At 41.3% G+C, this 1,153,433-nt stretch overlaps 1 protein-coding gene across 1 annotated transcript; it reads left to right on the top strand.

Annotated features, from left to right (window-relative positions):
- Positions 1–469,690: 469,690 nt before the first annotated feature.
- On the top strand, positions 469,691–1,072,371 carry SYT6 (synaptotagmin 6). Its single transcript, XM_089681083.1, has 7 exons — positions 469,691–470,049; positions 788,293–788,647; positions 827,194–827,752; positions 999,983–1,000,103; positions 1,034,036–1,034,207; positions 1,042,198–1,042,348; positions 1,062,653–1,072,371. The coding sequence occupies exons 1-7, from the start codon at positions 469,890–469,892 to the stop codon at positions 1,062,722–1,062,724; spliced, it is 1,590 nt and encodes a 529-aa protein (XP_089537209.1). The 5' UTR covers positions 469,691–469,889; the 3' UTR covers positions 1,062,725–1,072,371.
- The last annotated feature ends 81,062 nt before the right edge of the window (positions 1,072,372–1,153,433 follow it).

The following is a 1,153,433-nucleotide window of genomic DNA, read 5'->3' as shown; positions in this document are numbered from 1 at the left end:
TTCATGACCAGGGCATTTTTTTTGCTGTTCAGAACTGTGCTACTTTAACTATTAATTGCTTGGTCATGCAATGCTGTATCCAAATTACATTTTTATAATTTTTTTTCACACAAATAATGCTTTAAAAGAAAGCACTATTTGTGCGTAAAAAAATTTAAAACAGAAACTAAGAAAAACATGATTTTTTTCTCTGATTTATCTGTATTTTTTCATTTATATGGCAAAAAATAAAACACCTAGTGGTGATTAAATACCACCAAAAAGTTGGTATTTAATCACCACTAAGTTTTTTATTTCTTGCCATATAAATGAAAAAATACAGATAAATCAGAGAAAAAAAATCATGTTTTTCTTAGTTTCTGTTTTAAAATTTTGCAAATAAATAATCTTTTGTTTTTACTACATTTATTTGGCAAAAACAATCCCAAACAGTGTATATTATTTAGTCTCTGTGAAAGTTAAAGGGTCTACAAACTACAGTATATGCAGTATATTTGAAAATTGATCAATCCTAATGTACTGACTGACTCTTTTCTTGAGGCCCTAAAATGTCAGGACAGTACAAATACCCCCCATCCCTTTTTGGAAAGTAGACAGTCCAAGGTATTTAGTAAGAGACATGGCGAGTATTTTGCAGCTGTAATTTTTTGTCACAATTGTTTGTAAAATATAGAAATGTAGTAATTTGTTATTATTCATTTAACATATTGTCACAAATGCAGTGCATCATCACAATATGACTGGTGGGGCTGTGATCAGGGATACTGACTGGAGACAGTATGTAAAAAAAAAATATATTCTTTTTAACATTCTTTTAAAGATTTTGTCTGTTTTTTTTGTTACACACTTACATCAGAATAGTTCAGTGTCACCATAGTGACACTGTACTACTCTGGGGGTGATTAGGGATTTTTTTTATTTACACTGTTATTGCTTATAACAGTGATGAGCACTGTTATAAGCAATAGTTATCTGTCAAGAATGGCTTTCGATTCATAACAGCTTGCTTTCTGTTGACATGCTGGGATTGGCTACAACTAATCACGTGGTACAGGGTGTCAGGTACCATGTGATAGCTGTGGGCCAAATTCACAAAATTAAGCAAATGGTTTCCATTCATGACAGTTGACTGTTTTGTTTACATTGTCATCATGTGATCCCTATGACCAATCATCAGCAGTCAGGTACCAAACGGTGTGATTGTGTCAACCATTCATGACTGATGACTGTTTTGTCTGCATTGTAATCATGTGATTGTAATGACCAATCATCATCAGCAGGGTTACGAGCGATGTAATCTTTTGTGTCCACCAGAAGCAGTGGTCACGGGATTGCGGCTTGCTAGTGAGCATATGTCAGGCAATGTACCAGTAAGATGCCTGGCCTGGCTGTGCCGCCCACTAGCAGTATATGTACTGTTAACAGGTGGCAAGTGTTTAATAAGCAATGGTATAGCCATAATGTGGTTTTGGCAAATAAAAAGCCAATGCATTTTTAAAGAATTGGGATGTGCTTAGCACTCTGCCATCTTCAAACCTATTGAATGTGTAAAAAATAAAGCCGGAAGGAGAGCCCAGTCATGTGATCCACAAAGACATGTGACTAGCTTTTCTCCAATCTCAGAGTTCCCTATGTCGGATTAAGTAGAGAGCACTCCACAGGATACTGCAGGCTAAACAACGTTGCTGAAAAACTATTGACCTAGCTATTATACTGACTTTTGGGGCCTGCAAGGATTCAACCTATACGCAGCCCTTGTCCTTGTTATTTTCACCCTCAGGCCTGGGAGAAATAAAGCTCCAACACTGAATTGTGCAAGCTAAATCTCTGAAAGTTTAATGCATGACAAGAACAGTTATACAGAACTCAGTAGGCATTGCTTAATCTCAGGATGACCAATGAAACATTCCATTCTTATCAATATAGTTACGTGAAGAACAGAAACTGCAAATAGTTGAGGGATACCATATAAGGTGGTTCCGTTTACAGAAATGAAACTAGTCTAAGAAAATGAGAGAGAAGTTACAAAACCAAAACTACCTGTTCACCCGTCTCTGAATGGAGGCATTATACAAAATGCATGCCAGTTAATAAGACATTTCCTTACAGCGCCCATTCTAGTGCATTGGGCAGCACAGTCTAGCAGCATTAGGGTCATCGACCTGAATCCTGACCATGGTGCTACCTGCATAGAGTTTGTATGTTCTGCTTGACCTGGGTGGACTTCTTCTGAGTACTCCTGTTTCCTCCCACACTCCAAAGACATGCTTGTAGGTTAATTGGCTACTGTCTAAATTGGCACTAATTTGTGTATGTATGAATGTGAGCTAGTGACTTTAGTGCTTAGTGACATTGTTAGCTTCTTGAGGGCAGGTACTGATGTGAATCTACAATATACAGTTTATGTAAAGCGCTATATAAGTACCTGCACTAATAATACTGCCTTGTGGTGATACCTATGCTTATATGTGCATTACACTTTAATGCGTATTACATGTGTTAGCACATTGTGGATCCATTTGTTATGAATTGTACACAGACACATTAAGGCAATTTCAATGCACATGCATTTCAGCACACTACTATGTTTTGTGGTGTCAAAAAATCCTACATATCCAGGTGCATTGGTAGCCTATTCAATATGATTGGGCTGCCTTAACACAATGCACATTAACCCATGACAGAATGCACGTTAACATTCATGCATTAATGCAACACATCAGAATGACAATGCATGTATGGGTCCTTAAGGTGCAGTGTTTTAAATTACTGACCATGAACAACCATGCAAATTAGGACTTTACTCTGACTTTACTAGTCTGCATGTCCTGTGTCAGTGACTCTGAAAGTAACGCAGGCAGTGGGTCAAAATTTCAGTCGTTCTATCAGGGCAGGAATACTTTTAAGCTGACTCACATTTTCTTGGTACAGTTAATGTAAATACAAGCCTACAATCTCCCATTTCATCTAGGACATTTTTGAGTTTGTTGTAGAAATCGTGTTTTTACAGTAGAAAGATTTGGCAAGCTGTGTATGCAGCATTTTAAGTAAAGCTGCTTGTCCTATCAACACTGACAACAATAAAATACTGAAATGATGAGAGAAATTAATCAGATGTTAATTTTCAGACTAGTATATTATTCCCTTAGACAGCACACAGTTTGACACAAAGGTAAATGAATGTCTGGCTCTTCTACTGTTTGCATTCATATGAATCTGCAGAACTTCATGAATATGCTCTTGAAGAATGAATATCATCACCTTTGCAAAGATGCAGCTGGATGTGAGACTCTTATTACTTATTAACAAAAGGCAAAGTTTGAAAATGATCTCTACAAAATCAATGCACTGCAAAGGAATACACCTACGAGAATTTTCATCCTTTGCTAGCAATTGATTAAAGTAGATGTTTACTTTTAAGACTTATTGGGGGACATGTATCAATTCTGTCAAAGCAGAGCAATGCTAAACAAGAACAATGAGACTGATTCTGGGACAGATTTATTATAACGATGCGGCTTCATTCATATATTCCTCCATAAGCTGCAATGAAGTAGCACTGGGACATAATAAAACCTGCCTCTGACCACTTTTTAATTTTGCATTTGTGTGAATTTGAGTCTGTTTATTGAACCTATTTCCAATAAAGTCATATGAGCACCAAAAATCATGAATTACTTCTTACAGGAAAAAAAGCATAGATACAAGCAGGGCCACTCAAATACCTATATTTGTTTCCATTATATCTCATATGTAACCATTTTCTAGACCACTGTTTCTTAACCCTTTTTTGGGCAAGGTACCCTTTAAAATTAGGCACAATTTTGAGGCACCCTATCCTAAATGTAGAAAACTGAACTAATAGTTTTACATATCACAGCAACATTCACACAGGTAGGACACTCAACGTTAGAGGTGATTAATTTTTACAAAGCAAAATATACTTATGCATAGTCTTACTGACTAGTATTCTAGTGTTTCTCTTCTCCCTCACTTAGCTAAAATGACTCCAGTGCTGATGGAGAGGGACAAACAAGGATACTGGCAGGCACCCATCATCTTTCTTATCAACCAATGACATCATCAGTTGTTAGGATGCCCGGAGCTGGCCCCTACAGTGCCCATCGTTGGAATGCTGCACAATGAAAACCTGAAACTTTTGTGAGATGGGGAAACAGCTCTCATTGTTTGAACACTGTTTGTGTGGAAGTAAATTAATGTTTTGACTGACATTCTGCGGTTTAGCCACAAGATGTCACTGTTTTTCTAACAAAGCCTCAGACTGCATAGATATTTGTATGTTCATGAAGAGGTGGGGTTTTGCACTCAGAGTTGGAGTTTAGTGAACAGGAAGAGGAGTCTGCAGCCATGTTTTGGAGGATGCTGAATGAAGGGGCCATGTGAGCTGAGAATCCGATGACATCCAGGTGTGAATGCGTCCCTCAGTAACCAGAGATTGCTGCCAGGAATGCTGATGAGATTGCTGCCAGGAATGCTGATGAGATTGCTGCCAGGAAGGCTGATGAGAGCAAAGGAACTAAGCAACATATACGGCAAGACCACATGCGTGTTGGAGAGACATTTGTTTTGTTCAGAGTCACCAGCGTATGCAAAGCAGACCCGGGTCGGTAAGATCGTGCACGCACCTCATTTCAGTGTTGGTGCCTTGAGACTGAGTCCAGGCCTATAGTTAGTTAGGGTCTCTGTTTGTGTCAGGCCACAAGTGTTACTGATCATTTGAAGGACTCCACAACTTAAAGTGACATTTCACATTGGAGAGCTGATAAAATCCTATAAACTCAAGCCAGACTGGCGTTTTGCTCAGAAGGAATACTCAGGCACGTGCTACAGGACCAGTTATGGGAGGGGGAATACTGTAGATTTGTGTAAGATTGTAAGCTGTTGTGCTGCACTGCAGGCTAGCCCATACCATACACCCATACACTGATTCCTGCTCTCTTAGGGTAATAACAGGTAAGGTGTGGAAGCTTAGTTGTGCCCGCCAGTAGGTAAATTACTTCACTTTCTACCTTCATCCATCAGAAGGCACCGTGCTGTGCAGCACAAGGGTCTCAGCCTTTGGGCTGGGTGTATGTAAATGTATTGTATGTTTCCACCATTTGTGGTTGTGCTTATTTGCCACATCTAAGTAAAATTCTGTTGTGTGAAAAGCTGGTGTTGGGGTTGCTTTCCTCGTTTGTGACTTCACTGTATCCTGGGGAGCCCACCCCGGTACATGGCTTACACTTTGTCAACAAGCCAGTGAAAGGATTAAACCTAATCTTTTTTCATACACAATTTTTGGATAACTTAGATCAATTTTTATGGAATGTTTCCAAGGCACACCTAAAGGACCCAGAGGGCATCTAAGGGTGCCATGGCACACAGTTTGAGAAAAAATTGGTCTAGACCACTGAAAATACAGCAGATTCTTGTCATGTTTGTCTCATGTAACAGTCCTGACCATCCGAAGTATACCAAAATAAACCACAAAGAAACAAGAGTACAATGGATCAATCCCCACCATCATGTGGACCCAGTCTTTATTAACTGGATAAGGTTAAAGGGTAGGAGAAGAGGGGGGGGGGATGGGAGAGATAAAAAATACAGATGCTTCTCTAGAGTCTCAACAATTTTTTCAAATGTTATGGATCTATGTGTTCCAGGTTTCCATAAATTTTGTCTGGGTTTTTGAAAGGTGCAAATGAGTTCATCATTGGCCATTACTCAGTTCAATTTGTGTTTGACATATTCCAACAGTATCACTGATTTCTTACACTTTGTTACAGTTATGGAAGCTATCAGCAGGATATTCAAAGTTAATTGTTTAGTGTGTCTCGGGAGGTCACAGTCAATCTACTGGAATAAACTAGCGCAAAAAAATGCTTCCCAACTCCTGTTCTACTTGATATAATTGGAAAAGATCTCCACCTTAAAAGTAAAGGGGAGTCCCTTCTATTTTCAGTATGTGACTATTATCCGCTTAAGCTCTGGAAGATTTTACCCCCTTCATGACCAGGCCATTTTTTCCTATACCACGCTGCGCTACTTTAACTGGTAATTGCGCAGTCATACAACACTGTACCCAAATTAAATTTAGATAATTTTTTTCTCACAAATAGAGCTTTATTATGGTGGGATTTAGTCACCACTGGGTTTTTTTTTCATTTTTTACGATATTAACGAAATAAGACCAACATTTTGAAAAGGAAACCCAATTTTTTTACTTTCTACTATAGCACATATCCAATTAAAAAAAAATTCTTCATAAATTTTGGCCAGAATGTATTTGGCTACTATGCCTTTGATAAAAAAAAATCCCAATAAGTGTGCATTGATTAAATTTTGTGAACGTTTTAGAGCCTACAAACTATGGTATATATGCTGTATATTTTATTTATACTACTAATGGCTGTGATCAGTGACTTATAACGAGACTGCATTAGTGCAATGGGCAACGGGCAATCTGACACTGATTAACTGCCACTGACATCACCAGTGACAATAATACAGTGATCAGTGATAATACTGTACAATGTCACTGTACTAATTACACTGGCTGGGAAGGGGTTAACATCTAGGGCAACCATGGGGTTAAATGTGTGCCTAAATATGTGTAATGTGTAAAGTGTGTGGCTTTTACTGAAAAACTCAGATTGTTCCCTGGGTACAGAGCTCTGTGTTGAATGTCAACACAGAGCTCTGGGCTGTGATTGTACACAGCTGATCAGCAGGTGCCTTGCTTACAGGCGTCCGCTGTGTACTATCACAGCAGGTGCCAGCCGGGGTGCGTGTATGCGTGTGCCTGAAACCCAGAAGTAGCCAGCGACATACGGGTATGCTGATTTTGCCTACAGCTAAAAACTAAAAACTTTTTTCTTTAGACAAGCTTTCACTTAATTGTCCTTTTTTCCCCCTGTGTTTTATCCTGTGTTTTTCTTGTGTTTTCTTTGTAAAGCACTTTGAGAAGCTACCTTTAAAGGCACTATATAAAATAAAGTTTTTTATTATTATTATTACTACAGCAGCCGCCCATTCTCAGTACATTGCAGATAGGCAGTCAATAACTGGTTTTGAGAAAACACAGCAGTGATTAAAAAATAACTATCACCAGACCTGTAACCATCTTAAAATATTTCAGATCCAGCATGCATGTTCTCTCAAAAATTGTTGCATAACCAAGAAAGGCATAAAAGGTGTTTATTGACCAGCTTGATATTGCCACAGGATTAACCCCTGAAGGGGAAAAGCACACTATGACCTACTGTTCATTCCATGGGCTGATTTGTGGGGTGAGCGACTTATATATACTTTAGGCGGTGGCACAAGTGACAAGGGAAGAGGGAAAGATTTGGGTTTTTAGAGCAATGGGCTGACTTTTCATTGGGGTACTACCTATATGCTAAAGATGGTTTGCACCTAAACGAAAGGGGGTTTGCTGTGCTGGGGGAGAGGTTTATGGGAAGGCTGGAGGAGCATTTAAACTAGGATTGAGGGTGGAGAGAGAATTAAATTATAATGGGGCAGAGGGATTAGACAGGGGTCAGACCCTATTGGTAGGTGGAATGGGGAAAGATGTGGGGAGGGCTATGGCAGGAGATAAGAAGGTTCCCATGTTACAAACAACCATTAGAATTAGTACCATTTGAACAAAAATAAAAAATATGCAAAATGCGTGTGCAAAATGTGACAATGAATTAAAGTGTTTGTTCACCAATGCCAGAAGTCTGCCAAGTAAAACAGGAGAGTTGGAAACTTTGATGCATGAAGAGAACTAGGATTTAATTGGTATTGCTGAATGTTGGTTTTATTCTTCACATGACTGGGCTATTAATATTCCTGGCTATGCTCTCTTTTGGATAGACAGGGTAAAAAGGAAAGGTGGTGGTGTATGTCTCTACTTAATAGGTTCCATCCATTGTCCCCCAAGTCATCCTCATTATTACTATACAAAATAATCCCACCTTATTTTGCCCATCTTGCGATGGGGGCACCAACATTTTTCCTTTTGTGCTCCAATCTATACTCTACATAAAGCTGGTATGCAAAACCTAATATGGACATGTGATGCACAGGTTCGCATTTTAGATTACAGGGCTGGAGAATCAGGTGAAGCATTGCTGTGTCCCAAATAAACCAGGTGGTATGAGGTAGAACTAACATGATAAGTAGAGCCTGAGTGTTGGAGCAGACAATGGCTCCTAAAAGTACAATTACCCCTCTACGGTAGGCAACCATAGGGTGAAAGGAAATTAGGGAATTAACATGATTTTTTTGACAATGGTGAAGCAAGGTACAAAAATGAATAACAATGATCAAAAAAGAAATGTTAAGGATGGAATACTGGTGTCTCTGTTTCCTATCAGTCTTTTTTACTTCAAATACTAATGGAAAGTTTTGCTAATATAATGCTATAATAAAATATAAACTGATGTGATGAATACAAGAGTCTGTCTTTGCAAACTGCGAAAATGGCTCACTTAAAGTATCCCCTAGCTAGGTGAGACAGACGAGCTGAGAGCACTATGCTCACATTTTAACCACTTGTCTTCCAGAGGATTTACCCCCTTCCTGACCAGGCCAATTTTGCCGATACGGCACTGCACTACTTTAACTGACAATTGCATGGTCATGCAACAAATGGAGCTTTCTTTTGGTGGTATTTGATTGCCTCTGTGGTTTCGATTTTTTGCGCTATAAACAAAAAAAGACTGACAATTTTGAGAAAAATATTTGTGACGTTTTGCTATTAAACATATCCAGTAAAATATTTTTAAAAATCAGATTTCTTCATAAATTGAGGCCAAAATGTATTCTGCGTCTTTGCTAAAAAAAATCCCAATACATGTAAATTAATTGGTTTACGTTAAAGTTTTAGCATTTACAAATGGCAGTGTATATATACTGGAGTTTTTTTGATTTTTATACTGATAAAAAACTTTTTTATTTTTTATCTGTTTAGTTTATCATCTAATCCCACTCTGTTTTATCATAAATTTGGTCCACGACATAACCCCCCTTTTGGGTTGCCATGCCCTTTGCCAAATAATTATCATTTCATTTTATTATTAGCATGATTTTCGCCATTCCTTTTTCACCCCCCCTCCTTTTTTTTCTGTATATTTGCATATAACTCTATATTATTATGAATCATGTTCACCAAAGACATTGCCACCATTATGTGAAAAACCACACTAGAACATTATGCCAGTTACTGCTTTTTTTATTGTATGTGCCTGCTCTGATCCCTATCCACTGATCCTAACTGCTGACATCTTCCCAAAGCTGCCAGTCAGAGTGATATCATCCTGCCCCCTCCTGTCTTCCTCCTATAAAACTCAGGAAAATACGACAGCCAATCAGGTCTGAAGAAGAAGCAAGTGCTTCAAAACACGTCACCTGACCCTGTTCCTGCCCTGCCATTGGTCGCCTGCCGAGGTCCCGACTTCCTTGCTGTCCATGCTGGTTTCGGTGCCATTTTCAAAAACTTTCTGCATTGTTGAACACTGACGACTGCATCTCTGCACATCCTGCACAACCAGGATCCATCTTCACATCATTGGCAGGCTGAGGGCTTACCAAAGGCATTCTTTTACCATGCTATTATACTTCTTACGTTTTGTGAGCAGTTTTTAAACCTTTTGTTACCACTAAATATTTAACCCTCTACACTGAGATTGGCGCCCCCTTGTGTCTGATTTATTTTCTACAGAGCTCTGCTTCCTCTATGGGGAGCTGCCTTCACCATCCATCCACCAACCACTTTGAACCCTTTGACTATGGACTTCCCCGTCTCCATTTGTCGCTTCATTGTCACCCCATTTTAAACTCGTTACTATTGTACGCTTATTCCCCTATTTGTATTTCTCCCGCTGTATCCTTCATTTGTCACTAACCTATGTAGACTCTTCATGTGTGGTCCTCTCCCAGCATCGCTTTGTTTTTTGTTTAAACCACATGAATATAATCCTACTGTTGTAAATACCCTGGGAAGTATAATATGGTTTGTCTTTTGTTTTACAAGTTTTCCCACTACCCAGTGGTTACTTGGAAGCAGCAAGACTTCTGGGCAGTTACATCCCATCACTGGAACCATATTGGGAACCAATTATGGTCTGATTATTTTGATTGTTTGTACATACTTTAGGACCTTTTGAAATTTGATGGACTTTCACTAGGTCAGAATCATTCATAATTGTTGTCTTTTGCTGATATTGTGGTTAGTCTCAACCCCTATCACTTTTGATGGACAGCTTTGTCTGTATTTAAATGTGGAGACAATCTAAATAAAGAGATGTAAAAAAAAACAATCAATACTACCATTAAAGTGTACCTATAGCTATTATTTTCCTGTTTTGGGTGGAAAAGGAAAAGGATAGAACCTGTCAGGTTTTATTGCTATGCAGGGCTCCATTAGATAGATTTCCTCTTCCTGTCTGGGTGACACAATTTTGCTGAAGTGAGGGAAACTCTAAAACAGTAACATATAACACAGTTTTTTTTTTACGTGAAGTACTAGGTTAGCTAGAACCCGTGTCAGTTTTATGTTGTTCTCTGTTTGCCTGTTGTAGATGTTTCCTCACTTCCTGTTTTATTAAAAAGTGTCACCAGGACAAGAAGTAAAGGGAAGCAAAGAATTTCTTCACCCCAGGGCTGCAAGGAGAATAACTGGAATGAGAAATGAATAGGGAGTCTCAGCCAATGAGGGGGGAGAGTCCCTGTAGAGCTGAGGCTCTCATGCACATCGCTGGATCAGGTAAGTATTGGGGGGGCTGGGGGGGGGCTGCTGTGCTCAAAAGGTTGTTTTCCGTCATGCATAAAAGGAAAGGGAGCAAAGAAAGGAAACACAAGAGTACAAGAGAGAGAAGCCCAGGTTGACAACACTGCTCCTCCATATATACAGTACAGTAAGTAAGTGTTGTTACCTTAGGAACAGGAATTGTGAAAATAAAGGAAGAAATACCTGACAAAAAAAAACTAATGCAGCCACCACATTTAAGGACTTGTAAGTGTAGCGCCCTCCTAGGTAGGAGATTTAGTTTTTGTTTTCACTGTAGTGAGTGGAGCAGTGATTGATTCCTTTTGTCAGTTCAAGGTTTTCTAAGCTGGGTGTTTGGCTTCTCTCACCTGTATTAGGAAAAAGCTTCCAGAATATAGGGCAGGGAGATGAAGATGACCAGTATGAATATTTATCAATACCAAGTCAATCCCTGGAAGAATGCATCCAGAAGGTGGCTGGGAAGGTGATTAATGTTTGGGAAGCTCTTGGTGGGTGTCTCTCTTCTTCAAGGAAAGTTCCAGTCTCCTGGTGGGCTACTTCCCCTAGGAGAGAGATTCTGAAGCAGGAGATTGCAGTCTGGGTCCGTCAGGAGCTGGACTGAGGGCCTGAGGAAGGCTGCTAAAGGAGTATTTGCTGGAGGGCACTGTTCTGAAGTCTTGGATCTGGAAGATAATATTTTTAGCTCCCTTACTGAGGATCTACCTGTTGAGGCTGGGTGGCAGACATCTCCAAGGACATTGTAAATAAAGACCTTGCTGTGAACTTTGGGTGTGCTTGTGCTAGAAGGGATCTAAATGCCAGAGGTTGCTAGTAGAGATGAGCGAAGTATTCAAAAATTCGATTCGACTGATTCGGCGAATTCGTGGAAAAATTTTGATTCGAGTCGAATATATTCGCTGCGAATTTAACTTATAAAAGGGTGTTTCTAGGCTTCAGAGAGCCTTTATATTAGTGCAAAACACTGTACCTTTAATTTAAATGCCCTTGGAGTCTGCTGGGGAAGAGAAATAATACTGACAGTCAGTATGACATGCAGATGAGTGCCGTCGATCTTAGAATCACCGCACACTTCACTCATTTGGGCAGTCACGGGGCCAAAACCAGAGTGTGGAGCCACAGTGTGGCGGTGGAGGCAGCAGCAATGGGAGGCCATACAGCACCCTATGACAAAAATGGAAACCACCAGCAGTGTGAGGAGACCTGAAAGTGGCACATGGCAGAGTGTGGCGATGGAGACAGCAGCAATGGGAGGCCGTACAGGGACCCATGACACACTCTGGACCTGGCAGCAGCATGAGGAGGCGGTACAGGGGCCCATGACAGATTACGGGCCTGGCAGCAGCATGAGGAGTCGGTACGGGGGCCCATGACACACTCTGGACCTGGCAGCAGCATGAGGAAGCGGTACAGGGGCGCATGACAGATTACGAGCCTGGCAGCAGCAACTTGGACAGGAGGACGTTCAGCTTCTGCACCGTCGGGTGCGTGCTCGCAAACTGTTGTCTCTTGGAAACGGATTCCAAGAAAGACTGCTGACGGAATCCGTGAAGAGGAGTAGCAGGAGAAGGAGCATCTGAACGAGCGGAATATGCCAACAAGCGACAACAGGGGCCCATGACAGATTACGGGCCTGGCAGCAGCATGAGGAGTCGGTACGGGGGCCCATGGCAGATTAGGGGCCTGGCAGCAGCTATGGGAGGCCCGTAATCTGCCAGCACCCTATGACAAAAAATGGAACACACCAGCAGTGTGAGGAGACCTGAAAGTGGCACATGGCAGAGTGTGGCGATGGAGACAGCAGCAATGGGAGGCCGTACAGGGACCCATGAGAGACTCTGGACCTGGCAGCAGCATGAGGAGGCGGTATAGGGGCCCATGGCAGATTAGGGGCCTGGCAGCAGCTATGGGAGGCCCGTAATCTGCCAGCACCCTATGTCAAAAAATGGAACACACCAGCAGTGTGAGGAGACCTGAAAGTGGCACATGACAGAGTGTGGCGATGGAGACAGCAGCAATGGGAGGCCGTACAGGGACCCATGAGAGACTCTGGACTTGGCAGCAGCATGAGGAGGCGGTATAGGGGCCCATGGCAGATTAGGGGCCTGGCAGCAGCTATAGGAGGCCCGTAATCTGCCAGCACCCTATGACAAAAAATGGAACACACCAGCAGTGTGAGGAGACCTGAAAGTGGCACATGGCATGAGACACTGTGGACCTGGCAGCAGCATGAGGAGGCGGTACAGGGGCCCATGGCAGATTAGGGGCCTGGCAGCAGCTATGGGAGGCCCGTAATCTGCCAGCACCCTATGTCAAAAAATGGAACACACCAGCAGTGTGAGGAGACCTGAAAGTGGCACATGGCAGAGTGTGGCGATGGAGACAGCAGCAATGGGAGGCCGTACAGGGGCCCATGAGAGACTCTGGACCTGGCAGCAGCATGAGGAGGCGGTACAGGGGCCCATGGCAGATTAGGGGCCTGGCAGCAGCTATGGGAGGCCCGTAATCTGCCAGCACCCTATGACAAAAAATGGAACACACCAGCAGTGTGAGGAGACCTGAAAGTGGCACATGTTTGGGGCATGATTCATGGCGGATTTAGTCAGTTGTGTCAGGAACTGGTGGTTTGAAATCCAGACTAATCCACGCCTGATTCATTTTCACAAACGTGAGTCTCTCCACACTTTGGGTGGACAGTCGTGTCCTCCGCGGAGTTACAATACCTCCTGCCGCACTAAACACGCGCTCCGATGCCACGCTACTGGCCGGGCATGACAGCCTTTCAAGGGCAAATTCAGCTAGTTGGGGCCAAAGGTCAAGTTTCGTTGCCCAGTAGTCAAGGGGATTGTCTACCTCGGTTGGCAGGGTGCTGTCCTAGTAGGCCTAAGCCTGTTGTTTGAGGTCCTGCTCCAGGTCCACCTGATGCTGCTGCTGCTGCGGCTGGTTAGTAGTTTCCTCACTGCGCTGGTGAAGAAAGCTACTCATCATCGACTGCAGACTGAGGCAGCCGCTGCTGGTGGAGCTGCCACTGCTCCTACCACCCCACCCCTCCCCTGCTGCCATGGCAGCGGAACGTGAGCGCACAGGGCCCACAGTGTCTGAGGATGGACGTTGGCGCAGAAAGGCAGAGACCAACTGACTACATAGGTGGTTTTTATAGTACGTTATTTTGGCCTCCCTCTCAGCAGGTGTGAAAAAGGCCACCATTTTTGAACGGTAGCGAGGGTCCAACAAGGTGGACAGCCAAAAGTCATCCCTCTGTCTGATGGTTATTATTCGGCTGTCCCTACGCAAGCAAGCGATCATGCTATGGGCCATTTGTGCCAAGGAATGCGAGGGACTCCCTGCCTCCATCTCCACAGCATACTGCCACGGTGCGTCTGGGTCCTCTGTCTCCTCCTCCTCCTCCTCTACCAGATGCTCCTGCTCCTCCACTCCTGTCCGCTGAGTGGAAAAACCACCCATTTCACTCAATAATTCCTGAGCACCAATGTCCTCCTCTACCTCCTCCTCTTCTTCCTGTCCTGCCCCCACAGGGGTCATGTGGCGTTGAGATCTGTGCGCCACGTCTACCGCACCCTGACCAGCCATTGTTAACAGCATTTGTTCCAGGACGTGCAACAGAGGAATGACGTCGTTCATCCCATAGTCCTGCCGACTCACGAATAGCGTGGCCTCCTCAAAGGGCCTGAGCAAGCGCAGGTGTCACGCATGAGCTGCCAATGGCTGACATCTAAGTTACACAGGGAGTACCTTTATCCGCTTTTAACATCAGGAAATATGTGATGGCCTTTCGCTGTTCGTAAAGGCGGTCTAACATATGTAGGGTTGAATTCCACCTTGTTGCAACGTCACAGCATGAGGAGTCGGTACGGGGGCCCATGGCAGATTACGGGCCTGGCAGCAGCAATGGGAGGCCCGTAATCTGCCAGCACCCTATGACAAAAAATGTAACACACCAGCAGGGTGAGGAGATCTGAAAGTGGCACATGGCAGAGTGTGACGATGGAGACAGCAGCAATGGGAGGCCGTACAGGGACCCATGAGAGACTCTGGACCTGGCAGCAGCATGAGGAGGCGGTATAGGGGCCCATGGCAGATTAGGGGCCTGGCAGCAGCTATGGGAGGCCCGTAATCTGCCAGCACCCTATGACAAAAAATGGAACACACCAGCAGTGTGAGGAGACATGAAAGTGGCACATGGCAGAGTGTGGCGATGGAGACAGCAGCAATGGGAGGCCGTACAGGGACCCATGAGAGACTCTGGACTTGGCAGCAGCATGAGGAGGCGGTATAGGGGCCCATGGCAGATTAGGGGCCTGGCAGCAGCTATAGGAGGCCCGTAATCTGCCAGCACCCTATGACAAAAAATGGAACACACCAGCAGTGTGAGGAGACCTGAAAGTGGCACATGGCATGAGACACTGTGGACCTGGCAGCAGCATGAGGAGGCGGTACAGGGGCCCATGGCAGATTAGGGGCCTGGCAGCAGCTATGGGAGGCCCGTAATCTGCCAGCACCCTATGTCAAAAAATGGAACACACCAGCAGTGTGAGGAGACCTGAAAGTGGCACATGGCAGAGTGTGGCGATGGAGACAGCAGCAATGGGAGGCCGTACAGGGACCCATGAGAGACTCTGGACTTGGCAGCAGCATGAGGAGGCTGTATAGGGGCCCATGGCAGATTAGGGGCCTGGCAGCAGCTATAGGAGGCCCGTAATCTGCCAGCACCCTATGACAAAAAATGGAACACACCAGCAGTGTGAGGAGACCTGAAAGTGGCACATGGCATGAGACACTGTGGACCTGGCAGCAGCATGAGGAGGCGGTACAGGGGCCCATGGCAGATTAGGGGCCTGGCAGCAGCTATGGGAGGCCGTAATCTGCCAGCACCCTATGTCAAAAAATGGAACACACCAGCAGTGTGAGGAGACCTGAAAGTGGCACATGGCAGAGTGTGGCGATGGAGACAGCAGCAATGGGAGGCCGTACAGGGACCCATGAGAGACTCTGGACCTGGCAGCAGCATGAGGAGGCGGTACAGGGGCCCATGGCAGATTAGGGGCCTGGCAGCAGCTATGGGAGGCCCGTAATCTGCCAGCACCCTATGACAAAAAATGGAACACACCAGCAGTGTGAGGAGACCTGAAAGTGGCACATGAAACTGAAACTCGCTCCCCCCTCCCTTATTTTATCTGTAGTCTATATAATATTATTAATGTCTAATAAACTTTGAACATCTCTGAACATAAGCTGTCGTGATTTCCGTGTTCAAGGGGTGTTCCCAGAATTCTGCTGATAAACCAGGAATCTCTCCACAGACCGGGGGGTCTCTGAGGGGAAAAGAAAATCATTCCTTTCAGCTGGGGGCTCAGCCCGGGATGACCACCCACCTCACCTGGTAAGTAAACCTTTTGTCTTTTTATGACTAAAAGCGCTTTCTTGCCCTGTGTTGAGGGAAGGTCTTGAATCATTTTGTATTGTCTATATAGACCCGTGATAACCTGTAGCTGCTTTTGGTAAAGCAGACTTAACTCTTTGGTAGAGTTACAAAATAGTGCACTATAAAAATATAAAAAAGGTGTTTTTGGTAAACACAGTTCTCTGGTAGAACACACTGTTTTTGGTAAAACAGTGAAGAGATAACTTTTGGGAAGTTATCAAGAGGTTAATAAGTCTGTGGAGCAGATTCTGGTTTATCTGTCTTTTGCTTTTTCTTTCTGTTGCGTAGAAGTATAAGATAATTTGTTGTGTAGAACAAAATAAGATTTTAAGCTAAAATTGTTTTATCCACTGTCTAAATATGGGTCAAGGAGGTAGTTACCCACCAGGTCCCCCAGATTATGTTGCTAGAGTTTGTGGAACGGACTATTATTTAATAAATCCCTGGGTGGATTGTATGGCAGGCTGGACAGAAGCTATGGGGAGTACAGACCCATTCCCAAGAAAGGGGGCAAATGATCCTTTTCATACAGACATGATTAAGGGATTATGTTTGGGGGACAAACAAGCCTTTCCTTGGTATGAGGGGGACCCACAATGGGACCAAGTTTATATGAGGAAAGGGGAAGAAAACTGGTTAAAATGGTCACCGTATTGGGTTGATAATAGCAAGGGAAAGTTCAATTTGATTTTCTCTTTAAAACAAAAGAGGAAGTTGAAATTGGATACAATAAAAATATGCCAGGAAAAGCATCAAACTGAAAAGACATCCAGACCCAAGATTGGACTGAAAACAGTTCAGACACCAATCCCACCCCCTCCGTATAATATATATCCTTCATTAAGTGGTTTTAAAAATGCTGCTGATGATGATTTTTTGATTAGTTTGGGGATGATTACTCCCCAGCCTAATGCCCCTCCAGCCCCTGCCCCTCCAGTCCCTGCCCCTGTCCCTGCGCCACTTCCCGTCCCGGATCTACAACCAATACAGCCAGGCCCCTCCACTAGACCCAAACAGATTATTAGTATAAAATCACCAGAGGGTAGCCAAGTTCAAGGCATCCTTACGGAGAATAATGACAACGAAGGAGAGTTGGAATACGAAGAACAGGGACAGGTAAATATAATAAAATTACAGAAAAAGGATGGTCAATGGAGAAGAAGTGACACCAGTCATAGAAAGGGCAGAGAGGTGGAGGAATTTAGAATGCAGCTTAGATCCATGGATAAGAAACAAGAGGGAAAAAGTGAAGATGAGGGGGCCGTAGGAGGAAAGGAGTTGGCTATATTGACACTACCTTTTCTCACAGCAGGAGAACTAATTCTAAAAAAACCCATAGAATTAGAAGATATTAATAAGATTGTTAAACATTGTCCCAAGCCTACAGTATCTCCTGGAGGTACACTTGCTTATTTAAAAAAGGCATGTTTAGGAAGAAATTACAGGAAGATATGAGATTGATCATTGATGGTATTCTGGGAAATAATCCAGTTTGGGATTGGATAAATGTAAAAAGCATTAGTCACATAGAACCAAGTAATACACAGGCTACTGCCTATAAACTGAATACCACAGAAGGGAGAGAAACTATGTGGGAGGAGCTTGACACAGAATTAAAAAGGGTTTTCAAGAATAAGGCTTCCCTCCCTATTGCTACAGCATGTAAACAGAAGGTAGAAGAAACTGTTTCTCCTTCCAACACACCTATCAATTCTGTTAAGAAGCCGGAGGGCTCTTACAGGTTTGTACAAGATTTGAGGGCCATAAATAATTTGGAAGTTCCATTAGCCCCAATAGTGCCTGATGTGCCATCACTCCTTACCTCCATTCCGTCCGATGCAGAATACTTTACAGTGATTGATTTAACAAATGCATTTTTTTCGGTTCCTGTGGACCACCAGACAAGGGCGCTATTTGTATTTATATTATGAAAATTGCCAGATGAGCTGGTGTAGAATGCCTAGGGCTATGTAGATTCGCCTGCAGTCTACTCACTTGCCCTCCAGACCACACTGAGGTCCTGGACCCCTCCCAATGGTTCGGTCCTCATTATATATGTGGATGACCTATTGATTTGTAGTTCAAGTCAGGAGGCCAGTCAGGAGGATAGTTGGTCTCTGTTAGAATGGTTGTCAGGGAATGGTCACAAAGCATCTAAAAAGAAATTGCAATGGTGCCAATAACAGGTTGAATACCTTGGTTTTATTCTAAGTCATGGTGAGAGGAATGTCAGTCACAAAAGAGCTGCGGCTCTCGTGGGTCTGCCCCGCCCACAAACAAAAAAGGACATGCTAACTTTTCTTGGTATGATTGGTTACTGCCGCCAATGGATACCTGATTGTTCATTCTATGATCACACTCTGAGGTCTGCCACACTTTCAGAGTCACCTGACATTCTCACATGGTCAAATGAAATGGTTGATGACTTTGTGTACTTGAAGAATGCTATGGTAACGGTCCCTGGTCTTGGACTACCTGACTATAAGAAAATGTTTCATCTGTATGCGGGGGAAAATTGTACAACCATGGCGGGGGTCCTGGCTCAGGAACATGGAGGCAAGCTCCGCCCTGCAGCTTTTTTTTTCCAAAGTAGTGCCAACTCAGGTTCAGGGCATGCCTGCTTGTCTGAGAGCTGTTGCATCGTGCGCAATTCTGGTGGGGAGGGCTATTTCTTTCACATTGGGACATGAAACTACCCTACACACCACACACCAAGTGTCCTTACTACTGAAAAACATACACACTCAACACATGTCAGCACAAAGGTTGAGCGGATATGAAGTGATTCTTCTATCTGATCCCAACTTGATTATTAAATATTCTTCAGCAAATTCAGGCCCTGCTCCAATTTTGAATGCCCTACTTGGGCTAAAGGGGGAACAGGATGAAGTGGCACCAGAACACAATTGTATAACCCACATACAGCAAGACACTTCCCCTAGGTCCGACATGTCAGCTGTGGCTCTTGATGGGGCCCCAGATGTGTTTGTAGATGGCTCATGTTCTAGGCCAAATGATAATACTTACCATGCAGGAGATGCCATTGTGCAACTTCCTGACAAAATACTCGAGGCAAAGCCAATCCCATATCAGTCAGCCCAAGCAGCTGAACTGATTGCCCTTACAAGAGCATGTCAATTATTTGCAGGACAGGATGTCAATATTTACACAGACTCCAAGTACGCCCATGGTGCTGTACATGATTTTGGGGTCATTTGGGAGAGAAGAGGATTCATTGCTGCTGATGGCAAAACCATATCTCACTCTTCTTTGATATCTGATCTACTCAAAGCCATACAGTTACCAAAAACATTAGCCATTCTCCATTGCAGGGCACATACAAATCGCAGAGATCATATTGCCAAAGGAAATGCATTAGCAGATAAGGTAACAAAGGAAGCCGCATTACAACAGGTGGCCAGTGAGCAGATGCCTTTGCTCACTTCAGGCATCACAACTACCCCACAAGTTGAGGAAGGCCACTGGAGGAACCTATACCCACTGGAAGAAGATGTTACCTGCAATTCTAGCAGAGGTAAGAATGACACCTAATAAGACTACAGGGTTATCTCCTTTTGAAATATTAATGGGAAGACCGTTCCCCACTCCTTGGGCTAGACAGCCACTTATGTTAGAAAGAGGGGACCTTGACCTGGTACAGCAAGAATATGTGAGAAAATTGATTCAAACTTTAGATCAGATTGAAAGAAATGTTGCTCGCACTTTTTCTTTATCTTTTCAGGAACCAACACACCTTTTCCAAGTGGGAGATGTCGTAGTGGTCCGCCAACTCGCTAAAGACAAGAAGCAAGGCTACCCCTTTGGACCACCTACTACGGTGATAGCGGTTACCAGAACGGCTGTTCTGGTGGAGAATTCCCAGTCCTGGATCCATGCTAGTCGAGTGAAGAAGGTGAACCAAACACCTGAGAAACATGAGATGGAAAAAGGAGGTGAAGTATGAGAGAAAAATCCTCGAAGAGTGGGTGAAGTAAGTGAAAAAGGCCCTGAAGATGAAATTTTTTACTGCCCCTCATGGTGCTTTGAAACTCTGGGTCCTATTGGGCACACTGACTGTGCTCTTTTTCCTGCCAGTATGGATCCTAACTAACTGTATTTATCACCCTGAGGACTTGGGCCTAATAAAAGGTATCTGTGGTCAAGGACTAGTTTTAAATGAGACCCAGATAACCAAAAGTGAAAGAAAGTCAAAAAGAAAGTTTTGAAGAGAACAATCCTTTTTCAGGAAAAATGTTGATGATGCAGTTTAAATCTGCTTATGCTCAAATGTCAGGTTATGATAAATGTTGGATATGTAGTAAGTTACATCCTAGCACATATGAAATTCCTCTTCTGGCCGCTCCTGTCAAAATATTTTTGTTAATAAAAGGGAATGTAAGTATTGGTTTGACCAATATTACTTCTAATGCCACCATATCTTTTCCAACTCTGGGAGTCACTCAACTCCCCGATTGGTGTTTTAGACTGGAGAATACTTCCCACAAGGGAAAGGGAATGTGCTCTCAGTCCATATTAAACATATCTGATCCTGGAAGGAGGGATGGAACTTCTTCTGTGAAACTCTGGCAAGTAAATGGTAAAACCCTGAATGAAAGTTTAGAAGGGATACAAGATAATGTGGGGAAAACTATGTTTGGAAAACTTCTTTTTTATTTTACACTTGTTGTCACCCCTGAATTTCATTCTGCAATACAAAAATTGCCGATCTCCTTGGGAAACAATACCTATATCTGTTGTGGTAAGATCTGTTACCCTTGGATACCGAGTAATGTCCAGGGCTGGTGCTATGTAGCCCAATTAGTGCCAATTATGGCAGCTATAGACCAAAAGGAACACCAGGTAAAAGCCAGTACATACCCAAAATACCAACTAACTCTGAGACAGAGAAGGGAAACCAAACAAGAAAAGGTAGATCTATTCTATACAGGGGATAAGGTTTGGTCATGGTTCCCTACTTACACGGGATGGGGAATAACACTTATGAACAAAATAAATAATTACACAAACATTATTGATGACATACTGGAGAGGAACTCTAAGGACATAGGGTTGCTAAATACTGAGACCAGAGCTATTAGAAAACAGCTGGAGATGCAAGAATTAGCTATTGAAAGCATGAGTGCTGCTCTGACAGGTTTGTGTGAGATGACAGAGGATTATGAATGTTGTACTTGGATATATAATACCACAATGACTGTTCCAGATTATTATGAAATAATAAAGCAACACAGGGAACAGGTAGATGGTTTGATGGAAGAAGCTAGAGCTATAGGAAAGGATGGATGGACTCCTTTTGATTGGTTAGGATCAGGATTTGGTTCCATCTTTTCATGGATGAAAGGTATCGCTGTAAGCATAGTCATGATATTGTTTTTTGTTTTATCTTTATATCTATGTTTTAAATGCTCATTATATTGCATTGCTAGAGCTACAAAGCTGCAAAATACAAATGAAGGTTATCTGGCTATGTAAAGAATTGAGATCATGTTCATGATCTCAGAGGGGATTGAAAGGATCTAGATAACTTCCATTTTGTATTATGTACGCCATTTTAAGTATTACGTTAGCTTTTTGCAGAAATATTAAAAGTTTAATGAAACTGTTTTTGGTTGTTCAAGGATGTATCAACAGCAGCTAACATGACCCTGACAATGTCTTTGTCTGGCTGTTTTCCAGAAAGTTAGCCAAAATAATTTGTACCAAGAAATGTATATGTTATGTTTCATGTAGTTAGCTCATGATGGAAATTTACAAGTTACAGTTTTGAAACTCGCTCCCCCCTCCCTTATTTTATCTGTAGTCTATATAATCTTATTAATGTCTAATAAACTTTGAACATCTCTGAACATAAGCTGTCGTGATTTCCGTGTTCAAGGGGTGTTCCCAGAATTCTGCTGATAAACCAGGAATCTCTCCACAGACCGGGGGTCTCTGAGGGGAAAAGAAAATCATTCCTTTCAGGCATGAGACACTGTGGACCTGGCAGCAGCATGAGGAGGCGGTACAGGGGCCCATGGCAGATTAGGGGCCTGGCAGCAGCTATGGGAGGCCCGTAATCTGCCAGCACCCTATGACAAAAAATGGAACACACCAGCAGTGTGAGGAGACCTGAAAGTGGCACATGGCAGAGTGTGGCGATGGAGACAGCAATAATGGGAGGCCGTACAGGGACCCATGAGACACTCTGGACCTGGCAGCAGCATGAGGAGGCGCTATAGGGGCCCATGGCAGATTAGGGGCCTGGCAGCAGCTATGGGAGGCCCGTAATCTGCCAGCACCCTATGTCAAAAAATTGAACACACCAGCAGTGTGTGAGGAGACCTGAAAGTGGCACATGGCAGAGTGTGGCGATGGAGACAGCAGCAATGGGAGGCCGTACAGGGACCCATGAGAGACTCTGGACTTGGCAGCAGCATGAGGAGGCGGTATAGGGGCCCATGGCAGATTAGGGGCCTGGGAGCAGCTATGGGAGGGGCCATGGCAGATTAGGGGCCTGGGAGCAGCTATGGGAGGCCCGTAATCTGCCAGCACCCTATGACAAAAAATGGAACACACCAGCAGTGTGAGGAGACCTGAAAGTGGCACATGGCATGAGACACTGTGGACCTGGCAGCAGCATGAGGAGGCGGTACAGGGGCCCATGGCAGATTAGGGGCCTGGCAGCAGCTATGGGAGGCCTGTAATCTGCCAGCACCCTATGACAAAAAATGGAACACACCAGCAGTGTGAGGAGACCTGAAAGTGGCACATGGCAGAGTGTGGCGATGGAGACAGCAGCAATGGGAGGCCGTACAGGGACCCATGAGACACTCTGGACCTGGCAGCAGCATGAGGAGGCGGTATAGGGGCCCATGGCAGATTGGGGGCCTGGCAGCAGCTATAGGAGGCCCGTAATCTGCCAGCACCCTATGACAAAAAATGGAACACACCAGCAGTGTGAGGAGACCTGAAAGTGGCACATGGCAGAGTGTGGCGATGGAGACAGCATCAATGGGAGGCCATACAGGGACCCATGAGAGACTCTGGACCTGGCAGCAGCATGAGGAGGCGGTATAGGGGCCCATGGCAGATTAGGGGCCTGGCAGCAGCTATAGGAAACCCGTAATCTGCCAGCACCCTATGACAAAAAATGGAACACACCAGCAGTGTGAGGAGACCTGAAAGTGGCACATGGCAGAGTGTGGCGATGGAGACAGCAGCAATGGGAGGCCGTACAGGGACCCATGAGACACTCTGGACCTGGCAGCAGCATGAGGAGGCGGTATAGGGGCCCATGGCAGATTAGGGGCCTGGCAGCAGCTATAGGAGGCCCGTAATCTGCCAGCACCCTATGAAAAAAAATTGAACACACCAGCAGTGTGAGGAGACCTGAAAGTGGCACATGGCATGAGACACTGTGGACCTGGCAGCAGCATGAGGAGGTGGTACAGGGGCCCATGGCAGATTAGGAGCCTGGCAGCAGCTATGGGAGGCCCGTAATCTGCCAGCACCCTATGACAAAAAATGGAACACACCAGCAGTGTGAGGAGACCTGAAAGTGGCACATGGCAGAGTGTGGCGATGGAGACAGCAGCAATGGGAGGCCGTACAGGGACCCATGAGACACTCTGGACCTGGCAGCAGCATGAGGAGGCGCTATAGGGGCCCATGGCAGATTAGGGGCCTGGCAGCAGCTATGGGAGGCCCGTAATCTGCCAGCACCCTATGTCAAAAAATGGAACACACCAGCAGTGTGTGAGGAGACCTGAAAGTGGCACATGGCAGAGTGTGGCGATGGAGACAGCAGCAATGGGAGGCCGTACAGGGACCCATGAGACACTCTGGACCTGGCAGCAGCATGAGGAGGCGGTATAGGGGCCCATGGCAGATTAGGGGCCTGGCAGCAGCTATAGGAGGCCCGTAATCTGCCAGCACCCTATGACAAAAAATGGAACACACCAGCAGTGTGAGGAGACCTGAAAGTGGCACATGGAATGAGACACTGTGGACCTGGCAGCAGCATGAGGAGGTGGTACAGGGGCCCATGGCAGATTAGGGGCCTGGCAGCAGCTATGGGAGGCCCGTAATCTGCCAGCACCCTATGTCAAAAAATTGAACACACCAGCAGTGTGTGAGGAGACCTGAAAGTGGCACATGGCAGAGTGTGGCGATGGAGACAGCAGCAATGGGAGGCCGTACAGGGACCCATGAGAGACTCTGGACCTGGCAGCAGCATGAGGAGGCGGTACAGGGGCCCATGGCAGATTAGGGGCCTGGCAGCAGCTATGGGAGGCCCGTAATCTGCCAGCACCCTATGACAAAAAATGGAACACACCAGCAGTGTGAGGAGACCTGAAAGTGGCACATGGCAGAGTGTGGCGATGGAGACAGCAGCAATGGGAGGCCGTACAGGGACCCATGAGACACTCTGGACTTCGCAGCAGCATGAGGAGGCGGTATAGGGGCCCATGGCAGATTAGGGGCCTGGCAGCAGCTATGGGAGGCCCGTAATCTGCCAGCACCCTATGACAAAAAATTGAACACACCAGCAGTGTGAGGAGACCTGAAAGTGGCACATGGAATGAGACACTGTGGACCTGGCAGCAGCATGAGGAGGTGGTACAGGGGCCCATGGCAGATTAGGGGCCTGGCAGCAGCTATGGGAGGCCCGTAATCTGCCAGCACCCTATGACAAAAAATGGAACACACCAGCAGTGTGTGAGGAGACCTGAAAGTGGCACATGGCAGAGTGTGGCGATGGAGACAACCCACCGACTGTTTTGCTCGCTGCCAAGCTGCCACCCTCTTCTCCTGATGATGCGGAAGCAATAGCCTGATGACGACGAGGCTGCCAAGTGCGATCAGCCTCATCATCATCAATTAGGGTCTCCGCCTCACTACTAGCCCCCTCGGCTGCGTGTGGGTCAGGAGACAGACCTGTCTCTAGACCGGCTACCGAGCCACTCTCCTCGCCACTACTTCTTCGCCTGGCTGCTGAAGAGGCGGATGTCTCCCCCCGTTCCTGACCGCCCTCTGTTAGCTCTTCCTCACTGTACTGGATGACACCGGGAGCACTGGCCTCTGGCTGCGAATAGTGCTGCCTCGACCCCTTCCTCTGCTGCCACGTCTGCTCACTCCTAAAACATTGCCTCCTCTGCCACTCCTCTGCATGTTGTCTGACATACTCTTTAATTCAACGATTCTGTGTCCCTGAGTAACAATTCTGTGTCTGTCCCTGAGTAACAATTCTGTGTCCCTGAGTAACGTTTCTGTGGCCCTAAGTAAGAGTTCTGTGGCCCTCAGTAACAATTCTGTGTCCCTGAGTAACAATTCTGTGTCCCTGAGTAACAATTCTGTGTCCCTCAGTAACAATTCTGTGTCCCTCAGTAACAATTCTGTGTCCCTGAGTAACAATTCTGTGTCTGTCCCTGAGTAAGAATTCTGTGTCTGTCCCTGATTAACAATTCTGTGTCCCTGAGTAACGTTTCTGTGGCCCTAAGTAACAGTTATGTGGCCCTCAGTAACAATTCTGTGTCCCTCAGTAACAATTCTGTGTCCCTCAGTAACAATTCTGTGTCCCTCAATAACAATTCTGTGTCTGTCCCTGAGTAACAATTCTGTGTCTGTCCCTGAGTAACAATTCTGTGTCCCTGAGTAACGTTTCTGTGGCCCTAAGTAACAGTTCTGTGGCCCTCAGTAACAATTCTGTGTCCCTCAGTAAAAATTCTGTGTCTGTCCCTGAGTAACAATTCTGTGTCCCTCAGTAACAATTCTGTGTCCCTCAGTAACAATTCTGTGTCCCTGAGTAACAATTCTGTGTCCCTCAGTAACAATTCTGTGTCCCTCAGTAACAATTCTGTGTCCCTGAGTAACAATTCTGTGTCTGTCCCTGAGTAAGAATTCTGTGTCTGTCCCTGAGTAACAATTCTGTGTCCCTAAGTAACGTTTCTGTGGCCCTAAGTAACGTTTCTGTGGCCCTAAGTAACATTTCTGTGGCCCTAAGTAACGATTCTGTGGCCCTAAGTAACGTTTCTGTGGCCCTAAGTAACGTTTCTGTGGCCCTCAGTAACAATTCTGTATCCCTCAGTAACAATTCTGTGTCTGTCCCTGAGTAACAATTCTGTGGCCCTAAGTAACGTTTCTGTGGCCCTAAATAACGGTTCTGTGGCCCTCAGTAACAATTCTGTGTCCCTCAGTAACAATTCTGTGTCTGTCCCTAAGTAACAATTCTGTGGCCCTAAGTAAAGTTTCTGTGGCCCTAAGTAACGTTTCTGTGTCCCTCAGTAACAATTCTGTGTCCCTCAGTAAAAATTCTGTGTCTGTCCCTGAGTAACAATTCTGTGTCCCTCAGTAACAATTCTGTGTCCCTCAGTAACAATTCTGTGTCCCTGAGTAACAATTCTGTGTCCCTCAGTAACAATTCTGTGTCCCTCAGTAACAATTCTGTGTCCCTGAGTAACAATTCTGTGTCTGTCCCTGAGTAAGAATTCTGTGTCTGTCCCTGAGTAACAATTCTGTGTCCCTAAGTAACGTTTCTGTGGCCCTAAGTAACGTTTCTGTGGCCCTAAGTAACATTTCTGTGGCCCTAAGTAACGATTCTGTGGCCCTAAGTAACGTTTCTGTGGCCCTAAGTAACGTTTCTGTGGCCCTCAGTAACAATTCTGTATCCCTCAGTAACAATTCTGTGTCTGTCCCTGAGTAACAATTCTGTGGCCCTAAGTAACGTTTCTGTGGCCCTAAATAACGGTTCTGTGGCCCTCAGTAACAATTCTGTGTCCCTCAGTAACAATTCTGTGTCTGTCCCTAAGTAACAATTCTGTGGCCCTAAGTAAAGTTTCTCTGGCCCTAAGTAACGTTTCTGTGTCCCTCAGTAACAAATCTGTGTCCCTCAGTAACGATTCTGTGGCCCTAAGTAACGTTTCTGTGGCCCTAAGTAACGTTTCTGTGGCCCTAAGTAACGTTTCTGTGGCCCTAAGTAACATTTCTGTGGCCCTAAGTAACGTTTCTGTGGCCCTCAGTAACAAATCTGTGTCCCTCAGTAACAATTCTGAGTCTGTCCCTAAGTAACAATTCTGTGGCCCTAAGTAACGTTTCTGTTGCCCTAAGTAACGGTTCTGTGGCCCTCAGTAACAATTCTGTGTCCCTCAATAACAATTCTGTGTCTGTCCCTAAGTAACAATTCTGTGGCCCTAAGTAACGTTTCTGTGGCTCTAAGTAACGTTTCTGTGGCCCTAAGTAACGATTCTGTGGCCCTCAGTAACAATTCTGTATCCCTCAGTAGCAATTCTGTGTCTGTCCCTGATTAACAATTCTGTGTCCCTAAGTAACGTTTCTGTGGCCCTAACTAACGATTCTGTGGCCCTAAGTAACGTTTCTGTGGCCCTAAGTAACGTTTCTGTGGCCCTCAGTAACAAATCTGTGTCCCTCAGTAACAATTCTGTGTCTGTCCCTAAGTAACGTTTCTGTGGCCCTAAGTAACGTTTCTGTGGCCCTAAGTAACGATTCTGTGGCCCTAAGTAACGTTTCTGTGGCCCTCAGTAACAAATCTGTGTCCCTCAGTAACAATTCTGTGTCTGTCCCTAAGTAACAATTCTGTGGCCCTAAGTAACGTTTCTGTGGCCCTAAGTAACGGTTCTGTGGCCCTCAGTAACAATTCTGTGTCCCTCAATAACAATTCTGTGTCTGTCCCTGAGTAACAATTCTGTGGCCCTAAGTAACGTTTCTGTGGCCCTAAGTAACGATTCTGTGGCCCTCAGTAACAATTCTGTATCCCTCAGTAACAATTCTGTGTCTGTCCCTGAGTAACAATTCTGTGTCCCTAAGTAACGTTTCTGTGGCCCTAACTAACGATTCTGTGGCCCTAAGTAACGTTTCTGTGGCCCTAAGTAACGTTTCTGTGGCCCTCAGTAACAAATCTGTGTCCCTCAGTAACAATTCTGTGTCTGTCCCTAAGTAACAATTCTGTGGCCCTAAGTAACGTTTCTGTGGCCCTAAGTAACGGTTCTGTGGCCCTCAGTAACAAATCTGTGTCCCTCAATAACAATTCTGTGTCTGCCCTAAGTAACAATTCTGTGGCCCTAAGTAACGTTTCTGTGGCCCTAAGTAACGATTCTGTGGCCCTCAGTAACAAATCTGTGTCCCTCAGTAACAATTCTGTGTCTGTCCCTAAGTAACAATTCTATGGCCCTAAGTAACGATTCTGTGGCCCTCAGTAACAAATCTGTGTCCCTCAGTAACAATTCTGTGTCTGTCCCTAAGTAACAATTCTGTGGCCCTAAGTAACGTTTCTGTGGCCCTAAGTAACGATTCTGTGGCCCTCAGTAACAATTCTGTATCCCTCAGTAACAATTCTGTCTTTCCCTGAGTAACAATTCTGTGTCCCTAAGTAACGTTTCTGTGGCCCTAACTAACGATTCTGTGGCCCTAAGTAACGTTTCTGTGGCCCTAAGTAACGATTCTGTGGCCCTAACTAACGTTTCTGTGTCCCTAAGTAACGTTTCTGTGGCCCTAAGTAACGTTTCTGTGGCCCTAAGTAACGATTCTGTGGCCCTAACTAATGTTTCTGTGTCCCTAAGTAACGTTTCTCTGTCCCTAACTCTCTCCCTGAATACAGCCAGGTCTGCCTCTGTTGAATGACTGGAGGCAAATGGAGAATTCTAAAATGGCCGCCATTTATAGCTCGACCATTACACTGTGCTGGCTGGCTGGCTGCTGATTGGCTAATGTGATCACATGTCATGAATGAATGCATTATGGGTCAGCGCGCCTTGTCTGCGCGCCTTCCCAGACATCCCCGCTCCGTCGCCGCACATGTCGCCGCCATTTTAGGAAAAATTTCGATTCGCGCATCCGAAGTCTGCTTATTTTCGGATTCTACGCGAAAATCGAAATTTTCCTAATATTCGAAACGAATTCCACTTCGCCTACTTCGATTCGCTCATCTCTAGTTGCTAGTCCTAGTCCTAGTCTTAGTCTTAGATATACTGGCCATTCCCTGTTACCACCAGAAAAGGCTGCTATGGGAAGATTAGTGAGAAGTGTGTCCTCCTATTATTGCTATTAGAGATGAGCGAATCGAACTTGGCGAAGTGGAATTCGTTTCGAATATTAGGAAAAATTCGATTCACGCCGAATCCGAAAATTAGCATACTTCGGATGCACGAATCAAATTTTCCCCGATCTGCCGATTTTCATCCCTTCTACAGCCGGCAAAAAGTGTCCCTGCAGAGAGCTCCGCTATTTCTGACAGTTCTCTGACAGTTCCTTCACATTTACAGCGGTTGAAACATTGTATCTATTTGTTTCCATTTAGGATACAGATGTTTTTATTCGGAAACAAATAGATACAATGTTTCAACCGCTGTAAATGTGAAGGAACTGTCAGAGAACTGTCAGAAATAGCGGAGCTCTCTGCAGATACACTTTTTGCTGGAATGGAATTCTTATTTTCATCCTACTTCTTCTTCTTCTTCTTCTTCTTCTTCATCCTCATCCTCTTCTTCTTCTTCTTCATCCTCATCCTCTTCTTCTTCTTCTTCATCCTCATCCTCTTCCTCTTCTTCTTCTTCTTCATCCTCATCCTCTTCTTCATCCTCATTCTCTTCTTCTTCATCCTCATCCTCTTCTATTTCATCCTCATCCTCTTCTTCTTCTTCTTCTTCTTCTTCTTCTTCTTCCTCATCCTCTTCTTCTTCTTCATCCTCATCCTCCTCTTCTTCATCATCCTCATCCTCTTCTTCTTCTTCTTCTTCTTCCTCACCATCATCCTCTTCTTCTTCTTCATCCTCATCCTCTTCTTCATCCTCATCCTCTTCTTCTTCTTCTTATTCATCCTCTTCTTCTTCTTCTTCTTCTTCCTCATCCTCATCTTCTTCTTCATCATCATCCTCATCCTCTTCTTCTTCTTCTTCTTCATCCTCATCTTGTTCTTCTTCTTCTTCTTCTTCATCCTCATCCTCTTCTTCTTCTTCTTCTTCATCCTCATCCTCATCCTCTTCTTCTTCATCCTCATCCTCATCCTCTTCTTCTTCTTCATCCTCATCCTCTTCTTCTTCTTCTTCTTCATCCTCATCTTCTTCGTCTTCTTCTTCTTCATCCTCATCCTCTTCTTCTTCTTCATCCTCATCCTCATCCTCTTCTTCTTCTTCCTCTCTTCTTCTTCTTCATCCTCATCCTCTTCTTCCTCTTCCTCATCCTCGTCCTCTTCTTCTTCTTCATCCTCATCCTCTTCTTCTTCTTCTTCTTCTTCTACCTCCTCATCTTCTTCTTCTTCATCCTCATCCTCTTCTTCTTCTTCTTCATCCTCATCCTCATCCTCATCCTCTTCTTCTTCCTCATCCTCATCCTCTTCTTCTTCATCCTCATCCTCTTCTTCTTCATCCTCATCCTCTTCTTCTTCATCCTCGTCCTCTTCTTCTTCTTCTTCTTCTTCTTCATTTTCATCCTCATCCTCTTCCTCTTCTTCATCCTCATCCTCTTCTTCTTCTTCTTCTTCTTCTTCTTCATCATCCTCATCCTCTTCTTCTTCTTCTTCTTCTTCATCCTCATCTTCTTCTTCTTCTTCTTCTTCTTCTTCTTCTTCATCCTCATCCTCTTCTTCTTCATCCTCATCCTCTTCTTCTTCTTCATCATCATCATCCTCTTCTTCTTCTTCATCATCCTCATCCTCATCCTCTTCTTCTTCTTCTTCATCCTCATCCTCATCCTCTTCTTCTTCTTCATCCTCATCCTCTTCTTCTTCTTCTTCATCCTCATCCTCTTCTTCTTCTTCCTCATCCTCTTCTTCTTCTTCATCCTCATCCTCATCCTCTTCTTCTTCTACTTCTTCCTCATCCTCATCCTCTTCTTCCTTTTCTTCTACTTCTTCATCATCCTCATCCTCTTCTTCTTCTTCATCCTCATCCTCTTCTTCTTCTTCATCCTCATCTTCTTCTTCTTCTTCATCCTCATCCTCTTCTTCTTCTTCTTCTTCTTCTTCATCCTCATCCTCTTCTTCTTCAATTGAAGCTGCTTCTGCTCCGCCACTCTGCCATTGGACTCTTGATAGTCGTCTCCCCACACTGCTGCTGGGGGGACTTTTTAACATAGGCCTCTGTATGGCCTTCAATTTAAGCTGCTTACGCTTCGCCACTCTGCCATGGGCCCCTGTACCGCCATCCTCATCCTCTTCTTCTTCTTCTTCTTCATCCTCATCCTCTTCTTCTTCTTCATCCTCATCCTCTTCTTCTTCTTCATCCTCATCCTCATCCTCTTCTTCCTCTTCTTCATCCTCATCCTCTTCTTCTTCCTCATCCTCTTCTTCTTCTTCTTCATCCTCATCCTCATCCTCTTCTTCTTCTTCATCCTCATCCTCATCCTCTTCTTCCTCTTCTTCTTCTTCTTTTTCTTCTTCTTTATCCTCATCCTCTTTTTCTTCTTCTTCATCCTCATCTTCTTCTTCTTCTTCTTCATCATCCTCATCTTCTTCTTCTTCTTCTTCATCCTCTTCTTCTTCTTCCTCATCCTCTTCTTCTTCTTCTTCATCCTCATCCTCTTCTTCTTCTTCATCCTCATCTTCTTCTTCTTCTTCATCCTCATCCTCTTCTTCTTCTTCTTCATCCTCATCTTCTTCTTCTTCAATTGAAGCTGCTTCTGCTCCGCCACTCTGCCATTGGACTCTTGATAGTCGTCTCCCCACCCTGCTGCTGGGGGGACTTTTTAACATAGGCCTCTGTATGGCCTTCAATTTAAGCTGCTTACGCTTCGCCACTCTGCCATGGGCCCCTGTAACGCCATCCTCACCCTCTTCTTCTTCATCCTCATCCTCTTCTTCTTCTTCATCCTCATCCTCATCCTCTTCTTCTTCTTCTTCATCCTCATCCTCTTCTTCTTCTTCCTCATCCTCTTCTTCTTCTTCATCCTCATCCTCATCCTCTTCTTCCTCTTCCTCATCCTCATCCTCTTCTTCCTCTTCTTCTTCTTCATCCTCATCCTCTTCTTCTTCTTCTTCATCCTCATCTTCTTCTACTTCTTCTTCTTCATCATCATCCTCATCCTCTTCTTCTTCTTCTTCTTCATCCTCTTCTTCTTCTTCCTCATCCTCATCCTCTTCTTCTTCTTCATCCTCATCCTCATCCTCTTCTTCTTCTTCTTCATCCTCATCTTCTTCTTCTTCTTCTTCATCCTCATCCTCTTCTTCTTCTTCTTCATCCTCATCCTCTTCTTCTTCAATTGAAGCTGCTTCTGCTCCGCCACTCTGCCATTGGACTCTTGATAGTCGTCTCCCCACACTGCTGCTGGGGGGACTTTTTAACATAGGCCTCTGTATGGCCTTCAATTTAAGCTGCTTACGCTTCGCCACTCTGCCATGGGCCCCTGTACCGCCTCCTCATGCTGCTGCCAGGTCCAGAGTGTGTCATGGGTCCCTGTACGGCCTCCCATTGCTGCTGTCTCCATCGCCACACTCTGCCATGTGCCACTTTCAGGTCTCCTCACACTGCTGGTGGGTTCCATTTTGTCATAGGGTGCTGTATGGCCTCCCTTTGCTTCTGCCTCCACCGCCACACTGTGGCTCCACACTCTGGTTTTGGCCCCGTGACTGCCCAAATGAGTGAAGTGTGCGGTGATTCTAAGATCGACGGCACTCATCTGCATGTCATACTGACTGTCAGTATTATTTCTCTTCCCCAGCAGACTCCAAGGGCATTTAAATTAAAGGTACGGTGTTCTGCACTAATATAAAGGCTCTCTGAAGCCTAGAAACACCCTTTTTATAAGTTAAATTCGCAGCGAATAAATTCGCATTGAATCGAATTTATTCCGCAAATTCGGCGAATCAGCCGAATCGAATTTTTGAATAATTCGCTCATCTCTAATTGCTATTGATCATTTTTCAGTATTCTTTGACAAAAAACCCCTCTCCTGTTAAAGTGTCTTCGAACAATAATACTAGAAAGAAATTCCATGGAATGTGTTATTGAAGCTGGTGTGAATGGACTGGTGCTTGTGGTGGTGGGCAGCTGCTGTACTTTTAGGGAAGAAACAGTTACTACCATTGGCCCCTAAGGGGGCACCGCTACATAAGCAACAATATTTAAAATTTTTGTTTTTAGATATTATTGATTGTGTCATAGATCCATTTAGGGTATTTGGCTGTTTTTTTTTATTTTATTCAAAGGCATCTGCATAAGCTATATACAGTATGATCCTTTATATTTTGAAATATCGTATACATTTTTACATAGTACCAGATCTGTGTATTCTCCTGATCAGTATTAGTTTAACCTCTTCTACTCATTTTTTTTACTTTCTTCTTACCTGAATATATCAAGAACTGCAAAACAAACATATTTAGTTGATTTGTGATTGTTTATGGCTTTACAGCTTCAGATATAGATCATATATAAAGAGTAACTTTTGAAGTCTGTGATTTGAAGGCTATGAGTAATGAGCGCAAAGTGGAATTCTCATATGAAATAAACAGCTGAAAGATTCCCCTGAATACCACTGGCGTTCCCTCTCTCCCTGAAGGTATAACATCTGGGACTGCTATGTTTCTCTAATAGCCTTATTGAAGATGGCCGTATTTACTTGAGATAAAAATCAATTTAATATGCCTGGAGGCTGTCAGAGGAAAATTAAGAAATGATCAGTAACATCATATCCCAGCGCTACAATATTACTGAGCAACACAAGCTGAAGGAAACAATAATTATTCAAAATTCAAGGATATAAATAGCCTGGGATGAAATATTACACATTTTTATAACAGCACAGAAATTATTTCCACAAACACATCCAACCCACACTATCAATTATAGGTCAGATGAAACTGTACCCTTATAAAAATGAGAAGCTCTGTGGCAAAAATAATTTAATTTGGATTTTGAATGAAAGCTATGCAAGATAAATAACAAAAAAGAAATTTCTATACTCTTAGTGAGAGTAGTACTTATTTAGGGGGTACTCCAGTCAAACATTATAGACACATTAGTATGGATTCAGTCTAAATCCTCCCTGAAATTCATGAAGCATGAGCTTAGAATAGCATCTCATTGAAGTTTATAGGGGGTTCAATGTGCAGTCCTCATAAACATTTACATGAATTTGCTGCATTATTTCTAATGGCATTTACGGTGTGTTCATGTGTATTTTGGTATATTTACTGGTAAAAAAGACAAAAGTCCACTATGTGATTATTTTTTGGTGACAAGTTCTCTTTATTGAGACATCCAGGTTCTAAAAGACCCTGCATGTCTCCTATGTGCTCCGCTGAATGTAATGCAGTGCAGATCGCACTGCATTACATTCTTTCCTGGCCTTGATGGCCAGAAAATCTGTCAACAGGAACCAGAAAATTATGTTATACGTCATTTCTTGGTCAGGACAAGAGTGGGAGGGGAGTGAACGTGTGTCTTCTCTTGTCCCTCCCCTCTCCCCTCCTGTATCCACTATACGGGTCCCAAGCCCACAGATGAACAAGCGGAGCCCAGGATACAGCGGGGAGTAGTGAGTGCCCAGGTGGGCAGGGGCTAGCACTTTAACACTATGTGTGGAAACAATAGGGTGGCAGCGAAGACACCCAAATGCTTCCACTTGACAAGCTCTAGTGCTTGCCTGCAGCAGGGCTAAATTGTAAAATGATCACATTTTGTTGCTTTGCAGCCTTAAATGAAGACAGACATTGTTTTTTTTTTAGCCAGCTGTATTTACTCATTCAAGTGAAAGATGTAAGACCAACATGTCAGAAATTAAAAATAAAAAATAGAATCACTGAGTTGGAAAGGGATCACCCCTTTCTGTCAGTATTTTGTTGAACAACCTTTTGCTTTAATTACAGACTATAGTCTGTTGGGATATTTCTCTAACTTTGCACATGTAGCAACTTTGCAATATTTGCCAACTCTTCTTTGAAAAACTGCTCAAGTTCAGTTAACCACTTGAGCCCCAGAGGATTTACCCCCCTTAATGACCAGGCCTTTTTTTGCTGTTTGGCGCTGCACTAATTCAAATGATAATTGCGCGGTCATGCAATGCTGTACCCAAACAAAATTTACGTCCTTTTCTTCACACAAATGGAGCTTTCTTTTGGTGGTATTTGATCACCTGTGCGCTTTTTATTTTCTGCGCTATAAACAAAAAAAACACGAAAATTTTGAAAAAAAACAATTTTTTCTACTTTCAGCTATAAAAAATATATCGTAAACTCAAAGTTAGTCATAAATTTAAGCCAAAATGTATTCTGCTACATGTTTTTGGTAAAAAAAATCCCAATAAGTGTATATTGATTGCTTTGTGTGAACGTTATAGCGTCTACAAACTATGGTATAGATACTGTAATTTATGCCTTTTTTTGCTATACAGCGCTGCACTAATTCAAATGATAATTGCGCGGTCATGCAATGCTGTACCCAATCGAAATTTACGTCCTTTTTTTCACACAAATAGAGCTTTCTTTTGGTGGTATTTGATCACCTGTGCGCTTTTTATTTTTGGTGCTATAAACAAAAAAAACACGAAAATCTTGAAAAAAAAACAATTTTTTCTACTTTCAGCTATAAAAAATATATCGTAAACTCAAAGTTAGTCATAAATTTCAGCCAAAATGTATTCTGCTACATGTTTTTGGTAAAAAAAAATCCCAATAAGTGTATATTGATTGCTTTGTGTGAACGTTATAGCGTCTACAAACTATGGTATAGATACTGTAATTTATGCCTTTTTTTGCTATACAGCGCTGCACTAATTCAAATGATAATTGCGCGGTCATGCAATGCTGTACCCAATCGAAATTTACGTCCTTTTTTTCACACAAATAGAGCTTTCTTTTGGTGGTATTTGATCACCTGTGCGCTTTTTATTTTTGGTGCTATAAACAAAAAAACACGAAAATCTTGAAAAAAAAACAATTTTTTCTACTTTCAGCTATAAAAAATATATTGTAAACTCAAAGTTAGTCATAAATTTAAGCCAAAATGTATTTTGCTACATGTTTTTGGTAAAAAAATCCCAATAAGTGTATATTGATTGCTTTGTGTGAACGTTATAGCGTCTACAAACTATGGTATAGATAATTTGAAATTTACACAGCTTTTACTTTCTGACCGCCCATCACATCTCTTGAGGTGCTAAAATACCAGGATAAAACAAACACCCCCAAATGACCCCTTTTTGGAAAGCAGACACCCTAAGCTATCTGCTGAGAGACATATTGTGTCCATGGAAGATTTATTTTTTTTCCACAAGTTTCTGGAAAATGACAAAAACTTTTTTTTTTTTTTTTTTACACAAAATTGTCATTTAAATGATTTATTTCTTGCACAAGCCATGGGTATATGTGGAATTATACCCCAAAATACATTCTGCTACTTCTACCGAGTATGAGGATACCACACATGTGACACTTTTTGGGAGCCTAGCCACATACAGGAGCCTGAAATCCAATGAGCACTTTGAAAGCCTGAAAGTGCGTAACTTCTTCATTTCACTTCCCCACTACCTATCACAGTTTTGGAGGCCCTGACATGCCAGGATAGCACCAAACCCCCCCAAATGACCCCTTTTTGGAAAGTAGACACTCCAAGGAATTTAAAAAGAGGCATGGTAAGTATTTTGCAGATCTAATTTTTTCTCACAAGGTTTTGAAATATAAAAAAGAAAAGAAAAAATATATTTTTATTTTCTTTCTTCATTTTCCAAAAACTTGTGGTAAAAAAATAAATTCTTCTATTGATTCAACATGCCTCTCAGCAAATAGTTTGGGGTGTCTACTTTCCAAAAAGGGGTCATTTTGAGGGGTGGGGGCATTTTATGCCCAGCATTAGAGGTTTATGCCACACATCACTCACTCTTCTAACCACCTGAAGACCAAGCCTTTTCTGACACTTTTTGTTCACATTAAAAAAATCTGTATTTTTGCTAGGAAATTAAAGTGAACCCCCAAACATTATATATTTTCTTAGAGCAGACACCCTAGTAAATAAAATGGTGGGTGGTGCAATTTTTTATCTCACATATTACTTACACAGCGATTTTTCAAACGCAATTTTTTTGAAAAATATACACTTTTTTAATTTTAATGCACAAAAACACAATATATTGGCCAATTATTTGGTATGATATAAAAGATGATGCTATGCTGAGTAAATAGATACCAAACATGACATGCTTTAAAATTACGCATGCCCTGTGCAATGGCGACAAACTGCATACATTTTTAATATCTATAGGCAACGCTTTAAAAGCCTTTACAAGCTACCATTTTAGATTTACAGAGGAGGTCTAGAGCTATAATTACTGCCCTTGTTCTGACGTTCGTGGCGATACCTCACATGCATGGTGCAATCGCTGTTTCCATACTGGGAAAGGGTCAACGCTCACGACCGCAGGTGTGCGCGTGAGCGGATGGGCGAGGGTCCTTTTTTTTTTTTCTTTATTTCTTATTTATTTAATTATTTTTACACTGTACCTTTAATTTATTTATTTTTTAATCACTTTTAATGCTATCTCAGGGAGGGGGAGGGGGGGCCATTTTCTCCCGCTGCTTGTAAAGGCAATTCTGCAGCTAATTAACCACTAGGAATGCTTTTACATGAAAGCCCATTGCCGGCTGAAAAAAATAAAACCAGGATGATGCCTGCAGCTGCAGGCATCACCCTGGTATAACCATTCAAAGTCCAGTGATGTACCAATACGTCACTGGTCCTTGTTGGGTGTATATGCTATGTTCTTTTTTTCTTTATGCAGCCTGTGGGCTGAATGAAAAAAAAGAGAAGAAATCTCTGCCAGAAAAAGTGTGTGGTATGCCCACCATTAGAAACCTCCCTCAATCCACCCACTTCTAATGGTGGGCACATATGAAATGTGCCAACAAATATAAAATATATATGCCGAAGCATGGGGGCCATCCACCCACTGGCCACCCCAGGCCCCCATGCTTTGGCATATATTCTCTTTTTTTTAACTGCGGATGAAAAATCTCATCCGACAGCACTGCACACACCTACTTATGTCTATTCTGAAAGCAAGACCCTGTTGCTGTCAGAATAAACAGGTCAGTGCTGCAGTTTGACGTTCCTGCAAAGAAATCAACAATGGTTAACAATAAAACATAAACTCAATAAAACAACTTTATAAGGAAAAGTGTGTGGTGGTATGCCCACCATTAGAAACCTCCCTCAATCCACCCACTTCTAATGGTGGGCACACATGAAATGTGCCAACAAATATAAAATATATATGCCGAAGCATAGGGGCCATCCACCCACTGGCCACCCCAGGCCCCCATGCTTTGGCATATATTCTCTTTTTTTTAACTGCGGATGAAAAATCTCATCCAACAGCACTGCACACACCTACTTATGTCTATTCTGAAAGCAAGACCCTGTTGCTGTCAGAATAAACAGGTCAGTGCTGCAGTTTGACGTTCCTGCAAAGAAATCAACAATGGTTAACAATAAAACATAAACTCAATAAAACAACTTTATAAGGAAAAGTGTGTGGTGGTATGCCCACCATTAGAAACCTCCCTCAATCCACCCACTTCTAATGGTGGGCACATATGAAATGTGCCAACAAATATAAAATATATATGCCGAAGCATAGGGGCCATCCACCCACTGGCCACCCCAGGCCCCCATGCTTTGGCATATATTCTCTTTTTTTTAACTGCGGATGAAAAATCTCATCCGACAGCACTGCACACACCTACTTATGTCTATTCTGAAAGCAAGACCCTGTTGCTGTCAGAATAAACAGGTCAGTGCTGCAGTTTGACGTTCCTGCAAAAAAATCAACAATGGTTAACAATAAAACAAACTCAATAAAACAACTTTATAAGGAAAAGTGTGTGGTGGTATGCCCACCATTAGAAACCTCCCTCAATCCACCCACTTCTAATGGTGGGCACACATGAAATGTGCCAACAAATATAAAATATATATGCCGAAGCATAGGGGCCATCCACCCACTGGCCACCCCAGGCCCCCATGCTTTGGCATATATTCTGTTTTTTATAACTGCGGATGGAAAATCTCATCCAACAGCGCTGCCCACGCTGACTTATGTCTATTCTGAGAGCAAGTTCCTGTTGCTGTCAGAATAAACAGGTCAGCGCTGCAGCTGAAAGCATTCCTGCAAACAGAAATGGTTAACAATAAAACAACAATAAACCAGTGAAAGTCGAACAATCACAAAAATGACAACAACAAAAAAAACTATAACTATTTTTGGTTTTTACATTTTTTTATTTTTTTGGGGGGTATTTGTACTTTTATTTATTTTTTTAACTTTTTTTTTTCCAAACTTCAAACATTTAAACAGCTGGTAGGGTCTCTCCAAATGCGATAGCCAGTTTCCTGACTACCTAACATCTTTTGAGACCCTGTGTAAATGTGCCCTGATCTGTGCCGTGCTGTACCCTATACTAATAGTTCACTAGTGTATGGTAGAGGCGGAAGCAGGGCTTGATGCAGAGGCCAGGTTGGCCAGGACAGGAGGGACAACAATAGCGGCTGTCACGCCTAATTCCACGTTTGCTGCAGACACGACATCTTTTTTGGGGTCTTCTTTGGGTTGGGGTACCAGGAATGGTATCGAGAAAATGTCTCTCATGCAGACGGCTAACTGCATCTGGGAGAGGGATTTGGGGCGCAGCACCTTCTGGATACAAAAGGGCCCTGATGTTCTCTAACTGGAAATTTAGGTATGATCCACTATGTCCAGTTGCTTTATAGAGAACAAAAGCATTATATAGAGCCAATTGAAATAAATAAACTGACACTTTTATGTACCAGCGTTTGGATTTTCGGGAAACTAAATACGGCTGCATCATCTGGTCATTGAAGTCCACCCCTCCCATGTTAAGGTTATAATCGTGGACACAGAGGGGCTTCTCAACAACACCAGCTGCTGTGGTAATTTGGACGGTCGTATCTGCGTGAATGGAAGACAGGAGGTAAACATCCCGTTTGTTCTTCCACTTCACTGCGAGCAATTCTTCATTTCTCAAGCAGGCTTTTTCCCCCTTTTTAAGACGGGTATTTACAAGCCGTTGGGGGAAGCCTCGGCGATTAGATCGCACAGTGCCACATGTGCAAATTCCCAAATTGAACAAATGTCTAAATAGTGGCACGCTTGAATAAAAATTGTCCACGTATAAGTGGTACCCCATATGGAAATAGGATGACGCCAAGTCCCAAACTATCTTGCCACTGCTCCCCATGTAGTCTGGGCATCCGGGGGGCTCCAAGTAACTATCTTTTCCCTCGTAAATCCGAAACTTACATGTATAGCCTGTTGCCCTCTCACAGGTCTTATACATCTTGATCCCATATCTGGCACGCTTGCTGGGGAGATATTGTTTGATTACAAGGCGGCCAGAATATTGAATGAGGGACTCATCGATGCAGATGTTTTTCTGGGGAGTATACACATCTGCAAATTTTTGGTTAAAGTGATTTACGAGGGGCCGAATTTTGTGGAGCCGGTCAAATTCAGGGTCACCCCGAGGACGACTGAGTGAGTTGTCGTAGAAGTGCATAAAACGCATTATACTCTCATATCTATGCCTGGCCATGGCAGCAGAGAACACGGGTATGTGAACAAGAGGGTCGGTGGACCAATACAACCGCAATTGATTTTTATCATTAATGCCCATGTTGAGGGTTAGGCCCAAAAAAACTTTAAATTCGGAAACCGTAATGGGTTTCCATGCGAATGGTCTGGCAAGGTTTGAATTTGGGTTGGCGGCGATAAATTGGCGTGCATATAAATTGCTTTGATCCACAATCAATGCATAAAGATCTTCTGTGAAAAACAGCTCAAAAAAATTAAGGGGAGTATTTAAATTTGCTGTTTCCACCTGAATTCCGGGTTGGGCAGTGAATGGGGGAAGTACGGGTGCTGCAGAATTTGTGGGCTGCCAATCGGGATTTGCAAGCACATCCGGAAGGACACTAGGGGCTCTACGGGCCTGTCTGCGAATTCTTGGTGGCCGCGGGACACTACTTGTGCTCGCCACCGCACCAGCTTGTACTGCACTTATGGGACTCGCCACGTCACCAAGTGATACTGCAGTGCTGGTATGCCTACGACCAGGACGTACTAGGCCGCTGGTGCTCGCCAGTTCACCAAAAGATACTGCGGCACTAGTACTGGCACTCTGCTGCATATGAGAGTCATCATGCATTTGTACCACCTCAGCAACCTGTGAATGGGATCGGGTACGCCTGACCTTAGCAGGGACCACTTCCTCGTCGTCTGAGCTAGCTGTCAGGGTGCCGCTGCTGTCTATAGGTTCGTATTCTGAGCCTGGTTCTGCCAGTGAGTCTTCCCCTTCGCTCTCACTTGACATGCTCAGAATCCTATAGGCCTCTTCACTAGTGTACCTTTGCTTAGACATTTTGGCCACTAAATTTACAGGTACCTAGTGCGACTCACGGGAAAAAGAGCGCCTGGCTGTCAGGGACTGCTTGAACCGCTACAAAAAATTTACCGACAAGTGCTAACAGATATCAGGCCTGATTCTGTGAACACTGCGGTTTTGTGTGTAATATGTATCAAGTGACAGTTATCTACTGACACTGCACTTGCCGGGGGAGAAGGGGGGGGCGTAGGGGCTAAACGCAGGTGCTGGCAGGTGTTGGGGCTGATCCCGCTAACATTGCGTTTTTGGGGATACTAAAGTAATGTGAATGCTGGTATAGCGCTGATCTGATCAAAGATATTGATCCAATCAGACACTATACTAGCAATGAAGGTTTAGCGTGCAAGTAAGCGTGTTCCTGGCAATCAAGGGGTCAAATGTGATTATTTGTGTACTAGCGGGCAAACTGGTGCTATCTGGGAGGGGCGCTAAAACTATCGGAAGTCACCAGTACCAAGTCACCAGTACCAATACAGTGATCAGTAAAAATCTGTTCACTGTAATCAATGACACTGGTGACAGGGCAGTGAAGGGGTTAACTGGGGGGGGGGGGCGATCAAGGGGTTAAATGGGATTACTGATGTACTGGCGGGTAAACTGGCGCTATCTGGGAGGGGCGCTAACACTATTGGAAGTCGCCAGCAACACTGATACAGTGATCAGTAAAAATTGGTTCACTGATCAGTGACACTGGTGACAGGGCAGTGAAGGGGTCAACTCAGGGGGGGGGGGGCGATCAAGGGGTTAGACGGGACTACTGGTGTATTAGCGGGCAATCTGGCGCTATCTGGGAGGGGCGCTAACACTAAAGGAAGTCGCCTGCGACACTGATACAGTGATCAGTAAAAATTGGTTCACTGATCAGTGACACTGGTGACAGGGCAGTGAAGGGGTCAACTCGGGGAGGGGGGGGGGGCGATCAAGGGGTTAGACGGGACTACTGGTGTATTAGCGGGCAATCTGGCGCTATCCTGGAGGGGCGCTAACACTAACGGAAGTCGCCAGCGACACTGATACAGTGATCAGTAAAAATTGGTTCACTGATCAGTGACACTGGTGAGAGGGCAGTGAAGGGGTCAACTCAGGGGGGGGGGGCGATCAAGGGGTTAGACGGGACTACTGGTGTATTAGTGGGCAATCTGGCGCTATCTGGGAGGGGCGCTAACACTATCGGAAGTCGCCAGCGACACTGATACAGTGATCAGTAAAAATCGCTTCACTGATCAGTGACACTGGTGACAGGGCAGTTAAGGGGTTAACTGGGGGGGTGGGGGGGGAAATTAAGGGGTTAAATGGCTTTATTGGTGTACTGGGGGGCAAACTGGCGCTATCTGGGAGGGGCGCTAGCACTATTGGAAGTCGCCAGCGACACTGATACAGTGATCAATAAAAATCGCTTCACTGATCAGTGACACTGGTGACAGGGCAGTGAAGGGTTAACTGGGGGGGGGGCAATCAGGGGGTTAAATGTGTCCTAGACTGTGTTCTAACTGTCAGTGTGCTGTTTTACTCACGTTTAAATGTCTCTTCTTCTCTGTCTGGAACGGAATGTGTCCAGGCAGAGAAGAATGACATCATATCCTGCCCTGTGTAAATATCAACACAGGACAGGATAGGACAGGGACCGATCATCCGATTTCAGCCAGAAATCACTGGCTGAAATCTAATGATTGATCCCTCCTGGATCGAATCGGATCACCCGCGGGTCGGCGGGAGCGCGCGCGCGCGCCTCCTGCCGGCGAAAGTGTCGGGAGCGCGGAACCTGTTTTTAAACGTGGTTTTGCGCTCCACTGCCGCCCTGCACACGTATATACACAGTGGCAGGGCGGCAAGCGGTTAAATTTGATGGTGACCATTTGTGGACTGCAGTCTTCAAACCTTTCCACATATTTTCAAAGGGGTTTAAGTTTAGGCTCTGACTAGTCCATGCAAGGACATTCACCTATTTCTCCTTCAACCACTGTGTGGTCCTTTTTGCTGTGTGCTTTGGATATTGTCATGTTGGAATGTAAACCTTCTTCCCATTGACAACTTTCTGGCAGAGGGCAGCAGATTTTCTTGAAGAATTTGACGGTATTTTGCCCCATTCATTTTTCCTTCTATCCTGACAAGTGCTCCAGCCCCTGCTGTAGAGAAACACCCCCATAACAGGATATTACTACCTCCATGCTTTACTCTAGGAATTGTGTTATTTGGATGGTGAGCTGTATTGGATTTCCGCCAGACATATTGTTTAGCGTTGAGGTCAAATAAATATATTTTAGTCTCATCTGACCTTAACACCTTTTTTATATTTGGCCTCAATCTTCTGCATTCTGGCAAAACTCAGTTGTGACTGCATGTGGCCTTTCTTGAGGAGTGGATTTTGTCTTGCAACCCACCCTCCCATACAAGCCACATTTGTGGAGAATTTGTGATATTGTTGACACATGCACACAATGACCACTCTTTGTCATCAATTCCTGCAACTGCTTCAGAGTTGCTGTAGGTTTCTTGGTAGCCTCTTTGACCAGTTGTCTTCTGGCTCTTTCATCCAGTTTGGAGCGACATCCTGATCCACGGAGGGTCTGTGTTGCACCAAATACCTTCCACTTCTTAATAATAGATTGCACTGTGCTTCTAGGCATTGATAAAGCCTTTGAATTTTTTTTGTTTCCATCTCCTGACATGTGCCTGTCCACAACTTTATCCCAGAGATCTTTTGAAAGTGCCTTGTAATCCATAGTTGATTATTTGCTTCAGTTGCACTATCAGGGACTGCAATGCTCCAGGAAAGCTCTTTTTCATACTGAGTTAATCAAAATGACCACAGCTGATCACAGTTGAAAGTCAAATGGATTTGTGTGCCATTGAGAAGGTGATTAAGTACATCTGATTGAGTTTACAAGTCATTTTTAGGAGGGAATTGGAGAGTTGGAAGGGAGGTGATCTTTTTTGAAACTAAGTGATTCTGTTTTTGAATTTTTAAAAACATTTCTGACATGTTGGTATTATATCTTTCACTTGGACGTTATAAGCTTCACTGAGCTTCAGCTGGATAAAACAAAAACTGTGTCTGTCTTCATTTCAGGCTGCAAAACAACAAAATATGATTATTTTAAAGGGGGTGATCCTTTTCTATACCCAAGGTGTGTGTGTGTGTATATATATATATATATATATATATATATATATATATATATATATACACTATATCTCACAGAAGTGAATATGCCCCTCACATTTTTGTAAATATTTTATTCTATCTTTTCATGTGACAACACTGAAGAAATGACACTTTGCTATAATGTAAAATAATGAGTGTACAGCTTGTATAACAGTGTAAATTTGCTGTCCCCTTAAAATAACTCCACACACAGCCATTAATGTCTAAACCGCTGGCGTCAAAATGTTCAAATTGGACCCAATTAGCCATTTTCCTTCCCCATGTGTCATGTCAAATTGGACCCAATTAGCCATTTTCCTTCCCCAGTGTTCTCAGGTGTGAATGGGGAGCACGTGTGTTACATTTGGTGTTATTGCTCTCACTCTCTCATACAAGAGAACACCAGTCTTGAAGTAAACCAGGAGGTAGACTAGATTATTTGAACACAGATACAAGATATATACACTCAGGGGACAGTCCCCCCTCCCTGAATAATGACACATGGCGGGGCAATCTACATTTAGTAACAAGAGACACACAGGTATTCAAACTTCACACCAGCAGATAGTCCCACCAGGAAGGACCCCAGCTAAGCTACTACACATAAACCCATGCATCCCATAATAGTTTGCTCCCAAGCCAGACATACAATAGAACAATGGGGTGCAGCCACATAACATTAAACAATCAACAACCCCCACCTATCTCCTAAACATGTCTATACAGTCTGAAACAAAGCCCACAGAATGTTAAGACAGATCACCCTGTACCCCTAACAGGCACAGGGTGATTTACACATAAGAGGGATATGGGAAGCTGAGACAGGGGTCTCCCCACTTCTCCAAAGTGAGCTGGGTTCCATGGGCCCCCCACCCAAAGTGACTCCCGTATATATATATATATATATATAGGGACAGTACGAGGTTCTGTCACTGTGTAAGTGGTCAGCAAAAGGACACAGGGTTTGCACTTTTGCTGAGTGCAGGACTAAGGAGCAGATGTTCTGAATGGAGAAAACTGCTTTTGCAGCTTTCTCCAGGTTTCGGTAGCCCTGGATGGGGCTCCCTAGTTTGGAGATTCCATAATGCCTTGGGTGGAACAGAATCTCCAACCCAGTGTCTGGGTTTTTGGAGGAACAGCAGGGTGTGTGCCCAGGTGCAACAGTCCTTATAATGAAGGTTTAGGAATACCTCAGGGCTCCACCTAAGAGAGACAGGAGGTCTCCTACAGGAGTCAGAGTGGCTGCATGTGGCAGCCAGAGTATGAATGTCTGCAAGCGACAGTTAATGGCCTGAGGATTTGGCCAGAGGAGCTGTGTGCATCCTAGGAGCTCAAGGCTGTATGCATTAAGGAGCTCTAAGCTGTGTGCCTGGAAGAGCTGGTGGTCGGAAAGGACTAGTGTCTACAGCAGCAGTGCTGCCGAAGAGTAGCCAGGTGGGTTAGTATTTTCATTTGGACTGTGGCTACTTTTCTGGAGAAGAACATTGTGTTGGAGTTTTCTTTGTTTTTGCCTTTTCCTTTTAATAAAAGTGGGCTACTAAGCCCTGAAATATAGTTCCTGACTGGCGTGAACTCACTTGCAAACGCATCTACCACTGAGTTAAATGTCCCCCATGTTACTATATATATATATATATAGATATATATATATATATATACAGTGGGGATTGAAAGTTTGGGCACCCCAGCTAAAAATGTGTATTAATGTGCATAAAGAAGCCAAGGAAGATGGAAAAGTCTCCAAAAGGCATCAAATTACAGATTAGACATTCTTATAATATGTCAACAAAAGTTAGATTTTATTTCCTTCATTTACACTTTCAAAATAACAGAAAAAAAAATGGCATCTGCAAAAGTTTGGGCACCCTGCAGAGTTAATATCTTGTACTGCCCCCTTTGGCAAGTATCACAGCTTGTAAACGCTTTTTGTAGCCAGCCAAGAGTCTTTCAATTCTTGTTTGAGGTATCTTTGCCCATTCTTCCTTACAAAAGTCTTCCAGTTCTTTGAGATTGCTGGGCTGTCTGTCACGCACTGCTCTTTTAAGGTCTATCCATAGATTTTCACTTATGTTGAGGTCAGGAGATTGTGAAGGCCATGGCAAAACCTTCAGTTTACGCCTCTTGATGTAATCCCCCATGGATTTGGATTTCGAGGTGTGTTTAGGATCATTATCCATTTGTAGAAGCCATCCTCTCTTTAACTTCAGCTTTTTCACAGATGGCATCAAGTTACCATCCAAAATTTGCTGAAATTTTATTGAATCCATTTTTCCTTCTACTCGTGAGATGTTCCCTGTGACACTGGCTGCAACACAACCCCAAAGCATGATTGATCCAACCCCATGCTTAACAGTTGAACAGAGGTTCTTTTCATTAAATTCTGTGCCCCTTCTTCTCCAAACGTACCTTTGCTCATTCCGGCCAAAAAGTTAAATTTTAACCTCATCGGTCCACAGAACTTGTTTCCAAAATGCATCAGGCTTGTCTATATGTTCATTTGCAAAGTTCAAATGATGATTTTTGTGGTGAGGACGTAGAAGAGGTTTTCTTCTGATGACTCTTCCATGAAGACCATATTTGTACAAGTATCTCTTTATAGTGGAATAGTGTACCACAACTCCAGTGTCTGCCAGATCTTTCTGGAGGGATCGTGCAGTCAAACAAGGGTTTTGAATTGTTTTTCTCACAATCCTGCGAGCTGTTCTGTCTGATATTTTTCTTGGTCTTCCAGATCTTGCTTTAACTTCCACTGTTCCTGATGACTGACATTTCTTAATTACATTCCGAACAGAGGATATCGACATCTGAAAACGCTTTGCTATCTTCTTATAGCCTTCTCCAGCTTTGTGAGCATCAACTATTTTCAGTTTCAGTTTTCTAGACAACTGCTTAGAAGAACCCATGGTGCTGATTGTTGGGGCAAGGTCAGATGAGTCTGGGCATTTAAAACCTTTGAGATTGACATCACCTGGTCTTCCCAGACGATGATTGAGAACAATCCATGACACTGGCAGGTCTCAGCTTGGCAAAGGGGGCAGTACAAGATATTAACTCTGCAGGGTGCCCAAACTTTTGCAGATGCCATTTTTTTGAAAGTGTAAATGATGGAAATAAAATCTAACTTTTGTTGACATATTATAAGAATGTCTAATCTGTAATTTGATGCCTTTTGGAGATTTTTCCATCTTTCCTTGGCTTCTTTATGCACATTAATACAAATTTTTAGCTGGGGTGCCCAAACTTTCGATCCCCACTGTATATATATATTATTATACAAGATTTATAGATTTATATAGCACCAACAGTTTGCTCAGCACTTTACAATATAATGGGAGACAATACAGTAACAATACAGTTCAATACAAGAGGGATTTGAGGGCCCTGCTCCTTGGAGCTTACAATCTAGGAGGGAGTGGCTAGTGGTACAAAAGGTAGTAACTGTGGGGGATGGACTGGTTGGAAGAGTAGAAGATTCCAGTATTAGCTGAGGGCAGGATACGCTTCCCTGAAGAGATAGGTTTTCAGAGATCGTCTAAAAGTGAGCAAAGTAGGCAATAGTCTGATAAATTGGGGTAGAGAGTTCCAGAGGATGATGGAAGCTCTGGAGAAGTCCTGGAGATGAGCATGGGAGGAGGAGACAAGGGAGCTAGAGAGTAGGAGGTCTTGCGAGGAGTGGAGAGTACGGTTTGGGTGATATTTAGAGACAAGATCGGTGATGTAATTTGGGGCAGAGTTATAAATGGCTTTATATGTTATTGTTTTTAATTTTATCCGTTGGGCAACGGGAAGCCAGTAGAAGGATTGGCAGAGAGGGGTGGCAGATACAGAATGGTTAGTAAGGTGGATGAGTCTGGCAGCAGCATTCATGATAGACTGAAGAGGGGATAGCCTGCAATGAGGTAGGCCAATGAGGAGGGAGTTACAATAGTCAAGGCAAGATATAACAAGGGAGTGAATAAGTTGCTTAGTGGTTTCTGAGGTTAGGAACGGGCGTATCTTGGAGATGTTGTGGAGGTGAAGTCTACAAGATTTGGAGTGATTGGATTTGGGGCTGAAAGGACAGATGGGAGTCTAGGATTACACCTAGTACCCTGGCATGAGGGGAGGGACTGATGATTATGTTATTGATCTTGATGGAGAAGTCAGGGGAGGGGGCATAGGCTGGGGGGAATACTAAGAGTTCAGTTTTGGAAAGACTGAGTTTGAGGAAGTGGAGTGACATCCATGCCGATATGTCGCTTAGTAGGTTAGTAATGAGAGAGGAGACTGAAGGGGTGAGGTGAGGGGTACAAAGATAGATTTGTGTGTCATCAGCATAGAGATGGTACTTAAAGCCATGGGAGTTTATCAAGTGACCAAGGGAGGAGGTGTAGATGGAGAAGAGAAGGGGTCTAAGGACAGACCCTTGAGGGACCCCTACAGAAAGAGGGAGTGAAGAGGAGGAGGCAGCGTTATAGGTAACGCTGAAGGAGTGCTGCGATAGGTAGGAGGAGAACCAGGAGAGAGCAGAGTCTCTGAGACCAAGAGAGTGGAGCTTTTTGAGGAGGATGGGATGGTCAACCATATCAAAAGCTGCAGAGAGGTCAAGTAGTAAGAGTACGGAGTAGTGGCCATTGGTTTTAGCTGTTAGTAGATCATTAGTGAGTTTTAGTAGGGCAGTTTCAGTGGAGTGGAGTGAGCGAAAGCCAGACTGTAAAGGGTCAAGAAGGTTGTTGTCGGTGAGGTGGGAGCTCAGGCGATTGTAGACTAAGCGTTCTAGGAGTTTAGAGGTAAATGGCAGCAGGAAGATGGGTCTTAAGTTGTTCAGGTTGGTGTGGTCCAGGAAGGGCTTTTTAAGTATGGGAGTGATGTGTGCATGCTTTAGAGGGGAGGGGAAGGCACCAGTAGAGTGGGAAAGATTGTAGATGTGAGTGAGGGAGCATAGGATGGAAGAAGAGGGTGACCATAGTAGTTGTGAGGAGATAGGATCCAGGGGGCAGGTAGTGAGATGGACTTCTGAGAAAACATTAGTGACCTCTTTGGTAGTAGCAAGGTCAAAAGAGGAAAGTGTTGAGGGAGGTTTATTATAAGGTATGCTAAGTGGGATGGGTGTCTGTGCAGTGGCGATGCCCCTACGAATTGCGTCAATCTTGTTTTTTAAATTATTTGCAATCTCTTGAGCAGTGAGTGAGGTACTGGGTGGAGGTAGAGAAAGTAGAGAGTTAAAAATAGAGAAGAGACGACGAGGACTAGATGACAAGGTATTAATAAGAGTGACAAAGTAGGCTTGTTTGGCAGCATGAAGGGAGGAATTGTATGTTGAGAAAGCAGATTTATATAGGACGAATGCTTGCTAGGATTTGGTTTTACGCCACAATCGCTCCAGCGCACGACTATGTCGTTTAAAGTTTTTGGTGTCGTCAGTCTGCCAAGGTTGCAACGGTCAGGGCCTCATGCTTCGTGTTGTTAGAGGAGCAAGTCCTGCTTGGAGGGATAGGTGTTTGAAGACGAGGACACTGTGAAGGTGATGAGATTGTGATCAGAGAGAGGAAAGGGAGTGTTTGTGAGGTTGTAGGGAGTGCAAAGATGGAAGAAAACGAGGTCTAATGTATTCCCATCAGAGTGAGTGGAGGACTGTATACATTGTGCTAATGCAAAAGATGAGGTTAAGTTGAAGAGTTGGGATGTGGCCGGGTTGTTGACATTAATAAGGATGTTAAAATCTCCGAGAATGATAGTGGGTACTTCAGAGGAGAGAAAGTAGGGTAGTCAGGCAGAGAAATCATCAAGAAAGCGGGACAGCGGTCCAGGAGGCCGATAGATCACTGCAATCCTCAGAGAAATGGGAGAAAACAGCCGGATGCAGTGAGTCTCGAAGGAAGAGAAGGATAGAGAGGGAGGGTTAGGGAGGAATCGAAAGGTGCTCAGTGGGGATAGAAGCAAACCAACTCCACCACCTTTCCGACCACTGGGTCTGGATGAGTGGGTCCAGATGAGGCCTCCATAGGAAAGTGCTGCGGGAGAAGCAGAATCTGCTGCTTGGAGCCAGGTTTCTGTAATTGCTAGTAAGTTAACCTTTTTCCGCCCGGCCTATGACCAGATGGCGGCCGGGCGAGCACCTTGCCGTTCCGGGTGGACACCATATGGCGTCCTTTTGGGCATGCGCAGTTTGCGCGCCCGCAGAGCTGCTCAGTGGCGCGATCTGTCACCGGCCGTGTACCTCGGACACGGCCGATGACAGATCTGAGTACCGGCCCCGTTGCCGGTACCATGTGACCTGCTGTGACCAATCACAGCAGGTCACATGACAGTTGTATACAATGGATGGCTTCATTCATGCCATCTAGTGTGCCTAGCTGTGAATGGTCACAGTGATCACATGCACAAGCTGGGCTAATCACAGCCCAGCTGTGTCATGTGATTAGCTTTGGCCAAATCACAGCTAAGCACAAAAAAAAAAAAAAACCCCTGAATGAATCGAGGTCATTCAGGTAAATGTTGCTTATAGCAAAGTGATTCTTTGCTATAAGCAAATAGTGTAAAAAAAAACAAATAGTGATCACTTCCCCAAAGTAGTACAAGGTTACTATGGTAACATTGTACTACTTTGGTCATAGTGAAATATGAGAAAAAAAGAAAAAAAAGTAATAAAAAATTAAAAGTAATAAAACATTTTTAAAAAAAATTATAATTTTTTTTTTCATACTGTCACCAGTCAGTGTCCCTAATCACCACCATGCCAGTTATATGATGACGCTGTACTGCACTGGTGACAGTATGTAAAAAAAAATAGTGAAAATAATTTTTAACATTTTTTCATCTTCTGAAAAATTATGATAAAAAAATGATAAGTTCAAAAAACTCACCATGCCTCTTATAAAATACGTCGGACTGTCGGGGTCATTTAGGGGATATCTGTACTGTTCTCACATTCTTGGCCCTCAAGAAATTAGATTGGCTGTCAGTACTTCAGGATCGATCAATTTTCAGATATATCCCATAGTTTGTGAACTCTATTACTTTCCTGCAAACTACATAATAAATACTAATTTGGGTTATTTTCACCAAAGACATGTAGTAGAATACATTTTGGCCTAAATTTATCAAGAACAATTATTTATTTGCAAACTTTTATAACAGAAACAAAGAAAAACGTGTTTTTTTTCAAAATGTTCGGGTTTTTTTTGTTAATTTAGCAAAAAATAAACACCCCAGTGGTGATTAAATACCACCAAAAGAAAGCTCTAGTTGTGTGAATAAAATAACATTTTAGTTTGGGTACAATGTTGTATGACCACGCAATTGTCATTCAAAGTGTGAGAGCGCTGAAACCTGAAAAATGGCCTGGGCAGGAAGGAGTAAAAGTACCCTGTGTGGAAGAGGTTAAGGGAGTGGGAGACAAAAAGGTCATGGACAGAGGTGAGCTTATTACAGATAGAGCGGGCATTCCAGAGCACACATGAAAAAGGGAGGGTGGGTTTTGGGAGCATGGGGACTGATGTTAAATTGAGGGGATTGCGGCTATTCCCAGAAGAAAGAGGATGCCTGGTGTGGGGGTGAGATACTGGAGGACCAGGGTTTGGGGAGATATCCCCAGAGGTTAGGAGAAGAAGAAGAGTGAGGAAAGTAACATGGGAGCAGGATGTACACGAGTGCACATGCCTTCCAGTCCTGGTGTTTGGGTTAGCAGGGGAGTGAAGTATCAGCAGGAGGTGATGAGAGCAGTAGTAGGGAGATGGTAGCAGTGAGTGTGAGATGTACAAGTTTTGGGGTGGAGCAGAGGGGTAAAGAAGTGAGATTTTGGGAACGCAGGAAAGTAATATGAAAAGGAGGAGTAGAGGGGACATATTAAAAGGTACACGGAGTGGGACTCAGACTTATAAGAGATGTTTCCCAGGGTGTTTGCTTGCAGTCTGTCCAGCATACAGTAGAGTTTCTTGTTGTTGTATCTTCCTGCTGCTTGAGTTATCCTGCTTTAGTTAAACTGCTGTGTTTAACTGCGTCTTTGCACTCCATCACCGCAGCACTCATGCAAAAGCAGAACCCCATCTGTGACTGTGCCCCCCATCTGTTATTCCCCCCATGAGCTGATCTAAATTTATAGGGAGATATACCTAATGTATATTTTAAGGCAACATGGTTAAGGCATATGGCAATCATCTTTAATCAAAAGTAACCTAATCTGCTAAAATCTGCTGAGAAATTAATAGCATTTTTCCGCTAGCAAATGTTTTATTTTTTATGCAGTACAATAGTGATTGGTTTATATTCTTCGAAATCTGTGAACATGGAAGATAGATATTACATTATCAGATTATCAGGCTTCTTTGTATTGCAGTTTTGGTTTATTTTCTTTATATAGAAAATCTCTTGAGATACAGGTAATACATTTTATAACATTATGAGTAAAACCCCAAGGGCTATTTATAGTATGACTGGTGCAGTGATCCAAATTAGGACTGAAAGGGTGACAAACCCATCATGCAAACCAAACTTCCTTAAAGCTGAACTCCAGGAAATGCAAATGTTATCTACATACCAGAGACTATAGTTGCCAACAGTCCCTAATTGCCCAGGACATTCACGGAGGAATGAGGAAGAGGCAAGTCCTCGAAACGCGTCAGCCTTTTGGATGTCTAAACTCCCTATTGCGGACTGTTACTCAGCGCGGTGTTGATCCAGCTGTTCTTTTATGATGTGCCTTGACTATATTGTCGTTTGTGAGTACAACACCTACTTTATTTTTTATTAAACATTTTTTATGGTAATGCACTAGGCCTGTGCGCCCTCTTTGTTCTTTCCCCATTCAGTATATTTGGATTCCCCCGGTCCATTTGAGGGCAGCAAGGTGTGCATGTTCCAGGACATTCTTAATGTGGTTGTAGCCTGCATCGAGTCCATCCCCAAGCGCAGGAGCATTTGTGTTTGCTGGTTCTTTATTCACGGAAAACTGACTGATGTCCCTCTCAGTCCTTGTCCCGGGCAGAATGAAAATTCAGGTCTGTCACAGCAGCATCCTCAGCATGAATGGGGGTGTGCATAACCATGCACCCAGGCCAGTGGAAACAAATTGATTACCTAATTGATAGTTAGGATTTTATTTTTTTTTTATTCAAATTTTCCTAAAGAGAGAGATTAAACTCATGTTGCCTCTTTGTTCCTCAAAAAACGTACTGTAAGAGGAAGATGTACACCCCTCTTATTATGTCATCAGAAATATACAGATCACCACCTAACAGAACAAATATCAGGGATCACAAGATTGCAAAAATATGCCAAATATAATAGTGCTCTAAATCATATCCAAAAAATAGGTGCTCAACCAAAAAAGAAAAGAAACATTGGTGCTTCGTCAGGAGTATTCAAAAATTATTCTGTGCACCCCACATAGAGTCAAACAAAACAAATGCACATGGTTCAAAACTTTAGATTTTTTGTATGGGACTTCTATTTATATTCTCCATGATTCTACGATTTCTGCCACGTCCAATGACACGATTATGTCATCACGCTGCGTCCGTGCATCACGATGTCACCACGTACCGCACGCGCCATAACTCTTAACAGCGCAATCTTGTGAAAGAAGAAAGGAACAACAGAGGCAATACAAAGTGCTCCCACAATATCAATACCACATCACCACAGACACATTCCCTGCTAGGGGGAGAAGGAACATGCTAAGAATTCCATATAGATCTGAGGTTGGGCTCTTTATTTCTCTACACATTTCCAAACTTTTGTCAGGGTGTTCTATCAGAACCTGGGCAATTTCTTAATATATACAAACATGGCTCTATTATATTGTAAATAAGGAAGAAAGATGTGATTATATATCCAAAATTCAACACCATTCCTCCTCCTTCAAGTTTACATCCTAGACTAAATTATCTGTTTATATATACTTAATGCAGTCATCTGGAATAGTCGGTCCCACATACAAAATAAACGCATATCTCCAATTCCAGAAACATATCAATTTCACTATACAGTGTACCAAGTCTCGACCATAAAACACGCCCTATATATTATATGTACATATAAAGGTTTGTGGTCTGAGAATTATGATTAAGCCTCATTCTCACACCGATTATATGAATTTCATGGCAGGATGGGATAACTTGCAAACTGAGAATACTCTTAGAATGATGCAGTATTTGCTGGATCATGAGAAAGGTCAGTTTGAAGAGCTTAATAAACAATTGAAAGATGAACAGGCTAATATTCTAAAATTTAAAGAACACCAGATTTGAAAACATTAGAATAAAGATTACAGAGACAAGTAGAATCTAGCAAGGAAAACATCAAAAATAAGAAACATAAAAAGTTAATCCATGACTCTCAGGATTTTGCAAGTGGCAATGTCTATAATTGGTCCAATAAAAATGGTGGACCCATTGTTTATTTTGTTACAGACATTGACTCTGCTACATCCAGAGAATTGGACAGCTTAACATCAGATGGTGTAAGTGATAAACAGAATAATGGTAATACAATGCAAAAAGATTTTAGACGCATTAGGGGTAGGGGGCATGGGAGACTTGGCAGATCCCACAATACCCCATCCAACAGTCGAGGAGATTTGTTAGGTGCCCCTGTACAACAGCTCAGGAACCAAGACCAATGTGGATACACAGGAACCAGGAGAGGCCTACCAACCCCCAGGTAGAATATAATCTGATTAATAGTAATATGACAGATTTATAATCTGTCAGATATACAACTATCATCAAATCATATTGCTGTGCTAAAAAGAGGGCTGTCAATTGAATGGGTGAAGGACATCAACCTCTTTGCAAGAAAATTAGTTTTGAGGAAGGAATTCAAGAACAGACAAACACAGACACCACAGATGAAAACATCAAGGTATATATAGATATTGAGACTCTTGGAATCATTACAAAAATAAAATGAGGGGAGAGATGTGGAGATTGAGGGTCCATTTACATATTTAAAAGCTAGGTCCAACTACACACCTCCTATATCCCAGGGTACTCAAATACAACTGTTTGTAAAATTAGTGGAACAAGAATTAACATCTCTAAGTACAAAAATACACTCAGATAAATGACAGAAGTCTTATAATTTCACATATCCCGAGCAGTACAGAATTTAAAAAGCAATCAAGAACTTATAAAAGGTTGGTAATATAGTATTTATGAATAGAAACTCCTATCTCAAAATGTGTTATGATATCCTGAGTAAAGAGGACATATATGAGGTCTTAGTTGGAGACCCCACTCAGGAATATTTAACCATTGTAAAACACATTTTGTAGGAAGCTAAATTAATTAAAATCTTATCCAAAGAAGAATTAGAGTTCATCATCAATTACCACCCCACACTTGCTACCTTTTATGCCTTGCCAAAAATATATAAACATTAGACCCAACCACCTGGGAGACCGATAGTCTCGGGTAATCAAAATCTTACAGAAAACACAAGCAAATATATTGATTTTGTCTTGCGACCGTATGCATATGAATTATTTTCATACATAGAAGATACTCGTAACTTTATAAATAGGCTGAAAGGAATAGTCCTAGCAGAGGATGTCTGGCTGGCAAATTTAGACGTAGAGGCGTTATACAGTATCATAGAACACTGTCTAGGACTACGAGCTAGCGAATACTTTCAACAAAATCGTGAAACAGTTTTCCAGTCACATACTGACTTCATCTGGAAATTAGTGTGTTTTGTCCTTGAACATAACTTCTTCATATTTGAAGGTAGAATATATAAACAGATAAGAGGCACAGCAATGGGCACAGCTTGTGCCCCTACCTATGCCAATCTATTTCTTGGCTAGTGGGAAAAAAAAAGTTGTATTCATTGATGATATGGAGATCTTTACATCAAAAATATTGCTCTAGGCTAGATTTATTGATGATGTATTCATTTTGTGACAAGGATTGGATGAAGTCTTTCATGACTTCATTAGAATTCTTAATACCAATGACATAGGTATGTTCACTAGCGAAATCCATAGGGACTGTATCAATTTCTTAGATCTGTGAATCACAAGGGACCAGGAAGGGAAAATAGGTATTACAATATATCGTAAGCCAACTTCTACAAATAGTCTCCTGCACTGGGAGAGTCATCATCCCCTCCCCATTAAGCATGGTATTCCAACTGGACAGTTTTTGAGAGCCAAGAGAAATTGCTCCTCAGAGGAAACTTTTAAAACAGAAAACACCCGACTTTTCGAATGAATTATGAAAAGGGGATGTGAAACGCTGGATCTTCAAAAATCCTATGATCAAAAGTATTCCTAGGGAACAGCTCTTGGCTCCAAAAAGGTTTAAGGAGGAGGAAAGCGAGATGTGGCTAATAGGGACATATTGCAGACAATCAGGTCAGATCCACAACATTGTAAATAAGTATTGGCAAATACTGCTTGATGATAAAGATCTGTCAAATGTGCTGCCAAATGCTCCCTTGTTTATATATCAAAAAGGTAAAAGTTTACCTTTTATATGTTGGTACATAGGAAATGTTTCCATATGGAAAGATTATCTCAACCACTGCAAAAACAAACTTGGCTGGCAGAAAAACCTATGGGCAGCCATAAATGGGGTCACTGCAAGGCTTTTACCTATGTCCCCAAGGTTAAAGAGTTCGTCAATCCAAAAAACAGCGAGGCTATCACCATTAACCACTTCCTGTCCAGACACTTTTACCCCCTTCCTGTCCAGGGCAATTTTCAGCTTTCAGCGCTATCACACTTGGAATGACAATTGCGCGGTCATGCAACACTGTACCCATATGAATTTTTTACCATTTTTTTGAGACAGATAAAGCTCTATTTTGGTGGTATATATTTGCTGCTGGGATTTTTATTTTTTTTGCTATGTAAATGAAAAAGTCCAATTTTGAAAAAAGTGTTTGTCTTATAACATTTTGCAAATAAATAATCTTTCATCATAAATCTTGGCCGAAATGTATTCCGTTATCTTTTTAGTAAAAAAATAAATAAGCCAAATTAGTTTTTAACCAAAAATTATAATTTTTAAACTTTTTTTTTACATTTTTATTTTATTTTTTAAAATTATTACCATGGTGACACTGTACTACTTGTGGGGGGTGATGATTTTTTTTTTTTACAGTGATTGCTTTTACACCCATATAGGATGTAAAAGCAATTATTTCTCTTTCTCTCTGTCTACATTCTTGCAGCCATTGAGAACTACTGAGTGAGCTGTGATTGATCACAGCTTGTCACATGGTACAAGGCTGTTGTGAATAGCCTTGTACCATGTGACCTCTGTGATCATTCACAGATTTCACACGTAGTAAGCAATGATGTCACATGATCAGGACCTCGTACAGAGGTCCCATCCGACGATCAGTGTTTCACTGTGTCCGGACGACACAGCGGGCACCAGGGAGAGCACGCACAGCTAGAAATGGAGTGCCACTGTCCTGTTGTTTATAAACAGCAGGCGGACGGCAAGTGGTTAAGGACTTTTTCAACTGTAGCACAGAAGATGTAATTTATGTGTCAAAATGTAATTGATTAAGATGTAGAATACTGGAGCATGTTAATGACATCATTTTAAAAAAAGATAGACCAATAGTAAGACATATTTTGGAAAAACATAACGGTAAACCAGAATGTTTACCGTTCTGGGCAGTACAAAAAGCTAAATTTTGTCCCAGGAATGGAAGAACTGGATAAAATCTTACTGAAATTGGAAACAAAAAGGATTTTCTGCCAGGAATCACGATCCCCTCATGGTTTAAATGAGGGGTTTACCTATTTTCCCTTTGTGCTGATGTAAGAATACGCTCTGTGATGTTGCGTGCAACATGCGATTGAATGCCTCCTTTATATGTACATATAATATATGTGGTGTGTTTTATGATCGAAACTTGATACATTGTATAGTGAAATTAATAAGTTTCTGGAATTGGAGATATGCATTTATATTAAACTTATTTTTTTTTATGTTTTGCAAATAACATTACAAAGGGAGTACAGGTGTATACTATCATGATTTTGATACATAAATTACCAAAGAAATACCACTCGATAAGACAGTTATGAAACACCAACAGTTTCTCGAGAAACAGAAGTGTCTGCTCTTTACAATAGACCATTTCAAACAAAAGACATTCTGAATGGTTGACTGAATATAGATGACCTATTTAGGGATACAATGAAGTCACACAGCCCTGACCTGACCACAACCTGGCTAGTGTTGACCAAAAGTCATAAATGTTCATTGTGAAAACACAGCATCTAGACACCTTAATTTTGACTTTATTAACTAAGTAAAGCCTCAAATGGAGGTTACAATTGTTCATTCACAAAAAGGCTATTAGTCTATGTTGGGAACCTTGACACCTATTATTAACATAGTCATATCTCTGCTGGGAGACCAACTGAACATTTACCAATGAGCACACGGACAATAGCCCTAGCTACTCATACACCTCTCAGGTGTTTACAGAGACTGTGAAACTATGCAATTCACTTTACGGGAACCACAGTCTTAACCTCAGCAAAATACTCAGCTGACATATTCATACGTATATGTATTATGACCACAGGAATCAATTTAATAAATTTTGCAACTACAAAAGCATAAAAAGAATTAACCAAATATCAAGAAGTTATAATGACATATGGTATGGGTTGTGATTTAGGTAAACTGTTTCAGAGATATTAAAACAAATGACTACCAACAATATGTACCCACATCAGAGTGTGGAGAGATATGAGATATCTGATATGATGGACTGAAATAACGCATGAGCATCATCCGATAAAATGCCATGACAAATTATGGAAATATTCTCTTAATACCTACCATTTTCACAATACTGGGCAACCATAAAAATAACATTCTCATCTAATAAGGATAGTCCACATACTTGAACCAGCTCAAACAAATGGACATTATTGAGAGGGATATCTATGAAAGCCACTTTAATATTTCCTCAAGACATATATTTTCCCAATGCAATACTCCTTAAAATTAGACATAAACTGGGAGATTACTCATAACCCAGTGATTACATTTGCATTAATGGAACATGACTGCCTATAGTGGACAGGTAAAGAACCTCCAGAATAAACAGCATTCTTGGCTGTCCAATCGTCATGTACCATGGGCGGATCCAGCAGACAATGGATCTTCACAGTATATATATATATATATATATATATATATATATATATATATATACAGGAAAAGTGAAAGGAAAAGAACTTAAAAATCTGAAAACACTTGAAGGAACCCTTAAAGAAGAACTCAGAAAGAACCCTGAAAAACATATTTTAAAAGCTGACTGGAGATACAATACTTTGTTGGAAAAAAACCTTTTTGCCTGCTTAAAAGACCCTATTTTTGATCTGAGAAGAATTTTGCCTGCTAAGACAACTTTTGCTTGTTTCCTGACAAGAAGAAAACTGTTGATTGGAGAGACTGCTGATGAGAAACAACATTTTTACCAACCTACTGTTTCACCCAAAGATCTCAGATAACGCTATATGTGGGAGTGGTGAGATATTGTGGCCAAGTATCAAAACGTTTTATTCATTCAAAATCATTACTAGTACTTTACTAATATTTTATGGTGCTGTAGTGCTGGTATCGTATATAGTGATATATCTATATATGCTGCTAATTATTACGTAATTATATTGATCTGATTGAACCCTTGAGATTGGATGGTGTATAGGGAGATTGGTTCCAAATTTACCGTATTAGGTTGTTTTGATCGTGGAATAGAGTTTTTATTTTTTCTCCTCCTATATTGGTGTACTGTAATTGTATTACTCTTAGAACATATTTGAAGTGTTTCAGTGTGTACTATATCAGGAATATTTTCCTAATTCTCTTCGGCCGCAGTAGTTGGAAATTATATACTGAATACTAAAAATTGAGATTTGCTACTCACTGAAAGATCAAGGTTTTGTTACTTTACTCTTTTATAATATATATTTTGTGATTGACCTAATTGCAATTTATTGTGGGTTATTCTTTGATTGTGTGTAGGAAATACTCATTATCAGTATATTAGTTTGTATTACAAAATATATAAATATTTCTTGTATATAAATAAATTATTTATTTATTTATCAAATTGGCGATATTTGTTTATTTGTTAAAGAAATCCCATCTAACATTCTGTATTCCAATATTTTATTCCCAATTTTATGTAATATTATGAAATCTATTTTTGAGTTTATGCAAGAGCTGGAATGACTTTCTATTTTGGACTTTTTGCACCAATACAAGTTAATAAAATATTGAGACAATCCGGTATTTTACAAATGGCTCTATGATATAGTTGGGTGGAATAGTTGGAATTCCATGCTGGTCCAAGTCTTCTCCCTGTTTGGGTGCCACCAGTAATAAATCTGGTCAAGCAATGCAGCTAAATATGTAAATAGAAAGGCTACAGTGAGTGCTCCAAAATGTCAGCAGCTGAACATTCCAGGAAAACACATAAAAAGTCCCAAAATGAATATACAAATATAAAATGCAGCACTATGTGGTGTTGCCCTAATATAGGTAACAATAATATAGACATAAAACCAAACATGAAATATGGAAATTATTTCATAAATGGATAAAATGCAGTCCTGTAATAGTGCTCGCTGTTCTCCAGTGCAAATGATAGAAATGCGCACAAACCAGAAGCGTATTGGTAATACGCATGTATGTAAATAATCCTGAAGAATCCCCTCTCTTTCTGGTCAGAAAATGGATAGGAGCTGGAAGATGTGGAGATGAAGCGCCCTCGTGTGGTGAAGGTGAAGTCCCACAGGCCAGAGATATCCTTGCAGAGATATGTGGAGTGGATAATCCCCCTTCTCTGGAGCTGGTACAAGGGTCACTCTGAGGCTGCAAAAATTGAAAAGCTCCTCACGGATTCTCAGTAGACCACACGGGAGCTCCAACAACAAACGAAGTTGCTCAGGGGGCAGCTAAATAGTATGTATGCAAAAGTGGAAGGCTCGCACCCCCTCTGTACTATGGGCAAATTAATAGATAATTAGTACATCTGGGTTATTTTAATTCCCAGAGAAACTGGGAAAATTGCCTTTGAGCTTCATGGCAGAATTTCAGGGGTACTGTAATGGGAAGGGTCCTATAGATATAAAGCAATTTGGGCAGGATGAACATTTTCTGAGAGTGGCTATGCGACCTAATTTAGAAAGACCATATGCCCGCAGGGATTGGATTTCTTTTGGTAGGGATTGGAGGAGTCATTTGTGGTTAAGATCATAGAGTTGGGAAGTTGAGACAGGTTAATTCCTAAGTAGGGGATTGATTGGTCAGCCCAAATAAATAGAAATTTTTTGGAATGAAGTAGTTGGGTTTTTTTGGTGTATGTAAGTTCAGTATTAGAGATTTTTTTGTGTTGAGTTTATAATAAGATACCGTTAAAAACTCTCGCTAATTCTGTGTAGTGATTGGGTAGAATTGGTGATCATTAAGATAATGTCATCCGCAAATAGACTAATTTTATGCTCAATACTGTGGTATTTAATACCCATGAACAATGGGTCTTCTTTGATTTTTATAGCAAGAAGCTCAATGAGTAGTGCAAAAAAGATAGGGGATAGCGGACATCCCTGTCGAGTACCATTTGTAATCTCAAATGATTTTGACAGCATGTCATCTGTAAGAACCCTGGCTGATGGGAAGGAGTATAATGACATAATGGCCGCTTATATCCATCCTATAATACCACATTTTTGTAGGACCGCTTGCATAAATCCCCAATGAATGCGATCGAACGCCTTCTCTGTGTCAAGTGATAAGAGCAGAGAAGGCATTCGTTGGTCCTGTAAATCATGAATTAACGAGATTAAGAGTCTAGCTTATAGCTTAGCATATAGTTTCACATCAGTATTAATAAGAGATACAGGTCTATAATTTTGTACTAGTTGGGGGTCTTTACCTAGTTTAGGAATAGTTGTTATAGTTGACTGTAACATTTCTTTTGGCAAATAACCAGAGGAGGCAGTAGAGTTCAAGAGGCTAGCCAAGTGCGGGGAGAGGATATTTGCGAAGTGCTTGTAGTATTCATTGGTGTAACCATCGCTACCTGGAGATTTATTGAGTGGTAGAGTACAGATCACTGATTCGATTTCTGTAGTATGGAAAGGTTCCGAGATGTTCTGTAATTGAGCTAAAGAGAGGACTGGGAGCTTGATCGGTTGCAATAAAGCTTGTATAGCATTAGGGGATGGTTGAGGGGTTGGATCTCTGTAGGCGAATTGTCTGAATTATGGTTTTAAGGCATTGGTGCTTAGCCAATCTGAATAAAAGGGATCCTGCTTTATTGCTTAGAGAATAGTATTTGGCTTTCATTCTTTTTAGGTTAAGGTCATATTGGAATAGTAGAAGAGAGCAAAGCTTTTCCCTCTCAGCCAATAGGGAAGAGGAGTTAGTTTCAGATGGGTTATTTTTGTTTACATCCTCTTTAATTTTAATAGAAGCTAGTACATCTTCAATCTGGTGCCTCCTGCGGGTGAGTACCTTAGTATTCAACTTTATAAGAATCCCTCTCATAAATACCTTGTAGGTGGCCCACAAGACATTCATAGAGACATCAAGCATGCTACTGGTTTCACAAAAGAGAGCGTGTGCATCCATAATGACTTTCATGTGGTCAGGGTTTGTCAGTAGTGTGGAATTCAGCCTCCAGGGGTTAGGATTATATGGTCTGCCAGATGTGCCTATCAAGATGGTAATTGGTGCATGGTCTGACCATGTTATTGATCCTATTGTTGAGGAGGAAATGTGCTGTAATGTCCATTTATCTGTGTGGAACAAGTCTATTCTGGAGTACAAAAGTTCAGATGGAGAGTAGTATGAATAGTCTCTTTCTGATCCATGTTGACATCTCCAAACTTCGTATAGGTCATTGATGTGGAGAAATTGGTACAGCCTGTGGTTTGGAGATCGTTTGCCAGAAGATGAATCCAATTGGACGTTTCCCACTATATTGAAGTCACTTCCTATAATTAGGTGACCCTTTCTAAGAGGGGTAAGCTTAGTAAGTAAATGTTTGCAGAATTGGATTTGATTGGAGTTTGTACCATATACATTGACAAGTGTATAAGAGATATCATTGATAAAGCATACTAGAATGTGAAAACGACCTTGGGGGTCAGCGTAGTCAGAGGTGAAGTGAAAGTTAATCGAGTCTTTGATTGCTGTCATGACTCCATTTACCTTTTTGTGATGAGAAGCTAGGTGCTTTGTAGAGAAATTCTTCAGCTTGAAAGGGGGCATCTTAGATTAAGCAAAGTGAGTCTCTTGGATAAAGATGTTATCTTCATGTAGAGCTTGGTTAGTGATGACCTTTTATAAGGAGAGTTAAGGCCTCTTACATTGAGTGATACTATATTAAGCATCATTTAGGCATATAAAGTTGCAGTGAGGATGGTGCAGATTGGTCTGTTGAGGGAAAGTTGGATGTCTTGTCACATGTATGAAAGTTAGTGTTTCATCATATCGGGTGAGCAGAAGGTATAAATCTGGGGTACCAGTGGAAAGTAAAGTAGAGGATAAGGTTACGCATAGGCAGGAGTTGTGAAGAAGATTGCCAGAAGTATAGTATACAAATGTCGAGTATCGTTGACTAGTAGAAACAATCTAAAACATACAAGAAAAATATATATAATAAAAATCTTGCAGAAAATACAAGAGTCATGGGTAGCCTAGGTGGCTACTGTCATCCGGGGGCAGTATAGTAACCATGACAACAGTAAGTTGTCACCATGATGTGGCTGAGTTGAACCTGAGCTGTATTTGCAGGGTCCTCAATCTTGAGTCTAGATTTAGCAGGGCTATGAGATGTAGGTGAAAGTGGGGGAGAGGACTCACCCAGGTCACCATCGTATAAAGGTACCAGGAGTCTGGGGTCCAGTGTTCGGCTCAGCTGCAGGGACAGAGCGTCCACTCTGCATGGTGCCAGCACCATCTTGGGATCTGGAGTCCTGGGTCGGGTAGAAGTTGGTGAGTCTCTGTTGCGGGACAGGAGACTTGTGTCACCGTGGCATATAGCCAGAGCGTGTGGGCTGTTATACTCCTCGATTCAAGGTGCCGGAGTCCTGGTGGTAGCTATGTAGCCGTTGCTGTGGCGGAGGTGGCAGTGGAGCTGAATCACATAGCGGCCATCTTGGGAGCCAATTGTGCATGTGCCCCGAGATATGCATTTATTTTGTATGTGGGCCTGACTATTCAAGATGGCTGCATTAAGTATATATAAACAGATAATTTAGTCTGAGATGTATAGATGAAGGAGGAGGAATGGTGTTGAATTTTGGATATATAGTCACATCTTCCTTCCTTATTTACAATATAATAGAGCCATGTTTGTATATATTAAGGAATTGCCTAGGTTTTGATAGGACACCCTGACAAAAGTGTGGAAATGTGTAAAAGAATAAAGAGCCTAACCTCAGATTTATATGGAATTTTTGGCATGTGCCTCTTTCCCCCTTTCTATAGTATGTACGTGGCAATGTGATATTGATATTGTGGGAGCACTTTGTTTTGCCTCTGATGTTACCTTCTTCCACAAGACTGTGCTGTTAAGTACTACGGCGCAAGTGTGGTGTCAGTACATGGTGATGTTGTGACGCAGGGACGCAGTGTGATGACGTAATTGCGTCATTGGATGTGGTGGCCATCTTGGAATCTGGAGAATATAAATAGAAGTCCCATACAAACAATCCAAGTTTTGAACCATGTGCTTTTGTTTTGTTTGACACTATGTGGGGTGCACAGAATAATTTTTGAATACTCCTGACAAACCTCCAATGTAATATCGAAACATGTTGAGTTTATTTCTTTTCTTTTTTGTTTGCACCTATTTTTTGGATATGATTTAGAGCACTTTTATATTCATTCTGACTGAGATCAAGCAATCTTGCCTACCTCTCTGAAGGAAATTGGGATCGAAGGATTGCATCATGATGTCAACCATTGCATGGTACCATTTGGAATGACACAATAGGAGTTATGGATACAGGTGGTTCTGTAGCTACAGTATTCAGAGCTAGAAAGCCAATACCCCCTCCATTTTAGAGATAATTGTCAGCTGTAGTCTCTAGTCCAGAACTAATTGGGCAAATAGCTTCTTCCAAGAGTGGATGCAGATGTACATGCATATAGTGGCTTAAGAAATGGTTGTATGATAAGACAGTATTGTCAGATAGTGGAGGTGAAATGTCAAGAGGTAAGCGGGAGATGAGAGGTTGGGGTATCGTATTCTGACAGCAGGAATCCTTCCCTATCATCAGAATACAATGATCAGTGTTGTAGTTGCACTGGTTGTTGGGGAAAAACCTAACAGGCTGGTTGTACACAAGCTGATCAATATATCATCTTGTGCACAACCAGACTGCCTATACATGGATCTAAATTCAGCCAGCCTCTGCTTGACTTGACAAATTTCCATCCATAATATATAATATTAAACACAGCGCGAAAAATAAAATCAAATAAATAAAGTCCATAACATTAAATGTTTTGTGCTTGAGTGCTCCAATAAATAAACAGGTGTTCAGAAGAAAAAAGTCCAAAAAATTAATATCCCGTGCCTTGAAACAAATATTTTTTACCAGGTAGTGTGCAGTGATCCCTCCCCTATGCACTCCACACTCACTATATATGATGGACTCCTAGCTTTGTGGGCTTAAGAGTCAAAAACGCTTATTTCTGGTGGAATGTGCTCACAGATATGTCCAGGATTCATTAGCGTGCCAGACGCATGGTTATGAAGTATAGGTGCAATCCATCAATATATTCTATAAATCATCATGCGTATAATAGAGGGAAGCAGAAAGGACACTGACAGTGTAATACTGTTAAGCTATTTATTTAGCTATGAACATCAATACATATTCCACTCACATTTAATCAATAATGAAAAGCCTTGTGAATATATTCCTTGTGTAGCCTCAAAAGGTATACAGCAGTAACAAGATGGCTCCGTGTGCACTCCACTCACTGGACGAGACGTCACACAAGGCCACTGGAAACCAGAAATTGTGCAAATTGCATCAACTTTCCATCCATGTATGGCCAGCTTTAGTGGAACTAATGAAGTATTCCTTTCCTGTAAATTAACAAGCTCATACAGTATATAAATGGGTCGTTGCTGTGCATAGTCAGTTAACCACATAAAAAATTGAGAGCTTGCGTAATTCAGAAAAATTATGCCAACTGGTAAGTTTGCTTCCTGCCAAATACGCCTATATTGGTTCCTTCTGTTGCAATTCTATAAAAAAAATAAACATAAAGCAGCTTGCGCAACAAATATGTAACCAACAAAATGTATACAAGAAGAGCAAGTCCAGAACACATGCATTGGTAACAAACCTTCCATTGTACCACTTGCAAGTCAGTTATGATGCCAAATTTATAACATGAAATTCATGTTCAGAATCCCTAATCTCGGAAAATCAGCGTTGTTCCACTTGAGTTTAAAAGCTTTAACAACAGGAACTATTACAACATAAAAACCAACAAACCTTGAAATGAATCTGTCTGTTTTTCTAAATTTGCCCCTGGAATGTTTCCTTGTCAACATATTCCATAAATGTATCTTACGGATCAACAGGCAGGTATGACTTTTCAAAACCGTTGATGGAAGGAACTGAAACAGTGGAAATAAAGGCACATCTACTGTAGATTACTTCCAGTGAAGAATTACATAGTGAATGGTTGACTTGAATGTATTCATAAATATTTTATGTAATGAAGATTTATGTCTGACAAATATTAAAGTGGACATTTTTTTCAATGCACTACATTTTATGACTGTTTGAATTAAACATGTCATAACAATACAATGTTTTAAATGAAAACAATATTTGTTTTGTACATTATTGACTTTACATACATACAGTTAAACTAAACTCCAGCCTTATGACAAAGAAAAAATGGAAATAAAAAGATTTTTTTAAGGCGCAGGGCACAGGTAGACCACAACTAAAATTTTTACAATGCATTGTAGTTTGTTTATGTTGTGGTAATTTTCAGTTTTTAAAGAGGCCCCCGATTTCTCCTGAAGAGGAGGGGTTACCCATGAAACACAATTAAGCATGTAAATATGATGAAAACCTCCCCTGTAAGCTGAGAGGTGTTACAAACTGTTTGTGATTTGGGTTGTCTATTTATGGGGATTTTGGTCCTCAACGCTTTAAAGGGAAACATTACTCATGTTCCAGTAATGGAATTTTAAATTGACATTGGTTTTAACCACTTGCCCTCCAGAGGATTTACCCCTCTTCCTGACCAGGCCATTTTTTGTGTTACGGCGCTGCTTTACTTTACTGGACAACTGTGCGGTCATGCAACGCTGCACCCAAATGAAATGTAAGTCCTTTTTTTCCCATGAATAGAGCTTTCTTTCGGTGGTATTTGATTGCCTGTGAGTTGTTTTTTTGCGCCATAAAAAAAAGCCTGACAATTTTGAGAAAAAAACAATATTTTTTACTTTTTGCTATTAAACATGTCTAGTAAAAATATGTAAAATATCAAATTTCATCATAAATTTAGGCCAAAATGTATTCTGCTACATGTCTTTGCTAAAAAAATCCCAATATGTGTAAATTAATTGGTTTACGTGAAAATATGGAGTTATATATACTGGGCTTATTTATTTTTACTAGTAATGGTGATGATCAGTGACTTATAGCGGGACTGCGGCGGACATTCTGACACTGGGGGGAACTGACTTGGTGTCACTGACATCCCCAGTGACACCAATACAGTGATCAGTGCTAATAAAAAAACACTGACACTGTACTAATGGCACTGGGAAGGAAGGTGTTAACATGTGGGGTGATCAAAGGGTTAACTGTGTACTGTTTTGCTAAGTGTGCTGTGTCACAATCATGCCCACAGGGAGAGGTGCGGTTCTCCATATTGTATACAAACGTATACATTTTGGTATTTCTCTTAAACTCCTATGCAAACACCTGAGGGGGGGAGGTGTGCACACAAGAGCAGACATTATCTCCTCATTCCCCCTCCCTCAGGAATGCAAGCAGCGTATGATGTTGAGCCCTGCCTAACAATTCCTCTGCCAAATAAGGTAGTGAAGATGCTAGTTGATGTTGTGTAGAAAAAGAAGCTGTTAGTTTTTGTGTGTAGTCAGAGAAGTGAGGACCATCCTCGATATAACATCTATCGGACAGAAAGCAAAGCAACAACGGAACCCAGTGCGAGACCAGAAATCCCTTTTTTAGCTCATCAGACTTGAAACTGCTTAACCCCAGGCATTTTTTTGGCAAGTACTTATTTACCAAAACTTCTTTCTGTTATCTGTTTGCTGTGCTGTTGTGCTCTGTATATATATATATATATATATATATATATATATATATATATATATATATAAATATTGGTTACATCTTCTTTCTGTAAATCTTCTTTTTTACTGCACCCTTTCGACTTTTTGGTAATAAATCTTACTTTCTGAAAGTGTTGAACTGTTTCTATAGCTCCTGAATGTAACTTACGAGTCCCTGCCGCTGAAGAACGCTACTATGAGTATATAACCCTCTGTATAACAGGTCTGTAGAGATAGTGAGATACTGACGGTTAACCAATCATCCTAGTGTATTGCTGAGTTTCCTCTTTCTCTGTATAAAAAGGAGGTGGTGGCAGTGTGAAGGGTTAATTGCATAATTAACCTGACCCAGTAACAATCGCGCTCAGGTGCTGGTGCCCCAGTCTATAACTGGCCTTCACAGCAAGGAGTACATGGAAGGGCGATGCATGTCAAACAACAAAACAGAGAAAGGTATTTAGTAAGAGGCATGGTGAATTTTTTTGGAGGTTATAATTTTTTGTTACAATTTTTTGGAAAATGTAGAAATAAAAACTAAACAAATCACAATTGTTTCTTTTTACATATTGTCACCAGTCCACTACAGCATTTTTAAATAACTGGTGATCATAGACACTAACTGGTGCCAGTATGTAAAAAAAATAAAAATAACAATAATTAAATTTTTATTTTTTCAAATTTTTTAAAAAGTTTATTAAAAAGTTTATTACATTATTTTTTCCTTTTTTTTTTACTATATTTTTTTTTCAACACACTGTGACCAAAGCAATACAATGCTAGTAGCATTGAGCTACTCTGGGCAAGTGATGAGGATTTTTTTTTTTTACACATTATGATTTCTAATACTAATATATTTCATTGATATTTGCAGTCATTGTTACTGAATTAAACTGATTAATTCAGTCTTTTGTTGTGATTAGCTGTAATTGGGCAAAGCTCATCACATGATACAGATGTCAGGGGTTCTTCTCCTACAAGCTTTAGCTAGTGCTTGGCTGAACACTGATAGAAGTCACAAGACTGCTCTAACTTCTGATGAGGAAGCCATCCATTGTATACAATTGACATGTGATCTGCTGTGATTGGTCACAGCGGTCTCATGACACTGGCAACGGGCTGGTATAGTGGTATGTCTTTGGCTGTGTTCCATGGACCGTGAGGGCTCCTTTTGACAGGACATCATATGACTCCCAGTCACAACGAGGAGTGTCCTGCCATCAATCTGCTATAGGCCGGAAGGGAAGGTGTTAAAAGCTGCAAAGAGACTAATAGAGTCTTACTCATTTGCTAGCTGGAGAATTTTCCAACATCATCTATCACTTTTCTCTCCAGCCTTAGGCCTTGTTCACACCATACATGCATAATAGCTGATGGAAAAAACCACGCAGATTTCACTTGAAGAGACTTGAGTTTACATCAGTTTTCATGTGTGTTTCAGTGAATTTTTATACTTGTTGACATCAGTTTTAATGTGCTTTTTTATTCACAGACTGACACTACATCCTGTGTCCTTATTCTGTAATCAGAGCCCGCCACTCTGTCCTCATCACCAGTGCCCATCATTCTGTCCTCATCATTAATGCCCATCATTCTGTCCTCATAATCAGTGCCCATTATTCTGTCCTTCTCATCAGTGCACACCATTCTTTCCTCCTTATCTGTGGCTGCCATTCTTTCCTCCTCTTCTGTGCCCACCATTCTGTTCATCTCATCAATGGCCAGTATTTTTTCCTCATCCTCAGTGCCCGCCTTTCTTTCCTCATCTTCAGTGCCCACCATTCTTTCCTCATCCTCAGTGCCCGCCATTCTTTCCTCATCCTCAGTGCCCGTCATTCTTTCCTCATCTTCAGTGCCCGCCTTTCTTTCCTTATCTTCAGTGCCCGCCTTTCTTTCCTCATCCTCAGTGCCCGCCATTCTTTCCTCATCCTCAGTGCCCGTCATTCTTTCCTCATCTTCAGTGCCCGCCTTTCTTTCCTTATCTTCAGTGCCCGCCTTTCTTTCCTTATCTTCAGTGCCCACCTTGCTTTCCTCATCCTCAGTGCACGCCATTCTTTCCTCATCTTAAGTGCCCGCCTTTCTTTCCTCATCTTCAGTGCCCGCCTTTCTTTCCTTATCTTCAGTGCCCACCTTGCTTTCCTCATCCTCAGTGCCCGCCATTCTTTCCTCATCTTCAGTGCCCGCCTTTCTTTCCTCATCTTCAGTGCCCACCTTTCTTTCCTCATCTTCAGTGCCCGCCATTCTTTCCTCATCCTCAGTGCCCACCTTTCTTTCCTCATCTTCAGTGCCCGCCATTCTTTCCTCATCTTCAGTTCCCACCATTCTTTCCTCATCCTCAGTGCCCACCATTCTTTCTTCATCCTCAGTGCCCGCCATTCTTTCCTCATGCTCAGTGCCTGTCATTCTTTCCTCATCTTCAGTGCCCACCATTCTTTCCTCATCTTCAGTGCCCGCCATTCTTTCCTGAACCTCAGTGCTCGCCATTCTTTCCTCATCCTCAGTGCCCACCTTTCTTTCTTCATCTTCAGTGCCCACCTTTCTTTCCTCATCTTCAGTTCCCCCCCATTCTTTCATCATCCTCAGTGCCCACCATTCTTTCCTCATTTTCAGTGCCCATCTTTCTTTCCTCATCTTCAGTGCCCGCCATTCTGTCCCCTGCCATCAGTGTTCCCCACCATTCTGTTCTCATCTGTGTCCACCATTCTGTCCCCCACCATTCTGTCCTCATTTCTGCCCACCAATCTGTCCTCTTTTCTGCCCACCATTCTGTCCCCCACCATCAATGCCCCACAACATTCCCCCTTGCATCAGACATACCCGGCCGGTAGCATTATCCCAGCTGGGATCTGATGTGATTGAAAGTAGGCGGGCAGTATAAACACAGAGCACAGCTCCGCTTTGCCGCTCACTTCCTGTCACATGGAGTCATGCACAGCGGGGCTGTCAGTTTTGTCTGTGTACCAGTGCAGAGCAGAGGAAAAATGCAGACATGCTGCAGAATCTTGCACCGCTCTGCACTGGACATCACACCTACAATTTGGTGTGAACAAGACACAGAGAAAACAATTGTTTTCTCTGTGTCTTGCAAAGACCTACCGGTCTCTTAGCCCTGCATCTAAATCTTCCTTGCATTTGTCGCATTTGTTGGAAAAAATGGGTTATTACAGGCAGAGAGGAGGTGTAACATCACTTCCTTACCACCTATTACTTGTCTCTGAAGCTCGATGTGACCTCGGTTTGGGCTTCAGAGGCTACTGACAGGCAGTGAGGAAGAGAAGTCACTTCCTCGCCACCTGTTTTAACCCATTTTTCTGACAAACACACCTCAACTGCATGCATTGTGTTTTCAGCGTTTTCCCTATGACTCGAATGTGTAGCATTCCGTGGGCTTACTGCTCGCCAATTGCTACAAGGTCAACCTCACCAAGCACAAAGCATTGAAATCTCAGCATGTAAACACCCCGTCAGCTGCCTACTGCAGCTTAAGGGGGGCAATTGGAGAGTGGCAAAAACATGGCTCAACCACACATTTCTTTCCAACTCCTAACTGCGAGTCCAAATGACACTTTAATATTTTTTACAATTTTTTTAGTTATAATTTTTTTTTCACAATGCTTTTTTTTGGGGGGGGGGGGGGCTTTGGTGAAATATCAGGGGTCTAAACAGCCCCCTGATGTCTCACTTTTGAGACAGAGAAAGGGGCTGAGAACATTCCTCAATCCCTTTCTCTGCAGCCTCAGCTGAACTGCAGAATGAATGTGCAGGAGGCTTTAAACAGAGGCTCCTGTTCATTCATAAACTGAAGCATAGTAAATAATGTTTACTATGCTTCAGTTATGAATGAACAAAGTCAGTGATCAGTACTGATCACTGACTGTTTATTGAGAAAAAGAAGGGGCTGGTAAATAACATATTAATTGGCCCCTTCCCTTACTTTCCAGACTGAAAAATTCACCTGTGTGCCCACAACAGCTGCCAGTGGGAGGGACAGGAGCGGAAGTAGGCAGTGCTGAGGGGGAAAAGATGGGCACAAAGGGGGTCCGGGCAGCATGAATACTCATGTCTCCCCCTGCAGCCACTGCAGGGAGAGATACACAGATGATCTTGTAATTACCCCCCTTTCTGCATCAATTTCTCTGTGGTTCACCATGTGATTCTTTCTGCTGCCCAATCTTAGCTGTGGCTGTGCTGTTGGGACACCAGGAAACAGCACCGCTCTGCTCTGCCTGTCCCACGGAGTGCAGAGCAGTGCTGGATTTCAGGTCCTTTTTTTTTTTCAATGAAATCAGTATGTTTTTATTTAAAAACATCATTAGCATGTTGATGGGGAATGGGGTGGATGAACCAGGGAAGGCAAAATATAAGCAGATTAAACTTCAAATTTAAATTATCACAAGAGACAGACTACTGCAAGCATTTAATGAGTTTCCCTGATTATTCAAAAGTGTCTCTTTTAATTATTATTATTTAAAGGCAATATGTATAAACTGTTACCACTGGTGACTGTAACTGTATAACCAAGAGTGACAGATAATATAGAGCGCAATGTGAAGTTTTACATTCTAACTTCCCCTTAATTGCTATATTTGTTAATTAGTGTCATACCCTCATAGCATAACATGGAGCCTCAAAACATATAATGTGCTGCCTTTATATTGTAATGAACTATATTCTTCATGACACTATATATAAGATCTGCAAATTCTATGATATGCTGCAAGCATCTAACTTTAGAATGAGTACATGTAAAGATGTTTAACCAGTGGATACCATATAATCTAGAGACAAACTGCTATATTTTTCTTGTTGCCAACTGTAAACACATAGGATCTAATTTAAAAAAAAATGTATATTTGTTTTTGCATCAATGCCTCCCTAATGCAGCTGGAAAAACCAGACTATTCTCACGCTATTTACTGTATGTAGATTGTAAATGTATCAATAAACGATCATTACAATTGAGAAACAATTAATAGTGTGCAAGTGCAATGTAATAACTGAGGAAATAATTCTGAAAATACAGGTTAAAAATAAGGGCAAAGTAAAAAAGCAATGTGCAAGAGATTAAAGTGGTTGTAAACTCTGTTTTTTATTTTTACCTACAGGTAAGCTTATAATAAAACTTACCTGTAGGTAAAATGAAAATCTCCTAAACGTGCCCCATTTAGGAGATATTCTCTCTTCATTTAATCCGGCGCATGCGCTCTGAAGGAACGGCATACCCTTGCCATTCCTTCAGAGCTGTGTGCCGTGGCCCATGTGTGGGAGTGACGTCATCGCAGCTAGGCCTATCAGAAGGCTGGAGCTCACGAACTTGGAAGAAAGACGGGTGAAGATGGAAGCCTCTATAGCGGTGGAGGGCTTCGTTTTAAGGTACGTTTTTTACAAAATGTGCTAGTATGCAATGCTAGGATGGGTGCGACTTGGATGAGACTCTGGATGGGTGCGACTTGGTTGCGACTTTGGATGGGTGTGAATTTGATGTGACTTTGGATGGGTGTGACTTGAATGCTGCTTTGGATGGGTGCAACTTTTGTGCGACTATGGATGGATAAAAAAAATTACAGCAATAAAAAAAAATATTTAAAAACTGCGGGTCTGGTATGGATTTTAAGGTGAACACCACACCAAAATTAAAAAAAAATGACGTGGGGATCCCCTAAATCCATACCAGACCCTTAGGCGTGGTATAGAATTTAAGGGAAATCCCACACCAAAATAAAAAATGGCATGGGGTTCCCCCCCAGATCTATACCAGACTATCTGAGCATTCAGCCTGGCAGTTCAGGAAATGTGCGACAAGCGAGTGCCCCCCTCCTGAACCATACCAGGCCACATGCCTTCAACATGGGAACAAGGGCCTCTTCCCCATAGCCCTGGGCTGTGGTTGTGGAGGTCTGCGGGTGGGGGGCTTATCGGAATCTTGATTGCCCAACAATCTTGATTGCCTAAAAAAAGGGTCCCCAGATCCCGCCCCCTCATATGAATAAGTACATAGTAATTCCACTCATTCACCAAAAAATAGGTAAAAACCCAACAGTTTCTGACAAGTCCTTTTATTTGAAATAAAAAAAAAAATTGTTCCTTGAAGTAGATCCAAAGTTAATCACGATGAACGCAGGCCACGACCCGGAAAAAAAAAAGGTCTTCACTCAACACTAGCTCCTGCTTTCTGACGGCTCCATTACCTCCTGCCTCGAAATTGACTAAGGGGCAGGGCAACCCAATGACATCACCAGGCGACCCCCAAACCCCATTATGATGTCATCGACCAAGCATGCTCTGTTCAATGTCATAAGGGGGTGGGGTCACCCTGTGATGTCATTGGGTAGCCCCATCCCTTAGTTTACTTAGCGCCAGGAGGCAGCAGAACTGTCAGAAAACAGGAGCCAGAGTTGGGTGAAACCTCTTTTTTTTCGGGTCATGGATGGTGTTCATAGTGGTTAATGCTGGATCTACTTTGGGGAACATATTTTTTTTTTGTTTACCACGTTTTTACCACTTTCTTGGTGAATGAGCAGGGGTACTATATACCCCATACTCATTCACATGTGGGGAGCCAGTATTTTGGGGTCCCCTTCTTAAAGGGAACTTCCAGACTCAGATAAGACTCCACAACCACAGCCCAGGGTTGTGGGGAAGAGGGCCTTGTCCTCATCAACACGGGGACAAGGTGCTTTTGGGGGATGTTTAGGGTATGTGGCCTGGTATACGCTTCTTTGAGCATTGTGTTTGTTATTATCGCTAGTATTGCAGTGTGTTAAGTCCTTCAATACTGTCAAAGCTTATATAGTTACTAATTTATTATACAATTATGTACTATTTGTCGGTTCCTATAATTAATAGGGGATCTAAGAATCAAAACCCCTTATTATTTATTTCAAGAAGCAACTCTAGCAACAAGAGTAAAAGACATAGCTGCACCAGCCTAGATGTAGATGTTTCTAAAAACATATTTTAATATAAGTAAACAACTCACAAGAATAAGGTGTGGTAGTTCATGTAAACAGTAGATAACTTCCAGTGGTGCAGGTTCCTGGAGCTGTGTGCCGTGTAATCCTTCTTGTCCTGTCTGTGCTGATGGATCCCAGAGCTTCCAGGGATAGCAGAGAAACACAGGGGAGCTGGCAGCTGTGACATCACTGGAAACCGGAAGTGTGGTGGTGGCGCGCGCCTTTCTCAGGCCATTCTCATGCAATTGCATTTGTGCAGATAGAAAATATTATTTTGCCGAAGGAGAAAATAAAAACTTGCTGCTTTGATTTAGAGGGCAATGTCTTATAAATCTGTTCATCAGACACCTTTTTCCTCCAGAAAAACGGAAGGTCCTACATCTGGGGTGTCCAACCTTTTGAAGAGCGAGGGCCACTTATGTGATTTGGTAACCTTTTGTGGGCCACAAAGAAATTAAATAGTTCAGAATTTCAAATTTTTTATTTTGACTAGCATAATGAACACTTGCTGCAGCCCCTAATGGGGCTCCTGCTCCCTCAGCAGCTGCCTACTTCCTCCGTTGTCAGTGCCGGCTTGATGCACTTTGATGCTCTGGGATGGCGATCAATGGGTTGACGACCTTGGGCAATGCGATTCCATGGTCTGAGGTTGAGGGCCACATTAGAAAGCTCTGAGGGCCATATGTGGCCCACGGGCCATGGGTTGAACACCCCTGTTCTACATTATCAGCATTTTCTGGCAAATTAAAGATAATCCTCAATAATTATATATCTAAGCATTTGTTACAGGATAATCAGTAATCTGAGTGCAAGGAATGACAAAGATGCAGCCTGCAGTATCTGTATTTAAAGAGGAGACAGAAGACCCATGTTGCTCTTTTGCATCTTGAGTTTAATGCGTTAAACAGAAATGGATCACATTATACAGATAATAACAGGCCACAAGGAAAAGCGCATTAATTTGTATTAGAGAATTATCATTACTAACATATAGGATACTAAACAGAGTAAGTTAATGTCAAAACAAACACAAATCTGAACAATGATAGCATAAACAAAGAGTGGCTTACCTGCATTTAACCACTTCAATACCGGGCACTTTTACCCCCTGCCTGCCCAGGCCAATTTTCAGCTTGCAGCACTCTCACACTTTGAATGACAATTGTGCAGTCATGCAACACTTTACTCAAACTAAATTATCATTTTGTTCACAAAAATAGAGCTTTCTTTTGATCACCACTGGGATTTTTTTATTTTTTGCAAAAACTGAAAATAAAAACCAAGTTTTTATTTGTTTCTGTTATGAAATTTTGCAAATAAATAATTGTTTTTCATATATTTAAGCCAAAATGTATTCTGCTACATTTCTTTGGAAAAAATAACCCAAATCAGTGTTTAATATTTAGTCTGTAGGAAAGTTATAGAGTCCACAAATTATTGTAACTGAAAATCAATAAATCCTGCTGTACTGATGGCCTGTCTCATTTCTTGAGGCCCAAAAATGTCAGGATGGTACAGATATCCCCAGATTACCCCTTTTTGGAAAGTAGACAGTCTGAGGCATTTAGTAAGAGGCATGGTGAGTTTTTTTGAAGTTGTAATTTTTTATCATAATTTTTTGGAAAATGTAGAGATAAAAAAGTTCTTTTTTTTTTTTTGCATACTGTCACCAATGCAGTACAGCATCATCATATAAATGGTGTGGCGGTGGTCAGGACACTGACTGATAAAAATACGGGAAAAAAAATATATTACTTTTTTTATAACACAATTGGGTTTATTTACTAAATCTGGTTCACTCAGAATGTTCTGCACTGCTGCATGGAAACCAATCAGCTTCCAGATTTTATTGCTAAAGCTTAACTGAACAAGCTGAGGTTAGAAGCTGATTGGCTACCATGCACAGGTGCACAGGATTCTGAGTGAACCAGCTTTAATAAATCTCCCCAGCTGTGCTCAGACTAATAGAATGTTACCATAGTAACATTGTACTACTCTGGCGAAGTGATAAGTATTTTTTTTTTACAGATTATAATTGCTTATAGGAATGAATGTCATTGCTATAAACAAGTATTTTACTGAATTAAATCAATTCGTTCAGTTTGTTTTGTTGTGATTAGCTGTGATTGGCCACAGCTAATCGCAAGACACAGATGGGCTGTGATTGTCCCAGTCTGTACCATGTGATCACTGTGACCAATCACAGCTAGCAACACAATTGTATACAAAAGATGGCATGAAAGGAAGCCGTCCATTATTTATAATTGTTATGTGACCTGCTGTGATTGGTCACAACAGGTCACATGGTACCGGCAACGGGCTGGTGTAGTGGTATGTGGACAGATCAGTCATTGGCTCTGCCAATGGACATGGCTTGTGACAGATCTCATAGTGGAGCATGCAAGGCAGTCATATGACGTCCACCTGGATCAACAAAAATTTCACCAGGCCATCATTTTATTATAGGCTGGGCAGTAAAGGGTTGAAGAGGAGACATAAAACACATGTTGCTCCTTTGCATTCCAAGTTTAATGTGAGCTTGTTGGTATAGTCTCCTGAAGTCACATTACAAATCATTAGTGCTCCCTCTCTAATAATAGCATGACTGGGAAGTTTATTCATTTACTTGCTACACATTTATCTGAACGAAGGTGTAATTTTATTTACACATGCAGTTAAAGTGTAAGACCATAGATTCTGCAAGCGCTGGAAAAACAAAAGCCGGGAACTATTTATATTAAAACATGAAAGGCTAAAAAATAGCTTGCCTCTATTTTTTAACCATGTTCGCAAGAACATGACTTGCAGAACATTTTACAAAATAAGTATGCTAACATCAGATTGAACTCATTGGTAGGTTAATAATACAGTTGAAATTAAATTTAAAACAATAAATATATATATTTAGCCGACAGAACTAAATACAGCACATCATATATCTGAGTTAAAATGAAAAACAATCAACCTTCAAACCTAGCATGCATAAAACTATTTGCTCATCTGTATTCATAACTGAGACGGTCTTAACTGACTAGATAAGGTGGTCATGGGAAAAATTAATTATCAACCTCTGTTACATATTGACCAAAATGATATTAGAAATCGGTATATTTACAATGCGATGTCATAACTAAATGTGAGACTCTTCTGTTTGAAAATGGATACTATCATTTAGTGATAGGAGAGAGAAAAAGATAAATGAGCACTACTTGTTCAAGCATTATATTTTTTACGCTCTGTAATGATGCCTCGCTCACCATTAATATCTTTAATACTGTTTCATCATTTGGTAAACACCACATTCATGCTTGGCCCTGATCAACCTTGCAGCTGTGACACCACTGATTTATGATATTTCCATGAGGCATATGAGCCATGCACTCTGTCAGTGACATATCCATCATTCTCCGGGACTATGTTCTCACGTGTGCTTCATGATTGACTTACATTGCACACTACATATATAAAAATCTACTGTGTGCTCTTTCTGGTTTTTGTTTGATTAAGGGTCAATAACACAGCTACTGGAGATCTAAAATGCCTCTCAACGAACATCTAAGATATGTTTTATAAGAATAAAAGAAATGACAAATGTTACATTGCATAAGGCACTTTGAGTATTAGAATAGTTGATACATCGTTTGTCTTTTTGGATCTATGATAATTTTACATGTCAACAGAAGACATATTCAGCTGTATTGAAGCTTCAATGCATTGGACATACATTGTTTATTGGTAGACTGAGCTAGATCAGTTTAATGTTTTGTTTGCTAAATGTTATTTGTGCTGCTGAAGCTACTGTTTTTTGTATTGAAAATGCAGTGGTTTGATCTCCTTGTACATTTATAATATATGCTGACCTTTAATAAAAAATTATATTGAGAAAAAAAATCTGAATAGTTTTATTGATTGTGGGCAAAACATTTGCATTTCAGTTATGTAGTCTGATAGCAGTCTATTTTATTTATTAGAATTGGATTTGGGTTACAGAATCTTTGTTAAAACTTGCATATAACATTTACAAAAGCCAGCATATAAATACATTTCAGTTTTTGTTATGTCAGACTCTGTTGCTGTAATGCACATATAATGTGGGGACATATGAACATACAGTATTATAGAAAGGTCTTTTCTTCTACAATATGTTAAAAAAAGGTTTATTACCTATGTGTGTATATCAGATATTCTGGGGTGCACTTGGCTGAGAGCCAGTACAACTAATAAACGTTGGGTGGTCCTGAGTGGGGATTCTGTCCTGAGCAGATTCTACAATCATTGATAGCTACTGGGGGTTATATAGCTTTACAACTAATATACGTTGGGTGGTCCTGAGTGGGGATTCTGTCCTAAGCAGATTCCACAATCGTTGACAGTTACTTATATAACTGGCTATATAACTGGGGGTTATATAGCCATCTGCTTCCTGTTCTGACCTGTGATCACAGCACTTGGCAGAGGGAAATATTTCAGCATCAACTTCCTTTGCAGATCTCAAGTGATATGAGCTTGCATGCAGAGACGTGCAAAGAAAGTCAGTGCTGGTAGAATACAAATCTGTGACATACAGTATATAGTAATAATATATTAAAGTAAGCTGAATTACAAGAATAATTTGTGATGATGGCATTGTATTTTTATTATCTTCCTTGGATAAATCTTTATGACAGGATGGCATCAGAAGAAGACATGTGCGTGCTCCAATGTGTGGCCAGAGGTTTAGAATCATTGCAAGCCACTTGTATGTGCACATGCAAAAACAATTCATACGGACATGGTGCACATGATGTATTGGCATGAGGCTAATTGCACATGTTCCTAATTCCAGCCCTGGTGCCAGAAGGTCTATATAAGGAGCACAGCTAAGCTAGGAATTTGCTGGATGATATTTAGCTTTTATCATGTGACCCAAACCTGTTCCTGTTATCCGCCTGATATATTTTCCTGACATGGCTTGCTCTTGGATCTGTCTCTACTGGCCCTTCTAATTATTGATTAGTGTGCCTTTAGCCCTACTGTTGCTCTGAGCCCAATCTCGATCCAGTGGCTTACTATGGGAGCACATGGGGACTATGGGGGGGGGGACAGGAGCGCCAGTGGGGGACCCAAGAAGAGGAGGATCAGGACTGCTCTGTGCAAAACAATTGCACAGAGCAGGTAAGCATTATGTGTTTTTCATTCAACCAATTACTACGTGCCCACGGTACATTTACTGAGGACTGGCTGCACAGGCAGGCTTGATCATGTATATGTATGTCATCCAGCTGAGGGCATGCAGTGTGCTGCTCCCCCAACTGCTGTGTCCATCAGACACAGAAGATTGCAGCTCCAGGTTCCCGACTCCCGGGTGGCCAGGGGATCATGCAATCGCTATGCGATCACATGATCACAATATCAACAAAACTGTTTTGAAAGAATTTCATTCATATCAGCTGTGATGCCTATAGTGATGCTGCGATTGGCCTTCAGCTATCAAATGGTACCTGGGCCAATCACAGCACCCTATACCACAGCACTTAATGTTAAACACATCCGTTATGAATGCAACCCATGCACGACCGTTCAAAACATTGCTGTTACAGTGATCATTACTGTAACAGCAATTAAAGTGTAAAAACAAATCCTAATTCCCCCCCCCCCCGAGTAGTACAGTGTTGCTATGGTAACTCTGAACAACTTGTGCAAGGGTGCATTACATTTTTTTTCTTTTTACATTCTATTGTTTTATTTATTTTTATATGGTCTCTTTTAAATGTTTTAAATCACTTTTATTGTTATCACAAGGGATGAATAATATCATGGGCAGTGACAGGTTCTCTTTACTGAGACATCTGGGGTCTATTAGATCCCCGATCTCTCCTTTGCTGTTAAAATCATCTGATCCAACCAAGATTGGTTGGATCAGATGTTTTTACAAGCCAGTAATGGCTTGTTTACATCCTGGATAAACAGAATTGCAAAATACTTGTTGCTTCCAGGTTCTTATACCATAGAGTTGATTGAGAATGCTCCAGACCTTGATCATCTCTATGGTAATAAGGAGTATCAGTGCTTGGTGCACTGCTATGATCCCCACCCAATTCCTAAATATGAAATAGTGTGAGGAAAATATAAAATATTAAATAAACAAAATAGTAATAAATGTCAAAACAAGGATTGCTGCAACCACTAATAATGTGTCCTCTAACACACCTCACATAAATACATACCAACCATGTGGTGCGCTATCCCTTTAAATCTCTCAATACAAAAATAAACCCTAAGTGGTTAAATATGTCTATTAATAAATATTTAAAAAGTCCATAATAGTGTGTATAGTCCATTTTCACAAATTCGGTGCTGTGCAAACAAAAAACGTGCTGTCCCTCCTTTGAGTGAAAAACTTGCTTACCTTGTAATTAGACGTACAAATAGGTCACGTGCGCTGTATTAATCAGTGGTATTGTTTCAGACCAACTCTTCCATCCGGACTCTCCTTGATAGCTCCAAAGATGTGGAAAATGCACTCAAACAAAAAACATATATTTCATAGTGCAACACTGTATGACTACTATGAAGTGAATAACCTCAATAAGTGCACTCACATAAAGAGTAGTTAAAAATGTGCTAATTTAAATATCCTCTCTTATGGGTAGTGGCAATTCTCAAACAATGCCTCCAAAGCGTGCTCAATACCCCATCACCACTAGGTGCAAAGCATGCTCACCTTCTCATTAGACCCATATAATCATAGGTCACAATTGCTTGACATTCATCCCACTTGGTGTATTAACTTCTACCTCTTTGCAGCTACTTCACTCCTCCTGTCCCTTTAAGGGACCGGTATCTTGCTGTATCCACCCAGATGAGTATAGACTCAAAGGGAAAAAGGATCATTCATAGTGCAACCTTGCATAAACATAAAATCATTTATTGAAGTAAAATATCACACTCACAGAGTAAAAACAAAAGGAAGGCTGATTCCCTTTATCAAAATGGCTCCTGCAGTACCACTTCCAGTTTCCGCGGTACCAGAAGTGACATCAGTAGGCTCCTCCCGACGTGCTGTGTCACCGGTCATGTGACTTCCTCAGGGTCTTTTGTATCTGGTACAGATTTTTCTTTTTTTTGCCTGAGGTACCTCCTTAAAATCCACACCAAACTGGAGGAATTGTTACAAAGAAATACGGCTACAGCCTCACCAGCCCCCACTTTATGGGAAGCTCACAAAGCTTACATTAGAGGTCAATGAATCTCAGCCAGTACTTCTCAAACCACCTACCAACCGCACCATAACCGAAAGAAGGCTACATTGTGGTCAACTAGTTCTGGGAAGGCGTCTATAGATATCTGCCCAGGACCCCACCCCAAGGCAAAGGACCAATCACATGTAAACAAACTTGTCGATTATCATCATTTCCTTTCCTCATGCGCTGTCACTGTATAAGGGAAGGAGAGCCAATAAACGGCCATCCCAACAGCACACATTTACACTGACAATCAAAGCACTGGTCATCAGAGCCCTGATTATCAGTGCAGCCCCAGCAGTGTCATTCAGTGCCCTGATTATCAGTGCAGCCCAATCAGTGCCCAAGAGTGCAGCCTCATGAGTGCCCATCAATGCAGCTTATTAGTGCCCATTAGTGCCACTTCATCATTACCCATCAGTGCCCATCAGTAGTGCAGCCTCGTGAGTGCCCATCAATGCAGCCTCATGAGTGCCCATCAGTGCAGGTTAATAGTGTCCAAGTGTCACCTTGTCAGTACCCATCAGTGCCTATCAGTAGTGTAGCCTCATTAGTGCCCATCAATGCAGCCTCATGAGTGCCCATCAGTGCAGTCTATCAGTGTCCATCAGTGCAGCCTATCAGTGCCCATCAGTGCAGGATTTTACATCAGTGAAGAAAAAAAATAGCTCACTTGCAAAATTTTATAACAGAAACAAGCCAAAGGTCAGTAACAAATGGTTGCAGGTTGGGATCGAGCAGAAGCATATTTGAGGATCAAGCCAAGGTAAGTAGTAAATTATCAAGTCAAGGTGAGTAACAAATGGTTGCAAGTTGGGATCAGGTGGAAGCATAGTTGAGGAACAAGCCAAAGTCGGTAGTGAGTAATAGCAATGATATGGACAGCAGCAGGAGTGAAAGGAGCAAGATATTGGCTGGAATAGATCACAGTAATTTGCCATGGGTTGCAGGAAAGAAAAGCACTCAATTTCCCCAACACAGTGTTGATGGGGGAATCCCTCCTACATACTGTAGATATTGTGTTCTCCTGCCAGGGAGGATGTGGGGGGCTGTTAGTACCAGGAGAACACAGTGATTACTGTTAGCAACTATAGCCACTGGCAATAAGGGCATGCAAAAAATCAGACATGCTAGTTGTGCCCAAGTTGATCGCTGAATTGACTTGGGTACAATCAGCCTGTCCATAGATGAATCAAATCTTGGCCAGGCCCTGATGAACCAGCAGAAATTTAAACTGTCTATGGCCAGACTAAGTATCCAGGCAAGGAGCTGTCCAACATCTCAGATGGCTCAGCAAAAAGATCTAATATGTAAACTGGTGCACATGCACTTTGTTTTTGGTCTTAAAACCAACCTTCAAAAAGAAAATAATTGTTTAGCAAAATAAATTCCAATAGGCTAATAATAAATTCATTATGATTATCATAGCTTTCACCCACCAAACTAAGAAACCTTCACAAACTAATAAACCTACATAGTGACATAGAGGTCTACACGGATTCAACAACTAAGCCTTCCAACCATCAATCCTCTTATCTCTATACCAGTTTATGGACTTCCAGTTTTTTTTCAGTACATCACTTGTATCTTTGGCATACGATCTAATATTTTTCATAATGGATTGATGTTTTCTGTTCAAAAATTTGCTTACATATTCCCTTGGACTCTCCACCTAGCACAATGCTGACACAATGGGGTGTCCTAGTGGATGTTGTATATTCTTATGCACCCTAGGTAAGACATAAAAGGTGGGAATCATATATGTTTTTACTCTTCATATTCATGTTCTGAGAACATTATTTAAATTAATCACAAGAAAGAGTTACCTCTCACTACTTTTGTTTTAATGTACTTGGTTTCTGAGTTGTTTTTGAATTCCTACTCTATATATTAGACCTCAGACCTCAGGAAGAACAACCATTGATGCTTATTCCTAAAATTGATTCCCACTGGAAAATGATGCAAGATGTTCGATTAAATTATTGTGTAATTTTACAGATGGACTCAGATAGCCAGCAATGTGGGACCCCTTTCAAGCCTGACAGCAAGAGAACTAAGAGTATAGGAAACATGTTTGCTAGGATAGGTTAGAATGTCCCTGTGGTTTACTTTATACAGGAAAAATGAAAAGAAAGCTTAAAGTTTGAATAAATGAGCACATAAGGGACTACTTATATACACTATATCTCTTTTCTCTAAAAAATAATCCATACCCATCCACTGCTTAATTGACCTATATCATTTTTCCATTAAATCAATTCTTAATGTGTTTTTATGCCTCCTTGTAATGTCCTCTGTGAGCTTCCAAACCTTGTTTTCCTCCTCAGTTCCATTTGTTGCAACAAACAGTTCATGCTCCGTGTGGTCATGCACACTGCTCTAGGCACACTACACATCCTATAGTTCTTAGTCCCTAATCCCTAAAAAAATGGTCTGGTCAGGAAGGGGGGTAAATCCTCTGCAGGGCAAGTGGTTAAAGTTAAATATCTAAATAATAAGTAGGGATGAGTGGATGGTTTGGTCCAAACCTATCAACTTTTGCCCATTTGGCTCCCTGTTTGGTGGGAGTTGAGCATCATATATAGAAGCTGTATTTCTATCACTTCAATGTATTACAGCTTCCTAAGGAAGCATGGGGTGTTTGCACTCACTGTGTCCCAAGGAACAGCTGATGTCATGGCACACTGCCTTACATGGGCAGGAAAGTGACATTTACAAAGAAAAAAAATGATATAGTTGAAATTGCCAGCAAATTGTATTTCATTGCCAGGTCTTGGTTAAAAAAGCAGCACATACACCTCTTCAAGGTCCCCAAAATACATGGCAGACCATTGGAAGGGTCTCTCTGTGTGTTTATTTTTTAGCTAAAAAAAGCCGGCAATAAACTGTCAAAGACCTGTGTGCTTTCAACAAAATTAGACACCAGCTTAATATTAGACATGTGAACACTGTAAAATTTTGTTTCAGTTTTAGATCCTTTCGTTAATTGAAGAATGTTTTCGGATGGATTAGTTGATGTACCTATTCATTTTCAGTATTTGTCATTGCACAGGACCCCGTGCCACTTTTTTTTTTAATTTTAGAGTGGGGTCCCCCTCAAAATCCATACCAGATTGGGGGGACCCTCATACTATGTATTAAAAAAAGTTTTATCCCCCACTTTATTTGCTTATGTTCTGCTGACAGTGAGGAATCCCACTGACAGCAGATGAGTCATGGTTAAGGACATGGCGGCCGCCCATTCCTTAACAATTGGCTCTTCCCAATTAATCCGAATGATCTGAATGAATCCAAAAATGTCATTGCAACTTATTCTTTACCATGTCCATTCAGAAATTCAGATACATCCGAATCTCAAAAAATTCAATTTTCATCCGAAAAAAGAATCTGAACTAACTGAATCACACATGTCTACTTCATACACAAGCCCTCCTGCAGTTTGATACAATGCACTGAACTCTGTTTTAACCAATATCTCTCTTGCCTCCTGAGCAAAGCTGTTGATTAGAGCAGTGTTTGGGGAAACCTTTAAGAGAGCTGGGCTACTGCTGCTGCTTTTGTATTATTATGGCAGTTCGATTCTTTTAACATTTCAGCAGCAATTAGTAGATTATAAAAAGTAAAACGAGCATATTAATTTCTGTATAGTTGGCCTAGTTGTAATACGATAACAATTTATTAGGGTTCAGTTGGGCTTTAATGAGAAAAAAAATCTAAAATGCTGTAAATCCTAAAGAAATCAACGACCACTCATATTTTTTTTATTTTTATGTAATTAAAGTGAAATTTAATAGGCTTGTATGGGTATTACCCATCACCATTGTCTGTTGCACTTTCTTATGAAAGTGGAATGTTATGCAAAATATTTCGTTTTGGTTTTATATGGAAGAAGATAAGATTTGCAATAACTCCAGGTCAGGGGCGGACTGACCATTTGGAAACTCGGGCACTGCCCGAGGGCCCGGGGTCAGTAGGGGGCCCCATGAGATGCTCCTGGTACCTTTTTCATAGGCTTTTTTGAGTTTGAGCAAGAACACAGGGGCCCCATGATCCCCTATTGCCCGGGGGCCCCATGAGTTGTCAGTCCGCCCCTGCTCCAGGTCTTTACTATTGGCTGCAACCTTAGTTGGAATATCTACCCCAACCTTTCAGATATGTTTGGACAGCCTGTGAACAGAGCAACCTGTTTCTATCTAGTCTTAATGAGCATGTACATGGGGTTTTATGGTTTTACTGTCCCTATAACAGGTTCTAACAAAAGTGGAGGACCAAACCCTGTCACCTATCACTTGAAACCACAAACACATTAGGTGTAGATCTCCAATGAAAATAGGCCTGTTAATAAATATTTTGCACCTATCTGAGTAATGAAAGTTTTGGATAAAGTTTGGGTATATGTTTGCACAAGTGTGTGAGAACATTCATGTGGGGTTTGTAATAAAACAAGTCAACCTATTGTCTTTTACTGAATGCCAAATACTATGCAATATTTAAAAAATGCAGAAATGTAAGAACCTCCCGTCCCTGTCAGCCAGTGATCACATGGATGAATTACCACTTGCCGCAGCTCTAATAAATATTGTTCTGTTTGACTGCTCCTATGAAATAAAATTGGAATTTAATAATCTGTATTTGAGTGCCTGCAGCTTCTTTCCTGAACTCTGCACAGGGTTATGGCTTTGAAATGTGCCCAGCAATAATATACAGCCAAGGACATGATAAATGGCTTCTTTGTATTTTTTTCTGTTCATACCATGCACAAACCGGTGTAAGTGGCAGATTTATTTATCTGTCTAATGTAAAGCAAACAAGTGAATAGTAAGCAATTTCCATCTACAATTGATAAATTACTACAACTTACACAGTACATCTACTAGGATTAAGCAACAAATTACAATGCCCCTTTTATCCTTGGAGAAACATAGATTTATTGTAGGTTAAGGATTTTAATGGGCACTATAATGTTTTATATTTAAAAAACAGAATGTTTAAGATATAAAGGCTGGTCATTTTACAAGATAAAGTACCCGTGTATTTAAACTAAAAAAGAAAAGATTTGCTGTCTTATAGGAAACATCTAGGAACCTAAATTGTACCCAAACAGTCCCATCTGTTAAAAATAAAATGTACCCTTTCACCTAAAACATACCAGTTGAGCTCCAGAGCTGAATATCTGCAGTGTGAGATCATTGAAGGCACTGTGCCTCTGACTGCTAGTCTCATGAGATGAGATGAATGAGATTTTGTGATGTTACTATTGTATTGCTCACTGTTCTTCTTGCTGGAAAGAGTGATAAAGTACAAGAATCACACTGCTTTTGCTTTATTCATTCCCTTTTTCCTGCACAAGGGAAAAGATCATCTGCACATAGCCTAAAGGCAATACTTGTGACTAGTCCTCTGCTCTTTGATTGCCAATATGTATAAAGTTGGGTTCAGGTTGAGTTTGGGTTTGCAGTGAACCCAACACATTCACAGTTCATGGACATGGCAAACGTATAAGGCTGTGTGCCATTATAGCAACCAACTACGCATAATGCATTTCCTTGTGTCTGAACTTAGATCAAGTGGCCTAGAATGGACATTTTTTATGTGTTAGCCCTTCATGGATATGGCAAACGTATGAGGCTGTGTGCCATTATAGCAACCAACTACGCATAATGCATTTCCTTGTGTCTGAACTTAGATCAAGTGGCCTAGAATGGACATTTTTTATGTGCTAGCCCTTCACTATATAGTGAGATGGATTCCAGCAGTCATATTTGTGCTTAGTTGTTAGAGAGAAAACAGGTAAAGCGTATAGGGCCAGATTAGTGTAGGCACTGGTATCTTAAAGTAGATGTAAACCCTTGACTGAATGTCCTTTAGGTATAAAAATGTTGTGTATCTTGGGGAATATGCTGGTGGGGGTAGGGAGGGATTTTTATATCTGTATGCTGCTGAGTGCTGATGTGAGCTCTGCAGATTATTTACCTGCATATGTATTTTCAAAAGAGTGTATTTCCTTATATTTTCAGCTGCAATTTTTTTAAATACCTTTTTTGGCATAAACAGTGTAATATTCTTGGTAGGGATTAGCTCAAGTTTCGGTCTGTACACAAGTTTACACTGAACTGTGGCTGTTAAGGCATTCGATGGGAGATAAATGTCATATATAAAAGTGATATTGCTTACACATGACAGCTTCCCTGTATCAATGGTTGTTAAAAATGCCATGGGGTGTAGGCACTGCAGAGTCCTTAACAACCAGTGACATCATTGCCTCCATTCACTTACATGACTGGAAATCCCTGGCTTGTAAACAAACAGGCAGGGAGAGTTTATTAAAAAAAAAAAAAAAAAGTGCGATGGTCTCTCTTTTTTCATACCAGACCTTTTGGGCCTGATATGGATTTTAAGGTGAACCTCAAGCAAATGAAAAAAAGGATGAGGACCCTACAGATCAATACCAGACCCTAGGGGGTATTTACTAAAATTGGTGCATTCAGAATCTGGTGCAGGTGTTCATGGTCAGCTTCTAACTTCAGCTTGTTCAATTAACCTTTGGTAATAAAACTTGGAAGCTGATTGGTTTCTATTCAGAGCTGCACCAGCTTTTGCACAATGCAGTTTTAGTAAATAACCCGCTCCTGAATGCTGCAGCCAAGACATATTTCATGCATTCACTTGTCACCTGCGGAATGACAAGTCAGATGGATGACAGCTGTTATATACAAGGGTACGGGGGTCTCGCAGTTGACATCATTAACCCTATATGGACATGACTGTATATGGTCAATGATATCACTAGGCAGGTATGTCTATGGGATGCAACCTGGCACACCCATTAGTAAGTTCCATAAAAAAATAAATCTTCAAAAGATTTAACTTTCCCTTAGAAAATATTTAGGGTTGTTTACTTTCCAAAATGAGATCATTTTTCTGGTGTTTCTACTATTCTGGAACTCCAGGGCCTCTGAAAATGTGATAGCTAGTGGGGAAATCAGATTCATAGTTTATGTCCATTCAAAGCCTGAAAGTGGTTAGGCAGTGAAAAAGTCTCACATATGTAGTTTGTCCTTACTCAAGAGAAGTAACAATGTTTTTTGGAGTGTGATAGTAAGCATCCCTATGAGGTGTGTGAGGAAAACTTGTTAAATTTGACTACTTTGTAAAAAAAAATTTTATTTCACTTTCTTCATTTTCAAAAAAACTCTTACTAAACCTTTGTACTTCCTTTTTAGAGTTTCAGGAAATGCAATAGGCAGTTATAGCAACAGTTAAAAAATGTCAAATATATTTATGTGTAGCACCCTCCTAGTTTAGCTAGGAGGGTGCTAGTGTTTAATTGGTAGTGAGGAAGGCTAGGTAGCAGTCTGGGTGTAATAGCTAGAAGGTCAAATCATGGTCAGGAGCTGAGAGGCTCTTCAGGCCAGCCCCTCTGAAATTTTTCCCTGCTCTAGTTTCCTTTGGCATCCTGTACATTGCTAACACTATCCCAGTTCAAATCCCCTAAATAAAACAACAAAACCGAAACTCAAGGACTGATTTCTGACTCAGGATGCAAGCCTGTGTTAAGATGCGTGTTGCCTGGCTGTGCAGGACTATAGGGGGACCCAAATCTTCTAGTGACTCCTAAGGGGTAGTGCTACATATATATATATATATATATATATATATATATATATATACACCATAGTTTGTAGACTCTAATTTCCACATAGGCTAAGTAAAATACATTTATTTGTTTGGTTTTATTTTTACCAAAGAAATATAGCAGAATATTTTTTTTTTCCTTTCATACAGTACAAAATAAAAATCTCTGTGGTTATTAAAACCACCAAAATAAATCTCTATCTGCCCCAAAAATGATATTGTATAACACCAACTTGGGTACACTGCTGCATAACTGTCATTTAAACAATCATGACACTCAAAACTGAATAATGGCCTGGAAAAGAGTAAGGTGTAACAAGCTGTTATTGAGGTGGTTACATAGTATTCAAAGAAGACCTCAAAAATATAGGATGAACATAAGTTGGAAAGTATCTTGAAAGTATTGTATAGTAATTTCAGTTTCGTTCTTTGATTGGAAGCCAGTGTGGAGACTGGCAGAGAGAGGCAGTAGAAGTGGTAGAAATGTCTTGCAGCATTCATTCCTATTATTTGAAGACTGAACAAAAATGTTGCAGTAGTGAGTGTTAAAAATTGTAAGGCTATGGAGAGGAACTTTAGCAATGTCTTCAGTTAGCAAACAACATATCATGGAGATGATGTGCAAATGAAGTCAGCAAATTTGTGAGGTAGGTAGAATGACAATACTATATACAGTTAGGTTGATGTCAATTACTGTTTTTTTGGAAATAAAGGCAGATAGGTCAATTAGCAAGAGTGGACATTAAAATATATATATACTGTGACTGGGAGAAAATGAATCTTGAGAAAACAAGGAAGCAATACTTTCCAACTTCCCTTATCAGGTGGCATGTCTTATATAAGTGTAAGTTGTGGGAGCATATACTTAACAATACTGCTAAGTGCAATTACTGTAGGGTCATGGGCACTTAAACATGTGGCCTTACAGGGACAAGTCATAACAGTTAAAAAACCTCAATTTGCCATTTGTCCAAGTTGGCAGCTGCGGGGAATCTCAGGGAACAGGCCCTGCGTGACTAATTTAGTGACAATTGATATATAGATAGTGTAAAGGGAACAGGCTCAATTAATAGTGACAGCAGCAACTATGAATGAGACAATGATAAAGTTTATCCTGCACTGTTATTCAGCAAGGCAAAAACACAATTTTAGAAGGCTTTGTACAGCAAGGCCATAGCTCCAAAACAAAGAGAACATCTTCTGGCCCAAGCTACTGACTAACAAGGTGCACCTCTAATGGGTTCCCCAAATCAAACAAAACAAGTAACTTTTTAGCATTCTGTTAGTAGTCAGGTATTCTCCCAGCAGCAGAGAGAGAGAGAGAGAAAGAAAGAGACCCTAGCAAAGGTCAGCTCAGATTTAAAAAGCTGTGTGGACAGCTGACTAATTAGTGAGGTCTGGCTAATTGAAAAAATTGTGGACCTAGAACCAAAGGACTCATCCCACCCAAAACTCTAAAAATCATCCAGGTTCCAAGACCCAGACCGGAAGTTATTAAAATCTGATAAACAACAAAGTTTGTTTCCTCCATAGCAGACACAAACCAAGAGTCATTTATCATGTGTAGGTGAGAAACCTAGGTGAAACAAAAACAATGCCCATAATTTTGTATCATATTAAATAGATACTGTATAGGGAAGAACTTAGTGGTTGGTCTTAATGTTAGTTTTGAAAGGCATTCATCCAACCACCAAACATTTTGGGCAATGATGTCACCACTATCAACACATCTTCCTTTATAAAGCCAATGACAGCTCAAGGATCTGTTACTGTTAATATGTTACCGTCGAGGATCAATTGTGTGTGCGTGTGTGGTGGGTCAGCAAGTCAGCAGCAGTAGGAACTTTCCATTTGGGTGTCTTTATTTCTAGGTTACACCTAGAGTGTCTTTATTTCTAGGTAGCTTTATTTTTAGGTTACACCTTTTATTTGTGAATGATTAGGGGTACTCCATGCTCATTCACACAGGAGGAGAAGTATCGGGGGGGGGGGGTACCTTAAGTTTTAAAAGGAAATTTCAGATTCAAATAAGCCCCCCCCACACATGCAGACCCCTACAACAACTGGGCAAGGGTTGAGAGGATGAGGCCCTTGTCCTCATTAACATGGGAAAAAGGTACTTTGCAAGGGAGAGCCACCCCTGGAAAGACATCTCCACATGTTGAGATTATATGGCCTGGTATAGGTTACAAAGAAAAAAAATTACAGTATAGTTTGCACATAGGCCCCTTCAAAGTTCCCCAACAATACACAACAGAATCTTATGGATTTGCTATGTATTTTGCGGTGTGTGGACTGCTTTTTCTTAAAAAAAAAAAAAAAAAAAAGCAGCATGGAATTTTTTTTTTGGTATGTGTTAAAAGAAAAAAAGCCTAATGGAATTTCTTTTTTTTTCTTTTTTGGTACTTGTTACCCAGAGGCGTGCCTCCCATGCTATTTTTGACACCACCTTGTTTATTAGCCATGAAAATGGGCATTCTTAATTTGACATATTTGACTCAGTAGGGGGTTCAGTTTCGATATCCATATTTCTTTGAGGGCTTCAACCCTTCCCCACTGTATCTAAAACTGAAAAAAGGGTCCTAACCCTTCATTTCTGTATTCAAAATTTAAAAAGCACTCTAACCCTTCCATACCATATTCAAAACTGAAAAAAGAGCTCTAACTCTTCCCCACTGTGTCTACAACCATAACAGCATTCCAAGCCTTCTCCCAAGAACTGGACATTATGTCTCTTAGGCTGTTCATACACTTTACAGTCTACTGCCATCTTTGTACAATCTCCTTTAACCACTAGCCTACAGGGCACTTATACCCCCTTTCTGCCTAGGCCAATTTCCAGCTTTCAGCGCTGTCACATTTTGAATGACAATTGCACGGTCATGCAACACTGTACCCATATGAAATTTTTAGCATTTTTTTGTGACAGATAGAGCTTTATTTTGGTGGTATTTAATCACCTCTGGGTTTTTTATTTTTTCTTAAACAAACTAAAAACCACTGAAAATTAAAAAAAAAAAACATGTTTTTTCTTAGTTTTTGTTATAACATTTTGTAAATAAGTGATTTTTCTCCTTCACTGATGTGTGCTAATGAGGCTGAACAGATGGGCACTGATAGGCTACACTGATGGACACTGATAGGTGGCACTGATGGGCACTGATGAGGAGGCACTGGTAGGTGGCACTGATGGGCATTGACAGGTATCACTGATGGGCACTGAAAGGCAGCACTCATATATGGCACTGATAGGCAGCACTGATAGGTGGCACTGTTAGGTGGCACTGACTGGCACTGTTAGGCGGCACTGACTGGCACTGTTAGGTGGCACTGACTGGCACTGTTAGGTGGCACTGATAGGCAGCACTGACAGGCACTGATAGGCAGCACTAATGCACACTGATAGGCGGCACTGACTGGCACTGATAGGCGGCACTGACTGGCACTGATAGGTGGCACTTATTGGCAGCACTGATAGGTGGCACTGACTGGCATTGATAGGTGGCACTGATGGGTGACACTGAAAGGCAGCTCAGATGGGCACTGATATGTGGCATTGACGTGGCACTGTTGGGCACTGAAATGTGGCACTGGGCACTGACAGGTGGCATGGATGAGCACTGAGAGCTGGCACTGATGGACACTGACAGGTGGCACTGCTGGGGCTATACAGATCATCAGGGCACATTGATCATCAGTGCTCTGATGATCTGTGTACATGTTCCCTCCAAGGAATGCTGATTACCGGACACAGCTGTGATTGGACACAGCTGATCACCTGACCGAGCCAACATCTTCTGCTCTTTCTGTGGATCGGTGATCCGCTGTGTCCGAGGGACACAGCGCACCGTCGATCGCTGCGCTGCGCGCTCCGGGAGCCGTGCATGCACGGTTAGAATGGGAGGACATCATATGACGTCCTCCCAGAACGAGAGAACTGCCTTGCATCCGTCATTTTACTATATGGTGGGCGAGAGGTGGTTCAATTTACCAAAACTATGTAATATGAGGACAAACCTAAGCAATCGTTTGATATATCAAAAAAGGCAGACCCTTAAACCACATAGTTGATGGTAGTTCTAAATGAGATTGCATAATCAAAGTGTATAGTCGAAGCTTAGTAGCAGTGCATTTTGCCTGAGGGTGCCTGTGCTTGAGAGAACCATGCAATATACACTCACAATAGTGTGAACCTAGGCTAAAAGTGAAAAAAGGGCTCTAACCCTTCCCCACTGTATTCAAAGCTGGAAAAGGTTTGTAAACATTCCCCACTGCATCCAGCATTGAAAAAAGATCCTAAGCTTTCCCACTTTATCTAAACTAAAAAGCTCCTGCATTCCATACCAAAAAAGCATCATTGAAGGATATTGCAATGTTAAGTAACAAAATGATGTCATCATCAAAATCAGTTGTAAAGCTTGAGATGCAACAAAGTAAACAGTCATGAAGAAAATCCTGTTCCGAAGTATTTTTCTTTTCTTAGAATTTGTTGCAGCTAGGAATATAGTTTACACTGTACTGTAGATGAGAATTCCTTAGTATATTCATACAAATGAAAATATGTTCAGTATTTTTATTTTAATTTGCTGGAAGTGGTAATAAAATCCTACACAACTTTCAAATCAAGTCGGTAAGATGACTGAGATAATGATTATGCAGTAACTGTATTTAAACTAAGTATGTAACAGTATTCATAATGCTTGCAACAAGGATACCAATTACTGTCATTTGTAAAGATTAGATTCAGTCTTGTTCACACGTTTCAGTAATCTAAAATACACAGTGCAAGATTTAAAGGAAGTTTCCCGATTAAAAACAAGAAAGTTGAAAAAATAAACTCAGTTGTGCACATTTATGAAAATTTTTGTGTTTGAATTCCTTTTTAAGAGAAAAAAGGTACTGTTCATAGGTATAGAAAATTGTGTTGTAAAATGTTTGTGAGAGGGTATTACAATGCAGCAAAAGTACCAGTGGTTCATAATGACTGATGGAATTGAATGCCAGTCTCAATACCAGTTCAGGTAAACTTGTTCAATTGGTAGCACAAGTTACTAATCACACGGCAGCAGCTCAATGCATATAGGCATCTAGACATAGTGAACACGACTTACTGAAGTTCAAACTGTACATCAGAATGGGGAAGAAAAGGGATTTAAGTGACTTTGAATGTGGCATGGTTGTGGGTGCCAGACAGGCTGGTCTGAAAATTTAAAAAAATGGCTGGTCTAATGGGATTTAAAATGCACAACCATCTCTAGGGTTTACAGAGAATGGTATTAAAAAGAGAGCAGCAGTTGTGTAGCTGAAAATGCCTTGTTGATGTCAGAGGTTAGAGGAGAATAGGCAGGCTGGTTCAACATGATAGAAAGGCAACAGTAATGTCAATATGGACCAAAATCCCTGAGGAATGTTTCCAACACCTTGTTGAATCTTTGCCACAAAGAATGAAGGCAGTTCTGAAGGCAAAAGGGGGTCCAACCTGTTACTAGCAAGGTATACCTAATACAGTGGCTGGTGGATATATAAAGCAAAGTATTTTACCTAAGGAAACCTAATTATTTTCTCAAAGATGGTTTACTCAGCCTGACTCTGAAAGTGGATTGTCAGCTTGTTGACAGGCCAGTAAGCTTGCCTGCCAATAGATAGCTCTGGTAATATTTGGTCTGGTACTGTAAGGGGAAAGTTGTAGGCAAGTTTTAGCTCCCTATTAGAGAAATTCCTCCTCTAGTGATGTAATGGGTGGAGTTAGTGCCCATATAAAAGCCAGTATGGGAGGGGCCCCTGCAGAGAGTCCAGATTATGGGAAGAGCTACAAAGATGTAATCCGGTACTGAGCTGATCTAAAGGGCCCTCTGCATGGCTGAATTCCCATGTGAGGTGTAAGCTATAGTGACTATAGCTATAGAAGCTATAGTCACGCTGTCTCCCCTGACCTTCTTCTGTAGGTCCTGTAGCGGGGTACAAAAGCCTTGGAGGACTGGCTAGAGTCTTCTTATGTGACTAGTGGTGGTACCTGGGGATGAGTATGTAATATGCGTGTGTGCATGGCTGGGCATTGCTATAGAAGGGACCTTGGGAAGAGATTGGTATACTAATGAAAGCACCTTGTTTCCCCTGACCCTCAGCTGTGGATCCTGTGACTTGGTGATGGAAGGACCTAGTATACATAGAGAAGTGGTCCCAATTATGTGGTGTTCCCAAGGAGAGGAATGGAGTAGAGGGAAGATAGCTTAAAGAACTTGTAAATCCAACATTTCATACTGATATGTGCCTATTGTACCATGTACTTGTATGAAAAAGTATTCTGTTCTCTTTGTATTGCTTCCTTTGTGTGAAATACCAAGTGTTCTGACAGTCCCTCTGTTTTCCTAGTAAAAACTGACCACACTAGCCATGAGAGCACAGTGCAGTCAGTTCTCTCGCTATGCTGGGAACTCAGCATGCTTTCCTCCAATGACCAGGCTTGTGTGTCACAAGTTAGCCTGCAGCTTCTTGTGTGTTTATTCTTACCTCCTTGCTGCTCCTGATTTCTCACATGTGTGTTTGTCTGTGCTCACCTGTGGGCATCGTCTGCTATTCCCTGGGTTTTATGTCCTTCCCTTCTATCACTTCCTGGGCCGCCTCCTAGTTGGCTTGTCTACCTAAGACATGCTCAGTCTGTCCCACTTTCCCTGAGCAACGTGTTGTTGTCGGAGCTCCCTTGTGTTTCTACTGAGAATCCTTTATAGTCTATCTGTGTACCGTCCCCGGCTTAGTTTCTGACATTGCTCCTATATAGTCTATCTGTGTACCGACCCCGGCTTCGTTCCTGATATTGCTAGCTTTCCGCCTGTCCTGACCTTGGCTTGCTTACTGGATTTCCTGTGTCTACTCCCGTTGTACCCTGCTCCCGCTAGCGGTCTCCTCTACCTCTACTGGGTGGACCTGGGGGCCGCGACCTAATCCCAGCCTGCTGCAAGTCCATCCCCACCATCAGGGGCCCTGATGAACAAGCAGGTTGGGGCTTAGACTCTGCACCCTGGGGAACCCCAAGTTGTGGATCAAAGAGCTCACTACCACAGGTGCTGACATTGTGCTCACATGCCCCACCCACCCTGCACCACAGTCTTTCACTGGGATGAACAGTGTACTGCTGTTTCTCCTCAGCTCTCATGTAGATAAGAATGTTAAAAAGACAGGGAAAAAGATATATACAGTATATCCATCCTGTGTTCGTCATAAATCCCAACAGTTTTGTCAGAAAACCTATACATTTTTTTTCAGAATCAACATTTTCTATGGGACACTATACTACAATATACTCCCACAAATGCGGGCCATTGATTGCAAACAAGATTTGTTAATTTTCACACACAAAAATTTACTTTTCTTAACAAATTAATTCAAGACCACGTTGCAAAAATGAATACACCCCAACAAAAGCCTTAGGAGCAAAGGTAAATTTTAGACAACAAACTCCTAATTAACAAAAATTCAACTACGGGTGAGTCTAATTATTCATTAAACAGGTGTCCAGAAGACAGTTGATTACAAAAAGGGCGTTACTTAACAAAGAAAACCCTTTCCCATTTCATGCTGTCGGCAATGGCACCACATGGAAGAGAAATGTCACAAGGAATGAGAAAGAAAATAATTTATTTACACAAGAAAGGTGAAAACTACAAGAAGATCAGCAAAGATTTGCTTATCAGTTAGAATATTGTAGCAAAAGTGCTAAAAAAATTTAACAAAGATGAAACTTCAACCATCTCACAGAGACATCCAGGCCGTACACGGAAGATAACACCTCGACAGGAGCATCTTCTTACAAGAAGGGTTAAAGAAAATCACCATGCAAGTTCACTGTAGTTAGCAAGTTCACTAAGTTGAACCTGAAGTTTGTTGGTGTGCTCTGGAACTAGTATCTGGGCTGGCAGCCTTTGAACAGGTAAAAGAGACCTGTTTATTTCCAGCGGCCTCTGTGGGGGTGAGCACTACATTAGCAAAGACAACATTTGACAGCTTTTTTGCAGTTATGCCTATTCATGCTTTACTGTCTTGGCATGCTACCCTAAAGGGGTAAATAAACATTTAATGAAAACCATTTTCTATATGCAGACCACACTGTGTGCCTGTATCTTATGTATTCCATGTTCCATTTTCTGTGCCATAAAAATAATGGACACAAACTGCAATCTAGTGAAAGGGCACTACTGAATTACTATTAGTTTTCCAAACTGGGCCTTGGCAAAGCTGGAAATGTATCAATTTATCTTTCCTCTTTGAATACTGAAAATATTTACAATATTACTGAGGGTTCAAAATCATGGTAGCCCTCCCTCTGTATATAAGATACAGTAATCATTCTACAATGAAAGCATGCAGCTATCTAATTAAATAGGCTACATGAACCTGGATTCAAGAAGTAAAAGATAAGCCAATCCTGTTACAGTCATTTTTGTTGACACGATAATGGAAAGACATGGAAATGGAAAGTCAGCACTCTTGCAGTACATGCTACACACCCAGCAATGCCCACAGGATCATCAGAGTGTAGTCACTGAGATTTTATTAAACAGAACCTGACATAAATACAACCCTAAATAAAAAAATATGTGCTTAGTGCCTACCTGATCAAAAAAGAAAGATTATTGGAATACTCAATATCTGGAAAATAGTCTGGAAATGAGTGCACTGTCTTTTTAAATCATAAATCAAAAATACATCCATAAATCAATAAATATATGATCAATTCATCAAATAGGTGCAATTTCCAAGCTGAGAAAGTGCAAACAGTGCACTGTTAAACTCAAAAATGCATATAATATTTGCCTAATTCATCACCCAAATTCATATACATTGATGTGCTTAAGGTGCTCATAAATATTCATGCAAAATAAAGCTTAAAGTGCAATGTGAAATTCATAAGTAAAGTATTAAGAATTAAGAAAAGATTAGGAATAAAAATAAAATTAAAATGTAAAGTCCAAAGTTCAAAGTCATTTTGCCTTGAAAATCCTGTGAATTGCCTCTGTAGAGGGTCTCCTTACAGGAATGATCAGACCTAGAATGTCAACCTGGCATGAATAGATCCAAAAGGAAAACAGAAACAACCTGGGGGAAATCTCACATAAAGGATCCACCTCTAGTAGTCACTAGCTGGTCTTATACAATGTATCCAGCAACTTTGCTAAAAATCCAGTGGACTGTCAACAAAATGACTGTGTTGGTATAACTAGGGTTGCCACCTCATCCCTTTAAAACCGAACACATATTAATTACACAGGTGCTGTGGCTGATTAACCACTTGCCCTAATTTATTGCTCAAAGAGAAGGCAGGTAACACAAGATGCTGCTTAGCTAAACTAGGAAAATATTTTGTTGCTTGCTTTGATAACCACTTGCCCTCCTGAGGATTTACCCTCCTTCCTGACCAGGCCGTTTATTGCATTACTGCACTGCGTTACTTTAACTGACAATTGCGCGGTCATGCAACACTGCACCCAAATTAAATTTAAATCCCTTTTTTTCCCCACAAATTGTGCTTTTTTCGGTGATATTTGATTTTCTGTGCGTTTTTAATTTTTTGCGCTTTAAAAAAAAGACTGACAATTTTGAAAAAAAAACCTATATTTTTGACTTTTTGCTATTAAACATGTCCAGTAAAAAATTAAAAAAATAAAATTTCATCAGAAATTTAGGCCAAAATATATTCTGCTACATGTCTTTGCTGAACAAAAAAAATCCCAATACTTGTAAATGAATTGGTTACGTGAAACAACCAGAGTTGGACTGTGCTAATCTTGGGATAAATCCTGTATCTGAACTTTGTTTCTTTATGTTTCCTTTATGATGTTTATGCTGAAGATAAATGGACTTTTGTGTTAAGTTTTCTAGAATTAAGTCAACTTTGTGTTGCTGCTGAAAGTACTGTTTGGACTCTTTTGAAAGAAAGATAAACACCTTTATATTTAAGACAAGGGGCTTTGCACATGGATCTGTGGGGAGTTATACCCCTGAACTTTACTCCGATTCTCCAGAGTACACAATGAATCAGGCAAATATTGTATGCATTTTTGCATTTAAAGAGACAGGACACTGTTTTCACTTTATCAGCTTGGAAGTTGCACCTATTTGATGAATTGAACATACTGTATATTTATTGATTTCTTTATTTTTTATATTTGTGCATTTTATGATTTAGAGACAGCACACTCACTTCCAGGCTATGAATACAACTTTGACACTAAAGATTTTCACAAAGTAACAAATACTGCACACATATACATCAACAAATCCATGGAGAATGGTAAAAAAGCCCCTAAACAATTATGAAATAGAACAGTACTTCTACAGAGACCGGTCCTACCAGTAGTAGATGAGAAGATAAGATTAAGCTGATGCATTGTGGGTTGTAATAGTTACTTCTCTTCAATATCACCCTTTACTATGTTATCACTTCCCATTCATTACTTCACCATTACTTGACCCAAGGTCAGATGCCAAATTAATAGTAGCTATGGCTTCCAATGCTACTTGCCCACCCTCACCTTTCATGCTCCATTGTTTGCAGGGATGAATAGTCCTGATAGTACTTTTCTCTAGCTTTCAGAATAGAGGCACCTTGTTTCAGCCACTGATTTGCTTGCCACTGCTCATGAAACGCTGCCGCTGCTAGCCTTGTCTAGGAGCAAAGCTAGATACTGGTACCCAGGACGTGCTCTGGTCCCACTACTTTGTGCCCTGGGTGTGCTTTGCAGAAACTGCTTTTCTCATTCGAAGAATAAAAAAATATTTTGAGCTTTAAATTTATGAACTACGCTTGATGCAAACTCAAACCTTATAAGAAAAACAAAGAAACGTACACAGCTGCACTCAAAAAGACACCCAAAATCAAATGTGCATAAAAAAATCATAAATCAAATATGTTGCGCTGTGGCATTCTAATATCCTCAATAAAAAAAATAAATACATCAATGAATGATAAATATGATCTCAACATCTTTACTGGAAAAAAGTTCCCCTTTTCACCTTGCATCTGGTGGAACATCAGGTTTGAGTACTGTAGAGCAAAAAATAATTAGCATTATTGTGATTTGTACATATCAAAAGCTTAATGAAAACTGTAATCATTGCTTCTGCAGTAGTGAGCTTGGGGAGCCCACTGACTGTCCAAATACTTCCCAATTTAACACAAAATGGTTTTGATTAAGGATGCCAGAATAGCCCACAATAAACAGGTTTTTTTTCTAGATAACAAAAGATAAAACATGTTTAAAGTAATGAAATTATACTGGTTTTGAATATTTTTTTGTACCTCTTTTAATGGATGGTTTATTTTTTTAAATATTTATCAATAAATGAAAAATTAGGTAGGGTGCAGATATAACACAGGATTCACAGAACACTTTGGGTTTTATTAAGGAAAAGCATCGAGGGGATTCTGAGCTTTTAGATTCTCTCTGCCTAATTGAACCTCCGAAAGGTGCCATCTGCACAGGCAGATGCAGAAGGGGAGAGAGGGTTTTTAGTCACACCTTTTGACTCATTTGGTTGTGAGCTTTTTGTGATCTGTAAACAGCAGGGTTATTTCTGTAAAATAGCTCCAACTGCTGGCCTAAAATGAGAATATGAAATAGTCATATGCAACATTTTATATTTGCCTCGGTTCAAAATGTTAAATATTTTAAAATACTTGATATTTTGAATAGCCCTGACCATAACAATTATACAGGAGAAATATGTACAAAACCAGTATTCATTCACTGGCTACTTTATTTTGTACACATTGCTAGTACCGGGTTGGACCCCCTTTTGCCTTCAGAACTCCCTTAATTCTTTGTGGCATAGATTCAACAAGGTGTTGGAAACATTCCTCAGAGACATTGGTCCAAATTGACATAATAACGTCACGCAGTTGCTGCAGATTTGTCAGCTGCACATCCATGATGCAAATCTCCCATTCCACCACATCCCAAAGGTGCTCTAGTAGATTGAGATCTGGTGACTGTGGAGGCCATTGGAGTACAGTGAACTCATTGTCCTGTTCTAGAAACCAGTTTGAGATGATCTGAGCTTTTTGACATGGTGCATTATCCTGCTGGGAGTAGCCATTAGAACATGGGTACACTGTAGTCATAAAGGGTTGGACATGGTCAGCAACAATGCTCAGGTAGGCTGTGGCATTTAAACGATGTTCAATAGGTACTAAGGGGCCCAAAGTGTGCCAAGAAAATATCCCCACACTATTACACCACCAGCCTGAACTGTTGATACAAGGCAAGATGGATCCATGCTTTCATGTAGTTTAAGCCAAATTCTGACCCTACCATCTAAATGTTGAAGCTGAAATTGAGACCAGGCAACATTTTTACAATCTTCTATTGTCCAATTTTGTTGAGCCTGTGAAAATTGGAGCCTCCATTTCCTGTTCTTAGCTGACAAGAGTGGCACCTGGTGTGGTCTTCTGTTGCTGTAGCCCATCTGTTTCAAGGTTTGACGTGTTTTACATTCTGTATATTTTGGTTGTAAAGAGTGGTTATTTGAGTTACTGTTGCCTTTCTATCATCTTGAACCAGTCTGCCCATTCTCCTCTGACCTCTGACATAAGCAAGGGCATTTTCATCCACACAACTGCAGCTCGCTGGATATTTTCTCTTTTTCGGACCATTCTCTGTAAATCCTAAAGATGGTTGCACATGAAAATCCCAGTAGGTTAGCAGTTTTTGAAATACTCAGACCAGCTTGTCTGGCACCAAAAACCATGCTACGTTCAGAGTCACTTAAATCCCCTTTCTTCCCCATTCTGATTTAACTTTAGCAAGTCATCTTAACCACATCTAGATGCCGAAATGCATTGAGTTGCTGCCATGTGATTGGCTGATTAGCAATTGAACAGGTGTACCTAATAAAGAGGTGTGTATAGTGTATATTTCCCTGAAATGCAAAGAACAAGAGCTACATTTTTTCTCCAGTTTTTATAAAAGAGCTACAGCATTTGAGGAATGCTATTATCATGATGCTGCCTGTGCTTCTTTTACAGTTTGCAGGCAATCCACATGCTTGTGTAGAAACAGTCTGAATCTCACATTTTAAAGTGTGTCTAAAACCAAGGAAAGAGGTTTAATATATTGCAGCTAACCAGTCCATAGATGTGGTGACTGCACTTGTTTTCTTTTTTCCTGGCTTTTTAAAAACACGGTGGTCCAGCTATAAAAAAGAGATCACATGCAGGCTGGATCCAGCTATAAGATGGTAATCAAATGCAAGCTGAAAGCTTTACTGACACAATAAGATTTAAACCTGCAGGTGACACTGTTTAATACTGCAATTGTGAGATACACGTAGAGTTTAAAAAAAGTAATACAAAAATATTTCTTCAATACATTTTTGCATATCTGCTAGCCTAGAAAAACACCAGAAGATTTATGTTAAAACAGTATACAAAATGTAATTCTTATAAGTTCTTAAAAACACATATAACGTATTTAGATATGTGAATGAATCAGAGTTTTTGTTAAATTAACAGATGTATTCTAATGCTACTAAATCTGACTTGGGCATCTATGCACTAAGAACCTCTGGGTCATAAAGGGATAAGTAAGCACTGCAAAGTCAGTTCAAAAAAGGCAGAGCAAGATAGCATCCATTTGATGTCGGTTTTATGCTCATTCATGTTTTCTTTAATAGGTGAATGAAAACAAGAATGTTTAAAATTAGAAAACAAAATTAATACAATTAACTATATTGTGCTCAATTTGTCATTAAAAAGTCACCACCAACATTACCAAAAATGGCAAATAAAATATAATAGCATCCATGTAACATTTTTCATCTTGTTTCTATAATTTAGCACAATCTCCTGCTACACCTGTGTGAGTTATTTACAGCCATTAAGGAAGCTGAAAAGTTAATTTCTGCTTTTTATTACATTTTTATGAGTGTATCCTTTCTGAAGATAACAGAATTTACAAAAACAAGAAATATTAATTTTCCCTGTATCACTGGTTATGACTAAAACTTTGTTGTAAAAGTCAGCAGTCAGCTTTACGATATTTAAATTGCCTGTGTTTTCCTCCTATATGAGTGACAATATTACTACCAAAAACTCAATCTGTTTATATCATTATTCTTATTTTTATATGGAAGGGTAGGACTAGTTAAGCTATAAATTATAACAAGTAATATGTATTGCATCAATAAAACAACATAACTACAGAAGATGGCCTTGTATTACCTAGTCTACATGTGCTTCGAGATTTTGCTTTCAAATTGTAAAGGTAGCATACCTGTCATCTAACTTTAAGTAAATTTTGTATTTCATTTAAAATGTTGAAGTAAAACTGTTACCTAAGAGCAAACTCTACAAGATGTCTATTTTTTTACCTTTTATTTCCCAGAAAAACTGTGCCCCTCTTTGACTTCATAACTAAGCCCTGACAACTGCCAGTTCATTGCCCAATGAGCGTTTCAGTAAATACACTCTAACTGGAACAGGTAAATGATTATAAAGTAAACCTTTTGGGCTCCTTCACACCTTTGTGTTGTGCTGCAGTGTAATACCATACTTACAATATGCCACTTGTTAACGGGGGCAAGAAACAGAACAGGCCACCCTGTTTAACAAAAGAAAAATGGGAGGAATGAGAAGGGGGGAGGCATAAAAAAGGTTTTAGCAAGGAGAACCTTAAAGAGTAGGGAGATCAAAAAAAATTCTGTTTATAACTGAAGTAATAAGTTTAGGAAATTATATGTTCATTATAATATCTGCATACCTAGCATGAAAAAGTTCAAACCCATTATGTAAAACTGTTCTCAGAGTAGGCACTGTGGAGAGGTGAGTGGGGGGGGGGGGGGGGTGTTTGAGATTGAAAGAGAGAATTGGGGGAAGAAGGTAATTTGACAGAAATCAATACAGCTGCAAATATTATATATATTTCTTGGGGCAATATTGGCTAAAACTGGGAGAATAGTGTTATGGTGTCAAGAGGTTTTGGAAGACTTAGGAAGTTCCAAACAGGGCCCAGCATCTCCATGTAAGGGGACCATTCATTTTTATGATGGAAGTAAAGACTACATATAAGTATTCTTAAAATCACTATTTAGCTCCCTCTCCTATCTATGCTGTATAGTGCTACTGAAAAATCCTGTGTACAATATCTTATTTCAATCCACTCCAGACAGGTCATGTGATGCAGAAGCTTCAGATCCTCTTTAGAGGGAGCAGGGCTAACAATGGGTGCAATGAAGCTGGTGATTAACATCATAGTTCCGGGAATTCACTCCCGTTGATGACAGCTCCATGACCCAGGAGAGCCGGAGCTTTTGCATCATGAGAGCAGACCAGAGCAAATTAAAATAAGCTATTCACACAGGGTTTTTTTTTCACAAGGCTTATACAGCATAGTTAGGAAGAGGAGGTAAGTATTGGTTTTAAGCATACTTATATGTAGCTTTTACTTCCATTTTCTTTATGTTCATAAAAAAAATGAACTGTCCCCATACAAAGATGCTGGGCACTGTTTAGAACCTCCAAAGTCTTCCAAAACTCCTTGACACCCAAACACTATTCTCCCAGTTTTCTGCATTTTTTTGGATAGTGCTGGTTTGAAAAACACGTGTAAATATTTTATTTCAATTCACTCCAGTCTGGTCACATAATGCAGAAGCTCTAGCTCTCCTGTGTCATGGAACATTCAACAATGGGGCTGATTGATCTACTGCCCAACTGGAGCTTCTGCATCACATGACCATTCCGGAGAAGAATGAAATAAGATTTTTGTGCAGACCTTATCTTACCAGCACTCTACAGCATAAATAGGAGAGGGGGGGAGCTGTGGTTATATTTATATGTAGCCTTTACTTCCACTTTACTGTATAACTAATGCATAGTAATGATATCCATCTACCACCCAAAACGCACTCTCAGCTCCTCCCCTGGCCTCCTCCTCCCATGCCCATCTCCAGGACTTCTCCAGGGCTTCCCCCATCCTCTGGAACTCACTACCCCAATCCATCAGACTGTCACCTACCCTCCTCATCTTTAGGCGCACCCTAAAAACCCATCTCTTCAGAGAAGCCTACCCCGCCCTCAGTTAATTGCCGATCTCCTCCGCTCTTCCCACCACTCCATCTCCCACAGCTATTTCCTCCTGTACCACTTTCCCCTCCCTCCTAGATTGTAAGCTCCAAGGAGCAGGGCCCTCGAACCCCTTGTGTATTGTATTGTTACTGTACTGTCTTGTGTATTGTCTCCCATTATATTGTACAGCGCTGAGCAAACTGTTGGCGCTATATAAATACTGTATAATAATAATAATAGTAGCTAATGAAATTAACAACAAGGAATGGTGACTTTGAAATTTAGGATTATAAAATTAGACTTAAAGTTACACTGTACTGTATACTACATTTAACCCTTTCGCTCTCAGAGCCATTTTTGCATTTGTTGCACACGTTTAAAAAATAATTTTATGCCTAAAGATTACACAAACCCCCAAATATAATATATTTTCTGAAATCAGACACCTTGAAGAATAAAACAGTGGTAATTCCAATTTTTTATGTCACACGATATTATTGCAAAGGTCTAGGAAATGCAAAATTTCAATAAAAATCACACTAAAGTGAAACTCAGGGCAAACAAAGACAATAAATAATCCTAATTTTTTGTAAATATAAAAGACGAGGTTGTAAAATAATAGTAATAGTAAATAGATACCCAAAATGCCAAACCCTAAATTTGTGTGTGCCAATGAAATGGCGACAAACTTTAGTACCCTATAATTTCTATAGATGATGCTTCAAAAGCCCCTATAGGTCATCAGTTTAGCGTTATAGAGGAGGTCTAGTGGTATAATTATTGCTCTCACCCCGGTGTGCGCGGCGATATGTAACATGTGTATCGCAATCGGCATTTTCACTTAACGTTTATTTTTCATCACATAGTGGACACAAAGTTTCCTATGTGATGATTTTTGGTGACAGGTTCTCTTTAAGTGTAAGACCCTACATGTCTCCTCTGTGAACTATTAGATGTATTACAATGCAAACCCCATTGGAAGTCATCTTTCCCCAGCTATTTGAGCAGGGAAAGTGAAAGCCGTGATCTGGAAGCTCCGCCATGGGCGTCACCTTCCAGTTCACACAAAGAAGGGGTGAATCAAACATTCACCTGCTCTCTTCTCTCCCCTCCACTCGCCGGCACCCGCCAGGAGCACGCCTGCAGGGAAAGGGGACAGGGCGGAATCAGGGGTTGTGAAAGCAATCTGTTGCAGCAGAGCTACCTGACAGGCAGAAGTCTGCCTGTCAGTTTTATACACAATCCCAGGGGTCATGCAATGAAATTTCAGCAAAATGGAGTAGCCTGCTGCATAATTTTTTCACTTTGATTTTCAGAGTGTCTTTGAATTCAGTCCTCTGTAGGTTGATCATTTTAATTTCCATCAAACGATGGGGCATCCTTATGTTCCTAACACATTACACAGTCCATATCAGTATAGATATCCAGCATATTTTTCCCCTTTGAGATCAGATGTGTTTTGTAAGTGTTCCTTTAATTTTTTTGAGCAGTATATTTTTCCTAGATTCATGCTGTATACAGACTGTTTTCTTTTTTGTGCTGTGTAGTGAGTCCGTTTGACTCACTTAGGGGCTAATGAACTCAGCTGAAGCAGGTTGAGTGTTCTGGGCTTCATAAAACTCCCAGGCTGCCTAGGGAGATTGCTCCATCCTGGAACCAGTTTTCTGTGCAGGACAGACTGGGGAAGCAACCGTTTACTGGTTTTGTGAGATTAAGTCTGTGTGAAAGAAAAGTGTCTGAGCAGCAGAAGGTTGTTTCAGGACAAGTAGTTTTTTGTAAATTGAGTTTGAAAAACTGCTGAGCAAATACCATGTGACATAAAAAATTTGCAACACCCACCGTTTCATTCTCTAGGACCTCGTTTTAAAAAAAAATTGTAATGTTTGGGGGTTCTAAGTAATTTTAAGCAAAAAAAATGCAGATTATTACATGTAGGAGAGAAGTGTCAGAATAGGCTTGGGGCTGAAGTGGATAGAGGTACAAGTTTTATAAAGACCAGGGAGTCTTTTTTTTTACAAAAGATTCAAGAGCAAAGCTCAACAGTCCCTGGACTTAATTCCCTCACATAAAGGGAGAATAAACAGGTTCATGGATCATGCAGTCCATGTAGTCTATTGTAGTATGTAATATGTTCCACATCAGGCAGAGGGTAATCCAGAGGGTAAACAAACAGTTATCTCCCCTGTCAGCTCCTGCACACTGCTTTGCGTGGCTCTGCATGCCAGAGCCATGCAAAGCAGTGTGTTTACAGTGAAACATAAACACAGCCACACAGTTACAAATGGCACACAGCACACAGTTAAACCTTTGATCACCTCACATGTTAATCCCTTCCTGCCCAGTGCCATTAGTACCATTAGTACAGTGTGAGTACTTTTTATTAGCACAGATCACTGTATTGGTGTCACTGGGGATGTCAGGGACACCAAGTCAGTTCCCCCCAGTGTCAGAATGCCCACCGTAGTCCCGCAGTCCCGCTAGAAGTAGCTGATCGTCACCATTACTAGTAAAAATGAAATAATAAAAAAAAAAATCCCGTGTGACGGAGGGTAGGCAGGACAGAACACACAGAGCAGATGGCAAACACACAAAGCTTTATTGAGACAACAAAATGACAGTCACTCAATGGGGAAATGGCAGGGAGGGTGATCTCATCAGTAGGGGGGCAGCAAGGAGGGGCTAAAACCCTCGTAGTCCAGTATCGAGAGCAAAGAAAAAGTCTCTGTAGCAGATTGCAATCCAACAGGGGGGTTAAGGGATCAGCACAGGGACAGTTCAGGTAAAACAGGGGAAAACATATGCCCACGGATCCGACAGAGTTTCCGGTCTCCCAGGGATAAGAAAGTAAGACACAGGTACCTGTTGGAGGTCCGGGACAGGCGAGGGGTCTCTCCCTTTGGGCTGGGGGTCTCGGGCAGGCTGGCTTGTGGGGTTTCCCACCTTTAGACTGGGGTCTCAGGCAGCAGGCAGGCAATCTCCCCCCTTTGCTGGGGCCTCAGGCAGGCTGGCTTGTGTGGTCTCCCCCCTTTGGACTGGGGTCTCAGGCAGCAGGCAAACAATCTCCCCCCTAGGCTGGGGTCTCAGGCAACAGGCAGGCAATCTCCTACCTATGCTGGGTCTCAGGCAAGGCTTGCAGGCAATCTGCCCCTGGGCTGGGGGTCTCAGGCAGGCTGGCAGGCAAGGTACCCCTAGGCTGGGGTCTCAGGCAGGTTGGCAGGCAAAGCACCCCTAGGATGGGGGTCTCAGGCAGGCTTGGGTGTGGTTCCCCCCTTGGCTGGGGGTCTTGGCAGAGTCTAGCCACGAGGGTCCCGCCGCAGCTGGGCTCCCTCAATGGTTGCGCAGTGGAGAAGATGACCGGAGCACCCGGCATCAGCTTCTTAAGCTGATGCAGGACACTCTCCGGTCGTCTTGGCAACTGGAACGGGCCGGAGCTGGCGGGCCTCGTCACCTGGCAACGAGGCACGCCCCCTGGACACAGGCCGTGCATCTCGTGACCTTTGTCCAGGGACATCCGCAATCGTGGGAACTTCCCATGCCCGCGCTGTGGATGACAGGGATCGTGCGGCGTCAGCCTGTCGCCATGATCCCTCTCATCTCTGCAGAGGGTTCGCACCTCTCCGCAGAGAGGTGTGAACCTCGCTAGCCTGTCTCCTCCAGCCTGGCCGGATGGGGACAAGATAGTGGCAGAGGTGAGAGGGGCCGCTCCTCTTGTCCTGCACGGCTTGGCTTCAAAGAGCCGCGGCAGGACGAGAGTTAGCAGGGGGGAAGGTCATCCTGACAGGGGGAAGCAACTGTGATGCCCAGTATATATACCGCCATTTGTAAACGCTATAACTTTCATGTAAACCAATTAATTTACATGTATTGGGATTTTTTTCAGCATGTAGACATGTAGCAGAATACATTTTGGCCTAAATGTATGATGAAATTTGATTTTTTAAATTTTTTTACTGGATATGTGTTACAGCAAAATGTCAAAAATATAATTTTTTTCTCAAAATTGTTTTTGATGCAAAAAATATAGAACGCAGAGGTGATCAAATACCGCAAAAATAAAGCTCTATTTGAGGGGAAAAAAGGAAGTAAATTTCATTTTGGTGCAGCATTGCATGACCGCGCAATTGTCAGTTAAAGTAACCCATCACTGTAATGGAAAAAATGGTCAGGAAGGGGGGTAAATCCTCTGGAGGGCTAGTGGTTAATGTTAGACTCTAGAAAAAAACATATTTGGCATTGTGACATTTCAGCAATTGCTAATGATAAGAAATGTAATTAATTAAAAATGATACTGTACTCATAAGTTTTATTTGCAACTCCCAAGGTTTTAAGATCTTTTGAAAGGCAGATTACTGATATATAGCAGACCGTGATAAAGGCACTAAGGAAATGGGAACACATGGTCCAACATACCCTGCTACTTCCTACTGCCGTGTTAATTAAGCAGAGAAAGGTCACACATTCATAATGTATGATTTGCTTCTGAACAAACCCATCTAAGACTTAATCCCAAATGTAGAGTAAATAGCAATAACCATGTTTGAACAAAATTACAAAATTACAATGCCTACATTCACCTAAAAACTTTTTAAATGAAAATCAAATGCCATTTTCTGTTTCTAAAAATAAACCATCAGACTGATTTAGTAAAGATTTATATGATTTCATTATATTTTCTAAGCTTCATTTGACAATGCAAGTTATAGGCATTTAAAAAGATAACTTGTTCAGGTTTCTTATAGCTGCAGGTAAAAAAGAAAAACAAAAAAAGTTGTCATATCACCATCAGGTCTAATATTGTAAATCAAGTTTGCTCACAGGACTGGTACATTTGCTGGATGTTGCTTTTTCCTCTTCTACTAAACTAGAGATTTTTGATTTCCTGCCAGTTCCATATGCACTATTAAAGAAAAAAAAGTGTCTTCAGCATAACCCATTGTTAAAAGAGTATGCGCAAAGGCATTTTTATTATAAATGGCAATAAAATATTAACAAAATGGTTAAAATGAATAGTTTGTAATTTTGTTCAGTCAGTTATGTGATTCATCTACCTCTGCCACCTTGTTTAAAACCACATCCCCACCGCCCTATAGCAGAAATACTACTTCAAGGCGGCAGTGGTGTGAAAAAAATCACGTATATATAAGTAGTTTTGAACCCTATGTGCGCCGTCATTCACAGCTGTCAGTCACCGGGTCCTGGCCGGTAATTACTCGCCGGTGCCCAGTGATTTCCGATGATCACCGTTGGGGAGGAGGACTGTTTTGTTTAGTAACAGTTCTCTTCCCTGTCAGTTGTGGCACACTGCTCTGGATGGCTGTGCACAGCACAGCCATTCAGAGCAGTGTGATTACAGTGAAACACACACACACCGCTCCCTAGTAAAACACTCCCAGCACACAGTTAACCCTTTGTTTGCCCCACATGTTAACACCTTCCTGCCCAGTGCCATTAGTACTGTGTCAGTGCTTTTTTTTTTAACACTGATCACTGTATTGGTGTCACTGGGGATGTCAGTGACACCAAGTCTGTTCCCCGCAGTGTCAGAATGTTCGCCGCAGTCCTGCAGTCCCGCTATAAGTCACTGATCGCTGCCATTACTAGTAAAATGAGAAATGAAAAAAAAATTCCCAGTATTATACCGCCATTTGTAAACGCTATAACGTTCACGTAAACCAATTAATTTACATGTTTTGGGATTTTTTTTTAGCAAAGACGTTGCAGAATACATTTTGGCGAAATTTGATTTTTAAATTTTTTTTATTGGACACGTTTAATAGCAAAAAAGTATTGTTTTTTTCCTCAAAATTGTCAATCTTTTCTTTTATAGCATACAAAATAAAAAACGCACTGACGATCAATTACCACCAAAAGAAAGCTCAAATCGTGGGAAAAAAAGGAATTAAATTTAATTTGGGTGCAATGTTGCATGACCGCGCAATTGTCAGTTAAAGTAACACTGCGCCGTAAAGCAAAAAATGGCCTGGTCAGGAAGGAGGGTAAATCCTCAGGAGGGCAAGTGGTTATCAAAGTAGGCAACAAAATATTTTCCTAGTTTAGCTAAGCAGCATCTTGTGTTACCTGCCTACTCTTTGCGCAATAAATTAGCAAATGACAGTGCTGTATCACTGCAGGTAACTAAGTACAAAGGAATCTGAAAAGCTAAAATATAAAATAATGGTGACACCTGCCTGGATATGCATGTTGGGCTCATGAATCATATCACTGGTCTTACACAAAAACCTTTGGCAGGTAACATAGTTCATTATTGGTATATCAGCTATGTAATTTATATACCAACAGTCCATGTTAAGGTTGAACTGACTTTTAAAAGGTTTTTAGAGGACATTTTGCAAATGAAAAGGAGGATTGCACTTCAGACTGCTTAGAGTTTTCCGAAGATTGAAAACAGCATAGACAGCTTAGAGAGATTAAAGAATTTATGGCATTTATATATTAAGCTTCATTGCACCATGCATATTAAGTGACAGTGGCAGGAAAAACTATTTATCTTATATCAGTCTGAGAAGCTACAAATCTACCATAACGTTCACATTCCTGCAGAACAAGATCATACAGATCATTAGCTAGAACTTTCAGTATGCTGTTATCTGCAACACTAAATATATCGATTGATAGTTATTACAAATAAAGAGTCATAAAGTGAAGCTAGTACATGCCGCATTTGCTGAGCTCCCAAGATGAAGAACACAAAAACCTTTGTATGAATCAGAATTATGGTATAGTACAAAATATAGTTAAGTTTTTTGCTCAGCTCCTTTTCAAATGTTTTACTGTTTACTGTTGAACAAACAATAATTCTACCCATTAATGTTACAACTTTGAGTTGTAAGGGATCTTCCTGAAATAGCTCACCCCCTCAATCTCCTCACGTATCACAAATCTACTAAGCGACATATCAGTATGGATGTCACACCACTCCCTTAAAATCAATCTTTCCAAAACCGAGCTTGTAATATTCCTTCCTCCCCCATCCCCCACTCATGACTTTACCATTAAGATCAACAGCACAACCATTAGTCCTTCCCCTCGTGCCAGGGTGCTAGGTGTAATCCTAGAGTCTGATCTCTCCTTTGGGCCCCACATCCAATCCCTGGCTAATTTCTGCCGCCTCAACCACTGCAACATTTCCAAAATCCGCCCCTTTCTGACCAATGACACCACAAAATAACTTATTCACGACTTGATTATATCCCACCTTGATTATTGCAACTCCCTACTCACTAGCCTACCTTTACACAAGCTATCCCCCCTTCAGTCTATTATGAATGCTGTTGCTAGACTCGTGCACCTTACCAACCGATCAGCGACTGCTGCCCCTCTCTGCCAATCCCTTCACTGGCTTCCGCTAACCCAACGTATAAAATTCAAAATACTAACTACAACATGCAAAGCTATCCACAACACTGCCCCTAGCTACATCACCAACCTCATCTGCAGATATCGTTCAAATAGCCCGCTCCGCTCCTCACAAGAATCTTGCTCTCTAGCTCCTTCATCAACTCCTCCCACGGTCACCTCCAGGACTTCTCCAGAGCCTCTCCCATCCTCTGGAACTCCCTACCTCAGTATGTCCGCTCAGCCCCCACCCTGTCTGCCTTTAGGCGATCTTTGAAAACTTATTCAGGGAAGCCTACCCCACCTCCACCTAAGAACTGTACTTGAGCCACCTCCATCAGATCATCCCCTGCAGCTATTACCTTTTGTACCACCTATCCCTTCCTTTAGATTGTAAGCTCCACGAGCAGGGACCTCCTATTCCTTCTGTACTGAAATGTATTGTAATTGTACTATCTCCTATTATATTGTAAAGCGCTGCGCAAACTGTTGGCACTATATAAATCTTGTATAATTATAATAATATATTCTAGCTAAGGTAAACCAACATGGTACAGATCCTTCCAAGTACAGTATGTCCTCTTTTCAACCACCCCATATTTATAAAGCTTAAACAGCCTTTCTCAACCTTTATAACATGGAGGACCCCTTAAAATAACTTACATTTTTCAAGGAACTCCTGCCAATTATTGCTATATTCACCACTCACTGGACATTTGTATGAATATTATGCTGATATATAGGAATAAATAAAAATGTAAAAAATTAGGTGCACTTACCATACCGGACACCGAGGGCTGTTCTATACAAGAAAAATATTTCAGTAATAAAAATGAAATGAAAAGAATGATAACTGTAATGAGCAGCAAACACAGGAGACGTTCAAAATCGTAGTGTTCCCTCACACTGGTGGTTTGTGGTGAATGCCCCCTTTAAATAGTTGGTCTGTGCAGTGCTCCCTTAAGTTGGTGGCCAGTGGAGAAGGTCCCCTTACATTGGTGGTCAGTGGGAAAAGGAAAACTTTAGAATAGAGGTCATCAAGAAAATGCTCCTTATATTGGTTCTCACTGTGAAGAATCCCTTGTTACAGATAGCTAAAAACATTATTGGTGTCAGTGGTTACTTATTGTTAAGAAATCAAAATTATGATTCGGCACTTATATTGATGGCAAGCTTGCAAAATATTTGGTTTTTATGATTAATCATAATTAATATTAATATGTGTGAATTGTCGTCTTATACCGATGATATTATTTTATTCTTCAGTAATATAACTGAGACCAAAAGATATATAAATTAAGCTGAGACAGTAAATATGAATGAGTTAGCTGAGGCCAGCTAAACCACCTGAAGACTATATTTAGGCATAGCTGGTTAAAAGTATCTGAAGTAATGTCAAGGGTATTAGGAGGACTCATTATAGATTTACTATTACATTATGTATTTTAATAGTATCTGTGTGTATTTAGTATACGTTTCTAACATTGATACATATATAGTTTAGTGATTATACATTGATATGTTCTTAAGCTATATTATTCTTTAAATATATAGCTGAGGGTTACATCATCTGCTTACAATATTATGTACATAAGCATACATATGTTCCTGTCCATCAAAAACATCATATGTATAGCATCCCCTTCCTTTTATGAAATGGCTTTGCTAAGCAGTAATAATTTCCATAGAAGGTATTAAGATCACTAACTATGACGTAAATTTGCCTCATAAAAGACCATGAGACTACGGACAAGGGAGACACTCACACAATAACACTGACACTTTGTCACACATGCACACACACGTATGAGAAGCTGGAACAGGTGCTTACTGAAGAGAATATCGTCATTTCTGTCTATTTCCGGCTTCTTCCCAAAAAGACATGAGAAGGACAAGAACATGAAGGACAGAACAGCACATGGCCGGACTTCTATGATAGATAATGGTGACTTATCTTTAAACTTTTGCTTGTTATTTCTACAGTAGTTTTATTTACATGGAACTGTTCATGATACGCTTTACACTGTTATTTTACACCATTGTGTGATAGAATAAAATCACACTTCATTTTTTATTTCAATGGCTCTTTCATTCATAATCGCCTCAAGACACTAGAAGAAGTATTATATGTGTCTAAAATCCAACACTTATATAAGAGTCAGACCAGCTAAAAAACTCTAGGGGAACCCTAGTTCTGCAGGACTCTGGTTGAGAAAGACTGGTCTACAAACTAACCAAACATACCCCATTTCCCTCTAAATTCTGAATGCACTCACCTCAGACTTCCAACTATATCCCTCGTCTTACAATATAATTGTATCTACATTCCAGGGGCGGACTGACCATTTGGAAACTTGGCCACTGCCCGAGGGCCCGGGGTCAGTAGGGGGCCCCATGAGATGCCTCTGGTACCTTTTTCATAGGATTTTTTGAGTTTGGGCAAGGACACAGGGGCCCCATGATCCCCTATTGCCCGGGGGCCCCATGAGCTGTCAGTCCACCCCTGCTACATTCATATATATACTTTAGCATATGTTCAATAGTTTTTTTTTTTAATTGTCCAGAGTTGAGCTTTAAGCTTCCATTCCATAGCTGTATAGTATTGATTATCATGTTTAGAGATGTGCACGAAGTAAAAAAATTAGTTTCATTTTGGATTAATTCTTTAAGTTAATAATTTCATTCTGCCATATTCATTATTTTAGAATGATTCATTTTTGGAATTTCTTGCTTATTTTCGAATCATACGGATTAGTTTCGTATATTCAAATTCGGATCCACAAAGAGAAATGGAATGAACTGATATCCGAAAAACAAATGGAACAAAATTAATTTTGTATTAATTTATTATGTTCATTCATTACAAAGAGAAATGGAATGATATCCAAAAGAGAGAATGGAACAAAATTAATTTCAGATTAATTTGTTTAGTTATGATTCAGATATTCTGATGGATCCATCTGTATCCAACCCAAACACAATAAGTAGGAAATTGTAATCATCATCTTATTTCGGTTTTGTACCTTACTGCATTTTTGCAATATGTTTCCATTTCATCTGTAGTGTATTTTTTATAATAATGAAAATGGTAATGCAAAATATAAACAAAAATGGATAGGAAAGAACAAATGGATTAATTTGTTATGTCGTTAAATTATTTTGGAAGCTTCTAACATTAGCAAAGAACCAAACTACTGCATCATGTCATTCAAATGAAATGAATGAATATGAATTAATTTTATTGATTCCTTATAATTTATTTTGGATTAGTTGAAATCCTTAACTATTGGGATTCGGAGATTCGTATGCATCCGAATCTCCAAATAATGACAATTATGTCCGAATTTCAATTCACAACCAAACAAATCGAACATTTGTCTAATTGTGTTACAGTACATCCTGTGACTGAGATATGCGGGTAAAACACGTTTCTCTACTTTAGTATATCTTCTGTTTTCTATTCATATCAGCAATCTTAGTACAATCCCATTTCAGCATGCAATATAACAAGAGAAATGGACAAGCGGGTAGCAGGGATGATCTTTCAGTTTTTATATAATTGAAAAGAAGGAAATAACTGAACATATGCATCAGCATGTTCATGTCTCCCTCTTTTGTGCCCCTCCGCTTCTTCCACGCAATATTTTTTTTCTCTTTGAGTCCAATTTATCCCTTAGCACTGCAGTTCTCTCTCTCTCTCTCTCTCTCTCTCTCTCTCTCTTTCTCTCTCTCTCTCTCTCTCTGTCATTAGTATTCTCCTTTTTCCCATAATGTATGAGATTTCCAGGTCTCTTAGTACATACGGCCGAATGCAGGCAAATTCATGCAACAAATGAAATATCCTGAAACTCTTTATTCACTGAGCACAAGTGAAATGATGCATATCCTTCCATTAATAGGGAATCCTTTTATCATTAAGCCTAACCTATTCCTTTCCCACAGCAGGCAGGACCACCAGCTGACATGATTGTGTGAGCCCTCTGTTACTCTTTTCCAGTGTTCTACTGCCTGCTTTCTAGCGCTCAAACATTCATAATATGTTCCCCCTGAAAGTGAACTGCAGTGCATTAGCAAAAGGACAACGTAGCAAAGTTTAGTCTGTTTATTTTACATAACAACAGCTTCCAGTGGGTTATGGAGATGGAGAAATATTTTCTCTATTATCAATTAATAGGGACGTGGCACTATGGTATAAATTGGGTCTTGACCTACCACCCGATGGTCGTCCCATTTTCCTTTCTTATTATATATTGTGTTATGGAGATGACTAATCAGGCAACAGCATTCACTGACCAATCACCTGGAGTTAGCCTTGTACCTTAGAGACAAGTGAAAGTGGATTATCCAGAAGTTTGTGCATGGCTTCTCCTTTACATTGTACTGCTAATTGATTTTTTGCAGTCGTTGAAGCAGATCATCACACAGCTTGGGCTTCCATTTGGATGCTTCTTTATTTGACTGTATCATACAGCCCCTGACCTTTTCCCCCCCTCCTCCTATCTCTCCTGCATACCTTGTATAAAAAAGATCCATGTACTTATCTGTTTTTAATCTTGTCCAGTCATATTATCCAGCAGCTCTGGCTCCCCTGTGTCAGTGAGCAGCTGCTGCAGGGGAGCATCAGCAATGGTTGGCCAAGGAAACCTGTGTGTTACTGCTTTGGGAATTTACAGCCGTTATTGAACACTCCCTTACATAAAGGAGCTGGAGCTGACGAATCACTTGACTGGACTGGATTAAAAAATGTAAGTACACAGGTACATAGATCTTCTCTATACAGGGTAGCAGGATGGATGGGGGGATATTTTAAGGAATAATTAGACTTATTTATTTATTTCAGGTACTTATACAGCGCTGTCCATTTACGCAGTGCTTTACACATATACAGTATATATTGTACATTCACATCAGTCCCTAACCCTCAAGGAGCGTACAATCTAAGGTCCCTAACTCACATTCATACATACACATACTAGGGACATTTTAGACAGGAGCCAATTAACCTACCAGCATGTCTTTGGAGTGTGGGAGGACTTAGCCTTTACTACCACTTTAAATTATGCCTCTTAAAAGAGGCATTCCAGAGGTTATTGGTCCTTTGAGCAGAAGGGGAGAAAGTGAAGAGGAGTGGCTCCAGCACTGCTTGGCGCAGCCTGTCACTGTTGCACAGCCTGCGGGTGTAGCAGTAGATGATGCTCAATTTCTTTCACTGTCAGCATAGTTTCTCCCATAGCTCCTCCTCCCTCTGTAGGCATGATATCATTGGCTCCTGCTATGGCTTCAATTGCACAAGTGGCTGTTACACCATTAGGCTTTGGAGCACATACCTCTAGGATGGATTTGTTACCTCCTGGTTCTACTTCAGTGAGAACTGTGTGAGAACGCTTTAGTAGGCATTCCCAATAGCAGAACCAGATCTGTTCTCCACTTCCTATGACAACCAAAGGTCAGCATGCAGTTTTTTCTTCTGCAGATAGTTGCAATGTTTAACCACTATCTCAAGATACTGTATTTTTCATCTGGATTAGTGGACTCCGTTAGTCTAAAACAGCAACAGTAATTCCGAGACTGCTGTTGCAGGTGAGACTTATGACCTTTACTTTACAGCAGTTGAGTAAGGTTTAGTAGCAATTTGACTAATGTATTCTCTGTTATTACTCATGGTTTTGATGTTCCCTTTATTGTTTCTGTATTATCTGACACTTTAAATACTGCACATTTGTGGCAAGTCTACTATGTCTTACAATAGTGTTTCTATCGTATCACCCACTGTTGAAGATGTTTTCAATCCTTGTATTCCACAGTCTCTTTCAGTCACTAATTTTGCTTCATCTTCCCACTGTTTAGTCCTATGGTGTTTTCAATGTTTTTCCCCTTAAGAAACCTTCCAGTGCGAATTGTCAATGCTCAGTCATCATTTGCAAAGGTCTTCCAAAGAATTAATGACAGCATTTTTATCTGAAATGAACAAAATGAGGAATAACCTGAAGAGGACCAGTATAGAGCGATCCCACAATCATTTACTAAATGGCATCAGGTCTTTTGTATACAGGATATTCTTCTGCAATGGGTGTACAATTTCAAAATTTTTGTGCCACTTTGTTTCAGCCTGTTAGCATTATTCTAGAAGCGTGTCATAATTATTGTGGCTTAATGAGGACATGCTGGAGACTCTGGAGGGAGGGAAGTGTTTGTAAGTATTTTCCTGGGCAGAAAAGAAGGGGCCTTCTGCAGAGAGACTGCTGCACCTGGGGAAATAGGAGAAGTGACATTTTGCTGAGGAGCAGAGCCAGTGAGTGAATGACGGTACTTGAGAAGAGTGGTAGAGACAGAGTGGCCACCATTCCAGAACAGTGGAGCAAACCCTGGATGCTGGGGAGCCTGCTGTCTCGCTAAGGATCTGGACACTGAGGGCATTAACAGAAAGGGACACCTTTCCTGTGGCTTACAGGAAGCTGGTGAGAGGCCACTGGCCAACCTTGCACTGCACCTTTGTAACAGAAGGACAAGGTTTCCTGTAAAGGAACACTGTATTATTGTTTGCATCAGTTCTAACACTACCCCAAGCATGCCAACATAGAATTGTGGGCCCCAAGCAACTGGCCAGCAGAAGGAGCAGAGTAGCCTACAACTGACTGCTGAACTGAAGTTCTTCCCTTCATATAGGGTTACCTAGAATAGGGTGCAGAAGGGGTTGTGCTGTATGCCTATTATTGTGATTACAGCACATTCTTGCCCTTGCTAAAACATTACAGTGTGTTTCTCCCTCACCTGCTAGGTGTATTAGAGAATGTGTTGCTATTCATGGAGTCATTGGCACAGGGGGATCCAATGTGTCAAGAGACTCCTTTGCAGGTAATCACTATATGGAGTTAAAGCGTTACTAAACCCAGGGCCCTGAATTCACTATATCTAGTCTCCCACAGTACACAGAACATGGAAATACAATTATTTTAGTAACTATAAACTGCGAAATACCTTTTTTCATCAGCAGTTAGTAAGTTCTTGTGACTTCTATCAGTGTCCAGCCAAGCACTGGTTAAGGTAGGAGGAATTTTCATTCAGTTACAGACCCCCTGACCTCTGTCTGGACAGTGCTGATTGGCCCTGTGCTGATCACATGCACTCTCCCAAGAAAAAAAACCTCTCTAGCAATACACATCAAACTGAGCATGTGCAGCATGACTCCATACAATATGTTTTATCAGGAGATAAGAGAGGAACACTGGAAGAAGGGGAGAATCAGAGAAGACAGGATAAAACAGCATTTTTACACAATGCCAAGGATTAAAACCTTAGGTTCCACAGTGAGTATAACAAGCATGCTTTACTACATACACAGACTGATTTTACTGTTGTGGGTTTAGTAACATTTTAAAAGTCTTTGGTTAAATTTGATGCAGTCCCAGTAGGATTCTCTTCTCCCCTGCTTTAAATCTGACCTAGACCTTCCAAAAGGGCATATGTTTTGTCTTCAACTAATCACAGTGTAAATTTATCTCCCAATGTAAATTTATGCATGGATGATATTTTTGAGATGGGGTACACACTACATCTAAATGTTTAAAGAAAACACTTGATCCTTCTTTTTCCAAAGATAAATTTCAAAAAGCACTGACTCCAGCAAGACTCAAAGAAGTCCTTTCTTGGTTAAACATTTATTCAAACAGCAGGATGGCAACCTTACTGTGTAGGGGTTTTGAATTCAGTTTCAAAGTTCCTAATTTTTTAGGTATAGTTTGCCAATTTGTTAAAAACATATGATTAGTTTCCCAGTTCCCAGAGGATTTGCATGAGGAAAAAAAATTAAAAAAAGGAGGAAGTAGGCAGAGTTTTGTTTGTCCACCTTTTCCTAATTTTCATTTGGAATTCCTTATTCATTAAGGAATTGTTCCCAAGAAGGAGCTGGGTTTTTCACCAATCATTCACAAATTAGCATTTCTGTTAAGTTGTTCCTGTTTAATGAGGCTAAAAAGAACCTGGCTTTAGTTTTAATTCTTCTTTTGATGGTGCTTTTCTGCTTTTGCAACAATTTGGTTTTGGTGCTTTGTTGAGGCAGATATTATGTGTTTCTCATCTCCCCATTTACTTTCCTGGCTTTAATTCCTTAGGGTTAACTTGGACAATTTATTTTGCTTTGTAATGTTTCCCATGAATTTTGAAGCTGGTTCAACCTTTTCCAATAAAAGTATTTTTGTGGTGTTTTGCCTTACTTTGATGAGGTTCTTTTTATGGCCCCCCTACCCCCTGATTATGAGAGTTACTTTCTGACGGTTTTTACATTTGTAAATATTTCAGCATTCCATTAACAGAAGAGAAAATGTTGTTGCCTTCTACTTTTTTACATTTCTGTGTATTACCAGTGGTTCCTACCTATGGAATTTAGCCTCCCTTTTGAAAAACAAAGTATTCAGTTGGTAGTGATGTGATGCTAAAGGACGTTAAATCTTTGTCTGCTCTTTTGTCTTTCTTTTCTAGGGTTATTCCTATTGGTAGGGTTTTTTGTAGGAGGTTGCCTATGACTATTAGAGGTGTAAAATCTCCTTATTGCCAAATTCAACCTTTCTAGGGAAGTGAAAGACATTCTCAAATTCTAGGATATTTCCTTAAAAATGTTATTGACCATACAGTTTGGCAGTCAGATTTTGTGGATGGCACAGTGCGTGGTGTTTTTACTGATGTCTTGGGCTCCAGTTTTGGGGCATTTTGGGAAGGGCACTTGTATGCAAAGTCATGGCATTTTTCTTGTTAAATCCCTGAGGTTATAAGGAACATGGTCTATCTGATCGCAGCGGAGCCCACTTTTACAGGAGACCACCGTCCATTGAGTGCTGTCCTTGGGATTGAGTGAGCCAAGCAAGATCAGAGACTTCTGGCATCCAACCAAGCTCTTCACCTGTCAGCTGGCCACACAGTGATCCAGACATTGTGGCTGCTCATCTCTCCTTTCCTTGTGACTGTGTTGTGTGATCAGTGGGTTATATGTGTCCTGTCACATTTTTTTTTGTGAGTATATAATATATATTATTTTAATAAAGCTATTTGATCCTCTTACTACACCAGAGGTCTGTGCTGTTTTCTCCTTTCCCTTGTTTTTGTCTTCACAAGTGGAGTTCCCTCCCCCTGATTACAGCAACACTCCGAATGTGTAGTAGTTGTGTGTCTAGGTGTTGGGCTACCTGCTCAGTAGTTCACATTTCTTATTGATTTCTGTATTTATATTTATAATTTGAGGCCATATTCAGGTTACACAGCCTTTTGGTTTATAATGGTCAATCCAGAAAGAATTTAGAGCTATGAGCTGACACCCTTTGATGTACTTTTTTTTGTTTTTTGGCATCTGATAACTATTTTGTTTTATCTATCAGCAAAGTTAGACAATTGTTTTACAAATGAACAGCCTCCAATAGGCGAATGTGGATGACCACTCAGGTAACACTGACCAATCACCTGGAGTTGGTGCCTTAGAAACAGCTGAATGGCTGTAGCTGGTTTAATCAGCAGTTGGCGTGTGGCTTCTCTATTGCATTGCACCACTAATGGATTTCTTCCAGCCATTGCAGAAGATCATCATCCAGCTTACCGTCTACCCCCCTTAATATTTTTTTTGATGAGTTGCAGTTTTATTAAAATAGGAAATGGCATTCAGATTAGAACTGAATAGTTGTGTTAATTTGATTATATACTTAGGCCTGAGGTGCAAAAGCAAGATTTATTGTTGTTGGTTTTAGTTAATTGGTAATTTATCATTATTATTTTGGATAACCCCTTTAATAAAATACCACAACCTTTTCAAACCAACAATATATCAATTCAATCTTCATTTTGTCGTAATCTTTTCATTCCTGTCTGGCATCACATGCATTCTGACTCTAGCTCCTCAAATAAAATATGTCTGCACTTCCTCCTTTGGCAGTATTGTGATCTTTGATCTGAACACTTCCTTCTTGACTGCAATCTTTTGGCTGCTCAAGCTATTAACATGCTCTAAAATGCTTGTTCTCCCAAGTACAAAGGCCCTCTCTCCTGTACTCTTCATATCAAGTGTCCAACTCTCTCTCCTCTAATCATCCATCTCTCTAAACTGCTCTTTATAGGGGAAATCCACTATAATTTGTCTCCCTCCCCCTCCCCCCTCAAGATTCCATTTGAAGCAGTACTAAACCATCGTATCCTCCAAGAATGAGAGTGAGAGAATGAGAGCTGTGAAAATGTGGAATAGACTCCCTGAAGAGTTGGTTCTGGCCAGCTCAGTGAAATGCTTTAAGAAAAGACCTGGATTCTTTCTTGGATACACAGAATATATCTGGTTACTAACATTTATAGGTAAAGTTGATACAGGGAATATCCAATTGCTTCTTGGAGGATCAGGAAGGATTTTTTCTCCTGCAGGAGCAAATTGAATCATGTTTTGCTGGTTTTTTTTGTCTTCCTCTGGATCAACTGTGGGTAAAGGATTATAACTTTTTTTTATGGTTGAACTGGATGGACTTTTGTCTTTTTTCAGCCAGACTAACTACTGTATGTAACTATGTAACAATGGTGCCATATTAGCCTCCATTTAAATATGTAGTTGTCATGGTATTGCACATGTGACCAGCTATGACAACAGCTATTTGAAGGCTTGAAATATCAGTTGACATGCACACTGGAAACTGTGACAGTTATTACCAGAGGCATCCTTCAATATAGCATGCACTACTTATGTACTAGTATGCATTTTGTAAATGAAAGCACTGCAGAAAACAACATTTCTAACTTGAGTTTCCATCTTCATCACACAAAAATAGACCCTGATCCATTCTGACCCCATTGTGCTGCTAAAAGCCCATGTTCCTCCCCTTCACACCTCTTTGGCTTTATAAGGCCATCACTTCCCTTCACTGTTCGTGCATTTGAAAAAGAGGGCGAAGTCCCTGGAAACACGTCATTCACTCCCCTTCTCCCGACATCAACCAGGCATTTTGATAGGTGTCATCTTCATGTGCGGCTGAGAACGTCGCCGCTACTATCCATACTTTGAGCTGACCAGTGCCTTGTCATGGTCTCTGTTTGCTTAGTAATGCCTACAGCCTCACACTGATCCCAGCTGCTTGGTTTCAGATGTCTCCTAAACATGCTGTTTCATGCCAACTTCAATGTAAGTGCGCTGCCTACTTTAATAAAGTGATTTTTATCTTCTTCTCACTTCATCACCCTGCTGTTTGTTTTCTTCATTTCAAGAATCATTTTTCATAAAGTGGCATGCATTTAATATTTATATTAAACTGAGGTCTCAGTTGCGTATATTTACAAATATATGGGCCTATGACTTGTAATGTGCCTGGCGTCCTCTTCCAAACTAAGGTCTCTAATCACCAAGTATGTGCCTAGCTATAACAGATTTCATTGTTGCCTGATTATTGAATTGAATAAAAGATGGATATTCTATCTGAAAGATTTAGTTTTACATAAAGTAGGACAGAGCTAACATGTTATAGCATAGGACACGACTGTTAAACGGTTATTTAGTGCAAATAAGTACACCTTACTGTGGAATGAAACATTACTAGATGAAAGTAAGTTAAGCTGACTTTAAAACTGTTAATTAGGTAAAAGGCCTTGGCATTAGTCAGCAATGTTATATCATTATACTTTATATATTACTGCACAATAGCACAAAGATTGCGAGTGGTGTCATTAAAAGATTGTATCAATGGATGCTTTGCTAATAGAACATTACAAAGTATTGAATAGAGGTGTTAATCTACAGCAGAACACACTGCATTCTATTAACAAAAGTGAAGGGGCAAACATTGCATTTCAGACATATAAAGCAAATTAATTACAATAATATATAAGTTTCTTTGTGTATCTGAAAAGGTACCATGGCAATTCTAGGGTAACCCAACTAGCTTACCACTAGCTAGAAGATATTTTTCATCTTAACATGCATACTTGAATAAATGATGCACTAAAAATGTTTTCACAATCAGGTTGGATCTTTAATTTTCAATATATGAAAAAGAAAATCACACTGTTTGCTAAGCAAGTTAATTTCCTACGCTTTGGACCCAATGCTTTTTTCCTCTCATTTCATTAAAGGACTAAAGAAGGTATGCTGTGCAAAAAAAAAAGAACATTTCTATATGATGATGGCAACAGAGGGGTGATGACAGCTAATCTGAGCTATTTATTGAAGCTTTTTACCTGTTTAGGCTACATATAAAATGATAGCCACAGCACTACACCAAGTGTATACCTGCCCAGTGGTGTATTTAGGATTCGGGCTGCCCTAGGCAACACAAAAATTGGCTTCCCAACACACACCACCACACACACACCACCACACACACACACACACACACACACACACACAGACCCTGACACTGACCAACACATCTCTCCCCCAAGAAGAGAGCCTGACATTGACCAACAACACCCCACCCCCCCACCCACCCTATAGAGCCTTCAACTACCACCGCCCCCCATACACTGGCAACCTCCCACCCTGGAAAGAGATAAGACACTCACTTTCACAGCTCTGGACATCCCCGGGAACAAGAGTCAGGCTCTGCATACACCGTCAAGCAGCCCACAACCCCTCTCAGATCCCACCTGGTCCCCGTGTTGCTTGTGTCCCTTCTTTCATTCCTTCTTTCGGGGGGCGGTGCTGCCCACCTGAAAAATGCTGCTGCCCCCCTGAAAAATGCCACCGTAGGCAAATGCCTTGTTTGCCTTGTGGTACATACATCCTTGTCCCTGCCATGCTCTGAAAGCTCCCTAGTGCTCACTGAAAAGTATGTAAGAAATCCATTTACACTTCACTATCAGCAGAATAGTTTAAATAGTGGGTGTGAAAATGTGTCCCACTCTTTACATTTAAAAAAAACAAAACAGAAAAACAGATCCATACCCTGTACACAGGTTCACAGAAACAGAGCAGGCAAAATGCCAGCAGAATAGAATTTTCCTTATTGGCTCTTCTGTATACACAAATTATCAGAACCCCATAGGGGAGATCTTTAAAATTAGTTCTGCTCATTTTCAAAGCTAATAGGCAAGGGCTTGTCGAACAAATGAAATAGGGAGTTGGGCAGTGCCCTAGAGGGCATGTACTAATGCAAAAATCATTTTCATAAAGAAGTGTTCAGTGGGAAGGGGATCCTCTTATATGCTATTTTAAGGATGGCATTGGGAAACCACCAATCCTTTTAAATACATCCTTGGCAGACGTTTTTAAGCTCTATGTGGTGTTATAGAACAATATGAATAATACATTTATATAGTGTTCTAATAATGCTTGGATTTAATATAGCATTAGTAGCACGCTCCTGATAACGTCAACTTTGTGATGAAATGCGTTGAATGGAGCCTGATGTGACGTCACCACGCTGAACTGCCATCGGCCTGAACTTTCTTTGAGATTGATTGAGTTTTGCTGCAATTCTATGATGGCTTAATGTCTTCCTGATGCATATACATTGTAAGTGCAATTCTTTTACAACAATAAACATACTTTTAGAACATACTACACTATGAGCCTTTATATATTTTACATGCCGCAATTTGATAAAGAGTGGAGCGTTTCTGATGAGCCATAGGATCTGAATACTGCTATGCTGTGGGATCAAACCCTAAAGGCGTTTTTGGCTTTTCATTAACCACTTGCCCTCCAGAGGATTTATCCCCCTTCCTGTGTAGGCCATTTTTTGCGATACGGCGCTGTGTTAGTTTAACTGACATTTGCGTGGTCATGCAATGCTGCACCCAAATTGAATTTACGTCCTTTTTTTTCCACGAATTGAGCTTTCTTTTGGTGGTATTTGATTGCCTGTGCGCTTTTTATTTTTTGTGCTATAAAAAAAAGACCACTAATTTTGAGAAAAAAAAACTATTTTTGACGCTTTGCTATTAAACATGTCCAGTAAAAAAATTTAAAAAAACAAATGTCTTTGCTAAAAAAAAATGCCAGTAAGTCTAAATTAATTGTTTTACGTGAAAGTTAGAGCCTTTACAAATGACAGTATAGATACTGGAATTTTTGTTCTCTATACTAGTAATGGCGGAGAGCAGCGACTTATAGCGGGACTGTGGACTGCGGTGAGTGTTCTGAAACTGGGGGGGAATTGACTGCTACTGACATCCCCAGCGATACTAATACAGTGATCAGTGCTAATAAAAAGCACTGACACTGTACTAATGACACTGGGCAGGAAGGGGTTAACATCTGGGGCAATCAAAGGGTTAACTGTGTGCTGTTTTACTCTGTGCTGTGTGTGCTTTACATTGTAAGCACACTGCTTTGTATGGCTTTGTATGGGGCCCCTTACCCGGAAATTCAAAGTCCTCCTGCTGCCCTGTAGCTGTATTTCTGCTATAGCGCTGTGGAAAAGTGGTTAAATAACATTTAGAGTGCAATATTTCACAGAAAAGAATGATGCACACTATAAAGGCAGCTTCAGAAGGCTGCAGCTTAAGAGCTACACACCAGTTCAAGAGTTAAATGGCAAAAAAAATTTATTTTTTACATTGGATGAATTGAGATATTGTCAATTGGGACATTTTGTCTCAACGCTCCCCCAACCACTGAGGATGCTGGAGGACATGTTTCCATTTGAAAAAATGTTGAGTGCCAATATATAAACATGAACACAATTGAAATTAATTATGATTGTTTAACCAGATGGTATTTCACACTGAGTTTGGCACATAGACGAGTAGAAATGTCACCACTGTGTTGGAGGGGATGTGGGGTGAGGGGGACAATGGCACATATATGGTGGGATTGCCCAAAAATACAGGTGTTCTGGCAAAATATAATTCAATATATACAGGAGATTTTGGGGATAACTATTCAGAAGGACCCATGGGTATGCCTATTTTATAGGTCAGAGTAACATTATAAAAATAGTATATTATATCATTTAATTAGTGCGGCAAAAGGTCTAATCCCCAAATTTTGGCAGGTACAGGACCCTCCAACAATGAGAGATTAGATAGACAGGATTGAGTATATAAATAAGATGGAGGAGCTATACCATATAGATGAAGATAAAATGGATAGATTTAGAAAGGATTGGAGTAGGTAGTATGATTTTAAGACATCCGAAAAATACCTCGAAGTGATGGGGGCCCAGGTAGCAGAGTTGGAGAATTATACTGAATAACTGGACAGTGGAAAAGTAAAGAGAGAAAACAGTGGTCCAGACATAGACAGGTAAACAGGGAAGGAAAGATATGGAAAGAATTGCTTGGACAGGGGTAATTTAACAGGGTGGGAGGGGGATGAGGGTGGATAAGTGATTTGGAATGTATGTATTTTTGATAAATGATATATTGTTGATTCATGTATAGAAATAAAATGTAATAAAAGATATAATAAAAAAAAGAGGTACATACAGGTAGATTTTGAAAAACAAATCAAAATTAAAGTATATTATTTCAAATAAAAAACAAACAATGGTGGCCACCAGCACCCTAGCAACAAATTGTGGACCCCAAGTCCCATTCAGTTGCTAGCTGGGAGATATCCAAATATGGGTATTTGGTTAATGACAGAAATCTCCCAGCTGGCAGATGAATGGGGCTGGGGATGCATCTGTGGTTGCTTTGATGATGTAAGTTGCGCAACCCACAGGAAATTCAAGGACACTGCATTTCTGGCCAGGGCCAGATATAGACCTTGGGGTTAGCATTGGGGCACTTCAGGTTCAGTTGGGCCCTCATACACAGAGTTGGTTTACATTCTCAATGACAGTCTCACATTTTTAAAATGAGTGACACAACATTATTCTGATGCATAAAAGCACACACATGCAGTCAAAGGCCACCTACCTTAAGAGCTCTATATGTGGTTTGCTTGAGCTGCTAAAACTCGTTTTTAAAAATGATACAATATACCAGTCCAGGGTAAAAACTTTTACAGACAATGGCAGGTAAAATATTACTTCCCAAGATGCATTTAATAAAAGAAAGTATTTTTTAAATATATTTTGTATTTTTTATTATATATTTTATATAATTTTTTTAAATTGTTTTAAATTATTTGTGTATAGAGAGTGCCCCTTCTTTCCCCCTTTTAAATCCGGAACTGTCTGGTATTTTCTGTTCCTGGTGAAAATATTCTTGCCTTAAAAAAGAAACAATTATAGCCACTACAACTAGAAACTGATGAGCTGCAATATATTACATTTTTATTCTTGGGTTTTGTTATCCTACAATTTTCAGTAATAATAATCAGTTGTGTAATCATAAAAAAATGACAAGGCTATAATTTTGCAGGCATTGGAGTCTATGAAGCTGAGCTATAGCAGAAATACTGAGACACGCAAATAATTAAAAATCCATTCTGATGGCATTATGTGGCATTGATTAGAATAACATAGACATTTACCAGAGGTACACAACATCAGAGATCTGTCCTGTCCAGTAACACAGTGATAAATAGCAGTTTAATATTACTATACCTACTTTAATAGATTAGTGTACTAATTATAAATGTGGAATAAGGGTCATAGTTATAAAAGACGCAAATGTGACTTTACTATAAAAATATGCATCAGGAATATTAACCTGCTCTGAATGTTTAGTGAAAGTCACATTAACTGCATTATCGATATGCCCCATGCATGGGATGTGAACTTTAGATCTATACATATACATACTGTATATAGATATAAAGAGGACCGTGTTACAGTATATCCACAAAAAACAAACTAAACTGTTTAAAATGGTTGTAAAGCCTAAACATTTTTTTCCTTAACGCATTCCTTGCATTGTGTGTAACTGATACAATTCTATCAATGGCAAAGAAGAATGCGAATGATTCTCCCGTAAAAGCTACAGATTATGTTAATGCTACTGGCCTATGATTGTCACTTTCATATGCACAAGCATATGAAAGTGGCAACTGCACACTCAAATAAAAATGACAATTGCACACGCATAGCAAAGAGACATTTGTGCAATACATACTGTATTAGATATTGCCATGCATGCTGGAGTGAGAACAATAATTCTAGTGTCATCATTCATGGGTAAACTCTAAATTGATGAAGTGCAAAGGCTTTTAAATTGTTGCCTATGGACAATTTTGTGTACAGTGTCATTCATTCATTAACTGCAAAATTGAAGGCTTCGTAGTAAGTCCATTACTGAAAATCAGTGCACTTTTTGGAAAGGTCTATAAAAAAACCCCCAAAAACCCCAAATATTACAATCTACAATGTACTTTATTGGCTGGTTCAATTGTGATATTCCTGTGCAACTTGGTGCAATGCAACTCTCATCCCATTCATTTGAATGGGCTGAAATAGCACTGGATCACACAAAAAGTAGTTCATGCGCTGCTTTTCAAAAACGCAGGTACCATGCGATCTCCATTTTGGGGTGTCATTAGGAATATATTGACACCTGCAGCAGATTGCACACCCAGTGTGTTTTGAATGTGGTGCAGGAATGTGTTCTGGTGTGAACGAACCTTACATATACAGTTGCAAGAAAATGTATGTGAACCCCTTGGGATTACATGGAGTTTTGCATGAATTGGGCATAAAATATGCTCTGAACGTCATCTAAGCCACAACAATAGAAGAACACAGTCTGCTGAACATAATACTACACAAACATTAGATGTTGCCATGGTTTAATTGCACATAACATGTAAACATTCACAGTGCAGGGAGGAAAAAGTATGTGAGGCCCTAGCTTAATGACTTCTCCCAGAGCTAATTGGAGCCAGGAGTGAGCCAACCTTGACTCCAATCAGTGTGATGATATTGGATGTGTTGCTGACAGCTGTCCTGCCCTTAAAAAACACACACCTGTTTGGGTTTACTGGTTTCAAGAAGCATTGTCTGACGTGAACCATGCCTCGCAGAAGACCTACGATCAAGAATTGTTGACTTGCATGAAGCTGGAAAGTGTTACAAAAGTATCTCCAAAAGCCTTGATATTCATGTGTCCACGGTAAGACAGACTGTCTACAAATGGAGAAAGTTTAGCACTGTTGCTACTCTCCCTAGGCGCGGTTGTCCTGTAAAATTGACTGCAAGAGCACAGCGCAGAATGCTGCATCATGTAAAGAAGAATCCCAGAGTGTCAGCTAAAGACCTACAGAAATCTCTGGCACATGCTAACATTTTTGTTGAGACATCTACAATAAGGAAAACATTAAACAAGAATGGAGTACATGGGAGGACACCACGGAGGAAGCCATTGCTGTCCAAAAAGAATATTGCAGCACGTTTGAAGTTTGCAAAAGAGCACCTGGATGTTCCACAGCACTACTGGCAACATATACTGTGGACAGATGAAACCAAGATTGAGTTGTTTGGGAAGAACACACAACACTATGTGTGGAGAAAAAAAGGCACAGCACACCAACATCAAAACCTCATCCCCACTGTAAAACATGGCGGAGGGAGCATCATGGTTTGGGGCTGCTTTGCTGCTCAGGGCCTGGACGGATTGTTGTCATTGATGGGAAAATTAATTACAGCGTTTAGCAAGACATTTTGCAGGAAAACGTATGACCATCTGTCTGCCAACTGAAGGTCCGCAGAGGATAGGTGATGCAACAGGACAATGACTCAAAGCATACAAGTAATTCAATAAAACAATGGCTGCAACAGCAAAGAATACGCCTTCTGGAGTGGCCCAGTCAGAGTCCTGACCTCAACCCGATTGAAATGCTGTGGCATGACCTTAAGAGAGCGATTCACACCAGACATCCCAAGAATATTGCTACACTGAAACAGTTTTGTGAAGAGGAGTGGTCCAAAATTACTCCAGATCGTTGTGCAGGTCTGATCTGCAACTACAGGAAACGTTTGGTTGAGGTTATTGCTGCCAAAGGAGGGTCAACCAGTTATTAAGTCCAAAGGTGCACATACTTTTTCCTCCCTGCACTGTGAATGTTTACATGTTATGTGCAATTAAACCATGGCAACATCTAATGTTTGTGTAGTATTATGTTCAGCAGACTGTGTTCTTCTATTGTTATGACTTAGATGACGGTCAGAGCACATTTTATGCCCAATTCATGTAAATCTCCACGTAATCCCAAGAAGTTCACATACTTTTTCTTGCAACTGTGTATGTATATATATATATATATATATATATATATATGTATATAATGTATTTATTTCAGGTACTTATATAGCACCATCAATGTATTCAGTGCTTTACATATATATTGTACATTCACATCAGTCCCTAACCCTCAAGGGGCGTACAATCTAAGGTCCCTAACTCACATTTATACACATACTAGGGCCAATTTAGACATGAGCCAATTCACCTATCAGCATGTCTTTGGAGTGTGGGAGGAAACCGGAGTACCAGGAGGAAACCGGAGTACCTGGAGGAAACCCACGCAGGCACAGAAAGAACATGCAAAATCCAGGCAGGTGGTGCTGTGGTTGCGAACCAATGACCCTAGTACTGCTGCCAGACGAAAGTGCTAACCACTCAGCCTACTTATTTCCCTCATGAATATGCAAATCAGTACATACATAATTTGTCAGACATGCATTTCTTTTGAATTTTTTGTTGCTATTCTGTCTGTCTCTCAGTGTTACAATACACCTACCATTCGATTTTTAGACTGATCATTTCTTTCTGTGTTGGCAAACATTCAAAATCAATAGGGTATCAAATACTTATTTCCTTCACTGTGTGTGTATATATATATATATATATATATATATATATATATAAATAATTTATATATATCATTTTTTTTTAATTTCTTTTTTTAGAGATAGATTAAAAAAAGTCCTCCTCACATGCTTGGGGCATGTTTGTAAAGCTGTCAATGCAACTTTCACTAAGTATTGACAGCCGGGGAATTTTCCTGATGCATGTGTTGGTAGTAAATGTTTATACATATGTTCTTGTTTCACATTTCTAATCTTCAAGCGTAAGCAATTTATTAAAGGTAAGTATAGTAATATTGGACTGTAATTTATCACTGTGCTACTGGACAGGACAGATCTCTGATGTTGTGTACCTCTTGTAAATGTCTGTGTTATTCTAATCAATGCCACGTAGCACTAACAGAGTGGAATTTTAATTATTTGCTTCTCTTAGTACTGCAGCTTTCGCACACCTACATAGTCTCAAACGCCTGCAAAATTATAGCCTTGTCATTTTTTTAGGATTACACAACTGATTATTATTACTGAAAATTGTAGGATAACTAAACCCAAGAACAAGCGTATTGCAACTTACCAGTTCTTAGCTGTGGTACCTGTATTATTTATTTTTTGGGGAAAAGACCTGTTGATCTTGCAGGAAATTTGGTGTCCCTGTCACTTCCTGTAAGCTGACCTGGGAGCACAAAACAATGTTATCTTCCTTTTATCTTTTCTAAACTTCTAATCTTTTCATCCTTCATATATGTTTGTAGCCCACTCTGGGTGGCAATCATGGCTCTCTCAATAGATACAGTGGAGGAGTGAGCATAGCCTAACTAGGCCTGAAAAAAAGAGAACTAATACAACCACCACATCTAAGGACATTTAACCTCTTTGCGCCGGCCTAATACAAATGTGCGGCCTCCCGACGTCTGGGCTTAGATGCAATAGCGGCTGCACATTTGCATTCTATTAAAAAAAAACAAAGTGCACCCTTTACTCATGGAAAGGTCCAGATCTCCTCTTTCGATCAGGACCTTTCCCGATCATGTGACCGCTGTGACGGCGTGTCACGGTGGTCACGTGACCCTAAACCCCACCCTGCCTCCGGGCTTCTGAAACTCTTAAAGGACGGGGAGGCACCGGCGCCAAGGAGTTAAGCTGTAATATATTCATTTTTGATTTTTGGGTTTAGATACACTTTAAAGTTGTATACAACAGCAATTATGGTCATCTGACTGCAAGGTTGTAACTTACCTCAACACATGAAAACTTAAATTGTGCTGCAATTTTTTCAATCCAGCACAATATACCTTCAGATGAATTCGATAAAGTCTTACCAATAGTTTTATGGCAATAGGTACCTTTAGAACTACCTGCGCCTAATTCAGGAAAGCATTTTTACTGGTTTCAGTAGCATTACCAACACGAGGGACACATTTGGGTAGTTCTAACTATTGCTATTATGGTACCAACACATTCTTAACTTCTTCCCATCTGGCCTATGCACATAAATAGCCAGAAGAGAGCATTTCTAAATGTCCCCCCTGCATCTGCTGCCTGTGCACACTCCTTGAGAGTGCACAGCGGCACAATCAGAATCGGATTGGATTAGTGTACCGGGCCGCTGTGGGTGTCCCCAGTACCATGTGATCACTGATTGGCCAATCAAGAATCACATGCACAGTAGTAAACAAGATGTAATTTCCTGGCGTTGTTTAATACAGTGAGCTCTGAGGAATTTTTCCCTGCAGGAGCAAATTGAATCATGCTTTTCTGGGTTTTTTGCCTTCCTCTGGATCAACTGTGGCTATAGGATTATAACCTTTTTTTTTTTGATGGTTGGACTGGATGGAGTTTTGTCTTTTGTCAGCCAGACTAACAATGTAACTATGATCACAGAGATCATATGGTACACGGCCATTCATAGCAGCCTTGTACCATGTGATAAGCTGTGACCAATCACACCTCTCACAGTATTTCTCAGTGGCTGCAGGAAGTATACACTCCAGCCTGCATGGGTGAGCTAAGGGCAGATGGATTCCAATGCTACATGAACCATCTGCCCTAACTCAAGATGGCCACTGCCAGAAATGCTAGAGGGTGTTTTTCAAAGAGATTTATCAGCAAAATAAAGCATGGATGGATGGATGCCTTTGCTTTGAATATTAAAAATAAATTAAATGGTGCTTTTGGCTTGTGGTGCTCAGATGCAGTGCAGTTCCACTTTAAGGTGAAAAAAACTGTTTAGGTTTAGGTCTTTCTCACATACAATAACTTGCAATAAAAAAACAACATGCCATATACCATACCAGTGATGCTGTGTTCACTGATACAGAAACGTATTCTGCCAGGAAGATACACTGAAAGACATGCTTTAAGCTAAAATGTAATGGCTGATTGCAGGCTGATGTGAATACAAAGAATTTGATTTTTCTGATATTCAAGGCAGAAGACAATTACAAGAATTGTATAGTAGGAATATGTCAAAATAAGACACAAGATTCAAATGATGTTCTAAAAGCCTGAAGGAAATTCCAATGACAATTGACATGGGAGAAACATGGAGCGTTGTTTCCATTGTTGCTGCTAGCAAGAAGGATTGAACAAACTCCTCTCCTAGGGTGCTTCTTCTAATTCTGAGGCCCACATTGTAAATTTATTAGACCAAAAGGCTAAAGCAGTATCTAGGTTTAGCACATCAACAACATAGATATAAAACTGAACCTGAATGTGCAATATAAATATCTCTTGTATGTAGGGACTGTCAAAATCAAGCTTTAACGTGTAACATATAACGTGTGTATATACATATGAAATGATTAATTGCTTATATTACAGTGCAGAAAATGTGTTGCTGTGCTATAGCTTCATTAAATCTCCTCTAGGAGTGTGTAATGACTGAACACAATGATTCTCTTTTCTATAGGCAGCTCTCACGTACCCCTACACCCCCAAAACTTATAATTATGTAAAGTACAGGTAAGCACTAACTGAATGACATTTAATTTGTTAATGTAATAGAACATACATAACTATAATTTTTTTAAACAAAAATCACCAATAAAAAATTGACTCATTAGAAATATGGGACACATAGGTCAATAACGCATTTCATATGATGTTCATTGGGATAATGGGAGATACACACACACAAAATATTGTTTTCTCCCATAATTCAAACCAGGTCCTTCAGGCCTGGTATGAACTTTAAGGGGGATCCTACACAAACCCTCATTGATGTAAAAAGAACCCCAGATCCTCAGAGGCTGTTCTTATACTCAATAATGGTACATTACTGCTGGTGCAGCATAGCCAGCAGTGTGCTCCAGAGTGTGGAGGTGACACTGATAAAGCAGACAACTTATACTGATACTGTATTTCTGACAATTAAATTATGGCTGACCTAAAGTGGCCATAAACCCTTCTGGCCTGACAAAGAACCTCCTTGAAGCCTCCTTGAAAACTGTTGCACCACAAGATTGAGGATATGTGCCAGGAAAGGCTCTTGTGTGTTTTTCCAAGGTGAAGGATGACCAGCAGTGTCATGGACACACATGAACTTGTCTGGCTGATGATGGCATATGGCCAGACAACTCTTGTGCCTCTTGGCCTGTAGAGCTGCTAATGTGCCTCCTGTCTTCCAAGCATATGAGCTGCAACATAGTATGGTAGAATTTAGACTGGGACATTGCATATGCTTTGGGGTGCTTAGAGGGGACTACTAGTCCCCCACAATTATAAGACCAGTGAAGAGGAAAGGATACAGGTAACTGTGCTGTCACTTTTGGACAAGATGTACCACAAGCTCTGGTGGTGTTCCCTATCCTGCATCCTTATCAGCCACCAGGAGACTGACCCAATGTGCCATAAAAGATACAGTATGTAGCATCCCTGCTCATGCTTACTGAACTATGTGTAGTCATGTCATGTGTAGTCTTGCGTACCCTGTTGCTGACAGTGTGACCCAGTGAAACAGACACATTACATTCAACATGCTGGTATAAGGAAGGGGTGGCTCTCTAGGCAAAATTATGGCCATTGGGTACCTGACACTGTGGTGTAGCCTAGGCTGTAAACTTGCAGAATGGGGCTGATTGTACAAGGTGGAATGGAAGCAGTGAAAAATCTAGCGACTTTCTAAGCTGGCATTAAAATGCTAGGCATTGGGGTGATTTGGGACATTTTTTTTCTACCACTGTAACAGCTTTGAACTCCTGACTTAGGAAGGATGTTGCTGGATAAAGTGGGGTGGGTATTGGCGTATTCTGCAGATCTTTTTCCTGCTTGACATGGTGTATCCTAAGCTCCGGAAATTCATTGTTAGACCTTCCTCCCTATCAGAGGCCAAAGGTGTTGTGGTGGAAGCAGCGGGAGAAAGTTGAGGAGCAAGGAGAGCTGTGAAAAGTGAGGAACAGAGAAGAAGAGGAGTTCAGATCTTTTATTGCTAGCGTGGCTCACTGAGGTGCTGTTCTTACTAAGTCCTGTGGTACAGAGTCATGTGTTTCCTCATGCATGTGGTATACAAATGGCTGATACTTTTACCACAGCTGATACGCAGAAAGCAGAGACTGAATACCACAATATTGCTTTTGGCAGCAGATCCATTATAAAAGGCCCACACTGCAGAGCTCTGTGGACCAGCCCTGGAGATAGCAGTGGCCTGTACCTGTGGGGCAGTGCACTCAGATGGATTAAGATGGCTACTTCCTCCAGTCTTCTGCAAGCTGCCTGGCCTTTGCACAGGCCTCACTGCTGTTCTGACTTTCTCTCAGAACTTTCCTCCTTTCCAATCAGGGGCACCCATGGATTGTCTGACACCTCTTTATCCACCCCTCCTTGTCACTGGAGCCCACTTTGCGGTATGCTCCAGCTGCTGGATCATCATTTCCTCTTACTGCTCCTTGCCTGATTTTTCCTTCCTCTATGGTCAACCACTATTTTCCTTATCCTCAATATCTGAAAGAAGGAATGCTTTCACATGGCAAAGGTCATCCTCCTGCAGCACGTTAGTGATTGGCTTGCAGAACTTGCTCATACCTTACTACCTATATGTGCAGAACCTACGTATGCCTCTCACTTTAGTACTGTCTCACTTTTATATTAAAGGGAATTTGCTTACATTTAATAACAAGAATAAATATGGGGGAATTAAATATGTGGTAGGGGAATAAATGTGCTGTTCTTTGGGGCCCATTGATTTACTGCACAAGTATGTGGTGACATGGTGCAAACAATGGGCAGCTTTGCCTGTGTCAGCAGCAAGTTTGTGCTGTGGACATCAAAATAAAAAGGCCCTAGAAAAATAAAATAAAATATAATTTTCCAATATGGCACTGTATAGAAAGTAACTATCCCTACACAGGCTCAAAGCTCTCCCTAAATTACAACAACACACACTGAAAAATGGCTGCTGTAAACCTATCATTTTATATGTGAGAGGCTGACACATAACAAAGCCCCTATTATTGGCCATTGTATACCTGCTGACCACAGGGGAAAGCTCAGGAAGTACAATATCCCAAACCTTATCCCTAGTTGCTACCTCTACTGGAAGTCTGTCTAAAGCATCAACTACTGTTGCAATAAAATAATACATTCTAAGACTAGTTATACACTTTCCTTTTGCAAGTTTAACCTCCCTAGTGGTCTGATTATGTCCATATTTCTGTGCTCAAAGAGGTACATTTTTTTTTCATGGAAATATGTATTTATTTTATTGTAGGTCTGTAATTTTTAGGAATAACTCACTGAAATCTGTCCGATTATTTAATATATAATCATAAAAAATAATAATATAATAATAAATTTAATTCAATAATATAATCAAACCAAAAACACTGAAATTTTAAATATAGCGCCAAGTTCGCACATCACTGAGCAAAGTCGCAAAATCGTTTTCAGTGTCTGATGGTGAATTTCCCCACAAATCATTATCCCTCAATTCTGCAAGTGGTTCTAATTTACTATCGCTGTTCTCTAGCTGGTCTAAAACTGATTTTGACCTAAAGGGATGCTTTTTGGACCCCATGGTTGTTTCTCAGGTTCCAGGCAGAAAGAACAGTAAAAATGTAGGCAGGGCACAGAACAAAGCAATAGGGACAAATGTATGTGAAATGGTTTGATACAGTAATGTTTTACTATGTTATTTTAGTGAATTTAGTGAATGTCACTTTTTGTCATTTTCAAATTTCCCGCCGTTACGTCCCCCGTACGTCCCGACGTCGCAGGGGACGGAACCCAGAAGACAGATGCTGGCATCCGCCGGAGGACATTACAGGGGACACTGCAGGAGGGACATCGCGGGAGCACAGGACAAAGTAAGAGAAGAACAGATCCTGGACCAGCGCCACATGGTAAGCCCGAGTGTATCTCGGGGTTACCGCTTGTGGTACTAAAACTTTACCCCGAGCTACACTCGGGAATACCGCCAGGGAGGCTACGGTCATATCCCCCTGTTTTTGATTGTAGCTTCATATTCAAAATACTGCCCTTCTGAACCTTACTCACATTCTTATCCTCTTTACGCCAACGGTACACAAATATGCAGACTCTCCGCGTTTGGGCCTTGATGCCGAACGGCTGCATTTTTTTGTACCATTTGTAAACAAACATGTGCTGAGAGCGCCAGGCCAGCGTGCACCCAGCATGTGTTGTGTCCCCCAGAAAGGTTCCAATCTCTCCTTGTGATTGGAACCTTTCTGATCATGTGACTGCTGTGACAACCAATCACGGTGGTCACATGACCCAAAACCCCCGCTCCGCCTCCCAGCATCAGATACCCCTTAAAAGCCTGGGAGGTGCTGGCATGAAGGGGTTAATGTACCTAAAGGCTTCAGTCATGCCTATCCTTTCCCATCATTCCACGATTATTGTAGCTCATCATTGTATGCAATATGTTGGAAACTCTCATCACAATGGATTACTGATTAACCTAGCAATGATAAACCAGCAGGTTTGATTTAAAAGGCATATAACCTGCTCACTTTGCTAAAGGAATTTTCCCCAGAGCTTTGTGAATGTGGTAAAACCTCTCTTGCAAAGCATACTCCATCATATACAAGAAAATTTGAAAAACAGCATTTTTTGCTTGCACATGATTGGATGATAGATGTTAGCAAAGCTTCACCTCATTTTCTAAGCTCTGGAGTAAATTCCCATGCAAAGTGAATTGTCAGTCCATTTGCCTTTAGTAAATCAACCCCAGTGTGTTTAACTATAGTCATACAACACAACAGCAATTCAATTCTTTCTTCCTACCACTCTTACCTAATTTTGTCAGTGCTATCCCGACGTTTGCTGTTTACAGTCATTACTGATTTGCCATACTCCCACTACAGTGTCCTTTATGATAACAAATGAAATAATATAAAACCAAAGTTACGGGTCTGATCACTTGCAATGAGGACACTGAAACAAGGATTCTGCTACCAGAAGCAAATGATTCACATGCAACTGATAGCAGATATTATCTTATACATACAAAGGAAGACCAGGAGAGTACATATGACATTCTGTTCATTTATATTCATGCATCAATGTTTTATTATTTGGTGAATTTAGAACAGCACATTAATCTGTTGGTGTAAGCATTTAGTGAAAATGCATTAATCTGAAATCAAGCCATTTGTATGCAGAATAATGCTCATTTATGTCACTAAAGTTAAGCTCAATTTAGGGAGAGGCAACAGCTTTCATTTTTTATTATATTGATTTAAATATCATTTGGGTACAGTACAAGCCATTTCAAAACAATATAAAAGTAACTTGAAAGTAGTGAGCATAAAACTTCTTTTGAATATTTTCCAAAATACTTATTTCTATTACTCAAGATGTGCAGAGATAAATAATAGGAACATTAAAGATGTATCTTGCTGAACACAACAGAATGCTTCATTTTTCCTGCCAAAGACAAGAGATAGTAGTTTACAGTTTATAATCCTAGTCAGGCTGAGTTTGGGCAAACATGTCATTTTTTATTTTCAATTTCACATCTGATTGATTTACAATGCATTTGTGTTAAGGGAATTGCATGTTTCAAAAGCAGCAGTGAAATGTTGGTGTAATAATACCATTCTCATAAACAAAGAAAATAACCATTAAATTCTTTGCTGCTAAATGGGTTTACAGTTGATGAAAATCAAAGAATTATCTCTGTAAACTATATGAAAGTTTTTTTGTTTTAGTTGTAGGCTTAGAAAAAAGGTCCTATGAAGTGGAGGATGATGCTGATGAGCATAATAAATACCATCAATAAAATAAATAAATAACACAAATTTAGAACAATGATAAACTAACATAAGGAGAGACCTATATAAAATACGTATGACTTTGTTACCTTTAACAACTAATTAATGTAATGTTAGTACAACAAGTAACCAACATGGAAATGTTTCCTGTTGACATGGTTGTGAATCAAGGAGGATAACTGCAAAGTAATTTTAACCTTAACTTTAGAACACATTTTTATAAAGGGACATATACTCTATATATACACACAAGGTATGACAATTAAAAATTCCCAGAATGGACAGTATAAACATTTGATGACCACATTTTTTCTGATCTTTTGTCAAGATTGAAGGCTCCATCTTTGCTGAAATTTTTTTTATTCCCAAATCCTCCTTTAGAATCTGCTGCACTATTGCACTGTTTCCTTGTTCATGTTCAATTCTTCTGCCATCATTTACACACTCAATCTTTGACCTGAGCATACTAGGGCATGCACTCTGTCCACATTTGCTTTTCCGTCATTTGCATTTTTGCAACTTCTTGCGTCATCATGAACATCTTTCCGCCCCTCCTTAAATTACTTATGGCATTCCAAAACACTTGACTATTCTTCCAGAAGCACACTTGTGCGGTCAGGCACTGATGTTGAATGAGAAGGCCTGGCTCACAGTCTCTGCTCTAATTCATCCCAAAGGTGTTCTATTGGTTTCAGACTTTTTTGCAGGCCAGTCAAACTCGCTCTTCCATATCTTTATGGACCTTGCTTTATGTACTGGGGCGCAGTCATGTTGGAACAGGAAGGGGCCATCCCCAAACTGTTCCCACAAAGTGGGGACCATACAATTGTACAAACTGTCTTGGTATGCTGATGCCTTAAGAATTCCCTTCACTGGAACTAAGGGGCAAGCTCAACCACTGAAAAACAACCCCACATCATAATCCCCCCTCCACCAAACTTTACATTTGGCACAATGCAGTCTGGTAAGTACCGTTCTCCTGGCAACCGCCAACCCCAGATACGTCCATCGGATTGCCAGACAGTGAAGCAGGATTCGTCACTCCGGAGACAATGTCTCCACTGCTCTAGAGTCCAGTGGTGGCGTGCTTTACGCCACTGCATCTGAATCTTTGCATTGCACCTGGTGATGTAAGGCTTGAATGCAGCAGCTTGGCCATGGAAACCCATTCCATGAAGCTCTCTATGCACTGTTGTTGTGCTAATTTGAATGCCACACGAATTTTGGAGGTCTTTAGCTATTGACTCTGCAGACAGTTGGTCAGAAGGGTCATAACCCATAGTCAGTTTATTTTTTTCCATCTTTGCCCTATTGGGGAGATTTACCTTCACTGTGCGCTTCAACATGCGCTGATTCCACTCTGTCATTTTACGTGGCCTACCACTTTGTAGCTGAGTTGCTATTGTTCCCAGTTGCTTCCACTTTGTTATAATACCACTAACAGTTGACCTTGGAATATTTAGTAGCAAGGGAATTCACAGATGGACTTATTACGCAGGTGGCAACCTATCACGGTACCACTGAATTCACTGAGCTCCTGAGCGTGACCCATTCTTTCACAAATGTTTATAGAAGCAGTCTGCATGCCTAGGTGCTTGATTTTGTACACCTGTGGCCATGGAGGTGATTGGAACACCTGAATCCAATGATTTGCAGGGGTATTCTAATATTTGTGGCAAGATAGTGTGTGTGTGTGTATGTGTGTGTATGTATGTATATATATATATATATATATATATATATATATATATATATATTTACATTTTGTTAATTTTTTTTCCTTCAGTTTTGGTAGATACCAGCTGGCTGAATCAATGAATCAACTTCTCACTTCACTTATTGATTTTTATTGATTTGCAAGACCTTAGTATATGAGTTCTCAGCTCTAGTCATCTGGCATACCTAATATGAAGGAGTCATACACACTCTACTGAACTTTACATTTATTTTGCATTAAAGAGTATGCTGAAGAACTGAAATTACAGCAACAAAAATGTGATTCCTTGGCAAAGAACGTCATAGCCTCTTAATCCTGTGTGGCTAATTGAACCAAACACTATCTGTAAATAAGCGGACTTCTTATCATAGCTATTCATTATTTCACCAACAACTTACATATGAACAAAGTGGCACAAATTACAAACTATGCAGAGTAACAAAAAATTGGAAGAGAACATAGCCCATAGTTCTTTCCAAAAATGACTTGTGCAGGCTAATTCACTACGGATGTAGCCCACTTACGGAAGTAGGTGAAAAGGTGTGCCAGTGACTCAATATTGCTTACACATTGAGATCCGCCAATGGCGAAAAAACAATCTAGCAAATGCGCCAATGTCCCTCTAGAATGCTATAAACATTTAGTAAATATCTTACCGTGTAATGGTGGATTTTCTGGGTTTTCTGAGTCTTTTCTTTGTATTTTTTTCATGATTGGTGCTGCCATAAAATTCATCTTTTTGAATATCTCTCCCACTGGTCAAATAAAGCACACAAAAATAAAGGGTATCTTGAAAAATAAAACTGTGTCCAAGGAGTAGGTTGTTATATCCAAGAAGTAATTGCAAGGAGTAGTAGCACAGCCTAAACTTTACATAACACTACAACAAGATATAACACAACATCATATACAATATATGCCTGGAATATTTTGATATTTTAAGCAGGTTTCCTACAGAAGAAATAGCAACATTACACAAGCACGCATTGTTAAAATACATTTTAAAAGGTCTAACTTAAGCATAAACCATAAATGGCCTATGTTATTCAGATGGTAAAGTACAGTGGGGATCGAAAGTTTGGGCACCCCAGCTAAAAATTTGTATTAATGTGCATAAAGAAGCCAAGGAAAGATGGAAAAATCTCCAAAAGGCATCAAATTACAGATTAGACATTTTTATAATATGTCAACAAAAGTTAGATTTTATTTCCATCATTTACACTTTCAAAATAACAGAAAACAAAAAAAATGGCGTCTGCAAAAGTTTGGGCACCCTGCAGAGTTAATATCTTGTACTGCCCCCTTTGCCAAGCTGAGACCTGCCAGTGTCATGGATTGTTCCCAATCATCATCTGGGAAGACCAGGTTATGTCAATCTCAAAGGTTTTAAATGCCCAGACTCATCTGACCTTGCCCCAGCAATCAGCACCATGGGTTCTTCTAAGCAGTTGTCTAGAAAACTGAAACTGAAAATAGTTGACGATCACAAAGCTGGAGAAGGTTATAAGAAGATAGCAAAGCGTTTTCAGATGTCAATATCCTCTGTTCGGAATGTAATTAATAAATGGCAGTCATCAGGAACAGTGGAAGTTAAAGCAAGATCTGGAAGACCAAGAAAAATATCAGACAGAACCGCTCGCAGGATTGTGAGAAAAACAATTGAAAACCCACGTTTGGCTGCACGATCCCTCCAGAAAGATCTGGCAGACACTGGAGTTGTGGTACACTATTCCACTATAAAGAGATACTTGTACAAATATGGTCTTCATGGAAGAGTCATCAGAAGAAAACCTCTTCTACGTCCTCACCACAAAAATCATCGTTTGAACTTTGCAAATGAACATATAGACAAGCTGTGAGGGACCGCCGAGCGGCACCACTAGCACTCCACTGGTCAGGCGTGCCCAGAGCACGGAGTCTAAGCCCCAGGGTACTTGTTCACCAGGGCCCCTGATGGTGGGGATGGACTTGTAGTACCCCGAGACCAGGTCGCCTCTGCTGAGCACACCTGTCAGTGGTAGTGGTGTTCGCCAGGGGCTCCAACCAGGGAGAGCCAGATGTGAGGAGGTCGGGTGACCCCGATGGGATGGATGGATGGATGGCTGAGCAAGTGCGTAGTCAGACAGGCCGAGTCGGTATTGTAGAGGACGGTAAGGTACAAGGGAGCAGGCAGAGAATCGTCGGGTCACACGCCAGGTCAGCAGCAGGAGGTCAGATCTAATAAGGGGCATCCAGGGAGAGAGGTCAGGCAAGCAAGGGTCTGGGCAGGAGAAATCAGCAAGGTCAAAGGCAATCCGGGTCAATAACTTACTAGGCACAGGTACAGGAACACAGGAAGCAGGTAAGACCAGAAGGCAACGAAATGACAGCTCAGGGACCTTTAAATATCCCGCCCTGCGCTGCCATTGGTGCCCAGCGGGCGGCCGCGGCTTCTACTGCGCATGCGCGAACTCGAATGCCGCGGCCGGCCCGGACCTAGTGCCCGTGCGCTGGGTGGAGCAGTGCGCCTGCGCCGAGCCCATCGCGGCGGGGATCGAGGAGATTCCTGACATTGCCCCCCCCCTACGGGCAACCTCCGGATGCCCACCCGATCTCTCCACCACGGGTGATCACGAAGAAACCCCCGGACAAGCCTAGGTGCATGGACATTATGGGCTGGCTCCCACGAATTGTCCTCAGGGCCGTAGCCCTTCCACTTGATGAGAAATTGGGTCTGGCCCCCCCTTCGTCGGCACTTCAGGATTGCCTCCACCTCGAATTCTTCTTCCTCTTCAACCGTTACGGCCTCCGGGGGCCTGGATTCCCGTTCTGGGAAGGCATCAGGGACTACTGGTTTCAACAGGGACACATGGAAGACAGGGTGGACCTTGAGTGTCTCAGGGAGAACAAGTTCATAGGCCACCTCATTGACCATTCGTTTGATGCAAAAAGGGCCTATAAATTTAGGTCCCAACTTCTTTGACGGGCAGAGCAACCTCAAGTTCGACGTAGCCAGCCAAACCTTCTCTCCGGGCTGCAACACCAGATCCCCTCTTCGCTTCCTATTAAAAGCCCTCTTGTAGTCCTCTTGGGCTTGACGGATGGCTTCCTGTAGTTTCCTATTGTTGGAGGTGAAGAAGGTCAGTGCATCCTGTGTCGCTGGAATCGGGCATTCCGGGACCAAGTCCGGGAGGAAGACAGGATGAAACCCATAGTTGGCGAAGAACGGGGACTGTCCAGTTGCTGAATGGCAAGCGTTGTTGTACGCGAATTCCGCCAAAGGGAGGAGTGGCACCCAGTCGTCCTGAGAGAATGATGTGTAGCATCGAAGGTATTGCTCCAGGGTCTGATTGGTCCTTTCGGTCTGGCCATTGGTCTGAGGGTGAAAAGCCGAGGAAAGGGACAGCTTGATATCCAGGGCTTTGCACAATGCCCTCCAAAACCGCGAGGTAAACTGCACCCCACGGTCCGAGACGATGTCTTCGGGAACCCCATGCAGTCTAACGATCTCTCGGATGAAGACTTGCGCCGTCTCGGCTGCTGATGGGGTTTTCCGTAAAGGGATGAAATGGGCCATCTTGGACAAGCGGTCCACGACCACGAGAATTGCTGTGTGGTTCAGTGAAGGTGGAAGCTCGACTATGAAGTCCATGGAGATTTTCTGCCAGGGTCGTTCAGGGATGGGCAATGGATGTAGCAGGCCCCACGCCTTATTCCTTGAAGGCTTGTTCCGCTGGCAGATGGCACAGGAGCCCACGTAGTTCTTACAATCCTTGGCCATGTCCGGCCACCAGAAGGAACGTCGGAGAAGTTCCAGGGTCTTGACCGGCCCAAAATGTCCTGCCAGTGGATGGTCATGGCAATGTCCCAAGACTAAGGTTCGGGCATCCTCTGGCACCACAATCTGGTCCTCCCTCCATAGGAGTCCCTCCTTGTTCTGGAGGGGGGCCCCATCGGAGGTGGACATTGCTGTGGACGCTCTCAGGATCTCGGAGTGAAGGTTTGTCTGAAGGGCCAAGAAATTTCCTGCAGGAAGAATAGTGTCGGGCACTGGAATCTCCTTGGTGTCCTCGTACATGCGTGACAACGCGTCAGGCTTCGTGTTTTTCGAGCCGGGCCTGTATGTGATGTGGAACTGGAACCTCGAGAAAAACAATGCCCATCTTGCTTGTCGTGGGCGTAGACGTTTGGCCGTCCTCAGATATTCCAGGTTCTTGTGGTCCGTGAATATCAGGATGGGGTGGGAGGCACCTTCCAGCAGGTACCTCCATTCTTCTAAAGCGGTTTTGATAGCCAGTAGCTCGCGATCCCCAATGTCGTAGTTCCTCTCCGCAGGGGTAAGTTTCCGTGAAAAGAATGCTGCTGGGTGGAGTAATTCCTTGGCGCCCTTCCGCTGGGAAAGGATGGAGCCAACCGCGTTTTCAGATGCATCTACTTCTAAGATGTAGGGCAGGGAGGCGTCGGGATGGCCCAGAATGGGTGCCGAGGTAAATAACCTTTTTAATGCTTCAAAAGCTTCCTGTGCCTCGGGCGTCCATCTGAATCGCGTCCCAAGCTTGGTTAACTGAGTGATGGGGGAGACCAGACCCGAGAAGTTCTTGATGAACTTCCGGTAAAAATTTGCGAACCCAATAAAACGTTGGACACTTTTCCTGTCCGTGGGTTCAGGCCAACCTAGGATCGCTGAGACCTTCTGAGGGTCCATTGCGACCCCCGTGGTGGAGATGATCAGACCCAGAAATGTAACGCTAGCCTGTTCAAAGCAGCATTTCTCTGCTTTAGCGTACAACCCGTGCTGCCGCAACCGCCCCAACACCTTTGATATATGTACCCTGTGCTCCCCCAGGGAGGATGAAAAAATTAAAATGTCGTCTAAGTAGACGATGACAAAGATGTCCAGGAAGTCCCTAAAGATGTCGTTCACAAAGTGTTGGAAGGTGGCTGGCGCATTGCACAACCCGAAAGGCATGACCAGGTACTCAAAATGGCCGAAACGGGTGCGGAAGGCCGTCTTCCACTCATCCCCCTCCCTTATGCGAACCAAATTGTAGGCTCCCCTTAAGTCCAACTTGGTAAACACTACTGCAGTTTTTAGGCTCTGGAATAATTCAGGTACCAGTGGTAATGGGTAACGATTTTTAACGGTGACCCTATTCAGCTCCCGATAGTCAATGCATGGCCTCAAAGTCTTGTCCTTCTTTTCTACAAAGAAGATCCCTGCACCTGCTGGGGAAGTGGAGGGACGGATAAATCCCTTTTGGAGGCTATCCTCAATATAGTCCTTCAGGGCCCCTAATTCTAGCTCAGAAAGGGGAAAAATTCGCCCGAACGGAATTTCCGAACCGGGCAACAGATCAATAGGACAGTCATATGGGCGGTGGGGGGGGTAGAGCATCTGCTCCCCGTTCACTGAACACATCAAGAAACTCATGGTAGGCTGCAGGGATCACTTGTTTTAGGCTGTCATCCCCTTCAGAGCACAGGAGGACCTGGGGGACCTCCGGGCCCGAAGTTCGACACAGTTCCCGACAATATGGGGAAGGGAACGAGACAACCCCAGTTTCCCAGTCAATTTGGGGGTTATGGGCCCGCAACCAAGGGAGCCCCAGAATGACTGGGAAAAGGGGTGATGCAATAGCATCCAGGCGGAGGAGTTCCCGGTGCTGACCGGCAATGGAAGTCACAATGGAAGGGGTCTCCTGGTTAACCACCCCTGACTTTATCCGGGAACCATCAGCCAAAAAGATGTGAAACCCCTTCTCCTTTGGGCGGAGGGGAATACCCTGCTGGTGAGCAAAATTGATATCCACAAAACAGCTGCATGCCCCCGAATCAACTATGGCCGTCACCTCCACGGTCCTTTCTGAAAGCTGAAAAGAGAGGGGAACAACTAAGTACTGGGACGGGTTCATATTGCCAACAGATAAAGAAGATGAGGTGAACTTACTCAGTTTCTGCGGGCAGGAACGCACCATGTGACCAGCTTCGCCGCAGTACAGGCACAGATTCTGGGAGCGTCTGCGCTGGCGTTCCTCAGGCGATAGTTTAGGCCGAGCCAGGCCTAGCTGCATGGGTTCGGGAGCATCTTCAAACGGCAGGTTCTGGGTGCTTGGCCTAGTATGTTGACTGGATCCCTGAAATGACCCCCAGGGATTTCCGCGACCCTGACCACACCTCTCCAATCTGCGCTCCCGTAGTCTACGGTCAATTTTGATAGTGAGTGCAATCAGGTCCTCTAATGTCTCGGGCACCTCCGCCCGGGCGAGCTCGTCTTTCAGAGCCTCTGATAGGCCCATACGAAACTGGTGCAAGATTGCGAACTCGTTCCAACGAGTGTCACCCATCCAGCGCCTAAAGTCAGAGGCGTATTCCTCAGCCACCCGCCGACCTTGTCGGAGTGCGTATAATGTGGCCTCGGCCGAGGCTGCCCGTTGTGGGTCATCATATAAGATGGCCATAGCGTTAAAGAAGCTGTCGACCGTAACCAGGTGAGGGTCATTGTTTCCCCTTAGTCGGTGGGCCCAGTCTTGGGGTTCACCCTGCAACAGGGAGACAACAAACCCCACTTTCACTGATTCCGTCAAAAAGGTCCGTGGCTGCAGTTCAAAATAGAGCAGACAGGAGTCACGGAATGACCGAAAGCGTGTGCGATCCCCATGGAAGCGCTCGGGTAAGGGTACTCGGGGTTCCGCCATAGGGAGTGATGTGGGAGGCCCAGGAGCCGCGTCATGGACTGCTGCGACCGGTGGTGCAGGAGCCGGGGCCTGTGAAACAGGAACAGAGATGGTGCAGGCCTGAAACCGATTCTCGATCTGCAGACATCTGTCCTGTAATGTGTTTACAGCTTGCGTCAGGGTAGCCAGGTGCCTGCAAACCTCGTCCAACGGGGAGAGTCCTCCTCGAGGCTCAGTCATGGCCTTCTGGTACTGTGAGGGACCGCCGAGCGGCACCACTAGCACTCCACTGGTCAGGCGTGCCCAGAGCGCGGAGTCTAAGCCCCAGGGTACTTGTTCACCAGGGCCCCTGATGGTGGGGATGGACTTGTAGTACCCCGAGACCAGGTCGCCTCTGCTGAGCACACCTGTCAGTGGTAGTGGTGTTCGCCAGGGGCTCCAACCAGGGAGAGCCAGATGTGAGGAGGTCGGGTGACCCCGATGGGATGGATGGATGGATGGCTGAGCAAGTGCGTAGTCAGACAGGCCGAGTCGGTATTGTAGAGGACGGTAAGGTACGAGGGAGCAGGCAGAGAATCGTCGGGTCACACGCCAGGTCAGCAGCAGGAGGTCAGATCTAATAAGGGGCATCCAGGGAGAGAGGTCAGGCAAGCAAGGGTCTGGGCAGGAGAAATCAGCAAGGTCAAAGGCAATCCGGGTCAATAACTTACTAGGCACAGGTACAGGAACACAGGAAGCAGGTAAGACCAGAAGGCAACGAAATGACAGCTCAGGGACCTTTAAATATCCCGCCCTGCGCTGCCATTGGTGCCCAGCGGGCGGCCGCGGCTTCTACTGCGCATGCGCGAACTCGAACGCCGCGGCCGGCCCGGACCTAGTGCCCGTGCGCTGGGTGGAGCAGTGCGCCTGCGCCGAGCCCATCGAGGCGGGGATCGAGGAGATCCCTGACACAAGCCTGATGCATTTTGGAAACAAGTTCTGTGGACCGATGAGGTTAAAATTGAACTTTTTGGCCGGAATGAGCAAAGGTACGTTTGGAGAAGAAGGGGCACAGAATTTAATGAAAAGAACCTCTGTCCAACTGTTAAGCATGGGGTTGGATCAATCATGCTTTGGGGTTGTGTTGCAGCAAGTGTCACAGGGAACATCTCACGAGTAGAAGGAAAAATGGATTCAATAAAATTTCAGCAAATTTTGGATGGTAACTTGATGCCATCTGTGAAAAAGCTGAAGTTAAAGAGAGGATGGCTTCTACAAATGGATAATGATCCTAAACACACCTCGAAATCCACGGGGGATTACATCAAGAGGCGTAAACTGAAGGTTTTGCCATGGCCTTCACAATCTCCTGACCTCAACATAATTGAAAATCTATGGATAGACCTTAAAAGAGCAGTGCGTGACAGACAGCCCAGAAATCTCAAAGAACTGGAAGACTTTTGTAAGGAAGAATTTATTTATTTATTTATTTATCGAGTTTATATAGCGCCAAAGGGTTTGCTCAGCGCTGTACAATAGAGGGGGGACAATACATGAAACAGAACAGTAACATCAAACAGCACACGAGGGGTTAGAGGGCCCTACTCTTTCGAGCTTACAATCTAGGAGGGAGGGGGTAGAGGCACAGGGGGTGCCCAAACTTTCGATCCCCACTGTATGCAGTGAAGTTAAAGGGATTACAGACCTCTCATTACTTCACAGCAAGATAAAGCTCGAATTTATATTTATATATTCACTGTATGCTATTTAATAGCATACAGTGAATATATATATATATGTGTATATATATATATATATATATATATATACACATACACACACTATATATATATATATATATATATATATATACCGGGCTTGAAATTTCCACTGCCTGCTCACCAATGGCGAGTGGAAATTATGGTGGGGGGCGAGTGTGTCCCCCAGGGCCGTCTTGTTGAGCAGGCTTGGAGCTCAGGCCGGATCTCTCATTGGCACTGGGAGCCATCAGACTGCTAAATAGCTGAGCACAGTGAAAGCAAAGCAAGGAGTGTGTGTCTTTTTCAAAGACCTTTGAAAAAGTGCTTGTGCACGAAACATGTCAGGAAGCCTGCCTCATTGACACAGTATGCTTGGTACACTTTCTTATGGACATCAGATTGTTACTATTTGGACATCATTTATCCATTGTGAGTTTATTTCATCTTTTCATTTTAACCTTGAATAAATTAAAAGTTACTACTTTATGGGAAGTCTTTTTGTTTTGGCTCACTTCTGGTGAGTCTTTTCCACAAGGATACCCATTGTGACCTGACTGAAGTTACTAGTGTGATTCCCATGGTGGCTAATCCATCTTTGGTGCCGAATACTACCAGATGGTGTGCTGCCTGCCCCCCTGATGCCCACCAGATGACCTGATGTTTTAAGTAACCCGATGCTGATGACCAGGAGTTGGTCCTTAATATTCAAATGCGCATTCATTTGCACTCTCTGGGGAGTGCAATCTACAGCCATTTATTTTATTTTATCTTTCACCATCACGGATCTACACTAATCAGAGACTAATCACACATGCACCTGGAAATTGGGACGTTCTTATCACATCTATACTTCACCATATATTTATAGTGCGTATATTTGCACTTTACCATATGCCATAGTGCATGTATTGATTTCCGGCACCTTAAATTTTTGTGGATATTATATCTTGTCATTTATTTATGTGACTATAATAGATAAGGTCATTGAACTTGGTCACTTTCATATTTTTAAACCTTTGCGGATATTATAGCTTGTCATCTTATATTATTATCTATTTATGTCACTGTAACAGATAAGGTTATTGGACTTGGTCACTTTCATATTTTTAATTTTGTTATATTGGTATCATATAATTTATAATTTACGATTTTATGTGTTTTATCATACTTTTAGCGCTGCATGAGTTTTATTTTATTATTAATGAGAGGGTTTGACCGCTGTATGGAGTGAATGGAGTGAATGGAGTGAACAGTTCTGGGACATTCACTCCATACAGCGGTTTCAACCGCTGTATGGAGGGAATGTCATAGAACTGTCAGAAATAGACTATTTCTAACAGTTCTGGGACACTCACTCCATACAGCGGTTGAAACATTGTATCTATTTGTTTCCATAAATGGATCCATTTATGGAAACAAATAGATACAATGTTTCAACCGCTGTATGGAAGGAATGTCCCAGAACTGTCAGAAATAGTCTATTTCTGACAGTTCTGGGACATTCCCTCCATACAGCGGTTTCCGGCAAAAAGTGTATGTGCAGAGTTCCTCTATTCTGCAGATACACTTAGAGGAGCTCTGCAGATACACTTAGAGGAGCTCTGCACATACACTTTTTGCCGGCTTGGAATTATTCTTATTTTCATCCTACTTCTTCTTCTTCTTCATCCTCATCCTCATCCTCTTCTTCTTCTTCTGAGGATGAGGATGAGGATGAAGAAGAAGAAGAAGAAGTAGGATGAAAATAAGATTAATTCCAAGCCGGCAAAAAGTGTATGTGCAGAGCTCCTCTAAGTGTATGTGCAGAGCTCCTCTAAGTGTATCTGCAGAATAGAGGAACTCTGCACATACACTTTTTGCCGGCTTGGAATTATTCTTATTTTCATCCTACTTCTTCTTCTTCTTCTTCATCCTCATCCTCTTCTTCTTCTTCTGAGGATGAGGATGAAGAAGAAGAAGAAGAAGTAGGATGAAAATAAGATTAATTCCAAGCCGGCAAAAAGTGTATGTGCAGAGCTCCTCTAAGTGTATGTGCAGAGCTCCTCTAAGTGTATCTGCAGAATAGAGGAACTCTGCACATACACTTTTTGCCGGCTTGGAATTATTCTTATTTTCATCCTACTTCTTCTTCTTCTTCATCCTCATCCTCTTCTTCTTCTTCTGAGGATGAGGATGAGGATGAAGAAGAAGAAGAAGTAGGATGAAAATAAGATTAATTCCAAGCCGGCAAAAAGTGTATGTGCAGAGCTCCTCTAAGTGTATCTGCAGAGCTCCTCTAAGTGTATCTGCAGAATAGAGGAACTCTGCACATACACTTTTTGCCGTCTTGGAATTATTCTTATTTTCATCCTACTTCTTCTTCTTCTTCTTCTTCTTCATCCTCATCCTCTTCTTCTTCTTCTGAGGATGAGGATGAGGATGAAGAAGAAGAAGAAGTAGGATGAAAATAAGATTAATTCCAAGCCGGCAAAAAGTGTATGTGCAGAGCTCTTCTAAGTGTATCTGCAGAGCTCCTCTAAGTGTATCTGCAGAATAGAGGAACTCTGCACATACACTTTTTGCCGGCTTGGAATTATTCTTATTTTCATCCTACTTCTTCTTCTTCTTCTTCTTCATCCTCATCCTCTTCTTCTTCTTATGAGGATGAGGATGAAGAAGAAGAAGAAGAAGTAGGATGAAAATAAGATTAATTCCAAGCTGGCAAAAAGTGTATCTGCAGCGCTCCTCTAAGTGTATTTGCAGAATGTCATTTATGGAAAAAAATAGATACAATGTTTCAACCGCTGTATGGAGTGAATGTCCCAGAACTGTCATAAATAGTCTATTTCTGACAGTTCTGGGACATTAACTCCATACAGCGGTTTCAACCCCTGTATGGAGGGAATGTCATAGAACTGTCTGAAATAGACTATTTCTAACAGTTCTGGGACACTCACTCCATACAGCGGTTGAAACATTGTATCTATTTGTTTCCATAAATGGATCCATTTATGGAAACAAATAGATACAATGTTTCAACCGCTGTATGGAAGGAATGTCCCAGAACTGTCAGAAATAGTCTATTTCTGACAGTTCTGGGACATTCCCTCCATACAGCGGTTTCCGGCAAAAAGTGTATGTGCAGAGTTCCTCTATTCTGCAGATACACTTAGAGGAGCTCTGCACATACACTTTTTGCCGGCTTGGAATTATTCTTATTTTCATCCTACTTCTTCTTCTTCTTCTTCATCCTCATCCTCATCCTCTTCTTCTTCTTCTGAGGATGAGGATGAAGAAGAAGAAGAAGAAGTAGGATGAAAATAAGATTAATTCCAAGCCGGCAAAAAGTGTATGTGCAGAGCTCCTCTAAGTGCATGTGCAGAGCTCCTCTAAGTGTATCTGCAGAATAGAGGAACTCTGCACATACACTTTTTGCCGGCTTGGAATTATTCTTATTTTCATCCTACTTCTTCTTCTTCTTCATCCTCATCCTCTTCTTCTTCTGAGGATGAGGATGAGGATGAAGAAGAAGAAGAAGAAGTAGGATGAAAATAAGATTAATTCCAAGCCGGCAAAAAGTGTATGTGCAGAGCTCCTCTAAGTGTATGTGCAGAGCTCCTCTAAGTGTATCTGCAGAATAGAGGAACTCTGCACATACACTTTTTGCCGGCTTGGAATTATTCTTATTTTCATCCTACTTCTTCTTCTTCTTCTTCTTCTTCATCCTCATCTTCTTCTTCTGAGGATGAGGATGAAGAAGAAGAAGTAGGATGAAAATAATATTAATTCCAAGCCGGCAAAAAGTGTATGTGCAGAGCTCCTCTAAGTGTATCTGCAGAGCTCCTCTAAGTGTATCTGCAGAATAGAGGAACTCTGCACATACACTTTTTGCCGGCTTGGAATTATTCTTATTTTCATCCTACTTCTTTGTCTTGGACTCGGTCACTTACAGACCATTTACCGTGATCTACCAGTGAGCCAAATTAATATGAGAATACGTGCACGTGGAAGTAAGACACTGACACTTCGCAGTTTGCCAACTTCCTAAAATTCTGTTTTATTGAGGAACTAACAGTATCATTTATAGGGCTTATGATGCAGGCAAAGCATATACATTGATTGGGTGAAAAGTCCACTGGGTTTCTGCGTGTTCGTCCATCCGTGTTGATATCTTCCAATCATTGTCCCCAAAGAGACTCATTCCCTTTTATGGGGGTTGTTTACATTAAAAGATACTTTTCTCCTAATGAGTCACCAAGGGTGAGACTCCGGATGAAGGCGCCATCTTAATTATCATCATTGTTCCGTCACCCTATATCTGATTGTTTACTTAAGAGAGTAAGGAATTTAAAGAGCAAGATACAGACAGTAGCAAGACTATAAAATTGTCATTTTACTGATCATCTAATAAAACGTGGACTGTCTATCACAATCCACTACAATCCCCCCTTAAAATGGCTATTTTATTCCTGACTGTCCCTATGTCTTCTGATGTCCTAACTGCCTGGTGGCCCTCCCTCTGGAACTCTTTTAAGACGCATATAGAGCCCCTGAGTGGCTAATCCATCCCTAGAGTCTCGATACGTCCTGAGAAGGCCACAGTCAGGCACTGTCTTTCCCTGTTTATAGTTGTCTGTTAGGGGGGGGAAATTTGTAGCATTCCCCTTTTTTTTTTTTTTATAAGTCTGAAATATGATGATCAGGGGCCATGGTCTGTAAGGGAGTATAGGATTCCTTTTCTTCACGGGGGAGTTCAACATTGTTATAGTTCAGGAATGTAGGGGTGATCTCGTTCACAGCTTTCCCTATTAGCCTCTTAATGCAAGGGATCACACAGCAGGCGACTATTGCCATTAGAATGATAATACCCAGGATAACCACCCCTGCATGGGCGAGGGCTTTCTGCCAGCCACTCAGCCATCCAAACCACTGATCCCAGGGATGTGTAATACCTGAGTTTTCCTTAAGCTCATTTGACAGGTCCTCCAACCTCTTGATGGCCAGTGTCACCTTCCCATTTGGGCCTGTGTTATCTGGGATATACGTACAGCAGGTCATGGTCTTTGGTATCATTTTACAGACCCCCCCCTTTTTCAGCTAATAACATATCAAGTGTCATACGATTTTGAAAGACCATGTTAGAAGTAGCCTCCAACTGCTCTGCTATCCCCTTTAAGGCATCTCGTGTGTAGTTTACAAATCATTGTTGATTATAGTAGATGTAGTTTATCCAATCTACATTCTTGTTCTCAGTGATGAAGAGGAATAGGGATTCAAATCCCGCGGCCACCTGGTCTCTGGCCTTGAATTCATCGGGTACCCCCCTTGGGACTCCTATCGCATCTATATAGACATGGGGGTCAAAACTCCCTTGTGGGGCACTTCGTTTGTGCTTGGTTGCATGGAGGGGGTTAGGCGGCCCCTTAAGTAATGGATCTGAGAGGATGTGCAATGGCATTATGGCATTGGCAAGGGTACATTCCCCTCTCCATTTCCCCATCAGTCGGGTCCTAATCTTCTGATCACCACAGATCCAGAATATATCCCCCAATGACATGACCTGGTTCTGGGTGAGATCTGACCGGGCTGTACTATAAGCAGCACAGAATCCCTTTGTGAAGTTCCCAAGAAACCTTCCTCCTCCCTCATAGTTGGCATAGCAGGTATAATTACCGGGATATATGGTTAAACCATTTGGGGCCTTTTCGTCTCCTTGGATTAAGGGGTAACGCTTCTTCCAGTCCTCACATAAAGACTGGTTCGTAGAGATGTTAGTATACAGGCTTAAGACACACTCCTCTATGGAATCTGGTAGGGTTAGTGGCACTGTCCCCAGATGTGGTCTGGCATGCCCACACACATAGCAGTTGGACTTATTATGCGAGTTTGCATTGTATCTCATCCATTCTAACCACAGATTAGTGTCTGAGAGGCCGGTTTCTACTGCTATAGTATCTTCGTATGTAGGGTTTGCTATGGCCACCATCTCTGCCAACGTTTTGATCTTTGGCATAAGTGGGTTATAGGTGGGAGCAGTATCTCTGGAAGATTTCCATCGGTTTGATCTATACATATCCCTTATCCAGAATTGTCCCATCACTCCCCCATGTCCCCAGTATCCCAACCAGTAAAGCCCCTCATCTCCTGGGCTGGGGTTCTCTATGGTGAGGGTGAGTGGCATAGTTCTCCCTGTTGGGTTTTCATATGAACATGTGCCTTTTTTAAATATAGTCAATCTATCAATTAGGCTCTTCCCATTTTTATCTTTGCGGTTTAAGGCACTTAGCGGTTTATACCCCCAGTCAGGCCCCGTATTCCATCCTACTGAGCCCCAGTATCTGCATTTGTCTCCCCAATAGTCATCCGTCACACATATATATATACTACTGGAGTGATCCTGATACGTAGTACACTGCCAAGGTTGTTTCGGACAAGGCGCTATGAAGCAGAAGTCAAAGGCAAAAGTGGCCACACGGGTGTTGGAAGAATTGTACCAAAATGTTATCAGGCCACTCTGTTCGGGTGTCCCACCTTCCCTTGTGATTGCCACTCTTTGTCCCCTACCCATTCCCGAAAGCACATACAAAAGGATATATGTGTATAGTCTCATGTTCTAGTTGTCTTCTGGGGGTGCAACTTTCTTGCAGTGAGAGGCGTGGATCCAGGTACTCTTTCCTTCTAGCTTCACTGAGGTGGCCGTCACCAGAAGCACCTGGAAGGGACCGTCATATCTGGGTTCCAATGTATGTTTCCGCAGAAACTTCTTGACCAAGACCCAGTCTCCAGGTTGCAAAGTGTGCGTTCCAGTGTCCGCCTCAGGATCTGGAATGGAGGAGAAAACTTGCGCATGGATATTAGTCAACACACGTGCCAAAGATATCACATACTTTGTCAATGAGTCAGACTGCAACTGTAATTGTTGAGGATAGTAGGTACCCAGTCTAGGGGCGGACCCAAACAAAATCTCATAGGGAGACAACCCATGACTTCCCCTTGGTGTGTATCTAACGCTGAAAAGAGCAATAGGCAAGCTGTCCGGCCATCCCATGCCTACCTCTTGGGCCATTTTTAACATTCTTGACTTCAGGACCCCATTTAGGCGCTCTACCTTCCCACTACTCTGGGGATGATAGGGTGTGTGAAACGCAAGTGTGACCCCCAGAGCCCCCCAGATCTCTTTCGTGACATTGGCAGTAAAAGCCGGTCCCTGATCGCTTTCAACCACCTCGGGCACTCCGTATCTGCAGACTATCTCCGTGAGCAGCTTCTTGGCAGTGGTTCTTGCCGTCTGGTTGGTTACTGCGAATGCCTCTGGCCATCCTGAGAACATATCCACCACCACTAGGGCATATTCAAATCGTCCACTTTTTGGCATCTGGATATGATCTATCTGGATCCTCTGAAATGGATATAGTGCCCTGGCCAGATGCTTGCTTGGAGGTTTCTCAGGTCTTCCAGGATTGCACTTGGCACATACAACACAAGACTTACAGAATCTGTCTGTGTAAGCCGTAATTCCGGGTGCCACATAGTATTTACTGATCAAAGAGTTCATTAGCATCTTGGACAGGTGTGACGCTCCATGTGCCCACTGCACTGTTGCCGGATATAAGGATCTGGGAAGCAAAACCTTCTTCCCCACCACCCACAATCCTTTGTCCTCAACTGCTCCTTTCTGCATCCATTCCTTCCTTTCTTCTTCTGAAGCATTATCCTGGGCTTCCTGGAGTTGGTTGTCCTTGGGCTGATGAATTAGCACAGGCATCACCTCACTGCACATCTCTTCATCCTCTTCCTGCTCCCTGACCGCAGCTTGCTTAGCAGCCATGTCTGCCAGATGATTTCCTTTTGCTTCCATAGTGGTCAATTTACCGTGGGCCTTCACCTTCAGTATGGCCACTTGGGCTGGTAGTAAAAGTGCTTCCATAAGGTGGTTGATCGCCTTTCCATGCTTTACAGGAGTCCCAGCTGCCGTGAGAAAGCCCCTCATTTTCCAGATTAGGCCAAAATCAAGTGCAACCCCCAGTGCATATCTGGAGTCCGTGTAAATGTTAGCTGTCTTTCCTTTTGTTAATTCACAGGCTTTGGTGAGGGCCCTTAGTTCAGCCTCTTGTGCAGACATAAAAGGTGGAAGAGGTCTAGCTTGCAGTACCATTGTGTCGGTAGTCACAGCATATCCAGTGTGGTAGGTGCCAGCATTATCTGCAAAGCGGGATCCATCCACAAAAAGTATTAAGTCAGGATTTGATAGGGGCGTATCATGGACTGTTGGTAGGTGTGTAGTTTCTGCCTGCATAAGTTCCAAACAGTCATGTACCACATCCTCTGGTGCCACGTCTTTGGTGTCTTCTTCTGCTTCGTCTACCCCCCCCCCTGGAAGAGGGAGAAGAGTTGCAGGGTTTATCTGGGTGCATCTGACCAGGGTGACATGATCAGGTAAAAGAAGGGAGCCTTGCAGTCGCAGATGCCTGGCGGCAGATAGATGTTTTGGTTGGGTTTGGTTCAGTATTGCGGTAATGTCATGGGGGGCCAGAAGTGTGAGTGGATGTCCTAAGACCAAATCTGCCGTTTTATCCAGAAGAAGATGAGCAGCAAAAACAGCCCTCAGACAGGAGGGACCACCTCGTGCAACCGGGTCTAGCCTGCAGGAGTAATAACCCAGAGGCCGGAGGCGACCCCCATGGCGTTGTGCCAGAACTCCTGTTGCATGACCCTGTCTCTCAGCCACAAAAAGCTTGAAGGGCTCATCATAATCTGGTAGACCTAATGCAGGTGCAGTGGAGATGGCTTTTTTCAGGCGATGGAAATCAAGTACAGCTTCTTCTGTCAGGGAAAAGGGTTCAGATTTCAGGGCATCATAAAGGGACTGCATCAAGACGGAAGCTTCTGGGATCCAGGAACGACAATAGGAAACCAACCCTAGAAAAGCATGCAGGGTTTTTGGTCCCTGAGGTATTGGGACATTCTGGATAGCCCGTACTCTATCCGGTGTGAGGTGACGAGTGGCTTGGGAAATGCAATGTCCCAAGAAAATGACAGAAGTTTGGCACCACTGTAACTTGTCCTTAGAAACCTTGCAGCCCTGTTCAGCCAAGTGGTGGAGGAGGCTCAGAGAGGCGATTTTTCCTTCAGAATGGTTGGTGGCACATAGGAGCAAGTCATCCACATATTGGAGCACTATGACTTCCGGGTGTGACTGTTGCCAGGTGCTGAGGATAGATGTCATGGCCTTTGTAAATTGGCTTGGCGAATTTTGGGCCCCTTGGGGCATAACTCTCCAGGTATACTGTCGGCCAGCATGGGTAAAGGCGAAGAGATACATGCAAGAGGGGTCCAGCGGAACACTGAAGAAGGCATTGGCCAAGTCAATAACTGTGAACACTTGGGCTGTGGGAGGTACCCCTGCAAGCAGGGTGTGGGGGTTTGGTACAATGGGGGTTTCCAAAATAGTTGCCTCATTGACTGCTCTCAGATCTTGAACCATGCGATATTTGGTGGGCTCACCTTTTGGAGTTTTTTTCTTCACTGGGAAAAGGGGTGTATTGCATGGGGACACACAGGGAATTAATGCCCCATTTTCCAGAAGTATATTGACTTGTTTGGAGATGGCGTCCATCTGGGCTTGCTTCAGAGGATATTGAGGCTTCCGTGGCAATGGTGCTCCAGGCTTAAGCTGGACTAACACTGGAGCAACTTTCAGATGGCCAATATCCTCAGGGCCGGTGGACCAAAGAGTGAGTGGCAGCTCCTGTAAGGCCTGTTCTACATGGTCTGGCAAGGGGTGGCCTGAAACTTCCTGTAGAGACATCATCAGTGGTAATGAACATAGAGCCGAGGTGTCTTCCTCTCCCAAGGGGGTGGAGAGCTGAATGGTGCCATCTGGTTGGTAGGATATAGTTGCTTGCAACCTGGACAAGACATCAGCTCCCAGCAGATTCAACGGGCAAGTATTTGACACCACAAAATGAGACAGAAGATTGGGTAAGGTGCCGATATGTAGAGGTTTTGTAAGCCAACTGCGTTGTGGGCAGCCGTCTACTCCAACGCAGGAAACATCAATGTTTGAGAGGTATGTTTCATTGGGTAAATCTTCTCTCCGCAAAACGCTTCTGGCTGCACCTGTGTCCACTAAGAATTGTGTAGGATGTCCCTCGATGGGGACAGTGAACTTTGCTAGGGGCCCACTAGCACAATATCCGTGAGAAGAAACTGTCATAAGGGGAGTGGACACAGGTTTGCCCCTGTCCTATTGGAGAAGGTTTAGATGTTCTTGGGTAGGACCTGTGCGTGGGGGTCCTGGAAGCGGTGGAGGTGGTGGCATTGCAGACTCTTCCCACCCTGAGTTGTAGTCATTGGGTCGTCGTGAACGTCTGGGAGCTCTGCATTCCCTTCTGAAATGTCCTGGTTTTCCACAGTTGAAGCAAATAAGTGGGTTTCTTCTGGAGACCTGCTCTCCAGCCGACAACATGAGTGGTGTCGGCTTCCGGGCCACCTGGGCGGTCTCTAGACCTTTTGCCACCAATAGCAGTATATCCAGGTGGAGGGTACGGTACTCTGGACGGGCAGTGATCAAACCCTTGCGAACAGACTCCTTTAGTCCTGATACAAATGCAGAGGCCAGCATTTGAGTATGTACCTTGTTATGGACACTGAATCCCAGGTCTGTAAACACCTGTGTTAGTCTGGTATGGAACTTTTCCACCAACTCAGTCTTGTCTTGGGTAATGTCCTGCAATGTGGTTGCCTGGTCCGCCAGTCTCTCTCTGGCCCACTGCTGCAACTGGTCACAGAAAGAAATTCCCGAGGCATAAGTGGTGTCCTCATTTGGCTTTACTCTGGTGAGATCCTTTTCCATTATAGGCCAATATGCATCCCCAGCCTTGATCTCACACAGACTGACCAAATCCCTCCAGGCTGTGGATCTGGGCTATGCGCTGGTAAAAAGGCATCGGGTGTTTCTCCGGGTCCGGGAGAGTTGTGACTAGTGCGGAGGCTTGGGATGGAGTGAAGGCCACATACATGATAGGAGCATCAGGTAGGTTGGGCACCGGGCGGGGATGGTCTTCTTCAGATCCTTGGGGGCGATAGACAGGATTGTGGTAAGTGGAAGAAAAGGGATGAGGTGCTGAGTCTGCTCCCATTCCAGACTCATACATAGATAATTTTTGACGTTGGGGTTGTGTGGTTGGGGGAAGTTGAACGAGTGGTTTGCTTTCTGGACCATGGCCTTCTGAGAACGGATCATTCTGTTGGGAACGAATGGAAACAGCATCATCCTCTCGGGTACCCTGGCGGACTGCCGCAGCCACTGTCTTTTCTTGAGCCCATCCTCTTCTGTCTGGCAGAGAGGTAGGGGTTACCACATCTGTAAAATTCCAGCCCTGCCATTCTGTGGGTGTCTTCAGTTCAACTTGGTCTGAACCCTCTGTTTGTTTTGGTGGTGGTGCTACAGGCATCAGGGGTGTGTGGAGGGCCGAAGGTGGTTGGGAGCCAGAGACAGTAAGCACTGGGCACAAGGTGGTAGCTGGTATGAGGTGTGTATGGTGTATCGGTGTACTAAGCCCAGAGTCAACATGGCTTCCGGTGGCCTCACTGGGCGCCGCCATCTTTGAAGAGGGCGGAAGCGGAAGGGGCGGGGCCGGAGGCGGAAATGGAGGTGACTGAGTTGGAAGCATCGGATGTTGCATAGTCAGCGTCCGGTCACATCCCTTGCAAATCTCCTCCCACCCCGGATTCTTAACTGAACACCGCTTACATATCCGGAGGTTCTGACTACACGGTATGCAAAAATCTGGACTCTCGGGGTGGGGCCTTCCTTTATTTCCACATGCCTCGCACCTCCAGGACGGGCCATCATCATAGGGGGGCGGCGCCTTGCCGGGCGCATCTCCTTTCCTGATCTGATTCAGTTTTTGCTCCACCCACCCCTCCTGATGTAGGGCGCGGGCCACATTAAACCAAGTTTCTGCTGTCTTTAACATGTCATGCTTCATTAGAAGCCCTCTTTCTCTTCTCTTTACACAGCTTTCTCAACTTTTTTACATACTCTGGTCCCTCTCTCTCCTCCACCAGTTCACAAGCAAACGAACTGTTCTCTGGCTTTATAAGTTTCTGTCCCATTTTGTTTTACTTCCCTCCCGGGGACCCTAAGGTGGTCCCCAAAGCCGTCACTCTGTTCTGAAAGTGCTGTGCCGTGAGACAGTGTAAGCGAAACCCGCGCAGCACCTTGCCCCCTGCTTCTCCTCCAGTAACTTCCCTATTTGTCAGCTACACTGAGAATAATGTACATTAACCCTGTAAACCAATATATCAGGAGCTTTCACCAATCCCCACACTTTCGTGGTGTACACCAAACATTAATCCACATACACAGTGTGATCATGACATAGTATTTCAGACACGCCTGTCGGGAGTAAAATGTTTTTTTTTTTTTTTTTTTTTAGTTTTCTTTTTCCCCCACAAGCCAATCCCTGGCTGTGGTTTTTTTCCCCCGTGTCGCCATTACTGCGACTACGAGTTTCCCCTCGACAGTCACCATCACCACGACTGCGAGTGCCCGGCACCCTCTCTCAAATCAGAGTGTATCCTGTCCACTCCTGACGAGGAATATTTTGCCGTAATTCTCCCCTCCCTCACAGGCGCATCAACAACAACCCAACCAATCACACTGGTACACACAGACAACACAAAAGACAAGACATATCACACTGGTAGATGACGTTACACTGACAGGTGGGTTCAAAGGAGCCCCGGGCAAGTATACCTGTCACTTTGCTGATCAACGGACAGCCAGACGGGTGAGTAGTCCCGCTGAGCAATTCCAGACTACGCAGGTAAGGAATTATTAGACATAAAAATTCACTTACCGCTTTTGGAGGTGATCAGTCTCCGCGTCTGGAATGCTCCACGGTCCCCCTCATCCACTCTGGGTCGGGCTGAGCCGGTGTTCAGAACCCGGGCCCCACGTTGGGCGCCAAATGTCTTGGACTCGGTCACTTACAGACCATTTACCGTGATCTACCAGTGAGCCAAATTAATATGAGAATACGTGCACGTGGAAGTAAGACACTGACACTTCGCAGTTTGCCAACTTCCTAAAATTCTGTTTTATTGAGGAACTAACAGTATCATTTATAGGGCTTATGATGCAGGCAAAGCATATACATTGATTGGGTGAAAAGTCCACTGGGTTTCTGCGTGTTCGTCCATCCGTGTTGATATCTTCCAATCATTGTCCCCAAAGAGACTCATTCCCTTTTATGGGGGTTGTTTACATTAAAAGATACTTTTCTCCTAATGAGTCACCAAGGGTGAGACTCCGGATGAAGGCGCCATCTTAATTATCATCATTGTTCCGTCACCCTATATCTGATTGTTTACTTAAGAGAGTAAGGAATTTAAAGAGCAAGATACAGACAGTAGCAAGACTATAAAATTGTCATTTTACTGATCATCTAATAAAACGTGGACTGTCTATCACAATCCACTACATCTTCTTCTTCTTCTTCTTCTTCATCCTCATCCTCTTCTTCTTCTTCTTCTGAGGATGAGGATGAGGATGAAGAAGAAGAAGAAGTAGGATGAAAATAAGATTAATTCCAAGCCGGCAAAAAGTGTATGTGCAGAGCTCCTCTAAGTGTATCTGCAGAGCTCCTCTAAGAGTATCTGCAGAATAGAGGAACTCTGCACATACACTTTTTACCGGCTTGGAATTATTCTTATTTTCATCCTACTTCTTCTTCTTCTTCTTCATCCTCATCCTCTTCTTCTTCTTCTGAGGATGAGGATGAGGATGAAGAAGAAGAAGAAGTAGGATGAAAATAAGATTAATTCCAAGCCGGCAAAAAGTGTATGTGCAGAGCTCCTCTAAGTGTATCTGCAGAGCTCCTCTAAGTGTATCTGCAGAATAGAGGAACTCTGCACATACACTTTTTGCCGGCTTGGAATTATTCTTATTCTCATCCTACTTCTTCTTCTTCTTCTTCTTCATCCTCATCCTCTTCTTCTTCTTCTGAGGATGAGGATGAAGAAGAAGAAGAAGAAGAAGAAGTAGGATGAAAATAAGATTAATTCCAAGCCGGCAAAAAGTGTATGTGCAGAGCTCCTCTAAGTGTATGTGCAGAGCTCCTCTAAGTGTATCTGCAGAATAGAGGAACTCTGCACATACACTTTTTGCCGGCTTGGAATTATTCTTATTTTCATCCTACTTCTTCTTCTTCATCCTCATCCTCTTCTTCTTCTTCTGAGGATGAGGATGAAGAAGAAGAAGAAGAAGTAGGATGAAAATAAGATTAATTCCAAGCCGGCAAAAAGTGTATGTGCAGAGCTCCTCTAAGTGTATCTGCAGAGCTCCTCTAAGTGTATCTGCAGAATAGAGGAACTCTGCACATACACTTTTTGCCGGCTTGGAATTATTCTTATTTTCATCCTACTTCTTCTTCTTCTTCTTCTTCTTCATCCTCATCTTCTTCTTCTGAGGATGAGGATGAAGAAGAAGAAGTAGGATGAAAATAATATTAATTCCAAGCCGGCAAAAAGTGTATGTGCAGAGCTCCTCTAAGTGTATCTGCAGAGCTCCTCTAAGTGTATCTGCAGAATAGAGGAACTCTGCACATACACTTTTTGCCGGCTTGGAATTATTCTTATTTTCATCCTACTTCTTCTTCTTCTTCTTCTTCATCCTCATCCTCTTCTTCTTCTTCTGAGGATGAGGATGAGGATGAAGAAGAAGAAGAAGAAGTAGGATGAAAATAAGATTAATTCCAAGCCGGCAAAAAGTGTATGTGCAGAGCTCCTCTAAGTGTATCTGCAGAGCTCCTCTAAGTGTATCTGCAGAATAGAGGAACTCTGCACATACACTTTTTGCCGGCTTGGAATTATTCTTATTCTCATCCTACTTCTTCTTCTTCTTCTTCTTCATCCTCATCCTCTTCTTCTTCTTCTGAGGATGAGGATGAAGAAGAAGAAGAAGAAGTAGGATGAAAATAAGATTAATTCCAAGCCGGCAAAAAGTGTATGTGCAGAGCTCCTCTAAGTGTATGTGCAGAGCTCCTCTAAGTGTATCTGCAGAATAGAGGAACTCTGCACATACACTTTTTGCCGGCTTGGAATTATTCTTATTTTCATCCTACTTCTTCTTCTTCTTCTTCTTCTTCATCCTCATCTTCTTCTTCTGAGGATGAGGATGAAGAAGAAGAAGTAGGATGAAAATAATATTAATTCCAAGCCGGCAAAAAGTGTATGTGCAGAGCTCCTCTAAGTGTATCTGCAGAGCTCCTCTAAGTGTATCTGCAGAATAGAGGAACTCTGCACATACACTTTTTGCCGGCTTGGAATTATTCTTATTTTCATCCTACTTCTTCTTCTTCTTCTTCTTCTTCTTCATCCTCATCCTCTTCTTCTTCTTCTGAGGATGAGGATGAGGATGAAGAAGAAGAAGAAGTAGGATGAAAATAAGATTAATTCCAAGCCGGCAAAAAGTGTATGTGCAGAGCTCCTCTAAGTGTATCTGCAGAGCTCCTCTAAGTGTATCTGCAGAATAGAGGAACTCTGCACATACACTTTTTGCCGGCTTGGAATTATTCTTATTTTCATCCTACTTCTTCTTCTTCTTCTTCTTCATCCTCATCCTCTTCTTCTTCTTCTGAGGATGAGGATGAGGATGAAGAAGAAGAAGAAGTAGGATGAAAATAAGATTAATTCCAAGCCGGCAAAAAGTGTATGTGCAGAGCTCCTCTAAGTGTATCTGCAGAGCTCCTCTAAGTGTATCTGCAGAATAGAGGAACTCTGCACATACACTTTTTACCGGCTTGGAATTATTCTTATTTTCATCCTACTTCTTCTTCTTCATCATCATCCTCATCCTCTTCTTCTTCTTCTGAGGATGAGGATGAGGATGAAGAAGAAGAAGAAGTAGGATGAAAATAAGATTAATTCCAAGCCGGCAAAAAGTGTATGTGCAGAGCTCCTCTAAGTGTATCTGCAGAGCTCCTCTAAGTGTATCTGCAGAATAGAGGAACTCTGCACATACACTTTTTGCCGGCTTGGAATTATTCTTATTCTCATCCTACTTCTTCTTCTTCTTCTTCTTCATCCTCATCCTCTTCTTCTTCTTCTGAGGATGAGGATGAAGAAGAAGAAGAAGAAGTAGGATGAAAATAAGATTAATTCCAAGCCGGCAAAAAGTGTATGTGCAGAGCTCCTCTAAGTGTATCTGCAGAGCTCCTCTAAGTGTATCTGCAGAATAGAGGAACTCTGCACATACACTTTTTGCCGGCTTGGAATTATTCTTATTTTCATCCTACTTCTTCTTCTTCATCCTCATCCTCAGAAGAAGAGGATGAGGATGAGGATGAAGAAGAAGAAGAAGAAGAAGTAGGATGAAAATAAGAATAATTCCAAGCCGGCAAAAAGTGTATGTGCAGAGTTCCGCTATTTCTGACAGTTCTCTGACAGCTTCTTCACATGTACAGCGGTTGAAACATCTGTATCCTAAATGGAAACTAATAGATACAATGTTTCAACCGCTAAACATGTGTTCCTTCTGTCAGAGAACTGTCAGAAATAGCGGAGCTCACTGCAGGGACACTTTTGCCGGCTGATCGGGAAATATTCGATTCGCGCACCCGAAGTAGGCAAAATTTCGGATTCGACGCGAATCGAATATTTCCTGAAATTCGACTCGAATTCCGGTTCGCCTGGTTCGATTCGCTCATCTCTAGTTATCTATGAGGGATTGTAAAATGCAGATTTGTCTGGTTCGGTAGGAAAGAGAGGGGTATTCAAGATTCAGGGGGTGAGTTTAATGTTTATGTTCTTGTTGGTGATAAATTGCTTTTTTAAAGAGTAAATTATTTACTTATCTAGGGGGATGAAGAATGCAATTTGGCCATAAACAATAAAGTATCTGATGATGATAATTAGACATGAAAGGGGGTCTTAAATATTTATGGGGTACCTATTTATAGGAAATAGCATTTGTCAAAGGCAAAAGAATACAATTCAGCCTCAAACAAGGAAACAAGGAAATATCTGATCACCTTTATAGCTGCATCTGTTCTAGGTCAAGAGGCTTTATTTGTCACACATAAGAACAAAAGTAAAACTGACCTATCAGATTGCCCTACATTCAAGTTAATGGAAAGAAGCTGCACACCAAGAAAAAGGATTTGATTGTGGACACAGCAGTAGTATGGAAGCACAGGTCTAGAATATAGTACGCATGATTGCATGCATAGAAGCAGCATATATGTTGATTGGGTGGAGTGCCTGCTATGACAGAAAATAACTAAATAATTTGAGTTTGATTCTGAAATCTTCTGATCATTGAATTATTTTCTAATACTCTGTGGACGTTGTCATCTGTCCTGGAATCCTATCTCACTGGAGGACCAAATTGCTGTGGAAATGTAATTGCATTGGAGGAATTTGCATTGTATACACTCTTGTTTCCATAGTAACACCAAAACATGGATACCGTACCAGGAAAGCAGGAGACAAGCTAGTCTAGTTTGGTCAAAGGAAACATAAATAACTGCAGCCCTATATATAGCATGGCTGTTGGTGTGTTTGAGTATGGAGTGAAGTTGCATGGTGAAAGCCCGAATGACGTATATGTGTTGCTAACACAATTCGGCAAGGCAGGCACATGTGCATTTTAGAAACAAATATTTTTTTTTTTACTGTCTTTTGTTGTCATTTCTTGCAAGGGATATAGAGGATCACACTATTAACCTGGCACCATGCCTAATTTTAAATTCCAGATGCCATCACTGGCTCTGTATCCTTTCTTTATGCAATCAGCCCAGATCATGATTGATATAAGGATAAAAAAGAGTTATATAAATAACTTCCACACAAAAGTTACAACACCTTACCTATGCGGATTTGATATTTGCATTAGTAACATATTTTTAAAATATTCAAAACATAAATTAAAAAATTAGGAATATGCCAATTGCTATAAGTTGATACCATCAATAAGATATAGCTTCTCTAAAATTGAGTGCAGTGAAAAAAATGGAAAAAATAAAAAAGTCATAGTCAAAGCTTGTCTCCCTAAGTTGTCTTAATCGTCGATATATATGTATACCTATATATCGTTGAGTGTTTAACATCAGTAACAATAATGCATGTAGAAACAAGTTAATTTTATCTTGGCTAATACAACAAGGAGAAATTCCTAGTAAATTGCTATGGCAACAAGCACTGCCAATAATAGCCATAGGCAGCAATGAGTTTGCCAGGATGGCAAGGTAGCACACGCATCGTATGTATGGGACTTTAGGAGGAAATGCTGCTTGCTGCAGAGAAGTGAGTCAAAACCTGACATAATATGTTTTTACTGCGTTGCTAACACTTTAGGTTTAATAACATAAATACTACATTCGTGTTTGTATGTACAAACATAATAAACCTAAAGTAAACAGCTTAATATATAGAGAAAATATACATATAAGAGCTGTTTTACAGGTCAAAATTATTTGAATTACTCCCCGTCCAGTCCTGGGATTTACACCACTTTAACACACAACACATTCCTGGCTGGCAGGAGGCAGGAGAGTGGACCTAATTCCACTTAATGAGTTCCTTGTGTTGCTTCTCTCTCCAGTCTCTGAGCTCTGCTGTACATACACTGCAATAGTCTTATACCAAGTCAAACTAAGGGTACTCACACTGCTTGCATTTAAAAAATAATGTAAGGCTATATTAATGAATACAGAGCTACATTAACATATGTCTTTTATTTCTGCTTGAAAATCTGTTTTAAATAGTGGGAATAGCAGGAGGAAATATTTTACATAACACTATCTAATTTCATTATTGGCTAGAAGAAAAAAAAATACAAAAATATGAAAACTTTTATACACACAAAGAAATCCCATTAATCACATGGTATCAAAGGATTCAATAATATTAATCGAATAGTCTCACATACATGTCTGGAAAGATAGGTTTATGGAACAATACAATAGATTCACTTATCCCAAGGTCCTATTCACATTCAGCATTCTGCAGAAGTGTGTTAATGCATGCAAGTTAATGCGTGTTATGTCATGCCTTAACCTACATTAAACTACAGGTGAAACTCGAAAAATTAGCTTTATGGGGATGCTGACTTCATTTTCCAACAGGACTTGGCACCTGCCCACACTGCCAAAAGCACCAAACCTGGTTCAATGACCGTGGGATTACTGTGCTTGATTGGCCAGCAAACTCGCCTGACCTGAACCCCATAGAGAATCTATGGGGCATTGCCAAGAGAAAGATGAGAGACATGAGACCGAACAATGCAGAAGAGCTGAAGGCTGCTATTGAAGCATCCTGGTCTTCCATAACACCTCAGCAGTGCCACAGGCTGATAGCTTCCATGCCACGCCGCATTGAGGCAGTAATTGCTGCAAAAGGGGCCCAAACCAAGTACTGAGTACATATGCATGCTTTTACTTTTCAGAGGTCTGATATTGTTTTATGTATAATCCTTGTTTTATTGATTGCATGTAATATTCTAATTTTCTGAGATTGTGGATTTGGGGTTTTCATGAGCTGTAAGACATAATCATCACAATTATGACAAATCACGGCTTGAACTATCTTGCTTTGCATGTAATGAGTCTATCTCATATATTAGTTTCACCTTTTAAGTTGCATTACTGAAATAAATGAACTTTTGCACGATATTCAAATTTTTCGAGTTTCACCTATATTCTGTTCTAATATATGCTTGGGAGATGCCTTTAAGCTGTATGTGGTTTCATGGAACAGAACAAATCCTTTGAAAAATGTGTCAGCAATACCATATTCTGGTATCAAATATTTTGCATGTGTAAATTATTTTTTTCAGTTTTAAATTTAGCTTGGCTTAAATATAGTAATAGCATCCAAACATGATACATGTCAATGTAAAGGGGCTTTTTTTTTAAGCCGTTTTGGCTGCAACACCTGATATTTTATCTTGCAGTAATAAGCCTGAATTAAACTGTGGAATTAGAAGCCACAACAGATCTGAAAACTATTGGAAAGTTTACTCTTACAAAAAAAATAAATAAATAAAAGGTAAAAGAAGAAGAAGTCCTCAACGTCATACCACTTTACCGGAGGCTAAACAGTTTTGTAGTATAGTTTATGATCTTTTTCTTCTGCAGCACCACACTGTGTTGTATTAAACATTACAAAAATCTAAACACAGTCCACAAAAACACTTTAAAATGACAACTACGCATTTCAAAAAATTAGGCAGTTTTTTTTACTGAAGTAAACATTAGGAGTGTCATATTTCAGAGACAATAGCCAAACATGAAGCAGAGTGGCTGCAGGGTATGTAAGCAGCTTGTTTGGGCTGCAAAGTAAGAGGGAGCATGTTGGCATTTTTTTACCATGAAATATATCAGTATGTGTGAGTTTATTATTTGAAAGACAACAGCCAGAAATATTGAACATTATGTTAGCAGATTTACTGGGATACAATTAAAAAGGGAGAGAATAAAAAGGTTTAAACATTTTTTAATGTATTACTTTTGATTAAAAAAAACTGAAATATTGTACAAACTCCATGTACACTATGTCAAGCTTTTTACTAAACTGTGATTTTAAAAACAAAGATCTGTCAGGTTCTATTATGAAATAAAAAATAAAGTGTATTATTTTCAAGACAATAGCTAAAAATATTGCATGGACTCCATACACAGTATTTAACTACTTGGAGTACATTTCAAAAAAGGACGGACAGTATGCAGATTTGTATTTAAACACACACACACACATACACACATTACAGTGTATATTGCGCATATGAAAATCAACACTATTATTATTATTATTATTATTATACAGGATTTATATAGCAGCAACAGTTTGCTCAATGCTTTACAATATAAAGGGAGACAATACAGTAACGATACAGTTCTATTCAAGAGGCAAATATTCAATAGAGAAGATGGGACTTTCAGGGTGCATGAACATGAATACCAAACATATTAAAAAGTTATATCATTTTTATTTCATATTTTTGTAAAAAACACAAGAAAGGAAACAATACAGAAACATAAAAACAATTTCAGTACTAAGAGTAAAACTGGGATTCAAACTTGGTTATGTAATTGTAGTTACTCCCTACATGTTTTGCCCTCACAGGCTTCATCAGGGGAGATTTTTTGAAGAAATTTCTACCGCTGAGGCAGTGAAGTGATTTTACCTGTTGAAACTTGCAGAGAAATATAAAAGTATATTCTTTCTAAAGGTCTAATTGGCCTATAATGTCCAAAAAGGTTGAAGAATATAATGGGTATCAAATATTCATCTAAGCGTAACGGGATAAAGTTGGAAAATATAATGGGCATCAGATATCCATCTAGGTATAATGGAATAAACATAGGGGAATCAAAAATTAATTTAGTTCCAAAAAGGAATATAAGGAAAGGGTTATAAGTTACTGAAGGGTTAAAGTTAACTAAACCGATTTTACCTGTTAAATATTGCAATTCAAGTAGCAAGGACAATGTGGGGAAAAAAGATTTAATTGAAGATCAATTTCCAATTCTACCACTAGGTGTCAGCAAAGGACATCAGTCCAGACAATATTGGCTGAAAAGACAATTCACTATTGCAATGCATATAAAGCAAGCTGTCAGGTGACAAAGAAGTCACCATTTTCTTGAAGCCCACCCAAATGAATAGATCAATCTAAATACCTTCGTTCAGATTCAAAACAGCCTCCAAGATACTCAGTGTGCATGCTTACAGTGAAGTCGTACAATTTCAAAATCGGGTGACTTGTCGATTTCAGGTGCAATTTGCAAGACATCTGAAACAGATGTCTATGCAAATCTCACCAAAAGTAGTGCATGCACTACTTAAAAAATCAGAAAAAAAAATCAAAAAGCAAGTCAGAACCGCACCGATATGACCACTCTAATTGTGGACAATAGGGTGCGACATGGCATGCGATTTGCAAGTCGCATAGCATGCAAATTGCATGCCAATTCGCACCCAGTGTGACCGGGGTGTCAATTTTTATCAAGACTTTTAACTTGAAAACATTGATAGGTTCACTTTAAGAACACATATAACATGTTTTGTATTAAAAATTGTGCTTCTTAGTTTTCACATATTGCAAAATATATTTTACAAGCCAACTTCATCAACAAGTAATCCTCTCCAGCCAGTCCTTATGCGAGCAACAAGGGATTTATATGCCCTAATATTACTATGCATAAAATTTGTATTCACGCTGTATGTTTTAAGACAGCCTAATGAATGCATACACATGAAGCATATTACTATACTTTCAATGGATAGATGGCAAGGGCAAAACTGGAGTAGATCTACAAACTAGGTGTGCTCACTTTTCTAAGTCCTACAATGAAAAAAAATAAAAATCTGTATTCAGATCTCAAGCTACATATACAGTGAGGAACAGAAGTATTTGAACACCCTGCGATTTTGCAAGTTCTCCCACTTAGAAATCATGGAGGGGTCTGAAATTCACATTGTAGGTGCATTCCCACTCTGAGAGACAGAATTAAAAAAACAATTCAGGAAATCACATTGTAAGATTTTTAAAGAATTTATTTGTCTTGCACTGCTGAACATAAGTATTTGAACACCTGAGAAAATCAGTGTTAATATTTGGTACAGAAGCCTTTGTTTGCAATTATAGGGGTCAATTTCCTGTAGCTCTTGACCAGGTTTGCACACACTGCAACAGGGATTTTGGCCCACTCCTCCACACATATCTCCTCTAGATCTGTCAGGTTTCGGGGCTGTTGCTGAGCAACATGGAGTTTCAACTCCCTCCAAAGATGTTCTATTGGATTTAGGTCTGGAGACAGGCTAGGCCACTCCAGAACCTTGATATGCTTCTTACAGAGCCACTCCTTGGTTATCCTGGCTGTGTGCTTCAGGTCATTGGCCTGTTGGAAGACCCAGCCATGACCCATCTTCAATGCTCTGACTGAGGGAAGGAGGTTGTTGCTCAAATTCTCACAAAAAATGGCCCCATTCATCCTCTCCTTAATACAGTGCAGTCGTCCTATCCCCTTTGCAGAAAAGCACCCCCAAAGCATGATGTTACCACCCCCATGCTTCACAGCAGGGACCTTTGAAACTGTGGTCCCAGCTCTCCTCATGTCATTGACCAGCTCCTCCCTTGTAGTTCTGGGCTGATTCCTCACCTTTCTTATCAGTGATACCCCACGAGGTGAGATCTTGCATGGAGCCCCAGTCCGAGGGAGACTGACAGTCGTCTTTAGCCTCTTCCATTTTCTAACAATTGCTCCAACAGTTGATCTATTTTCACCAAGCTGCTTGGCAATTGCCCCATAGCCCTTTCCAGCCTTGTGGAGGTCCACAATTTTGTCTCTGGTGTCTTTTGACAGCTCTTTGGTCTTGCCCATGGTAGTAGTTGGCGTCTGACTGACTGTGGGGTAGACAGGTGTCTTTAAAGAGCTCAGACAGGTGCTACTAAGTTAGATTAATGAGTGGAGTAGAGGTGGACTTTTTAAGGACTTTTAGGCACAGTAACAGGTCTTTGAGAGCCAGAATTCTTGCTGTTTCTTAGGTGTTCAAATACGTATGTTCAGCAGTACAAGACAAATTCTTTAACAAATCATACAATGTGATTTCCTGAATTTTTTTTTTTTAATTCTGTCTCTCAGAGTGGGAATGCACCTACAATGTGAATTTCAGACCCCTCCATGATTTCTAAGTGGGAGAACTTGCAAAATCGCAGGGTGTTCAAATACTTCTGTTCCTCACTGTATTCTAGATGCAGGCAGTGCCCTTTGGGTGTGACTACATTCAACTAATCTGATATATGAACCCTCTGTACACTCCTATATACTTAAACACACATTTATCGCTTTATTAAGTAGATGCTCTTTATTATTATGTTTATTTACAAATTTTACAGCATATTTTTCAGCTTGCCAGTTGAATAAAAAAAGATGTCCTCTTTAGACAGCTCAATGCAAGCTTTGAAATAATTATTTTACCATAGTTGCCAACTGTCACGGATTGCCCGGGACGGTCACGAATATTTGAATAAAATCTCGCCATTGCTGTGTCCTGGCCAATGTCCCAAAAAACTGAGATCAGGGTGGGGCAGCAGATAGGGGTTCCTAATTCTGTAAGAGCCTAGTACAGCAGTTAAAAAAATTATAAACTTTCCTTGTCCAATTTACTCAGCGGGGAATGGGGGCCGCGGAACACTGGGGGTTATTTTTCCATTTTCTGGAGCAGCGGAGTAATCTACAGTGCTGCTGTTTATTATAAAGTAAACTCCTAGCCACTTTTGTATCACTCCGCCAGAGCAATGTAGAAGAGGCTGGGACCTGTCACTGGATTGCCTAAACTGCCGGTAGGAAGAGACACAGAACAGTGTTGGAGACACATCCCTCCCCCTACCTCCTCTCCCAGCAGCACAGACCAGGTGATGGCAGTGAGGAAATAATCATTAAAAAAATCTGCATATTATAATATTATTATTATTATTATTACTTCTCTCTAATTAGGGAGCCTTAAGACTCAATGCTATGGTCATCACCGACTCACCCATAATCATGGTGGGGTCCTCAAAATCAGAGACATTAGGGGGTGAAAGAGTTCCCCCAAAAGATAGAAGTTTAAAAGAGAACCAACAGTGGTGTAAATAAAACCAATAGCTTTATTATGTTTCACAAAAAATTGGTAATAGACCTAGTAGGCCAAAAGATCCTCTATTTACATGAATAAAAATGGATAACGTTATCACCTTAAAATGACCCAGACCAAGAATAGTATGAATATAGACATATTACTACTACCTTCCATCTTAAATGAACATTAATTATGAGTCAATCAACTATAGTCTAGTATAGTGGAATGGCCACTTAAACTGACAATGCAGGATCCAAGACTCTGGAAAATAAACTCTCCAACCAGGATATAGTCAAACATATATAGACAGCACATATGAATAATCTGAAATGAGGCAAAAGGGCTCATTAAATCAACCCAATATTAGTGTAAAGCTACAAGGCAAATCACATCCCATAAGGGATAACTTCTCTTTATAGCCACAGATATTCTTAAAATGTGCACATTAGAATAGGAGCTCGCAGTTGAATGTTGAGTAATTGGAAACTTGATGACAGTGAGGATCCGATTCCTGACATCCCCGCGGCAGTGTGAGTTGGTGGGATGGGGTGCAGCCACCCTCAGCCCCCATGCATTCTACTAGTGAAGGTCAGCAATGGAGGTAAGAGCTGTGCTGGTGCTAGGGATTTCCAAAACTGCTGTGCTACTATAGAAGTTAAAAAAGTCTGCAATGGGTATATTTCTCCTTTTTTTCTAGTAGCACTAGATTTTTTTACTTCTATCTAAAATGTTAGAAAAAAGAGCTGTTTACTGACAAAGATGGTATCTCTGTTTTCATGTATCATTGTTCTGACTGTGAGAAATTAAACAGTGTAGTTTTACATCTCTCACAGTCAGTGCTTGCTGACGCCATCATCCATCATTGCACACTGCATTTTTCACAATTGATGTTGAGCCACACCCACAATTTAATGCCCCACCTCCAAATGATAAAATGATACTCCACCCACACTGCCTTTCTGGACATACAGGAAAAAAAAGTGTCCCTAAAAATGTTTTGGAAATGTTGGCAACTATAATTTTACTTGTAGGAAACCACATTATCACACTGTCAATGTACACAGATAATAAGTAACTCAAACTCATGTGAGGTGACCCCCAGCAGCGTTGTAGGTGCTTGAATGCCCAAGTTGCCCAAGTTGCCTACTGAAGTTAAAATCCAACTCCAGGAAAATACAAAAAAATCCAGCCTTGCAGTACCCCCACCCCACACTGCAAAGGACAATTCCTCATTTTTTCTAGATGCAGAGAATTACAAAGTATAAGTTCACCTTTTGCTAAAAAATAATAAATGCACATTTTTTTGCAGTAAAAAAAAAAAGTGCATTTATTATTTTGTGTTGCAGGAGCCTGTAAACCATTGCACCAGCAATCAGCAGATCACTGGTGCCATGCAGGTCTCCTGCAGATCTGTCAGTATATCTGGATGTATGGGCAAGCAGATATACTGACAGAAGACATCAATGAACTAACACGGCGCTCCACAGTGCCGTGGTAGTTCATTGAGAAATAGAAGCCGACAACCACAAAGGAATGAATGATGTGGCCGGGCAGAGCCCCACACGGATGTGTTTTTTAAAATTTTGACGGGAGGAGAAGATCCCCCACTAGCTGTCAAAGCAGGGGAGCGGGGGCTGGTCTATGCATGACATGTTACATGTTACACCCTGAATACGGGACTGCACTGATGGGCACAGATTGGCAGCACTGCTGGGCACTTTTGGAGCTACACTGATAATCAGTTCACTGATTATCTGTGTAGATGTCTCCTTTCAGACCTGCCAGTCATCAGCAGTACTTTCCTCATGCCGTGACTGTGTGAGGACAGTAATGCCAATAACCTGCAATTATGTTTACATGGTGATCAGCTGTGATTGGACACAGATGATCACACGCTAAATGGTCCTTTACCATGTCATGTGATCAGCTGTGTCCAAAGGACACAGTGACCGCAGAGAGCATCGGTGCATGCCGCTGGGGGCACGCGGGGGGTGCTGTTCTGAGAGAACATCATATGACGCCCTCCCAGAACTGGACGACTGTGCTGAAGCTATCATTCGGCTATAGCACAGTCAACAAGTGGTTAATTACAAATGCTTAATGGGAGAGAAAACAAATCAACAAACCACAGTTGTACCCTCCCTGTAGAGCAGGGCTCTGTGGCTTAAGACAGGGCACAAGGTTCATGTTACTGCTGCCTTTGCTATTTGAAACTGCAGGTCAGCAAGAGGTTCTTGTGTCCAATTCAGCTCCACTTAAAGTCATTGTAAAGCTTTCATTTTTATATTAAAATAATAAATATGTGGCCACTGCAGTGGCGCGAGCTACATGAAAATGGCGCTTGACACGAGGACATTGAGCGATTAGAAAATGGTGGGCGCAAAAAACACGCATGCGCGATTTACACTATAAATTGCAACGAGAGACGTCCATCACTGTAAGCTCACCCCCTATGATTATGTGCGGTCGCACGAAACGCATCAGGGGAGCTACAGAGTTGTGACATCACGCCGTCGGCGCCAAGAGAGCCCCGGAGGCCATCTTCAGATGGTCAGTGTTTTTTGTTTGCCTATACTCATTGTTTGTACTTCACTTGAATAAACATCGCCTGTTTAGAAGATATCACACTTTTGGAGCTCCTTGTGAGCTACTAATACCCACAGAGCAGCTGCATCACATATTGCAGTGGATACCAGGCAGTGAGGGGCACCTGACCAAGACCAGACCATTGAGGGATCTCCAGTCCTCTGAAATTGATATTTCTTAATGCGCATTTTGATTGCGTATCTGGTGAGTGCACAATCTTATTCTTATCACCATAGCACCAGACTAGACCACTGGACTTTGAAGATCATCTGGATCTCTTGTGCACTTTTCATTGTGGACTATTGTTTGATTTACTAGTCCTGCACTTTGCACTTGATTGGTCACTAAACAGTGACAAGATTATCATTTTATGCTGCACTTTATTTCAATTTATTTCAATTTATTTATATGAGTTGGTTTCATGCGTTTTTATGATGTATGCATGCATTTACCATTGACACGGTTTTTGCACCATTCAGCCACTTGATGTTATTATTTGATATAAGTTCTGTTATTTATTGTTTTTTAGTGCTACACCCTGCTTTTCCTATTCATCTGGAGGTTTTATATGGTACCTTTTGGTGTTTAGCAGCTTTATTTCGTTATAAGCGCTTGCTTGTTTTTGCAGAATAAATATGTTATACTTACCAACTCTGTGTAATTGTCTTGTAAAGAGCAGCCCCGATCCTCCTCTTCTTTGGTCCACCTCCGGCACTCCTGGCTCCTCCCTCCTGCTGAGTGACATCATAGGAAACCTATTCCTATGGGGAAACTCATGCATGCTCATTGCTGCCTTGGGCAGTCTGTCTATTGAGACACACAGCTAGGCTGGGCCCCACACCCTAATCTCTGCTCACAGGTTTTGACTATCAGTAGCAGGAGCCAAAGACTCTCAGCCAAGCCTGTAAGAGTAGGGCAAGGGGAGAAGAGCTGCTGCAGATGTACACAGCACTGGATCAAGATGGGGCTTAGGTATTTGGGTGGGCTGCTCGGTGAGCTACTATTAATTGCTTTTTTACCTTTTAATGTAGAGATTGCATTAAAGTAATACTAAACACACACTGTTTAATTTACATTATCCTTTCTCTCTCAGTATGTGGATGATGGCACTGTAATTATTTTAATTAAAAAAAAGTACCTTCCTCCCTAATAGATATACAGCTGTCACATAACCCAGTTCTTTACCAACCTGTCTGCAGGGAAACATAAGCAGGAGGAGCTTCTAGTCCCCAGCTCCTAGTCACATGCTCAAAATTTAAAAAAAATATTTTGGCATACAGAGTAAAATTTAATTAATACATTGTTTTAAATTGAGATATATATATATATATACAGTTGCAAGAAAAAGTATGTGAACCCCTTGGGATTACGTGGAGTTTTGCATGAATTGGGCATAAAATGTGCTCTGAACGTCATCTAAGTCACAACAATAGAAGAACACAGTCTGCTGAACATAATACTACACAAACATTAGATATTGCCATGGTTTAATTGCACATAACATGTAAACATTCACAGTGCAGGGAGGAAAAAGTATGTGAACCTTTGGACTTAATAACTGGTTGACCCTCCTTTGGCAGCAATAACCTCAACCAAACGTTTCTTGTAGTTGCAGATCAGACCTGCACAACGATCTGGAGTAATTTTGGACCACTCCTCTTCACAAAACTGTTTCAATGTAGCAATATTCTTGGGATGTCTGGTGTGAATCGCTCTCTTAAGGTCATGCCACAGCATTTCAATCGGGTTGAGGTCAGGACTCTGACTGGCCACTCCAGAAGGCGTATTCTGTGCTGTTGCAGCCATTGTTTTGTTGAATTTCTTGTATGCTTTGGGTCATTGTCCTGTTGCATCACCCATCCTCTGTGGAGCTTCAGTTGGCGGACAGATGGTCGTACGTTTTCCTGCAAAATATCTTGATAAACTCTGGAATTCATTTTCCCATCAATGACGACAATCCGTCCAGGCCCTGAGGCAGCAAAGCAGCCCCAAACCATGATGCTCCCTCCGCCATGTTTTACAGTGGGGATGAGGTTTTGATGTTGGTGTGCTGTGCCTTTTTTTCTCCACACATAGTGTTGTGTGTTCTTCCCAAACAACTCAATCTTGGTTTCATCTGTCCACAGTATATTTTGCCAGTAGTGCTGTGGAACATCCAGGCGCTCTTTTGCAAACTTCAAACGTGCTGCAATATTCTTTTTGGACAACAATGGCTTCCTCCGTGGTGTCCTCCCATGTACTCCATTCTTGTTTAATGTTTTCCTTATTGTAGATGTGTCAACAAAAATGTTAGCATGTGCCAGAGATTTCTGTAGGTCTTTAGCTGACACTCTGGGATTCTTCTTTACCTCATGCAGCATTCTGCGCTGTGCTCTTGCAGTAATTTTTTCAGAACGACCACGCCTAGGGAGAGTAGCAACAGTGCTAAACTTTCTCCATTTGTAGACAGTCTGTCTTACCGTGGACACATGAACATCAAGGCTTTTGGAGATACTTTTGTAACCCTTTCCAGCTTCATGCAAGTCAACAATTCTTGATCGTAGGTCTTAGCTCTTTTCTGCGAGGCATGGTTCACATCAGAAAGTGCTTCTTGAAACCAGTAAACCCAAAACAGGTGTGTGTTTTTTAAGGGCAGGACAGCTGTCAGCAACACATCCAATATCATCACACTGATTGGAGTCAAGGTTGGCTCACTCCTGGCTCCAAATAGCTCTGGGAGAAGTCATTAAGCTAGGGCCTCACATACTTTTTCCTCCCTGCACTGTGAATGTTTACATGTTATGTGCAATTGAACCATGGCAACATCTAATGTTTGTGTAGTATTATGTTCAGCAGACTGTGTTCTTCTATTGTTGTGACTTAGATGACGTTCAGAGCACATTTTATGCCCAATTCATGCAAAACTCCACGTAATCCCAAGGGGTTCACATACTTTTTCTTGCAACTGTATATATATATATATATATATATATATATATATACACAGATGAAACTCGAAGAATATCGTGCAAAAGTTCATTTATTTCAGTAATGCAACTTAAAAGGTGAAACTAATATATGAGATAGACTCATTACATGCAAAGCAAGATAGTTCAAGCCGTGATTTGTCATAATTGTGATGATTATGGCTTACAGCTCATGAAAACCCCAAATCCACAATCTCTGAAAATTAGAATATTACATGCAATCAATAAAACAAGGATTGTACATAGAACATTATCGGACCTCTGAAAAGTATAAGCATGCATATGTACTCAGTACTTGGTTTGGGCCCCTTTTGCAGCAATTACTGCCTCAATGCGACGTGGCATGGAAGCTATCAGCCTGTGGCACTGCTGAGGTGTTATGGAAGACCAAAATGCTTCAATAGCGGCCTTCAACTCTTCTGCATTGTTCGGTCTCATGTCTCTCATCTTTCTCTTGGCAATGCCCCATAGATTCTCTATGTGGTTCAGGTAAGGCGAGTTTGCTGGCCAATCAAGCACAGTAATCCCATGATCATTGAACCAGGTTTTGGTGCTTTTGGCAGTGTGGGCAGGTGCCAAGTCCTACTGGAAAATGAAGTCAGCATTCCCATAAAGCTTGTCTGCAGAAGGAAGCATGAAGTGCTCCAAAATCTCCTGGTAGACGGCTGCGTTGACCCTGGACTTAATGAAGCACAGTGGACCAACAGCAGCAGATGACATGGCTCCGCAAATCAACAGAGACTGTGGAAACTTCACACTGGACTTCCAGCATCTTGCAGTGTGTGCCTCTCCATTCTTCCTCCATACTCTGGGTCCTTGGTTTCCAAATGAGATGCAAAAGTTGCTCTCATCAGAAAAGAGGACTTTGGACCACTGAGCAACAGACCAGGTCTATTGTTCTTTAGCCCGGGTAAGACGCTTCTGATGTTGTTTGTTGTTCAGGAGCAGCTTAACAAGAGGAATACAACATTTGAAGCCCATGTCCAGGATCCGTCTGTGTGTGGTGGCTCTTGATGCACTGACTCCAGCCTCAGTCCACTCCTTGTGAAATTCCCCAACACTTTTGAATGGCCTTTTCCTGACAATCCTCTCCAGGCTGCGGTCATCCCTGCTGCTTGTGCACCTTTTTCTTCCACACTTTTCCCTTCCAGATTACTTTATATTAATGTGCTATGATACCGCACTTTGGGAACATCCAACTTCTTTTGCAATTACCTTTTGAGGCATTCCCTCCTTATGGAGGGTGTCAGTGATGGTTTTCTGCACAACTGTCAGGTCAGCAGTCTTTCCTATGATTGTGATTCATACTGAACCAGACTGAGAGACCATTGAAAGGCTCAGGAACCCTTTGCAGGTGTTATGGCTTAATTAGCTGATTAGAGTGGGACATTTTGAGCAATTTGAGCCTAGAATATTGCACCTTTTCACAATATTCTAATTTTCTGAGATTGTGGATTTGGGGTTTTCATGAGCTGTAAGACATATTCATCACAATTATGACAAATCACGGCTTGAACTATTTTGCTTTGCATGTAATGAGTCTATCACATATATTAGTTTCACATTTTAAGTTGCATTACTGAAATAAATGAACTTTTGCACGATATTCTAATTTTTCGAGTTTCACCTGTGTATATATATATATATATATACACAGGTGAAACTCGAAAAATCTTTATTATTATTTCTGCAGTCACAGGCTGTGTCACACCCCTACAGCTTGCATTTTAGAATAACAGGGAGGTGAAGCCTGTTCCTTTCAATCAAGAAGTAATATCCCTCCCACATTGTGTTTATCTGGTTGGTGGGCATGCAGGAGGAGGGAAGGAGTGGGCTGACATTTACCTACAGTGTATACACCCAAGATCTGCTGACTTCCATCATCCAATCATGTTGAACCAAAACTTTTTTTTTAAATTGTCTTTGCTTGTGATTGAGTAATCTTTACAAAGTGAAATTTCACCGCATTCATCAAGCCCTGGAGAATAATCCCTTGAAAATTATACAGCCTATATGACTTTAGTAAATCAACCCCTGTGTGGGCAGCCACAGATGTTTTCCTCTGGTTGCAGTCAATCCCCATCAGTATCCAAGTTGCTGCATTAGAACAGCTCCGAAGTTTGATCCCAACAGCTGCTCACTATGAACTTGACCCAAAAGAGAAAAGAAACCAATCTAACGCAGCTTCATCTAGGACAAAGACCATGATTCCATGATTAGCAGGGAAGGATATATACTCATAATTCAAGTTATTAAATGGTATTGAACCTCAAAACAAATTATATAATATTGTAGCTTACCAAATATGGTGGTTGCATTTTCCCCCCCGTTTTTCACCTGTTAATCCTGCCATTAGTCGTCTCTATTATTTTTCAACTTCCTATAACAGACTAAGTTGTCCAATGATAGTGGCAGTTGGAGGGTATTTACCACTAACAGGAATGCTGACAATGGTCAGTTTATATTCATTTATGTAAAACCTTTAAACCAAAAGTAAAGACAAACTCTATTGCTGTAACCACTTAAAAAGTGTTAGCTGGAGTTCAGCTTTAATTTGTTAGTCAAGTCCATCTAAATCTTCTGCAGCATCTAAAACTACCCTCTCCACAGATTAGTCATACATGGATTGAAATATGTGGATGGGGGAATCAAGTAATTTTTATCATTCTGCCACTTACTCATCTTTTTGCTACCCAAGACAGGAAGTGTGTTACTAACCAGATCAAAAGGAAAAATAAAGATAACAAAAGCCTAAGAAAAAAGGAACCAGATGCAGCCACTGCAGTTAAGGATTGATAAGCTACAGAATGTCACTTTTTTTTTGGGGGGGGGGGACACAGTTAATGTTTGGATACCCTGTATTTTTTTTTTATTTTTTGTGTCTTACCCTCAATATGGCTTGTTCCCTTCACTTGGTAATTCATTATGTTAAGATATAAAAATGCTAAAACAAGCCATTAAACTTTTCTGATAAAGTGAACTGTATGCTAGATTACATTCATAATGTAAATGTATGTATGCTAAATTAAATGTATAATATTCAACTCTAAACGTGAATAAGCAACAAAATGTAAAAATGCCAACAGTTTATGTGTGCTGTTTTCATAAACCTGAAAACCAGTACTGAGAAAATATGGAGGCTTCCAGTGCTATGAAAATCCTAATTGCCTGACTGACATTGGCTTCACTATTTTCATAGTAGGTGACCCCCAAACAAGCAAGTGAAGTCAGTACATTTTTTCATAGTTATAGTGGGGTTTATTTACTAAAGCTGGAGAGTGCAAAATCAGGCTCACTTCTGCATAGAAACCAATCAGCTTTCAAGTTTTATTGCCAAAGCTTAATTGAACAAGCTGAGGTTAAAAGCTGTTTCTATGCAGAAATGAGCCTGATTTTGCACTGTCCAGCTTTAGTAAATTTACCCCATTGTGTCAGTAACCCAAAAATATTAAAGCCACTGGATTGGTTTGAGGGATAGAAAACCATGGTTACACTTACAGGTAATATTTCCAAGAATCTTCTAAGACAGTTACTTGAGAGACTATTGGCTTCACCTTCAACAGGTAACACGTACCAGAAGGATATTAAAGAGCCCCTCCCTCCCCCTCATCCTCATTTTTCGTAAATAAAGCACCTCCACTAATGTAAATGAGGAGCTTTTTTTAGGTAAAAATGCAATAATTTCAAATACCAACACTTTAAACTAAAAACATCTGGATGGGAATATAGATGTTGTCCTGGAAATATTTCAGAAATACCATTACCCAAATCACCTTCCAAGACAGATACTTGAGATGTAATGTTTGCAACACCTGCCTTCCAAAAGACCTGGCTGGACAACATTTCCAAATTGTAGCACTTACCGAAAACATGGTTTGACGACCATACTGCAGCATTAGAGATTTATTCCCCCAAACTCTTGACCTCTTTGCTCCTGATCAGGCCATTGACCTTCAGGAGTGAGCTCTAACACTAGCAGATAGTAAGCGTCCAGAACTGATGAATGCTGAAGTAAAAGTACCTTTAATCCATCAGGCCATGATACTCCAGGAGGCACTGAGCCCTAGATCACTATATAAGATTAAAAGTTGGATGGATCTTTGTCAATCTAATTTCCACAAAGGCCAACTGGGCCAGCACCTGCACCATTGGGTTATTGGATAAAAAATCTTTTTTAATTCCTTCTTGGAGTTAACCTAGAACTGTGGGAATTGAATAGGACTGTATGCCAATTCTTTTTTTTTCTTTGCCAGAAATAAAAACATTTTTCAAACTTTAGTGTATAGTTTCCTGGTATTCACGTTACAGTTAGAACTGTGGTAATCACCCTAAACATCCTCTTTTCCCAAAAATCCTCCTCTCAGACTCCAGGCCATTAGGTAGAAGAGCTGAGACTTCAGATGGAACATGGTTATCACGTACCTGGTGATGGAGGCCAATGGAGAGAGGGCTTCCCTTATGACTAAGTTCCGGACTCCCCTGAGAGTGGGACAGCAGGAGTCAGGCCCAAAGTTGCACAGGTCGCCTGTAGGAGTGCTGGTTGGTGGTCCACTCAGGAGCACAGCTGGTGCACGGGGATAGGTCTGCAGACTGGAAGTGCCTGTGCGTGGTATGCAAGCCTTCCGGGATTTGGATGTTTGCTGGTTAGTCAGTTCGGGCCAAGGTCAGGTACCGGGTGGGAAACAGAATAGACGTGGTCAGGTGGGATAGCCGAGGTCATACACGGAGAAGCGAGAGAGAGAGAGTATCCTTTAGCCAAGCCGAGATCAGATCAGGGGGGTCAGTAGAGCAGACAGGTCCAAGTACAAGCCAGGTCGGAATCAGGAAGTCACAAGCCACAGGAACCAGGAACAAACCACGGGGAGCTAGAGATCATCCAGCAACCAGAGGAAGTGATGAGCCTCCTTATAAAGGCCATCTGGCACCAGACTGAGGCTGATGTGTCCTTTTGCGGCCATGTAGAGTGTTGGCAGAAACGCCAGAACTTCTGCTGTGGACAGGACCCTGACAATGGTCCATGTGATGATAAATTGGGATAGCTCTGTAGAATCCAGGGTGAACTGACTTCAGAGCTGAGACCCAGCTTCTTTTTAGACCTGTGACTATCAAAATTAGTTCCGTCTGGTCCTGGATGATATTCCTGATCACTAGGGGTAGCAAAGATATTGAGGTAAAGCATAGCCCAACCTGAACTCCTCCAACCCCCTTAAAGGTATTATAAACCTACCTACTAGCCTTTCATCTGTCTAAGATGTACAATGATTATGTAGATCCATGGTGTTATTTGTTTGTCTGTCAGAGAGTTTATAGTAGAATACATTTTCATGTTCCAGTGGCAGATGTTTCTGTTTCTTAAAACATGTTAGGCTGCATGGTACTGCACAGGTTAATGCACGACCTCTGTCTTTAGGCTAAAAATTGACACCTCCTGTGAAAAAACTACTAACCCCACAATCCCTGGGATTTCCAGTCTAGTGTTGGTGCAGGTGAAAACTAAGTGGTAATTAGATTAGATTGGGTGCAGGTGAAAGCAATTACCAAAGTTTACCATGCTGGAAGAGATGTGTTTGTTTCATAAAACGTGTCTAATGCACACACAGAAATGGCAAGGCACACGTTACCTCAAGTTGCTTGTCCCTCTGGCTTGTGGTGTATTAAGGTTTTTTGCTGCGCCTAGGCAACAGAAAAATCAGCCTCCTCCCCCATGGAGAGAGTCTGACAACTACCAACACCGCAACCCCAACCCACCCCCCTGGCTGAGGGAGCATTCCACCACCCCCCATACACACGCCACCATGCCACCCCCCCACACCTGGCAAGGGAGATAGACACTTACCTTCACAGCTCTGTACATCCCTGGAAACAAGAGTCAGGTTCTGCATACACAATAAAGTAGCCCACAGCATCTCATGGATCCCACCTGGTTCACATGCCTCGTGTGTCCCTTTTTCTGCCCCTTCTGCTGCACCCCTGAAAAATGCCGCCCTAGGCAAACGCCTTGTTTGCCTTGTGGTGAATATGCCTCTCAGACAGGGCAGAGACAGGGTAGGTGGATCAATGGATGGACACAGGGGAATCTATTAGCCATGACACTGCAAACTGCAGCCAACACATGCAAATTTATCATTACAAAGTAAGGAAAACAAACAACTGAAAATGTAAAATCCAAGCATATTAGTTCCCTCACACACAGACATCATAAAAATCCTTAAGCAAACAGCATATTTTAATTTACATTTATCATACAAAGCTTGCTATATGAAAGCTTAAAGTGATACTAAAGTCTTGTGTTTTTTTTAGAAAAATATAACAAACATGTTATACTTACCTGCTCTATGCATTGGTTTTGCACAAAGCAGCCTGGATCCTCCTCTTCTCGGGTCCCCCGCCGGCACTCCTAGCCCTTCCGTACTGTTGGGTGCCCCCACAGCAGGCAGCTTGCTATGGGAGTTCCTGAGCCACCACTCTGCGTGTCTATTCACACAGAGCCGTGGCTCGGCCCCACCCCTCCCTCTCCAGATTGGCTCACTGGCTGTGATTGACAGCAGCAAATGCCAATGGCCCTTGCTGCTACCTCAGCCAATCAGGAGTCAGAGTACCCAGAGAACCGAGGCTCTGGTGGACATTACTGAATCGGGAAAGAGCTCAGGTAAATGATAGGGGGGGGGGGCTGAGGGAGCTGATACATACAGAAGGTTTTTCACCTTCATGCATGAGCCAGTAGAACCACTTTAATATCACAAAGCCCAAATTTTTAATAGGCTAGACTACTTTAAAAATATGAGTACCCAGTAACCTAGAGGAATAATTACAATGTACTTGGTACTGGCTTCCCTTGGGAAGTACAGCTCTGAAAGTAAATATGGACTGTAGTCTATTAGTATGAGCTTAGCTTAGTAAGTGCAGCTTTGAAAGTAGTGATGGACCCCAATCTAGCCTGTCCAGGAGGCTTCATTGCTCCCTGATGGCTCCTCACCTTGCGCCACAGAGGGGGTATTCATTATGAGGCTTGCTGTCTGGACCACTCACACAGTCATGTCCTCCACTTCTGCAGCTTGTAGTATGAACTGGCCCAATGCCGCCCTGATGTCAGCCCCTCTTGGCAATAAGAACCTGGAATTGAATGGCACCAGAGTGTTGACCCCTGTGCTTTTAAGTGGAAGTGCACATCTTGCACACCAGGAAGTGGGTCATCCTCTGGTTTTTGGACAGAATCGGCATCATCTTGGCTCTCCTCGGCCTACCATACAGGGAACCTGCCCACAGGCACTATACTGCTGGAAAAATGCAGGAAGAAGCCCTGCAGGGGAACCTATGACCACCAAAGCCACTATCACAAAAGAAAGAACAGACCAGAAAAGTAGCAGGCTGCTGGAGTTGCCTGCATCAGTTATACAGCAAATGTACTCCTGGATTATCAGAAACACAAAACAACTGACGATGAGGGGTGGAGGGAGTTTTTAATCTCTTCCAGGTTTGTGTTACCTGTTGAAGAATCATCTCTCAAGCAGCTGTCCTAGAAGATGAATTTGGAAAACTAGCTTTATCTGAGGAATATATCAGTAATTGTAGCCTACATATTTTTCTCTGTATAGGTTTTCTTATAAAGCAGACATGTCCAAGGTAAAATAAGGGTAGGCAGCAAAGTAGGTTGCATGTTCATCATTATATCTTGACAAATATAATTATAACTGAAAATTTTATAAATATAAGCATTTTGTTACTTAGACCACTGACCAGCTGCACCATTTTTAGCGCAAATTCACTGCACCACACATTCTTTAGTCTAAAGTTCAAATTCAAAAGTCAAAAAAGCCTACTCTTCCTGTGGTTCTTCTAACTTGGCCCGTTCCATGTTCCCTCCAAAAAATAAGTTAATGCACAAAAAAATAGGATAAGCACATCACTTGGAAAGAATAAAATTCCCATCTTTATTTAACATCTTAAAATCATCTCAGTAAAAATTGGTATGTAAAACAGCCTGTCCAAGCTAGTAATGTATTTTGACCTGACCTGATCCAAGTGTCTTATGAATTAAAAGTAAATATATAGTCTCTTTCTGTACAGAGTGGGCTTATATGTTTTTTTTTTTTGGGGGGGGGGGGGGGGTTGACACGTTAGAACTGGAATTTAAATAATAAAAAAGCTAGTTTACCATCCCCACATATATGCAGTCTCCATTTATATAATTTTCTTCAGGCTTTCTTTTATCAGGCATAAGACGACTGCTCTCTGTTCATTTTAAGAAGGAATGCATTTATTAAAAGGACCACAATGGCTTGCTGAGCAAAAGGGGGCAGAACACACAGTAACTATATATATATATATGCAAGTGGTGGATCCACAATCCCTCCCTTAGAATCACTGAAGGGGGGATATCAGTGAAGTTAGCTCAAGGTGTTTGAACACAAAAAGGTGATCAAAAACATCCACGACTTCCAGATTCACAGGAATAGAGCTGGGAATTATTATGGTGTGATCTCGCTGTGTATGCAAGTCATATAAGAAACCAGGTGCTGACTTTGTTTACCAAGATCTACCTATAACTAAAATATCACTGTAGTGATGTGTTCCCCTAAGAGCTACTTAAAACATGCACTTATATTTTATTGTTTTCTGTAGTGAATTGATTTATCCAGTAGGGTGTGCTCAGTGGCTTTCTTTCTTGTGCCACATGCCAGACTTTGTTGAGAGCGGCAAACAATATGGATACATAATGTTTAGCCTCAATGTTTGTTGACTAGTCACCCTTTGATGTGCTTGTTGTTGGTGGGCTGGGTCTAACTTTAACAAACCTCTTGAGGGTGATTCTAAATTGGCCGCCAGCAGGTAGTTATCTGGGTCTGATGTGCTGGGCTCCTACCCAGGCCTGAGGGCCTTGGCCTTCTGGGCCCACCGTGTGCTACTGGATACCTAAGGAATAAACCTTAACCATCTGTCAACCACAATGACATCGTTGGTGACATTGGAGCACCACATAAACCTCCACTGGTCTACCTCTTTACCCAAACTGATTCAGTAGTTTAAAGGATATTACAGGACATAATGGAATAACACATACACCTCTACTGTTCTGTGGCTGCAGACAATACCTGGTACAGAGAAAACACAAGCCTCTGTTGCAATGGATGGCACTTCTGTCTGTTGTATGCCAGGGAAGCCAAGGCTCTGTGCATTGACTGCCAGCTTTGAGAAGATGTGCTGCTGTTGGGTATTCCACTCACCATCACTTCTTTTATGTCTGAAATAAACCTTTGAAAAGACTTACAAGAACTGTACTGCCATTACTGCAATATATTCAGCAATGTAAGTACTATGCCTGAGGGACAAAGTAATTTCAACGGGGTTCCACTTGCACTACCAAAGGCCCATTTAGGTGGAGGGGGCCGCCAGAGAGACTGTACTATGCTCCCTTGCTCCCACTTTGAGGAGGCTCACCCTTCAGTTAGCACACGTATGCATACTATTTAGTAACCTGAAGAGTGAAACATCTGAAGACCATCAAAAATAAGGGTACATCACTTTAAGGTAGACTGGTACTTTAAATGTTTATTTGCAAAATTATATATTTCTTTTCCTTTATTTCTCCAGTTCTTTACTTTGCTTTGTCCTTCTAACCCTATATCCACATAGACAAAAAAGCTGCGGGAATCACTGTAAATTGATTGTAACTGCCAGTCATGCAGAGTCTATAATAGATTTCCTCAACCAGTGGTATACATATCTCCAGCAGTGTATTTTTGTCTGTCATATTAAACTCAGTATGTTAGTTTGTTGTTTTAGTAAATAATAATCAACACATGTACATTTTATTAGCTTTTTTAGCCATTTAAAAACATAATTTCTACTAATAGTTTATTAGTAATGTTTGGGACACATCAAAGAAGAAGGGGCAGCAATAATTGCGGTTATAAAGTATAACAAAATACAGTATACTAATTTCACCAAAAGAAAATGAAAGTATATAGGTCACATAAACTTCAGTGAAGAGGCAGTTATTGTTGGGAATGTTTTTGTTCCTTTAAAGTGTTACTAAACCCACAACAGTAAAATCAGCCTGTACATGCAGTAAAGCATGTTTGTTATACTCACCATGGAACCTAAAGAGTTAATACTCTGCATTGTGTAAAAGGCTATTTTATCCCATCTTCCCTGATCCTCCCCTTTTTTCACAGTCCCCGATCTATCTGTTGATAGAACAGAGCCTTGGGGACAAGCTGCACCTGCTCAGTTTGGTGTGTATTACTAGAGAGTTTTTTTTGGGGGGTGAGAGGGTGCGTATGATCAGCACAGGGCCAATCAGTGCTGTCCAGACAGAGGGCAAGGGGTCCTGTAGCCTCATAGGACAATCAGGGGAGGATTAAAACTCCTCCTGCAAGCTATAACCAGTGTTCTGCTGGATACTGATAGAAGTCACAAAACTGCTCTAACTGCTGATGAGAAAAGGAGACCAGATATAGTGAATGCAGGGTCATGGGTTTGGTAACACTTTAATCCTATTCATATGATGAGCAAATCTGTGTACCTTGGGGTATGTTATTTGAAGAAAAAAAAAAAATAAATATATATATATATATATATATATATATATATATACATATTCTAGATAAAGATATATAGCATGTAGTATATTTAACATAGACTTGCATCCAAATAAAATGTAATAGCACAGACATTGTTTTTTTTTTAATTTTACATGTATTTTGTAGCTGCAAACTTCCAAAGCAGGGGTTCCACAATGTAACATACTAAAAGACATATGACAATCAAGTGTCCACCTAGACAGTTAGCAAAGATATGTTTGAACTGTCGACCTACAAGCTATCACTTGACAAGTTAAAACACAGTGGGTCACTTAAAATAACAAGGTTAGATAAACAATTAAATTGGAGCATGGTGAGTGAGAAAGTGGGATAAATAGTCATTAGTAATTGCAATTATCATTGAAGTATAGTGTCATACAAAAAAAAAGGATTGCAGTAGTAAAGTTTGTAATGTGTCTCTAAACCCCAGAATCAAAATGTGATATATTGCAGCCTTAGATGTGTTGGTTGTTTTTATTTTCCCTTTTTCAGCCTTTAGTCTCTTTATTCTCACTTTGTGATACTACCAGTAACATATTTTGTGTCCTAGGGTGACAATGCGCAGTGTACAGTGTACTACTGTTTGTCTGGAGAAGAAGCATTGTCACCCCAGGACAAGACTAATGAACATGAAATGTATTTATTACATGTACTTATATAGTGCAATAAATTTATGCAGTGCTTTACATATGTATTGTACCTTCACATCAGTCCCTGCCCTAAAGGAGCGTACAATCTAAGGTCCCTAACTCACATTCATACAACCCCTGGCAAAAAGTATGCAATCACCACTCTTGGAAAATGTTAATTCAATTTTTGTAATTGTTTAGAAAAAAAACTAAGCACAGACATGCCTCAAAACTATTTTCATTTAACATTCCAACCTTCTGGCTTTAAGAAAAATATTGAAAAATAAAAAATGAAGAAAACTGTAGTCAGTTGCAACTGTTTTTGCAGAGGAAAAAAAATATGGAATCACTCAATTCTGAGGAAACTATTATGGAATCATGGAAAAAACCCACTACAGTACACCACTAGTTCTTTGTTGTACCACCTCTGGCTTTTTTAGCAGCTTGAATTCTCTGAGGCTCGACAAACAGTATTCTTCATCAATCTAGCTCCAACTTTCTCTTATTGCAGTTACCAAATCAGCTTTGCAGGTTGGAGCCTTGTCATGGACCATTTTCTTTAATTTCCACCATAGATTTTCAATTGGATTGAGCTCCGGATTATTTGCTGGCCATGCCATTGACATTATATGTTTTTCTTGAAGGAAAGTTTTCACAGTTTTGCCCTATGGCAAGATGCATTATCATCCTGACTAGAGATGAGCGAATCGAACTTGGCGAAGTGGAATTCGTTTCGAATATTAGGAAAAATTCGATTCGCACCGAATCCGAATTTTAGCAAACTTCGGATGCACGAATCGAATTTTCCCCGATCAGCCGACAAAAAGTGTCACTGCAGAGAGCTCCGCTATTTCTGACAGTTCTCTGACAGTTCCTTCACATTTACAGCGGTTGAAACATTGTATCTATTTGTTTCCATTTAGGATACAGATGTTTTTATTCGGAAATAAATAGATACAATGTTTCAACCGCTGTAAATGTGAAGGAACGGTCAGAGAACTGTCAGAAATAGCGGAGCTCTCTGCAGATACACTTTTTGCTGTACTGGAATTCTTCTTCTTTTCATTCTTCTTCTTCTTTTCATTCTTCTTCTTCTTCTTTTCATTCTTCTTCTTTTTCTTTTCATTCTTCTTTTCATTCTTCTTCTTCTTCTTTTCATTCTTCTTCTTCTTCTTTTCATTCTTCTTCTTCTTCTTTTCATTCTTCTTTTCATTCTTCTTCTTTTCATTCTTCTTCTTCTTTTCATTCTTCTTTTCATTCTTCTTCTTTTCATTCTTCTCCTTCTTCTTTTCATTCTTCTTTTCATTCTTCTTCTCATTCTTCTTTTCATTCTTCTTCTCATTCTTCTTTTCATTCTTCTTCTTCTTCTTTTCATTCTTCTTTTCATTCTTCTTTTCATTCCTCTTCTTCTTCTTTTCATTCTTCTTCTTCTTTTCATTCTTCTTTTCATTCTTCTTCTCATTCTTCTTCTCATTCTTCTTCTTCTTCTTTTCATTCTTCTTCTTTTCATTCTTCTTCTCTTCTTCTTTTCATTCTTCTTTTCATTCTTCTTCTTCTTCTTTTCATTCTTCTTTTCATTCTTCTTCTTCTTCTTTTCATTCTTCTTCTTTTCATTCTTCTTCTTCTTCTTTTCATTCTTCTTTTCATTCTTCTTTTCATTCTTCTTCTTCTTCTTCTTCGTCGTGCCCCGTGACTGCCCAAATGAGTGAAGTGTGCGGTGATTCTAAGATCGACGGCACTCATCTGCATGTCATACTGACTGATAGTATTATTTCTCTTCCCCAGCAGACTCCAAGGGCATTTAAATTAAAGGTACAGTGTTCTGCACTAATATAAAGGCTCTCTGAAGCCTAGAAACCCTTTTAATAAGTTAAATTCGCAGCGAATAAATTCGCATCGAATCAAATTTCTCCCGCAAATTCGGCGAAGCAGCCGAATCGAATTTTTGAATAATTCGCTCATCTCTAATCCTGACAACACCAGAAATCTTAAGCGACATAGTCGTGCACTGGAGCGATTGTGGTATAAAACCAAATCTCAGCAAGCTTTCACCCAATATAAATCTGCTTTCTTAACAAGCCTACTTGGTCACTGTCATCAATAGCTTCTCATCCAGTCCTCGTTGTCTCTTCTCTACTTTTAACTACCTACTTTCTCCACATCCATCTCCACCCAGTACCTCACTCACTGCTCACGAGATTGCAAATAATTTCAAAAACAAGATTGAAGCAATTCGTAGGGACATTTCCACTGCACAGATATCCATCCTACCTAGCATACCTTATACTAAACCTCCCTCATCACTTTCCTCTTTTGATCTTTTGACCAGAAGAGGTCACTAAGGTTTTCTCAGAAGCCCGTCTCACTACCTGCCCCCTGGATCCTGTTCCCTCACAACTACTACGGTCACCCTCTTCTTCTCTGCTATGCTCCCTCACTCACATCTTCAATCTCTCCCTCTCTAACGGTGCCTTCCCCATCCCTCTAAAGCATGTACACATCACTCCCATACTTAAAAAGCCATCATTGGACCCCACAAACCTGAACAACCTAAGACTCATCTCCCTGCTTCCATTTACCTCAAAACTCTTAGAATGCTTAGTCTACAATTGCCTGTGCTCCTTCCTCACTGACAACAACCTTCTTGATCCTTTACAGTCTGGCTTTTGCTTACTACACTCCACAGAAGCTGCCCTACTAAAACTCACTAATGATTTACTAATTGCTAAAACCAATGGCCACTACTCCATACTCTTACTACTTGACCTCTCTGCAGCTTTTGATACTGCCAACCATCCCCTCCTCCTCAAAAAACTCCACTCTCTTGGCCTCCGAGACTTTCCTGGTTCTCCTCCTACCTATCACAGTGCTCCTTCAGCATTACCTATAACTCTGCCTCCTCCACTCAACTATGCTGATGACACACAAATCTATCTTTCTACTCCTCACCTCACCCCTTCAGTCTCCTCTTGCATTACTAACCCACTAAGTGACATATCGGCATGGATGTCACTCCACTTACTCAAACTCAATCTTTCCAAAACTGAGCTCATACTATTTCCTCCAGCCCCTGCTCCCTCCCCTGACTTCTCCATAAAGATCAATAATATGACCATTAGTCCCTCCCCTCATGCCAGGGCACTAGGTGTAATCCTAGACACCCATCTGTCCTTTCAGCCCCAAATCCATTCGCTATCCAAATCTCGTAGACTTCACTTCCGCAACATCTCCAATATACCTTCTTAACCTCTGAAACTACTAAGCAACTTATTCACTCCCTGGTTATCTCTCGCCTTGACTATTGTAACTCCCTCCTCATTGGCTTACCTCATCGCAAGCTTTTATTGCAGCATTCTACAGCTAATGCTACTGGTGTTTTTTATAACATCCAGTGTGCATGAGGCCTTAGGCCAGGGGTCCTCAAACTTTTTAAACAGGGAGCCAGTTTAATGTCCCTCAGTCCGTTGGAGGGCCAGACTATAGTTTTAAAAAAAAAACTATGAACAAATGCGGACACAGTACAGGAGATGACCAGAGACTGTGGACAAAGTACATGAGATGAGCAGAGACTGCGGCAGTGGTGTATTTTGGTTTTGTGCTGCCCTAGGCAAGACTAAAATCGGGCACCCCCTGCATCTAAATTTGTCCCACTCTTTCATCTGCAAACTCCACTCCTTCCTCTTTAGACTCCACCTCTTCATATTAGAGCTCCGCCCACTGACACAGATGGAGCGCTATTCCTCCCACTGACACCAATAATGGGGTACGATTCCTCCCACTGGCACTAATGATGGGGCACTAAACCTCCCACTGACACCAATGATGGGGGACTATTCCTCCCACTGATACCAATGATGGGGCACTATTCCTCCCACTGACAACAGTGATGGGGCACTATTCCTCCCACTGACACCAATGACGGGGCACTATTCCTCCCTCTGACACCAGTGATGGGGCACTATTCTTCACACTGACACCAATGATGGGGCACGATTCCTCCCACTGACACCAATGATGGGGCACTATTCCTCCCACAGACACCAATGATGGTGCCCCATCATTAGTGTCAGTGTGTGAGGAATAGTGCCCCATCATTGGTATCACTGGGAGGAATCGTACCCCATCATTGGTGTCAGTGGGAGGAATAGTGTCCCATAATTGTGTCAGTGGGAGGAATAGTGCCCTGCCATTGGTGTCAGTGGGAGGCCCAGAGGCATAGTGCCCCATCATTGGTGTCAGTGAAATAGTGCCCCATCATTGGTGTCAGTGGGAGGAAAAGTGCCCCCTCATTGGTGTCAGTGGGAGGAAAAGTACCCTATCATTGGTGTCAGTGGGAGGAATAGTAACCCATAATTGGTGTCAGTGGGAGGAATAGCGCCCCGTCATTGGTGTCAGTGGGAGGCCCGGAGGCATAGTGCCCCATCATTGGTGTCAGTGAAATAGTGCCCCATCATTTGTGTCAGTAGGAGGAATAGTGTCCCATAATTGGTGTCAGTGGGAGGAATAGTGCCCCATCATTGGTGTCAGTGGGAGGCCTGGAGGCATAGTGCCCCATCATTGGTGTCAGTGAAATAGTGCCCCATCATTGGTGTCAGTGGGAGGAAAAGTGCCCCATCATTGGTGTCAGTGACACCAATGAGGGGGCACTATTACTCCCATTGACACCAATTATACTTACATCGCCGTGCCACCCCCCTGAAAGTGCCACCCTAGGCAAATGCCTTGTTTTCCTCGTGGCAAATACACCCCTGGGACAAGTGAGGGGCAGTGGGACAGGAGGAGCTCAGTGGGACAAGTGAGGGGCAGGTTGACAGGGGGCATGGGACAGTATCGGGGCAGCTGGACAGGAGAAGTGCAGTGAGACAGGAGAAGTGCAGAGGGACAGGTGGGGGGCATTGGGACAGGAGAAGTGCAGAGGGACAGGTGGGGGGCAGCAGGACAGGAGGAGCGCAAAGGGACAGGTGAGGGGCAGTGGGACAGGAGGAGCACAGTAGGGACAGGTGAGGGGCAGTGGGACCAGAGGAGCACAGTGGGAAAGGTGAGGGGCAGTGGGACAGGAGAAGGAGCACAGAGGGACAGGAGGAGCACAGAAGGATAGGTGAGGGGCAGTGGGAAAGGTGAGGGGCAGTGGGACAGGAGGAGTGAAGTGGGAAAGGGGAGGGGCAGTGGGACAGGGGAAGGAGCACAGAGGGACAGGAGGGGCGCAGAAGGATAGGTGAGGGGCAGTGGGACAGGTGAGGGGCAGTGGGACAGGAGGAGCGCAGAAGGATAGGTGGGGGGCAGTGGGACAGGTGAGGGGCAGTGGGACAGGAGGTGAGCAGTGGGACAGGTGAGGGGCAGTGGGACAGGAGGAGTGCAGAGGGACAGATGGGGGGCTGCGTGACGGGAGGGCATGGGACAGGATTAGGGCAGCGGGACAGGAGTAGCGCAGTGGGACAGGATCAGGGCAGTGGAACAGGAGGCGTGCAGTGGGACAGGAGGCGTGCAGTGGGACAGGTGAGGGGCAGTGGGACAGGAGGAGTGCAGTGGAACAGGTGAGGGGCAGTGGGACAGGAGGAGCGCAGTGGGACAGGTGAGGGGCAGTGGGACAGGAGAAGGAGCACAGAGGGACAGGAGGAGCGCAGGAGGATATGTAAGGGGCAGTGGGACAGGAAGAGCGCAGAGGGATAGGTGGCGGGCAGTGTGACAGGGGGTGTCAGGAATGGACTGGCCAGCAATAGTGGGACTCATCTGCCTTATGAGCTGCAGTACCAGGGCTGGCCAGCGGGTGCTCCCAGCAATCAGAGACTCAACCTTGCAGCCAGTCAAACAGCTGGAACTAATTATACTGGTGTATTTAAGGGACATTCAGACCTGCAGACTCGGCCTTGGTGTTGTGTTTTTCCTGGGCCCTGTATCTTGTTCCTGCATCCTGCTCCTGCTCCTGCTCCTGTTCCTGTTCCTGTCTTGTTGCTGACCCGGCTTGATTCTGACCTCTGCTGACTTCTCCTGTTCTGATCCCTGGCTTGTGACCCCGACCATTCTCTGCCTGACCCCCTGTACCTACCTGCCTGTTAGTTGCTGTACCCTGCTCGTGACCTGACTATTCTCCGCTTGCTCCCCCTGTACCTACCTGCCCGATTGATATTGACCCGGCCTGCCTGACGACGCTTGCACTGTATGTACTGTTATCTGTGGGTGGTTTGGTTCGTTTGCACTGTGTTATGTTTTAGTATTGCACTGCGTTTATGTTTGCATTGTTAGTGTTAATAAATTGTTTATAACTTATCTGAAGTCTGCGTTTCCCTGCGTCAGTCACACACCTCTGGTCATACCCGGGAGCCCTGACATTACACCAAGGCCAATCCTGACCAGAAGTGGCTGCACAGGGAAGCCATCTTGGTTTGTTGATGGGAAGGATGGATCTGGATGAGGTTGCGTATTTATATCTGCTAGTGTTTGATGACAGGGAGTATGCTTATCAAACTCTGAAGGAGTATACCCGGGATGAACTGCTAGAATGTATACGGCTCGCTCATGTTCTAGTAGATCAGGGCATAGAGTTCTCTGAGGTGCAGACTTTGATTGAGGTTTGTGCGGAGTTGGTTTCATCTGGTACCCCCGAATGCAGAGATGAATTTTTGCCACCATTTAGTGCAGACCAGGTAGAGTCCCTGGTATGGTTATTAGAGGATGATGTGGATTGCTTTCTGGAACGTTATTCCACATGTTCACCACAGGTACTAAGAGATTGTATAAACGCAGTGCAGTCTTTGGTCAGACAGGCTTTGTGTAAGCTCAGCTTTGTTCAACCCATACTGCAGACATGGACAGATTTGTTACACCCAGCCTCAGTCAGCTTACAAAGACCCAGTCCTGCTTCTAATCTATCTCCTCAAAGCACTACTCCTCTATTCCCAACAGCTCCTCCAGTTACAGCCCAGTATACTTGGCTATCTACCGCATGTCAGTACCCTGTTCCCACTCGCTGCACCTATCCTGCCTTTAACCCTGTAAAGAAGCCCTCTGTAGCGACTGTTCCTTCCCCTGTTCCATCCTCCAGCTCTTCTCTGTCTCCAGCTGCTCCATTCATTTGCAGACCTGCGTTTACTTGCAGTGCCCCAGTAGTTAAAACCAGAAAAAAGCGAAAATTCTTTCCAACCAGTACCATCCTGCCAGTATCCAAACCAGTGAGCCTGCCGTCTGAGAACCTGCCTTCCGTGGTTCAGCCTGATGCCTCTCTTCAGCCTGATGCCTCTCTTCAGCTTGATGCCTCTACTCAGCCTGATGCCTGTACTCAGCCTGAAGCCTCTACTCAGCCTGAAGCCTCTACTCAGCCTGAAGCCTCTACTCAGCCGGATGCCTCTCTTCAGCCGGATGCCTCTCTTCAGCCTGATGCCTCTCTTCAGCCTGATGCCTCTCTTCAGCCTGAAGCCTCTACTCAGCCTGAAGCCTCTACTCAGCCGGATGCCTCTACTCAGCCGGATGCCTCTACCCAGCATAATGAACTGATCCAGCCTGATGATCCTATTAGGCCAGTTGACTCGATGCCTGCTGTTGATCCAGATGATCCGGTACCTGATCCGGTGCCCGCTGTCGTGCCAATTGACTCAGAGCCCGCTGTCGTACCTGGTGACTCGGTGCCCACTGCCCTGCCAGACGACTCGGTGCCCGCAGTCTTGCCAGACGACTCTGTGCCCGCAGTCTTGCCAGATGACTCGGTGCCCGCAGTCTTGCCAGACGACTCGGTGCCCGCAGTTCCGCCAGTTGACTCGATGCCCGCTGTTCCGCCAGTTGACTCGGTGCCCGCAGTCTTGCCAGACGACTCGGTGCCCGCAGTCTTGCCAGACGACTCGGTGCCCGCAGTTTCGCCAGTTGACTCGATGCCCGCTGTTCCGCCAGTTGACTCGGTGCCCGCAGTCTTGCCAGACGACTCGGTGCCCGCAGTCTTGCCAGACAACTCGGTGCCCGCTGTTCCGCCAGTTGACTCGATGCCCGCTGTTCCACCAGACGACTCGGTGCCCGCAGTCTTGCCAGACGACTTGGTGCCCGCAGTCTTGCCAGATGACTCGGTGCCCGCAGTCTTGCCAGACGACTCGGTGCCCGCAGTCTTGCCAGACGACTCGGTGCCCGCAGTCTTGCCAGACGACTCGGTGCCCGCAGTTCCGCCAGTTGACTCGATGCCCGCTGTTCCGCCAGTTGACTCGGTGCCCGCAGTCTTGCCAGACGACTCGGTGCCCGCAGTCTTGCCAGACGACTTGGTGCCCGCAGTCTTGCCAGACGACTCGGTGCCCGCAGTTCCGCCAGTTGACTCGATGCCCGCTGTTCCGCCAGTTGACTCGGTGCCCGCAGTCTTGCCAGACGACTCGTGCCCGCAGTCTTGCCAGACGACTCGGTGCCCGCAGTCTTGCCAGACGACTCGGTGCCCGCAGTTCCGCCAGTTGACTCGATGCCCGCTGTTCCGCCAGACGACTCGGTGCCCGCAGTCTTGCCAGACGACTCGGTGCCCGCAGTCTTGCCAGACGACTCGGTGCCCGCTGTTCCGCCAGTTGACTCGATGCCCGCTGTTCCGCCAGACGACTCGGTGCCCGCAGTCTTGCCAGACGACTCGGTGCCCGCAGTCTTGCCAGACGACTCGGTGCCCGCAGTCTTGCCAGATGACTCGGTGCCCGCAGTCTTGCCAGACGACTCGGTGCCCGCTGTTCCGCCAGTTGACTCGATGCCCGCTGTTCCACCAGACGACTCGGTGCCCGCAGTCTTGCCAGACGACTTGGTGCCCGCAGTTCCGCCAGTTGACTCGATGCCCGCTGTTCCGCCAGTTGACTCGGTGCCCGCAGTCTTGCCAGACGATTCGGTGCCCGCTGTTCCGCCAGTTGACTCGATGCCCGCTGTTCCACCAGACGACTCGGTGCCCGCAGTCTTGCCAGACGACTTGGTGCCCGCTGTCTTGCCAGACGACTCGGTGCCCGCAGTCTTGCCAGACGACTCGGTGCCCGCTGTCTTGCCAGACGACTCGGTGCCCGCAGTTCCGCCAGTTGACTCGATTCCCGCTGTTCTGCCAGTTGAATCGGTGCCCGCAGTCTTGCCAGACGACTCGGTGCCCGCAGTCTTGCCAGACGACTCGGTGCCCGCAGTCTTGCCAGACGACTCGGTGCCCGCAGTCTTGCCAGACGACTCGGTGCCCGCAGTTCCGCCAGTTGACTCGATGCCCGCTGTTCCGCCAGTTGACTCGGTGCCCGCAGTATTGCCAGACGACTCGGTGCCCACAGTCTTGCCAGACGACTCGGTGCCCGCAGTCTTGCCAGACGACTCGGTGCCCGCAGTCTTGCCAGACGACTCGGTGCCCGCTGTTCCGCCAGTTGACTCGATGCCCGCTGTTCCGCCAGACGACTCGGTGCCCGCAGTCCTGCCAGACAACTCGGTGCCCGCTGTTCCGCCAGTTGACTCGATGCCCGCTGTTCCACCAGACAACTCGGTGCCCGCAGTCTTGCCAGACGACTCGGTGCCCGCAGTCTTGCCAGACGACTCGGTGCCCACAGTCTTGCCAGATGACTCGGTGCCCGCAGTCTTGCCAGACGACTCGGTGCCCGCAGTTCCGCCAGTTGACTCGATGCCCGCTGTTCCGCCAGTTGACTCGGTGCCCGCAGTCTTGCCAGACGACTCGGTGCCCGCAGTCTTGCCAGATGACTCGGTGCCCGCAGTCTTGCCAGACGACTCGGTGCCCGCAGTTCCGCCAGTTGACTCGATGCCCGCTGTTCCACCAGTTGACTCGGTGCCCGCAGTCTTGCCAGATGACTCGTGCCCGCAGTCTTGCCAGACGACTCGGTGCCCGCAGTCTTGCCAGGCGACTCGGTGCCCGCAGTCTTGCCAGACGACTCGGTGCCCGCAGTCTTGCCAGACGACTCGGTGCCCGCAGTCTTGCCAGACGACTCGGTGCCCACTGTTCCGCCAGACGACTCGGTGCCCGCAGTCTTGCCAGACGACTCGGTGCCCGCAGTCTTGCCAGACGACTCGGTGCCCGCAGTCTTGCCAGACGACTCAGTGCCCGCAGTCTTGCCAGACGACTCGGTGCCCGCAGTTCCGCCAGTTGACTCGATGCCCGCTGTTCCGCCAGTTGACTCGGTGCCCGCAGTCTTGCCAGACGACTCGGTGCCCGCAGTCTTGCCAGACGACTCGGTGCCCGCAGTTCCGCCAGTTGACTCGATGCCCGCTGTTCCGCCAGTTGACTCGGTGCCCGCAGTCTTGCCAGACGACTCGGTGCCCGCAGTCTTGCCAGACGACTCGGTGCCCGCAGTCTTGCCAGACGACTTGGTGCCCGCAGTTCCGCCAGTTGACTCGATGCCCGCAGTCTTGCCAGACGACTTGGTGCCCACTGTCGTGCCTGGTGACTCGGTGCCCGCCGCTCCGCCTGGGGGTCCGACGCCCGCTGCTCCACCTGGGGGCCTGAGACCTGTCGCTCCGCCTGGGAGCCTGAGACCTGTCGCTCCGCCTGGGGGTCCGGCGCCCGCCGCTCCGCCTGGGGGCCCGATGCCTGTCGCCCCGCCTGGGGGCCCGATGCCTGTTGCCCCGCTTGGGGGCCCGATGCCTGTCGCTCCGCTTGGGGGCCCGATGCCTGTCGCCCCACCTGGGGGCCCAGTGCCTGTTGCCCCACCTGGGGGCCCGGTGTCTGCTGCTTCACCTGGTAATCTCCCGATGTGCCTCTGCCCGGAGTCCAGCCCGATGTGCCTCTGCCCGGAGTCCAGCCCGATGTGCCTCTGCCCGGAGTCCAGCCCGATGTGCCTCTGCCCGGAGTCCAGCCCGATGTGCCTCTGCCCGGAGTCCAGCCCGATGTGCCTCTGCCCGGAGTCCAGCCCGATGTGCCTCTGCCCGGTGTGCCGCTGCCCGGAGTGCCTCTGCCCGGAGTCCAGCCTGATGTGCCTCTGCCCGGAGTCCAGCCCGATGTGCCTCTGCCCGGAGTCCAGCCTGATGTGCCTCTGCCCGGAGTCCAGCCCGATGTGCCTCTGCCCGGAGTCCAGCCCGATGCGCCTCTGCCCGGAGTCCAGCCCGATGTGCCTCTGCCCGGAGTCCAGCCCGATGTGCCTCTGCCCGGTGTGCCCCTGCCCGGTGTGCCGCTGCCCGGAGTCCTGCCCGGTCTGCCAGTCTTTGATATCCCGCCAGTTACCAGACCCGGACGGTGGAACTTTTTGCCCAGCTAGGACTGTTTGGAGCGTCCTGAGGCCGCTCCTTGAGGGGGGGGTACTGTCAGGAATGGACTGGCCAGCAATAGTGGGACTCATCTGCCTTATGAGCTGCAGTACCAGGGCTGGCCAGCGGGTGCTCCCAGCAATCAGAGACTCAACCTTGCAGCCAGTCAAACACCTGGAACTAATTATACTGGTGTATTTAAGGGACATTCAGACTTGCAGACTCGGCCTTGGTGTTGTGTTTTTCCTGGGCCCTGTATCTTGTTCCTGCATCCTGCTCCTGCTCCTGCTCCTGTTCCTGTCTTGTTGCTGACCCGGCTTGATTCTGACCTCTGCTGACTTCTCCTGTTCTGATCCCTGGCTTGTGACCCCGACCATTCTCTGCCTGACCCCCTGTACCTACCTGCCTGTTAGTTGCTGTACCCTGCTCGTGACCTGACTATTCTCCGCTTGCTCCCCCTGTACCTACCTGCCCGATTGATATTGACCCGGCCTGCCTGACGACGCTTGCACTGTATGTACTGTTATCTGTGGGTGGTTTGGTTCGTTTGCACTGTGTTATGTTTTAGTATTGCACTGCGTTTATGTTTGTATTGTTAGTGTTAATAAATTGTTTAGAACTTATCTGAAGTCTGCGTTTCCCTGCGTCAGTCACACACCTCTGGTCATACCCGGGAGCCCTGACAGGGGGCATGGGACAGGATCGGGGCAGCTGGACAGGAGGAGCGCAGTGGGACAGGTGAGGGGCAGATGGACAGAAGGAGCACAGAAGGACACGTGTGGGGCAGATGGACAGGAGGAGCACAGAGGGACAGGTGGGGGGCAGTGGGGACAGATGGATAGTAGTGGGACAATGTCGGGGACAGGAGGGGGAAGTGGAACAGGTGTGGGGCAGGGTGACATGTGGCGGCAGTGTGATGGATGGGGGGCAATGGGATGGGGGAGGGAAGTAGAACAGGTGGGGGGCAGTGTATCAGGGGACAGTTAGACAGGACCGAGGGAGCACCAATCCTCCAAGCACTTACCTGTCCAGCAGCAGCTCCTCCAGATGGTGTCAAGATCATTCCAGGACAGGTGCCTGTGTCCCTTCTCCCCCTCAATCTGCGGTGGCAGATGCAAAGGAGCGGGCCAGCTCCGCCCCCCTGACCTCGTCCTCTTTTGCTTCCTCCTTCTGGCCTTCACCTGGATACCGGCACACTGACAGCGGGCCCCGCCCCTCACACGCTCCAAGCGCACTCCGGGGATCCACCCACCACTCCGCTCTCCTCTGCAGCCGGTCCCTCAGCCATGGCAGCCCTGCCCATGTATCTTTCCCCACGGAAGTGTTCCCCCTGAAAAGTGCCGCCCTAGGCAAATGCCTAGGTTGCCTCGCGGCAAATACGCCCCTGGTCCCTTGCCTCGTAGAAGATATGCCCCTGCCCAGCGGGCTGGATAAATGTCCTCGGCGGGTCGCATGTGGCCCACGGGCCGTAGTTTAAGGACCTCTGTCTTAGGCGATCTATGAAGACCTATCTCTTCAGGGAAGCCTATCCTGCCCTCAGCTAACAATGGAATCTTCTATTCCTCCTACCAGTCCATCCCCCACAGTTATTACCTTTTGTACCACTAGCCCCTCCCTCTTAGATTGAAAGCTCCAAGGACCCTTTTGTATTGAACTGCATTGTTGCTATATTGTCTCCCTTTATATTGTAAAGTGCTGAGCAAACTGTTGGTGCTATATAAATCCTGTATAATAATAATAATTATCCTGAAAAATGATGTCATCATCACCAAACATCCTTTCAATTGATGGAATAAGAAAAGTGTCCAAAATTTCAATATAAACTTGTGTATTTATTGAAGAATTAATGACTATCATCTCCCCAGTACCTTTACCTGACATGCAACCCTATATCATCAATAGTTGTGGAAATTTGCATGTTTTCTTCAGGCAGTTGTCGTTATACATTTCATTGGAACGGCACCAAACAAAAGTTCCAACATCATCACCCTGCCCAATGGAGATTTGTGATTCATCACTGAATATCACTTTTCATCCATTCATCCACAGCAATGATTGCTTTTCATTAGTCCACTGTAACCTTGTGTTTTTCTGTTTAGGTGTTAATGATGGTTTTCGTTTGGCTTTTTTCCCATTTGTTCCTCATTTGTTTTGCATTTTCTGTTTTCAAGGGATATTGCTTTAAGATTTCTATTTTGACTCTTTGATACTCTACCTTTGTCTACCAGTACGCTTCCCTTTTACAACTTTCCTATTTGATTTGCACTTGGTCCAGATTTTAGACACATCTTTTGCTACATTCCATGATGATTTACCTTCTTGAAGAAGTTTTATAATCCTCTCCTTTGTTTCAACTGACATCTCTCGTGTTGGAGCCATGGTTCATGTCAATCAGCTTGGTGCAACAGCTCACCAATGTGTACAAGCACTGTTCTTTAACTGCAGGCTAATTAGCATATGGAATCTGATGCAGATTTTTGTTTTAGAACTGCAAAGTACATGGTAATTCCATAATATTTTCCTCAGAATTTAGTGATTCCATATTTTTTCCTCTGCTTGATCTGAAAAAACAGTTGCAATTAACTACAGTTTTCTTTCTTTTTTAATATTTTTCTTAAAGCCAGAAGGTTGGAATGGTAAATGAAAATAGTTTTGAGGCATGTCTATGATTGGCTTTTTTTCTACACAATTGAATGAACATTTTCCAAGAGTGGTCATTCCATACTTTTTGGCAGGGGTTGTACATACACATACTAGGGCCAATTTAGACAGGAGCCACTTAATCTACCAGTATGTCTTTGGAGTGTGGGAGGAAACCAGAGTACCTAAAGGAAACCCATGCAGGAACAGGAAAACCATGCAAACTCCATGCAGGTGGTGTCATGGTTGGGATTCAAACCAACTACCCTAGTGCTTCTAGTGAAGAGCGCTAACCACTTAGCTTTGTAGATTGACTTCTCTTCAACTACAGTGGCCACACATGGATTGAAATTTTGTCCCTGGTGAACAGGCCAAATTTAAATCCATATATGGCCACCTTTAGTTAACCACTTGCCGACCAGCCACTGTAGAAATACGGTGGCAGGTTGGCACGGCTGGGCAAAACCACGTTTTAAAACGCGCTTTTGCAAAACAGGTAGGGGGCGTGCACGAGGCGTGCCACCACCCTACCTGCGCCGCCGATTGGGACCGCGGGTGTCAGTCGCTGGGTCAGGGCCGGTCATTACCGGCCGTGTCCCGGCGATTAGCATGAATCCCTGAGATAGAGCACAGCTGCAGTAGCTCTGCTTTCTGTCAGTCCCCTGTCTGCTCCTGACATGCTGATCCAGAGAGAAGAGTTTATCTCTCAGGTGTTCCCGTGCAATACACACCCCCGCCCCCTAGTAAAACACTCCCCTCACACAGTTAACCCTTTCAGTGAATAAAAAGTTAACCCCTTCCTCCCCAGTGCCATTAGTACAGTGTCAGTGTTTTTTTTTTGCATTGATTACTGTTTTGGTGTCACTGGGGATGTCAGTGACCCCAAGGCAGTTCCCCCCAGTGTCAGAATGTCCACTGCAGTCCCGCCATAAGTCGCTGATCGCCGCCATAAGTCACTGATTGCTGCCATAAGTTGCTGATTGCCGCCATTATTAGTATAAAAAAAAAATAAAAATCCCAGTATCTTTCCCGCCATTTGTAAATGCTATAACTTTCACGTAAACCAATTAATTTACATGTATTGGTTTTTTTTTAGCAAAGACATGTCGCAGAATGCATTTTGGCTGAAATTTATGACGAAATTTGATTTTTAAAATTTTTTACTGCACATGTTTTATAGCAAAAAGTCCAAAATATTGTTTTTTTTTTTCTCAGAATTGTCAGCCTTTTTTTTTTATAGCGCAAAGAACAAAAAACGCACAGGCATTCAAATACCACAGAAAGAAAGCTCAATTTGTGGGAAAAAAAGGACGTAAATGTAATTTAGGTGCAGTGTTGCATGACCGCGCAATTGTCAGTTAAAATAACGCAGCGCTGTAACACAAACCTCTTCTGTAACTGCTTCCTGACCACCCTATAGCAGAAATACTGCTACAGGGCGCCATGGGTGCGCAAAAACACATATATATATATATATATATATATATATATATATATATATATACGTGATTCGCGCTCCCATGGTTTTCACGCCCCTCACAGATAGCGTCAGATTGCCCGTCAGTACACCAGTCATCACATTTAACCTCTTGATTGCCAGGAGCACGCTCATGTACAATAAACCTCCATTGCTAGTATAGTGTCTGAACTAATCAATATCTTTGATCAGATCAGCACTATACCAGCGTTCACATTAGTATAGTGTCCCCAAAAACACAGCGTTAGCGGGATCAGTCCCGGCACCTGCCAGCACCTGCGTTTAGCCCCTACGTTTACCCCCCCTTCTTCCCCAGCAAGTGCAGTGTCAGTAGGTCACTGTCACTTGATACATTGCACAGAAAACCACAGTGTTCGCAGAATCAGGCCTGATCTCTGTTAGCACTTGCCGGTAAATTTTGATGACTCTCATATGCAGCAGAGTGCCAGTACTAGTGCCGCTCTTCCTTTTGGTGAACTGGCGAGTACCAGCCGTCTAGTACATCCTGGTCTTTCACATACCTCCTTGATTTTTGGAGCTGTTTTTCACGGAATATCTGTATGCGTTGATTGTGGATCAAAGCAATTTATATGCAGAACAATTTATCGCCGCCAACCCAAATTCAAACCTTGCCTGACCAGTCGCATGGAAACTCATTACGGTTTTCAAATTTACATTTTTTTTTGGGCCTAACCCTCAACATGGGCATTACTGAAAAAAATGAATTGCGGTTCTATTGGTCCGCAGACCCGATTCATCATATGCCCGTGTTCTTTACTGCCATGGCCAGGCATAGATATGAGAGTATAATGTGTTTTATGAATTTCAACGACAATACACTCTGTCATCCTCGGAGTAACCCTGAATTTGACCGGCTCCACAAAATTCAGCCCCTCGCAAATCACCTTAACCAAAAATTTGCAGATGTCTATACTCCCCAGCAAAACATCTGCGTTGATGAGTCCCTCATTAATTTTTCTGGCCGCCTTGCATTCACACAATTTCTCCCCTGCAAGCGTGCCAGATATGGGGTCAAGATGTAGAAGACCTGTGAGAGGGCAACAGGCTATACTTATAAGTTTTGGATTTACAAGGGAAAAGATAGTCATGTGGAGCCCCCCCAGATGCCCAGACTACATGGGGAGCAGTGGCAAGATAGTTTGGGACTTGGTGTCATCATTTCTCCATATTGTCCACTTATACGTGGACAATTTTTATTCAAGCGTGCCACTATTTAGACATTTGTTCAATCTTGGAACTGGTGCTTGTGGCAAAGTGTGACCTAATGTGTGCCCACCATTAGAAGTGGGTGGATGCAGGGCGGTATATTCTAATGGTGGGCATACCACACACTTTTTCTGGCAGAGATTTCTTGTTTTCTCTTGTTTTCATTCAGTCCACAGGCTGCATGCAAAAAAAAAAGAACATAGTATATATACCCAACAAGGACCAGCGACGTACTGGTACATCACTGAACTTTGAATGGTTATACCAGGATGATGCCTACAGCTGCAGGCATCATCCTGGTATCATTTTTTTCAGCCGGCGATCGGCTTTCATGTAAAAGCAATCCTAGTGGCTAATTAGCTGCAGGATTGTTTTTACAAGCAGCGGGAGATGATGCCCCCCCTGCTGCCTTCCACGGCCTTCTCGGGCAGTCTTGTGCCATCGGGGGGAACCTGGGAATGCAGCCGGTGTTTCTGCCAGCTGACCATAGAGCTGATTGGAGACCAGAGTGGTGCCAATCATCTCTATAGCCTAAGAATTCGGAAGCTACAAGCATTTCATCACTTCAGTTTCAGGATATAAACAGCTCCATTTGTAAATTGGGGGAAAGCATCTGATCACACCGATTTTGGTTTGATTAGATAATGTAAGGGCAGAGGAGATATCTAGAGCCTGATAGACCCCAGATTTCTCAAAAAAGAATATATGACAATGCCCATTGAAGTTATAGGGGATATTTGCATTCCCTGTTATAGCATTAAAAGTGATCAAAAAAAAAAACCGAAAGGTACAAATGTAAAAATAATAAAAAAGAATCAAAATAACTAAAAAAAAAAAATCGCCCCTCCCATGCGCGCACACATGTGTGCATAAGCCTTGACCCTGTGCCAGTATGTAAACAGTGGTTGCACCATGCATGTGAGGTATTGCCATGAACATCAGATCAAGGGCAGTAATTCTAACACTATGCCTCATCTGTAAATCTAAAATGGTAGCTTTTAAAGTGTTTGTAGTTTGTCGCCATTGCACGGGGCATGCCCAGTTTTAAAGCATGTCATGTTTGGTATCTATTTACTCGGCATACTATTATCTTTTATACTTTATGAAATAATTGGCCAATATATTGTGTTTTTGTGCATTAAGAGTAAAAAAAGTGTATTTTTTTAAAATTTGCTTTTGAAAAATCGCTGCACGAGTACTATGTGCCATGAAAAAATTGTAGTACCCACTATTTTATTCACTAGGGTGTCTGCTTTAAAAAAATATATAGTGTTTGGGGGTTTAAATTAATTTCCTAGCAAAAAATACTGATTTTTTTTCATGTGAACAAAAAGTGTCAGAAAAGGCTTGGTCTTCAGGTGGTTAGAAGAGTGAATGATGTGTGACATAAACTTTTATTGCTGGGCATAAAACACCCCCACCCCCCAAAATGACCCGTTTTTGGAAAGTAGACACCCAAAACTATTTGCTGGAGGCATGTTGAATCAATAGAAGAATTTATTTTTTTACCACACGTTTTTGGAAAATGACAAAAAAAAATATGTATTTTTTTTAAACAAAATTTTCACTTAAATGATTTACTGCTCACACATGCCATGGGTATATGTGGAATTACTCCCCAAAATACATTCTGCTACTTCTCCCGCGTATGGAGGTACCACACGTGAGAGACGTTTTGGCAGTCTAGCCAAGCACAGGACCCCAAAATCCAATAAGCACCTTCAGGTTTTTAAAGGGCTTTATTTCCTCATTACACTTCCAGACTACCTATCACAGTTTCGAAGGCCCTGAAATGCCAGAATAGCAGCTAACCCCCCCCAAATGACCCCTTTTTGGAAAGTAGACACCCTAAGGAATTTGATAAAAAGCACAGTAAGTATTTTGCAGATCTCATTTGTTGCCACACGTTTTTGGAAAATGAAGAAAAAAAAACAAAAACATATTTTTTCTATTCTTTTTTATATTTCAAAACCTTGTGAGAAAAAATGAGATCTGCAAAATACTCACCATGCCACTTTTTAAATTCCTTGGGGTGTCTACTTTCCAGAAAGGGGTCATTGGGGGGTGTTTGGTGCTATCCTGGCATGTCAGGGCCTTCGAAACTGTGATAGGTAGTGAGGAAGTGTAATGAGGAAGTTACGCACCTTCAGGCTTTCAAAGTGGTCATTGGATTTCAGGCTCCTGTATGTGGCTAGGCTCCCAAAAAGTCTCACACACGTGGTATCCCCATACTCGGTAGAAGTAGCAGAATGTATTTTGTGGTGTAATTTCACATATACCCATGGCTTGTGTGAGAAATAAATCATTTAAATGACAACTTAGTGTAAAAAAAAAAATGTTTTGTCATTTTCCAGAAACTTGTGGAAAAAAATAAATCTTCCATGAACTCAATATGCCTCTCAGCAGATAGCTTAGGGTGTCTACTTTCTGAAAAGGGGTCATTTGTGGGTGTTTGTACTATCCTGGTATTTTAGCACCTCAAGAAATGTGATAAGCAGTCAGAAAGTAAAAGCTGTGTAAATTCCATTATCTATACCATATTTTGTAGACGCTATAACTTTCACACAAAGCAATCAATATACACTTATTGGGAATTTTTTAACCAAAAACATGTAGCAGAATACATTTTGGCCTAAATTTATGACAAAATTTTTGTTTTTTTGGATTTTTTTTATGACCGAAATGAGAAAATATTGTTTTTTTTTAAAAAAAATGTTTTCTTCAAAAATTTTCTGGTTATAGCGCCAAAAATAAAAAGTGCACAGGTGATCAAATACTACCAAAAGAAAGCTCTATTTGTGTAAAAAAAAGGACATAAATTTCATTTGTGTACCGTAATGCATGACTGCGCAATTGTCCGGTAAACTAGAGCAGCGCTGTATAGCACAAAAATGGCGTAAATTGCAGTATCTATACCATAGTTTGTAGATGCTATAACTTTCACACAAAGCAATCAATATATACTTATTGGGATTTTTTTTTACCAAAAACATGTAGCAGAATACATTTTGGCCTAAATTTATAACTAACTTTGAGTTTACTATATATTTTTCATAGCTGAAAGTAAAAAATATTGTTTTTCTTCAACATTTTTGGTCTTTTTTTGTTTATAGCATGAAAAATAAAAAGCGCACAGGTGATCAAATACCACCAAAAGAAAGCTCTATTTGTGTGAAAAAAAGGACGTAAATTTTGTTTGGGTGCAGCTTTGCTTGACCGTGCAATTATCAGTTGATAGTGCAGCGCCGAGTAGCAAAAAGAGGCCTGGTCATTAAGGGGGGTAAATCCTCAGGAGTGCAAGTGGTTAAAGGGTACCAATTAAATGCTAAACATTTTATGCTATGAAATAGCCAAGCCATTAAATTTAATCCAAGGTTATCTGAGTCTTTTCAAATTGTTTTGGTTTTCAAAAAGTCTAGAGCTGATGGTTTTGCTAATCATAATATTTTCTTATAGAACCTCTATAGCGAGATTACTCATTTTCAACGCTTTCTTAAGGAGAAACTCCACTTTTGTTCAGAAAAAAAACATTCCTCTCTAGGTTGTCAAGGTACATTGCAAGGATTTTAACAAACTTTGTTGCAGAGTCCTACCTTTTGTTATTCTGAACAAATAGCTGTTTGATTGTCTGTGTCCATGAGCACCTGCAGGGTTCTATTGAGGAGAATTGCAGGGTCTGCATCCCTTTAGACGTGATTTCCTATTGGGAGTATCTCACCAAAAATGACATTTTTGTTGCAGGGATGCCAAAAAACTGACTTGTAGTCCAGACTTCTGGAAAAATCAGTGAGCTAATCACACTAGTAGGAAATTACATATCTGGGGAGCGTTCTGTACACCATCTGTGTACAGAAAACCTCCAGGTAGTCATATTGCATTGCATTTTACAGAGCTGCAGATTGAAAAGAAAAGATAATTTTTAATAAAAATAATATAGCATATAAAATTATAACACAAGTCATATGACTTGCGTCACAATTGTATATGCTATATTATTTTTTTTTATTTGCTATTTTTTTCCCCACAAAAGTAGAGTTTCCCAATAAAAAATGAAGTTTAGTTGCCAAATAGATGGATTGTTTTAGCTTGTTACCAGCCGTCCTTATATCTTGCATTTTGTATTCAAAAGGGAATACATAGATAAAGACAGAGATAATTTCCCCAAGTATACTACTCAGTAATTCACTAATTTTATCTCAGAGACATTACATAGTCAGGTAGGTTGACCAGTATGTCACCAGTTACTTTAAAGCAGAGATTAGAGCCTTGTGGGTGACATTTATGTAAAATATTGTGTGTCAGATATCCTCTATAGAGCAATGAAACTGAAGTTTTTAATAAAGAAGTCTGACTCTCACTGTAATTGTCTCACAACACTGTGACCATTTATTCTCAGTGAAAGTAATTTGTAATTTTTTTTCAGTCAACACAAGTTTTAACTCTAAAGCCCAACTCTACCCAAAACTTTTTCTTGCTAGTTGTCAGGTTTCACCAGACCCAGACGATGGCTGCATAGAAGTCAACAAGGGCGCAAATTGCACTGCAGATGGTTTTGGCCCAGAAAATGTAACTAATGTTGCACAGTATGTCAGGTTATATGTATCCATGGTAAGTATGCAACTGGGGTGGAGAGTTTCTACTATAGCTTAGCTGAGGTGGTCTAGGGAGGATGGGTTGGTACCTATCAGTGTTCTTTGTCTTGTAATGACATAAGCAGTAAGGATGGAGCAAAAATAAGCATCAGGCAACACAGGAATCCAGGAAGTGTCAAATTTTGAAGCGTTTGGAGGTAGCTAAAGTACTGGAACAGAGTGAAGGTAAGGGACATGGGTGGGCACCTGTGTAATCTAGGGGGGGTGCTGGGGTGGGTTGCATCCCTCAGATTTCAGTTGCGCCCACCCAAAGCCAGGATACCCCCCTAGGGCATCCTCTCCAAGTGCCCAATGCCACTGTGCCACTTGTCAACAGCACATAGGAGAGTTGCCAGAGGGGTGCATAGCTGTGCTATAGCAATTCCATCTCACAGAGATCACAGCTCCACCTCCTGCAGCACCTCCCACCACTGTTCGCTCCGCCCCAGTATTCAAAGTGGAGGGCGGAACTTCCTCTTCCAGGCTTTCGGCCACTGCCCTGCCTCCCAGCATGTGGCTGCCGGCTGCACAGAGAATAGAAAGAAGTGGACTGTGTTGCAAGAGGGGTAAGGAAACTGCAGACCCTGATTTAAATTTGGGAGGGGCAGCTCTGGGGACCCTGATGTAAGCAAAAAAGTACTCTAGGAACCATTATGTAAGAAGGGGGTGACTCTGAGGACCGTGCAGCCACTGCATCCCAAGTGACATGGATTGGACTGCCTGCCCTGGAATGTGTGGAACACTTGTGCATTGCCACATGGGCAAACATGGATCTCACATGGGTGTATGCTATAGTATATCTGTGTGAATGTGGCCTAATATTAATGCAAGGAGCTGGCATTTATAATTTTTTACAGCCTGACAGGACCTCTTTAAAGCAGCAGACCCCAGACTATGACTTAGACTGACCCCTGCAATAGGAAGGCTCTGCATGCAAGGCTTCCTTATTGTAAGCCATAATGGTAAAACTGATGTATACAGATCATTCCAGCACTTATAACAGGCAACATTGTCCATATAGTTTCAGTTGTGACATCATTGATAGGAGGAGCATGGGATCCTGCAGGGTATGACACAGAACACTAAAGATGGGGCACCATTTCCCACTCACAGAGGGGCACCATTGCTCCTGCAGACCACTGACATTGGGGCATATATTACTCACACAAACCACTGACAGGGACATTTTTTACTCGCATTGACAACTGGCATTTTGCATTCCCACTGACCACCAACATAGGGGCATTTTAACTCCCACTGGCCTGTTATGCTGGTTCATATTTTGTAATATGAGACAGACAGTGAACTGGCCCTTTGTTTAAATGGCTTGGGAGTTCCTACTTTAAAGTATACTTCAGCTCTAGTATGGGTGTGCATGCTTTCAGCAAGCATCGAGATGTGCAAAATTTGCAATAGCCTGAGAAACTAGCAGTTAATATCTCTTTCTCCAGTTAAATCAATGAAAGGGTATTATAAGTGGAACTCCAGTCAAACAGCTAAATTCAAGATTCAAACACGTTTACTGTTTTACCTGCCATATTTTGGCTAGGATTTCTTGTGATGTATGCAACTTTGATAGTCAGGACACTAGAAATACATCTTAAAAAGTGTATGGAAAGCCAACATTTAATATTCCTGATTTTTGCCTGCTGTACCATATACAGTTGTGTTCAAAATAATAGCAGTCAGACATCACTAACCTGATCAATCACTGTTTTTGGTAGAAATGATATTTCTACATGGCAAATAATTTACTAGCAGATGTAGTAGAGTAATAGAAATCCAACAGACCCAACAGTCATGACATGCATGCTGCTGATTCTGTGTAATTGAATCACTACTTGAAAGGGGCATGTTCAAAATAATAGCAGTGTGGAGTTCTATTAGTGAGGTCATTCATTCTTTGAAAAACAGGTGGCAATTATTGCCCTTATTTAAGGAAGGAAGACAGCAAATGTTGTACATGCTGGTTACAGTGCATTTCTCTCTGAAATTCTGAGGAAAATGGGTCGTTCCAGACATTGTTCTGAAGAACAGCGTACCTTGATTAAAAAGTTGATTGGAGAGGGGAAAACATATAAAGAAGTGCAGAAAATGATAGGCTGCTCAGCTAAAATGATCGCAAATGCTTTAAAATGACAACCAAAACCTGAAAGACGTGGAAGAAAGCGAAAAACTACCATTTGAATGGATAGAAGAATAGCCAAAATGGCAAGGACTCAGCCAACAATCAGCTCCAGGAAGATCAAAGAAGGTCTAAAGTTACCTGTGAGTACTGTTACAATTAGAAGACGCCTATGTGAAGCCAAGCTATCTGCAAGAAGCCCCCGCAAAGTCCCACTGTTGAAAAAAAGACGTGCTGAAGAGGTTACAATTTGCCAAAGAGCACATTGACTGGCCTAAAGAGAAATGGCGCAACATATTGTGGACTGATGAAAGTAAGATTGTTCTTTTTGGGTCTAGTGGCCAGAGACAGTTTGTCAGACGACCCCCAAACACTGAATTCAAGCCACAGTACACTGGGAAGACAGTGAAGCATGGTTGTGCAAGCATCATGATATGGGGATGTTTCTCATACTACGGTGTTGGGCCTATTTATCGCATACCAGGGATCATGGATCAGCTTGAATACATCAGAATACTTGAAGAGGTCATGCTGCCTTATGATGCAGAGGAAATGCCCTTGAAATGGGTGTTCCCACAAGACAACGACCCCAAACACGCCAGTAAATGTGCAACATCTTGGTTCCAGATCAACAAGATTGACGTTATGGAGTGGCCAGCCCAATCCCCGGATCTTAATCCAATAGAAAACTTGTGGGGTGACATCAAAAATGCAGTTTCTGAGGCAAAACCAAGAAATAGAGAAGAACTGTGGAATGTAGTCCAATCATCCTGGGCTGGAATACCTGTTTACAGGTGCCAGACGTTGGTTGACTCCATGCAACACAGATTTTCAGCAGTTCTCAGAAACAGTGCTTATACAACTAAATATTAATTGATTCAAAGGAAAGCAAAATCTTCAAACATTTTTCAGTTTATATAGTGAATGTTTGAGTTTGTAAAGATGAATACAAACACGGCTCTTCTTTTGAACAGTCTAATATTCACTTTTCTTCAATTGTTTTTGGGGGAACAACACAAATTTTATATATTTTTCTTCATGTTTTGATTTGGAATAGAATGTGTAGTGTCCCCAATGCATTTGTGTGTATGGAAATAAAAGCTATTAGAAGGATTTTGAGCTTTATTCATTTTTCAACACTGCTATTATTTTGAACACAACTGTACTTGTATGAACACGTTCTCTTTGTATTGCCTGCTATATGTGAAATCCCTGGTGTTCCTGCCAATCCCTTTTTTCTATAAAAAAAAACTGACCACACTAGGCATGAGAGCACAATGTGGCTAGTTCTCTAGCTGTCCTGGGAACTCATCCTGCTGTCCTCTAACGATCAGACTTATTCTGACACCCCCTTCCTGCACAGCCTTTCACTGAGAAGATCAGGGTTCTGCTGTTTCTCCTCCCCCAGCTATCTATTCTCAGCTGCATTAAGGAGCTTAGAGGGTATGTGATCACTCTTAAAACAGGGAAAAAGGGTATTGATAATGTTTTTTTTATCCGTACTGTATACATAAATGTTTTGTCTTTAATTTCCATTTTAAACTGAATGGGTTGTTTTACAAGTCGAAGGTTTACATATACAGTACTTTAAGGCCTAGTTCATGCTGACATTGAAAGCAGGCATTTGAGGGGCATTTTTAATGCTCCTTAAACACCTATGCAAATGATACTATAGGCAGCACACAGTGCTGTTCACATTATCAAACCATTAAACGTTAGTGTTGCATTGCTTTAAAATTGAAGCCTTATGTCGAGTCAGGAGGCATTTGAAGCCTTTCAATGCCTCCTATTCAAATCTATGGTGACACTCCTCAAATGCACTGGCATGCGGTGCGGTTGCTGGGCATTAATAACATTACAGTTTATTTAGTTTGTGGTGTGGTTTTAACACTTGTCAAAAGCTTCAAAACTGCACATAGGGCATTTGGAGAACACTTTTAACTCTTTAATGCCTGTCTAATGCCTATACTAAAGCTATAGGAGTGTTTGGTAAGAGTTAGAAGTTTAGTCAAGTGTGAACAATTCCTAACTCTGCTACTCGCTGGCTTATGATTACTTCATCTTGGATACGATTTACTGTTTCCTTCATTAACTTGCTTCTCACTGGACAGAGGTGAGAAGGCTGATTACCTGCTCAGTGAGGGGGCTAGAGAAGCAGAGGGGCATAGGAAGTTATTGAAACAGGAAGATATAGCTAAGTTGTGTGGAAACTGCATGAAAGGTCTCTTTCACACTCGTGGTGGACTGCGATGTCTTCTGAAGAGCAATCCATGTTCAGAACACTTTTCAGAGGGCATTTGACAGGTGGTGATGAGGTGGTATATAGCCTCCTCACTGCCTGATTTAATCCTATAGTGCCTCACTGCCACTCTGCAATCACATAGTTTTGACACCCCAAGTTAAAAATGCTACAACCATAAATCAAAGCATAGCAGAATTTACAGTGTGGGTGGGCAGTAAAATCATGGTTCCGCTGCCTATTTTTACAGGCCCCTGACTGCCCATCTGAAAGCGACCGTAATCACAAGATTGTCTGTACTGAATTACAAATTCTTTGACAGGTAAAAGAGTAAATGGTGTTTGCTTTTACCAATTATAACACTGATCAATAAAAAATATATTTTATTTGGAAAGTATAAAACTGAATGTGTTTCTTTGGATTAATTTGTGTTCTTTTTTGTAATCTTTAGAATTGATTTCAGCATACGTTTTAAACATATCCTCATTTGAACTTATCTCTGGAAAACCTGCAAATAAACTATTCTCCCTTTTATTGCTTTTTTTCATAGCTGGCAATATTCAGGGAAGATTGCATGCACATTCATTGATTTATTAAAGGAGTTAGGAATTTTCTCCTGATGTATTGAATGTAATGTGTGAATATTCACTTCAGTTATCCAATCGTGTAAAAAAAAAAATCCTGTTTACTTATTTCATCTGCTCATGAGTGGGTATTCATAGTGAACAGAAATTTGACCCTCACTGATTGAATAATTTAAGTGGAGTTTCACTCTATTTATTGTGTGAAGTTACTCGACTCCTTTAATAAATTGGCCAAAATAGGCTCAAACAGGCAAAATATTAGTGAGTGAACCCTCATTAGACTAATTGAACAGACAAATCTACCCAGTGAAAATTCAGGCAGTAAAAAAAGTATAGAAATTCTAGCCTTTTTCCTACTCCAGCAAAAAAGGAAAGAAATGGATGTAAATTTCTACTTTCATACTTTTCTTAACTGATAGTTAAGTGTCATACTTTAACCATTAGCCTCCCGGCCTATAGCCGTTTGGCGGCCGCAAAAATGGTTTAGCTTTCCGGGGTGTACGCCATTTGGCGTCTTCCCGCACATGCGCAGTTTGCGCGGTTGCAGAGCCGCACAGCGGAGCGATCTGTCACCGGCCGTGTACCTCGGACACGGCCGATGACAGATCTGAGTATCGGCCCCCGTTGCCGGTACCATGTGACCTGCCGTGACCAATCACAGTAGGTCACATGACAGTTGTATACAATGGATGGCTTCATTCATGCCATCCATTGTATACTAGTGCCTAGCTGTGAATGGTCACAGCAGGTCACATGCACATGTCATGTGATTAGCTGTGGCCAAATCACAGCTAAGCACAAAAAAAAAAAAACCTGAATGAATCGATGTCATTCAGGTAAATGCTTGCTTATAGCAAAGTAATTCTTTGCTATAAGCAAATTGTGTAAAAAAAAAAAAAAAAATACTGATCACTTCCCCAAAGTAGTACTATGGTAACATTGTACTACTTTGGTCATAGTAACATATGAAAAAAAAATCTTAAAAAAAATTAAAAAAATGTAATAAAAAATTAAAAATAATAAAAAAAAATATATATTTTTTTTTTTTCATACCGTCACCAGTCAGTGTCCCTGTTCACCGCCATGCCAGTTGTATGATGATGCTGTACTGCACTGGTGACATTATGTAAAAAAAAAATTGTGAAAATAATTTTTTTAATTTTTTAATTTTCCGAAAAATTATGACAAAAAAAATATACAACATCAAAAAAACTCGCCATTCCTCTTATGAAGTAAGTCAGACTGTCTACTCTGCAAAAAGGGGTCATTTGGGGATATCTGTACTATTCTGACATTCTTGGACCTCAAGAAATTAGATTGGCTGTCAGTACTTCAGGATTGATCAATTTTCAGATCTATACCATAGTTTGTGAACTCTATAACTTTCCTACAAACTAAATAATACATCCTAATTTGGGTTATTTTCACCAAAGACATGTAGCAGAATACATCTCGGTCTAAATTTATGAAGAACAATTATTTATTTGTAAACTTTTATAACAGAAACAAAGAAAAATGTGTTTTTTTTTCAAAATTTTTGGACTTTTTTTGTTAATTTAGCAAAAAATAAAAACCCCAGTGGTGATTAAATACCACCAAAAGAAAGCTCTAGTTGTGTGAAGAAAATGATAAAATTTTAGTTTGGGTACAATGTTGTATGACCGCGCAATTGTCATTCAAAGTGTGAGAGCTGAAACGTGAAAAATGGCCTGGGCAGGAAGGTGTAAAATTGCCCGGTATTGAAATGGTTAAGACAAAGTGCACATATATTTATTGCATATGTTTACTTATCTTGATCTGATGGCCATGGCATCCAGTGCCTCCAGTCTCACTCACCTGGCCACAACTGCACAGTACAGCCCCATAGACTTCTATGAAGCTGTCTCCCTTAGTCTGTGGCCTAGGCACACAGCCCCATAGAAGTCTATGTGATGCACAGGCATTGATTGAAATTTGCATCCCTGGATGTCAGCAAACACCAGAAGCTGCGGTCAGCTAAGTATGCATCTGTTGAGTGTGTTGCTCGGCTATATTTGGTAATTTTTATAGCTTGGATATGTGAAATGTATAGATATGTTTTAAGACCATGTGCCATTTTAGAAGCTAAGGCCTCTCCTATTGATATGCAAATGAACCAGTCAGACTGATTTATGAGCTCAGCAGAGGAAGTCAGGCTAGAGAGGATATGATGTAACAGGTAGTTAGGTGGAGGAGATGACTTTTGAACAGACATGTGGCTTAGACAAGGAGAGAGGGACAAAGAAATAACAGCTGTTCTGGAAACGTGTTCTGAAACGGGACACATTGGTTCTGAAGACAGGAGAAAGCAGTTGTGCGAGAAGATTCTATCAATGGAAATAACAAAGTTAATAACTGTTTTAGTGTATGCTTATCACATAGATAGTCAGCTTGTGCATGTTTTAGGCATATCTTGTTATGATTTGTATATCCTGAAGTTGTGTGTGCAGACTTTTTCCTGTTTAGTAAAGAAAACATTAATACACTACAGAGGTCTAAGTTTCCTTGGCTTTTACAGCAAAGCAACCTTAAAGACAAAGCAAAACATTGAGGAAGAGGATGAGTTAGACTGGGTCAAATGTACATACGTATGTGGCCATATTTAGGCAATGATGCCACCCCTCTATCCCTACCCCTTTGCTTACATGGCCGGGGATTCCTGGCCATGTACAGTAAGTTAATAGGTCAGGTGATGTCAATGGTTGGTAAGGATGTGGTGGGTGAAGCAATTATTGACAGATGTCATGTTCATCCATGCCAAACACCCTAAATGTTCAGTTTTTGGAAGAACATCGACAGTGTTTAATTTGAAGTTAGGTTCAGACCAAAAAGTGAGCCCATCTCTACCAGAAGTCAAAATGAAAGTACAACTTCCTGAACTTGATCTCTCCCTTTGCAGTTTTTTCAGTTTTACCTCTCCTTTCCCTGCAATGGCTTCTGATTTATTGACAATATGGCTGCGATGTGCCCCATTTTTATAGAGTGGAGTTAAGCTTACCTCCAAGAAGCAGCACATAAGACAGGAAGCTCTTGCTGCAGGGGTGTTGTAAGGATATATGTCTTCTTTACTGGCATCCATTTTGTATAATGCCTCCATTTTTAGATGTGTGAACAGTTAGTTTTGTTTTTGTAACTTCTCTCGTTTTCTGAGAATAGTTTCTATTTCACTGTAAACGGAACTACCATATATGGTATCCCTCAGCTATTTGCAGTTTCTGTTCTTCACATAACTATATTGATAAGAGTGGAATGTTTCATTGGTCACCCTGAGATTAAGCAACACCCACTGAGTTCTGTATAACCATTCTTGTCATGCATTAAACTTTCAGAGATTTAGCTTGCAAACTTCGGTGTCTGGAGCTTTATTTCTCCCAGGCCTGGTGGGAAAAATAACAAGGACAGGGGGCTACAGACATAGGCTGAGTCATATCAGGTGGAGTAGTAGGAGTTTGGGATAGGAGACACCTGACTGAGTGCTGCTTATCTGCTGGAAACTGCAGAAACAATTTAATTCTTACTTTCCTAACTGTGGGCGAATCCCTTATATGATGGATACCATGGTATGTTTTATTTGTGTGGCTTTGCATGTGATCCTATAGCACAATCACTGTAGTTATACCCCTTTAACTTTACACAGGTTATACACAGGGGCTTAAAGTGGCAAAAAAAATATCCTTATTTCCCAAAAATGATCCATACACATCCACTACTTAATGGTCCTGTAATCTATTTTTATGAAATTCTTTCTCACTGTATTTTTCTGCTCCTTTGTAATGCATTCTGTTGAGTTCCTGATTCTCTCCCTTTTCCTCTTCACTTCCAATTGTTTGAAACGAGCAGTGCACGTTTTTGATGTAGTGTGCAATGCTTTTGCACACTACAAATCCCATAGTCCATAGTCCATAGTCCATCTCAGGAGCAAACAAGAGGAGGTGGTTCTTTTCTTATATACAGGAGGACCATGGAGAATAGTGGCACTCTAACAGGAAGACGAATCACAGCAGTAAAAAAAATAAATACATTTGAAAATTTGGAGGATGCTGAGCACGGTACTTCTTTTTGCGTTAAGAATACTTACTTGAATAAAGTTCTATTTTAGAGTATCTTTAATTTCTTTCCAAGTTTAGATTATATAGCTCCAGAGTTAAGGCCAATTACTTTGTGTCGTTGGATTGTCTAGGGAAGAATTTTTACTGACCAGTGCCTACTGGCATTTTACACTTGAATATGTGAAATTTTATGAGTTTTAGAAAATTATATCCATCTTCAATTTGAAATATCTATCTGTCTATCTGGGTTTACCTATCTAATCCTACCACATAAATATAGAGTATAGGTTTAAAAAGGCTTCTCTTAGGCCCCTTTCACATGACCGCACAAAACAGGTGTTTGCTTTGCATTAGGAAACCTTTCCAAACACTTTGCAAAGCAAATTCATGTTCTATACATGAATAATGAATGGTCTAGTAAACCCATTTGTGTTGCTCTGCATTGCCTTACCTTAAATTTTATTCTTGCCTTTAATGTTTGGGAGGTGTTACAATCTGCAAAAGTTGTCAAATTCCTCAATAAAAGTGAACAGAACTGTCCCAACTCTTCTCCCAATAAAAAAATGCCACTTAGGTGTAGGCATTTCAGAGGCATTTTATTCTCAATAACTATGTGAGGTTAACTGTAGAAAAGTGATTGTTAGCTTAGTAACAGTGTAGCTGTGTTCTTCAATCATTAATCATGTGCCTACATAAATTCCATAATTATCCAATATTATTAGTTAACTTCTGGATATGACCAAAGTAAGCATACTTTAGCCTCACTGTAGTCATAAAGTTTCAGAAAGGCAAGCGAAAACGTTCTATTTTTGTTCCAAAAGTGTGTGTTATTTTTCTCAAGAAAAAAGTTTTAACAATGGCAATGTCCGAACAGGGGCTGTATATAGTGACTAAAATTACAAAATGAGTTGGTAACCTATCAATTAGAAAACAAACAAACAAAAACAATTAAAGTGGTTGCAAACCCTTGCATATACCCAGTCAAGTGACTAGCCTCAGTTGATACACAGAAGTGAAACAAATCCTCCTACATAGGTTGTATCTGTTTATATGTAACCATCTCCTCTCCAGATCTGTTTAAAGTACACAGATCAAAGACTATTCTTAGCAGCAGAAGAAGGGTGGGGATCTGGTATTACACACACTGCACAGCTAAAGCACAGAGCTTTGTGCCATCTGAGAGCTCAAAGGAGCTATAAACAAATGCATGGATAAACATACACAGCTGAGGCTGTCAGTCTCCTGCTGTGTGCTGGAGGGGGGGGGTAGGGCAGTCACCTGAGATTCTTTTCTACTGGCTTAACCTCCTAGGGGTGATTCATGCAGACAGAGTACACAAAACAAATAAAAAAAACCAAAAGAGCTTGAAGAAACCAAAGGAACAGCAGCACGAGATCTCCATCAGCAATACATATAATTTTATTGAAGAATTAAAAAATAGTACACTCACATGTAAAGTTCCTGAAAAACAGCTCTGGAGCAGATCTCAACATAGAAGCAATATCAAGTGTGTATAGTAAAGGACCATTCAGAATCCCTTAGCTGGTATATCGAGGGAGTGAGTTTGACAGCTATCAAACCCCGCTAATGGCCGACACCGCTATCACTGCCTCATGGATCTCCATACACTGTAGGAAAGGAGGAGAGGGAGGGCAAATACCAAAAGTAATTGCAAAAAAGGAACTATACTAAATAGCGTCTCCAACATTGTATCAAATTATAAATAAAATATGCACAGGGATAAAGAATACTAACAAGAAATAATTCTAAAAATGATTAATTAAAAAAAAGGGGGGGGGAGAAATAAAGGAATTATTTTAAAATAATAATTTTTAAAGGATAATTTTAAAAGGGATAATTATATCCCCCTCAAATATCCCTATTCTAAATACATACAGTATATTAAATAGATTTCATAAATATAACCCCTATAATGTGGTCATTCTTTATATACAAAGAAAAAAACGAAGAAAAAACTTTATATACAAGAAGCTTTTTTTAGAAATGAAAATGGACTTAATAATAAATATTTACAAACCTGAGTATAAATCATGAATACAATAATAATTATTTATCATCCTTTTTAACTCAAACTAGGTGGAGGAGTAAGAGTATATAATGCCCCATCTGCAAACTTGCATGTATCTCCAATTCCTCTTTTAACCCTTTAGGGGCCAAAGTGTCCAAGGTACATATCCAATAGGTTTCCCTATGACAGAGTCTTTAAACATAATTACGTATATACTTATATATATTCAAACATGTGGTACAGCTATGGGCGCAAGCTTTGCACTGTTCTATGCAAACCTCACTATGGGATTTTGGGAACAGTTCCACATCTGGAAAAACAATCCTTTTGCCAGTAATATCATAATCTATGGTTGTTTCATAGATGACATTATTGTCATCTGGCAAGGCTCCCCATCAACAGTTTCAGCCTTTGCAGATTATCGTAACCAAAATCCTTTAGGTTTGTCTTTCAGCCATGATATAGTCCTGACACATTAGTTTTTTTAGACCTAGAATTAGGTCATATAGATACTAGCATTACTTCTAAAAATCCTATTAAAGAAACAGCTGGCAACTCATCTACATGCTAAAAGTTACCACCATCCAAATTGGGTATGAAACATACCTAAAAGTCAGTTTCACAGACTTATTAAAAATTGCTCCAATAAGGAAGATTATATCGTCCAGAGTAATACTCTGATCCAAAAATTAGTCGATAAAGGGTACCAGGAGACAGATCTACTTAGTGCACGATCTGAATGCCTAAATGTAAATACATCCATATCTATATCTAGTGTTAACAGAGACTCCATAAAACAACAAAAAGAGGAAAAAAAGAAATAATAGGTTTCATTGTCAATTTCATAAGATGGAGGGAATTATTAAAAGACATTGGAAAATTCTCAAAGAAGATCCTAAGCTAGGGGCTGCTTTACCTGAAAAACCTACTTTTACCTATAAAAAGGCACCAAATGTACAAAATAAAATTTCCCCTGGTAAACTGAAATAAAATACCCTCAAAAATCCTCAGTAGGTACTCTGAATATCTTTTTTGATGATAAGGGCATGTAACAGTGTTGAGAAAAACTTTGTAAAATGTGTCCCTTTGTACTACATAAACAAAAATTGTTTTTAGATCACACAGGAAAAAAGTACAAATTCCAGGAATTCTATAACTGCTCCACAGAATTTGTTATTTGTTGTCTGACATGTCCATGTGGTTTATTCTACATAGGACACACTATTAACACCATCAGAAAGAGATTTAGGACCCATAGGAGACTTATTGAAGCAGGGGACATAGAACACAGTGTCCCAAGACATTTCATGCTCAAACACAATAAATCCACCAGTGATTTGCGAGTATGGATCTTGGAAGCTATCCCAAATGAGGAAACATTTGCAGAGAAATTCCATAAATTGTGTCATAGGAAAACCTATTGAATATTTACATTGGATACTTTGGCCCCTAAAGGGTTAAATGAGGAATTGGAGGTACATACAATTTTGTAGATGGGGCATTATATACTCTTAGTTTGAGTTAAATAGGTTGATAAATAATTATAATTGTATTCATGATTTATACTCAGGTTTGTAAATATTTAGGATTAAGTCCATTTTCATTTCTTAAAAAAAAAGCTTCTTGTATATAAAAAATTATCACAATATAGGGGTTATGCTTTTAAAATGGTCCCTTTATTCCCCCCCTTTTTAATTAATAAGTTTTATCATTTTTATGGTTATTTCTTATTATTATTGTTGGCCACTGTGCATATTTTATTTATAATTTGATACAATGTTGGAGACGCTATTTAGTATAGTTCCTTTTTTGCAATTACTTTCGGTATTTCTTACTAATTATTTCTCAACAATTGTGTTACTATGACTGCTAGTCCCCATTTGGTATATCGACGGCACACACAGTTTCTATCATCGGCCGGTCGGATCCTATTTAAATCCCCACACAATCACTAGGAGTAGGTTATGACAAAGAAGGTGTGTCCTTTGAAACACGTTACCTTCCCCTCCTTGCCCTCCCTCTCCTCCTTTCCTACAGTGTATGGAGATCCGCAGAGTTAGCGGTGTCGGCCATTAGTGGGGTTTGACAGCTGTCAACCTCACTCCCTCGATATGCCAGCTGAGGGATTCTGAATGGTCCTTTACTATACACAATCGATATTGCTTTTATGTTGAGATCTGCTCCAGAGCTGTTTGTTAAGAACTTTACACATGTGTGTAGTATTTTTTAATTCTTTAATAAAATTATATGTATTGCTGACGGAGATCCCGTGCTGCTGTTCCTTTTGTTTCTTTGTGCAGATAGAGGGAGGACATTGGGTACTTTGTGCAGCAAAGAGAAATGACATTGGGTGCTTTGGATAGAGGCTAGTACACACTGTAAAGATATATTTTTCATATCAGAGGTTTACAACCACTTTAAGGACAGAAGGAAGGAAGCAGGGTGTAGGTGTGAAAGCTTTCTTCTTTAGTAAATCTGCCCTAGAGACTGTGGACTATAAAATATGAATGCTCAGAACTTAGATAGTTTTGTTTCATGAAAAAAACCTAAAGCGTGTAAAACATTTCTGTAAATATGTCATCCCTGGGAAGGTCTGATAAGTATTTCTCATTCAAATTTTGTTTGTTAGAAGATGTCAGGGTATTTTAGGTTTACGATTACCTGTTTTATGTTCTTGAAAACAGCAGAGTGTTGGATTTTATTTGTGACAACTACAATAAATAAGACCCTTTGTTCACACGAAATTTTTTTTTTTATGGATAATGCGGCAGTGGTAGTCTTTTTAAAGCTTAGTCAATTGATTAGAAGCTTTTCAAGGGCTTTCAGAAAGCGACATTATACACCTTTTACAACAGCAAATATTTACCAGGTACTCGTAGACTGCATCAGCATAACCCAAGCACATCTTAAATTGTATACATTTATTTTCAGTGTCTCCTAAATGTTAAAAGTGTTTCCTAGGAAAACCAATTATGAAGTTAATATTTTCTCCAGTTTATTTTGTATTTTAATATTTGCAGAGACCTTGACATGTGATTTTTCATTGAATTTAGCAGAGGTTCCTCTTGAACCTTTCATATATACCACTGGAATTATTGATTTTACTGATGAAGTTTAGAACTTTTTTCCTCTAAAATGTAAAATAAAAATACACAGGTTTATTAAACCCTTTGCTGCCTGGGCCATTGAAACTTAGATGCCAAGACCAGATATGGCAGCACTGGTATGCATCTGTTAACTTAATAATGAACACTAATTTCTCTACCTAAATAAATTTGACCTCTTCTTTAAAGACATGCTATCCTCTTTTATTTAAAAAAAAACAGCTCTGTATAGGCTGATACATTTAGTGTGATTTTTGTTTCAATTATTAGGATGTAAAAATGCAGGCAATATCTTTCATGTGAAGAAATGAACATATTTTGAGTATCTGGGGGAAAAAGGTTATTAGGCTTTTCCTGTTCAGCTTGAATGTCCTTTGCTTATTTAAAATGGAAAATTCCTTACATGTAACACCATCTAGTGGCCAAATGCACTGTTGTTTCAACATCAACTGTTAGGACATCAACACTTTGACCAGGAATATAAAATCACTATTGGCATATAGAATGCAGAAGTCAAAAGTATGTAATGTACAGAGTGAAGCAGCCATAGGTATGTAACATACAACAGCAAGGGGTATATACTGCACAGCATACTACGGTCAGAGACTGTAATGTACACATTATGTTACATAATCCTGACTCCTGCACTCTGTTTGCTCTTCCATATGTTGCACACAAATACATGTGAAGAGATGGACGCTGCTCAAGCAACTCAAGGAGTCAAATGTTGAGGAATGACCTTTGTGGCTGTTTTGGCAAGGCCCTCTGACACACTTCGCCCCACCCACCGGAGCTTGGTCACAGAGGTAGTGAGGATGTGAGAAGCCAGGCAGGGGCAGACTGACCATTTGGAAACTCGGTCAGTAGGGGGCCCCATGAGATGCCCCTGGTACCTTTTTCATAGGCTTTTTTTGGTTTGGGCAAGAACACAGGGGCCCCATGATCCCCTATTGCCCGGGGGCCCCATCAGTCCGCCCCCGAATCCAGAAAATATACATGCATCATTGGCCGTGAAAAAAGAATCAGGTGTGATGATAGAGTGATTAGAAAACAGGAAGAAGACAAGAGAAACTGAATAGTAATGCTGAAATATAAGATAAGAAAAAAAAGGTAGATATAGTATGAATGAGAAAAAAAAGGGAAAAGAAATCAGTCTTTAACCTCTTGCCGACCGCGCATAGCCGAATGACGGCTTCACCGCGGCCGGCCAGTTCTGAGTGGACGTCATATGACGTCCTCCCAGAACGCGCTCTCCTGCGCGCCCCAGGGGGCGCGCACCCGGCGATCTCCGTGATCGCTGTGTCCTACGGACACAGCTGATCACGTGATGTGGTGAAAGGCCGATCCCACCAGCCTTTTACCACGTGATCAGCGGTGTCCAATGACACGCTGATCACAGGGAAATGCAAGTGCCGGTTCTCGGCTGCACTTTCCTCACGCTGTCAGATCGTGAGGAAAGTACTGCCGAGAACCGGCAGTTGTCAGAGCGGGGATCGGCACCGATCATCAGGGCACTGATGATCAGTGCCCTGATGATCGGTGCCCAGCAGTGACACCCGCAAGTTCCGCCCAGCAGTGCGCCCACTAGCCCCTCCCACCCGTTCCCAGCAGTGCCCCCACCTGTGCCCAGCAGTGCCCCCACCTGTGCCCAGCAGTGCACCCACCTGTGCCACTCTGCAGTGCCACCTACCTGTGCCCAGAAGTGCCACCTACATGTGCCCAGCAGTGCCACCCACCTGTGCCCACCCACCTGTGCCCACCAGTGCCACCCACCTGTGCCCACCAGTGCCACCCACCTGTGCCCACCCACCAGTGCTGCCCACCAGTGCCACCCACCAGTGCAGCCCAGCAGTGCTGCCAGTCAGTGCCACCAGTCAGTGCCCAGGGGTTGTGCCAGTCAGTGCCGCCAGTCAGTGCCCAGAAGTGATGCCAGTCAGTGCCGTCTATCAGTACCCATCATCAGTGTCACCTATCAGTGCCGCCTATCAGTGCTGCATATCAGTGCCGCCTATCCGTGACCCCTAATTAGTGCTGTCTATCAGTGCCGCCTATCCGTGCCACCTCATTAGTACTGCCTATCAGTGCCCTTTAGTGCTGCCTATCAGTGCCCATCAGTGCCGCCTATCAGTGCCCATCAGTGCCGCCTCATCAACGCAAATCAGTGAAGGAGAAAAAATACCTGTTTGAAAAATTTTATAAAAGAAACAAATAAACTTTTTTTTTTTTTCAAATTTTTTGCACATTTTTTAATTTATAGCGCAAAAAGTAAAGCGCCCAGTGGCGATTAAATACCACCAAAAGAAAGCTCTATTTGTGAGAAAAAAATGATCAAAATTTCATATGGGTACAATGTTGCATGACCGCGCAATTGTCAATCAAAGTGCGGCAGCGCTGAAAGCTGAAAATTGGCCTGGTAAGGAAGGGGGTATAAGTGCCTGGTAGGCAAGTGGTTAAAATTAAGTTTTATTCTTAATAAGGTAAGGAAGGAAGAGGATGGGAAAGGGAAAGGGGGGGGGGGTGAAGAAGGGAAAAGGAAGGGGTGGGGAGGGCTGCACTTATCGAATGTTCTGAGAAAAGCAACAACTAAGGAGAATGACAACATCCAGGGGAAAGTAAAACATTTAATCCCTTGGGTATTGTCGAGTTTAAATATCCAAAAGACTTCTCTTTTGCAAAAGAGGGAAAAACGATCTCCTCCTCTTATCTGAGAATTGATGCGTTCTAGGATTTGCACCCTTAAAGATTTGGTGTCAGAATTATGAATTAACCTGAAGTGTCTAGAAATGTTCATTTCCTTACTGGTTCTGATATTTGAGAGCTTACCAATCCGTGAACAACCAGCCAAGGAAAGACCTAAATGACAACATCAGAGCTTCCAATAGAAAAAAGATGAAAACAACAACCGCCACACCTTTAGTCTTTTCTACTCAATACAGTAATCAATACTTTGACATTAAACATATAATTTCACAGTATCTTCCCATATTAAATTGAGATCCTTCTTATAAAACCATCTTGTCTGCAAAAGTGCAATTTGTAGCTAAAAGGCCAAAACCATAGGTAACATTGTCTCTCCCAGTCTGTTTCTCTCTAGACAATCTGAACCTACTTGGCTGCAAACCATTGGCTTCTTCAAATGCTCAAGCTGCCGCTTTGTTTGCAACCCTCATATTGTTACCTCTTGTGTTAATGGCAACAACTATGAAATCAAACAACTTGTGAATTGCCATACCCGTTTTGTAATTTATGTGATCACTTGACAAAAGTGCAATGTTCAATATGTAGGCCGCACCACCAGGTGACTAAGAGATCGAATGTGAGATCATTTATCAATTTATCAGAACCAGTAAGCAAACGAACATTTCAAGACACTTCAGGTTATATCATATTTCTGACACCAAATCTTTAGGGGTGCAAATTCTAGAACGCATTGATTCTCAGATATGAGGAGGAGATTGTTTTTCCCTCCTTTGCAAAAGAGTCTTTTGGATCTTTAAACTTGACACCCAGATACCCAGGGGATTAAACTTTGATTGGGATGTTACCCACTTTTATGAATAATTTTGTGGTTACCATACCCATATGATATATAACATTTTTCTTTCCCCTGGATGTTGTCATTCTCCTTAGTTGTTGCTATTCTCAAAACATTCGATAATTCCTACAGTTCGTTCCTTCTCCCTACCCCCTTTCCCTTTCCCATCCTCTTCCTTCCTCCTTTTCCTCCGCCCTCCCTTCTCTCCCCCTTCCCTCTCTGTGAACCCGTTTGGTGGCATGTACTTTAGGACAGAAAACTCGATTTTCCACAGTTGGCAGAGTCTGTTTGTCTATAAATTCCCTTGGAAAGGGAAAGCATTCCTCAACATTATGTGGAGGAGTCCTGTTGGAGGAAACTGGTTGGTTTCCAGTCCTCATACAGGCTGGTTTCAAACAGAATCTGATAGCATTCACTGCTTGATATGACCTAATGCCAAGAACAGTAGGCTGATCTCCTAATTGCAATGTAGATCACACCACTTCTGTAAAAGGATCAGTAACTTCTTGGAAAGCTGAATTATATGGGATCTGCTTAAAAATAGACTCTTCCTGTGCAATTGATAGCCCCTGCGTGGGCGTGTTTTATTGCCTCTGTTTATACTGTTTAAAAAATTTAATAAAAACCATTGAAATAGAAAAATAGACTCTTCAGGAGAAGGTTGTGGAAGCATTAAATCTGGGGGCTACATTCGGCTTCCAAGGCACAGCTGAAGGACTTGCCTTAAAATATTTTTATGTTTACCCGTACCTACATCCTGAATATATCTGCATATAACCTAAATGTCATACACTATTAAACAATCCAGAGTCCAGCATGATAAAAAAGGGTTTTTGGTTATGCTTACATGCACCTCATTTATTTTTGTAAGTGAGAATCTTAGTTAATTGATTTACTCTAAATAGATAATATGATACCTTAGGGATGGTTATAACAAAGTGCCCCCCCCCCAACAATTGTACACACTATGACAATGTACACATCTGACAAAGTGAAAATGAAAGTGTCTAATTGATGAAACGACTGCTTATATTTCTATACCCTGTGTAGCAGCTATCATTTGTTATTATGTAACATCCCTTCAACATGTTGCCCTTTTGGCTACTTTGTTATTTAACACCTTCCTTGCTCTTTCTAGCATGGTCTGATTTAGCTCAAGGCTGTGCAAAGGGCTCTGGGAACTTAGGGAAACTTTATTCTGCCTCAGATCCTGTAATCTTCTTCTGCACTTCAATTGAAGCGGCATTATGATCACAAATGTGTCAAAGCATGTTAATTTGATGGCCCATTATTAACCATTATAGTTTTTTACCCAGCAGCCCTAGAATGTAACAGGCTTATCTATTTCTTGGTACATTGGGATGATAAGAATTGACAGTATAGGCCTGATATTCTAAAGTTCAGCTCACGTTTCCAGCTTGAGTGAACAGTTTTCCCTCCTGGTAAAATGAAGCTTTTGTGCTTATGCATTCCTGTTCATGCACTTTAATATTAGCAAACATGGCTGTTCACTGTGTATGATCTCTAGAACGTAGGGATAACCAATTTAAAAATTATCGAAGAATAGTATTTTATTCCAAAATGTAAAAATAAGGCTATGTTGAAAGTAGATACAGAAAATAATTTAGAATTTGTTAAAAATTAATTTTGTCAATTACAAAATGAATCCTTCTATATCTCATTAATAACAATACAGATACAGTAACTGAACATAATAAGATGCACAATGCGAATGCTTAAGGCTGAGCAATAGGTATGTTCTTTATTGCAAACTGACATTGATACAACTTGGACCAATGTAAATATGCATATTTCCAATCTAATGAGCTGATGGGGAAGTTGACTGTAGTAGTCTGAGGTACTACAGTAATAGCTACATGTTCCGGATCCTGTGCCAGAAGACTTTCTCTGTGCAAATTGTGTCTGTCCCACTTCACCATATAGACACATAGCAAAACACTGAAAGCTAGCATTAAAGTATTGGTGTCAAGCTTTTTTCTCTAGTTCAGATCTGATCAGCTGGGTGAAGAGAAGTGGGCAAAAACAAGGAAAAAAATTCAACCAGCATATGTTTCCTGACTAAGGATAAGTTTTTTTGTTCAGACGATGTAAGATTCGGTCCACATTTTTGGCTTTCAGCAAATGGTTTAACTAAATGGGCTGTTTTCCCACTCACCCACTGAGCTAAATGTGGGCTGTATTAAGAAGTCATACTTAGCAGCAGTATTGCTCCTGCTGCTAAATGTGACAGCTTCCTGCTTAGGGCTCTTGGTTGTTGGGAAGTCAACAGCTACCAGTGTCCTAGCAACCAGTGGAGCATCCTTGCAGTGATGCATGAATGTAATCAAAGGGACAGGGATGCTGCATGACATCATCAACCAAATATGGCTATGGTCTTAACTGGTCAATGTCATCATCCAGGCTCCCTGCCCCTTTGTTTACAATCAAGTTGCGGCAAGTTTTCTAAGTTTGCATTGTTCACAAGTGATGGTAAAGTCCTTTCCAAGAGGGAACTTTTCACCAACAGAACAGAGAAAGCTCCATACCAGACCTTTATCTGAGCATGCACTTTGGCTGGGCAGAAAAAGTAGAAGATAAGCATGCCTCTCCTCCTGAGCCATACTAGGCTTCATGCCCTCAACATAGGGGGCACCTTCCCAGGAAGAACCCCCTGGCAAAGCATCTTGTCCCTATGTTGATGAGGAAAAGGGCCTTTTCCCCACAACTAGTCTGTGGGAGGAGGCTTACTGGAATCTGGACGCCTCCTTTAAAAATGAGGGGGCCCCAAGAAACCTCCCCCTTGTGAATGAGTAAGGGGTATATAGTACCCCTACTTGTTCACAAAAAAAGTAAATGAAAAAATATAATTTTTTTTACCTGTCCTTGAAAATTCCTTTAACCAGTTGTCGACTGTGGTATAGCTGAATGACAGCTACAGCACAGTTGGCTAGTTCTGGGAGGGTGTCTATTGGTGTCGCCCCAGAACCAGGCTGCCTGCACACCTCCAGGTTTCTCTGTGATCACAGCGTCCTTTGGAAAATCACAGCGGTCCTGTCAAGGTCCTACCTTTCCTCAGGGCTTGTGCTGCTCCATGTGCTGGCATCCATCTTAGGTGTCTGCAAAGCATTGTGGGATCCTTTATGCTTTCAGCTCTCTGCGGCTCCTCCCCCAGGAGGTGGCGACTTATCACATATAAGTCTGCTGTTTGTAGCTGTCCATTGCATTCATGTCCTGTCTGTTGCACAGCAGCAAGCTCCTGTTTAGTTTCTCATTGCTCTCCTGGATACCGAATCGGCTTTGGCAAGACTCCTTCCTGGCTTCTGACCCCGGCTCTGGCGACCATCCTTCCTGGCTTCTGACCCCGGCTCTGGCGATCATCCTTCCTGGCTGCTGACCCCGGCTCTGGCGACCATCCTTCCTGGCTAATGTTCTACCAAGTCATCCGCTGTTGCTGTTGGACTTGCATAGACTCTGTCTTGTTTTTGTGTAATAAACCTACCTTTAATTGCACCTCCTTGTGTGTCTGGCTCCTCGCTCCCTGACAGGTTCTTTGCCATGTGATCAGCTGTGTCCAATTATCAGAGCAGCCCCATCAATGCAACCTGTCAGTGCTCATCACTGCAGCCCATCAGTGCAGATTAGTGCCGCCTATCAGTGTCCATCAGTGCAGCCAATCAGTGCTGTCTATCAGTTCCTCCTCATCAGTGCCACCTCACCAGTGCCCATCAGTTTCACTTCATCAGTGTAGTCTATCAGTGCCCATCAGTGCTGCCTCATAAGTGCAGCCTATGAGTGCCGGCTCATCAATGCCTATAAGTGATGAAGAAAAGTTACTTATTTGCAAAATACTCTACCAGAAATTAAGAATTTTTTTAACATTTTTTTTTTATTTAGCAAAAATTAAAAACCCCAGCGGTAATTAAATACCACCAAAAGAAAAATAAAAAAACATGTGATGCGCCAATCACCTGCCAATCACCAGCCACACTGGCAGGCTGAGGGATCTATAAAAAATGTGTGGGCATCACATGGCTCCCTACCCTGAAGAAGTCACATAATCGGTGACACAGTGCGCCTAGTGACTTCACTTCTGGTGCTGCGCAAACCAGAGTGAATAGTGAGAGGAACCATCTTTGTTGAGGGATTTTGATGCATGCTTTGAATTTACCCTTGTGAGTGTAATTTTAATTGAAGAAACCGGTTTTATTTTATGGAGTTGCACTATGAATTGTTCTTTCTTCCCTTGAGCACATACCATCCTATCAAGAAGTTTGGAGTTCGGTTTCTTGAAGGGCCACCAATAATGAAGTAACCACAAATAGACAGCAGTGGTTAAGCAGAAGTCGACCTTCTCTTCTAAACATTCATAACCTATTCTTGTAGGTCTAGGAAGGATGTGGGTGCATGGTACACTTATTCGGTGATGGGAAACACCATGAAGTATTTTTACTTACTTTTGGAGCACGTATATAGTTTTTCTTTAATGTGAGTGCATATGTTTTAGTCTACTTAGAGTTTAGTTCATTACAAATGGTGTTGCACTACTATTTTGTTGTTTTTTTTATACACGGTTTGGAGTCAAGACTCAAAGAAGATATAGTGTCTGGAAGGAGTATAAAATGGATCACAATTTGGAGGACACACAGTCCATTTAAAAGTGTATATGACCTATTATAATTTGTAGGTCAAATCTTAAGGTGAGCAGGGAGTGGATTTGTTACACATGCACGGTGTGGAATTTGTGATGAGATTGCAATACCAGGACTTTTTTTGCATATTGGATCGGTCTATTGCTATCTGATTGATTGAGGATTGCATTTGTTGTTTGTTTAAAATTTTCAATTTTAATGGGGATATAGCGCATCAAATGTTTGTTTATTTTTTTCATTTAAAGTGAGAGTACACTTGGGGAGTGAGTGCAGCAATCTCTTTCTCTTTTTCATTTTTTATATTTTTATGTTATAGCAGCGCATGAGTTTATTATATTTTCACCACCAAAAGAAAGCTCTATCTGTATCACGTATCTGGTGTTAGAGGCCAATGGAGAGAGGGCTTCCCTTGCGCCTAAGTTCCAGATTCCCCTGGATATGGGACAGAAGGAGTCAGGCCCAAAGTAGCACAGGTCGACTGTAGGAGTGCTTGTCAGAGGTATACACAGGAGCAGAGCTGATGCACTGGAACGGTGTCCGCAGACAGGTGGTGCCTGTGAGAGATACACAGGCCTACAGAGTAGAAGGTGACCACAGTAGTCAGTTCAAAGCCAAGGTCAGATGCCAAGTGGAGATTGGAGCAGACGTAGTCAATAGGGTAGCCGGGTCATATACAGGAGAGCAAGTGGAAATATCCGATAGCCAAGCCAGGGTCAGATCACCGATATGGAAGAAAATTATATTTTAAAAATATTCTTCCCAAATATATTGCCATATATTTGAAATGCTACAATTTTGGCCATATATATATATATATATATATATATATATATATATATACTGCATGTTGAAATGCATTTTTATTACAAAATACATGAAAAAATATATTTTAAAATACATTTCAAATATACTGTATGCCTTTAAAAATACAAATCTACATTTTTGAGATGCATTTACAAATATATGTAAAAATACATGTTAAAATGACTTTTTTATATGTTAAAAAAAATCTGAAGAATATATTTAAAATATATATATTTAAAAAGTACCAAAAAACCCCTGTAGAATCGCTTTAATGTTTGCCGAACCTGCCTTGAACCAAACCCAGCTACGTTCGGCTCATCCCTAATAATAACACAGAGCACCTGCTTTACTAGAGGATCCCTCAGCAGACTGGCAATCTCGAACAATACTGCACCAATGTTCTTCACTGTACAGCATATTTACTAAAACTAGCCTTTAGGATCCCAATATGCATGCAAGTGTAACTTGGACAATATGCATGTAAATGCATTAATAGGTAGCCATTGGAATTGTCATATACAGCTTTCATTTAAAAATGTTTAAAAGGTCATGATAATGCCTAATTTCTATTTTTCAATAATGTGTCAATTGAAGTACAGTACAATACGTATTATAGTATTGTACAGTATATATGTAAAGCGCTGTGTAAATTGACGGCACTATATAAGTACCTGTAATAAATAAATAAATTAAATAAATACAGTAGGAATGAAAAGAAACAAATTGGTTCATTATATTTATTTCTTCTCAGCTTCTGCATACTTTCCTTAACTGATTAAGTTTCTATAAATATATTAGTAGTTTAACCTCACACTGCATTTCTGATTGCATGTTTTAAAATTCTGGCATCTCTACAGTGGATTTTAAAATATGTTTAATGTTCAGGGAGCAACGTATATATATCATATAACCTATTTTAGATGTTTTTTTCTCTCTCTAATTAGAGTATAGATCATAAAAAGTTACATTAAATTGATTGCTCATTAATATTCATGATGCTATACTCTTAGGGCATGCATGCACATAAAACTTCATCTGTAGCTAGTTAAATTGAAATTTCTTCTGCATTAAAGTCAATTTACATGCATCCACCTATCTTCACTTCTGCTCCAGACTGATATGTGCATGTATAGGCTTTGGCACACCTAATACACTCCATAAGAAGCTCATGTTGTAAATATATGAATGACGATGACTAATATTTATTATTTTAATTATTAGTGTTACTATGGAAACAGGAGTATGTCTGTACAATGCAAAATTCCTCCAGTCAAATCAAATTTTCCACAGCAACTTGGTTCTCCAGAGAGATTAGTATTTATTGGACCCCAGAACAGATGACTAAGTCCATACAGTACTTGCAGATATTACAACAATCGGAAGCTTTTAGAGTCTCATTCAAAATCCACCCATCCAGCATACTTCACCTATCCAATCTATATTAAGCACCTAGGTAGCTTCCATGAATCTTTCATCTAGGCCTCTGCTTTCATACTATTGTCAGCAATCACAATTTTTTTCTTGATATACAGCTTCTTCCCATTGACTTAAATAAAATTTAGGGCAGTCTGATTGGTTGGTTTTACCAGCACCTTTGATCTTATGTGTGACAAAAAAACCCTCTTGGTCTAGAACAGCTGTAGGCATGAATTTCCATTGAAGCTGTTCAGATATGGCAAAATAGCATTTGCTATCCTTTTTAATTAGGTACAAATTTATCCTTTGAAGATTCAATTTACCAGAAAAAAAAACGTTTAACCCACCCCCTGGAATTTTAAGACTCCTTTTGGGTCTAAAATGACAATATACATTTTACAATCCTTGTAGATTTGCAGATACCCTCCTTTGAAACAGGTTAGCCCACTAATACTAAGTAAGGTATTTGTCTTTTGCATAGCCTTTTGATGTGTAAAATGCAGCTGATCTGGTCAATCATATATGCCCCAAACATATATACACAGACACAGACACACACACACACAGAAACACAGACAGACAGACAGACAGACAGACACACACATACACACACACACACACACACACACACACACACACACACACACACACACACGTATATGCAGAATACCCTACAGCTTACTGCTATGTGAATACAGACATCTGAAAGCAATCTGAATACAATGTCAATGTCAGTTACCAGTGTGGCAGAACAACTGTCGGTTGGGTTTGGATATGCATGCATATACTGGCTGATATCAAGTCATAAATGGTTATCTACACTAGTTTGCTTTAAAATCATTAAACCACATTAAAATCTGTAATCACCATTTTTAGAAAAGCATGGTTTCATAAACTGTACATACATTTGTCTAGTGCAACCCCTAGGAGCCACTGATTAATACAATCCTATATCTCCACTTAGAGCACACACAGCTAGGCACACTGCATTTTATTTGTTTTTCCACTGGCTCAGAAGACAGTCTAGAGGTTCTGTTTAGGGTTTTTATTGGGAATGATGAACTGGGATAGGGAGGGGGAACATGGGATAGCTTGAAACTGTAGAACTGGATAACTTGAGGACTTCTCAATTTCTGGCTGCACTGCAAAGAACTGCTGGCTGCACTACACAAACTCCTGGCTACACTGTACAAACTGCTGAATGACCCACAGGATCTCTTATGCTGTTGGTGACCTGTACTCCTTTCAGAGTTAAAAGCTACACACAGGTGAATTTACTAAAACTGGTGTAGTCAATCCAATCAATTCAATCAGCTTCTAACTGCACCGCACCAGATTTTGCACTCTTCAGTTTTACTAAATAAACCCCACAGTAACTTTTTTCCTCCAGCACTTCTCACTCACCCACAGATTCATTGGATGTCTCCTGACGCTATCCAGCAGGGTCTTCCTAGTGAGGGAGATGTAGACTCACACCACCATAGGACAGCTGAACTCCTTTCCACCAACTTCTTTCTGACTCTCTCTAGTGAACTTCTCCAGACCCAACTTGAACCTTGGACTTGAACTCATAAATAGGCCCCCAGATAAGCCTAGCTGGGATTTCCATGTCTTCACAACGGCATCTCTAGCAGTCCTGCTCCAGGAGCAGAGCCCCAGCACCCCTAAGCCCTCTCTCCTAGATTTTAGTTAAACTATATAAAGGTGGGAAGACTAAAGTGGCTGGTTCTCCAACTTATTTTTCACCCACTATACACCAAGGACCAGACCCTAACATAAGTGTCCTTTTATGAAACAGAGATCAGCGGTGATCCTGAAGATCGTTGCTGATCTCCGATCATTAGTGGTTTAGGAAACAGAGATGATCAGCGATGTCAGCCCTTCACTGGCTATCTGTGTTCTCCCTCCTGATTCTCCAGCTCGGAGCTGGAGAATCAGAGGAACTGCAAACGAAGCAGCGATAATTTACCGCTGCTTAGTAAATGGTGTTTGACTGATCTTTTACTGTAATCTCACGAGATTATAGTAAAAGCAGCCGTTTTCCAGCATTGAAAGCATTTGTAGATTGCTTCTCCGTTCATTTGTAGAAGTGATCTACACCACTTCATAAAAAGGCATTCAGAGGAGAACTGTCTTCTCTGAGAATGCCGGAGAACTGAGCAGCGGTCATTTACCGCTGCATGATAAAAGGACACCATAGAAATGTTAGCCTGCCAAACTACTTAATGGGTAATCTTACATCGCCTCAAAAAAAGTAGTGCTACAGATAAATAAATTCCATAAACTTGATCTTAAGGTCAACATAATAAAAAACTTTTAGTAAATTCTGAGACACAGGGGTAATCATCAGAATGATATAATGCCTTAAAATACCTTGAAAATAAAGTTACAATACATATCTTTTCTAATAAATCTTGCAGGGTCATCTAGACAGCTCATTATTCCTTGTAGCTGAAGCCAGAGGTTGAATTCAGAGTCGTTGTGACTTAGCCTAAGTACTGCCCAACCTTCCTTCTCCCCAACCTCAGCCTAAGAATGCAATCTACCTCTCTGTTTATAAATGTTCACCTATAGATCAAACTTGTCAATCACCACAATCATTATTACTCACAGGGGAGGATTTACTAAAGCTGGTTCACTCAGAGTCTGGTGCAGCTGTGCATGGTAGCCAATCAGCTTCTAACTTCAGCTTGTTCAATTAAGCTCTGGCAATAAAACCTGGAAGCTGATTGGTTTTTATGTAGAAGTGAACCTGATTTTGCACTCTCCAGCTTTAGTAAATAAATCCCACAGTGTTTTTAAGCAAAAAGGACACAGGTCTTTTTTCCCCCAAATCTTAGCAAGATACAGTTCTAGGTCTACATAACTCTGTTGTAACACCCTACTTTTAGTATACGGGTTAGAAAAAACTATGAGGGACTTTGAAGAAGAATTGTGTGAGTGGAATAATCATGATTAATAGTGTAAATTATGCTAGTGGTGGCCCCACCTATATCAAATATAATAGTGAGAAAGATCATAGTAAACCAGGAGTAATAGATATCGCAACTTCTTCAGCCGATGATACTGAGACTCGGGACCAGGTGACAATGATGAAAGAGGACTAGCATAGGAAGGCAAGGAGGAGATATCAAAGTAGGAAGGAATATTCTGCACCCTCTCCTTTTCATTTGGGATGTTCTCATGGCCAGTACAACTCATACATCATGTCATATTCAGAAACCAAGATTTCTGTCCTTAAGACCAGAATTGTCCTTGCTAACTTCAGTAAATACCTTGGTGACATTAAACTGCCTATATCAATTATAGCAGGCTAAAAGTGGCATATCAAGCATACCAAGCAATATGCTACATTTCACAAGATTGATGAAATCATCATAGTGGGAAAGGCATCAAACATTATTAGTCCCATGCATTTTCCATGGAATTATTATCTACGTTTTAATACTTGAAAATCAATCAATTTAAACTGGTGTGATGTTGCCGCGCTGCTGTGTACTTAATGGCGTTCTCAAATATGTGACCATTACATTTCTTTGGTGAAAATAATCCAAATCAGTGTATATTTAGTCTGTAGGAAAGTTATAGGGTCCACAAACCTTGGTCCACAAATCCTGATGTGCTGATGGCCTATCTCATTTGTTGAAGCTTGAAAACAGCAGGACAGAAAAAATATCTCCCAAACAACCCCTGAGATGACTGAGATATTTAATAAGAGGAATGGTAAGTTTTATGAAGTTGTAATTTTTTGTCACAATTTTTTGGAAAATGAACTTTTTTTTCCTACATTTTGTCACCAGCAAAGCACAGCGTCATCATATGACTGGTGTGGTGATGACATTTTTTCTATTTTTATTTTTTATCACATTTATTTTCTTAAGATTTTCTTTTAACATGCTGTGACCAGAGCAACATTATACTACTCTGGGGAGGTGTTTAGGATTTTTATTTTACACGCTATGATTGGTTAGAACAGTGGTAATCACTCTTATAAGCAACAGTTTTTTTCGGAATAAAATCCATTCATCCAGTGTGTACTATTGTGATTAGCTGTGATTGGCTAATCACATGGTACAGATGGGCTGTGATTGGTCCTGTCTGTATCATGTAATCACTGTGACCAATAACCTTAGCACAATAGTACACAATGAAAGGCTATAAATGGAAGCCATCCATTGTGTATAATTTTCATGTGATCTACTGTGATTGGTCACAGTGATTACATGGTAGTGGATTGGTACACTGATCTGTCATCAGACAGTGTCCAGTGGACACAGCAGGTGACAGTTCACACTGCAGCATGGCCCGTGGGTGCGCACGAGGCGCAATCCTGGGAGGACGTCATATAACGTCCACCCAGGATAACAGTGTTCCTGTCCAGTCGTCATATGGCAAAAGGGCCGGGCAGAAAGCAGTTAAAGAGGTAATTTCCTAAATTCCTTGCAAATATCACTATGGGACTGTATCAAATGCTTGGCTGAAATCAAGATAGGCTATGTCCACAGCACCACTCTGGTCCAAAACATTTGTGATATAGTCAAACAATTCAGTTAGACTTGTCTGACATGATCTGCCCTCAGTAAAGCCATGTTGCTTTAGGTCCAGCAAGTTGTGTGTTTTTAAGTGATCAATTATCCTTCTCTTTAGGAGTGATTCCATTATTTGACTACATTAATAAAGGTTACCAACTGGCCTAAGAGAGAAGACGCTAGATGTGGAAGAAGACGAGTAGAAAATTGCATAGATGTTGGACATAATAACAAGGCTAATAGCGGACCTTACATCATTGGAGGAGGCCAAACTAAGGGCTAAGTCTGCCATAATGACTTAGCCTGTCATGTATGTTGTACATGGTTGCACATTATGGCAAATGCCCTGAAGACCAGCAGCAACTTTAGACTCCAAGCATTCCAAGCACATATAAAAGGTACACATTCCTGCATCTCTGTGATCAGAGGGCTCATGCAAACTGGTTTTAAAAAATTGCTGCTTTTACAGGATTTGCCTGTAAAATCACTTCTGTTAGCCCATGTGTCCATGCAGACATAGGCATTTACAAAGTTATTAGAAGAGAAGCTTTTACAGGTTGAATAAAAAACCCATCACCAGTGCATTCAAGAGAGGAGCTTTTGGGCAGAAATAAATATTTGACTTGCCTAAATGCAAAACATGTAAACACATCTAAATGTGCCAAAACCATAGACACATTTAGCACTTGAGCATTTATTCATTCAAAAGGTGGAAATAAATTAATATTCTGGCCAATTAAATCTTTAAATGTTCAAATGTTTGATGCGCCTAAACACTTTACAACTACAAAATGCGGCTTTAGGTGCATTTTTAGGCAGCTTTTCTCCTGCCAAGAGAAAAGGGATTCAGGGGAGCTGAACAAACACTCAGTGTGCATGTGGCCTACTACTGTACACTAATAAATGTCTTTTTTAACCTTTTTGCGCCGGCCGCACACAAATGTGCGACCTCCCGGCATCTTGACCTTGACGCCGAGCGGCCACATATTTACGTGCAATTAAGAAAAACGTGCTGAGAGCGAGCACCCTGCATCCAGTACTCATAGAAAGGTCCCGATCTCCTCTTTCGATCGGGACCTTTCCCGATCATGTGACCGCCATATCGGCGATTCACGGCGGTCACATGACCCTAAAACCCTCCCGGCTTCTAAAAACCCTTAAAGGGCCAGGAGGGTTAAATAGAAAGTAGTGTAAGTATCTAAATTTTACTTTTGTATGTGCCTTTTGTCATCCTTCTGCAGCAGAACTCAATATGGGGAAGAGAAAAGCAACACAAATATCCAATCAGGTGTGCTGCAATGTGGAACCATGCTAATAGGAAAAAGTAGAGTGGCAGAAAGATTAGCCCATTATTGTGCTTCTCCTTTCAATGTCCAGTTATGGTGTAGCGTGGAGAGGAGACCTGTAAGTGAAAGTGAATTAAAAATTGCAAAAGAAAGATCAGGTTCCCTCCCCTGCCAGGTGAGGCTGTGCTATGCAGCAGAATTGACTAAACTTCTATACTGGATGCTCAGAAATAGAAATTCCTTGACAGGTGACAAAGGCTTGATATATGTATTTCATCTGTGTATGTAGCTATTTACGTGAAGTTCAGCTAATGCAATATTTGTTTAAAATTAATGGTAAGTTTGCATATGGTTTTATTCATATACTCATATATATTCATTTATGGTAAGGCAAATCAAAAAAATCCCAGGCCAATACTACTGATTCCCTAATCTAGCTTTAGTGAATCAGGAGACATGAGAAATATTCAGTTTAGCCATTATAATTCTGCTTCAATAAAATATAAGGCTCACACAGGTCATGCTGGGAAAGACCTCAATTTGCTTGTCATGAACCTTATGACCTGTGAGTTTCCAGCTTTTCAGGAGTGATATAACGAATTAGGCTGTGACCATGGAAAATGATTTGCTACAAGTGCTAAGCCTACAGAAATGATATGTTTATATATTTACTTCAAATGTAATAGTCATCCAGACATTTCTCATTGCATGCAAAATCCCGATTTATATCAGAATAGATCAGTAAATATTTATACAACATAAATACATATTATAACTACTTCTGTGACAGAATATTGATTTGTTAATACCAGCATTTTAAAACAGACATTTGATTCTGCTAAAGAATTTAGGGTTTGTTATGAATAGATGTGATTGTATGTAATTTATAAGTTGCTTATAATAGAGCACAGACTGCCTATGATCACTGGCTCCATGCACACTGGGCATTTTTAATAACGCTGGTAGCGTTAGCTGTGTAAAGTCACGTTAAAAACGCATGTTTTTCAGCATTTTTTAGCATTTTTGCATTAACGTTTAGCTAAGAAGTAAGGAAGACAACTCCCATTCTGACCATTGCCCAGGTAACACTAATAGGTACCGACAAACAAAGAGACTCATATACAGTGAAGCAAATAAGTATTTGATCCCCTACTGATTTTGAATGTTTGCCCACTCACAAAGAAATTATCAGTCTAAAAACCAAAGAGCTGTCCAAGGATGCCAGGGACAAGATTGTAGACCTACACAAGGCTGGACTGGGCTACCAAACTATCGCCAAGCAGCTTGGTGAGAAGGTAACAACAGTTGATGCAATCATTCGCAAATGGAAAAACAACTGTCAGTCTCCCTAGGTCTGGTGCACCATGCAAGATCTCACCTTGTGGAGTGTCAATGATCATGAGAACAGTGAGAAATCATCCCACAACTACACATGAGCAGGGGCGGACTGACAACTCATAGGGCCCCCGGGCAATAGGGGATCATGGGGCCCCTGTGTCCTTGCCCAAACTCAAAAAATCCTATGAAAAAGGTACCAGGGGCATCTCATGGGGCCCCCTACTGACCCCGGGCCCTCGGGCAGTGCCCGAATTTCCAAATGGCCAGTCCACCCCTGCATGTTAGGATCTTGTCAATGATCTCCAGGCAGCTAGGACCACAGTCACCAAGAAAATAATTTGTAACACACTACGCCGACAAGGATTGAAATCCTGAAGTGCCCACAAGGTACCTCTGCTCAAGGAAGCACATGTCCAGGCCCGTCTGAAGTTTGCCACTGAATATCTGAATGATGCAGAGGAGGACTGGTTGAAAGTGTTGTGGTCAGATAAGTCCAAAGTCAAGATCTTTGGCATCAACTCAACTTTGGAGGAGGAGGAATGCTGCCTATGACCCCAATAACACCATCCCAACTGTCAAACAAGGTGGTGGAAACACTCTCTGGGGATGTTTTTCTGCTAAGGGGACAGGACAACTCGGAAGATGGACGGGGCAATGTACTGTCAAATCTTGGGTGAGAACCTTCTTCCCTCAGCCAGGGCACTGAAAATGGGTCGTGGATGGGTGTTCCAGCATGACAATGACCTAAAACACACAGCCAAGGCAACAAAGGAGTGACTCAAGAAGAAGCACATTAAGGTCCTGGAGTGGTCTAGCCAGTCTCCAGACCTTAATCCGATTGAAAATCTGTAGAGGGAGCTGAAAGTTTGAGTTGCCAAACGTCAGCCACAAAACCTTAAAGACTTGGAGAGGATCTGCCAAGAGGAGTGGGCCAAAATCCCTCCTGAGATGTGTGCAAACCTGGTGACCAACTACAGGAAACGTCTGACCTCTGTGATTGCCAACAAGGGATTTGTCACCAAGTACTAAGTCATGTTTTGTGAAGGGGATCAAATATTTATTTCCTTTCATGAACATGCAAATTAGTGCATAATTTGTTAGACATGCATTTCTTTTGAATTTTTTGTTGCTATTCTGGCTCAATATACCTACCATTCAATTTTTAGACTGATCATTTCTTTGTGAGTGGGCAAACATTCAAAATCAGCAGGGAATCAAATACTTATGTCCTTCACTGTAAATATACTCAAGCACAGAACAAGAGCAGTGGCAACGGTCAGAATGGAAGGTGTCTTCCTTACTTCTCCCCTTTGCTAGTTGCTTATTAGTACCTATTCAAAGATGGCCCCTGTTACAGCCTGAAGAGGGAGCATGCATGCTCTGAACACGCGCCACTCCCCGCTACCCACGTGATTAGATGTGACATCCAAGTCTCCTCCAGTGCCTGCTCCTAGTGTCTGGGAACTAGCCAGAAATGCTGGGAGCCACCAGCATCGCCACCTGATACCGGACCCACAACCTGGCACAGTGACCCACATCTCACCACACAGCGGATGCAGATTACATAACATGACAAGCGCTCCTCTACTATACCTTTGTGAGTTGCCTGTATTATACATTTTATTAAAGAGTTTCTACCGCTGCACTTAGAAGGCTCTGCTCTTTTTTTCCTTGGTCAACACAAAATTGTAAACTTACTTAAAAATTTAGATTTTTCTGGAATTTATGTAAAAATGTGTTTACAGTTAGTGAACATGTGAGGTCAAAGAAAAATTTTAAAGTGTCTCTTTACTGCACTTTTATAAGTTTTTTTCCTCCTGAAGAAAAATATCCCACTCTTCGCAATCAAGCCTTATTCATGTCACAAAGATGCATTTTTGGCAGCACCTACAGTATATTTGCGAGCAGCTATTTTCAAAGATGAAGCACACGAAGGGGCAAAATTAGAATGAAAGTATCTGATGAGCACCTTGAGAATTCATTGAGAATTGCTACTACATCCATCGAACCAGAAATTGACAAGTCAGTTTTCAAAAATGAATATGTCAAATAGGTCAAATATCGCGCTAATTTTATATTGCCCTCTATTATGTTTATCATTTAAAAAACTACAAAAAAAGAAGTTTTATTACTCAGATAGGCATTGTACATTATCTATATCAGTGATCGTTAAATTGTGATCTGCCAGACTTTTTCCGCTCATCAGCTATTCTTGTTAGTATATTTTATGTGTGTCCAATGTGACCCAGGAAAGGCAAAAGGTTGAACACCTCTGATTTAAACTGATACTGTCTGCATAGGGTCACTTGTTTACTAAGCCCATGCTGTAAAAGAAGAGCATGCATGCTCAATTACCGGACAGCCACTGTCTTCAAAGAGCACCACTTTGCTTCCCCCTAGAACACTTCTGGTAGTGACATATGAGTCATTTAGAGGAACTGCAGCATGTGGCGGAGGAGTAGGTGTTGGCACACCCAGATATGTGGAAATCTGCAGTGGCCAGGGAGCAGCAATGTGGTAGAGTTTGAAAACTTGGTCCTCCAGAAAAGTAAGTATACATACTCTTCTTTTTCAGTGTGAGGTTTGTTTAAAAGATGAGTTCACTAAAAAAAAATTATAAATGCACATTTTTTTGCAGGTAGAAAAAAATGTGCATTTATTATTTTTTGTTTTAGGAGCCTGGAGAGCATTGCATGTAGCTAAGGAGTGGAGAGCCAACAACTCATCCTTCCATAAAAGTTACTTTATTTCATCGAGTAGAGTGTAGAGATAAAAATGGCTTACGTGTTTCAGCAATAAGCTTTAATCATAGTCGTAGCTTTATGGCTATGATGTAGGCTTATTGTCAAAATGCGTATCCATTTCTACCTGTACACTCTACTCGATGAAATAAAGTAACTTTTATGGAATGACGGGTTGCTTGCTCTCCACTAATTACTGACATTTTACTTTAGCGTTGGGAAGACACTTTGAGTAGGAGCACCATTTATTTGAATGGTTTGGCGTGCCTGCGTTGCACACAGAAAAAGGCTGCATACAGCATTTTAAAAATACAGTATACTTGAAATCGCATGGCGCTTTTGCAAAAGCACCATACATTTTTCCTGCGGTTCCCACACCTGCAAAACATGGCACACGCATCTAAAAATGCAGCACTGGTGCAGGAACTGCAGCAAAATTGCAGGGTGCAAAAGCACCATGCTATTTCAAGGACACTGCATTTTTAAAATGCTGTATGCATCTTTTTTCTGCAGGAAACACAGGCACACCAGCCAATTCAAATTAATGGGCCGCTGTGCCCGTGCAAATGTGGGCCGCAAACCCACATAGATGTGAACCAGGCCTAAAAACGGTAGTAAAGTAATTTTATAGAAATAAAAACACTGGTCCCCCTCCAGGTTTAAGTCATAATGCACTAGTATGCACCACATGCTAGCACATTATGACAGACATACCTGCAAACTGAGCCCTTCAGCGCTGTGCAGTCATGGCTCCCCTTGGTCCTCCCTCTTATCCGGGTTCTCTATCGTCATCCACTTGAATGGCCAGGCTGTGGTGACATCACTCCCAAACATGTACATGGGAGTCACATTGCTGCAGCACAGAGAGTGGGCCGTAAATGTACTAGAAAATTAAGAAGTACCCAACACAGAATAGTGCAACAATATTCATCAAAATTGTTTCTTTATTGTACATTCAATAAAGAAAGGATTTTAATAAATATTGTTCCAGTGCCTCTAAAGTCCAATTTCTGGCCTTCTTCTTTTGGTCGATCTATATGGGCTGTAAATGTGATGTGAGTTGCGCATGCGTGGCTCAAATCCCATTCTTGCTTGCAGGCAGGAGGGACATTTATAACAGAAGAGACCACTAGTGTCTCTTCTGTTACATTATTAACTACTTGCCCTCCAGAGGATTTACCCCCCCCCCCCCCCCGACCAGGCCATTTTTTGCGATACGGCGCTGCATTACTTTAACTGACAATTGTGCAGTCATGGAACTGAAATTTATTACATTTATGTTATTTTGTTCCCCACAAATAGAGCTTTCTTTTGGTGGCATTTTATCACCTCTGCATTTTTTATTTTTTGCACTACAATTTTGAAAAAAAGCCTTCATAAATTTATTTATACATATTCTGCTACATGTCTACTTGTCTTTGCTAAAATAAAAATCCAAATAATTGTATATTAATTGGTTTATGTGAAAGTTATAGCTTCTACAAAAGGCTGTATATATATATTGGAATTTTTTTTAATACTAGTAATGGTGGCAATCTTCGACTTATAGAGGGACTGCGGCGGGTATTCTGACGCTGAGGGGGAATGGACTTGATGTCACTGACAACCCCTAGTGACATCAGTACAGTGATCAGTGCTAATAAAAAGCACTGACACTGTTCTAATGACACTGGGTAGGAAGGGGTTAACATCTGGGGTGATCAAAGGGTCAACTATGTGCTGTGTGTGTTTTATATTGTGTGCTCTGTGCTGTTTTACTTGGGAGACATGGTGCTTTGTATCTCTCTGCTGTGCTAAGAGATACAAAGCAGCATGCCCATGCTGATTGGAGAGAGACCTGTCTCTAAAATAATGTCTACACATGGTCTCTCCTCTCCATGGTCTCCTCCTTTGCTGACGATCACCTGGATGGAAATTGCTGGCAGGGACCCGGTGATTGACATCCCCAGCTGCCAATAGCGGTGCGGGTAGGGTGGTGCGTGTGCGCCCCCTACCAGGAAATAATGTTTACATTATAAAATAATTATTAGATAAGACTATGTGTGTGTTTGTTTTTTGGGATGTTGGGGTGGAGAGTAAAATTGCATGGGGCGGGGGCCCAATAAAATGTTTGGCCAGGGTCCAATCCATAAAAAAGACGGCCCTGACCACAACCCGAACATTGGTGCAACATAGGTCCCACCATCAAGGTCCCACCCTTGGCATCCTGTTAACCAGCCAACACAAAACTATGCATGGATCTCCTGCAGCCAAAAACTTGTATAGGGAGTGATCCAGCCAGCAGATCGCCCATCCACCATTTTAATAACTGATGATGTGATTAGGAGGGTGTCAGTTTGGCTGTTTTTTTTTCTACATAAAATTTACTTTCTAGTCTGCTGGCTGGATCACTTGCTCTACAAGTCTTTGGCTGCAGGCGATTCATGCATAGTTTTGTGCTGGATGGATATATGGAGTTTTGATGGCTCTTTGGCCTCTGTGAAGATGGCATAGTCTTATCTGGGCTCATTCCCCACCTTATGTAGTGACTGGCTGGACATACATATGACGCTATATGAGGATGCAGAATGTTAAAATACAATTTCCCTATATGATCTAATTGACAAAATAATAATTCCCTGAAGAAGAGGATGACACTTTTTTTCTTGAAACGCATTGGATTTACCGCCCCATAGTTTCATACTCTGTAGAACCTAGGGGGTCTTTCATTAGATTGCTCACCACATGTAGGGGTAGGTGATACAAAATCTCTGTATGTTATAAACATTGTTTTTATGCTATTTTGTATTTTTGTATTTTATATGTGATTAATAAAATTAGATACTTTTTACTTAGTACTCTTGTTACAAATTCCTTGTTTACCCAAAAAATCCCTGGGGGTCAATTTTCTTTTAGTTTTATTAAATTAGTTGAGCACCACATGATCTATATGCTTCTTTTGGTAGAATGAAAAACCATGTTTAATATTTATCTCAGACATACTGTAATTTTTTTTACACTCTCTCGTTCTTTATAAATGATTGCAATGGGTCAAGTGCTGGATAACTATAACATTACTAAATCCAGTTTATGAATACATTTCTATGGCACCTATATATTTCAGTATGATCCTTAGATCTGACCAAATACTCAACATTTCGATCACATTTAGCAAACCTTAAGACATCTGGAATTCTCTTTAATCATTTATTTACTTTTTTTAAGTTGTGCCAAGCAGGATATATTTTTTTTTTCAGTTTTTTATGACATTTTAAAGTGGGTGTTTTTTTCCTTCTTCCCTTTTATTTTTTCTCTTATCAATCTTTTTTTTATTTTTCATTAGACTTGGAAAAAGTAAATATTTCTGTAAAATTTTCATTGCTGTCGGTCACCCAGTTGGGGAATTTTACTTTAGCTCCTTGCTTTAGACAATTTGTAAAAGCAAAACAAGAAATGAGGCTATCAACCATCATTGGGACAGAAAGACCTAAACAGCAATAATAAACTAAAAGGTTTTATTATCCTTTCCATTTTTTGCTGAGAGAAAATATCTCACAGACTGTAGAAACTGCATGGGTCAGAGAATGCAATATGGGTCAGAGAATGCAATAGAGACCTGACAAGAGTTCTATCCCTTTCCCATTCTATTAGAAAAAAAGTTTCTGCACTCAGTTATTATGTATGGCAAGGTCATAAAGCTCCTTGCACTCATGATAGGTTAATTAAAATTAGACTTGCAGGCGGTCTTGGTTATGTGGATATTCAGGATGACTATAACGCTGCCATGGTTGCACAACTTAGAGACTGGTTTAATAAAAGTCCCATTCCTCTGTAGAGGGTATAGAACAAACATTTCTACCAGGTATGATCTTTATATTTGGCTTTTTAACACTACTGGACAACATCTTCACCCCGTAAGTTTGCCTCCTACTTAATGTGCTTCTACTAAAGCTTGGCAATACCTCCTCTTAACTACCTTGACAGAAACCACATTAAGCCCCCTTCCAGTCCCTGTACGAATGCTTGAATTTTTCATACCTGACATTTCATTGCACTTATGAACCTTGAGTGGTGTACAATATCTTGGGGATCTTTTCAATCAGAGCTCTTAAGAGAGAATATTCTTTACTCGATTTTTACTATCTATTTTCATTATTTTATTTTTTTATTATCAGTTTTTACAAATATCACATTGCCTGTCTCGCAATCCTCTTTTAAAGGTCGATTTACACTGGAAAGCCTGGCTTTACTTTAAGGCTACTCATGATGAATTAACAGGCATATCTCTTTTTTATATTCTGCTTCAAGATAAATTTACATTTGTTTAATCACCTCCCTTTAAGAGATGGGAAAAGGAGTTGGTTGTTATTATCAGGGGCAGACTGACAACTCATGGGGTCCCTGGGCAATAAGAGATAATAGGGTCCCCTGTGTCTCTGCCTACACTCAAGACAAAGCCACACCCACAAAACACCCCACATATATATTGCAGTTCAGCTGCATAGAAAGGGCATTAAAATAATTTAAAAAATAATAAAACAATGTTGTGGGGTCCCCCCTCCATTCATACCAAGCCCTTCGGGTCTGGTATGGGTTATGAGGGGAACCCCCATGCATAAATCCAAAAGAATATGGTGTGGGGTCCCCCCTAAGATCCATACCAAACCCTCATCTGAGCATGCAGCCAGGCAGGTGAGGAATGGGTTGGGACAAGCGAGCGCCCCCCTCCCCTCCTGAACCACACCAGGCCACATGCCCTCAACACGGGGACAAGAGCCTCTGGCCTGTGGTTGTGGGGGTCTGCAGGAAGGGGGCTTACCAGAATCTGGAAATCCCTTTTAGCAAGGGGGGCCCCAGATCCCACCCCTCCCATGTGAATGAGTATGGGATACATAGTACCACTACCCATTCACAAAAAAAGTGTAGTGTGAAAAAAGACAGGAGACAGTCTTTGACAAGTCCTTTATTAAAAGAAGAAGAATAAAAGAATGTCCCCCAAAGTAGATCCAACGTCAATCATGATACCCACCGGAGCTACTCCAAAAAAAAAAAAGACTCCGCTCCTGATGCTGGCTCCCGGCCGTCTGACTGCTCCGCTGGATTGACAGTTCTTAAATATATAAGGGGCAGCGCCACCCAGAGACATCATGCATGTCGCCCCACCTCCTTGTGACATTATTGACCCAGCATGCCCCGGTTGATGACACCACAAGGGGCGGGGTCACACACGTGATGTCCTCAGGTGGCCCTGCCACTTACATATTTAGGAACTGTCAAGCCAGAGAAGCAGTCAGACGGCTGGGAGCCAGCGTCGGGAGCAGAGAATTTTTTTTCTATTTTTTAGGTAGCAGCGGTGGCGGCAGGCATTGTGATTGATGTTGGATCTACTTCGGGGAAATTCTTTTATTTTTCTTCTTTTAATAAAGGACTTGTCAAAGACTGTCTCCTGTTTTTTCTCACACTATACTTTTTGTCTTGTGAATGGGTAGCGGTACCATGTACCCCATACTCATTCACATGGGGGGGCAGGATTTGGGGCCCCCTTGCTAAAGGGGGCTTCCAGATTCTGATAAGTGTCCTACCTGCAGACCCCCACAATCACTGGCCAGGGTTGTGTGGAAGAGGCCCTTGCCCCTATCAACATGGGGACAAGGTGTTTTGGGGTGGGAGCCCCCTCTGCCTCAAAGCACCTCCTCATGTTGAGGGCATATGGCCTGCTATGGTTCAGGAGGGGGGGAACTCACTCCCCCCCCCTTTCCTGACCTGCCAGCCTGCATGTTTGGATAAGGGTCTGGCATGGATTTTAGGGGGGACCCCAAGCCAATTTGTTTTTACATTTTGGCGTGGAGGTTCCCCTCAAAATCCATATCAGACCCGGCTTGGTATGGATGGAGGGGGGACCCCACGCCATTTTGAAATTATTTTTTTAATTGCAATTCTTTCTTTTACATTCAGCTGTCAGTGGGGAACCCCGCTGACAGCTGAAACATTAACACATGGTTTTCACAACTAAAATATCGCATGATTTGATAAAATAACTCATGGGGTATTTTAATAGCGTTTTTTGGTGAATTCAAACTTTTTTTTTTAAATGTTATACAGTAAGGTAGCACTTAGTGAAATGTGCCCAGTGAGCCTCTCAAGGGGCCCCCTACTGATCCTGGGCCCTCAGGAAATGCCCGAATGTCCGAATGGTCAGTCCGCCCCTGGTTGTTTTACAACATCTTAATGGTCTACAGTGCTTCATTTGATTTATAAAGCCACTAAATACACCAATTTGTGGGAACACTCACAAAAAAATTACTTTAAGATGGTATTTGACCCCTCTCTATATATCTATATTTAATAGTTCAATTTCCTCTCATTGCTGGAGAGACTGTGGTCATCTATCACATATTGGGGCCATGCCAGAATCTCACTGGTTACAATTTTCTGCATTACCTCAGAGATAATAGCATATCCTGTAACCCTTTCCCATAGTTAACACTGCTAAATATATATGGTATAGATAATATTCCTCATCCACTCTGACATACAGTGACGCATATACTCTTGGCAGCTAGGTAATGATTATGAGTCTCCGGAGAAATAACATCACTCCCTCCTTCAAGGAAACTCTTGATCAGGTACATTCTCATTGCACATCTGAGCTCATGTTTGCATTGTGCGAAGTGTATTATAAAAAGGTAGCCTTACTTTGGTGTCCTTGGGTTCAGTGGTACAAACGTAACCATTCAGAAGATCACAACTGACTACTCCTTCTGGGTTGTACTACATCTATGATTCCAAAACCTTAGGGTTAATAGTTATCGTTTTGTCAGTTTATTTCTCTTTTTGCTTTTTCTGTACTCATCATGAAATTCTAAACATGGACACAATGGGGTTGCTTTACTAAAACTGGAAAGTGCAAAATCTGGTGCAGCTCTGCATAGAAACCAATCAGCTTCCAGTTTTTTTTTTCTTTGTCAAAGCTTAATTGAACAAGCTGAAGTTAGATGCTGATTGATTTCTATGCACAGCTGAACCAGACTGTGCACTCTCCAGTTTTAGTAAATCAACCCCTGTGTATGTTGATTTGTAATGTCTTATTTTATCATAAGCCTTACTTGACTCTGATGAAACATGGAGATTTTGTTCTCTGTTTTTCATTCTTTGTTCTGTTTGTCACTATATTGAAATTCTAATAAAAATGTATTGGAAAGACAAAAATAAGTTTACATTCAATGGATTATAGGTGAATGTGATTTTGTAGATTGGGTTTTCCCTTAAAATCTACAGCAGACTCTGATCAAGGCTAATGGTTTGGTATGTTTTTTCAGGGAATATACCAAACTTTTCTTGGGTTTTTTTGTGGGGTCCCACCTTAAAATCCTTAGCAGAACCTGATCTAGGATAAGGGTCTGATATAGATGAAGAGAATCCCTAGCCATATTGTTTATAAATCAGAAAGATGAGGCCTAAAATTTAAAGTATAACTACAGGCAAAACTTGTTTTTAGTTTTGGATAGAGTGGAGAGGGATTAGAACATCTGTCAGTTTTTATTGCTCTCTGTGTCCCTGTAAAGGTAATTCGTCCTCTCCATTTGTCCTGTTTACCATTATCATTAAAAGTGAAAGAAAAAAATCCAAAATGTTGGGTTGTCCCCAGAAAAGTAATAGGGGGGAAATCTTCCAACAGGGACACTAGTTCTAGTGACCTGGGGGTCCCCAAGGGATTCCTTTAATTTGCAGTGATTTATCCTCACGTCCTGTTTGGCTATGGGACAGGAAGCGAAGGGAAAACTCCACAATGGACCCAGATGGAGAAATAAAATCTTGCAGGGGTTATAACCCTCCCTTGCTCTATCCAAAATGATAAAAAAAAATGTTTTTCCTGTGTTCTACTTGTGTCTTTTCTTTATGAATGTCACTTTTGCTTGTGTACATTGTACAGATGCTTCACTTTACTGGCAGGTTTAAAGTGTTACTAAACCTACAACAGTAAAATCAGTCTGTATATGCAGTAAAGCATGCTTGTTATACTCACTGTGGAACCTAAGGGGTTAATCCTCTGTATTGTGTAAAAAGGTTGTTTGATCCTTTCTTCTCTGCCCCTCCTCTTGTTGAAATGTCCAGGGGATACAGACCGAATCCATAGTCACATGCACATGCTCAGTTTGTATTGCTAGAGAGTTTTTTTCCTTGGGAGGGTGCATGTGATCAGTACTGGGCCAATCAGCACTGTCCAGACAGAGGGACAGGAGTTTCACATCCTCCTAGAGCTGAAAGAAGACTCCTCCTACAAGCTTTAACCAGTGCTCTGCTGAAGTTACAAGACTGCTCTAACTACTGATGAAATAAGGTATTTAGCAGTTCATATTTACTAAAATAATTGCATTTCCATGTTCTGTGTACTGTGGGAGACCAGGTATAGTGAATGCAGGGTCTTGGGTTTAGTAACACTTTAAGAAATCCCTCAGGCATGTAATTTAATACTTTAACAGCCAAGCAATGAGGAGCTTTTGATTAGGTTCGAAAGTTCGTATCAACCTTTGCCTGTTTGGGCATTCTTCCGAACGTCAGACATTTTGTTCATTCGACGGGTGCTAAACATCATATATTGTAGCAGATTTTTATTCTGCTACTACTGTATATATGACAGTTTCCTGTCAATGGTTGTTAAGGGAGTGGTGGGTACTGACACGCATCTCATCCATAGTTGGGATTGGGTTAGGATTTCCCAGCTATGTAAACCCAGGGGGCAGAGATAGCACTGACACCATTGACATACAGTATTGTGGCCATATGACCAAGAATGTCACCCCTTCATTTACTTCTAAAATCATTAAGTGAGTGAGTGAATGAGTGAGAGGAAGAGATCGTGTTGGCAGCTGGTGGGATTTTTTTCTTTCGGTGGGTCAGCAAGTTTAATTTATCACGATTAATGTGGATCTGCATCACTGAAAAGCATGATTGATGATGGATTTCCTTTTTTTTGTTTTTGCTTTTTTTTAAAGGTCCTTGACTGCAGACCTCCACAACCACCATCAAAAAAGGACCCCCCCCCCATGCTTACAGCATGTAGCCTGTAAAAGCAAAGGGGCTACATCTACATTCTCCCCCCTCCACTGGCAAGTCAGGCTTCATGAGGGTCTGAGAAGGATTTCGGTGCCAACCCTAATTTTTTTTGTGCAAGGTAACAACTTAAAGCATATACAATTTCTTATGGAGTCCCTCAATAACATCTACACCACACCCTCATCTAGGACTGAGTTTCTCTACCTCCTTTAAGCCAAGGCACCCTTTAAAATTCTGCCCAGTCTCGAGGCACCCCATTCTAAAGTGTACAAAACTAAACAGTTTTACATTATGCAGCAGCATCGACACATGTGTGGCACAAAACATTGGAGGTGATTTCTTTTTACAAAGGAAATATACCTTTGCATGCTGGTACTAATTAGTATTCAAGCGTTTCTCTTCTCCCTCATTTTCCCTCCATCATTTAACCAATGTGACCCCAGTGCTGATGGAGAGGGGCAGGGGAGGGCCATACAAGGACATCATCAGGTGCACCTAACAACCTATTACATGATAGGTTAATAAGCAGGACCAATGTCCTGCTTATTAACCTATCATGTAATAGGTTGTTAGGATGCCAGCAGCTGGCCCGCACAGTACCAAAGGGTTTAATATTGCACAATAAAAACCTATGGCATTGTGTAACAAAAGAGGCAGGCTTGATCCACCTGCCAGCTTGTTCACACTTTTTGGGCATTTTTTAGGCATTTTGCCAAGGCACCCCTGAAGAACCCAGAAGGCACACTAGAGTGCCACGGCACCCTGGTTGAAAAAGACTGATCTAGGATATGGGTCCAGTATAGACAAATAGAGTCCCTAAACACTTTGTTTACCAACAGAATAAAGTAGCTTGGAGCCAAAATTTATTAGCAATTTAAACTCCTTTTTTTCCTTTGTAAGCATCAGTTTTGCTGTAATAGGCTGTATACTTTGTACAGATACACTACTTCACAGACATATTAAGGGCATCCTCCAGGAATGTTATTTAAGGGAATTTTTATGTTGCCCTTTAAGCATAATATAATCACTACTGCCCTCAAACGCGTTCATTTGCTACATGTTCCCGAGGGCACGGTGTGTTGCAATGTAGCTTTGAAAGGGGAATAGAGCTCTCCTAAAGTAAAAACACATGCATTCACTTTACCATTTCACTATGTTACATAAAAGTAGCACTAATGTGGTAGCATTTTAATCAATAGACTTCAGTAATTATATTAAATATATGGGTAAAGGTATAGGGAAAGGTATGCAAATTATGTAAATACATTGCCACCAATTATAGGAATATGCATTTTTATTCAAATTTAAATTTTAAATATACTGTATATTTCCAAAAAAAGAGAAAAAATATACATCTCAAAATCTGCTTCCAAGCAAAAGTCCTATTTGAACAAAAAAACATGTATAATACATTGGAACAGACTTCAAATGCTAAAAGGTATAATGTGTGGAACTGAGACGCTACCAAAAAAAGAGAAAAACCCAAGAAACATCTGCCTGGTTAACCGCTTCCCGACCGCCCTATTGCAGAAATACTGCTACAGGGCGGCACGGGTGCACAAAATCACGTATATATATATACATGATTTTACATTTCCGGGTAGGGGGCGTGCGCAAGCCGTGCACGTGCCCTACCCACGCCACCATTCGCGGCTACGGCTGTCAATCACCAAGTCACGGCTGGTAATTACTTGCCAGCGCCCAGTGATTACCTACAATCACCCCCGGGGAGGAGCAATGTTTTGTTTACTAACAGTCCTCCTCCCTGTCAGCTCGGGCACACTGCTCTGGATGGCTGTGTACAGCACAGCCATCCAGAGCAGTGTGCTTACAGTGAAGCACACACATTGCATCCTAATAAAACACTCCCTGCACATAGTTAACCCTTTTATCACCCCTCATGTTAACCCCTTCCTGCCCAGTGCCAATAGTACAGTGTCAAAGCTTTTTTTTTTTTAACACTGATCACTGTATTGGTGTCACTGGGGATGTCAGTGACACCAAATCAATTCCCCCTTAGTGTCAGAATGTCCCACAGTCCCTCTATAAGTCGCTGATCACTGCCATTACTAGTAGACAAAAAAAAAACAAATTCCAGTATCTATACCGCCATTTGTAAATGCTACAACATTCACGTAAACCAATGAATTTACACGTATTGGGATTTTTTTTTTAGCAAAGACATGTCGCAGAATACATTTTGGCCTAAATTTATGGCGAAATTAGATTTTTAAAATTTTTTTACTGGACATATTTAATAACAAAAAGTAAAAAATATTCTTTTTTCTCTAAATTGTCGGGTTTTTTTTTTATAGCGCAAAAAATACAAAACGCACAGATGATCAAATACCACCGAAAGAAAGCTCAATTAGTGGGAAAAAAGGATATAAATTTCATTTGGGTGCAGCATTACATGACCGCACAATTGTCAGTGAAAGTAATGCAGCACCGTAACGCAAAAAATGGCCTGGTCAGGAAGGGGGGGGGGGGGTAAGGAATTTTTATTTGTATTTTTAGTGTTGCCCTTTTAGCCTTATTAAAGGAGATGTTTCCTGCACATATATGCAGTATATATATGAATATATATTGTAACAGTGCAGGGCCCTGTCATGGGATAAAAACAGGTAGAATGGTCTGGTAATGGACACAGGGTCTGCACATGTGCGGAGTACAGAACCGTGGAGTGTAGATTTTAAGTGAAGAAAACTGCTGTTGCAGGTTTCTCTGGATTTTGATATTTCTGGATGGGGTGCCATAGTTTGGAGATGTGCTTGGGAAGGAAGAAATCTCTAATCCAGTGTCTAGAGTTTGAAGTCAACCAGCAGGGTGTGGACCCAGGTGCTCACAGCCCTTATAATGATGGTCTGCTGAGAGTTGCAGGAGGAAGTGGAGTGCAGTTGGAGCAGTGGCTTCCATTGATTGTCTCTGTGTGAGACAGATGCTGTGTGCGTTAAAGGGCTCAAGGCTGTGTGCGTTCAAGGAGTCCAACGCTGTGTGCTGGGACTAGCCAGTGGTCTGGAAGACCCATACCAGCAGAGGTACTGCTAACCAGCAGTGCTGATAAGGAGTAGCTTGGTAACTTTTCATTTGTATTTACCATTGGAGGAGAACCCCTGTGTGGGAAAGCTTATTTTGGACTTTTGTTTTTTTTTTGTTTCTTGTCTTTTAATAAAAGTGGGTTACCAAGCCCTGAAAAAGAGTTTCTGACTAGCATGGACTCACTTGGAAAGCATCTACCGCTAGAGCTAATCATCCCCCATGTCACTCTATATATATATATATATATATATATATATATATATATATACAGTCATGGCCGAAATTGTTGGCACCCTTGATATTTTTCCTGAAAATCAAGTATTTCACACAAAAAAGGTATTGCATTAACACATGTTTTGCTATACACATGTTTATTCCCTTTGTATGTATTGGAACAAATATAAAACAGAGGCAGAAAAGCAAATATGACATAATGTCACACAAAACCCCAAAAATGGGCTGGACAAAAGTATTGGCACCCTTAACTTAATATTTGGTTGCACACCCTTTGGAAAACATAACTGAAATCAGTCGCTTCCTATAACCATCAATAAGCTTCTGACACCTCTCACCCGGAATTTTGGACCACTCTTCCTTTGCAAACAGCTCCAGGTCTCTCTTATTGGAAGGACACCTTTTCCCAACAGCAATTTTAAGATCTCTCCACAGGTGTTCAATGGGATTTAGATCTGGGCTCATTGCTGGCCACTTCAGAACTCTCCAGCGCTTCTTTGCCATCCATTTCTGAGTGCTTTTTGACGTATGTTTGGGGTCATTGTCCTGCTGGAAGACCCAGGATCTTGGACGCAAACCCAGCTTTCTGACACTGGGCCCTACAGTGCGACCCAAAATCCTTTGGTAATCCTCAGATTTCATGATGCCTTGCACACAGTCAAGGCACCCAGTGCCAGAGGCAGCAAAACAACCCCAAAACATCATTGAACCTCCACCATATTTTACCGTAGGTACTGTGTTTTGTTCTTTGTAGGCCTCATTCCGTTTTCGGTAAACAGTAGAATGATGTGCTTTACCGAAAAGCTCTATCTTGGTCTCATCTGTCCACAAGACGTTTTCCCAGAAGGCTTTTGGCTTACTCAAGTACATTTTGGCAAACTGTAGTCTTGCTTTTTTATGTCTCTGTGTCAGCAGTGGGGTCCTCCTGGGTCTCCTGCCATAGCGTTTCATTTCATTTAAATGTCGACGGATAGTTCGCGCTGACACTGATGCTCCCTGAGCCTGCAGGACAGCTTGAATGTCTTTGGAACATGTTTGGGGCTGCTTATCCACCATCCGGACTATTCTGCGTTGCAATCTTTCATCAATTTTCCTCATCCGTCCACGACCAGGGAGATTAGCTACAGTGCCATGGGTTGCAAACTTCTTGATAATGTTGCGCACTGTGGACAAAGGCAAATCTAGTTCTCTGGAGATGGACTTGTAACCTTGAGATTGTTGATATTTTGCCACAATTTTGGTTCTCAGGTCCTCAGACAGTTCTCGTCTCCTCTTTCTGTTGTCCATGCTTAGTGTGGCACAGACAGACACACAATGCAAAGGTTAAGTGAACGTCTCTCCTTTTTATCTGCTTTCAGGTGTGATTTCTATATTGCCCACACCTGTTACTTGCCCCAGGTGAGTTTACAGGAGCATCACATGCTTGTAACATTCTTATTTATCCGCAGTTGTGAAAGGGTGCCAATACTTTTGTCCAGCCCATTTTTGGAGGTTTGTGTGACATTATGTCGAATTTGCTTTCTTTCCTCCCTTTTTTTGTTTTGTCCCAATACACACAAAGGGAATAAACATGTGTATAGCAAAACATGTGTTAATGCAATACGTTTCGTGAGAAATACATGATTTCCTGGAGAAATATCAAGGGTGCCAACAATTTCGGCCATGACTGTATATATATATATAATTTTTTTTTTTTCTTGCATTGGTATACTGTATGTCCTCCAGGGTAGAGCCCAACTGCTTGTTTGATTTGGAAGGCCTGGATGCTGCTTTTAAGGCCTCATGTACACTGGACACTTCTGAACGATGGAAACTGACTGCTGGAAAACGTAGGTTAAAAAACATCTGTTTAACCGCGTTTGCATAATGCATTTATGTGCGTTTATGAGCATTTGCGTTAAGAAGGAGACCTTCCAAAATGCCCAGAATGCACTGAAAAACAGTAAAAAAAATTAACTATTTCAGACATTTTGAGAGAAATAGATAGAGCAGAAGCAGAAAGAGCAGTATTCGTTGAGATTAGCTGGGGGTTTTTTTGGTGTTTGGATGTGTTCCAGCTCATTTCTGTGCAGAAATTATTGCAGCAGTGTCTAACATATTTTCTTTCATACAAAACCTCAAAGTATGATGTGCTAGGTCCATTTGAGTACTGGGAAAATGCTTTGCATGCATTTTTAATGATGAAAAAAGGCTCTGGACAGCATCTGGATATGGAAGAGTTAAAACAAAAATTTCAAACGCAGATGCCTATAAACGCGGTTAGCTGCGAATAGCCACATTTACCATCGTTTACAAGCATTTTGAGTTTGAAACGCTGATAACATCTACTGCTGAACGCATGTTTTCTGCATTCAAAAAAACGGCTGCAAACTCAACTGTCTGTAAACGACGATGTGCACATTGACACATAGGAAAACATTAGGGTGAGTTAAGGGGCTGCTGAAAAACAACACTGATTTTTTTTTCTTTGTATTTGTCACTTTTGCAACCTACATGTGTGCCACTTCTCAGGTAGGTTTAAGGCACCTCCAGTCATATTCTGCTTAAACAACTTTGATAAACAAGAAGCAGAAGATAATCATGCACACCTGATCAATTAAATTCTAAGACTTCAAAACAGGCTTCAGCTTTTCCACAACCAAAACCACAACCCTCAATTGCATTTCACCCTTGCCTAGGTGACCTTTACGGGTAAGCCCAGGAGTGGGTGAAACGCATTGGCGGGGAGTGGTCTGGGAGGAGGAAAACCTAAAGGCTGTTTTGAAGTCTTAGAATTAGGCCTCTTCTTTGTTTGCTCCATTCTTCTGCTTGTATTATATCCATTTGAGCAGGAGTGGCCCTTTTGGTGCTGTACCCGTCTTAGTGTGTGGAATCACCAGACTGAAAGATTTTTGAGTGGTGCTCTTCTCTTTGCATTGCTAAGCAATTCTGACATTGTCTTTCAAACTCTATTAAACAAGCTTCTCTCTGCAAAAAGTGTTTTTACCTATAAGCCTTTAAAATGAAGAGCATTTTTAAGGTTTACCTCCAATTAACAATTTGCAGATTTTTTAACATATTTGTTTAACCTGGCCCTGAATCTAACCCATTTCCCCAGCTCCAATTATACATTTCACATGGCAGAAAATACAGTTTCAAAGAAGGAATTTTAGTATATTCTACTTAGTTTTAGTATATTCTACTTATTCTTTTGCATTTGAATGGTAATAGTGTGTGTATTAGTAGGAAAAGTATGAATTTTGTTTGTGAGCAGTTAGGCCTGTGTTATGTACTTAGTGATAATCTGAGGCAACCACATACTTTCTACACTGTAAGGGCCAAGTTTAGTAGTAGCCAATAAGTGTATGTGTATGATTTTGCACTGTAAGAGAAAATCAGATTATTAGAAGCAAGGAAGATGGCACATAAAACAGCAGGTAAAACAATGCAGATATTGCCCTAGCTGCAATCAAAGCCAGGAGCTACTATATGAGCCACTTCGCAGACCTGTTTTAATATCCATGTAAATTTGTGCCTTGTTTTCATGTTGTTTAATTTTGATTTACATGTCTCATACTGTTTACTTTGGATTATTACTGTGTGAAATTAGTAGTGCTACAGCCAGCATATTTGGACCAAGCCTTAGTTGCTAACAGGGGACATATTGAATCAGTAATGCACAACATCGTGTTCTTATGCATTTTGATGAGTCTGTGAAATTCATTAACAATTCTCCTTTCCCTAATAATTGTAACACAGTGGAAAGTCTGAGAGAACAAAACTTTATATTCTCTCAGATGACATTTACTTGTGCAAGTATAATAATTAAAAAGTTGCCCGTATCAAAAAATGTTAGTGGAAACAGGATATGATGGCAATTAAAAGCTACTGGACCATTCCCGTCTGCCCTTTCTCAAGACCTAGATCTTTCCTATCATGATAATCAGATTTCAACTGCTTCTTAAAACAGAAGATATATTAAAAAAAACTATATTTAACCTCTACGTATCCTAGCTATCAATATGTAGTACTTTTAGTCAATAATATGTCTTAAAGGGGATGGTGCATTTTCATTATAGCTGTTAAAGATGAGCAAACTTGAAAACACTTCCTGCACAGTTGACTAATATGACTACACAACGATAGCTACATAGTATCCTGAGCATCACTGCACCAGTCAGTGACCCCAATCACTGCCACTCCAGTCACAGTGTCCCTGATTATCACAATACCAGTCCCAGTGTTGTCAGACCAGTGTAGCTAAACACAGTGTTCCTGATTGTCACCATAATAGACCACTGCACCCAGCAATAGATTTCCTGGTTACTGCCACACCAGTCTCAGTGTCACCAGAACAGCGTATGCCAGCAACAGTGTTTCTTATCACTGCCACACCATTCCCAGTGTCACCAGATCAATGTAATTGAGCAACAGTATCTCTAATTGTTGCCAGTCCCAGTGTCACCAGACCAGCAAAGGTCAGCGACAGTGTTCCTGATTGCTGCCAGACCAGTGTATTCCAGCAAGTGTTCCTGACTCTGTCCTTTTTATTATCTATATTTCTGCCTGGACCAATCTTTTGCCTGTTTTCTATTTACTGTATGTCTCTGTCTTCCACCTGAACTGACCCATATGCATGTCCGAATGACTGTGCTTCTGTGAGACACCTGTTCCATTCATCCTCTTCAGACAACTGCACTCCTGGAACCACAGGACCCGCTTTTGTTTTTTCTTTCTTTAGACTCCTGTACTTCCTGGCTCTCCTGTACTTCCTGGCTAGTAAACTTGGCTTTGGGACTCCCCGCTGACAGCAGATGAGTCATGGTTTTTAAGGATGTGGTGGATGCTGGCTCCTTAACAACCAGCTATTCACTGGTTGCCAAGTATGCCGGCAGACACCATCTCCTTATCAACCAGCTAAAGTGAAACACATTCTTTAACTATCAAATGCCTGGAACATAACTTATATAACGCATGCATTTATTTATTTCCTTTAGTGAATTGACTTTAACACTGTTTTATGTGGTATTTACTGAGTGTTTTTGAGGTAAATACCACATAAAGGGAAAGTGAATTGGCATTTTCAGTATCACATGAGATATTTGGCGAATATATGTCAGGTGATCAAAATACCACATGCGGTATGCTTTAGTGAATGGAGCCAGGGATGTTACACTAAGCCATATTCCCAAATGGCTCATACAAAGGCTACCATTACAGTAGAATTACTGAATACATTACCAAAGCTCTACTGTGGGTGATGCTGTCCAAGGCTGAAAACTGGTATTCGTGGCTGGGATGTACAGTCCCTAAATACGTTGAATGTAGATAAATATAAGCTGGAAACCTGGTAGACTCAAATAATGAAAATCTTTATTGGCTACCCAAGTACATCTAGTAAAGCAATGCTAACGCGTTTCAGCAGCTATGGTCTTACTCATAGCATCATGCTATGAGTAAGGTCATGGTAGCTGAAATGTGTTAGCATTGTTTTACTGGATGTACTTGTGTAGCCAGTGAAGATTTTCAAAGTTTGAGTCTACCTGGTTGACGGCTTATATCTATCAATATTCATGCCAGTAAAGTACATTGGTTTGATACAATTAGTTGCTTTGTGTTGTACACAAGGTACAAAATTGGATAGATAATCAGTCCAAATATATCCTAATAAATTAACAACTTTGTGTAAAAATAAATTTAAATTTTATTTACGATATTTCCCTTATTTCAAAAGACGCACTATGCTTCTTAAAAAATAGCTTGAGGTGTTTACTCTCCAAGCTGTGGTCATTTTGTAGGTGTTTCCACTGTCCTGGCACTGCAAGGCCTCCAAAAATTTGATACATAGTCAGAAAATTAGATGTGTAATTTATGTCCCTATAACACCTTAAGGTGCTCCTTGGATTTTAAGCCCCTCTATGTGGTTAAGTTGTGGAAAAGTATTATGCATGTGGTATGCCTGTACTTGGAAGGAGTAAAAAATTTGTGGTTTGAGGTATAATAAGTATACCTATGTTGTGTGTTAGAAATATCTTATTAATTGACAATTTTGTGCAAAAAAATACATTTTCATTTTTCCCTGCATTTTCCAAAAGCTTGTGGCAAAAAAATGACATTTTCAAAAGACTCATTATGCTTTTCAGAAAATGCCTTGGGGTGTTTGCTTTCCAAAACATGGTAATTTTGTGGGTGTTTCCACTGTACTGTTGCTCCAGGGCCTCCAAAATGATAGGCCTAATAGGTAGTCAGCAGAAGCAAAATGTATGCTCCTTGAAACCCTAACAGAGCTCCTTGGATTTTGGGCCCCTTGACTTGATGCTTCAATGCTGTGAAAAGGTCACATAGGATATCCCCACACTCAGGAGGAGCATCAGGATGTGTTTTGGGGCATAACTGTAAGTATGACCATGCTGTGTGTGAAAAATAATTTATTAAAATGACAAAATTAATTTCTTCATGTTTAAAAAAACTGTGACAGAAAAAACCTTACAACTTCAAAAAAACTCACTATGCATCTTAAGATGTACCTTGGACTGTCTACTTTGCAAAAGGGGGTCATTTGGAGGTATTTGTACCGTCATGGCATTTTAGGGCCTCAAAAAATGAGATAGGCAGTCAGTAAGTCAGGATTAATCAGTTATCAAAAATATGTACCATATTTTGTAAACTCTATAACTTTCACACAGACTAAATAAGATACACCTATTTGGGTTTTTTTTCACCAACGAACTGCAGTAGAATATATTTTGGTCCAAATGTATGAAGAAAGATTTTTCATTTTAAAGTTTTGACAAACTAATAATAATGTTTTTTCCTTTATATAGAAAAAAATATATAAATTAGTGATTTAATAGCACAATAGTGAACATTTGTAATTACAAAGTCTCTTAATATAGTGATTTGTTCAACTGCAACAAACTTCATAACTCTATACAACTTAATCCACCACCACAAACACCAGATGTGCCCTCACCTGGAGTTTTGGACCTCACATATAGCATCGTGCACGTCATCACGATGCTCGCAATTTGCCAATACACTTATACAGTCACGCCACAGTGGAGGCTTTCTTTTTATGGATCCATATAAGCATAATATCTGGTGCGACTGAGCACCTGCATAATGTAAGTGGCCATTTTTTATGTTTTTAATAAAGTGGTGTATTTTAAAGGATAAAGCACTATTGTGTTTTACTAATTTTTTCTGACATGTAAGCTGAGTGGAGGAGAAAAGATTAAAGGGATCGGTTTTCTGTGAAGGAAGAGTCCATATACAAGATATACCTGCCAGTTTGTGTTCACTTCAAGGGACGACATGCGTTTTTTGACCTAACTATATGTCAGGTCAAAAACTACAGGTGAGGGCACATCTAGTGTTTGTGGTGGAGGATTAAGTTGTATGAAGATATAGAGGTATGTTTCCCCATCCTTCCCTATTTTCAGGGGCACAAGACAGGGATACCCATTATCAGATGCTCTTTTTGTTCTCGCTCTTGAACCTTTACCTGCAGCCATTCGAAATCACCCGGATATTTCTGGTGTCCCCTATGCTGGCATTCAATACAAGGCCAACTTCTATGCGGATGATGCCCTTTTGGTTTTAACCAATCCTCTCCTCACTCTCCCAAATCTCCAGGTCATATTGGACCATTTCTCGACTATATCTGGCCTTCGCATCAATTTGTCTAAAACCACGGCATTGAATATTACGCTCCCTGCTGACCTGGTTGAATGGTTGCAGATTCAATTTTCCCATTCTCTGGCTTATCTTGGCGTTACACTTACTTCCTCCTACTCTGCCTTATTTTCAGCCAATCATTACCCCTTACTGCGCTCCGTTACTTCCCTGCTTCATTCTCGGCAGTTTCCTTCTTTATCAAGGATTGGCTGGATAAATGCTGTTAAGATGACTATTCTACCGAAGATCTTATACTTTTTCCATACTCTCCTAATTCATGTCCCTCCATCTTTTCTTCATGTACTACAGAGCCGGATTCTCCGTTTTATTTGGGCTCGTAAACGTCCCAGTGTGCCTAGAGCCACTCGGTATACCCATAGACCACAGGGAGGTTTGGGAGTTCCACATGTCTCTAGATACTATTTGGCGGCTCAGATTTCCCAGTTGTCTATGCTTCATGCCACGACTGATATTCCATTGTGGGTACTCTTGGAATTACCCAACTGTTCTCCGCTTTCCTTAACTACACTTTGGCTCCCGCCTAAGTTGCACCCTCTGGATTTGAGCCCTATTATGCTTCACAGTTTGAGAATCTGGGATTCTGTTAAATATTCAGAGAATTTGATTTCGTCATTCCTACCGCTTTTTGCCAATCACTCATAATCCTTTATTTCCGCCAGGCCTAGAACATCCCTCTTCTTTCTCTTGGTAGTTCTCCCATGGCTTTGTTATTGTACACAATTTTCTGAGCACTCATACACTTCCATCCTGGGAGTCTCTTCGAGAATCCAGGGGGGTCCCGCCACGAGAACATTATCGGTATTTGCAATTGCGCCACTGGGTCCAATCCCTCCGTCGTACCTCTACATATCCTTACCGCAAAATGCCCTTTGAACACGCTTGTCAGCATTCCCCAGGGTTCCCAGGTCTTACTTCGGTAATATATGCCTCCCTTAACAGTAGGTCTTCCTCATCACCCCTGTCTTATGTTTCTCAGTGGGAGCGAGATCTGGGTGTTTCGATTGAGGTGGAGGATTAACGTAAGGCCTGGGGGATGGTGGCGAAATGTTCATTTAATACAGTCACTCTTGAGGCAGCCTACAAAGTTCTACTACGGTGGTACTGGGTCCCCGCTCGGACTGCTCACTTTAATCCAACTGACGGAGATAGGTGTTTCCGGAACTGTGGTCTACGTGGGGACGTCTTGCACATTTGGTGGTTGTGCCCGCGATTGATCGGCTTCTGGTCTAGGGTTTTCGGTTTGCTTCAAACGCTATTTCATATTACGGTCCGTAGGGATGCAAGGGTGGCCCATTTTGGGTCTGTCCAGAAACTGGCATCCTACTTATTCATTACGGCTAAACGTACTATAGCTCAAGCTTGGAGAACCCCTTCGGTAGTCTTTCAAGGGGTGAGGACTCGGATGAATGCTATGTTGTTCAATGAGCAGATGTCTAGCATTCTTCATGATTCTCATCCGAAATTCCTTAAGGTTTGGGAACCTTGGATACTCTATTCCTTACCATCCCTGCCTCCTACTAGTTATGGCCTCCTTTAATTGCTGCTGGTGCTAGTCCCGGATCCGTGATCCCTTTAGTTTCCCTTCTTTCATATTTTCTTTCTGATTCCCTTTTGTTTTATTTTCTTTCTCTTTTCTTCTAACTTCTTTTCTCTTTTTTTCAGTATTATGTTGGATTACTGTTGCTATTTGGCTCGGCTGTTTGCCGTCCCTTCTTGATGTCATCGGACTTTTTATTATTTGACTAATACAAGTCAGCAGGATGTCCCTGTTTATATGTTATTGTTCTGCTCTACCCCTGCGAGGACCTATTTGGAGCTTGCTATATTCTTAAAATTCAAAACTTTCCTAATAAAAAATATTGAAACAAAAGATATAGAGGTATGAAGTTTGTTGAAGTTGAAGATATCACTATATTAGGAGACTTGCAATTATAAATGTTCACTATTTTTAATATATTACGTTTGCATTCACATATGTTTTAAGTACTATTTACAGGAAGCCCGGCACCATATGTTTATTTGGATCATGCACATGTTATGAGTATGTGAAGGTATGAGCTGCTTTTTGTATTGTAGTTATTGATTTGGTATATAAGGGAGCAGATTTGTAGTTATTTTAGACTGCTTGTGAGAATCTGCTGAATATATTAGTGATTTAATAGCACCAAAAAGTTCTATTTGCCCCCCCAAAATATATAAAATTCATTTGGGTACCATGTTGTACGCCTGAGCAGTCATTCAAACTTTGATAGCTCTGAAAAATGGTCTGGACTGAAAGGAGGTAAAACAGTCCAGAAGTGGTTATGGAGATTTTACTGTATTTCTACTGTATTTCTCATTCACACATTTTCACAAGTCTCTAACCCTAAAAAAATAGCTGTTGCTCTTAGGTAATACCTTCCATTTTACACAAACTAAACATCTTCTGGTCTTCATATATTAGACTACAATAGTAAATACTATTTTCTTATGTACTTTACTGTATTACTATGAGCATCTAAGACAGAGAGGGTTGATTTACCAAAGGCAGATGGTCGATTTGTTTAGCAAGAGAAGTTGAACACTGCAAAGGAATTTTCCATAGAGCTTAGTGAATGTTGATACATTTTACTTCGTAAGTAATATCCAATTACATGCTAGAACAATAAAAACAGCATTATTGCTTCAATATGAAGTCAGCAGACCTCTCATTTCATTTACTGATGTCCTTGCAAAATGCAGCGTCCTTTGTAAAGTGAATGGTCTTTTTGCCTTTGGTAAATCAATTATATGTTTTGTGGGTACTTGTCTACATGTAGTATTTGGCACAACTTTTGGGCATTTTAAAAGTTAAAGCAGAGAGTCAAATGTGTGTTTTATAAATAAAAAAAAAAAGTATAGCAATTCACCCAGTGTATTTACGGTACATGTACATTTGTTCTGCATGAATGGGGCAAAAACAACTGTAATTAGGCTATTTCATGTGCTGGATGAATGTTTTTCATTGATTTTAAATGGCAAATGCAACATTTGGTCACTAGATGACATTAGGTATCACAGCATTCTCTAACAGCTCCTCAAACTATAGATTTAGAAGCTAAAGATTTGCTACCGCCTCTGATAAGCATTTGGTGTGAAGGTATGGTGCCCCTTCTACAAGTGGGAACCTGTTGGTAGGGGTTCCCTTTTATTCTTGCCTTTTTGGATGGTCATGATACCCCCTTTAGCTCACAGGCTCCTTTACTCTAGCCAATTCTTTTTCACTGCACTATGTGACCCCCTATTCCTGTCTTAGGAATTTGCATTTGGGAGTTATTCCCTACAAGGTTATTCACATTTGTTCAGGGAAATACTGTATCCTCGAATAATGCCTTAGTTACTGAGGTAGTTGGGACCAGTTTTCAATACTCCCTCCCCTAGAAGAATCATGACTAGGGATCAACTGAACATGTCTAGGTTTGGTTGGAGGCAGGTTCCCAGAACACAACTACATTTTGGGTGCAGAACCGATCCCTGCTGAAGTAAATAGGAGCTGAATGTTAAAAAACAGCAATGGCCATTTTTTGGGCAAAAAGGCAAAGGATTGTCAAACGTATTAACTGCCCTGGACTACATGTACCAAAGCAGAATTTAAAAAAAAATACATTTGCTGTCCATTATATAAAGCATGCATGGAAATCTGACAAGCCTGGTGGTGTGCTCCCCTGCACAATCCCATTGCCATTTTTCTCAGGCTCTGTTGTCCCACTTGTGGACACAGGACCCCCATGACAAGAGTCACTGGGTAGAAGGAGGGGAGGCCAGTTAACATTCATTTGCTGATTTCCCCTAACTAGAATAAACATAGAAGGGAGTAACATTATGCGACTTCCAAATTTTGTTGTCTTTGTCCCTGGCCTCTTTGGCCAGTAAAGAAACGAATAGAGTATAATCTGCACTCTATTAGCTTCAGTGGGAGGCAGGTGAGACATCAGGGGTCAGATAGACCCCTGATGTCACATTATAGAGAATCTGTCTAAATAAAATGCAGTCACTTAAGGGACTTGTGGTCCCATATGTGAGAAAATAAATTTAGATGAAAAAAGTTTAAAAAAAATTAAAACTACATCCAAGCACTTAAAAAGCAGGTGTTGGAGTGCTTAAAATGTGCTTGAAAACATTGTTAGTGCTGCATGTTACATATCACTGTGCATGCTGAAAAGCAATGAAAGCAATACTTTTAGGACCATTATTCATGGTTAACTGTAAACTGATGACCAGTAGGGGCATCACCTATAAACAGAGGTATAACTAGAAGCGTCAGGGCCCCAGTGCAAGAAACCATGAAGGGCCCCCCTGACCTCCAGCTGGGGCCCTTCCCTCCAAGCCCAGTGGTAGAAAACCAGGGCCCAGTCAAGGGGCGGACTGACAACTCATGGGGTCCCCGGGCAGTAAGAGATAATGGGGCCCCCTGTGCCCCGGCCTACACTCAAGCCACACCCTACCTACATATTGCAGCTCAGCTGCATGGAAGGGGCATTTAAACATTTACTGCAGCAAAGACAGCATGAATGTTCCCTGGCTTATTTCCGTAGAAGCCAATGGGCTCTTCCAGGTTTAAAGATGGCTGCCATGTGAGGGAAGTGAAAGAGGGGAGTGAGAGGGTTAAATATAGGAGGGGTGTGAGAGAAAGAGAGGAGGAGGAGTGAGAGAATGAGGAAGGGATGAGAGAGGAGGGGTGTGTTTTAACTTGTGCTAAAAATTGGGCATGACTTAAAAGGGGTGTGGTTAGTGTCTGAGATTACTTATATAGTACAGAACGAGGAGATGTTAAATAGGGAATGTACAGCGTGGAGTGTATGACAGTGGATGGTATGTACAGGGAGAGGAGTGCGGAGTGTATGGGGGTGGGTAGTATGTGTAGGTGGTGTTAGTAGTTCTTCATTTTTATTAGTATTTAATTTTTTTTACAATTTTATGATTTTTTTTTTTTTTTTACAAGTTAATGTTTTATTATTTTTATCTTTTTTTTCAAAATGCTTTTGGGTGGTCAGTGGATGGTGTCAGTAGAGCAATGGCGTGGGTGTCAGATTTTGTTAATTTTTTATTATCTAATTTTTAAATTATTTTTTACAATTTATTTCTGTATAATTTTTTTTTTTTTTACAATGATTTTGTGGGAGCAGTGGACAGTAGGGAGTGATCAGGGAGCACTAGGATATGTTGGGCTGTCATTAGATTGGGATGAATAAACAGAACCTGTACCCTGTTATATTGGAAGGAAGGGAATGGATGGAGGGAAGGAATTACGGAAAAGGGAGGGAGGGAATGGATGGAGGAAGGAAGGGGAGGGAAGGAAGGAGGGGTGGGAATGAAGGGAGGAAAGAAGGGAAGGAAGAAAATGGAGGGAGCTAGGGAATGGATAGTGGAAGGAAGGAATGAAGGAAAGAAAGAAAATGGATGGAGGAAGGAATGAAGCGGAGGGAGGGAAGGAAAGAAGGAAGAAAAGGGAGGAAGGGAATGGATGAAGAAAAAGGAGGGAAGGAAGGAGGCGTGGGAGGAAATGATGAAGGGAGGGAATGGAGGAAGAAGGGAAAGAAGAGGAGGGAGGGAGGAAATGAATGAAGGAAAAGGAAGAAAAGGAAGGGAATAGATGGAGGGAGGAAGAAAGGGGAGGGAAGGAAGGAGGGGTGGGAGGAAAGAATGAAGGGAGGGGATGCAGGAAGGAATGAAAGAAAATGGATGGATGAAGGTGAAGGAAGGAAGAAAAGGGAGGGAATAGATGGAGGGAGGAAGGAAAGATGGAATGGTAGGGAGGGACAGAGGAAGGAAGGAGACAGGAAAGAGAGAGGAAAGGAAGGAAGGAATGGATGAAGGAAGGAAGAAAAGGGATAGAGGGAATGGATGGAGGAAGGAAGAAAAGGGATGGAGGGAATGGATGGAGGAAGGAAGGAAGAAAAGGGAATGGATAGAGAAGGAAAGGGAGGGAGGGAAGGATAAAGGGAGAGGATGGAGGAAGGAAAGGGGAGGGAGATAATGGATGGAGGAAGGAAGGAAATGGATGGAGGAAGGAATGAAGGGAAGGAAATGAAAGGAGAGGGGGGAGAAAGGAAGGAAGAAAATGAAAGGAGGGGAGGGAGGAAAGAATGAAGGGAGGGGAAGGAGGAAGGAATGAAGGGGGAGAGGAGAGGGAGAGTAGAGTGCGGACCTGGTACATTCAGAAGCATCACAGAGTTGCTGGCTGATCTGGACAGGGGAGACAGAGCAGATCCTCTCTCCTCTGTTCTGCCATTGTTTTGGAGGATGGGGGGAGGGGCTGAACACTATCAGAGAAGACAAAGCATCAGAGACCTGGGGGGGGGGGGCTGAGGAGCACAGAGGGAGGGCCCAGGAGGGAAATCCAATGCACAGTCAGGGATGATCGGTGTAGGGGAGGGACAGTGACAGCACCAATCTCCCTGCATGGATTTCAATGAGGCAGCTGGATGCCTCTCCCTCCCGTGGCTTTCAGCTGCTTCATTAAAACCCATGCAGGGAGATTGGTGCTGTCACTGTCCCTACACTGCACCAATCACCTCTGACTTTGTTCCTGATATATATCATCCATGGGGGCGGGGTGTGTGCAGGGTGTGTGCGGTGAACACCCTGCACCCATGGATGATATGCCTCTCACCTTCCCACTGCCTAGTGGATCCATCACCAGTACAGTGCCCGGACCCGTCACCCGACTCCCTCTGCCACCACATGAAGTGACAGGTGAGCTTCTTCTGGGTCAGGATCTGAGACTGCCTCCTCCTCCTCCGCTCCCCACACTTTCACTGGACAGTGATCCTCTGACGGGCCCCCTACTAACCCCAGGCCCTCGGGCAATGTCCGAATGCCCAAATGGTCAGTCTGTCCCTGGCCCAGTCACAAGTTTTACCTTTGTGACTTTGGTAGTTCTGCCACTGGTGTCAGTAGTTTATTTTTGTAATTTTATTTTTGGATTATTTTTTCACACATTTTATTTATGTATTTTTTTACAACTTTATTTGTAGTATTTTTTACAGCCCCGTTGGGGGCCTTTGGTGATATATCAGTGGTCTAAACAGACCTCTGATGTTTCATCTTTGAGACAGAGAAAGAAGATTGAGGATGCAGCCTTTTCTGCAGCTTGAGCAGCACAGAATGAATGGACAGGCATAGCTCTGTACAGAGCTTCCTGTTTATTCACAAACTGAAGCATAGTAAACACAGTTTACTATGCTTCAGCTATGAATGGACACCGTCAGTGAACATTACGCTTATTCGGACAAGGATGAGGCTGGTAATGCCACATTTACTGGCCACTTCCCTGCTCTCCTTCCTGACAGGCAGGAGAGATCATAGCTGCACAGGAGAGGACACAGAGGGGCAGGAGAGGACATATCAGGGCAGGAGAGCTCACAGGAGGGCAGAAGAGCACACGGGGGCAGCAAAACATGGATAGGAGGGGTGGCAGGGGCAGCCTGTAGAGAAACTGAAACCCTCAATTTCCTCTTTCAGCTGCTGAATGCATGCAGGAGGAAGAGGAGAAGAAGCAGGCTTTCAGCAGCTACAATGCCAAGTTTTTACTGGCATTTCCAAAAGTTAAAAAAACTACAGTTTTAAGTGCAAATTTCAGTATTTAGGATACAAACAAGCACAATATGCAATTAGCAATATGATTTAAGGTAGATATCAAGGCAAAAACATATTTTTCATATCATTTTCGATATAGTAAGTAAATAAGGGATAGGATTCAGGAGGCCAAAAAGAATAGGCAGGCACATACACATGAAATTGACTCTCACAGAGACACTGACAGCAGTGTGGAGTAGCACAGATGATGATGACACATCATCAGCATGACACCTCCCCTCCCCTCACAGTCACAGTGTCGGTCTCTCCCTCTTTCTCCCATCCCACAGGTCTCCATAGGAGGCTTAGGTTGCTCTGCTCAGCTCCCTTGCACCATGATATCACACGGTTACTCAGTATCATCTTTATATTTTATCAAAACTTCAATATATTGCTTCTGTGTACCCTAAAATGAACAGAAATATACTGTATTTTTACTGAAAATTTGCACTTGATAAACTGTCATGGTAATATTGTGTAACATAAAAATTTGAAATTACCATTATTTTATTATTCAGGGTCTCTGCTTTCAGAAAACATATAGTGTTTAGGATTTTTAAATAGTCTTCAGGCCTAAATGTTTTTTTTTATGTGAAAAAAAAAACAAAAACGAGAGGGTAAATTGTCAGGAAAGGACAGCTTCAGCCTGCTGTACTTCTGTTTGTAAAATGGCTGGGGATTCTCTTCATGAGTGTATGGTCTAGATGTTGGGGGATTCCACACAGAATAATGAATTGGGGTTGCCCCTACAAATACATGCAAGACCCCTATCATTAATTAGGGTCTGGTATAGATGTCACAGTGAACCCTCATGACAAAACTGTATGGATTTTAAAGGGGAACCCCATACAAAGAGAAAAAAATATGGTGTACCCCCAAAAAATTCCATTACAGACTCTCATCTGAGCATGCAGCCTGGCTGACCAGGAAAGGGGGGGATGCGCATCTTGAACCATACCAGGCCACATGCCCTCAACATGGGAGGGAACCTTGTCAGCCCCCTGATAAAGCACCTTGTTCCCAAGGTTGGATGAGGACAAGGGCCTCTTCCTCCCAACTTTGGTCTAGTGGTTGTTGGGGCTTCTGAATTCTGTAAGCCCTCTTTAACATTAAGATAGATATCAATCCCCCATGTAAATGAGTAGGGAGCACATACTGTAGTATCCCTACTCGCTCACACAAAGGAAGCAATCAGAAAAAAATACATAATTTTGACTGGTACTATAAAAAAAAAAGTAATGTGATGTAAATTTATAAAATACATACCAGACCCTTATCCTTGATTAGGGTCCAGTAAAGATGTCAAGGGGGATCCTAAGCAACCACAGTACCTCATTCACTTGTTCCCCCCAAAAAAAAAGATTAGTATGTAAAGACATATGCTTGTTTACAAGTCATTTATTTAAAAAAGTATGACATTTGGGGAGCCCATGTCTTTTGTTCTGGGTTCCACATTAGGATCCAAGCATGAGTTTTGAGGGGGATCACAGGGCATGCTCATATATGCTCCAAAGGGGGTGCGCAAGCAGATCAAAGGGAAGGTCATTCTAAGTTTGGCTCCCATTCCAACAGTCAGGCAGAAAAAGATTAGCAAGGATTTTAAGTTGTGCTTTTTAAAAAAAAAAATGTTTGATTGTGAACCCATAGGGAAGTGGTCTCCATACTTGTGATCCAGGGACTGGAGCTGGCCCCTTTATCCGTCCCTTGGGGCACTTTTCCTCCCCCAATACAAGACAATATTCGTCCCACTGGCACCAACAATGAGGCATAATTCCCTACTGACATCAACAAAGGGCACTATTCCCCCCACTGACATAAAAAATGGGCACTGTTCCTTCCACTGACACCAACGATGGGACACTATTCCTCCCACTGACATCAACGATAGGGAACTATTCCACCCATTGACACCAACCATGGGGCACTAGTCCTCCCACTGACACCAATGATAGGGCACTTTTTCTCCTACTGACAACAACAGTGGGGCATTATTTCTCCCCCCTAATACAAGAGATGTATTGTTTACTGTCACTCTTGCCAGGAAAAATTTTACTCCCAATGGTCATGGTCTGTCCCAGCCAAAGTCTGCCAGTAAACTGGCCCTTTGTTCAGAAAGTTTGGAGATCCCTGCCATAGGGGTAGATGTTTCCTCACTTCCTGTCCCAGTAGTGCATGTACAAAAAAATGGAGATCATGGGCATTGATGGGATAGTTAGCCACAGACTGCAGTAACAATATGTCGGAATTTCTAACAATTTCTCACTCTGACATGTTCTTGTATTTGTCTCTCTTGGGTAGATTTAGCATTATTTCCTAGAAATCTTCCTAATAGTGAGACAAAAACTATATATACTTGACAGATGCTCTAACCTAGTTGTGATCAATTTTCTTGATATAGGGAGTCAAATGCTGTTCCTGACATCAGCGAAGGGCCACATATATTATCCAGTGAATGTACTGCTAAATAAAACTGTCAGAGATTGCAGATGTGCAACATAAGGTGGTCATAGACTGTGAACATGCAATAGATGGTTGGAAACTGGGGACCTGTTTCAGGAGACATTTATAGACTGGAGACACATTACATTAGATTGCGAGAGATCACTTCCATTACTGCACCTTTACAGATCAATGCTTTTTCATTTGTGCTCCCAACAACCCCTGTAAAAATTACTTGGGCTTGCTAAAATAGTTCTTTCAGCAAGATCCATTATAGCACATCTGAGAAAAAAAAAAAAGAGAAAGACATGGACAGCACTAAAAAGGTAACTAGAAGGCAATCTACAAATTATTTTTCCTTCGCTGGCTTGAGTAAACACCAAAAATCACAGACTACTGTCTGCAGTGGCCACAAGGGCAGCGCAGTAAGTGCCAAAGGGCTGCAGGTTGGGCACCAATGCCCTAATCCATCCAAAATAGATACAAACTTTTGGCTGTCATTGAGCTTTAAGGTGAATTCAATTAATCAACTATTTAAAAATGACAACATTCCAGTACCAATTTGCCCAGATGTTCAGGGGGAACCTAAAGTATTATAATCAACAACAGTGTTTTGGAAGCAGCATTAATAAAAGTGTGAAGTAGACATGTGGTTTTGTTAATGAATTGATTTTTAGATGAATATCAGATCAGATGAATATTCGTATACATCGAAATGTATACAAAATAAAATAAAAGTTATAACAAAACTAATAAATGCATTTGTTTTATTCAGATGATGTCACATGATTTGATAGTAGTTTGGGTCCATGGGGAAATAAATTCAATTTTTGAATGTGTTTGATACATCAGGTTCGAGTAAATTTGTGATTTAAATTGAATTTGTAACTGTCACAGTCAGTCAGTTCAGTTCCCCAGACTAATACAATTCTTAAGTGTGAAAACTTCAGGACTGCCAAATTTTGCAGTATTTATTCCGTTGCATCTGAAAATATCAAATCCTTCCTAATAGTTTCGATATATGAATATCGAATCCACCTGAAACACAGTATATAGCAATCTTCCCAAAAAACTGCAAATTTTTCATAAAGGAATCCCGAAACTAATTTAATTTGTTCAACATAACAAATATGACAAAAGAAAATGTGCACATGTCCAGTGTGAAGCATAATTGGTAGATGTGGGCCAAAACTAATCAATGAATACAGGTATATCTTGAGAAGAAGTCAAACTTTATTAAATGTGCAACAAAAACAGTTCTTTGCATGTATTGCACACATACAAATATGCAGTCTTCTATTCTAAAAATGCAAACCTCCCCCCCCCCCACCCGAAACACATATTGACATTCAAATGATTTTATTCAGTATAGCAAAGAGTAACAATCAAAATGCAGTAAACCTTAGCAATAAAATATATCATTACCTTTGATTGGAAAAACAAGACTGAGCCTTGGCAATCTGAAATCAAATTTATTGCAATAGTACTTTATTGCTCTTTGTATTATTAAAGTCACAGAACTGAGCTACAGTTCTACAATAATATCTCATCATAACAGCACAAGTGAAAGAAAAAAAAGAAAGCTTTTGATTTATTAAGAGGGAAATTACACTTTTTTTTTTTTTAGACATACATGAAAGTGTTCAGCTTAAAGAATATGTAAACCTAACATTTCATATTCCTGATAGGTGCCCGATGTACCATGTTCTTGTATTCTATTGCTTCCTTTGCAAGAAATCCCTTGTGCTCCTGCCAGTCCCTCTGCTTTTCTAATAAAAACTGACTACACTAGGCATGATAACATAGCATGGACAGTTCTCTAGCTGTGCTGGGAACTCAGCCTGCTCTCCTCCAATAATCAGACTTGTCCTGACACCCCGACCCCTTTCCCCCACACAGTCTTTCAGTGGGAAGATCAGTGTACTGCTGGTTCTCCTCCCCTAGCTCTTATGCAGCTGAGAACAGGAGTGTGATCACTTTTAAAAAAAAAATTATAAATACCTTTTTTTTTATATCTGTATGCAAATGTTTAGCCTTTCATTTCTATTATAAACTGAATAGGTTGTTTTACAAGGTGAAGGTTTACAAGCCATATAATGCCATCATATATGATCTAAACTCATCTGTATTATTTTTTAGATGCCAACATTGTTGATACCTTGATGATACATCATTGTGCATTCCCCATTTGTCACTATTTACCACCTCTATCCAGGTCCATCTATTCTGTCCCTTCATTTTCCAGGTGCATGCCATCGGTGCTGGGATCTTGGAGAGTGGGCTATTTTCTTCTATCCTTTCCAGTTTTTATTGTCTGTGTGTGGTGAGGGTGTCAGACATTTCCATTCTATTTTTGCTTTATATTTTTTAGTTTTTCTGTAATAAAATTTGTTTCCCATTTAACCGCGGTTGTTGTCATTGAAACCCCTACGCCAGTAGATCTCTTTCCCTGGTTTTCCTTTTCTTGTTTTGAAGGTTTACAATCACCTTAATGTAAAGAGTAGAGGCGGCCATTTGCTCATTATAAATTTAAGATTAATTGCCTGCTTAGTAGTGCTATGCAATTGTTGTTCTTTAGTATTGTTTTTTATATTTTACTATAGGCCTGTTTGGCTGCAAAAAATATAATAAAATCCTTTCCCAAGAGTTATTAAAAGCATGGTTCACCTTTCACACCATTGTTCATGTTACCCCCATATTTCAGGTGTGACATGAGATATGGTCACACTCCGGAAGCCTCACCTTGTTCACAAAAACAGGATTGTTATAAACAATAGGCACTGTCATCAGCAGTGGGACCACTATTCCCACCTGTCACATTCTGTAACAACATTTGGATGGTTCTGCCTGCTGAACAGTTCGCAGAAGAAAAGATCAGGAGTATATGGGTCTGAGCAAAAACCTAAAGCAGAACTACACTGCATCTGAGCACCACAAACCAAAAACACTATTTAATTCATTTTTAATATTCAAATCAAGCTCTTCCATCCATCCATTTCTTGATGCTTTATTTTGCTGAGAAATCACTTTAAAAAGCACTCCCCTAGCATTTCTGGCTGTGGCTATTTTGAGTAAGGGCAGATTGTTCATGTAGCATTTACTTCTTGGAATCCATCCGTCCTTAGCCCTCTAGAAGACTCCTGGGATGTATGACACCATTCACCTATGCCTGAAAACCAAGAAGTAACTGAAGAAATGTAAAAAAAAGGTTAAACCAAGTAAATATAATATACTTTCCTATCTATTTAATAATGCTAGTGGCATAAGAATTAAAATGGATCATGTTGAGTGAGAGAAGCTCTGCTTCAGCCAAATATTATAGTAATATATTGGGACAGTGGGAAAGGGTGCCTGGGCTTCCTGCTGCATCTATGCACAGACTGTGTAACCATTGCTGCCTGGACTATGGGGTTTACTTACTAAAGCTGGTTCACTCAGAATCTCGTGTACTTCTGCATAGAAACTAATCAGCTTCCAGGTTTTATTGCTAAGGTTTAATTGAACAAGCTCGGGTTAGAAGCCGATTGGCTACCATGCATAGATGCACCAGATTCTGAGTGTACCAGCTTTAGTAAATAAACCTCTATATCGGATGAATTGAAATTTGTGACTGGGGTGTAAGGATTTATGCCGGTTGCTATTGTAGTTGTTCTGAATTGTGGTTGGAGGGAGACAGCACAACTTTCATGCCCCCATTATCTTAACTGGGGCATTCTTGACCCCCTAAACTGTGTACATTACATACATCTTACCCCTGCTATGTGTTCATTACACATACCTGACTCCTTCCCAATGTACTGCACATTACACACTCCTGACCACTGCCAAATATACTTTACATACTCCTGACACCTGCTTTCATCAGATCACCAGTGCTGTTACACAAGTAAATATTTCCTAAATGGTGCATGTTAAGGAGATATTTACAGTACCCACAGGTAAGTCCTAATATAGGCTCACCTGTAGGTACAAAGAAACAAAAATACTTTACTACCATTCTAAGCTTAACAATTTTACAAATGTTTTGAGGAGTTTGCTGAATCTCCTATTATTAAAAACCAGACAGATGTGTCCATCACTAGACAAAAGATCTAATATTACTAAGATGCAGTTATATATTAAAAGTGATAAAAAAAAATGGTCACAGCCCCAGTCTATAACTGGCTTTTGCAGCATGGACAAATGAACAGGCGACGCATGTCAAAAGAAAAAAGAGAGTTCCTGGTCAACTTGCCGGCCAGCTTGCAAACAACCGAATTAACCTGTTTAACAGTATGCGTTAAAAACAGGGGTTTAGTTAGCACATATTTGCAAATACATATGTAAGCCACAGAGCCACGTCACGGCACCCCGATATTCTGTGGTCCTAACTCTTTGCCCTCATAGTAGAGGCATATGCATTTAATGGATATAGGTTTGTCTAATAGGTCTCAGGTGCTCATTTGCCATTCTTTGAATTCTGGAATACAAAGACAGCATTCACACTGAAATGGGATCCAGTTTCTCTGCCAACCAGATTAGTTTCTCTGAAATTACTATTTTTGCACAACAATCAGAAAATATCTGTATGAAGCTTCACACAGAGGAATTTTGCTTTGAAACATATTTTTATAAGAAAAAAGTTTTAAAATGGGTTTAAGCATGAAATATAACTTCAGAAATTTTGGGGGATAGTATAGGTAAGTAACATAGCAACTTCAATAGACTTGCAGAAAGTTGATAGATGAAAAAAGTAGCCTATTTTAGAGTCACAGTCATCTAGAGGCTTCGACACAGCCAATGCCTAGGTTCCCTTGTCTTGTTGTGTGACTTGTGTAATGAGGGATAGAAAATTTGAAATGTTAAAAAAAAACACCTTTTAAACTAACAATGTTGTTATACATAAGAAGGCTAGAAGAAAATAAATTTAAAAAGGCCTCTATATACAACAATATAGCAGGGTTATCAGGAAAAAAAAAACATATGTAAATGAGGTGTAATAATATAAAAATATTATATTATACCAGAGTTAAATCAGGAACCACATGTTTACAAGCATCATAGCAGGGTTGGCGCTTAAAGCACAACTGAATGTTACAGGGAAAATTTTGAAATGTTAATCGTACATTTGAAAAAACTAGCTTTTGATGGGAAATTCCTCCTAAAAAATGACAGCACTTTTTCTGGCCTAGGCACTAATTTTCCAACAAACCCATAAGTGTATATTGTGTATTTGTCGAGGTTCTGCACATTTATATAATTGGAAAGGATCAGATAAATATTAAATATTAAGTGTCTGGAAAGAAAGATACGTGCAGGCCTTTACTGTTCCAAGCCACATTCACAAATGTTCTCATAATCCGGCACTGAACCCTAAGATACCTTCAATAATGCAGCCTCTGCAAAGCCCCTCATTGCCCCCTCACCCCAGCAGTCTGGGCTACGGTCAAGGAAAAACTGCAAAAACCGCAAGAGAATATTATAGAAACTATTGACTCCTCCCAATGGGTGTTGGACTGTTACCCATATCCACTGTCTAATACAGATAATTTAATTTACCAATACCATGGGTCAAAAATCTTCACTTAACTAGATCTCTGTAAAGATTATTTACAAATACCACAGCACAGCACAGGCCAGGAACCTAACAACATTTATTACACATGTGAGTCTACTCGGTTTTAAAAAGCATGCCGTTTGGACTGTGTTTGGCTCTAAACTGTTTCTAAAATATAATGTTCACTCTTTTTGCAGGAATAGATGTTGCAACAATTTACTTGGACGATATCCTTATCCACGTATCCTCTCTGGAGGAACACAATTCAATCCTTATTCCTGTTTTTATTAATAGTGTAATACAACCTCACCTTAATTGAAGACAAATGTGTTTTTGAGCAAATTGAGGTTGACTTTGTAGACCATAGACTCTCATCAATGGTATACAACCCATACAAACTAACACTGGTGCTATACACAAACTACCTAAGCCAAAAGATAAGGCATAATTTGCTTCATTTCTAGGATTCACAAACTATTACATAAGGTTTGGAGTTGGCAGTGCTGAAATCACACCACCTTACTCAAAAAGAAGATGCAGAATGGCAGTGGGCACAAGCCTATAAATAAATGTAGCACTACGGAACACAAGCCAAAAAATCGCCCTCAAATTACACTCCACACATAACAAAATACAGTGTTTAAAATCTCCATCCACAATGTGCTGTTTATGCACAAAAAAACTTCAAAACCACAGTCTGTAGTTTATAATGTATAATTTATGGACTGTGGTTTTGAAGTTTTGAGGGCACTTTTTTTGGTTTGTATTGATTAGTTCTGCACTTGTTTATTTTGTATTCACAGAAGTTTGTATTCACTGAGATAAACTGATAAACTCCAAAGAGCTGCTCAAAGCTTCATCAAAATCGCCCAGTAATTTTAATCCCCCCAGGTACAACTGAGTACTGTCCCTGATACTTTGTTGCACTAACATAATTTTCAGGACAAGCTTCTGGAGTATGACCCCTTCTTCAACATCCAAGCGGTACTACTTCACAAAATTGTTAAAATAAACAATCTCTGAGGGCAAAAAAAACCCTGGAAAACCACACACAAACAAATGTACACAGCAATGGTTATAAAACTAGGATTAGACAGAGCAAAAGCAAAGACTGGGGGGGGGGGGGGGGTTGGGATGACAGTCACAGAGGGGATCTTAAAACTGTTGGATAATGAGTGAGGAATCCCTTGGCTAAATTAAGGCCATTATCTTTTGTATCAAATATGAATATCATTCTTAGTTCAACAGTTTTCCTTTCCTGAATGGATTTAAAAATTCCCTTTAACAACTAAGATATTGAGGTCTTCCATAGTGTGGTCCAGTTGTGAGAAATGATGTCCCACAGGTGTGCATAAATCATCTTCTTTATGTTCCTTGATGGTATGTCTGTGCAAATTCATCCTTGGTCGCAACTTCTGTCCTGTTTTGCCAATATATGATTGTTTCCTACATCTTTTGCCCTGGATAAGGTATGCAAAATTACTGGGGGTACAGCTGTATGATCCAGTGATATTGAAGGTCCCTTTTGAGTGTGTGCCACTTTTTGATGGATTAATTTGGTTGCACAGTTTTCAGCATTTTTTTTTTTTGCAGGGTTTGCTTTCACCACTGGAGTGAAGGGCTATACACAATTTGCACAATAATAATGCCATGACTATCAAATCAGTGGCTAAAGGGGGAGCAGTTGTTGTGATGGATACAAACAAATACATGCAAGAGGGCCAGAGGCAGCTGGAAAATGCTACTTACTATAAAAAACTGGATTATGATCCAACCCAGGACTTTACCAAGCAATTAAAAGGTCTCATTAAAACACTACCAGCCCATCTACATTCAGAACTTATCAATACGATTTTGAATAATCCAGAATTCGGGGACTTCTACATGCTGCCCAGGATCCACAAGCCAGGAAATCCAGGCATACCCATCATAACAGGTATGAACACACTTACCGAACAAATCTCAGGCCTTGTAAAAAAAATACTGCTAATTTCCTGCAAGACACAACTGATTTTCTGAACAAGATCAACAACATACAGAAATTACCACCAAATACACTTCCAGTCACTTAGTATAGTAACATCCCTCACAAGGGTGGATTAGCTGCATGTCACAGATTCTTATCATCCTCGCCTTATCATCATCTATATGATATAACTCTTCCATCTTCCGCCTCCCATGGGTGGTTTGCCGCAGAAAGCTGAGGTTGAGTATGCTATTGTCATTGCTGGGAGATATCTAGACATAAAATTAGTTTCCTAAGGGGTCCCAGAGGTTGATGGGATGGAGTAAACGGAGCATCATTAAAGTAAGCACATAAGAAGAAAGGAGGGGGCACCCGGGAAGTGTAAGAAAAAGAAGAAAAAAGAAAGGAACACCTGAGAACTGTAACCCTCATAAAGAGCAGGAGGGGAAAGATTCTATGTGATATCAGTATTGCAGGTAAGGGCCCAGGGAAACTGGAAATACATTTTTGCCTAAAGCTATATTTAATTGTACAGCTTAAAAATAGGAAGAGTAAATTTGTCAAAAGAGGAGGAGCAAAAACTCCTCAACCAAATTTAAACACAAGTACAAGAAGTATATGCTTTTGCATGAGAAAGCCCAGAGGAACAAACCCCAGAGAATAACAGAGAAGCAAATTATACCAGACCAAACAAGACTGTCTTTTAAGGTATCGGATAGGAATAAGTTGAAAGAAATCTCAAAGCTGGAGAGTGAAAGGGGGAAATGGAATAAGGAGGAACAAGTATCAAGGCTACAAATGCCCACAAAATCGAAAATTGTAGAAATGTTTGCAAAATTAGAGAACTCCATAAAAAGCGAAATGGTGGTCTTACACTATGAAATGGGACAAGTCCTGTCAGGAGTAGAAGAAACGGGAGGGAAATTGGAGAAACAAGCCCAAGTAATTAACAAACTAGAAGCGCAAGTGGAGGAAATGAGAAGAGAACAGAGAATGCTATCATATAAATTAGAAGATCAGGAAAATTAAGATAGAAGGAACAATCTAAGAATCAGAGGCTTACCAGAAGTATCTCAAGGAGAAGATTTACAGGACACTATGAGAAGATTGTTTAATCCAATAATAGGGTGAGGAGAGATGGGACAACTAAAAATAGAGTGCACAGGATAAGGAGATCCCAAAGAGTTACATCAGATATCCTAAGGGACGTGATAGTACGGTTTCATTATTATGAAAATAAAGAAATTATTTGGAAGAAGTTGGGTGGGATACCAAACATAATATATGGAGAAACAAAGTTGCAAATTTTCACAGACATAGCACAGGAGACACTTGCTAGAAGAAAATCTTTGAAACCATTGTTAGATCAGATGAGGGACAAAAATGTCTTCTATAATTGGGGATTCCCTGCATGCTTGATCGGGTGGAAGGATGGGAAAACTGAGATTCCCAGAAGATTTAAGAGGCTTTTGTGAAAAATTAGAATTACAGACTCTAGATATTATAGGGTGGTCTGAAGTGGGGAAAGAGAATGTAAAGTTAGAAGAGGAGAAATGGCAACGAGTTTCTAAAAGCAGGTAGATGGATGGATGCATAATATATTTAATCGACACAAACCTGCTCTAAAACTCTAGGTGCCTTGAAACAGCATCTGCACCAAAACCATTCTTCACCAACTGCACCAATGTTTGTCTCTTGTGATGCTTCCATTGTTTTGGGTGCATTATTATTACAACTTCAGCAGGGAGAGGAACATCCGGACACTTTTGCTTCTTATGCTCTTTCCCCAGTGGAGCAAAAATACTCTGCAGGAGAATGTGAGGCATTGTCCTGTATTTGGGCATGTGAACAGTGGCAACACTATGGTAGAAAATGTATCCTGAGAATTGATCACCAAACCCTAACTTTCTTGATTTGAGCATCATTATCTGGCCACTTTTGTATTCATATATATACTGTATGGTCAGACAGGCTGTTTCAGTACAACTTTGACATTCACTATAGGTCAAGAAATTTAAATCAAGTAGTAGATTATTTGTCTCATGTTGTCCTTAATGGGGGGATGGGAAGACCAAGAAGAAGAGCAGTCACTTGAGATAAGTGGCTATCTGCTTTACCAGAACATCTTTAGCCATACTACCAAGTAAGAATAGAGTCAGGGGCAGACTGACCATTTGGAAACTCAGACACTGCCCGAGGGCCTGGGTCAGTAGGGGCCCCCATGAGATGCCCATGGTACTTTTTTCATAGGTTTTTTTGAGTTTGGGCAAGGACACAGGGGCCCCATGATCCCCTATTGCCTGGGGGCCCCATGAGTTGTCAGTCCGCCCTTGAATAGAGTTGTCACCTTGAAAGGTGTTGCCTTTTAAAAAGGACAAAAAACAGTATGCAGAAATCAGAAGAAAGCAACTGCTCTGTTACAAGTCAGACTTTTCCAGATAGAAAAAAACAACCTTGTGGATGAGTAGAAATGGGAATATCCAGGGGCATACCTACAGAAGTTGCGTGCTCCAGGGGGTCAGCATATAGAGGAACCAATCCTCTATATTTTCCTTCCGCAGCCACAGAAAGCACCCTTTTCCTCCCCTCCCTCCTGCAGGCATTCAGTGGCTACAGGAGGAAAATGTAAGGCATTAGTTCCTCTATATGCCACCCCTCCTATCTAGGTCCTGCTGACCCCTAGATAAAATCACAAAAATAAAAACTATTGACACCACTGTCGAAACTACCAGGGCTGCAAAGTTTGCACTTGCAATATCCATGATAGTTTCAAAAGGTAGTCTTTAAAGAACCAGAAGAACCATATTTCAATCCTGAAGAGTCAACTGTAGCTGTACAGGAAGAGCCACATGGGAGACATCCTGTAAAAAAGTCTTAACCTATGAATGGACAGCCATTGATATTTGGAATAGAAACATAAGGGCTGTGGTTTTGCCTACTGATGGTGTTCAGGATCAAACGCTGATCCATGTCTGATTTCAGAAAGATTAAGATTCTTCCCACTGAGTATTTTCTGGTGTGAAACCTTCTTTCCTTGCTCCAGGTGAAGTAAGCCTTCCATGTTCAATAGTAGCCCTTAGCAACCTGGTTAACCTGGGCTTCAACATCCATGTTGTGAAAGCCAGCAGCTGTAAAGCAAGGTGGTAAACCAGTCCTTGGGATCAGAGATCTTGTTGATCTGAGAGCCTGGAGGGCAAAATGCTACAGCAGGCTGGACCAGTTTGGACCTATGAGGATCTCCGGAATGCTTCCTACTTGATCTTGTGTAGTAGACATGGTAGGGGTTTTAAAAGTGCAAATGTAAAGATAGGTAATGATCCCACTGTTCATTGTTCTGTCAATTAGATACAAAACTGTCCAGTTTGTTGTGGACCTTGGATTCACATCTGGCATCCCCACCTGTAGCACAGATCCTGAAAAAAGTTTGGGTGTAGAGACAATTTCACCAGTGGTAGTCTGTCTGCAGGTTGTCCATGTCTGGAATGTGAATGGTGAAAAAGGCCACAGGGAGACTTCTGGTTCCTGCTTATTGATGTGTGCCAATACTGTAGCATGGTCTGACTGGATCCTAATCATATGACTTTCTAAATGGGGTTAACAGCAATTCAGGGACAACCAAAATTGCTTGGAGCTCAGGAGATGAGATTCCTCTGGTAACCAGGTCTCCTATACCCACAATGTGTTTAGGACTTCTTCCCAGCATTCCAGACATATCTATTGTTATGATCCTCAAAAACAATAATTTGGACTTTCCTCAATAGAATATCATGCAGATATCCCACAAAGAGATACCCTGGGAGCATAATAAGGGTAGCACAGGTGCCAATAACTCGATGAACACTCAGGGTGCAGAAAACAGACCAAATGGCAGGGCTAGAAACTGGTAGTGTTGTGTACAAACAGCAAGTAGTGTTGAAGCACTCCAAAGGCTTATAGGTGTCTGCTCACTTTTCATGCTAAAGAGAACTTGTCTACAGGTTTTGGAACTTTAATTACAAGTTGTAATTGGGCTGGGCTTTTGGGCAATTGAGCACTTTTTACTGCTGGCGATATCCTTTATAAGTGTGTCCAAAGTCTTGTTTACTATCAAAAGTTTTCTACATTTCTGTTCAACAAACCAACATTTAATCCAAAGAGTTATCTGCATATTCATAAACAAGAGACTCTTTCAGCATATGTCTCCCAGTTAGGGAGATTTGCTCTTTTTACTTGTCCTGTTTACCAATGTCACCATTAATGGAAGTGACAGTAAAGTCAAAATATTAAGTTGCCACCAGAACAGGAAGTGAGGAGAATTTTCTTCCAATGAGAACACTTGGTACATTGAAAACTGTACAAACTTGGATTTCCCTCACATTAAAAAGATATCCCCTCACTTTCTGTTGAGTCTTTGGGTAAGAAATCAAAGGGATATCTCACTAATAAGACCACAGATGGCAAGAAATATAAAAAATGTCAGTGGTTTTTATCCTCCTCTACTCCATCCAAAATAAAAAAAAGTTGGCCTTTAGATATACCTTAAGGCAAATACTGTATATTTTAGGGCCTGTATACTTTAAGGCACTGCTGACAACCAATCTGAGTAGATCTATAGTGAGATTTGATAATGTCACTACTGTGCTGCTCACTGTTGTCTCTGTTGGCTGAGGCTCTGACATCAGGAAAAGCCCTAGCTCTACAAATATGACCAGCCTCACACAAAAACATGGTGCAAAACAAGGCATGGTAGACCAGTTACTGGGTCAAGATCAGCTGCAAGGAGACCACAAACAATACTTTTGACTTGTCCTTTGCCTACCTTTTTTTACGCACATTTTCTAGAGTTCAGTTCTCTTTTAAAAAAAATAAAATACAGTACATTCTGGGTTCCCTGTCTGGCGTTATGGAAGGAATCTGCCTTGATAAAAAATGGTGGAGATCAACAAAAGTTTTAAGAGTATGCAGATCGTTGTGTTCTGCTGCTGCCAATCATCTGAAGGGACTCATATAAATAACACTGTCAGCCAGGGGCAGACTGACAACTCATGGGGCCCCCAGGCAATAGGGGATCATGGGGCCCCTGTGTCCTCGCCCAACCTCAAAAAAGCCTATGAAAAAGGTACCAGGGGCATCTCATGGGGCCCCCTACTGACCCCGGGCCCTCGGGCAGTGTCCGAGTTTCCAAATGGTCAGTCCACTCCTGCTTTCAGCATTGCTCAGAAGCACATGAACTGATGTGCTTCAATCCAAAACGGAAATGGAGCAAAGGAGGCAGCTGACTATAGATTGCAAATGGTGGTAGACATCTTAGAGGAGGATATTTTTACAGATGAACACCAGCAGAGCATAAATCCAAAGGCAGAGAAGTATCAGTGAGAGACTCTAACAAAGGAGCCTCTTCCAGGACACAGAGGCCATTTGCAAAATCTGTGGCTCCACTACAAATACATATAACCCAGGTATGACCTGAGAAAAGCACAACTCTTCTAGGCATTAAAAAAAGTAAGAAGGCGCACAGTAGCAGTATGTCTGATAGTAATCTTTCTGAGGTTGGTTCTTAGGTTGTTGATAATTTATTAATCTAATGTTATTATTTCCTACAAGGTGAAAGAAAGGGAAAGTAACCCCAATTGTATGTGTTACCAAAGAATAAAATTAAAATATTGTGTACCTGTATGACAAATGCAACTAAAACCAAAGTTATGTAAGGAAATGGCATGGCATCACAGGATATTCTAAAAGATAGATAAAGTATTAAGCTCTCTCTAGAGTAATGTAATTTTCAGAGCTGCCACTCGAGGTTGCCATTGAGTTATTCCAGTTATAATTGATTTTATGCTTGCTTCTGTCAAACTGCAAATGTGTAAAATATTGAAAATCACAAAGCATCTGGGATTCCAAATGTTTGTTTTTGTTTTATGTATTTTAAAATCCTGGCTTTCCAACAGTGCCCTAGCATGTAACGCTATCACATTTAGGACCGACAAGGATGACTTATAAATAGCAAAAAAGAAAGGTGGGGCATTAGATTGTCTGTGCTACTTATCATTATGGTGATGCTCAAAGAGGTTTTGGGCACCTTTTTTAAGAGTGATGGCCATAGATTGTGTTAAATCTAGGGTGAAAAGGGATGTGCAAGCAAGAAAATGCAAAACAATCTCAACTTGCTTCAGAAACAGATCCTTTTAACTGCTATATCAGTTTCTAAGATTATTCCACATCCACCAGTCCATTATGAGTCTGTAAATTTTGCTAAGCCCTGATAAAGGGGAACCTTTTGAGTCCCTGACATGAGTTGGCTGTTGTTGAATGCAACTTCTGATTACAAAAAAAAAATCTGGATGTAAAAGAATATGTTTGAGGCTTTTCTCTTTGAATATTGGTTTACAGATAGACAAAGCCATTCATTTTCTCATATCATCTGCATCTACATCACTCTCATTCAGTGCCAGTCTTAAAGTGTTTGCAAACTGTTACAGCGAACTTCACTGATTTTAAACCCTTTTACTCTGTTCAAAATAATATTGAAAGTGTTTTGTTATATCTGTACGATAAAAGCAAAAATACCTGTTGATCCAGCTAGGATAAGGGTACTGTCCTTTGCATTGCTATCTCAAACAAATTATCAACCCTACCCAAGGCACTTTTGTGAACTATGTCAATGGAGATGAGGGTGACAACATTGCTCCATCATAGATACAGTACAATGGGATTAGGAAGTATGTTACTGTCATAATTGCTAAGTGAAAATAAAGTAAAAAAAATTTGAAAAACAAAATAATTTTGGGTCAGTACATATACCACCGGGAACGTTTCAATATGCGCATTAAAGCTTTCTTTTAGTGATTTTATTTCTTTTAAATATCAGCATCAGGGAAGGTTCTTACATTTCATGAAACATATCCCTTGTGCTAGTAGCAGCTATGTTCATTGACATCTTCATTCCCCTGCACCCCTGCAGCTGTGATCATCTGGTGCTGCAGGGGTGAATAAGAGCCCCTGGAACTGTTACAGGCACTCATCAAAACTTCCTTTCCACCAACCTGCTACATTCCCAAAAGCTGTATTATCGCTCCCAGTTGTTGTTTTGTATTTGGGCTTTTGTTTGCTCTATGGACATTATACTGCTTAAGTAAGCCAGCATCTTTTGTGTTCAAGACTTTACTGAGCTGCCACAAGATGCACCATTTATGTTTATTCTATGCAACTGAAGACAAGCCTGCTAAGGTTACAATAAAGACTAAGTTTTGTGCCAAACATTTTGGTGAAGGATGCAGGCAGACACAGGAAAAGATACTGAAAGAAAAGAACAGTACTAATTTTGTTTTGTTTGTTTTTGGGTTTAATATGGAAGAAATATTAAAACATTTGGTGGTGGCTAATGCTGCACAGCATCAAGAAAATGCAGAGCAGTGCCTATCCCTGGTTCTTGGAGTTGCAACAAAGAAATACAGAAGCCTGACTATTTGGCATGTGGAAGACCACAGTAGCACAGATAACATTATTAAAGTAGGACTAAACTCTTTCAATCAACATTAACTATTTTTAATCTTATGCTGCTAGCAATACTAAATTGACAATAAGGTGCAATGTTTTGTTTTAAATCTTTTTTTTGCATTTCATTAGTTATTTTCTGGCTTCTGGCCTAGGCCAACATGATGTCATACTTTCCAGTCATCTCCATGGGCATTTTTTTTCTTTCAACTGGAAGAGGGGAGGAGGAACTTTCCTCCCTCCTGCTGCATGCCTGACCTATGGGCTGATGGATTCCAGAAAGTAATTGCTACATGAATCATCTGCCCTTAGGCAAAATGGCTAGGGAGGCGTTTTTCAAACTGATTTCTCAAAAAATGAAAGCATGGAGACATGGAAAGATGGATGAGTTTGCTTTGAACATGAAAAATGAATAAAAATAGTGTTTTCAGTTTGTGCTAAGATACAGTTTAGTTCCACTTTAACCAAAGCAGTAAAAACTTGTGTCACAAAACTAATGGCTGCTACTCCTAGAAATCAAGCAACTATCAGGGTAAAGCACGCCATAGATAAAATGAAACTTCTTAAGAAAATAACATTCTAAGAACGTTTGTTTACTTTTCTAATCATTAATTGGTAAAATTGAACTTGGTTTGCAACTGTAGTGATGAGAAAATTTGAGGGAGCAGGGTGGAAAATGTTTCTCGAAAGAACACATTTCTAACAGTGTACTTGGTGTTCATTCATTAAAGTCCTTTCATTCCAAAATCAAATGTTAAAAGCAAAAGAAACCTTTAATAAGAATTGTCTTTTAATTTCTATCCATCTATGGCCAGCTTTAGCCATTTAACTCCTCAGACAATGATGAGGCATTTCTCACTACTTTTGAAAGAACTGCAGAGCATAAAGGGTGACCCCAGAATAGCTGGGCCAGTTTAATTGTGCCCTTCTTGATAGGGGACCCTCAAAAGCTGTATTATGACTTAACTCTGGAGAAGGCCAGGAACTATGACTGAGGTAACCACAGTGGTAAGAGTGCAACCAGTGCACTGTTGATACTACAGAACTGGTCAGACACCAAAACCACGAGTGCATGATTTTATAACAGTTGGTGTCTATATGGTTTTAACTAGAATTGTTGTTCATTAAAGGGCCATCAGATGGTTGAGAAAGTTGCGATGAACCAGGACTTTCAGTCCCTTCAGGTCCCTGCAAATTTGCTATTGGGACCAAAATACTGAAAATCGGTTTGTTGAGACAATTGAAAAGTAACTAAAGAGTGCTTTATCATATTCTGAGGAAAAACTCCTTTTTCTAAAAAGGATCAGGGAACCCTGGAGTCTCAATGAGCCAACAAAGTAAACCCCTTTTAATGCATTTAATCACATCAAGATCCATGTGATCCAATGCTTTTCATATTTAAAAATGGTGCCATTTACATCTGGGTAAACCAGCAGTAATTTAAGTTAATCGCTTCTGGTTCCCTATATCATAGAGGTGAATGGAGCTGTTCAACTCTTTGTTAACCTCTATGATCAGCCGGCAGAAGCGCCAGCTGGTCGTTCTGGTGTCCTGGTGGGACGCTACCGCCTGTTAAAGCTGTGTAAGCCAGTGCGAGGGGGCACATCCCCTTCCGCTGCTTGTAAAAGAGATCCAACAGTTAGTTAGCCATTACGATTGCTTTTACAAGAGAGCTGGCCATCGGCTCTAAAAAAATGGTTCCAGGATGATGCCTGCAGCCTCTTGAAACCCGGAGACATACTGGTACATCACTGGTTGTCAAGTGGATACTTGAAATATGTTTCTGCAATCAATGTTGAATATCTTATTTTTGTTTAATGCTAACTGCAGAATGAACAGTTGTTACCCTGCTACAGGAAGTGATTACAGATGAATTTACTAGCAGGATTAACAAGTTATAAATTATGATACAGGGAGACTAAGAAAAACCAAACCTGCTCTGTCAATACTAATGACAGTATGCATTATATACTGTATGTTGTTTTTATTGCCACTCATAGCTCATGTATGTGCATAACTCTCTTAAATCATCAATTTTCCATTCAGATAGTAATTTCAGGAAAGACGTTTTATACATTCTCAGACCAAAATTACATTCCAGAATGTACAGTGTGCTCAGTAAGTCTGGTATGAAAAAAATGTTGTACAATGGTATCCTTAAACCTGTTACTTATTGTATTCTCCTAATCACCACTGATGTGTAATTTGTCCTTATGTTGTTGGGTTAATGTCCTGCAATTAAAGGATCAGCAAGCATTATATTATTCTCAGTTGATGAATTTTTTATGCAGGGATTTAAAAGTCATGTTGACAGATTTCTTTTTGACTTTGACCTCCATCTATAATGTGCATAAATCTCTACCTTCTTTTTATACAGAAGCAAAAGGGTCAAGGTCATTAATCAACAGTCCATTAATGCATAAATGTAAATAGAAAGTAAATTATTGTAAATGTAATTCAATCAAATGTGCACAAATAGAAAAGCTGTGTGTGGCTAATACTGTAAATATTAAAGTAAGGATAACACACCAGTCAGGACAAAAATATCCAGTAAACTTTTATTAAATGGGAAAAGCAAAGTCCAACACAAAATCGCCCAGACAGGGGTCTCAGATTCACAAAGCAAAACAGAAACTGAAAATGCCAAGCCAGTTGGCTATGCTTCAGCAGCACCACTGCTATTGTCTCTGGTCTCTCAGACCTGTCTGGCTGTCTTGGCTCACTTAGCCTTGATTACAGCACCTGGGTGCACAGGGCCACTCCTGGTCCCTAGAGAGGGGTTCTCCTGACACCACAGGCTCTCTCACTTACAGTAGTTCCGGTTCAAATATATGTAAATTGGATGTGGTTTGAACTGCATCCAATTCACATGACATGTGAAATAACATTGGTTCCTATATTGTCTGTTCACATATGTCCGGTGCACTGGCAGTGTGGATTCAGTGTGGATTGAAAAAGTCATGTCTGATTTCTGAGCAGTGTGGTCCACTTCAGGTGCGGAAACAGGTTATTGACTTCTATGTGAACCATTTCTAAACCGCACATGTCATCAGTTGTGAACAGGATAAAATCCTGACCTGAACCTAATCTGAACCTGTCCTGAACCTGGTGTAAACGTGACCTGAACTGCTGGACAACTAGCTGTGAAACCTGAGCTTCAATCTACACTTCCCTCAGTCCCATGGACTTACTAGGTTGTATCAGCCTTCTCAGTCTCCTATACTCTCTAGGTCTCTGAGACTCAAATAGCTACCTCAGCTCTCGCAGTCCCATGGACATAGAACCCTTCCAACATGGAGAGCAGTCTCTCAGACAGAGCACCTTGGTCGCTGGACAGGATCACACAGCTATCTTCACACAAAAGCTGTCTCAAATTAGAGCTATGCTCAGGCTTGGCTTATGACAAGCATGTATACATGTGTACTCACACAACCTGCAAGCCTTCAGGAAGACATGGACACAGGACTGAAGGTTTTCTCCCTCCCATGACAAACTTTCAAGCTCCAGACCCCAATCCAGAATTACAAACCCAGAGAATACCTAAATAGCACTCTTCTTCATTCAAAAATAATGCTCTGGAGCATCATACGCTACCTTAATGTGAATTCTGTGGGGTTATTTACTAAAACTAGAGAGTGCAAAATCTGGTGTAGCTCTGCATACAAACCAATCAGCTTCCATGTTTTATTGTCAAAGCCTAATTAACCAAGCTAATGTTAAAGGCTGATTGGCTACCATGCACAGCTGCACCAGATTCTGAGTGCTCCAGTTTTAGTAAATCTACCCCTGTGTGTTTTATCCTATAACCACACCATTGCAGGACCTTGCACTATCAATATATATATATATATATATATATATATATATACATGCTAATTTTAGGTTGCATGACCTGACTAGCAGCAGATTGAAGAGGAAAAAGGCTTAGACACAAGGCAGGAGTTTTACACAAAAAAAGAAAAGCGTAATCTCCCAGAAAGACTTCAGAAAAATTGTTTTAACATATCCAGGTAGAATGGTCTAAGCTGTGCAGATGCAAACAAATCAAGTGTGTTTTGGAAAAAAAAAAAGATATCTATCTATCTATCTATTATCTATCTATCTATCTATCTATCTATCTATCTATCTATCTATTAGCTCAATGGTAGATGCATTATCTAGTGACACCCATGCCAGTTCGAACTGAGTTTTAAGGGCCTGGTAGCCCACATATTAAAACACATATAAAAAACAAAGCCAACAAGCTTGCCCATGCAGAGGTTTCAGTTGTATACAGCATAAACAAATAAAAAAAAAATACCATGCTGCCAGGCTCCCTCTTCAGCAGTACCTCTGCTCTTTACACTGGTCACCTAGACCACAGGTAATTCAGCTCATTTAGAAAAAATAGAAAATATGCCAGTCATGCGCACCAGAGGGATGCAACCTGGGAGCCGTTCCACAGCAACGCCCATTGCTCTTTGTGAAGTGCACTGATGAATACCAGGCAGATAATTAGACTCTGAACCCCAGGTCTTTGAGAAAATGGCCTCTGGCACCTGCATGTCTGTTCACATTGACAGGTAAAACAATTGAATGTAATGAATTCAGCAGCACTGGGACCTCTGGAGGGCATGACGTTTTTTATCCAATAGAAAGTTTTCAATCACAGACCTAAATTTAGAGACACAGACAGTGAGAACAGGGTCAAATGTTGAGACAGAAGGCACTGAAAGTTCTTTACAAATGTAAATAAATAAATGAAATTTCAGCAACTTTTGCATTTGAGGGGGTCAATTGTTAACAGCAAGTGAAAATAACAGGGAAAAGTGTTAGGTCTTTTTTTAGTGTTGTTAAATACACTCAGCATTTTTCAGCATTGAGGATATAATTGATTGGACAAAATTGATGACCATAGACATAGTGGTTGGCCAAGGAATGGAATGAAATTAATTCCTGATTTACTTATTATGTTGTTATGTTATTATGGATGCTTCAACATTAACAAAAGACCCTAGAGGTCTCTTCTGTTATAAATGACTCCCCTGCCTGTCAGCGGGTAATGCGACCTGAGCTATGTATGTGCAGCTCAGACAGCATTCACGGCCCACACTGTGTGCTGCGCCAAAATGATTCCCATGCAAATGCGCGGGAGTGACATCACTGCAGCCTGGCCATTTAAGCAGCTGACGATCTGGATCCCTGAAAGGAAGACAAGGTTACCATGGACCAGAGAGAGCCGTGACAGCCCATCACTGGACGGCTCCGTCTGTAGGTAAATCTCTCATAATGTACTAGTATGCAGTCAAAACTAGTACATTATGACTTAAACCTGCAGGGAGGCAGGGTGTTTTTTTTAGTCTCTTTACCACTGGCCTAGCGGGCACATTTACCCCCTTCCTGTCCAGGCCAATTTTCAGCTTTCAGCACTGTCTCACTTTGAGTCACAATTGTCCTGTCATGTAACACTGTACCCAAACTAAATTTTTATAATTTTTTTGAGACAAATAGAGCTTTCTTTTGGAGGTATTTAATCATCACTGGGCTTTTATTTTTTGCTAAATAAACAAAAAAGTCCAACAATTTTGAAAACCAGTTTCTGTTATAAAGTTTTGTAAATAAGTGTTTTTTCTCCTTCACTGATGTGCATTGATAGGCTGCACTGATGGGCACTGATGAGGAGGCACTGATATGCAGCACTGATGGGCACTGATAGGTGGCACTGATGGGCATAGATAGGTGGCACTGATGGGCACTGATAGGCAACACAGATGGACACTGACAGGTGTCACTGAGGAGGCACTGATAGCCAGCACAGATGTGCACTGATAGCCAGCACAGATGGGCACTGATAGCCAGCACAGATGGGCACTGATAGCCAGCACAGATGGGCACTATTGGCCACAATGATGGGCACTGATGGGGCTACACTGATCATCAGGGCACTGATGATCAGTGCCTGATGATCAGTGTAGATATCCCCCTGAGAAATGCTGCTTACTGGTCTCTTCTCCTCACACACTGTCAGCATGAAGAGAAGACAGATGATAATCAGCATTTCTAATTTACACTGTGATCAGCTGTGATGGGGGGTGGTTCTGGGAGGATGTCCATGAACAACCTCCCAGAACTAGCTGACCGCGTTATAGTGCGGTCAGGAAGTGGTTAATGAGGCTTTACTTCCACATTAATGATGGTGAAATAGAATGTTATGATGGATGATCTACATGTGAAAGAAAATCTAAGTATGTATGGCCAGGTTTAATCTTAGAGCTCTTACATGAGTGTCCGAAGTATGTAAAACATGATTTACTGCTGAAATCTACACAGGTAAGCCAAAGCAGGGTGCATATTGACTGGAACAGGGGCGGACTGACCATTTGGAAACTCGGGCACTGCTTGAGGGCCCGGGTCAGTAGGGGCCCCATGAGATGCCCCTGGTACCTTTTTCATAGGCTTTTTTGAGTTTGGGCAAGGACACAGGGGCCCCATGATCCCCTATTCTATTGCCCCGGGGCCCCATGAGTAGTCAGTCCGCCCCTGGACTGGAATATGCTAACACTTTCTTCATTTAATTTTTACATTACATGGTACAAAGAAATAAAATATTTGCAAGCGTCAGAAGTTGTTCAGCATTCCAAATTCTCCCTATATGTGGATATCAAGGGGGGGGGGGTTACTTATCGATGCCTTTTCCAAGATTTCAGCCTTATTGAATTAAAATTGTATGCAGAAAGTCCATAAAGCATATATCACAAATACATATTACAAGAGAGTATTACACAACAAACCTAGTCCTTGGTTACACTGTGTGTAATGCATTATGCATCAATGCCTTTATCTAAGGCATTTTGTAATTATTTTTATATTTTCTGATATGATCCATGGTGATTATTCTTGACAATTGTACTCATTTCCGCTGCCATGCTGGGCTGGGAATAGTGGGGGTGGTGCAGTAAAATTAATTTTTCCTCCATATGTTTTCACACTGGCACAGCTGTGCATTTTAACATTTCAAAGGAACAGGAAACATACTTATATCACTACTGAGTTGTATGTTGCAGAGCACACCATGCTGAGTGTTCATGTTCATAAGTTACACAATAATAAAAAGCTTCATAATTAAACATTGTTTTAGATAAATGCTGTAAAATACACCTGTGCAGAGACTTAAAACATTAAAGTATTTACATATTTGTAACAAGCCACAAAATGTCTTTTAAAGAAGCCATTCCTGATATTTCTATTTGCTTGTACTGTGAAGTTATTAATTCTCAAATATGCTCACAGATCATAAGTAAGAGGTTTCAGTCAGTTTGTGTAGGAATACCTGCTATGTGTTTACATTAGAGGACAGGCAGGCTGCCAAGATTCTTCTCTCCATAAATTTAGCTGGGGGCTTGATGCCTCTGCTTTGGAATCTGAAGATAAATGTCTCCACAATGCCTATAGCCAGAAAGATGAATGTGTGCTTTAAAATGTTTTTGCTGCATGTTCAAAATATATAAATACTTTAGTGTGCACAAGTTCACTTTAAGTATGGGTGCAGATTGGGCACACTAAACTTCATGAATATGGAGGGAGCAGGGGTGATCAGCATCTTTAAACGTGACCTATTAATGCTACTGTATGTTTAATGGAGATTATTGTACATATTATGTTATTACATTCTGTACATCTGAAACTTGTGATCCTAAACTAGTAAGGATAAGGTAATTCATTCACATTTTTTTTAAAGATCCATTCTAAAAAGTTAATTAATGCTTACACCCATCCAGCAGATGAGTCCCATCCTGGCTCTGTTCAAATAGCTCTGGCCTAATGCTGCATTCTGTCGTTTTATCTGCCAACTACTCATCACTGCTGTTTCTCGTGGCATCCTTTTAAAGTGAATAAAGAGCTAGCTCTGCTTAAAGCCTATATTTACCTGAAAAAAACCAAAACAAAATAAGCACAAGGGGCATTACCTACCTTCAGTGTGATGGCTCCTTTTGCTTCTGCCTTCCAGTTCAGTAGTAATCGTCCTCCTTTAATGCTCTCCTACCCCCACCCACCACTACAATCTTTTGGTGTGGTGGGGATTAATTAAATGGTGGTTTACTAGGTAGATGCAAGAAGCGTATCCTGAATCTACCTAGTAAGCCACCATTTATTTCCTCCATCAGCTCATCCCCCCACAGCTATTACCTTTTGTATCACTCAACCCTTGCTCCTAGATTGTAAGCTCTAATGAGTAGGGCCCTCTGTTTACTCTTGTACCAAATTGTATTGTAACTGTCAGGGGCGGACTGACCATTTGAAAACTCGGGCACTGCCCCAGGGGCCGGGGGTCAGTAGGGGGCCCCATGAGATGCCCCTGGTACCTTTTTCATAGGCTTTTTTGAGTTTGGGCAAGGACACAAGGGCCCCATGATCCCTTACTGCCCGGGGCCCCCTTTGAGTTGTCAGTCCGCCCCTGGTAACTGTAATGTCTACCTTCATTTTGTAAAGTGCTGAGCAAACTGATGGCGCTATATAAATCCTGTATAATAATAGAACTGAGGAGCTGTCACAGGCACTCATCAAAAGTGCCCAACTATGCCTGCCCTTCCTGTTCAACTTCTCCATTCTTAGAAACTGTACTACAGCTTCTATGAATGAAACAGGATCTATGAATGAAGAGGGGGGACATTTAAATCATATGCCAGTCCTCAATTTATAGATTGTGTTTTATTCAAAGTTCAAAGCTGTAGTATGGTTTCTATGAATGCAGGAGTTAGGCACTTGATGAGTGCCTGTGGCAGCTCCTCAGTTCCAACTGCACCAAAGGCAGACAGAGCATTGGCAGAGGAAAATTAAAAGTGGAAAAGAAGAAAAAAGCATAAGGGACACATCTCACTGAAGGTAGGTAATGTTCCTTGTGCTTATTTTGAATATTTTTTGTTTTAGGTAAACAGACTTTTTACCTTAACGAAGTGATGTCAGATATTAAATGTCCCAATTAAATCCAGTTATGTATTAATCATCAAAGTCCTCTGTTGTATTTGAAAATAATAACTTAACCTCCCTGGCGGTATTCCCGAGTGTAGCTCGGGGTAAAATTTCTATACCAAAAGCGGTAACCCCGAGCTGCACTCGGGCTTACCATGCAGCGCTGCATAGGGAGTCCCTGTAGCACTTACCTTGTCCTTCACTCCCGCGGTGTGTCCCCTGCAGCGTCCCCGGCCATCTCCTCCGGCAGATGCCGGCATCTGGCTCCTGTGTTTCGGTCCCTGTGACGTCGGGACGTACGGGCGCTGCCGGCGGCGGGAAATTTGAAAATTTAAAAAAATTTCATTTTTTTTCAAAATGATTTTTCATAGTAAAACATTGCTGTTTCAACCCATTTCACATACATTTTGTCCCTAGTGCTTTGTCCTGTCCCCTGTCTGCATTTTGAATGTTCTTTCTGCCTGGAAATTTAGAAAAGTCCACGGCGTCCAAAAAGCATCCCTTTAGGTCAAAAGCGGGTTTAGATCAGCTAGAAAACAGTGATAGTAAATCAGAACCACTTGCAGAATTGAGTGATAATGATTCGTGGAGAAATTCGTCATCAGACACTGAAAACGATTTTGCGACTTTGCTCAGCAATGTGCGAACTTGGCGCTATATTTCAAATTTCAGTGTTTTTGGTTTGATTATATTATTGAATTAAATGTAATATTATTATATTATTATTTTTTATGATTATTTATTAAATTATAATTTATGATTTTGTGTTTCAAATTTTATCATACCCGGGATGTTTATTAGACTCTTGTTCGGACAGATTTCAGTGAGTTATTCCTAAATATTACAGCCTACAATAAAAAAACTACATATTTCCATGCAGAATAATGGTACCGCTTTCAGCACCAAAAATCGGAAATAATAATACAGCTAGGGAGGTTAATATCAGCCCCCTGTAGTTCCTCATTTTCTCAAAGATCTGGAGTGGAAGAGTGTTGCAGCACTCCATGTCAATCACATATTGCATACACTGATAGAATTGCCTACATAGCATCCCATGCAGTAAATATAGGGCCTGATCCATAAAGATCCCAGTCAACGCCTCTGAGATGAGTAGTGGTAAACTGAGGAAAGCTCCCTTTAGAATACAGGACATTTAAGAGCAGCAGCACTTGCTCAATGTTGGAATGCTGAGTGTTCCATCACAAGGCACTGCTCCATAAGACATCCCAGGGAGGCACTTTAGATCTATGCCTCCCCTGATGCAGCATGTCTACTTTTTTTTGCCCCTTCTGTTTAGAGTTATTTGATATGCTGTTCAGCTAAACCTCCCTTCTCTTGTTCCTTCAGTTAGTTTCAGTTCATCACCAAGACAGGGCTTAGGAAAGTTGCTGTCTTATTACACATCAAAAGACCTTAAACACACCTTCTGCACTGCACATATTTAAAATCAAATTGTGTTGGATTTCATTTCTGTATCTCAATGAAAAATTAGAAGTTATTGTGAATGGTACCAAGTTAGATTTCAGCAGAAATCTCTGTTGCACATCAGTGCTTCCCTATTCCCATACGATTCAATGCTTAACCTACTTCCTCCACTGCTCCCTACAGTTTAGTGCCCCCTAAAGTAATATCACCCCTGCCCTCCTCTACAGTCTTCCTTCTCATTACAATACCTCCTGCTAGCTACAGAGGCCTCACCCCTCGTGTGCCTCATAGACTTTAGCAAAACCTCTAGCTCTCCATAGTGCCCCAACATTGTCCCATAGCCTGCTGCAAAGCTCCAGTGCCCTGAAAAACCACAATAGTGCCTTGATTTCCTTAAGCATGCCCCCCAGCCTATTGCAGGGCCTCCATTCACCTGAGCCCCAGTACACTTCTGTCCCGTGTGGAGCCCAATAGAGTGCCCCCAATTTTCTGCAGAGCCCCTAAGCTCCAGTAGAGTCTTCCAGCTTCCATTAGAATCTGTAACCTTTTTCCTCTTCTTAACATCAGCATCATCAGTGTAGTATCACACACTTTGCACAGTTTTTATAACTTTATCCCATCCTTCCTAACCATAATTTGTTATAAATTGTCTGGGGCCATTTTTCAATAAGACATGAACTTAATTGTATTTTTTTGTGGAAAAAATGAGGTAGAGCTAAAGCATTGCTCTAGCAGGCTGTGTAAGCCATTAAATCACAAAACTTTTAAAATAACGACAGCTTCAGATCTTTCAAATTTATATTTTTCCCAGTGTAAGTGAACATATATTCCTACATGAACTTTTAGTTTTATCTATTATTTAGGAATACCATTTGCTACAGCCATACTCTGCCTTACTAGTGTGCCTATGCGTACCTAGATGTTACAGTGTTAGCATGATGTTTACATGGAACCACTATTCTCATATATAACAGTATGCTATTTTTATGAACTCTGCCACTAGGTGAAAGTGTTAAGCATACTTTTGTTTCTTGTTCAAAATAGTTTATTGGAGAAAAAGATAACAGTGACCCAGGGGCGGACTGACAACTCATGGGGCCCCCGGGCAATAGGGGATCATGGGGCCCCTGTGTCCTTGCCCAAACTCAAAAAAGCCTATGGAAAAAGGTACTGGGGCATCTCATGGGGCCCCCTACTGACCCCGGGCCCTCGGGCAGTGCCAAGTTTCCAAATGGTCAGTCCGCCCCTGCAGTGACCTAATCTAGGTCTGCAACTCAAGTACAAATGACAGAGAGTGGGAGTTACAGTGGCAGCATTCAGGAAATACAAACCAGATCCATACAGAGGCAAATGCATATACATTGCGTACAGAGGTGAATTCCGACTGAGGCAGGTAGAGCTCATAGGTAGTTGAACAATAGGTGAACCTTTGTTGAAAGTAGGTTGATGTGAAAGAAGAGCTAGTGACAACTACTGCATTAGCATATGTTTGTTTATAGAGCATAAAAAGGCCCTTCATTGCAGAAGGATAGTTGAATATGATAGAAAGCCCTGTTACATTGCTCTGCTACTACATTCCAAAAATAAAAGAAGACATCAACAGATATATTTCCAGCATTATCATGAAAGGTTATGTCTGGTTTTGTATCTTGCTCATTTTTGTTTTATTTTTATAAATTCATGCCCCCTATGTAAATACGTGTTCATGCATTTAGTCAAAGGAATTTTAGTTTTATATAATATGAATCTAATCAATAAGAAGCTCCCTTTTTCTAGTCTGAAGTCTGAGCTCTCATTATAAAAATTATGTTGTGCTTAATAATGCAACAATATAAGTCTTTAGCTTCTTGCCACTGCAATTAGCGTACAAAGAAAGGCAGTATTAGACAACTTTCTGGGATTACCAGGTTACATAGCAGCTAATTTAATATTGGCAATGGTTTGCATTAGAGGAGAGTAGCTTCTGCTATTGGAACCTGGAGCCTGTCATTTTGTCATAAAAGTTATGCAAAGTTTGCAATGATATTGATAATGACAAGAGCACTAGAGAATGCTTCTAAAGTTACAAGGTTAAATACTCTGGTGCCAAGGAGGGGATCTTTAAAAGTATGTGAGCAGGGGCGGACTGACCATTTGGAAACTCGGGCACTGCCTGAGGGCCCAGGGTCAGTAGGGGGCCCCATGAGATGTCCCTGGTACCTTTTTCATAGGCTTTTTTGAGTTTGGGCAAGGACACAGGGGCCCCATGATCCCCTATTGCCCGGGGGCCCCATGAGTTGTCAGTCCGCCCCTGTATGTGAGTCAAATGAGTCTACGGGGACATACCCGCACACACCACTGGACACACCATTGTAGTAGACGGTGTTTAGCATGTCTTCAGGGACAGAGGAAATTTCAATCATTTCAGAAATCCCTGAAGAAGAGGTTTATAAAGTGCATATACTTTAATATAGTTTAGTGCTTTAATATTGTAATACCTTTGTGCATTAATACTTTAATGCAAATACTATTAGGTTTTATTTTAATCTTTTTTTTTAACATATTCATTTTTTATGGGCTTTCCAATTACAGTAGTTTTTCTTTGTATGTTCAAACTAATTTATTCCTGATCATAGGTGATGATCAGTGTGTGCACATAATCAACAGAAATGTGAGAGGAGATACAAAATGTCCATTAAATAACAAATTTCAGCAACAAACTGTGTTTAATTAGGAAGCTATAAAGTCTAATCTGACAATAACCTAGCACTTACAGGGCTTTCTAAGATGTACAGACTGAAAAAAAATTCCTGGGTTGTCTGAGTTTGGTCCACAGATAAGATATACTCTAAAAATGGTGGAACACCTAAGAACAATAGGAGAAGAAATAAAATACATTTATGTAGTAGCAATGCCACTTAGGAGATTTCCAGATGGGTATGAAACATTTTTCAATTCAACCATAAAATGGAAAAGTACAGCACTAAAACAAGTGAAATTAATATGAAAAAAAAGTAATTGAAATAACATTAAAGTCCACAATATCATTTGTAAGTAACTCCCACCGGTGAATTCATTCTGCACAAATAAAGTGCCAAAGATAGAAGAAATCTTCCACTCAAGTGCAGAAAACACCACGTGTGCTCCACCAACCACTCAGGCTTACCAGAAAAATTGTGACCCTCACATGAGAAGTCTTAAAGCGATGGTTGTTTCCCTTAACACCGGCATCACAGATAACTCACAGGAGCACTTTTCTGATCATCACAAGCAGGGCAAAGGCATTTTACATAGAAAAAGAAAAAAAAAACACTTCTAATAGTGTAAATTGGGTATATATTTTACTTAAAAGCAGTTAAAGCACTTACATAAACGCTGTAAAAACGACACATCCCAGAAACCTCAGAGGTATGCACACATGCAAGGTGATGTCATGGCTTCCTGCTCCACCCAGCATGTTTCATCATAAATTGCATCATCAGGGGCACAGATGCCACAAGGAGCCATTCTCCTTATATACAAGGGGTCTTTATTTATTTAAAAATAGTGTGGAAACATTTTGAAGAACCCTTACAGTAGACCTAATGAAGATCAAAGGAAACTCTGGAACAAGAAGTAGATACATGAAACCAGGGGCGGACTGACAACTCATGGGGCCCCCCAGGCAATAGGGGATCATGGGGCCCCTGTGTCCTCACCCACACTCAAACCACACTCAGAAAAGCCTATGAAAGGTACCAAGGGGCACCTCATGGGGCCGCCTACTGACCCCGGGCCCTCGGGTAGTGCCAGAGTTCCCAAATGGTCAGTCCGCCCCTGCATGAAACCATGATGGCCATCTTTGGATTGTATGTATAAAATGACCAGTCTTCATGAACAATCTATGGTCTCACCAGCAACATCTTGTGGAGGAAAAAAGAATGCAAAACAAAAAAGACAATATAAACAATATAAGATATAAGATATTATACAAGATATTATCTTCTAATATGGCTGTTAATGACCTACTGGTAAAAAACATGAGAATAAATGGTCAAATCTCCACAAAATAAATGTAAACTAGAAGAAACTATCTTCAGGGAGAAACAATAAGGGTTTTAAAATTAATATAGAAATTAAAAAATAAAAATTTAAAAAATCATTGTTGATGTTTCCTTTTTACAAATATAAAAAGTGCAACAATCAAAAGAAGTGCAAACATTGAAAATGCTGGCTCTGCACTAACAACCTAATAATGACATCTAAAAAAAAAAGCGTGATATGCTGTGCTAAACAAGAACAGAACAATGCTTCAAATACTAAATCTGTTTTTCACTCCAAAGAGGGCTCCTTAGTATTTGTTACCTGGTGCACTGACTCTGGAACACATATAACCATTGATAGAAATGTGTTATCTTGGCTTGATGAAAGCAAGATCAAAAGAATTACAATTGTACAGCTGTTGGATAGTTTGCAGTCTACGAAGCTATATGTGAAGGTTATCTTTTCACACAGTCACAAGAAAGATAACTATTAAAAATGAACTATTACAACAGTGAATGCAGTACTACTGATCAGCTAAACCAGGGGTGTCCACCTGCAGCCCACGGGCCACATGCAGCTTAATATGGTTATGAAAGCGGCCCAACACAATCGTAAATTTACATAAAAGAGGTGATTTTTATAGGAATTTTGGTCAAATGCATTTACACTTAGCGAACACATACAGCCAAAGAAAAATGTGACAGTGTCTTTTTAATGGACTTTTAGAAGTTTTATCTTCCCAAAGAAAAATATTCCACTCTTCACAATCATGCCTTATTTATGTCATCAGTTTTCAGCAGCATGTAGTGTACATTTGTGAGCAAATATTTTCAAGGATGAAGTACACAAAGGACAAAATTAGAATCAAAATATCTGATGAACACCCTGAGAATTCATTGAGAATTGCTGCTACACCCATCCAACCACATATTGATGCATTAGTTTATCAAGCACATGAAGGGCAAAATTAGAACCAAAATATCTGATGAACACCCTGAGAATTCATTGAGAATTGCTGCTACACCCATCCAACCACATATTGATGCATTAGTTTATCAAGCACATGAAGGGCAAAATTAGAACAAAAATATCTGATGAGCACCCTGAGAAATCATTGATAATTGCTACTACACCCATCCAACCAGATATTGATGCATTCGTTTATCAAAAACTGTGTCAAATTTTGCATTAGTTTTATATTGCCCTATTTTACTTTTATGATAAAAAATATTGCAAAAAATTAAGTTTAGGTACATGATCTATAGCATTGATCGTTAACTTGTGATCTGCTCATCAGCTATCTATCTATATTGTTAATATATTTTATGTGTGGCAGAAGACTATTCCTCTTCTTCCAGTGTGGCCCAGGAAAGTCAAAAGGTTGGACACCCCTGATCTAAACCATGATTATATAGAATATAAACACGTACCCATGAATTGAGGCACTCCATAGATTTCAGCGCTCTGGCCAAGGGTGGCGTGCTTTGAGAAAGGTGACCTGCACTAAACCAACATTTTTGGCAGCATTAAATTATCCATGTTGCAAAATTAAAAGCTAGAAAACATGTTTCTTCTGTAAAGAAAAGATTATTTGCCTTACCTGTTGCACTAACCAGCTGCCAATTTTTACTATTTAACATCTATGGTGCCAGGAGAATCCTCTACATCCAAAACACTTCAGAGAGTGTTGAATCCCTGGTCCTTCATTGAACACCTTTTTTCCTTTTGCTGGTTCCTTTATCACAACTGTCTCCTGCAGTGACATTTTCACTAGAAAGAACAATTAATTAAACCAGCATAGACATAATGCTTCCATTACATTGCCACCTAGTGCCACTAACTAATCGAAGTGTAATATGTGATAATGGTTGTTGCACCTAGGTCTGTATAAACAGCATGGTAACATCCCTAAGCAACAACTCTAAGTCTCATCTTCTTTTAGAGTTCTTCAGACTTTGACTTTGGTAGTGGTTTACTTACACATTTGCAGAGAAGTGTTATGTCAGTACTGACATCTGAACCTGTAGTGGTTGCAATGTGTGAAAGTGTCTCCACTACTTGTCTGTATTGTTCATTGTTAAGTAGAGGATCTTCTCATTTCAGTTTTAGGTAAGCTATTTCCATTGATGTGCTTACACCTTTACATTCTAGCTTGGAGATGGTTAACAAATTTTCACCAATTCATCTGCAGCATTAATTCACATTTGCTTCTTATGAATAGGTAGTTTTTGCATTTCTTTCCATAATGCTGTGGCACTGTACGAACCATATATTACAATTGCCTAGCTAGGATGACTTTTTGAATCTTGCTTTTATTCTGACTGAGGTCGCAGAAGACGTTAATTTCAATTTAATTGATTTTCTGTTCTTTTTCCTGCAAGTACTTTTGGGGCTACATGCTCAAGTTGTTGTTCAGACAATGCTTACTCTATCACTTCATGAGGCGTTTAAAAGTGACATGGACTTAAACTGTATTGTTCATTGAAGCACTTTTTGCTTGCAATATTGAAATGTCTCTATGTCCTTCAGCTAAGACACAGAAAAAGCTTTCCCAGAAGTTCTCTCTTTTTCTCCTCTTCTCTTCTCAATGTTTTAGTTTCTCAACTGTTTGGCAAAGCTGATGTCATATGAAATTTAACATTATTCTATTTTCTTCTTTTTAATAACATCTCACACCGCTCCCTTTCTTATCTTCCGAATAAAATAGAATGTAATAATACATTTTGTTAGAACGGATACATTTTAAACACAGAGCTTGCATCCTGTGAATCTGTTCTTGCATATGCAGAGTTAATTTTTATTTTCAGTGTCTCAACCAGAAATATCCATAACCATAGTTGATTGTTTCAGTAGCCATTACCCTTCTGCTGGTTGTTACCTTTTTGGTGTCTTCTTTAACCACTTCATGTCTGGACCCTTTTACCCCCTTCCTGTCCAGGCCAATTTTCAGCTTTCCGTGCTATCACATTGTGAATGACAATTGCGTGGTCATGCAACACTGGACCCATATGAATTTTTTAGCATTTTTTTGAGACAAATAAAACTTTATGTTGGTGGCATTTATTCACCACTAGGATTTTATTTTTTTTTGCTACATAAATGAAAACCAAAAGTTTTGAAAAACAAGTGTTTTTCTTATACAATTTTGCAAATGAATAATATTTCTTCACAAATCTTGGCCAAAATGTATTCAGGTGTCTTTATAGTAAAAAAAAATAGCCCAAATTAGTTTACAACCAAAAATTATAATGTTTCAAACTTTTGTTTACATTTTTATTTTTTTTATATTATTATTTATGTTTTTTTTTAACATACTGTCACCCTTGCAGTACAATGTCACCATAGTGACACTGTACTACTTGTGGGGGGTGATGAGGATTTTTTTTATTTTTTTTTTTACACTGATTGCTTTTATACCCATAAAGGCTGTAAAAGCAATAATTTCTCTTTCTCTCTGGCTGCATTCTTGCAGCCATTGAGGAATACTTTGTGAGCTGTGATTGGTTACAGCTTGTCACATGGTACAAGGCTGTTGTGAATAGCCTTGTACAATGTGATCTCTGTGATCATTCACAGATTTCACACGTAGTAAGCAATGATGTCAGAAGTGACATCTTGCTTACACCTATTCATGTGATCACTGATTGGCTAATTAGTGATCACATGATCGCGACCTCACACAGAGGTCCCGTACAGCGATCGGTGTGCCGCTGTGTCTGGAAGACACCAATTGTGGTGCTGCACGCTCCCAAGGAGCGCACACAGTCCAAAATGGTGGGCGCTGTTTATGAACGCCAATCCCCTCCTGCACTGCTCCCGTCCGGCCGCTTATATACATGGGCCGGGCAGGAAGTGGTTAATATGCTTCTTTGTATGCCATAATTCATATTGAGTTTTCTCTGTTGCCTTTCACACAGTTTTAGAGATAGCAGATTGTCATAATTGCCTCTCCACCGTAGGGATGAGTTGAGTGTTTGGTCCAAATGTTTAGAGTGTTTAGCATGACCAAATATGACACATCCATGCAATTGTTGCATCATTAGCAACCACTGATGTCACACGATCCATCCATTTACATGGTTGAGAATTCCCTCATAAAATCAATACCAGCTCTGAATTTTTTTGTCATTCTTGCTGTAGGATGTACTACAGCAAAATTAACCTTTACAAACATTTACAAAACAAAAACACTTTACACTTAAATTGACAGTAAATGACATTTTGTTGCTCTTTTTTTTTTTGTTGTAACAAATTGTATTGGGGACCCTTCATTTCCAAACTTTTCCTCTCTTCTCCTGACTTACTGTCCTTTTTCAGCCATAACTTCATCCTGCATAGTACTGAGAATTCTGTAGAGCTGTCTATATTTTCTGAGTTCTCTTCCTTTTCCTGATAGACTCTACTCACCCTTTAACAAGTTTAAAATGGTTCTCAATACCAGCTTCTTCAAACTTGTCTATCCGTCCTCCGCTCTAACCTAACTGTTCATTATAAAGCAATTGCTATCACCTCCACCAACTGCTATGTCTGTTTCGGATTTCCCCTGACTTCCTAGATTGTAAGGTTATTCAAGTGGGACCTTCAAACTCTCCTGTGGCATGTTTTTCTGTGAAGTTTACAATTTGCTTATTTTGTTATCTAATGTATTTCTACATATGTTGAAAGCTGATATGAATTTGCTAGCAAACAACTGCAAAATAAAAAAGATATGTAATTGGTTTCTGCATACACAGGGTTTCTGTATAATAATAATAAATAAATAAATAATAATAATAAATTTTGTAACTTTCTAAATTCTACTGTTTGTTAAACACTAACTAAAGAGACAAGCAAAGCACTGGTGGCAGCTTGTTGTACACACTGGTAATGAACAAATGCACTGTAAATATGAGTGTGATGCATGATGATATTGGGCATTTATGTCAATAAACATTTTTGACAGATGGTAACATATATGGACAATTCATCAAATACATGGCTTGTGGCTGATTAGAAGGTTATGCTGAGTGACAGCAGCCTTCAAAGCATACTGTGAATGCGCCATGTAAAGGCTCTGGGCAACACTAAAGAAGTGTGCATCTGCAATGGCACTTAGAAAATTGCAGCTCAGATGCTCTACAATCCTTTTGTATTAATTCATTGATTTTGTGGAGGGTGAGGAGGCACAAGGGGCATGGGAGGGCTTACAAGACATAATTGTAAAGTTCACTAAATGTCCTCAGGAACTAAAAATTGAACAAACATTTTTGCATTTCACACACAATGTTTTATAGATAATTGTTCCAATCCAGGTCAAAGCTCAAATAGCACAACATGTGTTTTCTCATCTCTATTCTCTACTAGCAAAATATTTGGCTTAACACAAGCATTACTGAGAACATGGGAATGTAGTGGTAATGTCTTCATCATTTACCATACATAAAGCAATAAAAAATGATCTAATGTACATAATACATACAGAGAAAACATTTCAGTATACACAAATCACTAAAATATTTTGCCCCATCATACCCAATGCAACATGTAGGCTAAAAAATAATAACATAAAGCAGTTCAATATTTTTGCATTATGTGTGGTGCTGGTACTCACAGAAACACTGAACTAACCACTGAACATAAGTAGACATATTGTACATGTCAAATACTCTTCACAAGTAAATCAATATTTTTACAGCTAATACAGCAATGATGCAGGGATCATCAGAAAACAGAATGCATTTATTAGCCAAAAGATCTAGCAGGCAGCAGTTACAACATATGTTTGTTTGTTTATTTATTTATTATTTATTTATTACAGGTACTTATATAGTGCTGTCAATTTACGCAGCGCTTTACATATATATATATATATATATATATATATATATATATATATATTACATTCACATCAGTCCCTACCAGGGGTGAACTGACCATTTGGAAACTCGGGCACTGCCCGAGGGCCCGGGGTCAGTAGGTGGTCCCATGAGATGCCCCTGGTACCTTTTTCATAGGCTTTTTTGAGTTTGGGAAAGGACACAGGGGCCCCATGAGTTATCAGTCCGCCCCAGGTCCCTACCCCTCAAAGGGAGTACAATCTAAAGTCCCTAACTTACATTCATACATACACATACTAGGGCCAGTTTAGACAGGATCCAATGAACCCACCAGTATGTCTTTTGACATCTTAAATTATATGTAAACCAAATTACTGAAAATCTCTTTTACAAACGTTTTATCGACAGCACAATACACAAAGCCATTTGCCAGGTAATAAAAAATATAAATCATATCAGCAAAGAAGATTTATATTTCCAGAACAAAGTTGTGCATGGGAAGATCAATTTTTTGACCAGTGCACACTTAAAGTGCTACAATCTGTATACAGGTAACAGCAAGAAAGCCCTATCAAGAACTTAGGTAAAGAGATCAAGCAGACCATAGTGAGAGGCAAGTCAAATACAATTGACAATACAGCTCTAGACAAAAATTTCCAACAACTATCTAAACCGAAGTGTAGTGGATTGTGATAGGCAGTCCACGTTCTATTAGATGATCGGTAAAATGACAATTTTATAGTCTTGCTACTTTCTGCTTCTTGCTCTTTAAATTCCTTACTCTCTTAAGTAAACAATCAGATATAGGTTGACAGAACAATGATAATTAAGATGGCGCCTTCATCCAGAGTCTCACCCTAGGTGACTCATTAGAAGAAAAGTATCTTTCAATGTAAACAACCCCCATAAAAGGGAATGAGTCATTTTGGTGACAATGATTGGAAGATATCAACACGGATGGAAGAACACGCAGGAAACTTAGGGGACTTTTCATCCAATCATCGGACATGCTTCTCCTGCGTCATGAGACTTATAAATGTTACTGTTATTTCCTCAATAAAGTAGAAATTAGGAAGTTGGCAAACTGCATTCTGTGCCAGTGTCTTACTTCCACGTGCACGTATTCTCACATTAATTAGGCTCACTGGTAGATCACAACAGCTGTGGTCGGTTAAGTGATCACATCCAAAACAGAAGGTTGGTCTGTCTACTGTGGCCCTGAGAAATATGACGCAGCAATTGCTGGAGTGCATTTATGTAGACAGTGGCCTGAAGCATATCTGCAGCACTGAGATGCAACAACAAACTAAAAAAGGTAAAAACTGGTTCCTTACTTTACAAAAATAGTAATTGTTTATGACAGAAACAATAACCAAGTGGTCATACCCTATTTGTGAATGCAAGAATCCCTATATCTGTAAGTATACAAGTCCATATATGGAATGGCAATTGTTTATGATTTGTAGTGCTTAGCAAACCAGATGTAATTTTTTTAGAGTTTTCATCTACTTCATTTTCCAAGGCAGCTGTACTGTGTCAGTGTTTATAAGTATGCTCTTATAAAAATTATCTCAGAGGAACATATACTGTACCTAATTTTCACAAATTTTGTAATACAGAAACATATAGTTTTTGCATTTTAAATATCAGCTAAACATTGTTCTTGGCATTAAAAATGCCAACACGCCATTAAAATTTTTAATTTGATCATAAAAGCTTTGGAATGAGTTGGATGAAGGTTGAAAGATGTTTGTCTAAGATTGTAGTCTAAGAGTAATACAGACTTCTGTCATACAGCTTATATAAGGGCATTGAATAGTTTCCTCATCACAAACTCACTGAAAGTTCCACCCTGAGGTCAGGCTGTGCCTGATCTTGCATGCCGTTTAACTAACATTGGCCCTAGGTGGAATATGTCAAGCTTTAGTATATCTCAACATCTTCTCCTTATCTCTGCTTTCCATTCCTAATGTTTCCTTGATGAGCTGAGACAGCCAGGGTTTAGGGGGCAAGAAAACAGCTCAAGTTTGGGCCGGACACAAAAAAACACCATTCAGCGTCTTTATCATCATCTTCAGTTTGACAGTGATTTGTGCAGTTAAGCTCAGAAAACCACCACGAAAGATTTAAAAGTAACATACAATAGGAAGATACAGATATTTTCTTGTAGTGTGAGGGCCTAAATTAAGCCAACTAAGTGCACTGTTAGAATATTTATCACTGCCAGTTACAATTGCGCCTTCTGGAAAGTTAGCCTAGGCCACCTCTCCTGGCTTCCTAGAGTGTGCTAGGATGTGTTGGATCTTCCATGGTAAAATTGCGCAGGGAAGCAGATATAAGGCAGTTGGCAGGCTGCTTTTCCATACATTCCCCTTGCGATTACACTGAGACATCAGATCTGACCAAGCTCAGGGGATACAGAGGAAAATGTCCTTGTCCTCACCCGGTAGCTTCTCTGCATAGTATTGCCATTCAGCACATCCTTCCCAGGTGATCAGTTCCAATAATATAATGAGAACAATTGTTTGGCATAGCAGAAAGCCAGTCACAGGAAGAGTAAATTAGATTTCTGAGGGTATGTAGGCAGAGGGAGCTCCCCTATTGCCATTTAATAGCATGTGAAATCTTATTTTTTCAGCATTTTTTGAAAATCATAACTGGCCATTAAGTAAAATAGAAAGAAATGGCTAATAACACTACATTGCAAAATGTTCAGTTTATCAGGTATGTTTGTACTATCATTCATAAGAAATCATAACAAAAATTGATTTTTTTCAATCCTTTTTTTTAAAATCCATTACATGTGGCCTAGTATGGTTCAGGAGGGGGACCTCCGCATCATTTTTTTCATTGCTGGCAATGGCTTTTTTTACATTCTACTGTCAGCAGGGAATCTCGACAGCTGATGACTTATCCGTTGTTAAGGACAAGGCGGCCAGCTTCTCAGCCCTCTCCTTAACAACCAGTGAAGAGAAAAACTCTGCTAAATGCTGGGCTCCAGCGTTTAGCAGAGATTAGGTGAATTTAATAGAGTCTAGGAGCAGTCGATGTTTTCTCTGCCAAAATGCTGCTGCTCCTGGACGCATTGACCCTGGGTTTTCTTTCCTGCTGGTAAACTCTACTAATACTAAATGCTTCTTAATGTCTATGTGTGCATGGACACATAGGATAATAACCTATTCACCTATTATTCAAATGGCTTACTCTGGGGGCATTCAGGATGGAGGAGGGGCTAGGAGTGTCGGCGGGGGACCTGAGAAGAGGAGGATCGGGGGGTGCTCTGTGCAAAATCATTGCACAAAGCAGATAAGGATATGTTTTTGTTTTTTTGTTTTTTTAATGAGTCTTTAATATCACCTTAAAGAGATTATGCTTCTGATGTATTTAATAATTTTGTATATGGTTTTGCACAGTTATTTTTAGAGTTGCGCTTTGCATATTTAGATGCAAATTTGGTGGGGTTTTTCACAAATTTGTATATTTGTGTCACTTGATATATTTTTAAAGGGACATTGCAACTACTTTTTTATTCACTTTGTATTTTTTGTTGTATTCTGGCAACTACTGAGTGCAGTTACCTACCTAATCTGCAATATATTAATTTTTGTTTTTGTGTTTAGCTTTCGTTTTATAATCAGGCTTTGTTTTTATTACTCCAGGATAAACTCCAGGATAAACAAATATTGTCCAGAAGGAGGCATGTATATTCTTACTTGACCATATTTGGTGAATTACATCACCTGGTAGACCCTGCCCCTTTTTATACATGTAGTGGAGGCAACTGGGACATGTCATTTGCAGGAAGTATAGAGATGGTATTGGACATGTCCACTGGGTTTTTAAATTCAGTGGTCAACAGAAAATCAGTGTCATCTTTCATAATGATTGATGAGGAACTCTATCGCTAGATGACACGACTGGCTGAGAATTCACCTTGCAGGGCACTTTTGATTTATTTTCTCAATAAAAGGCCACCAACCTTGTCTCCAAGAAGAAGGAAAAAGCCCCCAAGGGTAGGCATTTTTTTCCTCTTCTAGATCATATTTCCAGGGTTGCAAGGCCTAAAGGAAAGGTTGGGTGCTCTCAAAAACTCAGTGCTGGTATTCCACCAGTGGAAGATTGGAGGTCTTTATTCCTCAGTGGGAAAATGTACCCTCCAATACATTTACCAGGGGCTCATCAGTCAAAGTTACATGCTGAAAATGTTGGGTCCTTTCCCCACACAGGTACTTAGTTACAGAACTCCCAAAATATCCAGAAAAATCTTTGGCTATGATATCTCTTCTACAGGAATATCATAGGAGGCAACAGAGAGTAGTTATTTCAGTGCCTCTAGGGGATTAAGAACAAGATTTGTCCCATGTTTTTCTTAAGAAATCTTAAGGTTATGATTAAGCATTGAGATAGGCGTGAAATGCATCAACTTTCAGCCCCCACTGGCCAATGCATCTTACAGTCAATAGGAATCTTTCCACATACTTAAAGTAAGCAGATGTGTTCTTCATTATCTTGAAGTAACTAAGGAGTTTAGGTCAGATTCCCTATTTTTCTTGTTGTGGGTATCAAGAAACCTCACAGAGCTTCTAACAATTATAAAGCCAGATAGTTAAAGCATGCCATTAGGTCAACTTATTGTCTAGACTAATACACTTGAGAAAAAGCACTCAGTGGTCACTGATAGACCATCCAATAAGTGATTGTGAAGCCATATAAAAACCATATAAAAAAATCATTGCAACCCTAGCTAGATTGTGAAGACAAAACCAAAGTCTTTATTAAAATGCAAACACCAGTCATTCAGTATGGCACATATTGCCAAACAACCATGAGTAATCCAGGAATGGTGTGAATTAAAAGTTCCAAATGCTAACATAATAAATCACATGTAGAGCTCCAAGCTGGATCCTTTTCCAAGTGAAACACATGCATGAGTGAAATGCGTTGTCATTGTAATTATCAGCTGCACTCCTTCTGATCTAGAATAGCGGCTCCTTCTGGCCCATATTGAGGTCACTTCTGATGCACATGGCCCGGAGCCATGGGATTGTCATCTAACATCTACACTGCGTGTGACAACACTGGTCCAATGGGTATACAGCTCGGCATATTGCATTGATCACCATTATCAGCACAGGCTTCTAATTATGCAAGGATCCAGCTTGGAGCTCCACATGTGATTTATTATGTTAGCATTTGGAACTTTTAATTCCTCACAGTTGAGCTGGGGTTGCAGTGCTTTCTTGTATGGTTTGACATGGTTTCACAATGTCTTATTGGATGTTCTATCAGTGACTGCTGAGTGCTTTTTTTTTCTCAAGTGTATTAGACTATGCCTGTATTTATCCACCATTCCAGCCAGAAGCTGAAATACTTCACTGGACCTTGTTTCTGAGCTCTGTTATAGAATTTAGTGCCTGACTTTCTATGGTTTATGTGATCATGAATTTGAATGCTTTAGTACGGATCTCAGAACATTCCACCAGAACTTTGGCAACTACCTGGGTGGAAATAGCTGGTCCCAGTTCAGATCTAATCTGTAAAGCAGCTACATGATAACATTTTCAGCATTTATCCATTACTGCACACTGGACCTTTTGTTGGCCAGGGAGCAGCCTTTTCACAGAAGGGTCCTTCAAGTATTTTTCTCCCCCTAGTTGGTAAGTTCCCTATTATACCCTCAGGTGCTGCCCCAAAAGAATATTTTGGAAAATATAAGTTGGACTTACTCATAATGGTATTTCCTGGAGTCTTTCTGGCCAGCTGCTACTACCCACCCTACTGATTTGTTGCTCTGTATGTTGTCTGTTATGTTTTTCAGCGTGACTAAAGGTACTCTTCTGCAACTCTTCTACAGCTGATGTGCTGGACAGAGAGGCTTCCTTTTAAAATGTATCTATGGTCAAAATTTTAAATGATATCTTAACCACTTTCCTTCCGCCCGCCCGCACTGCGATTGGTGCATCAGCTACAGGACCAGCAGTATACCCGTACATCGCTGGTGTTGTAGCAACACGGGGGGGGGGGGGAATGCACAATCCACCCTCCCACATCTACTGTGTCCACAAAGCGCAATGAAGATCCAGGTGAATGGGACCCGGTGGTCATGTGATCGCTTGAGACCACGTGATAACAGTGACAACAAAGCAGCTATGAATCAATCTGATTCATAACAGCCTTGCTTCTGTTCCTGGAGAGCTGTGATTGGTCCACAGCTCTCACATGTTACATGAGGCTAATCACAGCTCCATCTGACCAGCTGGAGCCAATCACAGATCACTGTATTTTGAACTGTCATGAACTTAACCCATTCATGACAGTTAAAAGCAAATATTGCAGCTGGAGCCAATCACAGATCGCTGTATTTTGAACTGTCATGCACTTATCCCATTCATGACAGTTAAAAGCAAATATTATCCCCCCCCGATCACCGCCAAGAGTAGTACAATGTTACAGTCGAGTTAACAGTGTTAACAGTGTAAGTACATAGAATTTTTCACTGATCACTGAATTACTGCCACTAGTGATATCAGAAAGTTTCAGGGTCAGTTAGCATCCCTCCCAGCCAAAGTCAGCTAGTATTAGATTGCCCCTCACACTATCACACTAGCGCTAAAGGTGGCTGATCACCGCCATTACTAGCATGGTGTTTGGGCAAATCAATATATTGATCACGAAACAGAACTATATTAGTGCCTCCTTAGTATAGTGTTCCCAAAAACACAGTGTTAGCAGGATCAGCCTCGTTCACTGTCAGCACTAGAATTTAGCTGCTATATTTGTAGGAATTGATTGTGTGCCAAAGCAATTTATATGCACAATACATGGCCGTCCACCCAAATTCAGCTCTTGTCAGACAATTTGCATGGAAACCTATCACAGTTTCTGAATTTAAAACCCTAACTCTTATCCAACATGGACATTACAAAAAAGCATAAATTGTGGTTATATTGGTCCACATACCCAATTCATGTCCTTGTTCTCTGCTGTTACATATATGCCCAACAAGGACCAGCAATGCACTGGCACGTCGCTGGACTTTGAATGGTTATACCGGGATGATGCTTGCAGTTACAGACATCATCCTGGTATTGTCTTTTGGGGTGTTATTCCCATGGCATGCTTGAGCAATATATCATTTAAGTGACAACTTTGTAAAAAATATTTTTTTTGTCATTTTCCAAAAAACTTGTGGCAAAAAATAAAATCTTCCATGGACTTCAAGAAAGAAAAAGGTGCATAAATTCCAATATGTACCATAGTTTGTAGATGTTATAACACAAACCAATTAATATAATGTATTGGGATTTTGTTTACCAAAGATATGTAGCAGAATACATTTTGGCCTAAATTTATGACTACATTTGAGTTTACTGGATATTTTGTGTAAATAAAAGTTGAAATAGAACAGTATGGAATAGCAAAAATAGGCCTGGTCATTAAGGGCGGTAAATCTTCAGGAGGGTAAGTAGTTAAATTCCACATTGTATTTTAACTATTTGTATTATTTCAAATGATCTTGAAGTTTGAGACTGTACTTTTTAAAGACTCCCACACATCCACTTAATTTCTATGACATGTATTTGCTATTCTATGAATATTTAATGCACTGCTTGTGTCCCACATTTCACAAAGCCTGCATTGTGAATTGCAGAGGTGATTTGAGGTGGAGTTTCAGGAGGCAATGTCAGTAAAGGTAGCAAGGTACCATTAGATATGTAATTCTTAGAAACTGAAACTAAACTAAAGGAATGAGCCGAGAAGAAGATGCAACCCATTCAGAGAATCCAGGAAGTTGTGTAAAGAGATAGTCAGCAAACAGGCAGCATTCACAACGTGACTGGAGATTTTTCATGTAGGAGCATATTGGGTCAAAACTAACTAACATTTGTATTGCTGGTTCAGTGCTTGCTGCTACAATATAGTTGGAGCTACACTCTCATGTGTTGTCCTGAAAGAGTCCTGGAAATAGTTTTATCAATAAGTCTAACTTGGATTTTTATTTTTAATTCAAGGTACAACCTGCCTCATCTCGTCCTCTTACACTGCAGCCTAGTATAAGTGCTAACATGATGAGCAGCAGTTATTTGCAATGTTTCTGACTGCTGTCTCTGACATAATACACTCTAATTTTCATGTCACAATAAAACCTACCTTGTCTCTCTTCCTTTCCTACTTTTTGTCCAAAAATTTTCCGGCGTATAAGACGACTTTTCAGTCCCTGAAAATCTTCTGAAAAGTCGGGGGTCGTCTTATACGCCGGTGCGAGCCGGTGTCAGGGCGGCAGTTTTTCGAGGGGCGGCGCGGCGCCGCCCCCCTCCTCCTCCGACGGACACAAAGTACAGGGGTGGGCAGAGGGGCTGCTGTAACTTACCTGGCTCCGGTCCCACGACGATCCGGTCCAGGAAGCGCGGCTGCTCCTTCTTTCAGTTCGGCCACTCGATGGTCACGCGGCCGCTCGGCTCCGCCTCCTCACCGGTGATTGGGCGCCAGCACTGGAAATGCACCCAGGCGACCAATCACCGGCGAGGAGGCAGAGCCGAGCGGCCCCGCGAAAATCGAGCGGCCGAACTGGAAGAAGGAGCAGCCGCTCCTCTCCCCCACTGACACTAACGATGGGGCACTATTCCTCCTCCACACTGACACCAACGATGAGGCACTGTTCTCCCCACTGATAGCAATGATGGGGCACTATTCCTCCTCCCCAATGACACCAACGATGGGGCACTATTCTCCCCACTGATACCAATGATGGAGCACTATTCCTCCCACTGACACCAATGATGGGGCACTTTTCCTCCCACTGACACCAACGATGGGGCACTATTCCTCCCACTGACACCAACGATGGGGCACTATTCCTCCCACTGACACCAACGATGGGGCACTTTTACTCCCACTGACACCAACGATGGGGCACTATTCCTCCCACTGACACCAACGATGGGGCACTATTCCTCCCACTAATACCAACGATGGGGCACTATTCCTCCCAGTGATACCAATGATGGGGCACGATTCTTCCCACTGACACCAATGATGGGGCACTGTTCCTCCCACTGACTAATGATGGGGCACTATTCCTCACACACTGACACTAATGATGGGGCACCATCATTGGTGTCAGTGGGAGGAATAGTATCCCATCATTGGTATCAGTGGGAGGAATAGTGCCCCATCATTGGTGTCAGTGGATGAAATAGTGCCCCATCATTGGTGTCAGTGGGAGGAGTAGTGCCTCATCATTGGTGTCAGTGGGAGGAATAGCACCCCATCATTGGAATACCATACTGAAATAGCATACCATATTGAAATCAGATCTGATGTTTTTTCATTTTTATTTGGTGTGCGTTGGAAGAGGGGTAGTCTTATACGGCGAATATAGCTCAAACCCTATATTTTAACAGGAAAAGTAGGGGGTCGTCTTATACGCCCAGTCGTCTTATACGCCGGAAAATACGGTAGTATTGTTTTCATAATGTGCTGCAAGTCTGTACAATATTTATGGCTGCTATCTCTCTTTAACTTTTATTTCTTGGTAAAAATGTCTGCATCTCTCCCTTTTACATGGCAGCCCAATTAAGTTGCTTTTATAACCCCCAGCAACTGTGTTATATATCTGGCTATTATCTCTGAAATATGGAACTGTAGTTTTTATTTCACCATGACAATTGCCTTGTCTCTGGAAGGTGGGGATGTGGCTGTGAAGTGTTTTGTGCATAGTGTGTTAACAATTTATTAAACTTTGTAGACAATACAGTGTTGGTATGCTAAGAAACTGTTTGCAACTGTCTAGAAGTTGGAATGAAGTTAAGGGCTTTAGCTTTATTTTTTTGGAAGTGTAAATCTTCTGACATTATTTAGATATTTGGTGTCTATTACTTTCACCGGTCAATTCTGCCCTATTAATGCTAGATACAAAATCAGATGCCGCAGCAAAAACAACCTAACTTTATATATTTTTTTCTAAATTGAAATGAATCAGAAGAGAGTACAAATGCGATGGGGTATGGATTAAAAGTCACATGTTCTGTAATTTAAAGTTTGTATATCGAACTCAAGCATATTTGCTCATCCCTAGTCAATGTATTATACTTTGTAGACAATACAGTGTTACTATGCTAAGAAACTGTATAGAAGCTGGAATGAAATTAAAAGCTTTAGCTTTATTTTTTTGAAATGTAAAGCTTCTGACATTATTTGGATCTTTGGTGTCTGCTATTTTCACCGGTCAGTTATGGCCTATTAATGCTAGACACAAAATCAGATGCCGCAGCAGAAACAACCTAAATTTATATTTTTTTTTCTAAATTGAAATGAATCAGAATAGAGTACAAATGCAATGGAGTATGGATTAAAAGTTGCATGTTCTGTAATTTAAGGTCCGTATATTGACCTCAAGCATATTTGCTCATCCCTTAGTCAGATGCATCAGATGAGTTATACTAACAGCTCAACTTACGCAGTTGATATGTTAGAAGTATATAACATAGTTCCCTTTACATTTCTGATTATTAGAAGGAAAAAATGCCCCAGCATTGATTATCATAGAAACAGAATTTTCCAGAGGTGCTGGTAGGGGGAATAAAAAAAAGCCAATTTATAGTTGTGAGGAAAAATCTCCAGAGCTGGTGATATTGGAAGGTAAAAAAAATACTTGCATCAGTATTCAGTAAGAGAAGGAATGTCCTTGCTGTAGTGGCCAGTAAGGAGAAGATTCCCCAGGTTTGGTGGTCAGTGGGAGAAATAATGCCTAAAATTCAGTGTCAGTGGGAGAAGGAATGTCCACTTGTTGGTGGGAGTGTACAGAGACATAGCCTGGGCCTGTGATGACCTGGTATTTTGTTCAAATTCAATGGCAGTAGCATGAGATCTGGGACTGCATGGGTATAGGACTGCAATTAGAAAACCAAGCTTGCGTGAAGGACCTAACTGGACAAATCCAACCTAAACGGTTGTAACTGTGATTTTCTGAATTCTCTTTGTAAATAGGCCAGTAGACTATTTTTCTATTTACATGACTCCGCAAAAGTGAAAAAAAAAATTTACCGTTGAAAACTGGCTTTCAAGAAAAAGAATACAGCCATGGATGTTTAAGGCAACTGCTTGACAAAGGGCAGGGACTGCCTCAAACCAATTTAGTTTGTTATGATGAAAACCAATAAAATCTACGTGCAGCAACCACTAGCTTTCTGATTTCTCATATATATAACCTGAACAGTGAATCCATGTGTTTGCATAGTCTCTAAATATTTCAGATTAAATAGTCTATTAAACCAACTAAAAATGATAGATGATTACATTTTCTGCAGACAATGTATTGTTTTATTCAGATTACAGAATACACATGGTCTGATTAAACCTTTCTTTTGTCTTGTCGCTTTTCCAAAGCCCCAGGTGATGTATGTTGGGCTTTAGTGTATCTAAATATCTTCTGCTTCTTAGCTCTTCTTTTTATTCTTCGCATTTGCTTGATCAGTTGAGACAGCTAGGGTTTAGAGGGCATGGAAATAGATCAACCTGGGGCTGGACACACAACATCTCATACAGCATCATTATCATTATCTTGATTCTGACAGTGACTCATACAATTAAACTAGCACATTTTGCTCCTGTCATTCAAAACAAGAGAAGATCAAATGTGAATTTACAGGCTGAGCTCTCGCTACAAAATCCATACATATCTTCTAATTGCCACATTATTGAGAGACAGTCTTGATCCCAATTTCTTTCCGTGTTTAATTAAAATTGCATTCTTTAGTCCATTGTACAGGCAAGACTGAGAAGATTCAATTATTGGCTCCTAAATAAATTATCATAATATATACCTGCTGCTCCTGTCCTTTCAACTGCATCTGACATTCTGGTGTCAGCATCTCTCAGCTCCAAAATTAGCTTGATGGCTACAGCTGGACAATGGCAGTTGCTGAGGCAACGGGTGATGTTTATCTAAAGAGTGTCAAAGGTCATTGTCATGAGAATACAAGGGAACAGTTTTTTCTTTGCCACTCTACCTCTACAAAGAGGTATGCCTTGGTTATAGGAACAAATGTCATGATGTAGGCAAGACAAATATTTTTTTTTATATTATTATACAAAAACTACCTTGTCTAGGAAATATAGCATCTAGAGATGACATAATAAAAATAAACCTAACAATGTCAAACATAATTGGAAATATAATGTCATGGGTGGAACCATTAGAAACCTCTGAACCCAGTGCAAAGTTTTTTTCTATGACTGCTGCACAAATTCAAATGAAATTGAAAATCCTGGTAACTAGCTAAGTACACTGTTGAAATACACATATGCTTATTGTTACACAGCAAAAGATTTGTAATTTTAATGATCTTGTGAGTCAAACATAATTTCAACTCTGCTTGACTAGACAGGTAACACGCATAGGGGTTTATTTATAAAGCACAGAATGTGACTTTAACAAACATTTACTGGTGAAAAGTCAATCACTCCCATTTAAAACACACATGAATCGGTGATTTTCCACCAGAGAATGTTGCCTTATAAATATGTAAGAGGGTTCTAGTGGTTGTCTAGTTTTGGCACCCAAACATAAGGCCTTACCCCCCTTCTGGTGCTGCCAGAACACAATCCCTCCTAACAACCTCTCTGCCATCTTGGGCCCTGCTCCTTGCCATAGGCCTCCTCACAACATTTCCAGCCATACACCATTATATCGCCAAGATGGAATGTCCACACAGCAGTTAGCTTCACTGCATTTTACTGATGTTGTTCAGGGAATGGCAGGGCAGATTACTAGGACATACATTCTGGAGTCACTTGACATTTCACAGGACTGTAGTCTCTGTAGACACCATCTAGATGAGTACACCTCTCCTGGGAACCCTCCAGGGAAGCAGCTTCATATAGGGATCTCAAGACTGGTCTAAAAAGCCTTTTACAATCTGCCCTAGCCCCCACCTCTTTAAGAAACAGAATGTCCACAGTCGTTTCCTCCTTCATACAGGTCCATTCCACCCATCCTCCTGCCCTATCCAGGGCCCATGTGTGTTGGCTACATGCTTGCAGGTGTAGGGTGATTTGTCTCCTATGCCTCAACAGTGTGTGAGTCCCTCCCCGTCTAACTTACATGTGGGTGTTGACTCACTCCTGACATCACTGTCGGATAGCTCTACCTAAAGGGGGTGTAACATCCAGTGTCATTATCTGTGGTACCATACACTATTCAGTAATATGTCCATACGCCCTTTTTGTACATGTTTACCTCTTTTTGGGCTGCCTCTGTTCTACCTCCACTCCTGTCATTTTGAAAAAGATAACAACATCAATGGCAGATATCTTCTTCCTTACTACCTATGATGACCAACTGCTGATGTTTTTCCCTCATCTCTAGTGTATGTAGTACTGGGCATGCTGGGATGCATAACATCATGTGTATCAGCTCACATACAATATGTGCTATATGACATTACATTCATCTGTTGAAAAAAAGGCTTATCCCAGGATCTCATGAGAGATCTTGGGGTGAAGGTTTTTTATTTAACAGAGTATTAAAATATCATACTACATATGTGAGATAAGGTGGATGACATCTCGTGTCTCATTTCGCTGATGCACAGTACAAAAGTACACTCGTCTTTTTGAAAAAAAAAAGTCTCTTTACCGCTTCAAAATCTCATAAGATCTCAAAGTTTAGGAATGAGATCTCACTGGAAGGCACTGGTAATGTTACCTTCCAAGGGGATAACTGGTCTAAGTCACCAATGCCTCAGAGGAAATGGAAACATACAAATGTTTCTTAAAAAAACATTATTAGATAATTCCGCATCAGCAGGCAGCATGAATGGAGCCTTACTGGTAATGTCTTTTCTGCTCTTTGAAACACATAGCCATTTTGGAAACTATAAAGTGTGGTTAGATAGCAAGGAAAGTGATGGCCATGTGAATTTTAATGTATGTGAATGAGGTGCATTGTGTGGGAAGCATTAAATAAAAGGTTTTCCACCATTTTCAGATGCCTTTGGTACTTTTTCATGGCGGCTTGGAGCTGAGTTGGGAGAGAGACTGAAGAAACAGAGTTGAAGGAGATGGTGACTCAGAGAAAATAATGAGTGTAATTAGACTTCCTTATTGATTTAAGGGGTTGCATTATCTGGTGAATGCAGTACACTATGGAACACGTAGAATAGCACTTGGGAATTTTACCTATATAAGTGAAGTTTTTTGTCACAATTGCACTGGGAAATTGAAATTATGAACTGTACAAAGGGCACAGGGACAATAATGTGCAGTGTCTGCAGGAGCAACAATTTGCAGATTTCACACAAATAATTATAGACATTTTGATTGGAGACACTGGGGGATATTTACTAAAACTGGAGAGTTCAAATCTGGTGCAGCTGAGCATAGAAAGAAATCAGCTTCCAGGTTTTATTGACAAAACTTAACTGAACAAGCTAAAGTTAGAAGCTGATTGGCTAACTTGCACAGCTGCACAAGATTCTGAGTACACGAGTTTTAGTAAATCTCCCCAATTTAAACAAAAAATAAAATAAAAAAAGATTATTAAAATTTCTTGTAATGGCATTGTGCAATATCACTGGTTATATGTTTGCAAGCGCATGAGTGTATGTTTAATATATATTTCTGAATACATGTTTGCATGCACATTTTGATTTTGATAATTTGATTTAAGAGTGTAATAACACATAAGATTTGATGTATAGTTTTAAATAGTGCAATGGCCTCCAGGTTAGTTTGATTGTTTTCTGTTAGAGGCTGAGTAGCAGCCTGGGGATGAGTCAGCCTGGGGAGTGAGGTAGTGAGGGTACCTCAGGACAGGCTGGGAGGCTCTATCAGGTCAGGGATTCTGGAGCCCTCCCACCTCTCCAGAAACCTGAGAGCTTTCTGAAGGAGGGGAGGAGGCCCAGATCTGCATGTTTGAGGAACTCTGGCTAACCCCCTGGCAGTAGGCATGGTGACCAGGGCAACCCTCATATGTGGCATAACCTGGGGGTGGGTATGTAGTGTTGGGTGGAAGAGGGAGTGAGGAAGGCTGGAGTGTGAAGTCTGGGAGGGGGCCCCAGGGAGGGGAACCCACCTACGAGCAAGTCACTGGAGAAGAGGATCTTCACTGTACCACCATCTCTTTGGGAGGATATCCTGAGCAGCAGGGAAGAAGCCAGCCCAGCGAAAGGCCGGAAGGCAGCCACCAACCCACTAAGCTGACAGGAAAGGAGAGTGTGAGTAGTCTTACACCCCCTGGGCCCAATAAGGGAAGAGGGGAGTCAGGCGCAAGAGCCAACTAGCTTTTCATCTGGGACTGTTTCTAAATTACCAGCTCTTGGGCTCCTTTTCCCAGGGATTACGCTCAGTGCAGCTGGGTGAAGAGTAGTAATCATCCGGGGTCTGAGGAGGTACACTAGGAAGAGTCTTTGGAGCTTTTCAAGGAGAGAGACTGTTGCTATCCACATTCTGTACATAGCTGCTAAGAAGATTGTCTTCAAGATCTGCAGTTCCCCAGGCATCCCATATAACCCTAGATCCCATCCAAGTTCATAAACCTAAAAACCTAGCTCAAGCACTATTCTTTGACTCCAGTGTGCAATCTGTGGAAAACTTGTGTTGTCCTGGTCATGCAGAGTATCGGGGACCCAGAACAAATCCAGCGGCCCCTAAGGGGGTAGTACTACAATAGTAATGCACATATTTTTCTACATCAGCGGGCAGAGCTTTTATTGAAAGGGTGGAAAAGTACGCTTTAAAGAAATTGTAAATCCAACATATTCATATTCTTGATATGTGCCTGCTGTAAAATGTGCTTGTATGAAAAAGTATCCTGTTCTTTTTGTATAGCTTTGTTTGTGTAAAATCCCTGGTGTTCCAGCTTTTCCCTCTGCTTTGCTACTAAAACCGACCACACTAAGCAGGAGTGCATAGCGTGCTCAATTCTATAGCTTTTCTGGGAACTTAGCCTGCTCTCCTCCAATGACTTGTCCTTACAAATCTCACACACAGCCTTTTACAGGGAAGTTCAGTGTGCTGCTGTTTCTCCTCCCCCTTAAGAAGCTGAGAAAAGAGGGAATATGATCACTTAGAATTTTTTTTTACATATACACAAACGTTTTCCCTTTCATTGCTAATTAAAACAGAATGGGTTGTAGGGGTTTATTTTCCTGGTTCAGCAATTAAAGTGTATTTTAAAAAAAATTTCTGCCAAATTGGAATAAGAAATATTTTATGTTTGTGGCATGTTCTCATTCACATAGCTTAGCAATTGAAAATTGTCACTTAAATGTCACTTGCTGTCTTCTGAAAACATTAAATCAGAATTTTTCCTCTGCTATACAGAATGGGCTGGGGTGTTAACCCTTTGAGGACCAAGGGACGTATTTGTCCCATGGTTGTAATTGCGTGTATCATCTGATTAAGAACTTAAAACTCTTTTTTTTTTTTTGGTTTGAGTCAAAATATTAGTTCTTATCAACAAACAACAAATGGATCTAGCTTTTTGCCAATTATTTCATGAAATGGCTTAGTTACAGCAACTGAAGTGTACGAACTTTAAAAACAAAAAAATTTATTCTTTTGGCGTTCCAAAACCTTACGGTCCTCAAAGGGTTAATGCTTACCTGTCTGTGCTATGCTGGCAGATCTCATTATAATATTATCAGTTGTACTCCAGATTTGAACACTGTCTGTCCTAACAAAGAGGAATGAAGGGAAATTTAGCATGTCCTTCTTTGTTCATGGAAACAACTTGATTTTTTTCTCATTTCAAATTGTTCAGAGTAGTTTACAGTCTGCCGGTGCTCCAAAAAACACTTAAAAAGCTAAGAAGAAGTTGTGTTTGGTATGCTGTGTAAATGTGAACACGTAACAGAGATGCTGTAGGATTTCTCCCATTTGACTGCAAAAGTGGAAATACACTTCTTATGTCACTCTTCTGTGCCCACCCTTCTCACTCGACAGTGAATAAGTTTCCTCACCTCTGTCCAATGAAACTGAACTAGGAAGCAGAAGAGCTGATCTAGAAAGCAGTAAAGTGAAATCAGTAAGTGGCAGAGAGCATACTGATGAAAATTACTGGGCAAATTTACAGTATTTGTCAGGTAAAACATTAAACGTATTCTGTATTATATATATATATATATCATCCATTTAGCTGTTTGCATGGCGTTCTACTTTAAGATTATCGTTAAGCTTATTTTTAATACTAAATACCTCCTTTATTTATATTATGCTAAATTTTTAAAGCTTCTGAATTGCAGTGTACAAATCATGCAATTTATTGTTTACCTTTTCAACCTCAATTTATTTTTTTTCTAAGTTGGATTTACGAGCACCTAAATGTATAGCCAAGCATGTAATAATATGTTTTGATATCGGGATAGTAAGAGAGAATTTGACTAAGGGATATACTGGTGAGTTAGGCGATAGAGGCTGCTGGACTTCTAATACAACACTAAGGGATTCCAGAGGTCTGCTAAATGAACTAGTAAAGAGGACGTTTAATCTGATCTGCTCTTGAGTATTGGTAGGTAATAACTATCTACAGAAGATAATGCTAGGTCTGAAAAATTGCATTAACGCTTGGCACATAACCTTTTTGTCTTCTTTACCCTTCATCACATTTTTGGTAAAAACCAGAGGAGTGTCAAGTCAAAAGAGAACAACAGTCTTTCGAGATGAGATGGATCACCTGTCCTGGTCCTGATCTTGGAATAAACAGGAACAGGGGTGTACCAGTTGCACTCTCAGATCCTAACCCTTTACACACACACATACACACATTGTGTTTGTATAATTTGGTCATGTAGGCTTACAAACATAAGAATGTATCTGAATATGTGGGTGGGAAGCCGGGGGGGGGGTCATAGTTTTACTTACTACTGTTGCACTTGTTGCAGATGAGTCCTGTGAGACCCAATTCTATAACGCATTGGTGTAGTTCTCAGGTACTGTACTACCTTTTTGGACTTTTGAATTCTGTTTCTTTTCCTTTTTATTTTTATATTTTTTCCATATGTGAAAATATTAATAGAGAGAATTTACAAAAAAATGGCTTGAGCATAGCATCCTATTGGATAAGAACAAGCTTACACATGTTTCAATTACATTTTTTGATATCCCAGAGGTTCCTTTATTTGTCCCCAATGGAAGGGTCCAGGAGGACCCGAGTTATACACTGAATCTTATATGTGACCAAGTATGTGAATAGGTAGCCAACTCATCAATATGATGCACAGTAGAATTTTCCTCTCCTTGTCTCCTGATAATGCTGGAATTGTGAATGGCATTGAGAAAGGAGATACAGTGAAGAACAGAAGTATTTGAACACCCTGCAATTTTGCAAGTTCTCCCACTTAGAAATCATGGAGGGGTCTAAAATTCACATTGTAGGTGCATTCCCACTCTGAGAGACAGAATTTAAAAAAAATTCAGGAAATCACATTGATTTTTAATGAATTTATTTGTCTTGCACTGCTGAACATAAGTATTTGAACACCTAAGAAACAGCAAGAATTCTGGCTCTCAAAGACCTGTTACTGTGCCTTTAAAATGTCCACCTCTACTCCACTCATTAATCTAACTTAGTAGCACCTGTCTGAGCTCTTTAAAGACACCTGTCCACCCCACAGTCAGTCAGATGCCAACTACTACCATGGGCAAGACCAAAGAGCTGTCAAAAGACACAAGAGACAAGATTGTGGACCTCCACAAGGCTGGAAAGGGCTACGGGGCAATTGCCAATCAGCTTGGTGAAAATAAATCAACTGTTGGAGCAATTGTTATAAAATGGAAGAGGCTAAAGACGACTGTCAGTCTACCTTGGACTGGGGCTCCATGCAAGATCTCACCTCGTGGGGTATCACTGATGATAAGAAAGGTGAGGAATCAGCCCAGAACTACAAGGGAGAAGCTGGTCAATGACATGAAGAGAGCTGGGACCACAGTTTCAAAGGTCACTGTCGGTAGAACACTACGCCGTCATGGTTTCAAATCATGCATTGCACGGAAGGTTCCCCTGCTCAAGTCACCACATGTCCAGGCCCGTCTGAAGTTTGCCAATGACCATCTGGATGATCCAGAGGAGGCATGGGAGAAAGTCATGTGGTCAGATGAGACCAAAGTAGAACTTTTTGGTCTAAACTTCACTTGTCATGTTTGGAGGAAAAAGAAGAATGAGTTGCATCCCAAGAACACCCTACTGTGAAGCATGTGAGTGGTAACACCATGCTTTGGGGGTGCTTTTCTGCGAAGGGGACAGGACAACTGCACTGTATTAAGGAGAGGATGAATGGGGCCATTTATTGTGAGATTTTAAGCAACAACCTCCTTCCCTCAGTCAGAGTATTGAAGATGGGTCGTGGCTGGGTCTTCCAACATGACAACGACCCGAAGCACACAGCCAGGATAACCAAGGAGGGGCTCCGTAAGAAGCATATCAAGGTTCTGGAGTGGCCTAGCCAGTCTCCAGACCTAAATCCAACAGAACATCTTTGGAGGGAGCTGAAACTCCGTGTTGCTCAGCGACAGCCCTAAAACCTGACAGATCTAGAAGAGATCTGTGTGGAGGAGTGGGCCAAAATCCCTGTTGCAGTGTGTGCAAACCTGGTCAAGAACTACAGGAAACGTTTGACCTCTGTAATTGCAAACAAAGGCTTCTGTACCAAATATTAACACTGATTTTCTCAGGTGTTCAAATACTTATGTTCAGCAGTGCAAGATAAATAAATTCTTTAAAAATCATACAATGTGAATTCCTGAATTTTTTTTTTAACTCTGTCTCTCAGTGGGAATGCACCTACAATGTGAATTTCAGACCCCTCCATGATTTCTAAGTGGGAGAACTTGCAAAATCGCAGGGTGTTCAAACACTTCTGTTCCTCACTGTACATAGGACAAATCAATGTATGTGATATAACATTGCATTGATATATGTCATATATTGGATTAAGGAAAACAGACAACCAGCCAAAAGTCTGTTCAGGAGAATGTTTTAAATGTTTAATATGTGTATGGTAGGGTAACAGTATGAGTATTTTTTTTTTAGGCTTAACAACTAAATAGTCCTAATCTGCCAGAACAACACAAAAAATAACTAGTGAAAGGGAAGTATAAACAAGATATGCCTGGAGGTAGCCTACTCCACTGGAGGTCTTCAGCTGCCATTGTGCTGTGCTGTGTCGGGTTTCTGGTCTGTCCATGCATCTTTGCAAAGGAATAGATTACCTTCAGGCATACCTACCCTTAATTTATTTATTGCTTTGTTCCAAGATGGAGGCTGTCAGAGATAAGGAACCACACTTCACAGAGGGACCTTGAAAAGGCAGTGTGACGTCAGCACATTTGCTGATGTATGAAACATATTTTTTTAGTGCAAATTGTTGAAGTTGTGTAAATTTGTTTTTCTTTTTCTATGTAGATGGCTAGCTGGCAAGTGTGCTGGAAAATGTTTGTATTGTGTTCCGTGCTATCATAAATGGATAAAGTGGCAAAAGTTATTTGAAATATGTCTTTTGGACACCCTACATTCAGGACCATTTTATTGTTTATACATTATTCAGTCCTTACACAGGCAATCTGCATTTGTTTAGATCTCTTGTGGTATACAAGTGCAGGTTATGCTTTAATTGCATGATGGCATACCTTAACACAGAGAACAAATTTCTAATCTTCGTTTTCCAAAAAAATCTGTGAAATCTTGGCTGTTGCTTTTAGGAATGTTGAGTTTTTCTTCCTTTAGGGTATTTCCACTTGAAACTCACAACAGGAAGCCCAAGTGCTAGTGGCCCTTTAGGTCTGAGGATTCCAGCTGGTATGCTAGTGTGCCAAGATGATATTTCTTTAGGAGGATAAGCAAGTTCATCTTTTAATTTTAAACCAAAAAGAAATCACATAGAAATGTTTGATATTATGACAATGTTAGGCAATTTGAAAAAAACATGATTGCCCTGGGCTTCACACATGCCTATCCAACTTATTGATTAAACAATGTTTCAGTATTGAAGAACCCTAGGTCTATTGTTTCTTCCTTTCCTTTCCTTTCCTTTCCTTTTCTCTTTCTCTTTCTCTTTCATCACTTCTGTGCTTTGTACAGTTGCCTCTATTGGCACAGGGAAATGTAATCTCACTGATGCCAAACATGGAAACGTAATCTCACTTGATTAGTTGGAAGTTTGATTTGTTCTGCTATATTGTGCATATATAGGGTTGTTTAAACCTCTAGTCAATCAATACTATGTGTCATTATTTTTTGATCTTTATGCACTCCTATGTATTGTTTGAGTATGTCTCTCCCAAGCATCAAAATGGAATTGTAATTTTGACTTCTGCCTCAAGTGTTTTTATACCGACACACTTTCTTTTGGTTTAACTCAATAAATATATTGAACAAAAATTGTTTGATATTACACATGTTAAAGGAATAGTGGTACATATGTGTGAAAATTGCTTTAAATCTGTGCTAGATAAGTCAACACTTTGCTGATATAAATACCTAAAATTAATAACTTTCTTTTAAGTGTGCATATTGCAGTGCAATACATTTTTATTAATACAAATTGTTTCCTATTTTTCTGACTCAGTCAATTATATATCTCACTGTACAGGGAAGGGGATGAGAGCCTGCAGCATGAATACCAAAGTTTTCACTTGTACCACGTTCAGATAGCACAACGTACCTGTTGGCATCCTGCAATTGTAACATCCTATCAAGTCGCTAGAGTCTTTGTTCTACGACTTGAAGATCCCTTCTGAGATCCTGCCAATCAAGAGTAGGCATTACATCTCCATGATAACAGCAAACAATGTGTCGGCCACAGGATTTACTCTTTAGCAGAAGTTGTAAACCTTCTGGCAGGTCTGTGCTGGATTGGTAGGTGAGTCTAAAGGATGGACAGATTTAAGCTCATTAAAGTCTGTCACCACTCTCTCTGCTGGGCATCTGTGTTGAATGATTATTATTATTATTATTATACAGGACTTATATAGCGCCAACAGTTTGCTCAGCGCTTTACATTATGGAGGGATTAGATTACAAGAGGGATTAGAGGGCCCTGCTCCTTGGAGCTTACAATCTAGGAGGGAGGGGATAGTGGTACAAGAGGTAATTAGCTGTGGGGGATGGAGTGGTAGGAGGAGTAGTGGATTCCAGTATTAGCTGGGACGGGGTAGGCTTCCCTGAAGAAGTGGGTTTTCAGAGTGCGCCTAAAGGTGAGCAGGGTAGGCGATAGCCTGATAGCTTGGGGTAGGGAGTTCCAGAGGATGGGTGAAGCCCTTGAGAAATCCTGGAGACGAGCATGGGAGGAGGAGACAAGGGAGCTAGAGAATAGGAGGTCTTATGAGGAGCGGAGAGTACGGTTTGGGTGGTATTTAGAGACAAGGTCAGTGATGTAATTAGGGGCCGTTATGAACGGCTTTATACGTCAGTGTTAGTGTTTTGAATTTTATCCGTTGGGCAATTGGAAGCCAGTGGAGGGATTGGCAGAGAGGGGTGGCAGATATAGAGCAGTTAGTAAGGTGAATGAGTCCGGCAGCAACATTCACGATGGCCTGCAGTGAGGTAGGCCAGTGAGGAGGGAGTTACAGTAGTCAAGGCGTGATATAATAAGGGAGTGAATGAGTTGCTTAGTGGTTTCCGAGGTTAGGAACGGTCATATCTTGGAGATGTTGGGGAGGTGAAGTCTACATGAGTTTGTCAGTGATCGGACCTGGGGCTGAAAGGACAGATTGGAGTCTAGGATTACATCTTGTACCCTGGCGTGAGGGGTGGGGCTAATGGTAGTGTTGTTGATCTTGATGGAGAAGTCGGGGGGGCACGGGCTGGGGGGAAAACTAAAAGCTCAGTTTTGGAAAGGTTGAGTTTGAGGAAAAGGAGTGACATCCAGTCCGATATGTCACTTAGTAGGCTGGTGATGCGATTGGAGACTGAGGGGGTGAGGTGAGGGGTAGAGAGATAGATTTGTGTGTCATCGGCATAGAGATGGTAGTTGAAGCCTTGGGAGTTTATCAATTGGCCAAGGGAGGAGGTGTAGATGGAGAAGAGGAGGGGTCCGAGGACAGAGCCTTGAGGGACCCCGACAGAGAGAGGGAGTGAAGGGGAGGTGGCAGCATTACAGGTAACACTGAAGGAGCGCTGCGATAGATAGGAGGAGAACCAGGAGAGAGCATAGTCTCTGAGGCCAAGAGAGTGCAGTTTTTTGAGGAGGAGGGGGTGGTCAACCGTGTCAAAAGCCGCAGAGAGGTCAAGTAGTAGGAGTATAGTATAGTGGCCATTGGTTTTGGCGGTTAGTAGGACATTGGTGAGTTTGGGTAGGGCAGTTTCAATGGAGTATAGGGGGCGGAAGCCGGACTGTAAAGGGTCGAGAAGGTTGTTGTCGGTGAGATGGGAGCTCAGGCGATTGTTGACTAAGCGTTCTAGCAGTTTAGAGGTAAATGGAAGTAGTGAGATGGGTCTTAGGTTGTTCAGGTCGGAGGGGTCCAGGGAGGGTTTCTTAAGTATGGGAGTGATGTGCGCGTGCTTTAGAGGGGAGGGGAAGGTACCGGTGGAGAGGGAAAGATTGAAGATGTGAGTGAGGGAGCATAGGATGGAAGAGGGGGGGGGGGCGCAGGAGTTGTGAGGGGACAGGGTCCAGGGGGCAGATGGTGAGGCGGGCTTCAGAGAAAATCTTAGTGACCTCTTCGGTGGTAGTGAGGTCAAGGGAGCAAAGTGTTGAGGGGGTTATTGTGTGAGGAGTGCTAAGTGGGGTAGGTGTCTGAATGATGACCTCTTAGGCCCATTATGATACTGACACCTGCATTATATAGCTGTTTATAAAAGATAATCCTTTCCTAGACTGTGCTGCAATCAATAGCTATAGGCTGCTTACCATAGATCCTCTGCTCTTCTGTTTTGCAGGAGAAATGCATAAGTACTGATAACCAATGTATCATATACATAATGTATAATATTGCACTATATCACCATTACAAGGACCTGTTTTGCAAAGAAAAAGGAAGCAGGCCATCATTAAAAACATGGATTTATTAGGAGATAGTGACATAATGTGAGCATAAGGCAATTGCCTCAAACTCTTTGCAGCACTGACACTAATCCTGGTGATTTTTTTGGCTGCACTGACACCAATCTTGGGGGTGTTTTGCTGCACTGACATCAATCCTGGAGGTTTGTTATTGCTATCACTGGCACCAATCTTGGAGGTTGTTATTGTAGTCACTTACAGAATTGTTGGGAGTTATTATTACAAACACTAACACAAATGGGTTTTTTCGGGTTTGTTATGGCATTGACTGAAAACCAATGTTGGTGGTTAGTATTGCAGAAATATTCATTTTCATGATTCAGAATGTGAAGTAGACATTTTGTTTTATATATCTGGCACTCACAACAAAAAATGCCCACACTGTTTTCTCAAAGATCTCCAGCAAATATAATTTACAACACAAGGGAAAAGTAAACTAAGAATCATTTTAAAGTGGTAAGTATAAAGGTGACCAAAGAGATAAACTGGAGGCTAGAAGATTTACTATCATTGTTAATGTTGTCATTCTTCAGAAAGATCATGGAATAAAAGTATATAATTGTGCTAGCAAAGCAAGGCATGTATGCACTGAGCAGGCACCCCTGGTGCTGATCCATATCTCAAGGACACAGCAGTGATCAACTAGTGAAATTCTAACTTGGTTAATTAATTCTTCTCCATATGGTGTCTATATAAATCCCACAAAAAATTTATTGTTTGTTTACCTTGCACTAACAGGATGGATGGCCAATAGTATCTCATTTCTTTGCACTTTTTAAAAATGTAAGTATGCAAACCCTATATCTACTTTTTAGTATGTTTGACTTCATGGTTTACTATATGCAGCTTTTTCAAGCAGATCATTTGTTTGTGGATCTTTCATAAAGTTTTTTTACCTAGAGCTCATGCCAGTAACAGTAAATCCTATTGCAGGCTGACAACGCTAAGCCTCTGCCTCCTTTTTAAGAGAAGTACTGTTGGCCTTCTGTGCAAGAAGGCAGCTTGCAAAAGGCTCCCCTCTCAATGGTAAGGGCATCTGGCCTGGTATTGTTCAGGAGAACAGGGCTTGCCCACTATCCCTCTAATTTCCAGGACAGCCAACCTGCATGCCTGGAGAAGGATCTGGTATGGAATCTTTTAGGTGTGTGCTATGGATTTTTAAAACGGACCCCACACAAAAAAACAACCAAAAAAGGCTGTGGGTCCCCCTAATAATCTACAACAGACCCTTATCTAGGTGTGCAGCTTGAAGCAAAAGTGTGCCCCTATCCCCTCCTGACCCATAATCCCTCTACATTAGAAGGGTACCTTATCAAGCTGGCCCCCCAGGAAAGTTGCCTTGTCCCCAAGTTGATTGCCTCATTCCTACATCCCTAGCTCATTTGGATGTGAGTGCCTGTGGGGGGACTTATCAAAATCTGGAACCCTATTTAGCATAGGTTGCTCCCAGATACCCAGACTTACCCCTATGTGACTGAGCAAAGTACATAGTACCCCTTGTTATTCATTCACAACAAAAAATAAACTGATTAAATAGATACACAGGCACCATGAAAAAGTATTTTATTAAACTAAAAAAAATAAACAAACATTGTTCCTCAACGTAAACCCAACTTTAATCACATTGTCTAGTGATGCAGATCCATTGTCAAGCATTATGAGTGACACCCCAGCTCCCTGCAGACACACCAACCTGCACCATGAAGATCTTCTCACATTGCACTCCCATCCCAATCCACAGCCATAAACATATTTGTTAATGATGTCACTCAGGTACCCACTGGCTTGTTTACAATGTAAAACAAGCTAGAGGGCTGGAAGTGGTGGTTATAATACTACCACTAAATGATCGATTTCCTAGTGAAACAGCCAAACCTGGCCACTTAGTTTGGGTTGAAGTCATCGATGACCTAAACCCTAAGCTTATCGCTACTTAACAGCATCATAAGCCTTTTTCAAATCTGTGAACCATGAACTGTTCCATTCTATCCTAAAAACAGGTGCAGTGAATAGCATAGATCAAATGATTGGAGAGATGGCAAACCAGATTTCTTTCACCAGAATACCCCCATGTCCACATTGCCACTCCTGAGTTTAAAAGCCATGTCCCTTGAGCAGAGTCTGCGGGGGTGGGGGGTCATATCCAATGCTGGCAATAGGAGGGACTGTAGGAGCCCCTATCAAGCATGTTCTGTCCATGATCTTTGTTCTGATGACAGAACCTGCGCACTCGTTAATCTGTAATTAGTGGTGAGTTCAATATGTTCTTTTAACTCCTTCCCACGAGTGCCTCCTGGCCCTTTAAGAGGTTTCAAAAGCCAGGGGAGGTGGAGGTGGGAATTTCAGTCATATGACTGCTGTGATTGGCTGTCACAGTGGTCACATGATTGGAAAGCTCCCAATTGCAAGTTGAGATCGGGAGCTTTCCATTACCCGCCAGTAACTGTGGCTGAGCACGCAGGGTTGCCGCTTTCGGCAGAGCATTGTTTTCATTTTGGTATGCATATATGCTGCCTCTCAGTGTTAAGGCCCACCCATCAAATATATATGTATGGCCAGCGGGAAGAGGTTAAAGTGGTCTTTTAATACTTTTTTATCGGTGCTATTCAGTGTGCTTGTGTTTTATTTTGTTGAATACAGTTTTGAGTATCTCTGTGTACAGAGTTTCTGAATGTCAATATTTTAAAGAGTTGTTGAAAAGTCTGTCCACGCTATTCTATCTTCTCCCATAGTCTTGATGTTTTCTCCCACAGAACACTTGCAAACTGCATGACATACCCAGAAATCTGCAACCACCTTGTTTAACAATTATCCAGTGGTCAAAATCCTTTCTATCAATTATCTTCTATATTCAGATATTTAGAGCAACCAAATCTCATGCCATATTGGTAATTTTACTTGTTGGTAACATTGTAGCAAAGTGGAAGCATGTGGAGTAGTTATCAACACTGCTCAGAAAAGGCCAGAACTATCTACACCAGTAACCTATTGAACCAGCGGGAAGCAGAAAGTTGTATTTAATCCCACAGCGGTAGATAAAACTCTTACCAATTATAGCTGCATAATAAGGACTGTACTAGTGTATTATTTGACTCTGTGAAGAGCTTTGTGATCCAGAGATGAAAAGTGCTATGCTACTGCATGACTATTATTAATTCTATTCAGTGAAATTCATCACTCTGCATATTTAACACAGGGCTAGAACTTTGTCAGGCATATATATTTACTCTCTTTTAAAAAGAATGATTCTAATAGTGGAACCAAAACCTTCCCACAGGCATGCTAATCTTTATTAGACGGTTCTTTTTTTTTACCTATCTCAAGAATATGCGTCATGAAATAGTGCTGAAGTTCTCATCTTCTATAAGAAGCTAGAAATCTTAGGAAAAGCCCAGAGTTAAAAATAAAAAAACAAAAAGATTTTATTAAAATTTCACAATACAAAGAACTTATATATGTTATAATTACAGAGAATGAATAACAATGTATTAACTTTTTTTTTGCTAGACATTGATTTAACTAAATGCTGCCCTGCTACTCCTTTGTGTTGTTGGCCCTAAAAAATTCACCAAAATTATATGATGGCACATGAACTAAATAGTTTACTGACACATTCTTCTGTTTCACATGTGCTTATTTATTTTAAATGTGCAAAGTGTAACAGTATCCTGAAAAGTTCAGATACCTGAGCTAGGGCTGCTAAATTTGTCCCCAATATCACAGAGTGGGTTCTGAAAAGTAACAACCAAACACCTGCAAAGTTTAAATGCACTGAATTCAGCACAAAAAAAGTGCTAAAGGCTGTGCAGTGCGCATAATTATATGTACTTATCGCTAATTATATGCATACAATTAAGCACACAGCTCTTTACAGTCAGCAGAGGTCTTTTTACAATTGTAAAATTATAAACAAGTACAGGGCTGGTTCATAGTTCAGCAAAGTATTGTCATCAAAATGAAAGCTCCCCACAGCTGTAGGGGGTATGTAGTGATCATACCCCCTACACTCATGGGGCCCCCGGGAAATAGGGGATCATGGGGCCCCTGTGTCCTTGCCCAAACTCAAAAAAGCCTTTGAAAAAGGTACCAGGAGCATCTAATGGGGGCCCCCTACTGACCCCGGGCCTTCGGGCAGTGCCCGAGTTTCCAAATGGTCAGTCCACCCCTGGTAGTGATTAATAAAGGAAAAATGGTGTGGTACTCCTCCTAATATTCCAGCCAGACATGCAGGTCAGAAAATTTGCTCTACCTTCTCTTCTTGTACGATACCAGGTCATATGCCATTCAACCATTAGGGGATACATTGCAAGGAGATAACAAAGTTCTCCACACCATGCAATGCACCTTGTCCTAATGTTCAGAGACAAGGGCCTCTTCCCTACCCCCATGTGCCTCAAAAAGGAGATGGGAATAAGAATAAAATAAGGGGGTTGTGTTGGATTCATTGAAGTACTACCACTGAGTATTCTACATTACTCTACAGCAGCGATTACTTGGCCATCATAGCTGAGATGGAGCCCAGTTACCTTGCCTGCTTCGTCCAAATTTCCTTTTGTACCCTATACATATGTCCAGACACAATGTTCCCCTTCCCCTTCTTCTACCCCAGTCCTTACCTCCTAATTTCCCACGCAACACCCCCCTTTTCCCTTACCTCCTTGCCTATTTTCTTTTCTTACCTTCTTGTTTCTTAGTCCATATCTATCTTCTGTGTCATTATCTTCGAAAGGTCTATATTGCAGCTAGAATTGGGTTTGCTGAGAAAATTACATCCAGCATAGAAATTCTTTAGCATTTGTCATTGTCTGTTCAAGTTATCTTTGACTATAACATACTGTATATATACGTATTGCGGTCTTTAAGTGGCTAGCAAGGTCTTTATGCAATTGCAGTCTATAAAAAATCCAAAATGGATGGAGTCGAGCATCATGGCATCACTGCACATGAGCGCAACTTTTGCTTTTGGATCATGGGATGTTGTATACATTTGGTGCTATGATATTTCATAAAATATTAGTGTTTTTAATCATTTTAAATAAATTTTGTTTGGTGATATTTATGCTATTGGGAGCACGTGGCCCTTCTTTTATATATACTGTATTTGTTGGTTCCATGAAGGGGAATTGTAATTTGCAGCGGTGGAGCCCCAGGGCCATACAAGTGGTCTTATTGGTACACTTACTAGGCACTGTTTGACCACTTGTAACTGGGAGTCATACATCTCTGGTAAACCTTCATGTTTGGCACATGTGTGAAATGTGGTTTGGTGTTGTTGAGCACAAAACACGTTGAGATATGTGATGCAGTGTGCCTACTCACTGGATTTGTGTGAAAATGCTCTTGAAAGCTTTTTGGTGGGGAACAGACAAGTCCTGTCTGAGAGAGCTACAAGGTCAGCAGTTTCCATCTTTGATTTACAAGGCTGAGTACACCAGATGCCTGGCTATAGGCACTTCTCTTGTGAGTGTATATTCATATAATTACCCCCAATAAAGGTACCAAGCAATTTTACACTATGGGATTTCCCTTTCTTTTTCTTCATACATGGTGATACATTTCTTTGATGCTTGTGGAGCTGTGGAGACAGATGATGTAAAGTCACATTTATTTTTCACTAAAATAACAAAGATGTTATACAGGTGAAACTCGAAAAATTAGAATATCGTGCAAAAGTTCATTTATTTCAGTAATGCAACTTAAAAGGTGAAACTAATATATGAGATAGACTCATTACATGCAACGCAAGATAGTTCAAGCCGTGATTTGTCATAATTGTGATGATTATGGCTTACAGCTCATGAAAACCTCAAATCCACAATCTCAGAAAATTAGAATATTGTGAAAAGGTACAATTTTCTAGGCTCAAAGTGTCGCACTCTAATCAGCTAATTAAGCCATAACACCTGCAAAGGGTTCCGAGCCTTTAAATGGTCTCTCAGTCTGGTTCAGTAGGATCACAATCATGGGGAAGACTCCTGACCTGACAGTTGTGCAGAAAACCATCATTGACACCCTCCATAAGGAGGGAAAGCCTCAAAAGGTAATTGCAAAAGAAGTTGGATGTTCCTAAAGTGCTGTATCAAAGCACATTAATAGAAAGTTATGTGGAAGGGAAAAGTGTGGAAGAAAAAGGTGCACAAGCAGCAGGGATGACCGCAGACTGGAGAGGATTGTCAGGAAAAGGCCATTCAAAAGTGTTGGGGACTTTAACAAGGAGTGGACTGAGGCTGGAGGCAGTGCATCAAGAGCCACCACACACAGATGGATCCTGGACATGGGCTTCAAATGTCATATTCTTCTTATCAAGCCGCTCCTGAACAACAAACAACGTCGGAAGCGTCTTACCTGGGCTAAAGAAAAACAGACCTGGTCTGTTGCCTAGTGGTCCAAAGTCCTCTCTTCTGATTAGAGCAACTTTTGCATCTCATTTGGAAACCAAGTACCCAGAGTATGGAGGAAGAATGGAGAGGCACACACTGCAAGATGCTTGAAGTCTAGTGTGAAGTTTCCACAGTCTGTGTTGATTTGGGGAGCCATGTCATCTGCTGGTGTTGGTCCACTGTGCTTCATTAAGTCCAGGGTCAACGCAGCCGTCTACCAAGAGATTTTGGAGCACTTCTTGCTTCCTTCCGCAGACGAGCTTTATGGGGATGCTGACTTCATTTTCCAGCAGGACTTGGCACCTGCCCACGCTGCCAAAAGCACCAAAACCTGGTTCAATGACCGTGGGATTACTGTGTGCTTGCTTGGCCAGCAAACTCGCCTGACTTGAACCCCATAGAGAATCTATGGGGCATTGCCAAGAGAAAGATGAGAGACATGAGACCGAACAATGCAGAAGAGCTGAAGGGCGCTATTGAAGCATCCTGGTCTTCCATAACACCTCAGCAGTGCCACAGGCTGATAGCTTCCATGCCACGCCGCATTGAGGCAGTAATTGCTGCAAAAGGGGCCCAAACCAAGTACTGAGTACATATGCATGCTTATACTTTTCAGAGGTCTGATATTGTTCTATGTACAATCCTTGTTTTATTGATTGCATGTAATATTCTAATTTTCTGAGATTGTGGATTTGGGGTTTTCATGAGCTGTAAGCCATAATCATCACAATTATGACAAATCACGGCTTGAACTATCTTGCTTTGCATGTAATGAGTCTATCACATATATTAGTTTCACCTTTTAAGTTGCATTACTGAAATAAATGAACTTTTGCACGATATTCTAATTTTTAAAGTTTCACCTGTATAGTACTTACCTGCTCTGTGCAGGGGAATTGCACAGAGAAACTCTGGGGTTCCCCACTGGTGCTTTCTATTTCACTTCTTCTCCATATGCCACCATAGGAAGTCACTTCCTATGGGGGCACATGTGTGGGTGCCCTCCCAAGACTGACTATGTGCATCCATAGACACATACAGTGCTGCTAGCTCCTCCCTGCTCCCTCCTCGCAGGATTTGACTGGCAGCAGGAGCCGTGGGCATTGAGTTATTATACATTTTGGTTGATTATTGCACTTATTTTTTATATCTAGAGACCACATACAGAACTTTTTTTATGCAGGATAATGAGAAAAACATTAATTTGCTTTAAAGGGGAAGCACAAAAGGTTTATTGTGTATAACTCCTGCTGCCTTCAGTAAAAAAAGTAAGAAAAAAACCCTTTGACTTTAGAACCAATTTTTATTGGATTTTTGTATTTTAATAAATATCCTTCATGTGTAAGGAGATTTTTTTTTAAACGTTTGTACGTCAATAAACCGTTATTTTATGTTTAATTTATTCTGTTGTTGATGATGTACCTTGGTAAAGTCTTATGGGCAGTTTAAGCTTGCTTTGTATCCAAATAATGAGAGATAGAGGTACATTACTTTGTGTACCCGATTGCAACAAATGTGTTGTTTTTCACAGAGATCAAACTTGTCTGCCTATTAGGACATAAGACTGTAAACTGTGAGAGAAAGGAGAAATGTAAATATTAAAAGCAGAGTGTTAAAGTCAGGGCTATAAACCAAAGTAAACCGAATGAAAAACAATAATATGGAAGACTAAGGTATAGAAACCTTGATCTTAGCACAGAAGCTAGAGTGCACACAAAGCATAAACCAAATCCAGACAGATCCCTAAAGTGTCCAACAGGAAGTGTTCCTACTAACCCAAACCTGATTTACTTCTAGTTGAATTTTCTGCAGGATTTTTGTTTTCTTGGAAACATCAGTCATGAAGATCCCTTGAAGAAGTTTGTGTCTTCACTCCCACCTTAATAAAACTATTACTTTCCTGCAGCTTTCTAGTTGTATTTTTAAAGTAACAGGGCATATGACACCATGATTTAGTTTTGAGATAGAAGTGAAAAGTCTAGTGGGAATATCTCATAAGTCATAACTCGAATCACTAAAGCTGAGTACATACTGTCAGTCTTTTTCATTCAACCAGCGAAGTTGTGAAATAAGTTGTGATATAAGTTCTGTGAATACCCTCCTCCAGATGTATTCTCACCTGGAGTATATGACCAAACCATTAAGGAAGGTCATATAGCACTTGTGTCCCTCATGTAGGCCTCATAGTAGCATTCCCATATAGAATAGGTCATTCAACTTCTTCTCTTTTGGCTTTATGTGCTCCTATTTTTTTCTCCCTCCACTCAGCATTCCTCCCCATTGATACATAGAGAGATAGAAACCACTAAACATTTATTTATTGCCCATTAAAACATACCTCCAGTTATGCACTCACATTTAGTGTGTCTCATTGCACCATGCTATTCCACACAAGCAATATTCAGCATCAACATTGATCGGTATATACAGCTTTTAGCAGTGTATAATTACCACACTGTCATGACTTCATCCAGCCCCTCCCCTATGCGTTACACAAAAGGGTCATGTGGTTTCATCATGGGGATATGATGATCCCTCTGAGAACGTGAGTGTGCACGAAATGCGTCAAGGAGGAGCCTACGTGCTGACGTATGCTGCCGCATCCACGTGATGATCTGGCGGCCATCTTTGTAAGTGTTTTTTATCTATTGTTTTGTGAGATAGCTCCACGTGGTTGCTTACTTTTAAATAAACATACTACACTATATGATGCTGTCTCTGGGCGCGGTTTATGAGCTTGCACTCTAGGAGGAATCCTACCCCTGAATAGACCGTTGGCTGAAGATGGATATGGAGAAAATTTGCCGCTGTCAGTCTGTTTCTTCTGATTGCTGCTGGCTTGTGAGAGATCCCACCCCTGGATAGACCGCTGAATGGAGATGAGAATTGAGCAGAGTTACCATTAAGTGTCAGTCCATTCTATGCTGGCTTGCTACTTGCTTCTGGTGAGTGCATAATGGTGGAGGATTAATGTGGAAGTTACAGAAGTCACATATATATATATATATATATATATATATATATATATATATATAAATTTTTTTTTTTTTTTTTCTTTGATTGATCACATCTCAACTTTGGGACTATTTTTTCCCCTACTTGGGGACTAAGATTATTGTGCATCACTTGTACATTTGTCATTTTGTATGTTTGATATCCATTCTGTGGGGTGACACTGGTTTTTATTTCAATTTATTCACTTTCTTAAGTGCTGCACTTTATTATAATTATTATTTGTTTAGTAGAGACAGAGGGTTTGCCACGTTGTGCTAGCTGCTTCCTTCATTTGTTCCTTGTGCAAACTAATTACTTTTTCACTATATGATTGGACCACATGACGCTTTGATATATATATATATATATATATATATGTATATATATATATATATATATAGGAAATGTGGGCACCATTTTCTTGTAGCCCTCTCACATCACCATACTATTGTAGACCGCTTCTCTACATTTTATGCTAAAGTATAAGAGAACGTTTGTTTTACACGGGGATAGTGTAATCAGTCATAAGTAGCTACATAATTCCCGGTAGACCCTCTGAACATATACCTAGATACACTCAGTAACTTCCCTCACTGCTATAGTCAAGGTACACATGTGCATAAATCTGTCATTAGTTATGAGTAAATAATTCTCCCTAATATATTTTAGACATAAAATTGCATACTGTATAATCATAAATGTATAAAATCACCTTACCTATACATTTGCATACCCTTTAATGATACCTAGGTAAATATTTTCCTTTCATGAATGTCAGGTCCTCATACCCTACCACTTTAGTAATCTACTGACATTCATGACCTGACTGTATAATAGCCAAAAAAAACTTGTATAAAAATTCTAATATAAAAAAAATAAAATCAATGTAAATATAAAAATATTGTTATGTGCAAAAAGATTGCTAAATTATCTAAAAAAATTTTAAACAATATGTAGAATATTAAAAAAAAAAAAAAATCCATAGCCCTATATTGAGCTTAATAAATGACGTCTAGTGCTCAGAACACCTACAAGCAGTTATTTACTATTTCTATATATATATTTAGAGCTGCTGTGGAGCCATCCTACCCCTATGTCACTACATGCTAAAATATACTCTCTGTATATGTATTGAAATTGCTACTTACTTAATAGTTACTCAAGGAGCAGACATGGAAATATTGTTATGCTCAAGAAGCAAGTCAGGTCGAACTCATTGTTCAGACCTTTAGGAGCTAAACATTTTAGCTCATGAATCCACCATGATTCTTTTTCACTAAGTTTCCTTAGCTAATTGTCTCCTCTCCAATGACTATTGTGTTTCTCTATGTCCCAAAAAGACAACTTTATGCAGTCTCTGTTATGTGTTTTCCAAAAATGATTTGACAGATGATGGTTTTTATACCCTCTGTTTATATGTATGTTCTTTTATTCTCACTTTTAGGGCACTTTTAGTTCTACCTTCAGAAATATAATTAAAAAGGCATTTTAGGGAATAAACTACTCCTTTATTGTCACAGGATATAAAGTCTTTAATGATGTACTCTTTTCCTGTGACAGTATTATAGAATTGGCTTCTTCTCCTGGGATTATTGGTTACTCTACTGCAGGGGTGGACTGACCATTTGGAAACTCGGCACTGCCCGAGGGCCCGGGGTCAGTAGGGGGCCCCATTAGATGCCCCTGGTACCTTTTTCACAGGCTTTTTTGAGTTTGGGCAAGGACACAGGGGTCCCATGATCCCCAATTGCCCGGGGGCCCCATGAGTTGTCAGTCTGACCCCTGCTCTACTGCAACTATAGAATCTGCCACAAGCATAGAACCCTTTTCTTTCAAAAACTGACACTGGACTAAGCACATATAATTTTATTCTATATAATTTAACATTTTTATGTACTAGTTATGAACGTTTTGTATAAGGTTTTGTACTGAGTGAAGCGTGGCACTTTTCTTTGGGTAAAATACAACCTGTGAAGTTGTTGCAGCAATCTCTCCCACTGAGGCAATAGAGTTGATTTACTAAAGCTATAGAGTGCAAAGTCTGGTGCAGCTCTGCTTAGAAACCCATCAGCTTCCATTTTTTTGGGGTCAAAGCTTAATTGAGCAAGTTAAAATTAGAAGCTGATTGACTACAATGCACAGCTGCACCAGATTTTGCACTCTCCAGTTTTAGTAAATCAACCCCATAGTATTCTTACAGGGGAGACTCAATTCGCCCCCCCCCCTTCCCACCAGAATACACTGATCAGAGCTCATAGCTATTGGCTGCGAGCAAGGATCAGATGTTGGGTTTCCAGCATTGCCCTTTGACAAAAGCTGGTCATTTCACCGGCTTCTCTCAGGTAGACAGTGATACACACTGTCCCAATGTCAGCCAGTTCCAGCAGAACAGGCAAGTTTTTGGCCAGTGTGTACCCAGCTTAATAGATGTGAGATGCCAGATGATCATTTGCCTTTCAATTAACCATACAAAACTGAAGGATTGTTTAGGATGGTGTATGCCATTAAGCAACTTTTATTATGTAGAGAAAACAAGGCAATGGACAGAGGGCATGTCTGCTAACAGTATTTTCTTTTCTTTTATTATATTAAGCCCAGTGAAAGTACTGCACATTATACAATTAGAATTCATTCTGAGACAAAGTAAGAGAATACTGAAATATGTTTATTGTTACTGAGCACAATAGGATGTTATAACATTTCATTGCCAAGTGAGCAAGAGCAAGGATGGTGGCATTTACTTGCTGCTAAGATCTGAATATTCAGTGAATTCTGATGATCACATACTGTACATCAGTGAAACATCTGTAATTAGAATTCTCACACATACGACAAAAATGACCCAACCTGATCACTTAGAGATAAATAAAATATTTTCTAGACTGCTAAATCTTTACATTGAAGAATGGTGGTTAGGGATTTATGTTTAATACTCTTTTTAATGCATGTTTCTTATTTCTAAGGACTGCTTTATTATGCTATGGTGGTGCTGATTGCAGGCAGAAATCAGAAAAGAACAAACTATGTTCAGTTCAGAGCAGTGCACAATACCACCTCTTTGGAGGCACAATTCAGCCATCTGAAGATGTCTTTAGCTTTAACCATAGACATACTGTACATGTACTATGAGCGGGAAGGAGTGAGATGCATGCATTCACTTCTAGCATTAGCTCATCTTTACAAAAAATGGAAATTTTCAACCTGACTGATCATTATTTTTGGAGTCTATAAATGCCAATAGAAATCATCAGCTTTAAAGTGAGCCTGTGGATAGAGTATGGACCATATTTAGTACATAACAAACAGTAAAACAAACCCTCATTGATCCCTGTAGCTTCAACCACTAATAGTAATAATAATATTTCTATAGCACTTTTTTTCTCTAAGGACTAAATGTGCTTATCAAATAGGACTGGTTTTGAAGAAAGGGATTTGTCAGGTATTGCTAGAGCATGGGTGAATAGATGTGTTTTGAGTTTGTTTTTAAAAACTTCCACAGTGTGCTTACTGGACAATGGATGGCAGGAACTTTTATATTATAGATCTTGCATAATAGAATGCATGAGATTCAAAGATTTTAAGATGATTCTGAGCATGTAAAATTTTCTCATTCTTTAAAGCGGAGCTCCACGCAAAAGGGGAAGTTCCGCTTGAATGCTTTGTGCCCCGATCCCCATTAAGGATTTGCCAATACTTTGGGGAGAGGGTACCCCAATTGGCAGGTACCCGTTCCCACTTCCACTGCGAACGCCTAGGCGATAGGAAGCGGTAGTTGCCCTCCCTCCTCACTCCCCGTAGTCCTATGGTACACGTGACAGATCCCAGAAGACTATGGGGCCATTCACAAAGTGCAGCGCTTCCCACCATGTGCAGTGGGCACCCGGCTATGAAGCCGCAAACTGTCACAGACGGGTGCCCACACTGAAGATGCTGGCAACAGGGAGAGAAGACAGCGGGTGAAACCAGCCGTGGTGAGGACACCGCTGGACTGAGGGACAGGTAAGTGACTGTATTTTAAAAGTGTGTAAGCCGTGTACCGGGGTGGGCTCCCCAGGATACAGTGAAGTCACGAACAAGGAAAGCAAACTCAACACCAGCTTTTGCAACAACAGAATTTTACTTAGATGTGGCAAATAAACACGACCACAAATGCTGGAAACATACAATAAATTTACATACACCAAGCCCAAAGGCTGAGACCCTTGTGCTGCACAGTACGGCGCCTTCTGATGGATGAAGGTAGAAAGTGAAGTAATTTACCTACTGGCGGGCACAACTAAGCTGCCACACCTTACCTGTTATTACCCTAAAAGAGCAGGAATCAGTGTATGGGTGTATGGTATGGGCTAGCCTGCGGTGCAGCACAACAGCTTACAATCTTACACAAATCTACAGTCTTCCCCATCCCATAACTGGTCCTGTAGCACGTACCTGAGTATTCCTTCTGAGCAAAACGCCAGTCTGGCTTGAGTTTGTAGGATTTTATCAGCTCTCCAATGTGAAATGTCACTTTAAGTTATGGAGTCCTTCCAATAATCAGTAACAACACTTGTGGCCTGACACAAACAGAGACCCAAACTAACTAACTATAGGCCTGGTCTCAGTCTATAGGCGCCAACACTGAAATGAGGTGCGTGCATGATCTTATCGACCCGGGTCTGCTTTGCATCCGCTGGTGACTCTGAACAGAACAAATGTCTCTCCAACAGGCCTGCGATATTGCAGTGTATGCTGCGTTGTTCCTCTGCTCTCATCAGCTTCCTGGCAGAAATCTCATCATCTTCCTGGCAGCAATCTCATCAGCTTCACCCAGCTGCAGCTCAAACGGCCCCTTCATTCACCATTCTCCAGAACATGGCTCCTGTCTCCTCTTCCTGTTTCCTCAACTCCGTGTGAAAACCCCACCTCTTCATGAATATACAAATATCTATGCAGTCTGAGCCTGTGTTAGAAAAACAGTGACATCTTCTGGCTAAACCTCAGAATGTCAGTCAAAACATTAATTTACTCCACACAATAATTTACTGCACATAAACAGTGTTCAAACAATGAGAGCTGTTTCCCCATCTCACAAGTGCATGCTGGAGTATTGGTAACCCAAAGCTCAGTCAGATAGGCAGGGACCACTTTATTTAGGGCTTTATAGTTAGGTACACACAGAATACACAGGATACACAAACTATAACTGGTTACTAACATTTACAGGTAAAGTTGATCCAGGGAATATCCGATTGCCTCTCAGGGGATCAGGAAGGAATTTTTTCCCAGCAGGAGCAAATTGAATCATGGTTTGCTGTGGTTTTTTTGCCTTCCTCTGGATCAACTGTGGGTGTAGGATTATAACTTTCTTCTTTTTTTTATGGTTGAACTGGATGCACTTTTGTCTTTTTTCAGCCAGACTAACTATGTAACTATGTAAATATGAAGTAGGCTGATTTTAAATTATATCCTCCATTTGATTGGAAGCTAGTTTATGGAGAGAAGAATTAAGCTAATGTGAGAGTGAAGGGATTGGCCAGTGATTGGCCTGGCCACTGTGTTCTTTACCAGCTGCAAGCTATGTAATTCTTTCTCAGGGAGACCATAGTAAAAGGTGTTACAATAATACAATATGAATTTTACAAAAACATGGATACATTTTTATATATCCTCAGCTGGAAGCAGATATTTGATTATTTAATATTTCTGTGATGGATGGAATGAGGACTAGATGGTTCCTGATACCTGTTGCTTAATCCATAGGTCAGTGTCAATGTCCAAGATCACTCCCAGGGTGTGAACATGGTCTGAGAAAATTAGATTTGTATTTCCAAGGTTTAAACCAGCTGGGTGTGTTTGCTGCCACTTTGTTGTTAGCGTCCTTCAATTACAAACACTTATGTCTTGCTCAGTGCTCAGTTTCAGCCAGTTACAGTTCATCTACACCTGTTGATCTTGGCCACAGCGTTGACTGTGTCTGGTCTGAAGGATAAAGAGAGTCGTGAGTTATCCCTCACATTTCTGTCTCTGTTAAACTAGGCAAAGAAAAGGGGAAGCACTTGCCACTGGAACAGGAAAGTGCAAACAGAAATAAAAACCTTAATCTAAATATCTAATATAAGGTCAGTGTTGTGATAAAGGAGGCTGCTAGCAAAAGGGTTGATATACAAAAACACTATGGAAGGTAATCACCTGCAGCACCACATAATCTGAATACACCAATTAATCACAAAGTGCAACAATTAGTCACATATCTATGTAAAATACAAAAATCAACAAATATAAATCCATCAATCCTAAAGTGCAGTATAATACCACAATAAAAATAAAGTATATATGTATAAAAGTGCATAAAGTGTGGATAAAAACTCCTGTATAGCCCAGAAAACATATGTATTTTAAATCCCAAACCAATGGCTCAGATTGTTGCCAGACTTCTCCCAGTGTAAAGAAGCACCAGCAACCACCTCACGAATTAAGCACTGAAAAGAAAATATGCTACAAAATGTGTAAAAAGCTTAGCATGTCACCATAGGTAGATGTCATCCAGAGTAGCTTATGCATCCACACTCCTGTTTCCAGCACCGATCCAAGGTGCAGCAAATAAAGCTTACACCGGGGCCAGAAAATATTGTAATAGTGTAGTATTTATTGCACCATGAGAACCACATACATAGCACAACAAACAGACTGATATATCAATGCAAAGTCGCAGTAAATCACATAGAAAGCTGCTACTGACCAATATCATTCAGTGACGTGACGTCAGCACTAAAGTCTTAGCCCCAACACATGTTTTAGCCAATAGGCTGTCTTGAGGGGACCTCTAGTTTTGAGTTACATCATGTTTATGTAGCCCATTAATCTCCGCCTATGGGGTGTAGGAGGGCAGACCTTTCAGCCACATTGCTGCAGAACAAAAATAAAAGAAGCTCATACAACCAAGGGTAGAAGTTCAATCTTCGCAGCAACTTGCACTGCAATTTTAAAGGATAAGTTCACCTTTGGGGAACATGTTACATGTTCCACCTGTTTTTAGGGTGGAACATGTAACATGTTCCCAATGCTGCAGCCGCCACCAGATCCCCCCCATCCTTATGACAGCAGTACAGGGAGAAGTGCCCCGTAAAGCTGTCCCTTTTTGAATAGAGCGTGGCTGTGTGGGGCTCCTCCCACACGGCCGCATCATTCATTCACAGAATTCCGTGAATGAATGAACTACAAGTCCTTAGCAGCTGTCGTCTTGTAGTTCTCTATGAAGTGGTGGTAGTCCATTGATTCTTCCTGTCAGATATGCAGACAGATCTTCAAGAGATGTGCATGGCACCAGCGATCTGCTGATCGCTGGTGCAATCGTTTACAGGCTCCTGCAACCAAAAATAATAAATGCACATTTTTTTATCTGCAAAAAAATGTGCATTTATTTTTTTTTGATCAAAAGGTGAACTTGTCCTTTAAAACTGTACATTTATATAAAAAGGGAGCTATTCGCTACAGCAATAATAGATTATTTTATATATGTTGATTTTTACAAATAAACATGGGTGAAAGGTCTAATAGATAAATTAGCCCTCTAGTGGGCAAAAAAATCACTACAGGGTAAGCAATATGAATATAGAGTACAAAACACAAATAGAAAAAAATCTGATAAAATCAGGCAAATGCAAATATTAGTTAAAATTACAGGGATACAGTATATCAAAAAGAGTCTACATAAGGGAATATCATAATATCTATCTGAAAAGACAGATATAAAATTGTAACAATAAAACAACTTATATCATATTGATGAAACCATGGACATTTAACCCGTAGAGGACATACGTTTTAATAGATAGATCTAAAACTACATAAAAATGCAAAAAAAATACAAAAAATACAAAAAAATAAATAAAAATACAATAACAAATGGAAACAAATTATATAAAAACCTTGTCTGAAGTTCTAACTCTTCCTCACTCTATTCAACATATGTTATTGATTTTTGTGTGTGACCATCGTCCTATGGCTTCCAGCCGTAAGAAAATTAAGGGAAAAAACAACAATAAAAAAAACCCGGGAAAGTGGGAAAAATAGGAGCATCACACCAACTGTTTTGGAATCTAAAAATAAGTTATAAATTAAAAATGTATTGAAAAATCCAAGGTTACAAGCATTTGGGGTGTGTCAAAAGCCAATATAATCAAGGCTTATAGAATATACAAAATATATACAACTGGATAATCACATAGTTGTAGATACATTTGAAAATAAAGATAAGTCTAAGTAGGTTAACCAAGTACAAATAGAACCAACCTACCATATGTTGCCACTCTGTAAGCAAGATGTTCAACTCCAAAATAATCTCTTCTACCAGCACAGGAACTTTCTGGCCTATCAAATAATTCCTAAACTGTTTTTCTCAGTACATTGTATATGTACTTACTTTCAAATGTAATCTAAATGTAGAAAGAGAAAGCTATGAATTCAGAAATATGCTTAACTAGCAATCAAATATTAAATACCATAGTGTTTCAGATTGCTATTTGAGCCATCACAACAGGGATTATAATTTCATATCAGCCACCTTCTTAAAACAGATACTCAAATCAAATCAGTAGAAAAGATCAACCATGGAACTACTTTGAATTTATAGGTGAAATTAGAAATAATTCAAACATTTAGAAATAATTCTAGCAAGGGTTTTTTTTTGTCACATAATAGGTGCAGATACTCACCCCCACCATAGATGCTCTAAATGAGGCTGTAGAATATTTCTAATAACTAACCACCCTGGACTATATTGATTAATTTACCCAGTTTGCAATCCCATCCCTGCCCATCACCCACCTTGCTCTATTCCCACTTTTTTGCCACTACATCCATCCCCAACATTTTTTCATTTCTTATGATGTACCTACTCAGACACCTATTTATACCACTCAGCTGCTAAAATGTTTCTTTTTAATTCCATCCCTTACATATAACCCTTTATGTTTATCAACTCCATTCCCACTTAACCAACAATTTTCCCCACTTTTTGGTCCCTTTGCATATTATCAGCACCTCTAAATGCTACAAATCAATATCCCTAATCCCCAAGCAACACTTCCATATGTAAATATCAACCCCCACCCCTTAGCACTCACTAGTGAGACATTCAGCTCATGTCAACTTTTGTTGTTACCTGCAGTACAGTCCCCTAAGTATGTTTCACCCAAGAAAGGAACAATTTAGGAATACCGGTATGTCAAAATGCAGTTACTTTCAGCTATTTGTAATCACTGTATTAATTCAAGTAACAACGATCGTTTAAATTTTGAGTGAAATTGTAATGAATGCTCTCTCAGAGTTTCTCTCAAGATGCGTTGTCTTGTAACCTTGGACTTTTACAATGTAATAAATATTATGAGAGCAATGGTGAATAATCATACATTTTTTTTATATATGTATATTGGGTTTGTGTTTCCTTTCTGTAACTTATAAGAATTACACCCATACTTTAAACTACCATTTGATTTTCCATACAGTGAAATAAATACCTCAGCTGTAAATCCATCTGGGCTTGATGCCTTGGAGGATTTAAGGGACTTAATCACTCATAGGATTTCATCATGATATATGTTTTTATTCAACAAGGCTTTCTTCCCATCTGGGATAATCATGCAAAAACCTATACACTTTCAGAAAAGGGTAGTACTTGCCTGAGAGAATGTTGAGAAACTATGAAAAATTTGAGACTAGCTTGGTTGGGTAAGAAGTTAGGTCTCATGAGGCAGTGAATAATTTAAGTGGTGCATAAGGATTAAAGAGGAATTCAGTTTAGAGACCAACCTTTGGCCTGGTTTAGTAGTTACCAAAAAGTATACTGCTCAAAAAAAAATTAAAGGAGCACTTTGAAAACGTATCAGATCTCAATGGGGAAAAATATCATACTAGACATCTATACTGATATGGACTGGATAATGTGTTAGGAATGTAAGGATGCCCCATCATTTGATGCAAATATAAATTATCAACTTACAAAGTACTAAATTCAAAGACACCCCGAAAATCAAAGTGAAAAAATGACGCAGAAGGTTAGTCCTTGTTGCTGTAATTTCATTGCAGCAACTCAAAATTGTACTCAGTAGTTTGTATGGCCCCCACGTGCTTGTATGCATGCCTGACAATGTCTGGGCATGCTCCTAATGAGACGACAGATAGTGTCCTGGGGTATTTCCTCCCAGATCTGGACCAGGGCATCACTGAGCTCCTGACAGTCTGAGGTGCAACCTGGTGGCATCGAATGGACTGAAACATGATATCACAGAGGTGTTCTATTGGATTTAGGTCATGCGAGCATGGGGGCCATTCAATTATATCAATTCCTTCATCCTCCAGGAACTACCTGCATACTCTCGCCATAAGAGGCCGAGCATTGTTGTGCACCAGGAGAAACCCAGGACCCACTGCACCAGCATAGGGTCTGACAATGGGTCAAGGATTTCATCCCGATACCTAATGGCAGCCAGGGTGCCATTATCTAGCCTGTAGAGGTCTGTATGTCCCTCCATAGATATGCTTTCCCAGACTATCACTGACCCACCACCAAAACGGTCATGCTGAATGATGTTACAGGCAGCATAACATTCTCCACAGCTTCTCCAGACTCTTTCACATCTGTCACATGTGCTCAGGGTGAACCTGCTCTCATCTGCGAAAAGCACAGCATGCCAGTGGTGGACCTGCCAATTCTGGTGTTCAATGGAAAATGCCAATAGAGCTCTATGATGCCAGGCAGTGAGCACAGGGCCCACTAGAGGGCATCGGGCACTCAGGCCACACTCATGAAGTCTGGTTCTGATTGTTTGGTCAGAGACATTCACAGCAGTGGCCTGCTGGAGGTCATTATGTAGGGCTCTAGCAGTGCTCATCATGTTCCTCCTTGCACAAAGGAGCAAATATCGGTCCTGCTGATGGGTTAAGGTCCCTCTACGACCCTGTCCAGCTCTCCTAGAGCAACTGCCTGTCTCCTGGAATCTCCTCCATGCTTTTGAGACTGTGCTGGCAAACAGCAAACCTTCTGGCAATGGCACCTATTGATGTGCCATCCTGGAGGATTTGGACTGCCTTAGCAACCTCCGTAGGGTCCAGGTATTACCTCATGCTACCAGTAGTTACACTGACCCTAGCCAAATGTAAAACTAGTGAAAAACAGTCAGAAAAGATGAGTAGGGAAAAAATTTTAATTGTCCTCCACCTGTAAAACTATTCCTGTTTTGGGTGTCATCTCATTGTTGCCCATTTAGTGCACCTGTTAATTTCATTAATATCAATGCAGCTGAAACTGATTGACAACCCCCTCTGCTACTTACTCCATGGTGGTAGGATTCTACTCATCTTTTTGCCATTGATTGCCCTTCTTCATTTGGCTGTTGCCTGTTCTTCCTCTTTATTGCTTAGGGACAAGATGGATTTTAGGATTTCCATTTACAAAAGAAGTATAGTGTTTGCTTTTCCATCCCTACCTGTCTTTGCTTCCCCAGCCTTACCATAGGATTCTACTCATTTTTTTGCTACTGCCTGCCCTTCTCCCTATCTTGTGGATAGGTGGGCTGACTTCCTTTTCTATGACATTTGCATTGTTATTCTTAAGAGCACGGGAACATCCTTACAAGGAAAAACAATAAAAATGTAAAGGGAACATTGGAGAAAGTAATGCTCATTTCAACTCCTGAGATTAATGCTGGATGCCTGCTTTAGCTTTGGCTCTAAATTTATCATGATCTGTTATGAGTAAGTGGTAGAAAAGAGTGAAATGCATCAATAGCCTCTGTTTCTCCTGCTTGCTGTGATTGCTGTATTCTAAAGGAATTTGCAATACAGTTGTTAATCAAAGTGCTGCTGCAGAGTTTCCATTTTCCAAATCCAATGCCTTCTGCTAATCTGTCTATATAGGTATTGTGGCAGTGCGGTATCCTGCCACGGTGAAAATCATGGTGATAACCCAGGATTCTCAACTATACAGGATGAGGGGCTCCAGACAGTTGTCTTAATGCAGAGGAAACTGGTTTATCAGTTTCCTCTTTGGTTTGTAAAGCTCGTTTTGGGACCTGTGGCCTGGAGATTTCTAAGAGATTTGGGAGGGATGAAATCTCCAATCCTGGGTCCATGTTTTGAAAGCAGCCAGCACACTGATTGCACATGTGTGCAGGTCTTTTTGTAGAGGCCCAAACCATGATTCTGGGCTCCACCCCGGCAGACAGGAGGTTGTTGCCCAGGAGTCAGGTGGGCTTCACTTAGGAGAGATGGAAGCCAGAGTAGCTGTGTGCTAGTGGCCAGCTGTGTGCGAAACAACCATTTTGGAAATAGTCTGCAGGAGACAGACGTAAATCTGTGTACAAGCCAGGAGGCTGAATATTTGTTGCATTTGTTTGATGGTGGATACCTCTGTGTGGGAAGCATGTTATTGAACTTTCTTTTAAATAAAATTGGGCTAAAAGGCCTTTAAAAAAAGAAAAGCGAGTTGCTGTGTGCTTTAAAAAAGCTCTACCATTTTGATGAGAGTTCCCACAGGATACAAATCTCAAGCAATTTCCATCCACAGAAGTACACTTCAAAGTTGCCCTTTTTCTTCAATCCTTTTTGTATATCAATAGTTTTTATTGTTAATTTTAAACATTTTAGACAAAGAAAATTGAAGCAAAAGCCACGCCCACGCAGGGGCTATCAATGGCATATAAAACATAAAAGAAACAATGCTGTAGCACCAGCAGTGCAAAAGGCCTGGTGTGGGGCAATGAAGCAAAGCATACCAGGCTTCCCGGCATATGGAGAGATGGAACAAGGTGTAAAGAAGGCCAAATACATAAGACCAAAACCGAATCAGTCTCAGGCATGACCACCATATATGTAACACATCTCCACGATGGCCACAACCCCGAAAGCAGCGATCACTATAGGTAGAGTTCATCTATACGAGTCGGGGACCCAATACCAATGGAACAGTACTTTATTCACTCCTCCAGCGTGTTTGTGTTGAATGAACATTTAGGTATAAATAACTAGGCCTTATTCCAATCCTCTGGACCCACAACCACTCCCAAATCACGCTCCCATTGACTACATACGATAGATACTGTAAGTACGCATCAAGCGTCCATTCAAAAATGCATAGAGGAGGGAAGACCCGGAGCATCAGGGTGCTGTTGGCAAAGCTGTTCAAAGGCAGATTTCTGATATGGGAAGGCAGAGGTGCCACGCAGTGAGGTCAGCCAATCCCGCAATTGAAGATAACGAAAATATTCCACCTGGGGAACATCCCGTGATTCCCAAAGAGAATTCCAGGTGGGGAAAGACCGAGAAGTCAAGAAATGTCGCACCTGCGAAAAACCATTGGCCAGCCACCAGGAAAATGCCCCAGGTTGGTCTAAACCAAGTTGGAAGAAAGGATTATTAGTGATTGGAAGCAGGGGTAGAAAGAGTGACATCAAGGCACTAGAGTAGCGAACCGAGTCCCATACGTGCAGGCCATGGAGCAAAATAAGGCTCAATGTTGCACCCCCAAGCCTCCCTGCAGCCTATGAACAAAAAGTGTATTTCTGGAGACTCTGGGGTGCCTGTCAGCCCAGGTAAATCGCATTGTCCTCACCTGAATCAGCCGGAGGAAATTAGAAAGAACCAGATATGGGAGGGTGCAAAAACAATATGACGATTTCGACAGGATAGTAATTTTCAGCAAATTAACCCTTCCTATCCAAGATAGGAACGGTAATTGCAAAAAGCGCATAAGAGAGGACACGGAGTGAAGCAACGGAGAATAGTTTGCAGCAACCAAAGAGTCATAGGTGGGGGTCAGGTGTTCTTCAATCCTTTTTGCACTATCAATCAAACCATTAGTGATAACCATACATGAAAACCCTAGCCAAAATGGCACCCTAACAGGGAACTGAGAACATAAATGTACCTAATTTGCATATGACTTTTTTTGTTCTTAACCTCCCGCACAATATTTATCCTAAATTTTTTGAAAAAGAAAGTCTACCAGTCAGTCATAAGCTAAATGATTCTACATCACAAGCTAGAAATCTCAGTTTAGAACACACCATAAAAACATTATGTCCTCATTCCCATTAAATGGTCATCCTCTTCACTCATGCCAATTTTTTTCATATATTTTCAATCAGCACAACTTTATACAAAACATGTGTTACCTCAATAGACTTAAACTGATCCTCATTCTTGTTCATCACTCCCCATAGATTTGGTAATGTGAATCAAATCTAATCACTGACCTGCCAAACTCAGCCCCCCTCTATCTCACTCTCTAGCATTATGAGACAGATTGAATTCTAATTATTGTTTTCAATCTTCTCAATTCCCATTAGTTCTTAAATGGTGGACAAATAAGGGTCTAATGAGATACGCAGACTTCTACACATCTCAAGATATCATATTATGTAACCACTTTGCACAAAAACTAGAAACTCCCACATGAAGAAAACAACCTCGTACACAGACCCCAAATTTCATTTACGCACTTCTGCTTTATAATAATACTGATAATTTTCTTTTTGAAAATGTATGCAGACACTTTGATGAACAATCAAGGCATATATTTCTGGCCTTCAAGAACTCCTAGCCTGTTCTAACAACAAATTACCTTATATAGTTAATTGGGAATTAGATCAAGGAGTAATAACAGATCTTGCTGGCTGGCTTTTAATAACAAAAAGAACTTATATCTAATATATAATAGCACCAACATTATTGAGGTCAACTACAAAGCAATTCTCAAATGGTACTGTATATAGTACCAACATGAATAGCCAAATATATCCGAGATGCATCCCCTTTTTTAGAGGATGATACTATCATGGAACTGTGATCTATTATTTGATGAACTTGTTCGAAAGTTCAAAACTTTTGTTTAAAAATTTACATTAATAGGACATTATATTATCTCCTTTTAACAGGTACATTGTTCTAATCCTAATAAAAAACAATTGAAACAGAATTCTATGTTTTATTTTCTTTTTGATATTTTCAACAAGCACTAGGGTATCTCTCTTCACCTCACAAATCTGTCTGTGTAATTGCTTCTACCCCTACCTCTCACATGCTCTAGTTGTCACCGCTAGCTCCACCCAACTATTTGCATCTGAACGGCAAATGTCAGATTGTGGCGAGTGCTCGACAGGTGTGGACGGGTTGGCGGGCGTCGGAGTTTTTTCTTATTTCAGCGAGTCCGAGTCATCATGACAATGCTGGACGCCATGATTGATGATTGATTACAATGATGGAACCATTTTTTTTTCTAATAAGGGATTGTTAAAAACTGTTATGTTTTTATTCACATTTTACACTCCTTCGCCCCCCTTTCCTGGCCTGGCAGGCCTGTGATCAGATCAAGGGTCTGGTAAGAATTTAGGGGGTCAGGTTCCCGTAAAGGGCCTGGTAGGGCTTTTAGGGGGAACCCCACGTACTTTTTTCCCCCATTTTTGGGAGGTGGGGTTCTTCTTAAAAGTCCTACCAGGCCTATAAAGGCACTTTAAAAGAGAAAAAAATATGTGGGTCCCTGCTAACCTTCCTATTAGATCTAAAGGGTCTGGTAAGGATTGGGGGGGACCCCATGCTGTCTTTTATGAAATGTGAGTCATGCTGCAGCAGGTTCTATACCATGCACAAATGTGCAACTTTGCAGGCATGATATTTAAAATAATTTTTCATTTTTTTTTATACTAATGAAAAATGACTGCACCTTTAAAAACAGTACTTTTTAAAAAACATTTTTCACTGATTCATGTTCCTCAGGGCAGTAACCGAGTCCCCACAACCCTTTATGCCCAATAACTTGCATATAAGCCTTCAAAATGGGCACTTTTGAATTTATGAACTTTGAGTTCCATAGACACGCTTTGAGTTTGAAGTTCGCAGTTGAATTTTTGTTAGGTTCGAATGTGAACCGAACAAGGAGGTGTTCGGCCCATCTCTATCCAACATACAGGTGAAACTCGAAAAGAGGGGTAGAAGAGGGAGGTGAAGATACTACTACTATTTATGCTATTTCTATACATCAAGTCTAACCTTCTATCTGGGAATATTAATGGTTACCCCGCATGGGGTCTATCTGGCTATACACATAGTGTATGAGGGAAGTCGGTACCTATTACAAGCAAATATAGGACATGCTCCTATGGACTACACCTTATTGCTACTCTACAGGTGAAACTCGAAAAATTAGAATATCGTGCAAAAGTTAATTTATTTCAGTAATGCAACTTAAAAGGTGAAACTAATATATGAGATAGACTCATTACATGCAAAGCAAGATAGTTCAAGCCGTGATTTGTCATAATTGTGATGATTATGGCTTACAGCTCATGAAAACCCCAAATCCACAATCTCAGAAAATTTGAATATTGTGAAAAGGTGCAATATTCTAGGCTCAAAGTGTCCCACTCTAATCAGCTAATTAAGCCATAACACCTGCAAAGGGTTCCTGAGCCTTTAAATGGTCTCTCAGTCTGGTTCAGTAGGAATCACAATCCTGGGAAAGACTGCTGACCTGACAGTTGTGCAGAAAACCATCATTGACACCCTCTATAAGGAGGGAAAGCCTCAAAAGGTAATTGCAAAAGAAGTTGGATGTTCCCAAAGTGCTGTATCAAAGCACATTAATAGAAAGTTATGTGGAAGTGAAAAGTGTGGAAGAAAAAGGTGCACAAGCAGCAGGGATGACCGCAGCCTGGAGAGGATTGTCAGGAAAAGGCCATTCTGGGATATCATGTTTCGGTCCATCCAATGGCTCCAGGTTGCACCTCAGACTATCCAGGAGCTCAGTGATGCCCTAGTCTGAATCTGGGAGGAAATACCCCAGGACATCATCTGTCGTCTCATTAGGAGCATTCCCAAACATTGTCAGGCATGCATACAAGCACATGGGGGGCCATACAAACTACCATTTTGAGTTGCTGCAATGAAATTTTAGCAAAATGGACTAACCTTCAGCATCATTTTTTCACTTTGATTTTTGTGGTGTCTTTGAATTCAACCCTCTGTAGGTTAATAATTTTCATTTCCATCAAAAGATAGGGCATCCTCACGTTCCTAACACATTACCTTGTCCATATCAGTATAGATATCCAGCATATTTTTTCCCCATTGTGATCTGATGTGTTGTCAAAGTGTTCCTTTAATTTTTCTGAGCAGGATATATATATATATATATATATATATATATATATATATATATATATATATACACACACACACACACACTATATTGCCAAAAGTATTGGGACACACCTCCAAATCATTGGATTCAGGTGTTCCGATCAGCTCCATGGCCACAGGTGTATAAAATCAAGCATCTAGGCATGCAGACTGCTTCTATAAACATTTGTGAAAGAATGGATCGCTCTCATGAGCTCAGTGGTACTGTGATAGGTTGCTACCTGTGCAATAAGTCCATCCGTGAAATTTCCTTGCTGCTAAATATTCCACGGTCAGCTGTTAGTGGTATTATAACAAAGTGAAAGCAACAGGGAACAATAGCAATTCAGCCATGAAGTGGTAGGCCATGTAAAATGGCAGAGCAGGGTCAGAGCATGCTGAAACGCACAGTGTGCAGAAGTCCCCAACTGTCTGCAGAGTCAATAGCTAAAGACTTCCAGACTTTGTGTGGCCTTCAGATTAGACCAACAACAGTGCGTAGAGAAATGTGTGGAATGGTTTTTCATGGCCAAGCAGCTGCATCCAAGCCTTACATCACCAAGTGCAATGTAAAGCGTTGGATGCAGTGGTGTAAAGCAAGCTGCCACTGGACTCTAGAGCAGTGGAGACATGTTCTATGGAGTGACAAATCACACTTCTCTGTTTGGCAATCCAATGGACCTGTCTGTATTTGGCAGTTGTCAGGAGAACGGTACTTGACTGACTGCTTTGTGCCAAGTGTAAAGTTTGGTGGAAAGGGGATTATGGCGTGGGGTTGTTTTTCAGATGCTGAGCTTGACCCCTTAGTTCCAGTGAAGGGAACTCTTAAGGCATCAGCATACCAAGACATTTTGGACAATTTCATGCTTCCAACTTTGTGGGAACAGTTTGGGGATGGCCACTTCCTGTTCCAACTTGACTGTGCACCAGTGCACAAAGCAAGGTCCATAAAGACATGGTTGAGCGAGTTTGGGGTGGAGGAACTTGCCTGGCCTGCACAGAGTCCTGAATTCAACTCGATAGAACATCTTTGGGATGAATTAGAGCGGAGACTCCCAGCCAGGCAAAGGGTGGGCCAACTCAATATTGAATCCTATGGACTTAGACTGGGATGCCATTAAATTACATATATGTGTAAAGGCTGGCATCCCAATACTTTTGGCAATATGGTGTATATATATATATATATATATATATATATATATACTGTGGGGGTTAGCTCAGATGGGATCACTTTCCCTGGGAAAAGGACAGTCCTTGTAGACAGTTTTATTTAAAAGGTTGCATTGAATATAAACGAAGCAAAACAGAAAATGAATCCTTGCCATCCAGGCACTTACTAAACAAAAGATATTCCTATGTCACAGGTGAAGAGCTTCTCCCAGTCATCAACAAAACAAAACATTTTTGCAAACATTTTCCTTTCTTGAACAAAGCAACCTTTCACATCCACAGCTCTCTCTCAGGTATGGCTTCTTGAGTACCAGGCCAAGAGCAACCTCTTGCTCCAGTCCAGCTTTATTTATACCACCTGCTGGTGGTCACAAGTGGAAAGGAAAATCTGGTTCAGAACAAACACAGTCAAGGTGGCCTGGAAAACCTGGACCAGATTCCACCTCAGTTTCCTACATATGAAAGCATGCAAGGTGAAACATAGTGCCCTTCAATCACCTCACCTTTCATAATGTCAAAATATATATATAACTCTCATAGTGTTACAGCTTATTAGACCATTGACTCTAAAAGTTTTTATGTTATCAGTATCGGTGAACATAGCTGTATGTTCCACATAAGGGCAATGGCCACAACAAACATACCTCCATGCCTGGAGGAATGTAGACAGACAGATTTTCTCAGATTTTTTTGTATATTCAGAATGGACCAGTATATCACTCAAATTCTGCTGCTTTTTTACGACTATTTGTGGTCACAGACACAGTACTTGCGCCAAATAGGGCAGTGGGGGAATACACTCACCGGCCACTTCACTAGGTACACCTGTTCAATTGATTGGTAACACAAATGGCTAATCAGCCAATCACATGGCAGCAACTCAATGCATTTAGACATATAGACGCGGTGAAGATGACTTGCTGAAGTTACTGTTGGGCTCTATGTTCCATTCAACACACGAACAGTAAGGTATTGTGAGAGTCATGATTGGTCAAAGGAATGCAGCTGACTACAGGTCAGGTGTAATGCTTTGGCCAATCAGAGCACAATGCCCTGTGAGAGCCATGATTGGCCAAAGTCATGGTGACACACTATATAAGGCTGCTTACACTGCAGCCATATGCAGTGTGTTGCTGGACACTGCCAAAAAATGAGGGGAGAATATTCTCTCTGAAAAAACATAAAATAAAAAAGTATTAAAAAAATAAAACAAAAAATACATTAAAAGAAGAAAACAGTGTGCCCCCCCAATCTTTACCAGGCCCTTTAGGTCCGATAGGCCCTATCCCCATGCTGATGGGGACAAGGGCCTCTGCCCCACAACCCTGGCCCAGTAGTTGTGGGGGTCTGCAGGCAAGGGAGCCCATTAGCATCAGGATACCCCTTTAAATATATAGATAATAAAATAAAAAGAATAACAAGTACCCCTAAGGGTTAAATTTAGAAAAAATAAAGAAGCCAGACTTTTGAAAAATTCTTTTAAATGAACAAAAAGCAAAACAACAGTTTTTGATGAGTCCTTTAATTTAAAAAAAAAGCATAAAAAGAAAAAAAATATGTTTCCATCGATGTAATCCATCGTCAATCTAGCTTTGTCCCAACAACGCTGACTCGCAGAAATAAAAAAAAAATGACATTCGCGAACCATCAGCACCCGCCGAGCACTCACTGCAATATGACATGTCTGACACTTGCCGGTCACATGTAAACAATAAATGGTCTGGTAAGGATTGGGGGGAACCCTACGCGTGTTTTTTTTTTTTTATTAAAATGTCTTTTTTTTAAAAAAAAGTCAGTGTTGCTGCAGTAGGTTTTATACCCTGTACAACTTTGTGCAACTTTGCAGGTAGTTTAAGCCCCCCCGCCGCCAGGCATGATTAGAGATGAGCGAATCGAACTTGGCGAAGTGGAATTCGTTTCGAATATTAGGAAAAATTTGATTCACACCGAATCCGAATTTTAGCAAACTTCGGATGCACGAATCGAATTTTCCCCGATCAGCCGGCAAAAAGTGTCACTGCAGAGAGCTCCGCTATTTCTGACAGTTCTCTGACAGTCCCTTCACATTTACAGCGGTTGAAACATTGTATCTATTTGTTTCCATTTAGGATACAGATGTTTTTATTCGGAAACAAATAGATACAATGTTTCAACCGCTGTAAATGTGAAGGAACTGTCAGAGAACTGTCAGAAATAGCGGAGCTCTCTGCAGATACACTTTTTGCTGTACTGGAATTCTTCTTCTTTTCATTCTTCTTCTTCTTTTCATTCTTCTTCTTCTTTTCATTCTTCTTCTTCTTCTTTTCATTCTTCTTCTTCTTTTCATTCTTCTTTTCATTCTTCTTCTTCTTCTTTTCATTCTTCTTCTTCTTCTTTTCATTCTTCTTTTCATTCTTCTTCTTCTTTTCATTCTTCTTTTCATTCTTCTCATTCTTCTTTTCATTCTTCTTTTCATTCTTCTTCTCATTCTTCTTTTCATTCTTCTTCTTCTTCTTTTCATTCTTCTTCTTCTTCTTTTCATTCTTCTTTTCATTCTTCTTCTTTTCATTCTTCTTCTTCTTCTTTTCATTCTTCTCATTCTTCTTTTCATTCTTCTTTTCATTCTTCTTCTCATTCTTCTTTTCATTCTTCTTCTTCTTCTTTTCATTCTTCTTCTTCTTCTTCTTCTTCTTCTTCTTCTTCTTCTTCTTTTCATTCTTCTTCTTCTTCTTTTCATTCTTCTTTTCATTCTTCTTCTTTTCATTCTTCTTCTTCTTCTTTTCATTCTTCTTTTCATTCTTCTCATTCTTCTTTTCATTCTTTTTCTCATTCTTCTTTTCATTCTTCTTCTTCTTCTTTTCATTCTTCTTCTTCTTCTTTTCATTCTTCTTTTCATTCTTCTTCTTCTTCTTTTCATTCTTCTTCTTCTTTTCATTCTTCTTTTCATTCTTCTCATTCTTCTTCTCATTCTTCTTTTCATTCTTCTTCTCATTCTTCTTTTCATTCTTCTTCTTCTTCTTTTCATTCTTCTTCTTCTTCTTTTCATTCTTCTTTTCATTCTTCTTCTTCTTCTTTTCATTCTTCTTCTTCTTTTCATTCTTCTTCTTCTTCTTTTCATTCTTCTTCTTTTCATTCTTCTTCTTCTTCTTCTTTTCATTCTTCTTTTCATTCTTCTTCTTCTTTTCATTCTTCTTCTTTTTCTTTTCATTCTTCTTTTCATTCTTCTTCTTCTTCTTTTCATTCTTCTTCTTCTTCTTTTCATTCTTTTTTCATTCTTCTTCTTCTTCTTTTCATTCTTCTTTTCATTCTTCTTCTTCTTCTTTTCATTCTTCTTTTCATTCTTCTTTTCATTCTTCTCATTCTTCTTTTCATTCTTCTTTTCATTCTTCTTCTCATTTTTCTTTTCATTCTTCTTCTTCTTTTCATTCTTCTTCTTCTTCTTTTCATTCTTCTTTTCATTCTTCTTCTTCTTCTTCTTCTTCTTCTTCGCCGTGCCCCGTGACTGCCCAAATGAGTGAAGTGTGCGGTGATTCTAAGATCGACGGCACTCATCTGCATGTCATACTGACTGACAGTATTATTTCTCTTCCCCAGCAGACTCCAAGGGCATTTAAATTAAAGGTACAGTGTTCTGCACTAATATAAAGGCTCTCTGAAGCCTAGAAACCCTTTTAATAAGTTAAATTCGCAGCAAATAAATTCGCATCGAATCAAATTTCTCCCGCAAATTCGGCGAATCAGCCGAATCGAATTTTTGAATAATTCGCTCATCTCTAGGCATGATATTTGAAGGAATTACATTTTTTTTACTTTAAGCAATGACAAATTACTGCCCCTTTCAAAACAGAACTTTTTTTTAAAAACAACTTTCACTGATTCATGTCCCTCAGGGCAGTACTCGAGTCCCCATACCCCTTTTATGGCCAATAACTTGCATATAAGCCTTCAAAATGGGCACTTTTGAATTTACAAGTTTGAGTCCCATAGACTTGCATTGAGTTCAAAGTTTGCAGTTGAACGTTCATTAGGTTCAAACGTTCAACTGCAAACCATCACTAGTTGAAGGTCAAACCAAGCATCAGAATGGGGAAGAAAGAGGATTTAAGTGACTTTGAACATGGACTGGTTGTTGGTGCCAGACTGGATGGTCTGAGTATTTCAAAAACTGCTGATCTACTGGGATTTTTAAGCATAACCATCTATTGGGTTAACAGAGTATGGTCTGAAAAAGAGAAAATATCCAGTGAGCGGCAGTTGTGTGGAAGAAAATGCCTTGTTGATGTGAGAGGTCAGAGGAGAATGGGCAGACTGGTTTGATAGTTGATAGAAAGGCAACAGTAACTCATGTCAATATGGATCAAGATCTACAGAGTTTACACCTCCAGCCGCAAGTTGTGCAATCAACATATACAGGCACTAGCATTCCTCCTGTCCCTTGACACATCTGTTCCACCTTCAGTAGGGCCTGGGCTGGAGATACAAGAGAGGCTGACCTCGACAAATCAAACTTATATCAGGTATGTGACACATGCATAAGAGAGGGCTCAAAAGGCCCCTATAGAGGTTCCTTTTATTTCCTTATAACTTTTCACCAAAAACTCGGAAAAAAAATGTTGATAAGAATCTGCAATTGATTTAGAGGGAACCTCAAGCAAAATAACAAACAAACAAACATACCAAACCCTTATCCAGTCATGACTCTGTCTGCCCAGGATGGGGTGGGAGCAGCAAGCCTGCTGCTTCCCTCTCCTGAACCATATCAGGCCACATGTCCTTAACATTGGTGTTACATATCCACTCTGGCTACATCAATTACTTAATTACTGCCTGCAGAGAAAATTATATCTTAGAATGTCAGTGGATTAATAGGAAAAGATTTATAAAGTTGTCACTTACCTAGTGGAAACCAGAGAGTTAGAAGTATTGCTCCTTCAAAACTGAAACAAGAATTGGATACCAGTTACACATGCAGTGACTGGTAATAGTTCGGATCCTTCCATATGAGCCTTAAATGCTTGGTTTTCCAGAACCCATAAAGGATATTATATTGCAAAGGACAACACTTTGTTTTCTCCAGAACCAATAAAGAATATTAGATTGCAAAGTGGTCACAGGATGCAGTGTACAAAGTTACCCAGAAAGCCAGGACAAAGGTACTGTACAGTAAAATACTTAGTCAGAAATCAGAGGGCAATTGGGATAAGATAAGGTTTGATAACAGCCTGGCATTAAGGAATCATGAACACGGATAAGCTGTAGTTTTAAAACATGAGGTCAAGCAAGATCTCAAGAGATTAATAAGATGTTGAGAAGAATAAGTAAGAACATGAACAAGCTGGTAAAAGAAATAAAGGGTCCAGTCAAGCAGGGCTATATACATGGATAATGCAATTAGAAGACCACTGAGGTACAGTGAAGGGTAAATAAGCTTTGTGTTGCCAATGCTAATGTGTGTACAGCCATTGTACAATACATGCAGCTGTGCAACCCTGGTCAGTAAGTTTCTTTGATTCTTGACATGTATATACTTGATTCCATAGACTTGCACTGAAGTAAGAGGTGAAAGCAGGGCCAAAGTTTTTCATAGCCCGCATAGGCTATGGGTTAGAGTAACAGTGCTGTCACACCTTGTTGCTGACTGTCAAAAACACACTCCTATGTATCATAAAAAGTTCCAGACTGTTATCCTACCTGCTAATGCAATAAAGCTGGGTCCTCGTTGTTAGTCCTGAAAAGTCAATGTCTCAACCTTGTGTGGCTTTGAACATTAATTTTGTTAATAGGATACTAAGGCATGTGGAACTTACCTTTGGTTTGTGTAAATAGGAAAATGCAGTTTGCCCTTGACATCAGTTTAGGATGTCTCTGAGGTCAGAATTCAATGTTAAGTGCATTTAACCTCCAGTTCACCTCCTTTGGACATGAATTTGCTTTAAACCAATTTTGCATATGTAACACTGTGCTTTGTTATTTTAATGCAGATTTATATTTGACCACAAAATGTCAGTTTGTAGCATTTTTGCTTATCATTTTCTCAATACAGGTGAGCAGAGACTGCTGGGACTTGTGTGCTGAAAGCAGAATTTTCCTCACAATGAAGCTGGGACAGAACTACACCATTTATGAACTCTCACCAAGGGTGTGGGGGGATATAAATGTAAAAGGCTTGGAGGACAACAGGTGTTGGAGAGAGACTTTGCTGGAGGAGTGTGTGTGCTGAGAGCTGTGTTAAGCCACATTGATCTGGACAGGACCAGGTTAAGCTGAGAAGCCACAGAGAACACTGTTCAGCAAGGGCATCCAAGGGGAAGAAGCAGACTGGTGGAGACCTGTTCACTGCGGAAAAGTAAGAGTCATCACCAGCACAGCCACATCTTCAAGAGAAAAGAGGGGCCCCTCATCGTTGGACGCTCACCACTAAACTGACTTTACAAAAGGACTGGATGAGAGGGTTCTAACCTGTTTATTGACATTTGAAATTACAAACTGTTGCTGTCATTCAGGTTCTTCAAGACACTCTTCAGCATACACCACTATTAGTGATACATTCTCCAGTGCTCCTCACCATTGCAAACTGCCATCCTCATACTATTATCATGGTCACTGCCTGAAGGATACTGAACTGAGTTAACCCTTTGCCCCCGGCAAGTCAGAACCCTGTAACGACATACATCTATGCTCAAGCGATCTATCTAAGGAAAGAATCTTGCTGCTAAAGCTCAACAACACTCTTTAAAGGAACACACATCTGTCAACCCCCCCCTTTTTTTCTCATAAAGCAACCTTTACCCACAGTCCAACCACTAAAGTGACTCTTTCTTACAATTCAATATCTTAAAGTGACCTTTCCCACCAACGTCACTTAAGGAAAACTCCAATAACCATTTTGCCTCTTAAAAGGAATCACTCTGTTTCTCCACATCTTAAAGGGACTGGACCTTTTGCTTCTTGCCAATAAAGGGCCCCAATTAAGCCAGCAGAAGAATCCATCTTGCACATTGTTTGTGCTCAGGGATTATTTTTCTTAGAAGTACTGGTGTGCAGAAAATTTAGTACATTTCCTAGAGGCCTTTAAGTGGGCTAGCCTGAATCTCTTGCTACTCATACTGGTCTCACTTGGGGAGTAATCTCTCAGTCAATGGGTTAAGGCTTATCTTCTCAGTCCTGCAGGACAAGAGGGCACACTTATAAATATATTTGTAGTGTATCGATGGGTTTCTGTGCTGTATCACCTTGTTTCATTGTGAACTTTTGTTAACCGTTAAATTGCCTACCTTCCTTTTTTTTTATCTTAATACAACATTCATTTATTTTACAATAGTGTGTGAGTATTTTCCTTTAACTCCCTGGTCAAGGTACTTTGGTAGTGTCAGCAAGGGTGTGGTTCTGTCTTGGGCCTAGTGACAACCAGAGGACCCAAATATACCAGCGGCTCCTGCAAGGGTAGCTCTACACATTCCATAGACATGTGTGGGAAATATAATAGGAAAAGCAGCTCTGACAAAAGCCTGTCAACACAGGTCATAAGACTAGCCAGCTGACTAGTGGGTGGCATTGAAAACAATTGACCTAATAGCATAGGAAGTAAAACAACAACCCAGAGTTTAAGGTTTTTATTCAGTTGTTATAAAAAAAAAGAGATTCCAGAACAAACTTATTTCCTATTTTTTATGATTGCTTGTTTATGCTATACATTTTTTATATTGTACTTTTTCTTGAATGTCTGAATGTTCAGAAAAAAAGTGCATTATATACACTAAACACATTATTCAAGGATATAGCTGAAAACACAGGCTTTCACAGATGCATTTGATGCTTTTGTGCCTTCCACTGCTCACACACAAGATGAGTAACCTATAAAATCTGTGATTTATTATTAAAAGCTATGGTGAATGCCGGCTCTTCTACACGCATAAAGGCAATCAATGCAGTAGCACATTTCAGCAGACACATGCTACTTAGACTGCGCTCTAGTCATTTCTGACTTAAAAAAGATATTAACCCTCTCTTTTGTGTCCATTGTGTCCACGTGGAATTTGTATGACATGTGCTAAGTTGAGATTTATCATCAGGAGACATATATGCATTTATGTGTGTAGCACCACCCCCTTAGGAATTGCTGAGTTTTGGATCCCCCTATAGTCCTCCACAGCCAGGCAACATGCATTTTCTTCAGACCTTGCACATTGGAGACAGTAAACAGTCCCTGAGCTTGTTTTTTTGTGATTTTATTAAGGGGTATTGAACCTGGATAAGGTTGAGGGGTGTATGGGTTGACCAAGGAAACTGCAACTTGAAGACAACATTTTAGCAACTATGTAAGTCCACAGACAAAGATGCTATTCTTGGAGAGCTTTCCAGCCCTCCTGGTGTACCGTCTCTGACCCCAGATGAATTCTCCCCTTCACCCAGCTGCCACTTTAAATCAACAGTTTCAGATGGGGACTAGTCAGGTTTTCCACCAGAATGCCTTCTCCCCTTATCTGGCCCAGGGCGTGTGTGAATATTCACTCAGTCCTCTCCTGCAAGCTTGTGGGTTGGTCACTGCCTTCAGGCCTTAGGCTGGGCTGGCTCCTTTCCTGCTTCCCAGGCTTTTCTCTCCTATGGGACGGTTGAGGCATCCTCCCTTCCAGGTCCTGACTGCAGGTAGGCCTCTCTCCTGGGCCCCCTCCCAGGCTCTACACTCCAGCCTTCACTCCATCTTCCACCCAACACTACTATTCTGCTACTCTCTCATACGTAAGGGCTGTTCTGACCCCATGCCAAGCCTCCTACTTGGGTATTCATCAGAATCCCTTGTGTATGCAGATAAGCCCCTCCTCACTGCCTTCTAGAAACTTTTCAAGCTTATAGAGCATGGGGAGGTATCAGGGAACTGACCTGCAGATACATTAGCCATGACCTAAAGTGAACCTGGCTGACTCATCCCATGCTGACTCACACAACACGGCTATCCAGCCTCTAGCTGAAAACCTATCTACTGTAGCTTCCCCTAGTGAACTAGAGGAATGCTACAAGTGCATGAACACTTATGCACTGTACTAATGTGGATAAGTAATGGACAGCACAATGCCCATTGTATCCTACAAATAATATAACTACAAAGCACTGCATACAGTACAGCATACTAAAAATCTTTATCTTGCAAAGCAATGGTATACAAGTGGAGAATCTTATGACTGCTAGTTTTCATTTGGAGATTAAAGAATGGATGTTAGGCATGTGTGTTTCGTTTCATTAGGATTCATTTTTGATGATGCATCGGAATTTCCAAATGGACATAGTGACTAGAGATGAGCGAATCAAACATGACAAAGTGGAATTCGTTCCGAAGATTTGGAAAAATTCTATTCGCGACGAATCCGAAGATTAGCAAACTTCGGATGCACGAATCGAATTTTCCCAAAAATGGCGGCGACATGTGTGGCGACGGAGAAAATGGACAGAGAAGATGGGGCGGGGATCTCTGGGAAGGCACGCAGACAAGGCGCGCTGACCCATAATGCATTCATGACATGTGATCGCATTAGCCAATCAGCAGCCAGCCAGCACTGTGTAATGGTGGAGCTATAAATCGCGGCCATCTTAGAATTCTCCATTAGCCTCCGGTCATTCAAGAGAGACAGACCTGTGTGTATTAAGGGACAGAGTTAGGGCCACAGAGACTTTAGGGCCACAGAATCGTTACTCAGGGACACAGAATCGTTACTCAGGGACACAGAATCGTTACTCAGGGACACAGAATCGTATAATATCGTATAATCGTATAATCGTAAATATATTTAGTAATAACCTAGCCATTCAGGCCGCTCCCTGAACACCTCGGGATTTGCTTTGTATATCTGTCGCCTTTGAGGCCGCTGTCTGAACAGCTCATGAATTGCTTTCTATATGTGTCGCCTTTGAGGCCGCTGGCTGGACAGCTGATGAATTGATTTGTATATATGTACTTATTGTCCGCTGTCCGGACAGCTCATGAATTACTTTTTGTATATAGCCTTCCAAACCACTCTCAGAATAAGTCATGATATTCATGCTGTGTATAGCCTTATAGGCCAATGGTCAATCAAGTCATGATTGTTATAGTGTGTATAGCCTTATAGGCCACTGTCTTTACAACTTTATAATTCCATGCAGTATATAGCCCTATCGGCCACTTTCTGGCATCCAGTTGCTGTAGCCCCCATCACCACACTGTGCCACGGGCCCCTGTACCGCCTTCTCATACTGCTGCCAGATCCATCCTCTGCCATGTGCGTCTTTGTCGTCTGCTCACGCTGCTGGGTTCCAGTTTTAAACCTAGGCCTGTGTATGGCTTCCGAATACTGCTGCCTCCACCGCCACCCTGCGCCATGTGCCTCTGTCGTCTGCTCACGCTGCTGACGGCTTCCGCTTTTTAACCTAGGCCTGTGTATGGCTTCCGAATACTGCTGCCTCCACCGCCACCCTGCGCCATGTGCCTTGTCGTCTGCTCACGCTGCTGATGGCTTCCGCTTTTTAAACTAGTCCTGTGTATGTCTTCCGAATACTGCTGCCTCCACCGCCACCCTGCGCCATGTGCCACTTTCAGGTCTCCTCACACTGCTGCCAGGTCCATACTGATTCATGGCCCCCTGTACCGGCTCCTCATGAACGTGGTTCAGCGGGTTTGCATCACTTAACGGCAAATCGTTGACAAATGCTGGGACGTTCAGTGTTGTGCGCATTAAGCCAGACACCAAAGGGCAGCACAGACCTGTTATTACTCGCTCAAGCATGGCTGAACAAAACCAGTCTCTACCACAAATTGGACCCAGACCTGCCCAGGGTCTCGTAACTAGATTGCACGGAGGAGTAGAGTCCGTTATCGGAATTAAATAGACAAAACGCCACACCAAAAAGAGTGGCCATTTCCAACACTTATTCCAGAAAGAGGAACAACCCTTTTCATATACGGCCCATAGACGTTTCACGTCTGCCACATTCAGTCGATTTAAGACGCAAGCTCCACTTCCTGTGGTCTCTGACCGTCGATATACCTTTAAGTGTCAGCTTTGAAGCTATTTTCCCTCCGGAGCACTGACACTGGTGCCCTTCCGTCAACATGCCTTTAAGTTTCAGTTTTCAACCATATTCCCCACAGAAGCCAAACTCTTGGGTATCCCAGAAGCTGCTCAGCGGGTCAGGGCAATAAAGCTCCCGGTTCGCAGGTTGTTCCGTCTTATGGATGGAAGTACGACGGTATATGATCTTCTTCGCACCCACGGCATTACCTCATAAAATTTCTGCATTGCATCTGCAATCACAACGCTGACTTCCCGGATCGCCACTCAGCCATTGGACTCTTGATAGTCGTCTCCCCACACTGCTGCTGGGGGGACTTTTTAACCTAGGCCTGTGTATGGCCTTCAATTGAAGCTGCTTCCGCTCCGCCACTCTGCCATTGGACTCTTGATAGTCGTCTTCCCACGCTGCTGCTGGGGGGACTTTTTAACATAGGCCTCTGTATGGCCTTTAATTGAAGCTGCTTACGCTCCGCCACTCTGCCATGGGCCTCTTGGGTATCCCAGAAGCTGCTCAGCGGGTCAGGGCAATAAAGCTCCCGGTTCGCAGGTTGTTCCGTCTTATGGATGGAAGTACGATGGTATATGATCTTCTTCGCACCCACGGCATCACCTCATAGAATCTCTGCATTGCATCTGCAATCACAACGCTGACTTCCCGGATCGCCACTCAGCCAATGGACTCTTGATAGTCGTCTCCCCACACTGCTGCTGGGGGGGCTTTTTAACCTAGGCCTGTGTATGGCCTTCAATTGAAGCTGCTTCTGCTCCGCCACTCTGCCATTGGACTCTTGATAGTCGTCTCCCCACGCTGCTGCTGGGGGGACTTTTTAACCTAGGCCTGTGTATGGCCTTCAATTGAAGCTGCTTCTGCTCCGCCACTCTGCCATTGGACTCTTGATAGTCGTCTCCCCACACTGCTGCTGGGGGGACTTTTTAACATAGGCCTCTGTATGGCCTTCAATTTAAGCTGCTTACGCTTCGCCACTCTGCCATGGGCCCCTGTACCGCCTCCTCTTGCTGCTGCCAGGTCCAGAGTGTGTCATGGGTCCCTGTACGGCCTCCCATTGCTGCTGACTTCATCGCCAGACTCTGCCATGTGCCACTTTCAGGTCTCCTTACACTGTTGGTGGGTTCCATTTTGTGATAGGGTGCTGTATGGCCTTCCATTGCTGCTGCCTACACCGCCACCCTGCGCCATGTGCCTCTGTCGTCTGCTCACGCTGCTGCCAGGTCCATACTGATTCATGGCCCCCTGTACCGGCTCCTCATGAACGTGGTTCAGCGGGTTTGCATCACTTAACGGCAAATCGTTGACAAACGCTGGGACGTTCAGTGTTGTGCGCATTAAGCCAGACACCAAAGGGCAGCACAGACCTGTTATTACTCGCTCAAGCATGGCTGAACAAAACCAGTCTCTACCACAAATTGGACCCAGACCTGCCCAGGGTCTCGTAATTAGATTGCACGGAGGAGTAGAGTTCGTTATTGGAATTAACTGTGAGGGACTTTTAAACCTAGGCCTGTGTATGGCCTTCAATTGAAGCTGCTTCTGCTCCGCCACTCTGCCATTGGACTCTTGATAGTCATCTCCCCACGCTGCTGCTGGGGGGACTTTTTAACATAGGCCTCTGTATGGCCTTCAATTTTAGCTGCTTACGCTCCGCCACTCTGCCATGGGCCCCTGTACCGCCTCCTCATGCTGCTGCCAGGCCTGTAATCTGCCATGGGCCCCCGTACCGACTCCTCATGCTGCTGCCAGGCCCGTAATCTGTCATGGGCCCCTGTACTGCCTCCTCATGCTGCTGCCAGGTCCAGAGTGTGTCATGGGTCCCTGTACGGCCTCCCATTGCTGCTGTCTCCATCGCCACAATCTGCCATGTGCCACTTTCAGGTCTCCTCACACTGCTGGTGGGTTCCATTTTGTCATAGGGTGCTGTATGGCCTCCCATTGCTGCTGCCTCCACCGCCACACTGTGGCTCCACACTCTGGTTTTGGCCCCGTGACTGCCCAAATGAGTGAAGTGTGCGGTGATTCTAAGATCGACGGCACTCATCTGCATGTCATACTGACTGACAGTATTATTTCTCTTCCCCAGCAGAGTCCAAGGGCATTTAAATTAAAGGTACAGTGTTCTGCACTAATATAAAGGCTCTCTGAAGCCTAGAAACACCCTTTTTATAAGTTAAATTCGCAGCGAATATATTCGGCTCGAAGCGAATTTATTCGGCGAATTCGGCGAATCAGCCGAACCGAATTTTTGAATAATTCGCTCATCTCTAATAGTGACCAATATCAACAAATCTGAAAACATGGTAAAACAAAATTTATGAATGTATTAGGTTCATTTGCATTCATTTTGGATTCATTGTGAATAGCTGGTTGTTATAGTGCCCCCCGAGTGACCCCGGCCTCATGTTTACCTGTCATTCGGCAAGTGTCTCTTGATGAGACATTCACCAAATGACAGGTAAACATAAGGGCGGGGTCACCCGGTGACATCACCAGGTGATCCCCCCACCTCCATATTTACCTGTCATTCAGTGAGTGTCTCTCTCGGACATGTTCGACGGGCAGCTGGTTTTTTGTGTAGTTAAGCGCTCATCATAATTGATGCTGGTGTTACATTGGGGGACATGTGTTTATTTGTTTATTTTTTAAATAAATGACTTAACAAAAATTGTGTTTGTGTTTTTATTTACTTTTGACATTTTTTTTTTGTGAATTAGTAGGGGTACTATGTACCCCATACCTAAATCATCCCCCACACCCCCACAACCACCAGGCCATGGTTGTGGGGAATAGGCCCTTGTCTTTATCAACATGGGGACAAGGTGCTTTGGGGTGGAGCCCCTCTCCCCCAAAGCACACCCCCATGTGGAGGGCATGTGATCTGGTATGGTTCTGGGGGGCAAATGCATGCTCCCATGCATGCTCGAATAAGGGTCTGTTATGGATTTTGGGGAGGACCCATGACATTTACAAAAATGTTTGGCATAGGGTTCCCCCTAAAAGCCATACCAGGCTTAAGGGTCTAGTGTCGATTTTGGTAAGACCATACCAGACCTGAAGGGACATATTCTTGGTATGTTTTACTAACTGTAACATGCTGATTTGTAATGATCTAAGAAGCACAAACCCAAAGGTGGCAAATTTCAGCTTATTGGAATTATGGAAAAATCAAGTAGAAAAATAGACCAAAGCAGCTTTATAAATAGGTATGCTTTTCACAACAATATTTCTAAGAGGGGAAAATAGAGATTTGACCTACACTAACAAATATTAGTTCAAGGATGATCTGGAATTGGAAGGGGATGTTAGACTCCAGCAGTCTCCTTTCATAGGATGTTATTTTAGGTGCAGGTGGATAAGAAATTTTATTACATCCCAAATATTTTTGCATTTTTTTTTAGATAATATTGGTTCTTCAATTAAATGAGAACAGATCAAAATTTTGCAGTCTGAACAATGATTGCTTCTTCAGAAGAAAACTAGAGATACATCTGTGATAATCCAAATAAATAACACGAGAAATATATATATTTTACCATGTATGCAACAATTTCATAAGTATAGCACACAGAAACCATATAATCATATACATACCATGACTGCTAATCTTTTTGTTGCACCACCAATGGTATGTGCAGGGGCAAAGGAGATCAGAGGTGGAAAAGCTACCACTATTGTGGAGAACAAACAGCTTGGAATGTAGTCTTTTTACTACACAGTCATCTAAAGATCTTCTATATCCTTGAAAATTCTATGGATCTAGTTGGGCAATAAGGACCATTTCAAAAGCTTAGCAACTAAAAATAAGTTTAGCAACACACCTTACTCTGTGTGAAATGTCTCTTAATCACGGAGTGGGTTGGAATTTACACCTGTGAATGTATACAATAAAAGGTATTTAGGATCTTTAACACTGAGGTAATAGAAGCAATTTAAAATGTAAACATGTGCAATATTCCTCTACACATATTTGCAGATTAGTTATAAAACTTTTAAATCTTTATCATGGCACATTTAAAAATAACTAACTTGATTTTCAAGTAAAAAAAAAAAACATTTGAAAGTAGGTCACTTGAGATCTGTGCACCAGATCCTCTGAGATCCCATCGTTAAGATGTGAAGCATCCACCTTTCTATGTGCAGGTCCTTCAAGCCTGGACAGTGCTTAAAGCATCACACAGATCCCATGTGCTGTTTGCGGTGTAGTAAAAGCATATACAACTTTTTATTATGTATGTTTGGTAAGGAGGTGCTGACTCTTGTAGATAGGAGAGATATGTATGGTCTTCTCCGTGTAGAAGCAATTCACTTTTGATTTCCATTGTAAAAGTAGACCAATCTGAGACTTCTTCTAGTTCCAAGATTTTATTTACCCCTTCTATATTTTGCCACATTAAATTTTTGGTTTAACCTCCCTAGCGGTATGATTATTTCATATTTTTGGTGCTGAAAGCGGTAAAATTATTTTACATGGAAATATGTCGTTTTTTTATTGTAGGCTGTAATTTTTAGGAATAACTCACTGGAATCTGTGTGAACAAGATTCTAAATCATACATTTAATTCAATAATATAATCAAACCAAAAACACTGAAATTTGAAATATAGCGCCAAGTTCGCACATCACTGAGCAAAGTCGCAGAATCGTTTTCAGTGTTTGATGACGAATTTCTCCACGAATCATTATCACTCAATTCTGCAAGTGGTTCTGATTTACTATCGCTGTTCTCTAGCTGATCTGAACCCACTTTTGACCTAAAGGGACACTTTTTGGACGCCATGGACTTTTCTAAGTTTCCAGGCAGAAAGAACAATCAAAATGCAGACAGGGGACAGGACAAAGCACTAGGGACAAAATGTATGTGAAATGGGTTGAAACAGCAATGTTTTACCATGTAAAATCGTTTTGAAAAAAATGTAATTTTTTAAAAATTTTCAAATTTCCCGCCGCCGCCGCCCGTACGTCCCGATGTCACAGGGACCGGAACACACGAGCCGGATGCTGGCATCAGCCGGAGGAGATGGCCGGGGACGCTGCAGGGGACACATCGCGGGAGCCAAGGACAAGGTAAGTGCTGCAGGGACTCCCTATGCAGCGCTGCATGGTAAGCCCGAGTGTAGCTCGGGGTTACCGCTTTTGGTATAGACATTTTACCCCGAGCTACACTCGGGAATACCGTTAGGGAGGTTAAGGCACCTCAGGTGAAGCATTCGTGGGGAGCTTCTTCAGGTCAGTCTAAATCCCATATTCTTATAACCCATTGTTTCAAGGTCTCATTTTTAACTCTGTACAAACCTATACCTTAATTTTGATAATTTCCTCCCAGTGTATAATATTCCTTTCTGAAAATGTCTTCCCTATATTTGAACTTTGTTTAATTCTTCTATCCTAGGGATGTGATCTTTTTCTCCCTTCTTTCTTGTTCTTATCATTATCTGCCTGCAGTTTATCAGAAACTGTGTCAAAATTAGTGGAGGGTTGAACACCCACCTGTTCAGTTTGCGGTCGAACATTCAAACATAACAAAAGTTTGACCGTGAACTTCAATTGGGACAATACACTAAGTGGTATCTTACTGCATCTGAGCATGCGGTAAGATACCACACAGCATTTTTCCAAAAAAATAAAATACCACAATTATTTTATTAAGTCATGCAGTATTTTAGTAGTGAAAACATGCTTTAATGTTTGGTGAATATAAAAAGAGTTGCTGGAAATTAAAAATTTTGCAAAAAAAAATGGCATGGAGTCCCCCCATCCATACCAAGCCCTTCTTCGAGCATGCAACCAGGTCAGGAATAGGGGGGGCGAGCGAGTGCCCCTCCTCCTGAACCATACCAGGCCCAATGCCCTCAACATGTTGATGGGGACAAGGGCCTCTTCCCCACAACCGTGGCCAGTGGTTGTGGAGGTCTGAGGGCAGGAGGCTTATTGGAATCTAGAAGCCCCCTTTAACAAGGGGTTCTCCAGATCCCGACCCTCCCATGTGAATGAGAATGGGGTGCATGGTACCACTACTCATTCACAAACAAAAAAAGTGTAGTGTAAAAAATTACAGTAGACAGTCTTTGACAGAAATTAAAAAATGTCCCCCAAAGTAGATCAAATGTCAATCACGATGCCCAAGCCTCTGCCAACCCAGAAAAAGAGAAAAAATGCTTTGCTCTCAATGCTGGTACCCGGCCGCCTGACAGTCTTCTAAATATCTAAGGGGCGGGGCCACCCAGTGACATCAACCGGGTAACCCCACCCACTTGTGACATCCTTGTGTGCTGTGATTGGCTAAAGAATTGCACCTGACCTGTGATCAGGTGTATTGATTTGGCCATTCACAATGGACTGTCAGAGTGCAGTGCACTGTGGGGTGCAACAGGTAAACAGCCCGCTGAATGCAGTTACTGTTCGTGCGTTCACTGAACACAAGAACAGCCAATGTTTGAGTCGAACTTACATTCAACACTAGTCAACATCATTTGGTGCATCTGTCAATTCTTGCATACAAAGTCAACCAAACTATGGTTCTGCCTTAACCTTGGATACACCAAGATGAGATAAACAGTGGTGGGGATATTTCAATTAGACTAAAGGTGCATGATCATGGGTAGAGCCCTTCACACACATTTTCTATCCCCCGACTAACCTCATGCCTTTATTTTACTACCCCACTTAATTAAAGTAAAATTAAAATCCTCTGATCAAAACTGTTATTTCAACAGAATACCTGATCAACAATGCCTCAATTTTAATTTCCCTGTCAATGCACCATTTGTAATCCTTAATAAAAAGCATAAGGGATTCTTTTTATGGAAAATGTGTTGTTAGCAATTGATTGTAGATTGGATATCCCAACCTTGAACCATACACTAGAGATGGTTACGGACAGAATAAAAGATCTAAAAACTGTATTACAGAACAATAGCTTGACAGAATCACAATAACTGCCATCTAAAGCGACTTACTTGACATAGTACAGTACATTTTAGATACCAAAATATCTGCACAAGTAGATGTATTTATTGGAATTGTGTATAGGATTTAAGGCTGCCAGGTACTCAGTTTTGCCTCCAAACCTACACACTCTTTTACTGCTCTAAATGAAAAGACAGATTAACAAAGAAATTCCTTCCCTAGCCTGCCAATGCTGTACTGAATATATGCATGTGCCAGATAAAATACCCTCAGCAACCCTACACCATCAGTCACTTTTAGTAAAAGCCAATCCCCTAACTGTTGCATATATGCAGATGTCAGATTTAAGTGAAGGCACTTCCTTATAATTAGCACCATGTCATTATGTAAGTTATATCTATGGCGCATGACTAGTGTAGAATAAATGTGCAAGTTAAGACCATAGCTACTGAACCATGCTCCTAAACAACTCTCTCTCTTTCACACCATATCCCTCTCCCCGCCAAACTCTAATTATACCAATAAAGGAGACCAAAACCACAGTTGGAGTAAAATGGCCATCATGGCCTTTTATTAACAATTCAACATAAACAACACAAAACATTCCTTAAAACAGAAACATAACAGTAGAGGGCGTGGTCTGCCGCCTAAGCTTGGAGCTCCCGCCGGCAGGAGACAACTTCACTCCCTACACAGTGGTCCGGGTGAGTGTGGGTGGTGCAGTGATGGGGAAAATGAACCGGAACGCCTCGGAATCCCGGTCATGATCCCCTCGGGCCCCTAATCAGCAGCAGGCCAGACACATAAAGGAGCTCTTTCGCTCCCAGCAGAGGGACAGGCCGCAGGCATCCCCCTCTCCTTTTCCCTCCCCCCCTCCCACTGCAGCTGCAGCAGCTACTAGCTCACAGAGCACAGCCTCTGACACCGTGCCAGACTCTGTCCCCAAGCATAATCTCTCCTCACCCACCCATACATTATCATTGAGATACCTTCATGCTGTGGCAGCTGACATAAAGGTCACATTCACCACTGCCCTAAATGACCTTTGTGATGACCTTCACTCCTTGGGCACTAGATTAGACGGGGTGGAACTCTCCTCCAAACGAAATATAGATGCCATAGTTGATATACAGCAGATGACAGCGTCACTCGCTTCAAATAACCGAGATTTTTACAGACACATTGAGGACCTAGATAACTGTGGACGCAGACATAATATCCAACTCCACGGGCCTGCCCGAATCTGTGGAACTGAACAACATTCATAGAACGGTGGTGGCCATCTTTAATGACCTTCTGGGCCGTCCGCCTGCGACTCCAATTGACCTGGAACGTGCGCACGGAGCGCTCCGTCCCAAGGGCAGAGATGACGATCCACCCAGAGACATAATATGTTGTCTAGTTAGTTTCCCGCTTAAAGAGGACATCCTCAGAAGCGCCAGAGAAAGAAGACGTCTCCTGTATCGGGGGACAGAAATACATCTATTCCAAGATTTGTCCAATCTGACCCTACAACAAAGGCGGGAACTTCGCCCTTTACTGGACTCACTCCGCTCCCACAACATACCCTACAGGTGGCGATTTCCCTTCTGCCCCTTTGCACAAGCAAATGAGCGCTATGTCAATCTGCGAGTTCCTGAAGATTTACCCAATTTCTGCACCTCTCTGGATATACCACTGATTGACCTTCCTGACTGGTACAGAACCATGCGGCTTCCATCTGCCCCAGAAACCAGACTGGATACCAGTGCAATGGACTGGCAAGGTCCACTTTCTCTTCGACGCTGCTCTGTACCTACAACCCCTCCGAAACCTCCCTAAAGAGGCTCTACTGCCACCTCTAGCCCGACGGCCTCTCCTGTGCACCGAAGGCCCCGACATGAAGCTTAGGAGCCTGGTCTCCCATTTGCTCCTGGCCCTCTTATCCACAGCAAATTACCAGCTTATTGCCGGCTCCAAACCTGCACACCTCACCCCCGCAGTACTTCAAGAGAACCCTTTGTTTCCTTGCTCCCACCGTTGTGGGCCTAGGATTTCCCACCCAGGAATCCCTCACACACCTCCCAGCCTGAGCTCCTGGACACTTTGTCACATACGCATTTGCACGCCTACAGATGTCACCAGGGCCTCATTCCGCAACCCTCCCCTTCCACCTGGCGGCCCATCTGCCATGGATCATATCGCTTTGCCTCCCTTTCCTGAAGATCATTTCTTGCCTCCGCCATTGGTTTCTCAGACTGTAGTTTCTGGCCCTACATCCGGGTCTCCATTTCCAACAGGTTCTTTCCACATTTCCCTTTTCAAATCCATCTACACCTCAACTTAGTGAAGGACCTCTGGAAGATCCCTGCTCTCTTGCACCAACCTTCCATTCAATCCAGGACTCAGTCTTGATGCCTCCAAGGATATCTGAGTGTTTCCGTAAGGGCCCCCTGGCCCTTTCCTGTTCGCACCGCTCTCAATTCACCTTGAATTGTCCACCAAAGACCACCTGCAGAACCCATTGGATATCCTTTATTGTTTAATTGAACTGAGCTGGGGTGTTGGGCTGTGTCTGGATGGGGTGGTGGGGAGGCAGGGGGATCCACTGATTGTTGGAGGGGGGACTTGGGGGGGTTGTTGTTACTATTTCTGTATCTTGGTTTTTAATTTGTGAGTGAGCATCACCTTAATAAGCCTTCTGGATGATAGTCCCCTGCTGAAGTTGTTAACTCCTCTCCTGCTTTCGTTCCTTCATCCTTTTTATTCATAGGACTGGAGCACCGTCTCCATTGCTCCCTCACGATATCCTTGATTTTGTCCGCCTCTTCCCTGACCTCTCCTCCCAGACTTACATGAGGTGCTGCTCGACTCCCCTGATGCTTTTGGAGCCCAAGCTGGTTCATTTCCGGGTTTATCATTACCTTTCATGTATTGTGTTATATATTGTGTGCTGGCGGCCTAGTTGGTCATTGTTTGAAGGTCCGCCGTCACTTGTTATTTTTGCTGTTACTATTATGTTTCCCATTTACTTTGCTTCTGGTAGGTTGTAATACTGTCTACCCCCTCATGAAGTGAGCTTGGGATACTCGCATTGGCCTTACATATTACTCTGACATTGAGTGATCTTATTACCCGGCCTGTTCCCGACCACATTTTTCAACGTAGTACTATCTCTGATTGCACAGGTCACGTTTCAGTCTATACTCCACGCATTCTTACATAGGTGGCCGGATATCCATCCCCTACACTGCCGTTATCCAGTTTCCACTTCATTCAAACTCCCCAAGGAAGCACGAGTCACCCATTCTTCCAGGGGGGTAATGTGAGACTGCCTCATTTGTCTGGCCTTAGTAGTTCTTCATACTGCTTGCTCTACCTTCGCCCTCCCTCTCAACATTCCAACATTTTGCTCTTCATCAGAACCCACTGGCCGGCGGGCTCCTCCATTTTGGATCTACGCCCACCTCGTTCCCCACACAGTAGGCTCAGAGAGCTCTTACTGACTTTAGCCGGCTACTGCTATTGTTTCTCTTTTTTCTTCTCTCCTTTTCTCTCTCCCTCTTCTGTTTTTCTCTTTCTTCGTCCTTCCCACCCTTAAGTGGATTAGCGGGTCTACTCCTCACACCAATTATTACTTTTTCTTTTCACCTTCTTCTCTCTTGTCTCTACCCCCCCTCGCCCCCCCTTTTTTTTCTCTTTTATTTCTTCCTCCTCTCCCCTACCCTTCCCCGCTTCCCTGACCTCTAGTGTTCCTCCCCACCAGGCTTGTTACACATTAAACTATGGACATGCCCTCCTCCATTTCTATGTCGGGACAGTTGTCCTTAAAAGTTCTTTCGCTTAATGTTAAAGGTTTGAACACGCCTGAAAAATGCTCCCTCCTGCTTTCTTACCCGTACAAACAAAGAGTGGACATCTTCTTCCTTCAAGAGACACATTTCCATCAAGACTCCATTCCCAAGCTCTTTAATTATCGCTTTCCAACAGTCTTTCATGCCTCCAATCCCTCGGCTAAATCAAAGGGTGTAGCCATTCTGATTGCAAGACATCTCCCTTTGACAGTGATGGACTCTCTTCTGGATCAAAAGAATTTTGTTCCTAAAAGGCACGCTTGCCAATAGGCCCATTACGCTTGCTAATCTCTATGCTCCCAATACAAAGCAGGCCTCCTTTGTACGCTCAACCACTGCTTCTCTTTCCGCCTTTCAGTCAGGTATGCTGATCTTGGGGGGAGACCTGAATGACCCTTTATGCCCATTGCTGGACTCCTCTTCGGGCAGTTCCTTCTTGCCATATAAATCTCTCAGGCAGATTCGCATGCAACTACAAGACCTACAACTACACGACTTATGGCGAATCCTTCACCCCAATGTCAAAGACTACACATTGTTTTCTCCACCGCACAATAAATATTCCAGGATAGATTATTTCTTTTTATCACAAGCAGATCTTCCACTCCTCCACTCTGCCTCTATAGAGCCAATGATTCTATCTGACCATCATCCCATAACCATGACGCTGCGGTTCCCCCGAAAAACACTCACGCTCTAAATTCTGGCGACTGGACGCCTCTCTTCTTTCGGACCTAACGTCTGAGGCCGAGATGTGTTCCAAATTGACTGAATACTTTTCAACGAACCGTGCTTTAGACACCTCCTCTCTCACACAATGGGAAGCTCATAAATGCGTCATCCGTGGAACCCTCATAGCTATAGCCACGAAACGTAAACGGGACAGACAAGAGCGTATAAAACATCTTACGGACAGAATTCATTTCCTAGAAAAAGCCCACAAACATACTCAAGCCGCGTTGACACTGACCAAACTCACGAATGCCCGCTCGCAACTCCTAACCGATATAGGCAAGGCAGCCAAACGTAGATACATTATGTCTCAGAAGTTATATTACGAATTTGCGAACAAAAGCGGGAAATTTCTGGCCAGAGCCATCCGTGCAAAAAGGTTGAGTATGACAGTCCACAAAATCAGAGGCTCAGACGGTGCCGTTGCTACTTCCAATGCCGATATTGCTTCTCATTTTGAGCAGTTCTACAACTCCCTATACAACCTCCCTCCTGAACGTCCCCCACCGGAAACCGACAAACCCAGGGCCACTCTGATCTCCATCTTTCTCCATCTTTATAGCCCCGCTGCTCTTCCTGAGGATATGGCTCGATCCTTGAAAAAAGATTTAGCTTCTGACAAAATGGAGCGTGCTGTCAAACAAATGAAACCTGGTAAGAGCCCGGGCCCTGACGGTTTTTCAGTGGCCTTCTTTAAATCTTTTCTAGATGTGAGATGGGGAAACAGCTCTCATTGTTTGAACACTATTTGTGTGGAGTAAATTATTGTGTGGAGTAAATTAAATGTTCTGGACTGACATTCTGCGGTTTAGCCACAAGATGCCACTGTTTTCCTAACACAGCCTCAGACTGCATAGATATTTCTATATTCATGAAGAAGTGGGGTTTTCACACAGATTTTAGAGAACAGGAAGAAGAGAAAGCAGCCATGTTTGGAGGATGGTGAATGAAGGAGCCGTGTGAGCAGAGAATTTGATGCCATCCAGGTGTCCCTCAGTAGCCAGAGCTGCAATTAAGTGAAGCTGATCCTGTCCAAGACCCTGATCCTGTTCAGAGAAAGGAAGATTGCTGCCAGGAATGCTGATGAGAGCAGAGGAACAAAGCAACATATACTGCGAGACCACATGCTTGTTGGAGAGACATTTGTTCTGTTCAGAGTCACCAGCGCATGCAAAGCAGACCTGGCTCGGTAAGACCGTGCATGCACCTCATTTCAGTGTTGGCGCCTAGAGACTGATACCAGGCCTATAGTTAGTTAGTTAGGGTTTCTGTTTTTCTCAGGCCACAAGTGTTATTACTGATCATTGGAAGGACTCCATAACTTAAAGTAACATTTCACATTGGAGAGCTGATAAAATCCCACAAACTCAAGCCAGACTGGCGTTTTGCTCAGAAGGAATGCTCAGGCACGTGCTACAGGACCAGTTATGGGAGAGGGAAGACTGTTGATTTGTGCAAGATTGTAAGCTGTTGTGCTGCACCGCAGGCTAGCCCATACCATACACCCATACACTGATTCCTGCTCTTTTAGGGTAATAACGGGTAAGGTGTGGCAGCTTAGTTGTGCCCGCCAGTAGGTAAATTACTACACTTTCTACCTTAATCCATCAGAAGGTGCCATGCTGTGCAGCACAAGGGTCTCAGCCTTTGGGCTGGGTGTATGTAAATTTATTGTATGTTCTCAGAATTTGTGGTTGTGCTTATTTGCCACATCTAAGTAAAATTCTGTTGTGGCAAAAGCTGGTGTTGAGGTTGCTTTCCTTGTTCGTGACTTCACTGTATCCTGGGGAGCCCACCCCGGTACACGGCTTACATAGACATCCTGAGCGACCCCTTTCTCTCAGCCCTCAACACTTTCTTTTCATCTCCACTGCCACGACATCGACTTTTAGAATCGCACATCACAGTCATACCCAAAGGTAACAAGGATGATACTCTGGTTTCCAATTATAGGCCCATCTCCCTCCTGAATGTAGATGTCAAAATATTTGCGAAAATTCTTGCCAATCAACTCCTTCCCTTACTCCCTTCCTTGATCAACTTGGACTAAGTGGGTTTCATTCCTGGCAAGGAAGCAAGAGATAATACCACCAAGGCTCTCAATCTCCTTCACTGGCTTCGCCATTCCAACACCCCCAGGGTTTTTCCTCTCTTTGGATGCAGAGAAGACCTTCGATAGGGTGGCTTGGGACTATTTGAAAGCGTCTCTGCAGGCGATCGGTTTGGGTGAACTTATGCTCAATTTCATTATGGCCCTCTACTCTGGTCCAACAGCTCGTGTGCGAGTGAATGGCCACTTGTTGAACCCCTTCCCTCTCGGGAATGGGACACGTCAATGATGTCCCCTCTCCCCGCTCCTTTTTGTACTATCTTTAGAACCTCCGCTGCGCAAAATTTGTTCGAACCCCGATATCAAAGGTATCATGGCAGCAGCTAAAGAATACAAACTTGCTGCTTATGCGGATGACATTCTGTTGTTTCTTGTAGATCTCCGAACCACCTTGCCCAACCTGCTAAAAGATTTTTCATTCTTCCAATTTCTGTCGAAAATCAGAAATTACTCTAAGTCCTATGCCCTTAACATCACTCTTTCTCCTGATATGGTATCTTTCTGCCAGTCCCAATTCCCGTTTCATTGGGAAAAGGAAGCACTTTCTTATCTAGGCGTTCAGCTTACTCGTAATCTAAAAGACCTATATGCCAAAAACGTCATCCCAGCCCTCCGTTCCATACAGGAAGATCTCAATAAGTGGCACCGCCTTTGTTTCTCCTGGTTTGGGAGGGCCTCGGAGCCTACGTACCAGTAATATGCCTGCCCACTATACCACTTCCCTAGCTTTATCCCCTCCCCTATGATCCTCTATCCCCCCCTTTTTTTTTCCTTCTCTCTCTCCCTCCTCTTTCTCTCTTTCTTTCTCTCTTCTCCTCCTGCCCTTTTACCTCTCACAATGCCCTTAGGTGACGCACACTCATACTCATACAGTATCAGCACTATATGTACCTGTGGTTTTAACAGCAACCCCCACCGAAGCACCCTCTTTTATACTCTTAGATGCTTTATTATGGTGCTCGAGTATTACATGCCTACACGTTTTTGTGGTGGTTTGTCACCTCTTCACCGCTTACCACCAACTCTATTATTATTCTGTATGACTTAACCTCCCTGGTATGATTATTTCAGATTTTTGGTGCTGAAAGCGGTACCATTATTTTGCATGGAAATATGTAGTTTTTTTATTGTAGGCCTGTCATTTTTAGGAATAACTCACTGAAATCTGTCCGAACAAGAGTCTAGTAAACATTTTGGATATGATAAAACTTGAAACACGAAATTATAAATTATAATTTAATAAATAATCATAAAAAATAATAATATAATAATAATACATTTAATTCAATCATATAATCACACCAAAACACTGAAATTTGAAATAGAGCACCAAGTCCGCACATCACTGAGCAAAGTCGTAAAATCGGTTTCAGTGTCTGATGACGAATTTCCCCACGAATCATTATCACTCAATTCTGCAAGTGGTTCTAATTTACTATCGCTGTTCTCTAGCTGGTCTAAAACTGCTTTTGACCTAAAGAGATGCTTTTTGGACGCCATGGACATTTCTCAGTTTCAAGGCAGAAAGAACAGTAAAAATGCAGGCAGGGCACAGGACAAAGCACTAGGGACAAAATGTATGTGAAATGGTTTGATACAGTAATGTTTTACTATGTGATTTTAGTGTACTTAGTGAATGTCACGTTTTGACATTTTAAAATTTCCCACCAGTTCTGTCCCCGTATGTCCTGAGGACATTGCCAGGGACACTGCAGGGGACACATCCCAGGAGCGCAGAACAAGGTAAGTGCAGAAGGGATCCCGGAGCAACGCTGCAGGGTATTCCCAAGTGTAGCTCGGGGTTACCACTTGTGGTGCTGAAACTTTACCCCGAGCTACACTTGGGAATGCCTCCAGGGAGGTTAAAGAAAAAGGCCAAGCGATCCAGGGCCACCACAGACACACCTCGCTCAAAGTCCCTAGCAACAAAATACAAGTCAGCGAGCCGTACATCCGGCCCCCATAGATTAAGGCTGGTTTGTTTCAACAATTCCAGCCACTCAAGCCTTACCCTGGAGTAGGCGGACCACATAGCCTCACTCACCAAACAGCGCATCCCATGACGATCTCAAAGCAATCTCCCACAGCCAGTCGGGACAAGGAACCACTGCTGGTGCCAACTCTCGGAACCTGTCCCATTGAAAACGAGATAATGCATCAGCCAAAGCGTTATCAACCCCAGGGAGATGCAAAGCATAGATAAAAACATTCAATTGAAGGCAACGCAACATTAAGTGGCGAAGTAAGAAAATTACAAGCTGCGAAGAAGTCAAGATGCGATTAATGACCTAAACCACTCCCAGATTATCGCAGTTAATGCGCACCTTCAGATTCCGAAAAGACTCCCCCCAAACCTATACCGCCAATACAACTGGAAAGAGCTCCAGTAGAACCAGATTCCGAAGAAACCATCCGACCGCCAAGAAGGAGGCCATGGAGCCTCACTCCAGCGACCCTGGAAGAAGGCCCCATAGCCTGTGGAACTGGCTGCATCCATGAACAGCTCCAGATCAAAATTGCTCACTGAGCCGACATCCATAGCAACCGGCCGTTAAATGAATCCAAAAAACTGTGGCAGACGTGCAAGTCCGCCCTATGATCCCTAGTCAAGCGAATTAAATGAGAGGGCAAGGTAACCCCCGACATTGCTGCCAGCAAAACACCCAACCCATCGTCATAATATGACTTGCAAAATTGCAGCTTGCCCAACAAGGATTATAAGGCACAAAGCTGGATCTTGCTCTCACCCAAGACCCCCTGAATTTCGATCCAGAGGGTCAACAGCTTGTCCTCAGACAAACAACACTCCATAGTGCCAGAATCCAAAACAATGCCCAGGAAACTGATCACTGAGGCAGGGCCTTCCATCTTCTCCAAAGCCAGTGGAATTCCGAAACGCTCAGCAATGTGTTGCAGAGTCACCAGAAGAATGGCACACACGTTGGAAGCGAGCGGTTCCACACAGAGAAAATCATCCAAATAATGGATGATGGAATTCACTCCAGACACTCCACACTCTGGACTCACTCCACAAAGGAGCTGAACGTTTCGAACAATGCACAGGAGATGGAACACCCCATGGGAAGGCACCGGTCCATATAAAACGTGCCCTGCCCATGACAACCCAGCAAATTAAAGCTGTCTGTGTAAACTGGCAGCAGCTGGAACACCGATTCAATGTCAGATTTGGCCATGGGAGCACCCCACCCATAATGAAGCACCCAAAAAAACCACTGCATTGAAAGAAGTATAAAACACCGTACATGATTCAGGAGCGATGGTATAATTGATTGACCCCCCTTTTGGGAAGGAAAGATGGTGAATCAGCCAAAATGCATTGGGCTCCTGTTTTGGCACCACCCCCAAAAGGTGGACCTCCAAATCCGTCAAAGGCATGCTCGAAAATGGACCCATTCAGCCCAAAGCCACTTCCTTACGCAACTTATTAGAAACCACCAAAGCTGAATGTAAATTCCGTGCCATCAGCGGAATGGAAGCCAGAGTACAAGGGATCCGAAAACCCTCAGAAAACCCAGCCTCCAGCAGTGAAGCAGCCTCCCAATCAGGATACCTATTTAGGAAAGGCCACATCCTTTCCACCCTTTTATCTGAAACGGCTCGCCGAAACGGCCTCTACCATGTTTGAAGCAACACGACAAGGCATGGGAGCACCACACCTGGAACATTCGTGTTTAAACTGGCAGGCCACACTGAACTTATAGGATCTCTTGTTGAACTGCCAGCAGAAACCCCTGCATTTTGAGGCATATTGCCCTGGGGTAAACAAAGTACCCCCCCCCCAAAAAAAAAGAAACAGACTAGGAGCCAGCGCCAGAGTCATGAGCTTCATCCAAAGGCCAATGTCCTTGTGGTCCCAAAGTAAGGACAGTCGGACCGCCCTGTGCTGCTGGAACTGTTCATCGTAACAAAGCCAGGCAGTGCCTCCATAAACCCTATGGGCTTCACTAATAGCATCGAGATAACAGAAGAGCGCAGAGAAATGCTCTGGAGTCTTCTTGCCGATGACACTGGCCAGAATAGCAAACGCTTGCAACCAGTTCGAGAAGGTGCACGAGATGAGCCTAAAACGCTGCTTCTCCTCATTCTCCCACCTGCCGCCCTCAAGCCTCGACCTGTCCAAGTTAAATTTCTCCAGAGAAAGGAGCATGAATATCTCTATATACTCACCTCTCCAAATCTTCTTTCGGACATCCGGCTTCAAGTGCGCACTTAACGCCTTTAAACAAACATAAACCTCACACTTGGCAGAGTCAGCGAGGTGGACAGGTTCTGAAATCCGGGCCCTATCCCCCGACGCTATGGACTGGTCACCCACTGCAGATACAGCAGCTACAGACACAGCTGCAGAAACCATCCCACCTGACCCTGATCATGAGGGAAAAACTTCTGCCACCCCCCGATCCTCAGCGGAGCCTCACACTTTCGCCACAACCCCATCCCCGCCACTAGCAGGGATCCACATGGAAACAGGCCTGGAGTGGTCACCACAACCCTGCTCAAAACGTCGCAGCAAAACCCACAAGTCGGAAAGAAAATCCCACAAGCCAGCATCTGTCCCCAACGGGGCTGTACCGACATCCTATGCCTGGGGGGCAGAGGCAGTACCCACATCCAAAATGGACGCAGCGGAAGCTGAAAGAGGGAGAGCCCCACCCCCAACAAATCACGCAGAGCAGAACACAAAGACAAAGATGAACAAGGAACAGAAAACTCACCAGGCTGCCCAGGAGAGGTCCCATGAACCACAGGTCCGGACTCCACCTCTGCCAAGCGGCCAAGCGCTCCACCCGCCTCAGATCTGGACAGTTGGCTCTCAGAGCAGTCCACATGCCCCCCGCTGCACAGGAGGCCTCCCACACCCAGGAGCCCCAGAACCTGTTGGTCTGTACTGTGCTCGACTCTGCCTCCCAGCACCAGACCCGCCTACCGAAGTCCCGGACCTTCTGCAAGCAGACCGCAGAGCTTCTCTCCACCCAGTGCTGCTCCTCTTCTCGGCCATATCTGCAGAGGCTCTCAACAAGGCAGGCGTACTGCAGGATAGGAAAGGGACAATGCAGTTATTTGTTATTCCTGTATGTCACTGTACTTGAAAAACAAAAAATTTAATTAGTTAGTTATGGATTCAACCAGGATCTGGTGGGTTTTTTATATGAGCTCATATAATTAAATAATAATAATAATAGGAAGGCTGGTGGTCAAAGAACACATAAATTATTCCTTTATTTTAAACAAAGACATTAAAAAAAATATCATTTCAAAACAGAAAACACACCACTCCACACCTCACAGATCTCCATTATACCACCTTGATTGTATTTGGGGAATATCTTTAGATAATCTGTATATCAGATTCTTTTCTCCATGTTTGCAAGAAATGCTTACACATATGATTCAAACATAAAAGGACTTTTTGTAGAATGGTCAAGTAAAGGTTCCTCTTGTCAGCTGAATGCCTAGAGATATATTGTGTCAGCAGAGATGTAAGCCCCACATAGAGTGGCGATAAGGTGTAGTCCAGAGGAGGATGTCCTACATTTGCTTTTAATAGGTACCGACCTCCCTCATACACTATGTGTATAGCCAGATAGACCCCATGTGGGGTAACCATTAAGCATAAATAGTAGTAGTATCTTCACCTCGGTTGGCCATTTAAGGGCCCAGTCGATTGTGGCAAACTTGAATAGATGTGAGCCTATCTCTGAGGCAGCCAGTTGTACCGGTGAAACCGGTCAGGAAAAGGTCCATTCCACACCTCTGGATCTCCCAGGGACTTTAACCTTGATGTTGACACCACGATAAGTTCCAACAACTCTACCTTTGCTTTGCCATGACAATTTGAACTATCTATGCTTTAGGATTTGCTCAACAATATGCCTTTAAAGAGTTTCCTTTTTGTCCATAAGGATATGCTTACTTGATTTGTGTACGAGCTGGATCCCTTTTTTGATGTAAGAGGGAGGTAATTTATGTTTGACTCCTCCCCTGGATGGTGCCCTTAGCCCTGTGGGTAGAAGAGGGAGGTGAAGATACTACTACTTATGCTATTTCCATACATCAAGTCTAACCTTCTATCTGGGAATATTAATGGCTACCCCGCATGGGGTCTATCTGGCTATACACATAGTGTATGAGGGAGGTCGGTAGCTATTACAAGCAAATGTAGGACATGCTCCTATGGACTACAGCTTATTGCCACTCTACATGTGAAACTCAAAAAATTAGAATATCGTGCAAAAGTTCATTTATTTCAGTAATGCAACTTAAAAGGTGAAACTAATATATGAGATAGACTCATTACATGCAAAGCAAGATAGGTCAAGCCGTGATTTGTCATAATTGTGATGATTATGGCTTACAGCTCATGAAAACCCCAAATCCACAATCTCAGAAAATTAGAATATTACATGCAATCAATAAAACAAGGATTGTACATAGAACAATATCAGACCTCTGATAAGTATAAGCATGCATATGTACTCAGTACTTGGTTTGGGCCCCTTTTGCAGCAATTACTGCCTCAATGAGGCGTGGAATGGAAGCTATCAGCCTGTGGCACTGCTGAGGTGGTATGGAAGACCAGGATGCTTCAATTGTGGCTTTCAACTCTTCTGCATTGTTTGGTCTCATGTCTCTCATCTTTCTCTTGGCAATGCCAATGGTCAGGCGAGTTTGCTGGCCAATTAAGCACAGTAATCCCACGGTCATTGAACCAGGTTTTGGTGCTTTTGGCAGTGTGGGCAGGTGCCAAGTCCTGCTGGAAAATTAAGTCAGCATGCCCATAAAGCTCGTCTGCAGAAGGAAGCATGAAGTGCTCCAAAATCTCCTGGTAGATGGCTGCGTTGACCCTGGACTTAATGAAGCACAGTGGACCAACACCAGCAGATGACATGGCTCCCCAAATCAACACAGACTGTGAAAACTTCACACTGGACTTCAAGCATCTTGCAGTGTGTGCCTCTCCATTCTTCCTCCGTACTCTGGGCCCTTGGTTTCCAAATGAGATGCAAAAGTTGCTCTCATTAGAAAAGAGGACTTTGGACCACTGAGCAACAGACCAGGCCTGTTTTTCTTTAGCCCAGGTAAGACGCTTCTGATGTTGTTTGTTGTTCAGGAGCGGCTTGACAAGAGGAATACGACATTTGAAGCCCATGTCTAGGATCCGTCTGTGTGTGGTGGCTCTTGATGCACTGACTCCAGCCTCAGTCCACTCCTTGTGAAAGTCCCCAACACTTTTGAATGGCCTTTTCCTGACAATCCTCTCCAGGCTGCGGTCATCCCTGCTGCTTGTGCACCTTTTTTTTCCACACTTTTCCCTTCCACATAAATTTCTATTAATGTGCTTTGATACAGCACTTTGGGAACATCCAACTTCTTTTGCAATTACCTTTTGAGGCTTTCCCTCCTTATGGACGGTGTCAATGATGGTTTTCTGTACAACTGTCAGGTCAGTAGTCTTTCCCATGATTGTGATTCCTACTGAACCAGCCTGAGAGACCATTTAAAGGCTCAGGAACCCTTTGCAGGTGTTATGGCTTAATTAGCTAATTAGAGTGGGACACTTTGAGCCTAGAATATTGCACCTTTTCACAATATTCTAATTTTCTGAGATTGTGGATTTGGGGTTTTCATGAGCTGTAAGCCATAATCATCACTATTTTGACAAATCACGGCTTGAACTATCTTGCTTTGCATGTAATGAGTCTATCTCATATATTAGTTTCACCTTTTAAGTTGCATTACTGAAATAAATGAACTTTTACACAATATTCTAATTTTTTGAGTTTCACCTGTATGTGGGGCTTACATCTCTGCTGACACAATATATCTCTAGGCACTCAGCTGACAAGAGGAACCTTTACTTGACCATTCTACAATGGTTGAGTCCATAACAAATTAATTTTATTCTTTGGTTTTCAGCTGGATTCTTGATTGGGGACTCCCAGATCACCATTAACTACTTGATTATTAGACCTTGAGGCTTGTTTCCTTGGGAGGTTCAAATAATGGTACTGTACTTGCACCTGCTCCTGACAAAGTTACTGAGGAAATGCATAGGGCATGACCATAAGTATGGTGACAGCATCACACTGATATGATGTACGCACTTGGTTTTGATGTGGTGTGTGGCGCCAAAAGAGATTGAGCACTTTCTTTTAGTGCTGTGTGAAGCACTGGTGATATTTGAGTGTTTTGATCTTATCTGCTGTAACTGTATCTACGCTATAAAGGTCTGCCTCCTCTACCTTTTATAATTATTTTTGGAGTGCATTTAGGTAATCTCAGAAGAAAAGCTAGTCTGTAAATCCTGGATACCAGATTATTTTATAACAAGCAACACTTGACCTATTAATTAATTTACAGGGTCATTTCCAGTTGATGAGTTTGCTCCCAATATTCAAACTTATAAGGAACCTCTTCTGAACTAATCAATCTCATCATTCAAAATCTCATGATGTATGTACCAAGAATCATGCAAAAAACAGAAGGCGAGATCAAGTTACCTAAATGTCATATTCACACCGTGCCATGTGTTCCTATCACTGTGTGCTACTGCAGGATGTGTGCCTTTGTGCCCTCTTCTCTTCCCCTGCTTTCTGTGTCCTCCGATCCCTCCCACAGGCTTTCTCCTGTGGCTCTGATCACCCAAAGGCTTCCATCACTTCTTGGATTCCCCACTGTTCTCTAGATGTCTTCTCTCCTCCATTCCTGCTGCTTGTCAGTGGCTGCAGGCATACAGAGGGAGGATTGATTTCAGGATAGAGAGCAGGGATCAGAAAACGTGTTTCTCATGTATATCAACCCCTTCCTTTCCTTAATGAATGAACACGATGGGGATGATTTACTAAAGGCAAATATACTGTGCACTTGCTCCAAAGCTTAGTAAATGAGGTAAAGCTTCACTTTGCAAAGACTTTCCAAACACATGCAATGAAAATAAAAATAATAACATTTTTGCTTGCACATGATTGGATGATAGAAATAAGCAGAGCTCATTTCAGAGCTTCCCTCCAGATCTTCAGCAACTGCACTTGCAGTGCACAGTATATTTGTGTTTGGTAGCTGAACCCTAATGAATATCATTACTAGTCAATGCCATGTTTTTTTCATACTTGAAGCATAGTAAACAGTGTTTGCTTTGCCTTCAGTTTGTGAATAAATAGGAAGCCTTTGTGCAGGGCACGTCCTGTACATTTATGCAGTGCAGCTTCAGTTGTAGAGGAGAAGGAGGTTGAGGATTCTGTGTCATCAATCTACATCTCTATTGAAAAAAGTGAAACATAAGGGGTCTGTTTAGAACCCTGACATTTCACCAAAGCAAAACTGTAAAAAAAATTTTTAAATAAAATAATAAGTAATAAATTTAAGTAATAAAAAAAATAAAAATGAAAATAATAAACAAAACTAAGGCCTCATTCACACACTGGGTATATCTCTGTACTCAGAAGTGTTTGTGTCAGCTGCAGGCAGAAGCCTGTACAAATCAATGATAGTTTGACAGACACCATAGCTGGTCGCTGTAACCACACATCCTGACCACAAACTGTGCCATTACAGTGAAGGAATACCATTCGATTTTTAGACTGATCATTTCTTTGTGAGTGGGCAAATATTCAAAATCAGCAGGTTATCAAATACTTATTTCCTTTACTGTATTTCCCTTGAGATGAGGTAGGCAGCCTCTAGGTAACGGGGACCTAATTATTTTCCAATGGCCCCTTTGAGGGCTATCACTATATAATAAACCATCAACACCAATTAAGTTAATAAATAAATTTACTAAATTAATAAATAAAAAAAAGTAAGTTTGCATACCAAAGTAAGTTTGTTTACTAACACAGAGCTCTGGACTGTGATTATACACAGCCCATCAGCAGGCCCTGGACATGAATCATTTGTCAGGATTGCTGACAGGTGTACAAGCACAGCTGGTGCTGGTGGGGGGGGGGCACGGAAGTAGGCAGCGATATACCCATATGTCGCTTTGCCCAATGCAAGCAACCGTCTGCAGTACGTTGCGGGCGGCAGTAAAGTGGTTAAAGGATTTGTGTATTTTGAAGGTTGGCCTTGAAGCCAAATGAAAAGACCTTCTTCCTGCTGTTCATTTGTTTTTTTCATTGGTGCATGTGCCCCGAGGCAATGTCCAGCTTTTCAGTCCTTTTTTTTGCCTGTGGATTTCCTATTAAACCTAAAAATGTCCAGATTTATAAATAAGTGTAGCACCATACCCAAATGAGCTGCTGCTGAATTTGGGTTCTCTGTTCTGCACTTCAGCTTCAAGAAGAGTCTGGGACCCCAACACACCTGGTTGAATAAGAATACTGCAAGTCCAAGTGCAAGAGACTCTCAAAGGAAAAGTTTTACAAGGTATTACTTTACTAGAGATGAGCAAGAGACAAAAGATGTTATCTGTGGGTATTCCCCAACTTGCAAAGTATAACATCAAACAAAGTCACAAAGATATACAGTAGAATGACCGTGAAAATGGACTTAGATGCAGGATCAACAGATTCTAGATAAACCTATGATTCCTGGAGCAAGAGGGGGAAGAGGAGACTTTTAGTCAGTCGGCTCCCTCTAAGTCCTTAGGCAAAGAAAGCAATAAAGCACAATTTATAAAACTTAGGCAAGAGTTCCCCCTTAGTGTAAACAATTGCTACATAAACAAAAAAAAAGAACAGTCATTGAAAAGACTCTGTAGACCGAATCCTTTGAATAGAGGCGTCCTTGAGGTAATTGTGTCCATGGTCTTCAGCTAGCTTATGGTGGGACACAAAAGTAGTGGCAACTAGCAGAGTGAATAGGTTAGCAAAAGGTATTTCCCAACAGAAGCCTTTATGTAGATAAAGAGGGAGTAACTGTGTCTGCATGCGGAGTCTATATTGTGTTAGGGAGAATGTTTGGCTTACACCCGCTCACCAGACTCCTGGGTGATGACACAACCAAAATCCACTGTGAAGGATCAGACTCTTGGTAGAGTAGAATGCCACCGGATTGCCTCCTCACAATCCATCAAGACAGTAGGTAATGATGTCTTCAAAGTGCCCAGCAGTGACTGACCTAATTTCAAGATATATATATCTGCCTCCCCAGGATGCCCTTCGGTTTTCCTTTCCTCTGGTAAATGTAGTCCAGACAATACTGAAGAATACAAAGCTAGAAACAAGTTGTGTAGCGAGCGCTTACTGTAATAAAGATAAGGTAAAGAGCCGCTAGAACACCAAAAAAGGCAACCAACATAACCTTCCAAGATAATATATAGACAAAAAGGTACAGCGCTAATAATGAAAAAGTGAAATGTCAGCATACACTCAATTATAAGAGTAGAAAAAATGAGGACATGAGATCATATATTCTTCATGAATATAAGTTCGATGTTCAATCAAGTGTCCACTAATATGTAAAAGGATGTGATGTGCCAATTCTGCCAGATCTCCTTTACAAATCAAGGTGAATGATCCAAGAGTGAGCAGGAAATAATTAAATGCACACTCACCAGAAGTGTGTTTAAAATACGCATGAAAGAAGTTTCCTCTCTCCAGGTACATCTAGGTTCTCCTCACTCAGGTAAAGCTGCGCGCCCTAGTTCTCACTGGTCATCCATCCTGGTCAGGTTCCATGGTACATCAGACACTCATACACCTCTGGAGTCCCTCCTTAAACTTGGTACTGCGAAAGGGTGGCGCTCATAAAGAGCCCAATAAGGGACATCACATAGCGTGATACTGCATGAAACACTTTATTCCAGAAGTAGCATAAAATTAAATAGGATAAGATACTGACCGCAATCATAGAGTAGATGTCCAGGTGCTGTAGCCCCCCTGACGCATTTCGTGCTAAGCACATTCTCAAAGGGTGCAGGGCTTACCATTTGTAAAGGAGATCTGGCAGAATTGGCACATCACATCCTTTTACATATTTGTGGACACTTGATTGAACATCGAACTTATATTCATGACGAATATATATTCTCATGTCCTCATTTTTTCTACTCTTATAATTGAGTGTCATTTCACTTTTTCATTATTAGCGCTGCACCTTTTTGTCTATATAATACTGAAGAATACGGTGTCTTTAGGCAATGAGTCTACAGGTCCGAAGATCCCCTGCTTTTCAGACACACATCCTACTCTGCTAGCAGGAAATTATGTGATTACTCTGTGCTGAACACTAGAGGGTGAGAAAGAGGATCCCAGACTATGAGGCAGATGTTCCTGAATTGCAGAATGACCCAACCTGGGCTTGGCTACACAAACTTTTTCCTCTATAGACCTCAAAGGAATTTGCATCTTAATTAGGGTTTGCGGCATTATTTAATAAAATTCACTGTATTCTTGACGAATTAAACCTGGTCAGATTTAGGCAGTTCAGAGATGAATATGAGTATTTTTTCATGTATTTCCTCATCTCCCTCCAAGACTCCCTCCTCTGTGCCTCATTACAGGATGCTATGACAAAGAGTAAGGGAAGCTTTGGGACTGGACAGCAGAGTAAAGCCATCAGATGTCAGGTGTAAAGTCTAATTCAAGATTGTAATTTGAATATAAACCAATCTTATAACACAATACCACCTATACCAATAAATACCACACCCTAAAGAAAAGTCAACAACTTTCACCCTTTAAAGTAAATGTAAATACAAAGGAACTTTTCTCTTAAAAAATTACCCTGCATTCAAACCAATCCTAAGTGTCCAAAACCATATATCAAATATAAATATTATTATTATTATTATTATACAGTATTTATAAAGCGCCAATAGTTCGCTCAGCGCTGTACATTACAAAGGGGGACAGAACAATACCAATACAATGCAAAACATGAGGGAATTGAGGGCCCTGCTCTTCCGAGCTTAAATATAATTAAAGTCTCTATATAATAAAGTCTTTTTCTCAAAATAAGTGTATTTCTTTCCTTTAAACCCACGTGGTGTTTTCAAATTTTCTTGTACCTCAAAAAAATATAAACTCAAGATAGTGTATTACCTCAAACAAATAATTAATGTGCCATAAATCGTGAATCATGCAAAAACTGCATAACATGTGCCAATACACACGTGAAAAAAAAATAAAAAATATATATATATTAAATCTAAAAATATATATATAAAAAATATACAAAATATACAAAATAATAAAAATAAATAACAATAGTACACGTGAATACACTACAATTGTGAACACTACAATTACAAACAATACACAGTGATTCACTCCAATTTAGTGTGAAACCACACTTAATACAAAAAAGTGATCAAATTTCCAAGACCAACTTTATCCTAAAATTCCTTCTCCATTTGTGCAAAAAGGTAATTGGTGTTTCAATAAAATAATCCACTCCAGCTGGTGTAACAGTGAATAATTACCCTATGTAATTTGAAAATCTAGAAATGACACAAATCCAACTGATGCAAAGTCTAAAAAGACAGGCCATATCGTAAAGCAAAAGGCTTGGGATAGCTACACTTCCATCATACTTTGGTAAGTAACGATTTCATAAGGCTAGGCGGGATCACCATTCCTGCCAAATAAAGTTTGAAATTGATCTGTTTAATGCCAATAAAAATAACTATCTGGCAAAGCTGATCATCTCAACAAAATGAACATGTCCAAAAATGAGGATTTAGTAAAAAAGCCCAGTGAGTGAGATCTTTACAAACTTTGTGAATTAGAGTTGAAAAGTTTAAGCCATAGGAATTTTACATATTTTCAAAGACAAATTAGTAATATAATATTGGGCAATACAAGGTTGGTGAAACATTGCCATTTCATTTTCTGTTACTTGGGGGGGGGGGGGGGTCACATTGATTTTGTTGATTGATGCTTTCCAAAAGTATCAAATATTTCCAGAATTTTTAGAATTTTAGTAATAGGGTTGGATGTAAAAAATACAACTTGTAGTATATCATCTGCAAAAAAAGACTACAAGGAGTTGTGAATGTAATGGCCCAGCAAATTTGTGGTGGATTATATATATCTGGAGAGAAGAGTGAATAGCAAAGGGGAAAGGGGGGAGATCCTTTCAAAAAGATTGACTGAGGAAGATATGAAGTCTGGAGTGTATATTCTACCTGTGGGCCATGCGTACATTTTAGATAAAAAGTTTACAAAAAGACATTGAAAACCCATGGCTGGCAAGACTTGACAGAGCAAGTGCACATCAACATTGTCAAAAGTATTTTTAGCATCAATGGTTACAAGAATTGTGACTGCTCTCATCGAGTCTTAGATTTACTGGCTGTCCCCTCTTTATTCAACATTATTTTTGAGGCTGCTACTATAGGGCTCAACAGTGCTGGAACAAAGATATTCAGGAAGCTGTCCTCCGAGATGCATGTGCCTAAGGTATCCTGCACCCTTAACCCTCATTTTGTTAAAACCTACAATAAATCTTAAAAAGATCTAGACTGAGCCTGAATTTTTGATGTGCTTCTGGGACTGGAGACAATGTAGGCAGCTTCTGGGTAAGAGTGACCTTATTCTTTTCCAGTGGCCCCTTCGGGGGGTTATCACTATATAATAAACCATCAACACCAATTAAATTACTGTGAGTAACACATACATATTATCAGTGTCATTTACCTCAATAATGTTTATGCTCCCAAATTTGATTGCTCCATCCACCCCACACCTGAAAGCTCATTCCACCATTTTAAATATCAACATCATCCTTGGCCAGCTTTTTCTTCCTAGTTCTTTGGGCTAGCCAACCAATGGTATCCACAGCGACTGTGAGGAAAAACAAAAAGAATGTTTTATTTCCTGAGATGTTGCAAGATCTCACAAAATCTCCTGAGATCTTGAGAAATAGTTTTTTTTTCTTGTGAGATCCCACATATTAATTATGAGAGCTCCCTGGCAGGCAATGGTGAAAGAACCCTCCCAGGAGGCAGCAAGGGAGGCACTGACTATGCCACCATTGCCTCTGGCAAGCCAGAAGTAAAAATAAAAAAAGTAAGTTGGCATAAATGACAGCATTTGCAGTATCTCCATGTAAGTTTACTACTGAACATGCAGAGCTACACATACATGTGCTTTCAATGTTCTTTGGGGAAAGGTCCACTATCCCCCCCAAGAATGTTATTGAACCACTTAAGCGCTCTGGGAGGTTTTACCCCCTTCATAAACGAAAAATCACCAGCGCCAAAAAATATTGTGAAATTATTCCCAAAAATGCTGCTGCTCCTTAGTGATAACACTAATAAAATAAGAAAAAACATATAAAAACAGCGCAAACAGATATTAAATATACATCCCAAAAAAACTCAATTAGTGCCGAAAAAATTATATTTTGTTGAAATAGTTCCACTCCAAATATGTTTAGAAAGGATATAGTAGATAGAATAAAATCCTTATTTCAAGAACCTTGACCAGTATTCATACCCGTTTGTGTTATAATCACACTCCGCACTCACCAGATATAGGTAAATGAAACGCCTTAAATTTTGGACTCAGGAATCTCAGATCCCCTCGGATCAGCCTCCAATCTCAAGGTTTAGGTAGAAATCCCAAATTGTAGGTAAGACTAATGTCTTTCTCTTAATGCCTCAGAGATCCATTTTGCACTGTTTTTATATGTTTTTTCTTTTTTTTATCCCCTTCATGACCAGGGCATTTTGTGTTATACTCACTACGTTATTTTAACTGGTAATTGCTCGGTCATGCAATGCTGTACTCAAATAACATTTATATCCTTTTTTTCACACAAATAGAGCTTTCTTTTGGTGGTATTTGATCATTACTGGGATTTAAATTTTTTGCAATATAAGCGAATAAAAAGACAAAACATTTTGAAAAAAAACCCCCAATGTTTTTTACTTTCTGCTATTACACATATCTAATACAAAAAGTAAAAAAAATCTAATTTCTTCATACATTTTGGACAAAATGTATTCTGCTACAAGACTTTGCTAACAAAAATCCCAATAAGTGTATATTGATTGGTTTGTTTGAAAATTATAGCTCCTACTACCTATGGCATATATTGGAATTTTGTTTTAATACTACTAATGGCAGTGATTAGTGACTTTTAATGAGACTGCAGGAGTGTAGTCGACAGTCTGACACTAACTGCCACTGACATCACCAATTACATTAATCCAGTAATCAGTGATAATACTATACACTGTCACTGTACTAATGACACGGGCCAGGAAAGGATTAACATCCAGGGTGATCAAGGGGTTAAATGTGTGCGTAACTATGTGTAATGTGTGTAAAGTGTGCTTTTTTAAATAAATGATATCTAAGTCTCTCATCCCTGCTTTGCAGAGATGAGAAACTGACAGATCACTCCCTCTATACAGAGTTCTGTGTTGTTTACCAACACTGAGCTCTGGGATGTGAACATACACTGGCCAGGACTTGTTGGCAGGCTCCTGCTGTGTATAATCACAGTGGGTGCCAGCAGGGGGCGTAACCGCCCAAATCCTGGAAGTAAGCAGCGACGTACTCATATGTTGCTTTGCCTACAGCGATCTCCTATCCGAAGTACATCGCAGGTAGACATAAAGTAGTTAAAATATTTTAAATGTTGGCCTTGAAGCCCAATGAAAAAACCTTCTACCTGCTGTTTATTTTTTTATTAATTTATTGGTTCATGCCTCCCATGGCAGTGCCCACCTTTCCACTCCTTTTTTGACAGTAGTTTTCCTATTAAACCTAAAAATGTCCAGATTTATAAACATGATTTACCCTCTATAGACTTCAAAGGGATTTGCATCTAAATCAAGGTTTGCCACATTTTGAATAAAATTCACTAAAATTGGCGAATCAAATCTGGGCAGATTTAGGCAGTTTATAGATAATGCAAATTTCTATCCTTCCACCACGGGTAAAAGAAAAGAAACTCATTCAATTCTCCCATCAACTCAGTCAGTTTTGATGGGGAATCCCCCTGCAGCACTATTATATTCTGCCGGCACGAAAGAGGGGGGTGCAGGGAGCCTTCCTTGGTGGTATAATACAATGGTTACTGCTACATGCTATAGCTGCTGGCAGTAATAGCATGCAGAAAAATCTGGCAGGCTGCTTGTACCCAATTCAATCGTTAGAGTGCAATCAGCCTGCCCATACATCTATCGAAATTCAGCCAGTCCCTGCTAAACCAGCCAAATTTTGATCAATGTATGGCTAGCTTTACCCATCACTAATTATATAGAGAAAAATTGTCCTTTTGTTTCCTTCACATTTAATAAGGTTTACTGGACCTGATGACTGGGTCACAGATACAGCAAAGTACTAATACTTTCTGGATCACTTTTTTTGTTGGTAGACTGTTTTCTTGTCCAAAGAACATTTTGTGCTATCCAATATTTTTAGGCATTACATGTTTCCTTTTTCATTCAACATAATATTATTATAATATCATAGCCATATGTGCAGCCACTCATTATGTAGTGCTTAGTAATGAGTGTTGAAATAAAATTAAAATACCAATATTTTGCATAGCTTGCAAGCAAATTATACTAAAAGCCTAATATCTTGCAGTAATAGCTTGCAGTCATGGGATTGGTCAAACATATGGCTGTATTTTATATGAACTGTTCCTAAATTTCAATCTAATAAAACTTGATGTTGACATCATAGCTGTTATAATATTCTGTGCTGAGTTCCATTTCAGGCACCGTTAATCTTGCCTTGGTTAAATCAATGTATGTCTGTGCTCTTGAATGTTAGAAAATGTAAAGATTTCTATTAAAAGTAAAAATCCATTCTTGTTCCTCACCCTGAACCATAACACATCTTCATCTCCACTAATCAATGTGCTCACACAGTCATTAACTGGTTACCAAGTGGAGCTTACTGTGTTTTTTAATAGCTGTTTGTTAAGCAGCTATTAGAAATTTTTGTAGACTGATTAATTTAGCTTTGTGTTATTTTTCGGCAGGTGACTTGTAACCTTAATTATATACAATAATGACTATAAAAGCAGTTTCCGTAATTAGTATATTATTTTGTCTATTTGAATTGATTATCAAACAAAGAAGTGAATTGATTGTGAAAAGCACAGGGTTGATATGTGATTCAAATGTAAATAAACGGCTAAAAACTGACATTGAATTTTACACGTAGGCTTTAGCCTTTGAAAAAACTATTTAAAAGTGTTCTAGTTGGGTACAAATTTTACATTTGGACCTGCATAGTGTAGGTTGATGTTTCTTTTTTCTTTTTGAGTAAAAACACTTATTTGTAGGTAAGTTGAAATTATTAAAGACCATGGTATGTGAAAAACAAAATTAAAGTGGTTGCAAAGGCTGAAGGTTTTGTTACCGTCACGTATTCTATGCATGAAGGTAAAAAACCTACTGTGTGCAGCTACACCCACAGCCACCCTAATACTTACTTGAACCCCCTCTCAATCCAGCTATGTGCACTGGAGCCTCGGCTGTCCCAGGTCTCTCACTCCTCATTGGCTGAGAAAGCAGTGGAAGCCATTGGCTCCCACTGCTTTCAATCACAGCCAGTGAGTCAATGAAGAGAGAGCAGGGACACATAAGCTGGGGCTCGGGAGCAAGCTGCTTGCTATGCGGGCATTTAGCAGTAGGAAGGAGCCAGGAGTGCTAGCAGACAGCTGGAGAAAAGGAGGGTTGGGGTTGCTCTGTGCAAAACCATTACACAATGCAGGTAAGTATGACATGTATGTTATTTGAAATAAAAAAAAAAGCAGAACCTTTAATATCACTTTAATTATGAATAAAACACATTTCTTGGCTTCTCTAAATAATATTTGTTTTCTATTACCATGCATTTTTTCAATATAGTTTTTTTATTTCACAGAATATTATATATATATATATATATATATATATATATATATAATTGTTTTCTTTAACAGACCAGTAAGACTTGTAACGTAATTACAAAATATTGACTTTTATCCCTTGCTAGCACAAAACTTTATATATTTGAGTCTGTTTGTTATTAACTATCCTAACAAAAAGCTGCCAGATCTGTTAATTTAAAGCTTTTGGAATATGGTACAGATGGAGAAGTGATCAATATGTGGACATTGGGCAGGGTTAATGGTCTGGGTGCTTGTGCTTTATTGTGTTGAAACTTTAATACTCTAGCAGCAGTAGCTCAAATGGTCTGCAATAGCTATTATGTTGTGTACTGTTGTAGTCTATAGTGAGATGCACTGATAGATAAAGAGGTGGTGCTGAATTAAAAAAAGAAAATCTCCAAGCAAAGGACAACAAAAACGTTAGTATTCTATAACGACTTTACTCATAAATGCTTATAAAAGAAAATGTTTCTCTCATTTGGTTGCTTGGTTAATCCATCAAAATGTACATATTGGCAGCTATATCCTCTAATCCCTTCCAAACATTACCTTCATATATGGGTCTGGATTTATGAAATTAATACATTTCAGAAGTCTGATATGTTACTTTTCTCTCTTGCCTTCCTAAATCTAATATCTCCACCCTATATTCTCGTATTTTATGTTTATTATCTTATAAATCCAAAAAACAAAAATGGCACTATATTGCAAACATATTTATATATCATGTGAATTGACTATATCCTATTAAAACAGTAATAAAGGCAAAACTGTAATATATTTCAGATTATCAATCATTATATGTGGTGGCTATATTTCTTTTCTTTTCTTTGGCTTTTTCCCCTCTGTTTTCACCTGTGATCTAGTCAGTAATACACCCCCTGTATTAGTGAGACACAACTCTGGATTAATGAGCACAGGAGGTACACCAGCATTGTTAATCTGGAGGGAGATTAGTGTTAAATGTATCAACAGATTTAAATACACTACAAATTGAAACTCCAGCTCACACTTGATAATTATTTACAGCAAACAGTTTTTTTTCCCTTTGAGATATAGATTTTGCATGCCTAAATAACTGCTGATAATTTTATTCCCCTGTCAGTGTTAAATGGTTTGTGTAATCCATGTAAACTACATCCTTTTTGAGAGCTTGTGCTTTTGAAAAACAACACACTTACTGGCCACCACATGAAAACAGATGAAAAAAAAGAAAACTAATACAGCCATGACATCTATGAATTGGTAAGCTGCAATTTAACCTGTTTCCACCCGGCCAATAGCAGAATGATGGCCGAGCGGGATTCTCATCGATCCAGGTGGGCATCATATGACGTCCTTCCTGGATCACACCTCACGCATGCCCACAGGGCAGCGCTCTGGCAAGATCTGTCACCGGCTGTGTACCTCGGACACCTGTTGCCAGTACCATGTGACCTGCTGCGACCAATCATAGCAGGTCACATGATAATCACAACAAAAATACCTGAATGAATCGACTGAATTCAGTTAAATGCTTGCTTATAGCAAAGATATCATTTGCTATAAGCAATCATAATGTGTAAAAAAAAATATTGATCACTTCCCCACTATGGTAACATTATACTACTACGTGTATTATGAAAAAAGATCTTAAAAAAGGAAAAGAAAAATTAAATAAATTATTTAAACATTTAAAAATAATTATTAGGTTTTTTTTGTACTGTCACCAGTCAGTGTGCCTGATCACCAATGTTTTTTTTAATTTCTTAAGCACTTCAATACTGGGCACTTTTACCCCCTTCCTGCCCAGGCCAATTTTCAGCTTTAATTGTTGTCGCACTTTACGTGACAATGGCACGGTCATGCAACACTGTACCTATAAAAAAAATTTATAATTTTTTTCACACAAATATTGCTTTCTTTTGATTGTATTTAATCACTGCTGAGTTTTTTTTTTTTTTTGCGAAATAAACAAAAAAAAACAGAGACTTATGAAAAAAAGCTCCTTTTTCTTCGTCTTTGTTATAACATTTTGCAAATGAATAAAATTTCTTCCTAAATTTAGGTCAAAATGTATTCTACATTTCTTTGTTGAAAATACCCCAAATTAGTTTATATTATTTAGTCTGCAGGAAAGTTATAGAGTCCACAAATCATGGTATATATATCTGACAATTGATCAATCAATGTACTGAAAGCCAATCTAATTTATTGAGGCCTGAAAATGCCAGCATAGTAAAAATACCCCCCAAATTACCAATTTTTGGAAAGTAGACAGTCCAAGGTATTTAGTAAGAGGTATGGTGAGTTTTTTGGAGGTTGAATTTTTTTGTTACAATTTTTTGGAAACTGTAGAAATTAAAAAAAAAAAAATCAAAATTGTTTAACATATTGTCACCAGGCCAGTACTTCGTGATTATATAACTGGTGTGGAGGTGATCAGGGACACTGACTGGTGACAAAAAAATAAAAATAATAATTTAATTTTTTTTTAAAATTGTTCTATTTTTTTCTTTTTATTACATTATTTTTTCTTTTTTTACAATTTTTTTTTCAACACACTGTGACCAAAGTAATACAATGTTACCATAATAACATTGAACTACTCTGGGCAAGTGATCAGGATTTTTTTTTATACATTATGATTGCTAATACCAATGTATTTCATTGATATTTGCAATCATTGTTACTGAATGAAACTGATTAATTTAGTCTTTTGTTGTGATTAGCTGTGATTGGACAAAGCTCATCACATGATACAGGTGGGCTGTGATTGTCCCTGTCTGTACCATTTGACTACTTTGATCAATCACAGCTAACAACACAATTGTATACAATGAATGGCATGACAGGAAGCCATCCATTGTATACAGTTATCATGTGATCTGCTGTGATTGGTCACAGCGGTCACATGACACTGGCAATGGGTCGGTGTAGTGATATGTCATCGGCTGTGTTCCATGGAGCCTCGTGAGTGGATGCTTTTGACAGGACGTCATATGATGCCCAGTCACAATGAGGAGTGTCCCGCCCGGCCGTCAATCTGCTATAGGTCAGGCGGGAAGGTGTTAATTTTTAAAACAAATTCTGACAAAAACATTACAACTTCAAAAAACTTGCCATGCTTCTTATGAAATACGTTGGACTGTCTACTTTGCAAAAAGGGGTAATTTGGGGGATATCTGTACTGTTCTGACATTTTTGGGCCTCAAGAAATTAGATTGGCTGTCAGTACTTTAGGATTGGTTAGTGTTCAGATATATACCATAGTTTGTGAACTCTATAACTTTCCTACAGATTAATAATAAATAATGACCCAAAGGTTATTTTCACCAAAGAAATGTAGCAGAATACATCTTGGCCTAAATTTATAAAGAACAATTATTTATTTGCAAACTTTTATAACAGAAACAAAGAAACATGTGTTTTCTTTTTTTCTAAATTGTTGGCCTTTATGTGAATTTAGCAAATAATAAAAACCCCAGTGGTGATTAAATACCACCAAAAGAAATCTCTAGTTGTGCGAACAAAATGCTAAAAAGTTTGTTTGGGTACAGCGTTGCATGACCGCGCAATTGTCATTCAAATTGTGAGAGTGCTGAAAGTTGAAAATTGGCCTGGGCAGGAAGGGGGTAAAAGTGCCCAGTACCAAAGTGGTCAATAAATGTTTGCTCTTGAGTTTAATACCTCTTTAAGTATCTTGAACATGCTTAGGAAGGAAGGCTGGGCAGGAAGGGGGTAAACGTGCCCAGTACTGAAGTGGTTAATAAATGTTTGCTCTTGAGTTTAATACCTCTTTAAGTATCTTGAACATGCTTAGGAAGGAAGGCTGGGCAGGAAGGGGGTAAACGTGCCCAGTACTGAAGTGGTTAATAAATGTTTGCTCTTGAGTTTAATACCACTTTAAGTATCTTGAACATGCTTATGAAGGAAGGCTGGGCAGGAAGGGGGTAAACGTGCCCAGTACTGAAGTGGTCAATAAATGTTTGCTCTTGAGTTTAATACCTCTTTAAGTATCTTGAACATGCTTAGGAAGGAAGGCTGGGCAGGAAGGGGGTAAACGTGCCCAGTACTGAAGTGGTTAATAAATGTTTGCTCTTGAGTTTAATACCATTTTAAGTATCTTGAACATGCTTATGAAGGAAGGCTGGGCAGGAAGGGGGTAAACGTGCCCAGTACTGAAGTGGTTAATAAATGTTTGCTCTTGAGTTTAATACCTCTTTAAGTATCTTGAACATGCTTAGGAAGGAAGGCTGGGCAGGAAGGGGGTAAACGTGCCCAGTACTGAAGTGGTTAATAAATGTTTGCTCTTGAGTTTAATACCATTTTAAGTATCTTGAACATGCTTATGAAGGAAGGCTGGGCAGGAAGGGGGTAAACGTGCCCAGTACTGAAGTGGTTAATAAATGTTTGCTCTTGAGTTTAATACCTCTTTAAGTATCTTGAACATGCTTAGGAAGGAAGGCTGGGCAGGAAGGGGGTAAACGTGCCCAGTACTGAAGTGGTTAATAAATGTTTGCTCTTGAGTTTAATACCTCTTTAAGTATCTTGAACATGCTTAGGAAGGAAGGCTGGGCAGGAAGGGGGTAAACGTGCCCAGTACTGAAGTGGTTAATAAATGTTTGCTTTTGAGTTTAATACCGCTTTAAGTATCTTGAACATGCTTAGTATAATGCATGCAACAAAATAAGATTTGTAAGAAATGTTGGAAAAAATTAGTTGGAAAAAAGCCAGAGCTATGCACAATTGTAATCTTGTAAGTTAGTACAGATATATAAGTCTGTGGCAATAAAAACTGCAACAAACTTCTATGCACCTCAATGAAGATCAGGCTGCAAACAAATGTGACTTCAACAGTGGTGGACTGATAACTCATGGGGCCCCTGGGTAATAGGGGATCATGGGGCCCCTATGTCTTCACCCACACTCAAACCACACCCAAAAAAATCCCATGAAAGGTATCAGGGGCATCTCATGGGGCCTACAAAAAAGGGGGGGTTTGTGAAAAGAGATTCACAGAAAAGCGGCTACATAGTGAACAGATATGTTTAATTCTGTTTTTTTTTATCAATATATGCACCGTCCAAATTGCTAAAGCCTCTCCCCCCTCTTTTGTCTCCAGATGTCTGTCTTTTTAACTATATTCAATAATGACCAGCAGCTGTGCTAAGTATTTAGCCTTCTCTTTCTTCCATTAGGAATAACTGCAGGTTGGGTTTTTTGCATAAATGGGTGGGTCTTTACCCACTATAAATAGAAAATTGAAATGCGGTTGTTTCATTGGTCCTGACGAAGCTGAGTGAGATACGCCCATCGGCGAAACGCGTTGACGTCATACGTCAGATACGTCACTTCCGGTCATGCGCACTAGGTGGAACGCACGCTGACCCATAGGGAGGAAGCCATCTTCACATGCCATGAGGCAAGCTTAAGCAGCACAAGCGCCGAGAAGGGGCTGGAACCCGCGGTATATCGGCGGATGTCAGCGGTGGTTCCTTGGCCGCCTTGGCCCTGTATGGCAGTACCTATGAAGGACTTTTCTTTCATTCCTGTTATCCATAGCACAGGTGGTGAGTGGATTGTTACAGGACATTAGATATATGGTCCTCTGTGATCTATATGACCTATATATCTTCTATAGAGTGTCAGCTCTGTCAGTGACTTCCCACACATTGTTTGTTTCACTACAGGATGGGGACATCATGGTGCGCTGTATAGGATACAAGATATACCATCATATATATTTCAACAGGCAGAAGAGTCTTTGGGATGTGTCTTGTTTTTTCCTACAAAAGTGGTGTATAGTCCACATATAGTGGTGAAGAAACCACTTCAAGCAGAGTGCTGCTTTGTGCATCTTTTCCTCCATCCTGGAAATAAATGGGGCATATTCCCATCCAAGAGCTCTAGGAAACAGCTATCTATATTACAGATGAATGGGCCCCAACCACTTGTGCCGGCACAGGAATGTATTGTATAATATATTTGACATTTATGTCTTCCTTCATACAGGCCTGAGGCCTGCTATTCTCCTTTTTGACGCATATTGTGCTTGCTTTATTGTATACATGTGACATACATATATCTAGTATAATTTTTGGATTCCTTGATTGGGATTTGCCTATATGGTTACTGCTTAAATCCCTTTTATCCTTCATTATGGTATGCCCATGGCATAATTCTTGGATACACCTCCCTAGGGAAGTGTTCACTTGTGTGTTTGTGCTACAGGGACACTAGACTCTTGTAGCCATTTTCCCTGCTGCACATACATGTAGACCGGTTCTGGTGTCATTTTAAATGGTTTTAGGTCTGTGTGTATTGTCTCAACTGAGGTGATGGTAAACCAGGGCGAAAGCCCATATGTCATATTTTTATATGTGTAATAAAGCATAATTTTTGGAAATTTCTTCCTGTGTGTCACGTTCTGTTCACTATGTAGCCGCTTTTCTGTGAATCTCTTTTCACAAACCCCCCCTTTTTTGTATGCCTCTTTTGGCTACTGAATGGAGACCATACATTGGGTGACACGCTAATTTATTCAATAACCTCTTAAATAACTATCTTAATATATGCATCTCATGGGGCCCCTACTGACCCGGGCCCTCGGGCAGTGCCCGAGTTCCCAAATGGTCAGTCCGCCCCTGGACATCAACTCAAAAGTGAAAATGTATGTGGACATTGCAACTTACCTGGTTGGAGTCTGTGCATAGTATATTTGTGCAATTTGTGTCATTACACACTGGTGCAGTGGAAGTGCACAAGCTTTGACAATTCTAATTTGATTTTAATTTCACTAGCACGCTACTAACTGTCTTTTCTCTATAAGGGACAACTATTTGGTTAATCACCATATTTACTTTTGGGTGGAGGTCACATTTGATTGCAGTCTGAAGTTTCAGGTGTCTCCAGTTACAACTGGACACAAGCTGTGGGTATGTGTGGCTATAAAAATACTCCCCACCTACTGAAGAAGCCCTAAGAGGAGGCGCAATGCATCTAGGAAGGAGGAGCCGGAACTTTATTACCACGCCAGCACTATCTTGCTAGTGGAGCAGTGAGCTGGATGTGAAAACATTTATGCATTTTATGTTTTTTTACCTGTAAGTGCAATTTTAGTGGGGATTCAAGTGTAATACAGAGAGCACTATGTATCGGTCTTTCTGTTACATGAAATCAATTTTGGTCTGATGTCAAGGTATGTGGATGGCAAGTGGAGATAAGAGGAAGATACGCAATTGTGAGTGAGGAGTTTGAAATCACCCAGATGAGTACATACTATCTTTTTTGGAGTTGAGCAGGTTTTTCACCTGGTATGGTGGAGGAGCTCTGAACATTATCAAAGGAGAAGATATTCACAGAAGTTATGTACTTCACCGATGGGATGATTTATGGGCTTTAAGTTTGGGGGTCACTTATATATTTTTCACAGGAGTATTATTTATTCATTTAGAGAGTTGTGCTGCACCAGTAATTTGTGAATTTTAAGATCTACCTAACTTTGTTAAAGATAATCTTTAGTGTGTGTATGAATCAGTGCTGCACTCAAGCCACTTAGTACATTCTTAGTTCAATACATAAAACACCAGAAAATAAAACAAAAGTGTTGCTATTGCAATACATAAATGTGCAAGTATGAAAATAAACACAGAAATATATTTATAAACTTTATGAATCAAAAGGTGAAAAAAACAGTGCACTATATTTGTTTAAATGGTGCAAAATCAAACGGCTGTTCAATATATGAAAAGTCCAAAATATCCAAAGCTCTGTTTAATGGTGCACTGCAGATGAATAGCCACCACCATCCCATTGAGGATAAATGCTCACCTTAAGATTTGACTCTCATTGCAAAGGTCAAAACAAAAATCTTTAATATACCAGTGTAGCACTACCCCCCTTAGGAGTCGCCAAGTTTTGGGTCCCCCTATAGTTCTTCCTCCACACTTGCACACTGGAGACAGTAACCAGTCCTTTGACTTGTTTTTTTAGTGTTATTAAAGGGTATTGAACTTGGATAGGGTTGAGGGATGCATGGGGTGCCCAAGGAACTGTGAACTGCGAGGAGAACTCTTTAGCAACTATGTACATGTCTGTGGACAAAAAGAAAAGACTGTCACTTTGAGAGTACTCCAGCTCTCTGGTGTACCTCATCAGACCTCAGATGAATCCTCGTTCTCACCCAGCTGCACTGAGGGTATTCTCTGAACAATGGGACCCAGAAACTGCCAACTTCAACAGTCCCAGTTGAGGAGCTAGTTGGGTTCTCCCCCAAACTGCCCTACAGTCTGCAAGACAGCATCGCATAGTGATTTGACTCTGTACTTCTCTCAGACAGTGCTGTTCTTCTGCCTTATGTCAGCAATTCATGAAAATGTGGGTACACTTTTTATTAATTTGTAATAAAATAGTTTTTTTTGTGAACACTAAAGGTCCCTTTGGCTTCTGTAAGGGAAACCACATTCCTAGCACCAGAAAACCAGTACAGACTTATGCTCATACTCGTATGCATTGGTCATGTTCTCATACTTCTGAACAAAGAAGCAAAAGATGTGCTGTACCAGTTCATCACATTTACATTTGTGCGCGTATACAAATTGGAACACGCACATTCCAATTAGCATAAACTGGTCTGTCATTATGAGCAGTTGCTGAATGGTCTTCAGCTTGTTCCTGTGTTCCTCTGACCTGATCCACTGTGTCTGATTACTTGTGTATGTCCTGGCTTGCCCTTGGACTTCGCTTCTGCTCTTGCTTAAACTCTGTTCACCTGATTACTCTGACCTAAGGCTGTTTACTGTACTTGCCTTTGCCTTCTGTACTGCTTTGCCCTGTTCTTGCTGACCTTGGCCTGCCTCTTGAACTTGCTCTTCCTGCTGATTCAGTCCCTCGCTGTCTGGTCGTTGCTGACTGCTGTATGCTGCCTGTCTCCTGGTCCTGCTTCATCTTCTGCTCTGCTGCCAAGCTGCTCCTACATTCCATTTCGAGGACTGCGACTACCAGCTCTACCCACCTACAGAGTGCTAGTTCAGCTGTAACTGCTGATAAAAAAAGGTTAATAATAATGTTTATGCAAAAGGCTGGAGGGGGATGTAAGGGCAATTCCTAAGCAAGGAATACTGTGAGCAACTCAAATAAAATGTTCATTGGAGTCTCCTTTGGTAAATGGGACAAATACCTATATTTAGGACATGGGATTTCCCTTCATTTATATTTTAATACAATGTTTCTCCAAAGGGTTTATTTGTTATATGTACTGCTAGCAGGGATGGAGCCAAATCAGTTCAAATTGAAGTGAAGTGCTTATATTTTGCCTTAGTTCCTAGTTCCACCTTTCCCCTTCATCAAGAGGATAATGACATTTTTAGGGTTTGATCACACCAGATGCTTTTGGATGTGTTTTATATATGCACTCTGAATACGTTTTACAATCACCCTAGTTCACACCACTGTTCAGTGCTTTAATAAAAGTACACTAGCATGCATTTTTTTGCACTGGGATGCATGTAAACTCACAACACATACACTGCAATTGCACTTTTTCAAATTAAAAAAAGACAGAACTTTCTAGTGTAAATTAATCTGATGGCTGTAAAGCCTGGCCCCCTATCTAATGTGACCTGGGATCCACTTCCCACTCCTGACACCAATAACAGGCATCAGCAGGGAGAGTTTTCATTGTTTAGCACTGTCTCATGGATGTGCACAATGTTTTAAGTCTTTTTTTTTTATTTTTTTTTTTAATTTAAATATTTAATAATTTTTCATGTTATTACAAATATCCATAGAAGGAGACATATCGCATATACATAAACATTCATAAAATTTCTACATTTGCCCTTCTAAAAACTTTTTTTTTCTTTCCCAACCCTCCGACCCACTTCCCCCCTCCCCCTCCTCCCCCTCTGCAAGCTCTGACCCACTCCAATCTCTCGAGGCCTACTAACTTTAGGTAATGTCCTAGTTTATAGTTTTCTATATTTCTCTTTCAATCCTGACTTTTCCCACTTTTCCCATCTCGTATAATATACTCCCATTCTATCTTCCTGCATAAGGTACGATTTTTCCATTCTACCAATCTGGTTTACTCTATTAATCCAGGCTTCCTCCTGCGGAACCTCTGTTTTTTGCCAAAACTTGGGTATCAAACCCCTTGCCGCATTTAAATAGTGCCATACGCCTGATTCTTTGTATTTATTTACTGATGTCTCAACATTATGTAGGAGGCACACCGTTGGGTCTAACCCTATGTCATTTCCAGTAATTTTTTCAATCCATTTAACTATTGTCTTCCAAAAAACTTGAATTTTCGGACATTCCCACCATATGTGAAACACCGTGCCTATCTCACCACATTCTCTCCAACACATTTTTGACTTTTCCCCACTCATCTTATGCTCAACACTCGGTGTAATGTGCCATCGTGTCACACACTTATAATTAATCTCAACCTCTCTCATACTAACGTTCTCGTGTATCAATCTAAATATCTTTTTCTGTTTATCCTCATCTAACACTACTTCCATATCCCTTTCCCATTTTGTTATAAAAATTAACTTTGTGTTTGTGTCTAATTCTGTGAGTATTCTATAAATTTTCGCAATACCGTGCTTCCCATCCCTACGTGTTTCTAACAGCCTTTCTAACATATTCCACTCCTGTTTTAATCTCAGGGGTTTCAGGAGATTTCCAATAAAACATTTTAATTGGTGGTATTTCCACTCATCTATCCTAGTGAAAATATCTCCCTTCTTCTCTTTTAATTCTTTAAGTGGTCTCAGTTCCCCCTCCACCAGAACATCTCTCAATTGGACATCTTCCTTTTTAAACCATCTCCCTGATATTTTATCCTTTCCTGGAGGAAAGTACTCAGTGTTTGCAAGAGGCATTAATATAGAGTTGAATTCCCATTTCATGTTTTTGTGTAAGTTATCCCATACCCTTAAAACATTTAAAGTGTAAATACTTGTGCTTTCTTTGATTCCTCTAAACTGTGTTGGAACCCATATCATCTTACTCAATCTAATTCCACTAAGATCATTTTCAATTTTTACCCAACTTTTCCCCTTATGGTTAAATGTCCAGTCATATATTCTTGCCAAAACTACTGCTTTATAGTATCTCTTGACATCTGGCAGACCCATTCCCCCTTTCTCTTTAATCCTACTTAATGTTTCATATGATATTCTTGGTTTTTTATTTCTCCACAGCTTCAGGCAACCCTCCTGGGGGGAGGAGCCTGAACATGGCGGCCGAGGAGAGCGTGAGGCACTAGCATTCTGCTAGGCTCCGCTTCCCGTCCTCCCCAGGGACCCTCTGGAGCAAATACATGAAGGGGCAGACTCACCGGAGCTTGGCGGGCCGAGGAGGAGAGGTTGGAGAGCAGGGGATGTGAGTGGCTCGAGAAGTGAGGCAGGAGCCTGGGCAGCTGGGAGACAAGGAGACGTGGCGGGTGCACGTGACTAGCCGCGGAGGATCTCTGGGAGGAGGAGAGACCGGCCGGCATCCCGAGGAGAGAGGGAAGTGCCGGTTTACTCCTGGCCTCGTTCCCCGGTGTGCAGACTGGCTCTGGACCCAGGAAATTCAGGAGACCCAGCCTGTTGCCTGGAGATGACCCTCAACTGATTGAAAAGCCCAAGGAGACCCGGAGGAATCCCCCTAGGACTGAGAAAAGCCCTCTACCCGATGACCGGAGCCTCTGACAAGGAAAGAGACGGGTGAGTGAGAGCGGCTGGGGCTTTCTATATACTGGAATCTTTTCTGTACTATAATCTTCTGTGACAGAGAGGAGGAAAAAGGTGAAGGAGAGGAGGGGGGGATTCCCAAGGGTCAAGAAGAGGTGGAGAAGAGAAGAGGATCAAGGAGACCCAGAAAAGTAAAGTAAAAGGAAAAATAGCAAGGCAAGGCTATTAACAAGCTATATACATATGACATACACTTGTATAAGAGATCATAGAAGAAAATAAGACCCATAGAGGACATGAAGAATAAAGGAGTTAAAGGAGCAGGGCTCAAAAGGTCCCAAACAGGTACGATCAAGAAATATACTTCTCAAGGAAACATTACTCCAGAAAAGCCCCAAGGTGCTAGTGAGAAAGGTGAAATGGAAACCAGTTTGGGAAGTAGCCCTAGATTATCACTGGGCATGAATAGCAGCTGCAGTCAACAAACGGTGGAAAGGCTGGAGAAAAAAGAATCTGATGGTGAACTACAAGTACCAAATAAGAAAGAGATGATAGAAATGTTTCAAAGTTTGGAGAAAATGATAAAACAAGAAATGACATCTATTCGGAATGATTTGGGGCAGCTGTTGCTGAGAGTGGAGGAAACGGAGGAGAAAGTTAAGAATCAGGCCCAAACCATTGTTAAACTAGAAAGGAAGATAACAAATATGGTCTTTATTCAGAAAAAACTTCTTTATAGGATGGAGGTACAAGAGAATAAGGAAAGAAGGAGTAATCTTAGGGTATGAGGAATCCCAGAGTCTGTAAAAGGAGAATCACTGTATGAACTAGTTAGTAAAATTCTAAACTCCATAATGGACAGAACGGAATCTGAAGTGACTAAACTGGATAGAGTGTTCAGAATAGGAAAGTTCAAACAGATCACGGGGAAGGAGAGACCGAGAGATACAGTTGTTCAATTTCAAAAATCTGGGGACAAAGATAAGATTTGGAGGAAGATTAAAGGAAGATCAATAATTAAATATAGAGATTTAGACATCCAAATTTATGCGGACTTAACATCAGAGACCATATGGAGAAGAAGATCCCTGAGACCTTTATTGGAACAAATGAGAAAGCAGAATGTGCAGTATAGATGGGGAACCCCAGAATGCCTAATTGGATGGAGAAACGGAGTCACAGCCTATCTGAGATTTCCAGAGGAACTGAGAGACTTTTGTGAGAGATTGGACTTGCAAAGAATGGAAATAGAAGGATGGGAAGAAGAAAAAGGAGAATTAGAAGACATAAGAAAAGAGGACTGGCAGCGGGTTAGGAGAGGAAGGGGGGCTTGGGGCGAGGGAGAGAGTGAGGGGAGAAATAGAGACTTTGATTTTGTGTTTTTTTTTTTTCTCCTTCCACCCTCTCTTCCTCTTTCTCTTCCCACTCACCCCCTTCTGAAAATAGAGTATTTCTTCCGGATTGATTTCTTTTTTTTTGAGTCAATTATTTGAGAGAGGGAAACTGGGGAGGATGGAGGAGAGGTGAGCCGTCCATGGGCGGAGGTCAACCCCAAAGTCTTAAATCAAGGGTGGGAATGATCCCACAAATGATTAGTAGGCACTCTACAAGCCTAAAAAGGGGTAGGAGGAAAGGGGGGAGGGGCAGGGAGGGGGATGGGGGATGGGTTGGAGGGGGGAGAAGGGGGTCGGGTCGAAGGGAGGGAGGGGAGGGGCCATTGGGTTAATACTCTGCATGATAGTAAGAACAAAGAGGAGGAGGCGAACTGGAAGAGAGATAGAGCGAACTAAGAAGGATGGAAGAAATACAGTTTATAACCTATAATGTGAATGGGTTGAATTGTCCTGGGAAAAGATTTAAGCTGTTTAAAGAGCTACATCATAGGGCAACGTCAGTGGTATTTTTACAGGAGACACATTTTGAGATAGAGGCAAATGTGAAATTAAAATCTAAATATTACCCAACATGGTATTATGCTGACTCTCCAATTAAAAGAGCAAAAGGGGTTGCAATAGGATTGGCAAAAAATATGAGATTTGAGTTAGAGGATAGAAGGACCGATCCTGAGGGGAGATTCTTATTCTTGAAAGGTAAACTACAGGGAATTGAGTGTACATTAGCCAATATATATTGCCCCAATAAGAAACCGGAGACGTATATGAAGGGTCTGCTGAAAAATTTGATAGAATTTAAAAAAGGGCGGTTGATAGTAGCAGGAGATTTAAATTTCTGTATGGACCCACAAAAGGATGCAACCTCTTCTGTGCAGAGAGAGGGTGGTAGGTCTCTGAGAGCTCTGAAAAAAGTGATCCACGAATATCAACTAGTGGACACTTGGAGAATAATGCATATGAAAGACAGAGACTATACCTTCTTCTCTAACGCACATGAGATATACTCGAGACTAGATTATATTTTAATAGACCATCAACTCATTGAACTATTGGTTAAAATAGAAATAGAGACAAGAACGTTCTCAGATCATGCTCCTGTCGTAATGAAAATGGGATGGGGAAGACGGTGGGCTGGAGGCTTAGGGTGGAGGTTAAATGAGACTCTCTTTCTGGATGAGGATATAGCTCAGAAAATCGGGAAAGAGATTAAGGCATATTTTAAGGAGAATTAAACAGAGGAAGTATCGATAGCTACAGTTTGGGAGAGCCATAAGGTATATATGAGGAGTTTTGATTGCGGCAGGAGCAAGGAAGAAAAAAGAAAGAAGAGAGAGGGTTAGTGGGCTTCTAAAAGAAATATTAGACTTGGAGCAAATACATAAGAAGAAAATAACAAAAGAAACAAGACAGAAGTTAATGGAAAAAAAAGATGAGCTAGAGATGTTGATGGAAGAGGAGAGGAGAAGAATATATAACAAAGTCTTAAGCGAGAGATATAGATGGGGAGACAGACTGGGAAAATACTTAATGAGAGCTCTGAATAAAAAGAAAAAGAGGAACTATATAGAAAAGATAAAAAACCCTAAGGGGGAGTTGGCCCACTCAAATAAAGAGATTATTAAAGTGTTCACGGAGTATTATAGAAAGTTGTATAATATTAGTCCCCAAGACTCATTAAAAGAAACTCGAGAGGATATCAACGAAAAAAGGATGACATATTTAAAAAATGCGGGATTACCAAAATTAAGTGAAGCACAGTTGAATTCCTTGGAGGTGGAAATTTCCCAGGAAGAAATCAAAGCAGCATTAAGAAGTACAGGGGGAGGAAAAAGCCCAGGACCGGATGGTTACGCAGTTAAGTACTATAAAAAATATAGTGAAGTACTGTTGCCCAAGCTGAAGAAGTATATGAACGCTTTGGGAGGTGGGATGGAGGTGAGGAGAGAATCTTTACAGGCCCATGTAGTACTTATTCACAAGGAGGGAAAAGATCCTTCTCAGTGCTCCAGCTATAGACCAATTTCATTATTGAATACTGATACCAAGCTGTACGCAAAGGTCCTAGCAAACAGGTTGAAAGATCTAATGTCTGATTGGATTCATGAAGATCAGGTGGGCTTTGTTCCAGGGAGAGAGGGCAGAGATAACGGCTTGAGAACCCTGATGCTTATTCAGAAAAGTAGAAAAGGGAAAGCCCCGGTGGTGCTATTGTCAATTGATGCAGAGAAGGCATTTGATAGAGTGGACTGGGGCTTTATGATGGATAATTTAGAAGCGCTGGGGATAGGCGATAGAATGCGTGAGTGGATAAGTAAATTATATAGAGAGCCCAACGCAATCATTACGGTAAATGGGGAGAGATTAGACCCCATTGGGATGTCTAATGGAACAAGACAGGGCTGCCCACTGTCCCCTTTATTATATGTTTTGTCATTGGAACCTCTGTTGTCTATGATAAGGAATAGTGGAGCGGTAAAGGGAATTCAGATAGAAACTATAGAACATAAAGTAGCGGCCTTTGCGGACGACCTATTGTTCTATGTGGGGAATCCCCGAATAACACTCCCAAATATAATGAAGATCCTGAAGGAGTATGGTGAACTATCTAACCTAAAAATTAATCCAACAAAAACAGAGATTCTGAATATTAACATACCAAAGAGCGAAAAAGAAAAGTTACAAAAAGAATTCCCCTTTATATGGAGAGAAAAAGATATAAAATACCTAGGAATAAAACTCACTGTCTCATCTAAACATCTATATAGATTAAACTATATTTCTTTGATAAATGAGATCAGGGAAGAATTGAAAACATTAGAGGGAGGAAATCCATCATGGATAGGACGTATAAACCTGGTCAAAATGGTAATTATACCTAAAATATTGTACAAATTTCAAATGGTACCAATCAAAATTCCAGAGGCTTTCTTTAAGATAATAAAAAAATATTAACAAGATATATATGGAGGAATAAAAAAACAATGTTTTAAGTCTTGACATGTTTGGTTTCTATTTGCTCAATGCAAAAAAAATAAGCTTTTTTGATCCTGCCTCACAAGAAGACAGCCTCCAGCAGTTTCCCTCGAAGCTGGTAACCCCCCTGAGCCCACCTCAGATACCATGCTGCAGAAATAGTCCAGAAAGAGATATCTGCAGCATCATGCAAGCTTTCCTCTGACTTTTCAAAGGCCTAAGGGACTTGGGACACTGCACTAACCAACTTGAGATCTGTATGGATCTGGCAACCACAGTTCTTGAGGGGCATGAACAGGAGGTTGATAACCTCGAGGCTGCTCTCAATCAACTCCGTGATAAACTGGAGGATGCTGAGAATCGGGCTCGGAGGAATAATTTACAGCTCTCAGGGATGATCACTGACTTACAAGGCAGGGACACCACTTATTTCCAAGAGTTGGCCCCTGAAATTTCACTAGAATGACTGGAATTAGGCCACGTGCATCATACCCTGTCAGCTAAGTAGCCTGACGGTCCCCCACGGGATGTCATTATGAAATTCCATTACTGCTGCACAAAAGAGAGGCTGTTGCAAGTGGCCTGAGATCGCCAAGACCTCTTCTTTCAAGGAAACTCGCTCCAGCTGTTCGCTGGCCTATACCAATCACTATTGCTAAACAGCAGAGCCTAAAGCCATACCTGCAAGTTTTGCAGTCTAGGGGCATTAAATACAGGTGGGGATTCCCATTTAAGTGCTCCTTCTCTTACCAGCACCGCCAATTCTATGCGGTCACCTCAGAGGAGCTTCCCTGCCAGTTTCAAGACCTCCACTTTGACCTTCCACCCTCACAAGACTCAGCATCTTCAGCATTCTCCCTGTCATTACTCAAATTAGATTGTATTGTGTTCTAGGCCCCATTTGCTCGGACCCACTATTTTTACATCTTTGCACCATAGGGCCACTATTGTTGTAACAATTGTTTTGCATGCCACTCCAAATACATTTTTTAGGCTCTTTTTGTGGTCTAGCCCTCCCGAGCAAATGCGACTGCAGTCGATCTTACTACTCGTTTATAATTTGTTAATGGCTATTTTGAGCCCATGTTAGCATATATGTTTATTATGTTTCACTACTAATACTGCAGCTCAGTTCAGGTGGATATTTGCGTCTCCTCGACTGCCTCTTGGTTAAGACAGCTGTCCTTCCCAACAGCTAGCTCTTTTGTGGGCTTTCCTGCTCACTATTCATTGCACTTTCTGTTGTGTGCTTTCTGTTTGTACTCTGAGCCGTAATAGGCTTATCTCCACATTACATTTGCTCGTCTTCTCCTTCTTTGTTCTGATCTCTTTCTCATCTTCCTCCTAGTCTCAGAGGGTAATGTCAGAGCTGCTAGCTCCCCATCCTCACGATGGTACTTAACTGGATATCTCTCAATGTCCAGGGTCTGAACTCTCCGCAGACACGTTACCCCCTTGTGTATTAAGCTAACGGCCCCACAAAACAATGGGGGTTCTTGGTTGCTTTCCACAAATCCACCCCTTTTACCTGTAAAAAACCTGATGGTAGGTATTTATTGTTCCAAGGCCTACTTCTGGATACTGAGTTTGCGATCTTGACTTACTACGCTCCTAATGTAAACCCAGGTCCCTTTTTCTCCCATGTTTATTCGCTCTTGGCAACCCACCAGGTTGGTATGTTACTGCTGGCTGGTGACTCCAATTTAATCTTGAACCATAAGTTAAATAAATACTCAGCCGATGCTTCAGTACCATTGGCTGCTGCTAAGCAATTCTGACAGTTACTTAACGACTATGACCTGGTTGATCTCTAGAGGGAACTTCCTCCTTTAGCAAAATACTTCACGCACTATTCTCACCCACACCACTCCCAGTCCAGAAACGACCATGTGTTTATGCAATGCAAATGCCTCCCTATAGTACTCTCAGCTACCATTTTGACTGTACCTTGGTCGGACCATGACCCAGTTCTGGTCTCCTGCAGCTCCTTGCTCTGAAAGCCTCAGCACTCTCCATGGATCATGAATGACTCCCTGCTCTCCCTTAAGGAGATTCAGACTGTTCTTTTACAGAAATCTCAGAAATATTTTGAGCTTTTGGTTTCTTCCCCAGTGTGGGAGGCTCATAAGGCAGTTCTACGTGGTCATATTATCCAGATAGCTTCAAAGTGTAAGAAGGAACGCTTACATAAACAACACCAGCTGGAAATTACCTTGGAAGCTGCCTTGGAGCAGTTTAAAAAGGCCCCTACTCGATATAACCACAAAATTGTAGACCAAGTCCACACTGAGCTGGACTTTGCCTGACAGACCCAAAATGGTACGTGAAGGCTAATAAGCCCGACACACTGTTGTGCTCTGAAACACTCCCCAATCACCTTGAGAACTAGACGTAACGCTCTCACCAGCAACCCTACTCGACTATTAGATGAGTGTAGACACCATCTTAAGTTATTGTATGCTGCACCTGTGCAGGCAAATGATCTGGACATAGCATATTTTGGAGGGTCTCCCCCTCCATAAAATTACACCAGCTCATTGGGCACTCATGGACCAAGCCATTTCTACCTCAGAAATTCTACAAAGCATTAAGGACTTAAAATAAAAGGCCAGGACCCGATGGCTATTCTGCTCTTTTCTATAAAACATTTGTGGTCACTCCTCACCTAGCAACTATGTATAACGCTGTTCAGGAAGGCATCTCCTTCTCCCTTCTGACTGCAAATATTGTTATGATCCCTAAACCTAACAACTATTGCCCAATCTTTTTGATTAATATAGCTCTAAAAGTCCTCACAAAGCTCTTGGCGAATAGGCTCAGTTCCTTTTTGTTTAGACTCATTAAGAAGGACCAGGTGGACTTGACAAAAGCCAAGCAGGAGATGCCATCCGCCAAGTCCTACAATTGCTCTATATTGCCAAAGGACAGTCCCTGGAAAATATGCTACTATCATTAGATATAACTAAGGCCTTTGACACTCTTGACCCTACTTAACTGTGGTCCTCCATCGCTATAATTTTGGTCCACTTTTCATGCAATGGATAGCCACCCTGTATAGCACACCCCAAGCTAAACTTAGAAACCATGGATTTGAATCCTCCATTTTCCCGATTTAATAGGGCACTTGACAGGGCTGTCCTCTTTTGCCACTCTTGTTTGTTTTTGCCATAGAACCTCTGGCTGAAGCGATTCGTAGCAATCCAGATGTGATGGGCGTGGACATTGTGGGATCCTCTCTGTGTTTGCAGATGACATCTTGTTGTCCATAAGATCTCCCCACCTCTCTCTGCCTAACTTGATAAAGATCCTAGACACCTTTGCTTCATCCTCCAGACTCCATGTTAACCCAGGAAAATCTAAGGCTCTCTCGGGGGCTCTTGCACCACAGGTTCAGGATGCTCTCCATCAGTCCTTTCCATTTCAATGGCCTGCCTCATTGCCATACTTGGGCATGAGGCTATCTCCCACCTACAAAAGCCTATATCAGGCCAACATTCCCCCCTTATTTAAAGCACTGTCGGATCTGTTGCTCTCTTGGAGCCATCTTTTGCTATCCTGGTTTGGCAGGATTAATGCGGTTAAGATGATGTACCTGCCCAAATTGTTATATTGTTTCAGGATCCTTCTGGTTCCGGTACCCCCACATATACTCAGGGTCCAACAGCGGAAAATTCTCCCCTTTATTCGGGGCTCCTCTCTATCCCAAATGAATAAACAAATACTGTACGCTCACAGGATCAATGAAGGCCTCTCGGTTCCTTACCTTCAACCCTATTATCTCGCAGCAAACCTTGCCCCCTTTACTTATTTACATGAGACTTATCACTTGCCCTTATGGGCTACAATTGAAATAGTAGACTCCCATCCAATACTTCTGTCTTCTTTACCATGGCTCCCTCCCAATCTTCACCCTTTAGGCCTGAGCTCTTCTCTCTTGCATACTCTCCATCTTTGGGATTCAATCAATTATTCAGCTGGCTTGATTTTGCCTCAGTTACCTCTTTTGTGCCTTTTATGCTGTCCATTATTTCCTCCCGGAATGGAGCAACTAGTCCAGTTTTTTTAGTGGATGGAAAACCTTTCCTTGCTTGCTCCAACCAGGATTATTACCTTCGATGTGCTCCACTCATTGCATGAGATACCCTTGTGGGAACACTTCCACTACCTTCAGATTAGCCATTCCATTCAGAAATTGATTGGACTTCATCCAGCACCCTACCTCCTTTCAGCCTTTAAAAGCATATGTAGGTCATGTCCACGCTCAACAGGTATAATCTCTTTGGTATACTCCTCTATTGTTTCTTCCAAGAAACCTCTACTACGCCCCTTTAAACAACATTGGGAATGCGAACTTGACACCGGAGGATTGGCAGATAATGATTCAAATGGCTTCAAAATGCTCCAAAAATGTTACCACCTTAGGAAATGCCTATAAGGTCAAATAACGCTGGTATTATACACCAGCTCGTCTGGCCTACATTCTATCACAATATCCATTGACCTGTTTCCGCAAGTGTCTCCAGCCGGGGACAATGGCCCACACCTTGTGATCTTGCCCTATGGCAACAAGATTATGGATCCGGGCACTTTTACGAACTATACTCAATTCAGATATATAAAAGAATCCATGTGAAGCTCTTCTTTTCAAACCTATTGAGTCATTATTATGGGCAGAACGTGAGCTAGCTATAGCGAAAGCCTGTAAAACCTCCGATCTTAGCTTTGAAGCGATGAAACATCGCATGAATGGTATAATGGTCAACAAGAGATTTTCATCTATACTGTCTGACTCACAAGAACGGTTCCTGTGAGTTTGGCAACCTTGGATATCATACGCTCATACCTCGTGCTTTGATCATACATTACTGACATTATGATAACAGAGCACATTACCCTCTGAGACCACTTTCTTCCTCTCTCCCTTTTCATTTCTATTCTCTTTTCTATCTTAGGTTTACGTTTGCACCAAACTAATGACAAGGGCAGGCACGCAGATGGCATTTACTATGATATTAATTTAGACCGACTCTCCAGTGTGCCTTGATGACCATCACCTGTCCTGCTTAGCGCTGTACATCCGTGGAGTCCTGCTAATATAGCTACGTTCTTGCGTAGTGAGTGCAGGACAGCTGACACCTTGCACCATGGTGTGAACGAGCCTTTCTTTGCTACACTCTTTCTTCCCTCTCCCTCTTTTCTTCATATCGCTGGTTATCTCCTATTCCTCCTAGGAGGTCTTCCTTTTCTAATACTCAGTTGAATACATTAGCTCAATGATACTTCTTCATCCCTAAGGCTGAGCAGACTCTGTAACTCCATGTATTTCCTTATAATGTTGGGGTGTGACACTCCCTGGTTTCACCTTTAGCATTTAAGCTGCCACTGATCTTTATGTTCTATCTTCACAAGCACCACATCACCACCATGCCACGGTCCAGTTTGCTTTTGACCTTTACCTGCTCACTGTTATACTTTCTTACTTTAACATGTTCCGATGCTGTATTTTGAACTGTATTGTACATGTCACGGAGTGCCCGTGCCTCCCCCCCCCTTTGCCTGCTGTTCCTTGGCCATATCCCTCCACCCCTCCCTCCCCCCTTTTCACATTCCTCTGTCCTTGTAGCTTCCATGAATGGTGCTGGGCCGGCCGTTGCCGAGGCAACCCGTCAGCGTCCCGCACGGCTTTTAAAAAGATTGGCACAGGAAGTAGCCCTACTCTTTGTTCCTGTGCACGCTGCTGGAATAATCTATCTCCCTAAATGCCGCTGGGAGGCTTGGGTGGGGGGGACCGAGCCTCCGCAGCCATCCCCGCTGCGCACTCTGCAGGCCCCCAAAGGTCAGGACTGTAGCCCTCTGCAATACTCCAGGGCTGGGAGTACCCGCTGCCTTCCGCTGAATGTCCCAGGGTGGGAGTCTCGGCAGCTCTGCATGAGACCCCTCCTCAAAGGTCAGACCCCACACCTGAGACCCCCAAGCTAAGGAGAGACCACCATATTGTAATTATATGTTATAAAAAATGACCTTTCCTTTTCAATCTGCAGCACTGTAGTTTTCTGTAAAACACAATGCTATTTGGCTACCTGGAGGCAGATTGCATACAGAACGCCCCCATAATTGTAATTTCCTGCTTGTCTAATTGGCTTACTGATTTTCCCAGAAGTCTGCACTAAGATACAAGTCAGATTTTGAGCATCCCCTGCAAAAAAAATGTTGATTTTGGGGGTATTCCCAAAGAGAAATCAAGTTTGGATGCAGACCCTGCCACTTTTCTCATTAGAGCCCTGCAGGTGCAACAGCTGATTGATAATTATAAAACCACTTCCTTTCTCCTGCACTTTGCACATGGACACTAACAAGCAAATAGCTGTTTCTTCAAAATAACAAAGCTAGGAATCTGCAAAAAAGTATGTTAAAATCCTTGCAATGTACACTGATTACCTAGAGGGGAATGTTTTTTTTCTCAACAAAAGTGGAGTTACTCTTTAAGGGGGCATGCCACACCCCATTCACCACCAACACTCACTACCAACCACCTCCAGTATTAAATACCACCAAAAAAAATTTCAATCTGTCTCAAAAAAAGATACAAAATGTATTTGGGCACACCATTTCAGGAAAGAATTGTCAGACTTTCATAGCATTGAACACTGAAAAAGGGTCTAGTAATGAAAGGGTACTGTATACATAAAGCCTGCAGTGAAATATATATTGTGATCTGGGGAATATTTCACTCCAGTGGTAGATGCATTTTCCATGTGGGTTCCTGTCAGTCTATACATTATTTAAGGGCCTGGTAGTCCGCTTTTATTAAAAAGACAAAACTAAAGCAAAAGTCCAACATAAGCCAGATTACCCAATCAGAGGTTCTTCTCCAGCAAAGTACAAATATCTGCCATAACAAAAAAATGCCAAGCCACCTGGCCACGCTATGGCAACACAACTACTGCTAATACACTGGCTTTTAACAGCTCACTTAGCCTCAGTTTGCAGTAGCTCACTGCACGGGCCTACTCCTGACCTCAAGCAGGGTTCTCCAGCAACCCGTGGTTCACACACTCTCTCAGCAACCTGCAGACTTTCAACAGCCTCCCTGAACCCACTAACTGCCTTCTATGTTTTCCCAGTCCTTTGGGCAAGATTTCCCCACACAAGGAATGCAGTCTATGGTAGGCACCACTAGGTCTCCTGCCAGCTCCAACTGCCTTGAGCTCTCACCAGAACATAATTATAAGGGCTGTGTGTACCTGGTCACACACCCTGCTGGTTTTCCACAACACCTGGGCACTGGGTTGAAGATTTCTTCCTCCCAAGACACTGTGAAATATCCAAACTACAGAGTCCCATCCAGAAATACCAAAATCTGGAGAAAGCTGCAAAAGTAGTTTTCCAGCTCAGAAGAGCTGCCATGGGGGGGGGGGCAGCTGATACACCTGAGAGGAGGACATGGCATGTAGAAGATGTGACTGGAGGAGAAAGAGGACATGGGATGGAGGAGATGGCACTGGAGGAGGAAGAAGACATGGGATGGAGATGGTGGAGGGCATGGGATGAGGGAGATGAGACTGGAGGAGGAGGATTAGGACATGGGATGGAGATGGTGGAGGGCATGGGATGAGGGAGATAAGACTGGAGGAGGAGGATTAGGACATGGGATGGAGAAGGAGGAGGACATGGGATGGAACTCAGTGGAATGGCCATTGGGCAGATTTGGTGGGATGGCCAGTGGGTGGGCCCTGGAGAATGTTGGTGGTCAGGCGTGGAAAATGGGGGGGGGGCAGACCTAAATTTCTGATGGCTGCCCTGTCCCCGCTCAAACTCAACACCCCGATGCACACCCTGTGTCCTTTTTCTGACCATTTGCTAAGTGACAGGGCCTTGCAATGTCACATAATATATACTGTATATATATATATATATATATATATATATATATATATATTATATACACAGTACAGTGGGGAAAATAATTTGATCCTCTACAGATTTTGCGAGTTTGCCCACTTACAATGAATGGTCTACAATGAACATCAACCAAAAATCCAGAAAAAACACATACAAATGTTATAAATTGAGTTGCAGTTCAATGAGTAGAATAAGTACTTGATTCCCAAGCAAAACATGACTTAGTACTTGGTCGTGAAACCCTTGTTGTCAAGCACAGAGGTAAGATGTTTCTTTTAGTTGGATACCAGGTTTGCACACATCTCAGGATGGATTCTGGTCCACTCTTCTTTATAGATCTTCTCTAAATCCTTAATGTTTCTTGGCTGTTACTTGGCAATGCTTGGCAATACGAAGTTTCAGCTTTCTCCATAAATTTCTATAGCAGTGGTCTCTAACCTGTGGCCCTTTTGCTTGCCTTTATCTTGTCCTTGGGGCACTATTCTACCAACTGACACAAATGCTGGACCAATGATGCACCAATCCCCCGTATGGACACCATCAATGGGGCACTATTCTTCTAACTGATATCAACAATGGCGCACTATTTTTCTCATTGCTATCAATAATGGGGCACTATTCCTCCCATGAACTGCTTCCTGACTGCCCTATAGCAGAAGTACTGCTACAGGGCAGAAGGGCTGTGCAAAATCATGTATATATATATATATGTGATTTTGCATTTCTGGGTAGGAGGCGCACTTACAAAATCTGCAGAGGATCAAATAATTATTTTCCCCACTGTATATATAAAAACAGTGGTAATATAGTGCAACCTTGCTTTTCCCACTAACCTTTTCTTACCTTAGAGATTCATATTTGATTGATTTCTTTTTAAAAGGTCATTCAAGGCATAATCTTCAATAATGGTAAAAATGCCATAAATATTTTTTTGTTTAACAGGAAATCAATGCTTTGTTAACATGATGTGCTCTTGTTGCTATAGTAACATATGCCCCAGGATAAGAAAATCACTTTTTAACACATCAGCTTTTGGTAGGGGAGTCTTGTATACATTTAATTCAGTCCTTCAAGGGCCAGAGGGTTACATCTCACTGTGGTGTACATACGGTACTTTATAGAAAGAGATTAGAGACACCTAATATGTTTTATTTTCAGTTTTCCTCTTTCAGTGTTTCAGATCGAAACTAAACCCTTGACCTTCTCTTTAACTTAGTTTAACCACTAATACTATAAATAAAACTGTTCACTGTGTTCAACACATTACTTATTGTAAATCAATTCTTAATTTATCTAATTCTTATGAGATAAGCCTAATGTGCTGTGGTTGTGTGTACAACACTCACTTTAGACTCCATGCACACTAGCATTTTTTTAAGCTCCTACTGTTGAAGCTGTTATTAACACTTTTTTTTCTGCTCCTAGAAGCTAGTGTTGTCTTATGTGCTCATGCACACTACTACACTAGGCTATGAATGTTTTTTGAGCAGGAGCAGAAAAAAAATAGTTTTTGGAGCATTTTTCCAGCAGAAAAAAATACTAAATGCTCCTAAAGCTCCTAAATGCTACTAAACGCTACTAAAACATTTCTAACAGCTTTTTTCCATCTTTTTTTCTACATGTACTGTAAAAATGCTAATAAAACAGTAATGTTCCTAAATGCTCCTAAACGCTAATAAACCGCTACAAAAAAATGTTATTACCAGCGTTTTTATCCAGAGTTTTTTCTAGGGTTTTCGGGGCTTAAAAAAATGCTAATGTGCATGGAGCCTTAAAATGAACCTCTGCTTTGCTCACGAAGGAGCATTAAAATAGTTGTAAGGTGCAATTTTTTTTTACTAATATAAAAAAGATGTTATACTTACCTGCTCTGTGCAAGGGTATTGCACAGAGCTGCCCCAAGCCTTCTCTTTTTGGGTCCCCTGCCAGCACTCTGGCTCCCCCTCTTTTATATGTGCCAGCACTGGAAGCCTCTTCTAATGGTGGCAGACATTTGGGCTCATTCCAGAGCAAGGCTGTGTGTGTCCATTTACACACACAATGTGGCTAGGTCCAGGCCCCTGCTCTCTGCTCACTGGATTTGACTGCCAGCAGCAGAAGCCAATGGCTCCCCCTGCTCTCAACCAAGCCTGTGAGAGAGGGGAGAGAGGAGAAAAGAATTTCCGATGAGCACAATGCTGGATTGATACAGGACTCAAGTAAGTATTTAGAATTAGGGGGGCAGCAACTGAAAAATGCATTAAGGTAAAAAAAAATGTATCGACTCCAGAACCACTGTAAAATATTTTAAATTGAAAAATTGTAAACTTTTGTCCAATAAACAGCCAACTTATCATTTCATTATATAGATGGTTTCCTTCTGGCTTTTCTGCTACACTGATTGGTAGAGCTGGTGAATCAGTGGGTGTTGTCTTATAGAACATGATTACCGGTACTTGTGGCACACTTTTCCAAATAAGTGTGTTAAAAATAGGGTAATAGGTGAGATGTATATGAAAAACACCTTTATGAGCTAATTACGATGGTGCTCTTTGAAAATGACATATACAGTCAGGTCCATAAATATTGGGACATCGACACAATTCTAACATTTTTGGCTCTATACACCACCACAATGGATTTGAAATGAAACAAACAAGATGTGCTTTAACTGCAGACTGTCAGCTTTAATTTGAGGGTATTTACATCCAAATCAGGTGAACGGTGTAGGAATTACAACAGTTTGCATATGTGGCTCCCACTTTTTAAGGGACCAAAAGTAATGGGACAGAATAATAATCATAAATCAAACTTTCACTTTTTAATACTTGGTTGCAAATCCTTTGCAGTCAATTACAGCCTGAAGTCTGGAACGCATAGACATCACCAGACGCTGGGTTTCATCCCTGGTGATGCTCTGCCAGGCCTCTACTGCAACTGTCTTCAGTTCCTGCTTGTTCTTGGGGCATTTTCCCTTCAGTTTTGTCTTCAGCAAGTGAAATGCATGCTCAATCGGATTCAGGGCAGGTGATTGACTTGGCCATTGCAGAACATTCCACTTCTTTCCCTTAAAAAACTCTTTGGTTGCTTTTGCAGTATACTTTGGGTCATTGTCCATCTGCACTGTGAAGCGGCGTCCAATGAGTTCTGAAGCATTTGGCTGAATATGAGCAGATAATATTGCCCGTAACACTTCAGAATTCATCCTGCTGCTTTTGTCAGCAGTCACATCATCAATAAATACGAGAGAACCAGTTCCATTGGCAGCCATACATGCCCACGCCATGACACTACCACCACCATGCTTCACTGATGAGGTGGTATGCTTAGGATCATGAGCAGTTCCTTTCCTTCTCCATACTCTTCACTTCCCATCACTCTGGTACAAGTTGATCATGGTCTCATCTGTCCATAGGATGTTGTTCCAGAACTGTGAAGGCTTTTTTAGATGTCGTTTGGCAAACTCTAATCTGGCCTTCCTGTTTTTGAGGCTCACCAATGGTTTACATCTTGTGGTGAACCCTCTGTATTCACTCTGGTGAAGTCTTCTTTTGATTGTTGACTTTGACACACATACACCTACCTCCTGGAGAGTGTTCTTGATCTGGCCAACTGTTGTGAAGGGTGTTTTCTTCACCAGGGAAAGAATTCTTCGGTCATCCACCACAGTTGTTTTCCGTGGTCTTCCGGGTCTTTTGGTGTTGTTGAGCTCACCGGTGCGTTCCTTCTTTTTAAGAATGTTCCAAACAGTTGTTTTAGCCACGCTTAATGTTTTTGCTATCTCTCTGATGGGTTTGTTTTATTTTTCCAGCCTAATGATGGCTTGCTTCACTGATGGTGACAGCTCTTTGGATCTCATCTTGAGAGTTGACAGCAACAGATTCCAAATGCAAATAGCACACTTGAAATGAACTCTGGACCTTTTATCTGCTCATTGTAATTGGGATAATGAGAGAATAACACACACCTGGCCATGGAACAGCTAAGAAGCCAATTGTCCCATTACTTTTGGTCCCTTAAAAAGTGGGAGGCACATATGCAAACTGTTGTAATTCCTACACCGTTCACCTGATTTGGATGTAAATACCCTCAAATTAAATCTGACAGTCTGCAGTTAAAGCACATCTTGTTTGTTTCATTTCAAATCCATTGTGGTGGTATATAGAGCCAAAAATGTTAGAATTGTGTCGATGTCCCAATATTTATGGACCTGACTGTACAGTACAGAGCAAATAAGCTCAACACATTTTATGAGTTTTCAGTTGTGCAATAGCAAAGCCAGTAAAGCATGTCACTGAAAAAAAGCTTTCTCTAAAAGGAGCACCTATACAAAATAAAGTTAAATAAGTAAACGGCTTTAAGTCCACTGGTCCACCTTTTGAGTTCTGTTTGAAACAGTGCACACACCCCTCCCAAACCCCCTAAATACATATATCTGTCCCAAAGTATGTTCTCCTGAAGTCTAACTGCAATTTACTAAATCTGTGCGAAGCTGAGGTTCTGATTGGCTATCTTTTATGTCTTTTAATGCTGGATTGTAGCAGGAAGGCAGGATTGTTAAGGTCAGGGGTGAGGGGAGAATGATCAGATTGCATTGGAGATGATGAAGTGAAGGCAGAAAAATTGGAATGTAGAGAGGAACCAACAGAACTGAGCTGTACTGGAGGGAGAAACGAGGCAGCATTACTAGAGTGTTGGGAAAGAGAGACAGTAAGGCCATATAGTGAAATAGATATCTCACAAATATTGTAAAAAAGCAATGAGACTAGATTGTTGACGAAGAGGAGAGAGGTGGTAGGTAAAGTAAATTGTGAAAGGGGCAGTGAAGGGAAAGCAAGAATGGAAAGTAGATGGCCGACCAAGAGTAAACAAGATCAGATTATGAGGATGAGGGGAGTAGTAAGAGAAAATTGTGTAAGAGAGACTAAGAAAATAAGCAATGAGGATGGACAGTAAAGAAGATAGAGAGAGTTGGCAGCGAGACTGGATTGTTGGATATATCGTCTCATTTATGCCACAAAATGTACAGTATATATTAGGCAGGATAGAAAAATAGATATATAGATAGATAGAGAGATAGATAGATAGACAGACAGACAGATAGATAGATAGATAGATAGATAGATAGATACTTACTGTACATAGACAGAATAATGAATCAAGTGGGCATTTGGAATGCATATCAAACGCATGTAAGCAAAATCCTAGTACACATGGTAGTTCAGAGGCTGTGTTTGCCTGCTTTGCATCATGCTGGGTTTCTTTAGATGCATGACTTATGACAAGGTATGTTTAAACTGAAGACAAAGCAGGTCAAATATTGACTTTTGTTTTTAAACCCTGCATTTTCCTTTCAAAGGTGATTTCATGTGTTTGAATGAAAAACACAGCATTTGACTAGAACATATATTGTATTATTTAATAACATAATATTACTCCTCCATTTATACCTTAATTAGGATGAATCCAAAGACAAATTCCACACTGCACTGCAGCCCAGACCTCCCATGATTGATACTGTGGAATTCTGAGCATAGCTCTCAACTGTCCCTGATTTTGAGGGACTGTCCTTTGCTTGGAACAAAGTCCCTCTGTCCCTCTTTCCTCCTCATTTGTTCCTCATTTTATTCTGATCTATATAGTTGTATATAAAATTCACTGTTTATCTGTCAAAAAATATTTTACAATGCTCAACCTTTCATCCAATTTCTAAATTGCTGCATTTGGATATTTCCAAAGCCATTATAAAAAAATAGTAGTGGTCAAAAAACTACTTGTGGGTTTCACCAACAATTTTCTAGGTGTAATTCTCCTATGGCAGGGGGCTTGTCCTATGCTTACATGATTTTGCTAGGAGGTGTTCCTCATTCCCATCTCAGAAAGTTGGGAGGTATGTTCTGAGTCTCAAAAAATAATGGTAATTTTCAGTTATTGCTAACTATAACAGTAATTTTATTTTGTTCTGCTTCCTGCCCGTTGGTAATTGATTTTAAAATGAAGGTTATTAGTAAAATTATAGTACTGTAAATGTTAAACATTTGGTATTTAGCACTTGTCTTCTTTTTTTTTTTTTTTACTATGCCTCTGCCATAAATATCAGAGGTCTGATGGGCAAACCAATAAGTGTGAGGGGACCAGGAAACTGAGACTTATAGAAGTGTATTGCACCCTGCACAATGAAAGTCAAAGTAAAGGTAGAGGTGGCTTCTTTGCAAGGGTGATGACCTAGCTAGTGTGTTATGTAGGGCTGTGCAAGATAAGAAAGCTGAAACAGCTCATGGTGACCTTCCTCATATGCAGAGCTGAAGAGTCTGTGAGCATCCATATGCTGTCCCAACTCAACATAATCCTGTCTCTATAGCTAAGTCTACTTCTCCCTCACAAGCGGGTCTCTGTCCTTCTCTGCAACTTCCCACACTGCAGGTTCCACCCAAGTAACCTTTTAGGAGACCAAGATAGTGGCCCAAATCCCAAGAGATCTCTGTAAAATGAGACTCAGGCTCTCCCAAGATAGAGTCCAAAGTCCTTGGCAGAGGACACACTGTTCTTATGCAAGACTTTCCTCTAGTACCCAATAATGAGCAACTCCCACTCCCAGAAACACTGGGTATTTTCTTTGTTCCTGGTGGCTGAAAAGAGCATACAGGAAGAGAAGAGAAGGAACAATTACTATGTGCTCCTGGGGAGGGATGCACAGGTTTGCTTTAAAGGGAAACTCCTACAAAAGCAATATAAGAGCTGGAATCTGGGTATTGTGTTCACTACCAAGTATTTCACTAATTTAAAACAAGCATGTGCTAAGTCATATCAGTGAAACTCTTTAGGTAGCAATTGCAGTATCAGAGTTATAGCCAAAAATAATCAATTTAAAAATGTCAAATAGGGAGTGTCAGCTTTCATATTTGTATTCTCACAGTTTCCCATATAATTATTCTTGATATGTTTCAATGCAGAATTCACTTGACAAAGAAGAGTTTCTTGTACCCTCTGCCATCTACTGGATATAGTTATCTGGGGAATTTTCTTTGAAAGTGATAGCTATTTAATAGAGCTAGTTTATCACTACTCTGGTGGGTATGGGTTGAGTACTGCCTATCAGGGAGATGTCAAACTCAGCCCTCAAAAAAATTGTTTTTGGTGAAGTTGCTATTTTAACTGGAATTTCAGATGAAACATGTTTTCCTATTTAGAAAAAGAGTTTTTTTTATTGCTGTCTGTGTCCCCATTGTTGAGATTTATGGTAACCTTCTGTCCAGGGGACCAAAACAATGATAATAAAAAAAAATAACAGCTTTTACAAGAAAGGAAGAGACACAGGGGTGCATCAGCCACTGTGAATAATGGTAATTTTTTACCCAGGGGGTGTCCAGTCAGTACACTGGGGGATAGCATGGATCCTGTTTGGCTTTGTCCTGCAGGATCCAAGGCATTCTTCAAAGCTGGAATACTGAGTGTTCTAGCACTGGGAACCACTTCAGCTGGCTTCATGGGGATAAATGGTAGAGCAATATCTCCCCTGATGCAAAGCTGTTACAAACCTGCTCTCAAGATGAGCACCCATTGGGGAGTAAAGTCCTGTCTTTCTGCTCCATGACATATGACCGGGAAAAGGAAGATTTTTCACTTCCTGACGAGCATGTGTACTTATACAATAGAAGGCCTTCAACATAAGTGGAGGAAGGGAGTTATAACATCTGCTGCACACAGCCCCATGAAATCCCCCCTCCCCAGTTATCTGAAGAAGCCCTGGCCTGCTGCAAAGCTTCCAGTCATTGTAGTGCATCCTAGTACCCACCTTATAATACCTCTCCATTCTTAAGAGTAATCCCAATCCCAGGACATCTTTTCTTTTTACTGATTGCTGGCTTCCAGGCAATTTTGTTAAACTGAGATCTGGGTTTTATTCCCTCTCATTGATTCAGGGGGAATTTTTATTTGACTAAGTATGAAGCTTCCTGTTGAGTCAATAATGACAGCTAAAAAAAAACCCAAAACATAATAACGGAATTACCTGAACAAGGATCTTCATGTCATCAGTTATCATTTAAATGAAAGATCCAGATTTAAAAATATTGATACATGAACGTAAAATTAACATTAACATTTTGAGGCTTACTTGAGATTTCAGTGATTGGGTCTACTTATTACATATTTAGTTTACCTCTTAAAATTTAGGGATGAGATATGAGTTTGGGTCCACCTGAGTTTGAGGCAAACCCTACCCATTTGCTATTTGTCTACTAACTGAACTATTTCAGCCATTTGCCTGATCTCCTAGCACCATTCTAATGTGAACACAGTGCTGGGTTCTTAGGATACATCATTGACCAAATGTCGTCAGACCTTTTATTTAGCAATAAGAAAGCTACATCATGATTGGTAAGGATTTAAATTGCTGGATACAATGATTGATGATTGATTTCCACCACTAGATGTTATGATTGAAGATTTACATTGGAGGACATTTTTTAATCTTATTTTTACTCTAATGTAATTAAAAGACATTTCCAGGATGTAAGTATATTTATTTCCAATTTATCCTGTCTGGGAATGAGTAATAAGGATACTATTGGGAACACCATTATTATTAGGGGGCTTCTAGATTCCTACATATGTCCCCCCCAATAACCCTCACAACCTTTCAGGAGGACTAGATGTGGGGAGGAGGCCCTTGTCCCTCAATATTAGGACAAGGTGTCTTGTAAGTGGGGGAGACTTTTCTGCTTAACTTGTAATGTTGAAATGTATGTAGCCTGGTCTGATACAGGGGGCTACAGACTTGCTGCTTTCCCTTTTCTGGCCACACAGGTTGCACACCTAGAAAGGATTGCATTTTTTACACACATTGTCACTTTAAAGGACTACATTGTACTGTTTTGTAACACCATGTGGCATTAGGGCATCCCCAAGCATATTATTTAGAGAATATTTGTACTTTTAACATTGCCCTTTAAACCTTATGAAAAGACCCTTTCCCCAATAAATAGTATTTATATATAGGAAGGTTCTTCAAAAGGTTTATGTGCTTTTTTTTACTCTATTATATATATAAAAGTGAGGAAATGTCTTGAAGACCCCTCATACATAATTTAAAGGAATATTCAGTATTTTAATAGGTTTTATCATGCTAACAGTACACATACCAGTTTAAAACCTAATGTATGATGCTCTCATTTATGTGGAGAAATGTCTCAGAAAGCCTTATTCTTTACACGTTTCAAGACTTTACTGATTGTCACTGCTCAATGCTCATGACTGTTCAAAATGAGGTTATGTCAGAAAAATGTTGGCTGTGTATTCCCAGTGTTTCATGTCCAATTCAATTTTGTATTCTCTGCCAGTGGTTTTAAAATTGCTTATAGATGAAGAAATGTAAACGTATTGTACGGACATGTATTGTACAGACATGAGCTTCATTCCCATGTGGAAGGAATGAGGTTGAAATTTCTGGATCCTTCAGGCTACCTCAGGAGAAAATTCCAAATGTGGTATGCTGTAAACCTATAAAAGATTGTGGCTAGTCTGTGTCACATTTTGAAGAACACAGGTAATTGCTTTAGCATTGCCTAAGGGCTTAAGGCTTAACAGAATGATCAAGTTTATACAGTATACAGCAGTGTAAAAAGAGTGGAATAGCTAAGTTCAGTGACCTATAATAATCAGGGTTTGTGGTTGAATCAGAGTTCCTATTAGTTGCTAAAGGTTTCTGTATTGTACACAATGAGAATGATTTATTAAAGGATTAGAGCATGTTCACTTTCAAAGTGGATTTTCACTTATCTTAGTTAATGAGTTGAAATAAAGTGAAACTTGCAGATGACAGCCAGTCATGTGCAAGGGAAATTAGGAAAAACAAAACAAAACAGGATCTTACAAATGCTGGGTTCAAGTCAGCAGCACTTCACTACTAAGCCAAGTAATTTTTTTCTTTTCAATATAAATTTTGTCTGCACAAAATCAGTTTTCATTATAGTAATTTTGGTGACAGTAGTGCTGAGCTCAGTCATCTAATAATGTGCGTGCAAAAATCTAGTTTTTTATTTTTCCTTGCATATAATGGGGCACATTCACCAAGCTGCTGTATGTAAAGAAAACACTCTGAAAGTGAACATACGCCACTCCTTCCATAAATCAGGGGCTTTGCTTTAACTAATAAACCCTTTCATGGTTTCATTTAATATTCATAGTCACTTGCACATTTAGTGGATGAGGTTTAGGGAGGATACAGGAAAATTCACCTTGTGATACAAGCAATCTAAACACTGGAATATACAGGCTTCAGAGAGTACAGAGTCCTCAGAAAAGTTACATGACTCTCTTGTTTGGTCTGTTAGTCTTGATTTTCTTAATATTAACTACAGAAATTTTCAAAGATTAAGATAAGGAGAGCCATGGGGAAACAAGATTTTTTTAACCAATAGTCCTAGAAAGGTGAAGAACCAAAGACGGTGGTACAAACTATTTGCATTCATTAAAAAAACAGCTTCTAAGGCTAGGTTCACACCTATGCAGTTTGCGTTTGATCCGTTTCTGCATTGCATTTTGCGTTGCGTTTTTGCCACGTTTTTGATGCATTTTATGGGTTTTTTTTATTTTTTTATTGCTGATTAAAAATGCAAAATTAATCAAAAAAGCATCAAAAACATGGCAGAAAACGCATACAAAATGCAGCAAAAACGCACTACATGCTTTTTTGCAGCATTTCCATTGAAGTCTATGAAACTAAAAACGCAACTTTTTGCGTTCAAAAAAGTCCCTGACCCTTTCTAAAAACCGTACCGGGTGAAAATGCGGAGATGTGAACGTTTCCCATAGGAAATCATATTAAATAGACTGTAGTGCGTTTCTGCAAAATGCTGCGGAAAACGCTTAGGTGTGAATCTAGGGTAACGTAGTACTCAATTTATAGCAAATAATTATGGGAAATTATATAGATATGCTATACTGTAAGTAGATATCCTCTCCTCAGGTGTCCTGGTACACATGCATGCATGCTACTAGCAGTGCCTAGCAATCAGCCAGTATGTCTTCTACAAGGTCTCAGACTTTTGAGTCTTAACAGTTACACAATATAGCAAGGCTTCTAGGTATGCTTCTAGGTATCACCTTTTGTATCACCTCCCCCTTCCTTTAGACTGTAAGCTCCATGAGCAGGGCCCTCCTATTCCTTCTGTACTGAAATGTATTGTAATTGTACTGTCTCCCTTATATTGTAATGCGCTGAGCAAACTGTTGGCACTATATAAATCCTGTTTAATAATAATAATAATAATAATAATAATAATAATAATGCTACCCTGGACTTGTTTGCTGATCTTCTGTTGCTGTCCTAACTGAATTGACCCTGAGTATACTTTGCTTGCTTAAGATCTTTGTTCCTGTCCTGATGTCTGGCTACTGAATCTCACAGCACCTTTGGCATATGACCTAATGGGTTTGCAACTGACTGGCTTCAAACTTTCTTTGTGTAACTCTCTGATGCAGTCTGACATTCTGCGTTTGACCTGTGCAAACATTTTCTGTGTATTCCTTGTTTGAGTAAAGTCACTCTATTCAGACTCAGGTTCACTTCAAGAAGCTGAAGAACATACAATAGATGTTACAGTTGCAAGAAAAAGTATGTGAACCCCTTGGGATTACGTGGAGTTTTGCATGAATTGGGCATAAAATGTGCTCTGAATGTCATCTAAATCACAACAATATAAGAACACAGTCTGCTGAACATAATACTACACAAACATTTGATGTTGCCATGGTTTAATTGCACATAACATGTAAACATTCACAGAGCAGGGAGGACAAAGTATGTGAACCTTTGGACTTAATAACTGGTTAACCCTCCTTTGGCAGCAATAACCTCAACCAAACGTTTCCTGTAGTTGCAGATCAGACCTGCACAACGATCTGGAGTCATTTTGGACCACTCCTCTTCACAAAACTGTTTCAGTGTAGCAATATTCTTGGGATATCTGGTGTGAATTGCTCTCTTATGGTCATGCCACAGCATTTCAATCAGGTTGAGGTCAGGACTCTGACTGGGCCACTCCAGAAGGCGTATTCTGTGCTGTTGCAGCCATTGTTTTGTTGAATTACTTGTATGCTTTGGGTCATTGTCCTGTTGCATCACCCATCCTCTGCGGAGCTTCAGTTGGCGGACAGATGGTTGTACGTTTTCCTGCTAAATGTCTTGATAAACTCTGGAATTCATTTTCCCATCAATGACAACAATCCGTCCAGGCCCTGAGGCAGCAAAGCAGCCCCAAACCATGATGCTCCCTCCGCCATGTTTCACAGTGGGGATGAGGTTTTGATGTTGGTGTGCTGTACCTTTTTTTCTCCACACATAGTGTTGTGTGTTCTTCCCAAACAACTCAATCTTGGTTTCATCTGTCCACAGTATATTTTGCCAGTAGTGCTGTGGAACATCCAGGTGCTCTTTTGCAAACTTCAAACGTGCTGCAATCTTCTTTTTGGACAGCAATGGCTTCCTCCGTGGTGTCCTCCCATGTACTCCATTCTTGTTTCATGTTTTCTTTATTGTAGATGTGTCAACAAAAATGTTAGCATGTGCCAGAGATTTCTGTAGGTCTTTAGCTGACACTCTGGGATTCTTCTTTACCTCATGCAGCATTCTGCGCTGTGCTCTTGCAGTCATTTTTACAGGACGACCACGCCTAGGGAGAGTAGCAACAGTGCTAAACTTTCTCCATTGGTAGACAGTCTGTCTTACCGTGGACACATGAACATCAAGGCTTTTGGAGATACTTTTGTAACCCTTTCCAGCTTCATGCAAGTCAACAATTCTTGATCGTAGGTCTTCTGAGAGCTCTTTTCTGCGAGGCATGGTTCACATCAGACAGTGCTTCTTGAAACCAGTAAACCCAAAACAGGTGTGTGTTTTTTAAGGGCAGGACAGCTGTCAGCAACACATCCAATATCATCACACTGATTGAAGTCAAGGTTGGCTCACTCCTGGCTCCAATTAGCTCTGGGAGAAGTCATTAAGCTAGGGCCTCACATACTTTTTCCTCCCTGCACTGTGAATGTTTACATGTTATGTGCAATTAAACCATGGCAACATCTAATGTTTGTGTAGTATTATGTTCAGCAGACTGTGTTCTTCTATTGTTGTGACTTAGATGACGTTCAGAGCACATTTTATGCCAAATTCATGCAAAACTCCATGTAATCCCAAGGGGTTCACATACTTTTTCTTGCAACTGTATACTCATGTCCTATGCAAAATGCTTCCAACCTTATTTCTTACTACTTAACAAACCTCACATTGTGATATGTTATGAGACCTCCCATGAAAGCTGCACCAAAGGTCTTCTTATACCTTTGATTAACTTCATTTATGGCATTTACACTGACATATTAGAATGAGAACTGGAAATATTCCAGGAACAAAACTGGAACATAGTAGCTCAACTACATGTTCTTTTAAAATTTACTCTAATTTAATGAATTAGCTCACCGGTAAGCCTACCTTGAAATGTCACTAAAATGTCAAAAAAGTATATTTTCTTTTACATTGTACATAAAAAAAATCTACAATTGTTTCTTGTAATTTAATTCTCTACACATTTTACTAAATTCTGCAACATAATAAATGTGAATGAGTCCTTAAAAATAAGTACTTAACTTATCAGACCCTGGAAATATACCCATCTAAGTTTCTGCCTGTAGTCCGTCCCAGTATAATAATTAATTCCAAAAAACGTTCATGCAAAATAAAGATAAGAAAGGAAGGAAATACTCAAAATTAAAGGAATTGTACACGTTTAAATGTATTTTTTGTTTTAACTAGATATTAATGTAGTTATCTTCTCTGTGTTGCTTGTTTGCCTTTACTTTGTAATGATGGGCTCACATGTTGTGACTGTAGATTGTAGTGTCATAGCTGACTGATTCCCCAATGTCCATGTACTCATTCATCCAGCCTGTCCCTATTCACTAAAAGGACAGGCAACTTCATATTAGGGGTCACATTCCATGCCTCATCATTTCCTATATGTTACATAACAAATGTGGAAGAGATAATGTGATTAAAGATTTCTTGGGGATCTTTCTGTCAATTGCTTTGTCTGCTTCGTCTCTGTCAGATCTAATTACTATTTAGCTCTCACTTGATAAACACTAGACTGGGAGACCCAGGGATAATAGGATATATATTTTTTCTTCACAGGAAGTGCCAGTTCTTTGACTAGAGACTGAGGTCATCCATTAACCTGTGCAGTAACATGAGGCACCAATAGGTTGTTCATACAGAGCAACAAATGACACCGTGAAAACTACATGAGCAATCCACATCTTATGTAGGTGAAACACAAAGTGCGGGTAATAAGGTTTATGACTTTAAGCATAGGATACCGAAACCGAAACCTGTAGATTTGTTATTGTTATTAAAATGATTTAATTAGAAAATGTGTGTGGAAGATGGGAGCATTTATATTATTGTTTAAATTTGTTTTTAGTCTTTTATTTTGTTCTCCTCTATACTGTGGTGAATAGTTAAGGTGCTCATTTACACCTTTACTGGTTTACCGTGAATAGTTGGCAATTTAACAGCCCCCACAGGGGTTATTGTTAATAAAAATCCTTCTCCTTACCCCATTTGCTTGTAAGTCAATCTTCCTCTTCAGTTTTCTTCCAAACCCTGTTTTTCTCTTCAGCTTTCCTTCAAATCTCATTCCTACTGCTAATAATCAATCATACTCATAAACATTACTTTTAGGTGTCATTTGTCAGCCCCACTCATAATTTTCACTTATCAGCCTCACTTGCTCCTCATTGTCATTGGGGTTACTACTGAGGTTGTCATCTGAGAATGACAAATGAGGCTCATGCAAAAGATTGACCATTAAGCCTAACAGCAAAGAATGATGAGTGAGAATGATGAGTAAAAATTTATGAGGGGGGAATGATAGGTGAGGATGACAAATAAGAATACGAGGTTTTATCAAACGTTTGGAGACTAGTTTTGTAACACACCAACAGATGGCAGCAAAAGGCTGCACGGACAGTCACAGGGATCACCAACCTTCATAAGGTAGTGAGCCAAAAGACAACGTCCTGTGGACATTGGGAGCTGTGCAATTGGGGCTTTCTTCTGACCACATGTATTACCACGTCTGCTATTCCATCATGGACAGCAAGTTAGAACAAAGAGCACCTGAAACTCTGTGTGAAACTGGGCAAATTGCTGGATCTCTGCAATGTTGTCAAAACGGTGACCTTTGAGCTGGATCTTCATCTTTGGGAAAAGGTAATTTTTGGGGGTTGAGCTTGTTGAAGGTCTTCCTAATCTCTTTTTGTCTTCAAATGATGATCTTCTGCTCTTGAAGCGTGTGTGCTACTCAAAACATCTCGAACGACTCATTGCAGCATCAACTTAAACTTGCTGAATCATTTCAAATGTCTCTGTGGTAGATTTGCCCAGTTTCACACAGAATTTCAAGTTTGCTACTTGTTCTAACTTAATAAACAGACACTCACCTGCCCAAGGATCCAGTGCTGTGCTCACCTGAACTGGTTTATTCACCAGTCATCAGAACCTGGCACTGGCATCTCAATTGTGGGCAGCCAGCTATGACTCTTTGCTGCTTCACAGCCGGCTGCACACTGCATATGCTGCGCATAGTGAATGGTCCTGCAGTCTTCTGAGACCGGAGACATGTCCCAGAAGGATGCAGGCAGGGAGGGGGGAAGAGAACTTCTGCCTGTCTTCTCATATGTGTCATTAAAGATACATTCCAATGTACCTTTCTGCTCTTGACATTGGAAAGAATTTTGTTCTATGTCTTGGCAAAATCTTTTATGTTCTTCTGAATTGGGGGTTTGGCCCAAAATGTATAACCCCCCTCAAAGTACCTTGTCCCCATGTTGTCCCCATGGGGACAATGGCATCTTCCCCACAACCCTGGCCCGGTGGTTTTGAGGGTCTGGGGGGTGACTTATCTTTAACAAGGGGGCCCCCAGATCCTGCCCCCTCCCATGTGAATGAAAATGTAAATTGAGTACATAATACCCGTACTCATTCACCAAAAAAAGTAACAGTTAATAAAAACACAATTTTTGACAAGTCCTTTATTAAAAAAACATAAAAATGCCGACCCTAGTGGGAAACAAATGCACTGGGTGACCCAGCACTCATGTCTTCCTCTCATTGGGTGAGTGTCCTTATGGGGCAGGGTCACCTGGTGATGTCACTGGGTAACCCCACCCCCATGTTTATCTGTCATTCAGGAATTACACTTGCCCAATGAGAGGTGGGGACAGGGGGCAGGGTCACCTGGTTACATCACTGCGTAATTCCTGCCCCTATGTTTACCTGTTGATTCAGCCTCAGAATTTGTTTAGTTTCATTTAGTTCCATTTGATTTGTTTTGTTTATTAATTTTCTAATGAATTCCGAATTTTTGGAACAATTTGACTTCAGGTTGATCGACTGACCGAATTCTGTTTAAAAAATAGCTGGTTATGAAGGAGCGGGCTAGCGAGCAGGCCATCATGTCCTCAAAAGTCCAATGACTCACCAGCTGTCAGCAGGTCCCCCCGGTAACAGCTGAATGTAAACAAAAGAATTGCTGGAAATTAAAAATTCTGAAAAAAAAAACAGTGTGGGGTCCCCCTACACTATCCATACCAGGTCTTTAGGGTTTGGTATGGTTTTTAAGGGGAACCCTACACCACATTTTTTTTAAAAAATGGTGTAGGGTCACTCCCAAAATTCATACCAGACCCTTATCTGAGCATACAGTCCTTGCCCCAAAGCACCTCCCATGTTGAGGACATGTGACCTGGCATGGTTCGGGGGGTGCTTACTCCCCCCCCCCTTTCCTGACCTGCAGGGCTGCATGCTCAGATAAGGGTCTGTATGGATTTTGTTGGGACACCCACACCATTTTTTTTTTACATTTTGGCATGGGGTTTCTCTTAAAATTCATACCAGACCTAAGAATCTGTAATGCTATTCTGAATATACAATTCTAAAAATACAAAACAAATTCTGAAATTCCAAAACCAAATTAGTCCATTGACTCAATATTGGACCAATTCGTTTTTGAAATTTCAAAATTCGTTTTATATCTTTGGCATTTCTTTTGTGTATTTAGAAATCAGAATATTGGATTGTTAAGGAGTCAGTGGCAGCTAGAGTCCTTAACAACTATGACTCATCTGCTGTCAGCGGGATTCCTCGCTGACAGCAGAATGTAAACAAAACAAATGCTGGTTTACAAATTTTAAAAAAACAGCCTGAGGGTCTCCAAATGTTTATAAAAATATGCATGGGGTCCCCCCCAAAATCCATGCCAGATCCTCAGGTCTGGTATGGATTTTAAGGGAAACCCCACGCCAAATGTTTTTAAAAAATGCTGTGGGGTTTCCCCCAAAATGTACTGTACCAAACCCGTATCCGAGCATGCAGCCCTGCAGGACTGAAAAGTGGGGCGACCAGTGAGCCCCTCCAAACCATACCAGGCCACATGCCCTCAACATGGGGAGTGCTTTGGGGCAAGCTCCCCCCCAAAGCACCTTGTACCCATGTTGTTAGGGACAAAGGCCTCTTCTTCACAACCCTGGTCCAGTGACTGTTGTGGGTCTGTGGGAAAGGGCTTATGATAATCTGGAAGCCCCCTTTAACAAGGGGGGGCCCAGATCCTACCCCCATGTGAATGAGTATGGTGTACATAGTATACCTTCTCATTTGCCAAAAAGTGCTCAAAGAGTTAATAAAAACACAACAACAGTTTTTCACAAGTCCTATATATAAAAAAAACATAAAAATGCTGACCCGAATGAAAAAAAAATAAAACACCACCCGTTGAACATGACTGTTCCCATCCAGGAAATTAGTAACAGAATGAATCTATCCATAATGAAACTAAACAAAATTTCCCATTCTGCACATGTCTACTGTTAAGTTTTAAAATGACTCCTATTATGTCTTGCCTAGTTGTACTACCTCATTTATTACCATTGTATTATAATATGTTTGTACTGCTGTACTAATACTCTACCTCAAAAACCCAATAAAAACAAGCCTAAATTTAAAATTAAATTTGTTATAATCAATTAGGAAGAAACTATGGAAAGTACGGAGAGGTATGAAAATCCTGATAAACGTACTGCATTTTTCTTAGTATAGTCTACAATTCTCCAGGTCTGGTTCATTTCAAATAAGGCAGCATGTTTGATCACATGATTTACAGCAGCTATGTATTTTTGGAGTCACCGTTAGAAGAGCTTTTATTCGCCTTGAAAACTACTTTTCTGCAGTTAGCTTCCCAGTACATGCAACCTGGAAGTAAAGCAGCATGGGATCTGCTTATTACAGCTGATAGTTAAAATACACTGCTCAAAAAAATTAAAGCAACACTTTGAAAAAACATCAGCTCTCAATGGGGAAAAATATAATGCTGGATATACAATATATACTGATATGGACTGGCTAATGTGTTAGGAATGTAAGGATACCCCATCTTTTGTTGGAAATTAAAATTATCAACCTACAGAGGACTGAATTCAAACACACTCCAAAAATCTAAGTGAAAAAATGATGCAGCAGGCTAGTCCATTTTGCTGAAATTTCATTGCAGCAACTCAAAATAGTACTCAGTAGTTTGTATGGCCCCCACATGCTTGTATGCATGCCTGACAATATCGGGGCATGCTCCTAATGAGATGACGGATGGTGTCTGGGTATTTTAATGCCAGATCTGGACCAGGGCATCACTGAGCTCCTGGACAGTCTAAGGTGCAACCTGGTGGCATTGGATGGACCAAAACATGATATCTGAGAGGTGTTCTAATGTATTTAGGCCAGGCAAGCGTGGGGGCCATTCAATGGTATCAATTCCTTCATCCACCAGGAACTGCCTGCATACGTTCACCACATGAGGCCAGGCATTGATGTGCACCAGGAGGAACCCAGGACCCACTGCACCAGCGTAGGGTCTGACAATGGGTTCAAGGATTTCATCCCAATATCTATTGAGATCTGTGCATCCCTCATGCCTTCCCAGACCATCACAAACCTGCCACCAAACCGGTCATGCTGAATGATGTTACAGGCAGCATAACATTCTCCACGGCTTCTCCAGACCCTTTCACGTCTGTCACATGTGCTCAAGGTGCCCTACGGTACCCAGACTTCCGGTCCTGTATTGCCTGCCCAAGATCCACAAGGACCCGATCAACCCTCCAGGTCGCCCCATTGTGAGTGGCATAGGGTCTTTGTGCTCCCGGGTAGGCGAATATATTGATTTTTTCCTACAGCCAATAGTCCGCAACACGCCATCTTTCCTGAGGGATTCAAAACAAATCCTGGTTGAGATCATGGACATAAAAATAGAGAAGCCTACTTTTTTGGTAACGGCGGACGTCGCTTCACTCTACAGTAATATTAAGCATGCAGATGGTTTAGAGGTGGCAGAATATTATCTGAATGAGGCCACAGACATACCACGCATTCAGAAGCAATATTTATTGGAACTATTAAGCTTCGCAATGAAGCACAATTATTTTTGGTTCGACAATAAGTATTACCTGCAGACCACAGGCGTAGCAATGGGCGCTAAATTTGCTCCAAGCCTAGCTAACATCTTTATGGCAAGATGGGAGGAGGAGGTGATATATTCCATGGAGTGGCCACATTTGCGGTTTTATCGACGCTACATAGACGATATAGTGTTGCTATGGGATGGTGATGACTCCTCACTACTTAATTTTTTCACCACTTTAAACTATAACAACTTAAATATTAAGCTCACTTTTAATTATAGTTACAGTAGCATTGATTTTCTGGATCTCACCCTCATTAATGATGTTACTAAAATTACCACCAAAACCTTTTTTAAAAGCACAGACAGAAATGGGTACATCCCAAAAGACAGTTGCCACTTGCCTAGATGGCTGGATAACATCCCAAGGGGACAATTCCTTCGGATAAGGCGGAATTGTGGCAATATGCAAGACTACATTGCACAATCCAATATTCTTAGAACTAGGTTCATAGAAAAGGGCTATGACAGCCAACTACTGGATATGGAGATTGACCGAGTGGCTAGTTTGGACAGGACCAACCTGTTAATTACACAGCATAAGACCAAGAAAGAGATTTTCTGTCCATTTACAACGGCATTCTCGATGCAATATAAAGAAGTGGCCAATATTATTAAAAAGAACTGGAACATTCTTAGGAGTGATCCGGTGATGTGTAAAGCCTTACCGGAATACCCAGAAATCATCTATAGAAAAGCACCTGCATTAAGAAACAGACTAGCCCCCAACATTGTCAACCCTCCTAAGCAATTGACGTTTGACTTTCTAAATAGAAAAGGGTTTTTTCCTTGTAACAAATGTATGATATGCATTTGTAATGGCATTCACAAGAACCCGACAAAAAGTTTCTGTTCAAACGCAACCGGTAGATCATTTGACATTCAGTCTACTATTACGTGCTACAGCTCCTATGTTGTCTATCTTTTGGAATGTAGTTGCGGGAAGCAATATGTCGGTAGAACGACAAGGAGACTGCAAGATAGGCTGAGGGAGCATCTGGTTAATATTAAGAAAGGCTACAAGGAGCACTCCTTGTCTATGCATTACCGCCAGCGACACAATAAGAATCCACACTCCCTGCGTTTTGTGGGTATCGATATCATCAAAAGTAATTGGAGAGATACCCACTAAAAACGAGCGGTCTCTATGCTCGAGACCAAATGGATATATCTTCTACAGTCCCAAGCTCCACAGGGACTAAACGTAGAATTAGATATTAATTGTTTTATTGATACCAGCTGATCGATCTTTTATGATTCTAAGTACATTGGTTTAATTATTTCTTATGATCTTACTTTTTAATCAGATTGTTTTTTTTTCCAAAAAACAAAGTTTATTGAAAACAAGATACAAGTGATCACACGAAAATGTACAGATGAAGTGTACATAGGACATACAGCAAAGCATGTATCATACAAAGGTAAATGAGGTCCAACGCAAAACCAAACAGTGTGGATGAACTAGGCCACCACAGGGTTGTGCCTGTAATATTTAGGTAGGCTTGTCAAGTGCTAAAAAGAAAGAGACGTTTGGCCTCCTACCATATTGTCTTGCGGTAAAAATCTGTAGGGGGAAGACGAGCAAATACGATACCTAAGTAGAAGTCAATACTACAGAATACGATGATGGAATTGTGCAAATGTAGGAGTAATTGTCGTGGGAACCGCTGACGAATTGCGGGAGGTGATGCTGACCACCTACTCAATGTTCTATTGGAAAAATTGTCCGGGACGTGTGTAAGCATATGAAAAAAAAAGACAAGAGAAGGCGAGAAAAAAGGGAAAGAAAGAAAGAGAGAGAGAAAAAAAAAAAAAGAAGGAGGGGAGGGGGGGAGGGAAGGGGGGAGGGAGGAAGGGAAGCAAATATGGAGGGTAAAATAAGAGAGGGGACAACTGTCAAAAATATCTTATCCTCAATACAAACAGTAACGGGAGTGGGTGGAACATACGCTTTCATCGGCGTCGAAAGAATGCGCATGTAACACAGGGGGGAGTATGACAGCACCCTCAGGTCAAATACTACTAAATGACACTATCGAGAAGTCCATATCAGGTTCAGACAGGCTGGTCCATGAGGGATCGATACTCCGGGGTAGTCAGAAAATGGGTCCAACAGGCCCATACGTGAGAGAATTTCGTAGGAGTGTCGAGAGCAGTCGCAACCAGTTCTTCCATGTCCGCCGTTTTACCCACTCGGGTGAGCCATTCACGTATAGAGGGAGAGCGAGTGGAGCCCCACAGAACCGGAATACAGAGTCTGGCTGCGTTGATCATGTGCATGGCTAATGATTTAAAGTACTGAGCCCTGGGAAGGGAAGAATGATGGAGGAGGAATTGAGCAGGAGAGAGAGCTAAGGGTAAGGTACTTATAGACACTACTAACCTGTGGACCTCCTGCCAAAATAGTTGAAGAATCGGGCAAGACCACCAAATGTGAAGAAAGGACCCATCCGGAGTCCCGCATCTCCAGCAGCTGTTGGGGAAGGCGGGGTTAAAATGATGAATTCTTGAAGGAGTTCGGTACCATCTAGAGGCTATTTTGTAGCTGTTTTCTTGTGTCGAGACATTGAGGGAACATTTATGAGAGTATTGGAAGACCAGGTCCCAGTCTGAGTCCGACAGCTCAGCATTAAGATCTCTCCTCCAAGCCCGACATGCGGGGAGGGAGTCATAAGACCGGCTCTCCACTAGAAGTGGGTAGATCTCCGAGATCAGATGTTTCCGCGGTTCAGCCTTCGCGCATGCAGATTCAAATGGGGTAAGAGAGCGATGCCAGTTATGAGGGGGTTTATGAGAGACCAGATAATGTCTGATCTGGAAATATACCCAGAAAGGGAATTTGCGAATACCCAGGCTTTCTTGCAATTCTCGGAGTGTTTTCACCTTGCCCTTGCGGAGAAAATGTTTCACTAAGAGCTGTTTGTGTGGCCAATGTTTCATTAAAAAGTCTTTATGCATGCCAGGGGGAAAGTCAGGGTTGAGGCGTATGGGGGTCAGGGGGTTGGGTGTGCCAGAAATGGCTGCAGATCTACAAGCCGAACGGAAAATTTTTAACGTAGGTCCCACCAAAGGATGGGTGAGAAGAACTTGTGGCGTGTGTTTCGGCGAAAGCCAAGGAATCGATGCCAGGGGGAAGGGCGAGCAAGCATTCTCTATAGATATCCAGTCTTTAGAGGCAGTGTGAACGTGCCAATCAACTATCCGGGAAAGATGACACGCCCAATAGTAGCGGTAAAGATCAGGGAATCCTATACCCCCTTTAAGTTTAGAGAGGGTTAATTGGGAGTAGGCAATACGCGGACGTTTGTGGCTCCAAAGGAACAGTGAACACAGTCTTTTGCAAGAAGCAAAGAAAGCAGGAGGTAAGTGAATTGGTAATGTTTGGAAGAGATACAGGAGACGGGGAAGTACATTCATTTTAATGATCGCTGCCCTTCCAAACCACGAGAAAAAAGGACGGTGCCATTTATTGAGGTCTTCTTGCATAGAGCGAAGAACGGGAAGAAAGTTTTTCATGTAAAGGTCATCAAGGTTGCTGGTGAGCTGGGTACCAAGATAAGTTAGGGAATCCCTTTCCCAGTGAAATGGGAATTGGGCCTCACAAGCAGAGACTAGCTCCGCAGACAAAGTAATGTTAAGGGCGGCAGATTTGGAAAAATTAATTTTAAAATTCGACAAATATCTGAAAAGGGCAAAGTCTTTCAGTAGGTTTGGAAGAGTGATGTGAGGGTCCGCCAGGAACAAAAGAATATCATCCGCATAAGCTGCAAGCTTATATTCCTTATCTGTCACCGTGATTCCTTTAACATCAGGGTTTAAACGAATTTTCCGCAACAGGGGCTCAAGGGATAGGACAAACAAAAGCGGGGAGAGGGGGCATCCCTGACGTGTACCGTTCCGTAAGTGAAAGGAGTTGGACAGATGGCCGTTCACCCGGACCCGGGCAGTAGGGGCAGAATAGAGGGCCATGATAAAGTTGAGCATCTTCTCACCCAAACCCAGTGCCACCAAAGACGTGTTCAAGTAATCCCAGGCAATCCTGTCAAAGGCCTTTTCTGCATCCAAGGAGAGGAAAAAACCCGGCGTGTTAGACCTGCGAAGCCAGTGATGGAGATTAAGGGCCTTGATAGTGTTGTCCCTTGCTTCTCTACCAGGGATAAATCCTGCTTGGTCCAAATCGACCAGGGAGGGAAGCGAGGGAAGAAGACGATTAGCAATGATCTTCGCGAATCGTTTGACGTCCACGTTCAGCAAGGAAATGGGTCTATAATTGGAAACCTGGGTGTTGTCCTTCCCGTCTTTGGGGATAACTGTAATGTGAGCCTCCAACAGGTGGTTAGGCGGTCCTGAAGGTTGAGCGAGAGTGTTAAAAGCAGCAAGAAATGGAGTACCCAGTATATCTAAAAAGGATTTATAATAGGCTACTGAAAAACCATCAGGGCCCGGGCTCTTCCCCGGTTTCATCTGTTTTACTGCAGATTGCAGTTCAAGTAGGGTGAGATCATTTTCCATAGCGTGTACCAGATCCTCGGAGAGGGCGGGTGAACCGTAGAGATGGAGAAATTCAGAGATCAAGGTAGTTCTAGATTTGTCCGAATGTATGGGGGGACGTTCCGGAGGGAGGTTGTACAAGGATTTATAGTAGCGTTCAAAATGGGCGGCAATATCGGGGTTAGATGTAGCCTCAATGCCATCAGAGCCTCTGATTTTATGAACCGTCATACTAGCCCGTTTCTCCCGAAGAGCTCTAGCTAGAAATTTCCCGCTCTTATTTGCGAACTCATAATAGAGCTTATGAGTAAGAATGTATCTTTTTCTAACCGCTTTACCCAGTTCCGTGAGAAGCTGTGTGCGTGCATGCGTGAGTTCCGAAAGGGTCGACGCAGCCAGAGTCCGTTTGTGTACTCTCTCCAAAGAGCGGATCCTATCTGAGAGGAGCTTCAGACGCTCCTGTTTGGCTTTCTTACGTCTTGTCGCAAGGGCTATGAGGCTACCCCGTATGACACACTTGTGGGCCTCCCATTGTGTGATGGGTGAGGTGTCTGACGAGCTGTTCAAGGAAAAATATTCAGCCATATTAGAGCGGAGCTCCTGAACAATAGCGGCATCCGTAAGAAGGGAAGCATCCAAACGCCAGTATTTGGAGCGCGGGTGCGAGATGGGGAACCGTAGCGTCATGGAGATGGGATGATGATCGGAAAGGACCATCGGTTCAATAGTAGCAGCATGGAGGAGAGGGAGATCTGGTTGCGACAAAAAAAAGTAATCTATCCTAGAATACTTATTGTGTGGTGGGGAAAAAAAAGTATAATCTTTAACAGCGGGATAAAGTGTACGCCAGGTGTCATGTAATTGTAGAAGCTGTAATTGTATATGTATTTGCCTGAGAGCCTTGTAGGGCAGAAAAGAACTTCCCGAGGAGGAGTCTAGCAGAGGGCTTAAGGGGACATTCAGATCGCCTCCAAGTACCAGTAACCCTTCCTGGAAAGCAGCTAGGGCAGAGACGATTGAGCGCATGAAGGAGACCTGTTGAACATTGGGGGCATAGACATTGGCGAATGTGATAGGTCTGTTAGCGAATACTCCCTTTATAAACAGGTATCTACCCTCAGGGTCCACCATGGAATCCGTTATATGAAACTGGAGGTGTCTGGCGAACAATACTGCAACCCCCTTAGACTTAGCCAGGGGTTTGGCGGCATGGAGGACCGTGGGGAAGTAGAAATTGTAAAGCTTTGGAATGGAGTCTTGGCAAAAATGCGTTTCTTGTAAAAAGACCACATCCGCTTTCTGTTTGTGTAAGTAAGAGAGGAGCATGGAACTCTTTTCGGGTATGTTCAAACCTTTGACATTAAGTGAAAGGAGTTTCAGAGACAGTTGTCCCGTCTGTGAAGCGGAAGAAAGCATGGCTGTAGGAAGGCGGAGCCTGAGTCCGGGGCTTCGGTATGCCGAGGATCCGGGGAAGGGAAAAAGGAGGGGGGAAGGAGAGAGAGAAAAAAAAAAAAAAAGGAATATAGAAAGTATACGGCTAGAGGAACAGACCCGCTGTTCCACGTGAGAGAAAGAAAACAGGAAGAGGGGAAAGGGTCGGGGAAAAAGAAGAGCAGAAAGAAAGAAGAGAAGCTCAGAGAAAAGATACGGATAGAAGCCGAATGAAAAGGATCAGTGGAAGCTCGCCGAGCTCACTGTGTGGGGAACGAGGTCGGCGTGAAACCAGGAAGTGCGCATCCGCCGGCCGGTAGCCCCCTATGAGAAATCATAAAACAAAAGGCAAGAACAAGGGGGCGGGGTTCGAGAGATGTAAGTGATGTCAGAAGTCCGCAGGGGTGGGGCATATAAAGGTTTGGGTACCGGTCTTCCATGGGAGATGAAGTGGCATGTGACATGCAGAGGAAGAAGACCTGGGCAACTTTAGTAGATGAATCACACGTGAAATGTTGCCGAGCGAGGGGTCCAGCTACGCTTAGTATGAAAGAAGTGTAAGGCACTTACAGAGTGACCGCATTGGGAAGAGCAGCCTACGCCAAGGTGGGCGCGAGATAGTAAAGGGGCACCTCACTGAACGGAGAATATCAGAAGACCCCTGCATATATTACAGGCAAACCACAGCACAAGGCACAAACATAACAAGTCAACAATATCAAAACATGAATGAGCATGGCAAAATCAGATAAAACATCAATAAGCCCCTATTCAGCCATTACTAATGAAGCCCCCTAAGATCAAGGCCCGTCATCATCCCACAAATATATGAGTATCAAGGGGACTAAATAAGACATAGAAAACCCTTCCTCCCCCTACCCCCCCCACACAAAGATATTAGCTAGCGTCCCCAGGGAAACAAAGGGTACGAGCATCACCTCTCTCGGAATGGCGTAAGAGTGGGGAGGAGGAGGAGGAGGGAAGTGAGCATGGGAGTGATCAAAGGCACGCAGGCCCACAGGTACGCCATTTCGGCCAAGTAAAAGCCGGGTTGAAGAGAATGACATGGTACCATTCTGAAATATCTAGCCAGTAGCGGGAAGAGGCGATGCTCGTCCACACAATCAAATTCACTGACTAAAAGCACATGTACACTCCCCGAAAAAAAAAACAGTTATCCATCCCCGCAAACAATAACCATCTCCCCCAAAACCACCCCCCGGTCGAAATGTAGAGACACTAACATATGCACGCAGAAAGTATACATTACAAATTGAGCAGGGAGCACTGCCATAGGATCGGGAAGGCCAAGCATTCCAATGTCCACGGAGAGGATGTGGGGGGCGAACAAACCATCACCGAACAGCCCCAGGCGAGCAGCAGGACGTCCGCAAAGATGTGAGGGCGAAGTTCAGAGCGTACCAGCAAGACGATGTCGGAGGATGTTCATCGCCCAGGATGCCTCCAGATGGTAATAGGAAATAGAAGGCTAGGAGAAGGCACCAATCGGTAACCAGCTGGAGGCGGAGGACTCGCTGTGGAGTGCGGAGGACTAGGTGACAATTAGTAAGGCAGAGCCCAAAAACTGATCCCCCATGTATGAGGACGAGACAGCTAGAATGGTGCTGACTCCCAACCCCTTGTAAGGCATGAAGGAGCTGTGGAGGCCCACTATTTGCGCATAGGGCAGTGACAGAGTTCCGTGAAGCACAGGCCGCAATCTTGACGGATAAATAGTAAAGGTGGTAAAGTAGGAGTCCGACGAGCATTGATCAGAGAGCGCAAGTGCGCAATTAGAACATATGAGGCGGGTGGACGAAAAAAGGTGTGCAGTAACAGTAGAACGTACTCAGCAGGGTATGCATCAAAGTAGCAATGTGAAGGGAAGAACAGGGACCATTAGGTTTCGCGTCGTGGCCTCCTGTGTGCTGGCGAGGCCGTCGGACTAAAGGCAGTCGTGGCGTCCCCCATGAGGGGTCTCGGAGGGGTCGATGGGGCCATCCGCCCTCTACGAGAGGACTGACCGCGCCAATCCATAGCATTATCCTCGGCTGCCAAATCCTGGGATAGCGGCAATCTCATGGAGCTGAACCAATCAGGCAGGTCAATCAGCGGGATGTCTATGGAGGCACAAAAAGAGGGCAGTTCTTCAGGGGTGCGCAAGTTGTAGGAACGACCACTAACTTGTACAGAGAGACAGAAGGGGAACCTCCATCTGTACGGAATGTTACGCGATCGGAGCGTATCCAGAAGAGGGCGTAAAGCGCGCCGTTGGCGCAGGGTGGTGCTGGATAAGTCCTGAAACAATTGTATTTCTGTTCCCTCATATAAAAGGCGCCCTCTGTCTCTAGCACAGCGGAGGACATCTTCTTTGAGCGGGTAGCTGACTAGGCAGCAAACGATATCCCTGGGTGGGTCTGCATCTCCCCTCCTGGGGCGGATCGCTCTGTGCACACGTTCGATGTCAATCGGGGTTGCTTGCGGGCGACCAAGGAGGTTATTGAATATGGCCATTGCTGCCTTGGGAATATCGGTCATTTCTACTGATTCTGGGAGACCGCAGATTCTGATATTACGCCTGTGGCCACGGTTATCTAAATCCTCAATATGCCTGTGGAGCTCTCTGATAGTTGACGCGTGTATCGTTGACCGATGTTGTAAATCAAGAATTGCGGAACCATTTTGCCTGGATGCGGATTCCACATGATCCAATCGTGAACCCATGGCCCTTAAATCATTATGCAGGTCCCCTAATGCTGCAGTGAGTGTGGCTGTCAGGGTGGCCTTAATGTCAGCAGCCACAGCCTGAAGATCCCTCAGGGACAGAGATTGTGAGGCAGAGGGGACATCATGTTGAGGCACTGTGTCTGTAGCTGCCTGCATATCAGAGCAGGGAGGGTTAATTATGGTAGCAGCCGTAGAGAGGAGGGGGGGGGGGATGCAGCAGGAGAAGGAGATGAAGATGGCTGCGGCCCCTCCCTTTGCTGTTGGGAGCGGAAGAGCTCCGTTATGTGTCTCCCCTGCACACCCTGGCCTCGTGGGGAGCGCGATCGGGTACCGGATGAGGTCCGGTCAGTCCTCCCCATTATGTGACAGCTCCCTCTCACCCCGCTCCGCAGTGTAGCAACACAGAGGGATCCGGCCGGCGGGAGCTCCTTCTCTATGCGGCCATCTTCCAGCCGCGGCAGACCACGCCCCCACCAATCAGATTGTTTTTATCTATAAGTTTGACATGTTTGATGTTATCTTGCCTTTTTCTGTATTCCTATTTGAGTGTTTAGATCGCTCTAATAAGTCGATGCACTTTAATCTCTTGATCACTTTAACAAATTCGATGCACCTTAATCTCAGTGCATACATTTGATATTTTACTGTTTTAACCAGATTATTTTTATCCATGCGTTTGTCATATTTGATGTATTTGTGTTTGTATCTGCATTTTATAGAGTGCCAGAATCGCTTTTTAGATGAGATCCCACTCATTTATATTTTTGTCCTTTACCTAGGCCGTTTTTACTACAATGGGGCATACAGTATGGTCCATGCATTATTAATGCTGTATTGCCTGCCCCTTGTGTTTTTAAGATTGCAGAATCTTATTCCCATTAAGATTGCTGCAGAGCCAGCACTTGCATGTCCATGTATTCACATTACATGGAACAATGTTTGTTGGGCTTCTTTAAAATGGCCGCCGCGGACGCTACTGCGCATGCGCGAACGGCCGATCGCTACTGCGCATGCCCGAACCGGCAATAACGGTGCCGCCGCATTGCAGTGATTTTTGGCACTTTTTTAGGTTTAAAACACCACACTTACCACTGGCACAGTCCCCTCTGATGATGTGTACTTACACGATACGCGTTAGGGAAGTGCCAAGCTATGTTTATCCTGTGTACATGTACCTCTGGGTCTGGCCGTTTATGAGCAGCTGGACTTTTGTTAGTAAGTCCTTCTTTGATTGCTTATTGACCTTAATAAACGATATCACACTATTTGAGGCCTTTTTCCACGGACTCTTTATTTCTGGGGAGCCTGTAATCCAGAAGGTCCTGGTGCTGTGCCTAGCAAGAACACATCTGCAAGTGACATCCCTGGATCCATGATACAGCTCCCCCTGGAACCGATGACATCTAGTGGTCACCCTATAGATGACACCCTCCTGATCCATTAATACAGTGGCTGGATACAGCTTCCATCCGGACAGATGACATCTAGTGGTCACCCTATAGATGACACCGCCTTGTTCCAGTGATACAGTGGCTGAGTACCAGGGACAGGTCTTAAATGCCCCATGCGCTTTAACATGCGCTATCTGGTTAGTGCATTACTTGGCTATTTTCTGATATCCACTATTTCTGGCTCCTCACATGTTGGAGACTGTATGCTTATTCAGCACATCTGATGAACTTACGCAGTCATTTTACTGATCCACAATCATATGTGATCTATTATTGTGTAACTATTGTTTAATTAGCGCTGCACTTTTATGCTTTATTATGTGCTCAAGGTGAACCTGCTCTCATCTGTGAAAAGCACAGGGTGCCAGTAGCGGACCTGACAATTCTGGTGTTCAATGTCAAATGCCTATCGAGCTCTATGATTCTGGGCATTGAGCACAGGGCCTGCTAGAGGACGTCAGGCCCTCAGGCCACCCTCATGAACTCTGTTTCTCATTGTTTGGTCAGAGACATTCACACCATTGGCCTGCTGAAAGTCATTTTGTAGGGCTCTGGCAGTGCTCATCTTGTTCCTCCTTGCACAAAGGAGAAAATACCTGTCCCGCTGATGGGTTAAGGACCTTCTACGGCCCTATCTAGCTCTCCTAGAGTAAGTGCATGCAAAGAAAAACAGAAAACAGAGTGTGCACAGGCCTGGTGCATTACCTTTAAAAAAAAAACATTTATTGTTATAAAATAAGTGGTAACATACTCACAAAGGAAAATATTGTCAAAGGCACATCATGTAAAGAACAGCAATGTCCAGTCCGCACTGGATGATATCCGCAATGGGAATCTTGGACCTCCAACTGGCTAATGCGTTTCGAGGACTTGCCTCTTCCTCAGAGCCCTAGAGTAAGTGCCTGTCTTCTGGAATCTCCTCCATGCTCTTGAGACTGTGCTGAGAGACACAGCAAACCTTCCTACAACAGCAGGTATTGATGTGCCATCCTGGAGGAGGTGGACTGCCTGTGCGACCTCTGTAGGATCGCCTCATGCTACCAGTAGTGACATTGACCCTAGCCAAATGCAAAACTAGTGAAAAACAGTCAAAAAAGAAGAGCAGGGAAAATAATGTCAGTGGCCTCCACCTGTAAAATAATTCCTGGTTTGGGGGTTGTCACATTGTTGCCCATCTAGTACACCTGTTGTGAATTTCAACAACACCAAAGCAGCTGAAACTGATTAACCCCCTCTGCTACTTAACTGACCAGATCAATATCCCAGGAGTTTAATTGATTTGATGCTATACTTGATGGTTAAAAAGTGTAAAAAGTGCAGAGTATACGTGAACCTTCACCTTGTAAAACAACCCATTAAGCTTAAAACAGAAAAAAAGGCAAACCATATGTGTATACATATAAAACATTATAAATCCTTTTTTTTTCCTTTTTATAGGTGATCACATTATCTCTGTTTTTAGCTGCATAAAGAGCTCAAAGAGTTTGGGGAGGAGAAACCACAGCACTCTAGTCTTCCCAGTGAATGGCGTGTCAGGGCAAGTCTGGAGGAGATTGGGCTGAGTTTTTAGCACAGATATAGAACTGACCATGCTGTGCTCTCATGCCTAGGGTGGTCAGTTTTTGATAGAAAAGCAGAGGGACTATCAGGAACACAAGGTATTTCACACAAAGGAAGCAGCACAAAGACAACAGGATACATACAAAAACATGGTATAACAGGCATATATAAGGAATCTGCAATGTTGGGTTCATTCTTTAAGTAAATAAAGATTTTCCTACACAACTTTCCTTCTATGACTTGCCAAGTACACACCCCAACAAGCAGTTCTCCACCATGTCTGTTGAATTCTATACTACAACGGTGAAAAAGCTAGCATGTAATTTGGTCTTTGCTCTGAGTCAAAGGAAGGATAGGCCCTCTCTCCAACCAAATTCAACACCATATGAATATTCAATTAGACAGAGGCAGTTAAAAAGTGTCAGTGGTAGGTTTTTTTTATTGAAAAGCTCAGTATACTGTACAAACAAACTGTCCTGAAAGCACACTATAGTACATATTTATTTGTAAACTAAAGTTACAAGCATGTTACAAAAAATAATACAAATAGTTAACAAACTTGCAAATATAAAAAAAAAGGTTTAATAAAATTGACCAACCTCTAGGTCTCTAAGAAATCAGCCAAGCCATGCCTAGGTTAAGTCAAAATAATATTTAGATCAGTGTAACTCAAAGCATATTACTAGAACTGGCTTCTATTTAGAAAACAGCCAAGCACATGTGCATATTGTGGGAATTTAAAAACCAGTAATTGGAGATGGATGGAGTGCTCCAGCAACAAAAAGCCCAGCTGTCAGAAAGCTAACCGGAACAGAGGTGTTCCAATACCCAGGTTGTGAACTCCTGCCAGTAACCCACTTGGGCACACGTTTGCGCATCAACAAGAGTATGAATGTCATGTGGAAGTCTGTGCATACCATCGCACACTTCCACACATCCAGTGCCAGAACTGGCACAAAACACCCTATTTAAGGAAAGAAGTGATAATTTGACTAGTAATTGCTGGATGATTTTCAGCTATCCATGATTCCTATTCCATGTATCCTGATCCTGTGCTACTTTGATTACCCATTATCAACTTGGCTTCTCAGTTCCTGACTTCTGATCATGACCTTGGCTCGTTGATAGACTTTGCTGCCATATGATCTCCCTTGTATGACTTTGGCCTGGTTCTTGGCCTCTCTGCTATCTCCAGCTATACTACTTATATGTGTATGACCCAGGCTCAGCTCCAACACAAAGTCTCTCCTCCACTTATCTATATATGTCCCAGGGTAGTCTCCAAGACAGCATCTCTGTTCCACTTACTGTGCACTGCTGCCTCCCAGATCTGCCTTGCAGTTCCTGCCCTGCATCATCTTTCCATGGGTGTATAGCCTACCAGCTGCGGATCCTCACTGGGGTATCTCTGAGACCCAGCAGCCATGCAACCTTGTTCCTTGCATGCCCTGTCACAATATTCAGGGCTGTTTGGGCCAGAGCTGCAAGGGACACCCTCTCATCACTCCAGCCTCCAACCAGGTATGTGGCAGCTAAAAAAGGAACAGCTCAGAAGTTCCACAACAACCTTCCACACGTACTATGCCTGTGTATAGTGAGTTACCATGACTATATTTTATTGTGCCCAGTACATTTTAGGTTCTAAGCAGCAGTTAGGACAGAACTTGTGGTAACAGTCATATTTCAACAGCTAATGCAGTTGCAATGACAGGAAATAATAGTTCTGAACTCCTATCAGGAAATTTCAAAAGATCTAAGTGAAATGGCTTTGTGAAGAAAAAAAGTAGTGAGAGTAGAGAGGAGCCTAATACTTAAGACATTCTGTTACACAATGTGGTCTCAGTTGAGAGAGTCTGATCTGGCAATGAACTGTGAGTGCACATTTATAAAACAATATTTTTTGTACAATAAATATTTTTGTTTGAATGAGATTATTTGCCTTTGTATTATTTTTTGTCATCTTTTCCTCTATGACATTTTGACAACAATAGGATTGTGTGACTGGAACAAGGAAAGGTATTGATAAGTTTGACTTAGTCATTGACTGCTATAGTTTAGATCGGGGTCTCCAAACTTTCTAAACAAAAGGCTGGATTACTGTCCTTCAGACTTTAGGAGGGACGGAGTGCCCACTGGGAGTAGAAAATATCCCAGCATCAGTAAAAATGACACAGTTCTTGGAAGGAGGAATAGTGTCCAGTCATTTGTATTACTTGGAAGAACAGTGCTCCATCATTGGTATTAGTGGGAGGAATAGTGCCCCATCATTGGTGTCAGTGGGATGAATAGTGTCCTATCATTGGTGACAGTGGGAGGAATAGTACCCCATCATTGGTATTAGTGGGGGGAATAGTGCCCAATCATTGGTATTAGTGGGAGGAATAGTGCCCCATCATTGGTGTCAGTGGGAGGAATAGTGCCCCATCATTGGTGTCAGTGGAATGAATAGCGCCCCATCATTGGTATTACTGGGAGGAATAGTGTCTCATTATTGGTATTAGTGGGAGGATTAGTGCCCCATCACTGGTGTTAATGGGAGGAATAGTGCCCCATCATTGGTGTTAATGTGAGGAATAGTGTCCCATTACTGGTGTCCAGGGAAGGAATAGTGCCCCATCATTGGTGTCAGTGGGATGAATAGTGCCCCATCATTGGTATCAGAGGAAAGAATAGAGCCCCATCCTTGGTATTAGTTGGAGGAATAGTACCCAATCGTTTATATCGATGGGAGGAATTGTGCCCCATGATTGGTGTCAGTGAAAGGAAAAATGCCCCATAGTTGGTGCCAGTGAAATAAAGTGTCCCTCGTTGTTGGTGTCAGTGGGTGGAATAGTACCCCGAAGGCTAGATAGAGGCAAGCAAAGGGCAGCATTCGGCCAATGGGCCGCAGTTTGGAGACCACTGATTTAGAACACTAAAGAAAATTCCAGGTACTTCAGCTGATGCCTGAGAGCATTTATCAGGTATAATGACTATAGTCATTCAGCTATATGGTCCTCAACTTTTTAAAGGCATGGAGCAATCTGGCCACCTTAAGCTTTCTTGATGCTGCTTGGCACAGGACTGCAGTTTCTACACTCTTTCTGCTATGGTCCTGTGCTTGTCTTTAAATATAGAATTGCTGGAACAATGTTGGTTTGTCATGTGTGCCTGGAAATATCCCAAATGATTCAACCCTGAAAACAATGTGAACACTGATAGGATTCAATATGGCATGGGGAGGATGGTCTACATTCTAGATGTGAACCATTGTGGTAAAAGAGACTATTGTTCAGATCTCTGAAAACTGTGTAAGTGTGTAAATGTGTAACTTTGTGATAGGAAAATAGCTAGAAAGGATAGTTAAGCATCAGGGCTCTTTTAGTTACTGTATAGATAAAATAGGGGCCAGGGTTTTCATAAACATTTTATATTGCTCTGTTAAATTCAAACTAAATGCACAGCATTTTGTCTCCTAATTATTTTAGAAATGGCCAGTTAAGTATTTTATATAGTGCAATTTCTCTCAAAACCCACAGACAAGCTAACGTACTCCTTCCCTACAGGGGTATAAACTCCAGAGAGCAGATGGAGAGCACGTGAGGACAGGTGTCACAACAGTCATTGGTTGGCAATTGGACTGGTTGGAAAGAAAGATGGTTCTTCATTTCCCGATACAGGGCAGTACCACCTAATTCAGCCATGTAAAGCATAATTTAGTTAACATTAACCTTTCCCCATGTGGGCATGCACTTGCACAAAGGAAGACAGTGAGCAACTGAGAATGAATGGCAGCTGCAGAATAAGGGAGAAAGAAGGAAAGTGCACCTGTGATGTAAAAGCGGATTTAATGATTCACAAGATTCACAATGATGATTCTGTTTGTAGCTGAGTGATCAGTAATAGAGTTGTGAAGCTTGGAGAAAGTGAGGACTGGGAGACTGGACAATAGAGCCAAATGAAATAAAGCCATCTCCTGTGAAGAAGAAAACATTTCTCCATCATGTCCCTGAGAGAATGAGGATTCTTGGATGCAGCTACATTAGGCAAGTCATTTGGTAGTAGTAGCGTGTCAGATTGTCTCCATGGTGTGCTTGGTACCTAGGAGATTAATATGTGAGATTGGGTGCAAAGTGTGATCCTGGAATAGGACCAGTTCCCTGGTTCACTACAATTAGTCCCGGTTACTCTCTTTGCTTTGTTATATAAAAGCAGCAACTTTCCTTGCTACCCTACTCCTTACACATGAACTTGGCACCTTAAGGATTCTTTAAGGCTCTGCATACATAAGCAAACAAATACCCAGTGTTCTTCACATCCTTCAGCTCCTCCAAAATCATATCAGTAGGGACCCTGATAGTTACACTCATTCAGGAAAACATGGGCTGCTGCATCAGTGCAGATGCTGTAGGTCTGTTTGATGCAGTGCCAAGCAAAGCAAATGCTTCACTGAGCACTGGTGTATAGTCTGACATTCATTTCAATTAACTTTTCATATATGAAAAGCCGAATCTCACTTGTCTTCGAATAATCCCTTTTGATGCTTAAGTATAAGTCCTAATGTTTTACAAAACAAAAAGAGACGCAAAGCACATACATACATTTAAATAAAGCGTTACATGAATTTTAAGACATCTAATAAATATTTCTTTTTCCTTTTAGTGTAGCCTTGCCCTAATAAATGAGACAGTGCATCAGTAATTGCATAATATTACTGTTGCCTCTTACTGTGCAGCCTTGTTATCTGGCTTCACAGCAGAGAGCAGCAATTGAAAACATACCCTGGTGAAAGATTTATAGCCATTGTTTGTATGCAGCTGCAAAGGGTCTACTTGAAGCCAATGGAAAACACGTCCCAGATATTAAGAGGTTAACTTCCCTTTGCTTTCTGCCTCAGAAAAAAAAAAAGATGTAGCATTAGAGAATGAAACAGTTTAATGTAGTAGGAGGATCTCAGTTGGAGAACCGCCTCACCAGTAAATGAGATATCTGATCTCAGGGAATAAGACAATCAGACTCTCTGTGAACTCCAATGAATGCTTCAATAACTGAATTACCTGTGGATATTGCAGCCACACAAGGCAGTATATATTAATCCTCTCAGAGGCACTTTTTTTAAAATTCTCATTGATATGACTAGCTGATTTTTTCTACTCTTTTCTGGTTGGTGTGTAAAGACAGAAAATCCAGAGCAGCAAAGGATGCTGTGTGGGAAATGAGTACGGCAACAGGAGAAGATGCAAACTTGTGTCACAAGGCAATCCACATTGTCAAAGATCTTTGCAAGAAGCAAGTGGCTGACTTGGAACAGAGAACTTGCACTGAGTTTCTTTTGCTGTTGCCTTCGGATCAAAAGCTGCATATAACTGAGCCAGGTAAAAGAAAAACAATTGCTTATTTATATTGCCTGTGTGTTTAATAATGCAGTCTCAGGTAGGATTACCTAGAGCTAGAACAGTGATGTATTCAGCCAACAACCAGGGGTACTATAACCTAATACAAACAGAACTATTAGTATAGAATGACTGAATAGAAAGAAGTCAGTTAGCTAGTTCAGAAATTGCACTAGTATATTAAAATTTCATTTGAAGTGTTAGGAGGTGCTAGGAGGGCACTGGGTTAATTTGCACTGGGTAAGGAAACATTCATCCATGATGCATTGCTGAATTCTTACAGGCTAGAAGGATTTCAGGACCATGGATAGCAGTGAAGGCTGATTTACCTGCTAGGGGTACACAGTGTAATGTAGGACTTTTCTGAGACTGGAGGCACAGCAGGGAATTCTACAGCAAGTACAGGTCAAGTTTTAAACAAACCCTGCTGTGGAGTTTAGAGTCCAGTGACATTTTAACATGCTGACTGCAACACTCATTGACATCCATCTCACACATCACACATATTGCATGTTCTGCAGCAATACTAAATTTCAAAATGTTGTTCTGCTATAATAATGTTAAATAAGAGAAAATGAAAAAAAAATTGCATATATTGCTTTAGAATGAAAATAAACAAATAACTAATAATGAATATAGAATATATATATTTATACATAGATATACAAATATATATATATATATATATATATATATATATATATATATATATATTTACTCTGCATGTGCATATATAAATGTACTACTGTGTGTATATGTGTATATATATATATATATATATATATATATACTCTGTATATACACATCATATACTGTGAGTGTGTATATATATTATATATATATATATATATTTGTATATCTACGTGTAAATATATACACAGTACATTTATTTATACACATATAGTATATATACATACAGTATAATATGTATATATATATATATATATATATATATATATACATACATATATATATAATACATTTTTAGTTCAATTGGATGGGTAACAATTCATGTCACTCCTATGCAGACTGTTCAATGCAGTGTCAACAGGCTTGTAAAACTAAGAGCAAAGAGGATTGTGCAGTAACCTGCAGCAACCAGTTCTTCATTTTTAGAGATGCCTGATTCTGATTGGTTGATGCAGGCCAATGTACATTTCACTGAATTTTTATTATCCATGTTTCTTGAATTGTGTACATCATAAATTGTCTTTGCACTGCACTATTGAATAAGTCTTTTCCAGTTTTTGCACTGTAACTTAAGTTCTTAAGTCACCAAAGTGCGCTATGCAAACTTTTCAAACTTAAAGAAAAAAATACTCATATTCCTGAAATATCATCCCTTAGACCCACTCACACAGTTATATGAATTTCAAGATATTACCAGTCTTTAACATTATTGCATTCTCCCATGAAGCAGTAACACGTTTTTATACATAACATTAAAATTCTGTACCATATGCATTTCCAACCATCAGTAAGGGATAAGTGCCAGAGAAAGGAATGAAAATGGCTAAACCATATTTATGTAACCTATTTATATTATCTAAGCTATTATTATCACTGTCATTAGTTCAATTCAGTCAGGCTGTAGAATTTATTAGTCACATCTAGGATTACTTTGACATTTTATCTCATTTTTCAAGTGCCATCATGTTTTGTTTATTTATATCACTTTTTTTTTTGTATTCCCCTTTTTTGAATACCATGCCAATGTGTTTGCTGATAAGCTGATTATTATAACCTATCACATGGTGCAGAAAATATCACACCCTACAGAGCACAATGTGTTTTAATTACGATGTGAGTAAATGATGGTCCTGTAGCTGGAGGAGGAAGCTTATCTCTCTTTAATGAAGCTGGAAGGATTAACACATTGCTCAGATTTCCAAGCCCCTTATTCTTCTGTCTCTCCTTTTCCAGCTGATTGCTTAATTTTGTTACGTATAGGTCATTCAGTTATTGCCTAGCAAGTGTGCTGTGTGCAAAATCAAGCCCCCTTGTTTAACAGAAGTGTTATTATTCATAAGATGGGCATGCTCTCTTCAGTAGCATTAGGCATCAGCAAATAATCGATGCATCTTCAATTGGTAGTCACTAGTCATAGTAGTCACTAGTTTGTTTAGCTATGATCATTCCTTCCCTAACTGGGAACTGGGCATGCACATCATTTTTTATATCCATCCACATATGCCACCAAACACATGGATTGAATTTTAACATCTGCTTTCTGGAAAATGTAGATTGTGTGTCAGGGCGAATGAGATCATCAAAATTGTAATGGTATCTCTGCCTGACTGTGGTCTGTAATGCTTGTACAAGTTTTGAAGTTCTGCCCAGGGAAAATGTTGAAAATGTGCTTATTGCCATGTGGGAGCTATAGACACTGGAGGGCTTATTCAATAAGGCAGGGGGGAAATGAATAAATTGTAGTAACCATAGTAACCAATTAGTCTTCCCTTTTTCACTGATGTGACAGTGGTATTTGCATTCTGATTGGTTGCTATAGGTAACTGTGAATTGTACAATATTATCACTGCTCTACTGAATACGCTAAGCACAGTACCATGTAGACATTTTATTAACTGAAGATATCAGTAGACATACAACATAGCTTTCAACATTTTTATTCTATGCACTGTAGATACAACTGATACAGTTATACATGAACATGACTGGCAGCAAGTCCCATTTATTTGCAAAGGCTTTTATCTTACACTACTGCCTTACAATATTGAATTTGCAGAAAAGAGAAGTTACCTAATAAATGGTATTGTGTAATGTTAATTGAAGTGCAATGGAGGCTATTATATCATGGTCTGAACTTTTACAATACTGTTTTAAAAGGATTCCATATATTTTGAATGACATCCAGCACATATATAGAATACCGTGATTACTGGATTAATCCGTGTAGCTCATTGCATATAAAGTAAATGTGTGCATTGAAGAGGCCAATCAGAATTCCTCTAATTCACTTATAGATGTTTTCTCAAGATGAAATCTCAGGAAGAACTTTGAAGTATTTGCCAAGACAGTGTGAAAAACTCAAGCTAATTGATAAAAAGTAACACACATCTTATCCAATCAGATTCCAGATGTTATTTTATTAAAGCAGACTTTTTGGGCAACATTTGTTTTTCCTGTGCAGTGGGGCTGTGCTTGAGCTAGGGGAGAGAACAGTGGAGATATACTCACCTGACCCGCCAATCCTCTTTACACAAGACTGGTCCCTTTGGAACAGCCCACCACTGGACCGTGGAGGAGAAAAGTTTTCCGGAGGATCAGCAGGGTCAGGTGGATATGAGCTTTGTGCTCATCCCTAGAAAAAACAAGCAGCTGATCCATGCAGTAGGGGCACAGCCCCAATGCATGGTGAAAAAGCATTTTTGACCAGAGTTCTGCTTTAAGATATTAATCAGCCCTTGTGTTTTTATACCCAGGGAATGTAAAGTCTCAGCTTGGGAAAAAAATTAGGTACAGGTGTTTGGGGTTTACAAACGGATTCATTCTCTCCAAATCTTCATATGCATATATTGAAGTGAAATAAAAATGTGTATTCTACTGAAAAATGCACTGAATATTATTGATTCATAAATCTAGTCACTGGTTTCTACTTTGTAGATAAGGCCAACATGATTAGGATACAAACCAAGAAAAGTAGGATAAATCTACCAAATATTTGTAGTTTTCGGCAAATGTTTGAAGAGTACAACCACTTAAAAGAGAAGTATGGAACTAATAAAAAACAAAAATACATACCCCCTAGGTGGACGCAGCATTGAACAATGCTGCATCTGTCCCCCACCACCTATAAGAGTGAGAACTGAGTAATTTAAGACCAATAATTGCTCACTTCTTGATCTATAGTGAGCTGAGAGCCTGTGACTGTCAGTCACCTGCTCTCTGCTGTCTCCTGCAGAGCTCACTAGAGTGCCAGGCTGCAGAGAGGATGGAAGCAACTAGCTTAGGCTCTTAGTGTCTCTGGGTGGATCCCAACATTAAACCAGGACCTCTAAAGACTCTGGACTGGCTGAGTGATGTCTGTACAGAAATAAGCAAACTCCTGGGACCCACAGTAGAAGTAGGGCCAAAAGAGCTTTAGCCCTGCTTCTCCTTTAATAGTTTCTGTTTAATATTAAAACAGGTGTACAGTATTGGAATGAAGAATTATTGAGGGAGATTTACTGTTGGAGTATCCAAGTCTTATACTGTAAGATCCATAGGCTGCTATCAGACTCTACCTATAGATTTATCACCTCAATACCTCCTTTTTGTAAAAAAAAATGGTAGAGAGGTGGCACTCCATTTAAAAACAGTCCTGTTTTATTTGCCCATAACACCATGCATATCACTACATCTGCTTGTTGGTTATTGGTGGTTATTGTCATGGCCAATCATAGCAATCACAAATGCAAACACTGTAAGTGTTTTCATTTGAGACTCCACTCTCTTCTCTCACAATAGAGAAAGGGGGGGGGGGTTATGAATGAAAATATAATAATATATTTTTATGTCTGTACCTGCCCCCCATCATTAAAAGCTATGATATGTTGAGGAATTGTTAAAACCCACAGGAGAAGATTTACTAAAACTGGTGCACTCAGAATCTGGTGCAGCTCTGCATGGTAGCCAATCAGCTTCTAACTTCAGCTTGTTCAGTTAAGCTTCAGCAATAAAACCTGGAAGCTGATTGGTTTCTGTACAGAGTTGCACCAGGTTTTGCACTCTCCACTTTTTGTAAATAATCCCCGCAACATCTAATGTATCTTTAATGATCATTCACACATATGGCTGTTAAGGTCATAAGGACCTTGATTTCAGAAAACCTTTCAAAGGAAGGGGTACTGTTAAATTAGGTTATGTTAGGTTATGTTCTTTTTTTTATGTAAGCTCAGGTGACAGTTCTTTTTCTTATACAGTAATTCTTGCATGAAACTCTTTAAAACATGACTAAAAAATATATATGGTTAATTGTACATTTTTTAAGAGGGCTACATTGAACCAACGTATTTAAATGCAAACATAACTGCAACTCGTTGACGTTTGCCAAGATGTTTTCTGTAACCAGTGGCACTCAACTCATGGGTTTTTCTGAGCCTTGGTGGATCACTTTCAGATGATGGTAGAGCAGCAGGTGCCAGGCATTCAGGCGGTGCTTCCTGAAAGTCTGCTTTTGGGGGCTTTGTTGTTTAAATGTCAAGGGGAATTATGTATTGAAATTATTGAAATACTGTGTCATATCCATAAGTCCAGTGATCAGCTTGCAGTTGTGGTGCTTATTGATAATGGACATGTTTGGCAAGTGGTGCCACCCATCAAAGTCTGCAAGCTGAGTTATTATGGCAGTGGCCATGATGCTTTGCTTGTGTACAGTCCTTTTCAACTGTAATAGCAGAATTTGAATGGGTGGGGGGGGGGGGGGTGAAACCATGTCTCCACCACCTCTTTTAACTGATCCTGCCTGCTGGTGTGAAAGGAGCCTAAGAGTCCACAAAAATTATCTGTGGACTGGGCAAATTGGTCAAAACATTCCAACTGCCCTCCCTGGAGCTAATATATGAGGAGTGTGCTAAAAAAAAATGTGCTGCCCATTGCAAACAATTAGTACTCAACTGTAACTGTGCAGAATTTCAATAAAAAAAAAAAATTACAGTACACTTTTCATACAAACGTTCTGTTGCTGAGCATGCACAAAATGCTACAGAGACATTCATTCTGAATTAAAATGCCTAACCACATACAGTAGGTTTTGTTTTAGCTATAGGTTAGGGGTTCTATTTACAAGTAACTTTAAACAGATTATTTCCCATATCTTTATATAAACTGCTTATCTGTGATCTGACCATTGACATTGTGGGTAATTATCTGACGCAGACTATTGTGCAGGATGGGTCAGGAACATAGATAAGGGGATGGGTTAGGAGGGTTCAAACCCCCCAGAGCATCCTACAAAAAATCAACTGCATGGTGTCCCTGCAGTGCTGCTTGTTGCTAGCGCGACGTGTGGCCGGCAGCAGAGCAGGGACACCATGCAGTTGATTTCTGGACTGACCCCAGTGCCAGGCAGAGTAGCGTGATGTGATGGGTGTTAATTGTCATAGTAAGGCATGTGTGCACTGCTGGGCTGGAATTCAGAAACATGCATTCACTCACTGCTGTCTCTCTCTACACACCACCGGACCGGCACCGTCCACAGTGTGGTGTGTGCTCTCAGGCAATTGGGCCATGGGCTGAGGGAGGAAGCTGTCGGCTGAGTCTGCACTGTGACACTCACTGCCTTCTCACCCCCGTCCAAAGTAGCAGCAGCACTGAGCAAAGCGGGAGCATCTGTCCCACCCACCATTGCTCTATTGCCATTGGCTCTCGCTCCTCCTTGCAGTTCAGTTCTGGTTGCCAAGAAGATCAACCACCTCCACCACTAGGTAGCAGCAGCACTAACCAGAGGGGGAGTGGCCAGTGTCTGCCACACCGACCACTTTATTGCTATTGGATGCAGTTCCTCTTTCCGCCTTTGATTTGGGGGAGGAGATTTGCCTAAGTCCTCCACCAGTGCAGAACGTGGATGAAGTGCTGGCTGCTGCTCTCCTCTGAGTCCTCTCCAGTCAGTCCAGACTCCAGGTGTGTGTGTCCATCGTGTTCTCCTCAGGGCCAGGTTAGATTACCACTGCTGTGTGCTGCTGGTCAATTTCATTCAGGGACTAAGAGATTGTGTGGAAAGAAACTGGCAAAGTTGGTGGTTGAGGCTGGGCTGAGTCTTCCACTACTGTTACATTAGGTAAAAAGAAAACAATTGGCGCACACACCTAGTGCATTATCCAAGGTTTATTGTAAAGAGTCAAAAATAATGAAAATACTCACAAACCAGCCTCTGATGTAGATGTATAATGGATGAAAAGTGGGAGCCTTGCTGGTGATGCCTTTGAGGCTGGTCATTAGCTCTGAGGAAAGGGATTCGTCCCCGAAACATGTCAGCCATTTGACCGCACTGACAGTGAGTACACCTTGCCTGCCGTTGTGGCCATCATCATTTTTCTATGCTTTTTAGATACATGCTTCGTTTGTGAGTATGTTTTTATTATTCTTTCACTCTTACAATAAACCTTGGATAATGCACTAGGTGTGTGCGCCACCTGTTTTCTCTCTATCCAGTGGCTGATTTCCCCGTCTGAAGAGGGCTGCACCCCTGAAGCATTTCCTTTGGTTTTCGCTGTCCTGATACCCTTGGTTTCCCTTTTGGCTGTGCCTATCCTGAGGCGCTGGAGAGTACATACGATACTGTTATATTAGGCCCTGGGCCTGTTCATATCCAGCAATTTGGGATCGTGGACAGAATCGCTGTGATTCTGCCTGTGATTTCTAATTGCACTGCAATGCTGGCAAAACGCAGCACACATGACATGTTTGTGTTCCATTCATTTTTAGTAGCATCAAAATTTGGTGTGATTTTGTTGAGATTATTAAGCGATTTATCACACAACAAACATTCCGTGTTTTGAGGTGCCACTAAAATTGAATTGAACACAAACGCGTCACGTGCAGTGCGATTCGGAACCGTGGGCAGAATCCCGGTAATTCCGCACAGCAAAGAATCCCAAATCGCTAGATGTGAACAGGACCTTAATGACAGTGACTGAAGCTGGGCTGAGTCTTCCAGTTCTGTTGCATTAGGTCCTGGGCCAGTTCACATCTAGCGATTTGGGATCACTGTGATTCTGCCTGCGATTCCAAATCGTACTGCAATGCTGGCAAAACGCAGCACACATGAAGTGTTTGTGTTCCATTCATTTTTAGTGGCACCAAAATATAGTGTGGTTTTGTTGTGATTGTTAAGCAATTTAACGCACAACACTCCAAAACCACATTGCGTTTGTGGTGCCACTAAAAATGAATGGAACATGTAACGTGTGTTGCATTTTGCCAGCATTGCATTGCGATTTGGAATTGTGGGCAGAATCACAGCGATTCCACCCACAATCCCACATCACTAGATGTGAACAGGACCTTCATGAAAGGCTGGGATGAGTTCTCCATTGCTGTTCTGATACTGTTGCATTTTAATGTGAACCTAGGCTAATGGTACCTCCACGCCTCTACATTAAGCAGCAGCATGTTTTTCTTTGCAGGTGCAGGAAGGTGTGTGATTACACACAATACAAAAACATTCTGTGATTACTTGAAATGTTTTTTTTACCCACACTGCAAAGGTTAACTGCTCATTTTTGTCTAGAGGATTGCAGAGCAGAGATATACTTACCTAATCCTCCAATCCTTCCAGGCCCAGCACAAGACCAGTCCCTGCCACTCCTGCCTCCTGCAGTCTAGTGGACCGTTCCTGATGTCATCACACCCATAGACCAGTTCTGGACATGAGCATGGCAGGATCTGTCCACCGCCGGACATGGCAAAGCGCCATTTTCCAGAGGATCAAAAGAGTTGATGAGAATAAGCTCTGTGTTCACCCCTGGAAAAAGCAAGCAGTTAATCCATGACGCAGTGCGGATATTTAATTTTCAAGAGGACATGAGAAAATAGAATTAAGTATGTGATTGCTTATTGTGGGCAGCCCATTTCATTTTCCTTTTTCCAATCTTTATTAATTTGGTGCAATTTATGTTATTTAAAAACTCTTACTTGGTACCTGCTGCTGAACCCCCCCCCAGAATAAAAAATGATCTACGGCCCTGGGATGGGTAGCTATTAAAACTGAAATATGGGTCTTGTTTATTGGACAACACATGACTTCATTCACACACAAGCAGTTTTCCTCTGCATGTAGAACTATGTTGCAAAAAGAGGCAAACAAAGTTTTTATATTCTTACCTTTGTTTTTATGTATTTTTCTACTAACGGCTTTTCCGCCTGCCCGTTTTTCAGATGGACCCGATCAGAACCTCCTTTTTCCTCTATGGACCCGCAGTCATCCGATCCGCCAAAAAGGGATGGATGGGGATCCAATTCCCCTTCCGTCCGTCGGATCGGATCAGATGAAAATGGACAGACAGTCCGTTTTCATCTGACTGCCCATTGAGGAGAGCGAGCAGCTCTGTGTCTGCTCTGCAGCAGCAAAAGGGATACAGATCTGTCATCTGCTTGCTTAGCAGGGATTAGCGGAGAGATCCCCCGCTGAGCCAGCGGATCTGCTAAATGGGTCCGTCCTGTGTGAAAGAGCCCTTAAGTGTATTGACTTTTTGGCCTCATGCACACTGTACATTTTTAATGCTGCTGTTAGGGGCATCTTTTTTTATGCCTTTAAATACCCTTGCATGTTAACCTATGCATCCATACACACATAGGCATTTAGAGGCATTTAGAGGCGTTTAGAGGCAGCGGACTTTAGAGGCAGCAAAAAATCCACCACCAGCATGTCCAGGAGCCACTGCATTTTGGCAGAAAAAATGCTTGCCACATGTAAATGCAGGCAAAAGTGCGGTAATGCTAGGTGCGTACTGTGCTTCGGCATTAATTTATTTTAGAGGCCAGAATGAGTTATTATTCTAACCCATGAAATTAATTACAATTAAAATACAATTAAAGTAGACATGTTGCACATAGAAACATGATGTTGTTACCTGTATCAACGCCAACATGCATTAACATTACACTTGCTTTAGTATGGGGCACATAAAAGTGTTAATAGACTTGAAAAACCTTAATACAAAAAGATTTGAAAGAAATGGTTAATGTGTTACTAAACCCAGGAGCCTGCATTCACTATATCTGGTCTTTCACAGTACACACAACATGGAAATGCAATTATTTTAGTAAATATAAACTGCTAAATACCTTTTCTCATCAGCAGTTACAGTAGAGCAGTCTTGTGACTTCAGCAGAGCACTGGTTAAAGCTTGTAGGAGGAGTTTTCTTTCTGCTCTAGGAGGATGTGAAACCCCCTGAACCTCTGTCTGGACAGTGCTGATTGGCCCTGTGCTGATCACATGCACTCTCCCAAGGAAAAAAAAACTCTCTAGCAATACACACCAAACTGAGAATGTGCATGTGATTTTGGATTCAGTCTGTATCAGATGGTCATTTCAACAAGAGGAGGAGCAGAGAAGGAAGGATCAAACAGCCTTTTTACACATTGCAGAGGATTAACAGGTTTCACAGTTAACAAGCATGCTTTACTGCATATACAGTTGTGGGTTTAGTAACACTTTAAGTTTGTTGATTAAAATATTAAACATGTTATACTTACCTTATACTTATAATAAACATGTTTTATGGTTTTGCACAAAAAAAAAAGTGTATATAAACCCTTAATCTATTGTTCATTATTTTTGGCAACATGCTTCATTGTGTTAAGTTTTCTTCACCAATTTTTGTGAATCTGTTGCAAAATTTCCCCCCTGATAACCTGGGTAGTAATAGCACTTCCTGTTGTTGATTGAAGAGGGTTATTTACTAAAAAATGGAGAGTGCAAAATCTGGTGCAACTCTGCATAGAGACCAATCAGCTTCCAGGTTATATTAAGAAAGATTAAATGAACAAGTTGAGGTTAGAAGCTGATTGGCTACCATGCACAGCTGCACCAGATTCTGAGTGCACCAGTTTTAGTAAATCTACCTCCTAAGCCACTTCCTTACAATTAGCAGCGGCGCTCATAGCCTGTTGTTTGCATTCTTTCAGTTGGCTGTCTGATAGACTTGATAGGTAGGCAAACAGTCAGCTAAAGAGTGTACAAAGCAGGCTGACAACACTGCTGCTAAATGAGAGGTAGTGGTCTAGCCTTGTCATCCCATAGCAGGAGGTACTGTTTCTGACAGGATATCCAAGTAAGAAACATTGCAACAGATTCCCCAAAGCAATTTGCTTAGCAAAAAACTGCATATAGTGAGACACAGGGATTGATTTACTAAAGCAAATAGGCTGTGTTCTTTGCAAGAAAAGTTGCACTTTGCAAGGGAATTTTCCCCCAAACTTGGTGAATTCTGTAGAGTTTCACTTTGAAAAGAATACTCAATCATGTCCAGGGAAAATAAAAAGCAGCATTTTTGATTGCATATAAATGGATAGTGGAAATAAGCAGACCTTCCTTTCATGTACTAAGCTCTACAGAACAATGAATTGTCTATGCTCCTTTAGTAAATCAACTTCATTATTATTATTATTATTATACAGTATTTATAAAGCGCCAATAGTTCGCTCAGCGCTGTACATTACAAAGGGGGACAGAACATGTGACAGTACAATACCAATACAATGCAAAACATGAGGGGATCGAGGGCCCTGCTCTTTCGAGCTTACAATCTAATAATGTCAAATGCAATGAAAAATAGATTTTGGGTTTAATATAAGTATGTAATGAGTGAATGAGAACTATCTGCAGGATCTACCTGCATTGAGTTTGCATGTTCTTCCTGTGCATGCGTGGGTTTCCTCCTGGTACCCTAGTTTCCTCCCACACTCCAAAGACATGCTCATAGGTTAATTGGCTCCTGTCTAAATTGTCCCTAGTTTGTGTAATTATCAATGTGAGTTAGGGACCTTAGATTGTAAGTACCTGATGTGAATTTACAATATATACGTATATGTAAAGCACTGCACAAGTTGTCAGCACTATATAAGTACCTCAAATAAAATATACAAAAAATAAAATAAACATAACAGAATAATCCACTGAGTGCATCATAATGAGATGAACTAAAAAGGTTGTGAATTGTTCGTCAGTTATCTCTGTGGTTTTGAATAAAACATTTAAAGTTAACCAGCCAGATATTTGATTTTGCCAATGTTGCAAAAGTGTAGACACCCTGAATGTCTGAGAAAAAATGAAGGGAACAGAACAGCGCAAGAGCATGCTGATTGCAAATGGTTAATAAAGAGGCTATGGGGTTGATTTACTAAAACTGGAGAGTGCAAAATCTGGTGCAGCTGTGCATGAAAGCCAATCAGCTTCTTACTTCAGTAGAGATTCTCACTTTGGCTTAGAGGGGGGAGTTAAAGCTTAGCTCCATGTCAGGCAGAGGACAAAACCCTGTATTTATTGTGCATCTGGAATCCAAAGACTCCCTAGATTGCAGAATTGGAACAGATGACTGTAAAAGGTGCTTGTGTGTACAGCTCTAATTTTACGGTTTGCAGATGTTGGTTTGGACAAACAGATGTTTCTGGTAGGTTCGTATAGCATGGCTAAATCTTAACTTGTTCTATAGTTTTAATTTGAAGCTGTACAGGTGTGTCTATTATATCTATACCCATGTATACTCTAGTATAGTGTGGATATTGCAGAATGCCCTTTTCATTTACTATGCTGTTATTCCACATGACAGCATCAGAAAAGTCAACTTTCATTAAATGCGAGGATTCTTGTTCCAATATCCTTTCTCTTTAACCTATGTCAATTGTATCTACTGGTGTGCTTTTCTTCATTTGTTCTCTTTTTCTGCTTTTGAACTAAAGGATATTACAGTAGATAGAGAATTTTAAAAGGACAATGAAGTCCTTTACTGCAAACATTGTCTTACTTGCTGTTGTGCTTTCTTTAGACCTGTAAAATGGAAAGATAAAGTTTAAAATTGTTTAAGCAGAACATACCAGGTAGATCCTGAAACAAGGCTTTCCTTCAGTGCTCCTTACTTACTTTAGATGTTTTTTTATCATATGTTTTCTTATATGTAACTACATTAACAAATACAATATTCAAAATAGAAAGCCTTATTCACCTAAGTGTAGCTAATTTAGTAGTTCCAGTGTTTACTGTAATACAATTGTGATTCATTTCAATTTTAATATGCTATCAGTGGCTATAGAACTTTAATTGCATTCTTAATAAAACATTGATTTTAAGCTAGTTTCTTGAGTTCCTCTGCATATTTGCCACCCACTGGGGTGGAATTTACTTGTATTCTCTATTTGAGAATTGTGACCTGTGCCTTTTTTAAATGTTCCTCTGATTATATTTAGTTGGTGCCTAGATGTAAAATAAAAGCTTGTTTTTGAAAATGATCATCTAGGAAAGGCCCACATTGAGTGGAATAATTCTTCAATGGGTCACATGTTGTCCACTAAGGGCCATACTTCATTTTGGAGTTAAAAATAAAGCTGGTACCAGAAGCAATACAATATTTTATCCAAGAAACTATGTCCTGAAGAGTTTTACCATAAAATTGAGTAAGGAAGTCAAGCCCTCATCTACAGTATTGCATAATAGTTGGAGTTTTATTAAAATTAAAAGCCTTAAAGTGGCTCAAGGCCACATGGAAGCAGTGCGAGGGTCCTGTGTCCCAAAAAAAACTGTTTGGCATTGGTGGTCTAAAAGGAGCCAATCTCAATTCTACACAGAGAACATGAAGTCCAATAATAAAACCAAGTCATCCAATAGTTAGAAATACAGTTCACCAGGGGCGGACTGACCATTTGGAAACTCGGGCACTGCCCTAGGGCCCGGGGTCAGTAGGGGGCCCCATAAGATGCCCCTGGTACCTTTTTCATAGGTTTTTTTGAGTTTGGGCAAGGACACAGGGGCCCCATGATCCCCTATTGCCCGGGGGCCCCAGGAGTTGTCAGTCCGCCCCTGCTGTTCACTGCACTGCTATGCCACCATTTCTTTTTAGATTGGCATTATCACAGTCTGTTGTGCCTACCCATTATATCTGTCGCTTAAATTTCAACTGATATTTGAAGAAATACTGTTTTACGGAACCTCACAATACGTTTTCTGTAAATAATAAGAGAACGGCTGGAATCATATATTGTCAGATGCACTGGGTATACTGAAATTGTAAAATATAAGTGCTTGCAAAGAGTAAATACTTTCTGCCTTCAGATAATGGGATTTGGACTTCCACTACATGGGGAATCTGTTGATAGTAGTTACTTGCTTCATGTCAGTGCCTTTGTACTTTTATGTGGTAGATCAAGGATATGCTGTATTTCTGAACACACTGGAATTGTCACCTGAACAACATTTCAACATTTATTAAATTTGCTAGTCTCGGGTCACTGTGGGCCATTACCCTGTTTTGGAGTATTCCACTTTCAATTCCAGCAGGTGCAGTAAATTGTCTAGGTATGAAATACATGGCATGAGGTGTAGATTCTCAATTCTGAAAAGTTAGGAACTCCATAAATAACATACGTTTGAATAACATATTTTGTATTTAAACTAAGCATTCTTTCTGAATACACTGCAATACAGGTCTGGAAAAGACAAGGACATCCACACTTGGCCAGGGATTTTATTTACTGTGGTTATTTAAGGTAAAACTATAATATGGTGCTGTAAAAGTAATGTTGCAGATTGCTAACAGCTTCTGATATCACTAAGTGTATTTACAAATGCACCCAGCTCCTACATCTACCACTGGAGTCCTGTAAAATAAAAATTACATCTTAGATATAGGGGAATTATCACAAACCTTTCATTGCCAACACATTGGGGTTGATTTCTTAAGTCCTCATGCACACTGGATGTTTTGATAACACTGGTAATGTTAGCTGTGTAAAGACACATTAAAAACATGAGTTTTCAGGTTTTTTTAGCGTTTTTGCATTGGCTTTAGTGGCGTTTTGACATGTTTAGTGGTGTTTTCCCCCGCTTTTTACCACGTTTGCGTTATTAGCATTTTGTTTTACCAAAAAAAAAAATTTTTTGGGTCAAAAAATGTCCAAAAAAGCCAGTTTGTGGTGTTTTATCATGTATTACCGCGGTTTGTCGCATTTTTCAGCATTGGAGTGTTTTTACAGCTAAAAAACTCCTCTAGAAACCCAGTAGTTCTGCAGGTTTTTTTTTCCAGCCAAAAAACGTTGATTACAGTTTATGTGTGCATGGACACATAGGAAAACATGCTGTAGAAAAAAATGTCAAAAGCCAAAGACAGCAGCTGTAAAAACGTCAAATGTGCATGAGAACTTAACCATTAGCCGCCCGGCCAATGGCCGTTTGGCGGCTTGAAATGCGCTCCTGTATTCCGGGTGCACGCCATTTGGCGTGCTCCCGCACATGCGCAGTTTGCGGCACAGCAGAGCGGCGCAGCAGCGGGATCTGTCACGGGCCGTGCACCTCGGACACGGCCGATGACAGATCCGAGGAGTGGCTCCCGTAGCTGGTACCATGTGACCTGCTGTGACCAATCACAGCAGGTCACATGATAGTTGTATACAATGGATGGCTTCATTCATGATGCCATCCATTGTATACTAGTGCCTAGCTGTGAATGGTCACAGCAGGTCACATGCACATGTCATGTGATTAGCTGTGACCAATTCACAGCTAAGCACAAAAAAAAAAAAAAAAAAAAGCTGAATGAATCGATTTCATTCAGGTAAATGCTTGCTTATAGCAAAGTAATTCTTTGCTATAAGCAAACTGTGTATAAAAAAAAAAAAAAAAATACTGATCACTCCCCCAAAGTAGTACAATGTTACTATGGTAACATTGTACTACTTTGGCCATAGTAAAATATGAAAAAAAAATCTTTAAAAAAAGTAATAAAAAATTAAATATAATAAAAAAAAAAAAAAAAAAAAATAGATATATATATATTTTTTTTTTTCATACTGTCACCAGTCAGTGTCCCTGTTCACCGCCATGCCAGTTATATGAAGATGCTGTACTGCACTGGTGACAGTATGTAAAAAAAAAAAATTGTGAAAATAATTTTTTTAATTTTTTAATTTTCCGAAAAATTATGACAAAAAAATACAACTTCAAAAAACTCGCCATTCCTCTTATGAAGTACGTCGGACTGTCTACTCTGCAAAAAGGGGTCATTTGGGGATATCTGTACTATTCTGCCATTCCTGGACCTCAAGAAATTAGATTGGCTGTCAGTACTTCAGGATTGATCAATATTCAGATCTATACCATAGTTTGTGAACTCTATAACTTTCCTACAAACTAAAAAATACATCCTAATTTGGGTTATTTTCACCAAAGACATGTAGCAGAATACATCTCGGCCTAAATTTATGAAGAACAATTATTTATTTGTAAACTTTTATAACAGAAACAAAGAAAAATGTGTTTTTTTTTCAAAATTTTTGGACTTTTTTTGTTAATTTAGCAAAAAATAAAAACCCCAGCGGTGATTAAATACCACCAAAAGAAAGCTCTAGTTGTGTGAAGAAAATGATAAAATTTTAGTTTGGGTACAGTGTTGTATGACCGCGCAATTGTCATTCAAAGTGTGAGAGCGCTGAAACCTGAAAAATGGCCTGGGCAGGAAGGTGTAAAATCACACGGTATTGAAACGGTTAAGCTAAAGAGTGCAATGCCAATGATCTAACTTCAACTTATTTAATTAAGCTTTGCCAAAAAAACCTGGCAGCTGATTGGTTGCTATGCAGATCTACACCAGATTTTGCATGCACCAGTTTTAGTAAATCAGCCACATTGTCAACCTCATTCCAGGTTTGAGCAATTTCATGTAGTGGTGTTCCTGACCTTTCAAATAGTTGATTTTGCATAAAATCTTCAAGGGGCACCAGAAGTAAACCAGGTTGGTCAGCAAGCTCTGTCAGGCTCCATGCACACTAGTATTTTTTTTAGCTCAAAAAATGCTGGGAATAACGCTGGATAAAAAACTCTGGTAATAGCGTTTTTTTGTAGAGTTTTAGTAGCACTTAGGAGCATTAGCATTTTATTAACGTTTTTACGGTACATGTAGAGGAAAAAGAAAAAAAAAGCTAGAAAAAAGCTGTCAGGAGCGTTTTAGTAACATTTAGCATTGTTTAGGTGCGTTTAGTGTTTTTTTTTTTGCTGGAAAAATGCTTCAAAAAAACTCTACAAAAACAATTTTTTTCTGCTCCTAGATGCTGAAGCTCAAAAAACGCTAATAGCCTAAAGTAGTGTGCATGAACCCATAGGATAACACTATTTAGCTTCTAGGAGCAGAAAAAAAGATGCTAAAACTAGGTTCTAGGAGCTTAAAAAAACGCTAGTGTGCATGGAGCCTTAAAGTATGATGTTGCACCAAAAGAGTATCCTATAAACATTTAAAGCATTAAAGAACAAGCTTTTTTGTATGTTGCATTGTATTATAATAGATATTGCTTATTGTTACTGCTCTGGTGATATCTTGACACTCCATTGCTGCTCTATGACCCTATTGACCTGAGCTGTGACTGGTCTTTGGATTCTTGGTACTGCTGAAAAACTCATAGATAAAGGATTTGCAACAAAAAAAAAAAGAATAAGCCTAATTTCACAAAACCTACCCAAGACTCCAGATTCAGATTTATTACTAGGCTATGCCTAGAGTCTCGTAATAGTTACCTCCCAAGATGCCTTTTTTTTTCTCACACATTTAGGGGTCAGTCTACTAAAATCAAGCAGGCTGTTCGCTTTGTAAGGGGAATTGCACTTTGCAAGGAATGCAATGTGAATTGAACACTCAATGCGTGATTGAACACTCAATCACCGTGCAAGGAAATTTAAAAAGAAATTGCTTGGACATGATTGGATGATGGAAGTTACTAGCGCTCAGGGGCAGATTGACCATTTGGAAACTTGGGCACTACCCGAGGGCCCGGGGTAAGTAGGGGGCCCCATGAGATGCCCCTGGTACATTTTTCATAGGCTTTTTTGAGTTTGGGCAAGGACACAGGGGACCCATGATCCCTTATTGCCCGGGGGCCCCGAGAGTTGTCAGTCCGCCCCTGCTAGAGCTGTACCATATTCACTAAGCTGGTAAAACCAGGCATACATAATATGATAAAACAAAACAGGACAAGGAAGATAACTACTGCACACATGTGGGACATCATTTCTCACAACCAAATCACTCCTTAGAGGACATACAAGTATATGTTTTGGTTCCTAAATGGAATTTCAATATCAATCAGAAAAGAAAGAAGTTTCAACTTAGATTTAGAACGTTATTTATTACTAACATTAATGGACTCAATTTTGATTCTAGTTATCTAAACCACTTTTATAACCATTTTGACCTCTGTGCCCCCTCTAATTCTACAGCACAAAGTTTTCTCCTTTATTTATATTAGCCTGTTTTGTTCTTCATTTTCTTTTTCCCTAGAGAAATATCTTAATTGTAGAATTTGACTTGGCATTTTATCAAATCTTGGATCATATACAGGACTCCGCTTTGCATGTGGGGCTCATTTCATATGACATCTTTGTTAAAAGAAGTCCCTTTCTTCCTAAGCTGCCAGACTGAACATCACTGTGTGGCCTTATCATCTTTCCTCTTTAGTTTACACAGAGCCAGGGGCTGCAGCCTGCTATTCAGGATAAAGGAGAAGGTAGAAACTGTCAGCTTGTATTGTGAATGACTGCAGCTTTCAATCTCCTGACAGTAGAAGTAAATCTTTGTAGTGTCTGGGAGATGATCTGCATCTAATGCCTACACTAGGCAAGAGGTGGTGTCACCAAAGGGAGAAGAGAGAAGGGCAGAGTCGAAAGCAGTGTGAGAAAATAGCCCAGAAGCTCACCTCAGCCTCCTCCACTTTCTGCATGTCCATGCAAAGGTGACAAAGGGGGAGCAGGGAGCATTGGTGGAGCATGTAGTGGTAGAGATGCTGGGTGGTGGGAGGTAGGGGTGCTGGCTTGGAGAAAGGCATAGGCCTGTTAGAGTGCAGTACAAGGGGTTCTGAAAGTCATGGGTTTTCTGAGCCAAGGGGTAAAGTATTGGTGGCACTGGTTGACAGAAAGAAGCAAGAGTCAGGGTACAGAGTGTCAGGGACACTAGGTTGTTCATATGCCTAAACAGAAAAGTTGTCTACTTGTAAGCCTTCAGGGAGACTTCTCTGATTGAACATCACCCAATATGGTATAGACTTCTGGACCACATTGTCCACAGATCTAAGGTTTGTGTGCCTATGCCACTATAACAATGTACAATTCTGTGTCTGCCTCCATTGCAGTGATGTACCTTTCCATATTCAACCCATTCTATGAACAGGCATGCTTTAGCTAGTATCATATACTTAAAACTGTACAAAGGATGTTGTTTTGCAAGCATTGATGCCTTTTCCTTTAAATCAATACAAAGAATGTGGGTAATGCATTAGAGCTTCCAATCACAGTCAAAACTGTTATTCTGTAAACAGCCAGACATAATACCTTATCTGTCAAGATCATATCCTCTGATAAATGGATATCTTTTCAGCATTGCAAGTTTCTTACCAAGATTTTGTAAACTGTATCCTTCTTAAAACTAAAAGTCCACATCATACTCAATCAACGACACATACAAATTTGTAAAAAATGTTGCACTAATCTTTGGATTACAGTATAAAGTGCTTGCTGCATGAATTTGGTTCATTGCATTTATACCATCCATTTTGACAGTATTTGCTGTGTTTCGTGATTATTTTAGTACACACTGGATTTGATTTACTAACACTGGAGTGTGCAACCAATTAGCTTTCAAGTTTTTTTGTCAGCGCTTAGGGTGGATTCACACTGACTTGCGCTAAAGTGCATGTACATTCCCATACATTATAGTTGCATTTTAGTGTGCGTTGATCTGCGTTTTAGCATAGCTATTGTTTGTTATGTGTCATGCTCACGCTGTGTTGACCTGTGTTTCTTTAAAATGTGACATGTATGCATTTTAACGAAATGCAATGTCAATGCAGGCCAACATAGCATTGTAGTGTAAACAGGACACATAACAAACAATTGTTTTGCATTTAAGTGCAGATCAAGGTAGATCAACATTATACCAGTTAGTGCTAGTTAGGGGACTAAGGTGTCCGTTTATGAACCAGCGGTAATAGATCGCTGCTCAGTTCTCCGGCATTCTTGGAGAACACAGTTCTCCTGTGAATGCAGTTTATGAAGCAGTTCTCCGAACGAAGGGAGAACGATCTCCAAACGCTGGAGAACGGTCTACAAACTCTGGAAAACGGCTGATTTTACTATAATCTCGCGAGATTACAGTAAAAGATCAGTTTACTAAACAGAGGTAAATTATCTCTGCTTAGTTTGCGGTCCCTCTGATTCTCCAGCTCTGGGCTGGAGAATCTGGAGGGAGAACACAGATCTCCAGTGAAGGGCTGACATGATCTTCTGAGTGTCATAAACTGTGAATGACCAGAGATCCGTTGAATCGCAGCTATTCTCTGTGTCATAAACGGACACCTTAGCCTTTATTACACCCCTTCTGTATACAATTCTAGAAGAAAAACAAGTCAGTGCACTACTGATCAGACATTTTCTGCTCATGAAAAAGACTACAGATCAATGTAGATCAACGCACTTTGAAATGCAAATAAAATGCATGGGAATGCACATGCATTTTCCATGCATTTTAGGTCAAATCAGTGTGAATTCACCCTAAATGTCTTCTGTAGTCTTTTTCATGAGCAGAAAATGTCTGATCAGTAGTGCAATGACTTGTTTTTCTTCAAGAATCATATACAGAAGGGGTTTATTAAAGGGTTAGTCTCCTAACTAGCACTAAGTGGTCCATAGTCCAATATATACTAATATATCTAATACTTGAATCAACCCCTACCTGCAGGGATAATTAGGCATTCAGACCTGAAGGCACTTTTTAGGCTGAGTTTACACAGGCCTTGAATTTGATAGGGCTTGTTCAGACGTGCAGCCAGGGGTGGTAAAAACTGGCGGTTTCGATGCAGTTTTACCGCCACCTACTTAAACGTAGGCATCTTGTTCTTAGGGCTGTACACAATACAGCAGTCATAATACTTTTATTTGTGGCCACAGCAAAAATTCCCTGTCACATTTGGTGGACAGTACCAGCACCAAACACAAGAGAAAGGAGCTGTGCTGCAACCAACCTTCACCTGTGTTCAATGCATGCAGTTATAGCAAGGTAGGTGGGCATTTTCAGGGTTAAAATAGGTGGTGAGGAGGAGGCATATTACCACCTCATCACCTGTCACTGTGGATCGTTTTCAGAGGATTGGCAAGGTGATACATCTGAGAATGAGCCCTTAGTGGTCACTTTTGAAACTTTGCAACCACACCTTAACATGTCACAAATGCCCTGTAAAAGCGCCTAATAAAAGTAAATAGAGGCAGTTGTAATGTGTCAATGCCTGCCAATCTCTGCAGAAGAGAGTCTGTTTTTATCCCCAGCCACCAGGATAACTGTGTATATGTCTAGATTCTTCATATCACAGATAGAGCGGTGTTACATTGCAATAGAGTCTTCTAAAGCTCTTACTATCGAGCTAATGGTGGAAATGTACCACAGGTGATATGGAATATGTATGAAGCTACAGTATGCGCACCTCTTGTTTCCTGGGGTTAGCTTTTATTTTTTCATTTCAGTAAGGCTTATTTCACACAGGCATTAAATTTAACTTCATCATCAAGGAGCTTTACGTTTACCATGACCCTTAAGGCCCATTGAGGCTGAATCAAGTGAATATATTCAAACACCCTGTGAGATTTAAAAAAATATTTTTTAGAATGCTAAAATAGAAAATTATGATTTGTAGCACTTTGAAACCACACCTTAAAAACACTGTAAATGCCATTGGTGTGTAGATGGTGCATTTACAGCATGCTTGTTATGTGTTTCAATAGCAGTGAATGGAGATGGGTGCAAAGCCTCAACTCCTGCCAAACTTTGCAAGTAGCATTATTTTTGCATTACTGAGATGTAGCTAGGATTAGACGTGTGGCTAAATTCTCTTACCTCTAAAACATGATCGTTATTCACACTACTTTTAAAGGCATTTGACAGACCTTCTCCCTGTCTATTTTAACCCCATAAATGCTGCACCAATGAGTTGCAATATCAGTACTGTCCACTGAATGCAATAGGGCAGATAATCTTTGTTGCGGATGCAAAACAAAACATGTGAACACCCCCATCTGATTCCCTTGCAGCTTAATTGGCTCAGCTCCATGGACATACTACATAAGAGTGAAGAGTGAAGTGCAAGCAGATGGCTATAATAGTGAAAGTGACCCAGTGGCTGTATAGCCGCCGAATACTTTCATAGTGTAGGCTACACAGCTGCCTTCAGCCAACAAACTCTCCCCTTCTACATTTGGCTCCCTGGGCTCTCTCACTCTTGCAAGGAGGCCAGGACAACACCTGAGGGCTACAAAATAGCAGGTGGGAGGAGATCAAAGAACATCCCTTGTTTGATCTCCTCTGCCTGGAATTAAACCAGAAACAACAAAGATTTTATCACTTCCGGTTTCATAGCTGTCTGTAACATTCAGAGAAGTATGTAACTGAGCAGATCTTTCCACAGTGACATGCTTTGGAGAACAGAGGAGACAGTGGGGTTGCCAGACTGTTGCCTGCCCAATGCTATCAAATGGGAGTTTGTTAACCCTTTGTGATAGCAATAAATTTAAATAAATAATCTAAAAAATAAAAATATAACAAAATGTTTTTTAAGAAAATTAAACGTAACCCCATACTACCCGGCACACACCCTAAATAGCAAAAATGAGCACAGGGTGCCCAAATGTCTATAGACCATGATCACACCACACATGTGAGATATAATCATAAACATCAGAGTGAGAGCAATAATTCTAGCACCACAGCTCGCAGTTAACTCTAAACTGATGAGCTGGAAAGGTCTATCGCATCGCCTATGGAGAGTTCTGTGTACTGTAGTTTTTCGTGATATCAGGGGCGCAGACTTATGACTCGACATGTTTGGTATCTATTTACTCAATACAGCCTCATATTTTACCAAAAGATATTGTGTGTGCTTGCATTAAAATTTATTTTATGATATTTTTTCCTGAAAATATGCGTTTAATAAACAGTTGTGCAAATATTGGGAGACATAAAAATTGCAACAGTTATTGTTTTATTCTATAGATCATTTGCTTTCAGAAAATGTATATGTCTGGGGGTTTTTAACTAATTTTTTGGGCAAAAATGCTTATTTTTTCATGTGCAAAAAATGAAAAAATGCTTTAATGCCGAAGTGGTTAACGGCCCATGTACATAAATGGCCGGACGGGAGCGGTGCAGGAACAGGTTGCCATTTATAAATGGTGCCCGCTTTCGCAGACTGTATGCGCTCCGGTGCCCACTGTGTCCGGAGGACACAGCAAAACACAGATCACTGCACGGGACCTCTGTGTGAGGTCCCGATTCATGTGATCACTGATTGGCCAATCAGTGATTACATGAACAGTAGTAAACAAGATGTCACTTCCTGACATCATTGCTTACTACGTGTGAAATCTGTGAATGATCAGAGGTCACATGGTACAATGCTATTCACAACTGCCTTGTACTATGTGACATGCTGTGACCAATCACAGCTCTCACAGTATTTCTCAATAGTTGCAAGAATGCAGCCAGAGAGAAGGAGAAATTATTGCTTTTACAGCCTTTATGGGTGTAAAAGCAATCAGTGTAAAAAGAAAAAAAAATCTTCATCACCCCCCACAAGTATTACAGTGTCACTATGGTGACACTGTACTGCTAGGATGACGGTATGTTAAAAAAATAGAAAAATTATAATTTTTTTTGGTTATAAACTAATTTGGGTTTTTTGGGGTTTTTTTACTAGATAGATAGCTGAATACATTTTGGTCAAGATTTATGAAGAAAGATTATTTATTTGCAAAATGTTATAAGAAAAACACTTTTTTTCAAAATGTTTGGACTTTTTAATTTATATAGCAAAAACAAAATTAAAAACCCAGTGGTGAACAAATACCACCAAAATAAAGCTTTATCTGTCTCAAAAAAATACTAAAAAATTCATATGGGTACAGTGTTGCATTACCATGCAATTATCATTCAAAGTTGATAGCGCTAAAAGCGGAAAACTGGCCTGGATAGGAAGGGGGTGAAAGTGTCCGGACTTGAAGTGGTTAACTGGAGGGGCACCCCCCAACCATAAGTCACAAAGAGCCCTAAAGCTTCCATGTGTACACCTCCATCCACTCCCTGTTTACAGTTGTGAATGGCTTTGGTAAGTGGTCGGGAAGCTGTAAAAACGTAATCCAACCACTTATATTCAATGTCTCTGAGAACAAAGCCTTGAGTTACAATTAAAAAAAAACAAAAAAAAAAGTAAGATTAAATCATAGAAAATTCAACCCAAAATGCCTCCACTTGACTTATCTGGAAGACTGCCGGAGGAGTGGATTTTTCAGTAGTGCCTTGTTTCTGATTTTTACAGTAACTGTATACTTACTTTGGTACTCCGATCACATAGTAATGTAAAAGTTTGAGTGAACTATAAAGCAGACACTAGAGGGAAACAGCAGATCGCACACAGCACACCAGCTGTACCAGATCACACTGTACCAGCTGTTTTTGTTGTCAATGCTGTTTCTGTTTGTAAAGAGAAAGGCCACATGGGGCAGCTTTGCCATTATGATATTTACAGTGTCAGAAAATAAAACAGCAGAGAATGTTCTACAGCACTGTTTTACTAAGGATAAAAAAGGTTATTTTTGAAAATATTTGCACCTTAGTTTTTAACATGTAAACATCAAAAGGCTTAATAAAAAGCTATAGTATACAGTATTTTATAGCATGCTGTAAGGCAAGTTTACAAAAAATATAAATATCATAACCGTAAAACCAATACTTCCAGCCATCAAAGCAGGTTAACACTTTAAAAAAAGTCTATGTTTGATTTCCTGCATTCACACCTATGCACCTGATGCATGTTATTTGTGATTTTCAATGAGCATTTTAACATGTTATCATGGTATTCCATTCATGCAATAAAGCTTGTTGTTCTGTATGTAAAGTGCAATTTTTAAGGAGAATTTGCCAGTCAGCTTGATAGGACATACAACACATGAAAACACATCAAAACACACAAATGATGCATTTTCATGCCCTGCCATTAACTTCTATGGACCTCATAATACTGTAGAATGGAAAAGAAACTGACAAGTCATAATCACGCTGCAGAACAGCACAGAGATGGGAAGACCACTTAATTATAATATTAGCACATTGTACACATATGTTGTAGTGCTCTCGTTGCAGTGGTACAGAGTGAATGAGCCCTACGTTGTAATTTTTTTTTATATAAAGCCCCAATAGTCAACCAGTTCAACAAACTACTTTGTTTCTCTATGTTTTTATATCTGATAGGCATTTGATAGTTGTGAATCAGAGGCTGAAGCACATTTAAAACCTCATTCTTGCCTGGCCTCGCATTCCTTTAAATGGGCTCATATGTTTGGGGGCAGGAAGGTCTGCCTAGTCATATGACCACTGTGTTTTGCTGTCACAGTGGTCACATGGTCATTAGTACAGATCAAGAGCAGTCTTTGAAAGCTTGGTCTGTGTTCTGGGAGCAGGGGCGGACTGACCATTCGGAAATTCGGGCACTGCCTGAGGGCCTGGGGTCAGTAAAGGGCCCCATGAGATGCCCCTGGTACCTTTCATGGGATTTTTTGGGTGTGGTTTGAGTGTGGGTGAGGACACAGGGGCCCCATGAACCCTTATTGCCCGGGGGACCCATGAGTTGTCAGTCAGCCCCTGGCTGGGAGCATGCAATAAGCACGCTCCCAGCATAGAAACCTCTTTCACCTATAGATACATAAGTTTGGCATGTGGGCACTAAAGCCCACCCTCTTTGTTATGGCACACATGCATTACATGGTCAACAAGAGGGTACATTTGTATGCTGTGTTAACGCACCTGTTATGTCATGTATTAACATATAGTCTTCAGATGCACAAAAAATCTCCCAAAAATCACAAATTTCACAAAACTTGCTATGATACTTTTTGCAGTGCAAATGCATTAATGGCACCGCAATGCATTAATTGCTTGTAATAGGTGTTGCAGTGACAAGCATGTTGCAACATTGCATAGATGTAGATCAGCTCTAAACGTTTATTAGTATTAACAACCTAAACCCTATACAAAGCAGTGATGAGTGATGAGATTTTGAAGATTTTTGATACATCCTCTGTAATTAGAGGATATGTCCTAGCCTGAATAATATTACATTATATTGCCAGAAAATGCAAGAAAATGTCTATTATTACAGCTCCACCTTTAAGCACCCCAGGATTGCTGATAATTAATTCTAGAACTATATATCAGGGACTTTACAGAGTTTGTCTAGCAAAAGAAGGAGGGGGGACATCTGTACTGAGTGTCTATGAATAAGTATTAGTAGGCAGATTATTACATAGTAGTGATAGACACTTAAATTCTGCTAACAGAAAATCTGACTTTCAAGAAAATAAAAATATTCATTAATGTATTTATTAAATATGTCAGTTGTGATCTTCACTTCATAATCTGCCTAAAAGGTAGACTCTTAACAACATGTGCTGTGCAGTGTATACAGAACAGAAAAAAAATCACCAGGAGCTGGAGAGCAGTTTTTTGACAAAGTCTTTGCATGTCTTCTTCTAAAAGATATTCTGCCTGATGGCGAATTTTTGTTTTCAGGACTTAAATTCTATTTTGGTATATAAACAACACTCATTCCCTCCACCCCAAAGATTACGGCATGGCATATGGGCTGGTATCCGTACGGGTAAAGGGTTGTGATCTTACAGGCCCTTATCATGGTGAAGCCAACCTGTGTACCATTTATCATCATTACAGTTTCTGTTCCAACTTCTGAGTTATCTGTGGTTCAGAACATCCCAGGCCTATTAGGACTAGAGTGGTGTTTTGAGAGTAGTGGTCAATTATTTACCACCAGTTGAATGACCTTCCTTGTACTCAAGCACATCAACATCAGGCACGTATCAGCATCACAGGGGGCCTACACGATTGTGACTCTTCATCCAATGTATATGTAGTGCACAAACCCCTGATGGGTCCCACTGTTTGTCCCAAGTTCATTAGTGGGTGCATGGCAGCCAGGCATTCAACAGCTTCCCAATATCTCAACATAATAACCAGGCAGCAAGCATCTTTTTGATGTTTAATTCTGGCTAAACTTAGCTTGGGAGTAGGGTGAGCCTTGGGATAATTAAAATTTAGTGCAAACTGCAACAGAAGACACTCTCTGGTAGTAGCTAAACTCCTTAAAATGAACCTCTTGTAGTAAGAGATAGTGAACATACAGCTCAGGGGACTCCCACTTTGGAAGCAGCCCTAAGCCAGTACTCTGGAAAAGTCTCTCAAAGTGTTGAGTAGCAATAGTAAAGAGATAGTCAATAGTCAGGCCAGATCCTCAGCAGATTTTCTCCAAACTGTTCTCAGCAGCTTTAGAAGTAGCCCCCCAGCTCTCCCTCATTGGAACTCCTGTAGTCTTTAGCGAATCTGCCCAGAAGGGCAGCAGTCCTTCAGGCTGGGTCTTCTCCTCCAAGACAAGGACCCTGCTGTTCCACACTCCATACTATTTCTGCACACCTCAACCCCCTGATGGTCACCCCATTGACCAGAGATTGGTTGAGGCTGTATGAATATTCAGCCTGGGGTCTGCCTCTTCCAACCCACTACATTCTAAAACCTACTAGAAGACAGGGGGAAGTAGTTGAGCTACACAGGGTGCTACATATGTTTATAGGTAATTTTCAATATTTTCATAATTGACAGCTTTCAGTAAAATAATATGTGGTGATCCTGCCATGAATATCCTTGTTCATGTGCTTCCTGTTACAAAACATATGAAAACAAGTATTTTATTTAGGACAGCAATTGTGAATGACCCACAGTGCTTTAGTAAGGGTCCTTTCACATGAGCCATGCCAGGTTCTTTCAGCAGTAGATCTGTTTTGACAGTGGACTTTTCCAGACGCTTGTTGTCTATGGGTGGCTGGGTGAAAATGGACATGTGTCTGTTTACTTCATTCTACAGTCACAGTTTTTTCTAATTTTTTTTTTCTCCAGACTTGGATGGGCTCAGAACAGATGCATGTCCCCTCCCCAGCCTAAGCAGCAAACTGTTAAGCCCATCTCTCTTCCACTCTGTTGTCTCCTCGGATCAGACTGTCCTTTGTTAGCACAAGTGCCATTTGCTTGGTCCTCTGCAGCTCACACTGGTTCCTTCAGCTGGCTTGCATGTCATGGCACAACTCTGCATGTCATATTGAGGTACTTACATCGCACTCTAAAGAATGCATGTTATTATGTAATCTTTAACCACCTGCCCTCCTGAAGATTTACCTCCCTTCCTGACCAAGCCTCTTTTTGCTATTCGGCGCTGCACTATTACAACTGGTAATTGCACAGCCATGCAATGCTATACCCAAACAAAATGTATGTCCTTTTTTTCACACAAATAGAGATTTCTTTCGGTGGTATTTGATCACCTGTTTTTCACGCTATAAACAAAAAAAGACCGAAAATTTTGAAGAAAACAGTATTTTTTACTTTTGGCTATAAAAAATACATAGTAAACTCAAAGTTAGTCATACATTTAGGCCAAAATGTATTCTGCTACATGTTTTTGGTAAACAAAATCCCAATAAGTTAAAAAGCACAGAAGTGAGCGCTATGGGTGAGCTGCTGTAACACCAAAAAGGCACCAAAAACTTTTTGAGACCAAATAAAATAAAACAAGGTGCAGCGCTAAAATCTGTAAAGTCTCTGAGTACAATAAAGTGCAATGAAATCACCAATAATACAATGTCAAGAACCAGTAACTAAATTAATCGAACAACTTATTATAAAGTGAAAATAGTGCCAATTAAAGTGATGGTCAATCAGCACAGGCAGATATATAAAGTGACACAGTGTAAGTAATCATCCACTAAAGTGATTAATAGTGCTAATAATGTGACAAAGTCTATATGTACATCAATAAACGTGAAGTCTCAGATAAAGGTGATCCTCTTTGTGTCTTCTGGTGATATATAAATAATAGAATTACGCACTCACCAGAAGAGCAATAACATCACACATTTGAGAACATATACTGTATATCTCAATAGGCCAGTTGGATCCTCTTATGGACATCTATACCCTGGTATGGACTCCCCTCTGGGCCATCAATGGGATGCAGCACCTCTCACCTCTTCCTGCAATAGGCTCTGTGTGTGGTAAGGCTCATCAAGAGCCCCAAGAAAGGATGCCAGAATAGCATGATACTGCTTCAGAGGGTTTATTAATCCAATCACAGGTAAGTAACAAAGTAAAAATCACATAAACTGGAAGCAAAGATGGCTGCCAGACCACACCCTATGACTATGTGCTAGAGCACAAAACACGTCAGCGAGGAGTCCTGAGATATTTTCTCATTTCGGTCATAAAAAATATCCAAAAAAATTAAAATGTTGTCATAAATTTAGGCCAAAATGTAGCTGCAGGCATCATCCTGGGATAACCACTCAAAGTCCAGTGATGTACCAGTACGTCACTGGTCCTTGTTGGGTGTATATGCTATGTTCTTTTTTTTAATGCAGCCTGTGGGCTGAATGAAAAAAAGAGAAGAAATCTCTGCCAGAAAAAGTGTGATATGCCCACCATTAGAATATACCGCCCTGCATCCACCCACTTCTAATGGTGGGGAGTGGGGACACATGAAATGTGCCAAAAAATATTATAAAATATACAGTCATGGCCGAAATTGTTGGCACCCTTGATATTTTTCCTGAAAATCAAGTATTTCACACAAAAAAGGTATTGCATTAACACATGTTTTGCTATACACATGTTTATTCCCTTTGTATGTATTGGAACAAATATAAAACAGAGGCAGAAAAGCAAATATGACATAATGTCACACAAAACCCCAAAAATGGGCTGGACAAAAGTATTGGCACCCTTAACTTAATATTTGGTTGCACACCCTTTGGAAAACATAACTGAAATCAGTCGCTTCCTATAACCATCAATAAGCTTCTGACACCTCTCACCCGGAATTTTGGACCACTCTTCCTTTGCAAACAGCTCCAGGTCTCTCTTATTGGAAGGACACCTTTTCCCAACAGCAATTTTAAGATCTCTCCACAGGTGTTCAATGGGATTTAGATCTGGGCTCATTGCTGGCCACTTCAGAACTCTCCAGCGCTTCTTTGCCATCCATTTCTGAGTGCTTTTTGACGTATGTTTGGGGTCATTGTCCTGCTGGAAGACCCAGGATCTTGGACGCAAACCCAGCTTTCTGACACTGGGCCCTACAGTGCGACCCAAAATCCTTTGGTAATCCTCAGATTTCATGATGCCTTGCACACAGTCAAGGCACCCAGTGCCAGAGGCAGCAAAACAACCCCAAAACATCATTGAACCTCCACCATATTTTACCGTAGGTACTGTGTTTTGTTCTTTGTAGGCCTCATTCCGTTTTCGGTAAACAGTAGAATGATGTGCTTTACCGAAAAGCTCTATCTTGGTCTCATCTGTCCACAAGACGTTTTCCCAGAAGGCTTTTGGCTTACTCAAGTACATTTTGGCAAACTGTAGTCTTGCTTTTTTATGTCTCTGTGTCAGCAGTGGGGTCCTCCTGGGTCTCCTGCCATAGCGTTTCATTTCATTTAAATGTCGACGGATAGTTCGCGCTGACACTGATGCTCCCTGAGCCTGCAGGACAGCTTGAATGTCTTTGGAACATGTTTGGGGCTGCTTATCCACCATCCGGACTATTCTGCGTTGCAATCTTTCATCAATTTTCCTCATCCGTCCACGACCAGGGAGATTAGCTACAGTGCCATGGGTTGCAAACTTCTTGATAATGTTGCGCACTGTGGACAAAGGCAAATCTAGTTCTCTGGAGATGGACTTGTAACCTTGAGATTGTTGATATTTTGCCACAATTTTGGTTCTCAGGTCCTCAGACAGTTCTCGTCTCCTCTTTCTGTTGTCCATGCTTAGTGTGGCACAGACAGACACACAATGCAAAGGTTAAGTGAACGTCTCTCCTTTTTATCTGCTTTCAGGTGTGATTTCTATATTGCCCACACCTGTTACTTGCCCCAGGTGAGTTTACAGGAGCTTGTAACATTCTTATTTATCCGCAGTTGTGAAAGGGTGCCAATACTTTTGTCCAGCCCATTTTTGGAGGTTTGTGTGACATTATGTCGAATTTGCTTTCTTTCCTCCCTTTTTTTGTTTTGTCCCAATACACACAAAGGGAATAAACATGTGTATAGCAAAACATGTGTTAATGCAATACGTTTCGTGAGAAATACATGATTTCCTGGAGAAATATCAAGGGTGCCAACAATTTCGGCCATGACTGTATATGCCAAAGCATAGGGACAATCCACCCACTGGCCACCCCGGCCCCCATGCTTTGGCATATATGCTCTTTTTTTAACTGTGGATAAAAAATCTCATCCAACAGCACTGCACACACCTGCTTATGTATATTCTGAGAGCAAGACCCTGTTGTTGTCAGAATAAACAAGTCGGTGCTCCAGCTGAATGACATCCTCATTTCTCAAGCAGGCTTTTTCCCCCTTTCTAAGATGGGTATTTACAAGCCATTGGGGGAAGCCCCGGTGATTAGGTCGCACCATACCACATGTTCCAATTCCAAGATTGTACAAATGTCTAAATAGTGGCACTTTTGAATAAAAATTGTCCACGTATAAGTGCTACCCCATATGGAAAAAGGATGACACCAAGTCCCAAACTATCTTGACACTGCTCCCCATGTAGTCTGGGCATCCCGGGGGGTCTCCACGTGACTTTTCCCTTGTAAATCCGAAACTTATATGTATAGCCTGCTGCCCTCTCACAGGTCTTATACATCTTGACCCCATATCTGGCATGCTTGCTGGGGAGAAATTGTCTGAATGCAAGACGGCAAGAAAAATTAATGAGGGAGTAATCAATGCAGATGTTTTGCTGGGGAGTATAGACATCTGCAAATTTTTGGTTAAGGTGATTTACGAGGGGCCAAATTTTGTGGAGCTGGTCAAATTCAGGGTCACCCCGAGGATGACAGAGTGTGTTGTCATTGAAATGCATAAAACACATTATATTCTCATATCTATGCCTGGTCATGGCAGCAGAGAACAAGGACATATGATGAATTGGGTCTGTGGACCAATACAACCACAATTACATTTTTTTAGTAATGCCCATGTTGAGGGTTAGGTGCAAAAAAACTTTAAATTCGGTTGGCGGCGATAAACTGTTGTGCATATAAATTGCTTTGATCCACAATCAATGCATACAGATCTTTCATGAAAAACTGCTCCAAAAAAATTTGCTGTTTTCTCCTGAATTCCGGTTTGGGCAGTGAATGGGAGAAGAATGGGTGCTGTAGAATTTGTGGGCTGCCAACTGGGCTTTGCAAGCACATCTGGAAGGATACTAGGGGCTCTATGGGCCTGTGTGCAAATTCTTGGTGGCTACGGGACAATACTTGTGCTTGCCACCACACCAGCTTGTACTGCACTTATGGGACTCGCCACGTCACCAATTGATACTGCAGTGCTGGTATTTGAAAGACCAGGATGTACTAAGCCGCTAGTGCTGGCACTCTGCTGCATATGAGTCATCAAATTTTACTGGCAAGTGCTAGCAGAGATCAGGCCTGATTCTGCATGCACTGTGGTTTTGTGTGCAATGTATCAAGTGACAGTGACTTACTGACAGTGCACTTGCTGGGGGAGAAGGGGGGTAAGCATACGGGCTAAACACAGGTGCTGGCAGGTTCCAGGACTGATCCCGCTAATGCTACATTTTTGTGGACATTATACTAATGTGAGCGCTGGCATAGTGCTGATCTGATCAAAGATATTGATTTGTTCAGACACTATACTAGCAATGGAGGTTTATTGTGTATGTGAATGTGTTCCTGGCAATCAAGGGGTTAAATGTGATTACTGGTGTACTGACAGGCAATCTGACGCTATCTGGGAGGGCGCAAAAACCGCAGGAGCACAAATCACGCATATATACGTGATTTTGCACAACTGTGCTGCCCTGTAGCAGTATTTATAGTATTTACTATAGAGCAATTTGTAAGCAGTTAAACATGATCAGTAAAAAATATTTAAAAAATACAATTTTGTCATAAATTTAGGCCAAAATGTATTCTGTGACATGTCTTTGCTAGAAAAAATCCCAATACGTGTAAATGAATTGGTTTACGTAAAAATTATAGCATTTACAAATGGCGGTACAGATAATGGAATTTTTTTTTCACTAATAATGGCAGCGGTCAGCGACTTATCGTGGGACTGTGGCAGGCACTCTGACACTGGGGGGAACTGACTTGGTGTCACTGATATCCCCAATGACACCAACACAGTGATCAGTGACACCAAAAGCACTGACACTGTACTAATGGCACTGGACAGGGAGGGGTTAACATGAGGGGCGATCAAATGGTTAACTGTGTGCTGGGAGTGTTTTACTAGGGGGTGGGGGGTGTGTGCTACACTGTAAGCACACTGCTCTGGATGGCTATGCACAGCTATCCAGAGCAGTGTGCCCTGGATTTTTTTTAAATATATTCTTCAGATTTTTTTTAACATATAAAAAAGTCATTTTAACATATATTTTTACATATATTTGTAATTGCATTCCAAAAATGTAGATTTGTTTTTTTAAAGACACACAGTATATTTGAAATGTATTTTTAAAAATATTTTTCATATTTCGTAATATAAACGCATTTCAACATGCAGTGTATATATATATATATATATATATATATATATATATATATATATATTGAAATATATTGAATATGGCCAAAATTGTAGCATTTCAAATATATGGCAATATATTTGGGAAGAATATTTTAAAGATATATTTTTCTTCCACATGGGTTACTTGATCACTTGAGAAAACCTGAAGTCCATTAAGTGAGGAATTCTTTGTGCCAGATAATTGCCCTTCCCCAATAACTGCACCAACATTGTTGGCAGCTGCTGGTACCATTAATGGTTGTGCTGTGACATAAAGTTTGGTTTTAATAGCTCAAATAACATTTTATCAAACATGGTCAATTGTGGAATTTTGGAATTGGAGGACTTCCTTTCTACTCTCAATAAACCTAAGTAAAGACTCCCTACCAAGGATAATCAGCTCTTAGCTGCAAGAAGCTCTAGCAGGAAAAATAACTTCCATTTGTAAAATCAGAAGTGACTTCAAGTTACATTCTCCATTGTGGTTGGGAAAGGGAGTAAATGAGGGGTAGCAGGTTGCTGAATATAAGAAGATTTGGCTATGCATCACCTTATGCCAGTCACATCACTGGGTATATGTAAGGGATTGCAACCAATTTTACTTGTGTATTGCCAGCTTAACCACTTCTTGACCACCCTATAACCTAATGACAGCTATAGCGTGGCCGTCCAGTTCTGGGACAGCGTCCTATGACGTCCTCCCAGAATGCACCCCCATGCATCCTTTGGACACAGCTGATCACATGGCTCAGAAAAGAGTCAATCACAGCAGCCTTTTACCACGTGATCACTTGTGTTCATTCACAGCTGATCACCATGTAAATACACTTGTCGGTTATCAGCAGTACTTTCCTCATGCTGTCACAGCATGAGGAAAGTACTACCGAATTGGCAATTGTGAAAGGATTCATCTACACTGATATTCAGGGTGCTATGAAGTTTAAGTATATAAAGGCTACTGAGACAGGGATTAGATTTACAGTGTTTGTTGGTCCCTGGCATGAGGAAGATAATGCCATAGGGACTGAAGTGTGGAGAATTACTTTAAAACAGAACTTGAAATTGTTGTTTCCATGCAGTGGGGCTGTGCCTGCAACTGCTTGTTTTGTCTAGGGGTGAACACAGAACCTATACTCACCTGATCCTATAATCCTCCAGAAAATGGCACTCCCCCCACATCCAGGGGTGGATTGTTCCTGATGTCCTCATGTCCAGAGCCAGTCTATGGGAGTGATGACATCAGGAACAGTTTACCACACAAGACCGCTAGACCGTGAGGAGCAGGAGAAGCAGGGGCTGGTCTTCCCTGGGAGGATCAACAGATTAGCTAAGTATATCTCTGTTCCCCTCATCCCTGGAAAAAAAACCAACAGGTAACCCATGCAGTGGGGCTGAAATAATAAATTCACAAAGCTCAGCCTTAATGGCTTGTGGTTTCAAATCTGCCCTCTAGTGGGGAACTCCCACTCTCTGCTCTAACAACCAACAACTAGATAGACACTTCCTAAAGAAAAGAGGGCTATGACATGCAAAGAGTTAGGAGGCTATACTAAGAAATTTACTAATCAAATATTATAGTAAGTTCAAAGGCACATGGCAGCTGAATAAAAATTATTTATGGAAAGAAAAAGTACTGCAAAATACTTGATTTTATGTTTATTTTACCTATAGAAACTTCAACAATTGTCAGAAAACTTTACTGTACAAGTATTCCTTTGTGACCTGCCATCAAATACCCCCCTGCCCCAGAGTTGTTTCACCTGGGGCCTCAATAATCCTCAATATAGGGGTTTTCAAGTTAAATTTCACATGCTGGTGAGATTGTACAGCTTGTATTACATCAGTGGTTCATATAGTGAACTCGGTGTTGAGCTATTCACCCTGAGGTCATCACAGAGGACAAGGGGGCACTCTTTATGTCTGGAGGAAAAGATATTTAATCTCCAAACATGGAAAGGTTTCTTCACAGTGAGAGCTGTGAAAATGTGGAATAGACTCCCTCAATAGTTGGTTCTGGCCAGCTCAGTGGATTGCTTTAAAAAAGGCCTGGGTTATTTCTTAGATACACAGAATATAACTGGATACTGACATTTATAGGTAAAGTTGATCCAGAGAATATCCAATTGCCTCTCGGGGGATCAGGAAGGAATTTTTTTCCCATCAGGAGCAAATTGGATCATGCTTTGCTGGGTTTTTTTGCCTTCTGGATAAACTGTGGGTATAGGATTATAACTTTTTTTTTTTAATGGTTGAACTGGATAGACTTTTGTCTTTTTCAGCCAGACTAACTATGTATTAGTGAATGACTAAGAGCAATCTAATAATGAGGAATTTTAATTCAAGGCGATATAGTCAGTTTATTTTTTATCTAATTAAAATGAAATAAATCAGAGGGACTTCCACCGAGATGTTAGTAATGAATTGCAATACAGCAAGCTGTTAATTTAATTAAATGTATCCATCATTTAATATTAAATATATGTTAATTACAGAAAGCATTTTATGTCTGAAACGTAAAGCATTTGTTTTTAACATAATGTTACTTATTTAAATACCTAAAATTTGTTTCCCAAAAATTTGGCTTTTCACAAGAGCATAATGTATGCAAGCAGTGTTTTGGAGGGTTAAGGGCTCTGTTTTCAGAGGGTGTTTGAGAGGCATTGAGGAGACATTATGTAAGCCTACTTGCTGCCTGTTTTAACCCCTAAAATTCTGTACCACCACATTAACAACCATGTTACCCCATTCAGTTGAGTGGGTTGTGCTTGGTCCCCATGCAGTTGAGTAGAACAGGACTAGGTTGATCATTTTTGCTGTGCCGCAATGCAAAGCATCATGGCCATAGCATATGTATACCCTTGTGGTTCTTATGCTGCATATGTGTAATGTACATAATCTGCAGATTGTGGTCAAAGCACCATGTAAAAAAGACTGTTGATACCATTGATACGTATTAGTCCCTCCTGTTTGCACATGATGTGTTTGAGTTTATCAGCATGTACGGTACAAAAAAATGGAAACACTACATGATTTGCAGGTGTGAAAGTGACAACATGTTTCGCGTTGAAAGTGTAAGTGATGTAACATTCTTTTGCTTCTGCTGTGTGATGAGACACCTAGCTAACAGGTGGGAAGCCTCACTTTTGCCATTCACTGTGTGTGCTTTGTCATTCACTGCGTGTGCTGCTAGTGATATGGAGTCATGTCAGAGCTTAATGAGCTTCAAAGAGGGCAAATTGTTGGTGCCTGCTTAGCTGGTGTCTCTGTGACTAAAGTAGCCAATTTATTTGCCGTGTCATGGGGTACAGTATCAAAGGTTATAACATCATATAGTTTCTGGGAAAACATTGTGATAGGCATACGCGTAGTCAACATGGTTCACTGACCAAAACAGACAAAACGACATTGCGCTGGAATAAGAAAACAACTTCTGCAAAACTAACTGCAGAACTCAATCTCAGTCTTCACAGGACTAAGATTGAGCTCTGCAGTCACTTTTTGCAGCAGTTGTTTTCTTATTCCGGGTCACAATCCTGCGCAATGTCCTCTTGTCTCTTTCAGTCAGTTGACCATGTCGACCGTGCTTATGCTTAGAGGACATTTCTCAGAAACTATATCTGCCATCATAACCTTTTACACTTTACCTTGAGACATGACAAATAAATTGGCTACTTCAGTCACAGAGGCAACAGCTAAGCAGGCACTAACAATTTGGCATCTGTTAAACTTAGTAAGCTCTGACACAACTCTGTATTACTAGCAACACTCACAGTGAATAACGAAAGCGAGGCTTCCCACCTGTTAGCTAGGTGTCTCATCACACAGTGGAAGCAAAAGAATGTTACATCACTTCCACTTTCAATGCAAAACATGTCGTCACTTTCACACCTGCAAATTATGTAGTGTTTCCATTTTTTTGTTTAACCCCTGGATATACATAGTTATGTAGTTAGTCTAGCTGAAAACAGACAAAAGTCCATCTAGTTCAACCAAAAAAAAAAGTTATAATCCTATACCCACAGTTGATCCAGAGGAAAGCAAAAAACCCCCAGCAAAGCACGATCCAATTTGCTCCTGCCTGGAAAAAAATCCTTCCTGATCCTCCCAAGAGGCAATCGGATCTTCCCTGGATCAAATTTACCTATAAATGTTAGTATCCAGTTATATTTTGTGTATCTAGGAAATAATCCAGGCCTTTTTTAAAGCAATCCACTGAGCTGACCAGAACGAACTCTTGAGGGAGTCTATTCCACATGTTGATCATATCCCCCCCTTAATTTCCTCTTCTCAAGAGAGAATAAATTCAGTTCCTCTAATCTTTCCTCCTAGCTGAGCTCCTCCATGCCTCTTATCAGTTTGGTTGCCCTTCTCTCTACTTTCTCCAGTTCCCCAATGTTCTTTTTGTGAATTGGTGCCCAAAATTGAACTGCATATTCCAGATGAGGTCTTACTAATGATTTGTACAGGGATAATATGATATCTCTCTCTCTGGAGTCTATACCTCTTTTAATGCAAGAGAGGATTTTGCTCGCTTTAGAAACTATAGAAAATTGCCATTGCATGCCATTATTAAGCTTGTGATCTACCAGAACTCCCAGATCCTTCTCCACCATTGACTCCCCCAGTTGTACCCCCCCTAGTATGTATGATGCATGCATAGTCTTAGCCCCCAAGTGCATAACCTTACATTTATCTATATTAAACCTCATTTGCCACATAGTTGCCCAATTAAACAGTGCATTGAGGTCGGCTTGTAAGCTGGAGACATCCTGTAAGGACATTGCTCCACTGCACAGCTTGGTGTCATCTGCAAAGACTGAAATGGTATTTATAATCCCAGACCCTATATCATTTACAAATATATTAAAAAGTAAGGGTCCCAACACTGAAACTTGGGTTACACCACTAACATCCCTAGACCATTCAGAGTATGAATCATTAGTTTTCTATCCATCTACATATGGATTTTTCCAAGTCTATAGACTTTACCGTACACATTAGCCATGTATGGGGAACTGTCTCAAACACTTTTGCAAAATCCTAGTATACCACGTCCACATCCACCCCTCTGTCTAAGGCTCCTCGTAAAAAGAAATCAGATTTGTTTGACAACTTCTGTCTTTCATGAATCCATGCTGTCTGTTGCTTAAAATATTTTTTTCCAACAAGAACTCATCTATGTGGTCTTTTATTAAACTCTCCAGTATCTTCCCAACTATAGAAGTTAAACTAACAGGTCTATAATTACTTGGTAAAGATTTTGACCCCTTTTTAAATATTAGCATCATATTGGTCTTACGCCAATCCAGTGGTACTATGCCAGTCATTAAAGAGTCCCTAAAAATTAGAAACAATAGCTATGAAATGACAGAGCTCAATTCTTTAGGGACCCGTGGGTGTATGCCATCCGGTCCAGGTGCTTTATTCACCATTATTCTGTCTAAATATGTTTGGATCATATCAATTGTGAGCCAATGTGGATCATCTGGAGCTGTGTCAATACCATGCCCATTATGGAAAAGAGCTCCCCCATGCTCCTTTGTATACACAAAGAATATAAACCTGGTATCAAGATATTGTGTTTATATTTATAACAGAGTTAATTAGAGTCCTAAACATGGATCTTTCTCTCCATTTCTTTAGTAAAGGCTGTTAATATCTGCAGTTATGCTACATGAAAACATTTAGCAGTACACACAGTATGTGTAGCATAGGTAAAAGCCTTCAAGACCTTCATGATGGGTGGGGAGGGCATCGATGCCTAGATACTGAGGCCAATATGAGCTCTTGGCAATCAAGGCATAAGCATTGTGTTGCTGCAGAAGAAATCTAAGCATGTGGAGAAGGACAGAGGATAAGGGATAGGCAAAGTTCTGTAGTCCATCGAACATGGCTGACAACACTAGTCAGGATTTCGGAGTAGCAAAGTCATTGTGTTGTCACCTCAAACAAGAAGCTATGAGTTGTAGGATTTTGGACAGATCAAAGAGTATGTTTCTTAAATTACAGCTTTTTTAAAGTAATAAACCATGTAAGAATGTTTGTGTATTGCAGAAATGTATTAAATACACTGCTCAAAAAAATTAAAGGAACACTTTTTCATCAAAGTATAGCATCAAGTCAATTAAACTCCTGGGATATTGATTTGGTCAGTTAAGTAGCAGAGGGGTTTTTTACGCCATTTAAGCTGATTTGGCGCTAATTAAATTACCAATAGGTATACTAGATGGGCAACAATGAGATGACCCCCAAAATAGGAAAGGTTTTACAGGTGGAGGCCACTGACTTTTTTTCCTTCTCATCTTTTCTGACTGTTTTTCACTAGTTTTGCATTTGGCTATGGTCAATGTCACTACTAGTAGCATGAGGCGATATCTGGACCCTACAGAGGTTGCACAGTCAGTCCAACTCCTCCAGGATGACACATCAATACATGCCATTGCCAGAAGGTTTGCTGTGTTTCCCAGCACTGGTGTGAATGTCTCTGACCAAACAATCAGAAAAAGACTTCATGAGGCTGGCCTGATGGCCCAACGTCCTCTAGTAGGCCCTGTGCTCACTTCCTGGCATCATATGAGCTCGATTGGCATTTGCCATTGAACACCAGAATTGGCACATCCGTCACTGTTGCCCTGTGCTTTTCACAGATGAGAGCAGGTTCACCCTGAGCACATGTGACAGACGTGAAAGGATCTGGAGAAGCCATGGAGAATGTTATACTACCTGTAACATCGTTCAGCATGATAGTTTTGGTGGTGGGTCAGTGATGCTCTGGGGAGGCATATCCATGGAGGGACGCATGGACCTCTACAGGCTAGACAATGGCACCCTGACTGTCATTAGGTATCTGGATGAAATCCACCAACCCTACGTTGGTGCAATAGGTCCTGTGTTCCTCCTATTGCATGACAGTGCCCGACCTCATGTAGCAAGAGCATGCAGGCAGTTCCTGGAGGATGAAGTAATTGATACCATTGAATAGTCCCCACACTTGCCTGACCTAAATCCAATAGAACACCTCTAGGATATCATGTTTTGGATATAATCCAACGCTGCCAGGTTGCACCTTAGACTGTCCATGAGCTCAGTAATGTCCTGGTTCACATCTGGGAGGAAATACCCCAGGACACCATCCGTCATCTCATTAGGAGCATGCCCCAACATTGTCAGGCATGCATACAAGCATGTGGGGGCCATACAAACTACTGAGTACCATTTTGAGTTGCTGCAATAACATTTCAGCAAAATGGACTAGCCTGCTGCATAATTTTTTCACTTTGATTTTTGGGGTGTCTTTGAATTCAGTCCCCTGTAAGTTGATAATTTTAATTTCCATTAAACGATGGGGCATCCTTATGTTCCTAACACAATACCCAGTCTATATAGATATCCAGCATGATATATTTCCCCATTGAGATCTGATGTATTTTTAAAGTGTTCCTTTAATTTTTTTTTTGAGCAATGTATATTTTATTTTTTTATTTTACCCAGGCATCTGCACTGGTGTTGTTTGCCTTCAGTAGTTCATAGACTCTTCCCTGAATCTTTCTTCTGACTTAATCCCAGTGTCAGTGTCATTTGAATGTTTCATAGGAACATGCAAGCCACAGCTGATTTTGCCTTGCAGGCAAACCATGGATTTGTCACAGGCAGCACTGTTCAGGGGGAAGCCTAAATATTGTTTTATAACACCAGTATAGACTGTATTATTTGAAAGAATTGTGCATCTAAGCATGTAACAAATGTTAATGCAATTCCCCGATGAAGGTAAATGCACTCATATTATTCATATGTCTTAATGTACAAGTACTGAACCTGCAAGCACCTGATTGCAATTGGGGAGCCAATACAGTATTGGTCTAGCTGTTTATTTACTGGAAAAATAATGTACCAGTCTATAGTCTGCAGCTCCACATAGAGGTCCAGATCTCTAGAGATGAGAATACTTTTACCAGCATTAAGTAAATGCAATTCTGGAGCAAAGCCACTTCATAGATATCTGTGTGTACTGTATGTACCCCTAATTGTTTCCTATCCACCACAGAGATAAGAAATGATTGTTTTGTAGAAGGGAGAAAGATTGTGGAATGCAAATTTATTAGCTCCTCAAATGGTGATTTGCAGGTTTATGTAATATTATAGCTCGTAGAGCAATGATCCATAGCTACCAATTCAATTTTCCATAGTTACTAGCCTATGGTGATCACAAAAATTAAAGCTTTTTTTATTGATTGAAATGGGCTATCTCAAACTAAAGTCGTTTGCGGATTTTTTTTCCGGCAAAATAAAGCACAGGCTTAAAATACAGGCCTGCTGTTTCGTAGGTTTATATAAAGTTGGATAGATTGCTGTACACAGTTACAAGAATATTCCATAGAAAACATATGCGCCCATTTGGTGTCACATTTTTTGAAGCTTCCCATATGTTAAATATTAGATGCAGAGATTTATACATCTGGGCCTGTTCCACTGTGGTGCATTTAGCCTTAAGCTGCATGTCAACCATATCCCCAATCATGCCATATTCCAAGTGGCTCCCATTGTATCCCAGAACCCAGTGCTGGAGTGTTTGTTTCAGAACATGAGGAGGAGGACAGAGAGAGCAGCACACATTACACAGAACACAGATGTATGTGCTGTACTCTTCCATTGATACCAAAGTATACCCCCAACCCCCACTTGGCACTCTTGTGGGTCGCCACCCTCCACAGGGCAATATTTTTGCTCTCCACCACCCACAGGGTGCTATTGTTTTCCCATACCCTCTTCTGAGTACTGTTTTTTCTCTCCCAGATGAGCAGTAATGTTCTCACCCTCCACTGGGCACTATTATTTACCAACCTGGGCACTATTGTTCCCTTCTACCTCTCGTTGCGCATTTTTATTCCCCATCCACACAAACCAAGCACTGAGAAACATTGTACTTTCCCCACCTCCAGCTGGGAACTACTGTTAATCCCCCACTGGAAACTAATATTCTCCCTTTCCATTGCTAAGCACCAATGCCTGCCCATCCCCCTGAGTATCAATACTGCTCCCTCACCCTCCATTTAGCACCAATGCTCCACACCATGCTCCCCACACAAATGCATCTTTTTATATCCCCCTACTGACAACCAACTTCACGGAAATCTACCTCTTACAGAGACTGACTACTGATTTGGGCACTGACTGCTGACCACCAGCACTGGGCATTTTTTCCTCCAACTGTCCCACTGATATCAATACATTTTTACTTACTCAACCACTAAATCCAGGGCACTCCTGCCCCTATCCCCCAACACACACACTGAACACAGGCCTTTTTTCCTCCATAACTGACATTTAGGCAGCCCATAGAGGGATGATTTTTTTATTTCAAGCCACTGGTTGAACAAAAAAAAACTTACTTAATTTCCCATACACACACATCCTCCTTGCTCAACTATTGTATTGTGGCAGCAGGGAGACTTCCCTGGCGTCAAAATACATTTATAAGCACTTCTGGACTATAGCCTGCTTCACTGATCGAGTGAGAAAATCTGACAGAGTGGTTGTGACTGACTTCTGTACAACCTCCCTGTCCATACATGGGCCGAAATTTGTCCAGTCCCCGAACTAGCTGAATTTATGTATGGCCAGCTTTAAGCATTTTTTCTTTTTATTGACCATCAATTCACGAGATCCTAATACACATACTGCTTACTGATGGACGTCTGTACACCATGTTATACATTGCATTGTCCTGACTGCTACACTCTATGTGTTGTTTGGTACATTACATAGGCCTGACCCCTGCACTCTGTACACTGTGTTATGTATTACAAAGTCCTGATCAAAGTGTTTTTCTTCTCAACAGTTGATTGTTGCTGTGCAGCTAATAAAGTTCTTCTTTAAGGTAGGCTCAGAAAAAGTGTTAGCTTTGTGTGTACATTCATTTTTTAAATCCATTTTAATCCATTACTCTTATATTTTCACAAAAAAACGCAGTAATTATGAATAATTTTCTGGGTATATGGAATGCAGTCTATGTACAATATGTAGGTTCAGACTCTATTTAGCACAAGTTAGCCATGCCTATTTTTGTTCAATATTTTGCAAGCGCGACATGTTTTCTCTGTCCCAAGGTGACCCTCTTTATCAAGTTCCAAAGTGGAGGGTATGGTGTTAAAATGAGTTGCATTAAGGCATCACAATTATTGTGCTGCAATGCAGGTGTGTTAGCAAGGTGCATTAGGGTGCAATTTAGAATGAATGGAATCCCACCAGTACTCATAATGCCTGTTACTGGGTGTTGCAGTAACGTACATTACTGCAGCCGACTGGTGTGAATGGACCCTTAGCTACTATAACTACGCTAGTGCCCTGACTAACATCGGTTAAGATATCAGCCACAAGGGGAGTTTAGTGTTATGGAGTTGGATGATTTACTGGGCCTGTGATTACCAAAGTAAATTATTAAAAGGATTGATCACTAAAGCACTTACACTGCTGGCTTGCATGTGTTTGTGGCATTCGCCTAGCGAAAATGATCTAGTAAACTTACACTGATGTTCATTGTGTATCGTTCAGTCTTAACTTGAAATTCTTATTCAACATCCAAATAATGCATCTTTTGTTATTTCAGGTTCTAATAAAGTTCACTTAGGAAAGCTAATATTTTATTTTAAATTAAATTAAATTAAATTAAAAAAGGAAAGTGACCAGCTCACTAAGCACTGCACCAGGTAAATAACCCACATGCCATGTTACCTGAAAAAAGCAGCACTTTTTTTTTCTTTATATGTAAGAAATAATGCGTGTATGCTGACCATAACAACTGGAGGCAAATCTGTGTATTCGCACTTTGATACCCACAGTAAGCTTGCACTATGGTCTTCCTAACTTTACTATTTTTACAGTTGTGTTTAATATAATCAGTACACGCATCATGTAATTCACTTTCTACATAAGAGTGATATGCAAAATATCTAATAGGGTTAGATAGACCCAAAAACATTAAACAATCCCATTTTTGTTTTAGGCATGGTACTGCTTAGACAGCATATGTTCCAACACTAAAGTGTACAATCGATAGTAGGCCACACTTGTTAGTCAATTCACTATTATACTGGCTTTACACAGGTATAATTTATTTTGAAAAAAATTTAATTTCCGAACCTTCCTTTGATTTTCTGATAGTTAGTGGGGGTCAAATAGACCATTGTTTTTGACAGTAGTGCCAAAAAAAATCTTAAGAGCAGGATGGAAATTTTTTTTTCAAACAAAATGCTAACAGTGAATGTGGTTTTCATTAAAAAAAATTGCCTTTTTTCCAAAATCAAAATGTTAAGATATCGAAATTTTAAAGTACTCTTCAAAAGACATTTGTAATCGCAATTATCGAATGTACTGACAAGCATTTTCATGCATGGATCTACCAGCGTATGGCCAGCCCTAATAAACTGTAATCTATATCTAGGTGCATTGTGGCACATTAACAATGTGTGGATATGATCTGCTTGTCAGCTCATGATCGATGTAATGGCGGAAATCAGGCCTATAGACTTGCGTTGTAAGGACAAACACAGTGAAAATGTAATGAGCAAATTGCTTACCCTATATAGTATACAGTACCATTTACAATAATATTATTAACATTATCATAACATACGGTAATCTTTCACATGCATGATAATATATATATATATATATATATATATATATTTATGTACTGTATACCTTTAAGCTGAAAAATCCAAGTAACTAATTTCTCTTTTTTTGGCCTGTTCACACATAAGTATGCATTATAATGTTTGAAAAATGACATTGCCTTCCATTGGCCTTCCATTGGCATATATTTTTATGTGAATTGACGCACATTGACACACGTTTTTAATGTGCATTAAATTACTGTGGGTCCTTGCAAAGGACAAAATAATAAAAAGCTTTTTTTTCAATAGATATACATTGCATTGATATGCATTTATGTGCATTGTGTTGTGTTAAACTGCATACATGTAGCATTTTAACGCAACGCCCCACGCTGCCCATGACACCAGTATTGTGCATTGACGCACATTGACACACGTTTTTATGTGCATTAAATTGCCTTGGGTCCTTGCAAAGGACAAAATAATAAAAAGCTTTTTTTTTCAATAGATTTGCATTGCATTAATATGCATTTATGTGCATTGTGTTGTGTTAAACTGCATACATGTAGCATTTTAACGCAACGCACCACGCTGCACATGACACCAATATTGTGCATTGACGCACATTGACACACGTTTTTATGTGCATTAAATGACCGTGGGTCCTTGCAAAGGCCAAAATAATAAAAAGCTTTTTTTTTCAATAAATTTGCATTGTATTAATATGCATTTATGTGCATTGTGTTGTGTTAAACTGCATACATGTAGCATTTTAACGCAACGCACCACGCTGCACATGACACCAGTATCGTGCGTTGACGCAAATTGACACACATTTTTATGTGTATTAAATTGCCGTGGGTCCTTGCAAAGGACAAAATAATAAAAAGCTTTTTTTTCAATAGATTTGCATTGTATTAATATGCATTTATGTGCATTGTGTTGTGTTAAACTGCATACATATAGCATTTTAACGCAACGCACAACGCTGCACATGACACCAATATTGTGCATTGTCGCACATTGACACATGTTTTTATGTGCATTAAATAACCATGGGTCCTTGCAAAGGCCAAAATAATAAAAAGCTTTTTTTTCAATAAATTTGCATTGTATTAATATGCATTTATGTGCATTGTGTTGTGTTAAATTGCATATATGTAGCATTTTAGCGCAACGCACCACGCTGCACATTACACCAATATTGCGCATTGACTCACATTGACACACTTTTTTTGTGCATTAAATTACTGTGGGTCCTTGCAAAGGCCAAAATAATAAAAAGCTTTTTTTTCAGTAGATTTGCATTACATTGATATGCATTTATGTGCATTGTGTTGTGTTAAACTGCATACATGTAGCATTTTAAAAGCAACGCGCCACGCTGCACATGGCACCAGTATTGTGGTGTGAACAGGACACATGGAAAACAATTGTTTTTAATGTGTCCCTGCGATGATCTACATTCTTTCATTGCAGGTCACTGCAGTATGTGTGAACAAGGACTTCCACTTGTAACCTATCTCTGAAAAAAACTAAAGTATTTTATGTAGCAAGCTTTAAAATGAAGACCTAAGATATAAAAATTGCTTTCTAAATTCGATCACTTTTCATTTTAAAAATGCATATCAGATATTTTAAACATGTGGTCACATTAAAGTGACTTGTTTGATTGAATAAAGCTAGTTTATACATTACTGCTATTTTTCCAATTGTAAGGTATCCTTCAGCACTACAACAAGGGACAGCAGCCCAGCACCTCTGCATGCAGAATGTACAGAATCAATGTGCTAAATGAAAACAAGCCAAATGAGCAGCTTGTCAGCACATTTCATAAACCCTTCTACATTGAGGGCAGTTTCCCTTTAAGGCTAAACGTGGAGTCAGTACAGTGGCCAAATACATTAATGTTTAGAGTGTAGTAGCCCAATGCTTTAACAGAAACATCTGCCTTTGAATGCAGGCAGTAAACTCCGTGGCCACGTGTTCTGCTTTATTTAAGCTTACTGTAGCAGATTTAACTCCCTCAGAAGCTTTTTGTTACTGGCTATAGCAAAGCTTTCTTTTCTTGTGCTGGGGATGGAAATATGACTTGGATTCCATATGGAGGGTAAGTGTCTATGCATGCAATTTAAATGTCAGTAGTTATTAATGCATGGTAGTTTGTTAACTAGGTATGGTGTTACTCATAGCTTAGCAAAGGAGATTTAAACTTTATGTCATACTGAAATAAAAAGGAAGCCACTTTTTTTTTTTTAAATTGTAATTTTATATGTAATGTAGAAAGGCTTGAAAAAAGCAACAGTAGTATATATAATAATTAGAACACAAAAAAAAACTTGCAATTAAGCGACCGGGATAGTTGTTGTTTTTATGAGCGTTTGCAATATGATCTACTAATTGTGAATGTTATGCAACAGAGCAGCATATCATTTATAAATAATGAGTCAGTGTGTTTGCTTACATTTGTGTAATTGCCAAATATGCACAGCCCCCATCAAATCCTACTTACGGCTTGTATTTTGTATGCAACTGCACATCATTAGGACTATGGGTTTTTTCAGTTTTATCAGCTTTATTGATTGAGAAAAAAAAAGTTAGGTTAGCTTGTGGTTTGTAAATGAGAATAGTGGTTTATGTGAAGACAGAATTATGGCACTAAAAGATGGATGTTTGTTCTGCTATCCAAACAACTTGGGGAATTATATTAGCCTGAGATACATGTCAAGAGAAAAATCAAAATAAATGGAGTTTAGGAGGATGTGTATTGTTGTTTCTGCTGGTGCTCCTTTGGATGTTAAGGGCTTGTTCACACCGCAACGGATACGATGACATGCGGCAGAACATATTTCAACTTACATTACCGCAAAGCAAAATCATGCTTTTCTTGCCTTCCTCTGGACCAACTGTGGGTATAGGATTACAACTTTTTTTTTTTTTGTGGTTGAACTGGATTGGCTTTTGTCTTTTTTCAGCCAGACTAACTAAGTAACTATGCTTATGTTGCCATTCACCCTTTAATTGCAACCCATTAATGTTGCTTTAAAGAGCAACAACATTTAAAGAGTCAGTCCACTTGAAACTCGTTTAATTTTTGGAAGCAATTAGATAGTTAAAGAGAAGCTTTTGCCCCCCCACAAAAGAAAAAAATCAGCAGCTACAAATACTGTAGCTACTGCCTTTTAATAAAAGGACACTTACCTATTCAGGGATCCAGCTCCATTCTCACCTGAGCCTGTTCTTAACTGGTCTTCAGGTCCGTGGTTGCCTCCATGTTTACTAAAGGAAGCAGGCTGTGACTCCTTGCAGCTTCACAGCTGGCTTCCCATTACTACGCATGTATGAGCTGTGCTGCACCCTTTGAATGGCCCTGCAGCCTCCTGGGAACTGTGACATGTCCCATAAGGCTGGGGACGAAAGGGGGGAGGTGAACTTCTACTCAGAAGTGGGAGCAGGTACCTGTCAAAAACTAGGCACCCACTCCCCCCAAAAAAATTCTAAGTGTCCAAAAGTGGTAGAGGAGGGAGGGAGGAGGCAGAAAAAAGAGCTTCCACTTTTGAGTGATATGTGTGCTAGATATTTTGTTGATAATATCGATTATCTTGAGTTAAACAAAATTTAGCCGGTTCAGCAGGAGCCAGGCGAATTTCATATTCATCTATGGTCATTCCTGCTCACCAGAAGTCAATCTAATGATTTTCTTCTGTTGAACAGGAATATTCAAGAATTTCCATTTAATCAGCAGCTGCAACCAATAGGCCACAGCGCTGATCAGTGTATCCCGCTGTCGAAATACAATAGTACAATTATATGGATTCCTCCATCTAGCTCACTTGTGTATGACAAGCAAGAGAAAAGAGAAAAAACAGCGCAAAAACTACCACCAATTGCAAATTGATTATGAAAGTCCATGAAGTCCAATAATTAGGGCTGCATAAAGGTCCATGGGGCACTTTGGGCAAGCTTCATGTAGTATTGTAGCAAAACTCTGTGTAAATGAAAAAGAAAAGAAGCGCTTCTAAGTGCAGCAGAACCACTTTTATTAAGTAATAGATATAACTGTACCACTTGTGTAGATGGGGGAATCTGTTCTTTTTTTTCTTTTGATCAGATCGCTGCCTGATCGAAAAAAATAAAAGAAAAAAGATCCATCTATGGCCAGCCGTACAGGCCTGTACTTCTACTCTGTGTCTTATGAAGGGACCCCACTGTTGGATGTTTCATCTTTTATATCCTTGAAAATGAAACAGAAAGTGCTAGACTATGCAAAGTTAGATGGGGACAACCAAAACTCCTTTGTGCATAGTGTCTAAATTATCACAGAGAGATCTTACTTTTGGATTATCAGTCCACCAACTTCACCTGGGACTAAATTGTCACTTCTTTTGAAGTGACTCTTTAAAAAAAGTTCTATGATCCATTTTTTAAGCCTGAACTCTAGGCGGATATAAAAGAAGCACACTAATGCATGATAAGTGATTTTTTTTTTTAATGATTTCAGGTACTTATACAGCGTCGTCAATTTACGCAGCACTTTACATATATATTGTACATTCACATCAGTCTCTAAACCTCAAGGGATGTACAATCTAAGGTCCCTAACTCACAATTATACATACATATACTAGGGCCAATTTAGACAGCAGACAATTAACCCATAAGCATGTCTTTGGAGTGTGGGAGGAAACCAGAGTACCTGGAGGAAACCCACACAGGCACAGGGAGAACATACAAATTCCAGGCAGGTGGTCCCGTGGCTGGCATTTGAACCAACAACCCTAGTACTGCCAGCCGGAAGTACTAACCATTTAGCCACTGTGCTGTCATTGTATGGCTTTAAAAGCTTGGTGTAGCACAACAACTTGGAAGGTTAGGTTACCTTTATTAAGAAAAAATAGGAAATTATAGCCATAGAAGAACAAAACACACGTGGAACCTCAAGAATAGTCCTCCACTAAACAGTCAGGCAAGAAACACTGAAATCAATGTGGGAAATGTATCAAAACTGGAGCAGACAGAATCTGGAGCAGCAGTGAATGGCAACCAGTCAGCTTCTATCTTCAGCTTGTTCAGTCAAGCTTTGACATAAAAGATAGAAGCTGATTGGTTGCCGTGCACCACTGCTTCAGATTCTGTCTGCTCCAGTTTTGATAAATTCCCCTCAATGATCCCAAACATGTCCAATGCAATGCAATGAGTTGAATTACTGTTCACATTGCAAGGGAATTTTCACTTTGCAAGTGAATGTTTCCTTAGCTTAATGACTACGGTAAAAATTCAGTATTCTTGCTTGCACATGATTGGGTGATGGAAGTTAACAGAGCTTCACCCCATTCGCTAAGTTAAGGGAAATGAACCTTGCAAAGTAAAAATTTCCTCACAAAGTGAACAGCATTTTTAGGTTTAGTAAATCAGCCTCTATAACTAAAAGTCAACCTCAGTGAAAAAAAAACTGTTCAAAAGGCATGCACTCCAACTGGGACTTTTGGAAGCACCTCCATAGGTATAATCCACAGTTGTTTCCAAGTTAGGCAATACTGAAGGTATTGCAGTGTAGTCATCCCAACACTGTTGGTAAGTGCATGTAAACCAATGCTGGGTCAAGAAACAAATTTTAAAGTGACACTAAATGATATCTTTATTCTCCAAAGGTCATTTATGCACATCCACTACTTAAGGGTCCTGTAATCTATTTTTTTAAAGTGTTACTAACCCTGCATTCACTATATTTGGTCTCCCACAGTACACAGAACATGAAAATGCAGTTATTTTAGTAAATATAAACAGCTAAATACCTTTTCTCATCAGCAGTTACATCAGTCTTGTGACTTCTATCAGTGTCCAACAGAGCACTGGTTAAAGCTTGTAGGAGGAGTTTTCATCCTCCTCTAATTCTCCTATAAGACTGCCTAACCCCTGACTCTCTGTCTGGACAGCACTGTGCTGATCACATGCACTCCCCCCCCCAAAAAAAAAACCTCCCTAGCAATACACACAAAACTGAGCATGTGCAGTTTGCCCCAAGGCTCTGTTCTATGAGCAGATGGATTGGGGACTATGGAAGAAGGGGCGGCACAGAGAAATCAGGATCAAACATCCTTTTTACACAATGCTGAGGATTAACCCCTTTAGGTTCCACAGTGAGTATAAAAAGCATACTTCACTGCATATACAGATTGATTTTACTGTTGTGGGTTTAGTAACACTTTAAATAGTTTCTTACTGTATTTTTCTGCCTCCTTGTAATATCCTGCATAAGCTTCTGAACCTCTCCTTCCCCCCCCCCCCCCCTCGCTTCTGTTTGCTTGAAACAAACAGTGCACGTTAGCTGTGATCACATACACTGCTCTACGCAAACTGCAAATCCTGTAGTCTATTGCTTCTAGTCCATCTTGGAGGCGAGAAAGACAGGGTGGCTACATTCCTACACACATTAGGACCATGAAGAACAAACGTAGCCACCCTCTAATAGGAAGTCAGATCATGGCAGGAAAAAATAGGGAATTTGTGGGAGGTTCAGAGCAGCAGATGGGACTTTTTGAGTTAAAAATACATAGAAGAATAGAATATATATTTTTTTAAACCAGAGTTTAGTATAATTTTAACTCTCTACAACAAGCCAAAATAAAAGCATACCAATTGGTGTAGACTGTTTGCACGCAGTTATATTATGTGAAAGCCACTGAGACATTTGATCATAAATGTAAATTGTTCAGAAGATTTTAGCAAAACTCGGAAAGTAACCACACAGTGAAGCCAGTGTAAACACAAGCCACAAATCCGGTAATCGAACGTTGAATAGTATGCCAGTTTGTCTGGAGTTTCTGAACTTATATATCTACCCAAGATCACCACAGTTCTTGTATGTAGAACAATCTGAAGACAGATGTCAAATCATAATGATCATGAAGTCAGTTCCAATATGCTCAGCTTTAATATACAGAATGTAGCAAGCCTGAATCATGTGTGGCAAAGTTCAAATAGCAAGGATGTATTACAGCCAGCGAGAGCTGATATAATTGCCAAAGACTGCAGACAAATCAAATTCTGTTATCATTGTTATACATGCTTGCCATTTGAACTTTGCCATACAATTTACTGTTCAATTACATACAGTATATGGATTTATGGAACCTAGTGTTTTCACTGGATTAGATAAAAAATGATTCCTGTTGACAGATACCTGATATACCCACACTACATTGCTGTTTGGTTACATTCTGTGTTGTGATAAAACTTTCTGACCCCTTTACATTAACCACTTAAGGACCGGCCACAGTACATTTACTGCTGCAGGGCAGACCCTGTACACAGGATCACGTATATATACGTGATTCTGCATTTCTCGGATAGGAGGCGTGCGTGAGCCGCACCACTAATCGCAGCCCTGGGTGTCAATCACTGTGTCCTGGCCAGTGATTACCCGCTGGTGCCAGGTGTTTACCAGCGATCACTGACAGGGAGGAAGGCTGCATTGTTTACCAACAGCCCTTCTCCCTGTCAGTTTGGGCACACCGCTCGGGATGGCTGAGCAGAGCCATACCAATCAGTGTGCTTACAGTGATGCACACCCCCCCGCCCCCCTAGTAAAACAATCCCATCACACAGTTCACCCTTCAATTGCCCCTCATGTTAACACCTTCCTGCCGAGTGCCATTAGTACAGTGTCAGTGCTTTTTTTTAGCACTGATCACTGTATTGGTGTCATTGGGGATGTCAGTGACACCAAGTCAGTTCCCCCCAAAGTCGGAATGCCTGCTGTAGTCCCACAGTCCCACTAAAAGTCGCTGATCGCCACCATAAGTTTCTGATCGCAGCCATAAGTCGCTGATCACCGCCATTATTAGTATTAACAAAAAAAAATTGCAGTATCTATACTGCCATTTGTAAACACTATAACTTTCACTTAAACCAATTAATTTACACATATTGGGATTTTTTTTTAGCAAAGACATGTTGCAGAATACATTTTGGCAGAAATGTATGATGAAATTTGATTTTTAAATTTTTTTACTGGACATATTTAATATCAAAAAGTAAAAAATATTGTTTTTTTTTATCAAAATTGTCAGCCGTTTTTTTTTATAACACAAAAAATAAAAAACGTACAGGCATCAATACCACCAAAAGAAAGCTCAATTTGTAGGAAAAAATGGACGCAAATGTAATTTGGGTGCAGCGTTGCATGACTGCGCAATTGTCAGTCTAAGTAACGAAGTGCCGTAATGCAAACCGCTTCTTTAACTGCTTCCAGAAATACTGCTACAGGGCTGCACGGGTGCGCAAAATCACATATATAATGTGATTTGCGCTCCTGTGGTTTTCATGCCCCTCCAAGATAGCGTCAGACTGCCCGTCAGTACACTAGTAATCACATTTAACCCCTTGATTTTCAGGAACACACTCATACACAATAAACCTCCTGTCTGAACGGATCAATATCTTTTATCAGATCAGCACTATACCAGCATTCACATTATTATAGTCTCCACAAAAACACAGCGTTAGCGAGATCAGCCCCAGCACCTGCCGGCACCTATGCTTAGCCCCTACTCTTACCCCCCCTTCTTCCCCAGCAAGTGCAGTGTAAGTATGTCACTGTCACTTTATACATTGCACACAAAACCGCAGTGTTCGCAGAATCAGGCCTGATCTCTGTTAGCACTTGCCAGTAAATTTTGATGACTCTCAAATGCAGCAGAGTGCCAGTACTAGTGCCGCTCTACCTTTTGGTGAACTGGCGAATACCAGCGGTCTAGTACATCCTGGTCTTTCACATACCAGCACTGCAGTATCACTTGGTGACGTGGCAAGTCCCATAAGTGCAGTACAAGCTGTTGCGGTGGGTTGCACAAGTATTGTCCCGCAATCACCAAGAATTCGCACACAGGCCCGATTGGCAGCCCACAAATTCTGCAGTACCCGTACTTCCTCTATTCATTGCCCAACCTGGAATTCAGGTGGAAACAGCAAATTTAACTATTCCCCTTGATTTTTTGAAGCTGTTTTTCACAAACGATTTGTATGCATTGATTGTGGATCAAAGCAATTTATATACACAACAATTTATTGCCACCAACCCAAATTCAAACCTTGCCAGACCATTCGCATGGAAACCCATTACGGTTTCTGAATTTAAATTTTTTTTCAGCCTAACACTCAACATGGGCATTACTAAAAAAAATGAACTGCAGTTGTATTGGTCCACAGACCCGATTCATCATATGCCCTTTGGGGGGGGGTTGGCGCTATCCTGGTATTTCAGGGCCTCTGAAACTGTGATAGGTAGTGAGGAAGTGAAATGAGAAAGTTACGCACCTTCAGGCTTCAAAGTGGTCATTGGATTTCAGGCTCCTGTATGTGGCTAGGCTCCCAAAAAGTCTCACACATGTGGTATTCCCATACTTGGTAGAAGTAACAGAATATATTTTGTCATTTCCAAAAACTTGTGGAAAAAAAATAAATCTTCCATGGACTCAATATGCCTCTCAGCAGATAGCTTAGGGTGTCTATATTCCAGAAAGGGGTCATTTGGGGGTGTTTGTACTGTCCTGATATTTTAGCACATCAAGAAATGTGATGGGCAGTCAGAAAGTAAAATCTGTGTAAAGTCCATTATCTATACCATAGTTTGTAGATGCTATCACTTTTACACAAAGCTATCAAAATAAACTTATTGGGATTTTTTTAACCAAAAAACATGTAGCAGAATACATTTTGGCCTACATTTATGATGAAGTTTAAATTTTTTGCATATTTTTTATGACAGAAATGAGAAAACATTGTTTATTCAAATTGTTTTATTTTCAAAAAGCGCACAGGTGATAAAATACCACCAAAAGAAAGCTCTATTTGTGTGAAAAAAGGACATACCAAAAACATGTAGCAGAATACATTTTGGCCTAAATATATGACTAACTTTGAATTTACTATATATTTTTTATAGCCAAAAGTAAAAAATATTGATTTTCTTCAAAATTTTTGGTCTTTTTTTGTTTATAGCGCAAAAAATAAAAAGTGCAAAGGTGATCAAATACCACCAAAAGAAATCTCTATTTGTGTGAATAAAAAGACATAAATTTTGTTTGGGTACAGAATTGCATGACCGTGTAATTATCAGTTGAAATAGTGCAGCGCCAAATACCAAAAAGAAGCCTGGTTATTAAGGGGGTAAATCCTCAGAATGGCAAGTGGTTAATGATTGGATGTCTCAGATAGTCTGCTCCATTCGTATGCTTCATTTTGTCTTGCCTTATACGAATGTGTGTGTTGACCCAGTAGCAGTTTATGGGTATACATCAACACTTCTAAAATGCGAAGACTGAATTGAAAAACGTGAAGCAGTTTTTTCTGTATGATATAGAAACAACTCTGCATTATAGCTATGGAAATGCTTCTGCACTGCTAGTAGTCCCATTTAGAGTTCTCACCTTTTGTACAGTTTGATTGAGGGAGATTGACTTTTAGTTATAGATTTATTACATTGGATGAGTTTGAGGTCATTGAGTTTAATAGCTCTTGCCTGACAGTTTAGTGTAGGACTATTTAATGGATTCAGTATGCTTCACCTTCCTTTTAAGGCCTCATGAACACCGCTGCTCCTAAACTCATGTTTTTGGAGTGTTTGGTGGTTATTGTCAAAGCCCTGAAGTCAACATACATATTATTCTGGCCAACGAAATTAATAAATGCCCAAGCGTTTGACATGGGTAAAGGCAGGTAAACACAAGTAAAAGCTATACACGTGTTTACCAAGGTCAAGTGTTTTTTGCTGCCAGGAGAAAGGTGTCCAGGGCAGTTTATTTTAGCATCCAATGTGCATGTACCCTAAGGCTACTTTCACACTGATCCTCTGTGTTTTATCAAGTTTTTAATGAGTTTTCAGTGCGTTTTTTGCAGGACATGTGACTCAAAAACAGCGTCAAAAACACAGCGCGGGCTTGTTTTTCCATTTATTTTAATGGGGAGGTGTGTTTTTTGTGTATTTTTTATCCACACCAAACCTGTACCAAAACTGCAGCAAACAGTATTTTAAAAATGCTCTGGACCTGCAGCGGACCAGTGGGAAGAGTTCCATAGGGATACATGATCACACATTTTTCTTTTGCTTTTGTTAACTTAAACAGATTAGTGGAAATGCAGCCTAAAGATTTTAATGCATCTCTACTAGGGCTATAATTTACCTACTTTTTCTTAAGCTAATAAAGTGAATAACTTTCCACATTGCTGAGTTACATCAAGGTTCTTATGTCCTTTAGGCTTTTTATTATTACATAAAAAGCCTAAAGGACATAAAAAACTTGATGTAACTAACATTTCAAAGTGATCTGCTGAGCAGCCTCTGTTGGACATTCAGGAGGTAACCCTCCTGCTGGACAGAAAGTCAGTTTATAATGGAGCTAATGCATTGCAACCATAAGCTAAGCATTTGGTTACGATACCTATCAATGTTGGATTTGCCACTGCCACTATGCAAAGCATCATGGCTACGGCATGTGAACAGACTCTATTTTGATGGGTGGCAAGAGGGTAGCGCTAAAACCTCATGCTCAGTCACCTGTTTTTACCACTCCCCTTCCACTCTGTGTGAAAAAAGGCCTTCCGCTTTATTATTTTGAAAGCATGATAAACAGAATTTATAAAACATAATTTTTCCATACTTGGTATCACAGGAGCAAAACTGTGCTTCCCATTTCACCCATGAATGCAGCTTTGTATTGATAAGTAAATTATTAAATTTATTATTTTATTTTATTGCAAACAGCGTAAACACCAGAATTTGCCTTAGTATCAGCCTTATGCCATCTTTACAGCACAGCTCAGGTTGGCAGAGGGGGAAGCAGAGCAAGGAACCAGTCAACTGTGTGTACTACAAGGTGGGGCTGAAAAGATCTTGCCTTTATCCCTTTCAAAATACCAATTTTGTTCTTGTGGTTGTAATTAGTAATATTTCATATGATAATATGCCAATTTGGAGGATTAGAGCTCTATTCTCTCAATTGTTGCAAGTAATTAAATGAACTATGGTGGAGAAAAAGGGTGTGCTGCTTTTGCAGGACAATGCACCCTCACACAAGGCGAACAGGACACTAGCTGTTTTGAAGGATTTAGGGTTTCATTGCATAGATCATTCTTCCTATTCTCCAGATTTTGCTACACCCGACTATTGCCTATTTCCTAACCTTATGTAGCGCCACACTTGTGAGAGCTGTTTGTATTTTTGCCAAGGTTTCCCCCTTCTTAGCCCCGCAGCCAGGCACAAGGTATTTTCCACAACCGGTATACACACTCTCTCACTCGTTGTCTTCAAGTCTAGAGGATGTTTGTTTTTTGAGTTTTCTTGTAGAACTGGAGATAGGAATAGGGAATTCTAGGATACTCCAAAATCAGAACTATTCACACTGAGGACATCTGGCTGATCTCTTAGTTAAGCAGTTTTGAAGTCCTGGCTGAAAGCAAATATCTGACTTTTCTTTGAATTGTAGGAGTGAGCAAAGTCCCTTTCTGCAGTAGTAGTAGTTACAGGGCTGAGCTCCTCAGGTATAAGTCAGGTACGACAGACTGAGGCAGCCCAAAGGTAAAGTAGTTGAGCAAAGTCCTTTGCAGTAGCAACAACTGGTCAAGCTCTTCAGAACACTAGCTAGTGTTCCCTTTCCTTTTCAGACCCTTGCTGACTATCAAGCACCAGGGGGGTGGCAAGCACACAGAGTCCCAAAATTACTCAGTGTCTGTACTCACAAGACCCAAGGACAGAATGGTAGCCTCCTTTCAATCTTCCAAGTGAAACCCCCCCAGTGATACCAGACAGAGATTTGGCAGACAGCCCCTCAGTCAGCATACTGTAGAACCAGGGTTACTTTTTCTAACCTCAGGCCCTCAGGTCAACCACCTGAGGCCAGCATAGCAGCCTGTGCCAGGCAAGGCAAGCCTACCTCCAGCCTGGCTTGGTTCAATCCAAGACAAGACACCAAGCCCATGTGCACCCAGTACATAACAACCACTCCCAGCATGCATTGGGACTGCCCTCCGCTGCAATTGGCCAGGGCTGTATCCATATTCATGCTGCTCATCTGCCTAGTTCCCTCCTAGGGTCTGGAAGTCTCTCATAGCTTCCTGAAGGTGAACAGAACTCAAGGCAAACACAGCAGCAAAATGCAACATGAGCAGACCTGACTGATCCATCACAGCACTCTGTAAAGCAGAAAGCCCAACTAGATTTTCCTAACAGCTTTTCTGTTAGGCAGAGAAACATACAAATCCTAGCACCTACCCAGGAGGGTGCTACACTTAAAAATACACTGACGATTTTTGAGGATTCTGAGGTGATAGCAGCAACAGTGCAGACAAAATAATTTTTGTTTTGGAAGGGTTAAAGAAATTGGAGAGACAATGTGCTAAGTGTGTTGAACTTAGGAGAGAATATGTAGAATATCAGGCAAGTTTCATTGTTCTAGTCAGTGCTTTTTTTTCTCATAGAATAGGTGCAGGTACTTCCCCCTTCTGAGTCACCTCTTGTCTCCACCCGTTACTCACCTCCGAGCACAATGTCTTGGTTCCAGCCCCTACCCACCCCCTAGTACTGCCCTTTTAAAGGGAATAAAGAAACATTAATTTTGTGGTGCTAATTAATTTGTATGGAATTTATTAATAATAACTAAAAAGGCAGTAAAATAAATCCCCTGCAGCTAGCAACAATAGATCCCCTATCAACAAGAGATTTCCCAGTAACAATAAGTCCATCCCAGCAACAATAGATCAACCAGTAGCCACCATCAATAGACCCTTCAGCAGCCAGCAACAAAAGACCCCTCCCTCAACAGTAGATCTCTCCCAGCAACATAAGACCCCCTAGCAACCCCCTAGTACTTCCCTTTTAAATGTAATACAGAACCATTCATTTTGTGGTGCTAAGTAATTTGTATGGAATGTGTTAATGATAATTGTAATATCAGTAAAATAGATTCCCTGCAGCCAGCAACAATAGATCACCCCTATCAACAATAGACCCTCCCAGCAACAATAGACCCCCCAGCAACAATAGACCCCACCAGCAACAATAGATCAACCAACAGCCAGCATCAATAGGTTCTCCAGCAGCCAGCAACAATAAAACCCTCCCTCAACTGTAGATCCATCCCAGCAACAAGATGTTCCCCACCAGCAACAATAGACCTCCCAAATAACAATAGGCACCCTTGCAGCAATATACCCCTCTAGTAATATTAGATCCCCCAGCAGCCAGCAACAATAGGTCCTCTAGCACATCCAACCACCCTTTCCATTATATGCATTCAGTGCTTGAGGTGCTAGACTGTTTTCCCCGACATTCTCATTGAAAAAAGCTGTGGTTCCAGCTCATTTCCTGCTTGGTTGGGCCAAAAAGTTTTCAAAATCCCCCCCCCCCCTCATAACAAGAAAGTAATCATAGGAGGAGATAGCATAGCGACAGTCTGCTTCTTCAGCTGAGTTACCTAACTGAGGCAGAGAAAATCAAGTCTTTTGTCCAGCCAGCCAGGGGATGTGCTGTGTATCTGAGCTGTGTGAATCTTGCAAGTGGATAGATTATCGTGAGATTTACAGATTTATTGGTTTTTTTGGAGTTCAGCTTTAAACAAGTCATGGCTATCTATTAAAGAACTTAGTGATGTATTATTTTCCATTTCCTAGTATGCGAAACTTACTGTTACACAGTCTGTCTTAGCACTGCTGCTACAGAAAAGCAGAAGATCATATTTGGCTCAGTAAAAAAAAGGTGACAGATGTAGAATGTGGCTATAATATAACATTAGGATTTAGCTATCTTTTTATGCACTGCACTAGGAAGACAGAAGCTAACACCTGACTGTTCTCTTAAAAAAATTCCCTTCCCTAGTCATATTCCATTTCCAAATTGGTTTGCAACACCAAGAAAGGAAACATAAGAGACTGGTTTGTATCTAATGCTATACCCACCTTCAGTAAATTATGCACATCAATTGTGAATTTAAATGTTGCCTAATAGCAATTGTTTCCCTGTTTTCCAGCAGAGAAGATTTTTAAGATTCACCTGGCTGCATTCCAGATCTTGCTGTCCATAGTAGTATTTCTCTGTGAGAGCTTAACAAGAAATAAGCTTTCACAAATCCAGCAGAAATCACATTTACATCCTGCACTGAAATATTTGTACTTGTAGAACATGATATTACATCATTGAGATGTAATATCAAATTTGAAGGGAAGATTGAATTTCTTCGGTAAAAAGATTCATGTTCAGAAAGGAAATTGGGATATTTAGCCTCTATTATGAAATCAGTTCAAACAAGTGTTTCAATGAGGTGTTATACAGATAAGTCATTAGGGAGTACAATGATATGTAGGTGATTTATCTGATGATATGTAGCTAAGTGATCCCTTATCATTCAGTAAGGAATTTAAGTACAAAAAAAAGACCCCGCTGCATCAAGCTGCTGTATCTCTTAAAGAGCGTTAAATAGTTTAATGCATGCAATGTCTTTCAGTTAATATACCTTCTTGTATAGAAACTGCCCTGTTCAGCAATTCACTCCGCATTTTGGGGTCCATTAACATAAAAAAATGTCCAAATTGTCACAAGTGACTTGCTGCTACAAAAACTAATTATTTCCTTTATTTAATTTTTCGTATATTTATAATATTTCACAAAAAAAACCCTGTTTGACAAAAATGAACATTCCACCAATTAAAGCTACATTTTGGACTTTTTTGTGACAGAGTAATGAGGAGTTGAAAGGTCTTTATTGCTCTTTTGTTTCCGTTGGGGAGATTTACTCTATTTGTCCTAGTGACCAATATCACTTGGAAAGAAAGTTAGGGAAAATCAAAAATTTTGATATGTCATGAGAACAGAAAGTGAAAACTTCCAATGGGAACATTTGTTCCTGACAACTATCTGAGAGGGGATTTTCTTCATTTTGGAAGGATTTTCTTTTGTTTCTTATTGTGTCAACAGGACAGGGAGTAAAGGGAACTCTGCCTAATAAGGCAAAAATGATGTAAAAACCTCATGAGTTTTAACCATTCTCTGTAATATCCAACATGGGAAAAAAAGAGTTTGGCTGTAGATGTATTTTTAGCATGCTTGCTTGCAATGGTATTGCAGCTTGATGAGTCAGCACAATATGGTAAAACAGACAAAAAAATAGATAGCATAAACTTTGCAATCACCAAACATGAATACCTCTATGAGTTTTAGGTGTCTAAATCATAACACACACACACACGGTAAAATGGAAAGGTGGTGGTGTCTGTCTCTATGTGAGAAGTGATCTCAAAGCGATTGTGAAAGAGGACGTAGTTGATGAAGAGTGTTATGAGGCTGAAGCATTATGGGTGGAACTGCACATGGGGGTGTGTACTACAAAGGTAATCATTGGATTTTGTTATAGGTCACCAGTGTTAATGAATAGGTGGAGACTCAGCTCCTTGCACAGATGGAAAGGGCTGCAAGGGCTGGGACAGTGATAATAATGGGGGATTTTAACTACTCGGAAATTGACTGGAATAACAGCCCTGCAGGAACAGTTAAAGGGCAAAAATGTATAAACCTACTACAGGACAATTTTATGGTACAATTGATAGAGGCACCAACTAGGAATGATGCTCTGCTGGACCTGGTCATCTCAAACCATGCAGAGCTTATTATTAATGTCCATATAAAAGAACATCTGGGTATCAGTGACCATACCATTATTTCACTTATTGTTAGCTGTAAACAACAAGCACATACGGGAAAAATAAAAACACTCAACTTTAAGAGAGCTAATTTTCCAAATCTGAGAGCTACTCTCCAAGACTTAGACAGGGAGGGAATATTGGCATCGATGAACACAACACAGAAACGGAGTTCTTCAAAAAGACTGTATGTGAACACACTGCAGAATATATTCCCATGGGCAACACGTTTAAAAGGCTAAAAATAAAACCTATGTGGCTTACAGCCAAAGTTAAAAAAGCTATAGATAATAAGAAAAGAGCTTTTATAAAATATAAAAATTAAGGGACTCTATCATTGTTTAAACATTACAAAGAATATAACAGAATATGTAAAAAGGCCTCAAAAATTTTAACCGAACGACAGATTACAAAAGATAGCAGGACAAACCCCATAAAATTCTGCAAATATATTAATAGTAAAAAAAGGTTTGGTTCGAGCTTGTAGGCCCTTTACAAAATAATCTAGAGTGGGTGACTGGGACAAAGAGAAGGCAAATTTATGAAATACCTTCTTCAGCTCTGTGTATACAAAGGAGCATGGGGGAGCTCTTGTCCATAATGGGTATGGCAATGACACAGCTCCAGATGATCCACATTGGCTCACAACTGATATGGTCCAGAAATATTTAAACAGAATAAAGGTGAATAAAGCACCTGGACCGGATGTCATACACCCACCGGTCCTTAAAGAATTGAGCTCTGTCATTTCAAAGCCATTGTTTCTAATTTTTAGGGACTCTTTAACGACCGGCATAGTACCACTGGCCAATATGGTGCCTATATTTAAAAAGGGATTAAAATCTTTACAAAGTAATTATAGACTTGTTAGTTTATCTTCTATAGTTGGGAAGATACTGAAGAGTTTAATAAAAGACCACATAGATGAATTCTTGCTTGAAAAAAAAATATTTTAAGCAACAGACAGCATGGATTCATGAAAAACAAGTTGTCAAACAAATCTGATTTCTTTTTATGAGATGAGCAAAACTTTGGACACAGTGGTGGCTGTGGACGTGGCATACTTGGATTTTGCAAAAGTGTTTGACACAGTTCCCCACACATGGATAATGTGTAAGGTAAAGTCTTCAGGCTTGGAAAAATCCGTATGTAAATGGAAAGAAAACTGGCTAAAAGATTGTGTGCGGAGAGTAGTGGTTAATGATTCATACTCTGAATGGTCTAGGGTTGTCAATGGTGTACCCCAAGGTTCAGTATTGGGACCCTTACTTTTTAAAATATAAACAATATAGGGTCTGGGATTAAAAATATTGTTTCAGTCTTTGCATATGACACCAAGCTTTGTAGTGGAATAATATCCTTAAAGGATATCTCCAACTTACAAGCCGACCTCAATGCACTGTTTAATTGGGCAACTACAGTTGCAAGAAAAAGTATGTGAACCCCTTGGGATTACGTGGAGTTTTGCATGAATTGGGCAGAAAATGTGCTCTGAACGTCATCTAAGTCACAACAATAGAAGAACACAGTCTTCTGAACATAATACTACACAAACATTAGATGTTGCCATGGTTTAATTGCACATAACATGTAAACATTCACAGTGCAGGGAGGAAAAAGTATGTGAGGTCCTAGCTTAATGACTTCTCCCAGAGCTAATTGGAGCCAGGAGTGAGCCAACCTTGACTCCAGTCAGTGTGATGATATTGGATGTGTTGCTGACAGCTGTCCTGCCCTTAAAAAACACACACCTGTTTTGGGTTTACTGGTTTCAAGAAGCACTCTCTGATGTGAACCATGCCTCGCAGAAAAGAACTCTCAAGAGACCTACGATCAAGAATTGTTGACTTGCATGAAGCTGGAAAGGGTTACAAAAGTATCTCCAAAAGCCTTGATGTTCATGTGTCCACGGTAAGACAGACTGTCTACAAATGGAGAAAGTTTAGCACTGTGGCTACTCTCCCTAGGCATGGTCGTCCTGTAAAAATGACTGCAAGAGCACAGCGCAGAATGCTGCATGAGGTAAAGAAGAATCCCAGAGTGTCAGCTAAAGACCTACAGAAATCTCTGGCACATGCTAACATTTTTGTTGACACATCTACAATAAGGAAAACATTAAACAAGAATGGAGTACATGGGAGGACACCACGGAGGAAGCCATTGCTGTCCAAAAAGAATATTGCAGCACGTTTGAAGTTTGCAAAAGAGCACCTGGATGTTCTACAGCACTACTGGCAAAATATACTGTGGACAGATGAAACCAAGATTGAGTTGTTTGGGAAGAACACACAACACTATGTGTGGAGAAAAAAAGGCACAGCACACCAACATCAAAACCTCATCCCCACTGTAAAACTTATCGGAGGGAGCATCATGGTTTGGGGCCGCTTTGCTGCCTCAGGGCCTGGACGGATTGTTGTCATTGATTGGAAAATGAATTCCAGAGTTTATCAAGACATTTTGCAGGAAAACGTACGACCATCTGTCCGCCAACTGAAGCTCCGCAGAGGATGGGTGATGCAACAGGACAATGACCCAAAGCATACAAGTAATTCAACAAAACAATGGCTGCAACAGCACAGAATACCCCTTCTGGAGTGGCCCAGTCAGAGTCCTGACCTCAACCCGATTGAAATGCTGTGGCATGACCTTAAGAGAGCAAATCACACCAGATATCCCAAGAATATTGCTACACTGAAACAGTTTTGTGAAGAGGAGTGGTCCAAAATTACTCCAGGTCGTTGTGCAGGAAAGATCTGCAACTACAGGAAACGTTCGGTTGAGGTTATTGCTGCCAAAGGAGGGTCAACCAGTTATTAAGTCCAAAGGTTCACATACTTTTTCTTCCCTGCACTGTGAATGTTTACATGTTATGTGCAATTAAACCATGGCAACATCTAATGTTTGTGTAGTATTATGTTCAGCAGACTGTGTTCTTCTATTGTTGTGACTTAGATGACGTTCAGAGCACATTTTATGCCCAACTCATGCAAAACTCCACGTAATCCCAAGGGGTTCACATACTTTTTCTTGCCACTGTATGTGGCAAATGAGGTTTAATGTTGATGAATGTAAAATTATGCACTTGGGGGCTAAGAATATGCATGCATTATACTAGGGGGAATACAACTGGGGGAATCAATGGAGGAGAAGGATCTGGGAGTTCTGGTAGATCACAAGCTTAATAATGGCATGCAATGCCAAGCTTTGGTTTCTAAAGCAAGCAAAATCCTCTCTTGTATTAAAAGAGGCATAGACTCCAGAGAGAGAGATATAATTTTACCAGAAAATACTAGTCCGACATTACAAGCATACATGCTGGTATTCCCATTGCTACATGCCATTTAAGCGCTATACTGATACAAGCCTATATGTCCCATATTACTGAACTGATTCTTTTAGGATGGATCTATTTAAAATAAATAAATAAATACACTAGTGCAGGTGGTGCACTATACTATTCGGTGCCATCAGAGTCCAGCAAGTGATTTATCAGTTGCCTTAAGAGAGGTATATCCCACCTAAAAAAGACCCTCAAGGTTTATGGTATTAGGTGTCTGTGCTAAGAGTTTATATTAAGTGTTAGATTAAGGATGAAGCTTAAGGTTATCTTAGAGATAAAGGGTAAAGTGATACTCTTTAGGGGAGAGGTCATGTTTTAACGGCTACATTGAGGTGTTCAGGTTTGAGTGAGTATAGAGTTTAGTATTAGGGTGCTTAAAGATAGAGTTAGGATTAAGATTTAGTGAATGTGAGGGAACGTTTGTTATTTGCCCCTTTGGCTTTATATTACACATTTTATGAATTGCCCATACTGGGGGGGGGGGGTTGTCTCTGAAAACTTATGTATCACCCCTTTTAAAATTGTTGTACAGGCTAAACATTTTATACCCTAATGTATTCCCTGCATTAAGGTAAAAATATGTCCGGCTGTTTGTATCGCTGACCCCACCTCTTAAATACTTACCTCAGTCCTCAATCTAGTGCTGCGGCTGTCTATAGCATTTGTCTCTCTGCAATTATAGGACAGAAAGTCAGCAGCAGGAGCCATTGGCTCCTACTGCTGTCAATCAAATCCTGTAAGCAGAGATCAAGGGCAGACAACCTGCCTCGGGAGAAAGCCCACATGTGCACCTTTCTATGGTGGAATACAGAGAAGAGCAGAAGACTAGAGCGTTGACTGGGGAACCTAGAACAGGAGGCTTGAGGACACTCTGTGCAATGGTTTTTCAAGTATAACATGTTTATTATTCAAAAAAAAAACTTTAAAACTTCTTTAAGTATAGGTGTTTTGTACAGCCGCTGACACTGGAAAGATGATCATGGGTTGCTTTTATTTTTTTATTTGGTTGAAATAAATTTGAAAATCAGGACAGCAAACATCTTCAGCTAATAGTGAAAAATATTTGATAACCACAATGTAAAACATCATATTTTACTATTGCATGCAATATGAGGTTCAAGGGATATCCAGTATTCTTAGTTGAAACTTGTCCCTTAGCTAAGTGAAGAATTAGTGAATTTAATTTAAAGTTATACAAAGTAATATGCTTTTGTTGAACTGATGGATATATAAAACCTTTTTCGGAAGTATATGCCAGCAAGATGGCAAGGGAAATCTGTGATGCCTTTCTTTTTCATTGATAGGCAGAGCATGGAAGCCTCCAGTCATTTAATGATTGAGGCCTAAGAGCAGCTCATGAAGGTATTTTAAATCTGTCCTTTTAAATGAATTTCAATTATTTCAGGCAAGCAGAAAATGACTCTTGTGTGCTGGCACAGCTGACCCTCCCCAGATACGGCTACACAGAGAAGAAAATCTTCCAAAATCAAATCTTAATAAAAACACACAGAAAACTCTCCTGCTTTTAATATTTTTCAGTCACCCTGTAATAGAGCATATTCTGAGACATGTGCGGCCATATCTCAGCTTTAATTAAGAAAAACAATGGTCCTAAGGATAAAAAAGGTATATTATCAGTCTGAGTAATTTTCCCTGACTGAATTTTTCAGCTGCAGGAGTCAAAGGTACCCGGATGTGGTATAAATTGCATATAGCACCATAATAACAACTAATGGACAGTGAGCATAGGTCTGTGGATAGCTTGAGGCACAAGATTTCCCAGGATAAATGTAATTATAGAAAGGTAATTTGGCATACATATGGTTTCACATTGATAAGACAGATAGTAAACCAAACTGTTAAACGGATGTACACATGGTTATACACTTAATAGAAAAACAAGCACATTACCATTACTGTAGCATTGTTTATGATTCATAAGCAGATCTGTGTATACACAGCATTCTAGCTATTCCTTCTGCAATATTGAATTTGGTGTAAACCCCATTCAGGAAAATCTCATTTAAGCTTATGTAATCCCTACGTAGATGACATTTCGTTTGCTAAAACACTGTCTATCATAAACAATCTGGTATCACTTAATTTAGGAGTGTAGTTATTTTTTTCACTTTTAAATTTAGCTTGGCTTGCATAGATCAGTGGCACCCCAAGCTGATTAATGTCAACCTATAAACAGGATTTTGAGTTAATTTTGGCAGCAAATATGAGAAATTTGGCAGCTGAGGTCAAGCTGCTGAAATTTTTTTTGACACACTTACAGTGCAGAGGCACCAGAATAGGCTGCAAATTTGAGGCGCATTTTAAAATTCACACTGCGACATACATTAGAAATGTGGCTGTTGAGGTCCAGCTGTAAAAACATTTACAGGGCTGGAGTGCTAGGATTGATTTGTGGGGGGTTGTGAAAGTTTAAGCCGTGTACCGGGGTGGGCTCCCCAGGATACAGTGAACTCACGAACGAGGAAAGCAACCCCAACACCAGCTTTTGCCACAACAGAATTTTACTTAGATGTGGCAAATAAACACAACCACAAATGCTGGAAACATACAATAAATTTACATACACCCAGCCCAAAGGCAGAGACCCTTGTGCTGCACATCTGATGGATGAAGGTAGAAAGTGTAGTAATATACCTACTGGCGGGCACAACTAAGCTGCCACACCTTACCTGTTATTACCCTAAAAGAGCAAGAATCAGTGTATGGGTGTACGGTATGGGCTAGCCTGCGATGCAGCACAACAGCTTGCAATCTTACACAAATCTACAGTATTCCCCCTCCCATAACTGGTCCTGTAGCACGTGCCTGATTATTCCTTCTGAGCAAAACGCCAGTCTGGCTTGAGTTTGTAGGATTTTATCAGTTCTCCAATGTGAAATGTCACTTTAAGTGGTGGAGTCCTTCCAATAATCAGTAACAACACTTGCGGCCTGACACAAACAGAGACCCTAACTAACTAACTACCGGCCTGGACTCAGTCTCTGGGTGCCAACACTAAAAAAGAGGTGCGTGCACGATCTTACCGACCCAGGTATGCTTTGCATTCGCTGGTGACTCTGAACAGAACAAATGTTGCTTAGTTCCTCTGCTCTCATCAGCCTTCCTGGCAATCTCTGGTTAGTGAGGGACGCTTTCACATCTGGATGTCATCGGATTCTCAGCTCACACGGCCCTTGCATTCAGCATCGTCCAGAACATGGCTCCTGCATTCAGAATCGTCCAAAACATGGCTGCAGTCTCCTCTTCCTGTTCACTAAAAACCCCAACTCTGTGTGAAAACTCCACCTCTTCACAAATATACAAATATCTTTGCAGTGTTAGAAAAACAGTGACATCTTGTGGCTAAGTCAGTCAAAACATCAATTTACTCCACACAATAATTTACTGCACACAAACAGTGTTCAAACAATGAGAGCTGTTTTCCCCATCTCACAAAAGTTGCAAGCTGTGGTGGAGGTTTAGTCTGTGGCATCAGCAGCAGACGTTTTGTTGTCATTTATAATCCAAAAATTTTAATGAAAGTTAGCCAGTTCACACTGTCAAAGGACAGATTCTCCTGCCATGGCAAGCCCCAGCCAGTCCATGGGGTCTTAACTTCTGAAGTGTCCACATCAGCCCTGGATTTGGTGGGGGAAATTTACTAAAACTGGAGCGTGCAAGATCTGGTGCAGCTCTGCATAGAAACCAATCAGCTTCCAGGTTTTATTATTAAAGCTTAATTGAACAAACTAAAGTTAGAAGCTGATTGACCACTTTGCACAGCTGCACCAAATTCTGTGTTCACCTGTTTTAATAAATCTCCCCCAATGTAATAAAACACATTTGGTTTAGGCGATGTCTGTGAGTCATGCATGCAACCAGGCCTGGCTGCTGTGGTTTAAAAAACTCTAAAAAGCAGTGATGAGAAAACCTCTGGCACCACTGCTATTCATTTCAGGGACTGGAGGATTGGAGGTATGTTGACCATTAGAGCGGATCATTCCACCATCAGGAAATGTGCTAAAAAAGTTCTTAAACAGCATTTTCTCAAAGTGCTGAATTTTTATTCCCTCTGGGATGGTGACAGTAGAAAAACTATTTTATCCTTGTATCTGGGTTCTAATGTGGCAGACAACCAATAGTGGTCACACTCTTTCTGGACCTAAATTTTGGTATTCTTGAGCAGGCATTTGAACATTAAAGGCTCCATTTATCCTAAAATGCCTGCAGAACAGAACTCACAGTCCTTGGTATCACTGAAGACAAGAGTGTTCTCATTAATTTCACCCACCCATGTACAACTTCTGGGGTGTGGGAGGGGTGAAACATTTGCCTTGAAGATTGCCCAATTTCCCCCTCATTACCAGCACCACAACCCTTCTCCGTTCTGTTGACACTGAGGCAGCAGAAAATCCTCCTCCTCTTGCTGCTGTGCCTCCAGTGGAAAGAGGAAGAAAGTCTTGTAAGCCACCCAATTGTGGTGGTATAGCACAGCCACTCTGATACAGAAAAGGCAGACTTGCCCTCTGCTTACTCTGCATGCAGAACCTCTGCCTCTCATTTAAGATCTGCCTGACATTTTTTTTTTATAAAGGGGAAAGCCTAAATTTAATAGCAGCTATGGCAATATGAGGGATAAATGTTCAGTGCTTTGATGCACATTTATTACACAGGTATGCTGTGATGTGCTGCTCCTCCTCCTTCTGCTCCAGAAAACACTGAAACACTAAACCCCCAATCCCTTTTTTTAACTTAACGGAAAATGTAAAAAAATTATAAATGTTGGGTCCTAAAGTGTGAACATAGAGGGCTACACAAGAATATGTAGCTCATCACTAGTGATGGGCTGAACAACCCCCTGTTCGATTCGTGGTTGAACATTCGAACCTAAAGAAAGTTCGACCGCGAACTTCGAACAGGGACAATTTACTGAGCAGTATCTTACTGCATCTGAGTATGCAGTAAGATACCGCTCAATTACTAAAATACTGCATGAGTTATATTATTAAGTATTTTAGTAGTGAAATATTCATTCGTGTTTCAGCTGTCAACATTCATGTTTCAGAATTGCTGGCATTGCCCAACAATTTAAAAAAATAAAAAACAAAATTGGCATAGGGTCATCCGTTCCGTCCATACCAAGCCCTTCGGGTCTGGTATGGATTTTGAGGGGAATCCCCCACACCAAAATAAAAAAAAATGGCTTGGGGGTCCCTCCAAAATCCATAAAAGACCTTTATCTGAGTATGCAGCCTGGAAGGTCAGGAAAGGGGGGGGGGTGAGCGAGCACCCCCCTTCTGAACCATACCAGGCCACATGTCATCAACATGGGGGATGCTGTGGGGCAGAGGGGGCCAAGGGCCCAATGTGAATGAGTATGCAGTACATGTTACTACTACCAATTCACAAAAAAAAGTGTAGTGCAAAAAAAGGCAGGAGACAAGTCCTTTATTAAAAATAAAACTTAAACTAAAAATATGTTGCCCGAAGTAGATGCAACGTCAATCACAATGCCTGCCGCCAACCCGAAAAAAGAAAAAAATCCGCTCCGCCCTCGACGTTGGCACCCGCCCTCTGTCAGCTGCGCAGTGATGACAGTTCTTAAATAGGGTGATCGTGTCACAAGGGGGCGTCACCCCCTTGTGACATCATCATGCCCTGTGTTTTGGCAAAGCATTGCACCTGAACTGTGATCACGTGCAATGCTTTGGCCATTCACAATGCACTTGCAGGGTGCCCGTACCATTCATGTGTTCAGTCAATAACCGGCAATTGTAAAAGGATTCATCTGCACCTATTATCAGTGCCCTGGTTATCAGTGCAGCCCCAAAAGTGCCCATCAGTGCTCAACAGTGCTGCACACTGTCCAGCAGTGTTGCCAATCTGTGCCCGTCAGTAGCGCAAGTCACTGCTGCCTATCAGTGCCCTGCAGTGCTGCCTATTAAAGCCCATCAGTGCCATCTATCATTGCCCATCATTGCCGTTTATCAGTGCTACATATCAGTGCAGCATCATCAGTGCCTCCTCATCAATGCCCACCAGTGCTGCCTCATCAGTGCAACCTATCAGTGCCCATCAGTGCCACCTCATTAGTGCCCATTAGTGCTGCCTATCAGTGCAGCCTCATCAACGCACATCAATGAAGGCGAAAAAAATTACCTGTTTGCAAAAATTAATAATAGAAAATAAGAAAAACTATTTTTTTTCAAAATATTTGCTCTTTTTTCATTATATCCTTTTTTCATTGTTTATTAAAAAATAAAACTCAGTGGTGATTAAATACCATTAAAAGAAATCTCTATTTGTGTGAAAAAAATTATAAAAATGTCATATGGGTACAGTGTTGCATGACTGCGCAATTGTCATTCACAATGCGACAGCACTGAAAGCTGAAAATTGGCCTGGACAGGAAGTGGGTAAAAGTGCCCAGTAGGCAAGTGGTTAAATTAATATGGTGATTACAGGTGACTATGCTGACACACATTGTTTAGGTATGGTCCACCATTGTCATCATCAGAAAGCTGGTTCAGAGTATAAATGTGCAGATGATGTTGGAGTAAGCTCATGAAGTCAGGCAGGGGAGCAACAGCACTGAGACGCAGAAAAGGATAAAGAGGGCAAAAATTGTATTTTATGAAAAAAAACATATCAATCATTTATGATATGTAGAGCTATAGAAAACTCATAAAAGTTTCATCCAGTTAAGATTTAGATCAACTTTAACAGAGATATTAGTCTGCAGAATCAGTGGTATAAGGTCAACATATCCATTCATGAAGAGATTACAACCTTCATGACTGATGCAGTGACCCTCCTCCTGCACACCCTCTATGTAGCCCAGAACCCAAAAAAACACATCCACATTTACACCATTTATTTTGCTTGGTTGATGTAAAGTTTATATTGGACACAGTTTAGGAAGAATACAAAATAAAACCTTATTAACAATAACTGTAACCACAAGTGCCTATATTTCTTGTTACCTTAAGTGGTGTACATAATTTTAAATCTATAACTGTAGCCAATTCAGATCTTTACTTTGGTACTTCATGCCTATTGCATCTGCCATAACATCTTGACTTAGTTCAGAACTATGTAAGATACCACCTTGTGCTAGCTGAGAGACATCAATTGCATCTACTTCAAGGATAAGTAACATGTTATACCCATATTCAGAGTGTAACATATAACATGTTACAAAAGGACCATCATATACCACAACTATCCATCATGGTACACTATTGGCACAAACCTTGACAAATGATCTGAAAACTAAAAGACAACCAAGCTGAACAACACACACATACCAGCTTAAATGAATATACACATGCTTATAGCCTAGGGGTAAATAATTGTTGAAAACACAGTGATATGAAAAATACACAAAAAAGTGAACATTTATAAAGCACAGATTTATAAATATGCTCTACATTCTACTGGCTTAGGTATAGTATGCTGAATAAAACTGAATAAAAGTTCTAAATGAAAAAAAAGAAGCCAGGTGGGGAGATCCTGTCAAATTTATATGACCAGCTCTCCTTCAGTCACAAAGCTTTTTCTGCTCTATTAAGCAGACAGAACTTTGGGGGTCTTCACTAGCTACACACCTTGGCCTGGCACACCTTGGTGTTTTTATGAACGGAGTTGTGTGTGTAGTGGAGCAATATATGCTCCACATTATAAATAAGTCCGTAGTCATTCAAACTGCCATTGCTTGTGGCAAGTTAAGCCTTATCAACTTCTATTCCATGATAATTCTGGCAGTTGTGACCAGAACCATAGAAATTCTTACAACGAAAAACAAGTACTGGAGATTGATCCTGGAGCTTTTGAGGTTACTGAAGCTTTTGGGGTATTATAAAATTAAGGTATACGTGTTATGCTAGCTGCATTTTAAATCTAGCTCTCTTTATTAAGTGGTTCTGATCAAACAAACAAAGGAAATTAGATTTTTCGGGCCTTTCTGAACACAGATTTATGAAATGCCTTCAGTGTCGCTATGATCGCAAGATGAATACTTGAGTAATCATAGAATATCGCAGCTGTTGATTGAATTGTGAAGGTAATTTTTACAAATATTTGATTACAAAATATTGTATTTTATAATTATATGTGTTTTATTCCCAATTTCATGAATGTTTCATATTGTTAAAACTTCTTTTGTAAATTTAAACTTTTTGGAACCCCGTATTTACCATCTCAGATCACTGAGAATCAATAGTAAAAAGAAAATTACTTTAAAAAGTCCTCAAGAGCCTCACTGTTCCATAGCCCTGCAATTCCAACCCTGCTTCAGCCATTCTTGCTCCATGCAAATACTATAGTGAAGACAGAAATCACACACCAGTCCTTCCATCCTTCTTTTTTGTTCTCCTTCTCACCCTTTCTCCTCACTTTCTTCCCTTTCCTCCTCCTCCCTTCTCCTTTCCATTCCCATTTTTTCCTAATTCCTTTTTCCCTTTCTACCTAGTCAGAATCCTGACTAGGTCTGGTACCCATCAGGTTTCAAATAGACTTTAAGATACTCCTGCTTACCTATAAGGCTCTTCATGGGTTGGCATCCCATTTTCCCTCTGAACTTTTATCAACTTACTCTCCCTCTCGTAACCTCTGCTCCTCAAATTCTGGTCTTATTGATTCTCCTAATACTTACCTACACTCCATGGGAGACAGATCCTTCTCCTGCTATGCCCCAAAACTCTGGAAATCACTGCCAAAAAACATCAGAGAGTCATCTTCTGTAAACTCATTCAAATCAAATCAAAAAACTTTTTTTTTAGACAAGCTTTCGTGTAATTGTCCCTTTTTTCCCTTTATTTTATCCTGTGTATTTCTTGGGTTTTCTTTGTAAAGCGCTTTGAGAAGCTACCTTTAAAGGCGCTATATAAGATAATGTTTATTATTTTATTATTACTATTATTCCTCCCCCCTCCTGTGGGGAACTATGGGAATTACTTTTTTGGCTTCTTAAAGTATTCTCTCTTGATAGTTCATGCTCTACAGGTTTATGTATAAAAGGCTTTTTTTTAGGTTAAATAAGGACTTTTGCACCTGAAATTCATTTAGTTTGTTTGCTTTCTATAATAAATTGTTGGTTTGTATTTTTTAATATAAGTGGGATTGCTTTGAGCATGCAAAATGGAAGAGTGTTAGGTCTCTTCCTCTTTGGTCTTTGTGCACAATACAATCTATTGATCAGAGGGAAAGGATAAGTGAAAGCAGAGTGTGGGTACATCAGGGGAATATTATCAGTATGTATTTAAATTGTCACATCAGCAATGTATGTATATTGAAGATCTTGCATTGCATTTGGCCACTTACCTACTGCCCTATAGCAGATATTCTGCTACAGAGTGGCCACTGTACGCAAAATCATGTAAATATATGTGATTTTGCATTTCCTGGTAGAGGACGCGTGCGCACACTGCTCTGCCCACTTTGACATTGGTTGCAGCTGATGTCAATTACCAGGTCCCAGCTGGCGATTCTTGGCCAACATTCGGTGATCACCACTAAAGCTGAGAGGGCAGAGATCTGTGTATAAACAACATAGATCTCTTTCCTATCAGCATGGACATGCTGCTTTCTTTCTCTGTAAGCACAACACAATGCACAATTAACCCTTTGATTACCCCACATGTTAACTCCTTCCTGTCCAGTGTCAGTTTTTTTATTAGCACTGATCACTGTATTGGTGTCACTGGAGATGTAAGTGGTCGTTAGTCAGTTCCCATCCCGTGTCAAAATGCCCACCGCAGTGCTGCAGTTCCGTAGTCCCACTGTAAGTCGCTGATCGCCACCATTACTAGTATAAAAAAAAAAATTCCAGTATATATATATATATATATATATACCATATTTTCCGGCGTATAAGACGACTGGGCGTATAAGACGACTGGGCGTATAAGAGGACCCCCTACTTTTCCTGTTAAAATATAGTGTTTGGGCTATACTCACCGTATAAGACTACCCCTCTTCCAATGCACACCAGTGCGAAGAATCGTGCCCCATCATTGGTATCAGTGGAAGGAATAGTGCCCCATCATTGGTATTAGTGGGAGGAATAGTGCCCCATTATTGGTATCAGTGGGAGGAACAGTGCCACATCATTGGTATCAGTGGGGGTAATAGTGCCCCATCATTGCTATTAGTGGGAGGAATAGTGCCCAATCATTGGTGTCAGTGGGAGGAATAGTGCCCCATCATTGCTGTCAGAGCGACGAATCGTGCCCCATCATTGGTATCAGTGGGAGGAATAGTGCCCCATCATTGGTATTAGTGGGAGGAATAGTGCCCCATCATTGGTATTAGTGGGAGGAATAGTGCCCCATCATTGGTATTAGTGGGAGGAATAGTGCCCCATCATTGGTGTCAGAGCAACGAATCGTGCCCCATCATTGGTGTCAGTGGGAGGAATAGCACCCCATCATTGGTGTCAGTGGGAGGAATAGCGCCCCATCATTGGTGTCAGTGGGAGGAATCGTGCCCCATCATTGGTATCAGTGGCAGGAATAGTGCCCCATCATTGGTATCAGTGGGAGGAATACTGCCCCATCATTAGTATCAGTGGGAGGAATAGTGCCCCATCTTTGGTGTCAATGGGAGGAATCGTGCCCCGTCATTGGTGTCAGTGGGAGGAATAGTGTCCCAACATTGGTGTCAGTGGGAGGAATAGTATCCCATCATTGGTGTCAGTGGGGGAAGGAATAGTGTTCCATCATTGGTGTCAGTGGGGGGTGGAATAGTGCCCCATTGTTGTTGTCAGTGGGGGGGGGGGGGGAATAGTGCCCCATCGTTGGTGTCAGTGGGGGGGAGGAAAAGTACCCCAGCGTTGGTGTCAGTGAGAGGAATAATGCCCCATCAATGGTATCAGTGACACCAATGATGGGGCACTATTCCTCCCACTGACACTAATTACACTTGCTGACCCCTGTTCCAGTATGGTGCTGCTGCAGCCAGCATATGTGGTTGCAGCAGCACCTCTGCACGGCACATTTACCGGCCGCTCCTTCGCTCGATTTTCGCGGGGCCGCTCGGCTCCGACTCCTCGCTGGTGATTGGCCGACTGTGTGCCTCTTCTGAGCTACAGTTCTGGCGGCCAATCACCAGTAAGGAGGCGGAGCCGAGCAGCCGCGCGAACATCCAGTGGCCAAACTGAATGAAGGAGCAGCCACGCTTCCTGGACTGGATCGTCGTTTGACTGGGACCGGAGCCAGGTAAGAAACAGCAGCCCCTGCCCACCCCTGTACTTAGTGTCCCTTCCGTCGGAAGGGGGGGGCGGTGGCACCATGCCACCCCCCTAAAAAGTGCCACCCTGACACCAAGTGTCAGCATGCCGTATACCGGCGTATAAGACAACCCCCGACTTTTGAGAAGATTTTCAAGGGGTAAAAAGTCGTCTTATACGCCGGAAAATACGGTATATATATATACCGCCATTTGTAGATGCTATAACTTTCACATAAACCAATTAATTTACACATATTGGGATAATTGTATATGTTTTATAGCAAAATTGACGGTCTTTTTTTGTTTATAGTACAAAAAAAATTAAAAAACACAGTGATTATCAAATACCATTAAAAAAAAAAAATTATGCAAAGTTCATTTATGTACAGCGTTTCATGACCGCACAATTGTCAGTTAAAGTAACGCAACATTGTATCGCAAAAATGGCCTGATCAGGAATCCTCTGAAGCGCAAGTGGTTAAATTGGTTAATGTGACTAATTTGCAAGTGTATCTAAATATCCCCATTCAGACCAACTCCACATCTACATCTAATTCTAACTGGGTGAAACACACTTAGGGAGGATGTTCTAGATGGAGAGAATTATGTAGTTTATCAAACGCTGCTTCAGTCTTGCCTACATGAGACAAATATGAAGGGTAGTTAAAAACTGCTTAAAAAACACAGGCATAATGGAGCTGATTTACAAAAACTAGAGCACTCAGAATCTGATACAGCTGTGCATGGTAGCCAATCAGTTTCTAACACCACCTTGTTCAATTAAGTTTTGGCAATTTAACCTGGAAACTGATTGATTTTTATGCACAGCTGCACCAGATTTTCACTTTCCAGTTTTAGTAAATCACCTCCACTATGTTTCTCTTAAGATCATGGCACTTTGAGATGCCTACATAAAAATAAGACCCTTTAGGGTAAACATTCTTTTTGGATACCTATTTGACTTTAAAAATGAGGTTTGTGACTAGAGATGAGCGAATCGAAGTATCCGAAGTGGAATTCGAGTCGAATATCGGAAAAATTTCGATTCGTGCCGAATCCGAAAAACAGCCTAATTCGGACGCGCGAATCGAAATTTTTCCGAAAATGGCGGCTGACATGTGCGGCGACGGAGCGGGGATGTCGGGGAAGGCGCGCAGACAAGGCGCGCTGCCCCATAATGCATTCCTCAACGACATGTGATCGCATCAGCCAATCAGCAGCCAGCCAGCCAGCACTGTGTAATGGTCGAGGTATATATAGCGGCCATTTTGGAAATCTTCATTTGCCTGCAGTCATTGAACAGAGGCAGACCGCTCTGTACTAGGGACAGGGACAGAGTTAGGGCCACAGAAACGAGAATTGGGGACAGAGAGAAGTTACTTAGGGACAGAGAACCATTACTCAGGGACACAGACTTGTTAATGAGGGCCACAGAATCGTTATTTAGGGACAAAGAAACGCTAGTTAGGGCCACAGAATTCATACTCAGGGACAGACAGAATTGTTACTCAGTGCCAGAGAATTGTTACTTAGGGCCACAGAAACGTTATTAGGGCCACAGAATTTTTACTCAGGGACAGACAGAATTGTTACTGAGTGCCAGAGAATTGTTACTCAGGGACAGACAGAATTGTTACTGAGTGCCAGAGAATTCTTACTCAGGGCCACAGAATTCATTCTCAGGGACAGACAGAATTGTTACTCAGGGACAGACAGAATTGTTACTGAGTGCCAGAGAATTGTTACTCAGGGACAGACAGAATTGTTACTGAGTGCCAGAGAATTGTTACTCAGGGACAGACAGAATTGTTACTGAGTGCCAGAGAATTGTTACTCAGGGACAGACAGAATTGTTACTGAGTGCCAGAGAATTGTTACTCAGGGACAGACAGAATTGTTACTGAGTGCCAGAGAATTGTTACTCGCACAGACACAAAATTGTTACTTGCACAGACACAGAATTGTTACTCGCACAGACACAGAATTGTTACTCAGGGCCACAGAATTCATACTCAGGGACAGACAGAATTGTTACTGAGTGCCAGAGAATTGTTACTCAGGGACAGACAGAATTGTTACTGAGTGCCAGAGAATTGTTACTCAGGGACAGACAGAATTGTTACTGAGTGCCAGAGAATTGTTACTCGCACAGACACAAAATTGTTACTTGCACAGACACAAAATTGTTACTTGCACAGACACAGAATTGTTACTCGCACAGACACAGAATTGTTACTCAGGGCCACAGAATTCATACTCAGGGACAGACAGAATTGTTACTGAGTGCCAGAGAATTGTTACTCAGGGACAGACAGAATTGTTACTGAGTGCCAGAGAATTGTTACTCAGGGACAGACAGAATTGTTACTGAGTGCCAGAGAATTGTTACTCAGGGACAGACAGAATTGTTACTGAGTGCCAGAGAATTGTTACTCAGGGACAGACAGAATTGTTACTGAGTGCCAGAGAATTGTTACTCGCACAGACACAAAATTGTTACTTGCACAGACACAGAATTGTTACTCGCACAGACACAGAATTGTTACTCAGGGCCACAGAATTCATACTCAGGGATAGACAGAATTGTTACTGAGTGCCAGAGAATTGTTACTCAGGGACAGACAGAATTGTTACTGAGTGCCAGAGAATTGTTACTCAGGGACAGACAGAATTGTTACTGAGTGCCAGAGAATTGTTACTCGCACAGACACAAAATTGTTACTTGCACAGACACAGAATTGTTACTCGCACAGACACAGAATTGTTACTCAGGGCCACAGAATTCATACTCAGGGACAGACAGAATTGTTACTGAGTGCCAGAGAATTGTTACTCAGGGACAGACAGAATTGTTACTGAGTGCCAGAGAATTGTTACTCAGGGACAGACAGAATTGTTACTGAGTGCCAGAGAATTGTTACTCGCACAGACACAAAATTGTTACTTGCACAGACACAGAATTGTTACTCGCACAGACACAGAATTGTTACTCAGGGCCACAGAATTCATACTCAGGGACAGACAGAATTGTTACTGAGTGCCAGAGAATTGTTACTCAGGGACAGACAGAATTGTTACTGAGTGCCAGAGAATTGTTACTCAGGGACAGACAGAATTGTTACTGAGTGCCAGAGAATTGTTACTCAGGGACAGACAGAATTGTTACTGAGTGCCAGAGAATTGTTACTCAGGGACAGACAGAATTGTTACTGAGTGCCAGAGAATTGTTACTCGCACAGACACAAAATTGTTACTTGCACAGACACAGAATTGTTACTCGCACAGACACAGAATTGTTACTCAGGGCCACAGAATTCATACTCAGGGACAGACAGAATTGTTACTGAGTGCCAGAGAATTGTTACTCAGGGACAGACAGAATTGTTACTGAGTGCCAGAGAATTGTTACTCAGGGACAGACAGAATTGTTACTGAGTGCCAGAGAATTGTTACTCAGGGACAGACAGAATTGTTACTGAGTGCCAGAGAATTGTTACTCAGGGACAGACAGAATTGTTACTGAGTGCCAGAGAATTGTTACTCGCACAGACACAAAATTGTTACTTGCACAGACACAGAATTGTTACTCGCACAGACACAGAATTGTTACTCAGGGCCACAGAATTCATACTCAGGGATAGACAGAATTGTTACTGAGTGCCAGAGAATTGTTACTCAGGGACAGACAGAATTGTTACTGAGTGCCAGAGAATTGTTACTCAGGGACAGACAGAATTGTTACTGAGTGCCAGAGAATTGTTACTCGCACAGACACAAAATTGTTACTTGCACAGACACAGAATTGTTACTCGCACAGACACAGAATTGTTACTCAGGGCCACAGAATTCATACTCAGGGACAGACAGAATTGTTACTGAGTGCCAGAGAATTCATACTCAGGGACAGACAGAATTGTTACTGAGTGCCAGAGAATTGTTACTCAGGGACAGACAGAATTGTTACTGAGTGCCAGAGAATTGTTACTCAGGGACAGACAGAATTGTTACTGAGTGCCAGAGAATTGTTACTCGCACAGACACAAAATTGTTACTTGCACAGACACAGAATTGTTACTCGCACAGACACAGAATTGTTACTCAGGGCCACAGAATTCATACTCAGGGACAGACAGAATTGTTACTGAGTGCCAGAGAATTGTTACTCAGGGACAGACAGAATTGTTACTGAGTGCCAGAGAATTGTTACTCAGGGACAGACAGAATTGTTACTGAGTGCCAGAGAATTGTTACTCAGGGACAGACAGAATTGTTACTGAGTGCCAGAGAATTGTTACTCAGGGACAGACAGAATTGTTACTGAGTGCCAGAGAATTGTTACTCGCACAGACACAAAATTGTTACTTGCACAGACACAGAATTGTTACTCGCACAGACACAGAATTGTTACTCAGGGCCACAGAATTCATACTCAGGGACAGACAGAATTGTTACTGAGTGCCAGAGAATTGTTACTCAGGGACAGACAGAATTGTTACTGAGTGCCAGAGAATTGTTACTCAGGGACAGACAGAATTGTTACTGAGTGCCAGAGAATTGTTACTCAGGGACAGACAGAATTGTTACTGAGTGCCAGAGAATTGTTACTCAGGGACAGACAGAATTGTTACTGAGTGCCAGAGAATTGTTACTCGCACAGACACAAAATTGTTACTTGCACAGACACAGAATTGTTACTCGCACAGACACAGAATTGTTACTCAGGGCCACAGAATTCATACTCAGGGATAGACAGAATTGTTACTGAGTGCCAGAGAATTGTTACTCAGGGACAGACAGAATTGTTACTGAGTGCCAGAGAATTGTTACTCAGGGACAGACAGAATTGTTACTGAGTGCCAGAGAATTGTTACTCGCACAGACACAAAATTGTTACTTGCACAGACACAGAATTGTTACTCGCACAGACACAGAATTGTTACTCAGGGCCACAGAATTCATACTCAGGGACAGACAGAATTGTTACTGAGTGCCAGAGAATTGTTACTCAGGGACAGACAGAATTGTTACTGAGTGCCAGAGAATTGTTACTCAGGGACAGACAGAATTGTTACTGAGTGCCAGAGAATTGTTACTCAGGGACAGACAGAATTGTTACTGAGTGCCAGAGAATTGTTACTCAGGGACAGACAGAATTGTTACTGAGTGCCAGAGAATTGTTACTCGCACAGACACAAAATTGTTACTTGCACAGACACAGAATTGTTACTCGCACAGACACAGAATTGTTACTCAGGGCCACAGAATTCATACTCAGGGATAGACAGAATTGTTACTGAGTGCCAGAGAATTGTTACTCAGGGACAGACAGAATTGTTACTGAGTGCCAGAGAATTGTTACTCAGGGACAGACAGAATTGTTACTGAGTGCCAGAGAATTGTTACTCGCACAGACACAAAATTGTTACTTGCACAGACACAGAATTGTTACTCGCACAGACACAGAATTGTTACTCAGGGCCACAGAATTCATACTCAGGGACAGACAGAATTGTTACTGAGTGCCAGAGAATTGTTACTCAGGGACAGACAGAATTGTTACTGAGTGCCAGAGAATTGTTACTCAGGGACAGACAGAATTGTTACTGAGTGCCAGAGAATTGTTACTCGCACAGACACAAAATTGTTACTTGCACAGACACAGAATTGTTACTCGCACAGACACAGAATTGTTACTCAGGGCCACAGAATTCATACTCAGGGACAGACAGAATTGTTACTGAGTGCCAGAGAATTGTTACTCAGGGACAGACAGAATTGTTACTGAGTGCCAGAGAATTGTTACTCAGGGACAGACAGAATTGTTACTGAGTGCCAGAGAATTGTTACTCAGGGACAGACAGAATTGTTACTGAGTGCCAGAGAATTGTTACTCAGGGACAGACAGAATTGTTACTGAGTGCCAGAGAATTGTTACTCGCACAGACACAAAATTGTTACTTGCACAGACACAGAATTGTTACTCGCACAGACACAGAATTGTTACTCAGGGCCACAGAATTCATACTCAGGGACAGACAGAATTGTTACTGAGTGCCAGAGAATTGTTACTCAGGGACAGACAGAATTGTTACTGAGTGCCAGAGAATTGTTACTCAGGGACAGACAGAATTGTTACTGAGTGCCAGAGAATTGTTACTCAGGGACAGACAGAATTGTTACTGAGTGCCAGAGAATTGTTACTCAGGGACAGACAGAATTGTTACTGAGTGCCAGAGAATTGTTACTCGCACAGACACAAAATTGTTACTTGCACAGACACAGAATTGTTACTCGCACAGACACAGAATTGTTACTCAGGGCCACAGAATTCATACTCAGGGATAGACAGAATTGTTACTGAGTGCCAGAGAATTGTTACTCAGGGACAGACAGAATTGTTACTGAGTGCCAGAGAATTGTTACTCAGGGACAGACAGAATTGTTACTGAGTGCCAGAGAATTGTTACTCGCACAGACACAAAATTGTTACTTGCACAGACACAGAATTGTTACTCGCACAGACACAGAATTGTTACTCAGGGCCACAGAATTCATACTCAGGGACAGACAGAATTGTTACTGAGTGCCAGAGAATTGTTACTCAGGGACAGACAGAATTGTTACTGAGTGCCAGAGAATTGTTACTCAGGGACAGACAGAATTGTTACTGAGTGCCAGAGAATTGTTACTCAGGGACAGACAGAATTGTTACTGAGTGCCAGAGAATTGTTACTCAGGGACAGACAGAATTGTTACTGAGTGCCAGAGAATTGTTACTCGCACAGACACAAAATTGTTACTTGCACAGACACAGAATTGTTACTCGCACAGACACAGAATTGTTACTCAGGGCCACAGAATTCATACTCAGGGATAGACAGAATTGTTACTGAGTGCCAGAGAATTGTTACTCAGGGACAGACAGAATTGTTACTGAGTGCCAGAGAATTGTTACTCAGGGACAGACAGAATTGTTACTGAGTGCCAGAGAATTGTTACTCGCACAGACACAAAATTGTTACTTGCACAGACACAGAATTGTTACTCGCACAGACACAGAATTGTTACTCAGGGCCACAGAATTCATACTCAGGGACAGACAGAATTGTTACTGAGTGCCAGAGAATTGTTACTCAGGGACAGACAGAATTGTTACTGAGTGCCAGAGAATTGTTACTCAGGGACAGACAGAATTGTTACTGAGTGCCAGAGAATTGTTACTCAGGGACAGACAGAATTGTTACTGAGTGCCAGAGAATTGTTACTCAGGGACAGACAGAATTGTTACTGAGTGCCAGAGAATTGTTACTCGCACAGACACAAAATTGTTACTTGCACAGACACAGAATTGTTACTCGCACAGACACAGAATTGTTACTCAGGGCCACAGAATTCATACTCAGGGATAGACAGAATTGTTACTGAGTGCCAGAGAATTGTTACTCAGGGACAGACAGAATTGTTACTGAGTGCCAGAGAATTGTTACTCAGGGACAGACAGAATTGTTACTGAGTGCCAGAGAATTGTTACTCGCACAGACACAAAATTGTTACTTGCACAGACACAGAATTGTTACTCGCACAGACACAGAATTGTTACTCAGGGCCACAGAATTCATACTCAGGGACAGACAGAATTGTTACTGAGTGCCAGAGAATTGTTACTCAGGGACAGACAGAATTGTTACTGAGTGCCAGAGAATTGTTACTCGCACAGACACAAAATTGTTACTTGCACAGACACAGAATTGTTACTCGCACAGACACAGAATTGTTACTCAGGGCCACAGAATTCATACTCAGGGACAGACAGAATTGTTACTGAGTGCCAGAGAATTGTTACTCAGGGACAGACAGAATTGTTACTGAGTGCCAGAGAATTGTTACTCGCACAGACACAAAATTGTTACTTGCACAGACACAGAATTGTTACTCGCACAGACACAGAATTGTTACTCGCACAGACACATAATTGTTACTCAGGGCCACAGAATTCATACTCAGGGACAGACAGAATTGTTACTGAGTGCCAGAGAATTGTTACTCAGGGACACCTAATCGTTGAATTAAATAGTATGTCAGACAACATGCAGAGGAGTGGCAGAGGAGGCAATGTTTTAGGAGCGAGCAGACGTGGCAGCAGAGGAAGGGGTCGAGGCAGCAGTATTCGCAGCCAGAGGCCAGTGCTCCCGGTGTCATCCAGCGGTCGTGTCTCCACCGACAACCCTGCCGTCATTGATTGGTTGGCTCGGTCGTCTTCCTCTTCCCAGGTCACCTCTGACACCTACAGCCAACGGTCGGTGGGTACGTCAGACACAACCGTTAGTTGGCATGGCCCGGGACCAAGCCCACTGAAATCACGTGTCCTCTACCTGCCCCTGTCCTTTGCTGTTCCCTCACCAAGCGAAGTATCGCATGCTGTGGGCTCAGCCCCACTGTACAGTGAGGAAGAGCTAACAGAGGGCGGTCAGGAACGGGGGGAGACATCGGCCTTTTCAGCAGCCAAGCGAACAAGTACTGGCGAGGAGAGTGGCTCGGTAGCCGGTCTAGAGACAGGTCTGTCTCCTGACCCAGACGCAGCCGAGGGGGCTAGTAGTGAGGCGGAGACCCTACTTGATGATGAGGAGGTTGATCGCACTTGGCAGCCTCGTCGTCATCAGGCAATTTCTTCCGCATCATCAGGAGAAGAGGGTGGCAGCTTGGCAGCGAGCAAAACAGTCGGTGGGTTGCCCAGGAGACAGCAGCAGGGTCGCATCAGTGTCAGTGGAGCCAAACGTCCACGGAGTAGAGCACCAGCTCCACTGCAGCCTACCACCACGGCCAGTAGTGGTGCCGGTGCGCACGGAGGAAGTAGCAGTCAGCCAGTGAAGAGTAGCGGGGGCAAAGTTTCCTACTCGGTGGTGTGGCAATTTTTCCTCAAGCCGCCCGAGGAAGTAAACGTAGCCGTATGTCGACTATGTGGCCAGAAATGCAAGCGTGGCCAGGGGGCCCATGTTGGGACTACAGCGTTGCGTCAGCATATGCAGCGTCACCATTCGGTGGCCTGGGAAAACCGTGATAAACATACGGCGGTTCTGCCTGCCCCAGCCCCCGCTCCATCACCCGCTCCGTTACTTGCTCCGTCACCCGACGTCGTCAATCGCCCTCTATCAGCCAGTCAAGGCTCCAACACCTCTGCTGAGGGGAGTTGTCGCTCATTGGCATCTTCCGCTCGTTCAGATGCTCCTTCTCCTGCTACTCCTCTTCTCGGATTCCGTCAACAGTCTTTCTTGGAATCCGTATCCAAGAGACAACAGTTTGCGAGCACGCACCCGACGGTGCAAAAGCTGAACGTCCTCCTGTCCAAGTTGCTGGTGCTGCAGTCCCTCCCTTTCCAACTGGTGGACTCAGCACCTTTCCGAGAAATGATGGCTTGTGCCGCGCCGCGGTGGAGAGTGCCAAGCCGTCATTTCTTTGCCCAAAAGGCAGTGCCAGCCCTGCATTCACATGTAGAAGAGATGGTGGGCCAGTCTTTGAGCATGTCGGTCTCTGCCAAAGTGCACGGCAGCGCCGACGTGTGGAGCTGTAACTACGGTCAGGGACAGTACATGTCATTTACGGCCCACTGGGTGAACGTGGTGCCGGCACAGCCGCACCAGCAACTTGGACAGGTCACGACGCTTTTGCCTCCACGTTTGCACGTCCTTGGTCCAGCAAGCATGTCCGCCTCTACCACCTCTTTTTCCGCCGTGTCCTCAGCCGCCACCCCCGTGCCAAGTCCCATTACCCGACCGGCATATCACATGTGCAGGGCGCAACGGTGTCACGCTGTGCTGCACCTGGTATGCCTTGGCGAACGTAGTCACACAGGGGAGGAACTGCTGAGTGTAATGAACAGAGAAATCGACAGATGGCTGTCTCCGCGCAAACTAAAAATCGGAACCATGTTGACTGACAACGGAAAGAACATGGTGTCTGCTCTGCGTCAAGGAAGGTTGTGCCATGCGCCATGCATGGCTCACGTGTTCAATCTGGTTGTCAAGCGGTTCCTAAAATCCACCATCCCACTGCAAGACATCCTTAAAATGTCACGTAAACTGTGCATGCATTTCAGCCATTCCTACACCGCAAAGAACACCCTCATTGAGCTGCAGCGGCAGAACGGAATTCCACAGCATCGCCTGATCTGCGACGTTGCAACAAGGTGGAATTCAACCCTACACATGTTAGACCGCCTTTACGAGCAGCGAAAGGCCATCACCGATTTCCTGATGTTACAAGCGGATAAAGGTACTCCCCTGTGTAACTTAGATGTCAGCCATTGGCAGCTCATGCGTGACACCTGCCGCTTGCTCAGGCCCTTTGAGGAGGCCACGCTATTCGTGAGTCGGCAGGACTATGGGATGAACGACGTCATTCCTCTGTTGCACGTCCTGGAACAAATGCTGTTAACAATGGCTGGTCAGGGTGCGGTAGACGTGGCGCACAGATCTCAACGCCACATGACCCCTGTGGGGGCAGGACAGGAAGAAGAGGAGGAGGTAGAGGAGGACATTTGTGCTCAGGAATTATTGAGTGAAATGGGTGGTTTTTCCACTCAGCGGACAGGAGTGGAGGAGCAGGAGCATCTGGTAGAGGAGGAGGAGGAGGAGACAGAGGACCCAGACGCACCGTGGCAGTATGCTGTGGAGATGGAGGCAGGGAGTCCCTCGCATTCCTTGGCACAAATGGCCCATAGCATGCTCGGTTGCTTGCGTAGCGACAGCCGAATAATAACCATCAGACAGAGGGATGACTTTTGGCTGTCCACCTTGTTGGACCCTCGCTACCGGTCCAAAATGGTGGCCTTTTTCACACCTGCTGAGAGGGAGGCCAAAATTACGTACTATAAAAACCACCTATGTAGTCAGTTGGTCTCTGCCTTTGTGCGCCAACGTCCATCCTCAGACACTGTGGGCCCTGTGCGCTCGCGTTCCGCTGGCATGGCAGCAGGGGAGGGGTGGGGTGGTAGGAGCAGTGGCAGCTCCACCAGCAGTGGCTGCCTCAGTCTGCAGTCGATGATGAGTAGCTTTCTTCACCAGCGCAGTGAGGAAACTACTAACCAGCCGCAGCAGCAGCAGCAGCATCAGGTGGACCTGGAGCAGGAGCTCAAACAACAGGCTTGGGCCTACTTGGACAGCACCCTGCCAACCGAGGTAGACAATCCCCTTGACTACTGGGCAACGAAACTTGACCTTTGGCCCCAACTAGCTGAATTTGCCCTTGAAAGGCTGTCATGCCCGGCCAGTAGCGTGGCATCGGAGCGCGTGTTTAGTGCGGCAGGAGGTATTGTAACTCCGCGGAGGACACGACTGTCCACCCAAAGTGTGGAGAGACTCACGTTTGTGAAAATGAATCAGGCGTGGATTAGTCTGGATTTCAAACCACCAGTTCCTGACACAACTGACTAAATCCGCCATGAATCATGCCTCAAACATGTGCCACTTTCAGGTCTCCTCACACTGCTGGTGTGTTTAATTTTTTGACATAGGGTGCTGGCAGATTACGGGCCTCCTATAGCTGCTGCCAGGCCCCTAATCTGCCATGGGCCCCTATATACCGCCTCCTCATGCTGCTGCCAAGTCTAGAGTCTCTCATGGGTCCCTGTACGGCCTCCCATTGCTGCTGTCTCCATCGCCACACTCTGCTGCCATGTGCCACTTTCAGGTCTCTTCACACTGCTGGTGTGTTAAATTTTTTGACATAGGGTGCAGGCAGATTACGGGCCTCACATAGCTGCTGCCAGGCCCCTAATCTGCCATGGGCCCCTATATACCGCCTCCTCATGCTGCTGCCAAGTCCAGAGTCTGTCATGGGTCCCTGTACGGCCTCCCATTGCTGCTGTCTCCATCGCCACACTCTGCTGCCATGTGCCACTTTCAGGTCTCTTCACACTGCTGGTGTGTTTAATTTTTTGACATAGGGTGCAGGCAGATTACGGGCCTCACATAGCTGCTGCCAGGCCCCTAATCTGCCATGGGCCCCTATATACCGCCTCCTCATGCTGCTGCCAAGTCCAGAGTCTGTCATGGGTCCCTGTACGGCCTCCCATTGCTGCTGTCTCCATCGCCACACTCTGCTGCCATGTGCCACTTTCAGGTCTCTTCACACTGCTGGTGTGTTAAATTTTTTGACATAGGGTGCAGGCAGATTACGGGCCTCACATAGCTGCTGCCAGGCCCCTAATCTGCCATGGGCCCCTATATACCGCCTCCTCATGCTGCTGCCAAGTCTAGAGTCTCTCATGGGTCCCTGTACGGCCTCCCATTGCTGCTGTCTCCATCGCCACACTCTGCTGCCATGTGCCACTTTCAGGTCTCTTCACACTGCTGGTGTGTTAAATTTTTTGACATAGGGTGCAGGCAGATTACGGGCCTCACATAGCTGCTGCCAGGCCCCTAATCTGCCATGGGCCCCTATATACCGCCTCCTCATGCTGCTGCCAAGTCCAGAGTCTGTCATGGGTCCCTGTACGGCCTCCCATTGCTGCTGTCTCCATCGCCACACTCTGCTGCCATGTGCCACTTTCAGGTCTCTTCACACTGCTGGTGTGTTAAATTTTTTGACATAGGGTGCAGGCAGATTACGGGCCTCACATAGCTGCTGCCAGGCCCCTAATCTGCCATGGGCCCCTATATACCGCCTCCTCATGCTGCTGCCAAGTCCAGAGTCTGTCATGGGTCCCTGTACGGCCTCCCATTGCTGCTGTCTCCATCGCCACACTCTGCTGCCATGTGCCACTTTCAGGTCTCTTCACACTGCTGGTGTGTTAAATTTTTTGACATAGGGTGCAGGCAGATTACGGGCCTCACATAGCTGCTGCCAGGCCCCTAATCTGCCATGGGCCCCTATATACCGCCTCCTCATGCTGCTGCCAAGTCTAGAGTCTCTCATGGGTCCCTGTACGGCCTCCCATTGCTGCTGTCTCCATCGCCACACTCTGCTGCCATGTGCCACTTTCAGGTCTCTTCACACTGCTGGTGTGTTAAATTTTTTGACATAGGGTGCAGGCAGATTACGGGCCTCACATAGCTGCTGCCAGGCCCCTAATCTGCCATGGGCCCCTATATACCGCCTCCTCATGCTGCTGCCAAGTCCAGAGTCTGTCATGGGTCCCTGTACGGCCTCCCATTGCTGCTGTCTCCATCGCCACACTCTGCTGCCATGTGCCACTTTCAGGTCTCTTCACACTGCTGGTGTGTTAAATTTTTTGACATAGGGTGCAGGCAGATTACGGGCCTCACATAGCTGCTGCCAGGCCCCTAATCTGCCATGGGCCCCTATATACCGCCTCCTCATGCTGCTGCCAAGTCTAGAGTCTCTCATGGGTCCCTGTACGGCCTCCCATTGCTGCTGTCTCCATCGCCACACTCTGCTGCCATGTGCCACTTTCAGGTCTCTTCACACTGCTGGTGTGTTAAATTTTTTGACATAGGGTGCAGGCAGATTACGGGCCTCACATAGCTGCTGCCAGGCCCCTAATCTGCCATGGGCCCCTATATACCGCCTCCTCATGCTGCTGCCAAGTCTAGAGTCTCTCATGGGTCCCTGTACGGCCTCCCATTGCTGCTGTCTCCATCGCCACACTCTGCCATGTGCCACTTTCAGGTCTCTTCACACTGCTGGTGTGTTAAATTTTTTGACATAGGGTGCAGGCAGATTACGGGCCTCACATAGCTGCTGCCAGGCCCCTAATCTGCCATGGGCCCCTATATACCGCCTCCTCATGCTGCTGCCAAGTCCAGAGTCTGTCATGGGTCCCTGTACGGCCTCCCATTGCTGCTGTCTCCATCGCCACACTCTGCTGCCATGTGCCACTTTCAGGTCTCTTCACACTGCTGGTGTGTTAAATTTTTTGACATAGGGTGCAGGCAGATTACGGGCCTCACATAGCTGCTGCCAGGCCCCTAATCTGCCATGGGCCCCTATATACCGCCTCCTCATGCTGCTGCCAAGTCTAGAGTCTCTCATGGGTCCCTGTACGGCCTCCCATTGCTGCTGTCTCCATCGCCACACTCTGCTGCCATGTGCCACTTTCAGGTCTCTTCACACTGCTGGTGTGTTAAATTTTTTGACATAGGGTGCAGGCAGATTACGGGCCTCACATAGCTGCTGCCAGGCCCCTAATCTGCCATGGGCCCCTATATACCGCCTCCTCATGCTGCTGCCAAGTCCAGAGTCTGTCATGGGTCCCTGTACGGCCTCCCATTGCTGCTGTCTCCATCGCCACACTCTGCTGCCATGTGCCACTTTCAGGTCTCTTCACACTGCTGGTGTGTTTAATTTTTTGACATAGGGTGCAGGCAGATTACGGGCCTCACATAGCTGCTGCCAGGCCCCTAATCTGCCATGGGCCCCTATATACCGCCTCCTCATGCTGCTGCCAAGTCCAGAGTCTGTCATGGGTCCCTGTACGGCCTCCCATTGCTGCTGTCTCCATCGCCACACTCTGCTGCCATGTGCCACTTTCAGGTCTCTTCACACTGCTGGTGTGTTAAATTTTTTGACATAGGGTGCAGGCAGATTACGGGCCTCACATAGCTGCTGCCAGGCCCCTAATCTGCCATGGGCCCCTATATACCGCCTCCTCATGCTGCTGCCAAGTCTAGAGTCTCTCATGGGTCCCTGTACGGCCTCCCATTGCTGCTGTCTCCATCGCCACACTCTGCTGCCATGTGCCACTTTCAGGTCTCTTCACACTGCTGGTGTGTTTAATTTTTTGACATAGGGTGCAGGCAGATTACGGGCCTCACATAGCTGCTGCCAGGCCCCTAATCTGCCATGGGCCCCTATATACCGCCTCCTCATGCTGCTGCCAAGTCCAGAGTCTGTCATGGGTCCCTGTACGGCCTCCCATTGCTGCTGTCTCCATCGCCACACTCTGCTGCCATGTGCCACTTTCAGGTCTCTTCACACTGCTGGTGTGTTAAATTTTTTGACATAGGGTGCAGGCAGATTACGGGCCTCACATAGCTGCTGCCAGGCCCCTAATCTGCCATGGGCCCCTATATACCGCCTCCTCATGCTGCTGCCAAGTCTAGAGTCTGTCATGGGTCCCTGTACGGCCTCCCATTGCTGCTGTCTCCATCGCCACACTCTGCTGCCATGTGCCACTTTCAGGTCTCTTCACACTGCTGGTGTGTTAAATTTTTTGACATAGGGTGCAGGCAGATTACGGGCCTCACATAGCTGCTGCCAGGCCCCTAATCTGCCATGGGCCCCTATATACCGCCTCCTCATGCTGCTGCCAAGTCTAGAGTCTCTCATGGGTCCCTGTACGGCCTCCCATTGCTGCTGTCTCCATCGCCACACTCTGCTGCCATGTGCCACTTTCAGGTCTCTTCACACTGCTGGTGTGTTAAATTTTTTGACATAGGGTGCAGGCAGATTACGGGCCTCACATAGCTGCTGCCAGGCCCCTAATCTGCCATGGGCCCCTATATACCGCCTCCTCATGCTGCTGCCAAGTCCAGAGTCTCTCATGGGTCCCTGTACGGCCTCCCATTGCTGCTGTCTCCATCGCCACACTCTGCTGCCATGTGCCACTTTCAGGTCTCTTCACACTGCTGGTGTGTTAAATTTTTTGACATAGGGTGCTGGCAGATTACGGGCCTCCCATTGCTGCTGCCAGACATGTAATCTGCCATGGGCCCCCGTACCGACTCCTCATGCTGTGACGTTGCAACAAGGTGTAATTCAACCCTACATATGTTAGACCGCCTTTACGAACAGCTAAAGGCCATCACAGATTTCCTGATGTTAAAAGCGGATAAAGGTACTCCCTGTGTAACTTAGATGTCAGCCATTGTCAGCTCATGTGTGACACCTGCGCTTGCTCAGGCCCTTTGAGGAGGCCACGCTATTCGTGAGTCGGCAGGACTATGGGATGAATGAGGTCAAATCGGCCATGGGCCCCCGTACCGCCTGTTCACGCTGATGCTGGTCCCACAGTGTGACCTGGGTCCCTGTACGGCCTCCCATTGCTTCCACTCTGCCATGTGCCACTTTGAAATCTCCTCACACTCCTGCGGTTGTCCATTTTGTCATAGGTTGCTGGCAGATTACAGGCCTTCCATAGGTGCCACCAAGCCCCATATCGGCCATGGGCCCCCGTACCGCCTGGTCACGCTGCTGCTGGGCCCATAGTGTGACCTGGGTCCCTGTACCGCCTCCCATTGCTCCCACTCTGCCATGTGCCACTTTCAGGTCTCCTCACGCTCCTGCTGGTTTCCATTTTGTCATAGGTTGCTGTATGGCCTCCCATTGCTGCTGCCTCCACCGCCACACTGTGGCTCCAAACACTGGTTTTGGCCCCGTGACTGGCCAAAGGAGTGAAGTGTGCAGTGATTCTAAGATCGACGGCACTCATCTGCATGTCATACTGACAGACAGTATTATTTCTCTTCCCCAGCAGACTCCAAGGGCATTTAAATTAAAGGTACAGTGTTCTGCACTAATATTAAGTCTCTCTGAAGCCTAGAAACACCCTTTTTTAAGTTAAATTCACAGCGAATTTATTCGACTCGAATCGAATATTGTCCACGAATTCGCCGAATCAGTCGAATCGAATTTTTCATTTCTTCGCTCATCTCTATTTGTGACCTTAGATGACACACTAGAAAAATGGATGGTTCCTTAAGGCTTTTATCCCTAGAAAGAAGTAAATAAAACATGACACATTCTGAATCTGGAGGCTGGTAACAAAACATCAGGTAGGTGTGAATGAAGAATTTGGCTATACCTGCCTTTTTTACACCTTTTGTGTTTTACATTGTTTGTAATTTAATTAATTCCCTCAGGTCATTGATGCATCTTGGGATATATATTGTTTGGAGTGCTTTGAAATAGATTGTACAGGATATGTATGTTGCTCAAGTTTACACTATTAAAAACAAATTATGCTTGTCCTGAGACATTGTGAATATCATTTATATCTTTATTGCATATACATTGGATTTTATTTGTGATTACTATATTGTAATCTACAGATGTTGTCTCATAGCTAGGCAGATAGACATTTATGTAACATGAAATGATGTTGGCCACTATCATGCTGGCAGATCATATGCTATTCTATTACATTATTATCAGGTTGTGCTAGCAAACAATTCAATGTAAATATTAAACAGCCATTGCTTAATAAAAGTACATAATACAGGGATGTTTAAGTGGTTGGAAAGGCAGAAGGTTTTTTACCTTTATGTAGTACTGCAAGTAGGCGCTTACACTGTACAAAACTATCCTCCAACCCATTTACATAATGCAAAAAAACAACAGCAAATCACTTTAAGTCATCTAGTGAATAAATTGTGCTGTGTCACAGTCCAAAACCATAGTGGGAAATCCTGTTTTTGTGCTTCACCTCAAGTGCCATCGCAGTGCACTCACCACAGAGCCATGACCCTCTTAATTAAAAGAAAAGGTCATATAGTGCTTGATATTCCAGATACTCTAACTGCTGTTGCTTACTTTCCTCCAGTCATCAGTATTTCTGCACGCCCGATACCTCTCCATTAACATAAGCCAAGGACCACAAAGAAAGAATCTCTCATGGTGTAGTATTTAATAAAACGTTTCAATAAAATTGGCAGTAAAAATATTGCACTTACAAATAAGCTTCCCAATATTTCAGCACCAATACACTGAGCGAGTATGCACCGCTGTTCCACTTCATGAAGCTTGGTGGGCATTCCAATCCCTGGAACCTGGAAGTGACATCAGGGACTTAACCGGATATGATGACCTTGAATGCAGCCTCTACATGTTTCACTGCTTGGTGTCCTCAGAAAGCTCTGGTCTGCCATATTCCCAAGGGTATTTCTAATGTATCCTTTTCAGTAATTGGCCAATTACAGTTGGTCTTCAAAAAAATTGATTCCATACTATTCCAGTTCACTTATTAATATACCGTATTTGCCGGCGTATAAGACAACTTTCTAACCCATGAAAATCTTCTGAAAAGTCAGGGGTCATCTTATACGCCGGTATACGGCGAGCCGGTGTCAGGGCGGCACTTTTTCGAGAGGCGGCGCGGTGGCGGAAGGGACACTAAGTACAGGGGCGGGCAGGGGGCTGCTGTACCTTACCTGGCTCCGGTCCCGGTCCCACGACGATCCGGTCCAGGAAGCGTGGCTGCTCCTTCTTTCAGTTCGGCCGCTCAATGGTCGCGCGGCCGCTCAGCTCCACATCCTCACCGGTGATTGGGCACCAGCACTGGAAAGGCACACAGGCGACCAATCACCAGTGAGGAGGCGGAGCCAAGCGGCCCTGCGAAAATCGAGTGAGGGAGCGGCCAGTAAGTGTTCAGCAGCACCATGCTGTGACACTCTTCGCGTTATTCCTCTCCCCCACTGACACTAACGATGGGGCACTGTTCCTCCCCCACTGACACCAACGATGAGGCACTGTTCCTCCCCCACTGACACCAACGATGGGGCACTATTCCTCCCCCACTGACACCAACAATGGGGCACTATTCCTCCTCCCCAATGACACCAATGATGGGGCACTATTCCTCCCCCACTCACACCAACGTTGAGGCACTATTCCTCCCCCCACTGACACCAACGATGAGGCACTATTCCTCCTCCACACTGACAGCAACGATGAGGCACTGTTCCTCCCCCACTGACACCAACGATGGGGCACTATTCCTCCTCCCCACTGACACCAACGATGGGGCACTATTCCCCCCCCCCACTGACACCAATGATGGGGCACTATTCTCCCCACTGATACCAATGATGGGGAACTTTTCCGCCACTGATACCAACGATGGGGCACTATTCCTTCCACTGATACCAATGATGGGGCGCTATTCCTCCCACTGACACCAATGATGGGGCGCAATTCCTGCCACTGATACCAATGATGGGGCGCTATTCCTCCCACTGACACCAATGAAAGGGTGCTATTCCTCCCACTGACACCAATGATGGAGCACTATTCCTTCCACTGACACTAATGATGGGACACTATTCCTCCCACTGACACCAATGATGGGGCACTATTCCTCCCACTGACTAATGATGGGGCACTATTCCTCCCACTGACACTAATGATGGGACACTATTCCTCACACACTGACACTAATGATGGGGCACCATCATTGGTGTCAGTGGGAGGAATAGTGTCCCATCATTGGTATCAGTGGGAGGAATAGTGCCCCATCATTGGTGTCAGTGGATGAAATAGTGCCCCATCATTGGTGTCAGTGGGAGGAATAGTGCCTCATCATTGGTATCAGTGGGAGAAATAGTGCCCCATCATTGGTGTCAGAGCGAGGAATCGTGCCCCATCATTGGTGTCAGTGGGAGGAATAGCACCCCATCATTGGAATACCATACTGAAATACCATACCATATTGAAATCAAATCTGATGTTTTTTCATTTTTATTTGGTGTGCGTTGGAAGAGGGGTAGTCTTATACGCATATATCGCATCTATACCCCCGAGTCTCACTATTTCCCTCTAATTTCATCATAGATCTAAACTTAACCCTCCCTGGGCCCCCCCAAATGGTTCCCATATTGTCATCTAGTGATCAGTATTGAGATCCCTCTTACCAACCATTACTATATAAATGAATTTGCAGCTGCTATAAGCCCCGATTTTCACTTATTCTTTTTTGTTTACAATAGGGCCAGACCTAGACTTCCTTCATTTTACATAAGATTCTCATATAGAGCCAATAGCTTCCCCAACCATAATTTGGCTGATGGGAACTATTGTCATCAAAAATCAGTAAGGAAATAATTCAAATTGATATCTATGTTTAACTCTTGAGGGGCCAAAGAATTAAATTCATATATCCATCTCGTTTTGTTTTTTGAGATTTCTTTATTGAGATCACTACCTCTCTAATGTCTGGTAACCCTATCTGTACCTATAAAGGAAATGTGGGAGGGGTCCTGATTATGTGCCACCTTAAAATGATTGGAGAAGCTGTGTTTTCTTTACTCATTTCTAATGTTAGTGATATGTTCTCCAATGCGCTTGGATAGCTTGCTAGTTGTGCATCCAATGTACAATAGTCCGCATGGGCACATTAGTTGACAAGTGACATATTTGCTATCACACATATTACATTTTTTATATCATATCTTTTACCAGTGGTGGAATAGAATTTAGATGTATGTCTATTCTTGTCCATAGTTATTCTACAGGCCTTACATCTTTTACATCTAAAAAACACTTTCATTTCCAGGAAGGTAACCTTTTTCTTAGGGGCATTTATAGCATTTCTGGCTATGATATTCCTTAGCCCTGGGGCTCTCTTATAAACATTTTTTTTGGTAAATTATTCCACAAAGAATGATCCCTTAACAAGATCGGCCAATATTCTCTAATGCTTTTTTCTACCTCTCTATACTGTATAGTGTACCCTGTTATAAAGGCCATATCAATTTGTACTTTTTTCTTCTTGTTTTCTGTTCAGTTAAGATTTTCTCCCTTTCCATTCCTTTTACCAGGTCCCTAGTTTTTTTTTAATCTTTCTGTTTGTACTCCTTCTCCTTAAACATTTCAAATAAAATGCTGGACCATATAATCCTCATCTTGTAGACAGTTTCTTTTAATCCTCATGAGCTGTCCCTTTGCGATGGCTGTCATCTATCCTGGATAGTGACAGCTCCTAACAGATATATATCCATTCCTGTCTGTCTCTTTGAAGTGGGTGTGTGTGTGAAATAAAGGTCCTACATTCCAGATTTCAAGATCTAAAAAGTGTACTAGTAAATTTGATATTATACTGATTATTATTTAGCCCTTGTAGGAATCATATTAGATCCTTTTTATCTCCATCCCAAATAATGAAGATATCATCAATATATGTTTTATAAAATCTAAGTTGGGGCCACAGTTTGGAAAAATCTTCCTCCTCTTCCCACTTTTTCAAAAAAATGTTAGCTACATGTGGGGCATACCTAGCTCCCATAGCTACCCCTTTCACTTGATTATAGAACTCGCCTCCATACCAAAAATAATTTTTGGCCATTGCCATTTCTAGACTCTCTAGGATGTATTTCCTCTGGGGGACATTTACATTGAATAAAGTGTTTAAGACCCAGTCAGTGGCCTTTAGCCCATCATACTGTTGTATATTTGTATATTGGGTCTCTACGTCCACGGTGGTCAATAAAGTATTATTCTATACTGGAATGTCTTTAAGCAGATTGATGAGCTTTTTGCTATCTTTAGGAAAGGCTCGTCCCTTACTGGCTAATTCCTGTAAGTAAATATCTAGATATTCTTCAAGTCTGGAATAGAGGGACCCTATTCCACTAATAATGGGTCATCTCCGAGATTTAGTTTTATTTTTGTGGATTTTTTGGACCTGGTATATAATTGGGATTCCTGGTGCTTTAGGTGTTAGATATTTGGCCTCTTTTATCCAAAATTTTTCTTAAGTCCCCTCTTGACCCAAACATCTAATTTCTCTTTAAGTTGTTTTGTTGGATCACCTGGTAATCTTTTATAGGTTTCTCTATCACTTAATACTCTGGTCATTTCCCCCTCATAGTCCTCTTTTTTCGAAATAACCAGCCCCCCCTTTTCTGCTGGCCGTATTACCACTCCTTTGCTTAGTTCTAGGGGTTTCAACCCTTCCAAAATGTCCTTATTCCCCTTCTTTTTCGACACTGGTAGATTTTTAACTTTAATCTTGTACCATAACCCCAAACACCTCAATATATTGATAGAATAAAGATTTTGGATTGAACGTGGATTTGTTTCTTAGTCCGCTGTGGGTGAAGGTGTTTTTGTATTCACGTTCCTCTTGACATTTCTCCAAAAAATATTTTTCAATTTTCTGGCAAATTTCTCTAAATCTCTAAATATTTCAAACTTGTCTAGAAATTTAATAAGGGCAAACGTCAATCCCTCATTTAAAACTACAAAATATTCTTCTGAGAACTGAATATCCATCAGATTAAAAATCCTAGATATTAAATCTCACTTTTCCTCTTAGTACTTCCCTTTGTACCTCCCATCCAGTCTATGTATGAAGGTAAAAAACCTTTTGCATGCAGCTACCCCCCAGCCCCCCCAAATACTTACCTGAACCCAATCTCAATCCAGCAATGTGCATAAGAGCAGAATCTCTGTTGGCTCTCTCCCTCCTCATTGGCTCATACACAACTGCCCCATAACATGATTTGCATAATTAATAACACCTATCATTCACACTATACAAAAATAAATCACAATAGCTTCTTTGTCTATTAACCTGAACACATCAGGAGGCAAGGGGTCAGAAATGAGGAACACTGACTAAGCTTCACACTAGGACTTGCACAATAACCCTGTAGCTATACAAATGATGACATGTGCTAAATATGCACAAATATTTGTGAACAGCCCCCAAAAAAACAGATCCATAATTTATGTATAATTAGTGCATACCATACATTTAAATAAATAACATTTGCCATATGTTCCAATATCTGTGTTGTAAAAAGCTCCAGGCTTCTGACAGCACTGGTCATTGTTCAGCTCCTAGGCAACCTTCAAGTTCTGGTACAGTTAAGGTGAACCATTTAATCTCACTGCAAGCCCCAGAACTAGCGTACATAACGAGTTTTAAAAAGTGCCTACCATCACTGAGAGTTAGAGGCTACTTATAACAAGTATTTTTAAAGCAGTAAATCACTATGACTCAGTAAGCTAAATTAATAACCAAACACATTGCTATCAAAAGCATTACTTTAAATAAAAAGCACTTTTATTTGTTCTTCAATTTAGCTAAGGTAAAAGAGCATTCTACTATGCTCCAACAACATCCAATATTTCTAGTGATTTTGTCGCCAAACATGGGCTAACATTCAGAAATATGCAAGTACAATATATAGCCAAAAAGTTGTATTCTAAAATTACGAGAATTAATGTGGAGATGCCCCCACCCCCATGTGAAAATAACAGCCCTCACTCATCTGAGAAGACTTTCCCCAAAATGTTAAAGTGTGTCTATGAAAATGTGTGTCTTTTTAGTGAATCTACATTTTTGAGTTCAGATAGTGAAGTTGGATGAGAACACCTTGCTTATGTTCCAATTCATCCCAAACGTGTTCAATAGCATTGAGGTCAGGGGTCCTTATAGGACACTCGAGTTTCCCCAAAAAAATGACGTGATGGTGCCAAAAACCAGTCCAATAACTATAAATAAATTATAAATAATAATAAACGCAACAGTGATGGCTCATAAAATGCCCCAGCTGTGCTGATGTAACTTTGTAAAAACCAAGGAGTATTTGGTGGATAAACAAGAATAAAAAGTGTGTGTGTGTGGGGGGGGGGTGGTAAAGAGCACTCCATATAGTGGGAAATGCAAAGTTATTTGGCTGTATGTACGCCACAGCCACACAAGTCATTCAATAGTGAGTGATGGAACTCTGCTCAATAATAATGTGACTCTGATGTATAGGTCTAAATACAAGGACCAATGGGGCTTCCATAAATGTCCCAATGGGACAGCCAGCAATAAAACAGTAAGACCATATAATGAAATGTGAAAAAACTTTTTTATTAAAGTTTTGTGAAATAAAGACTTCTTAATTTCATAAGGCTTTAATAAAGAAGTTTTTAATGTTTCATCCTATGAAGTTACTGCTTGATCGCTGGCTGGCCTATTGGTACTTTTATTGATGCCCCATCAGTCCGTGTATTGAGACACACCACTAATAAGGTCTTTAGTCATATCAGATAAAACATTGTTATACAAATCCCTCATCACAATACACTCATCAGGAGAGAAATATAGAAGCTAACACTGGTTGGCTTTTCTTAAAAATTCTTTATCACAGACCCAAAATGAACAAGCAGTAAAGGAAAGTCAAAGAAATTGTAAAATATTTTGTCACAGCCAGGGGACTATTATTTTCAAAAGGAAAGGTCAGCACTGGGATTCTTCATAGTTCTCGCATAACAGGGCTACTTTAGGTAGGACTCAAACTCCTCAGCTCAGATACAACATGAGACGAGAACTGTAACAGGTTAATTCTCAGGACTACAGAACAAAATACAAAATAAATCATACAAAGCAAGTAATCCTATATAAGATTATAAGGATTCTAAAATGTGATAAGATATTTCAAAAAATAAAAATAACTAACACACTAACATATGCCCTGCAATGGATAATAGTAACCAAAATATCAATATATACAGAAAGATATAAATAATCCTCCCAAATCACAATGTGTTCAGGCACCAGAAAAGAAGAAAACAAATAATTAAAAGTAGCAACATAATATAAATAAACTGATATACCACTTTATGGGAAGATTCCTATACTGCTTTTTGGGGGGTGCCAGGCTGATGTTTTTAGGGAATGTCGTGGGGATGTTGGCCCGGTCTTGGTTGGTTTGCAATCTGCACTTATCTCTTCATGTTTTACTTTTTTTTTAAAATGAAACCCTAGGCATTGTGTTTGCATGTGTATTCTGTAGATTAACTGGGGTCTGAATATGCGTTCAGGAGTTATTTATGTGCATGACTCTGATTTTAGATTGTCATATCTGAAGACAGGGATCAGTTTAGTTTATATTTATTTGTGGCCAGAAGGCAGTGTGACTGAATTAGCAGTGTGGGTAATTGTGTGGCAATTCAGAGTTCAGTTGTATCATCTTAATGACTTCAACATAGCAGTGCATTGCCTCAGTACTGATGTGAGCTAATACCTCTCACCGCTGAGTTGCAAATAACCTTTACTTTTAAAATATTCATTAGCTGAAGATCAGTTTTTCAGGGCCTCTGAGAAGCATTGCAAATATATTTTATTACATTATACATATACATAACATAGCCTATGTTCTTTATGACAAATTCCAGATCTAAAGTGATTCAACAGTGATATACAGTATTAATGCATACATTAATAAGAAGAAAATAGAAATACAAACCCAATATGCCAATGTGAATGTTAATAAATAGCAAAATCCAATTATGCATTTTCCAGCATACTCTCTAGAAAGGAGCCATGGACTATAATGTTCACCACTGATTTTAAATTACAAGTTAGTATTGTATTATATTTTATTCACTTCATATTCTAGTAGTGGTTCTGCTGGGTTGTTAGTATTATCTATACTATATACATGTCAAAGAAATATCATATAAATATGAATAGATTAAATCTGTTTATACAGTAGTTCTGTTTAGGTAATTGTAGAGTTACTGGGGCCTTTTCATCTTGAACCTGGCTTTGTAATATTCATCAGTCTTCTTTATTCACTTAAATTTGAATATTGGGTAGCAGGGAAATGCCAACCAAAGAGTTTTGAAACTCTTTCAGCAAACTATTAATAAGAGAAATACAGCAGAATTAAAGGGCAGAGCATGGCCAGAAGAAAAAGCTCAGTGCAGATACATAAATGAGCAAGGACATGATCTGGAGAGACAGGTAGTAGTAAACTTGATGTAGTGAAATGAGTCCTGGCCCAGATTTGGTGGCCATTTTAGACTAAAAATGAGGCTTGGCCCAGATACAGCGGCCATGTTTGATTTTATAATTAGGCCTGGAATAGCAATGATCATCTTAGGGAGATTGCGGTTGGTTTCAGCTGTGATGAATGCTCATCCAAGGCATCAGGAAATGTTTATATATATATATATATATATATATATATATATATATATATATATATATATATATATATATATATATAGTGATGGCTTTGTGGGTAGTTCCAGTCCTTTGGGAATGTCATATTTGACGAAACGTATCAGTGCGGAGCCGCTCATGTGACGTCATTGCATACCGAAAGTGTCCACCATGCTAAGTTGGGATTGATGTTTGTTGTACCGCTGTCTTGATCTTTTCACATGTGAATTCAGATTTAGTCTTTAGTAAAAGAGTGGCGGCTGATTTACACTATGTGGAGCATGGTTCGTCTTTTATGTTTTCTTTAAGTGTAAAATGCATGGATGTCTGCTAAATGAAGTGTCCTGTGAAACAGCCATTGGAGTTCCATTTTGTGCTCTGTGTGGAGTTGATTGAACATGTTTGAGTATTCCTTAATCTGATATAGTATCAAGCTACCTGCCTTGAAGGAAGCCAGGGAAATTAACCCATGTGTTTTATGACCTTTCTATTCATTTAGGGGGTCTGGAACTCTGGTACACCTTTGCAAATCTACCCTTGGCGACGGCTTGTGTGGTATGCACTAATTTATCTTGTTCCTTCGATGGAAAATTGGGATTGATAAGTGAACTTTGAATTACAAGTGGACTTTTTTTTACAAATACTACTAATACTTCATTACTTATATATGCACAATTAGCACTTTTTTTTAAAGGGCAGCACAGTTTGTTATATAGTAGTAAACCTAATTACCAGCTGGTGGTAAATGGCTCTCCCCAGGATGCAGGGACAAGGAGCACCTTCTCTTTTTCAAAGGTGTTGAAGGTAAAGATAGACTGGTGCAGCAGGATACATCTTTGTATTTAAAACACAAGATTACCTAGCTAAGCAGTTGCCAATGGACAGATGGAAACATAGTGCCAGTGCAACAAAAACAGAAGGAGCAAGCAGTTCTAACCAGGAGCAACAGGATACACATGCAAACAGACAGAATCGAAAGTGAAGGCAATGTAGAGCAGATAAATATGAGTAGGCAGAAGGGCTAAGCATAAATGCAGGAAAATTTCCAGGAACAGAGTAAGCTGTTAGAATAATGTCTCACAGTAATGTGCCTGATCACCTTCCCATTAGTTCATTTTTGTCAAGAAAAAAAAATCATTCTTTGTAAATTACTGGGATATTAACAAACATTCCTACATTTCTTACATTTGGAATTATATTTGGTTATTTGGAAGAAATAGCTGTTTGTCTGCATCCATGTGCAAAATAGGTGTGGCTGTGTGGAATGATTTTATAATTATCAACCAGCTGCTGCACTTGCAGGTTTCTGAGAAAGGTGGCAGGGTCTGCATCCCTTTAGAAATGATTTCCCTTTGGGAGTGTCTCACAAAAAAGGATATTCTGTGGCAGGAGATGCACAAAACTATCTTGTATCTTAGTGCAGATTTCTGTGAATATCAATAAGCCAATCACAAAAGCAGGAAATGGCATTTCTGGAGGGCAATCCATACACCATCTGTGTACAGAATGCCTCCAGGTTGTCATATTGCATTTTACAGAAAATGAGAGCGCTGTAGATTGAATAGGAAAGACACTTATTAATAACATTTAATTATAAAGTGACTTATGTAGCAATTGCACACATATATATATTTTTTTAATTTGCTAGTTTTTTCCTTGGAGTTACCCTTTAAAGGGACACCACACAATACTAACTTGCAACATCTCATATTTACCTGTTTAAAAATATTAATTTGAAAATAAAATTTCTTAGCCTAATAAAGTAAATACGTATAAACCCAGTCCACTAAACAATCCCTTTAAGGATGCAGATGTTTGTGCTATGATCAGAGTTTAATTTAATATGCATTGATATATCAGATGCTACTAAAGTGGTGATTTACTTTTTTTATAACCAAAAGACTTACTGAAAGATGTAAAATTACATAGCAACCACACTGAAAGGGGGAAACTCAGTGGAATCATCTATATTTGTCATTAAAAATACAGAATATTTTTGATTCCTGACATGAGGATGTTTGAGGACCCTTTCTGGCCGTCTTTCTTTACTAACAGCACTTTGTACCTTGCCTTTTGGCACTATCAGCATGTTATAACATATACAAGGCATACAGGAGGATGGGGAATAGATTTATCAAAGTATTAAATATTTCAGCTTCCCTCTTTCATTGCAGGAATTATTGTCACCTTTGCACTTGTAAAACTCTAGGAAACGCTGGAACCTTGATTGAAATTCTGACCACAATCCAATATCATTGCAGATATCTGATTACATAGTGGGAGACTTTTGCTCACTTGTGACCCTCTCACTGTTCAGCTGTACATCCCTCATTCATAGTCATCTCACCACAGAACTCCACAGAAACAAGAAAACACAATGCTGTCTCCAATAATTGAGTGCAGAGATGAAAAAGGACAGAATAGGGAGGGCATGGTACCCTGCATAGTAAACACTAAAAGGAAAACTTTCAAGATAGATATAGAAATACTGAGTGATACACACATTTTATGTTTATTAAATTATCCCTACTCAATAGTAGGGTTGCCAGTTCCTATGACTTTGAAAAACTTGGAAAATTTACAGACAGAGCACATTTTCGCTGGCAACAATCGTTGAGTGAACATTTGCATGAAACTTTGAGAAAGGCTTCATAGGCTAAAACAAGGATTGGTTTGCTTCCCATTAATATATAACCCCTGGCCCCAATAACCCTTGGTCTGAAGGAGCACACAGCATGCATTTATTCTTTTCTCCTGCATTGCAGGAATCAATTGGTGGCAGGCCTGCTCTGGACGGCACAGGTGAGGAAGGTTATCCAGCAGCTCTCTGTACATATACCTGCCAGCAAAAGCTGAACCTAAGAATTTAGGCCCTTTCTATTGATGGATAATTAAAACAAACAGTCAGTGGTATATCTGCTTTATTTTGTACTGACTGATAGAAATAAAAAGGGACTATTGCCAACCCTGCTCAGTGCTAATAGTTTAGTGTTATCCTAAATGTTTAGCTATATGTTTGCCCTTAAAGCCTGCAACATAAACCTTACCTTTCAGGCTAATTTTCTTTCCTTCCACTTCAGGCGGAAGGTGTAGTGCCCTACCTCTAGTTATTTTTACTGTCATTCAATAAGTATGCATAGAGAAAGTTATTTAACCACTTGTCTACCAAAAACCACCATTTTATTCTCCAAGGTCTCTGCTTTCAGAAAATATACTGTATACTTTGTGGGGGTTTACTTTACATTTACTTTAAACTCTAGCAAGAAATGCAAATTTTAACATGTGCAAAAAATGAAGTAATTGCTTTGGTAGACAAGTGGTTATCACTCTGTCCCCAGTATGCTTCAGATAACTACAGCCCTAAGTACTAGTGCAATCATACATGCTTGAAAACACATTTTAGTGATAAAAATACAACACTTGATCACCTCCACTTCTTATCTGCAGCTCAAAAAAACAATCCTGGGCCATAGAAAAAATAAATAATTAGATTAGAAAGTCTCAGTGTATAACAACTTTAAAAGTTCAGAAGCCTCCACACTCTATGGATGCTTTGGACTATAATTAATACAAGTAAAATGTTTTGTGAATATGCCTCCGAGCCACCAGATCTTTGCAGATAGTGTAATACCACTCACCAATATCTCTCTTGCGTGCTTAAACACAAAGATTTCCCATCCATATGGGTGGAGCACAGGTGAAAAGAACATGATCTACAATTACTCTAGGTGAAACCCTCTCTCCTACTTCTGAACAAGGACAATCCAGCACAAAAGGCCAAGTGAAACTTAACTCTCCAAAACCATGACTCCATATAAAAGAACCAAAATGGTAAAGCACAACTGTGCCTGGGCAATTGGCATTAAACTATTGACATTTTCATGACAAGCAGTAAAGTTATTCTTTCTCAAAGATCCTCAAAGAGCACAACAAACTAGAGTTGGATTTCAGTTGGTTTCTAACAGCTCAAAGCAGAACTCCAGTAAAAATGTTAAACAATAAAGTCAGCAGCTACAAAAACTGTAGCTGCTGACTTTTAAAACACAGTCACCTGTCCCTTGATCCAGTGGTGTCCTCACCGCAGCTGGTTTTACTGGCCATCCTCTCTCCCTGGTGCTGGTATCTTAAGTGTGGGCACCCGGCTCTGACATTTTTTGGCCTTATAGCCGGGTGCCCACTGTGCATGCGCAAATAGTGCTGCGCCTTGTGAATTGTCTTGTAGTCTTCTGGAACCTGTCACATGTCCCAGAAGACTATGAGGAGGAAGGGGGGAGGACAACTTCGGCTTCTGATTGCCTAGACAATTGCAGTGGAAGTGGGTACAGGTACTTTTAAAAATAGGGTACCCGCTCCCCAAAGGTGCCAATCCTTTGCAGGGAGTGGGGGATGAGGCCATAAAGTGGAACTTTCACTGGGTGGAGTTCCACTTTAAGCTGGCCATACATCAGTGGGTTAAATAAAACATAATGATCCAATTCCCTCATCCACATCGAGTGTGTCAATCACTCCAGCTGATTTATTGAATTCTGAAAGTAGGGAGACTTCCTCAACGTCAAAACACACTGACCAGTGTTGTGGCACTGATCATTCGGGAAAAATCCAACAGGGTGGTTGTACAGAAGTCAATCAGTAGATTGACTTCTGTACTACCAGCCTGCCCATACATAAATCAAAAGTCCCTGCTGAACTAGACAAATTTAGCAGCCTTTAGAAACACTTGTTTTTTCTTTACATTAGAAGGCTAGCAGGCATCCATGATGTGTTTTAAAAAAAAAACCCACTGCCTGTGTTGTAAACTTTGACATTTAATTTTCCCATAATGTTTATTGACACACAGATGAATGATGAGCTATTGCTTGTTTAGAAAATATGAATACTTTAGTGTGCATGGTCTGGGTACAAATTCACATTAAAAGAGAGAGAGGGAAAAGCGGAGGAGTTAATTTGTGCAAAGATATAAGGAAATGATGTTCAGCCATCCCACTGTCTCTAAAGAAGTCTTTGACAAAATGTGTCAGCTATAATTTTGATAAAGTGGTTAAAAAATCTGTCAGAAAAAAAGCTTCACCCAACCCCAAAGCCTAAACTAGTTCAGAGATACTCTGAAACACACCTTTTTGAAAAAGTTGTTAGTTCTGATTTGTACTATTATTCTCTACCCTTAAGCTGCCCATAGAGTACTTGGTTTTCTTTCCTTCCACCCATGGGTGGAGGGAAAGACAATCACTCAATTGTCCCATCAATACAGTCAGTGCTGATGGAGGGATGCATCCTGCAGAGCTAATATGTTGGGGGGGGGGGGGGGGGGGTGGTGCACCTTCCTGGCGGGTAGAACACAATGGTTACTGCTGGCAATAATCGGCTGTCAAAAAATTTATTTGACAAGCTGGTTGTACCCAAGTCGATCAGTGTTACAGCAGGGACCAGCCACTATTCGATCTATGTATGGCCAGCTTTAATGACTCCGAATTTAGCAATTTGTTAAATATATCTAACTCAGTTTCTAAAGAGCAAATTAATTTCCACATTAAGGCATGTTATCTAAAACTTTCCTCCCACACAGAGCTAATTAAATTATTTGAATACATGTGGTTTAGAGATGGCATTTGCCTCTATGCCATGATAAAGATAGAATTATAAAGTCGCAGTTGATAATATCAGCAAGGATCTCAAAGCATTGTGCCTTTCTATGGGGTAGTAAACACCAAAGGTTTTGTAGAAGAATGATACTTATTGCTGTAGAATTTTATGTTGAGAAAGTGGAGGGACTGTGATATACTGGAGAATTTACTTCCTTACTGTTTTACTATCTGTACTGCCAAAGGCCCATTTGAACTATGAATGTTGATTCATTCTCAGTTCTTTACTAAAACCCAAACTCAACAACTGCTTCTCATACTTCCATCTTCTTTTTGAATCCTGGGTCACTGTTTGGGCATAATCTCAGGTTCATGCCCTGAGTCGGTTATAGGTACTGCATGACTTTTAATTTCATTCTGGCCCCTTTCACGTTTTCAGAGAAGTGACATGACAGCTTCTATATCTGAATGTGTAGTGGTTGTAGTGTATAAAAGTGCCTCCAATGCTTGTCCATTGTTAGATAGAAGATCTTCTCCTTCCAACCTTTGGTAAGCTGATTCCATTGATGGGCTTATACTTGTGTATACTAACTTGGAGCTGGAAAAAAGATGTTAATTTTTCATCTGCAGCTTAAAGTGGTTCTAAACGCAATCCATTTTTTACCTTAATGAATTCTCTGCATTTATGTAAACAAACGCCCCACACCTGTTCTCCTTCTATTCATAAACACTTATCTGACTCCTCTCATCGCTCTAGGTCTGTTCTGGCTTCAGCACCTCTCTCCCTGGTCTCACAGGAGACAATGAGGGTAGCGGAGCCATAGGCTCCTGCTGCTATCAGTCAATCTCCTGGAGGAGGGAGCGGGGGCATGACTTGCCAGCACTATAGGTGTCTATGGATCCACACAGCCCAGATTGGGAGCCCACACACATGGGTTCCTGCTTAGCACCTGGCTTGCTGGTGGGGGCACTTGGAAGAAGAAGTTGAGGACAGCTATTGCTCTTTAAGTGAAAAGATTTCATGGTCATATTTCCTTATGCAAATGGTACCCTTCATTATTTGATTGCATGGGTCAGTTTTATACCACTGGCATGTTGATCTTGAGCTTTTTTCTTTATCGTTTCATGGTTCCTGTGTCCAAGACAACAGTGTCAGGTTTGTTAAAATGATAAGGGTTCACCTAATTAAAATGCTAAGTAAAATTCTAATGCAGAGTAAGATAAGTAAATAGGTTTTTGGTTTCAGTTTCCACAATTACTGCATTAAATCTGAAAAATATGTAAAAAAGTAAAAAATCTCCTTGTGACTGCACTGTATCGGGCTATTGGATCGCTATTTTCTTTGTTTAGAGTGGTAGTGGACTGAATCTGTGTAAGGCAGAAGCTCTGATTTGCTACCTTTACCTCAACACAAGACTTTAGTGGAATGTAAGCAAGGATAAAAAGGAATCAGATAGAGGGAGAGATAGAAAGGTGTCATCAAGCCTGTACAGTGAGATGTGAGAGGATACAGCCAGACAAGACTGTGATCCATGTCCTAATGGGGAGAGTATGTGGAAGCAGCCTAACATATTTCATTTTTACTGTACCAGGGAGAAAATAGTTCCATGCCCCCTAGTCCAGTCTTCTCCTGAACCATGACCCAGGGAGCAAGTTACAGGTTCATTGAGAGAATACTTCCTTAAAGCCCAACTGTGCCCACATTGCATTGGTTAACTGCTTGTTTTGTCTAGGGGCAACTATAAAGCTTATACTCACCCAATCCTCCAATCCAGTGGCAAAAGTGCTCCTCCACGATCCAGCAGTTGAATGTTCCTGACATCCTCACATCAAGAGCAGGTCTATGGGCTTGATGATGTCAGGAACAGTCCACCAGACAAGGCCGCTAGACCACTCAGGCGCAGGGACCATTCTTGTGCAGGAAGGAATTAAGGATTAGGTAAGTATTTCTCCCTTCTCCAATCCCCTAGACAAAAACAATCAGTTAGCCCTTGCAGTGTAGGCACAACCCCACTGCAAAGAAAAACTTTTTTGACAGGAGTTGGGCTTTAAGTTAAATTCCCCAGTCAGTTCACCAATTTACAGACAAAAGGGAGTAGGGCAGACTCATGCACAGCAGAAATGCTCACAAAAGTGAAACATTTAGTTGGTAGGCTGTGCTCATTGAATATATGTGGGTTTGTGGAAGTGTAAATAGATGATTATTATTATTAAATGTAAAATATGTTTAAAGTGTTTTATTGAAAAATATTTCTTTACGAATCAAGCTCTCACAACTAATATACACACAAAGCTGGATTGAACCTTATCAGGTCAGTGACCTGAATCAAATATTAAATGCTATTTTAAGTCTGGCTAAAGAGTAACGTGGCAATCTGCCAGATATAGGTTAATAGGTTACCTAATGTAATAGGCATTTGAATTTTCTGCTTGAGAATTACTGTTTTGGTTTGAGATTCGTAATATGCTGAGTATTTAGATGGATCGGAGCCTTAATATTAATAATGCTAGCATTTATGCTAGCATTTTGGAGCATTCCTCTTGTGCTTTAGTTTTATAATACTCTGAGGATTGACAGTCAGCGTTATTTTCTAAAAGAGGCAAAACTGTCATCTTCGATTAGCCCACCAAAACTGAGGCCCCTCCTTAAGATCATGGCAATGGAGATTGGATGGCAGAAATCTAGATAAAAGGTATGTTGCTCAGGCCCTAGGATTTCAGTTAGAGATACTTTTAAATAGAGTGTACCATTTTATATGTTTTAAATGTTAATTACTAGATAATCATTGTGCTATCCTGACTATGGATATTGTACATTTTTTCAGACAATGTTCTGGCACAGTAAGGGACAAAGCAAGACAGTTGTTTGTTGAAAGCAATATTTTGCAACATTGCTTTGCCAAGTGCTCACAATCAATGCCTGTGATCTACAGGTGAAGGTCAGTGTATTTGGCATAATGAATCTTTATTATGGTGGTAGGTGTTACTATCAACCAAATCGCAACAAGTATAATGTATGTACATTTTTATGCTAACGTCAGTATGCTACAATGCAGATTTCCATGGATGCACATGTATGTGTATGCTCAAGTATGTTGAGGGTTGTGCATGTGTACTATTAACAATCAATATGATATATGACCTGGACAGAAAATTAGGACATGTATATGCTGTAAAGTCATTGAATTTAAATTATTAGCTGTTACCTAATCTAAGATCATGAGCTTTAGATTACAGCATTAATACTGGATCACTAGATCTGGGTTTACTGACCATGAACGGTTAGAAATGTAGCCATCTGGGAACACCTCGGAACAGAGCCTCTACTTTTTACTAATGATAGTATTTACAATTTCTTTCTTAGTATAACCTATTCAATTGTGAGAAGTAGGGAAGAGCTTCGGATTCACTTTAAAGACAAGCCCTGAGCAAATGTTGGCTGCTCATGTGTTCGGATGATCATCAAAACATTTGGCCATTTGGCTGGAGGTCCCCCCAAAAAATCTACACCAGACCCTTATCCATGCTTGCAGCCTGGCTGATCAGGAACAACCCTCTCACCTGAACTATACCAGGAAACATGCCCTGGAAAAGCATATTGTTCATATGTTGATGTGGACAAGGGCCTGTTATGCACAACCCTGTCCTAATGGTTGTGGGGTTCTGAGGGTTGGGGGCTTATCGAAATCTGAAAGCCCCCTTTACCATAAAGAGAGCACACAGCTATCGCTCCACAACCATGTTAATTAGTTAGTGGTATATGGTATATACGTTTAATTTACCAGCCCCTTCCTTTTTTGAATGGACAGAGTCAGTTATCTGTACTGATCACTGACTCTGTTCATTCATAACTGAGGCATAGTAAATAGAGATGAGCGATATTCGAAGTGGAATTCATTTCGAATATCGGGAAAAATTTGATTCGCATCGAATCCGAATTTTAGCCAACTTCGGGTGCACGAATCGAATTTTTCCCGATCAGCCGGCAAAAGTGTCACTGCAGAGAGCTCCGCTATTTCTGACAGTTCTGACAGTTCATTTACAGCGGTTGAAACATTGTATCTATTTGTTTCCATTTAGGATACAGATGTTTTTATTCGGAAATAAATAGATACAATGTTTCAACCGCTGTAAATGTGAAGGAACTGTCAGAGAACTGTCAGAAATAGCGGAGCTCTCTGCAGATACACTTTTTGCTGTACTGGAATACTTCTTCTTTTCATTCTTCTTCTTCTTCTTTTCATTCTTCTTTTCATTCTTCTTCTTCTTCTTTTCATTCTTCTTCTTCTTCTTTTCATTCTTCTTTTCATTCTTCTTCTTCTTCTTTTCATTCTTCTTCTTCTTTTCATTCTTCTTCTTCTTCTTCTTTTCATTCTTCTTTTCATTCTTCTTCTTCTTTTCATTCTTCTTCTTCTTTTCATTCTTCTTTTCATTCTTCTTCTTCTTTTCATTCTTCTTCTTCTTCTTTTCATTCTTTTTTTCATTCTTCTTCTTCTTCTTCTTTTCATTCTTCTTCTTTTCATTCTTCTTCTTCTTCTTTTCATTCTTCTTCTTCTTCTTTTCATTCTTCTTCTTCTTCTTCTTTTCATTCTTCTTCTTCTTCTTTTCATTCTTCTTTTCATTCTTCTTCTTTTTCTTTTCATTCTTCTTCTTCTTCTTTTCATTCTTCTTTTCATTCTTCTTCTTCTTCTTTTCATTCTTCTTTTCATTCTTCTTCTTCTTCTTTTCATTCTTCTTCTTCTTCTTTTCATTCTTCTTTTCATTCTTCTTCTTCTTTTCATTCTTCTTTTCATTCTTCTTCTTCTTCTTTTCATTCTTCTTCTTCTTCTTTTCATTCTTCTTTTCATTCTTCTTCTTCTTTTCATTCTTCTTCTTCTTCTTTTCATTCTTCTTTTCATTCTTCTTCTTCTTTTCATTCTTCTTCTTCTTCTTTTCATTCTTCTTTTCATTCTTCTTCTTCTTCTTTTCATTCTTCTTCTTTTCATTCTTCTTTTCATTCTACTTCTTCTTCTTTTCATTCTTCTTCTTTTCATTCTTCTTTTCATTCTTCTTCTTTTCATTCTTCTTCTTCTTCTTTTCATTCTTCTTTTCATTCTTCTTCTTCTTCTTTTCATTCTTCTTCTTCTTCTTTTCATTCTTCTTCTTCTTCTTTTCTTCTTCTTCTTCTGGCAACTCCACCTCGCAGCTCATTTTTGTTCCAGTATTACTGTATTTTGCTCCTTCAAAATCCTGAAACTTTCTTTTGGCAGGTGTACAGACTCAGGTACTCAGCACAGGGATGGTGGGAACCCCTCATAATGGGCACAGCAGGTGTGCATACCCAGAACCTCAGCACAGGGATGGTGGGAACCCCTAGTAATGGGAGCAGCAGGTGTGCAGACCTGGGACCTCAGCACAGGGATGGTAGAAACCCCTCATAATGGGAACAGCAGGTGTACAGACCCAGGAATTTAGCACAGGGATGGTGGGAACTCCTCCTAATGGGCAGAGCAGGTGTACAGACCCAGGAACTCAGCACAGGGATGGTGGGAACCCCTCATAATGGGCACAGCAGGTGTGCATACCCAGAACCTCAGCACAGGGATGGTGGGAACCCCTAGTAATGGGCGCAGCAGGTGTGCAGACCTGGGACCTCAGCACAGGGATGGTAGAAACCCCTCATAATGGGAACAGCAGGTGTACAGACCCAGGAATTTAGCACAGGGATGGTGGGAACTCCTCCTAATGGGCAGAGCAGGTGAACAGACCCAGGAACTCAGCACAGGGATGGTGGGAACTTCTCATAATGGGCGCAGCAGGTGTTCAGACCTGGAACCTCAGCACAGGGATGGTGGGAACCCCTCATAATGGGCACAGCAGGTGTGCATACCCAGAACCTCAGCACAGGGATGGTGGGAACCCCTCATAATGGGCACAGCAGGTGTTAGGGGGTTTAACTCTCCAGCATCCATTAGAGACTGATATAGTAATATAGTTCATTCTTCTTTTCATTCTTCTTTTCATTCTTCTTCTTCTTCTTTTCATTCTTCTTCTTCTTTTCATTCTTCTTTTCATTCTTCTTCTTCTTCTTTTCATTCTTCTTCTTCTTCTTTTCATTCTTCTTTTCATTCTTCTTCTTCTTTTCATTCTTCTTTTCATTCTTCTCATTCTTCTTTTCATTCTTCTCATTCTTCTTTTCATTCTTCTCATTCTTCTTCTCATTCTTCTTTTCATTCTTCTTCTCATTCTTCTTTTCATTCTTCTTCTTCTTTTCATTCTTCTTTTCATTCTTCTCATTCTTCTTTTCATTCTTCTTTTCATTCTTATTCTTCTTCTTTTCATTCTTCTTCTTCTTTTCATTCTTCTCATTCTTCTTTTCATTCTTCTTCTTCTTCTTTTCATTCTTCTTCTTCTTCTTCTTTTCATTCTTCTTTTCATTCTTCTTCTTCTTCTTTTCATTCTTCTTCTTCTTCTTTTCATTCTTCTTCTTCTTCTTCTTCTTCGTCGTGCCCCGTGACTGCCCAAATGAGTGAAGTGTGCGGTGATTCTAAGATCGACGGCACTCATCTGCATGTCATACTGACTGACAGTATTATTTCTCTTCCCCAGCAGACTCCAAGGGCATTTAAATTAAAGGTACAGTGTTCTGCACTAATATAAAGGCTCTCTGAAGCCTAGAAACCCTTTAAATAAGTTAAATTCGCGGCGAATAAATTCGCATCGAATCGAATTTCTCCCGCAAATTCGGCGAATCAGCCGAATCGAATTTTTGAATAATTCGCTCATCTCTAATAGTAAACTGTGCTTACTATGCTTAAGTTTGTAAATGAACAGGAAGCTCTGTACAGACCTACAGTAATCCTGTCCATTCGTTCTGTGTTGCTAAGGCTGCAGAGATGGACTGAGGATGTTTCCTCAATCTCTTTTCTCTGTCTCTAAGGTGGAACATCAGAGGTCTGTTTAGACACCTGATATCCCACCAAAGCCCCCAAATGGAGCTCCTATAAAAATTGTAAAAAAAAATAATAAAAAATATAATGGTAAAAAATAATACAAAAACTACTGACACCAGTGGTGGAACCATCATGATTGCAAAAGGTTACACTTGCAACTGGGCCCTAATGTTCCGACACCATGGGGGGCCACAAGATGGCAGGAAGGGGGCCCGCTTTAGAACATGAGAAAAGGTCCTGCTGTGGGGCCATAATAAATGGCCTCACAACAGGAGTAAAGGGCCCTGGGATCACTAAGAGGTCAAGGGGGCCCTTCATAGTTTCTTGCATCGGGGCCCTGAAGGTTCTAGTTATGCTGCTGGATCAAAGTGATCCTGTTGCAAAAATGAGACTGGTCAAAGAAGTGTCCCTGTAAAAGACTACAGTAATTACTCATCTCTCCCAATGCCCACACTCCTGAAAGCTGCCCAATTGAAGAGGAATAATCTGCTAAAATATGTGGAGAAACCAACACATCTGTGACATATCTGTTAATCTGTGTCACCCACTCTGCTCAGTGGTTCTTCCTGTCAACCTCCATGTCACTGCATTGTCCTGAAGTTACATGGTAATAAGTGGAAGGAACCAATGACTGCTATGGGGGACCAGGAGGTTGACACTCCAGTTTAATTTTTGGGACAAGTAAAACATACTTCTAATCTTCTAATGGCTTAGTTATAAAGCATCATATGCAGGTACATATACATATAGAATCTCTGTGCTCATACACTAATGATATTTCACTGTTGATTCATTAGGAGTAAATGGTCTCATGAAGTCACAGCATATAACTAATACTTGACTGCTTCATACCTACAAAAGACATGTGACCGATCACTTATTGTTTTTTCTCTTTAGAAGAAATTCATTTATAAATCATGAGTAAAAATCATGTCCTTAGCTGTAGCTCTATCACTTGGTAGCAAAATATATATTAAAAAATATGGTTCAACACCTTTCCCATGCGTTTATCTCTCTTCTTTTGTCTTATAATGCATTTTGTTTACTAGAGTAGAAACTTTTCAGGATAAGTATTTTGCTAACAATACACTCAGACAATAGAGTGTAATGAAGGCATCTGTGTCTGAGCAGATAGTGCTACCAGTGCTCAATTTCATTCATAGATGTCATTATTGTTTCACAAAGGGGATAAGAGAGAGAGACATTCTGTCCTTTCGTGAATAGAATTTGACATGAGACTAGTCCAGATGACTGCACAGGTTATTCATATTAATACTCTAGCAGGCCAAATTTCCGTACCCTTATAGGACTGACATTTTCTTTTTCTTGTAGTTAATCACCATATTTACGACAATATTCCTGCACTTTCTCCTCTTGTTATCCTTAGTCTTCATCCTCTTCTGGTTGTTATTTGTCTGCTTTTTCACCAAACACAGCACTTTCATGCATAAATACATTATGTTTTAACAGTTTATTAAAAGCATTGTTTAAAAAAAAAGTTAGAGTAATACTACATTTTTTCAATTGAATGTAGCTTAGACATAGATAGCTTCTTGATCCAACTACAATCAGCCAAATCGGATACAGGTCCTTTGATGTCTGTGGGGTCTCATTGTTAGTTGCCTGTCAAACTAACTGACGTAGCAAAGTTGGATGGTACTTACAAGCTAATTACTTAATCTAAATAAGTCAGAAGAGTGATCCCCTGTCCCTTGTGATCTTTCTATCTCTATCACACTCTTTCTTTCTGCTCTCTGTAGCAGCCTATGGACTTTCAATTAGAGAGAGGTGGTCTGATAGGAAGCAACTACTGCTTCCCTCTGTCTTTAGAAAAACTACCATTCTTTGTGACAACACAGCCATGGGTTATTTGTAAAACAAACACTTTATATAGATAATAAAAAAAAACAATTAAAAGCTTATGAACCCTAAAATAATAAAACTGGCACAAAACAATGTTTCTTTTGAAGACAAGGAAAAAAATAAATACCCATTTGGGGGAATTCAATAAAGCTGTTGTGCCACTTTTCTGGTGTTAATCCCTCTTGTTAATGTATTGCGCCATATAAATGAAGCATTTGATAGCGACTCATGTGTCAAATTAAAATAGTTCTAAAATGCTCCACTTTTACATTGTGTTGCATTGAATGTGCCATGTTTACATTGTGGAACATTAAATGCGCCAAATGAAAAAGTGGAGCTAATTAAGACCAACTGTCTTTTGGTGTACAGTGGGAAAATCTGGCTCAGACAGATTTTGTGAAAGTGTCTCAAGCGCATTCTAAAAGTGGTGCAGCATGAGCCAAATTCAAGTACAAGTTCTAGACAGGTACATGAATTTGGTGCATTCTTCACCAATTTTAAAATGCATGAGAGACATTTTTGTAAAATCTGCCCGCAACAGTCTTTATGATTTCTAGGAATTGTGTTTTTTTATGATATGTTGTCAAATGGACAAAAAGTTACAGAAGCATTTTTGATTATTTTATACATAACAGTTTTAGGCAAACTGTTACATCTTACTTTTGTACACTACAATGCTCCTAACACTGTATCTCTATCTCTATGCATGGAGTACAGAGAGAGGGGGAGATAAAGAGAGAGAGAGATATTAAGTGAGAGTACTGTACATGCTGTAGGTTGGAGATGCTTGTAAATGAACTGTGTTGCATTGTAACAGAACTATAAGTGCATGGATGTTTACTCGTAGTTCAACATAATCAACATTCCCTTTGCATGGAGTATTATCTCTGTGCATATTAACATACAGATTGCATTGGTTAAAGATGATCTAAGGTGCTAGAGTAGACAACGTTATAGTGCTCTACATACTTAGGAAAAATCATAAGGCTTTGCAGTCATCCTTGGCTCAGAAAAAGTTTGACAAGCACGATATACAATTAAGACCACCCGCAAAGAAAAATTTTCCCTGTTGCAGCAATCTCCCTTCAGTAAAGTGAAGAAAAGTGAACATCTCTGTAATGAAAACAACTCAAAGCCAACATTTGATGGGGTTGATTGCATTTACACATATAATACAGATCCCACCTCCAACAAACAGGGAATGAAAACTGTGTAGCTATAGAAGCAACACAAGTAAAGGACGCTCTATGTAAATGGGAAAAACAGTGAGTTAATTTGAGTGTGTGTATACCTTTTTTTTTTATTTTTTGCTGATCCTCTACATATTTTAAATATCTGGCTTGAAAACAAAACTTTATATAAAATTCACAGTCTGTAATCAATTGTTTAGGCTGATTTTTTAACATTTCTTCCAAACAGGCTTTGGCTGCTACGGGGCAGCATTTCAGCAGTTTTGATCAGTATGGCAGGAGGTATAATAGAAATTTGTGTTTTTCATATCATACATCTCTTTAATAGTACTGAGAGTGAACCTTTAGCCTCAAAGCTATTGCTAAACTATAGCTGAACTACAACTTCAAGAAACAACCATACCACTGTAATAGATATAAAAAATAACACTATAACACACTTCTCTATGACTATTTCCTCTTTTAGGGTGTCAAGAAAATTTGGAAATTCTTTGGTACATATAAGATATTGTAGGAAAATACTGTGCACTTGAAAAAACATGTAATAGAATTTGGGATTCAGCTTTTCCAATTAGAGGGATAGTCTATTTGAGGACAATTTCTGGTTTGTTATGTTGAGCCTTATTCATTAAAGAGTGCTTTATCTTACATACAGATTGTTAAGTGCTTTAACGTTTATGAACCAAATATATACAGATTGTTTTTCACTGCCTGCTATAGTTTGCTGCTTTAAGAGAGTATGTTAAACTAAAACCCCTTTTTTAGTTTTGTATAAAATAGGAGAAACTCATCAGATTTTTGTATGTCCATGTTTCTTTGGGGAGATTTTCCTTGACTACCTGTCTCAAAGGACTTTAACCATTAGCCGCCCGGCCAATGGCCGTTTGGTGGCTTCAAAAGTGTTCCTGCATCCATTTGGCGTGCTCCCGCACATGCGCAGTTTGCGCTAATGCAGAGCGGCGCAGCAGCGCGATCTGTCACCAGCCATGCACCTCGGACACGGCTGATGACAGATCCGAGTACCGGCTCCCGTTGCTGGTACCATGTGACCTGCTGTGACCAATCACAGCAGGTCACATGACAGTTGTATACAATGGATGACTTCATTCATGCCATCCATTGTATACTAGTTCCTAGCTGTGAATGGTCACAGCTAATCACATGCACATGTCATGTGATTAGCTGTGACCAAATCACAGCTAAGCACAAAAAAAAAAAAAGAAAGCTGAATGAATCGATTTCATTCAGGTAAATGCTTGCTTATAGCAAAGTAATTATTTGCTATAAGCAAACTGTAAAAAAAAAAAAAAAAAATACTGATCACTTCCCCAAAGTAGTACAATGTTACTATGGTAACATTGTACTACTTTGGTCATAGTAAAATATGAAACAAAATCTTTAAAAAATTTAAAAAAATGTAATAAAAAATTAAAAATAATAAAAAAATAAAAAAAATAAAAAAAAAATATATTTTTTTTTTCATACTGTCACCAGTCAGTGTCCCTGTTCACCGCCATGCCAGTTATATGATGACGCTGTACTGCACTGGTGACAGTATGTAAAAAAAAAATAGTGAAAACATTTTTTTTAATTTTTTCATTTTCCGAAAAATTATGACAAAAATACAACTTCAAAAAACTCGCCATGCCTCTTATGAAGTACGTCAGACTGTCTACTCTGCAAAAAGGGGTCATTTGGGGATATCTGTACTGTTCTGACATTCTTGGACTTCAAGAAATTAGATTGGCTGTCAGTACTTCAGGATTGATCAATTTTCAGATATATACCATAGTTTGTGAACTCTATAACTTTCCTACAAACTAAATAATACATCCTAATTTGGGTTATTTTCACCAAAGACATGTAGCAGAATACATCTTGGCCTAAATTTATGAAGAACAATTATTTATTTGTAAACATTTATAACAGAAACAAAGAAAAATGTGTTTTTTTTTCAAAATTTTTGGTCTTTTTTTGTTAATTTAGCAAAAAATAAAAACCCCAGCGGTGATTAAATACCTCCAAAAGAAAGCTCCTAACACTGAAGAAAATGATAAAATTTTAGATTGGGTACAGTGTTGTATGACCGCTCAATTGTCATTCAAAGTGTGAGAGCGCTGAAATCTGAAAAATGGCCTGGGCAGGAAGGTGTAAAATTGCACGGTATTGAAACGGTTAAAGGAAGAGAAGTCTTCTCTTAGACAGTATGTTTTATCTCTATTTCTGCTTCAGTGACAACTCAGTTTTTTTCATTTTTCTCTCTTTTGGTCCCAAGAATGATGATCATCAGAACAAATTGAAATGGTGACACTCACCTATGGGGATACAGGCAGCAATAATAAGATTAACCAGCATCTGAAGTGATAATACTAATTACCCCTTAGGATCCTTTAAATTCTACCAGTCCAGTACAAAGTTCTTTTTTAGGCATTCCCCCTAATGCTATAGCTTCTGTTAAATTTTTGCAATCCCCCCCTTTTTTTTTTAAATGTCAGGCAGACCTATAATAAAAGGTAGAGGATCTGCATGTGGAGGGAATAAGGGGAAGGAAGGTCCCGAAGGACAAAGAACTGGTCGGGCCACACCATCTAGAGGCAGGGCATATCTACCTTTTTTAGCGCAGAGCTGCTATGTTGTACAGTGACTGTCAAAGCCTTCTTCTTCTTCTTTCTTCTCCCAGGTGCAAAAGAAACAGTTGTCTAAAACTGCTGGTAATGTAACCTGTTCTTCCTCCTCATCCCCTTCAGGACACCATAGTCCTGAAAACTGTCATTGAGGAGTTGGTGGAATTATTTGAACAGAAGATCAATTACTTGCTGCAGGAGGATGATCTTGGCCATGCAAAAGCATGCCACCTTTCAGATACTGAGTATGAGAAAGATAGCACCAGGATTATAGAGGGAAGGGACATTGGGCAGGGAGTATCAAGAGGCAGTGATGTTTCAGCAGTTGGATCTTACTCTGAAGTGTGCTTCAGCAATCAGGAGGAGGTAGATGATGAGGTGGCAGACCATCCAAAGGTGCCACTGATTGAAGAAGGGGAAAGTTCTAAAGGCAAAACACAGTGTAAGAGGATTTTAAACAGGGGCATGAGCAGCCTGCAGAGGACTGGAGGGACAGCTGTCCTAATCCATCTCGTGGCATTGCCCCACAACTACAGGCCACTTCAAACCTCAGAGCCAATTCACAGAGCTCTGCAGAGTAGGCCATTTTTAACATATCTGTTGCCAACAGAACTGTTGTGGTCAGCAGCCACTGATTTCATTGTTATCAGCCATGTTAAAAGTATCAGGCATTTGGGTACAACAGGCTTAAGGAAACATGACACTGCATCAAAAAGGTTAAACGGAAATTGCACCTCTATGAGACAAGTTGGCAATAAAATGCCCACAATGCTCCTCCTCATTCCTCACTTTCTACATTTCCACCCAGGGGTGGACTGACCATTTGGAAACTCGGGCACTGCCCGAGGGCCCAGGGTCAGTAGGGGGCCCCATGAAATGCCCCTGCTACCTTTTTCATAGGCTTTTTTGAGCTTGGGCAAGGACACAGGGGCCCCATTATCCCCTATTGCCCGGGGGCCCCATGAGTTGTCAGTCCGTCCCTGTAAATTCCACCCCATCATCACCATATTCCTTCTGCATCTTCTGCAACATCTCTGGCCTCTAGTGACAGGGAAGGAAGTCTCCCAAGGGATTTGAAAGGATTAGGATATGCCATGTCAAATGGGGAAGATGGTTCTGGAGCCATGCTGATAAGGGTCAGTGCCATCCCAAAACTATAGCATAAAGAAGAGAGCCTCTTTCTTGGGGGGGGGGGGGGATTTTTATGGCACATATAAACACAAATAGTAAAAAATATAAAAAGATAAATTTTATTGTACAAAAAAATGGTTACAATTATACAACATAGGATAGGTGGTCAAATATTTTTTACATCAAACATGGATCAAATCTAATACAATTTTGGAAAAAGAGTTCAAGTCGTCAATAATAGGATAGCTGATGTGTTTCGAAACAGAAATGAAATTTCTTCTTCAGAGGTGCCCAGATACAAAGCAAGATTCCCTATATAAAGTAACTGATGGAGGAAAAACACCATGATTTAAAATCAGCTGTGTCCAGTGGACACAGCGGGCAAAAATTGCACCACTAGGTGCTCCCAATAGCTCAGGTGGTACATCGTTATTCAATGATCAAAAGAGACAAAAACTGCCATAGTGTTTACCATGATATTTTTAATAAAGACACATGATAACTCACATGATAAAAATAAGTAAATTGCACTTATCACTGTAAATCAAAGTGGTGCTGCTGTTTGTATGAATGGCTGTGTCTGTCTCAATGTTCATTCAGCCCAGCCAGCCCGCAGGAAACTCTGTCTTCAGGAATGCTGTGAACAATGTCCAGATGCGCTGGATACCTTCAGCTGCCAATGTGCTTTTGCTGGGTATCTTGTGTGTCCCTGTACCTTTAAGGAGTGGTGGGGTCCCTCCAGGCATACCTGCCCTTAATCTATCCATTATTATATATCTACTTGTACAAGTTGAGAGACTCTCAAAATTATAGAGTTGTTATAGAGTTATAAAATTATAGACTGTAGTACACTTGGGTGCCATGATGTGGTTGCTGCAGCTTAAACATATTTTTGCAAATGTGTGCAAACTAACCCCCATTTTTTAAAGTGAACTGTTAGACAAGGTCAGTTCGGTTTGTTGCACGCTGGCTGGGCATTTTTGTTTCTTTTTTTACATGTGTTGCCCTGCCATGTGCTTCTTGCTGCAAAGGCTAGTTATACAGTAGGTTGGGGTGGTTGTAATTTATTTGAACATTCAGACCACATCCTATGTGTTTCATAATTTTGACATCATCAGTGGAACTTGCAGCTTGAGTTTATAAACTGCTGTACAGAGTTTTTTTTTTTTTACACATATTAAAAAAATATATATATTTAGTTGTTTGTCTATACTACATATACAATAACAAACACAGAATTGCAATAATTTGCATTGTTTATATTTGCTTATGGTTCGGCTTTAAAAGTGACCTATAATGTTCAAATGTAAATTTACAGCCTAATTCCTAAAAGTTAGCCCCTAAAAGTCAGTACAGTAAACTAAAATTCTATTGGTTGCCCTAAGTTAATACTTAATACTTAACTAAGTTAATAGCACATCATTACTGTTTTTAGCACTGTATATTTATTGTAAGTTAACACTTGTTTCTTTATTTGTTGAACATTCACAATTTTTATGCTTTTGACTGTGAAAGTTTCTTTGTTAAAGATTTTCAGGTACAAGTATGTATTATGCGTTAGTCAGTGTTCTTGTGTGCTGCAAATTATCTGTCAAATACTTTACCTAATGTTTACATGACTCACTTTGATTTTGCAGTAAAGTAGATATTGTTCTCATTTACAATTATCATCACTGACACTCGGGAGGAATTTGAAAGCAGAATCATGCTTTTTTTTTCTTAGATGTCTCTAATTTGTTATGTTGTAGTGTTGTTAACAAATGTACTAGTAATCTACTAAAATATGCAGAACAGTTTGTGTGAGTGTACAAAATAAAGCACAACCCCAGCCAAACATTTTATTTAGTATTACATAACATGAGGAAGGGTTAGAGAATTTCTCAGGCATATAGAGCAGTCTGTCTTCACTTCCTGTCACTTTGCCCTCTAAAAAGCAAGTGAGGCATGATCACTGTAATGTAGACACACTATAAGAAAAGCACATGTTCTGGAGAATAACTAGTACCACTGCTCGGTGTTTCATTTTCTGTTACCCCATTGTAGAGTAGTTCGCTAGTTTCTGTCCTAAAAACACCTTGTGATTAGATAATGAACCACTTGCGACCTGGCAGCTTTACCCCCAGGCCAATTTTCAGCTTTCAGTTCTGTCACTTTTTGAATGGCAATTGTGCGGTCATGCAACACTGTAGCCATATGACATTTTTATAATTTGTTTCACACAAATACAGCTTTCTTTTGGGGGTATTTAATCACCACTGGGCGTTTTATTTTTTGATAAACAAAATCTGAAAATGTTGGAAAAAAACATGTTTTTCTTAGTGTCTATTATAAAATTTTGCAAACATGTATTTTTTCTCCTTCAGTAATGTGCGTTGATGAGGCTGCACTGATGGGCAGTGATAGGCAGCACTGATGGACACTGACTGGCAGCACTGATGGACACTGATGAGGAATCACTGATAGGGAGCACTGATGGGCACTGATAGGCTGCACTGATGGACACTGATGAGGAGTCACTAATGAGGCTGCACTGATATGCGGTAATGATGGGCACTGATAGGCAGCACTGAAGGGCACTAATAGGTGGCACTGACTGGCAGCACTGACTGGTGGCACTGATGGACACAGATTGGCAGCACTGCTGGGCACTGCTGGGCACTTTTGAGGCTGCACTGATAATGAGGGCCCTGACTATCAGTGTAGATATCTCCTTTCACACTTGCCAGCTGTTGGCAGTATTTTCCTCAAGCTGGGCACAGCTGATCATGTGGTAAAAGGCCACTGTGATTGGCCCTTTACTGTGTCAAAGGACACAGCAATCACAGCAATCACAGAGAGTGCTGGGTGCGCACCGCTGGGGGCGCAGGGGGGGGGGCAGTTTTGGGAGCATGTCATATGACTCCCTCCCAGAACTGGACGACTGCGCTGTAGCTATTATTCGTCATTATACTGTTGTGGATTTAGTAACACTATAACTTTGAGATTTTGTTTAATAAATATTTTCATATTTTGCTAAAGCCTTGTGGGTCGCAAATAGTAACAGTTACTGTATCTTGAGGTCAGTGTCTATGCTGCAGTCCATTTTTTTTTCTAAATGTACAGTATGTGCCAGTATAGGTTAAAGTGACCGCACTAAGTAAGGTGAGTTGGCATACTCATTATTTATTTATTTCTCCCATTTATATTTTAATTTGGTAACTTAATTATAAATCATCTGCACTCAAACATTTTCTTGGTCCCCCTGCAAAGTCTTACAAATACCTGTTTATCCTGCCAGTGAAGTTTACATAATGCTTCTTGGGATGGCGTGTCACCTATGCTGCCCTACTCCTAAACTGCATACTAGAGTTGCTACCCTCATACAAGCTGTGCCTTCTTGCATTACAGTGTGATGCACTTTAATAAGCATTCCCTTTTATGACAACAGCACAGACACTTATATGAGCATGTGAGAGGCGGGGGGCAGAAGCAATTATACAAACAGGTTTGTGAGGTGAAGAGACCCTAGTGCTAGTAGAAATTATCAGAAAGAAAATAAAACATAGAATTTCTATTTTTTTTTGTTTTTGGAACAATAATACATATATATATATATATGACTCAAAAAGTTTAAGGAACACTTTGAAAACACATCAGATCTCAATGGGGAAAAATATCATGCTGGATATCTATACTGATATGGACTGGGTAATGTGTTAGGAATGTAAGCATGCCCCATTGTTTAATGGAAATGAAAATTATCAACCTACAGAAGACTGAATTCAAAGACAACCCGAAAATCAAAGTGAAAAAATGATGCAGTAGGCTAGTCCATTTTGCTGACATTTCAATGCAGCAATTCAAAATGGTACTCAGTAGTTTGTATGGCCCCCACGAGCTTGTAAGCATGCCTGACAACATCAGAGCATGCTCCTAATGAGGCGACGGATGGTGTCCTGGGGTATTTCCTCCCAGATCTGCACTAAGGAATCACCGAGCCTCTGAAAAGTCTGAGGTGCAACCTGGTGGTGTCTGATGGATCGAAACATGATATCCCAGAGGTGTTCTATTAGATTTAGGTGAGGTGAGCGTGGGGGCCATTCAATGGTATCAATTCCTTCATCCTCCAGGAACTGCCTGCACACTCTCTTCACATGAAGCCGGGCATTGTCATGCACAGGAGGACTGTTGGGCACTCAGACCACCCTCATGAAGTCTGTTTCTGATTGTTTGGTTAGAGACATTCACAACAGTGGCCTGCTGGAGGTCATTTTGTAGGGCTCTGGCAGTGCTCATCCTGGTCCTCCTTGCACATAGGAGCAGATACGGGTCCTGCTGATGGGTTAAGGACCTTCTACGGCCCAGTCCAGCTCTCCTAGAGTAACTGCCTGTCTACTGGAATCTCCTCCATGCTCTTGAAACTGTGCCAGGAGACACAGCAAACCTTCTGGCAATGTCACGTATTGATGTGCTATTCTGGAAGAGTTGGACTGCCTGTGCAACCTCTGTAGAGTCCAGTTATCATCTCATGCTACCAGTAGTGACACTGACCCTAGTAAAACTAGTGAAAAACAGTCAGAAAAGATGAGTTAAGAAAAAAAATGTCAGTGGCCTCTACCTGTAAAACTAATCCTGTTTTGGGGATTGTCTCATTGTTGCCCATCTAGTACACCTGATACAAAATTTTATGAATACCAAGGCAGCTGAAACTGATTAACAACCCCTTCTTCTACTTAACTGACCATATCAATATCCCAGGCGTTTAATTGACTTGATGCTATACTCTGAAAAAACTGTTCCTTTTTATGTACACTATATATAATTTTTCCTCTTACCTTCCACTTTTAGCCCATCTTCTATTTTTTTTTCTTATATGAGTTTATCTTTGTTCTTATTATTCCAGTGTCTTCCCTTTTAAAACTAGAATAATGGGTATTTTTTTTCAAGTATACTACCTTTCCTTGAGAACTAATAAAGATTTATTAAATTTGGAACTAATTTTTATTCACCACCAGGAACATTGCTTCTAAACCACATTTACATAATAATAAAAATGATGATGATAATAATAGTAATCGTTATCTTCATTGTCATTATATACTTATTTATAGCTGTCTTGGTCACTATATGAAAACAAAGACAAATTCGATTTTCAGGTTGTCATTTCATTGCTTATACATAGTCTTTTTATATTAAAATTCATGAGTTATTATTTACAAATTCATAAAAAAAATCACAATATAAAATACATGCAGCAATTTGCTCTCAATATTTTGGAGCGTGAGATGGATGCTTCCTCTTTTGACTGACGGAGTTTAATGTCCTCACGGTTTGCACAATGGCAACACTGACCCCTGTGGTTTCTTTGCCCTTTTAATAAGGAATATCTATTTTACATGGAGGCTTTATACATTATAGACACAGTGGATCCTTTTGGCCCTTATACCTGCATGGATGGGCAGATGTTAGAAGATCATGCCAACCTTTGTTTGAAATGTGAACTCTGGTAGTATTTGTATCAACTGTGGCCCCGTCACTCCAGGGAGACTATTTAATGCTACTGTGGTACCACATATGCATATCATATGACTGAATTATTACATTCCCATATGGTCTGCAAGCATACAGGGTTTGTGAAATGTGTAATGCATAATATGCATACTAACACCCCCATGGGACAAATACTACTTACCTTGGGAGAGAATACAGGCTTTTTCTTATATTGATAAAAGACATTTATGTGAGAATTATGTACGGTTAATGTATCAGAATACAGTTCCATGGATGATTTTATTGTTGTATGTATTTTATTCTGTTTTTTTAATGTGTTTGTAAATAAAGACTTACTAATTTCATTTTAAAAAGACTACAGTATGTATAAGTATAATAAATTAAAAGACCCCTGAAAATCCTATTAGTGTAGGAATGTATTGTCCAGCTGTGTTCCACTAGGGGCTAGTTGGTCTCATACTAAATAAGTGCAGGTACTCTTGGAAGTTCTAATATAAATATATTGTACTGTAACTCTTGTAAAAATTTCTGGTCCAGAAGTCAGAAATCTGAGGCCAGTTTCAATACTCATGTTATGGAGCTAGTTGGTTTAACCCAGCAATGGGGACTTGAGCTGAAAATCCATACATCAGAGTGTATTTTTATAAGCAATGAACAAATATTTGCTTCAAGTGACCAAATCACTGTCATTTAATCACATGCACCAAGAAGATTCACCTGTTGTAAATATTTGGTGAAAGTTTCATTCACTACTTTATAAATCTACTCCCACAGTCTTTGATGGAATTAAGTGAGCCACACATATTACAATCTGAATGTAACATATCCTTTAGATGTAGCAACTGCTCAGGTTCCTGCTCAACTTCAGTTCAAGGGTCTGCCTGATTGTATATACATCAAAAAGAATGCTTAGATTTTTTTAATGCTAGGTTCTATTACTAAGTAGTTTTGGTAAATATAAAAGTGATTATACAAAGATTTTAAAATCAGATTTTAATTAGTTTTGACAATTTTACCTTCTAACTTAGAAGCAAAATGTCCTATTTTAACATTTTGATTTATTTAAATTTTTTTTTGGGGGGTGGGGGTTAACCATTTTGTTTTAGGCTTACTCCATCCCATGCATCTTTAAATTTGCTTACCATTGATTGACCCACTACCACTGCTGGAAGTGCGTTCCTAACATACTCCTTTGGTAAAATAATATTTTCTATGGTTAGTTTTTACCCCCCGAAAAAAAACCCAAAGCTCCCCTGAAAAAAAAACAAAGCCTTGCTCCTCTCAGGTCATGACCCCCCCCCAAAAAAAAAACTGAGACTCACTCTCACAGCCAAATGAGATAATCCCCACTGGCTGCTCTCCCCCCCCAAAAAAACTCTCTCCTCTCAGGCCATAAACCTAACAGACGCTCCCAAAAAGTCAGCAACTTACCTGAGTGAGTCCTGAGTCCTCACTGGTAGGGTCGTCGTCCAACTCGTCCACTCTCAGGCTGGCTGGTGCTATATCTCTGTCCTCAAGTTCTCTGCCGGTCAAGTCTGTCTCCATCTGTCTTTAGTCTTTCTAAAGTCACAATTTTCAATTTGGCTGTGATGTTACAGATTCTTACAGAGACAATGCTATGCAGAAACATTGCTCTGGAGAGTCCATGTTTGTGCAGCTTTTATAATCAGTCTCTGCAGTGTATACATGTTCTTTGCCATCATCAACCTGTTTTTCATTATCTACAGTGTGTACATGTATTTGCCATTGTGAACCTGTTTTTTTGTACTGCTTCTAACTTTGCTTAGTTGCTTAAAGGAATATTTACAATTATTTTAAATCCAATGCGTTCCAATGATTACAACTAGAGATGAGCGAATCGAACATGACGAAGTGGAATTCGTTCCGAAGATTTGGAAAAATTCGATTTGCGACGAATCCGAAGATTAGCAAACTTCGAATGTACGAATCGAATTTTCCCAAAAATGGCGGCGACATGTGTGGCGACAGGAGAAAATGGACAGAGAAGATGGGGCGGGGATCTCTGGGAAGGCGCGCAGACAAGGCGCGCTGACCCATAATGCATTCATGAGTCATGAATCATGACATGTGATCGCATTAGCCAATCAGCAGCCAGCCAGCACTGTGTAATGGTGGAGCTATAAATCGCGGCCATCTTAGAATTCTCCATTAGCCTCCGGTCATTCAAGAGAGACAGACCTGTGTGTATTAAGGGACAGAGTTAGGGCCACAGAGACTTTAGGGCCACAGAATTGTTACTCAGGGACACAGAATTGTTACTCAGGGACACAGAATCGTTACTCAGGGACACAGAATCGTTACTCAGGCACACAGAATTGTTACTCAGGGACACAGAATTGTTACTCAGTGACACAGAATCGTTACTCAGGGACACAGAATCGTTACTCAGGGACACAGAATCGTTACTCAGGGACACAGAATTGTTACTCAGTGACACAGAATTGTTACTAAGGGACACAGAATTGTTACTCAGGGACACAGAATCGTTACTCTGGGACACAGAATCGTTACTTAGGGCCACAGCTATCAAAGAATCGAAAATTTAAAGTGACATACACCCTTTTTTTTTTTGGTGGCTGTCGTGCACAGTTGGTGCTGCAGTTTGCCGATTGTGCAAAATAAACTGACTTTCTGCTTCACAACCACTATTGTACGTTCAAAGAGTTAAATCCATTTACACGCCGGCTGGCGGTAATATTTTTTGGGTGATTAGTGCATTCCAGTGACAGAAACGTACAGTTTCCAGCCAACGGCAAGCTGCAATTGACCGATTGTGTACAATAAACTGACTTTCTGCTTCACAACCACTATTGTACGTTCAAAGAGTTAGATCCATTTACATGCCGGGTGGCGGTAATATTTTTTGGGTGATTAGTGCATTCCAGTGACATAAACGTACAGTTTCCAGCCAACGGCAAGCTGCAATTGACCGATTGTGCTAAATAAACTGACTTTCTGCTTCACAACCACTATTGTACGTTCAAAGAGTTAGATCCATTTACACGCCGGGTGGCGGTAATATTTTTTGGGTGATTAGTGCATTCCAGTGACATAAACGTACAGTTTCCAGCCAACGGCAAGCTGCAATTGACCGATTGTGCTAAATAAACTGACTTTCCGCTTCACAACCACTATTGTACGTTCAAAGAGTTAGATCCATTTACACGCCGGGTGGCGGTAATATTTTTTGGGTGATTAGTGCATTCCAGTGACATAAACGTACAGTTTCCAGCCAACGGCAAGCTGCAATTGACCGATTGTGTACAATAAACTGACTTTCTGCTTCACAACCACTATTGTACGTTCAAAGAGTTAAATCCGGTTTTATTTTTGGGGTGCTTATTGAATTAAAGAGTATGTCAGACAACACGCAGAGGAGTGGCAGAGGAGGCAATGTTTCAGGAGCGAGCAGACGTGGCAGCAGAGGAAGGGGTCGAGGCAGCACTAGTCGCAGCCAGAGGCCAGTGCTCCCGGTGTCATCCAGCGGTCGTGTCTCCACCGACAACCCTGCCGTCATCGATTGGTTGACTCGGTCGTCTTCCTCTTCCCAGGTCACCTCTGACACCTACAGCCAACGGTCGGCGGGTACGTCAGACACAACCGTTAGTTGGCATGGCCCGGGAGCAAGCCCACTGAAATCACGTGTCCTCGACCTGCCCCTGTCCTTTGGTGTTCCCTCACCAAGCGAAGTATCGCATGCTGTGGGCTCAGCCCCACTGTACAGTGAGGAAGAGCTAACAGAGGGCGGTCAGGAACGGGGGGAGACATCCGCCTCTTCAGCAGCCAGGCGAAGAAGTACTGGCGAGGAGAGTGGCTCGGTAGCCGGTCTAGAGACAGGTCTGTCTCCTGACCCACACGCAGCCGAGGGGGCTAGTAGTGACGCGGAGACCCTAATTGATGATGATGAGGCTGATCGCACTTGGCAGCCTCGTCGTCATCAGGCTATTGCTTCCGCATCATCAGGAGAAGAGGGTGCCAGCTTGCCAGCGAGCAAAACAGTCGGTGGGTTGCCCAGGAGGCAGCAGGGTCGCAGCAGTGTCAGTGGAGCCAAACGGCCACGGAGTAGAGCACCAGCTCCACTGCAGCCTACCACCACGGCCAGTAGTGGTGCCGGTGTGCACGGAGGAAGTAGCAGTCAGCCAGTGAGTAGCGGGGGCAAAGTTTCCTACTCGGCGGTGTGGCAATTTTTCGTCAAGCCGCCTGAGGAAGTCGCGTCGCCGTATGTCGACTATGTGGCCAGAAAGTCAAGCGTGGCCAGGGGGCCAATGTTGGGACTACAGCGTTGCGTCAGCATATGCAGCGTCGCCATTCGGTGGCCTGGGAAAACCGTGATAAAGATACGGTGGTTCTGCCTGCCCCAGCCCCCGCTCCATCACCCGCTCCGTTACTTGCTCCGTCACCCGACGTCAATCGCCCTCTATCAGCCAGTCAAGGCTCCAACACCTCTGCTGAGGGGAGTTGTCGCTCGTTGGCATCTTCCGCTCGTTCAGATGCTCCTTCTCCTGCTACTCCTCTTCACGGATTCCGTCAGCAGTCTTTCTTGGAATCCGTTTCCAAGGGACAACAGTTTGCGAGCATGCACCCGATGGTGCAGAAGCTGAACGTCCTCCTGTCCAAGTTGCTGGTGCTGCAGTCCCTCCCTTTCCAAGTGGTGGACTCAGCACCTTTCCGAGAAATGATGGCTTGTGCCGAGCTGCGGTGGAGAGTGCCAAGCCGGCATTTCTTCGCCAAAAAGGCAGTGCCAGCCTTGCATTCACATGTAGAAGAGATGGTGGGCCAGTCTTTGAGCATGTCGGTCTCTGCCAAAGTGCACGGCAGCGCCGACGTGTGGAGCTGTAACTACGGTCAGGGACAGTACATGTCATTTACGGCCCACTGGGTGAACGTGGTGCCGGCACAGCCGCACCAGCAACTTGGACAGGTCACGCCGCTTTTGCCTCCACGTTTGCACGTCCTTGGTCCAGCAAAGATGTCCGCCTCTACCACCTCTTCTTCCACCGTGTCCTCAGCCTCCACCCCCGTGACAAGTCCCATTACCCGACCGGCATATCACATGTGCAGGGCGCAACGGTGTCACGCTGTGCTGCACCTGGTATGCCTTGGCGAACGTAGTCACACAGGGGAGGAACTTCTGAGTGTAATGAACAGAGAAATCGACAGATGGCTGTCTCCGCGCAAACTGAAAATCGGAACCATGTTGACCGACAACGGAAAGAACATGGTGTCTGCTCTGCGTCAAGGAAGGTTGTGCCATGCGCCATGCATGGCTCACGTGTTCAATCTGGTTGTCAAGCGGTTCCTAAAATCCACCATCCCACTGCAAGACATCCTTAAAATGTCACGTAAACTTTGCATGCATTTCAGCCATTCCTACACCGCAAAGCACACCCTCCTTGAGCTGCAGCGGCAGAACGGAATTCCACAGCATCGCCTGATCTGCGACGTTGCAACAAGGTGGAATTCAACCCTACATATTAGACCGCCTTTTCGAACAGCGAAAGGCCATCACTGATTTCCTGATGTTACAAGCGGATAAAGGTACTCCCCTGTGTAACTTAGATGTCAGCCATTGGCAGCTCATGCGTGACACCTGCCGCTTGCTCAGGCCCTTTGAGGAGGCCACGCTATTCGTGAGTCGGCAGGACTATGGGATGAACGACGTCATTCCTCTGTTGCACGTCCTGGAACAAATGCTGTTAACAATGGCTGGTCAGGATGCGGTAGACGTGGCGCACAGATTTCAACGCCACATGACCCCTGTGGGGGCAGGACAGGAAGAAGAGGAGGAGGTAGAGGAGGACATTGGTGCTCAGGAATTATTGAGTGAAATGGGTGGTTTTTCCACTCAGCGGACAGGAGTGGAGGAGCAGGAGCATCTGGTAGAGGAGGAGGAGGAGACAGAGGACCCAGACGCACCGTGGCAGTATGCTGTGGAGATGGAGGCAGGGAGTCCCTCGCATTCCTTGGCACAAATGGCCCATAGCATGCTCGGTTGCTTGCGTAGCGACAGCCGAATAATAACCATCAGACAGAGGGATGACTTTTGGCTGTCCACCTTGTTGGATCCTCGCTACCGTTCAAAAATGGTGGCCTTTTTCACACCTGCTGAGAGGGAGGCCAAAATAACGTACTATAAAAACCACCTATGTAGTCAGTTGGTCTCTGCCTTTCTGCGCCAACGTCCATCCTCAGACACTGTGGGCCCTGTGCGCTCGCGGGAATTGCTTTGTATATCTGTCGCCTTAGGGGCCGCTGTCTGGCGACATAATTTTTTGTCACTGTGTAAACATCTATTTATAGGCCGATGTTTGGCCACAAAAATATATTTAGTAATAACCTAGCCGTTCAGGCCGCTCCCTGAACACCTCGGGAATTGCTTTGTATATCTGTCGCCTTAGAGGCCGCTGTCTGAACAGCTCATGAATTGCTTTCTATATGTGTTGCCTTTGAGGCCGCTGGCTGGACAGCTGATGAATTGATTTGTATATATGTACTTATTGTCCGCTGTCCGGACAGCTCATGAATTACTTTTTGTATATAGCCTTCCAAACCACTCTCAGAATAAGTCATGATATTCATGCTGTGTATAGCCTTATAGGCCAATGGTCAATCAAGTCATGATTGTTATAGTGTGTATAGCCTTATAGGCCGCTGTCTTTACAACTTTATAATTCCATGCAGTATATAGCCCTATCGGCCACTTTCTGGCATCCAGTTGCTGTAGCCCCCATCACCACACTGTGCCACGGGCCCCTGTACCGCCTTCTCATACTGCTGCCAGATCCATCCTCTGCGATGTGCGTCTTTGTCGTCTGCTCACGCTGCTGGGTTCCAGTTTTAAACCTAGGCCTGTGTATTGCTTCCGAATACTGCTGCCTCCACCGCCACCCTGCGCCATGTGCCTCTGTCGTCTGCTCACGCTGCTGACGGCTTCCGCTTTTTAACCTAGGCCTGTGTATGGCTTCCGAATACTGCTGCCTCCACCGCCACCCTGCGCCATGTGCCTCTGTCGTCTGCTCACGCTGCTGACGGCTTCCGCTTTTTAAACTAGTCCTGTGTATGTCTTCCGAATACTGCTGCCTCCACCGCCACCCTGCGCCATGTGCCTCTGTCGTCTGCTCACGCTGCTGACGGCTTCCGCTTTTTAAACTAGCCCTGTGTATGTCTTCCAAATACTGCTGCCTCCACCGCCACCCTGCGCCATGTGCCACTTTCGGGTCTCCTCACACTGCTGCCAGGTCCATACTGATTCATGGCCCCCTGTACCGGCTCCTCATGAACGTGGTTCAGCGGGTTTGCATCACTTAACGGCAAATCGTTGACAAATGCTGGGACGTTCAGTGTTGTGCGCATTAAACCAGACACCAAAGGGCAGCACAGACCTGTTATTACTTGCTCAAGCATGGCTGAACAAAACCAGTCTCTACCACAAATTGGACCCAGACCTGCCCAGGGTCTCGTAACTAGATTGCACGGAGGAGTAGAGTCCGTTATCGGAATTAAATAGACAAAACGCCACACCAAAAAGAGTGGCCATTTCCAACACTTATTCCAGAAAGAGGAACAACCCGTTTCATATACGGCCCGTAGACGTTTCACGTCTGCCACATTCAGTCGATTTAAGACGCAAGCTCCACTTCCTGTGGTCTCTGACCGTCGATATACCTTTAAGTGTCAGCTTTGAAGCTATATTCCCTCCGGAGCACTGACACTGGTGCCCTTCCGTCAACATGCCTTTAAGTTTCAGTTTTCAACCATATTCCCCACAGAAGCCAAACTCTTGGGTATCCCAGAAGCTGCTCAGCGGGTCAGGGCAATAAAGCTCCCGGTTCGCAGGTTGTTCCGTCGGTATATGATCTTCTTCGCACCCACGGCATTACCTCATAAAATTTCTGCATTGCATCTGCAATCACAACGCTGACTTCCCGGATCGCCACTCAGCCATTGGACTCTTGATAGTCATCTCCCCACACTGCTGCTGGGGGGACTTTTTAACCTAGGCCTGTGTATGGCCTTCAATTGAAGCTGCTTCCGCTCCGCCACTCTGCCATTGGACTCTTGATAGTCGTCTCCCCACGCTGCTGCTGGGGGGACTTTTTAACATAGGCCTCTGTATGGCCTTTAATTGAAGCTGCTTACGCTCCGCCACTCTGCCATGGGCCTCTTGGGTATCCCAGAAGCTGCTCAGCGGGTCAGGGCAATAAAGCTCCCGGTTCGCAGGTTGTTCCGTCTTATGGATGGAAGTACGACGGTATATGATCTTCTTCGCACCCACGGCATCACCTCATAGAATCTCTGCATTGCATCTGCAATCACAACGCTGACTTCCCGGATCGCCACTCAGCCATTGGACTCTTGATAGTCGTCTCCCCACACTGCTGCTGGGGGGACTTTTTAACCTAGGCCTGTGTATGGCCTTCAATTGAAGCTGCTTCCGCTCCGCCACTCTGCCATTGGACTCTTGATAGTCGTCTCCCCACGCTGCTGCTGGGGGGACTTTTTAACATAGGCCTCTGTATGGCCTTTAATTGAAGCTGCTTACGCTCCGCCACTCTGCCATGGGCCTCTTGGGTATCCCAGAAGCTGCTCAGCGGGTCAGGACAATAAAGCTCCCGGTTCGCAGGTTGTTCCGTCTTATGGATGGAAGTACGACGGTATATGATCTTCTTCGCACCCACGGCATTACTTCGTAGAATTTCTGCATTGCATCTGCAATCACAACGCTGACTTCCCGGATCACCACTCAGCCATTGGACTCTTGATAGTCGTCTCCCCACACTGCTGCTGGGGGGACTTTTTAACCTAGGCCTGTGTATGGCCTTCAATTGAAGCTGCTTCCGCTCCGCCACTCTGCCATTGGACTCTTGATAGTCGTCTCCCCACGCTGCTGCTGGGGGGACTTTTTAACCTAGGCCTGTGTATGGCCTTCAATTGAAGCTGCTTCTGCTCCGCCACTCTGCCATTGGACTCTTGATAGTCGTCTCCCCACACTACTGCTGGGGGGACTTTTTAACATAGGCCTCTGTATGGCCTTCAATTTAAGCTGCTTACGCTTCGCCACTCTGCCATGGGCCCCTGTACCGCCTCCTCTTGCTGCTGCCAGGTCCAGAGTGTGTCATGGGTCCCTGTACGGCCTCCCATTGCTGCTGACTTCATCACCAGACTCTGCCATGTGCCACTTTCAGGTCTCCTTACACTGTTGGTGGGTTCCATTTTGTGATAGGGTGCTGTATGGCCTTCCATTGCTGCTGCCTCCACCGCCACCCTGCGCCATGTGCCTCTGTCGTCTGCTCACGCTGCTGACGGCTTCCGCTTTTTAACCGAGGCCTGTGTTTGGCTTCCGAATACTGCTGCATCCACCGCCACCCTGCGCCATGTGTCTCTGTCGTCTGCTCACGCTGCTGACGGCTTCCGCTTTTTAACCTAGGCCTGTGTATGGCTTCAGAATAATGCTGCCTACACCGCCACCCTGCGCCATGTGCCTCTGTCGTCTGCTCACGCTGCTGCCAGGTCCATACTGATTCATGGCCCCCTGTACCGGCTCCTCATGAACGTGGTTCAGCGGGTTTGCATCACTTAACGGCAAATCGTTGACAAGCGCTGGGACGTTCAGTGTTGTGCGCATTAAGCCAGACACCAAAGGGCAGCACAGACCTGTTATTACTCGCTCAAGCATGGCTGAACAAAACCAGTCTCTACCACAAATTGGACCCAGACCTGCCCAGGGTCTCGTAAGTAGATTGCACGGAGGAGTAGAGTTCGTTATTGGAATTAACTGTGAGGGACTTTTAAACCTAGGCCTGTGTATGGCCTTCAATTGAAGTTGCTTCTGCTCCGCCACTCTGCCATTGGACTCTTGATAGTCGTCTCCCCACGCTGCTGCTGGGGGGACTTTTTAACATAGGCCTCTGTATGGCCTTCAATTTTAGCTGCTTACGCTCCGCCACTCTGCCATGGGCCCCTGTACCACCTCCTCATGCTGCTGCCAGGCCCGTAATCTGCCATGGGCCCCCGTACCGACTCCTCATGCTGCTGCCAGGCCCGTAATCTGTCATGGGCCCCTGTACCGCCTCCTCATGCTGCTGCCAGGTCCATAGTGTGTCATGGGTCCCTGTACGGCCTCCCATTGCTGTTGTCTCCATCGCCACACTGTGGCTCCACACTCTGGTTTTGGCCCCGTGACTGCCCAAATGAGTGAAGTGTGCGGTGATTCTAAGATCGACGGCACTCATCTGCATGTCATACTGACTGACAGTATTATTTCTCTTCCCCAGCAGACTCCAAGGGCATTTAAATTAAAGGTACAGTGTTCTGCACTAATATAAAGGCTCTCTGAAGCCTAGAAACACCCTTTTTATAAGTTAAATTCGCAGCGAATATATTCGGCACGAAGCAAATTTAATCGGCGAATTCGGCGAATCAGCCGAACCGAATTTTTGAATAATTCGCTCATCTCTAATTACAACCTCCTTAAGGAGCATGCAGGTGGAATAGGTCATATATAAAACTTATATATCTAGAGTTTGGCTTTTTGTTTTTGATGTGTGCTGTGACATCATGCCAAGATAAAAAAGCTCTCTAAAGCCACATTTACATGGGTGGCTAGTGGGTGGTAAAAACAGGTAGTAGTTTTATCACCTCCCAACCTCCCACCAAAAGAAGAACTTGCACTTGCTCAGGGCTCTATACAAATTATACCCCCAGTTGTGGATGATGGGTAGTACTGCCACCTGCTGAGACCCATTCAAGTAAATAGGGCTGTTCAGCCAATCTGCAACTGCCTATAATGCACATGATTATCAGCACAGCTGGATTAAAACAGGTTGTGAAGAGGTGACATATTACCTCCCAGGCACCTGGCTACTGCCCTCTGAAAAGCAATCCACCACATATTGCTTTTCGGAGAGCTGGCAAGGACTGTCACCCATGTGAACAACCCTGAGACCCAAAGAAAGAAGGTTGTGGGTGGTTTTTTTTAAAGATTACCAAATTACATTGATTATATTTACATGAGGGGCATGTCAGGAAAATGCCTCTACTGTCCAAAAAGAACATTGGATCAGGACTACAGTTTACCATTAAACATATAGGCAACAACTAAGTCTCCTGAAACAATGTGCTGTGAATTGATCAATCAAAGGTAAGGTTGTTTGGTCTGAGTAACAATAGACATATTTGGACAAAACTGAGGACAGCATTTCAGGATTAGGGCATCATTCCAACTGTAAAGCAGGCCATACATGGGTTGAATTCCAAATGATTTTTTGATCGAATATCGAAAACATCGTATGTTCTGTAATCCGATGGTGCCACCAATGATTTTGAAAATTGGTAGTTTTTCATGAATTTTCCAGCATGCGCGATAAATGAAATGGGGAGGAACCACAAAAATCGGCCAGTGCCATTGCCCCACTAACAGAGCGAAATTCGGCCGATTATTCTTAGGTCTGATTTACGAACTAAAAATCGTTTGAAAATCGACCCATGTATGGCCGGCCTAAAACCTGGAGGTGGAAATGTTTTCATTTGTGGTTTCTTTACTGCTTTAAGGCCTGGGCAGCTTGCAGTTATCAAGGTAGCTATAAATTCAGAATCATTTCAAGGTGTGGTTTATTATAATTTCAGACCTTCTGGCCAAAAGTTGATGCTGAAGTGCAAAGATATCTTTCCATACAATAATGATCTAAAGCAGTGGTCTCCAAACTGCAGCCCAGGGGCCGGATGCGGCCATTTGCTTGCTTTTATCTGGCCCTTGGGGTACTATTTAATCCACTTACACCAACAAATTCCTCCAAATTATACCAATCTTGGGGCACAATTCCCACCAATGACACCAATGATGGGGCACAGTTCAACCCAATGATACCAAGAATGAGGCCCAATGACATTAATAATTGGGCACAATTTCTCCCAATGACACCATCGATGGGGTACAATTCCTCTCACTAACACCAAAGATGGGGTATTGTTTACTCCCACTGATGTCAGGTCATTTTCCGGTCTGGGCCCTAAAGTCTGTAAACTGGCCCTTTGCTTATAAAGTTTTGAGACCCTTGATCTAAAGTACACTGGCAAATCCACCAGGCAGCAGTTCAAAAAAAGGAGAGTTATGGACTGGTCTACTCAAAGACCTGACTTGAATCCCATTGAAATGTGAGGGGATTTGAAATGGGCAGTTCATGAAAGGAAAAACACAAACATATTACAACTGAAGAAAGTCTGAATGGCTATGTGGTCAAAAAGTTTACTAATTTTAGTCATTTATGTCTTTTTTTATGTCAGACTTGAGGGCAGTTAAGCAAATGGCTACAAGAAGTAATTTCTGCTCAAAGGGGCAATGTCAGCTTCTGGGGTCAAGAATGTATCTACTTTTTCCACATAGCACCATTGCATTTATTGATGTTTTTTGTTATATAATTGATTGAAAAGGCTAAATTCTTTTTATAACCTTTGTCTGTAGGCAGTGTTTATTTGAATATTTAATTTTGCCCGCTAAAATATATTTAAAAAGTCAATACTTTCCATGGGGTGTATCTACTTTTTCACATGAGTGTAGCTTGGTAGATCTGAGAGTGGTTAAGTGTTAATTGCTCAATTTAGGGCAGGTTATGTTTTCAGTAGTTCACTTTAGGGATTAGGACAGTTTTTTCAAGCTTGCCTACTACTTACATCCCTTGACTCCTGGTGCCAAGAACAAATGTATTGTGCAAATACACATTTCCCATGAGGAGATTTATAGTTCCAGATGTAACACAATAGCCACAAGCAATTTCATTATGTTCTGTAACATTCATGTAACATGTACAAAGAGATGTATTTAATCACCTAAAGGCATGGTGTTAAAGGTTTTTACAATTACTAGCTTGCCCTATTCCTAACGGTGTATAACATGCCTGAAAGCAAGTGAAATGGTCTCAGAAGGTTTGATCCTGCATTTACCAGTTATTGAGAAAATGTACCTTTGTACAATTTTATTACATATTTGTTTAATATTTTATCTACTATTGCTGACACCACCATATGCAATCAAGTGAAAAAACACATTACCATAAAATGTTGTATCTGCTTTGTGAATCTTTAATTTTTCATAAATGCTGCAGGCTCAAATGTCGTATTTTAGCATGCACATCTAACATAATACATCAATCAGCCATAACTTTATGACCACTGGCAGGATAAGCAAATGATTTTGAATATCTTGTTACAATGACATCTAAAAGTCAGTGGGATATATTAGGTAGCAAGTAAACATGCTGTCCCTGAAGTTAATGTGTTGAAAGCAGAAAAATGGGCATCTCAGTTTGTTGTGTACTGGTCTGTGTAGTCGCAGACCAGTCAAGGTGCCCATGGTGACTCATGTCCACAGTCAAAAGTCCCTCCTATGAGCACCTGAACATCATAACTGGATCACCAAGCAATGGAAGAAGATGGCCTGGTCTAATGAATCACATTTTCTTTTACATCATATGGATGGCTGAGAGAAGAGATAGTACCAGAATGCATTGCAGAAAGAAGGCAAGCTGGTTGCATGCTTTGGGCAATGTTCTGCTGGGAAACCTTGGGTCCAGGGGCGGACTGACCATTTGGAAACTCGGGCACTGCCCGAGGGCCCGGGGTCAGTAGGGGGCCCCATGAGATGCCCCAGGTACCTTTTTTATAGGCTTTTTTGAGTTTGGGTAAGGACACAGGGGCCCCATGATCCCCTATTGCTCAGGGGCCCCATGAGTTGTCAGTCTGCCCCTGCTTGGGTCCTGCCATTCATGTAGATGTTACTTTGACACATACCACCTACCTAAACATTGTTGCTGACCAAGCACCCCCCTTTATGGAAACAGTATTCCTTGATGGCAGTGGTCTCTTTCAGCAGGATAATGAGCCCTGCCACACTGCAAAAATAATTCAAGAATGGTTTTAGGAACACAACAAAAAGTTTGAGGTGTTACCTGATAATTAGGGTTGGGCTAGATGTTCCCGACGGACATCGTCTGTTCATGTGTTCGGTGAAGGGCTATTTGCCTGCAGCGCTCCACAATGCGCTGCGCCCTGACAGTGCATTGTTATTGGTCAAAGTAATGCACCAGGTGCAATGTTTTGGCCATTCACAGCACATGATGATGTCAACAGGGGGGCAGGGGTGACCCCGCCCCATTGTGACGCCATCACAGTATTTAAGAACTGTCAGGCCAGTGCAGCTGTCAGACGGTGGGGGCCAGCGTTGAGAACGCAGTGTTTTTTTATTTATTTTTTTAGGTCGATGGTGGTGGTGGGCATTGTGATTGAAGTTGGATCTACTTTGGGGGACATTTTTTAATTTTTGTTTTTAATAAAGGACTTGTCAAAGACTGTCTTCTGTCATTTTTTACACTACACTTTTTTTTGTGAATGAGTAGCGGTACCCTGTACCCCATACTCATTCAAGTAGGGGAACTGGGATCTGGGGGCCCACTTGTTAAAGGGGGCTTTCAGATTCCAATAAACCACCCGCCTTCAGACCCCCACAACCACTAGCCACAGATGTGGGGAAGAGGCCCTTGTCCCCATCAACATGGGGATGAGGTGCTTTGGGGGGAGCCTCCCCTGCCCCAAAGCACCCACCATGTTAGGATGTTAAAGGCATGTGGTCTGGTATGGTTCAGGAGGGGGTGGGGCTGACAGCTAAACAGTACAGAATGTTTTCAAAACTAAAATACAGCATGACTTAATAATATAACTCATGCGGTATTTTAGTAGATGTGCTTAGTGAATTGTCCCTGTTCAAAGATCGTGGTCGAACTTTCATTAGGTGTGGATGTCCGACCGTGAACAGAACAGGAGGGTGTTCAGCCCATCACTAATAATAATCAGTTATGTCTGCGTATCCTTGGATTTAGTGATATTAATAATTATTCTTTAAGCCACATGTGTTATTAAGGCTAATTTACTAAAGGCATTGGGAATCTTCACTAAATTGTGTGAATATTACCATCAATTATACAATCATATGCAGATAAAATAGATTAACAATAGGAATGAGATTAGGCTTTGCCGCTAACGTGTTTGAGATGAATCTTGAAGATTCAAGAATTGGGGTCTTAGGAGCATATGTGTACAGATTCAGTTATTTTTTTTTGTTTTTTGAATAAATGAATGGCATGGCCTATGAATCATAACCAACAGGCTGAGAAGAACCAATAAATAGGCTTTTGGAAAAGTTAGTACCTCACTATTAAAAGGGAAGGGGGGATACAGAGCAGCTATGGCCAATGCAATGGAAGCTGCTGTGGCAAAATAATTGGAAAAGTTGATAACTGCATAGGGAGGGATTTGGATTAGTTAGGTACCCTAAGCCTGGGTTAACTGATTCGTTTCAGAATTTGCAGCGGCTTCTGTGCAAATTCTGCACCGCATCACAATCGCACCCCGTTCATACGAACTGCTGCGGGTGTGTATGATAAGTTAACAACACCCCGAAATCAGTCCGCAAAACGCGGTGCGATGTGCAGAATCGGATCGCATAGGTGTGAATACCCACCATGCAATCCGATTCCAGTGCGGACCAAAAAAGGGTCCTGCACCTTTTTGGTGTGGATGTTGATGCGATTTGAGCCACACAAAATGTATGGCTCAAATTGCACCGCACAGAATTCGCATGTGATTTGCACAGGAATGCGGTGCAGTTCCTGTACGAATCACATGGGATTTACCGCACCGCACAAGTGTGAACCCAGGCTAAAGGATAGGTTCACCTTTTATTACATTTTACACCCATATTCCATTTTTTTAATACATGTTTTGTATTTTTTTTGTTAACTTTTTTGCCTGAGTATAGATCTGAGTTTTTCCCAAGCATGTCTGAAACCATTTACTGTTAACTCACTCGCTACCTCTGCTGGACGTCTATTACAAACATCATTATTTTTAGTAAAATAATACTTTCTAAGATTAGATTTGAACTTCCTCCAGTTAGTTTGAGGTCATGTCCCCATGTTCACGATCTTGGTTTCATAGTAAAAATACTGCCCTTCTGAACTTTATTCACCCCCTTGATGTATTGAAAGGTTTCAATCATGTCTCCCCTTTCCCTTCTTTTCTCCAGACTGTACATGTTTAGTCTCGACTCGTTCTGTCTTATCAATATGTTTTTATAAGTGAGGTCCCCAGAACTGGACACAGCATTCTAAATGAGATCTTATTAACAATCTATATAGAGGAATCAGTACTTCCTTCCTCCTACTGGTGATCCCTCTAGTAATGCATCCTAGAATTCTATTCGCTATTCCTACTGCGTGGTCACACTGTTTGTTCATTTTACAATCATATAAAATAAGTACCAGTAGAGTTGCTGCAGAAGTTGTGCTTCTTTCCCTTCACAGCCCCATAATCCTTGGCAGAGCCATAATCTTGTCAGATGTAAATAATAGAGATAACCCCAGGAGGTGTCATGCACCTCATTAGACGTAAAGTGGAAATGCATTGCATCTGAGCATTACAAAATGCTATTTAGTTCATTGGTAATATTCAAAGCAAATTCCCCCATCCATTCATGTCTCCATGCTTTATTTTGCTGAGAAATTATTTTGAAAAACACCCCCTGGAATTTCTGGCAGTAGCCATTTTGAGTAAGGGCAGATGGTTCATGTAGCATTTACTTCCTGGAATCCATCTTCCCTTAACTCAGGCATTGGCTAAGCTGAGAAACTTTCCTGCCCTCCTGAAGACTGCTGGGATGTATGACATCAATTGCCTTGGCCTGGAAATCTTGAGGCAACTGAAGAAACGTAAAAAAAAAAGTAATAAAATAAAAACAGTAAATATGATCAAATATGCATGATATAGATTCCCATCCATTTACTAATGCTAGAAACATGAGGATTAGGCTCAATTTACACGGGACACTTCTGAACGATGGAAAATGACTGCTGGAAAACGTGGGTTAAAAAATGCCTGTTTAGATGCGTTTGCATACCGCGTTTATGTGCGTTTGCGTTTAAAAGCATTTTCTAAAGATAACCTCAGGAGACCTTCCAAAATGCCCAGAATGCACTGAAAAACAGTAACAAATTAACTATTTTAGACATTTTGAGAGAAATGGAGAGAGCAGAAGCAGAAAGAGCAGTATTTGTTGAGATTAGCTGTCTTTTTGTTTTTTTTGTTAGTGGTGTTTGGATGTGTTCCAGCTCATTTCTGTGCAGAAATTATTGCAGCAGTGTCTAACATATTTTCTTTCATGGGAAACCTCAAAGTATGGTGTACCAGGTCCATTTGAGTACCGGGAAAACGCTTTGTATGCATTTTTAATGATGAAAAAAGGCTCTGGGCAGCATCTGGAAATGGAAGAGTTAAAAAAATTTTGAAACGCTAATAAAATCTACTCCTGAACGCACATTTGGTGCGTTAAAAAAAAACTTCTGTAAACTCAAGTGCCTGTAAACGACGATGTGTACATGGACACATAGGAAAACATTAGGGAGAGTTCAGGGGCTGCTGAAAAAATTGCAGAAAAGCTCCTAAACGTCAGTTTATCAGCTGCTGTGTACATGGAGCCTTAAAAATAGTGAATGCTGATTGAGAGAGAGAACTTCCACTTTTACTCATTCTATGCCTTCTCTTTGTACAAAGGAGCCAAATTCTTGGAATTCAGATTTAAGTTTTAAGCTGCTTTGTCAAAAAAGAGGTCTTGGTAACTTGTGCAATCAAATTCAAATAGTTTATGTACATGTACAGACAAGTCCAAGACAGTATTCCTTAGCCACTTCAATACAGGGAACTTTCACCCCCTTCCTGTCCAGGCCAATTTTCAGCTTTCAGTGCTATCACATTTTGAATGACAATTGTGCAGTAATGCAACACTGTACCTAAAGGAAATTTTTTGCATTTTGTTTATGCAAATAGAGCTTTCTTTTGGTGGTATATAATCACTGCTGGATTTTTTATTTTTTGCTAAATAAACCAAAAAAAGCCTAAAAAAATGCATTGTCATTGTTTCTGTTCTAAAACTTTGCAAATAAATAATCATTTATCATAAATATAGGCCATAATGTATTATTTCATTTCTTTGGTAAAAATAACCCAAATCACTGTATGTTATTCAGTCTGTAAGAAAGGTATAGAGTCCACAAACTATGATATACATATCTATCTATCTATGTATTCATTCAGTCGTATCCGACCCTTGGCGATTGCATTGAACCGTCACTCGTAAGTGACTTTTTCAATGAATTCTCTTAGCAATTATTTTACAGGGTAGGTTGCCAGGTCTTTCCCCAACCCCTACCATGCAGGAAATCCCGTGTGGCCAGGGAAGAAACTAGGACAATTTAGACAGGAGCCAATTAACCTACCAGCATGTCTTTGGAGTGTGGGAGAAAACCGGAGTATCTGGAGGAAACCCACGCGAACACAGGGAGAACATGCAAACTCCATGCAGGAGGCGCCATGGTTGGGAATTGAACCCATGCCCCAATTACTGCAAGGCAGAAGTGCTAACCACTAAGCCATTGTGCTGCCCATGATATATATATATATATATATATATATATATATATATATATATATTATTTATTTTTTTTTGTTACTGTCTGGTCATTTTTGTGCCTCGAAAAATGAGATAGGTCATCAGTACATAAAAATTTATCAGTTTTCAGCTATCTGTATATATATATATATATATATATATAATTTTTCGAGGCACAAAAATGACCAGACAGTAACAAAAATATATATTTACATTTTTTTATTAAGCATGCTGTCACCAGTGCAGTACAGCATCATCATATAATTAGTGTGGTGATGATCAGGGACACTGACTGGTGACAGTATGTACAAAAAAAAAAAAAAAATTTAATTTTTAAAAATATTTTTTCTTTTTTATTATTTTTTTTCTTTTTTTATGATTTTCTTTGTTACATACTGTGACCAGAGCAATACAGTGTTACCATAGTAACACTGTACTACTCTGGGAAGATGATCAGCATTTTGTTTTTTATACATTATGATCACTTATAACAGTGAATATCACTGTTATAAACAATAATTTGTATTGAATGAAATTGATTAATTCAGTGTATATTGTTTTGATTACCTGTAATTGGCCACAGCTAATCACATTGTACAGATGTGTTGTGATTGGCCCTGTCTGTACCTTACCAGTGTGATCACTGTGACCAATCACATCGAACAACACAATAGTACAACAATGAATGGCATGAATGGAAGCCATCCATTATGTACAATTGTCATGTAATATGCTGTGATTGGTCACAGCAATTGCATAGTACCAGCAGCTGGACGGTAAAGTGATCTGTCAGCAGCTCTGTCCAGTGGACATAGCGGGTGATGGATCTCGCCGCAGCGCAGCTCATGGGGTCTGCACAAGGTGCATTCTGGGGAGGTTCTGGTTCTGTGTTCTGCCCGGCTGCCATTTGTCTATAGGCTGGGCGGGATATAGGATCTCTTTCATTTGTATTTGATTTGCTTATGACTTGTTTTCTGACATGCTGTTATTTGCATGTACATTTCTACGAAAAAAAAAAGTCAGTACCCACCCAATAGGACATGCTCCATTTACCCAACCACGAAGCAAAGCAAACCAAGTGTAGTAATAAATGTGAATGCTACACTATAAGATCCAAGTTCAATTTTATGCAATTCAGAATCTTTCAAAATATTTCACAGGTACTGGGCAGAAGCAGAAAAATGATTATCGTTGTGCCAAAATACAGAGTCTATTGTAGATGTCAGACTGTTGTACAAAAGCATCATAATTGTTTGTATTCAGAGTTTTACTTTTTGAACTTTAAAACCTAAATATATCTCACAGTTGATCTATATTAAAGCAATTTTGAAATTACAATCAATAATAAATTGTGTCATATTGCCACCATTGTTTCTACTTGTAATTTTCACAGCTTTTGCTACAGGTCTTTAAGCATTGACCTCATCTCAATTATTTCTGTCACATATTTTTTTCTTTCCTCAGGAAATTGGAAAAAAATTAAATACAGTATCTTGGAAATTAAAACTGCTCTGACATTTGGTACAGTACAAAGTGTCTAAGTATGTGAAAACTTTTGAGTTAGAACAGCAGACTCAATCTTTAAATGATATCTATCTATTGCTCATACATTGACCTTGCCTCTATATCTCCTTGGCTTCTCTTGACAACTAGAAACTCTGCAAAAGCCTACTGATTGTGCCTGAACGTACCATAGATAATTGGATTTTCTGATCTTTGCCAAATAATCTTTATGCTAACATTAGCTCAGTATAGTTGTCTTGCTGGAAAGGAAATTAAATCTCTGTGACACTTTATCTGTTAAATTTCTGCCTGACAGCCGAGTGGATCCCTTTATCTTTTCTCTTTCATTTATTTGTGTAGCAATAATGTGTTTTGGGCAGTTTGACCCTTTTCTTTGGATTCAGTAATACTGTTAGGACCATTAAGAGCGACTATGTAAATGGTCATTGACACTGTGGATAAAATAAGGAAATGTTTAATTCTTCTGCTTGAAAAGACACAAGTATTTTTAGTACCCTTTAAGAAATCTATCTTCTATAGAAATAATCAAATTTGTCCAGGTTCAGTTTGTCAAGGATATGATGAATCTTGTATGAAATTTGTTGAATCCGAATTTAGAGGCTAATCTTGTTGTTAATATTCTGGTCATTTCTAGCCCTGGTCCACACTAGTACAATTTTCCAGTGACCTGCATCAATTTGCGGACACACACTATAAATTTGCAGCTCAAGTGAAAACAAATAGATTTTAATGGGTGATGTCTTAATTGCAGCATCCTAAGTCACTGCGACAAAAAAAAAAACTTCTTACTTTTGGGCAATTCTTGTGCAGCACGACTGCAATGAAAAAAATTGCCAGCAAGTTGCCCTATGTCTTTATCAGCACAACTCAGAAGAAATTTCTGAGGCTTGTTTTAAAGTGTTACTAAACCCAGGAGCCTGCCTTCACTATATCTGGTCTCCCATAGTAAACAGAACATAGAAATGCAAATATGTTTGTAAATATAAACTGCTAAATACCTTCTCATCAGCAGTTAAAGCAGTCTTGTGACTTCTATCAGTGTCCAGCAGAACACATGTTAAAGCTTGTAGGAGGAGATTTCATTCTGTTCTAGGAGGATGCAGAACCCCTGACCTCTGTTTGGACAGTGCTGATTAGCCCTGTGCTGATTACATTTACCAAGGAAAAAAAACCTCTCTAGTAATACACACCAAACTAAGCATGTGCAGAGTGCTCCACAGATATGTCTTATTAGGAGATAGGAGGGGGACACTGGAAGAAGGGGAGGATCAGAGAAGTCAGGATCAAACAGCATTTTTACACAATGCAGAGGATTAACCCCTTAGGTTTCACAGTGAATATAACAAGTATGCTTTACTGCATATACAGACTGATTTTAGGTTTACTAACACTTTAAACCTATATTCCCCCAACTTTAATTTTATTCTGTACCTGGCCATGCCTGCTGTTGAATTCTCCTCCAAAGTGTCCCATTGTCACTTCCCAATATTTGACACCTCCCAACCACATGGGCCAGACTGAACCACATACGGCTGCCTCTTCCTATTCATCTCAAAGGGCTGCTTACATGGCAATGGTGGGTCCCAGGGGAGCCATTATGCAGGTTCTGCAAACAGTTATGTGCATGTAGCTTCATTGTCCCTTCTTAGCTTGATGGTCATAGTTCAAAGGCTAAGCAGTGCATTATCTTTTTTAAAAAATATGCTGGATTCATTTAAGTTATATACAGTATTTATTGCGTATTTAGCTGATTGTCTACAGTTCAGCTTTAAATTTTGTTTTTGATTTTACTCTTACTACCACCGTTAGCGGTGCATTCCACTGGTTAACCACTCTTTTACTGGAATACACATTCTGTACTAATGGTGAAATTGTCTTTCCATCATACTTAAAAGATATTTTAAAAAGATATTGTAAAAAGAAATTTTCATTAAGGAACATACCAGTAGCTGTCATCAAAAACAATGCAAAAAGTACTTGATAAGCTGTCTTTGTAAGGCAGCCTACCAAGAAGAGAGTAGGAGCTCCCATGCAAGATCTCCTTCGAATGTATGAACTGCTGGACTTTCCCTTTCTATATCATGTCCTATATTCTATTTTGTCAGTTAGGTGCATTTTATTTTGATTATTTCTAATATTCATTTCCACCCCCCACCCCTAAAAAATCCTTAATGATGAGAACATTAAAAAACCTTAACTTAAAGTTTCCTTCTGTAAGTCCAGGTCTTCATAATATGTTGATATGAATAATAGTTATCTATGTTTGCCCCAAAGAAGGCTTCTTTTTCATTAATGTTTGGGTCTTTTCAATAAGTTTTGTAAAGTGAAGTTTCCATGACAATACATGTGTATCTCTACATTATAATTCAGGAGGCTATAGCTTCTAGAAACAGAATTCATGGGTAAGAGCAAAACATTTTGCCATATAGCTGAAAAGCCGGAAATAGATTTTTTTCTCCTACTGTATTAAAGCATATTCCTTTACAACAGGACTAAGCATCAATACAAATATCCATATCACATTATACAATATGCTGTGTGTAAGAATTATTGTGATACATAAGCTTTTTAATCCTGAAAGCAGAATTCTGCAATGGTTAGCTTTTTTTATCAACAGAACATGCACACTACACTTTTTTGAATGCCTTGCCATATCTAGCAGTCATCTTTTTCTTACTGAATTCCTTGCCATATCAGCAGTCATCTTGTCGAATTCTTCTCCCTCTTTTAAACATTGTGGAGGTCTCATAAAAAATACACTGTCTATACAAGACAAATCTTTACAAGACAAAAATTAGTTGAAGTTCTGAAAATAACATCACTCTACACCAGGGGCGGACTGAGAACTCATGGGGCCCCCAGGCAATAGGGGGTCATGGGGCCCCTGTTTCCTTGCCCAAACTCAAAAAAGCCTATGAAAAAGGTATCAGGGGCATCTCATGGGGCCCCCTACTGACCCTGGGCCCGCGGGCAGTGCCCGAGTTTCCAAATGGTCAGTCCGCCCCTGCTCTACACAATTCTATGAGTAGGGTATTAGTTGAACTGAAGTGGATGAATGGTCTGAGTAAAATACACTAAGATCTATATTTCCTATGTGATGTTTTGCTATTCAAATGTCCTTGTTGCAGCAGCCTTCAGAATTTGCACCTATGTAAACAATCTTGATTTACTTGTTAGGCATAGTGCTAACAGCATTTTGGAGCCACATAGGCACCCCTTTAAGGTGACAAGCCTGGCCTAGCTCATCACCTTGATGAAAAGAGCCCCGTGTGACACAAAATGCTGTTAGTGCTATGCCTATTAAGTAAGTCAATATTATTAGTTTGATCTTCCAGTGTGTTGACTTCTGCTTATAATTATGTGGTTCTGCAATGCCTTTCCTGCTGTGCACTCAACATTTAAAAATTGGTGCTGGGCTTTTGAGTACTATTGACTCTGTTATCAACTGTTCTTTCAATCTCCGACTAATGGGAATCAAACAAAATGTAAGAAAATTTTAAAGGGAAATTATAGTAAGTCCCAATACTGATGTAAAGCAAAAGCAATAAATCTAATGCTCAGGGACAAAGGTGAATCAATTCTACAAACTCATTTCCCATTCATTCTATTGTTCTTTCTAAGATAGGTTTGCTCAGCATAGCTCTTTAGATCACAAAAATAGTATTTCACTTTCAGCATAGCGTAAAGAGTCTCTTCTGAATAAAAAACAGAGAGGGGAGAGGGAAGGGCGAAGAAAATATTCACGGGGTCGCTCATTTTTATGGAATGATATTTGGACAGTCCCTTATTGAGAAAAATACTCCAGAACATCAAAAAATCTGTGTACCTATTGGTATTTAAAAATAGGCAGGTCAAGAAACTGAAGTAAACCTATACTGAGAGAAGAATGTAACTGCAGTTTCTGAAGCTCTTTTGAAAATGCTAGTGAAATCTGAACTCCTGATATGTACATGTTGACTATGTTTGTGACACTAGTGACTTAACAAGTATTGATTGTAGTGGATGATGATTATCTTGGCAACTAGAATTTTCTGTATCAGAAGTCAGCAAAGACAGCTTGATAGCATCCATAGTTCTATCAGTATAGATTTCTTCTCATAGTTCTATTAATATATATATACAGTATATATATATATATATATATATATATATATATATATATACACACTATATTGCCAAACGTATTAGGACACCTGCCTTTACACGCACTTGAACTTTAATGGCATCCCAGTCTTAGTCCTTAGGGTTCAATATTGAGTTGGCCCTTTGCAGCTATAACACTTTATTAGGTACACCTGAGTTGCTGTGACGTGATTTACTGATCAGCAATTAATGTTACCAAGCCATTGAACAGGAGTGCCAAATAAAGTGGCCGGTGAGTGTGTGTGTATATATTTATATATATATATATATATATATATATATACACTGTATAGAGAGAGAGAGAGGGAGAGAGAGTCCTGTAGTGCATACCACAGAGCTAAAAATATAATTTTGTCAGGCAGTGGTTTCTCATTATTAATTTAAGGTGCAAAAAATATTACACAAAATTACAAAAACAATGTGGAAATTAACAATATAAGTATAAATTTAGGGTATAATTTGAATACTCCAAAAAGAATCCATAAATAACTATAAAGAGAATTTCCAAGCAACAAGTGAAGCCAATCAATAAAGAGCATGTTATCCAATAAACACTGCAACTTTATTATAGTTAGAAGGTCCATTTAATTTACCTTTTACTTTTACATTTACTGTGATCTTTTAAGTCACATTATACTGAGCTCCTTACATGTTGTGTAGGAGGGTATATTTCCTCTGCTATACTGGTCGCTTGATTTGGTTTGCATATTTTTACCATACGCTGTTAGAAAAGGACATTCAGTTTTAAGGACTAACATGAAATGTAATCTAAAATGTCACCCAATATTTTGGCGATATGTAATAAAGGTAATACAAATTGTGATCTTCCTTTCACTTTAACAGAATCTAAAGGTTGCATATGCATAGGCAGTTGCATAAAAGAGCAGAAGGGCTGACACTACTAGTACTTATGTACGATATGTATACATATATACCTAAAACCTCTTTGTTCTATATCGATTCCTTAATAAACAGTATACAGATATTTGGAATTAATCTAGTGACAGGTCATTTTTGCAGTTCAATGTTTAGTCCATAAGTATATCATTGTCATAAGTTTATGCAGTTCTTACAGAAGATCAAAAGAAATGAAATGTTAATAAAATATTTACCTCTTTGGAAGCATCCCCAACCATTGCCACAGGCTCAGGAATCATTTTCCAAAATCCCACTTTGGCAAGAAATGACAAGGACACACATCTTTTTGTCACGTGGACATTTTCCTGTTATAGATATAAACCACAAATATATTTTGTTGTAGAGCGGTTTCATTATTTTACTATTAATGGGCTTTTTCTTTCTATTTCACTTTGTTAATTAGTTATCTTAAATCTCATCAAACTTAAAGTGCAGAGAAAGGCAACAAGTTCACTCAACTATTGAACAAAATTAAACTGTACTTCAGTCTTGCCAGCCTTTAGACGTGATGTCTCAGAATTCTCCTGTCAGATCTGAAATGTTTTTTTACAGACTACAATGAGTGGTTTCATGATTAACTACCTATCCTGTCCAGAACTCTTATCACATTAACCCCCCAAAAAACTTTAAGTTTTTAATGGTAATTGTGTCTCTGAACAACACAGCTATTATAAACTCCACTTAAAGTGATATTAAAGGTGTAGTTGTTTTTTTTTTTTAAATAACATGTCATACTTACCTGCTTTGTGCAATGGTTTTGAACAGAGCAGCCCCGATCCTCCTATTCTGGGGGTCTTTTGCTGATACTCTTTACTCCACCCCCCCCCCCTCCCACCGCTTGCTCTGGGGACACTTATGTGTGGGTGCTCCCAAGCTGCCTCTGTGTGTCCAAAAGACACACAGTACAGAGCTCGGCCCACTACCACTTCTTATTACTGGCTCTGATTGGCAGAAGGGGGAGCTAATGGCTTCTGATGCTGTATCTGTCCCAATGAGGAGTGAGAGAGCCAAGACAGCCTCTGCTCTCATGCACATCACCTTTACAACCACTTTAAGTTAGTATTTTTGAAATCTTGGATTTACAGTAATATCTCTGGTGGAACCCGGAATGCTGCATATTGTCCACTTTGTAACTAAGAGCCCCCAATTACAAATTACTTAAGCTAAATAAAAGAAAAACCATGTGGGGGGTGGGGGTTAGTTGCTATACTGGCTGTAGCTCTCTCCCAGTTTTCTCTCCAAGTGCCCAAGGGAAGGTGACTTCACCACCAGCACCTCTTTTCAGGGATTTCTGAATAGTCCCAATCCCACTAGAAGACAATCCTTTGATGCTGGAGCATCATGTCATGTGATTTAAGCAACTCAGCAATCCCTAGAATCTTATCAGAAGGATGGTGATTTTACTCCATTGCCATATTCAAGGTAATTATATTTGCTAATTTTGTTTTTCCCAACTGGATTTTTTTTTATTTAACTACAACATTTTGGTATGGATGGATCCTGCAGGACAGTATTGCAATTTTGGACACTGCACACAGGATCCAGGTCATATGGCATTTGACAGAGTAGCTGCAGGGTGCCAGGTGCTAGAGCTATTTTGCTCCTGTTGAGTGTAGTGATCTACATTCACAGTATAGTTTTAACAAAGTGGTAGAATGTGCTCAGGTAGGTAAACACTTGTAACAAATAAGAAGAATATGTCGCAGCACACTTACCAGCTAGCCCAAATAACAAAAATTTACTTTGTCTACCAGTTTACACTAAAAACTGAGGTTTTAGTTGCACACATTTGCAAATACATGTTGAAGCTGTACTGCCTCACCAAGCCTCCTCTGTAAAGTGTAATAGTAACTCTTATATTTGAGAGTCTCCAAATTATATATATATATATATATATATATATATATATATATTAGGTACACCTGTTCAATTGCTTGGTAATACAAATTGCCAAATTGTTAATCAGCCAATCACATGGCAGCGACGTAGTGACTTGCTGAAGTTCAAACTGAGCATCAAATAGGGGGTTTAAGTCACTTTGAATTTGATATGGCTGTTGGTGCCAGACAGGCTAGTCTGAGTATTTAAAAAACTTCTGATCTATTGGGATTTTCATGCACAACCATCTCTAGGGTTTACAGAGAATAGTTCGGAAAACAGAAAATATCCAGTGAGGGGCAGTTGTGTGGACAAAAATGCCTTGTTGATGTCAGAGGTCAGAGGAGAATGGGTAGACTGGTTGCTGCGATATTCAGATGGTAGGGTCAGAATTTGTCATTAACATCATGAAAGCATGGATCCATCCTGCCTTGTATCAGGCTGGTGGTGGTGCTGTAATGGTGTGGGAGATATATTCTTGCCACTAGCAAGGTGTACCTAATAACATGACTGGTGATTGTATATATACACTGTTAAAAAAAATTAAAGGAACACTTTTTAATCAGAATATAGCATCAAGTCAATTAAACTTCTGGGATATTGATCTGGTCAGTTTAATAGCAGAGGGGGTTGTTAATCAGGTTCAGCTGCTTTGGTATTAATGAAATTAACAGGTGCACTAGATGGGCAACAATGAGATAACAGGAATGGTTTTACAGGTGGAAGTTGCACCTCAGACTGTCCAGGAGCTCAGTAATGCCCTGGTCCAGATCTGGAAGGAAATACCCCAGAACACATCCATCATCTTATTAGGAGCATACCCCGATGTTGTAAGGCATGCATACAAGCATGTGGGGGCCATACAAACTACTAAGTAACATTTTGAGCTGCTACAATGAAATTTCAGCAAAATGGACTAGCCTGCTGCATCATTTCTTAACTTTGATTTTCAAGATGTCTTTGAATTCAGTCCCCTGTAGGTTAATAATTTTCATTTCCATTAAACGATGGGGCATCCTTACATTCCTAACACATTATCCAGTCCATATCAGTATAGATATCCAGCATGATATTTTTCCCCATTGAGATCTGATGTGTTTTCAAAATGTTCCTTTAATTTTTTTGGCCAGTGTATATACAGTATATATATATATATATATATATATATATATATATATATAAATATATAGTGATGGCTTTGTGGGCAGTTCCAGTTTTTTGGGAATGTCATATTTGACGAAACACATCAGAGCAAAGCCACGCATGTGATGTCATTCCATACCGAAAGTGTCCACCATGTTAAGTTGGGATTGATGTTTTTTGCACCGCTGTCTTGATCTTTTCACATGTGAGTTAAATTTTAGTCTTTAATAAAAGAGTGGCAGCTGATTTACACTATGTGGAGCATGGTTAGCGTTTTAAGTTTTCTTTGAGTGTAAAATGCATGGATGTCTGCTAAATTAAGTGTCCTATGAAACAGCCATTGGAGTTCCTTTTTGTGCTCTGTGTGGAATTGATTGAACATGTTTGAGAATTCCTTAATCTGATCTATCATCAAGTTACTTGCCTTGAAGGAAGCCAGGGAAATTAACCCATGTGTTTTATGACCTTTCTATTCATTTAGGCGGTCTGGGACTCTGGTACACCTTAGCAAGTCTGCCCTTGGTGATGGCTTGTGTGGTATGCACTAATTTATCTTGTTCCTTCAATGAAAAATTGGGATTGATAAGTGAAGTTTGAATTATCAATGGATAAATTAAGGGTTGGTGTCAGGGAGGGAACTCATTCATCCTTAGAGGCAAAGGGATACATTAGAAGTCTAGCAAGAGTGCAATGGCAGCTGAAGGCATCCAATGTGTTCCCACACCAAATCTAACAAGCAAGCTATACTAGAATGGCAACCCCCCCCCCTATTTTTAATTAGCTTTTGAAGTAAGGTGCCCGTGGAAGTGTATTACACAATATAAGCAAACATAAAATATCCCAATACAATTACCAGCTATCCTGCAAAACAAAAAAAAAGCACATTGACACTGACTAACAATTTACGTTAATAACAGAAGTTTTAGTTGCGTACATTTGCAAATATATGTGGAAGTCACACTGCCACACCAAGGAGGTCTTAACTCTAAATTTAAAGGGTAAATTTACCTTTTGGAACATGTTACATGTTCTACCCGTATTTAGGGTGGAACATGTTCCAGCTCCAGCTGCTCCCCCCCCCCCCTCATTGTGACAGTGGGTGAGGGATCCTCTTCCTGCACCCACTGTCACAATTCAAAAGCAGGGCGGCTGTGCAGGGTTCCACCCATGTGGCCGTGTCATTCATTCCCAATTTCCTGTGAATGCATGAACTACAACTACAATCAGCCATTGCAGCTGATGGCTTGTAGTTTTGAAAGAACTGTGAGATCACTGATGAGTGGTTCATTCACAAGCCCTGCAGTAGTTCATTAACAAGCCCTGCAGCTTGTAAACAGTCAGCCCATAAGAAAGTATGGGCTGAAAGCCACAGGGCTTGTTTGCAGGAGCTTGACATTGCACCCCTGATCCACTGATCATGGGTACAATGCTTTCCTTAGAGAAAAAATAATAAATGCACTTTTTTTCCTGCAAAAAAATGTGCACTTATTATTTTTTCTCAAAAGGTAAACTTATCCTATAAGAGTCTCTGCTGACACTGATAGGTATTTTTTTTGTTTTATCCCACAGACACCAACAGTATAGAGTTCATTTTATCCCTCCGACATCAATGGCAGGGAACACATTTTATCACACTGACACAAAGGATGGGACTTATTCTACTACCTATGATGCCAATGATGGGGCTTTATTTATTTTACTGACACCAGTGATGGTGAGGCATGAATTAGCTTAAGGAGCTTGCAAATGTACTACAATCTTTTTACTCCCCACAATATACAAATGGGACTTACCCAATTAAATTCAATAGTGAAGATTTCCTATATACTAAATTGTGTGTATCTCTACAGAGAAGAGAGAGACACACTTGTAGGGATCCTGCTAATAGTGCTTAAGCTCAAAGTCCTGAATGTAGTCACAGATGAACATGTTCTAATAGTTGGTGTCATAAGGGTTAACATTCTGATTTATAAATATTTATCAGCCCAGCCAACCACTGAGGGTTATGGAATATTGATATGAGTCTGGAGAGGTCATAATTATTGGCAACCAATTTGTTAAAAGGATTCTTCCCCCCCAGGGCATTTGCCCAGGGGTGTTGTGTGCTGAAGTCGTCTAAAACAACCCATTTATCTTTAGCTGTGAATTTTTGTTGTTCAATTGTTTTTATCGTTTTAATATTAAAAAGTTTGGTATTTTTAGGCATTTTTAGAAATTGCTTCATTTTTACTTTACCTCAGAGTAAAATTCAGTTTCTGTTGATGACCGTTGTAGTATATTAGTTGTTGTTGTATAGATAAACAGTTTTATATAGCAGGACTTATTAATAATGCAAGACCCTGTTATCAACCAAACTACACTTGGCTGTTTAAAATGTAACATTACTTGATGTAAAAATACAAGACAGCAAAATGTAATGGATATTTACAATTTCATTGATGCTAAAAGCTATCACAGGTTTGTTAGTATATTGCTTTTATTTTTACTAGGTTGGTCCAGCGGGAAGTAATTAATGTTAATAGAAGGTGATGATAACCTGGTGTACACTTAAGTACTCCCATTTTTATAATAATTCAGTGCTAAATTAAAACAGACATGGGCATCTACAGCATGTGTACTTCAATGTGTGAATATACAGTATCTACAATGAAGTCTTATCCATGCTTGAGTTGCAGTGCCTGTGTCACTACACATATATATATATATTTTAAAAAATTTCCTGCAAAGAAGATATTTAATATTCACCTCTCCCACAGTCCACAACACCAGTCTTTACTGCGATGATGAGAAACTCCTACCCAAGGAATCTCAGAATCAAATACTTTCAGAAGAACACTTACAGCCATAGGTTCCTTGCACACTTGAGGCCAGGAGGTGATAAAAACTAGCAGTTGATCCATATTTTTACCACCCTCAGCTGCCCACATACAACCCCTGGCAAAAAGTATGGAATCACCACTATTGGAAAATGTTCATTTAGTTGTTTAATTGTGTAGAAAAAAAAACTAATCACAGACATGCCTTAAAATAATTTTCATTTCACATTCCAATCATGAAAAAAAACACTACAGTACACCATTAGTACCACTAGTACTTTGTTGCACCACCTCTGGCTTTTATAACAGCTTGAATTCTCTAAGGCATGAATTTGACTATCGACAAACAGCATTCTTCATCAATCTGGCTCCAACCTTCTCTTATTTGGAGATTGTCATGGACCATTTTATTTAATTTCTACCATAGATTTTCAATTGGATTGAGGTCTGGACTATTTGCAGGCCATGCCATTGACATTATATGTTTTTCTTGAAGGAAAGTTTTTATAGCTTTTGCCCTATGGCAAGATGCATTATCATCCTGAAAAATGATGTCAACATCACCAAACAACCTTTCAATTTATAGAATAAGAAAAGTGTCCAAAATCTCACTAGAAACTTGTGCATTTATTGAAGATTTAATGACTGTTATCTCCCCCCATTCCTTTACCTGACATGCAACCCCATATTATCAATGGTTGTGGAAATTTGCATGTTTTCTTCTATCACTTTCATCCAGTCATCTACAGTCCATGCTTGCTTTTCTTTAGCCCACTGTAACCTTGTTTTTTTTCTGTTTAGGTGTTAATGATGGTTTTCATTTGGCTTTTCTGTATGTAATTCCTATTTCTTTTAGACAATGTCTAACAGTTCGGTCACAGACTTTGACTCCAGTTTTTGCCCGTTTGTTCCTCATTTGTTTTGTTGTGTATTTTCTGTTTTCAAGGCATATTACTTTAAGTTTTCTATTTTGATGCTTTGATGTGTTCCTTGGTCTACCAGTACGCTTCCCTTTGGTCTACCAGTACGCTTCTCTTTTATAACCTTCCCAGTTGATTTGTACTTGGTCCAGATTTTAGACAAAGCTGACTGGGAACAACCAACATCTTTTGCAACATTCCGTGATGATTTACCTTCTTGAAAAAGTTTTATAATCCTCTCCTTTGTTTCAACTGACATCTCTCCTGTTGGAGCCAAGGTTCATGTCAATCAGCTTGGTGCATCAGCTCACCAAGGTGTGCAAGTACTCATTTTTAACTGCAGACTAATTAGCAGATGTTTTGTGATACAGTTTTAAAACTGCAAAGTACATGGTGATTCCATAATATTTTCCTCAGAATTTAGTGATTCCATATTTTTTTTCCTCTGCTTGCTCTGTGAAAACAATTACAATTTACTACAGTTTTCTTTCCTTTTTATTTTTGTAAGTGTTTTTAAAAGCCAGAAGGTTCAAATGTTAAATGAAAATAGTTTTGAGGCATGCCTGTGATTGTTTTTTTTTCTATACAATTAAACAACTGAATGAACATTTTCTAAGAGTGGTGATTCCATACTTTTTGCCAGGGGTTGTACAAACATGGTGATACTCAGTGGGTACACAATGCTTTTTCAAATGGCACTGCCTGTCGAACTCTCATATATAGGTGAATGGGGCCAAACTGCAACCTCCAACTTTGATCTCAATTGTGATGTATTTCTGCAAATGCAAAATGCAAAAAATTAAAAAAAGGAAAAAAAAAAACAGGTATCAGAAGGTGTCAGCATCATCCCCTGAATGCCTGCAAACCTAATTTCACTGTTCTTTGAAAAGTGGTCCACTAACTGGGACTTTTTTAGGGGGAGGTAGGCACTTCCCCAAGTGTAAAAAGAGCCATAGAGTGCAGTAGAGCGTCAGGGTCCAACACTCCCAGAATTGTTCTGCAATTTTTTCAGGCAGCTGCATACTGTATATCACTTTATGAAAGCAGAACTGGTAGAGTTTGCAGCAGAAGAATCTTCTTTGCTGGAAGGACTTTATTTTCATAATAATTTGAACTTGAATAAAGCTTTGAAAATTAGAAATTGAGAAAGTAATTTGCAGGATTAGTAGATTAGTACAGCTCCATAACAGTGATGCACATGGTTACTCAACTTTCTCCACTATATACTGTTAGTATGACAGTTTTAAGACCGTTTGACAGTGTTGCTCACTAGTACTTCCTAAAAAGGTTGTTACTTTTGTTTTTAGTTTTCAAAAGCCTTGTTACTGTTTTCCTTGTTAATCTGCCCAATACTTGGATTAAAAAAAGTCAAACCAGGAGGAGATTCAGTCTTCCACTTATAAATAACAAGAGGGATTATATCCCCCCTCTCTAAAATGCACGTTTGGTATCTTTCTTTTTTGACCTTCTCTATTTACACAGATGTTAACATAATCCTCCACTTGTCAATGTGGTTTTAAAGCCTTTAAGGTGTTTTACCTTACACAGACAGGGCCAAACTGGAGAAAGCGGCTTTTTATGGTGGCAAGAGGAGAAGCCCAACTCTAGTTTGGACAGTAAAGCTAGGTATACACATTGAGGTGTTTTTTTTTATCTGTTCAACCAGTAGGATGAAAAAAAAAAACCTCATAGATCCATACATCTACACCAACAATGTGGATGCAGGGATCTCTCCTGCTGTGCTATTGTATTCTGACAAGGGGGACTCCCCACCAGAATATATTGATTAGTGCTGCAGACATTGGCTGCAAGCACTGATCAAATTCTGGTTTTTCAGCATGACAGAAGCCAGTCATCAGCCTGACTTCTGTTGAACAGAGAGGAATACACATCTACTGAAAGTTGTCTGATTCCTGCCTAACTGTCCGACTCTCAGTTCCCTAAAGATAAACAGTATGGGGGGGGAGCATGCGCGGCTTCCTGGAGTACAGAAGTAGGTTGTAGAAGCTCTGCTCCTAGCTCCACTCTTACCTATCTCTCGGGGTCAGCCTACCACCCAATTTTCACACCAGCAAGTTTAACACCCTCAGGAGTACCTGGTGCATGCTGTCAACAAAGAAAAAAGGTAAGGGGGCTGCACAAAAGTCCCTTACTATCTACTGTGGACTCAGGAGCGGTGCAGCATGTCACAAGATGGCGCTGGCGGTGCATCCCCTCCACACTTCTCACCAGACACAGCAGCCATGCGTCCTGCACAGGACAATGGATGCTCTCAGCAGCTTTCAAAGGGGGATTTAGAGAACTGCCTGGACTCTATGTACACTAAATTGGCCACCACTAAGTTTCAATCTGTGCTTCATAAGTACTAATGTCCTTTCCCAGGAGATAGCTGCACTTGGGGCCAGAACAGATCGCTTAGAAGCTAAACATGACGAACTTAGTTTGGCCTATGGCAAACTTTCCAGAGATCATGAACTTTTGCATTCTTCCTTTAACCAATTATAGATGCAGGTGGAGGATTTAGATAACCGTAATCACAGGAATAATCTGCGCATTCGTGGGGTTCCCAAGATGGTTACAGATCTTGCTCAGGTTGTCAGGGATCCAGGTATGACCAGAGGTGTGTGGACTGACACAGGGAATGGCAGGCTTCAGGAGTGATGAAATAAGAATATAATTTATTAGGAACTACACGAGTATACAAACACACAGTATAAAACAAAACCAAACCTCCAACTAATGTTAATATGTTCAGGAACACAGACAGGCGTAGTCGGGGCTGGAGAGGTAGAGTGGTCAGGCAGGCCGGGTCAGGAACAATCGGACAGACAAGGTACAAAAGGAGCAGGCAGGAGAAAGGTCAGGAATAGCCGGGGTCGGTGCAGGCGGAGTTCCATCAGTGTCAGAGTCAAGCAGAGGAAACAGGCAAGCAGGCAGATGACAGGATCAGGTACAGGGGCCCATGGCAAACAACACCAAGGCACTGATTTCAGTCCTGGTGCTGCTTAAATATACCGCCTGCAATCCGCCTCAGGTGATGGCTTGATTGCAGGAGTGAGATCCTGGCTGCTGAAAGCACCTGCTGGCAAGCACCGGTACTGCAGCCCACATGGCAGGTGAGCCCATTCCTGACACACCCGCTGGCAGACACCGGTACTGCAGCCCACACGGCAGGTGAGCCCATTCCTCACACAGGCCATGCTTAAGTTGTTTAAATCTCTTCTCCCAGATCAGGAAACTAAAGCTTTCACCTGTGATTGTATGCACAGAGCATTACACCCCAAACCTCCTGCAGACAAGCCCCCTTGCGATATAGTCCTGTGCATGAAAGATTTCCTTGTTAAGGAGGACATTCTCAGGGCTGTCTGCAACACCCTGGCAATATCCTTGGAGGGATCGCCTCTCCAAATATTCCCGGATGTCTCCCAAGCCACTTTGGAGAAGTGGCGTAAGATGAAGGAGGTCCCTGCGGCCCTTTCTTTGGCTCATATTCACTATAAATGGGGTTTTCCCTTTCAAATTGATCATTCCCCACAATGGGAGCATGTACGTGGCCTCTACTCCTTTGGAAAGTCAGGACGTCTTGGTGAAGCTGGGCCTTACAGAAGCTGACACACCTCAGCCCCCCCCCTTAACCCCTCGAATATCTCCTATCTGGAACACTCCATCTCCACATAGTGGCAGGAGGAGGGTTAGACATGAAGCAGGCTGATAGTGAACTTATGTACCTGATGTTCTGGTTTTCATACGATTTATTTGTAGGATAGGTCCTTGGTATTTTATTTTTGGTGGAGTCCGTCATGTTTGGGGAGACTCCCTTTACGTGCAGAGTTTAATCACTATGAGTCATATGTCTCTAACGTTTTGCTTGCAGGCTGGATCCATGGAGACTGGTGCCATGCTACCCCACCCCGTTGCTATGCATGGTCAGAGGAGATATTCTTCCTTTATGGAATTGTTACTCAGATCTCCATGTTTTTTGGCCATGGGGTTTGGGTCATTTTGGCCCCTGGAGGATATGGTTTTCTGTCTTTTCAGGTTGGGTGAATTGTCGACCTGATCCATGGTTTGTTTCTATTACAGTTGTTATAGGGGCCTTTTTGGCCTCGCTTCTATCTGTACTTGTTTTTTTTTTCTTTTTTTTTGTACTAGGACTGTGTAAATTGGGTATTGCATAATAACACAATGGTCAGACTTAACCTCTTTGGATCTAAGGCTAGGTTTTCCACTTCCCAGGTTGACTTATTCCCTCTTAATGTTTTCTGACATAATAATGTAATCATAGGCTTTTTGATATTTTTTTTAAAAGTGGTGATCCGTTGCCTCTCCCATAATGTCCAGGGTTTTAATTCACCGAATAAACGCAAGACGGCATTCCTCCAGTACAAATGGCTGGGAGTGAAGATTCTCTTATTGCAGGAAACTCATTTCGCAGTAGATAAACACCCTACATTTTTTCATAAATCATATAAACAGGCTTTCTACACACTGCACTCTTCTAAAAGAAAGGGGGTGGCAATCTTCCTCCATAATTCTTTCCCTTTAGAAGTTCAGCAGGTCTACCGAGATCCGGAGAGTAGGTTCATTATCATCAAGGGCACCCTCTTAGGACGTGAACTTATGATAGCTAATGTTTATGCCCCATATTTGGCTCAGGCGACCTTTTCTTCCAATTTTGTCAGCATTCTTGACAAATATCTGTCCTCCCATATGTTGGTGGGTGGTGACTTTAATCTGGTAGCCAACCTGTTGATAGATAGGAGCACCTCTTCATCCCTCTCCCAAACGTTCTCGAAATCCCTCACAAAATGCCTATATTCATTCCAATTGACTGATTCTTGGAGGGAGCATAATGTTGGAGCTAAAGACTATACTTTTTATTCCCACCCTTATGATTCCTATGCTAGACTGGATTACATTTATTGCTCTCCGATTATCGATTCATCTGTGTCCTTGGTCTGATCATAATATTGAATCACTGTCCGTCACTTTTATAGTCCTAGCAGACATCCCTTACTCCTGGCGTCTGAATGATTCTCTGCTCACAGAGCCCGACTCTCATCAGGAAGTAGCTATGTCAATTCAGGAATATTTTCAGCTAAATACACTTACTAGGGAACTTCATAGTATACATATAGGCAACCCGTCCTTGCTGAATAGACTCATGATAGCCCAAAAGTGTCTTGAGCTGAATACACTACTGTCCCATAAAACTGAGAAGGCACTGCGTTGGTCAAAGGCGTCCTTTTTATTGCAGAGTAATTTGTCCTCTACAATGTTTGCGTGCAAACTTAATCAATCAATTCATCCCCTTCATGTATATAAATTACATAATAAAAAAGGTAATATTTCCTCATTGCCCCATGAGGTTCTGGATATTTTTAAAGATTTCTATTCTGCCTTGTTAGTCCCCCCCCCTCACACACACACACACGGTCCCTCCTCCCGCTGCTGAATTCTGGTTTGATTCCATACCTCTTCCCTCTCTTGCTCCATCTCAGAGCCCTAGGCCCAGGCAGGTTCTCAGCCAGCTACTATAAACACTTTGCCCCTCTTCTTGCCCCATATTTGGCTGAGATGTTTAATGGGGTTCTACAGGGTGATAGGTTCCCTGATGAGATGCTCCTAGCTAACATGTCTTTGTTGCCAAAACCCTTAAAGGACCACCTATTACCGCAAAATGACAGACCCATCTCTGTTATAAATAATGATTTAAATATTTTTAGACATATTTTGGCAGATAGACTGGCCCCTGTAATGTCTTCCTTAGTTTCGCCTGACCAGTCAAGGTTTATCCCAAACAAGCTCATTACAGACAACATTCAACTCACTCTAAATGTTATACAATATGTAAATTTGCATTCAAAAAAAGTCTTTTTGGTCTTATTTGTTTTCTCTTTTACAGCGCATGGAATTTCATAATGAATTTATATCAGGTGTACAAGCATTATACAATTCCTCTCATATAAGGATTAGACTGCCTGGCTGAAACTCTGAGTTTTTTACCCTGGTCAGGGGCACCCGTCAAGGTTACCCGCTTTCACCCCTATTATTTCCATTAATTCCACAGCCCCTGGCCATTGCTATAAGGTCCCACCCTGATATCTCCGGATACCCGCTTTTGGCTTCTCAATTCAAATTATGTACAGTATGTATGCTGATGATGTTATGCTTTTTCTTTCTAACCTATTAATATCGGTGCCTAACTTATGTTCACTGTTGAATGACTTTGAATCCATATTAGGTCTTACTGTTAATTTCTCCAAATCAGTGGCTATGCCCATCAATACTGTTCAGCCCTTAGGTGAGTCTCTCTGCGGTTCTTTTCCATTTCAATGGGCCATGGACCAGATTCCATAATTTGGTATTTTGTCTTAAGCCCAGGGATTATGACCTGTTTGCGGCCAATTACCCATCATTTGTGTTCCGTCTTCATACCTTGCTCAGAATTTGGCATAAGTATCCCATTTCATTTCTGGGCAGAGTCACAGCAGTGAAAATGAACATTTTGCCTAAACTCCTCTATTTATTTAGAGCACTCCCAATACCGGTTTCTAAATCGTATCTTGATCACTTCCAACAGGTGGTTAATAATTTTATTTGTCCCCGGTTTACCTCATTAGTCTTGTATAAATCGCAACGGGCAGGGGGCCCAGGCCTTTCTAATTTTTGGCTCTACTATTTATCCGCTCGCTTTTCTCAAGTTGCGCAATGGACCATCATTAAATCCCCATCCCCTGGGTTAGATTTGAGTCTCAATCAATACGTCCATTTTATCTTCCGGGTCTGTTATGGAATAATATCCCACCATGCTCCCTGTCAAGTTATAATACTATAGTATTTCAAACATTGACACTTTGGTCCAGATATAAATCTAAATTGGGTCTTGTTTCCCCTGCCCCTCCTGGGTCGACTTTTTGGGGGGATCCAAATTTTGCCATGGCTTTCTCATGTCGACTCGTAGTTCCTTGGTGGTATAACCAAGCCGTTATTAAACTAACACACTTCAAATAGGGGGGTTGTTTATCTCTTTTGACCTATTGCGTACCTATTTTAATGCCCCACTTTGTGAACATTATCATTACCTACAAAATACGTCACTTTTTTAGTTCCCATTTTGGTCTGACACCGTTTTCACCGCTTACCTATTTTGAACATATCTGCTGTGACTCACCAAAATGTAGAGGCCTTATCTCAGACCTATTTCGCCTTTTTTCTAGATGCTTATTACACCTCTCCCCCTCCCTATAGATTAAAATGGGAGCTTGACTGTAATATATCATTCTCGGATGATGACTGGGACTCCATGTTTTGGGCCTGTCCTGGTCCTTCCCTGATATGGCATAAGATAACGGCGGTCACCTCTGCTTTGGCGGATTTTCCTGTTGTTCTGTCAATACAGATCTGTTTATTGGGTTCTCCCATTCCCAGCAGTTTGATGAGGTTAATTCATACCATCTGTGTCTCCACTCTATGGGCAATAGCCCTACATTGAAATCACCTGTAGTCCCTTTAGCCTCTGTTTTACGGATAATTGAAGTGGTCATGCTTATGGAACGTATACATTACACTTTACTAGATAGGATGCATTTATTTAACATCAAATGGGATAATTGGAAGATACATCACCATCTTCTGTTGGACTGAATGTCTACCCCTATCAGATCTGTACTTATTTGTTGTGTGTTGTGCTGTTGATCTGCCATATCATTGAGTGCTTCTTTCATGCACTTGATTTTTACTTTGTGACTGTCTTTCTTCAAATGAAAATTATGTTTGTTCCTTTATTACTGTTAAATGTGATACATTTTATAATGTACTACTTTTTGTATTTTGCCTTTCCAATTAAAAAGTTTGTAAACAAAAAAAAAAAGAAAAACAGTATACATACTTTTCTTCTACAGATCAGTCCATTCAATAGGGATGAGTTCCCAGTTCAACCCAAACACAGGTTCAAACTGAACTTAACTTATTCGGGCATTTTTCCAAATACCAGACTTTGTGCCCAGTCAGCAAAAGCCAAATCCGCATGTAGTAGCAGATTTTTTTCCTGCTGCCATATATGACAGTTTCCTTCTTCAGCTGTCCATGGTTTTTAAGGAAGTGATGGGTGCAACCAGTGATGTTATCAGGCCCCATTCATTTACTGGCCAGGAATCCCCAGCTATGAAAACGAAGTGGTAGGAGATAGTTTAACAAAAATGTGTGGGTTTCCCCCATAATTCATACCAGACCTTCGGCAATTCCTGTGATGCCATTGACCAAACATGGTCATGATCATATTTGGTCAATGATGTCCTCTGGAGTCCCTACCCTTTTATTTACATTTTAGTGATGGGGACCTGAGATGTCATTGAGTGTGAGGAAATCAATAGTAACATATATATTTTGGCAGTCAGTAGGTTTTTTTTATTCTTTCGTTGGGCATTGCTCACCAAGTTTGTTTGTTTATTTTTTAGTTCCTAGCTGAAGTTGTCATTTGCCAGCAATTTAAATGGCTTCTTTTCTTTTTTGAAAATGTCAGTTTTACTATATTAGGTTGTACACATCCTACTGATGTGCCAATTCACAGAAAGATTAAGGGCAACCTCCAGGCATGTTATTTAAAGTAGTTTTTCATTTTTATGACATCAAGAAGGTTCAGATTCGGCACCCAAACTTCTATAATATTCACCAAACCCACCTCAAATTGCACTCAGTTACTCATCCCTACCAGTCATGTGACATCACAGCAAAGAAAAAAGGAGCACGCCACGAGAGAGCCACAAAAGCCACAGCGCTCAGCTTCACCAGTACCCTGTGTGAGCCAACTAGGCTTGTATAGTAGTTGCCAACTGTCTTAGTACCTACAGTATATCATGTAAACAGCAATAAGATGAGTGGGTAGCTGGAGCTAATTAATATAGAACTACTCTAACTATGATGATAATGCCATCCATGAACTAGAAGGGGGTCGCTGTGCATTACCCAGTGCCTGTCACCACTAGTAATGGGCCGAACACCCTCACCCTGTTTGATATGCAGTATGCAGTAAGATACCGCACAGCATTTTTTTAAAAAAAGCCTACTAAAATACTGCATGACTTATTTTATTAAGTCATCTGGTATTTTAGTAGTGAAAACATGCTTTAAAGCGGAGTTCCACTCATCCTGTCAAAAAATAAAAGTCAGCATCTACAAAAACTGTAGCTGCTGACTTTTAAAAAACAGCCACTTACCTGTCCCTTGGTCCCGTGGTGTCCCCCCCCCCCCCCCCCCGCAGCCTGTTTCACCTGCCGTCCTGGATTCCTGAAGGCCGGCATCTTCAGTGTGGGCATCCGGCTGTGACTGCTTGCGGTTTCACAGGCGGGCACCCACTGCGCATGCGCGAGTAGCGCTGCGCTTCATGAATGGTCCTGTAGTCTTCTAGGACCTGTCACGTGTCCCAGAATACTATGGGGAGGGAAGGAGGGAGGACACCTTATGTTTCCGATCGCCTAGGTGGTCCGATCGCAATTGGGAGCCGGTACCTGTCAAATTCTGGTACCCGCTCCCCCCTGCCCCCCAAAGGTGCCAATCCTTAATGGGGTGCAGGGGAGCAGTCCTTAAAGCGGAACTTCCCCTTTTGGGTGGAGCTCCGCTTTAATGTTTTAGCTGTCAGCGGGATTCCCCACTGACAGCCGAATGTAGAAAAAATTTGCAAAAAAAAAACCAGCATTGGGTCCCCCACCATCCATACCAAGCCCTTCAGATCTAGTATGGGTTTTTAGGGGAACCCCCACACCAAAATGTTTTTTAAAATGCCGTGGGGGTACCCCCAAAATTCATACCAGACCCTTATCAAAGCATGCAGCCCAGCAGATCAGGAAAGGGAGGGATAAGTGGGGATGAGCACCCCCCCGAACCATACCAGGCCACATGCTCTCAACATGTGGGGGTGTTTTGGGGCAGAGGGGGCCTCTTCCCCACAACCATGGCTCGTGGTTTTGGGGGTCTGCGGGTGGGGGGATTATCGGAATCTCAAAGCCCCCTTTGACAAAGGGGCCCCCAGATCCCAGCCCCACCATGTGAAAAAAGTGTAGTGTAAAAAATGACAGTAGACAGTCCTTTATTAAAAACAAAAATGAAACAAGACCCCCAAAGTAGACCCCCAATGTCAAGCACAATGCCACTGCCAATCCAAAAAAAGAAAAAAAAAAGCCTTCACTCTTAACGCTGGCTCATCTGACAGCTGCACTGAGCTGTCAATTCTTAAATCTCTAAGGGGCTGGGTCACCCGGTGATATCAACCGGGTGATCCCGCCCCCTTTTGACATCATTGTGTGCTGTGATTGGCCAAAGCATTGCACCTGACCTATGGAACCAGGGGAACCTTGACACACTGATCTCACAAGAAGATGAATGAATGATGTGGGGCATCATTAAACCTGCATTCTTTTTCATCTGAAGCTGTAGTTGGGCTTTGAGGGGCTTTGTCTCAGAAATACTGAAGCCATAGATAGCCAGGAAACTAGCATTTTCATAAGAATTCCACATATATATGGCTGCATGTTGACCATTGTTGATAAAGAAAAACCATTAAAGAGGCACTGGGATTTTGATGGTATTTCATAAAGAGGCAAAAATATTTTAAGAGCTCCCTGGCCCAGGTTAGGCTGCTTAAAACAGACAAGGCTACCCTCCAGTCAATACCCCAGCAGGTAACTGGCAAAAAACATGAACAATTGGAAGGAGCACCAGACCAAAATATAAAAGAGTCCAAATGATTTATTAGTTTGTGCTAAAAAAACAGTCAATGTGTTTCCTGGGTCAGAAGAACTCCTCCTTAATCAGGGCTTCAGTTAAAATAAGAACCCTGATTAAAATTCATATAGAGTTTTCCTGCGTAAATCTGTGCAGGGAAGCTAATTGCTGGATTAGGAGAGTTACTGGTCAGCAGTATCTAGTGAGCAATCAGATACTGCTGACCAGTAACTCTCCTAAACCTGCAATTAGCTTCCCTGCACAGATTCACACAGGAAAACTCTATTTTGGGTGTTTTTAGCGCAAATCCATTACTTTGGATTCTTATCTTTTTGGTCTGGCACTCCTTCTGTTTTTGCATGTTTTATCCTGCATTCTGATCAGGACAGGTATAATGTAAGAATTTGTTTAAAGTATTCCTGTTACTTCAGAGTCAAATGAAGGTAAATGCAGCCTGTAAATGAAGATGCTGTCTACTTACCTTTCCAACAGTTGAATACTTGCTTCCCCACCACACAATGTGGTTTCTCGCACTTGCTCATATATCTTGTAATGATGTACAAACCAAATAAAGGAATCACTTTCCATGATAACAGGAGCAATTGTTCAACACAACCAGAAGTATTGGATATCTGTAGCCTCCAAATAACAGTAAGGCCCCTTTCACACTTGCTGGTCAGAGCAAGCAGATGGTAAGATCAGTTTTGTTAGAGCAGACATGACAGAGCCTGGGTTTCTGGTAGTAACTGGACTCCGTCTGTCTGTTTACGCCCAACTACCCTCTGATCCAGTCCACCTACATGGAAGAGGACAGATCCCTTTCCATTTTTTTACTTTTCAGTGAACCAGATTGGACCCAGAGATAGACAGGTGTAAACGAAAACATATCCATTTACACCCACATGTCCATACAGATGCGTGAACCATCTGATCAGGTCCACCTGAAAAACTGATAGGCACGCCTGATCAAATCGCCCATATGAAAGGGGCCAAACACACCAGACTGTTTCAACATAGGTAGCTGGAAAAATAGTTATATAGCATTTTATTTTATAGGCTGCACTTACTTTCATTTTGGCGCTGTAGTCACTTTACCCAGGGTCGCATTACCTGGGAGTTGAAGAAAACAACATACAAAGACTTCTAAAGTATTTAAAAGTCTGAGAGAACCTTTATCAACTCAATTGAACCCTATTAACCCCTAGCACTAATATATATACAGTGGGGCAAAAAGGTATTTAGTCAGCCACCAATTGTGCAAGTTCTCCCACTTACAAAGATGAGAGAGGCCTGTAACTGGCATCATAGGTAGACCTCAACTATGAGAGACAAAATGAGAAAACAAATCCAGACAATCACATTGGCTGATTTGGAAAGAATTTATTTGCAAATTATGGTAGAAAATAAGTATTTGGTCACCTACAAACAAGCAAGATTTCTGGCTCTCACAGACCTGTACCTCCTTCTTTAAGAGGCTCCTCTGTCCTGCACTCATTACCTGTATCAATGGCACCTGTTTGAACTTGTTATCAGTATAAAAGACACCTGTCCACAACCTCAAACAGTCACACTCCAAACTCCACTATAGTGAAGACCAAAGAGCTGTTGAAAGACACCAGAAACAAAATTGTAGACCTGCACCAGGCTGGGAAGACTGAATCTGCAATAGGCAAGCAGCTTGGTGTGAACAAATCAACTGTGAGAGCAATAATTAGAAAATGGAAGACATACAAGACCACTGATAATCTCCCTCGATCTGGGGCTCCACGCAAGATCTCACCCCGTGGGGTCAAAATGATCACAAGAACGGTGAGCAAAAATCCCAGGACCACACGGGGGGGACCTAGTGAATGACCTGCAGAGAGCTGGGACCAACGTAACAAAGGCTACCATCAGTAACACACTACGATGCCAGGGACTCAGATCCTGCAGTGCCAGACGTGTCCCCCTGCTTAAGCCAGTTCATGTCCAGGCCCGTCTGAAGTTTGCTAGAGAGCATTTGGATGATCCAGAAGAGGATTGGGAGAATGTCATATGGTCAGATGAAACCAAAATAGAACTGTTTGGTAGAAACACAACTCGGCGTGTTTGGAGGAGAGAGAATGCTGAGTTGCATCCAAAGAACACTATACCTACTGTGAAGCATGGGGGTGGCGACATCATGCTTTGGGGCTGTTTCTCCGCAAAGGGACCAGGACAACTGATCCATGTACAGAACAGAATGAATTGGGCCATGTATCGTGAGATTTTGAGTGCAAACCTCCTTCCATCAGCAAGGGCATTGAAGATGAAACGTGGCTGGGTCTTCCAACATGACAATGATCCCAAACATACCGCCCGGGCAACGAAGGGGTGGCTTCGTAAGAAGCATTTCAAGGTCCTGGAGTGGCCTAGCCAGTCTCCAGATCTCAACCCCATAGAAAACCTTTGGAGGGAGTTAAAAGTCTGTGTTGCCCAGCGACAGCCCCAAAACATCACTGCTCTAGGGGAGATCTGCATGGAGGAATGGGCCAACATACCAGCAACAGTGTGTGCCAACCTTGTGAAGACTTACAGGAAACGTCTGACCTCTGTCATTGCCAACAAAGGATATATAACAAAGTATTGAGATGAACTTTTCATATTGACCAAACGCTTATTTTCCACCATAATTTGCAAATAAATTCTTTCCAAATCAGTCAATGTGATTGTCTGGATTTTTTTTCTCATTTTGTCTCTCATAGTTGAGGTCTACCTATGATGCCAATTACAGGCCTCTCTCATCTTTGTAAGTGGGAGTACTTGCACAATTGGTGGCTGACTAAATACTTTTTTGCTCCACTGTGTGTATATATATATATATTTATTTATTTATTTTTTTTGGCATATTTTACGACTATGCAATAGTCAGTTACTTATAATGTTATCAACATTTTATTTTTAAAAAAGGAAGTAGTAGAGAACACTAACTTTTCATTCCCTGCTTTATGGAAGATAGAATCTCATAATCATCCATGCCAACCTGTCAAGAAGAGGCTACGCAAGGATCAAGTCACCTTGTAATTACAGTTTCATGTTGCTTAGATATGCACGAAATCTTAAATTAAGATGCATTGTTGCAACTGTAAATGTAAACAAGAGACCTTCAGTAAACAAGAATTTATGTGAGTAACCACTAAACTGCTGTGTCAGCTGGGTGCATGGTGTGAAGGAAATATAGTACTGGCTGTTTATTAACTAGGTCCTGCCTAGGGTGTGATAAATAAAATAAAAAAGCACCTAACTGTAACAAGAAAATAGGAAACTGTATTGAACGTAGAAAAGAATTCACAAATACCTTTCACCCACACTCCTGATTAATGGGTGCAGGCTCTTTAGTGGTCCACTGTCTGCATTACAAACATGTTATATATTTAGGGTAATAGAGTAGTTCTTAAAGTGTATTTGTGCAAAAAATAAATAAATAAAATAAAAACATATTCATTAAAATTCTGTAACACATACACATTTTCCAATGTTTTATGTCTTAAAAAAGGAAGGAAGTACTAAAAAAAAAATCAAAATATAAATATGCAAGAAATGTGGTGTGTTCCTTTTTGGGCTGAAAGCCTTTGCTGTTCTGAATCCCAAGTTGCATTGTCAGCTCTGCCTGTTAGACTACTGAATATCACCTATCCCTGTTGCTCTCCATCTTTCTCCACTTACATACATATATTGAGTGATAAGCAATCCGTTCAGTTCCCTGGATGTTCGCTGAATGGGAGACAAATCTTTCTCAAGGCCAGATTGCAAGCTTTTGGTAAAAAAAAGGAATGGGTAGGTTGGCACTGTCATGGGGGACATGTGCCAATGCAAAAAGCTGCCTTAACAAGGGACTGATAAAGATTTGGGGGGACCTCCTGCAAAAAAAAAAGTCATGGAGTCTACCTCAAAATTCATGCCAGACCCTTATCTGAGCATGCAGCTTTAGTGGCCAGGAAAGGGAGGGAAAGCAAGTATGCCTCCCTTTCCCTGAGCCATATCAGGCAACATGCCTTCTAAAACTGGGAGAGTACTTTGCTAGGGGGGTACGCTCAATAAGATACCTTGTCTGCATGTTGATGTTGAAAAGAGCCTCATCCTTACATCCCTGGACCAGTCAATGCTGAAGTCTGTTGGGTGAACTTTTTTTTATTTTGGAGGCTCCTTTATAATAGAGTGGATGCCTAGATATCCATCTTCAAAGCGAATACATAAGAAATAATAGAAAATAAAAAACACACAACATAGCATAAGTCCTACATTAAAAAATAAACAAAATAAACAATATCCAGTGATGTAAATCCAAACTCAGTCATGTCACCAGCAAAGTAGACCCAACATCAATCACAATTAACAATGCCCCAATGATGCAATGACATGATGACCCATGATACGACAATCTTTTCCCATCACCCTCCAGTCAGCTGCTTAATGTTGACCTTATATGATCAATGACAACCCTAGGATCATTGATCACTGGCTTATTCACAATGTGAAACAAGTCAATTGGTTGGAAGTTGTCTGAGTGGGTGTTTCAGGCATGCAGGTGGAGCACTGGCTGGCAGGATCATGGAGCATAACTATAAAAGGAAATACTGTGGCTTTCAGACTGCAATGTTATTTTCTGGTTCTTTCATCTCTTAGTTGTTGTTTTTTTTACCCCATACTGTCTTTTTAACCCATTTTTGCCCAGAGGTAATTGAAGTCTAGATGCCAAGGCAATTTGCGCAGCCCCAGAATGTGTAGGTTTACTCACCTATAACTTTGAGTTTAATTTGCTCACCTTATTATAAGGACATATATAGATTTAATTTGGTACACTGTTTTAACAAAAAGCCTACTCTGTTTTTTGATTGTTAAATAAAGGCTAATAAGTGGATACAAATGTACATTTTTATTTCATGTATTACTCTGAATGTTTAATACTATAATTGTATCAGAAAATTACAGTATCAAACAGAAGAACATTGTTAGCTGAAGGTTAGAGTGGTCTCTGCAAGCTGAAACTTTTTTTCTGAATAAAATAACTGACGTAGCTAACATAGTTATCACGTGCCTGGGTACAACTCTGCATGACAATTCATGGTAATTAAGATATAAATTAGTGGTACATTAAATTGAGCTGATAGCTATACTTATTAATTTATCACAATAGATGCTTATTGTAAAGAGTACTTACTATAACTGTTCTGCCTATGCACATGTAAAAGTCAAACATTTTTGGTACATACATGCATGATGAAAAAATTGTGGTCTCTAGTAAAATTCCTTAACATATATCGATCTCTAATGTTTATATTCTAAATAGGTGTTTGAATGGTGCTAAGGGTTATGTTTCTCTCCACATGGTAACTGTATTAGCTATTATGCATAGCATGTGATAATTACATTATATATACCTATGGTACAATTTTTGAAAAACCTCCTACAGGGAGTGTAACCAATGTGCGGTGCTGCAAATGCTTTAGACAAGGTTTGTCACTGTCTCTGCAGCACATATATATCCAGACCGGTCTTGGTGTGATTTTAAATGGTTTTAAGTCTGTGTGTATTGTCTCATACTAAGGTGATGGTAAACCAGGGTGATTGCCCTATTGTCTATCATTAATGTTTAATAAAGCATAATTTTTTGGAAATTTTTCTGAGTATCGCATTCTGTCCATAATGTAGCCGCTTTCTTGTGAATCTCTTTTCACAAATATCTTTGTTGGTCTGCACAGTATATCCTATATTATCATTTAACTACCTATATACATTTTCTATGGCATAAAATAGTGATTTGCAGTTATAGAAAATCTCTTTCTTAGGGTGCTTAGTAAAACTCGTTTCATAAAAAATATAAAATGAAATCCAACATCTGTCCTATATGAGACATAATATTTCAATCACAAAGATATAGTTTCATTAGAGACCTATGTTGCCGGGCTTTGGGCTTGTGTCAATGGTTTCAGTTTGACATTAGTATGAGATTCCCATAGACTTGTATGTAAATGCAAAACCAATCTAATGCAAACAAAAGCTCCTAGGAGCTACTTTACATATTTGTTTTTTTTGCTATTGTCACATCCAGTTGTATGTAGTCTGAGCTAAATTCATTGCTATACAGTATTACCAACCCTATTACAGATTAATGTTCAAGAAAAGTATCCTTGTTGCAGAGGAAAAGACTTTCCCAATACACGCTTTTAGATTTCATAATTAAAGGAATGGCTTTTGTTGGTCTGAGTTGGCTTTTTTGCTCAAGGAGAGCACTGTTTTATTTCCCAAAATGGAATAGTTTGGTTTTCAGGGCATCCTCCTATTTAAAAGGAAGCTTTCTTTATAGAGCAAAGTGCCAGGAGCAGTGTGAGCATACACTGCAACCTCTATGTATTCAGCGGTTCTTTATATTACTTCATTGGTAGTTATTGCCCTTTATGTGTTATTTTTAGAACAGCACTTGCTTTTATTCTGTCTCTGTTGGAAATTGCCCAGAGAGGGAAAAAAACGGCCTGCAGTCTAGAAGCTGAATTCTTCTCTATTATTTATAATTGTGACATCATACTCGTGAATAATTAAAATGGATTATTCATGGATGACATCACAGACAATAGGGATGTAAACTCTTAGTTATTGTGAATTGCCAGATGTGTAATCTTGAACATAAACACAAGGCTTGCAGAAAACACACTATTTTCTAGTATCAAGCAATGGGATAGTGGGGGATGGATGGAGACAAGCGTTGTATAATAAATAACAAAAAATAAAGAAACAAAAATGATTAGAAAATTATCTATCTATCTATCTATCTATCTGTCTATCTATTATCTATCTATTTATCTATCTATCTATCTATCTATCTACAGTCAGGTCCATAAATATTGGGACATCGACACAATTCTAAAATTTTTAAACTGCAAACTGTTGTAATTCCTACACTGTTCACCTGCTTTGGATGTAAATACCCTCAAATTAAAGCTGACAGTCTGCAGTTAAAGCACATCTTGTTCTTTTCATCTCAAATCCATTGTGGTGGTGTATAGAGCCAAAAATTTTAGAATTGTGTCGATGTCCCAATATTTATGGACCTGACTGTATCTATCTATTTATCTCTATCTATCTATCTATCTATCTATCTATGTCCTAGATTGTAAGCTCCGAGGAGCAGGGCCCTCCTTTCCCTCTTGTATTGAACTGTATTGTTGCTGTATTGTCTCCAGTTATATTGTAAAGCTCTGAGCAAACTGTTGGGGCTATATAAATCCTGTATAATAATAATTATTATCTATCTATCTATCTATCATAAAATAATGCTCAATGTTCTTAAAGTTAAAAATACAAACACAGTTTCCATCATGCAGTGATAATCTGTTGAAATTTCTAATAAGGCTGACCCTGCGTGTAGAGAGGAAAGGTACGGGTGAATGACAAGTCAGATCTGCAATCTATATCTATTTAATTTACTGGAAAATAAGAAGCTGTTTAGAAAGAGTTGTAAGTAACCACTGAACTGGCCTTGCTATTATATAATATAATATAAATGTTTGTAAAGCTGGAACTTTTTTTTTCTTTTAGTTTGAATAGCTAGATCTCCAGTCAGGTTTTTATTGCTGTCTGTGACATTTGTGGGAAGCTTCAGCCCTTCTATTTTGTCATGCTATCCTTAGTCAAGAAGTGATGGGAAATTGTAAATCTACCATTAGAATTCTCCATTAGTGACACCTGTCTCAGTTACAACTACCTAATGGAAATTTCCACCCATTTCTCCATGTCTCCAGGAAAGGAAATTATAGGAATTCTTGCCAAAAGGACACAGGCTGCATGTGTTATAGCCATTTGCTACTCTATCAACACTGAAAAAAAAATGGCAGGCTATCCTGGTTACAAACATTGCAACAGATTCACAAACACTATTTGCTTTGGAAAACTATACAGAGAGGCAACTATACAAATCGCACTGAAACCAGCTCTGAACATATGTGAACCTGGTCTTAAAGCCGTATTAAACCCAAAAGCAAACATTTATTATATTGAAGCTAACCAATTTTTAGATGTGATGGCTGAATTAGTTTCCTATTTCCTCTTTCATCTATATTCATCTGGTGATCCAACCAGCAAGTCTGTTGTTTTTCAGAAGCACAAGTTCTACAGCAGAGTGTACCTATTTACATGGATGAGACAAACCATTTAACGCTGGCAAGCATGATTAAAATGACCAGTGTTTATTTATTCATGTAAAATCTTTATCCCCAAAGGAAAACAAACCTCTTCCTGTAGCTGATTACAAAGTTTGAGCTGGAGTTTATCTTCAATTTGTTATTATATTCAAATCTGTTAAATCATTTAACTGCTTGTCCATTTCCACCCCACTGTCATCTGATCCGCCGAACAGATGGGGAACAAATTCCCATCTGTCTGTTTTTAGGATCAGATCAGATCCACGACCAGGGCTGTGGAGAAGGGGGTACCACCAGTCCTTCTGTATGAGGCCCAGGCCAGCAGGGGGGCCCAGGCAGATGGGTGAATCAGATGTGGGCAGGGAGGGTGATCAGCATGGCATGAGAGAGGGCAGTTATTGAAACCGATCCCCTCTATGGCTCTCTCTGCAGCAGCTGAAAGCTGGCTTCTCTCCTCTCTGGTTTCAGCTGCCGCAGAAAGAGCTATACAGGGGATCAGTTTCAATAATTGCCCCCCCCCACCACACTCATCACCCTCCCTGTGCATCATACACGCCCCCCTGTGTGCCCCCACATCCACAGTGCTGCCAGCTTCCCTCCTTTTGTTGCCACAACACTAGGACAATAGTATCCTACTAGGACAATAGGATCCTTCAGGATGGACAGTGGGGGAAGGTTCCAGTAAATATATCACATTTACCAGCCCTTTATTTTCCTGAATGAACACAATGAGTTATCGGTACCGATCACCCACTGTGTTCATTCACAACTAAAGCCTAGAAAAATGTTTTTTGTTATGAGGCCCCTGTCAGGTTGGCTGTATGGGGCCCCATGGTTTCTAACAACATCCCTGCACATGTCCGCTGACACCCGCCGCTCCATAGAGAGCTACAAAAAACTGACAGGTGGACCCGATCGGACCATCAGTGTGAAAGGTAGCCTATCACAGGAGGTGTGTTACTGGTCAGTCCACCAGGTGAAAACAGAGGGGAAAAAAGACAAAGAAAAGAAAGTTAATGGAGCCAACACATCTATTGACTCATGGTGCAGGGACTGAGCTGGTGAGGCCACTTTTTTTGCCTGACAGCGCATGCATTGATGTTCTATATGGAGCGGTGAATGCCATTTGAATCACATTTGGAGGTCATGGAGGAGGCTGGAGTGAGTGGTTGCTTTATGATCATTCTTGAGCCCATTTTGACCACTCTATAGTATGATGGTGATGAGCATGGAGTGGGGTGATACGTGTTTCACATGGATAACGTTTGATCATCTAGCAAATGAAGATTCATGATCACGCGTTTCGATATTTTCAATGTTCTTTGACATTGGGACTTATTATTTTCACACTTTCACAGTGCTTTCACTTTTATACTATTTTTATTGTATTGCTGTTTATTAAGTGTTGTCACGTCTGGCTTCACAGGATGTTTAGCTAGGCCAGTAATATCATTGTTTTTTACACTTTTAGCGCTACACTTTTATTTGCATGTCTTGCAAATTCTTTGTATCAGAATTTAGTGTTGACAGCTTACGATCTCTCTGAACCAGCACAGATTTGGATATTATATTTACATCTGGTAAGCTGCAATATATTATATTTTTGTTTTTGGGTTTGATACTGCTTTAAGGAAAGCTGCACTATCCTTTCATTTGTACCTGAAGGTAAAGCCTTTTAAGCCAAGATAGAAAGCATTTTTATTATGCTGGGAATTGGTTGCTAATTATTATGTTTACATTTGACAGTCATTCAATATTCTGTATTCAGTCATTTATCATGCTCTCACAGTAGCTTACATCTCACATTATTGCAATACTCATCAATATGGGCACTAAGCCTTGTCAGGAAGATATTAATATGTATATTCTGTAACGTGTGTCATAGACATCTCTTTTGTTTCAACATTGTTGATCCTCCCAAGTTTCCTGCAACTGCTTCTGCTCTCAGCACAGGCTAGTGCCAGCACCAAACAACTGTACCTGAATCAATTATTTATCAAGATGACTGCTTGGCCTCATTGTAATTCTGTGTGGATTATTCATAAACAGTCACGTTTTAGAGCTTGATGAATAAGCGCCGTTAACTATAGCAGAAGTTGTGTACCTTATGTGAAAGGGAGGAAAATCAGTCTGTATATACAGTAAAGCATACTTGTTATACTCACTGTGGAACTTAAGGGGTTAATCTTCTGCATTGTGTAAAAAACATGTTTTTATCCTGTCTTCCTGATCCTCCCCATCTTCCACATTCCCCATTTCATCTCCTGATAGAACAAAGCCTCCGGGGAACTCTACACTTGCTTAGTTTGTTGTGTACTGCGAGAGAGTTTTTTCTTTTTCTTGGGAGGGTGCATGTGAATAGCACAGGGCCAATCAGCACTGTTCAGACAGAGGGTCAGGGGTTATGCAATCTCATAGGACAGTGAGAGCAGATTGAAATCTCCTCCTACAAGCTTTAACCAGTGCTCTGCTGGACACTGTTAGAGGTTACAAAACTGCTCTAACTGCTGATGAGAAAAGGTATTTAGCAGTTTATATCTACTAAAATAATTGCATTTCCATGTTGTGTGTACTGTGGGAGACCAGATAGAGCGAATGCAGTGTCCTCGGTTTAGTAACACTTTAAATCACAAACCTGTCAGGATTGTCACATTTATGCCCCATATTGTGATTTCACAATTTTTTTTTTGTTGGGGGGTAATTTGTGATTGTGTGAGCCAATGCATCCAGTGCTTTTTCTCGATTGAACATCACTGTGCTTTATTGGAGCACTGACTCAATGCACATTGCTTGTTAAAAAGAGCTCTACTTGGTGACATCTGTTATGGACTTTGGCCCACCTTAACCTCTGATTGCTTGTTGCCAGCCCTGGCTTTCTCCTGGTCTTTTATTACACTGTACATAAGGGAAACTTGTTTTTAAATAAAAAAAAAAAATATATATATGGGTTACCATTGTTGACCTTCTTTTTCTGTCTGTCTGTCTATCTTTGGCTTCCTTATTTTGAGACACTGAAAAGCATGAAGATCAGGAAAGCCAGAATGGAATTAGAACCCCTAAATACTTGTTCCAAGTCAGTAAATTGGTAGGAACTAAAATAATTGAACCAGAATGACATTCAGAGAATTAGCATTTTTATAAAGAAAATTGAGCAATATTAGCTTCCATATTTCCTCATGAAAGACTTAATTACTTCACAATTTACTCTAGTTTGTTGTCCATATGATTTCTGACTCATGACAAACCCTTATGATCCTCACAGTGGATTTTGTGCCCATAACTCCGGTGCTGTAACACCACTACTAATCTCACACATGCTTCGCCTCTGTGCTTACACTGCTCCTACCTTTCACATATGACCCAAATCAGTATTTAGGTCATATACTGCTTTTCCTTATACTTATATTCACATAGACATCCTCTGGAATATTATTCTCACTTTGTTCTATTTGACACCACTAAGGTAATATATGTCCTTTAATGGTCAAACTCCCAACCATCTGACTGTTCATTACCCGCTCCAAAGCTATAGCATCAGAAAACAAGAAGAACCGCCATTGTGTAATATTTTTAAATAGTCTCCGAATGTATTAAAAACTGCACTTACAATGTTAAAAAACTAGCATTGTGTAGCACAGATGCATCCACTATACCACAACTTTGTTGTGGACCTCCACTTCCGGTTTTGCATACAACATCACCTGCCCTACACGTTACGTCACAAACCACATGACTTTGTCCCCTGTTCTAAATAAATGTCAGTTGGTGGCAATGTAAATTAGTTAGTGGCAGTACAAGTGTCATCTAGTGTCAGTGTGTGTAAGTGTAATTGTCCGTCAGTGTCAGCGTGTCAGTGTTAGTGTCAGTACATTTTAGGTAAGAGAAAAAGGTTTTTATACTTAGTGTCAGTGTTATTGTCAGTGGGGTTGATTTACTAAAACTGGAGAGTACAAAATCTGGTGCAGCTCTGCACAGAAACCAATCAGCTTCAATTTTTTTGACGTTTGAAGCTAATTGGTTACCATGCACAGCTGCACCATATTTTCCACTCTCCAGTTTTAGTAAATCAACCCAGTTGTGTTTAGGTAAAAAATGCACTATTGATTCTTGGCCAAAATACAAGTACAAAAAACAAATCACACACATATATGTGGTGTCACTGCAAATGTCAGGAATAGAAAAATCTATTTTATGGTGGTGGGTCATGGTAATGGCATAAAAATGGATAGCTAAAATTAAAAAAAAACTTTTTTGGTCCAGTTTTCCTTTCATAATAAAAAAATCAGGAGATATCCATTAAGATTTCCCACCAAATTAAATCTAATTTTGTTCTGGTATACATAATTCCCCTAGATACACTATGTAGTTGCGATGATATGTACCATTTTACAAGCACATGCCAAAGCTTCAAAATTGGGCTTGGGCGTTAAGGTTTGTTTTGACCTTGGTCATGAAATTGAATTATCTCTTTTTAGATTTCCTTAAGATGATGTGACATGACTCGGAGCTGTTAAGGTTCACTCTTATTTTTAAGCCACTTTACAATATTTGTATTGTTGACCAAACGATAAAAACAATACAAAAAACATATGTAAGCCACAAAGACGGCAACTCACAATTGTTGCTCAAACTCAGGATTTATATAGTGCCAACAGTTTGTACAGCACTTTACAAAATGGACAGAGACAGTGCAGTTACAATACAATTCAATACAAGGTGAATCAGAGGGCCGATTGTTAGACTTTACAAACCAAAAGTAAGGGTCAAGTAATACAAACGGTAAATGTGGGGGATAAGCTGATTTTTCCACACTGGTACCCACATTTTTATTCACTACTTGGTTCATGCTGCCAGAAGTATTATATTAAGTGCTTGCTAATCCAACACTTATGTCTGCCCCATTAGCCTGAAATTAAACTGCATGTAAACCTAAAATATTTAATTTGGAAAAAAAAAATCATTGCTTACATTGCCTTGATCTGTTTAAAAAAAGGATGTTGACGGATGCGTATGTAACAGATGTAAATGGATGATGATCTGTTTACATCCGTTTTTCCATAGAGATACATTGTTGTCCGTTTTTCAAGGGATGGGTGAAAGAATGCAAAAACAGAACGCTTGTGTGAAAGGGACCCAACCAAGCATGTTAAAGGGAGGAAATGTGCACTCATGTCTGTTGTACACATACACGTAACAAAGAGTGGCTTGAGGACAATAACATTGGTCATATTTTATACAAGAAAAACTGTGATTTTGCAATAATTAAAACATATTCAGTGATCTATAGGGGAGTTAAAGTACACATGAAGGTATTTTAATGCGAGGGCTTAGTTCAGGCACAGAAGAGATTCTGAAGGTGAGTTTCAGTTCATTACTTACAGCTTAGAGAACCTACATTAGAAGATCAGCAAGCTGTCAAATCCTTGATGCCATAGAAAATCTGGGAAGATGAGTTGTGATTTCAGTGCCTTTTTTGTACATTTTGAAGATAAATTACTTCACAGTGCATGCAGCTAAAGAGGTCATAGAGGGCTTGTTTTGAAGCTTTATTGATGCTTGTTAACAATATTTAAACATTTAAATGTCTGTGGTCTGGGTACATTTCATTGTAGGCACATCAATACTCTTGACAACCCTGTAGAAACAGCACAGTCTCAAATTTCATGATGTTTAACTTAGAAATATAAAAAAATGAAAGCAGAAAAAAAACTGAGCCCATCGAGTCTGCCTGTTTGTTGTTTTTTTTTTTTTTGGGGGGGGGGGGGCAAGGGTTATACATGTTTTGTATTTTTTTCTTGTTTTTTTTTGTTTTGTTTTTTTTTCATTCATTTTTTTGTCTGAGTTTTTGTCTAGATCTATGTTTGTACCAAACATGCTTGAAGACATTTACTGTTGACTGGCTCACTACCTCTGCTCCAAGCATCAACTACCCTTTCTGTAAAATAATACTTTCTAAGACTAGTTTTGAACTAATTCAGTTAGTTTGAGGTCATATCTCTTGTTCTTTGTGATTTTGGTTTCATATTGAAAATACTGCCTTCCTGAACCTTATTCACCCCTTTGGTGTATTTAAAGGTTTATGTCATATCTCCTTTCCTCCAAACTGTACATATTCGGTTCCTGAAGTCTCTTCTGATATATTTTATCTTCCAGACCTTTTACCATTTTAGTTACCTATCTCTGGACTCTTACTATCTTACCAATATCTTTTTGTAAGTGAAGTCTCCAGAACTGGACACTACTGGATTTGATCTACTTAGAGGAATCAGAACCTCCTTCCTCCTACTTTTGATCCCTCTAGTGATACATCCTAGACTTCTATTTTCTTTCCCCACTGCCTGGTCACACTGTTTGCTTATTTTGCAATCATCTGAAATAAGTACCCCAAATCTGTAGTGCTGGCCAACACTGTACTCCCAATGTTGTACTCTCTCAAGGGATTCTTACTCCCTAGGTGCATTATTTTACATTCTGAAACATTGAATTGCAGTTTCCACTTCTTTGACCAATCTTCCAGCAATGCCTAATCATGTTCCATGTTACAGATATCTCCAGGGATATCAACCCTATTGCACACCTTTGTATCATCAGCAAAGTGACATAACTTGCCCAACAAACCTTTAGTTATACCACTTGCATATGGAATAAATAGAACAGGACCTAGTACAGAGCTGTGCGGTGCACCACTTGTGACTGGTCTCTGTTCCAAGTGAACCCTATTTATAACCACACTATGGTATCTATCCTTTAGCCAACTGCATCTCCATTGAACCATCCAAGGGTTAAGTCCTAGCTTGTACAACCTTCGTATTAGTTCATTATGTGGATCTGTATCAAACACCTTGTTGATATCAAGATATGCTATGTCCACAGCATCACCCTGCTCCAAAACATTGGTAATATGGTCAACAAATTCAATTAGATTAGTCGGACATGGTCTGCCCTCAGTAAAGCCATGCTGCTTTGGGTCCAGCAAGTTGTATGTTTTTAAGTCTTTTCAGGAGTGATTCTATTAACGTGATTACAACCTGATGTTAAACTCACTGGCCTGTAATTGCCAGCATCTATCTGCCTTTCTTGTGGATAGGTACAGTATTAGCAATATTAGTCATGGAGAGCTATTCCTGTTAGAAGAGATTGATTAAAAATGTTTGTTAATGGTCCAACAACTATACCTCAAAATTCTCTTACAACTCTGGGATGAATACCATCAGGGCCAATTGCTTTATTAGGCTTTAAGCTTTAACAGAAACAGTTCCTCTGCTACCTCTGTCTCCATAAATCCTAAAAATGAACTATCATTACTAGAACCAATATGATTACCCAACTTGTTATTTATTTCTGAGAAGACTGAACAGAAGTAATTGTTTAAATGGTTTGCTACATCCTCAACAAGTGCTGTGTCCAGTTTTCATTTTAGTGACCCCATTGCATTTGTTCTTTCTATCACTAATGTACCTAAAAAGGTTTTATCTCCTTTATTAAAAGATTTAGTAATTTCCTCCTCTTTCCTCCTCTTTTTGTGCTTTGGCAGCACTGATAATGTGTTTGACTTCCTTTGTCTATCTTTATAAGCTTCTCTGTCAGCTACACCTCCTGTTTCCTTGTTTACATATGAATAGGAGCAAGTTAAGGAGTCAGGAGGTAGAATAAGACCCTTATCTCAGAAGGAATAACCTAAGACACAATCATCGCTTCATGGTGGAATGCTCTTGAATGTTGGGTGATTTATTTAGCACAGTAAATTGCATTTACATGATAAGAAATAAGATTATCATACCTCAGAAATAAAGGAAGGATCAGAAAAAAAGATAAAATGATCAGTAGAAAGTGAAGGCAGATGAATTTAGTAGCAATTATTAAAATAAATTGCTACTAAATTATTAATTAACAGTTCAGTGGGAACCAAACCTCATACAGTATATAGGAATGCTTTACTCTACTACTGCTATATACATCAGCTTCCTTCTTTCCATGGTTGTTAAGGAAGCTCCTGTTGTTCCCTTAGCAAACAGTGACAAGCCTCATTCATTTGCTGGCCAGGAATCCCCAACCATTTAAACAAAAGAGATAGGATGGGGGCTGACATAATTGCCACAATATGGCCTGTCTGGGTCTGGTTATAGATTTTGGAGGTGACCCCATGCTGGGTTTTTTTTCTCATTAAAATTCATACCAAGCCTATGATATGGATTTTAGGAATAACCCCATGTTTTCTTTTTTGTTTTTTTTTATGTGTCACTTTTACTTTAGGATGTATGTCAGCAAAAGTAACATTTAGAAAGAAAAAATGCATTTAACAATGTAAATTAAAACCAGACTTTGGGCTCAGGATCCCACCTATTTGCCCACCCTCTTCTTTCTTTTTAGCATCTCTGGCGCTTAAGCATACCTTGTTTCCAGGTATCCTTGGGCCTGTCATCTGAATTTTATTTGTTTCTTCCTTCAAAAGTAGGCAAATTTTAATTGCTGCAAAAAACAGCAACACCTAATGACATGACACCACTCTGCAGCATTCTCATGTGGTCCATGGAATGAAGTGGGTCTTTGATGCTCCAGGCTCACAGTACATTACCCTGGAGGTCCTTCAGTCAGGAAGACCAGATCTTTAGATTAGTGAGTCAGTGGAGGAAATCACAAATGATAGGGTGAGTATTGCAGCCAGAGCTGCTTTTTGATTTTTAAATCATGCTAGGGAACTAGGTTTTTTTTACAAGCTTTACTTGGATATTACATAGCATGCATAATATGAGTACATCGTTGCTTCAGACTTACTTCAGCATCCATGTTTAGGTCCATACAAGGGAAAAAATCCTAATGTCAGCTTCACACATAGATAAAACTATACATGCGACATCATACACGCAGAACTACAATTATGGTACTATAGGGAAAGAGAACATTATAGTGTATATATGGCTGAAACTGTTTTAACTGGAAGAAGACTATAAGATTATAGGTTTTACTTGATCTAGCAGCTGTGTTAATTGTTCTCTTTGTATCCACCACATTCTCTTTGACAGGCTGGGTTTTCAGCCCTTGCTTTAAACTTACAGCTGTGTTGTTTCTTTTATCTACCAAAAAAAACTAAATATTACTGTAACCATAATAAGCACACCTTCCCAATCCTCTGTATGCTTTTTTTAATATTATAAAATACATATCTTCTCCAAAGTACAAACTCTCAATTTCATTTTAGCAAAACAAACACAATTTTTTTTCTTTATTTAGTTTTTTTTGGGGGGGAGGGGAGTTATTTAGTTTAGTTAATTTAATTTTGTGGTCTTTGCATTTTTTGTTTTTGGCTGTCTGTTTATTGTCTATTTATGTCTTTTGGATATCTAGTTGATCGATTTTTTTTTACTAAAGATTTGAACATTTTATTTTACAATCTTACTCTCTTTCTTTTTTTTTTTTTAAACCAAATGTAAAATACTCAGTCTAAGGGTCAGAGCAGGTCCAGGATAGCATTTATAACCCCAAGGAGTCAATTAAAAGCCCATCCCACCTTCGAAAAACCACCATATTTTGCCTTCCCCACTGAATCCAACCCATTTCAACAAAATTTAAATTTTTTATAAAACCCTTTCTGATTTTTATGAAAACACAAAGTGTTCACCAAAAAAAAGCCCCAAAATGAAAATGTAAAAAAATACTCAACAAGAGATGAAGTGGTTAATACTAATTTTTCAGCTTGTCAAAACACAGTTTTAGGGACCTTTTATAAACCAACGGCCCCATTATATATGATTCTCTTCAACCGTTTATAAATATATGTCCACTCCTGCCATAATTCATATCAATCCACATTTTTTCCAAAGGCCTACAATGATTTAGATGTGCTCAAGTTTAGTCCCATAGTTTTCTGCATGGATTAATACAGCCTATAGTGAAACTTGCTTGACTTTTGCTATCAATTGCAAGTTAAATGGCATATTTGTATGACATCAGCAAGTCAGGCTTTTACAACTATTAAAGAACCTTTGTTTCCGCTCTTTTCCTAAGTGTACTGTACTGCCACTCACAAATTTCATTTTGAAAATGATAGGTGACTGGTTTTTATTCTTAACCATTAGTCCTCATTTACACTTGAGCATTTTTATGCTCATATCTCTATGCTTGACTGAGCCTGACTAGGCAGAATCCCTATCTTTCTAAATGTCTCTATTCACACTTGTACTCTCTACGCACTACACCCCAAAAAGTACATAAGCTTATTACAGAGCATATTCAGGCATTTTCAATCCCATAGATTCCAATGGGAACACTTATAAACCCATGGCAAGTGCATTTTAGTGCACTTTTTAGCTTGAATTATGCCTGATGAGTTCTTCCTTTTGCCCAGCTAAGAAAAAAAACCTTATGAAGATTGATACACATTCAAAAACACCTGCAAAATGTCTGTAATACTTTTAAAAGATGGACATAAAATGACTGAAAAAATGCTTCAAAAATGGGTATTAAATTGTGTTTTTGTTCACTAAAATGTATTAAAGTGTATCTTTTCCCAACAAATTGCATTTGAAAAACGACTGCGTAATTAGCATGTGACATAAAAATTGCAAGACCCAACATTTTATTCTCTAAGGCCTCTGCTTTAAAAAAATATATATAATGTTTGAAGGCTTTAAGTAATTTCCTAGATGCAGATTTTTACATGTAAGAGAGAAATATCAGAATTAGCCAGGTAGGCAAGTGGGTAAATATGCATTGTCTTTTTTGTAGTATAACACAGTGCTCCTCCATAATAGTCAGGTCTGAAGCATTATAAATAATATACTTTCTATGTATCTATTGCCTCAATAGCTGCTAACCAAGAATGTTAAATGACTGCATTATAATACAGATTATACTTACTAGCTAATCTAGGAATACAGTATATGTGAAACAATCATTAAAAATGGAGCAACAAGCTTTTAAAAATCAAAAATTGCTACAAGGTAAACAGTTTACAGAGAATTGGAAAGCCACATGTAATGTAAAATGGGTTGTGTTACCAGCTGGATTACTCCTGACTAATAAAATTCCAATTAAATCTTAGGATCAAATACATTCCAAGTGCAGCAAAACAAAAGGTGTTAAGCTTTGGTTCACACTGTGCGGGCTAGTTGCAGGTGAGGAAATTGCATCTGTTCCCGCATCCACCCACAGCCAAATCATGCTGCTCTTACGAGACGTGCGGTGCTGCCATTCATTCAGAATGGCACCCCCATGCATCTCAGCCCACAGTGTGTTTGCGGGTATGGGAACTGCAGGGAAATTGCATAGCCAAAAAGACCATACAAGCAGAAACACAGGCATGGCAGCCCATTCAAATGAATAGACTGCCGTGCCCACACAAGTGTGAACCAGGGCTTATAAAAAAAAAAATATATATATATATATATGTATATATAAATATTCCACTAACTAAGGCATTAGGTTGCATGCCATGGCTTTATATATGAAGTCCCCAACATGATATTTATAAAATTGGCTACATAACTGATAACTGTCATCGATCTCTCACTCACTATTTATCATTAGCATACACACTTGCTTGACTAGCTTCTTAATCCTTGAATTACCTTAACTTTCTTCTTCATGCACTTACCCAATGTACAGATCATCATGGACAAGCTGCATGCATCTGTGAATTTCAATTAAGGGAACTTCAATAACTGTGCAAAAAATGTCAATGGTTTTATGGTAGTGGAACCAAATATGTGACAAGGCTTCCACTTCAATAAGTACTGAGATGAAACCATGAGATACTGCATGTTCAATATCAATTAGAATGGATGAGAGATCCATGTTTGTTTGCTGCAAGTAAAACTATTACAGTAGCGTAAAAATCTCTGTCATTTGCATCTGACTGCAATATATGATACATTTAGGATAACCTTTCCTCTAATGTTCTACTATGATAGCTAGAATGTTAGCTGAATTCTGTCATTTTGATGGAATAAAGTCAAACAGTTTAAAGGCTCACCAGCAGTGCCATATTAAACTCTGTGGAAGCCCCTAGGAAGTCTTAAAGGTTGGGGTCCCCCTTACAGTTTTTTTTTAGGTTTCCCATGCTTGTGCTCTAGTGGGATAACATTGAACTAAGTAGTGTGCATGTTAGCTGCTAGATGGAGATAATCATCACTAATGTATATTACACATACAGTACATAGGTTGTATCAAAATCTTTACAAAATGACAGCTGAAAGAAGATGAGCGTTTAAGAGACAAACTGTACTGTGAACCTGATGTCTATGGTTTATTTATTTTAAGTTGTTATTGGGTATGTTACGTTAATACAGTATTTTCTCTATAAAGTCTTTAGCCACTTGCCCTCCAGAGCATTTACCCCCCTTTCTGACCAGGTCATTTTGTGCATTATGGTGCTGCGTTACTTTAACTGACAATTCCGCGGTCATGCAACGCTGCAAATGAAATGTATGTCCTTTTTTTCCCATGAATTGAACTTTCTTTCAGTGGTATTTGATAGCCTGTGCATTTTTTTTTGCGCTATAAAAAAAATGACCAACAATTTTGAGAAAGAAACAATATTTTTTACTTTTTGCTATTAAATATGTCCAGTAAAAAAATAAAATTTCATCATAAATTCTAGATTGTAAACTCCAAGGAGCAGATACCTCCTATCCCTCTTTTATTGAACTGTATTGTTGCTGTATTGTCTCCCTTTATATTGTAAAGCGCTGAGCAAACTGTTGGCGCTTTATAAATCCTGTATTATAATAATAATAATAAAAAATTCAAGCCAAAATTTATTCTGCTACATGTCTTTGCTAAAAACAATCCCAATACGTGTAGATTAATTGGTTTACATCAAAGTTATAGTGTTTGCAAATGGCGGTATATATACTGGGCTTTTTTTTTTTTTTTACTAGTAATGATTGCAATCAGCGACTTATAGTGCGACCGCGGGACTGCAATGGGCATTCTGATACTGGGGGGAACTGACTTAGTGTCCCTGACATCCCCAGTGACACAAATACAGTGGTCAGTGCTAATAAAAGTACTGACACTGTACTAATGGCATTGGACAGGAAGAGGTTAACATCTGGGGTGATCAAAGGGTTAACTATGTGCTGGGTGTGATCTACTGTGAGGCTGTGTCTGTGTGCTTCACTGTAAGCACACTGCTTTGCATGTGCACAGCCATGCAAAGCAGTGTGTCCGAGCTGACGGGGAGAACTGTTTTATTTACTATCAGTTCTCACCCCATCAGAGATCCTCAGTAATCACCAGCCAGGACCCGGTGATTGACAGACGCGGCAACGAATGGCGGTATGGGTAGGACCTGAAAATAGTTACATAGTTAGTCTGGCTTAAAAAAACACAAAAGTCCATCTAGTTCAACCATTAAAAAAAAAAAAAAATTATAATTCTTCACCCACAGTTGATCCAGAGGAATGCAAAAAAAAAAAACTCAGCAAAGCATGATCCAATTTGCTCCTGCAGGGGAAAAAATTACTTCCAGATCCCCCGAGAGGCAATCAAATATTCCCTGGATCAACCTTACCTATAAATGTTAGTATCCAGTTATATTCTGTGTATCAAAGAAAGAATCCAGGCCTTTTTTAAAACAATCCACTGAGCTGAGCTGGCCAGAACCAACTCTTGAGGGAGTCTATTCTACATTTTCACAGCTCATACTGTGAAGAAACTTTTCCGTGTTCGGAGATTAAATTTCTTTTCCTCCAGACGTAAAGATTGCCCCCTTGTCCTCTGTGATGACCTCAGGGTGAATAGCTCTACACCAAGTTCACTATATGAACCACTAATGTATTTATATATGTTAATCATATCCCCCCTTAATCTCCTCTTCTCAAGAGAGAATAAATTCAGTTCCTCTAATCTTTCCTCATAGCTGATCTCCTCCATGCCTCTTATCAGTTTGGTTGCCCTTCTCTGTACTTTCTCCAGTTCCCCAATGTTCTTTTTGTGAATTGGTGCCCAAAATTGAACTGCATATTCCAGGTGAGGTCTTACTAATGATTTGTACAGGGGTACTATGATATCTTTCTCTTTCTGGAGTCAATACCTCTTTTAGTACAAGAGAGGAATTTTCTCAATTTAGAAACTGCAGCTTGGCATTGTATGCCATTATTAAGCTTGTGATCTACCAGAACTCCCAGATCCTTCTCCACCATTGATTCCCCCAGTTGTACCCCCCTAGAATGTATGATGCATGCATTTTCTTAGCCCCCAAGTGCTTACATTTATCAACATTAAACCTCATTTGCCTCATAGTTGCCCAATTAAACAGTGCATTGAGGTCGGCTTGTAAGTTGGAGACATCCTGTAAGGACGTTATTCCTCTGCACAGCTTGGTGTCATCTGCAAAGACTGAAATTGGATTTTTAATCCCAGACTCTATATCGTTTATAAATATATTAAAAAGTAAGAGTCCCAACACTGAACCTTGGGGTACACCACTGACAACCCTAAAACATTCAGAGTATGAATCATTAACCACTACTCTCTGAATATGATATTTTAGTGTCAGGGACTCCGGGAGTTACCGCAGCGCGTGAGTCTGCGCATGCGCGGTCTGTCTAGGTGCACTAGCATGCGGGCGCTAGGACCTGGGTGCCCGCGGCAGCAATGGCAGCCGCGCATGTGCACTCATGCTCGAGGACGCGCGCCTGGCACCAATGAGTGCACAGGGCGCACTATTTAAACAGACTCTGGCAATACTCAAATTGCTGTATGTTCTTTCCTGCTTTTCCTGTTATCCTGTGTTCCTGAGAGATTGCTAGTTGCCGACCCTGCCTGACCCTGATCCGTTGACCGTCTCCTGCTCTGATCCCTGGCTCGTCCCTGACTACTCTTCTGCTTACGCCTGAATTATTTGACCTCCTGTTGCCGAACCTTTGCTCATGACCCGGTTACTCTCTGCCTGCTGCCCTGTACCGTTCTGCCTCTGCTGTTACTGACCTGGCTTGTCTGACCCCGCTATACTCCATACTGTCATCCATCCCGCTCGGATCCAGTCGCTACTGTCCAGGGCCTGCCAACCTTTTCACATCAGGCTCTCCTCCTGTACATACTTCCGGCGGTCCTCTCTACCACGGTTGGGCATACCCAGGGGCCGTGACCTGGTCTCAGTTCTGCTCCAAGTCCATCCCCACCATCAGGGGCTCTGGTGAATAAGCAGACTGGGGCTTAGACTCCGCACCCTGGGGAATCTCGTTCTGTGGTTCACTAGAGATACCGCCGGGCGGTACCTAACTTTTAGTCAGTTTTCCCAACCATTTACATACGGATTTTTCCAAGCCTGTAGAGTTTACCTTACACATAAGCCGTGTATGGGGAACTGTGTCAAACGCGTTTGCAAAATCCAAGTATACCATGTCCACCGCCACCCCTCCGTCCAAGGTTTTGCTGACCTCATTAAAAGAAATCAGATTTCTTTGATAGCTTCTGTCTTTCATGAATTTATACTGTTCGTTGTTTAATTTTTTTTTTTCCAGCAAGAACTCATCTATGTGGTCTTTTATTAAACTCTCCAGTATCTTCCCAACTATAGAAGTTAAACTAACAGGTCTATAATTTCTTGGTAAAGATTTTGACCCCTTTTTAAATAATAGCACCACATTGTCCTTACACCAGTCCAGTGGTACTATGCCAGTCATTAGAGAGTCCCTAAAAATTAGAAACAATGGCTTTGAAATGACAGAGCTCAATTCTTTAAGGACCCGTGGGTGTATGCCATCCGGTCCAGGTGCTTTATTCACCTTTATTCTGTCTAAATATTTCTGGATCATATCAATTGTGAGCCAAGTTGGATCATCTGGAGCTGTGTGAATACCATGCCCATTATGGAGAAGAGCTCCCCCATGCTCCTTTGTATACACAGAGCTGAAGAAGGTATTTAATAAATTTGCCTTCTCTTTGTCCCCAGTCACCCACTCTAGATTATTTTGTAAAGGACCTACATGCTCGGACCTGACCTTTTTACTATTAATATATTTGAAGAATTTTTTGGGGTTGGTCCTGCTGTCTTTTGCAATCTGTCGTTTGTTTTCAATTTTTGCGGCCTTTATTTCCTTTTTGCATATTCTGTTATACACTTTGTAATGTTTACACGATGATAGTGTCCCTTCATTTTTATATTTAATAAAAGCTCTTTTCTTATTATCAATAGCTTTTTTAACTTTGGCCGTAAGCCACGTAGATTTGATTTTCGATCCCTTACCTGTAAATCCATGGTAAGTACATTTTAGTGCATTTTTTTGCTTGTTTTTATGCCTGATGAGTTCTTCCTCTTGCCCAGCCCAAAAAATAAATCTTATAAAGCTTGATACACATGCAAAAACATCTGTAAAATGCCTGTAATACATTTAAAAATGCCCATAAAATGCCTGAAAAAAAATGCTTCAAAATCACCAGGAATACACTCTGCTGCAGTGTAAGTGCAAGCTTAGTCTTAATACTTTCATGGAAAGTAATAGATCTGGAATGAGTATGCAAGTTAGGAGTTATGAATTCAATCCTAATTTCTCCTTCTGCATGTCTGATAGTGTGGCACTGAAACATTTGAATTCAAGGGCTGCCAGGAAACTGGCATTTTTCAGAGGGAGGACAGAGAAGGCAGCCTACATATTCAGTTCAGCACTGACAAATATTTTCATTGTGTTGTTATCTTCCCCCTCTTTTCCTTGACCTGCAATTTTACCTGAAAACTTAAGCTATAAAATCTGCTCAGGAGTCCTACAGAGACTTGTTGCAAAAGTCTTTATTTTATCTGCAAGATAATTTAAATATATAAATGTTGCCAAATCCATACAAGGTGTTGGTACAAAAGACTTTAGACGTGCTGGATCAGCAATGTGTGGGAACTGATACATTTGATATCTATGAAGCTTTGATATCATTTTAACATATGCCCCTGAAAAGCAGACTACAAGTGATTTATGATTTATGGCAGATGAAGATCATAAATCAGCCATCAAAGGCTTGCTGAGCTGTGTGCTACTAATTAATGGATGAATGCCTAAGGGTCATTAGTACATTAGCCAGGGAGACCCTCTAGTTGTATTTATTAGCCACACCTGTTCAGTATTGTTGCATTTTTTACTGGAGGCGAAAACATTATGATTGTACTTTCATTCTGCGTAATAATCTGAATGAAACTTAATTAAGAACTTTACTACCCCCCATGTTTTCTTCCCCTCTTACCCTTTCTTGCTGGTGTTATGTACAACTCATATACTCACCTGACCTGTGAATTCAACGTTGCTCTGTTCCCCAATGCCACTGTCACACACTGGGAAAAGCACTGTGATCTTCATTGCTAATGTCATTGGAAGCTAGCATCCAGGAATATGCAACCTGAAGCATCCAGGAATATGCAATGCACATATCTCAGGAGGCTTCAGAGTGCTGGGGATGTCATTTTCTCCTAGAGCGTGGAGCAAACTAAAGAAAATAAAAAAGTAAATAAACTAAATTTTCTTTTTTAATATTTTGCATTGTGGAGGTAGCAAAATGATGCCAGTGCAAGGACAGATGGATGGATCTTAAAGTAAATATTTGCTTGATTTACAAATAGGGATACAAATAAAAAATTATTGCAAGTGAGAGGGAAAGAAGCTCTGGGGTGAAACCTGCTGCCTAGCTTTGGAACTTTTTGTGTGGTCCTCGGGGCCCCTACAGACACTAATTTGTATTTTCCTGTTTCCCTGTTACAGTAGTGATTTCTAACAGTCTCATGTAATTAGTAATATTTCTCCAGTCTATGATTGTCTTCTGAAACATGCCCCCAGTTTCCAACTCCAATAGCATGTTCACGGTCTCTAACAGTCTCCTGCAGCATAGTTGCAGTCTCTGACCATTGCTTATATCATGTCTGAAATCTATGACCAGCTCCTGTATTATATCTACAGTCTCTGGCCATCTTTTGTATAATTGTATCATTTTGTTTGTCCACTATCCCTGATAATGAATATTTACTGAATTTTATATGTCCCCCTTTGGTTATGTTAGGGGACTGCCCTTGAGACCCCCCATATCAAGAAAGTTTACCACCACTGGTCTATTGTAAGGGTGGCAGGAAGATGGAGATGATGGAATGTGGTCTTCTCTTCCACCTAGCATTCTCATGCTCACTAAAAAAAGCCCATGCAGCCCCATTCTTTGAAACTAATGCATTTGCAAGTCTGAAAAGATTTTTCTTCATTAAAATCAACGCATGCCAAACAGAGCACTTTCTACATAATCCAAATGTGTTGGAGGCCTCACAGGTCTTGAAGAATGAGCAAGTGCAAATCAGCAATGTTTATTGTATCAGAATTCCAATGCACAAAGGTGATCTCTCTCAAGCCATAATTCCATCCCCAGTGATCACACATAAAAAGCAACTCCCATCCACAAAACTCACAAAATCCCCATTCACCCACATTACTACCCCAAGTAGTGACATTAAAAGTACAAATGTAAGATGTACAAAGAGGTTAGCGTTCAAGATACAAACAGTTAATACTGACAAGGCAAGTAGGTAATGGCATAGACAAAAAATTGAGTAATAACATCAATACGAGTAGGGGCAAGTACCAAGTGTCTAATTTAAACAGCTTAATTAAACATAACACCACATATAAAAAAAACGCCGGCTGCTTGGCCCCAGTCAGGGCAAGACAGAAGCAAACACAGCATGCTCAGATATGTAATCTTGCTGGAGTAGATGGGAAACCTCGGCCACTAGAGGACGCTACTGAGAAAAATGTAGCTGATTCTTTATTGTGCCAACTTATTAGTTAACAAAATATATAGGCAGATCTGTGAGCCATATCACTTGCTTGTAAATTTAGGAAGTTTATTTTTTGCAAAATAACTAATTTTCTTGTTTGCTTACTTTGAAAATCTAGTAAATTAAACTGCATTTAACTTCACACTCACTTAATTAAATTAATAATTTAGATGGTCATTTACCTGAGTACTTGTGTTCTTTACAGTTGGCCATTCCAGGATAAATCTTTTATGAGTTTGGGGAATAGTGATGGTTTGTGTACCTTTATACACAGCACAGCCCTGTCTGACAGGGAAGGAAACCTTTCTCTGCTGCAGTTTAATAATACTTAAAGCAGAACTCCAGTCAAATTTATTTCACCATGCAGTGGGGCTGTGCCCACATTGCATGGATCAGCTGCTTTTTTTTTCTAGGGGTGAACGCAAAGATCATACTCATCTGACCCGCTGATCCTCTGGAAAATCGTGTTCCCCCACGGTCTAGCAGTGGATTGTTCCTGTCTATGGAGCATGCTTTGACTGTGCTGACATCAGGAACAGTCCATTTACAAGACTGCTGGATCATGGGGGGTGGCTCCCCTAGATAAAATTAACAGTTAACCCATGCAGTGCGAACACAGCCCCACTGCATGTGCAAAAAGGTTTTGACTGGAATTCTGCTTTAAGCTCATATGTTTCCCAAACTGACTTTAAACCATGGGTTAAAATTGAGCAATCCCTGGTTGGATACCCCTTAGCTGGACTTCCATGGCTTTCTAATACTTTGGTTCCCAGTAAACACTCACTTGTTGTGACAACCATACAAACTGTTCACACCATGTTCTGCACTACATCCCTTTACCTGCCGCCTAGCATCATGATACCTATTCTGGAATCCAAGAATTAAGTCACAGTCTATCAGGCTCTCAATCTACTCCTCACATTCAAAAAGGGCTTTTCCACCTGTTTCATTTTACCTTGGGCAATCACCACATGATATGTAAAGAATTAGGTCCACCTCCCAACTAGATTTTCTATGAACAGCCGAATGGAGCCGTTACCTTTGCGACCTCCCAAAGCATGTACCACCGTACCTCTTTTGACTTGGATAAGACTCCCACAAGACATTCTCCTTGAATGACACTGAAAATTGCCATTACCTCTCATTCTTGAAACAATGGGAGGATGACTTGGGGATCAAATCTTCTGACATTTAAAAAGATTGTACACTCTTTCTCGCACGCAAAGCATCCATTGTCTAAATACCAGGAAAGCCGATAGAAACTCTTAACAAGATGGTATAGGACTCCACAAATCCTTAATTGAATATTCTTTCAGGTCTCCAATTGCTGTTGAAGATGTTTGGAGGCCAAAGGATCCCCCCTACACATCTTAGAAGTCTTTAGAACAAACAATCAACACCATAACAGTTGTGTTACTAATGCATACCTATTACTTGATATCACAATTCAGATTAAAAAGTACAAAATGAATTGCTTAAATGCCTTCTAAATGCTGCCAAGACTTGCATTCCAATGATGTGGTAACAAATTTCACCACCTACTATCTTACAATAGTCTGTTAGGATCTCAAAGACCCAATAGAAACTTACTGTGGCTCTAAAAGACTAGCATGAGAAACACTTGCAAATATGGACACCTTAGTTCTTTTACTAGAGTCAAGTTTCTTTACCTTTTCTGTAAAACAATATACCCCAAGACTCTGGACACTTGGATGTCACAAGCTAGCCTGCAGTTTCTTGTTTGTGTATTCATACCTCCTTGCTGCAGTGCTTTTCCTACCCTTCTTCCTTTCACATGTGTGCTTTGTCTATGGTCACCTATGGGTGTCGTCTGCTATTCTCTGGGTTTTATTTCCTTCCCTTTCATCACTTCTTGGCCCGCCTCCTAGTTTACTTGTCTATATAAGACATGCTCAGTCTAGCCCACTTTGTCTGAGCAACTTCTTAGTTCTCTGAGCTCCTGTTTGTTGCTACGCCTGTATCCTGTTTCTGACTACCCATGTGCTGATCCCATCTTTGTCCACCAACTGTACTTGTTTTCCGCCCATCCTGACCTTGGCTTGTCTACCAGATTTCCTGTTGCCTTCTGCTATAGTGCTCTGCTCACGCGAGCTGTCTTCATCAGGTCTTCAGGGGCCCTAATGAAGAAGCAGACTGGGGCTTATACTCCACGCCCTGGGTAACCTTGAGTTGGTGATCTACAAGGGCTCACTACCACAGATGCTTAACATTGGAAAGCAGATATGGATGTAGAAGATAACCCCCTCCCCTCTGCTCCTCTTTTTTTTACCTACTCCCTGCTTTTTCCTCATGTCTTTCTATTCTCCCTCTTTTCCCATTCTATTATGGTTACTTGTGAGTTTAGATTGCCTTTTAAAATGTGTAAACCAAGAGGAATGACAGCCATGTGTTTCATGTACGCACATCACACACTATATGTCTGATGTATATTGCCTGGACCAATTATTTGGACTGTCATTCTTTCGCAAATAAAGAATTTATTAAAAACCTCATCCTCATCTGCTCTATCTTCCTATCACCACCATGTCCCTTGCACTGCAACATATATTTTTGTGCTGCTTCTGCCTCTCCAAGTCTAAGCTCAGTTCTCTAGAGAATTTAGGAGGCTGATACCAAGTCAAATTCCAGTACACTCTTACACACTTGAATAAAAAATTAATAATTGAATGACTTACTAATGGATACGAAGCTGCATTAATTAATGTTCTTCTTTTGTCTGCCTTGAGTACAACCTTAATAAAAAGACAACAAAAATAACTATATACTGTATGTATGACACATACAGTGTGTGTAATAACAAAAAGAATGGGGTGAAAGCAACATGATCACATATAATTCCTATTAAATAGATGTATTTATTATAGAAAAGAGAGTTTCATTCATTTTTCTAATTTATAAAGCTGCATAACCAACTTTTGTTGTTGTAATGCACAGCAAAGAGAACACCCTGCTTATTACAATGAAAAAGTTATTTCCTAGCATTTTCTATTATTGTGCATCCCCACCATGGATGGACAAATCCCTTGACAAATCTATTGTGTCCAGACAGCTGCTAAGGATGGCTGTCAGAATACCATCTGATTGGATTCATCCACTGTTGTGCCAAACATTTTCTAATTGGCTCCTTTGATTTTTCAATTCAATCATGTTGGGCATGAGGAGGCCAACAGGGTCGCCTACATAATAAATGTTGTCCGGTTCATCAAGAACCTTGCCAAAAGTGCATAACATATGCATATCTTAAGTCTTGAAAATTGAGCTGCCTTAGACAGCAGTATTTTTTATTCTAACGCATTTAATATATGTGTATGTATAGAATAAACTGTACTTTTTACGATACACTTTCCTCTCTATGCCTATTAAGCCATGAGTAGGTCATAGCAGCTTCATGAAGCAGTTTCTTTTGTTGTTTTGAGTAAATAGTTCTTGTTCCCATGGGCTCCATAGACAGTTCAAGAAATTTGGGGTCTAGTAGTCAAAGTTGTTTTGTATGTGGGACCAAGATCACAGCCAGTCATTGTTTTCTCTTGTGTAACAACAGGTCCAAAAATTCAGCTTCTCTTTTCACTCTCTTTTTCCCTTTACAGCCTCTTCACATCTGGCTAAGACCTCCTGACATTGCTTTATAGGAGCACTGAGGTAATTGCTCCTCTATGTGTCACTGCACTTGCACTAACTGCCAAAAATGTTACTGCTACCTCCAGCAGCTTCCTCACAAAATTGGATCCGCTCGAATTGAGTATAGGCTGCTGATGCACTGTTTTTTAGGTCTTCATTGCCAATAAATCAAATCTGCAAGTATCTGCTGCCACTCTACTAACCAATATAAAGCTTCCAGTAAAAAAGAGTACTGCATCATCATCAATATAATAATAATCACAATTATGTTGCAATAATACTCTTAGAAACACACAAAGTACCACAATGCACCGTCAAGCAAGGTGCGATACATTGTGGTGGCATTCGTTCTGACTGTAGTTGCAGTGAGCAGCGTTAAAAAAAAAAAAAACAGGAGCATTGGGGACTCATTTAATATAAATGTGCTGCATTAACACAACATGCCAAAATCCACATCAAAATGTGTTACAAAGTGCAAGGATGTATAAATGGACTTTAGATCAATGATCAAATATATTAAATGCATATACTGTATATTGCATACATTATATATAATAATAATATTAATATAATAATATATAATACTCATAAATCTATACAGTCTAAAATTAAAAAAAAAGGACAAAATGTCTAATTTGAAATGTTAGATTAAAACGTTAATATTAATGTAACTCCTAATAACTAAAAGGCGGTTTTAATTATTACATTTAATAATTAAAATAAAATAATTTTTTGTATGAAGATTTTCATCTTCTTCAGTAAACCAGCCCAATTTTGTTATCTTGGATCTGAATTGGAATAAGGAGTTAAATTTTTATAGGTGAGTTATCAAGTAACACCATCAAGAAAAAGCAGAGTTTACTACAGGTACAGATGTTTTGGCACAACTGTCATTGTTATGGAGGCTATATAGCCTGTCAGTAATGATGATGGTCTTCCATTAATAATTTTTTTTAAATAAGAGGAGCATTGTTGGCTTAACTGTATTTAGTTCTAAGAATACTCCTAAGTCTTATATCTCTCCTATGAGCATGAATAGAATTGTAACCGTTTCTATAGAAACGGTATGCCCCAAAACCCATGTAGTCATCCGATCTGCATTCCCTTTAAGAAACATGCTCCACTGCAGCTGATAATGTCACTTTCCTGGTCACGTGACAGTGCTTGGCCTTTTAGACTAGCTTCTAGGCCTAAGCACTGTCACAGGGGTGCAGGTCATATGCTTCTCAATACCTAGTAGTTCTTGATATCCTTGTCAGCTGAGAAGGAACAAGGAGCTGGAAGATACATTATATTGCCAAAAGTACTGGGACGCCTGCCTTTACACGTACAGTACATGAACTTTAATGGCATCCCAGTCTTAGTCCATAGGGTTCAATATTGATTTGGCCCCCCCCTTTGCAGCTATAACAGCTTCAACTCCTCTGAGAAGGCTGTCCACAAGGTTTAGGAGTGTGTCTATGAGAATGTTTGGCCTTTCTTCCAGAAGCGCATTTGTGAGGTTAGACACTGATGTCAGATGAGAAGGCCTGGCTCACAGTCTCCACTCTAATTCATCCCAAAGGTGTTCTATTGGGTTGAGGTCAAGATTCTGCGCAGGCCAGTCAAGTTCCTCCACCCCAAACTCACTCATCCATATCTCTATAGGACCATGCTTTGTGCACTGTCATGTTGGAACAGGAAGGGGCCATCCCCAAACTGTCTCCACAAAGTTAGTAGCATGAAATTGTCCAAAATGTCTTGGTATGTTGAGCTCCCTTCGCTGGAACTAAGTGGCAAGGCCCAAGCCCTGAAAAACAACCCCACAACATAATCTCCCCTCCAACATACTTTACACTTGGCACAATGCATGCAGTCAGACAAGTACCGTTCTCCTGGCTACTGCCAAACCCAGATGCATCTTTGGGATTGTCAGACAGGGAAGCATGATTTGTCACTCTAGGGAACATGTCCCCACTGCTCTAGAGTCCAGGGGCAGCATGCTTTACACCACTGCTTTTAACGCTTTGCATTGCACTTGGTGATGTAAGGCTTGGATGCAACTGCTCGGCCATGGAAACCCATTCCATGAAGCTCTCTACACACTGTTGTTATGCTAATATGAAGCCCACATGAAGGTTGGAGGTCTTTAGGTATTGACTCTGCAGAAAATTGGCGACTTCTGCGCACTCTGTGCTTCAGCATGCGCTGACCCCCACTCTATCATTTTACGTGGTCTACCACTCGTGGCTGAGTTGCTGTGGTTCACAGTTGTTTCCACTTTGTTATAATATCACTAACAGTTGACCGTGGAATATTTAGTAGCAAGAAAATTTCTCGGACTTATTCTACAGGTGGCAACCTATCAAGGTACCACGCTTGAATTCACTGAGCTTCTGAGAATGACCCATTCTTTCACAAATGTTGATAGAAGCAGTCTGCATGCCTAGGTGCTTGATTGTATACATCTGTGGCCATGGAGGTGATTGGAACATCTGAATCCAATGATTTGGAGGGGTGTCCCAATACCTTTGGCAATATAGTGAAGCTCATGTAGGGTGAGAAGACATGCCCACCAAGGTAGAAGTTTACTAAGGTGATATGGTAATGACATGTGTAGCTAATTCAAATATGGTGTATGTATAATTTGAATAAAGGACATTTTTTTTCATATAAATAGTTTAACAAAAACATCCCAGCAACAAGAGTAGTAAAGAGAGTGCTGGGAGCCCAGAAAAATGGTTTGGTGATCCCAGGATGACACTCAAAATTATTCTGAGTGACTTGACAGGTATGTAAGTAACACCACACAGTGAATATCTTAGTGGAACAGTGCCAGGTAAGTATATGACATTTCATTCACCTTGGGGAAGAGCAAATTACCCTCAGAACATAAATGTTCTGCAATGTCATCCCTGCTGTGCTTTGAGGCACATTGCAGTGCACTGTGTTAGGCAGCCTATTCAAAATAAATAGGTTGCAGTGTATCTCAATACAACAAAAAGTGGTGCATGCTGCATTTTTGCACAGTGCACCCCACAGGACATTGTGCTGCATGTAGGTGCATAAAAACTGTGAAGATGCATAGCAGTAGCTGTGAAGATGTGTTGGGGTGTGGGTTAGCACACCAATGCTTGTAATGTGCAATACTATAGCTCTAGTTACGTGAATGTGCTCTTAAGGTAAGTGCACCTAAAGTGTATTTCCCCTTTAAAATAATTAATAATATAAATAAATAAGTAAATTCATAAATAATGCCTTGGCAAAAGTAGAACTTTAGGACTCTCCAGTTGGTGAAATGTCACCGAAACACAGCTACCATTTTACAGGCATACTGATAGTAGTGACAGCTTCCAGTTACATAGCAGCCAACTTCCCTTAGCCCATGCAACACAGTCATGGGTTCCAACAGCTATTAAACTAAAATCTGGAGAGCACATCTATTGTTGCCTACAGCGGATAGTGAATGTTTTCATCACAAGCAAGCAGGTAGTGGTCTGGTTCTAGACACATTAGACAGACCCATCCAGCTCCAAATATGCCAAACTGTATCCCCCCTATTCATTATGTACAAGCTTAGGGGATCCTATGCCTAGCAGTCACTCGCTTGTCAAAATCACTGCCACTATCACTACTCTAAACTTTGTAACAGAAGGAAGGTGCCCCCTTCCCTACAGGAAACCTTTGCGCCCAGGGAAGTTATCCCTCCTGCCCACCCCTTGTCCCAGACCTGATTCCTGGCAAGCCAGAAGTGGCTACTATGAGGCAGAAATGTAAAGGAAGGGGAAGAAAGCAGCTTTCCAAGCTCCATAGGATTAAAATTACTAATAGGTAGCAAACTTCTCCAGATAATCTTGGACTCTGCAGATTTGCCTTATTGAGTGATTTGGGGAGGATAGGCCCTTTTCAGAGACACTGTCACCTTGCCCTGCATAGGCAATACTGTGCTGACTGCAGGCAGTGCTTTAAATGGGCTGTGATGCCCAAGGCCTGTAGTAGGGGCTTCTGATCATTCTCCTCTGTGATTGGCTGCACAGTACTGATGTCATTGAGAGTCCATCATGCCAGTTCCCTATCGTCAGTATGCAACCATGAGCTGTCAAAGACAGCTTAGTCACAGTTCTGGGGGCATCAGTGGAGCATGCACCAGACCTACACAGCAATGCATATATGCGGTGCCTGGGCATTAAAGCATATAAGAGACATAAATGTGTTAAAATATATATAATCATTTCTTCATAAAATAACATGTCATAATTCTTGAGCACAGTAACCCACAGCAATCAATTGCTCAGCTAAAATCAGACCAGGACAAGATTCTGATGGTTTACTACAGGTTACTACACTTCACTGCACTATAACTTTCAGCTTTTATGAATCCCTCTTTATTGGATAATGGTGCTCATATTATTATTTAATAAAGTAAAAAAAAATGGCAGAAATGTACTTCTATTTGGGATTAATTGTGCCAAGTTCAAGGAACATTCGATGTTGAATCAACAGCAGTCTCTGAATGTTAATGAGTGGTATTAAAAACACATTAAGTTGTTTTGTAAAAACATCACACATTGCTTTGAATCTCCAGCGACTAGCATTGTTTCTGTATGGCTGTTAGCTCTACAGATTACACTGCTTGAGGGGCACAATGTTGGCACACGGTGCAATGCACTAAAATTAACATGCAGGAGAAATGCTGGCGCTACCCACAGCAGCCAATACAATGATCAATCTGCATGACATAGTGATATGTATATAGAAAATATAATACTTTTACTTTTAAAATTCTATTTGAAAAAAAACCTGCTGTAAGTAAAAAGAGCAGACACCTAGAGGTGCTGCAAATACCTTCATTAGCCTTCCAACTACAGTGAAGGAAATAAGTATTTGATTCCCTGCTGATTTTGAATGTTTGCCCTCTCACAAAGAAATGATCAGTCTAAAAATCGAATGGTAGGCGTATTGTAACCCTGATCGAATAGCAACAAAACATTCAGCAGAAATGCATGTCTAACAAATTATGCACTGATTTGCATGTTCATGAGGAAAATAAGTATTTGATCCCTTTCACAAAACATGACTTAGTACTTGATGGCAAATCCCTTATTGGCAATCACAGAGGTCAGACGTTTCCTGTAGTTGGCCACCAGGTTTGCACACATCTCAGGAGGGATTTTGGCCCACTCCTCTTCGCAGATCCTCTCCAAGTCATTAAGGTTTGGTGACTCGAACTTTCAGCTCCCTCCACAGATTTTCAATCAAATTAAGGTCTGAGACTGGCTAGGCCACTCCAGGACCTTAATGTGCTTCTTCTTGAGCCACTCCTTTGTTGCCTTGGCAGTGTATTTTGGGTCATTGTCATGCTGGAACACCCATCCACAACCCATTTTCAATGCCCCGGCTGAGGGAAGAAGGTTCTCACCCAAGATTTGATGGTACATTGCCCCATCCATCGTCCCTTTGATGCGGTGCAATTGTCCTGTCCCCTTAGCAGAAAAACACCCCCAAAGCAGAATGTTTCCAGCACCATGTTTGAAAGTTGGGATGGTGTTCTTGGGGTCATAGGCAGCATTCACTGTACATGTTCACACTGCTAAAGGGAAGAACAACTTAAACATTAAAGTGTTACTAAACCCAGGAGCCTGCATTCACTATGTCTGGTCTCCCACAGTATGCAGAACATGGGAATGCAATTATTTTAGTTAATATAAACTGAAAAATACCTTTTCTCATCAGCAGTATATACAGTACAGTAGCAGTCTTGTGACTTCTATCAGTGTCCACCACAGCACATGTTAAGGCTTGTAGGCGGAGTTTTCATTCTCCTCTAGGAGGATGCAGAACCCCTGACCTCTGTCTGGGCAATGCTGATTGGCCCTGTGCTGATCACACTCTCTCAAGAAAAAAAAAACCTCTCTAGCAATACACACTAAACTGAGCATGTACAGAGTGACTCCACACAATATGTCTTATCAGGAGATAAGAGGGGGACACTGGAAGAAGGAGAGGATCAGAGAAATCAGGATCAAACAGCCTTTTTACACAATGCAGAGGATTAACAACTTAGGTTCCACAGTGAGTATTAGAGATGAGCGAATCGAACATGACGAAGTGGAATTCGTTCCGAAGATTTGGAAAAATTCGATTCGCGCCGAATCCGAAGATTAGCACACTTCGGATGCACGAATCGAATTTTCCAAAAAATGGCGGCGACATGTGTGGCGACGGAGCGGGGATCTCTGGGAAGGCGCGCAGACAAGGCGCGCTGACCCATAATGCATTCATTCATGACATGTGATCGCATTAGCCAATCAGCAGCCAGCCAGCCAGCACTGTGTAATGGTGGAGCTATAAATCGCGGCCATCTTAGAATTCTCCATTAGCCTCCGGTCATTCAAGAGAGACAGACCTGTCTGTATGAAGGGACAGAGTTAGGGCCACAGAGACTTTAGGGCCACAGAATCGTTACTCAGGGACACAGAATTGTTACTCAGGGACACAGAATCGTTACTCAGGGACACAGAATCGTTACTCAGGGACACAGAATTGTTACTCAGGGACACAGAATTGTTACTCAGGGACACAGAATCGTTACTCAGGGACACAGAATCGTTACTTAGGGCCACAGCTATCAAAGAATCGAAAATTTAAAGTGACATACACCCTTTTTTTTTTTGGTGGCTGTCGTGCACAGTTGGTGCTGCAGTTTGCCGATTGTGCAAAATAAACTGACTTTCTGCTTCACAACCACTATTGTACGTTCAAAGAGTTAAATCCATTTACACGCTGGCTGGCGGTAATATTTTTTGGGTGATTAGTGCATTCCAGTGACACAAACGTACAGTTTCCAGCCAACGGCAAGCTGCAATTCACCGATTGTGTACAATAAACGGACTTTCTGCTTCACAACCACTATTGTATGTTCAAAGAGTTAAATCCATATACACGCCGGGTGGCGGTAATATTTTTTGGGTGATTAGTGCATTCCAGTGACATAAACGTACAGTTTCCAGCCAACGGCAAGCTGCAATTGACCGATTGTGCTAAATAAACTGACTTTCTGCTTCACAACCACTATTGTACGTTCAAAGAGTTAAATCCGGTTTTATTTTTGGGGTGCTTATTGAATTAAAGAGTATGTCAGACAACACGCAGAGGAGTGGCAGAGGATGCAATGTTTCAGGAGCGAGCAGACGTGGCAGCAGAGGAAGGGGTTGAGGCAGCACTAGTCGCAGCCAGAGGCCAGTGCTCCCGGTGTCATCCAGCGGTCGTGTCTCCACCGACAACCCTGCCGTCATCGATTGGTTGACTCGGTCGTCTTCCTCTTCCCAGGTCACCTCTGACACCTACAGCCAAAGGTCGGTGGGTACGTCAGACACAACCGTTAGTTGGCATGGCCCGGGAGCAATCCCACTGAAATCACGTGTCCTCGACCTGCCCCTGTCCTTTGGTGTTCCCTCACCAAGCGAAGTATCGCATGCTGTGGGCTCAGCCCCACTGTACAGTGAGGAAGAGCTAACAGAGGGCGGTCAGGAACGGGGGGAGACATCCGCCTCTTCAGCAGCCAGGCGAAGAAGTATTGGCGAGGAGAGTGGCTCGGTAGCCGGTCTAGAGACAGGTCTGTCTCCTGACCCACACGCAGCCGAGGGGGCTAGTAGTGACGCGGAGACCCTAATTGATGATGATGAGGCTGATCGCACTTGGCAGCCTCGTCGTCATCAGGCTATTGCTTCCGCATCATCAGGAGAAGAGGGTGCCAGCTTGCCAGCGAGCAAAACAGTCGGTGGGTTGCCCAGGAGGCAGCAGGGTCGCAGCAGTGTCAGTGGAGCCAAACGGCCACGGAGTAGAGCACCAGCTCCACTGCAGCCTACCACCACGGCCAGTAGTGGTGCCGGTGTGCACGGAGAAAAGTAGCAGTCAGCCAGTGAGGAGTAGCGGGGGCAAAGTTTCCTACTCGGCGGTGTGGCAATTTTTCGTCAAGCCGCCCGAGGAAGTAAACGTAGCCGTATGTCGACTATGTGGCCAGAAAGTCAAGCGTGGCCAGGGGGCCAATGTTGGGACTACAGCATTGCGTCAGCATATGCAGCGTCGACATTCGGTGGCCTGGGAAAACCGTGATAAAGATACGGCGGTTCTGCCTGCCCCAGCCCCCGCTCCATCACCTGCTCCGTTACTTGCTCCGTCACCCGACGTCAATCGCCCTCTATCAGCCAGTCAAGGCTCCAACACCTCTGCTGAGGGGAGTTGTCGCTCGTTGGCATCTTCCGCTCGTTCAGATGCTCCTTCTCCTGCTACTCCTCTTCACGGATTCCGTCAGCAGTCTTTCTTGGAATCCGTTTCCAAGAAAAAACAGTTTGCGAGCACGCACCCGACGGTGCAGAAGCTGAACGTCCTCCTGTCCAAGTTGCTGGTGCTGCAGTCCCTCCCTTTCCAAGTGGTGGACTCAGCACCTTTCCGAGAAATGATGGCTTGTGCCGAGCCGCGGTGGAGAGTGCCAAGCCGGCATTTCTTCGTCAAAAAGGCAGTGCCAGCCCTGCATTCACATGTAGAAGAGATGGTGGGCCAGTCTTTAAGCATGTCGGTCTCTGCCAAAGTGCACGGCAGCGCCGACGTGTGGAGCTGTAACTACGGTCAGGGACAGTACATGTCATTTACGGCCCACTGGGTGAACGTGGTGCCGGCACAGCCGCACCAGCAACTTGGACAGGTCACGCCGCTTTTGCCTCCACGTTTGCACGTCCTTGGTCCAGCAAAGATGTCCGCCTCTACCACCTCTTCTTCCGCCGTGTCCTCAGCCGCCACCCCCGTGCCAAGTCCCATTACCCGACCGGCATATCACATGTGCAGGGCGCAACGGTGTCACGCTGTGCTGCACCTGGTATGCCTTGGCGAACGTAGTCACACAGGGGAGGAACTTCTGAGTGTAATGAACAGAGAAATCGACAGATGGCTGTCTCCGCGCAAACTGAAAATCGGAACCATGTTGACCGACAACGGAAAGAACATGGTGTCTGCTCTGCGTCAAGGAAGGTTGTGCCATGTGCCATGCATGGCTCACGTGTTCAATCTGGTTGTCATGCGGTTCCTAAAATCCACCATCCCACTGCAAGACATCCTTAAAATGTCACGTAAACTTTGCATGCATTTCAGCCATTCCTGCACCGCAAAGCACACCCTCCTTGAGCTGCAGCGGCAGAACGGAATTCCACAGCATCCCCTGATCTGCGACGTTGCAACAAGGTGGAATTCAACCCTACATATGTTAGACCGCCTTTACGAACAGAGAAAGGCCATCACCGATTTCCTGATGTTACAAGCGGATAAAGGTACTCCCCTGTGTAACTTAGATGTCAGCCATTGGCAGCTCATGCGTGACACCTGCCGCTTGCTCAGGCCCTTTGAGGAGGCCACGCTATTCGTGAGTCGGCAGGACTATGGGATGAACGACGTCATTCCTCTGTTGCACGTCCTGGAACAAATGCTGTTAACAATGGCTGGTCAGGGTGCGGTAGACGTGGCGCACAGATCTCAACGCCACATGACCCCTGTGGGGGCAGGACAGGAAGAAGAGGAGGACGTAGAGGAGGACATTGGTGCTCAAGAATTATTGAGTGAAATGGGTGGTTTTTCCACTCAGCGGACAGGAGTGGAGGAGCAGGAGCATCTGGTAGAGGAGGAGGAGGAGACAGAGGACCCAGACGCACCGTGGCAGTATGCTGTGGAGATGGAGGCAGGGAGTCCCTCGCATTCCTTGGCACAAATGGCCCATAGCATGCTCGGTTGCTTGCGTAGCAACAGCCGAATAATAACCATCAGACACAGGGATGACTTTTGGCTGTCCACCTTGTTGGACCCTCGCTACCGTTCAAAAATGGTGGCCTTTTTCACACCTGCTGAGAGGGAGGCCAAAATAACGTACTATAAAAACCACCTATGTAGTCAGTTGGTCTCTGCCTTTCTGCGCCAACGTCCATCCTCAGACACTGTGGGCCCTGTGCGCTCGTGTTCCGCTGCCATGGCAGCAGGGGAGGGGTGGGGTGGTAGGAGCAGTGGCAGCTCCACCAGCATCGGCTGCCTCAGTCTGCAGTCGATGATGAGTAGCTTTCTTCACCAGCGCAGTGAGGAAACTACTAACCAGCCGCAGCAGCAGCAGCATCAGGTGGACCTGGAGCAGGACCTCAAACAACAGGCTTGGGCCTACTTGGACAGCACCCTGCCAACCGAGGTAGACAATCCCCTTGACTACTGGGCAACGAAACTTGACCTTTGGCCCCAACTAGCTGAATTTGCCCTTGAAAGGCTGTCATGCCCGGCCAGTAGCGTGGCATCGGAGAGCGTGTTTAGTGCGGCAGGAGGTATTGTAACTCCGCGGAGGACACGACTGTCCACCCAAAGTGTGGAGAGACTCACGTTTGTGAAAATGAATCAGGCGTGGATTAGTCTGGATTTCAAACCACCAGTTCCTGACACAACTGACTAAATCCGCCATGAATCATGCCCCAAACATGTTATTATTTTTAACATAGGCCTCTGTATGGCCTTCAATTTAAGCTGCTTACGCTTCGCCACTCTGCCATGGGCCCCTGTACCGCCTCCTATTGCTGCTGCCAGGTCCAGAGTGTGTCATGGGTCCCTGTACGGCCTCCCATTGCTGCTGACTTCATCGCCAGACTCTGCCATGTGCCACTTTCAGGTCTCCTTACACTGTTGGTGGGTTCCATTTTGTGATAGGGTGCTGTATGGCCTTCCATTGCTGCTGCCTCCACCGCCACCCTGCGCCATGTGCCTCTGTCGTCTGCTCACGCTGCTGACGGCTTCCACTTTTTAACCGAGGCCTGTGTTTGGCTTCCGAATACTGCTGCATCCACCGCCACCCTGCGCCATGTGTCTCTGTCGTCTGCTCACGCTGCTGACGGCTTCCGCTTTTTAACCTAGGCCTGTGTATGGCCTTCAATTGAAGCTGCTTCTGCTCCGCCACTCTGCCATTGGACTCTTGATAGTCGTCTCCCCACGCTGCTGCTGGGGGGACTTTTTAACATAGGCCTCTGTATGGCCTTCAATTTTAGCTGCTTACGCTCCGCCACTCTGCCATGGGCCCCTGTACCGCCTCCTCATGCTGCTGCCAGGCCCGTAATCTGCCATGGGCCCCCGTACCGACTCCTCATGCTGCTGCCAGGCCCGTAATCTGTCATGGGCCCCTGTACCGCCTCCTCATGCTGCTGCCAGGTCCAGAGTGTGTCATGGGTCCCTGTACGGCCTCCCATTGCTGCTGTCTCCATCGCCACACTCTGCCATGTGCCACTTTCAGGTCTCCTCACACTGCTGGTGGGTTCCATTTTGTCATAGGGTGCTGTATGGCCTCCCATTGCTGCTGCCTCCACCGCCACACTGTGGCTCCACACTCTGGTTTTGGCCCCGTGACTGCCCAAATGAGTGAAGTGTGCGGTGATTCTAAGATCGACGGCACTCATCTGCATGTCATACTGACTGACAGTATTATTTCTCTTCCCCAGCAGACTCCAAGGGCATTTAAATTAAAGGTACAGTGTTCTGCACTAATATAAAGGCTCTCTGAAGCCTAGAAACACCCTTTTTATAAGTTAAATTCGCGGCGAATATATTCGGATCGAATCTAATTTTTCCGGCGAATTTGGCGAATCAGCCGAACCAAATTTTTGAATAATATAACAAGCATGCTTTACTGCATATACAGACTGATTTTACTGTAGTGGGTTTAGTAACACTTTAAATAGTCATCCACATACCCAGGATTACATGAAGCACAAGCGTGCCATACTGATTTCTTTTGTGCTTTTATAGAATTATACAGTATCTTCTCTGCTTTTTCTTCTTCTTCATCAATCACAATGAATATGCTCTTTAGAAACTTATCTCTGCTAATTACTTTCAATGTCTTAATATGAAACTTTAAAATTCTACCAGGCTACCAAATCTTTCTTTTAAAGCCCATCACCAGCCAAAACATTGGCCATATAGGGGCCATACAGGGGCCATACAGAATGCAGAGCCTGCGCAATGTTCTTACCGGACCTTGCTGCCGTCCCTGCTGAAAAGGTTTGCTTTTCTTATGTCATACTTGTCACCAGGGCTGCTGGGGCCCTTAACAGCCAATCTGACAGCCCCCCCAAAAAAAAAATCGTATCTGCTTCAGTTGTGAATGAACACAGTGAGGTATAGGTACAAATCACTCATTGTGTTCATTCATGAAAGGAAGGGGCTGGTAAACGTGACATATTTACCAGACTCTTCCTCACTCACTCTCTGAAGGATCCTATTGTGCGCTTGCAGCTGCCGGTGGGAAGGAGAGGAGGGAATCTGGAACACAGGGGGGCCTGGGCAGCAGGAAACATATGGTGCACAGGGAAGGTGATGGGTGATGCAGGGAAGGGGGTAATTACTGGAACCGATCCTGTGTATGGCTCTCTGCAGCAGCTGAAAGCCAGCAGGAGGGAGAGGAGAAGAGGCCAGCTTTCAGCTGCTGCAGAGAGAGCCATACAGGGGATCGGTTCCAGTGATTACCCCCTCCCATGCCGATCACCCTCCCTGCCCACATTAGATACACCCAGCCGCCTGGGCCCCCCTGCTGGATTGGGCCCCATACAGGAGGACTGGTTGTACCCCCTTATCCACAGTCCTGCTTGTGACACATTGGGTGTCAATTTGATAGATGAGTAGAAGTCTCCATAGTGAGGACGTAGAAATCAATAAACCTGTTTTCAATGCAAAAATAAAAAAAAGCATAGCTGCACCCCATTATTTTGGCATTCAAAGTACAGTATCTTTATTGATCCAGACAAACAGGCTAAAGGGGAGCACCAATTAGATATGTGCACACTGGAAATTTTAGTTTTATTTGATTTCGGATGGATGCCTTCATTGAAGAATTTTTTTTGTCACATTTATTATGTTGAACCGATTCGTATTCAGAATGTGTTTCCCATCTTTGGCATTCGTTTCGTACATTCGTTTGTCCTGGTGGATTTGAAAAAAGTTGCAGTTTTCTGCAAGATTGCTATGTACATGTATTCAATATATTATCCAATCAGACGGATTTGAATCCAAAGGTTTTAATATTTTCGGATGCTAGTCCAACCCACCAAGAAAAATGGCATTAGCCATTCTTTATCTGAATTCCAATTATCAATCAAATTCCAAAACTGAATTACTATCGCATTATGTGATATCATCTAAATGAAATAAAATGAAACAAATGCGTTCTTTAGTTTTCTTCTAACTTTTTTCTGATTCGTTGAAATTCATTACTATGTCAATTCGAAAAATCAAAACAAAACACACATGTCTACCACCAATGCAAACTGGACATAATTATCAATAAAAATTAGACATATGGAGAACAAAAAAATTTGTTTCACTTCAATTCATTATTTAACCACCTCCCACCCGCCATATAAAGGACGGGCAGGCAATGGTATCTCATTCAAGGAGGACGTCATATGATGTTCTCCCACTCTAACTGCACGGTGATCAGTGGTGTGCTGTGTCCCTGGGACACAGCTGATCACCGATCAGAGTAAAGAGCTGATGATACAGGCTCTATCGTGATCAGCTGTGTCCAATCACAGATGATTGCATGTAAACAAGGAAATGCCGGTTATCAGCAGTCCTTTCTTCATGCTGACGGCGCATGAGGAGAGGAGAGTAGGTAAGCCGCATTCCTCAGAGGGGACATCTACACTGATCATCAGGGCACTAATGAACAGTGTAGCCCCATCAGTGCCACCAGTCAGTGCCCATCAATGCCACCTGTCAGTGCACATCAATGCCACATATCAGTGCCAGTGCACATCAATGCCACATGTCAGTGCCACATAGCAGTGCACATCAGAGCTGCCTATCAGTGCCAGTCAGTGCTGCCTGTCAGTGCCAGTCAGTGCTGCCTGTCAGTGCCAGTCAGTGCTGCCTGTCAGTGCCCATCAGTACCGCCTATCAGTTGCAGTCAATGCCGCCTAATTGTTTCAATCAGTGCCGCCTATCAGTTCCAGTCAGTGCCACCTATCAGTGTCCACCAGTGCCGCCTATCAGTGCCATACTGTATATGAGTGCTGCCTTTCAGTGCTCATCAGTGATACCTGTCAATGCTCATTAGTGTCGCCTATCAGTGCCTCCTCATTAGTGCTACCTATCAGTGCCCATCAGTGCCGCTTATCAGTGCCCATCACTTCAGCCTCATTAGCGCACATCTGTGAAGGAGAAAAATTACTTATTTACAAAATTTTATAACAGAAACTAAGAAAAACTTTCTTTTTCAAAATGTTTTGTCTTTTTTAGTTTGTTTAGCAAAAAAACCTATGGTTATTAAATACCACCAAAAGAAAGCTTTGGGTGCAGTGTTGCATGCCCGTGCAATTGTCATTTTAAAGTGCAACAGCCCCAAAAACTGAAAATTGGCTTGGACAGGAAGGAGGTAAAAGTGCCCTGTAGGCAAGTGGTTAAATATATTTGTTTCTTTAAATTCATTTAATTTGTTTTCGGAATTAATTTCATTTTATTTTCAAATTCAATGCGACCGAATTCGGAAAATTTTAATCATCATTCAAATTAATTTGGCATTCTAATTTATTATATTCGAAATTTGAACTTTGGAACATAGTTATATTCTTTCTATTTTATTCTATTCTATTGTTTGCTTTCTATTCTATTCAATTCTCTTCTCTTCTATTTTCTTATTTTCTATTCTCATCTTTTCATATTTAAATTTATTCTATTCAAAATTCGAATTTTGGAAGACAGTTATATTCTTTCTATTTTATTCTATTTTATTGTTTTTTTTCTATTCTGTTCTTTTCTGTTCAGTTTTTCTCTAATATATTATTTTTTATTCTATTCTTTTCTAATCTATTCTATTCAAATTAAAATTTATTCTATTCGAAATTTGAATTTTGGAAGACAGTTATAGTCTTTCTATTTTATTCTATTCTATTGTTTTTTTCTATTCTATTCTAATCTATTCGAATTTAAATTTATTCTATTCAAAATTCGAATTTCTGAAGACAGCTATATTCTTTCTATTTTATTCTATTCTATTGTTTTTTCTATACTATTCTTTTCTATTCTGTTCTTCTCTATTATATTGTTTTCTATTCTATTCTACACTATTCTAATCTATTCTATTCAAGTTTTAACTTATTCTATTCAAGTTTGAATTTATTTTGTTCGAAATTCGAATTTTGGAAGACAGTTATAGGCTTTTTATTTTATTCTATTCTTTTGTTTTTTTTCTATTCTATGCTATTCTTTTCTAATCTGTTCTTCTCTATTATATTGTTTTCTATTCTATTCTACACTATTCTAATCTATTCTATTCAAGTTTTAATTTATTCTATTCAAGTTTGAATTTATTCTATTCGAAAAATTGAATTTTGGAAGACAGTTATAGACTTTTTATTTTATTCTATTTTGTTTTTTTCTATTCTATGCGATTCATTTCTATTCTATTCTATTTTTTTTCTATTCTAATCTATTCTCTAATTTTCTATTCTAGTCTATTATTTTCTAATCTATTCCTCTCTAATTTGAATGTATTCTATTTGAAATTAAAATTTTAGAAGACAGTTATATTCTTTCAATTTCATTCTAATGTATTGTTTTTTTTTAATTCTATTCTTTTATATTCTAATATAATCTATTCTAATTCAAATCTATTCTATTTTAAATTCAAATTTCGGAAGACAGTTATATTCTTTCTATTTTATTCTATTATTTTATGTTGTATTCTATTCCTTTGTATTCAATTCTATTCATTGTTTATTCTATTCTATTCTATTGTATTCTTTTATGTTCTATTCTATTCTTTCATATTCGAATTCAAGTTGAATTTTATTAAACTTTTGTCAGAATTTTGATTTGTTATTTCGAATTCGTTAATAATATAATTTGGAAACTCAGAGACATCCGAATGTCTGAATAACAGGTGCAAGGAGTTTGGAGTCTTGCTTTGGGTTTGGCAACCAATGTGTGAATGGCATCGGTTAGAGGGGTGTTTAATTTGGATTATTAATAATACCTGACAAATGTTCTAAGTTCACTAAAATATGTGTTTTATTGCTATGTGTGTCTCAATTGGCAATATGTACATCTGTGTATCTCTTGTCCCAGTGACCAGGCAGCATGATGTAGGGCAAAATTGCCCTAATATGGACACATATAGCCATGAATTCCTGAGATAAGGCCGAACCTTTTCCACTCTATTCAAAACTAAATGTTGAAAATATGCCTAGAACAAAGTTTCAGTGCACATATTTTAAGCACTACCAGTATCTAATGGCAATCGGCCTAAGTAGTGCCATTTCATTGCTAAGCCTTACCTACAATCCATGAATTTTTCATACATCATTGTTACATCATTGTTATAGTCTGGTCAAATTACTAAGGACATCACTGGATAGTTGAACCAGAATTTTGATTTGTAGAATGATAAAACTGGAAATGCTCCTTCAAAATACTTTATGAAAAATGAAATCAACCCTTCCAGGTAGTGGTTGAGTGTATGATGTTCCTATTAAAGCTGAATATACTAAGTCATGTTGACTGGAAGTGATTTAGATGTCATATATAAAGTGTTCTATCTGGGTAGAGCTGATACATACCATATAATCCTGATTTATTTTGGCAGAAAGTTGCTAGTCTAGGGTTGCTGTCAGATAGCAGGTCCTAGGGGAGAAGGGAACCAAATATGTTAGAGTTTGGAGTCTCATTTATCTGCACTCAGTGCCACTGGAAACACAGGTATCTACACACTGTAATGAGCATATGTGTGTAACAACCTCTTATTACTAATAATAGAACTGCAGACATTATAGTACCGTATATAAATTTGAAGCAATATCTTATTCGGCCACAAGATGCCACTAGCAACAGTTCCAGATCCAGCTCTATGATCGGTTTGGCACAGGAAGTCTAGGAGGGAGGACAGGAAAAAGGAGGGGAGAGACGATTTGGTGAGGGGAGAGGAAGGTCAGTGCGGAGGGGCTGGCAAAAAGAGGAACCCGTTGTCATTGTTGGACACCAGAGACAGCACAGCAGGACCTTAGAGGACTGAGAGGAGGCTGAACAGTTGAACTGAGTGAAAGATTGCTGTCTGCAACTCCCTCCATGAGGTCGGTGTTACTTTGCTGAGTCGCCATCTTAGAGACACACTGACACAGAGATACCCAGTGGAATTTCCCGCAAAGTCGCTGTACTGATTTTACCAGCACCAGAGACTAGTAAAGTGTGTGTCGTCTCCCTCGGTTGTCTGCAAAGTCTGAATACATATATCGGAGACAGTAAAATTACAGAATAATCCCTAGTGAGAACAAGCCATTTACCCAGGATTGCTACTATATTTTTCAAAGACATTTTTGTAGGATTTGCTGATGAAATCAGCCACATTCTGTTTAACGGTTCACCTATGTTAAAAAGAGCTCCAACGGGCCCCATCTAGAGACTGCATTTTTGGAACTTTTGTTCTGGTCAGATATCAGGAGACAAGGGGAGGGTTGGCACTCATTATAGTTAAGTGCTGGTAACTATTTTATGCAGTAACATTTATACTTGTTAATATATGTGTTTGGTATAGGACATCTTATGTCCATAAGTTAATATATATGATTATCCAATACGGTTACTAAGATTCACTACACTTAGAGTCATAGGTTTCTAGATGGAATAAATCCCCTAGGGGAATTTTATCTCTTAAAGCCAGTGTGTGTTTCATTGGATTCTGCTGTGTCGTCAGTCCAGGTAAGAGCTGTGAAACCCACAACATATACCAATATGTTGCTAACACCCACGGGTGTGCTACATGTGTTTAATATTAAAAATTACTACGGCTTGTAACAAGATTTTTAATAAACGTCTTTGCATTTCACTGCAATGACTACACATAGGACCTCGGAAGAGATCTATGGCAGAGTTTACAAACTTAACAATAATTTCTGCAAGATAAATAAAAGCAATAGGAGTGGATTGCTGGATTGCTGCTTCTAGCACAATTCCTTGGTTTCAGTTAAGACACTGCAATAGGTCACTTGCTTGTCCTCAGTCTGATCACAATTACCGTGTATGCTTTAGATATGAACTCTCATGATTAACAAAAAGCTAAATACTGGTCAATACGTTATTGTATAATTACCATCCTTTGTTTGTGCAACGAACCACAAGTGTATTATAAAAAAAAAAAAACATTTTTAGTTATAGCATTCCAACTCCTAAGGCCCTCCCCTGATAGAAGCCCAATTTGTTGGCATTCCAATTGTTGAGGCAGGGTTCACTGCCATGGCCCCTGTGTGGTAAGCACTTCTGTAGGAAAAGTAATTTACAAATACAGCTCTCACATCATTATTTATGTACAGATTCATAAGTGAAATTACTTGCTATTTTATTAAAAGGCCTTGTGCTATGATCAGTGTTTTGCACTAGGAAACCAGATGCCTCATTCTGACAATGACACCCCTGTATTAGTACCCCCTGCATACCTAGTGACAGTGCTTGTCTCCTAGAAACACTTGGTAATCATGGCAGTCACCATTCATTTAATATTCATCTTCTAGCTATTTCATCAAACACAGATGGGTAGAGTAGGGGGGTTGTTGTCAACCACACTTTTTTAGGGTCAGCAGCACCTAGAAAGATGGTACATAGTTCAGGAGCAAAAATGAAAATGTTTGTTGAGACTTTTTTTTATTAATTAGACAGTCATCCTCCTTGGATCTGCAACTATGAGTGGTGTGGTTGTCTCTAGCTCTGGAATTAAATTTCAGCTTTTTTTTGTCCCTGGACTTAATAACCTTTTCATAAACTGGCCTTGTATGTTAACATTGCAAACAAACTGGTATATAAGGTTCCTGAGTTCTTTTCAAATGTTATAGCACATCATTATCTGTATCATTTTGCATAGGGCAGAGCAGTGGAGTCAGTCAAGCATATTTTGATGGATAAGACTACTTGTTTCTATTTATGGATATTTCATTTTATACACTATGTACAGCTATACAGAATGGTTCTAATTTAAAACAGTATGTGTGTAAGTATAGCTATTTTATATTGACCTGTAAGCATCTGCTGTGTTAAAATAAAGAAATGCAAACAATGTTTATTTTCTTTCTTCTACTTGGATTTTATTAGTTATAGTTGTTCGTTCATCCTTTCACTCTTCCTTTATTTGTTAATGAGAATTTATTCCAAGAAAACATAGGTGAAGGAGTAGCCTTTGATTGCAGACTTCTGAAGCTTCCAAGCTGTATACTTTTCTCCTGACTCAAACAGGTTGATGCACTCCAAGAGCAGAAAAAGTTAATTTTAGAAAATTAATTTTCATATTGAAAAGTGTATCTTCCGTGAGTAAATATGATGAATCTATATTTACTTCAATCATAAAATCATGTGCAAGCAAAAATATATATTTGTTTATATTTCCCTTGCTCATGGTTTGGTATTTAAAGTGAACATAGGATCACTGTATTCACTAATCTGAGTCAACATTTACTTTGCTAAGTGGAAATCCACCAGGGGTCTCCAAACTATGACCCTCCAGCAGTTGAAGTACTATAAGTCCCATCATGCCTCTGCCTCTGGGAGTCTCACCTGTGTCTTGTAAAACCTCATGGGACTTGCAGTTCCTCAACACCTGGAGGGTCTCTTCCCAGGCCATGCAAAGTCCATTGGATCCACCCTTCTGATCAGAGGTGTATTTAGGTCTTGTGCTGCCCTAGGCAACGCAAACATTGGCGCCCCCGCCTCCCACAGAAAGAGCCTGACATTGACAAGAACATCCCTGCCCTCCACCTGAGCCTTCCACTACTACTGCCCCCCCATACACCAGCCACCATCCCCCATGGGGAGAGAGAGAAAGGCAGTCACCTTCACAGCTCCGGACATCCCCAGGAACGAGAGTCGGGCTGTGCATCCACCGTCATGAAACCCACAGTATCTGTCGGAACCCACCAGGTCCCCATGCCGCGTGTGTCCCTTCTTCTGTCCTTTCTTCCAAGAGGCAGTGTTGCCCCCCCTGAAAAATGAGACACTAGGCAAATGCCTTGTGGTAAATACACCCCTGCTTCTGATGCCCCTGGCTCTAGTGTTGTCATCTGCCATACTCGCTGAGGGATTTTAAGATGTACGTTTCTTTATAATAAAGTACCACTGCTTTTATCTATGCTGTCCTTCTTTTGCATACCTGGAGGGCCATAGTTTGGAGAATCCTGCTCTATTTCTTCTGTAAATTAACCCCAGAATGAATGGCTCAGAAGTTAAAGAATGGCCATTGCCATCTTTTTTTCTTCAACTTAAAGTCATCAACCTACTTAAAGCCTATTTAGTTTGCTGATGTGTTGTTGCGGTTCTCCAGGGCCACAGCAAACATGCGTCCGCCGATACACAATATGATCAGGCTATAATTAACACTTATAAATATTTATTATAGCATCAGATAAGGAATAAATAAAATATACCACTACATCATATAGTGTTATGCAGTATTTGTTCCACAAAATGTCTCAGCCCTGGAGCAAGAAAACCTTCAACTAGCATTGATAAGTTTATATGGCTACCTGGGCATCTCAATATGCATCCAAACACAGTCTTCTCTCTAAAATTTAATTATTTAAAAAAATCTGTACTCAAACCTTAATTTCTGTCCCAAAATCAATATTTAATTTGCTTTATCAAGTGGAAGTTTGCAAATGGAATATGCATTTTCTTCCTCAATTTTTTAATTTGAAGGAAATCCTTAAAGACATTGCTATGCAAAGCTATACAGACTATGTCACCGTGAAATGGTTCCAGGAGCTCTACATGAATATGTATCAGTTCCCTGAAGATCCAAATTAATTTTGTGCATGAGTATAGATGCAAATGCAACTTTCATTTTAAGTTCGTACTTCACAACTACCTATATTGTATTAACATTTATGTAATTACATCCAGATGCTGAGGTTCTGAAAACACAAGCTTCCTAAGGTTAAATGAAAGGGACTAGCATATTAAAAAGAAACACTTTGACCCGTAATTTCATTTTGTATTTTAATTGTATTTGTAAATGTTTAGGGAATCATTGATGGTTTAGCAATGACGTTTTCGGGGAAGATGTATTGGGAGTTAGAAAATAACTTATATCATCATCTTTATGACAGCCTTATTACTTTTTGATAATAGCGAGTATTAGAATTTAATGAAAGATTATTTTCATGATTAGCTGTACAATGAAGGCTACTGATACAATTAAAAATACAAGCTATAAAACCATGTTTTCTTAATTAAAAAAAAAAGTTTTAAACCTTGTCATTCAAACTATGGGCTTTAGAAAAATGTAAAAAATATGTTTTAAGGTAGTTATGTATCAATGTAGTAATGGCCAATAGCAACTTGTAAATTCCATATTTGAGTTGACTTTGGCTGGGTGCTGTAACCTCCCTTCTACCGTATTGCAGTGCACGTATACAATGTGCCTGTGGTATCACAAAATGAAAATAAATAATCTGTTCTGTTTACTGGGACCTTTTGATTCTTGTAACTTTGCTAGTGTGTTCTATGTATGCAATTGTTACTCTGATTTTGATCACTACTATTCACTAATTGGTTGCTAGAGGTTACTGCATATCATTACCACTCACTGATTGGTTGCTAGAGGTTACTGCACATTATTACTGCTCACTGATTGGTTTGTATTGGTTGCTGTGCATCATTACCACTTACTTATTGCTTGCTAGAGGTTACAGCACATCATTACAGATTTACACTGACCACTAATGTAATAGGAGCATTCTCAATGACCACCAATGTAAGGGGGCATTCACACTGACCACTAGTGTGAATGAAAGGATTTTACACCGTGTTCCAATGTAATGAGAAGATATACACTGACCACCAATTTAATTGAGACGCCTATGTTGACATTTGTGCATGTCAGGAACACATGCAAAATTGCTTTCCTAACACCACAGAAATGTGCTGCCCTTTAGCAGATACACAGCAGTGTCCTTAATTGTTAATGGCACCATCACACATCTGCTGACGTGCCCTTTTTTACATGCACCTAAATTCACAGTGCTGTGGCACTGTGTGGCTCTGTATGATTTCGAAAAAGGGTCAGGGACTTATTTTCACAGAGAAGCAGCCCATCTTTATCCTCCCCATCAGTACACCCCGTCAGTACACCCTTGCAACCTAAATTACCCTGCTAACCTCTGACCCCCAAACCTCCCCTGTCCTCTCCACTCCAACCACCCTCCCACCTTAACTCTAAATGCCTCTTCTGCTCATCTTTGCACCCACCTTCCTTACCTCTGCACATCCCCTCCTTGCTCACTTGTGAACTCTGAACTGTCATTTCTTTTCTGCCTACTTCTACAGCTCCTCCCCCACATTTTGATTACATTTGTAGAACAGGCTGTTGGTAGGCTCAGTGACCACAGTTACAGGCAGGACTTTCAAATATGCCCCTGTTTACCTCCCCAGTGGGCAGCATTCAGCAGAGGCGATGGTGGCTGGAAACTCGGGGGGGGGCATAATATACATATGAATGTCGCCACACACACTCAGGTGGTGGCCCTGCATGGCTCTGTCCGCTGATGCTCACCAAGTCCCTTCTTCCAAGAGGCGGTGCCACCCCCCTAAAAATTGGCACCCTAGGCAAACACCTTGATATGCCCCTGTAATAGGGCAGATCTGGGCAACATAAGTGACAGCACTTCACACTGAGATATTGGGATACAGCACAGGACCAAGACTTCAAGGGACAAGGGAAAGTTAAGTGGGACATTGAGCAATTATGGGACAGCTGTTTTAGGCCCCACAACAATGACTGTTCAGGGCCCCTTTTGCCCCTCCTTAAAGATGGCCTGGATTCAGTGTAATGTGATTTTCAGCCCATCCATTTGAATGGAATGAAATTACACTGAATCACACCAAAAGTAGAGTATGTATTACAGCTAGATCACATGGTACTAGGATGCCATGTGATTCGGTGCAGGCAAACACACTGTGTTTTGCAATCTGCGTTTAGGATTATATTGACACCCACAGCAGATCCTACACCCAGTGTGTTTTGAACATGGTGTGGGAAACACGTATGTTATATGTGTTTCTCACACCGCATTCTGGTGTGAACAGGCCCTTAAACGCAATTATTGTTGTGACCTCAGTTTCCTTGGACCAGATCCAAAATGGGCAAGATTAGAAAAGCTTAAAACTTTTTTCCATTAAAAAAATTTAATGGGAGACTAGAATTCAAAACAATAACTAAATGAGAGATTGACTGATATTTGAGCAGCTTGTAAATTAGAATGTAATGTATTACAATTATGTTGGTAGCTGATTTTTCTACCTATAAACACCTGCAGTATATATAGAGGGTAACATAATTTTGGAAATGTAGTGTTTTGTATGGTAACGTGTAATAGAATGACACATACCAATGTTCTTTGTGCCCCGTTGTTAAACAAAACTCAAAGGGACTTTTCATAATGATGTAAAAGAATTGTATAATTATCAAGACAGATAATGCTGTGGAGGTGCACAGGTGCAATAAAAAAGTAATGTCAAAATTTCAAATTGCTGATGTCAATTTCTGTTAATAACACTGATCAAAACTGATCTAAAGTATGCTAAAACAAAAAATAAAGATTTAGCTATTGGATTGACACTGGGAATCGGGCTGCATATAGAGACTTCAAAGGACCAATAATTTGTAAAGTCGATATAATATAAATAAAGATTATTAAAGAGACCCTGTTGCCAAACCATTTAACTAGACAACAATCTTTCCATAGGATTATATGTGCAGTTAATGTATTTTAGGCATGTTATTTACCTGTAGAAGTCTCCCATGCTCAGACATCAAATAGCCCTGAGACTGTTGCTGGGTGCCGCCATCTTGGATGTGATTTCAGCAGCATCAGCTGACTCAGACCATCACTCAAATGACACTCATAGTATTCCTCTTGACTCCTCCCCTGGCTACTACATAAACGTTTAGATAGGGAGGTAAGGGGTAGGAGAGCTGGATCAGCACAGACAGTAGTTAGTCCCAGAAGGGGAGAGGGATATCTATTGCAAGTAAGGAGGGTGCTGTGCCAGGTAATTGCCACTTAATGAAGTGTCCATTCCTTAGAAAGTACTATATATTGGAAATCAATAAAACAAAAAGGAACAGATAGGAAAAAAACTTGCTTTTGCTTGCAATTTTTAAGTTGATGACATGGCCTTTTTCAATACAATGGTATTTGTGAGTCTGTAAACATTAAAGCCCAACTCCAGGATCCTTCTAAATTTGGATTTCCAGATCTTCTCCCCAGGCTCTATTAAAATGCTGGCAAATTGCAAATCAAAATTCCTTACGTTATTATTAATTCTCAGTTTTTGGTTCTGAGTCATTTCATCTTTCCCCTCAAAAGATGTGGACTTCAATGCCATGGGAGGAGGACACTCTGTATTCTAACATGTCGATCTGCATGGGGGAAAATCACTACATTTCCCATAATGCAATGGGAAATGCAGAAAGTGAAGGCTGGATGTGGTCGAAGCTTAGGCTGAGAAGAGGGCAAGACTGGAGCTGAGACAAAGAATGGGCTGGGGCTGAGCTGAGGGTGGAGCTGAGGGTTAATGATGTAGGTGTAGTGGTTGGTTTAGACCAGGAGTATGAATCTCCTAAGTACTCCCACTACAGTGAGCTAGGACATAATTACATCACCGCTCGCTGCAGCAGTGGGGAAGTCACCAGACTGGTGGCTGCTAGTATAGAGAGTACAGGAGCCAGTGATCTTATAAAGTGGATGTGCAGGTGAATCAGACCTGTATAGCTAAAGAGTAACAATGGATATCTCATGATTAGTATTCTTAATAAAGCATTCAGCACCACATTAGTGTAAGGTATGAAAGCACCATTGTAGATATTCAAAAATGTTTCTGACCGGAGTTATGCTTTGAAAAAAACATTAGTTGTAGCTTTTCAATAAGTGTAAAAAATTGCAGGATAGATGTACCAGTTTTATTGGTCATGCTGGGGGAATTGAAATTCAGCTTTTCAAATATGTTACTGGAATAAATATATACAGGTTACACAGTAACTTCATATAAGTGAAAAAAGGGGCTAAAGAGTACCCCCAAAAAGAAAATTTCATAAGGGACCCTGTAGCTTATCAAAAATTGGCTTTATTAGAAAAAATTTATATGCATCGCACAACAGACATGTAAGGTGAACAAAAACCACCGACACTTCACTAAATTAGAAAGACAATGTTGTCTAAACACCTAGGCAGCTGCTCAACCAACCACACACATGCATACATGGGAATCGATGGGAATGATGGATTCAAAAATATAGAGGATCACATAGAAAGTGCTGCAGCCATAGTAACTGAATAGAATCACAAAAAAACCCATCAAATTACAGGCCTGGAAAATTCAGTCCTGTGAGCCGCCCGGATGGGGAATTCACTCAGATCATTGTGACAAATAATGAATGTTCAGAAAAAGGTCCATATGTAGCGCTCAAGCATGCCGGAAGTTACTTCATTCTGTGGGAGTAGAATTTAGTCTGTGACCATACACTTGGTATGTCGAATTATATGATCATCAGTAAGCACATATCATTACCAGCATATAGAGCTCAGGTAGGCAGGGAGTTACTTTGTGCTATAAAGATCCTATAACCATGCATGTGGTATGCAAACCAGTATCACCATCAGTAAACATATATCATCATCAGTATCTCACCCTCCCTTGTGACATTCACATTGCCGTCCGTTCCAACAGTCCTTGGAGTAGTTACGAAGCAGTCCCGCCAGGTGGAGATAAGGTTGCGCTTCAGAGTAGTGTACAGCGTCGGCTATAGGAATATGTCACTGTAGGTGAGGGACTAGCAATGTTTACTGCCCATGAATACAATGGAGATCAGAGACGCAGCCGCTGTGCATGATAACGTCACGTATGGGACGTACGTGAGGGCATGTGATCCCTGAGGAAGTCACGTGACTCGTGACACAACACGTAGGATGGAAGCATGATGACATCATTTCTGGTACTGTTGGCAGCCGGCATCTTGGTACTCCCAAGCTTATACACCTTTCTGCATTAGATTGCAAAGTTTCTTGCCTGTATGAGTCTGCAGACCCGTATTTAAATGTGAGTAGTCATTTTATGTTTCTTTTTACAATAAATATTGGCCTTACTACTAGTCTTTTGGCCATATCCATGTAAGGACACCTGAGTGGTTATTGCTTTTACGCCTGTGAGTGCTCACCGTCCCCACCATAGAGGAGTGCTCTGAGTACTATCGAGGGAGGTACACAGTGAGATCATCAATTAAGTGTATTCAACGCCTTACGACCCCTTGCTGATCGCAGTTTGAAGGTGAGCACGCACGCTAGCTGGTGGAGGATTGATTCATTGCAGTGATCACTGGATGATTCATGGACTGTGCTGAAGATTCACGGATTTTTTGGGACTGTACACTCTATTGATTTTGTTTGGGACTCATATATTGTGTCAAGTTTTATAACAATCAAGTTTATTTATTATTTATATTTGGTTACTTATACACTTGTTCATCACTGGCACTTTAATTACACTTTGTGTTGTGCAGATGTTTATAAATTTTTGTTCATTGCTTTGGTCACGATTTTCCACCCGTTGTTTTTAGTAGTTCCTATACTCGTACACTTGGGTGTGGGGTTTATTTATTTATTTGTTCACTGAGTAGCACAGCACCAATCCATTTTATATATTTCTGCCACTATTATGAATACAGTCATGTGTCTGCGCCCACTTGGCTAGGATTATAGTTACCTGGCAGTGCAGGAGGATTTTTTTTCTTTGCCTGGGTGTTTAGACAACGTTGTCTTTTTAATTTAGTGTTGGTGGTGGTTGTTTACCTTACATGTCTGTTATGCAATGCATATACATTTTTTCTATTAAAGCCAATTTTTGATAAACTGCATGGTCCCTTATGAAATTTTCTTTTTTTTTTTTTTTTCACTTATATGCTGTTTATAAGTTTTGGTGATCACACCCAATATTAATTTACTTATCTGGGGTGGAGTCAGCAATCACTTAGTGGCCACTTTATGCAGGATTATGTATACTTCCTAACTCTTCCTACATTGGCTATAGAGGCCCGTGGCATACCTGTTTTTTACAGTGTGTTGGATGCACAGTAACATCAGTCTTGAACAGCAAGTTATGCTTCAGGTAAAATCCGAATCTACAGATCCCTGCAATGGCAAAACCCAGAAGCTGAGCCTTTCATCTATGCATTGATGAAATATGCATTGGCAGGAGTGAGAATATCTGAGATCACGTAAAAGTAAACCTAGCAAATGACTATAGTTGATGTGTATTTTTTCCAACATATAATAAATCTTTCAATACGCATAATATAACACTTCTACACTTAGCTAGTTAGCTGCCAAAATGTTGTTGACAGCAATATTGAAAATAAAAGATGTACTTTTGTTACTGGAAAAAATGCTTAGATCAGTATACTGTAATTAAAATTAACCTCATAGATTTCTTTTTTTATTAGAGACAAAGGCAATACAGCTGAAAATAGCTAAATATGGCATTTGGGTGGGATGGACTGACTCATTGATATCTGTAATATTAAGAGTGTGGAGGCTAGCAAAAAATCAGAGTTATTGTTGGAATTTTATACCGTATGAGATAAAAGTGTGAAGAGTATACAACAATACTATTGAAATCATTCTATGCTGCAAAGTAAGGGGCAGAGATAACATCCATGTTTTTTCTGTTGGTTGTATTTTGTAATAGGGAAGTGAAGTGTCAGCGTTTTTTTTTCTGTTGTGTACTGTGTTGTCTCTGCTGGTGCTGAGACTTTTTAAGTGAAAATCCAAGAAAACATATATATATATATATATATATATATATATATATATATATATATATATATCATGGCAGAGGTAAACCATGTACAAGACAAGGATATCCGAAAACAGTCCAAGCACTTTTATTTAGAAATGCAGAAAACAAACACAATTTACTGCAAGATGGCTTTGTACAGTAAATCCATAGCATAAAATAAGCAAAACAGCTGCTTGTCCAAACCACTAACTAAACCTAGGTCAGTTCTGACTAACAAGGTGCCCCTTCATGGGTTTGCCAAAACAAATAAGCAGCGTTTGTATCTTTTTAGTGTTCTGTCATAAGTCAGCCTTTTCACCCAGCAGCAGGCTCTCATAGCAATGAGAGTGAAGGAGAGCGAGCCTTGAGCATGAAGTCAGCTCAAATAGAAAAAAGCCTGTGATGAGGACTGACTAGCAGGTAAGATGTGGACCTAGGAATGGTGCCTTTATCCCACTTATGTCTTAGAGATGAGGTTCAGGATTTAGTCATGCAATGACCACACAATGGTTCAAGATGAACCCAACCCTTTTGTAGTTTGAGGAACTGACAAACTAAGGTGGTCATTTACAATCATAGCAACCAGCTACCAATAATGCACTACCTGGCCTTTGAGCTTTAGTTTGATGACTTAGAAGAGCCAATAGAGGGACATATCGAGAATCCAGCCTCCTCAATATAAAAGGATGGAATGTCAGCAGTCTTGCTGACAATGTGCTTAGCTTTGATAGGAAAAGATAAGAAATGCCACTGATAAAATGCATAGGAACAGATTAATGCAGGACGTGTAGACAATGGTCTCCTAAAGCAGATGTAAACCTTTACTGAATGTCCTTACAGTGATTGTAAAGGATACATTTTTATTTTTAAATATAACAAACATGTTATACTTATCTGCTCCTTGATCAGCCCCGATCCTCCTCTTCTTGGGTCCCCACTGGCTCTCCTGGCTTCTCCTCCGATGACTGCCCCCATAGCAAACAGCTTGCTTTGGGGGCACTTGTGAGGGCTTGCACTTGAGCCATGCTCTGTGTGTCTATTCACACACAGAGCGCAACCTGACCCCGTCTCCCACTCCCTCCTCACTGGCTGTGATTGATAACAGCAGGAGCCAATGGCTCCCACTGCTATCTCTGGGCCAATGAGGAGGCTGCTCTCAAGCACATCGCTGGATCGAGATTGAGTTCAGGTACTATAATCATAAGGGGTGCTGGGTGGGGGGGTAGCGGCACACAGAAGGTTTGTTACACTCCCAAAATGCCAAGAGCCATCATACACAGCCAGGCCATCAGCTACCAACACATCTCAGGATACTGGCAGATTCCCTCCATAAGAAAAGTTATAGGAACAAAAACATCAATACAAGAATAAATGTTGCCTTGAAAACCCAAAGAGCAAACCTAGAATACAAAGAGAAAAAAATAAATAGCTGTGCACCTCTAGAAACCACATACAATCCAGCATTAGAAGAGAAAAGAAAGATAACCAAAGAGCTGCAACCCATCAAATCTGGATAAAAATGGTGAAAGAAACCTTCCAACAACAACCAGTGCTGGTTTTTCAGGCAGTCACCGAACCTCAAATATCAATAAATCAGCCAATTACCGTACTTCCTCTGACTATAAGGATGCAAACAACAGAACAAAGCCTTGCAACAGTAAATGCCACAAGCTGCAACTCACAACACTAAAGGAGCATTCAGTAATATAAGATTATACGTGCACCTATAGTAAAGTGGTGTAGCATATTTAATGCAACAAGTAAAACCAAGGATGTTACTTTGGTGGCACAGGACAAAAATTAAAATGAGAAATAATATTCGCAAAATCACCATAAAAAAAAAAAGATGATTACTGTGCACTTTGAGACATAATTTCTCACAACACGACCACCATATAGATGACATGAATGTTTTGTATTCCAAAGAGAACTGAAAAATTCTCAAGAAAGGAATACCTTTGAACTTATTCTGTTTGTTATAAGAGGCAACAGACTGAATGTGGACCTATACTTTCTAAATCACTTTCAAATTGTTTATGATCATTGTGATCATTGTTACCTCTGAGATTCATCCCCCCTTCATTCTATAGCCTATGCTTCCCATCTATCTAACTTTCTAGCTTTTATTAGAGTGTGTGTGTCATTGTGTTTTTTTTACCCACAGATTGGGATTTCTATCAAATACAAACATCCCTTTTTTGTTGTATTTCAAATCTCAATTGAGATTCTCAATTTTACTGTAATAAAATTCTGAATAAGATCTAATCTTTCCTCACTCTATGTGGAACTAATGAAAATTGTTTTGTGTGAAGTTGAGCTTTAAACTCAAGGCTGCTGTGTGTGCAATGTACTATACTGTGCTATTGTGAAACAGGCCATAATTATATATTGTATTGATACTTATATATATATTTATACGTATCTATCATGGTAAAATATCACAACATGTTCGAAGGATGACTGTTATGCTGAGTACTAATAACAATAAATGATATGCTGTTGTAAACATTTTATATAGGCTTGAAAGAGAAAGCTAATTTAAATTCAAATCCCAAAGGCTTATAGTAATGTATAAATTACCAGTTCAAAGAGCCTTGAAAAAAGAATACAGTCAATTTATTAATAAAAAAAAAGATTGCAAATGAGAGAGCAGTTCTATTCACTCAGCATTCTCCAGTTTCTGCAAATATTCAGAAAACATCAATGTACAGTTTGATCAAAATCAAAAAGAGCCCAATATTTGTTACAACCACTCTGAAATGTAGTTGTTTAAATTTGAAGATACCAGACTGCAAACATGATTACCTGGAAAATAGGGGGGGGGAGGGGGTCCTGTCTTGAGCTATGGCTTGTTTTTTTTTTCTTTTCTTTTTAATAATAGGCTGTTAATTAATATTTATGCACAGATCCAGCTTTTTTTTTAGCTTTCCAAAGAATTGGTAAAAGTCAGAACTTCTATGGAGTTATTATTGGCTGTCTGTGTAATCATTGGGGAAAGCAAAATAAGAGGACATGCAACCTTGGAGAGGAATATGTACCAATGCAAAAAAAAAAATCCATTTGACCAGGAGCAGTGATTTTTTTGAATTTTTAAAGTAAAACATTAAAAAGGTCCAATACATTTAAATAACATGTCTGGGAAATATCCTGCAGCAGGATAAAGGGAAAAAAAGTTTTAAAATTGCCAGCAAATGATATGTCATTGACAGCTTTTTGTTTTTTGTGTTTTTTAATAACACACTTCTTTTTTTAAGAAGCTGATAATGAATATCATTTGCCAACAATTCAATTTGTGTAATTTGTTCCCCTTTACATGTGGGCATAAGCATATGTTGTACCCCAGAAATAAAGACACCCACATGTCTGACAAGTCCTTTATTTAAAAAATTCCCACAAAACATCCTTGTTGTAAATCCATTGTCAATCACAATGCTCACTAGCCAAAAACAAATGACTCATCCCACAGCATACTGACAGTACCCATAGCCAAATGACAGCTCCCTGACCAGTCATCAGCTACTGTATATAAGTGAAGGGACATGGATAGTGGTGAAATCATTGACCAACTGTGGCCATATTTGGACAGTGATGTCACAGCTATGCCCGCCCTTTTGATTAATTGGTGATGTCAGTGCTTCCTTAGGCACTATTGACAGGGGGAAACTGTTATATGTAGAAGCAGTAGAAATACCACTTCTATATAGAATATGATTTTTGACTCCCACCAAACTGGGGGTCAAGCAGGTCCAAGCAATCAACTCATCCTTAGGGCACATTTCTAGAAATGAGGTTTAGGTTTGCTACTGTGGGTTTGAAATTTGGGCATTGGTGAATTCATGTGGAAATTTGCCAAACCAAATTCTTTGTAATTATAATGTACTGCTTGAACTTTCAACTGTGGTCAGCAGGGTTACAGTGGCCAATAATGGAGGCTTTGTTATGTGCCAGTCTTCTCACCATTAAAGGATAAGTTCCAAGCAGCTATTTTTCGGTGTGTGTGTTAGAATAATTTTGAGTGTAGGGAGGCAGTCAGTGTAGAGAGAGTTAGTTGTTATACGGCGTTAAATTGTGCTACATTACAGGACCCAACAGTCCTTTATAAGACTGCTTTTTGTGTTTGTCAGCAAAAGGTGTTTTTGCTCACACTAGCTTCTGCCCCCTTGACTCCCTCCAGCTTTTTTTTTATTAAGATGATTTAGTTTTATTTTATTTTGTGCTTATCCATATTGTCTTTTATTTCTGCTAGATTAAAGGGTTATCGTTTAGTATTTTAGGGTTTAGCTTTTTGGAAAAAGTATATTTTTATTTATCTTTATTTGATAGGGCCTTTTTTTTCCAGGGTTCACAGTGTAAACGTATTGCTGAGATAGACAAAGCTTGTTTGAAGCACGTCATTATGTCATTGTGCGGTAAAGTAGTGTGCACCAAAGAACCACATATTGATTCCCCCATTGCCAAAGCTGTCATTACATGTAGGCAATCCCCTTTAAAAATGGCCTAAAGTGAGAGGTAGAGGTTTTGCACACCAAGGTAGTAGGAAGCAAGCAGGTTCTGCAGGATATAAAGGCAATCAGGCTGCACCATCTAGATACTAAAGAAGAGGAGGATTGTGCCATGACCATAGAGGGAGGGGACATAGGTGTCCATGCAGAACCACTGGCCAGAGCTTGCACAGTCAGAGGAATTAAAAAAAGCCTTAAAAACACTTTTTGGAACTTGTTTCCTTCATAACTACTGAAAGGATGATTTTATTATCCCCTCAGAGACCCCCGGTCTGTGGAGAGATTCCTGGTTTATCAGTAGAATTCTGGGAACACCCCTTGAACACGGAAATAACGGCAGTTTATGTTCAGAGATGTTCAAAGTTTATTTGACATTACTAAGATTATATATGATATAGAAAAAATAAGGGAGGGGGGGAGAGAGTTCTAAAACTGTAACTTGTAAGTTTCCATCATGAGCTAACTACATGAAACATGACATATACATTTCTTGGTATAAACTGTTTTTGCTAGCTTTCCGAGAAATAGCCAGGCAAAGAAAACTCCAGGGTCGTGTTATCTGTTGTTTATACATTCTGGTGCAAGCGAAAACAGTTTCATTAAACTTCTAATATATCTGCAAAAACCTAATTTAATACTTAAAATGGCGTACATCAACAAAATGGAGGTTATCTAGATCCTTTCAACTACCTGCATCTAATTCAGGCAAGCATTGGTGCCAGTTTCAGTAACATTACAGACACAGGCAACAAATAGGTGTAGTTCGAACTAAAAACCTGTCACTATGACCAGCCCGCAGATTATGGAACTGATGGTAATTAACACTAGCTCAGAGCTGGTGTACAGAGGTACGCCAGCGCTCAGAGGGAGGTTCCCCAGTTGAAAGCTAAATGTAAACAAAGGAGCCAAGGATAGTGATGATGTAATTTCCCAAATATGGTAATGCCCCTATTTTGGGAAATGACTTGTGTCACTGAGTGGACAGAACCTGATGGGGAACTAAGAAGCTAGTTCAGTGACAGTGCACAGCATTTTCCAGATTCAAAAGCCATTATTGAAATAGTAGATGTGGTTCTGCCAATTGCTGCACGCTGTTAATCAATAGCAAGGTGGACCCAATGGGCAATTAGTCCCTCAGTTCCTCATCAAGGTCTGCTCACATGTGCCAGAAAACTTCTAGTGCTAACTTTCTACAGCTCTCCAGTCAGCTGTGTGCAGGAGACCTATGCAAACCACTGCTGCCACATACAGAGTAAGGGTAATTTTCTGCAGCATGCTGCCAGGGGACAGGCATTTCTACTCAGGCTGCAGCTACTTTTTAAAGGAAACAAGCAGTAAGACTTTGCACAGCTTGTTTTCATGGAATTTCTTTTAGCTGATTCGAACTGAATGTTCAAACAGGGTTTAATAAAGTAAATGGTAATGAGAAAACTTCAGTACATCATAGTAAATTTAACAATTACTGTCTTTAAAATACTTATATTTTTTCCTTTAGTATTCCATCACCTTGACTATTTCAATATTTTGCTCAATAAAGATTTGGCAAGACAAAATGCTGTTTACGGTTTGTTAAATAAGACTTAGATTATCAAATTACATTTTATGAATCATCCAACCAGATATTGAAATCATTCCCAGGGTAAGAAATATTTTTCTTGCAACTGAACTAAAAAAAGTGTGGGTTTTATAGCATCACAGTAAAAAAGAAAACTGAAGGCAATCTTTCCTTTTGCCAAGATGGAACACAAGTAAAGGAAACTAACTTGTATTGAGTCATTTGGGTTGATATGTCATTTCAGTCCTGGAATTTTAGATGCATTCATTGGGCAAGGGAATAGGAACTATGGGCCACAATGTATATGGGGTATCCTATCTCAATGCTAATCTTTGATTCAGTGATTCTCTAAAAACAGGAGCAACAATAAAGCCTTGGGGTTATTTTACTAACAGACATAGAGATTTTTCACTTAGGTGAACTTAACTGAGTGAATAAAATGAAGCTATGTTAATTTTAATCATCCAATAAAGTGCAAGCCAAAACCCTCTTTTTTGCCTTGCATATGACTGAGTATTTAAAATCAACACTGCTTTGCATTATTTACTAAGCTAAGAAACCATTTATTTGGCAAACATAAAATTCAATATATAAAGTGAACATTCACTTACACTCTTTCTGTAGGGGTCCCTCAAGGTTCTGTCCTTCGACCCATCTACACCTCCTCCCTTGGTCACTTGATAAACTCCCATGGCTTTAAGTACCATCTCTATGCTGATGACACACAAATCTATCTATCTACCCCACACCTCACCCCTTCAGTCTCCTCTCGCATTACTAACCTACTAAGTGACATATCGGCATGAATGTCACTCCACTTCCTCAAACTCAATCTTTCTAAAACTGAGCTCTTAGTATTCCCTCCAGCCCGTGCCCCCTCCCCTGACTTCTCCATCAAGATCAATAACACAACCATCAGTCCCTCCCCTCATGCCAGGGTACTAGGTGTAATCCTAGACATCCCTGTCCTTTCAGCCCCAAATCCAATCACTGTCCAAATCTTGTAGACTTCACCTCCGCAACATCTCCAAGATATGCCTGTTCCTAACCTCGGAGACCACTAAGCAGCCTATTCACTCCCTTGTTATATCTCACCTTGACTATTGTAACTCCCTCCTCATTGGCCTACCTAATCGCAGGCTATCCCCTCTTCAGTCTATCATGAATGCTGCTGCCAGACTCATCCACCTTACTAACTGTTCTGTATCTGCACCCCTCTCTGCCAATCCCTCCACTGGCTTCCCATTGCCCAACGGATAAAATTCAAAACATTAACAATAAGGTATAAAGCCATTTATAACTCTGCCCCAAATTACATCACCGATCTTGTCTCTAAATATCACCCAAACCGTACTCTCCACTCCTCGCAAGAACTCCTACTCTCTAGCTCCCTTGTCTCCTCCTCCCATGCTCGTCTCCAGGATTTTTCCAGAGCTTCCCCCATCCACTGGAACTGTTTCCCCCATCCTCTGGAACTGTTTCTGTTTCCTCCATCCATGCTCACCTCCATGACTTCTGCAGCCTCTGCCATCCTCTGAAACCTCCTACCCCAATGTATCTGACTATCGCCTACTCTGCTCACTTTTAGCGATCTCTGAAAACCTATCTCTTCAGGGAAGCCTATCCTGCCCTCAGCTAATAATGGAATCCTCTACTCTTCCAACCAGTCCATCTCCCACAGTTACTATCTTTTGTACCACTAGCCCCTCCCTTCTAGATTGTAAGCTCCAAGGAGCAGGACCCTCCTATCCCTCTTGTATTGAACTGTATTTTTGCTGTATTGTCTCCCGTTATATTGTAAAGCGCTGAGCAAACTGTTGGCGCTATATAAATCCTGTATAATAATAATAATAACAAAGTGAACAATCTATATTCCTTTAGTACATCAACTCCTTGGTTTTATACTTATCAGACTATAGCAGGTTGAGAACACGTTGTACTTTCCCTTCTCATCAATGATCTTTCCACCATTTTATTAAATAAACATTCAGCCTTTATTTTACAGTGCAAAGAACAACATGCATAGTGTAGAATTCCATAGAGGATTTTACTTTCCAGTGAGCTGACTACAGATAATTGACATGTGTTTAGCCATCATAGGTTAGTTCACTTTTCAACCCTCATTGCTCGTTGTTTCTTCACAATGTAAAGAATAGCCGCTCTGGAAAACTTCCATGTCATCTCAATAGTAATAATCTGCTTTGTGACATAATAGTCTTATGTCATAGAGTCAAAGATAAGTGTATGCAGTACTGTTTGCCAAGAAAGTCTTCATTTTGTGAAATCATAACGCCCTAATGTGACAGAGTAAAAGGCCAGGTTGTAGGCAATTTGCCAAGTGAGTCTTTGAATTTTATCTTTGGATCTCAGCCAGTAAGCTGCAGTTTGGAACGCTCCCATTTACATGTCCAAAGGATGGTAAGAAACTGCATTTTAATGGTTCTTAGTACACAGATCTCTGCTATTACCAAGCACATTTGCATGTCTTCACTCATACTGCTTATGAATTTCAATATATAATTATAACAATAAGACACAATAAGCAGAATGTCATGTCAACATAGTAATGAGAAAAACAGCCCAGAGTTCTTCTGCTTAAGTGCTAATTCTTACAGTCTACTGTTTTTAGCAACCGATATGATCCCATTTTATTATTAACTGATTGCAACTGATTGATTCTAAATGGTTGCATTGAGTTGCTGTAGTCATACGTTTTCACGTCATAAAAAGAATCTTTATTAGAAAAGTCTTAAAATGCTACAGCCATTGTATAAAATGAATGCTAAAATAAAAATTTTAGGCAAACAGCTAAACATACTGTTTGACCAGTAAAAAAATTGTAATTCTGTACAGTTATCCTTGTGATTTACCTACTTCTTCTATACTACACATCCAGGAAGATCATTCTTCTGTTTCCTGGTCCAAAGTTACTACTTTACTGCTTCCTCATTAAGCTTTACTGCTTCCTGGATCCACTCCCTTCTAACTGGATACAGCAGATTATGCTAATTCATTGACCAATGAGCAATCTGGAGTATTGACAGGTGAACATGTTAAAAGTGAGAAAGAAAAACTGAGATCTCCTAGATTGTAAGCTCCAAGTAGCAGAGCCCTCTATCCCTCTTGTATTGAACTGTATCATTGCTGTATTGTCTCCCTTTATATTGTAAAGTGCTGAGCAAACTGTTGGCGCTATACCGTATAAATCCTGTATAATAATAATAATAGTAACTACACTTTTAAATCAGGTGATGTATGTCATCTGTCTGGCTGTGCAGTGTGGCAGATGTGTGTAAATCAAAAGATTGACTGCTTTACAAATCCTTCAACAGGTAAAACAGTATATTTATTTAATTATAAATAGAAAACTTCTACATTGCCAGTACTAAATAAAGCTAGAAGTTTTTAGAATGCAAGCGGGTTTTATTTACATTACCAATCTATTGTGAAGCCCCAAGAAATACTGGTATCTTTGGTTATGTGGTAAAGTGTGCCATTCCCTGTGCCTCCCCATAATACAGCCCAGGATGCCTAAGCAGCCAATTGCTAAGCCTCAATGCTGTTTGATGGGGGCAGAGTTCTTTCTGAGGCTGGCTTTTAGAATGCTAGAATATTCATATACACAGGGCACTCTGACAGCAAAGTAAGTGCCTCCTTTAAAACTTCAAATTAGCTAAGTACAAGTTTGCGATAAACTGTGTTTTTAGCTGTTTAACTAATGTTTCCGTACAGTAATTCTGAAATGCAATCAAAAATCAAGTGAATTTTTTATAAATTAGGCTCAAAACCATGAATATATGAGTTTCAAAAATTCAGGGAAGGGTTTGAATAATTCAGCTAAATCAATCTCAAGAATGATCAGTTCATTTCCCTCAGTGGGGTTCCCAGGAAGAATATCTATCAAATCAATAGTGCCCACAGCAATAAAAGGAGAATATATACAAGGATAAGAAGTTATAAAACAAAAGATCAACTTTAAAATGTAGATAATGAAAAGTCTTAATGATACTCATACTTTTCCAGTTTCTCCAACTTAAAGTTAAATGTATTGTTGTATTAACTCCTTCACTGTTGTTCCCTAAAATCAGGTCATAATCAAAATGCACAATTTGTTGTCAAAAGTACCTTATTTATTTAACAGTAGCAATAGTAACAACTACTAACTACAATTACTGTTCTGTTAGTCGATCCTGCTCAGATGCTCACACACTGTAGTTAGTAGCAGTCATTTTATTAGGTGCTCATAGCCGCCATTAAACATGTGTCTGCTCTAGAACTACAACCAAAGAGACACAATAACACAGTTGTACCAGTATCTAAGTAGTGAGACCCCCTAGAGGCCATACACAGCATATAACATATTGCTACATCCTTTCTCTTTTAAATAAAAGAACAATGAAATATAACAAACACAAAATGGTGAAGTAGAACATATCTATAAGTTAGATATAATCCTTGAGGTGAGCCGGCTTTCTGATTGTTCTGCAAGCTCACGTAACATATGAGGTTCCTTCACAGAAATCTTGGTGTTCTTCTGATTCTGGCAGTCTATTTTCTGGAACTGTCTCTCTCTGCCTAGAGACCTCCCTATGCTCCTCAGCAGTCCCTGTTTCTTTGTTGCTGGTATTCATAGTCTCATCGCTTTGAGTGTCCATATACTGTTCCCAGGGTCCTGTATCATCTCCTTCTTGTGTTTTTCTCAGAAACTTCCAGAGCCATGATGTTATGGGACTGCACCTTTATTAAGTCCATAGCCTGAACTGCTTTAACTCCCAGCAAAGGAATGTGATCGTCCTCCTGCAACACAGTAAACTCCACTCTGTAGCTCTTTCTGTTACGTGGATTTCTTAATTTTAGCTTGCATGTTCCCATGGGTTTCAGAACACTTTTGTTGTACATGACCAGTACCTTATCAGTGGGCTCAATGGGAACCTGTTTGTTAAGCAGAGTAAATGGAATGACATTGCAGCTTGCTCCACAATCCAGCTGAAATCTTATGGGCTGTTATCCACCATAAATATGGCAAAGAGCTGCTTTGCATCATTGGCTACTGGCTGTTTGACTGCATTGACGTTCTCTGTTGCAGACTGCAGCTGCAGCCATGTGATGCCCTCTGTGCTGTCCTCATCTGTGTCCTGGGTCACTGTGTGGACTTGTCTGTACTGTTTGCTGGTTTTGAATCTGCACACAGCTGAAAAGTGATTCATCTTTCCACAAGTGCTGCAGGACTCCCCATACGCTGGACATTTCTCTTTGTCTCTTTCATGTCTTTTGCCACAGTATTTACACTGGACTGAGCTCACAGGGAGCCTGGACCTTGCTCTGCCTTTCACAGATACTGCATGTACTGAGGCATCACTGGTGCCCTCCATCATCTTCAGCCTGTCTTTAGTCAGCTCAGCAGCCCTGCAGATTTGTATACATTTTGGACCACTCCTCTTCACAAAACTGTTTCAGTGTAGCAATATTCTTGCCACAGCATTATCGCCTCCTGCGATATGTGACTTGTACATCTCAGAAGGCCCCAGGAGTGGAACACATCCTTTTAGCCTAGGCTAGGGGGAAATATAAAAGTAAAAATTTTACCAAAAAAGTAGGTAGATTTTTATGCATTGGAAATGATCAGGGTTGTAAAGAGTAAGAGCAACAGCTTTGAATTTACTCTGGTGAGGTCTTAGCAGTGGCTATTGATTACTGCATTAAAGAATAAAAGTATTTTATTGAATAAGGTGGATTATTACTTAGTGTACAAGTATATATGTAGTTCTTACTGTTGCTTCCCATATACATTTATTTATCAGTCATGGAGGATGCTTCCCAGTATGTTTAAATAGTTGCTTCCATCTATCATTAAATAATACAGAAAGAGTGGTTTGTATCTTCAAGTTATTTTGGCTAACAAGTATACTGTATATGCTCATTATTTGTAAAGCTTATTCAAGTCTTCACAAATCCTGCAGGCTAAAGCTATACACTGTGATTTGGGAATTAACCAAGGTTGCCTTTGTTTATAATACCTACACTCTAGTGCAGTGAAGGTTCTGTAATTTGAACTGTATTGTTTTGGAGAGGTAATCCTTTCTTATAGATGTTATTCATTTTTCAAAACCTGAAGCCTGTAAACTGACAATTTTTATAGTGATTATTTACAGTGTGGAGTGAGTGACCTGGGTTACTTCCATGTTTAAATAATAATAATAATAACAATAATAATAGGATTTATGAACTATTCTCTATAGATGAGTTGCTAAGACAGCAAAAAGTGAAACTTAAAGTGTTATTAAGCCCTACCCCGAAATACTGGATCACATACATGCCGGGTTGCCATGTGGCCATAAATCTACAATGAAAATTCCGAAGCAGTTAAATAATATATTAATGGAATGGCAACTTTTAAAACCCAGTCGAAGTTTCAGTCATAAATAGACTGAATACATCCCAGGTGCATCAAAACAGATTGTGTGCAAAGACTTCCAGTACATTTTTTTTAGAAATCAGCCTTAGTAAAAAAAAAGCTGTCCCCAGTCAGCATCCTGCATAGAAGGATCCTCACCCTCTGTATAGAAGCACTGGTCTCTCTGCAGAGGTCTAGCATGCCTCCAGCTGAATAGGAGCTGGAACTCTCCAATCAAGGATTATGAGTTTTGTTCTTTGCAGAGCTAAAGGCCTAAGTCAGCAAGGAGCATGTCACATCTTTGTAGAGAGACTGCTCCTTTCACACAAGGAGTCCTTCTCTGAAGCATGCTGGCAAGAGAAAAACTTTTCCAAAGAAAACAAATTAAAACCTTGTACATATTTCTTTGATGTACCTGCAATTAATTTAGCTAATTTACAGTGAAACTTTAGTTGTGCTTTAAAGTGAAATTAAAGGCAATTTAAAAAAAAATCAAAAACAAAAATGAACAGAAAAAACTTGTCATACTCACCTGCTTTGTGCAGTGCTTTTGCACAGAGCAGTCTCAGTCCTCTTCTTCTTGGGTCCCCTTCCAGTGTTCCCTCCTGCCAAGTGCCCCCACATCAAGCAGCCCGAGCAGGCTCAGAACCCGAGTTACTGCACTCAACTTGACCCTGCTACCTTCCTCTCCTCATTGGCTCACTGGCTGTGATTAAGAGCAGAGCGAGCCAATGGCTCCCATTGCTGTCTCAGCCAATGAGGAAGAAGAATCCCCTGAGAGCCAAGGATCCCGTGCACATCGCTGGATTGCAGTGGGGCTCAGGTAAGTACTGGGGGCAGCAGAACATAGAATGCATGCAGGTAAAAAACCTTCAGCCATTACATCCACTTTAAGTCTGTAGTCTCTGTACCGATGTGTTAACAGTATCCTTGTATCTTTAAAAGAAAAATAAGTTTCCATTTTTTAATAAATGTTCACATTTTGTATTTTTTTTTTGTTTGTAAACAGCAGTTTTGAGCATGTAGAAATGATTTTGCTGCCTCATTTCCATGCCAGTTTTGCTGACATACACTGTACAAGTGTCAATGGCACAGGCACAGCACTGTTCTCCTGAGGCGGACCCCATCTTGTAGATAAGAATGTGTGCTAGACATGAGACAATACTTTTTACAAATTGCTGTTCAATAAAAGCTTTAGTCTCCTCATGTCATAACCTAGGGTAGGTCTTTGAGACTGATTAGATTAGACAGGCCAATAATTAAAGCAGAAGACCTCTAGTTTTGTATTTGCCAAACCAGTGTTACTATTCTGAGTCTAATGCCACATGTCAGTATGGATTACCAGTGATGCCTTACATTCACTTAACAGTAGGGCCATACGTTTTACACACATTCCAGATGGCATACAGCCATGGAGGTGAACTGGCAATATTTTTGTATTGTTAGTTGTATACAGTATTTTCAGATAATGACACCTGATTTTACCATAACATAGATAATATACTCGTTGGATGTTTAAGCTTATTATTTATTGGCATGACAAATATTTAGATGTTATGGGCATAAGCAGTGAAATAAATTACAATATTCTTTGAGGGTTGAAAAAATTGTAAATGTGAGTGAAGACATCTTTTCTGTGTGGTGGAAAATGTGTCACATTAGAATAAAAGACCATTGAAAGCAGTAAAGAAACAAGAGTTGCTCCCTGTGCCAGGGGCCCAACCTGCCCTAAGCTGTCTGCTGCAACACAATAGCATGTGTGATAATGCACATTAAAATCTAGTAAAACCATCTATAGATGTATCAAATCTTGGCAGGTTCAGAAGGGACAGGCCTGAAATCTGGTCCATCTATGGGTAGGCTGGTTGCCCAGGTCAGCAAGGTCGGTCCACTGAAGGCTCCCTGCCGGGCAGAACTAAATGGCTCTGCAGGAGAGATTCCACCTTCAACACTGACAGTGTTGATGCGGGAATCAAGCAATTTTCTTCCTATTGTAGAAGGAAAGAAGACTGTGATGAAAAATCTGTGAGCTGCATTACACTCTGTGAGCATTGTGTTACATTGTCATTCATTCTTAATTGCACATATACAATACAAACAAGGGCAAATACGCTATGGCGCACCACAAAGCATACTCTAGTTGTGAATGTTCTATGCAAACCAATGCATTGTATTGCCAAAAAAAGGGCAGGAATTATTATGCAATTATTCTGTTAATTTAAGTGTGATGAGGACCAATTCAAAATAAATTAGCTGCCATAATGTAACACGTGTCAATGCGTGTGCGATATGGTGTGAACAAGCTCTTCTAATGCAGAGCACACCAACTAGAGATTGCCATTGACAAGCTTCAAAGCAATCATATGTAGCATTTCCCCAAGCATCACCTATGGGAAGTCATGTAATCTGTTGTCACATGACCAGGTACAAAGGACACATGGGAACATCATTGCACTGTGAATCGGCAGCTTCCCTGCACAAATTTGCTTTGACAGTCTAACAACCCAAACATGTTGGAACTTTTTAGGCACTAAACACATATAAATAAAATCCAGAAATATTTTTATTTTATACATAATGTTCTAAAATGTATAAAATGACAAACTGGCATTGTGATATATCACATCACAAATGAGAGAGTATTTACTTCACTGTCCCATACATGACACAATTGTCAAGATGTCAACATATCTACTATTACTGTAATAGCACATGTGGGATTAGCCCGATGCATTTCAAACTCTTCCTCAGGGGCAGGAGCAAACTCTTGTTTCTTTTTGTCTGAAGACAAAAAGAATTTATCAGGAAAGGGACTCGAGAAGGCCACCACCAACCAAGGGAGGAACAGCTTGACCCACAGAAACCTTAATATATTGGAGAATCACTTAGGTGTCCAAGTCTAACGCAACCATGTAGAAAACAGCAAAACGGAATGATCTTCCACTTCCCCTGGGACCACCTGTAGATCAGTTTGATTCATACCTTGTCATTGGATCTATGCCAGCAGGACCCAGGACTCTTTCTAGCATTTTAAAAAAGTAACAATTGTCAATTCCTGAGCCCTGAGATGAGGATTGTTTTTATTGTGTTTATTAATTTGATTGTATTTCATAATATTCTCGTAAGGAAAATCATAAATTAAACCCTAGGCTGTATATACAGTAATAAATATGGGGATCTTTTATTTTTATTACAATGTTAAGTACTGCACAAGGGTTACAATATCATATGCTGACAGCACATAGGAGAGTCGGACTATAGCTCTCTCATCCAAAAAGTAGTTTGGCTCTCCAGCAGTCTAAAACACCCTACGCCCAAACACTGCTCTAATCAACAGTGCTCCCTCTCTCCCTGAGCAGTGCTGCTGATTGGAACAATGTTCGGTGATGCTTGTCAGACCATTGAAAAGCCAGACCGCTGCCACTGTTTGACTCTCCTATGTGCTGGAAACACAGAGTATATTAAGATATGCTGCAGAACTTAGCAGTAACAAAAAAAAAGCAGTGAAATGTACTACTGTAAATGCAGTCTGGCTCAGGGGCGGGCTGACAACTCATGGGGCCCCAGGGCAATAGGGGATCATGGGGCCCCTGTGTCCTCGCCCACACCCAAAAAAGCCTATGAAAAACCAATTGAAAGGTACCAGAGGCATCTCATGGGGCCCCCTACTGACCCTGGGCCCTCGGGCAGTGCCCGAGTTTCCAAATGGTCAGTCCGCCCCTGATCTGGCTTCATTACAGTAATAAATAATGAGGGTTCATTTGGGTTTTAAAAGTATTTTGTACACCTGTGCTTCCTATGTGTGCTTCAGACCAAATCTGAAACTGATGTAAGATTTGGAACAATCCTACCACCCAAAAAATGTTTTAGTTCTGTTTTTCTCTGCATTGGTTCTATTTTTGATATATGCACTTATCAATGTAGCTTATATTTGCCTTTTGTTATTGACATTTTTAATAATAGATAGGCAGACACTGAATCAGTAAAGGTTTGTATACTGTTTACTTTGTAAACAAAGTACTGAAAAGTGTATAAGCAGTAAAGGCAGGGCTGGTAGCTTATTGGGAACTGAAATGTTTGTTTTCCATGCCACATGCTAAGTTCAGATATTTCATTAAGGCATTAAGAATACAAAAGGCACACACACACATTTTCTGCCAAAATACCTGGAACATCTCCAAATGGAAAAAGACGGGCAAATGAAACCTTTCAGGTCCTTCCTAATTAGCAGCAGATTCTGCAGTTGTTGAGAAATGAAAGATGAGCAGCCAAGTGTTCATTTACTGTCAGAGAAAGCTATCAATTTAATTATGTTTTGAACATTATTAGCTTCTAATTTAGAAAAGAATGTCTGTGGTTGTTTTTGTACATTATGTCATTTTCACAGCAAGGTTCTTTGGGTGGTGCATATCTTCATCAAAACGGGCTTAGCTTGACAATCATTTACTGGGATTTGTAAAGTGTTAATCTACTTTTTCTAGTATAAAAACAATATACATTTCACATACTGTATATATCATATATATTTTGTATACTCCTTCTATTTGGGGACACATTTATTATGTCTCTTATGTCCACAAAAAAGGCTTTATCAATTGTAATGCTGTCTTTTGGGGGGTCCAAACTTTGCTTTTTTGTGGTCTTTGAACTATGAGACAATGTTCAGTATTCTGGCAGTTATTAATACATAATTAATCATGTGACTTAAAAAGAATCAATCACAACTGGTCTAATAACCTTAGAAATCTCACTTAATTTTTTTTTCAGTACTTTGTATTCCGGGGGACAAAGTACAGTACATCTGATATTTTGTCCCATTTTCCTATATGCTTTGTAAGCTTAGCTACGAGGTTGGAAAGGCACCCCCACTTTTCCCCATGGCCAACTAACAAAGTAGCTAGCAAGGAGATAGCTTTTTGATAATTGACGTTTGTCTTGGCTCCAAAAACTTGTACAAAACAAGCAGTGGCAATAGGACTGCAGATAGAAGGGGAGCAAGTATGCCCACCCTCTCTCTGCATTCCTCTTGCTGCCACTGTCTCAGGCAAGTGCTTGGGGTTGAGACAAGCACCAGTTATCAAATAGCTGCTTTCTTGTTAGCCATGTTGTTGGATGGCCAAAGAGGAAGGAGTGTACCCTTTACTGTGTCGTAGCTAGACTTATAAAGCCTGTAGGAACTTGAGAGTCCTTCTGTAAAGGAGAGTTCTTTTTTTATAGGAAATATTGTAAATATAGAGGCTCTCACTGCTGACTTGACTGTTATACTATTCCTTGCTGTGATACAGAGTTAGTTACCTGGAGATCCTGCCAGCAACAGCCCTAACAGGCTAACAATGCTAAGCCACTGCCCCTCAATGAGTAGCAGCATAGTCAGCTTGCTGTATGGGCTCCTTCAATCAAATAGCTGCTTCTTTGTTAGCCATTTTTTGGATGGTCAAAGAGGGAGAAGTGTACACTTTTCTGTGTCATAGCGAGACTTATAAAGCCTGTAGGAACTTGAGAGTCCTTCTGTAAAGAAGAGTTCTATTTTTAAAGGAAATCTATCAGGATATATTATAAATATGGAAACTCTCACCTCTGACTTGACAGTTATACTTTGCCTTGCTGTGATACAGTTAGTTACTTGGAGATCCTGCCAGCAACAGCACTAACAGGCTAACAATGCTAAGCCACTGCCCCTCAATGAGTAGCAGCATAGTCAGCTTGCTGGATGGGTTCGTTCAATTGGCAACTGAGCTGCCTATCTGGAAAACTTGATCAATTGCTCAAAAAGCTGACATGGGTTCTGGCCAATAGCAAAAATCTTTTTTTTTAATAATTTCTGTCAGTGTTACTGTAAGAATTTACCGTTACTTCATGTCTAGTAAAACCATTGTCACCAGGACAGAAGTGAGGAGTAATCTCATTTATGGAGAGCAGTAAGAACCCAAAACTGTTTTAACCAGACGTGCACTTTTAAGTGATGATAAAGGGTATTTTTACCTCGCCCACACCCAAAAAAGCCTATGAAAAAGCCAATAAAATGTACCAGGGGCGTTAGATTGTAAGCTCTAATGAGCAGGGCCCTCTAAATCCTCCTGTATTTAATTTATATTGTAATTGTACTGTCTGCCCTTATGTTGTAAAGGTCTGCATAAACTGTTGCTATATAAATCCTGTATAATAATAATAAATAAAAGATACAGTATTTGAAGATAGTGCACTAGGCTGCTGCACTTTCTCTTTGTTTTATTGTTGAAGTGTGTCCCAAATACCTCAGTCTTGAGTGGGCAGCAAAGCGTGGTGATAAGAGCCTGCAACATCTGAGAACCACTTTCAAGCGCAGGAGGTTGCTTGTTTGTTCGTTAGCTAGCTCTCAGAGTTCTCCCTACTGAACTCTGCAGAGTGTAATTTCATCTCTCCACCCCCTTTTTTCTGACAACTCAGACACACTTTATAAATTCTGGACTTTGAACAGATGCAGAGAAGAGAAGACTACAGATAAACAGGCACAATTTATGTATGAGGATTTTTTTCATCTCAGTGTATCACCTGAGGCTAGTCACTTCACTGGGTGTATGTAAGGGGTTTGAACCACTAGTCTGTTGTTTTTGCACAAATTTAAAAAATAAGCATGTAATACTTCTTTAACTATTTCTGGCAAAGCCCCAAACCAAACTTGATTGGCAAAGTAGTTTCCATATGTGGGTTGGTGGTACCATTCAGAGGGAGAAAAGGGTGCCGCACAATTTGTGATGGAGGTAAGACTGGTCATACATCCCTTTTACTGTAGAAATACAGTATTACGGCTTACCTCTGAAGAAAATAGAAGCACATGCATGCATGTAAAAGATGAATTAGTAATTGCAGCCATACACAACACATGTCATAAGCAAAGACCAGAACACGGCTGGCAATAATCTATCAGTATAAAAACTGCTGTGTGACCAGGATTAAATATGTGTGAGTTTCTGACATCTTGACATCGCTTACAGAGCTCTTCAGACATTTTAGAGTACCTTTGTGATCATAGAAGAATTGATCCCTTGTCCTCAAAGTAAAAGGATTGATTTTTCAGGAGTACATACTCTGAAGTTTATTCTTATCACCTGCCATCACTTTTGTTAATGTAGGGATGAGGTGATTGTAGCCGTAGTAGTGCATTGCGACAGGAACAATTGAGTACTGTCCGTGATACTTTTTTTATTTGCACTAACATATAATTTTGAGGACAAGCTTTCGAGGAATGTCCCCTTCTTCAGATCTAAGCAGTACTGAAACAAAGATTTAGCAGAATGTTGGAAGAGATGTAGGGGATGGGAAAAAAAAAACATGGACATGGGATTCCTCAATCATTATCCAACAGTTTTATGACTATCAGCTCAAGCATGACTGCCTCTGCTAGTGTTGTCTCCCCCCCCCCAGACTTTGCTTTTGTTGTATCTTTTCTCTGTTTTTTTTCCCATCCCCTACACCTCTTCCAACATTCTGCTAAATCTTTGTTTCAGTACTGCCTAGACCTGAAGAAGGGGACATTCCCCGAAAGCTTGTCCTCAAAATTGTATGTTAGTGCAAATAAAAAAAGTATCACGGCAGTACTCAATTGTTAATGTTGGAGAAACACAAAATTGCTTAACAGTTGTCTACAGAGCTGATAATCCAGCTCTCCACTGACCAGAACTGTGTTATAGAGCCTGTGATGGCCCACAATGTTCTTTCTGCATAAAGGTGCAAAAGGAAAGTCATGATTGGAGGAGAGGCCATTAATATTGCAGGTCATATCAATCCATGTAATGAATTGCCCACTAGTGGCTTTGAGGTCCCATATCAGCAAACCGCTTCATAAAGTTTTTGGTTTTTTAGTTATAAAGCAGGGTTATGGTCAATTGTTTTTAGTGCTGAAAACAGTTGATTTTCAGAACAGCTCCATCATAGGATGGCCAGATGGCCTAATGGTTTAGACAAAGTAAATAAAAATTGTATTTCAATTAGGGGTTGGAGTTAAATTTAAAAAGGTTAAATTGGAACTCCAGTTTTGTACTAAAATAATGTAATATTTTTAATGTTCCTACTGGGAGGGTTTCCCCTCATTTACTGTGTCTGCTATAAGCAGTAGAGGCCTTGGGCAGGGAGTAGGGATAAAGCAAGAATATAATGAGTAAGAAAATCCTTTAGGCTCCATTCACAATGGCTTAAAAACCCCAGTGCTCTTGGCAGACAAAAACACAAATTTTAGTAGCGTTTAGGAGAGTTTAGTGTTTCTTTTCTGCCAGAAAAATGCTCTCAAAAATGCAAAACAGAAGGATTATCCTAACGTGAATGGACACATAGGATAACATTAGTTGCATGCAAAATGCCAAACTTCTCTAGAAGCAGCACTTTTTTTAAGCCAATGTGCATGGAGCCATAATACAGCAGAGAAGGGTTGGAACTCTTGTGTTATCACTTATCAGAAAAGAAAGTGTGAGAAAATCATCCAGGAATAAAGGGCAAATATCCTTACTGGGGAAACAGATGGTAGTAGAAACCTTCTAGAGGTTTTAACTCTTTCCTGCTATATCCGAAAAAAAAAAAAATACTGAATATGAAGAATAGACCAAAATAAATGTAATTGGGATTTTAAACGGTGCTAAAAACCTCCCTTCAGAAACAATCAAAAAACATTTTTATAGAACCAAAAATTAATTTAAAAAAATACTAATCAGACTCTCAAAACACATAACCTGGTGCAGTTAGTTGTGTTTAACCACTTGCCGTTTGCCTACTGTTTTTAAACGGCAGGACGGTGTCACTCTAGGGGCGGGTTGCCGTTCATAAACGGCACCCGCATTTTCTAGTTGTGCGCGCTCCCTCGGATCCTCGATCCCGTGCCCGCTGTGTCCTCCGGACACAGTGGAACACCGATTGTGCGAGGTCCGGATCATGTGATCACTGATTGGCCAATCAGTGATCATATGCAGAGTTGTAAGCAAGATGTCACTTGTGACATCATTGCTTACTACGTGTGAAATCTGTGAATGATCACAGAGGTCACATGGTACAAGGCTATTCACAACAGCCTTGTACCATGTGACAAGCTGTGACCAATCACAGCTCACTCAGTAGTTCTCAATGGCTGTAAGAATGCAGGCAGAGAGAAGGAGAAATGATTGCTTTTACAGCCTTTATGGGTGTAAAAGCAATCAGTGTAAAAGAAAAAAAATAAATCTTCATCACACCCCACAAGTAGCACAGTGTCACTGGTGACACTGTACTGCTAGGGTGACAGTATGTAGAAAAAAAAAACCCCATAAATAATAATATAAAAAAATAAAAAAAATGTAACTCAAACATTTGTAGTTTAATGGATGCACTGAAACACACTAAAATGCATGTGTTATCAAAAGCGATGTTATAGACAAAGCCTGATTTTCACATCCGTGCCCTGCGCTGCAGCATGTTTGGACCATAGCTTGGTTCCGTTTTTCATGTATTTTGAAAGAAGTCAATGGCAATACATGAAAATGCATTTATGATGCGTTTTACATGCCTTTTCATGCAGAATTGTTTTTTATTGGCTAGCATGAAAATGAATTAAAACCACGTGTCAATACATGTGCAATGTACACATCAACATTTATTGAATAATGTGTTTGGAAATGCATGAATACTAAAATGCAAAGGTGTGAATCTAGCCCTAGTCTTCAGTCTGCTCCAGGCAAGATGAAGAATTTCCGCATCTCTTCTGCACCAGTGATCAGACTAACATTAGAAATTTCTAATAGGTCACAGTGATTTATGAGATTGTGTCATCTCCAGGTCATGATCTTTAGAGTGTAGATCAAGGGTACTGAATTAAAATTCAAGGAGGTCCGGTCGCTAAAATTTTCTTCTGGCCAAGGTCCAAATAGGGTGAGCCCATCAGTGTGCCCCCCAGTGTGGACATCACCTGCGATGTACCAATACGTTGCTTGGCCTGCCCATGCCACTCACTCACAGTAAGTGTACAGTAGGTGGGCAACAAGTAGTTATAGGAGGAGTGTAGTCACTATGAGAGGTCATAAATTCATGACAGTGTTGTACTTACACAGTGCCTGGCATGCATGCATTGGAAATTAAAAGAAATTTATATATATATATATATATATATATATATATATACAGTTGTGGCCAAAATTATTCAACCCCCAATGCTGTAAAGGGGTTTAGGGACTATAGTGTACATTTGGAATTGTATTCAGAATCAAATCCTACAAGGACGTTGTAACTACCCAAATGCAACTAAAATGACATCAATTGTTTATGTAATACAGTAGTAAATGGTTCTTATGTGGTTTCTTCATTGCCACAATTATTCAACCCCTTAAAGACTACCACTCTGAAGAACAGAGGTTCATACAGGTGCTTTCCATCAGGTATTGAAAACACCTGTGGATGTCACCGAGCAGCAATCAAGCATAATAAGCACCAATTAGGCAGCTTTAAAATGACTGTGATACTCAGCTCCTTCTAGACATTTACTGGTGTGGTTACAAACATGGTGAAGGCAAGAGAATGGTCCAGGAAGACAAGAGAAGAGGTGATTTCTCTTCACAGGAAGGGCAATGGCTATAAGAAGATTGCAAAGATGTTAAACATACCAAGAGACACCTTAGGAAGCATCATTCGCAAATTCAAGGCAAAGGGCACTGTTGAAACGCTACCTGGTCGTGGCAGAAAGAAGATGCTGACTTCGACTGCTGTGCGCTACCTGAAGCGTAGAGTGGAGAGAAGTCCCCGTGTGACTGCTGAGGAACTGAGAAAAGATTTGTCAGATGTGGGTACAGAAGTTTCAGCCCAGACAATAAGACGCACACTGCGTAATGAAGGCCTCCGTGCCAGAACTCCCAGGCGTACCCCCTTGCTGTCTCCAAAGAATAAGAAGAGTCGACTGCAGTATGCCAAAAGCCATGTGGACAAACCACAAAAGTTGTGGGATAGTGTTCTGTGGACTGATGAAACAAAATTAGAACTGTTTGGGCCCATGGATCAACGCTATGTTTGGAGGAGGAAGAACAAGGCCTATGATGAAAAGAACACCTTGCCTACTGTGAAGCATGGTGGAGGGTCAATCATGCTTTGGGGCTGTTTTGCTTCTGCAGGTACAGGGAAGCTTCAGCGTGTGCAAGGTACCATGAATTCTCTTCAGTACCAGGAGATATTGGATGGAAACGTGATGCAGTCCGTCACACACCTGAGGCTTGGGAGACGTTGGACCTTTCAACAGGACAATGATCCCAAGCATACCTCCAAGTCCACTAGAGCATGGTTGCAGAGGAAAGGCTGGAACATTTTGGAGTGGCCATCGCAGTCACCAGACTTAAATCCGATTGAGAACCTCTGGTGGGACTTAAAGAAAGCAGTTGCAGTGCGCAAGCCTAAGAATGTGACTGAACTGGAGGCCTTTGCCCATGAAGAATGGGCGAAGATACCCGTAGATCGCTGCAAGACACTTGTGTCAAGCTATGCTTCACGTTTAAAAGCTGTTATAACTGTAAAAGGATGCTGTACTAAGTACTAAGATTGAATGTCACTTGGGGGTTGAATAAAACTGATAATGCTGTGAGCACAGAAAAGACATTTGTGGTTATTTCATTATAACTGTTATGTTATATTTGTCTGACCTACAAGTGCCTCTTTAATGTAAATGTAAGCAAGATGACTGAATGATCAAAAGCAATGTCAAACTGGCCAAAACACTCAATTTCAGTGGGGGTTGAATAATTTTGGCCACAACTGTATATAATATTTGGTCAACTTTTAAATGTTTTTTTACATTTCAGTGAAAAATTCCTTAGTTTCCATTTTAGTTTAGAGCACTAAGGATCGCAAATATGAATGCTAAACCCTCCAAAAAATAAAAAATGTGTGTCTATAAAACATGTAACTCTTGAACGATATGTGAACCCAACATTTTATATTCCTGCTGTACTATGTACTTGTATGAAAAAGTATCTGATCTCATTGTATTGCTTCCTATGTACTGTATGAAATCTTTGGTGTTCCTGCCAGTCCCTCTTCTTCCCTATTAAAAAACTGACTACACTAGGCATGAGAGCACAGCATGGTCAGTTTTTTGGTTGTGCTGGAAAAAATTCTAATAATCAGACTTCTCCTGACTATAGTATATTGTGTGATAGATAGATAGATAGATAGATAGATAGATAGATAGATATTGAAGACATTGAAACACATATTGTTCATTCTTGGACAGGCCAGTGAGAAGACCACTTTACACATCAAAAGAACTCTTTGCTATGTTAATTTTATGCAAGGTCACCTTGGTATTTGGTGAATAGCCTGTTTATCTAATTGGACATTTCAAAGGGTGTTCATGGGAAATGATGATCTTTTGACCTATCCGATGTTCATTGTTGTAAGATTCTCTCAGTTTATGGAATAAACTTCTACAAGGTGTCATCTGATCGAGTCACTGCCTGTGTTATTCAGCTAAGATTGGAGTTATCACTATCTCATCACAACTGTAAGTTACAGAGAACACACTTTCAATGCTTAGATTGGAGAGACAGAACAGTCCTATTCATTGAGATAAGACAACCCTGACAAGCACCCCACCTGCACATCCATTCTCTGAGAAGATCAGCGTGCTGCTGTTTCTCCTCCCCTAGCTATCTAAGCTCCTTAAGCAGCTGATAACAGAGGGTATGTGATCACATTTAAAAATAGGGGGGAAAAAGGTGTTTATAATTGTTTTTACATATATAAATATATGTTTTGCCTTTCACTTCTATTTTAAACTGAATGGGTTCAAGGCGAGGGTTTACGCTACATGCGTTTCAGTGTGCTTTTTTTCTGCATCCAAAATGCACAGAAAGTAGGTTATATGGTTGTCAGTGTCATACTTCATAAAAGTGCTTGCAGTTCCAGTGCGTTCCAGTTGCAGAGAAAAAAAAGTAGAACATCCTGCATTTTTCCTGCACAGAACTGTACTGAAACATGGTAACATGCATCAAAAAATACACCGGAATGCACTGGAATGCACCAAAACACAGCAAAAACACACTGGAATGCACATGTCCTTATTTAAATTGCAGAAAAAAAAGAGGGGAAAAATGAAGCGGAAAGTATCAAAACCGCACTAGAACGAGTCAAAAATGCACCGGAACACGTCAAAAATGTGCATGCAGAAACTTATCTAGAATGCATCTGGACAGCATTTCTGTAGTGTGAACCAACCCTAAAACAGAACTTCACTCATACCAATCAATAAAAATAATGTTCTTTAGCAAGGATCATACATTACACATTAATAATTCTGCTACCAGTGTGCTGTAAATTGCCTCCAGCATTGTTCCTGTTTCTTCTTTCTGGAGGGTACCATTTTGTTGAAGCCCAGAGCCCTGAGTAGCAGTTAAAGCAGAATTAAACCCTCCTATCCTGTTCAGCCAAGGAAGCTGCCATCTCTTTGATCTACAACTGCCATGGTGCTGCCAGGGGGGACTGACAACTCATGGAGCCCCCGGGCAATAGGGGATCATGGGGCCCATGTGTCCTTGCCCAAACTCAAAAAAGCCTATGAAAAATTTACCAGGGGCATCTCATGGGGCCCCCTACTGACCCTGGGCCCTCGGGCAGTGCCCGAGTTTCTAAATGGTCATATGTGCAGCCCCTGGGTGCTGCACATATGATCAGTTATAACATCAGTCATTTAGTCCTCATGCACATTGGACGTTTTTACAGCTGCTGTTTTTGGCATTTTTTTCTACAGTCAGTAAACCCCCCAGCATATTATCCTATGTGTTCATGCACACATACAGTAGATTGTAATCAACGTTTTTTGTCTGGGACATTTTTTGTCTGGAAAAAAACCCAGAACTAGTGGGTTCCTAGAGGAGCTGTAAAAACACTCTAACGCCGTGGTAAAATACCGCAAACTGGCGATTTTGGACTTTTTTAAAAGAAATGCTAAAAAACGCAACCGCGGAAAAATGCGGGAAAACGCTGTTAATCATGGCAAAACGCCGCTAAACGCTAATGCTAAAACGCTGAAAAACTCACGTTTTTAACATGACTTTACACAGCTAATGGTACCAGAGTTATCAAAACGTCCCATGTGCATGAGGGCTTAATGGTTTGACAGTTTGGTTGAGAACACAAGCAAATGTGGCAGTTCTGGCATGTCGGGAATGTAACCATTTTTTTAAACTGTTAAATTGATAGGTTTAGTTCCACTTTAATCTTTAGACTGTCAGCAGCTCAGCCTCCACAATCCTAGCACGGAGGATTTTAACCTCTTTGTGCGGGCCGAACGCAAATGTGCGGCCTCCCAGCGTATGGGCCTAGACGCCGAGTGACCGCATATTTACGTTCTATTAAAAAAAAATATGTGCTGAGAGCGCTCCCAGCACACGCGTTCGGTACTCACGGAAAGGTCCTGATCTCCTTTTGCGATTGGGACCTTTCCTGATCATGTGACCGCCATGACAGCAAATCACAGCAGTCACATGACCCTAAAACCCTGCCCACCTCCCGGATTCTGGAACCCTTAAAGGGCCAGGAGGCCCAGGCGCCAAGGGGTTAAACAGTATAAGCACGTATTTTTAATATCGTATGCAGGGGCGGACTGACAATTTGAGCACTCGAGCACTGCCCGAGGGCCCTGGCTCAGTAGGGGGCCCCATTAATTGCCGCTGGTACCTTTCATTGGCTTTTTCATAGGATTTTTTGGGTTTGGGCAAGGACACAGGGGCCCCATGATCCCCTATTGCCCGGGGGCCCCATGAGTTGTCAGTCCGCCCCTGATCATATGTACTCTCCAGCACTTCAAGAAATGGACAGCCAAAGCCATTTGACCGCACTGACAGTTGGAACACCTTGGTTGCCGTTGTGGCCATCTTCTTAATTCAAAAGATTTTATACATGCTTCGTCTGTGAGTATGTTTTTGTCTTTTATACCTTTGAATAAACCTTGGATAATGCACTAGGTGTGTGCGCCACCTGTTTACTCTTTTTCACGTATTTTTAATGTTTTACATAGCTATGCCTGCAAAAAGGGCCAGCCTGAAGTGATGTAGCAGGACTTCATTTTCTGACTAAAGTGCCACTTTAATATGCTCTCGAAATGGGTCCATAAGGTCCATGATAAAAAGCTAACAATGTATTCCATGTTTGCTTAAAACAAGTTTGTGCCAATCAAGACAATGTTCCCAGCAAAATGAGGAAAATATATGATATAGACCCCTACAGCTTACTAGCCAAACATTTCATTCCAAACATGCATAATGTATAACCACACAAAAGCTGCATTATACTGTTAAACAAAGATCTTGCCTCTACCCATTTATCTAACATTACACAACACTCCAGAGCCTTAATTAGTTACACAGTTGTAATATACAGGACCCATGGGCCTTCACTGCACTGTAACTTTGATAACAGTTTTCAGAAATTGTGATCATGTTTGTTTTATAAGAGAACAAGCTCAAGGTAAGCACACGCATTCCTGCCATTTTACAGATGTCAAACCAAATTCTAGAGGACTTATACTAGGATTCAGCAGACTAAGTAATATTCGTGGGCAGAATTCCAGATTGTCATTGTGTCTGGAGATTTCGTAATTGAACGCTTTGTGTTTTTTGGTGTTTGTCATTGCCCGGTTGCTATCTTTCATTTTGTAAAATCAGCATCGTAGACAAATTTCTAGGGATCCGGTTTGTCATTTGTTAGATATTTTCACATTGTTCGACCTGATTAAATGTTGTGTTTTATTTTCTGAGATTACTTGATACGCTATATTTTAATGCTGTTGTTCTTGTCTTGTGACCTCTGAATTATTATTAACAGTATTAAATCCAAAAGCAAACATTATATTGCAGCTTACCAATTCTTAGGTGTGATGGTTGCATTTGTTTTCCTATTTTAGGCTGTCTTTCTTTTATTTTAATTTGGTGATCTGCCCAGTAAGTCTATTGTTTATTAACAGAACAAGCTCTCTTGCAATAGTATCAGCCTCTGTTCACATATATGTGATTTCTGAATGCATTGAATTGCATGAGATGTGAAAAGCCATTGGTTTATACTGTGGCCATTCACATATATGCGGTGGGCCTTCAGAGCAGTTTTAAAAAGAGTCCTGTGCAATTTTTGGTGCAGCCTTATATATTTAAACAATTTGCATTAAAATTGCACCTGCAACACTTGAACAAATCACACCACATCCGGCCATCAAAATCGTACTGCAAACTGCAGAGCCCAGGTTCAGTTAGGAGTGTTGAGACAAACTGACACTGACAGGGGTGCTTACAATGATCGGATTTTATTTACACATATAAAATCTTTTTCCCAAAATAAATACAAACTGTTGCTGTAACTGCTTGTGCAACTACAGTGTGAGCTGGCGTATGGCTTCAATGTGTTAGTACTGCAAAGTAAAACAAAAATAAAGTGCACCAACCTTGTGCATTACCTCAGCAAACCAAAATTTTATATACGGCTGACGCGCTTCGAAGGAAGTCCCTTCTTCATCTCAGCTCTGATGAAGAAGGGACCTCCTTCGAAACGTGTCAGCTGTACTCTGAGAATCTACCCCTATGATGGGACTAGCACAGGCTTCGCATTTCTAAAGTTCCTTTGAGGACTTACATGCTTGATTTACTTTGTTGTTTGTGAGTATTATTCTGAATTTAATAAAATTTTCGTTTGCTGAGGTAACGCGCAAGTTTGGTGCGCTTTCTTTTTGTTTCACTTTGCAGTACTGGTCGGGCTTCCCCAGCCTTGTTTTTTCAAGTTCTGGTTCCATCCATCCACCCTTGCTCTGGGTTATAGAGCACAGGAGAGATCGTTTCTGGTTTAATGTGTTAGTGTATTTAGCACCTTCCCGCCCGGCCTATAGCAGATTGATGGCCGGGCGGGACACTCGCCATTGTGGCTGGGAGTCATATGACATCCTGTCAAAGCGAGCCACAGGACACATCTGATGACATATCGCCCATTGCCAGTGTCATGTGACCGCTGTGACCAATCACAGCAGATCACATGTCAATTGTATACAATGGATGGCTTCCTGTCATGCCATCCATTGTATAAAATTATGTTGTTAGCTGTGACTGGTCAAGGCAGTCAAATGATACAGACAGGGCCAATCACAGCCCATCTGTATCATGTGATCAGCTTTGCCCAATCACAGTTAATCACAACAAATGATTGCAAATATCAATTAAATACATTGGTATTAGCAATCATAATGAGTTTAAAAAAAAATCCTGATTACTTGCTCAGAGTAGTTCAATGGTACTATGCTAACATTGTATTGCTTTGGTCACAGTGTACTGAAAAATAAAATAGTAAATAAAAGAAAAAATGTAATAAAGAAAAAAAATGTAAACATTTGAAAAAAAAAATACAAATGCAATTATTATTATTTTCACCAAAGAAATGTAGCAGAATACAATTTGACCTAAATTTATGAAGAAATGTTATTTATTTGCAAAATTTTATAACAGAAACGAATAAAAGTTTGTTGTTTTTTCAAACGTTTCAGGTGTTCTTTTCACTTTATTTAGCTAAAAATAAAAAACTCAGTGATGATTAAATATCACCAAAAGAAAGCTCTTTGTGTGAAATAATGATCAAAATTTCATATGAGTACAGTGTTGCATGACCACACAATTGTCATTCAAAATGCGACAGTACTGAAAGCTGAAAATTGGCCTGGGCAGGAAGGGGGTATAAGTGCCCAGTATTGAAGTGGTTAAGCCTGCTAGTAGATCTAACACTTCCCTCCCCCTAGACTGACAATTCTGCCATCCAAAGTTGCCCCTGTTCTCATTTATCCAGAGTGGAGGCACTTTAATACTGGAGGTGTATTACTGGCCAGATCACCAGGTGATAACAGAGAGGATAAAAGCCTAAATAAAGAAAACAATGCAGCCTCTACATCTAATGATTGGTAAGCTGCAATATATTACCTTAATGGTTTTGGGTTTAATACCCCTTTCATATTTTCCAGTTGATGAAAATAGCTAATGCAAAGTACAGAAACTAAGACATGCTGTGGAATATGTTATCAAGATTGTTTGGGTTTCAATAAAGGATCAGTTTATATTAAGGCCCCCATAGGCAACATACATTTTGGTCACCTTCTGCTGAATCGGGCAAAGTTTGAGCCATGGGTGACCCTGCAGGGATCACCGGCTTGACAACATGATATCTACACTACACTTAGGGATGTATTTAGATACTGTATCCTTCTGCTCTAGGCACACCTGAATGATGAAACTCTTTGTACAAGCTCTGCTTGTGTTTTGTGATTTATGATGGAGGAAGCATGAATGATACTTTTATTATTAATTATAGGTACTTATATAGCGCCATCAATTTACACAGTATTTTACATATATATTGTATATTCACATCAGTCCCTGACCCTCAAGAGGCATACAATCTAAGGTCCCTAACTCACATTCATGCATACACATACTAGGGCCAATTTAGACAGGATCCAATTAACCTACCAGCTTGTCTTTGGAGTGTAGGAGGAATCCAGAGTACCTGGAGGAAACCCATACAGGCACAGGGAGAACATGCAAACTCCAGGCAGGTGGTGTTGTGGATGGAATTTGAACCAACAACCCTAGTGCTGACAAGTGGAAGTGCTAACCATTTAGCCACTGTGCTTTATATTCTCTGACTTATTAACTGTACACACCATTAACCAAGAGGTGAGAGAGAGAGGTGTGAATGTTTCTTGCACATTAAAGCAAATCACAGAACAAAAAACTTTCCCATATTGCAGCTTATCAGTCCTTCAATGTGGTGGTTGAATTATTTTTCTTTTTTAGTCTTTTTTTGTCATTACTTTTAGGGTTCGTGCACACTAGGGTTAAAAAGCCTTTTTTGGGGGCATTTTCCATTTTTTTTGTTCTGCCTGTACATGCACCTCTAGGTTAGCCTTTATGTTCATGCCAACATAGGCATTTACAGGAGTATTAGAAAAGGAGCATTAATATAAATATATTTATAGTGCCGCGCTCCTATTTTTGTATATATATAGCTTAATCCAATCTACTCTCATTCTAATAAATACATAAATTGATACCTAAAAAAATACATAAATCACTGTGACTAGTGAATAAGAAATAAATAAATTGTGAATCACTGTGACTTGTGAATCAATTAAGAATGGATGAATATAAATAAATCAAAAACCTTAATTAATGTGGCTGATATCAATCGATCAAAAATCCTTAATTAATGTGACTAATAAATGGATAAAAATGGGGTATATAAAAACCTAAATCTGTGCCACTCTAATCATATGTGATCAATCCATCAATTTTGTGCAAAAACATATAAATGTGCAAGTGCAATCAATAAGGACATAAATAAAGTCTTTTAAAATAAGTGCAATGTGCAGGTGAATTCCTTATTCCCTCTCGCCAGGTGCCTTGTGGTCTCCCTATGCGCTCACCTTGGTATTTGCCTAAATAAATTCAGGCAAATAAACTTTTAATCCTTCCAGGATTGATGGGATAATACTCATGTATAAGATGTTCCAAGAGGTGGGTGTAGATCTATTGGGATCCTCCTGTGCTCTCCTCTTTCTCCTTGTGCAGCTGCTCATAGATGGGTGTTTTGACCAGCTCTATAGGAATCTCCTAGTTCCCCTCCTGGGGTCACCTCCTTCTCATATCCTCCTTTCACCAGTGTGGGGAATATGGGTCAAATGAAAAAAAGAAGAGAAAAGACCATGGTGCCTTATCCTTTTGAATAAAGGAAATTTATTACTGCCAGTTGCGGTATTACACAGCGGTATATGGCTCTTTTGTGATCCAGGACAGCATAGGTGATATCGGTCATAAAAGAGCCATATACTGCTGTGTAATACCGCAACTGGCAGTAATAAATTTCCTTTATACAAAAGGATAAGGCACCATGGTCTTTTCTCTTCTTTTTTTCATTTGACCCATATTCCCCACACTGGTGAAAGGAGGATATGAGAAGGAGGTGACCCCAGGAGGGGAACTAGGAGATTCCTATAGAGCTGGTCAAAACACCCATCTATGAGCAGCTGCACAAGGAGAAAGAGGAGAGCACAGGAGGATCCCAACAGATCTACACCCACCTCTTGGAACATCTTATACATGAGTATTATCCCATCAATCCTGGAAGGATTAAAAGTTTATTTGCCTGAATTTATTTAGGCAAATACCAAGGTGAGCGCATAGGGAGACCACAAGGCACCTGGCGAGAGGGAATAAGGAATTCACCTGCACATTGCACTTATTTTAAAAGACTTTATTTATGTCCTTTATTGATTGCACTTGCACATTTATATGTTTTTGCACAAAATTGATGGATTGATCACATATGATTAGAGTGGCACAGATTTAGGTTTTTATATACCCCATTTTTATCCATTTATTAGTCACATTAATTAAGGATTTTTGATCGATTGATATCAGCCACATTAATTAAGGTTTTTGATTTATTTATATTCATCCATTCTTAATTGATTCACAAGTCACAGTGATTCACAATTTATTTATTTCTTATTCACTAGTCACAGTGATTTATGTATTTTTTTAGGTATCAATTTATGTATTTATTAGAATGAGAGTAGATTGGATTAAGCTATATATATACAAAAATAGGAGCGTGGCACTATAAATATATTTATATTACTGAACAAACACTAGTAAGTGAGTCTGTGTAAGTGCCAGCGCACCAAGCACACTATATCAGTAGATAATTATTTATAACCCACTGAATGCCTCATTCATAATAGCTCACAAGTATTCACTATTTACAGCATTAGAAAAGGAGCAGTTACAGGAAGATAAAAAACATCACTAGCGCATTAAGGAGAGGAGCTTTTGGGCAGAAAAAAATACAGAATGCGCATACGCGCAAGTGCATAAACACTTTGCCCCTAATGCATTCTAATGGGCAGAAAAAATATTCCGGTTAACAAAATGCATTACTGTGTGTTCAATACATAGCTTTTAATATGTTTTAAGCAGCATTTCTACCGTCAGGAGAAAAGGCATTCAGAGGAGCCAAGCAAATGCTCAGTGATCTGATGATCTGGCCAGTAATACACTTCATGTTTTAGGCAGCCCATAGATGATTTTTTTTTTTTTTCGTTCAGTCAGCTGGTTGAACCAAATGAAAACTGGATTCCCCCTCCACTCACTCAGTGTGGATGAGGGAATCCTTCCCACTGAGCTATCGAACCAAATGAAAACTGGATTCCCCCTCCACTCGCTCAATGTGGATGAGGGAATCCTTCCCACTGAGCTATTGTATTCTGACAGCAGGGTGATTTCCCTTCCATCAGAATACACTGACCAGCACTGCTGGCTATAGCCGGAGGCGCTGATCAGGCAAAAATTTTCCAACAAAGATGTTGTACAGATCTGCAGATAACTTTCTGCACAACCACCCTGTCCATTCGTGGAACGAAATTTGGTCATTCCCTGCTAAACCAGCCAAATTTCAATCCATATATGTGCAGATTTAGGGGACTTCACTCTATGGAGGAGCGACACAATAGACAGCAGCATTGCTAGCCTGTGGAAGGGGAAATGTTAGAAGCATTAGTAAATATAGATGGAGTTGACTAGTAAATTAAAGCAGAATGGCAGCTAACAACTTTTAAGCAGTTTCCGTTTTGGATAAAGTTTTTACTCAAATTAGGAAACGATTACCATTGTAAACACACCTGTCAAAGTTAAATGGTTGTTTTAACTCTGTAACTGCCATTTTTGCGGGACAGCTTGATCTATTAAAGGAAGTTGAGAATAACAGACTTACGGACCAGATCACCAGGTGAAAAAAAAAGTATCCATCATATTTACTGTAAAGATTTTAAAGATTAGTAAGCTGCACTATATTACATTTTTGCTTTTGGGTTTTAATACACTTTAATGTGTCTTCTGACTCCTCCAATTACCCATACGCCACTTTCCCTCTACAGTTCCCTAACTAAAAAAAATACCCAAAGTTAACCAGAAGGGGGATAACAAATTAAAAAAAAAAAAAAAAAAAGAAAAACAAAATGATCAGGCTTTGTGATTTTTAACTTGGTGCTCTGCCCTGGGTACAAGTAGCATTATGGAAAATACCACCCTATAGCCTGCTTAGGCCGTTACAGGAATCTTAACTCTTTGACCTTTTCTGTATGAGCATGTTTATAAATGTGCAGATAGCAGAAGGTTATTAAATATTTACTGCTGTTTATTTTATAGGAAACCATATCACTCCATTTGTAGGCATGTGCAGTTCCTCACTTTTTATCTCAGCATTACTGTAACATCTCAGTGGTAAAGGGCCAATTATCAGATTGTTGTTATTTATAAAGTACCAAAGCAACCTTTATTGCTTGTGCCACCAACTCTTTGGCAGTAATGGAAGTATGCAATGATAGCATAATGAATGAATGTCCTTGTATGCAAGTATATAATACTCATCCAGTTTGCCAGCATTCTAGTATGCATCACCCTGCATCCATTTTTAACTAGATATCCAGCTCTGTAGATAAAATGGAAATTTGTGGGTGAAAACTGCAGAATAAAGCTGTTTGAATGAGGGATGCCACTCACCTTTAGAAAGAGCTTGGGGATATGGGTTAATTGTACATGCTTTGTAACAATCCATTTGATGTTTGGTACCCTATCAGTGATTGTGCTTTGTAGAGGAAGATATACTAGTAATTACCCCTATCTAGCCCCTTGATGTGTGGTACCTTATCTGTGATTGTCACGTACCTGATGGGAGACTGAAATAACGAGGTTGGCCTCACTTGTGTCACTAGCCCTGACCCCACTGGAGTTGGAACAGAGGGAGTCTAGGACCCAGGGGAACAAGAGCGCCAGTAGCTGTTGTTTGCAGCTCTTGCAGATGATGACTCTGGAAGACTGATGATCTTCTGATTCAGGCACAGTAGTAACAAGCAAAGCGGGTCTTGTAGATTGCCAGGCGTGCACCAGAGCAAGGCAGATAGTGAGTGTAAGAGACAGGAGCAGTGTCATGGGAATAGCCAGGGTCATCAACATTCGGGCAGCACAGTACAGAATCAGAAGGAAAGCCAAGGTCAGGAGCAGAGCCAAAGTCAGGAACCAGTATCAATCAGGAGAGCAATCAGAGTCAGGTGAGGAACAAGCCGGGTCAGCAACAAAGGAATCACACAGGAACAAGCAGGACACGGGGGAGCTGAAGACCAGTCAGCACTCAACATGGGCAGAGACACTCTTAAAATAGGCCGTCTGGCACCAATCTTCGCCGTGCGTGTGCGTGATCGCGCATTTCTGCGCGCATAGGCACAACCGGTAATTCTTCTCCGGGAATTCCTATGCGCATGCGCATTTCCGATCGCAATTCGTCTTGCCGGAAATCCCTTACAGTGATCATACTTTGTAAAGGAATCTATAAGTATCCTTAACAAGTTCCTTGATTCACAGTACCCTATCTGTGATCCTGCTTTGTAGAGGAAGCTATAAGCATCCCCAGGGCTTTTTTTCTCAGAGAATAGGTGCAGGATCTCCCCCCTTCTGAGTCATTTCTTGTCTCCACCCCTTCACCTACCTCCAAGCACCGTCTCTTGGTTCCACCACATACCCACCTCCTAGTACAGCTCCTTTTAGAGAATTCAGAGCCAAGTATCATTTTGGGGTGCTAAGTATGGAATTTGATAATAATAACAAGATAACCAGTAAAATAGATCCCCCGCAGCCAGCAGCAATAGACCCCCCCCTCCAACAACAATAGATTCCTCCAGCAAAAATGCACTCCCACAAAAAAATGCCATCCCAGCAATAAGAGACCCACAGCACCAACAATAGATCTCCCAGAAGCCAGCATTAATAGACTTTCTAGCAGTCAGCAATAGACCTCTCCTGCAACAGTAAATGCATTCCAGCAACAATTGACCTCCCCCCAGCAACAATAGATCCCCTACTTGCAACAATAGATCTCCCCACCAAGAATAGACCGCCACACAAAAATAGATCTCCAGTGACAATAGATCACCCAGTAGCCAGCATCAATAGACTTTCCAGCACACCCCGGCTCAGTACTGGAGGTGCCAGAACTGCATTCTCCCACGCTCCCACTGAAAATAAAACCCTGTGTATCCCCAACAAGTTCCTTGATTCACAGTATCTGCTTTGTAGAGGAAGCTATAAGTACCCCTAGAAATCCCAATGATTCATTGTACCCTATCTGTGATTATGCTTTGTAGAGGAAACTATAAGTACCCCTACCAAGCCAGTACCTACCTGTTTTTTTTAAATCTCTCCCAATCCGTCTATAAACTTACTGTATATGTTGTCCTCTCTTTCAATCTGTCACCTATCATAGCTTTGCTGTTATCTGTCATTCAATATACTTATAATATACAGTACATACCTAAATAATTTGTTTCACACGATGTGGTCCTGTCCTAGAGGAAAACCTCACTTGACTTGATGTGGTTTCTATCTGTCTGCATATCTAAAATGTGTGATTTCCTGTGCAAATACAGATAAGTGTTTGCCTTTACTTATACCAAGCACAATGTCCTTTTCACCCTTTGATCTTAACATGACCAGATCTTGTGGCCATCTATTGATGCAAATATACATGTTCTTGGCACGCAAGTAAGTTTATACCTTGCCTGTTCATTCAAAAATGTCAGTTAAGGCACAGGTCAATCTTTGGTCACACAGTATCTTTGCATACACATTATGTTATTATAAAAATCCAGTTAAAGTATTCATAAACTGTATGCTATGAATATGTTAGGGGAATAGGTAGCAACACCAAAAAGCTTGGTAATATAATTTCAATGATAATATCTAGTAGCAGTACAGACTTTAATTTAAATGTACAATCGGCCATACAGATTTATCTTCAAATAGGCATTCTGCCATAATTTAGACCACTAGGCTTCGAATTAATATTAAGTATATTTTTTTTGGCTGAATAGTCTTTTTTCATAGAAAATAATTAAATTAAAATCACTCTTCAGCACCACGAATATTTATAGCAGGACAAGGAATTCAAATTAGGGGTTTTCCATCATTCAGTATGAGCCCCACTGATGATTAGTTCCAACACTCCTCCCACAGAAGCTATGACCTTAGATTTCACTTGCAGTCATGACTTGTCCTTTTTTATTTAATAGCATGTAATTCTAATTAACATTCATTTCACAGGTTTAGTCAGCAAACGAAAAATTACATACGGTCTATTTACATAGAAATATGCAACGTGGCATATAGATTATATTATACAATGTACAATATATAGAGCTTAGGAAAAACCCACTTGTTTTTGTCCTCAAACACTTTTAATTAGAAATATAAACAGATTCTAACAAAGTTAGAGAGTTAAGAAGATGCTGACACAAATATGGTTGTAAACAGGGGGGAAATATCTCTTCAGTCACTATTCTGAATAATTAAAAAGAGTTTTTGAAGTAAAATCAACATTTCAGCACTTTCTTTGCATCAGTAGGGGTTGATCAATCTTTCAAGGAGTGAAAAAAAAAATCACTTAAATATTGATTTTCAATAATTAACTGGATGACTGTTTGTTTATAATGATGACTTCTGACCTACAGAACCCTTAGTGGGCCACATGACTCTTAAAATATCCTTAGCCAAGCCCAAAGTAGATGTGCAGGTTAGAAGAATCACACCGATTCTGAAAAGTTTTGAAAAGTGTATCTTTTTAGGACTGTTCCTGTAAAAGACCAGTGAGACTACTGTATCCATTGTAAAAAAAATAAGAGAGGTCCTGATTGCATTCTGCTTAGTGTTAGTGCTGAGGAATTTTGTATTGTATGTTACACATCTCCATCAGCTTGGTGACCAGGAGGTTACCCAAAGGCCAATTTAGGTAGATGTTTATGTTCTGAATGAAAGTGAAATTTAGAGTTTTCACCTTGACAATTTTTTTTCTCAGTGCCGGTCAAAAATATTTATTTATCAACAAAACTATTGGCCATCATGTCAGCTTTGAAAGGATGATAACTTGGCTTTGTAAGCAAACAAAGGTTTAGGTCTGAAATTAGAATTAGAGGCAGCATTAGGGTTAGTGTTAGTATAAGGGATATGGTTGGCTTCAAAGTCAATGTTCACTATGTTATTGATGACATGTATGTTTTTCCCTGGATAGCTGCTACTCGAAACACCCTCAAGCCTTGAATATGGGAGATTCTATAACTCTCAAAACCTGTTGGATACCATCCTTTAAAATATATATTTGTTTGAGCCTGATCGACTCAATAATCTCATTGAATCTCGACTCAGGACATGCATGCAGATTAGAATACTGTATCTAAATCAAATCTTTATTCCTGATCTGCATACTTGTTCTGAGTCTGTGCTTTCAAATGATATTACATAGAGTGGCCTGTTACCTCCTCTTTTGGAGTCCTTCGTATGAACCAAGGCTAATTCATAGAAGGCATTAAGGCAAAAAATGTTTTAACGTTAGAACCACTTTAAGCACTTGCCCTCCTGAGAATTTACCCCCCTTCCTGACCAGGGCAGTTTTTGCATTACAGCGATGCGTTACTTTAACTGACGTCTGCGCAGTCATGCAAGGCTGCAGCCAAATTACATTTACGTCCTTTTTTTCCCACATATTGAGATTGCTTTCGGTGATATTTGATTGCCTGTGTGTTTTTAATTTTTCATTTTTTTCTATAAAAAAACGAACATTTTTAGAAAAAAACAACATTTTTGACTTTTGCTATTAAACATGTCCAGTAAAAATATTTAAAAAAATCTAATTTCATCATAAATGTAGGCCAAAATGTATTCTGCTACATGTCTTTGCTAAAAAAAATCCCAATATGTGTAAATTAAATGTTTTATGTGAAAGTTATAGTGTTTACAAATGGCGGTATAGATACTGGAATTTTATTTTTTTAACTTTTATTTTAATGGCTGCAATCAGCAACTTATAGAGGGACTGCAGGACTGTGGCAGACATTCTGACACTGGGGAAACTAACTTGGTGTCACTGACATCCCCAGTGACACCTATAAAGTGATCAGTGCTAAAAAAAAAGCACCGGCACTGTACTAATGGCACTGGGTAGGAAGGGGTTAACATGAGGGGCGATCAAAAGATTAACTGTGTGCAGGGAGTGTTTTACTAGGGAGCCGTGTTAGTGTGCTTCTCTGTAAGCACACTGCTTTGGATGGCTGTGCTGTGCAGTGTGCCCAAACTGACAGGGAGGAGGACTGTTTTGTTTACTAACATCACCGGGCACCGACGAGATATCACTGGCTGGGTCCCAGTGATTGACAGCTGCGGCCGTAAACGGCGGCGTGGGCAAGGCGCGCACGTTGTTCGTGCATGCCCCTTACCCGGATATGCGAAATCACGTATATATATGTGATTTTGCACACCTGTGCCGCCCTATAGCAGTATTTCTGCTATAGGGTGGTCGGGAAGCAGTTAACATAGGGCTTATGGGTGGGATTATGAGACTAATGCTTGACAGGGCAAAGGGTGAAGAACAAAGCTACACAGAGCATAGAAGAACAAGAGGCCTGTAATTGTATAAGTGGAGGCTGAGAGTAATCCACTAGATCAGCGGTTCTCAACCTGGGGGTCGCGACCCCTTTGGGGGTCGAACGACCATTTCCCAGGGGTCGCCTAAGACCATCGGAAAACACATATTTCCGATGGCCTTAGGAACCGAGACACCGCTGCTCTGTCTCGCGATCTGTGGGCGGGATGATATGCTGCCCCTGTAACCTGGCCACACCTCCGGGATCACTCAACAACCCCGCCTCCTCGCCGCTGATTGGCCACCGGAACTGTAGCTCAGGAGAGGCACACAGGCAGCCAATCACCGGCGAGGAGGTGGAGCTTGGAGAGGAGGAGCCGAGCGGCAGAGCGCGCAGATCGAAGAAGATCGAGGGAGCTGCAGGACCGAGTGAAGAGGAGAGAGGCCAGAGAAGGAAGACAGCTGACAGGTAAGTGCAAATTTTGCTTCTGCAGGCTGTAGATGGGAGAGGGAGAGAGCGAGCCCAGGCTGGAGCAGGGGTCAGCAAGGTAAGTATCATTGGTGTCAGTGGGAGGAATAGTGCCCCATCATTTGTGTCACTAATACCAACGATGGGGCACTATTCCTCCCCCCACTGACACCAATGATAGGCACTATTCCTCCCCCCACTGACACCAACGATGGGGCACTATTCCTCCCCCCACTGACACCAATGATAGGCACTATTCCTCCCCCCACTGACACCAACGATGGGGCACTATTCCTCCCACTGACACCAACGATGGGGCACTATTCCTCCCACTGACACCAATGATGGGGCACTATTCCTCCCCCCACTGACACCAACGATGGGGCACTATTCCTCCCACTGACACCAATGATAGGCACTATTCCTCCCCCCACTGACACCAACGATAGGCACTATTCCTCCCCCCACTGACACCAACGATGGGGCACTATTCCTCCCCCCACTGACACCAACGATGGGGCACTATTCCTCCCCCCACTGACACCAACGATGGGGCACTATTCCTCCCCCCACTGACACCAACGATGGGGCACTATTCCTCCCCCCACTGACACCAACGATGGGGCACTATTCCTCCCCCCACTGACACCAACGATGGGGCACTATTCCTCCCCCCACTGACACCAACGATGGGGCACTATTCCTCCCCCCACTGACACCAACGATGGGGCACTATTCCTCCCCCCACTGACACCAACGATGGGGCACTATTCCTCCCCCCACTGACACCAACGATGGGGCACTATTCCTCCCCCCACTGACACCAACGATGGGGCACTATTCCTCCCCCCACTGACACCAATGATAGGCACTATTCCTCCCACTGACACCAATGATGGGGCACTATTCCTCCCACTGATACCAATGATGGGGCACTATTCCTCCCACTGACACCAATGATGGGGCACTATTCCTCCCACTGACACCAATGATGGGGCACTATTCCTCCCACTGATACCAATGATGGGGCACTATTCCTCCCACTGACACCAATGATGGGGCACTATTCCTCCCACTGACACCAATGATGGGGCACTATTCCTCCCACTGACACCAATGATGGGACACTATTCCTCCCACTGACACCAATGATGGGGCACTATTCCTCCCACTGACACCAATGATGGGACACTATTCCTCCCACTGACACCAATGATGGAGCACTATTCCCCCCACTGACACCAATGATGGGGCACTATTCCTCCCACTGACACCAATGATGGGGCACTATTCCTCCCACTGATACCAATGATGGGGCACTATTCCTCCCACTGATACCGATGATGGGGCACTATTCCTCCCACTGACACCAATGATGGGGCACTATTCCTCCCACTGATACCGATGATGGGGCACTATTCCTCCCACTGATACCGATGATGGGGCACTATTCCTCCCACTGATACCGATGATGGAGCACTATTCCTCCCACTGACACCAACGATGGGGCACTATTCCTCCCACTGATACCAATGATGGGGCACTATTCCTCCCACTGACACCAATGGCGGGACACTATTCCTCCCACTGATACCAATGATGGGGCACTATTCCTCCCACTGATACCAATGATGGGGCACTATTCCTCCCACTGACACCAATGGCGGGACACTATTCCTCCCACTGATACCAATGATGGAACACTATTCCTCCCACTGATACCAACGATGGGACACTATTCCTCCCACTGACATCAGTGATGGGGCGCTAGTCCTCCCACTGATACCAATGATGGGGTACTATTCCTCCCACTGACACCAATGATGAGGCACTATTCCTCCCACTGCAAAATTACAGTTCTGAAGTAGCAACGAAAATAATTTTATGGTTGGGGGTCACCACAACATGAGGAACTGTATTAAGGGGTCGCGGCGTTAGAAAGGTTGAGAACCACTGCACTAGATGATTGGAATTTGGAAAGCATAATGGATATTTTAAGAGGGTTAGAAATAGAAATCAACTAACATGAATGCCTAGCCCTCTTATTAAGCAGTTTTCAAGATGATGTTCCCAAAATACTGTAGATCATTACTGTCAACAATATAATTTGATATTATGATGCCCTGGTGAACTATTGCTAACTCTAGACTGAAAACAATGATACCCTGGACCATGGGCCTTTTGTATGCAATTCTCTGCTTATTATTTTTATTTTGCCTGAAGTATACCTTTTATGGATATGTGGTAATAACAGATTGCTGTCTACTGTCTCCATCAGTCAAGGGCCTAATCAATAAGGACAAACCATATTCATTTAAATTCGCATGCTACACTCAGAGACTTGTTTTTCTTTGCTACCAATTAGCTGTTGAGTGTAAAGACAGTGCAGCTTTTCAGTAAATAACAATTCTCTCTAGGGACGGTAATTTCACCATCTCCATATACAGTAACATCTGTGTCTCTTTTGAATTCCCCAGTCCGTCTCAGCTGTGTTCTTTTATTTATTTCCCTATCAAATTCACCTTCTTTTGCATTTTCTCACTTGTTCTATATATCTTGAAATTATTCATAAGAAGGAATTAGAATAAAACATAAGGCATCCTTTTCTGCAGTACATATGTGAATAACATGAAGTCAGGTGCATGTACATGGACCTCCAAATAAGACATTCAGCATGCGCTCATAGTGTTCACCAAGTGCTCCCTAAAACCCCAGGCAAAAAAAAGCGCAAATGGCCAAATATAGATAATCGCTAGATTTGAATCAGGCCACACCTTGTAGAAATTTACACGGACACCCTCATTCACAGCAGATCATTCCCTGTGACAGAACTCCGTTTCAGTGCTCACCATTCAAAAAATGAGAGCCCAAAATCACAGTTGCTGGATAAACGTCTGTAGTGCCTATGTACAAACCAATAAAAACTTACTATGCACATTCCCTTGATAATTTTTCTGATCTGTATATTTACTGTTGTATATATTTGCTGTCCTGTGTTTTATTCATTCAATTATTCCTTTGTTTTCTCCTAAGATGTAATATACAGTAGGTAGTGTATCTTTCTATGGGGCTTCTAAGTACTCATATTCATGAGAGTTGTTAATTTTTTACATTCTTTATACACAAAAAAGCACAGAAATCCTTACTCAGCTAGCTTGTGAACTAATGTCCATATTTATAAGTTGGAATATTAAAAAGCTGACTGTTCACAACAAAATGTATTCCTGTCTCTACTTATTTAGCCCTTAAAGTGAACTTGGTTTAGAGTTATTCACTTTAAGGACAAGGGGGCACACTGTCTGGAGGAAAAAATGATTTAACCTCCAAATACAGAAAGACTTCTTCACAGTAAGAGCTGTGAAAATGTGGAATATACTCCCTCAAGAGCTGGTTCTGGCCAGCTCATTTGATTTTAATAAAAAAGGCCTTTTCGAAATGCATAAACTATAACTGAATATTAATATTTATATGTAATAACAACAGGGGTAGTTGCTACATACAGGCATTGAATTACTAAAACTGGAGAGTGCTAAGTCTGGTGCACCTCTGCATAGACACCAATCAGCTTCCAGATTCTATTGGCAAAGCTTATTGAGCAAGTTGAAGTTAGAAGCTGATTGGCTATCATGCATAGCTGCACCATATTTTGCACTCTCCGGTTTTTGTAAATCAACCCCATAGTGGGCAGCACAGTGGCTAAATGGTTAGCACTTCCACCTGGCAGTACAAGGGTCATTGGTTGAAATCCCTGCCACAGCACCTCCTGCTTGGAGTTTGCATGTTCTGCCTGTGTGGGTTTCCTCCAGGTACTCTAGTTTCCTCCCACACTCCAAAGACATGCTGGTAGGTTAATTGGCTCCTGTCTAAATTGGAACTAGTATGTATATGTATAAATGTAAGTTAGGGACCTTAGATTGAGGGTTAGGGACTGATGTGAATATACTATATATATGTACAGTATACTGCTGCATAAATTGATGACGCTATATAAGTACTTATAATAAATAAATATTTTATATAGGACAGCTTGGCCCAAACTAACTATTTATACAGTCACAGTAAACCTGGAGTTAGGCTTTAACCACTTGCCCTCCTGAGGATTTACCCCCCCCCCGACATGACCAGGCCATTTTTTGCATTATTTTAACTGACAATTGCGCTGTCATGCAATGCTGCACCCAAATGAAGTATACGTCTTTTTTTCCCCACAAATTGAGCTTTCTTTCGGTGGTATTTGATCGCCTGTGCGTTTTTTATTTTTTGCGCTATAAGCAAAAAAAATCGACAATTTTGTGAAAAAAACTATATTTTTGACTTTTTGCTATTAAACATATACAGTAAAAAAAAATTTTAAAAATCAAATTCCGTCATAAATTTAGTCCAAAATGTATTCTGCAACCTGTCTTTGCTAAAAAAAATGTAAAATGAATTGGTTTATGTGAAAGTGATAGCGTTTACAAATGACGGTATAGATAATGGGATTTTTTTTCTTCTACTAGTAATGGCTGCGATCAGCAACTTTTTGTGGGACTGCGGCAGACATTCTGACATGGGGGAGGCGAACTAACTAGGTGTCATTGACACCCCAGTGACACAAATACAGTGATCGGTGCTAAAAAAAAAAGCACTGACACTGTACTAATGGCACTGGGCAGGAAGGGGTTAACATGAGGGCCGATCAAAGGGTTAACTGTGTGCGGGGAGTGGTTTACTAGAGGGCGGGGGGTGTGTTCTTCACTGTAAGCACACTGATCGGGATGGCTGTACTGTGCACAGCCATCCCGAGCAGTGTGCTCGAGCTGACAGGGAGGAAGATTGTTTGTAAACAAAACAATTTTCCTCCCTGTCGGTGATCGCCATAATCACTGGGTGCCAGAGGGTAATTACCGGCCAGAACCCGATGATTGACATCCGCGGCCATGAATGGTGGCATGGGTAGGGCGCGCAGCCCCTACCCGGAATTGCAAAATGACGCATATATACGTGATTCTGCACACAGGTGCCGCCTTGTAGCAGTATATCTGCTATAGGGTGGTCCTTAAGTGGTTAATATGAAGAACTTCTACACAAAAAACACATGTAATTAATTTCTGTGAATTATGTGCTTATTTTAACAATCATCATTCCTTTAGTTCAGTAATGGTTCTATCACTCGGATATGCTGGGTTTAACACACACAATATATTATACTTTCATAACATAACTTTATATTATTATTTTTGATGTTATTTGTTAAAGTAGAGATACTGTAATCTTTAAGGGAAATGTGCAGTATACTGTATAACATATAAAGCAAATATACAGCTTTGTTTGTTTTTTAGTACTTTTTTTAACTTATTTTTACGTACCATAATCTCAGCGATAAGTGTATGGGCATTTACAGTGTAATGACCAAGCCAAATGGTACTATACTGCACTTCCCATGATACTTTTCTCTACACTGGAGCAGGGGCATAACTTGCTGCAGTGGAGTTTCTGCTCTCTACCCTAGCTAGCCTTGGAACTTTGGTGGGCCCGTAGAATGAGCGGATCGCTGAGGATGGGTTCTACTCTGTGAGCATGCAGGTGGGCTTTGTGTCTACACATCAGCATGTAGTTCTAATTTGGAAAGTGGTTCATAAAGTGATAATACTGCTTCTGCAATGAGACCCTAGAAGTAAGCACTAATAGAAAGTCCAAGGAAGAGCTCTTTCTGACAGAATCACCGGTCTTATTGCAAATCCTGTGGGTCACAAATAAAAAAAAGAAAGTCACAAAGTGGATTTAATAGACAATAATTTTCAATTCACTTCTAGCAGGAGGGGTGGCTGCATCTGTTCATGTGCATGCCTGCTGTCATTGCTAGCTGTGGTGCCTTGAATGCTCTGGGGAATGTTGAACCCCTAAAGTCCCCTCTCTTTATCTATGCCCTGATTACATTTACAAAAATGTGCTGGCTTTTGCTCTGAAAAATATGGCTACCTTTTTTTTGGGATAAATAGTCAGTTTCTACAAGATGTCTATTGAGGAGAGCAGAAAATACAGCTTCATGAGGTGACAATAACATAATCACTCATGAGACAACATACTATGAGAAATAAAAGTTATCAATAGTTAAACATTTATTACAGGTAAAAAAATTATGATTTCACACCAATGTGTTTTGTAGATGGGAACTTTGAAAAATATGAGATAAAATAATGAACATGTGTAAAGCTATGCGTAAATTAACTAATTTGATGCATAATAAGAAACACTCATGTGTCACATATTCAGAATGCACTGAGCGTAGGCAAGTAAGAATGTTGGATCATGAACAATCATATCATCTAATTGTGGAGAACAACATTGCTATTACAACCATAAGAATTGACTAAAGGCACAGAGCAGATTGGAATCCATTATATTGTCCTGGCTGCACTGGTGGAATGTGTGTGTGGGAGGGGGGTTTAAAAGGACACCAACTGCCAATGTTTTGGGTTTGTTTAGGGGAGATTTAAAGGGCCATCAACCACCAATAATAAAGGAGGGAGTAGGGGGCTCTAAAATGCCACTAACCATCAATGATTGTGGGATTGTTTTTGGTTAGTTAAAATGCCACTGACCACCAATGATGAGGAGTTAGGGGCTTTAATATACCACTAGCCACAAATTATTGTGGGAGAGTTGGGGGGGGGGTGGGGGTTAAGTGCCTCTGACCACCAACAATGGAGGATGGGGGCGTAAAATGCCATTGACCACCAACGATTGTGGGATTGTTTGGGGAAGGTTTTAAGTGCTGATGACCACCAATAATTTGGGGATTATTTTGGGGAGGGAGGGTTTGAAGTGTATTGGGTTACTCCATGACATCTATCAATTGTACAGCAAGCAATTTCAGTGCAATGCAATTTTATCCATTAATTATGAAAGATGTGTTCTTGAATTCAATGGGTGACGGAGTAGTATTAGTAGTAGTAGTAGTAAAGTAATATTACATGCTCATGCTTTTTTTATTATTTAACTGCATTTTAAGCAATGAGTGAAACATGACACCATACACTTTTTGCTCCATATGTGTGCCAAGTAGACATGTGCAGAATGGAAAAATGTGTTTTGTGTTGGATAAATTCGTTATGTTACTAATATTGTTTGGTAGATTCGTTTCGGAATTCGTTTAGTTTAATTTTTTCATTTACTTTTTTTGTTCATTAATTTTCTAACAAATTCCAAATTTTCAGAACAATTTGAATTTGAATCAGTTGAAAATGTATCTGATTTCTGTGTGAACAATAGCTGGTTGTTAAGGAGAGAGTGGGGAAGCCGGCCGCCACATCTTTAACAAACAAATGTCGGCAAGCAAAATAAAGACAAATTGTCCCCCCAAAATCCATACCAGACCCATATCTGAGTATGCATCCGGGCAGGTCAGGAAAGGAGGGGAGAGAGTTATCATCGCGCACACGAGAACCGGAAGTTGACCGGCGGCCATTTTGGATGAGGGAGGATCGTCTGATTTCCCCTGGGCACTTCCTGGATTGCAGTAAATCACTTCTAAATACCTTTTTAAAGCAGTTTTATGCTGTTAAAATGTGAGCACCTTAATTAAAGTTGTTTTTAAGATTGGTTCTGGCGGTATTATGCTATTTGTGTTTCCTGTATACTTATATTTATATGGAATATGCCTGGTATGGATATATGGAGACTCAAGGCTGGTGGATCTTGATGGTAATATGAAGGCAGACTATATGGAGTAAGGACCAATAGGAGAACTGTCTCCCACCTTCCTTTTGGAAAGATATATGAAAAAGCTTCTTTTTTTCTGAATATTGGTAAGGGTATGCATTCCCTATTTAGAAGTGACACAGTGCTGTTTGGATTAGAGCACTGAAGAGTGATTCACATTCACGGGGGTTTTCATTATTTTTGCTTCACAGTTTTTTTCACTTTGTTCACTTTTCACTGATTAATGTGATTGGGTATTCACTTGAATGAAGTCACTATTATTTGGATATATGAAAAAAGATAATGCACTATGTGAATATTTTTTCTTTTTGAGGTATATTATCGGAGGAATTTTTGAACACGAGAAGAATTTGATTTAAAGATTTAAAGATTGGACTTATAGTTTTTGGACTGCACATAGCTTTTGAGGGTGTATTGTACAGCATTTTCTGTTTGTTGTTAAATATTTAATATCACCAAAAGAAAGTTCAGTAAGTCTAAAAAAAGGGTATAGGATTCATTGTCAGTCAAACTGAAAATGGCCTGGACAGGGAGGGCGTGCAAACATGCCAGCTTTGAAGTGGAAAATTTAAAAAAAATTAAGAATTTTTTGATATTCTGGGAACAGAACTAAAAAGATACACAAAGAGTTCAGTTGGGTTTTTATGGCATATCCCAATGTCAAATCCAATCCTCCATGATCGAGCCTCCTCCAAAAGTGATTTATATTCAAGAATTTTTGGTAAACATTACATGAAATCTCTGTAATTCTCCTTACTACCCAACTTGAGTGCAGCAACATTTGTTTTTATCTAGTTGCTGAAACTAGATAGTATATTCCAGCCATCTACATTTTATGCTCTGTGGTTGCTCTGGGCTCAAAGTTATCCGGTGCAGTGCAGTGCAGTGCAGTGCCTTAATATGCCTTAAGATGTGTTGCGTTAAGGCAACCCATTCATATGAATAACAAGCAATGCACCAAAACATCCAAAAGATAGACGTACTATTTTGGCAATGCAGTGCATCAGTTTCTTTACTGTGTGTTGTGGTGTCCTGGAACGGCACAGCAACCCACTAATGTGCATAGCATGCAATGCACTGAATCATAAAAGTGGATCCCAACCTCTGTGTAACCATAGCCATAGCTGGATGGAAAATTGGCTGGTTTGGCAAGGACTGGCTGAACTTCAATCCATTTATGACTGTTCCCACTTGATCTAATGATCGGATTCTCTCGAACTAGAATGAAAATTTTCCTTTCATCAGCGCTGCAGTTAATCAGCTGCAGTGCTGATAAGTGTATTCTAACAACGAAGGAGTTCCTACTATCAGAATTCAATGACACAATGGGGAGAATTCCTCTAATATGTGGATGGGGGATCTGTTTTTGGTTTTTATTTATTTATTTATTTTGTTTGTTTGTTTGTTTTTATCATCCCTCTGATAAAAGAAAAACAAGAAAAGAAAAGATCCATCTATGGCCAGCTTTAGAAATCATTTTGTAAACCATTGTATTTGTGCACCTCTGTAGATACTTAGTCAGGAATGCAGTTAGATGATTCATTTATAATATCTGTCATTAACATTTTTAATCCTGAGCAGTTTATAGATATTACATTATTACATATCCACAAAAAAAACACTGATTGAGTAATGAGTACTATAGTATTCCATTGTGTTTGTAATGATATAAATGCTTCTACTGTGTTTATGTGACAGTGATGAAACTGCTTCAGTTTTGTCTCTTTGTCTTTGTTTGGATGCAGCAGTGACAGTAATGACCAGATAAAGAGAGCAACACAGATTAAGGCCCTCTGTAATTATTGATGGAATGTAGATCAATAATCCCTACCTCCAAACAAAAAGAGCATCTGTGATTAAATAGCAGTGTTAATGCGGGCATGTTTTGTAGATTAATCCGTTGCTTAACCAGTATAAACGTACCATGCTTAAGGTCACTTGTAACATATATTAAGCCAAAAATACATTTATCATAGGTAGTAACATTTTCTATATCATTAGTAAATTAAAGCTGAACTCTAGGCAAGCAGCTTAAAGTGAATTCCGGAATAGCACAAAAAATAAAATCTGAAATTTGGCTTCCCCTCTTCTCCCCCATCCCCAGCATATGCAAGATAAATTGCACATTTTGTCTAGGAGGATCTAATAGAGATTAGTTCTCACCTCAATCCAAAGTCCTGCAGCAGTCAAGGCTAAGGTCTTTTTCTCTACCATGAATGTGGATGGTATGGACCCTTTTTGTAATCCTGTACAATGCAGGACCAGCAGTGGTTGTTGACGCTGCATTGTGCATGGTGACATTGGTAAGAGGGTTTCTGAAATAACCGAAGAAGAGTAGCTTTAAGGGACCATAACTGCCTTTGCTGAGAAGGCCAGCCAGGTCTCATTTTCTTTGGCCAGCCTGGAGTTGGGCTTTGTTTGTCCCCCTTCCCCCAGGAAGTGCCCCAGTAGTATTTGGGGCTTTTTCCACCTTTTTTCAGAAATTTTAAGGCCTATAGCATGTTGCACAGGGTCCTTTGATCCTCTCCAGTTGGGATTAGAGAAGGCTGGTATCAAGACAAATACTTTCTCATTTTCTTCGGCCAGCCTGGATTTGGTCTTTGATTGTCCTTCACCCCCCTGAAAGTGCCTCTACTAATATTTTGGAATGTTTCCAGCTTTTTCAGAAAATTTAAGACCTATCACATATTGATCCTCTCCGGTTAGGATTAGAGAAGTCTGGAATCAAGACAAAGTCTTACACTGACACTAGGTGCTTATAAAATGCATTCAATGATTTGTAATGAACACATACCTGCATTAGCAGTTGTATTTTTTAATATCTGCCTGTGATTCAACTTTGCCAATACAAGATCTTATTGCAGATCTTTCTCCTGTATTAAATTAATATCATGAAGTCAAACAGATATATTTATAAAGTAGCACACTATTAATTTGTTGCCTTCCTTTTTTACCATGGAAAGATTTATGAAAGATTTATTAGCTTACCTTTATTAAAGTTGAACTCCAAGCAGATATAAAAGACGCACATTAATGCAGCTCTATAATCAGTCCCTGTATAGCAGAGCAAGAGTGTGAGTGGTAGTACCAGGGAGAAACCAGTTTATGTGCTGCCAAGAAGCTTGCTGATAGGAAGAGAAAGCAGAGTGACAAAGAGAAGCGCTAATCACTATGCTACTTTCCCTTTAACCATCCACTCACAGGCTGGAGGCAAGTCCAGGGTGAACGGGGCTTAGATGAAGGAGGTTGAACGATGCTGGCCATGAGACGGGGACATCTAGAACAGATAAAAAATACTTCTGGTGACATCTCTGGATTGAAGCTGAATAATCTAGCAGTTATTTCGCTGTTAGTTTGATCAAAAGGCCTCAATATTTTAGGTCATTGAACCTGAACAAATATACCGATCAGGAGCTTGGTTTCCCTCTGCGTTCACTGCCTGCAAGCTTGTGCTGGGTCAATGGTTTAGTAAGTACTTAAAAGAAGTGAACATTTTAAAAAGAAGTTTGCAACTGTATTCTCTATATTTCTCTCAGTGCAAGTTTATTTCAACTGAATAGTGATGATGATTATGAACAGCATTATAGAATAGAACAATAGTGACTAGTGATGATGATTATGAGCAGCGTTATAGAATAGAACAATAGTGACTAGTGATGATGATTATGAACAGCATTATAGAATAGAACAATAGTGACTAGTGATGATGATTATGAACAGCATTATAGAATAGAACAATAGTGACTAGTGATGATGATTATGAACAACATTATAGAATAGAACAATACTGACTAGTGATGATGATTATGAACAGCATTATAGAATAGAACAATAGTGACTAGTGATGATGATTATGAGCAGCATTATAGAATAGAACAATAGTGACTAGTGATGATGATTATGAACAACATTATAGAATAGAACAATACTGACTAGTGATGATGATTATGAACAGCATTATAGAATAGAACAATAGTGACTAGTGATGATTATTATGAGCAGCGTTATAGAATAGAACAATAGTGACTAGTGATGATGATTATGAGCAGCGTTATAGAACAGAACAATAGTGACTAGTGATGATGATTATGAACAGCGTTATAGAACAGAACAATAGTGACTAGTGATGATGATTATGAACAGCATTATAGAATAGAACAATAGTGACTAGTGATGATGATTATGAACAACATTATAGAATAGGACAATACTGACTAGTAATGATGATTATGAACAGCATTATAGAATAGAACAATAGTGACTAGTGATGATGATTATGAGCAGCATTATAGAATAGAACAATAGTGACTAGTGATGATGATTATGAGCAGCATTATAGAATAGAACAATAGTGATTAGTTATGATGATTATGAGCTGCATTATAGAATATTATTATTATAATACAGGATTTATATATCGCCGACAGTTTGCTCAGCGCTTTACATTATGGCGGGAGACAGCACAGTAACAATACAATTCAATACAAGAGGGATTAGAGGGCCCTGCTCCTTGGAGCTTACAATCTAGGAGGAAGGGGATAGTGGTACAAGAGGTAATTAGCTGTGGGGGATGGAGTGGTAGGAAGAGTAGAGGATTCCAGTATTAGCTGGGGTCGGGGTAGGCTTCCCTGAAGAGATGGGTTTTCAGAGTGCGTCTAAAAGTGAGCAGAATAGGCGATAGCCTGATAGATTGGGGTAGGGAGTTCCAGAGGATGGGTGAAGCCCTTGATAAATCCTGGAGACGGGCATGGGAGGAGGAGACAAGGGAGCTAGAGAGTAGGAGGTCTTGCGAGGAGCGGAGAGTACGGTTTGGGTGGTATTTGGAGACAAGGTCGGTGATGTAATTAGGGGCAGTGTTATGAACGGCTTTGTACATCAATTGGAATGAGCTTAAAAAGTCAGTAGAATAGAACAATAGTGACTAGTGATGATGATTATGAGCAGCGTTATAGAATAGAACAATAGTGACTAGTGATGATGATTATGAACAGCATTATAGAATAGAACAATAGTGACTAGTGATGATGATTATGAGCAGCGTTATAGAATAGAACAATAGTGACTAGTGATGATGATAATGAACAGCATTATAGAATAGAACAATAGTGACTAGTGATGATGATTATGAGCAGCGTTATAGAATAGAACAATAGTGACTAGTGATGATGATAATGAACAGCATTATAGAATAGAACAATAGTGACAAGTGATGATGATTATGAGCAGCGTTATAGAATAGAACAATAGTGACTAGTGATGATGATAATGAACAGCATTATAGAATAGAACAATAGTGACTAGTGATGATGATTATGAGCAGCGTTATAGAATAGAACAATAGTGACTAGTGATGATAATGAACAGCATTATAGAATAGAACAATAGTGACTAGTGATGATGATTATGAGCAGCGTTATAGAATAGAACAATAGTGACTAGTGATGATGATAATGAACAGCATTATAGAATAGAACAATAGTGACTAGTGATGATGATTATGAGCAGCGTTATAGAACAGAACAATAGTGACTAGTGATGATGATAATGAACAGCATTATAGAATAGAACAATAGTGACTAGTGATGATAATGAACAGCATTATAGAATAGAACAATAGTGACTAGTGATGATGATAATGAACAGCATTATAGAATAGAACAATAGTGACTAGTGATGATGATTATGAACAGCGTTATAGAATAGAACAATAGTGACTAGTGATGATGATAATGAACAGCATTATAGAATAGAACAATAGTGACTAGTGATGATGATTATGAGCAGCGTTATAGAACAGAACAATAGTGACTAGTGATGATGATAATGAACAGCATTATAGAACAGAACAATAGTGACTAGTGATGATGATTATGAGCAGCGTTATAGAACAGAACAATAGTGACTAGTGATGATGATAATGAACAGCATTATAGAACAGAACAATAGTGACTAGTGATGATGATTATGAGCAGCGTTATAGAACAGAACAATAGTGACTAGTGATGATGATAATGAACAGCATTATAGAACAGAACAATAGTGACTAGTGATGATGATTATGAGCAGCGTTATAGAACAGAACAATAGTGACTAGTGATGATGATAATGAACAGCATTATAGAACAGAACAATAGTGACTAGTGATGATGAGTATGAACAGCATTATAGAATAGAACAATAGTGACTAGTGATGATGAGTATGAACAGCGTTATAGAATAGAACAATAGTGACTAGTGATGATGAGTATGAACAGCATTATAGAATAGAACAATAGTGACTAGTGATGATGATTATGAACAGCGTTATAGAATAGAACAATAGTGACTAGTGATGATGATAATGAACAGCATTATAGAATAGAACAATAGTGACTAGTGATGATGATTATGAGCAGCGTTATAGAACAGAACAATAGTGACTAGTGATGATGATAATGAACAGCATTATAGAACAGAACAATAGTGACTAGTGATGATGATTATGAGCAGCGTTATAGAACAGAACAATAGTGACTAGTGATGATGATAATGAACAGCATTATAGAACAGAACAATAGTGACTAGTGATGATGATTATGAGCAGCGTTATAGAACAGAACAATAGTGACTAGTGATGATGATAATGAACAGCATTATAGAACAGAACAATAGTGACTAGTGATGATGAGTATGAACAGCATTATAGAATAGAACAATAGTGACTAGTGATGATGAGTATGAACAGCGTTATAGAATAGAACAATAGTGACTAGTGATGATGAGTATGAACAGCATTATAGAATAGAACAATAGTGACTAGTGATGATGATTATGAACAGCGTTATAGAATAGAACAATAGTGACTAGTGATGATGATAATGAACAGCATTATAGAATAGAACAATAGTGACTAGTGATGATGATTATGAGCAGCGTTATAGAACAGAACAATAGTGACTAGTGATGATGATAATGAACAGCATTATAGAACAGAACAATAGTGACTAGTGATGATGATTATGAGCAGCGTTATAGAACAGAACAATAGTGACTAGTGATGATGATAATGAACAGCATTATAGAACAGAACAATAGTGACTAGTGATGATGAGTATGAACAGCATTATAGAATAGAACAATAGTGACTAGTGATGATGAGTATGAACAGCATTATAGAATAGAACAATAGTGACTAGTGATGATGAGTATGAACAGCATTATAGAATAGAACAATAGTGACTAGTGATGATGAGTATGAACAGCATTATAGAATAGAACAATAGTGACTAGGGATGATGATTATGAACAGCATTATAGAATAGAACAAGGTGGGGCAAATTTACAGTGCAATTGACATCTCATGTTTTTATTCTTGCTGATAAAAATGTCAACTCCCTCCTTGGTGATAAATCTGAAGCTATATTTTCTTCATCATTTTGGCTAAATTTCAAAGGCATGGTATGTGTCAAATGCATCCAACCACAGAGGTAGATTTTCTGAGACTATGATTAAGATATTATAAAAAGTCATCAAGTAAAAGACATGTAGCCTTACCATATTGTAGGTAATCTCAGTATGCAGTAAGGGTCTCAAATGGATAAACCTCATTAATATCAGAACAGTTGGAAGATAATCCAATGATTGCTCTCAGCAACTCTCAAGCTGTGGGGATTTCATGCTTGCAGAAAGGTTACTTACCTTTTGTTCTAATTTTGTTTTGCTTTGAAACCTTTCTTTTCTGTCTGCCTTCTAGAAGTAATACATTTTCTACATGATGGATAGATTCCAAGGTAATCCTGTACCCATGGTTTTCCACTGGGCAGAGTAGGTTTATGCCTATGGGTGGTAGAGGCAAATAAGCATCTATTCTTTCCTTTTTTTGTGATGAACGACAGATTTCCTATCATCAGATGTACAGTAATCTCATTTATGAATAATTACATGTTGTCGCAATATTCAAAGCCAGGTTCTCTATGCAAGAGGTAAACCTAGATGAGGAACGTTGCATTGGGCATCAAAGCTTGGTTTCTTATTGGTCTTGGTGGTACCATGTTGTTCAGTGCTACTAAAGTTTTAACAGCTTAACTTTATGGAAATACAATACTGGATTATTTGCCTTGCAAAGGGATCAGGGACTTAGATAAGCAAGAGGGGTCCAAATTTCTCCCAGAGCGACTTCTGTGCTGTGGTTAGCGCTGACAGTAGCTGCACGCCTAAAGTGCTGCACTTGCCACTTCTACCACCTGTCAATTTTCAGAGATAGGAAGCTACAAGTTTCAGACACAAATGAGGGAGGTATTCCCCTCACTCTGAAATGCCTGATCTGTAGGGGGGGGGGGGGGGGGTATGTGTCTGGTGGAGAGATATGTACTGGGAGGAGATCTGTACAGGGAAACTGTACTTGGGGGATGTGGGGCTATACTGGTCAGACATATCTGTACTGGGAGTGATCTATACTGAGTGTAGCTTGGAGAGAGAGGTTATTTTTTTTTTTTGTTATACTCTAGCAAGTGACCTGTGCGTTAGCCACTCCGGACCCTTGCTCTCTATGTGCTACTATGTGCTCTCTATGTGCTACAGACCTCTGACTCCTGTTAGACATTAACTTGTGGCACAGTAATTAAACATTTTATCATTTTGGTGGTTTTGGACATTTATTTTATAACCACAGAATTTATTATGATTTGTATATAATTACTTTTGATTAATTTCATGTTTTGCGCTGTTTTATTGTTTCACAGTAATTAAAGAGTCGTTTTTGGGTACAGGATTGTGTCATATGTTACCATGTACTGTGAGTAGGTTCATATTTTAAGCTCCTTCCAGTGTTGACACACCGATAATTTGACTAAGACTGAAAACCCACCCCAGGAAAAAAAATATCTACAGCCCTGAAAGGGGTCTCATGTGCTTCTCATGTTTGCATCAAGCTGCAATAGCATTTAAAGCTCCTTAAAGTGTTCTTAAGGTCTCTCAACTATTGTTATAAAGCATTTTAGCATGCCTTAAGCACTAGGGAGCGTTTCTTAAGTGATATTGCAGTTGGTAAATCAGTGTCATTTCAGCAATAAACCTTTCTCACCTCTTCCACCATCAAGTGAGTCTTAATGCCAGGAGGCCAGGGGCGGACTGACAACTCATGGGGCCCCCGGGCAATAGGGGATCATGGGGACCCTGTGTCCTTGCCCAAACTCAAAAATGCCTATTAAAAAGGTACCAGGGGCATCTCATGGGGCCCCCTACTGACCCCGGGCCCTGCAGGAGGTAGAGATGTCTCAATCATTAGACTGCTGTGATTGGCTGTCATGGCAGTCACATGGTTGGGAGTCTGTCCCACTGGCTCTTGATCACAGAGATTGAGATCTATTGGTGACAGTTCGGTCAGTGTGCTGGCAGCATATAGTGAGCAGGGGCGGACTGACCATTTGGAAACTCGGGCACTGCCAGAGGCCCTGGGGTCAGTAGGGGGCCCCATGAGATGCCCCTGGTACCTTTTTCATAGGCTTTTTTGAGTTTGGGCAAGGACACAGGGGCCCCATGATCCCCTATTGCCCGGGGGCCCCATGAGTTGTCAGTCCGCCCCTGATAGTGAGCATGCTCTCGGAACACAATTTTGAGTGAAGTGACTGGGCGTTAAGGCCCACCTGCCCTCTTGTCACATGCAATACACTGTATATGCTTTATGGCAGAATTAAAAGTTAACAAATTGTCTAATAAATCAATACTTGTCTAATAAACAAATGTAGACATCTTAAAAACAAAAACATGTTTGTACCTTGGATTACCATTTCATTTGTCTCATTTGCTTAAATCATCCAATCAAGAGCAAGCAAAAGTCTTGTTTTTTCTTTTTTTTTTTTATTTCCCTTGGACATGATTGTATATTTATAGTGGACATATCTTCACCTTATGTACTTTAACCAGAAATCACTGCATTAAAATACATGTCATAGGTCCCATTTCCATCCAAGTGATGCGGGACCGTAATTTTTTTTCAAACATTTTTTATGGGGTTTTTTGCATTAAATTCATATTTCATTTAATTCATTTACATGGTCTGCTCGCCACTCCAAAAGTGCCAAAGGGGCTCCTGTAATCTTTTTTGGAGAGTGTTTTTGAATAGCAGGTTTTTGCATATTTTTTTGTTGCATGAAAAAATGCCCTTATTTAGCATGTTTGGGGTGCCATTAACAATGAATTGGACTCAAAAGTGCATTTTGGTGCATTTTTAATATGAACCAGAAATGTGGGCAGAAACATGTGACTCTTTCTGCAATTCCAAGTTGCTTATAAGCGAACAGGTCCTTATTGTAACAGATACAGTATATTTCTGCCTTTTGCTTTCTTTTTTTGTCTATTCGCTGATTAATATGATTTTGTGGTTCCGTGAATAAACCAGGGATTCTGTGTATTTGAAAGCTGTGTACTATAGCGGTATTTGATATGAAAATTAACAAAACTGCAAACATGATTATATTTTTACATTGCATTAGCTTGGTAATAATGAAGACATAAAGTAAAATTGAAAGTACTTACAAAATATTATCCAGAGTTTGTATTCTTTTCTTAAAAGCAATTACATACTTCATTTTCATAATGGCTGGAGCATAGCCAATTTTCATGTTTGCTGTAAATGTGTTGTAATCATGCTATCAAAACATAAGATCTCTGTGTAATACAAACAATGATTTTTTTTTTTGGTACTGCGACAAGATACAATAATTATCCGGCATAAACACAAAATCATTTGTTTTGTAAATATTAACTTTTCTCTCAATGCATAGCTTGTTTATGTTTCTTTTATTTAAATAGTGGAAGTAATTTCTTGGCCTCAGCTTTAGTTTACTCTTTATAAATTATACGTTGTTAATTGTTTTACGGCAAGAGATGTAATGTGGACAGTAGGGAATGAGCTGCAACTCATATCTGCATGGCAACGAGGAACCCCTGTACAGCATTTCTATGCATGCTTTGGCTTCTAGTGACCCTCATTGGGGAAATTAAAGAGTTGTGCAAGCGAAAGCTTGCACCACTATTCTAAACTTAGAAAATTGAGAAGATGTTTTTCCTAATTAACAAAAGGACTGTTCCATGTTTTACACTGTGTTTGTCACAGAACAGAAGAGTAGCTGGAGCTACATGCTCCTCTGGGGTGTCCCCGCTCAGCTGAGTGCAAGAGAGAGGAGGACCTTCCCTTCCCATGCTCAACTAAGAGCATGAGTTCAGGAGGGAGGAGAAGGGTTGTGCTGGCTCTGCTCATACAAGCAAAGAGAGGAAAGTGGGATGTCTGCTGACATTGTGCTTTTCATACACCAGCTCCAGAGCTAACAGAGTCCTGTGGCAGTTTTTTGTATAAAAATCTCTTTGCTGATTGGTCACAGGTCACAATCCAGTTCCTATAGCACTCTAAAAAAGAAATTGGCGATGTTAGTACAGATAGACCTATCTACTTAGTTAACATGGCACACGCCACTTCATTATCCTGCACCAGTTTTCTGGAGCAGGAAGCTTTGTTACATGTGTTCTGAAAGTAATGGGGGGGGGGGCATCATCAGCAATTACAGGATGCATAGGTGTGATGATGTGATTACAGATGGTGCACTGAATCTTTTTGCCTTGCTGCACCGATATGACAGATATCGTAGATGCGGACTCTTACTGTCTTAACCCAGCCATATACAGTACATTGAACCTTTCTGGCAGTTTCAATCACGATTGAGGTAGAAACAATCTGAGAAAAAGCAGATTTATGTTTTTTTTATGGGTCACAAGCCACCTATCTGATAGCATATGAGGAGTGACAGGTACACTTTATATAGGAGGCTATTAGATATCTAATGCCTCCTCTGCACTCCCCCTCCACCATACCAAGTACCAATTGTACCTGATCTATGGTTTTTCAGGCACCAGCAGACAGGATCTAACAGAGCTGAGCCCTTCTGGGTTCATCCCTTGCAGTGGAGATTGGGAAACATATGTTTTTTTTCTCTTCCCTGCTCTCCATGCTTAATGGTTGTATGGTTGTCACATACATGTAAATGCTCTTCATAAATGTTCACATCCCAATACAGTTGTAATGTGGCAGCATTAGTAAAAAGGTAAAGCTATTAACTTTTTCTTGTTCTAATTGCTGTGGTGAATTATTTTCTTATGTTTGTCCTAAGCATGTTTGACTCCACTTAGTAACGACTCACTACCTGTGCTGGAATTCTGTTCCAAGCATCAACCACTCTTTTGGCTCTTTTGGTAGAAAAATACTTTCTAAGATTAGATTTGAACTTCCTCCTGCCAGTTTGAGGTCATGTCCCCATGTTCTTGATCTTGGCTTCATATTGAAAATGCTGCCCTCCTGAACCTTATTCATCCTGTTGATGTATATAAAGTCTTCAATCATGCCCCCCACCCCTTCCCTTCTTTCATCAAGACTGTACATATTAAAGTGGAACTTTACTTTTATTTTTTTTCAGGGGAGATTGGAGCTCCTCTTTAAGTACAGTAGTATATTCAGTCTCTCCTGTTATGTTTTATCACTCACACCTTTCACAAATTTTGTTGCCTCTGAACTTGTTCTATTATATCATTATGTTTTTGTAGGTGAGGTGTCCAGTGCACTGTTCACGCTAACTTATGTGTTTAATAAAAAAGGAAGCTGGATTTTACTAGGTTGCCTGAGATGTGCAGAGATGAGTATTCTGCCTTGACACGTGTAACTATATAAGAGTCAAGCTGTAGATCAATAGGTTTTTAATAGGCACGGGCACTCATGTGCAAGCAAACTTTCACTGCGTTAACTTGTACTTTTTATGTTTGTACAAAAATATGTTGAAAGGTGGTTCAGAGGGCAACACTGGTATTCAACTACAGTAGTTCATAGTAACAATATACTGGAGGGGCAGCACAGTGGCTAAATGGTTAGCCCTTCCACCTGGCAGTACCAGGGTTGTTGGTTTGAATCCCAACCACGGCACCAACTGCCTGCAGTTTGCATGTTCTCCCTGTGCCTAGGTTTCCTCCCACACTCCAAAGACATGATGGTAGGTCAATTGGATCCTGTCTAAATTGGCCCTAGTATGTGTATGTATGTAAGTTAGGGACCTTAGATTGTACGCCCCTTGAGGGTTAGGGACTGATGTGAATGTACAATATATATGTAAAGCACTGCATAATTTGACAGTGCTATATAAATACCTGAAATAAATAAATAATGTAGTCAAATAAGTTCATTATGTCAAAATAAATGTGGGTATCTGTGTTACTAATACAGAAACACACATCCCCGTTTCATGCACCACTATTTGAGGCTATCTTGCTTAGGCTCTAGAGCGGAAGGCAATCCTCTTTCTCTAATGGTTTTTGTTTCCAATGTGAATTGCACGTATTTTTTTTTTCAAAGAGAGGGGTTAAGCTAATGGATCATCTCCACTAAATGATATTGAAGAGCAGATGTGCTGGATCGTAACTTCAGTGCTAATCAGTACAGCTGCATGGGATGGAGCCTCCTAGACTGGATATGTTGTGTTTTATTTGATTTAAACTCATTTCATTATCTTCATTTTCTTGCCATCTGCCTCTGCAAACTTCAATTTTTTTTTTCAGAAGGTACCATAAGGTAACAAATTGTCACAGTTTCAGCCCTGCCCTATTTGCAATTCATTACTGACCCACATACAAATTGTTTCAGGCAAAGCACTAATAATATTCAGCAAAGTGCCTTGTAACGGTTGAGTACTTGCAAGTACAACATACCATGTACTGTTATTCAATGCATACTGAAAAACGGAAGCTCAACAAAATATAATGTCTATATGTGATGACTAAAACGTAAACACGCTACTGAATAAGGCAGAAAAAATATGAAGAACAATAACCTGGGGAAGTCAGTTGTTTTTCATAAATGTGAACATGTATGAAAGATTAAAAAGAAGATTGCTGACAGGTCCCTATGAATTGTAGTTTGAAAATTGTTTGTAGAATTAATACATAAGAGGTGTTTTGTTAGCTTTTGATTCTAGAAGTCTAGTACTGTTAAAGTGGTTTTAACAGTTCAATTTTGTTTTCTCAAAAATAATAAACACATCATACTCACCTGTTCTGTGCAATGGTTTTGCACAGAGCAGCCCTGATCCTCCTGTACTGGCTCCTCCCCCTGACCAAGTGCCCCCAGAACAAGCCACTTTCTCTGGGGGCACTTGTGTGTGCTGGATCCTGAGCCAGCTCTGTGTATCTATGGTACACACAGAGTGTTGCTCAGTCCCACCCCCACCCCGCTCCCTCCTCACTGGCTGTGATTGACATGAGGCAAGGGAGACTCGGGAGAACCTCTGCTCTTGTGCACATCGCTGGATCGAGATGAAGCTCAGGTAAGTATTAGGGGGCTGCAGGGGGATCTGCACGCTAAAGGTTTTTCATCTTCATGCATAGAATGCATGAAGATAAACTACCTTCACCTTTTACAACCACTCTATTTTTCAGCACAGGGTCCCAATCTGTTAGTGGAACTGAACTCAGTAAGTAAATGTTATGTGGAGATTTAAAAAATGTTATTTGTACCGTAAATGTTAGTAGTTCCCCAAAAAATGCACATTTTGTCTGGAATTCCTCCTGTAAAAACAGCAGTGCATTTCCTGGTATGTGACTGTGCCTAAGCACTCCTGTTCCTAAGGTCTCGTAGCTGTATATCTTCAGTATGAGATATAAGGCACTGCTGCCTCTGACATAGTCTCAGGAGATTTAGAGTGAGATTTGAAAATATCATCACTGTGCTTCTCACTATTGTTCTTGGTGGAGGCTCTGAAGCAAAAACCCTGCCTTTACCAAAATTGTCACCTCCACACAAAGACGAGGTGCAGGATATTGCATTGTCAGAAACTGTGGAGATATCAACTGCAGACATAAAATTTGAGTTAGATTCTAAAATGTTATTGTTGTCAGCAAAAGAGCAGAATTGGAAATATGTTTCAATGGCTACACTTGTTCCCTCTAACAGGGAACCTCCCCATTGTTAATTGGCATGTGGCCTGGTCAGGTACAGGAAGGGGTGGGGCGACAGGGCTGCATGTTTCTCCTTTCCTGGCCACCCAGGCTGCATGCCTTAACTACTTGCCGACCGCAGATAGCCGAATGATAGCTGCACTGCGGCCGGCCAGTTCTGGGTGGACGTAATATGACGTCCTCCCAGAACGCGCTCTCCTGCGCGCCCCTGGGGGCGCGCACCCGGCGATCTCCGTGATCGCTGTGTCCTACGGACACAGCTAATCACGTGACGTGGTAAAAGGCCAATCACAGCGGCCTTTTACAACGTGATCAGCCGTGTCCAATGACACACTGATCACCGGGAAATGCAAATGCCGTTTCTCGGCTGCACTTTCCTCACGCTGTCAGATCGTGAGGAAAGTACTGCTGAAAACTGGCAGTTGTCAGAGCGGGGATCGGCACCGATCATCGGGGTCATTGATCATCAGTGCCCTGATGATCGGTGCCCAGCAGTGCCACACACAAGTTCCGCCCACCTGTGCCCAGCAGTGTGCCCACCTGTGCCCAGCAATGCACCCACCTGTGCCCAGCAGTGCGCCCACCTGTGCCCAGCAGTGCGCCCACCTGTGCCACCCAGAAGTGCCACATACCTGTGCCCAGAAGTGCCACATACCTGTGCCCAGAAGTGCCACATACCTGTGCCCAGTAGTGCCACCCACCTGTGCCCAGTAGTGCCACCCACCTGTGCCCACAAGTGCCCATCAGTGCAGCCCAGCAGTGCTGCCAGTCAGTGCCACCAGTCAGTGCCCAGCGGTTGTGCCAGTCAGTGCCCAGCAGTACCGCCAGTCAGTGCCCAGCAGTGATGTCAGTCAGTGCCACCTATCAGTGCTGTCTATCAGTACCCATTACCATTGTCGCCTATCAGTGCCACCAATCAGTGCTGCATATCAGTGCCACCTATCCGTGACACCTCATTAGTGCTGCCTATCAGTGCCGCCTATCCGTGCCACCTCATTAGTGCTGCATATCAGTGCCACCTATCCGTGACACCTCATTAGTGCTGCCTATCAGTGCCGCCTATCCGTGCCACCTCATTAGTGCTGCCTATCAGTGCCCCCTATCAGTGCCGCCTATCAGTGCCCTTCAGTGCTGCCTATCAGTACCCATAAGTGCCGCCTATCAGTGCCCATCAGTGCTGCCTCATAAACGCACATCAGTGAAGGAGAAAAATTACCTGTTTGAAAAAATGTATAATAAAAACAAAGAAACTCAAATTTTTTTGCAATTTTTTTGCTTATAGCACAAAAAGTAAAGTGCCCAGCAGCAATTAAATACCACCAAAAGAAATCTCTATTTGTGAGAAAAAAATGATAAAAATTTCATATGGGTACAATCTTGCATGACCGCGCAATTGTCAATCAAAGTGCAACAGCGCTGAAAATTGGCCTGGTAAATAAGGGGGTATAAGTGCCCGGTAGGCAAGTGGTTAAAAAGGGTCTGGTTGGAATATTAAGGTGAACACTTCATGGTTTCCTTTCTTTAATGTGCTGCCAGTTTACGCAGTTCCTGAGACTGTCAGGGAAAATGGTACATTTCCATAACACCACACAAAGCTTTAAGGCACACCAAGCATGGTATTTAAAAATGTTTGAATTTTTTTCAATGTATCCACATAAAAAGATCCTCCCAGTATTTTTAATTTGTTCTTTTTGCATTGTTACATGCCTTTTTATGACAGTAGTTTGCCTATGAGTCCTTAAAATGGTAAGACCTTACTAACAAGATTCACCTGGCATAGACTTCTTGGTTCACCACTTAGTTTAGGTTTGTCGAATTTCAAACAGCAATCGCCAAAGTCTCTGTGACACAGCCCCGGGCAGGTTTTCTCATCCCACCTGTGTTTTCACACTAAAACTTTTCATGGTGCAGTCTACACTTAGTTTAATGTGCAAAACTACTTTAAAATACAGATAATGATGTCATATAAAATTGGATTAGTAATTAGATATATAAGCAGTCTCCAAAAATCCAGACATGAACTTGCACAGTAAACAATTTCAGTTGAAGTTGTTTGTTCTGGATTGATTTGGTAGACAGCCAAGTCTTCCGTCATGAATAAATCCCTATGGTAAGCTGATACAAACCAGTTGTAATTGCTGAAACTTGTTACACGGTAATTTGTAGAGCAATTTGTTTGGCATAATTTATGAACATACCAAATAGATCAGAAAGGAATACCTGCTAAAAGAAAGGTATTCAATTGTGCATGACAAACATTTTGCTTTATGTCTGTAACAATATTTTTAGTCAATTAGTGGTGTATTGGGTATGTCTTTAATAACACTTGTATTTTATGGCATTCTCTAAGCTTACATTAAAGCTGCAGGAAACACATACTTTTTTTCCTATGTTTGTTATTCGCAATAGTTAAGCATGGCATACACTATTGACAGGAGGAAGTCTTCATACAGTATATTTATGTTAATGACTATTCATACTAAATGGTGCAATCCATTATTATACATGCAGTGCAACTGAGTGATTATCCGTGCTTGATTTGGTCAATTAAACATCCCCCACTAGCTTTTAGAGTACTAATGGTAATTTATTATAGGAGAAAAATACACCCTCTACACCACATATTCTGTTTCATGACATCCTTAGCTTTTTCCTTAATGAGCTTTTTATGTAAAGTACTGTATATGGGTTGACTGGAGAGATTGTAGTTTGTCTACTGGGCAACATATTGCTGCATATTAATTATTATTAATAGAACTAATAATATCATTATAGACCTGGTTTCAAACATCTGCTATGTTTTTGTAGGCCAAAAACAAGGAGCTTTTTTTTCTCTTCATGGAAAGTATATAATAATTAATATTGTGTTGCAAATGCTAATACATATCCCCATGGCCCCTGACAGCTCTAGGTTTTATAATCTCAAGGGGCTCAACATTTGGGGTAAGCAAAGCCCTACCATCCTTTAATAGCTACATAGTTCCTGTGGAAAATGTAAAAAATGCTACTGTATCTGCTACAGCCAGGTTAGCTTTTCTACTGCCAATTGTCTTCAGTTGGTCAGACACTATTATTTCCCTATTCCCAGCAGTATCTTTTATGTGCCAATAAAATAGTAAAATAGTACAAGTAGCAACAATGGTGTAGTCATATGAATGTTGAGGCCCTTACAGCTCCTGTCCTGTTTTTCTCCTGAGACTGATGACAGGGTGGAGCAGGACATGCAGTGGCATGGGCACCTGTAGTAAATTCTGGTCAGCAGAAGAACTGGATCTTGTGGTGAAGTAGAAGCTGAAGAACAGGAACTCATGCCAGTTGTCATCACAGGGCTTGCAAAAAAGGAGGCAGGAATGTGGTCAGACAGGCAGAAGTTGGCAACAGGCAGACAGCAGAGGTACAGATTCGGAAAACAAGAATGTAAGTAGGAGCTAGGCTGAGGTCAGCATCACATGAGCAAAAGATGAGCCAAAGTGGCAAGAAAGATGTGGAATAGAGAAACAAGCAAAAAGTCAGGTACCAAAGGGATCAAGATCAGGTGTAGTCAGAGGCAAACCTGGTATAACACAGGAACAACCAGGTTCTGGTAATGTTTCACAGGAGGTAACAACCACTCAGCAATGATCATGAGCCTAGCACTGCTTTAAACAGGCCACTGTCTGCCAAAAGCTGTGCTACCGCGCTTGGCCTTAAATCTCTGCACAGGTCTGTGGGCCACTTTGTGCTCATGTGCAATTATTTTGGCAGGAACACGACGACAGTTTTTCTGACAAGTGTGCAAAGTGCAATAGTCTATTTCTGTTAATTACATTTGAGATTACTGTAGTGAGATCAATGAAAGATATGTTACAAATCTCCAGTGCCCTAAATCAGTTATTAGTTGTGGAGATTCTACAATAAAAGTACACAGCAAATAGCAGATGCAAAACTTTCAGATATAACTTTCAGATCTATTATATAATCTTGTTTAGTGAGAGCACCAGTTGCAAACAAACCCCACATGTATGGTTCAGTGGGATTTTCTTCTACAATAAATCAATAAAACGGATCAAATTTGAAGATCTATATCCCTTTTACATATTGCAATAACTGTAACCTTGTTTTTACTGTCTTTTGGGGTAAATGATCCTCAAATAGGGATTTTTTTTCCTGGTAGCTAGAATCCAGACAAATGGAAAGGTTTCAAACTGGCTGAAGCCAGCTTTATTGCATTTTCAGCATCAGAAAAGCATAAATAGCATTTCCACTAACAACAACTTAAGCAGCGTGTAAACAGCAATAAATCATAAAAGCAAATTGTGGTCACTTTCTAGCATAGAATTGGATCTTGTACTTTTGTCGAAATGCTTAAAATAACAGTTGATCTAACAAAAAAGTGTTTCCTAAAAGAACCTCCCCATACAGCCAGGTGCTCAAGCTTCTGTAAATTATGTTTGAGATTGCGAAATTGTGAGGCCAGCTGCCTCCTCTATAAAGAACCACAAGAGTTTAATTTACTATAATTAAACAAGGATTTCAGGTGCACACTGCATCCTTTTGTTGTCAAAACTGGATGTTCAACGTTTTCGGATAATATTTTATGTGCGTATTGCATTATCAATCTTCTGTGCCATAGGCAAACAACAATATTATCTAGTCCATAGTAAAAACAACAAAGAATAAGAAAGCATGTCAAGTAATGTGTCATCTTTTTCTTGTTCTAAAGAAAAAAACTATGGCAGTTCCCAATTGCTGGCCCACTGTACACATCATGCAAAATCTAAATGTAGAAAACAGTGAGCCTCAGGTTGTGTTTAAAGGCTCAACTTCGCTTTTGTTTATTCTGCATTAATCCATCTAATATTAGATTCCCTTGGAATGATATGTTTTCCTTTTCTGATTTCTGATTGATCTAATTATGTTTAATTGGTAAGTTAAACCCTTGAGCACAATGAAAGCCTCTAGGTTTCTTGCTTTTGGATTTTATCCCTATTCTAAACTCTGTCTAGTTCAGAATAGGCTCCATGAGCATCCAGAGAAAGAGACAATTGGAGGGAAGACCACATACATATGGGTTTAATAAGTCTTTTGTTCTTGTTGCTGGGCCCTGAGAAAATCAAAACCATGTTGCGGGAATCTGGGGCATTGTTATGGACAATCAAAATCATACTACGGGCACAAAAGATATTAGTGGTGACAAAACAATAAATCTGAAGCAGTGTTGATATGTCAGATTTTGTACATCAGATAATACTGCCAATAGGCAAGGCTTTTAGGTTTATGTGATCACACATATACCTACAAGTACAAGAACAAATCGAGCAGAAATTATAATGCCTTCAAGCACTGTTAAACCCCCTAATTGAAATCTTTATATATAGAGCATGAATGTAAAACATACTCACTACTGCACTGAAACACCCATGCATGTGTTTTTAAAATTCACATTACATTACAAGCAGCTTTGGTTCTATTACACATTTAGGAGACAATTCTAACAAGAACATATATCAAAAACATCAAATGTTGAGACTGCATTTTGAGATTGCATTTATTTAAGCTCCTATGATGATATTAGCTTGTTTTGCGTACATAGCTAATGTTAGATTTTTCTTCCAAATGCTGGATTTTAGACATATATGCTGCTGAAGACCCACCATGCAATCAAATCAATGTATTTAGTATCATAATTGTGTCATTGCACTTCATGTCACTGAGTGTGAGATGTTTATGGTAATGGTGCAGAGAAGCACCCAAACTAGAATAAGGTGAGTATGCAGAACAAGGGTTATTTAGTTAGAGTTTTGTTTAGGGGTTGGGTTAAAACTGATCTATAGCCACCCTGGTATGGCTATATTTGCATTTGTGATGGTAATTTAGGGTGTGAAGGGTATTTATTACATATAAATTCCACAACTTTGTAACTTAATTTATTAGATGTTTTCCCTATTGATGGCCTATGCATGGCAGCAGAGCAATGTCTGTGACTACTGTGGGCAGGACTTTTTGTGACTTAGCCACCAGCATGTCACCATCTTCACAGCAACTTCATATACACATACCACAGCGAGTATATTTTCCTAAATACCTCTCTAAACCAGACCTTATATTAACATTCTACAGCCAAACAGTTTGACAAGATCCAATTCTTGACAACAATTTGAAGCCAGTAAAAACTAAACTAACATTGGTATGGCTATTCAAATATATTGAATACTGACTGCATATTCTTAACAAGAAGAAAATTCGCTTGAAAACAAGCCATAACTGACATCTGTAGCTACAGGCACTGTGGAGCAATAAATCCTCAAATTTCACAGCTAAAGACATTAGACATTAAAAGGCTGAAAGGCTGAAAGTCACTGCTGAGTAATACAGTGGCTTATTTGAAAACAGTTTATAACTTATGTGATGTATAATTGTTCCTTACATACTTCCTTTCAACTAAACATAAATAATTAACCCTGAGATACATTGAAAGACACATTACTCACTATAATAGCTTTAAACAAATATGTACTTCATTGGGTGCACTTATTTTATGAAAACTATCTCTCAGAATGTTCAGATCATCCTCAAAGAGTTTCCATTTCTGCTTCCTTTTGACATTGATTCTGCTTGATCTTGTAGCTATTATTATTATGATGATCAGCTCTTCACAATATAAGGAGGGAAGGTACAGTTGTACTACAATTCAATGCAAGAGGGTTAGGAGCAGGGGTGGACTGACAACTCATGGGGCCAATAGGGGATCATGGGGCCCTTGTATCCTTGCCCAAACTCCAAAAAGCCTATGAAAAAGGTACCAGGGGCATCTCATGGGGCCCCCTACTGACCCCGGGCCCTCGGGCAGTGCCCGAGTTTCCAAATGGTCAGTCCTCCCCTGGTTAGGAGGGCCCTGCTCATGAGAGCATACATTCTAATAGTAAGGGGCAGGTGGTAAAAAAGGTAATAACTGTGAGGAATGAGCTGATGGAAGAATTAAACTTTCAGTTGTTAGGTTGAGGTAGGATAGGCTGCCCTGAAAAAATACGTTTTCAGGGATCGCCTAAAGGTGAACAGAGTAGGGGATAGCCTGCCAGATCGTGGTAGGAGGTTTCAGAGGACGGAAGAGGCTGCAGAAGTCATGGAGGTGAGCATGGATGGAGGAAACAAAGGAACTAAAGAGCAGGAGGTCTTGAGAGGAAAGGAGAGGACAGTTTTGGTGATATATTGAGACAAGATTGATGATGCAGCTTGGGGCAGTTGTAGTTGTAGGCATCTTTGCTTTCCTTCTGTTTTTGGCACAATGTGCAACCAACCAGAGCTACAAAAGCAATGTATGATACCCCTGAAATTGGCCCCTGATGGAGTCATATGGTCTGACAGGAGGGCCGATACACCAGGGATATCACAGAACACTTGTCAGCACAGTTTCCTGTGGTTTTAGCAGTTTCCTATTAACTCATATGTGAGTGTAATTGTATTTTTATTGATATTTTAACAAGTACAGTATGTAAGTGGAAGTTTAATAAATATTATTTGGCTTTTAATCTACTACGCTATGGCGGATTCCTTTCCACTTTGAGTTTCATCCTGCAAGTTTTACAGCAGCAGGAGTTCACCAACTTGTACAGGCAGTGGAGGAGAGAGATCAGAGACACCTGCATAGATCCCTAGGGAAGGGGAAAAGTGTTTGTTAACCTATTTATCATATATGTCAATGTGTGAAGGTGAGGGTCCATTTCAGATACACGAGGGTGGTGGTGCACATTGAGTGAAGTTGACAGCATCGTGGTTAAGGGTTCAGTCACCAGCAGGAGCATCAGAAGATTTTATTGCAGGTTATTTGGAGGACTTTATGTTTTCACTGTGCATTGGGATCAGTATGATATAACGACTGTATATGTACACATGGACTCACGTATGAATACTGTTGCACTTTATGGGTTTTGACAGTACGTTCATCATTCTGTTTTTGTTATTGCCAGCAGCGCAACACATTGCTTAGTATATTTATAATGTTAAATGTTTTCAACCTCAGTTAACATGGTAGAGTAGGAGTACGGGCCCACATTGGGAATTCAGCAACTCTAGTATTTGTGTTGGTGTATCTGAGGCTATTGCTGTGAGCTTTAGGATATTGCTCAAACCTAAGCAGCAAAGAAAGGATAAAAACAATAAAGCATAAATCAGTCTAGAATCATTTTTCTTTTGCTTCACAATATGTCATTTGTATTTGAAAATGCCATCAGTGGCATATATTTATCATTGACTTATACTTTAAGATTTCTGGTCTTTTAACAAATCCATAATTATAAAAATAGACACATTCATCACTCGAACACATTAAAATCAAATACCACCATTTTAAAATCATTATACCTGCAGTACAATCTATAAACGCATGCCATGTAATGATAGCTCTAAGCAGCTTTTTTACAAATTGCAGATCTACGGCCCTATTAGCAATGGGTTCTCGCCTTTCAGCTCACAGCATTTGAATAATGAACATAAGTCATCAATCAATATTGACTAATTGCACTTTAGATTCTGGTATTATACATTGTTCTTTACTATATTAAGCCGCAGAATCTCAAAGGAATAATTGGACTAAACTATGTTATTAAATCTCTGTCTGAGGTTTATTGGCCCCAACCAGATCAACCAGTTTAAAGCTCAACTCCAGGAATGACAAATAAATCTACCCTCGGAGTGGGGCCCCCCTCACTGCAAGGATTAAATGGCCATTAATTCTAGGGGTAGTGAGATAAGATAAGGGGCGGACTGACCATTTGGAAACTCCGGCACTGCCTGAGGGCCCGGGTCAGTAGGGGGCCCCATGAGATGCCCCTGGTACCTTTTTCATAGGCTTTTTTGAGTTTGGGCAAAGACACAGGGGCCCCATGAGCCCCATGAGTTGTCAGTCCGCCCCTGGATAAGGTGTAATACTTACCTTAATTCTAGCTCCCTCCATCAGTGTGACTAGTCCCCTAAAGCCACTTCTCTAAGATGCTCCAGCCAGTGGTCATTTAATGAAGTCATCAAGTAAATTCAATAGCCAATTCAACTTGTGATTAAACATGCACAATCAGCGCTCAAGTGCACAGTCCATAGAGTTCACAAAGCAGGTGGATGGATGGCTGAAAAGGTGGTTGAGAGAAACCCACTCTGGCCGGCAGCTCATAGCCAGTAGATCTGGGTAAACCCCCATGAGCATACAAAGGAAACAGAGCAGGGCGCCAGAGTAGTGTATTAAAAACAACACTTTAATGCCATTTTTCACTTACAGCGAAAAGATCTGTAGACTGCTCCAGACCAACTGCAAGATGGTAAATTGGCGGCATCTCACCTCTCATTTACAGCACTAACAGGAAAGCAGACAGGAGAACGTGACAGGCTGTGGTGGGGGGGAGGCAGACCGCAAGGCGTTTCTGAGATCCTGCCACCTTTTCAAGCCCTTTCAAGAGCTTTAAAAAGGAGACAGGACCTCGGAAACACATTTCAGTCTGCCCCCCCCCAGAGCCTGTCACATTTTCCTGCCTACCTTCCTGTTATTGCCGTGAGTGAAAGGAGAGAAGCCGCCAACTTACCATCTTTCAGCGGGTTCCTGCTTGTGCCCTGCAGCCCTATCAGTCCATCCAGATTGCGGTGAGCTGTATAACGCACCATCACTCTGACAGCTGGAGCAGTCTACAGGTCTCTCAGATGTAAGTGAGGAATGGCATTAAAGTGTTGTTTTTAATCATACACTAATCTGGCGCAATGTTCTGGTTCCTTTTTATCAAGTAAATGCAAGGCAACTAGCCCTGCACTGTACATGAGTATGGTGAGGGTCCTCTCACAACCTGTAGAAAGGGTAAGCACTGGGGTCTGTGAGCAAGGAATAATGTAAGTGTTACACCTTATTCCTCTACTCAATTTAACCCATGTGGTGTGGGGGTTGGGAGGGGGGTGTCCACTGAAGGGTATTTTTGGGGCATTCCACGAGTTGGGCTTTACAATAACATATATAACATTTTATAAATTTGTTTTATAAATGTATACATTTTATACTGTGCTTCTTTGATTTGAAGTACAGCTGTTTCGTTTGTCAAATAAGATGGCTTACTAATCAGATCATGGGTAACTCCCTACTGAAATTGCTTACACTAATTTTGCTGCAAACTCTGACTGCAGCAATCAGAGCACGCCTCATTTTTTTGGCTGGAGGACATCTAGCACCATCTATCATTTTTCTTTCCCAGCCTTACTGTCCCTGGCCTGTCCCTTTCATTCATAGGAATTCAGTTGTTTACATCATTAAGGCTCAATATCACATGTGGGTGTTACCAAGATGGTCTGAATGGAAATGCAACCCACTCCTCCTTTCTGACATCCACCTATTAGGGCATTTTGATTTTTGGATAATTCAACATTATGTTTGGAGGTTTTTGAGGGACGTATTGAATCAGGGTGTTGTGATGTTTTCAGGAAGCTATGTACATAATAACTCTGACAGCTCCTCTCACTAGTCATGATCTACCTGCATTGCTGAAAGAAAACAGAGATCAAGAAATGATGTTGCTGGATCTAAAATTAGGTATGTATTGGAAAATGGAAGTGAAATTGACTTAATAAGGCAGAAGACAAGACGTAAATGACACATACACTATCTGCCTCAAATTAGAATTCCAATGGGATCCATTTTTACTTTTTCCACTTAAAACACTTGCTCAGTGTTAATGACATCTTGTATATGTGCTGATATTATAATAGCTTGAAGCCCAAATAAAATAGATACACTATCAAGATAAATCACATAGTTATAGGTGTGATTGCATTGAAGATACAAGGCATCTTACAGTAGAACTGACATATATCAATTATGTGAAGAGAAAAATAAAGGTAATAGAAAGAACCACATCAAGTATAGACACCTTTGGTTCATGGAAGGAGTGGAAAAAAAAAGAACCTGACATATAGTCCATGCAAGTTATATGCAGTATTATCATAGGTGACCCAGAAATAGCTATATGTACAAAAGAAAAATTGGAAGAAATAAGAAAATAGGAAGAGCACAGAGCAATAGGAAAGAAATGGTGCAAGCAAGAGTAGAATAGCACACTTGGTCAACCGAGGGAAAACGATCAAAAATGGAAATGTTGTCAACCATTATTATTTATTCATGAGGATAAGTTATAGACAGGATTTGAAATGATCCCAGCATATAAGACAGAGACTCCAGATCTGGAAGTGAGTCTTATATCTATCATGTAGGCTTGCAGTCAAATTTTCCATGTGCATTGTATGGCACCGTTCCCTAGCACAATTCCAGTTAGAAATAAATACCATATGCAGTGCTTTTTTCAGTGGGAACGCAGGGGAACACAGTTCTGGTACCTCCAGTACTGAATGTATGTTAATAGTAAGTGATTATGGGGTGTGCTGGAGGGACTGTTGATGCTAGTGGGGGATCTATTTTTGCTGGGGAGGTCTATTATAGCTGTTGGAGGATAAATTGTTACTGAAGGGGTATTATGTTGCGGTGGGGATCAGTTGTTGCTGGGAGTGATCTACTGTTGAGGGAGAAGTCTGTTGACGCTGGCTGCTGGAGGGTCTATTGATGCTTCCTGCTGGGAGATCTGTTGTTGTTGCTGGGAGTTTATTATCACTGGTGTGAATCTATTATTGTTGGTGTGGTATTTAGTTGCAGAGGTTCCATCATTGCAGGGGGTCCATACTTGTGGGGGATCTATTGTTGCTGCGGATCTGATTTTGCTGAGGAGGATTTATTGTTGTTGGCTGCAGGGGTCTATTTTACAGTTTTTTTGCTATCAGTAACAAATTCCATACAAATTACTTAGCACCACAAAATGATACTTAGTGCTACATTTACTAAAAGGGAGGTGGGTAAGGGTGGAACCAAGGGACAGTGGTCAGTGGTGGGTAAGGGGTGAAGACAAAGGGGGAGTTCCTGCACCTATTCTCTAAAAGAAAAGGCCTGAGCATATGGGATATATCCAGTAATGTGGAATCATTACACAAACTGATAATAAGGAAACACAGAGGAGATCCTTCTTGGTACAAGACATAGATCCTGTTAGCATAGATAAAAGGGTGATTTGATGGATTTGCAGGATTGTACAGATCCTGGAGGTGACTTTGTGGAATCTAATAAAGACATCAGTACAGAAGAGCCGAATATGAGGACAGTCTCACAATTATTTATTTATTTCCGGTACTTATATAGCGCCGTCAATTTACGCAGCGCTTACACATATACAGTCAGGTCCATAAATATTGGGACATCGACACAATTCTAACATTTTTGGCTCTATATACCACCACAATGGATTTGAAATGAAACAAACAAGATGTGCTTTAACTGCAGACTGTCAGATTTAATTTGAGGGTATTTACATCCAAATCAGGTGAACGGTGTAGGAATTACAACAGTTTGCATATGTGCCTCCCACTTTTTAAGGGACCAAAAGTAATGGGACAATTGGCTTCTTAGCTGTTCCATGGCCAGGTGTGTGTTATTCTCTCATTATCCCAATTACAATGAGCAGATAAAAGGTCCAGAGTTCATTTCAAGTGTGCTATTTGCATTTGGAATCTGTTGCTGTCAACTCTCAAGATGAGATCCAAAGAGCTGTCACCATCAGTGAAGCAAGCCATCATTAGGCTGAAAAAATAAAACAAACCCATCAGAGAGATAGCAAAAACATTAAGCGTGGCTAAAACAACTGTTTGGAACATTCTTAAAAAGAAGGAACGCACCGGTGAGCTCAACAACACCAAAAGACCCGGAAGACCACGGAAAACAACTGTGGTGGATGACCGAAGAATTCTTTCCCTGGTGAAGAAAACACCCTTCACAACAGTTGGCCAGATCAAGAACACTCTCCAGGAGGTAGGTGTATGTGTGTCAAAGTCAACAATCAAAAGAAGACTTCACCAGAGAGAATACAGAGGGTTCACCACAAGATGTAAACCATTGGTGAGCCTCAAAAACAGGAAGGCCAGATTAGAGTTTGCCAAACGACATCTAAAAAAGCCTTCACAGTTCTGGAACAACATCCTATGGACAGATGAGACCATGATCAACTTGTACCAGAGTGATGGGAAGTGAAGAGTATGGAGAAGGAAAGGAACTGCTCATGATCCTAAGCATACCACCTCATCAGTGAAGCATGGTGGTGGTAGTGTCATGGCGTGGGCATGTATGGCTGCCAATGGAACTGGTTCTCTCGTATTTATTGATGATGTGACTGCTGACAAAAGCAGCAGGATGAATTCTGAAGTGTTACGGGCAATATTATCTGCTCATATTCAGCCAAATGCTTCAGAACTCATTGGACGCCGCTTCACAGTGCAGATGGACAATGACCCAAAGTATACTGCAAAAGCAACCAAAGAGTTTTTTAAGGGAAAGAAGTGGAATGTTCTGCAATGGCCAAGTCAATCACCTGCCCTGAATCCGATTGAGCATGCATTTCACTTGCTGAAGACAAAACTGAAGGGAAAATGCCCCAAGAACAAGCAGGAACTGAAGACAGTTGCAGTAGAGGCCTGGCAGAGCATCACCAGGGATGAAACCCAGCGTCTGGTGATGTCTATGCGTTCCAGACTTCAGGCTGTAATTGACTGCAAAGGATTTGCAACCAAGTATTAAAAAGTGAAAGTTTGATTTATGATTATTATTCTGTCCCATTACTTTTGGTCCCTTAAAAAGTGGGAGGCACATATGCAAACTGTTGTAATTCCTACACCGTTCACCTGATTTGGATGTAAATACCCTCAAATTAAAGCTGACAGTCTGCAGTTAAATCACATCTTGTTTGTTTCGTTTCAAATCCATTGTGGTGGTGTATAGAGCCAAAAATGTTAGAATTGTGTCGATGTCCCAATATTTATGGACCTGACTGTATATTGAACATTCACATCAGTCCCTAACCCTCAAGGGGCGTACAATCTAAGGTACAATACACAATACATTGTTGCCTTCTCTCTGCCACACCTCCAGCAAGAGATAGATGGTATTATTTATGTAATGTGGATGGGCATCTATGCTGAAGACTGTATGTTTGTTTGCAAGAGTAAGGGAATTAAGAACATCAGTCATTAAGCGTGGAATGAAGATCACATTGCCTTTTGGCTATATAATAAAGTCTAGCAGCAAAAACCTCAATGAGCCATAAACCATATATAAAGAAGATCATGTGGGTTGGTCTGTCACATTGTTGACATTGTGGGGAATATTTACTAAAACTAGAACATGCAAATCAGCTTCCAGGTTTTATTGTCAAAGCTTAATTGAACAAGCTGAAGTTGGAAACTAATTGGCTACCATGCACAGCTGCAGAAGATTCTGAGTGCTCTGAGTTTTATCTCCCCCAATGTTTTAAAAGGAGTCAAAGATCTTGTAAAGGGGTTTTCTATCCCAGTGCTGAGAAGAAGTCACGGAGTTGAAAATACCACAGCCAATGCCTACCTATTGCGGTAAACTAAAACATAAGAGATATTAAAGATTTAGATTTCCAGGGCTTTAAAATTTGAACATCTGTTTAATTTATAACAAGTCAGTTAATCTCATACTACATGGATGTTGGTAACTCTTTAAGAGATTGTGCAAAACGAGGATAGACAGAGTTCTCTGTTGATATTGCAGCCACTTATAAAGAATTAACAGAAGTGATGTCACAGCAGAAAAGCAGCCACTGTAGAATGATAATCTGTTTAGGATGATGAGTTGAGACATAACTCGATAAAACACATTACGTATTGGGGAACAGGAGCAGGTCAGCATGGATAAAATGTATTCCAAATTAAAAGCTAAGTGAGTCACATTAGGATGGGATTAATAAAGAGATCTGTTGCCATCCCTCGAAGGTACTGAGCTGGCCTTTTCTTTTGATTGCATTTCTGCTTAACCTAGCTAGATTTCCCTTTTAATAATACAGATGTCCTCCACTATTTGTAGGGATTAAATGATGGGTGGGCAAGATATAGCATACAGTTTTAAACAGCAAATTTTCCTGCTTTTCTCTCCCTGTGCAGTCTTGCCATGATAACATCAGTTGTTCAAAAGGAGCCAGAAATTGCATTTTGGAATGGTTTATTGCTTTTTTTCAATCCTCGTATGCAACTAATACAAAAAGCGTTAGCGATATGTTTGTTTTGCTGAGGCCAAGCAAGAAAAAAAACATAACGTCACTGCAGCTTAGGCATATTGAGACTACACAGAGGTTACTGCCTGATTATAAATGAGAGAATCTATCAGAGCTCTACTCGCTGAGGTGCATTAGGAAGCATTCCAAATTTTCAATTGCTAGGTGTTATTTGCTGAATATTAATGCCAAACTCCCGTTGGATAATCTTTTCCTCCAGGATGTTGATTTCAAGGCCAGATTCCAGGCTGATAAAGATTCAAATAAAACATGTAAACACAAAGATACCCAAGATGTTCATAGGTAAATCGTAGAAGTATACAAAGTAAACTAAAAATGTATTTTCTTTACAAGCACTACTTGTAGCTTTCATAAATGTCTATGTAAGAGAACCTGTGCTTGCATATACAGTATTTAAAGGGTAACTCAACTTTTGTAGGATAAAAATAGCAAAGAAAAAAATATAGTATATACAACTGCAACAAAAGTAATGTTCTAATTGGGTGTTATTAAACATTATCTTTACATTTCAATCTGCAGCACTATAATTTTTTTTTTTTCGTAAAATGCAATATGGCAAGCTGGAGGTGTTCTGTAAACAGATGGTGTACAGAATGCCTCCCCAGAAATGTAATTTCCTGTTTGTATGGTTGGCTTACTGAATTCCCCAGAAGTCTGCAATCAGATTTTGGGAATTCCCTGCAACAAAAATGTATTTTTTGGTGAAATATTCCCAAAGGGAAATCACGTCTAAAGGGATCCAGACCCTGAAAGTTTCCTCATTAGAGCCCTGTAACTGCAGCAGCCAATTGATAATTATAAAGTCACTCCCATTCACATTAATTTTGCACATGGACACAGACTAACAAACAGCTATTTCTTCAGAATATAAAAAGGTAGGAATTTGCAACAAAGCTTGTTGCAAATCTTGTTGTAATGTACATAGCTCACTCAGGGAAATGTTTTGTCTTTCTCAACAAAAGTGGAGTATGTTATCATACCCATGCACCAATAAAATCTAACTCAAGGATCCTGTTGCTGTCTTTTAGTGAGGGTTGGTCTTTGCTTAAAGATGACTATGCAAGCAAGGATGTACATCTCCCTGGCCCCTCCATTCCGCTACCAGTATCGGCAATCCTATGTAAGCTTAATTTGAAATGGTGTTGGGGCATGTACAAGATTAGCTTCTTCTTCTTCCTTGTCACATAACAATGTCTAGGCCTGGGGATTGCATTAGGCACTGCATCCTTTGGGTTTGCCAAGTGCTCTTCCATAGTTGGCTGCACCAGGTATTTACCAAATGTTGTGATGGAGATTCAGAGTGGCAGGGGTGTGAGGTGTTTTAACCTGAATGGGCAAAGGCACAGAGAAGTATTAGTTTTGGAGTGATCAGGGTTAGTGTGAGTGTTAAAGTTTGGTAAGGGGACAGGAAGGATCAGTGTAAAGGGAGCTCATATGGGTGTCTTACTGCTTTTTCCAGAAAACAGTGTGTTATTTTTGTTGAATACATTTTTTTTCTGATACAGCCACTTTACAGCATTTATGATGCTACATATTCTGAAAAGTGCAGTGGGAAATTTCTGGTCTTGTGTAGGCACTTTCCAGTCTCCTGCCAATAGGTGGGTCTGCATCAGTGTGTAAAGTATGAATATTAGGATGGAAGCTGTTCTGTTGCAAGGATTGATTGGAATGTTCTATGTACTCTGCAAAGTGATACACAAATATGAATCTGAGTATAATATACATTCATTGATCTCCGCATTAAATACCTCTTTACCCATTTCAGCATCAATAGTCAGTGTACACATTCCTCACTCATTAATATCTGTGCAAAGTCTTCCCTTCCTCTTTAATTCTGTCCATTCTATTATTATTATTACCGGTATATTATTATTATACAGGATTTATATAGCACGGACAGTTTGCGCAGCTGTTTACAAATTTCTACCCTACTAAACCTATTCTGGTCAAGAGTCTGCCTTGCTAACCATATCCTGCCTTCACTGCGCACCATTGGCATGAACTTTTGAGGAATACTCCACAATTCCCCCATATTCCTTTCATAAAATTCATAATTTCTTACTATAGTACTTCAGTGTATGGCTTTTGTGGTGCCCCCCTTCCCCAGTATAACTTAACTGGATGTCCTGTATCTAAAAAGAAAGTTGTACTTGTAGTCCCTATTTCTGACCTGTCTTTTTAAAAATTCTCTATGAAAAAAGCTCTTACTGATGAAACATGGCACACACAAGGTCTGCCTGACATCAGGTGCCTCCATAAACAAAGACTGTGGTTTATAGATCTGGATTGTGGCTACTTCTAATGTCTGTGTATATATATATATATATATATATATATATATATATATATTAGATCGAGTTTTTATATAGCGCCAAAGGGTTTGCTCAGCGCTGTACAACATAGGGGGGACAATACATGGCACAGTACAACAATAACAAACAACGTACGAGGGGTAAGAGGGTCCTACTCTTTCGAGCTTAAAATCTAGGAGGGAGGGGGTAGTGGTACAGTAGGAAGTGGCTGAGGGGAATGAAGTGGTGGGAGGAATGAGGGAGAATGGCCGTTAGGTGAGGGTGGGGTAGGCTTCCCTGAAGAGATGGGTTTTGAGGGAGCGCCTGAATGTGAGGAGGGAAGGCGACAGTCTGATGGATTGGGGCAGTGAGTTCCAGAGGATGGGGGAGGACCTGGAGAAGTCTTGCAGTCGTGCATGGGAGGAGGAGACCAGGGAGCAAGATAGAAGGATATATGGGTGGAGTGCTAAAAAAAATGGATAGTCAAAAGAGTTCAGTGCAAGTAAAAAATAATTATGAAGGAATTTGTGGACTTATTATACACATCGATATATGGACTATTGATTGGCCTCATATTTGTTCATCATTGGTGAATGTTAACTCTCATGGTCGAATGCGGTTATAGCTGTTTTTCTCTTAGACCGAATGTTAGGGAATGTTACATTCACCTGGAGAAAGACTACAATTAAACTATTACATACATATTACAAACATTATGGGTATTATTTGTTCTGTTTGCAAGAATGCTGAGACATTCACAAAACATTTTTTATAAATAGACCCCTTATTGTCTTTAATAACTTTTTGTACAAAACTCATACATAATTATTCAATTTAAGTGTATTGTGGAACATTTATTTTTGGTGTTTAATAATGACAGTTTAAAGGGGACTGTTCTGAGTTGGCCATGTAATTAACACAAAAACAGGTCATGGCTTAAGCAAGAGGAACACCTGGAATCATCCAAACATGCTTAGCCCACAGAGAATTATGAAGTTCTGATGTCAAGAGATGATTGTTTGTACCCAACTAACAGTGAGTCTGCAATATGTTCCTCAATCTATGACCAGCAGTTTTCATTTCCATCATAACAGCACTGCACGAACACAAGCCTGTAACATGAAAGACACCAGAGTGGATTGTACGCAGTGGATACTTTTGTAGCTATGACCTAATTCATACAAATGCACAGCAACAGATGTGTTATGCCAGACAAACCAGTGGGATTAGCAGGATTTTACAAGAGAAAAAATAAAACATTTCTGCTTTGGTAGAAGATACAAGATTAGTAACCAATAATCGTGAAGAATTATTTTTAGCTCTTTTCTTATGAACTAGAGAAATGGTTGTCCAGATTACCAACAATTGGTCCTTTTGTGCTTTATTCACTTTATAAATTATACATTTGCACTGTGATGGATTAGGTATAAGTAGAATTGGCTAAAGGAACACAGTTTAGTGACTGTTCACGAGGTGAACACTTTTACCCTCTTAGTAGATCAACTCCATTGCATTAATATATTCTAAATCCATCTTCATGTTTTATTTGTATTTTTTAGCAGTAAACTATTGGATTGACTTACAAAACAAGTAGAATCTGTTCATTTAGCAAACTGAACCTTCATTTTTCAAAATACATGTTCACTTTGCAAAGTGAATGCTTGTAAATAAAGCGAAGCTACAGTATATACATGGTGCATACCAAATCATGTGCTAGCAAAAAATAATGTGTTATTAATTTCCATCGCACTTGATTGGATATTCAAAGTGAATACAGATTCACATTATTTGCCAACATACACTTTGATAAGTGAAAAGCATCTAATCCTTTAGTAAACCTCTTCGAAACCAGTATTTTCTGTACCTTGGAGCAAGATGCACAGGTCAATCACACTCTTAAATCATCTGCCCATCCTCCATTCAGAGATATTTTTTCATTCATAGAAGCTATAGTACAGCCTCTATGAATAGAGTAAGGGGCCAAAGGGGCAGGTATAGTCAGGCACTCTTGTCAAAGGTCCACCTCTGTTAACCCCCACAGCACTGGCAGATTATGGTGATGGAGTATGGGGAGGATCAATGGGGGAAGTGTTCAATAAATGCAAGAGCCAGCAGCACAAAGAACACATCCAATTAATAATAAATAATGTCCCTTGTGCTGATTTTTCCATTTTTTTTGACCAAACTTAGGCTTTATGCTGACCATACATGTTACAAAGTATCTGCCCCCCTCCTCATTTTTTTTTTTTTGCATATTTGCAACACTTAAATAATTCAGATCATCAAACAAATTTTAATATTACACAATGATAACCTGAGTAAATACAAAATTCAGTTTTTAAATGATGATTTCATTTATTAAGGGAAAAAAAAGCTGTCCAAACCTGTCTGGACCTATGTGAATAATTGCCCCCCACTTTACTCAGTCATGAATGAACTGCAATTAACCACATTTTTTGGAAAGCTGAGTGAAATTTCACTTGCCACACCCAGACCTGATTACTGCCAGATCTGCTGAATCAAGAAATCACTTAAATAGAAGCTTTCTGACAAAGTGAAGCAAGCTAAAAGATCATGCCACGATATAAAGAAATTCAAGAACAGATGAGAAACAAAGTAATTGACATCTATCAGACTGGAAAGGGTTACAAATCCATTTATAAGGCCTTGAGAGCCATTATCCACAACAGGAGAAAACTTGAAACAGTAGTGAACCTTCCCAGGAGTGGCCGGCCTACCAAAATTACTCCAGAGCAGAATGATGACTCATCCAAGAGGTCATAAAAGAACCCAGTACAACATCTAAAGAACTGCATGCCTAACTTGCCTCAGCTAAGGTCAATGTTCATGATTCAGCAATAAGAAAGAGACTAGGCAAAAATGATGTCCATGGGAGAGTTCTAAGGCGAAAGCCACTGCTGACCACAGAGAACACAAAGGCCCATCTCACATTTGCCAAAAAACATTTTCATTATCCCCAAGACTTTTGGGCAAATATTCTGTGGACTGATGAGACATCTGGAGTAAAACGAACACAGCATTTCATAAGAAGAACATCATACCAATAGTCAAACATGGTGGTAGTATGATGGTCTGAGGTTGCTTTGCAGCTTCGGGACCTGGAGAACTTGCCATGGCTGAATTCTGCACTCTACCAGAAAACCCTGAAGGAGAATGTCCAGCCATCAGTTTGTGACCTTAAGCTCAAGTGCACTTGGGTTATGCAGCAGAAAAATGATCAGAAACACACTAGCAAGTCCACCTCTGAATAACTAAAAATACAAAATTGAGGTTTTGGAGTGGCCTAGTCAAAGTCCAGACCTACATTCTATTGAGATGCTATAGCATGACCTTAAACAGCCTATTCACGCTTGAAAACCCTCCAATGTGGCTGAATTAAAACAATTCTCCAAAGAAGAGTGAGCCAAAATTCCTCCACAGCTATGTGAAAGACTTATTGTCAGTTATCACAAATGCTTGATTGCAGATATAGCCGCCAAGGGTAGCACAACCGGTTATTAGGTTTAGGGGGCAATTACTTTTTCACATAAGGTCAGGCAGGTTTGGGCAGTTTTTTCCCTTAATAAATTAAATCCTCATTTTAGATACATTTTGTATTTACTCATGTTATCTTTGTATAATATTAAAATGTGTTTGTCTGAATCATTTAAGTGTGACAAATGTGCACAATAAAAAATCAGGAAGGCGGTAAATACTTTTCCACAGCACTATATGGTAGATCCATCATTGATGGACTTTTGTTTGCATCAGAGCTGCTTCTCTCCCACACAAGTATATGACAATGCAAAAGCAGCTTGAAGTAGGTAAATTACATGTCAGAAGGAGGTCAACTGTGAATCAAATGTTCCTGTTATAACAATTTGAATAATCAGAAGGATCTCAAACTGATGTCAAAAGAACCCTGCATTTGAAGCCCAATGGGTTAACAATAAAATAAAACAAATAAAAGGTGCTTCATTAAATATTACTCAATTGTTCAAAAAAATTTTTGTAATAAGAAGTCGTCTCCAAAAAATTTGTTAAAAAAATACATATTTCTTCTATAAAAAATAGTTGAAAGATTTTTGTCGGTCAGAGATTCTAGGGAATTTTTTAAACTAAGAAAGTGTGAATGGTCCATTCATAGCTGCCAAACTCTGGCATGAAGTTGGTTTGCATTATTTTCTTAGACTGCATGAACAGATTGATCTAACACTTGAAAGTTTATGGAAAGGGTTGTGGTTTTCAACTTTGTGGCAATATGGATTTTGGCAACCAAAGCAACACAAAATTAATTTTTGGCAGGGGTTATTGACCCCTAATTTGTGAAAGGACAGTTAGTGCTGTCGGTTAGTGAGTTCATTGTTGTACAACCTCTAATGCCTGTATGAGTCAAAATCAGTTTGTGATTTTTACAAATTTACTGGCACAGCATAATCTTTTCATATACTGTATATTCTGCATTGAAATTCCTTCTATCAAACAGCTTAATCACAGATAATATGCTGACTGGGGTTTAAACCTGTTATAAGGCTGGGGAAGGTGTTCAAATACTTTAGATGATACTTTAAATAATATAGGTATAATAAGAAGGTCTCACGGGAAACCCATAGAGGAGTCATCATTAATTGCAGCCATTAGTGTTATTTACTTAGATTTATGGTAAAAATGTACTAGTTATACAGTAGGCAATTGGCTTAACATCAGACATGGAGTAACTGTAACTTATAGTTTATTAAACAGGTGCAGACCTAAGATTACAAAAAACAAAAATAAGTTATAAAAGCTGCAGAAACATGGACTCTTCAAAGCAATATATGTGATTCAATCAGGGTAATGGCTGCATAGCAACATCTCTATAAAAATCCATAAAAACTGAGAGTCAAGCTGAGAATCACTAGACTCAGCAATGGCAGTGTCCATATTCTTTATTAACCAATACACGCCTGGCCAATAGCCAAAAGGCGGCTGGAAAAACGTATCGGATTTTCGGGTTGGACGCCAAATGGCGTCCTCTTGCACATGCGCACTTTTCGCACTTGCAGAGCCCCGCAGCGCGCAATCTGTCACCAGCCGTGTACCTCGGACACTGCTGATGACGGATCTGAGTATCGGCCCCGTTGCTGGTACCATGTGACCTGCTGTGACCAATCACAGCAGGTCACATGACAGTTGTATACAATGGGTGGTTTCATTCATGCCATCCATTGTATACTACTGCCTAGCTGTGAATGGTCACAGCTAATCACATGCACATGTCATGTGATTAGCTGTGGCCAAATCAGAGCTAAGCACAAAAAAAAAAAACCCCTGAATGAATCGATGTCATTCAGGTAAATGCTTGCTTATAGCAAAGTAATTCTTTGCTATATGCAAATTGTGTAAAAAAAAAAAAAATACTGATCACTTCCCCAAAGTAGTACAATGTTACTATGGTAACATTTTACTACTTTGAACATAGTGAAATATGAAAAAAAAATCTTAAAAAAAAGAAAAAAGAGTAATAAAAAATTAAAAATAATAAAAAAATATATATATATATATTTTTTTTTTTTTCATACTGTCACCAGTCAGTGTCCCTGATCACCGCTATGCCAGTTATATGATGATACTGTACTGCACTGGTGACAGTATGTAAAAAAAAAATAGTGAAAATTATTTTTTGCATTTTTTCATTTTCCGAAAAATTATGACAAAAAAAATATAACTTCAAAAAACTCGCCATGCCTCTTATGAAGTACGTCGGACTGTCTACTCTGCAAAAAGGGGTCATTTGTGGGATATCTGTACTGTTCTGACATTCTTGGACCTCAAGATATTAGATTGGCTGTCAGTACTTCAGGATTGGTCAATTTGCAGATCTATACCATAGTTTGTGAACTCTGTAACTTTCCTACAAACTAAAAATTACATCCTAATTTGGGTTATTTTCACCAAAGACATGTAGCAGAATACATCTTGGCCTAAATTTATGAAGAACAATTATTTATTTGCAAACTTTTATAACAGAAACAAAGAAAAATGTGTTTTTTTTTCAAAATTTTGGTTTTTTTTTGATAATTTAGCAAAAAATAAAATCCCCGGCAGTGAATAAATACCACCAAAAGAAAGCTCTAGTTGTGTGAAGAAAATGATAAAATTTTAGTTTTTGTACAATGTTGTATGACCGCGCAATTGTCATTCAAAGTGTGAGAGCGCTGAAACCTGGAAAATGGCCTGGGCAGGAAGGTGTAAAATTGCCCGGTATTGAAATGGTTAATAAGTTCACTTTAAAGAATACCATAGGTTCTGTAATGTATACTGTAATAATCATAGCTATTTTCTACAAATACAAGGATTTTTTGCCTGGTGAGCATTGGGAATGAGAATCAAACCCATCTCCTATTCTTCCCCAATTTGTTTGATTTTATGTGCCATACAAATGAACATGTTTTCACTATTTATGGACTAATAGCCTCTATGGGTTTGCTTAGTCATTAAGCTTGTACTAAAGAAATTATGTTTTACAAAATCCTATTAACATGGTGATAGAAAAAAAATGAAGAAATAAGGAAAACCAAGGCTGTATCTTTTAGCATGTAAGAAGATAAGTATATTAGTAATATTGCTCGTTGGGAACAAAGGGTCTCACATGTGCACTTTACACCACAGTGTACAATTAGATAGTTAAGTGCTTGAAAATACAATTTTGTTCCTGTCATCCTATTAAGTGTTCATTTTATACAACTATCCTAAGTTTTGTTATTTGCTTAAAATGGTATAATACATGATTTACACCATAAATACCTTCTCTGAGCTGTTTTGTAGGTAAAATACACTAGAATATAAATTGTATTATCATCACAACAGTTTTTAAATTTTTTTCAAGACTACTTAAAAGTAAAGATCACAATAAAATCTAGTGTCATCAATTTAATTGACACAGGCACACTCTTTGTGTCTGGAGGAAAAGATATTTAACCTTTGTATACGGAAAAAGTTCCTTACTGTAAGAGCTATGAAAGTGTGGTACAGTCATCAACAGGAACTAAGTCAAGTCAATTTAGTAGATTGCCTGGATGTTGAACTAAATACACTAAAGGCTGGATTCATGTCTTTGCCTTTTTAACTGCTGCTCTTTCCTGTGAAATAAATGGAATTGCATCAAAACACATGTTAATGCATGCTAAAATGCTCAATGACACACATTAACATTGTTAATGTGTGTTGAATTGTGTTATGACACATGCCGATGTGCAATGTAAAGTGCAATGCAATACATTAAAACTCATGAACTTTGATGTGCATTGACTAACATTTTAAGTAATTATATTGATATGAATCGTAGTATCCTGACCCAGATGAGCATGTTAATTAGGACCAAAAGCATTCTCGGTAGCATATACTGACATTTAAATGTATCCGAATGTACCATGAGCTACTTAATTCCTGATTGCATTGGGAATCAAGCCAAAAATGTTTTTTAGTTTTGGATAGTGTGTGGGGTTAGAACAGTAGTCAGGTTTTTTGATTGCTGTTTGTGTGTTGGTTTGTGAGATTTCGCTTTACTTCTTGTTTTTAACCAGGAAGTGAGGACAAACTATCCATTAAGAAAACACACTGCAATAAAAGCACTTAGTAGAATAGGGAACAGTTAGAACCTCTAGATTGGAAATATTCCTAAAGTAGAATTCTGGGATAACAGTAAATATTCATAAAAATGCTCCCTCTCTCCCCCTCCTAACACCTATTCTGACTAAACTATATAAGAATGATGCATACACGTACTAGTCTGGTGACTGGTCCAGTCACATGATCAGCTCCCCTGTTCTCAGTCAGCGGCACCTTCATGGTGTAGGAGGAGTCCTGACTATGGATGGGTCTTTGAAGTCTATGAGTGACATTATTTCTCTAGGCTTTACCAGCTATTTTCAAGAGCTCTCTCCTCTCCCCTGCAGCAGGCTCTGGGCTGAAACAGGGGTGATCAGATAACCAAACCAGAGTGGCTTGAAAATAAGTAAGTATGCACATCATTCTTACACAGCTTAGTTAGGTGTTAGGAAGGGGGGGCAAGTATGTTTTAAGATTAGTAAGCATTATTCTGCAATTCTACTTTAAGTTATGTTATATCACAGGACATTAAGTGGTGGGAAAACTAAAAAAAAAACAGGAAAGTACTAAAACCTGCCAGAACTTTTAATCAATCTGCTCTGTATTCAAAACAAAAAGAAAACTTGGCTGGAGTTTCCCTCTAAAACAGCCCCTCTGTTTCAAGAATACTAAAAGCTGCACTGGGAGGTCCCTGCATATTTTTGCAGAAGCTTTCACTAGAGTTGGAGTGTGATTTATAGGATCTATAGGATGTCTGCCAATACATAGAGACACAGTCAGAACATGGCATGGCATGTCAGTAATGGTGTAAAGAACAGCTCCAGGGAGATTACAGTCAATACAGCTGTTCTGCCCTCACTATACGTGGCTGAGGTATAATTGGACAGACAGCTAACCCTCCTCCCTTAACAACTCATTGATACAGGCACTAGGTCCTCTTTTCAAATTTTATTGCAGGGGAGTTAGAGTAAAACTACAAATAAAAGAAATAACATTCAATCAGTGTATACAATATACAAAATATACGGTCCTGACACACTATTCTAGCTAGGGAAATGGTTTTAAACATACCGTTGATGTTTCCGATAGGCTGACGACAAAACTGCTGCTGAATAAGTATGGAGTCCTCTGGAGGAGATGTAAGATGGCTGCTAGGAAATGTCTCTAAGACCTCATGGTGAAGACCATAGGATGATGGGAAAACTACGGTGGCTTTTAAGCAACAATATGTGTAGCTACAGAAAATAATCTATAAAACTGTAATTATACAAAAGAGCCACTAGATGGTGATATTACAATTTACCTTACATTCTATAGCATAATAAACTAACAAAGGACATGACATAAGCTTATGCTGCAGGCATGACAACTGCTGACTAGTACTTTGCCCTCCACCTCTCTCTCTTGGGCACAGCTATCTCAGTTTCTCTTTAGGATGTATTCCTAAAGTGAAAACACTTTAAACACTTTAAAGTTAAAAAACAAAGTACTTTTATACACACATATACAACACTTATAACAGGAAAAAATGAAAGTGTAAAACTTTTATTATAGAAGTGCACAGATTTTAATAACTGTGTTTATGTAAAAGATCTTCAATATTGCACTAGTCTGCACTAGTCTGCCAGCCCAAAGTATAGTTAGGTAGGTGCTGTAGAAATTTGCTATGCAGAAGTGTAACCTGACAAAAATAATCAAATCCATCTTTGTATTCTTGTTAAAGATTAAGCCATCCACACATTCATAAACTGTATTGCCCTAGGTGATGTAATCATAGGTGATGTACTTTAACTGGTATTCCTACTGATTTAGATAGGAGCATCAGTTCTTACGCTTGTCTAAATACATAGCCCTGTGACATGATTGCGCTTGCTATTTCATTCATATATGCATGGCTGAGCAATTTCAACCATGAACCAATAGACCTTTTTTATGTTGTATCTGCACAAGAACATTGATATCTGGAATCTGATTTGCTGTGTTCAATACCTCCAAATTCATTTCCCCTTTTTTTAAGCCTCATTTTATCAATTTTCCAAATGATTTAGTGACAGGCAGAATCTAGAGTCCCATGACAGAAATGTAAACTTGTTATGATCTTTTTAGTAATGCCTCCCAGTCAAAGCATGAAGCAGAAGTTGTAGAAGGAACAGTAGTTAATTAAGTACACAGTCTTGACAGATTACGTGAACTCTTTACAGAACTGATATATCATTTAATTTGATGACTCAAATTATTTAGTATTCATACCATGTTCATGAATAGTCTGCATTGTCTTTTTCTTTTCTTCACACATGGTTGACGAACTCAAACACCCACTTAATTAATCTTGAAAAACTTAGTTTTGTCATCTTTTTGTTTTCTTCAAACCTTGACACTTTTTCTCACTACCATTCTTTTCTTTTCCCTTCTTTTCTCTCTGCTGCCCCTGGTGTTGTCTCACGTCCTCCCCCCTCTTCTCTGTCAATGTCACTTCCTGCTATTTTTTACCCCTGTAGACCTGTCCGTCAGCCTCCTTGCAGTGATAGTTATTGTGTGTGGCCTGGCCCTGGTGGCAGTTTTTCTCTTTCTCTTTTGGAAGCTGTGGTGGGTGCCCTGGAGGAACAAGGCAGTGTCATCTAACTCGGCAGCAGCACCGCAGAACGTGTCAACCTTCACCGGGTTCTCCAGTGACAAGGAAGCCATGGCAGACAAGCTGAAGGATGCAAGCAACTTGGGCTTCTTAGAGGCAGCAGTTAAAATCAGCCACACCTCACCAGATATACCAGCAGAGGTCCAGATGTCCATGAAGGAACACATCATGAGGCGCACAAGGATACAGAGGCAGGCGACTGAGCCAGCTTCGTCTACCAGGTGAGCCTTTGTCATGCATTTAGTAACATTAAAAAATTTAAATTACTCTAAGTACAGTTTGGCACAGAAATGGCCACACAAAACAATCCTATTGCATTTTCATAAATATTAGAGCCAGGGTATTACCAGAGTTAAAAAGTACAGGCACAGTTGAGTACACTTACAAAAAGGTGTGAAAAGCACACAACATCAAAATATAGGTTTACAAGGACATAGTTAAATAGTGCTAAAGCTTCTATGTCTAATATTGTATTAGTTTGCCACAGTACTCCATGACATTCCTCAAAGTGAGCCTTTTATTAACATTGTGTCTGCATAATTAAATTCCTGACTTGTCACAATATACAGCAATAGCATAATCAAAATAAAAATTGTAGAAATGTATTGCAAAAAAGCAGACCTTGGGCTCGAGTCAAGTGCTTTTGCCTAGGCTGCTTATCTACATGCAGAAGATAGATGCAGATATATCACTTAAGCTGGCCATACATTATACAATTTTCTTATTTATTTCCTTGAGATTTACCTTCAACTATGTAGGGCAAGGGCCTGCCGGATTGCATACAAATTGAAAGTGTTTAGGTTTGACCTCATATTATATGTTTTTGGTAAATCTAAACGTAAATTGTATAACGTATGGTCAGCCTTAGTATATTCCTGCCCTAAATACATCTGTTAGTATCATAAACGTACTATACAGTCTCTAGAATAACAAAGCAGGCACCAAGCATTTCCTGTAAATGCTTTTACATGCAATCTATGGAAATCTGAAGGAAAGAATCAAGAGACAAGATGCTATTACACATAGGTTTTCATAATTTGTGGTCATTAGAAACATAAATGTGAAAGCAGCTGACAACACAGCAATTCATACTACACATTTTGAAATATGCTTGTTATAGCACCTTGGGAATAAATGCACCCTAGCTGCTGAAGGCTGCATGTAGGATAGTCCCATATTCACATTCTGGAACATGTTATGTATGTTAAAGATACTGGCAGGTATAATTTAAGATACAATAAAAAATAAAAGTAACAACATTATGAACATGACTTACAGAACTGAATGTTTCTCAATTATCATTATCAAAAGTTTTTAAAATTCAGTCTTGTCAAAATCCTATAATAAAATGGATGTATTTCACAATGGAATTCAAAGCAGTAAACATTCTGAGAATATACAGGGTGTCTCTATCTATTGTCTGTCTGTCTGTCTGTCTGTCTGTCTGTCTGTCTGTCTGTCTGTCTATCTGTCTGTCCTGCTACAAAAAATGATCAACAACCAGTAATTAAAAAAAGCATTGTGGTTCGAAACTTCAGACTATACTTAGTCATCCTGCAAAATAAAAAGCTTAGAATTAGTAAAGGTAAATATTAATCATGGTGTCTATAAAAAATCAATATCATATTTACACTTTGCATTTCATAATAGCTACACACTGGCCATGGGTAAATGCACTGAACACTCAACAGCTTCCTTAGCCTAATAATAATACTCCCAAAAATATAATTAAGTTCAGTAATACAGAATGTAAAAAATAAAAATATACAGAATGAAAAAAAAACAGTATCCCTATCCACATTTTCCACTTTATGTAAACATTCTTTGTTATGTTACTTCTCCTTTAGCTTCCCATGTCATTATGGGATGGTTTGTAGGTATGTTTCAGAAAATGATGCTGAAGAGTATATAGGCGTGTGTGAACATATCAGTGGGCCCACACCCTCTCAGCCCTCTTGCTTTGGGATTTCCAGTACCATATGCCTGGGGAGCCAAACTCATGTTTTTTTTAGAGAAGGCTCATGCTTTGTTCTTAAAGATTAATGTTTAAAAGATTGTAAAAGACCCTACATATTTGTATCAGATTTAGTGGATGTCAAGATGTTTGCGTATCGGTTATGCTCTGAATGTCCCTTTTTAGAGCCAAGGCATAATGTCCTTAGTCCTAATAGAAGGCAATGACTTATAAACAGTTGATTAAACTACAGGACCTGCTGTCAGCATATCAGTTAGAGAAGACAAAATGTACTCATTTATCCAATTTTATTCACTGGTATCCAAATCAATCTACAGTTGTTTAAAAGGAAGCATTATAGCTTAACCTTTGCCTCAAAAGTCCAATATTGTCCATGTCTATTTTTGTCTGGTAATCTAAACAAGCTGACCTGTCAACACACTCTCAGTCGCATTAATTTAGTTATGTACCAGGGAGAATGTTTTAATATTGGTCCTGGGGAAAGTTGTCAGATAACATTAGATGCCATCACGTTGTTGTTCAGGTGTTTTCATGCAATGTACACAAGTGAAAGTGACATATTATCTGCTCAATGATTGCTAAACAAGCTGGATTTCTAATCTCTTTAAGACTATAATTGAATATCTCCTGGAGTTTTCTTTTAAATTCCAACCACAGCATTTTGTAGGTTTGAGGTTTAACCAGTTCAGCCATATGCTGTCTTATATACAATCTTTTTCTCTCTTTCTCTATACATATGTACAGTGGGGCAAAAAAGTATTTAGTCAGCCACCAATTGTGCAAGTTCTCCCACTTAAAAAGATGAGAGAGGCCTGTAATTGGCATCATAGGTAAACCTCAACTATGAGAGACAAAATGAGAAAAATAATCCAGACAATCACATTGGCTGATTTGGAAAGAATTTATTTGCAAATTATGGTGGAAAATAAGTATTTGGTCAATATGAAAAGTTCATCTCAATACTTTGTTATATATCCTTTGTTGGCAATGACAGAGGTCAGACATTTCCTGTAAGTCTTCACAAGGTTGGCACACACTGTTGCTGGTATGTTGGCCCATTCCTCCATGCAGATCTCCTCTAGAGCAGGGATGTTTTGGGGCTGTCGCTGGGCAACACGGACTTTCAACTCCCTCCAAAGGTTTTCTATGGGGTTGAGATCTGGAGACTGGCTAGGCCACTCCAGGACCTTGAAATGCTTCTTATGAAGCCACTCCTTCGTTGCCTGGGCGGTATGTTTGGGATCATTGTCATGTTGGAAGACCTAGCCACGTTTCATCTTCGATGCCCTTGCTGATGGAAGGGGGTTTGCACTCAAAATCTCACGATACATGGCCCCATTCATTCTGTCCTGTACATGGATCAGTCATCCTGGTCCCTTTGCGGAGAAACAGCCCCAAAGCATGATGTTGCCACCCCCCATGCTTCACAGTAGGTATGGTGTTCTTTGGATGCAACTCAGCATTCTCTCTCCTCCAAACATGACGAGTTGTGTTTCTACCAAACAGTTCTATTTTTGTTTCATCTGACCATAGGACATTCTCCCGATCCTCTTCTGGATCATCCAAATGCTCTCCAGCAAACTTCAGACGGGCCCGGACATGTACTGGCTTAAGCAGGGGGACACGTCTGGCACTGCAGGATCTTAGTCCCTGGCGGCGTAGTGTGTTACTGATGGTAGCCTTTGTTACGCTGGTCCCAGCTCTCTGCAGGTCATTCACCAGGTATCCCCGTGTGGTCCTGGGATTTTTGCTCACCGTTCTTGTGATCATTTTGACCCCACGGGGTGAGATCTTGCGTGGAGCCCCAGATTGAGGGAGATTATCAGTGGTCTTGTATGTCTTCCCTTTTCTAATTATTGCTCCCACAGCTGATTTGTTCACACCAAGCTGCTTTCCTATTGCAGATTCAGTCTTCCCAGCGTGGTGCGGGTCTACAATTTTGTTTCTGGTGTCCTTCGACAGCTCTTTGGTCTTCACCATAGTGGAGTTTGGGGTGTGACTGTTTGAGGTTGTGGACAGGTGTCTTTTATACTGATAACAAGTTCAAACAGGTGCCATTGATACAGGTAATGAGTGCAGGACAGAGGGGCCTCTTAAAAAAGAAGGTACAGGTCTGTGAGAGCCAGAATTCTTGCTTGTTTGTAGGTGACCAAATACTTATTTTCCACCATAATTTGCAAATAAATTCTTTACAAATCAGCCAATGTGATTGTCTGGATTTTTTTTCTCATTTTGTCTCTCATAGTTGAGGTCTACCTATGATGCCAATTACAGGCCTCTCTCATCTTTTTAAGTGGGAGAACTTGCACAATTGGTGGCTGACTAAATACTTTTTTGCCCCACTGTATGTGTATATATATACCTCTGCCATTATGTAATTTTGCAGCTTCCATCCTCTGCTCAGTGCTCAAGCGACCTATAAAAGCCAAGCCCTTCCATATCTGCAAGAAGGGAAAGCAGCTAAAGGTAATTCCCTAAGTACTATTTTGAGCAACGTAGTAATTCAAAATCCATCCCAATTAAATACTTGAACACAAAAAAACACAAGAGCATATTATGTATACCATGTATAAAACATCCTTTACAACAGATTAAAACTATATACTAAGCAAGCATTATTTAGCAGAAAATCAATGCTATATTTACAATTTAACAACCACCATTACCAACCATCATATAAAGCTCTGTTCCTATAGTAACAGTCTATTGCTCACAATAAAAACACACAATAAATTACCAACAAAACATAATGTATCACAACACAATGTACCGAAGAAGCAGGATGAATATTACAGGTCATCAAGAAATACACTTAGCAAACTGGTTTTGACTAAAAACATATACTGTACTCTAACCCAACCAGACAAAAATATTGTGCTACCGCGTGGCCAGTTTTGCTTTTGTATGTGTCTGTATGTAAGTCTATTTTTTATTTATTTATTTAACTTATTTCTTGCCAGACCCTGCGGTCCATTTTTAGCCTCAGGTGGCCAGACTAATTTCTCATATTATTCTTTTCATTTTTGTATTTTTCACTTACAGCTTCAGAATTTTCAAAACACCCCATACCAGACTTTTTATGACAACACAGGACTGTTAGAATAAAAAGAATAGGCACTATTGATTTTGTAAGTCCAGTGAAACATGCGCAAATACAGGTGAAACTCGAAAAATTAGAATATCGTGCAAAAGTTCATTTATTTCAGTGATGCAACTTAAAAGGTGAAACTAATATATGAGACTCATATATTACACTCATTGCATGCAAAGCAAGATAGTTCAAGCCGTGAATTGTCATAATTGTGATGATTATGGCTTACAGCTCATGAAAACCCCAAATCCACAATCTCAGAAAATTAGAATATTACATGCAATCAATAAAACAAGGATTGTACATAGAACAATATCGGACCTCTGAAAAGTAGAAGCATGCATATGTACTCAGTACTTGGTTTGGGCCCCTTTTGAAGCAATTACTGCCTCAATGCGGCGTGGCATGGAAGCTATCAGCCTGTAGCACTGCTGAGGTGTTATGGAAGACCAGGATGCTTCAATAGCGGCCTCCAGCTCTTCTGCATTGTTCGGTCTCATGTCTCTCATCTTTCTCTTGGCAATGCCCCATAGATTCTCTATGGGGTTCAGGTCAGGCGAGTTTGCTGGCCAATCAAGCACGTAATCCCACGGTCATTGAACCAGGTTTTGGTGCTTTTGGCAGTGTGGGCAGGTGCCAAGTCCTGCTGGAAAATGAAGTCAGCATCCCCATAAAGCTCGTCTGCGGAAGGAAGCAGGAAGTGCTCCAAAAACTCCTGGTAGACGGCTGCACTGACCCTGGACTTAATGAAGCACAGTGGACCAACACCAGCAGATGACATGGCTCCCCAAATCAACACAGACTGTGGAAACTTCACACTGGACTTCAAGCATCTTGCAGTGTGTGCCTCTCCATTCTTCCTCCATACTCTGGGTTCTTGGTTTCCAAATGAGATGCAAAAGTTGCTCTCATCAGAAAAGAGGACTTTGGACCACTGAGCAAACAGACCAGGTCTGTTTTTCTTTAGCCCAGGTAAGACGCTTCTGACGTTTGTTTGTTGTTCAGGAGCGGCTTGACAAGAGGAATACAACATTTTAAGCCCATGTCCAGGATCCGTCTGTGTGTGGTGGCTCTTGATGCACTGACTCCAGCCTCAGTCCACTCCTTGTGAAAGTCCCCAACACTTTTGAATGGCCTTTTCCTGACAATCCTCTCCAGGCTGCGGTCATCCCTGCTGCTTCCACACTTTTCCCTTCCACATAACTTTCTATTAATGTGCTTTAATACAGCACTTTGGGAACATCCAACTTCTTTTGCAGTTACCTTTTGAGGCTTTCCCTCCTTATGGAGGGTGTCAATGATAGTTTTGTGCACAACTGTCAGGTCAGCAGTCTTTCCCATGATTGTGATTCCTACTGAACCAGACTGAGAGACCATTTAAAGGCTCAGGAACCCTTTGCAGGTGTTATGGCTTAATTAGCTGATTAGAGTGGGACACTTTGGGGTTTATTTACTAAAGCTGGAGAGTCCAAAATCAGACTCCCTTCTGCATAGAAACCAATCAGCTTCTAACCTCAGCTTGTTCAATGAAGCTTTGGCAATGAAACCTGGAAGCTGATTGGTTTCTATGCAGAAGGGAGTCTGATTTTGGACTCTCCAGCTTTAGTAAATAAACCCCTTTGAGTCTAGAATATTGCACCTTTTCACAATATTCTAATTTTCTGAGATTGTGGATTTGGGGTTTTCATGAACTGTAAGCCATAATTATCACAATTATGACAAATCACGGCTTGAACTATCTTGCTTTGCATGTAATGAGTCTATCTCATATATTAATTTCACCTTTTAATTTGCATTACTGAAATAAATGAACTTTTGCACAATATTCTAATTTTTTGAGTTTCACCTGTATTTATCAAAACAATATTTTGATAAAAATAAACAAAAATCATTATAGCAGACACAAACACAATATAAATGTTTGTATATTTTGCCATTTTGCAAAATGGCAAAAATTGAAGGTGTGCAAAGCTGTAAAAGGGCAATCTACACTAAAACGCAGAAGGTTAACATTTTTCACTTACAGATTTCAAAATCTGTAAAAGACCCTCCAACCTAAACATTTTCTGAGAGCACATGACTGACAAAATAAAAAGTTGATGCTACTGGATATGATAGTTGTGCAAAAGTTGATCAAAACAATTTTTTCAATAAAATAACGCTAAAATCATTTTAGCACACACCCAGCACAACATAACCTACAAAAGTCCTACTAAATATAAGAGATTAAACTATGTTGAGTTAATAAATAACAAGTTAATAAATAACATATGTAACCATGCACTGCACAGGACATTATTCACACTATAATGTTCCCCCACTGGTGTGAAAGGGCACCAACACACGTAACATGAATTACCACACTGTATGTATTGAACATGTGAAAGTTATGTTTGATGACACACAAATCTATCTTTCTACCCCTCACCTCACCCCTTCAGTCTCCTCTCGCATTACTAACCTACTAAGTGACATATCGGCATGGATGTCACTCCACTTCCTCAAACTTAATATTTCCAAAACTGAGCTCTTAGTATTCCCCCCAGCCCGTGCCCCCTCCCTTGACTTCGCCATCAAGATCAATAACACAATCATCAGTCCCTCCCCTCGTGCCAGGGTACTAGGTGTAATCCTAGACTCCCATCTGTCCTTTCACCCCCAAATCCAATCGCTGTCCAAATCTTGTAGACTTCACCTCCGCAACATCTCCAAGATACACCCGTTCCTAACCTCAGAAACTGCTAAGCAACTTATTCACTCCCTTGTTATCTCTTGCCTTGACTATTGTAACTCCCTCATCATTGGCCTACATCATCGCAGGCTATCCCTTCTTCAGTCTATCATGAATGCTGCTGCCAGACTCACCCACCTTACTAACCGTTCCGTATCTGCAAATCCCTCTCAGCCAATCCCTCCACTGGCTTCCCATTGCCCAACGTATAAAAATTGAATACATTAACAATAACATATAAAGCCATTTATAACTCTGCCCCAAATTACATCACCAATCTTGACTCCAAATATCTCCCAAACCGTACTCTCTGCTCCTCGCACAGCCTCCTGCTCTCTAGCTCCCTCATCTCCTCCTCCCATGATCATCTCCAGGACTTCTCCAGAGCTTCCTCCATCCTCTGGAACTCTCTGCCCCAATTTATCAGACTGTCGCCTACTCTGCTCACTTTTAGGCAATCTCTGAAAACCTATCTCTTCAGAGAAGCCTATCCTGCCCTCAGCTAATAATGGAATCTTCTATTCCTCCTACCAGTCCATCCCCCACAGTTACTACCTTTTGTACCACTAGCCCCTCCCTCTTAGATTGTACGCTCCAAGGAGCAGGGCCCTCCTAACCCTCTCGTATTGAACTGTATTGTTGCTGTATTGTCTCCCGTTATATTGTAAAGCATTGAGCAAACTGTTGGCGTTATACAAATCCTGTATAATAATAATGTTTGTGGGTAATTCTTGTGTGTGTTGGGGGCTGTTTTAGGTCTCATTCACACTCATCCTGGTGGTAAGAGAACACCAAATTCTGTACATGCCATGTCTTTGAATGAACTAATTTATAGAGCAACATGTTGTATGGACTTATCCCCTTTGGCCAATTACCTTTAGGGCTCATTTAGATGGCTATGCATTTGGATCTGAGCATCTGCCTATGCCCACATGTCAATCTTTAAATTGTAATTGTGTCCATGCAGCCTCTACATGTGCATCCACATCTATCGGCTGCCTACAATTACCACTGGCATGGATGCATCTGCCAGCAGTTCTGCACAGAGGACGGGCTAAAAGTGGAACTTTGCCCCTAAAAACGTAATACAAAAATAATGTTCTTTAGCAAGGAACAAACATTTTACATTATTTATATGCTACCAAAATGAGTGTGTTCTGTAAACTGCCTCCAGCATTGTTCCTGTTTCTTCTTACTGGAAACCACCATTTTTCTGAAGCCCAGAGCCCCTGAGCAGTAGTAAACCTTTAGGCTGTCAGCAGATCAGCCTATACATTTTCAGCACAGTGCCAAAAAATAGAAAGCAACTAAGCATGTACAAAGCAGGGTGAGACAGTGTATTACCGGATTTTAAACAGTATAGGCACTTATTTTTTGTAGTTCACTTATTTTTAATGTCTTACATAGCTATACTAGCCTACAGCAATCTAGTGGGAATTTTCTGACTAAAGCTCCACTTTAATTACTCATCTGAATGAGCCTTTAAAGGTGTTACCACACCTGCAAGGGGGAGAGGTTCTGGCCTCCTGAAGTGACCATTGGTTTTATGGATTAGCCAGTTCCAATGGCTGGGTGGGGTTAGGATTTCCAACATCAGTGCATCAGCTCGATGGCAACAAGTGGACAGACCACAAAGTTGCTGTGAGCAGGCCTCATTTAAACATTTTGTTTTTACCTAGGGATGTACAACCAGGACATTCCATTTTATATCTCTATGTAGATCATAATGCGTGCTATCAGCAAAAATTGTTTTCATTTCCCTGCAATTCATCTCTTGGATTCTATTACAGATAGAACATAATCCCTCCAATCTTTGGCGAAGTGACAATTGTTTGCACAAACCTCTTCTCCCCTGCTGAGTTTTGCAGCCAACAAGTCTAAAGATTTTTTTGAGGGATTGTGAGGTGATCATTTGTTTACCCTTATCTATGTCCACAAGCCTACCAGACTTGACGTTAAATCATTGGATGCTAGGTGCTAATTTCACAAATACCTATTTAAATTCCAAATATGAACCTTTGTCCACCACTGATCATTGAAATTATAAAATATCTGTGATAGCAACTGACTTCTAGATTTTAACTTCACATACTGCAGTGTGGATTTTCTCTCTCCCTGGGGAGTGCTCATTCTCATAGCATATCTGGTCTATTCTTTATTTAATGTGCACCTGTGCCCACACTGTGACCTTTAATTATTAACATATCCCAACAAGCAATAAAAAAAAACTTTAAAACAAATCCTGCATGAAATATACATTTCATGATGTATTAATGATTACAACCTTACAATATTGATGATTACTGCAATAATGTGTGCTTTTTTTTTATCTGCCTGGAGTTCAGCTTTAAGGAGCCACAGAACATATTCTCATCTTGCTTGAAACATTTAGCAGTAGCTGTGCTTCTTATGGTAAAATGGCAACTTTTCTACTGGTGTTGGTCTACCTTGGTATACATGTGTAGTTCAGGGAATTCATAAAAGCTCTTATGACATTTATCTGGCAGTAGTACCCTTTAGAATTACCTATGCCTAAACCCAGCAGATATTTGCACCAGTTTTGGTAACATTAGTGACACGTGTGCACAGTTGAGGTAGTTCTAACTACTGCCATTTTAAGAACCTGTTGTTATGACAGCAATAGATTTTTAAAGAATGTCTGCCGATTTGCAGATAGGAAACTGGTGGGAATTAAAGTGGTAGTAAACTCCAGCATGCCAAAATCCAATGACAGGCAGTGTTTTTATAAGGGTTTACATAAATGCCCCCTGCCTTTCAGCAATAATGCAATCTGAGACTCTCATATGCAGCTCAAACCACAGTTATGGCATGCTCTGCATGCCGTGGCAAAGTTACTCCCATGTGAATGCACAGGAGTGATGTCACCACAGCCCGACCAATCAAGTGGCCAAAGATTCAGAACCCGAAAGGAGGACTGAGTTAACATGGAAGCTGCCGGGGATTGGGAGAGCCCTAACAGCCCAGCTCTAGAGGGCTCCTTTTGTAAGTAAATCTCTCATAATGGACTAATATGTGGTGCATACTAGTACATTATGATTTAACCCATTGGCGCCTGCATCTCCCGACCCTTTAGGGGTTTCAGAAGCCGGGAGGTGGGGCAGGGTTTTAGGGTCATGTGACTGCCGTGATTCGCCGTCATGGCGGTCACTTGATCGGAAAAAGACCCGATTGAAAGAGAAGTTCAGGACCTTTCCGTGAGTACTGGACATGTGGGCAGGAAATGAGCAGGGCACGCGCTCTCAGCACATAGGTTTTTCTTAATTGCACACAATTGTGCGGCCACTCGGCATCAAGGCCCAGATGCCGGGAGGCCACACGTTTGTGTGCGGCCAGCGCCAAGAGGTTAAACCTGCAGAGGGACACGTTTTTTGTACTTAATCAAGAAGACTTTACTACTGCTTTAAGACCAGCTCTAAGTTGTAATACAAAGTTACTCCAGAGTAGGGTATGTCTGAGCTGAGAAACTGTCCTGAATGTGAAAGCTCCCCGCATAGAGCTCTAGAGTCACTTGGTGGATGAAGCCTGATGGAAAACTGAGAGATTAGTACCCCACCAGTTCTGCCTTACTTTTGATTGACAGTGCATGGAAGTGGACAGATTTGAAAGCCAATGTTGGGCTGTTAAGGACACGCTTACTGCAGTGCCCTGTCAGTCAACAGCAAAGCATACCTGATGGGGTAGTTCCCCATCAGATTCCACTCATCACACTGTAAAACACCTTGGCCATGTGCTGCCAATGTGATGGGCATGGTGGCTGGAAATGGAGCACACTGGAGTGTAGCAGCCAAACAGAATTTTAAAGGGTGTCTTCCCCGTATTGTGTCTAAGCTGCTGGGGGTACAATATTCTATCTATAATATAATTTGATAATGGTAGGTGTATGTGCTGGCCAACTCTGTTGACAATAATGATTAAAATTGTAGCATTAAGCCCATGTAAATTCTAAAAAAAAAGACGTGTACCAGGTAAGGATGAGCTTGAGATTAAGTCCAAACACAAGTTTGACAATTGTCAGGCAAAATAACAGCCAATGATGTCAGTGGCTATGTAAGAAAAGAGGCAGGGTGGTGTTGACATTACTAACCAAACATGGTCATTGCCATGGACCAAATATAGTCATGGTAGATGGGGCCATGTTGATGAGGACAAGGACCTCTTTTCCACAACCCTGGATGTCAACACATTTCTACCCTCCTCTATATAAGCTTTGGAGAGCTATCATTGGCAGCAGGAGCGTGGTGCAATTTTGCAGGTTTTTAATTTAAATGATTGGTGGGAAACTATCAGCAGGCAGCATTTATCCCAATTTGTGCTGGATTTACAATGCTGAGGGGGTTTTATTTTTTTTTTTACCACTTGCCTACTGGGCACTTTCACCCCCTTACTGCACAGGCCAATTTTCAGCTTTCGTGCTGTCGCACTTTGAATGACAATTGAGCGGTCATGAACCACTGTACCCGTATGACATTTTTATCATTACTTTCACACAAATGCTTTCTTTTGGTGGTATTTACTCGCCACTGGGTGTTTTATTTTTTGCGCTATAAACAAAAAAATAGCAAAAAAAAAGTTTAAAAAAAAGGTTTTCTTTGTTTTGCAAACAGGTAATTTTTCTCTTTCACTGATGTGCAATTATGAGGCTGCACTGATAGGCAGCACTGATTGGCACTGATAGGCAGCACTGATGGGCACTGATGAGGCTGCACTGATAGGTAGCACTGATGGGCACCGATGAGGCGGTGCTGATGAGGAGGCACTGATGATGCACTGATATGCAGCAATGATAGGCACTGATAGATGGCACTGATGGGCACTGATAGGTAGTACTGATGGGCACTGATAGGCAGCACGGATGGGCACTGATGGGTGGTACTGACTGATAGCACTGATGGGAGGCACTGACAGACAGCACTGACTGGTGGCACTGCTGGGTACTGATGGGCGGCACTGCTGGATGGCACTGCTGGGCAGCACTGATGGGGGACACTGCTTGGTACTGATGGGTGGCACTACTGGGCACTGATTGGTGACACTGCTGGGCGACATTGCAGGGCACTGCTGGGCAGCACTGATAATCACATATCTCCCCTGTCACATATGTTGTTTATCGCCAGTACTTTGATCACTGTGACAGCGTGAGGAAAGTGCTGCCGATAACCGACAGTTGTATTTACTTTGTGATCTGCTGCTTCACTGGACATAGCTGATCACGTGGTAAAAGGGCGCTGTGATTGTCCTTTTACCTCATCACGTGATCAGCTGTGTCCGTAGGACACAGTGACCACCGTCAGCGCCGGATGCCGCTGGGAGCACACAGGGGGCGAGTTCTGGAAGGATGTCCATTCCATGGACACCCTTCCAGAACTGGACAACCATACTGTAGCCATCTTTCGGCTATAGCGTGGTTGGGAGGCAATTAATAAATCACTTGTCAAAAACTTGTGTGTAATTATTTACAGCTGACATTTTTTTAATGAGTAGAGGTACTATGTACCCTTTACTCATTCAAATGGGGAGATATCTGGGTCCCCCTTATCTTACGTCCATCAGGCCAAGGATGTGGATAAGAGGCCCTTGTCATCAACATGGATCCTTTCATGAGGGGAGAATATGGCCTGGTATGTTTCAGAAAGGGGAGCTCAGATTAAGTGTATATATAAACAAAATGCTGTTATTTTACTTTTTCCTGTAAACTTTCATTTTGTAAATAATGCAATGGGACCCTCACCTCCAAAATATTTACCAGACCCTCATTTTCGTTGATGAAGACATTTTAAAAGCCTTTATTTTTTCTTTCAAGTAATGAAACATTTTCTATTGTACTTTGTTTACATGGTAGAGATATACTACTTAACCGTCAGGTTTAGGATACTCCCACGTAGGTGCCCATTTAATGTTGTACTGTAAGCATTATTAAATGCATTGTCCCCTGCAAACATTTTTTTTTTCTGCATTGGTACATGCCTCTTGAGGCAGTTCCTAGCCCCCACCCCCTTTCCCACCCGTTCATACTTTTCTGCCAATCCCTTGGTTATTGGTCTTAAAAATATAGAAAACTGGTTTCACAGATTTGACTCCCATTGACCTAAATGGGGGTTGGATTCAACATCTGAACTTGTTATATACTCGGCTGAAACCAGGCTCATCCCTGCTGTTATGATTAAGTCTAGAAAAATGTGGCTCCCCCACTATACCAACCCTGCTATTATTGAGTTGGTCTGCTCATTGAAATAGGAAAGACTGATCTGTCAACATCACTGCCTGCTTTTCCACTAACACGTGATGCAGCTATTCTCTGCATGAATGATAAATAAAGATAAAGAAGAATGAAAAATAATAAAATAAAGGACAGCATTAGTCAATTAGATAGCAAGAAATTAAAACAGAATGCCATGCAAGTACTGGTACTCACCTCATGCTTTCATCATTCACATCTGAGCATGGCATTTTTCAGTGTTTTTTCATGTGATTTTTTCATATATTTTTAGCGCAGTTTTTGTGCATTCTTTCATATTTTCAAACAGCGTTTGTAGCCATTTTTTAACTTTGACATTTTTTCATTAGCTAATAGAGAAAAATATAATTTGCTGCTAGGTTTTTCTGCGTCAGATTTTCCATCAGCTTTTATTTCTTTTATTATTATTATTATTATTATTATTAATAATAATAATAATAATAATAATGTATTATTATTTTGTTTTTTGTTAGGGTAAAGGGTTAGAGTTAAGGTTAAGCTAGTGTTAGGATTAGGGTTAGGGTTTGGGTTGGGGTTAGTATTTTATTTATTATTTTCTTATTATTTATTTATTTATTTAATTATTTTTTTTGTAAGGGTTAGGGTGATAATAATAATAATAATAATACATGAATAAATAAATATAAAATAAATAAATAAATACACAGATAAATAAAAGTAATAATAAATACATACTATGTAATAATAAATAAATAAAAATTAACCCCTAACCTTAACTTCCTAACCCTGAAGAAATACATTATTATTATTAATAATAATAATAATAATATTAATAATAATAAATGAAGAAATAAATTTTAAATAAATACACAAATAAACACAATCATAAATAAACACTTGTAATAATAAATTAATAATAATTAACCCATAACCGTAACCTCCTAAAACCTAAAAAAGTTATAAAATAATAATAACAATAATTTATTATTATTATTATTATTATTAATAATAATAATAATAATAATAATCATGCAAAACTTGTGTTTCTATTCTTATCTATGGGAATAAGAACATGCCAAAATCCACATGCATATCTGAACAGATAGAGCTACAAAAGTAGCTCTAAAACTTTTTTGCGCTTCAGGCGTTCTGCTTCAGGCGACTTGGAGTAGATATGGGAACCATCTCCATAGAGTAATATTGATTTTTTTTTCCCCCTTAGCTTTTTGGAGCTTCACGTTTCGCACTACAAAATGCTCAGGTGTGAATGGGGCCTAAAGTGTAATTCCACCCAAAACGTTTTCAGTTCTAGATAGCACAGGCAATACATACAGTAGAACCACTATCAGTTTCCAGTATTATTGCTGTATGGGCCCTGGAGACCTCTATTACTGGGACAGAAAGTAAAATAAATCTTCCTAGTGAAGAGACACTATCCTACCTCTCCCTTCTCTACAAAAAGTGGTATTGTTTGTGTATGTGTCTTTGTTGTAGAAGTTCCTGTGCCAGTGAACATTAACTGAGAGGTATATCTTACAATGTTGAAAAGACAGCAGTTAAAGTGGAAATCAAAAGCTAACTAAGGCTGAACCTACTCCCACCCCCATTCTAAGGCTATTCTGTCTAACCATGTAAAGAAAAGATCTGCATACTTACCTCTTTTGAAGCCGCTCCGGTCCCATGATCTGCTGCCATCAGGGGCTTCAATGTAGATGAGGGACAGATGATAACGTATGCCCCATAGTAAGTCTATGGGTGATGTCATCTTCAAGGCACTGCAGCCGTTGTCGGCCAAGTCTCCTCCACACAGAGACTGCCACTGGAGAGATCACAAGCCCAGACCGGAATGGATTCAGAATAGATACGTTTACAGATCTTTTCTTTACAAGGTTAGATAGTATAAGCTTAGAATGGGGGTGTCAGGAGGTAACTCTTCTGCACTTTGTGCAAAAGGTAAAAAAAAAATGTTTTAGTTGGAGTTCCACTTGTTATAACTGTGAATCTACATTTCTTAGACAAAGCTGCACAAAAATGTAAAATATACTTCTCACTAACAATTATAGTTATGTCCAAAAGCCATTTAAACTGTACATGTGGCTGCTCCTTCTCTGTACTGATCACCTTGACTAAAAAGTCCTGTATTTATCAGAATCATGATCAGATGGGGAGAAAAAAATAACTAATATAAAAAAGAATGCATAGCAATTATATGATGTTAAAATAGGAAAGTGGGGAGCCTTAGATTTAGATGAATATGCATGTAGTTGGTGTTATTAGTGCAAGAACATGCTGCAATGGGACTTTATTGTCTGTGCTTGGAATATATTCTGTATATATACATATATAGCAAAACATATCAAGTTTACATTAATCATACATTATCTCATGCAGTTCAGTAAAAGCATTTCCTTATTCATTACTGAAAAACATTTTCTATCTTTTTTAATAAAATAAAACAGCCAATTTTGTGCAATGTATTATACTGCCATCTGCTGGAATTACATATGTACACTATGATTAAAATAGGGAAATACACATTCCAAAACCTCCTTGTCTTTTGTATTTTTAAAGTGGAAAGAAGTGTTTACTTTTCCACATCTTCTAATCATGGTATTTTATCATGGGACTAACCTGTGTTCCTAAATGTAAAAATTTCACCATTGTGGTTAAAGTTTATAAAAAGAGTAGGACAATATGGCATAGCATAAGCAGAACAAAAGTATTTAATGAAAAATAAATTCAAGGCAAATTGAAAAAGCAATCAATATTTTTCTGGAATTACCGCTTTAACAGTTGCTTAAATATTTAATTTGTTATTTATTTATTTATTTTTTTCATTTTAAAGGATGTATTCTCCATAAGTAAACAAGAGTGTCTAAAAATGACATGTGATATTATTCCTTTATCACCTTGCACAAAGCATTTGTTTTAGATTTCAGGTTATGTAAAAAATATGTGCATGCATCAGAAATATAAGGATGGTCAGTAGACAGTACACAACATTATAAAGTGTGCACAAAAGAGACTCCATGACAAGCGGAGGTGGTAGGAAGAGTTATTTCAATGCTCTATTTGAATTGTTTTCTTGGCTGGTTTTGTAATATATAGTTATATATGGTTTTTATGTTGGTATCCCATATAATACTGGATCCAACTAGCAGTCAACCCCCATTATAATGAATACAACAATACCTTTGTGCTGGGTTTCCATCCACTGTGTTGCACCCTGTATGTCTCAATTCAAGTTCAGGTACACACAGTATATAGTATGAAAACTAAAAAATCCTATGAGATTGCAGACTGTTTGAGATATATTGCAATTGCATGTAAAGAGAGCATGTGACATTAACTTTTTTTTGCATCTTTCATCAGTAGTAGTGATAGGTAAATCTACTTACAGTCTATTCACCAGGCATTAAATCATTGTTGGTATGGTGATAAGTAGTGCCATCATCCATGGACAATAACATGTGAGAAAACCCATCTTTTTTATAGGATTTTAGAGGCACATAAAGACAGAACCGAAATTCCTATATGTAAATATGTCTATAAATTTTATTTTTACAAAAAATATTTAAAATTCAATGACAAAAGGAAAGGCGGCCAAACATTGTACATCAATCACAAATTACATTATATACAGTATGAAAGTGGGGTTCAAGCCTTAGTAGGACACTTCATGCGTTTTGAGACACATACATCTCTTCTTCAGAAATGCCAAAATAAGACAAGATACCTGCAGTAGAAATACATTATTGCATCCATTCAGGTAAGATTCCATTGAAGGTTACACATAGGTTACTTGCACTAACCATGCGTAGGATGATTGACAGAGGAAACCACCACAATTTTTAAAATCAAAGGATATATGCAACAGCCATTTCCCAGATTCTCCCAGACAGGATCACGTCGAAAGATGCTGCCTTGACTGCTCCCAAGAGCAAAAGGGGCTCCACCAAAGTCTATCAATGAAGGATTTCAAATCTTGTGACAATCTAAATATCAAAAAGAAAGAAATGCCATCAGGGTACTAGAATCAATTCAGCACAGATTAAATAGTATAACCTCCATATGCTGGATTCCAAAAACTAAACAATTGACAAGTTATCACTGTATGCTGATGTACAGTGCATCCATATGGTATTCACAGCCAGTCTAGGAAGGACTTAAAGGAGACAAATTCATTGAGATCAGGAAAATTTGTGGCATTCAATCTATGTATCCATCTAAGCTCACACTGAAGGAAATTATTGTTCCAATTGCCTCCACATGAGCTGGGATGGACCCTATCCAAGTAAAAAATGTTATATTAAGAACAAAAACCCCTTGAAGGCCAGCTGTATGATGTCTTAATGGCAGCTCAACTTTATTTGATTTCATACTAGAAATATGGCGGTATTCCTGACACCAGAACTCAAGTTTTGTCTTTCCTACATAGAAACAATTGCAATCACAGGTTAGTAAATATATCACCCCTTTTGTTTTACAATTGGTATAATGTTTCGGTATAAATTTCTTCCCATTAGGTAAGAGAACCTGTTTGTTGGTATTCATATAGCGACAATAATTACAGCCGCCACATGTATAAGGGCCTTGATATTTACAGGGGTCCTGTCTGCCTTGTGGTTTGAACACACTATGTACTACTTTATCTGTAATGGAGTTAGCTCATTTTAAGGTGAAGGGGTTTCTGATATAAACATATTAATAGTTGGATCAATAATAAGAAGATGCCAATGTTTTTCCACAATTTGTTTAACTAATGTTGGTTGGAAAACTTTGTTATAATCTGGGTGGGATTTTTTTTTCTTTGCTATTTTCAATTTAGTACAGTAAAGTCTGTCTTGGTTTACTGTATGCTCTTTTTAAGGCAAGTAGGAGAGAACCCTCTAGATAGGAGACTGTCTTAGTTTATCTACCCTGTTTTTTTAAATAATCATCATCTGAACAATTAGTAAGTAAAAGTATTGGCTATAAGGAATGGAGTTTACAAGTGGACATGGATGAAAATCTTTTGCATGGAGTATAGTGTTACCAGCAATGGGTTTACGATACAGATTACTACCTAGTGTTCCATCATCATTTTTGTAAATCTGTACATCTAAGAATGAGATGGCCTTAGGATCAAAGGTCATGATAAATTTGAGATTTAAATAATTCACATTGATCTTGACAAGGTATTCCTTTATAATTTGGGAGGGCTCGGCCACTAGTTTAAACACATCATCGATGTATCTATACCATAAAGCAATGGATTTGGCATAGGGAGCCAGTTGTTCAGAGTATATTAAAGTACGATCCAACTCCCCCATGTACAGATTGGTTGTAGGGTGGGGTGCAACAAGTCCCCCCACCCTGTACCTAGAGGAAGTGGGAACCATTAAAAACAAAAGGGTTATGATAAAGAATAAAATCTAATGATTCTACAATAAATTCATTGAAACACCAGTCCTCAAAGGCCCTATGAGAAAGGATGTGCTTGATGCAGGCCAGACCCTTCACATGTGGTATAGAAATATATAATAAACACTCCAAGATTTGCTTGAAAGCATGGGTATCCACAAATTCCTTTCTGGGCATATTTCCAGATTAGACATTATCTGCTCTCTCATAAACCCCCTCATAACTGGTTCCATTCTCTTACCCCATTTGAATCTCTATGCGCGAAGGCTGAACCACGAAAACATTTGATCTCGTAGATCTACCCCCTTCTAGTGGAGTGTCGGTCTTATGACTCCCTCCCCTCATGTCGGGCCTGGAAGAGAGATCTTGATGCTGACCTATCGGACTCAGATTGGGACATGATATTTCAATACTCTCATAAATGTTCCCTCAATGTTTCGACCCAGGAAAACAGCTACAAAATAGTCTCTAGATGGTACCGAACCCCATTGAGAATTCATCGTTTCAACCCCACCTTTCCTAACAGTTGCTGGAGATGCGGGACCTCAGATGGGTCTTTTCTTCACATATGGTGGTCTTGCCCAATTCTACAACCTTTTTGGCAAGAGGTCCATAAGCTAGTAGTGTCTGTAACCACCTTACCCTTAGCTTTCTCTCCGACTCGATTCCTCCTCCACCACTCTTCCCTTCCCAGGGCTCAGTACTTCAAATCATTAGCCATGCACATGATCAACGCAGCCAGACTCTGTATTCCTGTTCTGTGGGGCTCCACATGCCCTCCCTCTGTACATGATTGGCTCACCAGAGTGGGCAAAGCGGCAGACATGGAAGAACTAATTGCATCTGCGCTCGACACTCCTACGAAATTTGCCCACGTATGGGCCTGTTGGACCCACTTGCTGACTACCCCTGCATATCGATCCCTCATGGGCCAACCTGTCTGAACTTGACTAGGACTTCCTGATGGTGTTACTCAGTTACATTTGCCCTGTTGGGAATCATCATATTCCTCCTGGCGTTCCTCCCATATTTTCTTGCCGCCGATGACGCAGCAAAGATAACACCCACTCCCGTTACTGTTTATATTGACGATAAGGCAATCTCGGTGGTCATCCCCTCCCTTACTTTATCCTCCCCATGTGCTTTCCTCCCCCCCTTTTTTTTTTTCTCTTCTCTCTCTCACTCTCTCTCCTTCTTCTTTCTCTCTCTATCTCTGTCCCTCTCTCTCGTTTGTTTTTTCCTTTTTTTTTCTCTCTCATATGCGTACATACGTCCCGGACATTCCTTCAAGAAGAATACTGAGAATGCTGCCAGCACCATCTCCCTTATTTCACTTGCGGTCCACATGACAAGTTATTCCTACATTCGCATTCGGACAATTCCACTATCTCGATCTGTAATATTGACTCTTACCCAGGCGTCACATATACTCTTCTCCCCTCTACAGCTTTTTACCTCCGGACGTTTCGGTAGGAGGCCAGACATCTCTTTATTTCAACCATTTGACAAATATATCTGAATATTACAGGCTCAACCCTGTCGTGGCCTAGTTTATCCACACTGATTGATCTGGCGTTGGATTTCATTTGCCTTTGTTTGCTATATCTGATTTGCTACGTGTCCTATGTATGCTTCATCTGTACATTTTCGTGTGTTAATTTGCACTTTGTTTTCAATAAACTTTGGTTTTTTTGGAAAAAAAAGAAATATATAATACCTCAATGTCAATGGACACTAAAAAGACTGATGGGTATATCAGAAGCCCATCGATGATTTGAAGTAACTTGATGGTATCTTTAACATAGGTGGGCAAACTTGACATATGTGGTCAATTAATCTACTCAATTTTTTGGATAGTGATCCATTACCTGGTCTTCCTTGAGCAACTTTGGGGTCTTTATGTAGCATGAGTAAAGAGTAGAAAGTGGGAGTATGTGGGAAGCTGACACTCACATATTCCCATTGAGTGATGACACTAAATAGGCCGGATCAATGAATTTATATACACTGCTCAAAAAAATTAAAGGAACACTTTGAAAACACATCAGATCTCAATGGGGAAAAATATCATGCTGGATATCTATACTGGTATGGACTGGGAAATGTGCTGTGAATGTAAGGATGCCCCATCATTTGATGGAAATTAAAATTATCAACCTACAGAGGACTGAATTCAAAGACACCCTGGAAATCAAAGTGAACAAATGATGAGTCCATTTTGCTGAAATTTAATTGCAGCAACTCAAATAGGTACTCGGTAGTTTGTATGGCCCCCATGTGCTTGTTTGCATGCCTGACATTGTCTCCTAATGAGACAACGGATGGTGTCCTGGGGGATTTCCTCCCAGATCTGGACAAGGGCATCACTAAGCTCTTGGACAGTCTGAGGTGCAACCTGGCAGTGTCTGATGGACTGAACATGATATCCCAGAGGTGTTCTTTTGGATTTAGGTCAGACGAGCGTGGGGGCCATTCAATGGTATCAATTCCTTCATCCTTTAGGAACTGCCTGCCTACTCTAGGCACATGAGCTTCTCCAGACCCTTTCACGTCTGTCACATGTGCTCAGGGTGAACCTGTTCTCACCTGTGAAAATCACAGGGTGCCAGTGGCAGACCTGCCAATTCTGGTGTTCAATGGCAAATGCCAATCAAGCCCTATGCTGTGGGGCAGTGAGCACAGGACCCACTAGAGGACGTTGGGCCCTCAGGCCACCCTCATGAAGTCTGTTTCTGATTGTTTGGTCAGAGACATTCATACCAGTGGCCTGCTGGAGATCATTTTGTAGGGCTCTGGCAGTGCTCATCCTGTTCCTTCTTGCACAAAGGAGCAGATACTGGTACTGCTGATGTGTTAAGGACTTTCTACGGCCCTGTCCAGCTCTCCTAGAGTAACTGCCTGTCTTCTGAATCTCATCCATGCCCTTGAGACTGTGCTGGGAGACACAGCAAACCTTCTGGCAATGACACGTATTGATGTGCCATCCTGGAGGAGACTGCCTGTGCAACCTCTGTAGGGTCCAAATATTGCCTCATGTTACCAGTAGTGACACTGACCCTAGCCAAAACTAGTGAAAAACAGAAAAGATGAGTAGGGAAAAAATGTAATTGGCCTTCACCTGTAAATCCATTCCTGTTTTGGGGGTCATCTCATTTTTGCCTAGCTAGTGCACCTGTTGTTAATTTCATTAACTCCAAAGCAGCTGAAACTGATTAACAACCCCCTCTGCTACTTAACTGACAAGATCAATATCCCAGGAGTTTACTTGACTTGGTGTTATACTTTGATTAAAAAGTCTTCATTTAATTTTTTGAGCAGTGTGTATACACCAGGGGTTAGGCAAATCTTATTCTAAATCTTGCAAACTAGAACTAGAAGTCAAGACCTACTGAAATATATTGGGAGGGAATTGTGTGGTTATATTTTAGACATTGCTAGGACTAATAGGCAAACTACTGTCAAAAAGATATGTTACCAATGCAAAAAAAAAAAACACAAATCCTTTAATTAGAATGCTTGAAGGGTGCTGTAAAGCTGTATGTGGTGTTATACAGTATTACTTGCATGGACAGTCTCAGAGACAGGATACACTAGATGGGCATACTTAGCCATAGAATTGATCTTTTTTTTTCTTTATTTTATGGCTCATATTCAGCAGCAGCAACCAAAGGCTTTTCTCTAGTGGCTTTAGCAGCAACACATTCTTTTTCATTGAATGGTAATATATCCGCTTTGACCGACAGATAGAAATTGTCCAGTAGTTCATTGAGTCTGTCCCTGTTCTTTCTGATGCAAAATTGTACTACTGCTGGCCCTCTTTAGTAATTAGATGACCATAGATTATGCAGTTGTGTAAGATTGGCCAGCAACAGGACACTTTTAATAATGGAGAATAGGTTGCAATGTACTAGAGAAAAATTATGACACTGCAGAGCACACAGTAGTGTAAATTGTCCAGCAGCAGAACATTTTTAATCAGTGATAATATTCCAAAAATGTACTAGAGACTGAATACAAGCTAAAGTTTTACTACAAGAATCCAGAGACCAAGTGTAGAATTGGCCAGCAACAGGACAATTTTAAATTTCAAGGCTATGCCCGAATTTACTAAAAACCAAAAGGTCTGCAAGAATTAAGATACTGCAGAGGATACAGCAGTGTAAAATTGGCTGGCAGCAGGACAGGTTTCTTAAGGGATAGTGGGCTTTACTGGTGTATGCCAAACAACAGTGTGCTGTAAACAAAAGGCACCTCCTTTTTTTAAAACTGCCCTGTTAACATAAAATTAAAAAAAAAAAAGGTCTCAAAAATGCCACCCCTTTTTATTGCAGTTTAACCTATATAAGGCAAATATAAAATTAAAACCAAAACACATGCAAAATAAATTAAAACCCCAAAATACCTGAAATAAAGACAATTTTTTTAAGGAAAGCCTTGAAACAAAAAGAAAAAAAGTGTGTTAGAGAAAGGACAGAAGCTAAAAGGCACCACAGATCTCAAATTAACCACAAACTAAAAATGAAACAAAAAAAAGAGCTAGCAATCGAAATGAAAGTAAAGTTTCTTACCTGACCCCAAACTCCTCCTAATCAATTTGTCAGTCTTCCCTTTCCTTACATTTCCAATTCACTGACACTATGTGGTTGATTTACTAAAACTGAAGAGTGCAAAATATGGTGCAGTACTGCATAGAAACCATTCAGTCTCCAGGTTTTTTCATCAAAGCTCAGTTGAACAAGCTGAAGTTAGAAGATTGGCTGATTGGCTACCATGCACTGTCACACCAGATTTTGCACTCTCCAGTGTTAGTAAACCAACCCCTATGGCTGTTCTGTGACCACTACCCTTTATTGTTAGGTTAACCAAAAGCCTTATTATTGGCCCTTCAAAGCCTGCTTACCTCAGCTCACAACCTGAAGGTTCCCAGTCTCTTCCTGTCTGTTAGAAGACAGTGGAAGCCTGGTATTTGGTGACAATACTGCTCTTCCTTAGAGAGACACTTTTGTCACCCTAGGATGAGAAATGCACTACCAGGCTAATAATGTACCCTAGTATGCACACAATCAAATTTTAGGTGAAAAAAAAATAGCAAAATCTGAATGGAAAATTGCTAGAAATATTCTCCAAAAATATTGTCACAAATTTGAAAAAAAAAATTAAATACACAAAGGCATACACAAAACATACAAGAAATATAGTACAAAAAGATATAATGCCCTTTTTTGTCTCAGGAGGATAGACTAATATTTCATTATTATCCATACATATTCAAGCACAAGTTTCTCTATAGTTTTAAAAATATTCTGAAATGTGAAAGATAACAATATGAGATCATATGATAAAACTGATTTGTTTGGATTATGTTTGATATGTATATGTTTTACTATGTTTCATATTTATCTCAATCTTGTCATTGTGGGTTTACCACCTTTTTTCTAACCTTCTTGCTGTAACCAATTCTTATTGCTAACATCTATTTTGACATTGTAATATTATAGTTCTCAGAGGGCTAAGAAAGAAAACAGTTATGTAACATCCGTCTATACGCTCTAGAATACTTAATTGTACTTTAAACAAAAATCCTTGGATTTGCAATCTGTTTTTAATTTGCAGAGGAAATACCAATAAAAGCTTTTAGGTATTTTCTACAGGACAGCCGTAATTCAATATATCTTCCCTGTTACACTGCTGCTCTTTCTGTTTTAATGAGAAAAAGCCTCAAAGACATGGTGGATTATTTATCAAACAGAAACCTTGTGGAGTACATACCATCCAGCATGTACACCATTTTATAGTGCTGCACAAAAATTTTATCGAAATTGCCTAGTTTACCTGTGAATTTGCTTTACATTATGTTTTTAAATTAGAGCAACATACATACATATTTAATATTGTTGAAAATAGGTCAAATTAGAAAATGTTTAGGAGATTTGTTTGTATTATAAAAGAATACCTAGGTGCTTGATTTTATACACCTGTGGCCATGGAGGTGATTGAAACACCTGAATCCAGTGATTCAGAGGGGTGTCCCAATACTTTTGGCAATATAGTGTGTATATATATATATATACAGGTGAAACTCAAAAAATTAGAATATCGTGCAAACGTTCATTTATTTCAGTAATGCAACTTAAAAGGTGAAACTAATATATGAGATAGACTCATTACATGCAAAGCAAGATAGTTCAAGCCGTGATTTGTCATAATTGTGATGATTATGGCTTACAGCTCATGAAAACCCCAAATCCACAATCTCAGAAAACTAGAATATTGTGAAAAGGTGCAATATTCTAGGCTCAAAGTGTCCCACTCTAATCAGCTAATTAAACCATAACACCTACAAAGGGTTCCTGAGCCTTTAAATGGTCTCTCAGTCTGGTTCAGTAGGAATCACAATCATGGGAAAGACTCCTGACCTGACAGTTGTGCAGAAAACCATGATTGACACCCTCCATAAGGAGGGAAAGTCTCAAAAGGTAATTGCAAAAGAAGTTGGATGCTCCCAAAGTGCTGTATCAAAGCACATTAATAGAAAGTTATGTGGCAGGGAAAAGTGTAGAAGAAAAAGGAGCAAAAGCAGCAGGGATGACCACAGCCTGGAGATGATTGTCAGGAAAAGGCCATTCAAAAGTGTTGGGGACTTTCAGAAGGAGTGGACTGAGGCTGGAGTCAGTGCATCAAGAGCTACCACACACAGACAGATCCTGGACATGGGCTTCAAATATCGTATACTTCTTGTCAAACTGCTCCTGATCAACAAACAGCGTCAGAAGCGTATTACCTGGGCAAAAGAAAAACAGACCTGGTTTGTTGCTCAGTGGTCAAAAGTTCTCTTTTCTGATGAGAGCAACTTTTGCATCTCATTTGGAAACCAAGGACCCAGAGTGTGGAGGAAGAATGGAGAGGCACACACTGCAAGATGCTTGAAGTCCATTGTGAAGTTTCCAGTCTGTGTTGATTTGGGGAGCCATGTCATCTGCTGGTGTTGGTCCACTGTGCTTCATTAAGTCCAGGGTCAACGCAGCCGTCTACCAGGAGATTTTGGAGCACTTCATGCCTCCTTCCGCAGACGAGCTTTATGGGGATGCTGACTTCATTTTCCAGCAGGACCTGGCACCTGCCCACACTGCCAAAAGAACCAAAACCTGGTTCAATGACTGTGGGATTACTGTGCTTGATTGGCCAGCAAACTCGCCTGACCTGAACTCCATAGAGAATCTATGGGGCATTGCCAAGAGAGAGATGAGAGACATGAGAGCGAACAATGCAGAAGAGCTGAAGGCCGCTATTGAAGCATTCTGGTCTTCCATGACACCTCAGCAGTGCCACAGGCTGATAGCTTCCATGCCACAGCGCATTGAGGCAGTAATTGCTGCAAAAGGGGCCCAAACCAGGTACTGAGTACATTTGCATGCTTATACTTTTCAGAGGTCCGATATTGTTCTATGTACAATCCTTGTTTTATTGATTGCATGTAATATTCTAATTTTCTGAGATTGTGGATTTGGGGTTTTCATGAGCTGTAATCCATAATCATCACAATTATGACAAATCACAGCTTGAACTATCTTGCTTTGCATGTAATGAGTCTATCTCATGTATTAGTTTCACCGTTTAAGTTGCATTACTGAAATAAATGAACTTTTGCACTATATTCTAATTTTTTGAGTTTCACTTGTATATATACGTCCGTTCTCGTCCGACATCCGTTGCTGACCTCACAAATGCGCTTCTGGAAGAATGGTCAAACCTTCCCATAGATACACTCCTAAACCTTGTGGACAGCTTTCCAAGAAGAGTTGAAGCTGTTATAGCTGCAAAGGGTGGACCAACTCAATATTGAACCTTACGGACTAATACTGGGATGCCATTAATGTTCATATGCGTGTAAAGGCAGGCGTCCCAATACTTTTGGCAACATCAGTTTTTAATAATTTAAGTTTTTAATAATAAGTGTATCTAAACCCAGGAACAAAAATGAAAATTTAATATATTGCAGCGTATCAGTCCTTAGTTGTGGAGGTTGAATTGGTTTTCTTTTTTTCAGAACTATTTTCACTTTGTGATTCTGCTAGTAACACACTTATCCTAAGGGGACAACACTCACTCACTATTCTGTATCTGTGGAAAAGCAGTGTTGTATCCTTGGACAGAGTACAGAGCACCACCCCTCTACTTATCTCTATAACAAAAGGGGAAGCTGTCTGTAGTCCACAGAGAAAGCTAGTAACAATGCTTGCTGTAAAAAAATGTAGCAGAAAAGAGCATAAGAAGCAGGGGCGGACTGACCATTTGGAAACTCGGGCACTGCCCGAGGGCCCGAGGTCACTAGGGGGCCCCATAAGATGCCCCTGGTACCTTTTACATAGGCTTTTTGAGTTTGGGCAAGGACTCAGGGGCCCCATGATCCCCTATTGCCCGGGGGCCCCATGAGTTGTCAGTCCGCCCCTGACAGGAAGATAGGAGCTCACTGGATTTCTGGCAGGATCAACAGGTATTGTTTTTGCAGGGGCAAGGGCTAGTTCACACCAGAACATGGTGCATAAAACCTGCATTCTCTGCATGTTTTCCACTCTGTGTTCCAAATGCACTGCAGTTGTGAGTATATAAAGTTAATGATACCCAAGTCACAACCACAGATGCGTTTGCAGAGAGTTTGCAAAGGTAGCACATGCACTACTTTTGCTGCGGTGTGGGGCAATTTCAACCTATTCAAAATGAATGGGCTGAAATCGCACTGCACAAACCAGCTTGTGAATGGCCCTTGATGGCCACCCAAACCATCCTGATTTAAATCTCCACTGGCTTTAAATTACCTAGGGTGAAGGGCTAAGCTGATGCAGAGACAAGAGAGGCTCCTATCTTTGGTTCCGTGGTGGATGAAGGCCTAGTTAGGGCAGCTATCAGCATTTCTAAGGACCACCCTCAGATTACACAACTGATATGCAAGATTGCCATTTCTGATATACAGAGCTTGTCAAACTTACAGGGAAGCCCTGCATATTACAGTTTAAAAGTCGAGTCTTCCTATGTGGGAAGCAGGTCCAATGTAAATGAAGACTGCATTCAGGCTGCAGTCTTTATGCATGAGTGCTTATGTGTACATCATTGTTTTGGCTTTTAATCTATGCACAATGCCAGCTTTAATGATACTGAAAATTATAAGAAAAAATACATTTAACCACTTTCCTACCGGGCACTTTTACCCCCTTCCTGCCCAGGCCAATTTTCAGTTTTCAGCGTTCTCACACTTTGAATGACAATTGTGCGGTCATGCAACATTGTACTCATATGAAATTTTTATCATTTTTGAGACAGATAGAGCTTTCTTTTGGTGGTATTTAATCACCTCTGGGTTTTTATTTTTTGTTAAACAAACCAAAAACAACTGACAATTTTGAAAAAAACGTTTTTTCTTAGTTTCTGCTATAAAATTTTGTAAATAGGTGATTTTTCTCCTTCACCGATGTGCGCTAATGAGGCTGCAGTGATGGGAACTGATAGACTGCACTGATAGGCACTGATAGGCGGCACTGATGGGAACTGATGAGGAGGCACTGGTATGTGGCACTGATGGGCATTGACAGGCATCATTGATGGGCACTGAAAGGCAGCACTCATATATGGCACTGAAAGGCAACACTGATAGGCAGCACTGACTGTTTGGCAGGACTGACTGGCACTGTTAGGTGGCACTGACAGGCAGCATTGATAGGCGGCATTGATGCGCACTGATAGGCAGCACTGACTGGTATTGATAGACGCCACTGACTGGCACTGATAGGTTGCACTGATTGGCAGCGCTGATTGGCGGCACTGACTGGCACTGATATGTGGCACTGACTGGCAGTGATAACTGGAACTGAAGGAAAGCTCAGATGGGCACTGATATGTGGCATTGATGTGGTACTGATGGGCACTGGCAGGTGGCATTGATGGGCACTGACAGGTTGTATTGATGGACACTGACAGGTGGCACTGATGGGGCTGCACTGATCATCAGGGTACTGATTATTAGGGCACTGATGATCAGTGTACACGTCCCCTCTGAGTAATGCTGATTACCGGCTCTCCTCTCCTCATGAGCTGTCAGCATGACAGCTCATGAGGGCATTTACATCCAAATCAGGTGAACGGTGTAGGAATTACAACAGTTTGCATATGTGCCTCCCACTTGATAAGGGACCAAAAGTAATGGGACGATTGGCTTCTCAGCTGTTCCATGGCCAGGTGTGTGTTATTCCTTAATTATCCCAATTACAATGAGCAGAATAAAGGTCCAGAGTTCATTTCAAGTTTGCTATTTGCATTTGGAATCTGTTGCTGTCAACTCTCAAGATGAGATCCAAAGAGCTGTCACTATCAGTGAAGCACGCCATCATTAGGCTGAAAAAACAAAACAAACCCATCAGAGAGATAGCAAAAACATTAGGCGGCCAAAACAACTGTTTGGAACATTCTTAAAAAGAAGGAACGCACCGGTGAGCTCAGCAACACCAAAAGACCCAGAAGACCACGGAAAACAACTGTGGTGGATGACCGAAGAATTCTTTCCCTGGTGAAGAAAACACACTTCACAACAGTTGGCCAGATCAAGAACACTCTCCAGGAGGTAGGTGTATGTGTGTTAATGTCAACAATCAAGAGAAGACTTCACCAGAGTGAATACAGAGGGTTCACCACAAGATGTAAACCATTGGTGAGCCTCAAAAACAGGAAGGCCAGATTGGAGTTTGCCAAACGACATCTAAAAAAGCCTTCACAGTTCTGGAACAACATCCTATGGACAGATAAGACCAAGATCAACTTGTACCAGATTGATGGGAAGAGAAGAGTATGGAGAAGGAAAGGAACTGCTCATGATCCTAAGCATACCACCTCATCAGTGAAGCATGGTGGTGGTAGTGTCATGGCGTGGGCATGTATGGCTGCCAATGGAACTGGTTCTCTTGTATTTATTGATGATGTGACTGCTGACAAAAGCAGCAGGATGAATTCTGAAGTATTTCAGGCAATATTATCTGCTCATATTCAGCCAAATGCTTCAGAACTCATTGGACGCCGCTTCACAGTGCAGATGGACAATGACCCAAAGCATACTGCAAAAGCAACCAAAGAGTTTTTTAAGGGAAAGAAGTGGAATGTTATGCAATGGCCAAGTCAATCACCTGACCTGAATCCATTGAGCATGCATTTCACTTGCTGAAGACAAAACTGAAGGGAAAATGCCCCAAGAACAAGCAGGAACTGAAGACAGTTGCAGTAGAGGCCTGGCAGAGCATCACCAGGGATGAAACCCAGCGTCTGGTGATGTCTATGCGTTCCAGACTTCAGGCTGTAATTGACTGCAAAGGATTTGCAACCAAGTATTAAAAAGTGAAAGTTTGATTTATGATTATTATTCTGTCCCATTAATTTTGGTCCCTTAACAAGTGGGAGGCACATATGCAAACAGTTGTAATTCCTACACCGTTCACCTGATTTGGATGTAAATACCCTCAAATTAAAGCTGACAGTCTGCAGTTAAAGCACATCTTGTTCGTTTCATTTCAAATCCATTGTGGTGGTGTATAGAGCCAAAAATGTTAGAATTGTGTCGATGTCCCAATATTTATGGACCTGACTGTACATGCGATCAGCTATGATTGGACACAGCTGGTCACATGACAGAGCCGACGTCATCGGCTCTTTCCACTGATTGGTGATTCGCTGTGTCCCAGGGACACAGAGCACCACTGATAGCCGTGCTGCGTGCCCCCGGGGGTGCGCACGCATGGTTAGAGTAGGAGGACGTCATATGACATCCTCCCAGAATGAGAGAACCACCTCGCGTCCGTCATTTCCTTATATGGCAGGTGGGAGGTGGCTAAAACATTTTTGTTCCTATTCAACCCAGAGGTTTGGCCCACCTCCTTCCCCCGCAACCTTCTGGGACATTTCACAGGTCTCAGAAGACTGCGGGACCATTCAAAAAGTACGGCATGCTTTGTGCATGCGCAGTACGCAACCTACTGTGAAACCGCTATGCTTCACTAGTGGTTTCCCATACTTAAGATGTCAGTGCGTGCACACAAAGCTGATTGAAAAATTGGCTCAGGTAAGGACATCACTGGATCCCTGGACAGCTAAGTGTCCTTATATTAAAATTCAGCAGCCACAGGATTTGTAGCTGCTGACTTTTAATTTTTTGGGGGGAGTCTAATTATTTTAATGAATGCATAACTGGATGAAAAAGTACTTCGACATCTTTTTTATCACTATGAACTGTAAGAAAAGAATTTTAGTAACTAAATTTTAACTTAAGCAACAATTTTAGAAGTCATTTTGTCTTTGGGAAATCTATAAATAGTTATATATATATATATATATATATATATATATATATATATTTATATAAAATACAGTATATATAAATTAGCCACACATCACATTATATAAAATTTAAATCTGGCGCATTACTGAATCCTGAAGTCACTAACACCTTCTTGGAACATTCCTGGGCCCTTGCAGGTTTTTATATACAATAATTTTGGCTTGATCTCCAGCCTAATACTTTGCATAACTGACTATGTACAGCAAATCTTTTCATTGCCAGATTGACTAGTCTTTGGGTCTGTATGTTTGAAAATATATTTGCTTTTTTTTCTATTGTATGACTGTTTAAGTTACAAGTTATAATATGATACTGAATATTTGTTTAGGAAAAAGATTATTAAAAAAGGGCAATGGTTTTCTTGCAGCAAGGATTTTTTACATGTAAATTTTTCACCATCGCAGTTCCACTTTATTTCTCACCACTTTTTTATGTTTAAATCTGTAGCAAGATCATGGCTATGGTTTTGTGTCCAATTAATAAATAACCAATAAGAGACCAGCAGAGGAGGAATTTTGCGCTTGCATTATTTATATTTTTTATAAAATGCTTGCAGGATGGTAAGATTTTTCTCTGCGGGCAGGACATTTTATTTGTCCATGCATCATGTCTGGAATATCAAATAATTCTATTATGTGATGCAGCCACTAGGCGCAATTATTATGGAAACTTCAGCAGGATCAAACTGGCCTCTAGAAAATAGTTTTACCTGTAATTTTAGCACAGAAGTTTGAGTTATTTGATGCATTGTATATGTGCCAGTACATCCTTGCTACCTCATTGTGGTGGTCAGTTTAATGCTAAAGTTTATTCTGCTTATACTGTATTTTTCCTGGAGAAGTCGGCAAGCCTGGGTGGACTGCATTTGCAAATAGGCTGCCCTAGGTATCACCCATGTGATGGTAATCCTCCATGATTGAGAGAACTGAAATCCAATGAATGAAAGGGACAGACCAGCTACAGTAAGATCAAGGGGAATTGGGCTACATAACATTGGATGTCCTCTAACTAGCAAATGAGATGGGCTCTATATAACTTCCTGCAGCTAGGAAGTGTGCAGTCAAATAAGAGTAAGCAATTTCATGACTGGGGTATTGCCTATAACTCAGCTGCTATGACACCACCCACTTCTAATACCACCCCCCACCTACCATTAACCTAGTAATAAACGCGAAACACTTGACTTTGGAATTTAAATGGCCATAGCAGCCAGTTTATTTAATCTCCTTAGCGGTAATCCCGAGTGTAGCTCAGGGGAAAATTTCAGTACCAAATGCGGTAATCCCGAGCTACACTCGGGCTTACCATGCGGCGCTGCTCTGGGGGTCCCTGCAGCAATTACCTTGTCCTTCGCTCCCGCGATGTGTCCCCTGCAGCGTCCCCGGCCATTTCCTCCGGCCGATGCCGGCATCCGCCTTCTGTGTTCCGGTCCTTGTGACGTCGGGACGTATGGGCGCCTGAACCGGCGGGAAATTAGAATTTTTTAAAAATGCATTTCACATATATTTTGTCCCTACTGCTTTGTCCTGTGCCCTGCCTGCATTTTGAATGTTCTTTCTGCCTGGAAACGTAGAAAAGTCCATGGCGGTTTTAGAGCAGCGATAGTAAATCAGAACCACTTGCAGAATTGAATGATAATGATTCGTGGGGAAATTCGTCATCAGACACTGAAAACGATTTTGCGACTTTGCTCAGCGATGTGTGAATTTGCCTCTGTATTTCAAATTTCAGTGTTTTTGGTTTGATTATATTATTGAATTAAATTTATTATTATTATATTATTATTTTTTATGATTATTTACTCAATTATAATTTATGATTTTGTGTTTCAAATTTTATCATATCCGGAATGTTTAATAGACTCTTGTTCGTACAGATTTCAGTGAGTTATTCCTAAAAATTACAGCCTACAATAAAAAACTACATATTTCCATGCAAAAAAATGGTACCGCTTTCAGCACAAAAAATCGGAAAGAATCATACCGCCGAGGAGGTTAAATAACATCCATAACAAAAATACATACATAATTTTTCAGCATATGTAAAAAACCATAAAAAAAACAGCAAATGATAGGTTTTAGGTTTTTGAAGGCACGGAAAAATAATAACCGGCTGTATATGCCACCATCTTACAAATTAAGGCCCCCAGCCGCACATACACCGGCTCGGGTACAGTTCCTTACTAGGCCACTATCTGATACAGCCCCACCAATCCAAGAACCCATTCCTGTTGCGCTTAGTAGGGAAGGTACACAGGAAGGTGCACCCATACCTAAGACGGGGCCCAACCCTTTTCTTCCCAAACTGAGTTTACCATCCCCGCTTTCAAAAAACTTGATACCTCTGCCCCACTGCTATGACAATACCAAAAAACCTATAGCAATGAGCCCAATGTCAGCTCCCCAAACATCCTCACAACACAAACCCCCGAAACCAAAGCAACAGTAACCACAGAGCAGTAGTGACCACCTAACAGAAACAGGAAAGGTAGGGTGGGTGGGAGAAGCTTGTCCGATGCTGCCTGTGCTGAGAATGGTAATGCAAGAAAGACCACCTCCCACAAAAGCCCTCTCCGGCCTGGTTTGACCCCTTCTTACCACACCCCTTGATTCTCCAATAAGGTAAGGCTATTTTTATTTAAAACACGACCCTCTTAACCCTCTCTCTTCCACAGCCTGTTTCAGCAAACCCAGTCATTCAGGCCTTTTACTAATGCTGCACATAAGTGCCAGGCCTGATGCTGTAGAGAAGAGCCTGTAAAACTGTGCATGACTGAAGGTGCTTTAAAGCGGTATTAACTCTGTGGCACTGAGGGTATGCAAACATGCGGCCTCGTGACAGCTGGGCCTTGAAGCCGAGAGCCCATATATTTGTGTTCCAAAATGTAAACAAACTGTGCCAAGAACACGTATACCATATGCATTCCTGGCACAGTCACCAATGCCTAATGGAAAGCTCTCGATCACTACTTGCGATCAGAAGCTTTTCAATCATGTGACTGTTGTGACAGCCAATCATGGCGCTCACATGATCACAAACCCTGCCCTGCCGGGAGGTGCTGGCTTAATAGAGGTTAAACCCAAAACAAAAATGTATTATATTGTGGCTTACCAATCATTAGATGTGGTGACTGCATTAGTTTACTTTTTATAGGCTTTTTTTTGTTCTCACCTGGTGATTTGGTCAGTGACACACCATCTGTATTAGAGTGCCCCCACACTGGATGAAGGAGCACAGGGGGCACCTTTGGACAGTATTGTCACTCTGGGGGGAGGAGAGTATTAGATGCCCTATTAGATTTAAATACACTAACAAATTGAAAACAAACTCCAGCTTATCACTTTATACACAGTTACAGCAAGCATTTTTTTTCCCTTTTGGGATAAAGTTTTTGCATAAATAAATAAAAACTGGCCATTGTATGCACCCCTGCAAGTGGTAATTGGCTTGTCTCATCCGTGTAATTGATACATTCTGCTGGAAAACAGGATCTTTTGAAAAAAAACAGACTTACTGTCTGGATCACCAGATGAAAATAGAAGAAAGAAAGTCTAAAAATGAAAATGAATGCAACCATCAAATCTAAGAAATGGAAAGCTGCAACATAATAGATGTTTGCTTTTGGATTTAATACTGCTTTAAGTCCTCACTTAAAAACATCTAAAATTATAAAACTGGACAAGCATTCTAAAACATTCATCTGTTCAGTTTTCAATCTTCCTGTAGTCATAAGCACACAAATTTAATTCAGATACTATCAGAGTATGTACAGTATATGCATGGGGTGTTTTTTCTGTAGATCAGTGATCACAGTAACTGCTGTGGGATAAGAGGATTACTACTAGAGGAGACTAATTTTACTAGAGATCAATCACCTGCTTTAGAATGCATAGCAAGAGCTTCATGGGAGATTTTCAGTCATGATATCAGAGTGATCGTCACATACAGTAGCAGCCGAATTTCAGACAGCAGTAGCTACTTTTTTATTCCTATCTTTGGACTAAGTGCAGGCTAAACATTTTTACACACTTGCTATCACATGCCATCAAAAGATATTTTCAATACAGGAAACTGTTTTAAACTTCAACATTCCCCTCCACTGAAGCTATTGATCACCTGGACCTGAATGTTGGAAAATTGGAAAGTCAGGGACATTACAAAAATCATTTGCGTCACTTTCTTTTATTACAGAATTAAAATTTGCCTACGTAGCTCTATCCTTAAGCTGTGATCAAAAATTGGCCAGTTTAGCAGGGACTGTCCAAATTCCAATCTGTGTGTAGCCCTTCTGGTTCAACAGAAGCCGATCTCACGAGTGGCTTCTGCCAAACGGTCCTAAATTTTGCATACATACTGTACATAACACTACATTATTGCAATTAATAACTTTATCATTAACAAATGATCTCATTGTAGTTTGGTAACAATCTGATCATGTATGGATTATTAAAACTTCCGGTTCAACAGAAGCCGATCTCACGAGTGGCTTCTGCCAAACGGTCCTATCGGATAACCTGCTTCAATCAGTGGCTTGCAGCCAATCAGCTGAAGCTCTGATCGGTGTCTTCTGACACTTTCAGAATACAACAGCACAATGAAGATCCACAATGATTATGTGGATCCAGCAAACTGTGAGGTTTTTTTTGTTTAGCCTGCTGGTTGAATGAAAAAAAAACAGTGTTTACCCAGTTTTACTCCCTATTCCCTTTTAAATTTTGCATACATACTGTACATAACACTACATTATTGCAATTATTAACTTTATCATTAACAAATGATCCCATTGTAGTTTGGTGACAATCTGATCATGTATGGATTATTAAAACTTTAAGAAGATATTCTGGAACATTGTGGATTTTCCTGCCCTGGAATGAACTTTACTGTCCTTTCATCTGTTAAAATATTGCTATGGATGAGGCAGAAGGGTCTAGTGTAACTTCAACAGTGCTCAGAATAAAGACAGTTATGGTGTTATATTATCTCCATTCACGTTAAATATGCAGTTAAAGCATTTCTAAATCCCAGTATGAAAGGTAATGTATTTGATGTGGTAGCTGCACTCATTTTCTTTATTCAAGCTTTTTTAAAAACATTTTCCACCTTGTGATTCTGTCAGTAACACACTTACAGTCTTATGATGACAAAACTCCCTTGTTCTTCTATATCAGGAAAAGATGAACAAGTTAGGATTACTGAAACCCACTTCCTTCCTATTGTCCACAACATATAGGGGTAGAGTTTTGTAGTCTTCTGAGAACCATGTAATTAAGTGTTCTTGCATGGCAAGACCACTTACTGTTATCTCACATATATATTCTTATTATAGCCAAATTTACCACCCTAACTCCTCCCACAGTTTTTACACTACATAGACAGTAATATACCGAAACGTGCGGATTGTTCCCAATTGGTGTGCTATTACTTTGTGGAACATTTCGCCTAAATGTTCACGATATATTGGCTTTTTTGTGGTGAAATTGGTCCCATAGGAATGAATGGCGGAATGTTCAAAACTAGTTACTCTGCCCAGTCCAACCTTTTCACAGTTACTCAAGCCACTCCACCCAGTTACTCCGCCCACTCCAGTTGTAGACTACTGGTGGAGGCAAGAACACTTCACACAATTTCCCCAGAAATTGTAGCTTTTCTAGTTGATAACAGACAGCTCAGGTACAGAATACAGGAAGATGTCAGCTCACAAGATTTCTGGAAGGATCTATAGGCATATTTTTAATTTATCAAACAAACATAACAAAAAATGCTTTCGAAGGTTTTTTTTTTTCTAGAGCAAAGAAACTCATTATTAGGCTTCATGCACACTGGGCGTTTCCCCAACTCTTCTAAATGCCTTTCTCCAGGCAGGAGAAAAGCAGTGTCAATATTTTTGCAAACACATTTAGGCGCATCAATCTCTTTTATTAATTTTATTGGCCATAATATTACATTATTCTGGCCAATGAAATGACTGAACACCCAAGCCCTTGATGCACTTAGTGCATATACAGGCTTTTAGGTACATCAGGCAGTTTTTCTGCCAAAACACTGCTGCTCCTGAATGCACTGGCAGTGTTTTTTTTCTGCTTTTAAACTCCCCGGCCTCTAAACGCTTGTAAACGCCTATATTTTAATGAACACATAGGCTAACATTGTGGGGTGCTTAATGGAAGAAAAAAAAAACAAGACACCACTGGAAGCAGCATTTAAAATGGCAAGCGTGCATGAGGCCTAAGGATTTACATACATTTTAATGGTTCACAAGATGTGTTAGTTTAACAAAGTTCTAATAGATCTCTTATTATCACTGTTATTTTAATCTGTTCTATTGTATTCCATTTAGTGAATATCAGTTGAAACAGCTATAGCAGGTAGCTTTAAAGCAGTAATAAACCAATGCTAAAAAAAAATAAAAATGGTCCCCCCACAGGGTAAAGTCATAATGTACTAGTATGCACCACATACCAGCACATTATGGCAGACTTCCCTGTGGAATGGATCCTTCCTGTCACTGCTGGCAGGGAATCCATCTTCACCCAGTCTTCTTCTGGGTTCACTGGCTGCGGCCACTTGAATGGGCGAACCGTGATGACGTCATCCCGTGCGCTGTTTACGGCACAGTGCTCTGAAGTAACGACACAGGTATACCGTTCCTTCAGAGCACATGTGATGGTGACATCACCTGTGGTTACATAGGTAAATATCTCCTACCTAAAGGGTGCAGTGAATGTTGACATTTGCGTACAGCATCATGCAAGGAACGCCTAGAAGATACATTCTCCTACATACAGGTATTCATAAGACATTTTAAACAGTGGGTAGCAAATTACCACAATTATGCAACACATAGTGTAGTTATAAATGATCAAAAAGTCACAGCGGACACAAAAATTGTATTTCGTGCCTCACTGTGTCCATCAATAAAGATGAAAATATATTTACATCTACCTTAGTAACCTTTTGGTTTTCACTATTACTTACAGGCACATCTCTTTCAAAAGGCATTTGAACCGTCAGATGCATGTGTCCAGTGTGGATTTTGGAACTGACACCTTACAAGTGAGTGAACAGCCAACCAGCATTGGAAGGATAAAACCTGAATTGTACAAACAGAAATCAGTAGATTCAGAAGATGCCAAAAAGGAAGACACCAAGACCTGTGGAAAGATCAACTTTACCCTCAAGTACGACTATGAGAATGAAACTCTCATAGTAAAAATTCTCAGAGCTTTTGATCTTCCTGCCAAGGACTTCTGTGGAAGCTCCGATCCCTATGTGAAGATTTACCTGCTACCTGACCGAAAGAGAAAATTTCAAACACGGGTTCACAGAAAGACTCTTAACCCAACATTTGATGAATCATTTAACTTTCCAGTTCCCTACGATGACCTCCCTAGTCGAAAACTTCACCTCAGTGTATTTGATTTTGATAGATTTTCCAGGCATGACATGATAGGGGAAGTCATTTTGGAAAATTTGTTTGAGGCATCAGATTTGTCAAGGGAGTCTTCCATCTGGAAGGATATTCAATATGCCACCACGGTAAGATGTCTACTTTTGATAAGCTGTTTTACTGAATGGAATGTCATTATCTGACATTTCAGCCAAACTTGTCTACAGTAATCCTATTTGATGCATTTGCATTTGTCTTTTTATATTGGTCTGTGACAGTGTAACACGACTAAGGAGAATGCAGTATATATTTATATATGGACTTAAAGATAAAGTTTAGATTTTTTGGGGGGTGAGGGAAACAGCACAATATGAATGGTGGAGAGGCAGAAATGGCCAGGCGATCAGCACAAATTTTGTTAGTAACAGTAGCTGCTATTGACATTTAAAACCCCAACAAGATCAGGGCTCTAGGTAGTACCTGAAGGCTATTAAAGGAGCACTGCAAGGAAGATTTTTAACAAAAGCAGCTTTCCTCAGGTAATGGGATATACACCGTTTGACATAACTGATCTATTTAGTGCTATATCCTAATCAAACACCCCCAAACATCAACTTAAAGGCCAGTTCATACCAGAACATGGTGCAGGAAATGTGCATTCTGTGCATGTTTCCTGCAGCATGTTCAAAATGCTCTGACTTTACAGTCTAAAAAATGCAGTACATCTGTGGCACGCATATTTCAAAAGAAGAGTATCCTCTACTTTTCGTGCAGCCCAGTGTGACTTGTTAAAAATGAATGGGCTGCCAAATCACACTGCAGGGGAATGCACCAGAATTGTATATGATAGTGAATTGCGTTCCTGTGCAATTCTGGTCTGAACTGGCCTATAAAGTGGAACTAGTAACAAAAAAAAAAAATGACATATATGCAGGGGCAGACTGACCATTTGGAAACTCGGGCACTGCCCGAGGGCCCAGGGTCAGTAGGAGGCCCCATGAGATGCCCCTGGTACCTTTTTCATAGGCTTTTTTGAGTTTTGGCAAGGACACAGGGGCCCCATGATCCCCTATTGCCCAGGGGCCCCATGAGTTGTCAGTCCGCCCCTGCATATATGATACCTTTATGATGTGAAGTCCATCAAAACCTACTAGTCCATATTACACTACCCTCTCCTCAGGTTGACAATGATGTTATCAAAAGGTAGCTATGCTTATCCTCCATAAATACAGTGATGGAGTGAGCATAACCACCCTAAGACAGGAAGTGTGATACTGGCTGGATCTCCAGGTGAAAATAAAGGCTAAAAAGCCTTAAAAAATTAAAACTGATGCAGCCGCCAAATCTAAGAACTCGAGCAGCAAAAAAGTATGTTTTTGTTCTTGATTTTATATATACTTTAACTTATAATTTCTAAGGTTTTGTTTAAAGTTTTTGAAGTTTTTTAACATGGGAGCTCTCACATTAAATGTATACATTATTTTATATTCTGTGTTTATTGGCTGCTATAATCCAGCAGGGTAGAAAAAATTAACTATTTCCTATGTTTCTTTGCTGGTGCAAAGATAAGCTGCTGTTGCACATGCTCGTCCGAATTCTTGTAATTAGAAGTTGCATTGGCATCTGTATAGTGTGAGTTATGTGTATTTGAAAAGCTGAAATACTGTAGCATTCCCAGACATATCAAAGTCTCATGAAATGTGATAGACAGCATGGCTATAACTGTTGTAGCAGTTAAAGGACTATTGGGATTTCAGAAGTGCAATTGCCATGCAAAAGTATTATCCACTTTGAACACCACCAAAAGTTTTTGAATGATTACAATTTATTAACCTGTTTTCGTTTTTTTTTACTGGCCCACAGGCTTCGATATTGCCTAAGTCACTGACCTGCAATAACTATGCAAAAGTTGAAAGTCCTCATATGCATACTTGTTTCAGGTTGTAGCCTCAAATATTGTATGACAAGTATGTAACGGAAGCCCCCATTTTTTTCTCATTAGAATTATTTAAACAGCAAAAACATCTATTTCTGTTTATGTGTTTCATTAGAAAAATGTATTACAAAAATTCTATGAGGTTCATCTTTAGATCAAGAATTCATCTCTTAACAGATAATATACATCAATCATGGATGTTATAAATCCTGATTGCTTGCAAACAATGCCATATTATTCTCTATGTACTGATAATTCCAGCTCCCCCCTAACTAGAATTAAAACTGTCCCCTCCCCCCTTCTAACACTTAGGCTAACTAACTTGTGTAAGAAAGATACATACTTATTTATGTTCAGGTCAGTCTGGTCTAGTCCCGTGATCCAGTTCTCCTGTGTTAGTCAGCACAACTTCAAGAGAGAGAAGGGAGTGCCAACAATGGATTGGCCATTGAAGCCATTGATGTTACCACTCCAAGCTTTACTAGCTATTGTCGGAGCGCTCTCTCCTCTCTCCTGCAACCACCACTAGCTGACACAGGGGAGATCACATTACCAAACTGGAGTGGCATGAAAATAGGTAAGCACTGTATATACATCTATCCTACACAGATTAGTTAACATAGGTGTGAGGAGAGAGGAGTGGACAGTTTTAAGGCTATTTGGGGGGAAGCTGGAATTCCACTTTAAGTATTCTAAAAAAAAAAAGCAGACATTTATATCAGGTAGTGAATTTGCCTGCATTTGACCTTCTCCTGCCATGCATTTGGCCTGCTTCAAGCAGCTTACACATTCCTATAGACTTGCTTTTGCATGTACATTTTAGGGGTCAATTCACTTTTTCACCTGCAGCAAGATCACTAAGGTGACAGGCTTAAGACATATAAAAAAAATCAATCGCTGTATATCAAAAGGGGCTTCCAAAGAAAATCCTGTGATTTGCAATGCGTGATGTTATTCAAACATCCAAGAGTGAAGGTGCTCTGTCCCACCACCAAAGGAAATCAAGGCCGCTCACCTTACTGATATGACCCCTGAATCAACAGAAAGGTCATATCAAACTTTTCCCCTTAGGGATCAACATACATGTGAGATCTTTACCATCCTCCGAATGATAGCAATGTGTCCATCAAAATATGCAATCATAAAAGCAAGACAGACATAGTGTTCTCTGTTTGCCAAAATCTATTAAGAGATATAATAAAATTCCACTTACAAAAAACAGCACTGTATAGTGCAGATAAATAGCATGCTTGGTAACAACGGCATAACAGCCGATCCGGAGAAAGCCACGGGTGATGTCAAAGATGTGGCCCCTCCTCCCGTATGTGTTACGTCCTACAGGACTTCATTGGCGGGAGCAGCGCCATGCTGCCACCTGTCTTCTAAATAGTATACACTGCTTCCATGGCAACTTGCGAACCACCAATAACTTATAAAATAACAGAGATGGTGGTAAATACAACATCACTGGGGAGCCAGAACAGGAGTCAGAACCCTAGTTTCGTAAATCCAAAAAAAGTTGTCTTACAAAATTCCTTCCCCTCCAAGGTCTATTAATTTTTTTCTATACCCTAAAAGTCACGGGTATTTTTACATAATTATTTATGTTTTTATTTTTTTATATGTTCCAAAAAATTATTTTTATGTGTGATCTTTGTGGGTCCCTGATGATTCAGGGAGCTAGTTGTGCCCTACGGGATCACCATTGGCTATTTCCTGTTCTAGTTTTATTTGTTTGTTATAATTGTACATGTAGATCAATTATTTTTTATTTTCTGGTATTTATACCTGTTCTGACTCCCCAGTGATGTTGTATTTGCCACCATATCTGTTATTTTTTAAGTTATTGGTGGTTCGCGGTGTATACTATTTAGGAGATAGGTGGCAGCATGGTGCCAGCTGATGAAGTCCCATAGGATGTAACATGTATGCGGGAGGGGCCACGCCTTTTGACGTCACCCATGGCTTTCTCTGGATCAGCTGTTATGCCATTGTTACCACATGCGCTAATTATATGCACTATTCGGTGCTGCTTTGTTTAAGTGCAATTTTATTATTTCTCTTTATACATTTTGGCAAACAGAGAGCACTATGTCTGTCTTACTTTTATGACTGGATATTTTGATGGACACATCGCTACCATTCGGAGGAGGGTAAAGATCTCACATGTATGTTGATTCATAAGGGAAAAAGTTTGATATGACCTTTCTGTTGATTCAGGGGTCATTTCAGTAAGGTGAGCGGCCTTGATTTCCTTTGGTGATGGGACAGAGCACCTTCACTCTTTGATGTTTGAATATCCTCACGCATTGCACATCACAGGATTCTCTTTGGATGCTCTTGTTGATATACAGTCATTGATGAACTTTTTTATATACTGTAGCTATTCCGTTACACATTATACTTTCATTATTTGCAATGGGGTATTGTGGATTGCACCTTTGGTGTTTAGCTTGCAATTGCTACAGTCTGGAGTTAAAATTTTGATTGCGCTGATGATTTTTTAAAATTTAAAATAGGCTTAAGACGTGCTTGGTCCTGTCCCCTCCTACCTCCTATGCCTTACTGCTGGCCAGTGGGGATATCCATAATTAGGTTGTATGGAAGTTGGAATTCGGGAACTTTTTTGAAGTTTATGCCATATTTCAGAGTTTGTTGGAGTTTTATGAGTTGACAATATGTGTAGTTTCTTTTAGCTCCACTTTAAGCTGAATAAATCTGATTGTATGAATTATTTCACTGTGTTCTTTTAAGACGCTATATGAACTGCATAGGATTTTTAACATTACATATTTGTAATGAAGCACGATCCACAATTTTATGTGAAGATGTTTTTGTCCATAAAAACTGAACTTTCATAAACAGATGTTCTAGTCTTGATGTCTTTGGAAATATACTGCTTATGGTAATACTGGTAATACTGCTAATAATGCTTATTTAATTGCAATTGTAGAGCCCTGTGATGTCCTTTTTAGTGGTTATTTGATGAAACATTCATCTTCATTGGACTTTATATGATTATAATCCTCTTAGATATTGGATTTGATATATGTACAGTATATTGTGACCTAGATGTGTGTAGGGGGTCAATCTCTTTTTTTAATCTCTTTGCCATAGTCCATCATTTCTAATTATATGCTGTATATTACATTGGTATGTAGGTAAGTGTACTGAATTCCATGTATCTGAATCAATAAATTTAAAGAGTTTTAGATGGTAGAATATTGTTTAGGTAGCAAATGCTAAACACAGTTGATGGCAACTATACCACATAAAGGTGAAATGCAGACTTAATGCTCAAAACACTGATATGTATCAATTCTTGTTACTATATTATTATTGATTATTCCTTTAAAATATTTGCTACATGCATAATTCCTTGACAATGCTACTGTGTGATCAATAATCGTCATTACTGTTCCACAGCTTACCATAGTTTTTATGATAGCAAAATGTGTCTGGCATAGGTTAGAATTTAGAAACATTTGTTATTCTAGGCTGCTGTCCCTCATTTAAAATAAAATTCCTCTGCCCATCTTTTCTCTTTACTTTCCCTTCTTCGGATGTGTAGAACACGCAAAAATAATTTACTGCATCAAACTTTTTAATCTAGTCCCTAAATTACTGATTTTTGTTATTTTGAAAAGCTAGCAAAAATGAAAAGTGGTGAAAAAATTATATATTGGCTTAACCAATATTTTCTTGTGTATTAATTTTTTTTCCGTTGGCGTACTGAGGCGGGGCAGGGATGTGTCCTTTATCTAAATACTTTGTGATAAAAGGTGTACTTCATTGTGATCTTAAAAAGTTGGGAGGTATGCATTCATGTAGCAGAGACATAAGTAAATTTACATTTTTAAAACTGTTTTGTAACTCAAAGGAGCTGAAAATAGATGAATTCTGAAAATATACAAAATTAATTCTAGTGCAATGCTATTTTTACAGACTAAAAGATTGGCAACTCATTTTAATAATTTCACATTTTTCATTATCCCATTTCCTCATTTGGTGTGTACTTCTGCAGAGCAAATTACTAATCTTCCTCCCTGTCAAATTTTACATATCACAGATAGGAATAAGGGAATCTGCTTGGGTTCAGTTCATGAAGTATGCAAACTTTGCAGTGAACCTTGTTGAAGTCAATGGGGGAAGCATTATTGAATTCTGCCCATCCCTAGGAATAAACAATATTCTATTGCAAAACAAAAGGTATGGGTGGTCAGACACTGCCCTGAGGGATAGGTACTATTGCTAAATTAGAATTAAATGTAAAAATAAATGGTATCTCCTACACAGATTTTTTAGCTTTCTCTAACAGCCTCAACACACAACAACAGGCAATATGGCTGCTGGGAGCCCAACCTTTTAAAGAAAAGGGCTGGATGATCCATTCCTTCAAATTAGTGACTCTTGGGGGTTTATTTACTAAAGCTGGAGAGTCCAAAATCAGACTCCCTTCTGCATAGAAATCAATCAGCTTCTAACCTCAGCTTGTTCAATGAAGCTTTGGCAATGAAACCTGGAAGCTGATTGGTTTCTATGCAGAAGGGAGTCTGATTTTGGACTCTCCAGCTTTAGTAAATAAACCCCTTGGTGTCCAACTAACCAGGGAAAATGCTATGCACTGCATTATAGATTGTTTCATGTTTTCGGTGATGATCCTGCAAACTGGCCAAAAGTTTGTGATTTTCAAACTTTGCAAATACCAAAGATTTGCTGCCAACCCATGGAAGCAGTAAACATGAAGCTTATCTCCAATCACAAGCAGAAGCATAGATTTCAGTCCAGGCAATTTTGTTAATACATTCTACTATCTGCAGTAAATAGATCTTGAATAATAACAAATAGGATTTACGTACAGTGCTTTATCACTTGCTATCAAACATGCTATAATTACCAGGTATATGAATATTAAATGTCAAACACAAAAAGGGCTACATTTTTAATGTATCAACTGTTTCTTGCTCGATAGAGAAAGCTTAAATAACTTAAAACATGTAGCAAGTGATTCTTATACAGAAAGAAACCGGACTGAGAACCCTGTATATGCAAAAAAATGTCGGACTGATCACATTTTTATTAATGCTGTGCTCAGTATTGGGACAAGTTCATCCTGTTTTCAGGGCAAGGATGCGGAACTGTGCTCCCCATTCCACTGCTAATGCATGCTATAGAATGGGTGTACCATCCATTCTTTGCCCCCTTGTTCCGCTGCACGTGAGGCAACCTACCCTCTTGCCCATCCCTTGTCCCAGCTCTGGCTGTGTTTCTAGTAGAGCACTGAATAGGTTTTCCATGAATTTGTTACTAGTCATTTGTTCCTAGGAGCTTTCTATTTTGTAGTCCCTGAAATCTTGTTTTAAATACTTTATTTCTATATGATATAATTCCTAAAACACCCTTAGGTAACCTATTTCTAAATGTGTCAATGCAGGTGTCTGCCTGTCTCTATATTTTATATATATATATATATATATATATATATATATATATATATATATACCTGTACGTATTCTTCTTAAAGTCCCCAGTGTGGGACCCAATGGGGTTGATTTACTAACAGAAAAGATGTTCAATTTGCAAAGTAATCTTCCCTGGTTCTTAAGAAATGTAGATCAATTGTAGCTTGCAAAGAACACCCAATCACATGCAATGAAAAAACATGATTGGATGATGGTAGCCAGCAGATCTTCACCTTATTTACTAAGCTCTGGGGAAAAAAATCACTTGAAAGTGCAATTTCTCTTGCCAAATGAGTAGTCTATTTGCCTTTAGTAAATCAAACCCACTGTGTCTAACAATATTTTAAATCTATAAAGAAAAAACCCGCTAACCGAAGGAGGTGCACATCACCGCAAACACATGGCATGGCATTACCAGTCTGTTGAGACAACTTTAACCCTTAAACTTTTACTTTTAATCTTTACTGAATAAAATATAGGTATATGCACACAAATTTTCCTTAACATTTAGGTGTAGTCATACATTATTCAAATTAAAAATAAACAGTGTAGCGCTAATAAATAATATATATATAAATATCAAGTGAATAAGTGATTACAATAAACAAACTCAATATACACCCCCTAATTGTATACTGTATATCCGGAATAATAAAAAAAGGAGTAAATAATCGTGTCATGCGTGAATTCCCTCATGGGGAATATCTAGTGCAAAAAAGTGACAAATACACTCTTAATACAATAAAGTGGCAAAAAAACATACGGTGCTAAAAATAGGTGAACCAATATTCAATTGCAAAAAATCCAAACAATATAATAATAATAATAATAATAATGCAATGCTTTGTGGTGGTCTTCCCACTCCACTCTTCATGCAAAAAATAATGTGCAGTGTGCGTGATTCACACGTGCCAATCCTTTAACGGCCAAAATGCCCCCTCACCTCCTTGCTTAGACCCCACAGGGCCAGCACGCTTTAAGGATCAAACGATCCTATCAGAGTGGATTCCTCTCTGGATATCGCCTCTCACCTCCAGCATCCACCAGACTAGCAGCCAGTTCCTCCCAGGGTCATAATGAAACACAAGCAGAGACCCTCCATAGTGCAACCAGTTTTATTGAGCAAATAAACAGAATAAAAAGAGTTCCACTCACATTCGCCACGACTTATTCCAGCTTCCTACCACATGCTATGGGTGTATTGCATGGGTATTACAACAGGGTGATCCAATATGGCCCCCATGCCGGAAATGACGTCACCGTGTTAACGGAAGCTCCTCCCCACATACCGACGCGTTGCGTCACGTCCAACACGTGACTTCATCGTTTGATCCTTAAAGCGTGCTGGCCCTGTGGGGTCTAAGCAAGGAGGTGAGGGAGCATTTTGGCCGTTAAAGGATTGGCATGTGTGAATCACGCACACTGCACATTATTTTTTGCATGAAGAGTGGAGTGGGAAGACCACCACAAAGCATTGCATTATTATTATTATATTGTTTGGATTTTTTGCAATTGAATATTGGTTCACCTATTTTTAGCTCCGTATGTTTTTTTGCCACTATATTGTATTAAGAGTGTATTTGTCACTTTTTTGCACTAGATATTCCCCATGAGGGAATTCACGCATGACACGATTATTTACTCCTTTGGATATATACAATTAGGGGGTGTATATTGAGTTTGTTTATTGTAATCACTTATTCACTTGATATTTATATATATATTATTTATTAGCGCTACACTGTTTATTTTTAAATGATCATTCACTTATTTGGGTATAAGTTTAGTGTCAGCAGCTTTTTTAAGGGTAGGATTCCATTTAAGCGCAGGAGGTTTTTTGAATTTTTTTACATTATTCAAATTGCTGCTCATTGCATATATGATGTTATGACTGCACATACTTATGCTCTACATTAATAGAAGATTTAGTGTTATCTTACATGAATAATTAATTAATTAGGTAATAGCAAAATGAGTCGCTGAGGCCTTCAGCCATTCTACTCAAAGGAATTTGTAGCATTAATGAATACATGTAAGCATTGGGGTGCTCTGAGTTTGATCTTTGCATCAACAGATCTATCATCATGATTACTTTAACAGAATGAGTAATTGGCTGGATGATCAGAGAAAGAGTAACTATGATTTGCAGTTTTCTAAACAGGTGCAAAGTTAAAAGCAATAAAGCAAAATAGGTTCGGGATGGCAGAAAACATGCATACACTGCAGAATAATGAAAGCTACACAAACATGGACTCTCCCCAACTACAGTCAGGTCCATAAATATTGGGACATCGACACAATTCTAAAATGTTTGGCTCTATACACCACCACAATGGATTTGAAATGAAACAAACAAGATGTGCTTTAACTGCAGACTGTCAGCTTTAATTTGAGGGTATTTACATCCAAATCAGGTGAACGGTGTAGGAATTACAACAGTTTGCATATGTGCCTCCCACTTGTTAAGGGACCAAAAGTAATGGGACAGAATATTAATCATAAATCAAACTTTCACTTTTTAATACTTGGTTGCAAATCCTTTGCAGTCAATTACAGCCTGAAGTCTGGAATGCATAGACATCACCAGACGCTGGGTTTCATCCCTGGTGATGCTCTGCCAGGCCTCTACTGCAACTGTCTTCAGTTCCTGCTTGTTGTTGGAGCATTTTCCCTTCAGTTTTGTCTTCAGCAAGTGAAATGCATGCTCAATCGGATTCAGGTCAGGTGATTGACTTGGCCATTGCAGAACATTCCACTTCTTTCCCTTAAACTCTTTGGTCGCTTTTGCAGTATGCTTTGGGTCATTGTCCATCTGCACTGTGAAGCGGCGTCCAATGAGTTCTGAAGCATTTGGCTGAATATGAGCAGATAATATTGCCCGAAACACTTCAGAATTCATCCTGCTGCTTTTGTCAGCAGTCACATCATCAATAAATACAAGAGAACCAGTTCCATTGGCAGCCATACATGCCCATGCCATGACACTACCACCACCATGCTTCACTGATGAGGTGGTATGCTTAGGATCATGAGCAGTTCCTTTCTTTCTCCATACTCTTCTCTTCCCATCACTCTGGTACAAGTTGATCTTGGTCTCATCTGTCCATAGGATGTTGTTCCAGAACTGTGAAGGCTTTTTTAGATGTCGTTTGGCAAACTCTAATCTGGCCTTCCTGTTTTTGAGGCTCACCAATGGTTTACATCTTGTGGTGAACCCTCTGTATTCTCTCTGGTGAAGTTTTCTCTTGATTGTTGACTTTGACACACATACACCTACCTCCTGGAGAGTGTTCTTGATCTGGCCAACTGTTGTGAAGGGTGTTTTCTTCACCAGGGAAAGAATTCTTCGGTCATCCACCACAGTTGTTCTCCGTGGTCTTCCGGGTCTTTTGGTGTTGCTGAGCTCACTGGTGCGTTCCTTCTTTTTAAGAGTGTTCCAAACAGTTGTTTTGGCCACGCCTAATGTTTTTGCTATCTATCTGATGAGTTTGTTTTGTTTTTTCAGCCTAATGATGGCTTGCTTCACTGATAGTGACAGCTCTTTGGATCTCATCTTGAGAGTTGACAGCAACAGATTCCAAATGCAAATAGCACACTTGAATTGAACTCTGGACCTTTTATCTGCTCATTGTAATTGGGATAATGAGGGAATAACACACACCTGGCCATGGAACAGCTGAGAAGCTAATTGTCCCATTACTTTTGGTCCCTTAACAAGTGGGAGGCACATATGCAAACTGTTGTAATTCCTACACCGTTCACCTGATTTGGATGTAAATACCCTCAAATTAAAGCTGACAATCTGCAGTAAAAGCACATCTTGTTTGTTTCATTTCAAATCCATTGTGGTGGTGTATAGAGCCAAAAATGTTAGAATTGTGTCGATGTCCCAATATTTATGGACCTGACTGTATATTTCTGTGACTATGCATGAGCTGTCTAATCTCTAAAAGACTATATAAGAGTCAAGCTAAGAATCACTGTTTCAATAAAATAGTAAAGAACACAGCTACAGTACTTGCACTTATCCTCAAAGACATCATATCGCACTGTTCCAGGGTAGCTCCGGCAATACAGGTGAATACCTGGAAGAATGCAAGGCTCAAAGACAAAGTGCCAACCCACTGGAACTGTAGTAACAATTGGAGAAGGTTTCCCCACAATAGCTGGGTCTTTTGGAGAAGCCATATGCTATTTGGCTCTGTCCTAGCTGTCCGCATGCTAATTTCAGTTACTTCTGCTTTATCAGGTGTGGTCTTTCTGTGTGAAAACAGGAAAAAAGGAGAAAAGCGCAAATTCCATAGTGTAGCATGTTTTAAAAAAAATGTTATAATAAGTAAATTATGCACTCACAAAGTAGTAAAAGATGCTTTCAGACCACACAGCGGGCTTTATCCCTATGTCGGTGACCACAGCTGGGACTCCTGGCCACATTCCTGGATGTTCCTGGTCCAGAGGTTGCTCACATTGCCTTAATAGTTCTTGATAAAGGGGGCAGAGCCCCAAAAACCCTTAGAAGCCCCTCCCATTGCCAAAATCACTGGCACCAGTTGACGGGTGCCTATCAGCTCTCAGCATCACTATTGGAACTTAACAGCTGCTATTTTTCTCATGCGGCAGAAGAAGCTACTGCTTTGCCTGTCAGCTCCCAGAGCAGTGTATGATGTTTACTGTATCCCTGCTTGGCTTTCTGTGGCTGTTATACTTCATCGTGTTTGTTGTGCCAGAGTTGTTTCCTACTTGCTGAACATCAAGTTTAAAGGCTTCATGTACATTGGTTTATTGTAAATGCTGTTTCTCCTGACAGGAGAAGCTGCATTTTTTCAAACCAACTTAGGTGAGTTTAGCAGCGTTTGTGCATTTATTTATTTCTTTGGACAGAATTTGAATTTTTTGTGGCCATTGAAATGAATAAACTCTGCAGTGCAAAATGCACCTACCAATTAGGCTCTTTTAGACGCGTTTAGCCATGTTTGATGTTTTTATGCCCAAAAGTTCCTCTCCTGAACGTGATTCTTCTGCATTCAGGAAAAGGAGCTTTGACTGCCTCTAAACTCTGCTGCTGCTAAACTATTCTAAAAGCCTGTGTGTGCATGGACACATAGGCTTTTATTGAGAGGGGCTTAGGCAAAAAACACCAAAAGTCCTAAAAATGTCTGTTAAGGAGCAGCAGTGTGCATGAGGCCTAAACATGTAAGTGTGCTATTTTATTAAACTTGTTGTGCGTATGGTTCTACTAACCCCAGCGCCCTTACCAGGGGCGGACTGACCATTTGGAAAATCGGGCACTGCCCGAGGGCCCGGGGTCAGTAGGTGGCCCCATGAGATGCCCCTGGTACCTTTTTCATAGGTTTTTTTGAGTTTGGGCAAGGACACAGGGGCCCCATAATCCCCTATTGCCGGGGGGCCCCATGAGTTGTCAGTCCGCCCCTGGCCCTTACCCTATCTTTTGTATACAGCTGCACCAGATTCTTAGTGTTCCAGTTTTAGTAAATCATCCCCTATGTATTTATTAATGTACAAAGTTCTTGGATTTGAGTTGCTGACTCAATGCAAAACATTTTTCTATGCTAACCTCTGGATCACAGTACTCATTCCATATTTTAACCACTAGCCTACAGGGCACTTATACCCCCTTCCTGCCCAGGCATATTTCCAGCTTTCAGCGCTGTCACACTTTGAATGACAATTGTGCGGTCATGCAACACTGTACCCATATGAAATTTTTATCATTTTTTTGAGACAGATAGAGATTTCACTGATGCGCACTGATAGGCGACACTGACTGGCACTGATAGGTGGCACTGATTGGCAGCACTGATAGGTGCACTGATTGGCATTGATAGGTGGCACTGACTGGCACTGATGAGTGACATTGAAAGGCAGCTCAGATGGGCACTGATATGTGGCATTGATGTGCACTGGTATGCACTGATATGTGGCATTGATGTGGCACTGATGGGCACTGGCACGTGGCACTGATGGGCACTGACAGGTGGCACTGATGAGCACTGACAGGTGGCACTTCTGGGGCCACACTGATCATCAGGGCACACTGATCAGTGCCCTGATGATCAGTGTACATGTCCCCTCCGCGGAATGCCGATTACCAGCTCTCCTCTCGAGCTGTCAGCGTGAGGAGAGAAATGCCGATAACTGTCATTTCCATGTTTACATTTGATCAGCTGTGATTGGACACAGCTGTTCTCATGACTGAGCCGACATCTTCGGCTCTTTCCGTGATCCGCTGTGTCAGAGGGACACAGTCCACCGGCGATCGCTGCACGGTCCCTGAGCCGCGCATGTGCAGTGAGTCTGGTAGGACGTCATATGACTTCCTATGAGAACGAGAGAACCACCTTGCGCCCGTCATTTTACTATAGGGCGGCGTAAGGTTGTTAAACTAGTAATTTATGTGTATGCCATTTTGAATTTTTTGTATTTTTTTTAATATTTGTACGCCCTACCTTTTTGGGATCTCAAATATAATATTAATACATTTGTATTGATTGCTTTCAAGTATACTATAATTCAAAGGAATAGAGTACACTTACCGTATTTTCCGGCGTATAAGACAACTTTTTGACCCTTGAAAATCTTCTCAAAAGTCGGGGGTTGTCTTATACGCCGGTATACGTCAGGGTGGCACTTTTTAGAGGGGCGGTGCGGTGCCCCCCCTTCCGACTGAAGGGACATTAAGTACAGTTGTGGGCAGAGGGCTGCTCTCTCTTACCTGTCTCCCACGACGATCCATCTAGGAAGCGCTGCTCCTTCAGTCACTCCGCCACTCCCTCACTCCTGCCGCTCGGCTCCGCCTCCTCACCGGTGATTGGCCACCAGAACTGTAGCTCAGGAAAGGCACACAGGCTGCCAATCACGGGCGAGGAGGCGGAGCCGAGCGGACCCACGAAAATTGAGTGAGGGAGTCGGTAAGTGTGCAATGCAGAGGTGCTGCTGCAACCACATATGCTGGCTGCAGCAGCACCATACTGGAACAGGGGTCAGCAAGTGTCATTGATGTCAGTGGGAGGAATAGTGCCCCATCATTGGTGTCACTGATACTAATGATGGGGCACTATTCCTCCCACTGACACCAACGATGGGGCACTATTCCTCCCACTGACACCAACGATGGGGCACTATTCCTCCCACTGACACCAACGATGGGGCACTATTCCTCCCACTGACACCAACGATGGGGCACTATTCCTCCCACTGACACCAACGATGGGGCACTATTCCTCCCACTGACACCAACGATGGGACACTATTCCTCTTCCCACTGACAGGGTATTATTCCTCCCACTGACACCAATGTTGGGACACTATTCTTCCCACTGACACCAATGATGGGGTGCTATTCCTCCTACTGACACCAATGATGGGGCGCTATTCCTCCCACTGACACCAATGATGGGGCGCTATTTCTCCCACTGACACCAATGATGGGGCACAATTCCTCCCACTGACACCAATGATGGGGCACAATTCCTCCCACTGACACCAATGATGGGGTGCTATTCCTCCCACGGACACCAATGATGGGGTGCTATTCCTCCCACTGACACCAATGATGGGGCACGATTCTTCGCTCTGACACCAATGATGGGGCATGATTCCTCGCTCTAACACCAATGATGGGGCACTATTCCTCCCACTGACACTAAGGATGGGACACTATTCCTCACACACTGACACTAATGATGGGGCACCATCATTGGTGTCAATGGGAGGAATAGTGCCTCGTCATTGGTGTCAGTGGGAGGAATAGTGCCCCATCATTGGTGTCAGTGGGAGGAATAGTGCCCCATCATTGGTGTCAGAGCAAGGAATCTTGCCCCATCATTGGAATACCATACCATATTGAAATCAAATCTGATGTTTTTTAATTTTTATTTGGTGTGCGTTGGAAGAGGGGTAGTCTTATATGGTGAGTATAGCCCAAACCCTATATTTTAACAGGAAAAGTAGGGGGTCGTCTTATATGCCCAGTCGTCTTATACGCCGGAAAATACGGTATATAAAAGTAGTATGTGTGTGATTGTAAAAACTTATATAATATATATTATCTGCAGGGGGTTGAGTTTTCTTCTTAGATTTTTCAGCAATGTCTGCCTTTTACAAACTGGTAATTTCTGAGTGGTCCTCTCTCAGGGGGCCAGTGAGTCTAGTGAGTCCTGAGTTTTCTTCCTTTCCAGATCCAGGCTCGCAGGCAGGCCCATCCCACTAGGCCTCCTGACAGCCTTCCACCTCAACCTCACATCTTCCTCTCTCTTTCTTTCACCCAACTGTCCTGCTACTGAGCAGGCTCTATCACTCTTAAGGAAGTTCAGCCCCTTGCCAAGCCTCCTGTTGGGGATTGGCTGACATCCCCCTTTAAAAGTGCAACCAAACACTCCTCAGATTCACCCACTGCCACCAAGGCCCTCCTCTGAAAGCCTCAGAGTAGGGGAAATTTCCAGAGGGGCTGGCCTACAGAGTCTCTCACTCCTGACCAGAATTTGACCCCTCTGACTATCTCACCTGAGCTGCTAATCAGATCCTCCCTAGCCATCAGGGTCTAGCTCCCCCTAGCTAAACTAGGAGGGTGCTCCACCTCTTAGAAACAAAGAGAATATACAAAGGAAAAATGTGGGAAGTATGCACTCCAGCCACATATGTATATAAGGTAACAAATGTGATTTCCAGAGAGAAATAAGCTAAGCTTACTACATTAATAGCATGACTATACATATGTATCCACATTTTTTTTCAGAAGCAGTTGTATGTGTATCTACATATGAGCAGTCATTGGTATCATTTGAACATATTCTGCACACTAACAACACTTTTACAAAACCTATTCAGAGCCCATTTTTTTATTGAGAGCAACATTTAACAGAGAGGATAACAATGCTCTTATGGTTTAAAAATAAAACTGGCTTCAACAAAGAAGGCAGATGTGTGCACTTAATGAGACCTTTAAAATGGTCTTAATCTTGTGCAGGCTTCCACTGTTTTAATGAAATTGGGGAGTACATTTGCAGAACTACTCTGAATGTTGGGTCAACTCATAACAGGTAAAGAAAAGGTATGCCATTGTAGGGATGTATAATCTACACATATTTTTTGAATTGATGGGTAATCACAGCACCCTTGTTAACAAAGAATAAAAATATTCATATAGATGGAACTTTATTAGTGCCAGAAAATAACACTGAATAAGTTAAAAGCATAATTTTATTTTACAAATACGGCATAAAATCATAAATTACATACAAATGAATGCTTGTGATATTTACAATGTGTTGCACAGTTTAAATATACCTCTAAGGCAGGCCACAGATGATATGATTTTCTTTTATTTTAATTTCATCCCTCGCACAGAGCTATTGTTTTGTCCGGGGGGGGGGGGGGGGGAAAAGCAAGAACACAATGATTTTTGCTAGTGGTTATAGCTAGAGATGAGCGAAGTATTCAAAAATTCGATTCGGCTGATTCGGCGAATTCGAGAAATAAATTCGATTTGAGTCGAATATATTCGCTGCGAATTTAACTTATAAAAGGGTGTTTCTAGGCTTCAGAGAGCCTTTATATTAGTGCAGAACACTGTACCTTTAATTTAAATGCCCTTGGAGTCTGCTGGGGAAGAGAAATAATACTGTCAGTCAGTATGACATGCAGATGAGTGCCGTCGATCTTAGAATCACCGCACACTTCACTCATTTGAGCAGTCACAGGGCCAAAACCAGAGTGTGGAGCCACAGTGTGGCGGTGGAGGCAGCAGCAATGGGAGGCCATACAGCACCCTATGACAAAATGGAACCCACCAGCAGTGTGAGGAGACCTGAAAGTGGCACATGGCAGAGTGTGGCGATGGAGACAGCAGCAATGGGAGGCCGTACACGGACCCATGAGACACTCTGGACCTGGCAGCAGCATGAGGAGGCGGTACGGGGGCCCATGGCAGATTACGGGCCTGGCAGCAGCAATGGGAGGCCCGTAATCTGCCAGCACCCTATGACAAAATGGAACCCACCAGCAGTGTGAGGAGACCTGAAAGTGGCACATGGCAGAGTGTGGCGATGGAGACAGCAGCAATGGGAGGCCGTACAGGGACCCATGAGACACTCTGGACCTGGCAGCAGCATGAGGAGGCGGTACGGGGGCCCATGGCAGATTACGGGCCTGGCAGCAGCAATGGGAGGCCCGTAATCTGCCAGCACCCTATGACAAAATGGAACCCACCAGCAGTGTGAGGAGACCTGAAAGTGGCACATGGCAGAGTGTGGCGATGGAGACAGCAGCAATGGGAGGCCGTACAGGGACCCATGAGACACTCTGGACCTGGCAGCAGCATGAGGAGGCGGTACGGGGGCCCATGGCAGATTACGGGCCTGGCAGCAGCAATGGGAGGCCCGTAATCTGCCAGCACCCTATGACAAAATGGAACCCACCAGCAGTGTGAGGAGACCTGAAAGTGGCACATGGCAGAGTGTGGCGATGGAGACAGCAGCAATGGGAGGCCGTACAGGGACCCATGAGACACTCTGGACCTGGCAGCAGCATGAGGAGTCGGTATGGGGGCCCATGGCAGATTACGAGCCTGGCAGCAGCAATGGGAGGCCCGTAATCTGCCAGCACCCTATGACAAAATGGAACCCACCAGCAGTGTGAGGAGACCTGAAAGTGGCACATGGCAGAGTGTGGCGATGGAGACAGCAGCAATGGGAGGCCGTACAGGGACCCATGACAGATTACGGGCCTGGCAGCAGCATGAGGAGGCGGTACAGGGGCCCATGACAGATTACGGGCCTGGCAGCAGCAATGGGAGGCCCGTAATCTGCCAGCACCCTATGACAAAATGGAACCCACCAGCAGTGTGAGGAGACCTGAAAGTGGCACATGGCAGAGTGTGGCGATGGAGACAGCAGCAATGGGAGGCCGTACAGGGACCCATGACAGATTACGGGCCTGGCAGCAGCATGAGGAGGCGGTACAGGGGCCCATGACAGATTACGGGCCTGGCAGCAGCAATGGGAGGCCCGTAATCTGCCAGCACCCTATGACAAAATGGAACCCACCAGCAGTGTGAGGAGACCTGAAAGTGGCACATGGCAGAGTGTGGCGATGGAGACAGCAGCAATGGGAGGCCGTACAGGGACCCATGACAGATTACGGGCCTGGCAGCAGCATGAGGAGGCGGTACAGGGGCCCATGGCAGATTACGGGCCTGGCAGCAGCAATGGGAGGCCCGTAATCTGCCAGCACCCTATGACAAAATGGAACCCACCAGCAGTGTGAGGAGACCTGAAAGTGGCACATGGCAGAGTGTGGCGATGGAGACAGCAGCAATGGGAGGCCGTACAGGGACCCATGAGACACTCTGGACCTGGCAGCAGCATGAGGAGGCGGTACGGGGGCCCATGGCAGATTACGGGCCTGGCAGCAGCAATGGGAGGCCCGTAATCTGCCAGCACCCTATGACAAAATGGAACCCACCAGCAGTGTGAGGAGACCTGAAAGTGGCACATGGCAGAGTGTGGCGATGGAGACAGCAGCAATGGGAGGCCGTACAGGGACCCATGAGACACTCTGGACCTGGCAGCAGCATGAGGAGGCGGTACAGGGGCCCATGACAGATTACGGGCCTGGCAGCAGCATGAGGAGTCGGTACGGGGGCCCATGGCAGATTACGGGCCTGGCAGCAGCAATGGGAGGCCCGTAATCTGCCAGCACCCTATGACAAAATGGAACCCACCAGCAGTGTGAGGAGACCTGAAAGTGGCACATGGCAGAGTGTGGCGATGGAGACAGCAGCAATGGGAGGCCGTACAGGGACCCATGAGACACTCTGGACCTGGCAGCAGCATGAGGAGGCGGTACAGGGGCCCATGACAGATTACGGGCCTGGCAGCAGCAATGGGAGGCCCGTGATCTGCCAGCACCCTATGACAAAATGGAATTCACCAGCAGTGTGAGGAGACCTGAAAGTGGCACATGGCAGAGTGTGGCGATGGAGACAGCAGCAATGGGAGGCTGTACAGGGACCCATGAGACACTCTGGACCTGGCAGCAGCAAGAGGAGGCGGTACAGGGGCCCATGGCAGAGTGTGGCGAAGCGTAAGCAGCTTAAATTGAAGGCCATACAGAGGCCTATGTTAAAAATAATAAGATGTTTGGGGCATGATTCATGGCGGATTTAGTCAGTTGTGTCAGGAACTGGTGGTTTGAAATCCAGACTAATCCACGCCTGATTCATTTTCAGAAACGTGAGTCTCTCCACACTTTGGGTGGACAGTCGTGTCCTCCGCGGAGTTACAATACCTCCTGCCGCACTAAACACGCGCTCCGATGCCACGCTACTGGCCGGGCATGACAGCCTTTCAAGGGCAAATTCAGCTAGTTGGGGCCAAAGGTCAAGTTTCGTTGCCCAGTAGTCAAGGGGATTGTCTACCTCGGTTGGCAGGGTGCTGTCCAAGTAGGCCCAAGCCTGTTGTTTGAGGTCCTGCTCCAGGTCCACCTGATGCTGCTGCTGCTGCGGCTGGTTAGTAGTTTCCTCACTGCGCTGGTGAAGAAAGCTACTCATCATCGACTGCAGACTGAGGCAGCCGCTGCTGGTGGAGCTGCCACTGCTCCTACCACCCCACCCCTCCCCTGCTGCCATGGCAGCGGAACGCGAGCGCACAGGGCCCACAGTGTCTGAGGATGGACGTTGGCGCAGAAAGGCAGAGACCAACTGACTACATAGGTGGTTTTTATAGTACGTTATTTTGGCCCCCCTCTCAGCAGGTGTGAAAGGCCACCATTTTTGAACGGTAGCGAGGGTCCAACAAGGTGGACATCCAAAAGTCATCCCTCTGTCTGATGGTTATTATTCGGCTGTCGCTACGCAAGCAACCGAGCATGCTATGGGCCATTTGTGCCAAGGAATGCGAGGGACTCCCTGCCTCCATCTCCACAGCATACTGCCACGGTGCGTCTGGGTCCTCTGTCTCCTCCTCCTCCTCCTCTACCAGATGCTCCTGCTTCTCCACTCCTGTCCGCTGAGTGGAAAAACCACCCATTTCACTCAATATTTCCTGAGCACCAATGTCCTCCTCTACCTCCTCCTCTTCTTCCTGTCCTGCCCCCACAGGGGTCATGTGGCGTTGAGATCTGTGCGCCACGTCTACCGCACCCTGACCAGCCATTGTTAACAGCATTTGTTCCAGGACGTGCAACAGAGGAATGACGTCGTTCATCCCATAGTCCTGCCGACTCACGAATAGCGTGGCCTCCTCAAAGGGCCTAAGCAAGCGGCAGGTGTCACGCATGAGCTGCCAATGGCTGACATCTAAGTTACACAGGGGAGTACCTTTATCTGCTTGTAACATCAGGAAATCGGTGATGGCCTTTCGCTGTTCGTAAAGGCGGTCTAACATATGTAGGGTTGAATTCCACCTTGTTGCAACGTCGCAGATCAGGCGATGCTGTGGAATTCCGTTCTGCCGCTGCAGCTCAAGGAGGGTGTGCTTTGCGGTGTAGGAATGGCTGAAATGCATGCAAAGTTTACGTGACATTTTAAGGATGTCTTGCAGTGGGATGGTGGATTTTAGGAACCGCTTGACAACCAGATTGAACACGTGAGCCATGCATGGCGCATGGCACAACCTTCCTTGACGCAGAGCAGACACCATGTTCTTTCCGTTGTCGGTCAACATGGTTCCGATTTTCAGTTTGCGCGGAGACAGCCATCTGTCGATTTCTCTGTTCATTACACTCAGAAGTTCCTCCCCTGTGTGACTACGTTCGCCAAGGCATACCAGGTGCAGCACAGCGTGACACCGTTGCGCCCTGCACATGTGATATGCCGGTCGGGTAATGGGACTTGGCACGGGGGTGGCGGCTGAGGACACGGCGGAAGAAGAGGTGGTAGAGGCGGATATATTTCTGGACCAAGGACGTGCAAACGTGGAGGCAAAAGCGGCGTGACCTGTCCAAGTTGCTGGTGCGGCTGTGCCGGCACCACGTTCACCCAGTGGGCCGTAAATGACATGTACTGTCCCTGACCGTAGTTACAGCTCCACACGTCGGCGCTGCCGTGCACTTTGGCAGAGACCGACATGCTCAAAGACTGGCCCACCATCTCTTCTACATGTGAATGCAGGGCTGGCACTGCCTTTTTGGCGAAGAAATGCCGGCTTGGCACTCTCCACCGCGGCGCGGCACAAGCCATCATTTCTCGGAAAGGTGCTGAGTCCACCACTTGGAAAGGGAGGGACTGCAGCACCAGCAACTTGGACAGGAGGACGTTCAGCTTTTGCACCGTCGGGTGCGTGCTCGCAAACTGTTGTCTCTTGGAAACGGATTCCAAGAAAGACTGCTGACGGAATCCGTGAAGAGGAGTAGCAGGAGAAGGAGCATCTGAACGAGCGGAAGATGCCAACGAGCGACAACTCCCCTCAGCAGAGGTGTTGGAGCCTTGACTGGCTGATAGAGGGCGATTGACGTCGGGTGACGGAGCAAGTAACGGAGCGGGTGATGGAGCGGGGGCTGGGGCAGGCAGAACCGCCGTATCTTTATCACGGTTTTCCCAGGCCACCGAATGGCGACGCTGCATATGCTGCCGCAACGCTGTAGTCCCAACATGGGCCCCCTGGCCACGCTTGACTTTCTGGCCACATAGTCGACATACGGCTACGTTTACTTCCTCGGGCGGCTTGACGAAAAATTGCCACACCGCCGAGTAGGAAACTTTGCCCCCGCTACACCTCACTGGCTGACTGCTACTTCCTCCGTGCACACCAGCACCACTACTGGCCGTGGTGGTAGGCTGCAGTGGAGCTGGTGCTCTACTCCGTGGCCGTTTGCCTCCACTGACACTGCTGCGACCCTGCTGCCTCCTGGGCAACCCACCGACTGTTTTGCTCGCTGCCAAGCTGGCACCCTCTTCTCCTGATGATGCGGAAGCAATAGCCTGATGACGACGAGGCTGCCAAGTGCGATCAGCCTCATCATCATCAATTAGGGTCTCCGCCTCACTACTAGCCCCCTCGGCTGCGTGTGGGTCAGGAGACAGACCTGTCTCTAGACCGGCTACCGAGCCACTCTCCTCGCCAGTACTTCTTCGCCTGGCTGCTGAAGAGGCGGATGTCTCCCCCCGTTCCTGACCGCCCTCTGTTAGCTCTTCCTCACTGTACAGTGGGGCTGAGCCCACAGCATGCAATACTTCGCTTGGTGAGGGAACACCAAAGGACAGGGGCAGGTAGAGGACACGTGATTTCAGTGGGCTTGCTCCCGAGCCATGCCAACTAACGGTTGTGTCTGACGTACCCACCGACCGTTGGCAGTAGGTGTCAGAGGTGACCTGGGAAGAGGAAGATGACCGAGCCAACCAATCGATGACGGCAGGGTTGTCGGTGGAGACACGACCGCTGGATGACACCGGGAGCACTGGCCTCTGGCTGCGACTAGTGCTGCCTCGACCCCTTCCTCTGCTGCCACGTCTGCTCGCTCCTGAAACATTGCCTCCTCTGCCGCTCCTCTGCGTGTTCTCTGACATACTCTTTAATTCAACGATTCTGTGTCCCTGAGTAACGATTCTGTGTCCCTGAGTAACAATTCTGTGTCTGTCCCTGAGTAACAATTCTGTGTCCCTGAGTAACAATTCTGTGTCCCTCAGTAACAATTCTGTGTCTGTCCCTGAGTAACAATTCTGTGTCCCTCAGTAACAATTAGGTGTCCCTCAGTAACAATTCTGTGTCTGTCCCTGAGTAACAATTCTGTGTCTGTCCCTGAGTAACAATTCTGTGTCCCTCAGTAACAATTCTGTGTCCCTCAGTAACAATTCTGTGTCTGTCCCTGAGTAACAATTCTGTGTCCCTGAATAACAGTTCTGTGTCCCTGAGTAACAATTCTGTGTCCCTGAGTAACAGTTCTGTGTCCCTGAGTAACAATTCTGTGTCCCTGAGTAACAATTCTGTGTCCCTCAGTAACAATTCTGTGTCCCTCAGTAACAATTCTGTGTCCCTCAGTAACAATTCTGTGTCCCTCAGTAACAATTCTGTGTCTGTCCCTGAGTAACAATTCTGTGTCCCTGAGTAACAGTTCTGTGTCCCTGAGTAACAATTCTGTGTCCCTGAGTAACAGTTCTGTGTCCCTGAGTAACAGTTCTGTGTCCCTGAGTAACAATTCTGTGTCCATGAGTAACAATTCTGTGTCCATGAGTAACAATTCTGTGTCCCTCAGTAACAATTCTGTGTCCCTCAGTAACAATTCTGTGTCTGTCCCTGAGTAACAATTCTGTGTCCCTGAGTAACAATTCTGTGTCCCTCAGTAACAGTTCTGTGTCCCTGAGTAACAGTTCTGTGTCCCTGAGTAACAGTTCTGTGTCCCTGAGTAACAGTTCTGTGTCCCTGAGTAACAATTCTGTGTCCCTGAGTAACAATTCTGTGTCCCTGAGTAACAATTCTGTGTCCCTCAGTAACAATTCTGTGTCCCTGAGTAACAATTCTGTGTCCCTCAGTAACAATTCTGTGTCTGTCCCTGAGTAACAATTCTGTGTCCCTCAGTAACAATTCTGTGTCTGTCCCTGAGTAACAATTCTGTGTCCCTGAGTAACAATTCTGTGTCCCTCAGTAACAATTCTGTGTCCCTCAGTAACAATTCTGTGTCCCTCAGTAACAGTTCTGTGTCCCTGAGTAACAGTTCTGTGTCCCTGAGTAACAGTTCTGTGTCCCTGAGTAACAATTCTGTGTCCCTGAGTAACAATTCTGTGTCCCTGAGTAACAATTCTGTGTCTGTCCCTCAGTAACAATTCTGTGTCCCTCAGTAACAATTCTGTGTCCCTCAGTAACAATTCTGTGTCCCTCAGTAACAATTCTGTGTCTGTCCCTGAGTAACAATTCTGTGTCCCTGAGTAACAGTTCTGTGTCCCTGAGTAACAGTTCTGTGTCCCTGAGTAACAGTTCTGTGTCCCTGAGTAACAATTCTGTGTCCCTCAGTAACAATTCTGTGTCCCTCAGTAACAATTCTGTGTCTTTCCCTGAGTAACAATTCTGTGTCCCTGAGTAACAGTTCTGTGTCCCTGAGTAACAATTCTGTGTCCCTGAGTAACAGTTCTGTGTCCCTGAGTAACAATTCTGTGTCCCTCAGTAACAATTCTGTGTCCCTCAGTAACAATTCTGTGTCCCTCAGTAACAATTCTGTGTCCCTCAGTAACAATTCTGTGTCCCTCAGTAACAATTCTGTGTCTGTCCCTGAGTAACAATTCTGTGTCCCTGAGTAACAGTTCTGTGTCCCTGAGTAACAATTCTGTGTCCCTGAGTAACAGTTCTGTGTCCCTGAGTAACAGTTCTGTGTCCCTGAGTAACAATTCTGTGTCCCTCAGTAACAATTCTGTGTCCCTCAGTAACAATTCTGTGTCCCTCAGTAACAATTCTGTGTCTGTCCCTGAGTAACAATTCTGTGTCCCTCAGTAACAATTCTGTGTCCCTCAGTAACAATTCTGTGTCCCTCAGTAACAATTCTGTGTCTGTCCCTGAGTAACAATTCTGTGTCCCTGAGTAACAGTTCTGTGTCCCTGAGTAACAGTTCTGTGTCCCTGAGTAACAGTTCTGTGTCCCTGAGTAACAATTCTGTGTCCCTGAGTAACAGTTCTGTGTCCCTGAGTAACAATTCTGTGTCCCTGAGTAACAATTCTGTGTCCCTCAGTAACAATTCTGTGTCCCTGAGTAACAATTCTGTGTCCCTGAGTAACAATTCTGTGTCCCTCAGTAACAATTCTGTGTCCCTCAGTAACAATTCTGTGTCTGTCCCTGAGTAACAATTCTGTGTCCCTGAGTAACAGTTCTGTGTCCCTGAGTAACAGTTCTGTGTCCCTGAGTAACAGTTCTGTGTCCCTGAGTAACAGTTCTGTGTCCCTCAGTAACAATTCTGTGTCCCTCAGTAACAATTCTGTGTCTGTCCCTGAGTAACAATTCTGTGTCCCTGAGTAACAGTTCTGTGTCCCTGAGTAACAATTCTGTGTCCCTGAGTAACAGTTCTGTGTCCCTGAGTAACAATTCTGTGTCCCTCAGTAACAATTCTGTGTCCCTCAGTAACAATTCTGTGTCCCTCAGTAACAATTCTGTGTCCCTCAGTAACAATTCTGTGTCCCTCAGTAACAATTCTGTGTCTGTCCCTGAGTAACAATTCTGTGTCCCTCAGTAACAATTCTGTGTCCCTCAGTAACAATTCTGTGTCTGTCCCTGAGTAATAATTCTGTGTCCCTGAGTAACAGTTCTGTGTCCCTGAGTAACAATTCTGTGTCCCTGAGTAACAGTTCTGTGTCCCTGAGTAACAGTTCTGTGTCCCTGAGTAACAATTCTGTGTCCCTCAGTAACAATTCTGTGTCCCTCAGTAACAATTCTGTGTCCCTGAGTAACAGTTCTGTGTCCCTGAGTAACGATTCTGTGGCCCTAAAGTCTCTTTGGCCCTAACTCTGTCCCTAATACAGAGAGGTCTGTCTCTCTTGAATGACCGGAGGCTAATGGAGAATTCTAAGATGGCCGCAATTTATAGCTCGACCATTACACAGTGCTGGCTGGCTGCTGATTGGCTAATGCGATCACATGTCATGAATGAATGCATTATGGGTCAGCGCGCCTTGTCTGCGCGCCTTCCCAGAGATCCCCGCTCCGTCGCCACACATGTCGCCGCCATTTTTGGAAAATTTCGATTCGCGCATCGGAAGTCTGCTAATTTTCGGAATCAAATTTTTCCTAATCTTCGAAACGAATTCCACTTCGCCAAGTTCGATTCGCTCATCTCTAGTTATAGCCGCTGGCATTAATCACATGCTGAAAATCCAATGTGCTGATTGTACCAAAGTTGATGGATCAACTTGGATACAATCAGCCTGCCCATAGATGGATTGAATCTCAGCCAGTCCCTGCTGAACTGGCCAAGATCCGAACCATCTATGGTAAGCTTTACTCAACACATCTCCCTGTATACACATTCCTTTACAATTTATCTTAAGATATATTTGATGGCACAGGAAATAAGAGCTCTATTACATAGTACCACTCTTGCCTTGGATTTTAAACATATTGGAATTCCCATTGTTTTCTGTGTTGATGACAATGGTCACCAGAACAAATAGAGAGAGTGAATTTACCTAGTTAGGGCACAGACAGCAATAAAATAAAATTTGAAATAAAAATGAAAGTTTTGGCTAGGTATAAACTTTAACTTTTTATTGTGGCTGTTCACGACCTGTCACTTTGGAGCAATCATAGGGTGTGAATCTCAACTGCCCCCTTTAGATGCCCATGTGGACAAAGATTCACTCTCTCCTCTTTTTACACTTTGTTCCTTTTCTCTAACTATATACATTCAGCTCCTGTCTACCACTATGTTTTGTCCTTTAGAATTTTCCATCACCTTTCATAACTGTTGGAGTGCTTAGCTCTGCAACTACATGGCCTCAGACACAGCTTAACCAGAACAGTTTATACACTTTATGACACATAAAAAACAATAAGTTAACATAACTACAAGAAACACAGCGGTTCTCCTCACCTTCTCCCTCCTTACATAGACATATGCTTATAGCCAAGGCATTTTCAATGGCACCAATTTTAGTGTTTCCAATGTTAAAAAATGTACTTAACTTCACATTTATAACTGAGATGAATACATCTTTAGATTACGGTGACTTTGAAAGTATTTCTTTAATGTTTCAAAACAAGCTTTTTCAAATAAGTACCACTTTTATTGTTTCAACTCTCCTATGTGTAACAGTCTGACAACAAAGAGATTAACAGATGAATCAGCATAACGGAAAACACAGCGCTATTCAGAAAGACGTCTAGGCAGGTCAGGGAAAAGTCATCAAAATTCACCGCCATGAGACAAGAGTGGAATGGGATTACTGTACAATAGTCAATGTCAAGCATCTGTTGCTGAAGGGAAGAAAATCATCAAGATGAGTGCTCCAGAGGGAAGAGGTTTATGAGGAATAAGAGGTTTTCTGTGCTCTAATGTACCAGGCATTCTCACAAAGAGACATTACCATCAAAATCAAGGAGACAGGAAAAGAGCAACAATCATAGTTACATGTAGACGTGCCCATCATATACCAAGCGAGTGAACAACATGCAAGCATTGCTATGATTTCCGGTATAATAATTGAAGACAAAGAATCATATGAATTCCTAGTCACATTAGACCCCATTACAAAGAGAGTACATTTTAATACTTATGTGAATGGGTGTATGTAATCTGTGAAGTGATGTATTATAACTTGTTACTATACAATTGCAAGCAATAAATACTGTTTTTACTGGTAAAAGCTAATTTGCATAGGTCTGGCTTGTGGCAAATTATTACTACAGTATTATCAAACAGAATCCAGACTTTGGAAGCATCAGTATATCTGTAAACAGGACTGGTGGATAGACTATAATCTTTGTACTTGCAGCAGGGTTTTACCATGCAGGAAATGAATGGAACAGCAGCTTCAGAGATTTTCACATGCAGAGTGTGACCTCAAAGATTTAAATGCTTTCAAACAGTGAGATTAGGAATGTGAAGGTTTCTGTTGCTGTCCTGTCATTGCCAGCATGAACAGAGTAGCAGCCACAGTAGCATGATGTATGCAATCTACAAGATTACAAGGTCACCAAGAGGAGGTTGGCTGTGTCTAAGATTATTTTAGTATACTGAAAATATTGTTCCAGATCAAACTACAGTAGGACTTAAAGTAGAATCCTTGGATATACCTAATTAGTCTTAAAAATTCTCCCTCCGCCTCCTAAAACCCATACTGACTAACCGGTATAAGAAAGATCTGTATCCTTACCTATTAGTCCACTCCAGTTAAGGCATGTGATCCAGCTCCCCTGTGTAAGCCAGCGGTGGCTTCAGGGGAGAAGAGGGAGCACAGACAAGGGACAGGCCATAGTAAGCTTATAGGTGATGTCACCGGCTCTAGCTGACACAGGGGAGATCATGTAACTGAACCAGAGCAGCCTAAAATTGGGTAAGGTAAGCCAAAAATGGTGCAAATGTCTTTCCTGAAACCATGGGTTGCAGGAAAGAAATTCACTGGATTGCCATGTTGACAAGGAATCCCTCTGGCCGAGCCATTGTTTTCCTGCCGGGAGAAGACTGTGATCATTGCTAGTGGCTATAACAGTCACTAGCGATAATTGCATGTAAAATCCAGCATGCTGGTTGTATCCAAGTTAATCAATCAACTTTGGTACATTCAGCCTGCCCATACATGGTTTGAATCTCATCCAGTTCCTGCTGAACCGGCCACGATTCGAATCGTCTGTGGCCGGCTTAAGTACACAGATCTTTCTTACACAGGTTAGACAGAATAAGTGTAACGATGAGGAGGAGACATTTTTAAGATATGTTAGGTATAGCTTGGAAGGCCACTTTTAGGGTATGTACAAACTGGATGCTATCACTAGGCATGCTAGGTGATTATATTGACTGTCAAGTTAGCAATGTATATGTAAGTGCATTTGTAGTTTGTCCATTTAAAAAGACACTGTCATCTTGCTAATGGAGGACAAAGTGACTGTTTTTGCAAAGGGCATCCCTCAACCCTTCTGTTCACTTCCCTTGCAACAACATGCAAGAATACCCAAAAGTGTATAGAACTTTGGGCAATATTTTAATTGCTGTCTGTGACTTCCTTTGCTGTTGACACCAACCATTGGCGTCATTTATGTCCCAGGGACAAAAAGTGAGGAACAATTGCATGAGTGGGGTTACAGACAGAAATAAAAACCCAACAAAAATGGTAAAGATGCACTTCCACAGCACACGACCCACCACAAACAATACCCCCCCACTCCCCTCTAGCTTATGGTTGCCAAAAAAATCCTAAAGCCCCATGGTGTGCCTGTTGTGCATTCTTGTGTCTTCTGGAGTTCAGAATGGATGGATCCCATTTGCTGTCCAGTGGTAGGGTTCTTTTAGGATCCAGAACACCTCAACATCATGATGGCATCACTAGTGGGACAAAAAAAGACCAGCTGGGTGTGTCCTGATCTCAAAAGCTGGACTAACAGTTTTCAATCTTGGAAGTGACTCTGCAAAAGGTCACCAATGGTGAATTAAGTGAAGAATGCATTTTGGAAGTTTTTCTTTAATTGTGAATGGGTGGGAGAGGGTTGAAGAGGAAGGATTGGAAGTCCAACATTTGCCTGGACTTTAAAATGTATGTATAGGCAAACCTGGATAGAGCTAGGAAAGATTAGAGCACCTGTCATGTTTTACTGCCATTTGTGTTCCTGATGCAGAAATTCACGTTCATTAATTGTCCTGGCGACCACTGTCACTGTGACATAAAGTGAGAGGAGCTCTAATAACTGTCACAAGAACAAGAGTTGAGGGTACATCTTCCAATGGAAACACCTGTTCCAGTGAAAACTGATAAGGAAGGGAATTCCCTCACTTTGTAAGGTTTCTTTATACTTTTCTGCATCTAGGATAGGAAGCAAACTCCTCATAAGGATACATACTATAAAAATTATACTGGCCATGTGGTTTAAATAAGGATACATACTATAAAACGTATACTAACCACGTGGTTTAACCCTTTTGCACTCTTACCAAAACAAAAAAAAATGGCTATACATATATACTTTAACTCTTTCCATGCTATTCAAACCGAAAAAATGGTTGAAGTTAGGCTTTATGCTCAATAGATTAGATCACTAAGTGTATATAGGGTTTAGAGAGCAAATAATGGATGTATGGTTGTACTGAGCATATTATTGTTCTCTGTATTCCTGACATAAGACTAATCCCAGGAGAAACATGCTTGAATAGACAGCAGAGTTCTCAGCAGTTTTGAATTTTCAAATTACACTACACACTGAGCCCAAATAAATATTTAATTTAAACGGAAATAGAATATTCCCAGTATAGCTAGTTGAAGTTAGTCACGTTCAACAGGAATTGTTCTGTAATGTTAAAGACGCTGGTTTGGGAAAACCATGAAACATCTTTAGCATTACAAAACAAGTCCAGCTGTATGTGATTAATTACTACTGACTTTACAATGACCTGGATAATTGAGAACCTTACTAGAAATATTCATAGTATTTCAATATCATATTTACACCAACCCTTGTTGAGTGCCCCATAGGGATGATCATTTAAAGCTAAGGGATTGGACCAAAATCAAAGCAAAAGGCTCAAGGGAGATCCTCGCCATTGGAAAATACTCAGATGTAGACTAGATGTGCTATTCTTTCACTTTGTTAGAAAACCACTTTAAAAGTGACTAAGTGTTATAATGATATATGAAAGAGACATCCAATTTTATTAGCAGTTTTCAAATTTTACCACACCTGCATCTAGTTTATTAAAATGCCTACGGTCTACTCATAATATAGTGCCAGCAATGAAAATAATAAAGCCCTGTAAAAACTGAATAATGAGGGCTCGCCTATTAGTATAACAATCAAAATCCATAATGAGGCTTTATACAGTATACTGTATCTTGTTAAGCATGCACTGTTAGCAAGGGTTATTCAAATAGCACCTACTATCTGCTACAAGATGTGTAATTCACTTCAGACACTGCTGCCTACTGGAGAGAATATCTAGAACCTCACTTTTCTGAAATGTAGTTAAGCAATGTAGCTTGGTCACTGAATTTCCCCTAGCCTACTCATTAAGCAATAAAGAACCTTACAATACTGATGAAATCTCAACTCTCTTCATTCTGTTCTCCTGTCAGCAAGATCAGTGTTAGACTGACAGTACTATGCAATGCAGTATAGCAAGATTGGCTCAAAGTGGTGCCTCCCCTTCCTCTTAGGGCTTGTTCACACTTGACGTCTTCCCAAATGCCCCTATAGCATTTGACAGGCGTTAGACAGGCGTTTGGGGAGAATTTCTAACGCTCCTCAAATGCCCTATGCGTGGTTTTGAGGTGTTTCATAAGCGTTTTCCAAGAGTTAAAACCGCACCACAAACTCCTATAATGAAGTTAATGGTATTAACACCCCACAACCACCTCGCAAACACCTGCCAGGCGTTTGAGGAGTGTCACCATAGACTTGAATGGGAGGCATTGAAAGGCTTCAACTCCTCCTGACTTGACATGAGGTGTCAATTTTGCTGTGACATGATGCTAACACTTCAGTGTGAACAGCACTGTGTGCTGCCATGTGTATAATTTTCATAAGCATTTGAAAAGCGTTAAAAATGCCCCTCAAATGCCTGCTTACAAAGCTAGTGTGAACTGAGCCTTAGTCTGAAACCTGCTGTGCAGAGGATTATGGGGGACTCATAAAGAAACAGCTTCTTTACGTATTGATGCTAGGCATATTTATACCAGGGGCGGACTGACCATTCGGGCATTGTCTGAAGGCCCGGGGTCAGTAGGGGAAGAGAATCACTGTCCAGTGACAATGTGGGGAGCGGAGGAGAAGGCAGTCTCAGATCCCAACCCAGAAGTAGCTCACCTGTCACTTCACGTGGTGGCAGAGTGAGTCAGGTGATGAGTCCGGATACTCTGCTGGTGATGGAGCCAGTGGACAGTGGGAAGGTGTTCACCACACACCCCCTGTGTGCAACCCCCCCCCCCCGGATGATATGTATCAGGAACAAAGTCAGAGATGATCGGTGCAGTGGAGGGACAGTGACAGCACTGATCTCCCTGCATGGATTTCAAAGAAGCAGCGGAAAGCCACGGAGGGGATAAGCTTCCAGCTGCCTCATTGAAATCCATGCAGGGAGATCGGTGCTGTCACTGTCCCTCCACTGCACCGATCATCTCCGACTTTGTTCCTGGGCCCCCCTCTGTGCTCCTCAGCCATCCCCCTTGCAGGTCTCTGATGCCTCATCTTCTCTGACAGTGTCCAGCCCCTCCCCCCTCCATGGCAGAGGAGAGAGAATCTGCTCTGCCTCCTCTGTCCACATCAGCCAGCAGCTCTGTGATGCTTCTGAATGTACCAGGTCAGCTGTCTCTCTCTCTCTCTCTCTCTCTCTTCCTTCCTCCATCCATTCCCTCCCTCCCTTTTCTTCCTTCATTCTTTCCTCCCCTCCTTTTATTTCCTTCCTTACTCCCTTAATTCCTTCCCGCTCCCTCCTTCATTCCTTCCTTCCTTCCCTCCCTTCTTTCCTTCCTTCATCCATTCCCTCCCTCCCTCCCTTTTCTTCCTTCCTCCATCCCCTCCTTCATTCTTTCCTTCCTTCCCTCCCTCCTTCCCTCCCTCACTTCTTCCTTTCACTCTCCCTCCCTCCCCTTCTTTCCTTCCTTCCTTTCTTCATCCATTTCATGACCCTTTTTCTTTCTTCCTTCCTCCCTCCCCTCCTTCCTTCCCTTTCCTTCCTTCCTTCCTTCCTTCCCTTCCCTTCCCTTCCCTTCCTTCCTCTATCCCCTCCCTTCATTTTTTCCTTCCCTTCCTCTTCATCCTTCAATCATTTCTTCCTTCTTTCCCCCTTCCCTCCCCTTCCTTCAATCCTTGCTTCCTTTTTCCCTTCCTCCCTCCCTCCCTTCATTCCTTCCTTCCTTTTTCCCTTCCTCCCTCCCTCCCTTCATTCCTTCCTTCCTTCATTCCTTCCTTCCTCCCCTCCTTTAATTTCCTTCCTTCCTGCCTCCCTCCCCTCATTCAGTTCATTCCTTCCCCCCTCCCCTCCTTCCTTCCCTCCCTTTCCTTCATTCTTTTCTCCATCCATTTCCTTCCTTCCTCCATCCATTCCCTCCCTCCTTTTTCTTCCTTCCCTTCCTTCCTTTCTTTATCCATTCCCTTTTCTTCCTTCCTTCCTTCCTCCACCCCCCCTTTTCTTCCTTCCTCCATCCCCTCACTTCATTCTTTCCTCCCTCCCCTCCTTTCATTTCCTTCCTTCTACCCTTACTTCCTTCTTTCCTTCCCTCCCCTTCCTTCATTCTTTCCTTCCTCCTTCCCTCACCCTCCTTTGTTCCTTCCTTCCTTCCTCCATGCGTTTTCTTCCTCCTTTTTCTTCCTTCCTCCATCCCCTCCCTTCATTCTTTCTTTCTTTCTTTCCTTCCTTCCTTCCCTCCCCTTCCTTCATTCCTTCCTCCATCCATTTCCTTCCTTCCTTCATCCATTCCCTCCCTCCCTTTTCTTCCTTCCTCCATCCCCTCCCTTCATTCTTTCTTTCTTTCTTTCCTTCCTTCCTTCCCTCCCTTCCTTCCTTTTGCTCGCCCTCCCTCCCCTTCCTTCCTTCCTTCCTCCATTTCATCCCTCCTTTTTCTTCCTTTCTGCCTCCCTCCCCTCCTTTAATTTCCTTCCTTCCTCCCTTTCCTTCATTCTTTCCTTAATCCATTTCCTTCCTTTTTCCATTATTCCTTCCCTTCCTTCTTTTCTCTATCCATTCCCTTTTCTTCCTTTCTTCCTTCCTTCTTTCCTTCCTTCCTTCCTTCATTCCTTCCTTCCTCCCCTCCTTTAATTTCCTTCCTTCCTGCCTCCCTCCCCTCATTCAGTTCATTCCTTCCTCCCTCCCCTCCTTCCTTCCCTCCCTTTCCTTCATTCTTTCCTCCATCCATTTCCTTCCTTCCTTCCTCCATCCATTCCCTCCCTCCTTTTTTCTTCCTTCCCTTCCTTCCTTTCTTTATCCATTCCCCTTCCTTTCTTCCTTTATTCCTTCCTTTCTTCCTTCCTTCCTTCCTTCCTTCCTTCCTTCCTCCATTCCCCCCCTTTTCTTCCTTCCTCCATCCCCTCACTTCATTCTTTCCTCCCTCCCCTCCTTTCATTTCCTTCCTTCTACCCTTACTTCCTTCTTTCCTTCCCTCCCCTTCCTTCATTCTTTCCTTCCTTCTTCCCTCACCCTCCTTTATTTCTTCCTTCCTCCATACATTTCCTTCCTCCTTTTTCTTCCTTCCTTCCTTCCTTCCCTCCCCTTCCTTCATTCCTTCCTCCATCCATTTCCTTCCTTCCTTCATCCATCACTTCCCTTCATTCTTTCTTTCCTTCCCTCCCTCCCTCTCTCCCTTCCTTCCTTTTGCTCTCCCTCCCTCCCCTTCTTTCCTTCCTTTCTTCCTTCCTTCATTCCTTCCTCCATTTCATCCCTCCTTTTTATTCCTTTCTGCCTCCCTCCCCTTCTTTCATTTCCTTCCTTCCTCCCTCCCCTCCTTCCTTCCCTCCCTTTCCTTCATTCTTTCCTCAGTCCATTTCCTTCCTTTTCCCATTATTCTTTCCCTTCCTTCTTTTCTCTATCCATTCCCTTTTCTTCCTTCCTTCCTTCCTTCCTTCCTCCATCCATTCCCTCCCTCCCTCCCTTTTCTTCCTTCCTCCATCCCCTCCCTTCCTTCTTTCCTCCCTCCCCTCCTTACATTTCCTTCCTTCCTCCCTTCCATCTTTCTTTCCCTCCCCTTCCTTCCTTCCTCCACCCCCCCCCCCTTTTCTTCCTTCCTCCATCCTCTCACTTCATTCTTTCCTCCCTCACCTCCTTTCATTTCCTTCCTTCTACCCTTACTTCCTTCTTTCCTTCCCTCCCCTTCCTTCATTCTTTCCTTCCTCTTTCCCTCACCCTCCTTTATTCCTTCCTTCCTCCATACATTTCCTTACTCCTTTTTCTTCCTTCCTCCCTCCCTTTATTCCTTCTTTCCTTCCTCCATCCCCTCCCTTCATTCTTTCCTTCCTTCCTTCCCTCCCTCTCTCCCTTCCTTCCTTTTGCTCTCCCTTCCTCCCCTTCTTTTCTTCCTTCCTTCCTTCATCCATTTCATCTCTCCTTTTCTTCTTTCCTGCCTCTCTCCCCTCCTTTCATTTCCTTCCTTCCTCCCTCCCCTCCTTCCTTCCCTCTCCTTCCTTCATTCCTTCCTCCATCCATTTTCTTCCTTCCATCCTCCATTCCCTCCCTCCCTTTTCTTCCTTACCTTCATTTCTTCCTCTATCCCCTCACTTCATTTTTTCATTCCCTCCCTCCTCATCCTTCAATCATTCCTTTCTTCCTTCAACCTTTCCTTCTTTTCTCCCTTTCTCCCTTCCTCCCTCCCTTTATTCCTCCCTTCCTTCTTCCATACCCTCCCTTCATTCTTTCCTCCCTCCAATCCATCCATTTCCTTCCTTCCTCCATCCATTTCCTTCCTTCTTCCCTCCATCTATTCCCTCCCTTTCTTTCCTTGGTTCCTCCCTTCCTTCCTTCCTTCCTCCCTTCCTCCCTTCCTTCCTTCCTTCCTTCCTTCCTTCGTTCCTTCCTTCCTTCCTTCCTTCCTTCCTTCCTTCCTCTTCATTACTTTGTCCATCCATTTTCTTTCCTTCTTTCATTCCTTCCTTTCTCCATCCATTCCCTCTTTCCCTTTTCTTCCTTCCTCCATCCCATCCCTTCATTCTTTCCTCCCACCCCTCCTTCCCTCCCTCCCCTTCCTTCCTCCATCCATTTCCTCCCTCCCTTTTCTTCCTTCCCTCCATCCATTTTCTTCCTTCCGATATAAGGGAGTACAGGTTCTGATTATTCATCCCAATCTAATGACAGCCCAACATATACTAGTGCTCCCTGTTCACTGACACTGTCCACTGCCCCCACAAAATCATTGTGAAAAAAATTATACAGAAATAAATTGTAAAAAAAAATTAGATAATAAAAATTTAAAACTTTTGACACCTACACCATTACTGTACTGACACCATCCACTGTTCACCCAAAAGCATTTTGAAAAAAAAAATGATAAAAATAATAAAACAATAAATTGTAAAAGAAATCATAAAATTATAGAGAAAAAAATAATACTAATAAAAATGAACTACGGACACCACCTATTGACACCATCCTATACATACTACCCATAGCCATAAACTCTACACTCCTCTCCCTGTACATACTATCCACTGTCATACACTCCATACTGTACATTCCCTATTTAACATTACCTCATTCTGCACTATATAAGTCATCTCAGACACTAACCACACCCCTTTTAAGCCGTGCCCAATTTTAGCACAATTTAAAACACACCCCTCCTCTCTCATCCCTTCCTCTCTCTCTCACTCCTCCCCCCCTTTCTCTCTCTCTCACCCCTCCTCTTTTTCACTCTCTCGCACCCCTCTCTCTTTCACTTCCCCCACATGGCAGCCATCTTTAAACCTGGAAGTGCCCAGTGGCTTCTACGGAAAGAAGCCGGGAACATTCATGTAGTCTTTGCTGCAGTAAATATTTAAATGCCCGTTTTATGCAGCTGAGCTGCAATGTGTAGGTAGGGTGTTGTGTGGGTGTGGCTTGAGTGTAGACAGGGGCACATAAGGCCCCATTATCTCTTACTGCCCGGGGGCCCCATGAGTTGTCAGTGTGCCCCTGATTTATACACTCAGATTTTCTAATGGAAGCACCGTTTACAGCAAAGCAAAGATTGCTAGTCTGTTTGTGGTGTATATGACATCATATCTGAGGGCTGGTGTGTAGCAGTGCATGAAATTTGGTGGGTAATGTATAGAAAGATTGCCAATCTCTAGCATGTATCAGAATATATTAATTGCTCTAAAATATATAAAAGGAATGCTGATTTGGTGCAAGCTTGCTAACTTAAAGCAGAACTTCACTCTCTTAATCAATATTGACTAATTTTAATCCTTATGCCGCTAGAATAACTAAATAGAAAGGAAAGTATTTCATATTTTCTTCTTTAAACTTTTCTTTTTTGCATTTTTTCATTTACTTCCTGGTTTCCATGCCTAGGCAAATTATGTCATACATCCCAGGAGTCTTCAGGAGGAGAGTTTTTTCCAGATCAGCACACCCTTCTGCCTGTATACCTGAGCTAAGGGCAGATGGATTCCAGGAAGTAAATGCTACATGAATCATCCTTATTCAGGGAGGTATTTTTCAAAGTGCTTTCTCAGGAAAATAAAGCATGGAGGCATGGATAGATGGGTTTACACTGATTATTAAAAATGAATGCAATAGTGTTTTCAGTTTGTGGTGCTCAAATACAGTGTAGTTCCAGTTTAATTTTAAAGTACCAAGGGCATTAGATATAGTTACAAGGACTCCCAAGCAAACCTAAGTAATGGGAATATCTATCTAATCTTTCATCTAATACATCAAGCAGTTGCCCTAAATATGCTTAGTGTCTCATTGAAATCACTTAACTCGCCTTCAATACAATTTATCATTCATTTGTTTCCAAAAAAGTGGAAGTATTGTAATATAAATACTCATTTAGTGAATATTTATCATTTCATTTAAGAAAATGTGTTGATTTGTTACTTACCCTCTTGACTTCTATTAACATTTCATCAATTAATTCACTTTGCATATCCCTGCATTTGATTTGCATACCTATAACCACTTTTCTGCTCAGTTTTAATATGTGCCCTTGAGCACAGATAATGGAGAGCGTGCAAATTACACCCGTATGTCTCTTAAATGCACTCATTAAATGCAAATCAGTTCATACATAAGCAATCAGGAGAGCCTGAAAACCTTTACAGCTGAAATGCATCAAGTGTTCCCTTATTAAGCTTTGTAATCGCGGCATTCTCTCTATCCCCTTTACAAGGTTTCACTGAACTAACATATTGATTGGTCAGGATGTAGAGTGCAAGTCTGTAAATGATGTCTGCACTGAACATAATCAATTTCATTGATCCACAAACCCAATGTCTTTTTCAAGTTCTCAGCTGGGACACAGATTTCCACCAATCAGTTCTATGAAAAGTGTATGATGTTTGGCTACAAAACAAACTTGAGTACATTATATGGATTTAATTTTTTTACAGTTAAATTAGTTTGATATATAAAACTTTTATTTCTTTAAGCACTATTAGGACTATATAAGAGGCCATCAGCAACACCATATTCAGTCATGTTACAGAACATTCTTGTCACTTTGTAAATTACAATACCTACAGAGCATGTAAGCCAAATATACAGAGAACTGCTAACCCTCCCTCTGCCCCAGATCAGACCCTATCTGCTATCCCATTATCCCCTATATTCTATATTCTATTGCATGTCACTTCAAGTAATTAAAATGTTTGTAAAGGCTGAAGGCACCTTCCTACACAGCCTCCCTCCCCCAATACTTACCTGATCCCGATGAAGCACTGTGCACGAGAGCCGAGGCTCTCCTGGGTTTCCCTTCTCTCTTTTTTTAAAAAAGCTGAACCTTTATAACCACTGTAAGTGCTAAACATTAAAAACTCACCAGCTGCTCTACTAGTGGCTGATAAGTTGTATTTTAATTAAAGGTTTGCTTTTATCTGTAGCCATACAAAATGATTTATAGATCAATTGCTTGTGTTGAGACAAGTAACAGTTGTAATGGTTTACATTAAAAAAGATTTTAAAAAGCGCTGACGGTAATGAAGAGAGTCCATTGCATCCAGTGCATTCACTCTTAAGTGGAGGAAATCCACAGAACCATATTTTTTATTGGGTTACAAGAATATGACTTTTGGCTTTTACACCATGAATGCTGTTGTAAAACTAAGAGTGGTAAAGAGTCTTGCCAAAAGGAAGATAAGAAGGAATGAACCTGAGTAAGTGGTTCTCTGCCAGTCTGCATTAATTTATGCAGTTGAAATAAATCTAATAGTAACTAGCCTGCCAGTTAAAATTAGATCCAGTCTACACTAATTTGTTTAAATTACATTTTGTTAGTAAAGTCCCAAACTTTGACTAATAGTGAAAGGAAAGAATACAAAATCTAAACAGTGAGAATGCTGTACCATTTAACCTCTTCATGACAGAGGGTAAAATGCCTGAACACAGTTTTGCAACTTTGAGATGTTATTAAAACTATACATATCATCGCAACTACTTAGTCTATCCAGGTGGATTGTACTTTTTTTTTTTTTCTTCAGGACATACACGGGTTTATATACTAAAGCTGGTTCACTCAAAATCTGGTGCACCTGTGTATGGTAGCCAATCAGCCTCTAACCTTTTGCAATAAAACCTGGAAGCTGATTGGTTTCTATGCAGAAGTGCACATGATTCTGAGTAAACCAGCTTTAGTAAATAAATCCCATTGAGCTTTTATTCAGAGATAAATGGTAATGGATATTTATTAAGTTGGCTGTATATTTCTTGCTATTACCATAATCTACCACCATTCAACCCAAAATAAATTTTCCTTCACCTGATGATAGAAGCAATACCACATACACTATATTGCCAAAAGTATTGGGACACCTGCCTTTACACACACATGAACTTTAATGGCATCCCAGTCTAAGTCCATAGGGTTCAATATTGAGTTGGTCCACCCTTTGTAGCTATAACAGCTTTAACTCTTCTGGGAAGGCTGTCCACAAGGTTTAGGAGTGTGTCTATGAGAATGGCCTTTCTTCCAGAAGCGCATATGTGAGGTCAGGCATTAATGTCTGACAAGAAGGCCTGGGTTGCAGTCTCTGCTCTAATTTATCCCAAAGGTGTTCTATCGGGATGAGTTCAGGACAGTGCATGTTCTTCCACTGCAAACTCGCTCATCCATGTCTTTTTGGACATTGCTTTGTACACTGGTGCTTCACTGAAACTAAGGGGCCAAGCCCAACTCCCGAAAATAAAACCCACACCATAATCCTCCCACCAAACTTTACAGAAAATTGGAGTGGAAGTATATTAAAAAGCATAGGTAATGTTTAATAACATTAATTTCATCTGGGTTTATTTACCAAAGCTGGTAAGCTGATTCGCTCAGAATCTGGTGCACCTGTGCATGGTAGCCAATCAGGTTCTAACCTCAGCTTGTTCAGTTAAGCTTTAGCAATGAAACCTGAAAGCTGATTGGTTTCTTTGCAGAAGTGCACGAGGTTCTGAGTGAAACAGCTTTAGTAAATAGCTTTAGTAAATAAATTCCACCATGGCTTGTGTAGGAATTGTATATGATATAATATTTTCTTTTGTTTTCTATGTTTGTCTCTACAAAAGTAGAGGTACCCATTAAACAGATATTATTGTCCAATAGGCTATAGTAGATAAAAGAAAAGAAAAGATAACAATTCTGACCATTCACAAGTGACCAGGAGCCTTTAGTTTGTGTTGGGAATAGTTTGCAGCTAAGGAAAAGTTCCCATAGGTGTAGTAACATTTATTTGTTGTCTGCAAATGAATTGTTCACACTTTCATGAATTCTCAATATTTGTTTTTTTTTCACCTGTATGTAAATTCTGCTTATGAAATTAACATCTGTAAGATTTGGAGGCTCATTTATAATGGAGATTCGATATCACGATCCGTTATGTTATGCGCCACAGCTCTACGCACATCATGTCTCATCCTGTTCATAAACATTGGGGTGTATTGCTTAGCCTGCCAAGGCCCATGGCGTTCTTCCTGCTTAACCTCCCTAGCGGTCTGATTATGTCAGTATTTCTGTGCTCAAAGCAGTACATTTTTTGCATGGAAATATGTAGGCCTGTAATTCTTAGGAATATCTTACTGAAATCTGTTCGAACAAGAGTCTAGTAAACATCCCGGGTATGATAAAATTTGAAACATGAAATCATAAATTATAATATAATAAATAAACATAAAAAATAATAATATAATAATAATACATTTAATTCAATAATGTAATCAAACCAAAAACACTGAAATTTGAAAAAGTGCGCCAAGTTTGCACATCACTGAGTTTAGTCAGAGAATCGTTTTCAGTGTCTGATGCCAAATTTCCCCACGAATTATTATCACTCAATTCTGCAAGTGGTTCTGATTTACTATCGCTGTTCTCTAGCTGGTCTAAAGCCGCTTTTGACCTAAAGGGATGCTTTTTGGACGCTATAGACATTTCTCAGTTTCCAGGCAGAAAGAACAGTAAAAAAGGTCCCAGAAGACTACGGGGCCATTCAAAAAGCGCAGCGCTTCTCGCGCATGCGCAGTGGGCACCCGATTGTGAAGCTGCAAGCTGTCCACACTAAAGATGTCGGCCCCGGGGAGAGAAAACAGCCGGTGAAACCAGCCGTGGTGAGGACACCGCTGGACCGAAGGACAGGTAAGTGGCTGTATTTTAAAAGTCAGCAGCTACAGTTTTTGTAACTGATTACTTTTATTTTTTTCATCTGGAACTCCGCTTTAAAGAGGATAGTATCATGAAGGGGGCTGTCATGTATGGTTGAGGTCATGGACCCTACATGCAGCCTGCACATTTAATGACAGTGTGCTCAGAGAGCACACCTGTACCGGCTACAGCTGAATTGGTACAGGGAAGCACAGAGACAAGGATCTTGGAAAATACAGAATTCACAGGAAAGGCAGGAGTATAATGCAGCACTGAAGTTCTTATAAGCAAGTAGGACATGGAATACTAAGAAACACTTACTGCAGTGGGGTGCAGGGCTGGCAGGGGTGCAGGAGTATCTTAGCAGCAGTGGGATGCTGAGCTTGCAGGAACACATAGGTAAAAATATGTATTAGGAACAATAAAATGAAGAGGGCTCCCATGGCATACAGGTACACAAGAAGGCTAGGACAGGAACAATACCTATTTTTTTCTCAGAGAACTGAGGCAGAAACCCACCCTCCCCCAGTCAACGTCCTGTCCTCACCCTTGCCCCCACCCCCTCCCACCTCCAATCCTGCTCCCAGCATCACCCCCTCCCGCCCCCAATCCCACGGGGAAGAGAAGTAAAGTGATGCCAAATAACATGTATGGTCAAGGCTCACACACAGTGCAAGGTTCAGGAAAGTGTAACACACAGAGTACTGAACTGAGGAGTGAATAACAGACAGGAGTGCATATTGTGCAGTGCTGAGTAATGTGTATCACACAGTGTGCAAAAAAAAAAAATCAGCATTCCCATCCACAGCTCACCCTCTCCCCCCAGCCAAAGCTCACCTACTCTCCTCCCGTTCAAAGCTCACCTTCTTCTCCCCCATCTACTGCTCAACTCCCCCTCATCCACAGCTTGCCTTCCCTACCCGCCATCTAAAGCTCACCTTCCTCCCATACACAGGTCACCCTCTTACCCCCCATCCACAGTTAACCATCTCCCCCCCCATCCAAAGCTCACCATCTCCCCCCTGGTTCACAGCTCACCATCTCCCCCCTGTCCACAGTTCACCTTCTTCTCCAGGTCAACAGGTCATCCTTTCCCCCACATCCATAGCTCACCCTCTTACCCCATCCACAGCTCACCCTCTCCCCCCCCATCAACAGCTCACTATCTCTCTCCGTTCACAGCTCACCCTTTCCCCCTGTCCACAACTCACCTTCTTCCCCCCTGTTCACAGGTCATCCTCTCCCCCCCATCTACAGGTCATCCTTTCCCCCCCATCCACAGTACACCCTCTCCCCCCATTCACAGCTCACCATCCCCCCTATCCACAGCTCACCCTCTCCCCCCTGTCCATACCTCACCTTCTCCTCCCATCCATAGCTCACCCTCTCCCCTTTTTCCACAGCTCATCCTCTCCCTCACGTTCACAGCTCACCTTCCCTCCCCATGCACAGCTCGCCACCTCCACCCATGCACTGCTCACCATCAGCCCCCTCGTCCACAGCTCACCTTCTCCTCACAGGTCATCCCCTCCCCCCCATCTACAGCTCACCCTCCTCTCCCCCCCATTTACATCTCACCTTTCACCCCCCCCATACACAGCTCACCTTTCACCCCCCCATACACAGCTCACCTTTCCTCCCCATACACAGCTCACTCTCTCCCACCCCCCCTTTACAAGTCACCCTCCCGCCCACAGCTCAACCCCCCTTGTCTTCCCCACATTCCACAGTTTAGCTTAGCATGTGCCCCCCCCCATCCACAGCTCTCATTTTTACCCTCTCTCATGTCACCTCTACACCCTCATGCACAGATTCTCTCTCCCCCCACACACACATTTCACTTCTGCACCCCTATCCACAGCTCATCATAATCCATAACTCTCAACCTCTGCAACCTCCAATATTTCACTTCTGCTTTCACTTTCACCCCCAGCTTCCCCCACAGCTCTCTTAACTCTGTACAAATTGATCCTGATCCACAGCTCTCACTTTGCACAATCTACAACCCCCCCCCCCCTTTCCCCAGCTCTCACCTCTGCTGAACACCCTCAACTTCTTTGCAATCTCTTTGCGCAGCCCCCCCCCCCCTCATCCATCCATGGCTCTCTCACCTCTTCACAGTTCCATTAGAATAGTGCAGCTGGATCTGTTCTATCAGGTAGGGCTGTTTTTTTACTCAACTACACAAAAAAATGGCAACCATCCCAATCTATTACCAGCATTAGCAGTGAGGTGCACATGGAAGGACAATGCACATCACAAACAAACAAAGGATTTCCCAGCAACACTTACCAGCCAGCCTGCGAAACAACCAATTTGGCCCTGTCTAACAGTTTGCCCCTGTGTCCTTGCCCAAACTCAAAAAAGCCTATGCAAAAGTACCAGGGGCATCTCATGGGGCCCCCTACTGACCCTGGGCCCTCGGGCAGTGCCCAAGTTTCCCAATGGTCAGTCCGCCCCTGGTCCCAACCTATAACCAGCCTTAGCAGTAAGGTGCACATGGAAGGGCAATGCACATTGCAAACAAACAAACGATTTCCAAGCAACACTTACCAGCCAGCCTGCAACACCACCAATCTAGCCCTGTCTAACAGTTTGTGTTAAAAACAGAAGGTTTTGTTTGCACACATTTGGAAATACATGCGTAAGCCACTCTCCCACATCAAGAGTCCTCTGTATACTGTGGACATAACTAAAATTTCCAGAGCCTCTATTGTAGGAGCACATATATCAGTTGATAGGTTAAGGGTAGATGTGCCTGGGGAGCCTATCCCTTCGTAAGGTACAGGGACGCACGTGCTGCCCAGCTATACCAAAATGACAGCAATGTTTTTTTACTCAGTCTACTGTGCATTCTCATCTGTCAGATCAGTGTAGCATAGAGCTGAGCAGGACTTTCAGAGCACTTCACTTGGTTCGATGCCTCTGGAAGCCTCCTCTAAAAAAAAAAAAATCTCGACATTTGTGGTGTCCAGTTGATCCTGGGAATATCCAATTGCCTCTCGGGGGATCAGGAAGGAATTTGTTTCCCTGCAGGAGCAAATTGGGTCATGCTTTGCTGGTTTTTCTTGCCTTCCTCTGGATCAAACAAAATCTGGTGGAGGAAGCTAGTAATATAGACAACACCATTTACCAGCTTCTGTGTTAACCCCCCAGTGTAGCTCTGGGTTAACTTTCAGTACCAAAAGCAGTAACCCCGAGCTACACTCAGGATTACTCTGCAGCGTTGCTCTTGGATTCCCTGTTTCACTTACCTTGTCCTTCGCTCCTGCGATGTCCCCCCTGCAGCGTCCCCAGCCATCTCCTCTGGCCGATGCTGGCATGCGTCTTCTGGGTTCCAGTCCATGCAAGCGTCGGGACGTACGGGACGTACGTGGGTTGGAACTGGCGGGAAATTTAAAAGTTTTAAAAAGTGACATTCACACAATACACTAAAATCACATAGTAAAACATTATTGTATCAAAGCATTTCACATACATTTTGTCCCTAGTGCTTTGTCCTGTGCCCTGCCTGCATTTTTACTGTTCTTTCTGCCTGGAAACTGAGAAACGTCCATGGCGTCCAAAAAGCGTCCCTTTATGGCAAAGGTGGTTTTAGACCAGCTAGAGAACAGCGATAGTAAATCAGAACCACTTGCAGAATTGAGTGATAATGATTCGTGCGGAAATTCGTCATCAGACACTGAAAACGATTTTGCGACTAAGCTCAGTGATGTGCGAACTTGGCGCTCTATTTCAAATTTCAGTGTTTTTGGTTTGATTACATTATTGAATTAAATGTATTATTATTATATTATTATTTTTTAAGATTATTTATTAAATTATAATTTATGATTTCATGTTTCAAATTTTATCATACCCGGGATGTTTACTAGACTCTTGTTCGGACAGATTTCAGTGAGTTATTCCTAAAAATTATAGGCCTACGATAAAAAAAAGACATATTTCCATGTAAAAATATTTAATGCTTTGAGCACAGAAATACTAACATATAGGCCGCTAGGGAGGTTAAGTGACAGGCTGGAGAGGAGTGGGCTGTCAGAGGTGGCAGAATGCTGCTCTGCGTTGTTTCGGCGGAAAAAAAGAGCCCTGCTTATTGGTACTGTCAGGGGGAGAACACAACATATCTACACAAACAGTGATGGTGAGGACCCTTGCAACGACCAAGGCGCAGAGTCTAAAGAAATCACCTGAGCTCCTGAAGATGGAGATGGGTTGCACTGCAGATAATCCCCAGGTTGTGGTTCTGAGTCCTGCCCAAGTAGTCAGCTACTGGGAACTAAGATTTTGAAAACAGATAAGAAAACCTTGCAGCACCAAGGCTCAGGACAGTAGGAAGTGCATCTCCAGCTGGCAGGTGTACATTAAAACACAGAGACACTGGGAACAAGTGCACAGGGACACACAAGGGCCCCGGGAACAGTATTTGTAGTACATTGGGACACATGGATTTATTTACTAAAGCTGCTGAGTGCAAAATCAGGCTCACTTCTGCATAGAAACCAATCATCTTCCAGGTTTTATTACCAAAGTGTAATTGAACCAGCTGAGGTTTAGAAGCAGATTGGTTTTAATGCAGAATTAGGTCTAATTTTTCATTCTCCCACTTTAGTAAATAAACCCAAATCACTAGGAGAGAATAGGAATGTACAGAGATAAGCAGGAAATGCTAGGAGCAAGTAGAGATAGATGGGAATACCAAGCAGGAAACAGACTGGAAATACACTGGGGGACACTGAACAGACTGCAGACACAGATGCTGCTAAGGAAAGGCAGGCTGAAAATAACAAAAAATTCACAGAGATGCAGGAAGGCTGAAAGTTGGCAAATGTACACAAGGGAAACAAGAGGCACAAGGTCACTGACATGCTGAAAGGACAACACAGGTGCAAGGATACAGGTAACAAGCAGGAACACACTGGGGTTGATTTACTAAAAGTGAAGAGTGCAAATTTGGTGCAGCTGTGCGTGATCAGCCAATCAGCGTTTAACTTCAGCTTGTTCAATTAACCTCCCTAGTGGTCTGATTATATCCATATTTCTGTGCTCAAAGCGGTACATTTTTTTGCATGGAAATATGTATTTTTTTATTGTAGGCCTGTAAGTTTTAGGAATAACTCACTGAAATCTGTCCGAACAAGAGTCTAGTAAACATCCCGGGTATGCTAAAATTTGAAACACGAAATCAAATATTATAATTTAATAAATAATCATAAAAAATAATAATATAATAATACATTTAATTCAATAATATAATCAAACCAAAAACATTGAGATTTGAATTATAGCGCCAAGTTCGCACATCACTGAGCAAGGTCACAAAATCGTTTTCAGTGTCTCATGATGAATTTCCCCACAAATCATTATCACTCAATTCTGCAAGTGGTTCTGATTTACTATCACTGTTCTCTAGCTGGTCTAAAACCGATTTTGACCTAAAGGGACACTTTTTGGACACCATGGACCTTTCTCAGTTTCAAGGCAGAAAGAACAGTAAAAATGCAGGCAGGGCACAGGACAAAGCACTAGGGACAAAATGTATGTGAAATGGTTTGATACAGTAATGTTTTACTATGTGATTTTAGTGAATTTAGTGAATGTCACTTTTAAAATTTTTAAATTTCCCGCCGTTCTATCCCCCCGTACGTCCTGACATCGCAGGGAACGGAACCCGGAAGACAGGTGCCATCATCGGCCGGAGGACATTGCAGGGGACACTGCAGGAGGGACATCGCGGGAGCGCAGGACAAGGTAAGTGCAGAAGGGATCCCGGAGCAACGCTGCAGGGTATTCCCGAGTGTAGCTTGGGGTTACTGCTTGTGGTGCTGAAACATTACCCCGAGCTACACTCAGGAATACCGCCAGGGAGGTTAAGCTTTGAAAAAAACTGGAAGCTGATTGGTTTCTATGGTTCTTTGTGCTGCACCAGATTTTGCACTCCCCAGTTTCAGTAAATCAACTCCACTGTGAGTCAGGCTGAGCCAGCTGCCAGTCAAGCATCTACGTGGATTCTGACATTAAAGTCGGGATCTCTCCAGAGACGGGACTGGCTGAGCGATGTCAATCGACAGCAGAACTGAGCCCCCTGTTGGCTGAATGTGGGTCACAGGAGTGCAGAACAAAGTGCACTCCTGTGACCTACAGGAGATGTAAGGTCAAATGAGTTTGCCCCTACTTCTCCTTTAAGAAAATATAAAAATTAGAAATGAGAATCTATATACTGGTAAGACTGACTTTAATAATTAGTATTTTAATTATTTAAAGGCAATGTAAGGAATTACATATAAAAAATATGCACAGTGCAGTGTTACCTAATTATAGTCCATTAAAGGTAGGTCATGTTTTAACCAACATAGTCAGTTTTCATAAGAAAGGTTAACCACTTGCCCTCCTGAGGATTTACCCCCCTTCCTGACCAGGCCTTTTTTTGCGCTACGGTGGCTGTGTTACTTTGACAATTGCGCGGTCATGCAACACTGCACCCAAATGAAATTTAAGTCTTTTTTTTCCATGAATTGAGCTTTCTTTTGGTGGTATTTGATCACCTTTGTGTTTTTTATTTTTTTATGCTATTAAAATTAAAAAGACTGACAATTTTGAGAAGAAAACTATATTTTTGACTTTTTGCTATTAAACATGTCCAATAAAAAATTGTAAAAATCAAATTTCATCATAAATTTATGCCAAAATGTATTCTGCTACATGTCTTTGCTAAAAAAAAATCCCAGTATGTGTAAATTAATTGGTTTACGTGAAAGTTTTTTTTTTCTTTACTAGTAATGGAGGTGATCAGCGACTTATAGCGAGACTGCAGGACTGCGGTGGACATTTTGAAACTGGGGGCAACTGACTTGATGTAATTGACAGTGACACCAATACAGTGATCAGTGCTAAAAAAAAAAGCACCGACACTGTACTTATGGCACTGGGCAGGAAGGGGTTAACATAAGGGGCGATCAAAGAGTGATCAAAGAGCAAACTGTGTGCTGGGAGTGTTTTACTAGGAGGCTGTTTCTGTGCGCAGCCATCCAAAGCAGTGTGCCCGAGCTGACATGGAGGAGGACTGTTAGTAAACAAAACAGTCCTCCTCCCCATCGGAGATGCTCGGTAATCACCGGAAGCCAGCGGTTAATCACCGGCCGGGATCAAGTGACTACCTGGAACTGCAAAATCACATATATAAACGTGATTTTGCACACCCCTGCCGACCTGTAGCAGTATATCTGCTATAGGGCGGAGGGAAAGTGGTTAAATGCATTGTACACCTTTAAATGTTTTTGTTGCTTTAACTAGGTAGTAGTCTAGTTATATTCCCTGTGCTATTTGTTTGCCTTACATTGTAATGATGGACAAATACTTTTTGGCTGCAGTTTGTAGTACAATGGCTGACTAATTCCCCAATGTTCATGTCCCATGTCCCTATTTGCAAAAGGGGCTTCCTGTTTTTATAGTTGTTCAACTGTAAACCTAATGTATACATGTCATACTACATGCCAATATATTCATTCACTTACAGCAGATCTTATGGTTTTGGATCTATTAATATTATGTCAATTCTTTGCAATCTCATGTAGTGCCACCCCATGGGGGCCGCTGGAAGATAACGGTCCCCAAAGGTTGCCCTGACCTTACAAGCCTTCCAACACCTCTGACACCCTGGGTTCAGACATGGTTCACACAGGATCACACTTGCAATGACACCAAGTTGTAGTAAGTCAATTTAATATTTACTAGAAGTTTTTAAGTCAACAGACAATGGCAAACGATTGTTAGTGCAGCTAATTTTTAGTATAGGCAGATTAGTCCCTGAGGACTCTGATCACAGATGTACAGTAAAGATGTATAGTAAAGCTGAATCACACAATAACTATGATTAAGCCCTTAACTACTTGCCGACCGCAGATAGCCGAATGACGATCTCACTGCGGCCAGCCAGTCATGTCCCTTAGTCATGTGGGTGGACTAGCCAGCACTCGGCTACACTTGTGTGCTTATATGCTTATGTTGTGGATCTACTACTGGTCAGATATGTAATTTTTTTCTTTCTTTTTTGTTTTTAGCCTAAAACTAGGGCTTATGTGTACTAAACAGCAAAACCTTATTTGACCAAAAAAATGGAGAAAGCTCAACTTTTATGTTGCTGATGTGTGTCCTGCAGCTTCTTTACAGTTGATTCACATGCACTGTCTGCAGTCATGACAGGCTGCATGTGTTTTTTCACAGGGAATATTACCAATTTTTAACTGGTTACAATTGATTGTCCCTGGCCGTGTGCCCTGTGGGAAATATATATCCACAACAACTGAATTATAGTTATTTCTTCAGTTGATACCTTAGCTATTTTTTTTCTGTTAAATCTGGTATTTTCCCTTATTTTTATTTTTTAGAATATAACTTTTACCTTGGGGTGAGTAGATTGCATCAGGCAGTTGTTAATTACACTCTAATCAAAAAGCATTCTTTTTTGCATCGTTTTAAAGAAAAAAAGAAAAGAACACACTCACATTCACCACACACCCCCCAATCCCTATAGATAAAATAAATAGTCAACAGACAGTTGGGCCTGTTATCCCTGATTGAAATTGTCCTGTCACTGTTTAATTTTACACTTCTGTAATATCTTCAATTATGTAGTAAATCTCCAATCTGTGTTCTTTCTCTGTAGTAAATTGTGGCCTAAAATTGCTATTTCAAATAGTCCTTCTACTGGTCAGTTTTGCACTGCTGTGTCATCTCATCCGTGGTCTCATAATTCTTACAGTGAAACTCCTACCTCTTTGTCTGAAGAACATTCTGACATCATTCATCTATGCTCTTTGTCTGAAGAACATTCAGGGGTAAAATTGTGATTTAAAATTGACCTCATACAGGCCAATTTTACACTGCTGTATCCTCTGCGTTCTCTTCATTCTTATAGTAAAACCTGTACCTATCCTCTTTCTAGTAAATGTTAGTCCAAAATTGCTATTTAAAATTGTCTTGCTGCTTGTCAGTTTTACAGCTTTGTCTACATCTGTTGTCTCTTGATTCTTTTAGTAAAACACCTGTGTGTAATTTTTGTCTCTTATACATTTTGGGCAATACTCCCAGATTAAAAATGAAAAATGTACTGCTGCATGCCATACTTTTCTCTAGAATAGATTATAACCTCTAGCTTGGGGTGATTAGACTGCAACAGACAGTTGTTGCTGATAATTTATTCAAGACTTTTTGTTGTAGCATCTCGCTGCATTTTTTGGGAAAAACATGTAAAAATACCGTGCACACAAATCAACACACACCCTTATTCCAGATTATTAAAATGTAGCTCCTCTGTCACAAATTAACCCCCTCCCTCTGTTGGCTGTCTTTGGCACAAACACATGCAGCAGGGCAGGCTAGTACCTCAAGTGCCAGACACCCAGTAATCCATGGATATGATCCTTTGTGTACATTTTAGGTACAGCCTAAGGCCTGGTATACACACTGATGAGCTAGCAAGGAATTCTCTGTGCCAACTCTGCGATGTTAGTACAGTGATCTCCCCGCTGAGCTTGTGTTGTCACAGGGGGACTGACCCCCGGCCAGAAAACACAGGTCGAATGTTGTCCAGTTTTTGTTGAACCAGCCAATTTTCGGCCAATGAATACCATGCTTTACCCTCCATGACCAGGGCAAGGACAATCATATTAGGAGGAAATTAAAAAAAATAATAAACAAATGATAAAGATAATAAAAATGTTAATCTGTAAATAATGTAGAAAAAAATATTAACATATGAAAATAGTGGTGGTCTGTGAGAAAATGTCTGGGTTTGGACCAGTGTTTGGCTCTGCATTATCAATGGTCATGTTTCTGCTCTTTTTATCTTGTTTCAGAAACCGTTGACCTTTCAGTCCTTGATTAAGACGTTCTAATCTGATTCTACTTGTACTTCAGAAAAGGCCTTTTTAGATTGGGGTCATTCCTTTCTCTATTCTGACCTTCAAAGTTGGATTCCATGTACCATCACTTATGCAAAGGCACTGTTTGAGCTGGTGGCCTTATCTTGAGAGTCGCCCATATTTTATTTCTACATAGGACATTAGTGTCTGTGCCCACATTTGATTCAGCAGGGCAGGGAAGGCTTTACAGCTAAAAAACAAAATAAAAAAAATAAAAAGCTTACAACCTTACTTGTACATTTGTAAAAAAAAAAAAAGAAACTAAAATAAATCCCTACCTTGAATTTCTTTTAAATTCCCTGATTTGAGGAAGGGCAGGAAACTTTTGGTGGTAGGATTCTACACTTATCTATTTTGATGCTTACTTCCCTTCCCCTGGCCATACTATTTCTTCATCTATTTGATTCTGCATGCCCTTCCCCCTGCATTTCTCTGAATTGTCTTCCCTACATGTGCTTGTTTCATCAAGAAATAAATTATCTGCAAAATCTGCACAAAAATCTGCAAACAAATAAATACATTTATTAACTCTTTAAACATAAAATACTGTTAAAAACATTAAAAAACCCACTACCTCCATGTGCAGAACCTCTGCATCTAACTTCAGGTCTGACTGACCCTTTTGAAGTAAAGGGGAAGAGCAGGAAGCTTAGGGCTCTAGAAGTATACAAAAAACTTTGCTGCTGCTGCTGCCTGCTCTTTCCCCTGGTCAAGAGATTTTCAGATCTATTTTCCAGTTAAGCCTTCTGTGTTATGCTAGGCCACCCACCTTTTGGCAATAGGTTTTCCCCCTGCAGCTATACTACTAGTGTGGGGAATCGTGCCACCACCAGAAAATTTGGCAAAAAAGTTGTTACAGCAAATCTTGAAAGTGTTGCATTTTGGGCTCCCTTTGGGATGGTAGCAGTTGATCCCAAGATTTTCCCCTAGTATTAGGAAAGGGTAAAACCTTCCCCTGAAGTCTGCTTCAAGTTTCCTCCTCCTCACTGCCAGCACTCCACCCCTCCTCCACACCACCAGCACCCCAGAGGAGATGTAGGAAAAGGATGCATTTGCAGAACATGGAATATGTGGAATTGGGCTCATGAACAGCACTAGAAAGACAAGTGGCTGAGTTCTTGAGGAGGAGGAGGAGGAAGAGAAGCAGAAGGAGGCAAAGGGTTCTTAAGCATCATTGTACGAAAAAATGACTGCTGTGAACCCTTGAGGAGGAGAATAAGGAAATAAAGAAAACAAAGCAGTTTTTTTAACCATATCAGAGGAATGGCAGTATAGGGTGCTCCTAAAAAATACTTAAAAAAAGCACTTAAAAAGGGTCTGCTTAGCCTTGAGGTGGAGGAAAAAGAGTAGCATTATAAAATGAAGTAGCTGCTCTGTGCCCTTAAGGGCGCACCCCAGTAAGGTCTATGTTTCCAATTATGCAGCCTTTAAACCAAAACTTAGCAGTTCGGCTAAGACAGGCAAGGACCTCCACTTTCAAATGATTATAATTATTGGTCTCACTAGGTGGGAGATTGTAGCAGGCCTTTTGTGGATTTACAGTGAGAAAAGGGGCAGGTAGGCTGGCTCATTGTTCTCTCTGCCGCCCCTCTCTTTCTGCTGTCCTATCAAATGTGGTGAGAAATGTTCCTATGTGACTGTCATTTATGGGTTCCTAGTTAACAGGGACAACAGACGCTTGCTCAGTAGAGGGCTGCTTCATTGCCTCCTGCAAGATGGTCAACTGTGCTTGTATGGATTCTCACAGCAAGCTGTGCTGACTGTTTACTTTTTTTCCTCATGCTTTTGTATATGGTTGACCTGTATCAGATGATGGACCCAGTCCTCAAGGTTTTGTGCTTGTGTCTGTTTAGCCTGTGTTTGCAGCTGATTGACTTGAGCTCAAGCTTTAAACATCAGTTTCAGCCATTTAACCAGTTCCCAACCGTGCTATAGCCGAATGATGGCTACAGTGCGGTTGTGTAATCCTGGGACGACGTCAATAGACGTCATTCCAGAACACGTAACCCTGCGCGCCCCCAGCGGCGCGCACCTGGTGCAGCCGATTGCTGTGTCCTATGGACACAGCTGATCACGTGATACAGTAAACAGCCAATCACGGCGGCCTTTTACCACGTGATCAGCTGTGTCCAATGACACAGCAGATCATCAGGTAAATACAGTTGCCAGTTATCGGCTGCACTTTCCTCACTCTGTCACAGCGTAAGGAAATTACTGCCGAGAACCGGCAATTGTCAGTGAAGGGATCGGCACTGATCATCAGGGCACTGATCATCAGTGCCCTGATGATCAGTGCCACCCACCTGTGCCCAGCAGTGCCACCCACCTGTGCCCTGCAGTGCCACCCACCTGTGCCACCAACCTGTGCCCATCAGTGCCACCTACCTGTGCCCTGAAGTGCCAGCCACCTGTGTCCATCAGTGCCACCCGCCTGTACCCATCAGTGCCGCCTATCAGTGCTGCCCAGCAGTGCCCCCATCATCGCTGTCCATCAGTGCCACCCATCAGTGCCCAGCAGTGCTGCCCATCAGTGCAGCATCATCAGTGCTTGCCATCAGTGCTGCATATCAGTGCAGCATCATCAGTGCCCCCTATCAATGGCGTCTATTAGAGATGAGCGAAGAAATGAAAAATTCGATTTGACTGATTCGGCGAATTCGTGGACAATATTCGATTCGAGTCGAATAAATTCGCTGTGAATTTAACTTAAAAAAGGGTGTTTCTAGGCTTCAGAGAGACTTAATATTAGTGCAGAACACTGTACCTTTAATTTAAATGCCCTTGGAGTCTGCTGGGGAAGAGAAATAATACTGTCAGTCAGTATGACATGCAGATGAGTGCCGTCGATCTTAGAATCACCGCACACTTCACTCATTTGGCCAGTCACGGGGCCAAAACCAGTGTTTGGAGCCACAGTGTGGCGGTGGAGGCAGCAGCAATGGGAGGCCATACAGCAACCTATGACAAAATGGAAACCAGCAGGAGTGTGAGGAGACCTGAAAGTGGCACATGGCAGAGTGGGAGCAATGGGAGGCGGTACAAGGACCCATGTCACACTGTGGACCCAGCAGCAGCGTGACCAGGCGGTACGGGGGCCCATGGCAGATTACAGGCCTGGCAGCAGCAATGGGAGGCCCGTAATGTGCCAGCACCCTATGACAAAAAATGTAACACACCAGCAGTGTGTGAGGAGACCTGAAAGTGGCACATGGCAGAGTGTGGCGATGGAGACAGCAGCAATGGGAGGCCGTACAGGGACCCATGAGAGACTCTGGACCTGGCAGCAGCATGAGGAGGCGGTATAGGGGCCCATGGCAGATTAGGGGCCTGGCAGCAGCTATAGGAGGCCCGTAATCTGCCAGCACCCTATGACAAAAAATTGAACACACCAGCAGTGTGTGAGGAGACCTGAAAGTGGCACATGGCAGAGTGTGGCGATGGAGACAGCAGCAATGGGAGGCCGTACAGGGACCCATGAGAGACTCTGGACCTGGCAGCAGCATGAGGAGGCGGTATAGGGGCCCATGGCAGATTAGGGGCCTGGCAGCAGCTATAGGAGGCCCGTAATCTGCCAGCACCCTATGACAAAAAATTGAACACACCAGCAGTGTGTGAGGAGACCTGAAAGTGGCACATGGCATGAGAGACTCTGGACCTGGCAGCAGCATGAGGAGGCGGTATAGGGGCCCATGGCAGATTAGGGGCCTGGCAGCAGCTATGTGAGGCCCGTAATCTGCCAGCACCCTATGACAAAAAATGTAACACACCAGCAGTGTGAGGAGACCTGAAAGTGGCACATGGCAGAGTGTGGCGATGGAGACAGCAGCAATGGGAGGCCGTACAGGGACCCATGAGAGACTCTGGACCTGGCAGCAGCATGAGGAGGCGGTATATAGGGGCCTATGGCAGATTAGGGGCCTGGCAGCAGCTATAGGAGGCCTGTAACCTGCCAGCACCCTATGTCAAAAAATTGAAAACACAAGCAGTGTGAAGAGACCTGAATGTGGCACATGGCAGAGTGTGGCGATGGAGACAGCAGCAATGGGAGGCCGTACAGGGACCCATGACAGACTCTGGACCTGGCAGCAGCATGAGGAGGTGGTATAGGGGCCCATGGCAGATTAGGGGCCTGGCAGCAGCTATTGGAGGCCCGTAATCTGCCAGCACCCTATGTCAAAAAATTGAACACACCAGCAGTGTGAGGAGACCTGAAAGTGGCACATGGCATGAGAGACTGTGGACCTGGCAGCAGCATGAGGAGGCGGTATAGGGGCCCATGGCAGATTAGGGGCCTGGCAGCAGCTATGGGAGGCCCGTAATCTGCCAGCACCCTATGTCAAAAAATTGAACACACCAGCAGTGTGTGAGGAGACCTGAAAGTGGCACATGGCAGAGTGTGGCGATGGAGACAGCAGCAATGGGAGGCCGTACAGGGACCCATGAGAGACTCTGGACCTGGCAGCAGCATGAGGAGGCGGTATATAGGGGCCTATGGCAGATTAGGGGCCTGGCAGCAGCTATATGAGGCCCGTAATCTGCCAGCACCCTATGTCAAAAAATTCAACACACCAGCAGTGTGTGAGGAGACCTGAAAGTGGCACATGGCAGAGTGTGGCGATAGAGACAGCAGCAATGGGAGGCCGTACAGGGACCCATGAGAGACTCTGGACCTGGCAGCAGCATGAGGAGGCGGTATATAGGGGCCCATGGCAGATTAGGGGCCTGGCAGCAGCTATGTGAGGCCCGTAATCTGCCAGCACCCTATGACAAAAAATGTAACACACCAGCAGTGTGAGGAGACCTGAAAGTGGCACATGGCAGAGTGTGGCGATGGAGACAGCAGCAATGGGAGGCCGTACAGGGACCCATGACACACTCTGGACTTGGCAGCAGCATGAGGAGGCGGTATAGGGGCCCATGGCAGATTAGGGGCCTGGCAGCAGCTATGTGAGGCCCGTAATCTGCCAGCACCCTATGACAAAAAATGTAACACACCAGCAGTGTGAGGAGACCTGAAAGTGGCACATGGCAGAGTGTGGCGATGGAGACAGCAGCAATGGGAGGCCGTACAGGGACCCATGACAGACTCTGGACCTGGCAGCAGCATGAGGAGGCGGTATAGGGGCCCATGGCAGATTAGGGGCCTGGCAGCAGCTATTGGAGGCCCGTAATCTGCCAGCACCCTATGTCAAAAAATTGAACACACCAGCAGTGTGTGAGGAGACCTGAAAGTCGCACATGGCAGAGTGTGGCGATGGAGACAGCAGCAATGGGAGGCCGTACAGGGACCCATGAGAGACTCTGGACCTGGCAGCAGCATGAGGAGGCGGTATATAGGGGCCTATGGCAGATTAGGGGCCTGGCAGCAGCTATAGGAGGCCCGTAATCTGCCAGCACCCTATGTCAAAAAATTCAACACACCAGCAGTGTGTGAGGAGACCTGAAAGTGGCACATGGCAGAGTGTGGCGATAGAGACAGCAGCAATGGGAGGCCGTACAGGGACCCATGAGAGACTGTGGACCTGGCAGCAGCATGAGGAGGCGGTATAGGGGCCCATGGCAGATTAGGGGCCTGGCAGCAGCTATAGGAGGCCCGTAATCTGCCAGCACCCTATGTCAAAAAATTCTACACACCAGCAGTGTGAGGAGACCTGAAAGTGGCACATGGCAGAGTGTGGCGATGGAGACAGCAGCAATGGGAGGCCGTACAGGGACCCATGAGAGACTCTGGACCTGGCAGCAGCATGAGGAGGCGGTATATAGGGGCCCATGGCAGATTAGGGGCCTGGCAGCAGCTATGGGAGGCCCGTAATCTGCCAGCACCCTATGTCAAAAAATTGAAAACACAAGCAGTGTGAAGAGACCTGAATGTGGCACATGGCAGAGTGTGGCGATAGAGACAGCAGCAATGGGAGGCCGTACAGGGACCCATGACACACTCTGGACTTGGCAGCAGCATGAGGAGGCGGTATAGGGGCCCATGGCAGATTAGGGGCCTGGCAGCAGCTATGGGAGGCCCGTAATCTGCCAGCACCCTATGTCAAAAAATTGAACACACCAGCAGTGTGAGGAGACCTGAAAGTGGCACATGGCAGAGTGTGGCGATGGAGACAGCAGCAATGGGAGGCCGTACAGGGACCCATGACACACTCTGGACTTGGCAGCAGCATGAGGAGGCGGTATAGGGGCCCATGGCAGATTAGGGGCCTGGCAGCAGCTATGTGAGGCCCGTAATCTGCCAGCACCCTATGACAAAAAATGTAACACACCAGCAGTGTGAGGAGACCTGAAAGTGGCACATGGCAGAGTGTGGCGATGGAGACAGCAGCAATGGGAGGCCGTACAGGGACCCATGACAGACTCTGGACCTGGCAGCAGCATGAGGAGGCGGTATAGGGGCCCATGGCAGATTAGGGGCCTGGCAGCAGCTATTGGAGGCCCGTAATCTGCCAGCACCCTATGTCAAAAAATTGAACACACCAGCAGTGTGAGGAGACCTGAAAGTGGCACATGGCATGAGAGACTGTGGACCTGGCAGCAGCATGAGGAGGCGGTATAGGGGCCCATGGCAGATTAGGGGCCTGGCAGCAGCTATGGGAGGCCCGTAATCTGCCAGCACCCTATGTCAAAAAATTGAACACACCAGCAGTGTGTGAGGAGACCTGAAAGTGGCACATGGCAGAGTGTGGCGATGGAGACAGCAGCAATGGGAGGCCGTACAGGGACCCATGAGAGACTCTGGACCTGGCAGCAGCATGAGGAGGCGGTATATAGGGGCCTATGGCAGATTAGGGGCCTGGCAGCAGCTATAGGAGGCCCATAATCTGCCAGCACCCTATGTCAAAAAATTCAACACACCAGCAGTGTGTGAGGAGACCTGAAAGTGGCACATGGCAGAGTGTGGCGATAGAGACAGCAGCAATGGGAGGCCGTACAGGGACCCATGAGAGACTCTGGACCTGGCAGCAGCATGAGGAGGCGGTATATAGGGGCCCATGGCAGATTAGGGGCCTGGCAGCAGCTATGTGAGGCCCGTAATCTGCCAGCACCCTATGACAAAAAATGTAACACACCAGCAGTGTGAGGAGACCTGAAAGTGGCACATGGCAGAGTGTGGCGATGGAGACAGCAGCAATGGGAGGCCGTACAGGGACCCATGACACACTCTGGACTTGGCAGCAGCATGAGGAGGCGGTATAGGGGCCCATGGCAGATTAGGGGCCTGGCAGCAGCTATGTGAGGCCCGTAATCTGCCAGCACCCTATGACAAAAAATGTAACACACCAGCAGTGTGAGGAGACCTGAAAGTGGCACATGGCAGAGTGTGGCGATGGAGACAGCAGCAATGGGAGGCCGTACAGGGACCCATGACAGACTCTGGACCTGGCAGCAGCATGAGGAGGCGGTATAGGGGCCCATGGCAGATTAGGGGCCTGGCAGCAGCTATTGGAGGCCCGTAATCTGCCAGCACCCTATGTCAAAAAATTCAACACACCAGCAGTGTGAGGAGACCTGAAAGTGGCACATGGCATGAGAGACTCTGGACCTGGCAGCAGCATGAGGAGGCGGTATAGGGGCCCATGGCAGATTAGGGGCCTGGCAGCAGCTATGGGAGCCCCGTAATCTGCCAGCACCCTATGACAAAAAATGTAACACACCAGCAGTGTGAGGAGACCTGAAAGTGGCACATGTTTGGGGCATGATTCATGGCGGATTTAGTCAGTTGTGTCAGGAACTGGTGGTTTGAAATCCAGACTAATCCACGCCTGATTCATTTTCACAAACGTGAGTCTCTCCACACTTTGGGTGGACAGTCGTGTCCTCCGCGGAGTTACAATACCTCCTGCCGCACTAAACACGCGCTCCGATGCCACGCTACTGGCCGGGCATGACAGCCTTTCAAGGGCAAATTCAGCTAGTTGGGGCCAAAGGTCAAGTTTCGTTGCCCAGTAGTCAAGGGGATTGTCTACCTCGGTTGGCAGGGTGCTGTCCAAGTAGGCCTAAGCCTGTTGTTTGAGGTCCTGCTCCAGGTCCACCTGATGCTGCTGCTGCTGCGGCTGGTTAGTAGTTTCCTCACTGCGCTGGTGAAGAAAGCTACTCATCATCGACTGCAGACTAAGGCAGCCGCTGCTGGTGGAGCTGCCACTGCTCCTACCACCCCACCCCTCCCCTGCTGCCATGGCAGCGGAACGCGAGCGCACAGGGCCCACAGTGTCTGAGGATGGACGTTGGCGCAGAAAGGCAGAGACCAGCTGACTACATAGGTGGTTTTTATAGTACGTTATTTTGGCCTCCCTCTCAGCAGGTGTGAAAAAGGCCACCATTTTTGAACGGTAGCGAGGGTCCAACAAGGTGGACAGCCAAAAGTCATCCCTCTGTCTGATGGTTATTATTCGGCTGTCGCTACGCAAGCAAGCGAGCATGCTATGGGCCATTTGTGCCAAGGAATGCGAGGGACTCCCTGCCTCCATCTCCACAGCATACTGCCACGGTGCGTCTGGGTCCTCTGTCTCCTCCTGCTCCTCCTCTACCAGATGCTCCTGCTCCTCCACTCCTGTCCGCTGAGTGGAAAAACCACCCATTTCACTCAATAATTCCTGAGCACAAATGTCCTCCTCTACCTCCTCCTCTTCTTCCTGTCCTGCCCCCACAGGGGTCATGTGGCGTTGAGATCGGTGCGCCACGTCTACCGCACCCTGACCAGCTATTGTTAACAGCATTTGTTCCAGGACGTGCAACAGAGGAATGATGTCGTTCATCCCATAGTCCTGCCGACTCACGAATAGCGTGGCCTCCTCAAAGGGCCTGAGCAAGCGGCAGGTGTCACGCATGAGCTGCCAATGGCTGACATCGAAGTTACACAGGGGAGTACCTTTATCCGCTTGTAACATCAGGAAATCGGTGATGGCCTTTCGCTGTTCGTAAAGGCGGTCTACCATGTGTAGGGTTGAATTCCACCTTGTTGCAACGTCGCAGATCAGGCGATGCTGTGGAATTCCGTTCTGCCGCTGCAGCTCAAGGAGGGTGTGCTTTGCGGTGTAGGAATGGCTGAAATGCATGCAAAGTTTACGTGACATTTTAAGGATGTCTTGCAGTGGGATGGTGGATTTTAGGAACCGCTTGGCAACCAGATTGAACACGTGAGCCATGCATGGCGCATGGCACAACCTTACTTGACGCAGAGCAGACACCATGTTCTTTCCGTTGTCGGTCAACATGGTTCCGATTTTCAGTTTGCGCGGAGACAGCCATCTGTCGATTTCTCTGTTCATTACACTGATAAGTTCCTCCCCTGTGTGACTACGTTCGCCTGGACCTGGCAGCAGCATGAGGAGGCGGTATAGGGGCCCATGGCAGATTAGGGGCCTGGCAGCAGCTATAGGAGGCCCATAATCTGCCAGCACCCTATGTCAAAAAATTCAACACACCAGCAGTGTGAGGAGACCTGAAAGTGGCACATGGCATGAGACACTGTGGACCTGGCAGCAGCATGAGGAGGCGGTATATAGGGGCCCATGGCAGATTAGGGGCCTGGCAGCATCTATGGGAGGCCCGTAATCTGCCAGCACCCTATGTCAAAAAATTCAACACACCAGCAGTGTGTGAGGAGACCTGAAAGTGGCACATGGCAGAGTGTGGCGATGGAGACAGCAGCAATGGGAGGCCGTACAGGGACCCATGACAGACTCTGGACCTGGCAGCAGCATGAGGAGGCGGTATATAGGGGCCCATGGCAGATTAGGGGCCTGGCAGCATCTATGGGAGGCCCGTAATCTGCCAGCACCCTATGTCAAAAAATTCAACACACCAGCAGTGTGTGAGGAGACCTGAAAGTGGCACATGGCAGAGTGTGGCGATGGAGACAGCAGCAATGGGAGGCCGTACAGGGACCCATGACAGACTCTGGACCTGGCAGCAGCATGAGGAGGCGGTATATAGGGGCCCATGGCAGATTAGGGGCCTGGCAGCAGCTATGGGAGGCCCGTAATCTGCCAGCACCCTATGTCAAAAAATTCAACACACCAGCAGTGTGTGAGGAGACCTGAAAGTGGCACATGGCAGAGTGTGGCGATGGAGACAACCCACCGACTGTTTTGCTCGCTGCCAAGCTGCCACCCTCTTCTCCTGATGATGCGGAAGCAATAGCCTGATGACGACGAGGCTGCCAAGTGCGATCAGCCTCATCATCATCAATTAGGGTCTCCGCCTCACTACTAGCCCCCTCGGCTGCGTGTGGGTCAGGAGACAGACCTGTCTCTAGACCGGCTACCGAGCCACTCTCCTCGCCACTACTTCTTTGCCTGGCTGCTGAAGAGGCGGATGTCTCCCCCCGTTCCTGACCGCCCTCTGTTAGCTCTTCCTCACTGTACTGGATGACACCGGGAGCACTAGCCTCTGGCTGCGAATAGTGCTGCCTCGACCCCTTCCTCTGCTGCCACGTCTGCTCGCTCCTAAAACATTGCCTCCTCTGCCACTCCTCTGCATGTTGTCTGACATACTCTTTAATTAAACGATTCTGTGTCCCTGAGTAACAATTCTGTGTCCCTGAGTAACGTTTCTGTGGCCCTAAGTAACATTTCTGTGGCCCTCAGTAACAATTCTGTCTGTCCCTGAGTAATAATTCTGTGTCTGTCCCTGAGTAACAATTCTGTGTCCCTCAGTAACAATTCTGTGTCCCTTAGTAAAAATTCTGTGTCCCTCAGTAACAATTCTGTGTCTGTGCGAGTAACAATTCTGTGGCCCTAAGTAACAGTTCTGTGGCCCTCAGTAACAGTTCTGTGTCCCTGAGTAACAATTCTGTGTCTGTGCGAGTAACAATTCTGTGGCCCTAAGTAACAGTTCTGTGGCCCTCAGTAACAATTCTGTGGCCCTAAGTAACGGTTCTGTGGCCCTCAGTAACAATTCTGTGTCCCTGTGTAACAATTCTGTGTCTGTGCGAGTAACAATTCTGTGGCCCTAAGTAACAGTTCTGTGGCCCTCAGTAACAACTCTGTGTCTGTGCGAGTAACAATTCTGTGTCTGTGCGAGTAACAATTCTGTGGCCCTAAGTAACAGTTCTGTGGCCCTCAGTAACAGTTCTGTGTCCCTGAGTAACAATTCTGTGTCTGTGTGAGTAACAATTCTGTGGCCCTAAGTAACAGTTCTGTGGCCCTCAGTAACAATTCTGTGTCCCTGATTAACGTTTCTGTGGCCCCAAGTAACGGTTCTGTGGCCCTCAGTAACAATTATGTGTCCCTGATTAACGTTTATGTGGCCCTAAGTAACGGTTCTGTGGCCCTCAGTAACAATTCTGTGTCCCTGAGTAACAATTCTGTGTCTGTGCGAGTAACAATTCTGTGGCCCTAAGTAACAGTTCTGTGGCCCTCAGTAACAATTCTGTGTTTTTGCGAGTAACAATTCTGTGTCTGTGCGAGTAACAATTCTGTGGCCCTAAGTAACGGTTCTGTGGCCCTCAGTAACAATTCTGTGTCCCTGTGTAACAATTCTGTGTCTGTGCGAGTAACAATTCTGTGGCCCTAAGTAACAGTTCTGTGGCCCTCAGTAACAATTCTGTGTCTGTGCGAGTAACAATTCTGTGTCTGTGCGAGTAACAATTCTGTGGCCCTAAGTAACGGTTCTGTGGCCCTCAGTAACAATTCTGTGTCCCTGTGTAACAATTCTGTGTCTGTGCGAGTAACAATTCTGTGGCCCTAAGTAACAGTTCTGTGGCCCTCAGTAACAATTCTGTGTCTGTGCGAGTAACAATTCTGTGTCTGTGCGAGTAACAATTCTGTGGCCCTAAGTAACAGTTCTGTGGCCCTCAGTAACAGTTCTGTGTCCCTGAGTAACAATTCTGTGTCTGTGCGAGTAACAATTCTGTGGCCCTAAGTAACAGTTCTGTGGCCCTCAGTAACAATTCTGTTTCCCTGATTAACGTTTCTGTGGCCCCAAGTAACGGTTCTGTGGCCCTCAGTAACAATTATGTGTCCCTGATTAACGTTTATGTGGCCCTAAGTAACGGTTCTGTGGCCCTCAGTAACAATTCTGTGTCCCTGAGTAACAATTCTGTGTCTGTGCGAGTAACAATTCTGTGGCCCTAAGTAACAGTTCTGTGGCCCTCAGTAACAATTCTGTGTCTGTGCGAGTAACAATTCTGTGTCTGTGCGAGTAACAATTCTGTGGCCCTAAGTAACGGTTCTGTGGCCCTCAGTAACAATTCTGTGTCCCTGTGTAACAATTCTGTGTCTGTGCGAGTAACAATTCTGTGGCCCTAAGTAACAGTTCTGTGGCCCTCAGTAACAATTCTGTGTCTGTGCGAGTAACAATTCTGTGTCTGTGCGAGTAACAATTCTGTGGCCCTAAGTAACAGTTCTGTGGCCCTCAGTAACAGTTCTGTGTCCCTGAGTAACAATTCTGTGTCTGTGCGAGTAACAATTCTGTGGCCCTAAGTAACAGTTCTGTGGCCCTCAGTAACAATTCTGTGTCCCTGATTAACGTTTCTGTGGCCCCAAGTAACGGTTCTGTGGCCCTCAGTAACAATTATGTGTCCCTGATTAACGTTTATGTGGCCCTAAGTAACGGTTCTGTGGCCCTCAGTAACAATTCTGTGTCCCTGAGTAACAATTCTGTGTCTGTGCGAGTAACAATTCTGTGGCCCTAAGTAACAGTTCTGTGGCCCTCAGTAACAATTCTGTGTCTGTGCGAGTAACAATTCTGTGTCTGTGCGAGTAACAATTCTGTGGCCCTAAGTAACGGTTCTGTGGCCCTCAGTAACAATTCTGTGTCCCTGTGTAACAATTCTGTGTCTGTGCGAGTAACAATTCTGTGGCCCTAAGTAACAGTTCTGTGGCCCTCAGTAACAATTCTGTGTCTGTGCGAGTAACAATTCTGTGTCTGTGCGAGTAACAATTCTGTGGCCCTAAGTAACAGTTCTGTGGCCCTCAGTAACAGTTCTGTGTCCCTGAGTAACAATTCTGTGTCTGTGCGAGTAACAGTTCTGTGGCCCTAAGTAACAGTTCTGTGGCCCTCAGTAACAATTCTGTGTCCCTGATTAACGTTTCTGTGGCCCCAAGTAACGGTTCTGTGGCCCTCAGTAACAATTCTGTGTCCCTGTGTAACAATTCTGTGTCTGTGCGAGTAACAATTCTGTGGCCCTAAGTAACAGTTCTGTGGCCCTCAGTAACAATTCTGTGTCTGTGCGAGTAACAATTCTGTGGCCCTAAGTAACAGTTCTGTGGCCCTCAGTAACAATTCTGTGTCCCTGAGTAACAATTCTGTGTCTGTGCGAGTAACAATTCTGTGGCCCTAAGTAACAGTTCTGTGTCCCTGTGTAACAATTCTGTGTCTGTGTGAGTAACAATTCTGTGGCCCTAAGTAACAGTTCTGTGGCCCTCAGTAACAATTCTGTGTCCCTGAGTAACAATTCTGTGTCTGTGCGAGTAACAATTCTGTGGCCCTAAGTAACAGTTCTGTGGCCCTCAGTAACAATTCTGTGTCCCTGAGTAACAATTCTGTGTCTGTGCGAGTAACAATTCTGTGGCCCTAAGTAACAGTTCTGTGGCCCTCAGTAACAATTCTGTGTCTGTGCGAGTAACAATTCTGTGTCTGTGCGAGTAACAATTCTGTGGCCCTAAGTAACAGTTCTGTGGCCCTCAGTAACAATTCTGTGTCTGTGCGAGTAACAATTCTGTGTCTGTGCGAGTAACAATTCTGTGGCCCTAAGTAACAGTTCTGTGGCCCTCAGTAACAATTCTGTGTCTGTGCGAGTAACAATTCTGTGTCTGTGCGAGTAACAATTCTGTGGCCCTAAGTAACGGTTCTGTGGCCCTCAGTAACAATTCTGTGTCCCTGTGTAACAATTCTGTGTCTGTGCGAGTAACAATTCTGTGGCCCTAAGTAACAGTTCTGTTGCCCTCAGTAACAATTCTGTGTCTGTGCGAGTAACAATTCTGTGTCTGTGCGAGTAACAATTCTGTGGCCCTAAGTAACAGTTCTGTGGCCCTCAGTAACAATTCTGTGTCCCTGAGTAACAATTCTGTGTCTGTGTGAGTAACAATTCTGTGGCCCTAAGTAACAGTTCTGTGTCCCTGTGTAACAATTCTGTGTCTGTGCGAGTAACAATTCTGTGGCCCTAAGTAACAGTTCTGTGGCCCTCAGTAACAATTCTGTGTCTGTGCGAGTAACAATTCTGTGTCTGTGCGAGTAACAATTCTGTGGCCCTAAGTAACAGTTCTGTGTCCCTGTGTAACAATTCTGTGTCTGTGCGAGTAACAATTCTGTGGCCCTAAGTAACAGTTCTGTGGCCCTGAGTAACAATTCTGTGTCTGTGCGAGTAACAATTCTGTGTCTGTGCGAGTAACAATTCTGTGGCCCTAAGTAACAGTTCTGTGGCCCTCAGTAACAATTCTGTGTCTGTCCCTGAGTAACAATTCTGTGGCCCTAACTAAAGTTTCTGTGGCCCTAAGTAACAATTCTCTGGCACTCAGTAACAATTCTGTCTGTCCCTGAGTAACAATTCTGTGGCCCTAATAACGTTTCTGTGGCCCTAAGTAACAATTCTCTGGCACTCAGTAACAATTCTGCCTGTCCCTGAGTAACAATTCTGTGGCCCTAACTAGCGTTTCTTTGTCCCTAAGTAACGATTCTGTGGCCCTAATTAACAATTCTGTGTCCCTGAGTAATAGTTCTCTGTCCCTAAGTATCGTTTCTCTGTCCCCAAGTATCGTTTCTGTGGCCCTAACTCTGTCCCTGTCCCTAATACAGAGCGGTCTGCCTCTGTTCAATGACTGCAGGCAAATGAAGAATTCCAAAATGGCCGCTATTTATAGCTCGACCATTACACAGTGCTAGCTGGCTGGCTGCTGATTGGCTGATGCGATCACATGTCGTTGAGGAATGCATTATGGGTCAGCGCGCCTTGTCTGCGCGCCTTCCCAGACATCCCCGCTCCGTCGCCGCACATGTCAGCCGCCATTTTCGGAAAAATTTCGATTTTTCCGATATTCGACTCGAATTCCACTTCGGCTACTTCGATTCGCTCATCTCTAGCGTCTATCAATGCCGCCTATCACTGCCGCCTATCTGTGCCACCTCATCAGTGCCCATCAGTGCTGCCTATCAGTGCAGCCTCATCAACGCACATCAGTGATGAAGAAAAATTACCTGTTTGCAAAATTTTATAATAGAAACAAAGAAAAATAATTTTTTGTATTTTTTTGCTTTTATTGTTTATAGCACAAAAAATAAAACATCCATAAGCGATTAAATAACACCAAAATAAAGCTCTATTTGTGTGAAAATGATAAAAATTTCATATGGGTACAATGTTGCATGACCGCGCAATTGTCATTCAAAGTGCGACAGCGCTGAAAGCTGAAAATTGGCCTGGGCAGGAAGGGCGTATAAGTGCCCAGTAGGCAAGTGGTTAAACAGCTTTTCCTGGCTTCAGTGAGGATGTTTTGGATCTAACCACTAAATGTAATATTTAGGGTGTCAGGGATCATTGGTGCAGCCATATAATCATAGAAACCATCTCTATATTTCCCAAAAGGCAAACAATGCTGTTGAAAGAAAAGGCTGCTTATTTTCAGCATAACATAAGTAACATCTCAGTGACTTAAGGCTTTACGCACAGGAGGGGTATCACAATTCCAGAAACTTTTGGGTATTTCCCAGCAGAGAGGCACATCATAGCAGTGCTCAGCTCCAAACAGCTTTTTCAGAAACATGTCTCATGCCAACAAGTGCTCTGTGGCATTTTCTGAATATAAACCTCTCCCACAGGTATACTGCCCCTTAAAGGGATCATAAACCAACTAAGGGAACAATATATTGCATACATAACATATAAAGCCTTTATTTGTTACAGTTTTAGTATAAAAAAAGAAAATGTGTTTATATTTGTGTTAGTTGTATAAAACTGATGGCACTGCAGTCTGAAAGCTAATGGTATTTGACCACTTTCCTTACGCCCTATGGCAGAACTACTGCTACAGAGTGGCATAACTGCGCAAAATTACGTATATATACGTGATTTGCATTTTCAGGTAGGGGGCACGTGCGCCATTGGCGGCTAGGGATGTCAATCACCGGGTCCCTGAGATTCCCCTCCGGCACTTAGCGATCGCGGGCAAAGCTGACATGGGAGAGACCTGTGTGTAAACAACACAGGTCTCTCTCCTGCCAGCAAAGACATGCTGCTGTGTATTTCTCTGCACAGCAGAGAAATACACAGCAGCATGTCTCCCTAGTAAAACGCACACATCACATTATGTAAAATAGCACACAGCACATTGTTAACCCTTTGATCACCCCAGATGTTAACCCCTTCCTGCCCAGTGCGATTAGTACAGTATCAATGCTTTTTATTAGCACTGATCACTGTATTAGTGTAATTGGGATGTCAGTGGCAGTCAGCCAGTTCCCACCCAGTGTCAGAATGCCCGCCGCAGTCCTGCAGTCCCACAGTGTGCCAGATGACTCCGCTACCCTCGCCCTGACCCAGATGACCATTGGAGGATATATATATACATGCGCATACCTTTTGCGCATCTGGTGAGTGCATTCATATTACTGACCCTCGCCATAGGGATCACCAGCACGGAGCACGGATCACCATTTTATCTGGACTACATTTGGAGTTATACCATAATTTGCACTATAGTCACTTTGTATTTATTGACTTTATCTGGGAGACATGTCACGTTATGACGTTTCACTATTACACCATTGTATAGCGCTGCATAAAGCTCCCACTTCATATATTTTACTATTATTGTTGTTTAATCATTTTTTAGTGCTGTATTTATATTTGTGTTTGATTATTTGGAGGTCAAGAGGTTTACCTTGTATGCCAGCTGCTTTTCTGATCTTGCGCTCGTATACATCTTTACTAAGCTATAGCTGATTGGGCACCACCCCGGTTCCTACACTGGGGCCTGCCATGAGGGACTAATGCCAAACAGATTTTCAAAAAAATACTGCACAGTGTGGGGAGGATTTTTTCATGTGATTCTAAATAACATTCTGGGAGAATGCCAGAGATTATTTTGCCCTTTTTGTACACATGTTAAAATGTACATTTTAAGCCTGAAGATTAGTTAAAATCTCAGAAGATTATATACAGTATTTTCTGAAAATAGAGATTCCAAAAAATAAAACGGTCAGAATTTAAATTTTTTGTCACACAATATTTGCAACTGTTTATAAAACATATATTTTTAGATAAAAAAATACACTAAATATACTTTTAGTGTACACAAAAACACTATATTACACATTTTTTGGTAAAATATCAAACAAACACGTAAATATTAAACATGATATACATTAGAATTGCATGACCTGTGAAAGGCTTTGAGAATGCCCTGGAGGAGGGATGAAACGCTTCAAGTGACAGCTGCTGCCAGGGAGATGCAAGTCGGTGCTCTACTTCCGGGCTGCTTTGTATTTTAATATCTACAGTGGATATAAAAAGTCTACACACCCCTGTTAAAATGTCAAGTTTCTGTGATGTAAAAAAATGAGACAAAGATAAATCATTTCAGAACTTTTCCCACCTAATCTGACCTATAAACTCTACAACTCAGTTGAACAACAAACTGAAATATTTTAGGTGGAGTGAAGCAAAAAACAAAAACTAAAATAATATGGTTGCATAAGTATGCACACCCTTAAACTAATACTATACTTTGTTGAAGTACCTCTTGATTTTATTATAGCACTCAGTCTCTTTGGGTATGAGTCTATCAGCATGGCACATCTTGACTTGGCAATATTTGCCCACTCTTCCTTGAAAAAATACTCCAAATCTGTTAGATTGAGAGGGCATCTCCTGTGCACAGCCCTCTTCAGATAACCCCACAGATTTTCGATCGGATTCAGGTCTGGGCTCTGGCTGGGCCATTCCAAATCTTTAATCTTCTTCTGGTGAAGCCATTTCTTTGTTGATTTGGATGTATGCTTTGGGTCGTTGTCATGCTGAAAGATGAAGTTCCTCTTCATGTTCAGCTTTCTAGCAGAAGCCTGAAGATTTTGTGCCAATATTGACTGGTATTTGGAACTGTTCACAATTCCTTCTACCTTGATTAAGACCCCAGTTGTAGCTGAAGAAAAACTGATGCCACCACCACCGTGCTTCACTGTGGGTATGGTGTTATTTTGGTGATGTGCAGTATATCTTTTGGACTTATGGCCAAAAAAGTTCAAGCTTGGTTTCATCAGACCATAATACATTTTCCTACATGCTTTTGGGAGACTTCAGATGTGTTTTTGCAAAATGTAGCCGGGCTTCGATGTTTTTCTTCATAAAAAAAGGCTTCTGTCTTGCCACTCTACCCCATAGCCCAGACATATGAAGAATATGGGAGATTGTTGTCACATGTACCACCCAGCCAGTACTTGCCAGATATTCCTGCATGTTGCTTTAGGGCTCTTGGCAGCCTCCCAGACCAGTTTTCTTTTCGTCTTTTCATCAATTTTGGAGGGACGTCCAGTTCTTGGTAATGTTACTGTTGCACCATATCTTCTCTACTTGATGATGACTGTCTTCACGCTAATACATGGTTTTTCTAATGCCTTGGAAATTCTTTTGTACCCTTCTCCTGACTGATACTTTTTACCAATGAGATCCCTCTGATACTTTGGAAGCTCTCTGCAGACCATGACTTTTGCTCTGGGATGCAACTAAGAAATTGTCAGGAAAGACCTACTAGAACAGCTGAACTTTATTTGGGGTTAATCAGAGACACTTTATATGATGGCAGGTGTGTACTGACTCCTATTTAACATAATTTTGAATGTGATTTCTTAATTCTGAACACAGCTACATCCCCAGTTATAAGAGGGTGTGCACACTTATTCAACCACATTATTTTAGTTTTTTATGTTTACTTTCCCCCCTAAAAGATTTCAATTGAGTTGTACAGATAATAGGTCACATTAAAGGTGGAAAATGTTCTGAAATTATTTATCTTTGTTTAATTTTTTTTACATCACAGAACCTTGACAACATACATAGGGGTGTGTAGACTTGTTATATCCACTGTAAGTGCATTTGTCTTTATCACAATTTTTACAACAAAACAGAATTACACTATTTGGATCCTCCATATCTTCCATATACATGTGCCATGAGACAAATGAACATCGCTATGGTATACTGAAGTGGAAATTGAATATAAATACCTAGGAGGACTACAAACTCCAGACCAACCAAGATAACCATACAGCGCATATGACTCTTACTAACAACTAAGAATCCACATTTTCTGGTGAGTGAGTGGGTACACAGAAGGGGAGCAACATATTTGCACTGCCACCAATGGAATAGCATGAAACACTTTATGAGAATGCATAGTTGCTTGTCACAGTCTGAATGACTGAAGAAGCAGAAGATTATGGACTCTTTTAATTTAATGTATTTGATTTTCCACATTGTTATGTTTTGATGTCAATGCAATTTACTGTTTTGATTGTATGCTTATTACTTTGATTTTGATCACATATAGCACAGACTAGACAGTGCCTCTAGTAATACATGCAATTTAAAGGTACAGCACCTTATTAGAGCCGCAGCTGGTCACTTTTTGTACTAGGGTGTATTTAACACAATTACTCCTAAGTGAGGGTGCACAAACAGGTGTGGGTGTACATGTATGTTTATGAATAATTTCTAAATAAACTCCTGCGTTCTTCCTCATATATAGCAGTGCGATCCTCCACTTTCTGCTTTGAAGTATCATGTGGTTGTGAGCCAGACCTGTACCTCTTCATGTAGAATTAGAGGCTAGCACTAGCGCAGACTGACCTGAAGCAGTGCAGTTATTTAATTTGATGTCTGGCTGTTGTATTAGCCAGTAGTGTATTTAAAACATCTTGTTGCTACCAATATATGGCATACATTGGTGGCAACAAAAGGGTTAAAGCCAAAATCCATCTTGGAAAAAGAATAAAAAATTAACTTGGCCAGCATGCATTAATAAAAATAGTTCTGACTCTGTCCCCCAGAGACTTACCCACTGACTAATCCAGCACTGGTCCCCTTTCGGGTTGAATGACAGCTAGTGTTTCAACATTCTTCCTGTGAGCCTGGGATGAGCACAGGGCAATGCTTTGAAGCATTCAGGATCCACCCACAGCCAAAGGAAGAAGATCGTGGGGCACAAATGGGAAACATGTTCTAACTGGATAAAGAAAATGTATTATGAAATGTGCCCACATCCCACCACTCTGAATATAAATTCATCAACGATGTAAACTACAAACTTCAATGCAGCAGGCAAGATTTAATAATCAACATAAAGTGTGGTATTTTGATGAAAGTGTTATCTATCTTTAACGAGAAGGCTCATTTTGTATTTAGCTTATTCCTCTTTCATATGAAATGTTAAGCAAGCATTTATCTTGGTGATGATACAGATTTCAAAAGACTTATGGTGACCTTTATGAATTCTAGCAACAAGCTGAAACATCCTGGAGTTTTTAGATAGAGCAGTAAATTTGGAATTAAAAGTTCTACCATTTGGTATCAAGATTTATGCACTAGCACATTGTCCTAGCAACATCAAAGAATCCAAGGCAATCTGTGTGAATCATAAGGTTTAAAATAGTTCAGCCCAGCTCACAAAACTGTATTAGGAAAAGATAGGGATTACGGAAGCATGAATTAAGGTATTAAACCTAAGACTGAATCGTATAATGTGTAATCAGAATTTAGCACAGGCTATGTTTGAAACCTGCATGAGCTGATACTGGTGTATAAAAAGCATTTAAAGCTATAAAACATAATGGAGTGTTAAATAATAGCAATGTGTCTATATGGGGAACAAAACAAATCTTAAAATAAACCTGTGACCACTAAAGTGCCTAGTATTATAATAAATACTAATGCAGTATCCAACAATGCCTGCATTTGCCTGCACATTTCTTTGGGAGCATCCCTAGAACCTTGAAACCTTAACCAATATTTTCTTCAAGGGAACTCTTCTGGAATAGGACTGATGGCATGTATTAGGTCTAATGCAGAAAATAATAATTAGAAAGTCATCTAGGCAGGTCCGGTGCTAGACTATTTTGTGCCCTAGGCAAGACCAGCTACTTGCACCCCTTCAAAAAAAAAAAAAAAAACTCAAATAAAACTTCAAAATAACTTCAAACTAAGGAGCTGGGAAGAAGTGATGTTGAGCTCAGCACCTCTTTGGCTGGATACCTCTTCTTCATGGATTGGCTGTCTCCATAGATGGCTTGTCTCCAGCTAACATCATCCAATCCATGGCTGTCTTCATAGATGGCTTGTCTCCAGCTAACATCATTCATTCCTGTCTGGGGACAGTGACACCAGGATCCAGAAGTGACGTTTTACCTGTTGCTTCTGGGTCATTAACAGGAAGGGAAGAACAGGGGTTCCTTTCTACTGGTGGTACCCATCATGCAGGTCCCAGGTCTGTCAATGAGAGTGCAGAGCCTGGGAAGCATGACAGAGTACATGGGGATGTGTGGAAGTGTTCTGGAGGCTGCATAGCTATTGAATCATTTCCACCTGACAGTCAGCCTGTCAGATTTACACACACTCAATGAGATGCTTCCTGTTAGCTCTTATTTACACCAGTGTTTGAAGGACATTGCCAGTGCCCAAAGGTACTGCCACTATAAGACGGCAGCAGGGGGTTTTACACAGCAGCCCACCATTATTTCCATACTATAGTGGCAGTTCATTTGCAGCATAATGGTGAGTGGTTGGGGAACGGTAAAAATGTGGCTGAGCTGCACATCTTTAATGTCCCTCAAACACAAGTGTAAATAAGAACTTACAGGAAGCATCTCATCTTGTTTATGTGATCGTCATCATTATCATGATGAGGATCACACAGTACAGAAGGCGCTGTATGTCTGCATGCAGTGTGTGGCTGTATATCTGTCTGTGCCTCAGAAAACAGAAATTGTGAGCTTACCGGGTTCCTCAGTGGAGGAAGGGATAATCACTTCTCAAGTGAAAGGCTGTGAGCAGCTGTGGTCAGCCGCCACTGATCAGCATTACAAAACACAGTGCAGCTTTAGTAGAATCCACCCAAAAATTTTTAAAAATGCTATGTCTCTGCTCCTCGCCTCCTGGCCCTTCTGATGAACTGATGGGGCCCAGGGAAAATATAATTAATGTTACAGCAGGGCCAGCTGTACTGTCCTATTGATGGCACCCCAGGCATCAGTGCTCCCTAGATGGCTGCCTAGTTTGCCTAGTGGTAGCACCGGCCCTGCATCAAGGGATTTGCTACTGTAGTAAATATGTTTATATTTCCAGTGGTCAGACTCTGTTGTACATACTTATATAGGTATGTTGTAATGTATATACAGGTACTTTATATTCTTATTCAGTTAAAATGTTTGGAAGGCCAACACTTTTCCAGTTTTTATTGAAATGTAAGCAATTTGAATCCAGTGATGTGGTAAACTACCAGAAGTCAAAAAAGGTATTATATTTAAAAGTCATAAAAGTTTTTCTTTAGAGAAATTGCAAAAGAAAGCCAAGATGTCAGTGAGTACAGATCCTTACACCATCAAAGAGGACTTTGATAGATTGGAGGAAAACTCTGACAGGAACAAATCTAACAGACCCAAATTCACAACAGATTTAGAAGATGACATGCACAGTTTAATAGTGGCTAAAGTAGCAAGTATCAGTTTCATCATTGAAGAGAATACTTCAAGCTGCGGATTTGACAAATCCAGTGGCAGTAAGAAAGTCTTTGCTAAAATAAGAAAAAGAGGCTTTCACGGGTTAGAGTCCACCATCAGTGGGGCTGACTAGAGATAGGTCTTAAGAATCAAAATAAAACACCAGTTGTCGAACTATGAGGATGAAACATGATGGGCTAATGCTCTTTTGCTGGATCCAGAGTTAGTGACAGCAACAACACCCTGAACCAAAAGGCCAACCACAACATTTTGCAGGGCCATGCAATACCTTCTAGTTTATGCTAGTTGGTCAGAGATGAATCATGGTCAGTTACCCTAAACATACCTTCAGGTTATGTCAGAACTACCTTATTGTAGAAGACAAGAACAAGATGATAGGCTTCAAATCATGGAATGGCCAGCAGTCTCCGGACTAAACCCCATCAAGCTTACTTTGGGATAAAGTGGGCAGACGGGTGAAACTAAAACAACACATTTGTAGAAACCTCTGCACCATTGTTTGGAAGGCTAAATATACACACACACTAGACATCTATCTAGATATCTTTTCTAGACACATTAATCATATTTCCTGAAAAATAGGACACCGTAGTCTTTGAAATGTGTTGAGAGTAGAGTGCCACCAACTTTCCAGACCAGTTATCATACCAAGAATTCTGTACAAAAAGAATGTATTTATGAAAAATGTTGCCATGGTTGTAGCTAGAGATGAGCGAATCGAACCAGGCGAACCGGAATTCGAGTCGAATTTCAGGAAATATTCGATTTGCGGCGAAACCGAAATTTTGCCTACTTCGGGTGCGCGAATCGAACATTTCCCGATCAGCCGGCAAAAGTGTCCCTGCAGTGAGCTCCGCTATTTCTGACAGTTCTCTGACAGAAGGAACACATGTTTAGCGGTTGAAACATTGTATCTATTAGTTTACATTTAGGATACAGATGTTTCAACCACTGTTCATGTGAAGAAGCTGTGAGAGAACTGTCAGAAATAGAGGAACTCTGCACATACACTTTTTGCCGGCTTGGAATTATTCTTCTTTTCATCCTACTTCTTCTTCTTCTTCTTCTTCTTCATCCTCATCCTCATCCTCTTCTTCTGAGGATGAGGATGAGGATGAAGAAGAAGAAGAAGCAGTAGGATGAAAATAAGAATAATTCCAAGCCGGCAAAAAGTGTATGTGCAGAGTTCCTCTATTCTGCAGATACACTTAGAGGAGCTCTGCACATACACTTTTTGCCTGTTTGGAATTAATCTTATTTTCATCCTACTTCTTCTTCTTCTTCTTCTTTATCCTCATCCTCAGAAGAAGAAGAAGAGGATGAAGAAGAAGAAGAAGAAGAAGAAGTAGGATGAAAATAAGAATAATTGCAAGCCGGCAAAAAGTGTATGTGCAGAGTTCCTCTATTCTGCAGATACACTTAGAGGAGCTCTGCACATACACTTTTTGCCGGCTTGGAATTAATCTTATTTTCATCCTACTTCTTCTTCTTCTTCTTCTTCTTCATCCTCATCCTCATCCTCAGAAGAAGAAGAAGAGGATGAGGATGAGGATGAAGAAGAAGAAGAAGAAGAAGTAGGATGAAAATAAGAATAATTCCAAGCCGGCAAAAAGTGTATGTGCAGAGCTCCTCTAAGTGTATCTGCAGAGCTCCTCTAAGTGTATCTGCAGAATAGAGGAACTCTGCACATACACTTTTTGCCGGAAACCGCTGTATGGAGGGAATGTCCCAGAACTGTCAGAAATAGTCTATTTCTGACAGTTCTGGGACATTCACTCCATACAGCTGTTTCAACCGCTGTATGGAGGGAATGTCATAGAACTGTCAGAAATAGACTATTAATGACAGTTCTGGGACTGTCCTTCCATACAGCGGTTGAAACATTGTATCTATTTGTTTCCATAAATGGATCCATTTATGGAAACAAATAGATACAATGTTTCAACCGCTGTATGGAAGGACAGTCCCAGAACTGTCATTAATAGTCTATTTCTGACAGTTCTATGACATTCCCTCCATACAGCGGTTGAAACAGCTGTATGGAGTGAATGTCCCAGAACTGTCAGAAATAGACTATTTCTGACAGTTCTGGGACATTCACTCCATACAGCGGTTGAAACATTGTATCTATTTTTTTCCATAAATGACATTCTGCAGATACACTTAGAGGAGCGCTGCAGATACACTTTTTGCCGGCTTGGAATTATTCTTATTTTCATCCTACTTCTTCTTTTTCTTCTTATGAGGATGAGGATGAAGAAGAAGAAGTAGGATGAAAATAAGATTAATTCCAAGCCGGCAAAAAGTGTATCTGCAGCGCTCCTCTAAGTGTATTTGCAGAATGTCATTTATGGAAAAAAATAGATACAATGTTTCAACCGCTGTATGGAAGGACAGTCCCAGAACTGTCATAAATAGTCTATTTCTGACAGTTCTGGGACATTCACTCCATACAGCTGTTTCAACCGCTGTATGGAGGGAATGTCATAGAACTGTCAGAAATAGACTATTAATGACAGTTCTGGGACTGTCCTTCCATACAGCGGTTGAAACATTGTATGTATTTGTTTCCATAAATGGATCCATTTATGGAAACAAATACATACAATGTTTCAACCGCTGTATGGAAGGACAGTCCCAGAACTGTCATTAATAGTCTATTTCTGACAGTTCCATGACATTCCCTCCATACAGCGGTTGAAACAGCTGTATGGAGTGAATGTCAAGAACTGTCAGAAATAGACTATTTCTGACAGTTCTGGGACAATCACTCCATACAGCTGTTTCAACCGCTGTATGGAGGGAATGTCATACAGCGGTTGAAACAGCTGTATGGAGTGAATGTCCCAGAACTGTCAGAAATAGACTATTTCTGACAGTTCTGGGACAATCACTCCATACAGCTGTTTCAACCGCTGTATGGAGGGAATGTCATGGAACTGTCAGAAATAGACTATTAATGACAGTTCTGGGACTGTCCTTCCATACAGCGGTTGAAACATTGTATGTATTTGTTTCCATAAATGGATCCATTTATGGAAACAAATACATACAATGTTTCAACCGCTGTATGGAAGGACAGTCCCAGAACTGTCAGAAATAGTCTATTTCTGACAGTTCTAGGACATTCACTCCATACAGCTGTTTCAACCGCTGTATGGAGGGAATGTCATAGAACTGTCATAGAAATGGATCCATTTATGGAAACAAATAGATACAATGTTTCAACCGCTGTATGGAAGGACAGTCCCAGAACTGTCATTAATAGTCTATTTCTGACAGTTCTATGACATTCCCTCCATACAGCGGTTGAAACAGCTGTATGGAGTGAATGTCCCAGAACTGTCAGAAATAGACTATTTCTGACAGTTCTGGGACATTCACTCCATACAGCGGTTGAAACATTGTATCTATTTTTTTCCATAAATGACATTCTGCAGATACACTTAGAGGAGCGCTGCAGATACACTTTTTGCCGGCTTGGAATTATTCTTATTTTCATCCTACTTCTTCTTTTTCTTCTTATGAGGATGAGGATGAAGAAGAAGAAGTAGGATGAAAATAAGATTAATTCCAAGCCGGCAAAAAGTGTATCTGCAGCGCTCCTCTAAGTGTATTTGCAGAATGTCATTTATGGAAAAAAATAGATACAATGTTTCAACCGCTGTATGGAAGGACAGTCCCAGAACTGTCATAAATAGTCTATTTCTGACAGTTCTGGGACATTCACTCCATACAGCTGTTTCAACCGCTGTATGGAGGGAATGTCATAGAACTGTCAGAAATAGACTATTAATGACAGTTCTGGGACTGTCCTTCCATACAGCGGTTGAAACATTGTATGTATTTGTTTCCATAAATGGATCCATTTATGGAAACAAATACATACAATGTTTCAACCGCTGTATGGAAGGACAGTCCCAGAACTGTCATTAATAGTCTATTTCTGACAGTTCCATGACATTCCCTCCATACAGCGGTTGAAACAGCTGTATGGAGTGAATGTCCCAGAACTGTCAGAAATAGACTATTTCTGACAGTTCTGGGACAATCACTCCATACAGCTGTTTCAACCGCTGTATGGAGGGAATGTCATGGAACTGTCAGAAATAGACTATTAATGACAGTTCTGGGACTGTCCTTCCATACAGCGGTTGAAACATTGTATGTATTTGTTTCCATAAATGGATCCATTTATGGAAACAAATACATACAATGTTTCAACCGCTGTATGGAAGGACAGTCCCAGAACTGTCAGAAATAGTCTATTTCTGACAGTTCTGGGACATTCACTCCATACAGCTGTTTCAACCGCTGTATGGAGGGAATGTCATAGAACTGTCAGAAATAGACTATTAATGACAGTTCTGGGACTGTCCTTCCATACAGCGGTTGAAACATTGTATCTATTTGTTTCCATAAATGGATCCATTTATGGAAACAAATAGATACAATGTTTCAACCGCTGTATGGAAGGACAGTCCCAGAACTGTCATTAATAGTCTATTTCTGAAACAGCTGTATGGAGTGAATGTCCCAGAACTGTCAGAAATAGACTATTTATGACAGTTCTGGGACTGTCCTTCCATACAGCGGTTGAAACATTGTATCTATTTTTTTCCATAAATGACATTCTGCAAATACACTTAGAGGAGCGCTGCAGATACACTTTTTGCCGGCTTGGAATTAATCTTATTTTCATCCTACTTCTTCTTCTTCATCCTCATCCTCATCCTCATAAGAAGAAAAAGAAGAAGTAGGATGAAAATAAGAATAATTCCAAGCCGGCAAAAAGTGTATCTGCAGCGCTCCTCTAAGTGTATCTGCAGAATGTCATTTATGGAAAAAAATAGATACAATGTTTCAACCGCTGTATGGAGTGAATGTCCCAGAACTGTCATAAATAGTCTATTTCTGACAGTTCTGGGACATTCACTCCATACAGCTGTTTCAACCGCTGTATGGAGGGAATGTCATGGAACTGTCAGAAATAGACTATTAATGACAGTTCTGGGACTCTGACAGTTCCATGACATTCCCTCCATACAGCGGTTGAAACAGCTGTATGGAGTGAATGTCCCAGAACTGTCAGAAATAGACTATTTCTGACAGTTCTGGGACAATCACTCCATACAGCTGTTTCAACCGCTGTATGGAGGGAATGTCATGGAACTGTCAGAAATAGACTATTAATGACAGTTCTGGGACTCTGACAGTTCCATGACATTCCCTCCATACAGCGGTTGAAACAGCTGTATGGAGTGAATGTCCCAGAACTGTCAGAAATAGACATAAACTGTCACAGAACTGTCCTTCTTCTCATCCTTCTCCTTCTTCTCATCCTTCTTCTCATCCTTCTCCTTCTTCTCATCCTTCTCCTTCTTCTCATCCTTCTCCTTCTCCTTCTTCTCATCCTTCTCCTTCTCCTTCTTCTCATCCTTCTCCTTCTTCTCATCCTTCTCCTTCTCCTTCTTCTCATCCTTCTCCTTCTCCTTCTCATCCTTCTCCTTCTTCTCATCCTTCTCCTTCTCCTTCTTCTCATCCTTCTCCTTCTCCTTCTTCTCATCCTTCTCCTTCTCCTTCTTCTCATCCTTCTCCTTCTCCATCTTCTCATCCTTCTCCTTCTCCTTCTTCTCATCCTTCTCCTTCTTCTCATCCTTCTCCTTCTCCTTCTTCTCATCCTTCTCCTTCTTCTCATCCTTCTCCTCATCCTTCTCCTTCTCCTTCTTCTCATCCTTCTCCTTCTCCTTCTTCTCATCCTTCTCCTTCTCCTTCTTCTCATCCTTCTCCTTCTCCTTCTTCTCATCCATCTCCTTCTCCTTCTTCTCATCCTTCTCCTTCTCCTTCTTCTCATCCTTCTCCTTCTCCTTCTCTTTCCTCATCTCCAAGGGCATTTAAATTAAAGGTACAGTGTTCTGCACTAATTTAAAGGCTCTCTGAAGCCTAGAAACCCTTTTTATAAGTCATCTTCGTAGCGAAGAAATTCGCATCGAATCGAATTTCACACTGGAATTCGCCGAATCAGCCGAATCGAATTTTTGAGAAATTCGCTCATCTCTAGTTGTAGCATCTGAAAAGTCCTGAAAAAGTATTCAATTGTTCCTATGTGTTGTGTTTAGACAGATGAAGTCAGTATGAAACTAGTTATTTTCAGATCACTGCTTATTTTAACTGAGCTTCTTTAATAATCATCCCGAATACAGAATGTAAATACCATATAGTACATTTCATTTTATTGAATTGTACATACTTTGGAACAAATAGATTTTCAAGGAGTCTTCCCAGCCTGTTTGATTAGGATTCATAAAAAGCAAGAAGACAGAACTTGGAGAGGCCATTAAACCTTAGCCACCTGTTGGCTGACATAAAGCCACTTATGAGAATCAATTTACAACAGTTTTTATGAGGTGGTAATTATTACATCCTTCAGTGTATAGCCTAGTAAAATGGATAAACAGCACATGGGAGCCATAGGAAGCAAACACAAAATTCATAGCTGAAAAATACCAACGTTCACTCTTACTGGAGTTATAAATGCTTAGATGTAGTTTAACTAAAATGTTTTAGATGATCCTTTTTCAGCTTTAGTCATTAAATATTCAATATATATTATGTGAATAAGAAGTTTAGGACACCCGTGGCAATAACTAAATGTGTATACATTTCACTAATAAAATGAAATATACTTTTGTTAAATGAAATAAATGCCAAGGGTGGTATAAGCGTATTACAGAGATATAAACAGGTTGCAGACTTTAAATGCATAAATTTAAATGTATTTATTTTCTCATTTGTGAGCAAAAGGAGGAGGAAAGTTCTTGAAAAAAACAACTCCAGGGAAAAAGTAAAATACTGGAAATCACTACTGCAATTAAGGAAAAAATGCAAGCATACCAAAATTCAAATAACTCTTTTTAATTTAATCTATGATTTATAGCATTTCCATTTGACCCTTTGATGCCAAACTGATCATTGCTTGAAGACCTGTTTTGGTCTCCTACAACCAATCATTGGCCCTTATGTACTACTTGAATGACTTTTTAGTACCATATTTGAAAAAAAATTCAGAGATGCAAGAAACTGCAGGCATGCAGAACCACTCGTGGTGAGACAAAACTAATTGTAAATGTGGAAAGCAACAAATTTTCACATGTGTGTTGATTGTACACACCCAAAATTTGCAAATCTCTTTCCAATACAGATGGTGTGTGGAGAATGTCTCTGGTGGCTCCAAAATAATGCTGAAAATGTTTGTAAGTAGAGGTGTAGCTTGTATATGCCTTTTGATGAATGTTTTTCAAAGGTACTGCTTTTGACATATGCTCCTCTCACTCATCGTCTACATATAGCACCCTTCATTTTTGGTGGAGAGCTGATCAGATGATTTTAACAGGACATATGATTGGCCTTTTCTAACTAGGAATTCGCAAATTATTTTGGTGCATCTGTTTTGAAATTAGCAAAACATAAATCCCATTGGATTTTATGGGATTAAATATGGTCAAGGATGTCATGTCCCCCAGTGATATGTTTACGTTTCTATCACTCCTTGCGGGGTGTGCTTTTGAAGCTGCTACTTTGACTCTGTGCCTCAGTCCTTCTTAGGGATAACTAACTTGCAGGCACAGAGGATTCACAATCCTGATTCCTGCCCATATGGGAAATATGGTCCTATATATTGTACTCCGTACTAATTTCCGTAGGGGGCTGGATATCTGGGAGACACTGTACTGTAAATGGGGCTTCCAGATTTTGATAGTTCCAACCATAAACACCCACATTGGGACAAGGTGCATTGCAGGAGAGGGGATGCCCCTACAAGGTACAGTTCCTTACCAATGTTAACAGGTATCTGGCCTGATATCATACAGAAAGGCGATCGCACATTTGCTTCCCTCCCTCACCTGGCCACCCAAGCTGCATGCCTTCAACATGCTAGGATGTTATTGGCCTATAAAGAAATGTTAACAAATTTTAAAGTGGAGTTCCACTCAAAAGTAGAAGCTCCGCTTATTTACCTCCTCCCCCCTTCCACTTCCATATTTGGCACCTTTTTTGGGGGGGAGTGGATACCTGTTTTTGACAGGTACCACTCCCACTTCTGGCTCAGCTCACTGTGGTGAAGTAAGCCAGAGGTTCAGCCCCCTCCTTCCTCCTGTAGTGTCCTCGGAACATTCACAGGTCCCAGAACACTGCCGGACCAATCAGGAGGCGCAGAGCGACTCACACATGCGCAGTGGGCCCCAAGCTGTGAAGCCGCAAGCTGTCACAGCCTGGTGCCCTCAGTTGAGATGCCAATGCCATGGAGGAGAGAAGGGAGTACATTGCTGGGCCCTGGGACAGGTAAGTGTGTGTTTATTAACCACTTCCATTCCGGACACTTTTACCCCCTTCCTGTCCAGGGCAATTTTCAGCTTTCAGCGCTATCACACTTTGAATGATAATTGAGCGGTCATGGAACACTTTACCCATATAAATTTTTTAGCATTTTTTTGAGACAGATAAAGCTTTATTTTGGTGGTATTTATTCACCACTGGGATTTTTATTTTTTTTGCTATATAAATAAAAAAGTCCAAAAATTAAAAAAAAGTGTTTTTCTTATAGAATTTTGCAAATAAATAATATTTCATCATAAATATTGGCCAAAATTTATTCAGTTATCTTTTTAGTAAAAACAATATAACCCAAATTAGTTTATAACCAAAAATTATTTTTTTTTTTTTTAAAATTACATTTTTATTTTAAATTTTTATATTACTATAGAGGTTTTTTTTTTTTTTTACATACTGTAACCCTAGCAGTACAGTGTCACCATGGTGACACTGTACTACTTGTGGGGGGTTATGAAGATTTTTTTTTTTTACACTGATTGCTTTTACACCCATAAAGGCTGTAAAAGCAATCATTTCTCCTTCTCTCTGACTGCATTCTTGCAGCCAATGAGAAATACTGTGTGAGCTGTGATTGGTCACAGTTTGTCACATGGTACAAGGCCGTTGTGAATAGCCCTGTACCATGTGAACTCTGTGATCATTCACAGATTTCACACGTAGTAAGCAATGATGTCAGAAGTGACATCTTGCTTACTACTCTGCATGGATCACTGATTGGCCAATCAGTGATCACATGATCGGGACCTCGCACAGAGGTCCCGTTTGACGATGACAACAGCGTCCAGAGGACACAGCGGGCACCGGATCACAGTGCTCCCAGGGAGCGCGCACAAGCAGGGGGCGGGGAGGCCATTTATAAACAACCACCCGCCCCTGCACTGCCACCGTCCGGCCGTTTATATACAACGGCCGGATGGGAGGTGGTTAAAAGTCAGTAGCTACCGTTTTTGTTGGAACTCCGCTTTAATGAGTACATTCTAACATAAAAGAACAGTTTTATATATAAATATACTGTATATGGAACAAGGGCAAGAGAACGAGTGTGAGAGACAGAGTGAGAGGGAGAAAAATATTTTTTGGATGGTCACACATGACAAATACATAAAGTGGCTTTAAAATTGTTTGGCAAAAGATGTGTAGGTTAGGTCACATTATAACATAAATGCTTACAATCAATACATACAGCACATGCAAAAAAGTTGGCAATCAGGTCTTATGACACCTGGCAGCTCCAGTTCCCTTTCCTCAGTCAGCTCCTAGGAATCTTGCCATTTGATGCATATGTTATGTAGCACAAAACAAACAAAAATGACCCTAACAGCCTTCCAACAAATGAACAGCAGCTGACTCCAGGCTGGGCAAAACAGAGGAAGTGAGATCTAAATAAACAGATCGAGGTTTACACAACTCCCTGGGTTCTCTTTAAGGCCTTATTATAGCAAACTTTAGCTGCATCCTGGGGATGACTGGTAGGTGCCAAGAGCCATGTAAGCTGCCTATAACCTGCATACTCTAGAACAGAAATGAAAAAAGATAAATGTATTTATGCATATCAAAGGAACATCTGAACTAGAGATGAGCGAAGAAATGAAAAATTCGATTCGGCTGATTCGGCGAATTCCAGTGTGAAATTCGATTCGATGCGAATTTCTCCGCTACGAAGATGACTTATTTAAAGGGTTTCTAGGCTTCAGAGAGCCTTTAAATTAGTGCAGAACACTGTACCTTTAATTTAAATGCCCTTGGAGATGAGGAAGGAGAAGGAGAAGGAGAAGGATGAGAAGAAGGAGAAGGAGAAGGATGAGAAGAAGGAGAAGGAGAAGGATGAGAAGAAGGAGAAGGATGAGAAGAAGGAGAAGGATGAGAAGAAGGAGAAGGAGAAGGATGAGAAGAAGGAGAAGGATGAGAAGAAGGAGAAGGAGAAGGATGAGAAGAAGGAGAAGGATGAGAAGAAGGAGAAGGATGAGAAGAAGAAGGATGAGAAGGAGAAGGATGAGAAGGAGAAGGATGAGAAGGAGAAGGATGAGAAGGAGAAGGATGAGAAGGAGAAGGATGAGAAGAAGGAGAAGGATGAGAAGAAGGAGAAGGAGAAGGATGAGAAGAAGGAGAAGGATGAGAAGAAGGAGAAGGAGAAGGATGAGAAGAAAGAGAAGGATGAGAAGGAGAAGGATGAGAAGAAGGATGAGAAGAAGAAGGATGAGAAGAACGAAAAGGATGAGAAGGAGAAGGATGAGAAGAAGGAGAAGGATGAGAAGAAGGAGAAGGATGAGAAGAAGGAGAAGGATGATAAGAAGGAGAAGGAAGAGAAGAAGGAGAAGGAGAAGGATGAGAAGAAGGAGAAGGATGAGAAGAAGGAGAAGGATGAGAAGAAGGAGAAGGATGAGAAGAAGGAGAAGGATGAGAAGAAGGAGAAGGATGAGAAGAAGAAGGATGAGAAGAAGGAGAAGGAGAAGGATGAGAAGAAGAAGGATGAGAAGAAGGAGAAGGAGAAGGATGAGAAGAAGGAGAAGGATGAGAAGAAGAAGGATGAGAAGAAGGATGAGAAGAAGGAGGAGAAGGATGAGAAGAAGAAGGATGAGAAGAAGGAGAAGGATGAGAAGAAGGAGAAGGATGAGAAGAAGGAGAAGGAAGAGAAGAAGGAGAAGGAGAAGGATGAGAAGGAGAAGGATGAGAAGAAGGAGAAGGATGAGAAGAAGGAGAAGGATGAGAAGAAGGAGAAGGAGAAGGATGAGAAGAAGGAGAAGGATGAGAAGAAGGAGAAGGATGAGAAGAAGGAGAAGGAGAAGGATGAGAAGAAGGAGAAGGATGAGAAGAAGAAGGATGAGAAGAAGGATGAGAAGGATGAGAAGAAGGAGAATGATGAGAAGAAGGAGAAGGATGATAAGAAGGAGAAGGAAGAGAAGAAGGAGAAGGAGAAGGATGAGAAGAAGGAGAAGGATGAGAAGAAGGAGAAGGATGAGAAGAAGGAGAAGGATGAGAAGAAGGAGAAGGATGAGAAGAAGGAGAAGGATGAGAAGAAGGAGAAGGATGAGAAGAAGGAGAAGGATGAGAAGAAGGAGAAGGAGAAGGATGAGAAGAAGGAGAAGGATGAGAAGAAGAAGGATGAGAAGAAGGATGAGAAGAAGGAGGAGAAGGATGAGAAGAAGAAGGATGAGAAGAAGGAGAAGGATGAGAAGAAGGAGAAGGAAGAGAAGAAGGAGAAGGAGAAGGATGAGAAGGAGAAGGATGAGAAGAAGGAGAAGGATGAGAAGAAGGAGAAGGATGAGAAGAAGGAGAAGGAGAAGGATGAGAAGAAGGAGAAGGATGAGAAGAAGAAGGATGAGAAGAAGGATGAGAAGGATGAGAAGAAGGAGAAGGATGAGAAGAAGGAGAATGATGAGAAGAAGGAGAAGAAGGAGAAGGATGAGAAGAAGGAGAAGGATGAGAAGAAGGAGAAGGATGAGAAGAAGGAGAAGGATGAGAAGAAGGAGAAGGAGAAGGATGAGAAGAAAAAGGATGAGGAGAAGGAGAAGGATGAGAAGAAGGAGAAGGATGAGAAGGAGAAGGAGAAGGATGAGAAGAAGGAGAAGGAGAAGGATGAGAAGAAGGAGAAGGATGAGAAGAAGGAGAAGGATGAGAAGGAGAAGGAGAAGGATGAGAAGGAGAAGGATGAGAAGAAGGAGAAGGAGAAGGATGAGAAGAAGGAGAAGGAGAAGGATGAGAAGAAGGAGAAGGATGAGAAGAAGGATGAGCAGAAGGAGAAGGATGAGAAGAAGGAGAAGGATGAGAAGAAGGAGAAGGATGAGAAGAAGGATGAGAAGAAGGATGAGAAGGAGAAGGATGAGAAGAAGGACAGTTCTGTGACAGTTTCTGTCTATTTCTGACAGTTCTGGGACATTCACTCCATACAGCGGTTTCAACCGCTGTATGGAGGGAATGTCATAGAACTGTCAGAAATAGACTATTAATGACAGTTCTGGGACTGTCCTTCCATGCAGCGGTTGAAACATTGTATGTATTTGTTTCCATAAATGGATCCATTTATGGAAACAAATACATACAATGTTTCAACCGCTGCATGGAAGGACAGTCCCAGAACTGTCATTAATAGTCTATTTCTGACAGTTCCATGACATTCCCTCCATACAGCGGTTAAAACAGCTGTATGCAGTGAATGTCCCAGAACTGTCATAAATAGTCTATTTCTGATAGATCTGGGACATTCACTCCATACAGCTGTTTTAACCGCTGTATGGAGGGAATGTCATGGAACTGTCAGAAATAGACTATTAATGACAGTTCTGGGACTGTCCTTCCATGCAGCGGTTGAAACATTGTATGTATTTGTTTCCATAAATGGATCCATTTATGGAAACAAATACATACAATGTTTCAACCGCTGCATTGAAGGACAGTCCCAGAACTGTCATTAATAGTCTATTTCTGACAGTTCCATGACATTCCCTCCATACAGCGGTTAAAACAGCTGTATGCAGTGAATGTCCCAGAACTGTCATAAATAGTCTATTTCTGATAGATCTGGGACATTCACTCCATACAGCTGTTTTAACCGCTGTATGGAGGGAATGTCATGGAACTGTCAGAAATAGACTATTAATGACAGTTCTGGGACTGTCCTTCCATGCAGCGGTTGAAACATTGTATGTATTTGTTTCCATAAATGGATCCATTTATGGAAACAAATACATACAATGTTTCAACCGCTGCATTGAAGGACAGTCCCACAACTGTCATTAATAGTCTATTTCTGACAGTTCCATGACATTCCCTCCATACAGCGGTTAAAACAGCTGTATGCAGTGAATGTCCCAGAACTGTCATAAATAGTCTATTTCTGATAGATCTGGGACATTCACTCCATACAGCTGTTTTAACCGCTGTATGGAGGGAATGTCATGGAACTGTCAGAAATAGACTATTAATGACAGTTGTGGGACTGTCCTTCCATACAGCGGTTGAAACATTGTATGTATTTGTTTCCATAAATGGATCCATTTATGGAAACAAATACATACAATGTTTCAACCGCTGTATGGAAGGACAGTCCCACAACTGTCATTAATAGTCTATTTCTGACAGTTCCATGACATTCCCTCCATACAACGGTTAAAACAGCTGTATGGAGTGAATGTCCCAGAACTGTCATAAATAGTCTATTTCTGATAGATCTGGGACATTCACTTCATACAGCTGTTTTAACCGCTGTATGGAGGGAATGTCATGGAACTGTCAGAAATAGACTATTAATGACAGTTCTGGGACTGTCCTTCCATGCAGCGGTTGAAACATTGTATGTATTTGTTTCCATAAATGGATCCATTTATGGAAACAAATACATACAATGTTTCAACCGCTGCATTGAAGGACAGTCCCACAACTGTCATTAATAGTCTATTTCTGACAGTTCCATGACATTCCCTCCATACAGCGGTTAAAACAGCTGTATGCAGTGAATGTCCCAGAACTGTCATAAATAGTCTATTTCTGATAGATCTGGGACATTCACTCCATACAGCTGTTTTAACCGCTGTATGGAGGGAATGTCATGGAACTGTCAGAAATAGACTATTAATGACAGTTGTGGGACTGTCCTTCCATACAGCGGTTGAAACATTGTATGTATTTGTTTCCATAAATGGATCCATTTATGGAAACAAATACATACAATGTTTCAACCGCTGTATGGAAGGATAGTCCCACAACTGTCATTAATAGTCTATTTCTGACAGTTCCATGACATTCCCTCCATACAACGGTTAAAACAGCTGTATGGAGTGAATGTCCCAGAACTGTCATAAATAGTCTATTTCTGATAGATCTGGGACATTCACTTCATACAGCTGTTTTAACCGCTGTATGGAGGGAATGTCATGGAACTGTCAGAAATAGACTATTAATGACAGTTGTGGGACTGTCCTTCCATGCAGCGGTTGAAACATTGTATGTATTTGTTTCCATAAATGGATCCATTTATGGAAACAAATACATACAATGTTTCAACCGCTGCATTGAAGGACAGTCCCACAACTGTCATTAATAGTCTATTTCTGACAGTTCCATGACATTCCCTCCATACAGCGGTTAAAACAGCTGTATGCAGTGAATGTCCCAGAACTGTCATAAATAGTCTATTTCTGATAGATCTGGGACATTCACTCCATACAGCTGTTTTAACCGCTGTATGGAGGGAATGTCATGGAACTGTCAGAAATAGACTATTAATGACAGTTGTGGGGCTGTCCTTCCATACAGCGGTTGAAACATTGTATGTATTTGTTTCCATAAATGGATCCATTTATGGAAACAAATACATACAATGTTTCAACCGCTGCATTGAAGGACAGTCCCAGAACTGTCATTAATAGTCTATTTCTGACAGTTCCATGACATTCCCTCCATACAGCGGTTAAAACAGCTGTATGCAGTGAATGTCCCAGAACTGTCATAAATAGTCTATTTCTGACAGTTCTGGGACATTCACTCCATACAGCGGTTTCCGGCAAAAAGTGTATGTGCAGAGTTCCTCTATTCTGCAGATACACTTAGAGGAGCTCTGCAGATACACTTAGAGGAGCTCTGCACATACACTTTTTTCCGGTTTGGAATTATTCTTATTTTCATCCTACTTCTTCTTCTTCTTCTTCATCCTCATCCTCATCCTCTTCTTCTTCTGAGGATGAGGATGAAGAAGAAGAAGAAGAAGAAGAAGAAGAAGAAGAAGTAGGATGAAAATAAGATTAATTCCAAGCCGGCAAAAAGTGTATGTGCAGAGCTCCTCTAAGTGTATCTGCAGAGCTCCTCTAAGTGTATCTGCAGAATAGAGGAACTCTGCACATACACTTTTTGCTGGCTTGGAATTATTCTTCTTTTCATCCTACTTCTTCTTCTTCTTCTTCTTCATCCTCATCCTCAGAAGAAGAGGATGAGGATGAGGATGAGGATGAGGAAGAAGAAGAAGAATGAAAAGAAGAATAATTCCAAGCCGGCAAAAAGTGTATGTGCAGAGTTCCTCTATTTCTGACAGTTCTCTCACAGCTTCTTCACATGTACAGCGGTTGAAATATCTGTATCCTAAATGGAAACTAATAGATACAAATTGTATCTATTAGTTTCCATTTAGGATACAGATGTTTCAACCGCTGTACATGTGAAGAAGCTGTGAGAGAACTGTCAGAAATAGAGGAACTCTGCACATACACTTTTTGCCGGCTTGGAATTATTCTTCTTTTCATCCTACTTCTTCTTCTTTTTCTTCTTCTTCTTCTTCTTCTTCATCCTCATCCTCATCCTCTTCTTCTGAGGATGAAGAAGAAGAAGAAGTAGGATGAAAAGAAGAATAATTCCAAGCCGGCAAAAAGTGTATGTGCAAAGTTCCTCTATTTCTGACAGTTCTCTCACAACTTCTTCACATGTACAGTGGTTGAAACATCTGTATCCTAAATGTAAACTAATAGATACAATGTTTCAACCGCTAAACATGTGTTCCTTCTGTCAGAGAACTGTCAGAAATAGCGGAGCTCACTGCAGGGACACTTTTGCCGGCTGATCGGGAAATGTTCGATTCGCGCACCCGAAGTAGGCAAAATTTCGGTTTCGACACGAATCGAATATTTCCTGAAATTCGACTCGAATTCCGGTTCGCCTAGTTCGATTCGCTCATCTCTAATCTGAACCCTCCATAAAAACTGGCTTTTTATTTCCCAAACATGATACTAATACAGTATGTGTGGATAGGTCTAGTCATAAGGTCTAGTCATAGTGAAAACATATTCAATAAGTTTAGAATTTATTTTCCAGTTCCCCAGTTACACGTTGTTATCACAATGAAAATATTTTTCTAATTTGTTTTTACACAAATATCTACTTTTATGATGTTTAATTCAAATCCAAAAACTCTATGCTTGGTCAATAATATCAGGGATTTTTTCCTGTCTAACCATATCAAGCTGGAATACTATGGGGGGCATTAAGAAAATTATATTTGGATGTGTCCTTGTGTTTTCTATTTTTAAATGACTTTGTAAAGGAGTCTTTGTGGTTTTTTTTACATTTAACTCTTTGGGGATGTTTACTAAGAGGTTTGCATGTACTCCTGTACTTATTCCCCTACAAAGGGGAAGATATCTGGGGGTCAACTTTTTATAAATGGTGCTTCCAGATTCCATTTTAAGTCCCCATAACAATTCCCTACATCCTTTATGAGAGAAACAGATATAGGAAATGTTAGCCTGCAAAACAGGGGTTAGAGGAACCTTATACAGTATCTATTGTTTAAAAAGTTTTTATTAAATACATTTACCACTCCCACCCTAAAGTTGTGGAGTCTTCCTGTGTGTTTTGTCAATAATATATGACTGTATTATAACATTTACCAATGGGAATGGACCTCATGCATAATTACAAACACAAAAAATGCAAGTAATGGTTCCTGTTTGTCAAATTTTTCAAAGGATATACATAAATATTAAGGAGACAATTCATATATGATATAACCTAAGAACTACATTCCACAAAGAGTCAATTATATCCAAAAAGTACAGTACAGTACATACAATTTAAATGGAAAGTCACTCAAAGAACAAACTGTCATAGTTTGTCCAAAAGAAATATAAACACTTCAAAAGAACACACCATTGAAGGGCTCCTTCCTCCTTTTGAAACACATATGTCTGTAAGTGCATTCATTGTGCATTCATTGTGTTTGTTAAAGTCACATACATAGCAAGATTGCATTTCAGTGTATTCAATGTGATTCATAGGTTGCTGTATGTAAGAAATGTGCTCACTGTATTAATTTGTGAGAGATGTGTACAAGTAGAGTATATTGCAACAAAAGTTTGTGATTGTATTGCAGTTTTACAGAACTAGTCACGGAAGTAGATTCAGTTTTAGAGTGAAACACAACGCTGCTTCTGTCAGTTTTTTATAGCTAGCTGTGGGATAACCATTAGTGCGAAAGCATAGAAAAAAGGCATCTGTTTACAGGCGAAGATAGAGAAGCTGCACAGTAAAAAGGCATCTGCATACAGGCAAAGATAGAGCAGCTTCACAGTAAAAAGGCATGTGTATACAGGTGAAGATATAGGAACCCTTACAGTACAAAAGCATACATATACAGGCAAAGATAAGGCGTTTTATTTGAAAGTGAAAGAATCCACATGAAAACTGTACTTGGGATTGTATGGGATTGCAAGCAGCTAATTTCCAGACATTCAATTTATTGCTTTAATTAAAATTAATAAAGATTACATCAGATTAATAAAATTATAAATATCTTCTAACCAAGAATAAATACAACTACTCAACAACTCAGCTTTTGTAGCTCGAGTTGTACTAAACCAGCCATAAATCCAGTTATGGAAAAACAGGTGTGAGGATGCTACCACCCCCCTCAATAGCTGCTCGTCTGGTGCTCAGACCCAACAGCTGCCGAAACTCCCATGGATACATGAAGAACAGGAATGGCCGGCACTCAGGATGAAATCCAACTGTATGCTTCTTTATTATAAAGGCATGTACAAAGCTAAAATCTGCAACGTATTTTGGACAAATCAATCCTCAGCCATGTCTAAGGATTGATTTGTCCGAACTGCGTTGGAAATTTTAGCTTTGTACATGCCTTTATAACAAAGAAGAATACAGTTGGATTTCATCCTGAGTGCTGGCCATTCCTGTTCTTCATAAATCCAACTATGACTTGTCCCCAAATAGGCAGGAGGCTGAGCAACAGACTCATGACTACAATCCCCAGCCCGCGGTCTGTTCAGTTGCTGTCTGGAAATCCAAATTGATTATGTCCAAACCTATGTCAGAAAAATTTATCCCATCTTCCCTAAATAGGCCTGGAACCCACCCCCTTCTAAATCTCTATGTTGAAAGGAAAAAACATCCCAGACATTTTTCTAACATCCTATTAATGTGTTTCTGAATTTTTTCACATAATTTGAACAGATCAGACTGTAGCCAAACTAAACGAGGAATGATTTTGGAGAAAACAATTTCAGTACTGGCAGATAATGCCTTGGATAGTTGAGTGAATACGTAAAAAAATCGAATGTCTTCTGACAACCAACATAACTGTCACCTAAATGAATCAGCAGTATGCCTGGAAGTGGCTAAATGTAAGATAATCTGCCCAATTCTGACATTAATTCTGAAATAAATGTGGATACAAATCCAAATTCTCTCTATAGATTCTGTCAGCTGGTCTTTTGTGTGCCCATAATACAAATGAATGCCCAATAATCTATATAATTAGCTTCTTACCAAAAATTAGGTCTAATGTATGACATATAAGCATTCGACTTCCATCTACCTGGGTTTTTAATCCTAGACATGTCTAGACTTAGTCTTGCTGATTCTGTAGTGGCAGAATGAGCAATGAGATATTGGAAACTCCCCTAACTGTAAGTAACGTAAACTTTTACAAAGTAATTTAATACATTGAAATTTAGCTAAAGGTAAACCATTGGCATGAATAAATAATAGATCAACACCCTGGGGCTGGGCAAATGAGAGAATTTGGACAAACATACAACATAATCCAAGATTGTCTACCTAAATGATCCATTTTGAAACGTGGAAGAAATTTTTTTCCTCTATCCATCCCAAATTTCACCTTAGTACATTGAAGACCACTCTTACTATTTCTGTTAGGTGGTACCATCTCTGATATATGAAGAGCCACACAGAAACATACTGAAAAAGCAGCACTAAACAAACTAGCTTCAAATGGGGAGAAACAAATATCTTAAGTACAGAGGCAAAGCTTACATGCAATTTTTGGGGGTAATAGGCTATCTCTTATCAGCTGAAAATTTTGGTTCCCTATATCTTTTCATTGCCTGCTGTACCATAAATAAACTGAAATAGGATGGAAGGCCATGTAATTAAAGGAAAAAGGAAACTCCAAACAAAATTTTGTTAACATGTGACCATTAATAATTTTTAGACATGAATGAATTAATGAATAAAAACTAAAGTTTCAGAAAATTATGACAAAGAAATATGATGTGCATTCAGAAAAGACACCCATTGAAACTATGCAGATGAATATCCACCCCAAGCAGAGGCCATCAAGGAGTTGTGAATATTATCATGCATCAAATTAAATCCCATAGGTCCTTGAAAAAATTAGACATCTGAAACCGAGGAGTGTTTGCGACAATATTATGCTTACCCAGAATATATTTTCCATATATTCAGGGTAGAACACTTATAAACAAGATATCTCAATAATTTTCTCAATGGTGGTGATTTGAAAGACAAACAATTAATGGAAAACCTGACTCCTTTGTTGTCGGTACTAAACAGAAGTATCCTATTTCGAAAATGTTCTCCCCAAATTTTGATTGCAACCACTTTAGGAAAGAGTTCTAATAGAACTATATTTAAAAAAAAAAACATCATTCATCTTCCAGATATCTGGCCATTGCTCAGCACACCAATGAGAAATCCATTTTGCAGCAAAGCCAAACAAACCGGCTGAGTCCATGAATAAACAAAATCTAAAAGGAAGTCATGCTGCCATACAGCTCTACCATTAAAACGCATCAAAAAATGAATCCAAACTGACATATCCTCCTGCATGTTGGATGTTATTCTCACATGTGAATTGAGTTTTTTTAAACCAGACAGGGCCAAATAGAGTCTTCTTGAAAATATTCTGCCATTTGGCAAAACCCTTGTTGCAAATGCCAGCAATTCTAATAAATTTTACATATCTTTTAATAAAACTTTTTTTATGAACAATAGTAAACAAAGTATCTGAAATGTTTTTCAAGTTTTCTGTATTAAGGCAAAACTCCATAAGAGAGTCATCTAGTGTAATGCCCAAAAAATCTAACCAGATGGTAGGAAAAACAGTTTTTTCCTGTGCTAAAGGATTCCCAATAATGGAGCAGATGCTGAAGAATGAATTTAACATTGAGAGATAAGCTGGGGATTTAGCTGGACCTAAAAATAAAAAGTCATCCAATAAGTGTAAAACATATGGTACCCTGTTTCATATTTTAGCACCCATTCCACAAAAGTTGAAAAGGCTTCAAAGTAGAAAAAGGAAAGCGAGTACCCCATCGGCAAGCACTTGTCCAAGTAATAGTGCCCCTCAAACTGAAATCCTAAAGAATTAAAGCTGTTTGGATGAATTGGCAATAAGGGGAATGCAGACTTGATATCTACTTTTGCCAATAAAGAACCCTGTCCTAAATTCCTCAGCATATGAATTGCATTTTCAAAGCATGCATATTCCATAGAACAGATATCAGTAGAGATTTGGTTGTTGAGAGAACTGCCATAAAGAATGGTAAATGATATATGAGCTGAAAAGTATTCAACTCTGTTTTGAGTAAAATACCTAAAGGGGAAATACAGAAGTTAACAAAAGCTGGAAATTTAAACGGGACATTTATCTACTTTCGGATAATTCTTTGGAAATTTCTTCTCTGACCACATCAGACAACACATAAACAGATTTTAAATTGTCAACCATTTTGCAACCTACACCATTAAAGGATGGCAGCAGAAAACCATCCTTGAAACCAGTATAAAGTAGCTGAGCCATCTGTCGGTCTGGGTATTTGAGTAGCCATGGCATGATGTTTCGCAGAATCACTGGTGAGAGAGCTTTCAAGAATGGATTCTTTAGACTGTGGTTGCACGGAGGTGGACAATTTCCTAAAACACTTTGTAACAGGATGTGGTCCCACACTAAATGCACATTCATGCCTGTAGCGACAATTACTAGGCCATTTTCATTGATTATGGATAAACGAAAAACAAATGCCTGTTTTGTATGATGTTGATCTGGATGTATTTTAAATATTCTGTTGCCATACAGTTGGAGGTTTTTGTGGCAAAAGTAAATTTTACCATAACCCGCCGTCTTTGTGAAGATTGTGATTAGAGATGATCGAATCGAACATGGCGAAGTGGAATTCGTTTCGAAGATTAGGAAAAATTCGATTCGCGCCGAATCCGAAAATTAGCAAACTTCGGATGCACGAATCTAATTTTCCCAAAAATGGCGGCGACATGTGTGGCGACGGAGCGGGGATCTCTGGGAAGGCGCGCAGACAAGGCGCGCTGACCCATAATGCATTCATTCATGACATGTGATCGCATTAGCCAATCAGCAGCCAGCCAGCCAGCACTGTGTAATGGAGGAGCTATAAATCGCGGCCATCTTAGAATTCTCCATTAGCCTCCGGTCACTCAAGAGAGACAGACCTGTCTGTATTAGGGACAGAGTTAGGGCCACAGAGACTTTAGGGCCACAGAATCGTTACTCAGGGACACAGAATCGTTACTCAGGGACACAGAATCGTTACTCAGGGACACAGAATTGTTACTCAGGGACACAGAATTGTTACTCAGGGACACAGAATCGTTACTCAGGGACAGACACAGCATTGTTACTCAGGGACACAGAATTGTTACTCAGGGACACAGAATCGTTACTCAGGGACACAGAATTGTTACTCAGGGACACAGAATCGTTACTCAGGGACACAGAATTGTTACTCAGGGACACAGAATCGTTACTCAGGGACACAGAATTGTTACTGAGGGACACAGAATCGTTACTCAGGGACACAGAATTGTTACTCAGGGACACAGAATCGTTACTGAGGGACACAGAATCGTTACTGAGGGACACAGAATCGTTGCTCAGGGACACAGAATTGTTACTCAGGGACACAGAATCGTTACTGAGGGACACATAATCGTTGCTCAGGGACACAGAATCGTTACTCAGGGACACAGAATTGTTACTCAGGGACACAGAATCGTTACTGAGGGACACAGAATCGTTGCTCAGGGACACAGAATTGTTACTCAGGGACACAGAATTGTTACTCAGGGACACAGAATTGTTACTGAGGGACACAGAATCGTTACTCAGGGACACAGAATTGTTACTCAGGGACACAAAATTGTTACTCAGGGACACAGAATCGTTACTCAGGGACACAGAATCGTTACTGAGGGACACAGAATCGTTACTCAGGGACACAGAATCGTTACTCAGGGACACAGAATTGTTACTCAGGGACACAGAATTGTTACTCGGGGACACAGAATCGTTACTCAGGGACACAGAATCATTACTCGGGGACACAGAATTGTTACTCGGGGACACAGAATCGTTACTCGGGGGACACAGAATCGTTACTCGGGGACACAGAATTGTTACTCAGGGACACAGAATCGTTACTCGGGGACACAGAATTGTTACTCAGGGACACAGAATCGTTACTTTCTGCTTCACAACCACTATTGAATTAAAGAGTATGTCAGACAACACGCAGAGGAGTGGCAGAGGAGGCAATGTTTCAGGAGCGAGCAGACGTGGCAGCAGAGGAAGTGGTCGAGGCAGCACTAGTCGCAGCCAGAGGCCAGTGCTCCCGGTGTCATCCAGCGGTCGTGTCTCCACCGACAACCCTGCCGTCATCGATTGGTTGACTCAGTCGTCTTCCTCTTCCCAGGTCACCTCTGACACCTACAGCCAACGGTCGGTGGGTACGTCAGACACAACCGTTAGTTGGCATGGCCCGGGAGCAAGCCCACTGAAATCACGTGTCCTCTACCTGCCCCTGTCCTTTGGTGTTCCCTCACCAAGCGAAGTATCGCATGCTGTGGGCTCAGCCCCACTGTACAGTGAGGAAGAGCTAACAGAGTGCGGTCAGGAACGGGGGGAGACATCCGCCTCTTCAGCAGCCAGGCGAAGAAGTACTGGCGAGGAGAGTGGCTCGGTAGCCGGTCTAGAGACAGGTCTGTCTCCTGACCCACACGCAGCCGAGGGGGCTAGTAGTGACGCGGAGACCCTAATTGATGATGATGAGGCTGATCGCACTTGGCAGCCTCGTCGTCATCAGGCTATTGCTTCCGCATCATCAGGAGAAGAGGGTGCCAGCTTGCCAGCGAGCAAAACAGTCGGTGGGTTGCCCAGGAGGCAGCAGGGTCGCAGCAGTGTCAGTGGAGGCAAACGGCCACGGAGTAGAGCACCAGCTCCACTGCAGCCTACCACCACGGCCAGTAGTGGTGCCGGTGTGCACGGAGGAAGTAGCAGTCAGCCAGTGAGGAGTAGCGGGGGCAAAGTTTCCTACTCGGCGGTGTGGCAATTTTTCGTCAAGCCGCCCGAGGAAGTAAACGTAGCCGTATGTCAACTATGTGGCCAGAAAGTCAAGCGTGGCCAGGAGGCCCATGTTGGGACTACAGCGTTGCGTCAGCATATGCAGCGTCGCCATTCGGTGGCCTGATAAAGATACGGCGGTTCTGCCTGCCCCAGCCCCCGCTCCATCACCCGCTCCGTTACTTGCTCCGTCACCCGACGTCAATCGCCCTCTATCAGCCAGTCAAGGCTCCAACACCTCTGCTGAGGGGAGTTGTCGCTCGTTGGCATCTTCCGCTCGTTCAGATGCTCCTTCTCCTGCTACTCCTCTTCACGGATTCCGTCAGCAGTCTTTCTTGGAATCCGTTTCCAAGAGACAACAGTTTGCGAGCACGCACCCGACGGTGCAGAAGCTGAACGTCCTCCTGTCCAAGTTGCTGGTGCTGCAGTCCCTCCCTTTCCAAGTGGTGGACTCAGCACCTTTCCGAGAAATGATGGCTTGTGCCGAGCCGCAGTGGAGAGTGCCAAGCCGGCATTTCTTCGCCAAAAAGGCAGTGCCAGCCCTGCATTCACATGTAGAAGAGATGGTGGGCCAGTCTTTGAGCATGTCGGTCTCTGCCAAAGTGCACGGCAGCGCCGACGTGTGGAGCTGTAACTACGGTCAGGGACAGTACATGTCATTTACGGCCCACTGGGTGAACGTGGTGCCGGCACAGCCGCACCAGCAACTTGGACAGGTCACGCCGCTTTTTCCTCCACGTTTGCACACCTTGGTCCAGCAAAGATGTCCGCCTCTACCACCTCTTCTTCCGCCGTGTCCTCAACTGCCACCCCCGTGCCAAGTCCCATTACCCGACCGGCATATCACATGTGCAGGGCGCAACGGTGTCACGCTGTGCTGCACCTGGTATGCCTTGGCGAACGTAGTCACACAGGGGAGGAACTTCTGAGTGTAATGAACAGAGAAATCGACAGATGGCTGTCTCCGCGCAAACTGAAAATCGGAACCATGTTGACCGACAACGGAAAGAACATGGTGTCTGCTCTGCGTCAAGGAAGGTTGTGCCATGCGCCATGCATGGCTCACGTGTTCAATCTGGTTGTCAAGAGGTTCCTAAAATCCACCATCCCACTGCAAGACATCCTTAAAATGTCACGTAAACTTTGCATGCATTTCAGCCATTCCTACACCGCAAAGCACACCCTCCTTGAGCTGCAGCGGCAGAACGGAATTCCACAGCATCGCCTGATCTGCGACGTTGCAACAAGGTGGAATTCAACCCTACATATGTTAGACCGCCTTTACGAACAGCGAAAGGCCATCACCGATTTCCTGATGTTACAAGCGGATAAAGGTACTCCCCTGTGTAACTTAGATGTCAGCCATTGGCAGCTCATGCGTGACACCTGCCGCTTGCTCAGGCCCTTTGAGGAGGCCACACTATTCGTGAGTCGGCAGGACTATGGGATGAACGACGTCATTCCTCTGTTGCACGTCCTGGAACAAATGCTGTTAACAATGGCTGGTCAGGGTGCGGTAGACGTGGCGCACAGATCTCAACGCCACATGACCCCTGTGGGGGCAGGACAGGAAGAAGAGGAGGAGGTAGAGGAGGACATTGGTGCTCAGGAATTATTGAGTGAAATGGGTGGTTTTTCCACTCAGCGGACAGGAGTGGAGGAGCAGGAGCATCTGGTAGAGGAGGAGGAGGAGGAGACAGAGGACCCAGACGCACCGTGGCAGTATGCTGTGGAGATGGAGGCAGGGAGTCCCTCGCATTCCTTGGCACAAATGGCCCATAGCATGCTCGGTTGCTTGCGTAGCGACAGCCGAATAATAACCATCAGACAGAGGGATGACTTTTGGCTGTCCACCTTGTTGGACCCTCGCTACCGTTCAAAAATGGTGGCCTTTTTCACACCTGCTGAGAGGGAGGCCAAAATAACGTACTATAAAAACCACCTATGTAGTCAGTTGGTCTCTGCCTTTGTGCGCCAATGTCCATCCTCAGACACTGTGGGCCCTGTGCGCTCGCGTTCCGCTGCCATGGCAGCAGGGGAGGGGTGGGGTGGTAGGAGCAGTGGCAGTTCCACCAGCAGCAGCATGAGGAGTCGGTACGGGGGCCCATGGCAGATTACGGGCCTGGCAGCAGCATGAGGAGGCGGTACAGGGGCCCATGGCAGAGTGGCGGAGCGTAAGCAGCTAAAATTGAAGGCCATACAGAGGCCTATGTTAAAAAGTCCCCCCAGCAGCAGCGTGGGGAGACGACTAATAGTCATCTCCCCACGCTGCTGCTGGGGGGACTTTTTAACATAGGCCTCTGTATGGCCTTCAATTTAAGCTGCTTACGCTTCGCCACTCTGCCATGGGCCCCTGTACCGCCTCCTCTTGCTGCTGCCAGGTCCAGAGTGTGTCATGGGTCCCTGTACGGCCTCCCATTGCTGCTGACTTCATCGCCAGACTCTGCCATGTGCCACTTTCAGGTCTCCTTACACTGTTGGTGGGTTCCATTTTGTGATAGGGTGCTGTATGGCCTTCCATTGCTGCTGCCTCCACCGCCACCCTGCGCCATGTGCCTCTGTCGTCAGCTCATGCTGCTGACGGCTTCCGCTTTTTAACCGAGGCCTGTGTTTGGCTTCCGAATACTGCTGCATCCACCGCCACCCTGCGCCATGTGTCTCTGTCGTCTGCTCACGCTGCTGACGGCTTCCGCTTTTTAACCTAGGCCTGTGTATGGCTTCCGAATACTGCTGCCTCTACCGCCACCCTGCGCCATGTGCCTCTGTCGTCTGCTCACCCTGCTGACGGCTTCCGCTTTTTAAACTAGTCCTGTGTATGTCTTCCGAATACTGCTGCCTTCACCGCCACCCTGCGCCATGTGCCACTTTCAGGTCTCCTTACACTGTTGGTGGGTTCCATTTTGTGATAGGGTGCTGTATGGCCTTCCATTGCTGCTGCCTCCACCGCCACCCTGCGCCATGTGCCTCTGTCGTCTGCTCACGCTGCTGACGGCTTCCGCTTTTTAACCGAGGCCTGTGTTTGGTTTCCGAATACTGCTGCATCCACCGCCACCCTGCGCCATGTGTCTCTGTCGTCTGCTCACGCTGCTGACGGCTTCCGCTTTTTAACCTAGGCCTGTGTATGGCTTCCGAATACTGCTGCCTCCTCCGCCACCCTGCGCCATGTGCCTCTGTTGTCTGCTCACGCTGCTGACGGCTTCCGCTTTTTAACCGAGGCCTGTGTTTGGCTTCCGAATACTGCTGCATCCACCGCCCGCCCACTGCTGCTGCCAGGCCCCTAATCTGTCATGGGCCCCTGTACTGCCTCCTCATGCTGCTGCCAGGTCCAGAGTGTGTCATGGGTCCCTGTACGGCCTCCCATTGCTGCTGTCTCCATCGCCACACTCTGCCATGTGCCACTTTCAGGTCTCCTCACACTGCTGGTGGGTTCCATTTTGTCATAGGGTGCTGTATGGCCTCCCATTGCTGCTGCCTCCACCGCCACACTGTGGCTCCACACTCTGGTTTTGGCCCCGTGACTGCCCAAATGAGTGAAGTGTGCGGTGATTCTAAGATCGACGGCACTCATCTGCATGTCATACTGACTGACAGTATTAGTTCTCTTCCCCAGCAGACTCCAAGGGCATTTAAATTAAAGGTACAGTGTTCTGCACTAATATAAAGGCTCTCTGAAGCCTAGAAACACCCTTTTTATAAGTTAAATTCGCAGCGAATATATTCGCCTCGAATCGAATTTATTCCGCGAATTCGGCGAATCAGCCGAATCGAATTTTTGAATAATTCGCTCATCTCTAATTGTGATCAACTGCTAGATTTTGCCTAAAAGATTTGTCATGAACAAACCACCCAAAGCCTCCAAAATTTTTGTACGCCTCCAAAATTATGTCAATATGATGAAACAATCCCGAGCTGCATTCTGGATATTTTTCACAAATAATGCTAGCATATTCACAGAAGGCCTGAAGCCAGTTATTAAAAGGTCTGGCAACAGGCCTTTTTCTATCATCATCATAATTTTTTTCTTGCTTAAAAAATTATTTACTATGGTAGATGGAAGTAATGATAGTAGGTCAATAAATTTTTCATTCCATATCTTATTTTTAGTAGCACATGATAAATGAAAACACAAAGGTGATGACATGCATGACATGCTTTCTTTAATGTATGTTTCAGGCATCCCCCAGTTAAATCTACATTTGACTTTGGTATGTCTTGATTTCAAGTAACAGCTGCTGTACAGTATGTGCAGGAGAGCGAGACCCACAAATAGAAGAATACTCAGACACAGCCCATACAGAAGATATAGCAGACAGTGTAGAAGCCATTTGTGACAGAGATGCAGACAGGTACAATACACTGGGATTTACAAATTTACCAGACCCAGCTGTAGCAGCAGAAGCAGCAGCAGCAGAAGCAGCAGCAGCAGAAACCTCCTGCTCAAGTAAAGAGGGAAGCGTCATACCCTGCTCTGCCTGTACCTGAGCTGATCCACCTCGCCCTCCTGTCTGTTCTCAGTGAATCTGTGGAGAACCACTGAGCATGCTTCTGTCAATGGCCCTTGCTTCCAGCATTTTCAGTTGCCTAGGAGACCAGTCTCCAATCCCCACTTCGGAGAGGCTTCAGCTCCACCTCTTCCTGGCTCTACCTCCTGTGTTATCACTTTTGGGCCACCTTGTCTTTGAAGACGCCAACCTATCACACACATCTCTCCTCCCCACTGCCTGTGGACTGTGCGACTGTCTGTACTTGCACCTCCTTTTCACCAACTCACTGTCTTCTTCGACTCCTCCTACTGGGACTTGACCCCACTGACTTGGAACCTGATCCTTGTCCACTTCCTCTTCCTGAAGAATGTCCTCTCTGCCGACTTCTTCCTCCTTCTTAGTGTGTTCCAGCTGATCATCAGTCAGTTATTCAGAATAAGAGCAAAGGCATAAGCAGCACAAGCATAGGCCTTCTATGCTCAAAATGAAGCTGAGTTGATGAGGCAGAAGCAGAGTTAGAAGCCAACTCCTAGAGACAGAAAACAGAGCTGTGGTAGGGCAGTAGGGCGGCAGTAGCAGCATCAGCAGAAGCTGTGATATACGAAACTGCAATTGGTTTGGAAGGAGATCTGTTCCAAGATCTTGAGGAAATAGCAACTCACCATTCAGTGCAAAGGAATATGTACAGCCTATCTATCAAGCTTATCCTCAACACATTCTCTTAGCTTCCTGACTTGACATACGGACAGCCTCTCCAGATATGCCTGTACTGTCCCCCACTTTTCACATTAACTCTGACACTGTCCCAGCACTAAGGATACACGTTCAAGAAATCAAAGGCGATGTTAACCTTCAACATCAACCACGCAACATGGGTTATCTTGTATCCTCATCCAGTAATGGATCCTCAAGGACAACTGATTTAGCAAAGTACCTAACTCAGCAAGATTTAGTGAGCACTGGGCTCCTTACATTTGTCAATTGCCCCAAAAACTATTGGCCATTGAAGACATCTTTCCAAGGCATCACCAGAGATTTCAGTCATATGGCTACAGAGTGGCTTGGACCAGAGTCATCTCGGGAAGTCAAGAGAATTAGGTCTGTACACATTCATGATCCATCTGCTGGAGGTAAAATGGTATGGCAGAGATTAGAAAACGGCTATGGCAGCCCTGAAGCTATTAAGAATGATTTGTTGAAGAAACTGAAAAACTTCCTTAAAATCTCTAACAAAGAAAACCTAAAGTTAAGAGAACTTGGGTGACGTGTTGTTGAAGATCAATGCAGCCAAGAAGGCAACTTACCAGGATTGGGATACTTAGACACAGCACGTGGGATTAAACCAATTATTGAAAAATTCCCATACAGTCTGCAAGATAAGTGGATCTCTCAAAGCTGTAAGTATAAGGAAGATCATCATGTCATCCTTCTCACCATTCAGTTTCTTCACTAATCAACCAAGCAAATATTTGAAATGACCCAATGTTCGTATTGTCAATGAGCAGTAACCAGATGCCAGCAGACACAGAGAAGATAGGAGCAAAGCATGGCAACAGAACATCAGTGTCAGTCAGAAAGACAGAGATGTCAGCCACTGATGCAGCTTTACGTCTTAACAATTCTGAAAAGAAATCCATGGACCCAGACAGTCCATGCCCAATCCATAAAAAAAACACACCCACTGTGTCGTGGGTTCAGAAGCAAGCACATTGATGAATGTAAAGCTTACCTGAAGATAAATGCTATCTGCTTCAGATGTTGTGCAGCCACCAAACACATTGCTTAAGACTGCAAGATCAATATAAGATGCAGAGAATGCAGTGTTGACCAGCGTACCTCGGCACTGCATCCAGGTCCAGCCCCTTAGGCAGCAAAGACTCAAGTAACCAACAGAGCAAGGCAGGGAGGATGATGAACCTATCCCATCTACATTTGTATCCAAGTGTACGGAGGTATGTGTAGAAGGGACGAGGCCCCGATCATGATCCATGATTTGTTTAGTGACTATACCCCTCTAACAAAATTGACTGTTCTGTGAAAATGTTTGCAGTGTTAGATGATCAAAGTAATCGCTCATTAGCCAAGTCAGAGTTTTTTAATGTGTTTAATATTAGTGGTGAAACATTTTCTTACACATATGCTCAGGTACTATCATAAAAACAGGGCGTAGTGCATCTAACTTCACTATTCAGTCTGTTGGTGAAAAAACATGTAAAACTTCCCACTCTCAATGAATGTGACATGATGCCTGATGACAGGCCAGAAATACCAACCCCTGAGATTATGCAGCATTTTCCTCACTTGAAATCCTTAACAGATAAGATCCCCACAATTGACCCTAAAGTCCAAATACTAATGTCCAAATACTCCTCTTGCTAGAGAGAAATATTCTCAGGGTGCGCAAGGTGCATGAGCAGATTAGCGGACCCCATAACGCTCCGTATGCACAACACTAAGATTTAGGTTGGATCATAGTTGGAGAAGTATGTATAGGTGAAACTCACACACCAGTAAACATGAATTCATTTAATACAAACGTACTGTCTAATGGGCGCACTTCCCTATTCAGCACCAGCTACATGAGTGTAAAAGAGACCTTTAATGCTTGTGAACTACAGCCATGCACTCCCTCATTATTCCATTCTCGGACCACAGCTCACAGCATGGACAGTTTAGGTGACAATGTGTTCACTATAACTCCAAATGATGAAAGACCTGCTACATCCTGTAAAGATCATATGATGAGCATAAGATCATTGATGTAGTTAAAAAGGATATGTTGGTAGACAAAGCAAACCACTGGGTAGCATCCCTACCATTTGACTCACCATGCCATAGACTACCAAACAACAAGGAGCAAGCACAGAAGAGACTCCTTGTTCTACAGTGCTCCTTTGCAATAAAACCTGAAACGAAAGAACATTTTGTTAATTTTATGCAAAAGATCTTTGACCATGACAAAGCAGAACCTGCCCTACCACTGAAACCAGGTTAAGAGGGTTGGTACCTACCAATCATTGGTATATATCACAATCAAAAACCAGAACAAATCAGAGTGGTTTTGTATTCCAGTGCTCAGAATGATGAATTAATGGCCATTGAATAACATATTTCTTAGTGGCCCTGATTTGAATAATAAGCTGCTAGGTGTTCTTCCGTAAAGAACAAGTTGCAGTTCTTACTGATGTGCAGCAAATGTTTTACTGTTTCATGGTTAGAGAGGATCACCACAACTACTTGAGGTTCCTTTGGTTTCAAGATAATGACCTCAACAAAGAAATTATAGAATTCAGGATGAAAGTACTGTACATGTCTTTGGAAATAGTCTTTTGCCTTCCATAGCCATTTACGGTCTAAGACAAATAGCTGAGCAGTAAGCGAGTGGGTATGCAGAAGATGTAAAACAGTTCATCTTAGGAAATTTCTATGTAGATGACGGACTTTCATTTGTGCCTTCTGAAAATGAAGCTTCCAGTCTCCTACAGAGAGCCTGGGAGATGCATGCAAGATCTAATCTTAAACTGCACAAAGTGGCATCCAACAGAAGCTCAGTAATAGAGGCATCTCCTGAAGATGGCAGAGCTAAAGTGTTAAATACCTTGTTCTAGATGTCGATCCTCTGCCACTTCAACAGAGTTGGAATCTCCAGATCAACATTTTTACCATTCAAGTGTCCAGAGAGGTGATGCCATACACACGATGGGTATCTTAGCCAACAGTCTTTATGACCCACTTAGGTTTGCAGCCCCGATCACTATGCAAAGCAAAGCCTTAGTTAGAGAGCTCGCAATAGGTCAGTGTGACAGACCCCCCACTCTCTCCAGAAAAAGAAACTCAGTGGAGAACTTAGGCAGAAGACTTGATTCATCTTGAAGATCTCAGCATTCCCAGACCAATGTTGATAACACCTACAGTGCGAAGTGAAGTATGTGACTTTTCTGATGCTTGTACTGTTGTGATAGCAGCTGTAGCATATCTCAAGGTCATAGACAGTAATGGTCAATGTTGTGTAGGCTTTATTATGGGCAAAACTAAACTAACTCCAAGACCAGCCCACACAGTGCCACATTTGAAGTATTTGGGCCTTGGAATGTAACCAGGGGCAGACTGACCATTTGGAAACTCGGGCACTGCCCGAGGGCCCGGGGTCAGTAGGGGGCCCCATGAGATGCCCCTGGTACCTTTTTCATAGGCTTTTTTGAGTTTGGGCAAGGACACAGGGGCCCCATGATCCCCTATTACCCAGGGGTCTCATGAGTTGTCAGTCTGCCCCTGAATGTAACTATACTATATAAAAGGGCACACTCTGCATACAGTAAAAGATGGGTTGTGACATGCCCTCATTTAAATGCTAGAGCGATTCATTTGGAAGAGCTTGAATCATGACACCTATCACTGGTGAGAAAGCATTCCATCTCCTTCAAACCCCCAGACTGGGGTAACTTAGTATTCAATGAAGTGACATCTGCCATTATTAAATAATAATGACTCTCATACCATGTCATCTGTGGAATGTTACTTATATTTTTTAGTATCTTTAATGTGTGAAGGAGTGGTAAGCATAGGCTGTAAAAATTAATCTATGCACTGGCCAAGTTTTGACGTTCTATAATTTTTCCCACTAATGATGAGTCTGCCTGGGAGATTCAATGGGTCCTTGTATACCCTGAACAGATAATACGTAACAGGTGGGAAGGAGAAGGTATGAGAAACTCCACTTTATTATTTAATATCCCTCATTGTATCCTCGCCCCATGAGGCACTGTAATTCCTTTTTGAACTTCACAGTGGGATTTCCTCCTAATAACTTGTTTATATCATTATCTACATACAGATTGTTTATTCCTTCTAAGATATTCTTCTTTGTCAAGTAGCACAATACCTTCTCCCTTATCAACAGGTCTATTGATCAATTCTTTTTCTGTAATAATTTCCTTTATCTCTTTATTGAATTCAAGCATGAATCCCTTTATCAATTTCAAGTATGAAGCATCTTTCTCTTCTTTTTAATATTCAGCTTATTTATATCATCCAGAACCATTTCTTTTGAAAGCAGTTCATTGATAGGGCAATATTTTTTATATGCCTATACCCTTAAATATCTTTTTCACATTATTTTTATGCAGATTTTGTTTGCTCCTTCCACTTTACCCCTATTATATGTCCAACTGTTCAATTGTCTCTATCATTGGTACAAATTCTGTGTATTATTTACTTATAATCAGCATGTAAATCCCTGTCCTCTCCATCTCCATTCAGGGGGTAAATCTGTTGTAAGTATAATAATCATTTACTTTTGTATACTATTCATTGCTATAATTCTTCTCAGCATTTTCCCTAGGAATCTTTTTCTGTTCTAATTCCTTCTGGGAAGAGAGGTGGAGAAGAAAGTGGGTCTTTTACCTATCTATGGATCTTTAATTCTTTCTCCATCATTCTGATTTTTTCATCTTGTCCACATATTCGAAATGATTTAGATCAGTATCCCTTTTCCATTCAATTACATCCTTATTTTTATAATCAGCTGTACCCCTGAAAAATGTTTTCTGTTTTGTCTTTCTCTATATGTATAACTCTGAGCATGCTATAGTAAAAGAGTCCCTTATAGTGGAAAAGGTTTGCCTTTAACATCGCTAATCTCCCTATCTAAATGTTGTACCCTTGTCTTCTTCCTCAAAATAATGAAGGTTACAATTAGAGATGAGCGAAGAAATGAAAAATTCGATTCGACTGATTCGGCGAATTCGTGGACAATATTCGATTCGAGTCGAATAAATTCGCTGTGAATTTAACTTAAAAAAGGGTGTTTCTAGGCTTCAGAGAGACTTAATATTAGTGCAGAACACTGTACCTTTAATTTAAATGCCCTTGGAGTCTGCTGGGGAAGAGAAATAATACTGTCTGTCAGTATGACATGCAGATGAGTGCCGTCGATCTTAGAATCACTGCACACTTCACTCCTTTGGCCAGTCACGGGGCCAAAACCAGTGTTTGGAGCCACAGTGTGGCGGTGGAGGCAGCAGCAATGGGAGGCCATACAGCAACCTATGACAAAATGGAAACCAGCAGGAGCGTGAGGAGACCTGAAAGTGGCACATGGCAGAGTGGGAGCAATGGGAGGCGGTACAGGGACCCAGGTCACACTGTGGGCCCAGCAGCAGCGTGACCAGGCGGTACGGGGGCCCATGGCCGATATGGGGCTTGGTGGCACCTATGGAAGGCCTGTAATCTGCCAGCAACCTATGACAAAATGGACAACCGCAGGAGTGTGAGGAGATTTCAAAGTGGCACATGGCAGAGTGGAAGCAATGGGAGGCCGTACAGGGACCCAGGTCACACTGTGGGCTCAGCAGCAGCATGACCAGGAGGTACGGGGGCCCATGGTCGATATGGGGCCTGGCGGCACCTATGGAAGGCCACTAATCTGCCAGCAACCTATGACAAAATGGACAACCGCAGGAGTGTGAGGAGATTTCAAAGAGGTACATGGCAGAGTGGAAGCAATGGGAGGCCGTACAGGGACCCAGGTCACACTGTGGGACCAGCATCAGCGTGAACAGGCGGTACGGGGGCCCATGGCCGATTTGACCTCATTCATCCCATAGTCCTGCCGACTCACGAATAGCGTGGCCTCCTCAAAGGGCCTGAGCAAGCGCAGGTGTCACACATGAGCTGACAATGGCTGACATCTAAGTTACACAGGGAGTACCTTTATCCGCTTTTAACATCAGGAAATCTGTGATGGCCTTTAGCTGTTCGTAAAGGCGGTCTAACATATGTAGGGTTGAATTACACCTTGTTGCAACGTCACAGCATGAGGAGTCGGTACGGGGGCCCATGGCAGATTACATGTCTGGCAGCAGCAATGGGAGGCCCGTAATCTGCCAGCACCCTATGTCAAAAAATTTAACACACCAGCAGTGTGAAGAGACCTGAAAGTGGCACATGGCAGCAGAGTGTGGCGATGGAGACAGCAGCAATGGGAGGCCGTACAGGGACCCATGAGAGACTCTGGACTTGGCAGCAGCATGAGGAGGCGGTATATAGGGGCCCATGGCAGATTAGGGGCCTGGCAGCAGCTATGTGAGGCCCGTAATCTGCCTGCACCCTATGTCAAAAAATTTAACACACCAGCAGTGTGAAGAGACCTGAAAGTGGCACATGGCAGCAGAGTGTGGCGATGGAGACAGCAGCAATGGGAGGCCGTACAGGGACCCATGAGAGACTCTGGACTTGGCAGCAGCATGAGGAGGCGGTATATAGGGGCCCATGGCAGATTAGGGGCCTGGCAGCAGCTATGTGAGGCCTGTAATCTGCCTGCACCCTATGTCAAAAAATTAAACACACCAGCAGTGTGAAGAGACCTGAAAGTGGCACATGGCAGCAGAGTGTGGCGATGGAGACAGCAGCAATGGGAGGCCGTACAGGGACCCATGAGAGACTCTGGACTTGGCAGCAGCATGAGGAGGCGGTATATAGGGGCCCATGGCAGATTAGGGGCCTGGCAGCAGCTATGTGAGGCCCGTAATCTGCCTGCACCCTATGTCAAAAAATGTAACACACCAGCAGTGTGAAGAGACCTGAAAGTGGCACATGGCAGCAGAGTGTGGCGATGGAGACAGCAGCAATGGGAGGCCGTACAGGGACCCATGAGAGACTCTGGACTTGGCAGCAGCATGAGGAGGCGGTATATAGGGGCCCATGGCAGATTAGGGGCCTGGCAGCAGCTATGTGAGGCCCGTAATCTGCCTGCACCCTATGTCAAAAAATTTAACACACCAGCAGTGTGAAGAGACCTGAAAGTGGCACATGGCAGCAGAGTGTGGCGATGGAGACAGCAGCAATGGGAGGCCGTACAGGGACCCATGAGAGACTCTGGACTTGGCAGCAGCATGAGGAGGCGGTATATAGGGGCCCATGGCAGATTAGGGGCCTGGCAGCAGCTATGTGAGGCCCGTAATCTGCCTGCACCCTATGTCAAAAAATTTAACACACCAGCAGTGTGAAGAGACCTGAAAGTGGCACATGGCAGCAGAGTGTGGCGATGGAGACAGCAGCAATGGGAGGCCGTACAGGGACCCATGAGAGACTCTAGACTTGGCAGCAGCATGAGGAGGCGGTATATAGGGGCCCATGGCAGATTAGGGGCCTGGCAGCAGCTATGTGAGGCCCGTAATCTGCCTGCACCCTATGTCAAAAAATTTAACACACCAGCAGTGTGAAGAGACCTGAAAGTGGCACATGGCAGCAGAGTGTGGCGATGGAGACAGCAGCAATGGGAGGCCGTACAGGGACCCATGAGAGACTCTGGACTTGGCAGCAGCATGAGGAGGCGGTATATAGGGGCCCATGGCAGATTAGGGGCCTGGCAGCAGCTATGTGAGGCCCGTAATCTGCCTGCACCCTATGTCAAAAAATTAAACACACCAGCAGTGTGAAGAGACCTGAAAGTGGCACATGGCAGCAGAGTGTGGCGATGGAGACAGCAGCAATGGGAGGCCGTACAGGGACCCATGAGAGACTCTGGACTTGGCAGCAGCATGAGGAGGCGGTATATAGGGGCCCATGGCAGATTAGGGGCCTGGCAGCAGCTATGTGAGGCCCGTAATCTGCCTGCACCCTATGTCAAAAAATTTAACACACCAGCAGTGTGAAGAGACCTGAAAGTGGCACATGGCAGCAGAGTGTGGCGATGGAGACAGCAGCAATGGGAGGCCGTACAGGGACCCATGAGAGACTCTGGACTTGGCAGCAGCATGAGGAGGCGGTATATAGGGGCCCATGGCAGATTAGGGGCCTGGCAGCAGCTATGTGAGGCCCGTAATCTGCCTGCACCCTATGTCAAAAAATTTAACACACCAGCAGTGTGAAGAGACCTGAAAGTGGCACATGGCAGCAGAGTGTGGCGATGGAGACAGCAGCAATGGGAGGCCGTACAGGGACCCATGAGAGACTCTGGACTTGGCAGCAGCATGAGGAGGCGGTATATAGGGGCCCATGGCAGATTAGGGGCCTGGCAGCAGCTATGTGAGGCCCGTAATCTGCCTGCACCCTATGTCAAAAAATTTAACACACCAGCAGTGTGAAGAGACCTGAAAGTGGCACATGGCAGCAGAGTGTGGCGATGGAGACAGCAGCAATGGGAGGCCGTACAGGGACCCATGAGAGACTCTAGACTTGGCAGCAGCATGAGGAGGCGGTATATAGGGGCCCATGGCAGATTAGGGGCCTGGCAGCAGCTATGTGAGGCCCGTAATCTGCCTGCACCCTATGTCAAAAAATTTAACACACCAGCAGTGTGAAGAGACCTGAAAGTGGCACATGGCAGCAGAGTGTGGCGATGGAGACAGCAGCAATGGGAGGCCGTACAGGGACCCATGAGAGACTCTGGACTTGGCAGCAGCATGAGGAGGCGGTATATAGGGGCCCATGGCAGATTAGGGGCCTGGCAGCAGCTATGTGAGGCCCGTAATCTGCCTGCACCCTATGTCAAAAAATTAAACACACCAGCAGTGTGAAGAGACCTGAAAGTGGCACATGGCAGCAGAGTGTGGCGATGGAGACAGCAGCAATGGGAGGCCGTACAGGGACCCATGAGAGACTCTAGACTTGGCAGCAGCATGAGGAGGCGGTATATAGGGGCCCATGGCAGATTAGGGGCCTGGCAGCAGCTATGTGAGGCCCGTAATCTGCCTGCACCCTATGTCAAAAAATTTAACACACCAGCAGTGTGAAGAGACCTGAAAGTGGCACATGGCAGCAGAGTGTGGCGATGGAGACAGCAGCAATGGGAGGCCGTACAGGGACCCATGAGAAACTCTGGACTTGGCAGCAGCATGAGGAGGCGGTATATAGGGGCCCATGGCAGATTAGGGGCCTGGCAGCAGCTATGTGAGGCCCGTAATCTGCCTGCACCCTATGTCAAAAAATTAAACACACCAGCAGTGTGAAGAGACCTGAAAGTGGCACATGGCAGCAGAGTGTGGCGATGGAGACAGCAGCAATGGGAGGCCGTACAGGGACCCATGAGAGACTCTGGACTTGGCAGCAGCATGAGGAGGCGGTATATAGGGGCCCATGGCAGATTAGGGGCCTGGCAGCAGCTATGTGAGGCCCGTAATCTGCCTGCACCCTATGTCAAAAAATTTAACACACCAGCAGTGTGAAGAGACCTGAAAGTGGCACATGGCAGCAGAGTGTGGCGATGGAGACAGCAGCAATGGGAGGCCGTACAGGGACCCATGAGAGACTCTAGACTTGGCAGCAGCATGAGGAGGCGGTATATAGGGGCCCATGGCAGATTAGGGGCCTGGCAGCAGCTATGTGAGGCCCGTAATCTGCCTGCACCCTATGTCAAAAAATTTAACACACCAGCAGTGTGAAGAGACCTGAAAGTGGCACATGGCAGCAGAGTGTGGCGATGGAGACAGCAGCAATGGGAGGCCGTACAGGGACCCATGAGAGACTCTGGACTTGGCAGCAGCATGAGGAGGCGGTATATAGGGGCCCATGGCAGATTAGGGGCCTGGCAGCAGCTATGTGAGGCCCGTAATCTGCCTGCACCCTATGTCAAAAAATTAAACACACCAGCAGTGTGAAGAGACCTGAAAGTGGCACATGGCAGCAGAGTGTGGCGATGGAGACAGCAGCAATGGGAGGCCGTACAGGGACCCATGAGAGACTCTGGACTTGGCAGCAGCATGAGGAGGCGGTATATAGGGGCCCATGGCAGATTAGGGGCCTGGCAGCAGCTATGTGAGGCCCGTAATCTGCCTGCACCCTATGTCAAAAAATTTAACACACCAGCAGTGTGAAGAGACCTGAAAGTGGCACATGGCAGCAGAGTGTGGCGATGGAGACAGCAGCAATGGGAGGCCGTACAGGGACCCATGAGAGACTCTGGACTTGGCAGCAGCATGAGGAGGCGGTATATAGGGGCCCATGGCAGATTAGGGGCCTGGCAGCAGCTATGTGAGGCCCGTAATCTGCCTGCACCCTATGTCAAAAAATTTAACACACCAGCAGTGTGAAGAGACCTGAAAGTGGCACATGGCAGCAGAGTGTGGCGATGGAGACAGCAGCAATGGGAGGCCGTACAGGGACCCATGAGAGACTCTGGACTTGGCAGCAGCATGAGGAGGCGGTATATAGGGGCCCATGGCAGATTAGGGGCCTGGCAGCAGCTATGTGAGGCCCGTAATCTGCCTGCACCCTATGTCAAAAAATTTAACACACCAGCAGTGTGAAGAGACCTGAAAGTGGCACATGGCAGCAGAGTGTGGCGATGGAGACAGCAGCAATGGGAGGCCGTACAGGGACCCATGAGAGACTCTAGACTTGGCAGCAGCATGAGGAGGCGGTATATAGGGGCCCATGGCAGATTAGGGGCCTGGCAGCAGCTATGTGAGGCCCGTAATCTGCCTGCACCCTATGTCAAAAAATTTAACACACCAGCAGTGTGAAGAGACCTGAAAGTGGCACATGGCAGCAGAGTGTGGCGATGGAGACAGCAGCAATGGGAGGCCGTACAGGGACCCATGAGAGACTCTGGACTTGGCAGCAGCATGAGGAGGCGGTATATAGGGGCCCATGGCAGATTAGGGGCCTGGCAGCAGCTATGTGAGGCCCGTAATCTGCCTGCACCCTATGTCAAAAAATTAAACACACCAGCAGTGTGAAGAGACCTGAAAGTGGCACATGGCAGCAGAGTGTGGCGATGGAGACAGCAGCAATGGGAGGCCGTACAGGGACCCATGAGAGACTCTAGACTTGGCAGCAGCATGAGGAGGCGGTATATAGGGGCCCATGGCAGATTAGGGGCCTGGCAGCAGCTATGTGAGGCCCGTAATCTGCCTGCACCCTATGTCAAAAAATTTAACACACCAGCAGTGTGAAGAGACCTGAAAGTGGCACATGGCAGCAGAGTGTGGCGATGGAGACAGCAGCAATGGGAGGCCGTACAGGGACCCATGAGAGACTCTGGACTTGGCAGCAGCATGAGGAGGCGGTATATAGGGGCCCATGGCAGATTAGGGGCCTGGCAGCAGCTATGTGAGGCCCGTAATCTGCCTGCACCCTATGTCAAAAAATTAAACACACCAGCAGTGTGAAGAGACCTGAAAGTGGCACATGGCAGCAGAGTGTGGCGATGGAGACAGCAGCAATGGGAGGCCGTACAGGGACCCATGAGAGACTCTAGACTTGGCAGCAGCATGAGGAGGCGGTATATAGGGGCCCATGGCAGATTAGGGGCCTGGCAGCAGCTATGTGAGGCCCGTAATCTGCCTGCACCCTATGTCAAAAAATTAAACACACCAGCAGTGTGAAGAGACCTGAAAGTGGCACATGGCAGCAGAGTGTGGCGATGGAGACAGCAGCAATGGGAGGCCGTACAGGGACCCATGAGAGACTCTGGACTTGGCAGCAGCATGAGGAGGCGGTATATAGGGGCCCATGGCAGATTAGGGGCCTGGCAGCAGCTATGTGAGGCCCGTAATCTGCCTGCACCCTATGTCAAAAAATTTAACACACCAGCAGTGTGAAGAGACCTGAAAGTGGCACATGGCAGCAGAGTGTGGCGATGGAGACAGCAGCAATGGGAGGCCGTACAGGGACCCATGAGAGACTCTAGACTTGGCAGCAGCATGAGGAGGCGGTATATAGGGGCCCATGGCAGATTAGGGGCCTGGCAGCAGCTATGTGAGGCCCGTAATCTGCCTGCACCCTATGTCAAAAAATTAAACACACCAGCAGTGTGAAGAGACCTGAAAGTGGCACATGGCAGCAGAGTGTGGCGATGGAGACAGCAGCAATGGGAGGCCGTACAGGGACCCATGACAGACTCTAGACTTGGCAGCAGCATGAGGAGGCGGTATATAGGGGCCCATGGCAGATTAGGGGCCTGGCAGCAGCTATGTGAGGCCCGTAATCTGCCTGCACCCTATGTCAAAAATTTAAACACACCAGCAGTGTGAAGAGACCTGAAAGTGGCACATGGCAGCAGAGTGTGGCGATGGAGACAGCAGCAATGGGAGGCCGTACAGGGACCCATGACAGACTCTAGACTTGGCAGCAGCATGAGGAGGCGGTATATAGGGGCCCATGGCAGATTAGGGGCCTGGCAGCAGCTATGTGAGGCCCGTAATCTGCCTGCACCCTATGTCAAAAAATTAAACACACCAGCAGTGTGAAGAGACCTGAAAGTGGCACATGGCAGCAGAGTGTGGCGATGGAGACAGCAGCAATGGGAGGCCGTACAGGGACCCATGACAGACTCTAGACTTGGCAGCAGCATGAGGAGGCGGTATATAGGGGCCCATGGCAGATTAGGGGCCTGGCAGCAGCTATGTGAGGCCCGTAATCTGCCTGCACCCTATGTCAAAAAATTAAACACACCAGCAGTGTGAAGAGACCTGAAAGTGGCACATGGCAGCAGAGTGTGGCGATGGAGACAGCAGCAATGGGAGGCCGTACAGGGACCCATGACAGACTCTAGACTTGGCAGCAGCATGAGGATGCGGTATATAGGGGCCCATGGCAGATTAGGGGCCTGGCAGCAGCTATGTGAGGCCCGTAATCTGCCTGCACCCTATGTCAAAAAATTTAACACACCAGCAGTGTGAAGAGACCTGAAAGTGGCACATGGCAGCAGAGTGTGGCGATGGAGACAGCAGCAATGGGAGGCCGTACAGGGACCCATGAGAGACTCTGGACTTGGCAGCAGCATGAGGAGGCGGTATATAGGGGCCCATGGCAGATTAGGGGCCTGGCAGCAGCTATGTGAGGCCCGTAATCTGCCTGCACCCTATGTCAAAAAATTTAACACACCAGCAGTGTGAAGAGACCTGAAAGTGGCACATGGCAGCAGAGTGTGGCGATGGAGACAGCAGCAATGGGAGGCCGTACAGGGACCCATGAGAGACTCTAGACTTGGCAGCAGCATGAGGAGGCGGTATATAGGGGCCCATGGCAGATTAGGGGCCTGGCAGCAGCTATGTGAGGCCCGTAATCTGCCTGCACCCTATGTCAAAAAATTTAACACACCAGCAGTGTGAAGAGACCTGAAAGTGGCACATGGCAGCAGAGTGTGGCGATGGAGACAGCAGCAATGGGAGGCCGTACAGGGACCCATGAGAGACTCTGGACTTGGCAGCAGCATGAGGAGGCGGTATATAGGGGCCCATGGCAGATTAGGGGCCTGGCAGCAGCTATGTGAGGCCCGTAATCTGCCTGCACCCTATGTCAAAAAATTTAACACACCAGCAGTGTGAAGAGACCTGAAAGTGGCACATGGCAGCAGAGTGTGGCGATGGAGACAGCAGCAATGGGAGGCCGTACAGGGACCCATGAGAGACTCTGGACTTGGCAGCAGCATGAGGAGGCGGTATATAGGGGCCCATGGCAGATTAGGGGCCTGGCAGCAGCTATGTGAGGCCCGTAATCTGCCTGCACCCTATGTCAAAAAATTAAACACACCAGCAGTGTGAAGAGACCTGAAAGTGGCACATGGCAGCAGAGTGTGGCGATGGAGACAGCAGCAATGGGAGGCCGTACAGGGACCCATGAGAGACTCTAGACTTGGCAGCAGCATGAGGAGGCGGTATATAGGGGCCCATGGCAGATTAGGGGCCTGGCAGCAGCTATGTGAGGCCCGTAATCTGCCTGCACCCTATGTCAAAAAATTAAACACACCAGCAGTGTGAAGAGACCTGAAAGTGGCACATGGCAGCAGAGTGTGGCGATGGAGACAGCAGCAATGGGAGGCCGTACAGGGACCCATGACAGACTCTAGACTTGGCAGCAGCATGAGGAGGCGGTATATAGGGGCCCATGGCAGATTAGGGGCCTGGCAGCAGCTATGTGAGGCCCGTAATCTGCCTGCACCCTATGTCAAAAAATTAAACACACCAGCAGTGTGAAGAGACCTGAAAGTGGCACATGGCAGCAGAGTGTGGCGATGGAGACAGCAGCAATGGGAGGCCGTACAGGGACCCATGAGAGACTCTGGACCTAGCAGCAGCATGAGGAGGCGGTATATAGGGGCCTATGGCAGATTAGGGGCCTGGCAGCAGCTATAGGAGGCCCGTAATCTGCCAGCACCCTATGTCAAAAAATTAAACACACCAGCAGTGTGAGGAGACCTGAAAGTGGCACATGTTTGAGGCATGATTCATGGCGGATTTAGTCAGTTGTGTCAGGAACTGGTGGTTTGAAATCCAGACTAATCCACGCCTGATTCATTTTCACAAACGTGAGTCTCTCCACACTTTGGGTGGACAGTCGTGTCCTCCGCGGAGTTACAATACCTCCTGCCGCACTAAACACGCGCTCCGATGCCACGCTACTGGCCGGGCATGACAGCCTTTCAAGGGCAAATTCAGCTAGTTGGGGCCAAAGGTCAAGTTTCGTTGCCCAGTAGTCAAGGGGATTGTCTACCTCGGTTGGCAGGGTGCTGTCCAAGTAGGCCCAAGCCTGTTGTTTGAGCTCCTGCTCCAGGTCCACCTGATGCTGCTGCTGCTGCTGCTGCGGCTGGTTAGTAGTTTCCTCACTGCGCTGGTGAAGAAAGCTACTCATCATCGACTGCAGACTGAGGCAGCCGCTGCTGGTGGAGCTGCCACTGCTCCTACCACCCCACCCCTCCCCTGCTGCCATGCCAGCGGAACGCGAGCGCACAGGGCCCACAGTGTCTGAGGATGGACGTTGGCGCACAAAGGCAGAGACCAACTGACTACATAGGTGGTTTTTATAGTACGTAATTTTGGCCTCCCTCTCAGCAGGTGTGAAAAAGGCCACCATTTTGGACCGGTAGCGAGGGTCCAACAAGGTGGACAGCCAAAAGTCATCCCTCTGTCTGATGGTTATTATTCGGCTGTCGCTACGCAAGCAACCGAGCATGCTATGGGCCATTTGTGCCAAGGAATGCGAGGGACTCCCTGCCTCCATCTCCACAGCATACTGCCACGGTGCGTCTGGGTCCTCTGTCTCCTCCTCCTCCTCCTCTACCAGATGCTCCTGCTCCTCCACTCCTGTCCGCTGAGTGGAAAAACCACCCATTTCACTCAATAATTCCTGAGCACAAATGTCCTCCTCTACCTCCTCCTCTTCTTCCTGTCCTGCCCCCACAGGGGTCATGTGGCGTTGAGATCTGTGCGCCACGTCTACCGCACCCTGACCAGCCATTGTTAACAGCATTTGTTCCAGGACGTGCAACAGAGGAATGACGTCGTTCATCCCATAGTCCTGCCGACTCACGAATAGCGTGGCCTCCTCAAAGGGCCTGAGCAAGCGGCAGGTGTCACGCATGAGCTGCCAATGGCTGACATCTAAGTTACACAGGGGAGTACCTTTATCCGCTTGTAACATCAGGAAATCGGTGATGGCCTTTCGCTGCTCGTAAAGGCGGTCTAACATGTGTAGGGTTGAATTCCACCTTGTTGCAACGTCGCAGATCAGGCGATGCTGTGGAATTCCGTTCTGCCGCTGCAGCTCAATGAGGGTGTTCTTTGCGGTGTAGGAATGGCTGAAATGCATGCACAGTTTACGTGACATTTTAAGGATGTCTTGCAGTGGGATGGTGGATTTTAGGAACCGCTTGACAACCAGATTGAACACGTGAGCCATGCATGGCGCATGGCACAACCTTCCTTGACGCAGAGCAGACACCATGTTCTTTCCGTTGTCAGTCAACATGGTTCCGATTTTTAGTTTGCGCGGAGACAGCCATCTGTCGATTTCTCTGTTCATTACACTCAGCAGTTCCTCCCCTGTGTGACTACGTTCGCCAAGGCATACCAGGTGCAGCACAGCGTGACACCGTTGCGCCCTGCACATGTGATATGCCGGTCGGGTAATGGGACTTGGCACGGGGGTGGCGGCTGAGGACACGGCGGAAAAAGAGGTGGTAGAGGCGGACATGCTTGCTGGACCAAGGACGTGCAAACGTGGAGGCAAAAGCGTCGTGACCTGTCCAAGTTGCTGGTGCGGCTGTGCCGGCACCACGTTCACCCAGTGGGCCGTAAATGACATGTACTGTCCCTGACCGTAGTTACAGCTCCACACGTCGGCGCTGCCGTGCACTTTGGCAGAGACCGACATGCTCAAAGACTGGCCCACCATCTCTTCTACATGTGAATGCAGGGCTGGCACTGCCTTTTGGGCAAAGAAATGACGGCTTGGCACTCTCCACCGCGGCGCGGCACAAGCCATCATTTCTCGGAAAGGTGCTGAGTCCACCAGTTGGAAAGGGAGGGACTGCAGCACCAGCAACTTGGACAGGAGGACGTTCAGCTTTTGCACCGTCGGGTGCGTGCTCGCAAACTGTTGTCTCTTGGATACGGATTCCAAGAAAGACTGTTGACGGAATCCGAGAAGAGGAGTAGCAGGAGAAGGAGCATCTGAACGAGCGGAAGATGCCAATGAGCGACAACTCCCCTCAGCAGAGGTGTTGGAGCCTTGACTGGCTGATAGAGGGCGATTGACGACGTCGGGTGACGGAGCAAGTAACGGAGCGGGTGATGGAGCGGGGGCTGGGGCAGGCAGAACCGCCGTATGTTTATCACGGTTTTCCCAGGCCACCGAATGGTGACGCTGCATATGCTGACGCAACGCTGTAGTCCCAACATGGGCCCCCTGGCCACGCTTGCATTTCTGGCCACATAGTCGACATACGGCTACGTTTACTTCCTCGGGCGGCTTGAGGAAAAATTGCCACACCACCGAGTAGGAAACTTTGCCCCCGCTACTCTTCACTGGCTGACTGCTACTTCCTCCGTGCGCACCGGCACCACTACTGGCCGTGGTGGTAGGCTGCAGTGGAGCTGGTGCTCTACTCCGTGGACGTTTGGCTCCACTGACACTGATGCGACCCTGCTGCTGTCTCCTGTGCAACCCACCGACTGTTTTGCTCGCTGCCAAGCTGCCACCCTCTTCTCCTGATGATGCGGAAGAAATTGCCTGATGACGACGAGGCTGCCAAGTGCGATCAACCTCCTCATCATCAAGTAGGGTCTCCGCCTCACTACTAGCCCCCTCGGCTGCGTCTGGGTCAGGAGACAGACCTGTCTCTAGACCGGCTACCGAGCCACTCTCCTCGCCAGTACTTGTTCGCTTGGCTGCTGAAAAGGCCGATGTCTCCCCCCATTCCTGACCGCCCTCTGTTAGCTCTTCCTCACTGTACAGTGGGGCTGAGCCCACAGCATGCGATACTTCGCTTGGTGAGGGAACAGCAAAGGACAGGGGCAGGTAGAGGACACGTGATTTCAGTGGGCTTGCTCCCGGGCCATGCCAACTAACGGTTGTGTCTGACGTACCCACCGACCGTTGGCTGTAGGTGTCAGAGGTGACCTGGGAAGAGGAAGACGACCGAGCCAACCAATCAATGACGGCAGGGTTGTCGGTGGAGACACGACCGCTGGATGACACCGGGAGCACTGGCCTCTGGCTGCGAATACTGCTGCCTCGACCCCTTCCTCTGCTGCCACGTCTGCTCGCACCTAAAAATTGCCTCCTCTGCCACTCCTCTGCATGTTGTCTGACATACTATTTAATTCAACGATTAGGTGTCCCTGAGTAACAATTCTCTGGCACTCAGTAACAATTCTGTCTGTCCCTGAGTATGAATTCTGTGGCCCTGAGTAACAATTCTGTGTCTGTGCGAGTAACAATTCTGTGTCTGTGCGAGTAACAATTCTGTGTCTGTGCAAGTAACAATTTTGTGTCTGTGCGAGTAACAATTCTCTGGCACTCAGTAACAATTCTGTCTGTCCCTGAGTAACAATTCTCTGGCACTCAGTAACAATTCTGTCTGTCCCTGAGTAACAATTCTCTGGCACTCAGTAACAATTCTGTCTGTCCCTGAGTATGAATTCTGTGGCCCTGAGTAACAATTCTGTGTCTGTGCGAGTAACAATTCTGTGTCTGTGCAAGTAACAATTTTGTGTCTGTGCGAGTAACAATTCTCTGGCACTCAGTAACAATTCTGTCTGTCCCTGAGTAACAATTCTCTGGCACTCAGTAACAATTCTGTCTGTCCCTGAGTATGAATTCTGTGGCCCTGAGTAACAATTCTGTGTCTGTGCGAGTAACAATTCTGTGTCTGTGCAAGTAACAATTTTGTGTCTGTGCGAGTAACAATTCTCTGGCACTCAGTAACAATTCTGTCTGTCCCTGAGTAACAATTCTCTGGCACTCAGTAACAATTCTGTCTGTCCCTGAGTAACAATTCTCTGGCACTCAGTAACAATTCTGTCTGTCCCTGAGTAACAATTCTCTGGCACTCAGTAACAATTCTGTGTCTGTGCGAGTAACAATTCTGTGTCTGTGCAAGTAACAATTTTGTGTCTGTGCGAGTAACAATTCTCTGGCACTCAGTAACAATTCTGTCTGTCCCTGAGTAACAATTCTCTGGCACTCAGTAACAATTCTGTCTGTCCCTGAGTAACAATTCTCTGGCACTCAGTAACAATTCTGTGTCTGTGCGAGTAACAATTCTGTGTCTGTGCAAGTAACAATTTTGTGTCTGTGCGAGTAACAATTCTCTGGCACTCAGTAACAATTCTGTCTGTCCCTGAGTAACAATTCTCTGGCACTCAGTAACAATTCTGTCTGTCCCTGAGTAACAATTCTCTGGCACTCAGTAACAATTCTGTCTGTCCCTGAGTATGAATTCTGTGGCCCTGAGTAACAATTCTGTGTCTGTGCGAGTAACAATTCTGTGTCTGTGCAAGTAACAATTTTGTGTCTGTGCGAGTAACAATTCTCTGGCACTCAGTAACAATTCTGTCTGTCCCTGAGTAACAATTCTCTGGCACTCAGTAACAATTCTGTCTGTCCCTGAGTAACAATTCTCTGGCACTCAGTAACAATTCTGTCTGTCCCTGAGTATGAATTCTGTGGCCCTGAGTAACAATTCTGTGTCTGTGCGAGTAACAATTCTGTGTCTGTGCAAGTAACAATTTTGTGTCTGTGCGAGTAACAATTCTCTGGCACTCAGTAACAATTCTGTCTGTCCCTGAGTAACAATTCTCTGGCACTCAGTAACAATTCTGTCTGTCCCTGAGTAACAATTCTCTGGCACTCAGTAACAATTCTGTCTGTCCCTGAGTAACAATTCTCTGGCACTCAGTAACAATTCTGTCTGTCCCTGAGTATGAATTCTGTGGCCCTGAGTAACAATTCTGTCTGTGCGAGTAACAATTCTGTGTCTGTGCAAGTAACAATTTTGTGTCTGTGCGAGTAAAAATTCTCTGGCACTCAGTAACAATTCTGTCTGTCCCTGAGTAACAATTCTCTGGCACTCAGTAACAATTCTGTCTGTCCCTGAGTAACAATTCTCTGGCACTCAGTAACAATTCTGTCTGTCCCTGAGTAACAATTCTCTGGCACTCAGTAACAATTCTGTCTGTCCCTGAGTATGAATTCTGTGGCCCTGAGTAACAATTCTGTGTCTGTGCGAGTAACAATTCTGTGTCTGTGCAAGTAACAATTTTGTGTCTGTGCGAGTAACAATTCTCTGGCACTCAGTAACAATTCTGTCTGTCCCTGAGTAACAATTCTCTGGCACTCAGTAACAATTCTGTCTGTCCCTGAGTAACAATTCTCTGGCACTCAGTAACAATTCTGTCTGTCCCTGAGTATGAATTCTGTGGCCCTGAGTAACAATTCTGTGTCTGTGCGAGTAACAATTCTGTGTCTGTGCAAGTAACAATTTTGTGTCTGTGCGAGTAACAATTCTCTGGCACTCAGTAACAATTCTGTCTGTCCCTCAGTAACAATTCTCTGGCACTCAGTAACAATTCTGTCTGTCCCTGAGTAACAATTCTCTGGCACTCAGTAACAATTCTGTCTGTCCCTGAGTAACAATTCTCTGGCACTCAGTAACAATTCTGTCTGTCCCTGAGTATGAATTCTGTGGCCCTGAGTAACAATTCTGTCTGTGCGAGTAACAATTCTGTGTCTGTGCAAGTAACAATTTTGTGTCTGTGCGAGTAACAATTCTCTGGCACTCAGTAACAATTCTGTCTGTCCCTGAGTAACAATTCTCTGGCACTCAGTAACAATTCTGTCTGTCCCTGAGTAACAATTCTCTGGCACTCAGTAACAATTCTGTCTGTCCCTGAGTAACAATTCTCTGGCACTCAGTAACAATTCTGTCTGTCCCTGAGTAACAATTCTGTCTGTCCCTGAGTATGAATTCTGTGGCCCTGAGTAAGAATTCTCTGGCACTCAGTAACAATTCTGTCTGTCCCTGAGTAACAATTCTCTGGCACTCAGTAACAATTCTGTCTGTCCCTGAGTAAAAATTCTGTGGCCCTAATAACGTTTCTGTGGCCCTAAGTAACAATTCTCTGGCACTGAGTGAAAATTCTGTCTGTCCCTGAGTATGAATTCTGTGGCCCTAACTAGCGTTTCTTTGTCCCTAAATAACGATTCTGTGGCCCTCATTAACAAGTCTGTGTCCCTGAGTAATGGTTCTCTGTCCCTAAGTAACTTCTCTCTGTCCCCAATTCTCGTTTCTGTGGCCCTAACTCTGTCCCTGTCCCTAGTACAGAGCGGTCTGCCTCTGTTCAATGACTGCAGGCAAATGAAGATTTCCAAAATGGCCGCTATATATACCTCGACCATTACACAGTGCTGGCTGGCTGGCTGCTGATTGGCTGATGCGATCACATGTCGTTGAGGAATGCATTATGGGGCAGCGCGCCTTGTCTGCGCGCCTTCCCCGACATCCCCGCTCCGTCGCCGCACATGTCAGCCGCCATTTTCGGAAAAATTTCGATTCGCGCGTCCGAATTAGGCTGTTTTTCGGATTCGGCACGAATCGAAATTTTTCCGATATTCGACTCGAATTCCACTTCGGATACTTCGATTCGCTCATCTCTAGTTACAATCTTAATCCATATTGATGAAAATTGATTGATCTTTACCATCTCTTGGTTTTGTTCATCTTTATGTGGTGCCACATTCCATCTAAAGCTGCATGGCACTATACCACTATTAACTTACTTTTCCAATATTGTTATATCCCGCCAAGTATTGAACATGCTCACATTGATTTCTTAAGGAGTTAAAAATTACACTCTATATCATTATGTAGGAGGTCAGCATATTAAAACCCTTTTCTGTATCTACACAATATTTCAATTTGCCGTATAATAAAATAAACATTGTAATGAAAATAAGGAGCAATCAAAAAAGTTGTATATAAACCCACAAAATATAAATATAGTCACCACTTTCAATAAGTTATAACAGCAGTCAACTACAAATTATATATACACCTATTATAAATATAATATAAATAGCAGCACTCAGAAGTAAAAGTATACTAAAACCCTTAATTCCATAGCAAACAGAAAATAATTAAAAGACCATGAGATCAAAAAATCTAAATTTATAAACGATCAGTAAGAGTCAGCTCATATCATGGAAGACATCCTTCTTTCTCCTCCATCAAGGTCAGTGTACTCTTAAAGCAAAACTTAAGGCAGGAATACTTATCCAAGTTCCCAATTTGGGAGCTGTGTTGGTGCGTATTTGCACGGGTCCCGATACGCAGATAGTGTGCATTTTAGACCTGCACAGATGTCAAATTGGGAGCAGAGGCTGTGTCCATTCAGACGCTGTGTCCCGATTGACGTGAATGGGACTGCCTGCACAGGGGATGCATGGAACACCTGCACCTTACACGAGCATATGTTTAAGTATACCTGTGTAAACAAGGTCTCATTATAATTTTACTTGTGAGGGCCAATATTATATTACAATACAGTAACAGAAGCAGGAGGTATAGTGCTAGAATTACTGTCCTCGCTCTGACGTTTGCGGCGATATCTCACATGCATGGTGCAATCACTGTTTACATACTGGAATGGGGTCAACGCTTGCGCACGCAGATGCGCGTGTGCAGGGAGGCAAGGGTGCTTTTTTTCCCAATTTACAAATGGAGCTGTTTATAGCCTGCAAAATTGAAGTGATAAAATGCTTGTAGCTTCCGGTCTCTTAGACTATAGAGATGATTGGAGCCATCTTGGTCTCTGATCAGCTCTATGGTCAGCCAGTGGAACTGCCAGCTGCATTCTCGGATTCCCCTGTGGGACAGGAGAGCCCAAGAAAACTGTGTAAGGCAGCGGGGGGGGGGGGGATGTCCCTTCCTCCTGCTCATAAAAACAATTCAGCAGCTAATTGGCCACTAGGATTGCTTTTACATGAAAGTCGACCACAAGCTGAAAAAAACGGTACCAGATTGATGTCTGTAGCTACAGGTATCATCCCGGTATAACCACTCAAAGTCCAGTGACATACCAGTACATTGCTGGTCCATGTTGGGTATATATGTAACAGCAGAGAACACAGGCATATGATGAATTGGCTCTGTGGATCAACATGACCACAATTCAGTCTTTTCTGTAATGCCCGTGTTGAGGGTTAGGCCCAAGAGAGTTTTAAATTCAGAAACTGTGATAGGTTTCCATGCAAATTATCTGGAAAGAGCTGAATTTGGGTGGGCAACATGTATAGTTGTGCATATAAATTGCCTTGGCACACAATCAATTGATACAAATCTTCCGTGAAAAAAGGCACAGGGGCTAAATGCTAGTGCTGGCAGTGAATGGGGCCGATCCTGCTAACACTGCAATTTTGGGAACACTATACAAAGGAGACACTAGAATAGTTCTGTACGTGATCAATATCTTGATCCGTACAAACACTCTACTAGTAATGGTGATGATCAGCGACCTAGAGCGTGAGTGTGATAGTGTGCGGGCAATGTAACGCTAGCTGACACAGGCTGGGTGGGGCACTAACCCTAACGTTATCTGATGTCGCTAGTGGCAGGAATACAGTGATCAGTGAAAAATTATATATACTGACATTGTACTAATGGCACTGGTTGGGTGAATGGGTGATCAAAGGGTTAATAGGGGCGATCACAGGGTTAAATGTGCTAATGTAACATGTGTGTGTGTAAAATGTAGTGCTTTTACTCGTGTTCTCACTTCTCTCTGAACCGACCCCAAAATAGGAAGCAATTCAAGATTACGTTGCTTTGCCAAGAGCTGCTGCTCACCCGCAAAATGTGGGTAAGCGGTTGGCAAGTAGTTTAAAAAAATCTTTTAAAAATACTCTCAATGTTTTTTTTAACATTTTTTTTATTTTTTTTAAATACTGTTATCAGAATAGTTCAATGTTACCATAGTAGAATTGTACTATTTTTTTTTTTTGGGGGGGGGGGGTGATCAGGGATTTTTTTTTTTTTACACTTTGCTGAGCTGAAGAAATAATTTCTCCTGCAATGCAAAGCTTGCTATCAGAGCCAAACTCATTCATGAACTGTCATGAATGAGTTAAGTTTTGACGGCTCAGGATAGTGATATGTGATTGGCTGGAGCAGGTCACATGGTACAGGGTGCTGTCATTGGCCCCATGTATCATGTGACAGCTGTGGGCCAATTACAACTCACTAGGAAGAGAAGCAGAGCTGTTATGAATGAGATTGATTCATAACAGCTTTGCTTACATAAAGATCATGTGATCGCCGAGTCCCGTTCACCAGGATCTTCATTCTGCTGGACACAGCAGTCGTGAGGGAGGAGCGATGCGCCCCCCTGTGTTAGTACAGCCAGAGCGACGTATAGGTATGTTGCTTTGCCTGTAGCTGCTGCTCTGCCGTGGTACATTGCGAGCAGGTGGGAAGTGGTTAAAGTGTTACTAAACCCACAACAGTAAAATCAGTCTGTATATGCAATAAAGCATGCTTGTTATATTCACGGTGGAACCTAAGGGGCTAATCCTCTGCATTCTGTAAAAAGGCTCTTTGATCCTGTCTTCTCTTATCCTCCCCTTTTTCAAGCTACCACCACTTATCTTCAGACTGAACCATAGGCATGCACATGCTCAGTTTGATGTATATTGCTAGAGAGGTTTTTTTTTTTTGGGAGAGTGCATGTGATCAGCACAGGGCCAATCAGCACTGTCCAGACAGAGGTCAGGGGATTTTCAACCTCCTAGAGCAGAAAGAAAACTCCTACAAGCTTTAGCTAGTGCTGGGCTGGACACTGATAGAAGTCACAAGACTGCTCTAACTGCTGAGGAAAAAAGGTATTTAGCAGTTTATATTTACTAAAATAATTTTGTTTCCATGCCGTGTGTACTGTGGGAGACCAGATATAGTGAATGCAGGGTCCTGGGTTTAGTAACACTTTATATGAACAAGCTGAAGTTAGAAGCTGATTGGTTTCTATGCAGATTTGCATTAGATTTTGCACCCTCCAGGTTTATTAATTCCCCGCAATGTCTGATTCCTAGATCAGAGCACTCTTGACGATAATTTATATAGATGCAATGTAATTTTAAGACACAATGGGCAGTGCATATAAATAAATATTATTGTGATTAAACTAGTTCATACTTCAGGTTTATTTTTTTTAGATCACATCCTATCAAGGGTGAACCAGCCGCCTGAGTGTGTTTATCATTTATTAACAGTACTCCAGAAATTCAAGTCCATCTCCCACTTTTTTATACAATACAGCAATAGGGAGGTTGTTATGGAAGACACAAGTCTCCATGAAGTATTTACGAATATTTATGGAAGACCACATGCTGGAACACATAGCAGTTGTGTGCTTCAGATCCTATGCAATATATTCTGATGTTTTAAATGCACTGGTTTATTTTATTCATACATATAGACCAAGGTTTGATAAATTATTTCTCTTACCTTGGGCACATGTGTACATATACATTACATATAATTTAAATCTCTATGCAGGTATAAAGAAACAAATTAATACAGCTGTCAAGAATCAGCAGCAGGATGGCCAAAATTGTGTAGCCATGCTGAGGAAACTGGGACAAGGCCATATATTTCTTTTTAAAGTAAGATTTATTTACAGTAAACCAAAATCCATCCAAACACAGCACACAGCAAGCTTTAAGATATACATGAGCCAAAACCCCAGAGACCTAAATAAACAATCAGAAAGCCTAACAACCATATATATTATATACAAAATGGGGAACACAGAAAAGCAGGGGAAAACTAGAGGTGCAGTGAGCATATGGGAAGGGGGAACCAAAACTGGTATCAGGAACAAGGGGGAGCAGGTACAAGTCAATATGGGCAAGATCAGGATCAATAGCAAACAAAATCTGGCAGCAGCAAAACACTGCAGAGCGAGGCACTAGTAGGGGAGGACCTAAATACCCTCCCAGCAGCCAGTATCAGGTGGAAACTGATACTGTGATCTGCTGGCTGCTGGGAGACACCCACTGATAACACCAGAACTGCAACCTTATGCTCTGGGAAGCTTTGGGAAGCACAGTGTCACCAGCAGATTATAACAGCAGCTCTATGATCAGTAATACATCATGAATGTATTATTTACATCACACAGTGAAAGTACCCAAGTTTGACCTGGTATCAGCCTCTTGCAGTCCTTATATATTATTATTATTATTATTATACAGAATTTATAAAGCGCCAATAGTTCGCTCAGCGCTGTACATTACAAAGGGGGACAGAACATGTGACAGAAAAATAACAATACAATGCAAAACATGAGGGGATCGAGGGCCCTGCTCTTTCGAGCTTACAATCTATACGGTCCCTATATGTCCATATATATATATATATATATATATATATATATATATATATATATATATATGAGAAAAAAGAAGTATTCAGTCAGCCAGTCATTGTATGTGTTGACAAGAAGTATGCTGGTAGAAGAGAAAGCAATGTGGTAGAGATGGCTTTATGACTGTGCTGCTTTTCATTTCACTGTCCAGTCACAGGGGGAGGCTCTAAGAAAACCTGGGCTCAGAGAAAGTAACTTGAATGATGTTTGTCACCATAGTGAGGATATCTAGTGGCAGAAAAAAAGTACTGTAGGGAAAATATCTGAATTGAAGGTGAATATTGCAGCAAAAGTAGTGTTGCATAAAGTTGAGCCTGCATAAATCTAGCATACATTATCTGTCTAACTGAAACAAGTGGGTTTTTTTGCAGTTTCTAATCATGTGAAACTTCCATAATGCTTTTTGTGACTTTTGGCAGTGACTATTTGATTTAGGGTTAATATTTAGGAGTATATAACATTATCCAATGTGTGTGTGTGTTTCTATATACTAAAGAAACAATTGAGTAGTGACGTGATACTTTTTTTATTTGCACTAACATACAATTTTGAGGACAAGCTTTCGGGGTATGTCCCCTTCTTCAAGGTCCAGGCAGTACTAAAGCTATTGTGTTGAATTTTAGAACATTATATACCACTACTATTATTCATTTTAATGAATGTGCAATGCATTATAAATTGTATATTATTTGGATTTTTTTTTTTTACTATTCTATGCCTGATTAGTATATGCGTTGGTTCACTCATATATTGAGTCTAGAACATATAACCTTCCTTTCATGTCCTGGACAATAGCTTGACAAAGGAGCGATTGCACACCCCAGTGCAGTACTACGCATGCTCCAAAATGCGTTGCGTCACTTTCTGACCACAGACACTTCTGGTCCCGGGCGTTGCGATTCACACTGTGCTCCATACATTTTTCATCCCAGCTTTCGGCATCCATCCCAAGACTCCTATCACCAGGCTCGCGGTGGCCATCCCCAGCAAATCAGGACCTCATCCATTTCTCATGATGTGCCTTTTATCTGCTTTAAGCATGTGAGTTGTCACTTGTGAACCTCATTGTTTTACTCCATTAAACACTATGATGCTACACTTAAAGGCGCAATTTCTATTTTTGTTTTCTATTTGATTTAGAATACCTAAGATTTGGAACAGCAGTTTATTATTTATGGCAAATAAAAAGTTTGCTTTTATATAAAATATTTAGTTAGATAATGTCCTCTATGTTTATATGTTTATTGCACATTTGAATATGCCAACATTAAAGGAATGTATAGTGTTTCTGCATATTCCCCTTTATTATGTTTATTACTAAAACATACATTTCTAAAATATTGTTTAGATAACTAATAAATATTGCTTATTGCAAATAACTTATATTTCTAGCCAGCAGGTGGAGCTGTAGGATAATTTTCACTTTGCCAAACTAGTTTTGCCTGCTTTGATATTCTTTGCAAAGCTAAATAGCTCAAGCTTAGGCTCCATGTACACGGGACCCTTCTGAACGATGGAAACTGACTGCTGGAAAACATAACTTAAAAAGGTCTGTTTAGCTGCATTTGCATACCACGTTTATACGCGTATATGAGCGTTTGTGTTTAGAAGTGTTTTTTAAAGTTAACCTCAGGAGACCTTCCAAAATGCCCAGAAATCACTTAAAAACAGTAAAAAATTAACTATTTCAGACATTTTGAGAGAGATAGAGAGAGCAGAAGCAGAGAGAGCAGTATTTGTTGAGATTAGCTGTCTTTTTTTTTTGTGGTGTTTGGATATGTTCCAGCTCATTTCTGTGCAGAAATTATTGCGGCAGTGTCTAACATATTTTCTTTCATGTGAAACCTGAATGTATGGTGTACCAGGTCCATTTGAGTACCGGGAAAACGCTTTGCATGCATTTTTCATGATGAAGAAAGGCTCTGGACAGCATCTGAAAATGGAAGAGTTAAAAAAAAGTTAAAACCTTATAAACACGATTGGCCACGTTTACACGCTTTTACAAGCGTTTGGCATTTGTAACACTGATAAAATCTACTGCTGAACGCAAGTTTTCTGCGTTCAAAAAAACGACTGTAAACTCAACTGCCTGTAAACAACTGTAAACGACATAGTGTACATGGACACATAGGAAAACATTAGGGTGAGTTCAGGGGCTGCTGAAAAAAAAACTTCTGACCAGCTCCTAAACATGAGTTTATCAGCTGCAGTGTACATGAGACCTTAAATCCACACACAGCTGAATGAATCCTATTTTCTCTCCCCTGACTGCTCTGCTCACATGGGGTCACAGGATTTCAATCATACATGGATAGCCTGATAGCAAACTACTTCTGCTGTACTTTCTGTTTGGATAGCCAATAATGTCATCCATTGTAACACATAGTAAAAAAAAAATACTGTTAAACATCCATCTAAAAATGTAAACTAAAATATAAGTGAAACTGACTGAAACTAAAACTGAAATAATACAAACATTCTGGTTAAAAAAAATCATCAAGTAAACCAGCAACAAATGTTGACTTTCTAGGTCACACCTGCTAATCAAGAACTGCTGATTTAAAGCTTAGCTTAACTAGTTGATGTGAGAAACCATAACATATTTTAATGAAAATGGTCCTTCATGTCCTATGTAGTGGAAACACACAATTCACTGAATACTTTATTATAAAAATAACTTTAATTTGTTTCAAGATAAGATGTGTAATGCCAAACTGTCACAATCCATTTGTCTCCTGCTGTCTTTGTAAGTGTATTTATTTATCTGTTTAAATTTGCTCACTGACAAAAAGCAAATTAGGAGAGTACCCTTGTCATTCCATGGAGATATGAAACATATCATAGGAGCAATAAAAGCATAATTGCAGCTGAACAATTAGATTGACAATGCACTTTCAAATGATTTATCCAATGTTCGCCCAGTTAGGAATTAAAGCAAATGGGCTCTTACCTTTTTGTTATTTGTTCCAGGAAGCTGGAGACAGTCTGTTACAATTTTCCATTTCACATAATTTCCCATTAAGCTTTTGGGTGGACTTGATTCTTATAATGAGAAACAAAATAAAATGCAATAGATGTATTTAACAAAACACAGGTTAATGAATAGATTCTGACCAGCTCTGACTTGTTTAGGCCAGATTTTTAAATATACACATATTTGAATATTTGAGCAAACTTTAGAATTGTTTAAAGTGAACCTATCAATTTAAATAAGTAATCATAAAATACTGCAGTGGATGGTGACTTCTTCATGTTTAAAATAAAGTGGACTGGGAAAATAACATGCAACCTCAAGTCTGATCAGGCTTCTCCACTATAGCCAAGCAATGGCATACCCCAACCCAGTCAAGACAGTTGGTGGGCATAAGCCATAATCTGACTGTGCCCATGGCAATACCCTTCTATCTCAGTCTGGCAAATGATGATGACAAACCTTGTACTGAATTAACCACTTGACCGCCAGAAGGTTTACCCCCCTTCATTGCCAGGCTTTTCTTTTGCTATTTGGCACTGCTCTACTCTAACTGACAATTGCGCAGTCATGCAAAACTGTATCCAAATTAAATTTATAAAATCTTTTTCACACAAATAGAGCTTTATTTGGTGGTTTTTGATCACCACTGGAGTGTTTATTTTTTTATTATTATTATTATATCAATGAAAAAAGACTGAAAATTGTGAAAAAAAAACACAACATTTTTTACCTTCTGCTATAAAACATATCCATTAAAAAAAAGTTTAAATCTAATTTCTAAATTTTGGCCAAAATGTATTCTGCTACATGTCATTGGTTAAAAGAAATCCCTATAAGTTTATACTAATTGGATAGCATGAAAATTATAGCATCTACAAATGATGGTTTATATACTGGAATTTTTATTTATTTTTTTATACTAGTAATGATGATGATCAGCGACTTTTGGCGGGACTGTGATAGTGCGGTGGCCAGTCTGACACTAGCTGATGCTGACATCAATAGTGACACTAATACAGTGATCAGTGTTTCAAATGTAAATTTGTAGACCAAAATTCAAACCCTTCCTCATATATCCTAGTTTAAAAAGTCTAGATTTTGAGCCTAAAAGTTACCCTGTGCTAAGCATGTGGAAATTAAAGTACTTACATCTTTTAACAAATAAATGAGATTCAGAACAAGCCCTTAGTGTCTTCTGAAGCTGCAGGCACTGTGGAGAAATACTGTACATCATCCATAGCATAATCTATAGCCTAGACAAAGGTTTACTTTAGAGCTACAAAAGTTGGCATACTTGCTTTACAAAATGTATTTGCTATAGAGAAATAAAATAACTTACACCTCCAAAAACTATCAAACTCTTATCTTTCTTTTCACTCGTTTGAGTTACAGCTAATGTGCCATTGCTTTAGCATTTTACGGTGAATGCCACTGGATCAATAGAGAAGATTACATCATTTGCTTCACAGTTTCTACAAGAAATGATGAACAACCATAAAGAAAAAGCCCATTACATGACTTAGATGATTTTTGTTCTCAAAACTTCACTCGTAATCCGTCAACAGTTCAATAACTTTTACGTTATAAATACAAACAAGCCTGAGAAATGACTTGCGCCTACAGGAAATTGGAAACATGGCTGATACCTTTAATTGGCTCACGGAGTTTTTTTCAGTGCAAGCCTTTAAGAAGAGTCAATCCCCTTTATCAGGAATGGCATTATAAAAATCACCAATAAGTCACTTATATAGAAAACCACACAATGTATACAAAAAGGAATTTAATAGAAAGAAACATAGACGAGATTTAGATACACATCAGTAGGTCAGACAGGAAGGAGATAACACAATACAGTTAGCAATATAAAAATGTGTAGCTTTTTCTTTTTACAATTTTCAGAAACTTTATTAGTTCTAGTATTTTGGTGCTTACAAAACTGTGCATATCAAAGTCTTTGTAAATGTAGCATTGTTTTAAAGAATATATGTATAAAAGGTAATCAGTTTATTAAACATAATAAACATATTTGATATTTGTGAATGTGCTTGCCAATGTGACCCTAAAACTGTGTTCCTTAACAGGGTTGTAGCTTTATGAACCCTAAAACGTTATTGCAGGACTAAATTTAACCACTTCCTGCTGGCTGTACACATATATTTGGCGTCTTGGTGGGTGGGCTTTAACATACATGCTTGCCTAGGTAAACACGTGCACTCTCCCAGCACAGTAAAGTGCGGGTACAGGAAAGCTCCTGATGCATATTTGCGATTGGGAGTTTCCTGATCACGTGACCACTGTGACTGCCAATCACATTGGTCACATGATGCCTGCCTCAGTCTCCCAGGATTTAGATTCTGTTAAAGGGCTTGGAGGCAGTGGTGGGAAGGGGCTAAATATCTACCCCTTAGATTACACACATACCCTAGAACACACAGGAGGACCTATTTATAATTTTTTTCACATCCTATTTTCACATGATTCACATATTCGCACACTTATCCACATTCACACAACATTCACACATTTTCTAATTGGATTCAGTTAGAAAAAAGGGGGAAAGGTTGAGTTAATCTTGTGTGAAAATACTTATAAATAGAACACAAAGTATATTTTCACTAATATTAAGACTATTGAGGGTGTATTACAGCCATTTTTATTTGTTTTTCTATATTTGAAAGGCAATATATGTGTTTAAAATCAAAATCAGTGACTGTATGAAACTGCAACTATTCAAGAAATTCAATGGATTGTACTGTTTAACACAATTGTAACTGAAAAGTTCTTGTGTTCTATATGTGTTATATTCAGTAAGGATCACATATGACATACAATGAGTGGGCCTTTTTTAAACTTACATACCAGTTTACCCTTGAATGAGAGTGTCAGTTGTAACATACTACACTGAAGAGTAAGTGACACCATAAGACCTGGTTCACGTATATGCAAATTTGATGCCTTTTGAACCGCATTTGACTCACATCACATGTGAACCAAAATCCTTTTCTATGGAGACGGTTCACATATGTGCGAGCCGGTTGTGGTGCGATTTAAAAAAGAGACCGGTACGATTTTCATCCCAGTTCAGGTGCAATTTCCAATGTCATACAATATGCAGTTTGCACTGGAATGGCAGCTGAACCGTAGAACAAAATTGTGCCACACTCGCACTTTGGACTCTACAAATCACACTGCAAACCAGCTTTGTACATGTGAACCCAGGCTTAAAGGCTAATGTGTATACATTTACTGTAAATTATTATATTTCAGTTAAAGGTGAAACTGGAGAAGTCTTAGTTTTTCTTGATGCTGAATATACAGTTTGGTACAGCCAGTATGTCTCCTGAGTCCCAGCTGTCTCATGATGCAGTGCTCATAAACTATTTCAAAGGACATTACAGAAGGTAATGAAGGAGAATGCTAAATTAAACGTGTAAAGGAATTGCGGATATTTCTGATGCTGACATTTCCCCTTCAGGTCATTGTGTTGATTGCTAACATAGCCACGCACAGCACAAAATTCACAAGCAATGTGGTAGATCTGGGGATTAACTGCTAAGCACTCCATCAGTAGTGGTTCCCTTTTCTCCACAAAGAAGTGTGCATTTCTTTCTCTATGCTTTCCTTGCATCCAAATGTACACAGAATCTAGGAGAAAGGCAGAGGTCTGCCATCATGATGATGCATCATCTTCGCATATATGGGCATGCCAGTCATTTATTGTAATTTATGGAGATTTTGTAAAAGCTGGCCATACACTATGCAAAATTTGCCTGGTACTTGATGAATAATTGGACCACCTACTCGACATCCTTCAACTGAAAAATTGAAGGAGCCAGATGATCATTTTTCCTTTCAACAGTGGCCCCAGCCAACAAGATGCAGGCTGCAGCGGCTATCTGAGTACAATACTATATACATTAGCCTTTTGTGTTGCCACTTAGTCTTCAATGTAGTCAATAGTGTATCTTCCGCAAGGCAAACAAGGCGTTTGCCTTAGGCGGCTCCTCCCCAGGCAGAAGGGACCAGGGCTCAGGCCGGAGGGACCAGGGCTCAGCAGGTCTCAAGAAAGTAGGGTGGGCTCGGCAGGGCTTGGGCAGGGGGTGGGCTTAGCAGGGCATGGGCGGGTGTGGTGGGCTTGACAGTGCTTAAGCGGGGGAGCTGGCCTCGCCAGTGCTTGGGTGAGGGAGGCAGCCTCAACAGTGCTTGGGTGAGGGAGGCAGCCTCAACAGTGCTTGGGCAGGGGAGGCAGCCTCAGCAGTGTTCAGGCAGAGGAGGTTGCCTCGGCAGTGTATAGATGGGGGAGGCAAGGCTCGACAGTGTTTGGGTGGGCTTGGCTGACCATCTCCTGTATCCTGTCCGCAGGCTCCTGTATCCTGTCCGCATGCTCCTGTATCCTGTCCGCAGTTTTTGACCTTCTCCTGTGTGCTGTCCACAGTCTCTGGCTGTCTCCTGTACAATATCCACAGTCTCTGACCTTCTTCTCTATCCTGTCCGCAGTCTCTGACCATCTCCTGTACTATGACCGCAGTTGCTAACCTTCTCCTTTATCCTATCTGCAGTCTCTGACCATCTCCTGTACTATGTCTGCAGTTTCTTACCTTCTCCTGTATCCTGTCTGCAGTCTCTGACCTTCTCCTGTATCCTGTGTGCAGTTTCTGACCTTCTCCTGTATCCTGTCCGCAGTCCCTGACCATCTCCTGTAGTATGTCCACAGTCTCTGACCATCTCCTGTATCATGTTTGCAATCTCTGACCATCTCCTATACTATGTCTGCAGTCTCTGACCATCTCCTGTACTATATCTGCAGTCTCGAACCTTCTCCTGTATCCTGTTAGCAGCTTCTGACCATCTCCTGTATCCTGTCCATAGTCTCTGATCATATCCTGTATCCTTTCTGTAGTCTATGACTGTCTCCTGTAGTATGTTCTCCGTCTCTGACCATCTTCTGTAGTAGGTCCACAGTCTCTGACCATATCCTGTAGTAGGTCTGTGGTCTCTGACCATCTCCTGTAGTATGTCTGCAGTCTCTGACCATCTCCTGTAGTATGTCTGCAGTCTCTGACCATCTCCTGTAGTATGTCTGCAGTCTCTGACCATCTCCTGCAGTATCTCTGCAGTCTCTGACCATCTCCTGCAGTATCTCTGCAGCCTCTGTCCATCTCCTGTACTATGTCTGCAGTCTCTGGCCATCTCCTGTAATATGTCTGCAGTCTCTGACCATCTCCTGTATAATGTCTGCAGTCTCTGACCATCTCCTGCATCATGTCTGCAGTCTCTGACCATCTCCTGTAGTATGTCTGAAGCCTCTGACCATCTTCAGTACTAGGTCCGCAGTCTCTGACCAACTCCTGAGGTGGAGCTCTAATAATAAGAGGTGGATCCTAAAGAGAAAGGGTGGAGTTTACAGATGAAGGGGTGGATCTTAAACAGGAAGGGGTGGGACAAATTTAGATGGGAATGTCCGATTTTAGTCTTGCCTAGGGCAACACAAAACCAAAATACACCACTGAGTATATAAATAATAAAGGTGCAGTGCTGTAAATGGTAATCAAATATAACATGCAATAAACAAAATCGTCTTTCAAAGTGCAACACGTGGTATTAAGCTGGTAATGACAGACAAGTAATAAAACGTCCAAGTGAGGAGACGTGTGACGTGGAGATCCTGTGAAGTCACTGCTTATGGTAGAGATATTTGATCCAGAGGTGATAGGTAATGAATGAACAGAATGCGCACTCACCAGAAGTGCGTATTTAATACGCATTAAGGAGATCTCCTGTATCATCAGGCACATGTAAGCTCCTCCGTATTCAGGTCAGGCTGCATTTGCTATCATCATCTGGTCATCGGCACAACAGGATTCCAGGGCCCTGCACCCTATGAATATGTGCTTAGCATGAAACGCGTCAGAGGGCTACAGCATCTGGACATCTAGCCACCGCTGGTGGCCATCCTTAATTTCTGGTCAGTATTTGTGATTTTACTTACCTTACATTGAATAAAAGTTCATCCAAACAGTATCACACTATGTGGTGTAGCTTATTGGGCTCTCTTCGTGAGTGCCCCTCTCTGCAGTGCCTGCCCTAAAAGGTGACCCTGGATGCTGTTACTGAATGATGAACCCTGGAATCCTGTTGTGCCGGTGACCAGATGATGATAGCGAATGCAGTCTGACCTGAATACGGAGGAGCTTACATGTGCCTGATGATACAGTAGATCTCCTTAATGCGTATTTAATACGCACTTCTGGTGAGTGCGCATTCTGTTCATTCATTACCTATCACCTCTGGATCACATATCTCCACCATAAACAGTGACTTCACAGGATCTCCACGTCACACGTCTCCTCACTTGGACGTTTTATTACTTGTCTGTCATTTCCTGGAAGGTGTATTGGTTACCTTTTTTGGTGTTCTAGCTGCTCTCTTGACACACAGTTATTTCAATTTCTAGGTAGCGCTCGCTAGACATTTTATTACTCACACCACTGAGTATAGCATGTTTACAATGTAAACTATTAGAAGGAAAGACAAGGGATAATATTTCCCAGAATTTGCAGATGTAAATATTATCATTAGTAGTAACTAACATGGATTTATGAGAGACCCTTCTTGCCAGAGCAACCTTTTAACATTCTATGAGGAGGTAAGCTGTAATTGGAATAGAGGTAGACCTATGGACATAGTGTATTTGGATTGTGCTATGGCATTTGACACAGTACCCTATAAATGCTTAATTGACAAATAAAGGTCTTTTGGCATTGATGAAATCATATGTACCTGGATAGAAAACTGGTTGCAGGGGTGTGTCCAGAGGGTGATGATTAATGGAGTATTATCTGAATGGTCTAGAATTGTGAGTGGGGTACCACAGGGCTCTGTTCTTGAACCAATTCTGTATAACTTGTACATAAATGATAAAGAGGTTTAATAAATAGTTCAATATCAATGTTTTCTGATGATATGAAGCTAAGCCGGACAATAACTTCATAACAGGATATAACAAATTTATAGAAAGACCTCAATAAAATAGAGGGGTGGGCAGCTAAATGGCAGATGAGGTTCAATGTAGAAAAATGTAAAGTAATGCACCGTAAACAATGGGCTAAAAATATTAATGCAAGTTACTCACTAGACGGTGAACCTCTGGGGGAAATCGGGGATGGAAAAGGATCTAGGGGTCCTAGTAGATTAAATACTCTGCAATAGCATGCAATGCCAAGTTGCAGCAAGCAAGGCCAGCAGACTATTTGCGTGCATTAAAAAGGTATCCACTCAAAAGATAAGGCTATAATTCTACCACTTTACAAAGACAGAATTCAGAGAGGGGAACAAAGCTAATAAGGTGGCTGGCAGACCTCAGCTGTGGGTGGCGAACAACTACAATATATTCTTTACATACTGCTCAGTTAAACATATTCAGGATTGCTTTCTTCCAGCTTTCTTATTGCCATTATGCAGTGCAGCAAGTAAATCGTTTCTTATAGCTAAAGTAATAAAATAAACTAGACTATGGAGTGAAATGCTTCTTGTGTCCCCAGTTGTCTGCAGTTATAGTGCATGTTGAATGTGATCAAAGAAGTATTTATACTAACTGTGTCCTTTGTTGACAGCTGTGTTTTAAATTGTTTAAATGCTTTCTTTTCTACTTTATCATATCTCAGACCAGGGATAGGCAACCTTTTGAGCATGGTGTGTTAAAAAATATTTTTGAAAAAAGTGCCAGTTATATAAAAAAATATCAATTTTACATGCTCACTCACGAAAAGGAATTTTTATACAGTAAATGCTGTAAACTATTTGAATAATAGTAATAGTTCTGTGAGACAAATATAGTAAGGTTGAAATTAATATGTCAACTGAGGACTTCTGTGAAATATACAGTTGGAAATGAAGTGTGAGGTGATAGTGGTCACACTAATAAAGTTCTTTGAGGTAAAACCCAATCTCTGCATCTTCAGACCCTAAATCAGCCCTCTACCTTCACACCTCAGAACACCCTAATTTCTGCACTTTCAGGCCTCAGATCAGCCCCATTTTTGCATCCTCACACCCCATTCTCCAGCGACGATTTCTGTGCCTTCAGGCCTCAGATCAGCCCCATTCCTGCTCCTTCAGGTCTCAGACAAGCCCCAATTTTTGAAACCTAGAATTCTGATCAGAATTCCTGCACCTTCACACCTCAGATCACCCCAATTCCTGCACTTCTAAACCGCAGAGCAGCGCCAATTTCTGCACCTCCAAACCTCAGATCAGCCCCAATTTCTGCACCTCCAAACCTCAGATCAGTGCCAATTCCTGCACCTTCACACCTCAGATCAGCCCCAATTTCTGCACCTCCAAACCTCAGATCAGCCCCAATTCCTGCACCTCCAAATCTCAGATCAGCACCAATTCCTGCACCTGCAAACCTCAGAACAGCCCCAATTTTTGCACCTCCAGCCCTCAGATTATCCCCAATTTCTGAACCTCCAAACCTCAGATCACCCCATTTTTTGCATCTCCAGACCACAGATGAGTCCCAATTTCTGCACCTCCAAACCCCAGATCAGCCCCAATTTATGCACCTCCAGAGCTCAGATCTCCCCAATTTTTGCACCTCCAGAGCTCAGATCAGACCCAATTCTTGTACCTCCAAACCTTAGAGCAACCCAAATTCCTGCACCTCCAAGCCTCAGATCAGCCCCAATTCCCATACCTTCAAACCTCAGATCAGCCCCAATTCCTGCACCTCCAAACCTTATGTTAGTCCCAATTTCTGTACCTCCAGTCCTCAGTTCACCCCAATTTCTGCACCTCCAAACTTCAGTTACCTCAATTTCTGCATTTTTACAACCCAGAGCATACTCAATTCCTGTTCCTTCAGTCCCGATTCTTGCATTTTCCACCTCAGATCACCTAAATACCTGCAACCTTTACACCTCTGATCATCTCCAATTCCTGCTTCTCATATCACTCCAATTACTGCACCATCACACTTCAGTTCACCCCAAATCCTGTACTTTCCCACCTCAGATCCCCTCCATACCTCTGATCAAGCGTTCTGTACAACAGAGGAGGAAAAATGCTGAATATAATTACCCTTTCAAAGTGAAAACAAGCAGCCTGGGGAATCAGACTCTACACAGCTTTAGTGTGGAAAGAGAAATGCAGGAGCCGACACCAGCGGGATTAGAGGTAGGCGGGCACCAGCCTTGATGCTTGACCTGTATGCTGGCCAGCTTTATGGTTTGGGAGGTGGGTCTCCCAGGATGCCCCTTGGGTGTCGTCCTTGATGCTGTCACGTGCCACCTCTGGCACTAGTTACGGGGGTTGCCTACCCCTGCCTTAGACCTTCCTATTCAGCACATGAATTTGTAGAGAATGTACTTGCTACAGTATTTATTTAACTCCTTCATAAGTGGGGCTATTTCATACCCATTTCATGACCAAAGCTAATTTTGATATTTTGTATAAATGCATTTGCTAATAACATCAATTGGTCATTTGCTAATTCTACAATTTTGGGGAAACATATGGTTTTGTTTTTCTGTGGTTAAAATAGTAAATGTAGTTATATTTAGTTACATAGTCATTAAATTCCTTCTGTAAGGTTTGTTTCACAAGGGCTTCAGCTTGTCTAAGAGCAGTGTGAACAGCAACAATTCCAATCTCATTTTCCCTGTGCATCTGAGGTAATGCAAACTAATGTCTGGAAGGGGTTAATGAGCATAGCCTTGTATTTTTTCCTTTAATTAGTTTGCATATATTATTGATGTGGGGTCCTGATTTTACATTGCATTTTACATGTAAATTGTATACATTTTTCTACAAGAGTCTTTCAAAATGATCCATTTTCGTTTCTTAACCTATGCAGTACAAAGTAAAAGCTTCTCCTCCCCAGCAGCATATACTCACCTTTTCTCTCTTCATTCAGGGACCAGGAAAAGCAATTCCTGTATACACTCCAAACTGACTTTTCAGAATTCTCAGAGATCTATAGACTTTTTATTTGACCTATCAGACAGTATTTTGCCAATTAGATGTTATCAAATGCTGATAAGCATCCTTAATCACCCATACCTGTAAGTGCCAGGTATATATTACTTCACTCCCAGTTGCTGAACTGAGTGGTGTCAGAGCAAGAAACAGGTGAGAATATGATGCTGGGAAGGGGGAAGATAAGTGAACCATTTATTTTCCCTGCATAGGCAAAGGAAAGATTCACTCTACACCACTGCCTATTGTCACATTTTGAATATCCATGCCAAGTCTGTATAAATGCATATAAAACATAGTGTTAAGCAGACAATGAAGGTTTTCTCAGGTTCTTAGTATTTCTAATTATCCTGTTAGTGTCTTTACTTTCAAAATGCTAGCCACAAATATTACACATAGGCCAGAATATCAAAACTAGTTACACACCATATTATTCAAGAAAATAACCCAGGGTGATGTGGTTCCACTCCATGTTCCAGTAGTTGTAGAGATAGGTAAGAGATAGTGATAGAGATGTATGTACTTTCTTCACAACTAAAGTTTTTTTTTTGTAACAAAATAACAAACATGTCATGCTTAGCTGCTCTGTGCAGTGGTTTTGCACAGAGAATCCTGGAACCTTCTCTTCCCGAGTCCCCCGCAGGCACTCCTTGCCCCTCCCTCCTGTCAGGTGCCCCCATAGCAAACAGCTTGCTATGGGGGCACCCGAGCAGGCGTACTCCCGAGTGACGGCTCTGCATAGCCATTCACACACAGAGTCACCCTCTCCTGATTGGCTCACTGGTTGTGATTGACAGCAGCGGGAGCCAATGGCTCTTGATGTTGCCTCAGTCAATCAGAAGTGAGAGTCCCCGGAGAACCAAGGCTCTTGTGGACATCGATGGATTGGGATGGGGCTCAGGTAAGAGTAAGGGGGGGCTGGGAGGGGCTTCTACATACAGAAGGTTTTTTAACATAATGCATACAGTACATGAAGGTAAAAAAATTGATCCTTTACAACCACTTTAAACTTTGATTCAAAAATATTTTCAAAATACTTGCAGCAACCTAAGGTTCTCACAAGCAATTGTATAGAAAGAAGTTCAAAGACTGTTTTATTTTTTTAACTGGCTCATGTATAAAGGGTTTTTCACAGTACTGCTGCCTGTTAGACTATGAAGAGATTCCCATATGAGCTAAGCCATGCCTGGTTTCCATTCAAGAGAACCCTATTATTAGATCAACTAATGAAAATATTTATTTTCATTAGTTTATATTAGGGTGAGGTGAAATTCACTAACAAGTGTTCAGCTTGCAATACAGTACTGGGTTTATTTATTCATTTATTGATTTTATTTATTCACTGTGATTTGTATTGGCATATACGTAGTTGCGCTGATTACAAATTTGGGCTATTATTAGATCAGTTTCTGTAAAGTGGGAACAAACATAGATGAATCAAAATTCAGCTGGTTCAGCTTCAGGTTTGATCCATCTTTGGCCAGCCTTAAGCTGGTCATAGATGGATCAAAATTCATCAGGGACAGGTTGAATTTCAATGCATGTATGGGCAGGCTGGTTGTGCGGGTCTTTTTTCTAGACTTCTGTACAACAAACCTGTTGAAAATGTTTACTCGATCAGTGCCGCCAGCTAAAGCTGCTAGTGCTGATGAGTGTATTCTGATGGTGGGGAGTCCTCCCCAAAGTCAGAATACAATAGCTCCACAGGAGGATTTCCCCCATCCACCTCGAATGTGTGGATGGGGGAACCAATTCATTTTCTTTTATTCAACCCACTGATTAAACAAAAGAAAATGAATCATGGCTTGCTTTAAAAGGACGATTGTGCTCATTCCATGCTCATATACTTAGACTCAGCGTTGAGGCAGACACAGGAGATCTTAGCTTTTAGCCCTCGCAGGTGCACATATATGCCCTTGTAATATGACTGGTTGTGTTTCAACCCCACACAACTGTGCCTGGCAAACATAAGTTAGAGAAGGCAGATAAGGACAATGCCTTAGCCCACAAGAAAGTACAATTTTATATATATCAGTGAACACGCACAACAAAATGACATTAAATCCCACAAGGCCAACAAGTTAACAGGCTTACAAAAGAAAACAGAAAAATATTGCAACGCCTAATCGAACTGTCACCCTAAATATTAATTCCGACAGTGAAAGAGGCTTTTAACGATGAATCAATAATTAAAAGATACAGATCATCTTTAATTACCCAGCTACACATGTACAAATATATCCATATATATATATATATATATATATATATATATCCATATATATATATATATATGTACAGTATATATATATATAGCCCTAAACTCTTGTGCAGCTAGAAAGAAAAAATCCACGGTTTTCTAATACATGTTACATGTTTGCTTGGTATGAGTTAATATTTTTTCAAAAAAAACCCTGAAGCTAAGAATAATTCTTAACTTTGAGCTTTAATTATAAGGAATTATACTCAAACAGTCAATCAGCTTCTTAGCCCAGTGTATATTTGTGTGCAGAAGCAAGCGTGTGGTTCAGCATCTTGGCGAGGCTTCCAGCTGGCATCGCAATGCCTGATTCAGCATCTTCTTTGCACAGTAAACAGTGATAACTATCCCGATGAATACATGACAGGAGCAGAAGTGACGCGGTGACACTGGATGCAGTTATTAGTGATTAAAGGGAGCGGATTTCTTGAAAGAAACCAGTACATAGCAGAAGTCTGTAGAGGCTTGACGAGTGCTGACATGGAATTATGATGATTTATAACCACTTTAGTCTTCTTTGTTTGTATTGCAGTAAAAATCTAGAGATATGGGCTATAAACATTTCAGCAGTGTATATAAAGAGAGTCAATCCATGTTGTGTTTGGAAACATATTTTCATTTTTAGAAGCATGGTATCCTAAAGGAAGTGAAGACAGGTTTTCTATTATAGGTGCAGTGATGTGCAGCAACATATTACGGGGTAATGACCCCATGGCTCACAAGGGTCCATCCCAGTTCCTTATTGCTGTGATTGTGCCTGTGGTGTGCAGCTGGTGCCGGTGCATGTGGCTTTGAGCCCCTGTGGAGTGCGTGTAGGAAGGATATATGTGGGCTGCACTGGAGAGACAGTTTGGGCGCTTAGTCGCAACAAAAATGGGAGTTTATAGAACAGATTGTACAGTTGGTGTCAGCCTCAAATAGCTGGAAGAAAGTGTGGAGCAGAATTTATGTCATTGATGACTAAACTGCAAAGCTGAACACTCTATAAGCAATTCCAAGTACCCCAAGTAATTAGAGAACCTATGCCAAGTACCACGAGTAGTTAGAGAATCTTCATAAATTGACAGTTATATATTGAAAGAAACTGTGAGTGCATAGAGACTGCCATCCTAACTTATATAGATGGTATGTTCTCGAGAGATTTATGTGAAGTTGATTTATTTCTATTAGTTACATAACTTTTACCCATCTCTCTGGTGAACTATATTGTGTTTTTTTCTATGTGTGCACATCATTTTATTATGCTGATACTACCTGGTAGCTGTCCCGAAAGTGAACCCTTGGCCTGGGAAGGGATATTGAAGTAGTCATGTATTTTTAACAAGCAGCAAATGAACTTTAAATGAGCTATTGCTTCTGCTATGAATTTGAGGTTGAATTGCTTCACAATGCCTGAAGCTACACAGGTTAGTAAGGGCTTCTTTTAACACACATTTTCTGTTTGTTAAGGATACCAAATACCTTACTTTCTATTGCCTAGCCACAGATTCACATTAAAGGGTGAGGAGGGGTTACAAGGCACTGTACATGGGCAAAGAGATAGTGAAACCTTGATATCTGGTCCTCAGGTTTCTCTAGTTTCTCAGAAAAGAAAGAGGGGTACTCATTAACACCACACCCTGCTATTATTCGAAGTGATTGTTAAGGCTGAAAGTTTATTTTTTTAAAAAACAAACATGTCTTTTTTACCTTCCGCGATCCTCCTCTTCTCGTGTACCACAATGGTGTTCCTGGTTCCTCCCCCCACCGATTGCCCCCATAGCAAGCCACTTGGTATGGGGACACTTGTGTGGGCCCACTCCCAAGCTGGCACTGTGAATCCATAAGACACACAGAACATAGTGTGGCTCTGCCCCACTCCCTGCACCATCCTAACTGGCTGTGATCGATAGCGGCAGGGGCCAATGGCTCCTGCTGCTGTCTCTGAGCTAATGCGGAGGGAGAAAGCCGAGAGAGCTTCTGCTCTCATGCACATCACTGGATCGAGATTGGTTCAGATAAGTATAAAGGTGGGCTAGGGAACTACACTCTGAAGGTTTTTTTTTACTTAATACATAGAATGCATTAAGGTAAAACACCTTCAGCCTTTAGAACTACTTTAAGATGGAAGACTATCAATAGTTTGTGTACAAAGGAAATATTTGCATGTGTATACAGTGCTTACAGACACTTAAAATACAAAAAATACATCAAAGCAGATACTATATAAAAGACAAATGAATTAAAGGATAAATACCCTTTAGATAAAAATAAAATCCCACCCTTCCATTTTACCTCCAAAATTTGCAACAATAAACTTAATAGGATAACATGACATAGCTGCTGCATTTTGCAGCATGTCCTGCCTTTTGTCCCTCTGAGCTAAATTATGTTTTCACAATTAGGTGTGGTTGACCTTCCACAGAGCATATTGGCAATCCCATCATCACTTTAGCACATGGACTGGTAGGCTGTCACTTTCTCTGCATATGTACTCAGTACTTGGTCTGGGCCCCTTTTGCAGCAATTACTGCCTCAATGCGGCGTGGCATGGAAGCTATAAGCCTGTGGCACTGCTGAGGTGTTATGGAAGACCAGGATGCTTCAATAGCATTAGTTATATTAGTTTCACCTTTTAAGTTGCATTACTGAAATAAATTAACTTTTGCACGATATTCTAATTTTTCAAGTTTCACCTGTATATGATCTCCTAAAATACTGAAACAAGCTCCTTATTTCATTCAGCCCTTATTAAGACGTAAAGATGCACTATGTACAGTTACAATTTAAAAAAATACGAAATAGCACTGTGGTAACAGTCACCAGCATGCTCTTACTTTTCTAATACTAACCCAGCACCTTTATAATGCTAAGCCAGCACCTACTCCTCTCATTCAAGTAAATAAGTAATACTTTTAGAAGGTAATGTAGCACTACCCTCATAAGGGCCACTGGATTTGATTGGGTCTCCCTAAGCTTTGAACAGGCAGGCAACACGCAGCTTCCACACTGAGTCAGTAAAACAGTCCTTGAGCTGGTTTTTAGTTGTTTTTATTAAGAGGTTAACAACTTGGATGGGGTCTAGGGGTATATGGATTGCGCAAGGAACTGTAGAACTTGAGGACAAACTTTGGAGCAACTATGTGCAAAAAGGGTGGACTGGCAAAATAAAGCAAATATAGCGCTGTCCCTTTTTTCAGTGTACCCTCTCAGACCCTGGATGAATCCTCCTCTTCATCCAGCTGTGCTGAGGGTATCCCTGAGCAAGGGGGTCCCAAAAGCTTGCAATAAAGCAGTCCCAGGTGAAGACTAGTTGAGTATTGCACCTCACCGCCCTCTCCCCTTATCTGGCCCAGGGGGTGTAGGAGTACTCACACTGTCCTGTCCTGTCAGCGTGGTGGGTTGGTAGCTACTTTCAGGCCTTTCACTAGGCTGGCTCCTTCCCTGAAAACAGTTTGCCCTACCAAGGAAGGAGACGTTGAGGCTGTAAAGATCCTCACATCCAGCATCCTGCCTGTAGGAAAGCTCCCCTCCCTGGGGCCCCCTCCCAGGCTCCATACTCCAGTTGTCTCTCAATCCATCTTTCACCTGGCTCCCCTCTCTCCCCAGGCTTTTGCATATTTGAGGCTTGCCCTGGTCACCATGCCCAGCCTCCTGCAGTTACAGTAAATTAGTGTGAGCCTTAAGTGTCCTTTCACACCAGACATGGTGGGGCTGCACCAACAACTATTTCCAGCGCAGCCCCAATGCATAGACAAGGCAAAAGGTCTTGCTTTCTATGGTGTCAGTTCACACCAAAGCCTTGCTGTGCAATGAAACAGAATAACTGTGTGCAGTACATTTCTCAACTCATTAAATTGTAACATTAACTACTGCAATGCAACACTGCTGCAGTGAATAGAAGTCTTGTGACATTTCAATAAAGTTCTGTGAAAACACAAAGTAAACAGTGCGATGCACTGGGATTGGTGCATCAGCAGTATGTCGCACAGCACACACTAGTGGTTGGGCGTTCAGTGTGGCTCCCTGAAGTGAAAGTGCCCACATGCATGAGCTGCAGCAGACAATGCAAAGGCTTTTCGGATTTCACTTAAAAAAATGAATGCATGACTTTGCAGAACGGATATTCACAATCACAAATCTGTCAACAGGCCAGCCAATATGCATGCCGTTCACTCACCACTAACAGCAATTGGGCTTATAGTACATTTATAGCTGTACAACAGAAAATGCGCACAAATATTTCCTATTTACTACAACCAAATATACTTATCTGTAATGACATTTTAAAAAGGAATGGAAAGTGAAGCAGTGTTATTTCTTAAGCCTGGGGCTAGGGTCAGCAATAAATACCACTCCTGAAATGTTTGACATGTTACCGTGCACTTTTGAACGGTTCTATTTTAAAAACAAGTTTGCCTCAATGGTCTGTTGCTATGGCTGCTTACACAGTGTGGTCTGTTAGTCTCATGTCTGGAGCCAAAGTGGGATTAAGCTGATGAAAATGTGTTTCTTAAGATGTAATCCATTTTCCTTTAGGCGGTAAAACTTGTAAAAGTATCAAACACACAGCAATGTATTAACACTTAATGTCTGCACTTTTAAATCGGTTGGGAAATTTGTGAAAAGTAGAAAAATATTTATTTTATTATTGTCATAAATAATGACTACAAAGAATATATGGTGAGAACAGTTATGACCCCTTAAATTACACTGCTTTTTGCTTGGAATCCCAAGACAGAAATTGTGTGATAGAATGTATTGAATATCTGGCAATCAATTGTCTAGATCAGTGACTTACAAGCTAGAAAAGCCAGGAACAAGATGAGAGCCAGGGAGCCTACACTGTAAAAACCATACCAGGAATGGCAGCTTCATAGTTTCACATGTTCCCCTTAAAGTACAGTGGGGCAAAAAAGTATTTAGTCAGCCACCAATTGTGCAAGTTCTCCCACTTAAAAAGATGAGAGAGGCCTGTAATTGGCATCATAGGTAGACCTCAACTATGAGAGACAAAATGAGAAAAAAAATCCAGACAATCACATTGGCTGATTTGGAAAGAATTTATTTGCAAATTATGGTGGAAAATAAGTATTTGGTCAATATCAAAAGTTCATCTCAATACTTTGCTATATATCCTTTGTTGGCAATGACAGAGGTCAAACGTTTCCTGTAAGTCTTCACAAGGTTGGCACACACTGTTGCTGGTATGTTGGCCCATTCCTCCATGCAGATCTCCTCTAAAGTTATGTTTTGGGGCTGTCGCTGGGCAACACGGACTTTCAACTCCCTCCAAAGGTTTTCAATGGGGTTGAGATCTAGAGACTGGCTAGGCCACTCCAGGACCTTGAAATGCTTCTTACGAAGCCACTCCTTCATTGCCCGGGCGGTATGTTTGGGATCATTGTCATGTTGGAAGACCCAGCCACGTTTCATCTTCAATGCCCTTGCTGATGGAAGGAGGTTTGCACTCAAAATCTCACGATACATGGCCCCATTCATTCTGTTCTGTACATGGATCAGTCGTCCTGGTCCCTTTGCGGAGAAACAGCCCCAAAGCATGATGTTGCCACCCCCATGCTTCACAGTAGGTATGGTGTTCTTTGGATGCAACTCAGCATTCTCTCTCCTCCAAACACGACTAGCTGTGTTTCTACCAAAGAGTTCTATTTTGGTTTCATCTGACCAAATGACATTCTCCCAATCCTCTTCTGGATCATCCAAATGCTCTCTAGCAAACCTCAGATGGGCCCGGACATGTACTGGCTTAAGCAGGGGGACACGTCTGGCACTGCAGGATCTGAGTCCCTGGTGGCATAGTGTGTTACTGATGGTAGCCTTTGTTACGTTGGTCCCAGCTCTCTGCAGAACTTTCACTAGGTCCCCCCGTGTTGTCCTGGGATTTTTGCTCACCGTTCTTGTGATCATTTTGACCCCACGGGGTGAGATCTTGCATGGAGCCCCAGATCAAGGGGCTATCAGTGGTCTTGTATGTCTTCCATTTTCTAATTATTGCTCCCACAGTTGATTTGTTCACACCAAGCTGCTTGCCTATTGCAGATTCTGTCTTCCCAGCCTGGTGCAGGTCTACAATTTTGTTTCTGGTGTCCTTCAACAGCTCTTTGGTCTTCACCATAGCGTAGTTTGGAATGTGACTGTTTGAGGTTGTGGACAGGTGTCTTTTATACTGATAACAAGTTCAAACAGGTGCCATTGATACAGGTAATGAGTGCAGGACAGAGGAGCCTCTTAAAGAAGAAGGTACAGGTCTGTGAGAGCCAGAAATCTTGCTTGTTTGTAGGTGACCAAATACTTATTTTCCACCATAATTTGCAAATAAATTCTTTCCAAATCAGCCAATGTGATTGTCTGGATTTTTTTTTCATTTTACCTCTCATAGTTGAGCTCTACCTATGATGCCAATTACAGGCCTCTCTCATCTTTTTAAGTGGGAGAACGTGCACAATTGGTGGCTGACTAAATACTTTTTTGCCCCACTGTATATGCCTGGGAAAAATTAAAAAAGAAACATATCCAACACATCTGTGCAATAGATGCACACTTTCCCATATTTTATCTCTTTAGTCACCAGTCACACCGCTGCGAATTAAAATCGTGTGATTTGTGTGCAATTTCAGGTGAGATTTCTGAAGAGTTTATTGCTACTTGTGAAGATTTTCAACGATTTCTTGCATTTTGCAGTGCGATTTCTATTATTATTATTATACAGGATTTATATAGCGCCAACATCTTGCTCAGCTCTTTACAATATAAAAGGAGACAATACAGCAATGATACAGTTCAATGCAAGAGGGTTAGGAGGGTCCTGCTCCTTGGAGCTTACAATCTAAGAGGTATATTCTATGTATGTGAAATTGCAACAAAACTACAGAAAAAGTAATGCAAGAACTACTTTAGAAATCGCGCTTCAGCAAATCGCAAGTGACACTGACATTCACATTCATTAGAAGCGATTTCAGGTGCACTTTCAATTCCCAAATCGCACCTGAAATCGCACACAAAATGATGTAAGTACAGAATAATACCAGAGAACAAGTGAATTCTGACCTTTTTGCTTGAGTTGACAACACAATTTTGGTGTCAACAGTTTCTGTTTGCGCTCAAATATGAGCCATGAGGCATGGCACTGCAGAGGTTAAAGCATGATCTCTGTCTTTAGTATGAGACCTGACATTTCTTGTAAAGAAACTACATATCCCACAATCCCTGGGTGTCTCAGTATATTGCTCATGCAGGTGAGAACTAACCAGTAATTAGATCTTGCAAAGCCACTAGCAGGCAGAGCCTTCAGGAACGCACAGGTATCTTACTCATACATTGTTTAACCACTTGCCTACTGGGCACTTATACTCCCTTCCTGCCCAGGAGAACATTCAATCTGTCCAGTGCAAATCAACATGCATTAACGTAATTTCAGCCAGAATTCCAAGTATGTAAATGATATGTCAGGTTTTTGGCATAGGACTGATTGCAATTTGCAGATGGAAGGCCTCTTATAAAGGCTTCAGGCTCTTCATGTCTCCCATCTGTTTTTTAGGCATTCACAAAAAAAATTGCTTCTGATATTCACACAATGTTGATCTCTCCGAAATAGGAGAGATAGGCAGCTTCACAAAATAAATGAGTGCCTTGAACTTTAGCACTAATTGGTTTGCCAAACCTGAAAAAGATAACTTATTTAAAAACTACCATACCAGAATAGGCTTCTTGATTTATGTATAAAATGTTCAATATGACAAACATACACGCAGTCAGAACAAAAATGTGCCATATTTTTTCTAATATGATTCGTTCTTATATCATCAGCACCATCTAGAAGCCATAATATGTTTTTTCCAGATTGAGATATTTCTGGAAAAAAATATGTTTTGGCCCCTAGATGGCACTGACTATATAGGCGCTAATCATATTAGAGAAAACAAGGCAAATTCTCCTTTTAACTGTGCAGATGTTTGTCACATTCATAGAGTGAATTTTTTATACATAAATGCCTGAGATTGTGTAAAACTTCTATTCAATTTTAGCACACAGTAGGTCACAACATTTCACTAATAGCTTCAGTTTTCTATGACATCACAATGAAATTGCAGTTCCATATCATCACAATGATGTTAAAGTACTATATTGACAAAGTTTGGAATACTTCACATAAGCTGTATGTTGCAGCAGTGATTCAGTGTAGTAGAGTTACTGTCAGTCAGTAAGTCATAAATTGCCTAAGTGCTTTCACAAAAATGTGGATTTTACAGCGTTATCACAGCAGGGTGAGCGAAAATCAGCTTTTCTAATGTTTGATGTCGGATTCCCTTTATCAATCACAGTTATTGCAGTGCTTCCAGTCTGCTAACAGTTTAGGGTTTCTTTTGCCATAAATCCAACTTACACATCTTTTTCATCTTCAAGGACCTGTCCTAAAGTTGGCAGCCTCTAATTAACTGGCGAAATAGTTATTACTAATTATTAAAATAAGCATTCCATTTTGATGCGGTTTCCTTTAGAGAGTTTAAAGCTTCTCTAAACTCTAGCACTGCTGTGAGCATGTCACTGACTGTCAGAAATTCTATTTTGGTTGGCTTCATGGAAAATGAAAAGGCGGATAGTGAAGAACAAATTCCCATAACTACTGAGCATTAGCAGAACAGTCTAAAGTTCTGGCCAGGGCTCAGATGCTGTGGAGTGGCCATACTGCAGTACAGCATTATACAAGGTGTGACAGACAATTTAATTCCCTGAATGTCCACGGCATTGCACTGTTGGTGTTGATTCACACAGCTATTCACACTCATGCTTGTTTTATTTTATTTAATATTTATTTATTACAGGTACTTATATAGCACCATCAATTTACACAGCACTTTATATATATTGTACATTCACATGAGTTCCTAACCATCAAGGAGCGTACAATCTAAAGTCCCCAACTCACATTCATACATACACTTACTAGGACCAATTTAGACAGAAGCCAATTAACCCACCAGCATGTCTTTGGAGTGTGGGAGGAAACCCACACAGGAACAGGGAGAACATGCAATCTCCAGGCATCTGCTGAGGTTGGGATTCAAACCAACAACCCTAGTGCTGCCAGGTGAAAGTGCTAACCATATAGCCACTGTGTTGCCCAATTAGCCATGGTTCTGACATGTTCTAACTTGCACTCACCTGCATCACAGACCTGTTGACTCAGTGCTCATGGAGTAGTAGAATATGTGTGCTGTTGGCGAAAAATGAGTGACTGGAATCTGGAACAGCAGTTAATCTAAAATTTTGGAAAAAGGGCAAGTGAGACGTTAGCTGTGTTACAACAGGTCCATTCATGAAGAAATCAAGTGTTTTTGAATGCCATAGGCGGTTTAAGGAGGGGAAGGAAGATGTCCATGATGATGCTAAAAGGATGGATATAAATGTTGACAGAGTGTGAACCCTCGTATGCTCAGATTGAATATTGAGTGTGCAAATGATGGCAGAAGAATTGAAAATGAATGGGGAAACAGTGCAGCGGAATAAAATGGAGGATTTGGGAATGAGAAAGATTTACATAAAGATGGATCCTTGACAAAAGATCAGAAAAAATTATGGATTTATGAGATAATGAGAAATAAAGGTGTGTATGGATGACAACGTTGCCGCCTTGCATATTGACTCCATTGAGATTCTACAGGCAGTTGCCCAGGAGGTTGAGAAGCTTCTTGTGGAGTGTGCCATTATTCCTTCCAAAAGGGCCAACCCCCTATCTTTAGATGAGAGGGAGATCACTTTCAAATTTCAAGAAACAATCACTGTGCTCGAAGTCTTCAGTGTCTCCCCAACAGCCAAAAGACTAACTTCTTGTCCATTTTCCAGGCAACACAATTTCTTGACCTAAACCAAATCTTGAAGCCCCTCTTGGAAAAGAATCCAGAGTCCATAGCAGGATAACTGTCCACCAGGAAGGATGTATAGGGTTCTTTATACTCTAGGGCCCTCAACTCAGCAGGCCTCCTGGCTGAGGCTGCTGCTACCAGGAAAGGCGTCTTTAATGACCATTCCCATATCGACAACTCCATCTTTTTTTCTAAGCAGACAGGTAGTTGAGTACTATTGTGAGGTCCCGTGTAGAAATGTGGGGGTTCTGGGAGGCTTTACTATGGGCCTTAAGAATTGAAGAATCAGAGGCCAGCTGAGTCCTATAAGGTGTGCCCTTTGAGTGCGCTTGCACATGACAAACTTGAGGGTATCTACCATTCTTGAACAGAACTCAAATCTGTGAACCTGTAAATCTGTGAACCTTTCAAATTCCAGGCCACTAACTTGACCACTAACTTCAGCTTCTCCAGACTCAGATGGAGAACTGGATCTTGTGCCATTGTCTGGCAACTGAGATTTTGTAGCTGTCTGTAAGATATGAATAGTTTGGCGCCTGCCCACCTGTTGAAGAAAAACCCCTCTGGAAAGGGTACCTTCTCCACTGAGCCACTCAACACAAGGAGAGGAGAGATCAAGGTTCTGATAATCATCAGGCATGCAGGTGCTGATAGGTGAAGAGAGTAATACCAGGACAAATCAGCACCTTACCACCGGTATGTTTTTCAGCAGTCAAAAAAGGCATAATTTGAACCATAATCAGTTGGGCATCTAATTACAGAAGGACTGTGTAGGGGTCAAATGGCCCTGTTCTTTATTCACCAACCAGCCGGGCACCTGTTCTAAAACCTCACCTGCTGGGATTGAAATTATCATCGCTGGGGCAAGGACATCTTGTAGCATGTTCTGAGATGAGAAGGATGGATGACCTTTCAAACATGGCCTTAAGTGCTTGCCCTGAGGGCCCAAGCGTCCAAGACCAAGGCAGTACCCATTTTGAAAGAGGAGCAACCAAGTTCCCTAAGGCATGTATGGGTGATATAATCCCCAAAATACCAGGAAGCATCCTTGCATGGAACATTGCTCTCAGTTTAACCTTCATTTTCTGTGAGCAAAACAGTGAATGAGTACTTCCTTGAAGGACACATCATCTTCTACTTTTAAAGAAATGCATCTGGCCAATCCCATAAGGGGCACATCGACCAAAAGGGGTGACTGCAAACACTGGCCACCTTCCCCTTCACAAAGGCATAACTTTGACATCTGCTGTGAAAATATGCTTTTTGCTCCATTCTTCTAGAATGAGCCTTAATTCAGTCACCATAGAGAAATTGCAAAGCGGTCTTTGGAGTCACCTGTAATACTCTCACTGCTTTCTTAAGGCTTCTCACCAGCGTTACAAAGGAGTCATAACTGGATAAAGGTCATCCTCATCTACATCTTCTTTGGAACAGTCTGAAGAAGGTTGGTTGGCCTGAGAAAGCTCTTTAGACAAGTTACAGGTTTTAGAAGGAAAACTGGACCTTGCCAGAATAGATGACTCTTGCACAAGGCGAGTTCAAACAAAGAGTGTATTGACCACATCCCTAATGAATTGTGACAGCCTTTTGGTCCTCGTAATTTTCATCACTGACTGCTTGAACAAAGCATTATTCATATGGTCATGTTCATCCACATCCTCCTCTTTGCAAGAGCCTGAAGAGGGTAGTTTGCCTGGGAAGCAGATTGGCACTGTCCCCTACCTCTTCTGGTGATGCTGGTCTTTATTTGGGGTTGTCATTTGTTTTTCTGCAGAAAAAGAAGGCAGGCAAAAAACATTGAGCTTGTTAGTAATAATGAGACAAGTGTCCGCTCCAGCCATGATATTGCACTGCTTCCCAATTGAGAGTGATTTGTACCTTATATGCTAACCTAGAGACCAGAAGAAGGCCTCCCTGATAGACGATGCATTTAGCATGTGAATACAGGGACCACATCTCAGTGCAGCAGGATGGACACCCTGAGGTTTATTCAAGCCAGGTAGGCGGTATGTATAAATTTCATGGATCCTGTCTCTTCACAGGGTGAGTAGAAACAACTTCTTTAGACTGTATTGACCACGCGTTTCATGAATGTGACAGCCTGTTAAGTGTCATCATCTTTATCCTTGCCTGCTTGAACCAGCAGGATTCATATAGCCATGTTCATCCGTATCTTTTGAGGTTTCTGAGGAGTATTGTTCGCCTGGAAAAGCTAAGAGACTGCCCATTGCCAGAATAGGTAACCACTTCACAGGGTGAGTGGAAAAACTCCTTTGGAGTGTATTGACCACATGCTTAATGAATGTGACAACCTGTTAGGTGTTGTCATCTTTATTCTTAGTTGCTTAAACAAAGCAGTATTCTTACAGTCATGTTCATCTGTATCTTCACTTTAGAAGAGTCTGAAGAGGATTGTTTGCCTGGCAAGGCTTGTAGACTGCTCATTGCCAGAATAGGTAACCCCATTCACAGGGTGAGTGAAAGCAATCATTTAGAGTGTGTTGACCACATGTTTGTTAAATGTGACAGCCTTTTAGATGTTGTCATGATTCATACAGGGCTTTGTCTGCCAAGGCATGAATGGCACAGGCCCAATTTAGGAGGTGTATAATGCCTGCCATTCTGTATGAGCTGACACTCATGGCTTAGGATTATAAGCAAGGGTTAGGGCTCACAGGGATGAAGTCACCGCATGGACTGAGTTTCCAAGATGGCAATCTTGGAAACCCAGTCCATGCGGTGACATCATCCCTGTGAGCCTCTCTGCACCTCTTTGCTACTCCCCAAGCACTGGACACCACCGAAGTAGTGGGAAAGCACCCAGAGCGTGGCCAAAGGACCTGATGTTCCCACTGGACCTCCATTACTTGACATGCCTACCTGTTACCTACCTATGTGAGTGCAATTTTACCATTAAATCTGCCTGACTTTAACCGTCTACACTTAGAGTGGCGCTGCTGTCTCTCTTCTCTACCTATATTTAAAACAAACACTACCTAAAAGCCCTAATCACCTGAAACTTTGATCATTTGAGAGATCAGGTCCCAGGTATTTTTTATACTGTAGGTCTTTAGTGTATGAGGGTCAATTCTGTAGTGCTCACACTGGTTAGTGAGCACTGCAAACTGGAAGCAACATAGAATGGGTTGGGTTTGGTTATTTTGGGGTTGATTTACAAAAAGGCTGGTTACTTGGGAACTTTCCCTTAGTTTGGTGAATGCAGTAAAGCAAAACTTTTTTCTCTCTTGCACATGATTGGGTAACCTTTTTAAAGTGAATTATCACCATCTTCACCAAGCTAAGGGAAACACTCCTTGTAAAAGCTTATTTGTGTTTAGTAAGTTCACCTTTTAACAAAAAATAATCAATGCCCTTTTTTTTAAGGTAAAAAAATGTGCATTTGCTATTTTTTGTTTTGGGAGCCTGGAAAGCGTTCCACCAGCGATCAGCAGATTGCTGGTGCAATACAGGACTCCTGCAGACCTGTTAGTGAATCTGTGTGCTTGTACCTCATACAGGCATTATTGACAGGATGAGACAATAATCTACCAAGGTGCTCAACACCGTGGTAGTTCATTGAGAACTACAAGCTGACCACTGCAAAGGTTGTTGGAACTTGTATTTTTCCTATTCACAGAATACTGTGAATGAGTAACATGGCCATTTGTGACAGCTAGTGGGGGAACAATGGGGGATTGGGGGGGAATGGGGGCCAGTCCTTTTATAACATGTTACATGTTACACCCTGAAAATGTAACATGTTACAAAAGGTGAACGTATCTTTTAACTCAGCCTCTGCCTAGGGCAGTGTTTCTCAATTCCAGTCCTCATGGACCCCCAACAGGTCATGTTTTCAGGATTTCCATTATTTTGCACAGGTGATTTGATCAGTTTTACTGCCTTAGTAATTACCACAGCTGTTTCATCTGAGGGAAATCCTGAAAACATGACCTGTTGGGGGTCCATGAGGACTGGAGTTGAGAAACACTGGCCTAGGGTAAGATGTTGCCATCAGTCTCATGCAAGTAGTCTTTTCTCTTCCAGTGATTAGGGTGGCGAAAAGCTGCAGCAGAGGGTTAATCTGTGTCCAACATCTGTGAACATGGCCAATATCTGCAGGGAAACCAGGATTACATGACTGTGACATCTATGAGCCAGCTTCTCAGCAAGTAGATGCTGGTCCCGAATAAAAATGGCTCCATGATTCTAATAGAAAGCTGTTGAAAGCATTTCCTGGTGAATACTGTGATCCCTGTAATGGGAAATAAATACCTGTAGCTATTACACTTATATGTTACTTAGCATACCTCCCCTTACCATAAAAATGTATCTGACATTAGATCTGCTTTCATTTAATGGAAAAAGAAATCCAACTCTGATCAGCAGAGCATTATTTAATGGAGGTACTCTGCTGTGCTATAGACCAGTGATTTCTAACTTACTAGTTTAGGGGGAAGGAATATGCAATCTGTCTTAGGCATGTTTTGTTTAAAAATCTTGGTGGCCGTAAACACTTCGATTTTATTATCTGCTCAATGTGATTGAAACAGAAAAGTACTATCTATAGTTTCCCTTCTGTTCAATTTAGATTGGATGCCATCAAACTGAGTTGATCGACAGGTGTGGAAAATGATCAATCGTTTTGAATCAATTGGCAGCACTGAGATACCTTGGTGATTTCACCAATCAGATTATGAGTTTGAATAGTGATAGTATCTTCCAATACCGATCAAAATCTACTCTCCCATGTGTGGCATACCAATTGATTGGGTTTTCCGCTATAGATTGATTATTCCTATTGAGAGAGGTCAGCTGGAAAAGAAATAGATCATTTATTAAAGCGTTTATGGCCACAAATATGAACATTTTTACACAATCATATGAAAGACTACAATCATGATCATGGTACAGTTTTTTTAGCAGCTGATTCTCCCCACTACCTCCTTTCCCGGGTTTTCTTGTCTTATATGGGAGCCTGGGACTGATCCAGCCGGCAGCATCTGCTTCCCTGCACACAGGGAAAGGAATTAACATATTCCTCCTGCTGTGTGACATCAGAAACTGGAAGCAGTGAAGATTTTGTCACTTCTGGTTTCAGTTTCTTTTTTTACAAGACATTACTGGCATGTACAGCATCTGATCAAATCTCAGATGGTTTGGAGGCCAAAGGAGAGATCTGGGGATCTCTTAGACCCCAGATCTCTTCATAAAGAGGACTTGGCACTGCCCATGCTATCACAAGGGATGTTGTTCATCCCTTGTAATAGCAATAAAGTTAATTTTTAAAAAATAAATAAATTAAGGTAAAGTGGAAAAAAATACATTTAAATAAAATAAATAATAATTTTAAATAGTTAAAGTGCTCCCATTCCCCCTGTGCTCACACGCAAAAGAGAACACGAAGGTAGGTCCTGCACACATATGTAAACAGCAATCGAACCACACATATGAGGAAGAACAGTAATTCTAGTACCAGACATCCTATGTATCTCTAAAATGGTAACTTGTAAAGGTTTTTAAAGCATCACCTATAGAGATGGGCATACGCAATTTTAAAGCATGGCATGTTAGGTATCTATATGCTTGGCGTGTACATGACTGCTACTAATGTCCACTGCTCTTTGCAAACAAACAAAAGTGGAGAGGAAAAGGAGAGTGCTGACAGAGAATAATACAAGAAAGCAGAAAAACACAGCAAGAAAATATTTCATAATAGTAGATTGCACAGCCATTAAGTAGCGAATGTGTATGGATTATTTTTGGAAACAGGATAGTTTAGTGTTACTTTAAAAACCACTTTCCCACCACCCTATAGAACTGCTGCTACAGAGCTGCGCAAAATCATGTATATATACGTGATTTGCATTTCCGGGTAGGGAGCGTGCGCGCGCACCACCCTACAAGCGCTGCCATTGGTGGTTAGGCATGTCAATCACTGGGTCTCAGCTGGAGATTCCCCGCCGACACCTGGCGATCGCCGTGTAAAGCTGACAGGGGAGAGACCTGTGTGTAAACCAAACAGGTCTCTCTCCTGCCAGCAAGGAAATGCTGCTTTGTACTTCTGCACAGCAGAGAAATACAAAGCAGCATGTCTCCAAGGTAAAACACACACAGCACACAGTTAACCCTTTGATCACCCAAAAGTTAACCCCTTCCTGCCCAGTGTCATTAGTACAGTGTCAGTGCTTTTTATTCACTGTATTAGTGTCACTGGGGATGTCAGTAGCAGTTAGTCAGTTCACACCCATTGTCAGAATGCCCGCCACAGTCCCGCAGTCCCACTATAAGTCGCCACCATTACTAGTATAAAAGAAAATAAAAATACAAATTCCAGTATATATACAGCCATTTGTAGATGCTTACTTACTTTCATGTAAACCAATTAATTTACGCATACAGTCATGGCCGAAATTGTTGGCACCCTTGATATTTTTCCTGAAAATCAAGTATTTCACACAAAAAAGGTATTGCATTAACACATGTTTTGCTATACACATGTTTATTCCCTTTGTATGTATTGGAACAAATATAAAACAGAGGCAGAAAAGCAAATATGACATAATGTCACACAAAACCCCAAAAATGGGCTGGACAAAAGTATTGGCACCCTTAACTTAATATTTGGTTGCACACCCTTTGGAAAACATAACTGAAATCAGTCGCTTCCTATAACCATCAATAAGCTTCTGACACCTCTCACCCGGAATTTTGGACCACTCTTCCTTTGCAAACAGCTCCAGGTCTCTCTTATTGGAAGGACACCTTTTCCCAACAGCAATTTTAAGATCTCTCCACAGGTGTTCAATGGGATTTAGATCTGGGCTCATTGCTGGCCACTTCAGAACTCTCCAGCGCTTCTTTGCCATCCATTTCTGAGTGCTTTTTGACGTATGTTTGGGGTCATTGTCCTGCTGGAAGACCCAGGATCTTGGACGCAAACCCAGCTTTCTGACACTGGGCCCTACAGTGCGACCCAAAATCCTTTGGTAATCCTCAGATTTCATGATGCCTTGCACACAGTCAAGGCACCCAGTGCCAGAGGCAGCAAAACAACCCCAAAACATCATTGAACCTCCACCATATTTTACCGTAGGTACTGTGTTTTGTTCTTTGTAGGCCTCATTCCGTTTTCGGTAAACAGTAGAATGATGTGCTTTACCGAAAAGCTCTATCTTGGTCTCATCTGTCCACAAGACGTTTTCCCAGAAGGCTTTTGGCTTACTCAAGTACATTTTGGCAAACTGTAGTCTTGCTTTTTTATGTCTCTGTGTCAGCAGTGGGGTCCTCCTGGGTCTCCTGCCATAGCGTTTCATTTCATTTAAATGTCGACGGATAGTTCGCGCTGACACTGATGCTCCCTGAGCCTGCAGGACAGCTTGAATGTCTTTGGAACATGTTTGGGGCTGCTTATCCACCATCCGGACTATTCTGCGTTGCAATCTTTCATCAATTTTCCTCATCCGTCCACGACCAGGGAGATTAGCTACAGTGCCATGGGTTGCAAACTTCTTGATAATGTTGCGCACTGTGGACAAAGGCAAATCTAGTTCTCTGGAGATGGACTTGTAACCTTGAGATTGTTGATATTTTGCCACAATTTTGGTTCTCAGGTCCTCAGACAGTTCTCGTCTCCTCTTTCTGTTGTCCATGCTTAGTGTGGCACAGACAGACACACAATGCAAAGGTTAAGTGAACGTCTCTCCTTTTTATCTGCTTTCAGGTGTGATTTCTATATTGCCCACACCTGTTACTTGCCCCAGGTGAGTTTACAGGAGCATCACATGCTTGTAACATTCTTATTTATCCGCAGTTGTGAAAGGGTGCCAATACTTTTGTCCAGCCCATTTTTGGAGGTTTGTGTGACATTATGTCGAATTTGCTTTCTTTCCTCCCTTTTTTTGTTTTGTCCCAATACACACAAAGGGAATAAACATGTGTATAGCAAAACATGTGTTAATGCAATACGTTTCGTGAGAAATACATGATTTCCTGGAGAAATATCAAGGGTGCCAACAATTTCGGCCATGACTGTATTTACGCAAAGACATGTAGCAGTGTGCATTTTGGCGAAATTTGATTTTTTTTATTTTTTCAGTTGACATGTTTAATAGCAAAAAAGTCAAAAATATATTTTTTTCAAAATTGTTGGTCTTTTTGTTTATAGTGCAAAAAAAAAAACTGCAGAGGTGATTAAATACCACCGAAAGAAAGCTCTATTTGTGGGAAAAAAAAGGAGATAAATTTAATTTATGTACAGCATTGCATGACCGCGCAATTGTCAAAGTAACGCAGCACTGTATCGCAAAAAATGTCCTGGTCAGGAAGGGGGTAAATCCTCTGGAGGGCAAGTGGTTAAGTTCACTAATATTTTTTGTGACTTTTTTAAAAGTACCATAAGCACACTTTTCTTTACCATAATATATTATGCATTTATTAGTGTGTGGTTTGATTATGTCTACAGATGCAGCTATTTTATTGCGAATTAAACAACTCCATTATATTACTCCATGTTTCATATCAATTTCAATTTACTCTTTTCATATTAGTATATTATAATAATACCAAAGCAAAAATCTGCCGTTTAAGATTTTGTTTATGAGAACAATGAAACGGTGATCTTGGGAAACATTTCTGCAAAGCAATAAGCACTCCTAATTCTTGCATTAATACTGACCATTCAATTAGCATTCACCTGTTTTAGAAGCCTGATTTTATATTGAAATTTATAGCTATTACAGCAACCCTCTGTCTTGCCAATATTAGGCAAAGTAACAGCATAGGCAGGCTTTACTTATCTTCCCCACATTACATCAGCTGCTCTGGTCCTCCACCACAGCCCTATAATATACACTGCTCAAAAAAATTAAAGGAACACTTTGAAAACACATCAGATCTTAAAGGGGAAAAATATCATGCTGCATATCTATACTGATATGGACTGGTTAATGTGTTAGGAATGTAAGAATGCCCCATCGTTTGATGGAAATGAAAATGATCAACCTACAGAAGGCTGCAGCAGAGGGTTAATCTGTGTCCAACATCTGTGAACATGGCCAATATCTGCAGGGAAACCAGGATTACATGACTGTGACATCTATGAGCCAGCTTCTCAGCAAGTAGATGCTGGTCCCGAATAAAAATGGCTCCATGATTCTAATAGAAAGCTGTTGAAAGCATTTCCTGGTGAATACTGTGATCCCTGTAATGGGAAATAAATACCTGTAGCTATTACACTTATATGTTACTTAGCATACCTCCCCTTACCATAAAAATGTATCTGACATTAGATCTGCTTTCATTTAATGGAAAAAGAAATCCAACTCTGATCAGCAGAGCATTATTTAATGGAGGTACTCTGCTGTGCTATAGACCAGTGATTTCTAACTTACTAGTTTAGGGGGAAGGAATATGCAATCTGTCTTAGGCATGTTTTGTTTAAAAATCTTGGTGGCCGTAAACACTTCGATTTTATTATCTGCTCAATGTGATTGAAACAGAAAAGTACTATCTATAGTTTCCCTTCTGTTCAATTTAGATTGGATGCCATCAAACTGAGTTGATCGACAGGTGTGGAAAATGATCAATCGTTTTGAATCAATTGGCAGCACTGAGATACCTTGGTGATTTCACCAATCAGATTATGAGTTTGAATAGTGATAGTATCTTCCAATACCGATCAAAATCTACTCTCCCATGTGTGGCATACCAATTGATTGGGTTTTCCGCTATAGATTGATTATTCCTATTGAGAGAGGTCAGCTGGAAAAGAAATAGATCATTTATTAAAGCGTTTATGGCCACAAATATGAACATTTTTACACAATCATATGAAAGACTACAATCATGATCATGGTACAGTTTTTTTAGCAGCTGATTCTCCCCACTACCTCCTTTCCCGGGTTTTCTTGTCTTATATGGGAGCCTGGGACTGATCCAGCCGGCAGCATCTGCTTCCCTGCACACAGGGAAAGGAATTAACATATTCCTCCTGCTGTGTGACATCAGAAACTGGAAGCAGTGAAGATTTTGTCACTTCTGGTTTCAGTTTCTTTTTTTACAAGACATTACTGGCATGTACAGCATCTGATCAAATCTCAGATGGTTTGGAGGCCAAAGGAGAGATCTGGGGATCTCTTAGACCCCAGATCTCTTCATAAAGAGGACTTGGCACTGCCCATGCTATCACAAGGGATGTTGTTCATCCCTTGTAATAGCAATAAAGTTAATTTTTAAAAAATAAATAAATTAAGGTAAAGTGGAAAAAAATACATTTAAATAAAATAAATAATAATTTTAAATAGTTAAAGTGCTCCCATTCCCCCTGTGCTCACACGCAAAAGAGAACACGAAGGTAGGTCCTGCACACATATGTAAACAGCAATCGAACCACACATATGAGGAAGAACAGTAATTCTAGTACCAGACATCCTATGTATCTCTAAAATGGTAACTTGTAAAGGTTTTTAAAGCATCACCTATAGAGATGGGCATACGCAATTTTAAAGCATGGCATGTTAGGTATCTATATGCTTGGCGTGTACATGACTGCTACTAATGTCCACTGCTCTTTGCAAACAAACAAAAGTGGAGAGGAAAAGGAGAGTGCTGACAGAGAATAATACAAGAAAGCAGAAAAACACAGCAAGAAAATATTTCATAATAGTAGATTGCACAGCCATTAAGTAGCGAATGTGTATGGATTATTTTTGGAAACAGGATAGTTTAGTGTTACTTTAAAAACCACTTTCCCACCACCCTATAGAACTGCTGCTACAGAGCTGCGCAAAATCATGTATATATACGTGATTTGCATTTCCGGGTAGGGAGCGTGCGCGCGCACCACCCTACAAGCGCTGCCATTGGTGGTTAGGCATGTCAATCACTGGGTCTCAGCTGGAGATTCCCCGCCGACACCTGGCGATCGCCGTGTAAAGCTGACAGGGGAGAGACCTGTGTGTAAACCAAACAGGTCTCTCTCCTGCCAGCAAGGAAATGCTGCTTTGTACTTCTGCACAGCAGAGAAATACAAAGCAGCATGTCTCCAAGGTAAAACACACACAGCACACAGTTAACCCTTTGATCACCCAAAAGTTAACCCCTTCCTGCCCAGTGTCATTAGTACAGTGTCAGTGCTTTTTATTCACTGTATTAGTGTCACTGGGGATGTCAGTAGCAGTTAGTCAGTTCACACCCATTGTCAGAATGCCCGCCACAGTCCCGCAGTCCCACTATAAGTCGCCACCATTACTAGTATAAAAGAAAATAAAAATACAAATTCCAGTATATATACAGCCATTTGTAGATGCTTACTTACTTTCATGTAAACCAATTAATTTACGCATATTTACGCAAAGACATGTAGCAGTGTGCATTTTGGCGAAATTTGATTTTTTTTATTTTTTCAGTTGACATGTTTAATAGCAAAAAAGTCAAAAATATATTTTTTTCAAAATTGTTGGTCTTTTTGTTTATAGTGCAAAAAAAAAAACTGCAGAGGTGATTAAATACCACCGAAAGAAAGCTCTATTTGTGGGAAAAAAAAGGAGATAAATTTAATTTATGTACAGCATTGCATGACCGCGCAATTGTCAAAGTAACGCAGCACTGTATCGCAAAAAATGTCCTGGTCAGGAAGGGGGTAAATCCTCTGGAGGGCAAGTGGTTAAGTTCACTAATATTTTTTGTGACTTTTTTAAAAGTACCATAAGCACACTTTTCTTTACCATAATATATTATGCATTTATTAGTGTGTGGTTTGATTATGTCTACAGATGCAGCTATTTTATTGCGAATTAAACAACTCCATTATATTACTCCATGTTTCATATCAATTTCAATTTACTCTTTTCATATTAGTATATTATAATAATACCAAAGCAAAAATCTGCCGTTTAAGATTTTGTTTATGAGAACAATGAAACGGTGATCTTGGGAAACATTTCTGCAAAGCAATAAGCACTCCTAATTCTTGCATTAATACTGACCATTCAATTAGCATTCACCTGTTTTAGAAGCCTGATTTTATATTGAAATTTATAGCTATTACAGCAACCCTCTGTCTTGCCAATATTAGGCAAAGTAACAGCATAGGCAGGCTTTACTTATCTTCCCCACATTACATCAGCTGCTCTGGTCCTCCACCACAGCCCTATAATATACACTGCTCAAAAAAATTAAAGGAACACTTTGAAAACACATCAGATCTTAAAGGGGAAAAATATCATGCTGCATATCTATACTGATATGGACTGGTTAATGTGTTAGGAATGTAAGAATGCCCCATCGTTTGATGGAAATGAAAATGATCAACCTACAGAAGGCTGAGTTCAAATACACCACGAAATTCAAAGTGAAAACATTATGCAGAAGGCTAGTCATTTTGCTGAAATTTCATTGCAGCAACTCAAAATAGTACTGTCAGGGATCCGGGTATGACCAGAGATGTGTGGACTGACACAGGGAAACAGCAGGCTTCTGGAACACAGGCGTAGTCAGGCTGGAGAGGTGGAATGGTCAGGCAGGCCGGAAGGTACTGTCAGGCACCACCCGGCGGGATCTCTAGTGACCCACAGAACAGGATTCCCCAGGGCGCAGAGTCTAAGCCCCAGTCTGCCTTTTCACCAGATCCCCTGATGGTGGGGATGGACTTGATGCAAGACTGAGACCAGGTCGCGGCCCCTGAGTGCACCCAACTGTGGTAGAGGGATCCGCTGAGGGTATGTCCTGGGGAAAAACCTGATGTGAAGGGGCTGGCAGTTTTAGTGACTGGATCCGTGCGGGATGGATGGGTGACAGTATGGAGTGTAGCGTGGTCAGAGAAGCCAGGTCGGTAACGGTGGAGGCAGATCAGTACAAAGCAGCAGGCAAAGAGTAAACGGGTCACGAGCCAAGGTACAGCAACAGGAGGTCAAACAGCATAGGAGTAGGCAGAAGAATAGTCAGGGACGAGCCAGGAGTCAGAGCAGGAGAAGTCAGCAGAGGTCAGGATCAGGCAGGGTCGGCAACAAATCAGATAGGCAGAGGAACAGGAACACAGGATACAAGGTACAGGGGCTCATGGGAAACAACACCAAGGCACTGATCACAGGCCTGGTCCTGCTGAAATACACCTCCTGCAATCAGCCTCAGGTGATGGCCTGATTGCAGGAGTAAGATTCTGGCTGCTGAGAGCACCCGCAGGCCAGCCTTGGTACTGCAGCCCACAAGGCAGGTGAGTCCCACCACCATTGGCGAGTCCATTCCTGACAAGTACTCAGTAGTTTGTATGGACCACACATCCTTGTATGCATGCCTGACAATATCAGGGCCTGCTCCTAATGAGACAACGAATGGTGTCCTGGAGTATTTCCTCCCAGATCTGGACCAGGGCATCACTGAGCTCTGGGACAGTCTGAGGTGCAACATGGCGGCTTTGGATGGACCGAAACGTGATATCCCAGAGGTGTTCTATTGGATTTAGGTCAGGCGAGCGTGGGGGCCATTCAATGGTATCAATTTCTTCATCCTCAAGGAACTGCCTGCATACTATGAGGCCGGGCGTTGTTGTGCACCAGGAAGAACCGAGGACCCACTGCACCAGTGTAGAGTCTGACAATGGGTCCAAGGATTTTATTCCGATACCTAATGACAGTCAGGGTCTGTACATCCCTCCATGGATATGCCTCCCCAGACCATCACTGACCCACCACCAAAACGGTCATGCTGAATGAGGTTACAGGCAGCATAACATTCCCCAAGGCTTCTCCAGACCCTTTCATGTCTGTCACATGTGTTTAGGGGAATCTGCTCTCATCTGTGAAAAGCGCAGGGTGCCAGTGGCGGATCTGCCAATTCTGGTGTTCAATGGCAAATGCCAATTGAGCTCTATGGTGCGGAGCAGTGAGCACAGGGCCCATTAGAGGACATTGGGCCATCAGGCCACCCTCATGAAGTCTGCTTCCGATTGTTTGGTCAGAGGCATTCACACCAGTGGTCTGCTGAAGGTCATTTTGTAGGGCTCTGGCAGTGCTCATCGTGTTCCTCCTTGCACAAAGGAGCGATACTGATCCTGCAGATTGGTTAAGGACCTTCTACGGCCTTGTTTAGCTCTCCAAGAGTAACTGCTTGTCTCCTGGAATATCCTCCCCTGCCCTTGAGACTGTGCTGGGAGACACAGCAAACCTTCTGGCAATGGCACGTATTGATGTGCCATCCTGGAGGAGTGGGACTGCCTGTGCAACTTCTGTAGGGTCCAGGTATCGCCTCATGCTACCAGTAGTGACACTGACCCTATCCAAATGCAAAACTAGTGAAAAACAGTCAGAAAAGATGAGTAGGAAAAAAAGTCAGTGGCCTCCACCTGTAAGACCATTCGTGGGGTCATATCATTGTTGCCCATCTAGTGCACCTGTTGTTAATTTCATTAACACCAAAGCAGCTGAAACTGATTAACAACCCCCTCTGCTACTTAACTGCCCAGATCAATATCTCAGGAGTTTGATTGACTTGATGCTATACTCTGATTAAAAAGTGTTCCTTTATTTTTTTGAGCAGTGTATAATATTCCAGGTATTGGGGAAACATATAACAGTCCCCTTTCCCCCCCCCCATATTGAAAATGCTAGGTTCCTGAATGCTTAGTTGGGACCCAGCACTGTTACATGCTGGTGAGGTGAGTACAGCCTGCCTATGGCATCTCCTTTAAATATAAATTGCTACTATGGCTATCATGGCAAAATTATAGATTTACTTTAAAGCTCAACTCCAAGAAACTTGAAAATTCCCCCTTGCAGTGGAGTTGCATCCTCCTACAATGATTTATTTTTCCTTTATATCTAGGGAATGGAAATGCTGTTTTGCTTAGCTGATCCTCCACTCCCCTGGCAGATGGTGCTCCCCTCTTCTCCAGCAGTGGACTGTTCCTTGGCTTCCTCACATTAAATGCAAGACTACAGATCATGCATTGGTCTTTATGAATTTTTAGGTTTCCTGGAGTTGGGTTTTAAAGCTGGTCCCTTTAAGTGTTCTATGGTTCTAGCTGCAGGCCACACATCATTAGAGGATAAAGTAGCAACAAAAAAAAAAGAACCACAGGCCACAGGGAAGTGCGTATGAAGCAGAGGGTTCAGCAGTGGTATCCCACAAAAAAGGAAAGATTAACAGAGTGGGAAATAAGACAGATAAGTATCTTTAGCCCTTTCACTGCCAGGTCCGTACAACCTATGGACCTACAGCACTGCCTCCAGCAGGCCAGGTCCATACACCGTACGGACCTACATTCCTCCTCTGCTATAAGCTCTTGTTCATTTCAGTAAAATTGCGTTTACTACATGTAAGTTTGTGAATGAATAGGATGGAGTCTCTGTACAGACTCCTATCCCATTCATTACAGCGCAGCCCAGGTTGCAGAGAAAGGAACTGCCTTCAGTCCCATTCTCTATATCTAAAAAGATACATTAAGGGCTGTTTAGATCCTTGATATCTCCCCAAAGCCCCCCCCCCAAAAAAGATGTAAAAATCTAAAAAAATAAATAAATAAAATTGTAATAATTTATAAAAATAAATAACCTAGTAAGGGTAGATTTAGACATGCATCTAAATTTCCTTTGCAGCTGAAACCTGATCCGCGTTCGGTTTGCGCTCCAGAGGCTACTGACAGGTGGTGATGAAGTGATTCAATGCCTCCTCACCACCTGTTATAACCCCATTTTTGGTGATAAATGCAATGCAAATGTGTGCATTGCACGCAGTTGTTGGGCCTTTGCAGCGCTTCCTCAGACTTGAATGTGTAGCGTTCAGAAGGCGGCATCACTACAAGTCGGATCAACTGTGCCTCAGGCATGAAGCAGCGCAGCCACAGCATTTAAACCCCCTCGCTGTCTATTGCAGCTTACAGGGGGGTGGTAGGCGGGCGGCAGAAATGCAGCTCAACTGTGCATTTTTGCTGCTTCCCAATTGCATGTGTAAAAGGCTTCGTTCACATGGGTCCTACTACAGTTGTGGCCATTTTTAGCTGCACAGGGACACAACCACTGCTCCCAACTTGACATCCACGTGAGTGCATGTCCCTGGACTCCCACTGTCTGCATTTGATATCTAATCTGTATTTGCAGCAGGTGCATCCCAACTGACACGAATAGGATTGCCGGCACAATGATGCACAGAACACCTGTGCAGTCCCAAGCAGGTAAACACAGCCATCCATGGGCGTACGCTTTAGTATACTCCATGTGAACGAGGCCTTTGTAGGAATTTAGCAAGAGTTTTGTAAGTTATGCTGTGTTTATGAGGAGTGCAAATAGGGATTCTAGTGTTTTTTAGTGAAAATAGTGACATAAAAAACATTTGCGCAAATATTGCGTGGTCTTAAAAATCAGTAGAACTTTCTTTTTATGCTACTGGTCATGTGCTTTCAGAAAATATTTGGTTTGGCAGTCTTTTACAAACTCTGAAAACTGTAAGGGAAATAAGAAATTATGTTATTTACATTTTTTTGCATACGTTTGATTTTCACCATTTTGCAAGAAGGCGCAATTTAAAATTTACAAATATAATACAGGTTTAGCTTTTATATTTAGTAGGAATTTTGTAAAAATTGCTGTGTTTGTATCTCCTATTAATGATTCTAGTGTATTTTTAACAAAATTATTGTTTTGATAAACATTTGCACAAATATGTTCGCAAGTCCTTAAAAGTCAGTAGTACCTTTTTTTTTTTATTTTACTGGTCGTGTGCTTTCAGAATATGTATGGTTTTGGAGTTCTTTTACAAACTCTGTAATTGCAAAATTAAAACTTCTAAATTTGTAGATAAATTTTGCGTATGTTCGGTTTTCACCATTCCGCAAAAAGGAGCAATTTCAAATTTACAATTATTTGTAATTTATTAATTTAACACAGGTTAAGCTTTTGTATTTAGTAGGAATTTAGCAGGAATTTTGTAACATTTGCTGTGTTTTATCTACGAATATTGGTTTTAGTGCATTTTTAGTGAATATATACTTTTGAAAAACATTTGCGCAAATATCGCGGGATCCTAAAAATTAGTAGCATGTTCATTTTGTTCTACTGGTCATGTGCTTTCAGAAAATATATAGTTTTGGTGGCCTTTTCCAAACTCTAAAAGCTGTGAAAGTGAAAAATGAAAACCTTCAGATTTTCAGAGAAATTTGGATGTTTACATATTTGTGTACATCCGATTTTCACCATTTCGCAAAGAGGTGCAATTAAAAATGTACATATATTTGTTATTTATTAACTCAACACAGGTTTAGTCTTTACAAATTAGTTTTATCTGCTACAAAAGATTTTAGTGTATTTTTAGCAAAAACATTGTTTTCATAAACATTTTCACAAATATCGCATTGCCTTACAAATCAGTTGCACCTTTTTTTCGTAATGTGTTCTCAGAAAATATATGATTTGGGGGTATTTTACAAACTCTGAAAGCTGTAGGTGAAAAATGAAAACCTCCAGATTTTTTGAGAAATTTGAATAGTTAAATTTTTGCGTGTTCGATTTTCACCATTTTGCAAAATGGCACAATTTAAAATTTACAAATATTTTTTATTTATTAACCCAATACAAGTTAACATTTTATATTTAGCAGGAATTTTGTAAAATTTGCTGTGTTTTTGTCTGCTAATAATGATTTTAGTGTATTTTCAGTGAAAATATTGCTTTGATAAACATTTGCGCAAATATCACAGGACCTTACAAATCAGAGGCACCTTATTTTATACTACTGGTCATGTGCTTTCAGAACATATATGGTTTGGGGGGTGTTTTATAAACTCTGAAAGCTGTAAGGGAAAAAAAAGCAATGAAAAATTAGGTGTTTAAAAGTGGAGTGCAGGGCCTGACAGCAAAAGGGTTAAAAATAAAACTAAACAATAAAGCCACATGCACACAGGGCACTAGCTAACCTTTTCTAAACACCTTTCCTCTTGTCAGCCAGGTTTTTGCAGAAAAAAAGCTTGACATGTGTAAACATGGTTATGAGTGTAAAGTGCTTGGGCATTAATTCATTTCATTGACCAGAATTCTGGCTACTGAAATGAACTAACAGTCAAGAGCTTCACGTGCCTAACAATAATGCATATTTAGACGCTTTTACATGCATCAAGTGTATTTTTCTGACAAAACGCAGCTGCTCCTGGACATGCTGGAAGTGTTTTTTTTTCTGCCTATAAACTTCTCTGAATGCCTATTTGTGCATAGACATATAGGTTAACATGGAGGGGGCATTTAGAGGCAGAAAAAAAGAAGAAACGCCAGACTCCCCTAAAAGTAGCGTAAAAACATTGTGTGTGCATGAGCCCAAGTAAGCAATGCACTGTTTTTTGTTATTGTTTTCATAAGTAATACTGTTGTCATATTTTTGATAAAATAAGAGTGATTTTCCTTGTCCAACAAAATTAATGTGTTTAGCATTTCTCAGTATGTTAGTGGTGAGCTTTCTCTGGCTGTAATTTGAATATGACTTTATTGATTGATGTCTTTCATTTTTATGAATCTTTACAAAGTTTATTTAGAGGTCTGCATGACTATGAATGTTGTACAGAAGGTGCTTTGTTATAACCTCAGTGATGTTTTATGATGAATATTTTATCTGTGGTCTCCTGGGACATCAGCAGATCCTTGACATTTCAGTTTCTGAAATACAAACCTAAGAAACATGCATAACTCTAATATGGGTAAAATCATCAGCCTAATGTCAATGTGCTCCAAAAAAGCTGGTCACATAGAAGTTTTAATCCTTTTTTTATTTCATTTGGTAACTTTTTCATTTTCTGTTTTAAGGAAAGTGTGGACCTTGGAGAAATCATGTTCTCTCTGTGTTATCTACCTACTGCTGGACGCTTGACCTTAACAGTAATAAAATGTAGGAATCTAAAAGCAATGGACATTACTGGGTATTCAGGTATGTAAAATATAAAAAAAATGCAATAAATGTGAAATGCTATATCAGTGTACAAGTCCAACTTAACCCAATGAAAAATTAGATCAGGCCAAAACTAATAGTGCTAGCTTTTTGGTTTTTGATACATTCAGTATTTGTTGAAAAATACATTTCACTGCTATAGTAAGAAACTCAAAAATAGTAAAAGGATCAAAGGAAAGGGGAGACAAGTAGTGAAGACTGCATGTACTATATGTCAACAACTTTTTTTGGTGTCTATAGGTATAAAGTGCACATTGGGGTTAATTTACTAAAAGGGGGAGAGAACAATCAATGAGAAATAATAAACTCTATTATGAGGATTTTTACTTTTTCAGAAGTTGGAGACAACATTTTTCAGCCTTAGATCATCATTTTATTGTTGGTAAATTCATCAGGAATTTTTTTGGAAGATAGTTTCAGGATCAAATAATTGCAGAAAAGACTTTTACTAGACCAACAAAATTTTAGATGAATTAGTTTACAAGTGAAATAATTCAGGCTTGATTATTTGCATCTCTAGCACAGTTAATCAACAACATGCTTTAACTCTAACAAGACCAAGGCGAAATCTGGAGACAGCAGTGGAGTATGAAGAGGATAAGCAAAGCTTGGCAAACCATTTTTTTTCAATAGATTTTTTTATTGAGTTTTACAATACAAAAAGATAACATGAATCAATCCATGCACAATGAAAGAAACACACTGCTTTATAGAGTTTGGAGGGCTATAGCTGAAGTAAAAGGTTGAGAAGAGCAAAGGCCCAACTGAAGAGTTAAATATGTACATAGCAAGCATTATAAAGTAAGGTGCCTCTCATTGGAACAGTCAAGGTATGATTGATATTGGCAAACCCTTTTATTTAATGTAAGGGAAGAATAAAAAAAAGTAATAAAACATACAGGTTGGAGTTCTACATTAATCTGAAAAAAACCTCTGCTTTCTTTATTCAAATAAAAGTAATAGGGTTTTCTTTATTCATCCAACCCCTCAACAGCATATGCTTACCTTTCCTTTGTTCCATCCTAAATTTTGATCAGTGCTTGGAAGTGAATACCTGATACCTATGAGTATGGAGGAGGATGTAACTCATTTCATGTGACAGCCCTGGGCAATCAATGCTGTCACACAACTTCCATATCACTGTGTAAGGTGTGATTGCATCAGCTCAAAGCTTACCCAGGACATTACTTCACCCTATAGCTGAATGAAATGGAGGGGGAGTGAAAAGAGATTAAGTATTGTATATGCTGCTGGAGAGGACTGAGTTTTTATGAACCTGTTGCTGTGCTCCCATTTTTCATAATTATATAGAGGCATGTCACATTTATAAACAGGCTTATATGGTCTTTGAGTAAGTAAGTTGGCATGTTTAGCACAGTATTATGACACAAATATGTCATTACCTCTAAGCTGTTCCCTCTTTCTCTGTAGAAGTTAACCAGGTTTATTCCAGTTTGGCAAATGGTTGCTTTTTTGTTAAACTAGAACATGGAACTTTTTTACGGAAGGTTGGACATTGGTTTTTTGAAGACCAACCAATTCACTGTTTTTCCAGCATGCCAAATAACTGTTTATATACCTGTGGCAAAAATAGGGCCATCTTTGTTATAACAAAACTAGTTCAAGTCTAACCCCCCAAAAAACTAAACTTCTGTTAGGTTTTTATTTAAGTTTGTTACCCTATTGGGGAGATTTCCATTTGTTCCTTTCTTTATGTCAGCACAAGTAATGGGTGGTACATTTATCCCTGGGACAGGCAGGTATCGGCAACAATTAAAACATTGTCACAGTTAATAATCACTCCCTTTAAAATGTGTTCATGTTTTTGTCTTTGAGAGATTTCCCATTATGTCCTGTTCTGGCAGACACAGGTCTAGGAACACAAACAGCAATGAAAACTTGAAACAGGCTCTACCTTTCCAGTTTGGCACAAGTAAGGCTTCAAGCATTACACAGAACAGATAATGTGATAAATACTCAATTCAATGAAGTCAATTAAAAATACCTTGAATACCTTTTGTAAAGTTAAGAAAGAAAACAAGGCATAAAGCAAAATAAAATGAGGCATAAAGCTAAATTATTTCAAGGAGCCCTATACATGTTTTCACACAATATTGACATAACTTTTACCCAGGGGTCACCCATTTATCCAGTTGAATCTAATCAGAAAAATGTGAATCTTGGATAAACATTGTATGACTCTCAAATGATAAACACAAATAGACCCCTAATAAATACAGAAGAAACAAAACTGATGCCATCATGGATCTTATATCTAAAGACAACTAGGAAAGGATATGCCATAAGTAAATGTAATTTTAACTTTTTCTTGGAAATGTAAAAAGCTAATTTGCTTTGTGGATAATGAATTAAGAAAAGGTCCCCACCTATCTATAAAGCCAACGTTCTTAAATACAGATTGATCTCAGTATAATAAATTCTGTTGTAAATAGTCCAATTAAATGCGAAATGACCTTGGGCATACTGTGGAAGACTGGAGATTCCAACCAGTAAATCTTTTAAAAATATTAAATATGTAATGTTAACATGTTATAATGTAGAGGCAATGTATATGCTATAGTTAGGTGCAAAAGAAAAGGGAAACACCCAAAATCTTTTTATATGTATTGTTCTTTAGAAACAGAAGATTAGTGTGGTAAGGTCATCAAATTTTTAAAATGAAATCTGGGGACACCCTACTGATCATGCCCACATTTATTATGCCCAGAAAACCACATCCTCATTTGTAGCCACACCCTCAAACACCCTTAACACACCCTGAAACAATTGTTCACAGAATTTTGAAACAAGAAGCAGAAATTCAAGGTATATAGATGAAATACCTTGGACACCACGAGAAGAGCAATAATGCAGCATGCATAGTGTGCAGCAGTGAATTGTGGATGTGGCCAAATTGGAGGGTAACAGTAAACAGGGCTTAAATTGTATGGTTACATAAAACCTGAGCCTATGCTGCTATAGGCCAAGAGTGTAAAGCAGAGACTACTGTGGTCAGGATTAAGCAATGCACAGAGTGCAGGGATCAGGTGTCACAAGTTAGCCTGCAGCCTCTTGTGTGTTTATTCTTACCTCCTTGCTGCTCTTGATTTCTCACATGTGCGTTTGTCTGTGCTCACCTGTGGGAGTCGTCTGCTGTCCTCTGGGTTTTATGTGCTTCCCTTTCATCACTTTCTGGGCCACCTCCTAGCTGGCTTGTCTATTTAAGACATGCTCAGTCTGTCCCACTTTGCCTCAGCAATGTCTTGTTGTTGGAGCTCCCTTGTGGTCTACTGAGAAGCCTTATAGCCTATCTGTGTACCGACCCCGGATTCGTTCCTGACCCTGCTTGTTTTCTGCCTGTCCTGACCTCGGCTTGCCTACTGGAGTTACTGTGTCTACTTCCGTTGTACCCTGCTCCCGCTAGCAGTCTCCTCTACCTCAGCTGGGTGTACGTGGGGGCCGTGACCTGGTCCTAGCCTGCTGCAAGTCCATTCCCACCATCAGGGGCCCTGGTAAAGAAGCAGGCTGGGGCTTAGACTCTGCGCCCTGGGGAACCCCAAGTTGTGGATCAAAGAGCTCACTACCACAGGTGCTGACATTAGGAGTAAGTGATGCACAGAGTTCAGAGGTCAATATTAGAAAGAAACAGAATACAGGGTCAGGAATAAGTAACACACATGGTTCAGGGGTTATGATTAGGTAACACACGCAGTTTAGGGGTTAGCATTAAGTAACACACAGAATTCAGCAGTCAGGATTAGGTAACACAGAGTTCAGTGTTCAGGATTAGTTAATTCACAGACTGCAGAGGTAAGGCTTAAGTAACGCACAGAATTTAGGAGTCAGTAGTAATTAGTGCATAGAGTGCAAGAGTCAGTATTATAACACGTGTGTGTGTGGTTCAGGGGTTAGTTTTAAGTAACACAGAGAATTCAGGGATTAAGATTAAGTAAAGCACAGAGTGCAGATGTTAGAAGTATGTACTGCACAGAGTTCAGGGGTCAGGATTAAATAAAGCACAAAGTTCAGGAGTCTGGATTAAGTAGCACAGAGAGTTCTGGGGACAAGTCAGGAATACACTCTTCACAGATTGTGTCTGGTGTGCCCCACTTGATCACCCTCCCCCTTCTGTTTTCACCCCTAGCATTGTCCCCAGGAATCAGACAGCATAGAATAAACATTGCAGTGCCAAGGCTCTAACTCAAGTCATACTATGCAAGCATTAACCCAAAATGACACAGCAGAGGAGGCCTGCGTGTTCAGTATTATTATTATACAGGATTTATATAGCGCCAACAGTTTGCGCAGCGCTTTACAAAATGAAGGTAGACATTACAGTTACAATATAATTTGGTACAAGAAGAAACAGAGGGCCCTGCTTGTTAGTGCTTACAATCTAGGAGGAAGGGTTGAGTGATACAAAAGATAATAGCTGTGGGGGGGATGAGCTGATGGAGGAAAAAATGGCTGTTTACTAGGTAGAAGCAGGATAAACATCTTTAAAGAGAAAGGTTTTCAGGGATTGTATAAAGGTGGATAGATTAGGAGACAGCCGGACAGATTGGGGTAGAGAATTCCAAAGGATGGGAGAAGCTCGGGAGAAGTCCTGGAGGTGAGCATGGGAGGAGGTGACATGGGAACTAGAGAGCAGATGGTCTTGGGAGCATCAGCATAGAAATGGTATTGGAAACCATGGGAAGCTATCAGCTGACCCAAGGAAGAAGTGTAGATCGAGAATAGGAGAGGTCCAAGGACAGAACCTTGGGGGACCCCGACAGTAAGAGGAGTAGGAGAGGAGGAAGTAGAGTTGTAAGTGACACTGAAGGTACAGTGAGATAGGTAAGATTCAAACCAACGGAGAGTATAGTTACGGAGACCAAGTAAATAGTTTTTTGAGGAGGAGGGGGTAGTCAGCTGTGTCAAAGGCAGCGGAGAGGTCCTAGAGCAAGGGTACAGAATAGTGACCATTGGTTTTAGTGGTTAGTAAGTTGTTTGTGAGTTTTACCAGTTTCTGTGGAGTGTTGTGGGCAAATTCCAGACTGAAGGGGACCGAGAAGGTTATTTTCAATAAGGTGGCAGCTCAGCTGGTTGTAGACTAGACGTTCAAGGAGTTTGGAGGCAAAAGGTAGTATGGAGATGGGTCTTAGGTTGCCAAGATTGGCGGGATCCAACGAGGCTTTATTAAGTATTGGAGTGACTAGTGCATGTTTTAGAGAGTTGGGGAAGATGCCAGTAGAAAGGGAGAGATTGAAGATATGAGTTGAAGTAGAATGAAGGATAGAGCCTGAGGGTGACCATAGTATTTGCGAGGGAACAGGGTCCAGGGGGCAGGTGTTAGGTGGGCTTTAAAAAATTGTTTACTAACCTCCTCTATAGTAGCTTGGGTTAAATAAGGGAAGTATAGATTGTGCAGGTGGACAAGGAGTGTAGGGTGAGGTAGATATCTGTACAGTGGAGATCTCATCAAAAATTGTATCAGTCTTATTTTTGAAGTGATTAGCAATCTCCTGGGCAGTGAGTGAGTTAGTGGTTGGAGGTAGAGAAGGACGAAGTAGAGAGTTAAAGGTAAAAAAGAGTTGATGGAGATTGTGTGAGAGGGTGTTAATGAGAGTGATAAAATAGGTCTGTTTGGCAGTGTGGAGACAAGAATTGTATTTTTGAAGGGCAGATTTATATTGGTCGAAGTCTTGCTGGGTCTTAGTCTTACGCCATAAACGTTCAAGCGCATGGCTATGTGTTTTGACACATCTGGTATTGTCTGTTTGCCAGGGCTGCAGCAGTTGGGGCCTAATTCTGTGTGTAGTGAGGGGGGACAATGTGTCCAGGGTGGATGACAGTGAACTATTGTAGACAGAAGGGGGCAGGACAGGGCTGAGATTTTGTCATAGAGACAGTCTGTTGCCACAAAAAGAAGAGAAGGGTTAAGATAACAAAGGTTTCTATGGGTAACTGTTTGGTAGTTGGAAGACAAGGAGGAGGAAGCGAAGAAGAGAGTGAAGCTAATAAGGGAGTGATCAGAGAGAGGAAGAGGAAAGTTGGTGAGGTTGCAAGGAGTGTATAGGTAGGAGAATACAAGGTTGAGGCAGTTACCATTCGAGGGAGTAGAAGCATTTGTCCATTGTTTTAGGTCAAAAGAAGTGGTTAGGCTCAAAATATTAGAGGTAGCAGGAGTGTTAAGATTAACAGGGATGTTGAAGTCATCAAGAATGAAAATGGGAATTTCAGAAGAGAGAAAGTAAGGCAGCCAGGCAGAGTAGTCATCAAGGAAGCTTGATACCTGTCCAGGAGGATGATAGATAACAGCAATTCCTTAAGAAACTGGAGAGAACAGACTAATACAGTGAACTTCAAATGAGGAGAGGGACAGAGAGGGAGGTGAATGGAGGACCTGAAAAGTGCTTTGAGGGGGAAAAGAGGATTCCTACTCCCCCTCCTTTCCGTCCACTAGGCCTAGGAGAGTGAGTCCAGAGGACACAACCATGGCAGCAGAAGAGGGAAAGTCAGATTCATGAAGCCAGGTTTCTGTGATTGCAAGCAAGTTAAAGGAGTTTGTTACAGACAGAGCGGGCATTCCAGAGGGCACAGGAAAAGGGGAGGCTGGTTCTAGGAAGAAGAGGAATAGTAACTAGATTGTGTGGATTGCGGCTGCTGGAGGTTTTATTAGTGTGTGGGTTCAGAATTATCAGGAGTTGATGAGTACAGTAATAAGGTGAAGAAAGGAGTGAGGGTGATATACAGTTGTGTTCAAAATAATAGCAGTGTGTTGAAAAAAGTGAATAAAGCTGAAAATCCTAATAGCTTTTATTTCCATACACACAAATGCATTGGGATCACTACACCTTCTTTTTTTTTTTTTTTTTAATTTAAATATTTATTAATTTTTCATGTTATTACAAAAATTCCATAAGAAGAGACACAATACATATAAATAATCCATACATTTCTACTTTGTCCCTTCTATTGACCTCTTTTCTTTCCCTTCCCTCCCAACCCACCCTTTCCCCCCTTCCCCCCTCCCTCCCTTCTGCAAGATCTCCAATCTCTCAAGGCCCAATAACTTTAAATAACTTCCTAGTTTAGAGTTTTCTATATTTCTCTTTCAATCCTGATTTTTCCCATTTTTCCCATCGCGAATAGTATAATTTCAACCTGTCTTCCTGAATATAATAAGATTTTTCCATTCTACTAATCTGGATTACCCTATTGATCCAATCCTCCTCCGTCGGCACCTCTGTCTTCCACCAAAACTTGGGAATCAACCCTTTTGCAGCACTTAAGTAGTACCATACTCCTGATTCTTTGTATTTATTTACTGTTGTCTCAACATTATGTAGGAGACACATGGTTGGGTCTAATCGTATGTCATTTCCAGTTATTATTTCTATTAATTTGACTATTGTCTTCCAGAAAACCTGAATTTTTGGACATTGCCACCAAATATGAAACACCGTGCCCTCCTCCCCACATCCTCTCCAACACATTTTTGAATTCTCCCCCCTCATCCTGTGCTCAGTGCTCGGTGTAATATGCCATCGTGTCAAACACTTATAATTAATCTTAACGTCTCTCATACTAACACTCTCGTGAACTAATCTAAATATCTTATTCTGTTGATCTTCATCTATATCCACCTCCATGTCTCTTTCCCAATTTGTTATAAAAATTAACTTTGTATCTGTGTCTAATTCTGTGAGTATTCTATACATTTTTGTGACACCGTGTTTCCCATCTCGACGTGTTTCTAATAGCCTTTCAAACATATTCCACTCCTTTTTTAATCTCGTAGGTTTTGGGAGAGTTCCAATAAAACATTTTAATTGATGATATTTCCACTCATCTATTTTAATAAACATATCTCCTCCCCTCTCTTTTAATTCTTTAAATGTTCTCAATTTCCCCTCTACCAATACATCTCTCAATTGGATATCTTCCTTTTTAAACCATCTCCCTGATATCTCTTTTCCTGGAGGGAATAACTCCGTGTTTGCAAGAGGCATTAATATAGAGTTGAATTCCCATTTCATGTGTTTATGTAAATTATCCCATGTCCTTAAAACATTTAAAGTGTAAGTGCTTGTGCTTTCTTTAATTCTTCTATAATGTGCTGGAACCCATATCATCTTACTCAAATTAATTCCACTCAGTTCATTTTCTATTTTTACCCAACTTTTCCCCTTATAGTTAAAAGTCCAATCATAAATTCTTGCTAAAATTACTGCTTTGTAATATCTCTTGACATCAGGTAGTCCCATCCCCCCTTTCTCTTTAGTCCTACTTAGTGTTTCATATGATATTCTTGGTTTTTTATTCCTCCATATATATCTTGTTAACATTCTTCTCATTATCTTAAAAAAAACCTCTGGGAGTTTGATTGGGATCATTTGAAATCTATAGAGTATTTTAGGTATAATTACCATTTTAATTAGGTTTATACGTCCTAACCATGATGGGTTTCCTCCTTCTAATCTTTTTAGTTCGTCCTTAGTCTCATTTATCAGGGAAATATAGTTTAATCTATACAGTTGTTTATATGAGGTAGCAAGTTTTATTCCTAGGTATTTTATATCTTTTTCTCTCCAGATAAAGGGGAATTCTTTTTGTAGCTTTTCTTTTTCGCTCTTTGGTATATTAATGTTCAGAATCTCTGTTTTTGTTGGGTTAATTTTTAGATTTGTTCACCATATTTCTTCAGGATCTTCATTATACTTGGTAGTGTTATTCGGGGGTTGCCTACATAAAACAGCAACTCGTCCGCAAAGGCCGCTACTTTATGTTCTATGTTTTCTATCTGTATTCCCTTTATGGCTCCACTATTCCTTATTATTGATAGCAGGGGTTCCAATGTCAAAACAAACAGCATGGGGGACAATGGGCATCCTTGTCTTGTTCCATTGGACATCCCAATGGATTCCGACCTCTCCCCATTTACCGTGATGATTGCGGTGGGCTTCCTATATAAATAATATAATTTGCCTATCCACTCACGCATTCTCTCTCCAATCCCCAACTCTTCCAAGTTGTCCATCATAAAGCCCCAGTCCACTCTATCAAACGCCTTTTCAGCATCAATTGACAAGAGCACCACCGGTGCTTTCCCTTTTCTACTTTTCTGGATAAGCATCAAAGTTCTCAACCCATTGTCTCTACCCTCTCTCCCCGGGACAAAGCCCACCTGGTCTCCATGGATCCATTTGGGCATTAGATCTTTCAGCCTGTTTGCTAGGACCTTTGCGTACAACTTGGTATCAGTGTTCAACAATGAAATTGGTCTGTAGCTAGAGCACTGAGAAGGATCTTTTCCCTCCTTGTGAATGAGAACGACATGGGCCTGAAGGGATTCCCTCCTCCCCTCCATCCCACCTCCCAAGTCATTCATATATTTCTTTAACTTTGGTAACAGAACTTCACAAAATTTTTTATAGTACTTAACTGTATAACCATCCGGGCCTGGGCTTTTCCCTCTCCCTGTACTTCTTAATGCTACTTCTATTTCTTCCTGGGAAATTTCTGCATCCAAGGAGTTCAGTTGTGTTTCACTGAGCTTTGGCAATCCCGCATTTTTTAAATATATCATCCTTTTTTCATTAATACCTTCTCTAGTTTCTCTTGGTGAACCTTGGTGGCTGATGTTATACAACTTTCTATAGTACTCCGTGAATACTTTAATGATTTCTTTAGTTGAGTGGACCAACTCCCCCTTAGGGCTTTTTATCTTTTCTATATAATTCCTGTTTTTCTTTTTATTCAGGGCTCTCATTAAGTATTTTCCTGGTCTATCACCCCATCTATATCTTTCACTTAATACTTTGTTATATACTCTTCTCCTCTCCTCTTCCATCAATCTCTCTAATTCGTCTCTTTTATCCATTAACTTCTGTCTTGTTTCTATTGTTATTTTCTTCTTATGTATCTGCTCCAAATCCAGGATTTCCTTTAAGAGTCCACTAACCCTCTCTCTTCTTTCTTTTTTCTTCCTTGCTCCCATCGCAATCAAGATTCCTCTTATATATACCTTATGACTTTCCCATACTGTAGCTGTCGATACTTCCTCTGTCTCATTCTCCTTGAAATATACCTTAATCTCTTCCCTGATCTTCTGCACAATATCCTCATCCAAGAGAAGAGCCTCATTCAACCTCCATCCTAAACCTCCCGTCCACCTTTTCCCCATCCTATTTTCATTATGACTGGAGCATGGTCCAAAAAAGTTCTTGTCTCTATTTCTATTTTAACCAGCATTTCAATGAGTTGATGTTCTATTAGAATATAATCCAGTCTCGAGTATATCCCATGTGCATTAGAGAAGAAGGTATAGTCTGTCTTTCATATGCATCATTCTCCAGGTGTCCACCAGTTGGTACTCGTGAATCGCCTTCTTCAAGGCTCTCAGAGACCTACCCCCCTCTCTCTGCACGAGGGAGGTTGCATCCTTTTGTGGGTCCATACAAATATTTAAATCTCCTGCTATTATCAAACGCCCTTTTTTAAAGTCTATCAATTTTTTTAGAAAACCCTTCAAAAAGATCTCAGGTTTCTTGTTGGGGCAATATATATTGGCTAGTGTACATTCAATTCCCTGTAGTTTACCCTTCAAAAACAGGAATCTCCCTTCCGGGTCAGTCTTTCTATCTTCCAACTCAAATCTCATATTCTTTGCCAATCCTATTGCCACCCCCTTTGCTCTTTTGATTGGAGAGTCAGCGTAATACCATGTTGGATAATATTTGGATTTTAATTTCACATTTGATTCTATCTCAAAATGTGTCTTCTGTAAAAATACCACTGACATTGCCCTGTGATGTAACTCTTTAAACAACTTAAATCTTTTCCCAGGACAATTCAACCAATTCACATTATATGTTATAAACTGTATTTCTTCCATCTTTCTTGATTCTGTCTATCTCTCTTCTAATTCGTCTCCTCCTATTAGGCCCGAATATCTTGCAGAATATTAACCCCCCCCTCCCCCCCCACCCAAATATTAACCCAACCTCCCCTCCTCCCGCTCCCCCCCAACCCCCCTCTCCCACCCCCTCCCCCTTCTCCTCTCACCCCCTCCTCTTTTTCCCCTACCCATTTTTAGGCCTATAACCTGCCTACAAATCATCTGTGGATCTATTTCCACCATTGATTTAAAACTTAGGGCGTAAGCTCCGCCCATGAATGGCTCACCTCTCCTCCGACCCCCCCAGATCCCCTCTCTCTATCATCTTGACTCAGCAAGAATCTATACTTCCCTCCCTTAACCGTAGCTTCCAAGAGGGTCTCTACTTTCGGAGGGGAGAGACCAGGGGCTAAAAAGGGAGAGGAAAAAAAAAAAAAAAAAAAAACCAACATATTTTCTACTTAATTCTCCCTCCTTTCCCTCCTCAACCCCGAGGCCTCCCCCCCCTCCCCCCGACCCGCTGCCAGTCCTCTTTTCTTGTGTCATCTGTATCTCCTTTATCTTCTTCTTCTTCTTCCCACCCAGCTATCTCCATTCTTTGCAAATCCAGTCTATCACAAAAATCACTTAAATCCTCCGGTAATCTCAAATAAGCTGTGACCCCGTTTTTCCAGCCAACCAGAGATGCTGAGGAACCCCATCTAAACTGCACATTCTGTTTTTTCATTTGATCCAAAAGGGGTCTCAGGGATCTCCTTCTCCATAGGGTCACTGCTGTTAAGTCCGCAAATATTTGGATAGTCAAATCTCCATATTTAATTAATGATCTTCCCTTGGTCTTCTTCCAAATCTCATCTTTGACCCCAAATTTCTGGAACTGGACAATTATGTCTCTCGGTCTATCCTTCTCAGTAGCCTGTTTGAACTTTGCTATTCTGAACACTCCATCTAGCTTGATCCCATCTGTTTCAGGTCTGTCTCTTATAAAGTTTTGAATTTTTTTTACTAGATCATATAGTGTTTCCCCTTTTGCAGTCTCTGGGATTCCTCGTACTCTAAGGTTACACCTTCTTTCTTTATTTTCTTGAGCTTCCATCCTATAGGTCAATTTTTTCTGAGTGTTTTCCAATTGTTTTATTTTTTTCCTTAGATTATCTATGTTTTGGGCCTGAATTTTAACTTTCTCCTCTGTTTCTTCCATTCTTGATAGCAGATGCCCTAAATCATTTCGAATAGCTGTCATTTCATGTTTTATCGTTTTTTCCAGATTTTGAAACATTTCTATCATCTCCTTCTTATTTGGTACTTGTAGTTCACCATCAGTTTCTTTTTTTCCCAAGCCAACCACTATTTGTTGGCTACAACTGCTATTCATGCCCAATGATAATCTAGGACTATTTCCTGAACTAATGTCCATTTCCCCTTTTGCGCTTGCACCTTGGGCCCTTTCTGGCGTAATATTTCCATGTGATGTAAATTTCTTTATTGTTCCTGTTTGAGACCCTTTGAGCCCTGTTCCCTTGGGACCTTTATTCTTCATATCTTCTGTAAATTTTCTTCTATGTTCTCAAGATGGGGTTATACCACTCCTTTAAGATTTATGGACAGACAGGCTTGCTACTTTTCCTATATATTTTACTCTCCTAGGACACCTGGGCCTCCTCTCTTCTTTTCTTCTAACCCCTGGGAATCCTCCCATCCCCTCTTTCTTTCCTTGGTCTCCTATATCACTCAGGCGACCACAACACAGTAAGTCCCCAGCAGATCTCACTCACCCTTCCCTTCTCAGGATCGTGGCTCCAGGATAGTGTGGAGGGTCTTCGCTGCTGCTCAGTCCTGGGGGGGGGATTCCTATGGGTTTCCAATGCTTTGTTTCCTTCTTTTTCTTTTCTCCTTAGGATTCGTCCTAGGGGAGCAGGATGGGTCTCCTAGTATTCCTGGGTCTCCCTGACCCAGGATCGGACAGCTGGCCGGGGGGTACAGGCAACAGTGAGCTGACGGCTCCCTGTCACATCAGAAAGCCGGCCGGTTTCCTCATTCCCCCAGAGATCCTCCGCGGCTGGGCACGTGCTCCCGCAGCGTCACCTCTCCTCTCAGCCGCACGGATCTCCTGCTCATGTAATGCCGGGGGAAGCGGTGTGTCACCACAGCCTCAGACCCGCTTCCTTCTCCGGCTCTCCGAGACCAACTCCCAGCCCTCCAGACTCCGGTGAGTCAGCTCCTAGTGCGGGTCACTGGGTGGGTCGGGAAGCGGGACCTAGCGAGAAGCTAGTGCCGCGCGCTCCCCACAGCCGCCATGTTCGGGCTCCTCCTCCTCACTACACCTTCTATTCCAAATCAAAACATGAAGAAAAATATATCAAATTTGTGTTCCTCTAAAAAAATTTAAGAAAAGTGAATATTAGACTGTTCAAAAAAATAGCAGTGTTTGTATTCTTCTTTACAAACTCAAACATTCACTATATAAACTGAAAAATGTTTGAAGACTTTGCTTTCCTTTGAATCACCTAATTAATATTTAGTTGTATAAGTTGTATCCTGGGCTGGAACAGGTATTCCAGCCCAGGATGATTGGACTACATTCCACAGTTCTTCTCTATTTCTTGGTTTTGCCTCAGAAACTGCATTTTTGATGTCACCCCACAAGTTTTCTATTGAATTAAGATCCGGGGTTTGGGCTGGCCACTCCATAACGTCAATCTTGTTGTTCTAGAACCAAGATGTTGCATGTTTACTGGTGTGTTTGGGGTCGTTGTCTTGTTGGAACACCCATTTCAAGGGCATTTCCTCTTCAGCATAAGGCAGAATGACCTCTTCAAGTATTCCGATGTATTTAAACTGATCCATGATCCCTGGTATGCGATAAATAGGCCCAACACCGTAGTATGAGAAACATCCCCATATCATGATGCTTGCGCAACCATGCTTCACTGTCTTCACAGTGTACTGTGGCTTGAATTCAGTGTTTGGGGGTCGTCTGACAAACTGTCTCCGGCCACTAGACCCAAAAAGAACAATTTTACTTCATCAGTCCACAAAATGTTGCGCCATTTCTCTTTAGGCCAGTCAATGTGCTCTTTGGCAAATTGTAACCTCTTCAGCACATGTCTTTTTTTCAACAGTGGGACTTTGTGGAGGCTTCTTGCAGGTAGCTTGGCTTCACATAGGCATCTTCTAATTGTAACAGTACTCACAGGTAACTTTAGACCTTCTTTGATCTTCCTGGAGCTGATTGGCTGAGTCCTTACCATTTTGGCTATTCTTCTATCCATTCGAATGGTAGTTTTTCGCTTTCTTCCACGTCTTTCAGGTTTTGGTTGTCATTTTAAAGCATTTGAGATCATTTTAGCTGAGCAGCCTATCATTTTCTGCACTTCTTTATATGTTTTCCCCTCTCCAATCAACTTTTTAATCAAGGTACGGTGTTCTTCTGAACAATGTCTGGAATGACCCATTTTCCTCAGAATTTCAGAGAGAAATGCACTGTAACCAGCATGTACAACATTTGCTGCCTTCCTTCCTTAAATAAGGACAATAATTGCCACCTGTTTTTCAAAGAATGAATGACCTCACTAATAGAACTCCACACTGCTATTATTTTGAACATGCCCCTTTCAATTAATGATTCAATTACACAGAATCAGCAGTATGCATGTCATGACTGTTGGGTCTGTTGGATTTCTATTAGTCTACTACACCTGCTAGTAAATTATTTGCCATGTAGAAATATAATTTCTACCAAAAACAGTGATTGATCAGGTTAGTGATGTCTGACTGCTATTATTTTGAACACAACTTTATATAAGCTGTGGGGTGGAGAAGAGCGGTAAAGGAGAGAGAGTTTGAAGAGAGAGGACACAACTGAGAGAAAGAGGAGTAGGGAGTGCATGTTACAGAGTGGTGAGCTGAAGAAGCTGGATGGGGAAACAAGTCACCTGTAGTCTGATTAGTATTTGAAGTTGTCTGCTGTTGTTTCTCGCTTTGTGCATTCGCTGAAGTGCAGAGCCAAAGTGTAACACTTAATCCACGATTAATACTTTATCCACAATGATAGTTACCAATGCTACCCCTGGCTGTGCCTCCCCTAAGGAAGGTCTAAATTTATACTGAGTTGGGTGGGGGGATTGCCAATTAATCAATTAGGAATGCTTAGCAGAGACACATGGCTAGCAGGGCAAACTTCTCACACCAAAGGAGGACTACAAGAGACAAGAGAGCAGGAGGGCAGAGTTGTAAATATTAGGATCAGCTCATAAATTTGGGTTAGACAATAAAGTAAACACCACAGTAATATGGACCAGAGTTAAAGATTTTTGAAGCAGTAAGAATGACCAATAAGAACATTGATAGTTATGAATCAGCTTCAGTTAGAGGTGGATTTTAAAAGCAGTATAGATTACACATAGCAGTGCAGGGTGAATTAGCATTCATACATGGCATGGGTGATATTACAGATGGATATTGCTCGCAGACAATTACCATATAGCAGTGCAGGGTGAATTAGCATTCATACATGGCATGGGCGATATCACAGATGGATATTGCTTGCAGACAATTACAGGGGCGGACTGACAACTCATGGGGCCCCCGGGCAATAGGGGATCATGGGGCCCCTGTGTCCTTGCCCAAACTCAAAAAAGCCTATGAAAAAGGTACCAGGGGCATCTCATGGGGCCCCCTACTGAACCCGGGCCCTCGGGCAGTGCCCGAGTTTCCAAATGGTCAGTCCGCCCCTGGACAATTACCATATAGCATATAGTGTTCATGGCAACATGGATCACTGAATCCAGTGTTTCATGATTTGGAGCCTGCACACTAAATTGTTTCTGGGTTCTAAGGGCACCCGTTTCTTAAGGACAGACCCCTTACAATGGGGACTGCCTCCAGGAAACAGAGAGAATGGTAATCTTAGTGTGTAGGGCTCTTGGTACTGATATTCAGTTATTGTTGACTTTTGACCAATAGCTACATTACACATGTCTTAAACACTCTTACATGGCAATAAGGTCCCAGGTGCCGGTCACTTTAACCTCCCTAACTGTATGATTACTTCAGATTTTTGGTGCTGAAAGCGGTACCATTTTTTTGCATGGAAATATGTTTTTTTTTTTTTTTTATTGTAGGCCTGAAATTTAGGAATAACTCACTGAAATCTGTCCGAACAAGAGTCTAGTAAACATTCCGGATATGATAAAACTTGAAACACAAAATCATAAATTATAATTTAATAAATTATCATAAAAAATAATAATATAATAAGAATAAATGTAATTAAATAATATAATCAAACCAAAAACACTGAAATTTGAAATATAGCGCCAAGTTAGCACATCGCTGAGCAAAGTCGCAGAATTGTTTTCAGTGTCTGATGACGAATTTCCCCACAAATCATTATCACTCAATTCTGCAAGTGGTTCTGATTTACTATCGCTGTTCTCTAGCTGGTCTAAAACCACTTTTGACATAAAGGGACGTTTTTTGGACTCCATGGACTTTTCTAAGTTTCCAGGCATAAAGAACAGTCAAAATGCAGGCAGGGCACAGGACAAAGCACTGGGGACAAAATGTATGTGAAATGTTTTGAAACAGCAATGTTTTACTATATAATAAAAAATTTTTAAAAAATAAAATTTTTTCAAAATTTCAAATTTGCCGCCGGCTCCGGCGCCCGTATGACCCAACGTCACAGGGACTGGAACACGGAAGCCGGATGCCGGCATCGGCCAGAGGAGATGGCCGGGGACGCTGCAGGGGACGCATCGCGGGAGCGAAGGACAAGGTAAGCGCTGCAGGGACTCCCTATGCAAAGCTGCATGGTAAGCTCGAGTGTAGCTCGGGGTTACCGCTTTTGGTACTGAAACTTTACCTCGAGCTACACTTGGGAATACCGCCAGGGAGGTTAAAGAAATCAAAACAAGACTGGTTTATTGCATATAGAAATATAGAAAGAAGAGTGAGGTGCAAATCAGGATATGCCCAAAACATGGATGCTCTCAAACATCAGACTCTAATCTCTTATCTGCAGCAAAGTCTCTCTCTGCTTCTTTGTAACACAGACAATGCAGGTCAAAGACGGTTAATTTTTTTAATTCAGCCAGTAAGATGAAGAACAGATTCATCTATCAACACAAGTGAGGCAGATAAAGGAATCCTCCCCACTGGGACATTGCTCTCTAAAAACAGGACCCATAGCTGTCAGAATACACTGATCAGCAGCTGCAGCAGATTGGCTGAAGCTGCTGATCGAGAACATTTTTCCATCATGTCCATTCCACAGAACGTGATCAAACGGTTGGCTTCTGTCTAGTAGGGGTGACCACACACTGGTCAAAATTTGTCTGGTCCCTGCTAAACTGGACAAATTTTGATCAGTGTATGGTCAGCTTTACAGAGCTATGGCTCTTCGGCAATTAGAGGTTCAAGTGGTATCTCAATCTTTATCTTTCAAGGCAGGACAACATCAAAAGGTTTCTGTGTATACTTCCCACTCAACCAGTCATTACTACATCTGTTTTGTGGGGGGGCAGTCATAACTTGTTTCCTCCATGTCAAACACACTTTAGGAATCTCTAGGAATACCTCCCAGGAGGAGACATCCCTGCTTCTCTTTTCCATCCCTTAGGCCAAAAGACCTGGGGAGAGTGAGAACAATTTCAAAGTAACATATATATCAGAAATGTGCTGGATACTGGAAGCTGATAAATTCTTATGAGTTTGTTAGCTGTAGAAATCAATCAAGTTTTTATGGAACACAATAGCTCTAGTTAGGCTGCTCCCAACAAAGCAGGGCACCTCCAGGAAACCCCAAGTATAAGGTCTATGCATGAAAAGTCTCAAGAGAGTATCAGGCCAAAATTCTGAGCCCAGCTTTTGTGTATGTCGTGTTTGGTCGTAATAAATGACACATGGTTTAAAAAGAACACACTGGAAAATAGAGTCAATTGAGTGAAAGGAGCAGAGCGTAACAAGTGGCTGGGGTTAGACAGAATAGCAGATCATATGTTAGGGTGAAAGAACATATTGAGGGTGAACACAATGATTTACTAATACTGGAGCAGACTTAATCTGAACAGTTTTAGACCTCATTTTCAAAGCATAACTGAACAAACTGAGGTTAGAAGCGGATTGATGACTATGCATATCTGCTCCAGATTCTGTATGCTCAAGTTTTAGTAAATTCTCCCCAGTTTTCCTCAATATATTAGTATATAATCAACAGAAACTGAAAGATATGGTACAAAAAAAAAAAAGAAGAGGACTAGGATGAGAGAGAAGGAGGAAAGTAGGGAGTGACTGGAGGGGCAATAAAGAAAAGGTATGGATCTGCTGTGAGGCATTTTCCTTGGGCGGCATTTTCCAGAGGGACTGTGCCGCCCCAAGCAGAAGGGACAAGTGGCATCTCGGCAGTGCTTGGGCAATCTCGGCAGTGCTCAGGCAGGGGTGGGGTAGGTAGACCCAGGCGGGGGGGGCAGGTTTAGTAGTGCTTGGGTGGAGGGTGGGCTCAGAAGTGCATCTGTCCGCAGTCTCTGACTGTCTCCTGTATCCTGTCCGCAGTCTCTGACCATATCCTGTCCACAGCCTCTGATCTTCTCCTGTAGTATATCCATAGTCTCCGACCTTCTCCTGTAGTATGTCTACAATCTCTGACCATCTCCTGAACTATATCTGCAGTCTCTGACCATCTTCTTTACTTTGTCTGCAGTCTCTGACCTTTTCCTGTGTCCTTTCCGTGGTCTCTGACCACTTCCTGAGGTGGAGCTACAACAGGAAGAGGTGGGATCTAAAGAGGAAGGGGTGAAGTTTACAGATGAAGGGATGGGTCTTAAGCAGGAAGGGGTGGGATAAATTTAGATGGGGGGCTCTGATTTTAGTCTTGACTAGGGCAGCACAAAACCAAAATACACCAATGGTGGAGAGTAGTGTGACAAGTGAGAGTCATTAAGAAAAATGGCAGAATGGAAATTGAAGGGAAGGAACACGGTTTAAAGTCACAGCTGGGGCATGGTGAGGCAGAATGGCCTACTGAAGTTTGAAAGTAGTAGAAAGAGAAAAGGAACAAGAATGAAAGCAAAGGAGAAAAGTTTAGAGTGCCAGATGGAGTGCTACTGGGCAGAAAAGTTAATAGTATACAATGAAATACAATTGGGGCACTTTTACTACACTGCTCTGTTGCAAAAACATTGTAAAAAGCATATGCATTTTTGCTGCTTTGTTGCCACACTTCCAGTGTGTTTTGCACCTGTGAAAAAAAGGACATGATGCAAAAAAAAAACACATAAAAAACACAACCGCAGATGTATATTTGATGCAATTTTGCCATATTTTCCATTCATTTAAATGGGGAGGTGTGTTTTTGTGCATTTTTTTTACTGCACCAAACTTGAAGCATGCAAGACTTTTAAAAATGCAACTGACCTAAAAGTGACTGGTATGAAGAGTTCCATAGGACTTCATGGCCATGCATTTTTCTAACACAAAAAATGAAGAAAAACTGATCAGTGTGAAAAGACCCTTAAGAAAGATATTGGCCAAATTGGCTATGGTGTAGCAAGCATGTTGCTAAAACTGTGCCGGGGTGGATGTGGACAGCTGTATCTAGGAACCCTGTACAAGACAATTGCCTGCCATTGTTCAGAAGTAATCGCATAGGGAGCGATTACCTGAGGTTAGGGACAGATTATTGCCAGGCCAGCAAACCCATACAAGCATTGGTAATCAAATACATAGGAACAGGTGTACCAAGATGGCAGCCGCAATCCGACCAGAAATTATGTCACCACACTTCCTTCCAAGGAAGGAAGTGTGTATGGGTATGCTGGCCTAATTTTAAAACTTGAGTATTCTATACCTGGTTTTTATACATTAAACATGGACGTATTACACTATGAGATGTTCTTTGATGATTTTTTTTTAACATGGATTTCTGATAAGGAATATAGAAGGAGCGAGTAAAGTACGCTTACAGATGATTTTGGGTTGATAGTAAAGCGCATTTGATCTATATTCCCTATCGGTCAAAATGGGAGGTGAGCATGCATGCTGGCTGGTGGAGGATTTTTAAGGGTGATCACTGTTCAAGTCATGTGTGGAATACATGCTGATTTGAAGATTTTTTTTCTTTATCGATCTTGATTTTTACTACATTTACAGACATTTATTCACAGACTGTCACTGGGTTGAGAAGCTGGGTGTTACTCAACATTTTATTTTTATTTTGTGTGCTTTGTTCACTCAGTCACTCAGATTGTCTATTTGCACATATGTTGAAGTTTCACTTATTGATTTGTTCATATTTGGTGTTACCTAGCAGGGCATCCAGTCTGTTCGGATATTTTCATTCACTTACAGTCACAATTATGACAAATCACGGCTTGAACTATCTTGCTTTGTATGTAATGAGTCTATCTCATATATTAGTTTCACCTTTTAAGTTGCATTACTGAAATAAATTAACTTTTGCACGATATTCTAATTTTTTGAGTTTCACCTGTATGTTTGGTTATTCTCTAGGTATGCACTTACAGTATATCAGCTTAATTAGGGGCTCCGGCAGGTGTTTACTTCTTGCTTTATGGTTAGGTTTAGTGAGTAGCGCAGCACTATTTATATATTCATTTAAACAACTTATGTGTACTTAACACGTTATGAATGTGCCGTGAATAAATTACAAATATCTGCTACAAAGGGTAAACAGTCTGTGAATTAATGTAAATGCTGTAAAAAAAAAATGAATTAAATAAGGAAAAAAAATTAAAGACGCACCAGGAGGCGAGGAGAAAAGAAACTGCGAATTGATGCTAATGCTAAATAAATTAAATGAAAAAAGCATGCTGTAGCTTACGGAGAGAATGATATTAATGATATGAGAGAAGATGACACCAGTAGAATGAAGTAATATGTGAAATTACAGGATTAATGAATGCTTGGAGAGATGTCAGAAGGTCCCTATAACCTCAGTTAGATCATCTTAAAGCAATGTATTAAGTCTATGTGGTTTATTTACTAAAGGCAAGTAAGCTATTTACTTTGCAATTGCATTGTCGCTTTGCTAGGAAATTTTCTTTAGCTTAGTGAATGCAGTGAAAGCAGCAGTTTTGCATGCATATGAGTGGATGATGGAAATCAGCAGAGCTTCACCTCATTCACTAAGCTAAGGGAAAATTTCCTTGTAAAGCGAAAATTTGTTTGCAAATTGAGCAGCCAGTTTGCCTTAAATAAACCAACCCCTATTTATCCAAAAAGTATAGCATTCTTTCTTACATGTGATGGGATTTTTAAGGCAACCTTAAATTATAAAAAAAAAAAACATTTTTAAAACAAGAATCAACATTTTATTTATACAAGTCATTAAAAATGTCTTTTGTTTTATCAGCACATACAAAATGGTCATTACAAATTACCAAATATATAGCATAGCAATTTTGACTACTCATTCACTTTACAAAATTGTAGTTGTTACAATATGTATCTGGTGGTATCCCCCAAAGCTGATTTTCATCTTGCAACCTCAAAGTCTGACTGCAGATATATTCAGCCTGGGATCCAATGCATTTTAAATGGGTTAATAGATTCTTTCTCAGGGATATGATACCACTCTGTAATAATAATTATTAATGGTCAATTGTTAGCAAACATTTTTATAATTATTTAGTACTAAACCAAACCATATGAGGTAAATAACTTACATAACCACCACAGATAATCAAAAGAAAGTGTTTCACTAAAGTCAGGAGATGAATCCCCTCCAGAAGTGAGGCCATCATTTTGACGTTCAAGGACCACAGGTGTCACATCACGACCACTGCCATAATAGAGAATATATATGGGTATAATGAAATATTTAATGGTATATCATGAAGAACTATACTATCAGTAGCGATCAATCTGTTCATTCATCGCTGACACATAGTAAACAGAGTTTATGATGTGTCAGTTTGTGAATGAATAGGAGTCTCTATACAGACTCCTATTTCATTACAGTGCAGCTCAGGTTGCAGAAAAAGGGACTGTTTTCAGTATATATATATAAATATAAAAAGATTTTTATATTTATTAGGCATTTAGCAGGAATTTTGTAAAATTTGCTGGGGTTTTATCTGCTAATGATGATTTTAGTGTATCTTTAGTAAAATTATTGTTTTGATAAATATTTGAACAAATATGAAAATGAAAACCTTTAGATTTTTAGAGAAATTTGTTAATTTACAGTTTTGCGTACGTTAGATTTTCACCATTTTGCAATAAGGCGCAATTTAAAATTTACAAATATTTGCTTTTTATTAACGCAATACAGGTTAAGCATTTATACATAGTATAAATTTAGTAGGAATTTTGTAAATTTTGCTGTGTTTGTATCTATTAATAATGATTCTAGTGTACTTTTAGGGAAAATATTGTTTTGATAAATATTTGCGCAAATATTTTGGGGCACTAAAAATCAGTAACACCTTTTTATTCTACTGGTCATGTGCTTTCACAAAATATATGTCTGGTATGGGGGGTCTTTTCCAAACTATGAAAGCTGTAAGGGAAAAATGAACACCGCCAGCTTTTTAGAGAAATTTGGTTATTTACAGATTTGCATACATTCGATTTTCACTGTATCACAAAAAGGCCCAATTTAAAATTTACAAATATTTGTTATTTATTAACTCAATATAAGTTAAGCCTTTATATTTAGTTGGAATTTATCAGGCATTTTGTAAAATGTACTGTGTTTTTATCTTCTAATAATGATTTTAGTATATTTTTAACAAAAATATTGTTTTGATAAACAATTGCGCAAATATTATCACAGGGGCTAAAAAATCATTAGCACCTTATTTTTATTCTACTGGTCAAGTGGTTTCAGAAAATATATGGTTTGGGGGGTCTTTTACAAACTCTGAAAGTTGTAAAGGAAAAAATAACAAAGCAATGCAGGGCCTGGCAGCAAAAGGGTTAAAGAAAACCCGTTTGTGAATGCATTTTAGGGCCAATTCACACTGACATGCGCTAAAATGTATGGGAAATGGATGTACATTTCTATCCATTTTAGACAGGTGCTGACAACCGTTTACATTCATTTTGACATCCGTTGACATCCATTTTGACATCCATTGACATGCATTTTAGCGTGCGTTAACGCTTACTGTATTTTCACAGGATATCCTGTGCATTGCTTTGACATCCACTTACATGCGCTTGCATCAGCTTACATCCATTGTGTTGCACTAAAATTCATACATGTTGCATTTTAACACAATGCAGGTCAATGCAGCATTATGGTGTGAAAAGGACACATTGGAAATTATTGTTTTTCAGAAGTCCTTCCACTGATCTGCATTTTACAGCTGTGCTAAAATGCAGGTCAACGCACTGGTGTGAATTGACCCTTAGTGCCTTTTTAAAATAAAATAATTTTAAATGGGATTACACTATGTGGGCCTAGTTCTAGTTTTACATTAGAATTTGGATAACTGATGCCGGTTGTTTTAAAGGAATAGTGACTGTGAAATGGAACATCTTTAAAGCATTATTGGCCAATCAGTAAAATGAGAGACAATAACTTCTGTTTAGCGTAGTGTCTTTTCGGGAGTGGTGAATATTTCTCACACAGAGGTGGAGGATATGATCTGCACAATCACTATGGTGTATCTGAAGAACATTGATTATTCACCAGTGACTTTATGGACTTATATCTGTGATGAAAAATTGATGAACATTTTTTCATGGATATTGATATTTTATTTTGGTTTCATTGGGGTTTGTTAGTATATTATATTGTGCTAAATAAGAGTGTATATACTGTCTAATTTTACTCTTGCTTGTATTTATCATTTTTGTATGTTATGGTGGTAGCAAATATATTGTAACACTCTCTGAAGCGTGGGGTAAATTTTAATTATTTTAAGTGTTTTTAGATGCCTATGTTTTTTTACCATTTCTCAAGAGAATCCTTATATGGTATTATATCTCCCCACCATTTTTGTGATGCTAGCAGGCTGAAGGTGGATAGGTGATGGTCATCTGCAGTAGACAAAAGTGTGGTCAACAACCTAGCTATGCTATCTGGCAAGTGTGTTTTTTGTTTACATGAATGTCTGAACAGAATTACAAATCTATTTGCCAATAGGCCTCTTCACAGGGCAATGGCATCCAACATATTTCTTTTACAACAGATTTACTTTTGAATAGGGAATATTTTCTAGTGTTTGCGGAAAATGTGGCTCCATCACCTTTGAATACAAATTACAGACACAATAATAGCGATAGGTGAATGAGTGCTTTTATATTTTGGTTTATTTCTTCTCTGAAGACCTTGATCTTCCAGGTTTGGTGCCATAGATCTTCATTCTTGCCGCTGTAATTCTACTGTATATCTATGAAGGTATTCATTCTTGTTGTAGAGGGGATTGGTGGGACATAGTTCCTGCATTATTACAATGGGAATAACTCTTTTTCTGTTCATTTCCAAGAACAAATATCCACATTTCCAAACAAGTGAAAAAAAATGAAAATTTTTAGGTGTGTATAGGATTTTAAAACACTTTGCTCATTCCATTCTACTTTGCTGAAAAATGATGTAATAAATGTTGCTGAAAAGACAATCAATGATTGATTGTCTTTTCGCTGTGGTGATAAAAGCATAGATGTGTTTCCAGATAAATCATCAACCATTAAACCAAAACAAATCAGCCCTGACTTTGGTCTCCAGTGTCAAGGTTTTGCTTTGGATTTGTCACAAGAATATAAGCATGTTGGAATATTTTTTTAGCATACAAGTTTTAGAAAAAGACTTTTGTAAATAAAGCTTGCTGCAGTGAATATTAGTCATAAGAAAATGCATTACTGTAAAACAATGCAAACCCAGATTCACTAGTAGAATTAGGTAAATAAATCAACAGTGTTGGGCTAACTCATGAATATAATAACATATATAATTAACATATATAATAAATTAAAAAAGTCCTTATAATGAATGTGAGTCCAGTCAGACAACAGTGCTTTGAAAAAGTGCTTATTACTGTATTTTTTGCTCCATAAGACGCACTTTCCCCCCCAAAAAAATGGGGTAAAATGTATGTGCGTTTATGGAGCTAATATGGAGCGGCCGGCACGATAGTCCTGCCGCCGCCATGTCACAATATCGGGCCGGCCACTCAGCTCTTCTATGCTGCAGAACCTTACCTGTCCCTGTTTCCCTTACAGTCTTCTCTCCCAGCTCCGGCATCTTTAAGGTCGGCACCCGGCTGTTACAGCTTCCAGCTTCACAGCAGGGTGCCCACTGCGCATGCGTGAGAAGCATTGCGCTTTGTGAAGGATCCAGTAGTCTTCTGGGACCTGTCATGTCCCAGAAGATGGGGAGGGAGGAAGTGGGAGCGGATACCTGTCAAATTAAGGCACCCGCTCCCCCCCCCCCCACAGTCCGCAGTCTCTGGTCATCCACTGTACTAAGTCCGCAGTCTCTGGTCATCTCCTGTACTATGTTCGCGGTTTCTGGTCATCTCCTCTACTATGTCCGCAGTCTCTGGTCATCTCCTGTACTATGTCCGCAGTCTCTGGTCATCTCCTGTACTGTGTCTGCAGTCTCTGGTCATCTCCTGTACTGTGTCCGCAGTCTCTGGTCATCTCCTGTACTGTGTCCGCAGTCTCTGGTCATCCCCTGTCCTGTGTCCGCAGTCTCTGGTCATCTCCTGTACTATGTTCGCAGTCTCTGGTCATCCCCTGTAGTGTGTACGCAGTCTCTGGTCATCCCCTGTACTGTGTCCGCAGTCTCTGGTCATCTCTTGTACTGTGTCCGCAGTCTCTGGTCATCTCTTGTACTGTGTCCGCAGTCTCTGGTCATCTCTTGTACTGTGTCCGCAGTCTCTGGTCATCTCTTGTACTGTGTCCGCAGTCTCTGGTCATCTCCTGTACTGTGTCCGCAGTCTCTGATCATCTCCTGTACTGTGTCCGCAGTCTCTGGTTATCTCCTGTAGTATGTCTGCGGTCTGTGGTCATCTCCTGTAGTATGTCCGCAATATACATGTATTATCCACATCTACCAGCTGTATCTTTAGGGTTTTGCATCATCTTAATTTATGGAATTGTCATATAATTTTTAATTTACACATGATGTCCGTTGCATTTAATCCATGGCTTTAGTACCATCATCGGATTGTTATTAGGTTGCACCTATTCCCCTTGTAGATTAAATTGAAGAGCTACTGTAGTTCAAAGTTGTATATGGGGCTGTGTAGTCGCAGACTTGTCAGGGTGCCCATGCTGACTCGTGTTCACAGCCAATATCACTTACAATGGGCACATTATCATCAGCACTGGACCGCAGAGCAATGCAAGAAGGTGGCCTGGTCTGGTGAATCACCTTTTATTTTACATTATGTGGATGGCCAAGTGCATGTGTGTCACCTACCCGAGGAAGAGATGGCACCAGGATGCACTGTGGATGGAAGGCAAGCTGACAGAAGCAATGTGACCAATCCATTTTTGGGATTTTGCATGAAATGTGTTAGATTTGGCTTTTTGTTTCTCCATCTTTTGTGTCATACCCATACAAACAAAAGAAATAAACACGAGAATGTCTAAACATTTGTAATTGCAACAATTTTCAGGGCGAAGTGGTGCATTATCTGACAGAAATGCAGGGGTGCCAATATTTTTGGCCATGACAGTATACACACACAGTGTATATATATATATATATATATTGCAAAAACATTGCAATAATATCCTATTATATTTGCTTACTGAAAATTCAACTATACCTTCCGTTTAATCCAGAAAGCAATACTGGGGACTGTACAGGACAGTATTGCATTATTCACCTTGTCAAGGGCGATGATCTAGCCATAATAGGGAAACAACATGCATATAATTGATATATACTCTAGGGTCATACTGAACAAGATGTCTATGTTGTTGCTGACAACAGCAGATAATACTGCAGTCATCTGTAGCCTAGACCATGACCTACTAGCAAAAGAGCATCCATCTGAATCAGTTTCATTTATTTAATCAGCTGAACTCCCCAGTCAATGTTACAGGTGAAAGACCTTCTCCCCTGGCAGAGGCTACCATCTTAAATGTCATTTTATGACTGCAAACTGATCTTTTCTGAAAAAAATGTTGTCTTAAAGGACAGACTCTTGTCTACTAAAAAAGCAAAATAATGTTTTAAAAGCAGCTATACTTTTTTTATTCCATTTTGGATAGAGCAGGGAAGAGTTACAGCCCGTTAGATTTTTATTTTTTATATAAATATATATATATATATATAATTTTTATTATATATATCATAACTTATTTGTTTTTACTATTGGGGAGATTTTCCCTTGCTTTCTGCTAGAAGTAACAGGAGATCTCTCCAATGGGGACATAGATTAAAAACAGGAGAAGGGTTAGAATTTTTGAAAATTTTTCATTGCTGTTTGTGCCTTCCTTTCCTAGCCACACCCTGCACTATTTTTTGTCAACTGCACCCCAAATTTTTTGTATCAGCATCAATTGTAAATTCTCCCAAATGTGATTAAAAAGAGAAATCAAAACCTGACAAAAATGTGAACTCTCCTAAAAGGGAGAGTTAGAATTTGTTCAAATACAGGATAGTAAAGGCTTTGTTTCCAGGCTATTAACTGGAGCAGCAGCACATATTTAGGTCATCCTTCAGCAGATACTGGCCAAGATTTGATCCATCTATGGGCAGAATGACTGTACCCAATTTAATCCATCAATTGACTTGGGTACAATCAGCACATTGGATTTTTAGAAAGCAATTACTGCCCAGCAGGGATGGCTTCTTGTGCTCCTCCCCCAGCCGGGAGAACATAATAGCTCCACGAGAGGGATTCCCCCATCAGCACATTCAAGTGATTTTCTTTCCTGCAACCCATGGTTGCAGGAAAGAAAATCGCTTAATCTATAGCCTGTCTTAGACAGACAGTACTATGCAAAGCAGTATAGCCTTGATTAGCACAGAGTTAGACCCTTCCTCTCCTACTATTGTTGTGTAGAGGACCACAGAAAGCTAGTGGACATACATTTCAGATATTTATACTAGTTGTATTCTAAATGCATTTAATTATTGTTATTGAACACACACAAGTAAATGGTGTTTTTTTTTATCTGCCTTGAGTGTAGCTTTAACCACTTGCCGCCCAGCCACTGTAGATATACGACGGCAGGGCGGCACTCGCAGGCAAAACCACGTTTTAAAACGCGTGTTTTGTAAACAAATAGGGGGCGCGCGCGCGGCGAGGCGCCGCCCTATCTGTCCCGCCGATTACCGTCGCAGATGTGAGTCGCCGGGTCACAGCCGGTCCTTAGCGGCTGTTTCCCGGCGATCGGCGGCAAACAGTGACAGACAGCACAGCTGCAGTAGCTGTGCTGTCTGTCACTTCCCTGTCAGCTCGAGGATGAGCTGATCGAGAAATAACAGTTTCTCTTTCTCGATCAGCCTTGTCCCATCCAGTACACACCCCCGCCCCCTAGTAAAACACTCCCCTCACTCCTATAACCCTTCCTTGCAAAATAAAGTTAACCCCTTCCTCCCCATTGCCATTAGTACAGTGTCAGTGTTTTTTTTTTTTGCACTGATCACTGTATTAGTGTTTTTGGGCATGTCAGTGACCCCAAGTCAGTACCCCCCAATGTCAGAATGTCCGCCGCAGTCCCGCCATAAGTCGCTGGTCGCTGCCATAAGTCCCTGATCGCCGCCATAATTCGCTGATCGCCGCCATTATTAGTATAAAAAAAAAACCTGAAAATCCCAGTATCTTTCCCGCCATTTGTAAACGATATAACTTTCACGTAAACCAATTAATTTACACGTATTTTTAGCAAAGACATGTCGCAGAATGCATTTTAGCAGAAATTTATGACTAAATTTGATTTTTGTATTTTTTTTTACTGGACATGTTTTATAGCAAAAAGTCCAAAATATTTTTTTTTTTTCCTCAAAATTGTGAGACTTTTTTTTTTATAGCGCAAAAAATAAAAACCGCACAGGCAATCAAATACCACCTAAAGAATGCTCAATTTGTGGGGGAAAAAAGGATGTAAATTTCAATTATGTACCGTATTGCATGACCGCGCAATTGTCCGTTAAACTAGCGCAGCGCTGTATAGCAGAAAAATGGCGTAAATTGCAGTATTTATACAATAGTTTGTAGACGCTATAACTTCCACACAAAGCAATCAATATACACTTATTGGGATTTTTTTTTACCAAAAACATGGAGCAGAATACATTTTGGCCTAAATTTATAACCAACTTTGAGTTTACTATATATTTTTTATAGCTGAAAGTAAAAAATATTGTTTTTCTTCAAAATTTTTGGCCTTTTTTTGTTTATAGCGTGAAAAATAAAAAGCGCACAGGTGATCAAATTACACCGAAAGAAAGCTCTATTTGTGTTTAAAAAAGGACATAAATTTCGTTTGGGTGCAGCATTGCATGACTGCGCAATTATCAGTTGAATTAGTGCAGCGCCGAGTAGCAAAAAGAGGCCTGGTCATTAAGGGGGGTAAATCCTCTGGAGCTCAAGTGGTTAATTTCTAATTTTGATTGAAGTATACCTTTAAAGCTGAAACCAAATAGTCTCATATTATGTAAATTCAATGGGGACAGTTCTCTTTAATTATACCAATTATATGTAATAGTATGATGACCAATAATGTACATGTAATAATATAATTATACATACACTATGGTGTTCGTTCATAAAATCTATTTGATAATCAGTTTCATATGAATAGACGAGGGTTACATTTAAGAAATCACTATATATAATAAAAATAACACATCTTTTTAAGAATAATAAATCCTCTAATGTAACACTAAATGAAAAAAGAGAATATCAGAAAAAAACCGCTAATACAGTACACGTGCAGGTTGCTAAGCGGGGAACACTAATAGGATAATGAACTATAATTGGGAACAATGTGGATGATGAATGGACACTAAATAATTACACATAACAGTTGTGGTACATTAGCAGCCATTAAATTGTAGAAGAAGCGACATGGAGTCTTCATTGCCTGAATTATGCTCATAACCTTTGTGATGACCTGTAAGTTTTAATATAATCTTTGTAGCTGTGAGTAGCATTATATATTATATTAAGGATTGACATTTTGAAAGGTATGATCATGATTTTAGTATGTGTTTGCTAAAGAAGAAATATGGTAAACTTTGTGCTTAAAATATTTGCTTTGAAATATTCAGAAGCACTGTATGTTTTGATCAAATAATAGTTTCAAAAAGCAGGGCCCTCTATGTGTCTCCCATTGCTGTTTATAGTTTTGTTCTCCCTTTATGCCAAATTAAGAGGTACTGAGCTAGTGTGTACCTGCTAGTGCAGGGCTTAAAATTTCAAGTCCAGACCTACTAGCCAGGCACAAACCTTACTCTCCACCAGTTGCCCCACCGAACCTTGCCCAGGTCTGCCTCCAACCCCACCCCCGACCCGTCCCCCACCCCGACCCCAACCACGCCCCCTTAAAGCTTATGAAATTACATTTTTCTTTAGAATAAAGAGTCCAAAATATAAAAAACTGCAATTATAACATAACTTTATTATGTCAATTTAAATATAACAGCAATAGTTTAATGGCAATAGGGTGCAATCAAAATATCAAGTTTTACAGCTTTAAACCTGTAGTAAACATTTTGTATTTTTTTTGTTTTTCCCCTGCATCTTTAAAAAGAGACTTTATTAACTAAAGTCTCTTTTAAAAGATGTAAGTTTAGTTTACAGAAGTATAGCATAAGAAAAAGTGTTTATTTTGATGCCAAAAAACATAGAATAATAGTTACTGTAAACATGTTGTATTTTTTATCTCCAGCAGAGACCTTAGAGAAGTGTAGCATTAAGAAAAAAGAAAAAAGTGCTTCTTTTGATGGCCAAAAAACATTGCATAAAATAAATAACAATAGTAAACATTTTGCATTTTTTATCTCCAGCATCTTATTAAAAGAGAGCTTATAGAAGTAGTGCATTAAGAAAAAACAAACTAGCAGCTAGTGCATACTATTTTGGGTAATTTTAGATGTAAGTCATCAGGAGAATTGTTGCTGAACCAAATACCAGCTGGCTGCATCAATTCACAATCCTAACTCTTGACTTTCCTATCCACAGCAACAAAGGGTGGTAATCCTCTAAAGCCACAATTGCACAAGTAAACTGGAAAAAAAATGGCCACTATCCTTAAAGATTCTATGTGAAAACTGAGCATGGACCACATTGGTTAAATATTATCTACTCAAAGAATGTGATCAGTCCGATGGGGCAGTACACCACCTACAGAGTAGATGAGTAGCACCACACCTTATACTAACATGGCAATAACACAAAAAATATTTTACCCAGTACCCCCAAAACTTATCTAAGCCCCATCTAGATCCAGTGATGTGCACGAAGGGCAGCGGCTCTCTCAGGGCTTTTCCTCCTCATTGGCTGAGACAGCAGCTGAGCCATTGGCGAGACCCAAGAAGAGGAGGATAGGGGCTGCTCTGTTCAAAACCACTCCACAGAGCAGGTAAGTATAGACATGTTTGTTATAAAAAAAAAAAGTGCCTTTGTTATCATTTTAACCACTTGCCTACCGGCACCCCTTCCAGCCCAGGCCAATTTTCACCTTTCAGCGCAGTCGTACTTTGCATGAGAATTGCATGGTCATTTTTCACAAATAGAGATTTCTTTTGGTGGTTTTTAATCACCACTGGGTTTTTTATTGTTTGCGCTATAAACGAAAAAAATTAGTTTTTCTTCTTTTCTGTTATAACATTTTGCAAATAAATAATCCTTCTACACAGATTAAGGCCAAAATTTATTCTGCTTCATGTCTTTGGTAAAATAACCCAAATTAGTGTTTATTATTTAGTTGGTAGTCCACAAACTATGATACATATCTAAAAAATGATAAATCCTGATGTATTGATGACCGATCTCATTTCTTAAAACCCAAAAACGCCAGGACAGTACAAATACCCCCCAAATGAACGTGTTTCAGAAAGAAGACAGTCTGAGGCATTTAGTAAGAGACGTGTTGAGTTTTTTGAAGTTATCATATTTTTTCATAATTTTGGTGGAAAATGAAGAAATGAAAAAAAACATTGACTGTGATTTGTCACAGCGATCACATGACACTTGCAGGGGGGCGGTGTAGTGATATGTCATTGGACACAGCTATTCACAAATCGCACTGGAGCGTGGCCCGTAGGGCGAGCATAGGGCACAATCCTGGAGGACGTCATATTACAATATGCTGGGCCGGAAGGAGTTAAAGTATATTTTCACCTTTAAAGCCACATTTGAGAAACCCTGACTTTATGTTTGTTATACCTCCCAACTCTTTGAGATGGGAATGAGGGACACCTATTAGCAAATGTATGTAGCCATGCCCCCTTAAAGGAAACTTATACAAAAAAAAGATTAGTCAAACCCACAAGTGCTTTTTTTTTTACAACTACTATTCTTTTGTGCTGGCTTTTGAAGTTTGCAAATGCAACCATTTAGAAACTGGATGAATGTTTTATCACTGTGAAACACATTTTGAAAGATAAATCTTGCATTTTATATACAACTACATAGATCAGAGCAAAATGAGGGACAAATGAGAAGGAAAGCGGGACAGAGGGACTTTGTTCCAAATCAAGGACAGTCCCTTCAAAATCAGGGACAGTTAGGAGGTATGTGTTTGTTATGTGTTCTTATTCACAAAGCATATCTAAAAATACATATTAAAGTTCTACCTTCCTAGTTTAGTTGGCACAGGATTACATGCACAGAACCCTATAGGCAGCTTGCATTGTTCAGAATAACAACAAACATATTTAGGGATACTTCAAGAAGAGATTGGACAAAATGGGCATTAACCACTTGCCCTCCTGAGGATTTACTTCCCTTCCTGACCAGGCCATTTTTTTGAGTTACGGTGCTGTGTTACTTTAACTGACAATTGCGCTGTCATGCAATGCTGCACCCAAATGCAATTTACCTCTTTTTTTCCCAGGAATTGAGCTTTCTTTCAGTGGTATTTGATCGCCTGTGCGGTGTTTATTTTTTGCGCTATAAAAAATCCACCGACAATATTGAGAAAAAAAACCTACCCCCTCCCCTACCCGTAAATGCAAAATCATGTATATATACGTGATTTTGCGCACCCCTACCACCCTGTAGTAGTATATCTGCTATAGGGCGGCGGGAAAGCAGTTAAAGTAGAATTCCAGCCTAAACCTAACTAGTCTTAAAAATGTTCTCTCCCCCCTCCTAACAATTATGCTAACTAACCTGGGTAAGAAAGATGTACAGTATATAGCTACCTATTTCAGCTTGCTGCAGTTGAGTCACATGACCGGACTTCTTGTGGCATTCAGTGGCAGCTGCAGCATTAGAAGAGGTAATGCCAACAATGGATGGGCTATAGCAAGCCTTGGCTGATGTCACCACTCTAGGCTTTACCAACCATTGCTAGTTGGGTTTAGCCTTGAATTCTACTTTAACATACAATGCAGAATCCAAGCCAAGATATATTTCATGCTTTTGTAGGAAAGACAGTGTAAATATCTAGTTTACAATGGATAATGAAGATCTGCCATCACAGTACAGATAAGGTTAATTGTGACCCCCTCATAAACATTAAATATAAAGGGCTGGAGGTAAATAGGATTTTTTCATTTTTGGAGTTTTCAGAAAAGAGCATGTACAAGGGTAATCAGCATTTTACACCTGGGAACACATAACAAATATAAAGTAGGTGCTATACCAATTTGGCGGCTAAGGTGGAAATGCACTTTAAGAAAGACTTACATATATACAGTATACAGAGCTGGACAGGAGAGATAATAACATGGGTCGCCTGTGAGTAATTTATCTTGTCTCTTCTAATAGCGTCACCTTATATATATTACAAAGTAGCCATTTTGTACCTTTTAGTAATGTTTTAAAACAATGTGGTATAAGCTAATATTATACCTTTAATTTATTGGTTATTGTATGAAGAGTCTTTAAACATGTAAAATAAAGTTACCTTCATTCCTTTACAGATCCATATGTAAAGGTGTCCCTCATTTGTGATGGCCGCAGGCTCAAAAAGAAGAAAACCACCATTAAAAAGAATACCTTGAATCCTACATATAATGAGGCCATCATCTTTGATATCCCACCTGAAAGCATGGACCAAGTCAGTCTTCTGATCTCAGTAATGGATTATGACAGGTAGGCAATCATTCATTTTTATTATTTAACTATTCTGCTGATGATGGTAATGCCATCAACGCGTGATATATACTGTATATCTTAACACAACTGTATAGTTATCATGTACAGTATGTACATTTTTAATGATTCAAACAGTTTAGAATAGTATGTTGATGATAATGGTAACGATGATGATGATTAATTATAAGGAAATGAGAGACGCCTCACACCACTAACTCAACAGGTGAAAAGAAATATGTACGGTCTCAGCCTTGAGCTCCTTCTGAACCCTGTCCTGATGCATTTCACCCTGTTGACTGGGGCTTAGTCATAGAGATCTAAGATTAAACCCGGATGGGTGGGGAGAAATGCATCAGAGACGGGGCTCAGAAGGAGTTCAAGGCTGAGGCCATTTATATTTCTTTTTACCTATTAAACTAGTGGTGTGCGGCACCTCTCATCCGCTCATACTTCCCTGCATTCTGGATTAAGCATAAGACAACCTGCACCCTTACATTGCTGTGAGACACCGGATCTATCAGAGCACCTTGAGTGGTGCCATAAGTGGTATAGGGTATTGTGAGCTGATTAATTATTATTTTTATAACTTTATGATTGCATATTATCATGATTATGATTTAACATACAATTGTATTACTCAAACGTCATTCACAAAAATATTTATTTAAAATGTATTTCTTTATTTAAGATGTAACTACTTTCCCCCATACTAGGCTGCCTCTGTCATCTTATACACCTGTACTCAGTTCAGCAAGATATTGCACACAAAGCCACAGAGCTGCTTGTCAAAATCTCCTGAGCCAGCCATATGCATTTACTGTGCATTCTCAATCCAATTCTATGAAGATTAGTGATGAGTGGATGGTTCAAACCAAACTTTGGCTGTACGTTTGGACGAATGCTCAACATTATGCCGTTTGGCCCCCTTTTAGTTGGAATCAAGCATCATATAAAGAAGTTGTAATTCTATATATGACAGTTTCCCTCTGTCAGCAGCCTACAGAACATTGCTTTACATGGCCGGGGATTCCCAGCCACTTAAGAAAAGGGGTAAAGATAGCAGGGACACCACTACCCAAATATGGTCACTGGCCATATTTGGATAATGACATTGACAAGACATTTGGGGATGTTTATTTTCTTAATAAAGGACTTATGTGTGGGTGCCTTTATTACTAGGTTACATTTTTTTTTGTTAATGAGTAGGGGTACTAGGTAATCCTTACGCATTCATGTGGGGGTGCAGTATCTGGGGCCTCATTATTTTTAAAGGGGGAACCCAGATTCTGATAATCTCCCCACCCACAGACCCCTACAACCTCTTCCCAGCAACAAGGGTTGCTGGGAAGAGGCACAAGGATCAACACAGGATTCCCCCCCTAGCAAGGAAACCCCCCTGGTGAGGACATGTTGCCTGGTAAGGTTCAGAAAAGGGGCACATGCTTGCCCTTCTTTCTTGCATGATTGAATGAAGGGTCTGGTAGGGATTTCCTAGGGGACCTCATTTATTTTGTTTTTTGCATTGGGTACCCTCTTAAAATCCATACCAAACTCAGAGGCTTATGTTCAATTAAGCTTTAGCAATAAAACCTGGAAGCTAATTGTTTTCTATGTAGAACCTGATTTAGCACTCTTCAGCTTTAGTAAATAAACCCCAAAAGGTCTGGTATGCATTTTGGGGGTGGAAATCTATGCAAATTTTCTTCATTGTTGCTGTCCTACAACAAAACTGACCTTTAGAAAAAAAAAAATACAGTAATACCTCGGTTCACGAACTTAATTTGTTCTACAACTTTAGTCGCAAACCGAATTGGTCACGAATAGAGGCAAATTTTCCCATAGGTTTCAATATAAATCAGGTTAATACTCAGTGTCCATATCATCCACAAAGGCTGGAGGGTGTGCCGGGGCATTGTCTATCAGAAGAAGGCAACTTTCATGCAGTTGGATTTAAGAAACCTATTTTCTCACGGTGGGTGCAAACACCTTGTGCAGCCATTACATGAACAATTGCCTTGTGACCCAAGCTTTCGCACTGGCCCTCCATATGACAGGAAGTTTGGCCTTGTTCACATTCTGTTCTCTGAATGCACGAGGAGTCTGGGAATGGTACACCAATAGTGGCTTAAACTTCAGGTCGGCGCTTGCGTTTGCACACACTGGAAGTTTCACCATGTCTTGTCACACTGTGGATGCCACTTCTCTTGCAGAATTTTTCAAACCACCCTTTACTGGCTTTAAATTCTTCACTTGCTGCACATGCAGAGGGTTTTTTTTGCAATAAATCACTGTGCAATTTCCTGGCTTTTTTTAACAGAGCATAGTTTCACTAATGCTATTACCTGTCAGCTGTTTCTCATTCAACCACACTAACAGAAGTTTTTCCACCTCTTCCAGCACTTGCGTCCTTTGCTTTGTTAACATCGTTACTCCTTTTGCCACATCAGCTCCTTTGATGGCAGCTTTCTTCTTCAAAATAGTCAAGATTGTCGACTTCGCCATCTTGTACTCCGAGGCCAAATCAGTCACACGAATACCACGGTCATGCTTTTCTACAGTTTCCTTCTTCAGCTCAATGGCTATTTTCTTCACAACTTTATTCTTACCATTCTTGCTCTGCACTTTCTTTTTACCACCATGCTTGCTCTGCACCTTCTTGCCACCTTCATTACTGCTCTGCACTTTCTTTTTACCACCATTCTTGCTCTGCACAGTCTTGTCACCTTCATTACTGCTCTGCACTTTCTTTTTGCCACCATGCTTGCGCTGCACATTCTTGTCACCTTCATTACCGCTCTGTACGTTGTCTTCACCTTCATTGTCGCTCTGTACATTCTTGTCATCTTCATTACCGCTCTGCACTTTCTTTTTACCACCATGCTTGCTCTGCACAGTCTTGTCACCTTCATTACTGCTCTGCACTTTCTTTTTACCACCATGCTTTCTCTGCACATTCTTGTCACCTTCATAACCGCTCTGCACTTTCATTTTACCACCATACTTGCTCTGCACAGTCTTGTCACCTTCATTACTGCTCTGCACTTTCTTTTTACCACCATGCTTGCTCTGCACATTCTTGTCACCTTCATTACCACTCTGTCCTTTGTCTTCACCTTCATTACTGCTCTGCACATTCTTGTCACCTTCATTACCGCTCTGCACTTTCTTTTTACCACCATGCTTGCTCTGCACAGTCTTGTCACCTTCATTACTGCTCTGCACTTTCTTTTTACCACCATGCTTGCTCTGCACATTCTTGTCACCTTCATTACTGCTCTGCACTTTCGTATTACCACCATACTTGCTCTGCACATTTTTGTCACCTTCATTACAGCTCTCCACTTTTTTTTTAACAACATGCTTGCTCTGCACATTCTTGTCACCTTCATTACTGCTCTGCACGTTTTGGTCACTTTCATTACCACTCTTCACTTTCTTTTCAACAACATGCTTGCTCTGCACATTCTTGTCACCTTCATTACAGCTCCACACTTTCTTCTTACCACCATGCTTGCTCTGAATTTTCTTTGGAGCCATACTGGATGTCCGGTACAGTATGTGCTAAAAAGCACACAAAAAAACTTTACAGCAAGTGTGCACAGGGATGTACAGTACAGTTCTGTACAGTATGTGCTAAAAAGCACACCAAAAAGCTTCTCAGTGCTGTAAGTGTCTTCACAGTACACTTCTAGTGTCTGTCTGTGACCACAAACTCGCCTACAGGAAGTCACGACCATGTGTCAGAGAAGGGAAGATGGCCACGGCTTGTGTTCATCAACTGAAGCAGAGTTTGCGAACCAAAGCAAAGTTTTACAAACCCTTCTGTTTACGAACCAAGTTGTTTGTGAACAGAAGCGTACGTGAACCAAGGTATCACTGTACATATATATACAATTGAGTTCAAAATAATAGCAGTCAGACATCACTAACCTGATCAATCACTGTTTTTGGTAGAAATGATATTTCTACATGGCAAATAATTTACTAACGGGTGTAGTAGAGTAATAGAAATCCAACAGACCCAACAGTCATGACATGCTTGCTGCTGATTCTGTGTAATTGAATCACTAATGATTCATGTCATGTTCAAAATAATAGCAGTGTGGAGTTCTATTAGTGAGGTCAGTCAATCTTTGAAAAACAGGTGGCAATTATTGCCCTTATTTAAGGAAGGAAGGCAGCAAATGTTGTACATGCTGGTTACAGTGCATTTTTCTCTGAAATTCTGAGGAAAATGGGTCGTTCCAGACATTGTTCAGAACAGCGTACCTTGATTAAAAAGTTGATTGGAGAGGGGAAAACATATAAAGAAGTGCAGAAAATGATAGGCTGCTCAGCTAAAATGATCGTAAATGCTTTAAAATGGCAACCAAAACCTGAAAGACCTGGAAGAAAGCGAAAAACTACCATTCGAATGGATAGAAGAATAGCCAAAATGGTAAGGACTCAGCCAACAATCAGCTCCAGGAAGATCAAAGAAGGTCTAAAGTTTACTGTGAGTACAGTTACAATTAGAAGATGCCTATGTGAAGCCAAGCTATCTGCAAGAAGCTCCCGCAAAGTCCCACTGTTGAAAAAAGGACGTGCTGAAGAGGTTACAATTTGCCAAAGAGCACATTGACTGGCCTAAAGAGAAATGGCGCAACATTTTGTGAACTGACGAAAGTAAGATTGTTCTTTTTGGGTCTAGTGGCCGGAGACAGTTTGTCAGACGACCCCCAAACACTGAATTCAAGCCACAGTACACTGTGAAGACAGTGAAGCATGGTTGCGCAAGCATCATGATATGGGGATGTTTCTCATACTACGGTGTTGGGCCTATTTATCGTATACCAGGGATCATGGATCAGTTTGAATACATCAGAATACTTGAAGAGGTCATGCTGCCTTATGATGAAGAGGAAATGCCCTTGAAATGGGTGTTCCAACAAGACAACGACCCCAAACACACCAGTAAATGTGCAACATCTTGGTTACAGACCAACAAGATTGACGTTATGGAGTGGCCAGCCCAATCCCCGGATCTTAATCCAATAGAAAACTTGTGGGGTGACATCAAAAATGCAGTTTCTGAGGCAAAACCAAGAAATAGCAAAGAACTGTGGAATGTAGTCCAATCATCCTGGGCTGGAATAACTGTTCACAGGTGCCAGAAGTTGGTTGACTCCATGCAACACAGATGTACAGCAGTTCTCAGAAACAGTGCTTATACAACTAAATATTAATTAAGTGATTCAAAGGAAAGCAAAATCTTCAAACATTTTTCAGTTTATATAGTGAATGTTTTAGTTTGTAAAGAAGAATACAAACACTGCTATTTTTTTGAACAGTCTAATATTCACTTTTCTTCAATTTTTTTTAGAGGAACAACACAAATTTGATATATTTTTCTTCATGTTTTGATTTGGAATAGAATGTGTAATGTTCCCAATGCATTTGTGTGTCTGGAAATAAAAGCTATTAGAAGGATTTTGAGCTTTATTCACTTTTTTCAACACACTGCTATTATTTTGAACACAACTGTATATATATATATATATATATATATATATATATATATATATACAGTTAAAATTGCCAACAAATGACATTTCATTCCTCTTTTTTTGTTTAAACACACAGACCCTTTTAAAGGTTCCCCTAATATTTTGGGGGCACTTTTGTTTTTAAACGGAAGCCAGAATTAAAATGTAATTTGCCAGCATTTTTTTTTTTGTAAACATCGTTGCTTTAAGAAATCATTGCCCCCCGGCCAAATGCAATTTGTAAAAACATTTTTTGAACTGGTACAGCTTCCTCAGGGTAGTGTCCACCCTTTCCATGCTATTTTTTTTCTTGAAAACCCTTTGGCTGTTGGCAAATGAAATGGGTATTTTTGGTTCTCAGTGATTTTAATTGAGTTCAAGTTTGGCATCCAAACTTCTTTGAAGTTCACCAAGTCCTGTTCAAACCAAACCTACGGCAGTTTGACTCATTGCTAATGGAGATTTCTTACTGCATGCACCAGCATAGTTCATACAAATTCTCCAAGGAGTTTTCACAAGTGATTTTGTGGGCAATATTTTGCTTGATCAGTCCAAGTGTACGTTAGATTTGCAGAGGGCTCAGTGCAGTATAGGTGTAGCTATACTAAAGATGCAATTAGGCTTTAGGTATTTCTTGAAGTGTAATTCCACTTTTATTGAGGAAAAAACAATCCCCTTTGAGTAATCAATGTACATGGCAAGGATTTTAACAAACCTCGTTGCAGATTCCTACCTTTTTCTGTTATAGAAAAACTGTTTATTTCACCATGTCCTTTCCAGATTGACTCCTAACTGGGAGAGTCTGTGTTCATTATAACCACCTGTACTATGCTATATTCATTTGTTTGACAAAAGTTGAATTGTCCTTTAAGAAGAATACTGTCTTCCAAATTATGTCCACATCTAAATAAAGCAAATATCATCATGGAAAGAATGTATTTTATAAAAGCAGCCTCCAAAGCTTGCCATTAAAAGTGACATTTTCATGACAGTATAAAACTTGAAGTAGAACCCCAGGTTAACAGCTAAAGATACAATTGAAGTAAAGTCTGTTCAGATTTGTTTTATAATGAAGTACATTCAAATCTGGGTGTTGAAAAAGCAGTGATATGTGATATATTTGGATTTTACAAATGCATTTGATATTGGTCCTCATAATAACCTGGTACAGAAGTTGAGAATACAAGGATTAAGGGAGAATGTTTGCAATGAAATGAAGAATTGACAAATGGATATGAAACAAATCTTACTTCTAACAGAACATTATTAAAAATGGGCATAAAGTGAACATATGCAGGTAAAGGGAAGTACTAAACAGCTGGTAAGATGAATCAGCTGAAAGTGTAATAATAGTAATAATATTATGTACCTGCATGTTCTTTGCCAGAGTGTACATATTCAACATTGTTAGATGATCTTTTTTTACATAAACATTTGTATGCACCCACCCCACACCCTACATGCTGCCATCTTGCTTATGGCACAATATTCTGTTGAAACATTAATACTCTGCAGCAGAGGGTCATTAAACAGAAAGCTCTTGACAAAATGGCCAATGGCAGTTGAATTTTGAACGTCAAATGAAATTTAAAGTAGATTTGTCAAAATGGCCAATGGCATTTGAATTATGAACGTCAAATGAAATTTAAAGTAGATTTGTCATTAAAAAAGCATGCTGTGCATCAATCAAGTAAAGCATCTCAGTATTCTAAAATTGCATCGTATTTTGAGCACAAAAGGACCTTTTCCTTCTATTGAATGAAAAAAAGAAAGCTCTTAGCTGAAACATGACACAGCCTATGGCAAAGATGACATGATCTGTGGTGGAATGGAATTCAGTGATGGAATTCAGTTAAGAAAGGTTGAACCTGATGGGTGTATGCAGTTTTCTCACCTAGATACCCATACATGTAATGATATCACAATTGTTTTGCCATGTCTCTGCCACTCTGCACACCAATGTGAATCCTCAGTTCCTATTTGTGCTTTGTTGCCTCCTGCATTACCTGGCTGCTAGTTGAACAAAGAATAGACATCATGATTATGTTGATTCACTGTCAAGTGTGTTGTCTAGTTGAAAAAGGGCTCAACTTGCAGTCAGTAGAGAACTCCATTATCTATATTCTATGGCAGGGAGCCAACATGTGCACACTTTTGCAGTTAAGATGTAGACAGGTGAAGCATTTAGAAGGAAAAAAGTCTGATCTGGCCCTGAAACTATTTCACAAGAGAGTGCAAAGGGGGGGGGGGGGGTGTTAAATGGTTCTTTTTGTTACAATGTGCCCGCATTCTTTTTTAAGAGTAGTATGCAACTGATATTACCATGAGACAAAAAAGTAAGCATTTTGCCACTTCAGAAATGAATATGCTGCTGAAACGGGTGACTCTATAGTGGCTTTATGTGATCAGAGGCACATTACATTTAAGTGACTTATGTAAACATTTCTTTGCACTGTTATTAGGGTTGGCCACAACGAAATTATTGGAGTATGCAGAGTAGGTAACAGCACGGAAGGACTTGGAAGAGACCACTGGAATGAAATGCTGGCATATCCACGGAAGCCTATAACCCATTGGCATCCATTGGTGGAGATGAAGAGGTCATTCAAAGAGGTTTGTTCTTATATTTTACATTTTCCAATTCATGTCATATACAAGAGGATGAAACAAAAAAGAATGTCCCTTAAACGCGTAATTGCTATCTTCTTATAAATTCAATACTGTAGAGAAGAATAATAAAAACATTACCTTTTTAAGACATATGTATTACCTGCCATATTCTTGATTGCATTTAAAGTAACCATTGTTACTAATGTTCATAATTGTTTGCTGTAAAAACAAGGGAAAAGAGGGTGCACCAGCCTCATGCATTACCTAGGATGATAGCTTTATTAAATCCAAAGTTAAATTATACTCGCAAACACTGTGGTAACAAAGGCGTATCAAATACAAAGCAACCAATACACAGGTTCAGCTCCAAAATTGTGAGGACCTTCTTGTGGCTGACGTGTTTCGAGGAGCAGTCTTCTCTTCCACAAAGCCACTTTTGGTGCTGTGGGGTATCCAGCTACCGTATATGAACAGAATGCTGCTCTGTCCACAGAATATGTCTACAGTGGGGCTTATCTTGCATATATATATATATATATATATAAATATAGCGTATTCTGTGGTCAAAACGACATCTGTGGTGTCTATTCACAATAATGGGTAATGCAAGTTGCTGCCCCACAGTTGTTCCCAAAAGTTGCAAAAAAGAGAATGCCAAGTATAGCAAGTGAAAGTCAGTGCCGAATGTGAATTTGGGCATACAATTGGTGCAGGAAATCATTGCATTTGCCAGTTTAGTGTGACAATTAACTAATTTAACAGAAACCAGCATTTTTTTTAAAATTCTTTTTATTAATTTTTATTTTAACATAACATAACATTAACCGGCACAGCCGGCAAAACAAAATAAAACAAGATTACAAAAATATCCTGCCCCCCCCTGACAATAGTGCAATGCCTTCAGTTAAACAGAGTCAAAGTGCAGGTGCCTCAACCATACAAAATATAAATTTCACATCGAACCCAGAGAACCACAAGCAGGGTAACTATAAACAATCAGTGTATCTGAGCTAATTTCCAGCAGATACCAAAAACCAACATAGTAGCAAGCCCATCTTTTAACCACTCCTAAATATTCATACTAGAGTAGAGGAGGCAGAAATCCAACAATGCCAGACCTTATCTAACTTTTTGTGTGAACCTCTGCTCAAGTAGGTTGCTTTATATAATGGTAACATCTTATTAATCAAGGACTTCCAATATAAGATAGTGGGAGCTGCAGGTCTCTTCAAATGGAGCAAGATAGCCTTACGAGCATAGAACAGTATCACTGAGAGGAGGGTTTGCTGCGCTCACATAGGCGCCAATACTCCACCAATCCAAGAAGGCACACCGATATAGTTTGCGGAATTTGCAATGATGTGACATTGACCAGAAACCGGACCACCCCTCTCCAAAAATCTTGAATCTTCAGACAGGACCAAAAAATATGATCAAAGTCTGCTAAGGAAGACGTACAACACCAGCAATCCACCAATGCTGAGCAATATATAAGTGCCAGCCTAGCAGGCATGTAGTATATCCTATGGACCAGTTTAAATTGGATGAGTCGATCTTTGGCCGATACCAAGTTGCAGAAGGGACAGTCCCACATCTCATCCCAATTATCTCCCTGCAAATCTGGGACCACATTGATCCATTGCACCCGACATTTCTCTAAAGACTTAGGTCTGGTAACAAAAAGCTCTTTGCCAGGAACTGGCAACTAGAATCGTACCCCCAAACTGTGCTAAAAAAGCATGACGGAGTTGAAGATATCTAAAAAAATACCAATTGGAGAGGTGAAACCTGAGTTTAAGTTCATCAAAGGAAAGAAGCCCATCATTCTCCAGTATATCCCTCAACTGCCTAATGCCCTTAGCAACCCAAACAGCAGGATCAGGAATAGTGTTGAAGTGCGGCAGGCGGGGATTAAACCATAGCGGGGAGGTAGGGGAGTATCCGGCCCCATCTGGTTGAATAAGATGATTAACCCTATCCCACGCTTGCAAAGTGACCTCCATGGAGCCTGTAATGGGGGCACAAACCTGGGAACCCCTGAAAAGCAAATTGTGTAGCCCCTCATACGAGCCCATTAATGCAGCCTCCAGAACAGTAGCAGTATCCTCCTTGTCACTCAGGAGCCAACGATGGGCAAATACCATCTGACTAGCCAGAAAATATTTATATAAATCAGGTAATCTAAGGCCACCCTATCCCAGCAGCTCCTGGATTGCCCAGATTCCCAATTGTGGATGAGAGGAAGACCATATGAACGTGCTAAAAAGACCTTCAATTTTCTGAAATAGGAGCTGGGGACCCAAACTGGGGCGTTACATAGAAAATAAAGGAAAATAGGCAAAATTTTTATTTTAAGCAGATTGACCCTGCCAATCAACGATAGGGGGAGATGTTTCCAAGCATCTAGCCTCCTCCTCACTGTTGTAACTAAGGGCAGCAGATCAAGTTAAAAAAAATCAGTCACCTTTGAAGATATAAGTATTCCCAAATAAGTTATCTTAGACACTTAATGAATAGGAATCAGAGGGTTTATCCCAACACGAGCAGCATCATCTAAGGGCAACACACTGGACTTGACTTGACTTTAAGACCTGAGTATGTGCTGAAGGTATTCAAGATCCGGACACAGCTTGCAGAGAGGGCCTAGGATCCTTTAAAAAGAGTAGGAGATCACCCACATATAACGCTGTACACTGCTGAATACCTTCCACTTCCAGTGCATTTACCTCCAAAGACGTCCGTAAGGCAATAACTATTGGTTCCATCATCAGTGCAAAAGGGGATGGGGACAGCAGACATCCCTGCCTAGTAGCTGAAGTCCCATTACCAATCTTATGAGCAGCCGTGGGGTTACTGTATAACAGGGAAATCCATGTGAGGAATTTGGGCATAAAACCCATGCGGCGCAGGACAGAATGCATATAATGCCAATCCACAAAGTCGGAGGCCTTCTCCATATCCAATGACACCACTACCCGTGTACCACCATTAGCATGGTCAATCTGCAAATCTGTAAACAACTGTCTCAGATTAGTATCTGTGGATTTAGTAGGAATAAATCCAGTTTGATCTACATCCACTAAATTAGTGATGACCCGGGAAAGCCTCTTAGCTAATATCTTAGTCAATATTTTAAGGTCCATATTGAGTAACGCAATCGGTCTATAAGTGGAGCATTCCTTAAGGTCCTTACCCAGTTTGGGCAAGAGGACCACATGGGCTTCAGATATGGAGGCAGGCAAAACAGAGTTATCCAGACAGTAATGGTACAAAGAGTGCAACCAGGTCTGTACCATTCAGCCGTGAACCCATCTGGGCCCAGCGATTTATAAGGTGGGAAGGAGCGGATAGCCAATTCAATTTCTTCCACTGTAATGTCCCCATCCAGGAGTTCACCCATAGCCTCCTCCAAGGTAGGGATAGGCAAGTCTTTCAGAAAGCCCTCCAGCGCTTCATCATCATAGGCGGAGGCATATAATGTACTATAGTAGTTAACAAATGTATATAAAATTATCGCAGGATCAGTAGTCAATTCACCACATGGTGTTCTAATACAAGGAATATTTGTCTGGACCCTCTGCTCTGCCACCAACATGGCCAAAAGCTTGCCATTTTTATCACCCTGCTCAAAAAGTGCTTCCGCCTTCCTGGACCAAGATGTTTGAGTAAGTTCAGTCAGATGGAGAGCTAATAGGCGTCTGTCCTCCAGTAATTTCTCAAATGTGACAGGAGAAGGATCCGAAGCATGCGCTAGTTCACATGCTCGTTCCTCCCCCTGTAACCATCATCAGGTGGAATTATAATCGTGTCTAGCTGTCTTAATGGCTGAGATATACTGCCCCCGTACACAGGCATTAGAAGCCTCCCACACCACAGGGAGTGTTGTCAAGGAAAGATTATCCACTCAGTAGTTATCAAGCACAGGATCAACCTGGGAGGACACATCCAACCACCCCGGGCTCCATGCAACCCCCGAATCCGCAAGGGAAAGCCCAGGACCACCGAAAGAAGAGTATGGTCCCCTTCCTTTAGATTGTAGGCTGCATGAGCAGGGCCCTCCTATTCCTTCTGTACTGAAATGTCTTGTAATTGTACTGACTCCCTTATATTGTAAAGTGCTGAGCAAACTGTTGGCGCTACATAAATCCTGTATAATAATAATAATATGGTCAGATAAGCCTCCAGAAAGATAATCCGTAGATCCGTCCATCTGAAGTAAGGATGCATTAGCAAAACCCAAGTCAATTCTAAAAGAGGATTTATGCGTTTTAGAGAGGTACGAAAAATTAATCAATTCGGGGTGTTTCCATCACCACAATTCGGTAAGGTATTAAATGGCGGCCCACGCTGACAGGTCCTGTGAAGTTGTCCGCAGTGAGTTGGACGTGTTCTTTAGAGCATCCAAAATACCATTAAAATCCCCATCTAGGATCAACGGGAGGAGTATGAATGGAGTCACTCTACTCGTGAGATCATAAAGGATCTGCACATTAAACGGAGGAGGCACATATATATGTACTAAAACAATTTTAAAGGTGAAAAGGTTAGCAACAAGGACTATATATCTACCCCCCTCCCCCAGGTCAGAAATCACCTGATGGATGGTGCAGGGCATAGACTTGCTAATTAGAATAGATACTCCTCTAGTGTAAGTAGAATATGTGGCGTGGAATGCACTCTGCACCCACGGGCATTGCAAGGAAAGTATCCTGGTATCATCCAAGTGTCTCTCCTGAAAAAACACTACATGTGGTCTATAAGGTTTCAAATATTGGAACACCAATGCTCTCCATAACTTATCGTTCAGACCTCGGACATTCCAAGAGACTAGTTTCAGAGATGTTTATTGACATTAACCAAGAACACTGAGGTATATATAATGGATAAGGCAAATGTGTGAGGCACCATGTGGCAGGACAAATAAAAGGAGAACCGTACATGATGAACATATGTACATATGGCATTGCACAAAAACAAAAAAACATCCCTGTACCGTAAAAAGGCACAACTCCCTGTTGCTGTAGAATAAACAACTGGCCCATAGGCAACGAGTCCACGTAGCTCATACCCAAGAACCTGGAAAACACTAGAAGAGGTGTGGCTTCACCGAATTAAGTTCACGTAGTCTCATTCCGTGTGACAGTCAGCCTGAGCTCCAATCTCAGGATATATGACATTGTCAGGTATCCAGGGACAAGGAGAGAAAAAACAGAAAAACGGGAAATATCCCCCTCTTCTTCCAACATCTTCCCCTCAGAGCAGGAGCAAGAGTCCAACTAGACAAAGTGCAAAGCCAGGGAATGGAACAGGTGAGGGCCACACAGCAGCAAAAGCCCCAGCGGAGCACAGGTCAGGAACAAAAGGATAGTGCTCACTCAGATGGTATCAAGTTACTCACTGACCTCAAGGCCAGTATCAAAGAATTTCACCCCTCCGTGATGTGATACTCGGAGCCTGCTAGAATAAAGCATACTGTAGGAAATACTTTTTTCTTCTAAGTGTTGGTGGACTTCATTAAAGGATCTACGCCTTTTTTGACCAACCCATTTTTTGCTATACAGTGCTGCGCTATTTTAACTGACAATTGCGCGGTCATGCAACACTGTACACAAATCAAATTTATATAATTTTTTCACACAAATAGAGCTTTCCTTTGGTGGTTTTTAAATCATCACTGGATTTTTATATTTTTTGCATTATAAATAAGAAAAGACAAATAAATAAAAAATAAAACATCCAATTATACAAAATTTAAATATAAAATTTCTTCATAAATTTAGACCAAAATGTATTCTGCTACATGTCTTTGGTAAAACAAAAATCCCAATAAGTGTATACTAATTGGTTTGCAAAATTATAGCGTCTACAAACAATAGTATAGATATTAGAATTTTTTTATACTAGTAATAGCAGCAATTACTTATAGCTGGACTGTGATAGTACAATGGGCATTCTGACACAAACTTACACTGGGTGGGAACTAGCTGCCTTTGAAATCTCCAGTGACACTAACACAGTAATCAGTGCTAATAAAAAGCATTGTCACTGTACTAATGACATTGGGCAGGAAGGGGTTAACATCTGGGGCAATCAAAGGGTTAACTGTGTGTTAGGGAGTGTGATTACTGTGTACTGTGTGGTGTTTTACTAGGAGATGTGCTGGTATTTATTTCCCTGCTTTGCAGCACATCTCCGCTGACAGTGTGAATGTAAACAACACAGATCTCTCACCTGTCAGTTGCTCCACCATGAATCGCTGGCCGGGACCCAGTAATTGACATGTATAGGAGCCAATGAAAACAGGTAGGCAGGCGCACACGCATACCCCCTACCCAGCGGTGCAGAATCACATATATAGATATATGTGATTCTGCACAGAGCAGTCGTCCTGTAGTAGGTCCTGAACAGTTCTGATTGAATGTTTTTCTTGTTCAAACATTTTATTAACAATAAACCATAATGTTACAAACAGGGAGACTTTGTTAGTGTACATTGGACATTGAGGTGGCAGTAGGACATAGAAAAAATGAATGAGGATCACTTTACAAATGTCTATATAGTTCTAGCGGAAACAGGTATATAAAAGTCGACTACAGATAACATCATTGTCCCTGCCAATCAGAGTATTGTCTCCCAGGTGCAGAAAAGAAATAGGGCGAAGTTTGGAGGGGGGTCAGACGGGGGTGGAAAATAGGGGAGGGAAAGAGGAACAGCAACGGTGACTCCATGAGCATTCAGCAAGTTTGCAGCAGACCTCAGGTGCTGCCTACGAAGGACTACTGACAGTATCCTTGGCGCACAGTATACCAATCAAGGGAGAAGAAGTGATTCATCGAAGTTAGGCGGGAGGAAATGCTCTACCCAGGGGCTCCATATGCGTAAAAATTTAGGAATCTTGTCTAGAATTGTGGCTTCCACCTTTACATGTATCATGGCTTGTGTTATTCTGGTTTTGACGGCCGCAACACTTAGGGTGGAGGATTTCCAGGATTTCGCTATAACTTGTTTAGCTGCCGTCGTAACTTGCATAAGGAGCTTGAATTGTGAATTGGAAACTCCAGGGGGGCACCGATTGAGTAGGGCTGTCATTGGGTCGGGTCGTAGAGTGATAGTGCTAAGTGTAGATATCATGGTGAAAATTTCATCCCAAAAGACTTGGGCTACTGGGCAGTTCCACCACATATGGTAGTGTGTTCCTAGGTCTGTGCAGCCTCTAAAACAGTTGGGAGAGTAATTAGGGGCAAATGTTGCGATTCTCGCTGGGACTAAGTCCAGCGGGTTAAAACTTTATAATTTGTTTCCAGTGCTACAATGTTCTGTGATGAAGATTTTGTGTCGGCCCAAATGCGATCCCAATCAGATAGGTCAAGTTTCTTGCCTAAATCCACTTCTCACTTATGGGTATACAGAGGGGGGGACGTGGTGGTCGAAGTTGTGAAGAGTGAATATAAGCAAGAGATAAGCCCACGTCTGTGAGGGTCTTTGTAGCATGCTCATTCGAAGAGAGACATGGCCTCTGGCCGATTAGTTGTTGTAGCGTAGGGGGCGTAAAAGTGTTGTAGCTGCAAGTATCTGAATATCTCGGAAGCTGGGAGGCTATGCGTTTCCCGCAGCAAGGCAAAGGATTTAAACTTATTTCTCTGTAGGAAATGATGTGTGCGGAGCAAATTAGCAGAGGACCAGGCTTTGAATAAAAGGAATGTCTGCCAGGCCGGGGGAAAAGCTGGGTTTCGCAGGAACGAAAGCAGGGGATTGTGTAGTGATTGAAGGGGATATCGGGTTTTCAGCTTGTCCCACATGGATAAAAAATGAGAGGTGATGGGGTTGGTTATAGAGCGGCGGTCTATTGGCCTCAACCAGAGTAAGTTAGCCGTAGATAAGGGGTCGCATTCTATCGACTCTAGTGCCACCCATTGTGGGATTTCAAAGGTTGCATGATATTTAGGTAATTGGGCTAAATGCGCTGCTTGGTAGTATTTGCTGATGTCGGGTAAGCCTAGACCACCATTGAGCTTAGAACGGTATAGGGTGGAGCGAGGTATACGAGGACGAGTTTTGCCCCATACATAGGAAAAAATGCGACACTGCAGTGTGCGGATGTAGTGAGCGGGGACTGGGACTGGGAGGACTCTAAATAGATATAGGATTTTTGGGAGGATTGACATTTTGATAACTGCTATTCTGCCTAGCCATGCGAGGGGTAGGGAAGACCATTTGGTCAAAAGGGCCGAAAGATGGTTTAGCATCGGAAGATAGTTAGCTGCATAAAGGTCTGATAACTTAGGGGTCAGTTTGATTCCCAAAAAAGGGATATGACACTGTGACCAAGGAAATGGTAAAATCTGCTTTAGATGCGTCAACTCTACCAGGGGGAGAGAGATGTTGAGTGCTGTTGATTTATGGGGGTTTATTACTAGTCCAGACAGCGAACCAAATGCCTCGAGAAGCCGGAGTAGGGATGGAGAGGAGGTCAGTGGAGATGTAAGAAAGAACAAGACGTCACCCGTGAAGAGACATAGTTTATGATGCATGCCTCCTATCTCCAGTCCCCTGATATCCGGATTAGCTCTGATTAAGAGGGCGAGAGGCTCTATAGCCAGGGCAAAGAGGAAAGGGGACAGAGGGCAGCCCTGTCTCGTGCCCCTGGAGATTGGGAACTGAGCTGACCTATGCCCCAGATACCTAATTCTGGCTGAAGGCTCTCGATACAGCGAGAAGACCCAGGTTAAAAAATGTGGGCCGAAACCCCAACGATGCAATATATATCTGAGGTAAGGCCATGAGACTGTATCGAATGCTTTCCTGATATCCAGGGACAGGAAGCAGGCTGGGATATTACGGGACCTGGCTAAGTTAGCCAATAGAGATGCACGCCTAATATTATCCCCTGCTTGCCTAGTTGGGATAAAGCCCACTTGGTCGTTATGTATTAGAGAGCCAATACACAGGTTAAGACGGGAAGAGAGGATCTTGGCTAACAGTTTGATGTCAATGTTGAGGAGAGAGATTGGCCTATAATTGGACCACTGCGTGTCATCAGAATTCGGCTTAGGGATCATTGATATGTTCGCTTGTACTGTTTCATGGTTGAAGGTTTGGCCAGACAGTAAGGCATTAAAAGGATTAGTGAGGATAGGTGTAAGGAGATGGGCAAATTTTTTATAATAAGTGGCTGAGAAGCCATCTGGTCCTGGGCGTTTACGTAGTTTTAGATTTTTAATGGCGTCTAAGGTTTCGGCTGGGGAGATGGGTCGCTCAAGTGCCACTAATTGGCACTCCGAAAGTTTCGGGAAGGAAATGGAAGTTAAAAGGGCCTCTGCTTGTGCGGGGTCAAAAGGTGTGGAAGAGGAGTAAAGCTGTGCCAGGTGTTGTGCCAGTCTGTAGAATGAGTTCTGGGTTGCTAGTGAGGTTGCCAGAAGAGGTGCGTAGCCAGATAAGTTTAGTAAGCTGGTCAAGCCTGCGGAGTGAGAGGGCCAGGAATGTATTGGGTTTATTTGCCCTAGTGTAATATTTGTGCCTAGATCTGTGGAGTGAGAGTTCCGCTTGATCTGTGAGAATGAGATCTAGAGCCAATCTAGATCGCTCCAGGGCCTCACAGTTGGCAGGCGTGGGAGCCGCCTGGAAAGCTTGATGGGAGCAATCGTAGCCCTGTTCCAGGAAGAGACGTTGTCGCCGTTTGGTTTTATTTAAGAAGAATGCTTTGCTAATGCAAAACCCTCGCAATACCGGTTTATGTGCTTCCCATAACAGGAGAGGAGAAATATCAGGCGATTGGTTAAGAGAAAAATAGTCTTTAAGGGCTGCTTCAATTTCTAGACAGTGAGCTGGGTTTGCAAGCAAGTTATCATTGATGATCCAGGAGGGTTCAGCAGGGGATGGGGCTAGCGAGGTCATGGCCGTGAGTACGGCGCAATGGTCAGACCAGGGGATTGGAATTATTTCAGAAGTTAGGAGCCGGGAGGTAGAGGCGGTGGTAATGAAAATATGATCTATCCTGGAGAATGACTGGTGGGGATGAGAATAAAAGGTGTATTGGCGTTTAGCCAGGTTGAGTTCTCGCCATGTATCTATCAAAGAGAAACGGTGTAGTATGGCTTGGAAGGTTTGTTTAGAGGCAGGGACAGGAGATAGTTGAGGGGATTTGTTGAGAAAGGGATATATTACACTGTTAGAATCTCCGCTAACAATTAAAGTTCCGCGTTTATGGTGGTCTATAACCGAGAGTATGTGGGAAAGGAATGGTAAAGGGTCTTGGTTTGGGGCATAGTATGCAACAATGGTGACATCTACGTCCAGGAGTTGCCCTACTAACAGGAGGTAACGACCCTCTGGATCTTTGATTTCGGTACGTAGAGTGAAAGGTGTTGTGCGATGAAAGGCAATCAGTACCCCCCTACGTTTGGTGGAGGCAGAGGCTGTATAGACCTGAGGAAATCAGGGGCCAAAAAACTTAGGAGTAGAGTTGGGAGTGAAGTGTGTTTCCTGTAGACAGACCACGTGTGCTTTGAGTGTAGCAAAGGTTCGGAAGGCCTTATTACGCTTCTGTGGAATATTGAGGCCCTGTACATTCAGGGTAAGGATATTTAACGAGCCCATGGGAAAAGTGCATAGTGGTTAGAGTAGCATGTCACTACCTCCGGGGGTGGAGCATGATGGTTACTGTGGGAGATGAGGACGCTGCGGAGTGTGTTGTGCAGAGTCATGGAGTCACGTTGGAGAAGGGGAGGAGGGGTACGGTATGTGAGAGGCAACAGGAAAAAAAGGGTGTAAGAGGCCATTTAAGGCCTAGAGGGTGGGTTCCCAAGGACACCCCGAGTCAGGGCGGGCTAGGGAACAATAGTAGCCCAAGTGCTATTAAATAACCAATAACACAGGGGTTAGGTTGGAGTGTGCAGGTACACGGACCGTAAGGATGACAGCAACGAGATTGATAAATGATGGCGAGGTCCCAGTAGAACAGGTGCATAAAAAAAAAACATATTAAAGAAAATCATGGTATCCTAGGTTCAGACGGCAGTAGCTGTACTAGTGATATATCATGGGGGAAGGGCTGTGGCATCACATGCCGTCAAAGCCCAGGCTCCCAAATATAAACTAAGCTAGAATGAAGCCCGGGGGGGGGGATGTGGAACAATCCCCAGGTTGCGAAGCAACCAAAATTTACAAGGTAGAGGGAGAAAGAATATCAACGGTGGTAACCACAACGACAGTCAAGAGGGTACACCGTTTGGTGTATGTAGCCAAAAAAAAAAAATGAGGGAAAAAGAATAATCGTGGGATATAGTTCAGTCCATGGTATCTTGTGAAGATAGACCCGGAGACAAAAAACGTCCTCGTTTGTGGAGGTTGAGTGGGCCTTCAGTAGCCCGCGCGGGGAGGGATTTCCGCGGTGAACAGGATGCAGACCTCCGCTTGGCGCTCTCCGAAGGCATCGCTGGAGAATGTAGTTGCAGGATCCGCAAGGTGTCTAGGAGATCTTCTGGAGTCTTGCAGGTGTAATCTCAGGACTGGTATCGGAACCGCACTGCGAAGGGGAAGCTCCACCTATACTGAATAGCGTGTTGTTGGAGCACTAGTAGGTGAGGTTTCATAGCCCTGCACTTGGAGATAGTTGTGGGGCATAGATCTTGGAATAATTGGTAGGTATGTCCCTGGAACTGTAGAGATTCTGCGTTACGGGCAGCTTGTAGGAGTTGCTCTTTGGTGCGGAAGAAGTGGAGCTTGGCTATAATGTCGCGTGGAGGACCATCTGTGCGTCGTGACGCTAATGCCCTGTGGACTCTATCCAATTCTAATCTCTCGATTGGGATAGGGGCAAGCTCTTGGAACAGAGCTGTAACCGTTGATTGGACATCGACGATCGTTTCCGGAAGGACACGGATACGCAGGTTTGAGCGCCGTGCCCGGTTTTCAAAGTCCTCCAGTCTTATCAATAATGTAGCGTTTTCGTCACGCAGGAGATCCAGGTCATCCGCATGTGTCTGAAGCGAGGCGTCAAGACCATCTACCCTCTGGTGCGCTGTCCTAGTTCACGGATTTCCCTAGATAGCGTGGCAGTGATGTGGTCAGAGGTTTGCTTCAAAGCTTTGTGCAGCATTTTTTCAAAGCGTGATAACAGGTTAGGGGATGTAAGGTCAGGCGTCAGGGCTTGTGCAGGGACATCAGTTTCAATGTCAGACTCACCCTCAGACGTGCAGGGATGGCTGGGCTGCGGATCCTGCAGGGCTGCATATGCCCCTGCTGCTTGTTTGCTTCCACGTGTTGGGGCGGTGGCCATCTTTGTGGAGGCCTTTGCCCGGGCCTCCTTGATTGTTTTGGTGGAAGGGGGGACCTGGTGCCGAGGTGCCCCCTTAACCATTGTGTAGTTTGTGGGGGGGGGCTGTTATAGTGATTTCAGCCCCCCTGTTCTCCCTCTCCTCTGCCTGGGCGCAGTGTAGGCAGCGGTGGGTGGGCATGTGTGCGGCTCACCACGGGGACACGAGTCCCCTGCCAGAGATCTCCGCTCTGCAGCAGGTGATCCGCCGCAAACCAGGGTGGATCAGACCCTGGATGGATTGCCTCGGGGATCGGGTCCTCCTCAGGATATATTGCGGGCTGGGACCCGCTGCTCAAAAGGCGCTGTTACCCAACAGGGAGGCGGAGCCTTATCGGGACATGTCCGTCCCACCGGCCGCGCATGCGCACCCCTGATTGAATGTTTTTAAGGTCTTTTTCTCTTAAGAATGAACATTAAGGAATGTTACATTTGTCCTGTGAAAAGCAACAAATGGAATCTCCCATTTCACACATATTACAAACTTTATGGGTATTATTTATGATGTTTGAGGGAATGCAGAGACATTTGCAAAGCAAATTTTAATAAATAGCCCCCCCCCCCCAGTGATGGGCTTTACATTTGAGGCCTTATAATTATGTTATTTTCAAGCATACACTGGGGGTGGTTGAGGTTTTCAAGTAGTACTGTGAAAATAGAGCTGCCAGGAAATTAAACTTGTCTAGGCTGTATAAGAGCGTATTTATGAATGATTGCTAATGGTACTTTATTTCACTTAGAAACATCTAGTGGCTCTCAATGCTGCTGTTAACATAACAGTTGTTATATATTTTACAAGAGCCTGATTGTCCCTACTATGCTCTCAAGCCACAGGCTGGATTGCAAAGCACAGTCATCAGTTGTACATAACGGGAGATACATTTAGAACAGTCCTTTATCTTACACTTATAAAGCAGAGCCTATAGGTTAAAATACATTCAGATGGGTCATTTACATGAAAACATTAAGACTGAAAAGAGCTCTTTATAAATTAAGTTTAAAAAAATATTATTTTAAATGACTTATCTCAAAGATAATATAGCATATTGCTTCTCCACTGCCTGGTGACAGATTGGTTGTTAAGGGTTGAAGTTTTTGATAGACTTTTGTTTTACCATTCACAACCAGACCTGGGTAGACTAGGATATACTTGGCTTTATCTTTTCTACCAATTACCATGACATTGTAATCCATAAAACATCTATCAGGTACCAAGGTCAATCAATGCCTTTTCTGTCAAACAGTTCATCACAAGACCAGCAGTAGAAGTGACCTGATTCATCTGATCAATTAGTCAAAAAAAATTCAAGAGTTGTGTTTTGCCTCAAAACAAAGTGTTTTTAACAATACTACAATCGCTCACTAATACACGGATTAGGCTTAATAAATATTAAAGCAAAACATGATTTATTGAATAAGTTCTGTTAGTATAATAACATAAGAATTGTCAGAATTGCAAATCATATTTAGATCATATTATAGCAAGAATAAAGCATCAATACATCATCGGATATTGTAGCATCACCCGTTGCCCAACGATTGGGGGACTTCAGCAATCAGCAAAGGGGAATACGGAAATCACCGCAAGGCACGTCTGCCGCGTCTTCAATAAGTCCCGAATTCCCCTAGAATCCCCTGTCTTTTATATACATAATTTCCAGTGTCCTTGTCTATTGCCATGCGCAGTAGACTCTGTGTAACTATTGTGACTATTAACCTTGACTTGTTCGACTATATATCTTTTAGCTATAAGTCCTTGACTAATTGCGACTGCACATCTGGTAACTATGAATCATAGATCTAGTCTTGATAGATTTTAACAATGTCCTTGTCTTATTATTCTAAACTCTAGTTACTCCTACACTGATATATCCTACTAAAATTATGACAATTGAGTGACAATCATCCTTCACACATACATTCTATACACCCATGTCACATATGTATCACAGTGGGCTGTATTTGTATACATCTAAAAAAGAGAGAACCCCTTAAAAGAAAAACAAACATTCGGACAACTGAATTTAGTAGCTAGACCATGACCATGGTTTTGATTTACCCTTCCTTTCAGAAAACAGCCCAACTGCAGATTAAAAAAGGTCATACTGTGGGGGAAAAGGCCACACTGAGTTATCAACTTGTTCTAAGAGACAGTGGGTTTATTTACCAAAGCTTGAGAGTGCAAAATCAGGCTCACCACTGCATAGAAACCAGTCAGCTTTCAGGTTTTATTGTCAAAGCTTAATTGAAAAGGCTGATGTTAGAAGCTGATTGGCTGCCATGTACAGATTGTGAGTGAACCAGCTTTAATAAATTTCCCCCAATGAGCCTAACCAAGGTAGATTTGGGCACCAAATTATTTTGTTTAGAAATAAGAAATGTAGCATTTGCTCAGATCTTTCTGTTTTGTGAGCTGAACTAGAATTTCTGAAAAAGCAATCTGTTCTCTAGGTAACAATGAAATTCCTGAAGCATGAAGAACAAAGTGCTTTGTGATATGTTAATGTCCTAAGTTTCTAATGAACATACAGGCAGCTTATGGGTTTGACCCACAAAATGAATGCTTCGGTTAATCCATGTGTGCTACTGCTATACTGTAATACTAATAGCATGATTATTAAATTAAAATAATTCCCTGCAAACTAAAATTTTTGAAAGGGAAAGGATAGCACCATATGCCAATAACTATTAGCTGTAGCACAATGTGGAAGCTCCGCATACTATCTCCACTGCTCATTGCTGCATGTTATTTAGATGGACTCTCTATAATGCTTAATAATATAATTAAAAAGTAAAATTAAACTATCCCTGCCACTCCATGAAAAAATGACTGCTCGTGCATAGAAGCTGCTACTTTAATCCATGCATTAAAGTCCTTTTGATAACCATTTGTGTATCTGAACTCTGAAACATACCACATACAGTAGCAAGGACAGATAACCTTTGCAGCACAGTGTAAGGAGGAATTACTGTTGAATTTAAACCAAAGATAACAAACCCTGTCTATAGATGGTTATCAAACAGGCTCTGTTGTACTGCCTTATATTGCCACCCTAACATGTTACAATCATTGGGAACTGAAGTGAGAAAAGTTTAGGCAGGCATGCAGAAACACAAGGAGGAGCTCACCAATGTGGCACTGCTCATTCATTCAGAGGCATGAGTTTTGAATAGCAGTGTCACCCTTCCACTGTAAGGCTGTACCACAAAGCTCCATTTCTCATAGTTAGAAATTTGATGTGCATGTCCAATTATGTATGTGCAATTAAAATTTCACTTTCATTTTCCACTTTCAACATAAAAAAAACTGGAAACCCCTTGAAGAGAAGTAGAGGTTATGGCAGTTGGAGGGCTTGACCAATTTAGACCATGAACAAGAACTTATTAATGTAAATGTCACTGAATTTTTTAAATTTTAAAGAATTTCCTTTAGTAGTTAAAAAATCCTTTTCTCATAAGATAATTTAACATTTTAATAAAAAATAATCAAAACCAAACAAACCTTTTCTGTGCTATTCCCTGATTTACTTTTATTTTGTTACTGGGGCCTGACATTTCCAGATTTGATGGCTTAGCCTTATCAACTGTCATCTACTGGTCCAGTGAGAGAACCTTTACAGGCCACTGCAATGACAATTATTAGGGCTTAGTCATGAAGTCAGAGGAATTTGAAAAAAAAGGCATAAAAGAAGCTTTCCCTGGTAAAAAAAAAAAAAAAGTTAACGACAGATATCTCATAGTGATTTTAGGAGTTATAAGACAGAGTAGGGCTGAGACCCCTTTTTTGTGCAATGTACCTTCAAGCCTTCTATACTATTATACTACTACCAGAGAAAGACAAGAAGCTCAAAGTTATATGATGGGCTCTGAGATGCACTAAATGGCCCCTAAATTCAAAATATCCCTAACAACAGATTTCTGGTGTTTGCACCAGTATCAGTAACATTGATGATTTGTGCGGCAAATTCAGGCAGTGCTTACTACGCCACTTAAAGAAACCATTGCTCTGGCATTATCAGATTCTTAAAGAATGAATACCAGTTCCCAGATTAGGAAACTGGTGATAATTAAGAACAACTTGGAGCTGGCATACACCAGTAGCATATGTATTCCCTGTTCCTACTAGCTGTTGGCTGAACGATTCCCTTTAAGCTAAATGTAATCAGGGTTACAGGTGATGTCAATAACAAATATCGAAATGCCCATATTTTGGAAATTACTTGTCACTGGGTGGGTGGAGCTTGATGGGAAGTGAGAGACTAGCTGCCTATCAGTTCCACTCTACTTTTGATTGGCACTACAATGGGCAGATTCGAAAGGCACTGTTAGACTGAATAGCGGCTATGGATCTGCCCACTGCTTGCGCTGTCAATCAGAAGTAAACTGACCTTGAACTAGTCTCTCACTTCCCCATCAGACTCTGCCCACCCCAGTACAAAACTATGGCTATGCATCTTGCGGTGTGACTGGCACAGTGGTCAGAAAGGGATGGAGGGTAGGAATGCACTGAAGGAGGTGTGTTCAGCGCCTTTTATAGATTTTCCCACTTAGCATTAGAAGTTGAGAGATTACACCCAAAGAGTTGTGTAAATTTTCAGTAAAGTCTATTCTTTCTTTTAATAAAACAGACAATAATAATATATCGTACATGTATTAGTTGTTTTTTCTATACATTTAGGCACGTTTCACACAGTTGGGCTGAGTGTATCCGCCTGTCATTATTTTAGGCGGATCTAATCAGATCCTCCATTATCCTCTATGGATCGGCAGATGTAAACGAACTTGTGCTCATTTACACCTGCCTACATCCAATCCAATCCTATTTGTTAAAAACAGACAGATGGGTATCTGTTCTCCATCTGTCTAGCAAGTTGGATTCGATGGCAGTTGGGTGTAAACGGACAGGCGGTCTGTTTACATCCAACTGCCCATAGAGGACAGAGGGCTGTGTCTGTGTCCACTTTCCATAAGCAGACATGGACCAGCCACCCGATTGTTCACCAGGGATCTGCTGACTCCTGGAGAAGCCCACCCCATGTACAAGGGGCCTTATTCCTCTGAATTTATTTTTGTAATTGTCCCCTGGACACACTGACAAACTCCCCATTCTATTTGTAACCTCTGTGTTGCCAGGACCTATGTAGTCCTATAGGAGTTTCCTGTATGTGCCTGCTCCTGCTTTGTTCTAAAACTGTATGGGCAATGTTCTGAGCACTACAATAAAGGCAATGTGGAAGAGACAGGGAACTGCTGTCAGTCTCTCCTGTGGTGAGGCAGGAGAGAAGTGACTTTTGCTTGATGTGCTCCCCACGTTACCTCTCTGTACAGCACTCAGAATGCTGGACGAACAGTTGTAGCTCAAAGCAGAAGCATGTACATAGAGGAGACTCTTACGGGACTCCATAGGTCCTGGTGGTACAGGGGGCACAAATAGAAAGGGGAGAGTGCCCGTGCGGCTGGTGGACAATTTCAAAAGTAAGCTCAGAGGAGTAAATCTATAGAAAAAAACAACTAATACATGTAGGCTATGTTACTATTATCTGTTATATTAAAAAAATAGACTTTATTGTCACTTTAAGTAGAATTTACACACACTGGATTAATAGTGGAAAATAATTATAAGGTATACTTAGGGGTGATGATTTTTTTTCCTTGATGAAAGAAATTTATATAAAACAAATTAACTCCCTATTTACATCAATGTTTCCCTGATTAAACAATGTTACCTACAACAACATTAATGATTTCCAATATGCTAAGAGTTTCTAATGAATTAATTACTATATTTTTTCATGATCATGTCATGTATGCACTTTTGTTGCTTGAGAAGCTTTTCATAAACGCCCTTCTGTAATGGCATATTGACTTTTTTTTTTACATCTTTTACATCCCTTGACATAAATTTAACTTTACAATACTGACAGAAATTGTCAATGTTGTTTTTGAATACAAATTGAATATTAGGTCTACTGAGCCAGACAAGATTTACTGAATATTTTTCTTCTGTTTGCTAATAACATTGAGTTCCTTTAAAATGTCACATCTTTAAAGAAGAAAAATATGATTGTGTTAGTGCATTAACTGAATAGAATATAATAGAATAGAATATTGAGTATTTTTACTTCTGTTTCACTTATTAAAGGAGATCTATCCTTATTACTGGACTCAAAGAATAGAGGCACAGAGGTAATTGAGGTTCACACTATATCACCTTACATCATTGCACAAACAATGTATCATTAATTTAATCGATATCCAAGACACCACCTGTTGCTGTTAAAATAACTGAATATCAGGTCTTTGTGTCATGGAAGATGACCCCCACTAGTGCTGTAACTTGTTTTCCCTACTCTAGCAACAAAGCCTAACTAACAGTGTAGTACCTGAGTTATAAAGGGGACAAGCTGCTTGAATGGTTCCTGTTCCACATACTGAAGAAAATGTGTGAAATAACTTTCCCTAACCAGAAAAATCAGTGCTCCAATGAAATATCTGATTTTTTTTTTTTTAATGGCAGATTGGTCTTGTGTGGCTAAGTCATGTTATACATTATGATAGGAATGGCATCATTTTCTCCTTATTTTGCAAATTAATTGAAAATGGTAGACATCTATAGGACCTTAGTCCACAAGCTTCTGAATAATCCTGGGGATTTTAAAGAAGTAGTTATGCTGCAAAATCTGCCTATACCTCACAGAAACACCTAGATGGCATCACAGTCCCCTTGCCTGATTCGACAGAGAAACATGATGCTTACCTAGATGACAGGCAACCAAGGAGGGGGGAGCAAAAACCTCCAACATCCATGGTTTTTAGGACAAAAACCTGTTAAAAAATAAGTATTTGGGAAATAGGTCACAGTCAGGGGCGGACTGACCATTTGGAAACTCGGGCACTGCCCTAGGGCCCGGGGTCAGTAGGGGGCCCCATGAGATGCCCCTGGTACCTTTTTCATAGGCTATTATTATTATTATTATTATACAGTATTTATAAAGCGCCAATAGTTCGCTCAGCGCTGAATTTGAATTTTTTTGAATTTGGGTAAGGACACAGGGGCCCCATGATCCCCTATTGCCCGGGGCGCCCCATGAGTTGTCAGTCCGCCCCTGGTCACAGCATACAACATTTTCTACTCAGTCGTGCTTTCGACATCAGCTTCTAATGTGTCGATTTTTGTAGTCAACCAGAAGACAACAGACCTGGACAGATAACACTGCTGGAGCTCCACTCAACCTATCAAAAAATAAAAGTCAGCAGCTACAAAAACAAAAAAACAGCCACTTACCTGTCCCTTGGTCCCGCGGTGTGTCCCCCGCAGCTTGTTTCACCGGCAGTCCTGTATTCTAGGAGGTCAGCATCTTCAGTGTGGGCACCCGGCTGTGAGCTTGCAGCTTCACAGCCGGGTACCCACTGTGCATGCGCGAGTAGCACTGCGCTTCGTGAATGGTCCTGTAGTCTTCTGGGACCTGTCACATGTCCCAAAAGACTACAGGGAGGGAGGGAGGACAGCTTCTGCTTCCGATCACCCAGGTGATCAGACCAGAAGTGGGAGCGGGTACCTGTTGAATTCGGGTACCCGCTCCCCCCCACTCCCCAAAGGTGCCGATCCTTAATGGGGAGTGGGGGAGCAGTCCTTAAAGCGGAACTTCCCCTTTTGGGTGGAGCTCCGCTTTAAATACAGCCGAGGCAAAGTTGTCAACTTAAGCAGTTAGGTACACACTGTATATCTGCAAGGACCAACTGATATATTTCTGTACTTGCATTATTTTAAACAGAGTGAATTTTTTGGAAATGTAGAAGTGAATTATCTGGTGATCTATACGTTCCTCAAAATGTTCTTGGCTACTACTATTGTTGTTTGAACTTGGGGAAATGTGGATGTTTTGCAGAGATGAAATGGATACTTTTTATTTTTAGATTATGTCTACACATAATATAAACCCTGCTAGGGTCAATAATGTTTTCCTTAACTTTCATATATTCTTTATCCACAGTGGCAAGGACGAGCTGCTAGCTTCGACAGCCAGGGGTCCTGCCCCTCCCCAAAGCCCCCACCAACTCCTTGAACCAGCTGTCTGCAAATGAAGTTTTGTAACACCCTTTGAAGTCTTGTTCAAGACCCCTGCCGAGAGCTCTAAACTCTTGAACAGCTGGTCACCAAACCAGAAAAGTCTGGTGGACTTTATTGACCTCAAGTCAAAAACAGGACAAGTATATAAGTGGTTTGGTTTTGTCTTGGTCTGTTGTCTCCTAAGTATGTTATACTATGGTGTTTTTAATCATTTAACTCCTTACTTGGACTAAGGACTACTAGGGCAGGCTGACCAATTTTAGACTCTAACAAAAGGGGTACAATTTTACTGTATGAAATAATTATTGTTATTGGACAATGAATGTACATTGAAGTGTTCTTCTTTGTAGGAAACTTGGAAGATGTACTGGAAGTGGCTGTGAGTGTTTATAATCAGTCACTGATCCACTAACACTAAAGAAAGTAGGAAAAAATGATTAATATTTATACATGAAAACTATTGTTCTTTATATGTGATATATCATCAACATGTGTTGTCTTTGATGATATTACTTTGTGTAAATTGACGATATTAATGCTTTTACATTTTGAGCTTTGTTGATGCTTACGATAACATTCACAGAGAGTTCAGTTATTCAATGAAGCCAACTTTTGTCTTTTTATGAGAGTTGGTCTTTTTACACCCCACTCATGGAAATTTTAAAAATGCATGAGTATGCAGTTGTCTTAATGCTTAGGAGATCCTCACATACTGGATCCCTGTTCAGTACTCAGGAAATCAATGCAGACTGCAGTGATATCAAAAGACACTGGTCAAAATGTCAGCAAAAACATTCTGCATGTCACTTTCAGGCTCTTTGCTTGTGGATGTTTCGTAGGTTCCTTGCGTGTGCTTTTATTAAGTTCACCATGCCCTACTATGATCAGATCACTAACCCCATGATTTCATTATAACCCATTAATGGATAACAGCTTATATTGCTCATCACACTGCAGATTATGACTACCATTTGTTTGATTAATTCAAAATAATTCATAATAAGTCTGTATACTGTTTTTCTTTTGCAACTGTAACTTGTATAATGTTGTCCAGTCACCCTGACTGTAAATTCAGTTATTGTTAAATGTGCACACTTAAAGTGCCAGTAAAACCACAAACATCAGCCTTCTTGTCCACATAATTCCATTGGCAGGGTCACTAGTTAGCCTCTTAACAGCTTGAAATGAATGAACATGTAAACCAATACCATGCACTCTTTTTAGCAAATGTTGGTAGGATAAAAAATAATTCAGGGTTAAGGTTAGGGTTTGTAAACTTAAAATGATATATGTGTCAGTAATATTAACTTACTTAAGCCAACTGGTATTTCAATCGGCCAGTAAAAGTAAACCACCAGTTGATTTAAACATTTAAAGCAAAATGAAATGTTCAGCCCTTAGTTATAGTCTACTTGACACTTTTAGTGATTTTTTTTATAGTCTTTATCTATTCGGGGAGGGAACTAATGGTGCTAGAATTGTCCCTTTTAAAAATTACAAGATCTACAACTGTAGTTACACCTATAGCCACTGTTTGATGTAGGGGACTAGTAAAGCATATGCTTACCATTTACAACAATTTGAAAAGAATAGGGAAGGATACATGTGTACCATAATTATGTATATATTACATGTATGCTGTGCATACTCAATATAAATTGTGATGAAAGTAAAGCTAGAATGGTATAACTGGATATCCTAAGTGTGCAGCTGTAATTATTTACATTATTTAGAATTGGATTTTTCTCACACCATTTTTTTGCAGAAGGGATCGCCAATATCCAAGATTGTTACATAGCATGGTTTATTTAAATAACAGTGCAAAAGCAGTGATGTGAAGTAACTCACACAAATCAAGCAGAAATGAGATTTAAGCAGCCCAATTCTAAACCCACTACCGGTTTGGTTTAAAGAACATTATTGCTCTTTGCAGGTATTAAATAAAATAAAATGGTTTCAATATTTTGTTTACTCATAGAAAAAATGTGTTTTTCACATACTTTTTTGCCTGATGTTCTTGCTTGCTACTGTCTGTGCAGTTAGTATATTTTTTGTATCATATATATTTTTAGTAATTATAATCAGAAACAATGATTAGCAGCCATAAAGATCTAATGAATATATAAAAGTCACAGGTTTATCCAGAATTATGTAGCACTTGATTACAAAGATAACACTGGGGCAGGCCCAATTGATTTAACAAATGCATCTACGTAAATACAACTTCATAGTTTCATAATTGTGCACATTATGGAACTACAAATATCCCACACTAAGCTTTCTTAGAAAAAAAAAAGCAATGGTCAATGGGATGATTAAAGGTGTCTTCACTGGAATAAGGTTTGGGCCAGAAAGCATACTTTAAATGCGGTCACCAATGGTATGTATGCAGCAAGCCACACTTGTATCTAATATGGCAGTGCAATGAACATAGACTTTACATTTTATCATTTTAGAGAAATCAGAACAATAAAAAATATGGTCATGGGAAGGTTTGCACTGTTATGGCCATCTTAGACAAGGCTATATTCACCAAAGCAGATGTTTTGGGATTTCATAGATGCTGCTGGTAGACCTAATCAACAAATGAGCTGGTGTAGGACTTGGAAACTTCAATGTTAAGCTTTCTTCACCAGATTTTGTAAATTGAAGTACTGGAAGTATTTACCCTTCTCCAAGTCGTCTAGCTTACCAGTTGAATGCATTTGTTTATCTTGTACATTGTGTGAAGACAAATTTATGGAAATATGTTTTTTCTTTAATGGAAAAGCATATAAAATCATACTATCCTTTACTAGCCTGTGGGGTTGCATTAAATCAAATTTATGACACAGTATCATTTCAGATATGCTGCAACATCAAAACCTGACATACAGTACATAATTTATTATCAAACTGCCATCCAATGTTGTATATAGATAGAAACATTTTAAGTTAAGGGATTTTTTTTTATACCTAGAGGTAACAAATACATACATATCTCAGGATTGGATGATGTTACATTAATCTTTTCAAACTGTAGACACCCCAATAAAAGCTAAACATTTTCAACCATAAATAATCATCTGCACAATATTTTAAATGAAAAAGCGTTTTCCAGTTCAGAAGTTGAAATTAATTAATTATAATTCAGGGGATATACATTCTTTTCAGGGAAAAAAAATTATTAACCAGTTAAATGCACAAATGTTTAAGCTTTTTACTGCACAGGCATGAGGAAACGAGATATTAGCAATCATATTTACATCCAAAAGTCAGTTTTAACCCCTGCCTGCCCACCTAAAGGGCCACTGGAAGGATGAGGTGGTCACCATCATGTGATCACTGTGATTGGCCCTCACAGTGGGCACAAACAGACCAAGAGTTGTCAGTGACAGTTTAGTCAGTGTGGTAGAAACATGCAGTGATTTGCACTCTCAAAACATCAGTACACAACTTCAGACCCCACGGATGCATCTGTGTGGCAAATGAGCATTAAGGCTCACCCACCCTGCTGCAACGGGAGCAAGTTATTATAAGAGCAAAGAGGGCATTTTGGTCAGTAATAGGCATGCTATCAATGGAGCCTAAAAGATTCTAAAAGAGATAGTTTGGCTGCTATCATCTGCTGTTAAGACCCAGGAATTCTTCTAGACATTAGGAACCTGTTGACAAGATCTATTCTGGGAAGCCTTGACTGACTTCCTTCATAAAATGCTTGTCAGTCTCTGGCTTTATTACTTTAAGTCACAAACCATGAACAAAAAGGAAGCATCGGAAGACAGAGTGAAGTCAGCCCTCCTGATGTTCATACCATTTTCAAGTATTGAAGCCAGGAAACTAGTTTTCAGTTGTAAAGGTTGGTAGTGGCATCCTATATCTCAACAAGGCAAACCTAAGATTTATTGTCAAATAAAAATGTAGTGCCATGATTTAAACTACCCTCCAAGAATTTAATGGTAAGGGAAAGACAAATTATTTTGTGGCTTTAAATAAGCTTGGATTATAATACCACAAATAAAAATGATTAAAAAAATCAAGATATAATTTGCTGGATATAAAACTGGATCATATGATATCATTTTGAAACACAGATAGAGCCTTCAAAGTAGATTTGCCTGCTGGTATAGAATAGGAAAATTATTTAATGTTGGATTTACTTTAGGCCACCTGTATCCTAAAGTGCATAGATTAAAAATATTAATGTTTTTACTAACTTAACTTTACTGCTTAACAAGCAGTAAAAGAGCTTTAAAACATCATTGACCTCTGCGGCTTCAGGTACTGTGAAGTAATTTATCCTCAAATATCACAACAGAGACTCTGGGTTCACTGGGCAAAGGATCACGTTTAACTAATCCCACAGCTTGAGGGCAAACAACAGCATTGTTGAATGTCTTAACTTTCCTTCTAAAAAAACATCCGATTTTTACCTGATCCACAGTAAACACCATCAGGTAAGTTTTAGTATTGACCAGTGGTTATGAAAAAAAAAAATTAACTCAGGAGTATCTCTTGGAATATATGGGCTGCTAAAGTATGCACTGGAAAATGATCAAATTTAGGTTGTGGCTAATAGCCTCAGCTTGTCATTGATTTGTGGACTGCAGATGAAATGGGTCAATAAATTCAACAGCAGGTAACTGATAAGCGTTATAAATAAATGATTGTGACAGCAAGCAAAATTTGAACATTTGAACAGATCACACTGGGTGCTTCTAAAACCTGTACAGCCATAACAGGAGAACATGCAGTGAATACTATTTACAAAGTTGCATTATTTCACTGCCCCGCCTTATTATACCAAATATGTCTGAAGATTGGGGCAAGCTGGAGTCATGCCTTAAGTTTATAATATGTAGTCTGTTCTCCTGGAAGAAGTAAAGATTTTTATTTTTGATGTTAAATGACCTATACTATTACATGTTTATCTAGAAAAGCATTTATTATTCTTATTTTAGCATTATAGCAGTTTACAATATGAAAACACATATTGTAATTGATTTGCTAAAACTGGAAAGTGCAAAATATAGCACAGCTCTGCAAAGAAACCAATCAGCTATCAGGTTTTTTGTCAAAGCTTAGTTGAACAAGCTGAAGTTAGAAGCTGATTGGCTACCATGCACAGGTGCACCAGATTTGCACTCTCCCACTTAATAAAACAACCCCATTAATTCCTTGTAGGATGACACTAGTGGTCAACTATTCCATTTGTTAAAGTGAACTTGTCATGAATATTAGAACATTAGTGAATTATAACATTCACACCAGACACATATTTTAAAGTGGGTTATTATATGAGCATTCTCAGACAACTTTTGGTATGTTTTTAATTGTGCTGTGAAGAACACCATTTATTTGACTTGAGGGTGAAAATGCAAAATCTTTGTATGATATACCTCAATGCAGTACACTGGTGTGAATGTGGTCTATGTATTTTAAGAAGTACTAGTATTTTGTGACGCAGAAAGATGTGAAATCTTCTCCTGATGTGAGCAATACCTAAAGTGCCTGCACATAACCCAATTTCAAAGCATGCACTTTTGACAAGGAACCTTGAAAGATGGGATGCACACTGTTTTACATATTCATATTTCATGAAAGTGAAGGTAAGTTATGTCCTCTTCCCCAGCACTTACCTATCCATAATTTAAAAACTAGTAGATTACACAGTCAGGTGGCTACTTCTGCCATGTACATAGCCATGGCAGTCAGTTCTCACCACTTAGCTATCTGTCTTAAATGAAGTGGTGAAAAGGAATCTTAAAAGGAAGCCCAAATCCGAGGCGCTTTTGTCACTTATCTCTTTTATCACGACGCCTCCCGGCCTGTAAAGGGGCTTTTGCTGCTGGGAGGTGGGGCAGGGTTTGTGATCATGTGGCCACCGTGATTGGCTGTCACAATGGCCACATGATCAGAAAGCTTCCGATCACAAGTAGCATATTTGCATACTCTCAGCGCCAAGGAGTTAATGAAGGCCAAACTGGAAACAGTTAAGGAGGTATAAAACCCCAACACAAAAATTTTATATATTGTAGCTTACCGATTCCTAAAAGAGAAGCATTGGTTTATAAAAAAATAAACAATCATACTCACTTTGGTAGAAGCAGCATTAGTCAGTAATGCTGCCTCTGTTCCCCACCACCTCAAAGACCAAGAGCTGAGAGATCAATCACCGGTGATCACTCAGTTCTCAGTCTTCAGTGGCTCTCTGCTCTGTCCCTCCAGCACTCCTTGGAGCTCTGGGCTGTGGAGGGGACAAGAGCGGCTGACTCAGGCTTTCAGTGGCTCACATAGAGCCTGAGCCAGCTGCTGGTCAAGGCATCTGGGTGTATCCCAACTTTAAAGTTGGGATTTTTTCAGATCCTGGACTAGCTGAGTGACGTCAGCCGACAGCGGACTTTAGTAGAACAAACTGCACTCCTGCCATCCCCAGGAGAAGCATAGCCAAAATTAAATGTTGTGGCTGCATTCATTTTCTTTTTTAGACCTCTTTCCTTCTGTTTCCGCCTAGTGATCTGGCCAGTAACATACCTCCTGTATTTGAGTGCCCCCACTCTGGATGAAGGAGCCACCTGTGTCCATCAACATTGTTAATCTGGGGGGAGTGTTAGATGTACTAGCAGATTTAGATACACTAAGCAAATTGAAGCAAACTCAAGCTAACACTTTTTAAGCAGTTACAGCCACATTATTTATTTGGGGGGGGAGAAAGGTTTTACATAAATCAACAAATGTTGATCATTGTAAGCACCCCTGTCTGTGGTAAATGGTCTATGTCATCCCTCAAACTGCTACATCTGCAGGACAGCTTGTTCTATTGACAAACAACAGACTTACTGGCCAGATCACCAGGTGAAAATAACAGACAGAAAATCTAAAAAAAGAGAATAAGTGCAGCCACCACATATAAGAAAATGTAACCTGTAACATTATAAATGTTTGCTTTGGGGTTTAACACTATTTTAAGGCAAGATGGGGTATTACAAGCACTCTAAAACTCAAGCTGTTAGTGTACAAATAAGTATTTTAAAATGGACTTATAGTTTGTAATATACACTAAAAATGAATCAGAAGGGCATATGCCATCATTACCAAGTCACCTCAATATTTTGAGTAAAAAAAGTTCTTGTCATATCTAAGAACTGCTATCCTTAAGCTTCCAGCCTAAGAAACATTGGCTATGTGGTCTTTGTGGACCAATCAGTGCTGCAGAGAGTCTTTTCAATTTTCAATCAGAGATTAAAAATGCTGTCCACATGTACACAAACAATTGCATACTATACAGAGAAACAAGATTTTAAAAGTGAACTCCGGGAATTGTATTGATTTTGTTATTGATATAAGTATGCATATCTGATATTCGGAGAGCCTTTGGTACTGCTGTAAATCACAGTAGACTATGCTACATACAGTGAGTATTGTGATCTTCTGAGTCCTAAGTTGCTCACTCGGCACGTCTTTTGTTCATAGAACGCCTAGTATTTTTTAATGTACACAAGGTATTCACTGATTAGATGAGGTGAAGGTCATGCCATCACCACCACTCCTCTCAACCTCATCCAATAAACAAACACTTATCATTCATTGAAAAAAAATACAAGTCATTCTTTGAATGGCGGAGTTGCCAAATGAGTGACTTCATGTGGTCAGTGATCAGAGGTGAGGCGGCTAACACTGATTCTAGAAGTTCATGCCTCTCACTATATATAGCGTAGATTGTTACAGTGATTTTCAGCTTCATTAGTGGCCCTCCAGAATCAATTATGCATATAAAAATTGGGCCAAGCTGGCCCAATGCAAGAGTGGAACAATTATAATTCCTGGAATTCAGCTTTAATACATGTAGTATACACTTTTTTATATGATTATTTGCATGAAAGCCTTAACATTTTTTCTTTTGTTTTGGACACAGTAGGGAAGTACTAGAGCCTTTGTAAGGTTATTTGTGGCCTTTGACCCCACTTGGAGAAACTTCCCCTCACTTCCTTTCAGATTAGGAAATTAGGGAAAATGACTCCAGTGAGGATACAGATGCAACAAAACACTCTTCTTCAGTAAACTGATGATGGGTTAAAACCTCTTTAAGGTTATTATTATTGTCTGGGTCTTTCTGTCCAAGTAGCAACAACTCCCTTTATTTCTTGTCCTGCTGTAATAAGGATGAAAAGTGAGTTGAAATCTCTCCAACTAGGTCTGGAGCAACAATAACAATCAAACACTCTTTCTAAGTCTATGAAAAAAAATTGTTTTTTGAGTTGAGCTTTAAAGTTAGCCTTTCCATTGCACTCAAGCAAGGTAACAGATTGTTGGTATATTAAGGAGCCTTTACGTACCTTTCAAACATATCTCCAGCACCCATTCCTATGCCACAGCCTTCATGAAATCATTGTACAAAGTCTAGCCACACATTGGGGTAGAGTTTACACAGAGCTAGGGACTTCCTCTTGCCCTTGTGTGACTGCACCAAGGTCTGGAAATTGGTCACAGTTATATGCCCCCATACCGAGAAGTTCTGGGTCTTTCTCCATGCGTCAAGTGGTTGTAAAGGACTTTTTTAAAATAGCAAACATTACCTGCTGTGTGCAATAGAACTGCACAGAGCGGCCCTGATCCTCCTCTTCTCGGGTCCCCTACCGGTGCTCCTGATTCCTGCCCTCTTGCTGGTGCCCCAACAACAAGCCGATTCCCATGGGGGCACTTGTGTGGGCTTGTACCCAAGCCCACGGTTGCATCCATTGACACAGACAGCAGGACTCGGTTCCGTTTCCTGCTCCCTCATCACTGGGTTTGATTGACAGGGGCTATAGATCTGCCCAGTAAGGAGGGACAAAGCCAGGAGAGACACAGCTCTCATGCTCAGCATTGGATCATGATGGGACTCAGGTAAGTATAAGGGGGGTGAGTGGGCAAGTCTGTGAAAGAAGGTTTTTTACTTTAACACATAGAATTCATTAAGGTACAAAAAACGTGACTTTAGAACCACTTTCAGTGAGCAAACAATGTGGCAGAGGCCTATGTGGAAGGTAAGTAATGGTTTGTTACCATGACTACTATCAAGTAAACCTGTTACTTTGCCCTGAATGTACAAAGTACAAGTTTGCTTCCATATGTATATCTAAAAACATTAAAAAAGACTACAGTATCAATCAAAAATATGTACAGCACCTTAAAGGATCTACTAAAAGATTCAAAAGATCAATACATTTATATTCATGACAAGTTTTCTTTATATCAGCCACTCCCAGCTTTACTTTGAAGGAAATCATTATTGTGTCACAATCATACAGGAGAGTAAAGTCCAGATTCAGTTACACACTTGACCCATAGATAATTTAGGACTTATATTTTGGTTCATGTAATCTACAACACAAGATAAGACAGCTAAATATCCTCAGTTGCCCCCACAGGGCAGATTTATCAAAATCCTTCAGTAAGCCACATACTGCATTGTAGCAATGAATACTGATGCTGATGTTTATAATTACTGTTTCTATACTAATTTCTGTATCAATGTATTTATTAGTGTACTAAGGAAGATGGCAAAAGAAGCACAATATACGTGGTTCATTGTGATTTTTGTCAAATGTGTTAGACTGGTATTTTACTAAGTTACATTTCTCAGATGACATTGAAATAAAATTTTCTATGATACAAATGAAATGTACACGTGTTCTTGTCTTTTTTTTCCAAATATGTAAATGTATCACAGCCTCCTCTTGTCTTTGGAAACATCTGACATACTAATTGGGCTAATGGCCATTTCACACTGGAACATGGTGTGAGCAACCCACGTTCCGTGGACTTTTCCCGCACCATGTTTAAATGCGCTGGGGTTGATTTACTAAAACTGCAGCATGCAAAATCTGGTGCAGCTCTGCATAGGAACCAATCATCTTCCAAGTTTTATTACCAAAGCGTAATTGAATAATCTGACGTTAGAAACTTATTGGCTACCATGCACAGCTGCACCAGATTTTGCACTCTCCAGTTTTAGAAAATCAACCCCACTGTGTCTGCGATCTGCAAGCTGGTCAGTGTAAAGTTAACACTTCAAATGCAAATAGCAAACAGTGTGTGTTTGCCTGCATCGGATCGCATGGTACCAAAGTATCATATGATCTGGTTGAAGCTTGTTTTTAAAAGTAGTTCCTGCACTACATGTGGTGTGATGGTGCATTTGGTGCAGTGAAATTTCAACCCAAATGAATGAACTGAAAACACACTGCATTAAATTGCACAGGAACGCAAGCATGTCCTAAGAGAGGTTTTTTCTTGTTCACATGAGTGAAACCCAAAAATCGTGACTGCAAATTATTTCAGGATTAGATAAGTAAATATTATACCCTCTATAAAGTACTGTATATGTAGTAATTTGCTTGATAAACTTTATAAGATTGAGATTCATAAATTGATTTGCAAGTTTACTAAATTTTAAGTATAACAAAATAATATAATAACTTAAAGTGTTAATAAACCCACAACAGTAAAATCAGTCTGTATATGTAGTAAAGCATGCTTGATATACTCACTGTGGAACCTAAGGGGTTAATCCTCTGCATTGTGTGAAAAAGTCATTTGACCCTGACTTCTCTGCTTCTCCTCTTGTTCAAATGTCCACGTCTTATCTCCTGATAAGACAGACTGAACCGCAGCCATTCTGCACATGCTCAGTTTAGTGTGTATTGCTAGAGAGTTTTTTTTTCTTGGGAGAGTGCATGTGATTAGCACAGGTCTAATCAGCACTGTCCAAGAAAACTCCTCCTACAAGCTTTAAACAGTGCTCTCCTGAACATTGATATATGTCACAAGACTGCTCTAACTGCTGATGAGAAAAGGTATTTAGCAATTTACATTTACTAAAATAATTACACTTTCATGTTCTGTGTACTGTAGGAGACCAGATATAGTGAGTGCAGGGTCCTGCAGGAAGAAAATAATGGCACTTTTCTCATAGGGCAGTGGTCTCCAAACTGTGGACTGACGCCGGATGTGACCCTTTGCTTGCCTTTATCTGGCCCATGAGGCACTATTCCACCAACTGACACCAATGAAGGGGCAGCATTCCCCTTACTGGTACTATAAATGGGGCACTATTCTTCCCATTTAATCCAATGATGGGGCACTGAAGTTGGGGCATTTTCTACTCCCACTGGCTGCAGCCCAGCCTCCCTAAAGTCTGAAGGACAGTATATGGGCCCTTTGCTTAGAAGATTTGGAGATCCCTGTCTTAGGATTTACATACACCTTAACCTCCCTAGCGGTCTGATTATGTCAGTATTTCTGTGCTCAAAGCGGTACATTTTTTGCATGGAAATATGCAGTTTTTTTTATTGTAGGCCTGTCATTTTTAGGAATAACTCACTGAAATCTGTCCGAACAAGAGTCTAGTAAACATCCCGGGTATGTTAAAATTTGAAACATGAAATCATAAATTATAATATAATAAATAATCATTAAAAATAATAAAATAATAATAATATATTTAATTCAATAATATAATCAAACCAAAAACACTGAAATTTGAAATATAACGCCAAGTTCACACATCACTGAGCAAAGTCGCAAAATTGTTTTCAGTATCTGATGACGAATTTCCCCACAAATCATTATTACTCAATTCTGCAAGAGGTTTTAATTTACTATCACTGTTCTCTAGCTGGTCTAAAACCGCTTTTGACATAAAGGGACGCTTTTTGGACGCCGTGGACTTCTCAGTTTCTAGGCAGAAAGAACAGTAAAAATGCAGGCAGGGCACAGGACAAAGCACTAGGGACAAAATGTATGTGAAATGCTTTGATACAGTAATGTTTTACTATGTGAATTTAGTGTATTAGTGAATGTCACTTTTTAAAATTTTTAAATTTCCCACCGGTTCTGGCCCCTGTACGTCACGTACGTCCCGACGCTCGCAGGGACTGGAACCCGGAAGACAGATGCCGGCATCCACCGGAGGAGATGGCTGGGGAAGCTGCAGGAGGGACATCTTGGGAGCGCGGGACAAGGTAAGTGATTGAGGGATCCCGGAGCAACGCTGCAGTGTATTCCTGAGTGTAGCTTGGGGTTACCGCTTTTGGCACTGATAATTAACCCCGAGCTACACTCGGGAATACCACCAGGGAGGTTAAAGTGGTTCTAAAGGCTCAAGGTTTTTTACCTTCATGAATTCTCGAAAGCCTCTGGTGTCTGATGACTCTTCCTCCTCATTGGCTGAGACAGCAGCGAGAGCCCATTGGCTCCCGCTGCTGTCAATCACAGGTAGTGAGCCAATGAGGAGAGAGTGGGGGGTGGGCCGAGCCATGTCTCTATGTTTCTGATGGATGCATAGAGCAGCAGCTCGGACTCGAGCATGCAGTGATGCCCCCAGGGCGAGCAGCTTTCTTTGGGGCACTGTTCGAGGGGAAGGATCTAGGAGCACTGGATTTGGGCTGCTCTGTGCAACATCACTGCACTGGATTTGGGCTGCTCTGTGCAACATCACTGCACAGAGCAGGTAAGTATAGATATGTTTGTTATTTGAAAAAAAAATGAAGCTTCAGTGTCACTTTAAAGCTGATCTCTACAACATGTTATTACAGGTATACAGCACAAAATGTTGGCAGCTTCCCGACTACATATATTATCCTCAACTCACCTTCCATTCAGCTTCTAGGAGCTAAAAAACAATGTTTTAACCACAAGTCAAAACTTTAAACTGCTATTCGTTGCCTACTCACTCACAGCTCTGTGTGATATTAGTGGGTACTTGTTTGACCAAACTCCAAGCATCAACACTGTTACATCATTGCAGGAAGTAATTTGAAGAGAGAAAAATGAAAGTGCACCCCAGAATGCTGCCCAGTTCACAGATAGTCAGAAAGGCTTCAGTTCTGTCTTTTCACAGGCCATGCCTGCTAACGCATTTCACCCATTCGTGGGCTTAGTCATATGGTCTTAGTTGTATGAATAAGCCCATGAGTGGCTGAAATGCTTGGGAGTGGCCTGGGAGGAGGCAGATCTGATCTATGAACTGGGTAGCTTTCCGGTGTGCACTTCCATTTTTCTCCCTTAAGAGATTGTGTGTGGGCTGGATGGTGCTTTGAGTTTATCAAGTCTCAGGAAGTATTTTGAGCCACATGCTCTGTATTACCTGAATTACCAAATATTGGCAAGGAATTTAAAAGAAGGAAAGAGGAAGAGTATATATGCAGCAGAAGATGGAGGCAGTTGGGAAAATAAGCTTTAGAAAATAACTATTTCACTCCAAGGTAAGGTCAGATTTATGAAAATTACCTATGACATTATGCTACAAGTGCATACAACAACATAAAGCCTCATAACACAACAAAGCCTTATGTACAATTAGCAATTTATGAAAAAGTCAGAATCTTTTAGCCTTATTCGATAAAAAAGTCAATGAAAGCTAGTTACTGCAGGAAACAGCTTAGTTACTACTAGAGTTGTGAAAAATGAAATGCTTTGTGTTTGAGCCAATGAAGGATATTTACCACAGGGAAGGCAAAACTGCCACTGGGTAAGACAGTGCCAACTTGCCAATGACACAGGGTTGTGCATTTCAGAAGCAGTAGGATGGATTGACATTGAACAATTACAAGCAACTAACTTATACTTGTGGTAGCAAATGAAAGCAATTTAACACAGGAAAATATAGTGTGTACTTGCCAAAGTTCATGCAACAGGTTCCACTACAGCAGCTCGAGGTAAGATCAAGATGTAAAATGTAAAGAAGTTATATTTTAAAAGTACTGACATCTGAAAGCCATTAACCACAAATGTAAAGGTCAAAAGTAATATCTGATATGTTGAAAACAATGATCCATCTAATTTCTACATTCAAGTGGTCAGTGATAAAGATCCAAGATGTACATATATACATGTGATGAAACAGATGACAAGAAAATGACATACCACAAAATCGGTCAGGCAAGTGTCATTAAGTATGCTGAGGATGATGACCAATGGTACAGAGCTGAAATCATAGGATTACCCAGCCCTTCAAAAATTTATATTAGTTATACAGACTTTAGCAAAGTTTTTCTATAGTTTACAGAGTGAAGGGGAGTAAGCACATTTATCAGGGATGTCATCAGGCAAGTGTTGCTAAGTATGATGAGGATAATAACCAATGATACAGAGCTGAAATTGAAGGATTACCCAGCCCTTAACCACTTCAGTACTGGGCACTTATACCCCCTTCTTGCCCAGGCCAATTTTCAGCTTTCAGCGCTGTCACACTTTTAATGACAATTGCACGGTCATGCAACACTGCAGAATGGAGAAGAGATTATAAATGGCTGATACTGTTACAATATTCTGGGTGTTCAGCAATGATCATCTGTAATATCCCTACACATTTCCCCCTTCTTTGATTATTGTTGAGCACCTTTCTATATAAATCCATCCACATTAGGCTGGAATAACGCAGGTGAAGTGTACAAGATGGGAGAGCCCCCCAAGATGTGTCTATTACCTGATTAGATTTAAAGAGACACTAGGGGTATTGCCAACCATCTTCCACATATATTTTTACCTACTGATCCTCTAATGTAAATGGATGCACATACAATTTTTCTCTTACTAGCCTACCTACTAAAAGGCACTGTCCTTTCCAGTCTTATTTTTGTTTGTTATTACAGGTACTTATAAAGCTCCATCAATTTAGGCAGTGCTTTACACACAAACACACACACACACACACACATATATATAAATTGTACATTCACATCAGTCCCTAATACTCAAGGAGCGTAAAATCCTTATCCCAAACCTACAGAGAGATAAGTTTACGTAGAGATCGGAGACAGGTCCCTAACCAGGAATTGAAAGGAACAGGACAAAGCCTATACAACAATCATCCAGCTTTACAAACGTTCACACTCTAACTAAATATGAGAGAAGATGAATTCAGCGCTTCTCATTCTGGCCCAGCTGGTTGCGTCCAGCTCCGGGCGGGTTCCAGGTGCTAACCAACATCCAGCTGCAAACTCCAGGTTTCTTTCACTATCCTGATACCTGATACTGAGATTTGAGCGGGTTAAGCTCGCATTCCTCCTGAAGGTCCCTCCTGCAAGTAGCGGGAAGCTCATCCCCAACCCCCCTCCAGCCGGAACAGCCTGAGGACCCAAAAGATGAAGGTAAGTACCCTACCTGGAGACCTCATCAATACCGTGGGTCGACAGAGAAATCTCCAGACTCGTGGCCTGGCCAATCAAGTTGCCCCCTTCACACTCCGGATAACATCATTCCAACATAACCCTTGTCATCAGTCAGCCTTCTTCCCTTCCAGATTCTTTTACCTAGCTTGACACTATTATTAATAATATTATGGATTTGTAAAGCAACAACAGTTTGTGAAGCACTTTAAAAGGAGACAGCACATTTACAATACAATTCAAAATCCCTCAATACAATTAACTGAACCTCCAGTGCAGATGGATGCACACACATTGGTTCTTAGTAGGCTACGTAGTAAAAGGCAATGTTCCTTTCTTCACTCAACAAGATCTATACTCAGGCAAGCTCTCCTGTAGATTAGAGAAATCTTCTCTACACCAAGGATAGAAAGTGAAAAATACTAACAACATGCAAAGAAATCTTCCCAACACGAAAGGTATCAAGCTAAAAATACTAAAAACATGCAAGCTAGCTTTAAAATAGACATAGAACTCCTTTTATCTATATCTAGATACATAAATATACCTATTTTTTCTGCCTGTAAAATCTTAGAGTCTTTTAGTTTTATCAAAGGGCCAAAAATGAAACTGTCTAGAGAGAAATTCTTCTTTCTTCAGTTTTGACATTTTTAGCCAAAAGATTGCAAGCCTGCCCACCACGACAAGGTAGACTCTTTTAGGGCAGGATCTACACTAAACTACACTACGCTAACCTTCTCCATGCTAGTCATGGTTTCTTTAGTGTTGGATACCTGTGTGTAATAGACCCTATCCTAGAACCTGCCTTCTTCCTCTCCAGACTTCTGTACCAAGATCTACAGAAGAGCAACCCTTTTCTTACACAAAATGGAGAAGAGATTATAAATGGCTGATACTGTTAAAATATTCTGGGTGTTCAGCAATGATCATCTGTAATTTCCCTACACATTTCCCCCTTCTTTGATCATTGTTGAGCACCTTTCTATATAAATCCATCCACATTAGCCTGGAATAACGCAGGTGAAGTGTACAAGATGGGAGAGCCCCCCAAGATGTGTCTATTACCTGATTAGATTTAAAGAGACACTAGGGGTATTGCCAACCATCTTCCACACATATTTTTACCTACTGATCCTCTAATGTAAATGGATGCACATACAATTTTTCTCTTACTAGCCTACCTACTAAAAGGCACTGTCCTTTCCAGTCTTATTTTTGTTTGTTATTACAGGTACTTATAAAGCTCCATCAATTTAGGCAGTGCTTTACACACAAACACACACACACACACACACACACACACACACATATATAAATTGTATATTCACATCAGTCCCTAATACTCAAGGAGCGTACAATCTTAATCCCAAACCTACAGAGAGATAAGTTTACGTAGAGATCGGAGACAGGTCCCTAACCAGGAATTGAAAGGAACAGGACAAAGCCTATACAACAATCATCCAGCTTTACAAACGTTCACACTCTAACTAAATATGAGAGAAGATGAATTCAGCGCTTCTCATTCTGGCCCAGCTGGTTGCGTCCAGCTCCGGGCGGGTTCCAGGTGCTAACCAACATCCAGCTGCAAACTCCCGGTTTCTTTCAATATCCTGATACTGAGATTTGAGCGGGTTAAGCTCGCATTCCTCCTGAAGGTCCCTCCTGCAAGTAGCGGGAAGCTCATCCCCAACCCCCCTCCAGCCGGAACAGCCTGAGGACCCAAAAGATGAAGGTAAGTACCCTACCTGGAGACCTCATCAATACCGTGGGTCGACAGAGAAATCTGCAGACTCGTGGCCTGGCCAATCAAGTTGCCCCCTTCACACACCGGATAACATCATTCCAAAATAACCCTTGCCATCAGTCAGCATTCTTCCCTTCCAGATTCTTTTACCTAGCTTGACACTATTATTAATAATATTATGGATTTGTAAAGCAACAACAGTTTGTGAAGCACTTTAAAAGGAGACAGCACATTTACAATACAATTCAAAATCCCTCAATACAATTAACTGAACCTCCAGTGCAGATGGATGCACACACATTGGTTCTTAGTAGGCTACGTAGTAAAAGGCAATGTTCCTTTCTTCACTCAACAAGATCTATACTCAGGCAAGCTCTCCTGTAGATTAGAGAAATCTTCTCTACACCAAGGATAGAAAGTGAAAAATACTAACAACATGCAAAGAAATCTTCCCAACACGAAAGGTATCAAGCTAAAAATACTAAAAACATGCAAGCTAGCTTTAAAATAGACATAGAACTCCTTTTATCTATATCTAGATACATAAATATACCTATTTTTTCTGCCTGTAAAATCTTAGAGTCTTTTAGTTTTATCAAAGGGCCAAAAATGAAACTGTCTAGAGAGAAATTCTTCTTTCTTCAGTTTTGACATTTTTAGCCAAAAGATTGCAAGCCTGCCCACCACGACAAGGTAGACTCTTTTAGGGCAGGATCTACACTAAACTACACTACGCTAACCTTCTCCATGCTAGTCATGGTTTCTTTAGTGTTGGATACCTGTGTGTAATAGACCCTATCCTAGAACCTGCCTTCTTCCTCTCCAGACTTCTGTACCAAGATCTACAGAAGAGCAACCCTTTTCTTACACAAAATGGAGAAGAGATTATAAATGGCTGATACTGTTACAATATTCTGGGTGTTCAGCAATGATCATCTGTAATATCCCTACACATTTCCCCCTTCTTTGATCATTGTTGAGCACCTTTCTATATAAATCCATCCACATTAGCCTGGAATAACGCAGGTGAAGTGTACAAGATGGGAGAGCCCCCCAAGATGTGTCTATTACCTGATTAGATTTAAAGAGACACTAGGGATAATGCCAACCATCTTCCACACATATTTTTACCTACTGATCCTCTAATGTAAATGGATGCACATACAATTTTTCTCTTACTAGCCTACCTACTAAAAGGCACTGTCCTTTCCAGTCTTATTTTTGTTTGTTATTACAGGTACTTATAAAGCTCCATCAATTTAGGCAGTGCTTTACACACAAACACACACACACACATATATAAATTGTACATTCACATCAGTCCCTAATACTCAAGGAGCGTACAATCTTAATCCCAAACCTACAGAGAGATAAGTTTACGTAGAGATCGGAGACAGGTCCCTAACCAGGAATTGAAAGGAACAGGACAAAGCCTATACAACAATCATCCAGCTTTACAAACGTTCACACTCTAACTAAATATGAGAGAAGATGAATTCAGTGCTTCTCATTCTGGCCCAGCTGGTTGCGTCCAGCTCCGGGCGGGTTCCAGGTGCTAACCAACATCCAGCTGCAAACTCCAGGTTTCTTTCACTATCCTGATACCTGATACTGAGATTTGAGCGGGTTAAGCTCGCATTCCTCCTGAAGGTCCCTCCTGCAAGTAGCGGGAAGCTCATCCCCAACCCCCCTCCAGCCAGAACAGCCTGAGGACCCAAAAGATGAAGGTAAGTACCCTACCTGGAGACCTCATCAATACCGTGGGTCGACAGAGAAATCTCCAGACTCGTGGCCTGGCCAATCAAGTTGCCCCCTTCACACACCGGATAACATCATTCCAACATAACCCTTGTCATCAGTCAGCCTTCTTCCCTTCCAGATTCTTTTACCTAGCTTGACACTATTATTAATAATATTATGGATTTGTAAAGCAACAACAGTTTGTGAAGCACTTTAAAAGGAGACAGCACATTTACAATACAATTCAAAATCCCTCAATACAATTAACTGAACCTCCAGTGCAGATGGATGCACACACATTGGTTCTTAGTAGGCTACGTTGTAAAAGGCAATGTTCCTTTCTTCACTCACCAAGATCTATACTCAGGCAAGCTCTCCTGTAGATTAGAGAAATCTTCTCAACACCAAGGATAGAAAGTGAAAAATACTAACAACATGCAAAGAAATCTTCCCAACACGAAAGGTATCAAGCTAAAAATACTAAAAACATGCAAGCTAGCTTTAAAATATACATAGAACTCCTTTTATCTATATCTAGATACATAAATATACCTATTTTTTCTGCCTGTAAAATCTTAGAGTCTTTTAGTTTTATCAAAGGGCCAAAAATGAAACTGTCTAGAGAGAAATTCTTCTTTCTTCAGTTTTGACATTTTTAGCCAAAAGATTGCAAGCCTGCCCACCACGACAAGGTAGACTCTTTTAGGGCAGGATCTACACTAAACTACACTACGCTAACCTTCTCCATGCTAGTCATGGTTTCTTTAGTGTTGGATACCTGTGTGTAATAGACCCTATCCTAGAACCTGCCTTCTTCCTCTCCAGACTTCTGTACCAAGATCTACAGAGGAGCAACCCTTTTCTAACACAAAATGGAGAAGAGATTATAAATGGCTGATACTGTTACAATATTCTGGGTGTTCAGCAATGATCATCTGTAATATCCCTACACATTTCCCCCTTCTTTGATCATTGTTGAGCACCTTTCTATATAAATCCATCCACATTAGCCTGGAATAACGCAGGTGAAGTGTACAAGATGGGAGAGCCCCCCAAGATGTGTCTATTACCTGATTAGATTTAAAGAGACACTAGGGGTATTGCCAACCATCTTCCACACATATTTTTACCTACTGATCCTCTAATGTAAATGGATGCGCATACAATTTTTCTGTTACTAGCCTACCTACTAAAAGGCACTGTCCTTTCCAGTCTTATTTTTGTTTGTTATTACAGGTACTTATAAAGCTCCATCAATTTAGGCAGTGCTTTACACACAAACACACACACACACACACACATATATAAATTGTACATTCACATCAGTCCCTAATACTCAAGGAGCGTACAATCTTAATCCCAAACCTACAGAGAGATAAATTTACGTAGAGATCGGAGACAGGTCCCTAACCAGGAATTGAAAGGAACAGGAAAAAGCCTATACAACAATCATCCAGCTTTACAAACGTTCACACTCTAACTAAATATGAGAGAAGATGAATTCAGCGCTTCTCATTCTGGCCCAGCTGGTTGTGTCCAGCTCCGGGCGGGTTCCAGGTGCTAACCAACATCCAGCTGCAAACTCCAGGTTTCTTTCACTATCCTGATACCTGATACTGAGATTTGAGCGGGTTAAGCTTGCATTCCTCCTGAAGGTCCCTCCTGCAAGTAGCGGGAAGCTCATCCCCAACCCCCCTCCAGCCGGAACAGCCTGAGGACCCAAAAGATGAAGGTAAGTACCCTACCTGGAGACCTCATCAATACCGTGGGTCGACAGAGAAATCTCCAGACTCGTGGCCTGGCCAATCAAGTTGCCACCTTCACACACCGGATAACATCATTCCAACATAACCCTTGCCATCAGTCAGCATTCTTCCCTTCCAGATTCTTTTACCTAGCTTGACACTATTATTAATAATATTATGGATTTGTAAAGCAACAACAGTTTGTGAAGCACTTTAAAAGGAGACAGCACATTTACAATACAATTCAAAATCCCTCAATACAATTAACTGAACCTCCAGTGCAGATGGATGCACACACATTGGTTCTTAGTAGGCTACGTAGTAAAAGGCAATGTTCCTTTCTTCACTCAACAAGATCTATACTCAGGCAAGCTCTCCTGTAGATTAGAGAAATCTTCTCTACACCAAGGATAGAAAGTGAAAAATACTAACAACATGCAAAGAAATCTTCCCAACACGAAAGGTATCAAGCTAAAAATACTAAAAACATGCAAGCTAGCTTTAAAATAGACATAGAACTCCTTTTATCTATATCTAGATACATAAATATACCTATTTTTTCTGCCTGTAAAATCTTAGAGTCTTTTAGTCTTATCAAAGGGCCAAAAATGAAACTGTCTAGAGAGAAATTCTTCTTTCTTCAGTTTTGACATTTTTAGCCAAAAGATTGCAAGCCTGCCCACCACGACAAGGTAGACTCTTTTAGGGCAGGATCTACACTAAACTACACTACGCTAACCTTCTCCATGCTAGTCATGGTTTCTTTAGTGTTGGATACCTGTGTGTAATAGACCCTATCCTAGAACCTGCCTTCTTCCTCTCCAGACTTCTGTACCAAGATCTACAGAAGAGCAACCCTTTTCTTACACAAAATGGAGAAGAGATTATAAATGGCTGATACTGTTACAATATTCTGGGTGTTCAGCAATGATCATCTGTAATATCCCTACACATTTCCCCCTTCTTTGATCATTGTTGAGCACCTTTCTATATAAATCCATCCACATTAGCCTGGAATAACGCAGGTGAAGTGTACAAGATGGGAGAGCCCCCCAAGATGTGTCTATTACCTGATTAGATTTAAAGAGACACTAAGGGTATTGCCAACCATCTTCCACACATATTTTTACCTACTGATCCTCTAATGTAAATGGATGCACATACAATTTTTCTCTTACTAGCCTACCTACTAAAAGGCACTGTCCTTTCCAGTCTTATTTTTGTTTGTTATTACAGGTACTTATAAAGCTCCATCAATTTAGGCAGTGCTTTACACACAAACACACACACACACACACACACACACATATATAAATTGTACATTCACATCAGTCCCTAATACTCAAGGAGCGTACAATCTTAATCCCAAACCTACAGAGAGATAAGTTTACGTAGAGATCGGAGACAGGTCCCTAACCAGGAATTGAAAGGAACAGGACAAAGCCTATACAACAATCATCCAGCTTTACAAACGTTCACACTCTAACTAAATATGAGAGAAGATGAATTCAGCGCTTCTCATTCTGGCCCAGCTGGTTGCGTCCAGCTCCGGGCGGGTTCCAGGTGCTAACCAACATCCAGCAGCAAACTCCAGGTTTCTTTCACTATCCTGATACCTGATACTGAGATTTGAGCGGGTTAAGCTCGCATTCCTCCTGAAGGTCCCTCCTGCAAGTAGCGGGAAGCTCATCCCCAACCCCCCTCCAGCCGGAACAGCCTGAGGACCCAAAAGATGAAGGTAAGTACCCTACCTGGAGACCTCATCAATACCGTGGGTCAACAGAGAAATCTCCAGACTCGTGGCCTGGCCAATCAAGTTGCCCCCTTCACACACCGGATAACATCATTCCAACATAACCCTTGTCATCAATCAGCCTTCTTCCCTTCCAGATTCTTTTACCTAGCTTGACACTATTATTAATAATATTATGGATTTGTAAAGCAACAACAGTTTGTGAAGCACTTTAAAAGGAGACAGCACATTTACAATACAATTCAAAATCCCTCAATACAATTAACTGAACCTCCAGTGCAGATGGATGCACACACATTGGTTCTTAGTAGGCTACGTTGTAAAAGGCAATGTTCCTTTCTTCACTCAACAAGATCTATACTCAGGCAAGCTCTCCTGTAGATTAGAGAAATCTTCTCTACACCAAGGATAGAAAGTGAAAAATACTAACAACATGCAAAGAAATCTTCCCAACACGAAAGGTATCAAGCTAAAAATACTAAAAACATGCAAGCTAGCTTTAAAATCTACATAGAACTCCTTTTATCTATATCTAGATACATAAATATACCTATTTTTTCTGCCTGTAAAATCTTAGAGTCTTTTAGTTTTATCAAAGGGCCAAAAATGAAACTGTCTAGAGAGAAATTCTTCTTTCTTCAGTTTTGACATTTTTAGCCAAAAGATTGCAAGCCTGCCCACCACGACAAGGTAGACTCTTTTAGGGCAGGATCTACACTAAACTACACTACGCTAACCTTCTCCATGCTAGTCATGGTTTCTTTAGTGTTGGATACCTGTGTGTAATAGACCCTATCCTAGAACCTGCCTTCTTCCTCTCCAGACTTCTGTACCAAGATCTACAGAGGAGCAACCCTTTTCTTACACAAAATGGAGAAGAGATTATAAATGGCTGATACTGTTACAATATTCTGGGTGTTCAGCAATGATCATCTGTAATATCCCTACACATTTCCCCCTTCTTTGATCATTGTTGAGCACCTTTCTATATAAATCCATCCACATTAGCCTGGAATAACGCAGGTGAAGTGTACAAGATGGGAGAGCCCCCCAAGATGTGTCTATTACCTGATTAGATTTAAAGAGACACTAGGGGTATTGCCAACCATCTTCCACACATATTTTTACCTACTGATCCTCTAATGTAAATGGATGCACATACAATTTTTCTCTTACTAGCCTACCTACTAAAAGGCACTGTCCTTTCCAGTCTTATTTTTGTTTGTTATTACAGGTACTTATAAAGCTCCATCAATTTAGGCAGTGCTTTACACACAAACACACACACACACACACACATATATAAATTGTACATTCACATCAGTCCCTAATACTCAAGGAGCGTACAATCTTAATCCCAAACCTACAGAGAGATAAATTTACGTACAGATCGGAGACAGGTCCCTAACCAGGAATTGAAAGGAACAGGACAAAGCCTATACAACAATCATCCAGCTTTACAAACGTTCACACTCTAACTAAATATGAGAGAAGATGAATTCAGCGCTTCTCATTCTGGCCCAGCTGGTTGCGTCCAGCTCCGGGCGGGTTCCAGGTGCTAACCAACATCCAGCTGCAAACTCCAGGTTTCTTTCACTATCCTGATACCTGATACTGAGATTTGAGCGGGTTAAGCTTGCATTCCTCCTGAAGGTCCCTCCTGCAAGTAGCGGGAAGCTCATCCCCAACCCCCCTCCAGCCGGAACAGCCTGAGGACCCAAAAGATGAAGGTAAGTACCCTACCTGGAGACCTCATCAATACCGTGGGTCGACAGAGAAATCTCCAGACTCGTGGCCTGGCCAATCAAGTTGCCACCTTCACACACCGGATAACATCATTCCAACATAACCCTTGCCATCAGTCAGCATTCTTCCCTTCCAGATTCTTTTACCTAGCTTGACACTATTATTAATAATATTATGGATTTGTAAAGCAACAACAGTTTGTGAAGCACTTTAAAAGGAGACAGCACATTTACAATACAATTCAAAATCCCTCAATACAATTAACTGAACCTCCAGTGCAGATGGATGCACACACATTGGTTCTTAGTAGGCTACGTAGTAAAAGGCAATGTTCCTTTCTTCACTCACCAAGATCTATACTCAGGCAAGCTCTCCTGTAGATTAGAGAAATCTCAACACCAAGGATAGAAAGTGAAAAATACTAACAACATGCAAAGAAATCTTCCCAACACGAAAGGTATCAAGCTAAAAATACTAAAAACATGCAAGCTAGCTTTAAAATCTACATAGAACTCCTTTTATCTATATCTAGATACATAAATATACCTATTTTTTCTGCCTGTAAAATCTTAGAGTCTTTTAGTTTTATCAAAGGGCCAAAAATGAAACTGTCTAGAGAGAAATTCTTCTTTCTTCAGTTTTGACATTTTTAGCCAAAAGATTGCAAGCCTGCCCACCACGACAAGGTAGACTCTTTTAGGGCAGGATCTACACTAAACTACACTACGCTAACCTTCTCCATGCTAGTCATGGTTTCTTTAGTGTTGGATACCTGTGTGTAATAGACCCTATCCTAGAACCTGCCTTCTTCCTCTCCAGACTTCTGTACCAAGATCTACAGAAGAGCAACCCTTTTCTTACACAAAATGGAGAAGAGATTATAAATGGCTGATACTGTTACAATATTCTGGGTGTTCAGCAATGATCATCTGTAATATCCCTACACATTTCCCCCTTCTTTGATCATTGTTGAGCACCTTTCTATATAAATCCATTTACATTAGCCTGGAATAACGCAGGTGAAGTGTACAAGATGGGAGAGCCCCCCAAGATGTGTCTATTACCTGATTAGATTTAAAGAGACACTAGGGGTATTGCCAACCATCTTCCACACATATTTTTACCTACTGATCCTCTAATGTAAATGGATGCACATACAATTTTTCTCTTACTAGCCTACCTACTAAAAGGCACTGTCCTTTCCAGTCTTATTTTTGTTTGTTATTACAGGTACTTATAAAGCTCCATCAATTTAGGCAGTGCTTTACACACAAACACACACACACACACACACATATATAAATTGTACATTCACATCAGTCCCTAATACTCAAGGAGCGCACAATCTTAATCCCAAACCTACAGAGAGATAAGTTTACGTAGAGATCGGAGACAGGTCCCTAACCAGGAATTGAAAGGAACAGGACAAAGCCTATACAACAATCATCCAGCTTTACAAACGTTCACACTCTAACTAAATATGAGAGAAGATGAATTCAGCGCTTCTCATTCTGGCCCAGCTGGTTGCGTCCAGCTCCGGGCGGGTTCCAGGTGCTAACCAACATCCAGCTGCAAACTCCAGGTTTCTTTCACTATCCTGATACCTGATACTGAGATTTGAGCGGGTTAAGCTCGCATTCCTCCTGAAGGTCCCTCCTGCAAGTAGCGGGAAGCTCATCCCCAACCCCCCTCCAGCCGGAACAGCCTGAGGACCCAAAAGATGAAGGTAAGTACCCTACCTGGAGACCTCATCAATACCGTGGGTCAACAGAGAAATCTCCAGACTCGTGGCCTGGCCAATCAAGTTGCCCCCTTCACACACCGGATAACATCATTCCAACATAACCCTTGTCATCAGTCAGCCTTCTTCCCTTCCAGATTCTTTTACCTAGCTTGACACTATTATTAATAATATTATGGATTTGTAAAGCAACAACAGTTTGTGAAGAACTTTAAAAGGAGACAGCACATTTACAATAAAATTCAAAATCCCTCAATACAATTAACTGAACCTCCAGTGCAGATGGATGCACACACATTGGTTCTTAGTAGGCTACGTAGTAAAAGGCAATGTTCCTTTCTTCACTCAACAAGATCTATACTCAGGCAAGCTCTCCTGTAGATTAGAGAAATCTCAACACCAAGGATAGAAAGTGAAAAATACTAACAACATGCAAAGAAATCTTCCCAACACGAAAGGTATCAAGCTAAAAATACTAAAAACATGCAAGCTAGCTTTAAAATATACATAGAACTCCTTTTATCTATATCTAGATACATAAATATACCTATTTTTTCTGCCTGTAAAATCTTAGAGTCTTTTAGTTTTATCAAAGGGCCAAAAATGAAACTGTCTAGAGAGAAATTCTTCTTTCTTCAGTTTTGACATTTTTAGCCAAAAGATTGCAAGCCTGCCCACCACGACAAGGTAGACTCTTTTAGGGCAGGATCTACACTAAACTACACTACGCTAACCTTCTCCATGCTAGTCATGGTTTCTTTAGTGTTGGATACCTGTGTGTAATAGACCCTATCCTAGAACCTGCCTTCTTCCTCTCCAGACTTCTGTACCAAGATCTACAGAAGAGCAACCCTTTTCTTACACAAAATGGAGAAGAGATTATAAATGGCTGATACTGTTACAATATTCTGGGTGTTCAGCAATGATCATCTGTAATTTCCCTACACATTTCCCCCTTCTTTGATCATTGTTGAGCACCTTTCTATATAAATCCATCCACATTAGCCTGGAATAACGCAGGTGAAGTGTACAAGATGGGAGAGCCCCCCAAGATGTGTCTATTACCTGATTAGATTTAAAGAGACACTAGGGGTATTGCCAACCATCTTGCACACATTTTTTTACCTACTGATCCTCTAATGTAAATGGATGCACATACAATTTTTCTCTTACTAGCCTACCTACTAAAAGGCACTGTCCTTTCCAGTCTTATTTTTGTTTGTTATTACAGGTACTTATAAAGCTCCATCAATTTAGGCAGTGCTTTACACACAAACACACACACACACACACACACACACACATATATAAATTGTACATTCACATCAGTCCCTAATACTCAAGGAGCGTACAATCTTAATCCCAAACCTACAGAGAGATAAGTTTACGTAGAGATCGGAGACAGGTCCCTAACCAGGAATTGAAAGGAACAGGACAAAGCCTATACAACAATCATCCAGCTTTACAAACGTTCACACTCTAACTAAATATGAGAGAAGATGAATTCAGCGCTTCTCATTCTGGCCCAGCTGGTTGCGTCCAGCTCCGGGCGGGTTCCAGGTGCTAACCAACATCCAGCTGCAAACTCCAGGTTTCTTTCACTATCCTGATACCTGATACTGAGATTTGAGCGGGTTAAGCTCGCATTCCTCCTGAAGGTCCCTCCTGCAAGTAGCGGGAAGCTCATCCCCAACCCCCCTCCAGCCGGAACAGCCTGAGGACCCAAAAGATGAAGGTAAGTACCCTACCTGGAGACCTCATCAATACCGTGGGTCGACAGAGAAATCTCCAGACTCGTGGCCTGGCCAATCAAGTTGCCCCCTTCACACACCGGATAACATCATTCCAACATAACCCTTGTCATCAGTCAGCCTTCTTCCCTTCCAGATTCTTTTACCTAGCTTGACACTATTATTAATAATATTATGGATTTGTAAAGCAACAACAGTTTGTGAAGCACTTTAAAAGGAGACAGCACATTTACAATACAATTCAAAATCCCTCAATACAATTAACTGAACCTCCAGTGCAGATGGATGCACACACATTGGTTCTTAGTAGGCTACGTAGTAAAAGGCAATGTTCCTTTCTTCACTCAACAAGATCTATACTCAGGCAAGTTCTCCTGTAGATTAGAGAAATCTCAACACCAAGGATAGAAAGTGAAAATTACTAACAACATGCAAAGAAATCTTCCCAACACGAAAGGTATCAAGCTAAAAATACTAAAAACATGCAAGCTAGCTTTAAAATATACATAGAACTCCTTTTATCTATATCTAGATACATAAATATACCTATTTTTTCTGCCTGTAAAATCTTAGAGTCTTTTAGTTTTATCAAAGGGCCAAAAATGAAACTGTCTAGAGAGAAATTCTTCTTTCTTCAGTTTTGACATTTTTAGCCAAAAGATTGCAAGCCTGCCCACCACGACAAGGTAGACTCTTTTAGGGCAGGATCTACACTAAACTACACTACGCTAACCTTCTCCATGCTAGTCATGGTTTCTTTAGTGTTGGATACCTGTGTGTAATAGACCCTATCCTAGAACCTGCCTTCTTCCTCTCCAGACTTCTGTACCAAGATCTACAGAAGAGCAACCCTTTTCTTACACAAAATGGAGAAGAGATTATAAATGGCTGATACTGTTACAATATTCTGGGTGTTCAGCAATGATCATCTGTAATTTCCCTACACATTTCCCCCTTCTTTGATCATTGTTGAGCACCTTTCTATATAAATCCATCCACATTAGCCTGGAATAACGCAGGTGAAGTGTACAAGATGGGAGAGCCCCCCAAGATGTGTCTATTACCTGATTAGATTTAAAGAGACACTAAGGGTATTGCCAACCATCTTCCACACATATTTTTACCTACTGATCCTCTAATGTAAATGGATGCACATACAATTTTTCTCTTACTAGCCTACCTACTAAAAGGCACTGTCCTTTCCAGTCTTATTTTTGTTTGTTATTACAGGTACTTATAAAGCTCCATCAATTTAGGCAGTGCTTTACACACACACACACACACACACATATATCAATTGTACATTCACATCAGTCCCTAATACTCAAGGAGCGTACAATCTTAATCCCAAACCTACAGAGAGATAAGTTTACGTAGAGATCGGAGACAGGTCCCTAACCAGGAATTGAAAGGAACAGGACAAAGCCTATACAACAATCATCCAGCTTTACAAACGTTCACACTCTAACTAAATATGAGAGAAGATGAATTCAGCGCTTCTCATTCTGGCCCAGCTGGTTGCGTCCAGCTCCGGGCGGGTTCCAGGTGCTAACCAACATCCAGCTGCAAACTCCAGGTTTCTTTCACTATCCTGATACTGAGATTTGAGCGGGTTAAGCTCGCATTCCTCCTGAAGGTCCCTCCTGCAAATAGCGGGAAGCTCATCCCCAACCCCCCTCCAGCCGGAACAGCCTGAGGACCCAAAAGATGAAGGTAAGTACCCTACCTGGAGACCTCATCAATACCGTGGGTCAACAGAGAAATCTCCAGACTCGTGGCCTGGCCAATCAAGTTGCCCCCTTCACACACCGGATAACATCATTCCAACATAACCCTTGTCATCAGTCAGCCTTCTTCCCTTTCAGATTCTTTTACCTAGCTTGACACTATTATTAATAATATTATGGATTTGTAAAGCAACAACAGTTTGTGAAGCACTTTAAAAGGAGACAGCACATTTACAATACAATTCAAAATCCCTCAATACAATTAACTGAACCTCCAGTGCAGATGGATGCACACACATTGGTTCTTAGTAGGCTACGTAGTAAAAGGCAATGTTCCTTTCTTCACTCAACAAGATCTATACTCAGGCAAGCTCTCCTGTAGATTAGAGAAATCTTCTCTACACCAAGGATAGAAAGTGAAAAATACTAACAACATGCAAAGATATCTTCCCAACACGAAAGGTATCAAGCTAAAAATACTAAAAACATGCAAGCTAGCGTTAAAATCTACATAGAACTCCTTTTATCTATATCTAGATACATAAATATACCTATTTTTTCTGCCTGTAAAATCTTAGAGTCTTTTAGTTTTATCAAAGGGCCAAAAATGAAACTGTCTAGAGAGAAATTCTTCTTTCTTCAGTTTTGACATTTTTAGCCAAAAGATTGCAAGCCTGCCCACCACGACAAGGTAGACTCTTTTAGGGCAGGATCTACACTAAACTACACTACGCTAACCTTCTCCATGCTAGTCATGGTTTCTTTAGTGTTGGATACCTGTGTGTAATAGACCCTATCCTAGAACCTGCCTTCTTCCTCTCCAGACTTCTGTACCAAGATCTACAGAAGAGCAACCCTTTTCTTACACAAAATGGAGAAGAGATTATAAATGGCTGATACTGTTACAATATTCTGGGTGTTCAGCAATGATCATCTGTAATTTCCCTACACATTTCCCCCTTCTTTGATCATTGTTGAGCACCTTTCTATATAAATCCATCCACATTAGCCTGGAATAACGCAGGTGAAGTGTACAAGATGGGAGAGCCCCCCAAGATGTGTCTATTACCTGATTAGATTTAAAGAGACACTAGGGGTATTGCCAACCATCTTCCACACATATTTTTACCTACTGATCCTCTAATGTAAATGGATGCACATACAATTTTTCTCTTACTAGCCTACCTACTAAAAGGCACTGTCCTTTCCAGTCTTATTTTTGTTTGTTATTACAGGTACTTATAAAGCTCCATCAATTTAGGCAGTGCTTTACACACAAACACACACACACACATATATATATAAATTGTACATTCACATCAGTCTCTAATACTCAAGGAGCATACAATCTTAATCCCAAACCTACAGAGAGATAAGTTTACGTAGAGATCGGAGACAGGTCCCTAACCAGGAATTGAAAGGAACAGGACAAAGCCTATACAACAATCATCCAGCTTTACAAACGTTCACACTCTAACTAAATATGAGAGACGATGAATTCAGTGCTTCTCATTCTGGCCCAGCTGGTTGCGTCCAGCTCCGGGCGGGTTCCAGGTGCTAACCAACATCCAGCTGCAAACTCCAGGTTTCTTTCACTATCCTGATACCTGATACTGATATTTGAGCAGGTTAGGCTCGCATTCCTCCTGAAGGTCCCTCCTGCAAGTAGCGGGAAGCTCATCCCCAACCCCCCTCCAGCCGGAACAGCCTGAGGACCCAAAAGATGAAGGTAAGTACCCTACCTGGAGACCTCATCAATACCATGGGTCGACAGAGAAATCTCCAGACTCGTGGCCTGGCCAATCAAGTTGCCCCCTTCACACACCGGATAACATCATTCCAACATAACCCTTGTCATCAGTCAGCCTTCTTCCCTTCCAGATTCTTTTACCTAGCTTGACACTATTATTAATAATATTATGGATTTGTAAAGCAACAAACAGTTTGTGAAGCACTTTAAAAGGAGACAGCACATTTACAATACAATTCAAATTCCCTCAAAACAATTAACTGAACCTCCAGTGCAGATGGATGCACACACATTGGTTCTTAGTAGGCTACGTAGTAAAAGGCAATGTTCCTTTCTTCACTCAACAAGATCTATACTCAGGCAAGCTCTCCTGTAGATTAGAGAAATCTCAACACCAAGGATAGAAAGTGAAAAATACTAACAACATGCAAAGAAATCTTCCCAACACGAAAGGTATCAAGCTAAAAATACTAAAAACATGCAAGCTAGCTTTAAAATCTACATAGAACTCCTTTTATCTATATCTAGATACATAAATATACCTATTTTTTCTGCCTGTAAAATCTTAGAGTCTTTTAGTTTTATCAAAGGGCCAAAAATGAAACTGTCTAGAGAGAAATTCTTCTTTCTTCAGTTTTGACATTTTTAGCCAAAAGATTGCAAGCCTGCCCACCACGACAAGGTAGACTCTTTTAGGGCAGGATCTACACTAAACTACACTACGCTAACCTTCTCCATGCTAGTCATGGTTTCTTTAGTGTTGGATACCTGTGTGTAATAGACCCTATCCTAGAACCTGCCTTCTTCCTCTCCAGACTTCTGTACCAAGATCTACAGAAGAGCAACCCTTTTCTTACACAAAATGGAGAAGAGATTATAAATGGCTGATACTGTTACAATATTCTGGGTGTTCAGCAATGATCATCTGTAATATCCCTACACATTTCCCCCTTCTTTGATCATTGTTGAGCACCTTTCTATATAAATCCATCCACATTAGCCTGGAATAACGCAGGTGAAGTGTACAAGATGGGAGAGCCCCCCAAGATGTGTCTATTACCTGATTAGATTTAAAGAGACACTAAGGGTATTGCCAACCATCTTCCACACATATTTTTACCTACTGATCCTCTAATGTAAATGGATGCACATACAATTTTTCTCTTACTAGCCTACCTACTAAAAGGCACTGTCCTTTCCAGTCTTATTTTTGTTTGTTATTACAGGTACTTATAAAGCTCCATCAATTTAGGCAGTGCTTTACACACAAACACACACACACACACACACACACACATATATCAATTGTACATTCACATCAGTCCCTAATACTCAAGGAGCGTACAATCTTAATCCCAAACCTACAGAGAGATAAGTTTACGTAGAGATCGGAGACAGGTCCCTAACCAGGAATTGAAAGGAACAGGACAAAGCCTATACAACAATCATCCAGCTTTACAAACGTTCACACTCTAACTAAATATGAGAGAAGATGAATTCAGCGCTTCTCATTCTGGCCCAGCTGGTTGCGTCCAGCTCCGGGCGGGTTCCAGGTGCTAACCAACATCCAGCAGCAAACTCCAGGTTTCTTTCACTATCCTGATACCTGATACTGAGATTTGAGCGGGTTAAGCTCGCATTCCTCCTGAAGGTCCCTCCTGCAAGTAGCGGGAAGCTCATCCCCAACCCCCCTCCAGCCGGAACAGCCTGAGGACCCAAAAGATGAAGGTAAGTACCCTACCTGGAGACCTCATCAATACCGTGGGTCAACAGAGAAATCTCCAGACTCGTGGCCTGGCCAATCAAGTTGCCCCCTTCACACACCGGATAACATCATTCCAACATAACCCTTGTCATCAGCCAACCTTCTTCCCTTCCAGATTCTTTTACCTAGCTTGACACTATTATTAATAATATTATGGATTTGTAAAGCAACAACAGTTTGTGAAGCACTTTAAAAGGAGACAGCACATTTACAATACAATTCAAAATCCCTCAATACAATTAACTGAACCTCCAGTGCAGATGGATGCACACACATTGGTTCTTAGTAGGCTACGTAGTAAAAGGCAATGTTCCTTTCTTCACTCAACAAGATCTATACTCAGGCAAGCTCTCCTGTAGATTAGAGAAATCTTCTCTACACCAAGGATAGAAAGTGAAAAATACTAACAACATGCAAAGAAATCTTCCCAACACGAAAGGTATCAAGCTAAAAATACTAAAAACATGCAAGCTAGCTTTAAAATCTACATAGAACTCCTTTTATCTATATCTAGATACATAAATATACCTATTTTTTCTGCCTGTAAAATCTTAGAGTCTTTTAGTTTTATCAAAGGGCCAAAAATGAAACTGTCTAGAGAGAAATTCTTCTTTCTTCAGTTTTGACATTTTTAGCCAAAAGATTGCAAGCCTGCCCACCACGACAAGGTAGACTCTTTTAGGGCAGGATCTACACTAAACTACACTACGCTAACCTTCTCCATGCTAGTCATGGTTTCTTTAGTGTTGGATACCTGTGTGTAATAGACCCTATCCTAGAACCTGCCTTCTTCCTCTCCAGACTTCTGTACCAAGATCTACAGAAGAGCAACCCTTTTCTTACACAAAATGGAGAAGAGATTATAAATGGCTGATACTGTTACAATATTCTGGGTGTTCAGCAATGATCATCTGTAATTTCCCTACACATTTCCCCCTTCTTTGATCATTGTTGAGCACCTTTCTATATAAATCCATCCACATTAGCCTGGAATAACGCAGGTGAAGTGTACAAGATGGGAGAGCCCCCCAAGATGTGTCTATTACCTGATTAGATTTAAAGAGACACTAAGGGTATTGCCAACCATCTTCCACACATATTTTTACCTACTGATCCTCTAATGTAAATGGATGCACATACAATTTTTCTCTTACTAGCCTACCTACTAAAAGGCACTGTCCTTTCCAGTCTTATTTTTGTTTGTTATTACAGGTACTTATAAAGCTCCATCAATTTAGGCAGTGCTTTACACACACACACACACACACACATATATCAATTGTACATTCACATCAGTCCCTAATACTCAAGGAGCGTACAATCTTAATCCCAAACCTACAGAGAGATAAGTTTACGTAGAGATCGGAGACAGGTCCCTAACCAGGAATTGAAAGGAACAGGACAAAGCCTATACAACAATCATCCAGCTTTACAAACGTTCACACTCTAACTAAATATGAGAGAAGATGAATTCAGCGCTTCTCATTCTGGCCCAGCTGGTTGCGTCCAGCTCCGGGCGGGTTCCAGGTGCTAACCAACATCCAGCTGCAAACTCCAGGTTTCTTTCACTATCCTGATACCTGATACTGAGATTTGAGCGGGTTAAGCTCGCATTCCTCCTGAAGGTCCCTCCTGCAAGTAGCGGGAAGCTCATCCCCAACCCCCCTCCAGCCGGAACAGCCTGAGGACCCAAAAGATGAAGGTAAGTACCCTACCTGGAGACCTCATCAATACCGTGGGTCAACAGAGAAATCTCCAGACTCGTGGCCTGGCCAATCAAGTTGCCCCCTTCACACACCGGATAACATCATTCCAACATAACCCTTGTCATCAGTCAGCCTTCTTCCCTTTCAGATTCTTTTACCTAGCTTGACACTATTATTGATAATATTATGGATTTGTAAAGCAACAACAGTTTGTGAAGCACTTTAAAAGGAGACAGCACATTTACAATACAATTCAAATTCCCTCAAAACAATTAACTGAACCTCCAGTGCAGATGGATGCACACACATTGGTTCTTAGTAGGCTACGTAGTAAAAGGCAATGTTCCTTTCTTCACTCAACAAGATCTATACTCAGGCAAGCTCTCCTGTAGATTAGAGAAATCTCAACACCAAGGATAGAAAGTGAAAAATACTAACAACATGCAAAGAAATCTTCCCAACACGAAAGGTATCAAGCTAAAAATACTAAAAACATGCAAGCTAGCTTTAAAATCTACATAGAACTCCTTTTATCTATATCTAGATACATAAATATACCTATTTTTTCTGCCTGTAAAATCTTAGAGTCTTTTAGTTTTATCAAAGGGCCAAAAATGAAACTGTCTAGAGAGAAATTCTTCTTTCTTCAGTTTTGACATTTTTAGCCAAAAGATTGCAAGCCTGCCCACCACGACAAGGTAGACTCTTTTAGGGCAGGATCTACACTAAACTACACTACGCTAACCTTCTCCATGCTAGTCATGGTTTCTTTAGTGTTGGATACCTGTGTGTAATAGACCCTATCCTATAACCTGCCTTCGTCCTCTCCAGACTTCTGTACAAAGATCTACAGAAGAGCAACCCTTTTCTTACACAAAATGGAGAAGAGATTATAAATGGCTGATACTGTTACAATATTCTGGGTGTTCAGCAATGATCATCTGTAATATCCCTACACATTTCCCCCTTCTTTGATCATTGTTGAGCACCTTTCTATATAAATCCATCCACATTAGCCTGGAATAACGCAGGTGAAGTGTACAAGATGGGAGAGCCCCCCAAGATGTGTCTATTACCTGATTAGATTTAAAGAGACACTAGGGGTATTGCCAACCATCTTCCACACATATTTTTACCTACTGATCCTCTAATGTAAATGGATGCACATACAATTTTTCTCTTACTAGCCTACCTACTAAAAGGCACTGTCCTTTCCAGTCTTATTTTTGTTTGTTATTACAGGTACTTATAAAGCTCCATCAATTTAGGCAGTGCTTTACACACAAACACACACACACACATATATAAATTGTACATTCACATCAGTCCCTAATACTCAAGGAGCGCACAATCTTAATCCCAAACCTACAGAGAGATAAGTTTACGTAGAGATCGGAGACAGGTCCCTAACCAGGAATTGAAAGGAACAGGACAAAGCCTATACAACAATCATCCAGCTTTACAAACTTTCACACTCTAACTAAATATGAGAGAAGATGAATTCAGCGCTTCTCATTCTGGCCCAGCTGGTTGCGTCCAGCTCCGGGCGGGTTCCTGGTGCTAACCAACATCCAGCTGCAAACTCCAGGTTTCTTTCACTATCCTGATACCTGATACTGAGATTTGAGCGGGTTAAGCTCGCATTCCTCCTGAAGGTCCCTCCTGCAAGTAGCGGGAAGCTCATCCCCAACCCCCCTCCAGCCGGAACAGCCTGAGGACCCAAAAGATGAAGGTAAGTACCCTACCTGGAGACCTCATCAATACCGTGGGTCGACAGAGAAATCTCCAGACTCGTGGCCTGGCCAATCAAGTTGCCCCCTTCACACACCGGATAACATCATTCCAACATAACCCTTGTCATCAGACAGCCTTCTTCCCTTCCAGATTCTTTTACCTAGCTTGACACTATTATTAATAATATTATGGATTTGTAAAGCAACAACAGTTTGTGAAGCACTTTAAAAGGAGACAGCACATTTACAATACAATTCAAAATCCCTCAATACAATTAACTGAACCTCCAGTGCAGATGGATGCACACACATTGGTTCTTAGTAGGCTACGTAGTAAAAGGCAATGTTCCTTTCTTCACTCAACAAGATCTATACTCAGGCAAGCTCTCCTGTAGATTAGAGAAATCTCAACACCAAGGATAGAAAGTGAAAAATACTAACAACATGCAAAGAAATCTTCCCAACACGAAAGGTATCAAGCTAAAAATACTAAAAACATGCAAGCTAGCTTTAAAATCTACATAGAACTCCTTTTATCTATATCTAGATACATAAATATACCTATTTTTTCTGCCTGTAAAATCTTAGAGTCTTTTAGTTTTATCAAAGGGCCAAAAATGAAACTGTCTAGAGAGAAATTCTTCTTTCTTCAGTTTTGACATTTTTAGCCAAAAGATTGCAAGCCTGCCCACCACGACAAGGTAGACTCTTTTAGGGCAGGATCTACACTAAACTACACTACGCTAACCTTCTCCATGCTAGTCATGGTTTCTTTAGTGTTGGATACCTGTGTGTAATAGACCCTATCCTAGAACCTGCCTTCTTCCTCTCCAGACTTCTGTACCAAGATCTACAGAAGAGCAACCCTTTTCTTACACAAAATGGAGAAGAGATTATAAATGGCTGATACTGTTACAATATTCTGGGTGTTCAGCAATGATCATCTGTAATTTCCCTACACATTTCCCCCTTCTTTGATCATTGTTGAGCACCTTTCTATATAAATCCATCCACATTAGCCTGGAATAACGCAGGTGAAGTGTACAAGATGGGAGAGCCCCCCAAGATGTGTCTATTACCTGATTAGATTTAAAGAGACACTAGGGGTATTGCCAACCATCTTCCACACATATTTTTACCTACTGATCCTCTAATGTAAATGGATGCACATACAATTTTTCTCTTACTAGCCTACCTACTAAAAGGCACTGTCCTTTCCAGTCTTATTTTTGTTTGTTATTACAGGTACTTATAAAGCTCCATCAATTTAGGCAGTGCTTTACACACAAACACACACACACACACACACACATATATAAATTGTACATTCACATCAGTCCCTAATACTCAAGGAGCGTACAATCTTAATCCCAAACCTACAGAGAGATAAGTTTACGTAGAGATCGGAGACAGGTCCCTAACCAGGAATTGAAAGGAACAGGACAAAGCCTATACAACAATCATCCAGCTTTACAAACGTTCACACTCTAACTAAATATGAGAGAAGATGAATTCAGCGCTTCTCATTCTGGCCCAGCTGGTTGCGTCCAGCTCCGGGCGGGTTCCAGGTGCTAACCAACATCCAGCTGCAAACTCCAGGTTTCTTTCACTATCCTGATACCTGATACTGAGATTTGAGCGGGTTAAGCTCGCATTCCTCCTGAAGGTCCCTCCTGCAAGTAGCGGGAAGCTCATCCCCAACCCCCCTCCAGCCGGAACAGCCTGAGGACCCAAAAGATGAAGGTAAGTACCCTACCTGGAGACCTCATCAATACCGTGGGTCGACAGAGAAATCTCCAGACTCGTGGCCTGGCCAATCAAGTTGCCCCCTTCACACACCGGATAACATCATTCCAACATAACCCTTGTCATCAGTCAGCCTTCTTCCCTTCCAGATTCTTTTACCTAGCTTGACACTATTATTAATAATATTATGGATTTGTAAAGCAACAACAGTTTGTGCAGCACTTTAAAAGGAGACAGCACATTTACAATACAATTCAAAATCCCTCAATACAATTAACTGAACCTCCAGTGCAGATGGATGCACACACATTGGTTCTTAGTAGGCTACGTAGTAAAAGGCAATGTTCCTTTCTTCACTCAACAAGATCTATACTCAGGCAAGCTCTCCTGTAGATTAGAGAAATCTCAACACCAAGGATAGAAAGTGAAAAATACTAACAACATGCAAAGAAATCTTCCCAAAACGAAAGGTATCAAGCTAAAAATACTAAAAACATGCAAGCTAGCTTTAAAATCTACATAGAACTCCTTTTATCTATATCTAGATACATAAATATACCTGTTTTTTCTGCCTGTAAAATCTTAGAGTCTTTTAGTTTTATCAAAGGGCCAAAAATGAAACTGTCTAGAGAGAAATTCTTCTTTCTTCAGTTTTGACATTTTTAGCCAAAAGATTGCAAGCCTGCCCACCACGACAAGGTAGACTCTTTTAGGGCAGGATCTACACTAAACTACACTACGCTAACCTTCTCCATGCTAGTCATGGTTTCTTTAGTGTTGGATACCTGTGTGTAATAGACCCTATCCTAGAACCTGCCTTCTTCCTCTCCAGACTTCTGTACCAAGATCTACAGAAGAGCAACCCTTTTCTTACACAAAATGGAGAAGAGATTATAAATGGCTGATACTGTTACAATATTCTGGGTGTTCAGCAATGATCATCTGTAATTTCCCTACACATTTCCCCCTTCTTTGATCATTGTTGAGCACCTTTCTATATAAATCCATCCACATTAGCCTGGAATAACGCAGGTGAAGTGTACAAGATGGGAGAGCCCCCCAAGATGTGTCTATTACCCGATTAGATTTAAAGAGACACTAGGGGTATTGCCAACCATCTTCCACACATATTTTTACCTACTGATCCTCTAATGTAAATGGATGCACATACAATTTTTCTCTTACTAGCCTACCTACTAAAAGGCACTGTCCTTTCCAGTCTTATTTTTGTTTGTTATTACAGGTACTTATAAAGCTCCATCAATTTAGGCAGTGCTTTACACACAAACACACACACACACATATATAAATTGTACATTCACATCAGTCCCCAATACTCAAGGAGCGTACAATCTTAATCCCAAACCTACAGAGAGATAAGTTTACGTAGAGATCGGAGACAGGTCCCTAACCAGGAATTGAAAGGAACAGGACAAAGCCTATACAACAATCATCCAGCTTTACAAACGTTCACACTCTAACTAAATATGAGAGAAGATGAATTCAGCGCTTCTCATTCTGGCCCAGCTGGTTGCGTCCAGCTCCGGGCGGGTTCCAGGTGCTAACCAACATCCAGCTGCAAACTCCAGGTTTCTTTCACTATCCTGATACCTGATACTGAGATTTGAGCGGGTTAAGCTCGCATTCCTCCTGAAGGTCCCTCCTGCAAGTAGCGGGAAGCTCATCCCCAACCCCCCTCCAGCCGGAACAGCCTGAGGACCCAAAAGATGAAGGTAAGTACCCTACCTGGAGACCTCATCAATACCGTGGGTGGACAGAGAAATCTCCAGACTCGTGGCCTGGCCAATCAAGTTGCCCCCTTCACACACCGGATAACATCATTCCAACATAACCCTTGTCATCAGTCAGCCTTCTTCCCTTCCAGATTCTTTTACCTAGCTTGACACTATTATTAATAATATTATGGATTTGTAAAGCAACAACAGTTTGTGAAGCACTTTAAAAGGAGACAGCACATTTACAATACAATTCAAAATCCCTCAATACAATTAACTGAACCTCCAGTGCAGATGGATGCACACACATTGGTTCTTAGTAGGCTACGTAGTAAAAGGCAATGTTCCTTTCTTCACTCAACAAGATCTATACTCAGGCAAGCTCTCCTGTAGATTAGAGAAATCTTCTCAACACCAAGGATAGAAAGTGAAAAATACTAACAACATGCAAAGAAATCTTCCCAACACGAAAGGTATCACGCTAAAAATACTAAAAACATGCAAGCTAGCTTTAAAATATACATAGAACTCCTTTTATCTATATCTAGATACATAAATATACCTATTTTTTCTGCCTGTAAAATCTTAGAGTCTTTTAGTTTTATCAAAGGGCCAAAAATGAAACTGTCTAGAGAGAAATTCTTCTTTCTTCAGTTTTGACATTTTTAGCCAAAAGATTGCAAGCCTGCCCACCACGACAAGGTAGACTCTTTTAGGGCAGGATCTACACTAAACTACACTACGCTAACCTTCTCCATGCTAGTCATGGTTTCTTTAGTGTTGGATACCTGTGTGTAATAGACCCTATCCTAGAACCTGCCTTCTTCCTCTCCAGACTTCTGTACCAAGATCTACAGAAGAGCAACCCTTTTCTTACACAAAATGGAGAAGAGATTATAAATGGCTGATACTGTTACAATATTCTGGGTGTTCAGCAATGATCATCTGTAATTTCCCTACACATTTCCCCCTTCTTTGATCATTGTTGAGCACCTTTCTATATAAATCCATCCACATTAGCCTGGAATAACGCAGGTGAAGTGTACAAGATGGGAGAGCCCCCCAAGATGTGTCTATTACCTGATTAGAATTAAAGAGACACTAGGGGTATTGCCAACCATCTTCCACACATTTTTTTACCTACTAATCCTCTAATGTAAATGGATGCACATACATTTTTTCTCTTACTAGCCTACCTACTAAAAGGCACTGTCCTTTCCAGTCTTATTTTTGTTTGTTATTACAGGTACTTATAAAGCTCCATCAATTTAGGCAGTGCTTTACACACAAACACACACACACACACACACACATATATATAAATTGTACATTCACATCAGTCCCTAATACTCAAGGAGCGTACAATCTTAATCCCAAACCTACAGAGAGATAAGTTTACGTAGAGATCGGAGACAGGTCCCTAACCAGGAATTGAAAGAAACAGGACAAAGCCTATACAACAATCATCCAGCTTTACAAACGTTCACACTCTAACTAAATATGAGAGAAGATGAATTCAGCGCTTCTCATTCTGGCCCAGCTGGTTGCGTCCAGCTCCGGGCGGGTTCCAGGTGCTAACCAACATCCAGCTGCAAACTCCAGGTTTCTTTCACTATCCTGATAACTGATACTGAGATTTGAGCGGGTTAAGCTCGCATTCCTCCTGAAGGTCCCTCCTGCAAGTAGCGGGAAGCTCATCCCCAACCCCCCTCCAGCCGGAACAGCCTGAGGACCCAAAAGATGAAGGTAAGTACCCTACCTGGAGACCTCATCAATACCGTGGGTCGACAGAGAAATCTCCAGACTCGTGGCCTGGCCAATCAAGTTGCCCCCTTCACACACCGGATAACATCATTCCAACATAACCCTTGTCATCAGTCAGCCTTCTTCCCTTCCAGATTCTTTTACCTAGCTTGACACTATTATTAATAATATTATGGATTTGTAAAGCAACAACAGTTTGTGAAGAACTTTAAAAGGAGACAGCACATTTACAATAAAATTCAAAATCCCTCAATACAATTAACTGAACCTCCAGTGCAGATGGATGCACACACATTGGTTCTTAGTAGGCTACGTAGTAAAAGGCAATGTTCCTTTCTTCACTCAACAAGATCTATACTCAGGCAAGCTCTCCTGTAGATTAGAGAAATCTTCTCAACACCAAGGATAGAAAGTGAAAAATACTAACAACATGCAAAGAAATCTTCCCAACACGAAAGGTATCACGCTAAAAATACTAAAAACATGCAAGCTAGCTTTAAAATATACATAGAACTCCTTTTATCTATATCTAGATACATAAATATAACTATTTTTTCTGCCTGTAAAATCTTAGAGTCTTTTAGTTTTATCAAAGGGCCAAAAATGAAACTGTCTAGAGAGAAATTCTTCTTTCTTCAGTTTTGACATTTTTAGCCAAAAGATTGCAAGCCTGCCCACCACGACAAGGTAGACTCTTTTAGGGCAGGATCTACACTAAACTACACTACGCTAACCTTCTCCATGCTAGTCATGGTTTCTTTAGTGTTGGATACCTGTGTGTAATAGACCCTATCCTAGAACCTGCCTTCTTCCTCTCCAGACTTCTGTACCAAGATCTACAGAAGAGCAACCCTTTTCTTACACAAAATGGAGAAGAGATTATAAATGGCTGATACGGTTACAATATTCTGGGTGTTCAGCAATGATCATCTGTAATTTCCCTACACATTTCCCCCTTCTTTGATCATTGTTGTGCACCTTTCTATATAAATCCATCCACATTAGCCTGGAATAACGCAGGTGAAGTGTACAAGATGGGAGAGCCCCCCAAGATGTGTCTATTACCTGATTAGATTTAAAGAGACACTAGGGGTATTGCCAACCATCTTCCACACATATTTTTACCTACTGATCCTCTAATGTAAATGGATGCACATACAATTTTTCTCTTACTAGCCTACCTACTAAAAGGCACTGTCCTTTCCAGTCTTATTTTTGTTTGTTATTACAGGTACTTATAAAGCTCCATCAATTTAGGCAGTGCTTTACACACAAACACACACACACACACACACACACACACATATATATAAATTGTACATTCACATCAGTCCCTAATACTCAAGGAGCGTACAATCTTAATCCCAAACCTACAGAGAGATAAGTTTACGTAGAGATCGGAGACAGGTCCCTAACCAGGAATTGAAAGGAACAGGACAAAGCCTATACAACAATCATCCAGCTTTACAAACGTTCACACTCTAACTAAATATGAGAGAAGATGAATTCAGCGCTTCTCATTCTGGCCCAGCTGGTTGCGTCCAGCTCCGGGCGGGTTCCAGGTGCTAACCAACATCCAGCTGCAAACTCCAGGTTTCTTTCACTATCCTGATACCTGATACTGAGATTTGAGCGGGTTAAGCTCGCATTCCTCCTGAAGGTCCCTCCTGCAAGTAGCGGGAAGCTCATCCCCAACCCCCCTCCAGCCGGAACAGCCTGAGGACCCAAAAGATGAAGGTAAGTACCCTACCTGGAGACCTCATCAATACCGTGGGTCGACAGAGAAATCTCCAGACTCGTGGCCTGGCCAATCAAGTTGCCCCCTTCACACACCGGATAACATCATTCCAACATAACCCTTGTCATCAGTCAGCCTTCTTCCCTTCCAGATTCTTTTACCTAGCTTGACACTATTATTAATAATATTATGGATTTGTAAAGCAACAACAGTTTGTGAAGCACTTTAAAAGGAGACAGCACATTTACAATACAATTCAAAATCCCTCAATACAATTAACTGAACCTCCAGTGCAGATGGATGCACACACATTGGTTCTTAGTAGGCTACGTAGTAAAAGGCAATGTTCCTTTCTTCACTCACCAAGATCTATACTCAGGCAAGCTCTCCTGTAGATTAGAGAAATCTTCTCAACACCAAGGATAGAAAGTGAAAAATACTAACAACATGCAAAGAATTCTTCCCAACACGAAAGGTATCAAGCTAAAAATACTAAAAACATGCAAGCTAGCTTTAAAATATACATAGAACTCCTTTTATCTATATCTAGATACATAAATATACCTATTTTTTCTGCCTGTAAAATCTTAGAGTCTTTTAGTTTTATCAAAGGGCAAAAAATGAAACTGTCTAGAGAGAAATTCTTCTTTCTTCAGTTTTGACATTTTTAGCCAAAAGATTGCAAGCCTGCCCACCACGACAAGGTAGACTCTTTTAGGGCAGGATCTACACTAAACTACAATACGCTAACCTTCTCCATGCTAGTCATGGTTTCTTTAGTGTTGGATACCTGTGTGTAATAGACCCTATCCTATAACCTGCCTTTTTCCTCTCCAGACTTCTGTACCAAGATCTACAGAAGAGCAACCCTTTTCTTACACAAAATGGAGAAGAGATTATAAATGGCTGATACTGTTACAATATTCTGGGTGTTCAGCAATGATCATCTGTAATATCCCTACACATTTCCCCCTTCTTTGATCATTGTTGAGCACCTTTCTATATAAATCCATTTACATTAGCCTGGAATAACGCAGGTGAAGTGTACAAGATGGGAGAGCCCCCCAAGATGTGTCTATTACCTGATTAGATTTAAAGAGACACTAGGGGTATTGCCAACCATCTTCCACACATATTTTTACCTACTGATCCTCTAATGTAAATGGATGCACATACAATTTTTCTCTTACTAGCCTACCTACTAAAAGGCACTGTCCTTTCCAGTCTTATTTTTGTTTGTTATTACAGGTACTTATAAAGCTCCATCAATTTAGGCAGTGCTTTACACACAAACACACACACACACACATATATAAATTGTACATTCACATCAGTCCCTAATACTCAAGGAGCGTACAATCTTAATCCCAAACCTACAGAGAGATAAGTTTACGTAGAGATCGGAGACAGGTCCCTAACCAGGAATTGAAAGGAACAGGACAAAGCCTATACAACAATCATCCAGCTTTACAAACGTTCACACTCTAACTAAATATGAGAGAAGATGAATTCAGCGCTTCTCATTCTGGCCCAGCTGGTTGCGTCCAGCTCCGGGTGGGTTCCAGGTGCTAACCAACATCCAGCTGCAAACTCCAGGTTTCTTTCACTATCCTGATACCTGATACTGAGATTTGAGCGGGTTAAGCTCGCATTCCTCCTGAAGGTCCCTACTGCAATTAGCGGGAAGCTCATCCCCAACCCCCCTCCAGCCGGAACAGCCTGAGGACCCAAAAGATGAAGGCAAGCACCCTACCTGGAGACCTCATCAATACCGTGGGTCGACAGAGAAATCTCCAGACTCGTGGCCTGGCCAATCAAGTTGCCCCCTTCACACACCAGATAACATCATTCCAACATAACCCTTGTCATCAGTCAGCCTTCTTCCCTTCCAGATTCTTTTACCTAGCTTGACACTATTATTAATAATATTATGGATTTGTAAAGCAACAACAGTTTGTGAAGCACTTTAAAAGGAGACAGCACATTTACAATACAATTCAAAATCCCTCAATACAATTAACTGAACCTCCAGTGCAGATGGATGCACACACATTGGTTCTTAGTAGGCTACATAGTAAAAGGCAATGTTCCTTTCTACACTCAACAAGATCTATACTCAGGAAAGCTCTCCTGTAGATTAGAGAAATCTTCTAAACACCAAGGATAGAAAGTGAAAAATACTAACAACATGCAAAGAAATATTCCCAACACGAAAGGTATCAAGCTAAAAATACTAAAAACATGCAAGCTAGCTTTAAAATCTACATAGAACTCCTTTTATCTATATCTCGATACATAAATATACCTATTTTTTCTGCCTGTAAAATCTTAGAGTCTTTTAGTTTTATCAAAGGGCCAAAAATGAAACTGTCTAGAGAGAAATTCTTCTTTCTTCAGTTTTGACATTTTTAGCCAAAAGATTGCAAGCCTGCCCACCACGACAAGGTAGACTCTTTTAGGGCAGGATCTACACTAAACTACACTACGCTAACCTTCTCCATGCTAGTCATGGTTTCTTTAGTGTTGGATACCTGTGTGTAATAGACCCTATCCTAGAACCTGCCTTCTTCCTCTCCAGACTTCTGTACCAAGATCTACAGAAGAGCAACCCTTTTCTTACACAAAATGGAGAAGAGATTATAAATGGCTGATACTGTTACAATATTCTGGGTGTTCAGCAATGATCATCTGTAATATCCCTACACATTTCCCCCTTCTTTGATCATTGTTGAGCACCTTTCTATATAAATCCATCCACATTAGCCTGGAATAACGCAGGTGAAGTGTACAAGATGGGAGAGCCCCCCAAGATGTGTCTATTACCTGATTAGATTTAAAGAGACACTAGGGGTATTGCCAACCATCTTACACACATATTTTTACCTACTGATCCTCTAATGTAAATGGATGCACATACAATTTTTCTCTTACTAGCCTACCTACTAAAAGGCACTGTCCTTTCCAGTCTTATTTTTGTTTGTTATTACAGGTACTTATAAAGCTCCATCAATTTAGGCAGTGCTTTACACACAAACACACACACACACATATATAAATTGTACATTCACATCAGTCCCTAATACTCAAGGAGCGTACAATCTTAATCCCAAACCTACAGAGAGATAAGTTTACGTAGAGATCGGAGACAGGTCCCTAACCAGGAATTGAAAGGAACAGGACAAAGCCTATACAACAATCATCCAGCTTTACAAACGTTCACACTCTAACTAAATATGAGAGAAGATGAATTCAGCGCTTCTCATTCTGGCCCAGCTGGTTGCGTCCAGCTCCGGGCGGGTTCCAGGTGCTAACCAACATCCAGCTGCAAACTCCAGGTTTCTTTCACTATCCTGATACCTGATACTGAGATTTGAGCGGGTTAAGCTCGCATTCCTCCTGAAGGTCCCTCCTGCAAGTAGCGGGAAGCTCATCCCCAACCCCCCTCCAGCCGGAACAGCCTGAGGACCCAAAAGATGAAGGTAAGTACCCTACCTGGAGACCTCATCAATACCGTGGGTCGACAGAGAAATCTCCAGACTCGTGGCCTGGCCAATCAAGTTGCCCCCTTCACACACCGGATAACATCATTCCAACATAACCCTTGTCATCAGTTAGCCTTCTTCCCTTCCAGATTCTTTTACCTAGCTTGACACTATTATTAATAATATTATGGATTTGTAAAGCAACAACAGTTTGTGAAGAACTTTAAAAGGAGACAGAACATTTACAATACAATTCAAAATCCCTCAATACAATTAACTGAACCTCCAGTGCAGATGGATGCACACACATTGGTTCTTAGTAGGCTACGTAGTAAAAGGCAATGTTCCTTTCTTCACTCAACAAGATCTATACTCAGGCAAGCTCTCCTGTAGATTAGAGAAATCTCAACACCAAGGATAGAAAGTGAAAAATACTAACAACATGCAAAGAAATCTTCCCAACACGAAAGGTATCAAGCTAAAAATACTAAAAACATGCAAGCTAGCTTTAAAATATACATAGAACTCCTTTTATCTATATCTAGATACATAAATGTACCTATTTTTTCTGCCTGTAAAATCTTAGAGTCTTTTAGTTTTATCAAAGGGCCAAAAATGAAACTGTCTAGAGAGAAATTCTTCTTTCTTCAGTTTTGACATTTTTAGCCAAAAGATTGCAAGCCTGCCCACCACGACAAGGTAGACTCTTTTAGGGCAGGATCTACACTAAACTACACTACGCTAACCTTCTCCATGCTAGTCATGGTTTCTTTAGTGTTGGATACCTGTGTGTAATAGACCCTATCCTAGAACCTGCCTTCTTCCTCTCCAGACTTCTGTACCAAGATCTACAGAAGAGCAACCCTTTTCTTACACAAAATGGAGAAGAGATTATAAATGGCTGATACTGTTACAATATTCTGGGTGTTCAGCAATGATCATCTGTAATTTCCCTACACATTTCCCCCTTCTTTGATCATTGTTGAGCACCTTTCTATATAAATCCATCCACATTAGCCTGGAATAACGCAGGTGAAGTGTACAAGATGGGAGAGCCCCCCAAGATGTGTCTATTACCTGATTAGATTTAAAGAGACACTAGGGGTATTGCCAACCATCTTCCACACATTTTTTTACCTACTGATCCTCTAATGTAAATGGATGCACATACAATTTTTCTCTTACTAGCCTACCTACTAAAAGGCACTGTCCTTTCCAGTCTTATTTTTGTTTGTTATTACAGCTACTTATAAAGCTCCATCAATTTAGGCAGTGCTTTACACACAAACACACACACACACACACACACATATATAAATTGTACATTCACATCAGTCCCCAATACTCAAGGAGCATACAATCTTAATCCCAAACCTACAGAGAGATAAGTTTACGTAGAGATCGGAGACAGGTCCCTAACCAGGAATTGAAAGGAACAGGACAAAGCCTATACAACAATCATCCAGCTTTACAAACGTTCACACTCTAACTAAATATGAGAGAAGATGAATTCAGCGCTTCTCATTCTGGCCCAGCTGGTTGCGTCCAGCTCCGGGCGGGTTCCAGGTGCTAACCAACATCCAGCTGCAAACTCCAGGTTTCTTTCACTATCCTGATACCTGATACTGAGATTTGAGCGGGTTAAGCTCGCATTCCTCCTGAAGGTCCCTCCTGCAAGTAGCGGGAAGCTCATCCCCAACCCCCCTCCAGCCGGAACAGCCTGAGGACCCAAAAGATGAAGGTAAGTACCCTACCTGGAGACCTCATCAATACCGTGGGTCGACAGAGAAATCTCCAGACTCGTGGCCTGGCCAATCAAGTTGCCCCCTTCACACACCGGATAACATCATTCCAACATAACCCTTGTCATCAGTCAGCATTCTTCCCTTCCAGATTCTTTTACCTAGCTTGACACTATTATTAATAATATTATGGATTTGTAAAGCAACAAACAGTTTGTGAAGCACTTTAAAAGGAGACAGCACATTTACAATACAATTCAAAATCCCTCAATACAATTAACTGAACCTCCAGTGCAGATGGATGCACACACATTGGTTCTTAGTAGGCTACGTTGTAAAAGGCAATGTTCCTTTCTTCACTCAACAAGATCTATACTCAGGCAAGCTCTCCTGTAGATTAGAGAAATCTTCTCAACACCAAGGATAGAAAGTGAAAAATACTAACAACATGCAAAGAAATCTTCCCAACACGAAAGGTATCAAGCTAAAAATACTAAAAACATGCAAGCTAGCTTTAAAATATACATAGAACTCCTTTTATCTATATCTAGATACATAAATGTACCTATTTTTTCTGCCTGTAAAATCTTAGAGTCTTTTAGTTTTATCAAAGGGCCAAAAATGAAACTGTCTAGAGAGAAATTCTTCTTTCTTCAGTTTTGACATTTTTAGCCAAAAGATTGCAAGCCTGCCCACCACGACAAGGTAGACTCTTTTAGGGCAGGATCTACACTAAACTACACTACGCTAACCTTCTCCATGCTAGTCATGGTTTCTTTAGTGTTGGATACCTGTGTGTAATAGACCCTATCCTAGAACCTGCCTTCTTCCTCTCCAGACTTCTGTACCAAGATCTACAGAAGAGCAACCCTTTTCTTACACAAAATGGAGAAGAGATTATAAATGGCTGATACTGTTACAATATTCTGGGTGTTCAGCAATGATCATCTGTAATTTCCCTACACATTTCCCCCTTCTTTGATCATTGTTGAGCACCTTTCTATATAAATCCATCCACATTAGCCTGGAATAACGCAGGTGAAGTGTACAAGATGGGAGAGCCCCCCAAGATGTGTCTATTACCTGATTAGATTTAAAGAGACACTAGGGGTATTGCCAACCATCTTCCACACATATTTTTACCTACTGATCCTCTAATGTAAATGGATGCACATGCAATTTTTCTCTTACTAGCCTACCTACTAAAAGGCACTGTCCTTTCCAGTCTTATTTTTGTTTGTTATTACAGGTACTTATAAAGCTCCATCAATTTAGGCAGTGCTTTACACACAAACACACACACACACACACACACACACACACACACACACACACATATATATAAATTGTACATTCACATCAGTCCCTAATACTCAAGGAGTGTACAATCTTAATCCCAAACCTACAGAGAGATAAGTTTACGTAGAGATCGGAGACAGGTCCCTAACCAGGAATTGAAAGGAACAGGACAAAGCCTATACAACAATCATCCAGCTTTACAAACGTTCACACTCTAACTAAATATGAGAGAAGATGAATTCAGCGCTTCTCATTCTGGCCCAGCTGGTTGCGTCCAGCTCCGGGCGGGTTCCAGGTGCTAACCAACATCCAGCTGCAAACTCCAGGTTTCTTTCACTATCCTGATACCTGATACTGAGATTTGAGCGGGTTAAGCTCGCATTCCTCCTGAAGGTCCCTCCTGCAAGTAGCGGGAAGCTCATCCCCAACCCCCCTCCAGCCGGAACAGCCTGAGGACCCAAAAGATGAAGGTAAGTACCCTACCTGGAGACCTCATCAATACCGTGGGTCGACAGAGAAATCTCCAGACTCGTGGCCTGGCCAATCAAGTTGCCCCCTTCACACACCGGTTAACATCATTCCAACATAACCCTTGTCATCAGTCAGCCTTCTTCCCTTCCAGATTCTTTTACCTAGCTTGACACTATTATTAATAATATTATGGATTTGTAAAGCAACAACAGTTTGTGAAGCACTTTAAAAGGAGACAGCACATTTACAATACAATTCAAAATCCCTCAATACAATTAACTGAACCTCCAGTGCAGATGGATGCACACACATTGGTTCTTAGTAGGCTACGTAGTAAAAGGCAATGTTCCTTTCTTCACTCAACAAGATCTATACTCAGGCAAGCTCTCCTGTAGATTAGAGAAATCTTCTCTACACCAAGGATAGAAAGTGAAAAATACTAACAACATGCAAAGAAATCTTCCCAACACGAAAGGTATCAAGCTAAAAATACTAAAAACATGCAAGCTAGCTTTAAAATATACATAGAACTCCTTTTATCTATATCTAGATACATAAATATACCTATTTTTTCTGCCTGTAAAATCTTAGAGTCTTTTAGTTTTATCAAAGGGCCAAAAATGAAACTGTCTAGAGAGAAATTCTTCTTTCTTCAGTTTTGTCATTTTTAGCCAAAAGATTGCAAGCCTGCCCACCACGACAAGGTAGACTCTTTTAGGGCAGGATCTACACTAAACTACACTACGCTAACCTTCTCCATGCTAGTCATGGTTTCTTTAGTGTTGGATACCTGTGTGTAATAGACCCTATCCTAGAACCTGCCTTCTTCCTCTCCAGACTTCTGTACCAAGATCTACAGAAGAGCAACCCTTTTCTTACACAAAATGGAGAAGAGATTATAAATGGCTGATACTGTTACAATATTCTGGGTGTTCAGCAATGATCATCTGTAATTTCCCTACACATTTCCCCCTTCTTTGATCATTGTTGAGCACCTTTCTATATAAATCCATCCACATTAGCCTGGAATAACGCAGGTGAAGTGTACAAGATGGGAGAGCCCCCCAAGATGTGTCTATTACCCGATTAGATTTAAAGAGACACTAGGGGTATTGCCAACCATCTTCCACACATATTTTTACCTACTGATCCTCTAATGTAAATGGATGCACATACAATTTTTCTGTTACTAGCCTACCTACTAAAAGGCACTGTCCTTTCCAGTCTTATTTTTGTTTGTTATTACAGGTACTTATAAAGCTCCATCAATTTAGGCAGTGCTTTACACACAAACACACACACACACACACACACACACACATATATAAATTGTACATTCACATCAGTCCCTAATACTCAAGGAGCATACAATCTTAATCCCAAACCTACAGAGAGATAAGTTTACGTAGAGATCGGAGACAGGTCCCTAACCAGGAATTGAAAGGAACAGGACAAAGCCTATACAACAATCATCCAGCTTTACAAACGTTCACACTCTAACTAAATATGAGAGAAGATGAATTCAGCGCTTCTCATTCTGGCCCAGCTGGTTGCGTCCAGCTCCGGGCGGGTTCCAGGTGCTAACCAACATCCAGCTGCAAACTCCAGGTTTCTTTCACTATCCTGATACCTGATACTGAGATTTGAGCGGGTTAAGCTCGCATTCCTCCTAAAGGTCCCTCCTGCAAGTAGCGGGAAGCTCATCCCCAACCCCCCTCCAGCCGGAACAGCCTGAGGACCCAAAAGATGAAGGTAAGTACCCTACCTGGAGACCTCATCAATACCGTGGGTCGACAGAGAAATCTCCAGACTCGTGGCCTGGCCAATCAAGTTGCCCCCTTCACACACCGGATAACATCATTCCAACATAACCCTTGTCATCAGTCAGCCTTCTTCCCTTCCAGATTCTTTTACCTAGCTTGACACTATTATTAATAATATTATGGATTTGTAAAGCAACAAACAGTTTGTGAAGCACTTTAAAAGGAGACAGCACATTTACAATACAATTCAAAATCCCTCAATACAATTAACTGAACCTCCAGTGCAGATGGATGCACACACATTGGTTCTTAGTAGGCTACGTAGTAAAAGGCAATGTTCCTTTCTTCACTCAACAAGATCTATACTCAGGCAAGCTCTCCTGTAGATTTGAGAAATCTTCTCAACACCAAGGATAGAAAGTGAAAAATACTAACAACATGCAAAGAAATCTTCCCAACACGAAAGGTATCAAGCTAAAAATACTAAAAACATGCAAGCTAGCTTTAAAATATACATAGAACTCCTTTTATCTATATCTAGATACATAAATGTACCTATTTTTTCTGCCTGTAAAATCTTAGAGTCTTTTAGTTTTATCAAAGGGCCAAAAATGAAACTGTCTAGAGAGAAATTCTTCTTTCTTCAGTTTTGACATTTTTAGCCAAAAGATTGCAAGCCTGCCCACCACGACAAGGTAGACTCTTTTAGGGCAGGATCTACACTAAACTACACTACGCTAACCTTCTCCATGCTAGTCATGGTTTCTTTAGTGTTGGATACCTGTGTGTAATAGACCCTATCCTAGAACCTGCCTTCTTCCTCTCCAGACTTCTGTACCAAGATCTACAGAAGAGCAACCCTTTTCTTACACAAAATGGAGAAGAGATTATAAATGGCTGATACTGTTACAATATTCTGGGTGTTCAGCAATGATCATCTGTAATTTCCCTACACATTTCCCCCTTCTTTGATCATTGTTGAGCACCTTTCTATATAAATCCATCCACATTAGCCTGGAATAACGCAGGTGAAGTGTACAAGATGGGAGAGCCCCCCAAGATGTGTCTATTACCTGATTAGATTTAAAGAGACACTAGGGGTATTGCCAACCATCTTCCACACATATTTTTACCTACTGATCCTCTAATGTAAATGGATGCACATGCAATTTTTCTCTTACTAGCCTACCTACTAAAAGGCACTGTCCTTTCCAGTCTTATTTTTGTTTGTTATTACAGGTACTTATAAAGCTCCATCAATTTAGGCAGTGCTTTACACACAAACACACACACACACACACATATATATAAATTGTACATTCACATCAGTCCCTAATACTCAAGGAGTGTACAATCTTAATCCCAAACCTACAGAGAGATAAGTTTACGTAGAGATCGGAGACAGGTCCCTAACCAGGAATTGAAAGGAACAGGAAAAAGCCTATACAACAATCATCCAGCTTTACAAACGTTCACACTCTAACTAAATATGAGAGAAGATGAATTCAGCGCTTCTCATTCTGGCCCAGCTGGTTGCGTCCAGCTCCGGGCGGGTTCCAGGTGCTAACCAACATCCAGCTGCAAACTCCAGGTTTCTTTCACTATCCTGATACTGAGATTTGAGCGGGTTAAGCTCGCATTCCTCCTGAAGGTCCCTCCTGCAAGTAGCGGGAAGCTCATCCCCAACCCCCCTCCAGCAGGAACAGCCTGAGGACCCAAAAGATGAAGTTAAGTACCCTACCTGGAGACCTCATCAATACCGTGGGTCGACAGAGAAATCTCCAGACTTGTGGCCTGGCCAATCAAGTTGCCCCCTTCACACACCGGATAACATCATTCCAACATAACCCTTGTCATCAGTCAGCCTTCTTCCCTTCCAGATTCTTTTACCTAGCTTGACACTATTATTAATAATATTATGGATTTGTAAAGCAACAAACAGTTTGTGAAGCACTTTAAAAGGAGACAGCACATTTACAATACAATTCAAAATCCCTCAATACAATTAACTGAACCTCCAGTGCAGATGGATGCACACACATTGGTTCTTAGTAGGCTACGTAGTAAAAGGCAATGTTCCTTTCTTCACTCACCAAGATCTATACTCAGGCAAGCTCTCCTGTAGATTAGAGAAATCTCAACACCAAGGATAGAAAGTGAAAAATACTAACAACATGCAAAGAAATCTTCCCAACACGAAAGGTATCAAGCTAAAAATACTAAAAACATGCAAGCTAGCTTTAAAATCTACATAGAACTCCTTTTATCTATATCTAGATACATAAATATACCTATTTTTTCTGCCTGTAGAATTTTAGAGTCTTTTAGTTTTATCAAAGGGCCAAAAATGAAACTGTCTAGAGAGAAATTCTTCTTTCTTCAGTTTTGACATTTTTAGCCAAAAAGATTGCAAGCCTGCCCACCACGACAAGGTAGACTCTTTTAGGGCAGGATCTACACTAAACTACACTACGCTAACCTTCTCCATGCTAGTCATGGTTTCTTTAGTGTTGGATACCTGTGTGTAATAGACCCTATCCTAGAACCTGCCTTCTTCCTCTCCAGACTTCTGTACCAAGATCTACAGAAGAGCAACCCTTTTCTTACACAAAATGGAGAAGAGATTATAAATGGCTGATACTGTTACAATATTCTGGGTGTTCAGCAATGATCATCTGTAATTTCCCTACACATTTCCCCCTTCTTTGATCATTGTTGAGCACCTTTCTATATAAATCCATCCACATTAGCCTGGAATAACGCAGGTGAAGTGTACAAGATGGGAGAGCCCCCCAAGATGTGTCTATTACCTGATTAGATTTAAAGAGACACTAGGGGTATTGCCAACCATCTTCCACACATATTTTTACCTACTGATCCTCTAATGTAAATGGATGCACATACAATTTTTCTCTTACTATCCTACCTACTAAAAGGCACTGTCCTTTCCAGTCTTATTTTTGTTTGTTATTACATGTACTTATAAAGCTCCATCAATTTAGGCAGTGCTTTACACACACACACACACATATATAAATTGTACATTCACATCAGTCCCTAATACTCAAGGAGCGTACAATCTTAATCCCAAACCTACAGAAAGATAAGTTTACGTAGAGATCGGAGACAGGTCCCTAACCAGGAATTGAAAGGAACAGGACAAAGCCTATACAACAATCATCCAGCTTTACAAACGTTCACACTCTAACTAAATATGAGAGAAGATGAATTCAGCGCTTCTCATTCTGGCCCAGCTGGTTGCGTCCAGCTCCGGGCGGGTTCCAGGTGCTAACCAACATCCAGCTGCAAACTCCAGGTTTCTTTCACTATCCTGATAGCTGATACTGAGATTTGAGCGGGTTAAGCTCGCATTCCTCCTGAAGGTCCCTCCTGCAAGTAGCGGGAAGCTCATCCCCAACCCCCCTCCAGCCGGAACAGCCTGAGGACCCAAAAGATGAAGGTAAGTACCGTACCTGGAGACCTCATCAATACCGTGGGTCGACAGAGAAATCTCCAGACTCGTGGCCTGGCCAATCAAGTTGCCCCCTTCACACACCGGATAACATCATTCCAACATAACCCTTGTCATCAGTCAGCCTTCTTCCCTTCCAGATTCTTTTACCTAGCTTGACACTATTATTAATAATATTATGGATTTGTAAAGCAACAAACAGTTTGTGAAGCACTTTAAAAGGAGACAGCACATTTACAATACAATTCAAAATCCCTCAATACAATTAACTGAACCTCCAGTGCAGATGGATGCACACACATTGGTTCTTAGTAGGCTACGTAGTAAAAGGCAATGTTCCTTTCTTCACTCAACAAGATCTATACTCAGGCAAGCTCTCCTGTAGATTAGAGAAATCTTCTCAACACCAAGGATAGAAAGTGAAAAATACTAACAACATGCAAAGAAATCTTCCCAACACGAAAGGTATCAAGCTAAAAATACTAAAAACATGCAAGCTAGCTTTAAAATATACATAGAACTCCTTTTATCTATATCTAGATACATAAATATACCTATTTTTTCTGCCTGTAAAATCTTAGAGTCTTTTAGTTTTATCAAAGGGCCAAAAATGAAACTGTCTAGAGAGAAATTCTTCTTTCTTCAGTTTTGACATTTTTAGCCAAAAGATTGCAAGCCTGCCCACCACGACAAGGTAGACTCTTTTAGGGCAGGATCTACACTAAACTACACTACGCTAACCTTCTCCATGCTAGTCATGGTTTCTTTAGTGTTGGATACCTGTGTGTAATAGACCCTATCCTAGAACCTGCCTTCTTCCTCTCCAGACTTCTGTACCAAGATCTACAGAAGAGCAACCCTTTTCTTACACAAAATGGAGAAGAGATTATAAATGGCTGATACTGTTACAATATTCTGGGTGTTCAGCAATGATCATCTGTAATTTCCCTACACATTTCCCCCTTCTTTGATCATTGTTGTGCACCTTTCTATATAAATCCATCCACATTAGCCTGGAATAACGCAGGTGAAGTGTACAAGATGGGAGAGCCCCCCAAGATGTGTCTATTACCTGATTAGATTTAAAGAGACACTAGGGGTATTGCCAACCATCTTCCACACATATTTTTACCTACTGATCCTCTAATGTAAATGGATGCACATACAATTTTTCTCTTACTAGCCTACCTACTAAAAGGCACTGTCCTTTCCAGTCTTATTTTTGTTTGTTATTACAGGTACTTATAAAGCTCCATCAATTTAGGCAGTGCTTTACACACAAACACACACACACACATATATAAATTGTACATTCACATCAGTCCCTAATACTCAAGGAGCGTACAATCTTAATCCCAAACCTACAGAGAGATAAGTTTACGTAGAGATCGGAGACAGGTCCCTAACCAGGAATTGAAAGGAACAGGACAAAGCCTATACAACAATCATCCAGCTTTACAAACGTTCACACTCTAACTAAATATGAGAGAAGATGAATTCAGCGCTTCTCATTCTGGCCCAGCTGGTTGCGTCCAGCTCCGGGCAGGTTCCAGGTGCTAACCAACATCCAGCTGCAAACTCCAGGTTTCTTTCACTATCCTGATACCTGATACTGAGATTTGAGCGGGTTAAGCTCGCATTCCTCCTGAAGGTCCCTCCTGCAAGTAGCGGGAAGCTCATCCCCAACCCCCCTCCAGCCGGAACAGCCTGAGGACCCAAAAGATGAAGGTAAGTACCCTACCTGGAGACCTCATCAATACCGTGGGTCAACAGAGAAATCTCCAGACTCGTGGCCTGGCCAATCAAGTTGCCCCCTTCACACACCGGATAACATCATTCCAACATAACCCTTGTCATCAGTCAGCCTTCTTCCCTTCCAGATTCTTTTACCTAGCTTGACACTATTATTAATAATATTATGGATTTGTAAAGCAACAACAGTTTGTGAAGAACTTTAAAAGGAGACAGCACATTTACAATAAAATTCAAAATCCCTCAATACAATTAACTGAACCTCCAGTGCAGATGGATGCACACACATTGGTTCTTAGTAGGCTACGTAGTAAAAGGCAATGTTCCTTTCTTCACTCACCAAGATCTATACTCAGGCAAGCTCTCCTGTAGATTAGAGAAATCTCAACACCAAGGATAGAAAGTGAAAAATACTAACAACATGCAAAGAAATCTTCCCAACACGAAAGGTATCAAGCTAAAAATACTAAAAACATGCAAGCTAGCTTTAAAATCTACATAGAACTCCTTTTATCTATATCTAGATACATAAATATACCTATTTTTTCTGCCTGTAAAATTTTAGAGTCTTTTAGTTTTATCAAAGGGCCAAAAATGAAACTGTCTAGAGAGAAATTCTTCTTTCTTCAGTTTTGACATTTTTAGCCAAAAAGATTGCAAGCCTGCCCACCACGACAAGGTAGACTCTTTTAGGGCAGGATCTACACTAAACTACACTACGCTAACCTTCTCCATGCTAGTCATGGTTTCTTTAGTGTTGGATACCTGTGTGTAATAGACCCTATCCTAGAACCTGCCTTCTTCCTCTCCAGACTTCTGTACCAAGATCTACAGAAGAGCAACCCTTTTCTTACACAAAATGGAGAAGAGATTATAAATGGCTGATACTGTTACAATATTCTGGGTGTTCAGCAATGATCATCTGTAATATCCCTACACATTTCCCCCTTCTTTGATCATTGTTGAGCACCTTTCTATATAAATCCATCCACATTAGCCTGGAATAACGCAGGTGAAGTGTACAAGATGGGAGAGCCCCCCAAGATGTGTCTATTACCTGATTAGATTTAAAGAGACACTAGGGGTATTGCCAACCATCTTCCACACATATTTTTACCTACTGATCCTCTAATGTAAATGGATGCACATACAATTTTTCTCTTACTAGCCTACCTACTAAAAGGCACTGTCCTTTCCAGTCTTATTTTTGTTTGTTATTACAGGTACTTATAAAGCTCCATCAATTTAGGCAGTGCTTTACACACAAACACACACACACACATATATAAATTGTACATTCACATCAGTCCCTAATACTCAAGGAGCGTACAATCTTAATCCCAAACCTACAGAGAGATAAGTTTACGTAGAGATCGGAGACAGGTCCCTAACCAGGAATTGAAAGGAACAGGACAAAGCCTATACAACAATCATCCAGCTTTACAAACGTTCACACTCTAACTAAATATGAGAGAAGATGAATTCAGCGCTTCTCATTCTGGCCCAGCTGGTTGCGTCCAGCTCCGGGCCGGTTCCAGGTGCTAACCAACATCCAGCTGCAAACTCCAGGTTTCTTTCACTATCCTGATACCTGATACTGAGATTTGAGCGGGTTAAGCTCGCATTCCTCCTGAAGGTCCCTCCTGCAAGTAGCGGGAAGCTCATCCCCAACCCCCCTCCAGCCGGAACAGCCTGAGGACCCAAAAGATGAAGGTAAGTACCCTACCTGGAGACCTCATCAATACCGTGGGTCAACAGAGAAATCTCCAGACTCGTGGCCTGGCCAATCAAGTTGCCCCCTTCACACACCGGATAACATCATTCCAACATAACCCTTGTCATCAGTCAGCCTTCTTCCCTTCCAGATTCTTTTACCTAGCTTGACACTATTATTAATAATATTATGGATTTGTAAAGCAACAACAGTTTGTGAAGAACTTTAAAAGGAGACAGCACATTTACAATAAAATTCAAAATCCCTCAATACAATTAACTGAACCTCCAGTGCAGATGGATGCACACACATTGGTTCTTAGTAGGCTACGTAGTAAAAGGCAATGTTCCTTTCTTCACTCACCAAGATCTATACTCAGGCAAGCTCTCCTGTAGATTAGAGAAATCTCAACACCAAGGATAGAAAGTGAAAAATACTAACAACATGCAAAGAAATCTTCCCAACACGAAAGGTATCAAGCTAAAAATACTAAAAACATGCAAGCTAGCTTTAAAATCTACATAGAACTCCTTTTATCTATATCTAGATACATAAATATACCTATTTTTTCTGCCTGTAAAATTTTAGAGTCTTTTAGTTTTATCAAAGGGCCAAAAATGAAACTGTCTAGAGAGAAATTCTTCTTTCTTCAGTTTTGACATTTTTAGCCAAAAAGATTGCAAGCCTGCCCACCACGACAAGGTAGACTCTTTTAGGGCAGGATCTACACTAAACTACACTACGCTAACCTTCTCCATGCTAGTCATGGTTTCTTTAGTGTTGGATACCTGTGTGTAATAGACCCTATCCTAGAACCTGCCTTCTTCCTCTCCAGACTTCTGTACCAAGATCTACAGAAGAGCAACCCTTTTCTTACACAAAATGGAGAAGAGATTATAAATGGCTGATACTGTTACAATATTCTGGGTGTTCAGCAATGATCATCTGTAATATCCCTACACATTTCCCCCTTCTTTGATCATTGTTGAGCACCTTTCTATATAAATCCATCCACATTAGCCTGGAATAACGCAGGTGAAGTGTACAAGATGGGAGAGCCCCCCAAGATGTGTCTATTACCTGATTAGATTTAAAGAGACACTAGGGGTATTGCCAACCATCTTCCACACATATTTTTACCTACTGATCCTCTAATGTAAATGGATGCACATACAATTTTTCTCTTACTAGCCTACCTACTAAAAGGCACTGTCCTTTCCAGTCTTATTTTTGTTTGTTATTACAGGTACTTATAAAGCTCCATCAATTTAGGCAGTGCTTTACACACAAACACCCACACACACACACACATATATAAATTGTACATTCACATCAGTCCCTAATACTCAAGGAGCGTACAATCTTAATCCCAAACCTACAGAGAGATAAGTTTACGTAGAGATCGGAGACAGGTCCCTAACCAGGAATTGAAAGGAACAGGACAAAGCCTATACAACAATCATCCAGCTTTACAAACGTTCACACTCTAACTAAATATGAGAGAAGATGAATTCAGCGCTTCTCATTCTGGCCCAGCTGGTTGCGTCCAGCTCCGGGCGGGTTCCAGGTGCTAACCAACATCCAGCTGCAAACTCCACTTTTCTTTCACTATCCTGATACCTGATACTGAGATTTGAGCGGGTTAAGCTCGCATTCCTCCTGAAGGTCCCTCCTGCAAGTAGCGGGAAGCTCATCCCCAACCCCCCTCCAGCCGGAACAGCCTGAGGACCCAAAAGATGAAGGTAAGTACCCTACCTGGAGACCTCATCAATACCGTGGGTCAACAGAGAAATCTCCAGACTCGTGGCCTGGCCAATCAAGTTGCCCCCTTCACACACCGGATAACATCATTCCAACATAACCCTTGTCATCAGTCAGCCTTCTTCCCTTCCAGATTCTTTTACCTAGCTTGACACTATTATTAATAATATTATGGATTTGTAAAGCAACAACAGTTTGTGAAGAACTTTAAAAGGAGACAGCACATTTACAATACAATTCAAAATCCCTCAATACAATTAACTGAACCTCCAGTGCAGATGGATGCACACACATTGGTTCTTAGTAGGCTACGTAGTAAAAGGCAATGTTCCTTTCTTCACTCAACAAGATCTATACTCAGGCAAGCTCTCCTGTAGATTAGAGAAATCTCAACACCAAGGATAGAAAGTGAAAAATACTAACAACATGCAAAGAAATCTTCCCAACACGAAAGGTATCAAGCTAAAAATACTAAAAACATGCAAGCTAGCTTTAAAATATACATAGAACTCCTTTTATCTATATCTAGATACATAAATATACCTATTTTTTCTGCCTGTAAAATCTTAGAGTCTTTTAGTTTTATCAAAGGGCCAAAAATGAAACTGTCTAGAGAGAAATTCTTCTTTCTTCAGTTTTGACATTTTTAGCCAAAAGATTGCAAGCCTGCCCACCACGACAAGGTAGACTCTTTTAGGGCAGGATCTACACTAAACTACACTACGCTAACCTTCTCCATGCTAGTCATGGTTTCTTTAGTGTTGGATACCTGTGTGTAATAGACCCTATCCTAGAACCTGCCTTCTTCCTCTCCAGACTTCTGTACCAAGATCTACAGAAGAGCAACCCTTTTCTTACACAAAATGGAGAAGAGATTATAAATGGCTGATACTGTTACAATATTCTGGGTGTTCAGCAATGATCATCTGTAATATCCCTACACATTTCCCCCTTCTTTGATCATTGTTGAGCACCTTTCTATATAAATCCATTTACATTAGCCTGGAATAACGCAGGTGAAGTGTACAAGATGGGAGAGCCCCCCAAGATGTGTCTATTACCTGATTAGATTTAAAGAGACACTAGGGGTATTGCCAACCATCTTCCACACATATTTTTACCTACTGATCCTCTAATGTAAATGGATGCACATACAATTTTTCTCTTACTAGCCTACCTACTAAAAGGCACTGTCCTTTCCAGTCTTATTTTTGTTTGTTATTACAGGTACTTATAAAGCTCCATCAATTTAGGCAGTGCTTTACACACAAACACACACACACACATATATAAATTGTACATTCACATCAGTCCCTAATACTCAAGGAGCGTACAATCTTAATCCCAAACCTACAGAGAGATAAGTTTACGTAGAGATCGGAGACAGGTCCCTAACCAGGAATTGAAAGGAACAGGACAAAGCCTATACAACAATCATCCAGCTTTACAAACGTTCACACTCTAACTAAATATGAGAGAAGATGAATTCAGCGCTTCTCATTCTGGCCCAGCTGGTTGCGTCCAGCTCCGGGCGGGTTCCAGGTGCTAACCAACATCCAGCTGCAAACTCCAGGTTTCTTTCACTATCCTGATACCTGATACTGAGATTTGAGCGGGTTAAGCTCGCATTCCTCCTGAAGGTCCCTCCTGCAAGTAGCGGGAAGCTCATCCCCAACCCCCCTCCAGCCGGAACAGCCTGAGGACCCAAAAGATGAAGGTAAGTACCCTACCTGGAGACCTCATCAATACCGTGGGTCGACAGAGAAATCTCCAGACTCGTGGCCTGGCCAATCAAGTTGCCCCCTTCACACACCGGATAACATCATTCCAACATAACCCTTGTCATCAGTCAGCCTTCTTCCCTTCCAGATTCTTTTACCTAGCTTGACACTATTATTAATAATATTATGGATTTGTAAAGCAACAACAGTTTGTGAAGCACTTTAAAAGGAGACAGCACATTTACAATACAATTCAAAATCCCTCAATACAATTAACTGAACCTCCAGTGCAGATGGATGCACACACATTGGTTCTTAGTAGGCTACGTAGTAAAAGGCAATGTTCCTTTCTTCACTCAACAAGATCTATACTCAGGCAAGCTCTCCTGTAGATTAGAGAAATCTCAACACCAAGGATAGAAAGTGAAAAATAGTAACAACATGCAAAGAAATCTTCCCAACACGAAAGGTATCAAGCTAAAAATACTAAAAACATGCAAGCTAGCTTTAAAATCTACATAGAACTCCTTTTATCTATATCTAGATACATAAATATACCTATTTTTTCTGCCTGTAAAATCTTAGAGTCTTTTAGTTTTATCAAAGGGCCAAAAATGAAACTGTCTAGAGAGAAATTCTTCTTTCTTCAGTTTTGACATTTTTAGCCAAAAGATTGCAAGCCTGCCCACCACGACAAGGTAGACTCTTTTAGGGCAGGATCTACACTAAACTACACTACGCTAACCTTCTCCATGCTAGTCATGGTTTCTTTAGTGTTGGATACCTGTGTGTAATAGACCCTATCCTAGAACCTGCCTTCTTCCTCTCCAGACTTCTGTACCAAGATCTACAGAAGAGCAACCCTTTTCTTACACAAAATAGAGAAGAGATTATAAATGGCTGATACTGTTACAATATTCTGGGTGTTCAGCAATGATCATCTGTAATATCCCTACACATTTCCCCCTTCTTTGATCATTGTTGAGCACCTTTCTATATAAATCCATTTACATTAGCCTGGAATAACGCAGGTGAAGTGTACAAGATGGGAGAGCCCCCCAAGATGTGTCTATTACCTGATTAGATTTAAAGAGACACTAGGGGTATTGCCAACCATCTTCCACACATATTTTTACCTACTGATCCTCTAATGTAAATGGATGCACATACAATTTTTCTCTTACTAGCCTACCTACTAAAAGGCACTGTCCTTTCCAGTCTTATTTTTGTTTGTTATTACAGGTACTTATAAAGCTCCATCAATTTAGGCAGTGCTTTACACACAAACACACACACACACATATATAAATTGTACATTCACATCAGTCCCTAATACTCAAGGAGCGTACAATCTTAATCCCAAACCTACAGAGAGATAAGTTTACGTAGAGATCGGAGACAGGTCCCTAACCAGGAATTGAAAGGAACAGGACAAAGCCTATACAACAATCATCCAGCTTTACAAACGTTCACACTCTAACTAAATATGAGAGAAGATGAATTCAGCGCTTCTCATTCTGGCCCAGCTGGTTGCGTCCAGCTCCGGGCGGGTTCCAGGTGCTAACCAACATCCAGCTGCAAACTCCAGGTTTCTTTCACTATCCTGATACCTGATACTGAGATTTGAGCGGGTTAAGCTCGCATTCCTCCTGAAGGTCCCTCCTGCAAGTAGCGGGAAGCTCATCCCCAACCCCCCTCCAGCCGGAACAGCCTGAGGACCCAAAAGATGAAGGTAAGTACCCTACCTGGAGACCTCATCAATACCGTGGGTCGACAGAGAAATCTCCAGACTCGTGGCCTGGCCAATCAAGTTGCCCCCTTCACACACCGGATAACATCATTCCAACATAACCCTTGTCATCAGTCAGCCTTCTTCCCTTCCAGATTCTTTTACCTAGCTTGACACTATTATTAATAATATTATGGATTTGTAAAGCAACAACAGTTTGTGAAGCACTTTAAAAGGAGACAGCACATTTACAATACAATTCAAAATCCCTCAATACAATTAACTGAACCTCCAGTGCAGATGGATGCACACACATTGGTTCTTAGTAGGCTACGTAGTAAAAGGCAATGTTCCTTTCTTCACTCAACAAGATCTATACTCAGGCAAGCTCTCCTGTAGATTAGAGAAATCTCAACACCAAGGATAGAAAGTGAAAAATAGTAACAACATGCAAAGAAATCTTCCCAACACGAAAGGTATCAAGCTAAAAATACTAAAAACATGCAAGCTAGCTTTAAAATCTACATAGAACTCCTTTTATCTATATCTAGATACATAAATATACCTATTTTTTCTGCCTGTAAAATCTTAGAGTCTTTTAGTTTTATCAAAGGGCCAAAAATGAAACTGTCTAGAGAGAAATTCTTCTTTCTTCAGTTTTGACATTTTTAGCCAAAAGATTGCAAGCCTGCCCACCACGACAAGGTAGACTCTTTTAGGGCAGGATCTACACTAAACTACACTACGCTAACCTTCTCCATGCTAGTCATGGTTTCTTTAGTGTTGGATACCTGTGTGTAATAGACCCTATCCTAGAACCTGCCTTCTTCCTCTCCAGACTTCTGTACCAAGATCTACAGAAGAGCAACCCTTTTCTTACACAAAATGGAGAAGAGATTATAAATGGCTGATACTGTTACAATATTCTGGGTGTTCAGCAATGATCATCTGTAATATCCCTACACATTTCCCCCTTCTTTGATCATTGTTGAGCACCTTTCTATATAAATCCATCCACATTAGCCTGGAATAACGCAGGTGAAGTGTACAAGATGGGAGAGCCCCCCAAGATGTGTCTATTACCTGATTAGATTTAAAGAGACACTAGGGGTATTGCCAACCATCTTCCACACATATTTTTACCTACTGATCCTCTAATGTAAATGGATGCACATACAATTTTTCTCTTACTAGCCTACCTACTAAAAGGCACTGTCCTTTCCAGTCTTATTTTTGTTTGTTATTACAGGTACTTATAAAGCTCCATCAATTTAGGCAGTGCTTTACACACAAACACACACACACACACACACACATATATAAATTGTACATTCACATCAGTCCCTAATACTCAAGGAGCGTACAATCTTAATCCCAAACCTACAGAGAGATAAGTTTACGTAGAGATCGGAGACAGGTCCCTAACCAGGAATTGAAAGGAACAGGACAAAGCCTATACAACAATCATCCAGCTTTACAAACGTTCACACTCTAACTAAATATGAGAGAAGATGAATTCAGCGCTTCTCATTCTGGCCCAGCTGGTTGCGTCCAGCTCCGGGCGGGTTCCAGGTGCTAACCAACATCCAGCTGCAAACTCCAGGTTTCTTTCACTATCCTGATACCTGATACTGAGATTTGAGCGGGTTAAGCTCGCATTCCTCCTGAAGGTCCCTCCTGCAAGTAGCGGGAAGCTCATCCCCAACCCCCCTCCAGCCGGAACAGCCTGAGGACCCAAAAGATGAAGGTAAGTACCCTACCTGGAGACCTCATCAATACCGTGGGTCAACAGAGAAATCTCCAGACTCGTGGCCTGGCCAATCAAGTTGCCCCCTTCACACACCGGATAACATCATTCCAACATAACCCTTGTCATCAGTCAGCCTTCTTCCCTTCCAGATTCTTTTACCTAGCTTGACACTATTATTAATAATATTATGGATTTGTAAAGCAACAACAGTTTGTGAAGAACTTTAAAAGGAGACAGCACATTTACTATAAAATTCAAAATCCCTCAATACAATTAACTGAACCTCCAGTGCAGATGGATGCACACACATTGGTTCTTAGTAGGCTACGTAGTAAAAGGCAATGTTCCTTTCTTCACTCACCAAGATCTATACTCAGGCAAGCTCTCCTGTAGATTAGAGAAATCTCAACACCAAGGATAGAAAGTGAAAAATACTAACAACATGCAAAGAAATCTTCCCAACACGAAAGGTATCAAGCTAAAAATACTAAAAACATGCAAGCTAGCTTTAAAATCTACATAGAACTCCTTTTATCTATATCTAGATACATAAATATACCTATTTTTTCTGCCTGTAAAATTTTAGAGTCTTTTAGTTTTATCAAAGGGCCAAAAATGAAACTGTCTAGAGAGAAATTCTTCTTTCTTCAGTTTTGACATTTTTAGCCAAAAAGATTGCAAGCCTGCCCACCACGACAAGGTAGACTCTTTTAGGGCAGGATCTACACTAAACTACACTACGCTAACCTTCTCCATGCTAGTCATGGTTTCTTTAGTGTTGGATACCTGTGTGTAATAGACCCTATCCTAGAACCTGCCTTCTTCCTCTCCAGACTTCTGTACCAAGATCTACAGAAGAGCAACCCTTTTCTTACACAAAATGGAGAAGAGATTATAAATGGCTGATACTGTTACAATATTCTGGGTGTTCAGCAATGATCATCTGTAATATCCCTACACATTTCCCCCTTCTTTGATCATTGTTGAGCACCTTTCTATATAAATCCATCCACATTAGCCTGGAATAACGCAGGTGAAGTGTACAAGATGGGAGAGCCCCCCAAGATGTGTCTATTACCTGATTAGATTTAAAGAGACACTAGGGGTATTGCCAACCATCTTCCACACATATTTTTACCTACTGATCCTCTAATGTAAATGGATGCACATACAATTTTTCTCTTACTAGCCTACCTACTAAAAGGCACTGTCCTTTCCAGTCTTATTTTTGTTTGTTATTACAGGTACTTATAAAGCTCCATCAATTTAGGCAGTGCTTTACACACAAACACACACACATATATAAATTGTACATTCACATCAGTCCCTAATACTCAAGGAGCGTACAATCTTAATCCCAAACCTACAGAGAGATAAGTTTACGTAGAGATCGGAGACAGGTCCCTAACCAGGAATTGAAAGGAACAGGACAAAGCCTATACAACAATCATCCAGCTTTACAAACGTTCACACTCTAACTAAATATGAGAGAAGATGAATTCAGCGCTTCTCATTCTGGCCCAGCTGGTTGCGTCCAGCTCCGGGCGGGTTCCAGGTGCTAACCAACATCCAGCTGCAAACTCCAGGTTTCTTTCACTATCCTGATACCTGATACTGAGATTTGAGCGGGTTAAGCTCGCATTCCTCCTGAAGGTCCCTCCTGCAAGTAGCGGGAAGCTCATCCCCAACCCCCCTCCAGCCGGAACAGCCTGAGGACCCAAAAGATGAAGGTAAGTACCCTACCTGGAGACCTCATCAATACCGTGGGTCAACAGAGAAATCTCCAGACTCGTGGCCTGGCCAATCAAGTTGCCCCCTTCACACACCGGATAACATCATTCCAACATAACCCTTGTCATCAGTCAGCCTTCTTCCCTTCCAGATTCTTTTACCTAGCTTGACACTATTATTAATAATATTATGGATTTGTAAAGCAACAACAGTTTGTGAAGCACTTTAAAAGGAGACAGCACATTTACAATACAATTCAAAATCCCTCAATACAATTAACTGAACCTCCAGTGCAGATGGATGCACACACATTGGTTCTTAGTAGGCTACGTAGTAAAAGGCAATGTTCCTTTCTTCACTCAACAAGATCTATACTCAGGCAAGCTCTCCTGTAGATTAGAGAAATCTCAACACCAAGGATAGAAAGTGAAAAATACTAACAACATGCAAAGAAATCTTCCCAACACGAAAGGTATCAAGCTAAAAATACTAAAAACATGCAAGCTAGCTTTAAAATATACATAGAACTCCTTTTATCTATATCTAGATACATAAATATACCTATTTTTTCTGCCTGTAAAATCTTAGAGTCTTTTAGTTTTATCAAAGGGCCAAAAATGAAACTGTCTAGAGAGAAATTCTTCTTTCTTCAGTTTTGACATTTTTAGCCAAAAGATTGCAAGCCTGCCCACCACGACAAGGTAGACTCTTTTAGGGCAGGATCTACACTAAACTACACTACGCTAACCTTCTCCATGCTAGTCATGGTTTCTTTAGTGTTGGATACCTGTGTGTAATAGACCCTATCCTAGAACCTGCCTTCTTCCTCTCCAGACTTCTGTACCAAGATCTACAGAAGAGCAACCCTTTTCTTACACAAAATGGAGAAGAGATTATAAATGGCTGATACTGTTACAATATTCTGGGTGTTCAGCAATGATCATCTGTAATATCCCTACACATTTCCCCCTTCTTTGATCATTGTTGAGCACCTTTCTATATAAATCCATTTACATTAGCCTGGAATAACGCAGGTGAAGTGTACAAGATGGGAGAGCCCCCCAAGATGTGTCTATTACCTGATTAGATTTAAAGAGACACTAGGGGTATTGCCAACCATCTTCCACACATATTTTTACCTACTGATCCTCTAATGTAAATGGATGCACATACAATTTTTCTCTTACTAGCCTACCTACTAAAAGGCACTGTCCTTTCCAGTCTTATTTTTGTTTGTTATTACAGGTACTTATAAAGCTCCATCAATTTAGGCAGTGCTTTACACACAAACACACACACACACATATATATAAATTGTACATTCACATCAGTCCCTAATACTCAAGGAGCGTACAATCTTAATCCCAAACCTACAGAGAGATAAGTTTACGTAGAGATCGGAGACAGGTCCCTAACCAGGAATTGAAAGGAACAGGACAAAGCCTATACAACAATCATCCAGCTTTACAAACGTTCACACTCTAACTAAATATGAGAGAAGATGAATTCAGCGCTTCTCATTCTGGCCCAGCTGGTTGCGTCCAGCTCCGGGCGGGTTCCAGGTGCTAACCAACATCCAGCTGCAAACTCCAGGTTTCTTTCACTATCCTGATACCTGATACTGAGATTTGAGCGGGTTAAGCTCGCATTCCTCCTGAAGGTCCCTCCTGCAAGTAGCGGGAAGCTCATCCCCAACCCCCCTCCAGCCGGAACAGCCTGAGGACCCAAAAGATGAAGGTAAGTACCCTACCTGGAGACCTCATCAATACCGTGGGTCAACAGAGAAATCTCCAGACTCGTGGCCTGGCCAATCAAGTTGCCCCCTTCACACACCGGATAACATCATTCCAACATAACCCTTGTCATCAGTCAGCCTTCTTCCCTTCCAGATTCTTTTACCTAGCTTGACACTATTATTAATAATATTATGGATTTGTAAAGCAACAACAGTTTGTGAAGCACTTTAAAAGGAGACAGCACATTTACAATACAATTCAAAATCCCTCAATACAATTAACTGAACCTCCAGTGCAGATGGATGCACACACATTGGTTCTTAGTAGGCTACGTAGTAAAAGGCAATGTTCCTTTCTTCACTCAACAAGATCTATACTCAGGCAAGCTCTCCTGTAGATTAGAGAAATCTCAACACCAAGGATAGAAAGTGAAAAATACTAACAACATGCAAAGAAATCTTCCCAACACGAAAGGTATCAAGCTAAAAATACTAAAAACATGCAAGCTAGCTTTAAAATCTACATAGAACTCCTTTTATCTATATCTAGATACATAAATATACCTATTTTTTCTGCCTGTAAAATCTTAGAGTCTTTTAGTTTTATCAAAGGGCCAAAAATGAAACTGTCTAGAGAGAAATTCTTCTTTCTTCAGTTTTGACATTTTTAGCCAGAAGATTGCAAGCCTGCCCACCACGACAAGGTAGACTCTTTTAGGGCAGGATCTACACTAAACTACACTACGCTAACCTTCTCCATGCTAGTCATGGTTTCTTTAGTGTTGGATACCTGTGTGTAATAGACCCTATCCTAGAACCTGTCTTCTTTCTCTCCAGACTTCTGTACCAAGATCTACAGAAGAGCAACCCTTTTCTTACACAAAATGGAGAAGAGATTATAAATGGCTGATACTGTTACAATATTCTGGGTGTTCAGCAATGATCATCTGTAATTTCCCTACACATTTCCCCCTTCTTTGATCATTGTTGAGCACCTTTCTATATAAATCCATCCACATTAGCCTGGAATAACGCAGGTGAAGTGTACAAGATGGGAGAGCCCCCCAAGATGTGTCTATTACCCGATTAGATTTAAAGAGACACTAGGGGTATTGCCAACCATCTTCCACACATATTTTTACCTACTGATCCTCTAATGTAAATGGATGCACATACAATTTTTCTCTTACTAGCCTACCTACTAAAAGGCACTGTCCTTTCCAGTCTTATTTTTGTTTGTTATTACAGGTACTTATAAAGCTCCATCAATTTAGGCAGTGCTTTACACACAAACACACACACACACATATATAAATTGTACATTCACATCAGTCCCTAATACTCAAGGAGCGTACAATCTTAATCCCAAACCTACAGAGAGATAAGTTTACGTAGAGATCGGAGACAGGTCCCTAACCAGGAATTGAAAGGAACAGGACAAAGCCTATACAACAATCATCCAGCTTTACAAACGTTCACACTCTAACTAAATATGAGAGAAGATGAATTCAGCGCTTCTCATTCTGGCCCAGCTGGTTGCGTCCAGCTCCGGGCGGGTTCCAGGTGCTAACCAACATCCAGCTGCAAACTCCAGGTTTCTTTCACTATCCTGATACCTGATACTGAGATTTGAGCGGGTTAAGCTCGCATTCCTCCTGAAGGTCCCTCCTGCAAGTAGCGGGAAGCTCATCCCCAACCCCCCTCCAGCCGGAACAGCCTGAGGACCCAAAAGATGAAGGTAAGTACCCTACCTGGAGACCTCATCAATACCGTGGGTCAACAGAGAAATCTCCAGACTCGTGGCCTGGCCAATCAAGTTGCCCCCTTCACACACCGGATAACATCATTCCAACATAACCCTTGTCATCAGTCAGCCTTCTTCCCTTCCAGATTCTTTAAACTAGCTTGACACTATTATTAATAATATTATGGATTTGTAAAGCAACAACAGTTTGTGAAGAACTTTAAAAGGAGACAGCACATTTACAATACAATTCAAAATCCCTCAATACAATTAACTGAACCTCCAGTGCAGATGGATGCACACACATTGGTTCTTAGTAGGCTACGTAGTAAAAGGCAATGTTCCTTTCTTCACTCAACAAGATCTATACTCAGGCAAGCTCTCCTGTAGATTAGAGAAATCTCAACACCAAGGATAGAAAGTGAAAAATACTAACAACATGCAAAGAAATCTTCCCAACACGAAAGGTATCAAGCTAAAAATACTAAAAACATGCAAGCTAGCTTTAAAATATACATAGAACTCCTTTTATCTATATCTAGATACATAAATATACCTATTTTTTCTGCCTGTAAAATCTTAGAGTCTTTTAGTTTTATCAAAGGGCCAAAAATGAAACTGTCTAGAGAGAAATTCTTCTTTCTTCAGTTTTGACATTTTTAGCCAAAAGATTGCAAGCCTGCCCACCACGACAAGGTAGACTCTTTTAGGGCAGGATCTACACTAAACTACACTACGCTAACCTTCTCCATGCTAGTCATGGTTTCTTTAGTGTTGGATACCTGTGTGTAATAGACCCTATCCTAGAACCTGCCTTCTTCCTCTCCAGACTTCTGTACCAAGATCTACAGAAGAGCAACCCTTTTCTTACACAAAATGGAGAAGAGATTATAAATGGCTGATACTGTTACAATATTCTGGGTGTTCAGCAATGATCATCTGTAATATCCCTACACATTTCCCCCTTCTTTGATCATTGTTGAGCACCTTTCTATATAAATCCATTTACATTAGCCTGGAATAACGCAGGTGAAGTGTACAAGTTGGGAGAGCCCCCCAAGATGTGTCTATTACCTGATTAGATTTAAAGAGACACTAGGGGTATTGCCAACCATCTTCCACACATATTTTTACCTACTGATCCTCTAATGTAAATGGATGCACATACAATTTTTCTCTTACTAGCCTACCTACTAAAAGGCACTGTCCTTTCCAGTCTTATTTTTGTTTGTTATTACAGGTACTTATAAAGCTCCATCAATTTAGGCAGTGCTTTACACACAAACACACACACACACATATATAAATTGTACATTCACATCAGTCCCTAATACTCAAGGAGCGTACAATCTTAATCCCAAACCTACAGAGAGATAAGTTTACGTAGAGATCGGAGACAGGTCCCTAACCAGGAATTGAAAGGAACAGGACAAAGCCTATACAACAATCATCCAGCTTTACAAACGTTCACACTCTAACTAAATATGAGAGAAGATGAATTCAGCGCTTCTCATTCTGGCCCAGCTGGTTGCGTCCAGCTCCGGGCGGGTTCCAGGTGCTAACCAACATCCAGCTGCAAACTCCAGGTTTCTTTCACTATCCTGATACCTGATACTGAGATTTGAGCGGGTTAAGCTCGCATTCCTCCTGAAGGTCCCTCCTGCAAGTAGCGGGAAGCTCATCCCCAACCCCCCTCCAGCCGGAACAGCCTGAGGACCCAAAAGATGAAGGTAAGTACCCTACCTGGAGACCTCATCAATACCGTGGGTCAACAGAGAAATCTCCAGACTCGTGGCCTGGCCAATCAAGTTGCCCCCTTCACACACCGGATAACATAATTCCAACATAACCCTTGTCATCAGTCAGCCTTCTTCCCTTCCAGATTCTTTTACCTAGCTTGACACTATTATTAATAATATTATGGATTTGTAAAGCAACAACAGTTTGTGAAGCACTTTAAAAGGAGACAGCACATTTACAATACAATTCAAAATCCCTCAATACAATTAACTGAACCTCCAGTGCAGATGGATGCACACACATTGGTTCTTAGTAGGCTACGTAGTAAAAGGCAATGTTCCTTTCTTCACTCAACAAGATCTATACTCAGGCAAGCTCTCCTGTAGATTAGAGAAATCTCAACACCAAGGATAGAAAGTGAAAAATACTAACAACATGCAAAGAAATCTTCCCAACACGAAAGGTATCAAGCTAAAAATACTAAAAACATGCAAGCTAGCTTTAAAATCTACATAGAACTCCTTTTATCTATATCTAGATACATAAATATACCTATTTTTTCTGCCTGTAAAATCTTAGAGTCTTTTAGTTTTATCAAAGGGCCAAAAATGAAACTGTCTAGAGAGAAATTCTTCTTTCTTCAGTTTTGACATTTTTAGCCAGAAGATTGCAAGCCTGCCCACCACGACAAGGTAGACTCTTTTAGGGCAGGATCTACACTAAACTACACTACGCTAACCTTCTCCATGCTAGTCATGGTTTCTTTAGTGTTGGATACCTGTGTGTAATAGACCCTATCCTAGAACCTGCCTTCTTTCTCTCCAGACTTCTGTACCAAGATCTACAGAAGAGCAAGCCTTTTCTTACACAAAATGGAGAAGAGATTATAAATGGCTGATACTGTTACTAGAGATGAGCGAAGAAATGAAAAATTCGATTCGGCTGATTCGGCGAATTCCAGTGTGAAATTCGATTCGATGCGAATTTCTCCGCTACGAAGATGACTTATTTAAAGGGTTTCTAGGCTTCAGAGAGCCTTTAAATTAGTGCAGAACACTGTACCTTTAATTTAAATGCCCTTGGAGATGAGGAAGGAGAAGGAGAAGGAGAAGGATGAGAAGAAGGAGAAGGAGAAGGATGAGAAGAAGGAGAAGGAGAAGGGTGAGAAGAAGGAGAAGGATGAGAAGAAGGAGAAGGATGAGAAGAAGGAGAAGGAGAAGGATGAGAAGAAGGAGAAGGAGAAGGATGAGAAGAAGGAGAAGGAGAAGGATGAGAAGAAGGAGAAGGATGAGAAGAAGGAGAAGGATGAGAAGAAGGAGAATGATGAGAAGAAGGAGAAGGATGATAAGAAGAAGGCTGAGAATAAGGAGAAGGATGAGAAGAAGGAGAAGGAGAAGGATGAGAAGAAGGAGAAGGATGAGAAGAAGGAGAAGGAGAAGGATGAGAAGAAAGAGAAGGATGAGAAGGAGAAGGATGAGAAGAAGAAGGATGAGAAGAAGAAGGATGAGAAGAAGGAAAAGGATGAGAAGAAGAAGGATGAGAAGAAGGAGAAGGATGAGAAGAAGGAGAATGATGAGAAGAAGGAGAAGGATGATAAGAAGGACAAGGAAGAGAAGAAGGAGAAGGAGAAGGATGAGAAGAAGGAGAAGGATGAGAAGAAGGAGAAGGATGAGAAGAAGGAGAAGGATGAGAAGAAGGAGAAGGATGAGAAGAAGGAGAAGGAGAAGGATGAGAAGAAGGAGAAGGATGAGAAGAAGAAGGATGAGAAGAAGGATGAGAAGAAGGAGGAGAAGGATGAGAAGAAGAAGGATGAGAAGAAGGAGAAGGATGAGAAGAAGGAGAAGGAAGAGAAGAAGGAGAAGGAGAAGGATGAGAAGGAGAAGGATGAGAAGAAGGAGAAGGATGAGAAGAAGGAGAAGGAGAAGGATGAGAAGAAGGAGAAGGATGAGAAGAAGAAGGATGAGAAGAAGGATGAGAAGGATGAGAAGAAGGAGAAGGATGAGAAGAAGGAGAATGATGAGAAGAAGGAGAAGAAGGAGAAGGATGAGAAGAAGGAGAAGGATGAGAAGAAGGAGAAGGATGAGAAGAAGGAGAAGGATGAGAAGAAGGAGAAGGAGAAGGATGAGAAGAAAAAGGATGAGGAGAAGGAGAAGGATGAGAAGAAGGAGAAGGAGAAGGATGAGAAGAAGGAGAAGGATGAGAAGAAGGAGAAGGATGAGAAGAAGGAGAAGGAGAAGGATGAGAAGAAGGAGAAGGAGAAGGATGAGAAGAAGGAGAAGGAGAAGGATGAGAAGAAGGAGAAGGATGAGAAGAAGGAGAAGGATGAGAAGGAGAAGGATGAGAAGGAGAAGGATGAGAAGAAGAAGGCTGAGAATAAGGAGAAGGATGAGAAGAAGGAGAAGGATGAGACGAAGGAGAAGGATGAGAAGAAGGAGAAGGATGAGAAGAAGGAGAAGGAGAAGGATGAGAAGAAAAAGGATGAGGAGAAGGAGAAGGATGAGAAGAAGGAGAAGGAGAAGGATGAGAAGAAGGAGAAGGATGAGAAGAAGGAGAAGGATGAGAAGAAGGAGAAGGAGAAGGATGAGAAGAAGGAGAAGGAGAAGGATGAGAAGAAGGAGAAGGAGAAGGATGAGAAGAAGGAGAAGGATGAGAAGAAGGAGAAGGATGAGAAGGAGAAGGATGAGAAGGAGAAGGATGAGAAGAAGAAGGCTGAGAATAAGGAGAAGGATGAGAAGAAGGAGAAGGATGAGAAGAAGGAGAAGGATGAGAAGAAGGAGAAGGAGAAGGATGAGAAGAAAGAGAAGGATGAGAAGGAGAAGGATGAGAAGAAGAAGGATGAGAAGAAGAAGGATGAGAAGAAGGAAAAGGATGAGAAGAAGAAGGATGAGAAGAAGAAGAAGGATGAGAAGAAGAAGAAGGATGAGAAGAAGGAGAATGATGAGAAGAAGGAGAAGGATGATAAGAAGGAGAAGGAAGAGAAGAAGGAGAAGGAGAAGGATGAGAAGAAGGAGAAGGATGAGAAGAAGGAGAAGGATGAGAAGAAGGAGAAGGATGAGAAGAAGGAGAAGGATGAGAAGAAGGAGAAGGAGAAGGATGAGAAGAAAAAGGATGAGGAGAAGGAGAAGGATGAGAAGAAGGAGAAGGAGAAGGATGAGAAGAAGGAGAAGGATGAGAAGAAGGAGAAGGATGAGAAGAAGGAGAAGGAGAAGGATGAGAAGAAGGAGAAGGAGAAGGATGAGAAGAAGGAGAAGGAGAAGGATGAGAAGAAGGAGAAGGATGAGAAGAAGGAGAAGGATGAGAAGAAGGAGAAGGATGAGAAGGAGAAGGATGAGAAGAAGAAGGCTGAGAATAAGGAGAAGGATGAGAAGAAGGAGAAGGAGAAGGATGAGAAGAAGGAGAAGGATGAGAAGAAGGAGAAGGAGAAGGATGAGAAGAAAGAGAAGGATGAGAAGGAGAAGGATGAGAAGAAGAAGGATGAGAAGAAGAAGGATGAGAAGAAGGAAAAGGATGAGAAGAAGAAGGATGAGAAGAAGGAGAAGGATGAGAAGAAGGAGAATGATGAGAAGAAGGAGAAGGATGATAAGAAGGAGAAGGAAGAGAAGAAGGAGAAGGAGAAGGATGAGAAGAAGGAGAAGGATGAGAAGAAGGAGAAGGATGAGAAGAAGGAGAAGGATGAGAAGAAGGAGAAGGATGAGAAGAAGGAGAAGGAGAAGGATGAGAAGAAGGAGAAGGATGAGAAGAAGAAGGATGAGAAGAAGGATGAGAAGAAGGAGGAGAAGGATGAGAAGAAGAAGGATGAGAAGAAGGAGAAGGATGAGAAGAAGGAGAAGGAAGAGAAGAAGGAGAAGGAGAAGGATGAGAAGGAGAAGGATGAGAAGAAGGAGAAGGATGAGAAGAAGGAGAAGGATGAGAAGAAGGAGAAGGAGAAGGATGAGAAGAAGGAGAAGGATGAGAAGAAGAAGGATGAGAAGAAGGATGAGAAGGATGAGAAGAAGGAGAAGGATGAGAAGAAGGAGAATGATGAGAAGAAGGAGAAGAAGGAGAAGGATGAGAAGAAGGAGAAGGATGAGAAGAAGGAGAAGGATGAGAAGAAGGAGAAGGATGAGAAGAAGGAGAAGGAGAAGGATGAGAAGAAAAAGGATGAGGAGAAGGAGAAGGATGAGAAGAAGGAGAAGGATGAGAAGGAGAAGGAGAAGGATGAGAAGAAGGAGAAGGAGAAGGATGAGAAGAAGGAGAAGGATGAGAAGAAGGAGAAGGATGAGAAGGAGAAGGAGAAGGATGAGAAGGAGAAGGATGAGAAGAAGGAGAAGGAGAAGGATGAGAAGAAGGAGAAGGAGAAGGATGAGAAGAAGGAGAAGGATGAGAAGAAGGATGAGCAGAAGGAGAAGGATGAGAAGAAGGAGAAGGATGAGAAGAAGGAGAAGGATGAGAAGAAGGATGAGAAGAAGGATGAGAAGAAGGAGAAGGATGAGAAGAAGGACAGTTCTGTGACAGTTTCTGTCTATTTCTGACAGTTCTGGGACATTCACTCCATACAGCGGTTTCAACCGCTGTATGGAGGGAATGTCATGGAACTGTCAGAAATAGACTATTAATGACAGTTCTGGGACTGTCCTTCCATGCAGCGGTTGAAACATTGTATGTATTTGTTTCCATAAATGGATCCATTTATGGAAACAAATACATACAATGTTTCAACCGCTGCATGGAAGGACAGTCCCAGAACTGTCATTAATAGTCTATTTCTGACAGTTCCATGACATTCCCTCCATACAGCGGTTAAAACAGCTGTATGCAGTGAATGTCCCAGAACTGTCATAAATAGTCTATTTCTGATAGATCTGGGACATTCACTCCATACAGCTGTTTTAACCGCTGTATGGAGGGAATGTCATGGAACTGTCAGAAATAGACTATTAATGACAGTTCTGGGACTGTCCTTCCATGCAGCGGTTGAAACATTGTATGTATTTGTTTCCATAAATGGATCCATTTATGGAAACAAATACATACAATGTTTCAACCGCTGCATGGAAGGACAGTCCCAGAACTGTCATTAATAGTCTATTTCTGACAGTTCCATGACATTCCCTCCATACAGCGGTTAAAACAGCTGTATGCAGTGAATGTCCCAGAACTGTCATAAATAGTCTATTTCTGATAGATCTGGGACATTCACTCCATACAGCTGTTTTAACCGCTGTATGGAGGGAATGTCATGGAACTGTCAGAAATAGACTATTAATGACAGTTCTGGGACTGTCCTTCCATGCAGCGGTTGAAACATTGTATGTATTTGTTTCCATAAATGGATCCATTTATGGAAACAAATACATACAATGTTTCAACCGCTGCATGGAAGGACAGTCCCAGAACTGTCATTAATAGTCTATTTCTGACAGTTCCATGACATTCCCTCCATACAGCGGTTAAAACAGCTGTATGCAGTGAATGTCCCAGATCTATCAGAAATAGACTATTTATGACAGTTCTGGGACATTCACTGCATACAGCTGTTTTAACCGCTGTATGGAGGGAATGTCATGGAACTGTCAGAAATAGACTATTAATGACAGTTCTGGGACTGTCCTTCCATGCAGCGGTTGAAACATTGTATGTATTTGTTTCCATAAATGGATCCATTTATGGAAACAAATACATACAATGTTTCAACCGCTGCATGGAAGGACAGTCCCAGAACTGTCATTAATAGTCTATTTCTGACAGTTCCATGACATTCCCTCCATACAGCGGTTAAAACAGCTGTATGCAGTGAATGTCCCAGATCTATCAGAAATAGACTATTTATGACAGTTCTGGGACATTCACTGCATACAGCTGTTTTAACCGCTGTATGGAGGGAATGTCATGGAACTGTCAGAAATAGACTATTAATGACAGTTCTGGGACTGTCCTTCCATGCAGCGGTTGAAACATTGTATGTATTTGTTTCCATAAATGGATCCATTTATGGAAACAAATACATACAATGTTTCAACCGCTGCATGGAAGGACAGTCCCAGAACTGTCATTAATAGTCTATTTCTGACAGTTCCATGACATTCCCTCCATACAGCGGTTAAAACAGCTGTATGCAGTGAATGTCCCAGAACTGTCATAAATAGTCTATTTCTGATAGATCTGGGACATTCACTCCATACAGCTGTTTTAACCGCTGTATGGAGGGAATGTCATGGAACTGTCAGAAATAGACTATTAATGACAGTTCTGGGACTGTCCTTCCATGCAGCGGTTGAAACATTGTATGTATTTGTTTCCATAAATGGATCCATTTATGGAAACAAATACATACAATGTTTCAACCGCTGCATGGAAGGACAGTCCCAGAACTGTCATTAATAGTCTATTTCTGACAGTTCCATGACATTCCCTCCATACAGCGGTTAAAACAGCTGTATGCAGTGAATGTCCCAGAACTGTCATAAATAGTCTATTTCTGATAGATCTGGGACATTCACTCCATACAGCTGTTTTAACCGCTGTATGGAGGGAATGTCATGGAACTGTCAGAAATAGACTATTAATGACAGTTCTGGGACTGTCCTTCCATGCAGCGGTTGAAACATTGTATGTATTTGTTTCCATAAATGGATCCATTTATGGAAACAAATACATACAATGTTTCAACCGCTGCATGGAAGGACAGTCCCAGAACTGTCATTAATAGTCTATTTCTGACAGTTCCATGACATTCCCTCCATACAGCGGTTAAAACAGCTGTATGCAGTGAATGTCCCAGAACTGTCATAAATAGTCTATTTCTGATAGATCTGGGACATTCACTGCATACAGCTGTTTTAACCGCTGTATGGAGGGAATGTCATGGAACTGTCAGAAATAGACTATTAATGACAGTTCTGGGACTGTCCTTCCATGCAGCGGTTGAAACATTGTATGTATTTGTTTCCATAAATGGATCCATTTATGGAAACAAATACATACAATGTTTCAACCGCTGCATGGAAGGACAGTCCCAGAACTGTCATTAATAGTCTATTTCTGACAGTTCCATGACATTCCCTCCATACAGCGGTTAAAACAGCTGTATGCAGTGAATGTCCCAGAACTGTCATAAATAGTCTATTTCTGATAGATCTGGGACATTCACTGCATACAGCTGTTTTAACCGCTGTATGGAGGGAATGTCATGGAACTGTCAGAAATAGACTATTAATGACAGTTCCGGGACTGTCCTTCCATGCAGCGGTTGAAACATTGTATGTATTTGTTTCCATAAATGGATCCATTTATGGAAACAAATACATACAATGTTTCAACCGCTGCATGGAAGGACAGTCCCAGAACTGTCATTAATAGTCTATTTCTGACAGTTCCATGACATTCCCTCCATACAGCGGTTAAAACAGCTGTATGCAGTGAATGTCCCAGAACTGTCATAAATAGTCTATTTCTGATAGATCTGGGACATTCACTCCATACAGCTGTTTTAACCGCTGTATGGAGGGAATGTCATGGAACTGTCAGAAATAGACTATTAATGACAGTTCTGGGACTGTCCTTCCATGCAGCGGTTGAAACATTGTATGTATTTGTTTCCATAAATGGATCCATTTATGGAAACAAATACATACAATGTTTCAACCGCTGCATTGAAGGACAGTCCCAGAACTGTCATTAATAGTCTATTTCTGACAGTTCCATGACATTCCCTCCATACAGCGGTTAAAACAGCTGTATGCAGTGAATGTCCCAGAACTGTCATAAATAGTCTATTTCTGACAGTTCTGGGACATTCACTCCATACAGCGGTTTCCGGCAAAAAGTGTATGTGCAGAGTTCCTCTATTCTGCAGATACACTTAGAGGAGCTCTGCAGATACACTTAGAGGAGCTCTGCACATACACTTTTTTCCGGTTTGGAATTATTCTTATTTTCATCCTACTTCTTCTTCTTCTTCTTCATCCTCATCCTCATCCTCTTCTTCTTCTGAGGATGAGGATGAAGAAGAAGAAGAAGAAGAAGTAGGATGAAAATAAGATTAATTCCAAGCCGGCAAAAAGTGTATGTGCAGAGCTCCTCTAAGTGTATCTGCAGAGCTCCTCTAAGTGTATCTGCAGAATAGAGGAACTCTGCACATACACTTTTTGCCGGCTTGGAATTATTCTTCTTTTCATCCTACTTCTTCTTCTTCTTCTTCTTCATCCTCATCCTCAGAAGAAGAGGATGAGGATGAGGATGAGGATGAGGAAGAAGAAGAAGAATGAAAAGAAGAATAATTCCAAGCCGGCAAAAAGTGTATGTGCAGAGTTCCTCTATTTCTGACAGTTCTCTCACAGCTTCTTCACATGTACAGCGGTTGAAATATCTGTATCCTAAATGGAAACTAATAGATACAAATTGTATCTATTAGTTTCCATTTAGGATACAGATGTTTCAACCGCTGTACATGTGAAGAAGCTGTGAGAGAACTGTCAGAAATAGAGGAACTCTGCACATACACTTTTTGCCGGCTTGGAATTATTCTTCTTTTCATCCTACTTCTTCTTCTTCTTCATCCTCAGAAGAAGAGGATGAGGATGAGGATGAAGAAGAAGAAGAAGAAGAAGAAGAAGAAGAAGAAGTAGGATGAAAAGAAGAATAATTCCAAGCCGGCAAAAAGTGTATGTGCAGAGTTCCTCTATTTCTGACAGTTCTCTCACAACTTCTTCACATGTACAGTGGTTGAAACATCTGTATCCTAAATGTAAACTAATAGATACAATGTTTCAACCGCTAAACATGTGTTCCTTCTGTCAGAGAACTGTCAGAAATAGCGGAGCTCACTGCAGGGACACTTTTGCCGGCTGATCGGGAAATGTTCGATTCGCGCACCCGAAGTAGGCAAAATTTCGGTTTCGACACGAATCGAATATTTCCTGAAATTCGACTCGAATTCCGGTTCGCCTAGTTCGATTCGCTCATCTCTAACTGTTACAATATTCTGGGTGTTCAGCAATGATCATCTGTAATTTCCCTACACATTTCCCCCTTCTTTGATCATTGTTGAGCACCTTTCTATATAAATCCATCCACATTAGCCAGGAATAACGCAGGTGAAGTGTACAAGATGGGAGAGCCCCCCAAGATGTGTCTATTACCCGATTAGATTTAAAGAGACACTAGGGGTATTGCCAACCATCTTCCACACATATTTTTACCTACTGATCCTCTAATGTAAATGGATGCACATACAATTTTTCTCTTACTAGCCTACCTACTAAAAGGCACTGTCCTTTCCAGTCTTATTTTTGTTTGTTATTACAGGTACTTATAAAGCTCCATCAATTTAGGCAGTGCTTTACACACAAACACACACACACACATATATAAATTGTACATTCACATCAGTCCCTAATACTCAAGGAGCGTACAATCTTAATCCCAAACCTACAGAGAGATAAGTTTACGTAGAGATCGGAGACAGGTCCCTAACCAGGAATTGAAAGGAACAGGACAAAGCCTATACAACAATCATCCAGCTTTACAAACGTTCACACTCTAACTAAATATGAGAGAAGATGAATTCAGCGCTTCTCATTCTGGCCCAGCTGGTTGCGTCCAGCTCCGGGCGGGTTCCAGGTGCTAACCAACATCCAGCTGCAAACTCCAGGTTTCTTTCACTATCCTGATACCTGATACTGAGATTTGAGCGGGTTAAGCTCGCATTCCTCCTGAAGGTCCCTCCTGCAAGTAGCGGGAAGCTCATCCCCAACCCCCCTCCAGCCGGAACAGCCTGAGGACCCAAAAGATGAAGGTAAGTACCCTACCTGGAGACCTCATCAATACCGTGGGTCAACAGAGAAATCTCCAGACTCGTGGCCTGGCCAATCAAGTTGCCCCCTTCACACACCGGATAACATCATTCCAACATAACCCTTGTCATCAGTCAGCCTTCTTCCCTTCCAGATTCTTTTACCTAGCTTGACACTATTATTAATAATATTATGGATTTGTAAAGCAACAACAGTTTGTGAAGCACTTTAAAAGGAGACAGCACATTTACAATACAATTCAAAATCCCTCAATACAATTAACTGAACCTCCAGTGCAGATGGATGCACACACATTGGTTCTTAGTAGGCTACGTAGTAAAAGGCAATGTTCCTTTCTTCACTCAACAAGATCTATACTCAGGCAAGCTCTCCTGTAGATTAGAGAAATCTCAACACCAAGGATAGAAAGTGAAAAATACTAACAACATGCAAAGAAATCTTCCCAACACGAAAGGTATCAAGCTAAAAATACTAAAAACATGCAAGCTAGCTTTAAAATATACATAGAACTCCTTTTATCTATATCTAGATACATAAATATACCTATTTTTTCTGCCTGTAAAATCTTGGAGTCTTTTAGTTTTATCAAAGGGCCAAAAATGAAACTGTCTAGAGAGAAATTCTTCTTTCTTCAGTTTTGACATTTTTAGCCAAAAGATTGCAAGCCTGCCCACCACGACAAGGTAGACTCTTTTAGGGCAGGATCTACACTAAACTACACTACGCTAACCTTCTCCATGCTAGTCATGGTTTCTTTAGTGTTGGATACCTGTGTGTAATAGACCCTATCCTAGAACCTGCCTTCTTCCTCTCCAGACTTCTGTACCAAGATCTACAGAAGAGCAACCCTTTTCTTACACAAAATGGAGAAGAGATTATAAATGGCTGATACTGTTACAATATTCTGGGTGTTCAGCAATGATCATCTGTAATTTCCCTACACATTTCCCCCTTCTTTGATCATTGTTGAGCACCTTTCTATATAAATCCATCCACATTAGCCTGGAATAACGCAGGTGAAGTGTACAAGATGGGATAGCCCCCCAAGATGTGTCTATTACCTTATTAGATTTAAAGAGACACTAGGGGTATTGCCAACCATCTTGCACACATTTTTTTACCTACTGATCCTCTAATGTAAATGGATGCACATACAATTTTTCTCTTACTAGCCTACCTACTAAAAGGCACTGTCCTTTCCAGTCTTATTTTTGTTTGTTATTACAGGTACTTATAAAGCTCCATCAATTTAGGCAGTGCTTTACACACAAACACCCACACACACACACACATATATAAATTGTACATTCACATCAGTCCCTAATACTCAAGGAGCGTACAATCTTAATCCCAAACCTACAGAGAGATAAGTTTACGTAGAGATCGGAGACAGGTCCCTAACCAGGAATTGAAAGGAACAGGACAAAGCCTATACAACAATCATCCAGCTTTACAAACGTTCACACTCTAACTAAATATGAGAGAAGATGAATTCAGCGCTTCTCATTCTGGCCCAGCTGGTTGCGTCCAGCTCCGGGCGGGTTCCAGGTGCTAACCAACATCCAGCTGCAAACTCCAGGTTTCTTTCACTATCCTGATACCTGATACTGAGATTTGAGCGGGTTAAGCTCGCATTCCTCCTGAAGGTCCCTCCTGCAAGTAGCGGGAAGCTCATCCCCAACCCCCCTCCAGCCGGAACAGCCTGAGGACCCAAAAGATGAAGGTAAGTACCCTACCTGGAGACCTCATCAATACCGTGGGTCAACAGAGAAATCTCCAGACTCGTGGCCTGGCCAATCAAGTTGCCCCCTTCACACACCGGATAACATCATTCCAACATAACCCTTGTCATCAGTCAGCCTTCTTCCCTTCCAGATTCTTTTACCTAGCTTGACACTATTATTAATAATATTATGGATTTGTAAAGCAACAACAGTTTGTGAAGCACTTTAAAAGGAGACAGCACATTTACAATACAATTCAAAATCCCTCAATACAATTAACTGAACCTCCAGTGCAGATGGATGCACACACATTGGTTCTTAGTAGGCTACGTAGTAAAAGGCAATGTTCCTTTCTTCACTCAACAAGATCTATACTCAGGCAAGCTCTCCTGTAGATTAGAGAAATCTCAACACCAAGGATAGAAAGTGAAAAATACTAACAACATGCAAAGAAATCTTCCCAACACGAAAGGTATCAAGCTAAAAATACTAAAAACATGCAAGCTAGCTTTAAAATATACATAGAACTCCTTTTATCTATATCTAGATACATAAATATACCTATTTTTTCTGCCTGTAAAATCTTAGAGTCTTTTAGTTTTATCAAAGGGCCAAAAATGAAACTGTCTAGAGAGAAATTCTTCTTTCTTCAGTTTTGACATTTTTAGCCAAAAGATTGCAAGCCTGCCCACCACGACAAGGTAGACTCTTTTAGGGCAGGATCTACACTAAACTACACTACGCTAACCTTCTCCATGCTAGTCATGGTTTCTTTAGTGTTGGATACCTGTGTGTAATAGACCCTATCCTAGAACCTGCCTTCTTCCTCTCCAGACTTCTGTACCAAGATCTACAGAAGAGCAACCCTTTTCTTACACAAAATGGAGAAGAGATTATAAATGGCTGATACTGTTACAATATTCTGGGTGTTCAGCAATGATCATCTGTAATTTCCCTACACATTTCCCCCTTCTTTGATCATTGTTGAGCACCTTTCTATATAAATCCATCCACATTAGCCTGGAATAACGCAGGTGAAGTGTACAAGATGGGATAGCCCCCCAAGATGTGTCTATTACCTTATTAGATTTAAAGAGACACTAGGGGTATTGCCAACCATCTTGCACACATTTTTTTACCTACTGATCTTCTAATGTAAATGGATGCACATACAATTTTTCTCTTACTAGCCTACCTACTAAAAGGCACTGTCCTTTCCAGTCTTATTTTTGTTTGTTATTACAGGTACTTATAAAGCTCCATCAATTTAGGCAGTGCTTTACACACAAACACACACACACACACACACACACACATATATAAATTGTACATTCACATCAGTCCCTAATACTCAAGGAGCGTACAATCTTAATCCCAAACCTACAGAGAGATAAGTTTACGTAGAGATCGGAGACAGGTCCCTAACCAGGAATTGAAAGGAACAGGACAAAGCCTATACAACAATCATCCAGCTTTACAAACGTTCACACTCTAACTAAATATGAGAGAAGATGAATTCAGCGCTTCTCATTCTGGCCCAGCTGGTTGCGTCCAGCTCCGGGCGGGTTCCAGGTGCTAACCAACATCCAGCTGCAAACTCCAGGTTTCTTTCACTATCCTGATACCTGATACTGAGATTTGAGCGGGTTAAGCTCGCATTCCTCCTGAAGGTCCCTCCTGCAAGTAGCGGGAAGCTCATCCCCAACCCCCCTCCAGCCGGAACAGCCTGAGGACCCAAAAGATGAAGGTAAGTACCCTACCTGGAGACCTCATCAATACCGTGGGTCGACAGAGAAATCTCCAGACTCATGGCCTGGCCAATCAAGTTGCCCCCTTCACACACCGGATAACATCATTCCAACATAACCCTTGTCATCAGTCAGCCTTCTTCCCTTCCAGATTCTTTTACCTAGCTTGACACTATTATTAATAATATTATGGATTTGTAAAGCAACAAACAGTTTGTGAAGCACTTTAAAAGGAGACAGCACATTTACAATACAATTCAAAATCCCTCAATACAATTAACTGAACCTCCAGTGCAGATGGATGCACACACATTGGTTCTTAGTAGGCTACGTAGTAAAAGGCAATGTTCCTTTCTTCACTCACCAAGATCTATACTCAGGCAAGCTCTCCTGTAGATTAGAGAAATCTCAACACCAAGGATAGAAAGTGAAAAATACTAACAACATGCAAAGAAATCTTCCCAACACGAAAGGTATCAAGCTAAAAATACTAAAAACATGCAAGCTAGCTTTAAAATCTACATAGAACTCCTTTTATCTATATCTAGATACATAAATATACCTATTTTTTCTGCCTGTAAAATTTTAGAGTCTTTTAGTTTTATCAAAGGGCCAAAAATGAAACTGTCTAGAGAGAAATTCTTCTTTCTTCAGTTTTGACATTTTTAGCCAAAAAGATTGCAAGCCTGCCCACCACGACAAGGTAGACTCTTTTAGGGCAGGATCTACACTAAACTACACTACGCTAACCTTCTCCATGCTAGTCATGGTTTCTTTAGTGTTGGATACCTGTGTGTAATAGACCCTATCCTAGAACCTGCCTTCTTCCTCTCCAGACTTCTGTACCAAGATCTACAGAAGAGCAACCCTTTTCTTACACAAAATGGAGAAGAGATTATAAATGGCTGATACTGTTACAATATTCTGGGTGTTCAGCAATGATCATCTGTAATTTCCCTACACATTTCCCCCTTCTTTGATCATTGTTGAGCACCTTTCTATATAAATCCATCCACATTAGCCTGGAATAACGCAGGTGAAGTGTACAAGATGGGATAGCCCCCCAAGATGTGTCTATTACCTTATTAGATTTAAAGAGACACTAGGGGTATTGCCAACCATCTTGCACACATTTTTTTACCTACTGATCTTCTAATGTAAATGGATGCACATACAATTTTTCTCTTACTAGCCTACCTACTAAAAGGCACTGTCCTTTCCAGTCTTATTTTTGTTTGTTATTACAGGTACTTATAAAGCTCCATCAATTTAGGCAGTGCTTTACACACAAACACACACACACACACACACACACACACATATATAAATTGTACATTCACATCAGTCCCTAATACTCAAGGAGCGTACAATCTTAATCCCAAACCTACAGAGAGATAAGTTTACGTAGAGATCGGAGACAGGTCCCTAACCAGGAATTGAAAGGAACAGGACAAAGCCTATACAACAATCATCCAGCTTTACAAACGTTCACACTCTAACTAAATATGAGAGAAGATGAATTCAGCGCTTCTCATTCTGGCCCAGCTGGTTGCGTCCAGCTCCGGGCGGGTTCCAGGTGCTAACCAACATCCAGCTGCAAACTCCAGGTTTCTTTCACTATCCTGATACCTGATACTGAGATTTGAGCGGGTTAAGCTCGCATTCCTCCTGAAGGTCCCTCCTGCAAGTAGCGGGAAGCTCATCCCCAACCCCCCTCCAGCCGGAACAGCCTGAGGACCCAAAAGATGAAGGTAAGTACCCTACCTGGAGACCTCATCAATACCGTGGGTCGACAGAGAAATCTCCAGACTCATGGCCTGGCCAATCAAGTTGCCCCCTTCACACACCGGATAACATCATTCCAACATAACCCTTGTCATCAGTCAGCCTTCTTCCCTTCCAGATTCTTTTACCTAGCTTGACACTATTATTAATAATATTATGGATTTGTAAAGCAACAAACAGTTTGTGAAGCACTTTAAAAGGAGACAGCACATTTACAATACAATTCAAAATCCCTCAATACAATTAACTGAACCTCCAGTGCAGATGGATGCACACACATTGGTTCTTAGTAGGCTACGTAGTAAAAGGCAATGTTCCTTTCTTCACTCACCAAGATCTATACTCAGGCAAGCTCTCCTGTAGATTAGAGAAATCTCAACACCAAGGATAGAAAGTGAAAAATACTAACAACATGCAAAGAAATCTTCCCAACACGAAAGGTATCAAGCTAAAAATACTAAAAACATGCAAGCTAGCTTTAAAATCTACATAGAACTCCTTTTATCTATATCTAGATACATAAATATACCTATTTTTTCTGCCTGTAAAATTTTAGAGTCTTTTAGTTTTATCAAAGGGCCAAAAATGAAACTGTCTAGAGAGAAATTCTTCTTTCTTCAGTTTTGACATTTTTAGCCAAAAAGATTGCAAGCCTGCCCACCACGACAAGGTAGACTCTTTTAGGGCAGGATCTACACTAAACTACACTACGCTAACCTTCTCCATGCTAGTCATGGTTTCTTTAGTGTTGGATACCTGTGTGTAATAGACCCTATCCTAGAACCTGCCTTCTTCCTCTCCAGACTTCTGTACCAAGATCTACAGAAGAGCAACCCTTTTCTTACACAAAATGGAGAAGAGATTATAAATGGCTGATACTGTTACAATATTCTGGGTGTTCAGCAATGATCATCTGTAATTTCCCTACACATTTCCCCCTTCTTTGATCATTGTTGAGCACCTTTCTATATAAATCCATCCACATTAGCCTGGAATAACGCAGGTGAAGTGTACAAGATGGGAGAGCCCCCCAAGATGTGTCTATTACCTGATTAGATTTAAAGAGACACTAGGGGTATTGCCAACCATCTTCCACACATATTTTTACCTACTGATCCTCTAATGTAAATGGATGCACATACAATTTTTCTCTTACTAGCCTACCTACTAAAAGGCACTGTCCTTTCCAGTCTTATTTTTGTTTGTTATTACAGGTACTTATAAAGCTCCATCAATTTAGGCAGTGCTTTACACACAAACACACACACACACATATATAAATTGTACATTCACATCAGTCCCTAATACTCAAGGAGCGTACAATCTTAATCCCAAACCTACAGAGAGATAAGTTTACGTAGAGATCGGAGACAGGTCCCTAACCAGGAATTGAAAGGAACAGGACAAAGCCTATACAACAATCATCCAGCTTTACAAACGTTCACACTCTAACTAAATATGAGAGAAGATGAATTCAGCGCTTCTCATTCTGGCCCAGCTGGTTGCGTCCAGCTCCGGGCGGGTTCCAGGTGCTAACCAACATCCAGCTGCAAACTCCAGGTTTCTTTCACTATCCTGATACCTGATACTGAGATTTGAGCGGGTTAAGCTCGCATTCCTCCTGAAGGTCCCTCCTGCAAGTAGCGGGAAGCTCATCCCCAACCCCCCTCCAGCCGGAACAGCCTGAGGACCCAAAAGATGAAGGTAAGTACCCTACCTGGAGACCTCATCAATACCGTGGGTCGACAGAGAAATCTCCAGACTCGTGGCCTGGCCAATCAAGTTGCCCCCTTCACACACCGGATAACATCATTCCAACATAACCCTTGTCATCAGTCAGCCTTCTTCCCTTCCAGATTCTTTTACCTAGCTTGACACTATTATTAATAATATTATGGATTTGTAAAGCAACAAACAGTTTGTGAAGCACTTTAAAAGGAGACAGCACATTTACAATACAATTCAAAATCCCTCAATACAATTAACTGAACCTCCAGTGCAGATGGATGCACACACATTGGTTCTTAGTAGGCTACGTAGTAAAAGGCAATGTTCCTTTCTTCACTCACCAAGATCTATACTCAGGCAAGCTCTCCTGTAGATTAGAGAAATCTTCTCAACACCAAGGATAGAAAGTGAAAAATACTAACAACATGCAAAGAAATCTTCCCAACACGAAAGGTATCAAGCTAAAAATACTAAAAACATGCAAGCTAGCTTTAAAATCTACATAGAACTCCTTTTATCTATATCTAGATACATAAATATACCTATTTTTTCTGCCTGTAAAATCTTAGAGTCTTTTAGTTTTATCAAAGGGCCAAAAATGAAACTGTCTAGAGAGAAATTCTTCTTTCTTCAGTTTTGACATTTTTAGCCAAAAGATTGCAAGCCTGCCCACCACGACAAGGTAGACTCTTTTAGGGCAGGATCTACACTAAACTACACTACGCTAACCTTCTCCATGCTAGTCATGGTTTCTTTAGTGTTGGATACCTGTGTGTAATAGACCCTATCCTATAACCTGCCTTCTTCCTCTCCAGACTTCTGTACCAAGATCTACAGAAGAGCAACCCTTTTCTTACACAAAATGGAGAAGAGATTATAAATGGCTGATACTGTTACAATATTCTGGGTGTTCAGCAATGATCATCTAATATCCCTACACATTTCCCCCTTCTTTGATCATTGTTGAGCACCTTTCTATATAAATCCATTTACATTAGCCTGGAATAACGCAGGTGAAGTGTACAAGATGGGAGAGCCCCCCAAGATGTGTCTATTACCTGATTAGATTTAAAGAGACACTAGGGGTATTGCCAACCATCTTCCACACATATTTTTACCTACTGATCCTCTAATGTAAATGGATGCACATACAATTTTTCTCTTACTAGCCTACCTACTAAAAGGCACTGTCCTTTCCAGTCTTATTTTTGTTTGTTATTACAGGTACTTATAAAGCTCCATCAATTTAGGCAGTGCTTTACACACAAACACACACACATATATAAATTGTACATTCACATCA

This window comes from Staurois parvus, unplaced genomic scaffold (genome assembly GCF_062004578.1).
Source record: "Staurois parvus isolate SC_StPar_1 unplaced genomic scaffold, SC_StPar_1.0 ptg000258l, whole genome shotgun sequence".
In the NCBI taxonomy this organism is placed as follows: domain Eukaryota; kingdom Metazoa; phylum Chordata; class Amphibia; order Anura; family Ranidae; genus Staurois; species Staurois parvus.
The sequence above is the reverse complement of the archived record's forward strand: the minus strand, read 5'-3'. Positions and strand labels throughout refer to the sequence as shown.

Coding starts and splice junctions, on each gene's coding strand:
- SYT6 (XM_089681083.1), top strand. CDS start 469,890: ATGAGTACGGCAACAGGAGAAGATGCAAACTTGTGTCACAAGGCAATC. Junction 470,050..788,292: donor GCTGCATATAACTGAGCCAG/GTAAAAGAAAAA, acceptor TTACCCCTGTAG/ACCTGTCCGTCAGCCTCCTT. Junction 1,034,208..1,042,197: donor TCAGTAATGGATTATGACAG/GTAGGCAATCAT, acceptor CACTGTTATTAG/GGTTGGCCACAACGAAATTA.